Source organism: Hermetia illucens, chromosome 2 (assembly GCF_905115235.1).
Source record: "Hermetia illucens chromosome 2, iHerIll2.2.curated.20191125, whole genome shotgun sequence".
Classification (NCBI taxonomy): domain Eukaryota; kingdom Metazoa; phylum Arthropoda; class Insecta; order Diptera; family Stratiomyidae; genus Hermetia; species Hermetia illucens.
The window spans coordinates 100331632-101391957 of NC_051850.1; the positions used below are offsets into that span (position 1 = coordinate 100331632).

The 1060326-nt window shown below is 40.9% G+C and overlaps 7 protein-coding genes across 26 annotated transcripts; 4 read left to right on the plus strand and 3 right to left on the minus strand.

Moving 5' to 3' along the window:
* Positions 1-4595: 4595 nt before the first annotated feature.
* LOC119650439 (homeodomain-interacting protein kinase 2) lies at positions 4596-250294 on the minus strand. 12 transcript variants are annotated; one of them, XM_038053275.1, is made up of 14 exons: positions 249627-250294; positions 239914-241216; positions 25166-25380; positions 21247-21567; positions 21080-21180; positions 20814-21023; positions 20311-20751; positions 19617-19923; positions 19268-19551; positions 18909-19177; positions 18369-18845; positions 17752-18284; positions 16401-16602; positions 4596-8468 (listed from the first exon to the last, which is right to left on the minus strand). In XM_038053275.1, exons 2-13 carry the CDS (start codon positions 240782-240784, stop codon positions 16444-16446), a joined length of 4188 nt encoding a protein of 1395 aa, XP_037909203.1. In that variant the 5' UTR covers positions 240785-241216; positions 249627-250294; the 3' UTR covers positions 4596-8468; positions 16401-16443. The 12 variants fall into 12 exon arrangements, with proteins under 12 accessions (XP_037909203.1, XP_037909202.1, XP_037909200.1 ...); XM_038053274.1 differs by having other exon boundaries at positions 18363-18845; XM_038053272.1 differs by having other exon boundaries at positions 17752-18845; positions 19268-19536; positions 249627-250293.
* Positions 250295-250400: 106 nt separating this feature from the next.
* On the plus strand, positions 250401-278828 carry LOC119650441 (coiled-coil domain-containing protein 102A). 6 transcript variants are annotated; one of them, XM_038053279.1, is made up of 14 exons: positions 250401-250538; positions 250651-251281; positions 266982-267092; positions 267746-267933; positions 267991-268093; positions 268290-268398; positions 268460-268598; positions 268660-268885; positions 268951-269070; positions 269143-269229; positions 269290-269397; positions 277207-277373; positions 277574-278132; positions 278456-278828. In XM_038053279.1, exons 2-14 carry the CDS (start codon positions 251129-251131, stop codon positions 278462-278464), a joined length of 2079 nt encoding a protein of 692 aa, XP_037909207.1. In that variant the 5' UTR covers positions 250401-250538; positions 250651-251128; the 3' UTR covers positions 278465-278828. The 6 variants fall into 6 exon arrangements, with proteins under 6 accessions (XP_037909207.1, XP_037909206.1, XP_037909211.1 ...); XM_038053278.1 differs by having other exon boundaries at positions 277574-278828; XM_038053283.1 differs by lacking the exons at positions 250401-250538; positions 277574-278132 and having other exon boundaries at positions 278465-278828.
* A 7733-nt stretch (positions 278829-286561) lies between these two features.
* Positions 286562-294673, plus strand: LOC119649380 (conserved oligomeric Golgi complex subunit 3). The gene is made up of 10 exons (XM_038051498.1): positions 286562-286897; positions 287149-287658; positions 287718-287862; positions 292284-292608; positions 292663-292802; positions 292942-293102; positions 293153-293276; positions 293335-293510; positions 293691-294242; positions 294300-294673. Exons 1-10 carry the CDS (start codon positions 286733-286735, stop codon positions 294528-294530), a joined length of 2529 nt encoding a protein of 842 aa, XP_037907426.1. The 5' UTR covers positions 286562-286732; the 3' UTR covers positions 294531-294673.
* A 9234-nt stretch (positions 294674-303907) lies between these two features.
* LOC119649667 (COP9 signalosome complex subunit 3) lies at positions 303908-315145 on the minus strand. The gene is made up of 10 exons (XM_038051927.1): positions 314943-315145; positions 314662-314816; positions 314512-314605; positions 314236-314456; positions 305163-305357; positions 304920-305099; positions 304721-304852; positions 304467-304649; positions 304335-304405; positions 303908-304272 (listed from the first exon to the last, which is right to left on the minus strand). Exons 1-10 carry the CDS (start codon positions 314995-314997, stop codon positions 304257-304259), a joined length of 1302 nt encoding a protein of 433 aa, XP_037907855.1. The 5' UTR covers positions 314998-315145; the 3' UTR covers positions 303908-304256.
* Positions 315146-315314: 169 nt separating this feature from the next.
* LOC119650313 (zinc finger protein Xfin) lies at positions 315315-335657 on the plus strand. Its single transcript, XM_038052968.1, has 8 exons — positions 315315-315531; positions 330392-330900; positions 331224-331453; positions 331548-331798; positions 331856-331963; positions 332025-332217; positions 335290-335372; positions 335433-335657. Exons 1-8 carry the CDS (start codon positions 315511-315513, stop codon positions 335565-335567), a joined length of 1530 nt encoding a protein of 509 aa, XP_037908896.1. The 5' UTR covers positions 315315-315510; the 3' UTR covers positions 335568-335657.
* A 24773-nt stretch (positions 335658-360430) lies between these two features.
* Positions 360431-902999, minus strand: LOC119649946. Of its 4 annotated transcripts, XM_038052364.1 has the most exons (21): positions 494053-494441; positions 493974-493993; positions 470994-471260; positions 470304-470597; positions 470082-470218; positions 447823-448010; positions 428673-428776; positions 428268-428474; positions 428073-428203; positions 410351-410521; positions 409745-409774; positions 389849-390040; positions 389600-389749; positions 371101-371351; positions 370828-371040; positions 370373-370703; positions 370044-370310; positions 369797-369986; positions 369527-369733; positions 362828-363029; positions 360431-361944 (listed from the first exon to the last, which is right to left on the minus strand). In XM_038052364.1, exons 3-21 carry the CDS (start codon positions 471031-471033, stop codon positions 361839-361841), a joined length of 3411 nt encoding a protein of 1136 aa, XP_037908292.1. In that variant the 5' UTR covers positions 471034-471260; positions 493974-493993; positions 494053-494441; the 3' UTR covers positions 360431-361838. The 4 variants fall into 4 exon arrangements, with proteins under 4 accessions (XP_037908292.1, XP_037908294.1, XP_037908295.1 ...); XM_038052366.1 differs by lacking the exons at positions 470994-471260; positions 493974-493993; positions 494053-494441 and adding exons at positions 888122-888583; positions 902668-902999; XM_038052367.1 differs by lacking the exon at positions 470994-471260.
* Positions 903000-1011543: 108544 nt separating this feature from the next.
* LOC119650013 (protein D2-like) lies at positions 1011544-1021939 on the plus strand. The gene is made up of 3 exons (XM_038052483.1): positions 1011544-1011820; positions 1011879-1012213; positions 1021659-1021939. The coding sequence occupies exons 1-3, from the start codon at positions 1011680-1011682 to the stop codon at positions 1021792-1021794; spliced, it is 612 nt and encodes a 203-aa protein (XP_037908411.1). The 5' UTR covers positions 1011544-1011679; the 3' UTR covers positions 1021795-1021939.
* The last annotated feature ends 38387 nt before the right edge of the window (positions 1021940-1060326 follow it).

Below are 1060326 nucleotides of genomic sequence, written 5' to 3' on the forward strand. Positions count from 1 at the left end.
TTGAACGAAAGTTGGCCCTTTAGCCACTGTTGCCTTTCTTAGCAAATATTGAAATATTGAATTTTTAGTAGATTCATTGAAGAAATGCAACATAGAAAGCGTTATTCATTTACATATGTATTCTAAGAATAACAATTCTACAAAAAAATCTAAATACTTCTTGCCCTGGGAATAAGGGAAAAGAAAATTATTAAAACTGTGGACTCTCTTGAAGGTTACACTGCCCCGCTCTCTACAATTCTCACTCGAACTAGTCTTACCGATGCTCATTAAAATGATAATGACCACGTGCCAGAATTCAATCATTGCTTCGTAAAAGTTCTTCTTGAAAGCAGGTAAGGAACGATCTTTCTCTTACCCAGATCAATTCAACTGTGGAATATGCAATGAGGAGGATATGAACACAGTTCCCCCAGACTTAAGAGGAAAACACCTTAGTAGAATTCCTCTCCAAGATGAATTTGAGAATTTGAATTTAAGAGACGTTCTCAGGTACGCAGGAGGCTCCGAGCGGCGTAAACAGAAAACGATGGGGCAAGACATACTGTAGGTACAATTGCCCTTACTATTTAGAGATCTGGTCCTATCTGCTGATAATACTTGCTCTGAGGTGGCGAGAAGGCAGACGGGACAGTGACCCTGTCAACCGAATCAATTCCAAATGGCCAAGGAGAACCTCCACGTGGTGGCACCGGGCTATATTTACATTGAATTGCTGATCGTGGTGCCGTTGCCGAATGCTCTAAGACCTTGAGCGATCAGATCCGAATCTGCATGGAGACTTATTTGAAGTGACTGCGTCCAGGAAGCCTCACTTGAGGTTATCTAATACCATAGAAACCGGGATAGCCCTCTGAGTTCATATATCTCAGGTGGTATCTGAGGCATGTATGGCATGATTGCCCACTAGCGGGAGTCCCGTTGTCACAGCAAGGCTTATCAATGATTGATGACTGACCATAATATCAATCCGTGTTTTAAGAAGACCGTGGAATTAGACCGACATGGCGGGTACTCACGTTAAATCACCAGGACGTCACTGTGCTGATATGCTAATGTGAAACGCGGATGATAACGAGCAATATGAACTACGAACTAATGAACAACGAAATGTTGGGAATTCGGCACAATAGCCAGATATGAAGTTAACGAACATAAATTTACGGAAACCGCCGATCGGGAAATCTGTTGAGGAGCATTATCAATCCATTATGCCCCATTATTTCGTAAATTTGAGGATAGAATAAAATCATGTATGAAGAAAACCAAGCTTCGAATTATACTGTTAATATCGTTTTAGCCTGAAAAATTCTAGAAAAAAGGGCAAAATCCAACCGTCATATTTTGTAAGTACCTAGGAAGCCTTGATTATTTCTCCTGACATTGCAATAATCTTTGGCAACTGCGCGTAGTTCAGAGGAAAACACCTTGCTCGAGTTTGTGATAGTTAGGGATGACCTTGGTAACGATAACAATAACGGTGAAGGTGAGAAGATTTGCACCTTTCACCCCCTTGCCATTGACCGCACATTATTCAAGTTCAAATACAACATCAGTCTTGAATAGCTAATATTGCCGAGCACAGAACCACAATTGCCGTTCAAGTTCTAAAAGGATACCATAAGACCTAGCTGAATTCGAAAACATAAAGACAAATTGACGAGCATAAGGACTTGGTAATTATATTGATTGCACTGAGTGGAGGCGAACGTAGTTTACTGAAGCTCCAAAAAGGTTGCAAAGTTCAGCGAGTGAAAATCAGAGCGAAAGAGCGAAAAACAAAAAGTGAAGAACTCATCATTCGGAGCTGATAATTGGATTTCCAGGATACTTCAGAAATATTGAGACTTCTGAGCGAAAAGTAACTAATGCAACGTTTTGGCATCCCGACAAGACTGAACCGCCTACAAAAATAGCAATAGCATCGATAACTTCACAAATAAGGGTAAATAACAAGCTGATTTATCCCTTTGGAAAGTTGAACTAAAAAAAGGAGGTGAGCTGGCTTTCCTATCGTTTTCACTTAGCCTTCATGCATGGTCGCAAAAGCTAGCTGATGCGAATGCTTGAATATGTTGTGGGACATGATTCACAAATTTCAATATTTTTTCGCGGTGAAAATAGTCATAAGACTTGCATATATTGAATAGTCATATGACTTGAATGAATGCGCCCAACAGTAGTTAAAATAAATTTTCGGGACAAATTATTTTGGCCTTATGGTGAGTGCACAATATATCCATGTTTCCGACTGTATTCAACACACATTGGTCGAGAAAAAATTATCTCCCAAGGTGAACAAAAGAAAAGAGGACACCCTTGCACTTCTCCATCTGCCCTTAGGCTATCTCCTGCGTATAGCCCCACGCCTAACACAAAAATTTAGTTTTGATGGGATATTTAACAGTTGTTCGACAGGACGACTATGCTTTGTAAGAACCTGAACAAAGTTAAAGAGAATCATTTCTTATTCGTGCAATAATTAAAAAACTAAGCTTTAACCCAAAATCACCAAACGTTTTGGGGTCTCTGTTGTACTGAATATATGAAAATTTTTACATACAACGGTACAATTACTAAGGCGAGTAATTTTCGGTAATCAGACTCATCAGAATGTTTAACGCTCAAGTAAAGATACGCATCAAACTAATAAAATGTTTCGGCACAGACATTGGATTGGAGCGAGGCGATGTGCTGCTCTCAACATTATTGAATATTGCTATGAAATACATACTCTGAAAGTTGTCAATGGATATAAATGACACGCTACTGTATAAATCATTCCAGATAATGGCCTATGCGGATGATATAAACACCCTGGCACGAAGGAGACCTTAATTCTCTAGAGCTCCTTAGTAACGAAATAAAAGTGTAGGTATCCGTGAAGGAAAGAGTTATTATTAAGCTTTTGGCCAGTGAGAAAGTGAATCCGACCAAAGTTTTGGAGCGATTGTGTGCACAGTTTAGGGAAAAGACTATTTCAGGGACTTGAGTGTGCGTGGCATAAGAAATTCTCCAGAGGGCGTGAGGAAGTCAAGAATCTGAACCACAATCGCCGTCTAAGGACGAGTATTACTGCGGAAAATATCGAGGCGGTCCGCAAGCTCATAGAACAAAACCGACGAATATCCTTATTCGAAATCATTGAGGAAGTCAACATAAGCTATTGAAGTATCATGACAGATGACTTGGAATATCGAAAAGTCTCCGCTAGATTGGTGCTACGTCTCCTACTGGAAGACCGCAAGCGGCATTAGAAGTTTCTCAGCGGCTGATCGGACGATTTCAGCAAGCGAGAGACGAAATTGGATGCACCATTACACACCCGAGTAGAAACATGCCAGTACGGAGTGTACCAGTGGAGGCCAAGGCGAGATTGCCAACCAGTAAGGTAATGGCAACTGGTTTTTTTTATCGGAAAGATGTTATTCATCTAGGTTGCCCCGCTCGACGCACTATTAATGTACAATATTAATGCGAAATGCTGAATGCCGCGAAATTGGCAACCGTCAGAAGCAAGATTCTTCTTCATGACAACCTAAGGCCTTGCGATGCCGACACAATGAAACAAAAACTGAACTCCTTTGGCCGGGAAACCTTAGCACCTCCTCCCTACAGTTCGAACGATTTGTGATTTCCATCTTTTTGGGCCACTAAAAGAAGCGCATGGAGAAAAACGATTTGACAACAACGCCACAATAGCGGCGTTTTTGACTTCTAGAAAGAAATTTTAAAATGACGGGATTCAAAAACTCCCAATTCGGTAGGAATATGCAATTCCTTGACAAGAAAGTATGTAGGAAAATAAAGCACTTTTGCAAATGAAATGTAATAAATCAGTCCCGTTTATATTTGATACGCCCTTGAGATGCACGAGGTGTTACAAAAGAAAAAACTGCCATTTCACGAAGGCTCGTCTCATAAGTCGGTGAAAACGATAGTCCAACTGAATAAATTACACTTGTTCCAAGCAGCCACTTTATTTTCCAAGCAGCGTATACGAAATTTTTGTAGATCTCAAAAAGATGCTACAGAGAAAGAGAATTAGCTCCAGAGAAAGCGAATTAGCTCCGATGAAATGGAGATTACCGATATTTAGACCTATTTTTAGAGTAAAGACAACAATTCTATAACAATGGCATGGAATCAGTGTATAAATTATGACGAATAGTTTAGTTTTTCAAAACAAAATTGTTTTTCCTTGTTCGACCTCAATCTTTTTGAGTAATGTGCCATCCTAAATGCCAGACTAGCAAGTGACTAAAAGTACGGTTGAGAGATCGGATGAAAATTGGTAATAATTTCACAGCTTTGTAGAGCTTATAGAGTTTGTGGATAAATCAGAAATGTAAGTCGTTTGCAATGATCAAAGTGCCATGTGTAGAGTATTTAAAAACGAAAAACGAATATTGTGAATAAAGTAAAAGGGAAAATGTGATGACATCCTTCATCCTCGCCCATAAATCCATTTATTCTTTTCAATAAGTTTGTTTCCCAAAATGAAAGTAAATGCCTTACAAATTATTGAAATAAAGGCATCGTCTTCAGCGCTTTGAAAAGAAATCATTATAAAACGAAAATGAAACAAACGGAAATATGATACTTGCTCTTTTAATGTGATAAATTTTCTTTTCTTTAATTATTGTTTTCCATATTACGTTAACAAAATATATATATGTATATTATGGATAATAATAAAACATAGCACATTAATACAATAATAATAGCAATTACTAATATAGTTTTAGTTGAAAAATGGGTTTTGTTTTTTGTCGATTTGTTTTTTATAGTTATTTCTTTTTTCATTATTTTCCATTATTTGTTTTCTATATAAGAGTACAAAGAGTAGCAAAGATAAATTCACACTCACTCTTTTACACACACCTGCACACTAAAAACACACAAATAATTGTAATATTTATAATTTCTTGATTTTTTGTATTTTATTATCATTTTACACAATTAATATATTCAATATATTTTCAATTTCAAGTACTTTAATTTCCATTTCATTAGAATAATTTCTTCAGTTTGTATTTTGTTTTTATCTCTTAGTTTTGTCTAATCAAATAGCATTATTTCAATGTGTTAATATTTCATTTTCCAAAACAGGAAGTTATCTACAATTTTAATAATTACAATATTGTTTTTGTCGCTGTCCACTAAGTCTTAGATTACATTTTAATTATACAAATCACAAAAAGAAGTATGCTGTGTTATTATTATCATTATGTCTAAGTTTACAAAGAATTTGATTTATTGTAATTTGCGTTGCCTTTCGAATAAATCGAATATTAAAACAAATAATCGAATAATTAATATTTATGTGTACGATAAAATGTCTACGTAAAAATCGTAATTGTTAGGAAAAGTAACAAAATATACCACGTATCATGAAAATTAATAAAAAGTAGATTAAAATTGCTGTAAGTGTTAATATTTCGTAATTGAACAAAATTTTCATATAATGCTATTTTTATAATTGATGTCGTTTTGTGTTCAAAAAGTATGATACTATGCAGAGAAAAAAGAACAATTTAAAAACTTTCATTGCTATATTATGTCGATTAAGTAGACGTATCATTTAGGCCAATACTCACCGCTGAATAAGAATAGTTATCTTTGCGTTTTAAACATTTACTAATATGCCAATTTTAAACATATACCATGTAACTTAAAAAGGAAGAATGTAGATTTAAAACTTTCTAGAAAAAACTACAAGTGGGCATTCACAACTACTCATAGCCCTTCCCGCTATTTAGTGTTTAGTTTCATTTGTTAACGTTTAATTTCACCATGATAATAGTGTAATAGTAATAATCTTATGCCAGTTGCTTGCTTCATAATATTTTGTTTCTTATGTGCTTTCACATATCTATATACAATCTACATCACATAACATTTCTGAAAATATATTATTGTAAGAAAATTCATTAGTTTAAAAACATGCTTGAAAGACATGCCGTCGTGCTAGAACAAAATTCAATAACACATTTAGATGAAATTTCATGAAAGTTGAAGCGTTACTTTGGATTTCGTTTAGCACATAACTAACTCTCGCTATTTTTCGATAGACAAAACAATTGTGTCTGCTGTGCAACAGCTGTAATTTTCGAATTAGAACTTTCTCATAACATGAAAGCATTCAATATACTACATTCACCCGCAAATATTCCATCTCGGTGTTTCACACACTTCACAGTAATGTAGTTGCGCATAATGTACTCAACCAACTATTAATTTATACAGATAGCCGTAACCAACGGATTTGTGACATACGAAGAGACGTCTTCGATGAGAAATATTGATAAATTCTCACGAAATTCCCAGATAAAATTTTGTACAGTCGCAAATGAGTGTGATTTCATTGAAATTTAACAACCACACTCCAAAGTAAAACGGTGTAGCGCATGATGGGCAACAACTTTCCTACGCAGCAAATATTATAGATTGCATGGCTAGTAAAATAACTCTTTCATAGTTCCTTAAAGTACTTACTAGAAGCGCACTATATGCTAAAAAAATATAACTGATTCCCAAAAACATTAAAAAAAAGAAACCTAAAAGTATTTGAATTCTATTCTAGAAAGACGACAGTCAATCATCTCTTCCAAACTCTAATTTAAATATATTTTATATTCATATCATTTATACGATTTTTTGTTATTTTGTGTAAATCTATCTACTAAAAATATACAACTGTGGCAAACATTAGAATATTATGACTCCCTTAAATGTTTTGTATCATTTGTAATTTGTAATCCTCCTCATCTTGCAATGTTTAATTAATAGTTTTGCATTTATATCTAGGAATTAGCGTATGTGAGGATATAATAAGGCGACTAAATAATTGAAAGAGATGGTCCGAAAAATACGAAAAGCATATAATAAAATGTGTTGACTTGTATAACATAAAATGTAAGAAGAGAAAATAATTTCATAAAGTAAAAGAAACAAATAGAAAAATGTATAATACGCGAAATATATTCATTAAAAAAGCATTTATCGCTTCTCTTTATTGTTGCTATCGTGTCTACCACAAAATGACTACAAAATAGATTAAATTATATCATTAGATTATTTGCTCAATTTACTTCGTTTGTAATTTCTAAACCATGAAATATGGTGCATTGTGCATAATATACGTTTTTGTTCATTCAATATTAATAAATTTGTTTCAGTTTTAGTACAATCAATTTCCCATATATATACAAAAGAAAGATCTAACTGTATTCTCAATTTGATATTTAAGATAAAAACCGAAATACAAATACATTACTATAATATTAAAGCGTATTAAAATACAACAAAGTAGATACGATATTTTCCATTATTTAATATAAAGTTATGCTTTTTGCACTCAGATACCCACGAAAGAAGCTTTAACAGTTGAATTTGAAGAGTCAGTACTCAACACATGAATAGAAAAAAATGAGATAGAAATAGACAAAGTGTACACCACACTAAGTCATATTTATAGTTCGCTGAAACAATGTTTTACCTTCTTCTGTTTTCACTTCTATTGTATATGTAAATATATATTTATATATATAGGAGAACACAACGAAAATAGAAAATAGACAATACTTATCTAAACAAAAATATGATCTTAAAATAATATACAGTGAAGTTTTGTTTAATTATCATTTGCAAAGAAAAAAACGAGACGTTTTGGAAATGAGTCTGGTACCCATATACCTCTAAGTGTACAGCTATCGCACATTTATACACGCACAGCATGCATAGTTGACGCATTCTATTTTTTGTGTTTGCCTCATTGATGTTCATTAAATTGGTTTTACTACTAACTTCGGTTATCATGCATCTTAGCCTTTTTGTTTCTATTGTTCTACTAAACCTACAAACCTATTATCTCGTGAATCACAACATTACTTATTTCATTTTTTTTTTTCAATCGCAATCGCAACAATATTTACTATTTGTTTCTTCCTTCGCCTCGTTCAGATTTGAGGACCAATGTTTTTAGAAAATTGCGACTTAAAGATACCTTTTTCTTGTTCTGCTCTGCTTGTTCGTGTTATACAGCATTCATTTGTTTCTGACTTCGTTTATCTCGTTTTTTTTTAATATTCTCATTATCCTCCAGCAGCATCTGGCTTTAACTCTTATTCGTTTCTATCCTTCATGCTTCCCATTTGGAGGAATACCGAAACGAATATTTGAAAATTATGCACGCATTCACGCACACACATCATCATGATCAGCATCTTCATTACAGCTTAATATTGTAAATTTTTGTGTTACGATAAATGTATATGTATAGTAACAGGAATTAATCTCTTCTTTGTCGCAAACGGCTCCTATTTAAGTCTTTTCGTTTCAATGTTATTTTGGTGGTAGTGGTGATGGTGGTGGTGGATGAGGCTGTAGTGTAAGCTTCATTGCCTCCAAATTGTAACATCCAATTTAGCAGCATCATAGATTGTTGTAAATCATTCGATAAATCTCTGTTCGAAAATATATGAAGAAATGGATTGATTATACATATAAATATGCCTACGTTTTTCAGAGAATGATCAATAAATAAAGCAGTGCGAGAAATTATGTAGTTTTCAACCATGAAATTTCCTGCGTCTCAAAGATATATGGGTGTACAAATTCAGGTATTGTTCACGGGATACACTTATTTTCTCCAAGCGGAGACAAGACGGGTGTTTCATACCACGACCTGAGAAGAAGAGATTCTTCCAAACAGGCATCAAGAATTTTACTTTCCTCCAATGTAAATAACTCGCAAAAAAAAATTATTGGGATTTCAAAAAACAGCCAAAAAATTCATGAGTAAGAAGGAAAGATCGAAATGCAGAATATTCTTCCATAAGCAACAAAAGAAATTAATTCGATGAAAACTTGCTTCTTTTGTTAAACTATTGGTTAACAAACAGTCTCCTAACTTCAATTGGATCAAGTTACTTTAGGTGTCTCCATAAAATGCAACGCCCATTTAGTTGGGATTTAGGAATATACTCCAAGTGCATTCTGCTTGTCGTAAAAGGCGGCAAAAATTTCGAAATTGTATTGCTACTGAAACACTAACAGCGTGTAGGATAGAAATTGACGCCTTAGCTATGATCTTTGCCTATCAAAGACAGTTTTTAATTACTTTTTGGAATGTAATGTACACTCCTCAGGAATGGTATCTAAAGTCCCCTGAATGCTCGCTTTCTCCCGTTTGAGTGAGAATTGCAACGATATAGGATGGGCGCACTTCCCCCTCTTTCACCGTACTGTTGTTTTGTACTCACGACAGCGCAGAGGTAGTAGACGTGAATCAAATTTGGAATGTTGCTGACAAATAGCGGGTAGCGCATCCTCATGACCTGTAAATCAATTTCTGATAGAATGTGACTGCGGTTCAGGTCAAGGAGCGTTATGATTGGATAGTGCTACACACCAATGGAGATTTCCAATATAGAAGGGGACGAAGTATGACGGGTGTATCAACACCTTTTCATGTCGTTTCGTTCATCAAGGAAGCACCCTCTCACCACTACTCTTTGTTCTTGTTATGAACACTGTCACAAGGGACATCCAATGTCCAGCACCCTATAGACTGATTTATGCAGATGATGTTTTCCTAGCGTTTAATAGCAAAAACGGAATGATCGCCACATGCAAAACTCTGAATAAAACAGAATTTTTCACTACCGATCCCCATTAAGCAGATATTATCACTGTCAATGGCAGCGACCTTCCCATAATTGAGCGATTCAAATATCCCGAGTCAATGCTATGTGCCAGTGGAGAACTGCGTTATGAAATTGTCTCACGCATTAACGTAACGTGTTCAGCGTATCAACAAACTTCTCAAATCTAAAATGTAACATGGCTTGATCACATCCGAAATGAGAATATCCGCGGTTGATAGGAGAATGCACCCATCGTGAAAAAATTGCGAGAGGCGTCTTTGTTGGTATGGTGATGTAATTCGCGTTAACAAGGATAGTAAGCGACCAAACGGCCGGCCAAAACAACGGCCGCTTGACACGCTAGATGGGAATTTGAATGGCGACGAGCCACCCGCCGGCTCGGAACTGTTCTTTGAAGTCCTATTCCCTTCATTTTTTTACCAAGGAATGAAAGAGGGGAATGAAATTAAGATTTCGATGAAGGGAATGGAGATATTTTCATGCATCCTGCTGTCACAAAAATAATAACTAAAATAATACTGGAGAGTATCAAAGAATACCTCGAAAGCTAAACCGGCAGCGAGCAGGCTGCTTTCCGATCTTGATCTTCCTCTACCGGCCACATCAACAATTCAGATCATGCAGAATGAAAAACTTAGAATAAAACTCAAACTGTTCTTCATCGATTTCAAGAATACTTCTGACAGCGCCGATAGAGACTATATCTGGAATGCTCTACACAAGAGGGAGAAATTAATAGCTACAGTTACTAAAGCGAAAGGGCATCCACACCATCTCAGTTTTTAATCAGACTAGGTTTCAGTTTGCAACAGCAACGCGATGCAGCATCAAAGTAATTTGCAACCCAAAGCGAATTCCGCCAGGGTTGCACTTTGCCATTGATACTTTTTCTCCTCGGTATCGATGACGATTTTCATGTTGCCTGTACTGGAATATATGGAAGAGTTCAACGGATTATGCAAACTTTCCTCAAAGAACTCAACTACGCTAATATCATCTAAGCCTAATGGCTCTGAATTTGGAGGACTGAAAACAGATGCAAACAAAACCAACTTTCGCAATCTCAACAAAGGCGCTTCGTATATCTAGGAAGCATTGCCTCTGCTGCGATGTATTGACAGCGCTGATTTATTCAGAATCTAGGAATGCAGCTATCTCAACACCAACGTCAACTTGAGGTCATTCTCTATGGACAGCTATAGGGGACTAGTACATGGAAAGCGAACACACTCAGCTTTTACAACTCATCTTTGTGTCGCATTATCGCAGTATTCTGATCTGAAGCTATAACAAATGAAGAACTTCATACTCATATGGGTCAGATACCCGTGGACGCATTGAAGGAGAAGGCGTCAATGGCAGTACATCAGCCATTGAAAAAGGAGGAGAACTCCATTGAGGGTTACGCCATTCACTGGAACCCACTAGCTCAGAAGCAATAGTCCCGTAGAAGTTTATATGTACATAGTTCCTTGAAAAAAACTCGCTTCTTTCTCATGCAAAATTCGGTATTACTAGTTTTTTGGCAGGAAGTAAACTGCAATCTGAAAGAGTGTAATAATTTACAAAATTGACTTAACTTTAATGGTATACTACCAGGTAAGGATATGAAACTCTACTCTACAAGGTAGAATGGGAAAATGAGGCGTGTAACTCAAAGCCGGGAACAAATTTAATAAATGTTTATCTTCCTTTGGGCGATCCGCAATAGAACCATCAAAACTGATCGGAATCGACCAAGAGAGCATAGCTTTCTCAAAACCCAAAAAGTGAAAGCTCCCCTGCATATACTGAAGTTCTACTAAAGTGTCCCGGAGTGACATGCTTGCTCTGTGCAAGCCAAACTCGGGAATGCAGGAGCGGGGAGTCCTTTGGAAAAATGATGGATATAAATAAAAGAAAGAATAAAAGCTGACTGAGAGCTCGTCGCAGGACAATGGCATAGGTCGATAAAATGGGAAAAAATGTTCACGTGTTATTACGAAAACTTCCGGAGCGGTGGTCTAAAATCGTAGAGATATTGGAAAATCGGGTAAATTGCCAAAATGGGAAACTCATTATAAGATTTAAGTTCTCCTCTCCAATACAATTTTAAATTCTGAGAACTACACTGTTTCGATGGGACCATTGAATACATAATCTCTCCGGGCTGAGATGCAGGCGGTCTCTTCTACAAGAAATTATAGTTCCCGCGCGATTGTACTATCTTTGAGTTATGACATTTCTAAATCATTCTTCTGTCAAAGCCAAGATGGTAGTCATTAGTCAAAACGAGAGAATTTAATTCAAGTCATAAAGAGCTGCAAAATTAGGTACAGGGTGAAGTAAGAGAAACAATATGGAATATATAGGAATAGCTTAAAATGTCAATATCTCCGGTTTTATACAGTATTCGGGGAAAAAAAATGACCTGATTGAAAACACGACGCATCAGGAAGACTTAAAATAAAAGGAAGGGAATAGAGTTCTAGAGATGAAGAATGGCGTATAATACGAAAGAACCCCTTATACCATGTCTGGACAATTTTCGGTGGCAGTTTATTCAAAGGCAACTTTCCAACTATACAAAGGGAATAAATCATGGACTGGCTTACACTTGGCTTGGCTTAGCAAGAATGGAAACAAATCCCTGATGATGCGTATGCACGACTTATGGCTTCTAAGCAAAGACAATGTTCTGATGTAATTTGGAGGATATCCAATAAAATATTAAGCAATCATACAACTTTTACCTTTATATATTTCCATTATTTTTTTTACCCTTATTTTTCTAAGCAATATAAGTGTATCTTGTGTCTAACACAAGATGATAAAATTGGAATATTTAAAGAAAACAACATTAAATGACACCATCATCTTAAATTAAATAGTTCGATATGTCAGAAAATAGTTCATAAATGCATTTTCTGTTTATCCTAGATTTGCCGGATGGAGGGGATGAAGGTACCACAACACACAACCCAAACTTTTAGTTTCCAACACGAATGAGTTCTGTCGGATGTCATTCTAGACATGGATACTAATAAATATGGCAGCACTAACTCTGAGGGGCTAATCATCTTGAAGAGAATTCATTAATTCACCGCAGAGAGAACGGATGTGGTGGTATCAGTTGAATGAAGAAGAATCGTTAACAAAAGAAAAAAAGGGCCCTAAAATTATTTGCAACTCATTCAAATCCAACTCTGATACTTTCGGAAAATGTTTAATGATTGTTATTCAAGACCTTAATTGCAGAATTCTTTATAAAGGCTTTTAATTAGATTCACGTGACGAGACCAAATGTTTTGCAAAAATTCGTTTTCGTGCGAATGGCTATTATGACCGCTAAAGACTGTAGTTTCATATTTTTAATTCTTAATGATACAAACCATCCAGACTACAGCAATTTCTCGATCAAAGAGGATGTGGTGGTCGACCGCGATGTACGATGTAAGATGTCGAGACCACCTTATCACATTAAATAACTTAATGACTTCTGAGCGTAATGGGAGGATAAGCTATCAAACAAAACAATTTTACATCTAAACGTCTCACGTCAGATCGTCTACTACGACTCTTTAGTATATCGGTTGAACACCTCAACAGTGAGAGATTGTTCTCTTTGGTTTGTGCCAATCAGATAACCGGGGCCGTGTATTGAGAAACCATATAGGGCCTTTTGAAAAATCAGTTATGACATGAGATGGAATCGATATCGATGAACACACTGAACTGATCTGGGATATTGAATAAATCTTTAATTACGCCAATATATGATATATTGAGGAGGGTACTTTTGCAAGCTTTTGTCCTTGTTGCTCTATTTATTGACACATTTGTGTTAATGCTAGATAATGCTTGGACGCATATAAAATGGCGGACGTAGAAATGTTAACAGGTAGTCTAACTGCACTTAGAGGACAATAAAAAAGTGAATAAAGGAATTACGTTGGGATTTTACAATCTAATATTTTTTCTGAGTCTAAATTGAAGTCTTTCTTTTCGAATTAAACTAATTTGACGGTAGTGCTTTGCTGAATGAAAAAAAATGCAAAATGAAAATGTTTATGTTCAGAAAATTTAAGTTTTAGTGATACCGAAAGCAGCGTTGAGTTCAATAGATCTATAATGATAATGAGTACTGGGGCTATTGAGTAGAGGAAGGGGTCGGAAAGAGTCTGAAAACCACCACTGGTGAAGATTAACTGGTAAAGAAAGTGTGGTTGCAGGATCGGCTCGGTTAATTTTTCTTTCATAATCCATTACGTAATCAAAAACAAGAGTAATGAAATCTGAATTTGCAGATAAAGGATTATTTAGCAGAAATCGTCGTAAATAGGCCTGATATGATCTCCATCAAAAACCTTTAACACATTATAAAGGTACAGGTAATGAGCAGAAACGCAAATCTTTTGCTGAATTAAACAAAATGATCGAAGGTGTACAGTGTAATTAAATTTTTGCAGAATATCGTCAATTAAATGCCGGGGGTTCAAGCACTCAAAAAATGAAGGAAATCTAAAAAAAATTAAAAAGTTAGATTAAGAATCATAGTTTGCTATGTACACCTAAAGACAAAAAATCCGCAATCGAATTTCTTTTTCAAGTTTGTTTTTTTCTTTAGAGGGGATTCCCGAAAGATTGCCGTGACAAGCTCACAAATATTTTATGGATTGTTTTTAAGGTTTTGTGTAAAACAAAACCTTATTAAAATCGATTCACTGTCTGTCTGTCACACGCAATTTTCTCCAAAACGGCTAAACCGATCCGAACGAAATTTGGTGGACAGATGGGAACTATGAAATCCCAAGTATACAGCGAGTTGTATGAATTTAGGTGGATTTTAAGGGGTGGCCCCCCATACATGCAAAGGGGGGATTAAACAAATTTTTCACCGGATATAGTCGTGTAGCGTATCAAATGAAAGGTTTCAATTAGTACTTTTCGCAACTGATATTAGTTTTGTCGTGAATTGCAAAGTGCGCGAAGGGGAGTCAAAATGTACGCACTTAAAGTGAGACAGGACCATTTTCGGAAACTACCCCATCCAAAAATCCGAAAAAATCAGGGTGGTGCGCTTACATGAAATCTAGGTCTCAAAATATATCCCATTCCGATATCTGATCAAACAAACTTACTAATAGTATATTACCAACTTTCAAAAATTTACTGAAAAACTCCCCTTAAGTTCATCCTAGGAGTACTAAATGCACCGACAACTTCTATGTCTCGTGCATAACATGCCAACTTTCATGAAAATCCGACTATTAGTGTCAAAGTTATAGCAGTTCAAACTTATCAATTTCGTGCGAATTTATTGCACTCTAAGCCATACAAATAAGATGCTGACATTCGAATGAAATATTAAAATTCCATTCCTAAAGAATCTACTTTTCCCCAGCCTTTTTTGTATCTGTTGTAGGTTCAATTCTTCGCATTTGCTAAAATATGAAACTCAGAGTGTCAAGCGTATTAGGTTGACTATTATCGATACAGGAGTTTCCATCAAATGATTTATTTAAATCGCTTTCTAAAAACTGGAATTTTTAACTATGTGACACGGAGCTGTCATGTACTCGTCCAATGGGGAACTGAGTTATCTCACATAGGGAAACACAAAACCTTTTACAATTTAAGCGTCAAGCTTGCGGCTTCCTGAATTGTTTTCTTTTTTTAGCACTCCCGATAACTAATAACCCCGATATTTCGTACCAAATCGTTAGTTCCTTGACCATACGAATTATCGGGATTATAATGTATATGCTTTTCCTAATTTCACCTGCCCAACTAACATATCCGTTGGAAACAACCATTGCAGGTTCAAACATAAAAGTCATGGAGACAATGCAGAAATAACGCTCCTGCCATAAATCCCATAGGACGCTTATAAGACAGAGTAAGGAAGCAATAGACATCGTTTACCGTCTGGCTGAAAAGTGGGATTTTTTTCCCCAAAATGCTTATTTACTTAATGCCTAGGATACTCGACCGCCTCCGTCCAGCCAGAGAAAGAAATATACCATATTAAGGAAATTTTCGCCTAAATTTTGGTTTATTTATCAGGTAACTCACTTTCAACCATTTTCTTGAATTTATTTTCAAATAATATTTTTATTAAAACTCCTAAATGTCTCTCCGTTTACATTATACGTAAGTACAATATATGTCTAGTTTAACAATAAGGACACAGATAAATGAAATAGCCAACAAATTCTACCACTTTTCGAGAGAATTTTAGAAAAGATTACCCAGTCTCTGCAGAGAATGCGTTTAATAATATGCCCTACTGTTAATCCTCACGGAAAAAACAAGTGAAATATTTCATCGATATGTTGCATAGATTGGGTAGTACATCAACTCTTCGTATTCTCGAAGTCAATTTATCAAGCAATTGAATCTTTTTACCATATGATATTCATATTAACTCAAACAATTCGATTATGACTGAAAATCTATATGATCCGGGATCCATTTATTGATCTCTTAAACATCGGAATATTGACATTTGCTTCTGCTATGTCAAGCGCTTTAACTTCATAATGATAAAGCTAAAGCTTTAACTGCGCCCATCCTTAAAATAAAGCAAAGCCCACTGAAATGCTGAAATATTTCTTTTGAAAATTTATAAACCGCTTGATCGTGCACTGAAAACAGTCAATTAAATGAGACAATATAAATGGCTTAATTAAAATGATCATTCTCTGCAAAAAGATAAATTTATAAAGTTATACATCCATAAAAACTCACTCGATCAGCATAAGCTTTTCTTAAAACAGTTTTTTTTCTTTGTCTAATCTCCATACCAAATATTCGTAGCGTACGGCCCATGCTTGTTTGCAACCTGTGCAGGACTTAGAGGACCAAATTGACTGTATTGTGTTGGGAATTGAATATGCGCCGGAAGCGGATGCGTTGGTAGTACCTGTACAAATGAAAACAGAAAATTTTCCTACAAAAAAATATATACCAATATTTTGGGAGATCTTAAATCTAATAGCCGAGATTAGAGATGAAAGCTTGGCGCTTTTCGATGTGTTACTTGTGAAAAGAAAACACACTCTATTTACAGGACCGAGAAGAATACAACTAAGGCAGCGAAAAGTTTAGTAAATGAGAACCAGCTGAAGAAAGATATAAAATATGTGAAAGTTAGCAGGATGAATAATGTCAATAAAATCACATCAACACATTTCCTGTTAGACTATACGCGTGGCGAGCACATATTATTTTCCATTCCTTCCTCTATTCACTATTTGCGAACTGTTTCAAGGTTTTTATTAACGTCCATAGAATATTGGAATTGATTTAATCTCGTATCATACTTAAACATTAATCTTCAATTAAGGATGCCAACTACATCCCTTACTTTTGAATTTAACATTGAATAAATCTCTAATTGTGTGCTTCATCAATGTGCTCATATTCTCTTAATTAAGCTCGATAATAATAAAACAAAAGGCGAAAATTCATCCATGTTTATGCACACACAACAAACAGACAAATAATTCTTACAAAAATAGGCCGCGTTACTGTTCGGTAAACATTTAAGACAATGAACAAATACGAAAGAAAAGACGACACTCTGTCAGCTTCTAGCAATTTTATTTGTCTGTGTAAATGTGTAGGTGTGTTCGGAATATGCTTGTAGAATTCAATTATCTATTCAAGAAAAAGGAAACAGAGGTACGGTGAGAGAAAGGTTACACAATTGATGTGATTGAAAACTTCATGTATGGAAAAAGTGCACAACCTGCTATAATAATATGAGAGTGCTACTTCTGCTTATGCGAAATTCATAAACGAGTGAATGTATCCATTATAATTCATGTGTCTATAAAATGAACAAAATCCCCTTAAGCACAGAAAAATATTCAAATTCTTGCAACTCTAAAAGCCCGGCTAAAATATAGAATCGCTACTTTGGCAATGAATTTGACTTAGATATGTTTGATATGTTGCTTATGAAGACTCTACACTAGGGACGTATTTTGAATAAAAGTTACACCCTTCATTCTTGATAGATGTAAAATTGACTGACTACCACAGTGGAAATGATGGCGATAAATGTTGGAAGCGCTAATTTCTCTTAAGAATTTACCTGTCGACTAGATCCATTATGTGCCGGTGGTGGAACAACACGATTGAAATTTTGATAGGGCGCTTGTGAAACGAAAACAGTTGGCCGACGATACATATCACCCTGTGCATAGATGTCTTGCTGCAATACAGCAGCTGCTGGTGATCCTCCCAATGGCGTATTGGACTGATGCTGTCTGTATATAGGACCACCCCACGAAGCAGCGACAACTGAACTAGTATTTTTTGAATGAGCCAAAGGTGGCGGGGCCTGTTGCGCAGATATATAAGCAGCCGAAGGCTCTCGCTTTTGGTGATTATGATGAGCAGGCGGAGCCCAAGATGCACGCTTGTCCAACTGATAATCATAGAATTCCGTTGGTTCCTGTTTTGGTACATGCAATTGATTTGTAGACGAAACCAAACATTCATTTCGGGCCAATGCAAGTAAGCGTTTCTTCTGGGATTGCTGCCCGCCACTATGGGGCTCGTACTTGACGGTGGCATGGTATTTAGGGCTACGGCGGTGTTCTGCCTCAGTGTCACTATCGCCTACTGTAACGCACGTAGATATTACATTTTTGCGTTGTCCATTGCTACTACTTGATGTTTGATTATTCATTGCATTATTACCGTTACCATTATGATGGTACTGTGAAGTGCTCGATTGCTGGTGAGGTTGGATATTAACAGCCGCAGAAGAGCCCGATGTTGCTGGGACCGACGAGTTTTGGTGAGCTGGCTGCTGGTTGCTAACGATATTCCCGCTCCCATTACCGTTGCTCGTCTGACGGCATGTTCCTGAACCTGTTCCTGTGGTTTGTGAATGAGCGTGTGCTCGTTGGTGTGTTGACGGTGGGATTTTATTCGACGAGGAAGAAGACGCTGACGCAGGTGGTTGAACATCGGGGGACTCATCTTCACTATCAGAAATCGTTATAACGGCCGTTGGGGAGGGTGTATCATTAATCGTAATGGTTTGCTGTTGTTTTACAATTGCTCCGTGGCTATTGGGATTGCACACAGTTCCGTTGCCCGCGTGATGATGGCTGCTACCATGTCCACCATTGCCTCCATGACCATTGCCCGACGATGAATATGCTGAATGTCCTTGTACTGAACAAGACGTTTTCCAAAGTGAATATTGAGTTATCAATGTGAAACAACAGAGTGGCTTACCTGTATGATGGTTCGAAACAATATCAGCATGATGCCCAGACTTCTGGTGGCTACTCGATTGTTGAATTGGATTCTGCATGTTATTGGTGTTACCATTGTTGCTGTAATAACTACAGTTGTGCGAGCCATGGTTGTGATACTGCGGCGATATGTGCGTACGATTGTATCGCTGCTGGTGAGGCGGCGAACTTTCTTTTACACGCTTCTTTACCGGTGACAACTGATTCGTCTCTTTCTTCTCATGACGCGGTACACTGTAATCATAAGTTCTAAATTGAAAAACGCGTGAGCTGTTGTTTTAGCTCTCTATAAAATGTAGAGACAGCCGAAAGCACGAAATGGAGAAACTAGAAACTTACACCAAATGATGTACCGGCGACTCCTTCTTTGGCTCGTGTCTAGGCAAATTCAATTGATGTTTCGGACAACTATCTTCAACTGCAAGGAACGAAGCGGAATCCATAATCAACGAATGGGAGGCGGGTTGCTGAGTCCAAGACGGTACTAAAGCCATTTGTCTACCAGTATTCGGCCATGCTACGCTGTTCGCTGCTTGTACACGGTTTGTCAGTAGCATTCGTTGGGAAGCGGGCTCAACCATTGAAACAGGAACGGGTACATTGACATACTGTTGAGGAGGAACCTGTCATGTTTTTGGAAGAGAATTCAAAAATGCATTTAAAAAATATAAACATTTTGATAAGTTACTTGAAGTGGTGGTTGCATAGCGGCGCTACCCACGACAACGTGCTTGGTCGGGCTAGGCATAGCTTGATAGGCGGGCGGACAAAAAATATTGGAAACAAGCTGATGTTGGAATGCATCCGTTCGTCCATTTGTGTATTGTCGTCCAACGTTACTTCTTCCGTAGATTTGATATAGGTTCTCATAAGGCAGCTGCCGCTCGCGTACGAGTCGGTGAACTTGGCTCGAAAGTTGATTGTTAATTGTAAAGGTCATGTTCTCCGTCGAATTAGGAACAAAGTTTGTAACCAAAGTTGATGTTGGTTGCACCCTAGATATTAATGGAAAACGAAGAAATTAATTTATGTTTTTTGGCTCTATCTAAAGATTTTAAACAACTGAAAGTTCATCAAATTATCGATATTTGGAGTGAATTGATAGACAGTCTTTCAAGCGAAAACAAGGATCTATCATCTTTTCGCTGCAATTTTCATTATTTGAACGAATACAGTGTATAGGGAATTACATCTTCCCTTCCCCAATGTTAATTTTCTTCCCAAAGATATATTACCTTCCCAAGAGCTGAGCATGGGGACAACTGATTCCTAAAACACGTTGTTCAAATATAGAAAATTGTAGCCAAAAAAGAAAGATCCTTTTTCACTAGAACTAAAAGTTAATATTTAACTGAAGATCAATCCATTGGGATTCAACTTACGTATGGAAATCACTACGGCGACAAACTTCCATCATTTGTACTGAAGCTTTAACATTATTGCAGTGTGCATAATCAACCAAATGAGTGAGTGTTGTAAACGAATGATTCAAAGCTTCTGCGGGTGTTATCCGCCGCTCCTGGTCTATTGTCAACATTCGTTTCAATAAATCAATGAATTCTCGTCGATCTGTTTTCTCTGCCAATAACTGACCACCTTCTAAATCGGTGGGCACATTCACTTGACCAATGTCGTCCAAACAATTGAAAATATACTTCCGAGCTTCTTTGCTCTTGGTATTTGTTTCAGCCTCATGTTCTTCCACTGTTTTCAGTCTCCAGAAGGGATACGTTGAATCAACATCCCGGTAGAAAAACTTCGATGTTTTACTAGCGCTATTCAGCATGTGTTCTGTGGGCAAACCCTGTGTTTGTGATATGTAGCTGTAAAGGTGATAAAACATGTATAGAGAAAATTCAGAAGAGCCAAGGGGTATAAACCTTACCGTATTTGATCAAATTCTGACGATCCCGGATATAATGGCCATCCCAAAAATAATTCAGCCACTACACAACCAAGCGACCACATATCAATGGCTTCACAAAACGGCAATCCAAGAATAATCTCCGGTGCTCTGTAGTATCTTGACTGGAGGTACGTATTGCAAACGGTTTTACTAACATGCGATGCACTTCCGAAATCGATAACTTTCACCCTAGAGATCAGAATATTGAAATTATAACAGAACTGTTGTAATAAATCTGAAAATACCTGTAGGGCTGGCGTACAGGATCAACCAACATGATGTTTTCCGGCTTCAAATCAGCATGAATCAAACCAAGTTGTTTCAGTTTTAACAAAGCCGTTAAAACCTATATATTGGAAGAATTGCATTATTAGAAATCAATTCCATTGTAAATAAATGCCAGATAACCCACCTGCTGCAGTATCGGTCTAATGTATTTCAGCGGTAAAGGTGAGAACTTATTTTGTTTCAAGAAATCATACAAATTTTGTTCGAGCATTTCAAACACTAAACAAGTGTGGTTTTTGTGTTGGAAGCATTCGAAAGCTCGAACAAAATTGAATTCATCAGCATTTTCCTGACTTAAGCGTTGTAAAATTGAAACCTCGATTTGTCCTTGCCGATAGTAAGACGGATGGTTCTTTAAAATCTTGATAGCAACAATTTCGTTTGTACCACGCTTCCAACATTTTACCACTTGACCGAATGTACCGCGACCCAAAAATTCAAGAACCTAAAAAATAAATTTATATATAAGATGTTGTCAAATACACTAAAGAGGGAAATTACTCATATATAATATGATCGAAAAAAATTTGAAAAAAAAACATAATTTTCCAAAATAAGTATTGGTCAGAAAGTTCCCACTAAGTAGGATATTCAAAAGAGAGAGATGTGTTCAGTGGTCTTTTTTGCCGCAAGTCCACACAGTAACCACACCGAACGAAACTTCCACCTGAATACGATGTTTGTTAATGGACCCCCGTAAGCAGCCTCTCTAAGAACATATGTCTTCAACCGCAGAAAAATAATACTACAAATATTAATTGCATCCCCTACGGATTGCAAAAAAAGCAAAACAGTACCCGATTTGGAAGCAATGAACATAAAAACATGCTCCAGGGAATAGGCTCTCGTTTCGCTTTGACAAAAGGGGCTCCATCGACACTGTGCTATTCCACTTTCTCAGACTGAAATAGAAATAATGACAGCCAACAATTTAGAAACAATATGAATGTTAGTGCAGGAAGAGCTCATAAAAAGGAAGTCAAATAAATTGCCTTTTGTCAAACTGCCATTAGGTAAACTATTTTTTGAAATATGGGATGCCTTAGCAGAAGAGGGTTCAATTTCTCCCATCCCGGAACGGAATCATCAATTGGAGTATCGATAGCATTGGTTAAGTCTGTCTTCAAAAACTGAGAACAAGCTTCCCATAATGACAATTGGAAAACACTAAATGCACCAAACATACTGCAAAATTTATCCTGCCGAAAAGCAGGAAAACGCAGAAGTATCGTGAGCATTCTGACTATATACAAAATGATACGTGTTTCCCCTATACTAAGGAAGTGGAATCCATAGAGCATGTTCGATGTGAATACCCCGCTTATGGACGCATCAAACATCAGATCTTTGGGCTGATGTGCTCCAGTTGCAACGGGAAGCAGCATATCCTCTAACGAAAATCCTGCAAAACATAAACTTATCTGGGATATTTCGTTAGACAAAGCATCCGAGTACAATAGACCACTACGGTTTAAGTGCTTAAAGACTACGTTTCCCCCCACCTCTAACGTACACACAAATGCAAACAGTAATCACCCCCAGCGAGTATAAATTGGAAAAGTGCGATGACCTGTCAGACTGAGGACCTTAGTATTATTCAATCTTCTCCAAATCCAAAGCCATTTGACCAAAATTCAAATGGCGCAGTGATCGGAAATTCGTAATGATCCAAAGGGTGTTAATGAAGTCGATACAGCAGATTCTAGACTGAAAACAAGCACGATCTCCGACGGTTATTTTTCCGAGGTTTCCTTTGATACGTCCCAGAATAATTTAAGCCAATATCTTTGTGACAATACCCGAAAGCACATCAAAACCGAAATCCACGTAAGATTGCTAGGAGTCAACAGAACTTATTTCAGCTCACCAAAACTCATCCGCTCGAAAAGTGTTCTCATGGGGTCGCAGTTTGTATCATAGTATACAGGCTAATTATTTAGCTAGCCCTCATGTATTTATCAGACACGCAAGGAAAATTGCAAATTCTTATCCGTGTTCGAGAGGAGCATCCTTCGAAGGGCGATACTACGATAATTTGAAGAGCGATACTACGACCTTTTAATCCTGGATAAAATCCGGTTCAATGTCACTTAATCCGTATAGGAGAAAATGATCCGGGCCGGAACTAGAAAAAGAAGACATGGCAGTTCCTCCTAAGATGAAACGGTGGCGTAGGTCAGGACGTCAGACAGCTGTTAAGAATTCCGATACCAGTGGACCTCGATGCAAAACGGGGAGGCAGCCCTAGATGGAATACCGGTTGTTTCGCCGCTAATGATGATGATGATGACACTTGTGGCTGCTTGTAGCTGCTGTGAGACTGTAGAGGCTACATGGAAAAATTACACAAGAACACCGTCAATGCCGGCGGCCTTACTTCGTTTGAGTGTGTTGATAGCAAAGATAATTCCGCTTCTGTTTGGAGGAGCATACCGTATCCGCATATTGTGGTGGTTTACCATACCATCCACAAGAGGTAAAACTTCACCGATTGAGAATCATAGTGAAATTCTCCTCCCTCCGCTTCAGTTGTTCATCATCGAGACTTACGAACAAACAAACGAAACCTTTATTATTTACAGCAGCTTCTGCTTCGCACGCTAACATATTCGGGGAATTCCTTTTCTAACGGGGCTCAAGCTCGTCGCATTCACGTTTCCATAGTCAACCAAGTCTTGTGAAGGCCTTTTGAGACGTGACAAACAACTTCACCCGTATCAGAGGTAAAGACACTTTTGGTGGCACACTTCTCATCAATACGGGATGTCCGAAGGAAAGGGTAAGTAATCATTAACCCCTGCTGTTATGTGCATTCAGAAGACAACTATTCAATATTAGCAATGTTACTTTTGGAAGCCCCTCTTGAATAATGTTTCTGGCTCCAGAATGGTGAAATTACAGCCGACGTTTGCCGTAGTATTATCCACCATCAAGACTTTACTGAAGAACATTTAAACTCTGGTCAACTAGTAAGGACCTTTAGTAATCTAGGGCAGGTAGCGTGGTATCACTACCGCCCCTGATTTTTCATTTTTAAAAGATTCACCAAGGAAGACATTGGTCATTGTAGTAAACGCGCAGTCAGAAAGTAAGATTCCCCTTATTCTCTTAGGAGGCCTTGACCTCCTCAGATCAGAAAATTGATTTATTTTACAGAAAAATATACCCACCTTGCCCAGTTGATCCAGAAGTTGAACGTAGTGGTAAGCATTTCAACACTAATCTCGCAATTTCAAATCTAGGACAAGGAGGGTCTCTAATTCCAAAGTTAGCTAAGAACGGCTGCTCGAATCAATATGGAAGAGATAGGAAATTCTTTAAAGTCAGGAAAAACATCAACATTTTCAGTATAAAGCTATATCATGACTATTATAATAATGGACGCAATTGAAAGAATAATGAGCTTTTATAAAGTTGATTCCATATATACTGTAAGCCTTGCTCTTTCCACAGTTAATATAATCAAGCATACAGATTGTCGATGGAGTTAAAGTTATTTGGAATAATTTGCAGTTTACTTCTATTCTTCACTCTAATGGGAATGCGGCTGTCAGATTCATACGTCAACTGTTGTCTTTAGAGGAAAACCAAATTCCCAAGGAACAGACTCAGCTTGGAAAGAAAAATTCTAGTAACAAACCTTTTCTCCCCAAGATCGTCGCAATGCTGAAGCAAAGCAACAATCGAAATAATGAAGACTCGCACCAACCGCAAATGATAAGGAGTTGTCCATTTGGACTTGAGCCCACAGTCACACAACAAGAAACTGTGCCTAACAATTTGGGACCGAAAAAGACTGGCTTATGAAAGTTGAATGACTCAACTGCCCGAGTGCAGATTTTTAACTGAAAATTGCGAAATCCCTGTACTTAATTCAACCTTCCCCCTTTGACTTTTTGGCAATATTTTTTAGTATGTTCAACAAATTGAGGTCCGATTCATTCAAACACTTTTTCCTAATTTTCTCCAGTGTGGCCCATGCGTGAAACTTTAGCTTTGTAACAAAATCAAGCACGATCAATTCTAAAACAACATTAACTTACCTCATATTCAGCTAGCGATGAATATAGGACTTCATGTTGTACAAGTTGGTAGTCTCCATCGGCACCGCTGCTGGACCTTTTACTGGGGGGCTGTGCATTTGCATGCCCCCCGGAGGTCGCAACTTTGGTATGTGCCGTTTTGGAGCTGTTGGACGATGATGCTGCAGATGGCGCCGTTGTGCTGATGTTTGTGTCCACGCAACCACAATCACAATCTATAAAAAAAATAAAAAAATGTTCATTAAAATCGAAAAAATAATGTAGATAAAAGTGAAATTAAAACGCTGAAAATCTGGCTGATTTGGACGAAGTATAATTTGGATTAAAGATAAATGATAATACCATTCATTTTTGCAAGATTTTTATCTACGCTAAACCGCAAAAGTGCAGTATGAAGTACTAGTTGAAACTGAGAAGGAGCAATCTAACGGGCTTCAAGAGAAGTTCCAGCAGTTAAGATTGTTATTTCAATTCTGAAAGCCTAGTGCGGTGTGCCTAAAGAAGATAGCAATCTTAAAGCTTCAGAATTTACAATTAGTACAGGTAGAACAAAGTACACGTTTCTACCTGAAAAGAATTTGGCTCTTCCGTAAAATTGAGATTTTAATTGAAATTTTCAGATTTTTAGAAGGGTAAAAAGGATATCACCTGTTGAAAAATGTATCAAGGAAAATGGGAGGAGTTTAGTCGCTTCCTTTTGAAATCTTGGCAACAAAAGGATAGAAAAACTGGAAAATAGAAACTGTAGCAACAAAAAATCACTTAGCCGACTGGGAAGGGCGCCCGTAATTTTGTTGCCGCCCAAAAGAAATGGGCTAACGATCTGATGTTAAAATGAATGCACGCCAACCAGTTTTTTACAGGTAAATAGTTACTTTTTTGTCAATTTGGTACTTTTCCGAAGTAATTTCCTACTGTGGGATGCCTCAAAATTTAACTTTTAGGAAAATAAATGGATTACTTCCAGACAATTTTGTCATTAGCAACGGGTTCCAGGCTATTTTTGCGAGAATTTTTGCATATTTAAAACGTCAAATAAAAATTAGTTTAATCTGCAAAATCCCACTCCTTATAGATTACTTCATTAGATAGATCCGATGGTTTTATTGGCTATTAAAGAGATGGATGACTATTTACTGAAAACAGGCCTATGTGTAATGATGTGCTACAAATTAATTTCAATGGAGTGGAACGGCCACCTTATGTTTCCTGAATTATATTTATGAACTTATTTTGTGAATTTAATTTACATTTTGTTAATGTTGATTGTTCAATAATAAATTCCTTTTAACACAAAGATCTAAGCATATTGCAACTTAAAACTACTAATGTTCCGATTTTTTTCAAAAAGTTCAATTTTTATCTGGCGTGCCACATTAAAGAAAGTGCGCATTTGGTTGGGAAAACCATGAAATTAGTTGGAAGAGATACGAAAAAGACACTTTTTTTTACCAAATCACTGAAATAATCACTTAGAAGCGAAATATTAGTACTTCAAAAAATTGTTTGATAATTAAACGTTGAATATGAGGGATATTACTGATGAGTCATGAGTTAAACGGGCTAATTTCCACGCACTGCTCGTGTGGCTCTTAGATGTTAAAAAAAACTCTAGAGTCTTCAGAATAACCAACAACAGATTGCCAAATGATCATCAATTTAGACGATAATCCGAAGAAAGCACCACATATTGTCACCCCATACCGGGTGGAAATCCGAAATTCCAGGTCGAAATCGCGTGTAACCATTTGGAAATAATGGTCTGGTGACTACAGCCCCAATATTTACAGAATATTATTCTAGAGGCTTTTCTGGTATAAAAATTGGAAAAAAAATATTTGCTTAGAATAACCGGCGGAATAAGAATAATTGGAGGCAACTGTGTGCCTTTTCGTTCTCTATGGTTCTTAAAATGGTTCAACAAATTAACCGTTAGGGTGCTATGAGGCGTCGAATATGCTACTGGAAATACTGTAAAACAGTGGAGTCAACATTCATCTTCGTGAAGAAAATATCTAGTTTTGCCCCTTTTTTACGTTTTGAACTCTTTCCACAGTCCTCGTTATTGAACGGTTTCGACATCACCATTATTAATAGGGCTTCCCAAAGGAAAAAGTTTTTTTTTGTTCTATGGAACATCAACAATTTCAAGAGAAATGCAAGAAAATATTGTCCCTTGTTAACTATTCGCAATACATGAATACCGCGACGACAAAGTGATGCATAAATCGATTAAAAATCCAGATGTGATGAATGTGGCGAGTGTGGTAGAAAATCGTATTTCAGCATTTTAATGGTGTCCTGAACGATGAAATTGCGATGACCCGGAGCGTTGTCGTGCTGCAATATCACTCCGTGTCTCATGTCCCGCTCTAGGCGTTCCTCGAGCAATGTGTAGTTCAAACTGATGAGTTGTTGTCGATAGCGATCTCCTCCATTGACCCACCACCAAACACAGAACGTTGCCTTCTCTCTGACGTCATTGGGCCGTGCCTACAATGCTGATGCTTCACCAGGTAAAAGCCACGATTTTTGTGGTTGGGATTCTTAAAATGTATCCATTTCTTTCTTTCATATCAGTCAATTTATGCGGCACCTACTTTCGAAACACCTTGGTGAGTCATGCTTAAAGCTTCCACAAGTTAATTTTGTGTTTGCGTATCGTCTTCATCTAATAACGCTTGCAGATCGGCGTCCTCAAATGTTTTGTTCTCCCGGAGCACTCCTTCTCCTCGATGTCGAAATTGCCGCTTCTGAAGCGTTTAAACAAATTTTCACTGGTGGTCGTTCGCGGTATGCCTCCTCGAGTGAAAGACGTCCTTCAGCTGCACTTTTTTAAGTTAAAGCCAAAAAGGAAAGTTCTCCTGAATTGCCGTTTACACAAAGCTCGACATCTTTCAATATTGACAGATGTTCAAGCAGTAAAACAACGACGATATATAAAGTAGAATAAATGTAATGGAAGTGTCATCTCTCAGAATGTGGTCACCTGGGGTATCAAATGAAAGGGCTCAATTTGTACTTTTTCAAATCGAAATAGATGTACGATCAATTTATATATATAGAATACAGTATTCTGTAATTGGCAATGTTTGTTTGTTTAGCGTGACCATAATATCTACGTCTGTAATATGTACGTATTTCTTGTAGTTTGAAAAAGATATAAAGGAATATTTTGGGTTTTTAGTCATATACGAATGGAAAAATGTGCGTAGAAAGTTTCTCACATAAGATGAACACAAAACCTTTATACCCGAAGCGCCAGCTTCCGGTATTCCGACTATTAAAAAATAGGATATTTGCCAGATCTGGAGCCATTAGCTTTTCCCACGACGGCTTAAGGTTAGCAGATAGTCTTGTATATTAGAAACCTTTGGTTTTCCTGCAAATTTTGTCTCGATGATGACAATACTAGATTGCTTTCCTTGAAAGGGTACCAATTTTACTAAGATATTAAATTAAATTCTAATACTGTAAGAATAAACTGGTGTAAAATTGTGTGTACGCTTAACTTGGCACAATGAATGTTGAGAAAAAATTATTTTCATAATTTCTGATAAACTAGTCTCTGACTATTATGAAGCAAATATTAGATTCGTAATGACGATGAGAAGCATGGGGGAAAGAGCAGACAATCATCATCTAGCCCTGTCTTATCAATTCAATTCAATATCCCTGAAAGCTGTTTGGCGTCATCTGAGGAAGGATCTGCCACGTCGCCTTGCCCTTATAAGACTTTCCGGTTTGAATCGTCCTCACATCCACAACTAGACGGTCGTGATATCGCTTACTGCTTTCATCGTTATATAGGCTACAAAATTGTTAATGTACAGCCCAAGATGTCGCGCCGACATCTGGATAAAGGCAGTTTGAACATTTCGGGTTGATTTTCCCATAATGTCAACATCATCAGCACAGGCCAGTAGTTGGATGGACTTAAAGAGGATGGTGCGTCTCGAACTTACATCAGTATTAGGGATAATTTTTTCCAGTGTCTGGTTAAAGAGGATGCATGACAGGGCTTCCCCTTGTTGTTGATGTTGAATCGCCTCAAAAGTGATCCTGCTGCTTTTATCAGTCAGTCTTATCAATTTGGTCCGAATATCGAATTCTCTATTAGGCCTGCAAATAAGTTCTATCGGTTTTCACAATAGATGGCGTAGCTTGTTTTTTATTCCATTGATCCAAATTTCCAAACATTCATCGGAAAGCTACTGTCAATAGGCACAAACGTCAGTATAAATTATTTAATTGAAGTGTAAACAACAATACTTTTTTCATCAACGAAAATGGCCAATTTTGTACCAAATAATGTGTTTTTTGGCGGGGAGTTCTACTTAATTATTTCAATATGAAGAAACAAGCAACCGAAAGTCATCGCATTTTGGTAGAAGTTTATGGTGACCATGCTCTATCTGAACAAACGTGTCAGAGGTGGTTTGGACGGTTTAAAAGTGGCAATTTTGACTTGGAAGACGAAGAGCGCGCCGGACGGCCAACAATTTTTGAAGATGAAGAATTAGAGGCATTGCTCGACCAAGATCCATCGCAAACGGAAGAAGAACTTGGAAAAACACTTGGAGTCACTCAGCAAGCCATTTCCAACCGTTTAAAAGCAACGGGAATGATCCGAAAGGTCGGAAGTTGGGTTCCGTATAAACTGAAGCCAAGAGACGTCGAACGCCGTTTTTTCACGTGCGAACATCTGCTCCAACGACAAGAAAGGAAAGTTTTCTGCATCGAATAGTTACTGGCGATGAAAAGTGGATCCATTACGATAATCTCAAGCTTCGGGCAATATGAGGATACCCCGGCCATGCCTCATCATCGACGGCCAAAGCGAATATTCATGGTGAGAAGATCATGCCGTGTATATGGTGGGACCAGCTGGGTGTGGTATACTACTATATATATGCTAAAACCGAACGAAACGGTCACGGGAAAACTCCACCGACGTCAAATGATGCGTTTGAGCCGCGAACTCAAGAAAAAACGGCCGCAATACCAGCAAAGGCATGATAAAGTTATTTTGCAACATGACAATGCTCGTCCACATGTTGCACAGCCCGTTAAAACATATCTAGAAACGTTGAAATGGGAATTCCTACCCCACCCGCTGTACTCTCCAGACATTGCTCCTTCTGATTACCATTTGTTCCGGTCGATGCAGCATGGCTTGGCTGACCAGCACTTCTCCAATTACGACGAACTCAAAAAATGGCTCGATGAGTGGATAGCGGCCAAGCAGGCCAATTTTTGGCGCGATGGTATCTATGAATTGTCTGAAAGATGGAAGAAAGTTGTGGCTACCGATGGGCAATACTTTGAGCAATGAATGTATAACCAATTTTTCACAATAAAGCTTCAAATTTAAAGAAAAAACCGACAGAACTTATTTGTAGGCCCTATATAATTGCTGCACTACGTAATATCCCCCTTTTTATATATGAGACAGATAATTTCTCTTTGTCAGTCATCAGGTATTGATTCCTCGTTCCACATCTTGAGCATAAATTGATGAATCGCTTGGTGTATCTGGTCGCCTCCATATTTAACCAATTCGGCTGTAATTCCATCGGCTCCTGGCGACTTATGATTCTTATGCCAATGATTTGCACAGGCTCTTTCTCCCATGCTTGATGGTGGCAGCATTTTTCCGTTCCCTTCAGATTGCGAGACCTTCAATTTGCCGACATTCTGGTCCTCGTTCATTAAATTACTCATCCCATACGGTCAAAATGTCCAGTTAGGAATTTTTAATATTTTATTATAAAGTTTTATACCAACTTTTTACGGCTAGATTAAAAATGGAGAAAAAAATCTAAGCGACCCATCAATTTTTTTATCATATTTTAAATAGATATCGCCATGGAGGGTATTTTGGAGCCTAGAAACCATATAGTGGCAGCCTCTTGATTTTTTTCAGATTTTTCGGTTCGGTAGTTTCTGAGAATGGGTGCATTAAAGAAATGATCACGTTTGGCTGCCCGCACTCCCTAGTTTTCCAACAAATGTCAAAACTAAGACCTGCTTCGGAAAGTACTAATCGAGACTTTCATTCGATGACCCACATGACAATATTTGATGAAAAAAAATCTACACTTCCCTTCCCTTTTGCATGAATGGGGACCCCCCCCCTTCTTAAATTCGATGTGGAATTATGTAACTCATTGACCATAGTACATTCACTAGGAGGCGTAAGCTGGATCACCTGAAAGCCATAACATTACATGATATGGAGGTGAAACGAGAAACAGAGGTCAAATACTTGGGAATCACGCTAGACCAAAATTACTCTGGAAGACGCATGTCGGAAACACTTGTCGGAAAGCCCACGAGGGCTCTGATGACTTGCAGATCCATAGCAGGAAAAAATGGGGTTGTAGCCCGAAGATACTACTTTGGATATATACTGCAATAGTAAGACCAATGATTACCTATGGAGCGGTAATCTGGGCAGAAAGAACCCAACTCAGCACACAAGCCAGGGAATTACATAAGCTCCAAAGGCTGGCTTGCGTGTGTATCAGTGGGGCAATGAGGACATGCCCAACGGCATCCCTGGAGGTCCTTCTGGGATTAACCCCTCTCCATCTGCACATACAGATGCAGGCAAGGAGATCAATATTCAGGATGGCGGTAGCATGAGTGAGGCGGGGAGCTGCCTAAATCGAAGAAGATTGATATCCTTTCTAGGCGGTATCCCGAATTACTGATACCGAGGGACAACATGACAACGAGGTTTCACTTCGATAAGAAGTTTGAAACACGTTGGAGTACAAGACAAACTGGGAAAGCGTGGCTGTGACATACGGCTTAAACCAGCAACTGATTACTTGGTACACTGACGGATCCCTCACAGCAGAGGGAGCGGGTGCCGGTGTCATTGGTCCAAGGAAAATGTACTTTGAGCCAATGGGCAGGTACACTAGCATATTCCAGGCGGAAATTTACGCCATAGACAAATGTGCCTCCTTTAATCTGCAAAGGAACTACAGGGGGCAGAACATAGCTATTCTCACCGATAGCCAAGCAGCGATCAAGGCACTTAGGTCCAACCAGGTGAACTCTAAACTGGTATGGGAATGCCTTGAGAGACTGAATACACTCGGCTCGTCCAACAAGGTCTGGATACTTTTGGGTTCCAGGCCATGCTGGGCTGGAAGGCAATGAGGCAGCGGATGAACTAGCCAAGAAGGGAGCAGGGATGCCTTTATACGGGCCAGAACCCTTCTGTGGAATCGGAAACGGTTTCATGGCTATGAATCTAAGAAACGAAGAAAAACGGTTTGAGGGAACTATATTGGGCGGGCCTACCAGGGATGGAGCAGTCCAGGGTGCTTATTGGGGGATACGAACCCATGCGCACAAAGGATTGCTTAAACCTCACCAAAAAGAACCTCCGAATCATAGTGGGAATTCTCACTGGTCATTGTCGGCTGAACTACCACCTAGGGAAGCTAGGGATATCTACGGACACTGCCTGCAGGTTCTGTGAGGAGGAGGACGAAACCTCTATGCACGTCCTGGGACAGTGTCCAGCACTTGTGCAAAGCAGGTCGATACATCTGGGAGAACACTTAATACCAGATGCAAAGCTGAAACTTCTGGAAGTGGGGAACATACTAAAGTTCCTAACGGTTACTGGCCTGCTTGAGATACTATGATCAATGCGTGAGCATTCACAGTTCCCATTTTTCCACCAAATTTAGTGTGAATGACTACAACCGTTTCCGAGCAAAATGCGTGTGACAGACAGACAGAGAGTAAACAGATTTTAATAAGGTTTTGTTACCTTAAAAAGCGTACAGCATATCGATACATAACACAGAATACGTAGGACATTACTGCAAGATCTGACCTATTATAACTTCGTTAAATCGGATTGTTTTCAAGATAGAGCACAAAATTAAAAAAAAAAAATGATTTGATACGCTTTCATCGGACTGAGAATAGCTGCGCCAAGATTCGAAATAGAACTATTGCGACATTTTCCCGCCTTAATCTCTTGAGCAAGTTAAAAACAAATCGGGAAAGCGGAAGGTCGGCGCTTCAGGTATGAAAGGTTTTGTTTGCTTCTTCTGTGAGTACATTTGAGTGTAGAACTATCCCATTTGTACGTACCGCGTTATGTATATGCATTTAACATGTCAGATTAAGTACTTCGGGTTGTAAATTTACATGGTAAAGACAACTTTGATCTACTGTAACTTTGTTACTAATAGTATGATTTTGATCAAACTTGGGGACAACATGCTTCATCTCATATTTTACACTACTATAACTCCGGGATAAACTTAAGGGGGGTTTTACACAATTTCTCCAAAAATATGGTAATATACTATTATTAACTTAATTTGGACGGATATCGATATGGAGAGTATTTTGAGGCCTGGGCACCATATAGATGCAGTTTCATGAATTTATTCACATTTTTCGGTTGGGTAGTTTCTGAGAATGGGACCGTTAAAGACATCATAATTTTCCACCCCTCCCGCTCCCGCCTTTCTAACAAATCGCAAAACTAAGACCGGCTTCGAAAAGTACTAATCGAAACCTTTCATTTGATACCCCACATGACTATATTCGATGAAAAAGATTTTTACATCCCCCTTTTACATGCATGGGGACCCCCCCTAAATCTCAATGTAGAAGGATATCACTCACTGCATGTCTGGGCGTTCACAGTTCCCACCTTCTCATTATATTTCACGTCAATCGGTATAGCCGTTTCTGAGAAAAGTGCATGTGACAGACAGACAGACAGACAGACATTGCAACAACTTTAATAAGGTTTTATTTTGCAAACAAAAGCTTAAAGCCATGATCACATCTCTGGAGTTCATTAATCTAAACGTGCCTAGAAGGTACGTCAAATTAAAGTTCATATATTAGCCTAGTTATGAATGCTTCTACGAATTGTCAAAACACACAAGCCTGTCAAGGATTTTCGAAAATAAAGTGGAGTGAATCTCTATAAAATCTCTATAAAATATATTTTACACTTTGGATAATTGGTACTTCCCGATTTCGTACCAAATCGTCAGTCCCTTGGTCATACGAATTATCAGGATTTACTGTATTAAGTACCCGAAAGTGCATTGTGATTGTTATAGACGCATTTTTCCAATAATATGATGAATTATTTCGTAATAAATAACATTAAAAATTATTCTGCGTCAGTATCAACACAATATCCCCTGTATAACTGCATAGATTTCTACCTACTTTCCTACAACAATGCATTCATTTTTATTACACATTGTAATGAACACAAATTGTGCAGGGCATTGTGCAGTTTTTGAATGCGATTTTATAAAGGTGGTGTGCTGCCTGTAAAAATCGATATTCTGAGGCTTTTGGACTAGCTTTATGCATTGAATCTATTTTGCGCACCTAGAAACCATAGAAAATAAATAATAAAATAATTTCCAGTAGAAAATATATTTTTTTCTTACGTTAGAAGATTTAGTGCATTACAGATTAATCCAAATATTCTCTGCATGAAATTTTGGAACAAACAAATGGTCTGCTGCCTTCTAAAATGTCTAATGCTTCTCCACTTGCAGCGCACTTTTAGCCCACATCATCACAGGTGGTCAACACATTTTCTGCTATATCCTTCCTTCCTTAGAAACATTAACTCGTCAATAATGCAGCTATTTTTCAAAATTAAATAAATAGTAAAATATATCGTTTTATGTCAAAAGATTACCCCAAAGTGAAGGTGGCATAGATAAATTGATTAGGAATAAAATGACCTCTCCTGGCAGAAACAGCTTCAAACTATAAAGGAAAGCTGAACATTTTTCAGAAAATCATAAACTTAGGAAACACAAACATTACCCATATCTGACAACCATTGTCCCCCTTGAAACTTCCGAAACATCTAAATCAAAGGGTAGTCAAGTTCGTAAGAAGACGTCGAAACTATCTACATATTTTTCTACAGTAGGGCAAAAAAACGGATTTAAAAACGAGGAAAATGTCAAATCAGCACAAAGTTATTTCCCAGCATTTGCTTACATGAACTCGATGCCAGTATGTTAAATAAGAAAAGGGCAACGTTACATCGTGATCACGTTCCCTCTCGACATCTCAAAGAACTTTCCGTCCGTAGTTTCAATGAATGCTCGTGGACAACCAACTATGAAAGGGTTGGCAAGTAAAGAAAACCAACTCAATTGTAATTAGCAACGAGATAATGTAAATGCACTAATTGCCATGCCAAACAACAAATCTATTTTCAACCATTTTATCGATTACATAAAGCAATGCATTGGATTAATGGAGCTATACGGAATCTCAACTGACCGGGATTGATATGTAAGGAGGCGCACATCAGTAGGAGACACGTGACGATATCCAATTAGCTTCAGCTCAATCGAGTTGATGATTCAAGAAAGGACTCTGAAATTATTCAACCAGGCTCGGGGAAATGACTATTCTATTTGGATTTTGCCTGTGTATGGCACTCGCAACGGGAGCAGCTCGTAATTCGACGTTACGATGACGACTACAATGACAACGAAAACAAGAGCGGAAAATTATTAATTTTCTATATTTAGCAATTTGTTAGTGGGCACAAGTCTCACGTTCACATTTCTAGAAACATGACGACCCGAGTGAATCATTTTCTTTTATTTAACCCTATAATGGGTGGCCACTCATAGAGAAATCCTGTCGTGCTAAGATGCCCTATATGGATGAATTGATTTATTTTTTTTCATAATGACGACACCTGGAAATCGACCATAGGTTTCCATCACTTTTCATCTAGTAGAACATGTTTACAATTATATCTGGGAAAAGTGGTATTTACATTTTTCAAGAAAATGATTCAATATGACAACCTCTCCCGCATCTACGTTATACATGATCCTATCTGCTGAATGCAATATTGCAGTATCTTTCAGAGGACATACCAAAAATAATAAAACTGTAATAATAAACATGCTGTCTATATGCACTCTGGTGAATACTCCTTAGTAGCAAAGCACATACTCTAGAAAATTGGAATTATGAGAAATTCATGAACTCAGTAGCGTATTACTTGGAAACTTCGCTGAGTGGCTACGTTATTTGCAGAACGCTCAATAATGATAAGCCAGATCCCCACTTCACACAAATAAGCTCAAATTTAAAAGTCCGTTAATATGAGAAGTTCATTCATCAATAGATTCAAAAATATTTCAACTATTTTTTTTCACTTCCAAGAACAACAATTTAATCATCTCTTGAAATATTTGTGCGTTTCCAAAGAATGTTTCAGCATTTTTGGAAGGAGTAGGAAGAGAAGGTAATACTCAAAGAATCCAATTTATTCATAAAAACAAACTCTTTAGTCTGTTTTAGCTGGAGGAAATCTAAATCAAAATAATCGAATTTCATTTAATGTTCGGTAATTGGGATTGATGTGTTTAGCGCAAAAATCAACGCCGTGATAAGGGGCACAAACTTTTTCGTTGTTATTGGGTGGATAAATTTTCTCAGTTATCCCAAATCGCGACAATCACCCCTTTAATACCTGCCAACCCCGTCGGGTCTAGGATGGGAGAACCCCTATTGAAAGAGGTCGCTAATGTAGAGGTAGTTGACCCCTAGTATTATTCTAGAATAAACACGACGTCTTCAGAATGCAAGTAGATAAGATTTGTAAAAAATCATACCTCCAAATTTTATAATGAACGGTTCATCAATTTTTGAGTTTTCCCGAGAATTCCCGCAAATGTGAAAACCATCATTTTGAGAAAAACGCATTTGAGAAAGAATTGTTAAGGGGGTCATCTCGTGTGAAGGCCGTTTTTTCGCTTTTTTTTTAGAAAAACGGTCTTCACACGGGATGACTTAAATAGGCACCAGCTGGTTAAACCTACGTATACCTTCTCAAATTGTTTCATTCTTTGAACACTAACTCAAAAGGAAAGGAATTTATTATCGAAGATACTTTAAAGACCGGACTTCAATTCATCTGAATTTTACAACAAGTCGGAAACCGTAAGCTCGGTGTTTCAGGTACGAAAGGTTTTGTTGATCTAGTTGATCTGGAGCCTCTCCAGACGAGGCCACTTTCAACCAAATTGACCACTTGCTGATCGAATGCCACCTCTCAGCTTGATGAATGTCAGAATATATAGAAAGGCCAATATAGGCTCGGATCACTATCTCGTTTGCATGGTGCGCCTAGCTCGAATAATAACACCGCCCAGAATCCCCTCTGACAATCAAGTGAAAGTTAGAACTGAAACCATCCACAGCACAGCCCTCCACAACACCTATAAGGAGGAAATGGAAGCCGCAATAACCGCAGTCAACAGAGATCCTCGATATGAAGCATCAACAAATGATCTTCACAATCACCTGCAGAACGTCTAATTAGTACGGCCGCAAAAATACTTGACCCTAGCCGCAAAAGGAGTCGGAACGGCTGGTTTGACGGTGAATGTAAGCTAGCAATGGAACGGAGGAATGCTGCATACAAAGTAATGTGCAAGTAATTCCCAAAGGACGCGGGCACCTGCAAAGACGTATCACGAGCAAACGGAGAACACTTCACAGACGAAAAAAAGAATTTGAAATAATAAAAACTTGTTTTCCTTATTCGCTAGTATTGATTTATTAGTCTTGCAAATACCGATATTTCGGGAAGGGAACAAGTGCCCTTCATTAGTGCCAACAAGGACTCAGGCATTGATTTGCATGCCTGACGACAGGCAACGAGGCATTATCGGTCCCATGTATAAAAAGGAAGATATCACGCAATGCACCCATTATAGTTGCCACGTTGCTCATTGGCCCATACCAAGAGGCTTCACTCCAGACAAATCAACAACAAATCAGATTTTCTCTCTGCGGCAAGCGATGGAAAAACTGTTGGAATATGGACATCAGTTGCACCATCTTTTTATCGCCCCTTTAAGGCCGCCTATGAAAGCATAGTCAGGGTAAAACTGTACTATGACCATGAGAGAATTCCGTATCTCGACGAAATTGATAAGACTGACTAGGCTGACCCATGGTCGAGGCCAGATAGCAGCAGCAGGATCACTCTCGAGATCATTCCACATCAACAATGGTCTACGACAAGGGGATGCCCTATCATGCGTCTTCTTTAACCTGGCCCCAGAAAAGGTGATCCATGAAATCTATAAGCGATACCATGACCGTAAGGTTGTGGATAAAATCCAGCTCAATAGGTTACGGTGGGCGGGTCACTTAAATCGTATGGATGAGGATGATCCCACCCGAAAAGTCTATAAGGGCAATATCTATGGTAGAAAAAGAAGACGAGGCAGACCCTGCCTGAGATGGAGCGATGGCGTAGGCCAGAACGCCAGACAACTTGTAGGGATATCGTATTGGTGGACCTCGGCGCAAAACCGGAATGTCTGGAGTTGCTTATTAAGGCAGGCCTAGACCGGATACCATTTGTTGCGCCGTTGATGATGGTGAAAAGGAGTGTGACTTAGATGGTGGATTTAGAGAAAACGAATCGGTAAACCCAGACCAATTGGATTGCCACGCCAACGATTATTATTATATCATTGCAGGATTTTATGATTCTACAATGAACTGGAGAGTTCGCAGTCAACTACTAAAAATTATAGGAATATACTAAACCATATTAGCTTGAATGGATTTCGGCGTGGAGGGTATTTCGGAGCCTAGACACCGTGTAGTGGCAGCTTTGCGATTTTTTTTTAGGTTTTTCAGTTGAGTAGCTTCGGGGGATGTATCCGTGACAGAAATGATCAATTTTCAGTCCCATACTCCTCCTTTTGCATCAAATGTCAAAACTGATGGAAAAGTACCAATTGAGACTACGTGACTATATTCGATGAAAAAAATTTAGATCCTCCTTTTTTGTATATGCCCCCACCCCCCCCTTAAACACAGTGTAGAACGATGATAATTACAACATACGTGGGGGTTCACAGCTCACATTTTCCCACCAAATTTGGTGATTTGTAATGTTTTATAAGGTGATATCACATCGGCACGTTCCGGTCAAAACTTTGGAGATTGCCGTTCGCAAGTACTTCAAACGGGCGATCAGATCCGTGTCTACAAGAAACTCTGAAAATCTCTGAAGTGGCTCTTACGAAAGTTATCTGGAATCATGAGAATAGGGATGACCCCTTGGAGCATATGCTGCAGGAGTGTGAGAGTTTCAAGGTGGATGTACCACATTCCTAACTGTAAACTTTCAACTAGGAACCAGTAGTCGACTTTGTAATGAAGTGTAATATAAAATAGCCACTAATACGACCAGCGAACGACTGTAACTTTTGAGCCGACTAAATCGAGCCTTTCAGCTACGAAGTTGAGGCATCGCAATTGTTGGTTGTATTGGGTTACCTGCTATCATTTTGATCTTCGTCCTGGCATTCTCTCCATCGTCATAAAAAACCAGATTCCCGTTATTCTCTAAAATTTGCCTATTATTTTCCCTTTTTAATATAATTTATTTTTTTGCTATATTTGACTTTCCTTTTACTTTCTTCTAGAGCTGTAGTAAGTACAGGCGGAGCTGCACGGTAATGAATTTAACTTCAAACATTTGGCTAAAGGAATGTTGAACCTGGTATCACAATAAGTACGAATTTACAATTCTAAGTAACAAACGCATAGATGTTGCTTTCTATATGAAGTAAAAACATTTCAGCCACCAAAAAGAGAAATGAAATAAAATAAACTTCTTTAAGCTATTCATTTTTAAGGTTTTTTGTAAACACAAAACCTTATTAAAATCGGTTTACCTGTCTGTCTGTCTATCTGTCCGTCCCACGCATTTTTCTCAGAGACGATTATAGCGATTGACACCAAATTTGGTAGAAAGGTGGGAACTGTGAACGCTCACGCATACAGTGAATTACATCCATTTACGTCGAATTTAAGGGGGGGGTCCCCATATATGCAAAAGCGGAGTGAAACATTTTTTTTCATCAAATATAGTCATGTGGGGTATCAAATTAAAGGTCTCGATTAGTACTTTTCAAAGCCGATCTTAGTTTGGACATTCGTTGGAAGGGTGGGGAGCGCGGGGGGCTGAAAGTGATCACTTCTTTAAGGGGGCCATTCTCAGAAACTACCAAACCGAAAAATCTGAAAAAAATCAGGAGACTGCCACTATATGGTGCCTGGGCTCCGAAATACCTTCCATGCCGATATCTGTTTAAATAAAGTTAATAATAGTATATTACTACAATTTTTGGTAATTGGTTAGAAACCCCCGTTAAGTTCATCCTAGTACCATAAAATTTTGCAGTGATATAGAGAATGATCTTACCAAATTTGGTGGAAATCGCACTATTACTAACAAAGTTATAATACCTCAAATTTGTTGCTTCTTTGAAAATTGAAGACTATCAATGTCAATATCACCCGAAAGTGGATACTCTCACATAATGTATGGATATATTACGTGCTACGTACTAAAAAATACACAAAACCTTTCGTATCTGAAGCGTCCAGCTTCCGGTTTCCCGACTTGTTAAGGTTTTGTGTAAACACAAAACCTTATTAAAATCGGTTTACTGTCTGTCTGTCTGTCCGTCACACGCATTTTTCTCGGAGACAGTTATAGCGATTGACACCAAATTTGGTAGAAAGGTGGGAACTGTGAACGCTCACGCATACAGTGAATTACATCCTTTTACGTCGAATTTAAGGGGGGTCCCCACACATGCAAAATGGGTGTGTAAAATTTTTTTCATCAAATATAGTCATGTGGGGTATCAAATTAAAGGTCTCGATTAGTACTTTTCAAAGCCGATCTTAGTTTTGACATTCGTTGGAAGGGTGGGGAGCGCGGGGGGTTGAAAGTGATCACTTTTTAAGGGGGCCATTCTCAGAAACTACCAAACCGAAAAATCATAAAAAAATCAGGAGGCTGCCACTATATGGTGCCTGGGCTCCGAAATACCTTCCATGTCGATATCTGTTTAAATAAAGTTAATAATACTATATTACTACAATTTTTTGTAATTGGTTAGAAACCCCCCTTAAGTTCATCCTAGTACCATAAAATTTTGCAGTGATATAGAGAATGATCTTACCAAATTTGGTGGAAATCGCACTATTACTAACAAAGTTATAATACCACAAATTTGTTGCTTCTTTAAAAATTGAAGAATATGAATGTCAATATCACCCGAAAGTGGATACTCTCACATATGTTGACATATTACGTGCTACGTACTAAGAAATACACAAAACCTTTCGTACCTGAAGCGTCCAGTTTCCGGTTTCCCGACTTGTTTTTCAATTCAAATGGTGTTAAAGAGCAAATTTTATATTATTTATTAAAGAGCAACATTTTAAAATTGATGCAAGTGCAGGCACCTTCCTGGGATACAGGTGGTCATGTGTTGGGGTGACTCTTCAGTCTGGCTAAGTGTTTATTTGCGGAACACTAAATTTTTTCTACTATTCTCCTAGTTTCAAAGTCTTTATGGAGATCGGCGTTGCGGAAATACCATAGAGCACCGGATATACATCTCAGAATTTTAGACTGAGGCCGCTGCAGCAGATAGATGTTAGATGGTTTGGCAGAGCCCCATAGTTGAATCCCATAAGTCCCCACAGGCTTAAGCACCGATTTGTGAATCAACAACTTACAAATCATAGAAAGTGATAATCCACAACAAATTTGTTAACTTTTACAACAGGACCATCGCATTTATGTGGTACTTCCACTGTAACTCTCATGTGCAAAGAGGTAACGAAGATTGTATATTGAGTGAACTTCTCTCTTTCCAGTTTGCGCCTCTGGATGGAAATATTGATGTAATTTGTCCACCAAACTTTCGCTGCTCATGAAGGTAAATCGGTGGGGGCTTTAGTGAGCGGTTTAGCTTCTTTATCAGTTTCTGATGCCACCGTGAGTTTCGAAACTTTCCCTGCATTGCTGGTTATCTTCGACGATTGTGGACTGCGACGTCTTTAGATAATAGTCACACAGCGATCCATCCCAGTTTGTTTCGCAGTAGTCTTAACTGACGAAGAAGTAAATGCGTCAGAAGCTTCATTATTGCCATCAAACTTATTCAGTTTGCTTTTTCTCTTTGTCTTTTTTGTGCAATTTTGAACAAGAGTTATTGTTAGGAAAAAAGAATACTGGCATTGCGGTGTGAATCGAACTGGGAATTACCTGCCTACTAAATAGCAACGCTCCCACGAAGCTAAAGAGGACTCCTTGATTTTTTTTCCTGCTTTCAAGTGGTTTATATCACTCACCCGTCTAGTCCCAAAAGAAAACAGTTTTTTTTATATTGTCAATTGCAAGTAATGCGCCCTCTGTTAACAAAAATACTAACTTTTATTTAAAGTAACCAATGGAATTGTAAAATTGTAAATAATACTGTATACATTTAAACTTTTCATTTTTTACCAACGTTATCGGCATATTATCGACAAATTCCTCCCACCCTCCCCTCCTTTGTCGTAGAAGCCTGCTGCATAGAAATCAAGGAACTATCGGAAGATTTTTTTTTATAACCTCCGCCAACTGATTATTTTCTTACAAGAAATGGTAATCAGTCTGATGAGTTTAGTGGATGATAGGGTGCATTGTCAGTCAATTCGTGCAACAGTCACTGATTTAGGTTTTACTGATTTGCGCCAAATGACTCAAATTCAGAAAAAAATAAACACAACAATACCAACATGTCCGTCCGATGCAGGTGACATTCTGCGTTTCATAGTCTACAAATAACAATAATGACTTTATACGTAACCAGTGGGTAAACAGAAGTCTACTTTTCCCTAGGTTTCAGTAGAATGCTCATCTATCACTTAATGGAAATACGTTGTGGAGAGAAGCTGCATGAAATCAATTTTGGCACAATTACTGACTGAACTTCAGTAAAAAAAGGCGAAGAGTCGTACATAGAAAATAAGATTGCCCAAAGTTTATTATGAGTTTCCTAGGATAATTTAGCACAAAGTATTTTACCTTTTGAGTCACACCCGTGTCATATTTCACCCAGGCTGATTTCTTAGCAGAAATGCAAACTCTTAATCTTATTTTCGAGGTGTTATTGTCAAAATACGTAAATTTGGGATTGCAGTTAGGATGCAAAGTATTGCAACAATTAATCAGAAGCGCCACCTAAACGGTCTATATCGCAGGAGAAAACCTGGAAGTTATAATCGCAACTCAGTGACCAGCCACCGAGTCATCATGGGTTAGATCTAATTTTTATTTCCTCTCTGGGTGAAATATAAGTCAATCAACAACTTTGACATTCAAAAGGAAATAAACACAAATCAGATCTACCATACATCCTACGGTTAATAAGGATTTTAATAACAAAAGAATTGCAATTCGATATTGTTCTCCCGTAGCGTATAGTATAAAAACCGAGGAAACACTGAAGAAGTCATTCGGTAAAAAAAAAAATTAAATTTGTATTGATCGCGCTCTAATTTCTAACCTAGATTGTGACAATTCGAACTTAGTTGCATTGAACGAAATTAAACAAGATAGAATAATGGCTTTGAGAGAATTCAAATGCCACCGCAGAACTTCTCAAAAGTCACTTCGTATGGAATTGGTTCAACTAAATACAATATGACACTCATATATGTGCTTTGTTTTTCAATCGAAATATGTGCATTTAACGTATATTGAACATATGTATGTATGTTAGGAATTCATTTGGAAACAGAAAAAAACTGTTTTGTTTAAAGTATAGTTGAATGCGGACCAAATTATGTAATTTAGATCTAATTGATTTCCCTGCGGGATGTTTTCGATATTCCATTTGGATATATGCATGCCATTTGCGTTTCAAATTTTTAATGTGCGGTCAAAAGCAAGTCAAAGCCAAATGGTGAGGATGAATAAGCTCTTCTAAAATGTTAATAACATATTGCCGCAAACTCCTAATAAAATTGTTGGGAAATGTACTTAACGGATTTTGAGTCTAATAAGGCCTCATTTTTAGTATTCTTCACAAGGTTTCAACAGATCCGAAACAAAGGAAATAACAATAAAATCAAATGTATAATAGCAATTAATAAATTTCAATCGATGCCACACTTCTGACAAAAATAGAACTAAAAAACAATTTCAAATCTAAATCCTCACCGAACATCCAAAAAATAACACCCACAAACATCGGAAAGTACTTTTCTTAGCTGGGCAAGGGCTTTTGTCAGCAGATAGCCCGGTAGACGTGAGGAAAAAGGCAATATCGAAGTAGAGAGGGACGAAATCGAACATCTGCGAAACGCTAGAAGTTGGTAGCGAATTTGTTTTTGAAAAAAAAGTCAAGGTTTTCACCAAAACCATGAGCGCAAAATTGATGACAATTACACAAATTTAATTTGCTAATTTTGTGAAAAACTGTACGGCAAAAGCAACCCCTATTTGGAAAGCTTTTTCTTTCCTCAAGAAGACGAGTATTTAAAACATAGGAACCAAATTTGCGTTCAACTACAATAGGAAATGAAATCACTAATCATAGACTGGCCACCTCGGCTATCAGATGCCAATTCTATAAAAAAAAAAAACGTATAGATTCACACCATCAAAATATGCAGAGAAATTAACCGAAAGCTTCTAAAGCAGATAATAGTCATTTATCAACAAGGGAGGAGATTGGATTACATACCAAATAGCACATCGGCAATGGTAACAAGAATGGGGCTGTGCAACAGCCTGACAACCTGTTTACCGAATACTATTGTTCTGGAATCCGAATTTTAGCCTCAAATCGGAACGGAAATACGACTATTGCAACGGAAAAAGGACTGAATTTAAACCTGCGTTCCTCTTTAAAAATTGGCGATCTTAGGTGCTCTATTGAACTCATTAAAGAATACAAGGTACAGAAAATGGTGGTGGAAGATCCGGAATTATTAAACAGTGATTTATTTGACCCGCAAACGCGTACTATTTTAAAAAGTGAATAAAAAGTTTTAAAATCAGTATAGCTTTTGGCATCCTCAAGAAGTTTCAGACCAAACAATAAAATAATTCGTGAGGAGTCTAGTGTATATATTTCAACGGAAGACGAGGGAGACTCAGCAAAAGACATTTTATAGTGCGATTGAGTCAGTCTTTGATTCACCGCCCTCGAATGACGTAGAAATAGTATTCGACGACTTCAACGTAAAAAGATCGGTAACGAGTTGGTCCATCCGGGAATTATTTGGGTATCGTCTTTCTTGCGATAAAACTAAAGAAAACACAAGCAGGCTCATAGAATTCGTTTGCAGTGGAAACAAGGTCCACAAGAGAACATGACTCTCGCCAGATGGAGCGACGTTCACCCAGATTAATCACATCCTCACTGAGAAACGAGCTGCATCTAGCATCCTATGCTGGTACCACAGAGCGAATGGCGACTACGATCACTATCTCGTCAGGTGAAGATATCAATGCGGAATAGCCAAATAGGGGTGGCCAGATCACACCGGTATCACCTTCGATATTGAAAAGCTCCGAAACGAAGAGATGGCATCGAAATATGTCGGAGCGTTAGAAGAACAAATCCTGCAGATGTTGAACCAACACTAGGAAGCCGATGGTATTTATGTGAAGTCAGCTTAAAAGCTACTGCAGAGAAAACCGTCGAACATGAACCTCGATACAAAAGGAATGAATAGTTTGACAAAGAGTGCAAGCAGGTAATTGAAGTGAAAAACACTACTTGTAAGCGAAATCAGTAGCAACCCGCAAGAGCCGAAGGAGACAGGTGTGCTATCGCCACTTCTGTGGAGTATGTTGATCGGCTCAGCACTATGCGAACTACAAAATCTGTGCCAATTATGCTCAAGCTTATGCAGATGACAAGGTTCTGCTAATTGTTGATCCAGATCTCGGAACGATTTGATTGACAGTTGGTGCCTCAGGCATGAATTTTCAGTAAATCCAAATAAAAACACAATGGTACTATTTACAAGTTGAGAAACTGTGTGCTATGGACATTCGAAGTCTTGAATTTGCACTGAGGCGACAATTGTGACCCACTATAACTTTGTTTGTAATAATGCGATTTCGACCTAATATAATAATATTGTTATTATTAATTTTATATGAAGAGATATCGATATAGAGGGTATTTCGGAACCTAGGCTCTTGATTTTTTTCAGATTTTTCGGTTGGGTAGTTTCTGAGAATGGACCCGTCATCATTTTTTACCTCCCCGCACGCTCCACTTTTTCAATAAATGTCAAGCTTCGGAAAGTACTAACCGAGATCTTTCATTTGATACCCCACATGACTACATTTGATGAAAAAAATACACGCCCCGTTTTGCATGTATGGGGACCATTAAATTTGACATAGAATGATGTAACTCACGGCATGTGTTTACACCAAACCTTAAAAAGGAGAAAACTAGACAGTCTTTGCATTTCAAACATGAAAAGTACATTAGAAGAGTTATTGGGAGAACCGAATACAGTTTTCCAAATACCTTTTGATTCTCGAATCTCTATAAATCTGTTTGGTAGAAGATAAGAAGTTATCTTGAAACGAAGAGAAAACTGGGATGAACCAGAAAAATGCATGTCAGGATCTACTGACGTCCTTTACACCGATGGCTCAAAAAAAGAACAGGGATCTGGAGCAGGAGTCTATCTTTCAAATAGAAGAAGAAATGGGATTTTCCTTTGGGACAATACGCAACGATCTTTCAATCTGAAATGTATGCGATCCATCCACTAACGGAAATCCTGCGATACATAAACGAATCCAGGATATTCCGTTAGACGAAGGAATCGACTACAGTGGACCACTAGGGTCTGAGTGTTCAGAGGTTTTGCCTCTCCCCCGCCTCATATAAACACACCACTATCACACATCGAATCGAGAAAGCACCACATTAAAATTTGAACTTTTCAGGCAGGCCAGGTAGAGTGTATGGACGTCAAAGGAACTCCCAGATGTGTACGGAAAGGCAAGGTGGAAAGCAGATTACCACCTGGAAAACGCCGAAACAGATGAGAGGATCACGCAAGTTATATACTAGCTAAGGACCGACATCAGACTGTAGGGCCATAGAAGAAAAAGATGCGCATCATACATTTATGGAAAAAGACGCACGAGCATATAATGTTGGCAAAATATTGCACGCAATTATTGTCGAGGGATATTTCGATTTCGATTCTAAGTGAAATTTATACGCAATCTGTGTTACAAATTACATGTTTAATGCTATATCCAACGACAGTCTACATTTTGGAAAATATCTTTAGAGAATGAGAAAAAATACATATTCAAATTGACATTTGGTTTCGTGGAAGTGCTCATATAGAAAATGTTAATCTTATTGCTTATTGTCTGCATGTACGTTTTACGATTATTAATGATACAAATGCTTAAAGCTGAAGGTTTCAGCGGGCAGCAATCCGGTCTTCACGGTAAATAACTTATTGGACTTTTCTCGGAAGTGAAAGCTTCGTTTGTCAATAAACACAAAATGTCACAAATAATAAGCATATGTATGAATATAAGGCATTGACTTATTATTGTGGCAACGACTGCGGCTTCATTAAATTATTCAACATGTGGACACTTTCATCGGAAAAGAAAAACAACTCAAACAACATTCAAACTAATCCAAGAACAAATAATTTGTATACATTTTTAGAGTTTTATAGGAAAGAGAAAATTACTGAAATGGATCGACGCGTTCATCGGCCTAGCATATGCTCACTATTCGGAAAAGGCTGCATTTTTACTATCCAATTTGATGTAAGCATAGGACGTCCTGCAGACAGTACATGTCATGAGGATCGTCTAGTTCCCCGTACAACTAAATGACCCGTGTAACTTTTCCCGAATATGATTATGTGCGATTCAGTTGGAAGCTTAATACATTGCTCATCCGAAAAAAATGTTAGTTCCGCACCAAACTCCTCACAACAGAAAACCACACCACCATAAACTCGGTATGGGCACTGTTAAGTAGTAGTGCTAATATTATTTATTTTCAGTTGAAATCTAGGGAAGTAAAGGATCAAGGCGCAAAACGCAAAAGAGCCAGAATGAGATCAAGATCTAGTCTTTAAAAGTGGCGATATAACACTATCTTTTTAAGGTGTTGTATAAAATAAAATCGGTTTACTGTTTGTCTGTCTGCAACATGCACTTCTCCCCAAAACATTTAACTATGAAATCCCACGCATACAGTGAACGACGTAAATTTATGTGAAGTTTAGAGGCGAAACTCCCAATATATTCCCCCATTCCCGTGTAAAGGGGGGGGGGGGGGGATATTGAAAGGTCTCAATTAGTACTTCCAAGCAGATTTTAGTTTCGACGTAAATTACAAAACGGACGAGTAAAGGGTCAGAATGTGTAAACTTAAAATATGACAGGACTCATTTCCGGAAACTACTCAAACCAAAGAATTGAGAAAGAGAAAGTGATGATTTTTTCACGGACCCATTCTCAGAAGCCACCCGGTCAAAAAGTCTGAAAAAATTGAGAAGCGGCCACTATATGGTGTCTAGGCTCCTAATGCCCTCCATATCTACTCAAATAAAGTTAATAATAGTACATTACCTGTATTTTTTGAAATTGATTGCAAATCCTTGTAAAGTCCATGATAGAATCATGAAATTATATTATAGGCTATAACATAAAGCATGACCTTACCAAGTTTGGTGGAAATTGCATTATCATTAACAAAGTTATAATAGGTCAAAATTGTCGCTTCTGTATAGATTTACTGCAATATAAGACTTTGAGTATCAGTTTCCTAAAGTGAATAGTCCGACATAATATGTGCATATACTTTATGAGATAGGTACAAATTGGGCAGATGTCCGCTCAAATATTTTTATATAAGGAATACACAAAAGCGTCCAGCTTCTAGTTTCTGAACGTGTTTTACTTTGAAAATTTTCCCCAAGTTTTTCCAACAATAAACACTCGTAGTATCATTAAAAAATGTCTAATAGACCAAAATTATATTCTGTAATTCCTCCCAAGTATATAGTTAAGCGAACCGCAAAACATACCTTCATATCTGCAACTCAGTTTCAAATTTTGAACTTTAGAAATATGATATATATAGTTTATAAGTGGATCACGAGTTTATTCTAATGGGCACTCCGATAACTGTTGCAAATATGTACAGCTAAAAAGATAACCTAATCCAATTCGACTCTAATCAATAAAAAACATTTCGTTTATAACAAAGTGCATATAGTTTGTTTAACAAGCGAAACTGCTTCTAGGAAACCGTTAGGGAGTTGTACAAATATGAGCTTTAGCTGTCATTCGATCTTTGTCAGAGAATACATATGAGTACCGCATATGCATGATTAACGAATCCGTCGTTGGTATTTGCATCAGAAGAAGCGAAAATGCAATACGGTTAGGATTATTTTACAAATGCAAAAACAGTCTCGTCTATCATTTCCTGGTGAGGAAGGGGTTTTCAGATAAAAGGATCTCGATATATCAAAATGAATACGTAAAGGAGAAGAGCTGCACAATTTTTGAGCATTTTCTGCTCCCAACGGCAATAAATTCAACCAGTCATCCGTTCAGCACCGATAAATATGCACCTTGCCTGCCCTCCAAAAGAGAGAGTTAGGACTTCGTACATTTGTTGTGTGGAAGTACGAAAATTGCATTAATATGGAAAATGGTCTGATCCAAATAACATCTGAAATGTTCGGGTAGTCATAAAGTTTAAGCTCCAAGGAGAGCATATCTACACTGTCAAACAGTTATTTCGTCAAATTCGATTGAAGCCTTTGTCTTAGATTGTGCTATTAAATTAATAGAAGACCCTTGTCAATGGTGTTGTTTAATTGATGCCAGATTTAACAGATTAGGATGAACGCAGAACGATAAAAAAGATATTTAAACGGCTGACGGATTTTTAAATGGAAATTACTAGCAGACTGTTAAAAGCCGTATATTTGCAACTATTATTTAGACATATTTTTTGACGTGCTACCAGAATTATGGGAAAAGATAGTAGCTAGCGATGGACAATACTTTGATTGATTTATATATAACAATTTAAAAACGAGTTAGGGAACCGGAAGCTGGACGCTTCAGGTATGAAAGGTTTTCTGTATTTTAGTATTTTTTTAGTATTTTAGTAAATAGCACGTAATATATCCATATATTATATGAGAGTATCCACTTTCGGGTGATATTGACATTCATAGTCTTCAATTTTCAAAGAAGCAACAACTTTGATGTATTATAACTTTGTTAGTAATAGAGCGATTTCCACCAAAATTGGTAAGATCACTGCAAAATTTCGTGGTGCTAGGATAAATTCAAGGGGGGTTTTGCAGGCAATTACTAAAAATTATAATAATATACTATTATTAACTTTTTTTGAACAGATATCGGTATGGAATGTATTTCGAAGTCTAGGTACCATAGTGGCAGCCTCTTGATTTTTTCAGATTTTTCAGTTAGATGGTTTCAGAGAATGGCCTCCTTAAAGAAATTATCACTTTCAACCCCCTCACCCCACCTTTCTAAAAAAATGTTAAAACTAAGACCGGCTTCGAAAAGTACTAACCGAGACCTTTAATTTGATACCCCACATGACTATATTCGATGAAAAAATGGGCACCCTCCTTTTGCATGTATGGGGACCCCCCTTAAATTCGACGTAAAAGAATGTAACTCATTGTATGCGTGAGCGTTCACAGTTCCCACCTTTCTACCAAATTTGTTGTCAATCGTTATAATCGTCTCCAAAAAAAATGCGTGTGATGGACAGACAAACATACAAACATACAACAAACATAGAACCTTAAAAAAGGCCTTTCGGAATTAAACTAACCTACATATTAACACTATGTATCGGTAGATTCATAGAAAATAGCAGCAAAAGTTGAAATCCAATTATTTAATTATTCAGGTCAACGTAATGAGAAGAAACTGTATTATGGCAGTGTTATTGCAAATTGTTAAACATATTGGACACTAATGTGGCCTGTAAATACGCACCTATCCATCTTTAAAATTTGTTAATTACCAGCGCAGATTTACAAGAATTATAAACGTTTTATAAAGGCTACTTACATCGTTTCAGAATCTAAAATTATGGATCAGTAAAAATAAATTTCGAATTGCAGAATGAGAATTGTGCCCGCAAGGGCAAACGATGTCTCTGTTTTTAGTAAAGGAATATATTAAGAGATTTTTTTAAAACTCTCATAAGTAATAATTGTATTGGAGTGATGAGGTACCGCGCAGGACAAATTCAGTCAGACTTGGGCCGAAATTCCAATAAAATATATATGTAAAGCTGTATGGACAGCTATTACCATTTCCCGTCAATATATGAACATCTCCAATATTTCTACTGCAATGAAAAATGGTACGAATACCTGTCGGTAGTTGCTGATGATAAGTCGGAAGGCTTGCAACTTCGTGTTGCATTCCATGTAAAGGTTTCAGAGGCAATAAAACTTACTTACGCAACTGGTGATTTTATGTAAAATTGTTAATGCTATTGATTGGATAACTTATTATATTTTTTTCCCAACTTGATTCCCCCAATCTTTTTGCATCCACCATTTCACGAGCCCACACAATTTCTTTTGATAGTTGTATGCTCCATTTTTTTCCTTTCTTTTGAAGTGTCACGAGACTCCATTTTGGAATATATATTATTTCTATTTTTCAGCAACGACCTTTATCTCCCCCTCCTGCCCTTACTTGTTGTACGAAGATTGCCTTAATGACCCAATAAACTGTCTCTTTCCAATCTAACTTAAACATTTAAGATACTGGCATTCTTTAAGGGTTATACCTAGTTGAAACTTTCAAAAAAGAGTTTTTTTGTTTTTTTTTGCATTATTAAAATGTACATATATTTGACTATAAGAAGATATACGTATATTCATAAGAACGTCTCCGCGCGTTCGAAAGTAGACAGAGCTTATAGAACGAAGTAGCAGCTATTTTTCTAGCCTGCTTTATGCTTGAGGATCCTCTTAATTGTGTTTGTATCTATAGAAAGAAAATTCGAAAAGTTTATTTTATACCTGAGAGCTAAATTTAGTTGGATATTTCATTTCAAATAAGTAAATTTCGTCAGATCCATTAGATCTGCCAGGCTGCTAAGTTGTGCGGGAATTCAGTTTATACTCTCAGTTTGTAGTTTTGTCTTTTAGAATCCCTCTCTCTCTCCCTGTCTTTTAGAGGGCAGCAAAAAGATACAGATAACAAGACTTGAAAAAAGAAAAATGAGCACGATTTTTCCAAATTTCCATAATTTTTTTAGACATGTGCCTTGGGGTAAACAAACGAAGGAATAAGCTGTCTAAAAATTATTTCGATTTTTTAGACCAATCGAGTTGGAATTCTTTCAAAAATTGAAACTTTTTGAAAAAATTGCAGCTTCTCCATTTTCTCAAAAATCAACATTTTGGCTGCCTGCATTCATTAATCAAAAACATATTTTTTTTCATTTCTCATTTCCGATTATCCAAACCAGGGATATCTTGCTCACCATCACTTTTTGTGGAGGACCTCCAAGTGATCATCTTCAGGAGCCGTAAATTTAACACTTTTAAAAACGGACTACGAGAGTTTAAAATATAAGAAATACACGACCTATACATGTACTTATATATTTATTAAAAAAAAAACTTTTCACAAAAAAATCATAAAAAAATGCCTTTTTTGCCTCACAACTAGCTATAACCCCTAAGGGGGAACCACATCTTCACGTACATTTTCGAGATTTTTTTAGTGAGAAGAATTACTTGGAATTCAATCAAATTTGGACATTATATTAGTCATATTCAAAACAAGGCAGCCTTAAAAATATGATTTTATTCCAAATGTTGGTAATTTTGTAAAGAACCCAAAACCTCCCAATTCCATAATGATCGAATTGAGAAAACGCGTTTGAAAAAAACAAGTGTTTGAAAAATCCCCTTCCGGCATATGAAGGCATTTATCGTTCTTAATTGCGAACAAAATACAGTTACAGCAAATACAAATGAACTCGGCCAAGGGACTGATGCCAAGTATTTATAAATATACTATTTGCATAACGCTACCAGTTTTCCTGAGCATATAAAGCGACTACCTCCTTATCAGTGGACCCTGCTCTTGTATCGGATAATGGCTGGGTTCTACTCCTATAAAATTTAAAGCACCACGAATTTGAAATATTCTGAGATAACTAGCTTAACGAGTTATGCAATAAACAAGTCGATTCTGAAAACCTCCTAATGTGGATCCCCTCTCAAGAGGTTAACCCCACTTGTTGCGCAAAAAATAGGCCATTTTCATGGTTTTTTGTTTTTAAAGAAAACTTCGAAGCTTTTTAAACGATCATGATATCATCGTAAAGTACTATACATACATTGAACAACCTTCAGGAATATTTTTATTGAAAAGTATTGCACGGTTATGTTACAAACGGAGATCATAAAAGTGAATTTCTATATTTTGCGGTGACCAAACTCGTACCAAACTAGATCAACTAGTTTAATAACATTAATAGCTAGTGTTTGATCGAAGGATTTTAAAAAATGTGTAATTTTCACAAAATAGTGGACAGCTGGTTCGATTTTTCACTAAGTCGGGAGCTGAAAGCTCGGTGGTTTTAATTGTATCGTATGTAATATATTTGAGTGACGAACCATTCTATTCCCCATTACGTAGCTCGTAATGCATATTTAACATGTCAAACTATACTCACTTTAGTGTGATATCGATATTTAGTATTTTCGGTTGCATTAATTTACACGGAATAGATAACTTTTAGCTACTTTATCAGTAATATTAGGACGTTGATCAAACTTAGGGTTGTCATGCTTCATGCTTATATTACTCAAATTTTTATAACTCTAGGGTGAACTTAAGGCAGATTTCTAATCAATTTCCCAAAAAACAGTAATATACTATTATTAACTGAATTTGAATAGATATCGAAATGGGTACTATCTTGAGCCCTGAATGCCGTATAGAGATGGCTTCATAATTTTTTTTTCAGATTTTTGGGTTTCTGAGAATGGATTTTTTAAAGAATCCCCGTCTTTCCAACAAATGTCAAAACTAAGGTTTCGAAAAGTTCTAATCAAGGCGTTTCATTTGATACCCAAAACAACTATATTCAGTAAAAAAAAAACTGTCCAAAATTTGTAATTCAGTGGGTTCAAATCAAGACTACCAGAAGGCTGTGGTGCAGCAGGGTTAGCAGCATTGGAAATTTATTTCCAACTATTTTGACATAGTATGAAATAATTGAAAAATTAAAAACTATACCAACCACAACAGCAGAGAGCATCTACCAATCTGCAGTTATAGCCAACTGAATTTAATCAGACTATTTACGTGTTTTATATATTGTAAAAAGTAATTTTAAGATTATGCTAAATACAACATATTTCTCGAACAAAGAAGCATAAAATTATATGTGACAAGAAGCAGCTAAAAGGCCATTTTTCAGAAGTAATGAATGCTGGTAAATTATTTTTAGAGCATTTTGGGCCGGTGCAGAGTCTTGCTGGAAAGTCAGCTAGTTTTGAAATTTGAAAGGTTAAGTGATTTTACAACAGCGTCCAAAATGGCTTATTGGTAAACTTTAGCCGATGTTTTTACTCCTTGTTAGCAGAAATGCAAGTCAGTCACCCCAACATATAGGGCCTACAAATAAGTTCTGTCGGTTTTTTCTTTAAATTTGAAGCTTTATTGTTAAAAATTGGTTATACATTCATTGTTCAGAGTATTGCCCATCGGTAGCCACAACTTTCTTCCATCTTTCAGACAATTCATAGATACCATCGCCCCAAAAATTGGCCTGCTTGGCCGCTATCCACTCATCGAGCCATTTTTTGAGTTCGTCGTAATTGGAGAAGTGCTGGTCAGCCAAGCCATGCTGCATCGACCGGAACAAATGATAATCAGAAGGAGCAATGTCTGGAGAGTACAGCGGGTGGGGTAGGAATTCCCATTTCAACGTTTCTAGATATGTTTTAACGGGCTGTGCAACATGTGGACGAGCATTGTCATGTTGCAAAATAACTTTATCATGCCTTTGCTGGTATTGCGGCCGTTTTTTCTTGAGTTCGCGGCTCAAACGCATCATTTGACGTCGTTGGAGTTTTCCCGTGACCGTTTTAGCAGCTCATAGTATACCACACCCAGCTGGTCCCACCATATACACGGCATGATCACCATGAATATTCGCTTTGGCCGTCGATGATGAGGCATGGCCGGGGTATCCTCATGTTGCCCGAAGCTTGAGATTATCGTAATGGATCCACTTTTCATCGCCAGTAACTATTCGATGCAGAAAACCTTCCTTTCTTGTCGTTGGAGCATATGTTCGCACGTGAAAAAACGGCGTTCGATGTCTCTTGGCTTCAGTTCATACGGAACCCAACTTCCGAACTTTCGGATCATTCCCGTTGCTTTTAAACGGTTGGAAATGGCTTGCTGAGTGACTCCAAGTGTTTTTCCAAGTTCTTCTTCCGTTTGCGATGGATCTTGGTCGAGCAATGCCTCCAATTCTTCATCTTCAAAAATTGTTGGCCGTCCGGCGCGCTCTTCGTCTTCCAAGTCAAAATTGCCACTTTTAAACCGTCCAAACCACCTCTGACACGTTCGTTCAGATAGAGCATGGTCACCATAAACTTCCACCAAAATGCGATGACTTTCGGTTGCTTGTTTCTTCATATTGAAATAATTAAGTAGAACTCCCCGCAAAAACACATTATTTGGTACAAAATTGGCCATTTTCGTTGATGAAAAAAGTATTGTTGTTTACACTTCAATTAAATAATTTATACTGACGTTTGTGCCTATTGACAGTAGCTTTCCGATGAATGTTTGGAAATTTGGATCAATGGAATAAAAAACAAGCTACGCCATCTATTGTGAAAACCGACAGAACTTATTTGTAGGCCTAATAAGAGACGTCTCACCGCACAATGACTGCTAAATTTTTCTTCCAAAGTAACATTTTTTTTATTGGTAAGCATGCGTTTTCCGTGCAAATTATTAGCGTGCTTCAGCTAAAACTGTTTGCATTTTTCCATTCTATTTTTTGCAAAGCTGCAGTCAACAAATGGCCGGTACTGCTTTCGAGAGTCTAAAGTCCTTTTTAATAATTCGACTCTGGGATTTTTGTGAGACATTCAGCTCCCAGGCCATGATTTTCTGTTTTCGAAGCAGATTTCGCAGAGTTTTCGATTTCGCAGCTTCGAAGACTCGTCGCGTTTAAATTGGGCCGGGACGTCCCGACTGGTGGCGACTCTTAACATCTCCAATCGCCCCAAATTGAAAATATCACTCCTTCTCATTTCACACTTGAATAGAGCTATAACGGCGATACGGCTCTCGTTAGCTAAGCACTCCATGGTGTAAGCTGAGACAATTTAGGATTCCCGGTGCAGAGTAACGCTTTGCCGATAAATTTTTATAAGCCACGGATAATAAAGGGGTATGTTCAATTCTTCTATTGGAATCGGTGTGTTCAATTTTTTAACAGTATTTATGTAGAATTTGCTTTCAATAACAAATTTATTCAAATCTGAAAACAAACTTTCTGAGAGGATGGATAATGAGGATTCTGGTAAACCGCTAAATTCTACAATTATATTATTCACGTTTTTACAATTCTGCGCCAATGAACAAGCAACTATTTTGTCAATTGAATTTATTCACCCTCTCTTTCTGTAAAGTTAATCTTGCCGAAACTTCAATCAATATTCTTTATAAAAATCAATCCTAGTCATCATCGAGCATATTCTACGCCAAAAATTGGCTCTGTCAAAGCCACAGCACATAATTTGTTTTTCGTGCACTGATATCTTCATTATATTTTTATGAATTCACTTCTTTAAAAAATTATACTGACGCCATTCCAATTGAAAATATCTCACTTATTGCAATAATAAACAACACAAAGTAGCCTATCAAGTGTAGCCCCACAACACAACAAAATTAAGAGCGAAAGTTTCAGAAGAAGTTTAAATTTAAAGCGAGTCTTACTGAAAAAGTAAGACTTCACCAGAAATTCACTTTTTTTTTAAAATATGTGAACAAATTTATATTTATTATTTGTGTGCATATTGAGACAATACAAATATACTCGTAGTATTGAATGCTTCGTTTGTAGAAAAATTGTTTGGTGGGTGTGCACCATGAAATTCTATTAGTTTCCGTAATCAATGATAGCACGATCTAATTCGAGATAAACATATCTAAAAGCTGATATATTTTTTCGTCTATTTTTATCTTAACGCAGTTTGATAAGAGCTGAGTTCCGAAGTTGTTTCTACTGAATAAACAATTTAGGTGACATTCAAACGGGAAGCATTAATGCAATAATTACAGAGAACTGAGTTTGATTATCGCTATCAAATTCAAAGGTAGACTTCTTATTTACACGCAGGGGAGTGCTTACTGTTGATTGTTTTTGAATTGAAGACATCATTGATAATAATATTTTATTAAATTATTTATAACTTTGCTCTTGACGGAATGGAAAGTTTCTAATCATCTTAGGACTATAGCATGGGGCCTCAAGATGTGAAATTTCGAAATAAGTCGCGGAATTAAAGTTGGGGTAGGGCATTACCCATAAGAATCTTGCATAAGACAATTTGCTCATGCTTCAGGCCTTTGATATTTCTACTAATATTAATTCCCCAAATCGTAGCAGAAATCATCTAATTCAAGATAGTTCGCAACGTTATTACATATGTATGCCCATTTTAACAGCAACATGTTCTCTATTTTTGTTTTCATGCTCTCAAAGGTCATCAAATTTGAATTTAGTTTTCGACTTGACTCAAATGCTGTTTGGATATTCACTATAAAAACCAGATAGGAAGGTACAGCAAATAGGCATAAGAACGATAGATACAAATGATATTCAGTTCATGGGGAAAAAGAAAAACTAGCTGCTGTGCCACCACAAAATTCACAACGTCACCACAAAAGCATACATAACATTATTAGATACAGGAAAGGGGGGTTTGCGCAGATTGATTTTTTACTCGTGGGTACTATTTTCTGGTCGATATTTTCAAAGTTACATGGCTGTCGAATAATTGCTTCGAATTTATGAAATTTTTTATCTTAAGTTTTTGCAATCTGTGTTGACTTCGGGTTGGAAGTTTACAAAATAAAAGACTAACAAAATTGTCAATTTAAATACGATTCGTATGGTGAGCTCCTTTTTTGTGTTTTTTTTTTGCTAATGTGGAACCCCAATCTTAAACCTTTATGATTTGGAATCAGCTTCACATCTATAATCATCCCAAATATATTAAGATCATGCCATGTAAAGGCCGTTTTTTTTAATTTTATTTTGAATTTTTAGTGAAGAATTGTATAAAGGTACAGATACGAATTTTTCACCATATATTTATTAATGTCTTGAGCATGCGTGGTAATTTTTTCACTTAGCATAATTCATTATCGAAAGACAGAGCAACTTATACACCCATCTCCAAAAAAGGTGTTTTTCTGCTGCCACGCTAGAGAGCGCTTAGAGAAAAAATGTAAACGGCATTTTGACGTGCGGACTTAACTACAGTCCGCAAACTAGGATTATCAAAAATATTAAAAGCTAAATTTTTGGTGCCTTGTTAAACTTTTTTTTGTAAATTTTGGTGTATTTTCAAGGCTTCTTCAATTAATAAAAAAAAATACCGAATGAATCGCAATTATCCTGGTTTGCGGACCGTAGAAATATGTAGAAAACGTCGTGAAAATTTCAAAGAATTTCAACATGTAGTTTCGAGAAAAACGCATTTGAAAAGTAGAATGCGATTTTTAACTATAATAACCTAGTCCATAAACTTTAGGTTGCTTGAAGAAATACAAGTAAAGCCTTGGCTTCAATTCTTATGATTTTAGCAAAGTCATTCAAATGTCATTCGGACCGATAAATACCCGCTTTATTACGGCGATCGACATAAACCTGGCATGTGACATTTTAACTGGTTAGCACTGTAATTTCCGAATTACTCCAAATATCAAAAAATCACTTTGCCCATATATTCTACACTATATCTAGGTACAATTGTGCCAGAAAAAAAAAATCGATTCCTCGGATCCGACACAGGGGATGACTCCTTAAATGTAGTTGAAATAAATCCATATGTTTTAGAAAATGATATTTCCCATTAAATACACTTCTGACAGTTTTTGATTGATTGAATCAGTTTTGTTTGAGTGCGCGTCAGAGATGGAAACAAACAAAGAGAAAAAACACGGCAAATTTTACAGCCTTAAAAATTAAAGAGAAAAGGCAAGCCGGGTAGAAGCGGCTAAAATTGTGAATGTGCTATGATATATGATCCTGATACTGTAACAGCTAGTCGCGGTAATTAACACGCTCTGGAAGACCAATTGTTGATAAAATTGTGGAAGTCATCGAGTCCGATCGTCATGTAAGCACTGTTTGGATTGCCGAGGAGCAAATTATTGCATAAACGCCGTTTAGAACTACTCGAATAAGGCTGGATTTAAAAAGAAGCTCGACATCTGGGCGCTACATGACTTATAATATAATAATCATTGGCACAACAATCCATTTTGTATCAGGGCCTTGAAGTGTGTTAGAGCACTTCATTCAAGACCGTAACGGTACACTGCAGTACTATGTTGGACTGTAGGAGGCAATCTAAGAAAATCAACCATACGTCAAGCAACAATGGTCGTAGTTGAATCGCGGTAAGCCGGCGAAAACAGTAACTAAGCCAGGATCCACGATCAAGATATTGCTGCATGATTAGTGGGATTAGCAAGGAGTCATTTACTATGAGCTGCTTCCCTATGGCGAAACTCTTAATTGGCATCTGTATTGTCAACAATTGGACTGTCCAAAAGCGGCATCAGGACCACGCCCGGCGACACATATTGATAACTCACCAGAAGTTGTCTCATCTGTCCACGTGTTTTGCCAATAGGGATGAATGCTTCTGTGAGATAGTGTAACGTCATAACTTCCAAAATGGCAACACCGCTCGCTGCTCTATTAGACACTAGAGAGCCAGAGAAGGATGGAGATAACGACGGGAGTAATGCAGAGATCCATCCTAGGGACCGGACCTCTGGAATGCTTCCTACGATAGTCTGCTGAGACTCGATATAGCAGAAGAGTCGCGCGTGGTTCTTTCTTCAGACGACATTGCCGCATGCACTGTTGAACAAGCACAAAGCAGCCTTGGGATATTGATGCATTGGGTAAGCGGATGGATGACTGCTCATGATTTCAGATACTAGGAGACGTCATCTTATGGGAGCACCGTAGTCCGCTCTGCTTTACGGTGCAAGACAAAGTAAGCACCTTGTTCAAGCGCAGCGACGGGGAGATTTCCAAGTGGCGTCTGTTTACCGCATTGTCTCAGAGCCTGTCGTGATGGGGCCCTCCTTGCTAAGAAGCATAAAGCTATCTACAACCATAAGGGCGAAAACTAAAAAGGGAGTCGCAACTCTCTTGGGAAAATGAGCCGAGGGATTAATTACTTCCTTACCCACAAGATTGAGTGTTCTACAATGGAGAGGTGGACGACGCTGAACACATCTTTTTTTCTCGTGAAAAGTGAGGCGGCCTTCGTCCGTAGTTTTATACAGACACCAGAGAGCTCTCTTCAGACATATTGTCAGAGAGATGCTGTGGAGTGCTGGCAGATATAGTCGGGCTGCGCATTATGTTCAGGTTCTTGTTATTGCGAAGTAGATTGAGCTCGACCGGCGGAGGGATCGGATGTCAAGGGGTTCCCTGAACTAGCAACTCCCTTCCTCGCCTTCCCCGTTCGTAAAAATATTTCCGTGACTTGAAGGTTCTCAAAGCCGTTAAAAGGGGAGGGCAAGTCCGAAGTAATGTGTGAAACGGGTCCAGCCTAGTTCTCTGATGACAAGGAGGTGTTTAGTTGGTAGTCCGATGGCGTACTGTTGCGGGAGTACAACACTATGTGCGTAAACGCATTCACCTCCTTACTCCCAAAAAAAAAATAACAACATGTTGTCGAACAAAACTTGGAATATTTCTTAATTTCTTATTTGTTTCGTTAGATGCAATGGATAGACAATGGATGGCAGAAATGCTGCTGAAACAAGAAAGGAGTTTATTCGGGCCCTAGTGCAAATAAAAAGCATGCGAATTTATTCAAAAAGTTCACTCCCCGTGTTAAATACAAATGACACCCAACGTGGGGCAAATACGAGTATGTAATCAAAGTCATTCCGACAGTTTTTTCTCTACCGGAAAGTTATGTTCATTTTGGCTACAATAACATACGTCATTCATTTGACGTACATTTGTCTCTTTCTTTTTATGAATGAATATATACATACTGACGTTTCGAATGAACTCACGCGAAGATGATTAATGTTGTAAAGTGACACGTGATCGGATAGTGATGGCTATTGATAAAGCTCATTTACACCACTGTATTTTATAGGAATTTTAACAAGGAAGAAATGCTACAGAACGTGCGCTGAAAGTTTTCGGTGAAGCTAAACTTTGTACACCCTGTCATAAACAAACAACATGCATTTGATTTGAAATATTTAAAGTAGGAGGTTTTAACCTTTCGGATAAGCTACACTCTGGCCGACCGTCTTTGATTGACGACGATATTTTGAAAACCCTGTTAGAGGTAAATCCCTTCCTGACAACATCGGAAATCGCGAAAAAGCTCACTCAACAAATCAGAAACTAGGATTGATGTGGAAATACTCGAGATGAATGTCACATGAATCAAGTGAGAAAAAATTTGAATAATCGAAACATCACAAAACCAAATTGAACTTTTTCTGGGGATGAAAAGTGGATTCCCTACGATAAAATCGCAAGGGGGAGGGCATATTTTCACCCCCACATCTCTGAACCGAACTTGAGCTTGAATAGCAGAATGTTATATATATGATGGGACATTCGAGAATCGATAGATTACGAGCCGCTGAAACCGAGCGAAAAGCTAAATTCGAAGAGGTCCAAATTCACCAATTTCACAGGTTATTTCAAAAATTCGGACCAGTATGCCGTTTTCAAACGCCAACTTGGGTGAACATCTTGACGATCCCCTCTCTCGAATGCATTATAGAATGTCGACTTTCGAACACCCATATATAGACCGCAAAGCCTCACGCATAATATTATTTTGTTCATAAACGCCTCCATCAATGGCATGTTTTCAACCTTTAATTTTTCTTGGTTTACTTGATGGATACCGACGATTAAGATAACTAGTTTGTTGGCAATTAAACTATAAGCATCATTTAAAGTTCGAATTCTCACGTTTCGGCAAAACACTCGTCATTTAAAACAGTTTTGAAATCCTATAAAGATCCGCGAAATTTTTATTAAGTGCTACTATGCTAACTCAGAGATTGCTGTGTGCTGATGTGGGTATTGATCGATATTTGATAACAGAAGCAGTGAAAGATTATCCCAAGCAGTTGTGCTATCGCCAGTTCCCTCGAGTATGTTTATCGACTTACCATTATCTGAACTGTAAAGTCTGACAATACACGCCTAAGCTTATGCGGATAACTTGGCTGTGCCAGCTGTTTGCCCAGATCTCGGAACCGTGTGCAGAAATATGATTATATGAAAATAATCCCCAGAGTGGCCCTTGCAGTAAATCAGGCTAACAGAAGCAGGAAATACGCGCACATTACTGAACTGGCAAAGCCATCATGAGCAAATCCTGCCAACATTGAGGTTGATATTGACAAACTCAACTGGGGAAAATGTAAATGAAGGGAATTACCGCAAAATTCCCAGCATCTCGAGATGAAAAAAATGCTTCACAAAATTAAAAGTTTTTCGCAAATAGCTAACAAATAGGGGCAGCGAAGTGCTTTACCGTGTATGAATTTTACCCATTTTAGTAGATCTCGCACCCAATAACATTTATTTATGGTTCCGATGACCCTAAAATGCGGTTCAAAATAGTCGAGGCAAGCTTTGTGAGGCATAATATAACAGATCTACGTGGCAATAAATGAAGGTATATCGTTGGAGTCTCCGACATTTTTACAGCTTATTCGAACAAGTAATATCACGATTGTGAGGCAGTCAAGAGGAGAAAACAAAACAACTCATAGTGTATGTCTGGCCAGTTTCTCCGCCACCTGCAGCTTCTTGGTGCAAAATCTAAAGGTGACACGCCTATCGTCTACTCTTCAGCCAATTATGGCGGCACTAGTTGGCCAACCACTACAAGTTGCGCCAGGCATAAAATCCGTTTATCCGTACTGCAGATTTTCCATGTGAAAAGACCCGATTCCAGCTTGCGCCAGCACATGAAGCACTAATTGCTACAATCGGAATTACAAACTTCACACTACGACCTTCGAGGGGATCGCCCTTACAGATTTATAATAGTGAACGCTTCTAAATCCATTTTAGAGCAGTTTTCTTAACAAACAATAGACTTCTTCCAGATCTTCAGCAGAGCTGGCTTCGGGGTGCAATACCTACCGAGCGGAGATGATAGGTAAACTGATTATCGGGAGCTTCCAGGAATAAACCCTTAGGAAGAATGGCGTGTCACCGACTCATATTGTCACAATATCAGGATCAATGCTTTAAAAGCGCGATGATTAGCTCCAGGCAAACTGAACATCAGAAGAAAGAATTTAATATCATTATGCAGGATATAGGATCAAATAGTCCATATCCCATCGACTGCATCCTTGCATATGATACTTACAAAAAATGGCGAGTGGAAATTATGCGGAAATTAACGCACACTCAGAAGCCGGATTGGCATCCACAACTACCTAGCCACAGCACAACCAAGATTTAGCCTAAAAATTTTGCTGGGAAAGTGTCGTTTCAACAAAAGCCCTGGTAAAAACATTTAACTAGATCCCGGTAACTAAGGAGGATATATCGAAAACTGCCACCACCACATAAGACATTCGGCCTACGGAATTCATACATTGAGCGGCTATTACTTATTTTCATTTGAAGCACATGCCAATCACTTAACAATTCTGTTTAATATATTAAAACAATATGGACTGATGGTGAATCCAACCAAATGCAGTTTTGGTTACCAACAGGAAGGCACGCCACCATTTAATTGGTAACACAGAGGTATGTTGCCTCATCTGTCAAAACCTACTACAGGAACTGGCTGCCATAACTGTTAGCAATCAAACGTGACTCGTCATCTAACTCATCCTTTCTACATCAGTCATTAGTCTTTGATCCATCATTATCCAGATTGGAGCACATGCATCTAGATTTTATCATTATCTCTCATTGCATGCTAAGTCAATAAAAGCCGACATGATTAAACATATTAACTTATTGCACATAAAATTGCCGTTTTGGTACTAAAATTTGAAACGTCTGTAAAAGTTACAAAAATTTATTTAATTAATCAAAATAGGTGCCAGTCGATTCAAAACACTTTTCCCAGCGAGATACAAGAGCATGTATGCCAGTTTCGTAGAAGTCCAATTTCGAGACGAGACGGTCGATGGCCTCTTCATTCCTAAATTGCTTTTGCTCCAAAAAATGATCCAAGTGCTTAAAAAAGTGGTAATCGGTTGGCGATGGTGGATGAGGCAGAGTTTCATACTGCAATTCGTTCAACTTTTGAACCGTTGTTCTGGATACATGAGGTCGTTAAGGAGTATCACACCATTTCTGTTGACTAATCTCGGCGGTTGAATACTCAATTTTTGGTGCACCCCTTAGTTGCGGCAGAGGTGTTATCATAGATAGGCCTTGCATCCACTGGTATGAATGCTGAGCCTGCACTCAGTATAAACCAGTACCGCTGTGCCAGTCACGGCGGGACTCTGATTGTGGTCCCAATATCAATCAGTATCCGAAGAGGACCGTGGGAGTATGCCTCCACGGCAGGTACTCACGTTAAACCCCCAGGACTTTCATCACATGTCACTATTCTGTGCAAAAAGGAATCGCTTCTGTTGCGAGAGAATAGAATTGCAAAGTTCCATTCGAAACGCCATAGAGCATGCGGAATCTATTTGTCGAGCTTTTTCACCTTTCCAAGTTGTTGAAAGTGCCGGGAAACTGTCGAATAGTGTACGCCCAGTTTCTCTGCAATGTCTGTCTCTCACAGACTAACGTGTGTCGGATTCGACTAGCAAACGCAGCTCGTTGTTGCGAATCGATGGTCCTGGATGTCCACGTGGTTCACTTTGAAGGTTTACGTCGCCTGATCGGAATTTTTCGAACCACCGCCGTGTGGTTCGTTCACTTACCGTATCAGCTCCAAATGCGCTGTTAATGTTCCTGGTCGCCTTCGCTGCTTTATGACCGAGTTTGAATTCATACAGAAAAAGTTCTTGGCTCTTTTCCATCCTTTTTTCCTTTTTATTCGCTGTTATTACAACGATGGTGAAAACTGATTAAATGTAGGAATCTTTATATTTCATTATCCGACGCCAACCACCGCCAGCGGTGGTGGTTTGATACAGCAAAATCGCAACTAACTTCACTTGATTGCCAATCGGCCATTTCATGTGCAACAACTTAATATTAGTGGAAAACGGACGTCTATACCAGTTGCTCAAAATAGTAACTCTGTGAGGTTAGTTAAATATACACGTGTATCCAATGCGGTAACATAAAATATATTAACATACATGTGGCAATTGCAACGGTGGCAAGGATTAAAGAATAACTGCTAAGCTAATATAATTTTACGGTCACAGAAAAAGTCGCGACAGCAAGTGCAAAGCTATTTAGTCATAGAAGGGTCAATATTTTGGTTTGGTTTTTCGGTTCAAGCGGGAAAAAATGTTACTTGAATGTATCAATCTTATATACACCCTGTAATAAAGCAACGATTATTCTGAAGAGTCAAGGCTAACTAAATTTGCTAACGTGACAACAACAATCATTAACACCACCCAACGTAACTACCTCCTTTGGTACCGAAGGCAACACCGGATTGTTATATGCCATATCACAAACTAGAGGGAAAAATTTCGAATTCAAAATTGCATTAAGTCAGGACCTGAACTCTATAGAAAATTCCTACAATTTATACTTGCAGGAGTATTGCAATTCAAATAGCGAAGGACATGAATTACATGATAAAAAGATATGTCAGTAGTACGCCAGATGGTAACGTGAAAATGAAAGTAGTTCCCATAAATATTTAATCTCTATTACTTTTGAAGGCAAACGAAACATTAACCAAAGTGAGTTTAGCTACGAAGGAATTTTTTTTTCAACGATTTTTTAACAGACGATTTCACGGGAAATGTTTGGTTTTTCCGTCATTGCCTCTGGGTATAGCACTTACTTTATTGCCATGAGACTTCACAAGCAGTTGTTTATACTATATTTCCATCACAATTTCTAATACGGGTGCGTCTGTAGTGGATAACCAGCTCGAAAATCAATGAATGAATCATTATAGGCTATGCGGGGCGGACGTTGTTCTTTTGGAAAACTCGTCATGATTTAAGCCCGCAAGAATAAATCGAAAAGACTACGTTGAAGATATCCAACTCACCTTCACCCACAATTCCCCTAACGTCAGAAAGCTGTGATCGATAGCATCAAGGTGCGCTCTTGGAACCCACTTTTATTTTAGTGTATTTTAGTTGTTTATAGTTTCTCCCAATTCCAAATGTCGACTTGGTTTGGCTTTATTGCGCCTTTCTTGCTCCAAGTGGCAAGATATCACGATATTACCTAGTGGACTGACTCTAGTGTTTGCCTGATTGCCATAAATAAAATTGCCTCCAGCACATATAATATAAATAGAAAAATTGACGCCATTCTCGAATTGAGTTCGTGGTGGACAATAAAAGTGACTTGCAATTATGTGGAATTGAGCTTTGCCTTTGAATGAGGGTTATGCATATAGTGTTTCTATAGAAAAGTTTTCGATTGTAAACTGTTAATACATATACCTCTTTACATAAGCATTTACATAAATTAAATTGCATTAGTAAATATTGGAGTGAGTTAACTCCTTAAGGAATAGAGATTGCAATTTATGCTAATTATTATCACCACAGATGATTGATACAACGTACCGTTTCCATTAGATAATTAGGATGGAAAACGACAAGTACTTTAGTGTTATTAAGGGGGTCATCCCGTGTGTCGGGTTGGAGAAATCGATTTTTTTTTTTTTGCATGAATTGTATCTATATATAGTGGAGAATATGTGGGCAAAAGGATTTTCCGATATTCCGAGTCCTTCAGAAATTACAGGGTTAAACAGGTAAGGAGTTTGCAGCCGCGGCTAGAGTACTCGATGAGAAAGAGCATCGAATCTTTTTTTACCTGGTAGTTTTTTACCTGAGCCTTATAAATTTGAACACAGGTATAAATATAAAAAGATGAAAAATAAATCAATCCTCTAAACTTATTTGCTGTTTAGAATGAAAAGGATAATCCAGTCTAGAGTGAGCACTGAAAGGCGTTCAAGTTATACTCAGTTATATTTTGTTGTAACTATTGCGCTGTTTTTGTGTTCAGTGATTTTTTTAAATGAATCGTACGAAGGGAGATCCCTTTAACGTTCAACGTCATGCTCGCACTAAAAAACGAGTATTTCATGGGAATCGATAGTTATCAGAGAAGAAAAAGGACTTCGCATCAATATCAGCAAAGAAACTTTTAGCAAGCATGAACATGGATGTTCCAATTGCGACAAGTTTTGTATATTGTATATTGGATTTTGCTGGAGTTTTCTCCGGTATTTCTGCAAATTTCTGTAAATAATAAAATATACGTAGTAGTAAAAAAGGAATGCGTAAGACATGTCGAGAAAAGAATGGGAACGCGGCTTAGAAATGCAAAGAAGAATCACAAAGGCATTGGTGGAAAAGGGGCTGGAAAACTTACTGATAAGGACCTCACTACATTTTCTGGGCCAGCTATTCGTCGACACGCAAATTCGATAGAAGGAATGAAGCAAGAAATTTGGGAAACTTTCTTCCATAAACATTCTACAGACGAAAATCCTCAGCATCAAAATTGTCCAGCAAGCGAGGACAGTTGGTGCAAATGGCGCAAAGCGGATGCTGAAGGAGAACTGGATAGTTTTCACCACGAGAAGGCACCTTTGACTGAAGGAGTTCAAACAGTCATCAAACCAATCTATGAAGATTTGTCACGAGATGATCTCTTGAACAGATGTTTAGGAGCAGAGACCCAGAATAACAATGAGTCGTTAAATGCATTGACCTGGATTTTCGCTCCTAAACACCTTCATTCTGGGACCAAGGTCGTAGAAATAGCCACTTTTCTGGCTGTAATTATTTTCAATGAAGGATTCAATTGTATTCTCAAAATCCTAGTGACAATGGGATGTCAAGTTGGTCACATATGTCAGGTTTATGCCGACCGCCGTAATGAAGCGCGAATTTGGCGGTCCGAACGACCATCGACTGACCTCGCTAAAAGAGCCACAATTGCCACCAGAGAGCAACAATCGACCTTACAAGACTTTTTTGAAGAAACGAAGGGTGCTCTCTATGGACCAGGTATAGCAGATTAATGGTGGGCTAAAATTTTACTGTTGATAATCACATTTAAATTTTCAAATGCGTTTTTCTCGAAACTGCATCTTGAAAATCGGCTGCCACCATAGCTCAAAATCTATCCAACCAAATTCTTTGAAATTTTCACGGCTTCTTTAGTACATATTTCTACGGTCCGCAAACTAGGATAATTGCAATCGGACAGGTAGTTTTTTTTTTATTCATAAAAAAAGCCGTAAAAAAAACACCAAAATCCAAAAAATTAAGTTTAAAAGCCCACCAAAAATTTACCTTTTAATATTTTCCAATTATCCTAGTTTGCGGACCGTGGAATATTGTCCACATTAGAATGCCGTTTAGTTTTTTTTCCTCAGATGAACACAGCGCCCTCCAGCGTGGCAGCAGAAAAACACCTTTTTTTGGAGATGGGTGCATAAATTAAGACCTATTCCGAAAATTAGCTACGAAATCAAGCTGAAAAATTTATCACATATACTAGAGATATCAGTAAACATATGGTGAAAAAATCACGTTTCTATCTTTATCCAGTCCTTCAAAATAATTTTTCAAAAAAGGGCAAAAAAAACGGCCTTCACACGGGATGACCCCCTTAATAGCATAATAATTTCATAGAAGAGCAAAGAACCCAACCTGCAAATAAAGATACTATCAACTCAATTAATTAGATCGTAATTTCTGCTTCTTGAGTCCGTAGTCTGTATTCAATATGAAATCATCATTTGGCCTTAGCCTTCACTAAAGTATAAATTTATTATTCAATCCACTTTGTCTATATTTGCCGAAACTAATGACATCTTATGCGAGTTAGATACTTCTCGTAAGATTTTAAGTTGTAATAGTAATAAAAGAAATAAAATCAAAAAAGTACGGTAATAAAAAATGTGAAGTATGGTTTTGAAGTCAATTATTTGCGAGTTATCTTCTAAGCTACATGCAGAATACATAATTTAATGCAGCTGCTACAATCGAACATGAACATTTTAAAGATAAACAAATAATTATCGACATTTATCAGATTCCTAATGACGTGAGTTGCATTACAACCCGCAGATTTTCAAATTACTAACTATCTTTTTCAAGGCCATAAAAATGTGAAAAAAAGTTCCACTATGATGATCGTGAATGATTTTGCAAAGGCCATGACTTTCCCCTTTCCTGCTTGAATATGGACCCACAGCAGCTAGTTAGTTCCAAATCATTCATACAACGTTACAGACCTCTTTGCAATGATTGTATCGTTCAAACCAACTTAAATAATAGATTTAAACTATTAGGTATGTGAATTAAAAACCGAAATTGTCTATTAGATGTGAACACAATATAGTAGCTCCTTAAGTAGTGGCTCATTCTGAATGTCTGTTTGACAGCTTTCAAACATGGTCTGAGTTACCGAATAATACCAACCCGTGTCACCAGGAATGAAAAATTACGCAAACCGCTTCGGTCACGCTGCCCCCAGGGCAGAGGTGAGGCAGCGTCTGATGATTTGCCTCTGCTCTGGTAAGAAACCGTAAAGCTGTCATCGCCTTTTTGTAAAGTTTGGGTGCTAAGCCCTAAACGAGGGGTCCGTGGACCAAAAAAAGAGGGAGTAAGTTGCTCCCCATTTTGTCCAGTCCGGCATTAAGTTGATGCGGACTTAGAACCCCGCAATTCTCAAAAAAATATTTTCAGCTCTGGCCAAGCTCTGGGCAATAAGGCGGATTTGCGCTCAATATAATTCGTAGGCATGTCGTGTTCTGCGAATTATATAAAGGAGCATTTATCATCTGCGAACCGCTTCGGTCACGCTGCTCCCAGGGCAGAGGTGAGGCAACGTCTGACGATTTTCCTCTGCTTTGGTAAGAAACCGTAAAGCCGTCATTTATTTACTTCATTTTGATCATCTTTTGATTCGAGGCAACTCAGATGACCGCATCGCAGTCAGACTCTACGACCTCTACGCTCTTTTGTGAGTTGGTAAACGGTACCGGTACTGCCCCCTCACCAACGCAATGGTGAATTCCTTTTGTCGAAACGACACTCTGTACCAGCCATCGACAGAGCTCTCAGCTCTTTACTTTCACCGGTCTGCCTAAATATTTCCGCACTTAGCCAAGTCTTGTAATGTCCTTTTGACTAGAGACAAAGGCACTTTTGGTGGCGACCCAATACTCGTCAATATTCTCAGATAGATTGTTTAGAGTTCATGACCTTTGCACAGCAAGCATATTTTCCCACTGCTGAAAGATAGCCGCATTATGAAGACGGACTATGTTGAATGTGATAGGCTGACGTTCTGTTCTCCTGCGAGGGGACGCAAAGGACGCACACAAGCGAAAATAAGTGAGTACCAGATAATGATCCCTTTCGAGGGCCATGTCAGCACCCCTTTTCTTACACACATTCAGAAGACACCTTCTAAATCTACTACTGATGGCGATGTGATCATTATGACTAGATGTTCTTTGCCAGTCAGTCGAAAGTCAACTGAACTTATGGTGCATCCTCTGCTCGCTGATGACGAATCGATGATATTTGGCGATATTGTTATTATCACCAAGACCATGCCGTTTTATCATATGTCCGAACTAGGTGTTGCCAAACCACACCTTGGCATGCATATCACCCATTACCATCACTATATCACCTTGAGGAAGCCTCTCTGAACTCCGGATAGTTACTCATACAAAGCATCCTCTCATCTGAATTGTGATGTTGTCAGTCAAGAGCTTGTCAGAAAATACTCCAAGGTCATGAGAGCGCACCTAGTGCTACTAGACTTTTCAGAGTACAAAAGCATAAGGGCAGACGGGGAAACTACACTTTCCAAAAAAATTGAAATGATCTTAGTGATTGAAATGAGGGAAACTAAAGCCATCACGAATTATCGCATAGTAGTCAAACGATAAGATCCTGAAATCAGTGAACTGTACTTACAAACTCGCGTACCATGAGGATAGTAGGAATGCTGAATTGAGGTTGCTTACCTGAAAAAAAAGAAAAAGATATTCATAAATAATTGGGCATGTAACAAGATTTAAAAATAAACAATAAAAAAATTAGTTAAAATATTATCTAAACACACGTGACGCGCAATCAAGTGTTCTTGGATTTATACTCCTGGTAATATGTTTCCAGTTCTTTAATTTGGTTAAGGGGGTCATCCCGTGTGAAGGCCGTTTTTAAGGTTTTGTGTGAAACAAAACCTTATTAGAATCGAGACGGTGTCTGTCTGTCACACGCGATTTATTCGGAAACGACTAGACCGATTATCATGAAAATTAGTGAGAGTATGTAATATGGTGTTCCCTTTACATGCAGTAAGTGGCGCCATTTTGTGTTAAATTTAAGGGGGGCTCCCCATACATGTGAATGGAGGGTTTTTTTTTACAGAATGTGGCCATGTGGGATATCAAATGAAAGGTCTCAATTACTACTTTTCGAAACTGGTTCCATATTTGACATTGGGTGAAACATAGGGGAGTGAGGGCTCAAAATATTACCCCCAAAAAGTGTAACAGGTCTCGTTCTCAGAACCTATCCAACCGAAAAATCTGAAAAAAATCACAGTGGTGCATCTCTACGAAATCTAGGCCTCAAAATATATCCGGTTCCGATATCTGCACAAATAAAGTTAATAATAGCATATTTCCACATTTTAGAAATTTACCCGGCACCCCCCTTATGTTCATCGCAGAAGTACAAAATTTGGCATTTGTAATGAAGAACATAATGCACAATTTGGTCAAGTTTGAAGAAAATCCAACTATTAGTAACAAAGTTATGGGGGGTAAAATTTTACCATTTTTTGTGAATTTAGTGCACTCTACAATCTGCATGACGTCATCATCACATATCAATTCGTCAATACCACAACGAAGTGAGATCTTATGAATGAGGTCGCAAAGACTTATTTTGATTTAGTTTTTTAGTCATTTATATATGGATACCAATTACTCCAACCGGACATGTATGTATGTAGGTATATAATATATGCGTGCTAATGAACTTTGCGGGTAGTGCCTAATTCAGATAGATATAAGAAGTAAATCGGAAATATGGGTACGATCAATTTATATACGTGCCTATATGTGTACAGCATTCGAAAATAGGCAGTTTGTTTGTTTAGCGTGAGCGTAATATCTATGGCTGTAATATGTACGTATGTCTCGTAGTTTAGAAAAATATGAAGGAATATGTTGGATTTGTAGCTATATACGGATAGAATAATGTGCGTTGAAATTTTTTATATAATATGAAAACAAAACCTTTATACCCCAAGCGGGAGCTTCCGGTATTCCGACTCCTTCCTTCCTTTTTTTTGGGATTTTTTAAGAACTGAATAAAGATACAAATGCGAACTTTTCACCATATATTTATTAATATCTTCAGTATACTTAACAATATTTTCAAACCGATATCATGACAACTTATCCATCTGCCTAAAAAAAAGTGTTTTTCGGGTGCCACGTTAAAAGGTGCTTGACTTATCTTAAAAAAACGGCATTTTAACGTGTGGAGTATATCATAGTTCGCAAGCTAGATTATTAAAAAATATTGCAAGGTAAATTTTTGATAGCTTATTAATTTAGTGTAAATTTTGTATTCTTTCCCGCCTTCTTCAATGGCTAAAAAAACACAATAAATCGCAATTATCCTAGTTTGCGAAACGTAAAAATATGTTCTGGATAAGTTGTGAAAACTTCAAAGAATTTCGTTGGATAGAATTTTGGTGGCACCCGATTTTCAACATGCAGTTTCGCGAAAAACGAAATGTGATTATTAACCATAAAATCTTAACTGACTATTAATCTGCTAAACCTATGCAAAAAAGAAATAGTGCGATACAATGACAAATTTCTTGAGCGTGAATATTCTGTTGATAAATAAGCATGAAAATGAGACCGACTTAAATTCATATTAATGATGATTTTGACCAACAATGTAATGGATGACCATTTGACCATTGACAACTACTAATTGAAGTTGAAATTTGTGTCCATGTTGAAGAACTAGGTTTTTTTCCTTATTCTTCGGGAACAACGTGCCCCCTTCATCAGTGGCAATACCTAATTTAATAATCAGTCTTAAACTAAATATGCTTATTTATGCGGTAACTTCTAAGAATACTAATTACAAGAGAATTGTTTCACATGTTTTCCGCACTCTTTCCGATTTTTTCTCTATTTTTATTACCTGGTGTTTTATTGTTCTAATACCTTTTTACCAAGCTAAAAATCTAGGCCTCAAAATGCATCCCGTTCCGAAGTCTGGACAAATAAAATAAATAATAGTATGTTTCCATATTTTAGAAATATAGTTGGAAGCCTCCTTAAATGCATGCAAGAAGTACAAAATTCGACAGTAGTATAAGCGATAACATAAGCCATAACTTTGGGAAATTTGAATGAAATCCAACTATTACTAACGAAGTTATAAAAGATGAAATCTAAAACGTTTATGACGTCACCATTATATATCAATTCGTCAAAACCACAACAAAGTGAACTCATTTAAATGGGGGCCGCTTGGAAGATTTCGTTTTATACGTGATGTATATTTACATATGTACGCTTTTGTGCACGAAATAACTATAGCATTCGGTAATAAGTAATGTTTGTTTGTTTAGGGTGAGCATAAAGTCTATGTGTGTAATATGCACTTATGTCTTGTAGTTTGGAAAAATGTGAAGCAATATTCTGGGTTTTTAGTCATATATGCGTAGAAAGTTTCTCACATAAGATGAACACAAAAGCTTTATACCCGCATCAGCTTCGGGTATCCCGACTTGTTCTATTTTTGAAGAGTGTTGCAAGTTGATTCCCATTCATTCTATTTTGTTTTTGCGCAATATTCTATTTCTCACCGCTGTGTCTTCTAAATAGTTTAATTTCTTTTTAAAGTGTTCCTACGTCAATGGTGTCACTAGCAATCTGTGTACCATACTGTGGTAGCCGCCCTTTTCTTTTCATATGTGTGATTGTTTTTTCAAAAACTATGGGGAAATCCGGATCTCTGTCAGGTGGTATAACTTGACGAAGCTTAAGAAATGATGGTTTGTGCAGAGTTCTCTCTCTCGGGCCAACTAACTCCTAGTGGTTCTCGTACGAGTGGTAGCCCAGGGACATAGTTATCTACACAACTATTGCTTTTGAGGACGAGGAGAAGGTCCACAACGTCTCTGGACTGTATCCCTTAAGCAGGATCGCCCACGATTGAGGTTGATGTAGAGCTCACGTACAACTACTTAGCTTTACCGAAGTCATGCAGTCTGCATCACCATCCGTGAAAGTTTGTTTTTGGCTCCGACGGGAAGAACATTTCACAGCTCAATTATTAGTGACAATTTTGGATCTTTTAACAGAATGACACACGGTATGCCTATTAGCTTCCTGAAGGCAATGAATCGAAGCCGTCATTCGCAAGAAGTGTGCACTCGATAATGCTCATCAATAAGACTAATATAAAAGTACTGATAGTGATGAACAATAGAAAATGATTTTTCGCCGAGTAAGGCTGCAATAACTTAAAGCCAGAGTGAAATAAAAGCAAAAAAGAAAAATAAAACTGCTAAAAATGGCATCAAATTCCAAACATGATGCAATATGCCGTTTCCATGAATGTAAGAAAATTGAGAACGACTATATATATGAAATCAAGAGGAACCCCATTATTAACCTTTAAATACAATGTAGAAAAGAATTTTTGGCTCACTGCGGAAACGAACAAATTTCTGGTAAGGTTTTACAAACGATATAACTGTCTGACATTAGTTCACCTATTTTCCTAAAAACGCAACTTCAACACGCTCCCAATTATGAAATTGCTTAGGAAAAATACGAATTTGGTTGAGAAAATTACGAATTTGAAAGAAAAAAGTAATGTATGGGCCTTGTAGTTGCCTACTCACCTCAACGTGATACTGAAAATTAATGACGTCCTAAGGCTGTAAGAAATAGCTGCTAAAGAGAAACACGTGTTCACACATTAATCTTCTTTATGGCTTCAATTTTGCCCCCAAAGCATTGGCACAATTACCTATCACTCGACGTAGTAGCTACTGCTTTTTATAATACTGAGGTTCTTAGCTACTCAAAGTAGTTCTGACGACCTCAAGTTTTCAAGAATTACATCATCCCCAGTGCCTGGTGGAATAATGCCTGAAACCAGTGAAGCAATTTACAAAGTTCTACATAAGGATCACTTAAAAAAAACAGAATGGTCACTATTTAAAAGGCCTGTTCTGTCTATCGGCTTGGCAAGGCATCCCATTCCGCTTCCGGTTTACCTGAACTCCCTTCAGATCAGCCGGATGACCGAATCGTTTTTCGATCGATCCCCGGGCGCCTGTATAATCGAAACCAACAGCCCAGCCGGATCCCATACACATTCCGGTCACCAGATTACCTATGGCCTGCTTAGGCTTATAACCGACAGGCCTGCCGAAAGGTGCACAGCTGTTTTAAGAGAGCAGTAAATACATATGAAATATATAAATTTAACCTCACATAACTTTATTAGTAATGATAATATTATGTGTCAATTATACAGTGGTATATAGAAAAATACGTACGGAATTTTGAAAATATAAATTTTTGTTTAATTGACAAGAATTTGTTTGAAAAAATGGCAACACTAGAGAAATAAAAGATATCGAACACTTCTGTTGGGCTGATGATAAGAACGATACATTGTAAAGGAATCGACGGGCCACGAGAGAAAAATGCAGGAACACATCGAGCAACTTTCAACGGAAGAATTTGTGCATCAGCCTCTTCCAAAAATGCCATTCACGTTTCGATCGATTCCACCAGTCAGCGTTACAAAAGTTAAAGGGGCAATCGAATGAAACCGAGGAAGGCAAAAGAGGCTGATGACACCCCAGCTGAGCTTTGGAAAGCAAAAAGCTGGGACCCAATAGTCTGCTTCAGTTCGTTCTTTAATAATGTTATTGAGATTGATAGAACGTCGTCAAAAGGAATTCTAGCGGAAAGTTCTAATTATCGCCCGATTTGATGGTTATGCAAGGACATGAAGATTTTTTTCATCATCATCAACGGCGCAACAACCGGTATCCGGTTTAGGCCTGCCTTAATAAGGAACTCCAGACATCCCGGTTTTGCACCGAGGTCCACCAATTCGATATCCCTAAAAGCTGTCTGGTGTCCTGACCTACGCCATCTCTCCATCTTAGGCAGGGTCTGCCTCGTCTTCTTTTTCAACCATAGATATTGCCCTTATAGACTTTCCGGGTGGGATCATCCTCATCCATACGGATTAAGTGACCCCCCACCGTAACCTAGTCAGCGGGATTTTATCCACTACCGGACGGTCATGGTATCGCTCATAGATTTCGTCATTGTGTAGACTACGGAATCGTCCATCCTCATGTAGGTAGCAAAAAATTCTTTGGAGGATTCTTCTCTCGAACGCGGCCAAAAGATCAAAATTTTTCTTGCTAAGAACCCAAGTTTCCGAGGAATACATGACGACTGGCAAGATCATAGTCTTGTACAGTAAGAGCTTTGACCCTATGGTGAGACGTTTCGAGCGGAACAGTCTTTGTAAGCTGAAATAGGCTCTGTTGGCTGACAACAACCGTGCGCGGATTTCATCATCGTAGCTGTTATCGGTTATGATTTTCGACCCTAGATAGGAGAAATTGTCAACGATCTCAAAGTTGTATTCTCCTATCTTTATTCTTTCTGTTTGACCAGTGCGGTTTGATGTTGTTGGTTGATTCGTCTTCGGTGCTGACGTTGCCACCATATATTTTGTCTTGCCTTCATTGATGTGCAGCCCAATATCTTGCGCTAGTTACCGCCTGCTCGATCTGGATGAAGGCAGTTTTTACGTCTCAGGTCGTTCTTCCCATGATGTCGATATCGTCACCATAGGCCAGTAATTGGGAGGACTTAAAGAGGATCGTACCTCTTGCATTTACATCAGCATCACGGATCAATTTCTCGAGGGCCAGGTTAAAGAGGACGCATGATAGCGCATCCCCTTGTCGTCGACCGTTGTTGATGTCAAATGGTCTTGAGAGTGATCCTGCTGCTTTTATCTGGCCTCGCACATTGGTCAGGGTCAGCCTAGTCAGTCTTATTAATTTCGTTGGGATACCGAATTCTCTCATGGCCGTGTACAGTTTTACCCTGGCTATGCTATCATAGGCGGCTTTAAAGTCGATGAATAGACGGTGCAACTGTTGTCCATAGTCCAACAGTTTTTCCATCGCTTGCCGCAAAGAGAAAATCTGATCTCTTGCTGATTTGCCTGGAGTGAAATCTCTTTGGTATGGGCCAATGATGTTCTGGGCATATGTGGCTATCCGGCCTAGCAAGATAGTGGAGAATATCTTATAGATGGTACTCAGCAACGTGATACCTCTATAATTTCTGCACTGTGTGATATCTCCCTTTTTATGTATGAGACAGATAATGCCTCGTTGCCAATCGTCAGGCATTGATTCGCTGTCCCGTACCTTGAGCACAAGTTGATGAACCACTTGGTGTAACTGGTCGCCTCCATATTTAACCAATTCGACTGTAATTCCATCGGCTCCTGGCAACTTATGATTTTTTAGCCGATGAATTGCACGGACTGTTTCTCCTAAACTTGGTGGTGGCATGTTCTGGTTGTTCAGTAGCTCATCAAAGTATCGCTCCAATATGCCCATTCTGTCGGAAATCAGATTTCCCTCCTCGTCTCGGCAGGATGAGCATCGAGGTGTATGAGGCTTCATCCTGCTCATTTGTTGGTAAAACTTCCGAGCCGGAAGCGGGGTTTTTTTTTAGGTTTGTTAAAAATTGTGGAACTATTGATGCAATACATGCTGCCCAGTTGGTGACGGAGAGATACTGTGAGAAGCAACGCCCTTTCTGTATTGCTTCCCTGGATCTATGCCATTAAACCAAGGCGATATGCACTGCCGTGAAATCTAGTGCCAGAGGAATTGGTGCGCAGGATTAAATTGTCCTAACCCGACCCGAAGGCTAAGGTTCGAAGTGTGGCAGACAAATATATACCGTTTCATGCCTCTGTCCATGTTCATGAAGTAAGCGCTCTCTCGCCACTCCTCTTTGTTCTTTACATGGATACTGCCACGTCAGATATCCAACCTCCATCACCATAAACAATGTTCTATGCAGATGATGATTTTCTAGCGTCTCACAAAACTTCCCGAACGACGATTGATTGCCTTACTGAGGAGAGTCTTCGCCTGAATCTGAATAGAACAGAGTTTTTCACAAGCGACCGCAATGAAAAGACACTACCATTGTCCATTGTCACAATAGTACGTGTATAGGAGAGTTATTGCATTGACGTGAAGTTGCTTAAAAAATAAATTTCATATCATCCAAGATCTAAGAATAAAATCGAAGTGAACAACTGGGAATCATGGTACGTTGTACATGGTGCATTTGATATGATGAAGTACCTCATTAAGTGACATTACTCAAAGTATATCCAAAACAGCTTACAAACTGATTTTTTTTTGTGAGTGATGAAAAAATTCTCATTTTTATTAAAAACCTTCCTCCTTCCTCATCTTCTTTACCTCCAATGAATCCTAATATTAATTTCCTAAGTTAAAAACCGGCTACGTATAAACTAACCCACTATCCAAAAATAATCTGCAATTATGCGTACTGTAACAACATTATTCTTTCTTTCGTAGCGATTCAAACAAAAGTTAGCCTGCGAAGCGGATTGCAAATCATTATATTATTTTTTAGAAGAACTACTTTAGACACGAAACTAGACAATGACCCAATTTTTTAAAAATATCTTCCAATTCACTTCTCTGCTACGCCGACGATCTGCAACGAAACACGTTTACAATGAAAACCAGTCATGCCGCAAGCATTGAACGACATTGAGGTCAACACAAATCAGAAGAAAGGACCTTCCACGTAACCTTACGTTTGAATGAAAAACAGCAACCCTTTATCTCTTCGCGCTGTACGCTGTCTGCTTTGCAATAACACAATACGCTCTTGCCATCTCCCTGTCCCACATGTGTCTGATACGTCTGACGGACAAAACAAGTCATCTGATATGATATTGCCTGCTTGCTTGTTCGCTTGCTTCAGCTTTCCACGCCATGTGAGTATGAATGTTGAGTGTGTGCTGCAATCTTCCCAAAGACAACTCAGCACGCATCCAATATCTGAAGAAATAAAAGTAATGACGACTTTGCGATGTCGGTCGACGACTGCTAGCAATCGCCTTCACGGTTTCAGATTTTGAAAAGACCATTTTCTTTGGTACAAACGAATAGGGAGTAGTGGCGTGAAAATCACGAGCAACAACATACAACATTGACAGCAGCAACAAAAGAAGCGACAACGGCAACAAGAGCACGTTTTACGATGTCTCGCAGAGTGGCTTGGTGAAGTGTAGTAGACTTTAACCCAATTTTCACTCGGTTTCCAATTTCGAAAAGCAGAGAAATAAATTTTTAAATGCACAGAGATAAACACCTTCAAGTAGATGGTGAAGTACTCGTTCAGTCATCAGGTTGTTGTACGAGCAGTTTTGCTGGCTGCTCCTCGGGTTTACAAAGTATTACATCTCTTGGCAGAAACTAGAGGAATTGCGAAAATTCAGTTTGGAATGCACAAGGAGACGATTAAGATCCATTAATTAGATAAGTATTCAGGTGAATATAATTCAAATTGAATTCGTACCTGCAAATTCTCCATCAAAGGGAATGTTATATGTATGTTGGGTAATAGTTGAAGCAGCAAAATTTCAAGTTGTTTCATACAGCACAGAAGAAAATGTAGACCAATATTAAATGACTTAATTGAAAGAAAATGGAGGTTCCTTAAGGCCAATAAGAATAAGCACTTATGAAAGTAACCCCCTTAATGACATATTTATTAGAATTTCCCAGTTTATTACAACGATTGTTATACGTAATTTCCGATTTTTTTAAATATAAAGAAAACGCGCGAAAGAGATAATAAACTTAATTTACATCGTTCTGTCATGAATAGTACATCATCTTTATAGCTGAAGTTATACTCCTTGTGCGTATGCAGCAGAGGAAACACAACTCAGGACTCTTATTTAAACTCTAGCTGAGGCGCAATCTTTAAAACAACACAATAGGTAGATTTTCTGCACTTAAAGTTAAGTTTTCTGGGAAAAAAGTTGGGATTTTAAGTGGGACTTGTACAACATTTTTTAGATTTATTACCCTCACAAGGACAGCATAAAGATGAACACAAACATCCGTGACAAACTGAGATTCGAGCTAGAGGTGGAGGGACTGACGCCTAACTTGATAATACCATAAAAAGATAATAAAAGATTGCTATGATATTTGGTACAATTTCTGGAAACTTTACCACAACACTTCTTTTTGTCAATCAATGTTAAACCTAATATCAGGCACATCGATGCACACCATGATTTTATGCAGACTAATTTAATTTTGTTATCTTGTGGTATGTGCACTTTCTTAACGATTTGTCATTTAGATCATTTTATTGGGCAAGAAAAAGTTCAACCTTAACGGAAAAGGACCATTCAGTTGTATCTAAAGAATACGGAAAGAATAAGCTGCCAGTAGCTTTGTATGAAATTAAAAGTAAACAAGTCAGGAAACCGGAAGCTGAACACAGGTATGAAAGGTTTTCTGTATTGTGGACACGGTTCGAAATTTTAATGGGAAGTACGTTCCTATTCAAAATAGCTAGAAAAGGACCATATTTTTGGTAAGAAAAATAAAATTCCGTTTAGTTAGTTCTGTAAAGAACATTGAAACAAGGATGTTGACTTTTGGAAAACAGGAAATACTCGAAACTTTCATAATTCGAATTATTTTTAATCTTATCTAAGATAATACAAATATTTTTTACAGATGAGAGCAAATTTAATTTGAATGGCTGTGATGGTAAAACATACGTATGGCAGAATAGTGTTTCTTGTCCACTTCTTGGTGGAGTACAGGGCACCCACACAATCAGATTGTGCATCAGTTTCACTATAATGACGCTGTGCAAGTGATAAGCTAATAGCAGCGAAACTATCACAAGACGAACACAGATACCCATGACGACTAGGATTCGAACCCGGAGTAGCGAAATTGGAAGACCGACGCTCTACCCCCTCAACCACCCCGCGGAAACCCAAATCGAGGTTTAATTAAGTAATGAGACTGATTTCATAAAAACCGTATATTTAAAAATTACAACTCTGCCATCTCCTTCAAAATAGTGCCCTTGGGCAGCTAAACAGCGATTCCAGCGCGTTTTCCACTCTTCGTAACATTTCTGCAACGCTTCGACTGGGATGTCCGCGAGTACCCTCGTCACGGCAGCTTGGGTGTCCGTCATTGACTCAAAATGGGTTCCTTTGACCACCGATTTTGTTCTAGGGAACAAAAAAAAACTCGCAGGGTAACATACCATATCGATCAAGCAGGGTGGGATCGTGTTCCACTTGTTCCAAACAGTCTTCTGCAACGGTCATTCAATGCTGTTTTTGCTCCTCAGAAAGGTTCTTTGACACCATCTTCACGCACAACTTTTTCAACCCGAAATCGTCTGTTAAAATTTGTCTCACTGTTTCATGGTTCATAGCCGATCTTCACGGATTAGGGCGTGACTGGTCTCCCGCTCCGCGCCTCGTCTTCCACGCTTTCATGCCCATCCTTAAACTATTTATGGCATCGAAACACCTGAGCACGACTGAGAGCACTATCACCATGCACTTTTATGATTTTAGCGTACGCTTCCGAAGCTGTTTCGCCCAATCTGGAGCAAAATTTTATCGCGACGCGTTGCTCGTTTCTCTATTTTCGTGACGAGTACCACCAACACACGTCTACTCAACACGACACAGCAGGCGAAATAAACAAGCTAGAGCGGTGGTGAATATATCAATGAAGAGGGGAAGGGGAAGGGAATTTGAAGGTTGCAGGTTTACCACAAGCGCGGCAATAAAATCAGTCTTATTACTTAATTGTCTAACCTCGTATAATACTCAGGCCACTATCCACTGTTTGTGTGAGAAGCTCTCTATATCCATTTTTAAGGTTTTGTGTGAAACAAAACCTTATTAGAATCGATTCGATGTCTGTCTGTCCGTCTGTCTGTCTGTCTGTCTGTCTGCCTGTCAGTCTGTCTGTCACAGCCGATTTATTCGGAAACGGCTGAACCGATTGTCACGAAAATTGGGGGGAGTATGTGATCTTCCGTTCCCTTTACATGCAGCAACTGACGCCATTTTGTGTTAAGTTTAAGGGGCTCTCCATACATGTGAAAGGAGGGTGCAAAATTTTTTTTCATAGAATGTGGCCATGTGGGGTATCAAATAAAAGGTCTCAATTAGTACTTTTCGAAACTGATTCAATATTTGATATTGGGTGAAACATAGGGGAGTGAGGGCTCAAAATATGACCCCCAAAAGTGTAACAGGTCTCGTTCTCAGAACCTATCCTACCGAAAAATCTGAAGAAAATCTCAATAGTGTAGCTCTACGAAATCTAGGCCTCAAAATATATCCGGTTGCGATATCTGCACAAATATAGTTAATAATAGTATATTTCCACATTTTAGAAATTTACCCGGCACCCCCCTTATGTTCGTCCCAGAAGTACAAAATTTGGCATGGGTATAATGAAGAATATAGTGCACAATTTGGTCAAGTTTGAGGAAAATCCAACTATTATTAACAAAGTTATAGGAGGTAAAACTTTACAATTTTTTGTGAATTTCGTGCACTCTACAACCTGATGACGTCATCATCACATATCAATTCGTCAATACCACAACGAAGTAAGTTCGTATGAATTGTTTGGAAAAGGATTATTTTATTTTAGTTTTTTAGTCATTTGTATATGAATATCAATTATTCCAACGAGACATGTGTGTATGTAGGTATATAGTATATGCGTGCTAATGGACTTTGGGGGTAGTGCCTAATTCAGATAGATATAAGAAGTAGATCGGAAATATGGGTACGATCAATTTATATACGTGCCTATATGTGTACAGTATTCGAAAATAGGCAGTTTGTTTGTTTAGGGTGAGCGTAACATCTACGGCTGTAATATGTACGTATGTTCCGTAGTTTTGTAGCTGAATACGGGTAGAAAAATGTGCGTTGAAATTTCTTAGATAAGATGAACACAAAACCTTTATACCCGAAGCACGAGCTTCCGGTATTCCGACTTGTTCCATTTTAAAAAGCACCACCTCCGCCATTCATTCGTTCGTTCGTTTTTCGGTTCGATTCTGAGAATGAGACCTGTTTTACTTTATGAAGCGCAAACTTTGAGGCCTCATTTCTCTATATTCCAATCAGTGTCCGAAGTGTGATCAGTTTCGAAAGGTACTCATCGAGCCCTTTCACTTGGTACCCCCTCCTCCTCCACGACTATATTAAACAAAACACAAAATGGTGCCTTCGCACCAAATAATAATGATAATAGATTCAGCTGTTTCCGAGAAAATCGGGTGGAACAGGCAGACAGACATTGAATCTATTTTAATTAGATTTTGTTTCACACAAAAACTTAAAAATGGCACTTACAAAGTCGAGAATATCCCTAACCTCATCGTTAACAAGTACAGGGTTAGGTCTCAAAAACAAGTACGCAGTGAGGGCAATAGTCAAGACTTCACCAGATGCATCCGGAAAAACAGGAAGGGAATTTTAACGAACGTGATGTCTTAGTCTCTAATATTTCGGTGGAACAAGTACTGCTGCAGAAGAAAAAAATTCCCCCACAATACAAGAAATTGGCTTCCCAACATACTGTAGAGGGAGATTTTCCAAAGGGAATGGCAACGTTCTCGATCAAACTGGAAGGGAAAATGAAAAATAAAAGGCTAGTGCCTGGATAGTGTATGTAGATACCTGCCGTTGTTAAGATGTAAAACGGCGATTCTCTGCTAGAGCATCTTAACAAAGTCGAATTTAACATCTGCAGGAAATGTATGCTCCCGCAACGCATCTCCCAAGTAACGACGAAGCATGCATGCACCCTTCAACTATACAACCCACTGGACTAATCTCTCATCAAAACCCAATCAGTATTAACTTTTTCGTATTGTGAGAGAGTACCTGTACAGTCTGTTGGATACAATGCAAAAATAATTAACGAAAAAGGATAAAATAAAACCCTTGCTAACGGCGAAAAACGAAAGAAACTCTATTCTCCTATGCAACATTGAAATTCGGACAGTTCCAAAAAAACGTAATGATATTAAAAACTCAAAAAATGACTAGTTAATACTCCGTATGAAGACTTTTAGCTTCATATACATCCTTCACTGGGCAGAAGTTGGATATATTCGGCTGGATTTTTTCTTCATTATTCGAGAAGATCAATCAAGTATTTTTTATTCGAAATGGAACCTTTGCGAAGCCTACCGTCAACATAATCGCGCAGGTTCTCAATAATATTGCACTCCGTTTTGAGTAGCTTTGGCATATTTGATAAATACCGAAATTCTCTGCGCTGGCATGCAGATTTTTTTTAAATATCGGAATACGAAATTTCCACTTTTCGGCGTGTTCGACGCAGATGAATCTAACCCGTACTTCAGAACTCTATCTGAACACACTCACATTTCTAACAATGAAAGAGCAAGTGATGTTTCAAAGCGATTAAATATTTGTTCGTTGTTGACTGGGAATTGAAATAAACAGTGCAAGAAATAAATTTTACTTTAGAAGTTAATATAAACTTCAAGAACTTGTTGCACACTACATCACTGATGCAGAAATGTGACCAAAGGATTATTTGTACCTCTAAAACATGCTGCAGGCAAAAATAAGGAAAAACCTCTACTCTTATAGGCGAAACCTAGGAAACACAGTCATTATCAATAAAACTTCACTATAAAGGCTAAAGACCTCGCCAAGAAAACAACATTCTCGAGGCTGATCAAAGAAGCGTAACTGAAATAACATAAGTGATGTGACCCTTCAAAACTACTTTTAGCATGAAGGTTTCATCACAACTTTAGAATAGCTGGAAGATTGCTGTAAGGAACTACGAGGACTGGGTGGATAACGATCTCAATCCTCAAACCTTGAAGCGTAATCTAGTCACCAAATCTGTAAGGCCAAACGAAGCCAGCAGCAGCAATCCATTGAGTACAGGAAACAATTACGATATAGACGAGAAGGACGTTGGAAGTCTCACCTTCAAATTCAGAAGTTCTACAGACTGTATAGGTGTTGACAAGAGCTGCCCGACACCAGAGGACTAATTCCGAAAAGCACTTCGATTATGAGCAATATATTATAGAAATAGTGGAAAATAATAATAAACAAACAACAAAACAATCTTAAACTTGAAATTGGTTACTTGAAGATATACTTTTATTTCAGACACAATGTCAATTCACAGATAAAACAACGTTTGTGTATTTCATATCTACAATTTCTACATAATTATGACTTTTTTAACTTTATTTCTTCCTCTTCGCGTAGAAGGTTCATCCCTTGCAAGGCCCATTTTTTACTGATCCCAAAATGGCGTCCACCATAATAAGAACGCGAGCTTCCGTTGAAAACAATCAATTTTGAATTCTACTATTTATAAGTAGTCTGGGCGTGCGAGTAACTATGCCAAATTGGAATTCAAAAGAGACAATTCTGCTTCATAAAAAAGGTACATCTTGCTAAATTTTGAATATCATTGCGACATCAGTTAAACCCTCGGCCTCCCCTATAAATGCGGCGCTAAACTTGCTCGTATTTCTTGCAAGAATGATGAAATATATCTACATTACACGCCAACCACACTTGACGTTCATTAAATACGAGAAAAACTCTTCTTAGGAGATATCTTAGCTCGGCCAGTCCTGCACTTGTTTATCTTGATCCACTGGACAACGCAACGACGGTTACTCGATAGCTTGGTTCGTGCTGCTGGTGGACTCATTTTCATCTGAAATTTTGTTAATTAGCCTCAAAAATAAATTTCAAGTGTCATCCTTTCTCTTCGACTGTCGTGTCCGAGTTCTCCGTGATACCATTTAACTGAACTGGACTGGACTTGACTGTTCGCACAGCCACATTTAATAACTACACATCGGGGTCGACTAACAACAGAGTTAGCCGCTTGCCTAGCTGCTATGAAATAAACAGGAATGGGCACTTAATGACTAGCTTTCTTTCGTGCTGACATGTTTCGCCTTGGCATTTCCCCGACATATTCAGTAATTGTGGATGATTTGATGAAGGACATTCGCTGGCATGTCGGTACGCATCAGAAAAACACTACAACTCGACAAAATTTTCGTCGTAACGAGTCCCTGGTGGAAAAACAAAAATTAGTCGTCAGACACACACATACAAAACCAAAACAAAATGCGAAGGAAGCTTATCAAGTTGTTTTCCACAGCTACATCATTTTTAGATATAGAACAAGTTGAGAGAAATAAGTGACATGAATTATTAGGGCTAAGAAAATACACTTAATTGGACACACAAATGATAATTTTGTGATAAAGATATGAAAACATGTTTGTGAGGGATTTTCCTCTTTGCATAAATTTGTTACATGCTCTGTGCTATCATTCTATAGTGGATAGCACATAAAGATGTTCACTTGCTTAAAATTCCTTTAAAAATGAATAGTTAACGTTCTCAACATTCGAATTAGGATGTTACCTCCTTGTAGGTGCTTCAGAATTTTACCTGTCATTTGATCTCCCACGTGTATTTTCCTTGCTATGCCTCAATGCTGGAGTGTTGCCCCAGGATGTGTGTAAAAGCTTCACAGACCTGCTCACCGAATCTGCAGATAATATGGTCGAGAATCTACCATACAATTCGGATGGATGCGAGTATTAGATATTCTCGCAAGCATTTCAGTTTCTCTACTTTTAGAAACGTCTTAGATTGTTCTATTCCTGGTAGACTCACATAGTATGATTCCCAAAATTGTCCTCCGTCTTTCCTGAGCCGTTCCCAATTTCCCAGAAGGACGATGAAGCGACGAATCTACTCCCTCCTTCGCTAGCTCGTCTGCTGTTTCCTTATCTTCTATCCCAATATGACCCGCAATCCAGAATACCCAGGCTTTATTGTACAGACCGAGAGTATTTAGTTTACCAAGGCACTCCCATATTAGCTTGGAGTTTACGTGATTGAATGGGAGTATCATAATGGTTGTCTGTCTGTCAATTAAAATTGTGAAGATTTGCTTTCTATAAGGGTAGTTTGGAGGTTGAAGAAAGCACACCTGCCTACAGAGTATACAGACCCTGTTCATTAAATTAGGACCGCACTACTTTTTTCCGAAATTTGGTTTTCTTTCTTCCAAAGCTTATTACAGAAAATAGAGATAAAATAGAAAATGCTATTTTTAGATTCCCTATCTTATATATAATTCATTTAATCAAAAGGAATCTGACTTAAACATTAATACTTTGTGAAACTACCTCTAGTGTCAATAACTGCCCTTATTCTGTCAGGCATACTTTCATAGCATCGATCTATCATTTGCTTGATTTCATCGTCATTTTCCCAGAAATCGGCAATTTTTAATTTTAAAACATCTAAACTTGAATTAGGAGAGGCGTAAACCTTAGCTTTTAATAGGCTCCAAACGTTCTCGATGGGGTTGAGGTCCGGGGAATTACCAGGCCACGCTAGAATCGGAATGTCACATCTTTTCAACATATTAATTGTAGATTTAGCACGATGACAAGGTGCACCATCTTGCATAAAGGTTGTTGAATGTCGGCAGCATCGCAGGTAATTAAAATGAGGGCACAAAATGTCGTCAATCAAAAACTGGTATTGGCAGGCATCCATTGTTCCCTCTACAAAATATAGCGGTCCTGGTCCATCGGCTGAGATAAGGGACCATATCATCGCTGCTGGAGGGTGTTTGATAGTTCTTACGACGCAGTCTTCCTGATATCGCTCCGATGGTCTTCTGCGAACATACTGCAGCCTTTCTGTAACAGCTTCCAGCCTGCATTCGTCGCTAAAAGCTACCTAAATGGGGATAAAAATATGTTTTGTTTTTTAAAAATATGCTTTTGGGGGATTAGGCGATTATATATATTAAAATTATATCTTATTCACTTTTTTCCAGTCATCAACGGAATAGTGCCGATAACGCTTTGCAAACTCTAGCCTGACTTTCTTCATTCCAGCGGTCAGCTTAGGCTTCTTTGCAGGCCTTCTCGACCGAAGATTGGCTTCGTAATGTGTTCTCCTTAAAGTCATTTGCGAAACATGTATCCCTTCCTCTTGGAGATCCTGATGTAAGCTCCTCAAGGAAGAAAAACGCTTTTCGCAAGCTTGATTAACAATTCTGCGGTCCGTTCGAGGCGTTGTTTTCCTTTTACGACCGCAATTTTGTCGTTTGTTTTCAACTTGTCCTTTGTTAGCCAAATTCGCCTGATTGATTCTGCTAACAGTTTGGTGAGAAACTTTCTCCCTTCTAGCGATATCTCGAAAGCTAAACATTTTCATCTCCAATAATGAAGTTATTGAACTTATTTTTCAGAATTAATGTCTTTACGTTTACCCATTTTCGAATTTATATATCTATATAATCCAAAGCACTTCTAAATGTTTATTCTTATCCGACTAAAACCACTTTCTTTTCTTTTAATTCACTTAACTTACTCTTTTTCACTTTTAACACACTCTTCTGTGGTTGACTGGTAATAAACTTTTAAATATCTGCCAAATAATGGGGAATTTACGTCGTATAAATAAGTTTAAATATATTTGTGAACATTTTGGATGACAAGCGAAAAGGAAGTTGGATGAAAAAAAGAGTCTTCGAAAAAAGGAAAAACGATATTAGAGACACTTGATAATTTTCTACTGCTTACAATCGTCACCCAAATAAGATGAAATTACCGTTATTAGAAAATCCCGTAATATTATAATGTCAGCGACAAAAATTTCGAAGAAATGTGAAAAAGTCGCTGTGGTCCTAATTTAATGAACAGGGGCTGTACTTTTGCTTGGAGTATACTGATATGTTAACCTGTTGACTCAAGGCATTACTTGGCCTAGGAACTGATATACAGATAGTATCACCAAAAGGTGTGTGTTATCAATCTAAACCGTTTTTTTTCTATGGAAAATTAATACATTAGTGTTCCTTAATGTGGGACGCAGAGAATATCGATCTCGACATCAAATTCAAACCCACCTATGAAGGAAGAGGTGATGACGCCGAGAACCTTCATTTTGATAAGTCCAGAACAGATATCGCTAGCGTAGTTGAAGTGTTTGATGTACGATGGCATGGTTCATTAAACCTCTTTACTTTATCCAGCCCAGACAGCAATAGCGTCAACGGCCTATTCACTTGCAAGCAGACGCGACATATTTACAAGCGTAGATAACCATCAGTCCATCAGATTATGATCCTTTTCGAGGTTAACGTCAGGACACCCTTTTTGTAGCGTACATTCAAAAGAAAACTTCCAAGTCTACTGCTAATCGCGAACGTCGCTGCCGATCCGGGGAAATTCAATTGACCTTCTGGTGAGAGTTGCAGAAATATACACTTTTTACTATTGTTGAGCAAGGTATGAACGCAACCCAACTTGGCATTCAAATCACCCATCACGACCACAATGTCACCTTTGGAAAACCTAACCTAAACTGGGTTTCGTTACTCATAAAAAGTATCACTGTATCTGAAATTTAGCTTCACGAGTGGCACAACACAATTATAATGCCCCTTAACCTGGACCGGAATCTTGCAGTCTGAACAGTACAGAAAAGCGCAGGGCACACAAGGAGAAAAGAGTACTCTCTAAGAGTCCCGCAATTTCTCTTTACTTAGAACAAAAATGTCCACCCTATATCGTTGAAACTTCCGCTTAATTCGGAAAACCGAGCACTTTTAGGGCGCTCGATAGAAAATAGATCTCTTAAGCCACATGACCGGTCATTCCTTGCTACCAATTTTAAATTATTAATGGCCGCGTATGTGTAGTATATTTTTTTAACAACTATGAAGGAAAATTACTTTAATGAAAAGGTAGTAAGTAGATAATCCAAATTTGTATGATCCTTCCATTAAAAAGCAACGTTTATCGTTGATAAACGATATGCTTCATCGTTATATACATACTTATTTACATAACTCATTCTGAAAAAAGTCCTAAAGATAGCGAATACGTATAATTAAATTTTCGGCAAGGAACTCGAAGCAAGCGGTATAACAACTCATCTGACGAACCGATTTAATATACTTTTATCATTTTACCTATTTCATGACAGATTGAGATCGAAAACAACCTTCATCATCATCATCAACGGCGCAATAACCGGTATCTGGTCTAGGCCTGCCCTAATAAACAACTCCAGACATCCCGGTTTTGCGCCGAGGTCCACCAATTCGATGTCCCTAAAAGCTGTCTGGCGTCTTAGCCTACGCCATCGCTCCATCTTAGGTTGGGTCTGCCTCGTCTTCTTTTTCTACCATAGATATTGCCCTTATAGACTCTGGGCTGGATCATCCTCATCCATACAGATTAAGTGACCCGTCCACCGTGACCTATTGAGTCAGATTTTATCCACAACCTTCCGATCGCTCTTCGAAGATTCTTCTCTCGAACGCGGCCAAGAGTTCGCAATTCTTCTTGCTAAGAACCCAAGTTTCCGAGGAATACATGAGGACTGACAAGATCACTGTCTTGTACAGCAAGAGCTTTGACCCTATGGTGAGACGTTTCGAGCGGAACAGTTTTTGTAAGCTGAACCTTCATTTCATTAAAAGACAACCAGTTTGATGACGCGGGATGACCACAATTAAACAAAAGTTGAAAAATTCTCACTCACAGAAAATACCCCCCACTCCGGCAGTGTAAATTATCTTCCATAAACTCTAGATTTATTTAAATATTTGACTCTCAACTTTTTCTGTTTATCGATAAATGTTCAAGTAAACCATATTATAAAATATTTGGAAAAAATGGCTTAATAAGAATTCTAACTGGCAACTTTTTGGAATGTTCCCGTTAATTTTCCTCTACACAAAATTCCTTTTACAAGATCTCTAGTAGCAAAATGCGTCAAGCTGTTTATCAAGGTCCTTTAGAAAAATGAAACTGCCTTGGGTAATTCGGATACCCAGTGGGGAGAAAAGCCTCTTTTGAGGCCAGAAAGGATGCTTGTTGAGATATTCCCCAAATGGAATATTGGAAATTCCTTCCAATCCTAATCCCTGCTTCCTAAGTATTTGACCTTCGAGCAGTTTCCCTTAAGATAACATCATAGGGACTGTCTTAAAACGCAATAAATTTTTCCTATTCTTATTCTATCTTCCATTTGAGTCCTAATCAGAAGTTAATAAAACACATTTTTCTGTCTTCGTCATGGCACACACATACAGTATTACTACATTCTCCCCGAGAAACTTTGAAAATATTGTCCGGAACTCTATCCTTTGCCTTTCTTGGAATCCACCAATTTTGGTTCATCATTCAAGAAAAATTCCTAGAAGAAGAACGAACACATAAACTAGATATTTGTATAATAAATAGAATATGGACAGAGGAAAGATTGACTAAACTGTTAATTCTGCAAGCTCGTCTTTATGTATCGTTTGTTATTCTGCGTACGTTTCAACGCGGAGTTTCCGAAAGTTATGAATCTATTTAGATAGTAAAAGTCGAGCCACTTTTGAAAGCATGAAATGTTGGAGTCTCAAAATAAAATCTTTGCTGATAAAGGATCAAAGGAGGTAGGCACTACAAAATTCATACTAATGACATGTTCTCTAGAGGCACTGACATTGTGCAAAAATTAAATATTCTTTTGTCATACTACACGATGATTCCCATGAAATATTTTCGCAGCGACCTGTTCATTAGGCGAAACGTTTCAGTTCCAAGTGTGGGTGTCCACATCCTATTCGCTCGTATTTTCAAATTTCTCACAAATGATAGGAATCACAATGGCTGTGTGGAGAGGATTAAATGGGAATACACCCTGCACCAGAAACGGTACAAATATATATATATATAATGCAGACATCCATAATGGAACAGTCGTTACAGTGTCACGTTGTTGAAAAATAAAAATCTGAAATAATGAGAAAAACGCTTGTTATGTTTCATTGATACGATAAATTTTCCATTAGGGAAACCATGGAGAAAAATATGAAACCAAGGAATAGAGGATTTCGAGGGAATTTTTCACGCCCACACTGTATTTTCACGTCGTAGTCGTCGTTACTGTCGATAATAGATTTGACGGGGCAGGACAACAAATGCCATCGGCTGGGATGAGCGCCCGACCTACGTCATTGTCGATTTTCTTCCTAAATAACTTCCAGTGACTCTGTATGTTAGAATCGATAATACCACCCCTACACAATTCACTATATTAGGGAAGCTTATGTAAGAATGTATATATATACATGAATCAAAAAACTATATTGCTGGGAAATATCTATACCAAATATTTTCTCGGGAAATTAAAGATTTTGCTAGTATTTAACGCAAGCATTTTGAACACGCATAAGACGACGCTCAGGAAAAGGCTAGTAAGATTGCAGTGGTCCTATAATATTAGAACACTAGGAAATAAAATATCCTCGTATCAAAACAGATATTTGTAGATGAGGATGGTATGTGCCCCAAACCGCCACATTTATGACAAATTCCAATAAATCTTAATAGAATGGATCTAGCAATGCATGTAACGCAGCAGCACAGATAATATAAACAGCAATCAGGATCTGAAAGCGCTTGCAGATATAATTCTGAGAAAAGGACGAAGCTGAAATGCGGGCACATCTCGAAGCAAATGCCCAATACCTAAAAACAAGTCGAAACAGAAAACTACCGGCTTCAGGTATAACAGATGCACAGAATTAGGTCGAAACAGAAAAGACGGGCGGTCTCTTAGCAAAAGAACTAGGACTCCGAAAGCCAAGTTTGCAGTCGTCGCAATGAGTATGACAGTCTATGATGGATACTGGGTGATATAGCCCTCTAAATGCATAGCCGTCGTTTGCTTCGCAGACAGCATTCAAGTTAGGGATCCTAACTTCACATCTACTTGACGTTGGACGGGACCAGATAGAGAACAACTTATTCTCACCTTTTTGGTCCACGGACCCCTCATTTTAGGCATTGCACCCAAGTATTCAAAAAGTAGAAAGAAAGATGGCTAACGGTTTCGTCTCTCATCAGACGCTGCCTCACATAATCTTTTTCTTCAGCCTTTGTCTCGTTCATAAGCGGGGTCGGCTCGTCGTGATCGGCTTCGCCATTTGGCTCTATCGAATGCCTGACCTGCGTGCAATCTCGAGGCTTTCAAATCCCCATCCAGCGTATCAAGCCACCGTTGCTTAGGTCTGCCTTTTGGTCATTTACCATCGACTTCGATGTTCAGACCAATCTTGGCAAGTGAATTCTCGTTTGCACGAATTGCGTGACCATACCATCGAAGACGCCTCTCTCGCAACTTTTCCACGATCGGTGCAACCCCATAACGATCGCGGATATCTTCATTTCGGATGTGATCTAAACGTGTGACGCCACTAGTCCAACGTAGCATCTTCGCCTCCATTACCGCAAGACGCCGTTCATAGTCTTTTATGGTCGGCCAACACTCAGAACCATAGAGAGCGACTGGACGGACGACATTGCGATAAATTTTAGATTTGAGACGTTCGTTGATACGTTGATCACAAAGAACACCAGCTGTGGAGCGCCACTTCATCCAGGCTGCGTTAATGCGTAAAGCAATTCGCAGTTCTCCATTGACTGATAGCGTTGACCCGAGGTATTTAAATCGCTCAGTTCTGGGCAGATCACCGCCACTGACAGTGATTGTGCCTGTTTCATGGGGATCGGTCGTCAAAAATTCAGTTTTGTTTAAATTCAATCTGAGACCGTGTTGCATGAGGCGATCATTCCATTTTTGAACAAGTTGCTCGAGATCATTTTTGCTATCAGATGCTAGGAAAACATCATCTGCATAAAGCAGGCGCTGGACGTTGGATATCCCGTGTGACGGTGCCCATAATAAAAAAAAAAAAAAAAAAAAAAAAAAAACAAAAAAAATTGCGTTAGCTTGGCTTAGGCTTAAAGTACAGGCGGCGTGAAGTTGGATATAAATTTGCGATTATATAAAAGGGAGCGATTCCCGTCTGTTGCCATTTTCAGTCACGGTGTGCCCTTGGCAGGACAGAGGCAATCTTTCTATTTTCTGAGATATGCAGTTCTGACCACCAAACGAAGAAAAGAATTTTCTTAATGAAAAAGACCAACGCGGTGTGGTTTGGTTTTGTGCCGTGAGTAAAAACCTCATGTAATTGCATGACAAGGGAGCAGCAGTAGATTTTGAACCTTTCCTCTTTAATCGAAAAATGAAAATAGACAGCGAACCGATTATAATGAAGTTTAGTTACAAGAATTTTAAAAAGGAAACTAACGACATAAAAGACATTTTGGGAAAATGGCCCACAGTTGGCTACTTAACAAAAGAGAAAGCTTCAAAACCCAATGTGATGGAACAATGATATTCTGTATAACGTCTACTCCAGACCTAACGAAACAACGTTAGACAGAGTTCCTTAGCAACTGAAGTATATTTTCGATTTAAGGGGTGATGTGGGTTTCAAAATTTAAAAAAAAAATTTCTTGTTTTTGGCTTATTTAATAATACAGTATGTTTAGAACATCCTCCAAAAATTAGAACTCTAAGAGGTAGTGCCATAAATATGCTCGAAAAGAGGAAGAAGATCGCATTGGTACAAAAAAAAAAGCTGTTGCTAGGATTCAAGGAGCAAAAGTTCGTCACAGACAACAGCAAAGGGATGGCCTGGATATTGACGTTGCAGCAGGTTCTTTATTAAATGTGCGGAAATCGACGACCATGTAAATAAAAAAAATTCACGTGTTATTTGAATGTAAAAATTTAATCGCCTTTTTCTCCAAACTATTTTTTAAATTGGAAGTCATAATTTCTCGAAAATTTATGAACCGATCTTCTTCAAATTTTGCACACTTTTTCTATATAATGTTTTCTACTGCTTGAACGCAGGATTTTTTTCTCTATTTTAACTAATTTTTCAAGCCTATACAGGGTGTGAATGTTATTAAGAAATTCAACTTTTGATTGACAACTCCATCAAAAATGCAAATTTTAATTTATTTTTTTTTTGTCATTCGTTTCGTCCAAATTTAAGAAACATAGTCCAAATATCATTGAAAAGGCAAACTGGGCTCCCACTTTCGTGGGATCATCCTGATAATGTAAACATACTATTGCTCATTGTTTGGTGAAAAGAATTGTTGATTTTTATAGTTATCAGATTTGCAGTTCCATATTTTTGTTACAAATAATATTGAATCAATTTACAAATTAACCATTCGCAATTTCATCAAAGTTTTTTGTATGAATTATGTATTGAAATTTGTATGCTATTCCACGAAGTCTCAGCGGAGTTTATCTGGTACGTCCAAAAGCTGGCGAATTAAGCATTATCCTCTAGAAAATTATTGCAGACTACCTTCAACTAAATACAATCCAATTATTGAAATGAGCCAGCGAGATAACCAAGGTAAGAGCTGAAAATGAGCGACCCGTGCTATTTTCAGATCACCGCCATTATAAATTAAGGAGCATACCTAAAATATGGGATAAAGGCAGCAAAAGATCTAAATCAACGAACTGGCTGAATTTTTGAAATTATATTAGCAACCACCTGCAAATCAACCCCAGCTTAATAACCAGAGGTGAAGCAGACGAAATCCAATTGAAATTTAACGAAATAATCGCAATGACTCCTCCGGTCTATACTCCATGTCCATATGCCGCTACTCTTCCGAAAAATAGTACCACATCTACAGTCTGCTACATCAATTGACTTTTCCCTGTGGGAAGCCAGAAAGAAGATTAAGAGACCTGCGCAATTCAGATCGCCAGTAAGATCAGCAGACGATAGCTGGACGAGAAGGGACGCCAAAAAAGAGACGGCATTTATAAAACATATGGAAAAGACACTCCTCCCTCCTTTGCCGCAGATGGAGTTAAGACTTCGAAAAATATCTACGGTTACACCGAACGGCAGCTTCTCATGTCAAGTTACTCGAATTTATAAGGAGCAAGTGGACCCAAGAAAAGCTCCAGGACATGACCTCATCACGGCAAAAATGCTGAAAGGGCTTCCGAAAATCGTAATCATCCACGTGATCCGCATATTCAAAGTAATTCCACGTCTCAGCTATTACCGCAAAGCTTAGAAGTTCTCAGAAATTGCCACTAACTATAGGCCTATAAGTCTGCTACCCATCCTATCAAAGCTGTTCGAAAAAATACTACTTATAAAAATCTCACCACAACTAGTGGAAAACAAAGTGACTTTTCAACACCAGTTTGGCTTTCCAGAGAAGCATAGTACATTAGAGCAACTTCATAGCATCGTCTTTGAAGTAAGGAGTGCACTGGAGGATAAAAACTAGTGCTCAACGGTTTTCTTGCTAATGGTGCAGGAGTCCCCCAAGGCAGTGTCCTTGGACCGACACTCTACCTCATCTATATTTTCGAATCTGCCAACCTTGACTAACTCTAACCTGACATATTCATTGTTTATATATAATATTAATATTTTAAGTATCCACAATCCTCAGATTGCATCAAAAAACCTACAAATCCACCTCAGACGAATTAAAAACTGACTTACAAAATTGAGAATTTACGAGAGCGAAAGCAAATGCTGTCATATCACTTTCACCTTGAAGCGACAAAACTGGGCTAAGGTCTCAATCAATGGTGTAATTATCCCTCAGCAGAATGATGGTAAAGTGTCTCGGTATGTACCTGGGTAGAAAACAAATGTGGTGGAAACATATTGAGACAAAAGCATTGCAAATGATTTTAAGAACAAAAATAAGTAACAAGAAAAATGAAGGATGAAGACAGAGATCCTCTCGAACTTCACTTCAGGATCCTTATGAGAATCAATAGCTGTTCAAGGTGAGGGAATCGCGTATTGTATCGAAATGGACGAATCAACATCGAGAATTAATTATACAATGTCTTCGTATAGAAGATAGGAATAAGTTAAACAGAAAAAAAGCAAAATTATTTAAGAAGATTGAAAAGAAAAATGAACCAAGGATCAAACGCTGCCCAAGTCAGTAAAGATTGTATGAACTTTCTTTTGTTTCGTCCAGACATTACGCGACAAAGTTGGTAACCTTGAAAAAATTGGTGACAATCCAGAGTCTCCGTTGAAACCCATGCTACTCCTTTTGGATGAAGCTTTCTTCTTCTATAGACTTTGTCTTGCACAGTATCGGTATCGGCTCCCTATCCCTAAATGATGTGACCACTCTGTAATTTTGAAAATAGAGGAAAGTTATATTGGGCAGGAACCTCCTTGTAAAGGGACACACACATGATCTTTACATTGTGTTAGAAAGAGAAGGTCGTCGGAATCGTCCAGTAATATTAAGACAATCGATGAGAAATTCTACAATAGAAGGATTCAGACATAAGCTGAACAATTCGGAAAACCAGAAACTGAACGCTTCAGGTATTAAAGGTGTATTTCTAATATAAAAACATTTGAGAGGACACTGATCACATTATATATTTTGTCAAGAAATCTAATTTCACGTAATGCTGACTTTCAAATCTCAGAATTGAACTGACAAATTTGACCCATTGTAACACTGTTAGTAAAGTGCGATTTCACACTAAAGCAAAATTTTATGATTCTAGGATGAACTTAAGGGGGTTTCCAGTCAATTACTAAAAATTATCATAATATTTTATTAACTTTATTTGAGCAGATATTGGTATGGAGGCTATTCCGGAGCCTAGGCATCGTACAGTGGCAACTAGAGGTGTTTTTTTTCAGATTTTTCGGCTGGGTAGCTTCTGAAAATGAATCCGTGAAAGAAATGACCATTTTCCAACCCCGCCCTCTCCCCTTATGAATTAAATGTCAAAACTGAGACCAGCTTTGAGAAGTACTAATCGGGACCTTATATTTATTTGGTGAAGAGAAATTTTACACCTCCATGGACTGCATGTATGTACGCCTCCTTAAATTCCAAATCGAAACTCACTGTTTTACACTTTAACTTTAAAAGGGATCGATTTTCGTGGAAGTAGAATGGAAAGAAGGGGTAGAAGCAAAAACTGAAAAAGAAATATCTCAAAGAAGCTTACATACTGATTTAGGAGAATAAGAAATAACACAACTGAATTCGATAATAGCATGCTTCGTCCAAAGTTTCCTATATAAAGTAATAAATCCTTCGGTTTTCTACTCGTTCTGATTATAATGTTCAATTCCGACTTCCTTATTGACAAAAATGAACTTCAAGAAGTTTTTTGGCTCCCTGAAGGACTCAAGTTCATTACGTGTATAGGGCAAGCCTAACCTCATACGTAATCTCGAACAGCTGAAAGGGATCCTGACAGAATATCTTATTGGGAATGTAGATAAATATTCGCAGCGAATATGAAAAACCGGACAACTAGACAGAACATGCTGAATCACAAAAACTCCGATTATTGAGTCTAGATAAGGTAATATTATTGAGGTTGTCCTAGATCAGCGGAAATTCTGATTGACGGCTTTTTGATAGAACAACGCCACATTGCCGCTTAGATCAATAAAAAGCCAAAAGGATTTTCAAGGAATCTTTATGGATCCATTTTGATCATATGGGAATATACATTTATCAAAGATTATTTTCATTTATTGGTAATATTTGTGTGTGAACAACATACTGCAACGACTATGGCTCAGGTGTTGCACAAATGGTGTTTAATGCTCCCATCGGACAAAATTATTGTATCTATCTGGAACAAGTAACGACAGGGGAACCGAATGAAAAGAGACCTGGGCTTGGGCTCAGGTTGGAATATTATTACTTGTGATGTTGTCATAATTATGCTGCAACCACAATAAAACTAAAAAGTAATTTCATGAATATTGGACAGAAGGGGAAGGGCGAACAACTCTCGTGTAAAGAAAAATTCCAATTATTCCAGAGGAGTTATCAAAACATCTTGTACCTGAAGTAATCGTTTCATATCGTTCCTCAGTTTGCATCAGGTTTCGAAGAATGTAATCGCTAGAAATTTCAAACAAAAATGAATTACGCGACAATTGCATCATTTTCTTAATTTGAATCTTCACATCAGCAAGGACTGGTAATTTTTTCTCCATTCCTCTTGGCGCTTTTTTGTCAGAGATTTTTCTTTTGAGAAGTTTTGCAATAAATACCTTTGCAAATTAAGACAGACGAAACGAAACCTACCCAGTAGCTTTCTTTGCCAACTACAAGACTGCAGATAACAATCTGAATCGTGATCAATCTAAGAAACGTTCGTCACACCGTCTTGAGCAAAAAGGTAAGTATGCTCGAGTAAAAATGAGCCAACATTGTCGACAAAATATATTTGCCGCTCATGGTCTCAAGTTATGAAGCCAACAGTTATAACATTTCAGTTCCAAAAGAAGTTGTACAAGTACAGAAAAGATATCCAAGAAAATTTTATGCAATTTCCCTCATTCTTACTCGGTCCGTCGTTTCAACTGCAGATCGTCCAGGAAGCATATTTCGGACTTCAATTTCATTTTTGCTTTGAAATAGGAACCTATTCAATGGGAAATGTATCTGATGGTTACCTCTTATGGGTAATGAGGTTTCAGGTTTCACCAACTTCAAGCAGGAGAACCCTTTTTGTCCCGAATAATTTGCTGCCTAAACTTTTTCTGTAAAACTTGTCCTCGTCACTATCATTTATGATTGTAGTGTATGGGACAACTACGCCACTTTCGTAGGTATTATATGAACGTTACAAGAGGAATTATGCAACATGGTCGACATAGAAAACGTCGAGTGCGATGACGATGAAAGCTTGCGTTGTAGTTCAACGTATTTTTTTCTACATTCAGTTTTTCGTTTTGCGCTTGAGAAATGGGTACCATTGCTCGTTCGTTGACATTCTGTCCTCCATAAATGTGGCAAGATGAAAGAAGCAATGAGAATAGCTCAGCTGTGAATATATATAAGTCGGTGTACGGTTACAGACACGTCATACTCATAGTCGACGTTGCTCTTATCTACCCACGTCCAAGGAGCGCTAAAAAATTATTGAATGGGTTAGATTGTATAGAAAAAAAGGACACGAAGGCAGCCATTAATTTTCTTTGACTTCTTTCCCGAAGTTTGTTTTTCTTTCAAGGAAACTGTGTTTAACTCATTGAAATGCATACAATGAAGAAAAAGTTGGTCGGGGTCGAAGGTGAAATCGACTCCGGTCTTGCATAATTCAAGCCGATTGGATAGAAGATTTAGTCCCCGTATGCAAACAGGCTAAGGAACAAGAAGATAGCAAAAATAAGTTGTAGAAATTAAAACTGAAAAGCAATAATTGCGAAATACGACTTTCCACCGGACTCACGTTATTTCACTTAATTGGAGACGGGATTTGAAACATACCTGTAACGATAAGAAAAAAATCAATTAGCAAACGTTAAATTTCGTTCATTTATATTAAATTGAAAATTCAAATTAGTGTCAATTAGCGAACAATTGTAAACTAACAAACCTAAACTTGGGTAAGGGTTTAGGATTAATTCAAGTAAAAAGAAGTGTTGTGATGCAAACATTGGTTCGACTCTACTATTGCTAAGACCCATCAAGTAAGGACAAATCCACTTAGCGAACCTTCTAGGGTTCTAGTGCAATATCCGATATACCTATAGCGATTTAAAAGGGTGCTTTATTTACCACTACATCGTCCAATGGACTTTTTGAAAGATGATAATACAATGAGGTATATTGAGGAGAATTTTGGTAATTAGGACATTGTCAAGGCACTGAACTGATAAAGACTGATTGGAAAAAAATATAATTTGTTCATTAAATCCATATCCCGATTGTAACAGAACTTCTCATAAATGAACTGGATAATAATTAAAAAAAACATTTCGGCAATTACGAATCTAACCATATTCTGAGCTTTTTCACTAAATACCCATGATGAACACCAATTTTAAGATTGCATGTCCTCGAGAATCATAAAGTAAATATCTCCCTCAGAATTTGGTTTATCCCAGGCCGACAGAATGTAAATCGTTTGGCCAAAGAGACGAGGTTATAAAGAAGGATGGGCAAATGCGTCCGACTAACCGCCAAGAATGGCCTATGATTAGTTTGAAACTTGGATCTATAATAAAATAGTAAAGCCAATGATTGCGGAAATCTGAGCAGGCAGAACCAAATACAACAGTCGAGAAATTATACAAACTTCAAAGACGGACTTGTGTATATATGATTGGGACAATGAGGACATATCTAACGGCATCCCTGGTGGTCTTTCCGGAATTTACCTCTTCATCTTCACTTGCAGATATAGGAAAGGGAGGCAATCTTGAGAATGTCCGGAGGTATCAAGACTACTAACCCTGAGGTATAGCATGGCAAAGAAGTTTCATTTCAAGAAGAAATTATCTATGACGTAAATCAGCAACCGATTACCTGGTACACTGACAAGCCCCTCAGAGCAGAGGGAGGCAATAGATAAGTACATAAGTATATTTCAGGTGGAAATATACTCCATAGACAGAAATGCTGCTTCAGCTTCTAAAAGAGTTACAGGAGGCAGAATAAGGCACTTGGATCCAACCAGGTGAACTCTAAATTGATATGACAATATTTTGATAAATTGAATACAGTTTTCTCTCATGATAGGATGGGACTATCTTGGGTTCGAGCTGGCCAGGAAAGGAGCAGAAACGCCGGTAAATGGCGAAGAATTAGACATCTCCAACCTAAAGAAGGGAAATGTTTAGGCGGTAGCAACGTAAAGAAGTGAAATGTTTAGACGGTAGCAACGTTGAAGAACACAACTCAAAAATATATAGAAGTTCAAAACATGCATTGATCGGACTACAGTAAGAGCGAATTTTCTGAAATTTTGTGCATCTAAAAACACTCGGTAAAAAAAAATAAAAAAATACAGAAATAAATAAAATTGATTATCGACCGTCGATACTACGTGCAGAAGCTAAACAGACGATCCGAATATTAACATGAAAAAAAGCCGATATGAAAACGAAACATTCGGATAAATCCCCAACAAAATATTGTGCCAAACCGCTCAAAGACAAATCCTATCCGCTGTCTGAGGGTGCGATAGTCAGTAGCAGTTATATCCCATGTAAGATAGGCAGAATAAAATAAAACAGTAAGTGCAATCTCATGTAAATTCCAATCATTTAGTCTTCAAAATTGACTTCATGTCATCAGACCTGCCGAAATGGTCACGGCCAGAATCTACATTACTTTATCTACCAAAAAGTCAGTGCGCGACGGAGAAACTTCAAGGAAAATATCCTGCCAGTTTTAGAGCAACGCACGAAAAAACTTTGAGACAAGATGAAGTTTTGGGAACCTAATAGGTGATTTATGAATTTATGACTAACTGGCCAGGAAATTAATTTTCCTGACTTAAACCTCGTCTATAGAGCATTCAGCAGAGAAGCAAAGCAATTATTGAAAAAGCTTTGGAAAACTGATTCTAAAAGGAGGAATGAACCACATTTTATAGTAATGGAAGGATATCATTTTATTATAGAGTACTTTTTTACTTTAAAAGAGTATTTTAGTACCTATGGTTTACAAAAAAAAAAGTAATGGTTCCTAGAGAACAGGAGGTGATTGATGAAAATCCAATAATGTATACATAAAACCCTGCAATTTAGTGGAAAGAATGTTAAAGTCGGAGCAGATTTGGAAAGCGATAAACGGTCACTATAGTGACACCACACTAGAGAATGCAGATCGCCCTCAGAAAGTGAAGCGGACGATCGACGTGGGATTACTAGTCGTAACTAGCCGCAATAGCACCTTACTATAATTTTCATCCTCATCAACAAAGGAAAATAATAAAACTATAATAATATTACATGGGGAATAAAATAGGATTGCCAAAACTCCATATTCGAACTAATTATCGGTACGTGGAACTCCGACACTCTCCAAGCAAAATCCCGAAATTTTCTTTATCAGAATACCTTCGTGCATTCCCAAAAACTATTACCGTGGGGATTTGTCTCACTGAATTACAGGCGGCACTAACAAAACCTCTTGTATGGCTTTTATACGATCGATTATTTACAGTTAATTAAAATACAATCAACAAAATTGGTTTTCTATTGAAATCTTACAATCTATCTATCACTCAGAAGATGCAATCGTTGTTCTTCTTCTTCAAATATAGAGGATCGCCGAAGTTAACCGGACAAACTGAGTTCAAATGCATAAACTAATCAAAAAAACATGAAGCATAATCAGTTATACCAAACTACCCAAATGTAGCAAAATATGTTACTCATTGCAATTACTCAGCATATCGACGCCGTCAATTTCGACAGCCTGATCAAGTATGGACCTTCCTTGTGCACATTATCATTACTTCAGAAATATAATTTTTAGTGCATCCCTGTTGTTGTGACATTCATTTTTGCTTTATTATTATATTTCAACAATGCCCAATCCACAGTAGTTAAGGCAATCGCATTCAGGTAATGCGACCAAGCCTGGGTCTCCCTCGCCTCATGAAAGAAGGCGAAGTTCTGCTGGAAAGCACGTTTTTCCGGGTATCACGTCGGCCATCAGTATCGCCTTCAAAACGTAGATGTACCTTCCCCCCAAATGTACCACTAACAGCACACAGGTGTCGATAGAACGTGTGGAAAAAATCCGGATTTATATCAATGGCTCATTTACTAACATACACTAATGATCAAAAAAAAGTGGCCACCTACCTGGTGTCGAAAGAGTGTCAAATATTGCCGCCGCATGTAATATTTCGGGGTTTTTCGTAATTTTGCAATGAAGCAGGTATAAAAAGGGACATCAGAACATCAAAGGACATCAGTTCCTAACAAACAGACGAAGTGCAAGGATACAAAATTTAGAAATAGTGAAAAATCATTCAGGTGGAAATAGTGCTTGAAATACATTTTTAATAATTTGTCGAATTAAAATGTCTCCAAAACAGCGGTAAGTAATTATTATCATTAACTTAGTAGAAAAGGATAGTAAGAAAAAACTCATCAAAAATTAGGCTTGCCTCAAGGACTTTTCACAAGGATAATCCTGGTAGAGTCCTGGAAGCAAGCGGAGAAATCAGTTTGAAGATTAAAAATTCATATATTTGAATTATTTTCAAAAAATCATTTTGTTTGAAAAGAAACTCAAGAAAAGTGTATACATTTTTTCTACAGGCAATTAACGGAGGAAGAAAAAGGACGCATCGTAGGACTAAGCGAGTCTGGCAAATCACAACGCGAAATCGTGAGAATTTTTAAAAAATCGGATGTCGAAGTTTCGAGAAGCGGCGTGCAGCAAGTTTTGCGACGTAAACAAGCAAGCGGCAGTGTAGCACGTAAGAAAGGCTCCGGAGGACCACGAAAAATGAATAGCAGAGACACGAGAGCGTTGGAACAACACGCGCTGAAGAATCGGAAATCGTCGATCGCACAAATATCTAAAGATTTTGTGCCAGCCAGCGGAAACTTAGTAAGTCGTCACACGATTTTACGCCGTTTGAAAGATGTTGGCATTCGCAGTCGGCACTGTCGAAAAGTTCCGGCTCTTAAACCGAAGCACAAAGCTGCAAGATTGGTTTAGGCCAAAGACCATCGAAACACCGACTGGACTAAAATCATTTGGTCGGACGAATCAAGATTTTGCCTTCGATCGGACAGGCCGCAACGCTGTCTTCGTAGGTCAGGCGAGGAATACAGTGAGGATTGCATCCAGAAAACGCAGAAAGGCAACCCTGAAATAATGGTATGGGGCTGTTTTTCCTCAAAAACAGTAGGTGTACTGCACCGGGTACCAGTGAATACAAAAATCAACTCAGCTGAATATAAAAATATTTTAGAAACATCACTGGTACCAAGTCTAGCGAGGTTCAGAACACCTCGCCTATTAACTTTCCAACAAGATAATGCACCATGCCATAAGACAAGGCTCATATCCGATTGGTTGGCCCAAAAACATATAAGGACTCTTGATTGGCCTGCTCAAAGCCCTGATTTAAATCCCATCGAAAATATATGGGACCATATTGATCGTGAGATTCACGACAAGACAATTAACAACTTAAACGAGCTATGGGAAGCTGTTTTGGGTGCCTGGAATAAAATCTCCGAGGAGTATTTAGAAGTACTAATTAATTCTATGCCAAACAGAATTGATAATGTTATTAAAAATAAAGGAGGACATACCTCTTATTAATAATAAAAAATTTGTTTTTTATTTATAAATAGCCTTTACACTTCCTACCATAGTATTTGTAAAACAGATATTTGAAATTGTTATCAATTGGGGAGAAACTAGGGTTCAAGTTTGGATTTTCGGAAAAAGTTTGGGTGGCCACTTTTTTTTGATCATTAGTGTATACTTGCAGATTGCTCTTTGATAACATCCGAATCACGCCGCCCTTGTATCTAAAGTACCTTGTTTATCCGACCTCCAATCATTTTATTACAAATTACTTTTCGAATCTGTTCCTCCAAATTATTACGTTAGAATATTATCTAAAAAATGCAACTCTTCTGTGCGACTTGAATACTTTTGCGTGTGAAGACAACGAAACTTGCAGCATGCAATTTTTGCATTTTTTGAACATCTACCGCTGAACTTCGCACCAAACTAGATAGGGGCTGTCAAGAGATGCCTCCTGTTTCAGATTCAGCAACTGTCAGCTCCAACAAGGATAAGGACACATAATCCCAAAGTACTTCCTGAAGTAACGAAAAATTATACTCAATTGGCCCTTGAATTGAATCATCGATATGATAAACAATGTCAATACATAAAAAGGTGCAGAATAGGGCCTCATTACAAGAAATGATTTATCTAATGCCAAGTATTGCGACACAAAGATCGAATTAGTTGAGTTGCGCCGAATTCCCGCTTAATGCTAGTGTTAGTGTTCTTTTTCCCGCTGCCCAGAGGCTGAAGGGTTATCATTTGCGAAGTATTAAGTGTGATGACGAAACTGAGGCATGGTCATTGAAAATCGAATAGGAACAAAAATATCAACAAGTCGGGAAACCGGAAGCTGGACGCTTCAGGTACGAAAGTTTTTGTGTATTTCTTAGTGCATAGCACGTAATATATGCATATATTATGTGAGAATACCAACTTTCGGATGATTTTGACATTCATAGTCTTGAATTTGCAAAGAAGCGACAATTTTGACGTATTATGACTTTGTTAATAATAATGCACTTTCCACTAAACTTGGTGAGATCATGCTCTATATTATACCCTATATTGTTCCGAAATTTCGTTGTGCCGGTTGGAACTTAAGGGGGGTTTTACAGCCAATTAATAAAAATTATAGTATTATACTATTATTAACTTTAATTGTACAGATATCAGTATGGAAGGTACTTCGGAGCCCAGGCACTATATAGTGGCAGCCTCCTGATTTTTTTCAGATTTTTCCGTTGGGTAGTTTTTGAGAATGGTTCCCTTAAAGGAATGATGATTTTCAACCCCCGCACTCCCCTCCTTCCCAACAAATGTCAAAACTAAGGCCGGCTTCGAAAAATACTAACCGAGACCTTTAATTTGATACCCCACATGACTATACTTGATAAAAAAAAATGTACACACCCCTTCTGCACGTATGGGGACCCCCCCACCCTCCTTAAATTCGTCGTAAAAGGATGTAACTCATTGTGTGCGTGAGCGTTCACAGTTTCCAGCTTTCTACTAAATTTGGTGTCAATCGCTCCAACCGTCTCCGAGAAAAATACATGTGACGGACAGACTGACAGACAGGATGAACTATCGGAGCGACAATTTGGATTTCGTCAAGCAAACTCAGCGATCGACACCGTAGACATTGTTTTGAAACTGGCTCGAGACGCGATGTCGTCTAAAAAATGCTGTGTCGTGGTGACATTGGACATCAAAAATGCGTTCAATTCCGCTAGTTGGGAGGGGATAAAAAGCTCACTAGCTAAAACGGGTGTGTTAATTGACAGTTATCTTTCGGTGAGGACACTTTGGTACGACACGGATGAGGAACATGATGTACAATGGGGTCCTTGTTCTTCCCGTGCCGATGGAGGTCACGATAATCGGTTTTACAGATGATCTAGCTGTGGTTGTCGTCGCGAAACAGCCTGAAGACGTTAAAATGTATGCTAACGAAACCATTAGCGTCATAAAAGCGTGGCTGGAGATGGTTCAGCTTGACCTTGCGGAACAAAAGACGGAGGCGGTCTTGATTACCAATCATAGGAAGAGGAATACGGTTAATATTCGTGTTGGTGGTCACGTCATCACTTCGAAACCGGTTATCAAATACCTCGGGGTGACGCTAAAATCAATTTTAAGAGACATCTGGACTCGTCTGTGAGAAAGCGGCAAATACTAGCTTATCATTAGCGCGAATGATGCCTAACATTGGAAGCCCAAGATACAGTCGCAGATTACTTGCGGCCGGAGTGGTTCGCTCTACATTATTATACGCGGCACCAGTTTGGGAGGAAGCACTAGCGTGTGAGAGTAATCGTAGGAGGGTAAATATGACTTACCGCTTAGTGGCGCTAAAGGTGTACAGCGCCTTCAGAACAATATCGGGCGAGGCAGCGTGTGTTATTGCGGAAATGATCCCGATAGACATTCTGGCAAGTGAGACACGCTGCCTGTACGCGACAAGGAAAATGAATCCTCCTGAAAAGGATGCAGAATACCGAAAGGCGGCAAGGCGAGAGCCGCTGGAGAAGTGGCAGAAACAGTGGGACGACTCGCAGAGGGGTCGTTGGACCCACATTTTGATTCCCCACATTGAGGAGTGGATCCAGCGACGACACGGCGAGGTTAACTACCATCTGACGCAATTCCTGTCAGAACATGGTGATTACAGGAAGTACCTGCACCAATTCAGGCTGGATGATTCTCCCTTGTGTCCTGAATGTGGTTGCACACTTAAGGACCCGGAGCATGTTATGTTCCACTGTCCACGATTTTTCTCAGAAAGGAGGAGTCTAGAAGACTCCCTGAAAACCAACCTAAGCCCGCAGAACATCATCGGGGAAATGTTGAAGTCGGAGGGAAACTGCTGGGCGGTGAACTCCGCAATCAAAAGAATACAGGAGGAACCTGGAAGAGCGGAGCGCGCAAGGAGGACGCGAAGAATGGAAGGCTTGGTCGCTTAAAGCGCAGTCCACCCCGCGAAGTAATGCTTTGCGGCGGTCCCGCGGGGAAGGAAAGAGGAGAAAGTGGAAGTGGTTTTAGTGGGTGAGAATCCCACACGCTGCTGCAACCTGGTGCGGCAGTGTCTTTGTAAGATCTCCACCTCCATCCATAAAAAAAAAACAGACAGACAGACAGTAAACCGATTTTAATAAGTTGTGTTTTGGATCTATACTCCACAAAGGAATGAACGAGAGATACAAATTTATCAATTCTATGCTTGACTGTGTTTTAAATGCGGTAGGTGCATAGCATGATTTCACTCGGAAGGGAGTCACTATCTCAGCGGCATAATAGCAAAAACTATTAGTCCGAGTGAATGGGGTAGGTGGGGTACCTATTCATTGAAATGTCGGAAATATAGTCGTGAAGTGCGTTTTTATCCAAACCGTGTTCAAAATTTTTTAGCAAGCTTCGAACTTCGTAAGTTACTAGCCTAAAACTCAATGAAAAAGTGCAATCTTTCTGCATTTCCAGCCTCCAACATTCAATACATATCTGTATCTTCCTCCCAAGAAAAAGGTACCAAATCGTAGTCCCTCGACCGTACGAGTTATCGAGATTCCTCCTGCACTCAACAGTACAAGTGCAGAATGGGAGATACTTGTTTCGTGATGAACAAACCGAAAATCTACGAACCCGAACACTATCGAAGAAGCAGTCGCGGTTCCGCTAGTTTTGGATTTCATCCTCGGTTCCAAGAGGCGATAGTTAACACTTGACCCCTTTCTACAATTGCACTATGAGTAAAAGTAGAAATATTAAGAACTTTTCGTTTGTCTTCCGGAACTGGTTAGCATAGAAACGCATGACGCACGACACTTTTGCTTAATTGCATCTAGGTGTGGTTTGACCTTTATCGTTAATATTACTGCAAATGTAAGCATTTTTTTCCGTTGTTGGCAAAAACCTCAAAAACATCTCGAAAATGTTATTTTTACCATGTATACATAACGGTAAAGTTAATGGCCTCACATACCGAACAAGTAGTTTTCGGCAATTTTGAAATGATCCGCCCATTGGATATATGTGTGAACACATTCAGCGAAAAAGCAGCACAATATCACTGCTATGGTATTTTTGTTTATTTTTTAAGAGGGCGGCGCTCAATGCAACCAGCATCGATACAGCTAAAAGACTGCAGCTTTGTTCGCCATTTATACCGGTTTCGAAGCGGAAATGTTTTCTAGCTAAAAAGTTAATTATTTTCAAAACTAGAATGGGGAATCCATATCAAAGCTGCACGCTCATGATACTGCCCGATTTCGTTGAAGAAGTTTTTTCAGTAAAATTTCCATAAAAATAAAAATACCATAAATGTTCTCCCTAAAGTGACGTATATGGTTGATCACTATCTCATTTAACAATATCCTGCCTGCGATGTGCTCATATTTATTGTTCATGTGGTTAAACGGTTGGCTAATTTCCCTTCTTCAGTGAAAGGAAAATAATGGCCCGTTATTCTATTTGGTCGTCAACAGAATTGCGTATATCTTTCATATGACCACTATCATCTGACTTGTTGACCAAATCATTGACCGGAGATAAACCTCTACCATTCGGCTGCTACATACAGAGATACAGTGCGGTGCTTGTTCAGCACTAGATTTTCCAGTGAATATGCACATTCGATAAAACACATGATACCACCTAAAGATACAATTGCGAAAGCCATTTTTATTTTTTGCAAAGTGGACGTAGATTTCGATCTTTGTTACAATATGTGCTGCCGATTTCCATGGCTGTATATATTTAGGTGACCAGCAAAGCAAAGCAAAGATTTAAAATGGGAATTTTAGGAAATCAGACTTTTAAAGTGACGAAAGAGTTTATCAGCACTTGATCGGTCTTTAGAAATGATTCGGAAAAAGTAAAAAAAAGCTTGCCTAAACAAACCATACTCTCTGTCATCCACAAATTGGTAACACTATTGCACTCAGCAGAACGAAAGTCCACCTAAAGTATACTACACGCCCAGTGCACTTCAATATATAGCCAGCCACGTATGTAAAAATATCTGCGCAAAGCCTATTGTTGCAAAAGATTTATCTTTTTCTGTTACCATATGGTGGCTAGAAATTCTGATGGATGTGAATAAAACGGAGTATCTATAGAAACAGAGAGAGAATGGCGGGCGGACTGGACATAATAAATGTGTTCTCGATAGAAAATGCATTTTGCTTTGTAGCTCTTTTTGTACACGACCCGGAAATAACGGCCCCGAGTCCAGCACTAAACCTCTCGAACAATACCAGTGACGATTAGTTAGTAACATTAACTGCAATACAATCGTACATAAAATCCGTTATTTATTGCTCAGAATATATGCAAATAGAATGGTCTAGATTTGGACTGGGCAAACAATACTATTGATACAATCAGATGAATAGAAATAGATAAAACTCCTTTTTTGTAATTCCACCTTTTCAGCGTGAGTCATTTGAAATGAATATACATTTTCATAGAGAAAACATTTCAATTTCCACAAGCAATAAGCCATAACAATAATAAAAAAAACAATTATCATAATAAATCGCTAGGCGTATTTAGAAACTGGCAGAATAGAAAATTTAGTATTCGAAACACTTCATGTGCATTGCTTGATTCGGAAAAATTGCATAATTTCCGTGCGCTAGAAAATTTAGCATATTTTTGTTGTTACGAAATCAACAAGTTCAAATGAATATAGTAAATACACGCTTTCCGATTACAACACTGAGGTTCCATACATACTCGCAAAACTCGACGTTATTCGAAAGGGATAATGTAAAAACAAATAAAATTTGGTAATAACAGCGGTATTTAGACCAAACTTCAGTCTCGGCAACTAAATGAATATATATTAAAAGTGCTAAATCTTACATTTTTAGAGCCAGCCGGTAACAAACTATTATTAACTTAATTTGGGTACATATTAATGGACATTTTGCGGCCTAGATGTGATATATAGGAGTCATTGTTGTGTATGTGTTTCCCATTTTTAGCGTCTGGTGGACAAAGTGCAGTCAAACAAAAAAAACAGTGCTATTTCACAATACCTAATTTTCAGGAAAAAATTTCACGCTCATTTTTTATTTTTATTTAATTCTGTTTAAACATTGCCCTCTAAGTCAATACCATTGTGAAAAGTAGAAACCGCGTCAGTAAATTTAAAAAAAAAATGTCCACCTACTATACTTCTAATGCTTCGACTTTATATGTATAACGATACAAATACCAGGTAATATAAAACAAGTCTGCAAACCGGAAACTAGACGCTTCAAGTACGAAAGGTTTTGTGTATTTCTTTTATAAAGAAATTTGAGTGTGCATTTGTCCCATTAGTAAGTAGCACGTAATATATGCATAGGTTATGTGAAAATACGCACTTTCAAGTGATATTGACATTCATAGTCTTAAATTTGCAAAGAAACGACAGATTTGACCAAATTTGGTAGGATCATGCTCTATGTTGTAACTTTCATTGCTGCAAATTTTGTTATTCTAAGATAAAACTAAGGGGGTTTTGCAGCCAATTACTAAAAATCATAGCAATGTCCTATTACTAACTGTATTTGAACAGATATCGGTATGGAATGTATTTCGGAGCCTAGGCACCATATAGTGCCAGACTCTTGATTTTTTTCCGATTTTCCGGTTGTGTAGTTTCTGAGAATGCGTTTGTTAAAGAAATGATCACTTTCAACACCCCGCACTCTCCGTCTTTCCACCAAATGTCACCTAACCGGCTTTCAAAAATTACTAACCGAGACCTTTCATTTGATACCCCACATGACTATATTTGGTGTAAAAAAATGTACACCCCCTTTTGCATGTATGAGGACCCCCCTCAAATTCAACGTAAAAGGATGTAACTCACTGAATGTGTGAGCGTTCACAGTTTCCATCTTTCTACAAAATTTGGTGTCAATCGCTGTAACCGTTTCCGAGAAAAATGCGTGTGACGGACAGACAGTAAACCGATTTTAATAAGGTTTTGTGTTTACACTTGCTTGACCGGTTTTCCCAACGTATTCATCTGTTCTCCCTTCGAATGCCCCCCTTTACGATATCCGAATATCGTCCTTACGTTGAACGTGGCCAGCCCATTCCAGTTTCCGAGTTTTAGTTATTTTGGGAACTTCAGATTCATCAAATGTTTGATACAACTCATGATTGTATGTGATTCGACATTGGTCGTTCCTCCTAGTATCCTCCTCAGGGCCCTTCTCTCGAAAATATTGACCAGCTTTTCGGAAGTTTGTGTTAGGGTCCATGCTTCACACCCGTAGCATATGACGGATATTATTATCGTTTTGTACACTCGGAGCTTTGCTTTCCTGTGTATGCAGCTGGCTTTTAGAATCGCCAGAACCGAGTAGAAACCTCTGTTTGCATGACATTATTTCGTCCAACTCATTTTCTCGTTCCGAACGCTGGCGTTGAAATCACCGAGCAATATCTTGACGTCATTTTGAGGCCTATCCACGATGAAAGCGACTCAAAAATAACGTTTCCCTGATAGCTTCTCACTTTTGAAGATTATGCGTGACTTCTTGCCGCTTATTCGTTTCCTGGACTGCTAGAACCATGAATTTGTACTTACTGGCTTGTTGGAGTAGATCTTTGACAACATTAGATTTGCTTAGTGATCGAACATTCCAAGATCCAAAAGCGTAGTTATTCATTTGTTTGCGCGATCGTTTCCGTGGTATCAATCCTGTTCAAAGCTGTTCATCTTGTCTCTGTACATGGTTTTTTCGTGGATGACGAGGTTTTAGCTCATTGCTCCGAACGCCCGATTTGGAAGGACCAGACCAATTGCTTTAGAAACCTTGACGAATGGGTGTCGTCAGTAAGGACGTAATATGGTGGTGTTATTCGACCTAAATTGGGATTCCACCTCTAGTTTTTTCACACTTTCCCCGGGCATCATGGATTTGAGTAGTAACACGAACAGTACAAGGATGCGAGGAAAACATTCAAAGGAATAAACCTGAATACTAGTCCAATTCTTATCCATTAGGCGGCGAAAATCGAAGGCTAACATACCCCGTTGATGACTTTCCCTTTTTTGTTGCATGATGAAAATCAAGATCTATTCACACAAACGCAGAAGGCTTCCCTTGGACAGCAAAATTTTAACGGAACAACTGATATAAGTGAAGAGGAGGTGGTAGATGAAGCCAAATTCACTGCCAATGACAACTGATTTTGACTAGAGAAGATATAAACCAAATAAAGACTTCAAACGGGTGTCACTAAGATATGCCTGCTCTGCTCTGGCTACAGGCCAATAAGCTTCCTAAATGTAACAAATAATCCCAGTCGCGGAAAAGAAAGGTTTGCCCGACATAATATTTGAATTCCGAAAAGCAAAATCAAGAACTGACGCAGTTAACATTACGAAGAACGTAGCTGATAAATCGTAATGTCAAAAGTGTGTTCGAATCTGTGAGATAGAACCGAATAATAGAGCACTAACCAAATTGGATTTCCGAAAGCATTTGATGCGTATTGTTATCGAATTCCTTGTAAATATGCCGCTGTATGCGACTAAAACCCATTTATAGAACGACATCAAAATATATGCCGTTGAAACAATCTGGGAACTAAAGTCATGGCTGGAGAATTCTGGCCCCTAATTGGCAGAATTTAGTGAACAAACCAACAACTAACAAATTACACTCCATTATCTAGCTACTAGTGCATCCACTTTCATTTCGATGATCGCGAAAATGTTAAATTAAAGACAGCCAAAGCAAAATCGATTCTGCTGTATGCAACCCCAGTATGGGTAATAGCACTGGTAAAGACGTCTCAAGGGAGTCGAGAAAAAACACCGAGGTTACCGAGCTTATGTCCATTCATTTGAACATGGCAATCCACCGCATTGCCCGAGATCATTAAACGTGACAAATGCAAGGAAGATGTATTATTTGAAGGCCCGGGGTTTTCAGTGTACAAAACCAGGACCGATGAACTTCGAAGAATATATTGGAACGTATGCTGAAATCATATGAAATCTGGACCGCAATTAAAAAGGCGATGGAAAGTAGTGAGGGATCAAATACTCTGGCAAGTCCTCTCACTTTCTCCCAAGAAAGGTGTACACACCTGGGTTGGGGGTAAGCCATTCTGAATGGCAATTATCTATATGTTTACTGCTCCCGTATAAGAGACAGAAGAGAAAAACAGTCGAAGCGTTAACTCCAGATTTGCTCTACTCTGCCTCAGGAAAGGTACGGAACAGGACTCCAAACTAACGGAGTAGCAGCAAACGTCTACCGACCAAGGAGGCGGTAAGCTACTAATATTTAAAGTCCCATAAAAACAGGGAACCTTAAAAAAGTAGACAATAGCAGAAGAAACGGTTCCAAGAAATCTGTTATTAGACAATAGCCATTTTAGTAATCCGTAAATATTTCGCATCGGAACAATTTGCCACTTTTTTTTTCTCAATTTCCACTTCCGTCCCGTTGTGCCGAATTGGATTAATGTTTCGTTAGCGGGCAACGAACAACAGAATCCATAGCATAAACCTTGATACTGTATTAATAATACTGTCAAGGAAAGTTGGAATGCGTTCCAAAAAAAAACAATTTTTATGCCCCTTTATTTTGTCCTAGTTCTAAGTTTTCATACTAGCTGCCGTAAAAGCACATGTGCTGGACATTGTATGCAGATTTTTCCATAGATATTCTGCACATATTTAGCCCTCATGCTCTTAAGGCACCTGGGTTGAAATCTTCAGTCTTCCACAGAATCTAGAAGCAGTGTCCGCAGATATCCCTAACTTCCCCATGTGGTAATATAGCTTGCAATGGCCAGTAAATAATCCTGCGTTCCTGCTTCTTTCCTGGCCATGTAATCCTCTGATTCAGCGCTTTCTAACCCAATATGACACGGAACCCAGACCTTACTGTGCGAACGAGGTGTATTCAATTCATTAAAGCACTCCCATATCAGTTTGGAGTTCATATTGATAACCGTTTTCATTAGCGCAAAGTACATTTTCCTTAAATTGATGACCTTTTCGATCACTCCCTCTGCTGTGAGGGACGTTGTACCCAATAATCAGAGCTTGAAGCCGTACGTCAGTGCCACGCTTTTCCAATTTACCCTGTCGAAATGAAACTTCTTTGTCATGGTTTCTCTTAGTATCAATAATTCGGGATACAACCTGGAAAGGATTTTAATCTTCCTTGGATTTAAGCAGCCTCGCCTTGCTGATACCCCCAGATATTCTGAACATTGGTCTCCTTGCCCGCATCTATATGTAAAGATGAAGAGGAGTCAATCCCAAAAGGACCTCGGGGAATGTAATTAGACGTGTTATCATTGCCGAAATGGTATACACGGAAGCCAACCCTTTTGACTTTTTGGTTGTGTAGCACCCTGGCTGTTGTGCAGAGTTTGATTCTAGCTGCCCAGATTACTGCCCCATATATAATCACTGGCCATACTATTGCAATAAAATAAAATGTTTGGCCTATCGTTCCAAAAATCGAAAAGCTTCTTGTGATATCTAAAGGTCAATTAAAAAAATGGAAATAGTTTTCAAAAGAAATTTTTAAATTATTTAAATATAAAGCGATCAAAATTATCAGTTGAAATTCACAGGTTTTCAAAAAATTTGAGTTCCGTGATTATCCCCCCAAGTCAAAAGCTTTTTCCTTCCAGATCAATTGCAACAGAATACGATTCCTTTTGGATAATTTATAAGAGAACTAAACCAAAAGGAGGGACGCTCCTATTTCGTAGAGCAGGAATAAGTTCAATGCTTGTCACTTTCCTATGACTTGACTGCCAATCATTTTATTCCTGGTTCCCTTTTTTAAGGTTTTGTGTAAAACAAAACCTTATTAAAATCGATTCAATGTCTGTCTGCCGTCACACGCATTTTTCTCCAAAACGGCTAAACCGATCCGAACGAAATTTGGTGGGCAGATGGTAACTATGAAATCCCACGCATACAGCTAGTGGCATAAATTTAGTTGGAATTTAAAGGGGGCTCCCCATACATGCAAAGGGGGGGGTTCAAAAACTTTTTTCACCGAATATATACGTGTATGGTATCAGATGAAAGGTCTCGATTTGTACTTTCCGAAAATGACATGCGTTTTGGCATAAATTGCAAAGTGCGTGAGTAAGGAGTCCAAATGTACGCACTTGAAGTCAGACAGGACTCATTTTCGGAAGCTACCCAACCTAAAAATCCGAAAAAAATCAAGGTGGTGCGCCTATATGAAATCTAGGCCTCAAAATATGTCCCATTCCGATATCTGCTCAAATAAATTTACTAATAGTATATTACTACTTTTAGAAATTTACTGAAAACCCGCCTCTTCGAGAGGCGTCCCATTCCAGTATCTGCTCAAATAAATTTACTAATAGTATATTATCAACTTTTAGAAAGTGACTAAAGAACTCCCCTTAAGTTCATCCTAAGTGTACCAAATTTTGCACCGACATAGAGGACACTTTCGTGCATACACATGCCAAGTTCCATGAAAATCCAATTATTAGTGTCAAAGTTATAGAAGTTCAAGCTTATCAATTTCGTGCTAATTAACAGCATCCTAAGCCATACAAATAAGATGCTGACGTCATAATTAACGAGAATAATTGAAATTCGAGTGAAATATTAAAATTCCATTCAAGAAGAATCTAATTATCCCTAGCCCTTTCTTTTTATATTTGATGTTGGTTAAATTGTTGGCATTTGCTAATAATATTAAACTGAGAGTGTGAAGCGTATGACGTTGGCCATTATCAACACAGGGCTTTCCATCAAATGATCAATGGAATTTTTAGCTATATTACACGGAGCTGTCGTGCACTCGTCGCTCCTCACATCTTTTTCTTCAGCCTTCAGTTCACAAGCGGGGTCGGCTCGTGGTGATCGGTTTCGTCATTTTATTTTATCAAATGCCTGATCAGGATGTAATCTCGAGACCTTTAAATCCCCATCCAGCGTATCAAGCCATTATTGTTTCGGCCGGCTTTTTGGTTGCTTACCATTGTTTTCGATGTTCTGACCAATACTGGTTGTTGAATTCTCGTTAGCGTGGATTACGTGACCACACCATCGAAAACGCCTCTCTTGCAGTTTTTCTACGAGCGGTGCAAACCCATATCAATCGCGGATATTCTCATTTCAGATGTAATCAAAACGTGTCACGTCCAATGCAACATCTTCGTCCCCATTACCGCAAGACGCCGTTCATTGTCCTTTATAGTCGGCCAACACTCAGAACTATATAGAGCGGCAGACGGACGACATTGCAGTAAATTTTAGATTTGGGACGTGCCCTGATACGTCGATCACAAAGAACACCAGTTGGGGAATGCCACTTCATCCAGGTTGCATTAATGCGTGAAACAATTTCATTACGCAGTTCTCCATTGACTGATAGCATTGACTCGAGATATTTAAATCGCTGAGTTTTGGCAATGGCAGTAACCTGCCCTTCGAGCTATTTATCATAAATCGCTCAGTTCTGGCAATGGCAATAACCTGCCCAGAACTGAGCGATTTCAATATCTCGGGTCAATGCTATAAGCCAATAGAGAACTACGTTATGCTCCTCACATAGGGAAACACAAAACCTTTTATACCTGAAGCGTCAAGCTTCCGGTTTCCCGACTTGTATAAAACTTATATGTACTTTTTTGGCTTTATATGTTATGACCTTTTTATCCTATTTTTAAATCATTATTACCTGTTTATTCTCCCATAACTGAAAATCCATTTCCGTATTTTATATGTAATTGGAGAAGTTTTTCATACCACAATCCTGAAGTCCTGACAATACATATTACTGTTTTCAGTGGTTTACATTTTGTTTTCATATCTGAAACCGGCACAACAGCATGAAAACATACAAACGTTGCACCAATGAAACTATTGTAGCGTAACAAGCTTTGAAGGCTCACTCATCCTGGTCAGCTTCAACAATGTTCCATGCTTCTTATGAAAGCTAATTTACGACTTGCAGCAGGACTTTTATTTTTGTTATGGTTTACATATAATGCCAGCAGAAGTTTACATTTCGAAATGATAACTGTTCGCTATAATGAAGCAACGCCATGGAAACGTACTTACTGTTAATGAAAAAGATATCTGTGGTACTGAAATGTTGAACCGTGTACAATGTAATCCAATTAAATCAAAGCCCATTCAATCAGAACTGAAATGAATGGATGTAACCTAGTTTGCAATTTTTTCTGTGAATATTTCGTGATACGCCCGCGGAGTTAAATAATTTCAGATGAATTAATTTTAATTAACTTTGATTCGGTAGTTTTTTGGCAATAAATTTATTTCTGAGTATAAAACCTGTTTTTAGAGGGCCATGTCTATAAGCTTTGCTAGGGGATTTATAGAATAATTTAGATTTCCCAGTAAAACTTTATCAATGCCATTAGTTAACTTTTCGAGGAAAGAGAATTGATTGAAATCCGTCCGCCAAGTGAAAAAAACTCCGAGATAAATGAATATATATTGATCTTTGTGAACCACCAATGTCACTTCGAGGGAAAATAAATCCAGCGTTCGACTTTATGCAAAACATGCATGCGATTTCTGCTTGGTGGTTTCGACAAAGAAACTGTAGAGGAAGGAATAACGCTCCAAAAAATTTCGTTCATGTTTGCGGAATAAAAATATTTCTACGTGACTTTTCCCAGCTGAATAAAAGAAATGTACACAAGTATCTTTGCTCTTTATGAGGACGCTCGATATGGCTGTTCCCAATGCCACCTGCTACCTGGTCATCGAGGGAGCGTATTTTCGAATGGCAAACGCAAAAGTGTCATTAGCCCCATGTTGAGGTCATTCGCCAAATTCAACAGAAAACTTGTTGTTGGTTGGAATGAACAAATAATCGATTCGTTGTGCTCATTAAAAACTTGCGCAGAACTGTGTATTCGCCGTGCTTTAAATAGGGTAATTTCAGATTTTCATTTCAGTACGGAACAAGCATAAATCTCTCCTTTGCACCGTCTATCAGATTCGTGGCTCACTCACCAATATCTTGGCAAGCTGCCTGCCCAGTACATGCATACGCTTAATCCAAATATCATAAATATTTTATTGTAATTATTTCTGTTTGCATTTCTTCCGTGCCTTCTGCTGCGATTATGACGTACTTATAGTGATAGGATAGAGTGACCTGATAGAATAGGCCCATCACATACCATTGAAAAATTGCCTCCAAATCCTTTTCTGAAAATTCAAAAGAAGAAAGAATAAAAGCTCAATGACATCAGTTTCTGGCATGGAAGGAAAGCATGGAATAGTCGAAGATCTCATGACTGTATGCGCAATTTGAAACCACCATTGTATATTTTTCTTTACTTCAATTTCATATTCACCTCAACAGCCCAGCTGAGCCCGATATCCAAACAACATTTATTAATGTACTAATTTCGATCATACATTGGGTGTTGCTAGCCGGCTTCGGGGGACTTGGTATAAATTTGGCACCGACCTGAAAGTCATGTGGAATTAAAGTCCCCAAACTGGTTGTGTGGCTTGGGAACTCGAGCCGGGTGCAATCGGAGTTGAAAACATTGCGACCAACAAAAACACTCAGTGCACCATCAACTTGTTGTCCACAAATAGCAAAATTGCCAACGTGATAGACATTTTATCTTATCGCTGCGCCCGGCATATAGGCAAGCATGTAGATTTATTTGGCAGCTAGGCTTGTTTTTCGTTAGTGGGGCATTTATTACAATGTAGTTGCAGGTTTGAGTTGAATTAACAATCGAGAAAGCAATAGTTCAACCATGTGAAAAGGACTTATTTCCCTAACATGAACGGACTTGATAATGCAGCAATAAAATCTGATGCTAATAGTGATTCATCTAATTGTGAAAATCAGATTTGCATTAACCTTTGCAGATAAGTCCTCCAAGTCATTCTGATATCTTCTTTAATATACGCACTATTTTCCCCTTCTCTAGAAGCCATCTATGAAACCATAAATACGTTAAATCGATTTCCCCTGCGTAAAGCGCAATATAAAGAAAGGAACTCAGGAGTTCGATACTAGTCATTGGCAGTGTTGCAGTATCTTGAGAATATATAAGGTCTACAAATAAGTTCTGTCGGTTTTCACAATAGATGGCGTAGCTTGTTTTTTATTCCATTGATCCAAATTTCCAAACATTCATCGGAAAGCTGCTGTCAATAGGCACAAACGTCAGTATAAATTATTTAATTGAAGTGTAAACAACAATACTTTTTTCATCAACGAAAATGGCCAATTTTGTACCAAATAATGTGTTTTTGCGGGGAGTTCTACTTCATTATTTCAATATGAAGAAAAAAGCAACCGAAAGTCATCGCATTTTGGTGGAAGTTTATGGTGACCATGCTCTATCTGAACGAACGTGTCAGAGGTGGTTTGGACGGTTTAAAAGTGGCAATTTTGACTTGGAAGACGAAGAGCGCGCCGGACGGCCAACAATTTTTGAAGATGAAGAATTAGAGGCATTGCTCGACCAAGATCCATCGCAAACGAAAGAAGAACTTGGAACTTGGAGTCACTCAGCAAGCCCTTTCCAACCGTTTAAAAGCAACGGGAATGATCCAAAAGGTCGGAAATTGGGTTCCGTATGAACTGAAGCCAAGAGACGTCGAACGCCGTTTTTTTCACGTGCGAACATTTGCTCCAACGACAAGAAAGGAAGGGTTTTCTGCATCGAATAGTTACTGGCGATGAAAAGTGGATCCATAACGATAATCCCAAGCGTCGGGCAACGTGGGGATACCCCGGCCATGCCTCATCATCGACGGCCAAAGCGAATATTCATGGTGAGAAGATCATGCTGTGTATATGGTGGGACCAGCTGGGTGTGGTATACTATGAGCTGCTAAAACCGAACGAAACGGTCACGGGTAAACTCTACCGACGTCAAATGATGCGTTTGAGCCGCGAACTCAAGAAAAAATGGCCGCAATACCAGCAAAGGCATGATAAAGTTATTTTGCAACATGACAATTCTCGTCCACATGTTGCACAGCCCGTTAAAACATATCTAGAAACGTTGAAATGGGAAGTCCTACCCCACCCGCTGTACTCTCCAGACATTGCTCCTTCTGATTACCATTTGTTCCGGTCGATGCAGCATGGCTTGGCTGACCAGCACTTCTCCAATTACGACGAACTCAAAAAATGGCTCGATGAGCCAAGCAGGCCAATTTTTGGCGCGATGGTATCTATGAATTGTCTGAAAGATGGAAGAAAGTTGTGGGTAGCAATGGGCAATACTTTGAACAATGAATGTATAACCAATTTTTCATAATAAAGCTTCAAATTTAAAGAAAAAACCGACAGAACTTATTTGTAGGCCTTATAATTTAGATGAGAAATTGTTTTAATCTAAAATAAATTGTTCCGCTCGAAAATAAGATGTAAACAGATTGTGTAGAGTGGCGGACCTGGTTACGTACAAATCTTGAACGTACAACTGATATTCCGGAAGGGGCCTTACGGGAAAATTGGGGTTGGGATTTCTGTCGGCTACGATCAAGAGAGCGCGACCTGGGAACCGATTTCTGACAAACTTCTAACTGCAAGATTCCGGTCTAGGTTAAGGAGCATCATAATTGTACAATACTACGCACCAATGAAAACTTCGCATATAGTGGCGAAGGATGGTTTCTAAGAGAAATTACACGCAGTTTAAGGGAGGGTTTCCTAAAGGTTACATTGTGATCGTGATGGGTGATCTGAATGCCAAGGTGGACTCTGACAATGTGGAAACATGGCCTTGGTGATCGCACCGATAAAGATGGGAGGTTCGTGGATTTCTGCAACTTCCACCCCCTCGTCATTGATGGCAAATTGTTCGGGCCCAGAGGCTACCATAAGTTCAGCTGAGCTTCAACTGATCGACACACGTATGAGCAATCTGATCGACCACTCCCTTGCTGAATGGACGGCAGGTATACTGAGTAACCCGCCGGATAATATCGAATGAATGAAGTGCTCTAACACACTTCAAGATCCCGATCCAACTGAATTGTTACGAAAACGATTATTGTTATTATCCAGTAAACCAAGTGCTCGGAGTAGGTTCCTTAGGCAGCCAAAAAATGAAACCTGCTATTATCGGCTTAGAAAATATAAGCGCTGCGCCTTTCTTCAATAGGTATTGCCCTTATAGACTTTCCGAGCTGCATCATCCTCATCCAAAATAATTAACTGGCCCGCCACCCACAACCTATTGAGCCGGATTTTATCCACAATCAAACGGTCATAGTATCGCTCATAGATTTCGTTGTTATGTAGGCTACGGAATTGTCCATCCTCATGTTGGGGGCTAAAAACTCTTTGGAGGATTCTTCTCTCGAACGCGCCCAACAGTTCGCAATACTTCTTGCCAAGAACCGAAGTCTCCGAGGAATACATGAGGACTGGCAAGATCCTTGTCTTGTACAGTAAGAACTTTGACCCTATGGTGAGACATTTCGAGCGGAGCACTTTTTGTAAGTCGAAATAGGCTCTGCTGGCTGACAACAATCGTACGCGGATTTCATCATCGTAGCTGTTGTCGGTTGTGATTTTCGACCCTAGGTAGGAGAAATTATCAATGGTCTCAAAGTTGTAGCCTCCTACCTTTATTCTTCCCGTTTGATCAGTGCGTTTTGATGTTGTCGGTTGATTGGTTTTCGGTGCTGGCGTTGGCATATACTTTGTCTTGCCATCATTGATGTGCAACCCAAGATCTCGAGCCGCCTGCTCGATCTGGCTGAAGGCAGTTTGCATGTCTCGGGTGGTTCTTCCCATGGTGTCGATATCATCAGCATAGGCCAGTAGTTGGGTGGACTTAAAGAGGATCGTACCTCTTGCATTTACCTCAGCATCACGGATCACTTTCTCTAGGACCAGGTTAAAGATGTGAGTGATGTCGAATGGTCTTGAGAGTAATCCTGCTGCTTTTATCTGGCCTCGCACATTGGTCAGGGTCAGTCTAGTCAGTCTTATCAATTTCGTCGGGATACCAAAAAAACTCTGATCTGTTGCTGATTTGCCTGGAGTGAAGCCTCTTTGGTATGGGCCAATGATGTTCTGGGCGTATGAATATCTTGCTGCACTGTGTGATATCTCCCTTTTTATGTATGAGACAGATAATGCCTCTTTGCCAGTCGTCAGGCATTGGTTCGCTGTCCCACACCTTGAGCACAAGTTGATGAACCACTTGGTGTAATTGGTCGCCTCCATATTTAACCGATTCGACAGTAATTCCATCGGCTTCTGCCGATTTATGATTTTTAAGCCGATGAACTGCACGAACTGTTTCTTCTATACTTGGTGGTGGCAGTATTTGTCCGTCGTCTTCAGTTGGCGGGACCTCCAACTCGCTGATATTCTGGTTGTTCAGTAGTTCATCAAAGTACTCAACCCATCGCTCCAATATGCTGACTTGTTGGTAAAACTTCCGCGCCTGGTACGGTTGCTCCCTGTACTTTTCGAGTTCACAGACTTGTTGGTTCTCCCAGGCTTCATTTTCCGGTTGTGAAGTCGCTTCCTCGCTCGTTGGAATTCGTGATAAGTATTCGCGCGTGCCCGGGTCCTTTGATTCTGGATTCTGGGTGGTGTTGTTATTCCAGCTCGGAGCACCATGTCAAAGAGATAGTGATCCGAGTCTATATTGTTCCCCTATATGTTCTGACATTCATCAAGGCTGAGAGGTGGCGGCGTTCGATCAACACGTGGTCAATTCGGTTGAAAGTGGTCCTGTCTGGAATGGTCCACGTATGTTTGTGGACCGCTTTCCGCGCAAGCCAGGTACTTCCAACAACCATTTCGTGTGAAACTACTAATTGAATGATCCGCAGTCCGTTATCATTTGGATTTTGGTGTCAGCTATGGGAGCCAACGTATCGCCTGAATACGGACTCCTTCCCTACTTGGCTGTTAAAATCCCCAAGTATGATTTTTATATCATATCTGGGACAGGCTTCGAGGGTTCGTTCTGCTGCCTCCTAGAAGGTATCCTTTTCTGACTTTGCAGTCTCCTCTGTAGGGGGGTGAACGTTAATGAGGCTTATATTTCTAAACTTGCCTCGTAAACGCAGAGTGCATAGCCTTTTGCTTATGTTTTCTAAGCCGATAACAGCAGGTTTCAGTTTTTGGCTGAGTAAGCAACATACTCCGAGCACATAGTCTACTGGATGGCCACTATAATATATGGTGTAGATACTCTTCTCCAGAAAACCGGTTCTTATCCAACGCATCTCCTGTAACGCTGTTACATCAGCCCTATATTGGGACAGGGTATCGGCTAGCTGCTCATCAGCTTCACCTCTGTGCAGGGAGCGCACATTCCCTGAGAAAATGCGCAAATCATTATTCCTTTTTCGTTGCCGGGTTCGTCGTTGTGTAGTCCGTCCAGTCCGAGGCTCCTGATATGGCCTCGTAACAAGTTGTTTTTCGTGTAGGACTGTCAGCCCTACCCAATCCCCAACCTGGAGGACCAGTTGGCACAATTTGTCCCGTTTTTAGGCTCGGGAGACTCGCCTTCATCCTTCTCCGTCTGAAGCTTTTCGTTAAAAAAGAGCTCCCAGCGGTCACCACGTGGAGGTAGAGCTAGGGTTTGGTGGTAGAGCTGTTGGTGTTGGTTCAGCAGGCGTTTCCCAGGTTTTATGCTCCATCGTGGGTATCAGTCCGCGTTTCGCCCTGGGACCTATACTACCCTTTGACATTCATCGTATGAAGATAAATTAAAATTAGGTCTAGTTTTGGGAACTACTAGAAACATTTCACTTCACTCCTGTTATATACTATTAATCTGCATACCTTTTGACACGTACGAAGGTTTATATTTTAAACTCAAAGTAAACTGGATACTGCAGATTGCGTATACCACAGTTTCCGCCATTAATTGACTGGTCGCTCTATTTTAACAGGTGCCATATCTAACATGCTAACGTGCTCCGGATAGCTGAGTGGTTAGAGCGCAAGGCTATCGTACGGAAGGTCGCGGTTCAAATCTCACTGGTGGCAGTGGAATTTGTATCGTGATTTGACGTCGGACATCAGTCAACTCAGCTGTGAATGAGTACCTGAGTCAAATCAGGGTAATAATCTCGGGCGAGCGCAATGCTGACCACATTGCCTCCTAGTGTACCGTTACGGTCTTGAATGAAGTGCTCTAACACACTTGAAGGCCCTGATCCAACATGGATTGTTGCGCCAACGATTATTATTATATCTAACATACAAAGAATATTTACGAGACCTTTAAGCGTCTTCCATGTGAAAAACGTATCTTCAAAAAACCGTAACCCACAAGAAACACAAGAAATAATCTCCATTCTCAAATGGCTCTTTCTACCTCACACCTCACACCTTTATAATTATTCTTCGGGACTTTTTGGAATCTCAATAACTCAATTATTCAGAAAATCAGTCTGATAAAATGATATTATGGTACAATCTTCAGGAATTCTAATTAAAATATATTAAATTCCACAAAATGTTTGGGTTCTATATTTTCCAAAGGAATAATATTTCAAAGTCAAGGAATTTCCATCAAGAAGGTCCGCTGCCCATAAATTGATCAGACTAAACTAAATAAATTCGCTTCTCGAAATTTCATTCACATTTTCCAAGTTTACATGAAAAAAAGGCTTCATTTTCAAAGAAAAAATATTTCTTTGGGAAACACTTGGCGTGTAGATTACAACTACAATTATGAAAATTCCTTATAATATCAATCTGGAAGAAAAGCTTAGCTTTCCGTAAGTCGTCAAACTATGCCAATCACCTGTAAAATTTATATATACAATTACCCAACAATTTAAAGAGAATGCAACAATTTGGATTATGATTCAAACCCCAAAATTCGCAATCATGAACAAAAATATCCTCGAGAGCCAAAACATCAGGCTTAGATAGATATGCCCACAAGGACTTATCAAAAACCTTAATATCTACGGATAGAATATGTGCAAGAAACCTGTGACTCATTCATCCAAGCTCCACTCACGCTCGCTCGTCATTGTGAAAATCCCAGGCAGATCAATAGAATCGACCCAACGGAGCGAGCTGGAAATCGTTGAATCATTGTGGGGGCGACCACATCCTCGACCCCCAAACACCCCTCCATGTTGGCGAGGGAAATGACAGTAAGACTGTCGTAGCATTTCCAGGTCCGGAGCATGGCCACTGGATGTACATATTACAATGCAACATGATAATGCTATAACCCCGATATGAAAATACTGTGCAGGCGGTTCGTGTGGTTGACTTGCTGACTTCTCGCCGACTTCAGACGATTTCAACTCCACTTCTGTCTCCAGTAAGATATGATGTATGATAGGTTGCCGTGGTTGACATGCCATTATGTGGCTCGGCACAATTTGAATTTGTCTGAGTTGACGATAAGGCGTAGGGTTCAGATTTTATGACTGGTGGTGCTAGTAAAACCTGACTCCAGACGACATGCCACTGATTTTGCCGGAATTCAATATATCGGAGTTAAAGTACTTTCAGTTTATCGCAAGATTTATTTTTTAGTAGGGACGCCAGCGAAATAAATTACTTCCACAAACCGAAACAGAAAAATACCGTCTCAGAGAGGTCATGCTCAAATTTGATAATGGAAAAGATTAAAAGATTATAAATTCAGTTGTCTCCAATTATCAGATAGCCAAGCAACGGAACCAGAACAAGTAACAGTTGCAACCTTTACTGTATACAATCCATTCACCAACTTTGAAAATGAAAATTTGGCGCGGGATTGTTATGTGAAAGGAATTTACCAAAACAGGGAAAAGCTTTTACCGTGCCAACGAAGAATCCAGAGAGGTTTATCGGGGAAATTTGGATTATCCTCATCCTGCGAAAACAAAAGCAAGTTTTGGATGGAATATTCTATAAGATAATACAAAGTGGTGGGAAAGCTGACCGATTACATGGGAACGTAATTATAGCGTAAATATGGAAAATGTAGAGAAAAGCTGACAACAACATAGTCAGTCTTCAAATACTAACAAAATGAAATAAGACCTGAATCGAAATAAGCATCGGTTCCCAAAAAAGAAATTACATTCCAAGGAACTGAATGAAATTTATTCAATGAAACCCACCCCCCTAAGGATTATTTTCTGGAGACATTTTTATTTAGCTCGCAAGGCACATGATATTTATTGTTTGCTATGTAACGAAGTCTGGGCTCCAAGAAGGTAATGGAATATATCCATGACAACGTTCATTTCACCGAAATGTCAGAAGTAGCTCAAGAACTGCTTCGCCGAACAATTACGTGAAAGAGATTTAAATGTTCCGAATACCTATTTCCAGTAGGTTTAATGTAATTCTTACAAATTGCTGCCTTTTCGTTACATCAAGATCATGCAATATACAAGGTTTGTGGTTCATCAGAAATGAATGATTGGAAGCGACGCTTCATTTTGAACACAAAAATATGCAACAGATTCCTATTCGCTTCGGAAAAAATGTAAATATGTTGGACACCCACGTCACTAAGCTTCCTTCCAGCCTTTTGACAAACATTAAACACCCACTCCTTTTTAAGCTAATGCAGAGTCCTGAGATGGGGAGCAAATGTATGTCGCGTGTAAAAATATTCAGGGATCGACGCAGCCTAGCCCTGTGCAAGCTGTGATGCGGTTGAAAAACTTTATTTACACGTTCGAACCCCCAATCCAACGATGAATGTTTACGTTTTAAGCCATAACATCCAACAATTTCTACACTGCCAAAAACTTAGCATCATTCTAGACTAAAAACAGTAGCTATGTAAGCTCCTGGTAAAGCAGATACCAATCTTCGTAATGTACTAAATTTCATCGACTTGAGAAGAACATTGACAATAAACCTTCACAATTTCAGGATTTTTCATAATCGTATTGTAAGATTGATCGAACACCGGAAATAAGATTTCATGGAATTTTTGTGCAAAAATATTTGGAAGCTCGATGGCTTCTTTGTTCACAACTTTTAGTGTATATGTAATAAGTAAGTCAGGCTATTCGCTTTACATGACGTTGACATTCAACGCACAAATATCACAGGGTGCAGTAAATTTACGTCAAATGGATAATTTTCACCTACAAAAAATGTGTTAATAATAGTGGGATTTCCATTAAACTTTCCAATATGATGCTACAAACTGTGATCTTAAGGCGAATTTGTATACTATTATTAATTTTATTTGAGCAAGTATCGATATGGTGGGTATTTTGGGACCTAGACTTAACGAAGCATCCTCAGTGTGTGTTCGTGGTGCTTCTAGCGAAAAAGTTAAGGGATTGAAGCACAATATCGCCTCCATCGCTTGGAGGTGATTTTTATTTGACAAATACCAATATATCGGAAACAACTTTTCTTCAGTGCAGGGTGTCTACCACCTCATATTTTTTTCATTTATAAGGAAGGTTCCTTAAATTTCTAGTCATTTTGCTACTCCACTTTACAACTAACATTAAAACTGAAGTAATACTAGTCAAGACTTTCCATTTGAAATTCCACATGGTTGTGAAAGAACGTACATGCGTCCCTCTTTAAACTCAACATAGAATGACTTCATTCGCTGTAAGCGTCGATGCTCCCAACTTCAAACTTCCTACGAAATTTCGTTTCAGTAATTGTCACTGTTTCTTAGGGAAATGCAAGTGATAAACAGACAGATGACAGTCAATTTTGAGTAACGTTTAGTTTCCCACAAAACCTTGAAATTGTCTTTTCGTTGAAATATTTTCATCGCAATTTGCAGTAGGAAAGGGTTTCGTACAGCTCAAGGTGCTTTGCGAATTCCGCAAATTAATTTACATTGAAAGCTTCAAAAAGGAAGGTTGACTAAACAAAGCTTATTCGCATACTGAAAACTATATTAATATACTATTATTAACTTTATTTGAACAGATATCGGTATGGAGGGTATTTCGGAGCCTAGGCACCATATCCTGGCAATCTCTTGATTTTTTTCAGATTTTACAGTTGGGTAGTTTCCGAGAATGAGTCCGTTAAAGAAATGAACACTTTCGACCCTCGTTCTGCATATATGGGTAGCCTCCCTTAAATTTGATGCAGACTAATGTAACTCACTGTATGCGTAAGCGTTCACAGTTCCTACCATTCCACCAAATTTGGTATCAATCGCTATAATCGTCTCCGATAAAAATGCTTGTGACAGGCAGACAGTAAACCGATTTTAATAAGGTTTTGTCCACGGAACCATCACCCTTGGACAAGCACCCAGATATATCCTTAATGGGGAAAGTTCTCCGGATAACTGCAGAGGAAGTCGACATGTTGCCGTAAAAGAAACAATAAAATGTGAGGTGAAGGTTAGAGTCGAAAAAACGGATGCTTATATCAATGCTTTCACTACCTGCTGGAGAGGGGAACGATTTCCAAAGCAGTGGAAAACTCAATTAGCGCCTAACCCTAAAAAAGACAAATGTCAAATGAAACTCTCTAGTAGTGCAATACGCCAAAAATAGCGATTGTAATTTATGCAAAAAATAGGCTGTATAAGGAAGCCTATTTCAACTTACAAAAATTGTTCCGCTCAAAACGTTTCACCATAGGGTCAAAGCTCTTACTGTACAAGACTATGATCTTGCCAGTCCTCATGTATTCCTCGGAGACTTGGGTTCTTAGCAAGAAGAATTGCGAACTCTTGACCGCGTTCGAGAGAAGAATCCATTGAAGAATTTTTGGCCCCCTACATGAGGATGGACGATTCCGTAGCCTACATAACGACGAAATCTATGAGCGATACCATGACCGTCCGGTTGAGGATAAAATCCGGTTAAATAGGGTACGGTCAGTATGGATGAGGATGATCCCACCGGGAAAGTCTATAAGGGCAATATCTATGGTAGAAAAAGAAGACGAGCAGACCCTGCCTAAGATGGAGAGATGGCATAGATCAGGACCCCAGACAGCTTTTAGGGATATCGAATTGGTGGATCTCGGCGCAAAACGGGGATGTCTGGAGTTCCTTATTAAGGCAGGCCTAGACCGGATACCGGTTGTTGCACGATTGATGATGGTGTCATCTACCTGCATTAGCAAGCACTAAAATATTTTAGTGAAAGATAGATAACTCATTTTCTCCAATCAAAGAAGATTTTATAAAAACCTTCCAAATTTCAATCTAGAAAGAACCTCACCCTGAAGCAAGCAACGGTCCCCCGGAAATGACTACGCCTCGTGAATAAATTCCACACTTCTTGGTAAAGTGGGAGTAAGTTGGAACATTTTACAAAGTCTCATCTGAACTGATTTGAACGGAAAAAATATAGAAAAGGGGATGGTACTCTACAAAATCAGGGTAACTAGAAATGAATTGGACAACGCTTGTTGTGTTCCGTAGTTGACACCAGTTCACAAAAGTGGCTTGTCTCGCACTTGTATGTGATCCCGTTTTGGACGGGATCACTTCTGGGTAGGGAGCATTCTCAACGATTCCTCCACAACATAGTTGACACTATTAGCCAATAAATTCAATTATCCCCTACATTTTCTGACACCTCCATTGCCTTTTATTCAGTCTTTCTTATCTACACGAAAATCATTCCAATTAACAGCAGAAAACATCCCATTTTATTGAAATTCTAATCTGGTTTCTGCTATTTTGAATATTCCGATCATAAAATCAACATCGTTAGTGTTATTATTATATTGTTTTTCTCAACTTTACATCGCTCCTCGTCTTATCATTATCTCAAACCATGTTGCCGTCTCCATTACCGCTCGTATGTCAGTCGTGTGGCTGGAAAGCACCACCATTGATTGCTACCACTATCACACCACTCAAATTATGATAAATTCGGCAATATATTGCGCAACAGCAAATTCAGATGATGGCAAAATATTTGCGGGTGTCATGTACACAGCGTTATAGATATCTTTTGCTACCATTCGTAAAATAAAATTCAATAAATTCCATTGTTAGAAGATAGAACGCAATAAATTTCGGCATGTGGATAATTTCGAAATGGAAATATATACAGAGGACGGACAGAGTTAAAACTAGCTAGACTACGTAAATATCCCTGGCCCAGAGCTATGGTTTCTTAGTAAGGTATATATTCGCTGCTTCTTGTTAGCTTCTATTTTCAAATCATGCCTGCGGTGGTGAAATGTAGAAAGATAATATTTCATCATTGTCAATTTCATGAATGAGATTAAATTCAAAACTGTATGGAAAAATGGAATGTAACTATAGAGATGTAGTAGACTGCTTTAAAACAGAGATTTGAACAAGCTGAGAGAGCAACTTTGAATTAAAAAACAACAAAACTAATGAACAAGAAGATGTTCAGTAGATCAACCACATCTTCGCACTATTGCTGTCACAATTTTCCGAGAAGCTCGTAGTATTCTTACACTGTTCTGTGTATGTAGCGACCCACTCATCGGTCATGCCATAACTTGCAAATGAGTTGTTATTTCGCGACGTGTCATTTATCCGCTGCCACATCCACCTTCTTATCGACACGTCCACGGAATCCAGTCGACAAAGTTCTTCATTTGTTATTGTCCCAAGACAAAGTACCCCGATGACACAACGCAAACATGAGTTGATGAATGGTTGGAGTTTTTGACTAACAGTGATCGTTACATTTCATGTACTACTCGAATATAAAAGCAGGGAGAGAACATTGGCATGTAACAACCTTAATTTGATGTTGGTATTGTGATCGTTGCATTTCCAGATTTGGGACAAGCAGCAAATTCGGATTTTGTTAATGCCTCAAGCGACATGAAGTCCGGTGTAGCATAAATAACGCTACCTAGATATATAAATTGTTTGACGCCTTCGATATTTTGCCCATTAATGAAAAATGCGATGACCTGTCACACTGGGAATTTTGATTTTGTTGGTGTTTATCATCTCCATATTCAGAGCCATTTGAGCGAGGTCCATAACTCGATGAGAGAGAAAACATATGGCATCAGCGTAGTCGAGGTGTTTGAGGAAAGATGGCATGGCCATTCACATCTATGCGTATCAAGAAAAATACACACAAGGGGGAAGGCAAATCAAATTTCCAGACAGCATGGAATGTCATCGCATATACACGGATCAGATACAAAGTAGCTGACTGGCGCGTCTGTTGATGACGACTAGATTCTTGTGTATGCTTCCCCATTCCATGCATCACACACAATACCAACATCGTCAAAAAAATGCACGGAATTCTTAGCGTGCAAGTTATCGGAAATCGTCGAATATACGCAATGATTTTCTTCCACCATACACATTCAAGCAATGCACCGGGAGACTATTCTCCTGCATGTAGTCTTCATTATTTGCCTCTATTTCCAAGACAACTTGTTAGCTTCACCTTTTAGAAAGTTGTTTTTCTCCGTATCGTATCTATTTTTGGTGAAAATCCATCTAAATTAATTTGTTCTAATTTGTTGTTCGGAACTAAAATTGCAACCTTTCTCTAAATTTCACATAATTTCATTGCTTTAATGCTATGTGTCCTGGCTGCAGGACACAAATTTAAGTGTTCTACACTGTTGCCATTCAATTTATGTGGAAGCTAGTAATATCAGAATGGGATACTACTATGCATGTATCAATCCAGAATATTTAATTAGTTTATTCTGCATGAGCTCCTGACGAGCGTACATCATCAAAATAGAATCCCATTATCACGATGAAATTGTATTATACCTCTTATGCGGGACGGAAAACTCTTCCGGTCACCCACTTGTCACTCAAATGAACAAAGTTGTTACTTACAATTTTGGAAAGTTGGCGTAAATGTAACGAATTTCCGCATTCGCAAGATACATTACATGTGAACATACCTGCAAAATTAAAGAAAAAAACAAATTATTAAACTGACATCTCTTTATTTTTAAGATAAATGTTATGTGGAAAAAAACAATGTAAACAAAATTTTATCTGGACTACAATCAAAACTAGGTCCTGGAAGATCGTATTTTCTGTGAAAATGGGTAGTTATCTGCTTGAATTGATATTGACACTCATGAGAAAAGCTATACGAAATCAAGCCCTATTCTCCTACCACCACTGGCTCAGTAGATATCCTAGGTGGAAAGGGCTGATTGTTTTATGTCCTGTTCTATGTGGTGAATCTCATATTTATGATTATTGAATTATTGACAAAATTAAGCCGTATCACAAACCAATATATTAATGTCAACAATATTGACAAATGCATCCGTTGCAGAAGTTCTCCTCTCAGTGAAAATAAAATTAAGCCCAGTTAGAGATCAGCAATATGAAAAAAAGGAAATAATTTTTAACGTTTTCTGGGAAACAAAGGCTTATTGAAATTAGTCTGTCTGTTCATCTGCCACACGGAATTTTTCTCAGAAATGCGTTTACGGAGGGTATACGCCTACATGCAAGAATTGTAAAATGTTTTTCTATGAATAAATCTGAGGAGGAGTGTGAGGTTTCAAATGAAAAACACAGATTAGTTCTTTCCGAAGCTTTGACATACGTTATAAAGCGGAGGAGATTGCGAGGTTTAGAAAATGGTTACATATCTCTCAAAACTTCATTTGAAAAATCTGAAAAGGCTCTGGTGATGTTTCACAGAACCATCCATATATGGAGCACTAGCTTCGGATTTTAGATTTGTTCACAGAATTAGTAAGTCAATCAAGCCCCTTCTAGGAATGTAGTATTAGACTGAATACACCTTCCGCATCTTTTATCTCATTGTTCTTTTTCAATTCTTTTGATTGCTTGAAAACGGGTGCACCATATTCTTATTCACTTCAGCATTATCAGCAAAATATTTTCTTCTCTTCTTCTTCTTTTCATTGGCACCGGTCAGGAAAGCAAACGAGTATATGAACCATAGTTACCACAGACATTGCCACGGTTGAAAAGTGAGTCAAGCGTTTCCTGCTACTTTCTTATCAAAAGTTGGAAATGACAATTTTGGTATTAAAATGACAAATTCAAAACAGACAAGATGCCCTTCCTCGAAAGAAACCATGGGTGTGAAATACGAAGAACCTAGTAAAACCAGTATTTATATGGAACAATGATTCCGTACTTGCATCAGATACGCATTTTATAAATTTGGCGGCTGCTGTTTTAATAATATACTAAATATTTAGAATAAACTACGATAAGATAATTTCACTATTTTGCTCTAAATTAATGGATAAGGTTATTCCGAGTTTTGCTTTTAGTAAGTAAATATAAATGAAACTCTTTAATCAGGAATAAGCTAAAAAATACATCAAAATTGGGTTCGAAATCCTGATCTTGAAATTACAGCGATCTGTCGGTAACTTACCGATTAATGTATCTCGGATCGGGGATCTCAATTAACATTGGACTGCGCCAGAAATGCTTCATACATAAGCACAACCGGCATGAAGATGTGCTAGATCAGCAACATAACGCGCTATGATCACGTCCGAAATGAGGACATTTGCAATCGGTATGACTGAATAGAGGTTTTCAATGGTATGACCATTCAATCCGTGCGAATTGGTTGCCGAAGACAGGCCTAAATATCCAATCCGTCAAAAAATTAACCGTGCGAGAATTTGGTAGCGAATATTGCGATTTAAGAACGGGTCACCTTCGCCGGGAGGCCTTGATCGAAACAAGTCGGGAAACCGGAAGCTGGATGCTTCAGATATGAAAGGTTTTGTGTATTCCCTTTATAAAGACATTTGAGTGTGAATTTGTCCCATTAGTATGTAACATGCAATATACCCATATATTATGTGAAAATATCCACTTTCGAGTGATATTGACATTCAAAATCTTGAATTTCCAAAGAAGTGACAACTTTGACATATTATAGCTTTGTTAGTGATAGTGCGATTTCTACCAAACTCGATAGGATCAAGCTCTATATTATAGCCTGCAACATTTCGTGGTGCTATGATGAACTGAAGGGGGGTTCTGTAGCCAATTACTGAAAATTATAGTAATGTACTATTATTAACTTTATTTGAAGGGATATTGGTATGAAAGGTATTTCGGAGCCTAGGCACCATATAATGCCAGCCCCCTGATTTTTTTCAGATTTTTCGGTTGGGTAGTTTCTGAGAATGGCCCCGTTAAATAAATGATCACTTTCGACTCCCGAACTCCCCGCATTTCCAACAAATGTCAAAACTAAGACGGAAAGTACTAACCGTGACTTTTCGTTTGATACCCCACATGACTATATTTGATGAAAAAAAATGTATACCCCTTTTTGCATGTACCTCTCCTTAAATTCGACATAACAGGATGTAACTTCCCACCAAATTTGGTGTCAATCGCTGCCTCCAACAAAAATACGTGTGACGGACAGACAGACAGTAAACCGATTTTAATAAGGTTTTACACAAAACTTAAAAAACAGAATGCAGTACCGTCAGAGAATAGCAATTTATCAAATCGAAATATCTATCAAACGAAAGAACAATAATAAGGTTCTACGTATTGACCAAATTACAACTAGGTTTCACCAGAAATAATGACGGTTGTTGTTTTTTAATATCTTCATGTAACATGAAAGAGTATCTGAACGCTCTAAAGAAGCACTGTCAAAAAAAGTTGACCAGAATGACGTTAGCATTTTCAGCAAACTTTTAGACTACTTAAACAGTGAAATTGAGGAGTAAAAATGAAAGTTCCAAATTGAATTCTGTACAATGTTGGTGAATTATTTAGGAGACTGAAGATGATTCCTTTTCTTCGAGTTGTACGAACATTTAAATGAACAGAAAGAAAGTCAATAATAATGAAAAACATAACTTACAGAAGAAAAAATGAAAAACCTAGCAAGATGAAACTGGACAAAAGATCATCACGTCGAATCTGCTTCTTACTAAATTGTAAGTAGTACTTCTAGCAATAAATTTAACGGACATGTCATTTCCATTTTGTACAAAACAGGGAAAGCCTATAAATTTCCACTGTGCACTTTGTTTCCAAGACGAACTGTGACCAGGAAGTCTGTACACATATATGATTTATTTTTGGCGCCGTTCGTGACTTTTGTGAAATTTCTTTATTTTGCTTTCAAAAAACAACACAATCTTTTCATTTCGAAGATAATAACGTTAATTAATAGAGAAGTTTCAGTGATGATGCATAAAGTAATCAACTGAAAACGCTGAATAAATATTTGTATTTAAATTTCAGCACGTTTGTTGCTGTATGAATATTGTCTAAAGGTCAGAGATTATCGAGGAATACGACTGCCATTTAAATATATACAATCGCAACCATAGCAGCTATTGATTAAAAATAGACAGCAAGTATGAAAAAATAATATTCATATTAGATAGGCGAAACCAATAATTAAAATAGACTTAAAAAATCATTGAAGGACAATATCACATTAATCTGGTAAAATTTTACTTGCGATGTTGTTGCGGTGATGAACTGTCACATTTCCGTTTCAATAACATATTACCTTCAGATGTCAAGGCCTTGTGACGACTTCCCTTTTAATTTAAGCTTCATCCGAAACAACGATAGCTTTATTCGTAGGATGGAGATTTGAAAACCTCGTGATTGCATCCGGATCAAGCTTTTAATAAAATAAAATGGCGAAACCGATCACGACGAGCTTGAAGGGGATGGTGCCTCTCGCTTTTACATCAACATCGCATCCAGGGTCAGATGAACGAGGATGCATGACAGGGCATCGTTTTCGACGGTTGTTTATGTTGAATAGTCTCGAGAGTGATTCCGCTGCTTTTACCTGGCTTCGCACATTAGTCAAACTCAGCCTATTCAGTCTTATCAATTTCGCCGAGATACCGAATTCTCTCATGGACGTGTACATTTTTACCCTGGCTATGCTATCATAGGCGGACTTAAAATCGATGAAAAGATGGTGTAACTGATGGCCATATTACAACAACTTTTCCATCGCTTGCAATAGAGAGTTGAAGGGATATTAATCTGATATCGCCAAGTCAGGGGAATGCGGTGCAAGATCTGGATTTGCCGTGCAGAAGGCACACCCCCTTTGTTTGCGTGCTCCTCTTTTTATTTCCTTTGCTCTTTTCAGTTTTTTTTTTTGGGTTTCACAATATCTGGCAGTGTTGATGATACCCTTCCTTAACCAGATATTGAAATTATTCCTTCGTGGTCCTTAAACTCGGATGTTATAAATTGAAATTAAGGTTTCGCATTTTTTGGCGGATGGTGAAAAAATACGACGCCACTGTTGAGACTTTTGGTTTCAGACGTGTAGTGGACCACCCCTGTAAACAGTTTTAACCTTGTTAGAAATTTCAACTAGAGCTTCTTCTTCTTCTTTCGGGGTACACATTTTCAGTTCTCACTCCTCTATGTTTCACCAAGTATAAGTTTGGAAAAATATTAATCAGGCCTTCCTTTGGTACCCCACATGAGCGTATTCTGTTCAAAAAAAACTACACATTCCTTAAACCTAGTGCCACTGCCTCTGGTTGTATGTAAAGGGATTTACAGAAAACACGCTCTCAGCAAATCGTTACAATGTTTTCAGCCGTTTTCGAGTAAAACGAATCTGACAGACAGGAGACATTGAATCGATTCTAGTAAGGTTGTTTCACACGAAACCTTGAATAGCGTACTTATCAGCCTTCTTCCTTGCTTCTCCATTCCGCGAAATTTTTTAACCCCTTGGTATAATAAAGGGTGACACACGAATTTTTAGACCCCTACGTCAGAAAACTACCTGAATGCATGCGCCGAGAAAAAAATTTTAGAATTTCTAGGTACAGAGTAAATTCTCCATGGTGAATACCTGAATTAAAAGAAAAGCTACAGTAGCCATCATGTGTCTAGAATATGGAGAATCTACAGAAAGTCATAAACAAGTCGGAATATCGGAAGCTGGTGCTTCATGTATAAGAGTTTTATATTCATCTTCTGTCAGAAATTTTCTGCGCACATTTTCCATTAATATATTGCTAAAACCCAAAATATTGCTTTATATTTTTTTCAAACTACAAGATGTAAGTGTATATTACAGACATAGATATTGCTCATCCTAAACAAACAAACATTATTACCCAGTACTGTACATATACATACGTACATGCACCTATATAAATTAATCATACGTATATTTCTGATTTACTTCGTGCACATAAGCCTACATACGTATATTAAATACCGCTAGTTTAATGTACAAATACATCTATCTAATTAGGCACTACTCCGAAGCTTCATTAGCATATACATATTGGGTTGGGGAAAAAGAAATGTCTTATTTTGTCAATAGATGCCGACACTTAAACATATCTTGTGTTGTACTTATCGCATCGGGTCATTCTATACGGCGATTTGAAGACGACAATCTGGGCTACAAGTGTCTCTTTGACAGTGTTGTGATCGTCCGTTCAGTCTCAAGTTAGAGCGCGTCAAAGATGGAGTCCATCAAGCAAGAAATTCGTCATATTTTGCGTTTTTACTACCTGAGAGGTAAAAATGGAATGACGGTGGCCAAAAAAATTTTTGTAGTTTAAGGGTCCGATACTGTAAAGATTCGCACAGGTTTTGCTGTGTGTTTGGTGGGATTGGAAGGGAATCATCCACTATGAGCTGCTCAACTATGGCCAGACCCTCAATTCGGTCCTCTACTGTGAGCAACTCGACCGTTTGAAGCAGGCGATTGACCAGAGATGGCCAGGATTAGTGAATAGGAATAGTGTTCTGTCCCACCAGGACAACGCCAGGCAGTACTTTTCAGTATCAAGTTATACCGCGTCAAAATGGAGTCCACCAAGCAAGAAATTCGTCATATTTTACGTTTTTACTAACTGAGAGGTAAAAATGCAACGAAGGCGGCCGAAAAAATTTGTGAAGTTTATGAACCCGACACAGTACGCCGTTGGTTCGATCGATTTCGTCCTGGTGTGGTGATAATTCTAAGTATGATAAATGAAGCGTTAAAATTCGATCACAAATACGACATTACTTTTTCTCCCACCAAATATGCCTGCCTCGAGTAATTGATATTGATATATAAGTAATTAGAAAACTAAAACAAAATGATTCCCTGAAAGCCCCGATTCATATGAGTTCACTTTCTGGTGATTTGATGAACTGATATGTTATGTTAACGTCATACACGTTTTAGAATGCACGAAATTCACATAAAATGTAAAAGCTCCACCTTCTATAACTTTGTTCATAATATTTGGATTTCCTTCAAATTTCCCAAAAGGACTCATACTATCCTTTATGGTTGTGTCAAGTTTTGTACTTCTAGCGTGATCTTAAGGAGGGCTTCCGGCTAAATTTCAAAAATATGGAAATATACTATTATTAACTTTATTTGGGCAGACTTCAGAACGGGATGTATTTCGAGGCTTAGATTTCGTTTAGATACATTACTGTAGTTTCTTTTCAGATTTTTCGGTTCTGAAAACGAGGCCTGTTACACTTTTTGTTGGTCATATTTTGAGCCTTCCCTCCCCTATGTTTCACTCGATATAAAATATGGGACAAGCTTTGAAAAGTACTAATTGAAGCCTTTCTTTTGATACCCAACCTGGCGATATTCCGTGAAAGAAACCTTAAAGATTGATTTTTTCAGCCAAAGCAAATGTGGAAGACAGGAAAAGGAGTGATCGACTGTCGAAACTTTCCGCAGCTGTTAAAAGGGACATCCAAACGTCAGCCCAAAATATCCCAGGAGAAGACACATGGACGTTGGCTTAGTAAATCAATATTATAGACAGCGGCAATGTGAATAACTGTATATTCGATCAACCAAATGGAAATGACAAACGTATAGACAATGTGTGAAGCCTTTACTACTCGCAAAGAACATGGCGTTGGCAGAATTTCTTCAGAGGCTCCAAATCATTGGCTTCCCTGGTAAAAACGTCGGACGCGACTTGCAAGCATCTTGTTTGCGCACAAGTCGTGGATATAACAACTGCAGCCGGCACGCTTAACCGAAGCAAGCCGGGAAATCGGAAGCCCGGCGCTTCAGGTATGAAAGGTTTTGTTTGTTTCTTGTGTGAGTATATTTGAGTACAGAACTACCCCATTTGTACGTAGCCCGTTATGTATATGCATTAGCATGTCAGACTACTCACTTTAGTGGGATATTGATATTTGGTTATAGTAAATTTACACGGTGAAGTCAACTTTGAGCTACTGTAGCTTTGTTAGTAATAGTATGGTTTTGATCAAACTAGGAGATAATATGGTTCATATTATATTCTATACTGTAACTCTAGAATAAACTTAAGAGGGGTTTTTACTCAATTTCCCCAAAAATATGATTATGCACTATTATTAACTTAATTTGAGCAGATATCGATATGGAGAGTATTTTGAGGTGTGGACACCATATAGAGGCAGCTTCATGATTTTTTTCAGATTTTCCCCCGCCTTTCTAAGAAATGTCAAAATTAAAACCGGCATCAAAAATTACTAATCGATACCTTTCATTTGATATCCAACATGACTATATTTGGTGAAAAAAATGTATACTCCCCTTTTGCATGTATGGGGACCCCCTTAATCTCAACGTAGAAGGATATCACTCACTGCATGTCTGGGCGTTCACAGTTTCCACCTCCTCACCAAATTTCGTGTCGCGTCGGTATAGCCGTTTCTGACAAAAGTACGTGTGATAGACAGACATTGAACCGATTTTAATAAGGTTTTGTTTTACAAACAAAAAACGGAGCAGTGAGGACGAGTGAGCCCACCAGTATTGACACTATGCAGTGCCTGAATTTTAACGTAAAAATCATGGTAGCTGGCGGAGAGGGCGGCAGTCGCGGAAAAGTCGATTACATTTTGTCGATAAGAGAATGAAATTGTTTTGACACATTAGTCTGTCTATTCTCCCGGTTTGAATCCCATAGCAAATGTGTGGTCCCAGCCCAGAAATAAGCAGCAGTTGATTGAACGAATTCAGAATGAATGAGGGGTTGTTTTGGCGAAAAATCTGAAAAAAAAAAATCTTGCGAAAGCAACAGACGGCAAATTCTGGACTGCATAGAAAACGCGGGATAGCATAGCTCTTAACAATTCCATATTAAACAACCCAATATGTGTCCTTTATAGTAAAATTATGAAAATTAGCTACCCTTTTCGCATTTAAATTTTATACAAAAAATATTTGTGCTTTCCTGTATATTATCCAAGCACAAGCCTGAATAGAGGGGGCGATACATTTCTAAGTTAGGTTTTGATATATATTTAAGCAAGAAACCGAATTTTTATTTGGGAAGAATAATAAAGCTTGAAGAAGCGAATTTCTGGCAGTAAATTCATAAACCCTGGGGATTTCGTGAAATACATAGAACGGTTGTATGAGATGTTTCTTTTGAAAATTTCGAATGAAAATTGCTGATAAGAATGAATGCTATGAGATAAACTGAACCAGATCTGAAATGAAACATCTTAATTAAACGCTTATCTGAAGCCAAGTTCAAAACAGTGTTTTTTTCTTAATGATAAAACAGATAAGCTAGTCACTTACACATTAATTATCTCAATCAATGTCAAGCTGATACGACTCTGGATTCACTCGCGTGTGGATTATGAATTGGTTCTACCTACGCTCAGTTTAATTTAGATACTTGTATTGCATATTCATATTCTAGGAAAAGGTGAAGGCGTTGCTATTTTCGAGTATTTTTCTTAGTTCAATAATTCATTTTCTTACTCGTATTTTTTATATTGGGTTGGGGAAAAAGAAATGTCGTATTTGTGATCGAAATTTGACGCTTTATTTAACATACTTAAAATTATCCGATTTTAATCAAATATGCGCCTTTTTGTTCGCAAACTTGTTGCCATTTAGAAGGCAACTTCATTATCCCCCCCCCCCTCCTTATTTGAAAAAACTCAGACAGGCAATTTTCGCAAGCCTCTTAGGTGCGAACTTAGTAGCACCAAGAGTGTTTTGCATGAACCAGAAGAGATGGTAATCACTTAGTGCCAGGTCCGGACTATATATCCGAGCTCCCGTAGCTTCTGGCGGGTCATCAAAGATGTGTGAGGCCGGGCGTTGTCCTGGTGGAACAGAACACCATTCCTATTGACCAATCCTGGCCACCTCTGGTCAATCGCCTGCTTCAAACGGTCGAGTTGCTCACAGTAAAGGACAGAATTGAGGGTCTGGCCATAGTTGAACAGCTCATAGTGGATGATTCCCTTCCAATCCCACCAAACACACAGCAAAACCTGTGCGAATCGTTACAGTATCGGACCCATAAACTACACAAATTTTTTTGGCCACCGTCGTTCCATTTTTACCTCTCAGGTAGTAAAAACGTAAAATATGACGAATTTCTTGCTTGATGGACTCCATCTTTGACGCGCTATAACTTGAGACTGAACGTACGATCACAACACTGCCAAAGAGACACTTGTAGCGCAGATTGTCATCTTCAAATGGCCGTATAGTATGACCCGATGCGATAAGTACAATACAAGATATGTTTAAGTATCGCCATCTATTGACAAAATAAGACATTTCTTTTTTCCCCAACCTAATATTAACCAATCTTAATCACTACTTTGTCGCTAATTCATTTATCGTTACTCTCCCCAGAGAAGCTTCCTTTATTATAATTTTTTCCAATAGTTTACTATGAATGTTATTGTGTTCTATGAATAACTGAAGGTTACAGAATCTTGGAAAGTGAAGTTTTAAAGAAAAAGTGCCAAAAGGCGTACCTTCTGGGATCCAAACTCTCCAACTCTAATACCTGTACGAAAGCAAAATTCGAGAGGTGAAAAGCATATTATACACTTTTAGCTGATGGTATTAATCTCTGAACTCTGCATTCAAAAAATAAAAAACAATCTTTCCGACCAATTAAAAAATTCAAAATTCAATTTTAATTTGTTTATATCAATCAAAGTATATCTTGAATTTGTGCGCGAATCTTAAATACGCCAGAATTCAAGGAGAATTTTATAAATACAATCTTCAAGTGGAAAAAAATCTAAAGGTGCCGCCTGAATAGATGAAGCAAAAAACACGATGAAATTCTAATTCAACTTCTCCCACTTACATTTCATGCCATTTCACCAAGTTGGAATCCAATTTCAAATTCCTAAACTCAATTAAAAATTAGAGGGGAAAATTTATATGATTATCCTCTTATTGATTATCTGTAGTTACATATGTGTGTGTACATCTGTATCTTGCTTGGATCGTTGGTAGTTTGAGAGATGACCTTGTCTATCATTTATGGTTTCCGTGTAGCTAGTTTACAATGTTTACATATGTACGTCAAAATTCGTCGGGCTATACATACATATATTAAAATTTGATACTAGATTTCAATATCGCATGCAAACCTATTTAAAGATAATTTCAAAATATTTCGCTTTGTTTTCAATCGAATATCAGAGAGAAAATTATGCTATTTTGTGAAATTAGGTCATCCATCATAGGTATGCATATTCGAGTAATAATGGCGAGATATGCATATATATATCTATAATTTTCCACTCACTTGAATTACGCGCGTTTGACTTGGCCTCCATGTTGCTGGCGTCAAGCGTTCATCGTTGATATTTTGGCTGATGAGTGTCATCATTTATCAATGAATGGCTATATTAAAAGTGAATGTCGTCAAGAGATAATATAAACAAAAAAAATCAAAATCATTTTCCAATTTATCAAAATCAAAAATAGACAAGATGCGCCGCGAGGCCAAGTAACGAACGAAAGTTATGAAATCCTCAAAACGTCATACCGAGTGCCTTATTTCAAAATCAATCATTTGTGTTTAGAAAGCACCTGGTAAGCGATACAAGATGAGGAATAACTAGGACTCAGGGACCTGGCCATATTGACTTAAAATTTAAGGTTAAGGTGTGATGGGCAGCTGTGTGGCTAAACTAGTCCAATAGTTGACCGATGCGTTTTGAATGGAATTCAAAACCACAACAATGAAATGGAAAGGAAGAAAGTCATGTTAGGAATATCATTTCCTTGAACAAGGCATTTAATGGAAATTGATGAATTAGAGAGAGCAAAAGACACAACAAAGCAATGTGGTTACAAGAAACATTCCAGAAATAGCACCTGCTCCTGAATGCAAATAATTAAACCATTATTCTCGGTAGAATAATTGCAATCAATTAATATAAAATTATTCCAGTTACAAGAGTATTACGATATAACCGAAGTTAGACAAGTCAAAGGAATATTTGGTAACATTGTGTCCAATCACTTTTATTTATTTTTTGAACCGTAGGAAAAGAATAGATAAGGAAATTATTATTTTCTGGAGTAATAGTAAAGTTTGTTTGTAGTTATATTCAATTAGTCGGCAAATACTAAATCTTCGTTGACAGCTACGACGCTACATCTGACAAATTGTGCAAATTTGAAAAATTACCAATACATGTTCATATTTAGCTCTTCAGAAACGAATATTTCGCACCCTCAATTGAAAATCCCGGATCCTTTATACTAGAATCAGTACGATCTTCAGGTCTAGGAAACAAAATCAACGGAATACGAATCCAGACCATGTGATTGATATGAACACAGCAAAATTGTAAATGCATACCATTTACAAATACATCATCATCATCCACGGCGCAACAATCGGTATCCGATCTAGGTCTGCCTTAATAAGAAACTCCAGACATCTCGGTTTTGCGCCGTGGTCTACCAAATGGATATCCCTAAAAGCTCATCGCTAATCGCTCATCGATGTCGTCGTTATGTAGGCTACGGAATCGTCCGTCCTCATGTAGGGGACCAAAGGATTCTTCTCTCGAACACGGCCAAGAATTTGCAATTTTTTTCCTGGGAATAGATGAGGACTGGCAACATTATTGTCTTGTACAGTAAGAGCTTTAACCCTATTGTGAGCCGTTTCAAGCGAAACAATTTTTGTAAGTTGAAATATGCACACGGTTGTTGGCAGCTAACAAACAACAACCCTACGCGAATTTCATTATAGTAGCTGTTATCGGTTGTGATTTTCGTCCCTAGATGGGAGAAATTATCAACGGTCTCAAAGTTGTAGTTTCCAATCTGTTGTTCTCGTTTTACCAGTGGGATTTTATGTTGTTGGTTGGTTGGTTTTTGGTGCTGCCGTTGCCACCATATATTTCGTCTTGCACTCATTGAGGTGCAGCGCAAGATCTCGTGCCGCCTGCTTTACGAATACATTAGAGAATTTAGTTCAACGTAATATCATTTTCTATACTTTCTGCTTCTTTAATCCGTACAGCGCATCCACATCCTTCTTATTGTTATTTATGGGCTCGTTTTATTTTCCCTGAGTTTGTGTTTCAGTTTGGTTATCATAACGCTTAAAGTTGCACAAGGAAACCTGCAGCAAAAAGGTAAATACAAATATGAGCACTAGCATCCATAACGACCGGTATTCGAGCACGGGCCGACGAGATTGACAGGCTGACCCTTAACCAACTCAACCATCCCGATGCTGCGGTGTAACTCAACAGACGTTTTGAATTACATCAAATGCACTTGTGAACTATGAGTTTTCTTAATAAAAGTGGGATGGGAGATTCTGTATTCTGATTTTCCTACAGTGAGATTTCGCGAGGGTTTCCAGCGTTGTTTTCAGATTATAATAAAATGTTTTTATATATCAATGCTATGAACAGACAGTAGAACGGAATGTTTTTTACACTAAGATTTCATCCATTCTATCCAGACTTTATTAAACTTAAATTGTAAGATCTGAATTCTAATATTCATTTTTCGTGTCAACTTATTTCTTTTCTCTACAGTTATTAAAAATATGCAATATATAAAATGTTTTCGGAAAGAGAAAAAATAGATTCTTATTTCGAGGCGCCACACCATTGGGTTGAGATAATGCATTATCCAAGACATCGAGTAAAAATTAAATTAGGGAACGTGTGCCAATTTTTGGCTGTAATAATTTTCTTGGTGTCTTCCTCTCAAATGTAAAATCGAAAACTCAAAACTTTCGTTATTACTTCTATTTTTGCATTTTGGCTTCGATTTAATTTTTATAATTTCGCTACATTTCTATATTTTTCACAGCTAATCATCCAAATTTTTAAAATATGTTATATGTAAGTTATTGATTGGTAATGAAAGTTAACAGTATAAAATACTTTTTTAATATGTCTATGAAAATTCAGTAATCTGACCTTTGTTTAATGATATTATAAAGCAATTACAACCCTGGATTTGAAAAATGCAAAATATTAAAACTAGAAGTCTGTGTTTAGGGGTTTGCCCCAATCTACCTGCATTACTACCCAAAAAAAGTAATTTTCGGAAATATATCAAAAGTACTGTCTTTTATCTCCATGAAATTGTTTGGTTCATAAATTTTGATGGAATAGTTATCGAATCTTCTTTTTCTTCAGCCTTTGTCCCGTTCACAAGCGGGGTCGGCTCGAATGAGAAAATAAAAATAAAAAAATCTGTTAAACTCCTTTTGCCTCCTTAACCCTAAAATACAAGCCATGATAACACAATAAATACTGCACGGTTAAAAAATCTGGCGTATTATTTATAACAATTGAAAGTATGAAGTCCATGAATTCAAATTTTGGTATTAACCTCAATAAATTGCGACATATGAATCTTGTTTATATAATTTTTTTGTTGGAAATTATCTGAGGATCATATTAAAATGTTAAATATCCTCTTTTTGTATGACCACTGTAAATAGCTATTACAAAAATTATTCGAAATTGGGATAAAAATAAAATAATAATCAAACAAAACTTCCATAAGAAAACCTTATTAAATTTAACCTTTCCACCACTAATAATAAATAACAAATAAGGACCCGTTTAAGGGAACACGCTGATAGAATTCGCATTGTCGACCGTCACATCAGGAAAATACAAAATATACATAAAATTTACCAAAAAAACTAGGATAATGGCGATTCATTAGGTCGTCGGGTATAAAACAGACTTGACAGACAGACAGCCTTGAAAAAATACCAAAATTTACGAAAACAAGTCGGGAAACCGGAAGTTTGACGCTTCAGGTATAAAAGGTTTTGTGTTTCCCTATGTGAGGGCCATAACGTAGTTCTCCATTGGCTTATAGCATCGACCCGAGATATTTAAATCGCTCACTTCTGGGCAGGTTACCGCCATTGCCAGAACTCAGCGATTTAAATATCTGGAGGGGCAGATTACTCCCATTAAAAGAACTGAGCGATTTAAATATCTCGAGTCAATGCTACTAGCCAATGGAGAACTGCGTAATGAAATTGTTTCAAGTATTAACGCCACCTGGATGAAGTGGCATTCCCCAACTGGTGTTCTTTGTGATCGATGTATGAGCGCAAGTAGTAAGGGATGTACCCTCAGCATAAGCTCTGTGTGTTAGAGGGAGATAGCATGCTAGAGCTTTTAAGCTTTCATGCTATCTCGCTCACTCCGTCTCTTTCGCACTATGAGCTTTTTGGGTGCGCGCCTTGGGTAAGTGGTGTGCGCCTTGGGTAAGGGGTGTGAGCCTGTGCTGTGGGCTTTGGGCTGTGAGCTTCTAGTGGGGGCTCTGGGTGTGAGCCTGTGCTGTGGGCTTTGGGCTGTGAGCTTCTAGTGGGGGCTCTGGGTGTGAGCCTGTGCTGTGGGCTTTGGGCTGTGAGCTTCTAGTGGGGGCTCTGGGTGTGAGCCTATGCTGTGGGCTGTGAGCTTTTAGTGGGGGCTCTGGGTGTGTACCTTGGGTGAGTGTGCCTTTGGAACCTTTGGGTTTGCGACTTGGGAACGGGGTGTTGCTGTGTGTGTGGGGGCCTGTGCTTTGTCTTGGGGATATTAAGCTCTATTGCTGTTTCTCTTGTTTTGCTGTGTGTCTCGGATATGTTTTGCTGTGTATATGAGATAGCGATGTTTTCCGAGTGCTTTTTGGGGAGTGTCAAGTTGCTTGTGTGCCTTTATGGGGGGCTATCGATCTTTTTGGTGTGCTTTTTGATTTATTAAGCTGTTTTGATGTATTTGCCTGGGTATCGGTCTTTGCGGTGAGTGTCTTGGTTGAAGTGGGGTCTGTGGGGTTCACGGCGGGCGGCTAAGGTGTGGGCTTTAGGTGGTAGGCTTCGCCGCGGGCTTGAGGCGGTTGGCTGGCCGATGCAGATTTTGCGGTTATCATTGCTGACTTGGGAGTTGGGAGTTGGGAAGTTTAAATGAAATAATAATAATAATCGTTGGCACAACAATCCATATTGGATCAGGGCCTTGAAGTGTGTTAGAGCACTTCATTCAAGACCGTAACGGTACACTACAGTAGACTGTAGGAGGCAATGTGGTCAGCATTGCGCTCGCCCGAGATTATTACCCTGATTTGACTCAGGTACTCATTCACAGCTGAGTCGACTGGTATCCGACGTCAAATCACGATACAAATCCCACTGCCGCCAGCGAGATTTGAACCGCGACCTTCCGTACGACAGCCTTGTGCTCTAACCACTCAGCTATCCGGACTGTTTAAATGAAAAAGTTCGTTAAAGTTCAAATATTTATTTTATTAAATTTATTTACACATACATCATTCAATATTCTTTAAATTAACAATATGTGTACACTTATTTATATATATTTTCTACTGTGCATCTAAAATGTGTGCAATTCGCAGTGTTTGATGAAGCCATTACAATTTTGGTGTATATAATAGGCAAAACCTAGGGCTATAACTACTGCCGCTATAGGCTTCATTAGGTTGAAAATATGGTTGTGACTCTTCGAAGACGATGATTTAACACTCGGTCGATTAAATGGTCCGCACACATCTTCTCCGTTAACATAAACACATGTTGGTGAAAGACGCAGATGTTCAGCTTCAATGTCTGAGGGAGTGTTGAATGCGTTGACTTCTAACGCACAGAAATAGCACTTAACATAGTCTTTTAAATTTGTGTAAAAAAATCCACTTTTTGCAAATTTTTGCGCCTTTCTATCCTCAATGTTCAAATTGCTGAAAGTTTTCAGACGATCGTATTCACGTTTTAAGTTTAACATTTTGACTGTGAATTTCCACTTTAAATGACGTCTTTTATATTAATCCAGGAGTTGTGGTCGGATGTGAAACCAAGCCACTTGACAAGAACACGATCCCCCCTCCTTTTTAAGATCTTTTCCACGAGATATACATCTGGTTGCTTTGTTTGTAGTAATTCCAGTTCATAGAACCCTCCTTTTATTAAATTTCCTTGGTAATCTTTAAGAGTATAAGTACGCGGTTCTGTATTTTTTATCTGATCTACCCTGAATATTTCTGTGGACCAATTTGGAGTGTAGCCCTTTTCAAAGACATGTTTGTGCTTGCTAATTCTTACATAATCGCCTTTTTTTAATTTCGGTTTCGAGGTTACGTTAACCTTTCTATACACGGTTGATAATAACTTGATTTCGTTTGATGGGCCAACATCTACCGGCTTCATTTTAATGGTACGATGTTTGGTCATATTGTATTTCTTTATTAATCTGCCGAGCAAACTGATCCAATGGTAGTTCCCGTTCATACTGAATTCTTTCCACATAAAATGTTTTAACGTACGGTTAAATCTTTCTACAATTGACGCTTTCAAGGAACTGTAGGTAGAGTAGTGATTGATCTCGAATTTCTTCATCAATTGTTTAAACGTTTTATTAAAAAATTCTTTGCCATCATCTGTCTGCAAATTTCTTGGTACACGTTTTTGGTTTAGAATTGTCTCCATAGCTCTTGCCACTTCGCCCCCGCTTTTATTTTTGATTGGCGCTGCCCAGGCAAATTTCGAAAATGTGTCGATGACTGTAAGGAGAAATTTGAATCCTTGGTTGTCACTCAAAAATGCACTCATATCAACCAAATCTGCCTGCCATAAGTCATCTATACCTTTGATAACGACACCTCGACGTCTAAAATTTCTGCGAGCCGGTTTATGTAACTCGTTGATAACCTGTCTCCTACTCATTTTCATAATAAATGCGTATAAATATCGGCTCGGATTTTATTTTTATATTGGTTGTACGTACCAGTGGCTTTGTACACGAGATAAGAACTATGTTAAAGTTTATTCATCCATTTACAATGATGCTTGCCGGTCCTTCAGGATGCGGGAAGACAACATTTATAGAAAATCTTCTAAACAACACATCTCTAATACAGCCTCAAATTAAGAAAATTCTTTGGTGTAATGCGGAGAAACATGCCCTACCTTCAAACTTATCATTTGCAAACATTGAATACTTGGATACTATTCCAGATGAATTTACCAACATCCAAAATGAGCCGACACTAATTGTATTAGACGACATGATGTTGAATGCTTTTTCAAGGCAGGTGTGTGAGCTTTTCACAAAAGGATCCCATCATCGTAACTTTTCAGTAGTTTTAGTCACACAAAATGTGTTTCACCAAGGCAAATTCTGTCGCGACATATCGCTTAATTGCAAATACCTAGTAGTTTTCAAAAACCCGCGGGACAAAAGTCAGTTTCTCCATCTTGCTAAACAGATTTATCCAGAGAATAGTAGAGAGCTAGTGAAAATATATAAAGATATCACACAGAGGCCGTATAGTTATTTACTGGTGGATTTAACCCAAGGTATAAACGAAATCCTTAGATTTCGGACCGATATTTTTAAAAAAAGTTTCCTTACGTGCTATTGTTCACCAGACGGTATAAGGAATAATCATGGTGTCGAAAGTGAGACGATTAAAGGACAACAAGCATATATTGTGCGTTCTCAAGAATGCTAAATCCTGTTTAAGAAATGCAATAATCAAGACGGCTGATCCAGAAGTGATAAAAGCGATATGTGAAATAACACTAAACACCCTCAATGGTAACCACCTTCCAAGCAGAAAAGTATTTAACCAACTCTGCAAGTATAAAAAGAATATGCGAAAGTTGGCTGAAGCAAAACGCTCTGTTCGAAAACAACGGAAAGTGCTTATACAGCGGGGTGGCTTTGTTCCCATATTATTAGATAGTCTACTTTCAAGTCCTATAGGAGCAGCTATTTAAAAGCAAATATGCAGAGAAACAATGTTCTTAACAAAATGCTTCTATTATCACCCGAGGTATACGAAAACCTCAAAGACGTTATTGAAGAATCGAACAATCAGACTTTGTTTGATAAGGCAATGAGTAAAATACTGAAGAATAAAAACCTTCCTGATATGAATAAGTGGTATAGCTATAGAAATGAGCTAATAAAATTTTTAAACACCAAACGACGAGGTAGACATGTTCCAGAGCTAAAAGGCGATTTTCCAGTAGCTAGTAGAGGTTTGAGCAAAAAGGAAAGTCTTCGAGACAATCAGACGCAGACAAGATTGATTTTTAAAGAAGATTTATCAACCCAGACATCACCAGAAAGGGAACCGTTCTTGACGGGAGAGAAATACTTTGAGGCAGAGGCTGAAGAAATAACGCCACCCAGAAAATCCCTTTCACCTGCAGCTAAACGACGTTTATCAGCAAGTAGTATTGCCAAAAATCTTCAGCAACCGAAAATACAGAAAACTAGTACAAGTAGATCAGGCACGGATGATTATAGGATAATAACAGCTGATGATGGTATAACTCAATACACAGTTCCTATAGACATGAGTCCCGGTGAAGTTGTCAAAGCTATGGAGAAGTTAGAGGAGAGAGAAGAGGAAGGGTATAAAAGGAAGCAAACAGGTGCTGTCAAAAAGACTACATTAAAACCTTCACGTCTAGATCCTGGTCAATATGAAATATCTTTTCCAGTGAAAAAAACTGCAAGGCAAAGTGAACGTTTGAAAGGTAGAAAGGAGCGAGCCGCTAGTGTACCGGATTTTGATTGGGAAAGGATATAAAGTGATAAAGATGCCCGTCGATATCGAAAGCGATGACTTTTATATTTCCCTCCTAAGTAATAGTTCGTTGCTCTTTTACCCTGATAACACACACGCACGTTTTCGAAATATATTACCAAGATTGTGTAAACTAAACGATACCTGGTGTGTAGGAATCACAGAAGTAGCATTGCCAGTGCAAAAGGTGAGCACAAAAAGATTTCCCGGCGAGTCAATTGAGGAAAGTGGTAAGAAGAGAACAAAACGTGCTTTACCAGAAATAACTAAAGCTGATCCCATAGCTTTGCGAATTGTGCTGGACTTTGATGACTTTCATGGTTCACTTAACTGGACGCAAAAGCAGCTCAAAGAGATAAGCAATAAAGATGGATCAATTGATTTTACAGCGTTTCTTTACTCTTTTCTAACCAGAATAGATCCTCCTGATCCAAGTAATCGGGGGGTCACCAGAGTAAAAGAGAAAATGTGGAAACGTGTAGAGGCTGATTTAATAGATAAAGTCATAGCTGAAGCTTCTTACGAGGCTCTTCCGACTGAATTTACACTAAACATAAAACAATCCGACACTGTTGTAGAGAAAGTTATTTTGAAAGGCTATACATATCCCTCTATTGAACACTTCATTGATGTGATTATAGGTCAAATCCCAAGGAAACGAAGAATGTATGACAGTTTAGAATCCATTATTGTTTTAGGTGCAACTTTGCCGCCACCATCCACTGAATCTCTTAGCAAGCTTCCAACTACTGACAGTGCAATATTATTAGAGAAGGTTAAAACAATGGAAAGCGATATTCATCGTATAATGGAAAGGCTCCCGGATGAAAAAACCGCATCATCTGAAAAGATTCATGAAGAATACACCTCAATAATGAATAAAATTAGCAGTCTTAATGAATTAATTGGTGAAGTTAGTGGAAAGCTTGACAAGAAAACCTCTGATTCTGGTAGAGGCTTTAGCAAAGAACTTTCAATGATACTAGATGAAATTCGATATTTGGATAAAAAAGTTGGGGGGATATCGAAGAGTACTTCAGAAAAGTCGCCTACTGTATCTAGCAAATATAGTAATGGAGGAATGGCTTTTATCTCCAGTGACATTGTAAGACCGACAATGGTGGGTGATAGATTCGTACGATGCCTACGTGTAATACCACTGGAAGAGTGTGGGAAATTGTTAAGATTTGAACATATAGAATATCATCCAATCGAAAAAACTTTTATTGAAAGTATTTCTGTGGAAGTAACTAAACAGCAAGGCGAATTGATTGAATTCCGTGCAAGCGAGGCTCCATCATACCTCATGTTGCATTTCAAACGTCGATAAAGTATAAATATACTGTCTGGATGTCAACCAGCTATACTCTGATTAGAAGACTTAAGGAGTTTGAATTGTCACAGACATGGATTCCTATTTCACACGTTATTACCTAATCCAAAGCGGCGGGAATTCCTCAATTCAGAATTTATATCGATCACCAGATATTAGTCAGCATGGTGGAGGTGTTGGGAGTTTCTTTAGAGGTTTAGTGCGACACGCAAGCCCGCTGGTCTCGGCAGGAGCTACAACCTTAAAACAACAAGCAGTAAAAACTGGTAAGGCAATACTATCAGAAGTAGGAAGTAAGCCGATTAAGACCATTCTAAAGAGGCAGGCTAAAACTGCTGCCCGGAAGCTAACCCAGAAAGGTATAAATAAACTCTTCAGAGGTTTACATAATGTTGTTATCAATAATCATTCATCTCGAAAAAGACCCAATCCCTTTGAGACGAAGAAATCAAGATCGATTTCGAAGTTTAAACGCAGGAGGTATTCTAAAGGAAGAAAAGCTGTTAAAAAATCTCCATCTTCAAAGCAAGGCAAACCACGCAAAAAGCAGATACGTAAACGTGTGATAGACATTTTTGATAAGTAGAAATGTCGTACAAAGAGTGCATGAAGTCTGAACTAGATCTTTTCTCAAGTTCGCCAATTCAAAGTAATATTTTAAAAACAGAGGAAGTAGCATACAAGCCCATAGCTTCATTAGATAACTCTACCGTTTTAGAATTTGTGTCGTTAGGTCATGGCGATACATACCGCGATCTGTCTAGCATATATCTTCGACTAAAAGTACAACTTATTAAAGCAAAAGATGGGAAAGAGGAATTGTACGATAGAGGTGCTCCACCAATTGGCGTTGTCAATAATGTTCTGCATTCGTTGTTCAGACAATGTACAATACAGTTAAATGGTAGGCCAATAGCGCAAACTGACCACAATTACCAATACAGAGCGTATATTGAAAATTTGCTAAATTATGGCAAGAATACCGCCGAAACCCACTTGGAGTCTGTCGGATGGTATCTCGATGAGAATGAGATGGACATAGTTGAAAGTGGCAAGCCATCTGATTCAAACCAAGGATATAATAAAAGATCCAAATTGCTTGCACACAGCAATGTGGTGGAGTTTATGGGAAAAGTTCATGGAGATATCTTAAATCAAGATAAGTTGCTAATCAACGGGGTAGATTTGCGTGTCATTTTTTCGCTAGAAAAACCCGAATTTTACTTGCATTGTAAAGACGACGTTCAGCCATCACTAATCAAAATTATAGAGGCGACAATGTACATGAACCATGTAACTGTCAATCCGAACATCTTACTTGCGCATGAAAGTGTTCTCCAAAGATCTAATGCAATATATCCATATAAACGTGTAGAAGTGAAGACATATACTCTACCTGCAAACACATTTTCACTTTCACTCGATAATGTGGTCATTGGACAATTACCTAACTTGCTAGTGTTTGGTATGGTAGACAATGAGGCATATACAGGAAAACGGTCGAAAAATTCATACAACTTTAAACACAATAATCTGACAAGGTTCAATTTATCAGTCAATGGAGTACAAGTACCGAACCAACCTCTAGAGTTTGACTTTTCAAATGAAACTCCCATTAGTACGCGAGGATATCTGAGCTTGTTCAAGGGTACTGGAATACATTATTCCGACAAGGATCATCAAATATCAAAAAAATTCTTCGATAATGGAGCGTTCTTGTTGGCGTTTGATCTCACTCCGGACAATTCTTACAATTCAACATGTGGAAGTCTACTCAACCAGGGCACGATTAGGATCGAGGGGCGATTCAAAGACGCTCTAAAGAAAAGCGTCACCTGCGTTGTTTACGCAGAGTATGATAGCAGTATCGAGATAGACAAGGCTCGGAATGTTTTCACAAGCTATTAAAATCTATATATAGTGCCGACATTCCGACATTCTTCCACATTTATTAAAAAGTCGAAATGAGCTGTTTAGTGAATGTTGACTATCTCCCTGGAGGTGATTTAGCTTTCTTTAAAAAGGTGTCGTTCGCTGGTATTACTGCGGATAATAAGTTGTTCACCAGAGAGATCACCTTTAGATATCCTACTACAACAAGCAATCTAGCAGGTGTGGAACAATTGGGAAGATGCGGCAACTTGGAGCTGAGACGGTTGGATGAAGACGTTATAAAAACATTGGCGAAATTTACTACGGTATTTGTTCAAGATGATGGTGCAAAGGAATTTATAAAGCACTATGTAACATCGCACTCGAAAATTATTAATATTGAAGCTTGCAACTTTTCTGAACAGGAATGAACACGATTGAACTAAACAGAACACTCAGAACGAACAAAATACCATCAAGATTCTTCAAAGGCGTTTTTCCATGTAATTATTTACCGAAGCGAGTTAAAAGACCGGCATGTGTAATAGCTAATACAGATCCTTCTTACAAAAGTGGAACTCATTGGGTTGCATTCTTCATTCCGAAAAAAGGACCTGCGGAGTACTTTGATTCATTTGGAGGTTACCCAGTAAATAAATTTTTTCAAAAGTTTCTCATGACTAATTCGTCCGTATTTATAAATAATAAGAAACGATTACAAAGTGCGTTTGCATCCACTTGTGGGTATTACTGTTGTATGTATCTTTACTGGCGTTGTAAGGGACGAAGTCTTAGAAATTTTCTAAACCAATTTTCATCATATGATTTCACTTGGAATGACGCTAAGGTTGTTACTTTATACAGAAAAGTGTATTTAAAGAATCATGTGCATATATAGCAGGAGGAAATCTATGTACTCATCGAGATGAAAACTAAGTATAAAAACCCGAAACGATATATTTTACATCCAGTTTCGCAACCACATTTGTTCATGATGAAGCCTGATACCAAGAAGTTAAAAAGTGAGAAAAAAACAACGACCAAAACGGTGAAAGAAAGAAAATCTGCAGTGCCGGGAGAACAAGTGCTGTTAAATTACACCTATTACTTGGATGGATGTCATAACCGGAAAATCGTGCTTGGTTTCGATCCTTCAAACTTTGAAGCCAAAATCATTTTTCATCTTCATGGACGGTTTCCAGTATCGACAAATTATTCAGGATGGTGTGCAGTTTTCGATCATATAAACAAGCTTAAAGAGGAAACAGGAGAATTTTTACCGGAAAATCAGTTTGGGCTTTCGAAAAAATACAAAATTCCAGTAGGCGAGGGCAGTATCCAATTGCAGACACTTGAACTTTTGAAGCTATATGAGATGATGCGATTCTTCAATATTGTTATGTACCACAACAACAGTGCATCAGAGAGCGTGAAAGAATACTATAATGGATACGTCACAAAATGCCGAGAGAAAAACACCATCAAACTGCCAGACGAAGATTTCTTTATACCATTGAGAGCATCTTACGTTCATGTTAATTATTCCAGACTTTTTTATGAAATTCCAATATTTTGTAGCGCTAATGTACTGTTTAATACTTTGTGTTTATAAAGAAATAAAAGAGCATATTAAATAAAAGGCAATATTTTCTGTTTTATTCAATGATTTTATTTTTCAGCAGATACATATACATATTCACAGTATTTTCTAAAGCACATCTAACATTTGGTGATTCCCCATGTAGTATACAATTTGTTTTATACTTTTTTAAAAGACCTAGTTTGGGGATATCTGCCTGAATAATTTCAACGTCTTTAAGGTATTTTTTCAAAACTTTTGCTTTCTCTTCTCCTTTTAGATATATTACTGAACCTTCTAGGGTTGATAAAATTTCTGGTAAATGATTATAATCAATGACGCCATTCGACCACGTTAATCCATTTATGAATTTATAATTATAATCTGATTGCCATGCACTATTTGGGTTAAGTTCTTCCTGCGGGAACGGAGGTTTGAAATGATACAAAACTGGGTTAATGGAGTCAGTGTTCAATGTAACTAGTTCTTTTACAAACATTTGCTTATTGTTACCAACTACAAACTGGACATCAACAATAACCGACTTTTTGTTAGATTCCATAATGTATTGCACTATCTTTTTCGAGTCTGCCATCAGAATACTAAAAAATAAAAGAAGCATCCCTATTTATATTTATTATTCTTCTCTTTTCATTCTTGTAATTTAATTCTCTTAAAGCCGTATGGATAGGATAAATGATTATCCACGAGAATTCTTTTATTAAAAGTAAATGCCAGAGTTTTTTTCTGCGGTTCTGTTATAACAATTCCTACTCGTTTTCGCTTAATTTTATTTTCATACTTGATAATCGCCCCATTTTCTTCCTCAGCTTCTCCCATTACCAAAGATTTCAAATGATTAAAGTTTACAATTTTGGATGTTTGAAAATTAATTGTTATACCCTTACATTTTGTGATATATTGAGCATCAGGAGAAATTTCAACTTTAAAACTATATGTTTTAGGACCAATGGATACAAATTCCGAAATAAATGCATTAGGACCAAAGGATTCCACTTCATCTGTTAAATCGCCTAAATAATCTGATATTTTAAAAACGGAAGGTGTCTTTTTATTTTCAATAAATATTAAACTGTCAGTGTCACAATAAAGAAGCGCGTTACCGATATTTTGCATTGCTTCATACAGTTTTATCCGTGCAAAGGCAGTTGTGTATGCTGCAACGGGAATATTAATGTGCGGGAGCATGTTTAGATTTTCATCAAAATATCTCCAGTTTACCCACATTGTGTCCTCATTGATAGGTAAAATGGATGATATCTCTATTCCTGGTGATTGAATAAAATTGCAAAACTCTTTGAAATCACCAAACACGCTTGTAAATGATTTATTTTCCCTTTGAGCAAACTTACCCCAAAAACAATTCAAAATCAGTTTTGCCGCCGCTCGCTTTCCAGAATTTTTCTTTATATTATCTATATCCAGTTTAATACTTTCACGCTCTTCAAATTTTTTCAAGAAATTCTCTTTATCTACTTCTGTTTTACATTCTCTACTCCAACCGCTAGCTTCTTGCTTGATTTTAAAAAATGTGTTTACATATTCGGTGAATAACCCACCATTTTGCGTTTTTGGGTCAAATATTGTGTAATCATATTTCCAAACTTCAAAAACCTTAAGTATTTTATAACCTTGCTTAACTGCCAAGGCTACTTCAGGGATCACCCATGTGCCGGTAATTTGTCTTTCACATTCTTCGTGTATACATCTAAAGACATTATTATTTTCTGCACATTTTCTACAAAGTGGGAAATATAATTTATTGTCATATTTGTAAGGTAAAACGGGTAAGAAGAGGTTATCAGGAGGGAGAATAGAGCAAGAAATAAATCCATGCATTTCTAAAATTTCAGAAACTGGTGGGGTTTGGTTTCTGAATATTGTTGGATGCCCAATGGGGTATGGTGCGTATTTATTGATGTATGGATACAGACTTGTAAAATCTAAATAACGAATTATTTCATTTTCAGCATTAATTTTTGCATAAGTCCTAAATACTTCTGTTCTTCCCCCATAAACGGCGTCGCGGGGGGTCAAAGGTAAAGTAAAATATGCGAGATCTTCGGTTATTTGTTTGTCTACCGCGGGGTTCCTTTTTAAAAAGTCTTTAAAATCGCATTCCCAAATGTATTCCAAATTATAACCATTCTTCCTAATAGCGGAAATTTTTTTCATGGTGCTTTCGTGCCTCTGACTTAACGTGTCACACTTACTACCCTTAATAATATCTGACGAGTTGAATTTGAAACAGTCTGAGCATCCATGGTAAAAACAACCAAAAAATTCGTAAACAGTGTTTGTTTTTGGGTCAAACCCATCGACGAAGAGTCCGCCTTTCTCTAATTTCACTTCACCTGTATTTAGTGCGGATAAAATTCCAACTGTAGTATTCATGCCTTTGAAATGTAGCCATTTGAGTGAAGCAAATGAAAATTGTTTTCCTTTCAAATATTTATTTTTTGGCATGATAGCCAAGGTTTGAGCTTTTAAGAAATTTTTTCGAAATACCAGCATGCAGGCAGATGCTATTGTTAAGGATTCTGTGAAAGGGTTAACCGCAGTTATTTCCAGAAATTCTTTCATAAAGGATAAGCATCCTAAACGTAAAATAGTGACATCATTGATACAGTACTTTAACATTTCATTTTTATTATTAAACATTTTTGTACAATTTGAACTATACCATTCTAAGAATTTCTGTCTCTCTTTTTGCTTCATTGAATTGTAACCATACATTTTTGGTGTCGGGTATTTCCCAATATAATTAAAATTTTCCTTTGTATTGAAAAAGTATGGGTAGTAACCCTTATTATGATTTTCAAATCCAAACACATCAGAAAATTTGGATAAAGGAAATGGCAGAAAATTTAAAGAATCAATAAAACTAACATTTTTACAAGTTAGTTTCATTATTTTAGTGCCATTCATTACAGGATTAATGGCGAATTTTCTATTCAAAAGTTCTGATATTAGAAAGTGTCCATCGAAGCCTTGAAAATTATGCGCAACGCAAATAATGTTTGTCACATAAGATCGCGTCATAAACACGTAATCGACAAATTGCTTCACAACATCGATGTCTTCATTATATTGGAAGATATGCTCTCTTTTACCACAATTGACACAATCATTTGATATGTCAGAGTCATTATAACATGAAAAACACACTTGATGGGCAGTTATTAAATTTACAATATGTAAATGTGTATCTGGAGATGCACCGTAAATAGTATCTTGTGTGGTTTCGCAGTCGAAAAAAATAATTAGAAAACGTGAATTACCTTTCCCCCGGTATGGTTGAATGTAACATAGATGTTCTTGTGGAACTACTTTATAACATGTTTGGCAATAGTACTCATTACATGTATGATCTCTTTTACCTCTAATAACAAAGTTCAAGAACTTGTTACATATCTTACAGATTTGTAAGGAGTCACAAACACTATCTTTACGAATTTTATTCTGAATATGTTGTAGATAACAGTGTTCTCCTCTAAACGATCGATTACACTTTAGGCAATCCCTCAATGTAGAAGTGAATTGGCAAGGAGGATAGCAATAACAGTATGGACACTTCATTGCACATTTATGAAATCTGTAATTGCTGACATTATCGCAATAATTGCAGGTATAATTCTTATTAAAAAAGGCTGTAAGCGATTTGATAACGTAGTAATGGTTTTGTAATGCGGAATAATACAGGTAAATTTTTTTTATTTCGGTCATAAAAAAATTATATGGAATTTTAAATAGTATAGAATTTGGATCAGTGACATCATTGAACACAACAATCTGATAATTGTTGAGATACTTTTGAAATTTGTACAGATCTAGTAAGCTACAGCCATTTATTTCACTCACATTTACATTTGCAAGTTTACAAAGTTTTTTAGCTGCCTTGCTTAAACTATTTTTTGCTATTTCACTATCCAAAACATAGCAAATACTTCTCGGAAGACAATGGACATCCCCTTCTTTGCCAACATCTACAACGCTAGTTTTTTTCAATAGGACGTCAGCTTCACTTAGCATTTTTGGATTAATTCTACCCTTCCCAAATGGAAAATTGACGATATTTGCATCAATCTGTATAATGTCGTCTGAAAGAAATGTTGAATTTGACTGATTAATGCTTGATATTAATGATAGAATGTGTTCGCCATTTAGCTCGCTTACAGGTCTTAAACTAGACCATATAGGTTTCTCGTGCGGCGAGTTTGGCAATGAAATATACATTGAAATTTTACTACCCTCCTTAGAATTTTTCACGATTTCATTTACAACTTCGTTAAAGGTATTTCTAAGACCTTCCAAAATATTTTCCTCAGGATCTTTAAACTCATTCAGTCGGAAAACCATTTTTACTCCCATCACATTAAATTTCTTGAAATTTGTCACTTTTTTTTGAAATTAGTTCAATTTTTTCTTTTAATCCTGAACCGACTTGATAATTTTGATTATTGCTATTACTACGCGCATTCGTAACAGTAGTAGCTACACATATCGATGAAGTGGAAACTGCTGGTCTTTTGGTACTATTGTTTGTAGTTGAACAATCTGACAATTCTGGACACTCATCTATAATTTTGAAAAATTTATGAAAAACTACGTCATCCTGATTTATTTTAAACTGCTTGGAACATTCAAGAAGAATCTTGAAAAATGAATTCTTTTCTTGCACTGTTATTGAAACTTTTTGTTTTTCCAAGTAACTAATAACAGTGTTCATCACCTCAAAGCAAAACTCTTTACCCAAAGCAACAGAATTTTGTAACAGCTGAATTAAATTAAAAGTGAAAGACATTTTTAGAAAATTTTGTTCTACTGTATGCTTCTTTTATATTTTTTTTTTTTGTTATTTTGAAAGAGCTGAAAAGCTCATTATCAAATACCTTAGCTAATAAGCCAACGGTACTGGTTCTTTATTTTATTGTTCGTTTTATCTGAATCTGAAATGAAATTAGAAAACCTGTTAATATCATAATTGTTGAAAAAAAATTTGCAAAAGACTCTTACCCCAATGCTACCTTCCTTCCTGATCGTTTCAAAATTTCTGTGGATTTTCCACTTGAAATTTGCACTATTTATACGTATCATAAAACTGCACCGGATAAATCAAGGCATATGCCTGCGTATTTTTCTTGTTCACAAGTAACACATCATCATTATCGCAATCTCTTGGTTCCGTGTATTTTTCCATGGGAAATATTGCAATAAATCAACAGACAAATGAAATTGTAAGGAGTTTACATACGCAGATGCTGGGTAATTAATTTCAGTGAACATAAAAATATCATAAAACTGCACCGGATAAATCAAGGCATATGCATGCGTATTTTTCTTGTTCACAAGTAACTCATCATCATGATCGCAGTATCTTAATCCATTGCATTTTTATGCATCATTTCGCATCAATCAATCAATCAATAAATCAAGGCGGAAGCATATGCAATTCCCTTTTTGTTGGTAAGTAATTTATGCATATCTCCATGATCGCAATGGTTCCATACAGTTTTTGTTTTGTTTTACGCAACATGCGAAATGTATAATATAAACCATAAGACAAGTATATTATTCCCAAGCATTTGGTTGCATGGAATAATGAAATTACAGATGTCGGGTAAATGTTTTCAAGGAACATAAAAATATAAAACTGCACCGGATAAATCAATGCATATGCATGCGTATTTTTTCTTATTCACAAGTCACACATCATCATGATCGCAGTATCTTAGTCCATTGCATTTTTATGCATCATTTCGCATCAATCAATCAATCAATAAATCAAGGCGGAAGCATATGCAATTCCCTTTTTGTTGGTAAGCATGCTGGTAAGTATAATATAAGCCATAAGACAAGTATATTATTCCCAAGCAATTGGTTGCATGGAATTATGAAATTGCAGATGTCGGGTAATTGCTTTCAGAGAATATAAAAATATCAAAAAAGTTGCAGTGGATAACTCAAAGAACCAAGAGATAAGCATAAGCACTGTTTTTTTTTTTGACGGGCAACCTGTCTTCATGATCGCAATATCTTAGGCCAATGTATTTTGTTTTTGTTTTTATTCATTTTGAAAATCATACAAAATGTTGCAATAAATTATACGACAAATATCTGCGGAATCTTGTTCGCAGGCATATGGTTGCATATGTTAGTATTATGAATTTGTAGGAAGTTTACATGCTGTGTAATTCATTTCATAAAACATCACAAAACTGTCCTGGATAAATTACAAGGCAAGTATCATGATGATGACGATTTTTTATGAGCTATGTAGATATCTTCATGATCGCTATATGATGTTCTCATGTAGCGAAGACATGTATAAAAGGAATTTCTGCTGGAGGTAAGTATCATTTGCAAGGCTGCATTATAGAAACATGGTAAGTTTATTTTATTTAATTCAATGCGCTTTTAGCGCAAGAAAACTGAGCGCCAACTTTATGTTTGGGTCGCTATTATATACTTTTTAACTTTGATGAAACACAAAAAATCTGTCTCCGAAACTAAAAAAAAAATCTCTGAAGTAAAATTTAATGTGCTTTTAGCGCAAGAAAACTCAGCGCCAACTTTATGTATGGGTCGCTAATATTTCTTCCATTTCGATTGTAAATTGGTTTTAAAATAAAATTCGATGCGCCCAAGAGAACCGAGCGCCAACTTCAAGTTTGGGTCGCTAGTACAATTTTCTTGATTTACTTTGGAAAATATTTTACAACAGTTTATTATTTGTTTCCTTAGAATACCATCGAAATCCTGAACAATGTCAGCGAAACATTACCCCAGACCTATGTGTCAATATCCAGTTTAGAGGTGGGTAAGAAATATCTCATCACCGAATTCAAGCTTGTTAAAACTAAATTTGGACAGCGTTTGACAGTCCATTTTAGTAATAACAATTTTGTTTTCTTACCCCCTCGCTTCTCCAAAAGGATTCGTAGTCAGAAGCAGGTCGATGAGCTGAACGCTATTCAGGAGCACTATTTCGTTTTCGAAGGAGTGGATGTGCAGGAACACAATTATTTCAAAATAAAATTTGTTCAAAATAATAATTTTTCAGCTTATGCACTGTAATTTCAAAATGTCGAATAATATTGTGAAATAGTTTTATAAGAATTTTAAATGACATCACCACCCGATTTGTAATGAATTTCATAATTTGTATATGAAATTTTTACGTTATACTGTGAAATAAATTTCTAGAGTCATTGTTTGATATCGAGAAAGATATATAAATAAGTGTACACATATTGTTAATTTAAAGAATATTGAATGATGTATGTGTAAATAAGTTTAATAAAATAAATATTTGAACTTTAACGAACTTTTTCATTTAAACTTAATCCCAACTCCCAAGTCAGCAATGATAACCGCAAAATCTGCATCGGCCAGCCAACCGCCTCAAGCCCGCGGCGAAGCCTACCACCTAAAGCCCACACCTTAGCCGCCCGCCGTGAACCCCACAGACCCCACTTCAACCAAGACACTCACCGCAAAGACCGATACCCAGGCAAATACATCAAAACAGCTTAATAAATCAAAAAGCACACCAAAAAGATCGATACCCCCCATAAAGGCACACAAGCAACTTGACACTCCCCAAAAAGCACTCGGAAAACATCGCTATCTCATATACACACCAAACCAGCTTAATAACCCACAAAAAGCACACCAAAAAGATCGATACCCCATAAAGGCACACAAGCAACTTGACACTCCCCAAAAAGCACTTGAAAAAGATCGCTATCTCAGAAACACAGCAAAACATATCCGAGACACACAGCAAAACAAGAGAAACAGCAATAGAGCTTAATATCCCCAAGACAAAGCACAGGCCCCCACACACACAGCAACACCCCGTTCCCAAGTCGCAAACCCAAAGGTTCCAAAGGCACACTCACCCAAGGTACACACCCAGAGCCCCCACTAAAAGCTCACAGCCCACAGCATAGGCTCACACCCAGAGCCCCCACTAGAAGCTCACAGCCCAAAGCCCACAGCACAGGCTCACACCCAGAGCCCCCACTAGAAGCTCACAGCCCAAAGCCCACAGCACAGGCTCACACCCAGAGCCCCCACTAGAAGCTCACAGCCCAAAGCCCACAGCACAGGCTCACACCCCTTACCCAAGGCGCACACCACTTACCCAAGGCGCGCACCCAAAAAGCTCAATGTGCGAAAGAGACGGAGTGAGCGAGATAGCATGAAAGCTTAAAAGCTCTAGCATGCTATCTCCCTCTAACACACAGAGCTTATGCTGAGGGTACATCCCTTACTACTAGCGCACGCCCCAAATCTAAAATTTACTGCAATGTCGTCCGTCTGCCGCTCTCTATAGTTTGAGTTTTGACTATAAAGGACAATGGACGGCGTCTTGCGGTAATGGGGAAGTAGATGTTGCATTGCACTGGTGGCGTGATACGTTTTGATCACGTCTGAAATGAGAATATCCGCGATCGATATGGGTTTGCACCGATCGTGGAAAAACTGCGAGAGAGGCGTTTTCGATGGTGTGGTCACGTAATTCACGCTAACGAGAATTCAACAATCAGTATTGGTCAGAACATCGAAGTCAATGGTAAGCATCCAAAAAGCCGGCCAAAACAATGGTCGCATGATACACAGGATGGGGATTTGAAGGTCTCGCGATTACATCCTGATCAGGCATTTGATAAAATAAAATGATGAAACCGATCACGACGGGCCGACCCCGCTTGTGAACTGAAGGCTGAAGAAAAAGAAGAAGATGTGAGGAGCGATGAGCCTGACATTTCCGTGTCACATAGTTAAAAATTCTATTGGCCTCTATTTTTTAGAAAGTAATTTAAATAAATCATTTGATGGAAAGCACTGTATTGAAATAGTCAACCTCATACGCTTCACATTCGGAGTTTAATATTATTAGCAAATGCGAACAATTTAACCAACATCAAATATAAAAAGAAAGGGCTAGGGAGAATTAGATTCTTCTTGAATGGAATTTTAATAAGTGTTTTACACAAAATCTTGAAAGGGATTGCAGATAAGTAGATTCTTCATAAATGCGACTTTAATATTTCAGGCGAATCTCAATTATTCCGGGTAATTATGACGTCAGCATCTGATTTGGATGGCTTTGGAAGCAGAAAATTCGCGCGAAATTGCTAAGTTTGAACTGCTATAACTTTGGCGTTAATTGCCAAATTTTTACGAAATTTAGCACGTATATACGAAATATTGTCCTCTATGCTGGTACAATTCGGAAGTCCTAAGATGAATTTAAGGGGGGTTTTTCAGTAAATTTTTAAAAAGTGGTAATATACTATTAGTAAGTTTATTTGAGCAGATATCGGAATGGGACATATTTTGAGGCCTAGATTTCATCTAGGCGCACCATTATTTTTTTCGGATTTTTGGGTTGGGTAGTTTCTGAGAATGGGTCCATTAAAAAAATTAGTACTTTCAACCCCCCGCACTCCCCACCTTTCTAACAAATGTCAAAACTAAGACCGGCTTCGAAAAGTACTAACCGAGATCTTTGATTCGATACCCCACATGACTATATTTGATGAAAACAAGTCGGGAAACCGGAAGCTGAGCGCTTCAGGTATGAAAGGTTTTGTTTGCTTCTTCTGTGAGTAGATTTGAGTGTAGAACTATACCATTTCTACGTAGCCCGTTAAGAATATGCGTTTAGCATGTCAGATTTAGTACTTCGGGTTGTAAATTTACACGGTAAAGACAATTTTAAGCTACTGTAACTTTGTTACTAATAGTATGATTTTGATCAAACTTGGGGATAATATGCTTCATATTATACTTTATACTGCTACCAACTTTTATAACTCTGGGATATACTTAAGGGGGGTTTTACTCAATTTTCCCAAGAATATGGTAATATACTATTATTAACTTAATTTGAACAGATATCGATATGGAAATTATTTTGAGCCAGCTTCATGATTTTTTTTAGATTTTTCGGTTGGGTTGTTTCTGTGAATGCGTCCGTTAAAGAAATCATCACTTTCCATCCCTCCCACTCCCCGCCTTTTTAACAAATCTAAAAACTAAGACCGACTTCGAAAAGTACTAATTAAGACCTTTCATTTGACCCCACTTGACTATATTTGGTGAAAAAAAATTGTTACACCCCCTTTTACATGCAAGGGGACTCCCCTAAATCTCAACGTAGAAGGATATCAATCACTGCATGTCTAGGGGTCCACAGGTCCCACTTTCGCACCAAATTTCGTGTGAATCGGTATGGCCCTTTCTGAGAAAAGTGCATGTAACAGACAAACAGACAGACAGACAATGAACCGTGTTTTGAAAACAAAACCTTAAAAAAATATATACTCCCCTTTTGCATATATAGGGATCCCCCCCGTAAATTCAGACAGATAGTAAACCGATTTTAATAAGATTTTGTGTTTACACAAAACCTTAGAAAGTCCCTAAAAATAGTAAATGCAATCGTATATTTTTCTTCAATTGGAAGTGACTATTATTACATAACTGATTCTCTCGCGATTATTGTTAATGTAATTTAATTCCACTTGAGGATTAACCAGTAAACATATGATCTCGAATTAAAAACGTTCTAAATTTTATATTCTTAAGCAAAGAAATAAACTTGTTGACAGGTAAGAATACAGTTTTAGCAAAAAGAAACATCAGAAACTCTCTGTTTGTCTTCACCATCCCACACTTATTTGGTCAAGATGGACATAACACCACTTACATTATTTTCCAAAACCGTTATTATATCTCAAGTGCATTAAACTATCGTCATTTTTAAAAAATTGGCTTTGTGACACAAAACCAGAATACGATATTCTCAGCTTCTACACTCATGGATTCAATATACTCAGCCATTTATTTTGATTCAAGAAATGTGTTCCTTATCTGGTTTCGATGCCATATATGGAACGATCATCTCATACATGGTCGAGGAATGGCTTGTTTTCGAAAAAGCGCAAAAATATTATAAGACCATGCAATATTTCAAAAAGTAGAACAACTGAGGAATGTGCATAAACGAAAACAAGAGAACATGCAATATGCATTTGCACAATACAGTGTTGCGATAAATCAAAAATTACAATCAAATGCAGTCATTCTGATAAATTTAATGCTAAGATTTACAGGGGATGGTGTGGAAAAAGTAGCGAAATGATCTTGGAAATAACGCAAAATTTAGGAAAAGTAATTTAACTAACTCTTTGCTTATTGTCATCTCGGCAAGAGAATAGTTACTCTAGCAAAAATCTATCAAGGATCAATCCATGTGTATGGTGGAACTATGAAGCGTTAATGAAATCTCATGTGATAGCTTACATTCGCTAATTTGAAATTGTAATAGAAAGCAGTTTTCTGTTTGTCTGACACGTTATCTTACGGACCCTGGGGTACCTGAATCATATCTACACGATGCAAAATATAGTATGATTACGTCTATCTCATCCACACAAAATAAGCCAGTTGATGGAACAAATTCAAGTTATTTCAAGTGAGTCAATCACGTACCATTCGGAAACTTACTAGCTTCCTTTGTACTTTTATGTTAGATGTGTTTGTTGGACCATTGGACTGAGAGACAGAAACAAATTTAAGCGTGCGGCCGTGCAAGTAGGCATTAAAATGCTATCATAAATGACCAGCTGAATGACACGTCGCTTGGGTTAATTTGTAGATGAACATCTTTACGAAATGTATACCGCGGCATATCAAGCTACTCACATCTCTCTGATGGCTGAATTATAAAACGCACAATTTACAACGAACAGGTTTCATTCTTTCAAAATGGGAAGGAAAATGCAATTAGACGATTAGAAACAAATAAAAGAAAATCCAGAGATCCAGGAGTAAAACCCTGAATTGATTCAACCAAAATGTTAATTGCACGGTATACCCAATGATCAAAAAGTATCGGGAATTTATAAATAAAACATAAAATAATTCGTTCATGTCCCACTGGGAGGCCGCCAAAGAAGTGACCTTTAGCTCTCTCGTCGCATTCTGTTTTTTCGGCTTCAACTGTCGGACGATTGTTTACTTGTCTCCATGTCAAACTCGTAGACCTAGTCATTATGCGTTTCATGAAGGTCGGGTTATTACTTCCTTCAAAAATCACGCCCTCAACAATATCTTTCGATGTTGTTTTTGTACAAAATTCTGCTGAGACGAGCTGAATTGTATCACGTCACATACACAAAATTTCCACCACAACGTGCTGAGCGGATCCATAGGGAATAGCACCACGACTACACTCGGACCAAACCTAATGAACGAGAAAAGTGGGGACCCCGATCTAGACGAATCGACCCCGACCCAAACACCCAAATAAGGCAAAGTCTTCGTTCTCCTTTGCGGTTGCTTTACTGGCCACTTTTGGAGCTTCCAGTAAGTCCGACCCTGGATTATCACGGGAAGTCAGCTCAACAATGAATTGGATTCACAATACTGATTATGTCTGGGAAGTTCAGAAAAATTGGTGAAAACCATCACACTATACCCTATCAAGTTTTCCATATACTCGGGTTTCCCACTTTCACTGAACATCACAAGTGCACCGTCAAGGCATCATGGATTCGCCATAAAAATCGTTTGCGTAAAAATGTTTTTTCGATATTAGTGCTACCCGGATGGTTCACGTAACCACGATTCGAGTGCACAGGACACCTTCGTAATTACATCTTTCATAATAAACTTTTTTTTTTGCCGTTACCGATTGTACATTTAAGGGGGTCAATCCCGTGTGAAGGCCGTTTTTTTGGCTTTTTTTACAAATTTTTTGTGAAGAACTGGAGAAAGATACAAATACGAATTTTTCGAGAGTCGCTTTATGTCCTTACGTAAACTTGTAGCGCTATCAATAGCGCATTTATAAATACTTGGCGTCAGACCCTTCTACGCAATTGGAGAAATCTAGTAGCGACCTTCAAGGGACTAACGCCGTGTAACTTTGTTATTTTTGGCTTAAATTGTGGGAAATATAGTTATCTTATATATGAAAATCAATTGCTGTTCGTTAGTCTCGCTAAAACTCGAGAACGGCTGAACGGATTTATCTTATCTTGGTTTTGAAATAACCGTGGAGGTCTAGGGAAAGTTTAAAAGGTGAGAAAAATGCGAATAATTGCCGGTAAAACCCTAATAACAGCACTTTTCTTCTTCCCATATAAACGTTTTTTCCTAAATAAAATGTAGAGTCAATTTGAACTTTATTGATATTCAATAAAGTTTAATCACTCACTGTGTTAATCGGACCTCATATTACAGCTGTGAAACGGACAAATTTTTTAACGCAACTAGAAATATTTGGCAACCAAGTGACAATCTTTTATTTCTAAAAAGACAAAAGACATCAAACGTTTCACAGCTCAGAACATGTTGTATTGGAAAATAGAATTTCTGTTTTTAGTATTTTTGTTTCTCACCGTTTAAACCTTCTCTCCTTCTCTCCATAAATATTTCAAGACCAAACTAGACTACCTAGACCTAGACTAGATATTAAGTTTTGTTATAAATATGTCAATCCAACCTTCTGCACTTTAGAACACGGAAAGAAGTATTACGATATTGCGTTACGATATCTATGAGTGCGCGAGAACTTTGGTCACTTTGGCGATTCTTTGTGATAGTGACATTCCAGGTAATGTGTTCTTTTTAAGGTTTTGTGTAAAACAAAACCTTATTAAAATCGATTCAATGTCTGTCTGTCTATCACACGCATTTTTCTCCAAAACGGCTAAACCGAGTGGAGTTTAAAGGGGAGCTCCCCATACATGCAAAGGGGGGATTCAACAATTTTTTTCACCGGATATACTTGTGTAGGGTATCAAATGAAAGGCCTCGATTTGTACTTTCCGATAATAGTTTTGGCATAAATTGCAAAGTGCGTGAGTAATGAGTCAAAATGTACGCACTTGAAGTGAGACAGGACTCATTTTCGGAAACTACCCAACCTAAAAATCTGAAAAAAATCAGGGTGGTGCGCCTAGATGAAATCTAGGCCTCAAAACATGTCCCATTCCGATATCTGCTCAAATAAACTTACTAATAGTATATTACTACTTTTTAGAAATCTACTGAAAAACGCCCCTTAAATTCATCCTAGGACTTCCGAATTTTGTACCAGCATAGGGGACAATGTTTTGTATATATGTGCTAAATTTCATGGAAATCAGGCAATTAACGCCAAAGTTATAGCAGTTCAAACTTATCAATTTCGTGCTAATTAACAGCATTCTAAGCCATACAAATATGATGCTGACGTCCTAATTAACGAGAATAATTGAAATTCCAGTGAAATATTAAAATTCCATTCAAGAAGAATCGAATTCTCCCTAGCCCTTTTTTATATTTGATGTTGGTTAAATTGTTTTCATTCGCTAATAATATTAAACTGAGAGCGTGAAGCGTATGAGGTTGACCATTATCAACACAGGGCTTTCCATCAAATGATTTATTTAAATCGCTTTCTAGAAAATAGAGGGCAATGGAACTTTTAGCTATATTACACGGAGCTATCGTGCACTCGTCGCTTCTCACGTCTTTTTCTTTTTCTTCAGCCTTCAGTTCACAAGCGGGGTCGGCTCGTGATGATCGGTTTCGTCATTTTATTTTATCAAATGCCTGATCAGGATGTAATCGCGAAACCTTTAAATCCCCATCCAGCGTATCAAGCCACCATTGTTTTGGCCGGCCTTTTGGTTGCTTATCATTGCTTTCGATGTTCTGATCAATACTGGTTGTTCAATTCTCGTTCGCGTGAATTACGTGACCACACCATCGAAAACGCCTCTCTTGCAGTTTTTCCACGATCGATGCAAACCCATATCGATCGCGGATATTCTCATTTCAGATGTAATCAAAACGTGTCACGCCACCAGTGCAATGCAACATCTTCGTCCCCATTACCGCAAGACGCCGTTCATTGTCCTTTATAGTCGGCCAACACTCAGAACTATAGAGAGTGGCAGATGGACGACATTGCAGTAAATTTTAGATTTGGGACGTGCGCTTATACGTCGATCACAAAGAACACCAGTTGGGGAATGCTACTTCATCCAGGTTGCATTAATGCGTGAAACAATTTTATTACGCAGTTCTCCATTGGCTGACAGCGTTGACTTGAGATATTTAAATCGCTGAGTTCTGGCAATGGCAGTAACCTGCCCTTCGAGATACTTAAATCGCTCAGTTCTGGCAATGGCAGTAACCTGCCCAGAACTGAACGATTTCAATATCTCGGGTCAATGCTATAAGCCAATGGGGAACTACGTTATGCTCCTCACATAGGGAAACACAAAATCTTTTATACCTGAAGCGTCAAGCTTCCGGTTTCCCGACTTGTTTTAAGGTTTTGTGTGAAACAAAACCTTATTAGAATCGAGACGGTGTCTGTCACACCCGATTTATTCGGAAACGGCTTGACCGATTGTCACGAAAATTGGTGAGAGTATGTAATCTGGTGTTCCCTTTACATGCAGTAAGTAGCGCTAAGTGTTAAGTTTAAGGGGGGATCCCCATACATGTGAATGGAGGGTGCAAATTTTTTTTTTCACAGAATGTCGCCATGTGGGGTATCAAATGAAACGTCTCAATTAGTACTTCTCAAAATTGGTTCAATTTTTGATATTGGGTGAAACATAGGGGAGTCAGGGCTCAAAATATGACCCCCAAAAAGTGCAACAGGTCTCGTTCTCAGAACCTATCCAACCGAAAAATCTGAAAAAAAATCACAGTGGTGCATCTCTACGAAATCTAGGCCTCAAAATATATCCGGTTCCGATATCTGCACAAATAAAGTTACTAATAGTATATTTCCACATTTTAGAAATTTACCCGGCACCCCCCCCCCCTTATGTTCATCACAGAAGTACAAAATTTGGCATGCGTATAATGAAGAACATAATGCACAGTTTGGTCAAGTTTGAAAAAAATCCAACTATTATTAACAGAGTTATAGGGGGTGAAACTTTACAATTTTTTGTGAATTTCGTGCGCTCTACAACCTGCATAACGTCATCATCACATATCAATTCGTCAATATCAGAACGAAATGAGTTCTTATGAATTGGGTCGCAGAGAATTATTTTGTTTTAGTTTTTTAGTTATCTGTCAACCAGACATATGTGTATGAAAGTATATAATATACGATCAATTTATATACTTGCATATATGTGTACAGCATTTGGAAATAGGCAGTTTGTTTGTTTAGGGTGAATGCAATATCTATGGCTGTAATATGTACGTATGTCTCGTAGTTTGGAAAAATATGAAGGATTGTGTTGGAATTGTAGTTATATACGGATAGAAAAATGTGCGTTTAAATTTATTACATAAGATGAACACTAAACCTTTATATCCGAAGCGCGAGCTTCCGGTATTCCGACTTGTTTATATTTTGTGATTGTGACACTTTACTGCTAAGTGAGCGAAAAATTGTCTCACTTTGATTATTTACAGTTTACAATACCGAGGAGAAGACGACTTAGGTCGTCGCAGTCAATCAAATGCGCGAAGAGCTACCTCACGTGCTAACCGCACTGATGACCAGAAAGAAAATAGTCGTATTGCTATGTCAGAATTGCGTTATTTAGTGAGTGATAATGAAGTAGATAGGCTGAGAATGCAACGAGTTCGTGAACATCAAACACAACAACAGCAATCACGACATAATGAAATTGATCGAATCCGCAGACGGAATGCTTCACAATATGCTATTTTATTAAATACGGACTCGTTTTGTTTGTTTTAAAATTATTTTATACAAAAGTTTAAGTCTTTTATTTATCGATTGAGGCAGTACGAAGTCTGTCGGGTCAGCTAGTCTAAGATAATGTCCAAATTTGCTTGAATTCTAATTAATTTTTTCCACTAAAAAATCTTCTAGTGTGGTTTCCCTCCGGTCATATTTTCAAGAAATTCGAATTGTGTTAAATTAATTCCATATTTTGACACATTTCCAAATGATATCATTTCGTCCTTTTGTATTCTCAAATCCTGAACATCGATTTATTGAAGAAAAGCTTGCAAAAATGTTGTAATGACTTTCCAGCAGTGGTGAAGTTTCTTTGCAATGGCTGATGCAATAGTTAAAACAAATTCAAATGATATTCATTGTTGGCGCTAGAAATAACAGAATATTCATCATTTAAATTTATTCGAGAAATCAGTGAACAATAAAAAGAACAGTACAACATTCATCGCCTTGTGACCTATATCAATAAGTTTCGAAAGAAAAAATGTGCTTTTTTGGAAATTTGTAATCCTATTTCATCAAATGAGCAATAGATAACAGTGTATATTGCACTCTACACTGTTTTATTGCAGGTTATCTTTTATTAGCTATGTTGAGGGCCGGTTATGGCAACGAGACCACCATTTTTTCGTAATTTTAAGTTTAAAGAAACGAAAAATGTGCGATTGCCCATGCCAGTTTCTGTTCGCAGAAATATTGACTCTACGTATATAGTATATGCCAGTTGTGGCAATACGAAACCAATCGTTTTCATTTCAAGATTTTTGGCACAGCGTGGTAGCTGAGATGACTACCAAAATAACTTTGTGGTGAAAATCAACAAAAAACGAAAACAAGGCAGGGAAAAATAAAACTGTCTTGACACCCACTGAATTGCAAGCATATAGCTTTTTTTAGATGGTTTATTTCTGCAAGGTGATCAACAGAACGACTGAGACCCAGCATACACATATGAAGACCGCCTGCATACGATGCCACTTTGGCGCTTTAATTGATCCCACGATTTCTTTTCTTACTATGTAATTCCTTTATGTATTTTTTTTATAAGGAGATCGTTAATTGGAAGTATGTCGAAACTGTTTTTAGTACGCATGCTGATGTAATAAGCTTATTTTTTAAAGTTGAGGAAAAAAGACACTTTTTGCCTGGGTTCGATGCAGTTAATGTTATTGTTTTGATGCTGGCATTGTTTTCCATTCCAGCACAAATATATGTGGCTTACGAGTTGATATTTCTACGTGATGTGAGCTTTGGAAATATGGTGAAATATTCACATCGGCTTGATTTCTCTTCAATTGTGAAGGTTTCGTTGAGTAACACGAATTCAATGTGGAGTAGAAATTCATTATTTTAAATAAAATCAGAAAGTTGCCCATTAATACCAGATTATCTATACAAATGAGCCATAAATCACTAAAAATGATAGGAAATATTTGTTGAATAATAAAAGATTTTTTTAACACCTTTTACTCATGAAATATATCATATTCTAGGGCAGAAATTATTCCTGGGCTCCGAAGTAAATGTGTTCAATTATAAGACACATGTTCAGAGGCTTTCGAAATTGTTGATAGAAATATGCTTTTTTAGAAATTTCTCATATAAAGATATTGTGTAAATCAAATGCAAATTTCACTTGTTTATGCCATTTTCCAGGTTTCGCGAGTGTATTCTAAGTGAAAGTACTGGCAATACTGAAAGCGGAGATGACGAAGACTCACACGTGTGCCAAATTAAGGAGATTTTGCCCGCTCATAACAAAACCCGACCACGACAGCTCTTGTGCCACACGCGAGCAAATGCATACAAGATTACGGCGGGGCACTAGCCTGTAGGGGACCATGCTGCCAGACTCGGCACACCCTACACAATTCGCATTTCCGAAGCTGCGGAAAAAAGGAGTTAACCTTCAGACACTGAAGTAAAGTAAGACTACAGAAACTAAGCAAACCAGTCTTTGAGGACCTTAGAGAGATTTCCTCCGTGAATGCTACGGCTCTGAAGATCTGAGCCGTCCGGACTCCGCCTCCTTGCTTTTATAACAGCAGTCACGGTGGGACTTTGTGGCATCAAAACGGTGCACCACAGCGTTAATTGGGAGCGGCCACTGATACCTACAACTTTGTAACTTCTCCAAAGGTTTGACATAAAGCTCCATTTTTAGTACTTTGAATGCGTCTCCTGAACCTCTACAACAGATTTGATCCTATGAGGGGGACTTTTAGTCAAATTGTTCAATTTTCGGTGTCAATATTATTCCACTCCTTCACGCAATTTGGTTTTCGTAGTCATGATTTTATAGAATGCATAGCCTCCTTTGCATAGCTTGAACTCTTCGATGTACTTCAAAACTACGACCCCGCCTTATCTTTTGCAATAGTGATCATTGTTGGTTCCTCCAATAAGTGAAAGAGAAGCACTACTTCATGTCTATTACCCCATCGCGTTTCATAAGAGGCGGCCCTAGTACGGAACTTAAGAACCAGTGCCGTAACAATATGTTCCTTCGACTTTCACATGTCTGGTATCAAAATCCGAGAGTGATAAATGCACTTTTCACGTTCTGCGTAACTATCGCGCAGGCCTTACCCACCCCATCCCGAGTTAGATTTACCCACACGCCCACTGTGGAAACCCACATAGCCATTGGATTATCGCCTCTATTAATGAAAACGAAAAGGCGATGAGAAAAGGGTATAACCGGTCCGCTTTTATGGTTGGATAATGAAACTAACTTTCATATTTTTTTACTGGACCAGAGACAATCCTTCTCCTATTTAATATAATAATAATAATTATCGTTGGCGCAACAATCCATATTGAATCAGGGCCTTGAAGTGTGTTAGAGTACTTCATTCAAGACCATAACGGTACACTACAGTATACTGTAGGAGGCAATGTGGTCAGCATTACGCTCGCCCGAGATTATTACCCTGATTTGACTCAGGTCTGTGACCAGCTGAATCGACTGGTATCCGACGTCAAATCACGATACAAATCCCACTGCCACCAGTGAGCGACCTTCCGTACGATAGCGTTGTGCTCTAACCACTCAGCTATCCGGACACAATCCTTCTACTATTTACTGTGCAAAAGTGCTACCAAACAAGCGAATTTATTAGTATTGACAACCAGTTTGCGAAGTCCGTCCATATTCGGAGTGTCGTTCTAAGCAATATGTCAAAAGGTCTCTCGTATTCTTTCTTCGGTAATGACAAATATGGAGAAACCGTCGCTATAAGGTTAAACTTGATTCTCATCTTCCTTCTGCTACGTTAAAATGGTTGCCGTAATTTCTAATATGGAAAATAGTAAGGCAATTTTTGGCCACATATCTTGATCTTAATAAGTTTATAAGTAGTGCTCCACGGTTTATATTCGTTTCACCTTTACCACCTTGTAAACGGCAGAGCACTTAATTAATCAAATATGTTTGATATTACTTTTACAACTCTCTTTTAAAACGCGAAAATGGCGAAAATAAATTGAACTTCTCTGAAGATTCACACTCTCAGGGAGTAAAGAAACTTTAATTCGTCCATGTTCGTCCCTAATTACCGAACTCTCTTGAAGCCATTACGTCCCGCATCACAACAAAATCACTCTCATGCTTTCCGTTGATAAAAGGTTTTCCTTTTTGAGTTCCGTATTAAATTCTCACTTGAATACCATCAAGTCCGAATAAGGAACTTAATTCTATTTTCAGCAATGAACAAACCGTTCTCCAAAAAGCTATGAGGTAAATTAAAATGTGTCTTTAAGAATTCTAAGCGTTTCCTTTGCTTGAATAATGGCACTCTTCGGTATATTCGTTGCTACGCAAAACGTGATGAACTGTTGTTGCTGATACGATTTTTTTTAATTAATGACACTTCACTGAAAACAATTTCGGAAGATTGGTTTTAAGATTCATCCTTTTTCCACGAATTAGTCGGTCAGTGTATTCTGCGTAAAACCAAGGGAAACTCGATATAGGAATTAGATCAAAAGTTTTGAAAGAAAGCAAATAAAACAAGTCGGGAAACGGGAAACTGAAGGCTGCAGGTATGAAAGGTTTGTGTATATTGAAATGGTCATTTTTCCCATTTATACCTAGCTCGTATTGTTTATGCATTTAGAAGAATCCAAGAAATTTGCACAGAAGTGGCAGTTGCGACCTACTATAACTCTGTTAGCAAGAACGCAATTTCCACCAGACTTGTCAATATCATGCTCTATAGTGTATCCTATATTACTGGAAAAGCTGATGATTCTAGGATGAACTTAGGGAGGGGAGGGGGGGAATATTTAATAAAAAACTCACAACAGGCTTCATTAATTCCGAAAGGATCGTCTATCATGTCTACATTCTATCAACGATTTTGGGAGCACTGTAACTGGCATGCAATATCAAACCACCTAATAGCATATCGAGTTTGAAGCCACAGTCTAAAGAGCTTTTCGACATGGAACAGTACACGCCACACGAATGCTCTCAGATTGTTGAATTGTACATTCGAAAAACCATCAACTGTAAGAGCTAAACGTGCATGAGGAAAAAAATAAAATAAAAAGTGTGTCCTCTGTGGACACTACGAAACGTTTGTGTGAAAATGTTTAATTGATGATGCACTTGCTAATCCCAAGCGGCTAAATTAAATTCGACCAGGCGAATTGACCGTTGAAAATTTTTCCTATCTAGGGTTGAAAATCACAACCGACAAAAGCTATGACGATGAAATCCGCGCACAGTTGTTATTTATTTATTTATTTAATGAGGACAATACACAGAAAGCAAATTTCTTATTACATATTGTCCTCAGAGGGAGGAGCAAGTAAATGACATATTTTGCGCTTAAAGCTAGAGAGGGACATAGAGTCAAATGAACCAAGCTGTAGGGCATTATACGACCGGCAAAACCTCGGGATCGGAGAGTGAAAGTAAATCTCGAGCTCGGCGAAGGGCACATCAAAAATGTCCGCATTACGTGTGTCATGAGACGAGGCGATACGGAGAGTAATATCCGAGTTGACGGAGCAGTCCATCAGACCATTGCAGAGTTTGAAAAGAGTACACATATCAAGGAAAATACGGCGTTGCTGTAGGGAGGGGAGATTGAGGGTGCGGAGTCGTGACGGATAATCAACCCGTGGAAGGTTCTTTTTGTAAAAGAGGGTCCGGGTGAATTTGCGTTGTACAGCTTCAAGAGCGCGGCCGTCACGGATGCGGTAGGGGGACCAGACTACAGAGCAATATTCAAGGATGTTTTTGACAAGGGAATTGAAGAGTGTTAAGGAGGGCTGGATTGAGGTAAAGTCGGACGAGGAACGTAGGATAAAACCAGACATTTTGGAAGCTCTATTGATGATGTCAACGAAGTGGGAATTGAAACGAAGTTTATCGTCGAATATTACACCCAGGTCTTTGAAGGAGGTCAGTAGTGAAAGGGGTTGACCACTGAGAGAATAGGAAAAGGATGATGGGGAGGGTTTCAGGGAATAGCGCATCCAGTGGCATTTGTTGACATTCAGTGTTAGCTTGTTGACCGAACACCAACGGGCTAAATTATCAAGGTTGGATTGTAAGAGAGCACAGTCCAAATCAAATCAACAATCTAAGACCCTAGAAGAGCTAAAAAAACAACATAGGCCAAAACTACGACCTACAGGCTAAAGGGTGTCTGTCAATTACCAAAAATCATATCAAATCAAATCATAAAAAAGTGACGTAAACAAATCCTCTTGAGCCAAATTAGATGATTTTTAACATGAACACCAGAAAATGTGTTTTTTTCCATTACTTTTTTTTGTTAATAAAACATTCGTGCGTCGAATATGGGCAAGTAGATCACCGAATTGAGTGATAGCAATCCTAGATTCGATTGGGGATACTCCAGAACGAAAGTAGTTAATTTCAAGCGGGAAGAAAAGCTGTGCACAGTTCACACTATTTGCCTTTGCATGGTAAACATGTTGATATAATATGGGTGTTGCTTTAGCCTCCAGTTGGTAGATAAAAAAGGAAAAAAAATCAAAACGTAAAGCTTTGAAAAACTAAAAGGGAAAAATATACATAAATTAAAAAAAAACCAAAATAGAACGAAATATATCACTAATATTTTAAAAAAATTTGTAATATAGGAAATATAAAAAGGTTAATTTCTTTAAATGTATTTTCCATTTTATTGGCTTTAAAATAAATGAATTTATAATGTTTTATTTGTTTATTAACTTTAAGTAGCATTAAATTAATAAAAAAATATTTTTTGTACTAGATTTAAGGTTAAATTTACGTATTAGATATAAGTATGAAGTCACGTATTAAACAATAGTAGCTCCGAGAAAAAACCATAGGTTCAAATGAAAAATTATACAGTTCCCAAAGATAAAGGGTCAATATAAGTCCGTATTTATTTTTTTTTTTAAATAAAAACCGGAAGAAACAATACACTAATTTAGTTTTATTCTAAGTTTCACCTTGAAAGTTATTTTTTGCTAAAAAGACATCAAGAACTTTATTGGGTCTTTGATCATTTTCCGACTTCTTATATATTGTCACATTGCAATTTTTATCATATTGCTTATAATGAATTATTTACAAACAAAAAACTCATACGGGTATTTACGTTTTTAAGATGGATGTTTAAATGGGCCAAGCGTTACTGGGCCAGTCTGGTTTGTGATATTACCGGGAAAAAATTCAAGCCGTTTAACAATTAGTCTGCAGAAAGACAACAACAAGAAATCAACATATCAAGTATGAAAGATTGTCGATTTTAGTGTAAGAATGTTTGGGTGTCTGCTGGTTCCATTTGTACGAAGGTAGGAGTTATGTATTAGGTAAGTCAGACTATCCACCATAATGTGATAGTCACATTATATGCACATATGTCTTAGCATGCGGTAAATTTACGCGAAACAGACAACTTGGATAATGATAAAAGAATTTTCACGAACTTTCTAGTCTATATTACTGTAGTGTACTTCAACCTAAGGCGAATTTTGATTAAATTTTCAAATAATAAAAATAAGATGCATATGTACATACTAGATAGAGATAGATTTATTTGAGTAGATATTGATGTGTAGAAAAGAAGGGGGTTTACAGCCTAGATATTAATATAGGGAGATTATCACAGTCGTCCCCCCCCCCCATCCCACGACTTTGCAACTGATGTCAAAACTGCTGATTCAAAAGGGACTAATCGCAATGTTTTATTTGATACGCGACATGGCTTATTTGGGTGAAAAAAGGGTATACCTTCATTCACATGAATGGAATGGGGGGGCTTAAGCTCATGGAAGAATGATGCCATTCGATGCATAAGTGGAGGTTGACAGATCCAACCTTTTAACAAAATTTCATGTCAATGGGTATCATCGTTTCTGTATAAGAAAAGTGCGTTTGATAGGCAGACACGAAACCGAATTTAAAACGATTTTGATTTCCAAGAAAACTCCTTTTGAAATTCCTTTCGAAAAATTATTTTAGGGTATAATTTTGATATTGATATTGTTTACTTTATTGTTTATGTTGTACGTGGCGAAATGATGAATAATTGCCTAAAACCATATTTAATCTCACTTTCTCTAATGGTCGCAGCTACTTCTACAGAAAGTGAGAATAAAGCCTGATATAAAAAGCGCGAAATAAAAAAAAAAACCTGAAAATTTACTTAGAATTAGTAAAAGAAGTATGGGAAATATAATCAACTAAACTAGTAGTGCGCAAAATTCTAAGCTCGTTCTCATTAGTTATGTTCTGCCCGCATATTTAGTTGATGTCACACAGGAAATATCCCCTGAAAATTAACTACCAACATTGTGACCTTGGAAAGTATTGCAATTCCATTTCAGGTCATTCTGGTACCAATAAAATCATATTCCAGCTTATTTAAGAAATATATTATTTGCACGCTACAATTATCTTTGTAAGGTTTTGTGTAAAACAAAATCTTATTAAAATCGGTTCACTGTCTGTCTGTTTGTCACACGCATTTTTCTTGGAGATGATAGCGATTGACACCAAATGTGGTGAAAAGGTAGGAATTGTGAATATTCATCCATACAGTGAGCCACACCCTTCTATGTCGAATTTAAAGGGGGGTCTCCATACATGCAAAAGGAAGGTGTAAATTTTTTTTCACGAAATATAGTAATGTATGGTATCAAATGAAAGCCCTCGGTTAGCACTTTCCGAAGCCGGTCTTAGTTTTCAGATTTGGTGGAAAGATGGAGAATACAGGGGATCGAAAATTATCATTTCTTTAACCGACCCATTCTCAGAAACAACCCAACCAAAAAATCATAAAAAAATCAAGAGGCTGTCACTATATCGTACCTAGGTTCCAAGATACCCTCCATAGCGATATCTGTTCAAAAAAAGTTAATAATAGTACATTACTATAATTTTTAGTAACTGGCTACAGAACCCACCTTAAGTTCATCCGAGAACCACGAAATTTTGTAACAATATAGGCTATAACATATAGCAGATCCTACCAAGTTTGGGGCAAATCGCACTATTACCAAGTTATAATAGGTGAAAGTTGTCCCTTCTTTACAAATTCAAAACTTTAAGTGTCAATATCACGCGAAAGTGGATATTCTCACGTCAAATATACGAGTACATATATTAGGTGCTAGGTACTAATGGGACAAATGCACACTCAAATGTCTCAAAAACGTTTCATTCCTAAAGTGTACAACTTTCAATTTCTCGACTTGTTTCAGATTTCTATAGAAAAAATGTTTGGCAACAAAACTTACCAAGTAACACAGGAATTCAATGGATCGTTTCAGGTCGTCTCGTTTGGAGAAAAAATTGTCACGTGACACTGTCATGTGTTCATTGATGAATGATTGATTTATCAGTGATTTCATTTAACTTCTAAATTAATCGTGACATTTCTTATCATACTTTCTTTTGATAAAGGTTCCCATGTGTGTGGACACATTACATCTAACAAAAGACGTTTTTTAGTTGAAAAGAAAGTCTAAAAACAATATGTCCTCACTAGGAGATGATTTCACTCCGAGACAAAATCACAAAAGCTGATTTTCCGAAAATTGGTTTCACTATAAAACCGCAGAAGTATTCATTTATGCAGCGCCCTGCTTCCGGTGATTCAAAGTAATCAAATTGAAAGCTTTTTCCGGCACATTAGTTTTTCACTCCACCAAAGAATTGTGAATTTATTATCAAAACTCATTGATTGACGAGCCCAATTAACAATGTGTACATTAACAAATCATATTCGACACTCCCCACTTTTGAAGAAATTTAAACGAACCACTCATTGCAGCCTATATAATTGACAACCATATTAACAGTAATGTAAATTTCTGGTTCCTGTTGAACAGAATTATATCAGTGGAAATTTTACGGTCACGCAAGTTCTTATCATTTCTACGGATATTTATAGATATGTCAATTAAGTATACAAAACATACTCAGCCTCGTTGGCAAATAGAGAATCTCATTCGAATAACGAGCTGAGGTTGTGGAATTTAAATTCTCACCTTTCTCGAGAGACACGATTTGCTTCCCATTAAACTATAAACAACAATACACTCGACATACCCTGAATGTAATAAAACTGTCAGGCTTACCTGAAAATAGAAGACAAAACATTAAATTAAATATTAATCGAAAAAAGTCAGGAGAGGGTAATTTATTATATTGAACCGAAACACAAACAAAACAGACCGCCTCAATCCGGGAGAGCGGAGAGAACCCAAGGTTTGGAGAGCTTCTGACGCCACGGGAACTACTACACACACAAACACGATTTCCGAATGAATCTATAAAATTATTTTACGTAAATACGAAAATCAACAACAACAAGCCGGAATGAACGTAATAAAGAAACGATAAACACGGACGATGATTACAAACGACGCGTACAATGTTAGGAGTGGAACTTGGAGCGGCTGCCAGCTATGCCAATAATAACAATAAAAGTATTTTACGATTTTTTGTATGTTGTTAGTGACTTGCTTGGCTTTCAAACGGTGTTATTTGAAGGTTAAGAACGGGAGTGGATTCGCAAATTTATTTACTAATGTTAATTGTGGAAGCGAATTAACGATGTGAGCATATGTGATCATTTTTGGTTCATGTGCCATTTCAATGTAAGAAAATGAAAGAATTTTATGAATCTATGTTGAAACAACTGCGATGGCATAATGAAGGAGTATTTTTGCTGCGAGAAGAATAACAGCTGTATCTCATTTGTACACCTGACAAAGAAGTTTAATCGAGCGGGTTCAAACCTCAAAGGCCATGGTAACCCTGGGTCTTGTCCACACCCGTCTTTACCGATTTTTCGTTAATAAACAAGCACACATCAAACTTCTATCATTTCATACTTCACACGCGATCTGTACCGTACTAAAAACATAATTTTAAGAATCAATTCCAATGCGTCACGTACCGTCAATAAATTTGATTTCCAGTCACGTTACATACCTAAAACGCCTACTTCTTCCTTACATCGCCCTTGATAACTGATACTGTTTGGTGGTATGTCATGATGTCACTTGCTATCAGTGCTTCGATTCAATTCATCAAGGTTTCATTTGTCCCTGCCAATCTGAGGACTTCCTTCAAAGTAACATTTTTAAAAGGAAACGCAGTGACCATGAATATACCGAGAGTGCATTTGTTACATGAAAAGGATATTTCAAAAGCCGAATCTATTTTGAGCCTATTTCTGTTAAGGGTATGTTCTGAGTAAGTCGTAGAATTTTCGCAGAATTTAATTGATGGATTTTGATTTTCAACATGTTGTTGAGAAAAACGCATTTAAACATTAAAATATGATTACATATTAAGAATAGCATTTTAACTGACCAATAACCTGCTATACCTGGTCCAACCACAAAGCAACTGGCTCCTTGGCATCAATTGTCACTCTTCCAACAAAGTCACTTGAGCGTCGCTCGGAGCGGTAAATTCGAGCTTCATTATGACAATTTACATAAACCTAACATATGACATTTAACATTGCAATTTTCGAGTGCCCAAATTGTTGGCAAAAAAATCGATTTCCCGAATATATTGGTCCCAAATGCGATGTGTGTGTGTGTGTGTATGGTGGGGGAGAAGGTACAGCTTCTGAGCACTCAGGCCGTGTTGGCCCATTGTACCCGCCTCCCCCGTCTAACGGAATATTCCGGATTCGTTAACGTATCGCAGCATTTCCGTTAGTGGATGTGATGCTACCCGTCGCAATTGGAGAACATCGGCACCAAAGATCTTATGCCTGATGTGTCCATAGGCGAGGCATTCACATAGGAAATGCTCCGTGAATTCCGGTTCCTCATTACAAGAGGGACACGTATCATCTTCGATAATTCCTATTCTGAACATATGCCCAGCTAGCGAATTATGGCCTGTCAGAATGCCCACAATACACCTGCAAGTCCTCCTGCTTTTCGACAGGATAAACTTTGCGGTGCGTACATTCGGTTCTGGCAGGAAAGGTTTTTGAAAACAGATTTAGCCAATGCTACTGATACTCCAATTGCTGGCTCCGGCCCCGGCATAGGGGAGATTCACCCCTCTTTCGCCTAAAGCGTCCGAGATTTCATTTCCCTCTATGCCACAGTGACCAGGTACCCAGAGTAGTTCCACCGTATTGAATCTAGAGATAGAGTTCAAACGGTTTCTGCATTCTTGAACGATTTTCGAAGTGATCAAAGGACTGCTCAATGCCCTCAGCGCAGCTTGACTGTCACTGCAGATTGCGATGCGCCTGCCCTTCAACCGCTCGTCAATCACCCAGTTTGCCACCCTTAGGATCACATAAACTTCGGCTTGAAAAACCGTTGCATATTGTCCCAAAGGAAAAGCCCACTTCTCGTCTTTATTCGAGAGGTAGACTCCGGCTCCAGAACCCCCTTCTGTTTTTGAGCCATCGGTGTAGAATGCGATAGTGAGTCTGATGCGCCAGTCAAGAATTTCGTCCATTTTTGACCAGTTGAGAAATCATCAAATACCACCTGCGAGGTATATATATGTATATACATCCGATTTGGAGGCAACCATTAAAAATAACAAAAACACTTCATCACTATCGAGTCCTAGTTTGTACAACACAGCAAATACAAGTACATCACAATCGGAAGATTTATTGGGGAATGACTTTGTAGAAAAGTTCCAGAATATAACCTCACTTCACTTTCTTTTTTCCGTTTTTAGCAATATTACAATGGAAGATGGATCCCAGCTTGGAAAACAAGTAGTAAAAGATGCTTCTGTTAAGGGGGTCATCCCGTGTGTCGGATCCGGGGAATCGAATTTTTTTTTGGCATCAATTGCATCTAGATATAGTGTACAATAAATAAAGTAATTTTTTGATATTCGGAGTCGTTCGGAAATTATAATATATCGCCGTAATAAAGTTCGTATTTATCGGTCCGAATAACTTCGAATGTCTTCGCTCAAAGGACAAAAATTGAAGCCAAGGCTATACATGTGTTTCTTGAAGAAACCTAAGGTTTATGGATTAGGTATAGCAGATTGATGGCCAGTTAAGGTTTTATGGCTAAAAATCGCATTCTACTTTTTAAATACGTTTTTCTCGAAACTGCATGTTGAAAATCGGCTGCCACCATAGCTCAAAATCTATCCAACAAAATTCTTTAAAATTTTCATGACTTATTTAGAACATTTCTAGGGTCCGCAAACTAGGATAATTGCGATTCATTCAGTAGTTTTTTTTTATTCAGTGAAGCCGTGAAAAAACGGCAAAATTCATAAAAACAAGTTTAATACCGCACCAAAAATTTAGCTTTTAATATTTTTTAATAATCCTAGTTTGCGGACTGTAGTTAAGTCTGTACGTTAAAATGCCGTTCACATTTTTTCTTTAAGATGATCACAGCGCCCTCTAGCGTGGTAGCAGAAAAACACTTTCTTTTGGAGATGGGTGTATAAATTGCTCTGTATTTCAATACCGAACTATGCGATCGAGCTGGAAAAATTACTATGCATGCTCAAGATATTAATAAATCTATGGTGTATCTGTATCTTTATCCAGTTCTTCACAAGAAATTTCTAAAAACAGCTGAGAAAAACGGCCTTCACACGGGATGACCCCCTTAAACACGCTTTAGTTATCCAGCCCCCTCCCCCATCTATTCTGCTTTCTGATCCTTTGTATTTTCATTATTGAGTATATTGGATAATGTTGGAATATTTCGGTTGCTGATCCGACAAAATCCCAGGATCTTCTAATTCAAAGTTTAGAATCATATGTCAGATAATTCCATTGGTATATCTCTTAAATGTAGGGTTTCTTCCGCGATTTCTATTTTTTAAGTTAGCATCACGAGTTAGGAAGATGCATTCAAGAAGACTCAGAATAGAACTGATGAAATGTCTGACTATTAGTTTGTGGGATAGAACAATTTTTGTTATGTTGTTGATAAATAATAATAATAATTTGCACCAGCGAAACCAATCGTCGAGAAAAGGTTTGCTAAGTTTAAGCGTGGCAAAATGAGCACCGAGGACGATGCAGGTAGTGGACAAATAAAGCTAATTATGAATTACCCCATCTATTTTAATAAGTAATTCGACTCCGTATGGATTAGGAAGATCCAGTCCGGAAAATCTATAAGGGCAATATCTATGGTAGAAAAAGAAGACGAAGCAGACCCTGCCTAAGATGGAGCGATGGCGTAGATCAGGACGCCAGACAGCTTTTAGGGATATCGAACTGGTGGACCTCGGCGCAAAACCGGGATGTCGGGAGTTCCTTATTAAGGCAGGCCTAAACCGGATACTGGTTGTTGCGCCGTTGATGGTGATGATGAATTCGACTCCGTTTGAGGTAATACACCCTCAAACCATGCTACATTGTAGGTTCCAGCCCAGATGGGTTTGAAGGACCTCGTTATTTTGCTCGGCGCCGAGCTCGCCCATATACTCGAACCGGACCAAATACCAACCTATAAATTTTAACTCGCTTAGAAACAAAGGAAAAAATTTAACTGATCAAATTCCAGTAGTCCATGACTCATACCGTTTCAACAAATTTCCACCGTTTTTAAGGTTTTTTTTTAATTTTCGAGAAAACTGTTAGCTTTTTCTTCTTCACAAGAGCTTTCAATGCAACGTCTTTTAATGCTCTTTGAATCGTTGATTACTAATGATCCTTTCTAGTCCACCAGAAGCGAAAAGCCACCCAAAAGTAGGTGATATCTCGTACATCAGCTGGCGTAATCTTTTTTGGGCTCCCCTTTTTGGCGTGGGAATTTAGGGCGGCTTGATCGGATTTAAATCATTAACAATCTTAATTACAGATATTTTACCAATCCTATTATTTTCCCATTACAATAGTGATAATAAAAAAAAATGCTATAAGAACAGTTCATGGCTTGGTGCGAAATTAAGTCAATGCGGAGAGGAAGGGGAAGAGGAAAAAACAGAGGCCTAATTTCAAACTGACTGGATTATCTCCACATTATGCAGGGTATCCCGTTTATGATGGTACAAATTTTAATGGTGGATAGTACCACCTGTTTGAGGAAAATTGGTCCATAAAATAGGCACCCTATCTTTTACCGTTACAGAGTTATAGCGTTTTTCGTGAATAGTGCCATTTCAAAGGTCAGTTTGTGATTAGCGTACATACATGATGGAAATGCCAAAGTCGATTCGTGAATTGTTTTCTTGCGAAAACAAGATAAATCTGTCAGGGAAATTGGGAGGATTATCAATAAAAATCCATCCATCAATAAAAACCCAGTTTCCAAAGCTACGGGGAATTGGGCAGTAAATCCACCAGATCACATAGTGAGCGTCCACCCAAAATAAGTTTCTCAAACGAGAAATTCTGAAAACTGTCCATGAGCGGTGCACAAACGATCAGACCATCGCCACAAACTTGTCATTAGACCACAGGATATCTAATAGGCAGTACCTGCACTAAATGGACCGGACTTTTGAATGTATTAGCGAAGTTTATCCGTACACATCATAGACCCTCAGCATCTAGCAGTATATACATTTGGTTTAGTGCCTATGGGGCGTACGAATAAACTTTTCTAATACATTCGCAAGTCCTTTCCATTGAGTGTGGATACTAGTTATTAGATGTACTGTGATGTGACTATGGAGTAATCGTCAGTTCCCAAGCTGTGCGGCACAAGTTACGAGAAAGTGGTTTTCTCGACCGAATTTCCAGGAAGAAGCCATATATTAGCAAATTAAATCGTAAACGCCGTTTGAGATTTGCAGGATATGTGCAAAAACCACAATCGTTCGGCGAATCAGTTATTTTCCCAGATGAAAGCTGGTTTAATCTATTGGGATCAGATGGTCGACAAAAAGTGTAGCGAAAAAAGCAAAAGAAGGGATGAAACTAAAAGACTTGAGACACATTCAAACATTGAGGAGGTGGTATTATGGTCTAGGGCTGCATGAGTGGAATTGGAGTTGGTGCTTCGCATTTTATAAATAAAATTATGGATCAATATGTCTACATTGACATTCTCAAAAATAATTTGCGGTCTTGATAGTTCTTTCGTCTTCCAGCAGAATAACGACCTGAAGCATACTACTGTGAAAACAAAGGAATGGCTGTTTTATAATATACCCCGGCAGCTGAAGACACCTCCTCAGTCCCCAGGGTCTACTCCTGTGGAGCATTTATGGGATGAAATCAACCTACGAATAAAGGCAACAGGAGTAACAAATAAAGATGAACTAAAAACAGTTTTACTGGAAAAATCGGAGAGGATTCCAACAGAAGTTAAAAACAATCTGGTTAAATCAATGAAACAGCGATTATTAGAACTGATTAGGAATAAGGAAAGACCCACAAGCTTCTAACAGCTGTAGGTCATTTATATAAGTTTATGTATGCACATAAGTTATCACCGTTTCCAGACTTTTTTTGTGTATGTTTTTGCTTCCCACGTTTGTTATTGATTATTACTGCCATTCCTCATTGTTAGATTTTATTTAAATAAAAGTTTATTGATTATTGAGTAAAATAAGACTATTTTCATAATATCCTATTTCAGTTAAGCTGAGCATTAAGGGTAAAAGATAGGAAATGTTTCCAAACTTTGGTCTAGTGTATACTCGCTTCTAAAAAATGCGCGTGACAGACTAACAGACAGTGAATCGATTTTAAAAAGGTTTTGTTTTGGATGTGACACTATTCCGAATAACATATAAACATGAATAGAATAATAATAATTTCCGGATAGCTGAGCGATTTGAGGTTAAGGTTGTCGAACGGAAGGTCGTGGTTCAAGTGTCACTGGTGGCAGTGGGATTTGTATCATTACCTGACGTCGGATACCAGTCGCCTCAGCTGCTAATGACTAACTGAGTCAAATCAAGGTAATAATCTCGGTTGAGCGCAATGCTGACCACATTGCCTCCTAAAGGGTACTGTAATCCTGTAGTGTACCGTTACAGCCTTGAATAAGCGCCCTAACACACTTCAAGGCGCTGATCCAATATGGATTCTTGCGCCACCGATTATTAGAATAATACAATACATCAATTCAAGTATCTTCAATGTCCACAAATTTCGTGCTGTTTTGCAAATGTCCTATTTTTTCAATCAGAAAGACTTACATAAATATTTCATCATTTTAAGTTCGATCAAAAACTGTTTCCAAAAACACAAAATACAATCTGACAGTTATATGCCAGCTGTAATTTCCCGCTAAAGTTCTATATGGCGGTGATATAACGTTTCTACTTTAAACGCAGAAACAATCAAGCGAAAAATAAAATATCGGTGTGCAAACAGTTCAAATTAAATCCCAGATTTCAAATGAAATAAAACGGATTACAATGACTAGTTTTTAGTTTGTTCTGTAATTTACAATTTGCAATTTTCCTCAGAAAATTTCAGATGCACCTAAATCACTGCATTGAATGAACGCTTTTTTCGTATCGAGTAGCGGTGTGGAATATAATTAACAATTCAGGTTACATGTGTGCTCCAGTTTACCTTAGTTGTTGATGCGAAAAAGATTTATTTTTTTCCGCCAAGGACATGAGAGAATTGTAAATGAAAATAAATAAAAACAAGGTGAGATTCTAGGTATCAAATGTATTATAAAGTAAGGCAGACAACTATTATCGGACATGTCTCAAGATTAGAAAGAACTATTATGATTCATCGTTAATGGTTTGCTGTTTAGTTACAAAACATTAAGGAATTTCTGTCCAATGTCGCGTCAGAACTGCTAGATTCTTACTTAGTATTGAAAGTTCTCAACTCAAACGAAAAACTTGAAAACATTGTGGAAGATATTTCTGAGCAATTAGAAACACATTTTCAGACGAATTGAAGATGTCATGCTAGTTGCCAAAATATAATTGCTTGAAAGATATTTTCGAGACCACTCGCTACTCATTGATTTGTACGTAACAGTTTTTATCTGAGAGCTGTTGGTTTACTTGTCATTACTGTAAAGTAGCTACGTAAACAGAAAATTGAGAGCACTAACAAGAGAAAAAGTAAAATTGCGTAATTTGTACTTCGGAAAACAGCCAAACCGCTACTTCATGTTTTTTTCTAATTCAAATGGAAAATACAGCAAAAGCAACAACAATAGAGACGAAAACAGCCAGCGACGCACAGCATAATTAAGTAGACACTCATTATTCATGCTACTGTTGTCAACGGTTTTGTGCCAGACAAACGTATTGAGTGGCAACTCGGTGCCAAAAAGTAAATTCGGCCTATTTGAATAATGTGAATAAACTTAAAAATGTTTGTTGACCTCATACACATGCAAGTGAAACAGAATTTCCGAAACCCTCAGGAAAATATAATTAACATTTGGCCTCATGAGGCGAGGATGGAAAATATACATCCCAAAGATTCAACAACTGAGTATGCACACGTATTCACAAATTCAGCTGAAATATGATCGAATTGTCCATACCAAATCCAAATTAATTACATAGAAAACACAAAAATTGATTTATTATCACAACATCATATTTAATTACATTTCAAAAAACTTTTGGTAAAAGCAACATTCTGGGATTTCCCCACGCATCAGCGTCAATTAGATTGTTCAGCAACGCAATTTTAATTAATATCACGAACAAGTACGCGTTTCTAGTTAAATGTGGCTTAGATTTGTTTGTACGAGAAAATTATGTTGCTATCTAACGAGTTAAATAAACAATTAACCGTGGCATTGTTGAACTTTATGTTGAATTCAAAATATGAAGATTTCGATGAATTCGGGCACAAACATCTTACACCTTCACAATTTTTAGAATTGACGCTTGCATCTCAAAGATAATGTATCGGTTACTATTGATCTATACTGAATGAATTAGTTTCTGAAGGATAAATGAAGATGTGAATCCAAAATAGTTTTGAAATGTAGTGGATACATGTCAAGGCTCTCAATTTGAATTAGGGTTGAGTCAAAGGTTTCTGCATAATAGGGACCAGAAGGGTCAGAAAGCAATAATTCAACATTGATTTCAAAAAGATTATTTAAACTGAAAACATGTTATTCATAAGAAGGTAATGCAACATTGCGACTTATTAGTATTCCAGGAAAATTCGATTCTCTCGGTGAGAGCCGGTTTTTAACCGATTCCGATCCAGGTTAAGCACAATTGTGCAGTACTATGCATCAATGGAAATTTCCTATATAGTGGGGAAGGATGTTTCCTATGAGCAATTATATGCAGTACAGGAGAGGCTTCTTAAAGCTGGCATTGCAATCGTGATGTGTGGTTTAAACGTCAAGGTGGGCTCTGATATCAGCTTGCTCGGGCATGTGATGGAGAGGTATCGTACTTGTGACCGTAACAACGGTTGGTACGCAACTTTCACCGCCTCGCTAAGGTAGGACACTGTACGAGCACAGGGCCTGCCACAAAGTCGACTACATCTAAACCTATCTGCGATCGATAGTTATTGGATATAACAAAAGAGGCGCTGTCATCGGCCTCAAAAGGGGCTACCATTTGGTGGTCACTACTGTGTCTACTGGCAGGAGAAAAGAGCGTCGGCCCCGCAAATTCAACTTGGGTCGTCGTCTTCGAGATCCACTTGTCTTTAAGCAATAGGAACACTTTCTTGCTGCACAAATGACACAAACTCTAGAAAATCCGCCGAAACCTATTGATGATCACTGGGTTGCCATCAAAACCACTTTTATCGCTGATGCGAATTTTGTTGGCCACGTCCCAAGAGGACGTTACAGGACCACCATCTGGAAATGTGGATCAGTGAACGTAATGGTGATATTCTCATTCACAATTATCAATACTTAAATCTTTCCCATCAATGCGCTCAAAGGAGGAAAGTCGCCTGGTCTAACGGTCTCCGTGCGGGACTTTTCCTTGTAGTCTCTTCAGAGTTGCCACTTCCGTTCGTAAATCTTGGGAATCCGATGTTATCTGATGTCGTAAGGATATTAGGTAAAATCATCCTGGAAAGCATAAAGGAAAGTATCACAAACAATGATTGATAGGGGCAGGCTGAATTCCGTTCTCCATCGTCCTGTATCGACCACAGTAACATTCTTCAGTTCATTTTGGACCAGTGTATGGAGTCTACATTACCGCTTCATCCGTTCTTTATCAATCTTAAGGAAATTTTCTACAGCATCAGCCGAGAGTGTGTATGGAATGCTTTACGCAGGAGAGACATTCCAAAGGATCAATACCTATTGTTAGAGCGACATATGATGGTGCAAAATGACACGTGCTACATCGAGGTAAAATCTCAGAGGAATTTGAAGCGTTACGTGGAGTCCGCCAGCGTCAGGATTGCATTTTATAGGGTTCCTCATGCCGGCTCGTTCGGGGGCCGTGGCGACAAATACATCGACTAAGCTGAAGACACCTGGTTGCTTTCTCACCGAATTGTGGACCTTGCCCAAATGGCTCTTGATTCGGAGAAAAAGGCACATCGAGTCGGAGTGCAGATTAACATCACCAAAACCAAACTAAAGCTCTGAGTCTGACGAATCATTTCCCTCTTTCTGTCTGGATTAATGGACACAACCTCGAAGACGTTGATCAATTTATATATCTTGGAAGCGTTGACTTTGATGTCTTGGATGTCGTTCGACACCGCCAGATCTATTTTAACAGCTTTGTCTAAAATCTGTAAATGCAGTTATCTTGGCAGCAGTATCAAGTTGAAACTGTTCCATTCTAATGTTCTTTCTGTTTTGCTTTATAGGAGCAGGGCATGGGAAGTTACCGCCACTGTTACTCAAAAGCTTCAAGCTTTCGTCAACACCTGTTTGCGTTGTGTCATTATAATACTCTGGCCTGATATAATTTAGAACAAAGAGCACCGTCAGCGCACAGACCAGTTACCCTGCTAAGTATACTGCAATTAGGTATATTCAAGCTGAGGAGCTAAATACATTTTGCTTAAATGGGCCGACACAGACAATATATTATATACAATTTTGCGCGTATTGCTATGAAATTGTTGTATGTGCGTTGCAGGGAGACAGTTTTTTTAATTTGGAAGGGGGTGGACGCATAAAAAACAACTCGGGAAACCGCAAGCTCGGCGTTTCAGGTATGAAAGGTTTTGTTTGCTTCTACTGTGAGTATATTTGAGTACAGAACTATCCCATTTGTGCTTAGCCCATCATGTATATACATTTAGCATGTCTGGCTAACCACTTTACTGTGATATTGATATTCACCTGCAGTAAATTTACACGGTAATGTCAACTTTGAACTACTGTAACTTTGGGGATAATATGCTCCATATTATATTTTATACTACTACCAACTTTTATAACTCTGGGATACACTTACTCAATTTCCCCAAAAACATGGTAATACACTATTATTAACTTAATTTGAACAGATATCGATATGGAGAGTATTTTAAGGCCTGGGCACCATGTAGAGACAGCTTCATGATTTTTTTAAAAAATTTTTCGGTTATGTAGTTTCTGAGAATGAGTCCGTTAAAAAAATCATCACTTTCGACCCCTCCCACTCCCTGCCTTTCTAATAAATCTCAAAACTAAGACTGGCTTTGAAAATTATTAATCGAGACCTTTCATTTGATACCCCACATGACTATATTCGGTGAAACAAATTTTACACCCCTCTTTTACATCTTCTTTTTCTTCAGCCTTTGTCCCGTTCACAAGCGGGGTCGGCTCGTCGTGATCGGCTTCGCCATTTGGCTCTATCGAATGCCTGATCTGGGTGCAATCTCGAGGCTTTCAAATCCCCATCCAGCGTATCAAGCCACCGTTGCTTAGGTCTGCCTTTTGGTCGTTTACCATCGACTTCGATGTTCAGACCAATCTTTGCAAGTGAATTCTCGACACCCCCCTTTTACATGTATGGGGTATTTGAGATTGTTGGGTCTGATTTTGTGTTTTACTCCTCTGGATTCGCCTTAAAAAAAAACTGCATTGTCAAATTTGTCATTCCGAATGGTCGCAAACATCTTCTAAAATTTTGAATGCGTTTACCTTGAAACTTTTGATCATTTTTCTCAGGAATTAGTGAATCAATTTCAATAATTTTTTCTTATCAAATGTTTTTTTTATCAAATGGTCGAGATTCGTCGACAATGAGTTCCTTTTTTCGATGGTTTATTTAAAAAAGTGAGTGCGATTTTAACATTTAATTTTTTAATAGCTGTCCAAAATTTAATACTTTTCAGCCGATTCTAGTTCGGGCCATAATCACATATGTCCTAAACAAGACTGCGTTTATACATTCTTCCTCGGGTTCACGGTTTAATCAAAAGTTCAGGAAAAGTTTGATCAAATTTAAAAATAGATCAATTTCAACATCAAATACAGCCCTGTGCATAACAAAAACAACAACTGGATACATTTTTTGTTTTCAAAATAAAAGAAACTCTAAATAAATATTTTATCCTGAAGAATCACAATAAAAAAAAAACTACTAATTGAGCTCTGAGTGTGAAAAGGGCCCCTAATAAGATTTTGTTGCTACCTGCCTCTTACCCAACAAGAGCAAATAGGAAGTAGTCTCAGTGACCTGCCTATAACGTGAATCGGTATTGCCTATTTATAATATTTACATTTGGTGAAATGAACATTAAAATAAATTTATTTCGATTTGAGCTACTTTCGCCAACAATTTCGTCGATTTAGAATATTTCATGGCTGGCATCATCAACATAAGAATAACCCGAAAAAATTTAGAAGATGAAAATCATACACATATTCTCATCGATATATGCACAAAATATGAGAAAATTTCAACCCATACAAGATGAATCAAATCTAAATATAGAATTCAATCTTTTATAGCAACCGCAAAACGAGCACTAAATTTTACTCTTTTCTTCAATCAGTTCAAAGGGAACGATTTATCTTGACCACTTGTGCTATAAGGTTGGTTCTCACGTCTTTAAGGGGGTCATCCCGTGTGTCGGATCCAAGGAATCTTTTTTTTTGGCATCAGTTGTATCGAGATATAGTGCAGAATACATGGGTAAAGTGATTTTTTGATAGTCGGAGTCGTTCGGAAATTGTAGTGTAGTCACATGCCGTAATAAAGCTCGTGTTTATCAGTCCGAATGACGTTCGAATGACTTCGCTAAAAGGACAAGAATGGAAGCAAAGGCTGTACATGTGTTTCTTGAAAAAAACCTGAGGTTTATGGATTAGGTATAGCAGATTAATGGTCAGTAAAGGTTTGATGGCTAGAAATCGCATTCTACTTTTAAATATTATATGTTTTTCTCGAAACTGCATGTTGAAAATCGGCTACCACCTAGCCTAAAATCTATCCAACGAAATTCTCTGAAATTTTCATGACTTATTCAGAACATATTTCTACGGTCCGCAAACTAGGATTATTGCGATTCTTTCAGTAGTTTACTAGAAATTTAACTTTTAATATTTTTGAATAATCCTAGTTTGCGGACTTTTTTTCTTTAAGATGATCACAGCGCCCTCTAACGTGGCAACAGAAAAACACCTTTTTTTGGAGATAGGTGTATAAATTGCTCTGTATTTCAATAACGAACTATAGGATCGAGCTGGAAAAATTACTATGCACGCTCAAGATATTAATAAATCTATGGTGAAATTTGTATCTTTATCAAGTTCACAAAAAATTTCTTAAAAAAGCAAAAAAAAACGGCCCTTCACACGGGGTCATCCCCTTAATCGAAGAGAGAGAATGTGCATATTTCCAATTTCCATTTCAGTTCAGAAAGTTAATTTCACGGGACAGCTAACTGGAAGTTCTCTATTAGAAAGTAATTCAAAAATCTGGAGATAGTGGAAAATAATCGCTGCGTTCGAATTGAACTCATTTATCATTAAAAGAGCATGCTTGTCCCAGTTATTGAACAAACCTTAATCAGTCCACGAGTAGCCTAAAAAAGTCAATATTGGTAACAAGGCTTGGAACACTGAAAATGTATCTGAATTAGCAAATCGAAGAGAGAAAGTATGTCATTCGATTTTATTGGTAGACTTCATTTTAAATCAGCATTGTAAGCCCTACAAAAGTGTCAATCAAAGAACCTTTCTTCCTCTAATCTCTAGTGCTGAATTGAGTTATATCTCAAACCAGAAACTTACTGGTGGCACCCACCTGGAGATCGTGCAACTTCCAAAAGTAGATATTCATTAAATTTCCAAGTTTCGATTTGCAACCGATTTGGAGTTTCTGGCCTCAAACTGACTCTAAGTTGAAAGTGCGATAAGATCTGTTCAGTCTGCGATGAGTCAGTGATTTATCCGGTTTGTGTTTTAGAAAATGCTTCGCATTTTCCAGCCAATCAAGGCATTTCGAATGCAAGATCGCAAGAAATTTTCCCTAAGGTTTCAATCCTACTCTTTAAACTCCCATAATGGAATATAATAATTGGCTTTCGAGCTCTTGGATAGCGAATGTGCTTCCATTTTGTGATATTGCCCTTTAATGACGATGGGCACACTACATAAAAAGGTAGTTGGTGCCAGCTATCGCTATGTTCACATCACACCTACTTTGGCTCCGAAAGATGGTAGTAAACCGAGTCTTTCACGATCATTCATCACTGAATAAAGGTGAGGAGTATCTTTCGAAATTCCTACATAGAAACTTACTGTGACTTCGCCAGCAAAAAAATAAAAATACAATGTACAAAATTATCCAAAACGCGCAGCAATATTTTGTTAGTGTGTGGCGACATGGCCCAGTGACTTTTATTCAAAGTCACATTATTGAACGCCAGGCGACAGACCGGCAGCGAAACTAAACTTAAACGACTTTTTTAAGGGGAATTTGAGGTGATGTTTATGTTTACGCTGGCATCTTCTCTCATGTTTTCGACATTTTCGGTTGTTTATTTTTTCGCAATTTCCAAGGAAAAACGATAGTTACCTCTCAAGCGGTAAATTGAATTTTGGAAGGTGAGTTCGCGAATCACAAAGTAACATTTTATGGCGTAGGTTTCGCTTGTGTGAACAGGGAATTTAAGATCACTGATTCGTGTCAATGACTGGAAGACAGGTATGTTCAGTGTTATATATTATATGCGCTAAATTTGTTGCAAAGGCTACAGTTTAAACTTAGTGGGTGGCATAAAACAAAATGAATAATATGAAATTTTTGTTTTGACCAGTCGCGAATATTTTTTCGGCAATTAATGCTGTTCACCCTGACTTCACAATAACAATCAACTTGGCAATTATAACGAGGTTGAAATTGTTTAACAACACTTTGAATTTGAAATAAAAAAGATTCTTTTCCTCATAAATTTAGATAGGATTTCTAAATACATGTTACAATGTAATAACTATCATCATGCTTCTTCCTTCTTCTTCTAAGCGAGGTTATCCCTTGAGTTTGTGACATATGATAAATTGTTGTTGTTTACATAATTTGTATTTTTATGGCATGTGTTTCGAAGACTAGGCTTGTTTTGAGGCACCATTCCAATTCCTTCCATTTGATACCGCCCGTGACCAGATTTGTGAGAGATCTCACGTTTCTTACACCGTTGAAGAATTGTGGCAGTCATCCCCCGTTGAAAGATTATGTCTTGCGGGTGGGGGAGGAGGATTAGAGGCAAGGAGCGGCCCCTCTCTGTAACCCCTCTTGAGCAGCGCGACGATGATTACCCTACTAATAAGTTTATCAAGGGGTAACACACACCACTGTAAAGGCATACAAAAGGGGTTTATTGACAATTTTTTTCTGGTGGAAGAAAAACTCGTAGAGAGATACAAGTGGGAGTAATTATTGCGCATATATTTAAGTATATTCCAGTAAATTTTAGTGAAGACTTTACATATGTTTGGTTGCCCTGAATGAATTCACTAGAAAAAAGAAACAAAAATGATTTCAATTTTTATCAGTGTAGCTAGAGAATGACGTACGGAATTTTAGATATCCAGTAGAATCGCGATAATTGGAATCGTCATGGGACTGACGATTCAGTACGAAATATCGCGATTATCAATTATCAGGAGTGCAAAAAGAAAATTAACTCTAGAAACTGGCAGATTTGTACGAATTAGCTGGAAATACGAATTGTATTGGCTTTAAGAAATTGGAAGTGTATTTTTTTAAGGAAATTTAAAAAAAAATCGATTCCTGGGAAATTCTAAAGTAGTATTACTCCTTAATGATACCAAAACAGCCTCTTTTCGGGAGGCCGTACTTTTCAAGAAGTAATGATCGTCATGGGTTTTTTTGCGAGGATACAAAGGTGAGAGCCTCTTACACGTCCTCTTTACTTCGTCCCTCTCCGGCACAAAAATACTCTCCATTTAAAGCGTAATAACTTCTTAAGGGGGGTGACTGCCACGAGTTCCGAGCGCTTCTTTCTTCATACCCTCATTCCCTCGAACGGGCATGAGGTTCAAAGTTAAAACGTACCATTTTAACACGAAAATAACTCAATTTTGGACACCACAAATTTCCAAGTAGCGATGATTGCCGCAATTTTTTAAAGGAGTTAGAGAGAGAGCGCCCCTTCCTGTTGTACTATATATCCCCTCTATCCTCTCCTGAAGGGGGTAGGGTTGAAAATTTGGGGTGATCACCACGAGTTTTGATTGAATGGGGATCTCGCCCCTCTCCTCCATAAACTTATCACTCCCTCCTGGGATGAGATTGAAAATTCAAACTTTACCCAGAAATGCTACAAGTAAAATATATTAAAAAACATCAAATTCGGAAGTTTTACTTCAGACTATATTGCCGAAAACTGATATCTCCCACATTCGAGGTAAAACAGATGTGGCGGTGAAGCAGTATCAGGCAGCTCAGATCTTGTTTTCCCAGAATATATAGTGACTTGCAAAATTAATCACGCACACATTAGTTACGTTTTTCATTTATTTGTTTAGCTTCAACGTGCATAAATCCATAAATCGCATTTTATAATTTTATTGCTTCGTGTTTGAATTTTCTTTGTCACCCTATTCCTGAGTTGAATCAGAACTAAAGGCATATTTATTTCCGATTGTGTGGCAAATATGTGTGATCAATTTTGTGAACTTTTCGCGTGAGTAAAGATGTGTGGTTGGTAGCTGCGTTCGCTTTGTGAAAAGGTGTCAAATTAAAAATATTACATAAATATAAATGTAGGGGCATGGGAAAAGAGAACAAGACCTTAAGGCACAACAAAATAATAAATAACGGTACACTACAGGATTACAGTACCCTGTAGGAGCCAATATAGCCAGCATTGAGCAGGCCCGAGATTATTACCCTGATTTTACTCAGGTACTCATTCGCAGTTGAATCGACTGGTATCCGACGTCAAATCACGATACAAATCCCACTGCCACCAGTGAGATTTGAACCGCTAACTTTCGTACAACAGCCTTGTGCTCAGCTATCCGGACACAACATGCGTGGTGAAATTGAGGGAATTCTGCACAGTGGTCAAACACATCTGCGGATTCGAATGTAAGTTGGTATCTTTGTTGGAGTAGGAAGTAAAACCCGCCAAAAAAGAATCAGATTAGCCAGTAAAAAATGAGACAGACCGCAAGAATATTCTTAGCTAAGTTCAGAAGCAGGAGTCTCCAATGGATATTAGAAGCGGTGAATAACAAAATGCAGTAAAATTACATATTGAAAATAATCTTAGTAATTGTTCGACGAATACTGCGAAATGCTGACTGGTCGGCAAATGTTAAGAAACTCCGTGGTACCAGAGAGGCACCACAAACTATGATTGCTGTTCACAAGAAAGTACAAAAACTGGGCTGTAAATGAGAAGGTTATATGGTCAGGTGAGACCAAAATAAACCGTTTCAAATTGGGTCGTCGCCAGTGGGTGTGGAGGATTCGTGGAGGAAAAATACAACCGCACGATGCCAAGCCCACACTGAAGTTTGATGGAGACTTAATTCTAATATAGGATCGTATGACAAGAAAGATTGAATAAAATTGCGGGGAAAATGACAGAAGGCTCTTATGTTAAGATTCTTCGAGATCATTTGGTTGGCACCTTGGAACATTTAAGAGATAATGTTTTAGACATTGCCTCTCAACAAGACAATTATCCGAAGCACAATTCGACCACCTAATGGTTCTAGGAATGTGATGTAAAAACGTTAAACTAACTCCTTCAATTTCAAGACCTAAGCCCCACCGAACACCTATGGACTGCTGTAAACCGGTCGGTAGTAAGCGAGTCGGGGCCACTAACCGAATTGTGGCGAAAACGGCTGGATGCCGTAAATGCGATACGGCAGGCAACTTGTAAAACCGAAGTGTCTAGCAAGCCTAGAAGAATTCAGGCCGTACTAGATGCAAAAGAAAGCTACACAAAGTATTATTTTTAATTTTACAACATACAGTCTGTTACATAAGAGCGTGGTCACTGTTACACGTAGATAAAAAATCAGAGCGTCCTGTTTCTTTTTCTATGACATAGAGGGCACCTCAGTCCTGCATGCTTTTTGTAAAAAGTCAGCTCTCTGTCAAATTTAGTCTTCAATTGAGTGGTTTTTCGAAATGAGTGCTGTTTATGCCTCTCGGTTTGAGGCAATTTTTCTATGTTTGCATGAAAAATGACCCAAATTAACGCAAACTGCTGCTGCGAAATATATGGGAAAGTCGAAGCAGTTCGTTAGCAAGTGGATAAATCGCTATAAAAAGGTCGGTAACGTTGATGGTTTTCCTGATAGCGGAAGTGCAAGCAAAGTCTCAAAAAAAGACGAAAAAAAGATTCTCGCATTGTTCTCGAAAGATCCAACTTTGACTTTACGTAGAGCTGCTGTGAAATTGAAAGCAAAAGGTGTTGACATATCTTACGGAACGATTCGCAGGCACTTGCTTGCCAATAAACTGAAATATCGCAGTACTTTGGAAAAACCAATGTTGAGTGAAAAACACGTTGAAAAACGAGTGGAATGGGCGAAGAAAAACTTGGACCGCGATTGGAGCAACGTAATTTTTTCTGATGAATCCTCCTTCTGTGCATTTCCGAGCATCAAACACGTCTGGGCAATCTCCACCAGTAGGATGCTTCAACGGACTATTAAACACCCCGTCAAGGTCCATGTTTGGAGGTGCTTCTCAAACAAAGGTTTCGATACTTTGTTCTTATTTATTAAATGCCGAAAAAATGAATAAAATATATCAAAAGGCTTTGTTACCATCTGCTAAGCAATGGTATATCAAGAAAAATGAAAGCTGGATCCTTCAAGAGGACAACGATCCGAAACATCGGAGTCGAGCGTGTAGCGAGTGGAAGGCGCAAAACGGAGTTGTCACTTTAGATTGGCCATCTCAGTCACCGAATGCAAATCCCATAGAAAATGTGTGGGCTCTGATGAAAACGCAAGCCATGTAATTTAGATCAACTTTCTTGACAGATTCGGAAAATTTGGTGGTCTTTTCCGGTAGAATATGCAGAAAAACTAGTGGAAAGTATGCCCCGACGGTGCCAGGCCATAATTGACAATGCAGGCAATTGGACTTGCTACTGAGGTATTTGCATTGAGTATTGACGACCAAATTATCAATAAATTTGCGAATTTTCGAAAAATCAATTGTTGTTATTATTTAACAGTGACCACGCTCTTATGTAACAGATTGTACATAGTGGAAAGTCACAAAATTGATCACATTGGAGTATTAAATAAGTATTTTTTTGTATGACTGGGAGATTCTAATTAAATTATTTTTCCTTATTTTGCTCGTTTCTAGTTATTAGTCCAAATAAAATAAATTTTTTAGGAAACTATTAAAAAAATTATTTTTTCGGTAACAGATCCCATTTACAATAAAAGCATGATCAATTTGGTGAGTCAATGTTTATGGTTACTATACATTGCTACATGAACATAGCGCATCACCACTCCCCTCGACTCTATCTATTATCATTTCCGCATTCGTATCAATAGAGATCCGCACGGAAAGTAGTTGAAAGTTTGCGGATTCCGAATAACAACGTTGGTAATTTTCTATGTTCATCCTGCCAAAAACGTTCTCGCAAGGGACGAACAGCAGGTGAAGTGGTAATTTAAATTCCACATAATATCTCGTAATGATACAAGCGAGTTAATGTTATCGGCATTCAGAGCGGAGCCTGCTCTCTGTTGGTCAAACTTTCCAGAAGTTTTTTATTTCTCCCAGGATAATTTTGGCTAATATCTTTGCTACAGTAGGAATCACGTAAATACTACTAATACCAGTTGTCGTGCTCAAAACGGTAGCCCTTCATTACAATGACCACCTCCTTCTTCCACTTATTGGGAAAGATCTTAGATTCTCAGGATTTACGAATGAGTGGAAGTAAAAACTCTTCAATTTTGTAGGGAATTTTTAAATAAGTTCCGCAATCTACTATTGATTGCAATATAATTAAATGTTTGTTGTCGGTCAGTCGAAACCCAACTGATCTTGTGGTAGGACCTGTGTTCACTTAGTGTACTCCTGATGTTTAGACATTTCACCGTTGTTGCCTGAGCAAGGTGTTGTGTGTAGTTGTTCATAGAAAGCCAGATTTTCCTCTAGATTGGAAATCTCCATTGGTGTATAGCACTGCCCAATTGTGATGTCTCTTAACATGTCGACTGTCGACCATAGGTTGAACTCTTGGCATGCATAGTCTCTAAAACACCCCAAATGACAACTGATAGGAGATGATCACTTTTCCATGTTCGCATTCAAAAACTAGCAGCTTCTATCATGATCACTATTTATTTAAAGCGATACCGTAAAGTAAATCAACGACAGGGCGAATTTTTTGATACCTGTTAGCAGGTGTTTACTGCGGAGTCCTCGCTAAAATCTCTTTTCTTCATTAACAATGTTTGGAAGGCTTACCTGAAAAGAAGGAAAAAAAGTTATTAGTAAACTTCTTGACCAATTTAAATATTACGAAATTTTGAAAAAATTTTCGGGTTTTATTAAAATAAAAGCATTTATTCTGAACGAATGTTTCCAGATTTTGTGATTGTTTTGGGTATAATGCATAACTAAATACAAAAAGGCATTACAGCATGAACGGAACCAAACAAACTATTACAAAAGTTCAATCTCTAATTTTCATACAAACACCCTTTGTACTAAATTAATTTTTCCATTGTTCATGGATTGCGCATGTGGAAACCATCGATTGCGTCTCTTTGATTTCACTTTGTTTGCAAATGACTTCCGACTTCCTACTCCGTTATATTTACTCCTATGTATTTTCAACAAACTGAATCCAATGTAATTCACTCACATACAACGGGGAATGTTTTTATGTAAATTGATATTAAAACGAAGAGCAGCCGGCCTTTAACACCTCACTAATTAATGGTGCTTTGTAGCGACTTCAGATATTAGTCACAGCCATTAATTGGATTGGCACATGTAAAACATTTTACAGACAAATAAATATACGCAAATGCTGTGTATATTTGATGTAACATGGAGGTTCCTCCCAGCGGGCTATATAAGCGGAAAATTCACCCAAAAACCACAGACATTGTAGTTGAATTTGGTTTTATCTTCACTAGTAACATTGGTTATCGAATATCTTCTTTGTTCTCTCCGCCCTTTTGCTATTGAAAGTTGCTGAACAAATCGGCTACAACGCATTTGCTGCGCGTAGCAAATCGAATAGCTGTAATGTTTCCATAAACTACGCTTAGATTAGCATACGCTGTCGATTCCCGAGTACATTAATAACGAAGGAAAAGAGCTTTGGTAGGCAATTGGAGATCCAAAAACAATACCTTGACAAAAATGATGATAAAAGAATCAACTTTCACAAGCGGAAATCAAAGCAACTGGGGGACAGGCTACACACACTTGCAAGCACACCAAGGCTCCGCATCTAGATTGACATCGAATCCACTAATTTCAGATCTGGTATGTATTATAGTTCAAGTGGCTTTTCGATGAATGCTTTATGGATGCCTGCAGCGAACGGGCTAGTGGACGAGGTTTCACAATTTCCAATTTTAGGTATCAATGTGCGAATAGCAGCCAACGCAAATCTGACAGATTCAAGATAATGAAGTGGATTTGAAGTTTTCTGTTTTGCACAATTATGAAATAGAGGAGAGAGTTCAGTCCCTGCGCATATTATACATTTCTGAAAGATAGCAGCAAATTATGTAATATTTAAAAAGAGAACTTCAAATGGAGAAGATTACGTTTTCATACTAACGGAAATATCAACTTCCTTAAAAATCCATCACAAGATACTGAAACTAACCTATTTAGCCATGAAAAGCTTTTATAATATAATATTGAGAAACATTCGTCGACCTACGACATAAAATTTAGTGTTAATATTTGATATTGATATTTGGGGTAAGCTACCCCAGATTATTACAAAAAACATTCCTTCAATAGTACTATACCTTCTTGGGGCGTGTGTGTGTGTATGGTGGGGGAGAAGCTACAGCTTCTGAGCACCTTCTTGGGGCACTCACTCACTCCGGAGGAACCAAATAAAAATATGCTGTACCAATTGATGGATAGATTCACAGAAAGGCGAAAAGGGTGTTTCTGTACCAAGATAACATTGATGTGGTTCGCCCTCATTTTAACAATTCAAAGTCCAAAGTGCAATATGCAAAAGTAGATCTCTGATGCTGTTGGTGTTCGGTTCAAACTTTCAAAATCTAACCAGGCGGTTACTTGTGGAAGCCACCAACAAAATTTCTTGTAATCGACCACTTAGGAAAACAGTTCATATAATGTAACATTCGGAGAAATACGGGAATGGTTTGCACTTCAGGTCAAAGATTTCCTCCAAAGGGCTCAATGGCAGCGTAGTTCACTTTTTCCTGAGAGTTTTGAAAATCTGATTTTTCGGCTCAATACATCCTACCATTGTCGAAAGTATGCGCCGTTGAAAAAATTACGTCCATCAATTCCTAAACAAATTAGATATAAGCTTCAAAATACTGTTCCGAAGGAATGAAGCCCTCTAAGGAATTATGTGGGCATATCGGTTTTGGGATGGTTGACAAAGTACTGCTGAGGCCACAAACTGTAAAGGATGTAGGCATGTGTTTTTATTCGACCCGAAACTAAGCTAAACTTAGAATTATGATCTGGTCGCACGGAAACCTGATTGTCCACTTGGATGTCAACCGCAACTCCACATATCTAGCCTCAACAGCGACGCTCTATACAAATCGCGACTTCCCGCTGAAGAAAAGTTAACCTAAATATTCGAATCCTGCTAGTTCTTCTATTAAGGGGGTCATCCCGTGTGTCGGGTTGGAGAAATCGATTTCTTTTGCATGAATTGTATCTATATATAGTGGAGAATATGTGGGCAAAGGGATTTTCCGATATTCCGAGTCCTTCAGAAATTACAGGGACAATGGGATGTCAAGTTGGTCACATATGTCAGGTTTATGCCGACCGCCGTAATGAAGCGCGAATTTGGCGGTCCGAACGACGATCGACTGACCTCGCTAAAAGAGCCACAATTGACACCAGAGCAACAATCGGCCTTACAAGACTTTTTTGAAGAAACGGAGGGTGCTCTCTATGGACCAGGTATAGCAGATTAATGGTGAGTTAAAATTTTACTGTTGATAATCACATTTAAATTTTCAAATGCGTTTTTCTCGAAACTGCATCTTGAAAATCGGCTGCCGCCATAGCTCAAAATCTATCCAACCAAATTCTTTGAAATTTTCACGGCTTCTTTAGTACATATTTCTACGGTCCGCAAACTAGGATAATTGCAATCGGACCGGTAGTTTCTTTTTATTCATAAAAAAAAGCCGTAAAAAAACACAAAAATCCAAAAAATTAAGTTTAAAAGCCCACCAAAAATTTACCTTTTAATATTTTCTAAATATCCTAGTTTGCGGACCGTGGAATATTGTCCACATTAAAATGCCGTTTAGTTTTTTTCCCTAAGATGAACACAGCGTCCTCCAGCGTGGCAGCAGAAAAGCACCTTTTTTTGGAAATGGGTGCATAAATTAACACCTATTCCGAAAATTAGCTACGAAATCAAGCTGAAAAATTTATCACATATACTAGAGATATCAGTAAACATATGGTGAAAAAATCACGTTTCTATCTTTATCCAGTAATTCAAAATAATCTTTCAAAAAAAGGCAAAAAAAAAACAGCCTTCACACGGGATGACCCCTTAACTCTCATGGGGATAGTGCTTCCCAGTCGAAGGAATAGAAAACTATGTCCAAGTAAAGTTGGTTAATACGAATTTTCCAATACTTGATGAAAGCAGACAAAACGTGAATAGCTGCGGAGTTACTTTTTGACGAGAAAATACATAATCCATGAGGTCTTGATTAGTACTTTTCGAAAAGAGCCTTTACTTCGACATTAGTTGCAGCGCACCTAGATCAAGGGTCTATTTTCTAAACTGCTCAATCGAAAAACCTGAAAGAAATCACAATGATTTCTGCTCAAATTATTGCTCTTATAAACCGAACCTTGGAGACATAGTTTGAAAATACTGGGCTAAATACCTCGTGAGAAAATCAAAATTCTCAAGGCTGGCCAACCAGGCTTGATGTGACATTATCGATGTGAAAATGCAAACTGCGTTCGGCACAGAGAATGCGTCAAAGCTGAGAAAGGGCTGAAAAAAGAAGGAAATAGCTGCACTATTACAACGCCATAAAACCCTAATATAATGAACAACAAGAACTGGATGGATATGGAAACAATCCTCTGGAGTATATTCTGAGGACCAAAACTGTCAGACCATCATGAATAAAGTTAGCACTAGCCTATCGAGTGGAAGAAACAAAGATGTTGACGAGAAGGAAACTGATGAAGTCAACATTCCACCTTTAAAGAATAAAATTGTAGTTTCCCCCAACTATAGCAAATAGTAATAGTAGTTATATATATTTCTAAACCATACAGTAAGTTACGGGTAGTTACTTAATTGACTTACTTCCTTATTTAGTATATTTACTACCACATCTTTGGCTTCGCTCTAAGATCTAAGTTTTCACTCTAAGCTAAGAAAATGTGCTAATATATTAGACTATGTGTACATAAGTAATCATGTTCCCAATTAATAATAATAATAGAATTTTAATAGCGTTCCGCATACCTGGCGAGAAACTAACTTTTTGGCGACAGTTATGGAAGGGTGGCATACCATCTGGCGTACATTTGAGAGTGCTAATACCTCAGAGCCCATCCGTATATGGAGGGGCATCTTCCAGGGGGATTCGTTGAGTCCCCTTTGGTTTTGTATGGCACTGAACCTCCTTTCATGGCTACTGAATGATGCTAGAGGGCATGGTTTTGCAATTAAATATGGCCTACGTGCTAAATGCGAACTGATACACTTGATGTACTTAGAGGACATCAAACTATATGCTGGAATTGACGACCATCTTAGAAGTCTGTTGCGAATAAAAGACATATTCAGTCGTGATATTCGGATGGAGTTTGAATTAGGCAACCGTCGAATCCAAGCCATTCGCAAAGGTCATCACGAGCCGCATGCCGGATATAGCAAGTTGAATGTATTCGCTATCCCTTCACTGGCTTATGCATTCGGAATATTGCCATGGACGAAGACCGATCTGGAAAACATCCAGCGGCGGATACGGACAACTATGTCCAAATTCCGAATGTTTCATCCAAAGTCTGCCGTGGAGCGGATGAACCTGCCTCGTGATATCGGAGGTAGAGGCGAGGTTGACGTGGCGACACAACATCATCGCCAAGTCGACTCAATGTGTGCTTACTTTTACAGCAAAGAACAGGCGAGCCCCTTGCATGCGGCTGTCTGTAAGGCAGACTGTCGGCTGACTCCACTTAAATTGAAGGATCGATCTTTCAATCCTCTGAGTGGGGTGAAGTCGGACCAAGAGAGGATCGAAGAATGGAATTCGAAGGCAATACACGTGAATTGTCTTTGGCAACCATTTGTCGAACAGATGGCTGTGTACTGAAGAGCTCTTTGTTAAGAGGGAGGAGCTCATGTGTGCCATTCAGGATGGCGTGGTCGTCACCCGAGCTTATAAAAAGCTCATCATGAAAGAACGGGTGGAAAACGACCAGTGCAGAATTTGTGGCGTGTTTGTTCGGCGTTAGAGACGTTGGACCATCTCTTTTCTGGCTGTACATGGACTAATCACGGGAACATGTCCGGTTTACTATCGGTAAGCCGCAAGCAGTACTTGATAGTTCTGCTTACAGCATGTATTGTGACCGGCAAGTTCTGACTGATCGCCATACTCCACACAACAAGCCTGACGTACTGCCAGTTGACAAGACGTATATTATTGATGTTGCTATGCCTCATAATAGCAATATTGAACGAAAATACGTGGAGAAGAAGGTGAACTATGAGCCATTGGCTCGGGAAATTAAAGAAATTTGGCGTCTCGAGCGGGTGGTTCTACTTCCCATAATATTGTCAGCACAGGTATTGTACCTAAATCCGTCACGGCTTCCCTTGATGTCCTTGGACGTTCACACAGTCTGGTTCAAACCATGCAGAAGTACATCAATCTGCATACGTTGTTCGATGTTGCGGGGAGTACTCGACGGATTCTTCCATTGACCTACCACCAGCGCCCTTTAGTTTTTAAGTAGGCAAGATCGTCTAAGCCTAAATGCTTGGCACTAGTGCAAGTATTAGGTAAAATCCGGCATCTGCCGAGATTGTGACACCTCGCAAATAATCGTTGGCGCAACAATCCATATTGGATCAATGCCTTGAAGTGTGTTGAAGACACTTCATTCAAGACCGTAACGGTACACTACAGATTTACAGTCCCCTGTAGGAGGCAATGTGGCCAGCATTGCGCTCGCCCGAAATTATTACCCTGATTTGACTCAGGTCCACATTCACAGCTGAGTCGACTGATATCCGACGTCAAATCACGATGCAAATTCCACTGCCGCCAGTAAGATTCCGTACGACAGCCTAGTGCTCTATCTACTGAGCTATCCGGGCACAAGTTCCCAATTACAAGCCCTTAATAAACTTATTATTCCTTGGTTAAGCAACGATACTAAAGACGTTAGCTGGAAGCAGGATTGACAAGAAATATCCAAGAAAGCACACAAAAATGCCTAATGGCTTTACAAAACACCAGTACTTTTTTTCCCCCAATATAGTCATGTGGGGTATCAAATGAAAGGTCTCGATTAGTACCTTTCAAAGCCGGTCTTAGTTTTGACACTTGCTGGAAAGATGGGCAGTGCGGGGGGTCGGAAGTGATCATCTCTCTAACGGACCCATTCTCAGAAACTACCCAACCCAAAAATCTGAAAAAAATCAAGATGCTGCCTCTATATGGTACCTAGGCTCCTAAATACCTCGTAAAACTCCATACCGATATCCTTTCAAATAAAGTTAATAATAGTATATTACTATAATTTTTAGTTATTGGCTACAAAACCCCTTAAATTCATCCCAGAATCACCAGTAATGTAGGCTATAATATAGAACAGAACCTATTTCCAAATTCATCAAAGTTACGGAATGATCAGCAACCGAAATTGAAAGAAGCATCTTCTGCCTCGAAAAACATCACAAGCTGGTGATGCCGGATCCGTCCTTATCAAGAATCAGATATCAACACATCATACACAAAGGAGATAACGAGCATATTCCAAAATGACGTCCGGTTATTCGTTGACCTAAATAAAGTAACCCATATAGCTAATGTAACCTTGAGTTCATTCGAAGCTAACAGGGGTAGGATATTTACAAGACAATGAAATGCAAGTGTCACTTGATGTCAAGACAATATTCACCCGTAAAGCAAATAATATACCAGTTGGAGCAATGGCTTCAAAAAATAAATGGCATCCCACAATAGAAAAGGAAAGATCATTTGTGATTATTGCAACAAAGTCTACATCGAACCGGCTTGTCATCATAGGATTGAAGGATTATATAAAAGGGGTATCTCATGACGGAAGACGCGTCATTCGATCGATAATAGGTAGCGACGTATGTAATTAAAAAAACATAATGTGCTGACCTACTGCTTGTCCAGTTTCACTCGTTTTATCTCGTCTATTTTTTATATAAAGGAGACAAGAATGACTCACATCTGAGTCGCTTTAGATTCCATTTTTCCTCAATTTGATTTATTAGGACCCCACACATGAGGTCATAGATTAAACCGTCACTGTGCTGTGAATCTCATAACGAATGACGAAATCGTTCAAGTCAACCATTTCTGTACCGAGATATACTTCTAAAAAATACAATACAAAGCTGCTGTAAGTCGACAGTCGGTATCTTTGCAATTTCAACAAACCGAGCATATCATATTCCGACAAGGTAGGTTTTAAAATTTGCGGGAAAAATTCAACTTGAATCAAATTTTTAAAGAAAATATAATATAATAATGTAATATATTCACATTGTCACAGGTTTGGTTGATAGGCGAATGAAGAAGTGCTTGCCTTGGTCTACTTTCGCACATTAAAAGACTACCAAAATTCGGTCTTGGTTCTGATAGTTAAGTAAGGATCTCCCAAAGGGCATGGGTAGAATTGAACCTTTAATTTATTTAGTAAAACAAAATTTCAATCATCGTTCAATCATCGAATAGTTTGCAAAGCGAACATACGAAGGTCAGTCGACTGTCGTATTATTCTTTTCTAAGGCGTCCCGCGAGGGGAGAGTCTGGGCCTATTCGACATTGAACTATCACACCAACAATGAGAAGTGGAACGGCATGCGGCGTAACAGGCAACGCAGCCGCAGATAGCAACTATGACAACAATCGGAATTGATCATTAGTAAAGCGATTGAACTTCACTGACATATAGCATTTACGAAAAACCTGACTTGCTTGTTGTTGAAGGTTAAATGAAATTAAATGTACGAATTTTTTGCAGAATAGATTTTTTCCAACTTACAATAACGGGGGATACATCTTGCTTTATTCAGTTGCAAATTGTTGATTCGGCCTTCAGAATGTCGGTCTGAACTGTTCCGTTGAAAATTCCTGTATGGTGAGTAAGATGTGATTTTTATTCACTGCTCTTGGACTTTGTGGCTTGGAAGGAATGTAGAATAAATAAATTCAGCTTTGGGTTCTACAGGTACCGAATGGATGTTGTGAAATAAAATATAATAATATTCGAAAGTCGTGCAATAAAGCAGTAAACCCATTTTATTTGCTAAAGAAGGAGGAAAGAATAAAACATTTCAAAATGTATACTGAGACCAAACAAATTCGCTTTGAAATTCGAGAAAACTGGGACTGCTCAAAAGCCACGACTGTACCAACAACTTGAAGGACATCTTCCCTCCTCATATTACTCCGACTTGCAATTTTCTTTTCATTCGTATTAGTTGTGTGACCGCTTGACATTGAACTTTATACACTTTGCCAAGTCTGCGGATAATAATTCAAATTTATTCTTTTCCCATTTTCCAGTTTAGTGGGTACGATGAAGGGCGAAATGTTATAGACAACACAAAAGATAAGAAATGTTATTATGTCGTCCGAAATTCTTCCGAGATACAATAGTTAAATGCGTAGTATATGTCCATGGATGGCAATGATTTCTGGCATATAGTAATTGCCCCGCATTCTTCTCTAGGGGGTGGATAGCATATAACAAGATAAGAGTCGGACCGCTTATTTCCGAGTAGAGTAGAGAAGCGAGTGCAAAAGGAAAATAGATATCCATGAAGCGAATTCTTCAGCAGACAAATTATGCGGAATATGTAATGGAAATTTTGGGGGACTTTTATGAATCGTTTATTTTGCTTGGCGGGATAAATAACGCACGCGCATTCCTACTCAGTTACCTTTATACTCAGAGTTATTATTTGGTACTTGATCATTAGCAAAGCCTTTGGATGTTTGATGTTCATTTGTATAGCCGAAGTAAGAGTTGCGAGCATTTGAAGTGCTATGTGGTTCTGCTGCACAACTTTATCCGGTCACTATATTTGCAGAAAAAGTATTATTGTAGTTCTAAGCAAATAAACAATATCAGAATCCCTCGAACGCGAACAACAGGATACGACAATGTGTTAATGCTAATGCAAACAAGCGGATTAGCAGCGATTTGCTTTACCGAGCAATGTGCTTATGAGGACTTCTGACTTCGAAATCATCTTGTTCAGGAATCACTCTAGGTAGCTTGACTAGCGACTAATCCTTTATCTTTTGTTTGTGTTGTTGATCAGTTCGACTGTAACGTCAATCCTTTGTTTTTGTGAATCAGTTTACACGCAGCGAAAATTCAATTAAGACAATCAATCAAAACAAAAATCTAGCATGTGACTTGTCACGTGTTTAACACTATAATTTGCGAATGACCCCGAATATCAAAAAATCACTTTGCCCAAATATTCCACACTATATCTAGATACAATGATGCCAAAAAAAAAATCGATTCCGCAGATCCGACACATGAGATGACCCCTTTAATAATAGTATATTAACATCTTTTTGGGGAAATTGAGTAAAAACTCCCCTTAAGTTCATCCTAGAATCACAAGAGCAATGTAGGCTACAGTATAGAGCATAACCCTACCAAATTTGGTGAAAATCGCACTATTACTAACAAAGTTATAATGGGTCAAAACTGTCGCTTCTGTACAAATTCAAGACTTTGAATGTTAATATCACTTGAAAGTGGACATTTTCACATAATATATGCATATATTACGTGCTACACACTAATGGGACAAATGCATACTCAAATCTCTTTATAAAAGAAATACACAAAACCTTTCGTACCTGAAGCGTCTAGCTTTCGGTTTCCCGACTTGTTTAAAGTTTCGACCTGGTTATATCTGTTGAAATGAAATTTAATGGGGGGGGATGGGAAGGTGGGAATTGCGAACCTCCACGCATGGAGTGAATAACATCATTATATTTTGAATTTAAGGGGTGTGGATTTTTTTTGACCAAATATGGATGTGGGGTAGGTAGAAAGGCTTCGTATAATACTTTTTGAATCCGTTCGTAGTTTTGACATTTGTTATAAAGGGGGCAGTATGTGGGTTGCGAAGTAACCGCTTATTTCACCGGGCCCTACTGAAAAGTAGGATCTGCTCTTAGACTATATCTAGACTTCATAATATTTCCCATGCCGATATCTCCACAAATAAAGTCAATAGTAGTATATAACTATTTTTTTTGACAATGATGGGGTCCACATCAACTTAATGCTGGACCGGACCAAATGGGGAGCAACTTACTCCCTCTTTCCTGGTCCACGGACCCCTCGCTTAGGGCTTGCACCCAAATTTTACAAAAATATCAAGCGATGACGGCTTTACGGTTTCTTACCAGGGCAAAAGCAAATCGTCAGATGCTGCCTCACCTCTGCCCTGGATGCAGCGTGACCGTAGGTGAGGCAGCGTCTGACGATTTGTCTCTGCCCTGGTAAGAAACCGTAAAGCCGTCATCGCTTGACATTCTAGTATATAACTACATTTCTGGATATTGATGACCCCCTTAATTATATAATAGAATATAAAGCATGACATTGCAAAGTTATGTGAAAATACTTCTTGTATCTCTTGTATAAATTTACTGCAACTTAGGACACTGAATATCAACAACACACTAAAGTGCATAGTGTGACACACTCATTCGAAAAAATAAGACAACTTTTGTAAACTTTGCAGTTTAAAGTGCCGTTATAATGTTGCATTTTTTGAAAAATAAAAAATCTATTTTGAAATTTCTTTGGATTTTGAACAATTATGATCTGCAGGTGACGGTGACCTTCGCAATTGAAAAAATATCCACTCATATGGAATTTCATTTAGTTTCCGCAAAATTATCAAATCTGGGATTAGATGATTGGGGAAGTAGAAAATTGTGTCTTTATTGGGTAAGTCAACTTTTTGATACTATTCACGAAAAAAAATCCATGGAACAATTTTCCTTAAACGAGTAGTGCTATTTACCATTAAAATTCCTACCAACGTCAACGGGACACCCTGTACATAACTTAACTTTGTAAACTATATTGCGATTATGAATAATTGTCCCTTTCCAGTAGAGTTCACAGCTGCCAGACCGCGTCTATCATCTGGAAATCTCACCCAAATGTATTACAGTTATAGTACTAATTAACATTCTACCTCGTCGTACCGTTATATCACGAAAATTCGCTCATGCACTTGTAATTAGCGACTCTACATTTCATCCACTTTCTGGTCTATCTGTTGAATAATTCTTTTTACATGCAGAGTACGTACGAAATTTGCTAGCGCCAAAGAGGAAAAGATGCGGAAACGAATAAGCAAATTATGATGGTTGCAATAAAAATAATTGTAACAAAATTCAATGCTGTGGTATCCGCGGGCAGGAAGACATTTCAGCTATCGCAAATCTGAAAATATTACATGAGAATTTTAGAGGAGATTGGGAGAGTTTTGACGGTTTCAGTTTCAGGAAGAATATTTTGGGATTTCATTTTGGACTGCGTCCAACAAATGCCCGACGTCAAATTTGAGAAGGAGACGGCGAAAACAAGTTGAAATTTCAAAGTGGTGCTCATGAAAATAATTGACTGCAATAGTAAAATCTAATGACAGTGCTGGCAAGTAAATAGTTTTCATCTAAGTAATTGCTTGGAGATTTGTGGAGATATTAAGCAGCTCCATAATCCTAAAAACATCTGAAGCTGCGGTGTCAAACTGAAATCAGTTGGAACTGAGCTAAATGAAGTGCTTGGAATATTTCATTTGCAACTCCGTAAATTCCGTCAGAGGCTCATAACATGTGCTACATAATTTTCTGTTTATACAACAATTTTTGTGTACAAACAATTTTTAGTGTTCGAATCTTCTGTTTTTTCTTGTTTCTCTGTTCGGTGAAAAAGCGCATTGCATGCAATTCAATGCACTCCATCTAAAGCTGTTGTACTTTGGAATGCTTGCAGCGATAGCATAGAGCGATATATGGAAGCCATGCTAGCAAACTATGTAAGAAGCAGTTGCTAGACTCCATCACTGAAATCGTTTCAGATTTCACCCGGAAAGCATTTAGCCGTTTGGAAAAGAGGCTGATGGACGACGATACTGCAGATACGTTTCTTCTGTGCACTTTGGATTTTGCGGGTGATGGACGATTTTACTTTAGCCAATATCAACACTGAGCGGTTCAGCAGACGACCCTTGGAACTTGGAATATTTCACGATGCTAGGGAAAACGGGAAGAAGCCATTTATTTGTGAAAAGTGTTTTTCCTTAATTCCAAACCGAATTTAAATTGGTTTGGGTTACTTCAATGCAGAGATGAGGATAGAAGCCGTATGGAAATCATTAATTTAATTGGATCAACATGCATTTCTGATGAAAGCAATTTTAGAACTTAATCGTACTGATGATTTTCTTGTGAATATTTCAGGAAGTTCAAGCATTATTCAACCGCCTTAATATGATTACATTTCCAATGCATAAATACAAATATCTGATCTCAGTTGAGTTTAAGCTACTAAATCATAAATCATAATAAAAGTAAGTTGTATTTCCACTTGATATTTAATTGGAATATTTGGCAAAAACCAGCACAAACACAAAAACGCAACTGATCAAAAAAGCACGTCTCAATCCACAGAAGAGTATATTAATGAATTCTATCCACAGAAATGTGATATATTAAGCAAAACGGATGTTAGTAAATCAGCATTTTGGGTGACTTGGAGAGCCAAACACGAGGCAGGTCCAGAAAGTAAGAGTACGGATTGCTTTCTCGTGCTGTGAGATTTTTTTTTCGAAGTTGGCAATACTGTCCGGTAATGGAGGTTCTTTTGAACAGTATAAAAACCCGCTTCGGGTTCGTTTCGATGAAAAATCGCGGCAAATGCGAGATGCGTGTTGTCACTGCATTCCTTTTCCTGATAGTAAAACATCAAACTGTCCACGACGAAGTGTTATAACCCGAACGAACGTATTTAAAGGATGTCGTCAGGCTAATGAAGCCAGAACGAGAATTAATGACAATCAGGAGTGTGGAAAAGTTGATAACACTATGTATGAAGATCGGCGAACAAGAAACAATAACGCAAATGTCGAGATTTCGAAAGTTGTATGCAATATAGGATCCAAAACCACTTACAGAAAAGCGATGAGCATTTTGAATTAGAAAGTGAAGGTTTTTTAGGCTCGATTGTAACTGCAAATGATATCACTGTTTGAACAAAAAGATAATCAGCTCCTCATCTACCAAAGTTTCATTCAAAACTTCAACAAGAAACAAGTCGGGAAACCGGAAGCTTGACGCTTCATGTATAAAAGGTTTTGTGTTTCCCTATGCGAGAAGCATAACGTAGTTCTCCATTGGCTTATATGTTACTGCCATTGCCAGAACTGAGCGATTTAAATATTTCCAAGAGCAGGTTACTGCCATTGTCAGAACTCAGCGATTTAAATATCTCGAGTCAATGCTGTCAGCCAATGGAAAACTGCCTAATGAAATTGTTTCCCGAATTAACGCAACCTGGATGAAGTAGCATTCCCCAACTGGTGTTTTTGTGATCGACTTATCAGCGCACGTCCCAAATCTAAAATTTACTGCGATGTCGCCCGTCTGCCACTCTCTATAGTTCTGAGTGTTGGCCGACTAAAAAAACAATGAACGGCGTCTTGTGGTAATGAGGACGAAGAGGTTGCATTGCACTGGTGACGTGACATGTTTTGATTACGTCTGAAATGAAAATACCCGCGATCGATATGGGTTGGCACCGATCGCGTAAAACTGCGAGAGAGGTGTTTTCGATGGTATGGTCACGTAATTTACGCTAACGAGAATTCAATAACCAGTATTGGTCAGAACATCGAAGTCAATGGTAAGCAACCAAAAAGTCGGCCAAAACAATGGTGGCTTGATACACTGAATGGGGGTTTAAAGGTCTCGCGATCATCCTGATCAGGCATTTAATAAAATAAAATGACGAAACCATTCACGACGAGCCGACCCCGCTTGTGAACGGGACAAAGGCTGAAGAAAAAGATGCGAGGGGCGACGAGTGCACGACAGCTCCGTGTAATATAGCTAAAAATTCCATTGCCCTCTATTTTCTAGAAAGCGATTTAAATAAATCATTTGATGGAAAGTCCTGCATTGATAATAGTCAATCTTATACGCTTCACACTCTGAGTTTAATATTATTAACAAATTAACCAACATCAAATATAAAAAAGGGCTAGGGATAATTAGATTCTTCTTGAATGGAATTTTAATATTTCACTCGAATTTCAATTATTCTCGTTAATTATGACGTCAGCATCTTATTTGCATGGCTTTGGAAATAGTAAATTCGCGCGAAATTGCTAAGTTTGAACTGCTATAACTTTGGCGTTAATTATATATACGAAATACTGTCCTCTATACTGGTATAAAATTCGGAAGTCCTAGGATGAATTTAAGGGGGGTTTTTCAGTAAATTTATAAAAATTAGTAATATACTATCAGTAGGTTTATTTGAGGAGATATCGGAATGGGACGTATTTTGAGGCCTAGATTTCATCTAAGCGCACTACCCTGATTTTTTTTTTCGAATTTTTAGGTTGGGTAGTTTCCGAAAATAAGTCCTGTCTCACTTAAAGTGCGGATATTTTGACTCCTTACTCACGCACTTTGCAATTCACGCCAAAACTAATATCAGCTTCGGAAGCATCATTTGATACCCTACAAGACTATATTTGGTGAAAAAAAATTGAATCCCTCCTTTGCATGTATGGGGAGCCCCCCTTTAAACTCCACCTAAATTTATGCCACTCGCTGTATGCGCGGGATTTCATAGTTACCATCTGCCCACCGAATTTCGCTCAGATCGGTTTAGCCGTTTTAGAGAAAAATGCATGTGACAGACAGACATTGAATCGATTTTAATAAGATTTTGTTTTACACAAAACCTTAAAAATCATGGCTCCTGCTTTAGAATCGAAAAGAAATCACAAAGCAGCGCGATCCTGTAAGACCCTAATAAAACACAATAAGACATTTCGAAACAAAAGAAGAGGAATTTGAACGAAGATAGTGTATTTGTTGCGCAATAACGCAACCAAAGCTCTTGTTAAGATATTTTGAACTACACTGCATAATCTCCTGACTTGGCGCCTTCGGACTTTAAATTTTTCACATGGCTCCTTGAAAAAAGAAGATGCCAAGTGAATTCTTTGAGAGCATTGAAAAGTTTGTACTATGGCCTACAGCCTGCATAGAACAGGAAAGCGGCTGAGGAGAGAAATAATTAACATTATTTCTCTCCTCAGCCTAACTTTCAACGAAAAGAAAAATGAAGATAGGAATTGGGCACACATTAACAACATAAGTAGTTACAGAGTGCCGTATAACATCGTATTTCGTTCAGATCGCAAACAAGCAATCTGCAGAAAAAATCAATTAAACACAATTCAAACGTCAAAGAAGGTTTAACCCATTATGGAATAACAACAACGACCGAACGAATTTTGGCAATAATATGAAAGACACAGTAATCGCCAGAGGATAGTTTCAAAAGCAATGCCCAGAGGTAAGTTGAAAGATATGTATTAACTTATGGAAAATGCAACGTTTTAGAGACCACTCTTCCCAGATCTTACGCTGTAAATTTTATAATTCGCGTGTCATATCTGGAGTAACTCGTAAGCTTGGCTTAATGCAACGGATTAGTGAAAATCACAACCACTCGGAAACTTATAATCCCGACTCTTTAGAAAACGTAATTTCCAGCTAGGTCAAGGCCTCCGACTGAGCTAGCTGAGTTCATCATCAATGATGAAACATTCAATTATTTAAACAAATCTCCGGAACCCACGTTCACTGGTAATGTAACTGGTCTTCCTTCACAATTGACTAGAATTTAGATTACCCTTGTGCTGTTGATTTTCTAGCCCGATCATGTATTCAATGCTTCCATGCTGGATTACTTAGTGGTAATTTTGTACATCAAGTGATTCCAGCAAATCAAGAGCTGCAAACTTGCTCAGATAGATTGAACTAAACCAAGGGTTAAGCGAAAACGAAGTTGAAATTGAAGCCTGAAACAGGTGTAGGTTGCTATTATCTATCTGTTTATTTTTTAAAATAGAGTCCGAGGTGGCCCAATGACTAAATTCTCAACAGGAAATTCACGTCATCTACACAGACTTCTCTAAAGATTTGACTCCGTAGTTATACGGTACTTTTATTTGATAACCTTTGATAACCTTTCTTAACACTTCTCTATCTCTGTAGATGACTCGCCCCCACCTCTGTGACAGTTTCTGCAGTGCTGCATATCCTTTTTTTCTTCGCCTTGTCTGGAGTGGCACAAGATTTTGTTGTGAGCAAACTACTGTTTTTATTCTTCATTAACTCTATAAATGGGTTGCTACTCTCTCAAATTCTCTCCAACTCTGTTTTCTTACTATCTTGGTGGCCATCTTTATCATACCGTAACTCCATTGAAGTCCCGGTATAACTTTCGATGACAGATTCTACTTTGACAGAGTTATCGGTCTTCCAACCCCCATCATATCCAGTTTGTTATTTTCATTGTCATTGTCTGCGTCAATGGTGCTTTCCCATCGAGCTCGCAGTCTTTCTGATGGGTGGTTGCTCGGTGGTTGTCTTGTAATTAACCATTGTAATTTTCGAAGCATGTGTGTCCGGATGGCTCAAGTGGTTAGAGCGCTGGGCTGTCGTAGCGGAAGGTCGCGGTTCAAATCTCACTGGTGGCGGTAGGATTTGTTATCGTGACTAGATGTCGGACACCAGTCGACTCAGCTGTGAATGAGTACCTGAGTCAAATCAGGGTAATAATCTCGGGCGAGCGCAATGCTGACCACATTGCCTCCTACAGTGTACTGTAGTGTACCGTTACGGTCTTGAATGAAGTGCTCTAACACACTTCAGGGCCCAGATCCAATATGGATTGTTGCACCAACGATTATTATTATTATTATTAATTTTCGAAGCATAATTGTACAACTTAAAGGTTATTCCAAATTCGCTAAGTATTTGCTGGATAGATGGGTTCAAATATCTTTCGGATAATTCGTCATCGATACGTCTAGGTTGATTTGTCTAGCGTCTTCGCCATCATTCAAGTTTTACACCCGTGTATCAAAATAGATCCTTTCAGGATCTTAATATAAGACAAAAAAGAATAATACATAGTTTATTTTTTTATGCTTCTTCTTTTCTTTGGCCTAAATATGTGCCGGTATTTCCGATAACTAGTTGTCATTTAGACGACATCTTCATTACGCCACTTTCCTCAAATGTTTTGTCCCTGTTGGCAAAAAACTGAGAAAGCAAGTCTTCGCCCTCTTTATTTGAAATTATTTTCACATCACCGAGAACGTCCTGGACAAGTAAAAAATCGCAGATGGGCCCATAAGGTTTTTTTTCGGTACAACTTTTTCGACACTCAGCTTTTTTGTGAACGTTTCACAATTGTTTTATGGTCAATTTTCAGCTTCTGGGTGATGTTACGACACTCACATATCGATATACTTCCATTATTTCTACGATCTTTTCAACATTTTGCACAATGCGCATATTTTTTATAGCGAAATTATCGGAATTTCGTTACAATCCTCAAATAGTTGGCTCACTAAATAAATTTGTAAGAATTTTAGGATAAATTTCCGGAAGAGAATTAGTCACTCTATATCCTTACATAATCTGTAGCGTCTTTATAATTACTTGTCGTCAGTCCCTATGACAAGTGCATTTGTATTTGCTCGAACTGTATTTTGTTTTAATCAAACAAACAAACAATTTTCTCTTTCAAACGCGCTTTTCTCAAAATGTCGTTTTACAACCCACAAAGTAATAAACCTCCTTTACAAAATTACCCAGAATATGAACCAACATTTACGATGATATATTTTTACAGATGCTTCTTTTTGCATTATTTTTGAAAACGAAATTTTTAATATTTTTACCCACACTAAGTTTCATATTCTTAGAAAATAAGTTAGTAATGTAAAATTCAAAACTTTTTGGTTTCAGATAAAAATTGCCTTCAATGTTTTCCCCCCTCTTAAAGTAAATACCACCGGTACTAACACACATGTCTCATCATCATCGACGGTGCAACAACCGGTCTAAGCCTGCTTTAATAAGGAACTCCAGGCATCCCGGTTTTGCACCCAGGTCCACCAATTCGATATCCCTAAAAGTTGTTTGGCGTCCTGACCTACGCCATGACACCTCAGGCAGGGTCTGCCTCGTCTTCTTTTTCTACCATAGATATTGCCCTTATAGACTTTCCGGGCTGGATCATCCGCATCCATACGGATTAAGTGACCCGCCCACCGTAACCTATTGAGCCAGATTTTATCCATAACCGGACGGTCATGGTATCGCTCATAGATTTCGTCATTGTGTAGGCTGCGGAATCGTCCATCCTCAAGTAGCGGGCCAAAAATTCTTCGGAGGATTCTTTCGAACACGACCAAGAGTTTGCAATTTTTCTTGTTTAAAACTCAAGTTTCCGAGGCATAATAATTGTCTTCTATAGTAAGAGCTTTGACCCTATGGTGAGACGTTTCGAGCGAAACAGTTTTTGTAAGTTGAAATAGGCTCTGTTGGCTGCCAACAACCGTGCGCGGATTTCATCATCGTAGTGGTTATCGGTTGTGATTTTCGACCTTAGATAGGAGAAATTATCAAGGGTCTCAACGGTTCTATCTTTATTCTTCCCGTTTGATCAGTGCGGTTTGATGTTGTTGGTTGGTTGGTTTTTGGTGCTGACGTTGCCACCATATACTTTGTCTTGCCATCATTGATGTGCAGCCCAAGATCTCGCGCCGCCTGCTCGATCTGGATGAAGGCAATTTGTACATCTGGGGTCGTGTCTATCCTAACTTAATTCGCGCATACATATATAATTCATATTGATATATAAATAACTAAAAAAGCGCTAAAAAAGGAAAACTGAAATGACTTCATACACGTCTTAGAGTACAATAAATTTACGTGAAATGCACAACTTTGACCCTCTTTATTGACTTTGATTAGTGGTTGGATTTCATTCAAATTTGTCCATTATACCTATCCCAAATCTTGTATTTCTGTGACGAAATATACTATATATTATACTATTATAACCTTTTTTGAGCAGATATCAGAATAGGATGTATTTTGAGGCCTAGATTTCGTATAGATGCACCATTGTGATTTTTTTTCAGATTTTTCGGCTAAATAGTAATCAAATTAGTAGTAATCATTTGATACCGAATATAACCATATTCTGTGCAAAAATAAATTGCGCATGTATGAGGAGCCCCCCTCAAACTAAACACAAAAGTCTTGTTTCACACAAAACCTTAAAAATAGATTCTTTATCTACTGAGGACCTGTAATTTCAGCCTCAGGGAAGTAGTTTTTGGATAATTTTCAACAACGGGACATTTAACTACCAGAGTCTTAACAACTTAATTTGAACTAGATTAACCAATGAAACTAACGATTAATCAACAAACTTGTCGGCGACGAAAGTTAAATGAATTTGTACTTTATTTCCTTAATTCTAAGCACTCAAAAATATGTAGTGCCGCATATAGTTTACCTACCTAATGTAATATGAAAGTTGAAAGAGCAAATTGAAATAGCAGAAAACGAAAAACTTAGAAAGCATAAAATCCGCTTCACATTTACAGTACCTGTATATCGGACAAGAAACAAGAAAATTTCTAAGTGGTCTTCTCAGAACTTCTTCCCACGTGAAATTTAAATTTTTTCCATGCAAGTCTCAATGATGCATGAAGAAATGCGAAATAAATCAACAGAATTTCATATTGAATATAACGAAGAATTTTGAATGAAACTCAAGCGCGCGTTGCAAATTAAATTGAGTGCAGAAACCATCATCATCTAACCGTGTTGAAAAACCGCATTTCTCATCTGAGACCCACCAACGTGTTTCTATCTAAGACAATTTAACTCGATCCGAATGATGAATGGAAGGCAAATAAACTTCTTTCTTTCTATTCATCTGCGACTTCTGCACAAAGTTGCAAACCTTATCTGCAAGCTACTTCAACACTATCGACGGTGCAGCGCAAATTGGAGATAGAAAATTGTGCCCCACTTTAAAAAAAGTCTTCAACAACATTGAGTTGGACGCTAAGGGTATTTACGTGAGATGGACTCGGAGAATTCTCATTTTTCAACTGGATGGCAATTCCCAGAGTTATGGATGACTCTGCTCTAGCCCCGATCGATAAATAGCCAATATTCCCATGACCGCTTTTATCGTTCACAGAATGCAATCTGTAAATGCACTTCTAGACAATAGGCTATTTTTGCGCCTGCAAAACACAAAAACCCCCTAATGCCCACTATCTCAATCTAGTATCTGCAACTCTTACCTCGATACCAACATATTGTAGAGACTGAACTAATGCGAAATCGAATCACCAACTCGTAATTATGCACATCTGATTATTTTTTATTTGATATGCAGACGACAAGAAGGTGTCCTGATAGCCTCCGCAAGCCAACAGTACTTAATTGCATTTGAGGCCCTAGATCTCTCCCAGCATCTCGGGACTGGTGTCGTTTGTAGAAGTGAAGACAAGCTTTGATGACGCCAGATATGATTACATGCTATGCAAATTGCTGCTTGCATGTAAACTGTTGGAAAACTTTTCATCTGGGCTGTAACGAACGGTGAAAAGACAAACAACAAGGCGATCGATAAATGCAGGCAGCAGCAGCATCGGGTCATTGAATTTTCACTACGAGCGCTGACGTTGATTACAAGATTCAGCTGCTGTTTGGCAAAATTGTCGATTGGTTGCAAGAAAGTTGCTTCGGCATGTACAGAACTCATGTAGTGCAATATAATTAAGAGATAATCGATTTCTGTGGAGGGTTCTAGACAGCGGAATAGATTGCAAGTTGCGAGAGGAGATTTCAGTGGGTGATTTTCTTATAACAAAGCCATTGGACAAGAGCACTTATGGTGGTATGGATACAACCACTCGGGGGATGTGAACCGCAATATCTGCCTATTTTCCATTTTACCCCTTCGCAGTAAACAAAGAAGCTACTTGACAAACAATTGACTTCAAAAATGTGAATTTATGTGCATTCATTTTTGTATCTTAACTGGGACGGGGACCGCAAGATTGATACTGAAGTAAAAAACGAGAGATACTACCATTATTTTGCAGATAATATATCAAGCACTTGAAAAGTCCAACGGTACTGAGCGAAACCGATACTGGAGAAACTTTTTTATCTGTTCTAAATTAAATCAAACAAATCGGATGGGGGAGTATCTAATTGACTTTGAAGTTGGGCGGTTGACTCCAATGTCGTTGCTTACGGTCAACCGAATACTCGAGAAATGTCGAGAGATCATCATTGATGTTCGCAAAAATGTTCGTGGACGTCAGGCAGACACACGACGGCACCAATCTAAACATACTGTACCTAACAATGTAGATAGAAAGAATACTTTACAAATTTCCACAGAGCGTATTTTTCACAGACGAGATCAATATTCTGTTACGCTCGTTCACTTCCGCTATTCAGTTCTTAATAAACTTCAACCAAGAAGCGATGTAGACAGGGTTACAAATCGTCAAAATTATGACACAAACGAGGAAAAAGATGCTAAAGTAGATAAGATAGACGAATATATGCATTTAGGCACAAAAAAATGGAGCAAAAATGGCATCAAAACTGCGGAAATAAGGGGAAGAATATAGTTCGTTTGTAAGATTCACTTCTGACAATCCTGAAGACCAATTACATGTACAGGACAACTACAGTACGCGAAATTTGCTTAGCTGCACGCGGTTTTAATCAATATTAAGTAAAACAGAAATAATAATAATAATAACAGCATTCTGTCCGAGGAGCAGAAGGGCTGCCGAGTTGGGTCAAGGGGTTGCAAAGAGCAACTCATTATCGACTCGGTAGTTGTAGGACTAGAGGCCAAAGAAACCTCTTCAGTTGCTATATCGATTATGCCAAGGCTTTTGATAGCGTTCCGCATACTTCGCTAATCGATATCCTACATCTGTATCGCATTGATCCGAAACTAATAAAGTTTTTGGCGACAGTCATGGAAGGGTGGCATACCACCTTATCAGTCCGTACATCTGAGGGTGCTAATACGTCAGAATCCATCCGTTTACGGAGGGGCATCTTCCAGGGGGACTCGTTGAGTCCCCTTTGATTTTGTATGGCACTGAACCCCTTTCATGGCTACTGAATGAACCTAGAGGACATGGTTTTGCAATAAAGTATGGCCTACGTGCTAAGTGCGAACTGACACACTTGATGTACTTTGATGACATCAAGCTGTATGCTAGTACTGACGACCATCTTAGAAGTCTGTTGGGAATAATAGACATGTTCAGCCGTGATATTCGGATGGAGTTTGGATTAGACAAGTGTCGAATCCCTGAACCATTCAGAGCTGAGTCGACTGGTATCCAACGTCAAATCACGATACAAATTCCACTGCCACCAGTGAGATTTGAACCGCGACCTTCCGTATGACAGCCTGATGCTCTAACCACTCAGATATCTGGACCCTAAGTAAACTTAAGTACAAGTAAAACAGAAATCACTTTATAAAGTCAATATAAAAATTTTTAATTTAATAAGAAAATAAACTAATCCTCAAAAAAATTACGCTCAATTTGAAGAAAAACAGAAATAAAACAATTTTCGAAAATATGAAGCGAAAGTTGCTTAGTCGCACCACAATTAATTGTCAAAATATCGAAATGTGATCGGTAGTTTTGAGAATTTTGAGTTTCTAGTGACTAGTTCTGTCTGGCAGTAGATTAGTTAACATTCGAAGTGTCTATGTCGAAAATCAACTGAAACCTCCCTTGCAAAATTGCTCCGCTAAGTACTGCCGACCATTTGCGTAAACAGCTCTTGCTAAAATGCCTCAAAGATTTTCGATTGGATTAAGACCTGGACTTCTGGCTTTCCAGTAAAAAAAAATAGTATTGAACGAGACGGATATTTTTTTTTTGACATTTTTGCTGCATGAATACTGTCATTATCTTACTGAATTATGAATTCTAGGTTATTATTTATCTTTTGAATAATTAATTAGAACATCGTCCAAGATCTCAAAGGTTTTTCTGCCTTCATTTTGTTTGTTATAAAACACAAATAGAGTTTTCCGTAATAAGAATTTACTTCCCATATCAGGATTGAGCACGCAGATCCAGCCAAAAGTATTTGAAATGAAGGCATTATGCCACTTTTCCGCGCAAGCTACATGATTTTTTACATAATCCAATCTGACAGCTTTGTGAGAAGATGTAGGCTTTCTGAGGTGCTTATTAACTTATTTTTAGTGGCTCTTTTTCTGAAAATGTTGATTTGTCGGCGGCGTATCTTCATGTTTTCAACAAATTTGAAGTGGAAATGCCGTATTTGTCACTCAATGCAAGGGAATTTTGTATCATATCCTTCGATCTATTATTTCATCGACAAATTTCACGATTTGAAAGTTCAGTTTCTTTTAAAACTGCTTTGGCTTTTTTCCACTTCCTTGTCATTTTAATATTTCGCTTTTTTTAAATAAAAATTATTAGCCTGAAATAATCCTGAGAAATTAGTTTTACCGTTACTTTAATTTCACGCACTGTATTTATTAATGCCAGAAAAGGAGCATGAAATAAAATAACTTCATAGACCAGACTAAGATACACACTCATATATTTTCGCCATTAAACAAATTCTGTTATAGCACTTTATTGCACAAATGGCGGCAAATTCAAGTCGTGCGTTAATTCGACCTTTCGCTCTACATGATTAACACTGGAGTTCTGTCTACAAAACCCCGCGCGTTGCCACTTTTTATTATCCAAAGACTAGAATTGATCAGTAAATTTCTTGGATAGCGTTTCAGAATGCAATAATCCAGCAACCCTTTTTGAGTAGCACCTTTAAACTATAATACAAGCCGGGAAACCAGAAGCTTGACGCTTCAGGTATAGCAGGTTTTGTGTTTCCCCATGTGAGGAGCATAACGCAGTTCTCCATTGACTGATAGCATTAACTCGAGATATTTAAATCGCTCAGTTCTGTCAATGACAGTGACTTGTTCAGAACTGAGTGATTTAAATATTTCGAGTGAGGCGTTTTGGATGCTGTGGTCAGGTTTTTCGCGCTAACGAGAATTCAATTACCAATATTGATCTGAACATCGAAGTCAATGATAAGTGACCAAAAGGCCGGCCGAAACAACGGTGGCTTCATACACTGAATGGGGATTACATCCAGATCGGGCATTTGGTAAAATAAAATGGTGAAACCGATCACGACGAGCCCACCCCGCTTGTGAACGGAACAAAGTCTGAAGAGAAAGAAAATGTCAGAAGCGACGAATGCATGACAGCTCCGTGTCACGTAGTTAAAAATTCCATTCCGGAAGCTCGCGCTTCGGGTATAAAGGTTTTGTGTTCATCTTATGTAAGGAATTTCAAATTAAAGATAAATTTCTAAAATGCGGAAATATACTATTTTTAACTTTATTTCTGCAGATATCGGAACCGGATATATTTTGAGACCTAGATTTTTCAGATTTTTCAGTTGGATAGGTTCTGAAAACGAGACCTGTTACACTTTTTGGGGGTCATATTTTGAGCCCTCACTACCCTATGTTTCACCCGATATCAAATATTGAACCAGTTTCGAAAAGTACTAATTGAGACTTTTCATTTGATATCCCACATGGTTACATTCTGGGAAAAAAAAAATTGCACTCTCCATTCATTTGTATGGGAAGCCTAACTTAAACTTAGCACAAAATTGCGCCACTTACTGGGAACACCAGATTACATTCTCTCATCAATTTTCATGACAATCGATCTAGCCGTTTCCGGATAAATCGGGTGTGACAGATAGATATCGACTCGATTCTAATAAGGTTAACCATTAAAAGGGCTGAGGAGAAGTAGATTCATCAGGAATGGAATTTTAATATTTCACTCGAATGTCAATTATTCCCCTTAATTATGACATCAACATCCTGCTTAAGATGCTCTTAATTTGCATGAAATTGATAAGTTTGAACTGATTTAACTTTGATACAAATAGTTGGATTTTCATGAAACTTGGCATGCGAATGCATGATACTGCCCTCTATGCAAAATTTAGTACTCCCAGGAGAGTTTTTCAGTCCATTTCTAAAATTTGGTAATATACTATTAATAAGTTTATTTGGTCAAAGGGTAGTATAGGTCCCGGGGCGAAACGTGGATTGGTACCCACGATGGAGCATAAAACCTGGGAAATGCCTGCTGAACCAACACCAACAGCTCTACTACCAAACCCTATCTCCACCTCCACGTGGTGACCACTGGGAGCTCTTTCTTGACGAAAAGCTGCAGACGGAGAAGGATGAAGGCGAGTCTCCCGCGCCTAAAAACGGGACAAATTGTACCAACTGGTCCTCCAGGTTGGGGGTTGGGTAGGGCTGACAACCCTACACGGAAAACAACCGTTACGAAGCCACAACAGGAGCCTCGGATAGGACGGATATTAAAACGACGGACCCGGCAACGACCGTCTCACCATAGGGTCAAAGCTCTTACTGTACAAGACAATGATCTTGCCAGTCCTCATGTATTCCTCGGAAACTTGGGTTCTTAGCAAGAAAAATTGCGAACTCTTGGCCGCGTTCGAGAGAAGAATCCTCCGAAGAATTTTTGGCCCCCTACATGAGGATGGACGATTCCGTAGCCTACACAATGACGAAATCTATGAGCGATACCATGACCGTCCGGTTGTGGATAAAATCCGGCTCAATAGGTTACGGTGGGCGGGTCACTTAATCCGTATGGATGAAGATGATCCCACCCGGAAAGTCTATAAGGGCAATATCTATGGTAGGAAAAGAAGACGAGGCAGACCCTGCCTAAGATGGAGCGATGGCGTGGGCCAGGACGCCAGACAGCTTTTAGGGATATCGAATTGGTGGACCTCGGCGCAAAACCGGGATGTCTGGAGTTCCTTATTAAGGCAGGTCTAGACCGGATACCGGTTGTTGCGCCGTTGATGATGATGATGAAGTTTATTTGAGCATATTTCAGAATGGGACACCTCTCGAGGCTTAGATTTCACATAAGTGTTTTACACGAAACCTTCAAAAGAGCTGGGGAGAAGTGGATTCTTCATAAATACGACTTTACTATTTCACGCGAATGTCAATTATTCTCGCTAATTATGACGTCAGCATCTTATTTGCATGGTTTTGGAAGCAGTAAATTCGCACGGAATTGCTAAGTTTGAACTGCTATAACTTTGGCGTTAATGGCCAGATTTCCATGAAATTTGGCAAGTATATACGAAATATTGTCCTATATACTTTCCTCTATATTGGGTTGGGTAGTTTCAGAAAATTAATCCTGTCTCACTTGAGGTGCGTACATTTTGACTCCTTACTCGCGCGCTTTGCAATTGATGCCAAAACTAATGTCAGTTTCGGAAAGTATTAACCAGTGCATTTCGTTTGATACCCAACACGACTACATTCGGTAAAAATTTTTTAAATCCTCCCTTTGTATGTTTGGGGAGCCCTCCTTTAAACTCCACCTAAATTAATGTCACTCGCTGTATGCATGGGATTTCATAGTTCCCATCTATCTACCAAATTTCGTTCGGATCGATTTAGTCGTTTTGGAGAAAAGTGCGTGTAACAGACTGACAGCGAATCGATTTTAATAAGGTTTTGTTTTACACAAAACCTTAAAAACGATGGACACCAAAAATACAATCAAATATTTTTTTTTTGGAAAATTATTTGCCAAGGCTGATGGAGATTATTAGATTGAACAATATAATTGTGTTGAAATATGGATACAGATGACAAAGGAGAAGAATGACAAAATTCACAGAAACTCATTCTATCCAAAGAGCGTGTTTTTGTCTTCTCTCGGCATGATTTCTATACTTATCTAGTGGAACAAAATGTCGCGTATGAATCAGACTGAAATTTTCAGTAAAGTGATATTGAAATTACACCACATCAGTGGCATGGCGCATTTGCCGCAAACTCCGGAAATTCCAAGAACCCAAAACCGTGGATAAATATTTTTCATAATTAGATTAACAGCTTAATTAATTGAAATAGACTTTTTTCCTATCAAAAGATAGACATTGTTGTTTTCTTTAGGTTAAGCCAATTAAGTAGTTTCGCATAGTACATTCTAATCATTACCCCGAATTATACACAACAGACAAACCACCCTAAAACTGTATTGTGCGCACAATATGTAGCAAAAAACGTCCAAATTGTTGATAAGGCATTGACGGCAATTTAAAGCGCGTGGAATTTTTTCCATGCCCATAGAAAGCCATTTTGCCTTCCATTTTAGAATATGTTCCTCTGGTTGGCATGAATACAGAGGCTTACGACTAATTTCGGCCATACGACCGAAAAGCTCAAGTTGTATTTTTCGGATTCTCTGAATCGTCTTTGTGAATAACAACTTGAAACTGGAAATTCAACATACGCTCATATGCATGTATGCCTTAAATTAATGCCAATGGTGAAGCGTGGAACATTTTTTCAGCGTAAACACGAGAAAATCAGATGTAAATTTAAACTTGAGAAAAATCATTCGAGGAATTTTAGTGCGTAGTAAGGGACTCTTCGCTTCGACAGTGCGCATTACGACCAATTTTTTCTGTTTATAGTCTGTGGGAGGGGCATCTGATCGATATGTCACTAGTGACATCCAGATTAAAAATACTAAGCAAAGGAAATCGGACACTTTTTTGTGGTATTGAATACGCACTTTCACTCTTAGTAATGATATAAAAGGGTATTTCCTACTGAATATGTAAGTCAAGCATAATAGCCCAAAATATCTAATAAATTTCACCAGCTTTCTCTCAATTGGTTTGGCGCTGAATTTTGCTCTCTAGAATAGTGTCTTCTTGTAATTTAGTTACCCTATCCATTCCGTCGTTTGCAATTTATTACAAATTCGAATAAACTGTGTAAGCACCAGAGCGATTTCGGAGGATACAAAGAGGGGTCAGCCAGTACAAAAGAAATAAGAACAAAATTTGTAATACAACGACAGTTGACCAACCTAAGAAGAAAGGGGATAGACGTTAATTGCTTTTCAAATTACAAGCAGATATGTAATTTTCTCACTGGCAGGTTTTCTCGTGCTCTGAAAATACCATCCCCGCCCTATCAAGCAAATCGATTTACCCTGAGACTACATACATTAAGAAAGTGTAAGGGTTTAAAGAACTGTAGGCTAGTCCGTTGAGAGATATGTCACTGTATTGCTACTTTTTTGGATATTCAGGAAAACAGAAAATCGCGCTATCATATTCAAGTCGTTATGAAGCTTCAATAGGACACATGTGTCAATCAAGGATTTTCGAGAGTGTAGAGATGGCAGATTAAGGAAAGCCAGACGATCAGGATAAGAAGGAAGGATTTCTAAAGTTTAAGGATAAAGTAAATTTCTTTTGGCCAAATTCGATCGCACCACAATTATGATCAGGGGAACGATTTATAAAAGATGATTTAGAATAGGAGAAACGGAGGAGAAAGCCAGACATTCTCGAAGTTCGGTAAGTTGCATAATGAAAATTAGATCGAAGTTTGTTGTCAAATGTAACAGAGATTCAGAGGCAATCACCGTTATAGGCTGACCATTGGAATAATAAACAGGTGTCGCGGTTTTTAGTGTATAGAATAACGAATAGCATTTCCTCACACTAATTGACAACTTGTTCCGAACGCACCACCGACATAATCTGTCAAAGTTTGATTGCCGACTGCTCTGATCAGTGAGCGAATCAACAGAAAATAGTTTCAAATCGTCTGAATATAAAAGGCCAGGACAGGTAAATAAGGAAGGAACATCATGTATGAAAAGCGAAAGTAGAAATGGGTTGAGGAGCTCTGAGGTACCACCGAATGAGCGAAAAAATGGGAGACGAAGTGCAACCATTGAAAAAAACACGAATTTTTCTGCCATCTAAGTTAAATATCAACTAGGAGAGAATAGCGCAGGAAATCCATACATTGGAGTTTAATAAGAAGCAAGGAGTGGTGGTGTCCGGATAGCTGAGCGGTTAGAGCACAAGGTTGTCGTACGGAAGGTCGCGGTTCAAATCTCGCTGGCGTCAGTGGGATTTGTATCGTGATTTGACGTCGGATACCAGTCGACCCAGCTGTGAATGATTCAAATAAGGGTAATAATCTCGGGCGAGCGTAACGCTGACCACATTGCCTCATACAGTGTTCTGTAGTGTACCGTTACGGTTTTGAATGAAGTGCTCTAACACTCTTCAAGAACCTGATTCAATATGGATTGTTGTGCCAACGATTATTATTATTATTAAGGAATGGTCGATAGAGTCGAAAGCTTTGAAGAAAACAGTATAGATTAATTGTATGGAGATCTTTTCTAGTATTCAAAGACTTCTCAATAAAGTTAATTAATTCTAACAAATTCATCACAATCGAGCGACTACGCTGCTCCTTCACAATGAAGTGACCGACACGAGACGAAAGCCAGTCTTTCACGTATCTCTCAAAAATGTTGGAACAATAATAAAGGATGGATATTGGGAGGGAAATTTGCGACCAATGTAATGTCATCCTTTTTTGTGTAAGGGTATAATACGAACTTCCTTCCATATATTTGAAAAAATAAGAGGAAGAGATTTGAAATGCCATCGTTTTGTTTTTATTAAAAGTTATAAGAACATAATTTTGAGTGAAAAATCATAAAAAAGAATCAAAAAGGGACGCAAGAAGAGTTCTACGGATGATGAAAGACAAATCATATGCAACATCCATACACGTGACAAAAAATTAACAAAATTGCTCGGTCCATAGTGTTCGCGCAAAAAAGTACAAAACGCGATTAAACACAACCAGGAAAATAAGTTTTCCAAATTCAAGACGTTGTTGGCCAAGAAACACCACAGAAAGCGAATAATCTCTAATCCTTCGATAACCATTGTACCACCCTTTGGCTACTTCCACGCAAATAAGAACCGCAATGCAAGAAGTTATGGTGTAAATATATCTGTCAGAACCATCAGACAGCGACTTTTCAAGAACAACCTCAGCGGATGCTGATGACTGAAAAAAACCAATATTTACACATGGTAACCGGAAAAACGGTTAGCCGTCAGGAGCCATATCGACTGTCCTCTTTCGTTTTGTGATTTAGTGATTTACAGTGAAGAACCAAAGTTCAACTTATGCGGTCCTGTTCTGCTTGTGTATGACGTCCTCCCAATAAGAAGTCGGTGAAATTCGATGGCGCTCGTGTTATGATATAGAGAGAAAATATTGAACCGCGCTTATTGTCAAAGTCAAGGGGAAACTTAAAGCCCTAGCCTACCGAAATTCGCTGTCAGAGCACCTTCTACCACTCCTGGAAAACCTCCCGTTGTCAGTTGATTCAAAAGCAACTTTCCAGCAAGACAACACGCTATATCACAAGCCGCGATTTGTACAGCAAGAGTTCAAGGATGAGACCATTTCAACCATCGACTGGCCTGCATAAAGCCCGAGTTTAAATCTAACAGAAAGTTTATGACCAATATTTAAGCGGGCAGTTATGACACTGAGATCAACCACTGTGCAACAATTTTAAGCCACTTACACACTTTTGATTATGTTGAAAAATTGGTAAACATAAAATCAAGGATAACTATATTGTGATTGCAATTAACATTGAATAGAGAAGGGAAGCAAGAATTCATAAACGCCATGTGGGCAGGTGATTTTGAATGAAGTTCTAATTCGGCCAGATTGTTGTCCTTCGTTTGTTTAGTGCAAACAAAGGGAGTCGGCAGGTGCCCTGGTCTGCCTTTAACATAAGTCAAGATGTCATCAATGGATCCCCACCCATACATGCAAAAGGGGGGTTGAAATTTTTTTTCATCAAATATAGTCATGTGGGGTATCAAATTAAAGGTCTTGGTTAGTACTTTTCCAAGCCGGTCTTAGTTTTGACATTTGCTGGAAAGGTTGAGAGTGCAGGGGGTTGAAAGTGATCATTCCTTTAAGGGGGCCATTCTCAGAAGAAGAAGTTTAGGAGAAACAGTCCGTTCAATTCATCGGCTAAAAAATCATAAGTCGCCAGGAGTCGATGGAATTACAGCCGAATTGGTTAAATATGGAGGCGACCAGTTACACCAAGTGGTTTATCAACTTGTGCTCAAGGTATGGGACAGCGAATCAATGCCTGACGATTGGCAACGAGGCATTATCTGTCTCATACATAAAAAGGGAGATATCACACAGTGCAGCAATTATAGAGGTATCACGTTGCTGAGTACCATCTATAAGATATTCTCCACTATCTTGCTAGGCCGGATAGCCTCATACGCCCAGAACATCATTGGCCCACACCGAAGAGGCTTCACTCCAGGCAAACTAGCAACAGATCAGACTTTCTCTCTGCGGCAAGAAAAACTGTTGGAATATGGACAACAGCTGCACCATCTATTCATCGACTTTAAAGCCGCCTATGATAGCATAGCCAGGGTAAAACTGTACGCAGCCATGAGAGAATTCGGTATCCCGACGAAATTAATAAGACTGACTAGGCCGACCCTGACCAATGTGCGAGGCCAGATAAAAGCACCAGGATCACTCTGAAGACCATTCGACATCAACAACGGTCTACGACAAGGGTATGCCCTATCATGCGTCATCTTTAACCTGGCCCTCGAGAAAGTGATCCGTGATGCTGAGATAAATACCAGAGGTACGATCCTCTTCAAGTCCACCCAACTACTGGCCTATGCTGACGATATCGACATCATGGGAAGAACCACCCGAGATGAACAAACTGCCTTCATCCAGATCGAGCAAGCGGCGCGAGATCTTGGGCTGCACATCAATGAAGGCAAGACAAAATATATGGTGGCAACGTCAGCACCGAAGACGAATCAACCAACAACATCAAACCGCACTGGTCAAACACGAAGAAGAATAAGGATAGGAGAATACAACTTTGAGACCTTTAACAATATCTCCTATCTAGGGTCAAAAATCACAACCGTTAACAACTACGATGATGAAATCCGCGCACGGTTGTTGTCAGCCAACAGATCCTATTTCAGCTTACAAAGACTTCCGCTCGAAACGTCTCCCCATAGGGTCAAAGCTCTTACTGTACAAGACTATGATCTTGCCAGTCCTCATGTATTCCTCGGAAACTTGGGTTCCTAGCAAGAAAAATTGCGAACTCTTGGCCGCGTTCGAGAGAAGAATCCTCCGAAGAATTTTTGGCCCCCTACATGAGGATGGACGATTCCGTAACCTACACAATGACGAAATCTATGAGCGATACCATGACCGTCCGGTTGTGGATAAAATCCGGCTCAATAGGTTACGGTGGACGGGTCACTTAATCCGTATGGATGAAGATGATCCCACCCGGAAAGTCTATAAGGACAATATCTATGGTAGAAAAAGAAGACGAGGCAGACCCTGCCTATGATGGAGCGATGGCGTAGGTCAGGACGCCAGACAGCTTTTAGGGATATCGAATTGGTGGACCTCGGCGCAAAACCGGGATGTCTGGAGTTGCTTATTAAGGCAGGCCTAGACCGGATACCGGTTGTTGCGCCGTTGATGATAATGATGATTCTCAGAAACTACCCAACCGAAAAATCTGAAAAAAATCAAGAGTCAACAATAAAATCCTGAACAATGAACATCAACAACCCTACAAACAAGTCCTACTCCCGCCTCTGTGTTGACAACCCCTGCTAATAGCAAATGGCAAAGAGACAACATTATATCATATCGACGAAATAGAACCTGTAGTACAGCGCACTCACACGCTTTAAATATAGTTGCAATTCCAAGCCATGGCATCGCAAGAAGAATTACATGAAACACAGAATAAGCGCTCTTAAAACACTCAGCATTAACACTTTCATATTAAACAAATCGAATGAGGAATAAATTTTCGAACATTGAATCAGTATTTGATTCGCTACGCTCCAATGACACGAAGATAGTTCTCTGCGATTTAACCACCAATGTCGAAAGGAACCTATTCTACCATGGGACCATTAGAGGTTTTAGTCCTTACAATCTTAACCTAGCAACGAGAATGGCAGTAGATTCAGACAATTCGCCTGAGATATTTGCCTCACAAACAAATCCACAAGAGAAAATGGGCTCTCTAGACGGGAGAACATATAATGAAATAGACTACGATCTCAGAGAAAAACTGAGCGGCTCTAACATACCCAATATACCTTCGTATTACGCGAACTAAAACAACTCTATGCAAAAACGCAGCAAGGGCGAGATAGGAGATATGAAGCAAATTAAAAGCTGGCAAACACTGTATCAGTGTTTTGAAGAACTACTATGCATCGCGCTACCTTCTTCGAAGTAGCCGGGGCACTACAAAATAAGAAAGTACCAGATGTAGATGGGATACTTGTAGAATTAAAACAGTTACAGCTGGGACATCGAAACTTCATGAATTATTGGAAAAAGTCTGTATCGACGATTATATGTTATCAAAGAAGATGCAGCGGTTTAAGCAACCACGTCTCATACATTACTCAAAGCGTAGTCGTGGTTCGAATGACAAAAAGCTGCAGCTGCTAATGCATTATATTCGTTCAAACGCACGTATAGTGCTCTTCCCAAAGACGTTTTGGATGCCATTAAGCCCATCTATAAAGATCTGAGCAAAGATGCGCTCCTGGAGCGATGTTTCGGGGGTTTGACGCAAAGAACAATAAGATTTCGAACCAACTTATTTGGAAAATTTCCCCAATGCACTTGAGTGCAACCTCCCGTTAAAAAGCGTCGCGTTCGCTGTAGAAATCATTTCAGATAGTAGTCTATGCAGATGATAAAAATATTATGGAAAGATCGAACGTGAGCGCAGAACCTCTAGTGAAACTTGGAAGGAAGAGCGAGAGAAGTCGGAAGAAATCAAGAAACGGAAAAACTCGTGGTGCCAATATGAAAGATTAGAAAGGAAAAAAACAACGCTAAAAATTTACCAGATGCTTGCTGCGGGCGCGATACCTGCACCACGCATCATGCTGAAGAGTAGACAATCAATGCCTTCGAACGGTAAACCCTCAGGTGAGGTATCTACCTAGTAAAGGGGAGCGATCGATTATGAGCCGCATATAACAAAATGTAATTTTTATACGAGGCACCGGAAGCCACTGTCCACATTAAAATCCGGAAATTCAAATAAGTAGGTCATTACTCAAAGTTTAAAAAGAAAGCAAGTGATCGCCTGGAAAATGAAAGAACCGGTCGCTCGAACTAGATAAACAGAGGTGGAATTCGGAGGGTGGAGGACCGCGATCCAAGTGTCGCACTAAAAAAAAATGTCGAACCGAATCAATCGAGCATTTTGAGAATTTGTCGTACTTAGACATTTTAGTTTTTCCGAAAATGGAATTAATGAGCTTGCAGCCCGTTGGCAAGAGTTTCCAAGTTTAAAGCTGCTTACATCCATCAACTAAGTTTAATTTAATGTGAGGAAAGCGCGTGAACCAGACTTGCGTGCAATCGTCGACGCTTCGGGACAACAAGTTTCATGTCCCCCTAGACTTTCCGGAAAGTTTTGAATATCTTGTGTACTTTGTGGCGGTTAGTCTCTCTCAAAAGGACAAAAATTACCAAAATCAACTTTTTACGTTAAGTCATCGTTTTCTTATATCTGGCATTTTTAGCGCAACATCTCTCATGCGGTATCCGATTTATTCGACTTCTATGAACATACTCACCCGCAAACGGTATTAAAATTTCGCCAATATTATAGATTCCGGTAAAACAAAAGGGGTTCTTAGACATAATAACTACCCTTTCGAATCGCATACCTATTATACTCACTTTCAGCTGCGTTTCTTACCATGATCAATGTGGGAAAGATATACTATATTCGCCATCATAGCTTGAAAACTTGCTAGCTCTTGTAGCAGAAAACGAGCCCGCATTAAACTTATTTAACATCTGAAAAGCACCCAGGCTTAGAAATGCCACAACAAATTGGAATATGTTACTTTGCCCCTCTGGTAGAACTTTCTACAACAATACCAGGCGCAAGACCAGAAAAGATATTCATATTTTTTAATATTGATTATTGATGATATTCTTTCACAAGATTAAATCACATCGAGACAAGAATTCTCCCCAACTACAACGGGAACACATTTAAGTTTGCTCTAATGTAATGCCAAATGGTAAAAATCGAGATCCTCCAAACCAAATAGGAGTCCATCGGGTACCGAAACTCTTAAGCGAGTGCTGACATTGGTGTCTACTTGGAACATTTCTCTGTTGTTCATTATATGAAGTGGATTTGATGACATCGAAGCATTGGATCGTTTTGGGGAATACCAAAAACTACGTCAACTTATTCTAATATTGAAAAAAACGGATTCACGAAATGAAAAGGTTCCTTGAAGATTAGAGGATTCAAAGTGCCAAGGGTTTCAGCACTCATTGAATGGATCAAATGAAAAACATGGAACTCACCTGTTTCTCTTTTTCGTTTCGTTGCTTTCTGCTGCTGAATTTGCTGCTGTTGCTGCTGGTATTTGTTAGTGCTGCGAATCACTTGATACTCCTTAGAGTCGGGCTGATTAGTGGCGACGCCGCCACCGCCTCCACCACCACCACTACTATTCGTTAATGGTTCGTACTTGACAACGACTTTGTCCAAATTGCCGCCACCACCATTTCCATACACGCTCGCTTGTTGTTGTTGATGATGTTGCTGTTGCGACTGGTGTTGATGGTGACTGTGATGCTGATTACTACTGCCACTGCTGCTTTGGTGATGGTGGTGATGATGGCTGCTTTGATGATTTGTTGATCCACCACCGCTAGATTGATCAATGAAATTGATCTGCTGTTGTTGTTGCTGGTGTAGACCGCTACCACTGTTCACCAAGTTATAGGTTGATGTGATTGATACATCATTGTCGCTGGTGGAATTGATTTTGCTGTGGTGGCTATTTGTTGTTGATGATGTAGACGAGGAGACAATAGCGCCACCGCGTGAGGATGATTGAGCGGTAGCGGGAATTCGGTTAGACGACGACGAGGATGAAGGAGCCGCCGCGTTTGCAGATGTTTGTGATGGGTACAAATCGTCGTACCTTTGCTGCTGCTGATGGTGGTGTTGTGGCTGATGCTGATGATGCGATTGATGATGATGCTGCTGCTGTTGTTGTTGCTGATGATGATGTGAATGATGATTGCTACTGCTCTGATTTGCAAAAGATATCGCACTTAAATTCTCGCTGCTATTTGTCGCTGATTGCTGTTGGCTGCTGTTGTGACCACCCTGTATATGAGGGCGACTCGAAAAGTCGTAGTTCGACGGAAAATGCGAAGTTTTCATTTGTATTTTATTCAGAGCTTGAACAAGAATTTCGTTTCAATCTTCTGACCGAAAAATATGAATAATGAAAATGAACGGTGTGCGCGCACAAATAATGTTGATAACAATAGTAGAGGGTCATAAAAAAATTCCACTACGATTTTCTTATTTACGATACTCCCGGTGTATACGTTTTGGATTCGCACGAATTAAATGCGGAATCTTACTAAAATATTTAATACTTTTTGGATTTTCCACGAGGGTAATTTTTCACACAAACTTGCAGAGGCAAAACACGCACACAAAAGCACAAAGTTAAAAAGAAAAACGCTTGACTATTATCGAAATTAAAACTGAGATATATACTAGAGCGACGATACGTCAGTTCGTTAAGAACTCCCTTCTCGATAGCTTGGTGCTTTTCCTTTTTCAATTTCGCGCTGCTTTTGAAATCTGTAAATGGAGAAAGATCTGCATTATTATTTGTTTCATGAAGCCTAAATAAAAACAAGGAATCGAATGCTTTGTCGGTCAGTTGAGTTGAACAAAAGGCAGCCCCTTATAAAATGGAGGAGCAGACGAAAGAAACTGTAATCTAACTTGCCAAAATTTTTCAATAAACAAGCATCTCATTTGTTTTAGTCTCCTTATGGCATACTGGCCCGAATAACAACTGAATTGAAGCAAAAAGGGTCGAAAGGCTTGAAAAACCACCGTAGGTGCAGATCGCTTGGTAAAGGGAATGTATTTGTGGGATAGACACGAGATTGCGGAGTGCGTTAAACAATGTTTATGGAAGAAGATGAAATAGAATGGAGTACACGGACGTTTCCATGAAGATCGCAGAAGTGTATTAAATTATGTGCTTAAAACCCTATCAAAAAGCCAATTTTGGCCGAAAAAAGTGAGAAGGCATTTGGGATAGATGGAAAAGTATACAAATTGGACGGTGGGGCAGAATAGTTCTTCAAGGACGCGGTGCGACTTTCCCTTAACAGAATAATGATAATACAAATTGGATGACACTTGACTTCAATTTGTTCGGTCGGGCGTTTTACCTACGTTCGTGCTGAACTGTTGGCACTGTTAGAAGGACCGGTAAACGGAAATGCTAACAAAAACGTTCTAGAGAACCATCTAATTGCATCAATAGAAGCCCTCTATTCATAAGAAAATGACCCGACGAACATGAGTTTCCGTAATGGAACTTGCTCCTACTCTTTATGGTTCATGAACTCCTCTTTTTGGGTTTAACACCCAAAGTCAAAAAGATGAGAGACGAAGACGTTACGGTTTCGTACCAGGGCAGAGGCAACTTATCAGCTGTTGCCTCACCTCCGCCGTGACCAAAGCGGCTGGGGTGCCAAACTCGAAAAGAGAAGTCCGTGGACTATAAAGAGTGAGAGCAAATTGTGCTTCATTTGGTACGGTCTGATATCAACTGAATGCGGATTTAGGACTCCTCAATGCTTAAACAAATATTGTCAAGCTTCGGCCAAGCTTTGATATGAACTGTGGGCGAATTTACGTTGGATATAATTCGCACCTATGTTGTATTTTGGGAATTATAAAAGTGACCGTATAACACCTGCGAGATCTGATGAATTGCCTCTGCTCTGGTACGAAACCGTAGCCGTCTTCGTCCCTTTTTTATGTTTTTTTTTTTTTAAATAATTTATTGAACAGATTTGCACGACTACTTGAAATTCTGTACTGTCCTTGGGCCTCTACACATTTTTTCCAGCGAATCTGCCACCTATCGCAAAATCTTCGTCACAGTTGATTAGATCTCTTCTAAAATCGTACTCTTTTCATGCCTGCCTTAATCTCAGGGAACAAAAAGGAATTTGCGGGGCGACGCCAGGACTAAAGAGAAGATGGGGCAGCGTTAGCACCTGGTGTTTGACTAGGAACTCACAGACTAATATTGCGTTGTGACAAGGCGCGTTGTCGTGATTTCTCTTCCTGATGACCCTTTTTCGGAGTCTTTCCAGCAGATTCACGTATTAGGGAGCGTTAACTGTCTGCCCTTGATGAACAAACTCCATACGGACCACTCCTTTACTGCCGAAAAAGACAATGAGCATTGGTTTCGAGAAGTGATCACTCCCTTTTTCAATGCTTAGCTTCATTGTGAACAGAAGCCTTTAACATTCCTCAAAGGACCATTGAAAAGCTTAGGATCATATCTACAATCTACAATATAAAATAAAATATAGTGGAACAATTTTTAAGCGGCGCCTGCCGTTGTTATGGTAGTGGAGTTTCAGTACGTTTCCGTGGGGAACAGCAGAGCTTTTACACTCATTGATCTGCTTCCAGGTTTATACAGACAAGCATATCTTGTGGTATCCTGTTGGAATGTCGCCGATAACGCGACCTCGCTACAGATAAAGGCAAATTTGATGGTGTCCCAGTGCTCATCAATATTCTCAGACAGATATTGTATAATTGGAGTCGCTTGCGCAGCAAAAATAATTTTCCTGGAAACTTAGTTTCCAATTTAAATAGGATATTAAATATATTTGGTTTTCTTGTATGCTTAACGGATTCAGTTAATAACTAAATTTATATTGTTTAGTGTTAATATTATTTCTTATTAAAAGTAAGAATCTTTTCCCCTCTATTGGGCGGTAGCTAGAACGCGTAAACATCCTCCATTGATCTTGGTAGGTAGTCACTCTGTTCTTCTGCGAGTAACGCAGTAGAAACAAGGAAGTGAAGGTAAATAAACATCAATTGACACCCTTTTTAACGGCTGGCGTCAGAATCCCCTTTGTTACGCGCCTTCACAAAGATCAGTCGAAATTTCAACTGACCTTAAAACAGACAATGTTCCCAAAAAATCTGCCGCCGATAACGGGAAGATGAAAGTTCCACGTTGTTTTTATAGTCACCAAGACTACTCCTCTGCATCACATGCTCGAGGAAGGTGTTGTATGAGCCCATCTTGGCACTTAGACCGCTCATAATATTTTCAATGTCACCTTTGAGAAGCCAATTCTGTATAAAATTATGCTATTGAACCTGACATCTCCCATTGAAGATCCTGCCAGAAACCGGCTCCCAAGTTAGAAGTTGCCGGGTATTATAGAAACCAATGAAAAATTGCTTTGGATAGCCATGTAACCATTTAACCACTCCCTATCCGAGGCGTAACCGACATTTTGGTTAATTGCGAAATTTACAGGTCACTAGACCATAAACTTGTTGTCTACTAATACGCAGCAAAAGTGTTTACCGATTGCTTTCTTAGCTCTTTGAGAAATTACCAAAAGAATTTATATTCAAAACTAAATTGAAGTGACTAAAAAATTTCGGCAAAGTGATACTTTCTTTTGTAGCTAGGACGTTTTAAACAAATCGAGAAAACGAGGTCGATGAAAGATATGAAAGGTTTTGTGAATTTCTGATGTAAAAATATTTGAGTTGACATTTCTACCATTTTTTCGTAGAACGTAATTTTATTTGACTGACAATTAAAATCTTAAATTGAAGAAAGTTCTTACAAAAGCGACAGCTTTGACTTATTATAACACTAAACTCGGTTCAATGTTATATTCTACATAGATACGAAATTTGATTATTCTAGGATAAATTTAAAAGGGATTTTCAGTGAATTTCTGAAACATGGTAATAATAACAGTTGGGCTGGAAAGGAAAATTAGCCGTTGAGAAGTGGTTTGCTAAGTTTAAACGAGGTGAAATGAGCACCGAGGACGATGAATGCAGTGGACGTCTCAAAGAAACTGTTACGACGAAATCATCAAACAAGTCCATAAAGTAATTTTGGATTACCGCAAAGTGAAGTTGGTCGAGATAGATGAAGCTCTAAAGATGTCAAAGGAACATGTTGGAGATATCGTGCATGAATCTTTGGGTATGCAAAAGCTTTGTTCAAAGTGGGTGCAGCGCGAGCTCACAGTAGACCAAAAACAACAACGAATTGACAATTCTAAGCAGTGTATGAAGCTCTTTCTAAATAAAAATCCGAATTTCATACCAGAATCAAAGCGATCGCCATCTGAGTGGACTATACGTGCTGAACCGACGTCAAAGCGTGCAAAGACGCCACAATCGGCTGGCAACAGTATTTTGGAATGCGAATGGTATAATATTCATCGACTATCTTAAGAAAGGAAAAACATCAACAGCGACTGTTAGAAGGTGTTATTGGAGCGTTTGAAGGTTGAAATCGCGGAAAAACGGCCCTGATGTTTTATCAAGACAATGGCCCCGTGTCACAAATCAATGAAAATTATGGCAGGGGCAATTGCATGGATTGGGGTTTGAATTGCTTCCGGATCTACCGTATTCTGCAAATCTGGCTCGCAGTGACCTTTTCCTATCTCCAGACCTCAAGCGCATGTTCGCTGGAAAGACGTGGTAATCGTCGAAACTGAGGTCTCTTTTGAGGCTAAAGACAAATCGTACTATAAAAATGGTATCGAAAAATTGTATGACCGCTATAATCGGTGTATTGCCCTCGAAGGTAACTGCATATAATGAATAAGTCAAATATTATTAAAAAAAATCTTCTATGTTAGCCTACGAACTTTCCAGTCCAACTTTTAAATATAGTAATATACTATTAGCTTTATTTGAGTAGATATCTTAACGTAGGGTATTTTGACACCTAGACACCATGCGCCTGGACCATCATACATCATACAGATTTTTCTGTTCAGTAGTGAGAATGGGTGAAGTAATTGCCCATTTCGAACCCCCCCTTTGAAGGCAATGCCAAAATTACTGTCTGTTTTAAAAATGTCTAGTGGAGACTCCACATGATTATATTCGGTGAAAAAATATTTTGCACCCCCTTTCGCACGTATGGGACCCCCCAAGAAGCTCAAAAGAGAACGATATTATTCACGGCATGCCAGGGGATTCACAGTTGCCTCCCTTACACCATAATTCAACCAATATGACCATTTCTATGGAAATTGGCCGTTACAAACAGATAGACGGACGGACAAACGGAGAGTAAACTGACTTTAATAAGGTTTTGTTTTACATTAAACCTTAAAAATTGTAGTTTGTTTATCATAGTTTGCTGATATTTTATGTGAAATTTCAGAAAGATCGTTGAATATACAACGACACAACAGGAAATTCGATGCGTCAATCTCAGTGGTTTGCGACGTCAGCTGAAGCCAACGTGAATTTTTAATGAATTCTGGGGCGAATGCACTCTCACTGAAAACAGTTTTAAAGTCGTTTGAAAAATCCCAGGCGGAACACTGCTCCTGGTAGGATGAGCCGTGTGAAGATTGCCCAAAATCCCAAGAAATTATTGCTAATGAACTTAGCACTTGTCAGTCATTTGGGATACACGAAACAATCTTCTTAATGGATTCCATGAATTTCAAATGACGCTCAAAAAGTGGATCGGGTTTATTTTGCTAATATTTCCTTCTAAAATATAAAAATGGCCAGTCTAATATCTTCGACAAAACCGTTATAAGTGACGAAGTTTGGTTCTATAAGTACTATCTGGAAACCAAACAACAGACCATAGTATTGAGCTCAAAAGGAACTCAACCGCCTGCCAAAGCAAGGCAACAAAGATCTACAACAAAAGTGATGATATCTGCTAATATTTTGAAATACTGGTCAAATAGCAACCGCGAAGTGGTACACAGAAAAGTTTTTAGCGCAAATTCCCAAAAATTTGCTTCAGGGCAAGCTGAAACAATTTAGAAATCGGCGCTACAGATATAATTTTGTTGCCTTTTTATATAAGAATATTTGGGAATACTCCATTTATACATAGTTCGTAGTATATCCGTACCTTGAATATACCTGATATTCATTCGATGTGGTGCTGGCATTTTGTTTCCCAAGGAGTAGTAATTTGACGCGAAAAAGGCAATTTTGACCTACTATAACTTGGATAATAGTAGGATTTCGGGCAAGCTTTCCAGTATTTTGCTTTGTATTAAATCCTATATTACTGCATTTTATGGATCTAGGATGAACTTAAGGGGTGTTCGCGATTAACTGTCAAAATATAATAATATATTATAATTAATTTTATTTGAGCAGATATCATAACGGGGAGTATTTCGGAACCTAGATATCTTGCGCGTGGGCGATTATATTTTTTTTAGATTTTTGGGTTGGACAGTTTCTAAAAACGGAAGCTTGAAGTAACTGGTCCCTGCCCTCCTCCGCCTTGCAACCAATGACAAAACTAATAGCTGCTCTGGAAAGAGACCTTTCATATGACAATCCCACATCCCACATATTCGGTGAAAAAATTCCTTTTTCCCACCCCCCTTAAAGTTTAACGTACAGCAATGTAAGTAACCCCGTGAGTGAGGCTTCACAGTTCCATACTTCACACGAATTTCGTGTCAATAGGTGTAACAGTTTTTGGAGAAAAGTGTGTGTGACAGACAGAATAAACGAATTTTAATTAGGTTTTGTTCTCAACAAAATCTGAAAAAGGGACTTGGACCCTACTTTTTACACCACGGCAATCTCCCAGCACAAACTGCTGAAAAAAACAATAACTTTATTGCGTTCTCAGGCCTCAAAATAATTCGTCCATTTGATTTCTAGTTATTCCCGAAAATTAAATACAAAATTGAAAAGAAAACTGTTAGTTATGAGATTATAAATGCAGTTAAGGTCGAAATTCATAGCAAGGATTGCTTTGAAAGATATTGAAATCAATGGCGACTACGTCGAAAACACAAACTGATAAGGATTGATAAATTTACCGAACTTTTGTTGTTGTTATTGCAAACACTGGCCTAAAATACACGACGACAGTTGACAACAAAGGAAAGAAGCAAGACTATGGATGCACGAATGAAGTGATTTGGACAATGTTCCATTAAATCTAGTTGGGAATATCTTGGCCGTGCTGTATTTATTTTTCACAATTCACCCAAACAAATGACTGGCGACCAGTCATGACAACAAGAATACGACATTAGAAAAACGTACAAAAATTTCCATGAGTTTTCCGGATCGAAAGACAAGCGATGCTTCATCCTTCAACTGAACTCCAAGGCAATAGTATTCTCGACATAGGCTCCGACTGAGGGGTTCTCCTGACGTGAAAAACTGATTTCGAAGCGCTAGTTGGTGTGGCAGGGAAATCGAAAGGTTGGCTTACCTTCTCAAGGGAATTACGACAGTTACACAAGCCCTGCGACGCGTGACACCAAGGTTGTCTTGCCATATGGCTTGCTTTCTCTCACAAAGTCACAAGAAGACGCCAGGAATGTCCCCAATGAAACCTTTCACTCCGCAGAATAACACAGTTTCACTACGACACCACAACAATCTTTTATCCAACAAGCCTACATGACAAAAGGAAAGTAAAAAAAAGTCGCGCCCTTTTTCTCGGCCGGACGGCATACAACTATTGCAGGCACCACCAAGGACATCCGGTCAACGCAGTCAGTCAACCAAGGCAAACAACACATTGAGGAAAAAATTCAGTTCCCGGCACCGCCACCTCCTCCCTCTCGAAGGTTTCGTTCGGAGGTTCCCAGTTAAGGTTCGGCTTGCTCGCAGCCGCGGCATGGGCGTCCATTCACAAAAGACGCAATTTCCTAACATGAGCAACGTTGACAACGACGATGACGTGGTCTTGTGGGGTGGAATGGCGTAACAACAAAAATCCGGTTCCCGTAATCACCCTGGACCCTACCCTGCCGGCGCTTGCTATTGCTCGGGTCGGGCATCGGGGCTCGAGCCGGGGAATGCGATGGACGCAGGCCCGGGAACTCGTCGCAACAGTTTGTTGTTGTTTGGTTCGCGTGAATGAATTGCCAGAGATCGGAGACGTTGGGGCTTTCACCGGAACCGACACAACTGACTCAATCACTTGAGCACTTTGTTCCCTAGTCGGGCTTTCTTACTTTTGCAACAGCGGCGGGCATGGGGCTGCTATCATCGCGAATCCGTCGCAAACGGGAACGAATCGGGTTCTCGAGCTTGGAGCACACTTCAGTCTTCCCACAGCTGGCAGAAACTGGGCAACAGTGGACGACTCAATTCTGTGGCGTTCACGATGCCGTCGTTAGCGGCGCTCCCCGGCCGCTCAGAACCTCCAATTATTTGCATACTTGCCGATTCCGAAATGGTGGCCACTTCTTCTGTTCTTTGGATGCTTTTGCGATTTCGCCGCGTTGCCAACGCGGCTCGAATTCCACTTCACGTCTTTTCAGCTATGTCGGCAGCCACCGTAGTTGCGACGGACTGGGATTGCACAGGGGCCGTAGAAGCGCCATTTTAACACCGCACACAAAAGGAATTTGGCGATAATTCAAAGTAGACCGCAGACAAGACCAAGCGGATTGAATTACCGATTGGACGCAACAAAGCAAATGGGATGGCATTCAGACTCCGCTCGATAAATTTATGGGCGATTACGGGGTAGAGCAAACGAAAACCGGCGCTCCACTGGAGGCTCCACAAAAAGGAAACGACAAGGAAAGTCAATCAATGGGAATTCTCGCTCCCAAAGGAGGCGGACGAAATATGCAACAGGAGTCAACGTGACGTGCATGGTTAGGGCTTCATGCACCCGAAAGTAAGACGGCAGCAGTTTTCACTGGCGGAATGAGGTCGTGGCAGCTGTCGCTGATGACCCTTGCGAAGGCATCTGGGCGATTTTGAACGACTCTAGCCTACACAAAGCGATATTTACTCCTCTCACTTCCAAGAAAAAGTCATAATCTTCAGAGCACACAGGGGCAGTCAGCTGAAGCGGGGGAGACGGCGAGACAAGTGACAGGTGAGCTTCAGACAAAAACGACCTTCTGGCGTTCCGAGGCATTGGAGGCCGCACAGTCGCAGCGGGTCAACGAAAACATCCAAAACTAAAATAAACCTTATTTACATTTTCCTCGTCGATCTGCTCCACTTTTCCACTACGCTTTCCGGCTCTCTCCTGCTTTTCACTTGACGTGCGGGAACCGCGTCGCGACACAAAGCATGCAAACAAAAACCAAGCCAGTGACCAGCAGCTGGGAAGGCTGGCAAACGGGACGCGGGAGGCACGGGATACCTGCGGGACACCTACAAGCCCGCACGGAGGCGACTGGCGGCGGAAAAGTCGTGGAAAATCGCTGGGAGAGCGGTCGGAAGATGCTTTGCAAGCTGATTTTTCTTTTTTGGCTTTTTCAGCGGTGGCTCGTCGTTTTCGTTTTTCACGCACATTCACACACACTCGCGCAAACACGCACGCACTCACACTCCCTCCCGTTCGTTCGTATTTCCCGTCGAGCTCTATTTTCCCGACGTCGTCGACGACATATTTTCCGTTCGCGGCGTCACAACTTTTTCTCGCACCCGACCACGACTTTCCAACTGGGGTTCTTCTTCCTTTCACGCGCTTCTCGATTAGTTTTTCTACCGGACGGTGGCAAGAACGGCGCCACAATGAGCTGCGCTGCCCGAACGCGAAACGCACGCCATTTTCACTCCACTCCAAAACACGGACACGGGCGTCGGACAGGGAAAAATCGTTCCTACGAATCGACTGCTATGAATTGACGGCTCGACTGCCGTTTGCTTACTTCGTCTGCCAGCGAAACAGCCGCGAAACGGGTCGACTGACCCGGTTCAGTGTACGTTCTTCAGGTTGGCGGTATTGCGGTGCATTTTAAAGGTGGTGCGTTGTGCAAAGGAATCAGGACAGATGATCGCAATGTCGTGGGTCAATTTGTTGCGTTTAAATTATATCCACGTGCGGCATATTTCCTAGCAACTCAGAAATCCTCTTCTTTTACTGTAGGAAGTCTTCATTTCAGTATGTATCGTCAATTTAGTGAAGGTCTCCGACAGAAGTACCACCAAAAAGGGTTTTTCTGACCGTCAGTTACCATTAAATTGGCGAAATATGTCAATTTCTTCTCTTTCAGGAAAATGGCACTTTCCATACCATACCCTAATAAAAAGTAACCAAACTTAATGAAGGGAATGGCGCAGCATTTATCTGTATTTAGATATTGACCGGTCTTCAAGTTTGTACATAGCAAATGAGCAGCCTATCGGCGTACATAAACATAACATGTGTTCTAAAAACTAAATAATTCAAGCTGGCTACCCCACACAGATTAACAATTGACATTTGCAACTGTTCTAATTGGCGAGAAGTCACCCGAGTTTGTGTTTACCTTGTAATTTATGAAATCGCGGCGGAAGTATCAGTGATTTTTTTCAAATGTGACAAAAGAAGTTGAATTTATTGAAAACTAAATCCGAAATTTACCAATTGCCGGTAGCAAGATTGGTTTGAATGGTCGTTTTGTGTGGAAACAGTGTAGTGTGTGCGTTTGACATTTGTGAGTAATCGCTAGCGCCTGTGAGAAGCCCAAAACAAGTTTGTGGCCACCAAAAATGTCTCAAGGTGGAGGAAATTTGGCGGCTGTCGCTTCGTCATTAGGACCTCCACCGCGACGCCATCGTGGCGATGCACAGCAGGACCCCAGCACAGGAGTAGGGACATCCATGTCCGCGCGATTTGGAGAAACAGAATGGGAAGCGCGGGAGGTGAGTAGGATCGAAATGCAAGGACATTCAAAAAATAATGGGAATCCATATTGGCGACTCCGAATCAGGAGTTTATGCGGCGAGACAAAGCCGGGCGGGCAGCCCTTTCGTGATATTGCTGAAAGGGCAGACTTCTGAAATTGGGGTTGGGGGAAGTCGAAATATAATGGCGAACTTTCTGTAGGGCTACAAAATTTATTATGATGAGGTAGAATACACCTTCGCCATAAAGTACTTATGTGAGAAATTCAGGAATTGCTTAGCCACTCTCCTTGGGTAAAGCAGTTTCATAAAATGCTCCATTTACAAGCAGCAAGCATGCAATGATTCACAGGAGATTTTAAATCTATGCTAAGTCGTAAGATGCATGCCCGACGTGCACCTGCCTCAATGAGCTGGTTTTGAACGCAACTCAGGTAAACGCGAAAGGGTGATCTATTAGTATGGCCTTTGTCATCCGGAGAGCTTATACATGTAAAAAGGTTGATCTTGTTATTAAAAAATGAATACTTTCAATTTAGTTTTGTTTCTTAATTAATTTAATTTCAATCAATTTAAATCTTATATGAGGTAATCATTAGTTTCTAAATTAAGTAATAATTCACAAGACGTTCAGTACAAACTCATTTTTATTACCTTAGCTGAAACTGAGGGGTTTTGGCGAGAGAACCCATGGCAGACTACACGGCCGCGTTCACGCCTGCTTCTAGGGCCCTCTACCTCCTGGAAGAAAGGCTTCAGTCTGTCTAAGGAGAGCGGCTTGGGCTAACCACCGACTTCCAAACTGAACGCGTTCTCCCCACCCTCGTGGGCCTTATAGGGACCCTCGGTTCGGTGGCTGCAGCGGCCTCCGAGTGGTATCAGTCCTTTCCAGACCATGGGTGCAGACTTCAAGCTCCCGAGCTAGTGGGCCGCTGGCCACGCGTGACGAGATGGCGGAGGCGGCTTCAATCTGAGAACGGCCTTCCGTAGCAGGCACAACAATCTGGCCTCTCTTATTGAGATTCAGATCGCCGGGAAATCCTAGATTAGCGCGCCAGGTAATATCTGGAACCGGACGACACGTACTACTAGCAGTTCGGCGAGATGAGGGCCGAAGTTCTCGGCTCACAAATATGACCTCCCTCTTTCCCTAAAAAAAAACTAAACCTACTCTGGCTAAACCGCGGGCCTGAGATGGCGAAGGCTTACAAGCTGTGCCAAATCAAGGAGAATTTGGCCCGCTTACAACATAGCCCGATCACGAAAGCTCCTGTGCCAGACGCGTGCAAATGCATTCAAGATTACGGCGGTCTGCACGGGGCACTGGCCCATAGGGGACCATGCCGCTAGGCTCGGCTTACGCTACAACTCGCATTGTCGAAGCTGCGGAGAAGGAAGGGAAACCCTCATGCACTTTCTGTGCGATTGCCCGGCTCTGGCTCGAGTCAGGCTGCGGACACTGGGTAAACCATTCTTTGGGGACCTTAGTGAGATTTCTAGCTGCAGGGTCGGAGAGCTGCTTTCCTTCGTGAATGCTACGGGCTGGCTCTGAAGATCCGAGCCAGCTGGACTCTGCTTCCCTGTTCCTATAACAACAGTCTCGGTCTTAGGAGTTTGTGGCATCAAAACGGCGCACCAAAGCGCTAATTGGGCTCCTCGGAGCGGCCACTGATATCTACCCTACCCTACTCTAGCAGAGACGTGGAATCTCGAGGTGGGATGATAACGTCGACAGTTTTTTTAACAAGTGAGTTAAACTGCGTAACGGCCTATTATGGGAAGGGACAAAATCACAAAAATACTAACGCGCGAAGGATTGACGGGCAAGGACTAGACCTTAACCGATTCTTGTGCCCTCGGGATGAGTGGCCCCCGTCTTCGTTTCTTCTTTATGGGCAGCCGACGATATGATGGCCCTGCGGCGGCCCATCTCAGCTGAAATTTTTGCCCCCTCCGGCTTCAAACATAATGGAAGGAACCCTTAATGTACGAGAGGATTGACGATTCCCGGGGGGAGATTAAAGCAAAACAACAATTTAATGAATGATTATCATTCATATCCTTATATGTGAAACAAAAACCGAAATAAATTTCATTTTTCGCTCTATCGCTAATGATGAAAGTGTCAAAAGAAGAAACGCAAACGCGAGTCACACCATCACAGTATACAAATCAAATACAGAGAATAATGTACTATGAAGGACTTTATGGTGTAATGAATAGCTGTTTGTAGGAGAATTCCTCAAACTGCGATTGATATCTGCTCGAATAAACTTACTAATAGTGTATAGTGTAATAGTGTATGAGGAATCTACTTCCCCCTTCCCTTTTTAAGGCTTTGTGTAAAACACTTGTGCGAAATCTAAGCCTCGGAGGATATCCCATTCCGATGTCTGCCCAAATAAACTTCATCATCATCATCAACGGCGCAACAACCGGTCTGGGCCTGCCTTAATAAGGAACTCCAGACATCCCGGTCTTGCACCGAGGTCCACAAATTTGATATCCCTAAAAGCTGTCTGGCGTCCTGACCTACGCCATCACTCCATCTTAGGAATGGTCTGCCTCGTCTTCTCTTTCTACCATAGATATTGCCCTTATAGACTTTCCGGGCTGGATCATCCTCAATCATACGGATTAAGTGACCCGCCCACCGTAACCTATTGAGCCGGACTTTATTCACAACCGGACGGTCATTGTATCACTCATAGATTTCGTCCTTAAGTAGGTACGGAATCGTCCATCCTCATGTAGAGGACCAAAAATTCTTCAGTGGATTCTTCTCTCGAACGCGGCCAAGAGTTCGCAATTCTTCTTGCTAAGAACCCAAGTCTCCGGGGAATATATGAGGACTGGTAAGATCATAGTGCTATACAGTAAGAGCTTTGACCCTATGGTGAGACGTTTCGAGCGGAACAGTTTTTGTAAGCTGAACTAAGCTCTGTTGGCTAACAACAACCGTGCGCGGATTTCATCATCGTAGCTGTTATCGTCTCAAAGTTCTATTCTCCTATCTTTATCTTCCAGTTTGACCAGTGCGATTCGATGTTGTTGGTTGGTTGCTTTTCGGTGCTGACGTTGCAGCCCAAGATCTCGCGCCGCCTGCTCGATCTGGATGAAGGCAGTTTGTACGTCTCGGGTAGTTCTTCCCATGATGTTGATATCGTCAGCATAGGTCAGTAGTTGGGTGGACTTAAAGAGGATCGTACCTCTGCACTTACCTCAGCATCACGGATCACTTCCTCGAGGGCCAGGTTAAAAAGGACGTATGATAGGGCATCCCCTTGTCGTAGACCGTTGTTGATGTCGAATGGTCTTGAGAGTGATCCTGCTGCTTTTATCTGGCCTTGCATATTGGTCAGGGTCAGCCTAGTCAGTCTTATTAATTTCGTCGGGATACCGAATTCTCTCATGGCCGTGTACAGTTTTACCCTGGCTATGCTATCATAGGCGGCTTTAAAGTCTATGAACAGATGGTGCAACTGTTGTCCATATTTCAACAGTTTTTCCATCGCCTGCCGCAGAGAGAAAATCTGATCTGTTGCTGATTTGCCTGGAGTGAAGCCTCTTTGGTATGGACCAATGATGCTGTGGGCGTATGGGGCTACCCGGCCTAGCAAGATAGTGGAGAATATCTTTTAGATGGAACTCAGCAACGTGATACCTTTATAATTGCTGCACTGTGTGATATCTCCCTTTTTATGTATGAGACAGATAATGCCTCGTTGCCAATCGTCAAGCATTAATTCGCTGTCCCATGCCTTGAGCACAAGTTGATGAAGCACTTGGTGTAACTGGTCGCCTCCATATTTAATTCGGCTGTAATTCCATCGGCTCCTGGCAACTTATGATTTTTTAGCCGATGAATTGCACGGACTGTTTCTCCTAAACTTGTTGATGGCAGTATTTGTCCGTCATCTTCAGTTGGCGGGACTTCCTACTCGCCTATCTTCTGGTTGTTCAGTAGCTCATCAAAGTATTCAACCCATCGCTCCAATATGCCCATTCTGTCGGAAATCAGATTTTCCTCTTTGTCTTGGCAGGATGAACATCGAGGTGTATAAGGCTTCATCCTGCTGACTTGTTGGTAAAACTTGCGCGCCTGGTGCGGTTGCTCCCTGTACTTTTCTAGTTCACAGACTTGTTGGTTCTCCTGGGCTTCCTTTTTCCGTCTGTAAAGTTGCTTCTCCGCTCGACGGAGTTCGTGATAATTCTCTGCGCGTGCCCGCGTTCTTTGAGAATGCAACATTACTCGGTATGCGGCATTCTTCCGTTCCGTTGCTAGCTTACTTTCATCGTTAAACCAGCCGTTCCGACTCCTTTTGCGGCTGGGGCCAAGTATGTTTGTGGCCGTATCAATGATAACGTTTTTCAGGTGGTTGTGAAGATCATTTGTTGTTGTCCTGGTCCCTGGTCCTGTTCCCTCTTATAGGTATTGCGGAGGGCTGTGTTGTGGATGGCTTCCGTGTTAACTCCCACCTAGTTGTCAGAGGGGATTCTGCGTGGTGTTGTTATTCGGGCTCGAAGCACCATGCCAACGAGATAGTGATCCGAGTCTATATTGGCCCCCCTATATGTTCTGACATTCATCAAGGCTGAGAGGTGATGGCATTCGATCAACACGTGGTCAATTTGGATGAAAGTGGTGCCGTCTGGAGAGGGTCATGTATGTTTGTGGAACGCTTTCTGCGCAAACCAGGTACTTCCAAACATTTCGTGTGACACTGCTAATTGAATGATCCGCAGTCCGTTATCATTTGTATTTTGGTGTAAGCTATGGGAGCCAACGTATCGCCTGAATATGGGCTCCTTTCCTACTTGGCTGTTAAAATCTCCAAGTATGATTTTGATATCATATCATATCAGGCTTCGAGGGTTCGTTCTACTGCCGCGTAGAGGGTATCCTTCTCCGATTCTGTAGTCTCCTCTGTAGGGGTGTAAACGTTAATGAGGCTTATATTTCTAAACTTGCCTCGCAAGCGCAGAGTGCATAGCCGTTCGCTTATGTTTTCAAATCCGATAACAGGAGGTTTAATATTTTGCCTGACTAAGAAAACTACTCCGAGCACACGGTTTACTGGATGGCCACTATAATATATGGTGTAGCGACTCTTCTTCAGGAAACCGGTGCCTGTCCAATACATCTCTTGTAACGCTGTTACATCAGTCCTATATTGGGGCAGGGTATCGGCTAACACAGCAGCTTCATCTCTGTACAGAGAGCGCACGTTCCATGAGAAAATCGCGCAAATCGTTATTCCTTTGTTGTTGCCGGGTTCGTCGTTGTGTAATCCGTCCAGGCCGAGGCTCCTGATGTGGTTTCGTAATAAGCTGTTTTCCGTGTAGGGTTGTCAGCCCTACCCAACCCCCAACCTGGAGGACCAGTTGATACAATTTGTCCCGTTGTGAAGATCAGCCTTCTCCTTCATCCTTCTCCTTGTGCAGCTTTTCGTTAAAAAAGAGCTCCTAGCGGTCACCACGTGGAGGTGGAGATAGGGTTTGGTAGTAGAGCTGTTGGTGTTGGTTCAGCAGGCGTTTCCCAGGTTTTATGCTCCGTCGTGGGTCCCAATATACGTTTCGCCCTAGGACCTATACTACCTTTTGACGACTAAAACTTGTTAATAGAATATTACCAACTTTTAGAAATTAACTGAAAAACCACCCTTAAGTTCATCCTAGAAGTACTAAATGCACCGGCATAGCAAACAGTATCGTGCATATGTATGCCACGTTTCATGAAAATCCGGCAATTAGTATCAAAGTTAAACCAGTTCAAACTTATCGATTTCGAGCGAATTTACCGCATCCTAACCCATACAAATAAGATACTGACGTCATAATTAACGAGAATAATTGACATTCGAGTGAAATATTAAGATTCCATTTATGAAGAATCTACTTCTCCCCAGTCCTTTTTAACGTTTCGTGTACAACAAAACCTTATTCGCGTAAAACAAAACCTTATTAAAATCGTTACACTATCTGTCTGTCTGACTATCGGCGTTGGAAGGTGGAAAGGTTCAAAACCTACTGACTCCTGTCATGCAGTTATGTGAGACACTCACTAAAACCACCTCCTTTCCATTCCACTCTCCCCACGGAACTCTTATAAAGTATTGCGTCGCGGGACTGGATCAGCTTTTAATTGAAGCTCGTAATGGTTCCCTCGCTTCCTTGTTTCCGTCGTAGTTATTCCTGCCTAAGCTGTTTATGAATAACTTGCAGGTCCTTTACAACCTGGTTCCAAGCAACCATTGACTCCAGCATGAACTTCACACTGTTTTCGGGTGTTAAGCGCCTCTCTGCGATCGCTTCCATTCTTGTTCGGTGTGTGGTAAACCTGGGGCAATCAAATATGACATGCTCCGCATTCTCAGCCCCAATCAAAAGTTTTTGAGGACAACATCCCTGACATTGTTAATGTTTTACGCGACTTTGTCTTGACCTCGAAAGCCGGTTCAGGTCCCATTCCTGTTACAATGTGATCTACTTGATATCGGACGGACCAATTGGGATAAAACTGTTTTGTCCTGGACGAAATCGTTAATCCTTATTATTGAAAAAAAATTATCCAAAATGAGTGGTCTTATACAGTTTCTCCCTGATTAGCTCGGTCCTTCATCAAATCGATGGTAAGTCAAATTTCTGATTTAGCACAATTCTACGGCTCCCTTAAAGTTTTAATAATCAGCGTCAATAACTTTTACTGACTACGCAACAAATTTTGTCAAGCTTCACTTCGAATTGAAAGTGTTGATGTATACATATATATAGCCATAAGTTCTGTCAGTCAAACAAATCTTTATTTCTCACGAAGTAAATCAATCGAAAAGTACACCATTAGCAAAGGGAAACATAGAGCTTTGAAATGAAAAAAAATATTCAAAATGACTGCCGCTAGCAGCTGTACAGGCCCGAAGTCTATGAGGCCGTGCATCGAGCTGCACGCACGATGCTGGCTTCAAACTCTCCAAATCGGTGTAAGTTCGATCGCAGGCAGTCTCCTCTAACTTAGCCCAAAGGCTGTAGTCCAGAGGATTCAAATCTGGGCTGCCTGACGCTCATTCATCCGAGGGCGAGGGCCGACTCTTGTTGGAAGGACCACGGCTTTCCATCGAATAGAGGTTCATTCAATGGCTCGACTCCATTCTCTAACATCTTTTCGTACACGCTCACATTGGTTTTGACGCCGGCCTCGCAGAAATGAATACCAGTTACTCCGTGATATGAGACACCCCCACCATACCATGAGAGAAGTCGGATGGTGACGACGTTAGAGACGCGGAACATTTTCTTTGGCTTCATAACAATTGTGAGCATATACTCGATTATTTTGTTGGTTGAATTTTTCTTCGATGGTAAACATTTTTTCATCAGAAAATAGAATTTTGCGTTATTTTTTACCGGGAAGTTGTTACAGAAGAGCAACACACCGAGTTCGCCACATTTCTCTCAGTTTTGGTGGCTAACTCACCGCCGACACGACTCATACTTCCAGTTGAAACCCCAATTTCCGCCGACAGTCGTTTCTGTTTGCGGAGAGGATTGCGACGAACATGCTCACGCACAGCATGTACGGCATTCGGGCGACGTAAGGAGTGCGGGCGCCCCTCCCGTGGACTGTCAACCACATTAGCTGTTTCGCGGTATCGAGCTAATGTCTTAAAAACGAATCGTTCGTTTACCGGCAGCTTTTTTTTAACAAATTATGAATCTTTTTCGGCGTATTCACACATTGGTGCAACGCACTAGTCGCAATTCTTTTTTTATCGTGTTGTCGTTCACGCGCTACTGACCTTTGGAACCTGAAAGTCTGAAGGAAGTGGGGTATGGTTAGGTACTTTCCGTGCGCAGTGTTACCAGTTTCGGCGGCCTAACATTTCTCGCTATACGCATCGACTGATAGAATTTATGGTTATACTATGTAAAGTAGCGATAAAACCAATCTAGACTTTTAGTGCACCACTTCAAAAAGTGCAGTCTAAGATATTGATTCACTATTGTCTCTTCTTTCTTTATAAAAGACGAAAATAATTAGCTAAAACAGACATATTGTGTTACTGATAACACTAAAATAAAGTAAAATAGATGCCTGCTAATTCTTTATTCCCGCACCGTGGTGAGGGACTTAGATTGTTTTTATGTTTACGATTTGATAACTTTTTGTTATTTTCTGGCATACCTGACATTTGACTTCGAATCCCCCCGCGACTTTGTGAAATCAGGTCGTGGTCGAGGTACAGATTTTGGAAGCCTCATCAGATTCATGTTCCCCGCGGAGAAATCTGTTGAAGACAGGCTCTTCACTTCAGTGGAAAACCTACACCTGGTGTCCACGGCGCGGCTAGTCAGAAAGGATAGTAGAGCAATTCCCTTAATAAGAGGAACTGGGAACCTGACTACGGCCGACTTGGCGGTGATACTGTTGCCTAACTCTTCCAAAAAACTGGGGAAGAAGGCTGGGTAGAAGGAAACTTCAACCGCATAGGAGAAGGGACTACAGGCTTCCCTGTCAGAACCTTCTCCTCTTCCTCTACCAGGAAAAACAGGAAAGGGAGGCTGGTGATGTGGACGCAATTGGTCTAATTTTGGTATATGGCAATAGATCCATGCAGCCCGAACACCGTGAACATGGGAGGGTTCCCAACCGACGACAACGGAAGGCACCGCGAAAGAAGGCGAATCTTCTTGGGAATGAGGAGATGGGCGTTTCCACACCACCAAGTATGGCAAAGTTCAGAGAAATCGGACGCAAGAAAGCGGAACTTTCGGCGGAAGGTGAAGACAAGCTGGTAACTCCGGTGAGTTCCATACTGAATGCAGCAGACTTTTCAGTTAACGGCGGTTTTCATATTAGGCTACACTTATGTCTACAAACATAAGAGTTAGTCAAATTAACCTGCAGCATGCCAAAGCCTATGCCTATCCCTGGCGGTAAGGCTGGCAAAATTTCATATTTATTTCTTTTTCTTTCTTTCTCCGCCGACACAAAGACTAACGGATCTGGTAGTATATGCAGAATCAAGTGGCCTTGAAATTTTAATAGGTTGTGATGCGAACGCTTAGCATATTGATTTTATCACTTCAGCTGGTATGATGACCGCGGAAATAGGGTGCGCCCCTACGTTGATGGGGCCAAGAGAAGTGAAGTAATTGACCCAACAATCTGCACTTCAAAATTGTTAGAGCTGATTAGAGACTGGTGAATGCTAGTTGAAGTCTCACTCTCAGATCACCGTTACTTAGAATTTAGTCTGATTATTTCAGGCGAACAATCTGTAATACAAAGACGGAATCCTAGGAAAACGGATTGGACAAAGTTCAATGAACTTCTTGGCGACAAAGTGGAGTTCTCTAGGAGACTAGAAGATCGGTTGGAAATCTGAATCCATCGTGAAACTGAGAACTGCAGAGACTCAGGACATCAACCAGACGACTTTTAAATCGTGCTTGTAAAAAAAGCAATAAGGAAGAAGATTGGTTAAACTTCGGGAACTCACATCGTGAATATAAGAGGCTCGTAAAACTTTCAAAACGAGACTCTTTTTACAGAGTACTGCGAGGAAGTGGAAGATGGAAGGGAGACTTCCAGGCTATGGATGGCCCTTCCAAAAGCTCTGTGATGCCGCCACAGAGCATGGTGTTGATGAAACTCTAAATTAGTGGATCTACGGTATGCTAACACAGAGATTGCTATGTGCTGAAGTGGGTGTCGATCGCTACCTAACAATGGAAGCGATGAGAGGTTGCCCTCAAGGAGAGGTGCTACCGCCCCTTCTGTGGAGTATGTTGATCGACTCGCTCAGATGACATGGCTGTACTAGGTATTGGTCGAGATCTCGGAATGGTGTGTAAAAATACACAACGCGCCGTTGATTTGATTGATTTGGGGCCTCAGGCATGGACTTTTAGTAAATCCAAATAAATAGTATTATTTACTAAAAGGAGGAAACTGAATGGTTTTTGATTTCCAGGGATGAGGGATACAATCCTTCAACTTTCCCAAGAAGTGAAATATCTGAGAGTTATTCTGGACAAGAAGTTTCTTTGGAACAAATATGTAGAGGTGAAGTTGAAACGAGCTCTTACAGCTTGTAGGCTGTGAAGGCGGACTTTACCTCGACATGAGAATGCGGATATATGAGAGAAAAATGGGACGAACCAGCAGAATGTCAGGATATACTGACGTTTCTTTACACCGATGGCTCAAAAACAGAACAGTGTTTTAGAGCAGGAGTCTACTTCTAGAATAAAAACGAGAAGTGGGTTTTTCCCTTGGGACAATATTCAACGGTCTTTCAGGCTGAAGTATATGCGATCCTAAGGGCGACAATCTGGCTGATTGACGAGCGGTTGCAGGGCCGGCGCATCGCAATCTGTAACGATAGTCAAGCTGCATTGAGGGCGTTGAGCAGTCCTTCCGGTCATTGTGATGTAGAGGGGAATGAAATCTCGGATGCTTTAACAAAAGGTTTATCCTGTCGAAAAGCAGAAAGACTTGCAGAAAATTTGTGGGAATTCTGACAGGTCATAATTCACTAGTTGGGCATTTGTCCAACATAGGAATTCTCGTTAGACGGGGTAATTGAGTACAATGGGCCACTAGGGTCTGAGTTTTCAGAGGCTTTGTCTCTCCCCCACCTTAAACATACCACAAAAGGGAGAACGGTGCTTTCAAAGTTCCACTATCTTACCTCGCCTTGAGAGTCTGAATATTCGATTTGACCTTAAATGTGGAAGCAGAGCCGGGGACTTTTCCCCTTGAGGTTATCTGTATGAACCTGTTTCTCCCACTCAATTGATTCTGCATTTGCTTTTTAAGCAACTGTTCGCAATCATGCCGTCCAATATCGCTTGGTTTCATCGTTCCGGTGACTTTAAGCAATTCTGAAATGGCTTATTGCGTCGCTCCCGATGATTTTGTCAATTCTTACTACTTTTGAATCGTCATCAAATGATGCATCTGATTCTCCGTATTCGAAAAAAGCCTCTTTGCCTCTGCTTTGTAGGTCTTTGAAATAAAAATCAGCGTTCTTGAAGCCTTGACATCACGTCTTTGACTAAAAAAGGCTCCTATAAGCATTTGAGAGCATTTAATAAGCCACGTTCCGCGAATTTCTTCAGATTGAAGCATAAAGTAAAAATCTCCCGCAAATGAAAATTTGGTTCGTAAACTGTAATTTACAATCATAATACCTTTATGCAAACGCAATCATCTGTGACCTTAGTCTTGTAATGGCAAAATAGTGTTGGTGACAAACAAAATAATCTGACCTTCGCCAATCTCCCTCCAGAGCTTTAAATAGAGCTATAAACAGAGTTACTTCTTCTTTTTGTTTCGAATTTCAGATAACAATTACGAATTAAAGAAAACCTGTGTTGGTGTCACAGTATGAAAATCGTTGCATCTCTCATCAAGCACCATCTATTCAAGCGTTCTTTCACCTCCTGCCGACGTTGACTCGGTTGTAAAGCCACTTCCGCACCTTTTTAACCTTCACAGTTCAATGGCTTTTACGCCTTGAAGCTGTAATATCCGATTTTCAGAACGTCAACAGTCGTAATACCGCGTTGAAAATAACTATGGTTGGCGCCTTGACGCAGCAGCGGGTGTTTGATTATTACTTGCGTTATTTCGGTTCTTTGATGTTTTTAGGTAGAGTTCTATAGCCCGTTTATCAGGAATTGTAGATTCAAAAAGTATCAAAACATTGTTGGCAAATTGTTTTGGGAAATGAAATTTAGCAAACACTTGCTCTCTAGGCGGTTTCAAATTTCAACACCTCTGAATTCATATTAGGAAAAGATTAACCTTCTTTATTTACTAGTGATGCCACCAAAGATCAACAGTTTTTTCACACTAGTTTTTAATAACTATACATTAACTTCTATTCTGTTTTTATTGAAGCCCACTTGAAAAAAACCGAACTTTCCATATTAAGATTTTATTGCTATAAATATTAACACAATTTTGAAAAGTTACTATCACAAGAGGAACTGAAGTAGGTATTGACACTGATTAAGGAGGCATGTGGTCCATGAAACAATTGTATGCTAAAGAAAACAATAAAATTACAGACTAAGAGAAAGACCTAGGTCTTTTCTAAATCTATAATCACTGTAAAAGATGGAAACATGGAACCAAATTTCAACTGAAATATCTGTCCGTAATCCGTAAATAATCATAGTTAGCAGCCTTGTACCCCCGAGGTAATTATTAATTCTTCTTACAATAATTCACAATGCTTATAATCAAACAGAACTCCACTTCATCCGAAATACCTAGGTTCTTTCGTCAGAGACTAATCTATTTGATCAGCTGCTCATCCAATCAGCCGGTCTCGGCCGTGCTAGTTCCTGCTCTTGCCGGACCCCGGCGTTGAATTTAAAATTCGAAGTCGGCGCAGCACAAACAACAATTACACCCTATTATACGGTACTAATTATAGCAAAGGCCAATCAAGCTGCATTTAACAATAGGTAACATAGGCAAGTTTTGCTTGTACAATGGTACAATGCGAAAGACAAGAGGAAAATAAACTTCCGGATGAATGCAGCTGTGTCCGAATAGCTGAGTGGTTAGAGCACAAGACTGTCGAACGTAAGGTCGCGGTTCAAATCCCACTGGTGGCAGTGGAATTTGTATCGTGATTTGACGTGAGATACCAGTCGACTCAGCTGTGAATGAGTAGCTGAGTCAAATCAGGGTAATAATCTCGGGCGAGCGCAATGCTGACCACATTGCCTCCTAGTGTACCGTTACGGTCTTGAATGAAGTGCTCTAACACACTTCAAGGCCCTGATCCAACATGGATTGTTGCGCCAACGATTATTATCATTAATGGTACAATGGATGGTATTAAAAAAAGTTTGGAATTGTTCAAATGAAATTGAGTTCCTGAGTTTAGAGGAAAACGACCAATTGTAGGTTTTTTTTCAAAGTAAATAAAACTAATGATTTTCATTATCAGATATTGAATATAAATAAATGTGGGGGTGGAAATTATGAAATTTAGAGGGGTAATGAGGAAAGCTAAGAGGTATAAAAATGTTCGAAAAAGGGGGAATATTATATATTATTGAATGCATCCTGTTGTCAAATAGTTCTTGGAAAAGACAAATGAAATACCGTCCATGTTGCGAAGCCGCGGACACCACAGTCTATTATTTGCTACCTAAACTTATTGTAAAATGTTTATAATTCATTAATTTCGATCACTATTTGTTGCTTAAGCCATCTATTGGAATAGTATGAATAATCGCAGAATATCATCCAATTCCATCTGCTAGTATGTATTATCCAAACACACACAAACCTACACTTTTTGTGTTGCCGCGGCAGAAAAAAGCAACTTAGTTATATAAAAAAATTTACCACTGGGTGCGGGTGGAACCGAAAATCTCTGAGAAAAGCCTGAGAAGCGCAACACTTTATCCGCATGGACTATTGTATACGGTCTGGGGAAAAATGAGTCCACCCCGCAAATCTCATTGCTTTTTTCCATGACCTCTTAATTCAAAATCGAAAATAAAAGAACGCCCCTACTATGCCTGACTCCACATTTAAAAAAAAATAATTTGTGGCCTTACTGATTACTTTCAGACACCCAGACCATACACAAAAATACCGGAAATCGGCTTAACTATATTAATTCACTCTTCTACCGAAGTTATCTTCCGTCTAAAAATTATTTAATTTTTAGAGTGTTAGACAGACTTTTCTATCGAGTGGCCGCTTTAATTAACCCCCTAACAATTAAGTAACTTTTTAGGGGAAGATCCCTGCAAAACAACACTCCATAAGGAAACAAAATTGATGGACTTCTCAGACTTTTTTCAAAGAATCCGAATTCCAATCTTACGCAGTGGTAAAAACGCGGTATAAAACTTCATAACAAAATATTGAAAAAATTCTGATTTTTAGTGGAAAAGTCTGAATGAAAGTAGAGAATTCTGAAATTTGATTCTAAAGTTATTTTGGAAAATTCTGAGAGTAGATTGAAAAATTCTGAATTTGAAAAAAAGTTTGGTTGGTGGTTTTCCGAAAACATTCACTCTTCAGATTTGTATGATATTTTTTATTAAGCTCATTTTGAAAGAAAATTAAAAATTGTATTTGAGTTTGAGTATTTGTTTTTCCCAAGTGCTGTGTGTTTATATGTAAGAGGTGAGGGAGAGGTAAAGCCTCTGAGCACTCAGATCTGAGTGGCCCATTGTACCTGATTCTCCCGTCTGTATCCTGTTTTTCAACAGGATAAACTTTGCAGTATGCTTGTTTGGTGCTTACAGGAAGAGTTTGGTGTGCCTAGCTTCATTAAGGCTTTGCCACCTACCATAATGGGAGAACTATTCTCAGGTTTGGATAGCATCAATAGCCAGTGACACAATTGCTGGGGCATGGGCGAAAATGTACCTTCTTTTGCTAAGGCAGCCGAGGTTTCATTTCCTTTCTACACCACATAACTAAACTAATTCCATCGCATTGAATTTAGAAATACATTTCAATCGGTTTCTATATTCTTGGGCCATTTTTAAAATAATCAATGAATTATCGCTACAGATTGCGATACGCCTGTCCTTCAATCACTCGTCAATCTCTCTTCAAGACCGGCATTGTAAGCACCGGATTCAGTTCTTTCAATGCTCTGTACCCCTCACTGCCTTTATTTCCCCATAGCTGTAACCGAATTAGTCTATGATCTGCTGTCATTGCAGTGCTTTGAATATATATATCCAAGGGCTGCAAATTCAGTAATGTATTTGGAGCTGCGCCGGATGTTATGCTCATGGTACTTGGAATACCCAGACCCACAATTTTTGGCCATGCGGCTAGTTTAGTTTAGTGAAGAGCAGACAATCAAGACTTTCCACGCTGGTGAGCGTGTTGGCTTTCATTACTGCGTGCGGTCTTAGCGTCTTCTCGCGAACGTGACGTTTGACCCGTCCCTCCAGGTATCTCAGTGAAAATGATGTTAAACTGATTTGTCTCAAGTTGTTTAGATTTGAATAGTCATCTTTCTTAGACTTAAGTATGAATACTACCTTAACGTTCCGCCAAGAGGCACGTGGCCCAAAGCAGGAATTCCATTCTTAGAAGTTGCTCTAAATACTCTCTCGCTTTTTCATTGGTAACCACCGCTTTCGTAGTGTCTCAATTCCCTTCGTAACAGTTTCGCTTTAAAAGGTTTGCAGAAACCGTCAATTCTCCCCTCCCACTTCTATTACTTGTTTTCCCGGATGATGTACTTCCAAGACTCAACTCTGGAATTGGTGAGAGTTCCATCCGGTTTGCTAAGAGAGTCCAACTTGGGCGACTGCTTTTTAAGGGCTCTGCACAGCATTGAAGTCTCTCTTTTGCTTTCCAGTTCCTCACAGTACATTCTAAAGGAGCCTTGTTTCCAACTTCTTCCACTGTGAGTTCCGGAAATTTAACCAGTCTTCTTATTGCTTTCACAAGCAGTTCGTCGTCTAGTTGATTTGCTGAGTTTGCACTTCTCCGTTCCATCAGCGCTTTGGCTTCAAGGAATAGGACAAGCCCCTTCGAAGAACTCTTAAGTGTATGATTCGGAGTTTCCAATTGTCTATTGCCAAAAGAGTCCCTAATCGGGAGATACATTTTGTTCCAACTGCTAGTAAAAAAAATTGTCCATATAGTCAAAATACTATCTCCTTTTATATTTTCAATGATCATATTTAAACACAAGTTATTTCTCCGCAGTCTCAGCGCCAGCGGGAACTGGAAGAAGCCAGGGCCCGAGCTGCTCAAATGGAAAAAACAATGAAATGGTGGTCCGATTGCACGGCAAATTGGAGAGAAAAATGGAGTAAGGTAAGTCTAATATAATAATAGACTGAATAAATGAAAAATAAATATCACATGAATAAATCAAAGAAGGTAATGCATAAGTCCGATATTTATAATGGCACGTGGCATGGCAGCAATTATGAATATTAATATTCCGATAACATATACATTAAGTCCACTTTAATAACTCCCAGATAATTAATTGTAAAGCATGTGTGCTTAGAGTGCTATGAATGAAAATGTCTTCTCATCAAATTTCCCCAATGTACTACTTTCATAAAGCACACAAATGATTATTTCCTTCCTCGACTATTTCCATGGAAATTGAATTATTTAGCTCCATGCTAATACCCAGCAACTGTATCCTTGAGTTTAATCGATATTGCCTAGCTATTACCCGGTCCAAAACAAACCTCCTACCAACATGATGTCATAACTATACTCAACTCAATTAAATTCAATTACCTTATTATCAGAAATTGAGAGAACTCCATTCAGGAATAGTTGAAGGTTGGGAGTCCAACACGTCATTGAAAAATGGAGGTGATTCATCATAAATTCCTTGATTGGCTATTATTGCGTAAAGTTCATTACAAACAATTATAACTCCTTCGGACGAATGTGCGCTGAAGAAAACAACTATTTATAAAAACAATTGTTTCATATATTTTAAACAGGTTCGGAATGAACGTAATAAAGCACGCGATGAGGCCAAGCAACTTCGAGCCAACTTAGAAGCTGCCCTTAAGGAGTCCGATTCATACAAGCGAGAGAAGAACGACTTGGAAATGCAAATCACACAACTCAAAAAGGAAATGGAAAAGATCCATATGTTATTGATGAAACATGCTGGACAGTTTCACAAGTAATAGACTCCTCAGCCCAGGTATTAGATTCTAGTAACGATTGAGATTATTTGCAGATTGGATAATGGTGACGAACCAGAACGGGACGGGAGAGATATCAATTGTTCACCTGATATGTCTTCTGATGGGTTGAAAAATGTGAATAGCGAGGACGGACTGGTTTGTACTATGACTTATTTATATTGAAGTGCTGTAAACTTCCGATTATTTCGAAATGTGAAGTAGAATGAAAACTTAACTGGTATATAGTGTAAATGGCCTAGAATCCGTGCGTATTTTAATAAATTGTTGTTATGGTTTACTCACAAGACAGTACAAAATTCACACAGAAAATGACTAAATCTGTTTATTCAAGGTGACAAAAGGAGCTGGCGACAGCAGTCAATCGAAAGACCTCGACATTGAAGAGTATGTTTTACAGGGAGCCGTGCCAAAAAATGTTTCAGAACTATATGATGACAAGGGTAAGTCAAGAAAAATTTGTCATGTACTTTATTCGCACATTAATGTCATGCACTTCTTCAGATGAAGTAAGTGCTGAAGAAAAGCGCTTGATACAACAGTTATCGAAGGATGATTTCGATGAGGAATATTTACTGCAGAAAATCTCCATGCTTCAATTGAGATTGGATGAAGCACAAAAGACCCTTCAAGCTGAAAGAGAGTATGCTCTAGATACGCTCTAAATATGTAAACATTGGACTATAGAAACAACTATTTTACAGTGAAAAAACTTCCCTGCACAAAAATATTGAGAAAGTGGCACTAGAACTTCAAGAACTCCGCGACAAACATGAAGAATTACGCGCAGCTAAACAGGAAGCCGTCCGAGAACTCCTCACCCTTCAAGAGCAGCACCGAGCAGAAGTAAGGATACTTAACAACTCATTGCAAGAAGAAGTTATGTCTCGCGAGAATCTGGAAAGGCGATTGTGTGAACTTAGAACGGAGGTAAGTATTGAAACTCAGTTATTTAATCAAGAATATAAAGAAAGTAAGGTTAAAACGTTTTTTAGCTCGAAAGATTGCAAGCTGAAAATGCATCTGAATGGGGCAAACGAGAACGCTTGGAGACTGAAAAATTAGCGTTGGAACGTGATAACAAAAAATTAAAGGCTGAAATTCGTGATTTGCAGGTATTGCTGCTTGAAAATTGAAGCTGATTTAAGAAGATACATTCTGAAAAATGTTTCTATTTCTGATTCTAGGATCGATCAGATCGGAAGGGACGTCCAATGCAAAATACCGACTCAGAAATTCGAGTGTTGCAACAAGAACTGGCAGACAGAAATAAGGTTTTCATTAACACTCAGTTCCCTCTGAAAATCAAATTAATCATGTATTAATTTCTATAGGAAATAAGTGAAATCAAACATTCCCACGCAAAACTGAAAAAGCTCCTATCCGAGGCGAATACAGAGCTAGGTCATGCTGTACGGCGAGCGGAGCAATATGAATCAGAGGTTAGTGGTTTCTCTAATTTTCTAGACTTGGTTATTTCATGTTTAAGTTAAGCAGTGTGAATAAATTCCAAACAATTTCCAATAGTGAGTCTTACACCTACTTGCAATCAAAATAAGTGAAGTAAGTCTCAATCCAACAAACTGATATTGCGTAAACATGGTTGGTCAGCAATCTCATCTGCTAAACAATTGTTTGATTTGTTGAGAAAATTATGTAAACTGATTTAGATGTCAAGGACGTGCGCTTTTTCTAATTTAGCAAGAATTTTGGGCGCTGGATATTCTGAGTCTAAGCGAGGTGAAATAGTAGAGCATTGGAGAGTACGCCTACCCCTCTTGGGGAACTGTGTTTTCATACTCTGGAAAGCCTACTGGCAGCAGACGGGATCTCTGTGTCGGACTGTTGCTGACGGCTACTGCAAGACGCGATCGACTGACTTGGTAGCCTGTTTCTGCTAGGATTTACTGCGAGATTCCGGATCAGATTTTCCCTCTGCGAGGGGTATGATCTTCTTTAAGTCCATCCAACTACTGGCCTATGCTGACGATATCGACATCATGAGAAGAACGACCCGATACTACAAACTGCCTTCATCGAGATCGAGCACGCGGCGTGGGATCTTGGGCTGCACATTAGTGAAGGCAAGACAAAATATACGGTGGCAACGTCAGCACCAAAAACCAACCAACCAACAACATCAAACCGCACTGGTCAAACGAGAAAAATGAAGATAGGAGACTACGGCTTTGAGACCGTTGATAATTTCTCCTATTTAGGGTCGAAAATCACAACCGCTAACAGCTACGACGATGAAATCTTCCCATAGTTGTTGGCAGTCAACAGAGTCTATTTCAGCTTACAAAAAATGTTCCGCCCGAAACGTCTTACCAAAGGTTCAAAGCTCTTACTGTCTCCTTGGAGACCTGGATTCTTAGCAAAAAAAATGCGAATTCTTAGCCGCGCTCGAGAGAAGAATCCTCCGAAGAATTTTTGGCCCGCTACTTGAGGATGGACGTAGCCTGCATAACGAACGTTACTATGACCGTCAGGTTGTGGTTAAAATGCGCCTCAATGGGTTGCTGTGGGCGGGGCACTTAATCTGTATGAATGAAGATGACCCAACCTGATAAGTCTGTAAGGCCAATATCTATGGTAGAAAAAGAAGACGAGGCAGACCCTGCCTGAGATGGAACGATGGTGTTGGCCAGGATGCCAGACAGCTTTTAGGGATATCGAATTAAGGCAGACCTAGAACGGATAGCGAACGCACATCCGGATAGCTGAGTGGTTAGAGCACAAGGCTATTGTACGGAAGGTCGCGGTTCAAATCTCACTGGTGGCAGTGGAATTTGTATCGTGATTTGCCGTCGGATACCAGTCGACTCAGGTGTGAATAAGTACCTGAGTCGAATCAGGGTAATAATCTCGGACGAGCAAAATACTGACCACATTGCCTCCTACAGGCTATTCTGTAGTGTACCGTTACGGTCTTGAATGAAGTGCTCTAACACACTTCAAGGCCCTGATCCAATATGGATTGTTTCGCCAACGATTATTATTATTATTATTGAACGGATAACGGATGATAATGATGATGATACAGAGCAGCTGTTCCTAAATTCCCGCTGACATCCAGCAGTTGGAAAACATTCTTGCTGCGCAAACCACACAAAACCTAAAGAACCTACCCTAGAATATTGATAGGCACTGGGAAGTTATCAAAGGTTATTTTTTATCTGACGCTCTGCAGCTCCGTTATCATGAAAAAGGCTGAGAAGTGCGTACCCCGTAACAAAAGAAATTTAGCTCTTTGTTAGTATGGAACCAGACATATATAATAAGGGCTTTATAAAAGGACAATACCACAGCCCCATATGCCCATAACATGGTCGGCCCATAGCAAAAAGGCTTCACTCCAGACAAACAGCGTCAGAGCAGATTTTGTTTCTTTATCGACTTCAAGGTCGGCTATGATAAAACAGTCAGGGAAAAACTGTACATGGCCTTGAGGGAATTCGGTATTCTGACTAAATTGATAAGACTGACTGAGCTGACCTATGTTGAAATTGTAAATCGAGCAGGTGGCGTGATACCTTGGGCTGCACAATAATGAGGCAGGGAGAATGCATGGTGCGCGTCAACACCAAAACGAAAGAAACAACAACAACCGATAAAAGTTACGACGACGGAATCCGCGGACGGTTGCTGACAGCCAACAAATCCCATTTCAACTTACAAAAACTGTTCCGCTCGAAACGTCTTATCATAGGGTCAAGGTTCTTACTATACAAGACAATGATCTTGCCAATTCTTTCTGTATTTCTCGGAGACCTGATTTTTTTAGCAAGAAAAAATTCAAAGTCTTAGCCGCACCTATAAAACCTAGGCTCCTAGTTTACCTGGTCATCGCGCTCTTTCTACTTGAATTAATGGTAGAACATCGAAAGCGTTTGTATATCTATAATAGGTAGGGTTGTTTCTACTGACGGCTTAGAAACTAAACTTCGAGTTTCGACTGCTCCGGCCTGAAAAACTCCCAAGCTTCCATTGGCTTATATCTGCGTGTCATTGGGGTATTCTGGCTTAAGATAATATTAATGGTGACTTTGCGTACGGACCAGATACCCGTCGACATGTTGATCATACAGCAAAAACTGCAGTGAATAGGTTACACATTAAAAAAGAACAATAGTTCCATTGCGGAATGTACTACCGTCGGCGAGAAGGCAGCCCTAGAACTACGTGTCTTGGCATAATGTAGAAAGAGTGCAAACTTCGGGAAAAGTTAGGAGAAGGAACTGAAGCACATTTCATCAAACCGACAATAATAGTGCGTGGTTAACGAGTTGTGCCTCATTTAGGGCACAATGACAATATAAGGACTTGTTTTCACACACAAGCTATGTACTAATACAAATTTTCGATAATAGAGAGGTCTTCTAGTTTTTCTTTATTTACTGAAGGCTCCTTTAAAGAAATGACAGTAATTATTTAAAATTTATAACATGATAATATTACTACTCCATGACTCGAAACTATAAATCATTTGGAATGTCAGGATTAGTTTAATATGTATTGCATCTTTTTAAACGTCGCGTGGTGTTGTTTTCCTATTGTGTCACAACAAAACCGATCTTGAGCAACTTGTGCAATCGTGAAATAAGCGCCTCATGTGATACGGTCCGCGACTGTACCTAGGTAAAATAGATTTTCTGAACTTGCTTCACGCTGGCATCGTTTGTGGTCAACGCATTAATCCTGACCCCTTTATGTTTCCGCGAGCTGCCCGCTATCAAAGAAAATGAATGCCACCTCGCGGTAATTGGGGCAAAGATGATGCATTGGATAAGTGGCGTAACACGCTATGATCACTTCTGAAGTAAGAATATATGGGGTTGCACCGTGGAATAATTGCAAGAGAGGTGCCCCCAATGGTGTGGTAATGCGTGCAAATGAAAAATCAGTAGCTAAGATGGGTCTGCACATCATAGTCGATGGGAAACAATACAAAGGCTCACTAAACAATGATGGTTGTTATGCCAATTTACGTGATTTAAGAGTCTCTCAATTCCACCCAGACCAATTCTATGACCGAGAAACGTGGCGAATATAATTTACACGAGCCGATCACGCTACCGAACGGCATAAAATTTAAAGAAAAAGAGGAATTAAATGTTTAAAAGTTAAGCGGTTTTATCATTTATGAACGGATTAAAAGCTGATGAATTTGAACAGATAGATAGATTAATATCAATTAGTTTTTTCAGATTTATCATAGATGCATTATATAAGTACCATCTGATCACATTTGTTCGGGGCTGGTTCTTTTAAACCCGTAAAACCGATCGGTAAATTTTTCTCAAAGAATTGTATAGTCTTTTGCGATATTCGTGTGAAGTTTCAGAGGAATAAGTCCATTAGTGTGGGTTCGACAGCCATTTCTTTATAACGCGGATAAACTATCCGATTTTTACTACGGAAAGAAAAAGCTGAACAGCGAGTCTGTTAAAAATTTGGTGGTTCAAGTAGATTTACGGATATGGAATAATTGAAAATGCCGCGGAAGTGCTTTGCATAGAGAATATAGAGAACGCAATTATTTGAGCGGCATGAAACATTTAGTCAAGGTCGTGAAACCGTAGTAAACGTGCGTCATGCGAACCGTCCATTCACCTGTTAACGGTGATAACTTCGAAAAAGTGAACGAAATTATGCTCGAAAATTGTCTTATTAGTAGATAGCGGTCTCTCTTAACTTCTCTTATGGATCGACTCGGAACAATCTGATTGATGTTATGAATGTCAGACTTGTATCGAAAGAGCTGAATTTTTCGCAAAGAAAATCTGAGAAGAAGTCGCAGAACTTAACGATCCTATATTCATCATTGCTGACGTGCGTTTATAAATATAACGAAAATGTCCAACAATCTAGTGAATTACTTAAGCTATCGTTACAAATCCTGTTTGTATTTTATTTGGTGTTGCTTCCTGAACACATCTAAATCCTTTTTTTGAAGGTTAACGCAATCAAAGTTGCTTAGTAGAGTAGTCTAATGTACAAAATAAGGCCGATATGGACATATAATGAACACTACTAACTGATTTGGAAAAAACCGTGTCACAACCAATTTAGACGGCCGCTGAAAAACGGGTCAAAAACCTGAACTTTTCGGAGCGATTTTCCTATTGAATCTCTTTCTTTTCTTCAACATCGAAAAACGAAATCGCGCGTATTTAAGCGATTCTTTCACCACCTTGACTTTTCACAAAAGCATCTCCAGTTTGGCCACCACTATGACATGCATATCCAAATGCACAAAGACTTTAAAATTAAGAAACAAAATGATCACTTTCAGGTTTTTCGATCCCCGGCCTCTTCTTACACAACCGTTTCGGTCTTTCCGCAGGAATATTTCAATGAGAAGTGCATAAATTGAGATTGTTCGACATTTTTAATACTTCTGCCTGCTTCACTATAACCCGCAATTGCTGTTTGCATGCAAGGAAGTCAGTCATGATGCGGTTCATTTTGGAAAAGGCGTGCCACCTTATTAAATATGGAGTACATGTTTTTCTTGGACGTCCATCTATTGCTAATAATCTAGTTGGCTTCAATAACCTTGTGGTCAATTCTTTGCATTGATTTTCCAACACATATTGTAAATCCCATCATCCTCCTGTCTAAACTGGCCTGGAAAATAGCTTATATTTAAACTGCCCGCTTCCCATGTAGGCTTTTTCAATTGATTGGGCACTGGCACAGCATTAACCTTCATTAGCGTGATATTTACCCCGATCTATGTAGTCTGTAACTAACTAAAAGCATCGTCGGCAGCTGTGGCTGAATGTGATCTTGAATCTGGAAAACGTCCTTTGCTATGATCTCATAAAACCTTCTTATCTAAGTTGCGTCATTCGAATTTTCTGGGTCAGCGCAGATCCGCAAAGTTCTCAATTGCAGAGTTCGGATACCTTATCTTTTATGTCATACTGCTGAACATATTGCGGCATCACTTGCCTATCGCCGCCAAAATTTAACGACCAGTCTCAGAACTGTGGAAGCGGAGAAGGCGTTTGTAGCGTCAACGTAAAACGAAACCTCATTAAAATCGGTTTACTGCCTGTCTGCTGTAAAAACTTTTCTCAGAAACGGTTACTCCTATTGAAACGAAATTTGGATCGTTCTATGTTGAGTTTAGGGGAGAAATTGAATTTTTTATCTAATATAGCCAACGGAAGGTCTCGATTAGTAATTTCGCATCAGTTCTGATATATGATGTTAAAAGGAGAAGTGCGGTGGTAGGTGAGCATTTCTTTCATGATCGATTCTCAGAAGCTAGCCTACCGAAAAATCTGAAACGATTCACAAAGCTGCTACGATGTCCCTACGTTTGTCGTTTTTCAAGTTCTGGTGCGGACCCACGCATCGATAATAATACATGAAGTTTTGTTAAATGATCCGTGAGGGAGTGAAGTGTTTAAGGACTCGAGACTCCTTAATTCTTAAACAAAAAAGAACTCCTTCGGCCATGCCTAGAACTAAACTAGGCGGTTTCGATGCTATTGAAAACCATGCCCTGTTTATGGATTTGTATTGTGACAAAAATGACTTTGGGCAATTGACCAGGAGACCAAAACTGTGTAGCAGCAGGGCGAATATTTAGTTTGGATGATTGATAACAGATGACTCTAATGTCAGTAAGGAGATCGTATGAAAGACCAAAATAGTTTCATAGCACAGGATTCGCATGCCTTTATGGAATGTGCCGTTGGAATGTATAAAAGGGGCGGAATTCCGCCCTAGGAGCCAATCTAATTCTTGGGTTAGAGCAGAGCGCGTCGGTTATAAATACACCTCGAATTGCATCATCATCAACGGCGCAACAACCGGTATCCGATTTAGGCCTGCCTTAATAAGGAACTCCAGACATCCCGGTTTTCCGCCGAGGTCCACTAATTCGATATCCCTAAAAGCTGTCTGGCGTCCTGGCCTACGCCATCGCTCCATCTTAGGCAGGGTCTGCATCGTCTTCTTTTTTTACCATAGATATTTCCCTTAATATATTTTCCGGGCTGGATCATCCTCATCCATACGGATTAAGTGACCCGCCGACCGTAACCTATTGAGCCGGATTTTATCCACAACCTGACGGTCATGGTGTTGCTCGTAGATTTCGTCGTTATGTAGGTTACGGAATCGTCCATCCTCATGTAGGGGGCGAAAAATTCTTCGGAGGATTCTTCTCTCGTACGCGGTCAATAGTTCGCAATTCTTCTTACTAAGAACCCAAGTCTCCGAGGAATACATGAGGACTGGCAAGATCATTGTCTTGTACAGTAAAAGCTTTGACCCTATGGTGAGACGTTTCGAATGGAACAGTTTTTGTAAGCTCTGTTGGCTGACAACAACCGTGCGCGGATTGTTTCAGTTGTTCTAAATGAGAAATATACGTTTCCGTTAAAATTATATCACGGGATTTTGTCGAGCACTGCGCAATCAAATCATACGGATAGACGAGAATGGTGTGTGTCATTCGAGCTGAGAATTACATATATAAGAGCGAACACCGCTTTCGATCACACAGTTCCCACGGTCGAGATGAGGCAGCGTCTGATTAGCTGCCTTTACATTTGACTAAATCGAAGGTTGTTCTTTTGTTATCCGCTATAGTTCTTCGTTAAATAAGGCACCAAACGTAATCAAAATCAATCCGACGCTATACCCGCTCTATACTGCACATTTGTTCTTTTTAAGGGGAAATTCGCCCACAGGCCGAAGAAATGTTCACTAGCATTTTAGTAAAATACTGCCAATCAGACTATTCTCTTTCAATTTATCTCCCTAATTATGATTTCTTGAATAATTTTCTAGAGAAGCTGTACCAAAAGTCACTTTTCCTTTGTCTTTAATTCAGATTTTTTATTTGGTCAAACTTTTGGACAGAACATGAAATTTTCTAGAAGTCTGCATCCACTTATAGCGTTGAAAACAACTAATAGGCTAGGCTACGAACCCATTCAGAGGTTTCTTTCTTATTGTTGTGCAAGCCAAATACAGAACAGCACATAGATACTTTGAGTACCATCCTATCATGCCAAACAACAACCAAACATATAAACACGCAATTATAGATGTCATTTTGGATATGCTGTGCAAGAATAGGGATGCCCCATACTTTTGCATAAAGCTTATACTATTTGATGTAGATTCTCCAAGAAACTAAAGGCGCACATTCCATCTTATTTCGGAAATATTATTGTTGTGAACTAGGAGAAAATAATATAATTTTAATTCATATTCTATTACAGGTGAAAAGACTACGATCTCGGGTTGAAGAACTTAAACGTGAACTAGCTGGCGCCGAAGATGAGTTAGACGCTGCATGTAATCAAGTACGACGACTCCAGCGAACAAATGAGGAGTTATCTGGACAGACTGAAGGACTCCAAGTTCAAATTCAACATTTACAGACTAGGTATATGAGTTGTATTAAATTGACTGACATTTTCCTATTGAAGATTGTAGTTTGCTCGATTTGAACTATAACTAATCTAACATTTCTTCTTTGGACGCTGCCTCTTCATAACAACATGTTCTCTCAATGTAACTTTCCAAACCTATAATGTTCTCTTCATACAATCATATTTCCCTCATCTTCGCAAAACCTTGCCGTAGACGTTCAGCTAGTCCTAAACAATCTCACATGAATCAGTACATATCAGCGTCGACTTCCTCGGGCACTAAAGCAAATATACCATCCGATTGCAAGCCCAATATCAACGATTTGCGTCAGTTATTTGATGACAATCGTCATTGTTTCAACAATGCCGAAATTAAACGCCATAACGATAAGCAACCGAATTTGAGTCAATCATATTTTGATGCAAAGCAAAGCCACGCAGATGAGAATATTTTCGAGTCGAAATCGCGCAATATCGATTTCGAACGTGTGAAACAGAAATTCGATAATCCTCATCATCGTGAACGTTCGTCTTCTAATAAATTCAATAATAATTATAACAATTCGAAAATGAGCAACTCCTCGAAACGTTCGAGTGCATCGGTAGATGGTTCGATGCTATCAGGTGCAGCATCGAACGATATGCAATCGCAAAAGCACAGTTTGAATGAGACCATTCAATTTTTCGATGAACATTCTCGTTCATCGAAACGTGAAGTTTACTCGCGCAACAGTATTAATTTGGATGGTCTGAAGGTATCTGAGGATGAAGATGTAAGTAGCTGAGGTGGAACGTATGAAAATCCTTTTTGAGAAAAATCTACACATGCTCTCACAACACATTCCTTTTAAGACAACAGAGACCGTATCAGTCTTGGAATCTTCGTAGAGGCTTTATTCAACTGAAAATTTTCATCAGATAAACCTTTAACGAAAAACACAATGACAAGTTTCACACAGTATGCAAGTAGCTCAAACTATTTTTGTTAGCCTTGCCGCAGAATATAGAAATTATAAAATAGTCATTTTCCATCATAATGCCATATATGAATCCGGACCATTATTACCAACTCTAAACAGTTCGAATCCCTTTTCAGACTGCGTAGTTACGGATCGACCAGTTTGTTACTTGCCAATGAAGAGATCAGTGATGAAGGGTAACACTTCAGCAAATTCCGCTCATCTTCTCTATATTTCCTCAAGTATATTTGTGATTTATTTTTGACGTCTATGATTGCAGAGATTACTGATGAACAATTCCTTTTTTACGATGTACTTAAGAATTATTTAGATCTAAGAAGAAAAGTTCGATATTATTTTTCTCCTAATATACAATATTTTTTTAATCTACATGCGTATATGATATCGTCAATAATATTTAATATTACGTAGTGGAAAAAGTATACTATCTCAATGTCTACAATACCGAAAAATGAAAGTATTAATAAAAAGTAGAATGTTTTGAAGTTAGAACCTTTGTTGTTATCTTTTATCGTTTGGTAAAGGGACAATTAAAAATCTAGCTTGGAAAAAGGCTTTAGGTCTCAAGAACGGCAACAAGGGCTACAGTAAAATTGTGTGCTCCACCTGCTTTTCATCGATTTTGAGAAGGCTTTCGTCACCGTCAATAGAGAAAGTGTTTGGAAATGCTCTATGCAGGAAAGGCATTCTGGAAAAACTCACAGCTGTTATCACGGCGGCCTATGATGGTGCAAAATGCACCCCCAAGGGGTGAAGGGCAACCATATGAGTAAGCTTTGTGGTATTGAATTGTAAACAGCGAGTTTTCTGTGACGTTTGGCACAGCTGAGCCGACTGGTCCTTGAGGTTGGCGGCTGTGCAACCCGAAACTAAGTCTCGGATCGGTAAAACAACGACGACTCCGGCAGCGAAAAAAGCACTATGAATTTGGAACCTGGAACGTGCGCTCCCTGTTTAGACCTGGCCCACTTAGAGCACTTATTAAACAGGTCGAAAAGTACAAGATAAATGTCTTGGCGGTACTGCAAACGAAATTATTCGACAGTGGAGGATTTCAGTGTCGGTCGTATATTATTGTAGTGGAAAATAGTATGGGATGCGAGAATACTGCATAGCTTTTGCGTCTACCAGAATTTTGTCCGCAACATCAAAGATTTCAGACCAATCAATGAAATATGCGCTTGGTGCGCTTCGCTGAAAACTAAATATTTCAACGTTTGGCTAATCAACGTATATGCTCCAATGGAAGAAGAAGAAAAGAATGACTCAATAAAAGATAAATTCTATAGTCGCTTTGAGTCAACATTTGCTTCATTGAAATTGAACGCTTGAACAACGTGGAAATAGTTTTCAGTCAACGTCTAACTGCTAGAGGCAAGGAAGCAGGCTCATATAATTCACTTGTATCAGAAACATGGCAGTCTCCTTCGCCACAGGAAGCACAAGAGAACGTCGCCTTACCAGTTGAGACGACGTGCATCTGGATTTATCAAGTCATCACTGAAAAATTAGCTGCATCTAGTGTTTGTGGCGTATGTTATACAGGGCCGGTGGCAAATTGCGACAGCCACCACCAATTCGTCGGAGCAAAATATCGATGCCGTTACTATCCGGAGAAGAGGAGTAAATAACCCAGCTATCAGGCTCCACATTGAAAAGCTCCTAAACTAAGAAATAGCATCGAAAGATGTCAGAGCATTAGAAGAATAATTTCTGCAGACACTGAACCAGCACCAGAAATCTGATGGCATTGATGTGAGTCAGTTGAAAGACGCAATCAAGATATCTGCGAAGAAAACCATCGAACTCCAGTTGTCAACAAAACATTTAACCTCGTATTGCCAATTATAAATAATAAAAATATACATACAACGTAGTCCACGATGTATAAAACTTTGATTCAGCCTATCCTGTGTTATGGAAGCGAAAAGTGGACAATAAACTTATGGTGGCGGGGATACTACACGACGAAACATAAACCACCATCTATACTAAGATTCGAAAGGTGCAGTAGGTGCAGAAGGTTCAGTAGGCGAGTAGCAGGCGGTCAAAGGGTAGTATAGGTCCCAAGGCGAAACGTGGATTGGTACCCACGATGGAGCATAAAACCTGGGAAACGCCTAATGAACCAACACCGACTGAGAGTTCTTACTTAATGAAAAACTGTAGACCGAGAAGGATGAAGGCGAGTCTCCTGCGCCTGAAAACGGGACAAATTGTACCAACTGGTCCTCCAGGTTGTAGGTTGAGTAGGGTTGAAAACTCTAAGTGAAAGGCTATGCACTCTGCGTTTGCGAGGCAAATTTAGAAATATAAACCTCATAACCCCATGCCCCTACAGAGGAGACTGCAGAGTCGGAGAAGGATATCATCTACGAGGCAGTTGAGCGGACCCTCGAAGGCCCAAGTATGATTCCGACAGAATAGACATATTGGAGCGATGGGTTGAGTATTTTGATGAACTGCTCAAGAATCAAAATATCTGCGAGTTGGAGGTCCCGCTAACTGAAGACGACGGACAAATACTGCCACTACCAAGTATAAAAGAAACAGTCCGTGCAATTCATCCGTTTTAAAAATCATAAGTCGCCAAGAGTCGAGGGAATTACAGCCGAAATGGTTAAATATGGAGGTGACCAATTACACCAAGCGATTGATCAACTTATACTCAAGGTGTGGGACAGCGAATCAATGCCTGATGACTGGCAAAGAGGCATTTCCTGTGCCATACATAAAAAGGGGGATATCACGCAGTAAAGCAATTATAGAGGTATCACGTTGCTGAGTACCGTCTATAAGATATTCTCCGCTATTCGCCATAGCAAGGGATAGCCCCATACGCCGCGAACATCATTGGGTATTGGTATGGGACCAAAGAGAAAAACTGTTGGAATATGGACATCAGTTGCACCATTTTTTCACCGACTTTAAGGCCTCCTATGATAGCATGATATGTGTCCGGATAGCTGAGTGGTTAGAGCACAAGGCTGTCGTACGGAAGGTCGCGGTTCAAATCTCACTCAGCTGTGAATAGGTACTTGAGTCAAATCAGGGTAATAATCTCGGGCGAGCGCAATGCTGCATTGGATATGGTACGAGTGTTGCAGCATAATGTTCAAACCATCTCTAACTGCAAAGATGATACTATTCACTCACAATACAAGGGAAATAGACATTATGGCACCCCAAGAAATATTTTCCATTCATTTTAACCCGATAGACAAAATGAGGGAAAATGATATCACATTTAAAGAAGTTAAATACGATTCTGACCAAGATGTCATCATTGCGGAAACGTGTAACCTTCAACCCAACATCACTGGCATCGGTCTATTTTCCCCCTCAAATGAACGCCTCGTCTTTTAAAAAGGAAATTATAAAATTAATTTCATTTCTATTAAACCGTCCCAATACGATGATCTTTGGCGACTTGAAGCCAGGTCCACAGCTTTTGGGGATACTGTTAACCAGGCAAAAGGTAACATACTACTAAGCGAGGTTTGTAAGCTTATCGACTCTTAGATGCTCTCCTGGCATTGGAAAACGTTAAATGATACTACTCAAGCAATCATCACAACCCAATTCTCCTACAAAGCAAATCATTTACAGTCCAACCAGTTTTCAAAATTGAGAGAAATAAACCAATTGATATAATTGGAAATATGCAACCATAGGACACTATTGAAGGCTTCACCCATAGTATCAAAGAGAAAATCAAACTTGCAACATTTAAGACACGAAAAGGCACGAAACCCAAGGCTTGTTGGGATGCGGACCTAAAACCATACCTCTTAGAGAAAATGAGTGCCCTAAGGGATTTCAGGTAAGTGGTAAACTTCAGGAACTTCCTCAGAAAAAGAAACGCCTTAAAAAATTGGAGGAAATAAATTAAGAAAGCCAAAAAGAAACATTGGGATCAGTTATGGGGAGAAATGGCTAACAAACTAGACAGTAAGGCCTTTTCGAATAAAATAAAGAATTTCAGAAAGACTAACAGAATTCTGTACAACTTGTGAGCTGGTTAAATGGCACCAATAGACTTCATCGCCTCAACTCATTAATAAAATTTGGAAAAACTCTAACCACCTCCGGAATGGAAGAATATAAAAATTGTACCAGTTCCCAAGAAAGACAAAGATCCCTCGGACATAGTAAACTACAGAGCTATTTCTGCCGTGGTAAAGGCGAGACTCAAATTGTTTATGGAAACTGAGGGTACTCTCTCGGAACACTGCTATGCCTACAGAAAAGGTAGATCGACCACATCGTGCATAAATGAGCTTCTATTTCAGATATTCATCGCTAAGAGTCAAGGGAAAATAGTGAAGGCTGTTACATTGGACATCAGCAAGGCCTATGAGAGAGTTGACCTTACAACTTAAACAATATTATGAGAACGAATAAAACCCCAGCTGGCATCTGCACGTGGGTGTTTTGGTTTCTTGAAGTTAGGCACCTGATGCTGGACGAATGGTCTGAAACAGTTAGGGAAGCGTTCTGAGCCCAACATTCTTCAATTTATACACAACCACTCTCCATAATAAAATACATGAATGAGTACATATGGACCAGGTCAACATCTTCCTTAACGAATGTGGTGCGCTTTGCCCACCGGTTAATCTTCACACGTCCCTCGTAATCACTTTCAAAAAAAGCAGAATCGCACCATGTTACATTTCACATTTGTACACTGTTCAAAACCCAGATATGGGAGCTCGTCAGCGAAATTGAGCGTTCGAACATCTAAGAGATAAAAGTCATATGGGTTCCAGTAAAAAGGGGAATCCAGCTAAATAGAATGGCGCACTATGTGGCTAAAGAGGCCATCTATAGTGGGTCCCAGTTAACAAGCATACTTGCTGAGAATGATATAACATTGCACGTTCAAAACAGGATCAACGAGGACTGGCAGTTAAAGCGCCAGACGAAAAGGCAGAGTTTTAGCTAGCTTCTTTCCCACACTGGCTGTGAAACTACCAGAATTCATTGATTCGCAAACAGTTCCCACAATCAAAAGCCTATATTCGGGTCATGTATACTCAAGACTTTTCTCCTTAGAATTGGTAAAGTAAGAAATGACTTATGTCACACCTGCAGAGTTCCAGAAACAGTTGATTCCATATTCTTCTCATGTCAGAACTTTGCCGGTTTTAGGAAGAATTATAGTTAGAGCAAAGCTTCTGTAAACATGTAGCTTTGAAATTGAAGCAAGAACCAGATTAAGTGTGGCTGAATCATTTGCTGACGGATCTCATCTGAGGCGAGGAATCTTGAACGAGTCCTGCAATTTGCTGGTCTCTCGCAGCCAGCTAAGCATTATGTACAGCACAATATTCGTGCTATTGACTCTCATATTTTCTCGAAGGTGCCTCCATTGCCACTCTAGAAAGTCGCTGTTGCTAAGAAAGAATTTGACACACTTTTAAAATAGGGTATTTGCAGATCATCAAAAGCTGCTGGTCTTCTCCACTACAGATGGTTCCAAAGGTTCCAATAGCGATTGGAGACCATGCGGCAATTACAGACGTCTGAGTGCTCACACCATTCCAGACCGCTCTCCTATACCACGCAGCCACGCCTTTGCGCTTAACGTCGCTAACTGGCGTGTTTTCACCACCTTGGACTTAGCCAAGGCGTACTATCAAATCTCTGTAACTCCAGAAGATATTCCGAAAACACCCTTCGGATTCTTCGAGTTCACATGGATGCCTTTTTATCTGTGTAATGCGGCGTAAACTTTTCAGAGGTTCATCCACTCTGTCCTGAGAAACCATAACTTTTGTTTCGTGTGCTTGAATGCCATCATAGATTTCTCACAACATAACGGTTAAGGATTTGCGAAGAATCTTGGGCATGTTAAACTTCTATCGTCGTTTCTTGCCCAAAGCCGCACAACATCAAGCAATCTTCAATCCCTTTTTGTCTGAACCCAAGACTAAAGACTCACGCGTCATTGCGTGGTCTACAGAGGCCGTCCAAGCGTTTGAACCAGTCAAACGACAGCTTGCTGACGCCGCTACACTCTTGTCATTTCCGCAAACAGATGCACCCCTAGCCGTATTTGCCGATGCCTAAGACATCGCGGTAGGTGCTGTCATTCACCAAAAGGTGAACCAATTCTGGCTGCCATTGAGCTTCTTTTCTAAAAAATTGAATACAGCTCAAGAGAATTATAGCAGCTATGATCGTGAGCTATTAGCCGCGTACATGGCAATAAAGTACTTTCTGATACTCCCTAAAAGGCAGGGCGCTCACAGTGTTCACGGACTACAAGCCTCTTACCTTCGCGTTTAAGGAGAAGCCCGACAAAGCGTCCCCTAGCCAACTCCGGCACCTGAGTTTCATAAGCCAGTTTACTTCGGCAAGGATAATGAAGTTGCAGATGCTTTGCCATGCATTTCAGAGGTTTAAATCCTAGCCACGGTCGATTTTTCGGCAATCGCCAAGACACAGAAAGATGACGCACCGCTTTAAAGCCTCAGGAACAACTTCAAATACAAATTTTAGAGTTTCCCCTTTTCGACTTAACCTCCGAAATAGTCTGCGAGACGTCTGAAAAGGGACCTAGGACACTTTTCGCAAGGAAGTATTTCATGCAATACACGGTCTTCCGCATTCAGGCATTCGGATAACGAATCGGCTCACTAGTAAATATTTCTGACCTTCAATAAATAAGGATGTTAACTCCAGGGCCAGAAATTGCATCGCGTGCTAGAAGTGTAAAGTCACCAAGCACGTACAGAAAGAGGTAGGCTCATTTCCTCGGTCTACACGGTTTTCACACGATCCACATCGACATTATTGGCTCCTTGCAAGATTCGCATGGCTTCATATTGCTTCAAAATCATCGATAGGTTCACGCGGTGGTCTGAAACAATACCTCTAGCCGACATTTCCGCAGAATCGTGCACCGATGCCCTTCGTCGTGAATGGATTCCCCGCTTTGGAGTTCCGGCCGAAGTCATTACCAGTTCGAGTCTAACCTGTTCTTGTAGTTTTAAAAACTCCTGAGCTCCAAACGCCACCGGACGACTGCGTACCACCTGCGATCCAATGGGATGTTGGAACGCTGGCATAGGAAACTGAAGGCCGCTATAATGGTACACAATGACTCCTCGTGGTCGCAAATACTGCCTTTAGTTTTACTTGGCCTACGTACATGCCATCGCGAGGAGTTTGCCGCCAATTTCACCGAGTCGCTATACGGAGAGAGTTTGAGACTCCTCAGCGATTCTGTGTTCGATACTAGGTCGGCGTTTTCCATCAGTGGGTTTTGCATTTGCTCCGGGACACCGTGGCAAGATTTAAATCACCCCCGCTATTCCGTCATTCTTCGACGATGCTTCTCGGAAGCCCTTGTAGGCACCATATGAGGGCCCATATGATGTACTGAACAGAGGAGAGTACTTTTTCAAGTTGAATTTTTTTTTCTTCGGGGCTCAGGTTTCGGGGAGAAGGGGTGCACGCTGCGTGAGATTTGACCTGCGCCCCTAAAGTTGGCGGGCTCGTCGCTGAAGCACAGTATCAGCTGGGAGCGGGGAAGCGTGGAAGCACAGGCTAATTAACACGAATTCGTGCGGGCTCCACACGGGAACGATGCAATTCACCACGAAGTGAAACTCATCCGCCTGAGTAGCTCGCCTACTTGTGGGTAGCAGGGTGAGAATCACGAGGCTGGCGGAGCAACCGGGAAGTAAAAAGTTTATGAGAAGCGATGTGGTAAAATAAAAAAAGTTCAGTCAAGTTTTTCTCTTCTAGACTTATTAACTCATCCGTAGTCTTTATATTATTTAGAAATTTATATAATCAAAATGTCATTGTTTTATGAATAATAAATCATTTCAATTACTGCACAAAAGTAGCCAAAAATTAATAAAATTAATAAATTGCTTAATTTAGATATACAGGCGGCAAGATTTCACAAAATGGTATAAGTTGTAGTTATTTGTTTATATAATAAAAAAGGTAAAAGATAAAAAAATAAACTTTTCAATTTTTAGTACATCAAATTTTGAAAAGCCTATAAATATTCATCAATTCTAATTCTGATATGCTAGTCGTTTTGTTTTCCTCACTCTAAGTTGTCCTAAACCAACTTATCGAAATGCGTATGTAATTCCTAATTCCTTCCAAGACGAAACGGAAAACTATCTTTTGGGCCAAGAAACTTCATGTTCCACTATGTATTATGATAATGCTTCCGAGTCCCATCCTCATAAGAAACTGTGGCAAGTCATTGGTTGCAATTTGACGTTTGACACGACACAATTGTTTTTGTCAAGCAGAATTCGTTCTGCTCCCTGCAGACGGTTCCTTTGTAATTGCGATCACTTGCCATTAATATTCGTGTTGTTAATCAAGTGTTCCCTCTGAAAACTTTAAATCTATTGGCGATGGATGTGGTTGCGCTTGCTAAAAATGAAGGCGCGAACTTTCGCAGAATTCATTCCAAACTTCTCGAATGGGAGATCGAGGATTCCGGGTTGGCCCCGTTGACTGCTGCCCAGGAAGCTGCAATTAATACATTAACTTTTGCAATGAAGGGAGTTTCTTCCCAGGTATATTTGTCAGCCACGGCTCCAAAATTTGCTTCCCTGTCTCGATTGATAGGAAAAATTGTTGAAGTTCCAAAGTCTGAAGCTCTAAGAACTGCTTCCTAAGGAATGAATAGGTTCACTTTTAAACTCTTACACGAACTGAAACACGCATTATAACTCACAGGAAAAAGTAGCTTTCATCAATCTGCAATCTCTTCTGAAAGTCCCGATGATGGCACTACTAATGATACTCCTGTATACGAATTTTATAGGAACCCACTTTACCTGAGGTCATCGATTCGCCTTCGGAAGAAAAACTAGAAACGTTTCGAAGTAAATCTTACGAAGAATTAGGTCGGAACGGCGACATTGACAACACGAACAGTTTCTTATTCTGGGGAGACCGGGTGGACAACGAAATAAGCAGCTACAAAGACCAAATCCACTCAATGTACTTTTTGCAACTGGAAGAATGCAGCCGGGAGTGTGACAAAATGTTCGACTCTATAAAGATCTCCAGAGACAATTTGAACACACTCAAATCGGAATACGAATTCATTTCGAATAAAACGAATTCCTTAAACGAAGCAAACGAGAAACTAATCCAGGAGCAGAACCGATTAAAACACATCGACGACGAAATACAGGCTCGGCTTCACTACTTCACGCAAGTTGAACAGCTGTCGAGGCGTCTCCAAAGCACATCCAATTCTGTCGCAAGTGACTCGTTCCATGACTGCCTTTCGAAGATCGACGAGTGCTTGTTCTTCCTACAGAGAAATGTAAATAGAATCTCCCAAAGTCGACAGAAATGTTTGAAAACTATTTTTTACCGTTACAGGAGAAACTGAAGGATGCGCCTGCATTTATTGCTCGCTACAAGCAACTACTTTCGAAAGCTGTTTTGACAATCCGGAACTATATTTCGTCGATCATCACTAGTGCAACTGAGCAGATTCTCAGTTCGGGGATTCAGAGCAATTTGGGTAAGTGGATCGCAAAATAGAAAATACAGAAAGTTCTAGTTTTGCTCTTTTATCTCACAATTCAATGGCTCCAATAATTTAATGCAAAATTGTCCTGGTAAAATAGTTACTTTTGTGTCCGGATAGTTGAGTGGTTAGAGCACAAGGTTGTCGTACGGAAGGTTGTGGTTCAAACCTTACTGGTGGCAGTCGAATTTGTGCCGTGATTTGACGCCGGATACCGGTCGACTCAGTTGTGAATGAGAACCTGAGTCAAATCAGGGTAATAATCTCGGGCGAGCGCAATGCTGACCACATTGGCTCCTATAGGGTACTGTAATCCTGTAGTGTACCGTTACGGTTTTGAATGAAGTGCTCTAACACACTTCAAGGCCCTGATCCAATTGGATTGTTGCGCTAACGATTATTATTATTATTTGTAAACTTCATCATCACCATCAAAGGCACAACAACCGGTATCTGGTCTAGGCCTGCCTTAATAAGGAACTCCAGACATCCCGGTTTTGCGCCGAGGTCCACCAATTCGATATCCCTAAAAGCTGTCTGGCGTCCTGGCCTACGCCATCGCTCCATCTTAGGCAGGGTCTGCCTCGTTTTCTTTTTCTACCATAGATATTGCCCTTATAGACTTTCCGGGCTGGATCATCCTCATCCATACGGATTAAGTGACCCACCCACCGTAACCTATTGAGGGATTTTATCCACAACCTGACGGTCATGGTATCGCTCATAGATTTCGTCGTTATGTAGGCTACGGAATCGTCCATCCTCATTTAGGAGGCCAAAAATTCTTCGGAGGATTCGTCTCTCGAACGCGGCCAAGAGTTCGCAATTTTTCTTGCTAAGAACCCAAGATTGCGAGGAATACATGAGGACTGGCAAGATCATAGTCTTGTACGGTAAAAGCTTTGACCCTATGGTGAGACGTTTCGAGGGGAACAGTCTTTGTAAGCTGAAATAGGCTCTGTTGGCTGACAACAACCGTGCGCGGATTTCATCATCATAGCTGTTATCGGTTGTGATTTTCGACCCTAGATAGGAGAAATTATCAACGATCTCAAAGTTCTATCTTTAATGTTTTTGCTTGATTAGTGCGATTCGATATTATGGTTGGGTTATGGATGGTTTTCGGCGCTGACGTTACCACCACATATTTCGTCTTGACTTAATTGATGTGCAGCGGCGCAACATCTTGGCGCCGCCTGCTCAATCTGGATGAAGGCATTTTGTACGTCTCGGGCCGTTCTTCCCATGATGTCGATATCGTCAGCATAGGCCAGTGGCTGAGTCGACTTAAAGAGGATGGCGCCTCTCGCATTTACCGCTTTCCAATGCCAGGTTAAAGAGGACGCATGATAGGGCATCCCCTTGTCGTTGAATGGTCTTTTAGTTAAAATTTCGTTTATAAAACAAATCATTTATATAATATTTTATTTATATAATATTTTATTTCTTAATTAGTTTAATTTACAAAACATTAAAATTAAAAAGAATGAAATTTGTCGTTCTTATTTCTTTACTTCTCACGGCAGACTACCAACAGGTAGGCGAGCCACTCAGGCGGATGGCACTACTTTGGTGTGTAGCTTGGACGAATCTCCGTTAATCGAATTCACACAGCAGCGTCTCACAATCTCGAGATGATCCTGCTGCTTTCATCTGGCCTACATTGGTCAGGGTTAGCGTAGTCAGTCTTATCAATTTCTCTCATGGCCGTGTACAGCTTTACCCTGGTTATGCTGTCATAGGGGGCTTTAAAGTTGATGAAAAGATGGTCCCACTGATGGTCATATTCCAACAGTTTTTCCATCGCTTGCCGCAGAGAGGAAATCTGATCTGTTGCTGATTTGCCTGGAGTGAAGTCTCTTTGGTATGGGTCAATGATGTTCTGGGCGTATGGGGCTATTCGACCTAGTAAAATAGCGGAGAATATCTTATAGATGGTACTCACCAACCACGTTTTCAAAATCGACGAGCAGTAGAAAAATTTCATTGTAATATCTTCATTTGATTATCTAGTGAAGCACACACGATTTTAGCAATTGAAGAAGATAATTTTTTTTATTAATTTTCGGACGCGAATTTGTTTTCTAGCCCCGCTATTTTGCGAGAAAAAATTATAAAAGTATAATCGTGTGTAGTTCACTAGCTACACTTGTAGTTCATGAAAAAAAAACGAATAATGCTTCTAAATGGTGATTTAGGGGGTTCCACTGGTCGCCAGGATGACTACCAAAAAATCTTGTTTTATTTGTAAGGTCTTACAGCGGCCAATTTGGAAAATAATGTCAATGATACATTTTTTACCCCTGAAATGGTGGTTAATCCATTGGTATATTACTTGCGGACTGTAATTCAAACATGTGCTCACAGAAAAATCTTTTTTTGGGGACTCCTACTTTTTCTTTAGACTTCTTATTTTGAAAAATAAAGAGTGATGTGCAGATTCGCAGGACTTTCCACGCTGGTAAGTATGTTAGTGTTCATTTAATGGGTGCAACGAATCTATGTCTATGATCTGCTCTCATTGCAGTGAATATATATATCTATCTCAGGACTTTTCAATGCTGATAAGCGTGTTGGTTTTCATTTAGTAGGTGCGATCTTAGCGTCTTCTCACGAATATGACGCTCAACCAGTCTCTCCAGATATTTCAGTGAGAATGGTGTTAGGCGGATCTGTCTGAAGTTCTTGGATTTGAATAGTCATCTTTCCCAGGTTTAGGTACGAAGACTATTTTAACCTTGTGTCAAGAGATACATATGTAGGCCATAGTAAGATATGCTAGAAAAATATTTCTTAGCAGTTGCTCTAAGTACTCTATACCTTTCTTAAGCATCGCTGGATAGAAACTATCTATGCCAGATAATTTGAAGTGTTTAAAGGAAATTATAAAAGCTCTCCCTTCTTCATTGATAACTACCACTCTCGCAGGAGATCAATTCCCCTTGCAACACTTCCGAATTTCAGTTTCTCACAGTATGTTCTAAAGGAGTCTCACTTCGAACGTTTTGCTAGCTGGAATTCCCAAAGTTTAAACAGCTTCATTCTTCTGGTTGAATTTCTGAGTTTTTGCAGTTTTCGGTTCCACCAGAGAATTGCTTTACGGCGGGTCGTCGGATAAGCCTTCTCGAAGCAATCTAAAAGTGTACAATTCAGAGTTTCCAATTGATATTATATCGCCAAAAGAGTCATGAGTCGCCTAGGGAACAGCGTTTTGTTGTTCAAAAGTGTTCCTAGGATTCCATCCTTGTATTACAGCCTGTTCGACTGTAACAGTCAGTTCTAAGTAACGGTGATCTTAGAGTGAGACTTTGTCTAGCCCCCTCCTGTCTCTAATTAACTCTAACAACTAGCACAAACTAACACAATATGTTGATCGTTGCCATCACAACCTATTAAGAGCTCACGACCTCTTGGTTCTGCATTCAGTATCAGATCACTTAGCTCTTGCGCCGGCGGAGGGTAAGTAAGCAGAGGCAACTATTTCGTTTTTCAGCTTGTCGTTAATCTGGTATTGTAAGATGACCGCAACTAAGCCCTGGGAGCAGAATTGACTCTCCCATCGAAGAAGATCTTAGTCCCCAGCAGCAGCAACTCTGAGCCAACTCGCAAACATGTGTGCGCACACCAATGCACTGCATCACATACACGGCACTAAGCCAGGTCTTCTGCGTAGAATTTGGGTACGCAACTCCGGCCTTGGTCGCGTGTGTGCAAGACTTTCCTGTCTCCATAAAATTTCTAAGAATACGCTGGGAGTTAAATCTCCTGTGTACATTCTACTTGGTGTAGTCTTATGTGAAAATCACCGCTAACTACTCCAATATGGATCATTTTCTAAGGCGAGGAGTCTATTGTCGTACTCAAGACTAGTGCCCAACAGCACGTGCAGCCTTAAATGACTGCGCAGAGACCGAGCATTGATGACTGAGAAGATTTCTCTTCTGTTTGGAAGAGCACTTCGTATCCGCACGGTGACTAGCGAGTTCATTCCTAAGAGGGGAACTTCACCGGGTGTGATACAATTAAGAACCGTTGTGATTTTTTCCGCTTCAGCTGCTCGTCTTGGATGAGGAGTTGACCATTAACGTCCCTCACATGACTATCGAAAGATTTGCAATACCATGTAAACTCTTTCGTAATGCACTACACACTTCCGAAATCATTGCGATCTGCAGCAGTCTCCGGTTCCCTAAGTAGCGAATCAGAACCTCCCGGGATTTCGAACGATGTTGGAACTCGAGCGCGTTACGCTTGGCATCGCTTGTAGCGGCCAACAGCGTCTCCAATCCCTTCCATTCATCGATCTGCTTCCATGATTCCGCAATCAGCCAGATATCTTGTGACGCCAATGCTATCGATTATTATTATACATTCAAAATAATTAACTAATTTCCTATTTCTACTTACATTTACAGACCAGGATGCAGCGTTTGCTATCTATTACGGAAAATTCCAAACATCAGCTGTTAAGGTTAAACGCATATCAGCAATGGTTGAAGAACGCGTAAATCGAATATCAGACTATGAGCAATTACTTTCGGAAATGCACAATTGTTATTTTACGGAGCGCGCCAATGTTATGCTCCCAGCAGTGCATAAGTCAATCATGGAACTCAAATCCAATAACAAAGGCGATTATTGTGTTTTAACTAGGAGCGCTTGTGCATTTCTCGTACATGTCTGTCAAGATGAGCACCGATTGTTCTACCAGTTCTTCTCTGTTTCAACAAATCAATTACAGTAAGATATAGCGCTTCAATTTTATTTTCATAGTAATCATTGTTTTTTTATCAGTTCCTATTTAGAAGGGCTCTGCACAGTTTTATATGACACCTTGAGACCGTATATAATACACATAAACCATCTTGAAACCTTGGCTGAAATTTGCAGTATTTTGAGGGTTGAAATGATTGAGGAGCATGTCAATCAGAACGGCAAGTACTTTTAAGTATTTAAAAAGTTTGAATTTGCTTTTAAGAAATTCCAAATTTTCTGTAATTAAGGGAGTCTTGCTGAGCAATTTACCTCCAAATCGAAAAGAGAAATAAATCAATATTTTTACGTTTGCAACAGCGGAACCTTTGGAAGCATTCGGCCGTATTGCGTCGCAGTTACTTCAAGATGCTCAAGAACGTCTGGTGTTTCGAACTCATCTTTACCTGCAATCGGACATTCTCAATTATAACCCTTCAGCTGGCGATTTAGCTTACCCCGATAAATTGAAAATGATGGAGGTTAGTTTTTGAAGGAAGTTGATTCTAATTATTCACATACACCATTACAGAATATCGCACTATCGCTTCAAGAGTCAGCACTCGTCCGATCCGATTCCAAGTCGTCAATTGGATCGAACGTAACAGAAGATACAGATCATACAGGGGGAAATCGGTCTCATCCACAGACGATAAGTATGGTTAGGATATTATAGTTCTTGTGGTTTTCTAACCGTTATTTTGGATATAATAGATTCTCCGGCTGATTTGCATGGCATGTGGTATCCAACTGTTCGTCGAACGCTTATTTGCTTGTCGAGATTATACAGATGCGTTGATCGTGTTGTATTTCAGGGACTATCTCAAGAAGCTGTGAAATGCTGTATCCAAAGCATTTCGAAAGCTGCTTCACAGATATGTAGTACCAAGGTAAGGACAGCCTGTTCTATTTCAGGCAATATTTTTGAGAATATTTTGGTTTTCGAAAAACTACCGGAGTAAATTGATGTTAGTGTAGTTTTGGATTCAATGTATTAAGCTGATCTAAGAAAACACAATGATTGTACTTCAAATTAATATATTCGATTGTGAATTTGCTACTTCAATTAGACTCCAATGGACGGGCAACTGTTTGAAATTAAACATCTCCTAATATTACGCGAGCAAATAGCCCCATTCCGGACGGAGTTTACCGTCAAGGAGACATCACTTGACTTCAGCAAGGTTAAAACCGCGGCGTTTGAACTGCTACATAAGCGCAAACAACTTTTCTCACTTGGGACGAATAATGCCTTACTGGAGTTTTTACTAGACGGTACTCCACAAGTGAAAGAACATTTAATCGATTCACGTAAGGATGTTGATAAGCAATTAAAACTGACTTGCGAACAGTTTATCAGCCATGCCGTGAATATGTTTGTGGGAAGTCTGATGGAATTTACGGAAAAAGCAAATGCTTTCATAAACGATTGTTCAAAGTCAGAACCTCCGAAAAGTACATTTGCCCTTCGACAATGCCCGTGGGCAAGCCCACAGCAAATTAATGTATTGACGCGGAAATCACAGCGCATAATTAAAAATGACTTATCTGCCTTGCAACGCTCGATGAAATTGTATTTAAGTAACAAGGATACTGAATTTGTGATATTTCGATTAATACGAGTAAGTAATAATATTTTCTGTTACCTTTGGCAAATTAATGAAATCGCCCCTTTTCAGAATAATATAATCAACGCGTTCATAAAGTTGGAGCAACTCTTAACTACGAATGGTTACAGTGCCGAAGATATGTTGATAGTAGACTGCCCATCTGCAGAGCAAATATCCGTTTTGATTTCTAGCGCCAATATACTTGCTGATAGTCAAGTGGATACAAAACAAACAATTGCAAAACAGGTTGAAGCTCAAAGTGAAAAGGTACTAGCGGAAAAGACGCAGACCAAAGAGTGAAGTTGCCTCCTCGAATATAGGGCAATAAACTCTTATTTCTAAATATATTACAAATTAGATAAACAATTTTATTTAGTTCATATCAATTTCTTAAAGATATTTTTTTAAAATGTCGCCAACATTAAAATGTTGTTAGTATCGTACCTATTTGTTATTTAATATTCCTTGGAATTATTATTCTAGTGAGCATTATCCAATTAAATTATATTGTTAACGAAAAGAGGTTGTTTGTACTTAGCAACGGCATGACAAGTGTACATACATATTGTAACGAACAATTGCATGGTGGGCGGTAAAAATGAAAACGTAACTTAGACGGAGCCAGGGTGTAGGTCAGGACGCCAGACAGCTCCTGCGGACATCGAATAGGTAGAACTCAAGGAAAAACTGGAATGATCCTCTCTAAGGATCTCCTCTTTCCTTATTGCGGTTGCTGCGCCGGTAACGGTGATATTTGTATCTGACTCTTCTAACTGATAAATACCATTTGCCATCCATTTCATCCAATTTTAGCAAGTAATCACTGGAAGCCTGGGAGAACCAACAAGTCTATGAACTAGAAAAGTATAGGGAGCAGCCGCATCAGGCGCGGAAATTTTACAAAGTCAGCAGGATGAAGCCTTATACACCTCGATGCTCATCCTGCCGAGACAAAGAGGGAAATCTGATTTCCGGCAGAGTGGGCATTTTGGAGCGATGGGTTGAGTACTTTGATGAGCTATTGAACAACCAGAACATCGGCGAGTTGGAGGTCCCGCCAACTGAAGACGACGGACAAATACTGCCACCAACAGTCCGTGCAATTCATCGGCTTAAAAATCATAAGTCGCCAGGAACCGATGGAATTACATCCGAATTGGTTAAATATTGTGACGATCAATTACACCAAGTGGTTCATCAACTTGTGCTCAAGGTATGGGACAGCGAATCAATGCCTGACGATTGACAACGAGGCATTATCTGTCTCATACATAAAATGGGAGATGTCACACAGTGCAGCAATTATAGAGGTATCACGTTGCTGAGTACCATCTATAAGATATTCTCCGCTATCTTGCTAGGCCAGATAGCCCCATACGCCCAGAACATCATTGGCCCATATCAAAGAGACTTCACTCCAGGCAAATCAGCAACAGATCAGATTTTCTCTCTGCGGCACGCGATGGAAAACCTCTTGGAATATGGACACCAGTTGCACCATCTATTCATCGACTTTAAAGCCGCCTATGATAGCATAGCCAGGATAAAAGTGTACACGGCCATGAGAGAATTCGCTATCCCGACGAAATTGATAAGACTGAGGATCACTCTCAAGACCATTCGACATAAACAACGGTCTACGACAAGGGGATGCCCTATCATGCGTCCTCTTTAACCTGGCCCTCGAGAAAGTGATCCGTGATGCTGATGTAAATGCAAGAGGTACGATCCTCTTTAAGTCTACCCAACTACTGGCTTATGCTGACGATATCGACATCATGTGAAGAACCCGAGACGTACAAACTGCCTTCATCAGATCGATCAGGCGGCGCGAGATCTTGGGCTGCACATCAATGAAGGCAAGACAAAATATATGGTGGCAACGTCAGTACCGAAAACCAACCAACCAACAACATCAAACCGCACTGGTCAAACGGGTTGCTAATTTCTCCTATCTAGGGTCGATAACAGCTACGATGATGAAATCCGCGCACGGTTGTTGTCAGCCAGCAGAGCCTATTTCAGCTTACAAAAACTGTTCCGCTCACCATAGGGTTAAAGCTCTTACTGTACAAGACAATGATCTTGCCAATCCTTATGTATTCCTCGGAAACTTGGGTTCTTAGCAAGAAAAATAGCGAACTCTTGACCGCGTTCGAGAGAAGAATCCTCTGAAGAATTTTTGTCCCCTAGATGAGGATGGACGATTCCGTAGCCTACATAACAACGAAATCTATGAGCGATAACATGACCGTCAGGTTGTGGATAAAATCCGGCTCAATAGATTACGGTGGGCGGGTCACTTAATCCGTATGGATGAGAATGATCCAGCCCGGAAAGTCTATAAGGGTAATGTCTATGGTAGAAAAAGAAGACGGGGCCGAGCCTGCCTGAGATTGAGCGATGGCGTAGGTCAGGGGTTCCTTATTAAGGCAGGCCTAGACCGGATACCGGTTGTTGCGCCGTTGATAATGATGATGAATCACTTATTTCACGGGGCCAGAAACTGCCCAAACGAGAAAATTTGAACAAATCGGAATATAGAATATCTACGTCTACGCCGCTCTACCCTCCATATCGATATCTGCTCAAATAAAGTTGATAACATTACTGTATTCTGCTTTGTGAGTTGGGATTCAAGAATATCCTTAAAATATTCCTTGGTCGTCCAAGCCGCAAAAGGTGACTAAACGGGATAGAAATTTGTGAGCTGGCCACCTGCAGATTTCGAAACTTGATTGCTACCAAAACATCAACAACGACCTTTGGCTTTTGAAAACGGCTAATGATTTTTGTCTAGAATGTGCCCACGCCCCTCGACAACGGTATCCAGGGCCCCGAGAATGCTCGCTTTCCCCAACTCGAGCGAGAATTCCGACGATATAAGCTGAAAACTCTTGGCTTAAGCGAAGCGAAGTGTCTTGCGGCCCTGCGATTTTCTGCTCTGGAAAGCGGAGTGGCAGTAGATGCCAATTCGATGGATTGTTTTTAACGGTTACCGCAAGGCGCGTTCTCTTGATCCGACTGTAAAATTCCGGCCTATGTTAAGCAACAGCAAATTTGTACCATGCTATGCATCAACGGAGACTTCCCCTACAGTGGAGAGAGAAATTAATGCAGTCCAGGAGAGGCTTCCTAAAGAATATTGGGATCCTGATGGTTGATCTGAATGTCAAGGTGGGGTCTGAGAACACCTCGCTCGGATATGTGATAAGGAAGTGCAATCTTGATGACCGTACTGACCATGATGGGAGTTTTGCGGATTTCTGCAACTTCCACCGCCTTGTTATTCGAGTATACGGCACGGTATGAGTAATTAGATTCATCGTTTTGCGATCAAAAGTAAATTTGTAACAAGCTAGGCGATGACGCTTCGAAAGGGATCACAATATCATGGTCGCTTTCGTTCGATTTTCTATTGCATCCGCCACTTATTGGGGAGCTACGACTCCCAAGTTCAACATCAACCGCTTTTATGATCCAATTGATGATCGGGCGGTAGATACACTGAGAAATATCGATGAGCATTAAGCCGCCATCAAAAATGTTCTTTTCTCGGGTGCTATACAGGTCGTTGGCCACGTCCCGAAGGGCGGCATAAGATCTGGTTTACTGCAAAATCATAGAAATCGATCCTTGAACGGAAAGGATTGAAGGCTATATGACCGCTGGCAGTATTGGCGAGCATGACGCGCTTGAACTCGGATACCGTGTGCAATGCTGGGAACTTCAGCTTAGTTTACGCTGTGACAAAAGGGAATTGGTTATTGTGTTGATCAGGAAATCGGAAGATGTCGCAGAACGCATTATTGAGAAGTTTATACTGAATCACGAAAGAACTTCCATGTGGTCGCAAACATTTCGCTGTAAGGACGTTAACGGTCGTCTCCTCATCCACAATAATGAGTAGCTGAAGAATAGGGAGGGTCCGGTTTTTAACAGTGTGGCATCCAGTCAAGTTCTCCTCTTATGGATGAAATGATCAGTCGCTGTAACATGTGGACTTCCAGCAGAAGAGAAATCAGTTCGGCCATCAAGACATTCAAACGGAATAACACTATCTGTCGCTCGGTGCAATTTCGTCGGCGCATAGGCTAGTTACTCTTGGGCGAGTTAATAAAAGGTGAAAGTGGCTGTGTATAGATCACATATTAAGGAAAATCGGCAGCCCCATTCAGTGGTGTCCACTACCACAAGATGGTCAACCAGCAGGCCGTGCCAAGGGCACATGGCATAGAACAGTGGAGGAGGACTGCGGGCGTCTCGGGAAGTTTGGAGGAAGCTCAAGCACATTTTAGCGAATCGCGTACGATGACGCGTAGGCGCTCTCGAAATAATGGGAAAAAAATTCGAAGCGTATAAACTGAATTCTTTCTGAACCAACGATAGTGCAAAATCTTGAGTTGGGCTTTAATGAAAAATAAAAGCATTAGCATCGAATAGCATTGGTCAATTGAAAACAATAAAGATAGGAGACCACAACTTTAAACCCGTTGAAAATTTCTCCTATCGAAGGTCGAAAATTATAACTGGCAACAGTTACAATGACGACGTTCGCGGCCAAAAGAGCTTATTTTAGTTTACAAAAACAATGGTCCTGTGCAAAATTTTAGGCGTCTTGCGGAGAAGAATCCTCCGAAGATTAGTATTGATGATTTCTTTGGTGTTGAATTAGCAACTTAACACCTTGGTCTGTTTTATGTTCTATATAAAAAATGCATTAATATTGCTAAATTCGCCTTCGCTGTTTTGTTCAAAATTTGCGAGTTCAACTATCTTAACATTAATATCAGGTTGAGGTTGTTGTGTGCCACTGTTCTCTTCATGCTACTATATGGGAGTAGTACACGGAAAGCAGTCACCACTGTTACTCAAGCTCCAACCTTTCATCAGTTCATTGAAATATTCTGGCCGAAAGTAATTAACGAAGAACTTGGCAGGCGTGCAGTCCAGATACCCGGTTTGGTTTTCTTAGACTTTTACTCTTTTAGGTAGTCTTGAACCACCGTTTCTATAATTTGGCATAGAATCACATACAGTAAATGCTTTACCGGAAAAAATCTTCCAAGATAAGATTGTCTTCAAGCTCAATATAGCGACTGTTTATCACCCGAACTAAATTACTTTCCTGTAAGTTGCGGCAACAAAGGACTACGCATTTCATCTTCAATTCCCCTGGTCCATATTCGTTATCCTTATGATATTAAGCGCTACGCCTACAAATGCGATAGTACATTTCGGTACGATCTCAGAGTCAGATCAACACCTTCATCTTCCTTTAAGTTATGTATATGGAATATCAGGTTAAGGTTCAATCTGAAACAGGCTTTGTTAGCAAAGACTTGATTTCGAGCCTTGCTAGAAGGAATGCTACGGTACCGTATGTTTCTTTATAAATCAAGCAATGGACTACAGGATATACTGATCCGAAATACAGCCTTCTGGGAGCCATTCTATCTCTCTCTGGGATTGTTATATGGCTCCCCAGGAGCCAAACCTCTCGTCTACCAAGGCCGTTAGTGTGTGGTGACAGCCACACTCTTGTAGTAGGTGACCCTACTATTAACAAAACGCTCTAGGCCGAGGAGTCGAAATACTCATCCCCCAATCCAGGATGTTATGCGAACCGTGCCCATTGCATAGTATACCTAGTTGCCCCAGTTAGTACGCTTGACCTTACCGTGCACGGCGGATCTCCTAGCCCCTTCTTGTGGGATTCATATGAAAAAATAAAGACAATAAACATACAATAAACTAGCAGGATTCCATACCGCATCCAAGCTGTTCCATCAAATGGAGATAAACCTCTGCAAGATTGAGATCCAGGCGACTACACCGAAGAAGGGAATAGTTGGGAGAGCAAACAGTTGAGCCAAAGTCAAGATTGGTCTACTACGAAGACCGCAAACAGCAAAGGTTCCCGCTCAAAAGGCGGGGACGAACAAGGGTACGTTTGAGGTCAAATGCTCCTAAGAAACCTAAATCTGAGCCCAAGAAAAGGGAAATCTCGGGGTGATCAGGGATGGAGACAAGAACCAGGAGACTTGCCGTTAGCTATGCTAATACAGTGAAGAGCGGTCGACTGGCCATACTGCCAAAAGTATTTCCGGAAAAAATACTCACTCGTGAGGAGCAGGTAAAACATAGTTGAGGACCTTATCGTCATGGAGATATGTGAGGAATGGAATAAGAAGCTTGCGTTTACCTTCCCAAAGCCGCAGTGATTGAGAAGAGGAAGCGTTTATGCCTCCTCATCACCCAAAACATGGATCTGGACACGCACTTATGGGGCAATTAAGCGTCGTAATTGCCTCATCAATTATACATTTGGTAGCATACCTGTGCACATGTACAGGGAGAAACAAAGGGAGGACACATCGGGTGGAAATCCTACCGAGAAGGCCATAGGCACTGCAAGGACAAGACCGAACAAGAAGGTGGACCTGCTGCTCACAGAAGAGGAAGAACTGAACGACCTTGACCTCCTAAGACCTAAGAGAAACACAAGGAAGTGCCATGTTGGAAGCGGAGGACAATACTCCAAGATTGGAGAACAGCTTCAAGCATCAATAGAGTTGATGGCCAGCACTAAAATAGCACAGGAAAATCTCTACCTGCAAAGACGAAGTATGCAGGTAATCTGGTATTCTTCTTGTGAAAAATCAAGAGCTTGCATCATTCTCAAAAGAAAGTTAACATACGTATGTGTTTCGGAGTTTCTAACTGGAGACCCCGTGGCTGTTCAAGTATCACTGGAAGGCGAGGAAAGAACTCGAGGGGCAACCGTGGCATCAGGATACTTTCCAGGAGACACCCGGATCTCACCGTTAGACTGACGAAATTCTGCGAGAGGAAGGTGCTACCACTTTTTTCGGCTAAGATGTCAACGCCCGCCATGAGATCTAGGGAAGCAACGACATTAATCGAAAAGGTGAGTACCTTCTGGAATTCATTTTCAGTAACAAGTTAGAAATATATAACGTAGAGAATACTTTAACTTTCGTGATCTGCGCCAGGCAAGAGGTACTAGGCATAGCTCTAGGGAGTACTGTGATGAGTGGCTTGGTCAAGAATTGGAGCATGTTGGATGCGCCTTCTATGTCGGATCGAAGAATAATCAGAAGGCCTCAGCAAAGTCGTCATTGACGCACATGAATCCAGCTATCCGGCTAAGACAGTCAAGTCATCAAGGGACGTACCTTGGTGGAATAGGAACCTGGCCAGAATAAGAAAGGAGGTGCGAAAACTCTTCAACTAAGCGAAAAAAAACGGGGAATGGCACATGTACAAAAGAGTACTGACGAGGTATAGCAACGCAATCAGGGAATCAAAACGAAATAGCTTCAAGTAATTCTGTGAAGGGATAGAACAAACCACAGAAGCATTGAGACTATATAGAGCTATAGCCAAAGACAAGGGAATAACTTCTGTCTGTCTGAATAAGGAGGATGGGACATTTACCGGAAATGGGGAGAATAGGATACATCTGCTTCTCAAAAGAAAAGATTCCTTTTCACCCTAAATTTTTCAGACCAATTTGCTTGACATCGTTTGTATTTCAAACGGCGGAGAAGGTCGTAGAAAACTATATTAGAGCTAACGTTCTAATGCGTAATCTCCTACATCCACGTCAGCACGCTTACCAAGCAGGACGGTCAACCGAAACTGTCTTGTACAGGGTGCGGCAGCATAACTTCCTTTTTTAAAATGCGCGCCACTCAGTTAGTTGATGTCATAGCGGAGCGCTAGTGGTCTCGTTCAAGAGGGGATACTGTAAAGTTTTGTCCCGACACGGTTCAGTCGCCATCATGCGTTGGAATAGTGAGGAGCGTGCCTTTGCCGTTGAAGTTTACTTTTCAAGCGGATGTTCGGTTATTGCAACATAGCGTGCATTTCGGAATCGCTTTAATTTAGTCCCGTTGGCTCTCGTCCCAGACCGCAAATCAATTGTTACATGGGTCACTACATTCAGACAAATTGCAAGTGCGACAAAAGGAAGAACTGGAGTCCTTCGGCCCGTTAGATCACCTGAGAACATTGAAGCAGTGAGAGCGTCAATGTTGCGATCGCCACGGCGTTCTGCGCGCAAACACGCATCTGTTCTTGGACTATCCGATCGTTCTGTGAAGAGAATTCTTCGTGATGATCTTCATTTTCATCCCTATAAGATGGCGGTAGCGCAGGAACTTTCAGAACGTGACTTCAATTCTCGGATGAACGCGTGCGAGCTTCTTCTTGATGTCGTTCCCGAGGGTGCTATTGTTTTTTTTAGCGATGAAGCCCATTTTCATTTGTGTGGGTCGGTTAACAAACAAAACATGCGCTACTGGGCTGACACCAACTCTCGAGAATTGCATCAAAAGCCTTTGCATTCACCCAAAGTCACAGTGGGGTGTGCAATTTCCTCGGCTGGAATTATTGGTCCCTGGTTTTTTGAGGAAAATGAGGTTACAGTGACAGTGAATTCGGTCCGGTATGTAAACATACTACAGAATTTTTTTTTCCCACGGCTAGAAAATTTGGATTTGGTGGACACTTGCTTCCAACAGGACGGTGCAACAACACACACTTCAAGAGCATCGATGGCTGTTTTGAGGGAACACCTTCCAGAGCGCCTTATCTCAATTAGAGGCGATTTGGAATGGCCGGCACGCTCTCCCGATCTGTCCCCTTGTGATTTTTTTCTATGGGGTTTTTTGAAATCCCGTGTTTATGTGAACCGTCCAAGAACCCTACAAGATTTGAAGACCACCTTGGGGGGGGGGGGGAATGGGGGACGTCACCTAACAGATTTGATCTTCAAAACAATGTAAATAAAAACTTTAGACATGTACCTACATTATAAATATTAAATAAATATTTTCCGATGCATACAATAGTTTTTATTGAGTTTTGAAAAAAGGAAGTTGTGCTGCCGCACCCTGTATCAGCTACCGGATGTAGTGCGGAATGCCGTGGAAACAAAAGAAATAGCATTGTGTTCGATGTTGGACATCGAGGCAGCGCTGGATAACACATCGCACACCGACATACGAGATACCCTAATCCGCAAGGGACTATAGTGGGCAGAACATTGCGGACGAACTGGTAAGGAAAGGAGCAGCGATGCCGCTATATGGGCCACAGCTATTCTGTGGAGTCGAAAATAGGTTCACGACATTGAAAAATGAGTAATGGTTGAGGAAAGTTTACTGGGCGAACTTACCACGAATAGAACACTCCAAGGTGCTCATGGGGGGATACGAACCCACGCGCTTGAAAGATTGTTTAAACCTCACCAAAAAGAGCTTTCGAATCATAGTGGGAATACTCACTGGTCACTGCAGGATAAACTCCCATCTGGGGAAGCTATATCTACCGACACTGTCTTGTTATTAGAAAACTAGCCTACGCATATGGTTGTTCTGTGTGATATTCAAGAAAAATATGGAACCATTTCTATTCCCTATTCTATTATATTAAATTTAAAGTAGAAAAATAATAGTAACCAGAGAGTAATTTCAAGTATACATGTAGTGAATATAGATACCTACGAAGGGAACGTGTAAACTGCATTCATTAGCAATAAAAAAAGAATTGTCAATAAACATTCCACTTTCTTGTAAATTGACGAAAGTATTTTGGACCCGCTATCATTAACTAATTTTAGGAAAAATAACATCACATAAAACATAATATCCAATAAATGCATAAATTAACATTTTTTATTAAAAGATATTCAATTCTCACATGAAGGATCAAGTTGTGTCTGTGGGTACGCATGAATGTGCTTTATGCATAAATAACTGAAAAATTATGAACTGGCTTCTGATGGCTCGTATTGCGCGTTTAAATATTTACTTTTTTACATATACATATTCCATTTCTGTTTCGTTCTGTTGTTTTTCATCTTTCCTGAATAAAATTACGCATTTGAAAAATATTAGGAGCATATAAACTGATAATTGCAATGTCAGCAATGATACGATAACCAAAGAAACTGATAGGAGCGATAATTTGAGTACGTAGAGGATATTTGAGCCTTCATTAATCCAAAGGATCACTGAAACGATAGTTCGATAATGTACTGGAGTTCAACGCATTTAAGAATATTTTCCAACTTACCTTAAACAACTTTTTGAATGTTGCCCGCAACTGTGATCGTCGTCCTGATTGCCAAGTGTTTTTTTCACAAACTGAAATACCAAGGACGTAGTAAATTGCTTTCAAATTCAATTCCATTAAATGCGAAATTACCAATGGATTCAACATTTTCTCCTCCTCCATTTTATTGATTTGCTTATTTAATTCCATAACACGCGCCATATCTTCTTGCACTTTAAGGAACATTTCGGGTGAATCATATTTCTCTGGATCATCTTTAAACACTACCATTCCATCTTTTTGATTTATTGACGCGTAAATTTCACCTGATTTAATCTGAAATTTCGTTGGAGAATTTGGTCACTTTTGTGTCATGTTATTTTTAACATTTACGATAAACGCATTACCATGTTTAGAATATATTTTTCAGCTTCCGCTGGACCGGATAATTGAACTCTACTTGCTACATCAGCTAAAGACAATGTTAAAAAAGTTTTTGTAAGTCGTTGGATATTTTTCTTGTACAATGAAGCGGCGACCTGGAGGATAACATTGAGATGTATTATAATTTAAGCAGGACTGAATCATTTTCCCAAGCATAATTACCAGTTTCACAAGTCCCATATTAACATCCCTAACAAAAATGTCTCTAAATTTATTAATTATATTTCGAACTTCATCACTGGATGAAGTAGCGTAAGCTGTTGCTAATTCATGGTAGGCCTGACTTAGTGGTCTCATAAACCGTGAGATAACTTGCGATGAATATTTTGGTAGTGTTGAAATCTAAACAAATACAGAAGGAATGAATAAAGTGACTTCGGTATGAGTTTCGGGATAGGCACTTACCTTTCCATTTATTATTAACGAGACCAGAATGAATTTTTTATATGCTTCAAGCATTATGTGTGACATGGCCATTGCAGGTGTTGAAACCGCTACTTCAAAAAAATATAATGCCCTATCGTAGTTTTTAACAGCTGTATATATCATGCCACCATAATAATAATATAGTAAGAAATATTTTGCATCGTGATTAACGTCCTGGAAAAAGATAATAATAATACTGAATATGCTCTAAAATATCTAATGGCATGTAGGAGTTGTTGTGTGTGAAATACTAAGTAGAACCAGCTCTACCAATTGCATAGCCACTTTTGCCGTTCGAATATATGCTTTATTGGTACGAAGCCTTGCTAATGCGCATCACAACATATGATTTAGTTGCCGAATAGCTGCAATTTTCCCGAAGAACTTCCAAGTTCATACTCAGTATTTCTACTAGCTAGCTACCGAATGAGGAGAATGAGTATCCTCTAGAAGCTTCTTTCTTTTCAACATATTGAGGAATTAATCCTTCGTCAGCCAAGATTCAACTTTTTTGTTATTCATAAATTTAAATATTTGGATTCATACGAGCCATATTGGGATGGTCACCTTGCAAGTATCGGCTCACGATTAAGGTACAGTGTCTGACAAAACACTCAGTCTCACCTAATGCCTGTTTTGAGATTCAAAGTTAAATGTTGGTGTTATTAGGATTGGGGTTCTTCATACATGGTGTAAATTTTTTTGTTGTCGTTAGAACTTTTCTGATCTTATTTCTGATATTGAAAATCATAGGGGAGTTAGGGCTCAAAATGTGTGTCCCAAAACATGAAGTAGGTTTTGTTCTCAGAACCTATCCAACTGAAAAATTTGAAACACTTACAATGATGCATCTATGGTATACGAAATTTAGACCTCAAAATACATCCCATTCTTGCTTGCTTGCGTGCTTGTTTAAATAAAGTTAATAATAGCATATTACTATATTTTAGAAATTTTCACGGAAACCTGCCTTAATTTCGTCCTAGAAGTACATGGCATTGGTATAAGGGACAATATAACTTGCCTTATATTGTGTGTGTGGGAAGTTTGAATGAAAATCAACTATTTTTAACAAAGTTATGGACGTTCAAAACGTCACACGGTCAAACGGTACACTACAGGATTTCAGTGCTCTGTAGGAGGCAATGTGGTCAGCATTGCACTCGCCCAAGATTATTACCCTGATTTGACTTAGGTACTCATTCACCGCTAAGTCGACTGGTATCCGATATCCGACAGATTTGAACCGCGACCTTCTGCAACGACAGCCCAGCGCTCTAACCACTTGACTACTACCACGTAAATTTTTTGTAGTCTAAAATGTGTATGGCGTCAGCATCATGTAAAGTGAAGTTATATGAACAGCGGAGTCCATGGCGACATTTTAGGTTTCCTTTTTAGCTTTTTTTATTTGCATATCAGTATCAATTACTCGAGATAAACATGTATATGTATGTAAGTGCTAATTAAGTTTGCGGGTAGGGTCCAGTAGGATAGACATACATACAATGCAGTGCCAGCGAATTATGAACATAGTTGCATTAAAATCAATATGCAACTATGAAATTTAGTGTATATTTTTTAATACGCAGTATCTAATTATTTGCCACGCCTGTATTCTGCTGACACTGGAAAATTACCATTATCCTTTGCTTTACGCTGAAAAGTACTGCTGAAGAGAAACCTAACAGAGCCTTGTTGCGTGTCGCGGTTCGTAGCAGTATCATACATTGATAAAACAGGCGATTTTTATTGTGGAAACATTTGACATCATTTAGATCAATTGTAAAATCAATAGATTTTAACAGTTGTAAAGGTAAGTGGCTTAAAAAATGTGTCTTTTCTTCAAGTTGCGGTAAAATCATGTAATTGGTAGTATGGGCAGAAAAGGGAGCCTTCTTCTTGCTCTAATTCGTGTTAAACGGCATAATTATCAAGATATTGCCTGGTTAGAAAGCGTAAGTGTGAGTACAATTTTTACATATGCAAAAAATACTCAGGGAGGAAAGAGCGACTAAGTCTTCAGTCAAACGCAAAATCACGCAGAGAATAGACCCGATTGTGTTTCAAAAATCGTTGGAGTGCCGTAAAGCAAATTTCAAGAACGTCCAAAAAAATTTGGAGACGCGTGGGGTCATTTCGTCCATTCGAAGATTAAAGTATCCATGGGCTAAAATTGATCTAAAAACATATTGTCCCACAAAGGACCACAATTCATCACAGACGATGAAAGAGATCCATTCGAAGTTCATAAAGCAGTACAAAACATTCCATACAGCTGACTGGGAAATGGTAGGGCTTTAATGAAAAGTAATTTCAAAGTTTTTGCAATTATAAAAACTTGTTGTGGCTGATTTGGTTTTTTTAGCTCCTCTTCCACTTTGAAGGCCCTGACATACTAGTTTGTCTCCGTTCGGAGAAAAGTATCGAACCTCCCCGTTATTGATGGTCTGGGGCGTGGTAGTGAACAAAAGTCCCGGACCCTTGCACTTTGTGGCAACAAGAATCATAAATAATATTTAAGTCTTAAATGATAGTCTTCTGCCATTTCAACAACAAGTAGAATCAATTGGGGATTCCACAATCTTTATGTAAGATAATGTACCATGACATGACGCAACAACTGCAAGGGGTGTTTGTCCAGTCGAATCATCGCCATTCTTCCTTGGACACCCAAGTCTCCTGATATCAACCCAATTCAAAATGGTTGGAGTGTTTTCAAACAAACGATTCATTAAAAGTAAAACCTTACGAAGATAGTTTTAACACAAAATATTCGTGAAGTATGCAAGGTAATCCATTTATCTCTTAATGCATCGAATTTTTTGTTCGGAGTATGCCGCGCAGGAATTGAAAGCACAATGTAAAGCAAAAGTGGATGGATAAAATATTAATAAATCTTAGATAAAATAACTATATTTTATTTAAAATCCCCCATTTTTATCCTTTTTGAGGCAGTTTTCTTAGTATTCATAATTCGATAACGCTGCACTGTATATGTATGCTTTTGTACACGGAGTAAAGTGGAATTGCGGTAAGATGCACCAGATCAATTTGGATGGGCATGTAATTTAAGGATTACCATAATATTGATGTCTTTGATATGCATGCACAAACAATATCTGGAGTTTAGCAGTTAATGAAGGAATATTTTGCACTTTTAGCTATGTACCAATAAAAAACCGTGCATAGAGAGTTTCTTACATAAGGTGAACACAAAATCTTTTACATGTAGCGACCAGCTTCCGGTCTTCCGACTTGTTTTTCAATAATTATGCAAAAAACACTCTCAGAAATATGACATCATCGCAAATGTTAGATCACATTCTTCATAATTTTGCAAAGAATCACAACTCCAATGATCAATCAATCATAATGATCGGTTTATTACTTTTGAGTTAGAATGTGAAAAACGTCATTTTGAGAAACACACGTTTGAAAAGTGGTCTACCGGATATGAAGATATTTATCACTCTTAATTACTTACACATTAGAGTTACAACAAATATAAATACGCTCGTACAAGAGACTGATGCCAAGTATTTATAAATAAGACATAAAGCGACTGGGCGCTCGACTTTAAGAAGCCTGTACACGACAATCGCTCGGTTCTACGCCCATAAAATCTAAAGAAACACGAATTTCGCTTTGAAATTTCTGCAGTTTATTCTGGGATAGCTAAACTAACGATCTATGCAATAAAAAAATGTTAATTCTGAAAACCTAATGTGGTTTCCTCCCTGAAGGCGAAAGGCGGTCATATGAAATACTAAAGACCGAAAATACAAAAAAGGGAAAATTAATTTTTTCTAATGCGACCTTTATAGGTAGCTTCATTTATCTACTTTCATTGAAAAAAAATCGTTTAACAAATTTTTAATGTATATGCTTATTTTCGACATTTTTTATACTCTACTAGTAACACCTAATCTTCGACGAACGTACCTTCTTCCTCAAAACTTCAATTTTTCTTTCCACTATATTCTTGGAATAGAATTTCGAATCATTTCCACCTTTATAATCGAGTTACTACAGATGAAAAATTTTCACTTTTGGGATTAGTTTGAAGCATTATTTTGTAGGTTGCTTTTATGTTATTTAAATCTTAAGGATGATTTAATTTGGTGCATTTGAGGCTAACGCCCACTCAGAACAGTACAACATGACAGAATATTGCGTGGTGTATTGGCAATATTTGTGCCTGTTCCAGATAAATGTCATTCAGTTCAGGCAAACCTCTGTAATAGACAAGCACTTATGCTTGCGTCAGACAAAAGTCTATGTCTGTTTCCGACATCGGACAGACATATGAGTGTGTTTGTGTCAGACAAATTTTTCCATCTGAACCGACATCGACAATCACCACTTAAGAAATACACCATATATATGTATGTATGTATGTTTATGAATTGGGAATATACTTGTACGCATTCCAACTCATAATTGCGGCTTGCTACGCATTTGCTCGTAGAGATGTTTGTATGTATATGCCCAGAAATTGAAAGCAATCGACCTCATCCATATTTTGGGTCTTCTATATGCGTATCTTGAAGAGTTGTTTTCACTTTGTAGTTTGTAGGCATATACTATCTACGAGAGTAATCACAGCAAGCCGAAATGCTGAATTGAAATGTGTGTAAATATATTTTTGTATTGCATCCACATGTCATGATCACTACAATTGATTTTGTGTCTTAAGGCCGTCATCCATGTTCAGTTCAGTGAAAGCACCATTCACGTACCGGTAAGTCAAGCAGCATCATTAGTTCAACCCTGGACGTGTATTCGCATAAAATGTTTACCAACGATAACGATGCCCATCAAATTCTCGCTCACAATCTAAACAAACATGAAACCCTCACTCGGTGCCTATACAACCTGGGTGTCACGACCGTCGACAAGGCGCATCAATGCACAACCGTATCGGCTTTCCTTATCTCAGGCGTCAATGACAAGCAGAACGGATCATGGGTGACAACCTTCAAATAGCGAGCCCAATGGTTACCACACGACACCCCACGACAGATTTTTTATTTGAGAGACAAACATTCATATAGGGAACTAATGTTATACAGCATTATTTGGCTAATATGGTAATTAATTCAGCTGTTAATAGCAATGCGCGCTTGCCAATTAAAAGGAATAGTAGTCTGTGGAAATTTTTACAGGTAATCAGTGGCACGAATTCGGATTAACTGGAAAGGTTAGGGTTAATTTGATTTTTTTTTGGCTATAAATACTGAAAAAGGGTAGCTCTTTAAGAATTATCTGCCAACTGAAATCTCGAAATGTTGGGCTGTTGGCCGTCATCGAAAGTCGCAATATTGGCCGTGTGGCAACTCGGCTTTTCGGTATTTTACTTTGCCGAAAATTCCCAAACAGGCGCTGCAGGTATAAAAGTTTTGTGTTCATTTTATGTTGGAAAGTTTCTACGCACATTTTCCATTTTCCAAATTTTGCTGAAAAGAATAGAAGTATCCCAGCAAAGAGGCCGTTTCAGCAAAGAATCTTTCATTATTTTTTCTAGTAAACCTAAAATCGTGTCTCTATAGAAGATTTTAATTTCAGTAGAATAAATCATGTTTGTCCTCAAAGACAGACAAACAGAAATTCAGTTGTTTTCAAAACAGATTTCTCTTAGGTCAGTACAAAACCTTAAAAGCAGTTCCATTTTCAATTTGCATAGAACGCATGCGCCCCTAGATTCAATCAACAACTAAACCAATTGTTACTCTGCCCATTGTATCTAATCCATTAATTTAATGCTTAAAATATTTGTAAACCAGTTAACAACCCCTCAAATCATAAAAATATCGATCATAATGGTAATTATGGTGATTTCGTATGATTCCACGATTTCATGATTGCAATCGTATAATCACTAAATCACGTTCATTTCTAATTATAATTGCAATCATAATCAAGATTTTGATCAACTCTGATTCAAACCCAAAGGTGTTCCTAGTTAAAGAACTTAACCAGTAATTTGGTAATCAATGTTTACACAGTGAACGGCATGTTAAAAGCGATAAGCCAACTGTAAACCATAGGACTGAAGAAGCAACAGCCGCCGGTCATGGCCAGAATTCTGTGCTGACATAGATTGCAAAATTATATCATTCGATATTTATTTTTAAACCTGGGAATCCTATTTGCCCACACGCGAAAGCTTCCGACGAATCATTCTAACTTTTTTTCCGATAAAAGGGTCGAGAAAGCTGGCAAAGCCGTTCATAAAAAAATATGTGACTCCTTTACTGCAAGCAACACATTGCGTACCACAAAGGCTAATCCACGGAGGAAGCACTCGAAGAATTTAGGGTCTATTCATGAATATTGAAGAAGCTTTCAACTGAGCCTTCTTTGCAGCATTCTATGGCGCGGCAAGATGACAAGGACTCAATCCGTAGCGAAATTTCACATGCCATCGTTACAGAGGGTGACCAAATTGTTAGAGCCACTCACACTTTTTATCTTTTTTTAAGAACATGAAATTTATTTATAACCTAGGTATAGGGCGCCCTTTACCCCCTGTTGGGGTATAACTACACCTAGGCGCCATCGTTCGCGATTGCCTGAAATAGCCTTCAGCTTCCCCGCGACTTCCCGAGACACACTCTTCTACTGTTCTGCCCTTGGGGCGACTGACTCGTCGGCTATCTTGGGAGAGTGGATTCCACTGCATGCAATTGTCGCCCTTCTTTACTGTGTGATCTATTCACTGCCACTCATATCGCGTACGAGTGCCAACCCTGTGCGCCGACCTAGTTCTCCGTTTGAGATAGTGTCAAACCAGCGTACTCTGATGATACGACTCATATAGGTGTTGACGAAAGCTTGGGACTTTTGAAGAACAGTCGAATTCACTTTTCATGTGCTACTCCCATATAGCACCACAATAAGAACACTAGCACAGAACAGTCTCAACTTGATCTTAATGTTAACTGCTCTCCAGATTTTAGGCAGGACAGTGAAAGCGAATTTGGCGTTGTTAATGCGTGAGGCAACGTCTAGCTCGATGCTACCATTAGCTGATCGACGCCTTCGATGTTCTGCTCTTTAATGCAGATAGGGAGAGTGCGATGACCCGTCGGACTGAGAACCATAGTTTCGTTGGTGTTTATCTTCAGTTCAAATGTACTTGCCTACCAAAGTCCATGACCCGGTGAGAGAGCAACCAGATGTCATCAGCGTAGCCGAGATGTTTAAGGAAATATGTTATTGTCCATTCTCCATATCCTCCGGACAAGGCAGCATAAGAAACGCCACCGATAACAAGAAGAAATAATATTCATGACAGGAGGCAACCCTCGCAAACCCCACTTTGAACCTAAAAATTCTCTGACATTTTGCGCCATCATATGTCGCTCTGATAATAGTTATTAGTTTCTCCGTAATGCCCATCCTGCGTAGATCACTCCAGTTACACTCCCCGCTCAATGCTTTTCCGAAATTGATGAAGAGCAGGTGCATCGAAAATCTAAATTCCGCGCACTGTTCCAAAATGCCCCGTAGAGTGTTGATGAGATCAATGCAGAAAGATCCGGAGCGGAAACCTGTCGATCAACTTTGGTCGAAATGATTTCTCTTCTGCTTGGACAAATAGTCCGTATCTGCATGTTACGGTGACTAACCATTTCTTTCAAAAGAGGAACCTCACCGGATGTGATACGGTTAAGAACCGTAGTGAAGGGTTCTTCCCCACATCTTCAGTTGCTTGTCATCGTGGATGAGAAGTCGACCGTAGACGTCCTTCATAGTACCATCGAAAGAGTTGCGACCACATGCAAGCTCTTTCGTGATGCGGTATACACTTTTGAAATCATTGCGTGCTGCGGCCTTTTCAGTCAGTACGAGGCGTTGTTGGTAAATTTTCTTGTTCGGCATATGCCTAACATGAATTTTAGCTAAACCGTTTTGAATTGAGGACTCCCTTTTTGACCCCGCAAAACTCTCACTAATAAGGGGGCATCCTCCAATAGAATGGCCTGAGGATGCCACGGCAAGGTGGGAACTTTGAAGGCCGCGCCTCATCATATATCTGAAGCAGGAGAACAATTGGTTGAGGATGCGGTCCGTCATGGATTTTTCTTTTCGATCGCGGCATTCAAGTCCGGAGTTTTACGGTTCCACGCGCGCGGTCGAGCCGTTATTTATTTTCATTTCAGGTTTAGTTCGCGTGAATTCTCCGTTTGTGGAATTTTAAGGATCCGCATCAGAAGTGAAACATCAGGGATGATGTGCTCAAAGGATTTTTCTGAACATACAATGCTATGAGAAAAAGGGCACAGATATTTTGTACAGCATGAATCACCTCTAAATTCAGGATCTATTACTTTTTATGAGAAGAAATATGCCTACAAATTTTGGTTGAACAATCTTTTGTAGAAAGAGATTGAACCTAACAATCCTGGGCAGACTATAGTCGATGAAACCATTTCTCACTCGCATGTTTAATCAATTTTTTTTTATAGTTCATTTGCTGAAATCTGCCAGAAAACAGATTAGATATCAGCAGATAGCTGATAAGAAAATGAGTGACAGGAGATGCGTCGTAAGTTAATGAGGCGTTTTCATTTTAATTAGTATAAAAAATGGAACACGTTCACGATATAGGATCAACGAATGCGCTAGCTTAGAAATAAATGATGCAGAATGTTTGCTGAGAGTGCTCGACTGTTTCACACTTGAAAACTGGCCTGGATTGTAATAACAATAACAGAGCCCAAATGAACCCCTCATCCTCCGCCTAATATCGCAAATTTGACCCTTTATTCAAATTAAATAAATCAAGCATATGGTGGACTCAATATTACGCAAAAACTGGACGAAAAATGAATCCTGAAAAGTGGTTTGGACTTTTGGTAATGGCGCTCCGGCAATCAATCGTACCGCACGTCACCTCTTGGGATAAAACGCATATCGGCAAGCTTCGCGCGAGACGAGGATCAGTAACACAAGAGAGCTTTGCCGAGGACATCGTACATCGCTCCCCACATCATCGGACATACAAAGGTTTCGGGCACCAACGTCCGTCTCGTGAAATCCTTACCTCTGTTGTGGCGATAGACGTGATATCTACATCTAAAAACTTCAGCGCAGGATTAAACACCTTCGTATATAAACACAATTGGCATAAGTCAGCGTGAACAGCGGTCAGTCCTGATTCCAAAAGGCGAATCTTTTCCACAGCCTGTACTAAAATCCGGACGCCTTGAATACAGGCGGGTTGATGAATTAAGTAGTTCGTAAACGCGTGGCAGAGCTCGAAATCTGAAATCGCCGCGAAAGTGAGAAATCCAATTGGGTCAGCAACGGAAGTACTTACATGTTTGCGTCGCAAATCGCACTTGCTCGCCATTGCAAAGGTTTATGAAGTTCCTCACAAGTCTAATAATGTTCTCTGACTCTGTCGGCGTATTCTGTAAGAAACAAGAGCTGAGAATGTGGTGCGAATTCTTCTAAGCCGACAACATACTGAAACATTTGCGAATTTCGCAAGCAACACGTAAAGGACTCCCAACGAATGTTGCTGGATGTCGAGCGTCTCCAGAACGTTATCCAAGATGCTCCAGTTCTTGGGGAGCAATTCCATCGACTCATTCAGATAAACCACCAAGTCTATGTATTTGCCTGTCGATGAGAAATCGCAACAAAGCCATCATAATCATGAATTATTAATTGCACAAAACAAATTCCCAATTGCTGACGGTTTGAGGTTAGGTTGAATTCTGGTGGCCCCGGAGGAAAACTACTCACCAGATGCACTAAGAGTGCGGACATTGTTCACGTAATGTTCGAGAGCCGATGCCATTTTCTAAGCCAATCAACTACTTCACGAAATTTGCATACTTTTGCATTCGAACGGATTTTTTCTCGCGGATCACTGCAGCGGTCTCGCTTCTGTTTTCCGTGGTTATTGTTGAAGTTGAAAGGCGATTGTCGGCTGTGCTAAAAGTCAAATGTCAAAAAGGTTGCAATTACTTGTCATGGGTGAAGTTGGTTGTGGTTGGGGACATTTCGTTTTTGATTTCGATTTATTTACAAACGATTATCATAAATAATATAATTGCTATATAGTGTGAAGGTTGTAGCCACCTTTTCAGTAATAAAAAGATATTTAAGGTGGAAGTGTAATTAATTACCCATTGTGCATAAACCAAAAGGATAACACTTTAACTGAAATTGTACTAAAAATGTAAACATGTCAATGTCAGCTGGTGGATTTGTTTGCTGATGTTTTGTATACCTGTTTGTAGTTTGTAAATATTGTGTTTATTATTGTTTTGTTTGTCTATTGTGTTATCGTCCGATAGAAAGAAACGCGATGCATAGTGGAAATGATGAGGTAAGTGTGAAATCAGTGAAATTTTGTTAGAAACACCGGGAGTTGAGCTTATTATGCTATTTCACAAACAATCGCCCCTTTCACAACAGTCCGCGGCAAAATTAGGCTTTGATTGATAGTTTCCAATTTACTATCTGGTGAATTAAAGCGTCGATTAATAAAAAAAAACATTTAATTAGGAGTGTATATTGTGTCCATGCTGAATACGAGTATTTATGAATTGTGCGGTGTTTCAGATAATAACTTTTTAAATGAGGACTCATTTGGGTTTAATTTTCACAAATTTCTACTTATTAAGGATGCTCTGACTACAATGTGCATTTTTTCTTCAGATGGTCCGTTAGAGCAATTTAACAATGCCCTAGACACAGTGGGTGCAGCCTTTCGTTCATTCATTCAGCGGATATTGCATGCATTTCTTCAGTGGACGCTTCCATTATCCCGTAAAGGGGGAAACATTTTCTGGATTTTTTTAGTGGGATTTCGGGAGGAATATCAATTTAAATTCAATCAAATTTAGATATTATACTATTCATATTTCGGAAAACGTTTAAATAATTTGAGCCAAAAATAATATAGTTACGCCACATTAGTCCACTGCGGGACGTGTAGCTACTCCAATTTATATATGAAACTAAAATTTTGCAGCTGTTAAAAAAATATTTCAGTTTTTATCATTTTTTAAGGTTTTGTATAAAGCAAAACATTAAAATAGGTTTATTGCCTTTTTATTAAGGAAGTGGAACCCCCTTCAGGTGTTACGACGGAGTTAGCTTACTTTAGCTAGGTCTCCTACCCGCGGCAATCATAACCCCGCCTTCCTCACCTCTTCCGCTTTTCACAGTTTATCCTGAATCGCTGCAATCATGAAGTTAACCGCATCCCAAACTTCCTGGCAAACTACCAATTTGCGGACAAAATTTTCCGATGATAGAATGTTACGTATGCAAAAACTGTGGCCCCATGTTGGGCGCCAACTCTGTTACGATGAGAGTCCAGCATTGTATCATCTCGACACCAACATGGTCACCAAGATTGTTAACCAACCAAACTGCCCTAACAGGTTTACCCGTCGTGAGCGCCGACTGCGCGAGATAATATAAGGAACAGGACGCACATGCTGGACCTAACCCGAATGCTAGCAGTTTGGCGAGATGGGGGCCGATGAGGTTCTTGGTTCTCAAATATTACCTCCCTGTCAGCATATAAAGATTTTATCACGTGCTCCCGGGGTAAACTACTCTAATAGGGACGTCAAGTCTCGAGGTGGATCGATATCACCGAAGATTTCAATCCCAAAGAAGCTAAACTGTCAAACGGCCTAAACTGCCAAACGTGAGGGGATTAAATCACAAAAACCTAACGCGCGTGGGATGGACGGGGAAGGATCAGCTTTGAGCCGATCTTGACATCTACGCGACGAGCGGCCCCCGTTTTCCATTCCTCTTCATGGGAGAGGGGACAAAGGATATTATTTTTAAAATTATTTTAAACTATCAACCATTACCTGTTAATTACCGCGGCGAGTCTAATTAATTTTGAGGGGCAGCTCCCTGAATCTGTGTTTAACAATCGCGTCGCGTCTCCTCTCAAAATTTCTAAACTTTCCCGACCGTCCAAGGCTGTCGTTCGGTTTGTATGACGCCAGAGTTCCCAATAAATTCCGCAACGTGAACGATCGACTCGAACTTACGACCAGTTGAAACGTTTTTATCCAATTCCTGATGTTGTTAAATAGGTAGGAATACGGGATACTTATCCGTCTCACATAAGGAGGCAACCCCTTGTGCTGCGAGAATGCCTATTGTGTTGCTTGATTTTCCTTACGATCAGCTTCAGAATTGGATAAAAAAGTTTCAACAGGAAGTCGTAGGTTCGAGTCGATCGTCCACCTTGCGGAATTTATAGGGAAGCGTCAAGAATCCTTTGGCAGCGGAGGAAAAAAGTGGGATTTACCGAATAACGTACAGCGATTGTAATAAGATATCCATAGGACAGACTAAACGCCTGATAACGACTAGATTTAATGAACACATCAAGGAAGCGGTAAGTAGTGTTCGGAAACAAAAGTTTTGTATAAGATCATCAGTGGAAGCGCACATAGTTGAAGAAGCCCATACCATTCAACGGGAAAATCTTGAGCTCTTGCGTCATACAAACCGAACGCCAACCTTGGACCCTTGGGAAAGTTTAGAAATTTTGAGAGAAGACGCGACGCGGTTATTAAACACAGTTTCAGGGAACTGCCCCTCAAAATTAATTAGACTCGCCGCGGTAATTAACAGGTAATTAGTGAATAAGTATAAATGAAAAGTATGGCAATTCTTTTTAGTAGCTTTGTACTGATGAAGGGGGTAAGTTGCTTCGGAAATATATATTTACATTGACAACTAAAAATTGTAGTTTGGAGGAAGCTACCCCTTGTCTACCAATTTTAGGCTAGACTACAAATAGCAGACAAAAATCTAATCTCATATAAACGTTGTTAGTATTTTTTTCAAAAACCAGGACCAAAATTAACCAATTAGTCAATCAGTTATGCTTATTCAATGAGGATTTCGTTAAAACTATCAAGTTCTAAAACGATCTTGTTCGTCTATTATTACGATATAACTAAGAGAAAACATGTGAATACAATAAGATACAAATTAGTGCTAGTAGAGATTTGGCTTTTCCCAAGTACGTGTTTTTCAGCTATTTCTTTCGTCTTCTCCTATTAATTACGTTTCCAGTTTACATTCAGCCTTTCTCATTCATTACAATCGTCTCATTGTTTATTTTGTTAATACAGAAGAGATGAAAGTCTACATGGTTGTACAAGGGAAAACTTTCCAGGGCCTAAATAATTTTTTTATTATTACTGATCGCACTCGAGCTAAAAGGAAAGCCACTCAACTTTTCGCTCTTCAAACGTAACTCGAAAAATCTGTTGTAATATTTCTAACTCACTAAGCTTCAAGTTTTTATGGGGAAGCATTACGGGAAGAACCACCCGAGACGTACAAACTGCCTTCATCCAGACCGAGCAGGCCGCGCGAGATCTTGGGCTGCACATCAATGAAGGCAAGACAAAATATATGGTGGCAACGTCAGCACCGAAGACGAATCAACCAACAGCATTAAACCGCACTGGTCAAACAGGAAAAATAAAGATAGGAGAATACAATTTTGAGACCGTTGATAATTTCTCTTATCTAGGGTCGAAAATCACAACCGATAACAGCTACGATGATGAAATCCGCGCACGGTTGTTGTCAGCCAACAGAGCCTATTTCAGCTTACAAAGACTGTTCCGCTCGAAACGTCTCACCATAGGGTCAAAGCTCTTACTGTACAAGACTATGATCTTGCCAGTCCTCATGTATTCCTCGGAAACTTGGGTTCTTAGCAAGAAAAATTGCGAACTCTTGGCCGCGTTCGAGAGAAGAATCCTCCGAAGAATTTTTGGACCCCTACATGAGGATGGACGATTCCGTAGCCTACACAATGACGAAATCTATGAGCGATACCATGACCGTGCGGTTGTGGATAAAATCCGGCTCAATAGATTACGGTGGGCGAGTCACTTAATCCGTATGGATGAAGATGATCCCACCCGGAAAGTCTATAAGGGCAATATCTATGGTAGGAAAAGAAGACGAGGCAGACCCTGCCTAAGATGGAGCGATGGCGTGGGCCAGGACGCCAGACAGCTTTTAGGGATATCGAATTGGTGGATCTCGGCGCAAAACCGGGATGTCTGGAGTTCCTTATTAAGGCAGGCCTAGACCGGATACCGGTTATTGCGCCGTTGATGATGATGATTACGAATGAATTTTTGAATTCGTTGTGTTGCGTTCAACATTTTTTTAACTGCCGGAATAGCAGATAGGATTGGGCGAATAAATGGAGTATGCACACAAAGAAGTTACCTAAATTATCAGTTCAAACGCTTTCTTTAGTCACTTTCACAATGCTTACGATACCAGAGTCTTTATCTGCACTATCGCTTTGCTCAACCGTACCAAACCCCAATGGAAATTCGATCGAGTCGTTTTCTATCAAACAACGAACAACCCACCCTGATGGGTTGTTCGTTGTTTGTAACTGAAATTGGATTCCCAAGGGTCACCTACTATCATTCACTTCAATATTTAGTGATAATGAGTTCTCAATTCGGCAGCCGTCATTTGGAAATCAGCAAACATTTTCCATGATCTGCCTCTTGACAAACAAATTAGTCAAAAGTTCCGACAAATGAAGGCAATCCACTCTTGACGAGTTTGCACTAAGAGAAATGAGCGGCGGTGTCCGAGACGTGTTGCCAAAAACAGTGGTGAGGCCAGAAACACCTCGAAAACCAATTCTTATGGCCAGTCGTTTGTTAGTTCTTGTTGATCGGATCCACTGCACAGCCAGCTGCGCTGGACCATTAAAAGGTTTGGCCCTGTCGCTTGTCAACAAGCGAAAAACTGATAAGAAATCCAGATCAGGACAGCGATATGGCGCTCACACACGCTTTACAATTCTCGTTCTTGATCTCCTCTTCTTCTTCTGTCCAGGACCAAATTTCCCAGCCTTGTACCGCGGCAAAGCAGAGCAACGCAGCCTCAATGATAAATTTCCCTTCCGTGGCCGAAGTTTGAAGATTCAAATTGGAATATCCAAACCTCGAAAGCGGCCAGGAAAATTATATCGACTTAATAAGCATTTCGCCTAGAGTTTTCTCTGAGTTCCTCCTTTCTTCCATAAACTTCGGGCATTCGAATACGTGGGCGGGGTCCTCGGGACCCCATTGCAATTAAGAGCTATATTTAATTTAAACTTATATAGATATTGGCGGTATCCACCATGACCGGTGAGAAATTGGGCGAGGTTGTAATTAATCTCCTCGTGTTTTCTCTCCCTCTACTCCCTGATGTTAGGGATTAACCTATGTGTCCAACGACCCTCGTTTGAGTGTTCCCATCGCTGTTGCTACCTAATTATAGATATCTCCCTTTCAGTTTTTTTGCTTCCGAAAAAGAAGAGATTGGCTTGATGTTATACATCTCATGTGCCAAGATATCAATCGGCAACATTACTGAGATGACGAACATCGCATCATCTGAGACGCAGAGCACATGCTTAGGGCTATTTTTCTGTAGACCGCACTCAGTTTATGTGCGCTAGATGAGATATGCAGCGTTGATTCCCAAACTGAGACTGCATATAGCAAAGTGGGACTCACCACCACCTTCTACATTTGGCATCATTCTTGCCAGAGCCATACTGATGCTGGATTCCTTTTCGCAAATATACTCCACGCGCTGAACTTTGCATCTATCATCACTCCCAAGTGATTGATGGCTTGGAAGTGATGATATGATCCCCTATTTTAATGCGAGCGAAATTTCTCTTCCGGCGCTTGTTGACGAGGATCGCTTCCGTCTTTTTCTCCGTGAGCCCCAACCAACCAAACCTTAACAGCACTGATTGCTTCGCATGAGTACACCTTAGCATCTTCCGGATGCTTTGCAACCACAACCAATGCAATGTTGTCGGCGCAGCCAATCACTGTGGTCTCCTCCGGAACCGGAAGATTGAAAACATCATTGTACATGATGTTCCACAGTAGTGGGTCCAGTACGGAACCTTGTGGTACACCTGTGGAGACAACGTATCTTTGAGTCCATTATTGGATTTCACGGTGAGCATAAGGACCCTATTCGGTATTCCGTCCAGGCCCGAAGCATTGTTGTGGCCTATTCTGCTGCAGATCTCGAACAACTCGTCTGTGGTTACTGTCGGTTTTGCCGTCAGATTCAGAGTGCTCTGAATGGTACCTGGGGAAATAACTTCGGATGATTTTCAACAAGAGAGTAGGACATGTGCCCTGCAGAAATGACTGGTTTCTGAATCGTTGCGTCACAACTCTATGGGCGCCTCCCAAGGGTTTATATCCGATAAATGCATTCATTCACGATAAATGCATTCATAGAATTGGAAATGATCGCAAAATTTCGCAAATCTCACTCTTCCTGCTAATTAGAATGGTGCCAACACATTAATTGCAATTGGTGCTCCCTGAAATGCTCTGAGGCGCGTATGTGTTGAGTGGACGCACATTCTCAGTGAGGATATTTCGATGATTTTCCAACTGCTTGAATGGCGTAAGTATCCGCACAGAGCACATACTCAATCCTTGTTCCCCTCTTTCAATAAGAAGAATAGAGACAACACCCATTGATCCCCTGTTTTCTTCTCATCACTAGTATTTCTAGCCAATAAACTCTGTTGACCACACTATACGTGTTCCAAACAGAACTTGATCCATCCTACATAATCTCCTATTTAGGAACATGAGATGAAGTCATAACTGAAATCATTATGGTGTTAATATGATTCAGTGAAGATTGACCGCTGGTGGATGCATGGATTTTTAATATTGATTCATAATGATTCCCGACCTAACCTGCCCTTATCTAGGCGACAGTTAGGCTCTCGATCCTCATGTGCTCTCCGTTCTCCTTTAACTCTCTATTTTGGAGATTGAGCGATTCTTGTAAGCTTTTGATGCGGACGATTAGACCCTCGTTCTGCCTTCTTTGTTCTTGAATTTTTTTGTTATTTCATTTAGGTTGCGCTGAAGGCTGGCTATTATCTCGTTCTCTCTGTGGTTTTGGTCCGATCATAATCAGACTTCTAGGGCTTTCTGGGGCCTTGCCTCCATTTCGGTTAGGTTTTGTTCAAAAGTGACTTGTCACTAATCTTTTTTAAGGTTTCGTGTAAAACAAAACCTTATTAAAATCGATTCACTCCCTGTCTGTCTGTTTGTCATACGCACTTTTCTCCAAAACGGCTAAACCGATCCGAACGAAATTTGGTGGGCAAATGGGAACTATGAAATTTCATGCATACAGCGAGTGGCATTAATTTAGGTGGAGTTTAAAGGGGGGCTCCCCATACATGCAAAGATGAGATTCGAACATTTTTTTCACCGGGTATAGTCGTGTAGGGTATCAAATAAAAGGTCTCGATCAGTAGTTTCCGCAATTCCGTGAATTGCAAAGTGCGCGAGTGAGGAGTCAAAATATACGCACTTAAAGTGAGACAGGACTCATTTCCGGAAACTACCCAACCTAAAAATCCGAAAAAAATCAGGGTGGTGCGCTTAGATGAAATCTAGGCCTCAAAATATGTCCCATTCCGGTATCTGATCAAATAAATTTACTAATAGTATATTATCAACTTTTAGAAGTTTAAATTCATCATAGGACTTCCGAATTTTGTATCACCATAGAAGACAATATAATGTACGTGCTAAATTTCATGGAAATCTGGTCATTAACGCCAAAGTTATAGCAGTTCAAACTCAGTGTTTTGGAATTAACTGCTTCCAAAGTCATGCAAAGAAGATGCTGACGTCATAATTAACGGGAATAATTGACATTCGCGTGAAATATTAAAGTCACATTTATGAAGAATCTACTTCTCTGCAGCCCTTTTTAAGGTTTTGTGTAAAACAAAACCTTATTAAAATCGATTCACTGTCTGTCGAAAGTGATAATTTATTTAACGGGGCCATTCCCAGAAACTGCCCAACCGAGAAATTTGAAAAAAATCAAGAGGCTGCTACTACATGGTGGCTAGGCTCCGAAATACATTCCATATCGATATCCCTTCAAATAGAGTTAATAATAGTATATCACTTAAATTTTCAGTAATTGGATGCAGAACTCCCCTTGAGTTTACCCAGCAGCAATGTAGGCTATAATATAGAGCTTGATCATACCAAGTTTGGTGGAAATCACACAATTACTATCAAAGTTACAACAGGTCAAAGTTGTCACTACTTTGGAAAGTCAAGATTTTCAATGTCAATATCACCCGAAAGTAGATATTCTCGCATAATATATGCGTATATTATGTGTTACATACTAATGGGACAAATTTACACTGAAATGTCTTTATAAAGGAAATACACAAAACCTTTCATACCCTGAAGCGTCCAGCTTCCGGTTTCTCTTTTTAAGTCTATTTCCTTCTTTGATCCTTATTAAATTTGCACTCTTGTAAAAAAGAAAATTGTTAATATTCAATTAGAAAGAATTCACCCTTGAGTCGCCGTCGAAAATCGTCCACATTCCACGGCTGCTCTCGAGCTTCTGTTATGAAAACCTCGAGATGTGAAGACTTAACACTTTATTTTCAGTCTTTATGGAGCAAGGAGATATTCCATGACAATGCTGTATGCGTATGAATTTGTACGGATTATAAAACAAGATGGTTCGCGTGTCCATGCACGCTTGATTATCGATGTAATTTTGAAATTGAGATAATGCAATTATCTGGATCTGCTTCCTAGTGTCCTTCACACACATTTTAATATCGCCTAATTTGATGCGGGATGGGACGCTCTTAAATCTGTTGGTGCCGAATAGAGTCTGGTCCTTTTCATTGCAGAGTCTGCATGTTGGTTCTTCACTACAAATATCTGCAGATACATATTTTCATGGAAAACAGTAACCGATTTTTACATTTATCAGCGTCTTCATTTTAAATTTGCTTAGGTTTACAGTTTCGGCAGTTTTAGTCAGCTATCCATTTTACAGTAGTAATTTGCTATGCTCGGTTCCATCCCTGGTATCCCAACTCGCATTCCGTTTTCTTTTCCACATCCATATGTTGTATCACAGTTTCTGGTTCATCAAATGGTTATCGCTCCAAAGATTGTAGTCGTCTCTAACTTTCGTAGTTTCGATTTTGAAATCAAAGCAATATTTCAATGTTGTAAAATCACTGCCCCTTTCCACGCTTGGGCTTGTGATTTTGTTAGCAGCTGGTGTTTAAAAATACTCTCAAAGTATCCTCTGCTACGTGTTCAAAAGAGATAGAAATTTGTGAGCTACTAGCCTGCAAAATTCACAACCATCTTGTAACCTAAAAGCACACCTTCTTTTATCTTGTATGTATGTTCCAATTTAGCTTCATATTCATGGTCACTCTCAGATATTTAGCTTAGCATGGTTGGGGTTTATCGTGAGACGTTCTCTGCCTTATAACCTTATCAACCGTTTCTCCAGTGTCTTGACCAGAAACATAAGTTAGATATATATATATATATATATATATATAGTTAAAAAAGTCCACGGACCCTCTTCCCGCCCAACCGGACCGAGGGGCGACCAACCTAAGGATGGGCTGAAGGCAACATCCAAAGGCCCGCATCACAGCGATGATGAGATCGAGCGTTTTCAGCGCTTTATGTAAGTTCTGCGGGACTAATCCCGTCGCTGAAATTATTACTGGGACTACTTGGATCTTTTGTAGTCTCGAAGTCTGCTTCATATCGTCTGCCAAGGGGCCGTAGTTCCGGATTTTTTCATGCTGTTTTTCAACAGTGTTCCGGTCCAACGGTACGGCTACATCGATTATAAAGCACGCTCGTTCTTCCTTCAGAAGCAGAACTAGATCGGGTCTGTTATGATTAACACTGTGGTCGGTGGCAACAATGTGATCCCACAGTAGTTTGACCCGATCATTTTCCAAGATTCTCTGCGGAGTATACTTATAGTAAGGATGGTAGGTTGCCACTAAGTTATACTTCAACGCAAGGTTTTGATGGAGAATCTTGCAGACGGAGTTATGACGATTGGTGTACTCGGTACCGCTCAACATCCTGCACGCAGATGTTATGTGCTGGATGGTCTCCTCTTCACAGTTGCATAACCTACAACTGGAGTTGGTGATTGAGGAGTCGTGAAGAATGTACCGTTTATAATTTTTTGTTGGGAGCGAAGCATCCTGAATTGAAGTTAGGAATGCTTCGGTCTCATAGAAAAGTACACCATTTGTCAACCATTTGTTGGAGGCTTCGATGTCAATGCCTGACAACAACAAATTTTTTATATGACCTCCGTGAATGGGTTTCTTTTTCCACATGTCAATCTTCTGTTGGACTGAAGTAACATTCGACATGGGATCCCATTCTCTGCTTCTCAAGTTCAAAGGAGATAATTTATTATCTGCCATGACGGTAGCCTGATGTATTTGGCTAGAGGATTGTTTCTCATAGAAAAACTCACAAAGAGAATGCACTCGATTGTAGTGCAACGTTTTTAAATCAAGTACCCCCCTTCCTCCCTGATGACGTGGGATAGTGATCCTCAATTTTTCGGCAGCTCTATTATGCATGTTGTTGTTTGCAAGAACTACCCTTACCCGTCTATTGACAGCTTCTAAATCAGTATTACTCCACTGTATCACACCGAAAGTGTATAGAAGGACGGGAATGGCGAAGGTGTTGATTGCCATGATTTTATTTTTCCCGTACAGCTCAGTTTTAAGGACAAGATCCAGACGCCGCTGAAATTCCCCCAGCAAGTTAGATTTAATTATTGCCACAGCAGGTGTTGTTGCTTGCAATATGCCGAGGTATTTGTAGACGTCGTCCGAATCCATGCCCTCAATTCGGATGTTATTTTGGCTGTATCCTTCGTTGTCGGTGTGTTTTCCCCGAACAATTGTTTTTATGCGACATTTCTCCAAACCCAACTGCATGCCGATATCCCTGCTGAACTGGATGGTGATGTCCAGCAAGGAGCGAAGTTGGTTCTCGTCTTTGGCATACAATTTGATGTCGTCAATGTACATTAAATGGCTTAATGTACATTTCGACAATATCCCATGCTTGACTTGGAACCCGTATTTGCTTTCATGCAAAAGATGGGATAGCGGATTCAAAGCCAAACAAAACCACAGTGGGCTTAGAGAGTCGCCTTGGAAAATGCCACGCCTGATTGGTATCTCTCCTGATGTTTGTGAGGATACCGATAGCTTCGTGCTCCAATTCTTCATTACTGTTCTCAGTAGAAGAATGACATTCGGGTTGATTTTATACAAGCGTAACACTTGTAGTAACCACGAATGTGATATGGAGTCAAAGGCTGATTTATAATCGATGTAGGCTGTCGAGATGTTTCGTTTTTTTTGGACAGCCTGCTTTACAGCCTCGGGAGCCTTTTGCGCATCCTTTTTGCTCCTCAGCTATCAATTTATGAACATCAAGATGTTTTGAGTGGTTCGCGCACAGAACTGAAGTGAAGACCTTGTAGATGGTAGGAAGACAAGTAATTGGTCGACATTTTGAAGGGCAAGAGACACCCTGTTCCTTGGGGATGAGGAAAGTTATCCCCTGGTGAAAAATGGTGCAACTAAATCAGGATCGGCAATCATCTGATTAAATTGATTTGCCAATATTCTGTGAGTGCTCTTGAACCACTTCAGTCAGAAGTTGTGAATATTGTCAACTCCTGGCGCCTTCCAGTTACCTGCCTTGTCAAGGGCTGCTTCAACGTCGACTTCAGTTACGTCAGGCATGGTCATTTCGGGGAGGGCCTCGCATGAACGCATAAGGTGTGGGAGCCACGCTGCTTCTAAATTGCAACGGCTGGATTCGCTCCAAACACTTCTCCAGAAGTCTTCTGCCTGATCCAGATCGAGGTTACTTTCCCTATCTGAGCTGGTGAGATTTTTGTAGAATCCCCGTTGGTTTCGGTCCTTCGCTGAAAGCTTTTCTGATACCTACGGATGCGATTGGAGCATACCGCAAATTTCTGCTTCAGCACCTCGAGGATTTCTTCGATTGGCATATCATTGGACAGATGGTAGTTTTTAATGACGTTTGCAACGCATCTGTGCACTCTTGGTGATGGATTTCCAAGGAGTGCTTGCGTGACACGACTAATCTCCTTTCTCAACTTTTCGACTCTTTTGTTGAGTCGAAACACCCAGAACGGTAAAGTCCTTCTGCGCATACCTCTGTTATTCGCTCTAAGATGTTGGTTATGGAGACGAATAACCGTGGCAGCTGCAACATAGATCAGGCTGTGAACCTCTGGGATCTTTGGCCTAGCGTCTGGGAGAATCTCAGCATACTCTGTGAATGCGACCCGGAATGCGGTCAAAGCCTCATTATAAATTGGGTCGACATCCCCAGTTACTAAGCTTCTCCTGACTACTGGATTCATGGAGTGCCTTACAGGTGGAGTACTTGTGTTACTCCTTTGACTAGTCCGGTAATTTGATGACTCCAGCCCGAGCTCAAGTGAAACCTCTTGGAAGATTTGTTGCCTAGTTGGTAACGCAACTCGGTTGTTATTCACGATCACCCGGTACTGGTTGACGACGTTCTGTTCCGGAACATGACTTAGCTCCGCAAATCGGGTTATGAACGCGTCATGTAGTCGATGTCTGTACCCTGATGGATTCCGTTCCAAATCCGTGACACGGTAATAGGCGCGGACGATAAATTCGTTGAGTTGGTTCATCCAAACCATACGATGCCTAGGTCTCCCGTCCCTGGTGGTTGACGGCATAACCGCCAAAACATCCAAGGGCGAAGAGCCGCTCTGATGTTGTTGAACGACCTTTAACCGTGTTGGGTACTGTCTTCGTGTCCCTGGGGTCCCATTAAAAGAATTTAAATTGTTTTCCCCAACTTTATTCCCACGAGTATGGGGGAGGCAGTCAACCCTGCAACAGAGCCCCAATGTTGCAATGCCCCATGGTTACCTCCAAAGGTAGGAAAGGTATTTGGAGGGGAGCCGCTGAAATACAGTGTAACGTCACTGCAATTCATCCGATAGGCACGTCGATCTCTTCACCCCGGATTACGGATTTGTTAAGGAGGTTTACTCCCCCTGAACGGGAAGAATCGGTAAGGGAGGACGAACACAAAGGGAAACGTTCCGCTTGTCCGCGGCTACTTATTTATAAGATTAACTTGCGATATTCGTAGCTGGCCCGGTGGGTCATGTCATTATCCGCAACCCATGACACGCGCCTGGTCGCATGCAGCTCTGCGTTTGCAATTCAGGTGAGGATAAACCTGGTACGCCAGGTATATATATATACAGTATATATATACTTTAACCTAGGTGTGACCTCCTTTTTCGTTTTACTAAAAAAACCGCACTAGTTGCCACACTGTCTTTAGGGATTTTAACTAGTTTCTGCTCTATAAGTGGAAGTACTGCTGCAGGAGCAAATGGTAGATTTGATTCGGACCTTATTCATTATATCAATTGCCTTTGCAAGTTTCCAGTAAATTATTTATTTTGCATTGTCATAACTTTTGGGAACCGTGGATGTCGGACCAATTTATCCCGGCAGGACAGGGGAAAGCCCAGCTTCTCAATCCTTTTTCCTTGGTCTCAGGAATTTCATTTTTTATTCCACTGAGGATAATGCTGAGTGGTATTATGTGCGGTAGTTTACTACTACGCTAAGGGTGTCCGAAAGCACATGAAGATGGAAGCAACGGATTGTAATTCTCTCATAGGTAAGGAGTTACATACTTCGAATTCACCCGCGACTTTGAGAAATTAGGTCTTTGCCGAGGCACAGATTTGGACGCCTTATTAGATCCATGCTTCCCCACGGAAAAATCTGTGGAAGATAGGCTGTCCACTTCTGCCAGTGTCTATGGCGCGCTCAGCTAGGAAGAATAACGAGAGGGACTAGAATGGGGTTCTGGGACAGGAGTCTAATTTTAGAATAAAGACGACAAGTGGATTTTTCCTTTGAGCAATGTGCAACGGTCTTTCAAGCTAAAGTGTATGCGATCCTAAAGCAAACTGGGTGATTGACGAACGGCAAGGTAGGCGCAACGCAATCTGCAGCGATAGTCAAGCTGTATTGAGAGGGTTGGACAGCTCTTTGATCACTACAAAAATTGTTCAGGAATGAAGAAATTGATTGAACTCTATTTGTAGATGCCATACGCGACGCTACTCCTGGTACCCGGCGGTTGTGGGGTAGAGGGAAATTAAATCTTGGATGCTCTAGTAAGCGAGTTTTCAATTTCCCTCAGACCTGGACCGGAACCAGCAATTGGGATGTCAGCAGCATTGACTAAAGCTGCTATCAAAAAGTGGGAACAACCTTCCCATAGTGACAGGCGGTAGGGCTTGCTAAACAACGCAAACTTTTCCGGTCGAACCAAACAAACATACTGCATAGTTTACCCTATCGAAAAGCAGGGAAATTTGCAACAGCAATGTGGCCACTCTGACTGGGCATATATTCAGAATATAAAAGAGGTTTTTAAGTGGTTTATACAGTGAGAGTGTACTCTCATGCGCGCACCCCGCCGTTTCTATTACAAGTGAATTAACATTGCATTGCATTACATTTATTATGTAGAATTTTGCAAATAGAATCCCGAAGCAATATATCTACATTATTTCGATGTAGAAATGTGATTGTAGACACCACGCTTAGCTGCCTTTTTCTTTTCAACGGGGAGATTATGTGCGTCACGTAGCAATAATTTGAAAAACTTCACCTGAATTATAATCGTACACAATTCTTCCTTGACTGCTTTGGATTTTGCTATTTTGTTATTTTGGTGGATAATATGTAAATGTTATCTTAAACCCTCGTGAATGGTTACGTCAATTATGTTATGTGTTTGTTTGTACTGTGTGAATTGTTTGAGGAGGGTTACTAGATTGTTTCGGATTACGAGATTGTTAAGGATTATATGTCCCTTACTGCAGAAGGATATTTCACAATTCTCTTGCGCAGTAGTTTCAGACGATTTAACTTATCTACTGTAATCTCAGTATTGGCACAAAAATAAATGTGTGCTTCCTCTCAAATTCGAGAAAGATTCTTCCAGTGCGAATAGACTGTAAGTACCAAATTAATCTTTATGGTTAAAATATATATAAAATTGGTTTCATCTTTGTATTTGGTATTCAGATAAATATTATTTTAACTGGTATAGCTCCCTAAATGTAAATGAAAGATCATATTCCTAGAATTCCTAGAAATCCTAAAAATTCCTATTTACGATAGAATAACTTGTGAATAATACCGAAAGTCGTTATTTCAGGATGCTGACTTTGATAACATTATAAAATATGCCCCCGAAGAGAGTGATGATAGTCGCCCAGTCGGAAATGAGCCATCCGAAAATATTGCAGACATTGCGAAAATTGTCAAGGCATTACAATGCCAAAAATGTGATTTCGTGAGCAGTTCAATCGAAGTGCTCTTGCAGCACTTCAAAGCACACTCAATATCAACATCGCCGACAGACGTAACGGATAATTCGAATGAAAGTGTGGAAGAAATATTGGTTTGCAGCCTTTGTTATGGCCAATATACTTCGTTGGAAATTTTAAGGAACCATATGATTACCGATCATGGTTGCACGGAGAAAGTTCAGAAGAACTCCACATTGAGGCCTTCTAAGTCGAGTTCCCCGATGGACAGAGAAGGCTGTAATGCTGACGTTGAAGACAACAAGAGTGAAGATTCAGTGAGTCCGTCAGAAGATGAAACGGCGCCAGTTTCATTCAAGGATTTTAAGTTGCGATTGACAAGATCGCTTATTTATAAGTAAGTTATATGTAACAACAATCGTCTGAGTCAATCTACTGAGGCGATATGGTTCTATATTTGTTGGCATTTAATTTAAACGTTTGGTTTTAAATATAAGAACCAGACAGTCGTTTTCATTTTCAATAATATCAATAGTTCCTTTGCATACCCGTAATGTATCAATGTTTTAATTAACCGAACCTCATTATCCTCAACTTTCTACCGCGATCTTTGTTCTGTCTTCAAGTTAATTCACAATAATTTTGGAAATATTTAAAATTTTACTCATAGTAAAAACGTAGATAGCTTCTAGCATTTCTGAACCTGAATTTTTATTCTAGATGTTCTGTGAAAGGTTGTTTTTATAAATTTGAGTCTCGCGAAAAACAGGAGCAACATCTGCAATGTCATTGTTCGACAGAGGCTGACAAGGTCCGCGATTTTAAATGCACTGCTTGCACTATCGACCTTAAAACATGGCGAAACTGCTCGTCCCATATGTGGAAAGAACATAAAAAGGATGTGGATTTATTGAAATGTCCGATTTGTACCTACAAAGCTATTACTGCAGGTAAGGGGCAATTATCTTTGACTTTGAGTTAATGTCAAGGGTACGATGAATTGAATGATACTTCTATTTTGTTTACAATTTTTACTCTTTCTAGTAAAAGTTTGGAGACACATGCGGGTTCATGGAAGGTGGCGGTCGAAAGTGTTGAAGCGCAAGCACGTAAACAAAGAAAATAAGGACAAAGGCATTATACGCTGGTACACGCAGAAGACTTGCGAAATTTGCAGTAGAATTTTTGCAAATTCGCGAACATTATCCAAACATGTAAAAACTGTTCATAATCGAATTAAACCATTCATCTGTAACGTTTGTGGCCGAAAGTCAGCAAGAAAATCGACGTGGATTGTAAGAATAACATTTTTCAATTTGTTACTATATTAACGTAATTTTTAACACTGGCAGGTGCATATGAGGCAACACACTGGTGAACGTCCATACCAATGCAAATCCTGTTTGTTCAAAGCAAGTGATCCAAGCGTGTTGAAAAAGCACGAAATGAGACATAGTAATGTAAGTCCCCGCTGCGGTGTTCGCACTTTGTGCCTATAATTTGTTGAATGGTTTATTTCAGACATCCAGCTATAAGTGTAATCTTTGCGAGTATTCCGCCATTCAATCGAGTAGTTTCAAAAATCATATGAAACTTTACCACCCAGAGGAATTCAAGAAGATTCTTTGCGATCAATGCAATTACATATCCGTCAATTCGGATGTACTTGAGGCGCATAAAAAAGATCACAAGAAAGGATTGATTCAAAACGAAGGTAAATGTGAATTCAAATTCGAACAGTGTTTTGCATCCTTCTCCACTATATCGGTGATTTCAGTTAGTGCGTAGTACTGTACAATTGTGATGCTTTTTAACTTGGAATGCTCTCAACTTGACAAATTCGCCATTAAAACTAGGCCAACCCTGACTAGACAATGAACTTGTTAAAGTACCTCGTTATCAAGAGATGACAAGCCGAATGGCTGTTAGGTTGCTTCTCTTTTTTTCTTAAGTAAATTTTGCACATCAGGAAGTCTCCTTGTATCGTACATAACAGACTTGAATAGATTTCTGAATGAAATCCAGATTGTATAAGTTCTAGTCTATTCCAGTTTAACGGCATTTAGTGGAATTGTTGCTATAACCTGACGTTTTCCTGAATTCCAAATATTTTTGCACGAATTCCACAACATATACATCGTGTTCGTTTTAAGTGTCCTTTTGTTGAAGCTGTTCCTTTGTTGGGGGTCGATTGTCGACATTGACCCACAGATGACTCGCTAGGACATGGCAAGATTGGTTTACGGTGCAGGGTGATTATCATCGAATTGCCTTTCCACGAAGTGTTCCCGTCTTCTGAACAAATTCTAATTCTTTAAAGTATATTGTTGCACCCGATTTGGTTGTGGATTGGAAGAAATGATATGCTTCGAAGTGGAAACGGGGTTGGTGACTTTTACTTGTGTTGACATTGTTAGAAAAGTTTGGTGACTTGCTGTTGAAAATTCGAGCATCACACTGTATTATTACTTTTAAAAAAACAGCATTACTCATTTTATGCCCCGAACCAATATCTTTGTCGTGTGCTTCGGGTCATTGAAAATGAAAAATGTTGAAAAATGCATCGAAGATTTATGCTTTCAGTCATAGGATCTCGAAAAGTAAAGAAGAGGTCACTTGAATTAAGGAACCATTCTCAGGGACTATTCACCCTGAAAAATATGATGATGGCACTGTATCATCTAGGTCTCAAAATACCCTCATACCGATACCTGTTCAAATAAAGTTAATAATAAAATATTACCAGAAGGCTATTAAGGTATGAATCAACGGAGAACATCAAGTTTCTCGGAAAACTTTCTACTGTTAAAAGAGTTGTTAAAATTTTCTTTTTCGCATAAATTTGCTGTATGCTAAGAAATCGTATGTGAATGAAATATTAGTATCATATTAAAGTGAAAAGTTTGATTAACTTAGTACATATACACCATGAGTTTTGGAATGGAATGGAATGGAACCATCGGCAACATAAATCTTCTCCCATAAAACACAAAACCTTTCATACTGAAGCGGCGAGGTTCCGGTTTCCGACATGTGTTATGCCTTTGGTGTGCAGAGTTGTAAGGCATGTATATAATAACGGGGAAAATAGGCAAAATTTGACTTTATGTAGATTTAACAAAAATTTGTTAGTTCACAGGAGATGAAACTCGAGAGTAAAAGCGAGACAAAAAATGAACCATCTGGTTTCAAGGTGGGTCACCATCGCAGTACGCTCTGTGCATCTTTTTATTTATTGCGAGTCGTGTTCTTATGCGTATATATGTGAATCGTCGTAACCAGGCAACACGTTACAGACTCCCGAGTGGAAATTGAGAAAGTGATATTGGGTTATTATTCGGATCGTTGCCTTCTGTGATTGATGTGGCACTGGAAAACACACACACTGAAAATGCAACCACGTTCATTAGCTTCATCACACCATCACACAAATGGAAACCGATTTTTCTACGTAAAGATGAACAGAATCCATTTGCGGCACTGACTAGAAAGCCCACCGGACGCCGTCTTTTTTGTGCTGCAAAAATTCATTCAACTTATAATTAAAGTGTGGCAAAGCGAATCAATGTCTGACGATTGGCAACGAGGCATTATCTATCCCATGCATAACAATTCGGGAAACCGGAAACTGGACGCTGGTGAAAGGTTTTGTGTATTTCTTATATAAAGACATTTGAATGTGCATATTCCCCATTAGTACGTAGCACGTAATATATGCATATATTATGTGAGGGTATCCACTTTCGGGTGATGTTGACACTCATAATCTTGAATTTGCAAAGAAACGACAACTTTGACCTATTATAACTTTGTTCGTGATAGTGCGATTTTCACCAAACTTGGTAGAATCATTCTCTACACTATAACCTACTTTATTACTCGTGGTACTAGGTGGAACTTAAGGGGGTTGCGCAGCCAATTACTAAAAATTATAATAATATCCTATTATTAACTTTATTTGCAAGGATATCGCTATGAAAGGTATTTTGAAGCTTAGGCATCATATAGTGGTAGTCTCTTGATTTTTTTCAGTTTTTTTGGTTGAATAGTTTCTGAGAATGGGTCCGTCAAAAGAATGATCACTTTCGACCCCACGCACTTCCCACCTTTGCAACAAATGTAAAAATTAAGACCGGCTTCGAAAAGTACTAACCGAGACCTTTAATTTGACACCCCACATGATTATATTTTATGGAAAAAAAAATGTACATCCCCTTTTGTATGGGGAGACATAAAAGTATGTAACTCACTATATGCCTGAGTGTTCACAGTTCCCACCTTTCTACCAAATTTGGTGTCAATCGCTATTACTGTCTCCGAGAAAAACGGGTGTGACGAACAAACAGACGGTAAACCGATTTAATAAGGTTTTGTGTTTATTGGCCTGGGACTGTGACCTACTGAAAAAAGGCTGGTGTTAGGTGTTAATCCGTATGGATGAGCATTATCCAGCCCGGAAAGTCTATAAAGGCAATATCTATGGTAGAAAAAGATATGGCAGAATCTATTTGAGATGGAGCGATGGCATAGGCCAGAACGCCAGACCTTGGTGAAAAACCGGGATGTTTGGAGTTCCTTATTAAGGCAGGCCTATGCCGGATACCGGTTGTTGCACCGTTGATGATGACAAATGCAAGATTTACCACTTACCAATCTAAGGACGTATAGCACTGATAAAGGGAACAAGTGGTTCCCGAAATAGCGGAATAGCGAAAAAGCAAACCGTTTAATTATTTTAAAAAATCTATTATAAATAACCAGAATGTAACTTTCTTTCTTCAACTAGACTCTTCAGAAGCCAGGATTACAACAAGCTCTCTGAAAATCACCACAAATCCACATGCTGAAAAGCCAACCGGAAATGTAGAGGTAATTCAAAATTCAAGGCAATGTGTTTGTCATTACTAATTATCATCCTACTCTTTGAAGATATCTTCTGACTGCTTTTTGCCACTCGAGAGTACCGATTCTATTGCACATGATCCATCAATTGACACAGGCGGAGTAACGATTCCTGCTCATTCAGAGGATACACAGTTTCCCCCTACGTTTATGCATCCGTAGTGCCAACAAAGCGCAAGTTGGTCGATTTATCTGCTATAAGGTTCAATGTCGATTTTCGCTTTATTGTTATTTATTTTTTATGGTAATAAATGTTCTGATATTTGTCTGTAACAAATTTTATTATATTATGGGAAGTATTTAATCCAAAGGCTTTCTGAACAAAATGGCCGCCAGTTTTCTTTGAAGTACAATTTCATCAGAAAATAATGAAATAATAGAATCAAAAATATGGCTGGGGAAGTTTATCTTCCAAGCAATGGTAGGAATAAATAAGAGAGAGCAAGCGATGATTTCCAAGTCAACAGATTGTAGAAGTTAAAAGCAAGTTGTAAGATTGCCTTTAAATATGTCCAGAGTTTCTTCAATTGAAACCCAGTGTTATCGGAACGGAAGAATGCTGCATACCGAGTAATGTTGCATTCTCAAAGAACGCGGGCACGCGCAGAGACTTATCACGAACTCCGTCGAGCGGAGAAACGACTTCACAGACGGAAAAAGGAAGCCTGGGAGAACCAACAAGTCTGTAAACTGGAAAAGTACAGGTAGCAACCGCATCAGGCGCGGAAGTTTTACCAACAAGTCAGTAAGATGAAGCCTTATACACCTCGATCCTTATCCTGCCGAGACAAAGAGGGGAATCTGATTTCCGACAGAATGGGCATATTGGAGCGGTGGGTTGAGTTGGATATCCCACCAACTGAACACGGCGGACAAATACTGCCACCAACAAGTATAGGAGAAACAGTCCGTGCAATTCATGGGCTTAAAAACCATAAGTCGCCAGGAGCCGATTAAATTCCAGCCGAATTGGTTAAATATGGAGGCGACCAATTACACCAAGTGGTTCATCCATTGATGCTCAAAGTATGGGACAGCGAATCAATGCCTGATGACTGGCAACGAGGCATTATCTGTTCCGTACATAAAAAAGGACATATCACGCAGGATAGCCCCATATGCCCAGAACATCATTGGCCCATACTTAAGAGGCTTCACTCCAGGCAAATCAGCAATATATCAGATTTTCTCTCTGCGGCAAGCGATGGAAAAATTGTTGGAATATGGACATCAGTTGCACCATCTTTTCATCGACTTTAAAGCCGCCTATGGCAGCATAATAATAATCGTTGGCACAACAATCCATATTGGATCAGGGCCTTGAAGTGTGTTAGAGCACTTCATTTAAGACCGTAACGGTACACTACAGTAGACTGTAGGAGGCAATGTGGTCAGCATTGCGCTCGCCCGAGATTATTACCCTGATTTGACTCAGGTACTCGACTAGTATCCGACTAGTATCCGACGTCAAATCACGATACAAATCCCACTGCCGCCAGCGAGATTTGAACCGCGACCTTCTGTACTGTATTTTCATGAATTTTTTATAGCTTCTTTATTTTTTTTCTCGGTTCTTTAAAATGCAATTTAAGTACAAGCAATTCGGAAAACAGAAAGTTCGATGCTTCAGGTATGAAAGGTTCTGTGTATTCTTTATATAAAACCATTTGAGTCGACATTTACCTAGCACGTAATGTATATACTTATATTATGTCAGAATTTTTACCTTCGCATGGTACTAACATTCAAAGGCTTAGAATTTGCACTGAAGCGACAACTTTGACCTATTATAACTTTGTTATAAAGCAATCAAATGTACTCTAATTTCAATTAACTAGCATTACGTATATGATCAAAACTCAACGTTATTCTTGGAGTAAATTGACAATAATACTAGAAGGGAAAAATTTTGCATCGTAAATGAATAACGAAAATAATAGAAAAAATATGATAACTAATCAACTAATTGATTTTAAAACAAATTCCGTTATCTGATACCTCATTTCCTCACTACTCAAGCCGCCTAAATTGTCCCGCCAATAACCATGAATACATATTAAGGTGATAATTCATAAGAACTTTGATCGGGTTCCACGTCGAAGCTTGATTTAAGGGACAGTTATTTCAGACAGATTCAATTTAAAGTATTTGCTGCTTGTCGAAAATGTCGACTGAAAGCGATAGAAATTTTTCGGCTAGCAACCTGAAAATCTCTAAACTTTACTGCTGCGAATTCGGTGTTGGGTTGTTTTTGACGGCTACCGCAAAGTATGCTCTTTTCAACTGTTCGCCCGCTTTTGACGATTTTCACTGCAAGATTCTGATCTAGCTTAAGGAGTATCAAAATTGTAAGATGCTATGCACCAACGAATAGTGGCGAAGAATGCTTTCTATGAGTAACAACACGCATTTCAGGAGAGGCCTCATAAAGGTGGCACTGTATTCGTGATGGGTGATTGGAATGCCAAGGTGGGCTCTGACAACACCTTGTCCAGACATGTAATGGAAAGACACGACCTTGACAACCATAACGATAATGCTGATTGACCGCATCTCGATCAGCAGTAAATTGAGAAGTTGCCCTCTGAATGTGCGTAATAAGAAAAGCGCTGACCTCGGCCTCAAAAGTGATCACCATCTAATGGTCAGTAGCCTTCGGTTGTGTGTTGTCGTCTACCATTTCTCACAGGGTTAGAGAGCTACAACTTCCAAGTTCAGCATGGACCGCTTATATGATAACGCTGTCTTTTGACAGTGGGAGTGCTATCTTGCTGATCTGACGGCGTATACCCTGAGAAACTCTCCTGAGAATATTGATGAGCATTGGGCAGCCATTAAAAATGCTCTTTTCTCGGAAGGAAAATTTCACCACAGTTTCTTAACCATACGACATCCGGTGAAGTTTCGCTTCTTGTGGATTAAATGACTAGTCACTTCAAGATGCGGTCACGAACTGCTCCTACAAATAGAAGAGACATAATTCCACCATCAGTACACTCAAACGGGATAAGGTGGCTGAGCTCGAAAGTTTCTTTGCTGAGTTATTTGTTGCTGCTCCTGTAGTTTCTGGTACTTCTACATATACAGAAATTCTGGGAATTCCAGGCTTTTTCAGAAGAGATTCTTGTTATGCTGCCCTATCCGAAGAACCTAGGGGACTTTAATGGACCATGACACTGGACTTACCGAGTCATGGTCTTTGGCCAAATGGTTTCGGATTTGGAAAGAAACGCAATTAGAAAAAGACAGTATTTAAAAACCAACAAAACCAAGGTTCTCAATCTCTCTCTATCTGCATTATTGGGGAGAGCATCGAAATGGATGTCGGTCGATAGCGCTAGACCCACCTTCGATAACTTGTCTAAAATTTCAAAAGGAAGTTATCTCAAAACCAAGATCAACGTGAGATGTGCTAACGCTTTTTCTGTGGTGCTATATTATTTTGAATTATTTCGAATAAAGGACTTCATAAGCACGCTGATAAGTTGTCCGTGGGCGAGTTGATCAGAAGGCAGAAGTGGCAGTGTATAGATCTCACATCGACGTGGAGCGATATTTCCATTATGTCGTGAAACTTACTCTCCCAGGATGGCTTACGAGTGGGTCGCCTAATAGACGGAGAGCAGGCTACATCAAAATTTAAATGACTCTTTGCATGGAAAATTTTACTTAGAGATGGTTGGATTATTGGTCAGATACAAACTAACCCTTTCACGGCCGAATTTTTGCATACATAGAGAGTGGAGGTCCACAAATACAGTACAAATATGTCAAAACACTAGATGGAAAATAAGGAGCTGTCAGAAGACTTAAAGTTTCAAGAAACATGTAAAATTTGAATATTAAAAAGTACTTCACTGATAGATTAAATTACCTGCAAGTTGTTAAATGCCAAACCTGAATACCTTCCTCCCTCCAATTATCTATGCCTGTATATATCCTAAGAGGTCTAAAGAAACTGTTTTTAAATTGTCAGAAAGCAATTCAGAACATATACACTTTCAAAACATATTACAACATACTCATTTTATTTATGAGGGAATAATAAAATTGAAACTGACAATTAATTTCTTCATCCGCATCTTCTGAATGTTCCTCAAACTTGATATCTTTGTTGCTGTTATATGTGGACATGTCCTAGTCAACCGAAAATAATACAACTTATTTTTTAGCTCGGATAGAGAGTCAACTCATTCAGCTGGAGCTGCCATTTTCCCCGGTTGCTACAGTATGCATTCAAACCGCTAAAATTCATACTTATTTCCATCTATAATACATGTAGAATTCAAGCCATTATCTCACGAATGGAAAAAAATATTTTTTTCAATTTTTCCCATAAATTACTTCCTCAAATTTAAAGTCTCTCCATATGAAAAAAATCTTTGAAGTAAAATAAACGTGCTCCAATTGCTAAAATTTCATTCAAAGGAACCGAATGGAGCTGTCTTGGTCGCTTTCCTTATTTATGGATAATATCACTGTTTATAATAACGTTGACAAATGTGAAGTATTAATGCCTCCATGTCAGTTGATCCTCAAGAAAGCGAATCAAGTGACAACCAGGGAGGAAGTGGTTTCAAGGAATCCAATGATGACATGAAAATGAGTGGCAATGATAAGGTAACTCTTAAGGAAAGTTACGTAGAAATGGGTTTTTCTTTGTAATAAGAATAGGAAAATTGAAATTATCGTTAAACAAATTCAAGATACAACTTCTAGCTTGAAACAACATATGATTATAAAAGACTGCTCATTTATAATCCTTTATTAATGTATTAAGAAATAATATGAATCCTTTTGATTTCTCGGGAATGAACCACGGGTTATTGTATAATATAAAAACTGGTTACTAGGTGCCTGAAGCTGTAGTTGATTTTCATTTGAATGTAAAAAAAAGGATAACAACTACGAGATGAATTTCATTTGAATGTACGATAAAACAGAATAAAATACTCAATTTCGCAACCTGTAATAAAACACAAAAAGTTACAATTAACAATAAAGTGTAAGGGGCAGCCATCAGGGAGGGGGTGGCAGATATAGCCGATGCCAACTTCATTATGTCATTTAGACGGCACAAATGGTAAAACAGAAAATTCGGCTTTGATGAAAATTTCTCGAACTCTTAGTATTTTACCAACGCAGAACGTAGGACCAATGATTTTGACAAAGAACCAGCAAATTCAAAATTTAAAGGAGCTCTCTCATTTCAGTTTTGCAAAATGATGATGTGGCTCTTTGCATAGGTAACAAAACTATTTTCGTAAATTTAATTTGTTGCCATTCATTCAGCGTCGATAATGCTGGTAATGTTGTTCGAGCGAAGAATGCCGATTTTTCTCCTCCTTCGCACGAAGACGCTGACACGAAAATCATTTACGCTATATCTAATTTGAGTTCAGCTTGTAAAGTTGTAGTCAATAGTTTTGACACAGATATATTTTTCACTTTTTAGAAAGGGAAAACATCGTCAATTTAGGATACTTGCGAGCAGAAAGGAGTTTCAGAAGGCATTCATTACCTTAGAAGACACGCCCATAAAAAACGACCACATTTTTGCAAAATTAGAATCGTTCTTTTGCACTATGTACGGGTTTGAGGTCAGTAGCAGAATCGATGACGTTAGGTATAGAATTCCTACGTGTTCCTACTAAATTAAGGAAGAAGCTTCCCTAAAAAAATTATAAAAATGTCAATGCCTCATGCTTGTCAACCTGCTCTGCTGAGTTTCGCTTGCAAATAACAAGTCGGAATACCAGAAGCTGGTACTTCGTGTATAAAGGTTTTGTGCTCATCTTTATGAAAAACTTTGTACGCACATTTTTACATTCGTATATGGTTAAAAACCCAATATATTCCATCCTACTTTTTCAAACTACATACGCAGAGACTTATCACGAACTCCGTCGAGCGGAGAAGCGACTTCACAGACGGAAAAAGGAAGCCTGGGAGAACCAATAAGTCTGTAAAATCGAAAAGTACAAGGAGCAACCGCACCAGGCGCGCACCTTTTACCAGCAAGTCAGCAGGATGAAGCCTTATACACCTCGATGGTCATCCTGCTGAGACAAAGAGGGAAATCTGATTTCCGACAGAATAGGCATATTGGAGCGATGGGTTGAGTACTTTGATGAGGTACTGAACAACCAGAACATCGGCGAGTTGAAGGACCCGCCAACTGAAGACGACGGACAAATACTGCCAGCACTAAGTTTAGGAGAAACAGTCCGTGCAATTCATCGGCTAAAAAATCATAAGTCGCCAGGAGTCGATAGAATTACAGCCGAATTAGTTAAATATGGAGGCGACCAGTTACACCAAGTGGTTCAAAAACTTGTGCTCAAGGTATGGGACAGCGAATCAATGCCTGACGATTGGCAACGAGGCATTATCTGTCTCATACATAAAAAGCGAGATATCACACAGTGCAGCAATTGTAGAGGTATCACGTTGCTGAGTACTATCTATAAGACATTCCCCGCTATCTTGCTAGGCCGGATAGCCCCATACGCCTAGAATATCATTGGCCCATATCAAAGAGACCTCACTCCAGGCAAATCAGCAACAGATCAGATTTTCTCTGTGCGACAAGCGATGGAAAAACTGTTGGAATATGGACAACAGTTGCACCTATTCATCCACCTATTTCATTTTTTCATCGAATTTAAAGCCGGCTTTGACAGCATAGCCAGGGTAAAACTGTACACGGCTATGAGAGAATTCGGTATCCCGACGAAACTAATAAGACTAATTAGGCTGACCCTGACCAATGTGCGAGGCCAGATAAAAGCAGCAGAATCATCCTCAAGACCATTCGACATCAACAACGGTCTACGATAAGGGGATGCCCTATCATGTGTCCTCTTTAACCTGGCCCTCGAGAAAGTGATCCGTGATGCTGATGTAAATGCAAGAGGTGCGATCCTCTTTAAGTTCCCCCAACTACTGGTCTATGCTGACGATATCGACATCATGCGAAGAACGACCCGAGACGTACAAACTGCCTTCATCCAGATTGAGCAGGCGGTGATTGGCGCGAGATCTTGGGCTGCACATCAATGAAGGCAAGACAAAATATATGGTGGCAACGTCAGCACCGAAGACGAACCAACCAACAACATCAAACCGCACTGGTCAAACAGGAAGAATAAGGATAGGAGAATACAACTTTGAGACCGTTGACAATTTCTCCTATCTAAGATCGAAAATCACAACCGATAATAGCTACGATGATGAAATCCACGCACGGTTGTTGTCAGCACGTCGGATACCAGTCGACTCAGCTGTGAATGAGTACCTGAGTCAAATCAGGGTAATAATCTCGGGCGAGCGTAATGCTGACCACATTGCCTCCTACAGTGTTCTGTAGTGTACCGTTACGATCTTGAATGAAGTGCTCTAACACACTTCAAGGCCCTGATCCAATATGGATTGTTGTGCCAACGATTATTATTATTATTATTATATACTTATATAGGCACATATATAAATTTACACATGTTTCCGATTTACTTCGTGCACAAAAGCATACAAATGACATATACACCATGTATATATATATATACTATCCCAAAGCTTCATTAAAATATATGTACTTATAAATACATACATGTCTGTCTCGACTAATTGATATTGATATATAAATAATTAAAAACCTAAAACGAAATGTTTTCCTACAACCCCCCAATCATATGAGTTCACTTTGTTGTGGTATTGACGAATTGATATGTTAGGATGACGCCATACACGTTTTAAAATGCACGAAATTAAGATAAAATGTAAAAATTTCACCTTCTATAACTTCGTTGATAATAGTTAGATTACCTTCAAATCTTGCAAAGTTATGCCTTAGGTTATTTACTATATCATTACCTTGTACTTCTAGCATGAACTTAAGGGGGTCTCGGGCTAAATTTCTAAAATATGGACATATACTATTATTAATTTTATTTGTGCATATATCGAAACGGGATGTATTTTGAGGCCTAGATTTCGTTTAGATACAAATATCACTATCACTCAATATATGCTGGTCATATGTTGAGTCCTCACTTCCCTACGTTTCACGTTATATCAAACACAAAAGCTTAAAAAGGGCACGTTATATTTCGCTTTTTTGGAAAAATGCTACTTTTTGGGTTGAATTTTAGTCCCAAATTTCTGGATGGCTGTTAACGGATGATCAGTACAAATTTACATGGTCCGATGGAATGCATTTACCAGCGTCAGTGTAGGATGTCATTTTGAATAGCGAGGATTTCGAAGTTAATTTTCAATTAGGTCTTTATTGTATATACATGTAACTTTTCATGTAGCCAGCTCTAAGAATACTAGGAGCACTTGGCACAGAACAGAAGAGTGTAGGGCTCTCGCATTTCTGCGGACTGTGTAAGATGGCGCGTAGGTGTGGTTGACGTGTTATCCCCCAATAAGGGTTAAGTGGCAACCATATTATGTCAGTCAAGTTGAGTTCAAGAGCTTTTATGTGATGGGGGAGTGCAAGAGCATAATTATATAAAAGATCGTAACTATCTCGTCGTTTTTACTTTGAGATCCGTGGGAACATGGAGGTGAGTTTAGAACTCGTATTCGGCCCGCTTTTTTATGATCTCGTTACATATTCGCATCATAAATAGGAGTTGCGTAGAATATTTTTGCTAGACTTAGCTGAAAATAGGGGTCAAGCAGTGTACTGCAGGATAGACTGATGCGGAACATAGCTCCCTGAGGCCAACCTATCTTTGTCTAAGGATGAGTTGTCTCTCCTCTGGGACGGTGTGTGCCTTTTCAGGGGCCAAGCCTCTCGTCTACCAAGACCGTTAGTGAGTGGTGATAGCCACACCCTGTACGAGGTGACCCTACTATTAACAAAACGCTACGGATCTAGACTGGGGAGTCGAAAAACACCTCCCCCAATCCAGGGTGTCATGCGAACCGTGCCCATTGGATAGTTTGCAGTCGGGGGTAACTGACTGTATTCGAACGGAGCCTCACTGATACCTGGTCGCCTCAGTGAGTAAGTTAGATCTTACCGTGCTACGGGGGGCTATGGCACGGCGGACCTTTTAACCCCCATACTCGTGGGAATCAAATGAGTACTAAATTGGAAAAAAAAACAAAAACCAAAAAAGCGGGGCCCCGTACCGCACCAAAACTGGTTAATCAGGTGGAGGCACGTCTCCGAATTACTGAAAGCCAGGTGACTACACCCAAGAAGGGAGAAGTTGGGACGTCAAGCAGTGGATCCAAGGTGAGCATTGGTATACTGCATGGACTACAGCCCACGAACACCACTGCTCAAAGAGCAGGGACCAGCAAAAGCACGTCTGAGATAAACATAACAGACGTCAGGAAGGAGACAGGTCTCAGTGGCGCCGGGGTTAAATGGTACCTGCGCTATCTGAAGGAAGGCCTGAAACCAGAAGAGGCCCTTAAGAAGGCTCAGGACAGACCTAAGCCATCTCTACCGGAGCCGAGAAAGCGGGGAGCAGCAGAGATCAGCCCGCATGAAGGGAATGCTCCCAAAAAACCCAGACCTGAACCCACGGGAGGAGAAAACCCGGGCAGGTCAAGAGTGAAGGCAGGACCCAGGAAGCCCGGCATTAGCTATGCTAGTGCGGTCAAGGGCATTCGGCTGGCCATACTGCCAAAAAGGTTTCCCGAGCAAATACTCACTCGGGAGGAACAGGAAACCATTGAAGAACTGGTCGTCAAGCAGATGATCAAGGGATGGACGTCGAAACTGGTGTTCACCGGGATACGCTTTCGACCAGGCCTTATACTGGTGGACTGCGCGACGGAAGGTACCGCAGAATGGGTCAGAACCATAATTCCTAGATTGCCAGGCTGGGAAGGGGTGGAACTGTCGACATGTGCTGGAGATGATATACCAGGAGCCCACATGGTGACAGTTTTTCTCCCAAAGGCCGCGGCAATAGTAACAGAAGACCTCATGAGACTCCTAATTGCTCAGAACGAAGATCTCCATACTCGACTATGGAGAGTCTTCAGAAGCAAGGTGGAGGGAAAGGGTAAACTCCTCACGATCGGGGTAGATGACCGATCCCTAGAGGCAATTAAACGTCGGAGTTGTCATATCAACTACCGATTTGGCAACATACCCGTGCATGTGCACAAGGAAAAGCCAAGGAAAGAAACCTCGGAGGAGGCATCGGGTGGAAAACTTACCGAGGTCCCTGAAGAAGTCGCGGAAGCCATAGAGGCGGAAAGAACGGGATCAACCAGGGAAGTAGACCTGCTGCCCAGTGAAGAGCAGAAGCTGGACGACCTAGACCTAGGACTGCTAGGGCTCGGGGTGGACAGCGACGCGCAGGAAAGCGCCATGTCGGAGGAGGAGGGAGACACTCCGACAGTGGAGAAGAGCTCCAAACAATAACGGAGCCAATGGCCAGCACTAGGATAGCCCAGATAAACCTCCACCATGCGAGAGCTGCATCTGCAGTGATTGCAAGGGCAAATTCCAAGGAGAACATTGGAATAGTGCTGGCTCAGGAGCCCTGGGTGTACCGGGGGCAGATTCGCGGTCTGCAAGGAGGAGACATGCAGGTAATTTGGGACTCGTCTTGTGAAAAACCAAGAGCTTGCATAATTCTCAAACGTAATCTAAAATACATATGTCTTTCAGAGTTCTTAACCGGGGACCTTGTGGCTATCCAAGTCTCATTGGAAGCCGGGAGGAGCACTCGAAAGGTAGTGGTAGCATCGGGATACTTCCCAAGAGACGAGAGCCGGGCTCCACCGGAACAAGTCGCAAAACTGACGGAGTATTGCGAGGAGAGGGCGTTACCACTTCTTCTCGGCTGCGATGCCAACGCCCACCACGTAGTGTGGGGAAGCAGTGACACTAATCGTAGAGGTGAGTACCTTCTCGAATTTATTCTTAGTAATAAGTTAGAAATATACAACGTAGGGAACACTCCAACATTTGTGACCAGCACCAGACAAGAGGTACTAGATATAACTCTAGGAAATACCCTAATGAACGGGATGGTCAGGAATTGGAGGGTGTCGGATGAACCCTCAATGTCTGATCACAGGATAATCAGATTCGACATTGAGGGTAACTCCGAAATAAAAAGAATAATAAGGAATCCCAAGAGAACGGATTGGGAATCCTACACAATGCACCTGAGCAACAACATTGCCCACCTTCAAGGGAGCGGTGACATCAGGAGCGAATTAGAATTAGAAACGGTGGTGGAAGACCTCAACACAATCGTCATTGACGCATATGAGGCCAGCTGTCCGGCCAAGACAGTCAAGTCATCAAGGGATGTACCATGGTGGAACAGAAACTTAGCCAGAATGAGAACGGAGGTACGAAAACTCTTTAACCGGGCGAAACGAACCGGGGACTGGCGGAGGTATAAAAATGCACTGACTGCGTATAGCAACGCCATCAGAGAAGCGAAACGGAACAGCTTTAGGGAATTCTGTGAAGGGATTGAACAGATCACAGAAGCAACTAGGCTGTACAAGGCTGTAGCCAAAGACGGGAGAATATCCTCTGTCTGCTTGAAAAAGGAAGATGGGACATTCACCGAGAATGAGGAGGACAGGGTACACCTGCTTCTCAGAACTCATTTCCCGGGGTCCTACCCCTCAGCGGCAGGCGACAATAATCTGCCTGACACCCCAACAACGAATAAAAGGGGAAGGAAAGAGAGCTGGAAACTAGCAAAAGAGGTATGCTCAGAAGCTAGGCTAAGATGGGCAGTGGGAACCTTTCAACCAATGAAATCTCCCGGAGCAGATGGCATTTTCCCTGCACTTATCCAGAGGGGCCTAGGAATTATCCTAGAGTCTCTTCTGAGGGTGGTAAGGGGGAGCATAGCACTGGGTTACATACCAAGGGCATGGAGACGGGCAAAAGTGGTCTTTATTCCGAAGGCGGGTAAAAAGGATCCTTTTCACCCTAAATCTTTCAGACCAATCTGCCTAACATCGTTCGTACTCAAAACGGTGGAGAAGGTCATAGACAACTATATTAGAACTAACGTTCTAAAGCGTAATCCCTTACATCACTGTCAACACGCTTACCGGGCAGGAAGGTCAACTGAAACTGCTCTGTATCAGCTGACAGAGGTACTACGGGACGCCATTGAAACAAAAGAAATTGCACTGTGCGCGTTTTTGGATATCGAAGGAGCATTCGACAACACATCGCACACAGAGATACAGGATGCCCTGAGCCGCAAAGGAGTGGGAAACACCCTGGCACTCTGGATGGGCAAAATGCTAGAAAGCAGACAAATAGAGGTACAAACAGGTACAAATTCTATTATCATGAACACCACTCAAGGCTGTCCACAGGGCGGAGTACTATCGCCGCTGATGTGGAGTATGGTAGTGGATGAACTCCTGGACGTGTTAACTAATACTGGAATACAAGTCCAGGGCTACGCGGACGACATTGTTCTAATCTGTAGGGGCAAATATGAAGATACCCTATGTGATAGAATCCAAACTGGATTAAGGGTTACTAGTGCCTGGTGCAGGAAGGTGGGACTGCGGATCAACCCAACCAAAACCACCATAGTACCATTCACTAGGAGGCGTAAGCTGGATCACCTGAAAGCCATAACATTACATGATATGGAGGTGAAACGAGAAACAGAGGTCAAATACTTGGGAATCACGCTAGACCAAAAATTACTCTGGAAGACACATGTCGGAAACACTTGTCGGAAAGCCACGAGGGCTCTGATGACTTGCAGATCCATAGCAGGAAAAAAATGGGGTTGTAGCCCGAAGATACTACTTTGGATATATACTGCAATAGTAAGACCAATGATTACCTATGGAGCGGTAATCTGGGCAGAAAGAACCCAACTCAGCACACAAGCCAGGGAATTACATAAGCTCCAAAGGCTGGCTTGCGTGTGTATCAGTGGGGCAATGAGGACATGCCCAACGGCATCCCTGAAGGTCCTTCTGGGATTAACCCCTCTCCATTTGCACATACAGATGCAGGCAAGGAGATCAATATTCAGGATGGCCGGTAGCATGAGTGAGGCGGGGAGCTGCCTAAATCGAAGGAAGATTGATATCCTTTCTAGGCGGTATCCCGAATTACTGATACCGAGGGACAACATGACAACGAGGTTTCACTTCGATAAGAAGTTTGAAACACGTTGGAGTAACAAGGCAAACTGGGAAAGCGTGGCTGTGACATACGGCTTAAACCAGCAACTGATTACTTGGTACACTGACGGATCCCTCACAGCAGAGGGAGCGGGTGCCGGTGTCATTGGTCCAAGGAAAATGTACTTTGAGCCAATGGGCAGGTACACTAGCATATTCCAGGCGGAAATTTACGCCATAGACAAATGTGCCTCCTTTAATCTGCAAAGGAACTACAGGGGGCAGAACATAGCTATTCTCACCGATAGCCAAGCAGCGATCAAGGCACTTAGGTCCAACCAGGTGAACTCTAAACTGGTATGGGAATGCCTTGAGAGACTGAATACACTCGGCTCGTCCAACAAGGTCTGGATACTTTGGGTTCCAGGCCATGCTGGGCTGGAAGGCAATGAGGCAGCGGATGAACTAGCCAAGAAGGGAGCAGGGATGCCTTTATACGGGCCAGAACCCTTCTGTGGAATCGGAAACGGTTTCATGGCTATGAATCTAAGAAACGAAGAAAAACGGTTGAGGGAACTATATTGGGCGGGCCTACCAGGGATGGAGCAGTCCAGGGTGCTTATTGGGGGATACGAACCCATGCGCACAAAGGATTGCTTAAACCTCACCAAAAAGAACCTCCGAATCATAGTGGGAATTCTCACTGGTCATTGTCGGCTGAACTACCACCTAGGGAAGCTAGGGATATCTACGGACACTGCCTGCAGGTTCTGTGAGGAGGAGGACGAAACCTCTATGCACGTCCTGGGACAGTGTCCAGCACTTGTGCAAAGTAGGTCGATACATCTGGGAGAACACTTAATACCAGATGCAAAGTTGAAACTTCTGGAAGTGGGGAACATACTAAAGTTCCTAACGGTTACTGGCCTGCTTGAGATACTATGATCAACAGGTACACTATAACCAGTAAAAGGGGCACAATAGTTCTTCAAGGACGCGGTGCGACTTTCCCTTAACAAAAATAATAATAATAGCTGAAAATAGCAGGCTATTTCATTAAATTTTGTAGGGTAACGGTGTTTACCTACTAAAAATTTCAAAGGCTCTTCTTTTTGGCCATGTCATGAAGAAAATTACCCCCATGGTAATGGCGGAAAATACTGAAAGGAGGTAAAACCTAAACATATGTAACTAGAAATATGTCAAGATGGTTGCATTTCTGAGTTCTTACATTGTAATTCAAACTACTTTTATCTATTGATATGATTCTTTATTATCATCTTCTGCAATACTTATCATAGAAAGTTTTTTTTTTCGACGATTCTTCAAATTCTAATAGTAACAAGTTTTATCAGATCTTTAATTCTTCTCTCAACGTTTGAACCCTATGAGACCTTTTCATTTTACAATAAATTTTCTCCACTTTCCAATAAACTTTTTTGAATTTGACGTTCAAAGCTATCGATTTTAACTTTTTTTTCAACACTTACTCAATCTTTTCAGAAATATTCTAACTTCGTATTTGCTATAACGACGTATTTACAACATTTTTAACTTTACTGTCTTCCTCCTCTTTTTAAATTTTCGTAAAAATATGAATCTTTTAATGATAATGGAGTGTAATTGATTTGAAAGCGCTGCTTATTGTCTGATTGCTTTTTAGAACTGAAATAGGTGTATTATTTTCCATTTTGTCATTTGCTTTGTTGGCTTGTTGAGGGTGCTCCTTTAAAATAAACCAAATTTAAATTACTCAACTTGCTTTTGGGGCTTAAATATATTATAATAAAGAAAGAGTGTTCACTGATTCTCTGGTCCGGGTTGCTTCATAAATTATAATATAATTCAATAAATATTCAGTGATGAGCAATACTTGAAATGGCAATGTGAAATGCGCATTATGGGAAGTTGTTGTTAAAATTTGGGTTCGGGTTTCAATTTTTTTATTGACAATCTATTTGTGCAGATTTGGAATTATCATAAAATTCTCTTTATACTAAACAAGTGGAATGTGCTTCACAGTGGACAGTTTAGTTCAATGCCAGTACAATAAAGCAAATTAAAGGCTGATAGTGCAGCATAAAAAGTGACTGCCATAATTTCCAATTATATTTCGATATATCCGGCTGTATCCACTGTCGATTTATCTGGTAATCAGTTTCAAATCTTGAACTTTATTACATCGATCCATGAGCAAATTTCCTGTTTATTATTTTCACATCTTTTTCTGATTTTAATAATATGGATTCACTATGTTGGGTTAATCTTTTTAAATACTTAGTTTATCTTTTTTTGTTAATAGATTCGCTTGTTTTTATTATCTTTGGTCCATCTACATACTTTTTAAGGATTTACTATTCGCTTTAATGTTAGTTTCAAATTGTTTAAAGTTTCTAGAACGTTTCATAGATTATAATTCTTATGTATTTACAGTTAAAAATGTAATTTATTGAATCGATTTACTTTCCATATTTGGCTAAACATCTAACAATAGATAAAATCCTGTCAGGGAAGTAAAGTTGCCTAATTCTCATCACAATGAAATTATAATTTTGTGAAGGACATTCATCATTGATTCCAGGTAAAATATGTGTATGAACTTGGTTATTGCGAATTTGTTCGATCTATCTCAATGGAAACAAACATTACGACATATAATTTATACTACATTGGCAGTGTTAAAATCACTTCTTTTACTTATTACGCTCATCCTAATTTCAACTATAAATGATCCATGATCATCCAGGCGTTTGTCCTGGCTCCCTGCTTGAAGACTTTGGATTAAATCTACTTTCTTTCAACGAGTTTATAAAAGAGCTAGAGGTTAAGAAGTATTCAGGACAAAGTAAAGTCAGTTATCAAATATTTCCACTCTTAGGAAGAACATCACGTAAAACAAGATTCAAAGGCAACTGTGTCAGCCCTTTTATGTTATTAAAGAGAGTACGGATAGCATGGATGTAGGAAATATAGGAAAAATTTTGTTGGAAAAGCAGAAATCGAGTTGAGTAATGAGTCTGCAGTGTCGGATAGAGTAATAATAACCTCCTTTAAAGCTTTACTTCCAATCAAAATAATTTTCACCGTCTTCAACACATATTCATCATTAACAAAATAATTTTGACCTTAAGGTGTATTGGAGGGCAGAAGCCAATGGGGAATATGCTGGGCGTGCGAACATTTCGTATTCAGATAGATCTAGTCAGTTTTGTAGGATGTGTTATGATGGAGGAGGGTAGGCTCCTTTCAACTGGTAAATGATAAACGAAAGCCTTGCAAATTGCGTTGCACCTTATCAATCTCGTGATGTATAGGTCGGAAGTAATTATTTTTTATTTCGCCCTTGGTTCTGATTGAATTAGTTTCCAAAATTTATAATATTTAGTGACCCGTTGTCACTAATTTATTTATTTATTTAGTTTAAAGAACAAAACACAGAAAAGTGAATTTCTAATTACTTATTTTCTACAAAGAGGAGAGCAAGTAAGTAGCTTAATCCACGCATAAATTAGGAAAAGGGTCAAATGAACCAAACTGTAGGGTGATATAGGTTGGGAATAAACTCGAGATCGGGGAGTGAAAGTAGCTTCCGAATACCGCGAACGGAATTTCAAATATATTCGCGCTACATGTGTTACCGGGGGCAATGAGGAAGATAGTATCCGAGGAGCACACAGTTGTGGAAGGGAGGCCAAATTGCAGAGCAAGGATATTTTTAACGAGGAAATTGAAAAGTCTAAAGTCGGAAGAAGAATGTAGGCTAAAACAAGATATTTTGGAAGCACGATTGATTATGTCGACGAAGTTGAATTGAAATGAACTTGCAATCGAAACTAACTCTGCGATAGACAATCCCTATTCCGTTTGAGAGATGAGGAGGAACAAGATATTTCAGTCTGAATGGTCATAGGTAAGACTAGTGGCATTAATTCTAATTAGTGTTTCCTGTTTACTCATCGGTGGAGTACAGGGCATCCAGACAGTCAGATTGTGCTTCAGTTTGACAGCACCAAGACAAACACAAGACGAGCACAGCATGAGGACTGGGATTCGAACCCAGAGCAACGAAATCGGGAGGCTGACGCTCTATCTCCTCAACTATCGCGTTGTCAATTAATTCAAATTGTATCTGGACAAATTGCATTTATTTTAAGGCGAGAATTCAGTACTTCATTGAGGTAGTGAATCCCCCGTGAGCTGGAAAAGTAGAATTCACTTAGAGTATTTCCTGCTTGTTGCGAAAGGAAAAGGGGATAGGGGTTTGTGGCTCGTCGGTTACGACTTTTTGCTTTCATCAACGATTCAGTGACGCTATCAAGGAATTTCGCTCGCTGTAATATCAGTGAGAATTTCACCGATACAGACCATACATTCTGTGGTTAAGCGGGGTAAGTGGTAAGATCGTGGGACACTGGGGAGCACTACTCTCTCTCCAGCTACCCTGTGCTTTTATGTTCTGGCTAGTTTGCAAGTTAAGTTGCTAGCCGCGGCTCGAAGAAGAACGATAAGATCTGGTAGTGTGATATCATCGGAGGAGCAATTTGCGTGCTTACTATTGTCAAGAAAATCTTCTTGGAAAGGAAAATGTCAAGTATTGCATTGAGGTAAAATTTCAGAAGAATTTAAAGTTTGAAATGGGGTCCGACAAGATTGTATTCTGTCGACGATAGTATTTCTTCTTGTTATCGGTGGAGTTCTTCATGTTGTTTTGTCTGGGGAACGTAGAGACTTCCAATAGTCCATGGCATCTTTCCCCTTGACTGAGTAGATTGAGCATACGGTGCGAGATCTTGGACATTAATGAAGGCAAGGCAGTGTACAAAGTGGCAACGTCAGTACCAAAAACAAACATAAGAAAAAACATTTAATACTACCGACAAATCAAAAACAATGAAGATAGGAAACTCCAAGTTTTAATCCGCGTGTCTGAAGAGGATCCAGCTTGAAAAGTGTTTGGGGGAAATATCCATGTCATCCTTTATAAGATGAAGCGATGGTGAATTAGATAAAAATACAGAACCGAGATGTTTGCAGCTCTTTAGTACGGCAGGTCTTGACCGGACACCGGTTGTTGTGTCGTTGATGATGATGAGTTCAGCATATTTTTGATCTTATTGCCCCATGTCCGCTTTCCCCTCAATCTATGTTTATTAAAATTTACTTTGTTTTCAATATTTAGTTTAAAAATTGACGATCGCGACTTGAAAAAGATTGGGAAGGAAAAAAAAGAAGGCGTTGGTTGGTGGTTGATGTGACAAAAAAAGGGAAAAAAGGGAAGGAGAACCCAGGACCCAGGTCAATAATGTTAACCAATGCCATATCCTGCCGAAGCGCAGAGCCAAGTGGGTGATGGCGGGCGTGAAGCGCTCGAACTTTGAAACCAAGTGAAATTCTAAGAAATTCAGCATAGTGTACACCGTGACAAGAGAGAATATACTATTGTGTTGGTCAGGGGAGCAGAAGATGTCGTAGAACGCAATGATTTCAGAAGTATTATATATACCACGTCACAAAAGAGCTTTCATGTGCTCACAAGAGAATAGAAGAGGTGGAAAGAACACTTCAACACAGTTCTTAACTGTATTACATCCGGTGAGGTTCCTCCTTTTTTCCGTCTGACGGGTCATCACACTCACCTTATCTGCAGTAATGGGCAGAACATTTGTATATCTAAGAAGCGTTCTTTCTGACGAAGGTTGCACCAAAGGGGATGTTGCACGACGTATTAACAGCGTTAGATCTGGAAATGCAGTTATTTCAGCAACAAAACCAAGTCGAAACTATTCTGTACTAGTGTTGTTTCTGCATTGCTATACAGGAGTGGTATATGGAAAATAAACTCCACTGTTACTCAAAAGCTCCAAGCTTTCGTCAACACCTGTCTGCTTGGCGCTCATGCGCACTGTGATCGGATAGGTCACACATTAAGGAGGGCGACAATTGCATTGCCGTATACGCCATGCAGTGGAACCCACTGTTCCAAGATGGCCGACGAGTGGGTCGTCGCAAGGGTACTTGGCGTAGAATAGTAAATAGGGAGTGCAAGCGCCTCGGAAAGTCAGGTAACCATCAAAGATGGCGCATGGGTGTGGTTGACGCGCTATGTCCTGCTCACCAGGGATGAATGGAAACCCAGCACATTTCGTTTGCAGCTCTAAATTGGAGGGCAGCTTTTTCTGGAATTAAAAGACTGGCCACGTCAGTGCTACAGCTATCTACGTTGCTCAGGAAGCTGGAGTATAGCCCTGTCACTTCTTTCTCCTGAAGCTGCCACAGTGCTCCGGGCTGCTCTGGGTGACGCGTCACAGTTATTCAAGCTGCTCGCTTCTGGTATCTCCGTTCAGAAACCTCCATTGGGGATTAGGAAGTCCGCCACTATTCTAGCAGAATTTCGAACCTCAACATTGCAACCGGGACGACGTCACAAACATATACATTACACAATAACGAGATCGGATCATTAGCAACTGAAGCAAGTATATTGGGATTTTTGAAGTGCCTTTAAGTCTGAATGTGGTAGAAAGCTGTTTCTTGAGGCGAGAACAAATCCGCAAGGCACTGAATATAAATTTGCGTTTCTTTCTACGGCTTTTGTTAAAAATAATAATAACTCTTTCAAAAGAAGGATAAATCCAAGTTACTACTTCAAAGCGGCATTTTCTTGATACCTGTAGACAAAAAGGCTTCGGAAATCATCATAACAGACTGATTATTCTTCATAAGAGTTCTGGCTATTCCTCAACTTGAAAATATCGGTCTGGAACATCGTTTTGAGACAAAGAATACTTACAAAAAGATCTAAGTGAAAAGCATTATTAGATCATTTATGTGGACTGCACTAAAACTTTGTAGGATAGTTTAAAGTTGGCTCTGAGTCATTTCCAGACGTTCAGCGGCACATGATTAGACTAAAGCCAAACTGGAAGCAAACACATCCGAATGAATAGGTATGACCCATGGCAAGCTTGTTCAAGGGTAGAGAAGGAAATGCCTTTCTGGCATTGTATTTTTGTTGGCGATGAATGTTAGCTAGTAACGGAATGGAAAAATGCTGCATACCGAGTAATGTTGCATTCTCAAAGGACGCGGGCACGTGCGCAGGATTATCACGAACTCCGGCGAGCGGAGAAGCGATTTTACAGATGGAAAAAGGAAGCCTGGGAGAACCAACGGGTCTTTGAACTCCAAAAGAACAGGGAGCAACCGCACCAGGCGTAGAAGTTTTACCATGCAGGATGAAACCTTAGACATCTCGATGCGCATCCTACCCAGACAAAGAGGGAAATCTGTTTTCCGACAGAATGGAAATATTGGAGCGATGGGTTGAGTGCTTACTGCTGAACAACCAGACAATCGGCGAGTTGGAGGTCCCGTCAACTGAAGGCGACGGACAAATACTGCCACCAGCAAGTATAGAAGGAATATTAGTGCAATTCATCGGCTTAAAAATCATAAGTCGCCAGGAGCCGATGGAATAAGAGCTGAATTGGTTAAATATGGAGGCGACCAATTACACCAAGCGGTTCATCAACTTATGCTCAAGGTGTGGGGCAGCGAATCAATGCCTGATGACTGGCAACGAGGCATTATCTGTCCCATACATAAAAAGGGAGATATCACGCAGTGCAGCAATTATAGAGGTATCACGTTGCTGAGTACCATCTATAAGATATTTTCCACTATCTTGCTAGGCCGGATAGTCCCATACACCCCGAATATCATTGACCCATACCAAAGAGGCTTCACTCCAGGCAAATCAGCAACAAATCAAATTTTCTTTCTGCGGGAAGCGATGGAAAAACTGTTGAAATATGGACATCATCTCTTCATCGACTTTAAAGCCGCCGATGATAGCATAGACAAGGTAAAACTGAACACGGCCATGAGAGAATTCGATATCTCGGCAAAATTGATAAGACTGACTAAGCAAGTAGAAGGATCACTCTCGAGACCATTCGACCCCAACAACGGTCTACTATGCGTCCTCTTTAATTGGCCTTGGAGAAAGTGATCCGTGATGCTGATGTAAATGCGAGGGAATTATCTTATTTAAGTCCACTCAACTACTGGCCTATGCTGACGATATCGACATCATTTAAAGAACGACCCGAGACTTACAAACTGTCTTCATCCAGATCGAAAAGGAGGGCGTGAGATCTTGGGTTGTACATCAATGAAGGCAAGACAAAATATATGGTGGCAACGTCAGTGCCAAAAACTAACCAACCAATAACAGCAAACCGCACAGATCAAACGGGAAGAATCAAGACAGGAGACTACAATTCTGAGACCGTTGCTAATTTCTCCTATCTCAGGTCGAAAACAATAACAGCTATGACGATGAAATCCGCGCACGGTTGTTGGCTGCCAGCAGAGCCTACTTCAGCCTACAAAAGCTATTCCACTCAAAACGCCAGTCCTTACATATTCTTCGGAGACTCTTAGCAAGAAAAATTGCGAACTCTTTTCGCGTTCGGGAGAAGAATCCTCCGAAGAATTTTTGGCCCCCTACATGAAGATGGACGATTCCGGAGCCTACATAACGACGAAATCTATAAGCGATACCATGACCGCCAAGTTGTGGATAAAATCCGGATGTGACGTGTTACATCTAGCAAGTCTCTACGATGCTGCTAAGGGGATCATCCCGTGTGTCGGATTCGTGAAATCGAATTTTTTTGGCATCAATTATATCTAGGTATAGTGTAGAATATATAGGCAAAGTGATTTTTTGATATTCGGAGTCGTTCGGAAATGATAGTGCTAAACACGTAATAAGTCACATGCCTGATTTATGTCGATCTCTGACTATGCTATCCGGCTGGAAAAATTAATACGCATACTCAAGATATTAGCAAATATATGGTGAAAAATTCGTATTTGTATCTTTATCCAGTTCTTCACAAAAAAAAATCTGAAAAAAAGCGAAAAATCGGCCTTCACACGGGATTATCCCCTTAAAACATTAAAAAGAGCCACAAACTTTTAGACTTTGTAGTAGCTACGTTTTTGCCAGTCTTTGGCTGCCCCTTTTTGAGTAGTTCCCAGCGCAATCCCAGGTGCCCTATCTTACTTGCGGTTCCATGATATGCCAAACATCCTGTTAAGGATGAAACAATATGATTAACATTGGTTTACTGTCGGCCTGTCTGTCCATGCGTCTGCCACACGCAGTTTCTCACAAACGGTTAATAATAATGATACAAAATTTTGTGAACAGGAGGAAATTTTCCATTTCATGCAAGCTCCTAGGAAGTACCCAACAAGACTATACACAGGAGGTGAAACTTGCTTGGTTATATGGATTCGCATACACAGAAGTATTAATAAACACTAGATACAGTAGGTTAACAGATGCGCAGAACGCACTGCGATCTTGGATGATTCATTTTTTGTTCTGCTTTTTCTTTGGTGTTTTACCTTCTGCGCAGCACCACCTTTGGAAGTACCATCTTCAATTACAGTGGGTGGGAGAAGCTAATGTGGGGTGGGGTGAGGTTTCCAAAGGCCGGCAGAAGACACATCGGGAAAGGATAAGATTGTGGTTGACCATAATTAACCTGGTTGGTCATTCTATATACAATTCTTCATATCACTACAACTTGCTGTATTCTTTTTCTCAATCGGCGATTGCTGTTAGGATTTGAAGTATTGTTTCCTAGTGACTTGAAGGTTCCGATCAATTTTTATCTAGCGAGTAGTGTAGATGAGATGTCTGTACGGTCGAACACGTTTCTCTCGCAATTTCTCGATGATGGGTGCAATGCTATATTGATCGTGGATGTGGACATCAGCATAGCGAGTTATACTCCTGACCCAAAGCAACGTTTTCGTCACAATAACTGCGAGGCGTCGTTTATGATCTTTGGTGGTTGTAAAGAGGACGATAAGGCAAACAACGTGACGGTTGATTTTGGATTTGAGGCGTTCGTTGATGTGCCCATCATAAAGGACGCTGGTTTTGGAATGCAATCTCATGCAGGTCACGCTGATACATGAAGAAATTCCATGACGGAGTTTATCATTGGCTGAGAGCAATTAAGAAATAGACCTCAGCTCTGGGTAATTCGCTAGGATTGGCGGTGATTCATTAGGATCGGTTATAAGAAACTTAATTTTTTTTCAAATTTAGACGTAGAAATCGTTGCATGAGCTACTTATTCCACGTTTGGAGAAGCTGCCCGAAATCAGTTTTGTTGTGAGACGTTAGGAAAGCAAAAGATGTTTACTGCTTTGGACATTGGGTGGTTCATGTAACAGAGTTCATGAGAAGAACGAAGAGAAGTGCTAAACACTGACTGAAATGTGGAGCAGTTTTAATATATCTACTACATATAAACTACTATAAACAATCGGTAGCGTGTTTCTGGCATTGATGTTACCGGATCTGGGCATTTGGTATGCAGACGAGTTTGTGAGGCACGTAATGAAAGTTCGTCTCTATATAGAGGACGGCATTCTAAAAAAAGGTATGTTTTTCATGGTGTTATTTTTGGCAACCCCATTACTATAATAATCGATAACACAATAATCCAATTTTGATTTATACTTTGAAGCGGGTACTCAAGTACTTTCAAGAGTGTATCGGCATACTATGGTTTGACTAACATAATTATTCTCGGCTGAGTCGGCATGTACTCTTCCAAATGCCGACAGGAAATGGTGTGTGGACAAACTTATGTTTCGTTTCTATCGAAAATACCAAGAATTGGTGAGAAAAATTAAAAAGAAAAGACAAAATTTTCCTGAAATATCGAATACAAATTTGTATTTGTCTATAAACAATTTTTCTTCGATATTTCAAGAAAATTTAGTATTTTCTTTTTGTTTTTTTTTCTCACTAAAAACAAGCCAAACAAAGTGGCAAACATAATAGTAGAATTGCCATGAATTAGTTTTTTTCTTTTTGGGGCCTCCGTAAATTTTTGGTTAAATGATTAATTTAAAGTTGGGGAGACTTGGTTGCAAGACTGACTGCCGATCAATAAGAAAGCAGTGTTTAGTGACAGTGAGGAGAAGTACTCCGCCGGATAAAGATTTGATGATTTTGGTTATGCTAGCAAGTAGTTTGTGCATATTCCAGATTTAGCAATTCGATTGATCACAGTTTCGATTTCTTTTTTTAGCACATTTCCCAATTTGCCCAGGCCAGGGTCTAATAAGAAGAATCAAGTAAAATCTTTAAAAGTAACTGACTGGCAGATATGAAAATTAATTGTCATTTTCGGAAACATATAGACAGTAACGCCTAGGGTTTTGGTCTATCCAAGCATTAGTTGATTTATCTCGTGCCTTGAACTCGAATTCTGATTCTGTTCATAGTAAAAGATATTTATATTGGCTTTGTGCTTGTCCCGTCGCTGCAGATTTATGACTTGCATAACTTTATGTCTGATGAAAATGAAGCATAATTTTAATTTAAACAAGTCGGGAAACCGAAAGCTGGGCGCTTCAGGTAAGCAAGGTTTTGTTTGGTTGTTCGGTGAGTATATTTGAGTGTAGAACTATCCCATTTGTACGTATGGTAGCCCGTTATGTATATGCATTTAGCATGTCAGATTTAGTACTTTGGGTTGTAAATTTACAGGGTAAAGACAACTTTGAGGTACTGTAACTTTGTTACTAATAGTATGATTTTGATCAAACTTGGGGATAATAAGCTTCATATTATATTTTATACTACTACCAACTACTACCTTTTATAACTCTGGGATAAACTCAATGGGGATTTTACTCAATTTTGCCAAAAATATGGTAATATACTATTATTAACAAAATTTGAACAGATATCAATATGGAGAGTATTTTGAGGCCTGGGCACCATATAGAGGTAGCTTCATGAATTTTTTCAAATTTTTCAGTTGGGTAGTTTCTGAGAATGGGTCCGTTAAGGAAATCATCACTTTCCACCCCTCCCACTCCCCGCCTTTCTAACAAATCTCAAAACTAAGACCGGCTTCGAAAAGTACTAATCGAGACTTTTCATTAGATACCCCACATGTTTTGCAAACAAAACCTTAAAAATAACGAGACCTTACGTGAAGTGACACATATGATGTTTATATCGATACCTTAGCATACATCTCACATTGAAACTCAAAGCGGTGAATTTCAAGAGCGTCTACTAGTGGACAACGGGACAGAAATGCTTAAATGTTTAAACAAAAAAGTCATAAATTTCTCATATCTAAATTGAACACTTTGCTGGACAAAATTCTTAGGGCAACCCACGTATTCCAAACGGGTAGTTCAAGACCGAACGTAAAGGTAATATCAAAATAGTTAGTTGCCTTTCGCGGAAAATTTCCGTTAAAAGTCGTTTCCCTCACGTAATAATTGCTGCAACAATGAAACATTAATAAAGCATCCAATTATTGCTTGGACCCTGACAAAATTTTATACTTATACATACGATCAAATCTGACATAAATACTCTACTATCCTACAAACGATGAATTTACAACATTATCATTTATATCTGATCATTTAAAAATGACCATAGATGTAAGTGGAAATCGAAGCACATAAAAGTATCAAAAACAGTTTGACTTTACATACTAATTGATGTCATCATAAAAAACGTGTTTTCACCTTTCATCTAATAATAATATACTACTACCACCATTACAAATTCAATATCGTTTTAATAAATAATTCTCGTTTAGTCAATATCATCATTTCGTCAGTTAGTGTTTTTAAGTAGTATATGTATTACTAAAACGTAGTACAAAAAATAAGTCGTCGATTAACTGACTGTCTTTAGTTAATAATTTGTTAGCAAGTAGTAGTTTGTTGTTGTTATTTCAGTTTTATCTTAATTGAATTTAACTGATTTTTTTATTATTGGAATTGTCGAGAGAACACAACTGCCTGAAGAAAGCTCTACGAGTAATTGGCAGTAGAACGACATTCATTGCTTAGTTTTCAATCTTCTTTGTCTTATGATTCATTTTCACTTTCACCTCCTTGTAACAAGTTCGTCATCTTGAAGATGCTCCGAAATTCTTTTGCTTAAAGATACTTTGATTCAGAATTAAATTCACAACATGCACCTAAGTCCTTTTTTCTCAAGTATAATATTTTTTTCTTGCTTTTTTACAAGTAACAGTTTTTATGCAGAGTTGCTTTATTTGATTTGCCTTTAATCTTTTTTTATAAAATAACAATTAGCATTTATCATTTATTTCCGTCTTAAAATTGTAGTAATAGAAAAAGATCTATTGACAACGACCAGTCGAATGTTTTTGGGTTGAGATTCTGCACGATAGAGTGTGGTCAGACTGTAGTTACCCTGTCCACTTCCACATATCGGACAGAATTCTCGCTTTGTCAGCAAATCACGTCCTTTTCGTCGAAAACGGGCGTATCCATGGAGCTGAGGGATTTAAGACGTGTCTGGAGTACAGATGAGCCGCGGCATTTCCTCTTTATTTTCCTGCAGAGAAAAAAGTAATTCGGACATTGATTGACAGGATATATGATTTCAGGAGAATACATTTGCACTCTGTGTTAGGTTTTGTGTCGTTATGGAGAAAGTATCCTAGATAGGTTATTATCGAGTGTGAATATAATCAGCGACTTGCAATAGGGCAGAACTATCCTACTCTACTTGTAATTCTATTTGATCCAGCATCTGATACGCTTTGAAGGTTTCTTTCGGATAGGTACAAAGTTCTTTCCCACATTGCTATAATAAAATATATTTTGGGGGTTCTAATCCCAAATGTAATAACATTCGATGAATAAATGTTTTCTTCGAATAGGAAGTGAAGTGATTCTACGAATAAGGTGATGAAATTATTGATAAGATTCGTGGGATTGCACACTATATTCAATGTGCCCTTTTTATTTGATCACACAGTTTCCAGTTCCTTGATTTCGGAACTACAGTTAAGGGTTGGTTTGTGATTATGATAATATAGGGAGAGTTGATGTATTGTAGTTTATCCTAGACTTCTAACTATAAGCTTTTCCGGCTTGCCACCTTATCTTTTACTTTCTCGAGAGAAGTGTTACTCATAGGTATTGCGAAAAAAAATCACAGGAAAAACTTAATTGTGAAACACTAGAAAAATGTATCTTATTCGAATGCAAGCCTTTGAGGTTTAACCGTAGGAAGGATCGATACATTACTACAGTAAGCTTTGAGGCTTAAATGACTATCGACAAATACATATTATGATAGATATGAATTAGCATCGCATATGAGGAAGTCAAGAGATAATTCAAATAGCCTAATTTAAATATTGCTTGTGTTGAACATGAGATATATGTATGTATGTGAGTATCCATGAATTAATGTTAAATATGTAACATACCTATACGCAAAGGCAATGAAGCCACAACAAAACAAAATAATGACTATACACAGTGTTGCAAGAATTTCAGCAGGCAGTTTGAGGATTGGAGAGCATTGCAGGAATGATTCGTCTTCTCCAGATGGGCAGTGAACGATTCCATCACACCAAACAGTTGCATTAACACATGCACCAAGTGCCGTACATCGATATTTGCAGTCCTCTGTAAGTACAACAAATTTTATGATTTTAATTTTATTAATAATGTGCTAAAAAGCCTTTAATAAAAGAAAAAATGATTTAAATCTTTTCTTAATTTTCTATTGTAAGTTTTACACTTGATATTAACCTCTTTCACGTTAAGGCTATTTCACCTCCTCCTTGCTCCTTCCTTTCGACGAGTTTGACTTTACCTCACCTATGAAAATTATAATTAATCATTCAAGCCTGCCCCCATGGTTGACAATGGTGTGTGGTGCCCGTTTGATTACGCCAACCTCTCCTGGCGTTCAACGGATAATCAGCAGCCGAATCCTAATGAAATCTACCCGCCAAATACGAATTCCTATACGGCTTTTTTAAATGCGTTATTTTCACGAAACTACCTTCCTTGAACTAGTGAGAAATTCTATACGACCGATTCGCCCAAACTATGAGGGGTTGTTGTATTTATTAATTTATAGCCCGTATCATAATTAGGAACTTTCATTGATACTCAACCCTTTTTTATGGTTTTCTGTAAATCAAAATCTTATTTTGGTTTACCGTCTGCTGCACCGTTTCAAATGAAATTTGGTGGACATATGAGAAATATGAAATTCCATGCCTACAGTGAGTGACATAAATTTACGTAAAGTTTAAAGAGCGGCTCCCTACATATGCACATGAGAATGTAAAGTTTTTTTCACCTCATATACTCGTGTGGATTATCAAATGAAAGATCTCAATTAATACTTTCACAAGCAGAATTTAGTTTCGCGTAAACTGCAAAATGGCTGAGTGAGCGGTTAAATATAATAATAATAATAATAATGGCAACCACTTCAGCAGGTTCGCGCAGACAGCGGATGAAATGGACTGAAGAAATGAACCTCTTCATCATCCGCTCCTACTACGACGGGAGCGGGTACAACATCTTACCGCACCAGAGATTCGTCGAGCGTTTTCCGCAATTCGCGCACTTGACTGTGTAACGAGTCGCAGACCAGTACCGCTTTATTACTCGCAGCGTTACAATCCCGGCCACCATCAGGGAACGTGTTCGACTTGAAGTCATCGGGGAAACTGGCGACCGAGAATCGATGGGGACAAATGCGGCGGCATCAACAACACCACGCCGCACTGCATGCAACAGGTTCAGTACTCGCCGAAGCACTCTTCTCCACCGTCCAGCTGAGGTCTCCACTGAGGTTCGGGACGAATTCCAAAGAGCGTGTATAGAAGGTATTCCCAGGCTCTATGCATCTCCAGCAACTCCGGGAATTCTAACTCAAATCAATGATGAGATTGCATCTTGACTGTGTGCGGATATGTCGCTGCTGCAACTACAATCACTTATGTATTGTGGTGCAGTTGCGGCTATCAGATTGCACGGCCAGAAGATTCGCATTCGTGTTATTGGTTTGAGTGACAAAAGAGATCCACCATGGAAAATTCGTCTGGAACGTCGGCGGGACTCACTAAGGCAGGACATTGCTAGACTGATTCAGATCAGCACTGGTAGTGCCAGCCGACGGGTGAGAAATAAAGTGCAGAGGGTTTACCGGAACTATGCCATCCCCAGTGAGGCATCCGTAGTTGAAATTCTGGACACACTAAAACAGAAACTTTCTGTCATATGCAGTCGGTTACGACGGTATGGTGAAAGTCATTCCAGACGTGTCCAGAATGCAACATGCGCGAGGAGCCAGCGAATTTTTTTCAGATCTCTCAACGAATCCCAACAGAGTGTCCGCCATGCCAATACGCCTGGAATAAACTTGGGGATGTTACCGAAGAGGACGTTCGACGAGCCATAAACAGCTCGAAGAACTGAAGGGACCCAGGTCTGGATCGGGTGCAGAATTTCTGGTATAAGAAATTTACCAGCATACACAGTCGGTTGGCACATAGTATAAATGAGGCCATGAGTCGGCCGGAGGAATTTCCATCCTTCCTCACTGCGGGAATTACCTACCTTATCCCTAAGAAGGACACAGTGCAGGACCTCGCAGACACAAGACCGATTACTTGCTTACCAACCCTCTACAAATTCATCACGTCCATTATTAGTGGAAGGGTCAATGCGCATCTCGAGACCAACAACAGAAGGGCTGCCGAGTTGTGTCAAGGGGTTGCAAAGAGCAGCTCATTATCGACTCGGTAGTTGTAGGACAAGCAACTAGAGGCCAAAGAAACCTCTTCAGTTGCTATATCGATTATGCCAAGGCTGCCGCATACCAAGCTAATCGACATCCTACATCTGTATCGCATTGATCCGAAGCTAATAAAGTTTTTGGCGACAGTTAAGGAAGGGTGGCATACCATCTTATCGGTGCGTACATCTGAGGGTGCTAATACCTCAGAGCCCATCCGTATACGGAGGGGCATCTTCCAGGGAGATTCGTTGAGTCCCCTTTGGTTTTGTATGGCACTGAACCTCCTTTCAAAGCTACTAAATGATGCTAGAGGGCATGGTTTTGGAATAAAGTATGGCCTACGTGCTGAGTGCGAACTGACACACTCGATCTACTTAGATGACATCAATCTATATGCTAGTATTGACGACCATCTGTCTGTTGCGAATAATAGACATGTTCACCCGTGATATTCGGATGGAGTTTGGATTAGACAAGTGTCGAATCGAAGCCATTCGCAAAGATCATCACGAGCTGCATGCCGGACATAGCATTGGTAACCTCCACATCGAAGCTGTGACCGAGACAGACTTCTACAAGTACCTAGGAATTCTGCAAGGAACCCATGCTCGAGTTGGTGATCTGAAGGATGCTCTGCTGTCCGAATTCCTGCGACGTGTAAAGCTGGTGCTGAAATCGCATCTCTCGGGGAAGAATAAAATAAGCGCGTTGTATTCGCTATCCCTTCACTGGCTTATGCATTCGGAATATTGCCGCGGACGAAAACCGATCTGGAAAACGTCCACCGGATACGGACAACTATGTCCAAATTCTGAATGCATCATCCAAAGTCTGCCGTGGAGTGGATGAACCTGCCTCGTGACATCGGAGGTTGGGGCGTGGTTGACGTGGCGGCACAACATCATCGCCAAGTCAACTCGCCGCGCTTATTTTTACAGCAAAGAGCAGGCGAGTCCTTTTCATGCGGCTGTCTGTAAGGCAGACTGTGGGCTGACTCCACTTAATTTGAAGGATCGATCTTTCAATCCTCTGAGTAGAGTGAAGTCGGTCCGAGAGCGGATCGATGAATGGAAGTCGGAGGCAATGCACGGTAAACACGTGAATTGTCTTTGACAGCCATTTGTGGATTTGCATTTGTCGAACAGATGGCTGTGTGCTGGGAAGCTCTTTGCTGAGACAGAGCGGTTCATGTGTGCCATTCAGGACGGCGTGGTCGCCACCCGCGCTTATAAAAAGCTCATCATGAAAGAACGGGTGGAGAACAACCAGTGCAGAGTGTGTGACTCGGCGTTAGAGACGTTGGACCATCTCATTTCTGGCTGTACTGTTATGGCACCGGTGCAATACATCATCAGGCACAATGCTGTATGTAAGGTTATCCATCAAAACCTTGCATACAAGCATGGGCTGATCACGGGAACATGTCCGCTTTACCGATATCAGCCGCAAGCAGTACTTGATAGTTCTGCTTACAGCATGTATTGGGACCGACAAGTTCTGACTGATCGCCATACTGCACACAACAAGCCTGATGTACTGTTAGTTGACAAGACAGGTTGCTCCGCGTATATTATTGATGTTCTATCCCCCACAATAGCAACATTGAACGGAAATACGTGGAGAAGAAGGTGAATTATGAGCCATTGGTTCGGGAAATCAAAGAAATTTGGCATCTCGAGCGGGTGGTTGTAGTTCCCTTAATATTGTCAGCTACTGGTATTGTACCTAAATCCTTCACGGCTTCCATTGGTGTCCTGGGACTTTCGCACAGTTTGGTTCAATCCATGCAGAAGTACACCATTCTGCATACGTGCTCGATGTTGCGAGGATTACTCGACGGATCCTCCCACTGACCTACCGCCGGCCACCACCACCAGCGCCCCTTTAGTTTTTAAGTAGGTAGGATCGGCCGAGCCTAAATGCTTGGCACTTAGTGCTAGTATTAGGTAAAATCCGGCATCTGCCGAGATTGTGATAACTCGGATATAATAATAATATTTGTTGGCGTAACAATCCATGTTGGATCAGGGCCTTGAAGTGTGTTAGAGCACTTCATGCAAGACCGTAACGGTACACTACAGTACACTGCACGAGGCAATGTAGACAGCATTGCGCTCGCCCGAGATTATTACCCTGATTTGACTCAGGTACTCATTCACCGCTGAGTCGACTGGTATCTGACGTCGACCCACGATAACAAATCTCTCACCAGTGAGATTTGAACCGCGACCTTCTGCTACGACAGCGCTCTAACCACTTGAGCCATCCGGACACATCGGCTATCATCAGAATGGAAAAGGATAAAATCGCGGAAAAGTCCCCATTTGATGAAAAAGAAAGTACTATTTAATCGAAACAATGTACCGTGTCACAAATCAATGGAAACGATGGGAGCATTGCATGAATTGCTTTCAGCGACTTTTTCTTGTTCTCAGACCTCAAGAGAGTGTTCGCTGGAAAGACATTTAGCACTGATGAAGAAGTAATCGCCGAAACTATTTTAAGACTAAAGGCAAATTGTACTATAACAAGTCGGAATACCGGAAGCTGGTGGTTTGGGTATAAAGGTGTACACATGTTTCCGATTTACTTCGTGCAAAATATCTTGGTCGAGCATTAAGACTTGAATATGAGGTTCTTGGACCAAATCAAAGCAGCAGCAGACAGGGCTGCAGCTGGAATCGCGGTCTTGAATCGGCTAATGGCACATGTTGGCTCTACTAGGATACGTCGCTCTATAGGAGCAAGGCAGTCGATTGTGCTTTATATCGTGGAAGTATGGGCTGATGCTCTTGACAAGGATCGCAGCATCGTAAACGCTTGCGTGAAGAAGCGGGGAGCTCTGCGATTGCGTCTGCTTATTGCACTGTCTCCGAACCGTCCGTGATGGTGATTGCGGGAGTGATCCCCGTTGTCCACCTTGACAAGGAACACAAAGCTATCTACCGCCGTAAGGACCAGAACTTAAGAGAGGTGGTTGCCCGTGAGGAACGTCAACGCACCCTTACCAAGTGGTAACTCCCTTGACAAAATGAGCTGAGTTGCTTGTCACAGCGCGGCTCTGATTGTGGTCACAAAATCAATCCGTGTCTTAAGAAGACCATGGGGTTTAGTCTTCCAGACAGGTGCTCACGTTAAACCCTCAAGGACTCACTTCGTCACCCAACTCCTAAGTGGGCATTGAGGTTTTCAGTCTTACCTGCACAGGATTGGGAAGGCACGATCTCCTGATCGTGTGTTCTGCAATGGAGTGGTGGCCGACGCTGAACACACCGTTTTCTCTTGCGAGAGGTGGGATGGCTTTCGTCAGCAGCCTTTTGTAGACTCTGACAACATTGTCAGAGAGAAACTAAAGAGCGCTGGCAGCTGGAATCGTGTTGCATATTATGTTCGGGCTCTTCTTATTGCGAAGAAGATTGAAGTCGACCGATGGAGGGATCGGATGGTAAGGGGTTCCCTGAACTAATAACTCCCTTCCTCCCCTCCCTTCCCGTTGGTGAAAGGGATTCCCTGACTTGAAGGCTCCCAAAGCCGGGTTCAAACGGTTCCAGGCTAGTTCTCTGACGACAAGGAGCTGTTAAGTTGGTAGCTCAGCAGCGTATTGTTGCGGGAGTCCAACACTGTGCGTAAATACATTCACCTACCCTTCTCCCAAAAAGTAGACAATCTTTGCTTAGGAATACAATATTTATGGCTTCAATATGTACATATATCTGAAAGTTTGGATATACATATATGAAAGAATATTCTCAATTTGTAGGTATCTGCGAAAAAAAAGCGTGCATAGAAAGTTCCCCACATAAGATGTTCCCAAGACCTTTATACCTGAAGCGCGCAGCTTCCGGTTTTAATGTTTTTCTTGTATTGGTTCGTAGAACAGGCTAGAATAAAGGCATGCATGTGTTGACGAAGCACTTTGATGAAGCTTCAATATTTGCGGGCGAATCTTCGCGGTCAATTTCGCCATCCCTTTAGGCTTTTGGGATAACTCTCCTCTCTTGGTCGTCTCCTGCCATTTCTGTCATTACAATCTTCTTGACCCTTCACATCGATATCGCTTATTAGCTTACCGCTTTCCTGTTGCGTTGTTACAAAGGAATAACACAAACAAAATGATAAGATTTATCACTCAAAAACTAACATTTTGTGCAATTGAAACTTTACTGATAGTTGAAATATATAAGGAAAGCCAATAGCGCGTAAATATGATCTGGTTAATACGCAGGCGGTCTTTTTAATAAGAATAAAGCTAATAAAGGAAAGCAGGAAAAACGATAAATTTATAAAATAAATGATTATGCTCTCTAATTTGATGATAATTGACATGTAAAAAGTTGGAATTTTGATATACGGAAGTACTTACCAACTAGTCCTAGCGGTGGTCTTGGTATCATCTCCATCCAAGTGAAACTGTATTCACCATTTTCAGGTCTCAGAAATTCTACACTTATAACTTTTGACGGATTGCCGTGTTCGTAGTCAGTCTTTTCTTTCCATCCAGCACTGAATATTTCAACATATTCATATATGCCAGAGTTCTCATCAAGGGGGCAGGCTGTTATCGAAGCACCTGCAAATATTAAATGGAAGCATGACTGAAACCGCTTAACATTTAGGCAATCTCAGCAATTACCTTCCCCTGTAGTTAACACTACTCTTGCTGGAGTAGGACACTTCTCAGCGAGAGTGTAAGACAGACTAGTATTCATGGGTTTGAAAAGCAGTGGATTATGTTTCCTTATGAATATTCCACGTAATCTTAAGTATAGGAATTTATTGCCATTGGAAGGTTCTATAACCCATGGGCGAGTCCGACATTCCATCTAAGCGATCAGGATATTTTAAAGGGATGACTGTAAACTGTGAGATATGTTACTTACATCTCCAAAAGTCATGTCAACTGTTCCACTAGGACCGAATTTCCTTCTACTATCCTTGCACGTCAATGGGGCCTTAATGAATTCATATGTTCCTTCGAATCTAATTGTGTCTGGATCATCGAGTGTCGTCATATTTATTGCGGTTAATCGTACTTCAACTTCACGGCTTGTCGATGTATATTCAACAGGGAGCATTGAGCTGTTTGAAGAGTTGCATATGCATCCCCGAGGCAAGAGAATCACTTCTTGGTATGGGTGTTCGAATATCTGCAATTTTATCAAGTTATTCAACAATTTAAATTCATCCATATTCGAATTATTGTAGAAACCTCTATCCGAACATCTGTGTTTCCAAAGCAGTAGGACCGGTTGATATCACGGTCTATTTGTGAACTACATTTCCTGTTTTTCGTTATGACTTTGCGTATGACGATGTGAATCCTTTCGCCGCGTTGGGCTTCAAAACGATAAGTGCAGTTTAGGTTTCGAGCGCCTCCACGCCCGAATAAAAAAATATTTCGTATACTTCGAAAGGTTGTTGGCTCTCGGCGCTCAATTAATCCACTTACGAATTTACGATTGCATTCATGTGTTCCAAAGATAGGAATCCCGTCTTGATATAGATCAACGAATTCATAACGGAGTTTAAAATTTAATGGACTGTAAAATTGAAACAATACTGCAATTACCTTCGAAATTAAAGCTTGGTTGATTAGAAAAAATATATTGATACTGATTCAACCAAAGATAGCAAAATATTTATCTGAGGCACCAATTCACTCACCGTAATGCGGTTGATTCAGCATTTTTCAGCTCTAACGTAATTGAATCTGATGACGACACAAAGCTTTCCGAAATTGTGCAAGGACGTGCGTGGGTGTCATTGATATTCACCCTATCACAACTTCGTGGAATAGTTCCGTAGCAAAACCTGGCTATTACACTTGCGTTATTCTGGGAATATTTGCTAACTACTCCTCTGTGCGAATCTCGGCCACTGTGAAAATACGATGGAGTTAAGTTTCCATTAGGAAAATTGCTTTACCATTCTGATTACCAGTTCAAATCTTTACACACAGGTGGTTCTCTGAGAGGTCCATCCCACACTCTTAGCATTCCGTTGCAGTCCTCTTGTGTTTGCATTCCTGTGGTTGCTTCATTGAGAAGCCCAAACGGTGGGGCTAACTCAAATTTTAAAATTGATAACCAAATTTTAAAACGCGAGGGTGATATGGCTTGTTGTTGCTGGCTGGTACGTCTCAGTGGTGGAAGTTGATCTCCCAATGAACGAAATATAGATGTTGTCCCCTGGAAAAATTAATGTTGTTGGTCATAAACAATAGAAATCAACTTACGAGATGTTTTTCTATATATTGTATAGGGATGCATATCAAATTAATATTCTGGGAACATCCAGGATCCCCTGATTTTTATGAATTATGCATCTGAAATCTGACAATGTTATCAAAGACCAGATGCCAATTGCAAACTCTCTGTAAATGTAGAAACTTTTAATTTTTATTGTTATTCATTAAGGCAGTTGGAAATGGACTAGAATAATAAAAGATAGAGAAATTGTTAACGAATTTTTTATTTGGGATATGAGGGGTCCTAAGTCTACATTTACTTAATGTTGGATTTTCTCTCACTTTTTTGGTCCAGGGGCCCCTCGCTTTATTCAAGAAAGAAAGAAAGACGACTAACGGTTTCGTCCAGGGCAGCATTCCCCAAAAAATAGCTTTGGCCTGGCTTGGGGTTAGAGTGGTTTAAGTTGGATATAATTTGCACCCTTGACGTATTTGCGATTGTACAGAAAGGAGCCATTTCCATCTGTTGCCACTTTCGGTTATACTGCGAAACCGTTAAACATTTTTAAGGTTTTGTTTGCAGAACATCGGTTCAATGTCTGTCTGTCTGTCACATGCACTTTTCTCAGAAGCGGCTATACCAATTGAGACAAAATTCGGTGAGAAGTTGGGAACTGTGAACGCCCAGGCATGCAGTGAGTTATATCTTTCTACGTTAAGATAAAGCGGGGGTCCTCATACATGCAAAAGGGGGGTGTACCTTTTTTTTTCACCGAATATAGTCATGTTGGGTATCAAATGAAAGGTCTCGATTAGTACTTTCCGAAGCTGGTCCTAGTTTTGGCATTTGTTAGCAAGGAGGGGAGTGGGAGGGGTGGGAATTGATGATTTCTTTAACGGACCCATTCTCAGAAAGTACCCAACCAAAAAATCTCAAAAAAATATGAAGCTACGTCTATATGGTGCCCATGCCTCAAAATACTCTCCATATCGTTATCTGCGCAAATTAAGTTGATAATAGTACATTACCATATTTTTGGGGAAATTGAGTAAAACCCCCCTTAAGTTTACCCTAGATTTATACAAGCTTCCATTCATAAAAATTGAATTTAAGTCGGAGGTATGTGCACTCTTAGTGGCACACAAATTCGTTATTAAATGCTACTCCGACTCAAATTAAATTTTTATGAATGGAAGCGACGGGGCTAAAGGCCCAAATATAACAGGGGAGTGACTGCGTGGGTGCGGAGTGAGAGAGCTGTCAAATGAAGTTCATTACACGGACTTGTATGAGGCAATATACAACAAGTCCGATGGCCAATGCGGTACACAAAATTAATTACATTCAACAATAGCTGTCGAAAACGAAAAGCGCCGCCATATTGCAAATGACGCAACAAACTATTATCCGTCACGAATCGCAAAAGTTCTATTTTCCGAACTTTTTTGCATGCCGTATTGCGCATGGGACTTGTTGTATATTGCCTCATACAAGGCCGTGTAGTGAACTTCATTTGACAGCTCTCTCACCCCGCACGCACGCCGTCATTCCGCTGTTGTATTTCAGCCTTTAGATTCCAATGGATGAATTAATTTAGCGTTCTGGTAGCGGTATATGGATTAGATTTAAAGGAGAGGTTATGTTTATATGGCTGCGGATTCTTCGAAAGACGGTCAAAAATTAGGAAACAAGTCGGGAAATCGGAAACTAGACACTTCAGGTATAGAATGTTTTGTGTTTCCATATCTGAGGAACGATCAAGTTCTGCATCATCTTAGTTAAGAATTCGATTGCGCTCTACTTTTTAAATAACCAATTTCGCAAATAATATCTTCTGGAGAGCACTGTATTGATAATAGTCAATTTCATATGCTTCACACTAGGAGTTCAACATTATGTGAAGGAGTTCACTTAAAACAGATATAAACAAGTCGGAATATCGGAAGATGGACTCCTCGGGTATAAAGGTTTTGTGTTTATTTTTGTTGTGTTCCATTTGTACATAGCGAACAATTTGAAATATTCTCTTATATATGTATTTTCAAAACTCTAACTCTGTCGTTTATATAAATACACCTCATACTGCCTTAGAGAGCGATAAATTCACTTGAAATAAACAATTTTGACCTTCAATAATTGTGTTAATAATATTTGGTTTTTTTTAACCGTTCCAAAATTGTGTATTATATGATTAATTATAATGGTATCATAATGTTCTTCTAGGATGAACTAGGTTTCAGGTAAATTTATAAAATGTGGTAATATAGTATTATTAACTTTATATGAGCAGATATCGGCATGGAATGTAGTTTGCGGCCAAGATAGGTTCTGAGAACGAGACCAGTTACAATTTTCAGGCACATAATTTGAGCCCACGTAAATTTACAGTATGGTGCAAAAGTGGACTAATCATTTGGAAAAATAAAGTTCACTTACACACACTTTTTGCATTAAATGAATAGTTTACTTTCTCAATCAACAAAGCCTGACATTACATGAGACAAAACAAATAGCAATATTTTCACTTTGGTTCTTCATAAAAGTTAATAAATCTTACCAATTTCCTAATCACCAACCTTTGGTGATTAGGAAATTTAGCACTTGGTGAAATAACTTTTTTATTTCTTCATATGCTTTATCCTTTTCAACATATTCTGGCGATATTGATTGTCATGCATCCAGTATGCAGTGTGAAGCCCATTAATGCCCTTTGTTGGGGTTCTTTCTCATTTCCCTATAGGATTCAAATCCGGAATCTATCCATGCTATTTTAAAACGCGAAATTTACTATTCCTTTACAGTCACAGAGCGGCCACCATGCTGTACCGTTTCCTCGACTGCCAGTGAATGGATTTCTCGAGAGGGCCTTTTTCAGTGTCGTGCCTTACCATCTGATTGAAGAGGAAATATCTCGGTTTCATAAGAACATCTTTAAATAGTAAAGTAGTAAGTAACAGTACAGGTTGAATTTTCCAACCTATCGCTGGGAAGGATGAAAAGTTTATGGGGGAAGGGGGAAGTCACTACTCCTTTAGAAAATGATGGCTCCTTAAAGTATTGTTTTTAAATAGTATCATGATTAATCTGGAATTTTCTATCCAAACCCCGGAGGATGAGAGGATGGGAAGAGTATATGGGAACACTCCCTCCCTCTCTAACTCCATTGTAAAATCGTGGCGACCATCTTTCTCAAAAAATGTCTGGGACCTCAAAGTGGGACTATTTTGATATCCTTATGACAGGAATTTCTTTCTCTCTTTAATATTCTTAAAAAAGTGGGCTTTTTCTTTTCAATTACATGTTTCGGACAGATTTTTTCGTTTACTGTCTATCAGTTAAATCTGATTTCGGGGACACCAGATCCATTCTCAAGGCATTCCATAAGCCCGGTTGAGTAAACGTATTGATGAGTGACAGGTGACGAGCTTTCCCGGGGTTGATTTTGTTAGCTCTTCGACCTTTTCTTGAGAGCTTTGATTTATTTGGGATACTTCCGGGGTTTCAGCCTCCATTGCCCAAAATGACTTGTTTATTTTTCAAAGTTGCTGCAATTTCGTGAAGTCATTCGCAGTTTTGAGATTGAACCAATGATTTTTTTTTTTACAGCAAGAATAGTTGTTAGCCACAAGACGCTCAAATAAGCATTACCGGATTTCACAACATTACAATTGTCTGAAACTAATTGAACCGCACCTAAACCGTTATCACAATTAGAAAGTTTTGGAGCAAAATTAGCCTAATCTATTTTTTGGAAAATGCAGAAAATCAAATTTCATAGATTTTAGAGTACATATATATTATATGAAATATAACGCCACAATCAATATCACATGTAGTCCTTGTAAGTCCTTTAAAGAGATTTAATTTACGTTTTGATTCGTAATATTTATTGGATCAGTTTTGTACCATACTGCATGTCACTCTCTGCATGTGTGGAATTCCATAGTCCAATATGTCCATCATATACATGAATACATGTAGTCGTTTTGGAGAAAGGTGCGTGTGAAAGACAGACAGACAGATGGTGAATCGATTTTAATTAGGCTGGGGAGAAGTAGATCCTTCAAAAATGGTAGTTTAGTATTTCACTTGAATGTCCATGATGATGATAATCGTTGCCGCAACAATCCATTTGGTATCAGAGCCTTGAAGTGTGTTAGAGCACTTCATTCAAGACCGTAATGGTACACTACAGTAACACTCTAGGAGGCAATGCGGTCAGCATTGCGCTCGCCCGAGATCACTACCCTGATTTGACTCAGGTACTCATTCACAGCTGATTCGACTGGTATCCGAAGTCAAATCACGATACAAATTCCGCTGCCACCAGTGAGATTTGAACCGCGACCTTCCGTCCGAGAACCTTGTGTTCTAACCACTCAGGTATCCGGACACTGAATGTCCACTAATCTCGTTAATTATGACGTCGCTTAAGATGCAGTCGATTCGCGCAAAATTGATAAATTTCAACTGCCATAACGTTGATAGTAACAACCAGATTTCAATGAAACTTTGCAGTATTAAGCGTGACATGCTGCTGTTCGGATGAACTTAAGGCGGGGTTTTTAGCTAATTTCTAAAAGTTGGTAATATCTTATTATTAAGATTATTTGAGGAGATATTGGAATTGGTTTATGGAATTTTTCTAATTTTCGGCCTTTGTAGTTTCCGAAAATGAGTTCTGGCTCATTTTAAGTGTACACATTTTAATCCCTTACACGTGCATTTTGTAATTTACGTTAAAACTAAAATCTGCTTGTGGAAGTATTAATTGAAACCATTCATTTAAAATCCCACACGGGTACATCGGGTGAAAACGAACGAGTGGTATGATTTCGTGTTGAGTTTTAAGGAGGCTCCCCATATATCTGAACGAGACGCGTAATATTTTTCGGAATATGATCCTGCAGGGTATCCAATAAGAGGGAGTAATTAGTATCTTTCAAAAAATATTGTAAATTAATCATCATCATCAACGGCGCAACAGCCGGTATCCGGTCTAGGCCTGCCTTAGTAAGGAACCCCAGACACCCTGCTTTTGTACCGAGATCCACTAATTCTATATACCTAAAGTTGCTTGGTGTCAGGACACCAGGACCTACGCCATCGCTTCATCTTAGGCAAACTCTGCCTCGCCTTCTTTTTCTACCATAGAAATTGCCCTTATATACTTTTCGGGATGGATCATCCTCATTTATACGGATTAGGTGACCCGCCAACCGCAACCTCTTGCGCCGGATTTTATCCACAACTTTTCTCATCCCCAAGGAACAAGGTACCTCTTCATCATCAACGGCGCAACAACCGGTATCCGGTCTAGGCCCGCCTTAATAAGGAACTCCAGACATTCCGGTTTTGCGCCGAGGTCCATCAATTCGATATCCCTAAAAGCTGTCTGGCGTCCTGGCCTACGCCATTGCTCCATCTTAGGCAGGGTCTGCCTCGTCTTCTTTTTCTACAATGGATATTGCCATTATAGACTTTCCGGGTGGGATCATCCTCATCCATACGGATTAAGTGACCTGCCCATCGTAACCTATTGAGCCGGGTTTTATCCACAACCGGACGGTCATGGTATCGCTCATAGATTTTGTCATTGTGTAGGCTACGTAATCGTCCATCCTCATGTAGGGGGCCAAAAATTCTTCGGAGGATTCTTCTCTCGAACACAGATTTCGCAATTTTTCTTGTTAAGAACCCAGGTCTCCGAGAGATACATAAAGACTGGCAAGATCATAGTCTTGTACAGTAAGATCTTTGACCCTATGGTGGGACGTTTCGAGTGAAACAGTTTTTGTATGCTGAAATAGGCTCTGTTGGCTGACAACAACCGTGCACGGATTTCATGGTCGTAGCTGATAACGGTTGTAATTTTCGACCCCGGATAGGAGAAATTTTCAACGATCTCAAAGTTGTAATTTATTGTTTTGTAAATGAATCCAAAAATTTTAAAACGGTATTGGTGTGAATAATAATATAACCTGTAATTTTAAGTTGTATTAGGTCAATTTTCAATTTCGTTTGAATTCAGTACACAATACAACATCATACATAGAAGATGTACTTCGTATATATTCATATAATATATAGCGGTATAGCAATTTTTTTTATTTTTTTTTTTGTGGGCACAGCAATTGAATGTCTTTACGTACAGAGGTGTTGTAGATTTCTTATGCAACAATATTTGGAGGTGTGCATACATTTGTATGTTTATGCGTAGGTTTGGTAATTGGAAGAAAAAGACCCACCCGTGGATAAAAATGGCTTAGGGAAGGGCACCAACAACAAGAAACCAATATGGAGGAAGTAAGGAGAGTAGAACTTACGGTGCAGGGGCTCGCCAGTACCGGCGGCTTTTGTGAGTGGCCAAGGTGACTTCTGGCCATCGATATCATTCGACTGCAGTGCCTTGGCGGCGGATTACTTGGCCGCCGTTACATCTAATACAACAAGTAGCCTGGAGAAAGAGCCATAAAAGGAGTACATAGTTTCAAGAACGCCTGTTCCAGAGGCACGAAAAGATGCTGAGCAGTCGTTAGTTACTGCTTGATACATTTAGGAGAAGCTCGAAGATCCTCCGATTTTACTTTGAAGTCAACGTTGGTGAAGGATTGAGATCAGGAAAATTTCGGCAAGGCTAATAAATACAATGGTAAAAGCATACAGAGGAACAGTGTGCGAATATGGATGAATCATGGTTCGCCCTATTCAGAGAGGAAATAATATCATAGTTGTTTGAATTCATCAAAGACGCCCTCAATGTACACCAGGCCATCAAAAGCATATTCAGAGCCATTTGTGTTTTGTACAACAGTGCCAAGGACGATGAAAATGCCTCGAAGAAAGCAACACAAGGGACGGTCCCTCAAAATCCGAAGGACGGTAAACTCGAAAAGAGGCACGGAGAGGGAGCGAATGTGAATAAGCAAAACGGCCTCTCACCGGAAAAGAGGAGGGACAACAGAGTGATTAAAATTGTGGAAACAGCGGCGCCGACTTCAATGGATTTAAAGAAGGGAAAGCCCCAAAAAGGAACTGAGGAAGCATATACTACGGTTGGCGGAAAGAAAAGCGCACGCGCAAAAAGAAGATTACGGGCCGAATTGGTTATAATCTGTGGAAAAAAGTGATATGATATACGCCGATATTCTCAGACAGGTTAAATCTGATCTGATGGATCTTGGAGATAGTGTCCATCGAATTCGACGTTCCCAAAAAGAAGATTTAATATTGGAACTGAAGAAGCCTTCGGGTAAGAGAGCTGAAAATTTCCTCGGCACGGAAAGGAAGTCCTTACTAGAAGAGGCACAAATACGGGTCAAAAGCAAAAGATTGTCATATAATATAAAGATATTGATGAAGTTTCGATCAAGGAGAATACCCGCGAACCTTAGGAAAACAATTTGGACCAATCAGTTTGCAAGAGTCTGCAATAAGAGGCCTCAGTGGGGCACGCAAACGGAAACTATAAGCCTACCGGCTGAAGCAGCGTTCAAACTGCTGGGGACTGGTAAAGTAAATCACTCAGAGCAGGTGTCCCTTAAGCGCTACTTTAGATTTGACCACATACCAGCGAAGTGCACCAACGACAGGTCAAAGAAGTGCAGAAAATGTGAGGGAGAAGGTCACATATTCAGGGAATACAAAGTTGACTCTGAATGTACGTTGTGCAACGGAAAGAAGACGTCGTAGTCAGCAGCAGATGGCCACTGTGTACGAGAGCTTCGGATGCAATGAATAAATGAGGTTGACATAAATCAACTTTAATCTTACAGACCGTCTATGAGAAGGGAATCGAAGCGGTCATAATCAGCGAGTATTATCGCAGCAATAAGAGTGGAGGTTGGGCTACAGATGTAATTGGCAAGGCGGGGATATGGGCGTGTGGAGATCAAGGCATCCAAGATATGATGGAGATGGATATATGATGGAGTTTCCGTACGTTGGATTCATCAGAGCAAGAGAGCGGTCATCTTGTCATATAGCTGCCAGGCTTCACCAAGCACGATAATAGCAGAATTCGAGAAAATGCCAGGTATTAAAACGGGAGATGTTAACGCATGGGTTGTGGATTCTGTCTTTTGCTCGATGCTTTTGCGGAACTAGACTTGCTGCTTGCAAGTACCGGGAATATATGCACTTTTCGTGGGACAGATTTGGGGTCAATAGTTGATTTGATATATGCATGTGAGTACCACATTTCGAAGAGAATGGTTTGGCTTATTAGTGAGCACTATACTCATAGTGACCATGGAAGTGAGGGCTGGTCAGTGAAAAGGTTTGAATGGGATACAGTCATAGAGACATTATTAGAAGACTATAATCGCAATGAAGGGGTTCAGAATCCATTGATGGTTTTTGGTCGATTGTAAGCTCGTGCGGCACCCACTTTGAACAGAGTTTGTGCATTCCCAAACATTCATGTACGATATGTCCAACACGTTCATTTGATATCTTTAGACCCCCTGCTATCTCGATCAACTTAACTTTGCGGTGTAACAGCCTCTTTGGAGCGTTCACTGCGTGCACCGCCCTCGGTGCTCATTTCGCCTCGTTTAAACTTAGCAAACCACTTCTCTTTTTCTGGTGCAAAGTTTGAATAATATTTATCAACCCAAATCTTGGCGTTTGACCGTGTGCCACACGAACTCATCTGGTATGCTCTACGACAACACTTAGTGCCAGAAGAACTTGGGTGCTGGGTTCAATTGCTCCACCACGATCCGAAAAGTAAAGTTCAAAGTATGGCGGGTGTATCAAAACCGCTTCGTGTCTCTGTTGGTGTTCATCACTGTCAGCGGCAGTGATCTGCCCAGAACTGAGCGATTTAAATACCTCGGATCAACACTATCAGCCAATGGAAAACTGCGTTATGAAATTGCTTCACGCATTAACGCAACTTGGATGAAGTAGTGTTCCACAACTGGTGTTCTTTGTGATCGAGGTATCAACGAACATCTCAAATCTAAAATTTACCGCAATGTCGTCCGCCCTGTTGCCCTCTATGGTTCTGAGTGCTGGCCAACTATAAAAGACAATGGACGGCGTCTTGCGGTAATGGAGACGAAGATGTTGCGTTGGACAAGTGGCTTGACACGTTTTGATCACATCCGAAGTGAGGATGTCCGCGATCGTTATGGGGTTGCACCGATCGTGGCAAAATTGCGAGAGAGGCGTGTTCGATGGTATGGTCACGCAATTCGTGCTAACGAGAATTCACTTGCCAAGATTGGTCTGAACATCGAAGTCGATGGTAAACGACCAAAAGGTAGGTCGAAACAACGGTGACTTGATACGCTGGATGGGGATTTGAAAGCCTCGAGATTGCACCCAGATCAGGCATTCGATAGAGCCAAATGGAGAATCCCATCACGACGAGCCGACCCCGCTTGTGAACGGGACAAAGGCTGAAGAAAAAGAGTAACAGAATTTTTTTTCGCTGAAATACATTTTTATCTATTTTTTCAAACTAACAAAAGTTTCTTCGCTCAAAATGGTTCGATTCCGGTACTCGTTCACAGCTGAGTCGACTGGTATTCGACATTGAGTTAGGATACAAATCCCACTGCCACCAGCGAGATTTGAACCGCGACAATCTAGGGCACTAACCTCTGAGTCACCCGGAGTACAAAGAGAATAGAATAGAAAAACTGTTAATAAAATTGATAATAATTGACTAACAAAACTAGTTTTGCGGAGTTCCCCCATCCCCATTAATTTAATTTCAATGAATTGCAATATGACTATTTACGAACAAAAAAAGAAAAAGTAGGGGGAAGTCCTGTGCCAAACCCAACAGATTAAAACGAATATGTCTATATTGTCATAGGGGATGAAAAATGAAAGTCGGAATCATCTACGAAAAAAAGGTTAGAATGTAAAATGCCGCATCCTAGATAGTAGTTGCATAAATCAAAAACTCTGTTATGTACCAATTTGTCCATGTGCAATTATTGGCTTGGATAGAGAGCGCAATTCCAAACTTTCCCTGGAAGAGCGATATAACAGGAAAAATTCCGATCAAATATACACAATTTATCCTGAATATATCACAGTTCGCACATTTGTATTGTGCACATCGCAAATATGTAAATTTAACAGATACACGCCTTTTTTGGATCATCCCCAAACGCGACGAGCTCATTCATAGAAACACTTTTTGCTGAGGTTTATCTATGACCATCATTTCGCATGGCCATTAAGTCAGCCTCCAGTTGATTTCGTCCAAATCCTTCGCCTGTTTCGCCTTTGTGATGGCCATTCCGATGAATTTATTGCAAACTTTTTTGTTGTTCTCGACGAGGCTATACATAGTGGAAAGATCGATTACAGTACAATTAAATAAAAGTTGTGCGGCACTCTCTGGCCATGGGATAATTGATGGTCTGGTTCCTAACAAAAACGTAAATATTTCCTGGAAAGAAGACAAAACGATGAGCGACGACCGTGAAGGACCAAAGTGGCGCTATTCATTGTCCTAAATGTTTTTTTGTTGCTTCATTACATAATTACCTTAATGGAGTTTTGTTCAAATGGTTGATTTGGTCAAGCCCGAGGTCCTTTAATAAGAGTAATTGCGTGTGTTGGCTTTGGGTGGTTTATTCGTTTCGGCACTGTTTTGCAAGCACGGACATTACAATTGAAATTTAGGTGAATTAATTTGTTCAACAATAAGCATGGCAATTTCACTGTTCAGTGGTTGACGCAATTTAAATGATAATTAAGTGATTCGAACGTGGTCATTAGAGGCACATGACGAACATTATTAAGCATTTTGTAGTGCGAAGAGCTTTATAAAGTTCAAAAGGCCTAAATAGTTTTTACGTATTTCTGGGATACCTACCACCAAATTGCAACTATAGGTGACATTTACACTCTCCAATTAAACGACAAGCTAATTCGAGAAACCGGAAAATTATAAGACCAATTGCCATTTTCGTTTACAGCAGGTTGTTTTACAAGGCAAACGCAGCCTTCTTCACCTTCGACTTAACGCTTTATAGGCAGCCTTTCTTTTCTGTTTTCAGTTTTTGAAGTTTCTATGTTGTCAGATCGACAAACATCTATTCTCTGTTGTTCTGAAAACCCTCAACTCTCAAGCTAAAATGCATTGCAGTTAGTGGACCATAGTGCTTTAAATATGTTAACGTTTGACATTTACACTGGTACAGCTCTGCGTTCGAAGCAGTATTGAACTGAAGACAATGACGAGATGAAGTTTCCGACTGAACTCCTTCTAAATTGTCAGAGTTATAGCAATCGCGTTTCTTAAGTTAAGAAGCAAGCACTGGTTTACGGTTTCCTACTAAGGCAGACGCTGCCTCACTTCTGTCCTGGGAGAAGCCTGACCGAAGATATTAAACATTCCTTTATATAATTCGCAAAAAACAACGTGAGTGCGAAGTATTCTTTTAGCCCAATGCTTGGCTTGCGGGTCCGGATCAAATGGGGAACATAATAATTGTGAACCACTTGGGTCACGTTGCTTCTTGGATAGAGGTGAGGTAGCGTCGGACGAGTTGCCTCTGCCCCCGTACGAAACGGTAAAGCCATCTTCGCTTCTTAACTGGTGGAAACTTGGATACTAAGACCGAAACGAGGCGTCCACAAACCAGAAAAGGAGGTAGTAAGCTGCTTTCCATTTGGTCCTGCGTGATAATAAGTAGATGCGGAGAATCCCTCAATCCCTAAACAAAAATGCGTTCCTAAGTTTTAGACAATCTACCAAGTCGGATCAGTTCAAGATACAGTTTAATAGTACTGTTTTGGAAACTAAAAATCCCTTGGAAGGATCAAGTTTCTATTGATTTTATGGTAGTGCTGATTTGTGAAGGGTAATGGTTCGCCAATACAGCCAAATCCATAACTTGGGTGGGTTAAGGTGTTGGATCATGGTAAGCTGATTCTTCCATCTCACTAAATGCCTGTTATTACTTGCTTGGTTGGCGTTAATAATTAAAACTATTTTTATTTGTGACATTTTCTCTAAACACGTCAGCTAGGATAAATTTTCCCCAGATTATACACGGTGTGCTTCACAATCTTTGTTAAACATTCATGTACTAGTATAATTTATTTTAAGTGTTTCCGTTATTAAGATGAATTCTTTCGATGCATCGGCAGATATAATTGGACCAAAGGCGGGTTCAAACTCATTTGAAGAAAAAGGGGAGATAAGTAACTGAAGTCTGGCCAAATGCCTCAAAGGCTAGTTGGGACATTATTAACAATATCCGCTATTACTTTAACGCATGTTATAGGTTAAAGGCGGATTTATCGACCTTTGACTACCGTAAAAGAATTGAAATTGGTTTGTGCGTACCCTCTGTGACAGTTTTATCGATGGCTTCCGGAATTCCAACTTGAGCGAAAGTTTCAGTGCTACAAGCTGGATTCTGGGATTAAGCGATAATATTGGCTTCGAAAGTAATCATCATATTACGTATTGTTTCACAAGTTTGGAGACCTATTTTCTCTGCCGCTACTCAGGTCACGTTCCGCCGAGACGTCAAGAGACATGGCTGATTGCGGAAACATGGAAATGGATTGATGAATTGGAGGCTATTCTGATCATTGCGAAAGGGAGGGACTTCCTTGCTTGCTAACCTGCTTAAATCTGACCCCGTGAAGTGCAGTATAGTGCGAAATTTAATGAAATTTATCATTTACCTTTGGTTGAGCTAGTCGCTGATCCACAAGGTTGGGCTCTTTATATCCAAATATTCTTTAAGAAAATTGTGTAGAATAAAAGTTTCCACTCTATTCGTAGTTCAGATTTTTTGAGAGGGAGCTAGTACAACTTTCTCTTTCTAAGATTCGGTTGTAATTTCTTTGTTCCGAACTGTTTCTTCCAGGTTAGGCGCTGATGCATTCTGAGGAATTTGACATCGTCGAGTTGTGGGGTCAACTGCATTTAATGTAACGGATGGTTAGGTTTCAGGTTCTAGTAAATCTACAATTTTGGTAGCTTTCGATTTATTCTTTTTACTCTCCACGCTGTTTTGCTTCCTAGTTGCAATGCGAACTCCGATTTTCTGCATCGCTAATATCTGCAGGCAAAGCTGGGGGCCTAGTACGGCTGGCGACTCGTATATAGTGAATCCAAGATATACTTGTATTTTTACTTTATTCGGGACATGTTTTAAGGACCTTGTGGCTATCCAGGTCTCATTGGAAGCCGAGAGGAGCACTCGAGAGGCAGTTGTGGTATCGGGATACTTCCCAGGAGACGAAATCCAGGCTCTACCGGAACAAGTCGCAAAAATGACGAAGCATTGCGAGAAGAGGGCGTTACCATTTCTTCTCGGCTGCGATGGCAACGCCCACCATGAAGTCTAAGGAAGCAGCGACACCAATCGGAGAGGTGAGTACCTTCTTGAATTTATTCTTAGCAATAAGTTAGAAATATACAACGTAGGGAACGCTCCAACATTTGTGACCAACACTAGACAGGAGGTATTAGATATAATTCTAGGAAATACCCTAATGAACGGAATGGTCAGGAATTGGAGGGTGTCGGATGAACCCTCTATGTCTGATCACAGCATAATCAGATTCAACATTGAGGGTAACTCCGAAATAGAAAGATTAATATGGAATAAGGAATAAGGAAGACACTTGAGCAATGGCCCACCTTCAAGGGGGTGGTGACATCAGAAGCGAACTGGAATTAGAAACGGTGGTGGAAAATCTCAACACAATCGTCATTGACGCATATGAGGCCAGTTGTCCGGCTAAGACAATCAAGTCATCAAGGGATGTACCATTGTGGAACAAGAACCTAGCCAGAATGAGAACAGAGGCACGAAAATTCTTAAACCGGGCAAAACAAACTGGGGACTGGCAGAGGTATAAAAATGCACTGACTGCGTATAGCAACGCGATCAGGAAAGCGAAACATAACAGCTTCGGGGAATTCTGTGAAGTGATCGAACAGATCACAGAAGCAACCAGGCTGTACAAGGCTGTAGCCAAAGACGGGGGAATATCCTCTGTCTGCTTGAAAAAGGAAGATGGGACATTTACCGAGAATGAGGAGGACAGGGTACACCTGCTTCTCAGAACTCATTTCCTGGGGTCCTAGCCCACGGTGGCAGGCGACAACATTCTGCCTGACACCCCAACAACGAATAAAAGGGGAAGGAAGGAGAGCTGGAAACTAGCAAAAGAGGTATGCTCAGAAGCTAGGCTAAGATGCGCAGTGGGAACGTTTAAACCACTGAAATCTCCCGGAGTAGATGCCAATTTCCCAGCACTTATCCAGAGAGGCCTAGGAATTATTTTAGAGTCTCTTCTGAGGGTGGTAAGGGGGAGCGTAGCACTGGGATACATACCAATAGCATGGAGACGGGCAAAAGTGGTCTTTATTCCGAAAGCGGGTAAAAAGGATCCTTTTCACCCTAAATCTTTCAGACCAATTTGCCTAACGTCGTTCGTACTCAAAACGGTGGAGAAGGTCATAGACAACTATATTAGAACTAACGTTCTAAAGTGTAATCCCCTACATCACTGTCAGCACGTTTACCGGGCAGGACGGTCAACTGAAACTGCTCTGTATCAGCTGACAGAGCATTCTGGCATTCTGGATGGGCAAAATGCTAGAAAGCAGGCAAATACAGGCACCGACAGGTACAAATTCTATTATCATGAACACCACTCAAGGCTGTCCACAGTGTGGGGTACTATCGCCGCTGATATGGAGTATGGTAGTGGATGATCTCCTGGACGTGTTAACAAATACTGGAATATAAGTCCAGGGTTACGCGGATGACATTATTTTAATTTGTAGGGGCAACTATGATAGAATGTGATATGTGATAGAATCCAAACTGGACTAAGGGTTACTAGTGCCTGGTGCAGGAAGGTGGGACTGCGGATCAACCCAGCCAAAACCACCATAGTACCATTCACTAGGAGGCGTAAGCTGGATCACCTGAGAGCCATAACATTACATGATATGGAGGTGAAACGAGAAACAGAGGTCAAATATGTGGGAATTACGCTAGACCAAAAATTACTCTGGAAGACACATGTCGGAAAGCCACGAGGGCCCTGATGACTTGCAGATCCATAGCAGGAAAAAAATGGGGTTGCAGCCCGAAGATACTACTTTGGATATATACTGCAATAGTAAGGCCAATGATTACCTATGGAGCGGTAATCTGGGCAGAAAGAACCGAACTCAGCACACAAACCAGGGAATTATATAAGCTCCAAAGGCTGGCTTGCGTGTGTATCAGTGGGGCAACGAGGACATGCCCAACGGCATCCTTGGAGGTCCTCCTGGGATTAACCCCTCTCCATCTGCACATACAGATGCAGGCAAGGAGGGCAATATTCAGGATGGCCGGTAATATGAGTGAAGCGGGGAGCTGCCTAAATCGAAGGAAAATTGCTATTCTTTCTAGGCAGTATCCCGAATTACTGATACCAAGGGATAACACGACAACGAGGTTTCACTTTGATAAGAAGTTTGAAACACGTTGGAGTAACAAGACAAACTGGGAGAGCGTGGCTGCGACATACGGCTTAAACCAGCAAGTGATTACTTGGTACACTGACGGATCCCTCACAGCAGAGGGAGTGGGTGTCGGTGTTATTGGTCCAAGAAAAATGTACTTTAAGCCAATGGGCAGGTACACTAGCATATTCCAGGCGGAAATATACGCCACAAACAAATGTGCCTCCTTTAATCTGCAAAGGAACTATAGGGGGCAGAACATAGCTATTCTCACCGATAGCCAAGCAGTGATCAAGGCACTTAGATCCAACCAGGTGAACTCTAAACTGGTATGGGAATGCCTTGAGAGACTGAATACACTCGGCTCGTCCAACAAGGTCTGGATATTTTGGGTTCCAGGTCATACTGGGTTGGGAGGCAATGAGGCAGCGAACGAACTAGCCAAGAAAGGAGCAGGGACGCCTTTACATGGGTCAGAACCCTTCTGTGGAATCGGAAACGGTTTCATGGCTATGAATCTAAGAAATAAAAAGTAACGATTGACTATACTAGGCGGGCCTACCGGGGATGGAGCAGTCCAGGGAGCTTGTTGGGGGATATGAACCCATACGCGCAAAGGATTGTTTAAATCTCACCAAAAGGAACCTCCGAATCATAGTGGGAATTCTCACTGGTCATTGTCGGCTGAACTATCACCTGGGGAAGTTAGGGATATCTACGGACACTGCCTGCAGGTTTTGTGAGGAGGAGGACGAAACCTCTATATACGTCCTGGGACAGTGTGTGGCACTTGTGCAAAGTAGGTCGAGGCATCTGGAGAACACTTAATACCAGATGCAGAGCTGAAAGATCTGGAAGTAGGGAACATACTAAAGTTCCTAACGGTTGTAGGCCTGCTTGAGATACTATGATCAATAGGTACACTATAAGCAGTAAAAAGGGCACAATAGTTCTTCAAGGACGCGGTGCGACTTTCCCTTAACAGAATAATAATAATAATAAGTAAGGAACAATTCGAAAATAGGTTGTTTTTCTCTACGGAGCGACATTTTGATTATATACTAGGTCTCTGGGCAATATCTTTTCGAATGTCTGCGGGTTTAACGTATTTGCCGTGTAGGCATAATGCTATGGTCCTTTTCCACGGATTAATTTGGAGACCACAATCAGAGCCCCGCCATGACTGGCACAGCGGAACTAATTTGCAGGCTCAGTGTTCATACCACTGGATGCGAGGCCTATCTATCGTCTCTGCTGCAACTAAGGGTTTTGGCGCTCGACAACTGGTTGTTTGAGCCCACAAGAAGCTTTGCTCACAATATGAATACAACCACAACCACCATGAAATGCCCATAAAGGGGCCCACAGTAAATAGCCGGGTCGAAACAATATCCTTCAGAAATTCTTCTGGAAAATATGCGCTCAGAGGCCATTTAGATAATGTCAGGTGAGGCTTCGAGGCAAAGGCCACTTCAGATGAGTCCCTCGCAGATTCCGGTCTGGATTTCCATTTCCATTTCCTATGCGGATGCCTACTATTATTTACATTACGTGGCTCCTTCCTCCCTCCTAACCAGCGATACTCATATTAATAACAGGGGCATCTTCTAGTATTATGGTCTGAGGATGTCAGGGTAGGATCACCAAAGGCAAAGTATCATGAACATGTGAGGCAGGAGAAACACCGATTTCGTCGTGGATCTTCCTTCTCGATCGCTGTGCTCGGGTCCAGACTCTCCATTTTACGCGCGCGCTACAGCTATAGCGATTTTTCTTTGTTTTCAGGTTCCGATGCGGGTCGACATATCGGTGTAAGGTTACGTGAAATTTTTGTTAAATGACACGTTCAAATGTCCCCCCCAGATTCCCGAGCCTGGCTAGCAAAGAGACAAGCAAGTGGGTGTCGATAGAAAACTTCAGTGGGTCTTCATTATTCGAAAGGGACCTTCACAGTCATTTTCTCCAAACTCTTTTTAGGTTTTCACCCAATTCATTTGGTCAATAGACAAGTCTCGGGGTTTTACGTAAGTGGGACTATTCATCCAGCTTTTCCAAGTACGAAGGTCGAAGGTCTAAACGTAACAATCAGTTGCAATTGTTTTGTTTTCAATATCCCCTCATCCGTTTCTCATTTATATTGGCAGTTTTTCGAAAATACCACTCGAAGTTTGTTACCAGTGACATTAGTACACAAATTTTCCCTAAATTTAAAGTACCTTTATGTACCATACCAAATTAGAATTCGATCATTTCCAGTTACGCTTATGTTTTTCTCCTTTTGCCATTTCGCCCACATTCTTGTAATTCCATTCCTTTTCATGTTTATAGCATTAGCGCTTTGAGAGCTATAAAACAGGAAACCTTGCAATTGGTTCACCTTAAAATTTTCTCAGTAGGGCTGTTCCGCTGGCTGTCAACTCTAAGAGGTCTATAAACTTAGGAAATCAATTGAATATCCTTTTGAGGATGAGTTGCGTGTGCATGTAATTAGTAATCGTAAACCTTCCCGAAAAGTCATTACCAATCAATTCGTTTTCCACCTACGTTTTTGCCTGATTAAATTTATGCGACTACCTCCTTGATACATATTCAACCAGTATCGTATCTTTTCCTATGCTGTCGAATGAAATTCTTCGAAACACAAATGTCAAGTTTCTGATTGTAAGTACTTTTTAAATTGCCTAGAATTTATCTCAAATAAACAGCAGAAAATGTACCCTTTTAAAGGCTTGTCATGGAAGATTGGGCACACTTTGAACTCAATATGATATATAAACACGGAACTTACTTGTAAATGGTAGAGGCAAGTTGTATTCGGTGCCAAGGAATGCTTCGGGCTTTCCAATACTCCGTAGCCTGTGCCCCGGACCCAAAACTCGCATAATTTCTTATTCTTCACGTAGGCTGCAGTCTGCTGGTCTACAAACTTAACTTCAACCTGAAATTGAATTTAAGCCAAGTGAGGGTTGGAGCCAAATTGAATAATCGACTGGATTTTCACATAAGTTTTCACAAAGTCCAAATTACTGATACTAACCTCCAGCAGGAACCCGTACAGAGGCGTTACTTGCGATGATGTCCCAACAAATGTTCCATACGGTGACGTCGTAAACTCCACCAGGAGCTCGGGACCACTAGAAATAGATGCTGGCAGACTTTGCCCTCCTCCGCAAAATTTCAAAATGATCGGATCACGCGTTGTGTAACCATCGTAAATTGTGATATAATCCTAGAAAATGATTTGGCTTTGTGAGTTGTATCTATTTTCAATTGGTGCGAGCGCCACCAAATCCAAATGGCGGACAGAATTTTCTATGACTATCTACGAAAGTGGGACAATACAATCAAGTAAGTGTAGGGTTGATTGCTGGAAGTTGGGAGTAGCATTGAATGAAAGTCTACAATTTATTTGCCATTGCGTTAATGCCGACATTAAAGGTTTTCTACGGAAAAGCCAACGCTTTGGGGGTAGGAATAATTAGGGTAGGTTCCCAGTTTTATATAAGCAGTTAGGGATTTTGGAATTTTCAGGGAAGCATGTCCTGTGAAAGTGGTGAGATTTCAACTTTTTCAATAGCTTAGCTATGGAGGTTGGTTAATAGCTAAGTACAAAATGGCCGGGTTTCATCAAATGTGTTGCTTTTATTTTTAGTTCTTTATTCAAGATTAGACAGTTTAATTATTGAAATGTATGGATATGTATATGTGAGAATTGAATCTAAAGAGTTTCTAAATTAGAAGCGCCTTTACATTGGATATTTCTAATAAGGACGTGTACAATACATGCTTCTGGATAATGGGCTAACAAAAGCGCTGTAATTTGATGTGAAAATTTTTTCTGACTTCCTTTCAAAGCTGTTCACACAGGCAGAGCGTTTCCCAACAATTAATTGGAGGCAAATTGGCTTAAAATCTGCATATGCTTTAATGAGGATACCCCGACCGGTAAAGAAGATGGTCCCAATAAGACGTCGACAATGCAAGATATCGCCGAAAAATTATCGCACGGGAGTGTCACTTTGTAAAGTTGGTTCAAAATGGAAAGAAATTCAAAAGTGTTGCATACCTGGGGAGTATAACTTGAACTAGAATGAAGCCCTATACGAAAAGATGCGAGAAAGGTGATAATTGCGTTGGGAGCTTCAATTATCACGGAAAACCGATTGCAAGGAAGTCTCTCCTCGGGAAACCGAAAAACAGACCACTAAAGAGAATGAGTATGAACCGTCTTCCATCTATGGCGACGAAGATGTTCTGCTGGACAACCGCCGCTAGTATAGCGTTGCGCCCATATCGATGGAAGGGTTTTATCAACCAAGCTGATGAAAATTCGCTTGCTTAAATTTGTTGGACCTCTAAATCAGTGGAAAACGACTACAACGTCAGATAAAACAGCGATGGCTTGATATACTGAGCAACGGCATAGTAACTGCACAAACCATCGAGACCAAGTTTCTGAAGAACAGGGGAATTATCGGGACTCGCGAGTAGTGAAAATGGTGAAAAATGTCAGATCTTGGGATTCCTTTAGAAAATACCGGAATTTTGGTGAAATGTGGAATCATCAACGGTGCAACAATCGGCATCCGCTCCATCTCAGGCAGGCTCTGTCTCGTCTTGTTTGCCCTTGTAGACTTTCCAGGCTAGATCATCCTCATCCATGCGGATTAGGTGACCCGCCCACCGCAACCAATTGAGCCGGATTTTATCCACAACCAGACGGTCATGGCATCGTTGATAGATTTCGCCGTTATGTAGGCTACGGAATCGTCTATCCTCATATAGGGGCTAAAAATTATTCGGAAGATCCTTCTCTCGAACGCGGTCAAAAGTTCACAGAATTAGTCCACTAGTCGAAGGCAGTTGGAAGGATAACAATCCCATTTACTATGCCGACGTAAAATGCGAGGACTAGGTGGCAGGTTTCTTTTTATTTGCTGATGTAATCATGTAGTTTTCTGACTTCACCAGTGGGAGGAAAAGCATCCACTACTAAATATATGATGCAATGATAAGGGGCATTAGACTAATATTTGGAAAGGTTCAGATAGAAAGGATTGTGAAAGCGTTAAGTCAAAAATTAGTCAGTTGAAGCAGATGACACCTTCTCCAAGCACGATATGTTGGGCAGCCTGGAGGGCGGGTAACCGAGTTAATTGGACTAATTCTTAAAAGCGGGAAGCAAATTGAGTTGATTTCCAAACGAAGGAGGAGAATGCTTCAAATCATTGTGGGACAATTCATGAAAAGGTTTTACACTGGGATATCAGAAAAGTAATGATAGTAGATAGTGGCCAGCCCGAGGATGCGCCGCTTTATGACACGAGCTCCTAACACTGTCACTGCTGCGAGAAGGTGAAGGGGATGAGTGCCCAGCTGGCGCAGGTCTTTGGAGTTAACCCGCAGCTTTTACGAAGGATAACAGCTCCAAAAGAACTGGTTACTTAGTGTTCGTAACTTAGCCCTAGTTAAAGTTGGCCAATCGCAATGCTAATTATAGGGTATGGTCAATCTGGCGGCATGATCTTCTAAAAACAAGTGCTTCGTATAATATCACAGCAGGTGATGATATATGCATTTGCGTGTCCTGGCCCAAAAGCTCTCGTAATCGGGTTTGGTTGTAGGAGGGACAGATCCTTGTTAACTGAGCACAGTTGGTGAGCTTTCCCCAGTTGGAGTCAGCGGCCCTGAAGTGGTATCAGTAGATTCCACCATTCACAGTCGCCAACGGGATGAACACTGCGCCTATCGAGGAACACAATGGAGCTCCGTCTGGCTAGCCTTTCTTCCTGCTCATTCCACTTTATATTCTGTGACCAAAAACCCAGAGGATGGTGACTTTGGCTGTTCAGTGCCTCTCTGCATCTTCGCACCAATCTGGAGGAAGTCGCTACTACATGTTGGGTCCTAACGGTGGCGGACAAGTTTTTTGCCGAGGTTTACTAATTCAATTCAATTCAATCTTCCTAATAGCTGCCTGGTGTACTGACCTGACCATCACGTCATTTCAAGCACAAATATAAATTGCGTTTATAGACTGGATCATCCTAACCCTTACGGGTTAAGTGGCCCGCCTATCGCCGCCTATTGCGTCGTATTTTATCCACAACAAGGTGGGCGTAATATCGCTTAATCTGTATGCAGATTAGAAATCATGGAACAATAAAAAGCGATTGTGGAATATCGAATGGGTTGCTTGGCTGGACTGTGAACGTTTTTAATGGGAGAATCGTTTCAAAACCCAATATTAATGCGATTGCCATTAAGAAAGCTGCTACAATACTTCATGGAAATCGAAAGAATGCATAGAAGCACTGAGGTAAGTACAGAATACAAAGGATACCAAGCTACGAGAAATACCTTTGAAGATTCGTGATTAGAGGGTATTTGTTTGCATGGCATTTCCAGCGAATTGGAAATGAAGTATGCCAATTTCTAGAACATGGGGAATAACAACACTGAAGGTTGTATTAAGAGAACGCCGGCAGTGGTGGAATTTCAGGAGACACTTTAACAACGAGGGGTTGATTGATTTAGGAGAAATAGGTAGATCGAAAAATGTTCTCTCAAGTGTAAGTGGCGCCAATTGAGCTGACACGCAAATTATAAAAAACTATAAAACCAAGGTTGAGTTAAAAAAAAGGAAACGACAATGATTTGCCTTGAGGAAATTATCGCCTGGAGCAGAGGCAGCGTTTCTTACGCATACATATTGAAAATACTGAAAGCTAATCTAGGAGGAGAGGGATTTCAGCTTGGAGCTGAATGACTCCGATAAGAGTAAGGACCAAACCTTTCGGATTGTGTGCTCAAAAGTATGAGATCATTATCTCCTACAAGGATTTAGACGAGACCACATCTAAGGCGTACATTTGAATTGCCTTAGTGAAGCAGTTTAAGCTGCACAATATGCAGCAGCCATTTCTTGTCAATTTCTTTAATTCGTAGGCAGCCTACATGCTTTTAAATGGAGGAATAACCCGCATTAGATGATCGCGATCGTTTTACAGTACCGTTTTGACTTTGCTAGGACATCTACAAACGGATCCTAGTAGATTCTGAATGCCTAATTGCATGTTGTCGTGCAAAAAGGAAGGCCTGGAAACCAAGCGAAAGCAACAGGTATTTCGAGAAAGAGGCACTACCTGCAATCGGAACATGAAGTTGATTCTATTGATGCAGACTTTCCAGAAATTGGAGGTGCAAATTGGTAAGTTAGGTGCATCCCGCAAAAATCTTGACAATAATAAGCCAGCCAATGGAGGTGTAAGTGCTGCTTTTGCATTGGAAAAATAAACAGCATGTGTAACGGATCGAGGTTATGCTTAATAGCTTGCGTTTGGATACAAAAGTCATTGCCAGTGACTTCACTTCAATGCAAGGATCATAGAATGGAGAAGTTTATTTACAGATACAACCGGGAATTGCCTTAGAAAAATTTTTACGTGGTTTGTTAACGAATATGAAATGAATTGGAAAATGGCAGTCATTTTGCTATAGGCGACAATATTAATCCATTTATGATGAACACAAAGAAATCCTTTGTTACACGAGAATAATAACTTGGCTTGCTCGAGTTTGCATATTTCTCAACAAGGAACCCATAAGGCTCGTGCGCAAAAGTAATGGGTGAATAAAACTTTATAAAGGTTTGACTAGCTTTTGGACAAATCATCCTCAAAGAGAGCTCATGACATGGGAGAGTGCATCGCAGTGACGTCTTACTCGGCAAAGTCGAGACTGCTGGTGGTGAAAAGCATACCTTTAAGGAAGCTCGAACAGAGGGATTGATTGAGATAACTGGGTGCGCAAGTGATCCAAATCCATGATTCAACAAATTTCCATTTATTTCTGAGGATTATTCAGTAATTATATTCTGCTAGAAATGTGAATGGATGAGGAGTAAGACTTCGTAAGATGTCGAATAAAGTCTTTACATTGGTTATCAAATCCAGGCTGACGATATCCAGGGAGTAGTTCAACATATGCTTGGTGGGTGACACCAGATGGAGCTGAGCGTTGACAAACTTTGCTGAAAGTTGGTGAACCCTCACGCAAACGAATATTAAACAGACCTATTTCCCTAGGCGCTCTGGCAAAGGCAGCAACAAATGGCTCCCCCATTTTAATTTTCTTTTAGTGGGCAATCAAATACCTTAGAGTGATAATAAACACAAAGCTAAATGTTAAGTTGTACCTGCAGTGTCCCTGTGTAGTCCAGGTAAGGATGGTGTCAAAGACAGGTAACGGGTCATTTATATTTATAGTGGTGAACTTCATATTGCCTTATGTGGTGCTAGTGTGTGGAGTTGAACGGCATGTGTTTGCTTCTCCAGGACAATCTTCCCATGATTCCATTCTTGGAATAATGCCGATCGATATTCCAGCAGATAATATGATGTGTACTTATGATGGGAAACCCAGTTTATTATTTAAGTATGTGGGATCGGAAATCTCCGGTCTGTCATCTTAAAAAAGGCCACAATTGTCGGCTTCGAAAATAATTTCCGGTCGTAAATACAACAAAATATCAGGAGGACGAGGAGTTTTGCGCAAAAGGACATAATTAGAATCGTGAAATCGTGGGAAGAGGGGGCGGTTTAACATTGGCGGTGAAGATGATAGAAGTGACCAAGGAGAAGCTCATCACCAAGTATATGTTGATGCACAGTCGTCTTGGAATCGGCGGTAAAATATTTAGGGATGCTGAAGTACAGCGGAAAAGATGTCGAAATTACTGAGCTGAAAAAAGGTAAATTCGATTTACTACTTGGTAGTTCCATAAGTTTGCAGCAATCATCATCATCATCAACGGCGCAACAACCGGTATCCGGTCTAGGCCTGCCTTAATAAGGAACTCCAGACATCCCGGTTTTGCGCCGAAGTCCACCAATTCAATATCCCTTAAAGCTGTCTGGCGTCCTGGCCTACGCCAGGATCTGCCTCGTCTTCTTTTTCTACCATAGATATTGCCCATATAGACCTTCCGGGTGGGATCATCCTCATCCTCCTCAAGTTTCCGAGGAATACATGAGGACTGGCAAGATCATTGTCTTGTACAGTAAGAACTTTGATCCTATGGTGAGACGTTTCGAGCGGAACAGTTTTTGTAAGTTTGCAGCAATGTTGGGATAATATCCAACGATGCAAAGTTAGAGTAGGAATGATCCCAATCGTTATACTTATGCGGGGGATTTACAATAGAAATACATAGGTGGCATGCGCTATCAGTAACAGAATGCAGTGCATAAGTCGCCGGCCGGAGGATCGTGTAAGCACGAGCTCTATCTAATAATAGAATATGATTTAAGCAAAAATCCGGGAAGCCAAACATCATACAGTTCTTCACAGGATGTGGAAACTGCTTTTAAACGGATGTGAGAACCCAGCACACATTTTGCTTCCTTGCCTCCGATTCGAAGTTGAGGGAACGAGACTGAAAGGGGTGCAGAAACCGCTATCGTTGGAAAAGTGGGCAAGTGAGAAGAAAGAAGGTTTAATCACAAATACATGACAATAGCTTCCGGGAGTAGGTTATGTGCATAACACCAGTGACCAGTAACGTCCCGTGGAGTCTGGAACGGGGTTTTGTTTGTGAAACGCCTTAAAAAATGTAGCGTTTTCTAGGGGCCATCATAAGGCACTTCCTTTTTTTATAGCTACAACGTCGAGTGTAAAAAACTGCAAAAATTGAAATATTAAGCTATTTTTCCAGTCAGAAATAAAATAAATCATTCACATCAATAATAATTTCAATTTAAATATTTCACATTCAACGACATTTATTGTATTTATCAGTAACTGGACAAAAAATGCATAACACCATATCAAGGCTATGAAAACCATATAAAACTGAAACTTTAATCACCAAACCGAATTAACCTGCTAGTGCCATAAATTTCTGTATTTCCCCGCCACCCCGTTTGCAGATAGGGTTTTTCCTTTCTGATTCGTTAAGCAACATTTTAAAATGTGGATATGGCCACATTCCTGTGTCCTCCAAGTAATTTATCAGTTTTTGCTTGCTAACTTTTTTAATGAGCGAACAATGGCCGTCACTTGTATTCTGGTCCTTTACGATATTTGCACCATACACTGCTGCCAACAAAAACATTCTCGTTCTTAGTCCCCCACGGAATGCCAGCGGTTCCCAGCATCTGGGAAAGAAGGATAAAGTTGTGTGCTCAAGCATGGAAGTAATGGAGAACTATTCATTTTGCATTGGAGCATTACTACTAGCTTTTATTTTTGGTTTTTGCATGTTCTCGTTTTTGTGTGGGTTTTTCGCAAAAAGGAAAAATGAAAACATAAATTTAATCCGAGATTCAGGTGAGGTTTCAGGTCCTTGCAAGCGGATCCCCTGCTAGGAGCAAAATTGCATTTAAGTGTGAAAATAGAAAAACTGGCTCGTGCGGGGGGATCGGTAACGATGGCGACAAGGACGACGATGATGACGACGCACCGTTTTCAACGTTTTATCTCCGGCATGGATTCTGAAACGGGTGCTTATCTAAATTAGTTTTCTGTTTTGAAGTGCTCTCCACAGTATTTTCTAAGGGTTCGTACAGTTACTTGGGTGCCTATGTTGGTGGAATAATATGCTCCGTACAAATGCATGTCTAACTGAATTTCTAAAAGTGCTTTTTGAAAATTAAGTGAAGTCAATCAGTGCATTGGATGGTAGTATCTGGGAAATTGTATAAGAAGTAAAGGGTGGGTGCCGAGCATTCTTACTACACATACATATAGGAACTGGGAAAGTAGAAGGGGCGTGCAAAAAAGTATTGTTTGGATTCATAGTTTAGTGTTTGTTCGTTTTTCGAGATAGAGTACTGAGACTTTAGATTTTTTCTGAGCAAACAAGTTACAAAAGCGCTTTCAGCAGATACGTTACGATTCTGGGCATAAGCAAATGCGTATTTTTTTAGAAAAACCCACGTTCGTGTAGGTTTGTTTTTAAGATGTCTTTGCTTCCCTCTGAACTCATTTACTAAATGAACTTTTCCACTCACAGTAAAATTAAATAGGTAGTAAGTGAGTAGTATTATTTACAGCCACATTATGGTAATGGTATTATTTGAATTTATTTATTATAATAATACATTAAACTCCAGTTATATGCTACACGTATATAGATATGTCAAAATTATAATGCAGCAGAAACTTTCTGCTTGAAAACAGCAAACGTTGCAAACCGTAAAATCATATAACATTATGGGCACCTGGAAAAACTTTTAAGGGACGAATGTTGTGGGATGCTCCACAGTATTTCGGAAGCAACAGGCTTTCGCCAAGTTCGAAGAGAACGCTTTCATCGGTATTGTAGAGGAAAGCAGACCATCATCAGAGTATCCAAGATAGGCAAGGTTTTTCCGAAGAAAAGGTAACAGATTAGAATATTGATGGTGGCCATGAACTCCTGTAGAGCATTGCACGTCAACCACGCCTATGAACAATCACTGTCGGTTTCCGACAGGCAGCTTCGGTTGCCTCCACGATTTCTTGAGGTCTATCCACTGTTATTTCTGCTTTCCCACCAAGACGCCCACGGGTATAAAACCCGCACGCCGACTCAGTTCCTCATCAGTTACTTCCTTAGGTCCGAATATCGCGACGTTTACATGGATTGGTGAAAGCTTGGAGTTTTTGAGTTACACTAGTGATTTGATTCCATGTGCTATTCCCATATAGTAGCCTAGGGAGAACAGTTTCAACTTGTTAGTGTTGAGGTGGTTGCATTTGCAAATTTTAAATAAAACAATGAATGGTAATGGGCGGACCAACCTCAAGTTCGGCAGCGCCGTCGTCAGAAACAACAATTCCCAGATATAAAAATTAATCAATGTCCTTGTTGTTTCGCCCATCATGCAAATGTGCGATGGTCCGTCAGAACGAGAACTTGTTTTGTTAGCCTTTATCCAGACCCATTTGCCTAAGGTCTCCAATTTCTCTAAAGATTCGGCGTAATCGAAGTGTCTACGGAAAGATGACATCATCCATTGAGCATCTCGGTGTCCTCCAGCCAAGGCAGCATGAACACTGTCACCAAAACGAGGAGAAAAAGTATCGGTAACCAGACGTAAACTGGACGAGATCCGCTTTGTACTTTTCTCTTTTTTAAGGTTTTATGTAAAACAAAACATTATTAAAATCGGTTTATTGCCTGTCTGCTTCTCTGTCTGTCTGTCGCACGCATTTTTCTCGGAAACGTTGAAACGTTGTACGCTCACGCATACAATGAGTTACGTCATCCTACGTCGAATTTTACATGCAAAAGGGGGTGTACATTTTTTTCTCCAAATATGGTCATGTTTGGTATCAAATGAAAGGTTTCGGTTAGTACTTTCCGAAGCCGGTCTTAGTTTTGACATTTGTAAGAAGACATTTGTAAGATGGCGCCTAGTCTCCGAAATACCCTCCCGGTTTCCCGACTTGTTTAATTTTTTGTAGGTTATTTTTAGTGACGCGGTGACCGCGTGAACTGTAGTGCACCGTTCTGGTCTTGAATGAAATGCTCTTTTGTTTGTTGTCGGCAAGAGGGGAGGGGCTGAAAAGTGTTCATTTCTTTCACGGACCGAAAAATCTGAAAAAACTCACAAAGCTGCCACTATACGGTGCCAGGGCTCCGAAATACCCTCCATACCGATATCTGTTCAAATGAATCTAATAATAGTATTATAGTATAGTATATTACTGTAATTTTTAGTAACTGACTATAAAACCCGCCTTAAGTATATTCTAGTATCATGAAATTGCAGCAATATAGGTTATATCCATTAACTTAGGTGGAAATCGCACTATTACTACCAAACAACTATTATAAGTCAAAGTTGTTTCTTCAGTGCAAATTCTAAGACTGCCTCCCTACGCGAAAGTGATTATTCTCACATAATATATGCATATACATTACGTGCTAGATACTAATTGGACAAATGTCTCTTAAACGTTTTTATATAAGGAAAAACATAACACACATAAAACGTTTCAGCGTCCAGCATAACATAACATAACACACATAAAACGTTTCAGCGTCCAGCTTCTGGTTTCTCGAGTTGTTTTTGATATAGTCTATCTGGAGGGTCGTAGGAAGGAAAAACGGGGCTCGAGATGAAAGTCAATCGTTTCCTCCAAATAGCATAATTGATTTAATTTTGTCAATGTTTCTGGACTCCTGGCCCCTAAAAGAAGCCCGGGCACAGAAAGATTCCCCTTTTCAATGGGTCTCGTTGCCTGTCTTTTTTCCTATCTTTATTTTATTTCCAAGCCAGCATTATTTTAATTTGTATGAATTTTGAGGCTATTATAATAAATTATACGCAGTAAAATTGCTTTGTGGTTTGGAGATTCTTTTCTTCGACAAGGAACATCCTAAATATTATTGAGTTAAGAGATGTTAGGATCCGCGGAAAACCCAAGGCCACGCCGCATTACATCTTAGGCTGAGGATGAGTAGAACGCATTCAAGTGGTAATCCTTTTTATGAGTTTCTAACATTTAATATATTTGAATTTGCTATTATAAATTTTCTTCCAAAGTAGAGTAAATTTAGTAGACCCATGGCTGTACTGCGATTGTTTCTAATTTCAATCCACAGAACGATGTACAAAAGTTTCTTCTGAAAATGCACACTTTGAAGTGGAGGTAACTGCCTTAAGTGGAACTTCTAAAATATAATTTTCATATATTCATAAACTTTCTCATCTCATGTGGGGTTTTCCCTATCTTGCCATTTGCAATAATAGGAACCACTTACACAACATTTTCAACTGAACATGAAAAATGTTAAATGCTTGTGAAAATGGAAAGGATGTTTTTATTTTAGTTAGGGCTTTGCAAGGATGCGGAAATCGCAGTAAAATAATTTTGTTCAAACTTCAAGAGGTGTCAGACAATTTAATCCCTTCTAGTGAAATAACAATCCGAAGTATCATGCAGTACGTACTATATGTGTATATCGTTAAAAATATAGGTGTCTGCCTTTGTTTTGGCAAATTTTCTTTGAAACCGGAATGAAAGACCCATTCTAAATCTTTTCGGTTTTTCTTCAATGAATCTTCAAAATCTAACCCTCTTTTACGATAAAGATTTAGTCGCGGTTATGTTTGCTATGAATCTTTCTCCCTCTAAACTTTTACTTGTTTAAGTTAGCAATTTCCTAATATTTACCAACGAAAACTACGAAGCCCTTTTTAATCAAAGTCAATTTTTGGTGCCCCAATTTGTGTACATTTTCTGACTCATTTTAAGAATGTTTATGCTTTCTCCAGCACAAAACACTAGTGGTAACTTTAGGTTGGGTGGCAAATGGTGGATGGCGAACGGTTATAGCTTCTGTTCCTTTAGAACGCTCAATGCTGGCAGGGATTCAACATGTTGCGGTCAGAAACATATGTGAAAACATTTCTTGGGGAAGCAAATTTCCATATTGTTGTTACTGTATCATTTTGGCTTCAGAATGGATATTACAAGTATAAAATGCGCACAGTGAACGTTTCGGTTGGATGAATGCTATTTAGCTTTTTCCCAGAATTATATCTGGGCAGTATATGAGTGTGTCAGCATAAGGCGAACCTGCTTAGCTCCTCGTTTGCGGGTTTTTTTAATTAAATTGGAGTATTTCTCCACAATTATTTTTAGCATAACTGATTCGTTGGGGGAGTTGTGGAAAGGTTGAAAAATGCGGTGAATATTTGTTAGACAGCTGCATTGGATAGTAACGGTAGAGCCCTAGAAACTTTTAAAGTTCCTTTATTTTGAATAAAACTTTTGAATTCGGAAAATTCATTGAATAGTTTTCGTTTTGGAATTTAATAACATATGTTCACATATTTGTGAGTTCAGATATAATCATGTGCAAATTATTATGCTGAATTCCGTTCAGTTTTGTGAAAATGTCGATTTTGAATTTGGCAGAATCAGTCATAATAATAGGTTGAATTGGCAGTTTTCCCAATCTCTCCCAGACTGGGTTTTTCTTTAAGCGTAGCTTTATCTTTGATTATCGCGACTAGTTTCTTGCTAACTTTTTCGCCTAAGGGGCAGTTGTTGAATCTGAAACATCTCCCACCACAAACAATTTTAAATTGAGAGAGGTGATTTAGATAGAGGATCTCTAGTTGTCGGAATTTTAATGATTGTCTTTGCCCAATAGGATTCATTTTGCTAGGAAGCTTCATACATTATCCACAGATCACAGCTGCAGATTGCATTCTGATCCGATTCTTCCGGCAGCATACCCTACGTGTGGATGGGACACGACCTATGAGCTACATAGTTTTCAGTTGAAAAAGAAGGCGGCTCTGTACATTATTATAGTATATTGTTTGGCCGATTGAAACTTTTTGAAAGAAACAATTTGTCAAATACGAAAGGATTAATGTACAAACAAAACACCGTCCTACACTGCCATTCAATAGCGATCGAATTCACCCTTGCCATTATGATCACTTAAGTCAAAAAATAGTCGTTCCGAAATTACAGTGCTAAACAGGTAAAATGTCACATGTCAGGTTTATGTCGATCGCCGTAATAATGCCCGTATTTATCGGTCCGAATAACGTTCGAACGATTTCGGTAAAATCATAAGAATTGACGCCAATGCTTTACTTGTGTTTCTTCAACCCAAGGTTTATGGACTAGGTATAGCAGATTAATGGTCAGTTAAGATTTTATGGTTAAAATCGCATTCTACTTTTTAGCATGTTGAAAATCTGCTGCCACCATAGCCCAAAATCTATCCAACAAAATTCTTTGAAATTTTCACGACTTATTCAGAACATATTTCTACGGTCCGCAAACTAGGATAATTGCGATCCATTTAGTAGTTTTTTTTAATCATTGAAGAAGTTTTGAAAATACACCAAAATTTCCAAAAAAAAGTTTAACACGGCACCAAAAATTTAGCTTTCAATATTTTTTAATAATCCTAGTTTGTGGACTGTGGTCAAGTCCGCACGTTAAAAGGCAGGTTGCATTTTTTCTGTAAAATGATCATAGCGCCCTCTAGCGTAGCAACAGGAATACGCCATTTTGGAGATGGGTGTATAAATTGCTCTGTATTTCAATACTACGTTATCGGGCTGGAAAAATTACTGCGCATGCTCAAGATATTAAGAAATCTATGGTGGAAAATTCGTATTTGTACCTTTCTCTATTTCTTCACAATCAGAACAACAAAGAACGCTCAGTTTCCATCGTAAAAGGGAACGTTAATGAATTTCTGAAACGATTTTCCTGTATAAATGAACCCTGAATGGTAGTGCACTTTTGGCTTGGCCCTTTTTAAGGTTTTGTGTAGAGCGAAACTTTATTAAAGTCGATTCACTATGGAGTTTTGGAGAAAAGTGCGTGTGACAGGCAAACAGACAGGCCTGTCACACGCACTTTTCTCCAAAACGCCTGAATTGATCCGATGAAACTTGGGGGACAGATGAGAACTATGAAATCTCACGCATACAGCAGGTGGCATAGATTTAGGTGGAGTTTAAAGGGGGGCTCCCCATACATGCAAAGGGGAGATTTAAAAATAATTTAGCCGTGTAGGGTATTAAATGAAAGGTCTCGATTTTTACTTTCCGAAAGTGACGTTAGTTTTGGCGTGAATTGCAAAGTGCATGACACAAGGAGTCAAAATGTGCACACTTAAAGTGAGACAGGACTCATTTTCGAAAACTACCCAATCCAAAAATCCGAAAAAAATCAGAATGATGTGGTTAGATGAAATCTACGCCTCAAAATATGTCCCATTCCGATATCTGCTCAACTAAACTTACTAATAGTATATTACCAACTTTTAGAAATTTACTGAAACCCCCCCTTAAATTAATCCTAGGGCATACACATGCTAATTTTCATGAAAATCGGGCTATTAACGCCCAAGTTATAGCAAACTTGCGAATTTACTGCTTCTAAAGCCATGTAAATAAGATGCCGACGTCATAATTAACGAGAATAATTGAGGATTTCGTGAAATATTATATTAGATTCACATTTATGAAGAATCTACTTCCCCCTAGCCCTTTTTGTATCTGTTGTAGGTTAAATTCTTCGCATTTGCTAATAATATTAAACTCACAGTCTGAAGTCTGATGAGGTTGACTATTATCAATACAGGGTTTTCCATCAAATTATTTATTTAAATCGCTTTCTAAAAACTAGAAGACAATGGAATTTGTAACTATGTTACACGGAGCTGTCATGCGCTTGTCGCTCATCATATCTTCTTGTTTTCTTCAGCCTTTGCCCCGTTCACAAGCGGGGTCGGCTCGTCGTGATCGGTTTCGCCATTTTATTTTGTCAAATGCCTAATCTGGATGCAATTTCGAGGCTTTTAAATGCCCATCCACCGTATCAAGTCACCGTTATTTCGGCCGGCCTTTTGGTCGCTTACCATTGACTTTGATGTTCACAGTAATCTTGGTAAGTGATTTCTCGTTAACGCGAATTACGTGACCATACTATCGAAGACGCTTTCCTTAGAGTTTCTCCATGATCGGTGCAACCCCATATCGATTGCGCATATCCTCATTTCGGATGTAATCAAAACGTGCCACGCCACCAGTTCAATGCAGCGTCTTCGTCTCCACCGCCGCAAGACGCCGTTCATTGTCTTTTATGGTCGGCCAACATTCAGAACTATAGAGAGCGGCAGACGGATGACATTGCGGTAAATTTTAGACTTGAAACGTTCGCTGATATGTCGAACACAAAGAACACCACTAGTGGAATGCCACTTCATCCAGATCGCATTAATGCGTGGAACAATTTCATCGCGCAGTTCTCCATTGGCTGATAGCATTGACCCAAAATATTTAATTCGCTCAGTTCTGGGCAGGTTACTGCAGCTGACAGCGCTGGGCAATTTAAATATCTCGAGTCAACGCTATCAGCCAATGGAGAACTGCGGTATGCTTCTCACAAAGGGAAACACAAAACCTTTTATACCTGAAGCGTCAAGCTTCCGGTTTCCCGACCTGTTCGTATATGTTTTAGGTTGTCTTCTTCACGTTTGTTAATAATATTGATCTCCTAGTGTGAAGTGTATGAGGTTGACTGCAGTCAATACAGTGCTCAGATTAAATTATTTGTGTAAATAGCTTATAAAAAAATAGAAGGCAATTGAATTTTTAACTATGTGCACACGGAACTAATGCATTCATGGCTTCTCACATAGGGAAACACAAAACTTTTTATACCTGAAGCATCTAGCAGGTTTCCTGACTTGTTTATATCAGAAAATCCGTCATGCATTAATGTCGAAGTGTTGTTTCTCAACTTAGGATTAAGCCCCACTTGTCGAAAATGTCCCAGAGGATAACATGCTGTTCATGCTATTTAATTCTGATTACGTCGAAGAATCGGATCCCCGATCTTCTGAACAATTCCGTGAGCAGAATGAAGCTTGACAAAGTTACACTCCCTTTTACAGCTCCCATATATTCACCGAATTCCATTTTAACCTATGTAGACGAATTGTGTGCAAATCAATTTTAATGAGGCTTTGATTTCCATAAAATCTTAGTTAAAAAAGGAGAGGCTAGAACTAAAATTTAAAATGCTTCTCCAGGAAAGGAAAGCAAATTTGTCTTTTCTGAGAAATCCCAATCACCAATCAGGAAAAGCAAAATACTGACAATGATTGTGTGCAGAGAAATGGCTGAATGCTTCTCAAGTATCCACTTTAAGTCGTCTTGTTCTAAAACCTGAAAAGGGGAATGGCACCCAAGGATATCTTTTGAGATCTTACTATGGAGCATCCGCCGTTGAGTTTGGACTTGATGGCTAATTTGGTGATCAAGGAGAGCTTTTCGGAGTCCATTCAGTTTTTCAGAGTGAAGTATATTCTTCATTAGACAACTGTTGACAAATAGGAGCAAAATGTTACAAATCGGGCACATTGCCAAGAGCGGTTCTTTCGCAACGTTAACTGTACAAAGCGATTCTTGTGGGGAGTTACGGAAACCAGCACTAGTAACACCACATTGGTGTAATGGTGGTCAAAGCATTTCACTGACTATTGTGCTTCAGTCTATAAAAACATGGTTGCTAGTAGAGAAGATGGCAAAAAAATACGCTTGCTCTCCCAGATAAAATGCCCCTCGGACACTATCTCATCGTAGTGGGTTACTACATTAAGAGTGTCCAAAACACATGCAGATAGAAGCTACGGATTTTAACTCTTCAAATGATAAGGAGTCAAAGACTTCGAATCTATCTGCGAATTTGAGCCATCAAGCTGCGACCGAGGCACAAATTCTGGAGGAGGGAGAAAGTTGGAAGTTTTTAGAAATCTCTTAACACGCAATTGTTGCAAGGGTAATTGGAACACTGCGAGAGCGGATGTTACAAATGAAAAAGCTAGGGTTGCTATACTGTTCTTTGAACACTTCAAAGCACCTGGTATCATCATCATCAACGACGCAACAACCGGTATCCGGTCTGGACCTGCCTTAATAAGGAATTCCAGACATTCCGGTTTTGCGTCGAGGGCCAATAATTCCATATCCCTAAAAGCTGTTTATCGTCCTGGCCTACGCCATCGCATTTTAGGCAGTGTCTGCCTCGTCTTCTCTCTCTAACATAGATATTGCCCTTATAGATTTTTCGGGCGGGATCATCCTAATCCATACGGATTAAGTGACTCAATCGGTTGCAGTAGGCGACCAATTGAGCCGAATTTTATTCACAACCAGGCGGTCATGGTATCGCTTATAGATTTCTTGCTCTGGCCTTCGTGCTTAATTCTTGGCAGAAAGTTACGGTAGTTTTCATACGTAACTCTGGAAAAGATGACTATTCAAAACCAAAGAACTTCAGGCAGATCAGCTTAACATCATTCTCGCTGAAATGTCTAGAGAGACTGGTTGAGTGTTACTCTCGTGAAAAGGCGCTAAGGTCTCATTCACTAAATGAAAATCAACATTAAAGTCAACATGCTACGTGGAAGTTCTTGAAAGTTTGCTCTACACTGTTTGACTTCAAAAATACAGGACGCAATGCGGGTGTTCGTGGACATTCAAGGGACTTTTGATAATGCACCTTATAAAACTTTATCATGCCACTAGAGGGCATGGTGTCGATGAAATTTTAATTAAAGGAATAATGCTATGGTAAAGCAGAGATTTCTGTAGTGTGAAGTTTGTGCTGATTGCTATCTGACAACAGAAGTAACGAAAGGCTGCCTTCAAAGGGTGTGCTAACGCCACTTTTGATGAGTATTTTGATCGACTCAGTACTATGCGAACTGTAAAGTCTGCCAATACAGGCTTATGCAGATGACGTGGCATCTCCGGTTATGGATTGCATTGGCGGACCTTTCATTCCATGTGGTAATGTGGACATATGTTGCTATCATTAAGCTTTCACTTATGCGTCTCTATTGTGGAGGGTTAAGGCGAGATAAAAGAGTTTTTACCGTAAATTGGTTTCACTGTAAAGAACTGTATGCCTGGGTATGATCGGTGCCATGAGAACGACATCCGGCGCAACTTTAAATGCATTAATCAATTTGCAACCTCGATATACATAAATATTCAAAGCAATGAAAGAAGCTCATAGGCTAATTATTTCCCCATAGAATAATGAGAGTGAGGAGCACAGAGCTTTGGAAGAACTATGGTAAATCCAGTTTTCGCAACGCCTTTTGATTCTCGGATCACTAAACATTTGAATGGTTAAAAGTATGAAGTTATCCTTAAACTCAGAGAAAACTGGGAGAGAAAGAAACAATGCGTTGCAGGATATATTGAGGTCCTCCATATCGATGACTTAAAAATAGAACTGGAGCAATCTACCTTTCCAATAAAAACGGGAAGTTAAGAACTTAAAATCAGCTTGAAGTCCAGTTGGAAAACGAGGTTGATTCCAATCAAAGTCAATCAATACATCGTTTAGTATTGTATTGGTGAAGGAAGATGAAATTAATATCTGTCGGAAATGAGGCTCCGGTCTGGACATGGACCTCATTTTTGTCATTGCTGTGCTAGGATTGGATATTTCTTGGGATATCAGTGAGTACTGTACGCTTAATGATCATCGTCTCGGGGTCTAGACACCTGAAATAAGGAAGGAGGGAAGGAATCTAGTCTGCGAAAGCAATGTATGAGTGAGCATTTTTGAAGTTTTGGAAAAGACGGATTACTGGGCACACCGTCGAAGAAAGTCCTTTACATGACGCAATGTATTATGATAGCATATGTGAATCATCTGATTTTCGGTCGGCTTGTTGCATGCTTGACAAGCAGCTATATTGACCTAAGTTTGCGGTAATTTGCTTGTAGGTATGCAAGGAAACAAGCTCGATCTATATGCATAGTTTGTCAATGAGAAACTTAATCCAGAAAATGGAAGGAAGGGAATGGCGGGCGACATAGAATAGTCTATAAACAGAGCGTCGAGGTGAAAGAGGTGGAGTAAATCACAGGATAGTTTTCGGCATTGGACTCACCGAATTTGACGCACGGGGGAAGGCTCGATTACAGGAGCTATGAATGGAGAGCTAGAACAGTTCGAAATCCTTGCAATTTAGAGCATGCTAAACAAGTCAGTATTATAAATCTTTTTTATCACATTATGTTGAGGAGATGTTACATTATTACATTATGTTATGTTACATTATGTTGAGGAAATTAAAGTTGGCGTTGCTGACATATGTACATATAGATAAGAAGAGGTAGCGCTTAACAGGTTCGATTGAAAAGCTAATGAGTAGTACGGTCACTCATGAAGGCTGGAAAAAGTAGAGAGAGAGATTTTTAATAAGGAATAGCAAGCTAGGAAAATTAGGGCAGCTGAGAATAGGGCGATCAGCATCGTTGAAGAGGAAGGAAATAAATAATTTTTTGTACAATTGTTTTTCATATATTTCACAATCGAACGCAAAGGCTCGACTTTCGAGAATTACACAAAAAAAAACTCCAGTTTTTTCATCTAAGTAACACTGTGCCATGAAGTTCCTTAGCACAAACTAGAATTCCACAGTTAGAAACTCATCTGAAATCGCCTGGTTGGCTATGGGGTTCGGCTTTTATGTCCGCAGGGCTCATCAGGCTGATAAAAAAATTCGAAACATGTGATTTCTAATTTTTATCGCTAAGATCTCGCTCAGGTGGAGCATTTCTAGAATCCTTAACATTGCTATTCAGAAGTGTAGCAATACTTCAAAGACCAATTTTCTTTCATCTAATGCGAGGATATTGAAATTTACAGGTTACTAGCCGTACATTTTTATTCGCCCTAATAGCCTTTTACGAAAAGCAAAGATTAGTTTTAGAAGGGGTGTCGGTATTTCAGTAGGATATTTGCTGCATTAAATAGATACAAATACTACCTATTAACAGCAAGTGAAATTTACCCCCCTTATCCGGCTATTCAGACTCCCCATCTACTTTTTAAAACGGTTTGCCTTTGAGGGACCTCAAATGAGTTAAGATAATTACGCTCTTCATGAGCTAAAATAAATATTAATTACACCATAAGTGGGTCATTGCATGACAGAAACTACAAAATAATATTTTGAAAGTACAGAACTCCTTCCGCCCTGTTATGAACAGTTACTTGGTCGGGGGTGTCTGTAGTCTCCCAATATTTTCATTCAATTATTTTCCAATATTCTGTGGAACAAACTTACACTAAGATAGTTTATAATTAAACCGTACTTTGCCGGGATTTTTATCCGAAGTTTCACAGATTCAGTAACGTTTTGAATTTCCAGGGATAATCCACTATTTTGGAAGGAAATTGATAACTTTTTGTAGAATAGTTTTTTCCTAAAATTCAACGCTCTGTAACTTGTACCAATTCCAATTATAGTTTTTTGTGGTCGAATTATTTATTGCGGATCCATTTACTTTGGTGAAAATTGGAAAATGGGGGAAATCATACCATCATATTCAGGCACAACAAATAAAAAATGATTGTATAAATATCTCTTTACCGTTGCCTTCCATTTCGGGTTGGGACTATCCTATTAAAAAGCATCCTTTTATTATCCAAGAATATCTTATATAAAATGCTAGTAATAAAATAAAAATGGTAGCAAAATCTGGGTGGAAAAGAAGGGTAGAGGTATAGGACTGGGTTTTGATGCAATTAGATGCAAACCCTTATTTACATTATCACACAAAATTGGGATATTTTCCGCAAAATTTATGACAGAGAAAAATTGTAGTGAATCTCTGCGGAAAATTAACGGGCAAATTAGAAAAACGAAAAGAGAAGAGTCTCAGAAAAAAGTTATTAAAGTTACATAATTTAATCTTTAATGATTTAAAGAGGGTCCCGGGTGGGATCAAAAAGGACACAAATAAGAAGACATTGAGAACACTTAAAAGCATAAAATCTACTCGGTGTAAATTAAAAGTTGAAAAGGGGATGTACACAATGTGGTAAGGAATACCGTCTGGTTGGGGACAGTACGCTTCTATCTCCCATTCCGTCCACTTTCCTTCATAATTACGGGGAGAGGTATTATCAATGGGATTCGAGGAAAATAAATTGTTTCAACAAGGTGGACAAAGGAACAGACGACAAATCTAATTACCTGAACGTAATCACATTCTTGCCAAGTTTTTATACGAGGTTGAAACTTCTTGTCTTTGTCGTTGGTATTGCTGCTTTGGCTCACGGCTCCAGTCTGTGTTGCCACCCATACCAGATTGCCTTTTGGCTGTTTGACAATAATGAGAGCATGTTTTCCATGAGGTATGTCGTGCTGTTGAAAAAAAGATGGAAGAAAAGATAAATTACGTTGTAATATAATGAAGCAGACGTTTTTTTTTGGCATTGTCATTTCGACGTTTTTAAGAATGATATTTAAATGGGTTTGAGGATAAGAGAAAAGTTTTACGGAGACCTACTTATGAATTTAATGAACTCTAGAGATTTATCCATTTATGTTGTTTTTTTTTGGAATTCATTGAAAAGCACTACCAATTCTCAAAAATAAATTCCGAAGAAAACACCAAAGTGATATCGCGGCACGATCGTTTTTCGAACCCCTTTAGTAATTAAATAGTATAAAAGCCTATTATCGACTGCTGGAATGAAAATGGAATCATTTCCCTACCAACGAATTTAATCGAAATCGAAAGAAGGCTAATGGGATTTCATTCGAATGTTATTAGATCGCTCGAATGAGTTTCCACTACGCCATTCTTGATATTTTCGTCGAGAGTGTCCCCCTGTGGAAACTTCCATCTGGCGGTGCATTAGTGAGCTTTCGACAACATTTCTATTCAATTTTATGCCCTAGCAATTCAGACAGCCCTTAATTGGATCAGCATTAATTAAATCGGGCACTTGATGATAAAGTAAAGTATAGAGTCCGACCGGCTCAAGTAGTATATTGAGAATAATTATTTCGCAGGAAATCTGAACTTGCGGCACCAAACCTGTTGCTGCACCCAGCTTCCAACTAACATTCCAGCGACCTCCCTCCAACCGAAATTCAACTTCTGGTTTGGGGTGATTTGAATGCAGAAATCGTCGTTTTCCAAATAAAAGCCATCATGGGGTTAGAAGTTAATTGCACTCATCTGCGCGTCGTTGTTACCTATTTTTCGAGTGCAAGCACGTTAGCGGCAAGGGTAAGTATTTAACACGGCGCTCCTCATCTCATTGAGCGTTACTTAATTAGATTAGGAAAAGGGGCTGACGAGGATATTCGGTAAGCTCCCATTAAGCATTCCCTAAACTTTTAATAAGTTCTGGGAAGAATTTCAACTAAGCACCAAGTAATTTTTCAAAATATTATCTCGTTCCATTCAATGAAATATTTCGCTAATGATTTAATGGCTTCAGAACTTCGGTATACGAGGCACGAGCGCATTTATTAACGTTCATTAGAGAATGTCGCTGAAGAACAAGTGCTAGTCCTAGAAAGGGGTGGGAATGGTTACTATCAATCTTTTTCACGATAAATGAAAAATGATGTTTCATTGTTTCAAACTTCAAAAAGTTTGGAAGGAAATGAGAAATTTATTGAAGGGACAAATGGGTTCAATGAATGTCTTTAATTGTGATTAACAATTCAGCTTCAGGTTGTGCCATAGGTACAGGTATACATATTCTTATTTGCTTCTCTCCTGTTGATTTAATATTAAAGTTTTTTTTGTTTTGTTTTTATCAACTTCCTCATTTATTCTATTTTCTATTATTTAGAACTAACAATATGTGAACAAATTTTAATTTAACTTGAGCGGTATTCTAAGCTGCTACACGAAGGTTAGATTAATTATGTTATCTCAATGACCTATGCAGAGAGTAAATTAAGGAACTCATTCCAACATTTTAGGCGTCCAGTAGATCATATATTAAATGAAAAAAGGACGTAAAGATTCCAACAGGGTTCGAGATCGGCTCTTTGTCATAGTAAGACAAATGCAGAAGAAACTCAATACAGTCGATTGCTGGTTAACCATCAGAGCTTTTCTCATAGGAAGAATGTATTGCAGCTAACCTTGGAGACCACAAAATTATTGCGGTTTGGTGAAAGAATCAATACCGCGGTACTTCCATACGATACAAAACATCCCATTCTTCTACCTACTGCTCACGTTTTATAAGACCACTCATGACAGAATTTCACCGCTATAATTTTCTTGTGGCATCCCAGGGTTTGTTAACCACTAATTAGGATGAAACTTAGGACATATCGTGGTAGCAACTCAGCAAATTCCATCGTACATCACTGTGTCTCATGGCGAATACGAGATCAATTTCACTTGCAGAGGGTTCTTTTATGGGCCACTTACGATACTGGCAGTGGCACCCCCGAAGTGGTCGATCAAGTAGTCGCGACTCCCTAGCTGGCATTACACCTGTGTCCTAGGTAGTAGCCTTGAGAAAGAGTGAACCGCTCATGGCCGAAAGAAACTGAGATATCGGGAGTTCCCTGCTGGGAATTCAGCCAAGGTGGTAGGTGCGCAATCCTCGCCGGGTAGTATGCATTGTTTGCATTGGTATTAGTAGACCACGTTGCGTCAAATGAACGCTGATCCGTCCGTAAGTTCCGGGATCAACTAAGTATAGATCAGGCCTCAGGAAGCTGGGGTAGGGTTTTGCCTCCGGGGTACACTCGTTCCTGGCCGTTGTGGTCCGTTCCATTGCACATGTCCGCGGGGGTACATCCGTTCCTGACCATTGTGTCCCGCTCCCTTGTGTTGATATAATTTCCATACAGAAAAAAATACAAAACTGAAGAGATAAAAGCAACAAAGATAAAGTTGGCAGCGTTTGGGCGTAGTACGAAAATGCGACGCCTGCCGCAGCTCCCAGTGAGGGGGCCAAGGGGTCAGAAATACCCGACGAGACACCGAGTTGCGCACAGTCAAATAAAGAGGAAGACTCAAAAAGCGGTATGGCACCCGGGGCGGAGGTGGCAACCCAGACAATACCACGCAGTGCCGCTTTTCAGGAAAGATGCACAATGGAAACTGCTTCGAATATACGCCCAGTGGGAGCGCGGTCGACTGCCTTTTTGAAAGTCGATCAAGAAATGTAAGGCTGCTGTGAAGAGCACGCAGTCTCCTCTTTCTGGAGTAAAAACGTGAAAAATCGGGCTGTTTGAAAGGGAGAGACTGGTGGGTTGCATTTTCCTTCTACAGGTGTATATGGAGAGCAATAGAAGTATCCGCAGTTTCCGCTGAGAGCACAGTATGTGGTTTGGGCTGGCAAGTATGTAGGATACGAATTCAGGTAGTCCCCAACCAGTATTACAGATGCTTAGATTATGAGCACACGTCTGCAACCTGCCAAGAATCTGACAAGAGGGAAGCATGCCACAGATGCGACGAGGTAGATTGCGAAGCGAATTCCTGCGTCTAGTGAGCGGGACTTGCTAACATGATCCCAATCCCACAGATCTACATGCATCACAGGGGAATCGCTCATGACTTGCTAGCACAGTTCGCTGTGCAGGTTAAAGTTAATTGGGGGTCATTAGTGAACAGTTCCGCAACAGGGACCCAGCTTCATGGCACCTAGACTTATCAGGTACCGCTGATTTTCGAAATGGCGGCGAGAACAGGGCTCATACCGGAATCATTGGTATCTCTGATTGAAGAATCGTGAGTTCTGGAAGGTTTTTCTGTAAGTGACCATCAGTAAATCGCGTTGGATGTAGTTGACCCTACATCTCGATGTGCACCTGCCCGGTGATGTAAATTCAATGATGCATCTAATATGACCCAAAAGAGGCAAATCTTTTATATATTGATGGACGGGAGAAATTTCCGAGCTCCTGCAATAGTGTCATCAGTTCTCTCGTTCCGGGGTCGAATCTCTGAAACGATTTCTACGATAGTTTCCTAAGACTTGACACTGAGTTGCGCCAGGTCGGTTAAGCATATGATATTCCGACATTTGTTGCTGGATGTATTGTTGAACAGGCACGAAGCAAGCTTGGCATATTTGTGCGTCGAGTAAGCGGTTGGATGTCCACTACCCATACGATATCCACAATGTGGCAAGGTTTATTGACTTGAACTAACAACGGCAACCTCAGTGGAGGTTGAAGTAATTGAAAATTTGTCAGCAAGAATAAATGGATAGTTATATGAAAAATTCGATGCTTCGGCACTGGCCACAAGCCATCAAGGAAGACCAGAATTAGCGTCGGATTACTATACAGCTTATTCTGTCTATAGTTAGTTCTACAAGGCTTGGCTGAACAACCAGCAGATTAAGATTCAAATCTAGTGGAACGAGAGCCATATTTGGAGTATTAGGTGAAGAATTGGTGCAGTCTTACGAAACTCCGCCATGCTATTAACATAGTATGCTGGTCCCAAGCCCAGGTAAAGGAGGAGGGTTTGAGGCAACGTACTCTGTACTATCCTCAGTAAAACAAAAATAAAATGCTGAGATCAGGGAAAGAGATAAATAGAGTATAGTGGGAGTTATTCTACTATGCTAAATCCTACCTGATCTCTTTTGGTGACAGGCCCCGCGACAGGTCGATCAAGAAAATGCATAGAATGTCGTTACAAACATGATGATCGAATTGAGTCAAAAGCCTCGGAGAAATGCTAGGGCGTCCACCTCAGTCGATGCGGCAGGACGGGCCCCGGTCCTGTCGAGAAATGGGCAAGGGTTCTTGATGCATGGGCGGCGTCAAGACGTAAGCAAGTTAGTCCGCACACAACGAACAAAACAAATACGTGTCTGCACGCTAAATGTTGGTACCCTAACTGGAAAGACCGAGGAACTTGCAAGAGCCCTTCGGAAAAGGTGCATTGACATCTGCGCTCTGCAAGAAACCCGATGGTCTGGTGCCAAAAGCTGCGACATTGAACGCGAACGCGGTAAAAATGGCTACAAACTTCTCTATTTTGGTAACCCACACACTCAATATGGTGTTGGCATTGCCATCTCAGAGGGTTTCCGTGATGCCATTAAAGAAGTCGAACGATTTGATGATCGGCTGATGAAGCTCACCATTATATCAGCTGATCGCACTATTCACTTCTTCACCGCGTATGCACCACAGACAGGTCGACCTGATGCCGAGAAAGATGCCTTCTGGCAACTTCTCGATGAAAAGACTTGTCACGTGGCTGCTGACGATTACATAATCATTGCCGGCGACCTTAATGGTCATGTGGGTGAAAAGGCAGACGGTAACAGGTGCCATGGGGGAAAGGGGTTCGGAGCACGCAATGAAGGTGGCGAGCGTATGATCGATTTTGCGGACACCCATGACCTTGTACTTATGAATACATAGTTCATCAAACGATTGTCTCATCTTCCCACATTTTATAGTGGGAACAATAAAACGCAAATCGACTATATTCTCATAAGACGCCAACATTTTACCACTGTCACTGATTGCAAAGTCGTTCCCTATGAGACCATCGCACCTCAACATCGGCCGTTGATTGCCGTCCTGCGAATTAAGCCACCGATAAAACAGCGTGAGGAACGCACTGACCCGCCGCGCATCAAATGGTGGCGATTTGGTGAGAAGAAAGAAGAAACGATCTCACTCATACGATTGCCAACCATTACGAATGTGGAAGAATCATGGAACCAAATGAAAGACACGATCCACAAAGCGGCCTCTGCAACCCTCGGGGTCACCAAGCCGGGTAAGCGGCACATCAACCGAGATACTTGGCTTGGGAATGATGATGTTGAAATGAAGGTCCGTGAAAAGAAACGCCTCTACCACAAATTTCTGGACGATAAAACGCCTGCTAATTGGCAAATTTATAAGAATGCCAACCGGGAAGCAAAGAAAGCGGTCGCTGTCACCCGAGCGAACCATCACACAGGATATCGAACACTTCTGTTGTGTTAATGACAAGAACGGTACTTTGCTTACCAACCATCGAGCCGCAACGGATAGATGGCGAGAATAATTCGAGCAGATTTCAACTGAAGAATTTGCTCATCCTCCGCTTCCACAATCACTGCCGAGATTTGGAGCAGTTCCACCAGTTAGCGCAACTGAAGTCGAGGAGGCAATAAAGCAAATGAAATCGGAGAAAGCAACAGGACCTGATGACATCGCATCTGAGCTCTGGAAAGCGAAGAGCTGAGACCCAACACTGTAGCTCAGTGAATTCTTTAATCGGGTTATTCAGGAAGGAAGAACACCATCTGACTGGCAAGAAAGTACCACTGTTCCAATATGGATATAAAGCAAATGAAATCGGGGAAAGCAACAGGACCTGATGACATCGCATCTGAGCCCTGGAAAGTGAAAAGCTGGGATCCAACACTGTAGCTCAGTGAATTCTTTAATCGGGTTATTCAGGAAGGAAGAACACCATCTGACTGGCAAGAAAGTACCACTGTTCCAATATGGAAAAAGAAAGGTAGCCCAGCAGAATGTTCAAATTAACGTCCGATCCGGTTACTTTCCCATACCATGAAGATTTTTGAACGCATTCTTGACAACCGTATTTGCGAAATCGTTGAATTAACCGTGAATCAAGCCGGATTTGTCAAGAACTGCGGAACTACTGACGCAATACATACTGCGGGGTTACTCATGGAGAAACACCGTGAGAAGCATCGCCCTCTTTACATTGGCTTTCTGGATCTAGAGAAAGCGTTTGACCGTGTACCACACGAACTCATCTGGTATGCTTTACGACAACACTTCGTGCCAGAAGAACTCGTGCGCTGGGTTCAATTGCTCTACCACGATCCGAAAAGTAAAGTTCGAAGTATGGCGGGTTTATCAAAACCGCTTCGTGTCTCTGTTGGTGTTCATCAAGGAAGCGCTCTCTCACCACTCCTGATGAAGTGGCGTTCCACAACTGGTGTCTTTTGTGATCGACGTATCAACGAACGTCTCAAATCTAAAATTTACCGGAATGTCGTCCGTCCAGTCGCTCTCTATGGTTCTGAGTGTTGCCGACCATAAAAGACAATGAACGGCGTCTTGCGGTAATGGAGACGAAGATGCTACGTTGGACTAGTGGCGTCACACGTTTAGATCACATCCGAAATGAGGATATCCACGATCGTTATGGGGTTGCACCGATCGTGGAAAAGTTGCGAAAGAGGCGTCTTCGATGGTATGGTCACGCGATTCCTGTAAACGAGAATTCACTTGCCAAGATTGGTCTGAACATCGAACTCGATGGTAAACGACCAAAAGGCAGACCTAAGCAACGGTGGCTTGATAGCCTCGAGATTGCACCCAGATTAGGCATTCGATAGAGCCAAATGGCGAAGCAGATCACGACGAGCCGACCCCGCTTGTGAACGGGACAAAGGCTGAAGAAAAAGAAGAATTGGTGCAGTCTTACGAGATGTCTTACTTGTCCCATAGAAAGGATTTATCGAGACACTGTGTCATCAAGACAACGACCATTGGATTCAATTAGAACCTCCGAACAGCTGGCTGAATGTTGTTAATAACTACATCATAGATGGAGTTTGTGTGAATAATCTACATAGTCGAATCAACATTATTCGGAAGGATCCAAATCATCACTTTGAATGTCCGCATATCGAGCATAATACGTCAGATATACCCCATGTTTCAGAGCGGATCCAAAAATTAATGGAGGTGATATATATATATATACATATATACATATTTTCACCAAAATTTCGTGCCGTTCGTAAATGAATTGCGTGTGTATTAAGTTCAGGCCTTTAATCAATGTTCCCTACTTCCAAGCGTTTCAAACTGGCATCTGTATTAACTATTCTCTTAGGTACCTTAACCCGCTTTGCATAAGTGCCACGTTCCATATATATTGTATGAGGGTTTCGTGGTTTTTCTCACAGAATCTGCAACCAGTTATTCAGCCTGTAATCTAATCCATGAATTGTGTTAGAGCTCTTCATTCACCGTAACGGTAGACTACAGTACACTGTAGGAGGCAATGTGGTCAGCATTGCGCTCATCATCATCAACGGCGCAACAACCGGTATTCGGTCCAGGCCTGCCTTTATAAGGAACTCTAGAAACCCCGGTTTTGCGCCGAGGTTCACCAATTTGAGCATTGCGCTCGCCCGAGATTATTACCCTGATTTGACTCAGATACTCATTCACAGCTGAGTCGACTGGTACCCGACGTCAAATCACAATACAAATCCCACTGCCACCAGTTGTGAGATTTAAACGACCCTGCGAGGCCTTCGGTTCATATCCCCTATCACTGGATTGATTCATTCCAAGTAGGTTCGGTATCTCTGTCGAAAGCCTGGGCAATGCTAAGAAAGGCCGTGGGGCAATATTCCTTTCTGTAGATTTTTTTCCTGATTTTGGACCGTGGTTACAACAGGTGCTCTCTCTTTGTGTTGAAGAACTTAATTAGACGCTTGATGGCATGTTATAACGATATTCTTTTTTTCAATTCCGATTTCTCTGATAATGCCAGCAACATTCTTGCTTTGAAGCGGAAGGTTCGTTTTAGGTGATGATGGTTGATGAGCAGATCGGAAATTGAACCTTAGGTTTTCACTGGATTGCATGTAAAATCATTTTCCAAGTGAGTTGCGAGTAGTTACTTCCTAGGAGAGGTTAATGTTTCGGTCTTTTCAGATTCCTATGAGCTTACCAAAGATAAAAGTCGTTGCCCGCTATCGAAGTCCTATCGAAAACGGTTTATGATTAGTTTCTGGAATATGGGTAGGTTTCTCGACGAAGATATAAAGCTCACTTTCGGTAAACTTGAGCCGGCAATTTTATTTGGACATTTTGGCCCTAAAGGCAGTGCTAAAAATTATACGAGTTGAGAATGGGAATTTTATTAAGGTTTTGTATAAAACAAAGCATGTTTTAAAACAGGCCTATGCGTCTGTTGATTACACTTATTGGAAGACAATTGAATTTGTTATTTTGAAATATGATGGGCGGGGCATGGTCTACGAAATTGAGTTAATTAGCGACATGCTTTCGTTATGTGGCTGATGCGGGGGGGGGGGGGAGGATTTCTTTCTGTGGGTTCTTTGCAGGGTTGTTATTTCCAGAAATCAGGGTTGTTATTTCCACAAAATCAGGAGCGACAACCACAGCCTCTTTTATCGAAAACGACCTGCGATCTGCACCCATTAACATAAAACGAGACAGCGTGGGGACTCTGATTACCAAATACCTGTAACACAATCACGGCAACACTGCTCCAACATCAACAAAACGTACATGCTAATTTATAGGAAAATCACGAAACGCTTACCTTCCAGTAATATCAAATTGTTAATTATCAATCAGAACCGCTGAATGATTCAATTAAGTTTATCAATTAATTGATTTCCATGCAATTAATCATTGTTTGAATCATCATCATCATCAACGGCGCAACAACCGGTATCCTGTCTAGGCCTGCCTTAATAAGGAACTCCAGACATCCCGGTTTTGCGCCGAGGTCCACTAATTCGATATCCCTAAAAGCTGTCTGGCGTCCTTAGGCAGGGTCTGCCTCGTCTTCTTTTTCTACCATAGATATTGCTGTTATAAACTTTCTGGCCTGGATCATCCTCATCCATATGGATTAAGTGATCCGCCCACCGTAATCTATTCCAAGGAATTCATGAGGACTGGCAAGATCATTGTCTTGTACAGTAAGTGCTTTGACCTTATGGTGAGACGTTTCGAGCGGAACAGTTTTTGTAAGCTGAAATATTTTCTTTTGGCTGACAACAATCGTGCGCGGATTTCATCATCGTAGCTGTTATCGGTTGTGATTTTCGAACCTAGATAGGAAAAATTATCAACGGTCTCAAATTTGTATTCTCCTATCTTTATTCTTCCCGACCAGTGCGATTTGATGTTATTGGTTGGTTGGTTTTTGGGTGCTGACGTTGCCACCATATACTTTGTCTTGCCTTCATTGATGTGCAGCCCAAGATCTCGCGCCGCCTGCTCGATCTAGATGAAGGCAGTTTGTACGTCTCGGGTCGTTCTTCCCGTGATGTTGATATCATCAGCATAGGCCAGTAGTTGGGGGGACTTAAACTTTCTCGAGGGCCAGGTTGAAGAGGACGCATTATAGGGCATCCTCTTGTCGTAGACCGTTGTTGATGTCGAATGGTGTTGAGAGTGATTCTGCTGCTTTTATCTCGCCTCGCACATTGGTCAGGGTCAGCCTAGTCAGTCTTATCAATTTCCTCAGGATACCGAATTCTCTCATGGCCGTGTTCAGTTTTACTCTGGCTATGCTATCATAGACGGCTTTAAAATCGATGAATAGATGATGCAACTGGTGTCCATATTCCAACAATTTTTCCATCGCTTCCCGCAGAGAAAAAATCAGATCTGTTGCTGATTTGCCTGGAGTGAAGCCTCTTTGGTATGGGCCAATGATGTTCTGGGCATATGGGGCTATCCAGCTAAGCAAGATAGAAGAGAATATCTTATAGATGGTACTCAGCAATGTGATACCTCTATAATTGCTGCACTGTGTGATATCTCCCTTTTTATGTATAAGACAGATGATGCCTCGTTGCCAATTGCCGTGCATTGATCTGCTGTCCCATACCTTGAGCACACAGTTGGCGGGACCTCAAACTCGCCGATGTTCTGGTTGTTCAGTATCTCATCATAGTACTTAACCCATCGCTCCAATTAGAGATGGGCAAAAAATAACCAAACTGTTAAAAATAACAGTTTCTTCATCAAAAACGAATTAATCGTTTTTTCAATTTTAAAACAACAGCTACATTTTTCTGCCTAAATAAAACATGAAAATGAAGCGGTAACGTATAACATTTAACGTATGACAAAATCAACTGTTAACGATAACGAGTGGAAAGAAACGTTTTCTGTTAAAACTAAAAACGCATCGCATCGAAACGATTAGCTAGTCGTTTCGGCTCTTCTTCATGGGAATGAGTTAGACAATGTCGAGTCGAGCATATCCGCACATACGATGCGTATGCAATGCACACAAAAACACCACACACACACCAGTACAGCTCAGCAGTACGTGCGCGAACCACAACCGAGAGCGAATTTCTCTTTCAATACAGAAGCATCACGCGATTCTCAATGAGCCTTCCAGGCAACAGGTTACAATTGCAACGAAACGACAAATAGCGAAATCGCGACACTATACGAAAGAAACAACTGTTTTTTTATTATGAACTGTTTCATTGCAAAACGAAAGAAATGAAAACAACTGTTTCGATTTTTCAACTGTTCTGTTGCAAGTTATTGAAGAACGATTAACAGTTGATTTTTCAATTTCAATGGAGATGGGTGTTATTTTTCAACTGTTGTTTTTAACTGTTATTTTTCTTGAAAAAACTGTTAATTAGCGTTTTTCAAAAACAACAGAAACGCCCATGCCTAGCTCCAATATGCCAATTCTGTCGGAAATCAGATTTCCTTCTTAGTCTCGGCAGGATGAGCATCGAGGTGTATAAGGCTTCATCCTGCTGACTTGCAGGTAAAACTTCCGCGCCTGGTGCGGTTGCTCGCTGTACTTTTCTAGTTCACAGACTTGTTAGTTCACCAAGGCTTCCTTTTTCCGTCTGTGAAGTCGCTTCTCTGCGCGACGGAGTTCATGATAAGTCTCTGCGCGTGCCCCGTTCTTTAAGAATGCAACATTACTCGGTATGCGGCATCCTTTTGTTCCGTTGCTACATTTATCGTCAAACCAGCCGTTCCGACTCCTTTTGCGGCTGGGGCCAAGTGTGTTTGTGGCCGTATTTATGATAGGGTTCTTCAGGTGGTTGTGAAGATCATTTGTTGATGCTTCATCTGCAGGTCCTTTGTTCCTTTATTTCCCTCTTATAGGTATCGCGGAGGGTTGTGTTGTGGATGGCTTCAGTGTTAACTCTCACCTGATTGTCAGAGGGGATTCTAGGTGGTGTTTTTATTCGAGCTCGGAGCACCATGCAAACGAGGGAGGGATCCGAGTCTATATTGGCCCTCCTATGTGTTCTGACATTCATCAAGGCTGAGAGGTGGCGGCGTTCGATCAACACGTGGTCAATTTGGTTGAAAGTAGTCCCGTCTGGAGAGGCCCATGTATGTTTGTGAATCGCTTTCTGCGCAAACCAGGTACTTCGAACAATTGTTCGAATAACGAACAATTGTTCGAATAACGAACAAAAATCAAAAAATTAGTTGCATGTTTTCGAATAACAATTGATTTTCAGCTGCTAGTTGCAACTAACTTTTGAATGAATTAGTTCGCAACTAACTTTTTTGCAATACTGCCTAAACGAACTGCAACTTATTAAACTAGTCATTACTACAGTTTTGGGTTTTACGTGACGTTTGCGTAAGTAATTCGTTAACAAGTCGCGAAACCGGATGTTTGGCGTTTCAGATATGAGAGGTTTTATTGTTTTTCCCGTAAGAATATTTGGGTACCCGATGATTCCATTTATATCTAGCTCGTAGAGTGTATACTTTGAATAGACCCGCTATCCGATTTGATGTGGTATCAACATTTTGTACCATGGGGAGCAGCAATTTGACGCGGAAGGGGCAACTTTGACATATTACAACTTTGTCCATATTTAGAAGGTTTTACTGTCCCATTTTTGGCATTTGGGTGCCAACTGGGAAGTGAGGTCACCCAGCTCGTCCCGCGGCTGGAATTTAGTCTGAACCTGCATCGCTGAAAGTACTCTCAGAGCCGGCAACATTGTCGTCTTATTGAAAATTTCGCTCAAGGCGAGATTAATTTTGCTTTTTATCAAATTTGTGTTGGACTGAATGCTCAACCCGCCCCAAGCGGTCCGAAGAGTAAAATGAGAAATGTGGAAGGTATAATAAAACCGCTTCGTGTGTATGTCCATTTTCATAGAGAAACCGCCTTCTCGCCCCTTCTTGTCACACGGGATATCTAATGCCATACACAATGCTCTCTGCAGACTATGTTTTCCTAGGGTCTTATAGGAAAGCCAATCTTCAGCAAGTTGTCCAAAAATGGAATGATCGCCTCATATAACACTGTCTGAGACTGAATTGGAATAATGTAGAATTTTTGACGACCGATCCCAATGAAACAAGCGCTTTCACTGTAAGTGCCAGTAAGAAAAAAATAGCAAGGAAACTATCGCTAGCGAGCTTATGATTATTGCAAACATTCCATGGGCTAATTACTTGTTGCCCATTGATGGCAACAAATGACGACCGGTGGAATTGGTGGACCTCGGCGTCCGGATGTCCGGAGTTCCTTATTAAGGCAGGCCTAGACCGGATACCGGTTGTTGCGCTGTTGATGATGATGATGATGAAATGACAACCTCATTTATGAAGCGTAGGGCTAGGCAGCAGATGGACAGCGCGAAGATGAACACAAAGATTCATGGTGAACCAGGGGTAATAAAGTCGAAGAGATGGTCTCAGCGTCCTCGCCCATAGCACCATCAAATATTGAAGACTGAATTTCTTTGATAATTTCAGTAAGTAAGTACATGATAGCGCACATTTATAATTTCTTCTTTAAGCAGATACATCGATTATCATCTAGTTGTCTGAAGCAGCAGCTCCAAGATTACCCTTCTGTCAAGTGGAAGGTGCTGGAAGGGTCCCGATTCAAGGTGAGATGACTTATGCTGAGAGCTGCGCAATTTGTGTTTCACTCAACGCCTTTTACCGGAATACTCAAAAACTATGCATTTCTAAAAACAAAAGTTACGCAGCGGGTGTCAGCACCGCTTTCTAAAACCAGTGGGAGTGAGGAGCTCTGATAATAAGATGGAAGAAGGATTATTTATTTTCAGCCCGAAAATCACTGTTATCTGTGTGCCCGTAACGAGTAGCAACCCTAATACAGTCAACACTGGAAATTTCCATAGAAAGTGCGCTAGTTTATTGCGACTGAAATCACGTAAGGAACGGGTGCCCGCTAGAGTGCTTCTTGAGACCTAATACCAGAAGACTATCCAATAAGGAGACTGGTACCGTCGATGAATCGGACCAGGAGGAGGAAGATTTGGCCCCCTTATGACTAAACCCTGACGCGGAAATTTTCAAGCCATACATGTGATAATATTTACAAAATATTAATCTATACGATACTCTGGCCCAACTCGGAATACTCTATAATATCTATTGCTAAAGTTCGGAAGAGTAAAGCCTCCTGCATGTCGTTTGTGATTACCCAATTCTTACTATGGTCAGGTGACGGACACTAGGTGAATTTCCCCAAAGTAAGGCAGTTGTTATCTTCCGTGAAATTCATGGATAAAAATTTAGAACTCTCTGGATTTTTACTTTCTTGTCTCCATATAATGGCTTTGGGGTCTGTGACATTTAAACGCGGCGGCGGCCAGTTTCAGGTACCCATGATATGATATTTTTTGCAGTGAACCTAAGCGACCATGAGTGTTGCACTGGTTAAGATGTTTTGGAGAATTGTAATCGGGCTGGTGCTGCAGGAGAGTAGTGCCCGAGCCCAGAAGAATAATTGTGTTAGAGACCTAGCAAGTATGAACCAGTGTGAAATTCGCATAACCCCCCCAACCCCTTCTGAATGCTTGTCCTGCTATAAAATTGTATTGAGATGTTCCCAGTGTTCCGTTGCCTATTCGCTGCGTGCGAGTAAAGTTCGCAAGCAGCTTGCAGTGTGTAAAGCGTCATTATACAGTGAAAAATAATGGAAGTTGTTGATGTTGTTATAGATCTGGGCAAAATCGTCTTTCTGAGAACTGCTCGTTGCTTTTTATTAAAAGCCAATATCAGTGTGCCATGTTAACCATCAACCACGACTGTACTGTGGTCCTAGAGTGTGTTTTTTTGTGTTACAAAATTACAAATCAATTATTCAAATCGAAGCATTTGCGTCCACATATTCACATGCAACCAAAATACTTTTTATAGCGTAACAACTAGTCTAAAGCCAGTCCAAAGCCCGAAGCTAGTCAGAAGCCAGCCCAAAGGCAGCCAAACGAACAAGCAATCAAAATAACAATAGATCGGCTTGACATTCGACAACTGCCACCACTTGTACGAAGAGGGATAATGCAATTTTTTGAAATGTAATATCATATTGCAACACGACCTATCACAGAAATAATATCACCATGCGGTGATGTTGGGTAATGCGGTGATGTTGCAATGTTTGGATTGCGCTTGGTGATGGTAATGTAACATTACACTTTAAGATTACCCATCTCTATTGGATAGTTTTCTTCTTGACAGGGATATAGAAAGCACATGCGGAGGTAGCATCGATTCTGTATTTCTCACTACAAAAACGTGCAGATTCCTTCTAGAAAAATAGTATGGTGTAAAATAGCTATTAAATTTGACCTTTCTCAAAACCGAGATTCATATATCTAGGGAGAGTAGGCATTATTGAATACATACTCAAATCTGTTGTAGCGTTTCAATAATTGCTCATTTTCTATTTTTTTATAATTGATTTCAAAGTGTTAGGACGTCTAAGAAAAGAAGGCAGACTCATCATTAGACATACTGTAAACGCAGATGACTACAGAGCCCTCTCGAAAAAGCTGAACATGGAAAAATCCAATGGTATACATATGAAGACAAAAAGAGTAGCTTCTTACAGTTATGGTTAGGGGACTCCACCCAATGTGCCAAAAATACGAGGTTGTAGAGGACCTAAATGAAAAGGGTTTTAAGATCCTAGACGCGGTAAATATAATGAAAACAGACAAAAACGTCAACGAATCAATAATCAATAAGTGAGAACTCCTACTGTTCATGCTTACGTTCGACAATAGTGAAGAACCAAATAAAATTCAAAACTAGGAGCAATCCTTAATATGAAGGTCAAAATAGAAGCACTGAGAAAAGTCAGCAACCTAATACCCCAGTGCAAAAGGTGCCCGGGTTTCAATTACACTCAAAGGTATTGTAATCGAAATCCAAGCTGTGTGAAATATGTTGGTGACAATGAATGGCAAAATATGTAAATTGTAAGGGAAAATACCCAGCCGATTACAGAGGCTGTGAAGTAGCGAAAGAATTACAGAAGCTAAGACGTAAAGGAGCGCTGCTGACAAATTGAACCACGCAAAACTAACTCAACGCCTATTGTTAGGACCGAGAAAATAAGATACTCGCGGGTGGTAAGGCAAGGTGCAATAACCAAACCACCTACTAGAGTTGGAAGTCTTTCTTAATACTGAAAAGATAGACATACGTCGTTCCGGTGTTAAAAAAGAAGATTTCGCTCGGCGCTTTCAGTTCATTGGAAGCTTCTCCCCTTTAGGAAGTGATTTTAACGGAAACATCCACAGGCAGAGCATTATTTGAAGCAGGAAGAATGATGTCGCCCAGGCGTTTGACAAGGAATGGCATCAAGGTCTGTTGTATAAATTGCATATGGATATCTAAATTATATATATCAGAGCCCTTATTCAGAGTGAAATACTAAGGAATCTACTCTCAAATGAAAAAAATTGCAGTTGGTATACCACATGGCAGTGCCTTGAGCGCAACACTGTTTTTCCTGTATACCTTGCTGTGAAGAAGCCAAAATACCGACATTTGCAGACAACACTGCCACCTTTACCACGGGTAAAACTACGGAAAAGGTAGGGGAGATGTGCGAACGATCGTCATCGTTGCTTCCGTCTACGTTCTCACCGTTCTTAAAATAAATCTTAGAAAAAAGAAACATTTTCTCATTCATGATTTTTGTATCATCGAATGCACGATAGGAAATTCTAGTAACTGCACTGCATATTGCTAATGGGAGTCAGCAATACTGAGGAGAAACGCCGGGACACAGGCAACTTCATCCATTTCTTTTATTCCATTTCCTTGATTTTCTTTTAATATTATTTATTATCCCTACAGTAGAATGGACCAAGCAATGAAAAATAAAATTGAATGGAAGCAAACCAACGTACATTACCTTCACAAACATGAAAGAGAATCCAACTAAAGTCATCATAAGCGGACAAGATGTTCCACAGGCGAGCGAGGTAAAATATCTAGGTATGACACTCGATGCTAAGCTCAGCTGGAAAAACCACATTCTAAGAAAGAAGGGCGACCTAAATGCCAGGCAGATGAACTAGTTATTGGGAGGAGTTCCCAGCTGACCATCGACAAACTGCTAATTTATAAGCAGTGCGGCATCCAGCTGTGGGGGTATGCCAAAGAAACAAACCTGAAAGTCATACAAATGCTCCACAATAAAGTGTTTAGAAGCATAGTAGACGCTCTCTGGTTCATTCGTAATGAAGATTTGCATAGGGACCTGGAAGTATAGTTGGTTAGTCATCAAAGACCAAGCAATTAAACATAGCCACCGACTACGATCACATGAGAATAACGAAGTCCGAAAATTAACTGATATCGCTGATATAATGAGACGGCTGAAAAGAGTAAAGCCAAACGACTTACTAACATAAAGGATGCCTAAAGATATAAGTCACTGAGCTAACCAAAGTGCTGGGGTGGACCACAGAGTCTATTCCTAATAAAAACGAAACCTAAATGCAGAAAGCTACTGGTTGGGAAAATCTCAGTTGTAGCTTGGCGAGAGGTGGTTTCAGTGGGTAAAAATCCCACACACTCAGGGATCGTGAACCCTGAGGTTACTCTTTTGAAAATTTCCACCTCGTAAAGAAAATAAAAATGATATTAGGAATCGAGAATAAGTAGGTCCATTATGTACCTCACTGTGGGAATCATTAAGTTAGTTGCTGCATCTGGGCTACTACCCCTACATATGTTGTTTCTTTTTCTGGGAATTGTATCGCCATCGAAAGGTAACATTTGATGGAGAGAATGTTCGGTCCTACTTTTTACACAAGAGGACGATCTCGTGGCATTTCGGGAACTGTTGGTATTTTGAATTTATATATTTGTATTTGAATGAACGTTCGAAATGAAGTATGTGATGAAAATTGAAATTTACCTGTCTTATTGCGTAGTAGCAAGTTAAATTTCTTGGATAAATTCCAGGAAAATTTGGTGATTGTAATCTGCAATTTTTTCTATCACAGTCGCTAAAAATCCTAGAGCAGTAAGTTCCTGGAATCAAATCACCTGGAAAAACAACCAAACGTGCAAATCGTCTTTCTTTTGGAATATAGGCAAAACTAAAACCCACCTAGATAATATTTAGGTTCGGAATAGGTTTCATTATCCTTAACAGCATCCCTGCTCGTGACCGTTGTCAGATTTCCATCCTTCGTTTCACCATTAACGGGATTCGTTTCTTGCTGTCTATATCGATCCGTCAGTGCAGTGTGGTTGGAAAAATCTTCAATACTATTTGAGTGTGCTGCTGAACTCCCATTATGCCACGGTACTACATCTGCAGTGGAAATTAAAATGAAAGGAAATAAGTCAGTGTCGGATTCAAGAAAAGGATGTGTGCACAAGGTGCAGGTTACATTCAAGGAAGAAAAAAAGGGAGACAAAAAGGGGGTAATCCAATAAAAATCCACATTCCGATTTTTTATAGCATCAAAGAACATCTGGAGTGCAGTATGTACAAGTATTATGTGCTTACCTTCAAATTTAATTCCGCCATAGCGTACAACGGCACTCTCCCTGGATAAAACTTTGTAGCGAACCCGAAAATCAAAATTGTACCCACTTTGATCCCGTGCCAATCTGTAAGTAGGGCGAAAGGAATTACCAAGAAATGGGGAACGGTGCACCCAGTGGAAGTCATATAAAACCATTCAGCAAATTGCCAATTGTTTGAATTTTTCCAAAAGCCAATTGTTCCATAATTCTATATTTCTGATATCCAAGAGGGAAGCAACAAATGGGAACAGAGTTTACCAAATCACGACATGTTTTGCACTTATTGTGTGCATTCGTTTTGAAAGTTAATGTGCATCTTAAATACGGTATTTCATGTACTTTTAAAACAGAGTCGATGCATGGGTGAAATACTTTATTTCGCGGACACCAAATCTAGAGAACCGAATTGATGCAACATTTACGTTAGCAATGTATCCTGATGTTTTGTGAATCCAATGTGAAATTAATTTTGTGTAATTTTCGTCTCAGGTGACATGTTCGAGTTGGACTTCGACATCCTTCCGTATATAAAGTGGGTAGGGATATATGATATGATTGGGTTGTTTCTGGGTGGATCTGGTTTGAAATCACCACAGTGATTACTCATGTTTTTGTTTATTAGTATCTTTTGCTTTATTTGAATGGTTCTTTGTCAATTTGGTTGTTTATTGACGAAACAAGAGTCTTCTAAGTGAAAGTATGTAAGCGGCGTGTGCTATCTGGGACTTTCAGCAGGATATTTAAGTATGTGTTTGTTAAGTTGCATAATACATTTTCACATTTTTTATGGGCTTAGAGAACTTAAAGGCAGTCTGGATTGACCTGAGTCAACCGCGAAGGAGATATGTACGAGCCAAATACAAGATTCTCACAACATGAAAACGCAACACTGTCTACATTCCAAGAACATGATACCAGTAAAGAAAATGTTTCATTAGATAAACATGATCCTATGATCAACATTAGAAAACATGTTTCCCCTGCATCTAACAAAATGCTCTCAGCAAATTAACTTAAATAAATATACTTGTACATAACTTCTTAGCCAGAGTTGTACTTCGATCTACATTGTGACACAAAATAAATTGTTTCTTAATCTGATGGTCCGGTATTTTTATTGACAATATACAGAACGCGGAAGTTCTCTTCTCTATTTAGGGCGGCTCGGCATTTCAGATACGAAAGGTTTAGTTTGTTTCTTACGCAAGTATACTCGAGTGCAGAGCAATCTCATTTGTATGTAGCCCGTAATATATATGTATATTTAGCATGTCAAACCACGCACTTAAATGCGATATTTATCATATATTTGGTATTTTGAGTTACAGTAAATTTATACGGAAAAGACAATTTTGAACTACAGTAACTTTGTCAGTGATAGTAAAATTGGGACCAGACTTGCGGAGATCATGTTTCATATTATTGTCTATATTATTGCGTTTTTATAACTCTCGGATAAACTTAAGAGGGGTTTCAAATAAATGTCCTAAAAATAGAGTAATATATAAGGCCTACAAATAAGTTCTGTCGGTTTTTTTGTTAAATTTGAAGCTTTATTGTGAAAAATTGGTTATACATTCATTGTTCAAAGTATTGCCCATCGCTAGCCACAACTTTCTTCCATCTTTCAGGCAATTCATAGATACCATCGCGCCAAAAATTGGCCGGCTTGGCCGCTATCCACCCATCGAGCCATTTTTTGAGTTCCTCGTAATTGGAGAAGTGCTGGTCAGCCAGGCCATGCTGCAGCGACCGGAACAAATAATAATCAGAAGGAGCAATGTCTGGATAGTACGGCGGGTGGGGTAGGACTTCCCATTTCAACGTTTCTAGATATGGTTTAACGGGCTGTGCAACATGTGGACGAGCATTGTTATGTTGCACAATAACTTTATCATGCCTTTGCTGGTATTGCGGCCGTTTTTTCTTGAGTTCGCGGCTCAAACGCATCATCTGACGTCGGTAGAGTTTGCCCGTGACCGTTTCGTTCGGTTTTAGCAGCTCATAGTATACCACACCCAGCTGGTCTCACCATATATACAGCATGATCTTCTCACCATGAATATTCGCTTTGGCCGGGGTATCCCCACGTTGCCCGACGCTTGGGATTATCGTAATGGATCCACCTTTCATCGCCAGTAACTATTCGATGCAGAAAACCCTTCCTTTCTTGTCGTTGGAGCAGTTGTTCGCACGTGAAAAAACTGCGTTCGACGTCTCTTGGCTTCAGTTCATACGGAACCCAATTTCCGACCTTTCGGATCATTCAGATTGCTTTTAAACGGTGGGAAATGGCTTGCTGAGTGACTCCAAGTGTTTTTGCAGGTTCTTCTTGCGTTTGCGATGGATCTTGGTCGAGCAATGCCTCTAATTCTTCATCTTCAAAAATTGTTGGCGCGCTCTTCGTCTTCCAAGTCAAAATCGCTACTTTTAAACCGTCCAAACCACCTCTGACACGTTCGCTCAGATAGAGCATGGTCACCATAAACTTCCACCAAAATGCGATGACTTTCGGTTGCTTTTTTCTTCATATTGAAATAATGAAGTAGAACTCCCCGCTAAAACACATTATTTGGTACAAAATTGGCCATTTTCGTTGATGAAAAAAGTATTGTTGTTTACACTTCGATTAAATAATTTATACTGACGTTTATGCCTATTGACAGTAGCTTTCCGATGAATGTTTGGAAATGTGGTTCAATGGAATAAAAAACAAGCTACGCCATCTATTGTGAAAACCGACAGAACTTATTTGTAGACCTTATACTTTTGTTGACTTAATTTGAGTATATATCGATATAAATAGTATTTTGAGGCCTCAGTACCGTATAGAGACAGGGATAAGTTTCTGAGAATGGGTTCGTTAAAGATATCATCACTCTCGATCACCCGCACTCGCGGCTTTTTTACCAGATGTTTGACATCTAGATCTAAGATTGGATTTGAAAAGAACTAATCGAGACCTTCTATTTGATACCACATGACTACATTCCGTTAAAAAAAAATTTACATCCCCTTCTGCATGTATGAGAAGGATATAAGTCATTGCATATGTGTAGCGTAAGGTGTGTCGGTTGTGATTCACTGCAGTTAGGAACTGATCCAGTGCCACGATGCAATGCTTTAGATCAGTCCCACGGGAAGAGTGGCAGGAGCCAGCAGGAGGTTTCGAACCTTTCCATCTTCCAACGCTGGAAAAAAAATAGACAGACCGACATTGAACCGATTTTACACTGGGTAGACTGTGCTGTAATTCGTCAGACAACTTACACTCCAAACGTCAAATGAAAAATTACGTGCCTTACTATTCGACGTTTTTGGGGTTTGCACTAAGATGAATTTTTATTGTTGCAATATTAAGGAATCGTGCATTGCAATAATACTGACTGGTACTGAAAATGAGGAATAAAGTTTATGCCTCCATCATGGGAATTACGTTACAGTTATCTACTTCACATTCCTTTACATCTCATGAATATCACAATTCATTCAGAATAGGTTTGGTGGATTTTTTATAATATGTAATTTATTAATAATAATAGGATTTCCACCAAGCGTTGATACTCTGTATTATGGTATGGCCTATATTACAGTACATTTTGTATTTTTAAGATGAACTTGCGCGCACTCTTCCCCCTTGCAACTAATGGCATAACTTTTTGCATGTAAGCTCTTAAGGTCTACGTGGTAGAGTGTAATCCATTCCAATATCGCCACAATAAATATCGCCTTTTCTGAGAAAAGTGCGTGTGACAGATATACAGATAGTAAACTTAAACTTGGGCATAACATGCTTGGACAATATAATCTATATTATTACAAACTTTTATAACTCTAGGATAAACTTAAGGGCGGTTTCTAGTAATTTTACCCATAAATAAAGTAACCTAATTTGAGTGGATATCGGTATGGAAAGTATTTTGGAAAGTATGAAAAGTATATAGAGGCAGTTTCACGTTATTTTTTCTTCAGATTTGGTGGTTAGGTACCGTCTTTTCAACAAATGTCAACAAACAACAATAAATTTGATACCCAAAATGACTATATTCCGTGAAATTTTAGATCCTCCTTTTGCATGTGTGAGCTGGGTCGGCCGCGAGAGTGGAACGGGGAAATACTCCAGACAAGTGGGCAATTGAGCAAATACGAACACCTGGAAAATATCAATTTTCTCAAGATAAACTGTTTTTGTATTTGATCATTTGAAATTGGTTGGGGATAATTTTTTCCTCGACTATATGCATTACCGTTGCATTGGATAATCTTACTAATTAGATGAAACACTCCAATTCGATTAGAAGTACGTAGAAAGCTATCAGATAAATAAGAAAATTTAATACGAAGTTTTGTGCAGCAAGTCGAAGGATCTACTGCACATTTCATAAATTAAATCTGGGAGTTCTACCCACAGTTTTCTATTAGCGATTCGTTTGGTCTCACTTCGCATACCTTCAAATTCTGAATATCTTCCAAACACTGTGTCATCTGGCCACCAAAATCCAACAACCACCTTGTGTTGCTTAATCTGTGGCTTCAGAACTACTGACGTCTCAACTGAGGACTTTCTGAGGTCCGTAGCATAATCAATCAGTGAACATGATGAGCACAGACACAGTATTTATCAGAAGCTCATATCCAATTTTCCTTTCAGTCCAAGGACGACAGAATATAAAAGGTTTCAATTAATTGGGAACCAATATCATCTTTATCCGGCAATCTAGAAATAGAAATTGGTGCCGGAATATCTAAGGGTTCACCGTCGGGAAATCTAACGGACATTCACTTGGTTAGATCCAGACTCTACCAAATCCAATTCGACACTCCCCATCAATTACCAACCTTATTTCCCTCCCGGAAGACATCTTACATTTTCCCGGTGGAGACTATTTAGAAATAGACACTCTCCTTTTCTTTCTTGAAGGGCGAAATTCACAATCTCGATACTTCCATCCGCGAAAGAATCTTTACTTTATCTGCCATCTTATCAGTCGCAATGATATCCTGCCCTAAATCATTTCCCCTTCTGAAAAAGCAAATATGCTTGCGAACCATTTCTTCGAAGCTCACTACTCCATATTCCACATGCATGACTAAAGTTTGGACTCAAAGTCAATGCATCGATCGCATCCTTTAAATCCATAACATCATTCTCCCAAACTGTTAGCTAAACTAGACTATTTCAGCATCCACTTCTTCCAGGTAGATTTTCTGACTTGATTTCACCAATAAATTTCGTCAATCCCGAAACGGTCAGAAATTCTATTAAGCAGAGTAAAAATAAGAGGTCAACCGGAATTCACAAAGTCTCAACTATCATCCTGAAGAAATGGTCTGCAATCATTAATGCTCTCTGTCCTCTCATTGATCATTGTTTGTTGAACGCGAGCGGGAAATGTGAACCAACATGTTTCAAAGATGAAATAGTAGGCTGACATTTGTAGAGAACGGACGTGTCTACAAATTGATATTATTAATACAAATAATTTAAAATTGAAATTAAATTAACTTTTATCAAGAATATAAAAAGATATTTATATTACTTAATTAATAATACATAATTTAAAACTTAATCGAAACTAATTTACTTTTGAGTTATTATCTAAGTTACTTTTCCTTAAAAAGTTTTGAGAAAACATTCGTTTTTTTTGGCTTGGCGGGAATGAGCGGTGAGCCGCCGGCGGGTGGCGGACCAGACCGGCCCCCCACCATAAGGTCTAGGGGCACTCGGATCGGTCGTGGAATCCGCAACGAGGAGGATCCAGACTTGAAAATAGCCAAAGTGAGGATAGCCAATCTTGAAAGGAGAAATGGCGAGCTGGCGAAGACACTCGAAGATTTCAAAAAGCAAATGACAACATTAATAAAAAAAAATGAAAAGCTTACAGAGCAGCTAATGGCTGGGGAGGCGGGCCCGCCGTCTCCAAAGGTAGCCAGAAAAAAGGTTAAGCTATCTTCGACTACTTTTGCAATCATGGAAGAACCGGGCTGCCTTGAGGGCGAACAAGTTCTCGACAGCGAATCTGTCCGTATGGAGGACATAGAGAGCAGTAAAGCAGACGATACGAGAGTCGGCGACAACGGTGGCGAGGGAAATGTCCCAGAAGAGGATGCTAACCAGGCAAGTTGCAATAGTGAAGATGGAAAATTGGGTGAGTTTTTGGTCTATGTTTCCAAAAAATTAAAGAAAAAAAACAAAACTCAAGAAAAAATGTTAAATAATGTTAAAAATAATGCAAGTACCAGTGAAAATTTCAAAAATAATGCAAGTACGAGTGAAAATTTAAAAAATGGTCCGACTGGGGATACAATTAGCACCCGAAATAAAGAAAAGGGGGAAAGGGTGCCTCCCATTAATGTTTATAAATTAGGTGGTAGAGATTTAGCCACTCTACTTAATAGGAGCGCGGGGCTCTCAAATTTTGTTATTAAAAAGACGGGGGCCGAGAGAGCCCAAGTCAAATGCAATAAAATTGCAGATTATAAAAAAGCACGGGAGGTCCTCGAGCGAGTGAAGGCTCCTCACTTCACCTACACTCCAAAGGAAGAGAAGGTGCAAACCTTCCTTCTGAAAGGCTTGGATACGGAGGAAGAGCCCGACGAGGTGCTCAAAATGCTCCGGGAGACGGGAACTGAGGTTAAGTTCCTCTCAGTGTCACGGTTTAGTACGAGGAGGTCCGTTTTGGAAAAACAAATCCTGCCGCACTTCCTCGTGCAGATAAGCCCGGAGAGCCGGGGAAGCGATCTGATCGGCATCAGGTCGCTTAATTACCAGGCCATTCGTTTTGAGCGCTTGCTAAGGGGCGAAATAGTCCAGTATCGAAGATGCCAGCGCTATGGTCACTCGGAAGTGAACTGTCAAATGACCTTACGATGTGTAAAGTGCGGGAAAGACCATACCGCAGCTGAATGTTCGCTGACTGAAGCAGATGGCAAGGAAAAAACTTTCTGTGTTAACTGCGGAAGCGGAGGGCATCCGGCTTCGTACCGTGGATGTCCTGCATACCGCAATGTTAAGGTCACAAGGCAGCAAGCACCGAGATCGGCCCAAAAAACGAAGGTATCAGCGGCGTTGGATGGTACCGTCCCTTCGGCACCAATCGTCTCGGGGATCCCATTTGCAGAAGTAGTTCGACAAGGGGGAGCTAAGAAGCCCCAACAAGATGCAAGTGGCGGGATGAACACTATCCTCAATAAAATACTAACCATGTGTGAAAACATGCAGCATACGCTACACGTACACAATACAAAAATAAATAGCATAACAGAATATTTACACAAACAGCATGCCCGCTGCTAGGTCTGCAGTCACAGCGGTACCACTGGATGGTCTCCGGATCATCGCGATTAATGTGAATTCCATCGTAGGAATCCATCGAAGAGCGGAGCTCCTTGATTTCGCTGCCAGACAACAGCCTGACATAGTCTTGATTTCAGAAACCCACCTCAATCCGAGGCATTCGATAACATTCCAGGATTTTGAATTCGTGAGGAACGATAGACGAAATTGTGATGGGGGAGGTGGTACCGGAATACTTGTGGGTCGCCATTATCGTTTCAGGCATATTAATAGGCCTGAATTTGAAACCTTTGAGTGTATCGAAGTCTCATGTATTCTTTTTTCACTGCCTAGAGGAGGGAATTTATACATTCTGTCAGTCTATGCAGTGGGAAACAACCGAGCCAAGTTCAGGGAGGAATTTCATTCTCTGTTTACGATACTCGAACTGAATAGGCTGCATAATTACTATATTATAGCTGGCGACTTGAATGCTAAGCATACCTCGTGGCTAAACGCCACAAACAATCCCAGAGGGGTATTCCTCAAATCTTGGATAGAGCAATACCAGATAGAGTATAAATGCGAATTATATGGGTCAGAGAGTCCAACCTGGCCCAGGGCAAATTCCTATCTGGATTTGTGCATTGCTGACGCGCGCTTGAACTTTAATTTTAGGAATCCTCAACGGAAACTACAGACTCTTCCTTACGATAGCGATCATAACGCTATTCTTATTGAAGTTCTGTTTGATGGACGAAGAGTTCGCCTTCTGCCCATGGACAGTGGTGTCCACAGGCTGAACTGTAAACAAACAAATTGGAAGAAATTCCAAGAGAGGTTTATTCGGGGATATCGAGAGGAATGCCCACCTCTTGATGGGGAAAACGATAGTACAATTGCACCAGGTGACAGGAACTTGAGCAACGAGGAAATACTTCAGTATCTTCTCAAGCTGGAGAACTTGACGCTGGAAACAATTGAACAAGTCGTCCCTAAAATTAAACCTCGCAATAATATGGAAGGATATGAAACTGCAGCCATAAAACGGTTGAAAAAAGTGAAAAGCCTTCTGCTCACTCGCGTCAACAAAATCTATCGGAGATATGGGGACTATCATCATCCCATATTGGTTGAGTTCAAATCACTTCTAAAGATCGCGCGGGATCTTATCCGTCAACATTACGTAAATGAAGTGAACTCCCAGTGGCGGGAGAAGTTAAAGGGTATTTCACCAAGCGATCCAGATTCCATGTTTACTAAGATAAATACGTTATTCCGGAAGAAGTCACGAATAACTGTGCCGAGAATTAAAGTCGGTGGCAGCGAGATACAACACCTTATTGACTCAGGTATAGACACGAATAGTGTAACTGCTGATGCGCAAGGCAATTACATCGTGATGGATGATGCTCTGAAACTCGAACTTATAGGGGAGCACTTTGAATCGGTGCATCGGCCCAGAACGGACTTAGAGCCAACGCGACTTTCGGAAATTGTAGAACGAGATGTCCACAATTTCAAATATAGCCTGAACGGCACCACAGTTCTCCAATTTAGCTCTGCGTTGCAGGCTGATCTCATACCGAGTGATAATCTGCTTGATTACTTTGTCTCATGTGTTGAGTTAACTTCCATATTCAGAAGAGTAAACAATAAGAGATCATCCGGTATGGATGGCATTCCCAACGTGGTCCTCAGGCACTTACCAGACATTGCCATTCGTAATTATTGCATTTTGTTCAATAATTTATTGAACAATTCCTTCATTCCAGGACAATGGAAGAAAGCCCGAGTATTCCCGATTTTAAAGAGAGGGAAGGATTCATCCAGCCCTCAAAGCTACCGCCCAATCAGTTTGCTGCCTAACATCAGCAAGGTGTTTGAGGTTTTGGTATTGAAAGCCTTGAACGGGCATATCAAGAAGAAGGAATTATTGCCGAACGCGCAATTCGGATTTCGATCTGGACATTCGACAATACATGCAATAACGAAGGTAACGTCTGATATTTGCTGGCGGATCAACAATGGTGAGTGCGTAGGCGCTTGCCTTATAGACATGGAGAAAGCCTTTGATACCGTCTGGTTGGATGCACTGATTTTCAGGCTCCTGAAGAATGAGTTTCCCAGTCACCTCGTAGCGATGATGTGTAGTATGCTGTATGGCAAGTGCTTTGTTATTACGGACGGAAATCTCACTACTAACAGAGAATTTCATGTTCTGAATGGATTACAGCAAGGGACAGTGACTGCGCCTACACTTTTTGCGGTATTTGCCGGCGAATTGCTCAATTCTTTCGATTTTAATAAATCTCCTAAAAGGTCGTTGGTTGCCTTTGCTGACGATCTGATAGCCTACACGGCGCACAAGAAGGTAACTGAGGTGCAAGTTGAACTTCAGAAGATGTTCAATGATATTAAGTTCTTCACGAACAGTTGGCGGATGAAAATCAATGCGCAAAAGTGTGAAACGATTCTGTTTCGAAATTCCTTGGCGTATGCCAGTAGGAACTTGAAAAGGAATTGGAGAGATTTCCACATTGTCGCGAACGAGGATAGTTCTGAGCGCATTCCTCATAAGAAGTGCGTTAGATACCTGGGTGTGCGTCTTGACGAGCGTCTCCAATTTAACGAGCACGTTAAAGTCGCGCTAGAAAGCGCTCGCAAGGCATTCATGTCTCTTCGAAGACTCTTTTATGCTCCACATCTTAGCCGGAAGGTTAAGATTATTTGCTATCTTACTTTGGTTAGACCGGTGCTTACCTACGGGTGTGCTATCTGGTTTAATTTGAGTTCTAGCCAAATGGAGAAAATAAGGATCTTTGAAAGGAAATGTCTGCGTGCTTGCACGGGGCTTAATAGGACTGCTTCGTCAAACTATGAGCACTATGTAACTAATGAAGTGATGTATGCAGCTGCTGCTGTGCCAAGAATCGATACAGTTATCGTCAGATTGATTCGGAATCATATAGTACGATCTGCTTCGCATGGTGAAAACCCTTGGGTTTCGCAGCCGTTCTACCCAAATGATGGGTATTTCGAGAAAACTCTCACGACAGGCTTCATTCCTCCCGAAGCGTTCGTGTATCTTGACAGGAATGGTCTAATTCTTGATTCTGCCGGTGATCCGGTTATGTATCATATACATAGGCGGGCCACGGACAAAAGGATAGAATACCCCCCGAATTTGACAGTGGGGGCTCCGGGATTCGACTGGAGATACTCCAGAGCGAGAGCAATTGACATTAAGCGGGATGAAAAAGAGAAATCTTGGTACTGGTGGCTGCGGGATGCCGGTTAGCGGTGGCCGTGCTCAGTCCTGCTATTTGTTTTTTGGTGGGGCTTTGTAAATATGTATACATTGAACGGGTGCTGATTTTGTCTCCAGTTGTAACTTATAAATACATACGTTATTATTCTTTGTTTTTTTTTGTATGGATGTTATTTTAAAAAAAAAGAAAAAATGTGTAATATAAAATCTATAATTATGATAGTTTTAAGAACAATAATTTAAGTTAAAAGTGTCTTTTGAAGCGATTAAATATTTATTATTACTTTTTATATTTCTTTATTTGCCACTAAGGCCAAGTGAATTCTGTCGGGTTTTTGACCATTTCCCGACAACTTATTGTAAAATTAGATTTTCATTTCTTACTGTTTCTCTTCTCTGTCTGTAAATCGTTATTCAAAAATTTTGAGAGCCCACAGTGGCCATTAGATTTAAGTTATTTTTGCTATTTTAAAAGATTGTTTTTTATTGTTCATTTTTCCAATCCATATACTATTGTTACCTATTTCTTAAAAATAAAAATGATTTTAAAAAACAAAAAAAAACAAAAAACATGTTTCAAAAAAAAAAGAAAAGAAAAACCTCTCCTTTCTGATAGTTACAAGCCTATCTTCATCTTTTCAGTTTCCGCCAAAATCTTCGAGCGGTCCATCAAATGTCTCATAATAAACACTGCAATAGAAACAATTCTATACCAGACTCATAGTTCGTCAACTGACCGGTTGAACACGCCCTCTAATCATTAAAACCGATATCTTACTTGGATTTAATTTTAATTCACCAACCATAGCCTACTTCCCTGATATAACAAAGCTTTCGAATCCATATGGCAATACTCTTCTTATCCGTACTTCCTTAGGTCCCTAGATGAGCGGACGGTAATCTCATATTAAAGTTCTGACAGAGTATATCCAAAAGCCTATTTCTAACATCGTCCTAATCAAGATCCTTCAATATGGCGATGACCTCATCATCTAAACCCCCACGAAAGATATTATGTATTTCGACGAACTTTACCGGTACTTGGCAAGTTGAAAACTTTCTCTCAATCCCCAAAAGTGTCAGCCGATCGTCTTTCGCGGGAACAGAGTGAGGATAACATCGAAAATATAGTATCAAGCACTTGCCATTCAGCATCCATTCAATTCCTATCTTCATCGTTAAACAAGCTGTTAGTCTAAGTGTTACAATTAACTCTAACCTATCTAATATCCACACGTCAACAAGGTATTAAGCCGTGTAAATGACGCCTTTAGATTGCTACAACCATTATCCGATTTCATAAACTCACCCCGCAAAATGTCAAAATTTTCTGCTACGAGTATAAGCAATTATTTAGACCTTTGATTCCTTTCGGATTATCTTTTGGTTTGGTGTTTCCCCGCAAAACATAAATAGGTCACGTCTCAAAGAAACGCAGATGTTTCGTTACTGTACTGGCATATTTCAGAATGACGATGGCATGAATTACATCTCCAATTAGATTTTTTATGATCCCGTATGGACGGGCGGTAAAACTCGTAGAGAGGTTACGGCTACATCTCAGCCCCTTAATTTTGAGTTGAAATCGATTAGGAAAATTTTTTCTGCAAGAAACAATTTCCGCAACTGCTCAATAGTGATAATCGCCTATTCAACAGCAAAAGTAGAGTAGTTACCTGCATAGACCGCCATTGCCAACACGTCCCTCCACCCAAACATATGCTATTTACTTTTTGGTGGGTTACAGCCCGTCAACCACACTTTACTTGAAATGCGCTTGAGTTCCATCCACGATTGCGCTCCTCTACTAGGCACCAAGTGCCTTTGGGTGGCGCACCCGCCGATCATCATAGGAGAATAGGTTCCACTGCATGGCGTAACCCGTAATAAAATTATCGCCTCTTTTTAAAGTGTGACCTATCCGATGCTACTTCCTCGTTTCGATCACAGCGCGTACGTGTGTCAAGCCTGTGCGCCGGTCGAGTTTTGCGGTTGTAATAGTATCAGGCCAGTGGACTCCGCTGATACGCCGCACACATTTGCGACACAGAAAGAAAGTTAGCACAGAGCAATCTCAACTTGATTTTGGTGTTGAGATAACTGCATTTGTAGTCTTTAGACTAGGCAGCGAAAGCGGATCTAGTGCTATTGCCACCGCCCAATAACACCACCTTCCCCTATATGTATCCTTCCTCCATCCATTCATGCAACATAAGAGGGGTTTTTCCTGACTTTCCCCTCTATAGCATTAGCCATAGAATAAATTAATACTACCGTAAATTAAGTCTAGTATTAAGCAAAATGTTAGTCTCCAGGTAAAGTTAAGCTGTTAGAGATAAGTCTAGTATTAATTTTAGTCATAAACTATCTGTAACAAAATCAAAGAAAATAAATTGAATGTGCTAAGAAAAAAAAAACCTAGTGCTATTAATGTGTTGGGCAACATCCAGTTCCGTTCCAGCAAAAGTAGAAATCACGGTTCCTAGGTATACAAATTGATCGACGCCTTCGATGTTCTACTCATTAATGCGAATATGGAGAGTGCGATGACCTGTCAGACCGAGAAGATTGATTTTGTTGGTCTTTATCTTCAATTCGACTCTATTTGCATTTCTGTTCAAATCCAGAGTCATTTGGTCAAGTTTTATGGCCCGTTTAGAGAGTAAAAATGTCATCGTCCATTGAAATCCTCCACGTCATCGGGATAAAGCAGCATGAAGAACATCACCGATAATAAGAAGGAATAACATCGGTGACAAGATGCCATGGCGGATTCCGCTTTGGACCTGATAATAGCTACTAATTTCTCCGGAATGCTCTCCTACGTAGAGTACGCCGGATACACTCCTCGTTGACACTGTCGAAAGCTTTCTCGGAATCGATGAAGAGCAGGCGAAGCGAAGATCTAAACTCCGCGCACCGCTCTAAGATAATCCGTAGGGTATTGATGTAATCAATACAGGAGGATCCAGAGTGGAAACCAGTATGCCCTCTGTCGATTAAGCTTACGGGTTGCTCTTTAATGAGTTGCAGGATTATTTTAGACAATATCTTTGCGACGGAAGGAAGCACGCAGATACCTCTCCAATTGTCATAACAAGAACAGGTGTCTTTCTTCGGAATCTCAATGAATGCCCCACCCACCCAGCCCCCTATTCAAGATTGCCCTATGATTGGCAGTAGTAGATTTCCAGTAACTGTAAGGGCAGCGATAAATAGTTCTGCAGAGAGGCCGTCAAGACCAGCGGCTTTACTCCGTTCGAAAGCCTTGATGGCCGCAATGATTTTGCCTCTGCTTCATCCACAAGAGGAGGAACCTCCGCGAATGTGATAAGGTTAAGAACCGTAGTGAAGTATTCTTTAACCTCTTCAGTTGTTCGTCATCCCGGATGAGAATTCGAGGGTTGACGTCTTTCACAGGACCATCCAATGATACAACCATAAGCTCTTTCGTGATGTGGTATATATCTCTGAAATCATTGCGTTCTTCGGCATCTTCTGCTACTCTGACCAGAGCAATTTCAAATTTCCTTTTGCCACGGTGCACACTACGCTGAACTTCTCGGAATTTTGCTCGGTCTCGAAGTTCGAGCGCGTCATGCCCGCTATCACCCGCAGCGGTCAACAGAGCCTTTAATCACTTCCGTTCATCAATCTGCTTCCACGATTCCACGATCTTATGACGCCCCTTCAGGACGTAGCCGATGACCTGTGCAGTACCTGAAAAAAAAAGCATTTTGGATGGTTTGCTCATCGATATTCTCAGGCGTGTTACTCAGTATATCTGCCAACCGATAAAAAAGATAGCTCTCCCATTGTCAAGTAAGAGTTGCATCATACAAGTGGCCAATGTAGAACTTGGGGCGGACGCAACACGAAAGATAACATAAGCGACCATCAGATGGCGTTCTCTTTCAAGTCGATGTTTGCGCCTCTGATGTTACGCACATTCAGGAGATAACTCCCAAATCTACTGCTCATCAGGAAGTGGTTCATCTGATTGTTTGTAAGGTGTCGGTTAGTTAAAAGCCAATTGACCTTATGACAGGTTGTGTGATCGAACAATGTGCCACCTATTAAATTGCAAGTTACAGAAAATCACAAACCTTCCACCATTATCATTACGATCTCCAAGGCTTTGTTTCCCGATCCTGATCATCACGAGCAAGTTGTTGTCAGGTTTCACCTTGGTATTCAGATCACCCATCACGATCGCAAGTCATTTTTAGGAAGTGTAATAGCGTATAATCGCTCGCAGAAAGCATATCGGAAGTCTAGTATATAGTACTGAAATGTGATGCTTTTTAACTTGGACTTCTAGGTCAAGAGGGCGCGTCGTGCAGTAGCCTTCAGAAAAAACCGGGAATTTTGAAAAACTGAAAAAAGTTTCCAATAACCTTGGAGACGACGTAAAAATCAGGTAGACTGCAGAAAGGTTATATAGGTTTTGACAGATCACGTCTTGGCTATATAAAGTGTAAAAGGGAATCTTAATCTTGGTTTCGATCCCTAGATGGTCGTTGCCGGGTTGAAAATTATGCAACGGTTTCCCTAATTCTTTTATTTTATTTGAATTTTTGTTCTGGGCCCACCAAAAACCTTCGACTAATAACGGATATAATTAATATGATCTTTAGGTATGAATTATTGTCCGGTTTGGAAGTCCGCTCTCCCATGATGTAAATTCTGCATAAATCTCTTGGCATGTTTTTATCATCATCAAATAGACTGATTTTGGGGTTTCGGGACGTCGTCGTAGTGAGTGTAGTGAGCGAGCTTTTCACAAGAGTTTCGTAATAATTAGCCTTCTTCAATTCAATTTGTTCGTCTTCATACCAATCGCAACTTCTTGGTTTCCTCAATTGATTGTGCCTATTCCCAAAAGTAGTTGCAAAGCCATTAATTTCTAGTTTTCTTGCAGAGTGCAGCTTTTGAGTGGCAAATATATCTTTTATAGTGATGCCAATTTTCTCGTAGTTGACAAAACTCAGAATATGGATTTCGTAAATCGTGTCTGTTTTAGAAACTCACTTGATTTCGCAACAGAATCCTTACTGGGCTTTTACAGGAATTTCCCTGTTCTCTTTGTTCTCTTCAATTCGGTGCTGCCGTTGATGATGTGTTCTATTGCTCCAAAATCAAAGAATTATTTAATCCTTAGCTATTCCGCTACATCAGTTCTTGTTGCAAAATAAATAAGACTTGGGATTAATGTTGCGGCCTACCCCTGATTTTACGTGCCTCCCAGTATTTTTCAGCATTCTACAAGGTGTGGCAGCATATTTTCCTTTTTTCAAAACTCAATAAAAACTATTGTATGCATGGGAAAATATTTATTTATTTTTTATAATGTAGGTACATGTCTAAAGTTTTTATTTACATTGTTTTGAAGATCAAATCTTTTAGGTGACGTCCCCCATTCTCCATACATTGCGTAAACCGATTTCTGGCGTTTGTCATGACTCTTGTTAGCATAGCAGGCGTTATGTTGGCAATTTCTTCTTGGATGTTGGTCTTCAAATCTTGTAGGGTTTTTGGACGGTTCACATAAACACGGGATTTCAAAAAACCCCATAGAAAAAAATCACAAGGGGACAGATCGGGAGAGCGTGCCGGCCATTCCAAATCGCTTCTAATTGAGATAAGGCGCTCTGAAAAGTGTTCCCTCAAAACAGCCATCGATGCTCTTGAAGTGTGTGCTGTTGCACCGTCTTGTTGGAACCAAGTGTCCCCCAAATCCAAATTTTCTAGCCGCGGGAAAAAAAAATCTGTAGCATGTTTACATACCGGTCCGAATTCACTGTCACTGTAATCTCATTTTCCTAAAAAAACCAGGAACCAATAATTCCAGCTGAGGAAATTGCACACCACACTGTGACTTTGGGTGAATGCAAAGGCTTTTGATGCAATTCTCGAGGGTTGGTGTCAGGCCAGTAGCGCATGTTTTGTTTGTTAACCGACCCACACAAATGAAAATGGGCTTCATCGCTAAAAAAAACAATAGCACCCTCGGGAACGACATCAAGAAGAAGCTCACACGCGTTCATCCGAGAATTGAAGTCACTTTCTGAAAGTTCCTGTACTATCGTCATCTTATAGGGATGAAAATGAAGATCATCACGAAGAATTCTTCTCACAGAACGATCGGATAGTCCAAGGGCAGATGCGTGTTTGCGCGCAGAACGCCGTGGCGATCGCAACATTGACGCTCTCACTGCTTCAATGTTCTCAGGTGATCTAACGGGCCGAGGGACTTCAGTTCTTCCTTTTGTCGCACTTGCAGTTTGTCTGAATGTAGTGACCCATGTAACAATTGATTTGCGGTCTGGGACGGGAGCCAACGGGGCTAAATTAAAGCGATTCCGAAATGCACGCGCAATAACCGAACATCCGCTTGAAAAGTAAACCTCAACGGCAAAGGCACGCTCCCCACTATTCCAACGCATGATGGCGACTGAACCGTGTCGGGACAAAACTTTACAGTATCCCCTCTTGAACGAGACCACTAGCGCTCCGCTATGACATCAACTAACTGAGTGGCGCGCATTTTAAAAAAGGAAGTTATGCTGCCGCACCCTGTATTTATTCATTTATGTCTACCTTTCTTGACGCCGTTGCAGATTCGATCCTAGTTGGTGACGTGTTCATATTTCGGATGCGATGCAATCGCTGTTGAGGATTGAAGTTTACTGATGCTAGTCCTTATTCCGTTGCATTTGGTCGATTACTTTAATTATTTCACATTTCTTTATCAAGTTTCAGAAAGTTTAGCTCAGGGTGTCATTCTTGATAAATTGCAGTTCCCGTTTTTGATCACGCTCACGGTGAATTTCTAATCGCTTTTCTTTGGCTGTTTTGTCTGCGGGGTTGGCGGTCGGCGCTCATTCGGCGGTCCTTTGTAGTGTATGACAGGTTAGGTTATCTACAGAATGGTACTTTTGAATTTATTGTCACTCTAGACTCAGAAACTATTATAGTTTCAGGTTTTCTTTTTATTTAGCATTGTCTTGTTCTGTAGCATGATCGGATCGTTCGGTTCGGTACTTTTCTCGGTCATAGACTTGGTGCAGGTCAACGCTATTTCGACTGGTTCTTCAGTTATTTCCTATCGATTTGAACGTTTAAGTCAATGTTGGCTAGTGAGTCCTCATCAGCGTGATCATGTCACTTAAAATCTAACTTCCAATTTTCTTAGGATGGGTGCAACGCCATGCCGATTACGAATGTCCTCTTTTCGGACGTGATCATAGCGCTACTCATCGAATGCAACTCCTTCGTCTCCGTTATCACGAGGTGATGTTTATTGTCTTTGGTAGCTAGGCTAGAACTCGAAACCATAGACGGTGAAATTTGGTATTTTAGGCGTTCGTTGATGCGTTGATCGCAAAAGAAAACGCCAGTTCTGGAGTACCAATTCACCTACGTTGTGCTAATGCGTTACGTAATTTCATTGTTTGGTTGAGAGCATCGATCCAAGATATTTAAATCACTCAGTTCTTGACTTTATTTAAACCAAATAGTTGGTCAAATTATAATGAAAATTTATATTTGATACATGATGATAGCTGCTGACAAAGGAAGATCAAATAAGGGCATCGGAAGTGTAAATGGGAGAGTAAGGTGTGCCATATAATATCGTTATCTGGGACCTTGAGCCGGATACCGGATATTTAGAAATATTAAGGAGTTTTCAGAAATTAAATCAAAACGAAAGACTGTAATGACTTAGTTCACGATTATCTAAAACCGTCTGAGTTGGCCAGAGTTGACCTAAAGGGGAGAGCTATCCCAAAAATGAAAAAAAAACTTGGCAAGTTGACCGTGAACGTCCACCGGCAAATATTGAAGCTCCACTGAAGTGTTAGCTAGACTGGTGCCTTTTGAACAGTTCAGCCCCTCATGTGTCATTGTGTATGTGTACAAAACTTTACGTATCAAAAAAAAAAAAAATTGGTATTTCGGACGACAAGACCGAAGAAAATACATAAGCTAAAACTGGAAATGAAAAATAATCACACGGTTGTACGCGTAGTGCCGTAGAACTACAGACCCTAATGCCGCGATCGAGAGGGAAGATCCATGAGGGATCACATCAGCAATCGATGCTTCTCCTGTCTCAATTGTTCATGAGCCATGGCCTTCAGGGTTCAACCTTGCCTTGGCATCCGCAGACCATAAAAATTAGGACCAATTTGCCGATTTTTTGGGTTTTTGCGAGAGTACTCCCCTTTAGTTCAACTCCGATCGCCTGGGGTGGTTTTTAGACTATCATCAACTTCAACTCTAGTCACTAGCTGGTTCACAATCTGATATCATTCCGGATTTCTCTGAAAGTTGTCGGACCCTCTATATCAAAGCTAAAATTTGAACGTGTGCCTGACATGTTTTACTGTGCATAGTGTGATATAGAATTAGTATAATATGTTTTGATATAAAAATTACTATAATTTTGAAATACCGTTGTGTTTTTACGTGAATTCCACTGGGTGTACGACTACTTTGGCAAACGGCAAGAGAAAGAAATTTGAGTGTATAGAAAAATCCTACTTACGATTCAGGATGCTTAAGAGACATTATACTTACTTGTTAAGTTTTACCATTAACACTAGTGACCGTGTCTCACTATAAAATATGACCGGTCCCCATGATGTTCCGCACCACATTCCTCCGATGGGAGTTCTTGCTGCTTCCGACACTTGCAGGTATCCATCCGGGCAGCCGTCTTGTGTGTATGACGTGAAACGGCCCAACGTGAAACTTTCCAGAGTGACCTGAAATGATATTAGTTTTATTTCCAAGGAAGAAAAAAGGTCTCGGTAGCAGCAATTAAGAGTTCCTTCCTCATTACCTTCAATCCGGGTAGGATAACAGTAAAAGAGGCTAGCATTCGTACAAAAGATATCGTTAATTAACTTTTGAAAGACCTCTTAAAACGAAATTTGAAAGTTTGTATTTGTATTTGGGAAGATTCAGGAAGGTGATTTGCACTTTCATGGTTATACGCTAGATGGTCTGGTCGCATTGGAGGACTTTGAGAAAAATTCAAGGATCCAATGACGGAAAATTAGGGATGTTTAATGTATACCCATATAGGAGAGAACTTTGTGGATTGCGGTTAACATTTTATGCGAGGGAAAAGTTTTTTCATTACAGTCTGCTGATATTAGCTTATAAATTCCAGATTTATTAATTCTCGTTTTAGTGAGGGTTGGATAATATAAAGTAAATCAAGTGTACACCAGAAATGGAGAGAAAAGCGGAGGTTAATATCCTTTTTTGTTTACATCATTGTTGTATCTAATTGCTGCCGAAGCTGTTACACAATTAATAGTAAACAATAATTATTGTTGTTGCTATCCATTAGTTAGAATTGTTTCGGCATAAATTTTTCATTCATTCATAGTGGTAAAAGGAAAAAGTGATACCTTGAAAATATTCATAAAATGGGGAAGTATATGGAGTATGTGAAACGTTTAAAACAAAAATTCTTGAAAGCATAAGCATTTATGTAAGTTCATTGATTTTCATTGAACTTGAAAATGCACTGCGTAGGATGTCCGTTCACGATCCACCCTTTACAGCCTGAGAAAAAGAGAAAACACTCTCAGAGCGAATGGTAAGCTTGGAGATAAGTAGTAGCTATGTAAAATAGAGACATAAGGAGGATACGACAGGACAGTCGGTGGAATAAAAAAAGGGCTGGGCTATTTTGCTTCGCTCACCACGAATACTAATGGTAATAATACAACTAAAGCTTTAATGGAAAGCCATATCAATCGAATTGATCCAAATTGCACGATGTTCAAAGAGAAGGATGTTGTGCCCGGAGTACCGAGGAGCCGTGTATGGAAGTTGAGGATGAGCCCGAAATAAATCAAATTCAAATACTGCGGAATGGCGTGGAACTTACTTTCGCGGATTATTGGTGGGAAAGACTGCAGTGACCGCGGCTTCTCGACTGGAGCGGAATTTCATTCGCCGTTTCTGAATTAATTGGCTCAAATAATGCATTCTATAATATGCAATTACCTTAACTTTCGCCGCAGATTGCACATTGAATGCGTTCGGGCGAATCGATCTTGACAAAGGGGAATGATTTGTCACATCCGTAGGCGCATGCGCATGTTGCTATAACATGAACTCTCGGAGTTCAGTCGGTTCAAGGCGAGCGTAGCGGGGTTGGGACCTGTTTGTGGGGGACAGCTGACGAGCGTCCGGTGGCTTGTGAATTTGCGAGCGAGGCGGTATATGACAGGAGTCTTCCAAGAACTAATGGCTCGAAAATACAGTGATCACAGTGAATTTGTAGTTATTTAGGCATATTTTTAAAATAAACTGAAGTTGTGTCTCAAAAATATCATGTTACTTCAATATTTCAATGAAATCAGTATTTAAAAAAAAACTCCGTGAAAATTGAATTGGGAAACGTTGGGATTCTGAAAGGATGTTGGCGAGCGAGGAGATGGATGTCGTGGGGGCGTATTCGGAAGGTCTATGAGCTAGCGGCGGATAGTTTTCGATGTTGTGACTACGGGCGATCGTTTCTACTTTATTGTTATAAATATGCGTGCTAAAACGACGTTAATCAAGTTTTGGGAAATTTGTATGTGGGCATGAGGCAGCAGGATGAAAAGCGAAAGAAAACATAGCCTGCCAAGCGGACGTGATTAACGAACGACAAAATGTTCGTCAAAGAGGAGCTTGCTTTGCTGCTGGTGATGTGAATTTCATCAGTTTCTCGCTGGAAAAATCTTGTAATGATTTTGTGGTGAAGCTTTAGTTTCGTGGAGCTGTGGGGACACCTTCCTCATTGAGTGTGCGACATACAGAGAATATCGCATTTGTTGCCTCCAAGAATTTCTGGTCGGAGTGTGTGCGAGACATTTTCCTGTTCGCATGTGCGGGGCTGAGTGGTTAGAGCACTAGGCTACCGTACGGAAGGTCGCGGTTCAAATCTCACTGGTGACAGTGGAATTTGTATCGTGATTTGACGTCGGATACCAGTCGACTCAGCTGTGAATGAGTACCTGAGTCAAATCAGGGTAATAATCTCGGGCGAGCGCAATGCTGACCACATTGCCTCCTACAGTCTACTGTAGTGTACCGTTACGGTCTTGAATGAAGTGCTCTAACACACTTCAAGGCCTAGATCCAATATGGATTGTTGCGCCAACGATTATTATTATGTGCGGGGCTGGGAATACTCAGGAAAGAAAACAAAGTAAAGAAAAACTTTATTTTTACTACTTACGAGGAACCACTATCATGGTTTTATTTGGAAACAGGGAATTACTCCTGTTTCACGCTGGAAAAATCTCGTGTTTATTCAAAAGTATTCCGGTATATTTTTACAAAAAAATATAAATAGAAATATAATAAAATACTGGATATTTTATTATGTTTCTATTTATATTTTCTTTTTTTTGAGATATATATGTAAAAACGATAGCAGATACACACCCCGCTGACTTCGGAGTGAAAAGGTGTAAGTTTTTTCCCATTCATTTTTAAGGTTTTGTTTGCAAAACAAAACCTTATTAAAATCGGTTCAATGTCTGTCTGTCTGTCCGTCTTCTTTTTTTTAAGGAGATGGAAATCTTCAAAAGACTCTAGTCTGGGCACGCCAGAGTGTGGGATTTTTACCCACTAAAATCACCCCCAATTCCCCCCTACCCCGTGGAACCACTATAAGGTATTACATCACGGGGCGGATTCAGCTCGCTCTAGCTTAATCCCATTTCTTCTCTACGCGGCGCACGTGACCGCGTTTTTTTCCTTTCCTCTGCCTTTCGCAATTTATCTTGAATGGATGCGATCATGGAGTTGACCGCATCCCAATTCTCTTGATGTGCTAGCGACGTCAAATCAGGATATAAATCCCACTGCCACCAGTGAGATTTGAACCGCGACCTTCCGTACGACAGCCTTGTGCTCTAACCACTTAGCTATCCGGACACATCCCAATGCTCTTGCAATCTATTTATGGATCTCTCCCTCTCAACGTTCTTCGTCTGCAATAAAAAAGAGATTCGCTTCGCATGGTATATATTCGCCATCTCATCTGCCAAGATGTCAATGGGCATCATTCCAGAGATGACGAATGCTGCATCATCTGAGACAGTCTTGAAGGCAGAGCATACCCTCAGAGTCCTCCTGTAGACTGCATTTAGTTTGCTAGTGTTTACTGACATGCGCAACGCCTCGCTTCAAACTGGGGTTGCATAGAGCATGGCAGAGGTCACCACCCTGGCTATAAGCAACCTAGAGGTATGCCGTGGCCCTCCCACGTTCGGCATCATCCATTGATTGCTTCGCTTGAGTATAACTCAGCATCTTCGAGATGCTTTGCGACAACAACCAGCACTATGTCGTCAGCGTAACCCACCAATGTGGCTTCCTCCGGAAGGAGAAGATTAGGTACATCGTTGGACATGATGTTCCACAATAGTGGGTCTAATACCGAGCCCTGTGGGACACCCGAAGAGACAATGTACTCCTGGGGTCCGTCATCGGTGTCATACCAGAGCCTCCTTTCAGTTAAGTAACTATCGACGATAGCAGCAAGATAGGCGGGAATACCAACCTTCGTTAGGGATTTGCGTATTAGATTCCAATTGGCCGAATTGAATGCATTTTTCACGTCCAGGGTTACTACCACGGAATATTTGCTGGTACTACTCTTTCCGTGGATCGCATCTTCGGCCAAGCCAGTAACCAATTTGATGGCATCAATGGTTAATCTCGCTTTTCGGAACCCATACTGCCGATCTGAAAGGCCGCCTTGGTTCTCAACAACCGGGAGTAATCTATTATAGATTACCCGCTCTAACATTTTCCCTACCGTGTCCAAAAGACATAGGGGTCGGTATGACGATGGTTCACCTGGTGGTTTACCAGGCTTAGGCAGAAGTACCAACTTCTGTCGCTTCCATGCCGCTGGAAATATTACTTCGGACATGCACGCTTCGAACAACTCAGCGAACATGTCCGGCCTGGATTTCATGGTAAGCTTAAGGGCCTTATTCGGTACTCCGTCCAGTCCCGGGGCTTTATTCTCTCCTATTCTTGCATAGAATCCACAAACTCGTCTCTGGTGACTGGCGGAATTGCCGTCACATTCAGAGGTGGTTGGAATGTGTCGGTGCTCTCCTCCTGCTGGGGGAATAACCCCTGGATGATTTTGAGGAAGAGGGTGGGACACGTGATCTGCGGAGGTGAACGGCCTCTGAATCGTCCCATCACGATTCCATAAGCTCTCCCCCACGGGTTTACGTCCACTTTTGAGCAGAGCTCCTTAAAGCATTTCCTCTTGCTTCGCTGGATGGCGAGCTTGAGGATTTTGCGGGCTGCCTTATAGGCGCACTCTTTCTGAACCTGATCGACTCTACCTACCGCCCTCTGAGCCGCTCTTCTCGCTCGGTGGCAGGCTGATCGAAGGCCGGTCAGTTCATCATTCCACCAGTAGTTTGGTCTTCTACGAGGGAATGCGCACCTCCTAGGCATGGACGCGTCACATGCTTTGGCGATGCATTGAGCCAGATGGACAGCTCTTTCCGTAGAGGCGCCTGCTATATCAGGTTGATCCAACAACACCTCTAAGAAGCTCTGCTCATCCAAAGATTTTGCAGACCAGCCTGAAATCTTTTTCGGTTTTGGGCATGACATCTCTTTGGCCTGAGGCTCGACACATGTCTCAAAGACGATTGCCTGGTGATTGCTGTGGGTGTAGCGTTCGCTGACGCATTAGGACATATCACGCGCCAGCGAAGCGCTGACAAAGGTCAGGTCTACAACCGAGCCTGACCCCCCTTTCTGGAAGGTGTTTACAGCACCTTCGTTAGCCAAAACTATGTCCATCTGCGCGAAAGCTTCTAATAAACTGCGCCCCCTAGCACTTGATTCTCCGCTACCCCACTCTAGGTCCCAAGCATTGAAATCACCAGCAATCACATTTAGACTTCGTCCCCTTGCGTCGAGAACAAGATTATCAAGCATTTGCTCGAATTCAGATAGTGTCAAACTTGGTGGGGCATAGCAGCTGTATACAAATACACCACTTATTTTCGCCCACACAAAGCCACTGGCTGCCTGACTTGCAGTACATTGTATGGCCTGTCGACCGCAAGCCCATATCGCCGCTCCAACAATCGAATCTGTGACCCATATGCCACCGTGACGGTTTCTATATGGTTCACTTATGATGGCAATTTCCATCTTAGATTCGAACGTGGTCTGCTCAAGTAAATCCTGAGCGACCCTGCAATGATTCAGGTTTATTTGAATAGACCTCATTTTCTCATTTCAGTGAGCGTCTTCCTAAATTCGGGATATTTACTACTTCCGGCAATATGCCGGTTAGCCTGTCCCTGTTTTACTTCGTGCAGTAGCCATTTGGGGTCCCTATTGCACTCTCTGGCAATATGGCCTTTCTCCCCACACCTTCTGCATCGATCGGATCAATCAATGCTGCTGGTGCACGCCTTCGCGAAGTGCCCAAACATGAGGCATTTAAAGCACCTCTTCAGTGAAATTTGTTCTCTTAAACGGTAAAAAACCCATCCAATCCGAACCCTTCCGGCAGCCAACAAGATTTGCGCTGCCTCCGCTGGTACTCGTATTGTGGCCGGTTGAGTACCACCATAGGCTTTTCGTAAGCCCACAACAGACTCCTCTGTAAGTTCTTTCAACTTGAATTGCTCTGCTCCTTCAGAGCAATACAAATTTCTGCTTTCGATGTTACTTCATCGAGATCCTTACATTATAGGTAGATCTCATCTTTTTGGGCACGCACTGCGGCATTCTCCCCAAGTGAGTTTTTCACTTGAGTGCGAAAGTCATCAGTTTTGCCACCGCTGGATCTTTTCAGCTCGAACATGAGATCCCCTTTCTGGGTTCTTCGGATTCTGTTTACATTTCCGCTCAGATTTTTTAGGTCGGGATCAGCTATGACCTTTTTGAGTATCTTCGCGTAGGACAGATTGCCCTTACTGGAGATAACAATCGCATCTGGACGAGTTCGCACTTTTGCTTTTTGTTTCGCTTTTTTGTTGGTTACTTTAGTCCGTCCATCGTTTTCGTTCGTCTTGGGCTTCGCAACGCTGGTCGAGTTTCCTAGATTTGCTGTACGCTTTCCTCCTTCTGAGCTGTTGGTGTTGGTTTTCAGAATGTCCCGTCCGACTTTTTTTCTCTGCCTGCTGATTATTTGAAGGATCCCCCTCTTTTTCACGTACTCGTTTATTTCGTCGGGATTCGATGTTAGCACGGTTAGGCGTCACGTGGGTCTCTTGTGATACTGTTGGCACAGCGGGGTTCGGTGTATCCTTATTATTCTTTTCCTCCATCTGTGATCTATTATATAATAGAAGACTCTAATAGCCCTCACCATATTCTTTATGGCTTGGTGCACGTTGTGCTTGTTATTGATAAACTCGGACAGCTCAACTATTTTGGCCCCAAGCTGGGTGAAGGGTAATTCCTCCGGATCGGGACTCTGCTCCCTATAAGCCCCGGCAGGCTTACTCCTTTTATACGCTCCTTTACTTTTGGCGTTTATAGACCTTGACTGTACCTTATCCTTTACCGTCTTCGACATTGGTGGAGATCTTATAGTTGACGCGCTTCTTTTGAATGGATTCCTTTCCTGGTCATGGAGTACTTCCTGCTTTTATAATATCATAATAATAATAATCGTTGGCGCAACAATCCATGTTGGATCAGGGCCTTGAAGTGTGTTAGAGCACTTCATTCAAGACCGTAACGGTACACTACAGTACACTGTAGGAGGCAATGTGGTCAGCATTGCGCTCCCCGAGATTATTACCCTGATTTGACTCAGGTACTCATTCACAGCTTAGTCGACTGGTGTCCGACGTCAAATCACGATGCAAATTCCACTGCCACCAGTGAGATTTGAACCGCGACCTTCCGTATGACAGCCTAGTGCTCTAACCAGTGAGCTATCCGGATACCTCCTGCTTTTGCGCATCTTTAACATATGTGGGGGTGTTATCATGGTTTTTGTTGTCCAGCGATCTGCCTTCAGTTCATCTTTGTTTGCTCTTGTTATTGGTGTTCTTAGGTTGTACTTTGCTTGAACATCTCCTTCTCTAGATCCAAATCACTTGTAGCATTATATGCCAAGGTGGCCAAGTTGTCCACCACCGAGGCACTGCGGTCGAGGGATATCGACGACCGGGAGCCCGCTTGCTCACTCCCAAAAGCCGTCGGTACTGGGGTTGCGAGCCCCTGCACCGTAAGTTTCCTCCTCTTGTCTTCCAGTGTGGTTTTATGTTCTGGGTATCCTTCCCATAGCCATTTTTGTCTGCGCACCAGAGATGAGCAAACACTAGCCCATGCACAGTCAGAAAACACATATTTACACATCAATAGGTATGCTTCAATCCGCCAGTTGGGGTCGCGCCTGATGGGAGATCTGGCCACTCCTCCTCAGTGTCTGTCTGTCTGTCACACGGACTTTTCTCCAAAACGACAAAACCGATCCGAACGAAATTTGGTGGACATATGGGAACTATGAAATCCCACGCAAACAGCGAGTGACATAAATTTAGGTGGAGTTTAAAGGAGGGGCCGCACATGTGCAAAGGAGGATTAAATTTTTTTTCACGGAATATAGTGGGGTATGAAATGAAAGGTATCGGTTAGTGCTTTCCGAAACTGATGTTAGTGCGTGAATTGAAAAGTTTGCGAATAAGGAGTCAAATTGTACGCAATTAAAGTGAGACAGGACTCATTTTTGGAAACTACCTAACCCAAAAATCCTGCTAATAATATTAAACTCCGAGTGTGAAGCGTATGAGGTTGGCTATTGTCAATACAGTGCTTTCCATCAAATTATTTATATAAATCGCTTTCTAAAAGACGTCATGCACTCATCGCTCCTCACATTTTTTACTTTCTCTTCAGTCTTTTTCCCGTTCACAAGCGGGGTCGGCTCGTCGTGATCGGTTTCGCCATTTGGCTCTACCAAATTCCTGATTTCGATGCCATCTCGAGGCTTTTAAATACCCATCCACCGTATCAAGCCACCGTTGTTTCGGCCGGCCTTTCGGTTGTTTACCTTCGACTTCGATGTTCAGACCAGTCTTGGCAAGTGAATTCTCGTTAGCACGAATTTCGTGACCATACCATCGAACACGCCTCACTCGCAGTTTTTCTACGATCGGTGTGACCTCATATCGATCGCGGATATCCTCATTTCGGATATGATCAAAAAGTGTCACGCCACAAGTCCAACGCAACATCTTCGTCTCCATTATCGCAAGACGTCGTTCATTGTCTTTTATATTCGGGCAACACTCAGAGCCATAGAGGGCGGCAGGACGGACGACATTTAGATTTGAGTCGTTCGCTGATATGTCGATCACAAAGAACACCAGTTGTGAGATGCCACTTCATCCAGGCTGCGTTAATGTGCGAAGCAATTTTATTATGCTGTTCTCCATTGGCTGATAGCATTGACCCGAGATATTTAAATCGCTCAGTTCTGGGCAGGACACTGCCGCTAACAGAACTGAGTGATTTAAATACATTGAGTCAATGTTATCAGTCAATGGGGAACTGCGTTATGTTCTTCACATAGGGAAACACAAAACCTTTTATATCTGAAACGTCAAGGCGGGAAGCCTTGTTTGCCTTGTTTTACATTAATTTTATTCTTTTATTTATATTCCGAGTTGTCACAATCTCGGCAGATCACAACATCGAGCATGTATGCAGAATGGTGTACTTCTGCATGGTTTGAACCAGACTGTGCGAAAGTCTCTGGGCATCAAGAGAAGTCGAGAGGGATTTAGGTACAATACCTGTAGCTGACAATATTATGGGAACTACAACGCTCGGGACGCCAAATTTCTTTGATTTTCCGAGCCAGTGGCTCATAGTTAACCTTCTTCTCCATTCTATTTCCGTTCGATGTTGCTATTATGGGTGATAGCAATATAAATAATATACGCGGAGCGTCCTGTCTTGTCAACTTACAGTACGTCAGGCTTGTTATGTGGAGTATGGCGATCAGTCAGAACTTCCTAGTCATAATACATGCAGTAGGCAGAACTATCAAGTATTGCTTGCGGCTCATAACATGTTCCCGTGATCAGCCCATGCTTATATCCAAGGTTTTGATGGATAACCTTACATAAAGCATTATGCCTGGTGATGTATTGCACCGGTGCCATAACAGTACAGCCAGAAATGAGATGGTCCAACGTCTCTAATGCCGAACCACATTCTGCACTGATCGTTCTCCACCCGTTCTTTCATGATGACCTTTTTATAAGCTTGGGCGGCAACCACCCCGTCCTGAGTAGCACACCTGAACTTCTCCGTCTCAGCAAAGAGCTCCTCAGCATACAGCCATCTATTCGACAAATGCTAATCGACAAATGGCTGCCAAAGACAACTCACGTGTTTACCGTGCATTGTCTTCGACTTCCATTCATCGATCCGCTCTTGGTTCGACTTCACCCCACTCAGAGGACTGAAAGATCGACCCTTAGAGTTAAGTGGAGTCAGCCCACAATCTGCCTTACAGGCAGCTACATGCAAGGGAGTCGCCTGCTCTTTGCTGTAAAAATAAGCGCGTAGCGAGTCGACTTGGTGATGACGTTGTGCGGCCACGTTAACCACGCCCCTACCTCCGATGTCACGAGCCAGGTTCATCCATACCAAGGAGGCTTCATTGCAGGCAAATCAAGAACAGATCAGATTTTCTCTTTGCGGCAAGCGATGGAAAAACTGTTGGAATATGGACATCAGTTGCACCATCGACTTTAAAGTTGCCTATGATAGGATAGCGAGGGTAAAACTGTACACGGCCATGAGAGAATTCGGTTTCCCGACGAAATTGGTAAGATTGACTAGGCTGACTCTGACCAATGTGATAAGCTAGATAATAGCAGCAGGATCACTCTTAAGACCATTCGACATCAACAATGGTGTATGAGAAGGGGATGCCCTATCGTGCGTCCTCTTTAATTTGGCCCTGGAGAAAGTGATCCGTGATGCTGAGGTAAATGAGACGGGTATGATCCTCTTTAAGTCCACCCAACTTTTGGCCTATGCTGACGATACATGACCCGACACGTACAAACTGCCTTCATCCAGATCCAGCAGGCGGCGCGAGATTTCGCGCTGCACATCAATGAAGACAAGACAAAATATACGGTGGCAACGTCAGCATCAAAAACCATCCAACCAATGACATTAAACCGCACTGGTCAAACGGGAAGAGTAAAGAAAGGAGAATACAACTTTGCGACCGTTGATAATTTCTCCTAACCAAGGTCGAAAATCACCATCGATCACAGCTACGACGATGAAATCCGCTCACTGTTGTTGACAGCAAACAGAGCCTATTTCAGCTTACAAAAACTGTTCCGCTCGAAACGTCTCACCATAGGGTCAAAGCTCTTATTGTACAAGACAATGATCTTGCCAGTCCTCATGTATTCCTCGGAGACTTGGGTCCTTAGCAAGAAAAGTTGCGAACTCTTGGCTGCGTTCGAGAGGAGAATACTCTGAAGAATTTTTGGCCCGCTACATGAGGTTGGACTTAATCCGTATGGAAGAGGATGATAAAGCCCGGAAAGTCTATAAGCGCAATATTTATGGTAGAAAAAGAAGACGAGGCAGACCCTGCCTAAGATGGAGCGATGGCATAGGTCAGGACGCCAGACAGCTTTTAGGGATATCGAATTGGTGGACCTCGACGCAAAACCGGGATATCTCGAGTACCTTATTAAGGCAGGTCTAGACCGGATACCGGTTGTTGCGCCGTTGATGATGATTATGATGGTAATGAAAATGATTAAAAGGTATAGAAAATTGTGGGTCAGCAACTAGTTAATTTCGAGGTGAACTGATTTTTGGATTCAGACACACGGATCGACACGTTTAGTGGGAAATTATTTAAAAAGTATAGTATAAAGTAGCAATCAAGGAAGGAGAAGTAAGGAGACCTTAACATAACAACAATTGTTTGACAGCCCACCTTGATGAAATTCCGCAATCTGCTATGAGTTGTTTACGTACGAATCCGATCCGATCGAATCGTAAAACGACTCAGAAGCTGGGATAACTAAATCGTCGCAAATATCAGATCGCTGCTAAGGTCTTCGAATTGCGGGACGCGGTAATTAGACAGACTGCCGGAGGATATTTATTTGGGAGACCAAATCTCATTTAGCAATCAACCCGAAAGAATAAATTGAAATATGCTTTTCTGAGTACACACGAGTAATTGCACGCGGGTTGTACTTATAACTCAGGTACTCAAATCTTGCGAGAAAAACATTGGCAGGGAGGATTTCTAAGTAGGAACCTACGAATTTGTGGGCTGCAAAAAGCTGTAGGTGGTAGGCACTTAGAAGTGAAGTGAAGTGTGATACTATGGTTGAGGGCCATTGATAGCTTTGCGATCGTCTGAGCAACTTTAGTTATTCATCCATTTCAATTGCTCTTATGGTTGCCAAAAGAATAACACCATTTCAGATTTTTTTTTCAATTTGCTTATCCGGCCTTAATAACCTTAGAGCTCTCCCATCATTACAATAACAATATTGTTAATTCAACACTTCTTGTTACATAAGTGGGCGCCATTTCTTTGAATGATATTACACCTCTTACATAATTTCACAATTTCCAAGCATCTGGTGCAGCACATCTTTTCAATAGATGGTTCCGTTTGAATGGCCTCTGGTCTCTAGATGATAATAAAAATCAAAGGACCTAAGCGAAAGCGAAGGACAAGCAAGGAAAAACTACCAGTTCCAATTATGGCCAACTTTACGTGAGGCTTTGATAGCTCTCTCCTCTCGTGCCTTCCTTCTTTTCTCCGCAAGGAGGCTGGAACAACTAACAAGGCATATAATTCGTACCCTTAGAGACTATCCAATATTCTTCCATCCTCGTAGCTGTGTAGATTCAGGAAAGAATTTACGGTGAGGAATTTTCGGACGGAAGAATGAAAGTGGATTCCTTTCCTTTCACTCGAGTGCCGGCTTTCAAATCCGAGAGTGTGAGCAAGTGTTGTCGATACTGATTGGATTGAGTGTGAGGATTTGCTGAAGGCTTACTGAAAATATATTAGGTATTATTCTGCTGAAGCTAGTTGGTTTTTGTATAACGTGCGAGGCGAAGGAAATAAAATCAACATCGTCTGTAATAATGATATTTGAGTGCATTTCGGAATTCGGGGCCTAAAATCTGATTGAACAATCTGGTGTCATGGGAATCCATAGGCTCAAGCTTTTCTGAATCGTTTTTCTTAATGTAACATATGTATAATCATCAATTGGAGCGGTATTGATTCATTATTGCTTGTGTAGCAATGAATTACAGGAAACTGAATGGGGATCCAAGATGACAAGCAGAAATGATTATGAGAATAAAAAGGAAGTAAATGGATTGCGTTATTTTTCATTATCCAAATTCATTTAGATGCGCCTTTTCTAATTTTCTAATTCTTGCCTCAAGCGGTCCACTGCGGCTCCTTTAAATGTTTTTTTCAACTGAAAAATGCGTTATCCCTTTTTCATTCTGGTTTCTTAGTTAGTTTCCCCTTTCATTGCCGCACTTTCATATCATTTCAATTTGACGGGAACGGGATTATAATTGTTAGAATTCAAGTTCTTTAATGAGGATGTCAAATTTCTCAAGCGATAACAGTAATTTCCTGGCTTGAAGTCAACATAACAACATGCGTAAATGCCGCTTTCTTGCTTGTTTATCGGAGATTCCTTAGTCATGCCTATTGTCATGGAATGATTGATGGTCATCTTTGACAAGTGATGCATAAGGGTTCGAGGGCGGTGAAGTAGAAATTAATTGTTTGACGAATTCTAGATTTAGGTTACCGAAGGTGTCGAAAACAAAGAGAAAAAGTAAGCATAATATAGAAAAGTTCGCAAATTTGTTAGGAATTATGCAGATATATAGAGCAAAATCGCGATGAAATTTGAAAAGGGACGGAAAGTTAATAGAATAGAAATAAGTAAAATAAAAGTTTCGGTCGCACGTGGAGTTGAACATCTTGGTATCCGGATGCCCCGATCGAGGGAGGGTATATTCACCAGCCTCTGATATAAATGCACGGCCCTAAGTCCGATGCAAGTATAAGAATTTTGTGGTCTTAAAGATTACTTATCGAGGAAGCTATCACGATATCTGGGATTTGGATATGGAATTCATCACCGTAAAATAAGAAGAAAATGGGATTTAAGGTATAATAACACGGATCATTGGACTTAGTGACTAATCAGGCTCCAGTAACGGACAGCACAGCATCAAAACCGTTTATCGTGACGCGTTTCGACTTCACGGCACCACGATGACCAGGAGCATGGCTCAGCCTGCCATAGCTGTTTAGCCACAATCTGTGACGACCTCGTCAGCAAATTCGCAGAGGGAGCGGGTAAAGTGAACTGAGGAAATAGGAAATGAGGCTCTTTATTGTGCGTTTCATCTACGGAATTACAACGGCGGAAGCAGGTGAGTCCTTGAGGGTTTTACGTGAACACCTGTCTGGAGAGCCCCGCTGAGACAAGCAACAACAGTACCAGTCTATACTAAGTGCATGGCTTAGCATTCATACTGGTGGATGCAAGACCTACCTAAATCTCTACCGAACTAAGGAGTACGGCACCCGTGTTGAAACGCAATACTACGCCCAGGCCCGAAGGTCTCTTCTCGCTTGAGAATAACCAACAACCCCCATGAAACTCCTACTAGGGGGCGAACCGCAAATAACCGGGCTATACTCACTTACAACCGGAGTTCACCCGAAGTATGAGAGTCGGGGGGCTATCTCGGTTCCCATGGTACTCCTGGTGAGGTTTCGTGACCAATTTGCCATTCCAGATGAGTCCCCGTGCAGACTCGGGTCTGATCGCTTTGATTAGGCCTTTGGAGCATTCGCTTACTGCATCACGGCCGGCAAGCCAAAGTGAGTAAAGCGTCACCCGGTGCCACCACTATGGAGGTTCTTCTCGGCCACTTGGTTTTGGTTTGGCTGACAGGGTTGCCGCCCCGTCTTCCTCACCGCCATCTCTGAGCGCCGGCGGAAGCAGATAAAATATCATAGCGCCGCTTGTTGCATCATAGATTCGTCGGACACTTGCCACAAGGTGCACACGTAAGTGTGTAGCGGGTTTCAGGCCAGTAATGCTTTATCACCCGAGCAATACAATCCCGTCATGTTGAACGTGATGATATCGCCGAAGCCGGTCGGCAAGAGTTAGACCAGGCGTTTCCAGGATACAGATCAACTTCCAGAATTCTATTTCAAATCAATGTTGAAATTATATCTTGATTGTGTGCTATGTTGCTATTGCATTTACAATCACTTGTGGTACAGTTGGTGCTGTCAGGTTTCGCCTTAAGAAGATCTGTTTCCCTTTAAATGTTGGGGCGACTGATTGAAGCAATCAATGGCAGATATAAATTTAGTACTGGCACTCTCGGCAGAGAGATACAAAATAAAGTGCAGAAGGTTGATTCAAACTATGCTATATCTAGTGAAGAAACCATAGTAGAAATTTTGGACACATTCAAACACAAATTTTCTGCCGTTTGTAGTCAGTTGCGACGGTATGACGAACTACTCCAGGAGGAACTAGTGAAGCTTTTTCATATCACACAAAAACCCCAATGAGAATGTACAGACAATGCAATATTGGGGTGGACTTTGTGGTTCGCCTCGTTTGCTAAGTCGATTGCCACCGAAGTTACCAGCTATCTTACCATTCCATGGATGAATTTTGCGGTAGTTACCAAAGATGAAGTTCGACAAGCTTGGCGTGAATGGGGGGCAGAATTTCTGGTACAAATACACAGTGAGTTTACAAAGTTCCGTGATAATACTTAAAAAAATTAGTAAACAATGGGAAAAAATAATTTATTAATTTGAAAAATTAATTTTGAAATTTCTTTAAAGTTTGAACAGTTACATCTTCGAAGTGATGATCACCCTTGCAATGGAAAAAATATAAAATTTATAAGATTTTTTTTTGCTTTCTGAAAATTGTAACAAACCTGGGATTTAATTTTGACTTTGTTGGGAAGGTCAAGCTTTTTGGAAAAACGCTATAACTCTGTAGCAGTAAAAGATAGTGTGCCTATTCCATGAACCAATTTTTCATAAATAAGTGGTACTATCCACCATTAAAATTTCTATCATCGTGAACGGGGCACCGTGTATAATTGATAGAAGAATCTTCTCCCGTTTTGCAGGACCTTCTTGCTGAATATAGCAAACAGTTTAGAGCTGATCAAAGAGAATAACTGATGTGCCGTGGACCCAAAAAATAGTTAGGAACATTTTCCACTGACTAGGAATTAATTAGAGTACAACGGACGAAATTTGGGAGATATGGTTTTTCAAGTTATAGGATGCTGGTGAGATGTCACTCTGGCTCATTTTTCAGATTTTCATTCAAAGAGTGACCTTTAACTTTACATATTTGAAGTGAAAATTTAATGTATTTCTATGCATTCGGTATTCTACCGACCACAGCTATAAGTACATTCCTTCTCCTTTTTTTCCTTTGGCACAAACATGGATGATTCTGATTCAAAGTTGTTCAAAGTGTTTGTTCCTGTTTTCGTATACAAGGTATTCTTCTGAATTCTTGAAACTAGTTTTTCGAGATTCCCCCTTAAATTAAGTAACATTATCGAAGGATGGAATTTTCTGATGAACATTTGAAAAGAAAAGAATTTCTTAGATCTCACAATTACTAACATACGATCAACTAAACGAATCGTCTGGGAGACGGATTTTTTATTAGACTTATTCAACTCTAACATTTAATGTCGTTGTTAAAAAAGATTGCGCCAATTAGAATTTCTCGGGAAAAATACCGGGGGTGACATCTCAGTCGATGTGGAATTGCAGGGCCAGGTCCTGCTGAAAAATGAGCAAGGGTTCTTAACTCAAGGGCAGCCTCAAAGCATAATCAAATCAGTTCGAGACGCACAAACCAGTGCCTCGATGCTGATTCAGGACTTAACCGCTTATGCACCATACACACGTTGAGAAGAGAGGCCTTTATACATGCAACGGCGAGCCTATCGTCAATTTCGACATTAGATTGGTCAAAACATGATTTATTAAACGATTGTCTAATCTTCCTACAAGACACAAGCCGATTATAGTTTCGTAAGATGCAGCCCCCATTTTACCCTTTCTGACACCAAAGTTGCTCCTCATCATCCTTCTGTTCTGTTCTGCTAAGCTACCTTTAAAAAGTGTCCAATATTGAGCAGATAGGTGTTTTAGATGGTAGTCTGCCCGAGACAGGGGTACAGCACTGTGTGCGTAAATTCATTTCTCCTCTCTACTCCAAAAAAGCCACCGTTCAAACGACGTGGGAAACCCACTGATAGTTGGCTTTAGAATGACGATGTTCAAACGAAGGTCCGTGATAATAAGCGCCTATAACTTAAGTTTTGCATCAGAAAAATTCTAACCAATTAGAAAATTTATAAAAATGTCAACCAAAGTAAAGAAAGCGATCGGCGCTATCTGACCGGCCCACAACAAGGACCTGATAAACTGAATACTCAGGACGGCGAGAGAAATCATCATCATCAACGGCGCAACAATCAGTATCCGGTCTAGGCCTGCGTTAATAAGGAACTCCAGACACCCCAGTTTTGCGCTGGGGCCCACCAATTCGATATCTCTTAAAGCTGTCTGGCGTCCTGACCTACCCTATTGTTCCATCTTAGGCAGGATCTGCTTCGTCTTCTTTTTCTACCATAGATATTATCCTTATAGACTTTCCGGTCCAGAATTTGCAGTTTTTTTTACTAAGAACCCAAGTCTCCGAGGAATACATAAGGACTGGCAAGATCATAGTCTCGTACAGTAAGAATTTTGACCCTATGGTGAGGCCTTTCGAGTGAAACAGTTTTCGTAAGCTGAAATAGGCTCTGTTGGCGGTCAACAACCGTGCACGGATTTCATCGTCATAGCTGTTATCGGTTTTGATTTTCGACCCTAGATAGGATAAATTTTCGACGGTTTCAAAGTTGTAGTCTCCTATCTTCATTGTTTGACCAGTACGATTCGTTCTTTTGGTTTTGGCGGTGATGTTGCCACCATATACTTTGTCTTGCCTTCATTAATGTGCAGTACAAGATCTCGCGCCGCCTGCTCGATCTGGATGCAAGCAGACTGTGCATCTCGGGTTGTTCTTCCGATGATGTCGATATCGTCAGCGTAGGCCAGTAGTTGGGTGAACTTGAAGAGGATGGTTGTGGCGCGGCAGGATTCGCGGCATTCGAAATTTATTTCGAATGTCGCGAATACCAGCGGACAGATGACGTCACCGGCGCTCCACTCAGTTCAGACCTCGCTACAAGAGTGAAGAACAGAGTAGGTGACGAGAAATGTCAGATGAAAAAAACAATAACAATAAGTAAAAAAAGACAGTTGGCAGTCATTGTGAAAAGAACGAGTTTTGTACAGAAAGAAAATAGTTACGGACGGAAATCAGTATAATTTCTAATATCCCGGATTTATAATAGGAGTACTTTTTTGAAATTGTGTTTTGAACTTTGTTAAATACGAGAACTTTGTAAAATACAAAAAACATGCCAGAAAACTATGGTTTTATTAATTTTACCTGGAATTCCGGACGAATTGTCTAGATATTATTAAGTTTTCATTAAAGTGAAGGGATAAACATCGGTTCAACTTGGAAATACAAGCTCCTAAATGGTGCCTCTCGCATTTACATCGGCATCGCAAATCAATTTCTCCAGGGCCAGGTTGAAGAGGACGCATGATAGGGCAGCCCCTTGTCGTATACCGTTGTTGATGTTGAATGGTCTCGAGAGTGATTCTGCTGCTTTTATCTGGCCTCGTACATTGGTCAGGGTCAACCTAGTCAGTCTTATCAATTTCATTGGGATACCGAATTCTCTCATAGCCGCGTACAGTTTTACCCTGGCTATGCTATCATAGGCGGTTTTAAAGTCGATGAATAGATGGTGCAACTGATGTCCATATTCCAACAGTTTTTTCATCGCTTGCCGCACAAAGAAAAACTGATCTGTTGCTGATTTCCCTGGAGTGAAGCTTTTTTGATATGGGCCAATGATGTTCTAGGCGTATGGGGCAATTCGCAATTCGGCCTAACAAGATAAAGGAGAATATCGTATAGATGGTACTCAGCAACGTGATACCTCTATAATTGCTGCACTGCGTGTTATCCCCCCTTTCATGTATGAGACAGATAATGCCTCGTTGCCAGCCTTCAGGCATTGATTCGTTACTTTGAGCATCAGTTGATGAACCACTTGGTGCAATTGGTCGCCTCCATATTTAACCAATTCGGTTGTAACTCCATCGGCTACTGGCGACTTGTGATTCTTAAGCCGATGAATTGTACGGTGTGTGTCCGGATAGCTGAGTGGTTAGAGCGCAAGGCTGTCGTACGGAAGGTCGCGGTTCAAATCTTACTGGTGGCAGTGGAATTTCTATCGTGATTTGACGTCGGATACCAGTCGACTCAGCTGTGAATGAGTACCTTAGTCAAATCAGGGTAATAATCTCGGGCGAACGCAATGCTGACCACATTGCCTCCTACAGTGTTCTGTAGTGTACCGTTACGGTCTTGAATGAAGTGCTCTAACACACTTTAAGGCCCTGATCCAACACGGATTGTTGCGCCAACGATTATTATTAATATTATTAATTGTACGGAGTGTTTCCTCTATGTTTGGTGGTGGCAGCATTTGTCCGTCGTCTTCAGTTGGCGGGATCTCCAACTCGCAGATATTTTGGTTGTTGAGCAGTTCATCAAAATACTCAACCCATCGCTCCAGTGTGCCCATTCTGTCGGAAATCGGATTTCCTTCTGTGTCTCGGCAGGATGAGCATCGAGGTGTATAAGGCTTCATCTTGCTGACTTGTTGGCAAAACTTCTGCGCGTGCCTGCGTTCTTTGAGAATGCAATATTACTCGGTATGCGGCATTCTTCCGTTCCGTTGCTAGCTTACATTCATCGTCAAACCAAGGATTCCGACTTTTCTTGCGGCTGAGGCCAAGTATCTTTGTGGCCTTATCAATAATAACGTTCTTGAGGTGGTTGTGAAAATCATTTGTTGATGCTTCATCTCCAGGATCTCTGTTGACTGCGGTTATTGCGGCATCGATTTCCCTTTTATGGGTGTCGCGGAGGGCTGAGTTGTGAATGGCTTTGGTATCCACTCTCACCTGATTGTCAGAGGGGATTATAGGTGGTGTCGTAATTCGAGCTCGGAACACTATGCCAACGAGATAGTGGTCCGAGTCTATATTGGTCCCCCAATATGTTCTGACATTCATCAAGGCCGCCACCTCTATCAGCACGTGGTTAGTTTGGTTGAAAGTGGTCCCGTCTGGAGAGGCCCACGTACGTTTGTGGACCGCTTTCCGCGCAAACCAGGTACTTCCAACAACCATTTCGTGCGATACTACTAACTGAATAATCCACAGTCCGTTATCATTGGTACCCCTATGTAGGCTATGGGAGTCGACGCATCGCCTGAGTACGGGCTCCGTCCGTACTTGACTGTTGAAATCTCCAAGTATGATTTTGATATCATACTTGGAACAGGTTTCGAGGGTCCGCTCAACTGCATCGTAGAAGGTATCTTTCTCCGACTCTGCAGTCTCCTTTGTAGGGGCGTGAACGTTTATGAGACTTATATTTCTAAACTTGCCCCGCAAACGCAGAGTGCATAGTGTTTTACTTATACATATTTTCAAAGCCAATAACAGCAGGTTTCATTTTTTAGCTTACAACGCTGTTACATTGGAAATATGTCAATTAAATTGGTTCAAGAAGTAATAGAGCAGACGAGGCATCCATCACTCTGGCCCAGTGAGGTCATCAATTGCATTATTGCTCGAAATGTGACAGGTGTGTCAAAACTATTCCGTGCCTCTTTCGGTATTCTTCAAGGAAGTGCACTTTCGCCACTCCTCTAGTCCTAATGAAAGAATCCATATTTTTGTCAGCGAAGCATCCGCCGAGAGCTGAGCGATTCAAATATTTTGAATTAATGTCTCCTTTTTGGGTCGAAGTACGAATGAATGCTGAAAATCGTAAACCTACCTCAGTCTCTTTTGGGATATTACACTTTATGGTCTGGAGACTTACTCGTTGTCTCACGACAATGGAGAAGGAGACGTTGCTTTTGCTGAGTGGTGAACCACAATGTAATTATGTTAGAAATGAGGAAATCAACGGCCGATATGGGGGAGAGGCCGGGAGCTAAGATTAACAATGAAAAGCGGCCTAAAGGCCGATCGAAATATGGGCTTGAGAGTCTTTTTACTCCCGCCGAGCAGAACAAACGGTACTGAACGAAACAAAGGTTAAAGAGGAAGAAAAAGACTTGACTTATTTGCAAATTAAAACAGATCAAGTTCTGCCCCATTGGCATCTACACTGCATTCCAATGTCTAGATATCCAATCTTTGTTTTAGAGGTGAAATACTAAGTAACATTGGAATTTGAGAAAGTGTCCGTTTCGGAATTGATTGCGAAAGTTTTCTGATTTTCGTGGACCATATAATTTCTAAATACGTTTGTGAGAGGACATATCCCTGAAATAACTGTGGGGCAATCAAAGGCGGTCAATGACCAGATATTGTGCCTCGGAGGTGGTAATCTTCACCAGTGAACCAGCTATAGATAGCGGATCAAGGTTAATGATATTGCCAGAGAATCTGACAATGAAATGGTTTCAAATTCCTCATTCTCCTAAAGGATAAGGGTGGCAATTCATGTAAACGGATGGGATACTCTGAAGCTTTGCAGGCGAAAATTATTGTAAAGGTATTTGATAGTCAGTTTTAGTGTCTCTTAAGGCAAAGGGCATAAAGACTTTGGAAGTTAGTTAGTTTAGTTTAGTGGGGGGAGCCGCAGCTCCAAGCAGTCAGACCTTTGCTAGGCGCATTGTATTATCCTCGGAGATCGACTTTTAATCGGCTTCTCACCGACGGCGTTCGCAGGCTTTCACGAATCTGAGATCATTCTCCAGAGATAAAGATTCGCAGATTCTTCGTTGAGAAAAACCTTACCAAGGATCTTTGTCTGAGCTCTGAGGAGGCCGGGCAGCTGCATACGAAGAGAATTGGCTGCATATGGTCGAGACCACCACTATGTTTTTTTCACTGTGGATTCAGAACTTTGGTGAACCAGTCTGTCAGCTTCCTTATTACCAGCGATGTGTGAGTGCCCCGGCACCCATATCAGAAATGTTTTGTTCAGTCGTCCAAGTTTCAGCGGTACTTGATATAACTCTATAACTATATAACTAGCTTCATATGTCGTCGCTGTTTAGTGCTGATAATGCTGTCCGATTGTCGGAACAGATTCGAATGATGCGACACCTGGACAATGGTCTATACCGCCGCCTGGAATATGGTAAGTATTGAAACGTGTAGAAGCCCATTGGTTTCGTACAACTAAATATTGCTCGGAAAACCAGCTTAACCAAATTAGAAGGAAAATTTACAGACTGCTGACGAGAGTGCAATGTGTGTTTATATATTTCAGATAGCGAACTTACTACTAAGCATCTTAGTTTCAAAAGATATTTTGGGTGTTATGATTCTTTAAAACTATCAGGAAAGTAGCGGTTTTGCCGAATAAAGCTAGATTTTATTTCTAAGATATGGTGAACTCAGCCAGATTTTTCATTAAATAAATATTAAATATTCTCTTGTGCTTCGATACTACGTAGTGAAGTGAAAATTTACACTTGTGGGTAACACTAATTCTACGAGAGAATCCTCCAATGTTAAACGGGGTAGAACTAAGACTCACCTGAACAATGTCTCCATGGACTCCTCCAGCTGCTGTAAACGTTAGCAGACAAATGTAAGGAATTTTATCTTCTTTGGGTCGATGTAGTTCCAGAGAGTACGTGAACCCCTGATCCCCATAGTACGTCCTATTGCATCCTGTGAAAGAAATTCGTTATAATGATTGATGCGCTTCCACCCGTGACATTAAGGTAGTTATGGAAGAATGTAAACGTTTGCTCACGTGTGCAGAATCGGGGCTCGTCACTTCCATCGCCGCAATCGTTGACATTGTTGCAATATTTGTTTAATGGCACACATTTGCCATTTGTGCATGTATGTTCGGACATTTTGCACTGAGTTACAGGTGGCATATGGTCTGGTTTGGGCGATGTAGCGGCTAACGTTGTCGCTGGTGATACGGTTAGTGTTAATGTCATTGCAATTAAAATGGCAGCGATTGTCGTTGAACAGAATGATTTGGCAGCGGTAAACATTTTTAAAATTTTGTGTGTTCGCCATGGCGACATTATTGGCCCTGAAATAGAGAGAGGTGCAAATTTATATAATGTTAAAAGAGTAGGATTTGTAAAGGTTTCGAAAAATCAATGAATCATCTATCAAGTAAGTGTTTATTCAGAATAAAGCCATCTTAACGCTATAAACATATGAAAGGACATCTAAGTGCAAACCTATTTTTTCTTTTTTTCAAAACAACTTAATTACTCCCCTTTCATTATACTTAATATAAAATTCGCATCGACCTTTAAGGGGAGTGGATAGCAAAGTTATCCATATGGTAAACCACCTCCATATGGGAAATCACCTCACAGGTCATAACAATTAACTTCAATAATTTTTTTTAAAATACTTCTAGTTGTTGGATTTTATTTTCAACTAAAATTGATTTGTTTTTTCAATTTTTGCTACTTACTCCTTTTAAAACTTTTATTTAGTTTGGAAATATTCATCATATTCCTGTGAAATAATGGTCGTCGGCACTTTTGTTGTTTTCTTCTCAATCCCAATGATTGGAGCGAGAGAATTTGAATTTGTTCTACTGAAAATATGATATGCTTTCACTCGTTGATCATTTTGCTGGTCTGTGATAATTCGATTTGGTTGACGTTGGATACGATGGTTTCCAAACACAAGTTCAAGAATTTTTCGAACAAAAATGACAGAAGTTCAAAACATGTTTCTATTTTTAAAACGAGAAAACCACTAACATCAGTTCCTCCAAACACACTAAATCGGAAAAAGCTATTAAGGGAATGTAAACTTTCTTCCGTATCTAGCTGGTAATATCCAGCTTGTAATGAGTTACAGGACATATCTATAACGGATGATATGTACATTTATAAGCGTCGCAGAATGCTCTGTGAGTTGTATTTCTAGGACTTAAATGGCGCCCAATGTGGGCTAGAAATACAAAAATAAAATTCATCAGAAGCACCTATTTCTTAATTTTACAATTACTAACTCGAGCAGCAGACTTGCAGAGAAAAAGAGGGTTACGTATGTAATCTCTCAAAGCGCAAAACGCAGTGTACTACAGAAAGCTAAATAGGCGTCAACAGATTTCAGCACTAAAATTTTGAAATGGAAGCATAACAGGAATAAAAACGTGCTCTAAAATTAAATGTCACAATTTGGACCATGCAAAATTTGTAAGAAGGATTTTTATCCTTATAACTGCAAAAAAGTTAGTTAGTGGAAATGGGCTAGCAAACTGGAGCTGCAAATAGAAGCTTTAACGGATGAAAGTGAAGAGGAGTTTGTACCCAAATCCAAATATAAAATGTACGAAATGTGAGTCTATTAAAATCTAGCGAGCAAAGTATCTTCTGACTATGTTATGTTACTCTTACTGGCACTTGTCGGTTAATTCAGCCCTGACTGCTATTAAATTTTAAGACGAATGTATACACATATGTGTATATCAATAATTAAGGTTTTGTGTAAACACAAAACCTTATTAAAATCGGTTTACTGTCTGTCTGTCTGTCTGTCTGTCTGTCTGTCTGTCCGTCACACGCATTTTTCTCGGAGACGGTTGCAGCGATTGACACCAAATTTGGTGGAAAGCTGGGAACTGTGAACGCTCACGCATACAGTGAGTTACATCCTTTAATGATGAATTTAAGGAGGGGTCCCCATACATGCAAAAGGGGGTGTAAATTTTTTTTTCATCAAATATAGTCATGTGGGGTGTCAAATTAAAGGTCTCGGTTAGTACTTTTCGAAGACGGTCTTAGTTTTGACATTTGTTGAAAAGGTGGGGAGGGCGGAGGGTTGAAGGTGACCATTCCTTTACGGGGGCCATTCTCAGAAACTACCAAACCGAAAAATCTGAAAAAAATCAAGAGGCTGCCACTATATGGTGTCTGGGCTTCGAAATACCTTCCACACTGATATCTGCACAAATAAAGTTAATAATAGTATATTACTATAATTTTTAGTAATTCGCTGCAAGACCCCCTTAAGTTCATGCTAGGACTACGAAATTTCGCAACAATATAGGATATAACATAGAGCATGATCTTGCTAAGTTTGGTGGAAATCGCACTATTACTAACAAAGTTATAATACGTCAAAGTTGTCGCTTCTTTGCAAATTCGAGACTATGAATGTCAATATCATCCGAAAGTGGATATTCTCACATAATATATGCATATATTACGTGCTACGTACTAAGAAATACACAAAACCTTTCGTACCTGAAGCGTCCAGCATCCGGTTTCCCGACTTGTTTTTCCTGGCCACGGTTTATTTAGTGTAGTAGTGATGTTTAAGGTCTTGTGTCTGTTTGTCTGCCTACCCGACTACCTGTTTGTCCATCATAGGCATTTTTATTGCAACCATTCCATCCCTTCAATTGAAATTTGAGCTATACACGCAAAGGTGGCATACATATATAGTGTTAAGTGAAAAGCTTTATATGTTATTTTATGAAGTAGGTACTAGTTTTGACATTTATCTAGTCGTAAAGTGAGTTTCATAATATGGTTTTCGAGAATGCTCATATTTGTCTTCGGACTGAGACTAACTGCACCATGTATGATTTTTTATATCCGGTGCATTACAAATGATTCCTTAATGAATGATAGGCAAACTGCATTTCCCCAATCTTATGAGCAATGTGATGATGAAGTACTAAGATCGAACTATCTTTTGGGAAATGGTTGGATTTGCCTTTGAGAAGACATACTCAGTCCTAATTAGCAAAAGAGAACAAGTTCGGAAACCGGAAGCTAGATGCTTTCAGTATGAAAGGTTTTGTGTATTTCTTATATAAAAACCCCTGAGTAGACATTTGCCCCATTGGTACCTAGCGCGTAATATATATGCATATATAATGTCAGAGTATTCACTTTCGCGTGCTACTGCCATGAATTTGCACTGAACCGATAAATTTGACCTATCATAACTTTGTTAGTAATGCTGCGATTTCCGCCAAATTTCGTGGGATCATGCTTTATATTATAGCCTAAATGACCATTTTCCAGAGCAAGAGCAGAGAAGCCACAGAAAATCCCTCTTTGTGGTATACATGCTTTAAGTCATTTTAAAATCTACATCTATGACGGTCCATTCAAAAATTCATTGTCATGATCGTTGTCGGTTGTTCATCGGGAACTCATAAATTGTATGAAGCCAATGGGATTCTTGTGAAAGTGTTTTCGGATTTACGTCTGGAGCAGCAGAATTTGTTTCTGATAAAGCGTGTGGTATATTGGTGCGATCGAAATGAACAATGCGTTTTCAATTTGATTGGGTTAGCATGTGATTTGTAGGGCATTACCTAGTGGAGTAAAATAACATTGAATTGTAGAGTTAAAGTTAAAGTTAAAATCAGTGTTGAACAGAAATATTGGTAGCGAGTTTGAAGCGGTGTCTTTAATGAATCAATGGAAAGTGAAGGTGTCCAGTTTTGTGTGATTGAATATCGGTTTCGAAATCTCTTGGATTGTGTTCGTTTGCTAGTAAGGTAGAAATTGTCGATAACTGTTGGTATTAAATATTAAAATGGAAAATTGGGTTCGTGATTTTTCTAATAAATTGATTGATTTACCGAGAGCGACGTTAAAAATTAATTTGGTTGGTAAGGCAAGCGATCGGGTGGCATACTTTTGTTGATTGTTTAGCGTTACTGCATTATTTCAGTTTATATTTGTATTAACATTATTTGTATTTTTATCACAATCGCCTTAAAAAAAGTTATTAACAAAAGTAACTAAAAATTTTCTAACTTGTAACGAATTAAATGAATCAGTCCTTCTTAGTGACGTTACGTGTGTATCGCGCCGCGGTTTGGAACAGAAGAGACCGACTTATTTCCATGCGGTCCTTACTGTCCCAACCAACGGCATTTTTCCGCCGCTAATTCTCCACTCCCCGGGTGCGTTCCGAAAATGAGCGAGTGCATCAATACGCTTTAGGCTTTTCGACTTCCCTAATTTTGTCATCGGTGGAACACTATTCAAGCACCGGGCATGCTTATAAAGTCAGATCGACTAAGTCGCGATAATCAGTATGTAGATCTATGAGTTGTCTTCTGATTGTGCGTAATGAAATAGGTGCGGACATCGACCTTGAAACGGGCTATCATCTGATGGTCGATTCTTTTCAGTTGCGTATTGTTAGTGCCTCTGCTCTCAGTGAAACAGAGCATCGCGGGTCCTCATCGCTATCGGGCTGATGTCCAGCAGAGGAAAACTTTCTTCGAGTTGTCGGATCCGTTCCAGAAAAACGTTGTAAGGTCTGGCTAGCTGCGGAAACGTTGAGGCGGGCCGATGAATATAAGAAGCCAAGAGCTCTATTGATGAATGCGAACCTGCGTGAGTGTGACACGTTGGAGATTCTTCTATTTTCTCGTACTTTTTTTTCCATTTTCTTATAGCCTAAACAACACTGTGACCCAAACGGTTTGTGTAATTTGTTTACTGTTTTTTTTATCTGGATTCCTGGTGACAGGAAGGTAGTCGGGCAGTTTAAACTAGAAACTTAACTGCTGTGCAGGTCGAAAACTTTCTAAATTATAAGAGTGAATTTTCTTTTTTCATCGGTTAGGTCTTTCGTACAAGTAGGTTGTTTTACGGCTCCATGTTATTGCTGTTGAACTATTATACAAGCTGCACGCTTTACATGCAATGCATAGTTTGTTTGTTTGTGTGCATGCGAAGCTACCGAAACCATTGGTAGTCAATTTTTTGTCTCCATACACTACTTGCTCAAGTTCCTTCGAACAATTTGGATGAAGTTTTCAGTAGAATATAATTTTTTTTATTATATTCCATATTATAGCGCGCCAGACTTAATAATAATAATCGTTGGCGCAACAATCCATATTGGATCAGGGCCTTGAAGTGTGGTAGAGCATTTTATTCAAGACCGTTACGGTACACTACAGGACACTGTAGGAGGCAATGTGGTCAGCATTGCCCGAGATTATTACCCTGATTTGACTTAGGTAATCATTCACAGCTGAGTCGATTGGTATCCGACGTCAAATCACGATACAAATTCCACCGTCACTAGTGAGATTTGAACCGCAACCTTCCGTACGACAGCCTTGTGTTCTAACCCCTCAGCTATCTAGACTTAAAGACCTGTGAATAGTACTTAATCAAAGCTTAGCTTAGCTAAACAACTTTTTCAGATAGAGTAATTTCCTTTCATAGCATTCATGCATTTGGGGTTATCAGTTTCTAGGATAGATCCATCAAATTTCCTTGGTTCGGAGCTCAAATTAACATCGATCAAATACCACTCCTTGAAACTTTTGATTCTCAAGAATACATTTCAGGGATGCACCTAATTTTCTCCATTCACACGTTGGAAGACATGATCAAAAGAATTGCTGCTGATGTATTCAGTAAGGCCAGTTCAAATAGCTTTGAATGCATACACCTGCAAATTATTTTACCTGATTATGCTAAAGACCTCAACCAGGTTGGAAGCAGGAGAATAATGCGGGAAAAAGAAGCAAAATATTAGTGTGTGTTATCAACTGTGGCTGGGCTGAAAAACTGTTGCATTCCCAACGGGTATGTGTATGTATTATATTTCAGATTTTTCAGACGTGAACACGTTGATAATCACAGCTACAAGTTCGTTGTTGTTCAGAATTAGATTCACCATTTTGAATCCACTTTCGAAGGTATGTTGGGGGTGTAAATTTTTTTTTCATCAAATATAGTCATGTGGGGTATTAAGTTAAAGGTCTCGGTTAGTATTTTTCGAGGCCGGTCTTAGTTTTGACTTTTGTTGAAAAGATGGGCAGTGCAGGGGGTTGAAAGTGGTCATTTTTTTAACGAACCCATTCTCAGAAACTACTCAACCGAAAAATCTGAAAAAATCAGGGGGCTGCCACTGTATGGTGCCTAGGCTCTGAAATACCCTGCATACCGATATCTATTCAAATAAAGTTAATAATAGTACATTACTATAATTTTTAGTAATTAACAGGAAAACCCCCCTTAGGTTCACCCTAGAATCACAAAATTTTGCAGCAATACTACAGTATAGAGCATGATCCTGCCAAATTTGGTGAAAATCGCACTATTACTAACAAAGTTATACTAGGTCAAAACTGTCGCTCCTCTGCAAATTCAAGACTATGAATATCAATATCACTTCAAAGTGGCTATTTTCACGTAATATATGCATATTTTACGTGCTACATGCTAATGGGACAAATGCACACTCAAATATCTTCACAAAAGAAATACACACAACCTTTCATACCTGAAGCGTCTAGCTTCCGGTTTTCCGATCTGTTGATTAATTTGATTCGGTTTTTAATTCGGCAGTAAACTGCATAAAACTGGGCAGAATGTAGAAAACCGTTTCATCGTTAATTCTAATCAATGAACTGCACTACCATAATCGTATCATCTTCAACTTTGGTGGCTTTCTAGTTGTGTGTTGCTCCCGATAGTGTAGATTAGAATTCCTAGTCTAACATGCCAGACTTCTCCTATCTGCATCCTCTTTCGGTTGTATGGAACAATTCAAGCTTGAAGTCACTACATGTCGATATGCAATCATCTTAATACTGAGGTCAAATTCTCCTTTCTGTGCTAATGTCACTATCACTCAGAATCCCTGTCTATTGTTCGACATAGTTTCGAATTAAGTCGGAACCAAATCCTTTTCGTATGAAAAGGAAGATAAATGCTCTCAGGAATATCTTGTCAGGATGCTTCATTGAAATTCTGGTGGAGACTTTCAAAAGATTTGGGTTACAGGCAATAATATAGATCGTAAGGATTACATCGGACCAGTGATAAAGGCTAACATAGGCAATAATTTAACTCTTCTGTACTAAAATAATGAGAGGGGGATGGAGGTCCTAGGGGGATGTATTAGTTGTCATCCTGTTCCCTGGGTGAGTCAAATTTTTATCTAAAAATATTTACGGAATAGGAAAAAAACCACAATCTTTTTCCGGAAGATATTAATCACTTCCACAATAGTTTTGAAATATGACTTTTAAAACTGACTTTCTATACATGTACATACGCTAGCGGCCACAAAAGGCGCATAATGGAAAATTTTCAGGAATTTCAGGTGTTGGATAATTTTGAGAATAAAATAAATTTAAGCTGCAGTTATAGGATGCCTACTTGCTTAGTCTTTTTTTGCATAATTCATTTGTTAATAGGAGTCTTAGTTAGCTTAGAAAAAAAATGTTGAGTAGTGAATACTAGATAATTCTGCCTTGCAACAAGTGAGTTACTCGGATATTGAACGCAACATGTCTTAACATACTCTCACTTGACCGCCGGGAGATCATGGGTTCAAAACTAAATCAGGGTGGTCATGAACAACTTCGCCAAGAGAAGGTTGATTGAAAAAGGCTTCGTCTGGAAATGTACAAATTTTTGTGCGTTTTGAATGGTGATGAATACGTGAGTGTGGACTTCAAGGACGGAGATTTGTTAAAAAATGACAATTTTCATGTCGGCTCCCCTAAAATGGGGACGTGAGTATGTCGAATAGAGTGAGGAGCATTGGTATCGAGTTTTCCTTTCCGTTGATTCGGAGAACGTATGGTAACTTCATGCCAATAATTAAAACTCCTCAACAAACTAGAGTAATGGTGTGGGGTTGTTTTAGCAGGCGTGGTGTGAGGAGATTTGTCTTTATAGACTCTAGCATAACACACAGTATGTATAAACCGATTCTAGAAGAAAACGCTTTCCCTTCAATTGTTGATATGTTTACCGAAAATTATGAGCTCATTTTCCAGCCCAGACAAGATCCCAACAAATACTGCTGCAGTCGTAAGTAAAATTGCCAATTTTTACCACAAATTAGTAGATTTAAGAAAATCAGTTATCCTTATTCAGTACATAAGAAATATAGTAGAAAATCAAGAATATTCAGGACTTTTAAAACGCGATACTTCACACATGAAACAAAATGCCAGAGGAGTTCCAGAAAACACTAATTAGCTCCAGCTAAAAGCTCACACACAAGGGATATTATTTACAAAAAGGTACGGATTATATGTGAAGAAAATTATTTATTGACTTTTACAAAATTTATTAAGTTATAAATTCAATAAATAAGTAATATTGGAGAACATAAATTCGCTCCACTGACTTTCTCTGACTCTGTTTTTACACTGACATAGAAAAACAATCGCATTTGCGTGCGTCCGGTACGCAAATTGCTTGCTCCGCCACAACACTGTAATTCCAGCTGAAATCAGCGAGGAACTAAATGTCAGGCTCCCTTAACTCAGCTGCTGCAAGTCAAAATAGACGAGTTGCACGCCTCTCCTCCGTATTGCGCTTTCTTCCTGGAAGAATGGGTTTAGCCGAGCGACGTAGAAGCTATAATGGTGTGGGTTTCGATCGAAGACTTCGAAGGGGGCAACGTAAGATGGCCGCAGTGACTTCCAGCAGGTATCCGTCCTAATTAGGACATGCGTGCAGCATTCGAGATCTCTGGGCACGTCAGCCACGGTTTTCCTATGGTTCACGAGTGGTGGCGGATTCAGCTTCAGTATTGTGTAGACGCAAGGTAGGTAGGTAGGTATCAGTAGCCGCTCCGAGGAGCCCAATTAGCGCTTGGGTGCGCCGTTTTGATGCCACAAACTCCTAAGACCGTGACTGTTGTTATGGGAGCAGGGAAGCAGAGTCCAGCCGGCTCGGATCTTCAGAGCCAGCCCGTAGCATTGAGCGTAAACGCAACAAACCGGTAGTATTGAGTCCCGACCTAATGTTGAGTACAGGGTCAGGTTCTCTTCGTATACCAGTTTCGCGGGCTTGCAGTAAAATCTTTTCGGCTGTCCGAAGGCCAAGTAGAACGAGTCGAAGGACTTGCGACCAAGAAGGGTCGTTTTGGGATATTATAGCGGCCTACAGTGCCCTGTGTTATCTCTCAAGCGTCCTATTGGAATGCGAGTGGTACACGGTCGTCCGGTGGCGTTTGAAGCCGAGGTGTTTACTCAACTCTGAGAAAAGGAAGGACTCAAACTGCATTCCCTGGTCGGTGATTATGATTGCCGTCACACCAAAGCGTGGAATATATTCCTGACAGATAGCTTCAGCGCAAGATTGCAGAAGTGTCGCCCCAGGTCACGTGAACCTATCGATGATTGTAAGGCAATACCTGAAACCATGCGAATCTCACAAAGGGCCAATGAAATCGAGATGGGTTGTGTGGAAACGCTTGGTGGATCAAGGGAGCACGCCTACCTCTTCCCTCACATATATTATAGTCTTGTACTTTTGGCATGCGATACACTGTCTGGCCCAAGAATTAATGTTCTAGCTCATGGATGGGCAGAAATACTTTCGGGTGACTAACCGATTGTCCGGATACCTGGGTGCGTTAGATCGTGAGTACTTAACGTTAAGTACTAGGCCTTAAGGAGACGTTGAAAAATGCACTCGAGGTGCTTTGATCTAGAGGAAAACGCGATCAGAACATCATCCAAATATACGAAAAAAGTTTCGCGTACACAGAGTGGATGAATCCCTGAAAGGTTTGCACCACGTTTCACAATTCAAAAGTCATCCTAGTTAACTCGTAGAGTGCGAGAGTTGTGCATATTGCTGTTTTCGGAATGTCTTCGGGAGCGATAGGGATTTGATAGTATGCCTTCACTAAGTCCAAGGTCGAGAAAATATGGCAGTTTGTAACAGAGTGCACAAAATCGTGGATGAGTGAAATGGAGTATCAGTCTGGAAGAGTCTGAGAGTTTAGATGTCTGTAGTCGTCACGAGATCTTCATTCCCAGTTAGGTTCAGGGACTATGTGAAGTAGCGAAGACCAACAACTGTCTGAAGGTGTGAAAACACCCTGCTTAAGAAGTTCTTCATTTTTTTTCCTGGGATCTGTCAGTTTTAACGGGCTCAGAGAGACTACGCTCGGTAGTGCTGTTGCGGTATTTTTAAAGAAGTGCACGAATATGTCGGTCGGCAATGTCTTCAAAAACGATAGAAAGAGTGCTTGGTGGGCAGGATGAGATTTTTCCAGATAGTCTAAGGGAAGTTGTCGGGCTAATGAGGGGATTGTTATGTAAATCCACTAGCGATCCATAGTAGCACAGGAAATCCGCGCCTAAGATGGGAATGCTAATGTCTGCGATAATGAAGCATCAAGAAAACGCTCGACCAAGTCGTGTGAGTTTCAAAGATTTCGGTGTTGAATTATGATGCCGGGATATGGGAAGAACACCCGTCGAATCAAGGGGTAATAAATTATGAGGTGACGTGGTGCTGCATTTCGGGTAGCAGTCGCCAGAACTCCCGGCATATCTAGTTTTTTTGACGAAATTGCCGGGCTGGCTGGTACATTTCGGAGTCTTCTCACCGGGTACTTGCTAAGATTCTGACGATCTATTACCCAATCGCCCATTTCTGGAAGCGGCTCTAGACCTTGATCTAGTTGTACATCATGAAACCAAAGCAAAGACGGCCCCTGCGAATTCAGAAATGGTAACTGTTAATGCAGCTATCAATTGCAGCTGGGCCACTTGGTTTTAAGTGACGCGGCACACCTCACCAACCATTTGTCCGCGGTGGAGGCTAACGTGTCGAGAGACGCCGAATCCCCACTTGCCAGGATGACCTGTGTACATTCCAGTAGCTTCTGCAGCCACAAATACTGTAGCAGCTCGGTGCTGACTTTGTCACCATCCAGCTGGTTCATTTTATCCAGCAGTTAGTTTAGCGCACAGTCGCCTAGCGTTAGTTCTGTCAGTAAGTAGTCCAGTTTATCCGTCTCACTTAGGGGCAGGCGTTTTATCAGTTGCTCTTTTAGTCTTTTGTAGGAGCAATTCTCGAGAATGCGGAGACTACTTATTTGTTTCCTCATTTAGCCTGACCAGGGTGTGATTGAAGCGAATGGTGTGCATTGTGAAGCAAAGTGAGCCTCGAGTTGGAAGAACCACGCTGCCAGACTGCTACACCAAAACAACTAACTGATTTTTGGCCAGATAGAGTCATGTCGGGTATCAAATGAAAGGTTCCGATTAGCCCTTTCGGAAGCCGATCTTAGTTTTGACATTTGTTGGAAAAGTGGAAAGTCCGGGGGTCGAAATGGGGTGATAAAACATACATAATGCACAAAATCTTTCGCACCTGAAGTGTCTAGCTTTCTGTTTCCCGACTTGTTTTATATTTGTGTTTGTTTTTTCTTAAGGCAACACATTTAAATTCTATTTGAAAAACAACAAAAAAGATGCTACCAGGTTATTTCCCTTAACGTTACATACAGAAATTGTACTCTAGGTTGCGAACTTGCGAAGAATGCTTGATAACTTGTTTGATTAAACCCTTCTTCCTGCGTTCTTCAGATCCCGGCTTCGCCAATGATCCTCGGATCTTCAGATATTCAGAGATGTTGGTTTGCATATGTTAGAAAATTACTAAATTATAAATTTAATAAGTACGTAAAATTGGAGGACATGAATTCGTTCTACTGAATTTCTCCCATTCTGTTTATACCGCGGCGCCACACCACATGATGCAGACTGTTTTGTGTGTGTGTTTCCTTTTAAAACATTATAATAACAAAAAGTAAGAAAAACGCAATTGAAATTAATTTGTTCAAACAAAAACTCTGCCCTCTATTTTCGTGTTGCGAATTGTGTGTGAATTCGCTAACGAAATTTCAGAACTAGCAACCCAAAAAATAGGGAATAAGGAACTAATCGTTCAGTATTGAGAGAAATAAAAAGATAAGTAATAAAATCCATGTAAATCCAAAAATGACAACTTGAAAATGTATTCATTATAATTGTCTACATTTATCATTGTGTAATTTTTAGCCTGATGCCCCCATATCTTAGCTATGCCGCCAAAATGTAGGTTGATCAAATACTTCTCGTTTGTTGATTAGGGTCTAACCTGCTTAAAGTTTCATTAAATGATGATATAAAGGCCATAGCTACTAGGAAACAAAGGGTTTCCCAGACAGATTGCTTTTCGATTGTCATAAAGTGCTATCTTTCCAGAAATTTGGATTTGAATAGACCATAATTAGGCCACATTTCCTAGGAAATGTTATGTAATCATAAATATATGAAAAGGGGTTACTTTTTAAAAGCTACCATGCAAATGTCAAGTTAGACATCCCATCTGCCCTTTTGTATATACTAAACTGTATAGAGTTTTCTATGCGGCTCACTTTAAATTTCGCATACTTCTATCTTTAAGGGACGATTATCCTGGCAATTCGTTGCTCGAGGGTAGAACGTTTCGAAATGAACCTGGTTAAAACTGATTTAATTTTGGGTTAATATTGAATCATGTTCTTTCGTCAATGGCTGACTTGTATATATGATTTTATTCCGATGCAAAACTCGATAGGATTGGTTCGCTTGATACACTGAAACGATATTGATTACCGTTTTCGTTATGTTCGGTTTAATATAAAGACAAGATAATCCCTTTAGTACGGTCTATTTAATAGATATTCAATGGTCAACATTTGGTTGATGGAGGGCTTCATTTCTATAATTCTTTTACATAGGCTCTGGATGGAAAAGGTAATTTAATTAATTAATTTAACAAAGTTGCCACCTTCTTAGTCGCCACTAATACATTTATGACTCTAGGTACAGTATGGAGCAAATGTACAAATGCATTTTATTTCCAGTTTATATATTATTTCAAATAAACATATCATCCGGAAAACAAACTTTTCGACGATTACTTGCTCACTTTATTACATAGCTTGCCACACCTACGCATCTTGTCGGCTAATGTGTTTCAAGCCTTGCATGCTTGCAATTTTCCGCTCTTGTCCAGCACTATGTACATATGTAGCTCTAGGACGATTCGCTAGTCAGGAATAGTGGGTTTTATTGCATGGCGTAAACTGTTCTTTCTATATGTGTGATCCATCCACTACCACTTTGCTTCTTATTAACAAGACAACGCTGAATGCTCCGGAACTTAATTGCGGCGATAAGGTCTCAGTCTGCACGGGGACTCATCTCAAGTTGCTTCGGTCAAGAAGCCTCACCAGAGCTTATCTGGTACTATGGGAACACACACTGATCACAGGATAATCAGATTCGACATTGAAGGTAACTCAGAAATGAAAAGAATAATAAGGAATCCCAGGAGAACGGATTGGGAATCCTACGCAGCACACTTGAGCAACAACATTGCCCACCTTCAAGGGGCCGGTGAGATCAGGAGCGAACTGGAATTAGAAACGGTGGTGGAAAATCTCAACACAATCGTCATTGACGCATATGAGGCCAGCTATCCGGCTAAGACAGTCAAGTCATCAAGGGATGTATCATGGTGGAACAAGAACCTGGCCAGAATGAGAACAGAGGCACGAAAACTTTTTAACCGGGCAAAACAAACCGGGGACTGGCAGAGGTATAAAAATGCATTGACTGCGTATAGCAACGCGATCAGGAAAGCGAAACGGAACAGCTTCAGGGAATTCTTTGAAGGGATCGAACAGATCACAGAAGCAACCAGGCTGTACAAGGCTGTAGCCAAAGACGGGGGAATATCCTCTGTCTGCTTGAAAAAGGAAGGAAGATGGGACATTTACCGAGAATGAGGAGGACAGGGTACACCTGCTTCTTAGAAGTCATTTCCCGGGGTCCTACCCCACGGTGGCAGGCGACAACATTCTGCCTGACACCCCAACAACCAATAAAAGGGATAGGAAGGAGAGCTGGAAACTAGCAAAAGAGGTATGCTCAGAAGCTAGGCTCAGATGGGCAGTGGGAACTTTTAAACCACTGAAATCTCCCGGAATAGATGACATTTTCCCAGCACTTATCCAGAGAGGCTTAGGAATTATCTTAGAGTCTCTTCTGAGAGTGGTAAGGGGCAGGATAACACTGGGATACATACCAAGGGCATGGAGACGGGCAAAAGTGGTCTTTATTCCGAAAGCGCGTAAAAAGAATCCTTTTCATCCTAAATCTTTCAGACCAATTTGCCTAACATCGTTTCTACTTAAAACGGTGCAGAAGGTCATAGACCCCTACATCACTGTCAGCACGCTTACCGGGCAGGACGGTCAATTGAATCTGCTCTGTATCAGCTGACAGAGGTACTACGGGATGCCATAGAAACAAAAGAAATTGCACTGTGCGCGTTTTTGGATATCGAAGGAGCATTCGACAACACATCGCACACAGAGATACAAGATGCCCTAAGCCGCAAAGGAGTGGGAAATACCCTGGCATTCTGGATGGGCAAAATGCTAGAAAGCAGGCAGATAGAGGTACCGATAGGTAAAAATTCTATTATCATGAACACCACTCAAGGCTGTCCACAGGGTGGGGTATTATCGCCGCTGAAGTGGAGTATGGTAGTGGATGAACTCCTGGACGTGTTAACAAATACTGGAATACAAGTCCAGGGTTACGCGGACAACATTGTTTTAATATGTAGGGGCAAATATGAAGATACCCTATGTGATAGAATCAAAACTGGATTAAGAATTACTAGTGTCTGGTGCAGGAAGATGGGACTACGGATCAACCCAGCCAAAACCACCATAGTACCATTCACTAGGAGGCGTAAGCTTGATCACCTGAGAGCCATAAATTACATGATACGGAGGTGAAACGAGAAGCAGAGGTCAAATATTTGGGAATTACGCTAGACCAAAAATTACTCTGGAAGACACATGTCGGAAACACTCGTCGGAAAGCCACGAGGGCTCTGATGACTTGCAGATCAATAGCAGGAAAAAATGGGGCCCGAAGATAATACTTTGGATATATACTGCAATAGTAAGGCCAATGATTAGCTATAGAGCGGTAATGTGGCCAGAAAGAACCGAACTCTGCACACAAGCCAGGGAATTACATAAACTCCAAAGGCTGGCTTGCGTGTGTATCAGTAGGGAAATGAGCACATGCCCAACGGCATCCCTGGAGGTCTTTCTGGGATTAACCCCTCTTCATTTGCACATACAGATGCAGGCAAGGAGGGCAATATTCAGGATAGCCAGTAGTATGAGTGAGGCGGGGAGCTGCCAAAATCAAAGGAAAATTGCTATTCTTTCTAGGCGGTATCCCGAATTACTTATACCAAGGGATAACATGACAACGAAGTTTCACTTCGATAAGAAGTTTGAAACACATTGGAGTGACAAGGCAAACTGGGAGAGCGTGGCTTGTACTTGGTACACTGACGGATCCCTCACAGCAGAGGGAGCAGGTGCCGGTATCATTGGTCCAAGGAAAATGTACTTTGAGCCAATGGGCAGGTACACTAGCATATTCCAGGCAGAAATATATGCCATAGACAAATGTGCCTCCTTTAATTTGCAAAGAAACTATAGAGGGCAGAACATAGCTATTCTCACCGATAGCCAAGCAGGCACTTAGGGCCCACCAGGTGAACTCTAAACTGGTATGGGAATGCCTTGAGAGACTGAATACACTCGGCTCGTCCAACAAGGTCTGGATACTTTGGGTTCCAGGCCATGCTGGGTTGGAAGGCAATGAGGCAGCGGACGAATTAGCCCAGAAAGGAGCAGGGACGCCTTTACACGTGCCAGACCCCTCTGTGTAATCGGAAACGGTTTCATGGCTATGAGTCTAAGAAATGAATAGGAACGGTTGAGGGAACTATACTGGGCGGGCCTACCGGGGATGGAGCAGTCCAGGGTGCTTATTGGGGGATTCGAACCCATACGCACAAAGGATTGCCCTCACCAAAAAGAACCTCCGAATCATACTGGGCATTCTCACTGGCCATTGTCGGCTGAACTATCACCTAGGGAAGCTAGGGATATCTACGGACACTGCCTGCAGGTTTTGTGAGGAGGAGGACGAAACCTTTATACACATCCTGGGACAGTGTCCGGCACTTGTGCAAAGTACTAGTGTGCGTGTGTACCTGGGAGAACACTTACTACCAGATGAAGGCTGAAAGATCTAGAAGTAGGGAACATACTAAAGTTCCTAACGGTTATAGACGTGCTTGAGATACTATGATCAATAGGCACACTATAACCAGTAAAAGGGGCACAATAGTTCTTCAAGGACGTGGTGCGACTTTCCCTTAACATAATAATAAGAATAATAATGGGAACACGATAGCCCTCTGAATTCACACGTCTCAGGAGCATTTCTGGAACATGTGTTTTCGACCCGTTTGTTAAAGTTGGCCTCTTAGTCGGAGTTCCATGGGTGTTATGCTTACGTCCAAGCAAACAAATGACCTTTGGGACTTAAACGTGAAATTGCGTTTGCAACTCGTGTGCCGTAGTTCTTCGTTCGCTGGACGGACTGGTATCGTCGTTGCTTGCCAGAGCGGGACACTAATTGTAGTCACAAAATCAATCCGCGTCCTAAGAAGACCGTGGGGTTAATGACAGGTACTCACGCAGAGGACACAGGGACGTAACTGTCCCAAAGATGCAGCGCAGAATTCGCGGGGAAAAAATTAACCTTGGTCTTGGTATTGAGATATCACCGTTCCCAGGTTTTAAACAAAAAAGAGAATTTCGATTTAGTACTGCTGTAGTGTAAGTACGTGAGATCATTTAGTGAATTGCATGTGTTTAAACATTGAATAATGGATACTAGATATTTGTAACCTAAGATGTTGTGTGTTTGTAGGAATTTCGGTCCATAAGTGCAGGTCCCCAGGCAACCTATGTCGCACTAGCGCTTTACGAGTCAAGTTTATAAAATCATTATCATCATCAACGGTGTAACAACCGGTAGCCGGTCTAGGCTTGCCTCCAGACTCCCGCTTTTACGCGAGATCCACCTAAGCCATCATTCCATCTAAAATGGGGTCTGCTACGTCTTCTTTTTCTACCATAGATATTGCCCTTATACAATTTCCGACCCGACCACCACAACCTGATTTTATCGACAACCAGACGATCGTGGTATCGCTCATAGATTTATAGAGGGTGCGGAATCGTCTATCGGCATGTAGGGGTCCAAAAATTCTTCGGAGGATTCTTCTCTCGAACGCAACAAGGAGTTCGCAATTTTCATTGCTAAGAAACCAAGTCTCCGAGGAATACATGAAGACTGTCAAGATCATTGTCTTGTACTCTGTTTGTAGCCAACAACCGTGCGCGGATTTCATCATCGTAGCTGTTATCGGTTTTGATTTTCGACTCTAGATAAGAGAAATTTACAATGGTCTCAAAGTTGTAGTCTTCTATCTTTATTGTTTTCGCTTGACCAGTGTGATTCGACGTTGTTCATTCTTAGGTTTTTGGCGCTGACCACCATTCCACCATGTACTTCGTCTTGCCTTCATTAATGTACAGCCCAAAATCTCACGGCACTTGCTCGATCTGGATGAAGGTAGACTGTACATCTCGGGCTGCTCTTCCTATAATGGCAATATCGTCAGCGTAAGCCAGTAGCTGCGTGGATTTGAAGAGGATGGTGCCTCTTGCATTAACATCTGCATCGCGGATCACTTCTTCCAGGGACAGATTAAAGTTCAAATTACTCTGAAATTGTGCCTGGATGCAAAACGTGACACTGAGATCGTCAAGCTTTGTCTCATTTGGGCACGTTGATGGCAATGACAGTTTTACTTCCGCTCGGGGTGGCAATCCATATCCGCATATTATGTTGTCTTGCCATATCTCCGATAAGAGGTGGAACTTTACCGGATGGTATGATTCAGAATCGTGGTGAAGTACTCTCCCACCTAGAGTAACCACAGGCATCTAAGTTTCTTACATTCATCGACACATCTCCAAGTTTCTGCAGATACCCAAAAATTGTAATACTTTTTGGAGCATGTTCGATCACTTTATCCACCCGCGAAGTGAAAACATTTTGCCCTTTACCTACCTCGTTACATGTTCGAATAAGCTGTTGTCAGAGCCCACCTGGACATTCAAATCGCTCATCGCGATCACAATGTCACCTTTAGGAACCTCCTGAACTGTGTGTAGGTGCTCATAGATAAGATACTTCCCTCTACATCGGAAACTTCCATTGGTTTGTAGCAGTGTATGTATAATTGTAATGTTCCTTGACTTGGACGGGAATATTGTAGTCAAGATTTGATCACAAAATAGTTCCGAGGACATTCAAGTGCGTCTTATGGTAGCCGTCATTGTTAGTTCGACACTGTTCAGACTTCATGGCCGCAATATTCTCGCTCAAGCCAGCACTCCAGGCGCCTTTTATATCGTGTTGGTTCCCAGAAGTGGAGAAGATTAAACTCAAATAACATTCCACGAATTCATAATTCTGCACGCTACCCTCTCGTCTTCGAGAAATTACTGGTTTCCAAAATCACGATCAGAAGGCGAAAGTGGCATTGGATAAGTAACAACTTGCGAAAGTAAGATAACTCCACTATGTAACGTAGCGAAACTATACAGGATGGCTACGATTGGGCTGTCCTAAAGTTCAATGGAGCAAGATCAGAGAGTCTGAGGCAAGGAACACAGTAAGAACTATAATATAAAATATTGTTTGGCGGTTTAGGAATGTAAAACAACCTCTCAATAATCGGTCTGGTTTCCAGAATTATGAAACTGCTTCCGGGCAGTCGTGGAGGGAGCTGAAGCGCATTTCAGCGAAATGCGAGCGATGGCGCATAAGTGCAGTTGACGCATTCAACCATACTAAGTGCGAATTCACTAATATTTCTGTTAATCGTAAGCTTTAGGTGATACAGTGCAAACAAACACTTCATGCATTCAACACGTAGACGTCAATAATAATAATAATCGTTGGCGCAATCCAATTGGATCAGGGCCTTGAAGTGAGCTAGAGCACTTCATTCAAGACCGCAATGGTACACTATAGGATTACAATACCCTGCAGGAGGCAATGTGGTCAGCATTGCGCTCGCCCGAGATTATTACCCTGATTTGATTCAGCTACACAGCTAAGTCGACCAGTATCCGACGTCAAAACTACGATACAAATTCTACTGCCACCAGTGAGATTTGAACCGCGACCTTCTGTACGACAGCCTTATGCTCAACTACTCTGCTATCTGGACACAAGTAGACATTGATCTTTTAAACTTGGGTAAACTTGGTAGAGTTCACCCTAACATCATCATCATCATCATTAACGGCGCAACAACCGGTATCCGGTCTAGGCCTGCCTTAATAAGGAACTCCAGACATCCCGGCGTTGCGCCTAGGTCCACAAATTCGATATCCCTAAAAGCTGTCTGGTGTCCTGACATACGCCATCGCTTGTGATTTTCGACCCTAGATAGGAGAAATTATCAACGGTCTCAAAATTGTATTCTCCTATCTTTATTTTTCCTGTTTGACCAGTGCGGTTTGATGTTGTTGGTTGGTTGGTTTTGGGTGCTGACATTGCCACCATATACTTTGTCTTGCCTTCAGAGATGTGCAGCCCAAGATCTCGCGCCGCCTGCTCGATCTGGATGAAGGCAGTTTGTACGTCTCGGGTGGTTCTTTCCATGATGTCGATATCGTCAGCATAGACCAGTAGTTGAGTGGACTTAAAGAAGATCGTGCCCCTCGTATTTACCTCAGTATCACGGATCACTTTCTCCAGGGGCCAGGGATTGAAGAGGATGCATGATAGGGCATCCCCTCGTCGAAGACCGTTGTTGATGTCGAATGGTCTGAAGCGTGATCCTGCTGCTTTTATCTGGCTTCGCACATTGGTCAGCGTCAGCCTAGTCAGTCTTATCAATTTCGTCGAGATATCGAATTCTCTCATGGTCGTGTACAGTTTAACTCTGGTTATGCTTTTATAGGCGGCTTTAGAGTTGATGAATAGATACTGCAAATGGTGTCTATATTCCAACAGTTTTCCCATCGCTTGCCTCAGAGAGAAATATGATCTGTTGCTGATTTGCCTGGAGTGAATCCTCTTTGGTATGGGCCAATGATGTTCTAGGCGTATGGGGCTATCCGACCTAGCAAGATAGCGGAGAACATCTTATAGGTCGTACTCAACAGAGTCCACCCTAACACCATCTATAATCACAACAAGTGAATAAAATGATTGGCCTATTATAGAGCTACCCATTTATCAATAAACATTCAGCCGTTTGTATATTTCCTGCGAAAAATATGAATAACTAATCCTCCTGTCTGCATCATGGACTCATTTACCAGGTCTTAATCTTGCTTTTGGGGCTCTGGCAGGTGGTTAACCATCGAAGGTATGCTCAGTTATTAATTATTAGTAATTTCTGAGAGAATTATTCGGGAGCAGTCTAGGAAATACAGCCAATTACCGAGCAAATGGATTGGTCCTTACAAAAATTACAAATTTACCACCTCAATCCACTTACCAAACTTTTATTTCAATTTAACCAATTACCAACATTTCGCAATTTACATTGGCGCTGTTGCTCTTGTAATTGAAAAAAGAAAACACTTTTAGCAGTTGCTTTACGACCTCTTTCGTTTCAAAGCAATTTTTAAGAAAATTTCATTAAGCTTTATGTTTCAGCATTTCACGAACTTTCACTTCAAGCAATTCTGCGAATTTTCGAAGGAGTATTAGCTCTCTGCAATGTATACGAACATATTTGCCCGAAGTGTGGGGGTAGCGAAAGGTTAAACTGTAAACTTTTCAGCTGAAGGCTGAAGGACGACTGTTATATTGATGTAATTTCAAGATGGGATTGGATATTTGGTTAAAAGTGTATATTTTTGGAAATGGCGGATCTAGTTAAATGAAATATTTCAGAAATACTTCGTGCCCGTTTTTGTTGTAAGGCTTGTCTTGAAGCAAAACTTCTGGTTTTGAGAGACCGTTTTGTGTGGGTTTTATTAGAAGTGTGGGTTGTATTTTATGAGATATAAGATTAAAGGATTTCAGACAAAGTTGTTTTCTAGGGTACCATTTAGTTAGCAAATATCATCAGTCAGTTACACCTAATTTCCGACATTTGTCTATTGGTTCCTTGGTTCCTTCTTCTCGAATGACGGTTATTTGTGTAAATTAAAGAAATTAAACTTTCGAAATCTCCCTTCTCTTTGACTTCCACGGGCAGTTAGGCTGTACGCGGGTGAAGTTCTTCATTATTTATCGTCTCAGTTCAGAGTACCTCGGCGATCAAACGCAGACATTTATCGCATTTGCAAACTTTGGACAAAACAGCAGATTTAGAGCTATTAATACGTTGAGCATGAAATGAAGTTTTGTTGGGATTTGATTCCAGACCAACTGCACTTGCCTTCTTCTCTAAATCCGCAACCATTTTGCCGAGGTCCATTACTCAGTGATATAGCAAACAGATATCATCAGCTTCGTCGAGGGATTGCGGAAAGATCATATCATTGAGCCAAAGAAGTATGAAGTACGTCATCAAGAATGACAGCAAAAGTATCGGTAACAAGATGCAGCCCTTGACTCCGCTTTGGACTTCTATCATAATTACCCTAAGGTTTTACCTCGATGCCTAATGTTTGGCGTCCCTCATATGTCTAATAATAACTATCCATTCGTCGACTGCAAGCTCTTTCGCTTTGGTTATGACGGTAATGATGGAATTTGTTAAGCCTACGCTACGGTGCGCTCCTCGTACTTCCGATAACTTCATCCCCATCAGAGGTAAAGACACTGTCGATGGTGGCTCAGTACTCGCCAATATCTTTGTCCGAGTCGTTTAGAGTGTGGATCGTTTGTGTTTTAAAAAAGTTTTGGGAGACGACCTGTATTGAGTTTAAGCTACCGACTCGTATGGGACTCGACCAGCTAGATTTTATCCCGGCGCTGACAAGCCAAGGTTTTCTCCCAAAAAGAGAGAAATATAAGTTGGAAACTGGAATCTGCTTCAGGTATGAAAGGTTTAATTGATATTTTATGTAAGGATATTTCGATGGATAAATACATATATACATTGAGTTTACCCGATATTCACTTGGACGTGATATCGACATTATATCTCGTGAGGAGTAGTTATTTGACGCGAAAGAAGCAAGTTTGATCTACTATAATTTTGTTAATAAGAGTAGAATTTCTACCAAATCTTTCAGTATGATCGTTCATATATACCTGTATTAAGCTTGTATGGTTTTGGTTGAGTAGTTTTTGAGAACGGGTCCTTGAAATTGTTGACCCCTTCCGGCCCCCTTTCTGACCAATGTCAAAGCTAATATTTGCTTCGAAAAGTGTTAATCGGAACCTTTCATTTGATACCCCAAAAGACGATATTCGGTGGAAAAAAAATTGACATCCATCTTTTGCATGTGGAACCTCCATTGAAACTCAAAACATGGAAGGGAATCCATAGTTGCCACCTTTCCACCGAATTCCGCGTCAAAAGGAGTAGGCGCTTTGAGAAAATGGGTGGGATTGACAGACAGACAGACCTTAGAGGAGAAGTAGATTTTTCATAAATGGAACTTTAACATATCACCCGAATATCAATTACTCTCGTTAATTATGACATCGGCATCTGCAAGATGCAGTTTATTTGCGACAAATTAATAAGTTTGAACTGCTATAACTTTGATACTATACGATGTACGAAAATTTTCAAATGGAAATGTTGTTTCAAAATTACCGGACAAACGATTCCTTATGTAATGGGAGCTCTAGAAAACAAAAGTTTGCTTGTGAAAATAGAGTCAGTTGTTTAGAAGTAATAGATTTCCAAAGGCAGAGAGAGAGCGTGAATTTTAACACACCCCATGTGCTAATTTTCTTAAAAAAGGAATTTTCGTTTTATCGTGATAAACCAAAGTGTGACTTGCGTGGAGTCGGAGCAATCACTGACGTAATAAAATGCCAAATGCAATTAAAGAAAGGCAGTACCCGCTTAAGTTTATCTATCATAAGGAAGAGAGTAATGCATTCACTAATCAAGGGGGTTCTAAGCAATAGTTGTGGTGCGACGTTATGGGAAGTTGGGAACCCAGTATCGCTTCCAAGCCGAACAATGTATATCTAATGATGATAAATATGGAGCTGAACTTAAAGTAGTAGATATAATATGCTCGTGACAAAGTAACCAATTCGAATGAAAAGAGTAGATTGCTTTTTAATTAGGGACAACCCTATTATATTTGACTGTATACATACATATATTGATATTTCGGGAGCCAGCTGCTCGTTTCCTCAGTCTTTACAATCTCAGATTGCAACTGGCTCCCAGAATATCGATGTATGGCTTTCAATGTACTAGGGTTGTCCCTAGTTAAAAAAACAATCTACTCTTTTCATTCAAATACTCAAGACAACCAAAAAGTTCAACACTAATAACCAGTTCGAGTAAAGCCTCGCCAAAATGGAGACGGGCCCGTTTGTGAAATAGAAGCGAGTTTTGTGACCCTAGAACTGTATTAGATGAAGGATGGCGTGAATAATGGCAGTTGATATCTTAACAGATGGAATAACGCATATCCGTCCGTCAGCCGATTTTACATAAAACGCTACAAAGGGGGTGAATATACAAAGGAATAATGGGGTAGTTGGGAACAGAAGTATTTTATATTCAAAATGTTACTCTTTACAACTTACCGCTGAAGTTATAGATATTTCTGCAAAGAAAAATGTGGTATAATTTTCTTGTCAAATACCCCCAATCTACATAATTTACCCTGAACCGCTTCGGGAAATCTGATTGGAGATTAGAATCACCAACTAGCTCTTGGCCGTTACGTTTTTTGGATAACTTCCTATAAGGCCATTCCTCACTATCCCATAATTTACCTTTTTCGTACGGCACAAAATAGACGTTAACATTGCTTTTAACTTATAGCCGAAGGCATAAAATCACTTCCTCACACATCTCGAAAGCACACAAATCTTATTTAGGGGTTGAGGGCGTGAAAACCTTTTGATTACGGCACGAGTCCAATATAAATTCTGTTCGAGTATGGCCCCAGAAAGGGAATTGGAATAAACTATTTCGGCACGATGTGAAAAGGAACGTGTGTATTGCACTAATGATAATAATAAAGCATTCGAATCAGGAGTGAACATGCAATGGATTGTTCTGATGTAGGCCTATTCGATGTGTGGGGAAATGCTGAGCTCCGAGCACTGGTGAACTGATTAATTGATGCAGACAAGCAAAACTGGCGTCGATTAATAGAGGAACAGCTCCCCAACTCCAGTCAGTGCCTACGTACGTATCCATAAAGTCTAATTGCCTGGACGTGTGGCAGAATTAGTGCTATTCGCATGTTCGCAACATGTGCTTCCTCCATCTGGAAATGGAAAATAGTTTCAGCTGAGTTGTCAATTTGCTGGAATGGAAATCGTTCAGTACTGGGATCGGTGCCGACTGTGTCCATAATTGAACAGAGCTCCCGACTGAGTCGTATTATTAAGGATAGCTCCCTTCTTTCCAGGAAATTCATAGGGAAGCGAACTGTACAATTTGAGAGTCCTGGGACCAAGCGAAATTATGTGGGACAATATTGAAACCACTCGATCAACCACAAGTATCAATCAATGGCAAATGGTAACACGTTCAGCAACCGCAAGGGAGACACTTTCTATCGGCACTGAAAGAATCCGACCAAGGTGAGGCGGAAGTTAGTTAAATTGATTGCTACAGATTCGATTTTGGTCCAATGGAGGACGGTTAGTAAATTAGGTACATATACTTGCAATGGCTGCTATGAGGTCATCGAGTTCCGCAATTTCCTACGATTTCCAAACATTTGCTGAATGGAAGATGGTTAAGAAAATTGATAGTTCAAAGTCAATTGGGACGTGATTTACCGGATGGGGTTCCATAGTAAACAGTGTGAAATGTAAGGTTGCCTTGGGAAAACCCCATGTAACATAATCGAGTGTGTACATTTGGTGTCTATTTTGAGAGAAGGGAAACATCAGTGTAGCAATTGAATCAGGTTTGCTGAGAGGAAACTTATGTCTTTAGTCTCAGAATCTGAAAAAAAACACCTCATGAAACGCTGGAAAGGATTGTACTGACCCGCCAGCACCCGTTAATTACTCAAAGAGACTTACCTGGAACAAGAAAGTTGGGAACCGCCTTAACTGCTTTAATTACCTTCCTTTTTATCGAAACTTGTAATTGTAGAAAAGTCGCATTGTCAGCATCACAGTGAAAACTCTTATGTATCTGACATAGAAATAGTAAAAAGGCTAAGTTTATAAACAATTGGCGAAACTGGAAGCTGAACGCTTCAGGTATGAAAGGTTTCGCGCTTCCTTTTGTGAGGAACTTTCAATTGCGGACTATGTTGTAGAGAGCCGTTTTCTATAATTTGATCCGGAAAGTACTGTACTAATAATGGTTAACTTCATACGTTGCACAGTAGGAGTTCAACGTTATTAGTAAATGCGAAGAAGTTCACCTAAAACAGATATAAAGAAGTCGGAACAAAGGCAGCTGGACATTTCGGGTATAAAAGTTTTGTGTCCATCTTGGATGAGAAAGTTTCTGTGCACGTTTTTCCATTCGTATATAGCGAAAATTCAAAATATTCGTTGATACGTCTCTAAACTCCAACTCCGTCGTTCATATGAGCTCACTTTATATGATGTTGACATCTTGCAGATCAATAAATTTACGTGAAATACAAAACTTTGACCTTCCACAATTTTGTTAATAATAGTTGGACTGATTGAAACTTTTCATAATTATGTCGAATAATATCAGATGCGGTTATGAAGATCTTTCGTTTGATGCCCCACATGACTATATTATGTGAAAACGAATTTACTCCCAATTTTTGCATATGTGGGGAGTCCCATTAAACGCAATACAGAATCCATCTCGTTGTATGTGTAGCGGTTCACAAATTACATATTCTCACCATATTTCGCGATAATTGCTCCAGCCGTTTCGGAGTAAATCTGGTTTGATCTACGGGCAGACAGACACTTAAACGATTTTAATAAGGTTTTGTTTCACCCAAAACCTTAAAAAGGGTTGGGGCGAGTAGTTTCTTCATATATGGACCTTAGTTGGTTAGTTAGCTTAGTTTACTGTGGGGAGCCGCAGCTCCGAGCACTCAGGCCATTGTTAGGCCCATTGTACTATCCCTGTAAATTGCCTATTCAATGGCTTCCCGCCTACAGTGTTCGCAGGCTTTAGCGAATCTGAGGACATTCTCCAGAGGCAGAGAGTGTGCAGATTCTTCATTGAAGAAAACCTTGCTAAGGTGTCTTCGTCCGAAATCTGAGGATGCCGGGCAGCTGCATAATAAGTGCAGGGCCGTCTCCTCCTCCTTCTCACATTAGCTGCACATAGCCGAAATCACTACCCCAACCTTTTCCATATAGTAGTTTAAGGAGCAGTGTCCCGTTAAAAGCCCTACTAGGGTTTTCATGTCCCACTTCTTAAGGGACAACAAAAACGGCGCTCTAGTAGTCCTAGGCTCTTTCGTAACGATTTTCGCTTTCCGGCAAGAGTACAAATTTCTCCACTCGGTTGCGTCAATCCTTGCAATTTCACCTTTCAGAGTAGACTTGACAGTAGATGGTCGGATTCCAAGAGCTGGTTCTGGCCCTACCATTGTGAATCCAGACCCTCGGGGAGCCAGTCTGTCAGCCTCCTCATTCCCGGCGATGATAGATTGCCCCGGTACCCACATCAGGAATGTTTCATTCAGTCGGCCAAGTTTCAGCAGCACCTGATGACAACTCCACACCAACTGGCTTGATATGTTGTTGCCATTTAGTGCTGATAATGCCGCCCGACTGTCGGAATAGATTCGAACGGTGCGACCCCTCCACTTTTAATGCAGACATTCTTCTGCTGCCAACCAAATGGCATACATCTCCGCCTCGAATATGGTCGTAATTTTTCCGAGGGGTCGGGCCTGTTCTATAATCGGATTCTCCGAGAACACGCCTGCACCCGATCCATCCTCCGTGACTGACCCGTCGGTGAAAATTATTAGGTCTGTAATCTGAAAAGACTCATGGCCACTTGTCGACCATTCTTCTCTTTCGGTGATTACGACAGTGTATGTCTTTTCAAAGACGAATCTGGAAACCATATGATCGGTTGGCATCAGGGCTACCGGATGTTTTTCAAGGAATTTTCAGATAGACGCATCACCGTTTGGTTGGTGGTCTCCCTGCTGTTAGCAAAGTTCAGTCTTGGCCACCAGGCGATGCATGCATACATCAAAATGGGTTTTATTATGGATGTATACATCCAGTATATCCGTTTGGGTAAAAGTCCCCAGGTCTTACCTATCGCATTCCTACAGCACCAGAGGAATCTGCAGGATTTCTGATATTATTCCTGGATATGATGCTTCCACGTTCATTTGGAGTCGAAATGTACTCCTAAGTACTTGACTGTTTGTGCCAGCTGGATTTCCGCCTCTGCTAAGGTGGGTAGCGTATAGCTGCCCGACCTGACGTTCCTAGTGAATATAACTAGTCCAGTCTTCCTAGCGTTCACCGTGAGTTCATTGCGGAGGCACCAGCTGTGGATTTCATGCAGAGTTGCATTCAAGCGGTCACATACTGTGCCCGCAAACTTGCCGGTAATTATTATGGCTAGGTCGTCCGTAAATGCTTTCGCGAAGACTTTTTTGTCCTCCAGGAGCCACAGCAGGGTATCCATTATGAAGAGCCATAACAGTGGAGAGAGAACCCCTCTCTGTGGGTAGCCCCTGAGACATCCTGCTTCAATAGACTTCGGGTCATGTGAAGGATCCAACTGATTAGCAGCGGTTCGATTCCATGCTGTCTTGCCGCATCACAAATTGCCGCGAATGAGGCATAATTGAAGCCACCTTCGATGTCCATGAATGTGCCTAATGCGTATTCTTTATCGGACATCGCCTTCTCAATTTTTCACGTAACTTCATGGAGTGCTCTCTCCGTGGGTTTGCCTTTCTGGTAGGCTGTCTATGGTCAAGTGGCCATTTAGGAATGTGTGTATCCCTTATGAACCGATCTACTAGTCTTTCTAGTCGTTCCGGACCTGCAGACTTGTATCTATAGAACGGGTTAAATGCCCATTTCACTCGCTCCAGTGATACTACTTTGCATGCCATATTCCAGTCTTTCGGTTGAGGGCTGTATGCACCTGTTGGCCCCGAGATTAGATTTTGGATGCTGCCCAGGGAGTGCACTTCAAGCAAATGGTTGCCGTCGCTTTCTGTGTACTTCCTATTCTGTAAACGTAAATAACCCAGTTTCTGGCTACGTTCTTTGACCAGAACACGTTTGAGCTTTGAGGTTGCCTTAAGAGAGTTAGTCTCTTCGCAAAAGCACCTCTATGATGATCGGTTAGCCGATCGTATGCTCTTCTTTAGAGCCTTCTGTGCCTCTTTATAGCGATTCCAGCTAGTGCCTGATTCAGCCTTCAAAGCACGATTGAGGAACATTCTTGTCGTTCTCCTCAGTTTTGCCAAATCCGAGTTCCACCATGGTGTCTTACCCTTCTTTGGTATCTTGAGTGAATAGATTTCTTCGAAAGCTTCTCTCATGCTAGTTGTGATCATTTGGATTGTCTTCTCAATTCTAGCAATGGATTTGATGCGCTTCCTAGGGATCATGACTCGGGCGCTCAATTCTATTTTATACATCACCCAATCTGTGTTCCTCGGATTCCGAAATGGAGTGGGTGGAGGTGGATCCATGCGTCTGTGACCGAGAGTGTGATATCGTTTGATACTCTCCACTCTCCGATCAGAGCCGCGATGTCAGGAGATGCCACCGTGATGTCAATGACCTCTCGCCTGACCACTTTGAAGAAAGTGGGTTCATTACCCACATTTAGGATCTGCAAATCGGCTCCTAATAGATACTCCAGTAGTCTCGATCCTTTTGCATTGATGTTCGAACTTCTCCAGCATATGTGGTGAACGTTGATATCACATCCTGCTATTACCCCCATGCCTCTACTTTTGGCATATTGGATAGCTCCGATGAATGTTCCACTGGGAACGTTTTCTGCCTCGTAGGGAAAATGTGCAGAGCACCATAGTATCTCTTTATCTCCGTGTTGACTTTTTATGGTTAGCTTAGCCGATGTGGTGTCGCCATCACATAGGTCATTAACCAAATTAGCCTGGAAGTCTTTGGAGACTACCACCACCATACGCAATATTTTCTGCAACTGCCCTTTCCGTAAATTACGGAAAGAAGGAAATATGTTCTCGGGCACACACACTTCGAAAATTCAGCAACTATGTCCGGACTGGGTTTTACGGCAGCCTTATTCACTACTTCGTTTATCCCCGGAGCTCTATTGTCATCTATTCTGCTGAAGATCTTCAACTGTTCTTCCTTAGTTGCATCAGGAATTGCCGTCAGATTCAGATATTTCTGAAAGGTGTCATTGCCCCTTCTTGTTGAGAGAATAACCCCCGGACGATTTTCAACAAGAGGATAGGGCACGTGATCTGTGGGGTGAATCTTCCCATCACAAATATATATCGCACTCCCTCGCGGGTTTACATGCGCCACTGAGCAGAGCTTTTCGCCCCTGATCGCTCCTACCTGCTGCTCTCTGAGCCGTTCGTTTGGCTCGGTGGCAGGTGGATCAAAGGTTGCCCAGTTCACAATTCTTCTAGCAGTTGGTCTACTGGCGAATGTCCATCTCCTAGAAATGGCCGCGTCACATGCTTTGACGATTGTGTCACATGGGGAACTCTTTCCGTGGGTTCACTAGCTTTAGTAGGTTGATCTAGCTATACTTCTTTGCAGGTTTCTTCGATCTAAACTTTTGTAAACCAGCTTAATATTTTTTTTCGACTTTGGGACTGCTGTTTTCCTGCCATAAGGCTCCCTCTGAAGTTAATTGCCTGGTGTCCTCTGTGGGTGCAGTCCTGGCTAACATGTCAGGACATACCAAGTTCCAGCTCAGATCTGTGGTTGAGACAGACCACCTTTTCTGAAAGATGCTTACAACGCTTTCGTTGGTTTGAACTTATATACATTGAACTGAAAAAAAACGCTTTTATTTGACTTCCAATGCTTGCGTTATTCCCTCTGCTGCCCCGTTCTGCCCAAGCGTTAGAGTTACTAGACTTAGAGATTAGACAATGTGAGACTGGGTGAGGCGTAGCACCTAATCCCACGCCCACATCGCTGCTCCACTGGTCGAGGCTCCGACCTATAAACCACCGTAACGCTTTTTGTGAGGTTCAGTTATGATGCGATTCTTATCGCAAATTCATAGGTGGTCCACCTAAATAAATCCTGAGCCACCCTGCATTGATTCTATAGGCTTTTCTCAAATTCACAGTAATGTATTGTGGCATTCTCATTTGCCGAAACTGAAATTTTTTAGCTTAACTATCAGATCGTTTTTCTAGGTTTTTCCGATCTTGTTGACTTTTCCAACCAGATCTTTTAGGTCGGGGTCAGCTTTGACCTTTTTCGGTTTTGCGCTTCTGGGCGGATCACTTCGATTGCTGTCCGGCGTACTTGGGGCACATACTTTCCCCCTTGCGTATTGTTAGTTCCGCTTTTCGCAACTGTTGGTATGCTTTTCTCCGGTTAGGCACTTGCTGATTTCGTTGATCTGTTTTCCGCGTTCTTTTATGTGGTAGCAGGTCGATGACAATACAATTAGGTGTCACCATGGCCATTGATGAAAATAAAAATAATGTTTCACCTGGCCAGCAGCTGTTGACCACTCCCTTAAAGTATTTTCATAAGTGCTTATGCATATAAACTCAAGACAAAATGTGTATGTTTGTCATTGCTATATTTTCAAGGAAAAAGTTGATATTCAACAATTGCATTTACAGTCATAAGAAAAGCGTAGAATAATTGCGATCCATCGTTTAATAGATTCAAATATTCCACATACTCACAGAATATGCACATGAACATATATTTGCATGAGCGACACATCATCACGACGTTTAAAGGACATTCATGAAGTACATCTCTCCAGTCTAGTCTCAATATGTGGGAAGCATTTGCTCTAAAAACCCATCTACTTGGTCTTGTCTCAATATCAATCTTTCATAAAACCTTTGGATGCATGCTACTTGAACTCTGCTCTCTTCCGGATATGAAATAGTTTCAGGGTATAGAGGTGAAAGGAAGAATGGCAATAGTGGAAGTGTCTTTAACCTTTAGGCCTGCACTGAGTCAACACTGCATGCTAAAATGTTTCAGCTTAGCTGAGCAACGTGGAGAGGTGCATTTAATCTATTATAGAGCAACCACAACAGTTTGTGCTTTCCTCTCGCCAGCCAGAGTCACAACTCTGAGGTGAGCCTGCAAAAACGGCTTTTCACTCAACGTTTAATCAAACTCCTGGATTTCCGTGAGCAAGTACAGCTATATATCTTCAACTTGCTTATTGTGTTGACAAAACCTTGAGCGTTAATATTTGATGATCCCTCGTATTTGTTGCCCTCAGGCTGTGTCTTAGAAGAGTGTCTTTGTGGTTTACTGATGGGGTTGTCGGCCATATACATTGGACTTGATTTCTCTTCTTGAATTATTTTCTTTAATGGATAGGTCTGTATTTAGTTTCCTTAAATATTCTCGATTTTCCTCCCACATTATATCCTATGGTTGCTTTCAATGGTTCTCAGTTTTTCAAAATGTTGATATATTGAAATTCCATTTTCTGGAGTGGACACCAAAAAGAAACCTATTAAATTCATTCGCAAGGATATGTTTCCTGGGAAAAAGTTTGGAAGTATTAGAATGCAGTCATCAAGAATTCAATATCGAGTATGTGAGATACCGAATGATGTTTAAAATGCTCAGAGTTTTGCACAAGCCAGTCCAAATCTTTGTATTGATAATAAATGTTATGACATTCATTGTTTAATTTAACCTACTTTCACCTACTAGGGAATTACAGAATGTTGGTATTTCAACAGAATGGGGAAGATGGGTTTTATAAGGAGGCTTGTTGTAGTCAACGGCAGCTCCAAACACTCAGGTCTTTTTATTAGGTTCATTGAATTGTTCCCAAAAAAGCCTATCCAACGGTGTCTCATCTACGCGTTCGTTTTTTCGATTCTGAGATTCTTTGCCGAAGAAAAGAAGGTCTGAGGAAGCCAGACAGCGTCATATGAAGTGAACGGTCATCTCCTTCTCGGAATGACTACACCTAGCCGAGACTGTCACCCCAATTTCTATAGGGAACCATAAACAACGGTGTCCGGACAAAAAACGCCATTCTAGAGGCCTTGGGTTCTTTCCCAAAGAATTTCACAGGAATTCAAAAGTCTCCATTCGGTTGCGTCAACTTTTGCAACTTCACCTTTTAGAGCAGGTTTGACAGTGGATACCTTGATGTCAAATGCCGGCTCGGGCCCCAGCATTATGGAACTAGTCTATGAGCCTTCTCATTATGAGTGATGTTCGGATGCTCTGACACTCACATCAGGAATTTTTCTTTAGTCTCAAAAGTTTCAGCCGCAACTGATGACAATTGCAATGCAACTGGCTGGATGTGATGTTGTTATTTAATGTTTATAATGTTGTCTGATTTTCGGGATAAATTGGAATGGTGGCTCTGCCATCTTTGTCGCAAGTATTCTGTTGTTACGAAAAAAATATCTTCACCTGGAATATAGTTGTCGTTTTCTGAGAAGTTTGGCCAGTCCCATAGTCGCGTTTGCTGGAAATGCTCATTGGCCTTATTTTTTTTCCATGACTGACCCGTCGGTGTAAATTAATAAGTCTGGAACCCTAAAAGACAAGGATCTATTTCTCGTCCATTCTTCTTTTTAGGTGACTAAACAGTGTTTTCCTAAATACAAATCTGTAAACCATATAATCAGGAAGCATTGGCGCCACTTTATGTTTATTCGAGAATTTTTAAATGGACGCGTGACTGTACGCCAATGTTATCGAGTCAACATGTGTTGTTAACCGCTTTGCGTTTCACTTCCAAAGAAGAGGAGAAAGACTTAGGAAGACATCTGGGAGGGCCTCGGTCGATGTAGTATTTATTACTTTATTAACATTTAGGTAACCGGCGGTCAAAGTGTTATAAAGGTCCCATTGCGAAAAAGTAGATTGGTACCCACGGTGGAGCATAAAACCTGGGGAACGCCTACTCAACCAATACCAACAGTTCTACTACCAAACCCTACCTTCACTTCCACGTAGTGATCGGTGGGAGTTTCTTCCTTAAGGAAAAACTGCAGACGAAGAAGAATGAAGGCGTGTCTCCCGCGCCTAAGAACGTGACAAATTGTAAAAGCTGGCCGTCTAGCTTGGAGGTTGGGTAGGGCTGACAACCTTACATGGAAAACAACTTCTTACGAAGCTACAAAATGAGCCTCGGACGGGATGGATATTACAGCGGCGAACTCGAAAATGAAAGTGAAGATGATCTATCTGCACAGATCCAATATAAGGGCAATGTAACGGCGTTACAAGAGATGCACTGAAGGGGGTTCGGTTTCTTAGAGAAGAACCGCTACATAATATATTATAGTGGTCATCCAGTAAACTAGAGTAGGTTTCTTAGTCAACCAAAAAACGAAACCTTTTGTTACCGGCTTTGAAAGGGCTATGTACTCTGTCCCTACCAGCTAAATTTCGAAATATAATATATACCTCATTAACGTTAACGTCGTTAAAAAGGAGGCTGCACAGTCGGAGAAGGATATCTTCTACGAGGCAGTAGAAGGAACGAACTGATCCCGTTTTCAGCCGATACGTTGGCTCGCACAGTTTGCATAAAACTGCCAATAACAACGGATTCCGAATTATCCAGCTAGCACTTTCGCATGAAAGTAGGCAAAACCGAACCGTCACGTCCCCGCGGTGCCTGCTGGATAACGACAACGACGATCGTAGCGAGTGTAAGATGCTATAGTCTCACCTACCAGCAAAGCGCAGGCAACCCATCCTGGTAATATTCTTGCAATGCTTCGAAACGAACTGCGGATTAAAGCAAGGAGATAGACTTCCCTCCATGCTTTTCAACCTAGACCTTGGAAATGTTATCCGCAAACTGGAGTTAGGTACCACGGGGACATTGTTCTAAAAATCTTCGCGAATAATGGGATACGTTGACGGTGTAAGCATCATGGAATGTTCAATTCCAGACGAAAAAAAAGTTTTCCTACAACGAAATAAAGCAGCTCAAGTAGTCGGCCTAAGAATTAATAATAAGAAAACAAAATTCACGACCCACTCAAGAAGACAGGCGTCAACACGACAAAACCTGACAATGGGCGACTTTAATTTTGAAAAAGTGGAGAAAATATAGCGAAGGATGGTAATGAAAAGGACGAAGTTCAGTGACGAATAATGATGGCCAACAAATCATAGTAGTCAGCCTTACGGACAATGAAAAGTAAAAGGGTGCACAGGAAAAATAAACACTGAATTTACAAGACCATAATATTGTGCTGCTCTACGGCTGTGAAACGTGGACCCTAACGCAGGCGTTTGGAAAGTGCGTCGACACATTCGAACGTAAAGTAATACGTCTTATACTTGGACCGGTAAAAGATGGAGCTGAGCGGTGAACTCGATACAAACATAAGTAGTACTAGCTCTATGACGACCCAGCACCATCGGTGGTGGCAAAACTACCAAACTTGCAGTGGGACGGTCATGTACAATGGGTGGACGACAAGTGAGTATCTGACAGGGTATTCAAAGGCACATCCGAAGGACGCCGCCCAGCAGGAAAGCCACGCACACGGTGGTAGGACTCAGTGAACGAGGCCAGTAAAAACTGCTAAAATTTTCCAACTGGAGGGCGCGATCGAAGGACCAAGATGGCTGGAGGAAGTCTATCCTGGAGGCCAAAGGTCGATTTGACCTGCTCCGCCATTGAAGCAGAAGAAGTAAAAGTGTCGTATGAGACAGGTGTTGCAAGTCCCTGATTTGCGCATAAAAAGGTCCATAATCAAATTGCTAATTGAACGCCACAACATAAAGGAAGCCAATATAGGCCCGGTTCACTATCTCGGTGCCATGATGCTTCGGGCTTAAATAACACCATCACCTTATTACTAACAATCAAGTAAGAGTGAACGCTGAACTCTCCCATAATAGAGTCCTCCGTAGTACCTATAAGGGGGAAATGGATACTGCAATAACTGCAGTCAAGAGAGCAAGAGAGAGCAAGAGAGGAAGTGAAGCATTTTTAAATGATCTTCACAACCATCCGAACAACGTTATATAACGACAAATATACTTGGCCGCAATTGCAAAAAAGTCAGAACGGCTTGTTCCGATGAGTGGGAGCTAAGCACCGAATGGAAGAATGCTGCATACCGGGCAATGCTGCAGTATCAACGAACGCGGGCACGCACAGAGATCTATCACGAACTCGTGGAGCGGTTTGTCCTTGAATGTCTTGATATCAGGAACGGTTATAATAAGAAAAGTCCCGTCTTATTTACTCTTTCTGATCGGCAGCATCCACTAAGCTGTTTCAGAGCCTCAACGTCATTACGCTGTTATTAAGAATTTATGGATATGATCTTTTATGTCTGTAGTGACGCAAAAACGAGAACGAAATATAAAAAAACTCGGCCGTAACCGGTCCCAGGCCCGGTTGTGAAAGGAGGAGGGATGGGTAGGTTCAGTCTGAATTGCTGTATGCCACCACAGCGTCTCAGGTGGTAGGTGAGGGAAGTGCAGGAACTTCCAGTCTTGCAGATTACTCACTGAGGAAGCTATCACCGCACCTGGCAGTTAGGTATAAAATACAAATGCATATATGAAAAGAAGAAGGAATTTAAAGTCCGGTACGGATAACCGGCGAGAGTCGTTTGACTTGGTAACTGAGTCAGGCTCCCGTAATAGACAGCACGGCGTCGAAACCGCTAATCGTGGGACGGTTCGACGTCTATACGCCACAACGACCAGGAGCATTGCTCCGCCTGGTGCAGCTGTTGCGCCACAATCTGTGGCGACCCCTTCAGTAGGTTCGCGTGGGCAGCGGATAAAGTGGACTGAAGAAATAAACTTCATCATCCGTTCCTACTACGAAACAACGGCGGGGATGGGTACAACATTTTACCGCCCCCTGTTGCATCAGAGATTCGTCGAGCGTTTCTCGCAATTCGCGCACGTGACTGTTCAGCGAATCGCAGAACAGTACCGCTTTATAACTCGCAACGACACAATTCCAGCTATCACGAAGGAGCGTGTTCGATTTGATGTCATCGCGGAAACTGGTGACCGAAAGTCGATGGGGGCATCATCAACACCACGCCGCACTGCAGGCAACAGTTTCAGAACTAGTCGAAGCACTGTTCTCCACTGTCCTGCTGAGGTTTCCGCTGAGGTTCGGGACGAATTCCAAAAAGGTTATATAACATTCTCGGAAATGGATCCTTTGCATAGACCAAGTATTCACAGGCTCTATGCATCTCCAGTAACTCCGGGAATTTAATCTCAAATCAATGATGAGATTGTATCTTGGCTGTGTGTTGATATATCGCTGCTGCAACTGCAATCACTTGTATATTGTGCAGTTGCGGCTATCAGATTGCACGATTAGAAGATTCGCTTTCGTGTTATGGGTTTGAGTGGCCAAAGAGATCCACCATGGAAAATTCGTCTGGAACGCCGACTGGACTCACTAAGGGAGGACATTGCTAGACTGATGCAGATCAGTACTGGCAATGCCAGCAGACGGGTGAAGAATAAAGTGCAGAGGGTTTATCGGAACTATGCCATCCCTAGTGAGAGACACACTAAAGCAGAAACTTTCTGTCATATGCAATCGGTCACGACGGTATGGCGAAAGTCATTCCAGAAGTATCCAGAATGCTACATACGCGAGGAACCAGCGGAGCTTTTTCAGATCACTCAACGAATCCCCACAGAGCCTCCAGTCAGTACAGTTTTCGGTGACAGAAGCGAAGGAGTATTGGGGTGGACTTTCGGGGTTACCCGCCCAGCATGTTGAGCATACTGAATAGATCACCGCCGAAGGCACCCGCCATGCCAATACGCCTGGCATGAATTTTGCGGATGTTACCGAAAAGGAAGTTCGAAGAGCCATAAACAGCTCAAAGAACTGGAGGGGCCTAGGTCTGGATCGGGTGCAGAATTTCTGATATAAGAAATTTACCAGCGTACACAGTTGATTGGCACACAGCATAAATCAGGTCATGAGTCGGCCGGAGGAATTCCCACCCTTCCCCACTGCGGAGATTACCTACCATATCCCTAAGAAGGACACGGTGCAGAATGCCGCACACACAAGACCGATTACTTGCTGACCAATCTTCTACAAATTCATAACGTCTATTATTAGTGGAAGGGTCAATGCACACCTCGACCCCAAAAATATTTTGTCCGAGCAGCAGAAGGGCTGCCGAGTTGGTTCAAGGGGTTGCAAAGAGCAACACATTATCGACTCGGTAGTTGTAGGACAAGCAACTAGAGACCAAAGAAACCTCTGTAGTAGCTATATCGATTATGCCAAGGCTTTCGATAGCGTTCCGCATACCTGGCTAATCGATGTTCTACATCTGTATCGCACTCTTCTTCACAAGCGGGGTCGGCTCGTCGTAATCGGTTTCGTCATTTAGCTCTATCGAATGCCTGATCTGGGTGCAATCTTGAGGCTTTTAAATCCCCATCCAGCGTATCAAGCCACTGTTGTTTCGACCTGCCTTTTCGTCGTTTACCATCAACTTTGATGTTCAGACCAAATTTGGCAAGTGAATTTTCATTTGCACGAATTACATGACAATACCATCGAAGACGCTTCTCGCGCAATTTTTCCTCGATCGGTGCAATCCCATAACTATCGCGGATATCCTCATTTTGGATGTGATCAAAACGTGTCACGCCACTAGCCCAACCCAAGATTTTCGTCTCCATTATCGTACGACGCCGTTTATTGTCTTTTATAGTCCGCCAACACTCAGAACCATAGAGAACGACAGGACGGACAAAATTGCGGTAAATTTTAAATTTAATTCGTTGATACGTCGATCACAAAGAATACCAGTTGTGAAACTCCACTTCATCCAAGCTGCGACAAAGTTCTCCATGGGCTCATAGCGTTGACTCGAGGTATCTAAATCACTCAGTTCTGGGCAGATCACTGCCGCTGACAGTTTTGTTTAGATTCAATCTGAGACCGTGTTGCATGACGCGATCATTCCATTTTTGGACAAGTTGCTCTAGATCATTTTTGCTATGTGATGCTAGGAAAACATCATCTGCATAAAGTAGTGCGTAGTGCGCTGGACGTTGGATATCCCGTGTGACGGTGTCCATAACAAGAACAAAGAGGAGTGGTGAGAGGGCGCTTCCTTGATGAACACCAACATAGATACGAAGCGGTTTTGAGACACCCGCCATACTTCGAATTTTACTCTCCGGATCGTGGTTTAGTAATTGAGTCCAGCGCACTAGTTCGTCTGGTACTAAGTGTTGTCGTAAAGCATACCAGATGAGTTCGTGTGGTACACGGTCAAACGCTTTCTCTAGATCCAGAAAGGCAATGTAAAGAGGGCGATGCTTCTCACGGTGTTTCTCCATGAGTAACCAAGCAGTGTGTATTTCGTCAGTAGTTCCGCAGTTTTTGACAAATCCGGCTTGATTCACGGTTATTTCTTGAGTACGGTTGTCAAGAATGCGTTCAAAAATATGTATCGCATTGATCCGAAACTAATTAAGTTTTTGGTGACAGTCATGGAAGGGTGGCATACCACCTTATCAGTGCGTACATCTGAGGGTGCTAATACCTCAGAGCCCATCCGTATACGGAGAGCATATTCCAGGGGAGTCATTGAGTCCTCTTTGACTCTGTACGGCACTGAACCGCCTTTCATTGCTACTGAATGATGCTATAAATAAAGTATGGCCTACGTGTTAAGTGCAAACTGACACACTTAATGTCCTTAAATGGCATCAAGCAGTACGCTAGTAATGACGACCATCTTACAAGTCCGTTACGAATAATAGACATGTTCAGCCGTGATATTCGGATGGAGTTTGGATTAGACAAGTGTCGAATACAAGCCATCCCCAAAGGTCACCACGAGACACATGCCGGACATAGCATTGGTGATCTCCACATCGAAGCTATGACCGAGGCAGACTTCTATAATACAAGTACCTAGAAATTTTGCATGCTCTGCTGTCCGAATTCCTGCGACGTGTAAAGCTGGTGCTGAAATCGCATCTCTCGTGGAAGAATAAAATAAGCGCGTTGAATGTATTCGTTATCCATTCACTGCTTATGCATTCGCAATATTGCCGTGGACGAAAACCGATCTGGAAAACGTTCAGCGGCGGATATGGACAACTATGTCTAAATTCCGAATGCATCATCTAAAGTCGACCGTGGAGCGGATTAATCTGCTTCGTGACATCGGTAGGAGTAGGCGCGTGGTTGACGCGGCACAACATCATCATATCGCTTATTTTTACAGCAAAGAGTAAGCGAGTCCCTTGCATGCAGCTGTCTACAAGGCAGATTGTGGGATGACTCCACTTAACTTGAAGGATCGATCTTTCAATCCTCTGACCGGACTAAGAGTGAATCGATGAATGGAAGTCGAAGGCAATGCACGGTAAACACGATAATTGTCTTTGGTAGCCATTTGTCGAACAGATGGCTGTGCGCTGGGGAGCTCTTTGCTGAGACGGAGGGGTTCATGTGTGCCATTCAGGACGACGCGGTCGCCACCTGAGCTTATAAAAAGCTCATTATGAAAGAACGGGTGGAGAACGACCAGTGCAGATTGTGTGGCTCAGCGTTAGAGATGTTACACAATTGCTTTTCTGGCTCTACTGTTATGGCACCGATGCAATACATCGCTAGGCATAATGCTGTATGTATTGTTATCTATCAAAACCTTGCATACAAGCATGGGCTGATCACGGGAACATGTTATATAAGCCGCATATTGATATTTCTGCTTACAGCATGTATTGGGATCGGCAAGTTCGAACTGATCGTCATATTCCACATAACAAGCCTGGCGTACTGTTGTAGCTGACAAGACGAGTCGCTCCGCGTACATAATTGATGTTGCTATCCCCCATAATAGTAACATCGAACAGAAATACGTGGAGAAGAAGGTGAATTATGAGCCACTGGCTAGGGAAATCAAAGAAATTTGGCGTCTGTAGTGGGTGGTTATAGTTCCCATAATATTGTCAGCTACAGGTATTGTACCTAAATCCCTCACGGCTTCCCTTGATGTCCTGGGACTTTCGCACAATATGGTTCAAACCATGCAGAAGTACACCATTTCCCATACGTGCTCGATGTTGCGGGAAGTTCTCAACGGATTCTCCCATTGATCTACCACCGGCCAATACCACCAGCGCCCCTTTAGTTCTTAAGTGGGTAGCATGTCCGAGCCTAAATGCTTGGCACTTAGTGCTACTATTAGATAAAACCCGGCATCTGCCGAGATTGTGATAATTCGGAAATAATAATAATCGTCGGCACAACAATCCATATTGAATCAGGGCGTTGAAGTATGTTAGAGCACTTCATTCAAGACCTTAACGGTACACCTCAGTACACTATAGGAAGCTATGTGGTCAGCATTGCGCTCGCCCGAGATTATTACCCTGATTTGACTCAGGTACTCATTCACAGCTGAGTCGACTGGCATCCGACGTCAAATCACGATACAAATCCCACTGCCTAAGTGAGATTTGAACCGTGACCTTTTGTACAATAGCTTTGTGCTCTAACGACTCAGCTATCCGGACACCCACACCCCTTCATAATATTGAAACACTGATTACAAAGTCAGCTGTCAACTTATTTTGACATAAGTAGCCTTTTGATGGCCGGAGAGATTAAAACAACGTCTCTGCTGGATGGGTTCTTTATTGTTTCCTTAGACTCAGAGAATTGAAAACTACCAATATCACGCTGGTTGTGGTACCCAATGAGCGATCCCTACTTCTTGGTTTCTGATGAACTGATGTCGGTTGATGTACTACATCCGTAGCAAGTTCAAATTTGTGCACAAAATCAGCACTAACGTATATGTTTTGGATGTGGCAAAACTCAACAGCACCGTCTTATCAGGAAGCGTCAAATCAACTGACGTTCTGCCTACTGTCGAGTAGCTAGTGACGTCAGCCGTCCTGTGATCGATGACACTAAACATCTTGAATAATTTCATGATACGAATTTCGACCCAAAACGTGGTGCTCCAGTATTAGCAGTTGATCATGACTATGTAACCCAACTTTTGCGTTATCAACTATGCTTTATTGAAGATTCGCGCTCCAGCCACTTCATTTTTACGTAGTCAGTATATTCGATGGGCTCTGAACCTAAAGTGCCGGCTGGATGGTGGAGGGGTGAAGTTTTTGTTGAAGTAAAGTAATAGTGAAAGTATTAGGTCAACCACACCTGTAGCATCTGATACTTCATTTCTCTAGGCAGTATTGACAAAAGTGTTTTCTGGTGACTCCTGCATTTGAACGTTGGTAAACGCATCTATATTTTTGAAAGGGTAATAATCACAGGGGAACGCATTATTGACCACATTGCTTTCAGCAGGGATCCACTTTTTACTCCCATTCCGATACTTGTACTTCAGAGGGTGGGATAGGGATAGGTCGCATTTAGATTGGTCGATTTTGTTGAATGGTTGGTTGTGCAGATCTCTCAGCATACTCTAATCCACTATAAAGTTCGTAAAAATTCCTTTTCTTTTTTCTCCATTTATTATTTCGAAAGTAATTACGAACGATTATCTTGGACTCTGTTCGACTATAAATCTATTTACCATGAGTGGAACTTTGAGCTGCATCGAACTATCCTCTATTACTGTTCAATGAAGTTTGGTCGAAATTGGGGTATTTGAGTGCAGGTAGGAAAAATGCGTGGAAGGTATTTAGGTTATTGGGAAACTGTTGCGGAAATTATGCTGGAAGTTAGTCAGCACCTAACCGTATATTAATATAGTGGGTAGCAGAATTTCCACTAAGGCTGAAGAAAGAATTGAAATGCTTTAAGCTTATCTTAACATTTGATCGTTAGGCATCTTATTTGTAATCAATGTGAGAGGTGGCCAAACACAGACAACATAAAATTAAAATGGAGAAAGTAGCCTCGCCCACATTATGAAGGGTGAGGGGTTAAATTGCAAGAATTCACCATTCAATGGGGGGGTGAAATAATCGAAGGCTTTACCTCGATGCGAAATCTTATCGGTAGCGAATTTGCAAATGATTAACTTTGAACCCCTTCCCCCCCTCAAGTGCAAAGAAGGGTATGAAGAGAAAAGCGGGAGACCTTTTTGAAAAGTTATTTTGCTTCAAATAGGGGTTATTTCGATATAACCAATTTGCTTTGGCAGCGCCACCTTCGCAGAGAAAGAGAATAGTGGAGGCACGCCTGGGAAGAGGAATTGTGGTGGTCACCCCACCTTGAAAGACTATGGTGCCCCGAAAACGGGCTATTCTCATATCATCAGTATACTTATTAGTAGCGCCATCATCGTCGCGATCTACAAGGGAGAAAATAGCGAAGTAGCAAAGAAGCAGCAAATACTCCAACATACCCTATTCATCCTCACCCTCTTCACCCCTCCGGGCGTGGGATTGGCAAATCTAATTTTACCATGATGATATCAAAATACTAGCTATTTGTAGCGCGATAACATTTCAAGGGGGGGGGGCGGGTGATCGCTGCGGTTTTCAATGGAGCTTGAGAGAGAGGACATTTCACTTCCCCCTTCATATAATAATAATCGTTGGCGCAACAATCTATAATGGATCAGGGCCTTGAAGTGTGTTAGAGCACTTCATTCAAGACCATAACGGTACAGTGCAGGACGCTGTAGGAGGCAATGGAGATGACTACTCTGATTTGACTCAGGTACTCATTCACAGGTGAGTCGACTGGTATCCAACATCAAATTACGATGTAAATCTCACTGCCACCAGATTCAAACCCCGATCTTGCGTACGACAGCTTTGTGCTCTAACCACGGAGCTATCCGGACACCTATGTCACTTCATACCCTTCTTTATTCCTCCGCGAATAGAATTCAAAATTAAACGCCAGGGTAAAATTGTACACGGCCATGAGAGAATTCCGTATCCCGACGAAACTGATAAGACTGACTAGGCTGACCCTGACCAATGTGCGAGGCCAGATAAAAGCAGCAGGATCACTGTCAAGACTATTTGACATTAACAATGGTCTACAACAAGGGCATGCCCTATCAAGCATCCTCTTTACCCTGGCCTCCGAGAAAGTGATCCGTGATGCTGAGATAAATGCAAGAGGTACGATCCTCTTTAAGTCCACCCAACTACTGGCCTATGCTGACGATATCGACATCATGGGAAAAACCACCCGAGACGTCCAAACTGCCTTCATCCAGATCGAGCAGGCGGCGCGAGATCTTGGGTTGCACATCAATGAAAGCAAGACAAAGTATATGGTGTCAACGTCAATACCAAAAACCAACCAACCAACAACATCAAACCGCACTTGTCAAACAGGAAGAATAAAGATAGAAGAACTTTGAGACCCGTTGAGAATTTCTCCTATCTAGGGTCGAAAATCACAACCGATAACAGCTACGATGATGAAATCCGTGCGTGAATTTCCTTTCAAGTATTTGTTTGCCAATATGTCAAAATCGCGTAGCATCTGAATAGCATCAAAGAGAATATTGCCAATTAGCTGATTCGATTCAAAGGATTCCACTTTTTTTGCGGAAAAGTGCATGGATCACACTTTCCTGTGCAATATTTCTAAATTTCAGACTAGTTTATGAAATGAAATCGACGAACCAGCGTGTGTACCGTCTTTAATCCTAATTAGCCCCAGCTAATTTTCGAGCAACTGATGAAGAATGTAGCATTTTGTATTTGATCCTCCGAACAGACAAACGATTATAAAGAGGCTTTGATCTATTCAATGAAAATTTGAATGGCACCACTTAACGAATTAGGGCTGTTGTGGAAATCAAATTAAGTCAACCCTTATCCGCATGTCTCTCATTAAGATTTAAAGATATTAATGTGTGAATTAAATTCACTTGAGAGATAATTAAGCCCTCCATCAAATCATGGAATTTTGTTGATAGTCCTTCAGAGAAGCCGGTTTACATCAGAAATTAACCCTTTAATGAGCTCCATTATTAAAATGCTCACAGCTTTTTACAATTCGTGGAGTTTATGTGGGCTTCTTCTTGGGAAAAGATCTCGCGAAATCCTGGGTGAATTGAAAAAGTTCCGCCGAATATTACGATATACTCGTACATATTTAATACAGTATCATGCAAAAAGAAGACATTTTCTTAATTTTGGCATAACTTTCTGAAAACTCCTTATATGAACGTTTTGGCAAATTTGTCAAATTTAGAAATGTGTAAAAAGTTTCAAAATTTTGCATTGCAAACACCTCATAGAAAGTCCTTGAGATTTAACTACCTTACTGCAACAGCTCAGTAAGTTATTTAAGGATTTCAAAGTTGATTGGCCAATTAAGTTCTATTCAATTTGAAGGAGTGGAGTGTGTGCAGCACCGATATTTCGGGAACACCATAATTCCTTCATCAGTGCTGCGCATTGTGTGTTGAAGAAAAAAAATAGTGCTGCGCGTCAATCAGACTATCAACCGCCAGGATACAAAAATCAATAAAAAATGCAATGACCTAGCAATGGGGAATTGGAGGAAGCTATGCTGAAATATGAGGCTATCAATTGCTAACATCTAATCAATGAGTACAGATCGTGGTAAGGGAATCTTCTTCAGCAGTTGGGAATGAGTCCTACGAATGCCGAAGCTCTTCTTACTTAGGATGTAATTTAAAAAAAAAAACTATACATTATAATAAATCTGGGATCTACTAGCGGTACACATTTTGCCAAAAATTCCATGAAATAATTTTAGGAGACAGAACTGTTGCCTAAAGATAAGCGGTTAGTATCTTTTGCTGTTAAAGCATTGTTTCGAAGTATTTGCTTAGAAGGAAGAAGATTGCTCCTGAAATTTTCCTTTTCAATAGATGGAAGGAGAACCTAAGGCAATATGTTGGCAGTGGCGTGGCGTCATTAGAAGCATTGGTTCCCTTCTCTGAAGAAAATACAGTAAAAGAAAAACAACAGAGGAAGCTGCTGTAAAAATCATACCACTTCTCAAAATGTTGCTTCTTAATAGTAGTATGGCAGAATAAAAGGGGAGTCGGATCCGAGGAATCGAATTTTTTTTGGCATCAATTGTATCTAGATATAGTGTAGATTATATGGGCAAAGTGATTTTTTGATATTTGGGGTCGTTCAGAAATTATAATATTAAACACGTGATAAGTCACATGCCAGGTTTATGTCGATCGCTTTAATAAAGCGCGTATTTATCAGTCCGAATGGTTTTCGAATGACTTCGCTACTGACTAGGTATAGCAGATTAATGGTCGGTTAAAATGTTATGGCTAAAAATCGCATTCTACTTTTTAAATGCATTTTGCTCGAAACTGCATGTTGAAAATCGGCTGCCACCATAGCCCAAAATCTACCAAACGAAATTCTTTCAAATTTTCACGACTTATTCAGAACATATTTCTACGGTCTGCGAGCTAGGAAAATCGCGTTCCATTCAGTAGTTTTGTATCTTTATCTAGTTCTTGAAAAAAAATTCCTAAAAAAATCACAAAAAGGGGCTTTCCCACGGGGTGTCTCCCTTTAGTTTTCAATTTCAATTTTCATTTGTGGTTGGATGTGTTTTGTAGTATCTACATTGAATAGTAGAGCAGAGTAATATTGAATAGTACAGTTTTTCCACCTTGTAAATTGATAGTGGTGTCTTTATTGAATCAACGGAAGGTGAAGGTTTTCCTTTTTTGTGTGACTGATCGAAGTTCGAAGTCCGTTTGCTAGTAAGAAAGAAATCAGTAATAAACGTCGGTATTAAATATTATTAAATGCCGGTGTTAAATATTAAAATGGAAAGAAGTCTTGCGTTCGTGTTTTTTCCAGTAAATTGTACAATGTTGTGGATTGATTCACCGACTGCTACGTTAAAAACCAATTCTTTTGTGGGCCTCGTCCGCTATTTGCTTCCGAAAATAAGGTGTGAAGAACAGGAGGATTTGGCAATTTAAATAATTTTCAAAAGGCATGAGAAAAATCATCTGAACATTTGAGAATGATTTGAATTGTATCTAAATTGGATAATGGTCTGAGAATCGAAGATTTGATTGATATTTATTGCAGATCACCAATTATAAAGCATAAACTTGGTATTGTTTAAACATGCGTGGAATATATATCTACATATATACTATGTACATATATATTCCATGAATGTTTTTGCATGGTAAGTTGATGTCTCTTGAATAATTTTAATGCAAACAAGTTACCATACTAGAAATATTTTGTTTATTTATTTATTTATCTATAAAGAAATTTTATTATATAATTTATGGCTGCTTCCTTTGATATTCAACTTACGTCACGTCACTGCGTGTGGGATTGGCTTCTGTCTGTATGGAAAATATTGCAAGGCAACCTAATTTCTGTTCCTTTCTTGACCATTATTTCCTAAGCCGGTTCCAGGCCGTATACCCAAAGTATCCAGACCTTATTGTGCGAGCGTATTCAATTTATTAACGCACTTTCATACCAGTTTAAAGCTCATCTGGTTGAATTTGAGCATCTGGAAAGCCCCCGTCGGTTTAGAGGTGTAAACCGTAGGTTGCCGTGCTTCAAATACTTTGTGAAATGAAACTGCAGTGTCATGTTGTCCAAGTTTTGATATTTGTTGGAAAGGTGAGGAGTGAGGGGGGTCGAAAGTGATCATTTCTTTAACGGAGCCATTCTCAAAAACTACCCAACCGAAAAATCTGAAAAAAATCAGGAAGCTGCCACTATGTAGTGCCTAGGCTCCGAAATGCCCTCCATATTGACATCCTTTCAAATAAAGTTAATAATAGTATATTACTATAATTTTCAGAATTTGGCTGCAGAACCCCCCTTAGGTTCACCCTAGCACCACGAATTGCAGCAATGTAGGCTGTGATATAGAGAATGATGCACACTCAAATGTCTTTATAAAAGAAATACACAAAATCTTTCATATCTGAAGCTTTCAGCTTCCGCTTTCCCGGCTTGTTTGATGTTTTTGTTTGTTATTCTATTTCCGTAGTCTACAAAACGACCATATTTATGAACGATACTACGACCGCGTGGTTGTGGATAAAATCCGACTCAATAGATTGCATTAGGCGAAAGTCTTATTTACGCAAAGATTACTCTCGAGGGCCTATTTTTAGGTGGATAATATGAAGAGTTTCAACTTACCTGTAAAGAGAAAGAAAATAATGGAGGTTATTCAACCATGCTTATAAAGGTAATCTCTGTTTTTTAGTTTGAAGGAAAAATGTACAGAATACATATATATATATACTATATATTTATATCACTGCGGTTTACATTGAATTTTCACCAAATTTGTTTACTTTAATTTTTCAAAAACATAAGGAACCTCGGGTGGAATGAATGGAATTTTATTCAATTCTGACAACCCTCATACCACATTTTCCACCATAATTTGCAACCCCGTGACTCTTTCTTCCCAACATCTTTTGTTGCATAGAACTACTACTCGGTGGCCGCAGTGAGCTCAAATAAACAAGTCGGCATTGGACGGAAGTTGGTCGCTTCGGGTATAACAGTTATATGTTCACCTTGAGTGAGAAATTTCTTATTGACGTTTTTCCATTCATACATGGCTAAAAATGCAAAAGATTCCTTGCCATATCCAACTCCGTCGTTCATCTAAGTTTACTTGATATGGTGATGCGACATATATGTCTTAGATTGCAATTAATTCACGTAAAATAGACCTTCTCGGAATAAACTGGATGTGACAGACAGACAGACGGGCAGACAAACATTAAATCGAACTAATAAGGTTTGGTTTCACACAAAACCTTAAAAACCCGGAAGGCTTTCCCGGGTAGATTTATAGCTTAATTTTGCTAGCTAAAGTCAGTGTCGATATTTGGATTAGGTTATATTAACACGCTTATCTGCACCCTGGAGGAAACTTTCTAGTTTCGTTCTCGCAGCAATGGAGTTTCTGTCGAAGAGATGAAATAAAGGCAAGATTTTGCACACTACTAGCTGAACCCGGCAGACATATTTGTGTATATTTGCAATAACTGCGAATTTTCTTTAGGTACTGGAAGCGGTGGTGAATCAAACTGATGAATGTGCGCCTGAAAATACCATACTTTACAATATTTGCGGTTCCGAATTATGTCATTTATTTTTGAATAGACTGTAAAAAGTGTTTGGACTCTTGAATAGCTCCAGTAATATGAGCTACAAGTGGCTCTGGCAGCTCAGTTAGGGGCAATTTGACATAGCATCCCCTTTCTCTCTGGGGTGGTGCTACCAAATCAAACTTTACCATGTTGATATCAAAATACCCTCTATTTGAACCGCCTTTAATTTTTAAGGCTAAGAGACCGCTCCCCATTGATCTTCTCCTTTTCGCCTGGGGGATGAAGTTCAAAGTAAAACCCTAGAATTTGGACATGAAAATAGCCGCGATTCGTGGCGACTATGGCCGACGCAGTCTTTAATGGGGTCAGAGAGGGGGAAATTCACCTTCCTCTGGAATATCCTCTCACCTTTTCTCCTCAACAGGATAGAGCGGAAAGTTAAAACATTATCATGACGACATAACAAAAACCCAATCTGGGGGGCCATAACTTTCTACGGGGGGTGTTGACCGCTATGAGCTTTCAGCAGATATACTTCTCACCCTACGAAGATGGGGTTGAAAATCTAACCTTTACCAATTTTCATGGGGATCGGATGAACGGTGTAGAAGTTTTTTTTTGTCGCGGCGCCATCTAGTGAAGAATTACAACAACGTGGATTGCCATGGAAAAATACATATATATACTATAATAGTTAATCTTCTGCAGCGCATTCTAGTAGCGTGTACGGCAACTTTACCTTCACTGTTAAAAGATACATATTTATCCCAAATTTCATGGCAATCGGTTGAACGTTTTCGCAGTTCATCGAGCACACACGAATATGTATAGCAACCATTTCGATTTTTATGTAATAGAAGATTCCTGTCACGGTTCTGAGTAGTCGCATTTTAGTCATTGATAAATATGTAAAGTTGACAAAAGTTATCAGGCAACCACAAATAACATATTTGACGGTTTCCGTCGGTATTGTCTCTTATTCTCAAGACCATTCGACATCAACAACGGTCTACGACAAGGGGATGCCCTATCATGCGTCCTCTTTAACCTGGCCCTCTTCAAGTCCACCCAACTACTGGCCTATGCGGACGATATCGACATCATGGGAAGAACCACCCGAGACGTACAAACTGCCTTCATCCAGATCGAGCAGGCAGTAACTAGTGCGAGATCTTGGGCTGCACATTAATGAAGGCAAGACAAAATATATGGTGGCAACGTCAGCACCGAAGACGAATCAACCAACCACATCAAACCGCACTGGTCAAACAGGAAGAATAAGGATAGGGCGAATACAACTTTGAGACCGTTGACAATTTCTCCTATCTAGGGTTGAAAATCACAAACGATAACAGCTACGATGATGAAATCCGCGCACGGTTGTTGTCAGCCAACAGAGCCTATTTCAGCTTACAAAGAATGTTCCGCTCGAAACGTCTCACCATAGGGTCAAAGCTCTTACTGTAGAAGACTATGATCTTGCCAGTCCTCATGTATTCCTCGGAAACTTGGGTTCTTAGCAAGAAAAATTGCGAACTCTTGGCCGCGTTGGAGAGAAGAATCCTCCGAAGAATTTTTGGATCCCTACATGAGGATGGACGATTCCGTAGCCTGCACAATGACGAAATCTATGAGCGATACCATGACCTTCCGGTTGTGGATAAAATCCGGCTCAATAGGTTATGGTGGGCGGGTCACTTAATCCGTATGGATGACGATGATCCGACCCGAAAAGTCTATAAGGGCAATATCTATGATAGAAAAAGAAGACGAGGCAGACCCTGCCTAAGATGGAGCGATGGCGTAGGTCAGGATGCCAGACAGCTTTTAGGGATATCGAATTGGTCGACCTCGGTGCAGAACCGGGATGTCTGGAGTTTCCTTATTAAGGCAGGCCTAGACCGGATTCCGGTTGTTGCGCCGTTGATGATGATGATGATTGTCTCTTATTTGGTTGGGGTAGACGCCCTCCACGCCTTGGACTATATTCCTATCTTTTTCAACCGTCAATTTCATTTCATTTCGATTTCGATCATATTCTGGGCTATAACGCCGATTTCGGAGGAAATTCTGATGCGTGAGATTCAAGCCACTTGATTTTTGTTAAAGATGGCAGAGGGACTGGAGTATCAAGGTCTAGATCCATAGCAAGCATGTTTCTATGGGTATTTCGGTAGAGGTCCCCTTGGGTACGCTAAATTTGATTGGTCAAATTTTCCCTATTTTATAAAATGAAGTATAGCTTCCCTCCCAAGGTTGACAATGGCCAGTTTCCATGTTTATTTGGGCAATCCCGACTCTCTTGATTATTACAAAGGCAGGTAGATGGTTTCAGCTGGAACTGAGTATTGGATTGTGAGGCAAAATAGAAAAGGACAACTAATAGTGCTGGAGATATCTTTCTTAAGGAGTTATATCTCTTTCGAGCCTCAAGTCTGCAAGTAACATACCAATGAATTAAGCCACTTTTCAGGAGTAAGAAAAGAAATGTATTATTGACAATTTTTTACAAAATGGCGGTTTTAGGAAAGCACAATCAAAACAAGATTTTTATAATTTTTTCGCGGGGAGCAATATAACTCCCTTGGAACACCATCTAGAAGCACAAGTGATTTTTTTCATGAACTACATAAGTGTAGCTAGTAGAGTACACACGATTATAATTTTACAATTTTTTTTTCCAAAATGGTCGGGCTAAGTAAGAAATTCGCCTTTTTGACGACAAAGTTTGACTTATGATATTTAAAAAAATCCCATCAATTGCTAGATTCGTTTGCTGGATAATCAAATGAAGAAGTTACAATTACATTTTCACGTTGATTGTATGAAAACTCTTTTGTTTATTATTGTGTTTTTAAAAACGCTATAAATTTTCGAAATCATAATAATATGGTTCACAATTTTCTTAACTACTCTCTGGTATCCTAGCATCATACAATTGCCCTTCCGCAACCATGTTTTGCTCTTACAGTACTTTTCTGGGGTGCTGCTACTCCAGGGAGATTAATTTTAAAAATTTAAGCTGTTTTTATGCAAGGTCATTATTGACGATGAATCTCGCAACGTTTTAGCGTATTTTAAACCAATGAAAAAAAGTGAAGAATTAAAAATTCCAAACGGATATAATTCGTTGGAACTACGAGACTCTCTTAGTATACGTATACGTAAGTTAAAGAGAATAATTGGATAATCGAAAAGTTTTCTATCCTAAACGGGGTCATGCATCTTGTAATTAGAAATGAGTTTTTCAGCTTTTCGATCCCATTAATATTTTACACTTAACTTTTCATTTTAAAGGGGACAGTCTGGTATCTTTTAACAAATCTTTAACAACCTCTATAAAAATAAATAGAGGTACCTTATATCCTTTTTACTCAAGCAAGTACACATATTGAAATATATTGCATCATACAACTTTTTTTTTAAAAATATTTATTGCCTCGAGATAGGAGTCCTACGGCTGCCTCACAAAAAAACACTATTTGAGTTTGGAAACTTTGAAAAACAAAATTCATGAGGTATAAGGCAGCCGATACAGCCCGTATCAGAATCAATAATTCTGGCTGAAGGAAAAGCAAAGTGAGGGTATTTCGAATATTGAGACTCTTTCTTAAGGTTGCAGTGTATGCAGTGAATAACATAGTTTTACGTTGATATCGAATATAGTCATGTGGAGTGTCAAACAGTTAGTTTTGACATCGGGTGCAAACTCCCCAAACTAAAAATGAAAAAAAAACATTATGGTGGCCACTCCACATAGCATTTAGGCCTCAAAATACTCCCCATTACGATATCTGCTCAAATAAAATTAATAATAGCATATTTGAAAATTTACTGTGAATCGAATCAAGCCCCCCCCCCCTCAAGTTCATTCTGCAGCCTTAAACAGGAAGCACCATACTGGTAAGTTTGGTGAAACCCTCCTATTGTTAACAAAGTTATAGTTACAAAACTTTGACTGATCGTCTTGTCCGTCTGCCCTGGGAGCAGCGAGACGTCCGTGGATCGCAAGAAAGACAGTAAGTTGCTTCCCAAATGGTCCCGCCTGCCCTCAAGTGGATGCGGACTCAGGATTCTTTGCATCCTCAACAAGAAATTATAGTTGTTCAAAGTTTCAAATAAACAGTTCATGCTTACATGGTATTTATGCCTCCATAACACCAAGGGCAACTCCTAGTTCAAGCCATTGATACACATTTTTGTCTATTTTCTGCAGTAAAATGAATGCGAAAGCGTTATAAATATGCACATTCGGAAAAATGGGCCTAGGTCCAGGACGACTAGGACGAAATAAAAGGCCTAATTGTCGATAAAAACTAGCTATAGGACGGCCCCCCTAGAAAAATAAACCAAATATGAAAGAGCAAAGAGTAAGTTTTTTACGATTCGGAGGCGTTTCTTAGAACTGGGCAAGCGTCGTAGATACTCAACAACTGCAGTGTTTCAGTTGTGACAAACTTGGTTAGTGTGGTATCTTATGCTACAAGAAATAAGGTAAAGTGGATATAGCATGCTCACCGAAACTTTTTCGAAGGAGGTTTGAAGCTTGAAACACAATTGAATTGAATATCGGTGTTGCAGAGAATTTAATCTTAGTTGGGTCCTGTGCCGACTCAGGGAACAAGTATCCCCAAAGAAGTGCTTCAGATGCCTGCATTTTTGGTCACTTTGTCTCAGGGTCCCAGATCACAAAAATGCAAGAAGTGCGGGGAAGAAGACGATTGCAAGGTTTTCGGCATATGGGAGAGGAGTTTAAATAAAGGTGATATAAATCAATTTCATCTGCTTTAGATATGCTATCACAACCTGTTGGATAGTCAATCGTAGATGTTGAATGTGATCTATACTGAAGTTATGACAGCTCTGCAGGGGTAAGGGATATGTCTGGTAATGCTGGGATAAGAGCATGCTGAAGACAAGAGTTTACGTCGTTTGGCGGTACCAAAAGGACATTACAGTTTGAAGGGGACGAAGATGGAGTATGTGGATTATCTAACTACTGATGGAACCAGGAAACCTTAATGTTGAAATCATCTTTTGTGCGAGGGGGGAGACTTTGCCAAAGGGCAAAAGGGAAGTCGGAATATTAGGAACTGGCAGAAGAACACTAAGATCTCCACATGGAAAAGTAAATCGAATTACTACTGGCATCCGTGCTTTAGGCCTACAGGTTATCAAAATAAATCACTCAACAGGACGTCTTTTCGGTATCTGGGGTTACCGAGAAGGAACTACGAGAGATCTGTGGACACACTGGGGATAATAAGTCCATTCCATGGTTGATGCTATTAAATGGCCTTGGGTCTAGCTCGAAATCAATAAACGCCACAATAGTCACGATCCGAAAGAAACACCACGAAATGAAACGAGCACGGAAAATGCATCGTGACCTAACCGGCCTGGTGTAAAGAGACCTCCCCCGCAACGTACCAGTTTATGATGTTTCCACAATCAAGGGAGGATAATCTTTTCAGCGTTTACAGCGCCATCCTAAATAAACGGGGCAGGCAGCTGGATCAAGAGGAGCGATAATGATGGGAAAATATAAAAGAAATGCTCCTCACTGGTATGCGCAGCTTTCTTTGAAGATATCGTATCGAACAAAACATGATAATTTTTGATTCTTAAATGTTCTTTGAGGAGGGTGGATGTGGTTCGCTAGGTTCAATAGACAAAACATTTTTATATTTCCCCCGAGACTAGTTTTTTTTTGTTCCCCCACTTAGACTTCATTGCAAAATGTAAAAGCGAAATTCATAAATTCAGTTGTCCTGGAGAAGGCAGTAAGTTCTATTGTTACAATTTTGTATTTCACCAGACCTCTAAGGAATAAGGACAATAAAATTTACTTGCTAACCAAATTTCTTTCTTAAACTTTCAGCTGTACGCGTCAGACAGGACACATTTTTGACAAAGATTGATGGAGTGTTGGGAACTGCAATATCTAATAAAGAAAATGCGGCTGGATATCCATTGTAACGGCAACCCGTATGTCCTTGTTCGCCCCCCGCATGATGGATTTTTCTCGTTTCTCATTTCTTTTAATATATTTGCTTCAATCAAAGGATCCCGACTCTTGAGTATTGCCTCCTTGTGAACGAGGGATGATAATATGGGTTCGAATAGAAAATAGAATTTCACGAATACACTTTTCCAGGAGAGTTTCCCTGGCGGCGGCAGCTTCTTCTCTTGTTGATTTCAATATCAAAATGTTATTCCATTTCAGGTCTATCTCGTTTAAAACGGGCCTTAAATGGGTTCACGTTCGTTTGTATTCCTTTTTTCCTTTTCTTCCCAAGGTTTGCGTTGAGTGGCGAATTAATGCTAAGACAGGAGCTTTTCAGAAAATTTATTTACAAAGCCCTCTTGAATGTGATTTTATAACTCGATTGAGGCCCTTGTGTTATTCCAGAAGGCACAATGAATGTACTTTTATAAAAGGTGTGCGACTAGATTGACATAAAGGCATTATTTATTTCAGAATTAGTAGTCGAGTCATGAATTCCTCGGTTGTTGCTGGTACTTCGAACGCAGGATATTTGACAGCGATTAATTCTGCTAATGGGGAAGGGAAGGAAACGATTCGAGAGATGCGTCCTTTATCGTGATGTAACTTATAGGGAAGAAATAAAGGATGCGACTATATATTAGGTAACAATCAAGTACCGGGACTTGGATTCTTAAGTGGCTAGGGTGGGGTTGAGTTCATGGAGAGGAGGATGATAAATAAACATACGTATAATGATAATTTGGTAGTGATAAGCTCTTTGGTTGCTAGATAACATTCCCAAACATAATAGTTTCCTCATAGGATGCGGAAATGATTCTATTGCTTGAAATTTATACATTGGCGAAAGCCAAGATTCATTGGTATAAAGGATTGGCACTATCCTACGATCTACGAGTGAACGATCTTCGAATGGATATTGGATGAGGAAAATGGACAAAACGGTTCAGGTACGGGTTTTGGTTCAAGTAATGAATGCTACAGTTTGCAATTCTACATGCAATGTTTACAGAATTATATATTTAACCTAAACAGGTCAAGTTTAATATTTGGTGTTCTTTCTGATTGAAGTTGCAACACGTAGTGAACATGTAAAGGAATGTTGAGCAGTTTTGCAAAGCCATTCGGCAAAGCTTGCGGAGGGAAGGAACAGCAATTTTGCTTAGCAAGAGTTCCTGTAGCTTGCGATCAGGTTGTTTGAACGGAAATGTAATGAACACAAAATTGTTGAAATTTTACTAAAGTTTAAGCACTACGTAAATATCAAATGCATATTCTTGATAAGAATAGCGATGGAAGTATTCTTTTGTTGATTTTCGTCAATCACGCGGGTAGAGCTAAAACATTCATTGGTGTGGTAATGGCAGTTGCAGGCATTGTGCACAGCTACCATAGGTTTACTTTATTGTTCCCTAGTGCATCTATTCAGCTCCATCTTCCCTTTCGTATGCCTCTGCGAATAAAAGGACCTCCCGTTAACCACAGAAATTCCTGATTGTACAGCATCGTTCTGAATTATCTTCCTCTTAAGCCTGAGAAGGCTGAGCAATTGTATATAAAACACACGGGGTATTCCCCTCTTTCCTCACATTAGTTATAGATAGGCGAATTCCAACTTTGGTTTTTTCAAAGTTATAGTGTAGGATCCAACTCTACCTTACAAGTTTTTCTGGTTTTCATCTCCTCAACCAGAAAGCACCCACTCCCATAATGGGAAGAAGGAACTGGAAACCAGGTTGGCTCCGGTTTATTGCTGCTGAATTTTAGAGAAAATGGAAAAAGGTACCTCGGCAGAGGTACTCCAGTTCAAAAAGAGGGGGTTGCCGGTCTAAATTTTACTTGTCAAAAACTTCTTTTCCCTTCTACAAATAAAAGCAGAAACGGGGAAGCAGATGACTAAGACGCAAGTGGTTCTGCGAAAGAAGTCGGTATATTCAGAGAATACAGCCGCCTGGAAGACGAACATTTGGCAGAGAAATATATACTGGACAGTGCAGACTATCTGGTCAGCGGCAATTTAACAGGATCTAGCTCCCGCCAGGTCAATGCCAGTAGGAAAAACGTCATAGTTACTTCAGGGCACTTCCTCTAAGTTCTTTTGTGTTTCCGTCCGACGCTTTGTCGGGCGTTTGTCTAAGCGCGAATGTAAGAGGCTTGTGGTTCCTGAACACAGTGAACGGGCTGCTCTCAAGGGAGAAACGGAAGTATTTTATAAAGAGAGTAGTTCACGATCGTAGGTGCTGTAGTTGCGTTCAGCTGGGTTGGTGGTGGGTTGGTGCAGAGAAGTGCCTACCGCAGTATCTGAGGCATCGACGAACACAGCTAGGGGAGCATCTGGCTGAGGAAATGTTTGCTTGAAACAACATAACATGCCAAAGAACCTTCGCAGATCCTTCGCCGTGCTTGGTAGTGAAAAACTCTTGATTTAAGACAAGTTCGGCCTCAAGGAGACGTTGAAAAATGCACTCGAGATGCTCAGATTCGGAACATCATCCATATATACGAAACAAAAGTTTTGTAAAACAGAGTGGATAAACCTCTCGAAAGTCTGCGCGGCATTGCACAAGCTGAAAGTCTTCCTAGTCAACTCGACGAGTCTGACAGGTGTGCAAATAGACGTCTTCGAAGTGTCTTCGGAAGTAACAGGGATTTGGTGGTACGCCTCGGCTGGACCCAAACTCGAAAAACACGGTAATTCGTTAGTGAGTGCGCGAAATCATGGATAAATGGTATGGGATGTCGGTTTGGAACTATCTGAGCGTCCAGACGCCTATAATCTCCGCATGGCCGCCATTCGCCGTTTGGCTTAGGGACTATATGAAGCGGAGAGGCCCAACAACTGTTTGATAGTTTCCAGATACCCAAATTTTCACACTCCCTCTTGGCAACAGCAAGCTTTTTGGGTGGAAGAGGACGCACCTTTAAAAAGATTGGAGAGCTGGTGATATTGATATGGTGCTGCACATCGTGCTTCACCAACTTGGAGAAACTACTTTCTGTAGTGATGTTGCAAAACTTTTAGAGGAGGAAAACGAACGCGACGGTTGGCAACGTCCTCGAAAATTATCGAGAGAGTGTCATCTCGACATCTGTGACGAGGTTGGGGGGCCTATTAATGTTTTGTTCTGCAAGTCAACCAGCAGCCCATAGTCACACTGGAAGTCTGCGCCTAATATGGGGATGCTGATGTCCGCTAAAATGTAACGCCCGAGCCCGAGAGCCACGTCCACCTGTCTATAGCCATAGGTGCTGATGGGAGATGAGTTCGCTACGTACAACGTGTTCAAATGCAGGAAGAGAAACTACCCAACGGGCTAATTTGAAAAAATTTCGACGAAACACCAGTATAGTCAAGCCCCTGAAATGCCTCCTATAAGGGTGCTGTTCAAATACATTTACTAATAATAATGATCTTTAGCGCAACAATCCATATTGGATCAGGGCCTTTAAGTGTGTTAGAGCACTTCATTCAAGACCGTAACAGCACACTACAGTACATTGTAGGAGGCAATGTTATATTATTATATCCGAGTTGTCACAATCTCCGCACATGCCGCATTTTATCTAATACTAGCACAAAGTGCCAAGCATTTAGGTTCGGACGATCCTACCTACTGGACGCTGGCGGTGGTGGCCGGTGGTAGGTCAATGGGAGAATCCGTTGAGAACTCCCCGCAATATCGAGCACGGATGCAGAATGGTGTACTTCTACATGGTTTGAACCAGACTGTGTGAGAGTCTCAAGACATCAAGGGAAGCTGTGAGGGATTTAGGTACAATACCTGACAATATTATGGGAACTACAACCACCCGCTCGAGATGCCAAATTTATTTGATTTCCCGAGCCAGGGGATCATAGTTCACCTTCTTCTGCACGTATTTCTGTTCGATGTCGCTATTATGGGGGATAGCAACATTCATCCATCCGTCTTGTAAACTAACAGTACGTCAGGCTTGTTATGTGGAATATGGCGATCAGTTAGAACTTGCCGGTCCCAATACATGCTGTAATCAGAACTATCAATTACTGCTTGCGGCTCATATCGGTAAACTGGACATGTTCCCGTGCTTGTATGCAAGGTTTTGATGGATCACCTCACATACAGCATTATGCTTGGTGATGTATTGCACCTGTGCCATAACAGTACAGCTAGAAATGAGATGGTCCAACGTCTCTAACGCCGAACCACACATTCTGCACTGGTCGTTATCCACCCGATCTTTCATGATGAGGTTTTTATAAGCTCGGCTGGCGACCACGCCGTTTTGAATGGCAAACATGAACCCCTCTGTTTCAGCAAAGAGCTCTCCAGCACACAGTCATCTGTTGGACAAATGCAAATCGACAAATGGCTGCCAAAGACAATTCACGTGTTTACCGTGTATTTCCTTTGACGTCCATTCATTAATCCGCTCTTGGTCTGACGTCACTCCACTCAGAGGATTGAAAGATCGATCCATCAAGTTGAAGGGAGTCAGCCAACAGTCTGCCTTACAGACAGCCGCATGCAAGGGACTCGCCTGTTCTTTGCTGCAAAAATAAGCGCGCCACGAGTCGAGTTGGTGATGACGTTGTGCCGCTACGTCAACCACGCCCTACCTCCGATGTCACGAGGCACGTTCATCCGCTTCATTGCAGAGTTTGGAGATGCATTCGGAATTTGGATATCGTTGTCCGTCTCCGCCGCTGGACGTTTTCCAGATCGGTCTTCGTCCACGGCAATATTCCGAATGCATATGCGAAGAATGGATAGCGAATACATTCAATGCGCTTATGTTATTCTTCCCGGGAAATGCGATTTCATCACCAACTTTACACGCCACAGGAATTCGGACCTTTAGGGTGCAGAAATTCTGCATCCGATCCAGACCTGGGCCCTTCCAGCTCTTTGAGCTGTTTATGGCTCGTCGAACTTCCTCTTCGGTGACATCCGCAAAATCGATGCCAGGCGTATTGGCGTGGCGGGTGCCCTCGGCGGTGAACCACTCAGCATGCTGGGTGGGTAACCTCCAAGTCCACCCTAATACGCTTTCACTTCCGTCACCGAAAAACTGCACTGTCTGGATGCTCTATCGGGATTCGTTGAGTGGTCTGAAAAAGCTCCGCTGAGCCCTCGCGTATGTCGCATTCTGGACACGTCAGGGGTGACTTTTGCCATACCGTCGTAACCGACTGCATATGATAGAAAGATTCTTCTTTGGTGTGTCTAGAATTTCAATTACGGGTGTTTCACTGTGGATGGCATAGTTCCGGTAAACACTCTGCACTTTATTCTTTTCCCGTCTGCTGAAATTGCCAGAGCGGAATTTTCGATGGCGGATCTCTTTGGTCACTCAAACCAATAAGACGAAAGCGAATCTTCTGACCGTGCAATCTGATAACCGCAACTACAATATAATACACAAGTGATTGTAGTTGCAATAGCGACATATCAGCACACAATCGAGATGCAATCTCATCATTGATTTGTGATATAATTCCCGGAGTTTCTGGGGATGCATATATTCTGGGAATACCCGGTCTATGCAAAGAATCCATATCCGAGAATACACGCTTTTTGGAATTCGTCCCGAACCTCAGCGGGGACCTCGGCTGGACCGTGGAGAAGAATGTTTCGGCGAACACTGTGCGGCGTGGTGTTGTTGACGCCCCATCGATTCCCGGTCGCTAGTTTCCGCGATGACCTCAAGTGGAACACGCTCCTTGATGATGGCCGGGATTGTGTCGTTGCGAGTTATGAAGCGCTACTGGTCTGCGACTCGCTGCACAGTCACGTGCGCGAATTGCGGAATACGCTCGACGAATCTCTGGTAAAACAAGGGGCGGTAAGATGTTGTACTCGCCTCGCCGTTATTTCGTAGTAGGAGCGGATGATGAAGGGGTTCATTTCCTCAGTCCACTTCATCCGCAGCCTATGCGAACCTGCTGAAGTTTGGCGAAACAGCTGCAGCAGGCGGAGCAATGTTCCTCGTTGTCGTGGCGCCTAGACATCGAACCGTCCCACGACTGGCAGTTTCGACGCCGTGCTATCCATTATGGGAGCCCGACCCAGTCACCAAGTCAGACGACTCCCGCCGGTTATCCGTACTGGACCGTAATTTCTTCTTCTTCTCATAGATTGATTTGTATTTTATACCTAACTGCCAGGTGTGGTGATAGCTTCCTCAGTGAGTAATCTGCAAAATTCCTGCGTTTTCCTCCCCTACCCCCTGAGACGCTGCGATGGCGTACAGTCATTCAGACTGAAGCTATCCATACCTTCTCCTTTTACAACCGGGTTTAGGACAGGCTACGGCGGAGCCGTATTATTACTCTCATTTGGCGGAGGTAATCCTTTAAAGCTGAGTCAACTGGAATCCGACATCCAGTCACGATAACAAATCTGTCTGCCACCAGTGAGATTTGAACCGCGACCTTCCGCTACGACAACCTCCAGTCCCAATGCAGAACAGTCAGAACTAGGCCTTGATGTGGGTAAGAGCATTTCATTTTTAGACTGTTAAGCCACACTAGAAGGTAAGGTGGACCACATTGGCTTCACTCGAGATTGTTACCTTGATTTGATAACAATTGAGCCGATTGATATCATATACAACCTCAATCTAAGCCCCTCTGTCACCAATGGAATTTGAACCACAGCTTATGTTAGGATAGTCTAATCCTAAGATTACTGGAAATCCTTGTAGTTGGATTACTGAAGAGTTTGGTGTCAAATTCTTCTATAACTTGCAAAATTGTAGTAATTTGGAATTCATGCTTTTCGTGGGAATTTACCAATATTTGACTGTATTCCGAGGTTTGCATACTTTTAATACTCCAGGGACTCCACTATGCTATGTATGCACACATATTAGATCAAAAGATGTATATATTTCTGTACAAGGATAATGTGTTTGCTTTTATTCCATCCTTCATACATTGCTCCGAGTTATTGCTTTATTATTTCAGTTTTAGTTCCTCAAACCTTTCATGTGACAAATCTGTGCAAACGACAGCCAAAAACCCTAGGTAATTTCCGCGAGGAATTTATCCATCAGTGAATGAAATCCAAAAAACCCAACTTTATTGCTCCTTCAAAATAGAATAGAAATCTCACACGACAACGTAGAAACAGGCGATAACGCAATTTAGTAAATAACCGTAAAATCCTTCGACAAGGGAATCACCGAAGTCAACCAAGACCAGGATATGTCCGTACTAATCACATCATAACCATATCTCAACTTTAGCTTGTCACTTTCGCCATTATCCCTTCGTATCTTAAAGACATTATATACAGCGAACGTATCCTTTTAATATAACAAGAAAATTTGCTACAATCCCAGGAGTAGAACGAGATGTATAGGAAAAGCAGAAAAAATTTTAAATTTACGACTGTTTGCTGTGACGTTATGTGTGGAAGAAAGCAGAGTAGAAAAAGGTTGGCACACACGTAACATAGGAAGCAAGAATAGCGACTGAGACTGGTGGAGATGCGAAGACCAAAGAATGAAAAAGTGTTCTCAAAAGTAAACGTATTTCATTGATAATATATTTGCGTGTGTCATAAGCAACCTTCAACATGCTCATATACATTTCGCCCCAATATATCTTTCTAGGGCCTTTCCGTTTGATGCCTTTTCCCTGATCATCCTTTATCCCTAGCTATCTTTATTATTCAGCCTCGCAGAACGGATATGGCCTTTTTCTTTGGAAACCCTGTCAATTCATTGTGGTGTCATTTTTTGCGTTGTTACTGCAGTGCAGTGTTTCCTAAAGCGGAAAGTTGAAGTTAGATTCAAATAATTTGATCTGCATATTTAATGCGTGTACCTGGTTACGGTTTGGCCTGAAATCGTCATTCAAAGCTAAAAGGATTAAGAAATATAAAAAATTCGGCTCTTAGATAGGTAGCTATGTATTTGTGGCGCGTCTACCCCTAGTGAGGTTGGGAGATTAAAAATAGATGATTATTCAAGGCAGTGGCTTTAAGTTACATCTTGTATCTTCCTTGCTGATTTTATGAGACCTGATGGTTGAGTTTGTGGAGCGGCAACCTCTCAATCTTGTTGCCCTGGGTTCAAGTATCGGTTGTCATGAATGTTTATGTTCATATTTGTGCTGGGCTGCTGTTGCAGGCTTATTACTTACACAACATTAAGTGTGATGATAATGCAACAAATAAGAAAAATGCATGATGCTGGGCATTTGGACACACGGAGACATCAACCGGGAAGTAAAATTATGACGAAGGAAAGCTATAGAGTTTCGTAGTTTTTATGATCATTAGGTTTATTAGGCAGCCCCTTCAAATTGCCTATTCAATGCCTCTGAGAACGTTACCCGTTTTCCAAAGGGAGAGTCTGCGCATATTTTTCACTGAGAAAATCTTTTCGACGGTATCTTCGTGTCAGATTTGAATAGGCCGGGCATGCCTCCGTCACATTTGCTACATATAGTCGAGGCAATCATGCAAACATACATCTTTTATCTCAGTTGAAGATACCGTGAGCTGCGCTTCCACTTCAGTAGACTTAGAAGCCGACACTTGTAACGTGACGATCGTAGTCCAACCAATTCGGGAGAAGATAAGGAAAGTTTCCGCCCTATTAGGTCTTCCTCTTACCCTGTTGCATAGCAGTATTCATTTGGCTGTACTGTAGGTATTTTGGACTCCAAGTTGTTGTAAAGTCTTAGAATTAGTTGTTGTAGAGTCTTAAACCTCGCTATGGTAATCACATTTTGGCGTGGGGTTTGATTAACGCTCGAAATCGTATCAATGCACTTTCAAATCATATTTTATGCCTGTGAGACCTTAAAACGGGCAGATTTGCGGTCCTTGTGAGCTGAAGATCAATTAATTAGTGTTTCCACCCGAATGCTGCCCGTAAGTGGTGATCAGGGGTTGCCTCTTTTTAAGTGTCATTTTCAAGCCAGTTACCATTTGGCAATAGAATTGAATTAGTGAGTGTCAGAACACTGTGGATATTTTAGCTAAGTTAAGCAAACTATACGTCAGTATATCATGCTCGGATATGTGAATGCAAAGATAGAGGAATGATAAAGGCCTAACAGTTAGCTGACATGATATCACACCCTTGCGACAAAAGTGAAAGCAACTCAACAAAGTTAATTTTTCAGAAATCGCAAAAAACCATTCGCTGCTGAAGAAGTGAATTTCTTCTTTGATCGACATGTTTGAATCTGCTAAAAATTTAAAAGGTTTTCACAGTTACGAGTGTTTTTATGTTGCTTTGAAGATATTTGCAAGTATTATTTTGAACTAACTGAAGTATTGTAAGTGTCATCTAGCAACAACTATTTGTATTGCAGTTCAGGGAGATTTGCAGATTAATGGAGCGTTATATTCTATTATCAATGATGTTATTAATTATAAAACACGAATTTTTGAGTGACGACACTTACGGCACGCTGGTTAAACCTACATGGATAACAAATATAATAAAACTAAAAATTTGGACGAAATATTAAGGAAGGAGGAAGAGCTGACTTTAATTGGGCGCAGTGCAAAAATGTTCAGGAGGAAGAGCTGATTTCAATTGGGCGCAGTGCAAAAATGCTCACCACAGCCACCAGTGAAAGAGGTGGGGAGGGCTAAAGCAGCAAAGGTACCACTAGGAAGCCCAAATAAAGAGAAAGCCTTACAAAGTGACGCTACTGACGCAAAAGACAAAAGGAAAGAGCTCGTTACGTCATGTCAGACCGTCAATTCAAAGGCAAGAGGGCTACAAATCGAAAATCGATAACAGAAAAGACGAGGAAACTATGAAAAACTAGACTGTCAGCTCTGGTCTTTAAGCTGACGGAATCTAAGACACGAAGGGAGGTGGAATCCTCGTTGAACTAGGCCCGAAAACTCCTAACACAGCGAACCGCCGTCAAGGGGCTACTAGGGGAGAAAGCTCTCGTTTCTGGTCTACAGCCTATGTGTTCTTTAGAAATCCAAGATCTTGACTGTCTCACAGAAAAAGTCGAAGTGGAGAAGGCCTTAAAGTTTGAATATCTAGAGGTAACCAATGCCCCAAAAGTGTCACCTCTTTGAATGCTCGAGGCGCTAAGAACATTAACATATGCTACGTAACTGGTGCAAACAGTCAAGAATACAACTTAGTTCCTAACGAACATCGAAACGGTCTCAAACGCAAATTCAAAAGGGAGGAAATTCCGGGCAGGTTATGAGTGAAATACGTCCGCCATTAGCTATACTAATGCGATGAAGGGCATTCCACTGACCACACTGCCAAAAGTAATTCTGAGAAAACACTCGCTCGTGGGAAGCTAAAAATCATCGAAGACCTCGCCGTCACGCAGATGTGCGAAAGATGGGGTATGGAATTCGTTTTTAACGGCATATGCTTTCGACCAGCTCTTATGCTGGTAGACTGCGCGACGGTGCACACGGCGCACTGGCACAAGACTATACTCCCTAAATTACCAGGATGGAAGGGAACGGAACTGTCGACATATTCTGAGGAGTCCCACAGCCGCAGTAGTTGAGACGGAGAAGCTACTACGCCTCCTAATCTCCTGACACAGATATTCACATGCAATTGTAGAGAACTTTTAGAAGTAACGAGGAGTTCAAACGCTTATATCGGAGTAGCTGGCCAATGCCTGAAGGTAATCAAACGCCGTAACTACCTCATCAATTATAGATTTGATAACACACCTGTGCGTGTGCACAGAAAGTAGCCAAGGGAAAATACTTGAACGGACACATCGGGTGGAGAACCTTCTGATATCTTCGAAGGAATCACCTAAGCCCTAGAGACTGAAAGGGTAAAGCCGAGCAGGGAAGCGGACCTGCTGTCCACAGAAGAGGAGAGGACCTTATAGAGCTCAAAGCAGACAGCCAAACGCAAGAAATTTCCATGTCGGATGATACTTCGACATTGGAGAAGAGCTCTAAGCACTAAACTTATTTCAAAAGCGGGCAAAAAAATCCTTTTCACCCTATATCTTTCCGACCAATTTGCCTAACATGGTTTGTATTCGGAATAGTAGACTATGGGATACGGAATGATATGAAAAAAATAGTACTGTTTGCGCTTCTTGACATCGAAGCAGCGTTCAGATATCACACGCAGAGCTACAAGATGCCCTGATCCGCAAGGAAGTGGGAAATATGCTGACCTCCTGGATGGGCAGAATGTTAGAGAGTAGGCAAGTAGGCAAAAAGAACCAATAGGTACAAATTATATTGCCATGAACAGTACGCTAGGTTGTCCACCTTTGTGCAGGAAGGCGGGCCTATGCATCAATCCCGCTAAAACCGTCATAGAACCATTCAATAAAAAGTTAAACTTGGTCCTCTGAGAGCTATTAGTTGGCATGGCATGGAGGTGAAACGAGTAGCAAAGGTCAAATATTTGGGAATCACACTAGATCAAAAATACTAAGTCGGAAAGCTAAAAGGGCTCTGATAAATTGCAGATCCATAGCAGGGAAAAATGCTACCCCTAAGATTCTACTTCAGATATACACTGCAATTCGGCGGAATTCTGAGCAGAATGAATTGAACTCAGCAGTTACCCAAATTTCAAAGAAGAAATGGAACAGTGCAGGGTGCTCATTGAGGGATATAAACCCAAGCGTTCAAAAAATTGTTTTAACCAGGCCAAAAGAGCCTCCGGTAGGAGTACTCACTGGTCGCAGGTGGGGAACATTATCACCTGGGGTAACTAGAGATATATACGGCCACCGTCTGTAGATTCTGTCACGAGAGTGACGAAACGTCCACAAATGTTCTATGACAGTGTGCGGCACTTGTGCAAAGCAAGATAAGGGAGAATGCTTAATACCAGATGTAAGGAGGGTATAATTTTTTTTTCACTAAATATAGATGTGTGATCACTTCTTTTACGGACCCATTTTCGGAAAATACATAACCGAAAAACCTGAAAAAAATCAAGAGGCTGCAATTATATAGTACCTTGGCTCCGAAATATCCTTCATACCGAAATCTGTTCAAATAAGGTTAATAATAGTATATTACTATATGTTTTAGTAATTGATTGCAAAACCCCCCTTAAGTTCATCCTAGAATCATGAAATTTTGCATCAATGTAGGCTATAACATAGACGATGATCCTTTTGGTGAAAGTCGCACTATTACTAAGTTATAATACGGTAGGTCAAAGTTGTCACTTCTGTTCAAATTCAAGATTTTGAATGTCAGTATCACGCGAAAGTGGATATTCTCACATAACATATGCATATATTACATTCTGGGTTCAATAGGACAAATGTCCACTGAAAGGCTTTCATAAAAGAAATACCCAAACCCTTTGATAACAGAAGCGTCCAGTTTCCGGTTTCCAGACTTGTTTCAAAGTTAGTTATGAGTATATTTTCTTCCAATAAAAATATTGTATATATATTGCATGAAGTAAAATCTGCATAAGAAGCCGTTCAGCAATTCTTGTTCCCACTTGGATCTCCAATGCCCGCATTGGCAACAAGTGTTATATTAAGCAGATAATTATATTTTCACCAAATCGAAATATTAGTTGCTATTACTGCAATTCTAATGCACTAGGATCGTTTAGAACGTATGAGATTTCTAGGAAAATTATTGTCCAGAAATGATTATTGAATTGTAAAACTTACTTTTTTCTTTCCTCTCTTCCTCTCTCTGCTGGTTGGGAAACACTGCACGAGCACAAACATCATATTTGTTTACGACCCAAAAAAGGTTGTTGATTTTTCAGGATGCCCTTAAATCCTAACATCCTCTATGCAGGAAACATAAGCATACACATGATAGCGTCTGAACGTAAGCTTCCTATCGCAAGCTTAAGCTCTTTTCGAAGTTTTCCCGAAGCTATATATTGTGGCGAATACTCCCTCATTCAAAAGAATCTTATCATCCTCGGGGCGTAGACTAAAACTTGACATCGCCTATGTGGTATTAAGTGGATACAGGGGACTTGATGTTCATTTACGACTAAATGAAGAGGACGCCATTGACAGAAGATGTTCAATTTTGATGATGAACGCTCGCTGATATTTGTCGATTGGAGACTACCACAAGTGGTGAAAAACATCCAATTCAGCTTAAGAGAACCATAACCTCCTTCGCTTGCGGATTTTCTATATAGCAGATTACTGCTACTCGAAAAGGATTTGGCAGACCCTTGTCTTAAACTAATCCGAGAGACAGGTTGCTTAACTTCAACTGAAAACCTATTGACTTGACAATTTTTGGAATGTAAAATTGGAATCGTTGCTTAGGTACTCCCTTGGGTAAAAGGATTATCTCTGTTTTTTTCTTCCCAAGTTTTGAGAGTTCCTAATAATACAATCTTATCCATCGCCTTTAATTAAAGAGCCAGAGTGTTTCGAACACCAATTGTACGATGGACCCTTTTTCCATGAGATTGAACAATGTTAATTACCTCATGTCTTCCAAAATAGGCAATGTTTAAACAAAAATATCCTTTGTTAAACATTGCAGGCAATCACTTAATGCTAATTGAATCTTGTTACGCTCGATACCAAAGTCAGATTATTATCGTCAACATCCATCCCTTCTTGCTAACGCCCTAATTTGCTAAATGAAAACCAATACACTACCATCAGCTATCATTTGTGGAAAACATGAAATGTATCTTGTTACATTGATAAAGGGAAGGCTCCCTTCTGAACCCCAGCTCGCACCGTTGTCTAACCCTTTTTGTAGGAATGTCATTTCGTACATAAAAGATAGCTGACAGATAGAATATATATTTATATCCTTCTCAATTTGATTGACTGAGTAATTTTAAATTAAAATCGATCCCACATAAATCTAAATACATATCGAGAAAATGTGACATTATGTTAAACATTATAGACAAGGATTCGTTCGTTGTATCCTAAATGGGCGCCATTAATCATTTTCCAGATAAGTTCCTTTGATCGTCTTGTACGTCGAGTGAGAATTAATTAGGAATCGTTGTTTGACGATTTCCTGTATGCGGAGCAACTTTTTGATCATTAATTCCTGATCAAAGAGGAAGGGTTCCTTCATTTTCTGCGGAAGAAGAGAAAACTGGACCTGAGTATTCGCAAAATATATTCATGTTAATCGGGATGTCACCCAAAGTCCAAGCAAAATTAAAGTCTTATGAGAAAATGCGAATATGGTAACCTTTGGAAGAGAACCAATTGGAGAATTGTAATGTGTGCCGAATCTAAAGGAAGAAATAGTTTGTCGTTTATATGAAAGCAGGGTATGAATTTTTCTTATCAGAATACGGTCACATCGGATATAAAATCAAAGAGCTCAATTAATTCCTTTAAAAGCATTTGTGGCAGTTAAGACCTAAAATGCACCCACCATAAAGTGTAAAATATCTCGTTCTCAGAACCTCTTTGGCTGACAAATCGGAAAAATCGGATAAAAGTCACCGTAATGCAACTATGTAAAATCTAGGTCTACAACGCATAGTGCTGACGGCTAAAGGGTAGTATAGGTGCCAAGGTGAAACGGTTTGCTACCGACAATTGGGCATAAAGCCTGGGAAATGCCTGGTCAACTAACACAGCTCTACTACCAAAACCCTATCTCCACGTCTGCGTAGTCATCGCTAGGAGTACTTTCGTAATGAACAACTGCAGATGGAGATGAATGCGGGTGAGCCTCCAGAAGAGCATATAGAGAAGCCAAGCTGCCAAGCAGCTAGCCGATAACAGTCCCAACATAAGGCAGAGGCAATAGCATTAAAAGAAATGCGATGGCCAGTGACGGGAGACTGGAGAGGGGCCACTACAGCATATATGATAGTGACCATCCAGTAAATGATGTGCTGGGAGTAGGTCGCCAAAAAGTGAAACCAACTGATTTCGGGTTTAAAAACATAATAAATAGCGATGCATTTTGCGAGGCAAATTTCGAAATCCTGTTCTTTTTCTTTAGCCTTTGTCCCGTTTACAACCCGGGATGGTTCGTCGTAATGGGTTGCGCCATTTTGTTCTATCAAAACCCTGAACTGGATGCAGTCGTGAGGCTTTCAAACCCCCATCCAGTGTATTAAGACACCGTTATTTCGGCCGGCCTTTTGGTCGCTCATCATCGACTTCGATGTTCAGAACAATCTTGGCAAGTAAATTTGCTATTTTTCCACGATCGGTGCAACCCCATATCGATCGTGGATATCTTCATTTCGAATGTGATTAAGGTATTATGCCACTAGTCATTATTGCCGCAAGACGTCGTTCATTATCTTATGCAGTTGGCCAACACTCGGAACCGTAAAGGGCGACAGAGCAAACGACATTGCGGCAAATTTTAAATTTGAGATGTTCGTTGACACGTCGATCACAAAGAACGCCAGTTGTGGAAACCCACTTCATCCAGGTTGGCTGACAACATTGACCCGAAATATATAAATCGCTCAGTTCTAGGCAAGTCATTGCCACTGACATTGACATGGCCTGTTTTATGAGGATCAGTCGTCAAAAATTCAGTTTTTTTACACCCAAGGCCAGATAAAAGCAAGGGAACAGTTTTGAGCCCAGCGACCATCAACAACGATTTAAAACAAAGCTGCCTCCTTAAATTCGGTTTACCGTCTGTCTGTCTGACTGTCTGTCTGTCTGTCTGTCTGTCTGTCCGTCTGTCTGTCTGTCTGGGAACTGGTGGTGGGAACTGTGAACGCTCACACATACAGTGAGTTACATCTTTTTACGTTGAATTTAAGGGGGGGTCCCCATACATGCAAAAGGGGGGTGTACAATTTTTTTTCATCAAATATAGTCATGTGGGGTATCAAATTAAAGGTCTCGATTAGTACTTTTCGAAGCCGGTCTTAGTTTTGACATTTCTTGGAAATGTGGGGAGTGCGGGGGGTTGAAAGTGGTCATTTCTTTAAGGGGGCCATTCTCAAAAACTACCAAACCGAAAAATCTGAAAAAAATCAGGAGGCTGCCACTATATGGTGCCTTGGCTCCGAAATACCTTTCATACCGATATCTGTTCAAAGAAAGTTAATAATAGTATATTACTATAATTTTTTGTAATTGGCTGGAAACCCCCTTAAATTCATCCTAGCGACGCGAAATTATGCAGTGATATAGGCTATAATGTAGAGCATGATCATACCAAGTTTGATGGTAATCGCACTATTACTAACAAATTTATAATACATCGAAGTTGTTGCTTCTTTGAAAATTGAAGACTATCAATGTCAATATCACCCGAAAGTGGACATATGCTTATATTACGTGCTACGTACTAAGAAATACGCAAAACCTTTCGTACCTGAAGCGTCCAGCTTCCGGTTTCCCGACTTGTTTTAACCTAGTCCAAGAAAGATCCGCGATGCTGATGCAAATGCGATAGACACGATGCTCCATAAGTCCACCCAACTGCTGGGCTATCCTAACGATATTGACATTTTGGAAAGAACAGCCGAAGGTGTACAATCTACCTTCATCCAGATCGAGGCAACGTTGGCCCGAAATTTTGGATTGCACATTAATGAAGGCAAGTCGAAGTACACGATGGCAATATAAACACCAAAGACCAATAAAGATAGGAAAATAAAACTATTGATTATTTCTCCTATCTAGTCTCACGTTAGGTTCACAGTTCGAACTGGGCGATACCGTAGCCTATATAACGACGAAATCTATGAGCGGCTCGTTATGGATAAAATCGGGCTCAATAGGTTTTGGCGGTGACTCACTTAATCCGTATGGGGGAGGATGATCCAGTCCGGAAACTCTATAAGGGCAATATCTGTGCTTGAAAAAGAAATTGTGGCAGACCCTGCCTGAGGTGAAGCGATGGCGTAGACCAGGACGCTTTTAGGGATATGGAATTGGTGGATCTCGACGCAAACTGGGATGACTGGAATCTCTTACTTAGGCAGACCTATACCAGATACTGGTTGTTGCACCATTGGTGATGATGATCATATTGATTATGTTGTCAATATGTATTATATATATTTATATATTTTCTAGGTTTAAAATATATGCAGGAATATTTTGGACCTGTAGCTATATACGAACGGAACAATTTATGAACATTGAATGTTTCTTACGACCTCGGATATGCGGTTTGTTTTCTTAAGGTTCTTACACAAAACTTCTTTTGTTTGCTGTTCGTTTTTCCAACGCAAGTTATTTTTTTGGAGAAGGTTGAAGCTATGAACCCTCACCTGCGGTGAACGTCTTCATGTAACGTTAAGTTAAATTGCGGCGACTTTAGAAAAGTAGCACCTCGATTGGAACTTGCTAATTTTTTATGCCAGCTCATGTTCAGGTTGCCAGGGAATCAGAATGTCTCAGTTCGAGTGAAAAGGACCCAAACCCCTTTGGGAAGTAAGGAGTAGAGCTTAAGGTTTTTGGTGTAAAGCAAACAACGGACCTTAAGGAAAGAGGAGAGAGAGGTAATTAATGAAGAATAAAAGTAGTAGTGGAGGCAGGTTGGGACCTTAAGGTATATCAGTGGAGGGAGAAAAGGAAAGGGATATGCCAGCATCAACAGAGTCGCTGCACAGTTGGAAATCCTACCTTTGGAGCCATGTAATTTAGATATTTGAGCACGAAGCCAATGATGTTTAGTAGCTTGGAAGCAGTGAAGTTGCTCTTTAGCTATAAAGTGGCCAAAATGGGCTGTCAACCAGTGGTTGGCATATCTCTCCAGGAGAAGGGGAGAGAAACAGGACGGTAATAATTTATTTTTAGATAGAATGGTATAAAAGAAATCTGGATATTAAGGGAGTCAAATTAATCGCTTCGGCTGAATTCAGATCATAGGAATTGCCTTTGCGCACAACATGGGATTTGAGACGAGGAATATGTGCATCAAATCCAAGGGAGGATGATAAGCATCAGGGGCACGTGGTTGGAGGGGACAAGATCTAGAGTGCGGTTTATGTCATTTCTGGTAAAGATGAACTGACGAACGGTACAAGAATTCATGGAGGTCTACAAAGGAACAAAAGGGCAGGAACACAGGAAATGGGAAATTGGATACTTAGCAGTGATTCCTCCGTCGGTTGTGTTACAAAAAGCCGCAATGTGGTGCTGGTGAGCGGGGGATAGAATGAGCCAACCTCGATACAAAATGATGCTTTGGTGAAACAGCTTGTAGCCGTAAGGTTTCTGCACCTTTAGATAAAAAGATAGATAGCTGACATGATTAACTTTATTTCCGTTCATGGAAATATTACTACATAGTTTGGATAGTTGTATTCTGAACGAGAGCAATGTTTTTTTTTTATGAAAGAATTTCTGTATTTAGACTGAGTTCTTATTTTCTGTAGCAGCGAATTTGGTTAAATTTAATTGGGGTTCTTTTATTCTGAGTATGAGCTTCCCAATTTGGCTTTCTATTCAAATCTATTCTTAAGCACTTCACTACTTTCATCTGCAGTTGTGAAAGCTATATATTTTCTCTATTCTGACCCTTTTTACTTTTAGTGTTCCATCTGTTAAACTATTCTGACGTTGACGTATGCTCGCAGCCTGCCTTTCGAGCTTTGATGTATGAATAGAATATTTTTGAATCGTCAGCAAAAGTTGTAGTTACAACCTATTTGGTAATGTTTGCAGTATCGTTGGTACATAATAAATAAATCAATGGTCCTAAGACGCTGCCTTGTGGTACGTCAGCTTTTATGGGGTCTGCCGCTTATCAAATTATGACCAGAGGCGCTGGTTGTGCTAATTTTCCCTAGTTTCTTATTTAGAGTGGAAAGGGAGGAGTTCTAATTTTTTTAAATATTGGACAAACGCTTCAGCTTTTTCTGGTCTTAATCCAGTTACGTTTAGCAGTGGTGATAGATTTTACAACCAATACGTTGTTTAGTCACTTTCCAGGTTGAATAGTTTGTGTTGGGGTAGTACAAGCTGGCGCAACATTGTTGTACTTTATTGTTTTCGCTTATGCCAAGTTTCTGATTAAGTGCTTTGCATTGTTGACCACTTTTCTAGAGCACCGTGATCTAGAATTTCGTCAATTGGATATGATTACCTGCAGTATTATACTATGGCAATGTTTATAAATTCTGGCTTTGCTATTATAGGGTGCCTATTTTTGTACATCATAAAATTGTATCTACAAGATTGTCTATTGCGTTCTCTATATCTTCTTTCTAATTTTTGGGGAAAAAGTGTTTTCAATGAGATTGTTTGACCCATTTTGTCGAATTGTTCGTTAGAATGGGCCCTGAATAGCTGAGCGTAGCGCCCTCGTAACGAATTATTATTGCTGGTCGCTCGTTGTTTAATCCTTAGTTAGGTGTACAATGAGGGCGGCTCTGAAGTGAATGATATCGGAAATTTTATTATGGTATGCACAAAAAGTTAAGCTCTTTTCCTTTGGGGGTTAGTTAGTTGGAAATCTTATTGCGGGGATTCGCCATTGAAGTCTCTTACACCTATTAATTTGGGCTCGGATGTTAACTGCTGTGTGACTCGAAATATTAGTTCGTGATTAGGTAATTATGGTTTAAAAAGTTAAGCTAGTATTTTTGTTTGCTTGCTGAGCATGGACTGCATCTTTAATAATAATAATAATAATCGTTGGCGCAACAATCCATATTAGAAGTGTGTTGGAGCACTTGACTCAAGACCATAACGGTACACTACCGGATTACGGTACCCTGTAGGAGGCAATGTGGTCAGCATTGCGCTCGCCCGAGATTATTACCCTGATTTGAGTCACATACTCATTCACAGCTGAGTCGACTGGCATCCGATGTCAAATCACGATACAAATTCACTGCCACCAGTGAGATTTGAACCATGACCTTGCGTACTACAGCCTTGTGGTCTAATCACTCAGTTATTCGGACTGCATCTGTAGCATAATAATTATTCGTTGCTGTATGTCATGTTTTAGGATTATCAGGATATGTAGAATATCGCTCTGTTGTGAGTTGTTGCTATTTTCAAGGAGGGAAGGGGTTTACAATTGCTCCCACTTTTGTCAATTTTTTTATGCCTAATTATAGTTGATTAGATTGTTATTTGTAATTTGACGGTTATTCATTTCATTATGGTTGATAGATCCACCAATGAAATGCCTTTTTATGTTTAGCTTTAGGACTTTTACCTTTCCAATATCTGAAGTTTTATTTATAACCGAGAGATAGAAATGGGGTTTGCTCAAAATCAACATGTCAAAGTCTCTGAAACGATCCAACATCGTTTCAGTAAATGCTTAAATAATTAACTGGATTTTGCATGAGAGTAATTTAAAATATATTTTCAAAATAAATAAATAAATCTGCACGTTCGTATCACTCTGTCAAATTCTTGCGCACATGGCTTGCTTCACATTTAATATCAACATCTTCTTTTTGAACTTTTCACTCACTTCACAATTAAAACTGCCCTTGGAAACTGAATTAAATCGTGCAAGGGCCAGGAAACATTTATTGCACACCGCTCCGATCTATCTATGATCGTACGGTCGACGATTGTCTGAGAGAGAAATAATCGTAGACTCCGAATACGAGAGTCCTTATCTCTTCGGCTCGTGGCCAGCACTTTGAGAACAGACTATTTGTTATCCGCAAAACGTTATATTTGTCAAACTCCGCAAATTTTCCTCACTTAGTTACTTCCCTAACATTTACTGGATACCTACGTACCAAGTGGGCTGAAAAGTTCGTACACTAACATAGAAGAGGTCTGAGAATAGGGAAAGGTCGCTGGGGGCCGGGAGGAAAAGCTTCAAACACTGCTCAGACTCGTCATCTTGTTGTTTTGGTCGATTGTGAACTCACGCAGTACCCACTTTCAACATAGCTTTCGCATACCCAAAATTCGTGCATAATATGTCCAACCCGTTCCTTTGATATCTTTAGTGTTTCAGCTATCTCTATCAACTTCACTTTGTGGTCATCCAAAATTATTTTGTGGACTGTTTTGATGTTTCGTCCGCGGCAGCCTCTTTGGGGCGTCCACTGTATGTATCGTCCTCGGCTCATTTCGCCTCGTTTAAACTTAGCAAACCATTTCTCATGGTTGCTTTTCCTCTGAATATTTTTTTTCAAGCCAAGCCTTGGCTTCAATAGTATTTTCTTCAGCAAAAATTAAAGTTGCTTCAAAATGCTCTACCCCACAAACTTCTAGTTTGACAGTTTTCAAATTTGTACACGTATCACTCGAAGGTTATGGTTAACTAAAAATTGTATGAATTTAGTATTAGCGCCATCTGTGTGTTAACCTGCGAACTTTCCAGTCCACTTGGTATGTATATGAAATAGGTACACATGTCAAATATTCGCAAATCAAAAAGAAGATAAACATTTTTATTGAATAAGTACAAGAGTCATCACCAACAGTGCAACAACGGGGCGGCTTAGGCCTGCCTTACCAAGTAACTCCAGACATCTCAGCCTTGCTCCGAAGTTCACCAATTTAATACCCCAAAAAGCTATCTGGGCTACCGGCTTATTTTATCGCTCCATTTGTGGCAGGATCTGAGACGTCTTCTCGAAGTTTTTGAGTTAACTGTCAGGCAATTTTCCCCTTCTCGCTGTAGGTGAAATTCTCCTTTCGGATCGGAACTTTGTTCGAATGAAGTTGGACATGATATATGCTATATATTTGCTTGTGCCAAAATGCTAAAGATATTTACATCCGGTCTCTGTACATAAGACACGCTTTTCCCGAAATATTAATTTATTGTTTTTGCAAATTCGGATATTTCAGGAACCACTTGTTCCCTTCATCACAAGAGATGGCTCAACCAGTTTGAATCTGGCCCGGAATGGACAAGAAAAGTTGGAATCTATGCAAACCTTGCCAGGCTCTCCATGGGAGTTACTCAAGGTTTATATCATCAATCGAAGAAGAAATTGATTCGAGGGAAATAATGCCTAAAATATGGTTTAGGTATGTAGATGACGTATTTGCGATTGTTAGAAAGGCGATATCGACATGGTCATCTCCTCTATAAAGAAGATTCATCATAAAATGCAGTTTACAATAAAGGTATAAAAGGATGGGGCTCTACCCTTCCTGGGTCTGAATATCGTCAACTCTAGCGGAATGTTTAAGTTTGAGATATACCGTAAGACTACAGCAACGCAGAGAATGATACCAGCAGTTTCACACTATATATTTTCGCAAGAAATGACAGCCTATAATTGTATGATTCACCAACTGATCAAATTACAACTCTCAGACTTTGTAATCTTTCCCAAAAACTCGGTTCCTGTTTCATTCCACTTGAACTCATGCGGAACTGGCTTCACTTTTTTAGAAGTACGGCAATTACTGCTCATGTCATGGAAAGGGGAACAAACTGCATTTCTTTTTAGCCTGAAGTTGAAGGATCTGTAGTTGGATCTACTACGGCAAGAAATCCGAAACAAATAATAACAACAAGCAGTAATATTTTTTAACATTTGATTCCTTCTCGATTATATATTTACCGCTGGGACTATGGTTATTTCGATGGACGATTCTGAAATATCATCAAATTTATGGCATAAACATTTGCAAATTGTACTAAATGTAGGCAGTTAAGAACATTTTACTGGCGTAAAATTAACTGACATTGACTGGCCTTCATTTTGGGTGTACATATTTCGAAAACTCGATTATTTTCTGTTAATTTTTGCAATGAATCCATGAGTTCTATATTTGTATTAACTTCCGTTCGACTTCGGAAGAAAGGACCCTCATATCTAAAATATCGACGCGTTAATGACGCGGGTGGCAAGATCTTGGACGGTGCCTACGTTCGTCTTTTCATAGGTTTACTGGATCAAGCCAAAAATTCGGCCCGGAGCGAATTTGATGTGTCTCACTAAAAGAAAATTTAAGGAAATCTTCTTATTGTGTTTCATGTGAACACGCCATGCTAGGTATGGCTGCATTGTTCTTGTTCTGCCCTACAGTATTGTTACAAATAAAGGCTAATTCGTTGACTGGAGGCGCCTTCGGTAAAAAGCCAACGTATGCCGTCTAACAGTTTTACTCCACTTTAAATGCATTTTTCTCGAAAAGTACTCTTAAGTCATGAGGTCTCTTTCTTCCGAGCCGGCCATAAATGTTGTCCGAGCCGGTCATGAAATAATCGTATTATACGTTGATAACACCATTCTATCAGAATGGAACAGAGTGTGACAATATATTTGTCTTCCTTACAATCATCAACTGTAACCGCACAGCACTTATATATGTTAGCTATCTAACATAACATCAGCCTTGTTGTGTGGAATGTAGCGATCAGGTTCAGCTGAGCCTTGCCTGTCGCAATTCAATCCGTAAGCACCTGCGATTCACATCGGTAAACCGGACTTGGTGCAATTCTTATATATACATAATACAGTTTTTACATACAACGTGAAGACAGTGTAGCGGTAAAAATGGCTATAAACTTCTCTATCTTGGTAACCCACCACTCAATATGGTGTTGGCATTGCTATCTCAGAGAGTTTCCGTGATACCATTAAAGAAGCCGAACGATTTGATGATCGGCTGATGAAGCTCACCTTTATATCAGCTGATCGCACTATTCACTTCTTCACTGCGTACGCACCAAAGATAGGTCGACCTGATGCCGAGAAAGATGCCTTTTGGCAACTTCTCGATGAAAAGACTTGTCATGTGCCTGCTGACGACTATATTATCATTGCCGGTGACCTTAATGGTCATGTGGGTGAAAAGGCAGACGGTAACAGGTGCCATGGGGGAAAGGGGTTCGGAGCGCGCAATGAGGGTGGCGAGCGTATAATCGATTTTGCAGACTCATGACCTTGTACTTATGAATACATGGTTCATCAAACGATTATCTCATCTGCCTACATTTTCTAGTGGGAACAGTAAAACGCAAATCGACTATATTCTCATAAGACGCCAACATGTTACCGCTGTCACTGATTGCAAAGTCGTTCCCTATGAGACCACCGCACTTCCACATCGGACGTTGATTGCCGTCCTACGAATTAAGCCACCGATAAAACAGCGTGAGGAACGCACTGGTCCGCGGCGCATTAAATGGTGGCGATTTAGTGAGAAGAAAGAAGAAACGATCTCACTCATACGACTGCCGACCATTACAAACGTGGAAGAATCATGCACCCAAATGAAAGACACGATCCACAAAGAAGCCTCTGCAACCCTTGGGGTCACCAAGCCGGGTAAGCGGTACATCAACCCACATACTTGGCTTTGGAGAAGAACAACATCGTTTGATGATGTTGAAATGAAGTTCCATCAAAAGAAACGCCTCTACCACAAATTTCTCGACGATAAAACGCCTGCTAATTGCAAATTTATAAGAATGCCAACCGGGAAGCAAAGAAAGCGGTCGCTGTCACTCAAGCGTATCATTACAAAAATCTTTACGATAAACTGGACACTCGGGAATGGCGAGAGAGATCCGTACCGACTTGCTAAAAGCCGTAACGAACGTACACAGGATATCGAACCCTTCTCTAATGCTTCGAGCAGATTTAAACTGAAGAATTTGCTCATCCTCCACTTCCACAATCTTTCCCGACATTTGGAGCAGTTCCACCTGTCAGCGCAACTGAAGTCGAAAAGGCAATAAAACGAATGAAATCGGGAAAAGCCACAGGACCTGACGACATCACATCTGAGATCTGGAAAGCGAAGAGCTGGGACCCAACACTGTGGCTCAGTGAATTCTTCAATCGGGTTATTCAGCAAGGAAGAACACCATCTGACTGTTCCAATATGGAAAAAGAAAGGTAGTCCAGCAGAATGTTCAAATTACCGTCCGATCCGGTTACTTTCCTATACCATGAAGATTTTTGAACGCATTCTTGACAACCGTATTCGCGAAATCGTTAAAATAACCGTGAATCAAGCCGGATTTGTCAAAAACAACGGAACTACTGACGCAATACGCACTGCGCGGTTACTCAAGGAGAAACACCGTGAGAAGCATCGCTCTCTTTGCATTGCATTTCTGGATCTAGAGAAAGTGTTTGACCGTGTACCACAGGAACTCATCTGGTATTCTTTACGACAACACTTAGTGCCAGAAGAACTCGTGCGCTGGGCTCCATTGCTCTACCACGATCCAAAAAGTAAAATTCGAAGTGTGGCAGGTGTATCAAAACCGCTTCGTATCTCTGCTGGCGTTCATCAAGGAAGCGCCTACTCACCACTCCTCTTTAGTCTTGTTGTGGACACCGTCACACGGGATCTCCAACGTCCAGCGCCCTTAACACTATATAATAGCAAATGATCTTGAGCAGCTTGTCCAAAAATGGAATGATCGCCTCATGAAACACGGTCTCAGATTGAATCTGAATAAAACTAAATTTTCGACGACCGATCCCTATGAAACGGGCACAATCACTGTCAGCGGCAGTGATCTGCCCAGAACTGAGCGATTTAAATATCTCTGGTCAACGCTGTCAGCCAATGGACAACTGCGTTATGAACGCTGGATGGGGATTTAAAAGCCTCAATATGGCACTGAAATCAGACATTCGATATAGCCAAATGGCGAAACCGATCACGACGAGCTGACCTCGCTTGTGAACGGGAAAAAGGCTGAACAAAAAGAAGAAGTGAAGACAGTGTAGCGAGAAATAAGATTGTCCAACTGTCTAAAGTCGAATCCCACATTCTTGTGCAGATTTCCTTTTCAAGCAACATGTATCCAATATTTGTATTTTCCATTTTTCCCCATGAAAGACTTCTTCGTCTTCTTGTTTTAATCAATGTGTCACCATGGCTGAATCGCGGAGTCGGGAATATGAGGAAAGTCGGAAGCCTGTATCATATGTGTACACCCCTTTTCAATCCCACTCCGATCCGATTCTTGCTGCAACATTAGGTCGGAGTCGGATTGAGGGATGCAGGATAAATCTTATCTTTTCCTCCCCAGAATAGTACTCAACGCAAAACATACAAATGCCTCATAGTAATGGGCGAACCATTGCTGAAGTAAAAACATTTTATGAAAAGTTAGACGCTTGCAGACAACCTAAAAAGGCTGCAAAAATCAATTGCATCCTATAGAATATAGGGTGTGGTTATCAGAACATCGTTGTCACGACGACAAAAACGTGTATCTGTTCTCTGCCTAAATGCATTTTCCGAATTGTTTTATAATCGCCTATAATATGACAAAGACGGTGGGCCTAATATGGAGCCAAAATACTTCGTATTAATTAGATTTTTCCAGAAGTGCATAGCATTTGAAGCAAATCGTGTATGCGGCACTGGCGTGGCGGCAACGATATGACGCTCTTACTATCAAGTGGGGTTGAAGCCCACTCCATAACAGAACTTCAAATTGTGCCTCCTGCACTTTTTCCCTTTTCCATATTAAATATGCACTCTATCACGCAAGTTTGCAATTGATTGCTCCTTAATCTTGCAAACAACTAAGAGTCATGAAAACATTACGGCAACTGTAATTTATCCTCACTTAATCTTGAGCTTTAAGAGGTAACCATGTATCCTGTGCTAGGTGTAGCCACTTAATCAAGCACAAGAATCAGCTTCCAATGCCGATATGCAAATAATGACCTCATAAAGAACTGCTTTTCTTTCTTGAAGGCTCAACTGTATTATGGCAGAACCCTCTCGCCACAACAGCAACGGCCCCATAAACTCCAGAAACATTAAAGCCAGATCTAAAGGGGGTAGGGAGATGAGAAGGGAAAGGGATGCATTATCGCAACACCGTTTGCACTAACTTTTTCAACCCTGTTGGGGTAGGGCAGTAATTTGGAGCTTATCGTGACTGCGAGTGGCGCATAAATTACAATGTGGATTTGAATCCTAATGGCACTTGAGGAGGCGTTCTTTTACGGGGGCATTTTTACTATTGCTATGGAGAGGATGCGAGAAAGGATGTGGGGAAGCAGTGTATTATTTTCTGGATTACGGGGCCATGCTTTCTAACCTAGAAGTCAAGTGGAGTGAGTGTTCGTGTGTAGGATGGTTTCTTGCAAGTGATGCAAGAGCGATTGAGATGGGACGCAGTTAAAGGTTGAATGCCACCTTTGTTGCATCCATTACGTATGTTTTATGAAAAATGCACGAAAGCGGATGACGCCATTCTCGAGTGCTACATGCATATGTCAAAAATGTCAATACTTTCAACGTTGTGAACAGAATGACCAAACAAAATTCCGACCTAGAAACTACAGATTCTTTTACGATTCGTAAGTAACTGGAACGCAACACTTCAACGATGCCATCTACTATGTATTTAAGATAAAAATTTTCTTATGCATGTTGAAATGCGATTATGGCAAAAGGGTTTTTTGCTTGTAAAAGTATTTATAGTTACCCTTATCGAAGTTAGAAAATAATTTAAGAAATGTGACCGCATTCTGGATTGATTATTCATGCTTATTTAGCACGCTTAAGAGCTACAGTATCTCTCGAAACCCTTTTTGGAAAGCAGACAAAATGAGAGCAAGGACCCCTATAATTTAAATAATTTCTGTTCTTGTTAGAAAATTATGATCATCATCACTGAGGTTTCTGGTCTTTACACAACATATCTGAGCTGAGCTATTCTCCACTACTATTGCGAGGTATGTGTTTCAACTGCAGTCAACGCGCCATCTTGATGCCTGTGAAATAATTTTAGGCTCTTTGTGCGGTATCACAGGATCAAAGGGTTGCATAAGGAGGAAAGGTGGATTGGTGCCTAGGATGGAGTAGAAAACCTGGGTAACGTCTGCTTAACTAGCACCAAAAACTCGACTACCTACTTGTGGTGATCGTTGGGAGCGTTTTCTTAATGAACAACTATAGATAAAGAAAGATGGTGGCGTGTAAAAACGGGACAAATTGCACCAACTGATCGCTCAGATTGGAGATCGCATATGGCTGACAACCCTACACGGAGAACCACATGTTGCAGAGCGACCAAAGAAACTTCGGCCTGTATTGATTTTATAATGACGGATCTGTGATAAATACTTTTTTATTATGAAATTAATAATTAGTAATTTAAACTTAATAACCGTGAGGAGTCCTCTCGATTTAAAAATAATTTTCGCTATCAAAAAGCTTACGGGTGTGCGACACGCAAGTGGCTCGCTCATCCTCGCTCCGCCCCAGATCCTACAACAAAAACGGATGAAAGATTTGCGCATTTTCTCATGGAACGTGCGCTCCCTATATAAACCTACAGCCGATATCTTGTCCCAATATAAGGATGATGTGACAGCATTACATGAGCTCCAGACGATGTGCTACATTCGAAGGCGGTCCCTACGCAGAATTTTGGAGGAAGATTTGAAGATGTTCCCTTACAAAGTGCAGACAGTGCATTACGTTCAAGCCATCCTGAATTTCAACGAAGATTAGCACGATGTTTTCCTCGAAAATTATCATGAACGGTGAGACTCTTTTCCATCTTAGCGGTTATTTGAAAATAATTGTCTCTGGCGTTATATCCGCTCAAAGTTACTGCGTGGTGCGCTGTTTACGCTGGAGGAGTCATCGGGCTATATTTCTTTGAGAACGCCGCGGGCCAAATGACGACTGTTGACGCGCGCGCTATAGAGCCATGATCACTGAATTTTTTCTTCCTCAATTGGATGAATCGGGACTGGAGAACATGTGGTTCCACCAGGACGGTGCAACGGCGCACACTGCTCGAACCACAATCGATATTCTGAAGGAAGCATTTCTGGGTTATTTGATCTCTCGTTTTGGGGATCTGCACTGGCCGGTCAGATCACTCGATTTAACCGTTCCAGACTTCTGTTTTTGTGAATACGAAAACCTGTCGCTCGATGTTCTGGCCAAAGTGCTGGAAAATGTCATAAAACGGACTCATATGGTCATTAATTCTGACAGGTTCGAATGATCCTACCCGTCCTTTTGTATTCTTACTAGGTTCGAAGCAAAAAAAATTGCGAACTCTTAGTCCCGTGTGAGGGAAAAATAGTCTGCAAAATTGTTGGTTCCTACAGTAGGGTGGAAATTCCGTGAAAAAGTTCCGGGGAGGGAGGGGGGGGGGAGGAAAGTAGGTGTGGGTGCATGAAAGTGAAATAGAGAGGCGGAAAACGTTCATCACTCGTTTTTGCAAAGGATCTGACGCAGGCGCGAAAATGGATGGAAAATGATCATCGTTAAGTCCTATCCGCAGCAACTCGTCAACTTGCGTCATGCACTTACTGGAAAAAGATTGATATGGGCGCGTAACACTTGCTTTCTTTGATAGCTGCACTTTTGCAACAGAACTTTATCACGCACATGATAAGATTATGATAGGTGATCTGAATGCCTCCGCAGCAGTGCGTCCTCCAAATTCAACACGGGTTGCTCCTGTTATCTGGTTGTCGCCCAGCTGGGGGTAATATTTGTAGATGTACAAACAACGCAAGCTGTGAACAAATTGCTGGAGAATTTTTATGAACATTGAGTCACATGCCGGCCACATGCCAAAAGGACTATAGGTTGGCTTTGAACACTTGGAGACAGATCGACGAAGCTCTGTTGATGGTTGCCAATGGGAAGTTACCGCGGTGCGCTAAAACAGTTCCATTAAAGTGGCAAAGTACGGGATGAACTGGTTAACGTGATAAAAGGAATTTCCTTATTGTATTGGGCAGGGAAAGAGAAGCATCGCGAAACAGATTGCATGTCGTTTTAAGCCTTTGGATGGTCCTGTGAATTCCTTTTGGGTTTCTCATCCACTATGATAAACAGTTGAAGAAGCGTGAAGACTGCTCAATGACAATTTTCAATCATCTAACATATAGTCAAAAAGGAAATGGTTGCTGAAATTACGAAAAGAAATACCCGTCTTAAGCGCGTGGGGTATTTGCGTGCTTCTTATGGTGGGAAAGATTGTAGAAGACCTAATCCTGTGATGTATGGGAAAAAACTTGATCAACAACTAGCTAGTTGATTTCCCGTATCGGAACATTTCGTAGTAGCGGGTGGAGTTCAGATCACCGCTCCATTTGCTTTTTATCGATTTGAAAAGAGCTTTCGGCAACGGGAACGAGGAATGTATTTGGAATGCCCTGTCAAGGAGGCTTTCCAAAGTAACCAATAGGTATTATTAGAGTGATATATGACGGCGCAAAATGTCGGATCTTGCATCCAAGTAAAATTTCAGGAGAATTTTAAATCCAACACGGGGTCTGCCAAGATCCTTGATGGTACAAATACTTTTCGTCTCGTTATCGAAGATATTCTTCATGCTTCCTTAGCTAGAGTAAGGGATTTAATACACCGTCTCCCTCGCACAGTTCGACTATGCCGGTCGCACATGCATGAACTCAAATCGAGTCATTGATCTTGGCCAAACGGCTCTGAGGAGGCAAGAGGAGTTGGAAATTAAACACCAACTCAACCAAATTTCTAAGTCTGACAGATCAGCGCGCTATTCCTTCTTGCGTTAGTGAGGTGAACATCGAAGGTGTCGAACAATTTGTATTTCTTGGTAGCGTTCCGAACTTGATGTCGTTCGACTGAAATCTCTAAATACAGTTTTCTCAATAAACAAATTATCTTGAATCGATGGTGTTAAGGTGAATTCACTATCGTAAAGTGATTCTCGAGAAACACATGGCGCGGAACACTTTAGGACAAGTGTAAGACCTGGAGTGAGATGAAACACTTTTTGATAGACCGACAGTTTCAGCGACAGGTTGTTGATGTACTATGTCAAACAAAGATTTGCGATGGTAATACCCAGATTGAAGTCTATCGAATGCTGAACAACTCTAAATCGGCTTTCAGAAGTATTATTGATTGAGATGGGGTTCCGGTTGGATACTAGGACATCGTGACTGAAAAGGTTACTTTGTAGTAACTTAAATGAGCTCTAGGGAAGCATAAAGTAGAATTTTTCAGGAAAACTTGGGAAGTCCTAGTCCCTGTTCCTATTGCAACCCAACTACACGTTGTCACTCACTTAGTATTAGAAGTAACAATACGCTATCCACACCATCTTTTGCTGAAGAATATGATAATTTTAAGATTACAGAAGTGAAATTTTGAATTGTTAATGATTTTAAGTTTAGAAACGTTCAAAGGAGGATGGAAAAATTTGTTCACGTAGTGTACCCGTGCGGGGCATTAAATGAAAGGTCTCGATTAGTTTTTTCACGAGTAGATTTGACGTTTTATATAAAATGGAAAAATGGGTGAGTGGGAGTTGAAAATGCACAAACTTAAAGTGAGACAGGATTCGTCTTCGGAAACTACTCAAACCAAAAATCTTAAAAAGTGCCCATGTCCCATTTCGATATTTGCTCAAATAAGCTTAACATATCACCAACTTTTTGAAATAGACTGGAAAACCGTCATAAAAGGACTAGATCTTGTAACAGCATGGGGAATAATATCGCGCATACTATTATCACCATAAGAATATAAGTTATAGCAGCTCAAACTAATCAATATCGCACGAATTAACAGCATCTATAATAATAATAATCGTTGGCGCAACAATCCATATTGGATCAGGGCCTTGAAGTGTGTTAGAGCACTTCATTCAAGACCGTAATGCTACACTACAGTACACTGTAGGAGGCAATGTGGTCAGCATTGCGCTCGCCCGAGATTATTACCCTGATTTGACTCAGGTACTCAGTCACAGCTGAGTCGACTGGTATCCGAAGCCAAATTACGATACAAATTCCACTGCCACCAGTGAGATTTGAACCCCGACCTTCCGTATGATAGCCTTGTGCTCTAACTACTCAGCTATCCGGACACCAGCATCTATCATAATACCACGCAAATAAGATGCTTCATAATTAACGAGAATATTTGACATTCGAGTGAAATATTAAAGTCCTAAATATGTAGAAGATACTTCCCCTTAGCTCTTTTTAAGGTTTCCTTGAAAACAAAGACCGGTTTACTGTCTGCTCCTCTTTTTGTCAGTCACAGCCATTTGCTCAGAAATGGTTACCCCTATTGATACGAAATGAGCTATTATAACTCTATTAGTAACACTGCGATTTCCACCAAGCTTCGTAGTATTATGCTCTATAGTATAGCCTATATTATTGCACTTAATGATTCTGGGATAAACATAAGTGGGTAGCCAGTCCATTTCTTGAGAATATACCTATAATAAATATGGTGATATACTATTACTTTATTTAAACAGGTATCGGTACGCAGAGTATTTTGAGGCCAAGTTACCATGTGCGTGGGCCAACATATTTCTTTTCAAATATTTGGGTTGGGTAATTTTTGAGAATGGGTATACTCCTCATTTGCATGTGCAGGGACCCTCCTTAAATTCGACGTAGTATGATGTATCTCACTGTATGCGTGAGCATTTACAGTTCCCACCACAATTTCGTATCAAGAGGAGAAACCATTTCTGACATAAAAGGTGTGACAAGCAGACAGACGGACGGACAGATAGTGAACCGATTTTAATAACAAAAATAAGTTTACACAAAACCTTAAAAATGGCTCTACGCATGGTTAGTTCCAAAAGACTACAGTACTTCTTCAGATAATTCATGAAAATTCTTCGTTGGACTACATGCTTCATTTTGCGTTGGGTGTACAGACGAAATGGGGTTGTAAATTCCTTTTTCTCAAAATACGGTCATGTGGGGTATCAAATGGGAGAGCTCGCTTAATATTTTTCGAAACTTATGCTAGGTGAAACATATGTGAGTGAGGGCTTAAGCTGAAATAGGTTTCGTTTTCAGAATGGATAGGTTCGAAAAATAACAATGATGCATCTATATCAAACCGACGCTTTAAAATATATCACATTCTGATACCTATTCCAATAAAGTTAATAATGATATATTACCATAATTAAAATAGGGACGAAAGCGGCTGCGGTTTTTTACCAGGGCAGAGGCAACTCTTCAGCCGCTACTTCACCTTTGGGAGCAGCGTGGCCGAAACGGCTGGCAGATGTTATGCGCTCCCTTTTATAATTCGCAAAACACGACAACGGTGCGAATTATATTCTACGCCCTGGTAAGAAACCGTAGCCGTCTTCGTCCGTCCTTTAATTTTGGAAACTTGGGTGTTAAACCTAAAAAGAGGAGTCCTTGGATCATCAAGAGTGGGAGCAAGTTGCTCTCCATTTGGTCCCGTCCGGCATCAAGTCGATGCGGACTTAGGACTCCCCTGATCCCTAAAAAAAGAGCAATATATTACTCTATTTTAGAAATTTACCTGAAAACGCCCACTTAAATTTATTCTATAAATACAAGTGGTAATTATGTTAAGTTTGAAGTCAATCAAGTTATAGAAGGTTAAAGCTTTGTATTTCACGTGAATTTATTACACTCCATACCTCTATTTATACTTAACATTAGGTAAAGTGTGCTAAACAGGTAAGGTGTCGTATGTTAGGTTTATATTCGACCGCCGTAATGAATTTACCGGTCCCAACGATGTTCGAATAACTTCGCTAAAAGAGCAAAAATTGAAGCCAAGGCTTTACATGTGTTTTTTTTTATGAAACCAAAGGTTTATTGACTAAGTATAGCAGATTAATGGTCAGTAAAAATGTTATGGTTAATAATCACATTCCAGTTTTTAAATGCGTTCTTCTCGAAACTGCATGTTGAAAATGTGCTGCTACCGTATTCCATCTATCCAACGCAATTGTTTGAAATGTTCATCACTTATTCAGAACAAACAAGGATAATTGGGTTTCATTGAGCCGTTTTTTTATGCATTTAAGAAACCATGCAAAAACACAAAAATTTACAAAAAAAGTGTAGCAACTGTCGTTAAATTGGCGCGTTAAAATGCCAGTTATTTTTTCTTTAAGATGAGTACAACGCCCTCTAGCGTGGCAACAGAAAAATACCCTTTTTTAGAGATGGGAACATAAATTGCTCTGTAACGAACTATGATATCGGGCTGGAAATTATTTCGCATGCTGAAGATATTAATGAATATATGTTGAAAAATTGGTATTTGTATCTTTATCCAGTTCTTCACAAAAAAAATCCGAAAAAAGCGAAAAAAAAACGATCTAGTATAAACTTAAGGGGGGTTTTACTAAATTTCCCCAAAAATATGGTAATATACTATTATTAACTTAATTTGAACGGATATCGGTATGGAGAGTATTTTGAGGCGTGGGCACCATATAGAGCCATCTTCATGAATTTTTTCAGATTTTTCGGTTGGGTAGTTTCTGAGAATGGGTCCGTTAAGAAATCATCACTTTCCACCCCTCCCACTCCCCGCCTTTTTAACAAATCTCACAACGAAGACCGGCTTCGAAAGTATTAATCGAGATCTTACACCCCCCATTCACATATATGGACCCCCGCGAAATCTCAAGGTAGAAGGATATTACTCACTGCATGTCCTGGGCGTCCACATTTCCCACCTTCTCACCAAATTTCGTGTCAATCCGTTTTTGAGAAAAGTGCCTGTGACAGACAGACATTGAACCGATTTTAATAAGGTTTTGTTTTGCAAACAAAACCTTAAAAAATACCAAAATTGAAATTAAGTTCCAGGTGGTTACTGCCATTGAATGGCTTTGAATTAAACAATTCGAGGAGCTCAATTTGTAAAAAAGATAGGAAAATTATTGTCATTTAAAACACAGTAAAACGTTGCATATATGCATGTAATGCTATAAACTTTTATAGACAATTAAAAATACGCTTGGGTGCGTTCTTAAATAAGTTTGCCTCGTTCACAGTATCGTAATTTATTGCTTGAAAGTGTCCTGCATTAAATTGTGTCAATATGAAATTCTCCAGTAACGCTTGGCATTCAAGGAAGTGCTGCTAAAATGAGGAAATGTTATTTCCTTTTCCGCGCGACTGGAATACACTTTTCACGAGTTGACATTTAAGATAATAAAGACAGAAATAAATTCCGCTTCCCTGAGGACAACAGGTACAGGTGTTAGGGTGAAATGTGTGGGATAGAAAATATAATTTAAACGTTCAAATTTATTATTGATGTGACACTGGGGCAGATAGATATAGTGCCTTCCATTTTTCTTTTTAAATTGCGAGTGTAATGAAAATTGGATGAATGCATTATTGAAGAAATCGAGTGTGCTTCATGGAATGAATGAAACAGGGTTAGAAAAATGATCAATATAAGCTTATGCTTATGTTAATTTACGCAAGGGATTCTTTCCTAGCTATTACTTACGAAGGTTTATTTCGAACTTTTTTGAAGAAAATGATGTCAACTTACCTGTAAAGAAAAAGAAAGTAGAGGAGATTATTCATTGAACTGTTGGTTGAAAGCTGAAGAGGTTTGGCGGACTCCGCTTGAAGTTGTGCATCACATGCCTTCCAATTTGTACTAAGTGGCATGAGTTAAAGCGGAAGAGACTTGATATAAAATATCTCTTACACTAGCGGTTAAATTTATTCCCTAAAAATAATACATTCGTAGCTTTTCTTTTCTGTTCCCATAACATAATTGTTTTTTTCCTAAATGGGAGACAGATTTCTTTAGGTGCATAATAATAATAATAATAATAATTATAATAGCACTCTTCTCCACCGTCCAGCTGAGGTTTCCGCTGAAGTTCGGGACGAATTCCAAAGAGCGTGTATAGAATTCTCGGATATGGATCCTTTGCATAGACCAGGTATTCCCAGGCTCTATGCATCTCCAGCAACTCCGGGAATTCTATCTCAAATCAATGATGAGATTGCGTCTCGACTGTGTGCTGATATGTCGCTGCTGCAACTACAATCACTTGTGTATTGTGGTGCAGTTGCGGCTATCAGATTGCACGGTCAGAAGATTCGCTTTCGCGTTATTGGCTTGAGTGACAAAAGAGATCCACCATGGAAAATTCGTCTGGAACGTCGGCGGGACTCACTAAGGCAGGACATTGCTAGACTGATTCAGATCAGCACTGGCAATGCCAGCCGACGGGTGAGAAATAAAGTGCAGAGGGTTTACCGGAACTATGCCATCCCCTGTGAGACACCCGTAGTTGAAATTCTGGACACACTAAAACAGAAACTTTCTGTCATATGCAGTCGGTTACGACGGTATGGCGAAAGTTATTCCAGACGTGTCCAGAATGCAACATACGCGAGGAACCAGCGGAGCTTTTTCAGATCTCTCAACGAATCCCAACAGAGCGCCCAGACAATACAGTTCTCGGTGACGGAAGCGAAAGAGTATTGGGGTGGACTTTGGGGGTTACCTGCCCAGCATGCTGAGTGGATCACCGCCGAAGGCACCCGCCATGCCAATACACCTGGCATGAATTTCGCGGATGTTACCGAAGAGGAAGTTCGACGAGCCATAAACATCTCGAAGAACTGGAGGGGCCCAGGTCTGGATCGGGTGCAGAATTTCTGGTATAAGAAATTTACCAGCGTACACAGTCGGTTGGCACGCAGTATAAATGAGGTCATGAGTCGGCCGGAGGAATTTCCACCTTTCCTCACTGCGGGAATTACCTACCTTATCCCTAAGAAGGACACGGTGCAGGACCCCGCAGACACAAGACCGATCACTTGCTTACCAATCCTCTACAAATTCATCACGTCCATTATTAGTGGAAGGATCAATGCGCACCTCGAGACCAACAACATTCTGTCCGAGGAGCAGAAGGGCTGCCGAGTTGGGTCAAGGGGTTGCAAAGAGCAACTCATTATCGACTCGGTAGTTGTAGGACAAGCAACTAGAGGCCAAAGAAACCTCTTCAGTTGCTATATCGATTATGCCAAGGCTTTTGATAGCGTTCCGCATACCTGGCTAATCGACATCCTACATCTGTATCGCATTGATCCAAAACTAATAAAGTTTTTGGCGACAGTCATGGAAGGGTGGCATACCACCTTGTCAGTCCGTACATCTGAGGGTGCTAATACCTCAGAGCCCATCCGTATTCGGAGGGGCATCTTCCAGGGGGATTCATTGAGTCCTCTTTGGTTTTGTATGGCACTGAACCCCCTTTCATGGCTACTGAATGATGCTAGAGGGCATGGTTTTGCAATAAAATATGGCCTACGTGCTAAGTGCGAACTGACACACTTGATGTACCTAGATGACATCAAGGTGTATGCTGGTACTGACAACCATCTTAGAAGTCTGTTGCGAATAATAGACATGTTCAGCCGTCATATTCGGATGGAGTTTGGATTAGACAAATGTCGAATCCAAGCCATTCGCAAAGGTCATCACGAGCCGCATGCCGGACATAGCATTGGTGACCTCCACATCGAAGCTATGACCGAGACAGACTTCTACAAGTACCTAGGAATTCTGCAAGGAACCCATGCTCGAGTTGGTGATCTGAAGGAAGCTCTGCTGTCCGAATTCCTGCGACGTGTAAAGCTGGTGCTGAAATCGCATCTCTCGGGGAAGAATAAAATAAGCGCGTTGAATGTATTCGCTATCCCTTCACTGGCTTATGCATTCGGAATATTGCCGTGGACGAAGACCGACCTGGAAAACGTCCAGCGGCGGATACGGACAACTATGTCCAAATTCCGAATGCATCACCCAAAGTCTGCCGTGGAGCGGATGAACCTGCCTCGTGACATCGGAGGTAGGGGCGTGGTTGACGTGGCGGCACAACATCATCGCCAAGTCGACTCGCTGCGCGCTTATTTTTACAGTAAAGAGCAGGCGAGCCCCTTGCATGCGGCTGTCTGTAAGGCAGACTGTGGACTGACTCCACTTAACTTGAAGGATCGATCTTTCAATCCTCTGAGTGGGGTGAAGTCGGACCAGGAGCGGATCGAGGAATGGAAGTCGAAGGCAATGCACGGTAAACACGTGAATTGTCTTTGGCAGCCATTTGTCGATTTGCATCTGTCGAACAGGTGGCTGTGTGCTGGGGAACTCTTTGCTGAGACGGAGGGGTTTATGTGTGCCATTCAGGATGGCGTGGTCGCCACCCGAGCTTATAAAAAGCTCATCATGAAAGAACGGGTGGAGAACGACCAGTGCAGAATGTGTGGTTCGGCGTTAGAGACGTTGGACCATCTCATTTCTGGCTGTACTGTTATGGCACCGGTGCAATACATCACCAGGCATAATGCTGTATGTAAGGTTATCCATCAAAACCTTGCATATAAGCATGGGCTGATCACGGGGACATGTCCGGTTTACCGATATGAGCCGCAAGCAGTACTTGATAGTTCTGCTTACAGCATGTATTGGGACCGGCAAGTTCTGACTGATCGCCATACCGCACACAACAAGCCTGACGTACTGCTAGTTGACAAGACGGGTCGCTCCGCGTATATTATTGATGTTGCTATCCCCCATAATAGCAACATTGAACGGAAATACGTGGAGAAGAAGGTGAACTATGAGCCATTGGCTCGGGAAATCAAAGAAATTTGGCGTCTCGAGCGGGTGGTTGTAGTTCCCATAATATTGTCAGCTACAGGTATTGTACCTAAATCCCTCACGGCTTCCCTTGATGTCCTGGGACTTTCGCACAGTCTGGTTCAAACCATGCAGAAGTACACCATTCTGCATACGTGCTCGATGTTGCGGGGAGTACTCGACGGATTCTCCCACTGACCTACCACCGGCCACCACCACCAGTGCCCCTTTAGTTTTTAAGTAGGTAGGATCGTCCGAGCCTAAATGCTTGGCACTTAGTGCTAGTATTAGGTAAAATCCGGCATCTGCCGAGATTGTGATAACTCGGAAAATAATAATAGTTGGTGCAACACTCCATATTGGATCAGAGCCTTGAAGTGTGTTAGGGCACTTCTTTCAAGACCGTAACGGTACACTACAGTACATTGTATGTATTAATATGCGCTCGACCGAGATTATTACCCTGATTTGACTCAGCTGAGTCGACTGGTATCCAACGCCAAGTCACGATACAAATCCCACTGCCACCAGCGGGATTTGAACCGCGGCCTTCCGTATGCCAACCCAGTGCTCTAATCACTAAGCTATTCGGACAACATAGTGCATAGTTAGCCTTTAATGACACACATGGACGATTATTTGGTCGTCGTTTTAAAAATAAGTCCAAAATCAGGAGCTCTTCGCTTCAAAGATAGTAGAATAGGCAAAGAAATCGTTAAAGAGGCACAGAAAACATAGGGCGCTTCCATGCTACGCTTTATTGTACCTAAGAAGAGAATTCCTGATTTCTGCTGGAATTCGAAAATTAAATAACTCGCGAAACCAAAAGCTAAGCGCTTCAGGCATGAAAGGTCCTATGGATTGCTTATATAAGCGTATAATGGTATTCTGTCCCATTTGCACCTTGCTCCTAATGTTTTTGCATTCAGTTTATCAAACCATACACTTTAGAATGATGCTGACATTCGAAGTCTATAATGAAAGAAATCAGGGCAAAAGTGACAAATTTGACGTATGACACCTCTGTTAGTGATAGTGCGATTTCCACTAAACTTCGAAGTATCATGCTCAACACTATGGTCTATATTACCGTAAATTGATGATTCTAGGATAAAGTTAAGGGGGGTTCCTAGTAAGTTTCTAGAAAATATGCTTATATAATACGGTAATATACTATTGTAAACTTTATTTAAACAAGTATCGACGTGGATAGTATTTTGAGGTCTGGGAACCATGGGCATGGACCACCATATTTCTTTTCAAACAGAGAATCCCCAGGACGGACTCCAAACGTAAGAGGGGGAAAGCAACTGGTGCAATTGCAATCAGTAAGATTACACGGTGAAAGTCTACCGGACAATCCGAAGACGCGTCAATGACTTTGCTTGAACTCAAGTAGTGTGAAGGGGAAGACCCCAACAAAGATCGCGGCCGCATGCGCTGATTATATCAGTATCAAATGAACTGACATATGCGGAAATTTTGAGGAAGAGGAAGACAGATAGTTCTCCCCTAAACTTGGGTGAACACGTCAACGGGATAAAACGCAAGCAGAAAGGTGATTTATTGCTTGAGCTTTGGCCTGTATCATTTGCTTTGGCCACATCCCCATAAGAAGTCATCACTGTGCAAAACATCGGAGGTAAAGGTGGCCCAGGGCTCAAAGCTGATTGAGTGCAAGGACCTAGATGAGATCCCAACTTGGGCTAGATTCAATCCTTGAGTCAAATGTAATAAGGCTAAGTAATGCGGACAACCACAATAGCCTTGCCATTCGAAGCATCGAAAAAAGGTATTGTTGTTCACAAAATTTCCATCGGCTGGGTCAGCTATCGACTGCGAGAATAGTTATCGTCAAAGGGTTTCGAATGCCAGGAATTCGGACACATTCCGAGATATTGTCCAAGCAAGTACGATAGGTCTAAGTTGTGTTAAAAATGCGGAAAAAGACATATTGCCAAAGAGTGCAATGGAAATCCTCAATTCCTGCTATGCAGAGAAACCCAGCAGAGTAACATCGACATTGAGAAGGTGATTTAAACTTCTCGTAAGGGAAATTAAACCATTGCCAGGCAGCCCAGGATTTGTTCTCCCAAAGCGTGCTAGAAAATAAAATTGACGTGCCGTCAGGTGAGAATACTATTAAGATCTCTAAATACTTCTGCAGGAGACAAACTTCTGCTGAAATGCCGAAATTGAAGAACTTTGCAATGTTTGCCTAAAGCCAGGAGATACTGTCAACGTAGAAGGAACCGATCTGAGTCTGAAGATTTGCACTATCGATATAAAACGACGAGGGAAGAACTACAACCAGCCTCATCCCTAGAAGGAAAACTGAACACTTCAGAATGTTATGCAAAGAAGCGGACTCCGATCCATAGGGAGGTGCATACAGGGCAGTAACGGCATCAATAAGGGATAAACGCTCACTACCGATCACCAACTCTGGTTTGCTGCGGGATATCATTAGAACTTCAAGTGAATCGAATCTACCCACTGTGCAGATAGATCTCGATGAAATTACTGAGGTGATCACTGAGGAAATCAAAGAAGCCGCGAAAAAGGTTATCGAAAATTAAGCCCCAGGCTAGAATGGCATTCCGAATAAAGATCTGGTGGTGGCCGTCAAAAGTTTCAAGTTTCAAGGTGGTTTGCTGAAACTTTTACGACGTGCCCCAAAGAAGAAAATAAAAGCTTTCGCTAATTTCGAAGCTAAATAAACCTTTGCGTGATCTTTTGTTGCCTATATGCCATCGGCATCGCCTAACTTTTCGATCGGGTCATCTTGAATAGACTTGTGCCGATCACAGAAAGGGAGGGTGGCTTCTCAAATAGGCAGTTCGGATTTGGAAAGGCGAGATTTACTGTCAATCCAAACGGGATGGTGACGAAAATTACGGAGGAAGCAATGGAGGTCAATAAATCTTGCGCGGTAGTCACTCTCGATGTGAGGAGTGCCTTTAATACTGCAAAATAAATCAGGCTTTAGCCAAATTTAGCGCCCCCAAATAGCTGGAGCGCATAGTAATAGAATTTATTCGAGAGAGGCTATCGTGTTAGGATTCAGACGATGGACTTAAGATGTATAGAACAACCTGTAAATAATATCATCACGAGATTTTGAAGTCGCAACTGCCAAAGGAGTGATAATCGTTGGCTTCGCAGACAACATTGGAGTAACTATAGTGGCACAAAATATTGAGGAGATAGAGATCCTCACAAACGCAGCAAATTTTGAAATAAGATCTTGGGTAGAAAACGCTGGTCTGACGCTCGCAGACGGTAAAATCGAGGCAGTTTTGATCACAATGCGAAAGAAGAAAACGTCTACAAAGATCAGAATTGGTGAAGACATCAGACAGACGTTAGCAACCAACACAATACCTAGGAGTCGTTGATTGACCAAACGCTAACATTCAAGTCCCATCTTGAAAATTTAGCTGCAAAAGCTTCCGCGGTTGCTACATTGTTGGCAAGAATGCTGTCTCAGTTGTTGCCAGTCCCATTTTGCTTTATGCAGCTCTAACCTGGGCATCAACATTGAAGCTGGAAGCAAATAGGACAAAAATCGCAGTCCAATACCGATTGAGTGCATTGCGAACTTCGTGCGCTTACCGTAAAAGATTAGACAAAGCAGCATATGTGATAACAGGCAACGTTCCCATCGGCACTTTGGCGAACGAAGGTCGACACTTCCCGTACCTATCGTCGGCAATTAGTACGAAGTGAAGCTATTTTGGAGTGGCAAAAATGATGCGATGATCTACCTAAAGGACGCTGGACTCACAGGATTATTTCAGATGTCCCAAAATGGATCAAACGAAGTCACGGTGAATTTAGCGACGACCTAACTCAATTCCCAAGAGGACACGGAGGGTGCGGTTCATTTATCGCTTTTAACGTGATGAGTCTCCATATTGCGTGACATGCGAGATGATTCTGAAGGATGCGGAGCATGTTACTTTTAACGGGCCAATGTTCATCGCACATACAGCTGAGACGGAAATTTATGCCGGGAACGGTTGTCAATTGAGAATATCGTGAAGCACATGTGATACTGGTTGCAAATTCGAAATTCGAACTGCCTATCTGAGGAATCGCCCTCTTTTTCTGCGGTCGACATGAGGCAACAACTTCTTTCAAACACGCCTGAACTTCTTAAATAAACCAATTTGGAACTGTCTTCACGGCCACTAACGAGCTTTATTCGAAATACCGCTTTTCGCAGCCTTTAGAATTTCTTTTGTGGTTAGTGCGTTGAGCAGTGGGAGGGGGCATTTTGGACTACCTTTTACAATCCCGCCCCCTTCATGTGACGGAAACCACCGTCTGGTATGACTAGGTTTACTTCTCAAAATGACTGTTTACAGTTCTTTGGCCAACAAATTCTAAACCTCTCCCCCGCCTCTCGCAAATAAGAAAGCGTCCACTGCCTTTCGCCTGGCCAGGTCTACCTTTAGGAATGACTAATGGCAAATGAAAGGTCTCAATTAGTACTTCCCAAATCTGATATTAGTTTTGACGTGAAATGTAAAGTGGCCCAGTAAGAAATCAATATGGACTCATTTTCGGGAACTACCTAACCCAAAAATGCGAAAAAATAATGAAGGTGCGCAGAGATTAAATCTAAGCCTCAAAATATGTCCCATTCCGATATCTGCCCCAATAATATATTACCCACTTTTAGAAAATGAGTAAAAATCTCCCTTAAGTTCAGTCTAGGAAAGAGGACATTGTCTCGCATACGTACGCTAAGTTTCATGCGAATCCGCCCATTAGCGCCAAAGTTGTAGCAGTTCAAACCTTGCAACGTTTTGCGAATTAATTGCATCCTAAGCCATGCAAATGAGATACTGACGTCATAATTAACGAGAATAATTGACGGTCGAGTGAAATATTAACATTCCATTCACTACCACATCTACTTCTTCCCAGCCCTTTTTAAGGTTTCGTGTGAAAAAAAAAACCTTTTTACTCGGAAATGACTGAACCTATTGTTACGAAATTTGATGAGAATATGTGATCTGTATATCCCTTTACATGTATCGAATGGCGTCACTTTGTGTTAAGTCTGAATGGGGTCCCCATACATGTGAAAGGGGGCCATAAGTTTTTTTTACAGAATTTGGTCAGGTGGCATATCAAATAAAAGGGCCCAAATAATCAGAGGCCTCAAAATACATCCCGTTCCGGGATTATGCGCTATGTCCAACGACCAGTTAGTGAATCGTCCCATCTCTTTTGCCACTCTTCGATAGATTTCCACCGTGCCAGCGGCCGCCTTAATACGCCAGACTATCCAACTGCGTATGTTGCATGTATGCACTGCATGCCCTGAGTGCACTTAGCCGATACGCCATTCTCAATTTTCTGCAATTTACTTTTTTATAGAGAACAGTTGCTCAAACTGGACCTGTGTAGAGTATCACGGAGCTGACTACCCTCGAAAGCAGAAGACGTCTGTCTGTTTGTCACACGCATTTTTCTCGGAGACGATTGTAAGGATTCACACCAAATTTGGTGAAAAGGCGGGAACTGTTAACGCTGATGCATACAATGAGTAACATAATTCTAGGTCCCATACGTACAAAAGGGGATGTACATTTTCCTATCAAATATAGCAAAATATCAAATATTAAATGAAATGACTTGCACTTTCTGAAGCCGGTCTTAGTTTTGACATTTGTTGGAAAGGTGGGGAGTGCGGGGGTAGAAAGTGATCATTTCTTTAACGAATCCACTCTCGGAAACTACCCATCCGAAAAACCTGCTGCTGCCACTATATCGTACCTAGGCTCCGCAATACCCTCCATATCGATATCTGTTCAAGTAAAGTTAATAATAGTATAGTACTCTAATTTTTAGTATTTTAATTAGCTGCAAAAAAAACCCCTCAATGTCCTAACACTACGAAATTTTGCAACAGGCTATAACATAGAGCATGGTTTCAGATTTCAGATTTTTCAGATTTGATGAATAACTCGGAAACTCCTACTTGTACGAAAAAGTTCGATAAAATACTAGAATTGTTATCTCGAATATCGGTGCCACATAACTTCTGTTACTTATGTCACCCTCGACTTGTTGTTAATGTCAATTAATATAAATTTGGAGACCACAGCTTCAGCTTCAGTGACTTGACTACAAGCTGCTTTTTGCAGAAATATCGCCTTAGCTTGCTCACCTCCCATCTGATTGATCGTGGTGAGAACAGTCTAGCAATAAAAGAATATAAATATTTCTTTTATAGCAGCCTAAGGATTAATGCATTTATTTAGAAAATGAACTGTGACAGAATAAATAATATATAAATATATTAATAATATAAAATAAGCTGGGGCAATTAATTAATAAATAATATAATGAAATAATTATATTTTAATTAATGGTAATTAATTAATTGATAATATATAATTAATTAATAATATATAATAAGTTGCGGTAATTACAAATTCAGATAGATAGCGCAGAAACTAAGATTTGGCAAGGGGAAAGAAGGGAATGAGCTGAATTTTCTGGGCCTCTCCGAAGAAAGGCGGGGAAATGACGGGGAGTCGCTGTCATATAGTTGAGGTATTCAAATCTTTACAAATCTTTATATTCAATTTGGGAAAATTCAATCAAAGGTATCCGACATTTAACACCATTTCCTCATTTATTATCTCTTATGCACACACTTCAGCTATTTAACTTCCAAACTTAAGTTCTCAATTCCAGAACAAATATGCACTAAACTTTACCTTAAATGTCTGAAGGATAATTTGACTGTGGTATTCATGTTTGCGTACTACACATGAGTGGTAGAATACAAATTGGCTAGAAGCGACTACTTAATATTCAGTTTATTTGCTCTGTAGTATCTTGATTAACGTTTTATGGGAGACGTTTACAAAAGTTGAAGTCAATATTGGATTATCCGTGGCTACGAACAGTTCAGTTGGTAATCAAAAAGATGATTTGCGGCTTCACGTTGATAGGTTCATAAACTGCAAAGTGCCCTGGCTGCACTTTAATGGGGTTTTATCGCTTTCGGGGAGTCAAACCGCCTCATAAAGTTAGAAAGACTATGTCAGAACAGTTTCCATAGAAAATATCACCAAGTAAAGTTGTCGTTACTTTGATGTTTCAGGTTATTTGTCTGTAGGAACTCTTAATTCATGGTTTCATGTTTAATGAAAGCTTTTACATATGGAAAAACATATATTTTTTAACAGTTGGATTAAGTGTCACTCAAATGTTCATTACCGACAGAAACATTAGGTACTTTGATCGAGTTGCAGTTGATTGGGCTTAATTATGTTCCCAAATGACGCTTTATGTTATACTTGTGTATCCTTGTGTACCTCTCTGAATAGTTTTTGAAATAGAGCAAACTACATATGAAAAACAACCTGTTCAAAAACCACTAATTTTCATTTGACCTGATAAGTTTAACTATTCATTTTTCGTGAAGCCGTTTCGGTTTTTTTATTGCAATCCAAACTATTTTAATATAATTCCGGCAAAATTGACAGTAAAGTCAAAATGTCGCTCCAAGTCAAATTGCGTAAAAAATGAGGGCAAGGTAATTTCAATCTGACCGGTTGAAGGAAACGATTTGGCTACTTTGTATAATTACAATAGGCAAGCTAATTTCTTATTTAAAAAGCCGAAAAAGCCACAGAAATTCATAATTTCAGCTTTAGTTTTAGAACAAATGCAAAGTTCAAGGTTCAACTAATAATTTTTTTTCTAGCAGTAGAGATTAGCTAACCATGGGGAGTATCAAAGAGAAGGTCTCGATTAGTCCAGTTTTGACACTGGTTGCAAAGCGAAGGAGTGCGGGAGTCCGAAAGGGGTCAATTATTTCAAGGACTCGTTCTCAGAAACTATCCAACCGAAAAATCTTATTTACAAAAACCCCCTTATAACCTTATCTACAAAAACCTCAACCCTTTAAACTCCCACAAAACAATAAAATTCATTTGAAAATTACAAAGTTAGTATAGAAAACTTTTAACACTTCCAAAACGACCATTAATCTTGTTCTTGTTGATACATAGATTTAATCGTATCGCATATTATTAAATGCATTCCTAATACTTGTTTCCGGCTAAAGGGTGAAATATTGGGCATACAGATGCTGTGATCTAGCTGCACCGTTGAGTGGGTTAAAACCCGTTTGAATTCAACAGCTGGTACATGCGCGAATGTCATTTTGTTCAAAGACGGAGTCTGAATTGAGTGCTTTGAAGCCCTCGCATAGTTTTGGAATAGTGGTATTGAGGCCTCGATCGGACTTCGTAAGTCTCAAATTATTAACACATATTGTAGTATTATGCGTGGAATGTTAAGAAATATTGGATTATTTTATCTTCTGAATTTTGTACCACGTACAGTATGAAAATCCGTAAAAAAACATTTTTTAGAAGATATTTAGTATTTTCAATGTATTTTAAAAAGGCATGGTAAAATTCTCGAAGAATAAGGCGGGGTGGAGGGACGTGTGTTTGGAACACGCCGAGCGCAGGTCAGTTTCGATTAAAACTCTGGACACACCAAAAAGTTATTAAAGCTACTGGTTAAATTTCGCTGTCAGACAAAGTGTTCCAGGGAGACCGTGACTCACCGAACACATTTTCCCTCTGACAAATGAATAAACGCGAAAACTTTTTTTGTAACAATTAAGTTAACAATTTTGTGCCATAAAGTGAACTTGAACTCTCGAATAGCGTACTTTTTGGACAAACGGCAAGACTGAGAGGAAACTTGCAATTTAATTGTAGAAAAACATTTACGTCCAAACAGGCCATTTAAATTTCAAAAATGAACTACAGTATAATACTCGTACTTGAATCCCAAGGTAATGTTGCATATTTTGCTGAAGATTTGAGTTTTGATATCCATTTGCATCTCCAGTGCTACTTAGGGTTTATGATTTTCTAGGTTGTGGTGGCGCAAGTACGATTGATGGAAAAAATGACAGATAAACTTGTGAACTAACCTTTAAGTTCTGGGAGAGTGGTCTTCTTTCGAGACTTATGTTAATAATCATTTGCTTTTATATTTCTTTATGCTTAGTTTTATATCGTCTAATTCACTACTTCCTTTTCTGGTTCTGATATTTTCTTCTTCCTTTTATTTTAAGTTATATTTTCTACAGGTTTTCTAGTAAATGCAAAATGTACATTTATTTTTATTTTTTTTTATTTATGACTTTTTCAATATTTTTGCTTGGATTTTCTTGTTTAGTGAATAAGAGTAGCATAAAGTCAACTTAAATCTTTGATTTGAGGACTCTCCTTGGCTTCCTTCGGACTGGCCCACATCATGCCTCATGGCATGGCGTCAGAGTGCCAAGAATATCTGAAAAGGACCATCGATTGGGGATGCGATCTGTCGTGCATCTTCCCTCTCGATTTCAGCGCTTGGGTCCGGCTCTACGCGCGCAATCGCCCATGTTTCGGTATGGACTCAGGCATCGGTATGAAGGCACACGAAGTTTTGTAAAATAACACTTTAGAAAGGGGGGTTCCTATTGCCTCGCTAGCAAAGAACCAGGCAAGCGGGTATTGATGAAATACCCCTCATGAGCTTAAATATTTATAGGTGACCTTCACCGCAGATTTCATCAATTTTTTTGGTTTTTGGCATATTTTTACCCTCTTTATCGTTTCCAGCCACTCAAGATTGTTTTCTCAGCAGCGACTAATCTCATTTTGCCATTACATCCTTTTGTGGATGCCGAATATTGTTTGGAACATCTTGTCATCACCTCGACAGGATTTTGGCTGGGCACATTATGTAATCGATAGACAATTTTGTAATTCGAAAGAAGCTAAGTGGAATTCCAAATTCTGGGGTTACAGGGTGATTAGACTATTGTGTATTTCTATTCATCACAATGTGTTTTATAAAAAACCGATACTTGCTTTATATTAACTTCACCAGTTCATAGAAGCAAATCAGGTTGATCTCTCTCATAGAAGGAAGGGTGACGTTTCGTAGGGGTGATTATAAAATGGACCTGCACGGATATTATATGATACTTTATGCTGTATGGGAAGGTTTCAACAATTTACATCTTATTCTGAAACTAAATGCAACTTCTTTGCCAAAGTATAATCTGTAATTTCGTATTTTTCACTTTTTCTAACATGGCATGAAAGTGCTTTGAAGGATTTCAGAAGGCCCTCTTTATATTCATTGAAGCGCCGAAGATGGTAAAATATTTTCTCTAATTATCTGACAAACTGCGAAAAGGTCACCTTACCTAAAAAATACAGTGGACGAATTTTATGGTTTTCCAGCTTCTTTTTTATGATGATGGATGATGAAAATTCAAAAGGAAAGTCCTCCATGATGACAAAAGGTTAATCCGTCAACAAAAATACAAACTCAATAACAACTCACAATTGTTCTTACCATTAGAAAAGAAAGTCCTTAAAATTTTGGCAAAGAATAAGCTTTTGTCCTACATTGAGTTCAAATAACTTTTGACCCAACCACGAAGCCTTGACCATTCAAATGCTAACTACTAACAATCCCGCACAAAACTGCAGTCTTTATTATATAAGACGGGAAAAACGGGAACAGAGCCCTTGGCTACAAGCAGCACAAACTTGTTTTTTTTTCAGGGGCAAGAAGATTTTCCGGAGATGTGCGGAAGAGCAGTTCCCAGTGACTTGCATCGTTTGTATTCTGTCTGTCAAGGGTTACAGCATGTCTTAATTATACCCCCATGCAAACGGTGCTCACTACGAAGCGACTTTTAATTAGAAAATATCTTTGAATCGCTTGGAAGCATCGCTCCATATAAGAAACACAACATTGCAGGAGACGAGAACGACAACAATAAATGAATCGGGTTAATGGCACGCTCTATTTTCTCCCGCAGGGACTTTGCTTCAACTCAGCTCTTTTCTTCATTCTTGCAGTCAGGGAAAATTTCCTTCCTCGAAATCCATTCGATGGTTTCATCAAGCCGCCGGCAAATGCTCTACCAGCAAACGTGTGAAAAAAGGAGAAAACTTTGAAAGGAATTGCAAATGTTCCATTCCGCTGCGATATAAATCCGCTGTGGAGCAAGACATGAATTTTCAAAGGTTAAATCTTCCTTAAACCTTCCAAAGCAAGAATTCCCGCAGAGTATTTTCCCGGGGAGTTTAATGGATATAAATTATCGCATTTAAATTTGAATAGGTGACGGTTCGTGGCAAGAACGAAATAAGAGGCGGAAGTACGATTGAAAAGAAATCAATTTTGATTTGTCCTTTTCGCACTCTATCTAAGTATATAGGAATTCAATCAAAAACCAATTTATCTATCGAAGAAGAAAATGCGTAGGGAACGAAGATAGATGCGATCTGAAAAGCGTTTTTGATTGAATGGTTTGGGTAATCGATTTGTTGAAGCAATCAACTTAATGCAGATATCATCCGTTTCGGTTTGCTCGCAAACGAAAATATTTCCTTATCGCCAACTCACAGATGAAAACAAATTGAAAAATATTCCGCAATAGATTGTTGAGCCTGACTTGAATTAAACTTCTGTGTGTAGGCATCCCTTTCAATTTCTTGGATAAGGCGTTCGGAAACGAAGCAAAAGTAGATTAAGATATCATTTTTTATTAAAAGTTCTGTTCCGTTCAATTGTTAGCTTAACATCTTCAAATGTATTTACCACAACGGAAATAAGGTTGACGTAATGCTGCACAAACGCTACGATGAATATGCGTAAAGGCTTGGTATATACTCAGATTGCCTTCTGCTTCTGACACTCGCCAGCTTTTGCGAAGTAGGGAACGTCTACAAAAGAGAGAGAGTCTTTGTTGATTCACTGTGACTGGGTTTCACGAGGCGATCCTTCTATTTTTGAACAAGTTACTCAGCTTTGATATCCCGTGTGACAGTGCTTATAACAAGAATAAAGAGGAGTGGTGAGAGGGAACTTCCTTGATAAGCGTCGACAGAGACACGAAACGGTTTTGAAATGCTCACCACACTTCGATAGTTACGTCTCTGTGGGTTAATGTTGGTACTGTTGCGGGGAATTACTCCCACAGTCCTCTTAACATACGGATTGGTTTTGTGACCACAATCAGAGCCCCATTGAGACAAGCAACAATGGTACCAGTCTACGAGTATACTGAGTGAATGGTTCAGGTTCAAGACCTACCTAAATCTCTACCGAACTATGGAGTACGGCACCCGTGTTGAAACGCAACACCACGTTTGAAGCCTGAAGGTCTCTGTTTACTTGAGCTAGTTTACAACCCCCATGAAACTCCCACTAGTGAGCGAACTGCAGCAACCGATATGAACGTACATATAACACGAAAAACTATCCCGGTTCCCTTGATACCAGTGTGATGTTTCGTGACATACTGACACTTCAGATGAGTCCCCGTGCAGACTCGGGTCTGATCGTCCTAATTAGGCCTTTGCAGCATTCGCCTACTGCATCACGGTCGGCAAACCAATATGATACAGCATCTCCCGGCGCCACCAGTATGGAGTTTCTCCTCGGCCACTTGATTTTAATCGGGCCGACAAGGTTGGGGTTCCGTCTTCCTCACCACCATCTCTGAGCAGCATCACACTTCGACAGGTGGACCTGTTCCAAACGTTGGCAGTGCTTTTGGAAGTGAAGGATGAAAAAATTCTTCCATTGAAATCGGCTTGAAATATTCCGGGCATTTATCCGTCGCAGCTCGTAGATCGTTTGACAAAGTACCGTCCGTGCCATTAACGCGCCAGATTTTTGACAAGTTGATATAGATTGCGGTTACCGTTATGCTAGGGTGCATTGCTTGTAGTATAGCGTCCGTTCAATCGTAATAATTGCCTACGTAAATTCGCTTGTAAAGTAGCAGTGAGTGCTTCCAAAAACTTTGTGATGCTACCGGGGGGCATGGAATCGATGTTACTTTAGTTAAGTAGATTGTTTCGTAGGGATCGCTAGTGTAGATATTGCTGCCGCCAAGAAGTTGCCTATCGTCACTTTTGTGCCGTATGCTGTTCAACTTACTGATGTGTAAATTGCAAAATCTGCCAATGCATAATTTGATTGAGTCTCAAGCATGGGTTTTCGGCAAATTCAAACACCACAATGGTAGTATTGACAAAACAGAGGGAGCTGAATGATCTTTGTCTTCCAAAGATACCCACTCAGTTTTCCAAAGAAGTAAAATATCAGCGAGTTAGTTTAAGTAAAAAGTTTCTTTCGAACTGTGCTATTTGCACTAGACTGCTTAACGATTTCCAAGTGTAATTCCAATCTATTTGAAAGGAAAAACACGATGAGACCAGAGCACGGATTAATCATAAATTTCAAATGACGTCGTTATGAATTGAACTTTTATTTAAACAATCAAACTTAATTTACGAAAGAAAAGAAATAATAGAGACACTTTTAACAGCGCGAGAGATCTATCGTTGTTCCAGGCTGGAGGCAGAAGAGAACGATTTGTCTTCATGTGTTTTTTTCTGCGCCCAACTCATGGCACACTATCTCCGCTAGTCCTCCATTCCCGTGGTGAGTTCTACAAAGTGGAAAGTTCCGCGCCATCTATTTGTTCGCATTCTCAACATTCGAAATAAATTTCGAATGCTGCGAATCCTGCCGCGCCACAGAACAAACATGTCTAGGCTTATGGGAGGTGGACCTTTACCTCGGCATGGGGGCGTGAAATTTGGATACATCTTGCTATCATTAGACTTGTGTTCGAATATGCATCCATAATGTGATAGTTTAGAGTGAGCGAAAACTGTTTTCATTGTACACTGACCTCACTGCAGTGAACTATATGTCTGGATGAGCATGATATCTTACGCAGCCCCGGGTGCACTAACCGCTTTCACGACAAAATTTATAAGCGATACCATAGCCGTCTGGTTGTGGATAAAATCCGGCTCAATAGGTTACGGTGGGCGGGTTTACTTAATCCGTATGGATGAGGAAGATCCAGACCAAAAAGTCTACAAGAGCAATATCGGTGGTAGAAAAAGAAGACGAGCCAGACCCTACCTGAAATACAACGATAGCGTAGGCGAGGACGCCAGACAGCTTTTAGGGATATCGAATTGATGGACCGGGATGTGTGGAGTTCCTTATTAAGGCAGGCCTAGACCGGATACCTGTTGTTGTGCCGTTGATGATGATATCATACATATGTAACGGGGAAACGGTATCCATGGATAGGTTTCCATGCGAGTGTCCCGTCTATGAATCAGATTTTTGCTAATGATGTACTTAAGCTGCAAAAGGCAGCATCACAATCACTAACAGAAAGCCTGCAATATGTAAACGAATCTGGGGTATTCCATTAAATGGGATGGTACAATGCACCAATATGTTCTCAGTCACTAAGGGCTGTGTTCCACCCCAACCCCAGGTTTTTGGACACACAGGAACTAGAACTGGTTGGCATGAAGTCCTATATGAAGGCTTATAGTCACATGAGCGTATTATAGGTAAGCGTATTGGTCTGATAGGTCGTCACTAGCCATGGAGCAACTTTATCCAGACACATCTGCAGCATAGTTGGTATTATGCTTTGAGATTAATGAACGGATGTTTTCTGAGCTCGCCATTGTGTAACCCCAAATCGGGTATAGTTATCCTAGCTTTTGGAAAGGAAAAGAATGGTTTCCGATATTCTTTAGCCAGAATCCTATGGTGTCGGGCAGATTTGATGGCGTTTTTAATACTTTGGCAAGTAGTCCAGGCATGAGTGCCTTCTGGGAATCTTGCTGGAATTCTTGTTTTACTTCGAACAGCTCGAATTCGTGTATTTATCCTTGCTCGCTTTAGACCTGTCTTGCCATCTTTCTGAGATTAAACAGATCTTCATTCAACAACAGTCGTATCGTCTAGTTGCTTTACATCACTGTGGATGAGACCGAACTTCAGTCACGGATTCTGAATAATTTATAAATCTCTATCATAAGATTTAGATTGAAGAGTATCAAAATGTGTTCCAAGAAGGGTTTGCCAATGGACTCTATGCAGTTTACCACCCCCTTATAATTTTTTTTAATTTGGAAAGTAGGAAGGTTAAGGTGCTGCCGTATTACACAACGATAAATTCGTATTGAAAAAAATTCACCTTTTCTTCAATTCTCGAGTTACCGCACAGTGAGCACCACCATTTCGCATTGCAGCCTCTTAGCAAGTTTACTTTCCTACCGTGACTCCTCAGTCAAGAGCCACGTAAACGCAAGAAAAAGAGCACGCTGAAATAACTTGAACCTAGGCGACAAGGAAAGTGTAAACCCTTTCTAGCAGGACGGCAGGCTCTAGGTCTCATATAGTCTGCACTCTCCAGTAATGAAAAATTTAAAAGCGGCCTCCTCTTTCAAAACTACTCAGTGTGTCCCATGAAGGCGTATTGAACAAGTCTGTCCTGTTTGTCTTCTTGCACCTTTGGACTAACTGAGAGGAGTGAAAACATAGGATAGATCTCCCCTGCTACAGCGCACTGTCAAGGTGTACTCAATAATCATCTCAGCAACTTGACCTCCACACGGTTTTAAACCTCCATCAACAATTTAATGGTGCATTACTATTAGGAAAACCAACAGTCATATGTGCTGTGACCTACATCCGATGTAACCTAATTGCAGATAATCAGCTCTTCCTCCGATAATAAGGTTGATACCAGTTTCTACCTATCTAATGTCGTTCTGTTGATTTCTTGCGTAAAGTCTATGCTTGATCTCGTGATTATTATACCCTCGCTAGTCTGATTATCACGGCAGTCTTAAATAATAAAAAAAAAACTCCGAGGCCAGATGTCTTTAGCCACCCAACTATCGGCATATGTTCATCGGAATTGAGTAGTTCCCTTGGGATACAGTAAATAAGCATTGCGGAAGTTGGCGTCCCTAGTTCACCCACCAACAATAGGTGATTGATCCGAGGGCAGATTATGATATTGGCCATACCTTATTTATTAGCTAGATGGAGATGTTATAGATTTCAAGAGCTAATATTTGTAATGCGATTGTTCGAACATTTCTTCTTCACATTCCTTTCGAGATCGTCAATATTTAGGAAAAGATTGGGGTTATTTTGGGCACCATGCTATTCCAGAAATTGAAAGTCTTTTGGTCCTGATGTGAAAGCCAATAATAGTAACTTTTGAGAAAACTGGTAGTTTACACAGCCTTTTCAAGACTAATGGTGACCCACAGCACCATTTAAACCACTCCTTCATGTTGTCTTCGGCAAAGTTTAGCCGTTACATTTTACCGCTTTAAGCTTGGCTTAATCCGATACTGTAGTCCTTAGAAGGGGTTCCATTTAAACGATTGATTATCGTTGCTTCACAGATTGATACCCTGATATAAGTTCCGTCTGTTGGGTTGGAGAAACGGGGACAATTTCGGTGATGTAAAGTTCGGTTGGTTGAAGGATTTGAATGAGGAAAATAGCCAAGAGAACAGCAGACTGATTTAACACTTACTTTCAAGGGGTCTAGAAAATGAAATTGATTGGATTTCACATAAGACATAGATAGATAGATGGTGCTATATAGTTCTAATCGCCAGAAAAATAAAGAAATAAAGAATTTGGAGTGGCGTTCACTTTATACGAAATGTAAAACATCTTATTACTGACTACAAGCCAATAAATAATCTCAAATCTATTTAAAAAAAATTCCTCCGCATCTGGCTAATCAACTTCTAATCGTCTCAATAGGAGAGAAGGAAAACATGGAGAAAGACAGATTCCACAGTACCCCAGAGGCAACCTAAGATACATTGTCGTCAACCGGAATGTCACTACAGAACTACTGGAAGGTATAATTCAGCGGGGTGTAGTCATAATCAGCGATAATGGATGGTTAGCTTACTTTGGTGAAGGCATTGATTGTGAGCTTTTCATGTTTTCCACATACAACATTCATCCCCTAATGGTCTATCCTTTAATAATATGTAATATAAACATCAAATTAGAACAGTTAACAGCATTCTCGACTTACGGTCATATCGATGTTGAAGCAGAACGTGGAAAGATAGATAGACAGATAAATAGAAAGATCCATAGGATGGTTAGAACGATCAAAGATCGGGAAAATCATCTGAGCGGAAACGATGAAAGTACCACAACTACAAAATATACATAATCGGCTTTCATGTGAAGAAAAATAATACATATACAAAGGGTGATTCAACATATAAGACGCAGACCGGAAACCGGCTTTAGTGAGGGCACGAAAGAAAATGTCATCAGCGACCCAGTCGAAGTCATACCCAAAGCCTCCTAAGCCACGTGTTAGTCATCATTTTCTTCACATTAGTTGTGCCAAGAAACCTTAAGAATAAAAGAAAAACAGGAAACAAGATGCTAAGGAGATTAACTCTGACAGTGGGAGTTTACACACTTCGGCGTAAATCTAATGAAGGGAATGTTTGACGATGACGAAATTGGGAGACAAACGAACTTAACCGGTCTTCCAAACTGTAAAATCCAAGCTGGGTAGTTGTATGAATGCACAGCCTGGGTCCCAAAGTTTCGAAAACGTAAGAGATCTATTCGATCGGAAATATTAGAACCAGTAAAACCCGCTATGCAGGTCCAGTCCGGCCTGTCAGTTACGCCTGAACAGTCTGCATTTGACCGGACGCCGTAACGTGGAGTTGGTCTGGCAATTTTCGCTGGAAATCAATTGTCATATATCCTAAATGAATCTTTAAGGAAACTCTGCCTTTGGTTCCCGCTGGGCTGTGGCTCAATACTAGCCTTATACGTGCAAGCCAGTCTAGCCTAGTAGGTTGTTGGTCGCAGGGAGATTGCATGTTTGCCGGCAAGTTGGCGGTTGCAGCGAGATTATATGTCTGTGGACAAGTTCCGGTTGGCCGATCATGTTATGGCAACCGCAACTTGCACACATGTGCAATCTCGCGCCAACAAACAACTTGTTTGACAACGTGGTCGCACCTTTGGGGCTAGTCTAACGCACTTGGACACGATGACGATGTTAATACATAAAATTAAGGTAAATATTTGTTGAACGTTTGGAATTTGCGGCGAATAGCAAGTGTCTGTATGTGCCATAATAGATGCTCACATACAATCTGAATATCTGAAATTCTACTCTCAGCCTTCTACGTCCAGAGTTGAACTAAACATCTTGTGCCTTGCTGGTTGGTGCTTTCAGTTACACTGGCGACCGGGGTGCATTGCGAGCTCTTCTGGCGTAACTAGCGGGCCGAACTGAACGTAGATAGCGGGCTTTATTAGTAGATGAATCTGACATCTTCAGTATAACATGGAATAGTACGAACTATCTATATAACGAACTATTGTCTTTAATCTCGATTAGAGTATGTGAGCTATGATAAGCGGGACAGTTGCATCGGATGAAGGATGGGACTAAGCCCAAAGGTGACTTGTGTTGTCATCCTTAGATATTTAACGCATGGCCTTTCAAAATTTTTAAAGAGCGCATTTTAAGGGCGACGCTAAATCATGAGGAGTTCTGGTCTGCTAGTCTGTGAGTTTACATTCAAATATTTCACAATGTCTTGTGGGGTGAAGGTGAAAGGTCTAAATTAGTACTTTCCAAGTTCTGATATCAATCTTACAGGAAAGAGTTCGGGGACCAGATAGTCATAACTTCTTTCGCGGACCCATTCTCAGAAACTACCCTAACCGAAATGTCTGAAGCTGCCCCAATACGATGCTTAGGCTCCAAAAATACAGCTATCTGCTCAAATGGAGTTATTATATTTTTGGAAAATTGAATGAAAACCTCCTCAAACTGATGATAGATTTATAAAATTGCAATAATAACATAATACTACTAACTTTGCTGAAAATCCTCTTATTGCAAACATCGTGATAGTAGCTCAATATTGTCTCTTTTGTGTAAACTTTGCAACCTAAAACACTAAATACCACTGAATCAAAGTGAGTAGTCTGATACGCTAATTGCATCTACATTACGCGTTACGTGCAAATAGTTGACTTGAGACCTTCTTACACAAGAAATACATAAAACCGTATATACCTGAAGCGCTGAGCTTCCGATCTCCGATTTGTTTTTCTGATTGGTAATGGGGTCCAATTTGTTATGAATAGTAATCATGGTTTCATAGGTGTTGCCTTATTTATAAAGAATCTCAATTGCTGTTTTATATAGCAAGAGCTACGAATTGCGTTTCAACTGGCTGCTTTGGAAGAAACCTCCTTCCCGAGAAGGACATTGGCTTTCGATTTTGTCATGATAATCCGGAAGTTATGGATTGTGTTTGGTTGAACCGACTTAATCTCTGTTTAATAGAATTTTCGTTGTTATGTCTATCGACTAATGATAGATATTCTATTTTGATGTAAAGAGCATATTTTATTTTGTGTTCTACTTTTACCCTCTCCACCTAGTACTAGAAGTAGTTGTGCAAACTAGAGATTCATTCCAGTATCCTCTATCAGATACCACGAAAACGAGCGCTGAAGAGACCACGACGACGTGGCATTTATGCAAATTTAAATTCATTTTCGGTTACTGCCAATTCGAGAACTTTGGCAAAAGTTTCGTTGCGAAACTATGCGGCGGACAATTCGAAATAGTTTGCCAACCGAATATTTAATTCTCTGCGCTTGAATAAGTTTTCAGTGTGCACTTGAAGTATAATGTGACAGGCAAGTGTTAGTATATTTTCCTATGGAATAGGTGCATTCTAAAATGAGACGTTACACGATTCAATTGAGTGCGTTTTTACCAACAATTCCAAGTTGTATTGAGCGAAAACAATAACCTATTTTAGACATTTTTTCGACCAACAAATTTATTTCAATATGTTTTGTCACTTTCGAGTTCTCGAAATCTTTGAAAATAAATTAATCTTTTTACTGAAACTGGATAATTTTATCAGGAAGCAATCTAAATAAGTAGTTTAAATCCTGGTGTATTAAGTTACCCAAAAAAGAATAACCCATAATTTTCCCCACTTTGCAATTATAATTTTGAGAAATGTTGTGTCAAACAAAATTTGTTTTCTATTTATGTATGTATACTTTATGTCTTTATTTTCTTGAGTGGCGAGTGGGCGTATTGCAGCAAATCAATCTAGGCGACGGTGCAAATAAGCAGGTCATTTATCACAGGTACACGAAGCCTTAATCTGACGCAAACGAAGACTGTGCCGGAGAATATGATTAATTCCGACGAATTTTCTCAGCCAGTAGAGTTAAAACTTAGACCAAAATATCTGGCACTAAGAGATTTGTCATTCCTTGCAGACTCTCGATATTAAACCATTATAATTTAAGATAAAGTGGACGTGCTTGTTACCCTAACTGAAGAGCAATGGCATATACATTAGCCAAATACACCGAGTTAGTTTTTGTTAACTACGAGCGCAAAGCAATAAATTACATTGGAAAGTGACGAACGATGACCTGAGTATTCAAACAAATCTAACTAGACTACATAGCTCCCTGTAAATTGGGGCTTAAAAATACACTCAAAGTTTTCACTGCTCGTCGTAAGAGGCGATCAAAGGGAATAGAAATTTGTGGGATTGCACCTTGAACAGTTTCATCATCGAAAACGAATTATGATTAGTTGCTAAAATGTGCGGTCGCTCCTCGCGAACGGTAGCAAGGGTCTCCTGAATGCTTGCTTTATCCAACTCGAGCAGAAATCCCAATGATGTAGTTAAGCTAAACATTCTGGGTCTAAGCCAAATAAGATGGCGGGACTCTGGAGAGTACTTGTCTCCTTCATGCGGCAATGTGCTTTTGTGCTCTGGAAAGCCGAGTGATAGTAGACGCGAATCTGATGTCGAGCTGCTTCTGACGGTTACTGTACGGCGTGGTCTATTGACCTGGGATCCGGTTTCTGACAGACTTCTGATCGCAAGATTCCGGTTTAGGTGATGTAGCATCTCAATTCTGAAGTGCTATGCACCAACGGAGACTTCCGATATAGTCGAGAAGGATATTTTCTAGGAGCAATCATACGCAGTTCAGGAGAGGATTTCTAAAGGTGGCGTTCCGGCAGCAACTTGCTCGGACATGTGATAACACAGTCTTGGCGACGTGGGACGTTTGTAGATTTTTTCAGCTTCCACCACCTCGTCATTGGTGGCACATTGTTCGAGCATAGAGCATATGTTTCAACTGACCAACACCGTACTAGCGTTCAGATCGACCACCTTATGATCCGAAGTAGGTTAAGGAGTTGTCTCCTGGATGTGCGTAACAAGAAAGGGATCACAGTTTAATGGTTGGTTAGGTTCGCTTGCGTGTCGCATCCGCCACTTCTTATAGGCTTTGAGAGCTTCGGCTCGCTACGTTCAACACCGACAGCTTGTATGATCCAGGTACCTTGCTGATCAGAAGGAAGATGCACTGAATAACCCAAATGGGAATATCGATAAGCATTGAACTCCTCGGGTGCAACGCAGGTGATATCTGGCTCCGATATCATGTCCGTTGAGGAGCAACTGAAGGGACGGAAAAAACACTTTACCACGGTTTTTATCGTACCACATCCGGTGAGAATCCGCCTCTTGTTGCTCTAATGGCTAGTCACCGTAATACGCGTATACAGACTGTTCCTTCAAGCAGAAGGGAAATCAGCTAGTAATGCACTTAAACCTGGTAAAACCACTGGGCTTGATGGTTTCACCGCAGATTTATTTGCCACTGCACCTGCAGTTACTATAGATCTGTTGGTTCCATTCGTATGGAAATCTTGGGAATCAGAGAGAGTGGAACAAGGGGATGATTGTTAAGATTCCAGAGAGGGACACCCGTTCTAAATGCGACAATTGGAGAGGTATGTGCGTGGTCTCTGCCGTCGCAAAAATAATAGCTAAAATAATGCTGGATCGCATCATTGAACCCCTCCAAAGCTTGATCAACAAAAGAGACTGATTTCCGCTCTAGATTCACCTGCACGTACTGCACTGAGGTGAAATCTCAGAGGATTTTGAGGTTCAAAGCGAAGTCCGCCAGAGTTGTATCTTGTCACCGATATTATTTACATTACATATATTACTCTCTCGCCGGATCATGGACCTTGTCCAAATGGTTCTGGCATTGGAAAGAGAGGCCAAGAGAGTTGGACTGAAGATAAACACTAACAAAACCAAAGTTAGTGGATGTTGCCCGACACATTAAGAGCGCTAGATCCGCTTTCACTGCCTTATCTAAGATCTAGAAATGCAGTTATCTCAACACCAAGATCAAGTTGAGACTTTGCTATGCTAGTCTGTGTTGCTATATGGCATAACTCGTGGAAAGTGAACTCCACTGTTACACATACAGGTATGTTCTCTGTGGTACATGGAAAATGACCATCACTGGTACTCAAAAGTTACAACTTCCATCAGATGCAGGCTTGATCGCGTCAAGTTGTGGGTATTCTGGCCTAAGACAATAACAAATTAAGAATTTCATCGACGTACAAGTCAGATATCGGTGGGCGTGTTGATCAGGAAGTAAAAATGGCGATGGATAGGTTACACATTAAGGAAGGGCAACAATTCGATCGCGGATTATTCCAAATAATGGAGGCCGCTATCCAAGGATGACGAGTGGATCGTCTATCGTCTACACTTTTCGCAGTGCGAGTTGAAGCACATTGCTAAAAACTGGCAGCGATGGCGTGTAGGTGCAATTGACGCGCTATACCCCACATAGGGGCTTATCGCAACCATATTTTTTAATCTAATTGCGGGAGACTATCAACTTTTTGAAAAAATAACAGCCCAGAAAAAGTCAAGCAATTGAGTGCTTTTTGGAAACAAGTTTCTTACATATCGCCACCTTCAAGATCTTAAAAGATACTCATCGCCATAGTTCTCATGTAAATTTGCAAAGAGATTAGGCCAACTTCCTCCTCTTTACGAAACTCACTCAGATTAAAAAGACCCAATTATTGGATAAAATGCCATATAAATGTTTTTCTCAATAGAAAGCAAATTCGCAATAAATTTCCATTGTACAAAATGAAAATCGAGGGCAGCGATGTGCGTTATGAGTTAACTATCGAAACCTATCTCATACAAGAGCAATTTGTACAAAAGTTTGGAAGTAATTAGCGGTCACTAAAGTTACCAAATATGTGGCAACCTATCAAATGTCCTATTAGTTTTGTAGCAAACACCGGTTTATTGTCATGTATGTGGCGTTATAGATGGTGAGCTGTGTGCCCCCAAGTCGTACTCATTATTATGATTTAACGAGGAAATATCGCACTAACACAATGGCAAAATATCAAACTATAATGATCCATTGTGTGTAACCTTCCTGACCCTGTGTTTAATAAACAGCTTTACGATGAGGCATACAATGTGTACTCATATATATGAGCATGTCGGACATGATTATTGCGTACGGTGAATCACGGGAAAGCATTTCTATGTAGTTTGAAAACTTTCTCGACATCCTGTTCGTACCCAATTTGCACGTTATTGTTCAGTACACGGAGCTAGGTGTAGCTCTATATTGCTGCACCAATTAATCGTTGCAAGCCGTACATTCCACATTGAAAGCAATTCCCATTAAGGAAACAATCCATACTGTGTGCATGCCTTTCAGCTAAGCAATTTCGCTAATTACTATGTCAGCTAATTACTTTGCAAGAAGTTGTGTGCTCTACTCTCCTGATATCTGCCACTTTAAATCGCCTTAAAAGATATCAGGATTAGACCAGCCCCACGGTGAAGCTAGTGCGTTTCCATGGAGCCTAGCGATTACGGACAATTAGGGATTGCAGGGAGTGGAAGCATTTCAGTGTTATATTTTCCTCTTTTGCATTGTTGCGCTGCTAACCACTTAAAAGTTTACTTTCGGAATTTAGCGAGTAAAGGACAATTCGGAGAACTGTTAATATGCTAATGTAGTTCTTTTGTCGAACTAAGTGCGATAGGTTTAATGATGCAGTGACGAATCTTCGTATAACATATGAAATAAAATCAGGCATTAGTTAGAAGGTGGAAAGGAATTGTGGAAAACAGTCTAAAGGACGCTGGACGAGTCTGCTTTTACGAGGGAAAATAATGCTGCATACATTTGTTACTTTTGCTAGTGGGTAAAACAAAACCTTACTAAAATCGATTCACTGTCTGTCTGTTTCTCTGTCTGTTACACAGATTTTTCTGAAGCTACCGCTATATGGTGGCTAGGCTATCCTCCTATATCTGTTGTTATATTACTATAATTTTTAGTAATTGACTGCGAAACCCCCTCAAGTTTATACTAGAATCATAAAATTTTGCAACAATATATTGCACATATATATTATAGTATATAAAGAACATAATCCTACCAAGTTTCGTGCAAATCGCACTGTTACTAACTAAGTTATAATGGTTCACATTTGTCAATATCAGTAGAACGCGAAAGTAGATATTTTGACATAATCTATATACACTACGTGCTAGGTAGTAATCGGACAAATGTCCCCTGAAATGTTTTTATAAGAGAAACACACAAAACCTTTCATTCCTGAAGCGTCCAGTTCTGCTTTCCCGAATTGTTTCATTTAATTATACTTCGTAAGTTTGGCTCTTTTCACCACTACTTGGTTCTGTACTTTGTATGTTATCATTTCTGCTAAGTGAAGATTGTATTCGAGAGGATAATGTAAACGCAGAATTGTTGTTAAAGTTTGCTCTATTAAGAGTTGAACATTTCCTGAGGAATTTATCTACATTGTTTTTAGCTTCGAATGTTTTTGCAGGGTTGGCCTTCCAGCGTACAACGGATGAATGCCTTCTGAAGTGTTTGGAATAATTTCTTAGTATTTGTAAATATACATAGTAGGTTGACATTTCCAGAGAACGGACGTTTCTACAAATTAATGTTATTAATATAAAGAATTTAGAAATCTAAATTAAATACGAGAGGCGGTGATAACGGTGGCCGTGGAAATGTCCCAGACGAGGGTGCTAACCAGGCTGGTTGCGGTAATGAAAAGTGCGGCAATGGTAGTCATGAAGAGTGAAAACTGGGTGAGTTTTTGCTTTATGTATCAAAAAAATTAAGAAAGAAAATAAAAATGACGAAAAAATGACAACTGATGAAAAGAATCACATAAGTAGGACTCAAAATTTAAAAAATAGTCTGAACCGGGCCGCAAGTAGCACCTGAAATAAAGAAAAGAGGGAAAGGGCACCCCCCCATTAAGTCAAGTTCCTTTCAGTGCCGCGTTTTAGTACGAGGAGATCCGTTTTGGAAAAACGAATTCTGCCGCACTTCCTCATGCAGATAAGCCCGGAGAGTCGGAGAAGCGATCTGATTGGCATCAGGTCGCTTAATTACCAGGCCATTCGTTTTGAGCGCCTGCTAAGGGGCGAAATAGTCCAGTGTCGAAGATGCCAGCGATATGATAACTCGGTAGTGAACTGGCAAATGCGATGTGTAAAGTGCGAGGAAGGCCATGTTACAGCCGAATGTTGGTTGACTGAAGCAGAGGGCAAGGAGAAAACCTTCTCTATCAACCGCGGCATCGTACTGTGGATGTTCGGCATACCGCAATGTTAAGGTCACAAGACAGCAGGCGCTAAAGTCGGCCCAAAGAATGAAGGTGTCAGCGATGTTGGACGGTACCGTCCCTTCGGCAGCAATTGCCTCGAAGATCCCGTTTGCAGAATTACTCCGAAAAGGGAGAGTTAAGAAGCTCGAATGCAAGTGGCGGGATGAACACCATCCTCAATAAAATACTAACTATATGTGCATGTTTTCACATACGCTGCACATACATAACACAAAAATAAACAATATAACAGACAATTTACACAAACAGAATGCCCGCCGCTGGGTCGTAGGCTGTCGCAACGGTACCGCCGGATGATTTACGGATCATCGCGATTAATGTGAATTCCATCGCAGGAATCCACCGAAGAGCGGAGCTCCTTTATTTCACTGGCAGGTAACAGCCTGCCATTGTCTTGATTTCAGAAACCCACCTCAGTCCGAGGTGGAAGGATTTGAATTCGTGAGGACCGATAGACGAAATTATGGTGGGAATGGTGGTAACGGAATATTTCCGGGTCGCCATTATCATTTCAGGCATATTAATAGGCTGAATTTGAAATCTTTGAATGTATAATGTATAGAAGTCTTTTTTATTCTATTTTCACTGCCTAGAGGAGGGAATTTAAACATTCTGTCAGTCTATGCGGTGGGAAACAATCGAGCCAAGTTCAAGGAGGAATTCCATTTTCTATTTACGATACTCGAACTGAATACGGTGCATAATTATTATATTATAGCCGGCGATTGGAATGCTAAGCATACCTCCTGGCTAAACGCCACAAACAATTCCAGAAGGGTATTCCTCAAATCTTGGATAGATTAATACCAGATAGAGTATAATTGCGATTTATACGGGTCAGATAGCGTGCGAGTTACACATGACTCACCTATTCCTCATAGCCTACCCACTCCTCACCCCGATAAAGACACCCACATAACTCCATTATTCAAAAGAATGAATTATCTCCAAGAACTGCAACAATGTATCATTTTGCATTAATTTGACATTTTGCATTAATTAAATCTCACAACCACAACAAAAAAATGTCTATAAATATCCGGCCTATCCAGATAAGAATATCCAAATACTGCAAGCATTTAGCATATAATTATCCACAATTGTTTATTCCAATTGCATCCGCTCAAATAACAAATCATTCTTTCCATTATGGGAATAAACCGGTAAGAAATTAATTAAAGAACTAAATGCAGAGTATATAAAGGAGAACCACAGATAGAAGATGGTTCTTGTTGTGCTCTTCCTCTTCAGTAGTTAAGTCGGAGTCAGTGTTTATCATTAAAATATTATTTCAAATTGATTGAAGTGTTTTCTTTTCATTGGGCCGGTTGCCCAATTAATATATATTTTTTACTAATCCCGGAGAACTGAATTATAACTCGCGTAAACTTAAATTTTAGGAATCTTCAACGGAAACTACAAACTCTTTCCTAGGATAGCGACCATAACGTTATACTTATTGAAGTTCTGTTTGATGGGCGAAGAGTTCGCCTTCTGCCGATGGACAGCGGCGTCCACAGGCTGAACTTTAAACAAACTGGAAGAAATTCCAAAAGGGGTCTATTCGGGGATATCGAGAGGAATGCCCACCTTTTGATTGGAAAAGGATAGTACAATTGCGCCAGTTGACAGGAACTTAGCAACGGGAAAATACAACGTATCTTCTCAAGTTGGAGAACTTTACGCTGGATACGATTGAACAAGTCGTCCCTAAGATTAAACCTCGATATGAAACTGCAGCCATAAAATGGCTTAAAAATGCGAATAGCCTTCTGCTCACTCTGGTCAACAAAAGCTGTCGCAGATATGGGGACTATCATTATCCCACATTGGTTGGGTTCAAATCAAGCCTTAAGGTCGCACCGAATCTTATCCGCCAATATGTGAATGTGAAAAAGTGAACTCCCAGTGGCGGGATAAGTTAAAGGGTATTTCACCAAGCGCTTCAGATGCCATGCTGACAAAGATAAATATATTACTCCCGAAGAAGTCACGAGTAACTGTGCTAAGAATCAAAGTCGGTCGTACCGAAATACAACACCTTATTGACTTGAGTATAGACACTAATAATGTTACTGCTGATACGCAAGGCTATTGTATTGTGATGGATGATGCTCTTAAACTCGAGCTTATAGGAGAGCACTTTGACTCCGTGCATCGGCCTTCTCGTTCCACGAGTCCATAATTTCAAAAGCAGCCTAAACGGCACTACAGTTTTCCAGTTCAGTCCTGCATTGCAGGCTGATCTCACACCGAGTGATAATCGGCATGATTACTTTGTCACATGTAGGGAATTAACCTGCATATTTAGATGGGTAAATAATAAGAGATCATCCGGTATAGATGGCATTCCCAACGCAGTCGTCAGGTATTTACCAGACATTGCCATTCGTAATTATTGCATCCTATACAATAATGTATTGAACAATTCCTTCTTTCCAGGACAATGGAAGAAAGCACGGGCATTCCCGATATTCAAGGGATGGAAGGATTCATTCAGTCCTAAGAGTTACCGCCCCATCAGTTTGTTGCCTAACATCAGCAAGGTATTTGAGGTTTTGATATTAAAAGCCTTGAACGGGCATTTCAAGAGGAAGGAATTATTGTCGAATACGCAATTCGGATTTCCATCTGGACATTAGACAATACAGACAATAACGAAGGTAACGTTTGATATTTGCTGTCGGATTAACAATGGTAAGTGCGTAGCTGCTTGCCTTATAGACATGGAAAAGTTGAAAGAAGAACTAGGTTTTTTTCCTTATCCTGCAAATATTGGTTCAGCCAAGTATGGTAAACAAAGATAATGATAAAAGTAAATAAAATGAAAACCTTCAAAATGAAGATTCGAAAATAAAACAGTAATAAAATGTGCATCCGAAATAAAAAATCCCACCTTACTAGAGTTCTAAGGGTCACGTTTACAGGGACAATTTATATAAAATGCAATTTCGTCAGACTAGAAGCAATTTAGATGTGTTCCCGATCGATCTGGTGACGCAATGACGCAAAAAGTATAATTACTGATAACATTAAGTAGTATGCGATATATAAATGTTCACGGCAATTTCATATCTCAGACCAAAAGCACGACACTTGAATATTTAATAATAATAATAATCGTTGACGCAACAATGCAATTGGATCAATTCCTTGAAGTGTGTTAGAGCGACCGTAATGCTACACTACGAGCTTACAGTACCCTATGCAATGTCAGCATTGCGCTCGTCCGAGATTATCACTCTGATTTGACTCAGGTACTAATTCATATCTGAGTCAACTGGTTTCCGACGTCAAATCACGATACAAATTCCACTGCCACTAGTGAGGTTTGAATTGCGACCTTCGGTATGACATCCTTGTGCTCTAACCACTTAGCTATTCGGACACAATATCTGCTATTCAAAAAATATATAAATTTGAAAATGCGTTATTCCTTCGAATTCATAAACGTAGAGAAAGAGAATACTATTCGTTTTGGTTATTGTCAATCACGGAGAAGTCAAGTCGCATGGAGTGTTTCAATAAAAAAAAACCTTCTATCACTTTATAGTAGTTGGAGCGCCATTTATCTCGAATTATCGGGAAACCAAGAATGACAGCTTGATGAACATATGACCGCCTTAATGTTGTCATTCGGCCTAAAGTCGTTAAATCGAACGAACGTTCGATTCCGACTCAAAGCTGCAACTGACATCGCGCGCTTAACTGAATCTCTATAAAACTACACTCTGCAAGAGCTATAAATGAATTCTTAAGTTACCAAACGAATTTTTTCAAAATCTACCCTCGTCTTTACTCTCCTAGAGGCATAAAAATCCTTCGTCCAGCTTATTAGCTGTCCGTGTAATCAGCCGGTCCCGGTCTCGTTCACTTTCGCAGTCACTGATCCGCGACCATGCACTTCAAATTGAAAAATTTCTCATGGCAAAATGCATTTACAGTCACCTCATCCAGAAGTAAAACGTTAGGGCTGCACCAACAATATGTGGTCTAGGCAAGTTTATGAGCGAGGTTAATGTTCCTTTTTGCCCGGTCATGGAACATTAGAGCATTATCAATATATACAAATTGAAAAAAATTGTTTAAGTACAAATGAGTTTTAGAGTTTTAGGGAAAGGTACCAGATGGTAGGTCTTGGTAAATAAAATGAAATCGTTAATTTTAAAATATTAAATGGTTGATGTAAGAGAATGTCGGGGTATGAATTACGAAATTGGCAGGAATATATTGGAAAAGCTAAGGAATGTTAAAATGGAAGGAAAGGGGAAAATATCACGCATTTTTAAATGCATTCCCTTCTAGGATCATCTCTGGAAAAGGTGAAGTACTGCACATATCTTACGAGCTACGCACAAGTAGAGCAGTTCTGAGCTCAAATATACTTAAACAAGAAATACACAAACACCTTTCATAGCTGAAACGCCGAGCTTCGAATTTTCGACTTGTTTAAACTCCCATGAGGACTATTCATTAATGAAAAGAACAAAGTAATGGTCGTAATAATTTATTACGATGGTAACATTCACCATATTTGCCTGTCACGCTGCAATATCACCACGCAAGGGTCTAGACAGAGTCAGATTACTTAGTAGTAACGGAAGATCCTCAATTTAAGCTGTCAGACATAAAAGTGATTCTTCTAGCAGTAGAAGAAGATTTATGGGAAAACTATTAAAGTAAACTGAATAAAGGGTTCCTAATGTGGGTGACAGAGCACTCGAGCCTCATTGGTAAAAAGGAGGCCAATAGACTAGTTCACCAGAGATCTGGTTCCACAATTGCGGCACCAAAGGCGAATGGACATTTTTATTTCAATTCCCCGGCGAGAAGCTTTGCGAAGGAGCCTAATGTTTGTTGCCTAAAATTGGGCTCCACGGAGCCGCCGTATTCTTAATATAAATAAAATAGGGGGACATAAAAGCCATAAACGAATTTTTAATGGGATATTTCCCTCTAGGCCATCAATTGAACAAAATCGGTGTTGCGCATTCGATAATTTCTAGCCGTTGAGAGAAGAACTTTCAAGCAAAGATACCTCGGAATGATCTTCCTTAACGAAGAACCTACACACTTTCTTATCTTTGGGAGACGTTCATAAATTCTCAAAAGTCTATAAGAGCTACAGATAGTAAACCGTTTGAGTAAACATATTAGGGGATAGTACAACTGGTCTAATATATGAGGCTAGAATGCTGGAAATTACGGCTCCCCCAATTCTGTAGGGCGCCTATTTAATCCATAATACTCTGTTATTAAGTTGTGTGTATTTGAATATCAAAATCCTCTTCTAAATCTTTTTCAATCATTCCCTCAATATTCCCGTTCTATACACTCCAGTATAATTCATCTATGTCAACGTCTTCACGGAATTTGTACCACTATGATGTTAAGGGAGTCCGATATAAGCTCATTTACTATTTCAATTACGAACTTTCATTCCGGCTCCTGTAATCTCCGCTGGCGAAGATTTGAAACATAAAAGCGGAAGAACAATGTGAATTACGAGTACAGCAATCCAATGTTGGTCCTTCAATCCATTAAAAATGCTTGTCGAGATTGTTTCAGTTCCTTCCATGCTTCCTTTCTGTTGATTTTTCCATTCTGCGCGCATAGAACCAAACACTATTGTTAAATTAAATCCTCTGCAGTATTTTTTTTTCAAGATTATGATGGAAACTGTTGATCCTGTTCACAGAAGCATGGGAGTTCGGATGTTTTTGGGATTTAGTTTCGAAAGTTTCTGTGAATCGTCCTATGGAGATTTTTTTTACTTTTCCCCTTATCTCTGTTCAACGTATTTCCAGATGATCTGTGCTGCCCCAATAGAACTGATTCTATTTGCAAGGAAACATGGGTTGGATACGAATTTGTAGAAGAATTACATTGAATGGTTTATACATATGTAATACTTGTATGAGTACGTCCTATACTTGAAAGTTTTGAATGGACGTAATCCTTTATATCAGGTAGCAAGAGAACAAGTGCTTCGAATGTAAAATCGCAAAGCCTTTGCGAAACAATTTACAGAATTCAGAGTTTGCGGATTTTAGGTTAGCTGCATCTCTATGAATGCCAGTACTTCCTTGAATTCATTTCATTATCTAAAGGCATTATAGTTCCTGCAAATATTTACGTAAGTCTCCAGATTTTATACGCTGAAGAGCAATGCTATTTATCTGCTAATCCCATTAAAGAGCCTCAAAATTCATCCATCCATTGCTAATCGTATCCGCCTTCCGGTAATAAAAAGCATATCCTGTTTAATTCGCTAGCGTTGGTTATCGCAGGGATTCTATGCACACTGACCCAGTACGGCGAAAAAATTGGAGTCGTAACAAATTTCTCCCGTCATGAGCAAACAAGCTCATCTTTCATGTCTAAACTCTCCCCCACATTTTTCGCATTTTTATAAAAGTCCCAGGATTTTCTTTCCATTATGCAACCGAATGTAATTCACTATCCATTTCCTCCTCCATTCGGGTCTTCGGCCTCTTGAATATCCGTTTATTTGGCCTTTCTGCAGCAAAAATTTTACGATCCTGGAAAAAATGTTTTACGATAAAAATCACGTGAAATTCTTCAGGGATATCGGAAACCATATTTTGTCGGTAACTACCCACTAGAGTGAAATTACAATCTCGATATTGGAATATCCTTTCGTTTGCCATTTTGTCTATGCCTCGTAAAATTAGTTTGAAAAATTCGTTAGCAGAGTAAACAGAGACGTATTACATCAGAGAAGTCTGGAACTGTGGGACGGCGTTGTTTTTAGGTTAATAGGGTGTTATATAGTTAACGCGAGGACTACTCAAAGGTTTTATGTTATTGGGACATATCCGTAGGTGATATGAACTCAATTCGAACAGATGAAGTATAATTGACAATTTGTTGTGTTTAACCCTATGTGCATGTTATAAACTTGGAGCTCTCGAAATAAATAGATTGCTGGTATGCTATTAGCGAATAAATTGAAAAACCGGCGGCTATTTTTATGTTGAAAAAAATAGTACACATCTGGCTAGGGTACTACAAAGGGTCAATCGTCTGGATACTGGCAATTTGTGCTATTTTCCATATTCCTAGGCAATAAAAGGAGCTTCTAGCAAAAGAGGTTCCAAAAGTGTAGGTTTGATGTTTATTGTTGTTCTCGTTCTCGACCCAGGTAAGACCGTGGGTATTATGTTATGTTATGAGTAACTGTTATCAAAAAATCTATTTGTGGTGAACGTACAACACGCGAGGTCTGAAAGTTTTCTAATGAGTACCAATAATAAAAACTTTTATTCAGGTTCTTCCGCACCTAAATGCAACTCCACCGATGTATCTGTCAATATGCGCTTACTAGTCTTTTTACTAGCTAGTACAGGAAGGCCGGTCAGGTTCTTGGTCGGTCTCCCTCATGTTATTAGGTTGTTACACATGAAATGGCCGATTTGGTACTAACATTTGAAATGACTGTAAAGCGAAAGGTATATTGTGGATGAGGCAGAGTTTCATATTGCAATACTTTCAACTTTTGAACCATTGTTCTGGATTCATGAGGTCCTGCATTGCCCTGCATTTTCTCGAGTTTGGCACAGTATGTCTGCATTTATCGTTTTTCCAGGTACCAAGAAAGAATAGTCGATAATTCCAGCACCAAACACTCACCATTACCTTCTTCGGATGGAGGCTCGGTTTCGCCATATGGTTCGGTAGTTCATCAGCATCTAGCCACTGTGCTGATCGGCGACGATTCTCGAATAATATCCACTTTTCATCACACGCTACTATTTTGTGCAAAAAGGGATCGCTTCTGTTGTGGGAGAGTAAACATTATTTATTTAACAGCACATTTCCATTCGAAGCGCCATGTTTTGCTCCGTAAGGGCTTGCGGAACCCATTTGTCGAGTTTTTTACCTTTTCAAGTTGTTGCAAATGCCGGGAAACTGTCGAATGTGTACGTCCAGTTTCTCTGCAATGTCTATCACAGACTGACGTGTGTCGGATTCGCCTAGCAAACGCAGCTCGTCGTTATCAATCGATGGTCCTGGATGTCCACGTGGCTCACTTTGAAGGTTTACGTCGCCTGACCGGAATTTTTCGAACCACCGCCGTGTGGTTCGTTCGCTTACCGTATCAGCTCCAAATATGCTGTTAATGTTCCTCGTCGCCTCCGCTGCTTTATGACCAAGTTTAAACTCATACAGAAAAAGTATACGTTCTTGGCTCTTTTCCATCCTTTTTTCCTGTTTATTCACTGTTATCACAACGACGGTTAAAACTAAAATGACTCCTTGATTAAATGTAGGAGTATTTATACTTCATTATCCGACATCAATAGCGCCAACCGGTGGTGGTTTGATACAATGAAATCGCAACTAACTTCACTTGATTGCCAAATCGGCTATTTCATATGCAACAACCTAATATTAGCGAAAAGCCTAGGTTTAATGATCGTTAGGGGAAAAATCCCAATCATTCACCGGTATCGCATTAACCCTATTTCTTCGTACCTCAGAAAAATCGCATAAAAGTCACAATGGGTGAATTTTACCAAACGCTGAAAAAGTAATATTTTGCTTCGGTAATGACCTGTATTACTCTAAAAATTATTTGAAAGTTTTTTTTAAGGATTCCTAGATGTGTCTTATGAGTGCTAGTAATAACCTAATTTGTTAATTTAACGTAATAAAAGAATGTTTCTTATTCAAGATATGGATATGTTTTAACAGAACTAATATGCAGCAAAAAATTTTTGAGAGCATAATATTTTTTATTAAAATATGGCTTCTAAGCCACGTTAAATGCCTAAAAGTTTAGAGAATATCTCAGACTAACAGTAGATGGCGCCACATTTTGCACTTCTAGAATGAATTTAGAAAGGTTTCCAGTGAATTTGCAAAATATAAAAATTTAATATCATTGCCTTTGTTTGAGTAGATATTACTGTAGGGGGTACTTTTCGGTCCTAAATATCATACTTTTTGGCTGGGTAGCTTCTTTAATTTAGGTGACCTTTTTCGTCCCCTTTCTCCACTGCCCATTATGCAACTGATGCGAAAACTAAAACCGTCTTCAGAAAGTACTAATCGAGGTCTTTCATTTGAGACAGACCATATATCGACATTTTGGAAGGAGCATTATAGGTTCCAAAGGAAAGCGAGGATTAGTACTCACGATGGAGTTGAGAACGTAGCAAATGTTGACTGAACCAATAGCTCTCCTACCAAATGCTACCCTTCCAACTGATGATCGCTGGGAGTTGTTTTTTAACGAAAAACTGCAGACTCAAGATGAAAGCGAGTTTCCCATCCTTAAGATGGCGCATATCTTACCACAACGTGGAAAGTTACATGTTACGAAGCCATAGGAGTCTCGGACTGGACTTACAACACAGGGGGGGGGGGGGGGGGGAGAAATGGTAAATGATTTTGGCATTTTCTAATGTAACGTGCGTTCCGTGTATCTCTACTACTCAACAGCTTACCGATTGCTCTGTCCTAAAATCACGCAAATGTTAACGCATTACAAGAGATGCGATGAATACGTGCTTACTTTTAGACAAACGACACTACACTATATATTATGAGGTAGAGAAGAGGCAACCCACATGCAGTCGGAGTATGGATACCTACTCCGTTAGCCAGAAAAAAACTAATGTTATCGGCTTTGGGAATACAAACGAACTCCTGAGTAACCTTCACGTCCTTACATAGGAGACCTCGCAATCAGAGAAGGATACTGCCCGCAGTGCTATAGAACTGGTCCTCGCAGCTTGCCCCAGGTATGATATCAAAATCATACAGGAAGATTTTAAGAGATTTTAGGAATTGTACCTTTGATTAAAGACGATATATCTACCTCCATAGCTTGCATAATATTACCAGTGGCAATGGACTACGGATTATCGAACGAATGGTTGTTGAAGTGTTTGTGCGGAAAGAGATCCATAGCTTCTCCAGATGGGGATAGTTTTAATCAAATTAGTCACATGCTAACCGAACGCCGCCACTTCTCAGCTTTGATAAATGGTGCTCCGCGCACGAATAACAGCACCACTCCTCTCTGTTAATGAGGCCAGAGCGAACACTAAAGCCATTCATAACAAAGTTCTCCGTAATACCTATAAGGGGGAAATAGTTACCGGCATAACTGTAGCTACCAGATACCCTGGAATTAAACATCGACAGATGGTCTTTACAAACACCTGAAGAACATCTTTCGTCCGGCCAAGAGTATATTTGGCCTTAGTCGCAAGAACCTCGGAACGACTGGTTCAACGATGATTGTAAGCCACCAACAGCAAAACCAAATTTTTATAACTCTGGGATAAACTTAACTTAAAAACATTTAAACAGTTATATTTTATACTATTGTTAACTTAATTTGAGTAGATATCGACATGGAGGGTACTTTCAAACCTGGACACCGTTCTTCTTAGCATTAGGAGCACTAGGAGACTCGCGTCTCCTAATGCATCTGGATGATGATGATTTATCCCAGAAAGTCTATAGTTCGTGACTTTGCAGCATCTGCATCATTTTTTCACTTTGCCCTGTGATGAGCTATTTAATTGCCTCTCCATTATTGTCCTACTTTCCATTCCGATATTCGCGTATTTAAAAATTATTTTTTATAGAACAAAACTTTATTCAAATTGGGGACTTTTCATGTGGCCATAGTTGGAGTTTCAAAGCTTTGCGATTTCGGAGTTAGTGAGTGAGTTTTATTCTGACCTGTTGTGAGAGTAGCATAGTTTTTGTGACTTTTAAATTTGAGTCGGAAAATATATTATAGGAAATGTTTGCGGTCTTAAATTTCCTCATAACTGGAGTTGAAACGATTTTATAAGATTCGAATGGCATTTCTCAAGGGTGGTTGGAAACGGAGTGCGCCTTTAACGTGGTGGAATTGGTGAATTGTGCAGTTTGAAGAGGCAGTTAAAAACAAAAAGCTAACTAATCTAAATTGTATCGATTGCGATTGTGTTGTGCACTTATTATACTTGAGGTCTTGGCAAAGAAGCCTTAAAAATTGAAACTATTGCGTTTAGTCCAACTTATTATCAACATACGTTTTGGAAGTTTTGAAAATTTCGGGTCGGTGTGTGTGAAATACATTTTCTTCTCTTTCCAGAGAAGGAAGACGACAACTGTAATTTTGGAAACGAGAATTTTAACCTAAAGATGTGCAAAGTTTTTTTTCTTCCGTTCTCCCCTCTTCTCTCTAACCAGCGTAACTCACAACATAATAGAAGGGACATCCTCCAAAAGGAACTCCAAAGGCTGCGAATCATGAATATCTGAGGCATCAACTGAGAGTGTGTTCCATCGTGGATCTTGTCTCTCGATCGTGGCGCTCAAGTCCAGAGTTTTAGGGCTCCATGCATGCGGCGTGTTTTCCTTCGATAAGTGCCGATGTTTGTTTATTTTTTCAGGTTCTTTAAAGTGTTACACGAGATTGTTTAAAAGGACCCCCCTCCCCGGCAACAAGGATGATTGGGGTAAAGGTATCGCTGAAGGCCATCTTAGGCAACAAATATTAATCTGGATAATCGCTAGGTTAAGCTTAACATGAGATTATCTCTGTAGAAGTGGGGAGTGCCTTCATAAACTGCATAACCTGGTAGCACAATGAAATTTGAATGTGCTAGGCTCCAGGTAATATTGCGATATAAGCCACGAAGAAGAACAGAAGGCAATTATTTCTGTGATGAGGGCGGCAAAACTCCGAAACACATTCTGCAAGTAGAAATATGTTTTATTACAGTATGTCACTCAGTCGGTTATATAAGTGACATATTGTTAGTCTATTTAATAATCGTTGGCGCGACCATGCAGTGCTATTTGGACCGCGACCTTCCTTTGCAATAGCTTAGCGCTTTAACTACTGAGCCATCCGTATACTAGGCACGGTTATAATGGAGGAGCTCAATAGTTCTTTGAAACGCATTTTAAATTCTGTTGAAAAAATAATAAGAATATGTTTGGTTAAGGTTCTTTCATGAGAAGATTCTTCTCAAATTATTACTTACGATGGTCAATCGTTTGAGATCCATTTGAAACGAAAAGTGAACTTACCTGTAAAGGAAAAGAAAATATAGGTTAGAAGACTGACTGATTGAAAGATTGAGAGTCATTGAAGATCCTAATTCTGTTTTGAGAGAATCAAAAATCCTCCCTTAATTGGTTACAAACTTATAATTCTTTTAGTATTTTTCAGGGAATAATGGTTCTTACTGCTTCAAACTTGACCGCGCATTGGTTGAGTTGAGCTTAATGCTTTCGATCTCGCTACTCCGGGTTCGAATCCCGATTCGAAATGATATTTATGTTCGTCTTCGTGCAAGGCATTAACTGTGATGATAATAAAACTGGAGCGCAACCTCATTTTGACAAAATTTCATCATGAATTTTTTTACATCTAAGAATGTTGATATTCTTCTATATAATAAACACTGGGATTTTCAATTCGAAATTAGAAATTATTTTTAAATTATAGCCAAAGTGCCCGTGCCTCTACTGGAGAGAGAGTGCGGATTTTCTCATAATTTCTCATATTCTGATTCGTTTTCGTCGTTTAGCAGTGTAGGAGGAAGCAACATTGGGCTGGAATCGCTGACTACACTGTTGTAAGTGCTTAAAATTGTTCAGTGTTCGTTATTGAACCTTTAAACGGATGTTTTTCAAAAGTGCTCTCAAATTTGTGCAAGCTACCTCGAAAAATCCTTTTTTGATTTGTTGTTTCAGGATTAAGGGGTCCTAAATTCGCATCACCTTGATATCGGACCGGACCAAATGGAGAGCAACTGGCATTAGAGTTTCTTTGTCCATAGACGACTCGCTTTGAGCTTAGCAAGCAAGTGTTTAAAAATCAAGGACGTAGACGGCTTAAAGTTTCTTCCAGGTCAGAGGTAAACTCATCAGACTCTGCCTGACCTCTGGTGTCTGAGGATCCAGCTTCGCAGATTTTCTTTGATGCGTTCCAGGATTATTTTAGCTATGTCTTTGCGAAAGCTTGGAGTACGCAGATATTCCTCCAATTGTCACACTCAAATCGGGTGTCCTTCTTTGGAATCTTAACGATCGTCTCCTTCTTCCACTCTGTGGCAAAAGTCTCGGATTCTTAAGATTTTTGTTCGAGGCAAATAGAAAATATGCACTAAATGCAGGTGCAGCGATAAATATCTCTGCGTTAAGCCTAGCAACTTTTTACCGTTTGGTTGTGATTGACATGATTTCTTTTCTGCATGGAAGAACAGTCCGTATCCGCACGATACGGTAACCATCAATTTCATCCACAAGAAGAAGAACCTCACCAGATGTGTAACCGTGTTGAAGTGGATGGGAAGTCGACCATTGAAGTCTTTTTACAGAACCATCGAAAGATTTACATGTGGTCAAGGTTTTTTATGATGCGGTATATACTTCTGAAATCATTACGTTCTGCTCTATCTTCGAGCGATAGTTGAATCATATTAGCGGTCGATATTAAACTTAGGAGATTGCAGCTCCTTAGCCCGGGGAGAAGTGGCGGATGCAACACGCCAGCGAACGTAAGCGGTCATCAGATGGTGATCTTTTCCGAGGCCAATGTTAGCGCCTCTCTTGTTACGCACATTCAGAATACATCTCCTAAATATACTGCGGATCGCGAAGTGGTCGATATGGTTGCCCATATGATGCCGGTCAGTGGAAACCCAACTAACTTAATGGTAAACTTTGTGCTCGAAAAATGTGCCACCAATAGCAAGGCAGTTGATCCTTTGGCGTGCAGTTCACTTCATCCGCTGCTTGCGCAAACTTGCTGAAATGGTCGCCACAAATTTTAGCGACATAACTTGTGGTGACTATATCGGTCCTCGAATTTCTCCTTCTTCTCATTCAATGAGTTTGCATTTTATACCTAACTGCCTCAGTAAGTAATCTACAAAAATATAAAGTTGTGGCACTTTCCTCATCTACCTTGAGACTTTGCGATAGCCTACAGCCATTAAGACTGAAGGTATCCATCTCTCCTCTTTCCACAACTGGGCTTGGACGCTTGTCAAGTTTCTTCTATTTTTTTTGTTTATATTTCTTTCTAATGACTGCTACTGGATTTTAATATAGTATAGCGAAATTCAACCAAGTTTTTTAATTTGAGGACTCTTTGCCTTCTTCTCCCTTATTCCTGCAGGACTCACATAAATCAGGGATGCCCTTACTTTTGATAGCCAGAGTATGCCAAGAAAGATTGGAAACTATAAAGACTACGACTCCCAAAGATTTGAGACACATATCAATTCAAGGTATGATCCATCGTAGATCCTCTACCTTGATTGCGGCATTCGGGTTTCTAATTAGTCTGTCGAACAATTATCTTGTTTATTAATCTTTTCAGTTTTAGTTTCGCGTTTCGGATCTAACTTAACGAGATATCCTATTCTGTATTTCAGGTTTCAGTGCGTTCGCAAGTATTGGCTAAAAGAACACGTGAAGCTTTCGGTGAGGATACGTGAGGGAATGAAGAATTTGTGGGTGGCCTTTTATGATCAAGTTCACCATCTTTTTGAGTTTTGGAATAACTCGGCTCTTATGACCCACTTTAACTAACTCAGTAAGCTTTTCCATGTCATTAAGTCATTAAAACCACTGCTCGTACTTTTTCACGATAACGAAGCTACAGTACGTGACTCTTAGCTCCAGTTCCTTACGTTCAATGGTTTGCCTCCACTTCTTTACAGTTAGCTTCTGCATCACAGACCCTTGCTCGGGCATAATTGTCACAGCCAGTTTTGGCTTCAAAACTCAAATCCCCCAACGTGATCACAACCTCGTCTTTAGGAACTCTGAACTTCATACAGTTCCTCATAGAAAGCATTCTTCTCATTCTTAGCGCAAGTCTCCGATGGTATGTAGCACTACACGATGTCACTTAGGGACACACATTCTAAAATCCAATCATCGACCGGCATAGCAAGGAATACTTTGAGCTGATTCTTAAATTTCAGTTTGATGAGTCGTCCATGGTGGACGAACAAATTTGTGCGGCAGGACTATATATGGGAATTCAAGAATTCTTCACCATTGCGACTTATGGTTTAGTCTGAAGAGTCTTGTCTGGCTTAGCGCATGTTCGGGGCAATGACTTCCACAAGATATGTGGAAATCATTGAAGTTTGGGGTGGAAACGCTTCTCTAAATAATACCTTTGTAAAGTTAAAATTATTCCATTACACATGGCCTTGATAAACTAGGGTCACCGTCCTTCGCTAAGTGAGTCTAGCTTTGGCTTTGTTAGCGCTGTTATAATGACACCTATACAACTTGTTATTAGAAAATTCACTCCTGGAAATGATTTCCAGAAATAATATTGTCATTTCCATAGAAAGTGCTCCATTGGCTCTTCTATGTCAATCCGATAGGGGACATGTGACTTTACGTACATACTCGTACATTCGTATGTATTTGCTCTGAAATATTGAGTTCAAATAGTTTCGAGCATTGTCAAGATATCGCATTCATCTCAGACAATTTCCAAATTTCAGTAACCACCATTTAGATTTGTTGCATTGCAATTTCATTCAAGTTGGTACTCAGTCATAAACTCCGGGGATTGGCATTCCCAGTAGTTTTGAATATCCTTCGACTACTTGACAAGAAATGTTCCTTTGTTTAACATAATGGAGTAGAGCTCCCAGCTTTTATTGGAATATATGAATACGAATTTAACCAGTATCAGTACTGTGGGCTGTGCATGTACGTATCTACATACGCTCAAATGTAAATACGAGCACAACGGGTCCTTGAAACACAGGGCAAATGCTTCAGGATATTCGAATATGTCACATACCTAGTGAGCTTCTCTCCCAGGTGCTCGCTAAGCTAATAATGTTTTATTTATAGACACCCGACTAGTTCGTCCTGCTCATGAAGTGTCCAAGTCGAAGGTTCTGATGGAGTTTACAGGATCTACTCTACAGGCAGTACTTTTATAATTCCCAAAGTCAATATTTGGATCGAATGGTGATTTGCTCTCTTCGGCAAGGCGAGTCGTAATTGATATGTTTGTGTTCTTTCTTTTTTATTCGAAGACTTATCGAGCAAGTTCGCAAAGGTGGCAGATGCTCTACAATGAAGTGCTCCTTGGGGTATTGTGTTACAGGAACGTCGTACAAGCAGAGATAAAAAAGTTTTCGAAGTGAAATTATCATCAGAAAGTTTGCGTAAAATATTTAGTGAACGTGAACGAATGATTGTCGAACGATACTTCACCCAATGGTGGCATATGGTTACGATGAGGATATTACGTGATTTTTGGAAATATAGCTCACAAGAAAATTGTCCTTCAGAAACAATATATTTGCTATAAATTACGGATTAAAATTCAAATAGCATTCTTGCCTGGATTTTGCATAATTAATTCTCAACAAACATGAAACCACTAGGGCCGATTAATCTAGAAATAAGATAAAATTGAGTTTCTGAAAATGGGTTGGGATCAAGAAGACTGTATACAGGAGGAGGAAATCCAGCGGCAAAGGGGCACGAAATGTCATTGTGTATCTTTGGAGTAGCGACGAGTTAGCTAACTGGCGCGTGACCCATATGGTTGATGTATTGGTGTGTCGGTGTACATATGCCGCTTAGATAGTTTTCCTTGTGTGTGTCTCCCCATCCCATGTGACAAACCACAAACAGCTGTGCAATGCCCCATGCCCGCAATCTTGTGCTCGCAACCACGTGGGCGCACACCAATCCACTGCATCACATACACGACACGAACGCCAGACCTTACGCGGGAATTTTTCTCCCGCAATTACCATCGCGGTCGACAATCCGCAATAATTTTTTTCATCTATAAAATTACGAACAATGCACTGGGAGTTGTATCTCCTGTTTTGATTAAGTTCGTATTATTTTCTCAGAATGACTTATATCATAATTTATCTTAAGTTTATGATTAGCTAAGCATTTGGATGGTTTTCCGTTCTTGCAAAAAATCTTCCCATGAGATTGAAAGCAAATTTGGCATTTGCTCGACGATATATTTCGGCTTTTTGGCCGCACTTGCTGGTCTTCCAATTATAAGACAGTCCTATGCAGTATCTTAATATCCAGCGTTCGAAAACCATGCACTTTCCTTGGCTTTTTTGATCAACGATCCACGTTGGAAAGGTCAGTTGGGTGTTGCTTCTTAGACCTACCTTCTTACGAAGAAGAAAGTACTCAATGGAGCGCGTGCCTTACTGATAGCAAAGTTAAAGTGAGGATTGAGCTTTCGGAATTCGCCGAGTTGGATTCCTAAGTACTTGACTGATTTATTCACTGGAGATGGATCTAAAACCGCGGTATCTAGATTTTCTTCAAATGATGCGGACTCACATCTTTGTTTGTTTTGTCTTGTATCTTCGTGTATTTTAATTCCCCATTTCTGGTAGTATTTGTAGAAACGTGCGTAATATTGTTTTAATTGTCTTGTATGGCCGGAGGTCTGAAGAATAGACCAATGTATCATCGGCAATTGAATCAGGTCATTGTCGATTTCAGGGGATGGAACGTTAGCCGTGAAAATGTTATACAGGGTTGGGCCAGATATGGATCATTGTGGAACTCCAGATGTTACCGACAAGAGATCGAAAATTTCATTTCCGGCGCTGACATAGAAGTGTTCATCTTCAAAAAAGCTGATAACAAGTCTTATGGTTGAGATAGGGAACCGATTTTCAATTAATTTATAAATGAGTCTGTTTACTCACATAAAACCAAATGCCTATTCAAGGTCAAGAGCACTGGTTACTGTAGATTTGTTATTGACATTTAATTGAGTACTTGCAGTGTGGGGTGGTAGCTGTGCTGGGTTGAGTGTTTGAATTGGTATCCAAACTGATGGTTAGCGATTATGTTATTGAGATCGCAATGCTGGACCATCTCGATTGTCCGTGCTTTCTGAAATAGTTTGCTAAATTTAGACGGTAAGGAAATGGACCATAATTCTCTGCGTCACTAGAGACTATTGGTCTGACGGGCTATTTCCGTTATTTATACAGTTCTTGAAGAATGTAAGTAGGGACTCGATTGAGATCGCGAGGAGGTTCTTGGAAATTTCGTCCTCGTTGAGGAAAAAGGGCCAGCGGCTAGCAACTTCTCGAGATAAATTCTTTCGCTGTCGATTGAGTTTTCCATTGAGGAGGTGCATTGAGCTGCGCTCCAAAGATTCCGCAAGGATTGTTCCTTCTCCGACATCACTCCAGATATGTTTTTTGTTCTTAGTCAAAAGGAAGTTCCGGGATTAGTGCTTTCCGACGAACATATTCATGTCTTGGAAAATATTTGACCGGGACTTGATATATATTAATTTGCGGGTCAGCTCTTTGTTACGGAAATTCATCATTTTCATATATGCGAGATGGGTGTAGTGCAACATAAGTACCGGAAGGCCGTAGCTGGTGGGACAGCATCACATCGTTCCAGAGGTGACCCCGAAACTTACAGAATATAACAGATATAGATCGTAAAACCAACTCAAAGCTTGAATACAGTTAAGCTTCTCAGAAACAATTTGGTATAAATAAAAAGAATTGCACTTGGGAAACGAGTATTACTCGGCTTACATCCTGGAGTATCACTTCATCCGTAAACCAAGAAATTGAAAACTTTAAGTTCGGCACTTCAAGTACGAAAGGTTTTGTGTATCTCTTCCGCCAGGGGATTTGAGTATAGAACTGTTCCATTTAAAAGTGTCTTGTAAGGTGCATGCATTTGGCACTACTCATTTTAATGCGATATTGTCATTCAGTTGTTTTAAGATATAGTAAATTTACATAGGAGACAACTTTGAGCTACAATAACTTTGCTAGTAATAGTGGGATTTCCAACAAACTTGGTAGTATTGTACTCTATATCATAGCCTATATTACTATGATTTTATAGTTCTAGGATGAACTCAAGCGGGTTTCCACGCTATTTTCAAAAAATATAGTAAAATACTATTATGAGCTTTACTTGAGCAGTTATCGGTATGAAGGATATTTTGGTGGTCTCTGAGAATGAGTCTGTGGAAGAGATGATCACTTTCCAAAACCAATACCGCTTCGGAACGTACTAACTGAGACATTTCATTTAATAACTATATTCGGTAAGAACAATTTTGAGACTTTTCATTATCTCAGGTTTTCACATTAGACTACACCCGTTTTTCGGCCGACCGTTTTCGGATTTTGATGAAGTCAAATTGCTAGAGTTGATTAGAGACGGCGGATAATGTACGAAGTCCCACTGTCAGACGAACGTTACTTAGAATTTGGTCTGACTATTGCAGGCGAAAAATCTGTGGTAAAAATATGGAATGCTAGGAAAACGAATTCAATGAACGTTTTGACAACCAAATGCTGCTCCCTAGAGGGATAGGTACTCCTTTCGCCATAGAAAATCAATTGGGAAAACTGAATTGCACACTTTTAAATGCTTTGAAGACGTTTTTCCTATCGCTAAAGTAAACAAAGTAAAATGGTTACCTGATGGCCTCGACATAGGTACTAAGGATTTATGTAGTAATGTGGATATATGTTGCTATCGCTTTATCGATATGTATTTATGCATTCGTAGTGTGGTGGGTTAAGATGAAACAGAACAGTTTTAATTGTAAACTAGCCTTGTTGCAAAGAACTATGTGTCTGGGTATTACCAGCGGCACAGCTCTTAATGCATTATAAAATTCACAACACTTGGGTATATATTCAAAGGACTGCAATGACAGCAGCTCATAGGCTAACTTGTTAAGATGTGCGACTAAACAATAGACATGACAGGCACAGATCATTAGAAATGTTATTGGGGAAACTGAATCCTATTCCCTCTACACCAATGACTCAATAACAGAACAGGTTTCTAGAAAAGGACTTTACCTTTCAAATAAAACCAATAAGTGAATTTTTACTTGGGGATATTATGCAGATTGCTGAAGTATATGAGATCCTACGTTACTTGTGATTATCACATTGTCTGTTTCCGGCTTAAAGCCATCGTTCGGTGAGTGGTTCAGAGAACTACGACTGTTTGTTAGTCTATGAATGACGGTACTTCATTTTCAGGACAGCAGGGTTTATTATTGTGCTCAGGTACTCATTGATAGCTGATTCGACTGGTATCCGACGTCAAATCACGATACAAATCCCGCTGCCACTAGTCAAATTTGAATGCGACCTTCCGTACGACAGCCTTATGCTCTAATCACTCAGCTATTCGGACACAGCTGCGTTTATTGGGAAGTTTATTTTCCCCTTGTCTTTCGCTTCACTGTTGCCTCCGACTTTCAATTTGAAGTTTGAACGCAAGTCTATATTGGCCTTCGTTATATTCTGACATTCATCAAGACTGAAGGGTGGCATCGTTCGGTTAACACATGATCAGTTTGATTGAAAGTGGTCGCATCTGGAGTATTAGTTCACCTTTATTTTCAAAACTGATAATAGCCTTGGAAATATACTCCGTGTGGGTAGTACTGGATGGCAGCTATAATATGTGTATGGTATAATTGCTTTAGGAAACCTGCCGCGGAGCATTTCTTGCAATGAAATTATATAATAAGCGGGTGTCGCCACGCTGCTGGAAAGCTTTTCAGCTACACAGGAGGAGCATCTTGTGTAAGAAAATACAGAGGCCATCGTGATGTACCAAATTAAGCAGACATTCCTTTCTTTCCCTGATAATTTCTTTGGTAAGGTTATCAGCACCAGCCAGGAAGACTAGTTGGCTCAGTTTGTCCTGAGTTCGGGCGTATTGGCTCAGAAGGTGTTTTCCTGGTACTGTGCTCCACCTTTTTCTGGAAGCTAATATTGCCTTTTGACTGCATACTGCATGCTTTTGCGTATGAAAAATTTACCCGTTTGGCAAGGCGGAATCGGATTTCACGAAAAATAGGAAGTAGCTAATTATCATTGGAGTAGGGTTCAGTAGTTTCACGCACCGCGGATTAACTATTAATAGGAAAGATTTTTTAAGTAAAATTTTGAACAAATGCACTCCATAAGGTCTGCTTAGTCGAATTTGGGTGCCTAAAGAGCCAGGTGGTCAAAGGGTAGTATAGGTCCCAGGGCGAAACGTACCCACGATAGAGCATGGAACCTGGGAAATGCCTGCTGAACCAACACCAACAGCTCTACTACCAAACCCTATCTCCACCTCCACGTGGTGACCGCTGGGAGCTCTTTCGTAACGAAAAGCTGCAGACAGAGAAGGATGAAGGCGAGTCTCCCGCGCCTAAAAACGGGATAAACTGTACCAACTGGTCCTCCAAGTTGGGGGTTGGGTAGGGCTGACAACCCTACACGGAAAACCGATGTTTCGGAGCCACGAAAGGAGTCTCGGATAGGACGGACTTTAAAACGACGGACCCGGCAACGACAACGGATCAACGATTTGCGCATTTTCTTATGGAACGTGCGCTCCCTGTGTAGAGATGAAGCTAATGAGCAGCTAGCCGATACCCTGTCCCAAATATAGGCTAACAGCGTTACAAGAGATGCGATGGACAGGGATCGGTTTCCTGGAGAAGAACCATACACCATATATTGTAGCGGTCATCCAGTAAACCATGTGCTCGGAGTAGGTTTCTTAGTCAGCCAAAAAATGAAACCTGCTGTTATCGGATTTGAAAACATAAGCGAACGGCTATGCACTCTGCGCTTGCGAGGCAAGTTTAGAAATATAAGTCTCCTAAACGTTCACGCCCCTACAGAGGAGACTGCAGAGTCGGAGAAGGATACCTTCTACGAGGCAGTAGAACGAACCCTCGAAGCCTATCCCAGATATGATATCAAAATCATACTTGGGGATTTTAACAGCCAAGTAGGGAAGGAGCCCGTATTCAGGCGATACGTTGGCTCCCATAGCTTACACGAAAATACAAATGAGGGTCACACGAAATGGTTGTTGGAGGTACCTGGTTTGCGCGGAAAGGGTTGGGTTGGGCCGCAAAGAGGTCGGAACGCGTGGTTTGACGATGAATGTAAGCAAGCAACAGAAATGAAGAATGCCGCATACCAAGTAATGTTGCATTCTCAAAGAACGCGGGCACACGCAGAGACTTATCACGAACTCCGTTGAGCGGAGAAGCGACTTCACAGACGGAAAAAGGAAGTCTGGGAGAACCAACAAGTCTGTGAACTAGAAAATTACAGGGAGCAACCGCACCAGGCGCGGAAGTTTAACCAACAAGTCAGCAGGATGAAGCCTTATACACCTCGATGCTCATCCTGCCGAGACTAAGAGGGAAATCTGATTTCCGACAGAATAGGCATATTAGAGCGATGGGTTGAGTACTTTGATGAGCTACTGAACAATCAGAACATCGGCGAGTTGGAGGTCCCGCCAACTCCTATCTAGGGTCGAAAATCACAACCGATAACAGCTACGGTTGTTGTCAGTCAACAGAGCCTATTTCAGCTTACAAAAACTGTTCGGCTCGAAACGTCTCACCATAGGGTCAAAGCTCTTACTGTACACGACTATGATCTTACCAGTCCTCATGTATCCCTCGGAAACTTGGGTTCTTAGCAAGAAGAATTGCGAACTCTTGGCCGCGTTCGAGAGAAGAATCCTCCGAAGAATGTTTGGCCCCCTACATGAGGATGGACGATTCCGTAGCGTACACAATGACAAAATCTATGAGCGATACCATGACTGTCCGGTTGTGGATAAAATCCGGCTCAATAGGTTACGGCGGGCGGGTCACTTAATCCGTATGGATGAGGATGATCCCACTCGGAAAGTCTATAAGGGCAATATCTATGGTAGAAAAAGAAGACGAGGTAGACCCTGCCTAAGATGGAGCGATGGCGTAGGTCAGGACGCCAGACAGCTTTTAGGGATATCGAATTGGTGGACCTCGGCGCAAAACCGGGATGTCTGGAATTCTTTATTAAGGCAGGCTTAGAGCGGACACCGGTTGTTGCGCCGTTGATGATGATGATGATGAAAGAGCCATTTACGGTTGCCTGGAAATTGAGTTTTGATTAAATCAATCAAAATAATTTTTGGCAACTAGTTACCTTTTAGTGATGCATTTTATGATGAAATTGAGAGGCTCATTCTACGGTACTCGTAATTATAATAAATAAATTCAGCTCGCAATAGGCTTAAGGGCTAACGTCGGCCTTGAAAGAGATCATCATCTAATTTTCGCTTGCCTCCGCGCTGCGTCCACTGCTTCTCGCAAGGTTGGAGACCCCAGGTCGTACCACATCTGCTAAAGTTCCGCTTCTTGTGGATAAAATGATAAGTCACCTTAATATGCGGATACCGACTGCTCCTCTAAGTAAAAACGAAATCATCCCAGCCATCAATGTCGTTGGATGAAGTAAACCCACTGAGCTTGACGGTCTACCCGCAGAGGTATTTGTCGCTGCATCTGCAGCAACGGCAACTTTTCGAGAGAGTGGAAACGGAGGACGATCATTAAGATTCTGAGAAAGAACATCTGTCTTGAGTGCGACCGCACATTTGCGTGCTTCCTGACGTCGCAGATAGAATAGCTAAAATAGTCCTGGAACTCAGCAGAGAAACAGCTCGAAATCTTGATCGACAAAAAACAAGGTGGTTTTCGCTCTGACACTTGCTGCATTGACCAAATCAACACCCTGTAGATCATTTTCGAGCAGTTCGCGGAGTACAAAAAGCTTCCGTTTAGATCAACAGGGAGTGTATCTAAAGTGCTTTATGTAATACGGTCATTCCTAACTAATATGTATTATCAGAGCAACATATGATTTCACGTGCTACACCCAGGTTGAATCATATAGAAATTTGAGGTCCAAAGCGGAGTCCGTCATGATTACACCTTATCACCGGTATTATTTCTTCTTATTATCGGTGACGTCAGCATGAAGAACTTAGACGGAAGAGTGCTTCAATGGGCCATAATACCTTTTCTTAAACACCTCGCGACACCGGCTTGCTCACTCACCAGATTATGGACCTTGATTAAATAGCTCTGGATTTGGAAGAAGTGGAGTCGAATTGGGAATATATGTATATTAATAAAACCAAAGTTTTCAATCTAATTACTCATCGCCCTCATGTATCCATGAGTGAGCAGAACATCGTCAATCAATTTATATACCTTGGAGGCAGCGTTTTTGCTTGATGTCGTTCTACGCATTATCAGTGTTTGATCCGAATTCGCTGCTTTGTTCAAAATTTGGAAATGCAGTTACCTGAACACCGATATTAAGCTGAGACTCTTCTGTTCTAATGTTCTATTGGGGCATATGGAGAGTCACCATCACTGTTATCCGAAAATGTTATCTTCGCCAACATTTGCCTGCGAGGTATTCTCGGGGTACTTTGGCCGGATAAAATTTCGAATGAAGAACTTTGCGGCGCACAAGTCAATTATCCGTAGAGATGTTGATGAGAAGGTGGACGCAGCACTGAATAGATGACTTAAAACTTAAAACATTCGTTCAATTGTTCCAATCGAGCCGGCGCAAACGACTGCTCATTGAAGGTAACTTTTGACTTTTTGCGTAATACACATTAGGAACCTATGGAGCAGTATGTACCATAAGGGGCGCCATTTTGTGTTGAGTTTGAGGGGAGAAGGGAATGAAATTCAACTCTAATTAACAAAGTTATGGTTATAGCGATTGACACCAAATTTGGTGAAAAGGTGGGAACTATGAACGCTCACGTATATGGTAAGTTACATCATTCCCCGTTGAATTTAAGGAGGTCTCCATACATGCAAATGGAGAGTGAACATTTTTTCCACCAAATATAGTCATGTGGGGTATCAAATGAAACGTTAGTACTTTCTGAAGCCGGTATTACTTTCAACATTGTTTGAAAAGGTGCGGGCGGTCGAAAGTGATCATTCCTTGCCGGAATCCAGCGGGAACCAAAGACAGAGCTTTCTCAAATATTCATTTAGGATTAACCGCGAATGATCTGATAGGATTTGTGAGCGAATACTGCTTCGAAAATTTCTCTATATGAAGCGTGGTGGAAATACACGCGCATATACATTTTTATTCTTTTGTTTCTGTTTTCGCACATGAGCTTTTTGGAAAATTTTGGATTGATACAAGCTATTTACTGAAGGACAGCGTAACAAATAAAAGACTTCAATGTGTAAGTAGAAATATTATATTTTAACGAAAAAACATAAGTTTCATTTCTATGCCAAGTAAGTAAAGTATTGTTTTCTAACCCCGCCTGGGCAACTCGAAACTCGCTTGCAACTGCAGTGCAAAACAAACGTTTCACGTCTACGAAGTTCGTTCCAAGTCGGTTCGTACACAAACTACACCCTTTGATTTGCGCCAAAAATCCGACACTCCATTGGATTGACGGTAAGCGCTAGCAACCAAGCCAAACACCTTATTTACATGTTTGCGCTTCAGACTTTTTGTTAAGGCCTGTCAAGTATGTGGATCAAGCATCAGATTGTTCGTGGTTGGAACTGTTCGCTGAAATCTTTTACAGTAGAATTCCGATAATTCGTATGGTCAAGAGACTGACGATTTGGTATGAAGTATTGGGACTACCACTTGTCGAGAGTGCAAAATAAAGAAAATCACGTAGCATACCATATACAGGGATAGTGAGCAGTAGATGAAGCGACATGCCAAGCTTCCTGACCTTCCTCCGCGTTTCCCACGTTCGACCGTTTTTAAATAAAATTTGGATATATTGTATTGTACATAACACGGATTACGGTACGGATTATTCAGTTACTTGGCCTCAGCCGCGTGAAAAGTCAGAACGGTTGGTTCGACGATGAATGTAAGCTAGCAACGGAACGGAAGAATGCCACATACCGAGTAATGTTGCATTCTCAAAGAACTCGGGCACGCGCAGAGACTTCACAGAGGAAAGAAGAAAGCCTGACAACACCACCAGGTCTGTGAACTCGAAAAGTACGGGAGCAGCCGTACCAGGCGCACAAGTTTTACCAACAAGTCAGCAGGATGAATCCCTATACACTTAGATCCCATTCTGTCAAGACAAGGAGGGAAATCTGATTTCTGATGAACTGCTCAACAACTAAAATATCGGCGAGTTGGAGGTCCCACCAACTGAAAACGACGGACAAATGCTGCCACCACCAAGAATAGAACGTTACCACCGAAAACCAAACAACCAACATCATAAAACCCCATTGGTCAAACGGGAAGAATAGAGATAGGAGACTACAACTTTGAGACCGTTGATAATTTCTCCTATTTAGGGTTGAAAAACACAACGGATAACCGCTATGACGACGAAACCCCCCCTTGGCAGTCAAAAGAGCCTATTTCATCTTTAAAAAAACTGTTCTGCTCGAAACGTCTCACCCTGGGGTCGAAGCTGTTACTGTACAAAACTATGATCTTACCAGTCCTTATGTATTCCTCGGAAACCTGCGTTTTTAGCAAGAAGAATTGAGAACGCTTCCTTCGAAGAACCGTCTAGTTATGGATAAAATCCGGCTCAACAAGTTGCGGTGGGCGGGTCACTTAATCCGTATGGATTATGTCTATAAGGGCAATATCTATGGACCTCGGCTCAAAACCGTTGTCTGAAATTCCTTATTAAGGCAGGTCTAGACCGGATACCGGTTGTTGCGCCGTTGATGATGTTGAAGCTAAAAATTTAACAAAATCAGTGAGATTTTGTGAATTTACCCATGTTACGGTAAATTCTGAAGAGCGGAGCAGATCAACAGCCTTACTCTCACTCTCTCATGGATGCATATCTAAAGCACACCTTTTTGCCATACTTCAAATAGGTAAAACAGCTTTAAAATTATGCCTTATAGTGTTAGTAATAATTACAAGGATTGCAGTCATCGAAGGAGAGTTTCTTTTGGGAAGATTATAGAAACTCACATGCTATTAAGTGCCCGGTTATGGAGAATATTGTTCTTTGTGTAGCTCGTGTGCTCAGTCAGGATTTATATACAATATAACGATGTCCAGTCTTTTGACGGTATTCTCGTATGTGCGAGTATACAAACACTGAAGGAGGTTGTTTGTTTGCGCAATTTTCTGTGTGTTAAGACGAAACATCTGGATAGCTTAACTTACCAAATCAGTGCTAACTAATGGTACTAGATGTGCGTCGGTTGTTCAATTTTTTCCCGCTATTAATACATTGTATGTAATACTAACGGAAACTAAGAAAAGAAATAAACTATATTGTGGTCTTTCCTCTTCTCAAAATTCAACTATGAATCAAGCAAAACCATTCATTGTTATTTCTTTAAGACTTGAACGAGGTTTCTTTATGCGAAAGAAAATCAACTTTTTAATCATGGGGGCCAGAGGAAACTCAATATTTCACTCACACTAGCGACAATAAAATCCACTAGAAAACGATATTTTACAATTCTACTCTCCAGCTGTCCCTTCTGAACAGCGTGCAACTTTTACTGGTCGACGCAAACGATTGCTCAGAAAGTATCAAATAAAATTTTCCAGTTCAAAGAATTTTTACGGCACCAGATTTCTACGTCCCGGAACAGGAAGTAAACCTTCCATTTAAGATTTAAATTTATGGGAGTGTTGGGTACAAACATTTGTGCCAAGAAGTTTACAAAACGAAAAGCGAAGCGGTAAAGACAAATGGAGTCTTGAGCTCAAGATACAAATGTTCATTCTTGAAATTTTCCACATGGCGAAAATATATCTTCCATGGGACTCCATGTCGAATTTTTCTTCCGTGAAAATAGGAAAAGGGAGGTAAACGTAATTTTTCTCTGTTCAAAACATCCTTTCCTCTCATCATTTCTATAATTATTCCTAAAATTGGATAGTGTTTCTTGTGCTGTTTTCATCGTATTCATACCCTTCACGTAGCTTCATGAAATATTTATTCTTACTGTTGAAAAATAAAGACTTTAAAATGTTTCTTTCTCTCATTTCCAATATTCTATTGAAAACACTCTTCTAAAATTCGATTTTTGCTTGTGCACTCGGTTACTTGCCACACTAAATTCACTTTGAAACGGTTGAAACTATGATCATAAATTCAATAACATTTTAGGGCCTATTCAGGATCATTTAGGAGCCAGATAACCCCACTCCTATAGTCAATAGAATAATTTTGCTCTGCCTTATATTGGCAGCTCGTCAGACATGTAATAAATACGACAGAGTGCAGTATTCCTAATCATAGGTATCTAACAATCAACTACCAAACTCCTCCTTCCTTGCAAATGAGTGGAAAGCATTCAGAAATGTGTTGTGTTGTAACAATAAAATTCTCAAGGAAAAATTCCTCAACACTGATTATCTGACCAATTACTGCAGATTTTCGTCGTATTAACTATGATCTCAGGTATGTAGATCGCATAAATAAAAAGCTACAATTAAAGATTTCACTCATTAGGAAGAGGCGCTTTTCCATTTTACAATTGTGACACCTTAGGTATACGTTTAAGCCATAAAAACGCGTCATCACAACCCGAGTCTAACACCCTAAATTCAGAACAATAGCTGCTCGAAATACCATCCCTAACCCAAGCCGATGAAAATGAGTATTGCCAAATTGCTGCTCTTAAATACTTCCTCATCTTATATAAATTATTCTGCCCCGCTAGTATCCTTGTTGCTTCCTAATAACAGGGCAAGACTTTGAACTTAGACTCCATACGCATTCCAAACAAGTCAGGAAACCGGAAGCTGGATGCTTCAGGTACGAAAGGTTTTGTGTATTTCTTAGTACGTAGCACGTAATATATCCATATATTATGTGAGAGTATCCACTTTCGGGTGATATTGACATTCATAGTCTTCAATTTCCAAAGAAGCAACAAATATGAGGTATTATAACTTTGTTAGTAATAGTGCAATTTCCACCAAACTTGGTAATATCATGCTCTATATTATAGCTTGTGTCCGGATAGCTGAGTGGTTAGAGCGAAAGGCTGTCGTACGGAAGGTCGCGGTTCAAATCTCACTGCTGGCAGTGGAATTTGTATCGTGATTTGACGTCGGATACCAGTCGACTCAGCTGTGAATGAGTACCTGAGTCAAATCAGGGTAATAATCTCGGGCGAGCGCAATGCTGACCACATTGCCTCCTAGTGTACCGTTACGTTCTTGAATGAAGTGCTCTAACACACTTCAAGGCCCTGATCCAACATGGATTGTTGCGCCAACGATTATTATTATTATATTATAGCCTATATCACTGCAAAGTTTCATGGTACTAGGATGAACTTAAGGGGGGTTTCTAACCAATTACAAAAAATTGTAGTAATATACTATTATTAACTTTATTTAAACAGATATCGGCATGGAAGGTATTTCGGAGCCCAGGCCCCATATAGTGGCAGCCTCCTGATTTTTTTCAGATTTTTCGGTTTGGTAGTTTCTGAGAATGGCCCCCTTAAAGAAGTGATCACTTTCCACCCCCCGCGCTCCCCACCCTTCCAACGAATGTCAAAACTAAAATCGGCTTTGAAAAGTACTAATCGAGGCCTTTAATTTGATACCCCACATGACTATATTCGTTAAAAAAAAATCGTACACCCCCCTTTTGCATGTATGGGGACCCTCCCTTAAATTCGACGTAGAAGGATGTAATCCACTGTATGCGTGAGCGTTTACAGTTCCCACCTTTCTACCAAATTTGGTGTCAATCGCTATAACCGTCTCCGAGCAAAATGCGTGTGATGGACAGACAGACAGACAGATAGACAGACAGACAGTAAACCGATTTTGATAAGGTTTTGTGTTTACACAAAACCTTAAATATCGTCACAGCTCTGCTAGGAACTTGAATAAGGTGACTAAAGCACGAACGTTGGATTATTAGTTAACAAGTCGAGAAACCGGCAGCTAGACGCTTCAGGTATTAAAGGTTTTGTGTATTTATTTTGTAAGGGGATTTGAGTGTGCATTTGTCCCGTTAGTACGTAGCACGTAATATATGCATATATTATATGAAAATATCCAATTTCAAGTGATATTAACATTCAAAATCTTGAATTTGCACAGAAGTGACAGCTTTGACCTATTATAACTTTGTTAGTAATAGGGTGATCTTCACCAAATTTATTAGGGGCATGCTCTAGCCTAGATTGCTGCAAAATTTCGTTGTTCTAGAATGAACTTAAAGGGGGTTTCCTTCCAATTTCTAAAAAATATAGTAATGTACTATTATTAACTTTATCTGAACAGATATCGGTATGGAAGGTATTTCGAAGCCTAGGCACCATATAGTGGCAGAGTTCTGATTTTTTTCAGATTTTTCGGTTAAGTAGTTTCTGAGAATGGGTCCGTTAAAGAAATTATCACATTCAACCCCCGGAGTCCCTACCTTTCCAACAAATGCCAAAACGAAAAGTACAAACCCAGACCTTTCATTTGATACCCCACATTACTATATTTTATAAAAAAAGATTTACACCCCACCCTGTATCGCACAATGGTCAGGGTCAGCCTAGTTAGTCTTATTAATTTCATCGGGATACAAAATTCCTCCTGCTGTTGTCCTCAAGTTTGATTTTGATATCATATCTGGGTCAGGCTTTGAGGGTTCGTTCTACTGCCTCATAAAAGGTATCCTTCTCCGTCTCGGTAGTCTCCTCTGAAGGGGCGTGAACGTTAATGAGGCTTATATTTCTAAATTAGCCTCGCAAGCGCAGAGTTCATAGACGTCGCGTATATTTTTAAAGGCGATAACAGCCGGTTTCAATTTTTGGCTGACTAAGAAACTTACTCCGAGCATATGGCTTACTGGATGGCCACTATAATATATGGTGTAGTGGCTCTTCTCCAGGAAAACGATCCCAAATCGTTATTCCGTTGTCGTTGCCGGCTTCGTTCGCGTAAACTCCATCCTCCAGTCCGAGGCTTCTTCTGTGGCTTCGTAATGTTTTGCGTGTAGGGTTGTCAACCAACCTCCAACCTGGAGGACCAGTTGGTAATGTATGTATGTAGGGAGGTAAATGAATTGCAAAGAGGCATCAATTAGAGGCGCGCAAAATATCACCTTGTGTCCGGATAGCTCAGTGGTTAGAGCACTAGGCTGTCATAGGGAAGGCCGCGGTTCAAATCTCACTGGTGGCAATGGAATTTGCATCGTGATTTGACGTCGGATACCAGTCGACTTAGCTGTGAATGAGTACCTGAGTCAAATCAGGGTAATAATCTCGGGCGAGCGCAATGCTGACCACATTGCCTCCTACAGTATACTGTAGTGTACCCTTACGGTCTTGAATGAAGTGCTCTTGAAGGCTCTGATCCAATATGGGATTGTTGCGCCAACGATTATTATTATTAAAATATCACCTTAGTAGGTGAAGTGATATCATATCACTTTTTGTAAAAAATGATACTACAAATTACCGAACATGTGATGTTATATCACCGAAATCAAATAATAACACACGGCAGCCTACAGTACCAAATATTACTTATTACTAAAATAATTTGCTCTACATTTCAAAGGGTAGTGTATCTCTCAGGGCGAAACGTGGATTGGTACCCACGATGGAGCATAAAACATGGGAAACGCCTGCTGAACCAACACGAACAGCTCTGCTTCCAAACCCTACCTCCACCTCCACGTGGGAGCTCTTTCTTAACGAAAAGCTGCAGACGGAAAAATATGAAGGCGAGTCTCCCGCGCCTAAAATCGGGACAAATTGTACCAGCTGACAACCCTACACAGAAAACAACTTGTTTCAAAGCCACAACAGGAGCCTCGGACTGCACTGATAACACAACGACGAATCCGGCAACGACAATAGAATAACGATTTGCGCGTTTCCTTATGGAACAGAGATGGAACTGACAAAACAGCTAGCCGATACCCCGCCCCAATATAGGGCTGATGTAACAGCGTTACAGGAGATACGTTGGACAGGGACTGGGTCACCATAAATTATAGTGGCCATCCAGTAAACCATGTTCTCAGAGTAAGTTTCTTAGTCAGCCAAAAAATGAAACCTGCTGTTATCGACTTTGAAAACATAAGCAACGGCTATGCACTCTGCGCTTGCGAAGCAAATTTAGAAATGTAAGCATCATTAACGTTCACGCCCCGACAGAGGAGACTGCAGAGTCAGAGAAGGATACCTTCCTTCTTCCACAAACAAATGTGGGCCATAGGCCTACGCAACAACTATAAGAGGGAAATGGATGCCGCAATAACCGCAGTCAACAGAGAGCCTGGAGGTGAAACATCAACAAAAAATATACTTGTCCCCAGCTGCGAAAAGAGTCGGAACGGCTGGTTTGACGATGAATGTAAACTAGCAACGGAACGTAAGAATGCTGCATACCGAGTAATGTTGCCTTCTCAAAAGACGCGGGCACGCGCGGAGAATTATCGAACTCCGTCGAGCGGAGAAGCAACTTCACAGACGAAAAAAAGGAAGCTTGTGAACTCGAAAAGTACAGGGAGTAACCGCACCAGGCGCGCAGCAGGATGAAGCCTCACACACCCCAATGCTCATCCTGCCGGGACAAGGAGGGAATTCTGATTTCCGACAGAATGGGCATATTGGAGCGATGGGTTGAGTAATTTGATGAACTACTAAACAACTAGAACATCGGCGAGTTGGAGGTCCCGCCAACTGAAAACGACGGACAAATAATACCAAGCACCAAATAGAGAAGAAACACTTCACTCCAAGCAAATCAGCAGCAGATCAGATTCTCTCTCTGCGGCAAACGATGGAAAAACTGTTGGAATATGGTCATCAGGGTTACCATCTTTTCATCGACTTTAAAGCCGCCTATGACAGTATAGCCAGGGTAAAACTGTACACTGCCATGAAAGAATTCGGTATCCCAACGAAATTGATAAGACTGACTACGCTGAATTGACCAATGTGCGAGGCCAGACAACAGTAGCAGGATCACTCTCGGGACTATTCAACATGAACAACAGTCTAAGATAAGGGAATGCCCTACCATGCGTCTTCTTCAACCTGGCCCTGGAGAAAGTGAACCGTGATGCTTAGATAAATGCGAGGGGTACGATCCTCTTTAAGTCCACCCAAATACTGGCCTACGCTGACGATATCGACATCATGGGGAAAACGACTCAAGACGTACAAACTGCCTTCATCCAGATTGAGTAGGCGGCGCGAGATCTTGTACTGCACATCAATGAAGACAAGACAAAATATATGGTGGCAACGCGCTCTCTTGTCCTAAAACACCTTGACCATGCTAACAATATCTCCTTGCTTTCTCATTGAGTCAAGGACCTCGGCCAAATGGCATTGAATTTTTATAAGCAAGAAGCAGAGTCGGATTTAAGGTCATCAGCAAAGCCAAGCTTCACAGTCTAGCGGATCATCGCACTCTTCCTACTTGCATTAATGGGTAGAACATAAGAAGACGGCCATCAGTTTGTAAATCTAGGCGGTGTTATTTTGGTCGGCAGCGACACCGAACTTAATGTCGCTGTTATGCCGAAAATCTGGAAACGTGACTATCTCAACACTAACTTTAAGTTGAAACTATTTTGTGCGAATGTTCTTTGCATGTGGAAAGTGACCTCTTGCCGTCAAACTCCAATAATAATAATGGTTGGCGTAACAACCCACATTGGATCAGGGCCTTGAAGTGAGCACTTTATTCAAGACCGTAACGCAACTCCATAGCTAGCTACGTGATTCAATGGAATTCACTATCCCAGAATGGTCTGTGAGGGGGCGCCCGAAAAACATATGGCGCAGCACGATGGAAAAGGAACGCAAGCTTCTAGGGAAGACCGGGAGTGATTTGAAACACATTTCACTGTTAACGATAGCTGCCCAATCAAGTGTTAATGAAAACCACATAATTCGATTATTATTTTATTAAAGCTAACCATTGCATTCTAGATCACCGATAACCTTTTTGGAAAACTTTTCATGTAAATCAGGAAGACGAAATGCTTTTGGAAGTCAAACCTAAGCTACCTCACTGTGTTAACCGGCTGGCGCTGTGACTGCGCTTACCAACTTGAATAGACCAGTATAGACGTGCCACAATTGTCAATAGCAAATGAAAATGTAATCGAAATCATAACAAAATTTCAGTTTGGGACCAATTTTCAGATTCATGGCATAAATTATACAAATGGTCAATAGTAGCTCTTCCCTTATGACTATTTGAATAATCTCCCTTCAAAGAAGTCCTTCAAGAAGGCAGGATTACGAGGACAAAATACTTTATCAAAGTTACTAGTGGGCCTAAAACTTCGTGCATACGAATGTAGATAGATATGGGCAAGATTCCTTAATCTTTTTTCTTTTTTATCAGTCCAATTCGAGGATGCTTCCTGCTGAGTTGGCAATAATGTGAACCATAATAAGCTTCTATCAAAATTCAATTTTTCACAATGATTGATTAGCAATCGTCTTGAAATGAAAGGAAAATCATCGAGAGCAGAAATCATTTAGCAACTATCCCGGACTTCAGGATCAGTCCGTAAAGTCTAAATAGTGCTATTCACTTCAAACTATTGATTTCTCATAATTTATGATGTTCGATGGAAAATGGAATGGAAACTTCGCTTCACGAATTCCAATCTAACAGTTTTCACTTTATGTATGGCATAAAAGCCGGCAGGAAGTAGAAATGTGGAAAATGAAGACGGAAGAAAGTTTGCCGGGAGCGAAGCGCAGGAATTGATTGTATTTATAACTCGTTGATTCCGATGAAAGGATTCTTCCTCCAGAATGGGTCGTTTCCTGACTAGATTGCTTTTATTGCGTTCGATTTATGTGGAAATTTTTACTTGTTAGACGTCAGCTGCCTTGGAAAGCGTCCTTTTTCGATTTACCGGTTACTCCCTCGTGCGTTGTAAAGCCAAAACATAATTTGTATTCGTCGCTGCTCGAGTTTTCAGCAAGTTCAGCGTTTTGTATGAATGTTTGGGATGAACAACAAATATTGTTGATAAAAAGTAGCTGCTGTCGAAGTGTCATTTCATTTTTCTCTCTGGATGACTTTATCGAGGGCAATCTTAAATGAAACTCGGAGACGCTGAGAAAGTTTATTTCCTAAACACAAATGTACCAGTCTGGCATTGCTTTCAAAATTATGGTGGAATTTATGATTCTAGAGGATTGGCTGACGAGTGTGTTTGACTGTGACTACGTGACTGAAAATCTTTTCCAGTTAAGTTTTTACATTTACACTGCTCCCGAACAACTCTTTGATGAATTACAAAAACCGTTACTACGTTATGAGATCAATAGATAGTTTGGCGTATCAACATGGATGCGACACATTACAAAATTATCGTTGCCTGAAAAAAGGATTACGAAGAAAATGATGAATACAAATGTTTAAAGACTTGCAATGAAACTATTTAAGTGTGTAAACTCAAAGATTTAGATATGTGAGTTAAGTTCTCAATGTACAAAAGGCGTATTGCCCCATCCCCTGGTACATCTATTTAGGCAGTTCCATGCCTGCGAGGGCACTTACTGAAGTCAAAAATCGTGCTAATTCCATGTTGAAGATGATCCTTTGAAGTATCGTCGACATTTCTATATGATATGCAAGGCCTTACCCTCTACGCCTGTTGGCCCCCATCCCGAAGAGAACACAGAAAGGTTTCTAGGATTGTCATGTACATCATGAGTAAAAGCAGAAATGCGGCTCTAGCTGCCTAAGGTCGTCTCGGGAACATTGTCATGAACTGATAGGAGTACTAATTAACTTATTCGGTTACGGAAGTCCTTGCGGCCAGTCCCTTTAGAATGTCAGGCAATTTGTGTTCCTTGGTACTTTTGTTAGCAATGTGTTGTCTAGTTGATCGCATTTAAGTAGCACTTGGGTTCTGTTCTTTACCAACTCGCATATTATAGAATTTCTGTTTTATTGTACTAAGGCTAGTTGGCCGTCCGATCAGGTTTCAATGGTGTAACCCTAACAAGTTTGCCACAGACGTTTTCCTGCGACGTGCTATGATCCATTTCAAAGAAAATCAAAGCAACATATATGGTGATGGATTATATGCTGGGCTACTGATTATCTGATCGCCTCTGACATTCGCCATTTTGTGGAAAACAAAAGCTCGTTACAATCGGTGAAATGCCTGTCTGTGCGTCGGCTTGTTTCTCTGTTTGTCTGCCCGTCGCGGCCACTTTTCGCTGAGACAAACACGGAATTTAGTAAGAAAGTGGGAAATATGAATCCACATGCGGAGGAGCCCCAATAGATATAAAAGCGTGGTATGCAATGAGAGATTTTTAGGGTCATATTTCGAGCCCTCACCTCCATACGTTTCATCCGGTATCAAATAAGGGACGAAAAGTAATTGAATCCTTTCAACTCAACATAAAATGACGCCATGGACCATAAACCATGCGTGTTCACCAAAATTCGTGACAATCAGTCCAGCCGTTTCCGAGTAAATCGTGTGTGACAAAGAGACAACCCTCACGGTGCTCATCCAGCGAAGCAAGAGGAAACCAGTTAAGGAACTCTGCTCAGAAACAAACATAAAATCAGGTTCATGGCCCGTTTATCTTAAGTTTGTCGTGAATTCCAGATCGGACATGTTCGCTAAATTGCTTGAAGCGTGCATGTCGGGGGGATATTTCCGGCGGTATGGAAACGTCAACGTCTGCCGAAGTCTGGTAAACTTCCAAGTGAACCATCCTCATGCATACCCAACTGTTTTCTGGGCAGTGTGGGGAAAATGTTAGAGCGGGCAATCTACGATAGATTACTTCTGATTCGTAAGTGCCAACGAGGATTTTCAAATTGGCAGTATGGGTTCCGTAAAGCCAGATCAACTATTGATGCAAATTTGTTACGGGATTGACGGAAGATGCAATTCGCGGAAAGGGTGGTACCAACAAATATTGTCCTCATCACTAAGCACCGGAAGAGAAATCACGCCTGTATTAGAATCGGGAATCATATCATCACTTCCAAACCGACCATCAAATATTTGGGAGTGGAGTGGATTATGTTCCCGACAAAGCATCCACTGCAAGTACGGCTCTGGCATGGATGATGCTGAACGTGGGAATGCCATGGTATACCTTTCGATTGCTTACGGCCAGGGTGGGGAGCTCGATCATACTTTATGCGACCCCAGTTTGGAGAGAGACGTTGGGAATGTCAGTTAACGCTAACAAACTAAGTGCAGTCTACAGGAAGACACCCCTGAGGGTGTGCTCGTCCTTTAGGACTGTTTCAGATGGCATAGCGTTCGTTAACTCGGGTAAAATTGTTCAAAAAATATTTGAATTTTCGGGCATATAGGCGAAGTTGAGAGCCCGCGATTATTATCCTAATTTGACTCAAGGTACTCATTCATAGCTGAGTCGACTGGTCGTACATTCCCCCTTTGCATGTATGGGGACCCTCCTTTACTTCCACATAGAACTTACATTGCATGCGTAGGCGTTCACCTACCTTTAACGCAAAACCCTTAACAATGAGTGGATACGTACATAGAGCAACAGCAACTCAGTTGAGGATATTAAAAAGCTTTAATGCGATAATATCACCAGGCACTGAATTTGCTTCCAGTAGCAAAACTGTCCACAATATTGCTGTGAACCTTTCAGTAATTTATCTCAATGATGCCTACAATGGAGCGGTGTAGTATCAAAAGCGACACGTTCTTAAGACGCCTTTTTTCAGCAAACGCGAAAAACCGTTTCCCAACTCAAGAAATTCACCTTTGACTTTGAAGACCAATTTCATCCTCAAATGGACTGTGTCGATAATTGTTACTATACCATCCGATGCGGCTTGAAATGTACCATCTAGAACTATGTTTAACTCATTGTCGATAATTTTGGAACATGTGACCTTAGAACTGAACCCCCCAATGCAAATTATGAATCAACTTGGTATTACGACATTTTACCATTATAACTTTTTCTCAGAAGTTCACGTCACTCACGCGTAAAACCCAGTTTGAGTGTTTCCCCTCTGAGGAGTTAGAGAAATCTGTAGAGCATGTTTTTCACCAAGGAAAAATAAAGATCAAAGGAATGTTCCTCCTGAAGACCTATTGTGTGTCCCAGGCATCGTATATTAGAGGCAGAATATGGATTTGCTTAAAATGTTAACACTGGAAACTTTAAACGCTTTTTTCTCAAAACCACGTTTTTCAAACGTTTCGTAAAAAACCAAATTTTTAGTTCAAATTAACGCCATTTTATTGTAAATAAATATTTTCAAAAATCCCGGCTTCACTCGGTTTTTATGTCTAATTTAGGAAACTTTTAAGCTTTTGCTCTACATACAAAATAATGACTGCAGACTTATGCCCATGGGGGTGTTTCAAAAAAATGAGCTTCACTTATTTTGTTTTAAGATAATTCAGAAATGTTAAATAATTACACATACCTAAAAAAGATTTGTTTCTATTTTATAAATTGTAGAAAACGACCATTGAATCCTTGCACACAGGGTAGCATTATACACAGGGTGTCCCGTTTATGATGGTACAAATTGGACAAATCCAGATTCTATTTTTTACCTTAATAATGTTATAGCATTTTTCATGAATAGTGCATGATCTTTCCAAAAAAAAAAAAACACAATTTCCTGCTCCCTCTCATAAAAGGATATTTTTTCAATTGGTCATCATCACTTCGAAGGTATAACTATTTAAATTTTAAAGAAATTTCAAAGTCGATTTTTTATCTAAATTTCTTTTTGCCATACGTTGAAGTTGCCGGGTATTAGCAGTAATCTAGCAATGACGTGAGGATCGGTGCTGTGTAACAGTTACAGGTATACCTCCTATATTGGCACGTGCGAATCTGTTCTCCAGGTGTTTCTTCGCGTCTTCTATAACTTGACTGTTTGATATCATTGTCTTATGTTCTCGTCTGCTATTCGTAGTCCGCTATGTATATTTTCGTATTGTTTGCGCACGATGGCTATATCGACATTGTAGAGAGCATGTTCTGAATTGTTCAACAGAGATTGAGATTTAGTTGCATAACCTTCATTTGAAATTAGTTATGAACGCTTTTCTGAACATTAGGCATTTACATATTTGTGACACAAACTAGACTTCTCTTGCGACTTATTGCAAATCTTGGCTATGTGGCCAAACTGCCAGCATTTAAAGCATTTATGTATTGGACTCAGTTCACGTAGTCGGCAGATCACCAATTAAATACGTATTTTGTCAACTGTAATCGCCTTCTTCGCTGCTTCGGTAGGAATTTCTCCTGTGCCGGATAAAAGATCGAGTAGAGCAGGGCAAGTTTCAGGTCTCGGAATTCAATTGGCTGGGATGGGATGATTGGCGCGATATACAAAGCTATCAGGCGAGCCCTCGCATCTCTTGTCCAGTGTTGATATGATTACTGTTTACAGTAATGATTGGCGCGATATACAAAGCTATCAGGCGAGCCCTCGCATCTCTTGTCCAGTGTTGATATGATTACTGTTTACAGTAATGTCTTTCCCCGTATGCTCCCGAAGTCGCCAGGATAGGACGAATCCTCGGCCGTACAGGCCAACATCTCTCATCCAGGCCTTTGGCAAGGTCCTGGAGAAGATTATGTTCCACTGGGGATGAAAATATCCCATCTGGCGCTGAACAGACAGTATGGCTTCCGAACTGGCATGTTCACTGATGACTCTTAAGGCATTTCAAAAACTTTCTGTGAACAAATACGTCCTTCCAATTTGCGTAGATTTCCAACGCGGATTTCACTACCTAAGCTGGTCGTTTGTATTGTGGAGACTTTGTTAGTGCGGCTACCAGGAATTCACTCGGTTATTCGGTAACCTGAGCATCGGGTTACTGAGTAAACCATCATCAACGGCGCAACAACGTCTAGGCTTGCCTTAATAAGGAACTCCAGACACCCCGGTTTTGCGCCGAGGTCCACCAATTCGATATCACGGAAGCTGTCTGACGTCCTGACCTACGCTATCGCTCCATCTCAGGTAGGGTCTTCTTTTTCTATCATAGATAATGCCCTTATAGACTCTTCGGGCTGGATCATCCTCATCCATACGGATTAAGTGACCCACCCACCGCAACCTTTTGAGCCGGATTTTATCCACAACTAGACGGTCGTGATATGACTCATAGATTTCGTCGTTATGGAATCGTCCATCCTCACGTAGGGGGCCAAAAATTCTTCGGGGGAATCTTCTCTGGAACGCGGGGAAGAGTTTGCAATTTTTCTTGCTATAAACCCAGGTTTCCGAGTAATACATATCTAGCAAGATGATAGTCTTGTATAGTAAGAGCTTTGACCCTATGGTGAGGGAAACAGTTTTTTTAAGCTGAAAAAGGCTCTGTTGGCTGTCAACAACCGTGCGCGGTTTTCATCGTCATAGCTGCTATTGGTTGCGATTTTCGACCTTAGATAAGAGAAATTTTCAATGGTCTCAACGTTTTAGTCTCTCATCTTTATTGTTTTCGTTTCACTAGTGCGATTCGATGTTATTTTTTCTCTTGGTTTTGGTGTTGACGTTGCCACCATATATTTTGTCTTGCCTTCATTGATGTGCAGCCCAAGATCTCGCGCTGCCTGCTCGATCTGGATGAAGGCAGTTTGTACATCTCGGATTGTTCTTCCTATAATGTCAATATCGTCAACGTAGGCCAGTAGTTAGGTGGACTTGAAGAGGATGGTGCCTCTCGCATTTACATCGGCATCGAGAGTTAGCGTCAGGGTCGGCCTAGTCAGTCTTATCAATTTCGTTGGGATACGGAATTCTCTCATGGCCATGTACAATTTTATCCTCGTGATGCTGTCATAGGTGGCTTTAAAGTTGATAAAAAAATGATGCACCTGATGTCCGTCGCTTTCTGCATAGAGAAAATCTGATATGCTGTTGATTTGCCTGAGCGAAGCCTCTTTGGTATGGGCCAATGATGTTCTGGGCGTACGGGGCTATCCGGCATAGCAAGATACCTGAGAATATCTTACAGTTGGTACTCAGCAACGCGATGCTTTTATAATTGCTGCATTGCGTGACATTCCTATTTTTATGTATGGAACAGGTAATGCTCCGTTGCCAGTCGTTAGGCGTTGATTTGCTGTCCCATACTTTGAGCTGTCCCATACTTGAGCAGTTGATGAACCGCTTGGTGTAATTGGCCGTCTCCATGTTTAACCAATTCGGCTGTAATTCCATCGGCTCCTAATGTGTGATTTTGAAATCCCGGTGCAGGGTAGGAAGTTACTTTACGCTTAACAGCGAATGGCATTGTTAGTTTGTCTTGCTGTATGTTCCTTTGTTGCGGCGAAGAAAGGAATACCTCGAGGCTGCTGCATCAATGAGCTAATGGTTGACTAGTGAAAAGGTTTCGTTGCAGTTCTTCGCACGTGGCCGATTCCAATCAAGCCTATCTCCTCCGAACATTCTTGTTTATCAGCATTGGCTGTACGAAGCGGGAATAGTGTTAGTGATCATGGCCTGTTTGTTGATTTCATCTATTTCGTTGTTGTTCTTTGTTAGAGTTGTGCCTTTTTGTGCGGAATTTTTCTTATTGGCGTTTTTCTTCTGATTTGTGTAATAATTTTGGCCTTCTCTTCCTTTAATTTTAGTCCAATATCGTTTGCTGCACTGTTAAGTTTCATCAATGACTGCTTCGCACTCTCTTTCATAGTACTATAATATTTATATCGTCTCCATTGGCTACTATCAGAAATAATTTAGACAGTAGCGTACTATTTAGATTAACTGGAATCTTTGGGACTAACTATAAACTGTTTCACTGTATTTTCAAATTCAGACAATATTGTCTACAGTGCCGAGCGATCGATGTGGTATGCCTGTTTGAAGTTAACGAAAATTTAATCAACATTAGCATTATATTCCAAGTGCTTCTCCAGTATATCTTTTGACAAAGGTTCGATCTTCCTTTCGATTATATTTTGCAGCTGGTTAATGCCTGTTATATTCAAAATATTTGAGGATCAAGGGAATAAATTTTGTTTTAAAAAAGTGATGAAAATTGGCAAATCTAAAGCCTTTGGAATGAAACCTCGTATAACAATAGAGTCAGCTGATCCCCTGACCTCACCGAACTGGTTTCATTGGTTGACCATTACTCACAGTAAAGTGCAGCCCAATGCAAATACCAGCTTTATTTATTAGAGTTCACTGTCAAAATATTTAATGTATAGTCATTGATATAATCTAGATTAACAGGCTGCGATTCTTGAACTGAATTGAGGTTATGGTCTACACTAGAATTGATATAGCTTCGAAATGGTATTATATTTCGGTGGGGCTTAGGCCAGAGATTCAAAAAGTTTGAAAAAATTCAATCAGATGACCTGATTGATCCAGATATTGGAACTTCATTCGCGGCGCTTCAAACTGGATGCTATATTAATCTTCACATCACAAAAAAGAGGAGGTTACGAAGTAAAATAGGAGGGTTTATTATCCTTTGAAGACTTCATCGCTTGTTTTATAAACGCTGATCTATTTTCCAGGGCTAATAGTCTGCCTCCAGAACTCTTCAAATATAAATTAAAGCAGATTCTAATACAGCGGGCCTATAAATTCCAGAAATTATTCCCATTATAATGATAAATGTGAGCGAACAAAATTACATTTGTCATATTGAATGCTTCTAACACCAGCCAGAGTTATTTTTGTTTTATATGTAGATTTGTAGAAGTTTATGTAATTTTCAGTAAATTTACATGATGTTCATAGCTCGCGTACATAGAGTAACAGGAAGCAGGCAGCAGAATCAAGCCTGTAATGTACTTCCTGTCGAGGCGTTGTTCTTGTTCGTTTCAAATGTTCCTTTGCGTAATGTTGTTTAGAACAAAGCCCAAATCCCTTTGTAAGTTTGTGTGAAATCCATGAAATTATTTATGAATAGAATTATCATTAGGGTCGCTCACCCAGTAACAACGGGTGTTGTAATTTAACTCATGCTATATTCATTTCATTTTCGCGCCACATTTATACCCTGTTCTGCCACTAACCCTTTCGTTCATTGCGTGGCCGCAGTTGGAATTAAAAATTAAATACAGCAAAGCCTGGTTGTCAGGTCCTTTCTGGGATCTTATGATTAGCTACTTACTTTTAAATTTTAAAAATATAACTTTTGGGGGTTATTTTAAAGGGAGAAACTAATCAACAAAAATTGATAATATTCCCTGCAGTGGAAAATTGCTTGAATTCAGGCGAATCCTCTCTTTAGTATCAAATAGTAGCGCAAATATTTCTTTTTACCTTTGAATTAAAAATTCCAGAGAAAAATAAGATTTTAAATTTAGTTAGTTCTAGCTTAACATGCCCTAATTCGCTCTATCTACTGTGAAAGTTGGGAACAGGATATGATTTCGCTTAGTATGTCGAGTGTGTTACACTTTTTATCTTTGTATCGTTTGCATTTGTAAGCCGCTTTTGCTTTCTTCGAGTTAGAATCCTCAAAGGATGATTGTACCCCAGCGAAACGACACATTAGAGAGACGAAAAAGGAACTCTTGGGGTGTTTGGATTTACGCAGTTCCGTAAATTTACTACAGTTTAATTTCGTAAAGTGTTCGCTCTGTTATCATTTGTAAGTATCGTGGGTGTAGAGAAATGTAGCATAAAATCCTGATTTAAGGGTTTTACGGAAAACGACGTATAAAAAACCGTAGCAAGTATTGTTGTTCTCTGAAACAAAGAGGTGACACAATACATACAATTCTTTTTTAAAGTTTTGTTTTACAAAATCGGTTCAATGTATATCTGTCCGTTTATCTGTCTGTCTGTCAGACGCACTTTTCTCAGAAACGACTATACTGATTGAAAGGATTGGTGGAAAGTGATGATTTCTGTAACAGACCCATTCTCAGAAATTACCCAACCGAAAAATCTGAAGAAAATCTTGAAGCTGCCTCTATACGATTTCCCTGAAAATACTCTCCATATCGATATCTGCTCAAATTAAGTTGCTAATAGTGCTTTAGCACATTTTAGGGAGATTGAGTAAAACCCCTCTTAAGTTTATCGTAGAGTTATAAAGTATCATAGTATAGAATATAATATGAACCATATTATCCCCAAGTTTGATCAAAATCATACTATTACTAACAAAGTTACAGTAGCTCAAAGTTGACTTTACCGTGTAAATTTATTGCAATTAAATATCAATATAACACTAAAGTGAGTAGTCTGACATGCTAAACGCATATATTTAACGGGCTAGGTACAAATGGGATAGTTCTGCACTTAAATATACTCACAAAAGAAACAAACAAAACATTTCATACCTGAAGCGCCCGACTTGTTTATTAATTAATTCATATCTTTCTAACACAACGAAAATATCAAACAATACTTGTGTAAAAAATCAGGAGCATGGTATTGGAAAAGAAATTATGTTGACACAATTCGATTTCTTCTATATATTTGACACTACGTTCTGGTTATTTATTTTCTACCATTATATATCATTCCTGTTGTTATGTCTGTTGTATTCTCTTTTCTCCTTAATTTCACGTTTCTTTTCTTTGGTTACCGGCGATGAAATGCTCAACCTCATAATTATGTCAAGTGACATCGAGGTCCTTGTTCCATGAGAATACTTAAAGCCCACGAAACTTTGATGAGTGCCGTCGTTATATTTTTGCCGTTATATTTTGCGACATTTCTCTTAATATGTGTTTCACCCAGTATAACCTATCGTTTGTTGATTCTTCAGGACGAAATTCTCCATAGTCAACAGTACTGAGTACAGTTGATTCACTTATTTTATCCGTCTTTTTTTGAAGATGTGGAAAGCTTCGGAAGTCAGGAAGTAGTTCGAGACCCCCTCCCTTTGTCCTGTGGAATCGTTACCAGAGATTACTTGATGAACACGCAAAAACACTAAAAGTTAAATTTCAACAGATATCGCCGGTGAAGCTTCACATATGAATTTATTTCATTCGTTAGCGCGAAGAACAGTATTCTTCTTTTTATTCATTGTATTCCAAACTTTTCCAGATAAGAAAATTTCCAGGATTAGTGTTCCAACTTCAAAGCGCAGCTCTTCTCTTTCTCCTTTCTGGTCGAGCAGTGGAACAACACGTGCATCTACCCACTTTTCAGCATTAATACTGTTGTCACATCCGGAAGGTAGGACATTTACCTAGAGCCGGTACATATACCTCTCAGAACTCATTTCGTAGGGTCCTACCACACGGCGGAATGCTTGACACCCCGATAACAAATAAAAAAGGAAAGAAGGGGTATGTTTGGAAGCTACAATGGGATGCAGCACTACTTTGGAGGGGTCAGACATTTCTTCCACAACCAAGCGCATAAACGAGGGTAAAAGTGCCCTTTACTCGAAAAGCAGATAAAAATGATCTTTTTCACCCTAAATCTTTCTGACCAATTTGGATATTATAGAGTAGGCAAATAGAAGTGCCGACGGGTAAAACCTCTACTGTCAATTCTAATGTGGGATATGGTAGTCAATGAACTCCTAGGAGAGCTTACAAATATGGAAGTATAGATCCAGGATTACATTCCGACATTGTGTTAATCTGGTAAGCAGATACCCTATGTGATAGAATCCAAATTGGACTAAGAATTACTAGTACCTTGTGCAGGAAGGCGAAGCCAAAGCCAATATGGCACCATTATATGTGGATATACACTGCAATAGTAAAGGCCATGATTATCTGTGGAGCGCTAATCAGGGGTAAATCAACTCAGCAAAACAACCAGGAACTTCCGCAGACTTGAAAACTGATTTACAGGTGTATCATCCCTAGGTGCCCTTTTGGAACTGGCTGTTCTCCATCTTCACATATGTAGGCAAGGGAGGCGATCTTCCGAATGTCCGAGAGTTTCAGCGAGGAGGGCAGTTGCCTAGATCAAAGGAAGGTTGACATATCTTTCAGGCGGTCTATCGAATTGTTGATACCAAGGGATAGCATGACAATGAGATGACAAGGAAAACTGGGAATGCGGCAATGACCTATGGCTTAAATTAGCAACTAACTACCTGATTTACTGGCGGATCTTTCACAATAGGGTGACGATGGCCACCGCGGTCCCAGATCCAAGTAAAACTTAGTTTGAACTAACGATTGAGCACACTAGCATATTCCAGGAGAAAATATACGTCCTAGATGAAGTGCTTCTTCCAACCTCCAAACGAACTATAGGGGACGGAACATTGCCATTCTGACCTATAGCCAAGCGGCTGTCAAAGCGCTTGGGATCAACCAGGTGACCTCTATATTATTATAATATTAATCGTTGGCGCAACAATCCAATTGGATCAGGGCCTTAAAGCGTGTTAGAGCACTTCATTCAAGACTGTAACGACACACTACAGGATTACAGTACTCTGTAGGAGGCAATGTGGTCAACACTGCGCTCGCCCGAGATTATTCCCCCTGATTTGAATCAGGTACTCATTCACACCTGAGTCGACTGGTATCCGACGTCAAATCACGATACAAATCCGCGACCTTCCGTACGACAGCCTTGCACTTTAACCACTCAGCTCAGCGGACACCTATATTATTATGGCCATGCAGAGCAATTTATTGAAATTTTTAAGGATTTCAATTTGACTTATCTTGAGCCCTTTTCCTTTCTAAAATTATAAAAAAGTGAAAAACGCTATGCAAACAGATGTAGTTAACCTGAAATTTGGAGAGAATATTTGGGCGGGCTGAGTGAGTGAGCACTGGCTGTGCGACCCCCGTAATGGTAAGATGACGAACTACAGAATACCTAAATACCTCTACATCACAAGAAAGTCAAGCCAGGCATCGCAATCTACCATGTTGGTGAGCTTTCACGTGTTTCATCTACGGGAGAGGAGAGAATAAAGGAAAGCAGTTAGTTCGAACAACCCTCTCCCAAGTGAGTTTTATGTGCGCCAAGCGGTATTAATTCCGGGAGCTTTTCATTCAGGTAGAATACATGGAACGTAATAAATAAACAAGTCGGAATACCGGAAGCTGACGCTTCAGGTATAAAGGGTTTGTATTCATCTTATGTGAGAAAGATTCTACGCCCATTTTTCCATTCGTATATGGCTAAAAACCCAAAATATTAATTCATATTTTTTTCAAATTACAAGAAATTCATATACCTTAGAGACGTAGGTATTATGCTCATCCTAAACAAACAAACGTTGTCTATTACCGAATACTATGTTTATAGATGCACGTATATAAATACACATATTTCCGGTTTATTTCTTGCACAAAAGCATACATATGTACATATAAAGTATGTGTATTGAATACCGGTGGTTTAATGTATAAATATATAATATATATAAATTAGGCACTACCCCAACGCCTCATTTATATATACATAAGTACATGCATATATCTGTTCGGAGTAATTGATATTGATATATAAATTATTAAAAAACTAAAACGAAGTGTTTCCCTGCGAACTCCCATTCACGTGAACTCACTTTGTTGTGGTATTGACGAATTTTTATATTATGATGATGTCATACACATTTTAGAATGCACGAAATTCGCATAAAATGTTAAAGTTTCACCTTCCATCTTTGTTAATAATAGTTGTATTTTCTTTAAACTTCCCAAAGTTGTGCCTTACGTTATCCCTTATGCAAGTGCCAAATTTTATAGTTTCACCATGAACTTAAGGGGGTTTCCGGCTAAATTTCTAAAATATGCTAATATACTATTATTAACTTTATTTATGCAGATATCCGAACGGGATATATTTTGGGGCCTATATTTGGGTTAGATACAACACAGCAATTTTTTTCAGATTTTTCGGTTGAATAGGTTCTGAGAATGAAACCTGTTATACTTTTTGTGGGTAAAATGTTGAGCCCTCACTTCCTTACGTTTCACCCAATATCAAATATGAAAGTACTAATTAAGTACTAATTGAGCCCTTTCATTTAATACCCCACATGAACATTCTGTGGAAAAAAAATTTGCACCCTCCATTCACATGAATGGGGAGTCTCCCTTAAACTTAACACAAAATGGCGCCTCTTACTGTATGTAAAGGGAACAACAGGCCACATGTTCTCACCAACTTTCGTGACAACGGCGGTCTAGCCGTTTCCGAATAAATCGGATATGAGGGACATCGAATCGATTATAATAATACTTCGTTTGATACAAAACCTTAAAAATTGTCAATAATGTGTTTTTGCGAGTCTATTTCACAAATAGTAGTATTTGGGGAACAAGTTTTTTCCTAAATACTAGTACAGCGACGGAAACGGTATTCAATTGTATTTAGAGAAATAACTGTCAATTTGTATTTAAAATACCTATTGTTTAGTAGAATGGTCGTTGGCTCTGTAAATTAATGAAACAGTAGAAGATGTCGTTGTTTTCCGTTAGCATATTATTTAGAAAAGTAAACACTGATATATCGGGAACTACTTTGACCTTTCACTAGCTTTGGACATCTGCAAGCCAGCAGACCAGAACTATAGAAAGGTAGTCTTTCAAAATCTATTAATTTTTCAAAGGAAGTCTTAGCGACATTGTGAGACACTTGGAAAAGTGGAAAGCTATGAACAGCGAGTACGGTGGAATTAAAGGTTACCAAACCGTCTCCATAACTTTTTTTCATTACGTTCGCCATTCGAGAAGATTGTAGTGCTTTAACTAGGGCGATCGCGAAATGGATAGCTATTTATGCGTCAAAAGATGCAGAAGTTTGCAAAAGTCCTTTCAAGTGAAAATTTTCGACGGGATTTAATCTGTGATGATATGTACTTTACGATATCCTCCAGTAATAAAAGCAGTGACAATGCATTTACTAAAAAATATATTTGAAAATTGTTTGTTTGGGTTAAGTTGTTTTGTGAACGATCTATTTGCAACTGTTTCCGCAACAGAGTGAATACTAGTAATTCCGTTTTGGAGTTTGGAGAAGTCATAGTCTTAGCGAGGAAAAACCGCTTTCAATTATTCATGCGACAAAATGGAAAAGATGGATATTCAAAAACTATCCCACACAGTTATACTCGTATTTCATTACCTTCACCATGAAGTAGTCGAAAGGGCTGTTTAAAAGAAAGTTTCACGGGATCTTCTGAAGCTTTGAAACGACTGAAAATTTCATACTTCACAAAGAAGTCAATGGAGCAATTGACTTTTTCTTCAAACTATGATAGAAGACAGGCTGCCAGGACAGCCCAAGATACTTCAGCCTTGAACTCGAAAAATTATAGCGCAAAAAATAATCCAATATACATTGAGATAGTATATACTAGTAGCGAAAGCTTCCCTGACTTTTTGGACTCCAGATCACAAGTATATTATTACCTGGGACAACCTTACGAGGAGTAGAAGCCTATTCATCTGTGAGATTTCTTCCTTAATTCTATTCTATTCCTGTTCAAAATATTATTAAAATATTAACGAGTGGAGTTTTTTCTACATTTTGGAAATAAGGAAGCTGTCGCTTGCGAAAAGAGCCGATACTCTCTGAGCATGGGGCCATCCTCGGAACGAGAATCCAGGTAGGATCTACCAGGAGGTAGATGGACCACTCATCTCAAGACGTGCGGCTGTGGTTCAATTGAAGACACGGTGAGGTTTACTATAACCTAACCCAGCTGCTCAGCAGACATGGGTATTTTCAATCTTATCTTCCTCTTTATATGTTTTTTCCAAATATAATGTCGTTTCAATTTTAGTAATGTTTTCCTGATTCAGAGATATCCTACATGTGGCGTATTATGGTATTCTCATATTAATTGTTTTTGCACTGCAGTATCTTTTATAGTATTAGGGGGTTCATAGATTATAATATTTAATTTTTCGCTCATTTTAGTCGCGCAGCACGCTCACCTATTTGATATTGGCTTTTTTGGCAATTTTTATGAGTCGAAGGGTAAGTCCAATTTGATACGTGTGAGTTTAGAAGATAGGTTTTTGTAAGGAAAAAGTGATACTAATGATCGTTGTGTCAGTAACTACTACTAAATAGGGTCTAAAGAAGTTAAGCCCCAATGGTTAGCGATGACTGGTTAGTTGATGTCATGTTTTCCTAAAGATTTACTAGCATAGGAGATAGGTAAGTCTGCTCCATTTGCGCCTTGGGAATATACTCTTCCTAGAACATAATTTGATACGTCTATTGTGGGAATGAAGGTTCTTTTTGTTGTTATTTATTGCTCGATTGTGAGTGGCACTACACTATGTTAAAATTAAAACGATTCCGGAAAATTATTTTAATCAAGCTATTGAGGTTTTGAAACAATTCAAGGGTTTTACCATGCAAAGTCTCCAATTTTCCCCATTGTGTGTGTGTAATTCATTCGGTACCCAAATACCGGCTACTTTCTATGTGCTACCTACAAAAAATAACAAACAGAGGATACTAGCATAGAATAGTTTGAGTGTAATCATTTTGCTAAGATAACTAAATTTCCAGATTTTAGATATGACAACGAAAACGCAACTAGCGCTGTTAATACGACGGGCGACATCGACATTTGAGTTTCGCTTTTATTGGGGAAAGACGCTGTGGTCAATCCCAGCACATTGGTAACTTATGTCATAAGGCAGGTTATCCTTTATGTTAGTAAGTCATTTCGCATTTATCTTTTCAATTCTCTCATTAAATTAGAGTTATCACTCAAGATTCAGACTTTGTTATTTTCATGTGAGTATAATCGTTTCTTATGCTTTATTGCTTGCTTTTTGATGACTCCAGTAATCAACTGTATTTTTACCTCTCTGTTACTATGCTTCTAAGCACTTGGTTTCGTACTTTTGCATTACATTTAACTTAGATTCCTTGGCATAGCCTCAAAGCAGAATGCCGTGCTTCCATATGGGCGTTAGGATCTGTTTATCAATTAGCAACTTGGTGTCGACGGTGAACTAGGAATTCCTCCCCAGCATATCTGTCTGGATCTGGCATATAATCCGTCGTTTCATTTCCAGCTGAGTTTAGCATCGAGTGTCATACCTAGATATTTTACCTCATTCACCTCTGGCATGTCTTGTCCGCTTATGATGGCTTTAGCTTATTCCTATTTTTTTTTGTGAAGTTAAAGTACGTTGATTTAATAATAATAATAATCGTTGGCGCAACAATCCATATTGGATCAGGGCCTTGAAGTGTGTTAGAGCACTTCATTCAAGACCGTAACGGTACACTAGGAGGTAATGTGGTCAGCATTGCGCTCGCCCGAGATTATTACCCGACCTTCCGTACGACAGCCTTGTGCTCTAATCACTCAGCTATCCGGACAAATTTCGTTTGCTTTCGTTTAATTTTATTTTCTATTTCTTCGTCCATTCTACAATGTTATTAATAGCTGTTAAAGCTTTATTTTTGCTTCTTTCTAGTTCTTCTAGTATTTCCAGTGGTACAGATAGTTTTGGCTTCATCACAGCAAGGTATACCATTGGTATACAGTGGTGGGCCCAAGGCACTTTTTCTTTCCTGTATCACTCTGAATAGACTCTCAGATATATATGATTTTAGAATCCTGGAGAGTTCTTCTGGAAGGTCACCATGCAATTTGTTCAACATGAGACACATCATCAAATGCCTGAACGATTTCCAGAAAAATTATTGAGCGCACTTCCATTTTTCCATTGCATTTTCTATCGGATTTGTGATTTTATGCACCTATTGGATTGTGGAATGGTTTTGACAGAAATCGAATTGGTGGGGCCGTATTAGGTTTCGATCCACAACGGTTTATTTCAGTCTCTTAAGGAGAAGCATTTCAAATCGCTTGCCTGTAGTGGGAAGCAGCGATATTGGTCGATACGATTCGACTCTAATTGGCTCCTTGGTCATAAGGGTCCCTAACCTTATGACTTCATTACTTTCTATTTTCGAGGAACGTATTTTAATCTGAAAGCTGCATTGATCATTTGTAACATCTTGATTAGACCGTTTGCTGAAAATTCTTTCAGTATTCTCTCTGTAATAAGTTCATAGCCAGGAACTTTATTAGGATATACATTTGTTGCCTAAGCCTATTTAATTCCGCACCGCGTATGGGGTAATGGTCAATTTTTCTGATTGGGTTGATGCATGTAGACGCTTGTGGATCTAGAGGCACTTCTAGATGTTTTCCGGAGAGATTCTATGGGGTCAATCTATGCAACATCCGTGAAAAGAGCATTTTTGATGGTAGCTCATCGATATTCTTAGACGGATTACTTAGGGTATTTGCTATTCGATCAGCAAGGGGTGGATGCAAATCGTAAGCGACCATTAGATGGTGGTTGCTTTCATTACCATTACCGTTGCGGTTGTCAAGACTGCCTTTTGCTATCACATGTCCAAGGAAAGTGTTGCCACAATCCCCCCTGCGATTCAGATCACCCATCACAATGTCGCTCTCAGGAAACCACTTCTGTACTACGTGTATCGAAAACCTTCGTTGGTTCAAAGTGCTATACAATTGTGATGCAGTCAAAATCCTGTTAGAAACTGGCTCCCAAGTCAAGGGAACAGTAGCCATCAGCAACAATCTAACACCCGATTCTCGTCTTCTACTACTTGGATTGCCTGGATGCAAAAGCACACTGCCGCAAGAGGAAGACGAGGATTTCCAGACTCCCACCATCTTCCTTCGCTTGGACTTAGAATTTCCAGCTTCTATCGTTGGGACTCTCGCTCGAGTTGGAGAAACCGAGCATTCTGGGGACCTTCGATGCTGTTGTCGAAGAGCATGCGCCCATTGCGGAAACCAATCATAATCCGTTATTGATAGATAAAGGTCTTCAGCGTAGGGTCAGTCCCTATTCAGGACCTTGTTGATATTTGGGTAGTGGTATGTTTCGAAATTGCTATCTCCTTTGGTTGTTTTTTAATATAACCAGGTAATCCTTTGGTTGATTTAAGAATAAATCACAACTCACAGTGCGTTGTGTTTGGTTGACTTAATAGACAACTTCTGTACGAATTCTATCCATAATGAAAATAAAAGCAAGTCAAACACTAGGAGTTCCTCGCTTCAGATACGAACGGTTTTGTATATTCCTTATGGAACGATATGTGAGGGCAGACCACTTACGACTCCTAAATGGAAATTGCCATCAAAAGTAAACTATGCAGAAACCATCTTAGTGGCATCTGGGCCACAGGTTTGACTGATGGAGTGGCGATATAGCCTTTAAAAAGATCGGCAGATAGGCAATGAACCGATTTTAATCAGGTTTTGCTTTATATAATACCTTAATTAACCACATTTAAGCTTTCAAAGAGGAGAAAGGAAGTGGAGCTGGAAAGGAATTTTAGATGATGTATGAGAAATGTGAAATATTCTACTCTTTGCTCGCAAAAGAACACGTTTAAAATAGTTTACGTAAAATAGAACATTTGCTACCCTTGCTCATGCGTTTCCAAAAATCAACTGAAAAAATCAATCGCTTTCTCCTTTAACTCTGCGATGTAATTGTGAAAATACCTTTTCTACGGACTTGGACGATGAAGTTATGCCGGTTTTAAAACCTACTTAAGCAGTTTCATAAAAATCTCCTAAGCCACAAGTTATAAGCCTTTTAGTCCTTTGAACTTTATTTAAAAAATTATCGAAAAACTTACTCAAACAGAACTGGTGGCGTTCTTAAAGGAAAACCCATTGATGCCGGATGAGCAATTTGGTTTCTAAAAAGAACTTACTATAGTAATCTAAGTGGAAGCAAGTCGTTGACTGGAAAGTTAACGGTTCAAGTAGGTTTTTACGATCCCTCCATGCGATAACCTTTGCACGTAATCAGAAATGTCGTTGCATGCTATTTCTATATATGTGATTACGACGTCTTTAGTGCGTCCTTTTATGGTGCTTTACCGTCCTTTTATGATGTTTTCAAGTGTAATAATTTCAATAAAGTTTACAGTGTCATCGCCTATATTATTCTGCGTGTCACTAGGGTAAGCTCAACGGGGATAATATAGGTGATGACATTGACATTTATTTCGAAAAGCAAATAAAAACCCTCCATCATTTGGAGGTCTGCATTCTATGTAGCAACATAAACATGGTTCATTCTTATGATATAACGGCTAAGTAGTTCCTAAGAAAGGTTATAAAAATACTTTCTTTCACAAGCAGTAGTGACCTTGGTATGTGTGATATCAAGATTACCAGCTATGCAGATTTTATTATCAGCGAAAATATTCGAGAAATGCTCATCCCTAATTTGCACGAGAGTTGACCGTATACAAGGATAAAATATTTAAATGCCTGGTAATTGATGTAATATTGGTTCCCGTTTCTTTCAGGCTTAGGTAATGTTATAATTTGCATTACATTGTCCTGCGGCGAGTTAAACTTTACCAGTATTCTGCGCACGAATTTCATCAACAAGGCCCTTCAGGTTCGGTATTCCTGTCATACTTACAACTATCGTAAAAGCAAACTACCGATCCGTAGTTGAATACATACCTGAAAAAAACATTAGGTAAATTAAATGGTAATTTCTTAAGTGTTATTAATGTAAACTCAATTATTGGGGAGATTTCATTTGGTTCTTCAACTTGCTGTGTAAATTTACAGCAGCCGGACGGAAAAGTACCTTCAAGATTTGCGGATATATCAAACAATAGTGAAAATTAATTGACCAGTATATTCTCCCCCTCAGTGAAGCCGATTATAGTGACTGACAGGCAAACGAACAAAGCTTTTATTAAACAAGTGCATATTTGTATTTATCCGGCAGGAGTTGGTTAAGTGATTTCTTGTCCTGATCTCGAATACCGATTCGTCATAGATGTTTCTGTTTGGCTTTGTGCTATCCCGCTGTTACAGTCTTAATACTGCTCCATACTACAGGTATTGAACATTTTGTTTTTTCTTACGTATAGACCTTTGATCGGCTAATTTCAAATTCATATATATCTATGTATTCAAGATACAAACAGTAAGTTCATCCCCAAGAAGCAAACATTGCCACTTACTAGATACAAACGCTTATTGCTTGGTGAAATGCCGGTGTGTAGGATTTTTTGCCTTCTTAAATGACCCCAACTCCCCAACTCCTTTCCCTTCCATCGAACCACCATAAGGTATTACATCACGGGGTTGAGTTTACTCAGGCTAACTTGTCGTTCGTAACCGCGCTTCCCGGCACTCCTCTGTATTTTGCAGTTTGCGTCTGCGATAAAAGAGGGATGAACTTTGCATATGTTCGTTATCTCATCTGCCAGAACGTCAATTGAAATCATTCCTGAAATCACGATGGCTGCACCATTTAAGACAGTCCTGAAGGAAGAATACACTCTTAGGGCTTTGTTTCTGTTCCTTCGTTGGATGGCAACCTGATTTTTTGCAGGTTTCCTTATAGGCGTGCTCTTTTTACCCCTGATCAGTTCACTATTCCATCAGTAGTTCGGTTTTCCACTGGGAAATGTGCACTTCCTAGGTCCGGATGCAAGCAAAGTTTAGGAAAGTAAATTCTTCCGCATCCAGACCCCCTCTGCGAAAGGTTTTTATTTTACCTTTATCGGCCCGAACTATACCTAACTGCTCAAAGGAATTTAATAGACTGTGCTTTTTGTATTTGCTTAGCTGGTGCTATTCAAGGCTTAACCATTAAAGTCACGGACTGTGCTTTCAATGGGTAAACATCCCACACTCACACGTGTTCCCCTCTCCAAAAAAGATCAGAGAGGCAAATAGGTAGCCAAATGGGGAAACGACGGAGGTAGGATGACTTACCTCAAGATAGGCGAAAAAGCATCGAAAGTTGAATAATTCACAAACAGGTAACCATTTGGAATGTGAAAACTGCAGAAGGACACCCCTGTTGTTTAAGTGGTACAAGGTATTGCCAAATTTATTTGAGAATAAGTGAAGATATACGCAAATAACCATATTGAGTGAGTGCTAAGCTGGTTTCAGAAATGGATAATCTCCTATGGATCAAACAGTCCTGAAAAGCTGAAATGACCAACTGTTTTCCAGAATATGATGAACGGGGGGGGCACACTCCATAGCACATACATATACATGCCTGTCACCAGTAGTTGAAATTGTCATTCAAATAAGTAAAAACAGCTAAAACAAGTCGGGAAACCGCAAGCTAGACGCTTCAGGTATGAAAGGTTTTGTGTATTTCTTTTATAAAGAGATTTGGGTGTACATTTGTCCCATTAGCATGTAGCACGTAAAATATGCATATATTATGTGAAAATATCTACTTTCAAGTGATGTTGACATTCATAGTCTTGAATTTGCAGAGGAGCGACAGATTTGACCTAGTATAACTTTGTTAGTAATAGTGCGATTTTCACCAAATTTGGCAGGATCATGACCTATACTATAGCCTACATTGCTGCAAAATTTTGTAATTCTAGGGTAAACTTAAGGGGGGTTTTCCTGTCAATTACCAAAAATTATAGTAATATACTATTATTAACTTTATTTGAACAGATATCGATATGAAGGGTATTTCGGAGCCTAGGCACCATATAGTGGCAGCCCCCTGATTTTTTCTAGATTTTTCGGTTTGGTAGTTCCTGAGAATGGGTTCGTTAAAAAAATGACCACTTCCAACCCTCCGCACTCCCCACCTTTTTAAGAAAAGTCAAAACTAAGACCGGCTTCGAAAAGTACTAACCGAGGCGTTTAATTTGATACCCCACATGACTATATTTGATGAAAAAAAAATGTACACCCCCCTTTTGCATGTATGGGGATCCCCCTTAGGTTCATCGTAAAAGGATGTAGCTCACTATATGCGTGAGCGTTCACAGTTCCCACCTTTCTACCAAATTTGGTGTCAATCACTATAACCGTCTCCGAGAAAAATGCGTGTGACGGACAGACAGACAGAGAGACAGACAGACAGACGGACAGGCAGACAGACAGTAAACCGATTTTAATAAGGTTTTGTTTTACAAACAAAACCTTAACAACGAAAATGGTCGCATGGATCTCGCCTTTCAGATAAGTTCACCTTATATGATGATGACGTCACACATGTCTTAGAGTGCAATCAACTTACGTGAAAAGCAGAAATTTAACTTTCAATAACTTTGTTAATAATAGTTAGATTGCTTTCAATCAGGCATTATGTCCTATATTATCACCTGTGTCCGAATAGCTCAGTAGTTAGAGCACTGGGTTATAATACGGACGGGCAGTGGGATTTGTATCGTGACCTGACGTCGGATACCAGTCGACTCAGCTGTGAATGAGTAGCTGAGTCAAATCAAGGTAATAATCTCGGGTTGCCTTTTACATTCTACTGTACTGTACCGTTTTGGTCTTGAATCAAGTGCTCTAACGCACTTCACTTGCGCCAACGACTTAAAATTTAAAATTAATTAATTTAATTTAAATTTTATTCTACAAGGAATGAACATAAGGGGGTTTTCGGGTAAATTTCTAAAATATGGTTATATACCATTGTTAGCTTTATTTGAGCATCATTTTCAGATTTTTTGTTTGGATAGGTTCTGAGAAAGAGACCTTCTTCTTCTTCTATTTCCAACTATTTCTCATGAAGAGATGCGATGGACCGGTTTCCTGGAGAAGAGCCACTACACCATATATTATAGCGGTCATCCAGTAAACCATGTGCTCGGAGTAGGTTTCTTAGTCAGCCAAAAAATGAAACCTGCTGTTATCGGCTTTCAAAACATAAGTGAACAGCTATGCACTCTGCGCTTGCGAGGCAAGTTTAGAAATATAAGCGTCATTAACGTTCACACCCCTACAGAGGAGACTCCAGAGTCGGAGAAGGATACCTTCTACGAGGCAGTAGAACGAACCCTCGAAGCGTGCCCCAGATAAGATATCAAAATCATATTTGGGGATTTTAACAGCCAAGTAGGGAAGGACCCCGTATTCAGGCGATACGTTGGCTCCCATAGCTTACACAAAAAAACAAATGATAACGGACTGCGGATAATTCAATTAGCAGGGTCACACGAAATGGTTGTTGGAAGTACCTGGTTTGCGCGGAAAGCGGTCCGCAAACATATGTGGGCCTCTCCAGACGGGACCACTTTCAACCAAATTGACCACGTGTTGATCGAACGCCACCACCTCTCAGCCTTGATGAATGTCAGAACATATAGGGGGGCCAATATAGACTCGGATCACTATCTTGTTGGCATGGTGCTCCGAGCTCGAATAACAATACCACCTAGAACCCCCCCTGACAATCAGGTGAGAGTGAACACTGAAGCCATCCACAAGACAACCCTCCGCGACACCTATAAGAGGGAAATGGATGCCGCAATAACCGCAGTCAACAGATGACCTGGGGATGAAGCATCAACTAATGATCTTCACAACCACCTGAAGAACGTTATCATGGATACGGCCACAAATATACTTGGCCCCAGCCGCAAAAGGAGTCGGAACGGCTGGTTTGACGATGAATGTAAGCTAGCAACGGAACGGAAGGATGCCGCATACCGAGTAATGTTGCATTCTCAAAGAACGCGGGCACGCGCAGAGACTTATCACGAACTCCGTTGAGCGGAGAAACGACTTCACAGATGGAAAAAGTAAGCCTGGGAGAACCAACAAGTCTGTGAACTAGAAAAGTACAGGGAGCAACCGCACCAGGCGCGGAAGTTTTACCAACAAGTCAGCAGGATGAAGCCTTATACACCTCGATGCTCATCCTGCCGAGACAAAGAGGGAAATCTGATTTCCGACAGAATGGGATTTTTAGAGCGATGGGTTGAGTACTTTGATGACCTACTGAACAACCAGAACATCGGCGAGTTGGAGGTCCCGGCAACTGAAGACGACGGACAAATACTGCCACCACCAAGTTTAGGAGAAATAGTCCGTGCAATTCATCGGTTAAAAAATCATAAGTCGCCAGGAGCCGATGGAATTACAGCCGAATTTGTTAAATATGGAGGCGACCAGTTACACCAAGTGGTTCATCAACTTGTGCTCAAGGTATGGGACAGCGAATCAATGCCTGACGATTGGCAACGAGGTATTATCTGTCTCATACATAAAAAGGGAGATATCACACAGTGCAGCAATTATAGAGGTATCACGTTGCTGGGGACCATCTATTGTCTTGCTAGGCCGGATAGCCCCATATGCCCAGAATATCATTGGCCCATACCAAAGAGGCTTCACTCCAGGCAAATCAGCAACAGATCAGATTTTCTCTGTGCGGCAACGGATGGAAAAACTGTTGAAATATGGACAACAGTTGCACCATCTGTTCATCGAATTTAGAGCCGCCTATGATAGCATAGCCAGGGTAAAACTGTACACGGCCATGAGAGAATTCGGTATCCCGACGAAATTAATAAGACTGACTAGGCTGACCCTGACCAATGTGCGAGGCCAGATAAAAGCAGCAGGATTACTCTCAAGACCATTCGTCATCAACAACGGTCTACGACAAGGGGATGCGCTATCATGCGGCCTCTTTAACTTAGCCCTGGAGAAAGTGATCCGTGGTGCTGAGGTAAATGCAAGAGGTACGATCCTCTTCAAGTCCACCCAACTACTGGCCTATGCTGACGATATCGACATCATGGGAAGAACCACCCGAGACGTACAAACCGCCTTCATCCAGATCGAGCAGGCGGCTATCGGCGCGAGATCTTGGGCGGCACATCAATGAAGGCAAGACAAAATATATGGTGGCAACGTTAGCACCGAAGACGAATCAACCAACAACATCAAGCCGCACTGGTAAACCACGAAAAAGAATAAGGATAGGAGCATACAATTTTGAGACCGTTGACAATTTCTCCTATCTAGGGTCGAAAATCACAACCGATAACAACTACGATGATGAAATCCGCGCACGGTTGTTGTCAGCCAACAGAGCCTATTTCAGCTTACAAAGACTGTTCCGCTCGGAACATCTCACCATAGGGTCAAAGCTCTTACTGTACAAGACTATGATCTTGCCAGTCCTCATGTATTCCTCGGAAACTTGGGTTCTTAGCAAGAAAAATTGCGAACTCGTGGCCGCGTTGGAGAGAAGAATCCTCCGAAGAATTTTTGGCCCCCTACATGAGGATGGACGATTCCATAGCCTACACAATGACGAAATCTATGAGCGATACCATGACCGTCAAGTTGTGGATAAAATCCGGTTACGGTAGGCGGGTCACTTAATCCATATGGATGAGGATGATCCCACCCGGAAAGTCTATAAGGGCAATATCTATGGTAGAAAAAGAAGACGAGGCAGACCATGCCTAAGATGGAGCGATGGCGTAGGTCAGGACGCCAGACAGCTTTTAGGGAAATCGAATTGGAGGACCTCGGCGCAAAACCGGGATGTCTGGAGTTCCTTATTAAGGCAGGTCTAGACCGGACACCGGTTGTTGCGCCGTTGATGATGATGATGATTTCTCATGAAGCTGTCCTAGTAACTATAAGCCAACCTAGGAGCTGGAATACAGTATCCGAGATACTGAAGCAGAATACCACTTGGAATCCATCATAAATCAATTTAATGAAAATTTACTTGGGTGTTTTTAAGAAGACATGAACTGGTTCTTTAATAACAGTATCAAGTTGAAATATATATGAAAGAAAAATCAACGGCCTTTTACTAACAAACTTGTCATGATATTATCATTCGGCATGACATGATGATTCAAATCATATCCACCGTTCGGTCAAGATTAACTCCCACGTTTTCAGAAAACGAAGAAAATCCTGTAATTGGCTTTTCTCGTTACGTTGCCTGGCCACTCACATTGCCACACAAATTCTACGTTGATTGTCCAGATGTCAGCTAATCCCCTCCAGATCACAGTCAAAGCCTTCCTAAATCTCATGTTACTTTCTCTCTTAATTTGGCTTCCTTTCTTGGGATATTCTGAATCAGCGAAAATCTCTGCGTTCACTACTTTCAATTATCCGTCACAATTTTTTTTCTGTTTGTTGAACCGAGAATTGTGGGAAGTCCTGAACAAGCTCGGCTACAGTCACGTAGCATCCAAAAATTCTAGAGCCCAGTGAGAGTTCCTCCTGTCGTAAAGTTACAGAATACAAATTACAATCTAGCAGTTGTAATGTACGTGACAGACAGCACCTCGGATTGTAATGTTTGAATTCGTTAGGAATCCACAGGACTCATCCGAAACGTGGAAACGTTTCGCTACTATTTCTCATATGCGCTCATATATCCCTTGACATAAAAAAATAGTTCCCGGGCTGGAAAATCATTTGTGAAACAGGAACAACCATACTTATATGACTCCAAGCTAAATTACAGATGGCTTCCATTATTGTAGGGTTCCTGAAGTATTCGAGACTTGAACACTTTGTTCTATATTTCTTACGGTACTGTGTGCAGAGCGGCCTCATTCATTAGAATAATGCAAAGATGCAATCCACCATACTTGACAGAGTTGCCGATTGTACTCCAAAGATTGTTGGAAGGAAACCCGGTTTTCGCGCAAAGCGTGGTAAACTTGATGTTGGCATTTGCTTGGAACTAGTTATTTGCGGTCGATTGTAAGAACAAGGAAAACTGGGACTTAGAAAGTAAAATCGTTTCAAGTGTAAGATCCTTTCCCCACCTGGGTAGTTGCTGCAAATTGCCAGCTGAAACTTTTTTGCCAATAAGATAAGTCAATGTAATTTGGACCGTTACGTTAATTCGATGACATTTGAGATAAATATCTTATAATTCTATATATTGAAAGCTAAGAATGCAGAGATTCTGAAAATACAAATGAAACAGTTTTCAGTTTCCATCGTTTCAGGTTCTTGTTCCTAAAGTCCCCACTTTGGATCGGAGAGTAAACAATTCGGGAAACCGGAGGCTGGACGCTTCAGGTACGAAAGGTTTTGTGTATTTCTTAGTATGTGGCACGTAATATATCCATATATTATGTGAGAGTATCTACTTTCGGGTGATATTGGCATCCATAGTCTTCAATTTTCAAAGAAGCAACAACTTTGACGTATTATAACTTTGTTAGTAATAGTTCGATTTCCACCAAACTTGGTAAGATCCTGCCCCACATTATAGCCTACATCAATGTTGTGCTAGGATGAACTTAAGGGGGGTTTTGCAGCTAATTACTAAAAATTATAGTAAAATACTATTATTAACTTTATTTGAACAGATGGCGGTATAGAAGGTATTTCGGAGCCCAGGCACCATGTAGTGGCAGCCTCCTGCTTCTTTCAGATTTTTCGGTTTGGTAGTTTCTGAGAATGGCCCCCTTAAAGAAATGATCACTTTCAACCCCCCGCACTTCCAACAAATGTAAAAAATAAGACCGGCTTTGAAAAGTCCTAACCGAGACCTTTAATTTGATACCCCACGTAACTATATTTGATGAAAAACATTTTACACCCCCCTTTTGCATGTATGGGGGCCCCGCCCCCCTTAAGTTCAACGTAACAGAATGTAACTACTCACTGTATGCGTGAGCGTTCACAGTTCCCACCTTTCTACCAAATTTGGTGTCAATCGCGACCGTCTCCGAGAAAAATGCGCGTGGCGGACAGAGAGACAGACGAGGGAGTCGGGGGTGCCCAGGCCAGAGTCCTTTGAAGATTTCCTCCTTAAAAAAAAGACAGACAGACGGATAGGCAGATAGACAGTAAACCGATTTTAATAAGGTTTTGTTTTTACACAAAACCCTAAAAACTAGGAAGACTTCTCAAAAAAGATCGATAAATCAAACGGACTTGTTCAAAAAGGGTGTAAAAATAACCACCAACCTGGTCTTATTGAGCAAATTTAAGGAATTATTCCAGAGACAAGGATCCTGATCAGAGGAATTTCTGAATATACCGCAAGACTTGGATAAAGTGTGCATTTTGGAATCTTTTCTAATCTACGCTTTGTAAACAGTAATACAACCTTTTCTGTGAAACAAAATATTACTAAAATCAATTTACGGTCTACCTCTCTGTCCGGTTGCTCCTTTTGATACATTTGGTGAAGAAGTGAAAACTGTGAATCCGCTCGCATACAATGAGTTAAAGGGGATTTACATCTGACATGTTGTCGCGACATATATGTCGGATAGAAATCGCGCCTAATGTAAACGGTGAAGGAATAGTTCAAGTTGGAGGAACTTCCCGATAAGTCTGTTATGAGTTTGTGAAAAGCCTATGGCAATACCCAAACGGCCACATTGCAACTACCAGTGAATGCAGCGCGGCGACCGGAAAAGTTCGAATCGGGTGGGTTGTCTGCCAGAGCAGATTTCTTTAAAGAAGTGCGTCATGTTTAGTCAATGTGCGATGTCGATGTAAAAGCGAACCCTATAGGAATCGTTACGAGGCTATATGGGTTACAGCAGCGATATGGGCATGCGTCGATAAGCCATACAAGGTACTACGAGTTAGACATCCAGCGGCCTTGTGTGAGAGAAAATAAAAGGGGCATTTGTGTTAGAATTCAAGGAGATCCCTGACCATCTTGTTTTCGACGCAAAGGAACATAGTCCAAGGTGATTATAGGTGACTTCAATGCTTCAATTCCCATGAGTGGGGTAGCAGAGAAGCAAACGCAGCAAACCTTCATAAAGGTGTTGCTAGACCAGTCTAAAAAGCAGTCGCTCTACGTAAAAAGCTCTCCATGTGGCGCAATGCATCACCAAAGCTTTTGCTGTGCCTGCCACCAAGCTAGAAGAGCGGCTCAGAGGACGGTGGGTAGAATTCATCAGGGGCGAAAAGAGCGCGTCTTATCTAGTGCTGAAAGATTACATCCGTTGGTAAACAAGTCCAAAGGACGGAGTTTGAAGTTTGGTCAGTGGAGTATGCGCTGGTGTTTTTGTTATGACCCCAGACATCGAACTACTTTAATAAAAGCGGTTCGACCATTGTTAATGGAAGTCACCTACTCAATGGTTAATTCTGTTATGACATCCTTCTTGTTTTCCTGCAGCCTTTGTCCCGTTCACAAGCAGGGTCGGTTCGTCGTTATCGGTTTCTCCATTTGGCTCTATCGAATGCCTGATCTGGATGCAATCTCGAGGCTTTTAAATCCCCATGCAGCGTATCAAACCACCGTTGTTTCGGCCTGCCTTCTGGTCGTTTACCAACAACTTCGATGTTCAGACCAATCTCGGCAAGTGAATTCTCATTAGCACGAATTGCGTAACGATACCATTGAAGACGCCTCTCTCGCAACTTTTCCACGATCGGTGCAACTCCATAACGATCGCGGATATCGTCATTTCGGATGTGATGAAAACGTGTCACGCCACTAGCCCAAACATCTTCGTTTCCATTACCGCAAGACGCCGTTCATTGCTTTTTATAGTCGGTCAACAATCAGAACCATAGAGGGCGACAGGACGGATGACATTGCGGTAGTTGTGGAACGCCACTTCATCCAGATTGCCTTAATACCTAAAGTACTTTCATAATGCAGTTCTCCGTTGGCTGATAGCGTTGACCCGAGGTATTTAAATCGCTCAGTTCTGGGCAGATCACTGCTGCTGACAGTGATTATGCCTGTTTCATGGGGATAAGTCGTCAAAAATTCAGTTTTGTTTAGATTCAATCTGAGACCGTGTTGCATGGGGCGATCATTCCATTTTTGGACAAGTTGTTCGAGATTATTATTGCAATTAGACGCTAGGAAAAAATCATCTGCATAAAGCAGTGTTTAGGGAACTGGCCGTTGGATGTCCCGTGTGACGGTGTCCATAACAAGAACAAAGAGAAGTGGCGAGAGGGCGTTTCCTTGATAAACACCAACAGAGACACGAAGCGGTTTTGATACACCCGCCATACTTCGAACTTTACTTCTCGGATCCTGGTAGAGCAATTAAACCCAACGCACGAGTTCTTCTGGCACTAAGTGCTGTCGTAAAGCATACCAGATGAGTTTGTGTGGCACACGGTCAAATGCTTTCTTTAGATCCAGAAATGCAATGTAAAGAGGGCGATGCTTCTCACGGTGTTTTTCCACGGGTAACCGCGCAGCGTGTATTGCATCAATAGCTCCGCAGTTGTTGACAAATCCGGCTTGATTCACGGTTATTTCAACGATTTCGCGAATACGGTTGTCAAGAATGCGTTCAAAACTCTTCATGGTATGGGAAAGTAACCGGATCGGACGGTAATTTGTAATTTCTGCTGGGCTACCTTTCTATTGGAACAGTGGTACTTTCTTGCCAGTCGGATGGTGTTCTTCCTTCTTGAATAGCCCGATTAAATAATTCACTGAGCCATTATATTGCTTTACATATAAAGCAAATCTTGGTGAAAAGGCACTTCGCAACTGGTACAATTCGCTATGATCACACCCAAAATGATGGAATTCGTAATCGATGTGGTTTCGTACACATCGGAGAGAAGTCTCTTGAAAGGTACGATCATGTTACCAAGACTGATGTGAACTCCCTCACTAAAATTAAATTCAATATTCTCATCAATGGAAACCGGCACAATGGCCTATTGCCTATCATACTAAGCAGTGAATTGAAAGCCTCTTGGCCCATTTATTCGAGAAGAGTGGCGAACCCGAACCAAATGAGCCGACCGCCCTGCTAAATGATATTCAAGCTAAAGATGCAGGATATCATGAATATTTAATATGCCACATTCCAGCGTCTTATTTAAAGAGCTGAAAAATTATTGTTGCGTATAACTGGTTTCCTTTTAAAACTGATGCGAGAAAGTTTACCCAGCAAAATTAACAATGCTTACACTCAGGCAGATAGTTAGATAGTAAACCGATTTGGAATGAAGTTTTACGTACTGGAAACCTTAACAATGGATTGAATGCTAATTTATTCCATTATATAATCCTAATTTCGTAAAATCTGCAGAACTGATTTCGATTGACTTCATTTGCTGATCTGTTCTTCCCGGCGGTTTTCACAACAACTGTAGTGGAATTCAAATCCTTACTGAAATTCTATTAATACTTGCCTAGATGGTTAAACATGATTTTTTAAAGAGGCTTTTTACTAGATGTGATCAAGCAGCGGATAGACTGACGGATAATATAGCTCGCTGGAAGCCATCTTCATTTCTCCCAGAAGCAAAACAACAGCCACACTCTGTATGGGTTCACCTTATTAGTATCAAAATGATACGGATCTAGACTGAGGAGTCGGAAACCTTCCCCAAATTAAAGTATTAGGTGAGCCATTCCCATTGGATAGCTTTGTAGGCGGAGATAATTGACTGTATTCGAACGAAGCCTCAGTAAGCAAGCTTGACCATATCACACTATGGGGTTATGGCACGGAAGACCTTCTAACCCCCATACTCGCCTGACTTAAATCAATTAACACATTAAAAGTATAAAAAAGACAAACAACAATACGAACAAGACGGCAGAGGGTCCGCCGTACACAAACTGATCCCTCAGGCGGAGGCACATCTACACAATACTGAGAAAAAGGAAGTAGTGAGGAAATCAAGCAGAGGAGCCAACGTCAGCGTTGGTCTACTGCAAAGACTGCATCCAACAAAGTTCAGGGTAGACCTAAGCCTTCAACAATGTAGGACGGAAAAGGAGAGCGGCAGAGATCAACCCATAAAGGCAATGCTATGAAGGAATCTAAATCCGAACATAAGAGGGAGGAAGTCCCGGATAGGGGTGCTGCTGTGAAGGCCATTCAATTGCCGAAATAATTTCCGGGGAAAAAACTTAGTCGTGATTGAAGGCATCATCGTAATGCAGATCTGCGAGGAATAAAGTAAAGGGCTCCTGTTTACCGGAATACGCTTTCCATTAGGTCCTATACCGGTAGATTGCGCGACGAAGGAGAGGGCGGACTGCTTAGAACTATTGTTTCAAAATTTTCAGGCTGAAAGGGAACAGAATTGTCTATATGTGTTTGGATCATATACCAGCCGCAAATATGGTGACAATCTACCCCCCCAAAGCCGCAACAATTGAAAGGGAGAAGCTTCTGGATCTCATAATGACCCAAAACACAAATCTCTACATGAAAACTTTGAAAGCAAGCAAGAGCAAAGGCAAATTCCACACGATCGTGAATCAATTGTCACGAAATTTGGTGAGAAGGCGCTGGCTGCGAATTTCTCTACATATACATGTGAAAAGGGGGTGTAATTTTTTTTCACCAAATATGTTCGTGTGGGATAAGAAATGAAAGGACCCAGTTAGTACTTTTCGCAACTGGTGATATTTTTAATAAGGAGTGAAACGCACGGGAGTGAAGGCTCAAAATGTGTGCCCCAAAAAGTAAAATAAGTCTTGTTTTCAGAACCTATCTAACCAAAAAATCTGAAAAAATCGCAGTGATGCATCCATACGAAATCCAGGCTTCAAAATACACCCCATTCCGATGTTTGCTTAAAAAATGTTAATAATAGTATATTACCATATTTTAGAAATTTACCCGAAACCTCCCTAAGGTTCATCCTAGACGTACGAAATTTGATTCAGTAATAAGTAATAATATAATGTATAATTTTGAAAGGGTTCACAAACATCCAACTATTATTGAAGGTCAAAATTGTGTATTTCACGTGAATTTACGGCACTCGAAAACGTGTATGTCGTCATCATTAACGGCAGAGTTGGAGTTTGGAAATACATATGTATATCAAGGAATATTTTGAACTGGAGGTATATGCAAATGGGAATTTCCCACAAAAGATGAACACAAAAACCTTTATCCCCGAAGCGTCCAGCTTCCAGTATTCGGACTTCTTTTAATTAGGGATCAACGTTCAACAATTATGGAACCATAGAAACTTGGTGGTCAAAGGGTAGTATAGGTCCCGAGGCGAAACGTGGATTGGTACCCACGATGGAGCATAAAACCTGGGAAATGCCTGCTGAACCAACACCAACAGCTCTACTACCAAACCCTATCTCCACCTCCACGTGGTGACGAAAAGCTGCAGACGGAGAAGGATTAAAGCGAGTCTCCCGCGCCTAAAAACGGGACAAATTGTACCAACTGGTCCTCCAGGTTGGGGGTTGGGTAGGGCTGACAACCCTACACGGAAAACAACTTGTTACGAAGCCACAACAGGAGCCTCGGATAGGACGGATTTTAAAACGACGGACCCGGCAACGACAAAGGAACAACGATTTGCGCATTTTCTCATGGAACGTGCGCTCCCTGTACAGAGATGAAGCTGATAAGCAGCTAGCCGATACCCTGTCCCAATATAGGGCTGATGTAACAGCGTTGCAAGAGATGTGATGGACAGGGACCGGTTTCCTGGAGAAGAGCCTCTACACCATATATTATAGCGGTCATCCAGTAAACCATGTGCTCGGAGTAGGTTTCTTAGTCAGCCAAAAAATGAAACGTGCTGTTATCGGCTTTGAAAGCATAAGCGAACGGCTATGCACTCTGCGCTTGCGAGGCAAGTTTAGAAATATAAGCCTCATAAACGTTCTCGCCCCTACAGAGGAGACTGCAGAGTCGGAGAAGGACATCTTCTACGAGGCGGTAGAACGAACCCTCGAAGCCTGTCCCAGATATGATACCAAAATCATACTTGGGGATTTTAACAGCCAAGTAGGGAAGGAGCCCGTATTCAGGCTATACGTTGGCTCCCATAGCTTACACAAAAAAACAAATGATAACGGACTGCGGATAATTCAATTAGCAGGGTCACACGAAATGGTTGTTGGAAGTACCTGGTTTGCGCGGAAAGCGGTCCACAAACATACGTGGGCCTCTCCAGACGGGACCACTTTCAACCAAATTGACCACGTGTTGATCGAACGCCACCACCTCTCAGCCTTGATGAATGTCAGAACATATAGGGGGGCCAATATAGACTCGGATCACTATCTCGTTGGCATGGTGCTCCGAGCTCAAATAACAATACCACCTCGAACCCTCTCTGACAACCAGGTGAGAATGAACACTGAAGCCATCCACAAGACAACCCTCCGCGACACCTATAAGAGGGAAATGGATGCCGCAATAACCGCAGTCAACAGAGGACCTGGAGATGAAGCATCAACTAATGATCTTCACAACCACCTGAAGAACGTTATCATGGATACGGCCACAAATATACTTGGCCCCAGCCGCAAAAGGAGTCGGAACGGCTGGTTTGACGATGAATGTAAGCTAGCAACGGAACGGAAGAATGCCGCATACCGAGTAATGTTGCATTCTCAAAGAACGCGGGCACGCGCAGAGACTTATCACGAACTCCGTTGAGCGGAGAAGCGACTTCACAGACGGAAAAAGGAAGCCTGGGAGAACCAACAAGTCTGTGAACTAGCAAAGTACAGGGAGCAACCGCACCAGGCGCGGAAGTTTTACCAACAAGTCAGCAGGATGAAGCCTTATACACCTCGATGCTCATCCTGCCGAGACAAAGAGGGAAATCTGATTTCCGACAGAATGGGCATATTAGAGCGATCGGTTGAGTACTTTGATGAGCTACTGAACAACCAGAACATCGGCGAGTTGGAGGTCCCGGCAACTGAAGACGACGGACAAATACTGCCACCACCAAGTTTAGGAGAAACAGTCCGTGCAATTCATCGGCTAAAAAATCATAAGTCGCCAGGAGCCGATAGAATTACAGCCGAATTGGTTAAATATGGAGGCGACCAGTTACACCAAGTGGTTCATCAATTTGTGCTCAAGGAATGGGACAGCGAATCAATGCCTGACGATTGGCAACGAGGTATTATCTATCTCTAACATAAAAAGGGAGATATCACACAGTGCAGCAATTATAGAGGTATCACGTTGCTGAGTACCATCTATAAGATATTCTCCACTATCGTGCTAGGCCGGATAGCCCCATACGCCCAGAACATCATTGGCCCATACCAAAGAGGCTTCACTCCAGGCAAATCAGCAACAGATCAAAATCTGAATCTCTGCGGCAGCCGATCGAAAAACTGTTGGAATATGGACAACAGTTGCACCATCTGTTCATCGACTTTAAAGCCGCCTATGATAGCATAGCCAGGGTAAAACTGTACACGGCCATGAGAGAATTCGGTATCCCGACGAAATTAATAAGACTGACTAGGCTGACCCTGACCAATGTGCAAGGCCAGATAAAAGCAGCAGGATCACTCTCAAGACCATTCGACATCAACAACGGTCTACGACAAGAGGATGCCCTATCATGTGTCCTCTTTAACCTAGCCCTCGAGGAAGTGATCCGTGATGCTGAGGTGAATGCAAGAGGTACGATCCTCTTCAAGTCCATCCAACTACTGGTCTATGCTGACGATATCGACATCATGGGAAGAACCACCCGAGACGTACAAACTGCCTTCATCCAGCTCGAGCAGGCGGCGAGAGATCTTGGGCTGCACATCAATGAAGGCAAAACAAAATATATGGTGGCAACGTTAGCACCGAAGACGAATCAACTAACAACATCAAACCGCACTGGCCAAACACGAAGAAGAATAAGGATAGGAGAATACAACTTTGAGACCGTTTACAATTTCTCCTATCTAAGGCCGAAAATCACAACCGCTAACAACTACGATGATGAAATCCGCGCACGGTTGTTGTCAGCCAACAGAGCCTATTTCAGCTTACAAAGACTGTTCCGCTCGGAACGTCTCACCATAGGGTCAAAGCTCTTACTGTACAAGACTATGATCTTGCCAGTCCTCATGTATTCCTCGGAAACTTGGGTTCTTAGCAAGAAAAATTGCGAACTCTTGGCCGCGTTCGAGAGAAGAATCCTCCGAAGAATTTTTGGCCCCCTACATGAGGATGGACGATTCCGTAGCCTACACAATGACGAAATCTATGAGCGATACCATGACCGTCCGGTTGTGGATAAAATCCGGCTCAATAGGTTACGGTAGGCGGGTCACTTAATCCGTATGGATGAGGATGATCCCACCCGGAAAGTCTATAAGGGCAATATCTATGGTCGGAAAAGAAGACGAGGCAGACCATGCCTAAGATGGGGCGATGGCGTGGGCCAGGACGCCAGACAGCTTTTAGGGATATCGAATTGGTGGGCCTCGGCGCAAAACCGGGATGTCTGGAGTTCCTTATTAAGGCAGGCCTAGACCGGATACCGGTTGTTGCGCCGTTGATGATGATAGAAACTTCAAACAGTATATTGATTTGTGGAACAAAATAGCAGAATTAAGGCACATAATTTCGGTAGGAGTTTTAAATTAGCGTACGTTCTCCTGCCTGGTAATCTTTGACAAAATGAACCATGGCATTTTATTTTAGAGACATATTGCTTCTATATGACGTGGCTGAAATTTTTAGCAGATGTGACAGTGATTAACAGACCATACGTTCTCACCAAATGTCATGACAACAGCTCCAACTGTTTCGTAATAAATCGAATGTGACAGACAAACAGAATGACAATCATTGTGGCACGAGATATTGAGGAAATCGAGGTCTTCATAAACGAAGCAATTTTTCAAATCAGATTTTGGCAAGAAGATGCTGGTCTGACTCTCACAAAGCACAAACCTCAGGTAGTTTTAATCCTCAACCGAAAGAAGTAAACGTCGATAAAAATCAGGACTGCCGGACATATCAAAAATTCGCAACCAAAGCTTATGAGTTAACTAAAGACTGAAGTTCAAGTTCCATATTGAGAATTTAGCAACAAAAGCATCCGAGGTTACAAAATTTTTGGTAGGAGTGTTACCTAATGAGGCCGGTCGTGGCCAAAGCCGTCGATTTCTTATCTCAAAAGTTGTGAGCGGTATCTTGCTTTATGCATCTTCAGTCTGGGCAAAGTCATTGAAGTTAGTAGCAAGAAGCCCCATGCCGATGAGTGTATTGCGAACGTCGTGGGCTCACCATACAACCTCAGGCAGCATTGGTGACAGCAGGAATGGTCTTTGCGAATGAGGTTCGACGTCTCTATTACCCATCATATGCAATCGGCGAGTCCTGCACCTATCGCAGGCAATTAGCACGAAGTGAAGCTATTTTGGAGAGCCAAAAAACATGGGACGATTCACCTAAAGAACGTTAGACTCCCCATATTGCGCGGCATGTAAGATGATTCTTGAGATTGTGGAGCATGTTGTTTGTTTAACTATCCGAGGTTCGCCCCATTCGAAGCGGAAATAAATGCCCTGGCACGGTTGTCAACCAAGAATATCGTGGACCAAATGCTATCAACTGGAACAGCTTGGAGGACAATGGAAAAATTAATAAAGGAGATCCACAATCTGCTGAGGAAGAAGGAGCTTCGGAGGGAAGTACCAAATAACGACATGAGATGCAGTTCGTAATTGATCCTGCCCCATGCGTAATACCGCCAGACCCGAGGGGTAATATGAAGGAGAAGGAAGTGGTTTTAGTGAGTTTGACATTATCAAAAGATGCTGAAACCATTCATATGCATTTCGACTTGTTCCACACACAGCAGGTATTCTCAGAATTATCCATATTATTTCTAATTAAGTATATTTTTGTTAAACTATCTCTTGAAAAAGTGCAATTATCAAACTTCAGTAGCTGCAATTGACTCATAAATGCAATATTTGTTATATCTCAAATAATACAATTAGAAAAGTTAATGGGAATATCGGATTTATATGGTTAGTAAAGGATCATCATAGGCAAGTCCACAACGCTGAAATAATGGAATACACAAGGCTAAGTGTCGGGAAAAGAGCTGCTGAAAACCAATTACATGTACAATAATTCGGTAATTGCAGACAATTGTGAGACCGGCGAGTGCAGCGGAGGGCAATAGGCCACCCTGAGTTGACTTTTGTTTGCCGTACCAAAAATATATCCAATGCCTAATAATTTCAACATTCCATTAAATTTATAGTATCTGCCAAAAATCCCTTGAAATAATTGTATTTCTGTTATTAAATCGGATCAAAATAAAAGGGCAACAGGAAACGTTGAAATCATATAGACTCATTTCGGTTATAATTATTTACGCTCAATAGCAACCACGTTTTCAATGTTTTCATCAGGCTGTGAGGGTGCTTCGCTCTTCTAAACTTACGTATTTCCATAGTAGCAATTAACTTATTGATCATTGAATTTGTTTGTTTGAATGAAATCAGGAAACATTTCGAAATTTTAATATTTTGGCGTCTTTTTTGGGGGAAAGGATTTAAAACTACTGAAGCAGCAGAAAAGTACACCAGTATGAATTAGATCGCGCAGTATGTGCAATCTTATTTAGGGTTTTAATTCAACGAAGGGTACCTATGATTTAGCAAACGATTCGGAATAGGTTGCACATGAGCTGACAGTTGTGGCATTCTGTTACCTTACTATTTCCGTGGAAACGACTTTCAGGTTAATGTTACAGCTGTCTCCCTCTCCACAATAATCTTAATACTATTAAGTTGGAAGTGCAAGCTCAATTGCGATTCTTTCCTGACTACCGCCTGATCCCAGCTCTGAACACTAAACTTCCACATGGATTTGTGTCAACCCACATGTGATCTCCCTGGTCGCATAGACAATCACAGGGATCGATAATCGTACTGACTTGCAATTGGGGTCCAAAATGCAACGAGAATATCAACATCAGCAACAGTAACAGTAATCACCACGACATAACCGACAATAATCGAAATGCTCAGAAGGAGTGGCAAATATAGTAACTAAAATGGGAAATTCTATTATAAACCCCTTTGCAACAAAACCACGGCAATCACCTAATGAGAAAGTAGAAAGGCCCACTGTCCCAGCCGGGAAGGTGACTATTAGCGAAAAAGGGGTGACACCGTGAAGGTGATCACGAGGAAAGGAGGCAAGTTCCCGGCTGTACAATACTCCCTTGTCGGGAAAAAGGATTGTTGAACTCGCCACTCAACCGGAAACGCAAGTCATCTTACCGGAGAAATCGGAAGGACAAGGGTAGAGAAAAAATGCTACTTAAGAAGTATAGGGGGTCTTAAGGCAAATTGATATAAAAATTGGCACAATGGAGATGGGGGGAAAGCGCGAACCTTATTAGACACTAGTAAAACTCTTAGAAGGCATCCGAAGAGAAACTGAAGAAAACATATATCGCTAGTGCAGCCCTAGCTGCACAAAAAGCGGTACCACAGAAAGAATAAACAATTGATAAAAGCGGCCGACAGTGTAGATCTGCCGACAAGGATGCAGCAAGAGGAACCAAAACCAAGACGAAAAATCAACAGCAGCAACGTAAGATGAATAGTGATGGCTGTGATCCCACTAAAGCAAAGTCAAGGCTAACTACGACGACAACATCAGCGTCAAAGACAAAGGGAAGGGGAGAGGCCATTTTCATCTAGCTGAGCAAAGGAAGATTTTTCGCGCTAGTTCCGGGAGCAATCCGCAACAAGACCAAGCCAGAAGATGCCGGGATAGACGTTAAATCGAAATAAATTATCTGGAGTGCCTTGCGTATACAGAAAAATGGAGTATCCATATGCGAACAACCTCAAAGTAGGAGTTATAATATATATCGGGTGAATTATTTGCAGAGCACGGCGAAGGGCAGTTCCATCACGCCTCTTTGGGTGATAAGCCAACTGGCACATTGCAGAGGTTTGCAAAGGGCGGGACAGGAGCACTTTTTGTTACAAATGAAGTGAATATTTGCGTGTCGGAAAAATGTTATGTTCTTTGCAAGGATCGTAGTCTGTAGAAAGAAGATTTGGCTTATGGTCTTGGTTTCGGGCGGTGCCAGGTTTTCAAAGAAGAACTATAGAAAGTGAAAAATCAAGCACCATAACTTACACCCTTTGAGCGAACATGCATAGGAGTGCAACTACTAGGACCTAACGATGGTGCAAGAAAGCAGAGCTTACTTGTTGCTCCTTAGTGAGCAGTATGGAGGTGGTGAATGAGAACTATGTTTAGCTTACGAGTGCGGGTCCATGGTCAAGGAGATGGCTTCGTTTAGGTTCGTTGTGTGAGAGTGACCTTTTTGGACGCTTACCTCACACTGAAAACACATTTGTCCGTTTTTGAGAATAGGTTCGGCTCCTTGGAGGACGAGATTGAAACGCGGAAAGGAGAATTCTAATTGGAGTCTTTAATGCCAAAGCATTCAAATGGGACATGCCTCAATCAGATTCTCGAGGTACATAAATTTTGTAGATGACCGCAAGGATAGGACTTACTGTTCTAAATATCGATAGTACTTCCACATTCCGACCTAGTCGCGAGGGTACTATGACGTGGCATTATGGAGGATACTGGAATAATTCACGTTCACCTACCGGGTGGAACATCGTGAATACCGACGTTGGCAAATCAATCGCTAATGCATTCAACAATGAGTCAACTTGCAAATGGATCAGCGCCAAAACAAGTACTCCGCCATGAGAAGTTACTTGTGTTCCAGTGGACGTCTGAAATTGCAAGTCTACGAAAGAAGGCATTCTCCCTATCAACCCTCCGAGCTGCTAGAGGCGGAGTACTGAGGAATGCCCACCTTTCACTGTAAGAGTTGCCCGTGGATACAAAAACACCAGAACCAGATGGTGCTCCCAGCTAAGCGCTAAAATTTGTATCCAAGGATATGTCAGACTTGCTACTCACCGCATCCAACGGATGTTTGACAGTGGCTGGTTTTCTCTCCCGTTAAAACGATGGTTTGTGCTGATAAACAAGGGGAAAGGCGTTAGCGTACTGTTCTCTCTTTGCCGCAGTTGAGAAACTGCTTGAGACAAGCCAAGAGCGACTGACACAACACGTGCTGCGGGGGGCTACTCATCGAAATAATATGGGTTTAGAACGGGGCGATCGACAATTCATAATATTGAGGCACACAATCACCACTGTCGATGAGTGCTCTTTATAATGCTAACTGCAAGAAACCCTTCAATTTTGCGGGGTGGTACCACATGCTTGGGCATTTCTATGTTCCACGGAGAAATAAGACTCCAGCTGAAATGTTTGCCATTTTCCGGCTGATGTCCAACGTCAGAGGGCGCTCATGCAGTAGGTGCCATTTGCTAATGAGGTAGTAGAAGGTATTCCGATATATGTTTTAATTTGGAAAGATCTGATTAACTGTTATCTTATGGATAAGCCTTTCTTCATGCGAAGTCGTTTAAGATGTTACAGTATACACTGCTGATATTCACCACATTTGTTTTCCTGTTTCGATGGTGCTCGCTGTAGAAGCTCAACTTGGAATTCTAGGACTACACCATAGCTGAATGTTGTATTCCCAAACTGGTTTCACTATCGCTTTATAAACAAGAACCCTGTTTTCCAATATTCCCTCCATTTAAATTAACCGTTGGCATTTTTCAAGTTTCATGTAAAAAACATCATTATTCAAATCGATTCAATGTGTGTTGGCTGGGTATCAACAAATTGGTTTTGTAAACCCATTGAAAATAACCTTACGTTCTCCCTAGAAATTATTATTTGTGTTTACGACGATATGTTCCACTACCTTCATTGTGAAGACCGCCACACCACTCGATCTGCTAAATCTGAAAACGAAGTATACTTTTCTGAAACCTGCGTAGCTAATTTCGTTTACCCCGGACCTGCCCATTTGACCGATTGGATCCTTGGTCGATCCTAGAAAAGTTTACGTGAAGCACGTAAGAGATACAAAGAAGTTAGACGTAGCCGAGAGTTTGGCAATTTAGAAACCACCGAAAAATGAACTTCTCAACAGGATCAAGGCTCCATAGCACTAGATAGGTGTAGAATCCTACGTGAAGCGTCTAATTCAGCACTTTCAGCCACTAAAAGCGCAGCTTCCAGAACTACCGTATTTGAGTGCTACGGAACTGAAAGCGACTACTGCACTATAAAGGAACTACAAAGAAATCCACTACTAAATGGTTATCGCATGGGAAGATGCCAGTAGCCGATGTACTAGAGTACATAATGTACGCCATGACAAAAGGGAGTCTGTAATTGCGTTGGTCCAGGAAGCATAAAATGCCAAAGATGGCAATGGCTCCAGAACTGCATGTCATATCACAAAAAAATTCGCACGTGGTCGCGTATTTTCCATGGCACTGTGCGTTCACCACGGTGTTTAGCCGTAGAACATGCGATGAATTTCCATCTCTTGTGCATGAAATAGTTATTCACCGTACCATGCGGGTACGGATTGCTCCTCTAAATAGGCTTGACGGTCTACCCGATGAGATATTCATTGCTCCACGTGCAGTGTTACTTCCACTCGCACGCAAATAGTGGCAATCTGAGATCTTTCCTAGAGAGCGGAAAAAGGGGATGGTTGTTAAGATTCCAGAGATGGCATCCATCTTGGGTGCTCTGTCTGCTTGCTGCCGTTGCAGAAGTAATAGCGAAAACAATCCTTGAACGGATCAAAGCATACCTCGGAAACTGGATTGACAGAGAGCAGGCTACTTTCCGTTCTGTGTCCCCCTGCATTGACATATGAACGCCCTGCGGATTATTTTACAGCCTTGCGTGACATTACCTGCTCTTCATCTGGCGTGCTCTGGTTGAGGGCATCCTGAAGAAACTAATAGCTAATTTCAGACCGATGGCATAAAATACCTGGAGGACGTAGAGGACTTCAATGGATTATGGCATCTTTCCTCAAAAACCTCAAATACTTACCAATAGATACAATTGTTTCTGAGAAAAATGCGTGTGGGAGATAGACCGGTAGATAAACAAACAGATAAGGAATCAATTTCAATAAGGCTTTGTTTTCTAGAAATCCTTAAAAAGGAAAAATAATATGTTCCCATTTGGTCCCCCGCATTCGCCATGCACCCTAAGTTGCGCAATAAATTTACATGAAATAGAAAACTTTGACATTCTATAACTTTGTTAAAAATAATTGAATTTATTTCAATTTTTTCCGAAAAATCCCTGTTATTATCGCTTACATTCACGCAAAGGGGGGAGGGTTTCCTGGTAAGTTTGTATAATATGGTAACATGCCATTATTGTTTCATTTGAGTAGATGTCGGAATGAGATGTATTTGGAGGCCCAGATCTCGTATAGACGAACTATTGTGATTTTTTTCCCATCTTTCAGGGGTACATATCTTGAGCTTTTGCTTATATCAGAAATAAGAATAGATTCAAAAAGTACTAATTGAACCTCTTCATTTGGTATCCACATAACCACATTTAGCAAATAGAAAGTTGCACCGTTTTTCTCATGTATGGCCCCCCTCCTCCTTGAATCTAACACAAAATGATTCCACTCAAAGCATGTAAAGTGTTGCATAGACCACATATTCTCACTTAATTTCGTAGTAATAGCTTCAGGAGTTTCCGAGTATATTGATTGTGACAGACCACATAAATATAGGCAGGCAGACAGACAGAGGGATGGACCTGTGAGAAGTTAGCAGATTTCCCATCTCGCAGAGGTTGCAGGCTCAAGTGTTTGCTCATCTTTGGCCCGTCGACCCAAAGAACTATAGGAAGGATACCCCGAACATAGAACCAAAATGTAAGAAGAGAAAGGAGTAAAGTTACAGTGGAGGAGTTCGGAACCTTAGTACCGGCGGCGATCTCCCTCGCACTCAGTGATACGTTGGTGGATTACTTGGCATCTGATGCTGCAAGTGATTTCGATTTCGTGAAGGAGGTCTGCAAGCGTAACAAGACCTTACCAGGAAGACCAATAACAAAGGCAAAAGCAAATGAGCGGAAAAGAAATCGCTGGCCGACTGGCGGTTTCGCACCGCATTTGTCCAAGAGGAACGACCGCAAGAGATTTTCAAGAACAAGGGAGAAGCTCCTCAATTCCACGGTCTCTTCCACCAATGCTACAGACGACAAAAAATGACAACCAGGAAACCACATTAAATGCTAAGGCTGAAGGAGTGTTTAAAAGATGTCATCACACAACTCTCAGAAACTATCCTTCATGCAGCTTGAAGAAACACAGTTGAACTTTCCGAGTTTATCAAGGACAAGCACTACATGCACAAAACCTTAAAGAATATGGTGAGAGCTATTAGAGTAATCGATTACAAACCTTCTGTGAGTATATTTAAGTACAAAACTATCTCATTTGTACGTAGCCCGTTACCTATATCCCTTCAACACGCCCGATTGCTCACTTTAGTGTGATATTGATCATTAAATCAGTCAATTTTCACGGTAAAGTCAACCTTGAGCTACTGTAACTTTGTTAGTAATAGTACGATTTTAATCACACTTGGGAAAAGCATGTTTCATATTATATTCTATACTACTACTTTTATAAATCTAGGGTTAACTTCTACTTAATTTTCCCAAAAATATGGTAATATACTATTATTAACTTAATTTGAGCAGATACCTATATGGGAAGCATTTTGAGGTCTGGGCACCACACAAACGTATTTTCATATTTTTTTTTGATATTCTTTGGTTGGGTACTTTCTAATAATGGGTCCTTTAAAGAAATCATCAAACTAAGACCGGCTTCGAAAAGTGCTAAACGAGACCTTTCATTGGATACCCCACATGAATATATTCGGTGAAAAAAAAATTTTACACACCTTTTTGCATGTAACCCCCGCCCCCCTTAATTTTAACGTAGCAGGATATCGCGCACTGCATGTCTGGGCGTTCACAGTTCCCAACTTCTCACTAAATTTCCTGTCAATCGCTATAGCCGTTTCTGAGAAAAGTGCTTGTGACAGACAGACAGAGGAAATGTAAACACCTTTCAGAAAGGAGGGTCTGCCTCAAAGAGCACGCCTATAAGTATCTCTTCAGGTTTAAACTAGACACGTAACGCGATTGTCCAAACTGCGATGGAGTCCCAGAGGACCCATGTATTCTTCCACTGTCCAAGGTTTGTGGAGGAAAGGAAAAACCTAGAGGAGATTCTAGGGAAGATGCTCGTTCCAGAGAATCTGGTGCGAAGAATGTTAGCATGTCAGGAAGACTGGGATGCGATCAACTCCATAGTCGTACCTATCCAGAGCAAACTGCGAAAGGCAGAGGAGAATAGTAAAGCGCGGTTACGAACGCCGCGTAGAGACGAAAGGGGACCAAGCTAAAATGAGCTGACTCCGCCCCGTGATGTAATACCGTACGGTGGTTCCACGGGGCTTGGGGGGAGTCGGGGGTGGTTTTAGTGGGTAAGAATCCCACACGCTGGCGTGTCCAGTCCAATGTCGTTTGAAGATTTCCAACTCCTCAAAAAAACCAGACAGACATTGATCCGAAATCCTACTGAAACGATGATAGCCGCGAATGCACACAGACTTAACCTGTGGAGCTGTGATATGATATAAGGCACCACGAATTAGTCTGCCAGTGGTGAGTGAAAATAAACGGTGTGTGCGTGTACAGCTACTACGCCCCATTCAATTTCACATGAGTTTGGAGACAATGTAGACAACGTCGTTCACAACGCAAGAGGACGAAGTCCAAACATGATTTTAAGACGAGAGGACACTACAAAAGGCCGAAGTCTATTAGAAGCGTTTGCGCAATTAAATATAACTCTGGCCTACGAAGATAATCTAAACAACTTTCGCAAAGAATGTCTGGTCCAGTTGTAGACCTGACCTTTTCCAGCCCTGCATTGGTTCGTGATATGTCCTGGCATGTTAGAAAGGACACCATGTAACTATCTTCAAACTATGTAGAGAGCCAAATAGCAGCGAAACCGCATACCCAAAACTGAGAAGGACATCAGGCTGTATTATGAAAGCATTGGATGAGCAAACCGTCTCGGAAGTGTGGCTAAATTAATCACAATTAATCAGCCACACGGAAAGGACTCTCCATGGGACACACGACGATGGAATTAACATGACTATGTTAAGAAGGTGTACATTCTTCAGTAGAAAATCCAACTGATTGTGGAATAGTGAACTGGCAAGTATTCGGTCAGCGCGCCACCGAGCCAGACGAATGCCTGGTACGTAGGATCAATCGAGTGCCAAAAAAACAACAGCAAAACTCAGGCTGGCCTTCCATCTCCAAAGATCACATGCCCTATTCTCTTGTTGAAAATCATGAAGCGGTGATTTTCCCAGCAAAAGAGGGAAGCTGACACCTTTTAGAACTCTTTAAATGTGATGAAATTGCGGCAGTAGCCAAAGGCGAGCTATTCGGGAATTGCAGCAGAATAGGCGGCAGGCGAGTTCTTCAAAGCGTGCATGCCTGAAGGGATATTTTCTTCAACGTGCAAGCGGCAGAAATTACTACTGCAACCTAAAGCTGATAAACTTTCAAGTGAGCCATCCTCCTTTAGACCCAAATGTCTTCTAGGTACCATGGACATAATGTTTGAGCGGGTAATATATAGTAAATTGCTCCCGGTTGTTTAGTACCAAGGAAGCCTTTTAGATTAACGGTATCAATACCGTAAAGCCAGATGCCATTAAACTAGTTACTGGCTGCATCAATGCAATTCACCGAAAGGGTAGTACCAGTAGATATTGGGTGATAATAATTCTGGACGTATATTTAATTAAGCATAGGAGGGAGCTAAGACCCAACACTCAGTGAATCATTTAATCGGGTTATTCAGGAAAGTAGAACACCATCTGACTGGCAAGAAAGTACCACTGGGCCAATATGGAAAAAGAAAGGTCTAGCAGAAAGTTCAAATTATCGTCCGATCCGATTACTTTCCCATAACATGAAAATTCTTGAAAGCATTCTTGATAGCCGTATTTGCGAAATCGTTGAAATAACCCGGAATCAAGCAGGATTTGCCAAGAACTGCGAAACTATTGACGCAATACACGCTGCGCGGTTACTCATGGAGAAACACCGTCAGAAATATCACCCTTTTTACATTGTATTTCTAGATCTGGAGAAAGTGTTTGAGTGTGTTCTCACGAATTCATCTGCTATTCTCTATGACAACACAGAAGAACTCGTGCGCTGGGTTTAATTACTTTACCAGGATCCGAGAAGTAAAGTTCGAAGTATGGCGGGTGTATCAAAGCCGCTTCGTTTCTCTATCGGGGTTCAGCAAAGAAACACCCTCTCGCCACTCCTCCTCGTTCTTGTTATGGACACTAGCACACGGGACATCCAAGGTCCAGCGCCCCATCCACTGCTTTATGCAGATGATCTTAGCGTCGAATAGCAAAAATGGTCTCGAACAACTTGTCCAAAAATGAAATGATCGCCCCATGCAACACGGTCTCAGATTGAATCTGAACAAAACTGAATTTTTGACGACCGATCCCCATGAAACAAGCACAATCACTGTCGGCGACAGTGATCTGCCCAGAACTGACCGATTTAAATCCCTCGGGTCAATGCTGTCAGCCAATGGAGAACTGCGTGGAAAGTTCCGAGAAGGCATTTTCGGTGGTATTGTCACGGAATTTGCGCGAGAATACACTTAGCAAGATTGGTCTGAACATCGGGAAACAACGTTGGCTTGATATGCTGGATGAAGATTTGAAAGCCTCCATATTGCATCCAGAGCAGGCATTTGATAGAAGCAAATAACGAAACCGATCATAACGAGCCGACACCACTTGTGAACGGGACTAAGGCTGAAGAAAAAGAAAAAGAATGCATTTAATTCGGTCGATCAAGTGGTGCCTTATACAGAAGACCCTGAGGCCGATTCGTGTTTCCGCCTATCTTGCTATCCTTGTCGATAGTTACCTGCAAGAACACCGCTGAGATACCCAAGGAGAAGATTGTTTTCGCCCTAAAGTGTACTGGGCCCACTACTACACCCGCGGTGGTGTATTACGTTGACGACATAGTACTCGTTGTGGTGGCAAAGTATCTCGAATTTCTGAAATTTACTCACACAAAGCAAGCAGTCCTGTTAAGGCTTAGCTAGAGGGTGCTGAAGACGAAAAGATGCAAGTGGGTCTCATCACCATACGCCATAAGACAAATTATACTCTCTCGAGAGAGACTTGAGAGTCCTATCATCGCTTCCAAACCGGCCAACAAACGCATATTTGTGAGTGATGATAGATAGAAACTGGCATTTTTTTATCATTCGGATGTGCCCATATCTAAGGACAGCAAATAACGCGAAATATCTGTCGATAGGCTCCTTCAAGTGGAAGGTTTGTATATTTTTAAGTACACAGTTGTTGCATTTACACGTGGCTCGTAATGTGTACGCGTATATTATGTTACACTATTCACTATACTGTGATATGGATAGTACCCGTTTTGGTTGGCAGTAAATATACATAAAAGAGATAATTTTGAGCTGCTATAACTACTATAAACTTCGTACTATCATATTTTATATCATAGCGTGTATTATTGCAATACTTTATGATTGTTGGATGAACTTAAGGGGGATCTTCACTTCATTTATCAAAAGTATAGTAATAGAATTGCCAGTTGGGTATCATTTTCTAGCCGCCCCGCTCTCCCCCTTTAAAGCTGTTGTCAAAACCCAGCTTCGGGAAGTACTAATCGAGACCTTTCGTTTGATACACCACATGCCTATATTTAGTGAGGAAAATTTACCCCGTTTTGTATGTATTTTTCCTGTGAGAAAGAAAAGTAATGAAAACGTTATTAATTAGCAAATTATGTTATAATAATACCTCAACTTCCTTAAAGTGTGGGATTTTGTATGTACATAAATTACTTCACCTTTCCCTTGTTGTAAGACTTATACGGCTGAGTTCACTCTATTGATGTCTCTGTGTTGACACTATTTCGGGCCAGTTTGAATGTCGCTACTACAATTTTTTGTTTTCCATTAAATTCTTGTCATTCAGAATTACAGTTTAAGCGCTAATGCACACTGCGTTCGAAGGCTCCTGAGTAAAAAAGCGTCAACACTGGGCAGGGTATGTGACACCGAAAGAAATATAGGGAGAATGTGGTTTATCTTGTTACCCTACTTTCCCTAGTGAGTTCCTCGCATTTTCTTCAGAGATTCGCCAGAGCAGATGTCTCCGCAGTTGTCCCATTTAAGCCCAATTGAAAATATCTCAGAATGAAAAATCTCGACAGAATTGGGTGGAGTGAAGTGACGACGACAACTACAACGACAACGCCAGCAATGCGAGCACCAATGCTTCCTCTCGTGTCCCTTTTAACAATGGGAGAGGCTGCCCGGGGTGGAATAATTTTCAGTTGGTGTGCGGTACGTATAATGTCACATTAAATGGATGTGAATTAAATTTAAGGACTAAATGAATATGATGAGCGACACACAATAGGCAAATAACAGCAAAATATGTCCTGCATTTGACAAGGAAATTAATAACGACCCGCGTTGATTCGATTAGCATATTATTTGCTCGGAGATTTAATACGATGCCTGCCATTCGGGAGGAAGCTACTGCATGGAGTTCGGATGTTGCGCTGGTCGCTGGAAATCCACAGGGCTTTATTATTTAATCTACGTTAATTTACATTGAATTGAGCAAGCAAATTTATGTCTACATTTTATCAGCGTTTACAGAATTTCTATTGATTTTGTAAAGCAGTTTATCGGGGTTGTTGCGCTAGATGGTTTGTGGGATTGCCCCCAATCCGGTATTGCGGATTTCGACTAGTTTCAAAGAAAAAGTTCAGCTTAGCAGAGTCCGCAAATCGTTTGTAAAGTTTGTATGGATAACAAAAGAGGGGTTCATCCATCTGAAGGCTGTTGTATAAGTTCGCCGGTGGATGAAAAATATTCGGTGCGGAATTGTTCACATTAATCACATGTACATATCGAACTGATACAAAAGGAATAACAAGTATGTGGCTACAGAAGCCCATAATCCATTGGAATTTTCGGAGCATAAAAGCGCTTCACTTTCCACGATAATGTTTATTTATGGATGGAAACTGGTGGTATCTTCAGTGGAAACATGTGTATATTCACTGATTTTAACAATATTTAATTGGATAAATGCGGACTGCAGCGAGATTCTGATTCATAATTACAAATTCGTTAGTGCTATCGGATTACTGATTTATTAGAGTTGAGTTATGATGTGATGTATATACCAAACAGAATATCATCTGCCTGCTCAGCTTAATTGCTTGCTTTCTTGCAATGGTGATCATGCAGGCTAGATTTACGTTACTCTACCCTCTATTATCATCAAATGAATCTCAAAATTCAATATTAGTCCATGCAATTCAACAGGTAGAACGGTTGCGAAAATCCGGTCCAGAGTGAAACTGATACGGAAAATGCAGACGCAGGCTGAAATAAATGTAGCCCCCTTATCCACTGGACTTGAGAAACTTCCGAGCCCCGGGGGGAGATATTTCCTTTTCGCCAGGCTTACTAATCTCTTATATAATAAGTACTATATCGAGCGGATTATTAAGTTGATTTCAAAATTCAAATTTCAGTTTGGGGAGACGTCACTGATAAATATATTACGCCTTGTTATATTCGGTTCAAGCAGAGGCTATTGAAGCGTGGATGGTATCTGGACATAAGCCAGGACATAGTAACAATTAAGAAGTTGCAAGAGCTTTTCGGAGGAGATGCATCAAGTTACTTTGCACGAAATTCAGCGCTGTGTTACCAAGGGCTGCAACGTAGAATTTGAATGGAGTCAAAATGGCTACAAGCTCCTATACTTCGGTAATATTCCGACTCTGAGCGTTTCCTACTCCGGCTCCAATGCCAAGAAAGACGCCATTTCCTCGCCTTCACTGACAGCAAAGCCGTTCTCTCGGAGACCATTATACCTCAGCATCAGTCGTTGATTAAATAATAATTGTTGGCGCAACAATCCATATTGGATCAGGGCCTTGAAGTGTGTTAGAGCAGGCATTCGATAGAGCCAAATGGCGAAGCCGATCACGACGAGCCGACCCCGCTTGTGAACGGGACAAAGGCTGAAGAAAAAGAAGATTCAAGACCGTAACGGTGCACTACAGTACACTGTAGGAGGCAATGTGGTCAGCATTGCGCTCGCCCGAAATTATTACCCTGTTTGACTCAGTACTCATTCGCAGCTTAGTCGATTGGTATCTGACGTCGAGTCACGATAACAAATCTCTCTGCCACCAGTGAGATTTGAACCGCGACTTTCTGCTACGACAGCCAAGCGCTCTAACCACTTGGGCCGTCCGGACACGTGATTGCTGTCCCGTAAATCAACAATTTCAACGATATTTTCAGGTGGCTTACTCAGAGCATCTGTCGTCCGATCAATAATATAACCTTTACATTGTCGAGCGACAGCCGATGTTGAACTTGAGGAATTGCAACCAACCCTGTAGAAAATGGCCGACGCAACACCCTAGTAGGACTACTCGTCTTGATAAGTAGTTTCCACTTTAATTTCATTTCATGTTAGCTACAGTATTTTCGATGATTCGATGCTTCTAAGAGAGGTTGCCAGAATTTTGAATGACTTCTACGAATAAGTAAACTTCTCCATGTCTAGCAGCATGCGTACGAATCCCTTTGCTAGTAGGTACCCAGTCAGGCCCGGCTGTTTATTGCTCTTCACTCGTTTTACTGGTGCGGTCAATTTATTTTCTGGAAACAGAAGAGTATCATCAGATGTAGTTTCAATTGTTTGTCTCAGCGATTCTTGCGTAAGAAACAGAAAGTCAATGATGTATGTCCCAATACCACTATCCATCACCTTGTTGGCAAATTTGTTTGGTAGTTTCTGCATTACGATGAAAGATTCTAATCGCCAAGGATTAGTTAAATTGTTTAAATCGTTGCGGAATTCTTCGAATTTCGGCTTTTTATTTTTGAATATTGTCAACTTGAAGTTCTTTTGGCTTGAAATCTTTCACTTCTATAATAGCCGTGTCAAGCCTACTGGTCCTGGTAAGTCTTCTTCTTTTTTTGGTAAGCAACTTAGATGATCTTCACCGATTCATAGCTGGGTTTCTGCGACTTATTCCAATCCTCGGAATTGACGGGGTGCAATCTTGGACGATCCGCTGCATAGTTGTCAGGAGTTGGCGTTTATTTCGAATGAACTATGGTTTTTAATATTTCATCAAGTAAGAATTCGTATCCCAGTTTTGACGTATTACATTTTCCTGTGCTCCATCTTTGTATGGGTAAATTGCGCCTGAATAGAAAAAACTCCGAGTCACTGCCGGTGATCCTTTTAATACATATAAGCCTTTTGATGCAAACGTTATAGAAGGGATGATTGCCACGCACCCCGATCTTCTCAAGATTTTGGTGCTATCGATGTTGGCTACGATTAGCCCCAGTCTGAAGGCCGTATCTAAAATACGTTTTCCTCTTCAATTTTGTCCTGCCCTATTCAACTGCTTTGGAGGTAAAATCTGCTGCCATTAGTAAGGTTTCTCTTAATTTTACTTCTTTGTCTTGGAGGACATCAATAATATGTATCACTAGGAGTCAGGTACCGGCTCCTCGAAGTGAAAACCACCCCATTTTATGTGGTTTGTTTGCTTCTGGTGGATGGTTTATTCGCTGTCATATCAATTGCGTCCTCAAACCAAATTCCTTTAACCTTCTCCAACAAGCTGGTCTATAAACCTATCTGTAGTTTTGCTTCTATGCATGTTAGCTTCTAGAAATATACTTTACGTTGCTTACACTCGAAGCAGGGTACTTGCACGACCTCGCCATATTGGTGTTTTACCGCGCTGAATACTGTGCCCTTTGTCATCGCAGCGGTAGTTTAGCTTATTTACCTATTTTGCAGCCCATTCCAAGATGTCCTAGGCCAAGATATGGATTGTACTAATTCCTTACTTTTCGAGCAAAGGCCTGACTCTGGTCTAGACACTACGCTTCGAGATATACTCTTTGCATCATAGTAAAGCAATCTAACCCGGAGGTTGATCTCTTATATTACGAAACCTTGTCGTAAAGTATGTCCAGTAAGTGCCTATATTTTGCAAATTTCACTTTTGCATACAGTTGCAATGCTTCGTCCAGTGTAACAATAATTCTGTGTTAAAGATTTTGATGTTGGACCCTAGCGGCAAAGCTAGCCGTTTTCACCAGCAGATCTTGCAGTGGGGAAACTAGATGACAAGCACCAGGGACTAAATCCTATCCGAAACCTTTACGACGGCGGTCATTATACTGTCCAGCGTCCGATGCGCACTCACATTTTTATGTAGAGGGTTCGGTTTGATGGTTCACAAAGAAACCTTAGTTGGCAAAAGGTAGGGTCTGGCGCTTGACCCCCTTCCCCTTACTGCTTGCAGGCAATCTTACTCAGTATTGGACACTGAGATGACATTAATTGTAGGTACGCTAGAAATGAAAAAACTAGCAGAGCTGGTGCCTAAAAATCATCGGGTGCTGCTCTGTTTATATCGTCTTTTAGATAACATGGTCAAAATAGTCTCTAACTCATTCTCGAAAATTTATTCACAGTGGAGCATCTTTTGGGAGAAGCATTTTTACTTTAACTGTGGAGTCCGTTTTGGGGTGAAACATTTCAAAGAAGTTGATTGACATTAAATGTAAAAGTATAGAGATGAGATTCTTGCGTGAAACCATCCATGCTATGAAATGGTGAAATTGGACTCGGCGGACAAAAAGGCGGAGGCGGTTCTCATTATCAGTAGCAAGCAAAACAATACTGTCAATATCAGGGGGGTGTGGAGATAATTATCGGTGCCAAACTTGGGCTATGTGCAAGTTCATCTTTGGCGAGAATGATGTCTCATATCCCGGGGCTTAACTTAGTTGCAGGCTATTTATCTAAAGAGCGGCAAAGACCATGCTAATACACAGCTGAGTTCATTATGATATGTGTGTGATGATAATGAAACCTTGGTGGCTGGGCTAGTCTGCCATTTATCGTGGACTGCTCGTCAGACAAAAACATGAACACAAATAGGTACACAAAGGGACGACAGAAGAGATGGTGGTGATACCATATGCATCATCAACGGAGGAGCTGCTGGCATCCAGCCAGAATACAGTATTCGTCGAGGGTAGAACATTTGGTGTGGACTAGGAAGCTCTGGGCAGACGAACTAGTGATTTCCACCTTGGAATCCATTGGGTCAAACTGGCCGTAGTGATTACCAGCCATAGTACTCCTAACCCGAAACCAACAACGTCGGGGACTCTGGAGATGGTCTGCAGATGGTCATCGAGTATTTCCTAGACGATAACGGCGAACAGGGAGGATTCATCCCTTGTTTCAATGCGATGACCAAATCTCTCGAGAGTCTTTCGGTTCACGGATCACTAAGATCAGCGACGCCTGGGAGGGCGCAAAGCAGAAAGTCATCCCATATAAGGATAAGGACAAGTTCGTCCCATCACTGCGGTTTTCAAACCCCAAAGTTTCCGTGAACGACTGGGTGGTTATCAAGGAGCTCGAACCTGACGAATCCCGTACGCAGGCAGATCATGCTGAGGATAGCGTAGATAAATCTGCAGAACTCGAAGTGCGTTTCAGCTGGTCTTCCTCCTAGAGCAAGACATCGACGTCACTTATACAGGAGCCCAAAGTGTGCAAGCTTTTCTGCGTAGGAACTTGAGTTCCAGCGACCTAGTTGTTCAAACTGGGCCAAACGGCGTGGAGAACGTGGCTTATATTGCTTTAGACTGATCGCCTTCGAGGGAAACAACATGTGACGTCTACCATGGCAGCAACGAAGGTATACCAATAGATAGGCTGCGACACCAATGCAAGGCATGCGCTCCGGTACAGCTCGGAAATCAACAAAACAAGTGAACCATTCTTTGATTTGATCAGAGCCACACCCAAGGGTGCCGCCTTCTGGTCGGTCTTCTGGCTGAAAGTGATGGGTGAAATTATTCGCGTATTGGACAGAAAAGGGGTAATGGTGGTGGCATAGGCCGAAGACTTGGTAATATTGGTGTCAGGGTAGTCTGTTAAGGGGGAGCTTTCTCGTGCAGTTTATCAGGATTCGCCAACGTATTTCAAGCGAAAGTACTTACGATAATGGAAGCCGGTCGATGGCTGGGACATGGTCTAAGTCCCAAGCCTAACATAGCGATTCTGATCAACAATGAAGCCATTAAGGGTTTGAACTCCGCGGTGACATACTCCAGGCTCGTGGGGCAGTACAGAAACGCACTAAACACTCTGGGCGGCACGCTCCAGGTCAGCCTTTCCTTTGGTTCCCGCTGATGGGAACATAGGGGGAATGAGCAGGCTGACGGACTGGCCACGTGGGGCTTTACTCTTAACATTTTTCGGTGAGCACAGTCTGTGTCCCGCTAGCGACTGTCAAAGATGAAATCTAGTCCCATACTTAGCGAACGAGGTGGCGAAGGCTCATCAGCTGGGCCAAATCAAAGAGGTTTTAGCTCGCCTATAACAAAGCCCGATCGCGAGAGCTCTTGCGAAAGACGCATGGAAAATGCATACAGGATTACGACGGTCTGCACCGCGCACTGGCCTATCACGGACAATGCGCCAAACACGGCACACCTTACAATTTTCATTGCTGCAGTGAAGAGGGAGAAAGCCTCACAAACTTGCTTTGCGATTGTCCAGCCCCATCTAGAGCCTAGCTCTGTACACTAGGTAAACTATTCCTTGACGGCCTCAGAGAGATATCTTGCTGCATAGCAAGAAAGCTGCTTTCCTTTGTGAATGCTACGGGCTGGCTGGCAATTATAGTTTTAGGAGTTTGTGGCGTGAAAACAGCGCACTACAACGCTAATTGAACAGCTGCTGAGACCTACCTGCCATGACCCCGTATGCGTACAGGTTACCATTTTAAATTGAGTTTGGAGGCACATTTAGGCAATCTAGACAAGACAATCTGGTTGCAAATAAAATTCTTCATTAAGTCGCATAGAGAAAGTAAATTTGGAAAGGATTTTATGCGCGCTTCATACAAGGTTAGATAAATTAAGTCGGTGCTGTTTCTAGAACCAATGGTAAGACACGTGATTTTTGATTTAGTGGTGTGAAGGTTGAAGTGAAAAGAACTTCGTCCAACATCAAAAACTTACTTAAAAAATGGCATAAATTAGTATTGATTTATTCGAGTGATACCAATTTTTGAAGATTAACACTGATAACTGTCAACTACTAGATCCTAGCTTTATCATCAACTATCTTACATTTAACATTTAAGACTGATAAGACTGACTATTTCCGAACGAAAAACAGAACTCGTTTGCAAGCACATCGTTGGCCTAGGCTCTTCAGAATAAAATTTCAAGCTAATCAAGCCTTTAGATTATCGGCATAGTTGGGAAAAGGTTGTACTCTTTCATGTTAGCCTAACAGAAACACGCGCACTTCTTTAGAATATCTAACGCTGAAAAAGTCCCCCTTACTACAGTCCTCAATTGCCAGATGCACAAAATTAGAACTGTACAACTCTGAATACTACATCAAACTACGAACACAAACGACTCCAACCATCCATAATTTTATGAATATTTAATGCTTCAAGTTTATCTCCAACCATCATTCATTGTCATGAAGTCTTGCTGACATCTTTTATGGTTGCCTTTAAGACATCTAATTTCCATTCTTGTGTGTGAGATATCTTTTGAAACCTCACACACATTTTCAAACATACTTAAATGTCTGTTTCATCTATTTCGCAAACATTATCTTTCGAGAGAGGCAAAGCAAGTGCCTTCCTGAAAGCACTTTTTATGTTAACTGAAGGCGTAAGAGGTTTACAAACGGGGATGGGATGAAAGCATGGCCAAAAATAAGGAAAATTTTATAGCTCTAATCTGAAAGTCCAAAAAGTCATGGAATACGTAAGCATCATATGAGGGAAAATGCGAAATTGCCGACCTCAGCCAACAATTAATTTCTAATTTGCCTGATGAAGGTTTTGTCTCTGACCGCAGAAGTATAGTTAAACAGTGCTCTAAAAACTAATGAAATCATGGTTAGAGCCCAGCCGGTAATACAGAATTTAACAGACGCAGTGGCTTGTGGGAAATCAAAATATCAAGGACTTGATAAAGGTAGAAATTTTGCAAAAGCTTCCACCTGAAGCGTTCAACTGATGAAAAATAAACAGCTCGAAGAAAACAGATATAAATCCATTCGCATTTCGCAAAGCTTGACAGCCTCTGGTTCACTGCACTGAAAAGCTGGGTCATATTATGGTATTTTCAAGCAGACCCTGGGCAGAAGAGGATCTTCTCAAACGAAAATGATATCATAACTTTATTCTCCATCGTACGGCCTTGCCACTAACGAGTCTGTGTTGCAGGAAGCCAAAATGCGGAGGTGGCCTGACATGGCAAGATAAAGCTGGAGAACAAAAGAACTCTGTTATTTGAGCGTTTGCCTAAAATTACATGTCCTTGTAGTTGGTGATAAGAAAATGTGAAAATGCCGGAAGACATTGGACATGTTTAACATATCTCTGCAAGGACCATTACCTGCGCTCATTCTCTGCTGGGAGTATCATAGCAGAAGAACATCCCCCGCAAAGTTATGCAAAAGCTCTAGAAATTGATTTAGTGTAACGGAGACCCGGATCGATTTCCATAAAAAATATGAGGAGTGTGGATTTTTTAATGGGTTTGGGGGAAGCAAAGAGGAAGTCGACGATATGAAAGCCGGAAGGCATCTTCTCTATGCAGATTCCATGAACGTCAGCATGTTTGCCTAATTAAAGCTGGATCCCGAGTAGATGAGCTGATTAGCGTTGACATTCATCGAAGGCATTATGTGATCCTTCTGATTAAATTCTCCCAGCATTATTGAATCACAACAATTCGATTATTGAATTTACCGCGGCTTCATGCTACGCGAAGGGTGGTGAAACCCCATTCTCTGCTAAAGTTCAAACGAAGTTAATTCGAAGACATGCGGTAAACAAGGGAACATGTTTTCGAGACACGTACAAGTCATGACTATTGTTATACTCGTAACGATTCTACCTGATTGATATTCGGAGGAAGATAAACTGCAGGATGTAGAACATATGTTGAGTCTTTAATTGAATTTGGAATTAGCATGAACCTGGGAAATAAGGTGGTTCTCAATTAGAAAGTTGTCTTGATTAATTTCTTTTCAAGAAGGTCTCAAACGGCAATGTGGATCCTATCCTATCCAAGCAACGAGATGTTGATGAAACGGTCATATGCAGATTTAGGGCATTTACTCTTGGTTCGAAAAATATTGTGTAGCACAAAACGTTATCAAAGTCGATTCAATGTATGGCCCATCTGTCTGCCACACCCAATTTACTCGAAACGGCTGGAGCTATTTTCGCGAAATTTGGTGTGAGCGTGTGGTCTGAGAATTCCTTTACATGCAAGGAGTGGCACCAGTTTGCGTTGAATTCAAGATGGGTTCCCCATACATGCGAGAGTATATATTTATATTATATTATTATATTATTTCCGAGTTATCACAATCTCGGCAGATGCCGGATTTTACCTAATACTAGCACTAAGTGCCAAGCATTTAGGCTCGGACGATCCTACCTACTTAAAAACTAAAGGGGCACTGGTGGTGGTGGCCGGTGGTAGGTCAGTGGGAGAATCCGTCGAGTACCCCCCGCAACATCGAGCACGTATGCAGAATGGTGTACTTCTGCATGGTTTGAACCAGACTGTGCGAAAGTCCCAGGACATCAAGGGAAGCCGTCAGGGATTTAGGTACAATACCTGTAGCTGACAATATTATGGGAACTACAACCACCCGCTCGAGACGCCAAATTTCTTTGATTTCCCGAGCCAATGGCTCATAGTTCACCTTCTTCTCCACGTATTTCCGTTCAATGTTGCTATTATGGGGGATAGCAACATCAATAATATACGCGGAGCGACCCGTCTTGTCAACTAGCAGTACGTCAGGCTTGTTGTGTGCGGTATGGCGATCAGTCAGAACTTGCCGGTCCCAATACATGCTGTAAGCAGAACTATCAAGTACTGCTTGCGGCTCATATCGGTAAACCGGACATGTTCCCGTGATCAGCCCATGCTTATATGCAAGGTTTTGATGGATAACCTTACATACAGCATTATGCCTGGTGATGTATTGCACCGGTGCCATAACAGTACAGCCAGAAATGAGATGGTCCAACGTCTCTAACGCCGAACCACACATTCTGCACTGGTCGTTTTCCACCCGTTCTTTCATGATGAGCTTTTTATAAGCTCGGGTGGCGACCACGCCATCCTGAATGGCACACATGAACCCCTCCGTCTCAGCAAAGAGCTCCCCAGCACACAGCCACCTGTTCGACAGATGCAAATCGACAAATGGCTGCCAAAGACAATTCACGTGTTTACCGTGCATTGCCTTCGACTTCCATTCCTCGATCCGCTCCTGGTCCGACCTCACCCCACTCAGAGGATTGAAAGATCGATCCTTCAAGTTAAGTGGAGTCAGTCCACAGTCTGCCTTACAGACAGCCGCATGCAAGGGGCTCGCCTGCTCTTTACTGTAAAAATAAGCGCGCAGCGAGTCGACTTGGCGATGATGTTGTGCCGCCACGTCAACCACGCCCCTACCTCCGATGTCACGAGGCAGGTTCATCCGCTCCACGGCAGACTTTGGGTGATGCATTCGGAATTTGGACATAGTTGTCCGTATCCGCCGCTGGACGTTTTCCAGGTCGGTCTTCGTCCACGGCAATATTCCGAATGCATAAGCCAGTGAAGGGATAGCGAATACATTCAACGCGCTTATTTTATTCTTCCCCGAGAGATGCGATTTCAGCACCAGCTTCACACGTCGCAGGAATTCGGACAGCAGAGCTTCTTTCAGATCACCAACTCGAGCATGGGTTCCTTGCAGAATTCCTAGGTACTTGTAGAAGTCTGTCTCGGTCATAGCTTCGATGTGGAGGTCACCAATGCTATGTCCGGCATGCGGCTCGTGATGACCTTTGCGAATGGCTTGGATTCGACATTTGTCTAATCCAAACTCCATCCGAATATCACGGCTGAACATGTCTATTATTCGCAACAGACTTCTAAGATGGTCGTCAGTACCAGCATACAGCTTGATGTCATCTAGGTACATCAAGTGTGTCAGTTCGCACTTAGCACGTAGGCCATATTTTATTGCAAAACCATGCCCTCTAGCATCATTCAGTAGCCATGAAAGGGGGTTCAGTGCCATACAAAACCAAAGAGGACTCAATGAATCCCCCTGGAAGATGCCCCTCCGAATACGGATGGGCTCTGAGGTATTAACACCCTCAGATGTACGGACTGACAAGGTGGTATGCCACCCTTCCATGACTGTCGCCAAAAACTTTATTAGTTTCGGATCAATGCGATACAGATGTAGGATGTCGATTAGCCAGGTATGCGGAACGCTATCAAAAGCCTTGGCATAATCGATATAGCAACTGAAGAGGTTTCTTTGGCTTCTAGTTGCTTGTCCTACAACTACCGAGTCGATAATGAGTTGCTCTTTGCAACCCCTTGACCCAACTCGGCAGCCCTTCTGCTCCTCGGACAGAATGTTGTTGGTCTCGAGGTGCGCATTGATCCTTCCACTAATAATGGACGTGATGAATTTGTAGAGGGTTGGTAAGCAAGTGATCGGTCTTGTGTCTGCGGGGTCCTGCACCGTGTCCTTCTTAGGGATAAGGTAGGTAATTCCCGCAGTGAGGAAAGGTGGAAATTCCTCCGGCCGACTCATGACCTCATTTATACTGCGTGCCAACCGACTGTGTACGCTGGTAAATTTCTTATACCAGAAATTCTGCACCCGATCCAGACCTGGGCCCCTCCAGTTCTTCGAGATGTTTATGGCTCATCGAACTTCCTCTTCGGTAACATCCGCGAAATTCATGCCAGGTGTATTGGCATGGCGAGTGCCTTCGGCGGTGATCCACTCAGCATGCTCAGCATGCTGGGCAGGTAACCCCCAAAGTCCACCCCAGTACTCTTTCGCTTCCGTCACCGAGAACTGTATTGTCTGGGCGCTCTGTTGGGATTCGTTGAGAGATCTGAAAAAGCTCCGCTGGTTCCTCGCGTATGTTGCATTCTGGACACGTCTGGAATAACTTTCGCCATACCGTCGTAACCGACTGCATATGACAGAAAGTTTCTGTTTTAGTGTGTCCAGAATTTCAACTACGGGTGTCTCACAGGGGATGGCATAGTTCCGGTAAACCCTCTGCACTTTATTTCTCACCCGTCGGCTGGCATTGCCAGTGCTGATCTGAATCAGTCTAGCAATGTCCTGCCTTAGTGAGTCCCGCCGACGTTCCAGACGAATTTTCCATGGTGGATCTCTTTTGTCACTCAAGCCAATAACGCGAAAGCGAATCTTCTGACCGTGCAATCTGATAGCCGCAACTGCACCACAATACACAAGTGATTGTAGTTGCAGCAGCGACATATCAGCACACAGTCGAGATGCAATCTCATCATTGATTTGAGATAGAATTCCCGGAGTTGCTGGAGATGCATAGAGCCTGGGAATACCTGGTCTATGCAAAGGATCCATATCCGAGAATTCTATACACGCTCTTTGGAATTTATTATTTATTATTATTATTATTATATTATTTTTCAGTAAATATGGTCATGTGGGGTATCAAATGGAAGGGTTCGATGACCCGGTGAGAGAACAAACAGATGTCATCAGCATTCTATAGACAAAGCATCATGAACGACGTCACCGATAACAATTAGAAATAAAATCGGTGACAGAATGCAACAGTGGCGGACTCTGTTCTGGACCTGCATTATGTAGGGTGTTGACGAGGTCAAGGCAGGAGGAGCAAAAACCAACCTATTCCCTATCGATTAAACTTTCGCTATGTTTTTTAATACATTCCGGAGTTATTTTAGACATTATCTTTCTTACAGCAGGGAGCACGCAGATATCCTCCAATTGTCTCAATAAAAACTGGTGCCCTTTTTTGAAATCTTAACGATCTTCCGCTCCTCTTACGCTCTGCAAAAAATCTCGGATTGCCAAGATTTTCGTACGAGTTGAATTAGCAGATCTGTAGAAACTAAAGGTGAGGCGAGAAATATGTCCGCGGTCTCCCGGTCCCCGCGTCGAGAAGAGCCGCTTTGCTTCGTTTGGATGCACTGATGGCCGGGATGATTTCTCTTCCCTCTGGAGGAGTCCATATCCATATCGTGGATGAGGATTCGAATGTTTGCAGCATTTTACGCTTCCGTGACCAGTGTAATCAGAAATTTTCAATTACCACGGCACAAAACATGCATGCTCTTTCGTGAAACAATACACACTTGTGAAACTATTGGGTTCTTCGGCATCTTCCGCAGCTTTGACCAGTGCATGGTGTCGGAGCTCGAGCGCGTCACAGCCGCCATCACTCGAACGGTCAATAGAACCTCCCGTTCAGCGATCCGCTTTCAAGGTTCCGCAGTTAGCCAAATCTTATGACGACCCTTCAGGGCGGCCTGCGCAGCATCCAAGAGGAGAGCATTTTTGATAGCGGTCCAATACTCATCGATATTCTGGGGCAGGTAATCGACCATCAGATGATGGTCCTTTTCAAGGTCAAAATCAACACCCCTCTTGTTACGCACATCCGAAAGACAACTCTTAACATAAATCTATTTCTGGTTGATCTGATTGCTGGGATGATCTCGGTCACTGACTTTATGACTGGCTCTGTGCTTCAACAATGTTAATCAAAGTTGCTGAAATTCACAAAATTTTCACCATTATCATTACGGTCGCCAAGACTGTGCTTCACCATTCCATGTCCCATCAAGGTGTTGTCAGAGCGAAATTGGCAATCAGATCGCCCATCTCGATCACAATGACAACTTTAGCAATCCTCTTCTGAACTACGCGTAATTGCTCCTGGAAAGCATCCTTCTGTACTATATCGGAAAACTCCGTTGCTGGGTAGCACTGTACCATTGTGATGCCTCTTAACCTGGACGGGAATCTTTTAGTCAAAAGTTTGCCGGAAACCGACTCCCAGGCCAACAGAACGCTTTGTGATAGCTGTCAGAAACAATTCGACACCGCATTTCCGTATACTACTGCTTGGCTTTCCAGAGCACAGAAGTACATTACCATTATTGTGGCAAGAGCGCTTAGGCCCAGAATGTCTAGTTTATAGCTTTGGAATTCCCGTTTAAGTTGAAGAAAGCGAGGACTTTCGCTACCATTGTCGAAGAGTGTGTGCAAATTTCAGAAACCAATCATAGTCCGTTTTCGATAGCCAAAGGTCGTAGCTGTGAGTTTAGTCCTTATCCAAGTCGTTCTGGTAGCAAAAAAACTTGAAAATTTGCAGGTTGATAGACAACAAATTTCTATCGCCTTTAGTCGTCTTTTACGATAAGCAGGGAAAACTTTGAATTCTTTCTTAAGCCTTAACTTACAGGGTGATATAATAATAAATGGATACGAGCGGATACTCTTAGGCGTATTAACTTCCATTAAGTGGAAGTGACAGTAGACAGATACATATTGAAAGAGGGAGACAATTCCTTTGCGGGATATGTCATGGAATATAAACTATAAACTGACCAGTGCATCGCCCTTAGGCAACGTGGTATAAAACAATTGAATACGAAGTTAAACTTCTCGGAAAGTTATGGGGAAGTGGGAACCTATTGTCAGAAATTGCCACTAGAAACGTGTAGGTATGGTTGACGTCTTATGTTTCACATGAAGGATTATAGCGACGGTATATATTTACTTTTCCAAACAAGAGATATCTTATGATAAATGTAGGTATGTATTTTTTTGTCCGAATCTTAGAAAGGCATGCTGGCTCTAGTTCAGACGTTCATGTGACGTGCGAGATTCGCAGCAAAAACCGACCCCGAGCTCTTCATTCTCCGCTCCGCGGGGCTACCAGGTTTTAGCCGCTAGGTGAGTTAGCCTTTAGGCATTCGTACTTTTGTTGCTTTGAATTTTTCTGTTTGCTTTCTTCAGTAGTTCGTCTTGTATTTTTTCAATTGCTGACGAAATCGTTCCTTGTTCCTCGACCTCAGAAAGTCCGCAATTTGATTCAGTTGCCGTTATTCAACGTGCACCTTGAGCAGCGAAACATTACGTTCTCTAATATGTCAACAACTCAAATCAGTGCATATACTACCTGTAGTAATCGCTGTGTTCCTTGAGGAACCATTTTTCCGCCCAAGCTATAACCTTATGTTGGGAATAAGTCTCTGCGTCCACCGGTTCTCCGATGATTCGTCCCATTTTCATTTCCAAAGAATATGCGACTCAGACCTTGCTGCATTCTTGCGTTCATTTCTACCACCCGAATATCAATTAGGATCATGCCCATCACCACCAGTACTGCCTTATCTGATGTGATTCAAAAAGTGTTCAGCTTCAGAGACGTCAGCCGGTTAACTGAATTCATTCGCCTCCGCACAGCATTCATTTAAAGCAGAATAGATCTCGCCGTTCCAGCTAGAAGCAATCTCCGATATAGTTGCGGCAAACTAACATTCCTCAACTTTTTGAAAGTTCCGCGGTGCCACTAGTTGCTTTTGACACTTACTCTGGAAACTCAGACTGTCTTTGGTGTCAATCATTACCACTAGGTATAGGTAACCAGGTTAGAAACGACCGTATATCCATCTTAATAGGATTATTATTTCTACGGTCCATCGGCATGACCCTATGCAGCCAAATTCTTATCGCTCTAACTGTCTCCGTGGCGAGAACCTCAAAATCCTTTGGGGGTTTTGCGAAAATAGCTGCTTTGGTAGTAAGGAAATATAGTGGCAATAATTTCTTTTAGCCAGGTTACATTGTTTGGTCTTTGCAACGCTTCTATTAATACCCTATAGGCCTCATCAAGCACTTAAGACGATATATTCACACAACTGTTGGAAGCAATTCATTTTGCTTTTTGGAATAGCCTTCTTAATGCGACGCCGCAGTTGCATCCTGTCGATCATTGCTACTAGGTTTTCTCCTCGCCGTCCTCGAAAACATTGGGCTCGCAAATTTGCGATTTCATTGTTCCACCAGTAGTTTGCCTGCTAGGTAGCAGTTTTTTGGATTTAGTAGGAACCTATGCTTCCCTCACCAAACGGGAATTGTGGGTCTTTTTTTGCCGTTTTGTTGATTAAGCCAATCGTTCACGCAGCCTTTTTCCCGCTTTCCCCCTGTCCCGTATTTTGAATGAGCATCACTTCAGCTGCCTGACTTACTTTTCGTACAACGCCTTCAATCCACTTTCATCCTCGGCCTTGCTGTTCGCCAAAACTGATGCAGAATCATTGCGCTTACATTCTGGTGAATTTTCTAGTGTTTCTTGATAAATTTAGAGTATTTAATTTCTTTTTCTTCAGCCTTTGTCCTGTTCACAAGCGGGGTCAGCTCGTCGTGATTGGCTTCTCCATTTGGCTCTATCGAATGCCTGATTTGGGTGCAATCTCGAGGCTTTCAAATCCCCATCCAGCGTATCAAGGCACCGTTGTTTAGGTCTGCCTTTTGGTCGTTTACCAACGACTTCGATGTTTAGACCAATCTTGGCAAGTGAATTCTCGTTGGCACGAATTGCATGACAATACCATCGAAGACGCCTCTCTCGCAACTTTTCCACGATCGGTGCAACCCCATAACCATCGCGGATATCCTCATTTCGGATGTGATCTAAACGTGTGACTGGACGGACGACATTGCGGTACATTTTTTATTTGAGACGTTCGTTGATACGTCGATCACAAAGAACACCAGTTGTGGAACGCCACTTCATCCAGGTTGCGTTAATGCGTGAAGCAATTTCATAACGGAGTTCTCCATTGGCTGATAGCGTTGACCCGAGGTATTTAAATCGCTCAGTTTATGCGAAAAAAGCAGGTTCGCATTGGTCTTACATAGCTCAGATGATTAAGCTTCAGTACCTTTCGGTATCTTCCCGTTAGACTCCTCCCACTAGGGGAGGCGCACAATAGCGAGCCTTCTAGCCACATGGGTCAGAGTTTGCGAAGAATCGAGTTTCTTCTAAACAGGTCAGTCGATCAAACCGCGTTTATTCCCTCCTTCGCTTGTAATATTTGATCCACCGAACGTTGCTTTATCCGCACGAAGGGGCTCATTCAGCAGGTTTATGGGCATATATAGGGCAGTGCATAACGCATAAGCAATGTAAACTTCTTGCGAAGTCCTCGCAATGGTGGCTATACACAAGCTATAACTATTATAGTAACCACTCTGCGTGATTGACCCGCTATTCCCCATCTGCAGACCACACAGCAAGAATTGAGATAGTTTGGAAGACCATTGTTTAAGATAATTGGAGGAGTAATAATTTACATCTTCCAAGTAAAACCATAGATACAAAAACATGCAAGTCTAACTGAGATTTTGTGAAATTGTTCTGTCCTTTTCACATTTATGGCAAAGTAAAATCAAGTGAAACTGCGAAAACACTAAACCATGTTAACTATAGATACCCCCATCCATGCAAACACTCCATCGGAAATTTACATGACTTACTTGCTTGTTTTTCAATGTAAATTTAATGAAAATTCACGCCATCTGCACTTCGTTACAAGGTACGTGTCCCTGCTTAATCGTTCGGGACAACGCAATTTACAATTCATTGAACACGAAGTCTTTCTACATCAGGGTGTATATTTTTCCTGCACAATATTCCAGACAGAATAAGGGGAGTAATTGAATTTCAATAATTGAACAAGTGAATTAATGCTTTTGAAGGTGGAAATACCTTTGCAGTTGCATTTCCCAATCAACCAACTGAAAGGAATTTTTCATTGTGGACAGGAATTCAGGCAAGAAGGGCCAGTCGTTGTGCTAAAAATAACATCAGATACGGATCTCCTCGTCTGCAGATATGAATTGTTAACGCTTACTCAGTAATCTAGAATTGTGAACAGTTAACACATTTCGCGGTATGATAATCCTATTTGGACCGCTGAACTGTTGAAAATTTAATTGCCCAAGAATATTTGAATGCGCAAATTGTAAGTAAATAATTTTTTGAGGCTTATGTGGGTTTTCGAACTTTTACTCGTGTATCTGAATACTGCACTCTTGTGTAAGTAGATTTCACTTTGCATATAGACATTGTGCATTCACATGCATACATATATTTACTTCACTTTGATTAGAATATTTGCTCTGATGCTTTATCTGAAATACTAATGGGCATCTGATTCTGCTTTCGAAGCCTGGTGTGCATTATCTGCAAGTCCATTGTAAACTATTATTGAGGTGGTACATAATAAAGCAATCGATAATCGAACAATTGTCTTTATTTGTCCCTTGGCTCCCTGCTTTCTTTTGCAAATCGGGTGGTCACCCTACCGGCTGTGAATGGTTTGAGCTATTATAACCTAAGTGGGATGTTCTCCGTACAATTGAAACGTTTCAGGTATTAAAGGTTTTGTGTATTTCTTATATAAAAAAAATATGGATGGACATTCAGCCCATTGGTACTTAACACATCACGTATATGCATGTATTATGTTAGAATACTCGCGCTACTGGAATTTAAAGTCTTAGAATTTGCACTGAAACGGCAACTTCTATCTATTATATGTTAACTTTGCCAGCAATAGCGCGTTTTCTACTAAATTTGGCTTCGTAATTTTTTTCAGATTTTTCAGATGAGAAGGTTCTGAGAATAAGCCCGTGAAAGAAATGACCACATTCCAGCCCCCGCCCTCCCTCGTGTGCCTTTAATTGCCAAAACTGAAACCTGCTTTGAAAAGTACTAATCGAGACCTATATTCGGTGAAAAAAGTGTACACCCCCTTTTTCACGTATGGAGACCTCCTTAAGTAGAACGCTGTAACCTGGTGTATGCGTGGGGTCCACAGTTCCCACAAAATTTGATGGCGTGTGACAGACAGACAGACAAACTTCCAAACTATAAACCATTTTAAATAACATTTTGTTTTACACAAAACCTTGAAAAGGTTGAAATACTATTATAAAATACAGTACTGGGCAAAACAATTCGATCAGCAAGAAAATCTGATTTTTCAGGAAAAATATCCACCTAATAAAAAGAGTAAATATGAGGGTTTTTTTGTATTGATGTTGCACAAAAAATAGTTGTTGGAGAAGAAAAAACCTATGTGAAATTATTCAGGAGGAACTTTTATTCAAAATTAGTCTACTTTACGAAAAATAGGTAAATTTAGTTTATATTTCATATCAATCACATAACATGTCATTTCACAATAATGTTTTTTGTTTACTTAATAACTCAACAATAAACTCATAAATGTTTAATTAGTATTTCGTTGCACCTTCTTCTCCATCTCAGGCAGGGTTTGTCTCGTCTTCTTTTTCTATCATTGATATTGCTCTTATAGACTTTTCGGGCTGGGTCATCCTCATCCATACGGATTAAGTAACCCACCCACCGCAACCTGTTGAGTCGGATTTTATCCCCAACTATCGATCGTGGTATCGCTCATATATTTCTTCGTTATGTAGGCTACGGAATCGTCCATCCTCATGTAGGGGACCAAAAATTCTTCAGAGGATTCTTCTCTCGGACGCGGCCAATAGTTCGCAATTTTTCTTGCTAAGAAACCAAGTCTCCAAGGAATACATTAGGACTGGCAAGATCATAGTCCTCTACAGTGAGAGCTTTGACCCTGTGGTGAGATGTTTCGAACGGAACAGTCTTTGTAAGCTGAAATAGGCTCTGTTGGCTGACAACAACCATGCGCGGATATCATCATCGTAGCTGTTACCGGTTGTGATGTTCGAACCTAGATAGGAGAAATATTCAACGTCTCAAAGTTGTAGTCTCCTATCTTTATTCTTCCCGTATGACAAGTGCGGTTTGATGTTGCTAGCTGGTTGGTTTTTGGCGCTGACGTTGCCACCATATATTTGATATATGCTTCACTGATGTGCACCCAAGATCCCACGCCGCCTGCACGATCTGGATGAAGGCAGTTTGTACGTCTCGGGTGGTTCTTCCCATGATGCCGACATCGTCAGCATAGGCCAGTAGTTGAGTGGATTTATAGAGGATCGTTCTCTTTGCATTTACGCCCGCATCACGGATCACTTTCTCGAGGGCCAGGTTAAAGAGGACGCATGACTGGGCATTCCCTTATCTTAGACCGGTGTTGATGTGGAATGGTTTCCAAAATGAACTTGCTTCTTTTATCTGGCCTCGTACATTGAGTAGCCTCTTATTAATTTCGTCGGGATACCGAATTTTCTCAGTTTTGCCCTGGCTATGTTGTCATAGGCGGCGTTAAAGTCATTGAAAATATGGTGCAACTGATGTCCATATTCCAACAGTTTTTCCATTGTTTGCCGCACAGAGAAAATCTGATCTGTTGATGATTTGCCTGGAGTGAAGCCTCTTTGGTATGGGCCAATGATGCTCTGGGCGTACGGGGCTATGCGACCTAGCAAGATAGCTTATAGGTGGTACTCAGCAAAGTGATACCTCTCCCACGCATTGAGCATCAGTTGATAACCCAGTTGGTGTAGTTGGTCGCCTTCATATTTAACCAATTCGGCTGCAATTCCAACAGCTCCTGGCGATTTATGGTTTTTAAGCCGCTGGATTGCACGCACTGTTTCTTCTATGTTATCTCTAACTCGACGATACCAACAACCCATCGGTCCAATATGTCCGTGTCCCTTTTTGTTTCAGCAGGATGAGCATCGATGTGCATTAGGCTTCATCCTTCTGACCTGTTGGTAAAACTTACGTGCCTGGTGCGGTTGCTCCCTGCATTTTTCGAATTCGCAGACCTGTTGGTTCTCCCAGGCTTTCTTCTTCCTTCTGTGAAGTCGCTTCTCCGTTAGACGGAGTTCTTGTTAGGTCTCTGCGCGTTCCCGCGTTCTTTGAGAATGCCACATTACTCGGTATGCAGTATTCTTCCGTTCCATTGATAGCTTACATTCATCGTCAAACCAGCCGTTCCTAGGTGTTAGGGAGGGCTGTGTTGTGAATGGCATCAGTATTCACTCTCACCTGATTGTTTGAGAGGATTGTAGGTGGTGTTGTAATTCGAGCCCGGAGCACTATGCCAACGAGATAGTGATCCGAGCCTATATTGTTCCCCTTATATGTTCTGGCATTCATCAAGGCAGGAGTGGCGGCTTTCAATCTGAGCGTGATCAATTTGGTTGAAAGTGGTCCCGTCTGGAGAGGCCCACGTATGCTTATAGACCGCTTTCCGTGCAAACCAGGTACTTCCAGCAACCATTTCGTGCAAATCAACAGTCCGTTATCATTGGTGTCTCCGTGCCTACTTCACTGTTGAAATCTCCAAGTTTGACTTTGATATCATACTTGAGACAGGGTTTGAGGTTCCCCTCAACATATATATTTATTTATTATATTTCTAAATTCGAATCGCAAGCGCAGAGTGCATAGCCGTTCGTTTATGTTTTCAAAGCCGATAACAGCAGGTTTCATTTTTTGGCTGACTAAAAAACCTACTCCGAGCACATGGTTTACTGGATGGCCATTATAATATATGGTGTAGTGGCTCTTCTCAGAAAATCGTTCCCTGTCCAACGCATTTCCAGCAACGCTGCTACCTCAGCCCTATATTGGGACAGGGTATCGGCTAGCTGCTTGCCAGCTCCATCTTTGTACAGGGAGCGCATGTTCCATGAGAAAATGCTCAAATCGTTATTCTGTTGTCGGTGCCGGATTCGTCATTGTATAATCCGTCCAGTCCGAGGCTCCTGTTGTGGCTTTCTGTGTAGCGTTGTCAGCCCTGCTCAATCGCCAACCTGGAAGAGCAGTTGGTACAATGTATCCTTTTTTTAGGCGCGGACGACTCGCCTTCATCGTTCTCCATCTGAAGCTTTTCGTCAAGAAAGAGCTCTCAGTGGTCACCACGTGGAGATGGAGATAGTATTTTGCAGTAGAGCACGTTTTTAAGGGGATTAAATCAAGCTAATAGTGGCTTTTCGGCTTCTGTTCAGCTACCTTTTTCGTGATTAGTGCCCCCAAGTTTTCTATGTGGTTTAAATCCGGGCTGTTGACGGGCCAAGTTACTGAGTTTACTGAGTTTCCGATCAGAAAATTGCACACCTCCAAAGCAAAAAAGGTTAAATAATTGGAAAACCTAGAATATTTCTTATAAAACGGCTAGAGCAAATGAAAAAAGAATTACTTACATGTAGGACCTGTAAAAGGGCGCAGAATCGTCCTGAAATATGAGCCCATTTGAATACTGATATTACTCTTCTATACAAGGTATCAGATGGTCCTCCAAGATTCGTTTATAGGCTGCACCATTGACTCTTCCATTAATTAATGAAAGTGCTTTCAAACTATAAATCGAAAAGCAACCCCAGATCATCCTACTCACAAGCTGGCGTATTGTGGTCTGAATACACCACCCACTGAATCGCTCACCTGATTCTCTCTATACGTGGTGGATCCCATTCGACTCAAAAATATTAAATTGGAGTTCATCGGAGAATATTACAGTTTACCACTGTTCCAGAGTCCAATTTCCATGGTCCCTTGCCCATAAATAGCGTTGCTTCCGCGTTCTTCCATTTAAAAAAGTCTTCGTTGCGGGAAGTCGGCCATGAAGTCCGTCCTCTCTGAGCCTCCGACGAACCGCTGATACATCAATTTCTGTCTCAATGGCATCGTTGAGCTCTTTTTTATTGTCCGATGAAATTTTGAGTCGCCGCATCAGCCTGTCTTCGGCTAATGTAGTCTTTCTCGGCCTTCCAGAACCCTGCTGTACTTCCCGGAAACAAGGCTCGGAATTTTTTTAAAAAGTCAACTACAGAGGTTTAACTAAAGCCCACAACGACCAGTATTGAATGAAAAAAAGGTAATTATTTTTCCTTTGTCGATATTACTCATTTTTCTCATTTTTTTAATTAACGCACTTTAAGAAATTACCACTGCGAGAAATTACAATCTAACGGCGCAAATACTTTCTTCACATTTGTATTTATGCAACAAAAAAAACTACTTGTCAATTCAAAATAAAATAATGGACTCACGCGAGATTAAGTAGGGCGCACTTAACAGATCGGATTTTTTTTGCCTAGTACTGTATATGCTAGTCTGACATTAAGTGATAATTTGCGATTGTTCATCGCATAATAAGCTCATTTTGAAAACGAATGAAACTGTTTGGGACATACACGGTTCTCACACGGAACGTATTCGGTACCAGGTTAGATTGCACAGCGGAAATCAGTCGGTCCCCATCAGTATCTGAAAAACCGTTAGTGAAAGCCTTGATTTTTTTTTGTTCTCTGGACACGTATTGGAACCGTAACATATGTACACTGATAAAACTTATTTGTGTCCTGGAGTTGTTCGGTGTTACTCGTTTTCTATTAGATATTGAATAAGGACTGAATGGAAACCGAGACAAAGTTTCACGCTAGTCAGCAGCGACCGAAACAAAACCGAAAACTAACCGACCCAAATGGAACCGTATGCGTGCGAAGCGAACCACAAGAAGCCAACATAATATACGTCACACAGTGGCTTTTTCTACGTAAAATGCTTATTTTTTATGGAAATCTAATGTTATGGTCTTCCTCCTAACATTCACTGATATGGCATGTTTGAATTTCTTAACAAAACCAGCTCGTCGAATTTAGGATTTCTTCTTCAGATTTTCAAATCGCCAACTTTGCAGGGAAGTGCAGTTGCACTTTCATCTATACTAGGGAGTGATCCTGCTGCTTTTATCTGGCCTCACACATTGGTCAGGTTCAACCTAGTCAGTCTTATCAATTTGGTCGGGTGCAACTGATGGCTATATTCTAACCGTTTTTTAAGGTTTTGTGTGAAACAAAACCTTATTAGAATCGATTCGATGTCTGTCTGTCCGTCTGTCTGTCTGTCTGTCTGTCTGTCTGTCTGTCTGTCTGTCTGTCCGTCTGTCTGTCTGTCTGTCTGTCTGTCTGTCACAGCTGATTTATTCGGAAACGGCTGAACCGATTGTCACGAAAATTGGTAGGAGTATGTGATCTGCTGTTCCCTTTACATGCAGCAACTACCGCCATTTTGTGTTAAGTTTAAGGGGGGCTCCCCATACATGTGAAAGGAGGGTGAAAATTTTTTTTTCATAAAATGTGGCCATGTGGGGTATCAAATGAAAGGTCTCAATTAGTGCTTTTCGAATCTGGTTCAATATTTGATATTGGGTGAAACATATGGGAGTGAGGGCTCAAAATATGACCCCCAAAAAGTGTAACAGGTCTCGTTCTCAGAACCTATCCAACCGAAAAATCTGAAAAAAATCTCAATAGTGCATCTCTACGAAATCTAGGCCTCAAAATATATCCGGTTCCGATATCTGCACAAATAAAGTTAATAATAGTATATTTCCATATTTTAGAAATTTACCCGGCACCGCCCTTATGTTCATCCCAGAAGTACAAAATTTGGCATGGGTATAATGAAGAATATAATGCACAATTTGATCAAGTTTGAAGAAAATCCAACCATTATTAACAAAGTTCTAGGAGGTCAAACTTTACAATTTTTTGTGAATTTCGTGCACTCTACAACCTGATGATGTCATCATCACATATCAATTCGTCAATACCACAACGAAGTAAGTTGGTATGAATTGGGTGGAAAAGAATTATTTTGTTTTAGTTCTTTAATCATTTGTATATGAATATCAATTATTCCAACGAGACATGTGTATATGTATATAGTATATGCGTGCTAATGAACTTTGCGGGTAGAGCCTAATTCAGATAGATATAAGAAGTAAATCGGAAATATGGGTACGATCGATTTATATATGTGTACAGTATTCGAAAATAGGCAGTTTGCTTGTTTAGGGATAGCGTAACATATACGGCTGTAATATGTACGTATGTCTCGTAGTTTTGTAGCTTTATACGGGTAGAAAAATGTGCGTTGGAATTTCTTAGATAAGATGAACACAAAACCTTTATACCCGAAGCACGAGCTTCCGGTATTCCGACTTGTTTCACCTATTCAATTGCTATAATCGTGGATGCGAAGCCTGCCGTTAACATCCCTTACATGACACGGTATATGGTGGCGAAATTGTTGTTGATACCTTAATTAGTCTTGGTCAACGCAATGAGTCCTTTTTTAGATCTTGTGGCATTCTTTGGGATGAAGGCATCTGATCATGTAGCACGAACGCTGGGCCGCCGATGACGAGGAGGCGAGAATTCCAGAAATCTACAAACCTTCTACCGTTGCTGTACTGACCTCCAGAAACCCCACCACATTCTCTAGTAAGGTGTTGTTATAATTCAGCTTGACATTCAGATTCCCCAAGGTGATGATCTTTAGGAAGCGTGTTTTGAAATTTCTCTCTATATCGGAAATCTCCACTAGTACGCAGCAAAGTACAAGATTCAACGGAGATAAAACTAACTCAAAACAAACTGCATTGCATGATAAATTTCATGTCAATTACTATTGAATCTATTATATTTCTTGATATGCTGTACGATCAAATTCTTATAATTTATTGCCATATAATCACGATTTATCCTTTATGTCCTGCCTAATTAAGATTGAGCAGTGACGGAATCACATTTCCGTTTATACATTCTAATGTTGTCTTCAAGCCTTTCATTCCACGGCAGACAATCGGATTTAGAAACTATTCGCAGGAGTGTTTCTGAAGGAAGCTACATAAATTTGTCATTAGTTTCGTTAACAGTAAAGTCGTGTCTAATTCAAAACATGTAGTCAAACTAAATATGCTTTGTTCTATGCTATCTATTGTAGTGGTTAGCAAGCAATGTTATACTGCCAAATGCAAAGGATTAGCTCAACATTTAGTACAACTTCCTGATCAGACGTATTGCCGGAAACAGAGTAGGAATAGAAGTGGTGAAGTTACAATCCACAATTATTCCAGAATACGAAATCGCTTCCGTAAAATTCAGAGGAACAAATGAAATGGGTAAAGTTGAATGCGAGTTTAGATATGCTTATGTACGCCTAAAGATACATACACATCTCACTGTTTATTGTACTTACGATTACTCAACATGACTATTATTTTATTGTGTTTCACACTCACCTGAAACGAGAGAGAAAAGCAATTATACATATGTCTGTATGCACAATACATATTATATCATCTAATCAAAGTAGAAGTGGGAGTTGCGAAAACCATAAATAAAATAAGTCCTTGTTTAATTGAAGGTTGTGAGCATTCATTCCAAGGTTTATATGCTTAGTTGAATGGATGAAAACTAAAAGAAGTTCTTGAGAATAGCAAAAAGTTCTAGGGAAGTACATAAGAATGTCGGTTGGTCTGAAAAGCGAAAGATTTTGTTAAACACTTTAAAATAATGTTCCCGTTTGAAATCCACTTAGGTTCATTGTAAATATACGTCAATATTATTTTATTTACGATTAACGACCGCGGAAATAGGACACCAATAGTAGTAAAGATGGTATGCTCTCTCAGTTTTTTTGATATGCCACGTTCCCAATGAAGTTTGGAAGAATACAATGTTATTGTTTGATTACTAATCAAGAGCGCTATCAAACCAACTTTAAAAAGTATCTTGTGAAATGTGGAGAGCATCTGTAATTTGTAAAATTTTATTTCGCTATATCGAAACCGCAACATTTCAATGAAAATAAGGCTAAAACCCACCGTCACCGATATATGCAGAAAAGAGAGGCACGAAAAAGGAAATTGTGGCCCTTTTTATATATAAGTTTGAAAGCTTTGTATTTTGTTTCTTTGAAGAAAGGAGATATTTGCACAAAAGAAATCTCTGATATTGTGACTGAATTCTGACATAATTTGCATGCAATTTTCACAGAAGAAATGGACCGATAACAGTCTATTGAGGAAGATAATTCGTTCGTTCGTTACTTGTTTATTTGTTCCCTCCACTCCTGAGTAAATTCAATAATAAGGTAAACTTTATTTATATTTATAAACTGGACAGTTCCGGTATGAAAGATTTTGAGTATTCCTTATACAGGGTGCGGCAGCATAACTTCCTTTTTTAAAATGCGCGCCACTCAGTTAGTTGATGTCATAGCGGAGCGCTAGTGGTCTCGTTCAAGAGGGGATACTGTAAAGTTTTGTCCCGACACAGTTCAGTCGCCATCATGCGTTGGAATAGTGAGGAGCGTGCCTTTGCCGTTGAGGTTTATTTTTCAAGCGGATGTTCGGTTATTGCAACACAGCGTGTATTTCGGAATCGCTTTAATTTAGCCCCGTTGGCCCCCGTCCCAGACCGCAAATCAATTGTTACATGGATCACTACATTTAGACAAACTGCAAGTGCGACAAAAGGAAGAACTGGAGTCTCTCGGCCCGTTAGATCACCTGAGAACATTGAAGCAGTGAGAGCGTCAATGTTGCGATCGCCACGGCGTTCTGCGCGCAAACACGCATCTGCCCTTGGATCCGATCGTTCTGTGAGAAGAATTCTTCGTGATGATCTTCATTTTCATCCTTATAAGATGGCGATAGTTAAGGAACTTTCAGAACGTGACTTCAATTCTCGGATGACCGCGTGTGAGCTTCTTCTTGATGTCGTTCCCGAGGGTGCTATTGTTTTTTTTAGCGATGAAGCCCATTTTCATTTGTGTGGGTCGGTTAACAAACAAAACATGCGCTACTGGGCTGACACCAACCCTCGAGAATTGCATCAAAAGCCTTTGCATTCACCCAGAGTCACAGTGTGGTGTGCAGTTTCCTCAGCTGGAATTATTGGTCCCTGGTTTTTTGAGGAAAATGAGGTTACAGTGACAGTGAATTCGGACCGGTATGTAAAAATGCTACAGAATTTCTTTTTCCCGCGGCTAGAAAATTTGGATTTGGGGACACTTGGTTCCAACAAGATGGTGCAACAGCACACACTTCAAGAGCATCGATTGCTATTTTGAGGGAACACTCTCCAGAGCGCCTTATCTCAATTAGAGGTGATTTGGAATGGCCGGCACGCTCTCCCGATCTGTCCCCTTGTGATTTTTTTCTATGGGGTTTTTTGAAATCCCGTGTTTATGTGAATCGTCCAAGAAGCCTACAAGATTTGAAGACCAACATCCAAGAAGAAATTGCCAACATAACACCTGCTATGCTAACAAGAGTCATGACAAACGCCAGAAATCGGTTTACGCAATGTATGGAGAATGGGGGACGTCACCTAACAGATTTGATCTTCACAACAATGTAAATAAAAACTTTAGACATGTACCTACATTATAAAAAAATGAATAAATATTTTCCGATGCATACAATAGTTTTTATTGAGTTTTGAAAAAAGGAAGTTATGCTGCCGCACCCTGTATAAAAATAACTGAGTCGGCATTTGTCCCATTTGTATATATTATGTCAGATTATTCAATTTAGCGTGATACTAACATTCAAGTCTTAGATAGCAACAAATTTGTACAGAGACGACAACTTTCAGTTAATATAATTTTGTTAGTAATATTGCGATTTCTAGCACTCTTGGTAGGATCTTTATAGTTATATTATAGCCCATACTTAAGGATGCAATTATCAAAATATACTATATACCTATTGTGATTAACCTTATTTGGGCAGATATTGGTATAGAGAGCATTTCGGAACCAAGGGCTTTGCGAATTTTTCAGAATTTTCTGTTGGGTAGCTTTGGATAATGGGAATCAAATAAATGATCACTTTGGAAATACTAATCGAGACCTATCATTTGATATCCCACATGGCTATATTTGATGGGAAAAAATGTAGATCCCGACGTTAGAAAACCGAAATGTCGTTGGTATTTGAAGATTGGTTGGTATTAAGTGCGTCCCAGGCATACACCCACGCACCAACTTTTGACGCAAGCTGGTACAGTAACCATCTGCATCGCTCTATAAACGGACTACTCACTCACATTTCCCCGCATGGGTGATATGGCGACCTGGGAAGGGGTGATGGGGGAACGTTTTCAATGGTTTTCGGAATTGAACATGCCACTTTGTTGCAATCCCAAGATGGGAGAACCGCGGTTGAGTGGAGGTACCACACTCTAAATTAGGGTAAACAACCAAGTTAGTCTAGCTAGCTTGAGCAATGTGCACCTGGAACTTCTGAAAGCCTGCTGAACTTTCAACGACTGTTTACTGTTTACGGTTTATTAGGTCGGTAGTTCAAAGAGGGACGAGGATAGCCAGAGGAATAGGACTTCCTATGGAGCACATGGAACGGGTAAGCCTAAATTTTGGGCAAATACCCGAACAAAATTATGGATGTACATTAGAGGACAGAGAGGATGTATACGCTACCCTCGTTGATTATGAGATCATGAGGGCAAATAGCACAATAAGTGATAATTACGACGAACATAGATCTCTTTAGGCTAAGTGGTAAAATGCTACGCTCCCCACGCCAACCCGTACAGATGGATGAAAAACCAGGCATTGATAGTGGCAGCAGGTGTGCCAGGCGCAGCAAAGAAGAAATGGGACATGACAACGACGGGAAAATTGATGCAGGACTATTGAAAGTATTGGTATAAAGAGGAGCAGAGAAGGGACGAAGGATATTGCTGTAAAGTTTCCAACACTAAGAAATTGAAAAAGCTCCAAAGATGCAGCAACATCGGGAATACAACATCACGATTACAAAAGGGGTTCACAAATGAAACCTCAGAAGATGGAAGCAAATATTTGGACCAGTTTAAAGCCAATGACGCAGGTAAAACAAAGGAAGCTCTGTCTAGCAGAGGTCACCTTTGCTATGCTGAGACCCTGCGGAAGGTCATGGGAGAGCCGATGCTATGTGGGCTAGATAACAATGTAACAACGTCAGAAGAATACAGAAATTGGAACTTCTCATGAACCTTCGAAAGACCCAAGACGAAACGACGCTCAACTATCAGAACTTAGTATTTATATTCTTAGGTAAGAAGGTTACGGTGAGACAATTGACCTATGAGATACCTATGGAGTTCAATGACCTCGCGAAACGAAGAAGAAAGAAGACATATGAAACGAATTGGTACGGCATTTTAAAATTCCAAAGGGGAGTGTCGATGCAATTAAAAACTTGCGGAATGCATACCGCGGCACGCAAACGGCTATCATCAGTTTGCCAGCAGTTTGGGGAGACAAGTTGCTGCTCAATGTGGATGTGGCGATTATTAGTAAACCATACAGAGGAAAAGACAATGCTGTATGGGACGCCGACAAAAGCGGGAAATGTGGAATTTCGATGACAGTTAAATACTCATTTGAAAAAAGATCTGAAACGCTTGATAATGGGTTTGTAAGAGCTAACATTACAGGAGGTTTATGTCCACAGTTGTTGCGTTCCACCAAGCGTTCATATGAGTGAATGTTACATGAACTAGTATTTGACGTAAGAGTACGATCCCCCATTATCATTGCGGGAGACTTCAATGCATAACCTACAGAAAGGGAAACCAACGTTTCTAATATCAGGGGGCTGGTATTGATCGAAACCTTTTCTTCGTTAGACATTATGCTTGTGAATATGTGAAAGTCAATCCGTCAGCGTAAACGGAATTCCTTTAAAGAGCTGTGCGAAGAGGCCGATGTCAACCTGTGGGGGAGAACCCTATAAAGCGATAATGGCTAGCCCGAACGCAAGGTCTCGGTTTTATTGCGAATAATAGTGATCACTCTGTTTCCGTAGCAAAGCAAATGCATTACTGCGGCCGAGAGAGAGCATCCCTCAAAGCGTATTCCGACTACAATAGAAGATAAGCATACCATTAGCTACAAAAAGTTGGGGGTAAAAAAACACTCGGGCTGTATGGAGTACCGAACAGGCCGAACAGGCCGGGGTGGTTCATTTCAACTTTTATTTCTAATTTGGAGAAGGGCATCTTCCCGACTCAGCAGAAAAATCAGATGTAGGTGCTAATATCAAAGAATGGCAAACCATGTGTAAGCTATAGTCGTATCGTTCTATTTGCTCACTAGACAGTATGGGAAAGCTGTTTGGGCACATTATATGCAACAGACTGCCCCCAATTGTAAGGAAGCAGGAGGCATGTCCAGACAACTTTACAGTTTTCGCGCTGTGCAATCAACAGTGGACGATATAAACGCAGTGGTCAATAATTCAGAGGAAGTAACTCAAAGTATAAGGTGGCAGGGCGGTACTAAAAAATAGTGTGCTATTGTCACACTCGATGTGAGGAATGCTTTCACTTCAGCGCAATGACAGCATATTATAAGATCCGTAATCCAGCTTAACATACCCACGTATATTCAACTAATCATCAGGTACTATTTCGTGAATAGAAAGTTTCTCTATGATACCCATGTAAGCCCAGTTGAATATATGGTAACTAGCGGAGTGGCGGAGTGCCTCAAGGATGAGTGCTGGACCCATTACTTTGGAACGTCATGTTTAATCATGTGCTACGCATCAAACGCCCATGACAAGCTACCCTATGCAGACGACATCGCAATTGTGTTAATAAATGAACATCTTGAGGATGTTGTCCGGATATGTGAGACATCGATCAAGTTGATCAAGAAATGGCTGGTATTACATGGGTTAGAGTTAGCAAAACGCAAGCCTGAGGCAGCCCTAGTGTGATGGAATGCAATGGAGTCCCGCATAAGAGAAAATTATATTATATGTTATCGTCTAAGTGCATTCCGAGCAGCGAGGCAGCTTTCGTAGGTGCAGGAATGACGCCCATTGATATTTTAGCTGATGAGATACAAAGACTGTACTCGGTATTCGGTGACCACAATATCAAAGAACGATGATGAGGAGAAAACGCACACGATCAGGTTGTGGCAGGAACGTTGGAATAATTCAAATATAATTTTGTAAAAGCTGGAATACCTGGAAATATGGAATGCATTTAGTGACAACATAAATTTTATTCGGAAGGAGCTTCGAAGCTCAGAGCACTTTCGAAAAAGCAGTAGAGAAGGAACAATTCTCATTGCGAAATGAGAAAGGCATAAGCTGTACGTATTCCTCCCAAAAAGGAACTAAATGCTGACAGCAATCAGATTATACATAGCCTTCAAGTACTTAACCTCCTACGCGCAAATCATTTGTTACATTAAAAAAATTTATACGAAACCCTGTTTGTAATCGTAAGAGAGATATTTGCTGTTTGCCTCCGATGCGTTTAAGAGGCTTACAATTGAGGAAATGTGTCGGTTCGCCAAACATGAGAAACTGTGCCGGAATCGTCTCTGTGTCATGCCGACACCAGAAAATGCAACAGCAGAACACGCTGCTCGAGAACAACCAACCACATTTCAAGAAAGACGTGAGTGCAAAAATGGCTAAGGATCGTCAAATGTTCGGGTTTCTATTGGCTACAGCACGCGTTAATTGAAGATCAACGATTCTATACGCTTTAGTTGATCCTGGCTCGCAAACATCAAAATTTCTATCGCTGAAAGTAAAGTTAGGCCTAGAGAAAAATAAGACGCATGCCTTAATTAGCGGAATTGGAAGGTTATATTCGTAAGAATTTCACTAATCTTCCAATTCAATTACAATCTAGTCGTGAAGGCCAACATAATGGACTTATTGACGATATTGCTTCCAAATCGATGCTGCAACACTGCATTTCCTGGACGACCAGTATTCATTTGAAATAATAAAAACTTGTTTTTCCAATTCGCTAGCGTTAATTTATTAGTCTTGCAAATACTGATATTAGCAGTAGAAGTAGGAAAGATCCTTGGTCGGGATCCAGATTTCGACGTTCTTACTACAAACCATTGCAGGAATACATCGGTCTCGTTTTCCGAAGAAGATGGGGATGCGTACTATTTTTACTACCGTGCAGTTATCAAGGTAGAGTGCTCCACCACAAAGGTTCGGCCATTCAATGCCTCTGCAGTAGCAACGACCGGTATCACTATTAATGATAAGCTGTATACGGGAAATAAATTTCAAATTCATACTTAGACGGAGACAACATGATTTTACGATCTCATATGATATTGGAAAGATATTCCGGAAGATTAGGATTCAACCCTACCACCAACATTTGTGCGCTGTACAGCCATAGGGTATGCCACCCCAAAAGAACGTGCTCACAAACGTTTCATTTGAAGAAACTCTTGCTGCATTTTTATCCATCGGAACTTCGTTGCAGCTTGCCAAAGATGGGGAAGCAATTTTCCCACTTGCGGCAAAGAAATTGATGATAGACTTTTATGTCGACAATTTGCCAAGTGGCGTAATCACCAAGCAAGATACGAGAGTTGTGATCAAGCCAATGTTAGCCATGTTAAGCTCCGAAAGACTCAACCTACGCAAGTGGGCATAGAATAATCTCAGCATTGTGAGCGATATTGCCATAAAGTCCCCCCCTTCGTCTCATGCTAAATCCTACGGTGGACTACTTTGGCTTAAAAACGATGAAGTATGATCTATTAAGAAAGTTATCAAAGAGATGCCTCCGAGCAAATATTGCCGGAAAATCGACCCACTAGAATGGCTGCCACTTATAGCGATTGCAATTGGTTGGATAAAGTTCCCTCGGACTCTGGCAGATTGGAATCGTTTCTAAGTTATCGGTCCTGGAAACCGTCCGAATTCCCCGGTTCCGTTATACCAAAGGGCATCACTCTGAAGTGCGTGGAATCTACGAAGCTTTTCTAGTCAATTACTGAAAATTATAGTAAAGTACTATTATTAATTTTATTTGAACAGATATCGGTATGGGGGGTATTTCGGAGTCTTTTCAAATTTTTCGATTGGAGACTGAGAATGGGTCCAGCCAGGACAGCATCTGGTATGTTTGCCCAAGTTTTGACGGCATGCCTTAGAGAAGGAGAATCCTCCGAGCAATGGAAGCTACAAAAGCTGACACTTATTCCGAAGCCAGGTTAAGTATTTGGCATATGTTTAGTCAATGCCATCGGCAAACTTTTTAAACGAGTAATATACAACAGACTGTTCGCTATTACTGGAAAGGAAGGAGGTATATTTAACAAGCAATTTGGATTTAGTAAGAGGAGATCAACCGTTGACGCAATTAACATGGTGCCTGGCCTGGCTCGGATTGAAATACAAAACGACAAATGCTGCACAGTGGTGACTCTCGATGTAAAAATGCGTTTAACACTGCAAAGTGGACGAAAAACGTAGAGGCTCTAGCCAAGCTACAGCCCTCGAAGTACATTATACTCATCGTTGTTGAATTTATTCTTGGTAGAAAATTGTACTGCGACTCGGACGATGGACTGAAATTATTCCCGATAACGTGGGGGAGGCCACAGGGTTCTGTTTTAGACCCCTTGCTTTGGCTAATTATGTACGATGGAGTGTTGTCGCTATGCCTTCCTAACAGCGTGTCAACCATTGATTTCGTAAATGACATCGGGATAACAGTAGTTGCAAAACGCTTAAACGAGATCAAGAGCTATGGAAATGAAGATCAATTCCTGGTTAAAAAAGTGCGGCCTATCACTGGCTGAAGATTAAACCGAAGCAGTGACAATCAGAAAAAGAAGAAAGTATACAACCGTGAAAATTAAAGTTGGTGAACAACCAATCTACTCCCAACCATCGTTTAAATACTTGGAAGCAACGATGACAAAAGGCTCAACAGTAAAAAACGCAGAACGTTCGAAGATAGATTGAAAGAAGCCACGGGGAATTAAACTACGAGCTAGTTCTTAAATGCACATAGAGGTTATCGGGATTATCTACATCGATTTGGTCACGAAGAGTCCACGTGTTGTCAAAATGTGGTAACGTGGCCAAGAATGCGGAACGTATTGTATTTGATTGCCTTAGGATTACCACGCACGGAACTAGGCTGGAGACAACCGCAGACAGGCTCTTAACACCGTAAGTTGTAAGGGAATTGAAAATTATTCATCCACAGCTTAGGCAAAAAGAATTGTGAAGAAAAGAAGAAAAGGACAGATTCATAATGAGCTGCAGTTAAGAACTACAATCGTGTTGGGCTGCTAAGATACAGAAACTGAGTGAGCAATTCTGGTTCTTGGGTCATATCGATTGAAAGGAGAACCCTGCCGACTATACCTCAAAAGGTATCTCCCATATCGAATTATTAAAGCATCATTTATGATAGCTGATCCCGTCATGCCTTTCGGACGGAAGAGTCTTCGAGAAGGTAACCTGTTGAAGCGTACTCGACGTATTTAAAGTCGGTAAGAGTAGTAGCCTTGACACTTCATTACGAGCACGAACAAAGCCGGTTCAGAATCCTGCGGTTGTTCCAAAATGCAGAGTTTACTAAGGAGAACGATTTTATGTGAAGATAGCTTTTGATATTAGGCACGAAGACTACTACGCTCTGTTCCCTTAGCTCTCCTTGGTCTAATCAGAACCATCCATTACAGTATACAATGGTAGAATGGTCGAATTTGTTGATTTTATGAGTTGATCTGATGTTGACCAGATGAGAATTATATTTGTTTAATATCAAAAAGTACATATTCAATGTAAAGATCCACTGGGATTTTCGGTGAGTAAATATTTTCATTGACTTGTAATAAATATAGGCCTACACGTGGTACTGTATTCATAGCATCAACATGGAACGACTTCCTTGGAGCATTAATTTGCAAAGAAGCATAATGACGTATGTATGTTCTTCTTCTAACGAACTCGGGAGTGATGTAGTGGTATCATTACTCACAATGTACCCTAATCTCCTTGCCAGAGAAAATCCCCGGACGTCACATTATCACGAACACTGCGTACAACAGAACGTTTTCCCTAAAAACCGTCTTTTCATGCTTTCAGCATTACTGCCTTCCGCTAAAATCTGAAAACAAAACATTTGAAAGTCATTGCTACGTAGTATGGGAGAACCTGAAGATTTATTGCCTTTTCATTTTCGTAGGAAAAATCACGGCTGCAACCTTTGCACCACACAAAAACTTCAAATGACTTAGTTATGTTAATTTCGCCAGTGTGTTGTTTAAACTCTTCTTTTCCTGTTCTCATTGAAGTTAACAGGCGTGCTCCGACATCTACCCTTGCCAAGCTTGGAAAGCCACAAGAAAGTGTCACGAGAAACGAGGTGTCATTCGAATGACTTCCTTTTAAGCAGACTTCCTAGTTCTTTTCGTGTCCTGGTTTGAACGTAGAGGAATGCTCTTTAGTCTGACGGCTTTGTTGCTATGCCAGGGGATGTTATTGAAGCACAGTAACGGGCGGAAGTATTTGAAATTCTTTGGTAATTATTTTCGAAGAAGGAGGGGTGAAAAGTACTCACATTACGAACGCAGGTAATGTTGATATACAGTAGAACATATAACGGGAGAGTTCTTGTGTGTGAAAAGCGTAAAAACAGAACGTTTTGGAAGATGCAGATGAAATCAGTTTGAAAATAATATTAAAATAACTTTTTGGTAACATACGCGTTTTCTGCAAACCGGTGGAGTTTTTTCATATGATAATTTTATGTAATCAAGAAGGAATTGAAACGGTGGAGAAAAACTCATTAGCCTATCTATATAAATGGATACACTGATAGGAAACGGACGACAACTGAGTGTTTTCCTTTTCGTTGGTTTAAATTAACGAAAATGATGACGAAAGAAAGTATTATTTGCTTCACTGACATCCCTGAGCTGTTCGTGTCAATTGGACTTCCCCACTGCTAAAAATAAGAATAACCCACACATAAGGTCTGTGATCGCCAGATATATAATAGAGTAGTTACACCATATGCCGTTGGACAATGCCAATATCTTGAAGCGGGTGACGGACGTTAGGAGACTAAATTCCTACGAGAGTCTCGACAGCTCAAAAATTCCCCCCGAAAAAAGGTTAAACAGCGACTTGAGCAACCATTTTCCACCTTGTTGGAATTTTTAGGAAGGACTAGGAGAAGTATAAAAACCTGATTAGGATATTATAATCGCAAGAACACCTATAAAACCCCAAATGGGGGAAAACTTTCCAGAAGATAAAACACTGAAGAAGGGAACAGTTGGTCCTCGAAATAGGTATTTGTTAAAATTTGATAATTTTAGCCAATAAAACGGAAAAATATCTTTCAAGGGAATCTTTCATTTTAAGACTTCGGCTAACAAATAATCTCCTAATTAAAATCATAATTTAAATGATTTCCTTCCTCCTTGGAAAGTTTCCGATTCTTCTGATCTTAGGAATGTACGGGTTTTCTAGCTGAATACCATTACTTCCGGCCTCAGTGGTTAGAGCGCTAAGATGTTGCAAACAGTCGCGGTTCAAATCCCACTAGCAGCAATGGGATTTTGTATTATGATTGGATGTTAGATGCCAGTCCACTCACCTATGAATGATTACTTGAGCCAAATCAGGGTTATAACGTCGGAGGAGTATAATGCTAACTATATTGCCCCCTACCGTGTACTGTAGTGTACCGTTACAGTCTTGAATGAAGTTCTCTGACATACTTCAAGGCCCTGATTTAATTGGATTGTTGCGCCAACGATTATTATTAATAATAGCATTACCTGGTTTCCAAGTAATGATGACTGCTATTTAAGAGAGGACTTAACACAACTATTCAAACACGGGGAGAGCATTAAGATGAGCTAACGCTAGAAATAAATCCTGCCGAATCGAGAAGCAGTGTCTGCCTACTTAAGAAGTAATGACAGTGCCCAACGCCTACATAGAAATTTACGATCAGTGGCTTCAGGTACTTCATCACAAACAATGAAATGTTTTCAGGGTTGTATAAAAATGTTCTAACACTTTCGAAATGATCATTAACATTTTTTGTTGTTGTTTTCACATAAACGTAGCCATGTTGCGTATTATGCAAGGGGAATATTACGCATTCGAATGCTGGTATATACCGCGGTCACTATTGAGTAAATGCTGGCTCGATAAAAGACGACTGTGCCGGTGGTGGGAATTGACTTGTGATATTAACTGGAGTCGTGCCATTTAAGTAAATTGGTCGCACTTCGTCTAGTGCTCTGGGGTATAGCTAAATAGGGGAAATTATCAACGGTTCCAAAGTTGTAGTCTCCTATCTTTATTCTTCCCGTTTAACCAGTGCGATCGTTTTACATGATTTAATTTTATTATCACTGCCCGGCTAGAAAAGGAATAAGCAAGGTCTGACACCCACTTGCCCTTTACTGCACTATTTGCGGGTGGACCTTTACAATCAATTTCGCTAAATTTGTAGATTTTTGGGGTAGATCTAGATGACTTAGTTTCCTCTACCTCTACTCCGACCAACCAGAATAGTCAAAGCGGTTTTGCTCCAGGTTCAAACATATTTCATACCACTGGCAGCTGCGCCATCGCTTCACCTCAGGCAGGGTCGTAGTTGCGTTCTCTTATTTTCTTTTTCAGTGCTATTGAACATCATTGCTTTTAATTTTTAGTGCTTTCCAAGGACACGTTAAAAACGATGCTATCATGCTTCCTCTTATGTCTTAAATATGTCTATGTATTTGGAGTTTGAAATACACGAAAGAATATTTTGGATTTTTAGTTATGTACGTACTAAAAACTTCCCTCCTTAAAAAACCTGTCTATGGTTTCCCGATAGATTTGTGAATGCGATAGAAAAAACCTTGTTCCCAATCATCAAGCACAAGTTGATGAACAACTTGGTGCAGTTGGTTGCTTCAATATTTAACCGCTGCGGCTGTAATTCCATTGGCTCCTGATGACTTACTTTTCCTAACTAGATGAACTGCTCAGACCGAAGAATGGAGGAAACTCCATTCTTCATGGTGGCGTATTTGTATGCCGTCTACAATTGGGTGAACATGCGGCTTGCCGATATTCTGATTGGTGAGCGGTTCATCAAAATTTTCAACTCTTCGCTACAATATTCTCAGATCAGATTTTCCTCTTTTATCTCAACAGGTTTAGCATCAAGATTTATACGGCTAAATTCTCTCGACTTTTCGGTGAAATTTACATGTCTAGTGTGGTTGCTTCCGGTGTTTCTCGAGCTCATGGACCTATTGGTTTTGGCTGGCAAATCAATGAATAATTTGTTACTCATGAAAAAACACTGTAAGAACCATCGTCCCTTTTACATTGCATTTTTAGACTTAAAAAAAGCGTTTGACCATGTGGCACACAAACACATTTAGTATGCCTTACGGCAACACCTAATACCAGAAGAACTTGCGTGTTGAATGAAATTGCTCTACCGTGGTCTGAAGTGTGGCGAGCATATCAAAACCGCTTCGTGGCTCTGTCAGCGTTCATCAAAGACGCGCCCTCTCACCTCTTCTCTTTGTTCTTGCTATGGACATTCTCACTCGGGACATCCAACACTTTTTTATGCTGATGGTTTCCTAGCGTCTCATAGCCTCATGCAACACCGTCTCAGATTGAATCTGAATAAAACAAAATTTTTGACGAATTATTGTTAATGGCAGCGACCTGCCGAGAATTGAGGGATTCAAATATTGATCTCGGCGCGCGTTGTTTCCTCTGTCACCCTCTATGGATCTGAGTGTTGGCCAACTATAAAAGACAATGAACGGCGCTTCACGAGAATAGAGACGAAAGTGTTACATTGGACCAGTGGCGTAACACGTTATAATCCCATCCCAAATGAGGATATCCGTAAACAAATTTCAGAGAGCGGTGTTCGTTGATATGATCTTTGACAGACCCATATGGCACAACCGATCAAAACGAGCCGACTTCGCTTCTGACCAGGACTAAGGCGGAAGAAGATGAAAGGCGAGATCTACGGGTGATGCAGTTAACCTCATGGCTAACATAGAGGAAGAGACACTCGTAAAGAATGTTCCGCAATAGTGACACTCGAAGTGACGCAGATGAGCTAGAGTGAAATACTCGAGGGTATCATCAAATTACTTGCGTGGTACGACTCAACCCAGGAACTACATCCTCACCAATTTCGTGGAAGCGATAAGAGCAGCAGCAGGGTAATGCAATGATGGGCGAAAACATCCATGATGAACTGGAATTCGAACGGAATATTAAGATCGAGAGGCTGAAGTTCAACGAGCTTCGTCATCGTGGGGGAGTAATACTGGTACTAAAGGGAGGAACGACACGTCTAGAAAGATCAAACTTGCAGTATGGATCATCTATTCATAGCCTGCGCGCCATTACTTAGAGATAATATCGTGCATAAACTGTATTCGAAAATACGTCTGAAATGAGGCGGAACCAAGGAATATAATACCGAAGTATTGATTGCGGGAGTGCTATCACATATAGATGGCAAGTGATTAAATTATCGCTCCCTTATATAAAGCCTAGTAAGCTCGGAAATGAAACTAACATAAGGAAAATGGCATAGTGAACTCTGAAGATGTTGTAGTCTACGAACAAAATCTGACAAAGCGAAAGTGGGACAACGTCTTTATGATCAAGTGTATACCATCGAAGAATCCTTCAACCAAGTCACGACAATTGAAAAGAATCGCAAAAAAGGCAGTGCACTTGGTTAATAATATCGGCTTTTTGTTGGATCAAACCACCCCACGGCAAAGAAAGTTAAAGTTTAACATAGCTTTTGAGCAGATACAGATACCAAATAAGCCTCTCCGATCACCACAAGGCAATTAACACCCTTTCGGTCGATTTTACCCAACGGACATACTTTCAAACTCAGATTTTGTGTCCATCACAAGCGCTATCTGACCATTATCAAATCTCTTTGAATTTCTCAATATCTTTGGAGCAAATTCAGAAGGTCAACGCTTTACTAAATTTCATCTCGCCTGAAGTGATATTCGATAAATTCTAGTCCAAACTCTGCTGTGACTGATAGTTCCTTATTCCTTTAGCCAGTAATCATGGCGGCTTATTGTTCCTTGAATCTATCATGAATGAATTCAATCCCAAATTCTACCTAATTGTTAAGCAACAAAATTTGCGGGACATCACTTTGAGATTACCCGGCACACCCAAGTCTTTCTCACTTTCAAGTATAATATCTCCTCCTTTAGCTTATGAATGTAGACAATATTATGAAACAGCTACTGGAATTTACAGGAGACAACACACAAAGGAATTGAAATTTCATTGTCTTAAAGTTTCCGGGGGCGTGGGCAGCTCCTACCCGAAAGCCAGTGGAGTAAAATGACTTTTCATTAAAACATAATGAGTTTCATTGAGAGAACTTGAAAACATATTCATCTACATTTTACGGTGTAATTATGCTATTTACTACGTTAAGTAGATGGGAAAGGCGTTTTTATTTTGAGCAGTCCTTACTTTAGCTGGGAATAAAGATCGGTAAACAAATTAAGAAATACAAAATTTTTAATTCAGAATGTTTACAAACAGGATAGAAGTGAAGGAGAGTCCTTCTCTTAAATAACAATTGAAAACTTTATTACATTGTCATCAACATTTAGGTGGACTTTGGTGTGAGTTTTTTATATAAATTCAGATACAATGTTTGCAAGAAAATATTTCTAAGCAGAAGTTATGAAATGGAAAATTTTTAAGTTAAATAATTATTAAATTTTAAAACGGAGCAAATCACGACCCATGAGTTATTAACAATTATTTATTCGAAATGTTAATAACCAAATCATGCATTTTGGGCATCACAAACAACTTTTCTATTTAAGAAAGTTTTGGAGAAAGTGGCTCCGGTAAGCTTGCTCATTGAATTCCGATTTAGTTACGAAAGCGACCCTGTTCAAAATAGCGACGGCAAGGTATGCTGCGACTCAAAAGAGGAAAAAAGATTCATGTTAATTAGTGATGATATTCCATAACGATGCGGAACTTTATTACACAGAAAATTTGGAAAGGGTTTTAAAAATACTCTTGCCTCACTTCCATTCCGTGGTGTTCAGTAGTAACGAATAATTTCGTCGAGTGTGGTGGTAGGGTAGTAGAGTAGTGGCCCCAAATTTAGAAAGGCTCGGAAATTAGAACAAACAATTTATTTACATGTACCACTTTGAAATTAGAATACGTAGTTTCAATTTCTGCGCTAAGAATATTCGTTTTCTGTTTACAAAGTATTTTCTTACGTATTATTTCCTATGTTTTCTTTAGTTGGCCATATTCCTGTTTTCGTTTTTAGGTAGGGCAGATGAATATGTTTACGCACGCCCACAACAGTGAGCCGTCGTCCGCCAATTAAACTCCTCGTTCTCATCAGAAAACGAACTAGGTTTGACACATTACTTCCCGCTAGCTCTGCCATTCTCCCAGCTTAGGAAACCTTCAAGTCAAGGAATTCCACCAAAGGGAGGGAGATGAGCAAGAGAATTACTAATTTCAAGAATGCAACGTAGTCCAGGCTCTTGAATTATCAAGCTCCATCATTTTCTTGAGAATAAGAACCCGAACGTAATGTACAGTACGGCGCCATCTGTCCCCGCTCCTCACACTCGCAACTCTCTGACATTGTTATCCGAAGAGAGTCCCTCTCTTGCACCCTCATAAATTTGCTAATGAATTCGATACCACCTTCTACAAGAAAAAAAGATGTTATCGATGCCGTCCGCCAACCCATGGCAGAACAAAACATGCCTTCCCAACTTTGTACATTTCACATAGAAAATCTCCATGCCTGCTTGGAAACTGGGTAAGGAAATACTCAATCTCGCCATTCTTTCAACTTCACGAAGCTAAGTTACCGTTGAGCCACGCTGCCCATCTGCCTCTGGACTCGTTTTCCCAAACGTGTTGACAGTCATTCAGTGTATGTTACCGATTTTCACGAGTAATAATCTCCCTCGAGTCCGCTTCTCAATGGTTTTGCGTTCCTTAGCGAGGATCACTCCTACGATCACCATAACAACCGGTTCAGCACGGTAGGTAAAGCCCACCCTTAAAGCTCCGCATCTCTGTAATTGTGCAAGGCGCTTGCAAAGGGCATCAGCCCAAACCTCCTCGCTAGATATTAGAATAGACTGTGTTGCACTCAGAAGACGTTTCCTGTAGAGGAACGAACCGCAACATTTGCCATTAGCGTACTTGAGACTAAAACCTCGGCTGCGCTACTGTTTTCATTTGGTCGAAAAAAAACTGATTTTTAAGTCGATCGTCAATCCAGCAGTCGGTGTTGGCTCTATAATCAAAATGATTGTTTAAGTTCTTTCCAGCGCCAGGCTGCATTGGTTTTCCGATGTGATCAATATGCCAAATATATTTTGGGCCTGTTCAATAGTACGTCCAGCTAAAAATCTTTTAGTATATCCTGTATGATCGAAAAGCCGCGACTTTTCCGACATATCGAGTCGAGTAGCAGGTTATCTTCAGATGAATTTCAGAGAACCATCCACATCTGGCCCTCCAGCGCCTCATAGGGAAAAGAGCGAGGCTCAGGTAATCCTTCAATCCGCAAAAGGTAATCCAGCACCTGAAAATAACTTCCGAGTATCCAAAACCTCTATGATAGCATCCCCTGTAAATCTCCTTCCTCTTAAACAAAACTGTCTTCTCACCTTTCAGCGAGGTGGAAAATTGCCCTCCTTCAAGTAAGCGTTGAATACACTGAATAGTATGTAGAGCAGACCGCGAAACCCTCCGCTAAACATACACCCCTTCTGGGATATCGTCGGCTCCAGGCGCCTTCTTATCTTTTTTAGAAAACACTGCCTCTTCAAGGTCTTTTATAGTGAGAAATGGACAATCCTCGTAGATTTCACGCTTTTGACATCAGCCCGAACAGAGTTCGTAGGGAATAATTGTCGCAGCGGACTGCTTTAACTGATTTGTACATTGTCATTTTGGTGTATGCCTCCTCAGCGTCGTTTAAACGTTGTGACAAACATCGGATTTTATGGCACTCTCTCCACAGGCTTCTTACACGGCTGGGTGCCCTGATGTTAACCTTTGCGATATTCCACGCGCAAGGATAGCGCCAGACTAGTGCACGCTGAGAGATAGCGACAACCACACCACAACGTGATGTATTGGTGGTTGCCCGACTTCGCTACCCATTCGGCGACTATACTACTGATTCCGACGGAAAGGTTCTGTTCGGATTGCTTCATAGGCAGGCATTACTTTGGCATTGAAGTTACATCCAACCCAGATCGCCCTCTTTTGCCGAAAGCAGAATTGTTAAAACTTCGGAATCAGGCAGACCAGTTTTTCGAACGGCACAATACACAATGTAAAGATAACTGATTCCTCACGGGGTCAAATAATAGAAGGACTACATTATTAATCAAAAGTTAAAGTCATCGACTAACCGCAATGCCTAGGACAAGGAATTGAATACACGGGTTTCCTACGCAGAAGCAATTCATTCTGAGAATGGTTTGCTTAGCTCGAGATAATGCATAATTAACCTTATTACTGATATATGAAACTCTTTTGAAATGTGATCATGGACCTAATTTTGGCCATGATCATCATGAATCTAAATGAAATACAATTAATTTTTTCCTGAAACGGGATATATTACTTATTTGTATCAATACAATATTGAAATAAATAATATATAGACACCAATTGTATTTTATTTAGATTCTGTTAGTATGTAATGAAGAAGATCCGCGGGCGAAAATCACCGCAGGTGACATGCCCACTGCTCTTGTTGCAAATAATTGCAACTCTTTTCCCGCAGCAGGAGCAGGACGAAAGAGAACCCCAACTGGCAGCTCAGCAGGACGTCTTCTCGATCCCTGATGTTACCGAAGAGGAACTTTGGGAAATCTGCAGACGTATTGGGGACAGCAAGGCTCCGGGATTGGACGGAATTCCGAACAGGGCTCTGAAGCTGGCAGTCAAGGCCAGACCAAGGTGGTTCGCAAGCACATTCGAATCGTGCATGGCGGAAGGAGTGTTTCCCGCCCAGTGGAAGAGGCAGAAACTGGTCTTGCTACCGAAGCCTCGAAAACCACCCGGCGTGCCCTCTTCATATCGCCCTATTTGTCTCGTAGACACCATGGGGAAGATGTTGGAGAGGGTGATATACAACAGGCTGCTCCCGTTCATCGAGCTTGCGGGTGGTCTTTCAGAGTGGCAATATGGGTTTCGGCGAGCCCGTTCTACGGTCGATGCAGTAGCAAAGGTTGTGGAATTGGCTCGAAATGCGATTGCCATGGGCAAATGCTGTGCTCTGGTCACGCTGGACGTCAAAAATGCTTTTAACTCAGCCAACTGGGGCTGGATTAAGGGCGTTTTGGCCAAACTGGGTGTTCCTAGCTACTTGGCTCGGCTCATCGAGAGTTACTTTTCGGATAGACTTCTCTGGTACGAGACGGACGACGGGGCGAAGGAGTACATTGTGACAGCAGGTGTGCCTCAAGGTTCTGTATTGGGACCGCTGCTGTGGAACATAATGTACGACGGAGTGCTTGGCCTTCGCGTGCCGGAGGAGACAACGCTGATTGGTTTTGCGGACGACTTGGCGGTAATTGCAATTGCAAAGCATCCCGAGGACGTGGAGCTTTATGCAAATGGAGCCATTCATACCATCAAGTCATGGTTACGAATGGCCAAGCTGGACCTGGCGGACGAAAAGACGGAGGCGGTCCTCATTACCCACCGTAGGAAGAACAACACGGTTACCATCCGGGTTGGTAATCGTGAGGTCGTCTCAAAATCGGTTGTCAAATACCTGGGGGTGATGATCGATGCCAAGCTGAGTTTCAAGGGACACTTGGATTATGCGCGAGAAAAGGTAGCAAATGCCAGCTCATCCCTTGCAAGGATGATGCCTAACGTGGGAGGGCCGAAGTATAGTCGCAGGCTACTCATCGCGGGAGTGGTGAGGTCGATCCTGCTATACGCGGCCCCTGTCTGGGCGGGAGCGTTGAACCACGCGGTCAACCGGAGGAAGATATGTTCGGCATACCGGCCAATTGCGCTAAGGGTGTGCAGCGCATTTAGGACGGCGTCGACGGAGGCAATGTGTGTTATCGCAGGAATGATCCCTATAGCGAGCGAGGCACACTGGCTCTACGAAAAACGGAAGGCAAATCCAGCCGAGGTGAATGCGGATTTCCGAAAAGCCATCAGGAGAGAGTTGTGTGGCAAGTGGCAACAACGATGGGATAACTCCGACAAGGGCAGGTGGACCCATACATTGATCCCGTGCATCGAGAAATGGGTCAACCGAAAGCACGGAGAATTGAATTACCACCTGACACAGTTCCTTACGGGACACGGTGGCTATAGGAAGTACTTGCATCGCTTCGAGTTGGACGAGTCTCCCAACTGTCCTGAATGCGGTGCTACACTCGAGGACCCGGAGCATGTTATGTTCTATTGTCCCAGATTTCTACAGCAGAAAAGGAGGTTGAACAGCATCTTAGGGGCGGACATCGAGCCCTCCAACCTGGTGGAAGAGATGTTGAAGTCGGACGAAAACTGGATGGCGGTAAATGAGGCAGTAGCCGTGGTGCAGACAAAACTCCTGGAGTTGGATCGAGCTCGGAAGGCGGCGCGACGGAGACGTGACATGGACGAGCTGGTATAGCGAACCAGAGCCTCCCCCGCGAAGTAATACTTCACGGTGGTCCCGCGGGGAGGGGCGGAAGAGTGGGGGTGGTTTTAGTGGGTGTGAATCCCACACACTGCTGCAACCTGGCGCAGCAGCGTCTTTCTAAGATTTCCACCTCCATCCATAAAAAAAAAGAAAAAAAAGATTCTGTTAGTAGTAACTAGTGGTACTAACCGAGCGGTTTCATATGATACCCTACATGACCACATTCTCCGAAAAAAAAAATTTACACTCCCTCTCACATGAGGAGCTCCCTTAAATACAACACCAAATTGCGCCACTTGCTGTATGTACAGTCACCACATGTTCTCACCAAATTTCATGACAGTAGCCTTAGAAATTTCCAAATAAACCCACAGATAGGCAACGGAGAAGGACAACGACTTTACGATCGAGCGTATCGCGGTGGCAAGTTGCACGAACTAAAACTATCGCCCCGCTGGAATCAAAGAATCATATTGGATACCCAGAAATTGATGGTGCGACTGCACGGTGAGGTAGGTTTCAACCTACCCTAGTTCTTGATCGGACACGGAGGTTATCGAGCATATCTTTATTGATTTGGGCATGATGATTCGTCATATTGCCCAAAGTGCCAGAATATTGGAAATGATGCAGAACGCATTTTATTTCTTTACCTGAGATTCGCAAACCAGACGGTTGCATTGAAAGGTACAATCGGGGAGCACCTTACACCCAAAAATATAACGGAACATATGCTGAAATCAAAGGGAATATACATATAGCCCCCATAAGAAGCTAAGACAGGAAGAAGTCAGCCTGGAGAATAAACAAGAGGGAAACGTGAATGTTAACGCGAGTGTAGAATAAATTTTGATCCAACCCCGCGACGTTATACCATATAGGAGTCCCGCGAGGAGAGTGGAAGGAGAAGGAGGTGGTTTTAGGGGGTAAATCCCCTACAACCTTGTGGTAGGAGCCAGCGGTAGCTTCTGAGGCTTTCCACCTTCCACAAACGAAAAAAAAGACAGGCAAACAGATAGACTGACAGACAGATATTGAATCGATTCTAATAAGAGTTTGTTTTACACAAAACCTTAAAAATGATGATTAACTCAGTAGATTCTGAAAATGATTATCGCCTTCCCAAAAACTTAGCCAGTACGCCTACATCCTTGGAATTATACTTGTTGCCTCCTTTTCTTGTTAAACTGGCAAGGTTCATATAGTGATAGTTGTAGTCAGTAAGAGATAGCTTTCTTTTCAATTTCAGGATGTGCAGCGCATCAACCCATCTATTACTATACTTCTGCTCCTCCTAGATTTTCCGAGGGTTACAGTCTAGAGCGACCCACTCATTATCCATCTAGGCGTATTGGACATGCTATAATGCACAATGCAGTTGCCACTTTCTGTCAGCTTGCCATTTCTGCCTTCTGATGAATATGGCCTCCACTGACAAAGTTTTTCATCTGGTATTATTTTAGACAAGGGTACCCAGATGACATTATGCGGACCGTTATAACACCTCATCCGTACATGTGATGGGAATGCACGATATTGTTGACTGTAATAATCATGGGGAAAGGTTTGTGGACTTTTGCGGCTTTCAACAACTTGTCATTGGGGGCACATTATACAGGGTGCGGCAGCATAACTTCCTTTTTTCAAAACTCAATAAAAACTATTGTATGCATCCGAAAATATTTATTTATTTTTTATAATGTAGGTACAGGTCTAAAGTTTTTATCTTCAAATCTTGTAGGCTTCTTGGACGGTTCACATAAACACGGGATTTCAAAAAACCCCATAGAAAAAAATCACAAGGGGACAGATCGAGAGAGCGTGCCGGCCATTCCAAATCGCCTCTAATTGAGATAAGGCGCTCTGGAAAGTGTTCCCTCAAAACACCCATCGATGCTCTTGAAGTGTGTGCTATTGCACCGTCTTGTTGGAACCAAGTGTCCCCCAAATCCAAATTTCTTCTTTTTCATGTAACAATTGATTTGCGGTCTGGGACGGGAGCCAACGGGGCTAAATTAAAGCGATTCCGAAATGCACGCTGTGTTGCAATAACCGAATATCCGCTTGAAAAGTAAACCTCAACGGCAAAGGCACGCTCTTCACCATTCCAACGCATGATGGCGACTGAACTGTGTCGGGACAAAACTTTACAGTATCCCCTCTTGAACGAGACCACTAGCGCTCCGCTATGACATCAACTAACTGAGTGGCACGCATTTTAAAAAAGGAAGTTATGCTGCCGCACCCTGTATAAGCATGGGGTCTGTCAAACATTCACAATTTCGATTGATCAGCTACGAACATTTAATCCGATCGATTATATAGCGACAAAGTAGATTGAGGTGTCGCTTTCTGAATGTACGTAGGAAAAAAGGTGCTGACATGTGCCTCGAAAAGGACCATCATCTCGCGGTCGTTTAATTTGGTTCCTTTTCAAATGGCTATTGCTTAGGATCACAACAGAACACAACGTCGAATCCCACTTAAATACGAAAAACTTTCTTGGTACACGATCGATGCAGACTTTAAACAACCCCCCAAGCATATTCAATCATATTAAAAGTACGTCTGCCCCTGATACGCCTAAAGTTGCCAACCACTTTCCAAAAGGACATCACATCACAATGGTGAGAAACGCAAAAATTGGGAAATTTAGCAGCAATTTCGTTCATGGTTCAATGATGAAAGTTAACAGTGGGCTTCTCTCCCAGGATGATGAGTTGGCTGGGGAAGTGAAAGGAGTGATTTACGCGAAACTGAATCGTATAATCTCCACAGTTTCGAAGGTATTAGTTAAAATTATCCAAAGAACACCTCGATAATTTTATGAAATGGTTGGATTCCCCCTTGATTCTTCTGTACTGACCGCATAAAAACCTTTCAGATCATTCTGGACCTGTGTGCGGAGTCTAGCGAAAGTTTCCGACATAAGATTAAGTGGACAATATTATGTCTCTTCAAACACCTCGGTTACGATGACGACATCTATTTGCTCTCTCAACAAGTCATGAACTTTAGCCAAATTGTTCCAGATTTGGAACAAGGGGTACCAAAAAAAAAAAGCTTGTCACTGTGACTAGTCATCGCAATCTTTCTATTTGCATTAATGGCTAGAACATTGAAGACGTTGATCAATTCGTATATATAGGAATTGCTTCTACCCACGGCAGTACCGAATCCGTTATCACTGTTTTGTCCACACTTGGAAATGCAACTATCTCAACGCAAACATCAAGTTGAGGCTGTTCAGTGCCAATGTTCTCTCTGCGCCACTATATTGGTACTACATGAAAAGAGCCACCGCTATTACTAAAAAGCTCTAAGATTCTGTCAATTTACGCCTGCACCGTGCCATCGTGGTATTCTGGTCAAAGACAATAACAAATGAAAAACGTCATCCGCTTACTGGCCAGAAACTCGAAGACATGAGGAAACGGCAGTGGCAGTGAATAGATGACACATTAAGGAAGACCAAAAAATTCATAGCGGCTTATGCGAGAAAATGCAACCCACTATCCTAGGATGGCCAGCGCGTGGGTCGCCCAAAATTACAGGTTGTGAAACATTCGTGGAAGAGTACAGGCGTCTCAGAAACTCGGGGGAACAGTTAGAACTAGAATACCAGAATTGTATTATACAGGAATACATATAGGTTGGTTTAGTCCCTAATGTGGGTGCTCAGAGGCTATAGCTTCTCCCTCCCCACAAACACACACCCGCCATTGCCGGATCCTGATTGTGCATCAGCTGCTTGCGGTTATCCAAGAAAGCTGCATTCTTCCTCCACTGTTTTATGTTATATAGTTCAAGGCCAATCCGTAGTGGGAATGTCGTTTTCTAATCAACACATCCATGAATATCTGGCCCGTATGCTGACCAACTTCTTTATTACTTATTGTATTGGGGCATAATGCCCCATGTTATGACACAGGCAAGAACGTTGAGAGAACAAGCAAATATCATCAGCCTAGTCGAGTTGTTTAAAGAAAGATGGCATAACCCATTAAAACCCTCCAGAAAAGGCATTATGAAAAACATCACCGAGAACGGAAATAAAAAATATCGGTGGTAAGATGCGGATTTCGCTTTGGACTTGGAGATTTTACTTCGATGTAGCACGCGACTAGCGCTCCTCACAGGACCGCCGAATGATGTATGACCATCTGTAAGCTTTGTCGAGATCCGGTATATGATGGCGGCAGCTTCTGCTCACCCACTCAATTTTGGATTTTATTTGCCATGGAGTATATTATGCTACCTTTCTCGTACTTTTCTACGGTGACGGAGCTCTACCTCGTCGTGTTCATCGTCACTAACAACCAACAACGAAGCTCTTAGGTCTTTACGTTTATCGACCCCCAGCATCCTTTTGCTACGCTTGAGCCATCCAGACACACACAGGGCACAAAAAAGAGGGGACAGTGTTCACTTCCATCAATTCTAGAAATCAGCATTTTAGCGAAATTAGCTTGTCTCATAACAACAAGGAGCTCTACGAAATCTACGATGAGCCAAAAATCTCGATCATGATACAGCTACAAAGACCCTTGTGTCCCACATGAATGACGTGACAATAGTCAAAAAGGAATCCAAGGGCAAATTTAACGAAAGTGGACCGCATCGCCCAACTCGAAAAAAATGTGCAGTCGAAGCTGACACGATCATTGAACTGAGGCAGTTAAAGCTAAATGTCGTAGGACCACAAGGTCAGAAATTAGCAGTAGCTCAAAAATACTAATATAAGATATGTCATTACCAGACAGTACTCCATTTTGATTGATTACACTGGAAATTAGCTATTCTATTAAGTCTTATAATCAAAGATGATAAGAATTATCCCATATAGAATTATATTATTGTTATATTCACTTATAGAATATGGGATTTCACCAACCATGAGCCCTTTCAATATATGAAAATGTTAAAGCCGCAATTGACTAAATGCATTGCTGAAAACGCTCCATCATCCCTGGCTTCCAATTTTCGTTACCATCATTTTTCATTCCAGATGCACCAGCTGTTCGAAATCTTCTTTCCTCTGTGGTTTCGTTCTGATTTCCCTGACAAGTTACTTGGGGATGCGAATAGGCGATTAATTGCATGCCACTATTGGGGACAAAGTAGAAATATCTTTCCGTTGCGAAAAAGTGCAGATGCAATTTTTCCCATTACTCAATCTGATCATGGGCACAAATGCGATTTTGCAAATTACGATAGAAGTTGGGGCTTTTTGCTAGGATGAAATGACATTGAGGTTTTTAGTATTCTTGATTTATGCATTTTCAAGGAGAATCATTATTTGCAATTCAAAAAAATATGATTTTCGCTCTTTAAATCTTTTAAATCACGTTTCCTTCCTTCCAATTTCCGTTACTTCAGAAGATGGGAATCTTGTTTGGGGAAATTTCGCCAATTGATATAAAACTATTGAAATGACCTAAAAAACATAAAATATTGCAGCTTTAAATGTAAATTATTAAAAATGCACATTAGACACCTCATTGATAAATAACCATTTGATGCTTGTGTCTAGAAGAGTCTTCTTGCAACATTTTGATAAAATAAATCTTCCGCAATCGTTATTCTAATTTTTTTTTACCTCCTAGGATTCTTGACATTTCTACGCAATCAGACAATATAGTAAATCTGAAGAATAAAAACGATTACATGAGTTTGTCCATAGCTAACGTGGACATGAACATATTTTCGGGGTAAACTATTCAAAGTTTCATTGAAAGCGATCTACTGTTTCTGTCGGCCTATTTTTTTGGAAGTGGAAATCTTCAAAAGACACTGGTACGCATATTTCAGCGTGGGGGATTTTTACCCACTAAAACCGCTTGCTAACTTCTGTCCTCTTTCCCGCGAACATTGCTCTAGCCTGTTCCTGGTGACTTCGCGCAAGCATTTTCCCAGTTAGACTCTACATTCTAGACCCTCCTTTTCATAGTGCATAATAGATACCCATCATCTCGTCCATCAAAATGTTAATTGGCATCATTCCGACTACCTTGTAGGTCGTCGCGTCTGAGATTGTTCTAAAACCACATCATAGGCAACTCACTATTGTAGCTTTGTAAGCAACTGGGATGTCCAGCATAGAGCCCTGTAGAATACCCGCGGAGGCTATTCATTGGTTCCATTGTCTGTGTCACACCAGAGCTTTCAAAATTTAAAATAGCTGTCGACAAACGCAGTTAAATAACTGAGTACAACAATCGCCGCCAAAGACCTTATTGCAAGGTTTCAACTGCATTTTCCACGTCAAGGGTAGTTACTGCGCAATATTTGCACTTTTTATGAATCGCATTTTTAGCTAAGTCAGTTTGATGACGTCGACGCCGAATTATCGGTCTGATAAGCCTCCTAAAATCTCTACAGCCGGAATCAATCTGCTATATATTATTCGCTCCAGCATTTTCTCCATATGTAGACATGTTTGGTTCACCAGAAGCCTTACCAGATTTAGACAACAACAGTAGCCTCTGTCGTTTCTGTGCCTTAGAAAAGATCCCATCCAGCGCCACCTCTCTTTATTTCCTTGCACATCCCCGTATGTCAAAACTGACGGTCCCCACGCCGCGCTTGACTTTGAAGCGAGCTCCCTCGTTCAAACTCCAGAACCGAGCGTAAATCTACTAAGTTCAACTTACACAAAGCCACCTTTGACGGTATGAACTCAGCTTTAGCGTTTTTCAACTGGGTACATATATTAAGCAACTCAATGTGTGATCAAACTTTGAACACCTTTTACAATATCCTGTCCGATCTTCTCTCCTGTTATGTCCCTCCTTATCCTGCTTGCCTATGTTTGTCCCCAACTTGGTGCACAGCGGAGATTTTTAATAACATTCGTCTGAAATGTGCACTTCAGAAGAAGTTTCGGGCTTCTAAGAAGGACGCCGACCTTGTTCACTTTAAGGTTATGCCTTTACTGTGAAGTCAGTTATTAAACAAGTCGGGAAACCGGAAGCTGGGCTCTTCAGGTATGAAAGGTTTTGTTTGCTTCTTCTGTGAGTGCATTTAAGTGAAGAACTATCCCATTTGTACGTAACCCGTTATGTATATGCATTTAGCATGTCTGACTACCCACTTTAGAGTGATAATGACATTCAGTTGTAGTAAATTTACACGGTGAAGTCAACTTTGAACTACTGTAACTTTGTTACTAATAGTATGATTTTGATGAAACTTGCAGATAATATGCTTCATATTATATTTTATACTACTACCAACTTTGGGATAAACTTAAGGGGGTTTTACTCAATTTACCCAAAAATATGGTAATATACTATTATTAACTTAATTTGGTCAGATATCGTTATGGAGAGTATTTTGAGGCGTAGGCACCGTATAGAGGCAGCTTCATGAATTTTTTCAGATTTTTCGATTTGGTGATTTCTGAGAATGGGTCCGTCCCCGCCCTTCTAACATATCTCGAAGCCAAGACCGGCGTCGAAAAATACTAATCGAGACCTTTCATTTGATATCCCCCTCCCCAAAATTTTTACACCTCCCTTTTACATGTATGGGGACCCCCACTAAATGTTAACGTAGAAGGATATCACTCATTGCATATCTGGGGATCCACAGTTCCCATCTTCTCACCAAATTTCATGTCAATGGGTATAGCCGTTTCTGAGAAAAGTGCTTGTGACAGACAGACAGACATTGAACCGATTTTAATAAGGTTTTGTTTCGGAAACAAAACCTTAAAAAGCGCCTAAAAGGTACTGAGCGTCGAAGCCGCACTTTCCCACGGTAACTTAAAACTCTTTTGGTCTCACACTCGCAATTCATGTTCTATCAGTTTTGCTGGCTTCACTGCCAACTCCCCACAACAATCGTGCGACCTCTTCTGCACCTACTCCCTCGCCCTCTCCACCTCTACACTTCTTCTAAGTTCAGACTGCTCCAAATCTCTGGCCATTCCTCTCCTTACGCTTTCCTATGTTGCGTTCCTCATTGGTCATCTTAACCCCAATGTCGGACCTGGCCCCAATGAGCTTTCTAGCCTCCTCCTTCTTAAATGTAGAAAACACATTTCCCTCCCCCTGTGTATAATCAACAACAAAAGTCTAGACGAATGCTACTTTCCCCATCTCTGCAAAGAGGCCCTTATCATCCCTATTCTCAAAAGCGAAGATCCTTCTTTTGTTGTGAACTAACGCTCCATCTCTTTTCTTTTCTCTTGCTCCAAAAATCATCCAAATATTCGTCAACGACCGGTCGACCGCGCGCTTCGGTCACCTGATTGTCAAAAAGCAGTATGGTTTCGTGAAACATAGATCGACGGCTTCAAACCTTCCGGTCTTTATCAACTTCGTTGTTAAATGCTTTAATTCACGACAGGAGGCACATACCGTTGACCATAATATTCTCATCTCTAAACTCTCATTACTCAATTTCCCTCCCTCAGTTATCACCTAGCTTTCCGTTTCTGTAAAATTTATTTTCATGATTACTCATCTCGTTCCTTTTCTCCTTTCTCTGGCGTTCCCTAAGGCTCTATCCTTGGCCCCCTACTCTTCCTATTTTTATCAATGACCTCGCTTCCATCCTTACCTGTCCGTGTTTGCTTTACACAGACGATCTCAAATTATTTGCCTCTATTTCGTCTCCGCTGGACTGTGCTCTCTTGCAGTCCAACCTTGATAATTTGGTCCGTTGTTGTTCGGTCAACAAGCTAACACTGAATGCCAGCAAATGCCACTGGATGTGTTATTCGTTTATACCTTCCCTAAAAAACTTCTGCTGTTCTCTTAGTGAACAACTACTGACCTCCTTCAAAGACCTGGGTGTAATATTCAACGATAAACTTCGTTTCAATTGCCACTTCTTTGACATCATCAATAGAGCTTCCAAAATGTCTAGTTTTATCCTACGTACCTGTTCCGGCCTTACCTCAATTCAGCCCTACTTAACACTCTTCAATTCCCTTGTCAGAAACATCCTTAAATATTGCTGTCTAGTCTGGTCCCCCTCCCGCATCCGTGACTGTCGCGTTCTTGAAGTTGTACAAGGCAAGCCTTTTACAAAAAAAACCTACCACTGGTTGACTATCGACTCCGCACCCTCAATCGCCCTCCCTGCAGCAATGCCGCATCTTCCTTGATATGTGTATTCTTTTCAAACTTTGCAATTGCATGATGGACTGCTCTTCCAACTCGAATTTTACTTTCCGTACCGCTTCGCATAACACACGTAGTGCGGACATTTTCAAAGTACCCTTTGCGGAGCTCGAAATTTACTTCCACTCCTCCGCCCTACAGCTTGTGTTCTTTGACTCTGACTCCTACTCTAGTTTTATGCGTAAGGAAGCCATTTACTTGCTCTTCCCTCTGGAGACAATGTGTAATAAGAAATTCAAATTGATAGACCAGTAGCTTACTCCAAACTACAATTTTATTTTATTATGTATATATATATTTCGGGAGCAACTTACTCCCTTCATCAGTACAAAGCTACTTAGCTACTTAGCTTGTTAACGCACGTGCTTTCCTGAGAAAACAAACCCTGAACAATTTTCAGTAGAAGATCGAGACATATAATTTGTGAAGCTGCATGACCTTTGAATCTTCCCCCTGTAGGCGCTCTTCCATGGGTCTTATATATGCCTCTGCGCATAGTTGTTTGAAGTAGACCCTCTTGCTTCGCTGTATACTAGCGTCTGGTTTCTTCGAGTTTCCTTGTAGACACGCTGTTTTAACTCCTGGGCAATCCTACTCACTGCTCTTTGGGCCATATGTATCTGTCTGGCCGTCCGTCTTTCACAGGTTCATTTCTTGGAAACGACTATACCTGCTAACACGAAATTTCGTAGAAAACTTAGAACTCTTAACAGACGCCTTACTATTTCAAAGTATATCTGAGGTTGCATAGTATTTTTAGTGTAAATTGCCATTGCAAGTCACTTTCACAGTTTTCTTACAGATAATAGCATCCCCGAAGTTTGAATTCTGGAACGCTTATGATATACCGAAATTATCAAGTATTTGATCCTTCCTTCCTCCTTATTAACATATTTTTAAAATTTATTGTCAGCCCCCTTCAATTGATCCTAGACCCGTAAAATGTTGGATTAATATAGCCCTTATATGGAGCACTCTACTGGAAAGTTTGGTGGAAATCCTACTACTATTAACAAAGTTACAGTAGATCAAAGTCGACTCTTTTGCGTCTTTTGGTACCCCCTTAGAATTGAATATCAGGTACGTTCAACGTATATACACTAAGGGGTACGTATAAATGAAACCATCGCGTTCCCGAATATTATTACATAAAAGATCAACAAAACCTTTCATACCTGAAAACCCGAGCTTCCGGTTTCCGGCTGGTTTTACTTATTTAGAAGAAAAGTACTTCAAGATATTCAAACCGATATTTACATTCGTTTTAATTTTACAGTGCTTAGAAGTTAGCGCGGTCTTTCTCTCTGCTCTTGCAGCATCGTAAACTTTAAACGCGGGCTTTTCTCGAAACAAATTTTTTCGATCCCCCCTCTCTTTAATTAATCTTGGGCCATTTTTTTTTTAAAATATCTTAGCACACTTTTTCTAATCAAAAAGTTGGCCGGATTTCGATGACCAATATTCAAAAGTGCACCAAATCACAGAAAGTCCATGTTTCTGGTGAGATTTTGCGAGACTCATATTTTATTTTTCGACGAGCAGTAACACAGTTCCGGACAAGTATGGCGGCCATTTTGTTCCTTTTATTAGATTTGACCATTAAAATCTCTGTCAATCCCATAATAAATAGGCAGCTAAAATATGAAATCAATACTTATTGTAATTTTTTCTAATGGCAATTTAAACGGCGATTAAAGAAACACTCATAATGAGCGCCTTAACCGTAAGGTACCCCATTAAATGAATTGAAATCGAAATACAAAACCTTTTGCTTTTGGTTTACTAAAAATTTTATTCTTTGCAAATATACATATTTCGAAGACTATTCATCGCCTGCTAGTAAAGTTAGGACACTGAGGAAAACGATAAAGAATACAATTTTTAGTAAAACAAAAGAAAAAAGGTTTTGAAATTTTATTTTTATTATTATCCCTTTATTCAAAAGCTCTACATAGGCTTTGTTAAGAACCCCAAAGTGTTCTCGTGTACATCTCGTAGGGAATTGTGCCTCGCCGGTGTTGTGAATGGTGCTACGTCAGCTTGACTTTATTACATAGAGCGCCCTCATATTTGCCCTTACAAATAAAAATTGTACCACAAGGTCCAATATGGTTGAATTCACCCATTGGTGGCGTATAGCACGCCAACCAATCTTATGCATCATGGTACATAATTCGTTGAAACGCGTTTCAACTTCTTCCAGCACTTTCCGAGATACCCGCACTCTTTCTTTAGTGTTCGACGCCAAATGCTTTTAGGGCGAACTCCTCGTCGGCCAACTTGGGAGGGCCACCTTAATGTGACCTCTGTCTCTTCCACTTCCACTGACCAAATTCCTCGTTAGAAATAGTATCAGGTTAGCGTATTCCGATGATACGTTGCAGACAAGTGTTCGCAAAAGCTTGGAGCTTTTGCATAACAGTTGTGGTCACTTTCCTCGTACTACTCCCAAATAGCAATAAAGAAAGAACATTAGTAGGGAACAGTCTCAGCCGGATCTTGGTGTTAAGTAAATGTATTCCCAGAAGTGAATCTAGCGCTGTTAATACGCCGGGAAACATCCAGTTCGTCGAGGGAAATCACCCTATCTCGATATACAAACTGATCGAGATCTTGGGTGCTCTGGTCATTAGTGGAGAGTGCGACGATCCATTAGATGAACAACCTTGGCCTTGTTGGTGTTTACTTTCAATCCGACTCTACTTCCCTCTCCTTCCTGAGCCTTTTGGCCAAGGTCCATGAACCAGTGAAAGAGCAAATAAATGGCATCACCCCTGGTGGTCTTTGACGAAAAAAAGGTTATGGTCTATTCTATCAGCTAGTTATTAATTTATCCGGAATGCTAATCTTGGGTAGAGCACTCTAAATACACTCTCTGCTCATGCTGTGAAAAGGCTTCTCGAAATCGAAGATGTTCGAAGATGATCTGCAGCGCGGTGATGTGCTCAACTCAAGAGGATCCAAAACGGAAACTAGCCAGCCCTGTTTGAGACGGCAGGGAGCGTGTAAACACTCTCCTAATTGTCGCACTTAGCATGGATCTTAACTATCATCGTCTTTTTCCATTCTCGGGAAAAGGACTCAGATTCCCAGAATTTCCATACAAGTAGAAGTAGCAGATCTGCATAAACGGGAGGTGCAGCAATAAATAACTCTACGAGAAGACCGTGGAGCCCAGCGGCTTTACTTACCGATTCCATTGATGGCCGAGATGATTTCTCTTCTGTTTACAAGAACAGTCTGTATCTGCTGTTCCGGTGACTAACCAATTCATCCACACGAGGCGGAATTTCACCGGATATGGAATCGACCGTTAACGCCCCTCACAGAACCATCGAAAGATTTGCGACTATATGCAAACTATTTCGTGATAAACTTTTGAAATCGTTGCGATCGCCAATATGGTTCCCCCACTGTCCATCGATCAATGTTGAACTTGGCGGTCGCAGCCCTCCAACTCTACGTTAAATGGAAATATCAGATGGTGATCCCTTTCGGAGCCGATGGTAACACTTTTCTTGTTACGCAAATCCAGAAGACAATTCCTGAATCAACTAGTCTTCCCTATTCAACCCTTTCCAATGTGACCGTCTTTAGTTTCATTATCATCACATTTCTGGGGGTTCAGGAAACTCTGATTTTTTTTTGGTAATCTGCCTTATAGTAAAACCTGCAAATTTCCAATCGACACCACATTATTTAAAAAAATTTAAAACATAACATTTCTAAAAGAAAAGAAAAATAAATTCAAATCCGTTGTTTTGGCAGTTTAACGCTCCGCAAGTGATAAGTACAATGCAGCAAGGCAAACACAACTCGAATGACTGAGATTCGAACCAAGAGGAGATTGGCTCGCGCTCTATCCCTTCAACCATCGCGTCATCACCTACATACTAATGAGTGGAAACTGGTCAATCTGATTGCTGCTACGGTGTCGATCAGTTGAAACAAAACCGACCGATAGTAAACTCTGTGCTTGAACAATGTGCCACCAATGACGAGGTGGTAGGAGCTGCAGCGATCTACCATTCTTGGGAATCAGTTTCTTGCGTTTCCTGAAAAAGATGAATTAGACCTCTCAATTGTGATGAACTAGCCTGGAATCCTCAGTCAGAATCTTGTCATAAACCGGCTCCCAATGGTCAGTCCATACACAAGGTGATGTTGGCGTTTGGATAGTAACAACATTTCAAAATCTGCAGTTTAATAGCCCACAAGACTTTCATTGTATTATTAAGCCCCAGCTCACAGGTACAAGGCGAACTCTATTCTAAATGTTCGTCTATATAGGTTTATTCATAGCGAATATAATGTGTGCACAACATTGAGTCTGTTTGTTTGATTGCCCATCTAGAAGGTCAGGATGTTCCTAACTTTCTGGCAGATAAAGACATTCTGTACTTTTGCATGCGATGTGCTGTCGATATCTAAAAGCATACACCAAGCAATTTCTTTGGTGTGCATTACATCGCGTAGTACAACCGTTACCCGTTACGATCAATTGTCCTACTTGGTAAGCATGCTGGCATAAACATAAAGGATTACAGTTGTTCACCACCTTTTCCACTGCTTTTAGTACGAATGATGTTAAGCAAAGTGGTGTGAAGAATTGAAAGTGGGATGGACCCTCTCCCGCTTTCGGAGCGAAAACTAACTTTGGTCGCCTTCACGCCTTTGGTACATACTTCAAGGCTACGTGTTCTTTACCACCCTCAGAAGGAGGCCCCTTTAGAGTGGTGTTGGAAAAAGTCATCTACTCCGCGTAATTTAATATTCAGGATGATGACCATCCATCCAAAACTGGTTTCAAAGTTGTAATGATAGGAGTGGAACTAGGAGATCAGGTCGATCATCCTGAGTGGCCGATAACGACCTAGAGGGCAGAGCTATCCCAATAATCTAAACAAATTGGCTAAATTGACCGTGAAGGTCGAATTTAAAATCCGGTGCGGACCCACGCATTGGGAAAGGCACGTTGTTTTGAGTAATGAAGCGTGAGGGATCAAAGCGCTCCAAGGACCCCCCCACATTCCCGAGCCTGGCTAGCACAGAGGCGTGCAAGAACGTGTCGACCGAGCACTTTGATAGAGCTTCAATCTTTGTGGGCGGACCTTCACGGTCAATTTAGCCAATTTGTTTAGATTTTTGGGATAGCTCTGCCCTCTAGGTCGTTATCGGCCACTCAGGATGATCGACCTGATCTCCTATTTCCACTCTTATCATTACAAAGTGTCCAAAATGGCAAATTTAATCTGAGCGATAAAGAACATGAAAAAGCACCAAAAGATTTGAAGATGCGCAGTCTCAAGATTTATTGGATTAAGATGCAAGTCAAACTATAGAAGGTTTTTCGTTGATAAATTGATTGTGAATGTCTGCTGGCGATGGGAATGGTCCAAAAAGGGAGAATTGGGAGATGTTTGCATTATTTGTCATTGGCGATGAAAATGGATATACTACGATAACGTTAAACGACGAAAGAGTTGAATGGTGATAGATACGTCAGGTTGACCGACACCAAACCAAAATATTAATGCATCAAAGATTATCTTGTACATCCATTAGGATCACAGGGATGCCATTTATTATGAACCATTGGAATCGTCCAAATCAATGGCTGGCGATCGTTACTAATTGCAACTAAAACGTGTGTGTCTTGCTTTGAAGGCCGCATTAGATACGATGAAATCGTGTCATTGCAACGCTAGGCCACATATTGCTTAAGTGGCTAAAAAGTGAATTTTTTTTTTAAGAATCGAGGGATTCCTAATTCCGCCATCCACTTAGAGATGAGGCAGCGTCTGATGAGTTGCTTCTGCCCTGGACGAACCGCAAATCATATTGCTAAAAGGTGTTTGGAAGGAATGAATTGGGAAGCGTTGCCCTACACGCGGTATTCCAATGCCAGCTCCTTTGCATTTTCATTTATTCCAATCAATGCAATCAGCCCTCACTGAAGACTGGTCCAGTCGCATATATCGGATATAGATCCTTTGCATAGACCAGGTATTCCCAGGCTCTATGCATCTCCAGCAACTCCGGAAATTCTATCTCAAATCAATGATGAGGTTGCATCTCGACTGTGTGCTGATATGTCGCTGCTGCAACTACAATCACTTGTGTATTGTGGTGCAGTTGCGGCTATCAGATTGCACGGTCAGAAGATTCGCTTTCGTGTTATTGGTTTGAGTGACCAGAGAAATCCACCATGGAAAATTCCTCAGGAACGTTGGCGGGACTCACTAAGGCAGGACATTGCTAGACTCGTTCAGGTCAGCACTGGCAATGCCAGTAGACCGGTGAGAAATAAAGTGCAGAGCGTTTACCGGAACTATGTCATCCCCATTGAGACACCCGTAGTTGAAATTCTGGACACACTAAAACAGAAACTTTCTGTCATAAGCAGTCGGTTACGACGGTATGGCGAAAGTCATTCCAGACGTGTCCAGAAAGCAACATACGCGAGGAACCAGCGGAGTTTTTTCAGATCTCTCAACGAATCCCAACAGAGCGCCCAGACAATACAGTTCTCGGTGACGGAAGCGAAAGAGTATTGGGGTGGACTTTGGGGGTTACCCGCCCAGTATGCTGAGCATTCTGAGTGGATCACCGCCGAAGGCACCCGCCATACCTCGAGGAAGTTCGACGAGCCATAAACAGTTCGAAGAACTGGAAGGCCCAGGTCTGGATCGGGTGCAGAATTTCTGGTTTAAGAAATTTACCAGCGTACACAGTCGGTTGGCACGCAGTATAAATGAGGTCATGAGTCGGCCGGAGGAATTTCCACCCTTCCTCAATGCGGAGATTACCTACCTTATCCCTAAGAAGGACACGATGCAGGACCCCGCAGACACAAGACCGATCACTTGCTTACCAACCCTCTACAAATTCATCCGTATACGGAGGGACATCTTCCAGGGAGATTCGTTGAGTCCCCTTTGGTTTTGTATGGCATTGAAATCCCTTTCATGGCTACTGAATGATGCTAGAGGGCATGGCTTTGCAATAAAGTATGGCCTACGTGCTAAGTGCGAATTGACACACTTGATGTACTTAGATGACATCAAGCTGTATGCTGGTACTGACAACCATCTTAGAAGTCTGTTGCGAATAATAGACATGTTCAGCCGTGATATTCGGATGGAGTTTGGATTAGACAAATGTCGAATTCAAGCCATCCGCAAAGGTCATCACGAGCCGCATACCGGACATACCATTGGTGACCTCCACATCGAAGCTATGACCGAGACAGACTTCTACAAGTACCTAGGAATTCTGCACGGAACCCATGCTCGAGTTGGTGATCTGAAGGAAGCTCTGCTGTCCGAATTCCTGCGACGTGTAAAGCTGGTGCTGAAATCGCATCTCTCGGGGAAGAATAAAATGAGCGCGTTGAATGTATTCGCTATCCCTTCACTGGCTTATGCATTCGGAATATTGCCGTGGACGAAGACCGACCTGGAAAACGCCAAGCGGTATCCAAATTCCGAATGCATCACCCAAAGTCTGCCGTGGAGCGGATGAACCTGCCTCGTGACATCTGAGGTAGAGGCGTGGTTGACGTGGCGGCACAACATCATCGCCAAGTCGACTCGCCGCGCCCTTTTACAGCAAAGAGCAGGCGAGTCCCTTGCATGCGGCTGTCTGTAAGGCAGATTTTGGGCTGACTCTACTTAACTTGAAGGATCGATCTTTCAATCCTTTGAGTGGGGTGAAGGCGGTCCAAGAGCGGACCGATGAATGGAAGTCGAAGGCAATGCACGGTAAACACGTGAATTGTCTTTGGCAGGCATTTGTCGATTTGCATTTGTCGAACAGATGGCTGTGTGCTGGGGAGCTCTTTGCTGAGACGGAAGGGTTCATGTGTGCCATTCAGGATGGCGTAGTCGCCACCCGAGCTTATAAACAAGTCGGAATACCGGAAGCTCGCGCTTCGGATATAAAGGTTTTGTGTTCATCTTATGTAAGAAATTTTAACGCATATTTTTCTATTCGTATATAGCTACAAATCCAACATACACCTTCATATTTTTCCAAACTACGAGACATACGTACATATTACAGCCATAGATATTACGCTCGCCCTAAACAAACAAACTGCCTATTTCCGAATACTGTACACATATAGGCACGTATATAAATTGATCGTACCCATATTTCCGATTTACTTCTTATCTCTATTTGAATTAGGCACTACCCGCAAAGTTCATTAGCACGCATATATTTTATACTTACATGCACACATGTCTGGCTGGCAAATAACTAAAAAAACTAAAACAAAATAATTCTCTGAGACCCAATTCATAACAACTTATTTCGTTGTGGTATTGACGAATTGATATCTGATGATGACGTCATGCAGGTTGTAGAGTGCTCGAAATTCACAAAAAATTGTAAAGTTTTACCCCCTATAACTTTGTTAATAATAATTGGATTTTCTTCAAACTTGACCAAACTATGCACTATGTTCTTCATTACACGCATGCCAAATTTTGTACTTCTGGGATGAACATGAGGGGGGTGCCGGGTAAATTTCTAAAATGTGGAAATATACTATTATTATGATAACTTTATTTGTGCAGATGTCGGAACCGGATATATTTTGAGGCTTAGATTTCGTAGAGATGCACCACTGTGATTTTTTTCAGATTTTTCGGTTGGATAGGTTCTGAGAACGAGACCTGTTACACTTTTTGGGGGTCATATTTTGAGCGCTCACTCGTCCATGTTTCACCCAATATCAAATATTGCACTTTCGAAAAGTACTAATTGAGACCTTTCATTTGATACCCCACATGGCTACATTCTGTGAAAAAAAAATTTGCACCCTCCATTCACATGTATGGGGAGCCCCCCCTTAAACTTAACACAAGATGGCGCCACTTACTGCATGTAAAGGGATCACCAGATTACATACTCTCACCAATTTTCGTAACAATTGGTCCAGCCGTTTCCGAATAAATCGGGTGTGACAGACAGACAGACAGACAGACAGACAGACAGACAGACAGACAGACAGACGGACAGACGGACAGACAGACACCGTCTCGATTCTAATAAGGTTTTGTTTCACACAAAACCTTAAAAAGCTCATCATGAAGGAACGGGTGGAGAACGACCAGTGCAGAATGTGTGGTTCGGCGTTAGAGACGTTGGACCATCTCATTTCTGGCTGTACTGTTATGGCACCGGTGCAATACATCACCAGGCATAATGCCGCATGTAAGGTTATCCATCAAAATCTTGCATACAAGCATGGGCTGACCACGGGAACATGTCCGGTTCACCGATATGAGCCGCAAGCAGTACTTGATAGTTCTGCTTACAGCATGTATTGGGACCGGCAAGTTCTGACTGATCGGCACACTCTACACAACAAGCCTGATGTACTGTTACACGTACATATATACGCTCCGCATATATTATTGATGTTGCTGTCCCCCATAATAGCAACATTAAACGGAAATACGTGGGGAAGAAGGTGAACTATGAGCCATTGGCTCGGGAAATCAAAGAAATTTGGCGTCTCGAGCGGGTGGTTGTAGTTCCCATAATATTGTCAGCTACAGCTATTGTACCTAAATCCGACACGTCTTCCCTTGATGTCCTGGGACTTTCGCACACTCTGGTTGAAACCATGCAGAAGTACACCATTCTGCATACGTGCTCGATGTTGTGGAGAGTTCTCGACGGATTCTCCCACTGACCTACAATCGGTCACCACCACCAGCGCCCCTTTAGTTTTTAAGTAGGTAGGATCGTCTGAGCCTAAATGCTTGGCACTTAGTGCTAGTATTAGGTAAAATCCGGCATCTGCCGAAATTGTGATGACTCGGAAAAAAAGAAAACTAAACAGAAATAAACAAGCTGGAAACTCGATATCCGGAGCTTCAGGTATGAAAAGTTTTGAACATTTCTTAAGGGAGATTATTTAATTACACGACGATTTCATTTGTGCGTAGTTAGTAAGTCATACTGTATGTATATGAATTTAATGTGACACTGGGATTCGAGTATGATTCTATTCAAATTTTCCAATATTGTGCTTTATAATGTCCCATACGATTATAATAGAATAACACAAAATTATCAACCTTACTCGAGCAAGAATCGCTGGGGGATATATTTTGAGGTTTGTCTTGCATTGTATTCGTGGGATTTCATAAATTGCATATTTACTGGTATATCATATTCCAATAGGTGCAGTCGTAGCGGAGAAAAGTTCTTGTGATAGACAAACTGACAAGCAGATAGTATACCGATTTGAATAAATTTATGTGAAAACCAAAACTTTAAAAAAATGAAATTGGACGCTCGGCATTTTAGTATCAAAGACATTTGACACATGAGATATTTATATCTAAAGCACTTTTGGGAACAAGAGCTAGCTTTTCTCTTCAAAAATTCATGTAATTTAGGCTTTACAGTGATTATCCAGTAGTTTTCAGCCAGCAAATATATGACTGAGTATTATACTTACTATTAGTCATTATATATATTATTATACATGTTGTATTCCACACTCACCTGAAAAGAAAACGAGAAAAACAATTAGATACATACATATACCGGTATATTGATTAAAGTTATAGAGGGACTTTTGAATTTTTAAATGCTATAAGTTCTTTAAACTGAAACCATAAGAAATGCTTTCATTTTCTGCTTAGTGTGAAGTCGTGTGCAAACCTAGCATAGCGTTTGAACGTTTATACGCTTAGTTGAGTAGAAAAACAATAAAAGAAATCATTGAGAGCAGTAAACACAAATGAGAGACTGGAAATTAAGCGCTTCAGATAATAGAAAAAAGTAATATATTTATGTTATATATTTATGCTTACATATTTGTTCTTATTTTATTAGCAAACGTTTATGTACTCTCAAATAACTGCATCTAGTTTACAATTAAATAAAAACTGAAAAATAAAATATTAGGTTGGGGAAAAAGAAATGAAAAAATGTGCCGTTTTGTTCGCAAACTTGTTGCCATTTAGAAGGCAACTTTATTATCACTTCCTTCTAAAACCCCCACTCCTTAAAAGCGAGTTTTCGCAAGCCTCTTTTGAAGCCAACTTAGTAGCACCAAGAGCGTTTTGCACGGACCGAAAGAGATGATAATTACTTGGTGCCAGGTCCGGAATATACGGTGGGTGCGATAGGACATCCCATCCGAGCTCCGGTAGCTTCTGGCTGGTCATCAAAGATGTATGAGGCCGAGCGTTGTCCAGGTGGAACATAACACCATTCCTATTGACCAATTCTAGCCGCTTCTGGTCAATCGCCTGTTTCAAACGGTCGAGTAGCTCACAGTAGGGGACCGAATAGAAGGTCTGGCCATAGTTGAGCAGTTCATAGTGGATGATTCGCTTCCAATCCCACCAAATACACAGCAAAACCTTCTTGACCGTCAATGCGGGCTTGGCGATGGTTTGGGCCGGCTCGCCGCGCTTCAACCACGATCTTTTTCGCTTGAGGTTGTCGTACGTGATCCACTTTTCATCACCAGTCACCATCCGCTTCAAAAATGGGTCGAATTCGTTCCGTGTCAGCAGTGCATCGCAGGTGTTTATTCGGTCCATGAGATTTTTTTGCGTCAACTCGTGTAGTACCCAAAAATCCAATCTTCTGCAAATGGTTCCAAATGGTTTTATGGTCTATAACCAGTTCCTGGCTAATCGAGCGAATGCTCACATGCCGGTCTACTTGGATGATTTCGACGGTTTTATCGGTTTCTACGACGATTGGCCTACCAGTACGGGGTGTATCTTCGACATCCACTACACCAGAACGAAATCGATCGAACCAACGCTGTGTTGTGCGAATCGTTACGGTATCGGACCCATAAACTTCACAAATTTTTACCTCGCAGTTAGTAAAAACGTAAAATATGACGAATTTCTTACTTGGTTTTTGACGCGCTATAACTGACTGCAACGTACGACCACAACACTGTCAAGGAGGCACTTGTAGCACAGATTGTCGTCTTCAAATCGCCGGATTGTATGATGCAATAGGTACAATACAAGATATATTTAAGTGTCGCCATCTATTGACAAAATACGACATTTATTTTTCCCAAACCCAGTATAAAATGTTGCTAATTGGCCCCAGTATTAGCTTTAGCAATCTCTATCAAGAGTTGCACAGAGTTCCCTTCGAACTATCTATGGGCGAGTGTTTACACATTTTTGGTATGTGGCAATGGGAAGGATACTCACAACCTGAAGCCGAAATGGAAGCTGCCTGAAAGAGAAACCTCCGACACGAGAAAGCTACCAATCGTCAATGTCCCTCAACAGCAGTACCTCAGTAGCGGCAACTTTGAAAGGAAGATAAACATTTTTGCATTACGTCTCCCATTAGAGCACCGGTAACGCAGGTTCGGAAGGGTGCATCAACGGGGGAACGTTGGGAGCAGTTCCTGTGACACTTACGTCTGAGCGGAGAGACTGGCGAGAAGCCTCCAGGAGTGAAAACTGGACCTATTTCAGAAAAGCTTACTGATTTCGAGAAGTCATTCATTACCAAGCGGGATGAGAGACACCGAATTAGAAAACAGGGAGGAAGGAAGAGTTTTGATATGGAAGTGCGCTCCTCCACTCTGCTCGAAGGGGAAATTGTAGAGCTGTTTGAAACTGAGAATCGATGTCTGGACGCACGAAATAATGGTACAAGAAAAGAAGAAGGCAAACAATAGGTGCATAAAAAGTAAAAAAGAAAAAGCTAGGGCAAGGCTGAAGGCTTCATCCATATAAGAAATATATTTGGGAAGAATGGGGCTTGAATATCTAAAGATCCCTCCAGCGCAAAGGAGAGACGGGGTAGGGACTGCATTTTGACCATCGAAAACGGTTTTTGATTGGTTTCTGAAATGTCCGTACGCTTCTTCGCGCTACGGTAGGCTTTTCATCCACGACAATGGACGGAGATTTTCATTCGTACAATATATGATGTGAATGACATGGCTGATCACCCTAACATACCGATTTGCACTGTTCCTCCAGGAAAAAAACAAAATTGTCTTTGCAATCAGTCCTTGTAGTTCCTGCAATCTTCGCGGAAGCACTACGAGTATTTGCACCTAATTGTAAACCTAACCTTTACCAATGAAGTGGAGTATAATGATGGCGCTTAGGCATAGTTAATATGGCATCTCCATATAAGGGCTTATGTCGCGCGAACCTGAAAACTCAAAAATTTTCGAACCTTTAATTGCTGCGTTCAATCGGGTGTGATGGTATCGCTTTTTTAGAAGGAAGAGTGCATATACCCATTCATTTAATGCAAGGATAAAGTGTAAAAGAGCGGTACAATATGTGCATGTGGCAAAAGGTTTTTCTCTAAAAGGCATTGAGGTAAGAAGTATTCTTGCAGATTGGGACTCATTTATTTATTTAGCAGAACCGAACAATAATATCCCCATCAATATCCTCATCCTACATTATATTATATTATTACGGATCTGGAATCTTTTTTCCAGGTCTCAAATATCGAGTGTCCAGTTTATTTTGCTAGTTTAAGTTCGAAAGTCATATTCTTAGATCAAGTTAACCACGAAGGTTTCTTAGAATAACTGCTCGTACTTTCTGATATATATGTTTAAAAATTTATGAATAATATTTATTTATGAATAAAATATCGCTTAAAAAATGCTGTGTATTTCTAGACATCGATATTTACAAAGAATGTGGCTATTTGCATACATAAACGAATGTATGAGTCTGGAAAACACAATTGCTTTATCGGAGGACATCACACAAGCAAGCGCTGGTCGGATATTAAATTTGATGTAAGTATTTAGAAAATTCGTTATGTGTGGAATGAAAATACTCCAGGACACAAGGACATGGCAGCGGTGATATCATCTGGAAAAATGCGACTTTCAAAATGATTTATTTGAATATCTAATATGAAAAAAATATGGTAGTCGACGTGAAACAAAGATGGAATAATACATTACTGCTCACAATTTCCGGGCTACATAAGATACTATGCGCTAATGATGATATAAGAAAGTCAATATTAAGGAGATTTCTTATACATTTTAAAATGGTTCCTGTTTTGGTTACCCTTCGTAATGCTTTTTAAGCAGAGTCTTCCACAAAATTTCCCATGTGGTCTTTGAAAACAACAAATGAAGCTGATAAATTTGGGTTCTCCGCTGCACATTATCTTTCAAAAGAAACTTAAAATAAAAAAAAAAATTTCAGAAAAATGGTTTTTAAAATAATTAACCCCTTTCGAATTCTCAAATTTTTTGGTTTTACAATCTATGCCAAAACTAAGACTCGCTTCGGAAAGTATTAATCGAGATTTTTAATTTAATACCGTATATCCAGCGAAAAAACAAGCACCAAAAAGTGGGCAAAATACGTATTAGATGGATGGCCTGTCGGCTACGTGAACAGAGTCAAGTGTATAAATGGTTTAAGTGCTGGCAGTTTGGCTACATAGCGAATGCTGGCAAAACAGATCCAAACTCAGACAAAAATGTAGAGAACAACGGTATTTTGCCAACGACTACAACGAAAAGGCTCCCCCCCTCCCCCCAAATACCTTCCAACCTTTGGAGGTAACCATGGTATGTTGCAAGGTTGGCTCTTTCCTCACTACTCGTAGGAAAAAAATTGGGGATAATATTTAACATTTTTTGAATAGGACCCTGGGGGTCATGAAGAGAGTAACGGTTAAAAGTCGCTCAACAACATCAGAGTGGCTCTTCGACCTTGGATGTTTTGGCAGTTATGCCGTCAACCACCAAGGACGGAAGACCTAGGCGTCGTATAGTTTGGACGAACCAATTCAAAGAATTTATCGTCCGCGACTATTACTGTGTTACGGATTTAGAACGGAATCCATCAGGGTACAGAGACCGACTACATGACGCGTCCATAACCCGATTTCCGGAACTAAGCCATGTTCCTGAACAGAACGTCCTCAACCAGTACCGAGAGATAGTACAACCGAGGTGCCCCACCAACTAGCCAATAATTTTCCAAGAAGTTTGCTTCACTTTACCTCAGCGTAGTGTCACCAGTAAGGCATTCCATGAACCCAATAGTCAGGAGGAGTTTAGTAACTGGGGTGTCGACACAATTTGTATTATAATAAGGCTTTGACCGCATTCCAGGTCGCAATCACAGGATATGTTGAGATTCTCCAAGACGCTAGGCCAAAGATCCCGAAACTAAAGTTTTCTTCGGAAACTACCAACATCATTGTTGCCATTGACAAAATTTTGGTTGATCGTTTGGCTAGCGAGATTACTGCAAAAGACGTTCTGACGTCTGACGTATCTGAAATAATAAAAAAACTTGTTGTTTCTTTTTCGTTGGTGTCGATATTTATTCTAGCAAATACCGATGTTCCCTTCATCAGTGCTAACAAGGACTTGTTGAAAGAATAAATATCTACACCAACGAAAAACAAACAACAAGTTCTTTATTATTTCAGAGTCGGAAAGTTGAAGTCGAAAGGAGATTGACTGTGTCACGCAAGCACTTCTTGCAAATCCATCACCAAGAGTCCACAGATTCGTTGTCAGCATCACATCATACCATCTCTCCAATATATGCCAGTTGAAAAAACCCTCGTGGTGCTAAAGCAGAAACTTGAGGTATGCTTCAATCGTATCTGTAGGTATCAAAAGAGTTTTCCGCGAAGGACCGACGACACCTTGTTTTTTCAAAACCAACGGCGATTCAATAAAAATTTCATTAATTCAGGTCATGAAAGTAACCTCGATCTGGATCAGGCATAGGACTTCTGGACAAGTGTTTGGTGCCAACCTAGCCGTTGTAATTCAGAAGCAGCGTAGTTCCGACACTTTATACGTTCATGCGAAATTATCATGCCTGAAATTACTAACGCCAACGTAAAAACAGCCCTTGAAAAGGAAGGTAGTTGGAAGGCACGAGGAGTTGATAAGATTCACAACTTCTGATTGAAGTCGTTCATGAGTACTTCTTTGGTTTTAAATCCGATATCCCATGTTTTGCATGAAAGAAAATACGAGTTCCAAGTTAAACATGGCATATTGTCGCAATGAACATTATATCATTTAATGTGTATTGACGACATAAAATTGTATGCCAAAGAAAAAAATCAACTTTGTTCCTTGCTGGACATCCCCATCCAGTTCAGCATGGATATCGGCATGCAGTTGGGTTTGGGGATAGAACCGCATCAAAATAATTAATCGAAGAAGACACACCGACAATGAAGGATACAGCCAAAATAACTCCAAATTGAAGGTATGGATTCAGACGATATCTACAAATACCTCGGCATATTGCAAGCAAGTAATCAAAAGGTAGTAAAAGTTCCAGGGCGAAACGTGGATTGACGGACGGAGCATAAAACCTGGGAAACGCCTGCTAAACTAGCACCAACTGCTCTACTACCAAACATTGTCTCCACCTTCACGTGGTGACCGTTGGGAGCCCTTTCTTAATGAAAAGTTGCAGACGGAGAAGGATGAAGGTGAATCTCCCGCACCTACAAATGGGGACGAAAGTGTATCAGCTAGTCCTCCATCTTGGGGGTTAGATAATGCTGACAATTCTACACGGAAAGTAACCTGTTGAGAAGACACAAAAGGAGCCTCGGACTGGACTGACAACACAACGACGAACCCGGCAACGACAACAAAATAACGATTTGCGAATTTTCTCATGGGACGGGCGCTCCCTGTACAGAGCAGGAGAAGAGCCACTACATCATATATTACAGTGGCCACCTAGTGAATCACGTGCTTGGAGTAGGTTTCTTAGTCAACAAAAAATGAAACCTGCTGTTATCGGCTTTGAAAACATAAGCGAATGGGTATGCACACTGCGCTTGCGAGGCAAAGTTGGAAATATAACTCTCATAACGCCACGCTCCTACAGAGAAGACTGCGCAATCGGAGAAGGATACCTTCTCTGAGGCAGTAGAACGAACCCTCAAAGTGTGTCCCAGGTGTGATATCAAAACCATACTTAGGGATTTTAACAGCCAAGTAGGAACGGAGCCGGCGGTACATTGGCTCCCATAACTTACATCAAAATACCAATGACAATGGACTGCGGATTATTCAATTAGCAGGGTCACACGAAATGTTTGTTGGAAGTACCTGTTTTGCGTGGAAACTGGTCAACAAACAAACGTGGGCCTTTCCAGATGGGACCCCTTTCAACCAAATTGACCACGTGTTGATGGAACGCCGCCACCTCTCAGCCTTGATAAATGTAGACTCGGATAGCTGGGTGGTTAGAGTAGGAGGCAGTCGTACAGAAGGGCGTGGTTTAAATCTCACTAGTGGCAGTGGAATTTGCATCGGATACCAGTCGACCCAGCTATGAATAAATACCTGAGACAAACCAGGGTTATAATCTCGGGCGAGCGCAATGCTGAGAATATTGCCTCCTACAGGATACTGTAATAATGTAGTGTACCAATACGGTCTTGAATGAAACGCTCTAAGCCACTTCAAGGCTCTGCTCCAATTGGATTGTTGCACCAACGATTATTTATATAGACTCGGATCACTATCTCGTTAGCATGGTACTGCGAACTCGAATAGCAACACTGCCCAGAATACCCTCTGACAATCAGGTGGGAGTTAACACTGAAGCCATCCGCAACACCTATAAAGGGGAAATGGGTGCCCCAATAACTGCAGTCAACAGAGATCCTGGAGATGAATCATCAACAAATGATCTTCACAATCACCTGAAGAACTATAATAACGGCTTCAAACATACTTGGCCCAAATCGTAAAAACCGTCGGAACGTTGGTTCGACGATGAATGTAAGCTAGCACCGGAACGATAGAACCCCACATACGGAGTAATGTTACATTCTCATTTTGTCGAGCGAAAAAGCGGCTTTACAGACGGAAAAAGGAAGCCTGGGGGAACCAACTGGTTTGTGGACTCGAAAAGTACAGGAAGCAACCACACCAGGCACGCAAGTTTTATCAACAAGTTAGCAAGATGAAGCCTTATACACCTCGATGCTCATCTTGCGGGGACAAAGAGATAAATCTGATTTCCGACAGAATGGGCATATTGAAGCGCTAGGTTGAGTATTTTGATGAACTGTTCAACAACCAGAACATCGGCGAGTTGGAGGTACGCCAACTGATGACGACGGGCAAATGCTACCACCACCAAGTATAGAAGAAACAGTCCGCACAATTCATCGGTTTCGAAACCATAAGTCGCCAGGAGCCGATGGAATTACAGCCGAATTGGTTAAATATGGAGGCGACCAATTACACCAAGTGCTTCATCAACTTGTGCTCAAGGTGTGGGACAGCGAATCAATGCCTGACGACTCGCAAAGAGGCATTATCTGCCCCACACATAAAAAGGGAGATATCATACAGTGCAGCAGTTATAGTGGTATCACCTTGCTGAGTACCATCTATAAGACACTGTCCGCTCTCTTGCTAGGTCGGATAGCCCCATACGCGGAGAACATCATTGACCCATACCAGAGAAGGTTCACTCCAGGCAAATAAGTAACAGATCAGATTTTCTATTTGCGGCAAACGATGGGAAAACCTTTGGAATATGAACATCAGTTGCATCATTTTTTCATCGACTTTAAAGCCGCCTATACAAGCGTATCCACGGTAAAACTCTACATGGCCTTGAGACAATTCGGTATACCGACGAAATAGATAAAACTGACTAGGCTGACCCTGACGAATGTGCTAGGCCAGATAAAAGCAGCAAAATTACTCTCGAACCATTCACCATCACCAACAGTCTAAGACAAGGGAATGCCCTATCATGCGTCCTGGAAATAACCTGGTCCTGGAAAAGTGATACATGATGCTAAGGTAAATGCCAGGGACACCATCCTCTTTAAGTCCACCCAGCTACGGACCCACTTTGAGGATGTCGACATCATGGGAAGAACGATCGGAGACGTACAAACTGCCTTCATCCAGATCGAGCAGGCGACGCGAGATCTTGGGCTACACATCAGTGAAAGCAGAACGAAATGGGTGGTGGCAACATCAGCACCAAAAACCAACCGAGGAAATTCTCCGGCCGATTCGTGACCTGATTTATGCTGTATGCCAACCGACTGTGTACGCTGGAAAAGTTCTTATTCTATGAAATTCTGCACCCGATTCAGACCCGGGCCCCTCCAGTTCTTCGAAATGTTTATGGCTCCTCGAACTTCGGTAACATCCGCAAAATTCATGCCAGGCGTATTGGCATGGCGGGTGCCTTCGGGGGTGATCCACTCAGCATGCAGTACTCTTTCGTTTCCATTACCGAAAACTGCACTGTCTGGACGCTCTGTTGGGATTCGTTGAGAGAGATCTGAAAAAGCTCACCTGGTTCCTCGCGTATATTGCATTCTGGACACGTCTGGAGTAACTTTCGCCATCCCTTATTATTATTATTATAATAATTATAAAATCCCGTTCGAATATAATTCAAAGTTCACATATAAGCATCTCCCTTCGTCTTCGTATCTTCGACCTTTTTGCAAACTGATGTTGATCACACAATCTAACGCAATCTGATCCTAAACATGTAGCCCAATGGAATTGCCGCTTGGTCTTCGCTATAGTTCCGGCGGCATTCAAATGCTCACTGCCTACTTCATGATATCCCAAAGTAATGTCCCTTGAGCGCAATAATCAACATTTGTAGGGCTCCACGACCTTCATTTTCCGAAACGTTGAACATGTATCTTTTCACTTGCAGAAGATTCTGCAAGGTTTACGTGGCGCAACAAAAGCTAATTTTACAATTTGGCAAACCATTACCTTCAAGTCACTAAGCAAATTATACATTGTTGTTAGATTCCTGGTCGTCCAGCACATGCCTGTTGCTAACTTTGTCCTTAAAGGTCTCAAGTTCTTCTCAACCGCTTCTCGCCACTTAACACTTTCCGTCTGCCGACGTAACACTTTACGCGTTGCACTATTCTGCCAAGTATATTCACCCTCCTCACACATTTCTTCTTCTTGTTACTTACCTACTCATATGGCCTCCTCCTGCCATTTTACACCTTCACTTATGAGCTCTCCATACGATACGGCTTTTCGACAGTTTCGCTCCTCCTCTTTAGTCACTTCCTAGCTGATCACTTCTTGTAATTTTCGAATATCCTGACTGGACTACAACTTGTCAACTTCCTTCTGCCGTTTTTCAACTTCTTGCACCATTTCTTCCATCGGCTTTAGAGTCTCATTGGCGTCCTCATGCTGTATCACTTCCTTGTGTAAACTTATTTCTCGATACATCGGCTTTACATTCTGTCGGCCTACAGTTATCTCTTCTCTTTCCTGAGGTTCTTCAAGGGAATCTCCCAATCGCTTTGTAGTTTGCGCTATCTGTTCTACAACTTCTGGAGTACCTTCATACCGCGATTTTTCATTCTTTCGGCACGCTACTTCCTGAGCCCTTTCCTTTTGCTCTTCGTCTTCTTGTATTGCTCGCTCTCCTTCTTTTTAAGGTTTTGTTTGCAAAACAAAACATTATTAAAATCGGTTCAATGTCTGCCTGTCTGTCCGTCTGTCTGTCACAAACACTTTTCTCAGAAACGGCTGTAGCAATTGATACGAAATTTGGTGAAAAGGTGGGAGCTGTGGATCCCCAGACATGCAGTGAGTGATATTCTTCTAGGTTGAATTTAGGGGGGGGGGGGTCCCCCTACATGTAAAAGTGGGGTGTAAAAAATTTTGCACTGAATGTAGTCATGTGGGGTATCAAATGAAATGATGATTAATACTTTTCGAAGCCGGTCTTAGTTTTGAGATTTATTAAAAAGGCGGGGAGTGGGAGGGGTCGAAATTGATGATTTCTTTAACGGATCCATTCTCAGAAACTACCCAACCGAAAAATCTGAAAAAAATCATGAAGCTGCCTCTATATGGTGCCCAGGCCTCAAAATACTCTCCATATCGATATCTGTTCAAATTAAGTTAATAATAGTCTATTACCATATTTTTTTATGCCGATTTTACCTTATACTAGCACTAAATGCCAAGCATTTAGGCTCAGACGATCCTACCTACTTAAAAACTAAAGGGGCGCTGGTGGTGGTGACCGATGGTAGGTCAGTGGGAGAATCCGTCGAGAACTCTCCACAACATTGAGCACGTATGCAGAATGGTGTACTTCTGCATGGTTTGAACCAGAGTGTGCAAAAGTCCCAGGACATCAAGGGAAGACGTGCCGGATTTAGGTACAATAGCTGTAGCTGACAATATTATGGGAACTACAACCACCCGCTCGAGACGCCAAATTTCTTTGATTTCCCGAGCCAATGGCTCATAGTTCACCTTCTTCCCCACGTATTTCCGTTCAATGTTGCTATTATGAGGTATAGCAACATCAATAATATATGCGGAGCGACCTGTCTTGTCAACTAACAGTACATCAGGCTTGTTGTGTAGAGTGTGGCGATCAGTCAGAACTTGCCGGTCCCAATACATGCTGTAAGCAGAATTATCAAGTACTGCTTGCGGCTCATATCGGTAAACCGGACATGTTCCCGTGATCAGCCCATGCTTGTATGCAAGGTTTTGATGGATAACCTTACATACAGCATTATGCCTGGTGATGTAATGCACTGGTGCCATAACAGTACAGCCAGAAATGAGATGGTCCAACGTCTCTAACGCCGAACCACACATTCTGCACTGTTTGACAAATGCAAATCGACAAATGGCTACCAAAGAGAATTCTCGTGTTTACCGTGCATTGCCTTCGACTTCCATTCATCGATCCGCTCTTGGTCCGCCTTCACCCCACTCAGAGGATTGAAAGATCGATCCTTCAAGATAAGTGGAGTCAGCCCACAATCTGCCTTGCAGACAGCCGCATGCAAGGGACTCGCCTGCTCTTTGCTGTAAAAGGGCGCGGCGAGTCGACTTGGCGATGATGTTGTGCCGCCACGTCAACCACGCCCCTACCTCCGATGTCACGAGGCAGGTTCATCCGCTCCACGGCAGACTTCGGGTGATGCATTCGGAATTTGGACATAGTTGTCCGTATCCACCGCTGGACGTTTTCCAGATCGGTCTTCGTCCACGGCAATATTCCGAATGCATAAGCCAGTGAAGGGATAGCGCATACATTCAACGCGCTTATTTTATTCTTCCCCGAAAGATGCGATTTCAGCACCAGCTTTACACGTCGTAGGAATTCGGACAGCAGAGCTTCCTTCAGATCACCAACTCGAGCATGGGTTCCTTGTAGAATTCTTAGGTCCTTGTAGAAGTCTGTCTCGGTCATAGCTTCGATGTGGAGATCACCAATGGTATGTCCGGCATGCGGCTCGTGATGACCTTTGCGGATGGCCTGAATTCGACATTTTTCTAATCCAAACTCCATCCGAATATCACGGCTGAACATCTATTATTCGCAAGAGACTTCTAAGATGGTTGTCAGTACCAGCATACAGCTTGATGTCATCTAAGTACATCAAGTGTGTCAGTTCGCACTTAGCACGTAGGCCATATTTTATTGCAAAACCATGCCCTCTAGCATCATTCAGTAGCCATGAAAGGGGGTTCAGTGCCATACAAAACCAAAGGGGACTCAATGAATCCCCCTGGAAGATGCCCCGCCGTATACGGATGGGCTCTGAGGTATTAGCACCCTCAGATGTACGCACTGATAAGGTGGTATGCCACCTTTCGATGACTGTCGCCAAAAACTTTATTAGTTTCGGATGAATGCGATACAGATGTAGGATGTCGATTAGCCAGGTGTGCGGAACGCTATCAAAAGCTTTGGTATAATCGATATAGCAACTGAAGAGGTTTCTTTGGCCTCTAGTTGCTTGCCCTATAACTACCGAGTCGATAATGAGTTGGTCTTTGCAACCCCTTAACCCAACTCGGCAGCCCTTCTGCTCCTCGGACAAAATGTTGTTGGTCTCGAGGTGCGCATTGATCCTTCCACTAATAATGGACGTGATGAATTTGTAGAGGGTTGGTAAGCAAGTGATCGGTCTTGTGTCTGCGGGGTCCTGCACCGTGTCCTTCTCAGGGATAAGGTAGGTAATCCCCGCAGTGAGGAAGGGTGGAAATTCCTCCGGCCGACTCATGACCTCATTTATACTGCTTGTCAACCGACGGTGTACGCTGGTAAATTTCTTATACCAGAAATTCTGCACCCGATCCAGACCTGGGCCTTCCAGTTCTTCGAGATGTTTATGGCTCGTCGAACTTCCTCTTCGGAAACATCCGCAAAATTCATGCCAGGTGTATTGGCATGGCGGGTGCTTTCGGCGATGATCCACTCAGCATGCTCAGCAAGCTGGGCAGGTAACCCCCAAAGTGCACCCCAATACTCTTTCGCTTCCATCACCGAGAACTGTATTGTCTGGGCGCTCTGTTGGGATTCGTTGAGAGATCTGAAAAAGCTCCTCTGGTTCCTCGCGTATGTTGCATTCTGGACACGTCTGGAATAACTTTCGCCATACCGTCGTAACCGACTGCATATGACAGAAAGGATCCATATCCGAGAATTCTATACACGCTCCCTGGAATTCGTCCTGAACCTCAGCGGAAACCTCAGCTGGACGGTGGAGAAGAGTACTTCGGCGAGTACTGAACCTGTTGCCTGCAGTGCGGCGTGGTGTTGTAGATGCCGCCGCCTCTGCCCCCATCGACTCTCGGTCACCAGTTTCCCCGATGACTTCAAGTCGAACACGTTCCCTGATGGTGGCTGGGATTGTGTCGCTGCGAGTAATAAAGCGGTATTGGTCTGCGACTCGCTGCACAGTCACGTGCGCGAATTGCGGGAAACGCTCGACGAATCTCTGGTGCAACAAGGGGCGGTAAGATGTTGTGCCCGCCCCCGCCGTTATTTCGTAGTAGGAGCGGATGATGAAGAGGTTTATTTCTTCAGTCCATTTCATCCGCTTCCTGCGCGAACCTGCTGATGTGGTCGCCACAGATTGTGGCGAAACAGCTGCAGCAGGCGGAGCTGTGCTCCTGGTCGTCGTGGCGCCTAGACGTCGAACCGCCCCACGACTAGCGGTTTCGACGCCGTGCTGTCCTTTACGGCAACCCGACCCAGTCACCAAGTCAGACGACTCCCACCGGTTATCCGTACCGGACGTTAAATTTCTCCTTCTTCTCATTGTTGGTGGTGCATTTTATCCCTGGCTGCCAGGTGTTGGGATAGCTTCCTTAGTAAGTAATCTGCAAGACTGCAAAGTTCCTGCACTTTCCTCACCTACGCGCTGAGACGCTGCGGTGGCGTACAGCCATTCAGACTGAAACTATCCATCCTTCCTCCTTTCAGAACCGGGCTTGGGACTGGCTTCGCCGGAGTTATTATTATTATATTACTAGCAAAGCTACAGTAGCTCAAAGTTGACTCTCCCCTGTAAATTTACTGCAACTAAATATCAATATCACATTGAAGTGGGTAGTCACACATGTTGTATGCAAATACATAACGGCTATGTATAAATGGAATAGTTCTATCTTTAAATATATTCACAGAAGAAGCAAACAAAACCTTTCATACCTGAAGCGCCCAGCTTCCGGTTTCCCGACTTGTTTACTTTTGAAAGAATGTACTCTATGTTTCATTTCAGTTCATTTCCTGAATCCCCTAACCCATTTTCAATGAAAATGTTTCGGTTAAATGAAACGGGATTAAGCCACAGATCGGAAAGTTGGCTATATACAAGCAGATCTCAGTTTCTCAGTCTTCGGAGGGTTTTCATAAATTACATAGCGACCAAAGGGCCGGTCTAAACAACGGCGGCTTGGTACGCTGGTTGGGGATTTGAAAGCATCGCATATGCATCCAGATGAAGCCTTTAATAGAAGAAAATGGCGCAACGGATCACGACAAGGCGGCACTTGTGAACGGGACAAAGGCTAAAGAAAAAGAAAAAGATTTGCATTAAAAAGAAAACAAATTAGGTTCTTACAAAACTAACGGCACGAAACGATATCCAGACGAATTTAGCATTTGCAATATAAAATTCCTTAACATATCTTCGGTGGCGCGGTAGTAAATAGAAAAATTCACTGCTTTTATCACCGAACATGAATCGCTGCTGTCAGATTATCGAAACCGTTTTTTGTATAGCAGCTCCGAGCCTTGTACTACTTGCTACTTGTCTATTTTCACACATTTGGGTTATCAATATAATAGTCTCTGCGGGATCCGTAAATATTTCATAATTTTTCCGCTAGATTGACTATTTGATCAGAAAGATTGACAAATAGTTAGATAGGTAGGCGGAGATTGAACCGTTTTTGATAAAGTTTTGTTTAAAAAAGAAACCTTGAAAACGCATACCACCGAGCCACATCAGGCTAGGCTGTTCATCATCCTCTCCTACGTGGATTACCTATACTTACTACAACCAAATAGCTAATTTTGTAAACATTTTATCTATTCATCAATCAACGAGACTTGCTTCAATTTCATTGTTTTCAAAATTATGGTAATGCTAGGCAAATGATTCGCCTACAGCAACGTAACAAATCCGAACATACCCTACCATGTCAAAACCACGACTGTGACCCCAAGCTGCTTACTCGATTCAAATTCATAAGTAACCCTGCAGCTACTCGTCTCATGTTTAAAGATGAAGGAAATATGAAGATGTCTCCAGCCAGACATGTGACACTCACTTAAACATGGAAGCATCACGAAGTAATATGTATGCAAGAAAATGTGTCTTCTAATTATAATTAATATTTTGAATTATAAAAGGATATAGGTCCATATGTAACATGTGATTTATCTTTTCTAATTGCCTTGAATATCCATCTACATACGTGGATGACCAACCCATATGGAAGGCAATTACTTTTATTGATTATTCACTTTAGTTTACTTATTGCTAGTTTGTTATTACAGACATGTTTCCAGTTATCAAATTTAAGGAAAGTTTGACGGCAGCACTGCATACTCGAAGAATAACATAAAATAGCGGTTTAGAAGTTACTTAGCTCTACCAAATAATTTATACACAAATTTTCAAATTTTGAATGCCAGGACATGTTTGGATTTAGTGCGAGCCTACAGAAAAGGTCCTTCCCATTTACTATATGCTTCCAACCCCATTTCGCTAATGAAATCTGTTTTTCTTTCGCCTACTTTGCTGGAAAATAGATGACATGCTGTGCTATGGTTCAGTGTTATACGTGAGTATGTATGTGCGGGCTTCAAGAAAACTTAGAACTGTGGTATATGCCTTAGGAATATGAGACATAAGCCGGTAGGTAGTTGATCTTCATATCACATTCACAAGCAGAAGAAGGAGCCCTATATGACGGAAAATGTTCGTCACACTATGAAAATACATCCGTCACAAGAATCCCAAGTTCTTATCCTTATTTCATGGGTATTATGCGGGGCTGTTACTAAACTATCTTACAGTTTGTACCAAAATGATGTATTCTTCGAGGGGAGCTAAACAGACATTATTTTAAGCGTATCCTTGTCATATAGTGGCACGAAGAAAGAGCAAAAGGTAAGAATTATATTAACGATATTTAGACAAATATTTCGCTTTCAGAAAACGAAAGATATAGATTGTCAAATTTTGAATAATGAAAGTTATTTATGATTTCGCAGCGGAAAATAGAGTTATCCTGACAATCCTGAAGAAATGACGGCATTATCCATGCACCAGCGTTATCAAGTTAGCATGAACTGTTTATTCCACAGCCTGTACACAACTTGTCGTGTCATCAAGTTGTAAGTTGAGTGTACTTTTAGGAATCCTTTAGAATGCTTGTGGTATATCTTTTCAACTCGGTCAGAATGGAAAAAGGATCCCTTTTACACTTTTACACTCCGCACTCATCATCAACATTTCGAGAAAATGAAGCTGTCTTTGAATGCTCTCGAAAGTCTCTTCAATTTTAAACAACCAAAAGCAGTAACAGACGCACAGCTTTTTGTCTTGATTTAGTTTCAAATGAGGTTGAGGTAGTTTTAAGCAAATGGAATGGAACGATTATGCATGTGTTGTGCTCATGCAGCGGGAAAGGATGTGTACATGTGGACAGTAAGAAAAAGTCGTCATTCCTTAATAGTAGACACAGTTGGTTTTATCCCACATTTTATATGAAATAAAGGATCTTGAGTAGGGAAAAATAATTAAAAGTGGGTTGAATGTACAATTAACATTGTTTGTTTAAAGCGAAAGCAGATGCATGTGGAAGTCGTATTAAAGCCCCGGCGGAATCTTTGATAAATTGCCAGTGACTACTCTTCTTCTTCAATGTATCTTAATGATGCAGATGCATCATTTTACCTACGCATTGCACAGGAAGAATGTCCTGACATACATATTTTAAAGAAGAAATGACTAACTTCCGTTTCTTTATGAATTTATTTTTAAGGTTTTGTGTAAGACCGGGTACCGGAAAAAGTGAAAACCAACATTTTGAGAAAAACGGGTTTGAAAAAAAATTGTTTGAAAAGTCCCCCTTAGGATATGACTGTTAATTACTAACAGAATACAATTATAACAAATCCAAATGCATTCATAGAAAGGACCGATGTTAAGTATTTCTAAGCACGCTATTTCCATTGCGCTCAAGATTATTTAAGGACAAAGAGCGACCACATCTTGGGCGTTCGAACCTAACCCTGTATCCGATAAGTGGTTGGTTTTACGCTCATAAAATCTAAAGAAAACAAAGTTAACGATATATGTAATAAAAAAAAAGTCGATTCTGAACACCACCTAATATGGTTTCCTCCCTTAAACGACCCGTTGTCAGCAAGATGGTATCTAGACCTCAAAATACTCTCCACACCGGTACTGGTTTAAATAAAGTTAATAATAGTATACTAACATATTCATTGTAAGTACATTTGTTAGAAATTGATTGGAAACCCCCTTAAGTTATCCTAGAATCATCAACTTTTACAGTAATATAGGCTACACTACTAGAGTATGATCCAGCATGAAGTCTGGTGGAAATCGCACTATTACTAACAGAGTTATAATAATTCGAAGTTGTCACTTTTGTGCAAATTTCTTGCATTGTAATGCTTTTAATGTCAGTGTCATACTAAAGAGAATGGTTTGATAAACTAAATGCATAAACATTGCGAGCTACGTTCAAATAGGAATTATGTTTATATAACAAATGCACAAACCTTTCATACCTGAAGCACTTAGCTTCCAGTTAAAGTTTCGAAGCGAATGAATGTATGCAAAGTATTAGAATGGTGGAATGATTGCATCTGTGAAAATATTTGATTGAAATGATTGAAATTGCTCACCCGCTTTGGACGAAATTTTGTATAAAACTACTGCTTATTAAAATCTGTTTCATTGACTGTTTGTCTGTCAAGAATGGCTACATCCATTTAAACGAAATTCTTTGGAGACATGGAAACTATGAAACTACCACTGCTTACTTAAATCAACTTAATAATAGTGTTGTTTGCACGGCATCTTGGCATAGATATTATGCTCTTTGTCCTGCGACGAACGGATGAGAGATTCATTTTCCGGTATACAGCACCTTCCCTTTTCTCCAACTACAATTTTTAAAATAAACTTTCTAATTTTTTTCCATAATTTTATTTACAAAAGTCTCTCCTCATGTAACTTCCTACAAAACCCTAAATTCACTTGAATATTTCAAAGTTTATATAAAAATTTTCTAATACGTTAACAAAACGATAATCCCTTTTTGTTGTCGTTTGCATTCCATTATTACGGAAGACAATGGACAGAAAGTAAATTTCTAGTTACATATTATCCTCAGAGGGAGGAGCAAGTAAATAACTTAACTAACGCTTAAAGCTAAAGAAGGAGGCAGAGGCAAAGCCTCGAGATCCAGGGTGAAAAGAGATGTCGAGCTCCGGGAAATGTACTTAAAAAATGTCCGCACTACGTGTACTACGGGAAGCAATGCGAAAAGTAATATCAGAGTTGGCAGAGCAGTCGATCAAGCAATTACAGAGTTAGAAAAGGGTACACATAGCAGGATGATCCAGCGTCGCTGCAGGGAGGGAAGATTGAGGGTGCGGAGCTATGACGCATAGTCTACACGTCAAAGCCGGCTTTGCGGAAGAAAGTTTAACTTAACAGGATTACGCGCGGTTTTGGCGTCTGAGCGGGAGGGCTCTGTTTCATTTTCAAGGTGGTGAGTGGTGAGCGTGAGTGAGTGCAGCCAATAAGTTTTTCGAGGTGTTGAAATGCAAGGCGGAATAAGTGGTCATAAATCAAAAGAGTAGAAGGGAAGTGTGGACGAAATCGTTGGAAGAAATAGGAAGCCGAAGATGATTAAGCTACTTAAGCACCGGGAGGTTAAATTCCCCGCAGATGAAGAAACGGAGGGAAGCGAATTTGACAGTAAGAAGCTCCAACAAGTTGTCAAACAATTCCTTGTATAGGTGGAAAGTGTAAGGCGGCGGGGCAAGCGGGGGGAGTAGATACAAGATATAATAAACGAATGAGAGTTACGTGAGGAGACCCAGAGTGCAACACAATCGTAGGGCGGGCCAGAGAAGTAAACAGTTGGTTCGGCACGGAGTTGATCTATAATTGAAATTAGGACTCCACCGCAGCCCGGTCCCTGTCGCAGCGGAAAATGAAATACCCATCGGGGAGCTGCGAGTTCAGTATATTATCGTCAAGCCACGTTTCAGAAATACGAATTACATGATGTTGCTGAATCATCACGGATAAATTAAAGGCTTCCAATCTGATTTTTAAACGGCTTACATTTTGATAAGACAGATGGATAATGAATACAGAACCAATTATATTGATCGGCGAAGCAGGCAGGATGATGCATTGAAATTTACTCGCGAATTACTATGCTAGGACGGCTTAATTAACACACCTTCAGGCCAGAAAGATTGCAGATTTTGTCACATTTGTACGAATAATTGACTTTAAAACAAGCTATCGTTCGGTCGGGGTTGCTGACTTTTTTCAGTTTGACACAAGATATTGATAAAAGTGAGCCAAACTTGCTTTTTATGTACTTCAGTACTTCCTCAGTAGAAGTGACAAACGCAAGCCTAAAAAAAGCCTGAAAACCTGTTTTGGAAGGGAGGCCACATTTAACTCGGGGCCGCTGGCACCATTGAATGTGAAAGAGTTTATAGCAGTGGTGGGAGTGGAGCTTCTCGGCGATGGGAACGATGTAAAAGGATTGGGCAGTTGTGTTGCAATCTGTAATCTGCAGAGAAGACTGCGGATAACGGTCCATTAGAGACGTGCAGGATCGAGACAGCATTGGAAAATTTTTCAGAATCGCTTCAGTAGTCAGCTGCGCAGCAGTTTATGTTGTAGGCTAGGCCGCAGGTGGAACGACAATCAGGGTAGCAGGCGGTTTCTGCCGGCTGAGCAGCAGCCCATACATGCGAAAAAGGTGTTTAAGTTTTTTTTACAGCATATGGTCTTGTGAGGTATCAAATGAATGGGCTCGATTTTTCGAAACCCATCTTATTTCTGATATTTGGTGACACATAGCTAAGGTAGTCTCGTTATCAGAACCTATCCAACCGAAAACCCTGAAAAAGTCACAGTGATGTATCCACATATATGAAATCTAGGCCTCAAAATACATCTTGTTCCGATATCTGTAGAAATAAAGTGAATAATAGTATATTGCCATGTTTTAGAAAGTTTCCGAAAAGCCCTCCTTAAGTTCATCCCAGGGCGTAATTCTGGAAAGTTTGAACTCGATTTAACCATTATTAACAAAGTTATCAAAAGTCAAAGTTTCGCATTTCGGGTAAATTTATTATGTATAATAAAGCTTTTGGGTAGTAACCAATATAATAGACATGTGTGTACGAGGTTACCAGCAGTTTTTAATTTACGTACATAACATATGTACATATGTATGCTTTTGTGCACGAAGAAACGTGAGAATGCGTCAAGATGCGTTAGATTATTTTGGATGGACACATATATATTATGTCTGCATTGTCATGCGGTAATAGACAATATTTTTTTATTTAGGATGAACACAGCATTTATGTCGATGATATGTATGCATATATGCGTATATTCGGGTTTGGCAAAATATGACAGAATATTTTGTATTCTCAGCTAAGTACGAATCATGTATATAGAGTTCCTCACATCAGATGAACACAAAACCTTTATACCCGAAGCGCTCAGCATCCGGTATCACGTCTTATTTTGTATGGGACAGATAATGGCTCCTTGTCAATCGTCAGGTATTGATCCGCTACCCCACACTTTAAGCATAAGTTGAAGAACCGTTTGGTGTAATTGGTCGTCTCCATATTTAACCAATTCGACTGTAATTCCATCGGTTCCTGGCGACTTATGATTTCTAAGCCGATGAATCGCACGGACTGTTTCTTTTATACTTGGTCGTGGTAGCATTTGTCCGTCGTCTCTAGTTAGCCGCACCGCCAGCTCGCCGATGTTCTGGTTGTTCAGCAGTTCATCAAATATAATACTTAACACATCGCTTCAATATGCCCATTCTGTCGGAAATCAGATTTCCGTCTTTGTCTCGGTAGGATGACTATCGAGGCGAATAATACTTCATCCTGCAGACTTGTTGGTAAAACTTCCGCGCATGGTGCGGTTACTGCCTGCACTTTTCGAGTTCGGTTTTTCCAGGCTACCCTTTTGTGCCTATGAAGTCGCTTCTCTGCTTGACGAAGTTCGTGATAGATGCGTGCCCACGTTCTTTGAGAGTGCAGCATTGTCCGGTACGCAGTATGTTTCCATCCGGTTGTTAATTCACATTTATCGTCGAACTAGCCTTTCCGACTTTTTTGCGACTGAGACCAAGTATGTTTGTGGCCGTATCAATGATAATATTCTTCAGATGATTGTGAAGATTATCTGTTGATGCTTCATCTCCAGGACCTCTGCTGACTGCGGTTATTGCAGCATCCATCCCTCTATAGGTGTTATGGAGGACGGTGCTGTGGATGGTTTCAGTGTTAACTCTCACTTGATTGTCAGAGGGGATTGTAGGTGGTGTTGAAATTGAAGCCCGGGGCATCATGCCAACAAGATAGCGATCCGAGCCTATATGTTCTAACAGTCATGTGGTCAATTTGGTAGAAAGTGGAGAGACCTACATTTGTTTGTTTATTGAGCGCTTTCCGCGCAAACCATACATTACAATAAGCCAAAAAGATCCGGGTAAAAGTGCTATTATGTCTGAGCATCGTCGCCATAGTGGAAGTTCATGATTTGGAGCTTCTGTTTGGCATTTTATTCGCTCAACTGGGTTTTGCTTGTTTTGAGCTAGTTGAACCGAAGCAAATTGTTACGTGAGATCGCTGACTGACGGACTTGCAGTTGATCAGAGACACGACAAAATGATTTTGCCATATGACGATGTTACCTAAATTTGAAGCCAGCCACTCTTTTGTACAAAATGTGAGCCAGTTTTGGGAAATACTAATCGAGGCCTTTCATCTCATCCCTATACGACTATATATCCCTTTTTAACGTATGGGCACCCCTCCCTAAATACAACATCATGCGATTTCAGACTTTTCACCTTTCCAATGAATTTTGTATCAATAGTTGTAACCGTTTCTGAGAAAAGCGCGTGTAACAGATAAGGCAGAGAAACAGACAGACATACAGACGGATAGATAGACAGATTGCAACAGTCAACTGTGCTAGGCAAAATTTGAAGGGCAACATGAACTAATTAGTATTAATAACAAATCGTGAGGTAGTGAGCGAAAATTTGTGAATAAAGTAAAAGAGGCAAACAAACGTGTAAAGTTGAATCTTTGAAAAAATAATCGCTAGTGAATAACAGAAACAGTGGTCTACGTGGCGCAGTATATATATATAAAATAAATATATATTAAATTTTCAGTTCTTCGAAAAATCACAGCTCAAATAACCGACTATTATTTGAAAAAACATCATTTGAAGCAATGTGACTGTAGCTATTATAATTAGGTTGATTTGTAGACGTATATTATTTGAATAGGCGATGGAAGTTTAATGTTATCAACCCGAATTAGAAGGTTGAATGTCGGATGTTAAGGTGGCGTCCAGCCTGCTTCCCACTAATAAGGGTGCCAGTGATGAGAATTAGAAACTTAACACTTAAAAGGAGTTATAAGGTAATTCCATCCTCTACAGTAAAGGCTGATGATGTTGACAGAATCAGCCAACGCCCCTCGATGAAGTATGCAATTAGCGTGACCGAGGGGGTATCAAAGCTTAAGACAATGATAATAAAATTTTATAGAGTGTGTCAATGCGTAGTATAATGTGCACCACGCAATTAAAAATCAAGTGCGCGCTATAATAGCTGCGTACGTTAAAATAAGACAGGAGTTAAAAGCAAATAATGAAGGTAAAGTTCCGGTAGAAACTGCAGCAGTGCAGTCAACGCCAAGAGGGCCCTTTTCAAGGAGCAGCCCCTAAACTATTATCAGTTCAGCAATACAAGGAAAAACTGCGGAAAAGTGGCCGACTCAATGCGCTAATAATAACCAAAAGAGGTGAACTAACATGAATGATGGGTTTAACTATTAAAGCGGTGAAAAGAGCTATCACTGCCAGCAAAGTCCAGCTGGGTTGAGTCGTCTGCCGAGTACGAGAGACAATAATTCTGAAAAAATGCTTCAGTTGTTTGGAATTTGGCGAAAAAATGTCCTAACGTACACGATAGTTCGAACCTGTATCGCCAATGTGGACCAAAAGTCACATTGCAAAAGAGTGCAGAGAAAGACTCAACTGTCTGTTTCCTAGGCCAATACGTGACATTGACAGCGCCCACATCCCAGGCAGCAGCACATGTTAGGTGTTTAAGAAAGCGATCGGCACTATGCGCAAATGAAGTGCTTACAGCAAAACCTGAACCATTACCAAGCGCTTCAGGACCTGCTCTCCCAGGCGGCACTGGAAAAGGTTGTCTGCGGACAGTATAAAGATCTAGACAGTGAAGTTTAGGTTGCGGATAAGCGCGGAAAAGCAGCGATATGGACATACTGAAGTCGAGTTAAAGAAGAAACTACGAAGGTCCCCAATAGTTGCTTCACGAGAGCAAAATTAGGTGGGATATCTATCTACGGTGGCTGTGCGGCAGTAGAGAGGTTACCGATGGATGCAAGAAACCATAGCCCTAAGACAACAGCTGATTTCAACGCAGAAAAATGGGGCAGCCGAGAAACGAACGCAAGCGTACGTCTATTACTCGAAGCTCTTTCTAGGGTGCACCTTGTACTGCTAACACTGGATGCGTAAAGATTTTCTGAAAGAGTGAAATAAGGTATGTGATAGATGTCACATTTATTAGTAATATTCTAGCTAAGGAACTCAGGCCATGATTTCCAAATTATACATCATCTATGAATAATTGGTTCCGGAATAGCCAATTAGTTTAACGAGGTAATTTTCGAAGAAGTTCTTTAGCAAAATACAACGCTCGAAGGAAACGCCAAAGGTAAATACAACGCCCGAAGGAGACGCCAAAGATAAACTGACGCCCCCATGCTAAGGTGTATTGTATCCAAAAGCGAGTTTTGAACTTTTGGTGGAATTCTGAAATTGGAGAATGCCGCATGGCCTTCCTTAAGCGAGATAGCGGACGACATTGCGGTAAATTTTAGATTTGAGATGTTCGTTGGTACGTCGACCTTAAAGAACACCAGTTGTGGAATGCCATTTAATCCAGGCTTCGCTAATAAAAGGAAACTCGGAAGAAATTACATGTGACTATTATAAGAAGTAAGAGTGTCAGATATATTTGCCGGGGAAGAAGAAAGGAGGGAGAAGGGAGGAGGAGCGTTTCCCACACAATGAAAGTAGCAGAAACTAATACTACTCCAGACAGACTTCCTAATCGACAGGCTTTTATGCTGCAAATCAGATGAAGGAATGAAGTCATGTCGAACGACATGTAGAGTCCCACAAACGTCATTTCTAAGCGTACGGATTATTATATAAAACGAAGCGCTGACTAGAGACGCCCTACTGGTGTGACCTTCATTGTTTTCCCAGACGACATTGGTGTGGCGGTTGGTGCGCGCCTTCTCGAAGAAGTCGAACTATGTGCCAATGAGGCAGTGTATGATATTAAGGGGGTCATCCCGTGTGAAGGCCGTTTTTTGGCTTTTTTTAGAAATTTTTTGTGAAGAACTGGATAAAGATATAAATACGAATTTTTCACCATAGATTAGCTAATATTTTGGGCGTGCATAGTAATTTTTTCAGCCGGATTACATAGTTCAGTATTGAAATACTGAGCATTTTATATATCCATCTGCAAAAAAGGTGTTTTTCTGCTGCCACGCTAGAGGGCGCTGCGATCGTCTTAAAGGGAAAAAAAAGTAAACGGCATTTTAACGTGCAGACTTAACTACAGTCCGCAAACGAAAATTATTAAAAAATATTAAAAACTAAATTTTTGGTGCCTTGTTCAACTTTTTTTTTAATTTTGGCGTTTTTTTACGGCTTCTTCATTGAATAAAGAAATTCGCAGAAAATCGCAATTATCCTAGTTTGCAGACAGTAGAAATATGCTCTCAATAAGTCATGAAAATTTCAAAGAATGTAGTCGGATAGTTTCGAGAAAAACGCATTTAAAAAGTAGAATGTGATTTTTAGCCATAAAAACTTAACTGATCATTAATCTGCTATACCAGTCCATAAACCTTAGGTTTCTTCAAGAAGCACATGTATGGCCTTGGCTTCAATTCCTGTCCTTTTAACGAAGTCATTCGAACGTCATTCAGACCAATAAATACGAGCTTTATTACGGCGATCGATATAAATCTGGCATGTGACTTATCACGTGTTTAAAACTATAATTTCCGAACGACTCCGAATATCAAAAAATCACTTTGCCAGTATATTCTACACTATATTTAGATGCAATTGATGCCAAAAAAATCGATTCCGCGGATCCGACACACGGGATGACCCCCTTAAGTCCTGCTTACAGAATGCTTGTCTACCGCCCGCATTACCAAGCGGAGAAAGCGCATAGTCAATTTCGATCCTACTATCCAGATGCACTGGAATATAAGCAAATAAGAACTGTGTATCGCATAAGTACACTCCGAACGTGGTGCGCTTACGGAACAATATCCGATGAAGCAACTTGCGTGACAGCAGGAATAATCCCGATTGATGTTTTGGCGGGAGAAGGACAATAGCTTTACGATTAAGCGTATCTCACCGCATAAATTTTTGCGATTTGCGCATGAGGATTCGCCATATTGCTCAAGGTGTCTCAATAATGTAGAGGGCGCAGAACGAAAACGTGAAAGTAGCCATCCATAAGAAGCTTAGGCAAGAAGAATTAACGAGAGAGAAAGACGAATGTTAACAGGAGTGCAGGATAAATTCTAATCCAGCTCCGCGACGTAATGGGTAGGTAGGTAACAGTAGCCCAATTAGCACTTTGGTGCGCCGTTTTGATTCTACTCCTAAGACCGTGGCTGTCGTTATGGGAGCAGGGAGGCAGAGTCCAGCCGGCTCGGATCTTCAGAGCCAGCCCGTAGCATTCACGAAGGAAAGCAGCTCTCCCACCCTGCAGCTAGAAATCTCGCTCCTTCTCCGCAGCTTCGGCAATGCGAGTTGTAGGGTATGCCGAGCCTAGCAGCATGGTCCCCTATGAGCCAGTCCCCCGTGCAGACCGCCGTAATCTTGAATGCATTTGCACGCGTCGGGCAAAGGAGCTCTCGTTATCGGGCTGATGTTATAAGTGGGCCAAATTCTCCTTGACTTGGCACAGGTTGTAAGCCTTCGTCATCTCAGGCCCCCGGCTGCTAGGTAGTACGAGTAGACGCGGCCCCCGACAGCCGCCAGCGGAACACCGACTGTATTCGCCGAGGGACTGCCAAGAGCAGAGCCTTGCCTGGCCAATCCGTCAGCCCGCTCATTCCCCTCTATGTTCCTATGCCCGGGAACCCAGAAGAGAGTAACCTTGAGCGTGCCGCTCAGACGGTTAAGCGCGTCTCTGCACTGCCCCACCAGCCGGGAAGATGTCGTCGTTAAGTACAAAGCCTTGATGGCCGCTTGGCTGTCGGTCAGAATGACTATGTTATGCTTGGGACTCGAATCACGTTCCAGCCATCGACAGACTTCCAATATCGCCAGTACTTCCGCCTGGAATACACTGGCGAAACTTGGGAGGCCATACGACAGCGTAAGTGTATCGCTTAGGCAAGAAGAATTAACGGGAGAAAAAGACGAATGTTAACGCGAGTGCAGGATAAATTCTGATCCAGTTCCGCGACGTAATACTATGTCGAAGTCCCGGTGAGAGTGGAAGGAGGAGGGAGGGAGGTTCTAGTGGATAAAAGTCACACAAAAATAATAAGGTTTCACTCGTATTTTACATGAAGTCTAAAAAGCGTAGATTAGTGGGAAAAGGTTGTACCAGTTTGAAAAACGCCTTCACATTTCAAAAACTTTACTCAATATTTTTTTTTAATTCTGATCGCTCATTACGTCTTAATATTGCGGCTTCACTCGATGTCAGCAGTTGCCAATATTCGGCTAAAACTTTCTTTCTTCAGAATTCGGCCCAATTTTATTTGCTTGCACGACCCGACAATCGTCGATTTTCTCCGGCCAAACCGTTGCAGTTGGCTCAATTTTGATTCACGTTATGTTCACTATTATCAGATATACTCTTGATTGTCCATTGAGAGTACAAACCGCAGTCCAAGATACTATTCCGATAACATCGGAAAGCCTCGTGGATTGCCCCCTTTTCACAATGGGAGAACTCGAAGAAGCGGTTCTCACTATGAAAAACAGGAAGGCGCCAGGCCCTGATGGCATCCCGGCGGAAGTTTACAAACTGGTGTTCCGCCAACGGCCAGAATTGCTGCTCGAAGCGTTCAACGCGTGCTTGAAGGAGGGCATTTTTCCTTCTCGCTGGAAAGTGGCCAGACTCGCGTTAATCCGTAAGGGTAAAGGAGATCCGGAGCTCCCGTCTGCATACCGACCGCTGTGTATGCTTGACACGGCCGGAAAAGTGCTCGAGAAGCTCATCAGGGGTAGACTCGCTGAAGCGATCCGTGTTGCCGGGGACTTATCCGCAAGGCAGTTCGGGTTTAGAACAGGGAAATCTACAGTGGATGCTGTTATGGAGGTCGTAGATGCGTTTAATCGAGCCGGGGCGCACAGCCGCCGATCTCGACGGATAGTGCTCCTCATAACGCTTGACGTCAGAAATGCCTTCAATTCCGTAAGATGGACAGATATGCTGGGCACACTAGAGAACTCCTTTCACGTGCCAAGCTATCTCTTGCGGATATTGAAGAATTATCTGAAAGACCGCTCCCTGTTCTATGAGACGCTAGAGGGCCAGAGGAGGATGGAAATCACGTCGGGAGTAGCGCAGGGATCCATCCTAGGGCCGGACCTCTGGAACGCTTCCTACGATAGTCTGCTGAGACTCGATATGCCTGAAGAGTCGCGCCTGGTCGGTTATGCAGACGACGTTGCGGCACTTGTTGCCGGACGCACTGTTGAACAGGCGCAAAGCAGACTTGGCATATTGATGCGACGGGTAAGCGGATGGATGACTGCTCACGGTTTCAACCTTGCGCTGGAGAAAACCGAAGTAGTCATTCTGACCAGAAGGAGAATCCCGACCTTGCGTCCCATATCGATCGGCGAGTTGACTATAGAGTCAAAACCAGCGGTTAAATACCTTGGTTTAATGGTCGACTCGAAGATGAGCTTCTTCGAGCAAATCAAAGCAGCCGCGGACAGGGCTGCAACAGGAGTCGCGGCCTTGAGTCGGCTAATGGCGAATGTGGGCGGCCCTATATCAACTAGGAGACGTCTCCTCATGGGAGCAACGCAGTCCGTCCTTCTCTATGGTGCGGAGGTATGGGCTGATGCCCTTGACAAGGAGGTGCATCGTAAACGCCTAGCTCAAGTGCAGAGGCGGGGAGCTTTGCGAGTGGCGTCTGCTTATCGCACTGTCTCCGAACCGGCTGTGATGGTGATTGCGGGAGTGATCCCCGTTGCCCTCCTTGCCAAGGAGCGCAAAGCTATCTATCGCCGTAAGGGCGAAAACTTAAGAGAAGTGGTTGCCCGTGAAGAACGTCAACGCACCCTTAACGAGTGGCAAGTTTCTTGGCAAAATGAGCCAAGGGGCAAGTGGACTGCGCGGCTCATCGACAAAGTAGACCCATGGTTGAACAGAAAGCACGGTGAGATTGATTACTTCCTTACCCAACTTCTAAGTGGGCATGGAGGTTTTCAGTCTTACCTGCACAGGGTTGGGAAGGCGCGATCTCCTGATTGTGTGTTCTGCAATAGAGTGCCGGATGACGCTGAGCACACCTTTTTCTCTTGCGAGAGGTGGGATGGCCTCCGCCAGCAGCTTTATGCAGACACAGGGGAGCTCTCTCCAGACAACATTGTCAGAGAGATGCTGAAGAGCGCTGGCAGCTGGAATCGTATTGCGCATTATGTTCGGGCTCTTCTTACTACGAAGAAGATTGAACTCGACCGGCAGAGGGATCGGACGGTAAGGGGTTCCCTGAACTAACAACTCCCTTCCTCCCCTCCCCTCCCGTTGGTGAAAGGAATTCCCTGACTTGAAGGCTCCCAAAGCCGGGAGAGCGGGAGGGCTAGCCCGAAGTAATGTGTCAAACGGTTCCAGGCTAGTTCTCTGATGACAGGGAGGTGTTTAGTTGGTAGTCCGCCAGCGTGCTTTTGCGGGAGTCCAACACTCTGTGCGTAAACGCATTCACCTACCCTACTCCAAAAAAAAAAAAAAAAAAAAAAAAAAAATTCCGATAACATCTTTGCCTGGGAGCGATTACTTCGACTGTCTTCAGAATGAACACCGCTTTAAGGCATATTTAACAACGTTTTTAATGCAATTTTATTTAATTTTCAATCGAATCGGGAACATGCTTCCGCTCCGATTTCTGCGTAGCTACAGCTTTACAAAAACAGCTATAATTTTTTCGTGGGGAAAAAAGGGGAGAAAAAACGAAATGTGTAAAAAAAAAATTGATTATTTCAAAATTTTGAAACAAAAATGCCGTAAAGCTTATAAGCGTCCTGACGCTGACGATCCACGATTCGAACCCGAGACAGTAATATCGAGAAGTTGACGCTGAGCCACCTCAACCACCGTTAAAATATGAAAATAAAGTACACAGTCTTTGCATAAAATCAGATAGATGAAATTATTGCCACAGTTCAATTTAAATCGAAACATCGGAAAATTAATTATAAGCGGTAAAACAAATGTAGATTAATCTTATACTGAAATTCTAGGAGTTATTTATACTTATGGGGAGAATAAAAACAATAAATTCACATTTATTGGATTAGAGCAAAATGAATGGCATCATTTACGCGCACTAAGCCTACTTTATGGAATACCTTTCCTTGTGAAAGAAGGTTTGCACAGGAACAAAAACAAATATTAACAGGCTTCCACTAAGAATTAGATGTTCCAGATAATTGAACATAAGCCGTTGACCTACATCGCAGAAAACTATCTTCGCTAACGATAATATTTTCTCACTTCTATGTTTCCCCGTGTGGAGTTTGTTTGCTATACCTGATGATAAATTTGGCAAGAAGATGTACGTTTGAGGACAGGTTGTAATATCATTCATGAATTAGGTATCTATGCTTATACACATATCGTGTTCACATATTTCGCAGGAAACATACATCACCTTGCCCGGAATGTGACATCGATGACCACCGTCGTGTTTCATTTTCATTATTCAATTTCATTTATTCTATTAAATAAGAGGGAAAACCATGTCCCATCGAGACTGTTACTTGTCGCAGAAGAGTTCATTAAAAAAAAACAAGCTTCACGAATTTTGTTGTTCCTTCTTCTATGGTTTTAGATAAATGAAGGGCGTTTTGATATGTTGAATTTAAATTCGTTGCTTATTCACAGCACGCCTTTCACTAGGTTGAATAAATTCGCGCCTCTTGTTCACTGATGATAAATAATTGGTTCGATTGACACATAAACATCATGCCTTCATCCTTTAATTTAATACAAATTCGTTCACTTCCATTTTTGCAATTTTAAAAATAGAAAATAGGCATATATCTGTCCATACATACGTCGCTGAGCACAACATATCAAATATTCTCCGCTATATTCCTAAGCCTAGGTACCGACAAATCAGATTTTCTCTCGGCGGCAAGCGATGAAATATGGCTATCAGCGGCCCACCTTATCATTGAGAAGGCCACCTATGATAGCATAGCCAGGGTAAAACTGTACATGGCCAGGAGAAAATTCGGAATCCCGACGAAATTGATAGGACTGACTAGCCTGATCCTGACCAATTTGTGAGGTCAGATGAATGCAGAAGGGTCACTCTCGAGACAATTCGACATTAATAAGGGTCTAAGACACGGAGATGACCTATTATGCAGGCTCTGGAAAAAAATATCCGCCACGCTAATGTTAATGCGAGAGATACCATCATTTTGAAGTCCACCCAATTACTCGTCTATGCTGATGATATTAACATTATGGGCAGAATAACCAGAGATGTACAATCTGCCTCCATCCAGATCAAGCAAGGGGCACAGAACTTGGACTGCACATAAATAAAAGCTAGGCAAAGTACATAGCGGCAACGCCACCACCGAAAACCAAAGAACAAACAACACCAAATAGCAAATGAGAACAATAAAAATAGGAGAATTCAACTTGGTAATTTCACTTACCTAGGGTCTAAAATCACAACCAATAACAACCACGACGATAAAATCTGCGCACGCTTGTTGGCAGTCAATAGAGCCTATTTCGACTTACAAAACCAATTGCTCTCGAAACGATTCACTATAGGGTCGAAGCTCTTACTGTACAAGAGAATGATCTTGTCAGTCCTCATGTACACCTCGGAGACCTTGATTGTTAGCAAGAAAAAATTGCGAACTCTTAACAATTTTTGGCCCGTTACACGAGTCAATCCCCATCTAGAAACATCGTGATAACCATCGACCTTCCTAGATTTAATAAATGGATCTAGAGAAGGCGTTCGACTGTATGCCACCCAAAATTATGTTTTATGCTTTGTACCGAATACCAAGTGCCAGAAAGAGTCAAGCGCCGGCCTAAATTGCTCTACTGCAATCTGAAGAGTAAACTGCGAACTTTGGGGGAATATTAAAACGACTCCTGTGTTCACCTAGGAAGCGCCCTCTCACCACTTCTCTTTGAAGGTGTCTAAAAGTGAAATGAAGAAGCTGGATTTGAATAAAACAGGATTTTTGATTTTGTTAGACAATTTAGTAGTCGCACAAAGTGATTTATTTCCTACAAAAAAGGAAAGAACATTGGTATGTATTTGGGTAGATGGCTTCCTGCTATATAAATACTTTTTTCCAAAGGAAAGGAAAGTTTCTTCTTCCAGTGTCGTAGAAAGAAGCCAATTACACAGGAACTTCTCCACTTTTGTATTATTTTCTAATCACGCGAATAACTAGATAGATATTCAGGCTGTAGGCAGGATGTCTAAATTTCGTTAAGTTTCAAGACTGCAGCTGCAGTTTGCGGGCTAACGTTGGCATGGTGGATAAGAACATCTTGAATCCACTCATTTCGCCTCCAGCACCGATATACAATCCTAGGTTTTCTGACAGCTCGCAAAAACATTGATTATTAATCTCTCATCCAAAAAAAGAAAACGATTGAAGCGGACTGTCGCAAAAACTTTGGCAGCTGAGAATTCGCCTTCACTCAAGGCCATTTTCGACTCAGAATTGTTAAATTTTTCTTTCATGACAGATAGTGATTGCACGGCAATCCACAGGCTTAAAAATCATAAGTCGCCAGAAGCCGATGGAATTATAGCCGAATTGATGAAATATGGAGGCGACCAATTACTCCAAGTGGTTCATAAACTTGTGCACAAGGTGTGGGACAACGAATCAATGCCTGACAATTGGCAAACAGGCATTATCTGTCTCATCACACAATTAAGCAATTATAGAGGTACCACGTTGCTGAGTACCATCTATAAGATATTCTCCGCTACCTTGCTAGGCCGGATAGCCCCATACGCTCAGAACATTGGTCCAGACCAAAGAGGCTTCACTTCAGGCAAATCAGCAACAGATCAGATTTTCACTCTGCGACAACCGATCGGAAAACTGTTGGAATATGGACATCAGCTACATCATGTTTTCATCGACTTTAAGGGGGTCATCCCATGTGTCAGATCCGAGGAATCGAATTTTTTTTTGGCAGAATGTATCTAGATATCTAGATATAGTGTAGTGGGCAAACTGATTTTTTTATATTCGGAGTCGTTCGGAAATTATAGTGTTAAACACGTAATAAGTCACATGCCAGATTTATGACGATCGCCGTAATAAAGCGCGTATTTATCGGTCCAAATGACGTTCGAATGACTTCGCTAAAAGGACAAGAAAGAACCTAAAGTTTATGGACTAGGTATAAAAGATTAATGATCAGTTAAGATTTTATGGCTAAAAATCACATTCTACTTTTTAAGTGCGTTTTTCTCGAAACAGCATATTGAAAATCTGCTGCCACCATAGCCGAAAATCTACCCAACGAAATTCTTTCAAATTTATTTATTCAGAACATATTTTTACGGTCTGCAGACTAGGATATTTGGGAATCATTCGGTATTTTCTTTTTTATTCATTAGGGAAACCTTAAAAAAATCCAAAATTCACAAAAAAAAATTGAACAAGGCACTTTTTTCTTTAAGATGATCACAGCGCCCTTTTTTGGATATGGGTCTATAAATTGCTCAATAACGAACCATGCTACCGGGCTGGAAAAATATTACGCATGCTCAAGATATTAAGAAATATATGGTGAAAAATTCATATTTCTCTTTTTATCCAATTCTTCACAACAAATTTCTAAAAAAAAGCAAAAAAACGGCCTTCACACGGGATGACACCTTTAAAGCTGCCTATGATAGGATAGCCAGGCTAAAACTATACACTGCCATGAGAAAATTCGGTATCGACGAAATTAGTAAGACTGACTAGGCTGACCCTGACCAATGTGCGAGGCCAGGTAAAAGCAGCAAGACCACTCTCAAGACCATTCGACATCAACAACGGTCTATGACAAGGGGATGCCCTATCATGCGTCCTCATTAACCTGGCCTTCGAGAAAGTGATCCGTAATGCTTCGGTAAATGCAAGAGGTACAATCCTCTTTAAGTCCAACCAACTGCTGGCCTATGCTGACGATATCAACATCATCGGAAGAACCACCCGAGACGTACAAACTGCCTTCATCCAGATCGAGCAGACGGCGATCGGGGCGAGATCTTGGGCGGCACATCAATGCAGGCAAGGCAAAGTATATGGTGGCAACGTCAGTTCCAAAAACTAACCAACCAACAACGGGAAGAATAACGATAGGAGAATACATCCTTGAGACCGTTGATAATTTCTCCTATCTAGGGTCGAAAATCACAACCAATAACAGCTACGATGATGAAATCCGCGCACGGTTGTTGCCAACAGAGCCTATTTCAGCTTACAAAAACTGTTCCGCTCGAAATGTCTCACGATAGGGTCCTCATATATTCCTCGGAGACTTGGGTTCTTAGCAAGAAAAATTGCGAACTCTTGGCCGCGTCCGAGAGAAGAATCCTCCGAAGAATTTTTGGCCCCAACATGAAGATGGACGATTATGTAGCCTACATAACGACGAAATCTATGAGTGATACCATGATCATCACGTTGTGGATAAAATCCGGTTCAATAGGTTACGGTGGGCGTCTGACTTAATCCGTGAAGTTGAGGATGATACAGCCCGGAAAGTCTATAAGGGCAATATCTATGGTAGAAAAAGAAGATGAGAAAGACCCTGCCTGAGATGGAGCAATGGCGTAGGTCAGGACGGCAGACAGTTTTTAGGGATATCGGATTGGTGGATCTCGACGCAAAACCGGGATGTCTGCAGTTCCTTATTAAGGCAGGCCTAGACCGGATACATAATGCATCACTTTAAGTATCCGAAAAATCACCAAACGTTTTGAGTTCTGACTTTTCGTGACATCCTTTTCGGGTAATAGCAGTAAAGATATAAACATGCATTTATTCTCAAACGACAGAAGTCATCGTACGACTACTTCAGCGGTTCCGCATTTCCTTCTTTTGAGTAAACTGCATTTAAATGCGATTAGTCAGAACGGAGTGATCGCGAAGGAATCAACAACAAGGGGGTCGAAGTGTAAATGTGTTGTGATAAATTTGTGGGCTTGTGAAAAGAAAGCATTATCGGAATAGCTTAAATCATAAAAAGTCGAAGTCAACAATCCAAAATATCGTGGATAGTTTTAAAGAAACGGGAACAGTGGAATATAAACAAAGGACAGGCCGCGCTTGTAAGTTATCTGAAATGGGAAAAAGAGTGAGGGTGAGTGCAATACGCATAAACCCAAGACAAGTCGGGAAACCGCAAGCTAGACGCTTCAGGTATGAAAGGTTTTGTGTATTTCTTTTATAAAGAGATTTGAGTGTGCATTTGTCCCATTAGCATGTAGCACGTAAAATGTGCATATATTATGTCAAAAAATATCCACTTTCAAGTGATATTGACATTCATAGTCTTGAATTTGCAGAGAAGCGACAGTTTTGACCTAGTATAACTTTGTTAATAATAGTGCAATTTTCATAAAATTTGGCAGAGTCATGCTTTATATTGTAGTCTATATTGCTACAAAATTTCGTGATTCTAGGAAGAACTTAAGGGGGGTTTTCCTGTCAATTACTAAAAATTATAGTAATGTACTATTACTAACTTTATTTGACCAGGTATCGGTATGGACGGTATTTCGGAGCCTAGGTACCATATAGTGGCAGCCTGCTGATTTTTTTCAGATTTTTCGGTTGGTTAGCTTCTGAGAATGGCCCCCTTAAAGAAATGATCCCTTTCAACCCCCTGCACACCCCACCTTTCCAACAAATGTCAAAACTAAGATCGGCGTCGAAAAGTATTAATCGAGGCCTTTAATTTGATACACATAACAATATTTGATGAAAAAAAAATTAACACTCCCCTTTTGCATGTATGGGGACCCCCCTTAAATTCGACGTAAAAGGATGTAACTCACTATATTCGTGAGCGTCCACAGTTCCCACCTTCCTTCCAAATTTGGTGTCAATCGCTACAACCGTCTCCGAGAAAAATGCGTGTGACGGACAGACAGACAGACAGATAGACAGACAGATGGACAGACAGACAGACAGTAAACCGATTTTAATAAAAAAGTGGTGTAGAACTAAGGGAAGAACTATTAAAAAAGCGTAGTGAAGACGTTAGCGCAAACACGGGTATTCCTCTAAGATAGCTGGAAACACGCCCGTCATCAATGAAACTAAAAAATTTAAAAGAAAAGAATTTGCTTTTCTACAGAAATACGAGGACATATCGTTCTAGAGGCAAGTTGTGTTTACAGATGAAAATCAGTACAAGATATTTGGTCACAATGGTCCACAAACAGTTTAGCGGAAAAAAGGTACTGCATAAGAGACAAAGAATTTACGGAGCACCGTGAAACACGGCGAAGGTAATGTGCTTGTTTGGGGAAATATAAGCTGGTCAGGGGTCAGTAATCTAGCGTTTATTGACGGCAAAATAAGCCAGGATGTATGCGTAAATATTTTGGAAAACAATTTACAGAAATCTGTTAATCAAATGGGTTTGGGTCAGAATGATATTTTATAACAGGAAAGCAACCCCAAACATACAGTTCGTATGGTACGTAAGTGGCTGCTGTATAATGTTCCAAAACAGCTGCATTCACCAAAGCAGAGTCCAGACGTAACTCCAATCGGATTACCACGAAGAGCAGTTGCACGAACACCACATTCCTTCAAAGAGTTCTCTAAAGAAGGCCCTACATAATGAATGGAATAGTATACCACAAAGTTTTATGCAGAAATTTATGTCATCTATGCCATCGCGAATGCAAGCAGTCCTGGAAGCCAAAGGAGGCCCAACCAAGTATTGATATTTAACCAACAGACAGATATCTCAGAATAACAATAGTTGTACGATCACTTTTGTCAATTATTATAGAACTATTATTTTTTTATTACTTTATTAATTTTTGCAAAGTTTACTTGGGGTGTCTATTTGTTATGTTTCCCTTTTTGTTCTGTTTATTCTGAGTTAATTTAAATAAATGAAGTTTATATCGTTTTCAAATGTCGTAGAATGAATTATGTCGCCTAGTGTGCTTTGTGAAATTGTAGGTCATTTGCAATGAGTGTTTGGATTATTCTCTTCTGTCCAATAAATTATTGAACTGCTCTAACTACAAGGTCAAAATCACGTACAAATAATTATGTCATGCATCCAAACATTCTCAATTAAGAACCAGCCAAAATTATTCATTTGCATTCTCGCGTTGTCGTTTTCTGGCTTGCCTATCATAATTTCATCGATATGTTTCATTCCCACGGACTCTAGATGGGCACAGCCTGTTAAATATCTAAATAAATAAGGTCACAAGTTGTTCTTGAGAACATGCTCATTGATATACAACTAACCTAGCAAAGTGGCATATTTCCGCATAGAACAAACAACCCAATCAACATTGGTGAAATTCTAAGTAGGACATTTTCCCAATTCAATCGTCATCGCATCACCAAAACTCAGACTAGGCTGATGGGGCGAATTTCCATTTAAGTTGAAAGAGGATTTTGTTTAAGATCACCCAGAATATGTACCTCATAAAATTCGCTTTGCAACTCTTTTATTTGTTCACGAAAAGCATTCCGGCTAACTTCTTATTTTCTGCTGAAAAATGACAAGAAAATGATTTCACAAAAACAAGTAAAGTTTTCAGATTTAATCCGAAACTTTTATAGGACAACCAGTTCAAAGAGAAATTGAAATTTACCCGCTTTGTTACAATGGACAACCGTCCAAACTTACAGTCATAATGGGGAGAAAATGTGAAGCAGGGAAACAAGCAACAAGAAGTATTCCCAAGAATGTGAAACACGGATCCATCTCAAATTTCACTTTGCTACGAAAACTTTCGAATTTTTATCTTCTATATTCTTGGAACGATGAGTTCCACAGTCGGTCACTAACCACCCTCGCGAAGCTCTCCACTTTTACAGTCGATCCTTCGAAAATTTAGGCAGATTTTGGAAAGTTGGGAAATCTTCATCCACAAGATTGGGCTTATTATTAACATAATTCCCGCAAAGTTGACATTGATGTGGGGTACTAATGAATAGTAGACACGGGGGAGCGGGGTTGTCTGGGGTCTTCAATGCCATAATATACCAGACAAAATAAATCAAAACCAATTCAAAGGAGCTTTTTTATTTAGAAGATTTTTGCTTTATACTGTACATGCAGGTTTTTAACAAACAGGAGAAGGCTGACAAAAGGCCAACAGCTACGCGATGGTGACGCGTTTTCCTTTGTAATTTTGTTATTCTGAACTTTTATATGATGCGTTATCGTAATAGAATCTGATGAAGTTATCATAACTGTGGTTCCCTTTCAAAACAACAATTTGTTCTGTCATTTTGACGTGATGATAAGTATCAAGTTGAGTAGCACAAATGAGACAAATACAGCTACTCGACGGTCAATATAGTTTTTCGGCACCAGATTGTTTGTGAAGTTAAGAGGGAAAGGTTTTCACAATTGATATTACTATTGGGTGGGAGTTGATGTTACCACCCTGATAAGCTTCTTCCAGTACTTTAGAACTATGGTTACGTAAATTTTTGAAAATGTGTTTGTATTGAAGTACTCCTCGAATGTCTCATTCTTGAGAAAAACTTTAGTTCATTTCCTTCAAGGAATAATGGAATAGAGGAATAATGCCTTTTAAGCCTATTTCAATTGACTGAACGTCTACCAATTCTTCAGATCATCAGCATGTACTTGGGGAACACCTTTGTTATTAGAAATTTTGTTATTCGGCTATACTAACTTTCATTACTGTTTGACGCTTTCGAAGTGTGTCGCATCAAACGGACCTCTTCATTACTTTTTTCAGCACTTCTAATGGATAGGCTTTCCAACGGCAACACTTATCCTACTACATTTAGAAGAAAGTAATACACAATTACTGTCAGCAGCAGTGATCTGCCCAGAACTGAGTGATTTAAATACCTCGGGTCAACACTATCAGCCAATGGAGAACTGCGTTATGAAATTGTTTCACGCATTAACGCAACCTGGATGAAGTGGCGTTCCACAACTGGTGTTCTTTGTGATCGACGTATCAATGAACGTCTCAAATCGACAATTTACCGCGATGTTGTCCGTCCTGTTGCCCTCTATGATTCCGAGTGTTGGCCAACTATAAAAGACAATGAACGGCGTCTTGCGGTAATGGAAACGAAGATGTTACGTTGGACTAGTGGCGTCACACGTTTTGGTCACATCCGAAATGAGGATATCCGCGATCGTAATGAATTTGCACCAATCGTGGAAAAGTTGCGAGAGAGGCGTTTTCGATCGTATGGTCACGCAATTCGTACTAACGAGAATTCACTTGCCAAGATTGGTCTGAACATCGAAATCGATGGTAAACGACCAAAAGGCAGGCCTAAACAACGGTGGCTTGATACTCTGGATGGGGATTTAAAAGCCTCGAGGTTGCACGCAGATCAGGCATTCGATAGAGCCAAATGGCGAAACCAATCACGACGAGCCGACCCCGCTTGTGAACCGGACAAAGACTGAAGAGAAAGAAGATTTAGAAGAAAGTTATACCATTTTCTTTCTCGCATAACCGACAACTGCCTTCCTTTTGTGTGTTCGCATGGAGGTTAGTTGTCCTTCACTATAATCTGCTAGATCAAATTAAACAAGTCGGAAAACGGGAAGCTGGACGCTTGAGGTATAAAAGGTTTAGTTTATGAGGAATCTTGAGTGCATGACAGTTTCTCAGAACAGGTCGTTGAAGTAATTGACCTCTTCGGGACCCACGTCCTCTTCCATCCAATGTCAAAACTAACATCCTCTTTGAAAAGTACTAATGAAGACCTTTCATTTAATCCTCACTTGCTTATATATATTTGGCGAAAAAAGTTTCCCCTGTCTCTTAAATTCAAAATAGAACAATGTAATTCACCGCATGTGTCAGAGTTCACAATTCTAACCTTTCGTATCAATAGGGCAGACAGATACTAAAGCGAATTTAATAAGGTTTTGATTCACACAAAACCTTAAAATTAATGGATATCCCCTGATAGAAAATATTCTGGTCCAAAAGCAAAACTAGTGAATATTATTATGGGGTGTCACTATGGAACTAGCAGTGAGTACCTTGGTTCAACTAACACCATTGAGAAACTCAATAGCAGTTTGGATAGGAACGTGCTAGCAATGCATACCTTCAAAAGGACTGCAAACCCGAAGTTGGGGAAAACAACACAGATATAAGGTAGAATCGTCCCTTTTAACAAATGGCCAAAAGCGTATCGAATATCTAATCAACAAGCTAAAATATAACATACAAGACGCATTTGTGGAGAATTGGATTCGTCGGGTTGAAATTTCATTAGAACTACATACAGGCCATGTAGGAAACTTTGAATCATATGTAAATTATGCCGAGAACCCGAAGATCGTCACTACATCTACAAAAATGCAATAGTGCCAAGAATCAGTCGAACTTTCGAATAATATCCTTAGAAGGTCATTAAAGAATATCAAAAGACCAGGGACGAAAAGATACAATCGGATGACAATTCACAACAAAACCTCAAATATCTCAGCAGAAATATTTTGTAAGTTTGATTTGCAGCTTTAATTAGACTTGGAATTAGTTGGTCACATATCTCCTGTACGAACATTTCCTATTTCAACCCGTCATTCCCCACCAGAAGCAACCCATACACTGTCCCGAGCCAGTATCCTTGACACACAATTCCCAGACTCGGTCATTCGCCTATCACCCCTAAGAGTTCTGGCTTTCTGCAACGCTAGCGACTCGCAAAATAATAACTCAAATCCAGATTATCTTAATTCCAATTCAGATACAGCCACATTATTTACATAGCATGCTGGTCCCAATCCAGATAGCTGAGTGGTTAGAGCACAAGGCTGTCGTACGGAAGGTCGTGGTTCAAATCTCGCTGGTGCCAGTGGGATTTGTATCGTGATTTGACGTCGAATATAAGTCGACTCAGCTGTCAATGAGTACCTGAGTCAAATCAGGGTAATAATCTCGGGCGAGCGCAATGCTGACCACATTGCCTCCTGCAGTGTACTGTAGTGTACCGTTACGGTCATGAATGAAGTGCTCTAATACACTTCAAGGCCCTGATCCAATATGGATTGTTGAGCGATTATTATTATTATTATGCTGGTCCCAAACTAAAGGAGGATGCTTTGAGGCAACGTACTTTGTACTATCCTCAATAATATAAAAATAAAATAATAAAGTTATTCCACAATGCTCTATCCTACCTGATCTTTCTTAGTGATAGGTCCCGCAACAGGCCGATCATGAAAATCCATTCAATATCTTTAAACGCAAAATGAGTGTGTTGAAAGATCCTAAGAATTGAAGTAATACTAGGGCATTTATCTCAGATGACTCAGCAGGGTGGACCCCGGTCCTGTCGGGAAATGAGCAAGGGTTCTTGATGTTCAAGATGTCTTATGAATCAAAGTACCGACAGAACAGCGTGAGGAACGCACTGGCTCCCTGCGCACTAAATGGTGATTTCGTGAGAAGAGTTTGTGTGTTTCTTTCTGGTGGATTTATTTCCTGTCAGAATGCCTACAATACTCCTGCAAGTCGTTGCAAGTTCGGTTCTGACAGGAAAAAATTGTCGCAAGTTTGTTCCCAGTTTAAGAGGACAGCCTAGCCAATGCTACTGCTGCTCCAATTGCTGGTTTCGGTCCCGGCATCAACGAGATTAACCCCCTGTTTTGCTAAGCATTTGAGGTTCCTTTCCTTCTACACCACGATGTCGAAGCACCTAGAGTAAGTCTACCGTATTGAATCTAGAGATAGAGTTCAAACGGTTTCTGCATTCCTGAATGCGGGGATAAAAAGATTACTCTACTCCTTCAGTGCAGCCGGACTATCGCTGTAGATTGCCCTTCAACCGCTCGTTAACCACCCAGTTTGCTGTCCTTAGGATCGCATATACTTTAGCTTGAAAATTCGTTGGCAACTTGTCCCAAAGAAAAATGCCATTTTTCGCTCTTATTTGAGAGGTAGACTCCGATGGTATGGTCACGTAATTGGAGGTAAAGAGAATTCACTCGCCAAGATTAGTCCAGATATCGAAGTCGATGGTAAGCGACGAAAAAGCCGGCCGAAACAAGCCGACCCCACTGCGAACGGGACAAGGGCTGAAGAAAAACAAAAGGTAGACTTCAGAAATCTGTTCTGGTTTTAAGCCTTCGGTATAGAAGACTTCCGTATATCCCTCCACACATCCCTTTGGAACTTCCTAGTTCCCTCTACATTTCCGGATAACTTCATATCTTCTACCAAACAGATGTATGAGGATCTGAGAATCAGAAAGCATTTTAAGAACTGGATTCAGTTCTGCCATTAACTCTTCCAATGCCTTGCGCCCCCTACGTCCGTTTTTCCCCCATAGATCTACGCGAATTAGTCTATGAGCTATTCTCATTGCAGTGCTTTGAATAATTATGTCCAGGGGTTGCAAATTGAGCAATGCATTTAGAGTTGCGTCCGATGTCGTGCTCATGTCACCGGTAATACCCAGATACACAGTTGTTTGCCGCTGATTTATTTATTTTACCTATGCGATTGTGAATCGTTATGAATATCAAAGAATCGTGTTACAAATTTAAAGATACGATCCACAAAGCTGCCTATGCAACACCTGGAATTGGCAAATTTACAAAAATGCCAATCGGGAAGTAAAGAAAACGATCGCGGTTATCTGAGGGGTCCATTACAGAAATCTTTACGACACTCGGGATAGCGAAAGAGATCTGTATCGACTTGTCAAAAGGCGATACTAACGCACACAGGATATGGAACACTTCTCTTACGTTAATGATAAGAACGGTACCTTGCTTACTGACAGACGAGCCGCGACGGATAGATGAAGAGAATATTTTGCGCAGATTTCAGCGAAAAATTTGATCACCCTCTACTTCCACAAGCATTACCGATATTTAGACCAAACTGTCAGCGTCACCTGTGCTCTAAGGTGGCGGCGAGGAATACGGGGCAGCAATCTCAAGCCCGATGAGAACCTCCGCGTGGTCGCCGCGGGATACGCTGTATTCGGTATATTTCGTTTGCCGTGATGCAGTAGGCTAATGGTCCAAAGGCTCTAACCAGGGCAATCGGACCCCCACGAGTCTGCATGGCAGCGCATCTGAGGAGGCATTAGGTCACGAAAACCTTTCCAGGAGTATACTGGTCCATTGAAACGGAGATAGCTCCTGAATTCACATATCTCAGAAGAGTTCCTGTCCCATTCACGTTCAGCTTGGCGGCTCCTTAATGGGAGTTTCATGGGGGTTGTGGTAACGTCCAAGTGAACAGAGACGTTCGGGCCCCAATTCCGTCAATACGAGTGCCGCACTCGTTAGTTCGGTAAAGAATTAGGTAGGTATTCATCAGTATGAATCAACTGAGCCATGCGCTCAGTATAGACTGGGAACGTTGTACTTGTCTCAGTGAGGTTCTGCATTTGGTCGCAAAATCAATCCATGTCTTAAGAGGAACGTCGGGTTAAGTCACTTCGACAGTTAGTCATCTTAACCACCCTGACGTAGCTGTCGAGGAAACAATAAAAGTAATGAAATCCAGGAAAGCTGTAGGACCTGACGACATCTGAACTCTGGAAAGCGAAGAGCTAGGACCCAACACTGAGATTCAGTGAATTCTTCAATCTGGGTATCGAGGAAGAAAAAATAACATCTAACTGGCAAAAAATCGCTACAGTTTCAATATGGAAAAAGGAAGGTAGGCCAGCAGAATGTTCAAATTACTGTCCGGTTGTTCCCCAATGCCATGAAGAAATGCGAATATGGTTGTCAAGAATGCTTTCGAAAACATTCTTCACAACCGTATTCGCGATATCGTTCAAATAACCGTGAATCAAGGATTCGACAAGACTGTGGAACTACTGACGCAATACATACTGCGCCGTTATTCATGGAGAAATATAATGAAAGCATGAATGGATTTCTGAATCTAGAGATGGCATTTTCCCGTGTGGCACACGAATTTATCTGGCATACTCTGCTCTACCACGATTCACAAAATAAATTTCGAAGTGGGGCTGGCCTATAAAAACCGTCTCCTGTCTCTGTCGGTGTTTATCAAGTAAGTGTCCTCTCACCACTCGTCTTCGCTCTTGTTACGAACACTGGCACACGGGACAGCCAAAGTCCATCGTCCTTTATACTGCTTTATGCAGATAATGTTTTCCTGGTGTCTGATAGCAAATATGATCTCGAGCAATTTACCCAAAAGTGGAAAGATCACCTCATGCACTAGAGTCTCAGATTGAATCTGAATAAAACGGAATTTTTGACGACCAATCCCCATAAAACATGCACAATTACTGTCAGTGGAAGTGATCTGTCCAGAGCTGAGCGGTTTAAATATCTCGGATCAATGCTACCAGCCAAGGAGAACTGCGTTATAAAATTGCGTATTAGCACAACCTGGATGAGGTGACGTTCCACAATTACTGTTCTTTGTGATCGTCATATCAACGAATGTCACAAATCTAAAATTTACCGCAATGACGTCCTCCCTATCGCCCTCTATGGTTCTGAGTCTTGGCTAACTATAAAAGAAAATAAAGGGCGTCTCACAATAATGGAGACGAAGATGTTACGTTAGACTAGTGGTTTAACATGCGTTGATCACATCCGAAATGAAGATACCCATGATCGATATGAAGTTGCACACTAACGAGAATGTACTTACCAAGATTGGTCCAAACCTCGAAGTCGATGGTGAGCGACAAAAAGGCCGACCGAAACAACGATAGCTTGATATGCTGCATTTAAAATTCTCGCGATTGCATCCAGAACAGGCATTTGATATAACAAACTGGCGCAACCGATCACGATGAGCCGACCCCACTTGTGAACGGGACAAGGGCTAAAGAAAAAGAAGAAGGATTCCCAAAAAGTCAAAAGCTTTCTAATCGTCAATACATGAAATAATTCAGAAGGCAGGTGACGAGTTCATGCCAATACCCACCCTAACCGTCTACTGGATGAATTATGATTTATAAAGAGAAAGCATGAGAAGGATATTTAAAACCGTTATAACCGTTTTCTTGACAGGGTAACTAGAGTAGTACTCTACACAGATAGCCACTCTCGCGGCCAATAAGTGCCTTAATTCAGACAAAACCACGGATGCATCCGTAAACCACCTTCCATCGCATAGTTCCCATTTTTAATTTGGAATATGTGGGCAATTACGCTTGGAAGTTTCCGTAACGTTACCGCCAGGTACTCATTTATCAACAATAAACAATGTAATGATTTTTTCTACTGTGGAGATTACACAGTAAAGTTGTGAAAAAACTAGGTACGATCGATGATCCAGTACATGAAAAGCAAACCTTTCAATTTTGGGATCAAAATGTTCACTTGCTGTGGATTAGATGAAATCATGTATGATTTTGAAGTTTCAAATTGAAAATTGTTGTATGCAGCATATTTCCTTTTCTATTCCCTGGCTCCCTAGAACAGCTCCGTTACCCTCTTTGAAATTCCCTAATTTCCATCCCGGAATTCACTGATTCTAAAATAATCACTTTTACTTTCATTTTTACAATTTTAGCCACTAAACCCTTTCACATTTTAACTTCCCACAAAACCCCAAAATTAATTTAAACTTTTGAAGTTTAATATAGAATTTTTCTAACATTTTGAAGACCTCTTTTTTATTGTGTGCACATAAATTTAACTATGCGGCATCTGAAGAAATACATTTCTTACGGTTGTTTCTGACTAAAGCGAAATATTGCGTATGCGGATGGGATTTAGCTGTACGGTCGTCTGGGTGGAAGACTGGCGTTGTGGCGAATGTGTTGTTTTGTTCTTTTGAAGGAGAGAGAAATAATTGGATTCGCTTGGGAGCAGCTGAATGGCACGCAAATCAGAGACAAATTTCTTTAAAAATGAAAATAGGTTATTTTCATATCTGTCATTTTATATTTCATTCTATAGTTTTACCTACATAGATTACTTTCAAACAGACGCAACTGAGCTGACGGTTATTGATAGTGTCTTTCAGCTTTCGTCGATAACTCACGATATCTTTTCATAACCAGTTGGCTCGCGTCATGCAACACTGTAGTGTCAATTCGTTGAGTGTGAGCTACCTCATAGCGTGTCCCTGTTTACCCGCTGATAATCCTAACCCTAATCGATTCACTTAAAACATAAAAACGAACATAAAATTTCCGATAACATAAACTAATATCCTTTCAATTTCAAGACCACGTTTTCTACCATTAAATGCGAAATATCCCTTCCCATAATTAAGCCCATCATTTTTATATGTGATTTGAAAGCTAACATAATGAAGCAACTTTTATCAACTTTGCAGCTTGGTAGGTTTAAAGTACAGTTACAATAATGAAAATTGACATTTAAATGGAACCTCGATTTTGAAATTTCTTTAAAGTTTGAATAGTTAGTTTGGAAGTGATAATAACCTTTGCAACTGAAAAGATATCAGTTTATACGAAATTTTGTATAGTTTTCGAAAGTGGTATCAAATCTGGGGTTAAATTATTGAGGTTATGGAAAATTTTGTTTAGTTTCTGTTTGACACTATTCGCGAAAAACGCTATAAATCTACAACGATAAAAGGTAGAGTACTCGTTCCTTGGACCGATTTTCCTCAAACAGGTGATACTATCCATCATTAACACTTTTACCATCATGACCGGGGCACCCTGTAGAGTGAGAACCTTTAAAAATCATGGTGTACACAATTCTATTAGCAGCACCACTTTAAAGAGCGAAAGAGTGAAAGGGGTACAATATCTCTTTGAAGAATTGTGATAACAATAATCAAAGTATGAAAAGAGGTGCAAATTAGGAGCCTAGCATTGTTGCACAAAATGATGTCTATGTTTTTTTCAACAGCAAAGCGTAACTTGATCAAAGTTCCAGGAATTCCAACGTTAAAGGATATCCCATTGAAGAAGTCGGCGAGAAACTTCCAGATAACAATAGAATGGAAAAAGATTGGATAGCTTTAAAAGCGTCAAATAAAACTAGGACAAAGCTGTTTATTAATTTTTTTGAGCATTGAGATATTTACAGAAAGCAACACACTGTCTACGGATTTGTTGCGAATGGAGGCACAACTTTCAAAAGAAAATGGGCTCATCGTCTTATTGTAAACAATGAAACTGGATAACAGGACGGGGCAGAAAAATTTGATCACACCATTCGCTTCTCAATATGATAAAGTTAGACGATGTTTCTAAATATTTTCTGTCCTTATAATGATATTTTATGGTACTGCGTGTGAAACAGTTGGTGGTTCATTGTACATTAGTATATCTTTAGTAGGAAGTATCCAAACAGAGTTAGTTAAATTGTAGAATGCTCGACTGCACTAATCGTTCTTGTGGAACCGAGTTTGTGAAGAATAGGGAATGTACAGCACTCCCCTTCAAATAATTGGTTGAACACGCGCAAAAGGTGTCTTCTAATGGGTTAGACAAGATGATGGTTCCATTTTGCGGTCTACATATTATATTTATTAAGTAATAATTTTTTTCACTTGAAAACTTTCAACACCGTGTCCTCCCCTATGGTTCATGAGAATAAAAGGTCCTGAGCCTTAATGTATGGAGCAACTATATCAGAAGAGCATGCTGGAGTTAACACACATTGCATTGACACCTACAACTACCTAAACCTCAATGTCTACATTAAGATCCCTCTGGTTAAGTGTATAATGTAAATACTCCGCCCTTGATATTTAATCCTTAGAATTATTTCAATGAAATTTCTTTGAAATGCAGGCACATTTTACCTTGAATATGGGACAAAAGGAATGGAATGTGTTTTGGAATGGATTTTCAGAGTAATTTTCTTAACAACACCAAGTATTATTCTTTGTTCGCAAATGTTTGTAAGAACTTGAGGGTTTGCATAATAACCAAGTGAAAATATCCATTTGAATCCTTGACAATGAGCTTTACAGTCTAACAATTACAGTTTATTTCATAATGATATAAGCTGTGGCGACAAAATAGTTTTGAAAATTATGAAGAATTTCTCGTTTCGAAAAGCACCTAAATTGTCGCTGGTGTACGAACTACTTTTACAGTTTAAACCGCAAATATGTTGAAACGTAAGTCAAGATGGAAAGCAGATCGAGGAATGAGTATTTGAAGAATGAATGGTTTCCTTTTATATAATTTGGTATATTGGGATGGAAGTTAAAAACACACTCAAAGTATTCGCTGGCTTTTCGAAAAAGGTGATTAAGAGAGGCAGAAATCTACAGTTGCAATTCTCGAAACCATCGTGGCCCTGAAACATCAGCAAGGCCTCGCATATACCACTTTTGGCTATAGAAAACGGTTTTTGATTGGAATTTTGCCATATAGTTAGTTGGATTTCGATTAATTGGCAACGATATCTAATCAAATCGACCATATCGCAGTTAGTAGTAAATTTGGGACTTCCTTCGAATGCACACAATAACAGACGAGCCATCATCATCTGATGGTTACCTATTTATCGCTACTACGTCTGCTGATGACAACAGAGAGCGTTAACCTCTCCAGTTCCATACGGGCCATTTCCACGATCTGGTTTGCTCCAGTAGAAAAACTGTCCAGCTGTGGAGAAACTTCCTTGTTATGAAAGTGGCACAAATTCTAAACAATCTTCTCACGAATATCGATGAGTGCTGGGGCGCAACAAATGTGCCTCTATGGTATATTTGGCGCTGATGAAGTCATCATGTACGACCCAAATGAAAGTCACAAACACTGACCGACTACGGGAACAGCGACACTGATCAATGAACGAAAGGAACTGAGAGCTATGCTAATAGCTGCGAGAGGAAGTAAGCGCGAGGTACAGAGTGCGAGAAGTCTAAAGCAGTATACGATATACAAAAAAAAATCTACCTTTTTTTGGTAGGGATATAAGGGATACTAAATTTACATCTATTTCATGTTGGATCTGGCAAAGTGAAGAGCAAATTACTATCGCTAATTTGGTCCACGGACCGCTGCTTTTGGGCATAGCGCTCAAAATTTAGCTTTAGCCTTGCTTAGCTTTAAACTACTCGCGGTTTTAAGAGTAAGTATAAAGAGACGCGATTTCCATCTATTGCGACTTCGAGTTACGCTGCTCCCAAGGTAGAGGTGAGGCAGCGTCTGATGAGTTGTCTCTACCCTGGATTGAAACGTTAATCACCTTTTCTATCTTTTGAAAAAATCGACCGTTGTATCGATCAGGGAAGCAGATGGTGCGCGAACAGCAACGATTTCACCACCCTATACCACACCATGAAAAAGGTGGTTGTAAGCTGAACGTTGCTTCCGTGAAGGATTTCAATGGCAGTCTTGTCATTCACGGCGATGAGCAGCTCAGGTGGAAAGAGCATTTCCCTACTATTGTGCTCCCTGTACATTTTGAGTTCACATACCTCTTGGTTCTCCCAAGCTTCCTTTTTCTGACTGAGAAATTCCTTCTCCACTCAGCGAAATTCGTAATAGGGCTCTACCCGTGCCTGCGTTTGTTGATAGTGCTGCATTGCCCGGTACGAAGCATTTTTCTGTTGATTTGGATTGGGAAAAAGGGGCCGGTAGAGTTGGACTAAAGATAAACACCTACATAACCAAGGATCTTAGTCTGGCAGGTGGTCGTTCTCTCCCTATCTGTATTAATGGGCAGAGCACCGAAGGCGTCGATCAATTTCTTTATCTAGCGTGGTTTCTACCAACAATGGCACCGAACTGGATTTAGCTCGACGTGTTAACTCCGCAGCTTCCGCTGTCCTGCCTAAAATTTGGAAATGCAGTTATCTTAACACCAAAATCAAGTTGAGTCTGTTTTGTGCTAGTTTGCATTCTGTGTTACTATATGGAGGTAGCGCATGGAAAGCGAACTCCATTGTTACTCATCAGCGCAGACAGGTGGTCTGCGTCGTATCATCAAAGTATGTAGGCCTGACACAATCTCAAACGACGCACTATCCTAGCACTCGTACACACTAAGGAGGGCCGACAATTGCGTTGCTGGCTACGCCATGGAGTGAAATCCATTTTTCCAAGATGATCGTCCCAAGACCACTTGGCGCAGAAGAGTAGAGGGGTGCGGTCGTCTCGGGAAGCCGCGCGGGGCTAGAAGACATTTCATGGCGTGTAGGTGTGGTTAGAGCGCTATACTTTACCAAAGGGTGAATAGCTAATTTTTGGCCCCCTACATGAGGATGGACGATTCCGTAGCGTACACAATGACGAAATCTATGAGCGATACCATGACCGTCCGGTTGTGGATAAAATCCGACTCAATAGGTTACGGTGGGCGGGTCACTTAATCCGTATGGATGAAGATGATCCCACCCGGAAAGTCTATAAGGGCAATATCTATGGTAGAAAAAGAAGACGAGGCAAACCCTGCCTAAGATGGAGCGATGGCGTAAGTCAGGACGCCAGACAGCTTTTAGGGATATCGAATTGGTGGACCTCGGCGCAAAACCCAGATGTTTGGAATTCCTTATTAAAGCAGGCCTAGAACGGATACCGATTGTTGCGCCGTTGATGATGATGATGAATAGCTATCTTATCCAGGTGGTTGTAAAGATAATTTGCTGATGCTTCATCTCCAGGACCTCTGTTAGCTGCGGTTATTACCGCATCCATTTCCACTTATCGATGTTGCGGATGACTATTTTATGTATTCACTCGAATACTAATAATACTGACACTCGATTGTCAGAGGGGATACTAGGCAGTATTTTTATTCAAGCCCGGAGCATCATGTCAACGACATAGTGATCCGAGTCGGTATTAGACCCTCTAAATGCTCTCACATTCATCAAGGTGGAGAATACGGGCCCCGCCCCGTGTTGCTTCTGGCGACTGCGGCTTAAAATCTCAATGGCTCTTGATGCACCAACAGCCTTAAACCCGATTTCTTGTTTAAAATTTAAAAATGTAAAACCAACATCAAGGTAAAGCTCTTCTACGCGATTATTTGCTTTTTGCCTGCTGAATGGAAGTACATAGAAAGTGAAGTGAAGTTTCACTGCTATACGGACGAGGTGCTTATGGACATGTTGATCAGAAGGCGAAAGTGACAATGGATGGGATATGGACCATGCAATGGAACCCAGTATCCTAACATAACCAAATAGTGATACGCCCTAGAGCTATGTGACGCCAAACAGAAGAGGGAAAGGGGAACATGTGAACTTGAAATTGTGGTGTGGTTGGCAAAGATAGTTGGGTTGATTAGCTCGCTAATAAGAAAATCCCTCGGATAAATAACATGCATTATGGGACGAGTGCACTTTCCTGAGGAACTGCTGCTCTGATCTTCTATTGTTTACTAAGAATATCATTGTATTTCATTTGGAGTCTACACTTCGTTAAATTTGATATTAAAAGTTTTTGGAACCCGTCGTGCCACATCGAGTGCTTGCGCCAAATTTAGAAATACCGCTGCGCAATATTTGCTTCCTTCAAAAGCATTGTCTTGTTTTATTGTACATGCTGCTTCCTAAATCGGAATTGGTGATCAGGTATCACGTTGGTATCTATTAGGAATGGCAATAAATTCTGGATAAGAAGCTTTTCAAATACCTCTGATATTGTGGGGAGAAGGCTTATCGTTCGTTACGATTTCATTTGAGCGGAATTTTTTCACCTTTAGGAATCATCGTTGTACATTTTTCCACCAATTTGAGAAATATCCGATTCTGAAGATTGTAGATGCCAAAGGAAATTATATCGATTAAAAATAATAAATAAGGTAAAATATAGCCTTTTTCGATTTTCATTTCTATTCAACACCCGTTTCGTAGTTTCCAACCTAATATTTCGATAATAATTTAATATTATTTTTATTTCCATTTATTTCGTTATTTTCTTTTTAACGTTTTATTTTTCTTTGTCTGAATATATTAAGAATATGAATTTCAGGCAAACACGTTTTGATTTCAGGACTTCTCACCCCCTCCTTCCTCTTGTAATTCGCGAACCTCACTCTAATAAGGGGTATCATCCCTGAGCCAATGAGGGAACCTCGATCTGAGGGGCAAGAAATATTGATCACGGAGGTGATCCATCATGAATCTTCCTTTTCGATCGTACCACTCGGGTCCGGAGCTCCACGTGCGCGGTCGAGCCATTATTTGTTTTTTATTTTCATTTCAGTTTAGCTTCTTTGTTGTTTATTTTTCAGGTTCCTGTACGGACCCACACATTGGAAAGGACACGTAAATTTTTGTAAAATGCCAAATGAGGGATCGAATTACTCAAAGGACCCCAGGTATATTCCCTAGCTTGGCTAGCGCAAAGGCGCACTTCGATAAACTTCAATATTTGCGGAAGCTTTTGGGATTTTGGTTTTAAAATCATTTTTATTTTTAAGAAATAGGTAACAATAGTATATAGATTGGAAAAATGAATAATAAAAAACAATCTTTTAAAATAACAAAAATGGCTTAAATCTAATGGCCACTGTGGGCTCTCAAAGTTTTCGAATAACGATTAACAGGCAGAGAAGAGAAATATTAAAAAATAAAAATCTAATTTTACAATAAGTTGTCGGGAAATGGTCAAAAACCCAACAAAATTCACTTGGCTATAGTGCGCAAATAAAGAAATATAAAAGTAGTAATAGTAATAAATGTTTTATCGCTTCAAAAGGTACTATTAACTTAAATTATTGTACTTAAAACTATCATAATTATATATTTTATATTATACATATATTTTTTTTACAATAACATCCATAGTTACAAAAGGTAATAATAACAGTTGTAATACAGGGTGCAGCAGCATAACTTCCTTTTTTCAAAACTCAATAAAAACTATTGTATGCATCGGAAAATATTTATTTATTTTTTATAATGTCTAAAGTTTTTATTTACATTATTTTGAAGATCAAATCTGTTAGGTGACGTCCCCCATTCTCCAGACATTGCGTAAACCGATTTCTGGTGTTTGTCACGACTCTTGTTAGCAACATTGACGCTCTCACTGCTTCAATGTTCTCAGGTGATCTAACGGGCCGAGGGACTCCAGTTCTTCCTTTTGTCGCACTTGCAGTTTGTCTGAAAGTAGTGGCCCATGTAACAATTGATTTGCGATTCCGAAACAATAACCGAACATCCGCTTGAAAAGTAAACCTCAACGGCAAAGGCACGCTCCTCACTATTCCAACGCATGATGGCGACTGAACCGTCTCGGGACAAAACTTTACAGTATCCCCTCTTGAACGAGACCACTAGCGCTCCGCTATAACATCAACTAACTGAGTGGCGCGCATTTTAAAAAACGAAATTATGCTGCCGCACCCTGTATTTACAAAGAAACAAAGAATAATAACGTATGTATGTATAAGTTACAACTGGAGGCAAAATCAGCATTCGTTCAATATGTACATATTTACAAAACCTTACTAAGAAACAAATGGCAGAACTGAGCACGACCACCGCTAACCGGCATCCCGCAGCCACCAGTACCAGTATTTCTCTTTTTCATCCCGCTTAATATCAATTGCTCTCGCTCTGGAGTATCTCCAGTCGAATCCCGGAGTCCCCACTGCCAAATTCGAGGGGTATTCTATCCTTTTGTCTGTGGCCCATCTATGTATATGATACATAACCGGATCACCGGCAGAATCAAGAATTAGACCATTCCTGTCAAGATACACGAACGCTTCAGGAGGAATGAAGCCTGTCGTGAGAGTTTTCTCAAAATACCCATCATTTGAGTAGAACGGCTGCTAAACCCAAGGGTTCTCAGCATACGAAGCAGATCGCACTATATGATTCCGAATCAATCTGACGATAACTGTGTCGATTCTTGGCACAGCAGCAGCTGCATACATCACTTCATTAGTTACATAGTGCTCATAGTTTAACGAGGCAGTCCTATTAAGTCCCGTGCAAGCAGGCAGACATTTCCTTTCAAAGATCCTTATTTTCTCCATTTGGCTAGCACTCAAATTAAACCAGATAGCACACCTGTAGGTGAGCACCGGTCTAAGCAAAGTAAGATACCAAATAATCTTAACCTTCCGGCTAAGATGGGGAACATAAAAGAGTCTTCGAAGAGACATGAATGCCCTGCGAGCGCTTTCTAGCGCGACTTTAACGTGCTTGTTAAATTGGAGACACTCGTCAAGACGCACACCCAAGTATCTAACGCACTTCTTATGAGGAATGCGCTCCGAACTGTCCCCGTTCGCGACAATGTGGAAATCTCTCCAATTCCTTTTCAAGTTCCTACTGACAGACGCCAAGGTATTTCGAAACAGAATCGTTTCACACTTTTGCGCATTGATTTTCATCCGCCAACTGTTCGTGAAGAACTTAATATCATTGAACATCTTCTGAAGTTCAATTTGCACCTCAGTTACCTTTTTGTGTGCCGTGTAGGCTATCAGATCGTCAGCAAAGGCAACCAACGACCTTTTAGGAGATTTATTAAAATCGAAAGAGTTGAGTAATTCGCCGGCAAATACCGCAAAAAGTGTAGGCGCAGTCACTGTCCCTTGCTGTAATCCATTCAGAATGTGAAATTCTCTGCTAGTAGTGAGATTTCCGTCCGTGATGACAAAGCACATGCCATACAGCACACTACACATCATCGCTACGAGGTGGCTGGGAAACTCACTCTGCAGGCGCCTGAAAATCAGTCCATCCAACCAGACGGTATCAAAGGCTTTCTTCATGTCTATAAGGCAAGCGCCTACGCACTCACCATTGTTAATCCCATTGTTAAATTATTGAACAAAATGCAATAATTACGAATGGCAACGTCTGGTAAATGCCTGAGGACCACGTTGGGAATGCCATCCATACCGGATGATCTCTTATTGTTTACTCTTCTGAATATGGAAGTTAACTCTACACATGAGACAAAGTAATCAAGCAGATTATCACTGGGTATGAGATCAGCCTGCAACGCGGAGCTAAATTGGAGAACTGTGGTGCCGTTCAGGCTATATTTGAAATTGTGGACATTTCGTTCTACAATTTCCGAAAGTCGCGTTGGCTCTAAGTCCATTCTGGGACGATGCACCGATTCAAAGTGCTCCCCTATAAGTTCGAGTTTCAGAGCATCATCCATCACGATGTAATTGCCTTGCGCATCAGCAGTTACACTATTCGTGTCTATACCTGTGTCAATAAGGTGTTGTATCTCGCTGCCACCGACTTTAATTCTCGTTACAGTTATTCGTGACTTCTTCCGGAATAACGTATTTATCTTAGTAAACATGGAATCTGGATCGCTTGGTAAAATACCCTTTAACTTCTCCCGCCATTGGAAGTTCACTTCATTTTCGTAATGTTGACGGATAAGATCCCGCGCGAACTTTAGAAGTGATTTGAACTCAACCAATATGGGATGATGATAGTCCCCATATCTCCGATAGATTTTGTTGACGCGAGTGAGCAGAAAGCCTTTCACTTTTTTCAACCGTTTAATGGCGGCAGTTTCATATCCGTCCATATTATTGCGAGGTTTAATCTTAGGGACGACTTGTCCAATTGTTTCCAGCGTCAAGTTCTCCAGCTTTAGAAGATACTGAAGTATTTCCTCGTTGCTCAAGTTCCTGTCACCTGGTGCAATTGTTCTATCGTTTTCTCCATCAAGAGGTGGACATTCCTCTCGATATCCCCGAATAAACCTCTCTTGGAATTTGTTTTGTTTAAAGTTCAGCCTGTGGACGCCACTGTCCATCGGCAGAAGGTGAACTCTTCGTCCATCAAACAGAACTTCAATAAGAATAGCGTTATGGTCGCTATCGTAAGGAAGAGTCTGCAGTTTCCGTTGAGGATTCCTAAAATTAGGGTTCAAGCGCGCGTCAGCAATGCACAAATCCAGATAGGAATTTGCCCTGGGCCAGGTTGGACTCTCTGACCCATATAATTCGCATTTATACTCTATCTGGTATTGCTCTATCCAAGGTATTCCTCGAACCCCTCTGGGATTGTTTGTGGCGTTTAGCCACGAGGTATGCTTAGCATTCAAGTCGCCAGCTATAATATAGTAATTATGCAGCCTAGTCAGTTCGAGAATCGTAAAGAGAGAATGGAATTCCCCCTTGAACTTGGCTCGGTTGTTTCCCACCGCATAGACTGACAGAATGTATAAATTCCCTCCTCTAGGCAGTGAAAACAGAATACATCAGACTTCGATACACTCGAAGGTTTCAAATTCAGGCCTATTAATATGCCTGAAACAATAATGGCGACCCATAAGTATTCCGGTACCACCTCCCTGCCTGCTGCCTTGTGACCTTAACATTGCGGTATGCAGGACATCCACGGTACTAAGCCGGATGCCCTCCGCTTCCGCAGTTGACACAGAAAGTTTTTTCCTTGCCATCTGCTTCAGTCAGCGAACATTCGGCTGCGGTATGATCTTTCCCGCACTTTACACATCGTAAGGTCATTTGAGAGTTCACTGCCGAGTGACTATAGCGCTGGCATCTTCGATACTGGACTATTTCGCCCCTTAGCCGGCGCTCAAAACGAATGGCCTGGTAATTAAGCGACCTGATGCCGATCAGATCGCTTCCCCGGCTCTCCGGGCTTATCTGCACGAGGAAGTACGGCAGGATTCGTTTTTCCAAAACGGATCTCCTCGTACTAAACCGTGACACTGAGAGGAACTTGACCTCAGTTCCCGTCTCCCGGAGCATTTTGAGCACCTCATCGGGCTCTTCCTCCGCATCCAAGCCTTTCAGAAGGAAGGTTTGCACCTTCTCTTCCTTTGGAGTGTAGGTGAAGTGAGGAGCCTTCACTCGCTCGAGGACCTCCAGTGCTTTATTGTAATCTGCAATTTTATTACATTTGACTTGGACTCTCTCGGCCACCGTCCTTTTAATAACAAAATTCGAGAGCCCCGCGCTCCCATTAAGTAGAGTGGCTAAATCTCTACCACCTAATTCATAAACATTAATGGGGGCACCCTTTCCCCCTTTTCTTTATTTCGGGTGCTAATTATATCCCCAGTCGGACCATTTTTTAAATTTTCATTAGTACTTGCATTATTCGTTTTGAGAATGAAGGGGGGTCCTAAGTCCGCATCAACTTAATGCAGGACCGGACCAATTGAGGAGCAACTTACTCCTTCTTTTCTGGTCCACGGACCCCTCGCAGGGCTTGCACCCAAACTTTTTTAAAAAAAGTCAAGCGACGGCGGCTTTACGGTTTCTTACCAGGGCAGAGGCAAATCGTCAGACGCTGCATCACGCTACGCTACGGTCACGCTGCTCCCAGGGCAGAGGTGAGGCAGCGTCTGACGATTTGCCTCTGCCCTGGTAAGAAACCGTAAAGCCGCCGTCGCTTGACTTTTTTTACTTGCATTATTTTTTACATTATTTAACATTGTTCCTTGAATTTTATTTTTTTTCTTTAATTTTTTGGAAACATAGAGCAAAAACTCACCCAATTTTCCATTTTCACTACTACAACTTGCCTGGTTAGCACCCTCTTCTGGGACATTTCCATCGCCACCATTGTCGCTGTCTCTCGTATCGTCAGCTTTACTGTTCTCTATGTCCTCCATACGGACAGATTCGTTACCGAAAACTTGTTCGCCTTCAAGGCAGCCCGGTTCCTCCATGACTGCAAAAGTAGTCGAAGAAAGCTTCACTTTTTTTCTGGCTACCTTTGGAGACGGCGGGCCCGCCTCCCCAGCCATTAGCTGCTCCGTAAGCTTTCCATTTTTTTGATCAATATTGTCATTTGATTTTTCAAATCTTCGAGTGTCTTCGCCAGCTCGCCATTTCTTCTTTCAAGATTGGCTATCCTCACTTTGGCTATTTTCAAGTCTGGATCCTCCTTGTAGCGGACTCCACGACCGTTCCGAGTGCCCCTCGGCCTTATGGTGGGGGGCCGGTCTGGTCTGCCACCCGCCCGCGGTTCGCCGCTCATTCCCGCTAAGCCAAAAAAACGAATTTTTTCTCAAAATTTTTTAAGGAAAAAATAACTTAGATAACAAATCAAAAGTAAATTAGTTTCAATTAAGTTTTAAATTATATATTATTAATTAAGTAATATAAATATCTTTTTATATTCTTGATAAAAGTTAATTTAATTTCAATTTTAAATTATTTTTATTAATAATATCAATTTGTAGACGCGTCCGTTCTCTACAAATGTCAGCCTACTCATACGCTTTTGGGATAGCTCTCCCCTTTTGGTCATCTCTGGCTACATCTCTTTAGATCATCGGAATCACGGTTTTATCATTACAATATATTATATGCTAGGTACTAATGGGACAAATGTCCACTCAAATGTTTTTTGTAGAAACACAAAAAATAATTTTGCATCTCAAACGTCCAGCTTCTGGTTTTCCGACCTTCTAATGATGGGGTCCAGATTTTATTTCTGCTCACCGTATATGTATTATACATACTTGAGCACATATGAAATAAATAAGTTAAAGATTCGCTCGTGTAGAAATCATATTAAATATATGCTTTCGATTCTATATGTAAATCTCGATTTCATGCTGTCAGTGGAAGTATTATAAATGGATGTATGTATGATACACGCGCATACAATAGTAAGGAGCGAAATTTCCATACAAAAGTTCTACCTTGAGTCACTGCATTCTTGAAACTTGGCATTGTTTAAAAGACATTATTCATATGCGCCTTGTATAAAACGAAAAGTAGCATTCATTGCCAAGAAAGTGTCAGGGTAAATACAAGATGTTGTTTTTGAACATCTGCTCTTGGAAATGAAATTCCAGTGAAGCAATACTCATTTACGCAAATTGCAAGGAATTTCAGAAATATACATATTGTCTCTTTGACATATTATATCCTACAATAGAGTGTAGACTTTATTGTTTGATTAACTAAGACTCGTGCCAGTAAAATTCAAATAATGCTAATTATTGTGGAACAGGCTAAAATGAAGGCGAAGCGACAAAGCTTTATAAAAGGTGAGGGAAGCAGAAAATTTATATTTTGAAGGAAAGTCGCAGTAAATATGGGCGAAAACAAAGCGACAAACAACTTCTAGATGTGAGATGTGAACAAGCTACGTATTAGTGCTACCCTCCGTCTAGAGCTATATAGCAGCCGTCCGCTAATGATGGAAAGGAATCATAATCAAATAGGATTTAAATCTTGAAGCGTGTTCCAGCTCTTCATTACAAGACCATAACGATATATTAAGGTGCAATATGTTTAGCATTGTGCTCGTTATTTCAGGTATTTATTCCCAGCTGGATTAACTGGTCACCATACAAATCTCTCTTTAACCAGGAATTCGAACCGCGGCCTTCCATTGTCACCGCTTAGTACTTTGAGACTTTAAGCCATGCCATGTAATGCACCGCCTTTTATGAAATAATAGAAAGATCGTCCTCAAATAGACAAAGGAAATTGACGGCGCGGATTTATACCCCAGCATAGTGAAGCGGCCGTACTAGGCAATTAACATCTGAACACAGCTCCGTGAGCACAACTGTCCTCTGTTTCTGCTCTTCATATTGGTGTATTAAAAATTACTTATCTTGATCTTCAGTATCTCATACCACCATTTGTCTGTACAGAATTTCATAGCTACCACATTTCTGCCCCAAAGTTCAGATTCCGGCTGTCGTTCATCAACTTTGAAGTAGCTTTCTCACTCTGTCTGAAAATGTGGAGGAATTATATAGACAAGCAGAGTCGGACTGAATGCATTGAAATCATGACAATGGCAGTGAACTTGATATCTTTCTGTTTAAAGTTTAGAAATGCGGATACCTGGATACATACAGGTACCAATTACTCATGTTTATTTTACTATACATGCAGCAGAGTAAGCTTACGTATGTCATGTCCGCGCCTGAAGACGAAGAATCTTAAGAAAGGAGACTGAATCTGAAGTGTCTGAAATCGGAGAAATTTTAGAAACCGCCCAAGGAGCGGCCGAAGTTACCGACCAAACATCGGTTCATCCACATTTGAAAATCAATAACGGGCTTGTTTAGAATATAATCAGAATAAGTCTTTTTAAGAAATATAACACATTGTACATTATTTAACGCTTTATCTAGAGTATAATGTTAACTCGCAATAATTGCATGCAAGATATTAGGCTTGATCGTAATGATCTCGCGGTAAAATGTATTGAACAAAATCAGCTAAAAATGCATTGCATGAGAAATTGGTTGACATAGCGTTTTTTTCGTAATATTCGTACCTATGGTTTTTTAGTCTACTAAGGCTCCCTCGACGATTACCTACCTTGTCGTGGTGAGGGAGTTCAGTAAGGAAGATCCTCCAGGAAACGGGAGGTGACACCTGAAGCCAAGCGGTAATCAAAACCCCAAGTCAAGGTGTGACTACCGTGCCGATGACTGAATCGTCACAGGGGTTAAGATGTGGCCGTAAACGGTGAACTCTGGGTACCAGGCGACCCCCAGTTTCAACTAGCCTTGTCTCGGCAAAAAGGGGCTCTGCCGAGATCGACTTACTTTCCCCGGAAAAATTGAGGCCATGGCAGCCAACTATGAAAAAACAAAAAAACAAAAACATAAACCTATAAAGCAAACACAGTTAAACGTCGATCGCGACGATCCAACCCCGAGTGAAGGGGCAATCCTGAGCTCATCGATGGAGAACCTGAGTCTAGACTCAGATTCCCCACTTATTCAAGTCGGAACCAATCCAATTGGGACCTAGTCCTTAACGGACGAGCCGAAGCAGGCCCCTCCTGTCAGTACTCCTGAACCCATGCTCCAATCGACGCCACCTGCTGAGGCTAAAGTCTTGCCCATGGGTAAGCACCGGTCCACGCACAGCAAACTGCCTTGGAGCAAACCGCCTTCGGGCAAACAGCCTCCGGGCAAACCGCCTTCGGGCAAACCGCCTTCGGGTAAACCGCCTCCGGGCAAACCGCCTTCGGGCAAACCGCCTCCGGGCAACGCACAACCCAAGAGCTGTGCCAAGGTTGAGGGGAAAGGAGCGTTCGGGGCACCTGCGGCTAAGGAGAAACCAAAGCGGCAGCGGTCCTCAGACGATCCTAACTCTTCGACACAAAAGTGAGCAAAGAGGGCTCGGCCGGCAACGACTAGGCCTTCATTTGCAGTCAAGACTATCGAAGCCGACGGATGGGTCCTGTATGACGACTTTAATCCATTCGGCTACGATACTGAGCAGTGCGAACAGTTTAGAAGGAAACTCCTCCTAGCTGTAAGGACTGCGTCCGCGCAAGGCATTAAACTTTGCTTTGAGTCGGTAGGTGTATACCGTAAAATGTTACGGCTCAGGCAGTACTGCTCCTCCCTTCACGATGTGTGAGAGGGTGCGCGACTAACCTTGAAAAGGGTCTCTGAGCTTCCATCGATCAAAAAGTGCTTTCTCTGGCTTCCAGAAGAAGAGCGGAATGGTGTTGGGGTTCTGGAATAACTTGGTGTACAGAACAACCTTAACACTTCCACCTGGCTGCTGCTAGGCAGCAAAACAGGAGAGAGAGAGCCGATAGGCTGGGAACTTTTCTCACTATCTGAACTTTCCGGAACCCGATGTTAAGAAGGTTCGGGAAAAATTGGGCTGCCGGCTCTACTATGGGCTGGAGACCGTCACGTTACAAGTGCCGGCTCCTAAAATCATTGTAGGGGACATGCAGCCCCCGGCATCTACATCTGAAACGTAGATGAGGTGCCACATTTCCCAAGTAAATTTGCAGCATTGTAAAGCGAATAGCTCAGTGGTTAGAGCACTGGGTTATAATACGGAAGGCCGCGGTTCAAATCTGGCTGGTGGCAGTGGGATTTGTATCGTGACTTGACGTCAGATACCAGTCGACTCAGCTGTGAATGAGTACCTGAGTCAAATCAGGGTAATAATCTCGGGCGAGCGCAATGCTGACCACATTGCCTCCTACAGTGTACTGTAGTGTACCGTTACGGTCTTGAATGAAGTGCTCTAACACACTTCAAGGCTCTGATCCAATATGGATTGTTGCGCCAACGATTATTATTATTATTATTGTAAAGCGGTGACTGCATTTATCAGTCGTCGGATCAATAGCTGCAAGACATTTATATATCTCATACAAGAACCGTGGGTTGTTGTTGGGGAAGTCAGGGGCCTAAACTTCCAGCATGCTGACCTTATTGTATGCCAATGGAAGCGATCGACCCCGCACCTGCATGGTAGTCTCCAAAGACTTCCAGGCTAACCTGGTTAACGACATATGTGATGGCGACACCACATCGGTTAAGCTAACCATAAAAAGTCAACAGGGAGATAAAGAGATACTATGGTGCTCTGCATATTTCCCCTACGACGCAGAAGACGTTCCCAGTAGAACATTCATCAGAGCTATCCAATATGCCAAAAGTAGAGGCATGGGGGTAATAGCAGGATGTGATGTCAACGCTCACCACATATGCTGGGGAAGTTCGAACATCAATGCAAGAGGATCGAGACTAATGGAGTATCTAATAGGAACCGATTTGCAGATCCTAAATGTGGGTAATGAACCCACTTTCTTCAACGTGGTCAGGCAAGAGGTCATCGACATCACGGTGGCATCTCCTGACATCGCGGCTCTGATCGGGGAGTGGAGAGTATCAAACGATGTCACACTCTCGGAACACAGGCGCATTGATTTCGTCATGGGCATGGATCCACCTCCACCCACTCCATTTCGGAATCCGAGGAAGACAGATTGGGTGATGTATAAATAGAATTGAGCGCCCGAGTCACGATCCCTGGGAAGCGCATCAAATCCATTACTGGAATTGAGAAGACAACCCAGATGATCACAACTAGCATGAGAGAAGCTTTCGAAGAAAGCTGTCGACTCAAGATGCCAAAGAAGGGTAAGACACCATGGTGGAACTCGGATTTGGCAAAACTGAGGAGAACGACAAGGATGTTCCTCAATCGTGCTTTGAAGGCACTAGCTGGAATCGCTATAAAGAGGCACAGAAGGCTCTAAAGAAGAGCATACGATCGGCTAACCGATCATCATGGAGGTGCTTTTGCGAAGAGACTAACTCTCTTGAGGCAACCTCAAAGCTGAAGCGGATTCTGGTCAAAGAACGTAGCCAGAAACTGGGTTATTCACGTTTACAGAATGGGAAGTACACAGAAAGCGATGAGGAAACGGCAAATCATTTGCTTGAAGTACACTTCCCAGGCAGCATCCAAAATCGAATCTCGGGGCCAACAGGTGCATACAGCCCTCCACCGAGAGACTGGAATCTGGCAGCGAGTGAAATGGGCATTTAACTTGTTCCATAGATACAAGTCTGCAGGTCCGGATGGCATTATCCCTGAGCTAGTAATAGAAGCAATGGATGCCCTGGGTCGACACATTCGGAATATATATCGGGCATGCCTTCCATACGCTTATATTCCAATTAAATGGCGGGATGTGGAGGTGTTCATTCCCAAACCAGGAAATCTCACTTACACAGACGCAAAAAGCTTTTGACTGATCAGCCTAACGTCCTTTCTGCTAAAAGGACTAGAAAGACTAGTAGATCGGTTCATAAGAGATACACACATTCCTAAATGGCCACTTCACCATAGGCAACACGCCTACCAGAAATGCAAATCCACGGAGACAGCACTCCATGAACTTACGGCAAAAATTGAAAAGGCGATGCGCCTTAGGCGCATTCATGGACATCGAAGGTGCCTTCAATTATGCCTCATTCGTGACAATTTGTGATGCGGCAAGACAGCATGGAATCAAACCACTGCTAATCAATTGGATATTTCACATGCTAGAGTGGAGAAAAATCCACATATCGGTCGGCCAGAAGTCTATTGAAGCAGGATGTCTCAGAGGCTGTCCACAGGGACGAGTTCTCTCTCCACTGTTATGGCTCTTCATAATGGATACCCTGCTGTGGCTCCTGGAGGACAAAAAAGTCTTCGCGCAAGCATTTGCGGATGACGTAGCCGTAATAATTACCGGCAAGTTTGCGGATACAGTATGTGAACCCTTGAATGCAACTCTGCATGTAATCCACAGCTGGTGCCTCCGCAATGGACTCACAGTGAACGCTAGGAAGACTGGACTAGTTATGTTCACTAGGAACGTCAGGTGGGGCAGCTATACGCTACCCACCTTAGCAGAGGCGGAAATCCAGCTGGCACAAACAGTCAAGTACTTAGGAGTACATTTCGACCCCAAGTTAACGTGGAAGCATCATATCCAGGAACAATACATATTGCTCTGGTGCTGTAGGAATGCGATAGGTAAGACCTGGGGACTTTCACCTAAACGGATATACTGGATGTATACATCCATAATAAAACCCATTTTGATGTATGCCTGCATCGTCTGGTGCCAAGGCTGAACTTTGCTAACAGCAGGAAGCTGCTAACGCAAATTCAGAGACTAGGTTGCCTAAGTATTACTGGAGCAATGAGTACTACGCCGACTGCGGCACTTGAAGCTATCCTAAATTTACCCCCCATTCACTTGGAGGTGAAAAGGAAAGCGGCCAACGACGCATATAGGCTCGATACCATTGTGGCGTGGAAAAGCGGCCAATCAAACGGTCATGGGTCTATCTGAAAATTCCTTCAAAAACATCCGGTAGGCCAGATGCCGACCGATCATATGGTTTCCAAATTCGTCTTTGAAAAGACATACACTGCCGTAATTACCAAAAGAGAAGAATGGTCGACAAGTGGCCATGAGTCTTTTCAGATTACAGACCTAATAATCTTCACCAACGGGTCAGTCATGGAAGATGGATCGCGCGCAGGAGTGTTCTCTGAGAATCCGATTATAGAACTGGCCCGACCCCTCGGAAAAATGACGACCATATTCCAGGCGGAGATATATGCCATTTCATTGGCAGCAGAAGAATGTCTGTGACAAAAACGGAGGGGTCGCACCATTCCAATCTGTTCCGACAGTCGGGCGGCATTATCAGCACCAAATGGCAACAGCATATCAAGCCAGTTGGTATGGAGCTGTCATCAGGTGCTGCTGAAACTTGGCCGACTGAACGAAACATTCCTGATGTGAGTGCCGGGGCACTCTAACATCGCCGGTAATGAGGAGGCTGACAGACTGGCTCGCCGAGGGTCTGGATCCACAATGGTGGGGCCAGAACCAACTCTTGGAATCCGACCATCTACTGTCAAGTCTACTCTGAAGGGTGAAATTGCAAGGAGTCACGCAACCGAGTGGAGAAATTTAGACTCTTTCCGGCAGGCGAAAATCCTTGTGAAGGAGCCTAGGGCCACTAGAGCGGCATTTTTGTTGTCCCTTAAGAAGTGGAACATGGAAACCCTCGTAGGGCTTTTGACGGGACACTGTCCCTTAAACTACCATATGGAAAAGATTGGGATAGTGGTGTCGGCTATGTGCAGCTAATGTGAGGAGGAGGAGGAGACGGCCCTGCACTTTTTATGCAGCTGCCCGGCATCCTCAGATCTCAGACTAAGACACCTTGGCAAGGTTTCCTTCAATGAAGAATCTGCACACTCTCTGCCTCTGGAGAATGCGAACACCGTAGGCGGGAAGCCATTGAATAGGCAACTTACGGGGATAGTACAATGGGCCTAACAATGGCCCGAGTGCTCGGAGCTGCAGCTCCCCCCAATTAACTAAACTAACTAACTAGTCTACTAAGAATTTTACCTGTAAGCAAAAACAAATAATAAGTGTTCAAATGCAATAAAATTTCAATATGGTTCAAGCACACAAGCCTTTAATTTGTTTAAAGCTTGGATGAGACTGCCTAAGCACTTGGCCATATTCAGTTTGATTTTTTAGGAAAGTCAACATTTTCTGGTCCGTCGAGCCGCATACTGAACGAGTTGGAGAAATTGTTCTCTACCGCAATCTTTGCGCTCAATATTTTCCACCATGTAAATTGAACAAATCAATGTCGTGCGAAAGAGTAGCAAGACTCCGATGCTAGAGAGCTTAAAAGTACCCATCCGTCAGTATCCTTGTAGAGTCGTGACGTGACACGATGACCAAGGAGGTGATCTTAGTACAGCCTGATAATTTCACCAGTCTGAATAGACAGAGCCGGAATCATTTGAAGGACAGCAAGGAGAGGCATTCCCTTGGCTATTTCTAAGCCAGGACACAACGACTGGAGGAACTGTGGCAGGGTTGCCAGGAACGACATGGAGCAGTCCTGGATGACCTTTCAGGAGATTCCAGTAAACAGAAGTCTTACTTGGAAGAGTATGAAAGCGCCGAAGATTTATTTTTTAGAATCATTTTTATTTTTAAGAAATAGGTAACAATAATATATAGATTGGAAAAATGAACAATAAAAAAACAATCTTTTAAAATAACAAAATTAACTTAAATCTAATGGCCACTTGGGAGTCCACTCAAAGTTTTCGAATAACGATTAACAGGCAGAGAAGAGAAACATTAAAAAGTAAAAATCTAATTTTACAATAAGTTGTCGGGAAATGGTCAAAAACCCTACAGAATTCCCTTGGCCTTAGTGGCAAATAAAGAAATATAAAAGTAATAGTAAATGTGTGATCGCTTCCAAAGATACTTTCAACTTAAATTATTGTATATTATATATTTTCTTTTTTTCTTTATTTATTCATTTATTTTTTCTAAAATTTACAAAGAATAATAACGTATGTATGCATAAGTTACAACTAGATGCAAAATCAGCACCCGTTCAAAATGTACATATTTACAAAGCCCCACCAAGAAACAGCCTTCCGGCTAAGATGTGGAGCATAAAAGAGTCTTCGAAGAGGCATGAATGCCCTGCGAGCGCTTTCTAGCGCGACTTTAACGTGCTCGTTAAATTGGAGACGCTCTAACAAGACGCACACCCAAGTATCTAACGCACTTCTTATGAGGAATGCGCTCAGAGCTATCCTCGTTCGCGACAATGTGGAAATTTCTCCAATTCCTTTTCAAGTTCCTACTGACAGACGCCAAGGAATTTCGAAACAGAATCGTTTCACACTTTTGCGCATTGATTTTCATCCGCCAACTGTTCGTGAAGAACTTAATATCATTGAACATCTTCTGAAGTTCAACTTGCACCTCAATTACCTTCTTGTGTGCCATGTATCAGATCGTCAGCAAAATCAACCAACGTAGTAATTCGCCGGCTAATATCGCAAAAAATGTAGGCGCAGCCACTGTCCCTTGCTGTAATCCATTCAGAACATGAAATTCTCTGCTAGTAGTGAGATTTCCGTCCGTACTGAGAAAGCACGTGCCATACAGCTTACTACACATCATCGCTACGAGATGGCTGGGAAACTCACTCTGCAGGCGCCTGAAAATCAGTCCATCCCACCAGACGGTATCAAAGGCTTTCTCTATGTCTATAAGGCAAGCGCCTACGCACTCACCATTGTTAATCCGCCAGCAAATATCAGACGTTACCTTCATTATTGCATATATTGTCGAATGTCCAGATTGAAATCCGAATTGCGCGTTCGGCAATAACTCCTTCTTCTTGATATGCCCGTTCAAGGCTTTCTATACCAAAACCTCAAACACCTTGCTGATGTTAGGCAGCAAACTGATTGGGCGGTAGCTTTGAAGGCTGGATGAATCCTTCCCTCTCTTTAAAATCGGGAATACTCGGGCTTTCTTCCATTGTCCTGGAAAGAAGGAATTGTTCAATAAATTATTGAGCGATGAAGAGCCGAAGAAACGTATTTGGATTTGCTCACTCGTTTCAAGTCGAGGTTGGCGGCATACCAGCCCATCACGCAACATACGAACAGCGGCGGTTCAGCGGCGACGAACCGGGTGAAATTGGAAAGATTAACTATCCCGAAGTTTGATGGGAAATACAGTCGGTGGCGCATGTTCGATGATATGTTCAATTCGTTAATTCACTGCAACGAGACGCTGTCTGCGGTTGAAAAGATGCAATACTTGAAAATACATGTTCAAGGTGATGCTGCAAGAGTCATTCAACATCTGGATGTGAACAACGAAAATTACGAGGCAGCAAGGCACATGCTGCGAGAACGGTATGACAACAAGCGAGCCATGGGATGGAATTACTTGCACAAGTTCCACAACTTGCCAATGGCAAAGAAAGATTCTGGTTCCTCTATCAAACAAGTAATGGACGCCACCGCAGAGTTCATCGCTAATATGAACAGTATCGGCGTCTACACTGAGCATTGGGACTTATTGGTCATTTTCGAAACAACTCAGAAATTGGACCAACAATCTCAACGATTATGGGAAGCATCACTGGGTGCTAACGGTGGTGCGGTGCGGTGGGAGATACAGTCAAGGAAGCGCAGACCTTACAGCAAGGGAAAATAATGATGCAACAGCTGTGGTTACAACACAGAACCTGGGATGAACCAATCACAGAAGAACTTGATGCGAAATGACGAAACTTCCATTCACAGTTACCGGTTCACCAGGAAATTACTATTCCTGATACTTTAACTTATCAAGTCCATGGATTTTGTGACGCCTCAGAAGCAGCATATGCGGCAGTCATCTACGTACGCATTGAGGAACGTGACGGTTCCACAACTGTTCAGCTCATAACGTCGAAGTCCAAAGTCGCACCGTTAAAGATCCAATCGATTCCACGGTTGGAGCTGTGCAGCGCTGCGCTCTTGTGCGACCTGATGTCAACTACGTTAGAAGCCCATGGTTGGAAGGATGTCATTCTCTATTATTGGACAGATTCGATGATTGTACTACGATGGCTCCAAAGTCCAGCAGCTAAATGGAAAGTGTTTATCGTCAATAGAGTCAGCCACATTCATTCTTCCTCCGATTCCAAACAATGGCGACATATAAATAGCAAAGCGAACCCGGCAGATGTCGCATCCCGTGGAATTTACCCCAACTTTTTGAAGAATCATGTACTGTGGTGGAACGGCCCGGACTAGTTAAAGGAACATCAAGACAAATGACCGAAATCAAGATTCATATGCAACAAAGCAGTCACCAATTTAGAAGTACGACAAAAGGCAGCATGCTTCACAACTATAAAGGCAGAAGAAATGGAGAATTTAACGCAACGATTCTCATTTTTTACGAAACTTGTAAGAGTCATCGCTTACTGCGGAAGATGGAGGTCTACATCTCACAACCCATTTTTAAAGTCAGATGAGCTCCGACAAGCGGAAACCGCTCTCATTAGAATGATTCTGCGAGAGGCATTTGCAGATGATATCAGTCTACTCAACACCAACAAACCCTTGGCCAAAACTAGTTCGCTGATTAGGCTAACACCGTTCGTCGACTCAGACCATTTCTTGCGGGTTGGCGGAAGGATACAGCAGAGTGCTGCAAATTTCGATACAAAACACCCTATACTACTACCCCGAGGACATATGCCTAATCTGGTCATAAAACATTACCATCATCTAATGCTCCCGCTCAGTTAGTACACTCGACGATTCGTACGAAGTACTGGATCATTGACGGGCTCACGGCCGTGAAACAATTCGGGAAGAAATGTACCCATTGTTTCAGAATGAACTCCAAACCGAGTCAACAACTGATGGGAATACTGCCTCAGTAACGAGTACGGCCAGGATAACCTTTTGCTCGGAGAGAAATTGATTACGCTGGGCCAATCACAATTAAATGGAGTAACGGTAGAGGGACCAGACCACCAAAGCATAGTTGTGTTCGTATGTCTATCTACAAAGGCTGTACATTTTGAGCTCGCTAGCGATCTAACAGCGAAAACATGTACTGCAGCAATAAGACGGTTCATTGCAAGGAGAGGTATGTGTCACACCTTGATAAGTGACAACGGCACCAATTTTATAGAAGCTGAAAAACTGTTGCGTGAGACGGCACGAAAGATTATTGAGGAAGCACAAGGAAAACTAGCTGTAAACAACATCAATTGGAAGTTTATTCCACCGGGAAGTCCTCACTTTGGAGGGATTTGGGAGGCAGCAGTCAAAAGTATGAAGCGCCATTTGATCAAAACAAACCATCGGTGCGCACTTGTTAAACGTGGAAGAAATGTTGACGGTGTGAGCACAGATCGAAGCATGTATGAACTCGAGGCCCTTGACACCATTGAGCACTGATCCACATGACCTTATCGCTTTGACTCCTGGACACTTCTTGACGACGGAACATCTGTTCGAACTGCCGGACGGAAATACAGAAGACAATGTGACAGAAAAGTGGCAACTAGTACAAAGGCTCAAGCAACAGTTCTGGCATCGATGGAATTTGGAGTATTTGACGCAGTTGCAGCACCGAGCAAAGTGGTTTAGTGAGAATCGAAAAATAAACGTGGATGATCTAGTCCTCATTAAATGCGAAAATCAACCACCGTTCCGGTCCAGGGGTACGACCACGATAAATAGAAGAACCAGTGATTCTTGGCTGGGCAGAATGTTTAGAATATAATCAGAATAAGTCTTTTTAAGAAATATAACACATTGTACATTATTTAACGCTTTATCTAGAGTATAATGTTAACTCGCAATAATTGCATGCAAGGTATTAGGCTTGATCAAACCGAATATGGCCAAGTGCTTAGGCAGTCTCACCTAAGCTTTAAACAAATTAAAGGCTTGTGCTGGAACCATATTCGGTTTGATTTTTTAGAAAGGTCAACAGGGCTTCTGCAGTCCATATCCGGAAGGGTACCCGGCGGTCAAGCTGTGGACTACAGAATAGACTGATCCGGAATGCAGCCTCCTGAGAGTCAAAGTATCTCTCTTTGGTGATGATAGCCTCCCATCTAAGAAGACCGTTCGTGGGTGGCGATAGCCACACCCTGTACGAAGTAACTCTCCAATCTAGGGTGTTATGGAAACTATGCTCATTGGACAGTTATAACTGACTGTATTCGGATGGACTCACTACCGCTTAAGGCTATGCCACGGCGAACTTCCTAACCCCCATATTCGTGGGATTCAAATTAGTAAACCTGTTAAATATAAATATTAAAAAATCAAGTAACAAAAAATTGGGACCCCGACGGAGGCACATCTCCGCAACACTGTGAGAGGCAGGTAACCCAGGAATGGAGAAGTTGGGAACTCAAGCAGTGGAGCCAATATCAACATTGGCACAGCGAAGACCAAAACCAACAAAGTCCCCACTCAGAAAGCAAGAATGAACAAGGGTACGTCTGAGGGGAGCATATCAAACGTCTGGAAAAAGACAAGCCTTAGGGGCGAAGGTGCTAAATGGTATCTGAGCTATCTGAACACGCTGCGCTACCTGGAACGGCTTGAACCCGGAAGAGGCCTCCGGGAAGCCTTCAACATTAGAGCCAAGAAAACGGAGAGCACATTAGATCAGCCCACAAGAGGAGAAGTAGCACTGTGTGCGTTGCCTTTTTGGCTCTTTCGATCGTTCATAAAAAACGTACACAGAGATGCAAGATGCCCTAGTTTGTAAGGAAGCCGGAATCAGTGTGGCTTTTTGGATGGGCAGAATGTTGGGGATTAGGCAAATAGAATTACCGACAGGTACAAATTTTATTATAATCAACTCCATTCAAGGTTATCCACAGAGTGTGGAGCAAGGTATTTGACGAACTCCTTGGGGAGCTAACAAACAATGGAATATAGCCGGAGGGTTATGCTGATGACAAGACCAATATAATACCATCTATTAGGAAGCTTGATCATCTGAGGTTTATTAGATTACATACCATGGAGGTGAAACGAGTAACAGGGGTCTAATAGTAGTACTAATGAAACGAATCGAAGAAAGACTGATATTCTTTCTAGGCGTTATTTTGAATTACTTATACCAAAGGATAACATGGCAGTGAGGTTCCACGTCGATAAAGAGTTTGAAGCGCTTTAGAGAAACAGGGCAAACAGGCAAAGCGTGGCATTAACATACGACCTAAACCAGCAACTTCACTGACGGATCCTTTCCGGCAGATTAAGTAGGCGTCGGGGTCATTGGCTAACGAAAACGTACTTTGAACCAATATGTAAGTATACCAGCATATTCCAGGCAGAAATATACGCCATAGATAGATGTGCATCTTTCAACCTTCAAAGGAACTATAGGGGACATTGCTATTCCAACCGAACTCCTCACCAAACTGCTATTAAGGCACTTGGTTCCCACAAGGTGAATTCCCTTACTTTGAGGTAGGAAATATAACAAAGTACCTGTCGGTTATAAGCTTAAACGACTTACTATAGTTTATAGGTATACTATGATATTACCAGTAAAGCGGCACAATAACGCAGGCGACGTCCCTTGACAATATTATAATGATTGAACAAGTCGGGAAACCAGAAGCTAGACGCTTCAGGTATGAAAGGTTTTGTGTATTTCTTTCATAAAGAGATTTGAGTGTGCATTTGTCCCATTTGCATGTAGCACGTAAAATATGCATATATTACGTGAAAATAACCACTTTCAAGTGATATTGACATTCATAGTCTTGAATTTGCAGAGTAGCGACAGTTTTTACCAGTATAACTTTGTTAGTAATGGTGCAATTTTCACCAAATTTGGCAGGATCATGATCTATAGCGTAGCCTATATTGTTGTGATTCTAGGGTGAACTTAAGGGGTTTTCCTGTCAATTACTAAAAATTATAGTAATGTGTGTCAATCGCTATAACCGTCTCCGAGAAAAATGCGTGTGACAGACAGGCAGACAGACAGACAGACAGTAAACCGATTTTAATGTGTAAACACAAAACCTTAAAAACGAGCTGTAAATCGCCAAACTACGTGTAATTATACAATGAAAATAGAGCATTGGCAGTTCTTTAAAGAAACGACTGCAACTAATTATTGACGTTGGTCCATCGACATCTGCCTCAGTTCGTTTCAGAAAATCAATAATGAGTTCCTACAGCTTCGAAAGTGGACTTACGGGTACCATATGGGTGTTTTCTAGGAATAAAGCAAAGTTATTCATGCCTTGCACGCTATTATAGGTATCTAATTTATTCTAGTATATAAATGATAGGACAACTTCAAAGAGGCAAATATTAAAAGAAACTTCTCACTCTACAAAACGTGTTTCATATATGAAATGAGAATAAACGAAATATTGAGGGCGGCCAGGCAACGCATCCCCTACAGTCTAACTAACACTATCAGACTGTTCCACTTTAGGCGTCAAAAGCTAAAAATAAACGTCATTCACGTAAAGGCAAAGAGAGACACTTCCAGCCGATTAGGGACAAGCGACGATTAGGCAGGGCGGTTGCCAGCACCTGGTCGCGTTTCCCGAACCACTTGGGAGGCTTTCCTTGTGGAGTTTAATTTTTAACAAGGCAAATCCTCACACACTAAGAATGACTTGATTTTAGTAGTACATATGCTGTTCAGAAAAGGAAATTCCATTCTACAAGATGGGATGGAAAAAATCGTGTAACCCCAAACTTAGAATCTGAAGCCAAATGTACATGGTGCCTAGCGGAAAACCAAGTTGAGGGACTGATGTCGTCTCTGCGGAATTTTGAGCCTGCGAGGGTTAACTTTCACAATTCCCTACAGTGAAGCACAGGAACGTTTTACCCCACGTTGGGCGCCATTTGTAAAGATTGTAGATTTTGTTGCGATAATCATGCTAACAAAAATCCATGCATTTTACATTTTATTAGCTGCTAACTCCAGTTCAAGAATTGCTAATTGATGTATACATACATATATCATATCATCTCGACGTGGTATCAGACACTAACGCACCGGAAATGAAATGTTCATCATCATCATTTACGGTGCAAAAACCAGTATCCGGTCTAGGCCTACCTTAGTAAGGAACTCGAGACACCCCGATTTTGCGATGATGAATTCGATGTCCCTAAAAGCTGTCTAGCGTCCTGGCCTACGCCATCGCTCCATCTCAAGCAAGGCCTACCTCGTCTCCTTTTTCTACCATAAATATTGCCCTTAAAGAGTTTTCGGGTGGGATCATCCTCATCCATACGGATTAAATGGCCCGCCTACCGTAACCTATTGAGCCAGATTTTATCCACAACCTGACGATCATCAAAGCTACGGAATGTTCATGCAACTCTTAAAGCCATGTATACTACTGTCCATACAAGACAATTGCAAAATCGCCATAGTGTTTAACAAAGTCAAAACTCAGAACTACCCTCTCCTCGTTAGTGTGATCGCAGATATGTAGCTCAAAATTATTTAAAGAAACTGGAATAATCCTGAAATTTAAAACTTAAAACGTTACTTTTCGAAAGCAAAGCTTTTGTAGTAAATATTACACTAATTACCTTTCGAAATTCAAATATCAAAAAATTTCAGAAATTCAATAATTCGTAATGGCATTCTTGATATCCTCCATGTTCTGTGATTGTCAAGCTTATTTTTTGGTTAAATAAGTGGATGCTTACCTGAAAATGGAAGAAAAAAAACTTCGATAAAAACTGGATTCAGAATTGCCATATTTAATGTATTTTATTTGTACCATAGAACACTAGCAGCAAATTATTGATTTATAACTGACAAAGTACTTTTAAGATCTCATAGAAGATTTTTTCTATTTTTCTAATAACATATTTTTAATGCTTTTAATCTTCAATAACTCCCCACTCTTTACTCACAATATGGCATTTAATAATTCCAATTAAGTACGTTAAGGGCTAAAATTTCATGGTACACAGAAACTTCTACCTGAATCTTGAAATTTTGAAGTTATGTGAAAGAAAGTTTATCTTCGATAGAGTTTCATGACCGGCCGCTAAGTGAGCGAATTCGTTTACCGTTAAAAGTCCTTCAATTTTAAAAATCATCAAGTGGAGGTAGGCTCTTGAATTTCTGACAGGAAGACGGGGACCCAATAAAAAATAATTAACTCAACTAAAGACGATTCGAAGTTGGTATAAAAACGAGAAAGGATCATTCGCGGTAGTCTGCATATCCAGAAACTAGGTTTTAAAATGCGCATATGCTTCATCAATAAGGGTATTGAAGGCTCTAAAACGTTTGCTTTCTCCAGCTCCGGCAAAAGTTCTAGGAATACAAGCTAAATATTTTGAAGTTGAGCGGGGCTCGGCGGTAAAACTTTGGGGAACCCCCCTTTCCGTCTTGCGATACTGAGCTATTGCACTCCGGAAAGCCTAACGGAAAGAAGCGTGAATCTGATAGATACTAAAATAATACTTAAGGCAACCAGAAGGCGTGCCCTAATTACTTGGGACCCAATTTCTGATACAGAGGAGGAAGCTTCTAATGAATGCAGTTCGCGAAAGGTAATATTGCGGTCATAGTGGGTGATCTTAATGGCAAGGCGAGCCTTTAACAACAGCTTCCTCGGGTATATAATGGAGAATCGTGATATTGGTGTAGCGCTAACGGTGAGAGATTTGTGTCGTTTTACAGTTTCTACAACCTCGTCATTTATAGCAAGAGGGCCGCTGATATTCCCCTCGCAAGAGACCATGACCTATTAATCCTTCCGTCGCTTTCATTATCCTGAAATCCTGATAATTTAAAATTTCTCTCTGTGTGCGAAAGAAGGCTCCTTCTTGAGTCTGACAACTGGAGGGGTATTTGATGCCGTCGCAAAGATAATACTAGAACCCATCAAAGACTATCTCGAAAACTTTATCAACAAAGAACAGGCAGGTTTATTTTCCGTATACTTCTGCACTACATTAAAACCCTGCGGATCATTTTTGGGCAGTAGCACATATTTTCTTGTTCTTCATCGATTTCAGGAGAATTTTCAATAGCATGAACAGAGAGTGTATCAGAGTGCTTTAGGCAAGAGGAGCATTTTGGAGAAATCGACAGCTATTATGAGATTGGCACTTTATGGCCCAAAATTACGTGCTGTTTCGAAGTAAAATCTCAGATGAGTTCGAAATCCAAAGTGGGGTTCGCTAGAGCGTCATCCTCATGGACTTGGTCGAAACGCTCCGAATTTAGAGAAGGATGAAAAGCGATTCGGACTAAAGGTAAAGATAAATAAAAACAACGTTCACAGTCTGACAAGTCATCGCACTCTTTCTATTTGCATTAGTGATCAAAATATTGAAAGTTTCCGCCGATATCCAACTTGAAGCTGCTTGGCGCGTGAATTGGGCTAGTTACGCAGTTATTTTTTTTTTTGGAAAAGATGAGAAAGGGACTATCTGAACACCCACTCCCAAATTGAAACTGTTCCGTACCAACTTCCTCTCTGTGCCAATGTGACTTTCAAACCCTCGACACGACACCGAACAGCTTCAAAACAGCTTTGTGGGCATTTTGATGGGAAGGCGAAAGTGGAAGTGGATAGGTCATATATTTAGAAGGGATTGAAACGGCGTTGGTGGCTACAATTGATACCAGATCTTGGATGGCGAGGAATAGTGGAGGAGGGTGAAAACTTCTCGGATGTCCTGGAAGAAGCTAAGACGCATTTTTACCAGAGACCCTATATATCTTTTGGTATTTAATGGCGGCCATATACATAGCCCCACAAAAGGCCTCAATTCCTAATCATTTGTCTAACGGCCATAAAGTGCTTGCATAAAAAACAATCACAATTTACTATTTGTAGTTTAGACCTAACTGTCCAAGCAGAACTTGCAACAAAGTCGAATCGCTCAACTTAATGCGTAAGAATCAATTCATTGCTCGAAGGAATATACATATTACTCTGACATTGCACGTCCATAAATAGCAGTGTACTCATTCAGTTGATAGAAAAAGTCAAACATTCTGTATAATTTAAATAGGATTAGCCAAATACTACACAAAAGCTAGGAACGTACCTTACTCCCAGATTTAGAACCTAAAATCGAGAAACAACAAATGTTTGGTGCAGAATAACGTGCAATGGGCCATTGTTGTTATTCAGAAGGTCGTAAAGTGGACCACGAAAACGAGAAAGTGGAGCAAATAACAGTCCCAGATATTCAGGCAGGTATTTAGGTTTTGCTATTCAGTACTGCGCGTTTTTACGCCTGTAGCTGAACGTGAACAGGGAAGACTTTATTATTATCGTAAGTTACAGTGAAATTTTACCATTACGTTTTCCCTTGAAGTTAAGCGAAAGAGTGGGTAGTGTGCTTTGATCTTTCGCATGACCTTTCCGACTTACAAATATCCAATTCGATGGCACAAAACCGGGATGTCTGGAGTTCCTTATTAAGGCAGGCCTAGACCGGATACTGGGTGTTGCGCCGCTGATGATGATGATGATGAATTCGATGTGAAGAATGCCTTCAATTCCGGGAGCCGGGGTTAAATGCTTAAGGCCTTAGGCGATAGACTTCACTCCCGTGATTCAGATGTAGAACCGAAAGTAAATCGAACCTCATGCACATCCCATAAGTATCCGTCCTAGGCCCACTCGATCAGATTATTATGTATAGCGGAGTTCCGATACTAAATGTCTTTAATAACGTGGGCACCATTGAACTCCGCCATGCTATTAACGTAGTATGCTGATCCCAGGCCCAGGTAAAGGAGGAGCGTTTGAGGCAACGTACTCTGTACTAACCTCAGTAGAACAAAAATAAAATGCTGAGATCAGGGAAAGAGATAAATAGAGTATAATTGCAGTTATTCCACTATGCTAAATCCTACCTGATCTCTCTTGGTGACAGGTCCCGCGACAGGCCGACATTCAATGTCCTTACAAACATGATGATCGGATTGAGTCACAAGCGTCGGAGAAATGCTAGGCCGTCCACCTGGGGGACGGGCCCCGGTCCTGTCAAGAAGTTCGCAAGGGTTCTTGACGTATGGACGGCGTCAGGACGTAAGCAAGTTAGTCCAAACAAAACAAACGAAACAAATACGTGTCCGCACGCTAAATGTTGGTACCCTAGCTGGAAAGACGGAGGAACTCGCAAGAGCCCTTCGGAAAAGGCGCATTGATATCTACACTTTGCAAGAAACCCGATGGTCTGGTGACAAAAGCTGCGACATTGAACGAGAACGCGGTAAAAATGGCTATAAACTTCTCTATTTTAGTAACCCACACACTCAATATGGTGTTGGCATTGCCATCTCAGAGGGTTTCCGTGATGCCATTAAAGAAGTCGAACGATTTGATGATCGGCTGATGAAGCTCACCATTATATCAGCTGATCGCACTATTCACTTCTTCACCGCGTACGCACCACAGACAGGTCCACCTGATGCCGAGAAAGATGTCTTCTGGCAACTTCTCGATGAAAAGACTTGTCATGTGCTTGCTGACGACTATATTATTATTGCCGGCGACCCTAATGGTCATGTGGGTGAAAAGGCAGACGGTAAAAAGTACCATGGGGGAAAGGGGTTGGAAGCGCGCAATGAGGGTGGCGAGCGTATAATCGATTTTGTGGACACCCATGACCTTGTACTTATGAATACATGGTTCATCATACGATTGTCTCATCTTCCTACATTTTATAGTGGGAACAGTAAAACGCAAATCGATTATATTCTCATAAGACGCCCAGATTTTACCACCGTGACTGATTCCAAAGTCGTTCCCTATGAGACCATCGTACCTCAACATCGGCCGTTGATTGCCGTCCTGCGAATTAAGCCACCGATAAAACGGCGTGAGGAACGCACTGGCTCGCGGCGCATCAAATGGTGGCGATTTGGTGAGAAGGAAGAACAAACGATCTCACTCATACGATTGCCGACCATTACGAATGTGGAAGAATCATGGAACCAAATGAAAGACACGATCCACAAAGCGACCTCTCCAACCCTCGGGGTCACCAAGCCGGGTAAGCGGTACATCAAACGAGATACTTGGCTTTGGAATGATGATGTTGAAATGAAGATCCGTGAAAAGAAACGCCTCCACCATAAATTTCTCGACGATAAAACGCCTGCTAATTGGCAAATTTATAAGAATGCCAGCCAGGAAGCAAAGAAAGCGGTCACTGTCACCCGAGCGAACCATTACAAAAATCTTTACGATAAACTGGACACTCGGGATGGCGAGAGAGATCTGCATCGACTTGCTAAAAGCCGTAACGCACGTACACAGGATATCGAACGCTTCTGTTGCGTTAATCAAAAGAACGGTACTTTGCTTACCAACCGTCGAGCCGCAACAGATAGGTGGCGAGAATACTTGTAGCAGATTTCAACTGAAGAATTTGCTCATCCTCCACTTCCACAATCATTGCCGACATTTGGAGCAATTCCACCAGCGCAACTGAAGTCGAGGAGGCAATAAAACGAATGAAATCGGGGAAAGCCACAGGACCTGACGACATCGCATCTGAGCTCTGGAAAGCGAAGAGCTGGGACCCAACACTGTGGCTCAGTGAATTCTTTAATCGAGTTATTCAGGAAGGAAGAACACCATCACACTGGCAAGAAAGTACCACGGTTCTAATATGGAAAAAGAAAGGTAGTCCAGCAGAATGTTCAAATTACCGTTCGATCCAATTACTTTCCCATACCATGAAGATTTTTAAACGTATTCTAGACAACCGTATTCGCGAAATCGTTGAAATAACCGTGAACAAGCGGGATTTGTCAACAACTGCGGAACTACTGACGCAACACACGCTGCGCGGTTACTCATGGAGAACATCGTGAGAAGCATCGCCCTCTTTACATTGAATTTCTGGATCTAGAGAAAGCGTTTGACCGTGTGCCACACGAACTCATCTGGTATGCTTTACGATGACACTTAGTACCAGAAGAACTGGTGCGCTGGGTTCAATTGGTCTACTACGATCCGAAAAGTAAAGTACGAAGTATGGCGGGTGTATCAAAACCGCTTCGTGTCTGTGTTGGTGTTATCAAGGAAGCGCCCTCTCACCACTCCTCTTTGTTTTTGTTATGGACACCGTCACACGGAATATCCAACGTACAGCGCCCTACACACTGCTTTATGCAGATGATGTTTTCCTAGCACCTGATACCAAAAATGATCTTGAGCAACTTGTTCAAAAATGGGATGATCGCCTCATCCAATACGGTCTCAGATTGAATTTAAACAAAACTGAAATTTTGACGACCGATCCCAATGGAACAGGCACAATCACTGTCAGCGGCAGTGATCTGCTCAGAACTGAGCAATTTAAATACCTGGGGTCAACGCTATCAGCCAATGGAGAACTGCGTTATGAAATTGCTTCACGCATTAACGGAACCTGGATGAAGTGGCGTTCCACAACTGGTGTTCTTTGTGATCGACGTATCAACGAACGTCTTAAATCGAAAATTTACCACAATGTTGTCCGTCCTGTCGCTCTCTATGGTTCTAAGTGTTGACCAACTATAAAAGACAATGAACGGCGTCTTGCGGTAATGGAGACGAAGATGTTGCTTTGGACTAGTGGCGTCACACGTTTTGATCACATCCGAAATGAGGATATCCGCGATCGTTATGGGGTTGTACCGATCGTGGAAAAGTTACGAGAGAGGCGTCTTCGATGGTATGGTCACGCAATTCGTGCTAACGAGAATTCACTTGCCAAGATTGTTTTGAATATCGAAGTCGATGGTAAACGACCAAAAGGCAAGCCTAAATAACGGTGGCTTGAAACGCTGGATGAGGATTTAAAAGCCTCGAGATTGCACCCAGATCAGGCATTCGATAGAGCCAAATGGCGAAACCGATCCCCGCTTGTGAACGGGACAAAGGCTGAAGAAAAAGAAAAAGAACGTTGGCACCATTGGTTTTATGGACTATATTGTTTCCCATCTCCTCCGAGAGGTCGAAATATACGGGAACCTAACAATTTATGACACGCATTACTGGTGGTAGCGCCAGTGTGGGCAATGCACAGGAAAAGAAAGGAAATAGAAGAGAAATGGGAGCTACATATCGACTAAAAGTATTCCGAACATAAGTTATGCCAAAATCTGATGAAATGGTCGGTAAGAAGAGATGATCTCAGTTTGATATTCTTGTGAAAAGAGGAAGTCATTTAGTCAAGCGGATACCATCCGTGGTAGTTTGCAGGAAGCGAAGCTATTTGTTCAAAGCTGTTTCAAGAGAAGAATTAACACTGAGGTGTAGAGATGGCTGAAACATTGTCTTAGTATGTACTGGAATAACACATATTGGTGATATTACATTCACACTACCTACTAAGGTAATGTTGCAAGCATATTTGTTCCCAAATTTTAGTAGTGTTGTTTAATTGACATTCTTTTTAAGGTTTGTGTAAAACAAAACCTCATTAAAATCGATTCACTGTTTGTCTGTGTGTCACACGCCCTTTTTTCAGGAACGACTACACCCATTCAAACCAAATTTGGGGAATGAATTTCGCGCATACCGTAAATGGCATAAACAGAACGGAGAACACTATCATGGACAATATTTCAAAGTTTCAAAGTTATATCAGTTCAAAGTTATCAATTTACTGCGCGTTAAGCCATGCAAATAAGATGCTGTCGTCATATTTAACGAGACTAATTAACATTCGAATGAACGAAATGAAAAGAGTCCTATATATGAAAAAGCTACTTCTCCCAACACCTTTTGCCGCTATTAGGTGAGCCCTTTTTAAGGTTTTGTGTTTCACAAAATCGGTTCAATGTCTGTCTGTTCGTCTGTTCGTCTGTCTGTCTACCTGTCTGTCAAGACCGATTTACTCAGAAACGGCTAAACCGTGGTTGGTGCACAGTTTCTTTTCACAGGACGTAGCCAATTAGCATTTTTCTAAACTGATATTGAGTGAAACGTAGGGGAGATGGGGTACAAAATGTGTACCCCAAAAATTGAACCAGGTCTCGTTCTCAGAACGCACCCAACCGAAAAATCTGAAAAAATCCCAAATAAATTTAGTATATTACCATGTTTTGGAAATTTACAGGGAGCCCCCTTGAGTTCATCCCAGGATAGACGAGATTATAGGACATAATCCTGAAAAGTTTGAAGACATTCCGACTATTATTAACAAAGATATAGAAGGTCAAAATTTCGCATTTTAAGTAAATTTATGGCATCCAAGACATTATCATATAAAGTGAACGAGGCGGGGTAGAATGGAATGTTTTAGTTTTTCGTTTTTGACTTTTTTCAATTATTTGCATTTCAGTGTGAATTACTCCAGGTAGGCATGGGTATGTATCTGTAATATACATATATTCGAATAAACCTTCCGGGTAGTAACCAATGTAATAGACATCTGTGTTCTGGTTTCCAGTGGTTTTTAATTTACGCACCTAACATGTATAACATCTAAAGCGCAAATGTATGAAGATGCATTACATCAATTTAGATGCGCATATGTATAGTATATGCATGCATCGTCATGCGGTAATACAAAATGTTTGTTTATTTAGGATGATACAGTATTAATGTCGTTGATTTGTCATGTGCATATGTGTATCTTGTGGTTTGGCAAAATATGACGGAGTATTTTGTATTCTTAGCTGCATATGTACGAATTGAAAATCCTGCATGACTAGTTTCTGACATAAGATGAACACAAAACCTTTATTACCAAAGCGCCCGGCTTCCCTCTATCTATCCCGGCTTGTTTAGGTTTTATGTGAAACAAAAACCGATTCAATGTCCGTCTGTCAGTCTACCACACCCGATTGACTTGAAAACGACTGAACTTTACAAAGCTGGTCTTCGTTTTGACATTTCATGCAAGAAGGGGGAAAACGGGGACTGAATGGAATTTATTATAATGACTATACTTTTTAGAAGTTGACTGAAAACTCCCCTTAAGTTTATCCTAAAATCATAAAGCTTTACTGTAATACCAAGCCAGTCAGCGCCAAGCCAAACAACAACATTGAATCGCACTGGTCAAACGAAAACAATGAAGACAGAAGATTACAACTTTGAGACCGTTGAAAGTTTCTCCTATCTAAAGTCGAAAATCACAACCGATAACAGCTATCACGATGAAATCCGCGCAGGGTTGTTGGCAGCTAACAGAGCCTATTTCAGCTTACAAAAACTGTTTCGCTCGAAACCTCTCACCATAGGGTTAAAGCTCTTACTGTACAAGACAATGATCTTGCCAGTTCTCATATATTCCTCGGAGACTTGGGTTCTTATAAAAAGTCTATAAGGGCAATATCTATGGTAGAAAAAGAAGACGAGGCAGACCCCGCCTGAGATGGAGCGATGGCGTAGGTCAGTACGCTAGACAGCTTTTAGGGTTATCGAATTAGTGGACTTCGACGCAAAACCCAGATGTTTGGAGTTCCTTACTAAGGCAGGCCTAGACCGGATACCGGTTGTTGCGCTGTTGATGATGATGATGAATAGCTACCACATCCAGGTGGTTGTAAAGATAATTTGTTGATGCTTCATCGCTTGTTGCGCCGTTAATGATGATGAATACCGAGCTTGATGAGTATGCATATAAATACTAGCACGTGCAAATGGAACAATTTTACCATTAAATGTTCTTACACCAGAAATACGCCAAACCTTTCATACCTCAAGTTTCCAGTTTTCGACTATTTCTTTTGTCTTATTTCTAATTCTATATTTCAGAATTTTTCTTAAGTTTATTTTGTTTTAATTTTCTGGATTTCTTTTATGGTTTTTTGAACTAAAGTGTATGAATTGGATTTAAATCTTTGATTAAAGGACTCTCGCTTCTCTTACTCCTCTCTAACCCACAAACTCAGCATAGAAGGGGCAGACTCCAATATTATGCTCCGAGGGCTGGGGGAATCAAAGATCTGAGGACGAAGAACGAACGATTGATAATATGATCCTTTAGGCGCGCGATCGAGATTTTATTTTTTCCGGTTTTAGCTCACATGTTTTCTTTCGAGGGGTTCGCGCGAGATTCCAATGTTTGTTACGGTTCCGATGCGGACCCATGCATTGGTTTAATGACACGTGAAGTTTAGTACAATAAAATGTAAGAGGCTAAAGTGTTCAAAGGATCCCCCACATTTCCGAGCCTGACTAGCATAAAGACATGATACAGTGAAATTGTGTCAAATACAAAACTTTGACCTTCACTTTCTGGGACTTACATTTTGAGCTTTCACTCCCCTATGTTTCGTCCATTATCAAAAATAGGAAAAGCAATTAGAACAGTATTAATTGTACCCATTTGTTTTCCCCCTCTTTCCCATGTACGGGGAACCCACCCTTAAACTGAAGAGAAAATTGCACAACCCGCTATGTGTAAGGGAGCAGATTCAGCTGTTTTCGTATATATATATATGCAATTTCCAATTTTTGTAAATCTGTGAATCTCCATATCAAGCGGTGTAACCGCCCCAATCTGTGGGGGGTCCTCCACATTCATAACGAGCTGAAATATACTGCTTTAAAAGAGAAATGTTCACGTCTAACTTTACACTACCTGTCAAAATTCGCACGAAGCTGGGTGGTATTGTCGCCTTCATAAATTATTAGAACAGATACTGTTTTAGAAGCTTATCTTATCTCGACAGCTACTTACTCCCTTCTTCAGGGCTTAGCTAAGCAGAAGCTATGTTTTCAATTTCTACAACGACTTTAAAAGCATCGGAAACGATAGCTGAGATACTCTATTCTCTGATCTGCTAACCCGTCACTTGTCCCTTAGGTAATAACTGTATGCGGCTGGGGAGGGGAGTAGTTGGAAAGAAAAAGAAAAATCGGTAATCATAAATCAAATCGGTAAATAATCAAAGATGTGTCTAGAACGATTATCTCAAAATCACAGCTATCATAAATTGAAAAGCCGAAGAGTAGATTCGAGCGATTCATTGGAATACTTTTTCTTATTTAAATATTAACATCAGAACAAATGAGTGCTAAAATTGCTTATTGTGCAGTTTCAAATCTAACACGTATCCCTACATAAAAGTCATTCAGCAGTTCATAAATTATGCCAATTTACTTGCTGCGTTATATTTCACGGAACACGAGTAGATACGGATGAATGTTGAGGGAGAGTGGCACATGAAATTATGCAATTTGATCTAGGAAGCGTTTATGGAAGGCGATTAATCTCTCAGGAAGAAGGAAGAAGACGTTGAGAGCGAGGCTCCGACAGTATGCAGCTCAAATACAATGAACTTGCAAGGGTCCTTGTAACACTTGAGTGGCCTCTCAACCCGTCAATTAGGTCTGTTCTAGTAACGTAATCAACTTCGCGGTGGTCGGATATGATGCTGTAATTGAAATTCATGGTTTCTCATAAATTTGAACGCGGACATGGGAATTTAGAACAAATTTTATTATATGGGTTTTTATCTTATCTAGGTGAGGTATCTAAACGGATGTATAGCCCCTGAAGTGTTTATAGCTAACGCGAAAAATATAAAAGAGAATATAGAAATTCATTTTGAAGATAATTAGCACGTTAACTATAAGCCAATGCAATTTATCTAGTTCCAGTACAGTTGAGGATAGACATTACAGTAATTGAAGTTTGGATAATCGTAGGATAATTGTAAAGTGCTGTACACAATCTGATGTGAAGAAGTTGGAAAAAGATTTTCGACTCAATATTATGTAGTCATCTTTCACAATAGAATATATATGTTACACAGATGAAAAACGGTAGTTAGATAAGAGAATATTCGTGTAGCTCAATAAGCACTGTGGTGCACAAACTACTAAAACCGTGAATATTATTGGAAAGCAAGGGGAGCTGAATCTAACCACCTCAAATCTTCCAAACCAGCCAGGGTCTACGAACGATAGCAGCCGTTGCCACACACCCAGAAATCTTTTCGAGGTCCCCAAAAATTTGTTCATGCAGTCTCCGCACCCGGGACTAGCTAGAACTAGCCAATGGGAAAGGCCCTCTCCACTGCAACTTCGGCAACGCGAATTCAAGTGTACGGGGAGTCTTTCAGAATGGTCTCTTAAAGATCAACTCCATGAGCAAACCGTCGTAATCCTGTACTTTTTGTACCCGTTTTCAAAAAAGTTCTCGCGATCAGTCTTGTCGCAGGAGAACAAGATCCTCTTTGATTTAACGAATTGAAGAATTTTCGCCATCAATCAGTGGCTGGCAAGTAGTGTAAACTAGATTAAGTAAGACGCAGACTGTCAAGAATAAAGTTCTGTCTGGCGCGCTCAATCCCTTCAATGTTCGTTTTACCCGGTAATTAGAGGAAGATGATATTTAATGCATAGTCCAGACTATTTAATGCATCTCTGCATTGTTCCGCCCATCTGGAGGACGTCTCGCACCGAATTCGAAGATGATCTATGATCCCTCGGTTAGGATACTGTGTCCTAACCTCGCAATACTTCCCTAGTCTTCCACTCTGCCCTGATTGGAAAGCCCACAGCAAAATTCCTCTTCAAGGAAGGATTGTGTGTGGTGTAGTTTGTTGGAAACGTTCAAGGCTCCCGTATGACTTAGCTGTCCAACATTTGCATTGACATACTCTGACGGCAATGCACGCTACCGTGTATTTAGTAGGGAGGTCCAGGTATCTTCCAGGCATAGAGGAATAGACAGTTCATCTTAATCCTCAATTTTATATATAGTCTCTAATTAAATTGTCCTGGTTCTTAGCATGGATGGTATTCATTCTTCCAATCTCAATCCTCCTTGAAAACTGTAGAATTAATATTATTGAATTTTTCCTCTACATCCAGGATTGCAAATAAGGTACTACAAGCGACATAGCTTGTAGTGTCTTTCAACCATGCTAATTATCTTGGAACAGCAGTTTCTATGGATCTGTCTTTGAGGAATGCATACTGAAATTTGAAGAAGGACGACCTCTCGATGTTGATCTTACGTGGGCACCTAGGTCCCTCGGATGCTTGCCCGTTTTTTGTATGAAAAGCACGCACGCATCTCCAAAATTGCGGTGCGTATCACGGAATACAGCTGCGGTAAATATCTCCCAACCACGAAACAACCCTTTCTTGCTCTTTCTGGAACATAGCTGGCATTATGCCAACTGGATCTACAGTTAAAATGAACTTAAGGTCAGTTAATATCCCACCGTCGCACTTCGCTTCCCCTTACACCCATTAGGTGACGTTGCAGTCACTAATTCATATCCTATACAAATGTTTAATTATAATTGTAAATTATAATTACGAATTGTCTTTAGCTCAGGAATAAAGACTCTCTATCTTTTTTTTTTGTGCGGACACGGAGGTGGAAAATCTTAGAAAGACACGTCCGCCGAACGGCGGGCGCGTGTGGGATTCACACCCACTAAAACCCACCCCCGGTCTCTCCAGCCCCAGCCCCAGCTCCAGCCCCACGGGACCACCATTGAGGTATTACTTCGCGGGGTAGGTTTGCTCTTAGGCACTCATCCTTCTCCTATTTGCAGTTTTCCTCCTTCTTTGCTCCTTCAGCAACTCCTCCTGGACTTGGATGATTGCGGAGCCAACCGCAAGCCACTTCTCCTCGGACTCCAGCATCTCAGTAACCAAGCTCTCCGGGGTCCCGCTCCTGCCCAGCACCTGGTTTAAGCTCTTTCTCTCCATCGCAAATCGTGGGCAGTGAAACATCACATGCTCCGGATCGGAGAATCATCCAACCCAAAGCGGTGCAGATACTGCCTGTAGCAACCACCGTGTCCCGTGAGGAACTGGGTAGTGTTGTAGTTGGTCTCCCCATGTTCCCTTTTCGTAGACTCGTCCCATCTGCGTTGCCAGAGATCAAGCGACTCTGACCTTGCCGCATTTCTACGCTGTGCATGCCCCTCCATATGTCTTGCATTGTACACGACACGCATTTCTTTGGCCAGAATGTCAACCGGGATCATGCCTGCCACAACCAATACTGCCTCATCTGATGTGGTTCTAAAAGCATTGCAAACCCTCAAAGCCATCCGCCGGTAAACCGAGTTCATCTGCTTCCGTCTCTGAGCGTTTGCAAGCGCCTGCAGGATGGAGCGCACCACTCCGACTAGCACCAACCTCCGGCAATGTTTCGGTCTACCAATATTTGGCAACATTTTTGCAAGTGCCGTGGTGGCACTGGCTGCCTTTTGGAATGCATACTCTAGGTGTTCCCTAAAACTCAATTTGGTGTCAATTATTACCCTCAGGTATTTGATAGCCGGCTTTGATACGACCGTATGTTCACCGACCTCCACTTTTACAGAATTATTTTTCCTGCGTTTCGTTACAAGACCGCTTCCGTTTTCGCGTCCGCCAAGGTCAGCCCGGCCTATTCTAGCCAGGACTTTACCGCTCTCACTGTTTCTGTTGCGTAAAATCCACATCTTCTGGGTGTTTTGCTGCAACAACCACAGCTAGGTCATCAGCAAAGCCGACAAGCATAGTCCCCTCTGGGACGGGAGGAGCAAGCACCCCATTATACATGATATTCCACAACAGGGGACCAAGTACCGATCCCTGCGGTACTCCGGCTGTGACAATGTACTCTTTGGGGCCCTCATCCGTCCCGTACCAGAGAGTCCTCTCTGAGAGGTAGTTTTCCACCAAATTCGCTAAGTATCCGGGGACACCTATGTCAGCCAACGCCCCTTTAATTCTATTCCAGTTGGCCGAGTTGAATGCGTTTTTGGCATCCAACGCCACCACGGCACAGCAGCCGCCAGAAATCAGTGCAACTTTTGCCAGGCCATGACAATTGCGTCCACCGTAGAGTGGGCGCGTCGGAAACCCAACTGGCGTTCCGACAAACCATTGCTGGCTTCGACGGTGGGCAGGAGTCTGTTGTAGATGACTCTCTCCATCATCTTCACCATTGCATCCAACAGGCAGATAGGACGATACGACGCTGGGTTTCCAGATGGCTTGCCAGGCTTCGGAAGCAACACCAACTTTTGCTTTTTCCACTGGGCGGGGAATATTCCTTCTTTTAGGCACGCCTTGAAGGTGTTGGCGAAAAGTTCGGGCCTAGTCTTCACTACCAATTTCAAATCTCGGTTGGGGATGCCATCCAAACCTGGGGCCTTGTTGTCACCGAACCTACCACATATTTCCCGCAGCTCCTCCACAGTTACAGACGGTATTATGCCGTCGTTTAGGTGGACAAATATTTGCCTTGCCCTATTTTCGTGCAAATTTTTGTTCTCAAATTGCAAATTGTTGACTCTCTATCTATCATCATCTATGTATCATAGATATTGCCGTTAGTTATTTTCTGGGCTGGATTAGATTCACCCATGCGGATGAAATGACATACTCCCCATAACCTATTGAACTGGATAAATAAAGTGTTGAGATCATGAAAAGAGATGAAAAAGGTATAGTTGGAGTTCTGCTGCTATGATCTCTATTGGCGACAAAGACCGCGGCAAACTAACCAAAAAACGCACTAAATGTACCGACATTTTGCCATTAAAGCTCGAAACAAGCTAGGCCAAGCAGTAGGACAAGCCCCAGTCCTATCGAAGAATGAGTAAGGGTTCTTGGTCGATGCCAGGACGTAAGTAAAAATCCAAGTCCGAGCCACAAAAACCCTTGTCTGCATGCTAAATATTATAGCCAGTGTAAGTAGGCTACACAGAAGAACTCGCAAGAGGCCTTCGAAAGAGGCGCATCGATATTTGTAATCTACAAGAAACTCGGTGGGGTGGTATCAAACGCTGTCACTCGAACGCAGTAAAAATAGTTATAAACTTCTCTATTTTAGCAGCACATGCACTCGATACGGTGCCATCATTGGCCTTTCTTGGCGATGACTACCTATTGAAACTTAGTATTATTTCAGCTGTTCGCACGAATCATTTCGACACATTCGCACATACGCATGATATCGAGAAAGACGCCTTCTGTCAAGTACTTAACACAAAGGCCTGTAACGTTTTTGTGGACAACTATATCGTCATTGCAGATGATCTTAATGGATCTGAGTGAAAGATGCATTTTGTAGTGGAAACAGTAAAACGTAAATCGAGTATATCCCCATAAGACGCTTCCACTTTCTCAAAGTCAGTAACTGCAAACAGTTCCCTGTCAGATCATCGCACCTTAATATTGGTCGTTGATTGATGAGAAAAGAGACGAAGTGAACTCACACGCGATTGTCAACCATCGCAAGATTCTAAGAAACGTGAAATCAGACAAAACACATGATCCTAGAAGTGCTCAATGCAACCCTCAGTGTCACCAGATGCTCGGCTCGGATGATGTATATATAAAGATGAATAAACAGTCGCTCAGGATGGAGGAAGAGATCTCTACACCCAGGATAACGAAATTTTAATGGAAAAATTTGTTTACACTCGGCTTCCACTAACGACATTTGAACTAATTCAATCTGTTAATGTCACACACGTTTGAGAAAGAGAGAAAGATGGCTGCGGAAATACTGGCGTAATACAAATTGCACGATTACTAATGGGAAAACATCATGAGAAATATCGCCCTCTCTACACAGCATAACTGTATCTAGATAAGGCGTTCCACGGTATACTACATATTTTACGGCAATACGTAGCGCCAAAGGAACTCATGGGTTGGATTAAATTGCCGTGCCGCGATCGGAAGAATAAAGTGTGGCAGGTATATCGTAACCACATCCAGTCCCTGTCAGTGTTCATCAACCAAGGGCCTTCTCTCTATTCCTGTTTATAGCCACTCTCAAAAAGCATACAACGTCCTACACACTGCTCTACGCAGATGATGTTTTCCTGACATAATAATAAAGCTGATCTCGAGCAATCAAAAAATGGACTGATTATCTCATACAGCACGGTTTGAAACTGAATCTGGACAAAATAGAATATTTGATGACCGAAGCCGTTGAAAGAGACACTACCACTGTCAGTAATAGAGAGCTATGTGTCTAAATATTTTAAATTAGCGCTAGCAGCCAATGGCCAATTATATCTGAAATGAGGACATACGTGATCGATATGGGGTCGCTCTATCGCGCAAAAATTGCGTGGCCCCACCAGCTACCTTTGAAACACGTTCATTCTTACAAATGATATGAGTATCATTAGGATAATAGAATAGGGATAATGGGCCCAGGCCACTTGTAATTTTTCACTTTATTGAGTGCACGATGATGATGATATTGGCGTTCCATCAAATGAGTAGCACCTTGGAACAACTTTCGCGCCCGCTGCAGTAGCTCCCTGTATTTACTGATTTCACAGATTAGCCGGTTTTTGCGGTTTACTTCTTCCTTTGTGATGTCGTTCTTAAGCTCGGAGAAGCTCACTATCCCGTGTCCTTAGCTCGGTATGTAGTAGCTTATTTGAAATCGTAGTCAAACCAATCATTCAGATCACCTTTCTGACTAATAGCAAATCCATCTCATACTAACAAAATGGTATTCCGAGCCAATATTCGAAACCATATACATATGTGCGCATGGCGACGGCGTTCGATTAACGTATAGTGAATTTGATTCCATCTATTAAACTGGCGTTTAAGAATAAATGGAAAGGATTTCTGCTTGTAGGAAAAGCCATCTGGAGGAATAAAAATTGGTGAGATAGCAATCTGCAAAATTTTGAAGCTATTTTACTGCTGAGAGGTCAGGCTTTCTTTGGATAAGGCCAAACTTAAAAGCTGAACCTCGGTGGTCACGAAAATGGTTCTTGGTTCACTTCTGGAACGCGCGTATGTTCAAAAATTTCTCTAGCTTCAATGAGAATTCCGGCGATATCGACTGAACATCCTGGGAATAAACCCTGATAACCCATTACCTTCGCCTGTTTGTTGCTGCTGCGCTTGCTCGCAGAAAGGCAGCACGCCGGTCAGTAAACTCAATACGAATTGTTTCCCCGAACCGAACCCTTTTTATGGTCCTATAAGGGACATCAACGAAAGGCTTCTTATTCACTATGATGAGGCGCTTAGGAGGTGGAAGAAATATTTCACCAATACACTACATCGTAATACGGGGACACGGGCTACTTTCCAAAACGAGCCTTTGTCACTGATGCGCTCAATTTGAGCTAAGCCATCAGGCAGCCTCCCCGCGGATTTTTTTCGTTTAGTGTCTGTACTTGCTACTGCAACTTATACTGAGAGCTTCCCTAAAGATTAGAACAAATAGTCTTGAGTATGATGGCTAGATGAGTGTTTGCGTTATGCCCGTTATCGCAGAGATAATAACTAAAGTAATCGTGGAGCGCATCAAAAAACGTGCCAAAAACTGATCAACAGAAAAACCTGGTTCCAGACTAACCATCATAAAATAGTATCATCATCATCATCAACAGCGCAACAACCGATATCCAGTTTAGGCCTGCCTTAATAAAGAACTCGAGACATCCCGGTTTTGCGCCGAGGTCCACCAATTCGATATCCCCTTTGACCCTAAGATGAGACGTCTCGAGCGGAACAGTTTTTATAAGCTGAATTAACGGTTGTGATTTTCGACTCTAGATAGGAGAAATTATCAACGATCTCAAAGTTGTAGTCCTATCTTTATTCTTCCCGTTTGAGCAGTGCGGTTTGATGTTGTTGGTTAATTGGTTTTTGGTGACGTTGCCACCATATACTTTGTTTTGCCTTCATTGATGTGCAGCCCAAGATCTCGCGCCACCTGCTCGATCTGGATGAAGACAGTTTCTACGTCTCGGATCGTTCTTCCCCTGATGTCGATATCGTCAGCATGGGCCAGTAGTTTGGTGGACTTAAAGAGGATTGTACCTCTTGCATTTACCTCAGCATCACGGATCACTTTCTCCAGGGCCAGGTTAAAGAGGACGCATGATAGGTCATCCCCCTGTCGTAGACCGTTTTTGATGTCGAGTGGTCTTGAGAGTGATCCTGCTGCTTTTATCTGGCCTCGCCCATGGGTCAGGGTCAGCCTAGTCAGTCTTATACATATGATTCGCTGTCCCACACTCTGAGCAGAAAATAGTATCCGGAGCTTAAATTCCTACTTTTCACCGATTTCGACAAGACTTCCGACAATGGCAACAGATGTGAAGCGTCCTACGCAGGAGAAACATTACGGAGAAAATAATAGCTACTGTCAGAGAGATACGTACCGACACAAAATGTCGCGTTTTGGATGGAGGTAACACCCCAGAGGAACATGATGTCTAAAGCAAAGTCCTCCAAATTTGCATTTTGTCCCCGGTACCGTTATCCGTGACGTTCTTCATGCTGCCTTTACGGGAGTGCATTAGGATGGAACATGTAATGTTTCCACAAAGACGCCGACTACTCTGAAAACATCTCCTTGCTTTCACCGTATCATAGACGAAATGACCCTGGATTTGGAGAAGGAGGCAAATACAGTTGGACTCAAAATAAGTCCCATCAATGTCTGATGAATCTTCACACTATTCCTATTCAAATTAATGAGGAGAATACCGAAGGTGTCAAACAGTTTGTATATTTAAGAGACTTTCCACCACTCGGTGCAAAAACAGCGCTAAATCTGCCTTCGCTTGTTCCTCCAAAATACGTAACTACAGCTCTCTGACAAAATCAAGTTGAGACTGTTTCGTACTTATGTTCTCTCTGGGGCACGCAGAAAGTGACCGCCGAGCTTCCATCCACGAGGGTTTATGACGGCCACACCACTTACGTCCTGTCAAATTATAATGAGCACTGACCTGCAGCTACTTACCTTTGTCTGGAAGGTGTACATGAGGGTTAAACATTCGATGTAAGTGTTTACATTTATGTCAATAATTTTGACTCTTCCTTTGCTCGTAGTGCCGACTCAACTTTTGTGCTAATATGTTGCTTAACAAAGGGTAATATTCGGATCAATTATAAAATCTTTATTCAAATATTATAGGAGGGAAATCAGCTAATCAAAACCACTTACTAATGGAAATGAAATTAAGTTGGGAGTCGCTAAATATAACCTACAGGAATATCTTGTTTGGTTGTGTCTATTGAAAAGTGAAATCAAAGGAATTTCTTCTCACTAAGCTGGCACTTGTTCATAGGTTTGTCGATTGATATCTAATATTCAGTCTACCACAGAAATTCCGTTGTCACAAGTAAAATTCAAAATGTGATCCGTCGTTGTGGCAGCTCACTATTATACTCACCAGTCCATCTGGCTATCTACGAGTGTTTGATATTGTATGTTGCTGTTTTATAATTAAAGTCGAAAATCGTCACGTGGCATAAATGATAAAAAATCACTTTTTTTTCTTCGTCTTCTTTCATGCCAATGAAACAAACTTATTCTCGTCAGATGAGCAACATCTTTCTTTTCATTGATACAAAGGAAAAAATTGTTTCAGTTATATCATGCAATCTAGTGCTGTCAGTGTAAATAAGCCGTACAACTCTAGTTAATATCCTTATTATTGTTTTATTAAAAAAAAAGGCTTAATTGGCATTGAGACACAGAAAAACAATAAGAGGCATATATCATAATTACTAAAATATTATTTTTTAATTGTCATGGATCCTTTTGGGTACCTTTCAGGGGCTTCATATAACTCTGTCATCAGCCACCTCTACTCGGCTTTGGTGGTTCAATTCCTCGGAACTTTTGAATTGAGCTTTGGAAATGAAACCAAAAAGGAATATGACTACGATTTTGATAACAATCAATATAACAACAAATACAAATACAAGCATTATGTATCTTGTGATAGATCTTTTAATTGCGCGTCTGCATGGTTTTTTTGCCGCGAACTGGCGACTGCACGGCTTTTTTGTTTTAGAGCCTAGTTCATTTGAGCAGCAAGAAATCGGAAGGTGGGAATATTCCCATGATCCATCTTTCCCGCAACAATTATAGTGCCTTTCAACTTCTTTTCGAATATGGCTCCACACCGCATTAACTTGCCTATCGATGTATCGATCTTTTTCTGAACTGATATAAACGATCATAATCATTACTACAAGTTCGAATAATACAATAATGATTAGGAGCACCACGGCTGCGATGGTTAACCCCGATGACTGAAAATATGTTGCCACAGATCCTATTACAGAAACAATGAGTATGCAAATGCCCAGTGCTATGATAGAAACTCCTATGTATTTCAATCGCTCATCAATGTCGTCCAGGATAAACATTTCGTCATAAAAGATTATCCCTAAGGATATGAAAACTAGTCCGCAGGCGAAGCACACTCCATGTAGTAAGTACAATAACCGAATACAATCGACCATATCAGCTGGAAGCAGACCGCAGATTACGTCACTAAAAACATTTTAAAAGGACCAAAAGGAAATAATTTTCAACATGTCGAATAAAAGGAAAATACATAGAAAACTACAATTACTATATCATTAATTTTGACGGTTCGTCAAATTTAGATTCGATAAACATTTTCAGTTTTCCATTGACGATTTGACGTCAAGGCAACTGGGTCACTTACATATGGCGAATTCCTTTAAAGTTCTGATGTATGTATCCGGCATTTTGACTCGTTTTTGCACCATACTGTAACATATGCATGCCTCGAGTAATTCAGATTCATATATTGGGTTGGGGGAAAAGAAATCTCGTATTTTGTCAATAGATGGCGACACTCAAACATATCTTGTGTTGTACTTATCGCATCGGGTCATACTATACGGCGACAATCTGTTCTACAAGCTTCTCTTTGACAGTCAAGATTGAGTCCACCAAGCAAGAAATTCGTCATATTTTACGTTTTTACTGCCTGAGAGGTAAAAATCTAACGAAAGCGGCCAAAAAAATTGTAAAGTTTATGGGCCCGAAACTGTAACGATTCGCATAGCACAGCGTTGGTTCGATCGATTTCGTTCTGGCGTAGTGGGTGTCGAAGGTACACCCCGTACTGGTAGGCCAATCGTCGTAGAAACCGATAACATCGTTGAAATCATCCAAGTAGACCGGCATGTGAGCATTTGCTCGATTGGCCAGAAACTGGGTATAGACCATAAAACCATTTGGAACCATTTGCAGAAGATTGGATTCCAAAAAACTGGATGTTGCCACACGAGTTGACGCAAAAAAATCTCATGGACCGAATCAACCCCGGCGATGCACTGCTGAAACGGAACGAATTCGACCCATTTTTGAAGCGGATGGTAACTGGTGATGAAAAGTGGATCACGTACGTCAACCTCAAGCGAAAAACATCGTGGTCGAAGTGGGGCGAGCCGGCCCAAACCATCGCCAAGCCCGGATTGACGGCCAGGAATATTTTGCTGTGTGTTTGGTGGGATTGGAAGGGAATCATCCACTATGAGGTGCTCAACTATGGCCAGACCTTCTATTCTGTCCTCTACTGAGAGCAACTCGACTGTTTGAAAAAGGCGATTGACCAAAAGCGGCCAGAATTGGTCAATAGGAATGGTGTTGTGTTCCATCAAGACAACGCTCGGCGTCACACATCTTTGATGACCCGCCATAAGCTACGGGTGCTCGGATGAGATGTCCTATCGCACCCACCGTATAGTCCGGACCTGGCACCAAGTGATTACCATCTCTTCCGGTCCACGCAAAACGCTCTTGGTGCTACTAAGTTGGCCTCAAAAAAGGCTTACGAAAACTGGCTGTCTGAGTTTTTTGGAAATAAGAAGGATCGGTTTTATAAGGGGGGGATAATGAAGTTGCCTTCTAAATGGCAACGAGTTTGCGGATTTTTGACTTAAATCGGATAATTCCAGGTAGGTTTAACAAATTCGGAATTTGGTTGATATGTAAAATGCAGGAAGTTAATATCTACAACATCACAATAGTGAGAAACACTACAAAAGTCAACCAGAGATTGAAGGAGTGTCATAAAGAGGACGATGAAATTTTAGTTTCATATGATTTAAAGGCACTATTTCCCATCATCCTAGAGCAAGATTCTCTACGGAATTTAGAAGAATGAATCAAACAACACGATAGTACTCGGGAGAATAAAACAGGCAAAACTGTATACTAAAATAAAGGCGACATATATGTCAAGAAATTACTTTACTTTCAGGAATAACCCATCATACCCACTATTAAGTGAAATTTTCATGCCAGGCCTAGAAATGAAAGTGGAAGTACAGATGACCAAACTTAGACTTTGGTTACGCTATTTGTATGATGTTCTGGCCATTGTGGAAGAGGGGAATAAGCAAAATATACTTGACCAAATGAACAAGTAGCAGTCAAATGGTTGGGTTCCCTTCCTCGACATCAAAATAATAAAAACAATGACAGCTTCTAATTCGACATATATAGGAAGCCATCGAGTACACAAATACCAATGAAATAGAAGGTGAGGCAAAAGTAATCACTCTATTGGAAAACGCTATAACTTTGAACAAACGCAGAATACAAATCGACAAGCCATGAATCCGTTTACTCCGCAAGAACGCGCAATAATTGTTTTTCGTTTTTTCTCGGTTGTTTTGGCGCAGCGGGAATTTCGTCGCAGATTTCCTGGTCGTCTAACACCAACTGTTCGAACACTGCGACGTTTGGCCACTTGCCTTGAAGAGACTGGACAACACGAGATGTTCTCAAGGCTGGCCGCCCCGGAGCAGCCATTCTACTGAGAAGATCACTACAGTTGCCCAAGATATTGAAGAGGAGCGCGGAACGTCGACCAGTCGACGTGCCAAGCAATTGGGCATTGGCCGGAAGATCTCCGAAGATTTCCCTTACAAAGTGCTGTGTTAGCTGTTGACCGCCAAACGCTTCTAACCTACGATCAAACCACCCTAAATCTCAACGAAGAGGAGGACGATTTTTCATCGAAAATTATCATAAGCGATGAGGCACATTTCCATCTCAACGGTTACGTGAATAAATAAAATAATCGTTTCTGCGGTACCGAAATTCCGTGTATCACCCACGAAGAGCCACTACGCCCGCTCAAATATACTACATGGTGTGCTGTTTACGTTGGAGGAGCCATTTTTCTTTGAGAATGGCGCAGGCCAAACGACGACTGTGGAGAGAGCCCTGATCACCGAATTTTTTCTTCCTCAATTGCATGAATTGGAACTAGAGAAGATGTGGTGCAACGGCGCACACTGCTCGAGCTGCAAACGATATTTTGAAGGAAGCATTTCTCTCGTTTGGTGATTTAACATTGCCACAATTTTTTTATAGGGGTTTTTTGAAGTTGCGGGTTTACGCTAGCAAGGCCCAGACTCTCGAAGTCATGGAAAATGCCATAAAACGGGCCCGATATCACTTTCTCGACTTGGTAGAATAATTCCTGTGGATTAAATAAACAAACTTCACAAACAGAACTACAATATTATGGGAACTACAAGCACTTTCCCGAGACGGCAAATTCAGGTGTTTTCCATGCATTTCCTCCGACTTCCATTCATCGATCCACTCTTGGTCAGATGTCATCCCACTCAGAGGATTGAAAAATCGATCTTTCACGTTAAGTAGAATCAGTCCGCCTAACAAACCGCCGCACGTAAGGTAGCCGTCTACTCTCTGCTGTAAAAATAAGCGCGTTGCGAGTCAACTTGGCCTCCGATGTCACAAGGCAGGTTCATCCATTCTACGGCGTAGTTTGAATGATGCATTCAGAATTTGGGCATATACGTCCGTATCCGCCACTGAACGTTTTTTAGATCAGTTTCGTCCACTTCAATACTCGGAGTGCATAGAGAGCCAGTGAATTAATAAAGAATACATTCAACAAGCTTATCTTATTCTTCTCCGAGAGATGCGTTTTCAGCACCAGCTTTATACGTCCCAGAAATTTGAGCAGCCGGGCATCCCTCATAGGTTCCTTGCAGAATTCCTAGGTATTCCTAGAAGTAAAATATGCCTTGGTCATAGCGTAGATGTGGAGGTCACCAATGCTATGTCCAGCATGTGGCTCGTGGTGACCTCTGTCGATAGCTTGGATTCGAGATTTTCCCTTCCAAATTCAATGCTGACCACATTGTACAGTGTACCGATACAGTCTTGAATCAAGTGTTCCAACCCACTTCAAGGCGTAGAAGCGACTGGTGTGTCGCCAACGATTATTATTATTATAAAAATCCCCGCAATTTCAGCCTGTTTTCGCAGCAATACTTGATGCACAATGTTTCGCATTAGCCGGAAACATGCGCTTAAAATAAACCATTGTGAAAATGACAACAACAAAAAAAAAAAAATTGAAGGTAGTGGAACATTACAATTACAAATATTTAAATGAGTCTTGGGGTTTTGGAGATTTTGAAAGGTGGGAGAGTTTTGAGATTAAAATTCTGAAAAGATAATGAAAATGGTTTCCAATTTGCAATTAATATTTCCTAATAGATGAATGTTTTTAGCAAGAAAAATTCCTCTTGGCCCCGTTCTATAGAAGAATCCTCAGAAGCAATTTTGGCCCCCTAGATGAGGATGGAAGTTTCCGCAGCCTACTTAACGATGAAATTTATATGCGATACCACAGCCGCCTGGTTGGGAATAAAATCCAGCAGGTAAGGATGATCCAGCCCGGAAAGTCTATAAGGGCAATATCTTTGGTAGAAAAAGAAGACGCGGCGGACCCTGGCTGAGATACGACATAAGCCACGACCAAAGACGGCTTTTAGGGATATCGAATTGATGGACCTTTATTTAAAACCGGGATGCCTGGAGTTTCTTACTAAGGCAGGCGTAGACCGGATACCGGTTATTGCGCCGTTGATCATGATAATGAATACGTGAATGTTTTGGTTGTATTATGATGTCAGAATGGGTAATAGGAATTGGAAAAGCGGATAATGGAGGTGCTGAAGGAAACTGACTAGGAGGAAAAGAAAATATACTACGTGGAAGTAAATGGATTTTCTCGTCATCTAATGACAAGGGAGAGCAAACGAAAAGATGCGCATGTAGCGAATACTACAAGCCAGCTTTGTTTCCAAGACATGCCTGAGGAAAGACGGCTGCAGACGAAAATTAATACAGTTGCTACAAATCCTTTCTTTGTATTTAAATTTAACATTTGATGATGTGATTCGCTGCGTGCCTGGGAGTTTGCAGTTGCAACTTTTTCACCACATTTGGTGCCAGTAGGTGTGAGTGATTTGGAATCAATCGTGTGTGCCAAACGGACAGACAGACAGGTGGTCAAACTGACATCGTCTTAGTTCTTCCCTAACTTTATTGACCGGAATTAGTGTACAAAACTAGCTTATGATTATATCCTAAAAACTAGTCCTTATACCTAACAACTAGAGGCTAACATGTTACTTATTTCTAGGCTTAATTTGGATTTGGATAACTTAACCAGGACTTATGCTTACAGAGGGAAAAGTCTGGGAAAAACCTTAACTTGGTGGATGCGAGATGAAAAGATGGGTATTCACGACTGTGAGGAGGTGGGATACATATGGACAGCATGGTGTTATCTAAATAAGGCCAGAGTGATGTCAACTGCAGGGGTGATTGAATAAAATGGGTCCACCGTTGCGATAAGTGCTACTTTGGTTGGATAGTACTAGTAGGTCTATAGGATGGTAATTGTGCCGGTAGGCGGGGTTTGTGGGGTCGCTCTGTCTGGTTGGTGTAGAATGGGTTGTCGTCATAGGATTTGCATTTCGTGAGGAGTTTGATCTTGGAATTCATGAGAAATACATCTATCGGGAGCCAATTTACATCATCATAGACGGGTTGGTTGGCATGTGGATGGCATGGGAGCAGAGAAAGTCGGAAAAACCTCCTTTCACATATCCGAAGTCGCTTAATTTCGGAGGAGCACGAAATTTACATAGAGGACCGCTGATAACGGAGTGTTAAGGTGTACCTGTATTTGTTAGATTGGACGGTGAGATTGGCGGTTGCTCGATTATGATTTAGAGACTACGCTAGCCTCTTGCGGGTAAAGATGGCTCTACCTCCGAAGACGATAGCTTCGCATTTGTTCGTATTGAGGAGTTTCCCGAAATGTATGAATTTGTTGACAGATAAGCTGGATATGTTTATACGGGACTGTACAGCTTGTATGTTTGGGGAAGACGTATAGAGAGTCAGATCATCGGCGTATTGAATGCTTTGGCGGCATGATGGGTGTTGGTTCAGTGTTGGAGTGGGATGTCGCCAGTGTACAAGGAGAACTGGGTTGACTTGAGGGTGACCTGCTGCGTCGAATGCTTCCTGAATACCAAAAAAGCAAGTGGTTGTGGGGATATTTTTGTATTCCTTTGGATGTTTGTTTTAAGAACAAGAAGGGCGTGGTAAGTGTAATTTGCACTAGAATGGGAGAGATGACGTTGTGTTTGCGCCGATGTGTGAAATGTGTATCATGGAGAATGTATTCGAAAATTTTTGAGGAGGTAAGAAGTGGTTACCAGGTGTTGCTTATTCCCTCATATAAAATTCATGAACACGACATGAGTATGAATTATATACATGGCAAAAACCCCCTAACAAATTTAGGCGATAAATTGAGGTGAGGCAGGGTCTGATGGGTCCCCAGCGCTCTGGGTGAAACCGTAAGTCGTCTATTTTCGAAAACAACATAATTCTTTCATAGAAATGTGGGATGTACATTTCAAACTAAGCGATTCAACCCGAACTGTTGTAATTGATATTGCTATCAAACTTTGTTTACATTTCGAAAACGCAATCGTCTGCAAGCAACCCTAAATTCAATTTCTAAAGCTCTTAGCATCAAGGACACAAATTGAATTTTCTCGGTTTATTGTTCACTATTATCATTTTTCCCTTCACGTATGTCAATTACACTGAACTTGAAATATGTTACGCTGAAAATAATATTTTCGCAAAATAAGAGTTCAATGACAGTAAGTTGATATTCTAGCCTTCAGTTATTACAAGCACACGCAACACTGAATACAAATCCAAACTCCTAGTTCCCATTCTATCATATTATAGTGATTATTTCACCAAGAAACAAGGCTATTGTAAGTAATTTCTAAAGAAGCATCAGCCGATCCTCTCTTCTATTCAGAACTCGCTAAGATTCAACCAAAAGACTCCATCATTTAACATCAGATGAACAACTTTCCAGCTTTTGGCTGAGAAATTTCACGAATGTGTGCATGAGCTTATGGAATGGATTCCATTTCATCCTCTCAACCTCCGTACTTTTTAGTTCCATTGGAAGCCTAGATTTAGGTTACGTTTGAACAGATGCAATACAAGGATTACTACAGCGAGAGAGATTTTTTTAGATTCAGCTGAAATTGGTTTTGACTTTGTTATGGACTGCGTACCTTAGGAAAACTCGGGTATAAATTTACAAATATGTGTGTGTAAATTTTCCTTTGATTCACTAGTACTGGTTAAGCAACAAATAAAAAAACCAAAATATTGAGTTTTGAGGAACAGACTGGAGTCCAGATAATAACAACAAATTGGGAATCCGAATATTGGACGCTTCAGGTATGAAAGGTATTGTTTTTTTTATGGAGAAATAGTTCGCCACACGATGGTTCCACTTATACACACCTCGTCCACTTATATGCAACCGGTATCCGGTCTAGGCCTGCCTTAATAAGAAACTCCAGATATCCCGGTTTTGTACCGAGGGCCACCAATTCGATATTCCTAAAAGCAACTTAGCATCCTGACCTACGCCATTGCTCCATCTCAGAGAGGGTTTGCTTCGTCTACTTTTTTTACCATAGATATTGCCCTTATAAACTTTCCGGGCTGGATCATCCTCATCCATACGGATTAAGTGACCCGCTCACTGTAATCTATTGAGCCAGATTTTATCGACAACTAGACGGTAATGGTATCGCTCATAGATTTCGTCATTATATAGGCTACGGAATCGTCAATCCTGATATAGGCGGGCAAAAATTCTTCGCTCGAACGCGGTCTAGAGGTCGCAATTTTTCTTGCTAAGAGCCCAAGTCTCCCAGGAATACATGAGAACTGGCAAGACATTTCGAGCGGAACAGTTCTTCTAACCTGAAATAGGCTCTGTTGGCTGCCAATAATCGTGCGCGGATTTCATCGTCGTAGCTGTTATCGGTTGTGATTGTTGGCCTTAGATAGGAGAAATTATCAATGGTCTCAAAGTTGTAGCCTCCTATCTTTATTCTTCCCGTTTGAGCAATGCGGGTTGATGTTGTTCGTTGGTTTTTGGTACTGACATTGCGACCATATACTTTGTCTTCCCTTGATTGATGTGCAGTCCAAGATCTCGCACCGCCTACTCGATCTGGATGAAGGGAGCTTGCACGTCTCGGGTCGTTCTTCGATATCGTCAGTATAGGCCAGTAGTTGGATGGACTTAAGGAGGGCCAGGTTAAAGAGGACGCATGCTAAGGCATCCCCTTGTCATAGACCGCTGTTGATGTCGAATCGTCTTGACAATGATCCTGCTGCTTTTATCTGGCCTCGCACATTGGCCAGGGTCAGCCCAGTCAGTCTTATGAATTTCGTTGGGATACCAAATTTCTCATCGCCGTGTATAGTTTTGCCATGGCTATGAAAATAAAATGCAATCTAGTCAAAAATCAAATGGGCAAGAAGTAAGTAAGCAAGTATGAAAAAGAGACTGTACCCATTCTCTTTTCCACAAAGGAGTGAACAGAGTAGCCATACATATATGTATATACATATACCATACAGTGTAGAATTATAAATGGTGAGCATAGATTCATTGTTAGATGATTATTCCATTCCAACTACAGTGTGTTTCCACAAATTTAATTCAATAACCACTGGCGATTCAGTGATGCATACTCGTGTATTCATATATGCATCATTTGCCTAATACCTTACGGATATGTAAATTTTAGGAATAGTACAGCCCGGAATGATTTTTATTGTGTTGAATGTCGTAAACTTTTTTCTTAATTATGTACGTCGATTAGGAACCCACCACCCATTTTATCTTATGCACCAGGCTTCAAAGGAAACCCACCTAGTGGACTTTTTTACTTTTTCCATAAAAATAAATCAAGCAAATAAATTTTAGCACCTGCTCCACCCTCTCCCCTCCTCAAAACTTCCACAATTCCGCGAGAGATTGGGTAAGGGTAATAGTCTCATAAAGGTAAATGACAACACTCAAATTGCGGCCAAACACTAGGTCAGAATAATTATCTTAGAAAAGATAAATAACACCTAGCCTCCCCAAGTCGCCCGGAATTAGCACCAGAGCAGTGAAAATGCGATAATAAAGAAAAAAAGTTGGTACTTTGAACCTAGGAGTTTGCTCTTCTATTTTTTCACTATTGCACCTGCGTGTTAAAATTTTTATTTGTCTACTCCATTGCAAACCATTAATTTTTTTTTTTTATCTCTATAGGAAAATATGCAAATTTTAATTGAAATCTCGCATGACAATATGCGTATTTCGGTTTTAGTATTGAAGGATTCCTTCAATAGTATCAAACTTATGTACATGCACAGGACAAAGAGTTAATGACTGCTACGAAACCCATAGTTCTATTGCAATTGATATTTTCACTGAAAACGGTAATGTTAGCGCATTTTTGACACAACAATTGCTTTTTTTTTAAGAAATATCAAAAATGTTTTTTCATTTCAATTCAGGTTCGAGTTCAGCTCAAAACCCAGATGCGAAAGAGAAAATGTATACAATTTTGAGTTAAAAGCCTGCGAATCAAAGCAAAGCCAAATATCAAAATAGAAACAATGCATAACACCTTTTAAAATTTAATTTAATTGAATGTTATTTTTACTAGTACGAGGGTTGTATAAAATGAAATGAAGGAATTTATCCGTCATTTGAAAAAAAGAAAGCCTGTATATAAATCCACCACAAAGGGAGGCTCACGAAGGTTTGGAACCTCACCTTTATGAAAGCCCTTTCAGCCTCTCTCATCCTACAACAATGAGTTCAGAAAATAATTGAAATAAGGGGGAGCTGAGATTTGGTAATTCAGGACAATATACATATCGCAATCAGGTGTACAGCGAATACAATTTTTAATCATTTGTTTTTAATCAACGATATTGTACCATATATCCTTAATGTTCTTTTAAACATTTATATGTGAAGTGTTTCTGTATTGATATATCTTGTGTTTCAGATAAGACCAACAATTCTCTATCGGGTTTAAGGAGAATTGTCGAGCCAAGGCAGTACCTCAGTGAATTTAAATAATTTATGCTAGCTCTGAATGTATACCAAAGGGCGCCATCCTGCTTGAAGGTACGCAAAGGCTGCAGATTGCGGCAAAAAAACCAAGATTGATGTCACAAATACCCTTTATGCTACGTTAATGTACGACTCAGACCACATTATATCTTCAATCAATTGTATTGGATCAGACCCTGTTCAGGACTGCAACTACAAATCATTACTGCTGTTGGACATTTAATACTTTGAACCAAATAGGCATCAGACAAAAATGTTCACCCTTTCTTTTTCATTAATAATTGGCCACCTCTTTCAAGGCGTCATTAAAAATGACCTACAAAAAATTAAACAAGTCAGGCAACCAGAAACTGGACGCTTCAGGTATGAAAGGTTTTGTGTATTTATTTTATAAAAACATTTCAGTGGAAATTTGTCCCATTAGTGCCTATCGCGTAATATATACATATATTATGTGAGATTATCCACTTTCGCGTGATACTAACATTCAAGGTCTTGAATTTGCACAAAAGCGACAACGTTGACCTATTATAACCATCTTTTCTCCTCCTGATTTTTTTTCGGACTTTTCGGTTGGGTAGTTTCTGAGGATGGGTCCGTAAAAGAAATTATCACTTTAATGCGTGTGACAGACAGACAGTAAACCAATTTTAATTTTTATTTTATACAAAACTTTAAAAAGGCCAAAATGCTAACTTCGAAAAAGAGGCAGAGAAAAAAAATAGTTTTAACCAGTTTAACTTTCTCCAATAGCTCGAATTGTAATTCTCATACAAACGGGCACATAACAATCGCCGTCGCCGCTTCGGTTTTGTTAACATCGGCTTTTGAGCTAGCCTTCTACATTCCAACCCATTTTTAACACCTGTGCACTGTATGATTGGATATGCCAACGCCAGCATCCCCCACGCCATCCAAAATACTCTGGGAAGTTGCAGTTCGAGCCTCTTGAGACTTTCGCAAAATTAGCCGGGCTTCCCTTTGAGTATCCCTCCGTTTTCCCTTGTAGTTTTTTCGGCTAGTCTGAAAAACCTCTGGTTTATCACCAACAATACTGAATTTTTTTGCGTAGTTTTTCCTTCTCTCTTTCAACAGGAATAGAACTTACATTTCCTATTTTGCCTTAATATCTCCTTTTCACCCATTTCCTGTTAATTTACCGATACTAAAAAACTGAGGTATATAAAGTCTAAAGAGTAAAGTCAATGTTTTTAAAAAGAAGAACTATTCTAAACTCAACTTCCCAATTTTCCCAAGAAATACCTGAAGAAGCAGAACAGTATTGAAAAATCGACAAGCTTAGAATGCAACTTTCGACCGAATGAAACGATTAGTAGGTAGATAACCGTTCTAATTTTATTCTAATGTCCTACCCTAGGTAGTGGAAGAACAAATGAAGGTGACAACCTATTTTGATTTTTCTTCTTAATCTGAAAGCCAATGATATAGTAAATTTTATTTGTTGCTAAACCCGTGGCCTTTATTATAGCAGCTATCATCTGCGTTATACTGCAATAATAGCTTCACACATGGCTGAACGTATGGGACGTCCCAGTAGTGGATTAGAAGGTTTTTGAGCACTGTTTTGGATGTAATACTATGCTCCCTTACTTTGTGCTTTCGTAAATGTCGTGTAAATGTCGGACGCATAAATTGCCCCGAAATTTCCTTAATCCAATATTGACATCGTGGAACCGATTCCAAGCGATTCTTCTTTGCCTCGTTCCAAAAGCTGCGGCTTCTTTCTGACTCCACAACCGTTAAGATCCACTTCGGCAGCAGGCAACAGGTTCACAAACAAGTTCCCTGTTTTCGTATGTCGCGTTTTCTTCCCGCTTTTGATCTATTCGCGTATGACACCCTGTCTCATTAAACGTTTCAATAGCAAACAAAACCCTGTGAAGAAACCACGCCTTACTTTAGTCGTCAGCAGCAATCAGAGGCCAGATTCACGCCTTCTACCACTTCGCCTTCCAAAGTACAAAGACGCAGTGCCACAAGAGACGGAGGAGTACTTTCCTGAATCCCACCATTTTACTTCGCTCAGATCCCTCAAGTGTCCAGCTGATATCGCTGCCACTCTCGATCGAGTTAAAGATAGTCAGCATTCTGGGGACCCTCGATTCCTTTGCTGAGGAGCGCCTGTGAAGCCGTATTCCGGGACCCCTAATGGTAGATAAGTGAAGATTGTAGGCATATGTTTTAGAATACACGAAATTAACATAAAAGAAGTTTCGCTTTCTATAACTGTGTTAATAAGAGTTGGATTTTTTCAAAATTCCCAATGTTATGCCATATGTTATCCCTTATACCACTGCCAATTTTGTACTTCTAGCACGAAGTTAAGAGGTGTTTCCGGCAAATGTCTAAACACTGTGCTTTTTTTCAGATTCTTCGGTTGGATAGGTTCTGAGAATGAGACCTATTACACTTATTGAGGGTCATATCTTTAGCCCTCATGCTTCTTGTTTCACCTGAATATCAAATGTAGGACCAGTTTCGAAAAGCACTAATTGAATTCTGTGATTTGATACTCCACATGACATATTCATTGAAAAAAATGTGCACCCCCCTTTCACATGTATGGAGAGCCCCCCTCCCCTCCTTAAATTCAACACAAAATGACACTTGCTATATGTAAAGGCCACATGTTCTTACTAGATTTTGTGACAATTGGTGTAGTCATTTCTAAACGTATGACAGGCAGACAGACAGACGAACAGACCGACATCAAAAAACGCGAACTGTGACCTATGGAATAGCGCAATGTAGGCGGTTATGCTATCAAGCAACAGTAAATGCTCACAGCTGTAGTACTCTTTTCAACAAATACCGATAAATATTGAGCCATTGTAACTCTCAATTAGAGCAATGTCTTTGATTATGTAATGTATGGTGCAACTATTGAACCTTAAGCCAAGGTGCGTGCTCCAAAGCATCTGGTAGCCATTGAGGTAGGGCTTAAGAATACACTCAAAGATTTGTCGTAAAAGACAGCTAAAAAAGATAGAAACTTGGAGACCGATAACTTCCAAACTTCGGAGTTTCCCTTCAATCCCGCCTTCAATAGGGCTTTTCCTCACGGCTACGAACTTTGCAAAACAACTTCGAAAAATATCTATGATTGGTTCTGAAATCTGCTGGTAACATAAGCGATAATTATATATATGAGCTGGTATCTGGTGGTATTCTGGAGAGTACCCCAGAAAACCATGTTTATGAGTATTTTAGGGGGCCGACCTTCTGTGCACCTGTGAACAGACGTAGCAGTGGCACAGAAGCAAAGATAAGCGACCATTAGCGCTTATATTCACTTGCGTTCCACTGTTGCGTCTATTCACAGGTGCACAGAAGGTCGGCCCCCTAAAATACTCATAAACACGCGACCCCTATTAAAACTGTTCTTACTTCTGGCGTGGATGAATTTAATGACCACATCCCAAAAGGAAGTCACATGATGTGGCTGGCCACGGAGAGGCGAAGGGGGATGGGAGAACATAGGGAACTGAGAGCTCAATTGATGACTTCAGGCTGGGGTGAACGCAATACGCTGAAGTTCCATGACTGGGAAAAAGTACAAGAAGTGCAAGGTACACTCCTACGAACGAAAAAGAATCGCACCGTTAGGTTGGTGGAGGAATAAGATTATAATAAGTTTGTTCAAAAGTTCTCCAGTTGTCTCAACTTTGCGATTCCGGGGTGTAACATTTTGTTGCACACCTATATAGGGAATCCCCTTAAACTTAACATAGAACAATATTGTTCACTGCATCTGTCTGTTGAAGCTATACTTCGAAATTAAAAACTATTTTTAAATTTGACGGATGCATGTTTTATTTAACTTTTAATCCTGATCTGATGTGGTTATATTGTTGTAACTTGGAAACTACTCTTTGACTTTGGCACTGATTGAATTATTTGTTCGATTCTTCGTAGTGTCAGCAAATTTCGAAAGGGTGCAACGAACATTTATCCTCAAAAATTCCTAAAATGCCTGGGTAGTTATTAGCTTATATAAGAGATTGAAGAACCCTTCTCTAATCTGCTACATAACAGACTAGCATCGAAATTAATTCCTTTCTAGCCCGTCACTTTTAATCACACACCTTGAGGAAGAAGTGGTATCCCCTTACGCTGCTGCTTATCACAGACGATTCATTACTAACTCAGTAGATACTATTCAAAATTCAGAGGGGCATTAAGGATGTGCTCGTCCTTCTGAAATATTCATGATTGAATTCACCGCAGTTACAGGCGACGGAATCCAACGGTCATTATATGATTCCGTAAAGGCTTTCATCCACTTTATGAATCTGGGTTGCATTCATAATAAAATTCCTGAAGAAACGGTAGCCCCACGATAGCCTCATATCCAGAGAAAGAAATGAAGTAATTAATCCCGAAGTGGAGCGCAAGCAATTGTGTTAAACCTCCACTTGCGGAAGCAGAGCCGGAACATCTGTCGACTGACAGGAAATTTTCAAAATAGTAACTTTTGCATCCTCAGGCGTATAAGAATAAATCTCACTTCAGATGGGACTATCTCCTAAGCAGCCATAGGAGGAATGTTTCAAAACTTTTATTAACTTTGAGTAACTGTCTCCACGGGGAGCATCTATCCAACAGGTTTTTCACTTCCAGGACACGAAGTTCTTCACACCAAGTAGCTTCTTTACAACTTTTTAATGATGGCTGAGACAAGACGACGCACATAAATAAACTGCGGTTAACGGAAGAGTGTTAATTCCAGTTAGGTAAGATTTTTTACCATGTGACTTTTACATGTTGCATAAAGGGAGGAAATATGGTTACACTGTTCACCAACATTATCAATTCAACGGAAGTCGTTTCCGAAAAAATATTCTGATAAAGGCTCGTTTCTAACGTGTGTAATTTATATTGTGTATTAGTACTAAAGGGTTTGACAACTTAAAGAAGGTAATGGGAGGCGCCAACAAATTTTTATATTGCCACACTTCTGACCTTTGTGGAAAAGCTGGAATTTGATAACTTCTGTTCCTTGCGCTGTTTGGCTAGTTATATTTTTTTCAGCGCTTTTCTTCCAACGGGGTTTTCAATCGGTTTTAAAACAGTAGATCCTTAGGTGCATTGGCTCGCCTCTCACATGTGGCTCTGTTTGTAATTAATTTCAAATAGAGCTTCTTCAGCCGTCAGCCATCAGCCTGTGCTTCAGTTTCACTATCATGACACTTAACGCTGCGCAACTGATCATCAGTACAAGGCTGTTGTACGGAAGGTCGTGGTTCGAATCTTACTGGTGGCGGTGAGATTTGTATCGTGATTTGACGTCGGACACCAGTTGACTCAGCTGTAAATGAGTACCTGAGTAAAATTAGGGTAATAATCTCGGGCGAGCGCAATGCTGACCACGTTGCCTCCTATGGAGTACTATAATCCTGTAGTGTACCGTTACGGGCTTGAATGAAGTGTTCCAACACACTTCAAGGCCTTGATCCAATATGAATTGTTGCGCGAACGATTAGTATTATATTAAGTGATCATCACAGCATTGAGACAAACAGAACAAGGAACTCAGAGCAGCCAGATTATGAGGCTGACGGAGTGTCAACTATCCTCAAATATCTTGCTATTCGAATTCCAAACCCATAGTAAAAACTCAAAGACCATTCTGAGTTGATTTTCATCCGTCAACCGTCAAAACAGCATAATACCGAAAGTCCAAAAATCGGCGATTGGTAGTCAGTTAACTAACTGTCATAACAATTCGTTTTCCGAAACCACTTACTTTCACTCTATCGATTCGCAGTCGCTATTTCTTCTTCTTTATCAATATTAACTTCAGTTGAAAATGTTTATGGCCGACAGAATGAGGCAAATCTCCGACTACGACTCGATCAACTTTGAGTGCATTGTGCAACTGACATGTTCGTGCTCGTTAAAAAGTCAACACACCTTAAACCTTCTTTAATGTTTTCAGGGATTCGAGACACAATAGACAAGACAAAGACATAAATTCTTTGTTCCCCGAGGAATATCACGCCTGCACCCTTCTCCACTGTTCTGTGCCATGAAGAACCAGAGTGACCCACTTTTAGGCGATTCTGGGATAGCACCTCCCATTGTGTGCCAAAGTCCAAAATCCAACCCAAAAGTGGCGGCTATTTTACATATACTACGCCTACATAGCATACTTAGTCTAGCCATTAAATCTGTCAGTGAAATGAAACACGCTGCATGTCGGGTAATATGGAGTAGGAGAAACTATTAGGCAGTTCAAGCAATAGAGAGTGTCCAGGTATTTCTATCTGTTTTTGGGAAAAAATGTTGTCGTTGTGACAATCAATAGAGCGTAAGCAGTATCATGATGAGTTTCACTGGGTATGGTAAACACGCTTTAATAATGATGCTAAACAAATCGAGACACAATACGAAACAGATCGTAAAAGTGCTTAGACCTTTGTCTGCAAACGAGAGATTCACTTTTCTCGCTTTTGCATTTAACGATATTTAAAAGAAGAATTTTTAGCCCCCTACATGAGGATATGTGGCGCGGCAGGATTCGCGGCATTCGAAATTTATTTCGAATGTCGCGAATACCAGCGGACAGATGACGCCACCGGCGCTCCACTCAGTTCAGACCTCGCGACAAGATTGAGGAACAGAGTAGGTGGCGAGAAGCGTCAGATAAAAAATAATAATAAGAAAAAAGAGTGAAGAAGATAGTTGGCAGTCATTGTGAAAAGAACGAGTTTTGTGCAGAAAGAAAATAGTTACGGACGGAAATCAGTATAATTTCTAATATCCCTGAATTATAATAGGAGTACTTTTCTGAAATTGTGTATTGAACGTCGTTAAATACAAGCTCCTAAATTGGTGACCCCGGAGCGAACATCGCAGCAAGGAGCCAGCGTGTCCAACCCCGCAGTCTATAACGCAAATCATCAACGTGAACCAATCAAGCGGGCAGATCATCGCACAAAACGTGAACGTTGCCTCCTCCGCGACTATCGTTCCACTGGCTATTCCGTCGGAAACTCCACAATCAAGGCACAATCAAGGGCGGCAGCGGCCATCACTGTGCCGCCCGTGGCGAAAGTGATCCCCCAACATCAACAGCAGCAGCCGCAATAGTCGCAGCAACACCACCAGCAGAGCCAGGGCACGCACTTGTTCAGTCAAAGTGCCAGTGGCCAACAGAGCAGCGACAACTCGACACTGTGCAGCCGCATCACCAGCCGACAAGCGTCTATATCCACACCGCCGCCGTCACTGCAGCCCCCGCCCTCAAGACCAGCGTCATCGCCGCAGGGTTCGAAGACGCCGCCGTCACTGCAGTCCCCTCCGTCAAGACCAGCGTCAACGCCGTAGCCGCCCCCACAACCATCAACAAAACAGACACCGCCGCGTTATTATTATTTATAATTTTATTAAAATTTTGTTGTTTTAAAAAAAGTGGTAAGAATAAAACAAAATCGCCGCAAGAGGCGGCGTCGAGGCGTTTGCATCGTCATCTTTTCTCTTGCTCTCCGCTCTTTTAGTGAGTTTTTTGCTTTGGGGTGCGTCGTTGGTGTCGCTTTATTTTTTTTTCGCTCGTGCGTGCATTTGTGGGTTCGGCCTGTCGTGTCGACTAGATCAGTTTCACCGCATCTTCGCTTTAACACTCGTGTTGAAAAGAAGTTTTCTTTTTATTAGTCAAGATGTCGATCGACAACAAAGACGCGGTAGGCCCATCGCACCCGCAAGTGACCGCCCTCGCCGTACACGTCCCTGCGTTTTGGCGGCGGAACCGCGAACTGTGGTTCGTGCATTTGGAAGCACAGTCCCAGAGGTCCGGGATCACAGCGGGCGCGACCCGTTTTAATCACGCGGTGGTCGGCCTGGACGAAGAGTCCACCGTACTCGTGTCTGACGTAGTGAAATCGGCTTCATATTCACTGCTCAAGACTGAATTAATCAGGCGCCTGTCAGTAAGTGAGTCAGCAATTGGGTGGGAGTAAGATCGACGACGAGTTGATGAAGTCCCTTTGGCTACGTCGGCTCCCAGAAGGCACCCAGGCGGTCCTCGCGTGTGTCTCAGGTTCCTTGGAGGCACTGGCAGCTGCGGCCGACAAAGTGTACGAGGTGCACGTACGCCCGACCATAGCGCCGTTCAACAGCCATCGGAAAAGGTGGGCGACTTAAGGCGCGAAATAGCCGCCTTAACAGCCAGTGTGGCTGAGATGCGGGCGACGCTGGACGCTCAGCGTTCGGGCGCCAGATCACGAGATCACTCGCGGTCTGCCATCCGAAAAGGGCGATCAGGTAGCAGGTCGTCAGGACAGTCCACGGACCGAGGGATTTGCTGGTACCACCACAGATTCGGCGATAAAGCCACCAAGTGTACAATCCCTTGTAAATTCACGCCTGCCGCAAAAAACTAGGTCCGCGGGGGGTCCTGGCGACGGCCACCCAGAACGCAGCGCCACGTCGCCTAACAATTTACGACCCTCTCAGCAGGCGCAACTACCTCATCGATACTGGTGCGGAGGTTTCGGTTCTTCCCGTACCTCGGCAACATCAACTATTTCCACAACCGCACAAACTGGCGGCAGCAAATTCCTCCCGCATAAACACATACGGGTATAGGCAAGTGGACATGAGTCTTGGCTTGCGTAGGACATTTTCGTGGCGTTTCATCCTGGCGGATGTCAGCTTCCCCGTACTAGGCGCAGACTTCCTGTGTCACTATGGATTGCTGGTAGACTTGCAAAACAAGTCTCTTATAGATTCCACGACCAACCTTAATTCGTCAGGACAAATGGTATCTCACCCAGGCAATAATCTTTCCGTTCTTTTAGAAGACATTACCGACTCCCGTGTTCGGGCACTTCTCCAAAAGTTCAGCCAGATTACTACCAACTGTAGTCTCTCCAAATCAGTGAAGCACAATGTGCAGCACCATATTATCACAGCTGGTTCCCCGATCTTCTCGAAGGTGCGTCCTCTACCATCCCAGAAACGGGCTATTGCACGGAAAGAGTTTGAACAACTCGTTCAACAGGGTATCTGCAGGCCCTCAAACAGCTGTTGGTCTTCCCCATTGCATATGGTCCCTAAGCCAAACGGCGAATGGCGCCCATGTGGGGACTACAGAAGGCTAAATGCACAGACTGTTTCTGACCGATATCCATTTCCACTCATCCACGACTTTGCGCATCACCTCGCGAATTGCCGCATCTTTTCGACCTTGGACTTAACCAAGGCTTATCATCAAATCCCAGTAGCTCCTGAAGACATTCCAAAGACGGCAATATGTACACCCTTTGGACTCTTCGAGTTCACCCGAATGACTTTCGGATTGTGCAATGCGGCGGAAACCTTTCAAAGGCTCATTCACTCAATCCTGTGAAACCTCGATTTCTGTTTCGTATATTTGGATGATGTTTTGGTCGCTTCTTCTACTGAGTCTAAGCACTTAGCCCATCTCGAGTGCATTTTTCAACGTCTCCTTGAGGCCGGTTTAGTCCTAAACGTTGAGAAATGCAAATTCCTCCAAAAACAGGCGAGATTCCTCTACCATTTCATTTCCCCTGAAGGAATACAGCCCGACCCAGACAAGGTGCAGGCGATAACAAGCTTCCCGTGTCCAAAGAAAGTGGAGGAGTTGAGGAGGTTCTTGGGCATGCTAAACTTCTACCGTCGTTTCCTGCCCAAGGCCGCCCATCACCAGTCCATTTTGAACGCGTACTTGTCTAGCCCCAAATCTAAGGACACACGAGAGATCAAGTGGTCTGAAGAGGCTATCCGCGCGTTTGACAAATCCCGTCAACAACTGGCTGACGCTACACTCTTGGCATTCCCTCTGCAAGATGCACCCCTAGCCGTTTTTATTGATGCCTCTGACATCGCAGTAGGTGCTGCCCTTCACCAAAAGCTGGATCAAGTTTGGCAGCCGTTGAGTTTCTTCTCGAAGCTGTTGAATTCCGCTCAACGGAACTACAGTACCTACGATCGCGAACTGCTCGCCGCGTACTTGAGCATCAAATACTTCCGTTTCTCCCTAGAAGGCGGGCGGTTCACAGTGTTCACGGACCATAAGCCTCTCACGTATGCTTTAAAACAGAAGCCCGACAAAGCGTCCCCTCGTCAGCTTCGACACCTGAGCTTTATAAGCCAGTTTACGTCAGACATCCAGCACGTGTCCGGCAAGGACAACATAGTTGCTGACGCTTTGTCTCGTGTCTCCGAGGTTAACATCCCCGCCTCACTCGATTTCTCGGCTATTGCCAAGGCGCAGGAGGATGACGCAGCACTTCAGAGCCTCAAATCCAACCCCAAATACAAATTTCGGGAGTTGCCCATCTTCGGCTCAAACCTCTCGCTCTGCTGCGAAGAGTCGGAAAAGGGACCTCGGCCATACATTCCGGCCACATTTCGCAAGGAAGTGTTCCACGCAGTTCACGACTTGGCGCACCCCGGCATCAGGACAACAAGTCGGTTAGTCACCGGCAAATACTTCTGGCCCTCCATGAACAAGGATATCAATTCCTGGGCCAGAGAGTGCATCGCATGCCAAAAGTGTAAAGTCTCAGGCATGTAAGGAAAGAAGTGGGCTCATTCCCCCGCACTACCAAGCGTTTCCACACGATACCCCTCGACATAATAGGGCCTTTGCGAGACTCGCACGGTTACAAGTATTGCCTCACAATCATCGACAGGTTCACGCGGTGGCCTGAGGCAATACCTCTGAAAGACATTACGACGCAATCTTGTGCCGAAGCCCTCTGCCGAGAGTGGATACCTCGCTTTGGCGTTCCTGCAGTGGTCATCACTGACCAGGGAATGCAATTTGAGTCCACCCTTTTCTCGGAGTTAGGCAAACTCCTAGGGTTTAAACGCCAGCGGACTACTGCATACCACCCGCAATCCAATGGGATGCTAGAACGTTGACACCGGACGCTGAAAGCCGCCATTATGGCACGCGACGATCCGTCCTGGACCCAAGTCTTGCCTCTCATCCTACTCGGCCTACGTACAACCCGCCGAGAGGAATTTTCTGCCAGCGCCGCGGAGCTGGTATACGGGGAGAACCCGAGACTTCCAAGTGATCCAGTCTTCGGCGAGACTCGCACGGTTGTAGGCATTGTCTCACAATCATCGACAGGTTTACGCGGTGGCCTGAGGCAATACCTCTGAAAGACATTACGGCGCAATCTTGTGCCGAAGCCCTCTGCCGTGAGTGGGTACCTCGCTTTGGCGTTCCTGCAGTGGTCATCACTGACCAGGAAATGCAATTTGAGTCCACCCTTTTCTCGGAGTTAGGCAAACTCCTAGGGTTTAAACGCCAGCGGACTACTGCATACCACCCGCAATCCAATGGGATGCTAGAACGTTGGCACCGGACGCTGAAAGCCGCCATTATGGCACGCGACGATCCGTCCTGGACCCAAGTCTTGCCTCTCGTCTTACTCGGCCTACGTACAACCCGCCGAGAGGAATTTTCTGCCAGCGTCGCGCAGCTGGTATACGGGGAGGACCCGAGACTTCCAAGTGATCCAGTCTTCGGCAAGAGATCGGGTCTCACAGAATCGGGGTTGGGGCACACATCAAGGCCACTCGTCCCACCCAACACTCGTCCGCACCTGTCTGTGCGCCCAAGGAACTGGACACGTATACGCACGTCCTGGTCAGGACGGATGCCTCCTTACGAAGGCCCGTACCCCGTTCTTGAGCGGGGAGAACATTTCTTGCAGCTCGAGATCGGTGGACACAAAAAGGCGGTCTCCCTGTCCAGGCTGAAGCCCTTGTGCAACCCTAAACAACGGCGCGTTCGCTTCAAGGACTGATGGGGAACACAGTTCGGGATTCGGTCGCTGAAACCCCTCGGTTTCATCTGGGGGTGGAGTGATGTGGCGCGGCAGGATTCGCGGCATTCGAAATTTATTTTGAATGTCGCGAATACCATCGGACAGATGACGCCACTGGCGCTCCACTCAGTTCAGACCTCGCTACAAGAGTGAGGAACAGAGTAGGTGGCGAGAAGCGTCAGATAAAAAATAATAATAAGAAAAAAGAGTGAAGAAGATAGTTGGCAGTCATTGTGAAAAGAACGAGTTTTGTGCAGAAAGAAAATAGTTACGGACGGAAATCAGTATAAGTTACGGACGGAAATCAGTATAATTTCTAATATCCCTGAATTATAATAGGAGTACTTTTTTGAAATTGTGTATTGAACGTTGTTAAATACAATCTCCTAAAGATGATGAAGATGATCCTGTAGCCTACATTACGACGAAATCTATGAGCGATACCATGATCGTCACGTTGTGAATAAAATCCGGATATTTAAAAGAGGTTTCTAGTTGCCATTGTGGGGGCAAGAACAATGAAATAGATGCCCCTGTGTACCCATCCTGCATTTTTCTGTGTGTTTTACCAATATATTTGTCTGTTAATCAGCACCAAAAATGTGATAATTAATTACAGACTGGCGAGTGCTAAACGAAGTCTCACTTTTTTGTGTGAGGATTGAGGGTTCCTGTCAAGCTTTGGTCGAACAATGGCGGGTTTACGCTAGTTATAATTCGTACTCATGCTACGTTTTGCGAATATATAAAAAGGTCGGTTACCATCTGCGAACAGCTTTGTTCACGCGCTCTCAGTGCAGAGGTGAGGCCGCGTCTGATTAGTTGCCTCTGCCCGAGAAGAAACCGTAACGAAGACCGTTTGTGATTTTTTGAAGTCCCACTGTTAGATCACCGTTTAGAATTGAACCTGGATATTACGCGTAAACTAACTGGAAAACAAAAGTTGAATTCTTGGCAATAAAATGCAAGTCCCTAAAATCGTACACCTTTCGTTCTCTGGTGGAAGGCAGAACCACTAAAAAGTGACGACATCTAAATCGTGCTTTTCAAAGCAGTGAGAATGAAGACTTCAAGGCTGAATCTTTGATAAGGATGAATCAGGAAAGTTGCTCTCTCTTTGAAAACCAGATGGGACTTCCACGAACTCGAAAGCTAAGTTAGATAACAGACGTTGGCGAGAGGGAGGGTTTCTATAAACCATTCAAAACGAAAGTGCTGCAATGAAAAATGGAACAATGCGATAGCAATGGCTAGCAGTGAAAACACAAGAGCTGCCATACTGTCTTCAGGGCATCTGACTTTGATAGCATTCATACAGCAATACCAAAGGAGAGTGTGAAGCGCCTTGAACAATTGCTCAGAAATATTCTAAAATGTCTTACTCCGGGCTACTTCCCCACATCTTGGCAGTTTTCATTTCGCCTGGAAAGATGAGTAAACCCCAAAACCATCAGACAGATCAGCTTAATTTCATTCTCGTTGAAATGTGGGGAGAAACTTATTGAGCATCACATTCGCAAGAAACCGCTAAGGTGGTACCCACTAAATGAAAACCACACGCCCAAGCTTATACGGATGACGTGGTGGTGCTATTGGTCGAGACCTATAAACGGTGGGTCGAAATATACAACGCGCAGTTGATTTGATTAACAGTTGATGCTTCAGAGAAAGATGCTTCGAAGAAGGCAAATATCTGGGAGATATTCTAGATGAGAAATTTCTTTGGAACAAACATAGAAACAAAGCGAAATCTCATAGCTTATGGGCTGTGAAGGCAAACCATCTTTCGCTTATACATCCGTAGTGTGGTGGGTTAAGGTGAAACAAAAGAGCTTTCACTATAAGCTACACTCTCTGCAATGTATTTATGTTTGTGTATTACTGGTGTCATGAGGACGATATCAGCGCATCTTTGTAGTCCTTGGATTTATGTATTCAGAGCACCGCAACGAGAGCAGCTAGACTACTTCGTTGAGGAAAAAACGGACGTGAGGTGGACAGATCATTAGGAGAGTTATTGGGAAAACTAAATGCAGTTCTTGTTATGCCTTCTGAACTCGAAGAATGCGGGATATCCTGAGGTCTTCTACATCGATGGCTCAAAAACAGAACAGTATTCTGTACCAGCAGTCTATCGTTTGGACAGAAACATGTGAGCTGTTTCCTTGTGACAATATTCAACAAACTCTCTGGCTGGAGTTCATGCGATCCGAAAGTTAGCAACCTAGATGATTAGTGAGCGGTTAAAGCGTTGAGCAATCCTTTGATTATCTCAGGAATGTAGAAACTGTTTAGCTTCTATTTCTAGATTCAATATGATGGAATTATTTTGGGTATTTGGTCACGGTAATGCAGAGAAAAATAAATCTCAGATACCTTAGCAAAAGTAAGTTAAACCCCTTACTTCCATGCCGGGTCCGGAATCAGCAATTGTAGTATCAGTGGCATTTCCTAATGCTACTAACAAAAGTTAGAAGAAAGTTCTAGACAATGGCAGGTGACGGAACTTTAACCAAACAAACTTACTGCTGTCGAAAAGCAGAAACACTAGCAAAAGTACTTTATTATACAAATTTTAGAAGATGATATGGATCCGTCTTGTAATAAGGAAATAGAACCCATCGAACATTTGTGGCGCTGATGTGCCAGTTGCAGCAAGTAACATCACATCTTCCGATTTATAAAGGAATGGACCCCTGCGGTCTAACATAAGTGCTCAGAGGCTATGATCTCCCCATTTCACACTCCCATGACCGCATAACAAAAAACACATGCGATATTAATATTAGAGAAACAAAAAGCTGAATGCCGACTTGCCGGCGAGTGTGAACGCTCTAAACTCGAAAACGGAGAGACATAATCGAGGGGGAAGAGTTACAGTGAAATTTTTCTTTTAGCAGGCGTGTCCTTCATTTTAAAGGCCTGAGGATGGAAGGAAAGAGCAGGATCTCCAAAGGACATGTTCCACAAGATCCAATGTGAAGAAACATCGAATGAGGTTGCGATCTGTCGTGGATCATCGCCTACTCGGGCCTCGAGTTTTCCGTTCCCACGCAGATAATTAAATGGTACTTGAAATTATATAAAAGGAGACGTGAGAGATTGGTGTCCAAAAGGTCACTAACAACTTTCCAAGCTTGATTAGCATAGATGCGAGCGAACGAGTGTCGACGAGTACTTCACTGGAGCTTCAGCATTTGTGGGCGGACCTTCACGATCAATTTTGCATCTTCTTTGGTTTTTGAGATATATCTGACCTCTTGGACGACTTCGACCAGCTGGAATGGTCTTTTGATCACTGCCTCACCAGATAAGTCATTACAAGCAGACCGACCGAGGGAGAACGGAACGTTCATGAACGTGTTCATCGAAACTCCCTCCGCATGCAAAACCATATAGTGGTCAAACTGCCAGTCATGTATTAGCCAATAAACCAAGAAACAACATATGGAGCTAAGCTCTGACGAATGGTTTCCAAAAAAATGGGCATCGAGAGTTTCTCCTTCCGTACGAAGAGAAGTTTAGCTACGGAAATTAAGCAGGCATCCGTTATCAGGCTATTGTGGTGGAAGGTTCAAATCTTACTAGTGGCAGAGGTATTTGTTATCGTGGCTGGATATCGGATACTAGGCTCAGCTATGAATGAGTACCAAATCAGGGTAATAATTTCTGGCGAGCGTAATGCCGACTTCATTGTCTCCTAAAGTGTATAATGGTGTACCGTTACTATCTTGAATGAGGTGCTTTCACACACTTCAAGGCCTTGATCCAATATGGATTGTGACGCTAACGATTATTATTATTATCTATTATCAGTCACCCCGAAAAACTCTGCGGAAACGCTCCTCCCATCGGTGATGGTTTGCTGTCTGAAGTCCACTTCTGAAAGAACGGGGTGAAAATGAGTGCCGGAATATAGTCAGTTACGCCTGAAGAGTCCGCATTTGACGGGGCCGTAACGTGGATGGGAAGCATTCGGTCTGTCCGTCCAGAGCTGAACTAATGATGATGTGGGTTGCTGGCACGTGGACGGTGTATTCAGTTCAACTGATTGTCGAATCCATTGCGAACTCTTCCGTTGTACAAGTCGAACTGTACGTGCATGGCGTTCCTTACAAACGGATTCGGTCTCTTCCAGGTACCTTTTTCTTGGCTGCCGCTCATAAAGCTAGGAAAACTTAACCGCAAATATAACAGATATTATTACAGGGGAATAGTGGTGTTCTAAGAGTCCGGATGTCAATTCTTTGGATTATCGACAATGGGCCAATCGTCTGTAAACGTTAGCAGGCCAATCTGGACTTACTAAGGAGAGCTATCTTCAAAGCAGCACATGAAACGATCAACGAGTGACTTAAACGTACGTGTGCAGTCAGTAGGAGGTGGGGGTCACTCCGATTAATTTTTTTAAATGTGGTTTTTATTAATTAAAATACAACCTCCGTGAATTTCGAATCCGGAAATTGTTTCCTCTTTTAAGCCTAATCTTTGAAACGCTGACAGAACTAATGGCTATGCTAGGTACAAATATGCTATCTAATATATAGCTGAGAAACGAACACTTTCGACAAAACGGCTGGAAAAGGTATAGGCATATTTGGCCAAAAAGTATTATGAAGAACGAAGGATCAAAGAAATACCAGACTAGAAATCCACTAGAACGACTTGCATGAATTTATAATGAGCTGACAGAATCAATCTTTATGAAACTGCAACCAGCGAAGAAATCAAGAAAGAAAAAAGCTGATAGTGATTCGCTACCATGAATTCAGCGGTTACTCGACCGACTAAAGGCACTGTATCCTGTAAAAGGGGTATGTGATATGAGAAGTAGCTTGCTGGTAAATCTAATAAAAATGGGATTTGCTACTCTATTCCTCCAAAACTACATCTGTCTCTAATATTAGGTTGGGGAAAAAGGAATGCCGTATTTTGTCAATAGATGGCGACACTTAAACATATCTTGTGTTGTACTTATCGCATCGGGTAATACTATACGGCGATTTGAAGACGACTATCTGGGCTACAGGTGTTTTTTGGCAGTTTTATGATCGTACATTTCAGTCTCAAGTTATAGCGCGTCAATCATGGAGTCCATCAAGCAAGAAATTCGTCATATTTTACGTTTTTACTACCTGCGAGATAAAAATGCAATGAGGGCGGCCGAAAAAATTTGTGAAGTTTACGGGCTCGATACTGTAACCATTCGCACAACGCAGCGTTGGTTCGATCGATTTCGTTCTGGTGCAGTGGATGTCCAAGATACACCCCGTACTGGTAGGCCAATCGTCCTCGAAACCGGTAAAATCGTCGAAATCATCCAAGTAGACCGGCATGTGAGCACTCGCTCGATTGGCCAGGAACTGGGTATAAACCATAAAACCATTTGGAACCATTTGCAGAAGATTGAATTTGAAAAAAAGCTGGATGTTTGGGTGCGACAAGAGTTGACGCAAAAAAATCTCTTAGACCGAATCAACGCCTGCGATGCTGCTGAAACGGAACGAATTTGACCCATTTTTGAAACAGATGGTGATTCCTGATGTAAAGTGGATCACGTGCGATAATCTCAAGCGAAAAAGATCATGGTCGAAGCGCGTCGACCTGGCCCAAACCATCGCCAAGCCCAGATTGAGGGCCAGGAAGGTTGTGCTGTGTGTTTGGTGGGATTGGAAGGGAATCATCCACTATGAGCTGCTCAACTATGGCCAGACCCTCAATTCGGTCCTCTACTGTGAGCAACTCGACCGTTTAAAGCAGGCGATTGACCAGAAGCAGCCAGAATTGGTTAATAGGAATTGTGTTCTGTTCCACCAGGACAACGCTCGGCCTCACACATCTTTGATGACCCGCCAGAAGCTACGGGAGCTTGAAAGGGATGTCCTATCGCACCCACCAAGTGATTACCATCTCTCCCGGTCCATGCCTCAACTGGATGCCTGAGTTTTTTTGCAAAAAAAGGAGGGGGAGGGGAGGGGGGTTTATAAGAGGGGGATAATGGAGTTGCCTTCTGAATGGCGAAGTTTGCGAACAAAACGGCGCATATTTGAGTATGTTAAATAAAGCGTTAAAATTCGATCACAAATACGACATTACTTTTTCCCCAACCCAATATTACATCTGTCTAATTGCTGTGCAAACTAGCATGTAAACTTGTAAACTTTGTTAAAAATGGCCACTTTTTCCAACATGAATTCCGTTAATGGTCAGACAAAGGGAAAAAATATATTGCTTCTTATAGACAATTCTTTGAATAATACCATTTTTTTTTGTGCATAAATAAATTGTTTTTTTTTCGCCTACAAATTCGTCAATTTAGATATTGAAAGGTTAGATTCTGACTTCAGTTGGAAGGCGAGGTTGGGATGTTGTTTCTTCTGACCCATAACATCAGAAATTATTTATGATGAAACTCTGGGAATTTTTCTTTATAATATTCAAGGTTTCTATTGTACTTAAAGATACTTTCCAGATTCTCCTTTGGTAAATCTTTAAAGTAAGTCAGAATTTTTACTTTCTTTTTCCACAAAATTAGTGTCTTATTGTTTTAGCGTCAAATATTCTTATATAGTGAGCTGGGCAACAATTCAATATCAATCCATAATCGCTTTCATATTTACTCAGCAATTTATCCTCAAACCTGTACATGAGCGCGACTAACTTTCGAGCACTGTAACTTCAAAACTGAGAGCATCAGCCTCCCTCGATTTTTCCAGCACTTGTTTCCCCATCTTGTATCTAGCAGACTCCTATTGCAAAATACGTGTCAAGCGAATCCTTTTCTTTGAAACTAGAGGAAGAGTTCTACGAACTGGAGTTCTGCTTAAAAGTATGGCCACGTTCTCTCAATTCTCGAAGCCTAAATTTGTTGTTTTCTTTCTCACTTTTGGATCGATAATGTGCTGGCCTGAATTGAAATTGTGCAACGAACTTTTTAGGAGATGACACAAAAAACATTTCAACTTCGATTATTACGTAAATCGAAGGATTGGAAGTCGAGGTCCATGCTGCCGTCAAATATGTCAGTACATTCGTTCATATGGGGCTACATGAGTACGGCGCGAATTCATATAATGTGCAAGTCGTGTATTGGCTTTAGAACAGGATTACATATTTCAGCGAGCACACAAGTGCACACACAGCCTGTTTGCTACGTTAGAGGCAATTGTAGTTAGCTTATGAAATTGGCGGCCGTTGATTTCCCGACGATATGAGATTTCATTTCGATATTGGCAGTTAATTAAACTGACAGGATTGGGGATCGGACTTAAAATGGGAGGATGCTTCCCATTTGACAATGTTCGAAGTTCAATTAACAACTATTATTTGATTGTGCTAGCGAGAGAAAGGCAGTTAATTGAAAGGGAGTTTAGTAAATTTGAAAATTATCGAATTTAAAAGAATATTAATCAACTGTACTGCTATAGTCTTCAATCGAGCTTATCAACCCGTAGAGAAAAATTTAGTTCAGAAAGCAGAACAAAAATTTTAGAAACTTTTCTATGAGTAATTTTAATATTTATATGAATAGATTTATAGTTCTAGTATATGTGTAAAATTAACACCATCCACCTGATGGCGAAACTTGCCCCCACAGTTTCGGGCAGTGTGTTCCAACTGGTGAGGGCAAAGGACAGGCAACGCCTGATGAGATCAAACCGCAAATTACCTAATTATCCGCCGAACCACAGGTTCATTACACATATCAAGCGTTCAGAGCGTCCAGAGTTGATGAGATCTTAATAATGATAGTTATTGCGATTGTAGTACCATTTCACTATTGAAGTCCCCCTCTGCAGGGGATCGCTTCGCACGGGTCTAAAACGACAAAATCCATGACAAATATGTGTCTCTTGGATACGATGGTGCTAACAAAATTCCAAGCTTTTATTCCTAGCGGTACTCAGAAACGATCCACAACTAATCTCTAAAACTGAAAAGTAGGTAAACAGAAGGCAAGTTAGGTAGAAGTGATGACGAAACCATAATTCTAGGCGCAATGACCGCAATAGGTGTATTGTATTATCCTCCGTTTGCGCATCCAGAAAATTTCCTGCCTGGACCTTAGTAATCTTTTTATCTAAATATGTCTTTTACAAGCACGGACCATGTAGGTTCTTCTTGAAGGAAAACTTCTTTAAAGTATCTTAGCCTGAACTTAAAGGAAGCCGCACAATTTCAGAACAATTGAAGCCCGTCTTTTGCTGCGTTTCTGCGGTTTCAAGCTGCTTCACAAAGATTTAAGCCAAGCGGCAGGAGTTCTGTTTGGGACCTCGAGCTGACAGCCAATGCTCTGACGTCATGTCATTCGCTGTTACCGCGAAATAACAATCATTGACGCAACTGCCTTTGGTGAAACTATTGACAAACTGATATTTTGTGGAGCCGATTTGATAGCCTCTTCATTTTCAGTGAAGCCGGAGCGCAATGCGCTCAGGTCAAAATTGGTTCGTTTAATCGAATTAAATTAAGTAAAAGCTGATGGCAATTCTATATCCACTGGTTTGATATGTTATTACACTTTAGTCTTGTCAACTACGCTATTTAGTATCTAATAGGAAAAGATTGTGGCAGTCTGGCGAGTGTTACCCCTTGCCGATCACAATGAAGTATAGTTTCCGTCAACCACAACATACTCCTCTCCAAACTGCTGTACTCAATGCAACCCCTGTCCCCCCCTGAAGGAATGAGTTACTATTCAAAATTGGTGTGGTCCGTCATTAAATACATGGTGGGCTCAGGAATTGCTGAAATTACATCTTCTTTCTATTTTTCCTTTAAATAAATAAATGAATAAGTTGATCCAGAAACCATATTGTCCACATCACAGGCAACAGGATCTGTTTGAGACTATGTTAGCTATGTTTCGTTTCACCTTAAAATAAAGTGCAGATTTAGATAGCTTTAAGTTCCGCAAACGATACACAGATTACTTACGCAATAACACCAACATAGTAATGTTCAGAAAATTACCAATAACAACAGTCATTAAATTGTCTCCAAAGCCATAAAAGCTCTCTTGTCCTCTAAAGGCATGAATGCCTGAAAGGGAATTCGAAAAAAATTTACCAAGTTTAGCGATGAACTCAAGAAGCGAAGTGATCGCAAGTTTGCTTTCTCGATAATGCTACACCTTACAGGCAAAGGTCTCTTGGAATTCAAGATATGCGCGCATTTATAATAGACAACCGAAGAACCTTCCTCCTTTTATCAACGAGTTAACTAACCTAAGGGTCCAGACGATGTTTTCTTGCTCTAAGAGAAAGAAGTCACTTAATCCGCTCGATTTGCACAAATTTTATACTTAAAACCATGGGATGTGAATATATCAAAAGTCGGCCCTAAAAGTGCATCTCGAATAGAAGCTTTGCGGAATTTCAGTGCATTTAAAGCTTCATAAGTTTAGGTTGTCATTTAGCAGACTACGCTCCTAAATTATGATCAGGTTTTATTTGAATGACAGGTGCTTGATGTTCTTTAACTTTGAGAATTCCGTGCTTCTCCAAGTTTTATTGCCTTCTTGCGGCGCGTTGAAAAAGCAACTTTTCTCGATTTCTCTCATGCTGTCGGTGACCATTAAGAAGAAATGTGTCTGATCCACTTCTAAAAGTTCATTCAAGAAACTCAGTGCAATATACAAAATTCTGCCAAAATTTCGCGAATCCTGGAATGGAGAAGTTGACGGTGGAGCCACATATGCGCGTTTATGATTAAATAGTGTCATAGCACTTGACAGTTGCTATTTTCTGAAATCTAAATTCTGAAAAAAAAACTTCCATTGAAACATTTTCTACTCTAAGAAGTCATTTGTAGTCCCCATTCCTGTTCTTGTAAACTTCATGCTTTACAAGGCTTAAGACACACGAAGCGGCAAGAGCTAAGTCTTCTGGTCTGCCATGAATATGTGCTTTTCTACCGTATAACACGGGGACCATCAAAGGATTCAACAGTTCTCTATTTCCATACTTATCACCGCATCGTGGATGTTTCTGGCCAGTAATTGCCTTTCCCTGGAGGGCGATCGATTTTCTCTGCTTCAGTAACTTACCTTCAAATTGTGCGCATTCTTTGCAAACGTAATATTCTTAGAAAATTTAATTTAATCATAGGCTTAAGCCTGACATCCCACACGGCAAAGCTGGAAACTATTCTCTAAGTTTCTCTTTCGTCTCTACTAAAGGGTTGTCAGTACATTTGTTACTTTCCACATTACAATCGACCTTGATATTCCTCAAGATATGTGCTGTCTTAATTTATCATCTTGCTAGGATTTTGCAGGAGATTCCAAACAGAGTTCACAGCGAGGATTTTTCTATCTATGAATAGCCCTTCTAGGAGGTCCGGGTTCGTCTTTTATAAGGAGCTCTTATGTAAACAGTAACGTAACTATAACATGTTTTCATGATTACTTCATTGAGGTATATAGGTTCAATCACGAAGTAGTGGATCTGCGCCTCCTGTAGTCAAAGTAATTATCGTGACAATGAAAATCTTCTAGGAAGTCCTTTATCCTGATCTATAGTTACAGGGTAAAATTCGCCCGTCGAAATAAACCAGATGTGATTGAGCTGAAGGCCTTTTTGGTTTTTTTTAATATATTCAGTGTTGACCTTGTCGAAGTGGGGGAATTTGTATTATAGTAGCTTACTACTACACTAGGGGTGTGCAAAAACAGGTGAAGAAGGAAACAAAGGATTTTAACTGTCCAAGTGATAAGAAGTCACAGACTTCGAATCCACCCACTTTGAGAAATCAGGTCGTGGCCGAATCACGGATTTTGGAAACTTCACCTAATTTATGTTCCCCACGAAGAAATCTGTGGGAAACAGGCTCTTCACTTCAGTGGAAAACCTTGACCCGGTGTCTACCGCGCGACAGGAAGGTGTTGTAAGGGGAATTTGGACACTGCGAGAGCGATTATTACCAATTAAAAGGCGAGAGCTGCTATACTATCATTTGAACACTTCAAATCACCTGCCATGGATGGCATCTACCCAGCGATGCTAAAGGAGAATATAGAGCACTTAGAGGAACTTCTAAGAAATATTTTTCGAGGATGTTTTGCTCTGAGCTACGTGCCTTTCTCTTGGCAGAAGGTGAAGATAGTCTTCATACCAAAGCCTGGGAAAGATGACTAATCAAATCCAAAGAACTTCAGGCAAATCAGCTTAACATCATTTTCGCTGAAATGTCTGGAGAGACCGGTTAAGCGTCACATTCGCGAGATGGCGCTAAGGTCGCACCCACTAAATGAAAACCAACATGCTTACCAAAGTGGAATGTCCTGTGGGTCTACTCTTCATTCTTTGGTTTCGAAGATAGGGGGGTGTAGGTGGTGTTCGTGGACATTGAAAGGACTTTTGACTGTGCGTCCTTGCAAAAGTTCTGTGATGAAGCCAGAGAGCATGGTGTAGACGAAACTCTATGCTAACGCAGAGATTGCTGTGTTCTGAGGTGGGTGTTGATCGCTACCTAACAACGGAAGCGACGAAAGGCTGCCCTCAAGAAGGTGTGCTATCGCCCCTTCTGTGCAGTATGCTGATCAACTCAAGCTTATGCGGCAGACGTGGCTATGTTAGATGTTGGTCGAGACTTCGGAATGGTGTGTAGAAATACAACGTGCCGTTGATTTACTGACAGTTGGTGTCTCACACATGGACTTTCAGTTAACCTAAATATAACCACAACGGTATTATTTACAAAAAAGAGGAAACTAAATGGTCTTTGCTTTCCAGAGATGAGGAATACAACCCTTCAACTCTTCGAAGAAGTGAAATATCTGGGAGTTATTCTAGACAAGAAGCTTCTTTGGAACAAACATGTAGAGATAAAGGTAAAGAGAGGTACTCTCACAGCTTAAGGCCTGTGTAGGCGGACCTTTGCCTAGACATGGGGACTTGGGTCTCAGGTAGTACTGTGGATATATGTGGCTAGCATTAGGCCGATGCTTGCTTATGCATCCATAGTGTGGTGGGTTAAGGTGAAATAAAATGATTTTCGCTGTAAACTAGCTGCATTGCAAAGAACTGTATGTTTGAATGCATTACTCAATTTGCAGCCCTTGTATTTGTTTATGCAGAGCACTGCGATGAGAGCAGCTCATAGAATAATTCAATTAGATCTATGGGATTGGTAGAAGATATGATGTTATCTTGAAAGAAAGAGAAAACTGGGACGAACCGCTGGTTCAAAAACAGAAAATGGTTCTGCAGCAGGAATTTATCGCTCGAAACAAAACGAGAATTGGGCTTTTCCCTTGGGACAATAGAAAACGGTCGGTCAGGCTGAAGTGTCTGTGATCCTAAGGGCAAAAACCTGGATGATTGACGAGCGGTTGAAGGGTAGACGCATCGTAATCTGTAGCGATAGTCAAGCTGCATTGAGGGCGTTGAGTAGTACTTTAATCGTTTCAAAAATCGTTGAGGAGTGTAGAAACCGATTGAACTCTGTTTCTAGATTCAATACAGTGGAATTACTCTGTGCACCTGGTCATTGTGGTGTAGAAGGAAATGACTTCCCGGATGCCTTGGCAAAAGAGATTTCAACTTTCCCCATGCCGGGACTGGAGGAACCAGCAATTGGGGTGTCAGTAGCATGGTTGATGCTGCTGTCAAAAACCGGAAACAAGCTTCCCACAGTGACAGGTGGTGAAGCCTTAATGCTGCAGGACATACCAAACTTTTCCTGTCAGAACCAAACAAACATACTGCAAAGTTTATCCTGTCGAAAAGTAGGAAGGCTTGCAGAAGTATTCTGAGTATTCTGATGATACGTGTGCATCCCGTAGCGGGGAAGCAGAATCCTTGGAACATTTTCTATGTGAGTGCACCGCCTATGGCGCATCCTATGCGGCATCATACATCCGATTTTTGGTGCTGATGTACTCCAACTGCAGCGGATAGCATAACATGCACCAACGGAAATCCTGCGATACATAAACGAATCCGGGATATTCCGTTAGACGAGAGAATTGAGTATAAGTGACCACTAAAGTCTGAATGCTCAGAGGCTTTGCCTCTCCCCCACCTCAAACACACACACACACAGTGTTGAAATCAAACTACGAACCGCCCCCCGTTACTTATTTGCCAGGAATGGGACAGGCTGTGAGATATTTAGTCGGAATATAGATTTGTTGTTTTGTTACTGTGTCTGTGATTCGGATAGCGAACGATAGCTTGACATCTGTATCCTTTACTTTCAACAAGCTTTTCAACAATTCGCAACTAGTATACGAATTGAGTGAATGCGTTACCGAAAAGGATATGTAAGTGAGGTTTTGTGGAAGAACTCACATGGTTTCATATATGCCAAACAAACCTGGTAAATGCGAACTGGTCACAAGATTGTCACGGGATCTAAAAAATACCTATTTTTATAATGAATACATTTATACTGGAAAAACTCTGATGCTGTGAAATTGATCACACAAGATAAGAAAGTTCTCGTGCCTACACAGTGTGTTCTGCGATCGGCAAAGCCAATCAAAGAACTACTCAAGGCAAACGAAGGGTCTATAAAATTTTTCCACCTAAAGTGTACGGAATGATAGTGTACACCTGCGTGGGGTATTGTGAACCCGTATACTTGAAATGTTTTCACCCGATGGGCAGAAATTACCAATAATTTATGCTATATTGACTCACTGCCAGAATGTATTTTCAGAAGTAAATATTATGATGTTTTGATTCATCTTAGATGAGATTTTAAGTATAAAACGCTAAATTTATTCCTCCCTCATATGAGGTCTACTAAAATGCAAAAAATAGGGATCTCATGACAATTAAGCTAAAAGTAGTTGTTGTAACTTGTTTTTTTATTATCTTTAAATGAAAGTTGAAAAAAATTGCCGAATGTTTTTACTACACACCAAGGATGAATATTAACAAAAATTAAAACTTCTAAATTGATTATTATTACCAAAAATTAACTTTGAAAATAGTAGCCTGTAAGGGGTCATGTCCGTTATAGTGTTATAAACTTGTCAGGTCACCACTTAAAAGTTAAGAATAACAATTGCAAGTTACTTACAGGTGGCGGAATAATTCATACAGACTTCAACGCACAACTGAAAGTCAATACTCTGGCTCACTGAGTTCCATTCCATGGAGATTGTTGAGCACACTCATTCTGTCATTCTGCACTACATTTCTGGATCTAGAGAATACGTTTGACCATGTGCCACACAAACTCACCGGGTATGCCAAGTACCAATGAACTAAATTATTGAGCCGCGACCCTAAGAGCAAACAAGTCAGTATACCGGAAGCTGAATGCTTCAGATATGAAAGTTTTGTGTTCAAATTGTGTGGGAAATTCTCTATTCACTCTTCATTCATCCCCATTCGCGTATACCTCTGATTCAAAATGTACCTTCATATGCATATGTATTCCCAAACTCCAACTCCGCCGTTCATATGAGTTTACTTTATATGATGATGACGGCATACACGACTTAGAGTGGGATAAATTCGCGCGAAATACAGAACTTTGACCTTTCTATAACTTTGTTAGTAACAGTTGGATTGCATTAAAACTTTCCAGAATTGTGTCTCATATTCATCTCTTATACTGATGCCAAGTTTCGTACTACTTTTTCCAGATTGTTCGATTGGGTAGGTTCTGAGAGCGAGACCTGTTATATATTTGTGGCGCACATTTTGAGTCCTCACTCTGGTGTCAAAAGTATCAGTACTAATTGAGCCCTTTCATTTGATATCCCACACGACTATATTCTGTGAAAAAAATTACACTCCCCTTTCAGATGTATGATAATTGGCTTAGCCTTTTCCGCGTAAATCGGGTGTGAAGGACAGACAGACAGTCAGACGTCGAATCGATTCCAATAAAAAACGTGTGGCAGGTATATCGACTCCGCTACAGGATAAGGACTTTCTTGACATTGGAGTCGAGCCATTGAATATGCGCATATGTGTTGATGCCAAATATCAACCGCACTTTCTCTTTTTGATACTGTAACTGATGTTTAGTCGGTAAAGTGAAGCTGCCGCCTGAATATTGCATTGTCAATAATAAACTATACACAGCTTCAGTAAGGAATCTATATTTTCAGCAGATTAAAGAGGAAAAAATGGAAAAATTAAAAATTTACAATGAATTCGTTACAGGTGTCTGCATTGCCATAAGTATGTAAGACAGTATGTTGTACGTTATTAGTGGGACTTTGGTGCTCCATTCTAGTTTCGTTTCGCTGTAGTTAGATAATTTTTGTTGTGTTGTAGGAGACTGAATGTGTAAAAGTAGGCATTACTGTTACGCAAAACACTCGACTTACTAATTTTTATCATGTTCTCTGCACGTGCTATGTGCACGAACTGAATTAAATTTAGAATAATCGATCCAGAAATTTGAGTCCAGAAGTACCGAAATAAATGCTATGGCATTCAACTCGATAATAACCATAGGGAGAAGCGCTTGTTTGGCATTTTTGCAGAAAACCCTTCTCGTCTAGGCCTTTTCAACATACGACACCGACGGAATGTCTACAACATTGAGCATAATAGCCAGCTCCTTTCGCTTTGCTGGCATTTAATTAAATCGGTATTAAGCAAGGATGAAACGATTTGTTGATATTGTCAAGGCACGAGTTCTACTTTGCAGGATTCCTTGGGGGCACTGAACTAAGTACAATGACAAGCGTTTCTATATCAGTGCATTCCGTAAATAAATGTTTGATTCACTCAGCATTTCTGGAATTCGATCGATAAGTTAATTTCAGCTCATGGATTAAGACTTCTCTTCCACGGGAGATAAAGATAGTATTGAACCCGGAAAATTTGCACTCACAAAGAAGAATAAAAGGTGATTAACCCATTACTGCATTGATTGAAGTACCATTCTCCAGCATTTGCTATTATTCACATAGTTATTAATACTCCTTCAACCCAACAAAAGTGAACACATACATATGAAAAACTAAACGCTTTCAGTTTCATATTGAAATAATATGAATTCCGGATTATCTTTTTCCAATGGATGTTATCTACTGAAACTTGGTAAATACTTCCTAAATTTTGACTTTGTTGACAACACTCACTGATGAAATCTCCAGCATGAAATTATTCGGGGTTTCTAAACTATTTCCTTTATATACCTCAATATTCTAAAACTCAGTGTCGGAAATATGCAAGTGTGTACAGATGTGCATACTTAGGAAATGCATTCATCTATTTTGGGCATGTATATCAAGTCATTTGACCTAACTTTGCAAGAGTTTCTCATTATAAATTACGATCCCCAGGCTTTTGTTAAGCACACATTATAGTTCGGTAACTTTTCCCATTTCTGTTACTCATAGCAAAGTTATTTTGAACTACATCTACCAGCTGTAAACATACACACGTATCCGTAAGCCTCATGCACGTATGGATATTTTGGGGAGAAAGAACTTTCCGTTATGATAATCTTTTCATAGTATCAAAAGAACCACTGCCGCCTCCTTTTACTGTCGAAGTTTTCATTCAACAGCGTGCCCGTAGACTTCTCATTTTCCTCGTGAAATTCGCCCCATATGGTATTCAATCTTTTCAAATGAAGATGTAAAATGCGAGCATATATAAATGTCATTTCGTGCAATGCAATTTCGAGTAAATCTCTAAATTGGACCGAAAGGTGTAATACATGAAAGACGTACCCAAACTGGTACAGATTTGGCTAGATATATACTTTACAAAAATTGTTGCCAGTATTTTCATAACGGAAATATAACTGGAAGAGCTTCATTACACAAATAGAAAACTTTTTAATTCGGCCAATATACATATTTGGTTTGGTTTGGTTACGTTCTGAAGTGTTCCTAGAAGTTTAAACTTTTTCCTGCTGGTTTAAACAATTTATCATGTTCAAGTATCATTAGAAACAGAACTATACAATAAGTCCATCAACTGATGCTCAAGATTTGGTATAGCGAATAATAGAGTTACCACGTTGCCGAGTACCATCTATAAGATATTCTCGGGTAGCAGCGAAAAAAATCTTCAGCTCATACCAAAGAGGCGTCAATTCAAATCAGCAAACTATCCCACTGGAAGCGTCTCAACATAGGGTCCAATCCCTTACTGTTCTGAGAGAAACTGACGGGCTTGGAAAATATCATTAGCTGATAGTCGTTTGCTTTGGCTTGCGTGTTACATCGGAGCCCACTTGCAGAGAAGTCTCAACCACCTCCTTCCACCATGCTTCACCAGGATATTATAATGGGAGAATTATTTTCCTAGCCAGGTGACAAACATCGTAAACTATTTACCATATAATACTGAGCCGCTGTTAAAGTACTGGTCAAGTTATAGGCATGAACCCGGGCTACCAGCCAAGGACATTACCCGAAGGTTTCTCATCCACAATGAGCACTTTACCACGATGCTTAATTGAATGATACCCGATGAAATTCATCTCCGGTGCGGCAGCATAACTTCCTTTTTTAAAATGCGCGCCACTCAGTTAGTTGATGTCATAGCGGAGCGCTAGTGGTCTCGTTCAAGAGGGGATACTGTAAAGTTTTGTCCTGACACGGTTCAGTCGCCATCATGCGTTGGAATAGTGAGGAGCGTGCCTTTACCGTTGAGGTTTACTTTTCAAGCGGATGTTCGGTTATTGCAACACAGCGTGCATTTCGGAATCGCTTTAATTTAGCCCCGTTGGCTCCCGTCCCAGACCGCAAATCAATTGTTACATGGGTCACTACATTCAGACAAACTGCAAGTGCGACAAAAGGGAAAACTGGAGTCCTTCGGCCCGTTAGATCACCTGAGAACATTGAAGCAGTGAGAGCGTCAATGTTGCGATCGCCACGGCGTTCTGAGCGCAAACACGCATCTGCCCTTGGACTATCCGATCGTTCTGTGAGAAGAATTCATCGTGACGATCTTCATTTTCATCCCTATAAGATGGCGATAGTGCAGGAACTTTCAGAACGTGACTTCAATTCTCGGAAGAACGCGTGTGAGCTTCTTCTTGATGTCGTTCCCGAGGGTGCTATTGTTTTTTTTTTAGCGATGAAGCCCATTTTCATTTGTGTGGGTCGGTTAACAAACAAAACATGCGCTACTGGGCTGACACCAACCCTCGAGAATTGCATCAAAAGCCTTTGCATTCACCCAAAGTCACAGTGTGGTGTGCAATTTTCTCAGCTGAAATTATTGGTCCCTGGTTGTTTGAGGAAAATGAGGTTACAGTGACAGTGAATTCGGACCGGTATGTAAACATGCTACAGAATTTTTTTTCCCCACAGCTAGAAAATTTGGATTTGGGGGACACTTGGTTCCAACAAGACGGTCCAACAGCACACACTTCAAGAACATCGATGGCTGTTTTGAGGGAACACTTTCCAGAGCGCCTTATCTCAGTTAGAGGCGATTTGGAATGGCCGGCACGCTCTCTCGATCTGTCCCCTTGTGATTTTTTTCTATGGGGTTTTTTGAAATCCCGTGTTTATGTGAACCGTCCAAGAAGCCTACAAGATTTGAAGACCAATATCCAAGAAGAAATGCTATGCTAACAAGAGTCATGACAAACGGCAGAAATCGGTTTACGCAATGTATGGAGAATGGGGGACGTCACCTAACAGATTTGATCTTCAAAACAATCTAAATAAAAACTTTAGACATATACCTACATTATAAAAAATTAATAAATATTTTCCGATGCATACAATAGTTTTTATTGAGTTTTGAAAAAAGGAAGTTATGCTGCCGCACCCTGTATAAATGAAAACATTCCAGTGTTACAGCGCTCAAATAAAGTAAAACCACGGCGCCTAACAATTCTCAGCAGAACTGTTTCTTATAATCCCTGTATTTTCAGTAAAGTGGCACCTTTCATTTGTCGGTAAATTCCAGGAATCCCAAATATTTTCTAGAGAGGGGAAGAAGGGGCTGATCATTAGGATTGCGAAAAAGAACACCCGTCTTCAATGTGACAACTGGAAGGATATTTGCGGGCTTCAAAGATAATGACTAAAATAATTCTGCAACACATCATAGAATACCTCGAAAGCTTGACCAACAGATAGTTGATTGGTTCTGGCTCTTCATTGATTTTGGGAAAGCTTTAGATAAAGTGAACAGTATTTCTACATAACAAGGACATTCTAGAAAAACTAATAGCCTTTATCAGCGACATTTGACAGCGCGAAATGTGACTTGTTGAGTGGAAGTAAAATATCGGAGGTATCCAATAATAATAATAATAATTGTTGGCGCGACAATCCAATTGCCTCAAGGTCTTGAGGTATCTTAAAGCACTATATTCAAGACCGTAACGGTACACTACAGGATTATAGTATCCTATAGGAGGCAATGTGGCCAGCATTGTGCTCGCCCGAGATTATTACCCTAGTTAGACTGAAGTACTCATGCACAGCTGACTCGACTGACATCCGATGTCAAATCCCATACAAATCCCACTGCCACTAGTGTGATTGATATGCCAACCTTGCGCTCTAACCACTTAACAATCCGGAGAAATTCAAATGAAGTCCAATTCAAAATCCGACAATTCTGCAACCGATATTATTTCTGTTCTTTATCGATGACGTTTTCGATCCTAGTTTACTCGAAAGACGTAAAGGACTTAAATGGCCAACAATATCCTTCCTCATACACTTAGGTAATGTATGTTGATAACATTTGTTGGTTCTTCCACCGGCCATGAATCAGAAAGGAGGTAAAAAGAGTCGCACCAAAGGTAAATATCAATAACACCCAGGTTTTCTTCTATCTGCATGGAAGAGCGGAGCATTGTAGTTGATTAATTTGAACAAATAAATCTGGGTTGTATAGTTTTTGCAACAAATGCCTCGAGTTCAATTTCATTCGATGCATTGGCAGCGCTATATCAACCTCTTTTCCATAATCTAGAAATCAACATCAAGTTGAGTTTTATCCAATGTTATCTCTGCGGTACTACTAGGGAGTAGTGGGGAGAAGATGCCCACTGAGAGTGATTTGTTAAAAATCATATCAAATTTCTTAATCTGCAAGTTGGTTTCTGATAAGACCTTAACTGTGAGGTACCGATGCAGGCTAAGGAACATTTAAATAGCGCTATGCACCAACGAAGATTTCCGATATAATAGAATGTTTTCAAAATTATACGCAGTTCAGAAGAGGTTTCCTAAAGGTGACGAACACTTTGTTGTCTTGTTGACCGTAAACCCGTGGATTTAGGAGTTGAATGTGAGTTATGATTTTGCTTTTCGCAAAATACCAAAAAATATATTTTATAGTTGGGCAACAGACCCAGCTGAATGAAATACTTTCTCTAGAATACCGAGAATACCGATGAGCCGCTATTAAAAGTGACTTTATCTCAGTCGTGAATAAAATTGTCGGCCACGTTCCAAAAGCTGAGGAGGTGAAAGACTTCACCACGATCCTGAATCGTATAATATCCGGTGAAGTCGCATCCCTTCTGAATTATATATATTTACCTCTTCTGAATGATATAAAGCCATCATTATATACTGGCACTAACTCCTCCTTAAAGCAGAAGCACAATTAGAGAAGCTACTTCCACTCATCCGTAATTATTGCCGATCTGAGACCCTTCTGAATGATTGAAAGAAAGGCGTGATCGTGAAGATCCTGAAGACGGGCATGCCATGGAATATGCCATCTTTCCTCAAACACTTTGAACACGCTGACAACATCTGCTGGCTTTTTTATCAAGTCATAAAGAGACGAATGGAGTTGTTCTATATATCAACGGTAACACCAAGGTCCTCTGTCTGATTGGTTGTTGCATTAATGGGCAGAACATAAAAGACGCTGGTCAATTCGCATCGAACTTTATGCCTCCCGATGCATTAGCACCGCTGGCTGAATCCGCCTTCGTTCTTTGTCCAAAATTTGAAAATCTAGCTATCGCAATACTAATATCAAGTTAAGGTTGTTCAGCATGTTCTTTCAGTGCTATTATGAGGAGTATGTGAGTAAAGAATAACCGCCACTATTACTCAAAAGCTCCAAGCTTCCGTCAGTTCGTGTCTGTGTTGTGTCATTAGGGTATCATTGGCTAAGACAACAACTAACGAAGGACTTGGTCCATGTACGGGCCAAATATATAAGGACGTGTTGACCAGGAAGCGCAAGTAGGAATGGATGAGTTACAGATTAAGGAAGGGCGACAACTGCAATGCCCTCATTGCTATGTCATACAATACAACTCACTATCCCAGGATGATCGATGACGCATGTAGTTTATATGAGCAAGTCCCACTTTAATGGGTGTTGAAAATAAAGCCAGTAAAATTCCACAGCAAAATTTGTAGAAAAAAAAAGTTTGCGCCCCCCACCCTTACAACCCACACATGTCTTTTACTATATGCGTGGAAATTCATAGTCTGTATATGTCCATCAAATGTCATCTCAATAAGTGCACCCGAAAAAGTACGTGTGTGGGACAGACCACGGTCCGAAAACCTTAACAAACCGAAAACCGGTACGACAGGTGTTCTGTTTTTTTCTATAAGAACATTTGATAATAGATATGTATGTTGCATATGTATTTATCATATCAGAATACTTTTTCTAATGTGTTTTCAGTGTTTTGAGTTGCAATAAATTTACTATAACTTTGGCAGTAATGGAGGGATTTTCACCAAACGGTATCATGATTTATATCATAGTCTATATATTGACAACCATAGGATGAACTACTATTATTAACTTTATTTGAACAGATATGTATACGGATTTGGTATTCTGAGCCTTGGACACCATATAGGGGCAGCTCTGCGGTTTTTTTTTCAGGTTTTTCGTCTTCGTAGATTCTGAAAATGGGTCAGTGAAAGCAATGATCACTTTACATCCCCCGCACTCTTCCCATCCTCCTTCACAACTGATGTGAAAACCAATACCGGCTTCGAAAAGCACTAATCGATACCATTAATTTAATATTCCATATGATTATATTCTGTGAATAAAAGCTTAAATTTTTTTTGCAAGTTTCCTTCCCCCCTTAAACTTTACGTAGAACGATGTTACTCTCTGCATGTGCGGGCGTTCACAATTCCAACCTTTCCACCAAATGGCTGACAGACAGGCATTAAAGGTTGAAAGTTTTATTTAAAAAAACCTTAAAAATGAAGTGGCAGACGATTCGTCATTCTCTGCCGCATAATTAGCTCTTGTTAATGTTCAGGTTTCCAATATCTTGCATGGTTGCAAAGGCGGAAAAGAGGTAGATAGGAAGATGAATTGAGCGTATGTATATCGAACTATGTATATTTTATTAGATTATCGAATGCTTCGAAAGAAGATCCATGTATATTGGCCAACAAAGATGATATTTTAAAAAAAACCCCATTACTCTTCGTGATTCTATAGTGGAGAGCTTACGAGCGCATTATCGGCCGCGACTTCATCATATCAATTAATGGCTATCGAAGCAAGAGAACGCTGGGAGTAATGCGACAAGTAAAGAGAAAATATGGTCAAAACCTAAAAAATTAAAAGCAAAAAAATGAATAGCTCCTTCGCAAGTAAGCTGAAAATGAACACAAATCTGAATTAGTGGAAGAATACCATCGTATTATAATAAATTTCTGGTTTAGCTATAATAAAATTTTATTTGCGTCTATAAAAATAAAATGTCTAACCATTCCCTAAAATCACCAATATATTTTAATGGTTGCTTATGCTAATACATTTCAAAGTCATACCTGGTGTTTATGGTGTTCACTCCACCATTTTACCTACCTAAACTTACCCATTCTGTTCACATTGTACAACCTCCGCCCAAGTACCGGTTTTTGATTTTAATTAAAATCCCTTCTAGTGGAAGGAAATGTTTGAGAATTTCGATTTTTCACCGGATGTTTTGTAAACGACAAGATAGGGACGCACAATGAAGAACGAAAAATTAGTTCTTGACGACAAGAATCTTTTGAATAAGTCCAAAATGAGACTAAGGAAGCCTTAGTCGTCGCTAAACTTGCGGAACTTAATAGGGACAAAGTCGATTATAATTTTCAATCATGTACCATCACAACGCTGTAATGCGGACCATCCTATTTCCTACCTTATCCAGAGTGAGTACAATGTACGGTGAAGATGCTAAGATGACTGAAATTGATGGTTTTTCAAGCGATTTACTCTTGAATGAAGTGACTTTGTAAATGGGTTAAGCTATGTCACTCGTTACCTTCTGAATGGAAGGAACAGCTGCAACGAGGGCAGTCCTTTGTTATGAATGATACGACTTTTCTTGGGAACCAAGTTTTGAAAAGCAAAAGCATGTCAGCCGTTAAACAGGATTGGCTCTTGCTGTTATTTGTGCTAATTCCTATTTCGCTTTTGGTAGTAAAGAAAAATGCTCTTAACCATGGGGTTGTAAGGAGTCATCGACACATGGACATGAAAGACGCACCGAACGGTTGAAGAGCTCAACTTGAGTTGCCCATTCTATCAATGCAACCCAGTCCAATCTTGATGAAAATGAGGCAGGAAAAATGATGGGAATTCATTCATTCAGAGAAAGCTTCAATTATAGCGGTAGCTGGCCGGAGATTGGCAGCTGGTGTTGTAGGTGTAGAAGTCTTTATATGAAATGAAATTGATTTCCTTATAGTAGCGAATTTCGGAGGAGATTCGATGGAAATTGAATAGAACTTGGATTTTTCAACTTATGCGAATTTCACAGGGAAATGAAGAATACTTGCTTCTGATTGTTCTAAGTTGGTATAGGATGAGAAATGTTGAAATCACCAAGAGAAGGCCGGGTAAAAATCGAGTCTTAGGGTTGATAACTGTTAACATTGCAGGTAGACTTTTCAGATCAACTTAAGTCATTCTGGAAATTCTTCGTTTTGAACTCTCATTATCCGGAAACCCAAAACAATTCCTCGGACGTAAATAAACAACAATATCGCTAAAAATTTCCCCGATTGAGCTATTGATTCACGGTTCTCGAGACCTTGTTGTAGAAAAAGTTAATAATGGCGTTTGTTACTTCGTTATATTAACGATAGCAGAGCAACACTTATCCACAGCACAGCCGTCAATTTTCCCAATAATTGTTTGTTGAACAAAACCGAAACTTTTACTTTCTAGTTACCAAAAAAGTCGGACGATTCCGCAGGTAGATAAGCAATCAGTAGCTGTGCATAGCAAAAAAGGGCTCTGTTGGCTGACAACAACCGTGCGCCGATTTCATCATCGTGGCTGTTGTCGGTTGTGATTTTCGACCCTAGATAGGAGAAATGGTCAACGGTCTCAAAGTTGTATTCTCTTATCCTTATTCTTCTTCGTGTTTGACCAGTGCGTTTTGATGTTGTTGGTTGATTCGTCTTCGGTGCTGACGTTGCCAACATATATTTTGTCTTGCCTTCATTGATGTGCAGCCCAAGATTTCGCGCCGCCTGCTCAATTTGGGCGAAGGCAGTTTGGACGTCTCGGGTGGTTCTTTCCATGAATTCGCTATCGTCAGCATAGGCCAGTAGTTGGGTGGACTTGAAGAGGATCGTACCTCTTGCATTTACCTCAGCATCACGGATCACTTTCTCGAGGGCCAGGTTAAAGAGGACGCATTATAGCGCATCCCCTTGTCGTAGACCGTTGTTGATGTCGAATGGTCTTGAGAGTGATCCTGCTGCTTTTATCTGGCCTCGCACATTGGTCAGGGTCAGCCTAGTCAGTCTTATTAATTTCGTCGAGATACCCAATTCTCTCATGGCCGTGTACATATTACCCTGGCTATGCTATCATAAGCGGCTTTAAAGTCGATGAAGAGATGGTGCAACTGCTGTCCATATTCCAACAGTTTTTCCATCGCTTGCCGCAGAGAGAAAATCTGATCTGTTGCTGATTTGCCTGGAGTGAAGCCTCTTTGGTATGGGCCTCTATAATTGCTGCACTGTGTGATATCTCCCTTTTTATGTATGAGACAGATTATGCCTCGTTGCCAATCGTCAGGCATTGATTCGCTGTCCCATACCTTGAGCACAAGTTGATGAACCACTTGGTGTAACTGGTCGCCTCCATATTTAACTCTGTGTGAACTGTGAACTGTAATTCCATCGGCTCCTGGCGACTTAGATTTTTTAGCCGATGAATTGCACGGACTGTTTCTCCTATATTTGGTGGTGGCAGTATTTGTTCGTCTTCAGTTGGCGGGACCTCCAACTCGCCGAGGTTCTGGTTGTTCAGTAGCTCATCAAAGTACTCAACCCGTCGCTCTAATATGCCCATTCTATCGGAAATCAGATTTCCTTCTTTGTCTCGGCAGGATGAGCATCGAGGTGTATAAGGCTTCATCCTGCTGACTTGTTGGTAAAACTTCCGTGCCTGGTGCGGTTGCTTCCTGTACTTTTCTAGTTCACAGACTTGTTGGTTCTACCAGGCTTCCTTTTTCCGTCTGTGATGTCGCTTCTCCGCTCGACGGAGTTCGTGATAAGTCTCTGCGCGTGCCCGCGTTCTTTGAGAATGCAACATTACTCGGTATGCGGCATTCTTCCGTTCCATTGCTAGCTTACATTCATCGTCAAACCAGCCGTTCCGATTCGTTTTGCGGCTGGGGCCAAGTATGTTTGTGGCAGTTATCTCAGATCCTTTTAAGTACCGTTCAGTCACACTCCCGCACCGATACCCCTATCCTACGCAAATACAACATGAAATGGTATGGTAACTGGGTTGCAACAATTATTCCTGATCAATTACAAAGTTATAATTGAGTATATTAACGCAACCCTCCGGATCACCAAGCCAGGTGGAATGTAGATGTCCTCCATCATAATTGTCTCGACGATAAGACACCACCCAATTGGTAAATATACAAGCATGCAGTCTGCAAGCAAAGGAAGTGATCGCTGTTACCCGAGTGGTCTATTAGAAAGATCTTCACAATAAACTGGAGAAAGGAGTAATTCTACCGGTCAGCGCCACTGAAGTCGAGGGAGCAATAAAACAAATGAAATCAGAGAAACCGACGGGCCCTGACGACATCGCATCTGAAAAAGATTTTTGAACGCATTTTTGACAACCGTATTCGCAACATCCTTCAAATAATCGCTAATTAACGCTGGTTTGTCAAGACCTTAGGTACTGCTGACGCAATGCTCGCTGCGTGGTTACTCATGGAGAAACACAGTGCGAAGCATTATCCTATTTACATTGAATTTCTGGATCCAGAGGAAGCATTTGACCGTCTGCCACACGAACTCATCTGGTATGGCCAATTTTTCTACCATAGATATTGCCCTTATAGACTTTCTGGGTGGGATCATTTTCATCCATACGGATTAAGTGACCCGCCCACCGTAACCTATTGAACCGGATTTTATCCACAACCGGACGGCCATGGTATCGCTCATTGATTTCGTTGTTATGTAGGCTATGGAATCGTCCATCCTCATGTAGGGGACCAACAATTCTACGGAGGATTTTTCTCTCGAACGCGGCCAAGAGTTCGCAATTCTTCTTGCTAAGAACCCAAGTCTCCGAGGAATACATGAGGACTGGCAAGATCGCAGTCTTGTACAGTAAGAGCTTTGACTCTATGGTGAGACGCTTCGAGCGGAACAGGTTTTGTAAGCTGAAATAGGCTCTGTTGGCTGACAACAACCGAGATAGGAGAAATTAGCAACGGTCTCAAAGTTGTAGTCTCCTATCTTTATTCTTCCCATTTGAACTGTGCGACTTGATGTTGTTGGTTGGTTGGTTTTCGGTGCTAACGTTGCCACCGTATATTTTTTTTGCCTTTATTGATGTGCAGCCCAAGATCTCGCGCCGCCTGCACGATCTACCATGGTCCGAAAAGTTAAGTTCGTAAGGAAGTGTGGCGAGCATATTAAAACCGCTTCGTGTCTCCGTCGGTGTTCATCAAAGAGGCTCCGCCTCGTCACACCTCTTTGTTCTTGTTATAGACACTGTCACACAGGACATCCGGCGTTCAGCGTTCTATACATTGCTTTATTTATTATATAATTATTTCTGATAAATTAAAAAGTTGTAATTCAGTTTATTAATATAAACGGAACTAAACAGATAGAAGAAATGATAACTATCGGTTTATTTGTCAATTAAAGGAGGTGGACAAAATAATAACTTGTATGTTTTTCAGGTTTTGAGTAAAACAAAATCGGCTTCCTACCTGTCTGTCACTCACTTATACGGTTTCAAACAAAATTTGATGGACACATGGAAACCATGAAATCCCACGCATACAGTGAGTGACAAAAATTCACGTGGAGTTTAAAGGGGGATGAAAACATTTTTTCAACTCAATGTACTTAATGTACGAGCAGACTTTAACTGTGATATAAATTGGAAAATGTGCGTGTAAGAAATCAAAATGTGCATACTTAAAAGTGAATCACGACTCATTTTCGTTACCTAACCTAATTCAAGGTTATACACATAATACAAGGTTGTGCAAAATCTTGGCTTGAAGGTATGTCCCATCCCGACATTTGCTCAAATAAACTTACTAATAGTATATTGCTAGCTTTTTGAAATTGACAGAAACATAATTCATCCCACCTGTACCAGCAGCATATTGCAAAGCTTCGTGGAAATCCGGGGGTTAGTATCAAAGTAATAGCAGTTCTATTTTATTAATGTTGCTGGAATTTTTACGCAGGACGAAACCTCATTAAAATCGATTCTATGTCTGTCTATCTGCCACACAAAATTTACTCAGAAACGGCAGAACCTATAATCACAAAATTTAGATAGAACCTGTGATCTATGAATTCCGTTACAAATGGCAAGTGACACCATTTTGTGTTGAGTTTAAGGGGATTCCCCATACATGTGAAAGTTGGGGTAGCTTTTTTGACAGAATATCGTCACGTGGAGTATCAAATGAAGGAGCTCCAATAGTACTTTTTGAAACTGGCCCAATTTTTGATACTGACTTACCTATAGGGGAGTGCGAGCTTAAAATATAAGCTCCCTAAAGTAAGGCACTATCCAACTAAAAAATCTGAAAAAAATCACAATGATGTATCTGCATGAGGTCTACGCTTCAAAATACATCCCTAAGCTTCAAAATACATCCCTAGGCCTCAAAATAAACTCCCCTTAAGTCCGTTTTAGCATCAACATAAGGGATAATATAGGGCATATTTGTGAAAAGTTTGAAGGCAATCCAACTACTATTAATGAAGTTATAGAAGGTCAAAAATTCGCATTTTACAAAAATTTATGGCACTCTAAGGTGTGTATGGCGCCATCATAATATAAAATGAACTTATATTGGCGGTAATGAAGTGTGCGGGTATTGTTCAATAAGATGGACATTTATGTGCGTTAGTACCAACGGTATTTAATTTATGTGTATATGTATGCTTTTGTGAAGCAGATGATGCGTATATATATGCACGCATCATGTTTGTTTGTTTAGGATGAACACAATATTTATGCTTTTGATATGCATGTCTATATGCGTACCTTGGAGTTTGACAATATATAAAGAAATATTTTGCGTTCTTAACAAAATACCGGTATAGAAGGAATAACAAACTCACTATTCGGCATTTAAAAACTAAAATTTGTCTTTTTTCTTTTCATTATAAAGTAAGCCGGAAAAACGACACACAACCGAAGAAAAAAGTGCATGGTGAGTGTCTCATATAAGATGAACACAAAACCTTTATACCCGAAGTACCCAGCTTCCGGTATCTCTACCTGTTTGTACAGTACAGCCCGATAATTCGTATTGTGAAGGGACTGACGGTTTGGTACCAATTATAGAGATTACCAATTATCAGGAGTGTAAAGTAAAGAAAATCAAATCTACGTACCGGTAAATTTCTTCGGTTAGTGGTAAGTACTGCTTCCGTCTAATGTCCTACAAACAATTGACAAGTGTTCGCCAACCATGAACCGCGTTAATCTGAACCTTTTTAATGAGACGTGAAACTACGGTCGGTTTAGTATCCTCCGCGAAATTAATAGTGACCACAAGATCAATGGTGACCAAGGGTCAGTACTCCGTTATGCATAATTATCCACAAGAGTGGACCTAGGACGGCCCTTTATGCGACGTCACATATTGTTCGATATGGCTTCAATCCTTCGTCTGATCAGAAGCCTATCGATTAAGAAATCGGTGATGATTCTCATCAAGTATGGCTGGCTGAAGTCAGGTTAATTTGATTAAGACCTCAAGTATTTTGCTGCATCGCTCGTAAACCCCCTGTTTTGAAATCTAAACTAATTCTTATTATTCTCTTCTCAAACTGAACTGACTGCGTAGTGACCTTATACCCCACAAAGAAGTGAACAGGAAACACTAATATTATGTGAGAAAAAAGAAAAAAATTCCAAACACCTCAAGTGACGTTTTAAAGATATCTGCTCACGCTCGGTAGGCGACCCAACTAATCCGAGCTTTGCTGGCGATCATGCCTCTTTCATATTTAAGCCACAGATTTCCTGTCTTCTGAACTGACTGTATTTCTAGCTGTTATACGTAATTTTCTCGAAAACAGCTAGATCTATTCGAACTAAATTTGGTGGACATATAGAAACTAAGAAATCCCAGGGATACAGTGAGTGACAAGAGTTTGTAAGAATTTTAAAGGGATTACTCACAAGTTCGGGGTGAGGTTTTCTTTTCTTCAAATATATCCCTGTGAGTTTTCAAATGAAAGGCCTCAATGACTACTTTTAAAGCAGATCTTAGATTCGATATTAGTTGCAACATAAGGAAGTACGGCACCAAAAAAAAGGCGAAATTAAACTAAAAATTCTCAATGATGCGCCTATATAAAATTTAGACCCCGAAACATATCCCATTCTGATTCTATTCAAATAAATTTCCTGATAGTATATTGTCAATTTTTTTAAACTGATTGAAAAAAATCCCTAAGTTCATGTTAGGAGTGGAAAGTCACTACATAATGCTACTTTGTATACTGTTGGAAGGTTTCATGCAAATCCTGGCATTGATAGCAAAGTTATAGCAGGTCATTATCAATTTTCGTGCGAATTTAATACGTCTGACATATAACTCTATTGACCTTTATATGAGGGTTCTACTTTTCTCAATACTTTTTTGTATCTGCTTTACGTGAACTTCTGCAAAATTCATAAAAAATTATCAATTGTCACCCTGCACTTATAAAAGTGGACTCAAGACCTCTCAGATAAGAGAAAACAAGCCTTTCATACCTGAAGCGTCCGGGTTCCAGGCTTGTATAACTTTAAATCCCAATTATGATAGTTAGTTAGTTTAGTTAAATGGGGGGAGCCGCAGCTCCGAGCACTCAGGCCATTATTAGGCCCATTGTACTATCCCCGTAAGTTGCCTATTCAATGGCTTCCTGCCTACGGTGTTCGCAGGCTTTAGCGAATCTGAGAACATTCTCAAGAGGCAGAGAGTGTGCAGATTCTTCATTGAAGAAAACCTTGCCAAGGTGCCTTCGTCTGAGATCTGAGGATGCCGGGCAGCTGCATAAAAAGTGCAGGGCAGTTTCCTCCTCCTCCTCACATTGGCTGCACACAGCCGAAACCACTACCCCAATCTTTTCCATATGGTAGTTTAAGGGGCAGTGTCCCGTCAAAAGCCCTACTAGGGTTTTCATGTTCCACTTCTTAAGGGACAACAAAAATGCCGCTCTAGTGGCCCTAGGCTCCTTCACAAGGATTTTCGCTTGCCGGCAAGAGTCCAAATTTCTCCACTCGGTTGCGTGAATCCTTGCAATTTCACCTTTCAGAGTAGACTTGACAGTAGATGGTCGGATTCCAAGAGTTGGTTCTGGGCCCACCATTGTGGATCCAGACCCTCGGCGAGCCAGTCTATCAGCCCCCTCATTACCGGCGATGTTAGAGTGCCCCGGCACCCACATCAGGAATGTTTCGTTCAGTCGGCCAAGTTTCAGCAGCACCCGATGACAACTCCACACCAACTGGCTTGATATGTTGTTGCCATTTGGTGCTGATAATGCCGCCCGACTGTCGGAACAGATTCGAATGGTGCGACCCCTCCATTTTTGTCGCAGACATTCTTCTGCTGCCAATGAAATGGCATATATCTCCGCCTGGAATATGGTCGTCATTTTTCCGAGGGGTCGGGCCAGTTCTATAATCGGATTCTCCGAGAACACGCCTGCACCCAATCCATCCTCCGTGACTGACCCGTCGGTGAAGATTATTAGGTCTGTAATCTGAAAAGACTCATGGCCACTTGTCGACCATTCTTCTCTTTCGGTGATTACGACAGTGTATGTCTTTTCAAAGACAAATCTGGAAACCATATGATCGGTCGGCATCAGGGCTACCGGATGTTTTTCAAGGAATTTCCGTCTATATGGATTGGCTGCCTTTCCACGCCCCAATGGTATCGAGCCTATATGCGTCGTTGACTGCTTTCCGTTTCACCTCCAAGTGGATGGGGGGTAAATTTAGGATGGCTTCAAGTGCCGCAGTCGGCGTAGTACTCATTGCTCCAGTAATACTTAGGCAACCAAGTCTCTGAATCTGCGTTAGCAGCTTCCTGCTGTTAGCAAAGTTCAGTCTTGGCCACCAGACGATGCATGCATACATCAAAATGGGTTTTATTATGGATGTATACATCCAATATATCCGTTTAGGTGAAAGTCCCCAGGTCTTACCTATCGCATTCCTACAGCACCAGAGCAATCTGCAGGATTTCTGGTATTGTTCTTGGATATGATGCTTCCACGTTAACTTGGAGTCGAAATGTACTCCTAAGTACTTGACTGTTTGTGCCAGCTGGATTTCCGCCCCTGCTAAGGTGGGTAGCATATAGCTGCCCCACCTGACGTTCTTAGTGAACATAACTAGTCCAGTCTTTCTAGCGTTCACCGTGAGTCCATTGCGGAGGCACCAGCTGTGGATTACATGCAGAGTTGCATTCAAGCAGTCACATACTGTGTTCGCAAACTTGCCGGTAATTATTACGGCTAGGTCGTCCGCAAATGCTTGCGCGAAGACTTTTTTGTCCTCCAGGAGCCACAGCAGGGTATCCATCACCAAGAGCCATAACAGTGGAGAGAGAACCCCTCCCTGTGGGCAGCCCCTGAGACATCCTGCTTCAATAGACTTCTAGCCGACCGATATGTGGATTTTTCTCCACTCTAGCATGTGAAGGATCCAACTGATTAGCAGCGGTTCGATTCCATGCTGTCTTGCCGCATCACAAATTGCCGCAAATGAGGCATAATTGAAGGCACCTTCGATGTCCATGAATGCGCCTAAGGCGTATTCTTTATCGGACATCGCCTTTTCAATTTTTGCCGTAAGTTCATGGAGTGCTGTCTCCGTGGATTTGTATTTCTGGTAGGCGTGTTGCCTATGGTGAAGTGGCCATTTAGGAATGTGTGTATCCCTTATGAACCGATCTACTAATCTTTCTAGTCCTTTTAGCAGGAAGGACGTTAGGCTGATCGGTCGAAAGCTTTTTGCGTCTGTGTAGGTGGGTTTTCCTGGTTTGGGAATGAACAACACCTTCACATCCCGCCATCTAATTGGAATATAAGCGTGTGCTAGGCATGCCCGATATATATTTCGAATGTGTCGACCCAGGGCATCCATTCCTTCTATTACTAGCGCAGGAATGATGCCATCCGGACCTGCAAACTTATATCTGTGGAACGAGTTAAATACCCATTTCACTCGCTCCAGTGATACTACTTTGCATGCCAGATTCCAATCTCTCGGTTAAGGGCTGTATGCACCTGTTGGCCCCGAGATTAGATTTTGGATGCTGCCTGGGAAGTGTACTTCAAGCAAATGATTTGCCGTTTCTTCATCGCTTTCTGTGTACTTCCCATTCTGTAAACGTAAGTAACCCAGTTTCTGGCTACGTTCTTTGACCAGAATTCGCTTCAGCTTTGAGGTTGCCTCAAGAGAGTTAGTCTCTTCGCAAAAGCGTCTCCAAGATGATCGTTTGGCCGATCTTATGCTCTTCTTTAGAGCCTTCTGTGCCTCTTTATAGCGATTCCAGCTAGTGCTTAATTCGCCCTTCAGAGCACGATTAAGGAGCATCCTTGTCGTTCTCCTCTGTTTTGCCAAATCCGAGTTCCACCATGGTGTTTTACCCTTCTTTGGCATCTTGAGTGGACAGCTTTCTTCGAAAGCTTCTCTCATGCTAGTTGTGATCATCTGGGTTGTCTTCTTAATTCCAGCAATGGATTTGATGCGCCTCCCAGGGATCGTGACTCGGGCGTTCAATTCTGTTTGATACATTACCCAATCTGTCAATTATGATAAATTCAATACAAAAATGATATTTTCATTTTTACTGTGCAATTCTCTGTGGAGTATAGGGCATCCATACAGTCTACTCGTTATTATTTTCAAGTTATCACAATTTCGGCAGGTACCAGATTTTTTCTAATACTATGCACTAAGTGTTAACGATTTAGGCTCGGATAGGATCGTACTTAGAAATATATATAGGGTCTCTGGTGGTGGCGACCGGTGGTAGGTTAATAGCAAAATCTGTCAGAAACTCCCCGCAATAATATTGTGAAATGGTGTAATTCTGCAAGATTTGAACCAAACTGTGGGAGAGCCGCTGAGGGATTTAGGTACAATATGTGTAGCTTAGAATATTATGGGAATCACAATCACCCTCTCGAATACCAATTTTTTTTGACCTCCCGAGCTAGTTCTTCAAGAAATTATCACTTTCCAGTCCCACCTTCCTTCTCTAACATCAAATATCCAAAATTAGCCTGCTTTTGAAAGTACTAATCAAAACCTTTCATTCGTTTTCCCACATGACAATATTTAGTGAAAAAACATTTGACACCATGCGTTTACATACATGCATACCCCCTTCAATTCAACGCAGAATGATGTTGCTCACTGCATATGAGGGAATGCACAGTTCCCACCTCACCTTTCCACCAAATTTCGTTCGGCGTGCTAGACAAACCGTAAACCGATTTTAATATTTTTCGGATAAAAATTAAAACGCTAGGCTTGGCATTCCGATTGCGACGTCCTTGAAATAAGTTCAAATATTGCTGGCATTTTCTGTTTTTAACAGTGAAACAAAAGAGAAATATTTCATGTAAATATACCAAATTAATACCGCATTATATTAAAGTATAGTATATAAAACAACATTTCTAGATGAAAAAATTATGAAAAAAGGGTTGTTTGGGCAGTTATCTCTCCCCTTAACACAAAGAAGGTATTATAGCAAAATGTGTGAGATCGTGAAATGAGCATTTTTTAATTTGTGTAGCATATTAATAGTGTAGTTATCATAGTGATACAAATTTCGTAACATAGATTCTTCTATATTCACAACTTTCATAACCAATAAAAGAATCGCAAAGTTTCTTTAGAAAAATATGTTCCCAGTATTTGATGCCCAAAGTTTATTACCGCTCTCTTATTCATTTAAAAATCTGAAATCATTTAAAAAGAATATTGAACAAGCTAACCAGTGTGATATAGCATTTTCTCCTACCGCTTTTCACTTTCACAGACAAATATGCGGCCTAATATGCTGAACCTTTCGAATATTTCCTACCACGACCACCTGAACTTTCCAATAGCTTAACAAAACTCAGCTGATAACATGCTTCATTTGCAGATTCACTTCTGCATAGTTTTTGCTCTCCCATGCTGAAAAGAGCTGCCTTAGGTATCTCGCATATCAAAAGAACTTACTCATTTTTGTAGAATCCTTTCGCTTCCTGAAAAGTTTCCGTCAGTTTCTTCAAAGGAGCTCCGTGGAAGCACTTTTCACTATTTTCCTTTCTTTCTTCGAAATCGAAGAAATTCACTATTTCACTTTGCGGCGAACACTCTACCCGATATTTTAAGTTCAAAAGTGAATTGAACAAAAACTTTGCATGAACACATTTTCACATTTTTTGGTTGAGAATGAACACGAAAAGCACTAAATGGTATTGATAACACTTTTCTTGGCAGTGAAAATCGATTTTGTTACCACTTCACTTTGGCTGGATATTGAGCGTTTAAGTTTTCAAAAAGTGTGGTTTTTCCTTCTGATGGAGTCATTCAGTGGCGTCTATTCACCCGTACCGTACGGAAGCAATTCTTCTCGTATATGCGGTTCACTATCCTTCTAGTCATTTAGTTGGATATCTCACAGAACTTTGCCATCTCCTGAAAAGTAGAAACAAAAGTTAATATTATCTGTCAACTGCTAAATTTTATATTGAAGATAAATGATTAATATAGACCAATTGCAAAAGAATTTACTGTTTGGAGTAAATATCTTTTTATCCATGGTCAGTTCCATTTAAAAACTCCAGCTCATCCACACTTTAGGATGGGAGATCAAGAAAAAATAATCGTAGCTCCGATGGCACATACATAATAAAAGTAGGCTTACAAAAAATACCACCGATCTGCTACTTTTCAAAACCCATTGAGGAGCATGAATATAAAACCAGCTTCATATCATGCCTAAAAGAAAGTTTGAAACAAAATCCTGATATGAAAAGGAAAGTTCAAAGTAGTAAATGTGGTCCTTTAATTACAGCTCACAGGCGTACTCGCATCTTCAGTATTTGTAAAGTTTCCTGGTATCTTACACTTTGCTTTCTAGACTATTCCAGTTAGTTGGACTGATTAAGATGACAATAAATGTGTTAACACATGAAAAGCTCATTGTTAAGGTTTTGTATTATATAAAACAAAACTTTAGTAAAATCGGTTTATTGTCTGTCTATGCCACGCATTTTTCTCTCGATTAGTACTTTCCGATCCCGGCTTTTGGCATTTGTTGGCAAGGTGGAGTGAGAGTTGTTGAAAGTGATTATTTCCTTAACGGACCATTCTCAGAAACTATCCAACCAAAAAACCACTATATGGTGCCTAGGCCGATATCTGCTCAAATAAAGTGGATAATAGTATATTACTACAGTTTTTAGTAATTGGCCGCGAAACCCCCCTTAAGTTCATACTGGCACAATGAAAGGTATAACATAGCGCACGATTCTACCAGCGTTGGTAGAAATCCCACAATTACTAAAAAAGTTATAATAAGTCAGAGTTGTCGCTTCTTTGTAAATTCAAGACTGAATGTGGATATTCTCACATAATATATGCATATAATACGTGCTTCGTACTAATGGGATAAATACACACTCAAATGCCTTTATAAAAGAAATACACAAAACCTTTCATACGTGCAGCTTCCAGCTTCCGGTTCCCGCCTTGTTTTTGACTTGATTTTTTTGCTTTTCTACATTAACTTTATATTTCTTAATTTTCCTTTTCTATTCTTTTCGCCCCTCCTGTTGCCTTCTATGGTTCTGAGTGTTGGCCAACTACAAAAAAGACAATGAACGGCGTCTCGCGATAATGGAGACGAAGATGTTGCGTTGGACTAGCGGCGTGACACGTGTTGATCACATCCGAAATGAGGATATCCGCGATCGTTATAGAGTTGCAAAGATCGTGGGGAAAATTGCGAGAAAGGCTTCTTCATTTGCCAAGATTGGTCTGAACATCGAAGTCGGTGGTAAACGACCAAAAGGCAGGCCGAAACAACGGTGGCTAGATACGCTGGATAGGAATTTAAAAGCCTCGAGATTACACCCAGATCAGGCATTCGATAGAGCCAAATGGTGAAACCGATCACGACAAGCCGACCCCGCCTGTGAACGGGACAAAGGCTGAAAAAAGAAGATTATTTTCATCGTATTTTTTTTTTCATTATTTTTGTATTCATTTTATTATTTTCTTTTTAATGGTTTGTCTTCGTGAAACTTTCATGTTGTTTCTTTCGTGTTCATTTTAGTTTGTTATCTTGCTTTTGTTGCCTTAAATGGAATTTAATAAATTCCAGGTAAATTTCTTGTTAATTTGAGGACTCCCTTCTTTTCTCCTCCTCCATACCCCGCAAAACTCTCTCAAGGACATCCTCCAAAATAATGGCCTGAGAATGTCAAGAAAAAGTGGGAACCTCAAACGCCGCGATTCATTAACCATCCGAAGCAGGAGGAGCAATGATGAAGGATCTTATCCGCCGTATATCTTCCCTCAATCGTCCGAATCCCCATGTGTGGATATTTTTCAGGATCCGGTGCGGACCCACACACCGGCAAGGGCATGTTAATTTTTGTACAAAGACACGTGGGGAATCGAAGTGTTCGAAGGACCCCTCTCCTCCATATTCCCGAGCTCTGCTAGCACAGAGGCGTGCAAGCTCGAGTCATCGGAACATTTCGATGGATCCACAATATTTGCGGAATTTACCTTCATGGTCAATTTCGTCATATCTTTAGGTTTTCCCTCTAAGTCATCTCCGGCAACTCAGGATGGTCTTTTGACCATCGACGAACCAGTTATTGTCATTAAAGTTTATACCTGATATTCAATAAGACATGGGACTGATAAGTTCTCTTAAAAAGTAGTTATTTGACGCGAAATGAGCATTTTTTACCTACTATGGTAGGAATTTTACCAAACTTTCCAGTATGATGCTGCTTATTCCAGGCTTTCCTACTGTAATTTTAGGGATCAAGGTTGGACTTGAGTGGGGTTCGCAGGTAATTTTCAAAATATAAAAATATACAGGAAATATATTGAGGCAACCGGACTAACGTATTTTTTCTCAGATGAAAAATCTGAGTCCAGTAGTTTGTGAGAACAGGGGCTACAAGTAATTGTCCCATTTCGGACTACCGCACTCCTCCCCTTTGCAACTAATGTGAAAATATCAAATGTGCTTCGAATCGAAACTTTTTTTTTAAACCCCACACGACCATCTTCCCTTTTTTTAGGTGTATAAGGACGTTTCTGAGAATGGGTTCGTTAAAGAAATCATCACTTTCCACCCCTTCCACTCTCCGCCTTTCTAACAAATGTCAAAACTAAGACCGGCTTAGAAAAGTGCTAATCGAGTCCTTTCAGTTGATACCTAACATGACTATATTCGGTGTAAAAAAATGTTACACCCCCCTTTTGTATGCATGGGGACCCCTCTTAATCTCAACGTAGAAGGATATCACTCACTGTATGTCTGGGCGTTCACAGTTCCCACCTTCTCACCAAATGTGTCAATCTGTATAGCTGTTTCTGAGAAAAGTGCGTGTGACAGACAGACCGACAGGCCGAAAATGCAATTCACGGAAAGGGTAGTACCAGCAAAAATTGCCTGGTAGTAACCCTGGACGTGAAAAATACATTCAATTCGGCCAATTGAAATCTAATATAAAAATCGCTAGCGACGGGCCTATCTCGTTGCTATCGTCGATAGTTATTAAACTGAAAGAAGGCGTTGGTATGACACCGATCATGGACCCCAGGAGTACGTTGTTTCCGCGGGTGTCCCGCAGGGCTCCGTATTGGGCCCACTACTCTGAAACATCATGTACAACAACGTACTTAATCTTCCCCTTCCGGAGGAAGCGACAGTGGTGGGTTACGCTGACGACATAGCGCTGGTTGTTGGCGCAAAGCATTTCGAAGATGCTAAGAAAATCTAGTGCCGAAAATGGTAGCACATCAAGAAAATTGGGATGCGGTCAACTGCATGATCACATCTATCCATAATAACCTGCGAAGGGCAGAGAAGAGGAGAGAAGCGCGGACACGTGCGCCGCGTATAGAAGAAAGGTGACTAAGCTAGAATAAGCTGACTCCGCCCCGTGATGTAATACCTTATGGTGGTCCCGCGGGCAGGCTGGGAGTCAGGGGTGGTTTTAGTGGGTAAAAATCCCACACGCTAGTGCGTCCAGACCAGTGTCTTTTGAAGATTTCCACCTCCTGAAAAAAAAGACAGACAGAACTACACATTGAACCGATTTTAATAAGGTTTTTAAAGGGCAGGTGCAGCAATATGTAGATATAAACTCGAAAGATATTGAAGGATTGATTTCTGAAGAGAAAACACTTGAAAGCAAATACAAAGCAAATGTCTTATCACACAAAAGGCAGGCAGATGTCTGTGTTTGAAGCAAATATGTGGTTCCGTCTGAATTGTACAATTAACTCACACAATATGTACATATAAGCAATTGCCACTTACGAAATACGCATATATGAATATTTAAGTTTCTGAGTTCATTATGGACTGTGTATATCGTATTACGTAATGTTGTTGTTAGGCAAATCTTAATTTATACATCCATATTGTGTTGAGTTGAAGTGAAACAAAAGAGTTTTCGCTGTAAACTGATCCTACTGCAAGAAACTGTATGTCTCGGTATTACCAGTGCCATGAGCACGACATTCAGGATTAAAGCAGTTCCACGGTGGTTCGCTGAAACATATACGAGGTGCCTCAAAGATAGAATATTCCCGGAAAATAAACCTCTGGGTGATCCTTCGCCTTATAGGCCTACATGCCTGCTCAACGGCATCGGCAAACTTTTCGAACGGATCATCTTCAATAGGATTGTAACAGGTCTTGCTAGAGCAAGCAAACGTCGATAAACATCAGGATTGGTGAACACAGCATACAGTCGCAGCCAACGCTTAAATACTTAGGAGTCGTGGTTGACCAAAGACTGAAATTCATGCATTGCGAACGTCGTGCGTTTACCGTACAACATCAGACGAAGCAGCCTGTGTGATAGTAGGCATGATCCCCATCGACATCCGAGAATATCACGGACCACACGCTAGCCTCTGAAACATCTTGAAGGCGAACCACAATCTGCTGAGGAAGGAGGAGCTACGGAGGAAAGTTACAAATAACGAGACGAGGCGCAGTTCGTAACTGATCCCATCCCGCGACATAATACCGAAATGGCAGTCCCATAGGATAAGCAAAGGGGAAGGAGGTGATTGAGTGAAAGCGGAAGCCAGCGGTAAGCTTTGAACCTTTCCACCTTCCAACGCATAAAAAAAAGAAAAGGACAAACTTAGATCTTGGGCGTAGAACTTTCCCTATTAGAAGCACGGAGAGAAATCGGGCACGAAACAATCCCAACCCGATGCTGCTATTAGGAGAGCTATATTTCTAGATTCTGGAAAAAGGTCTCGAGTGCCACCAAATCCAGTAACACTGCCTATATGTACAAATTGATCGACATTTATCTTCTGTCCGATTCCGTCTGTCTCCTTCCCCAGATCCACAGCCATTTGTCTAGGTCCATGATTCAGCCAGAGCACAAGCAGATGTCGTCGACGAAATCAAAGTGATTCCACAAAGATATCATAGTTCACTGGATCCCTTTAGTTTTTCGAACCAAGCTGGTATGAAGCACGTACCCTATAACAAGAACAAATTAAATCGACGATAGGACGATCGTTTTCATAGCAGTTTAATATCTTGGAAAATATCCGGTGGGTGCCAAAGGAAGGAGAAATAATCTATTTATAAAAGCAAACTTTAACTCTACCCATGAAGCGGGGGAATGGGATCTCGGTTAGAGGCCAAAAACGCAGATCCGTTTTTGCCATGAAGGGCGACTAGAGGGTATAGAGATTTGTGGGCTAAAAGCCTGCAAATCTCAAATTATATTGAACTAGAGAAACGAGAACCATCCCACGAATTAGACTCTGGAATTTCCGTACACTTCCCTAAAATAGTATTGTGGCCTTCAGAATGCTTTCCTTCTTCAACTTAAATGAAAACTCAAGCGGTACAGAATGCATATTCTGGGGTTAAGCGAGGTAAGGTTAACTCATATATCTGGAGAACGATGCTACTGTACACGGTGCCGTTTTAGGATTAACAGTACTAGATAACCCTTCAGAAGTCTGAAAATGCAACTATGATATCTCAGCGCCATTAAGTTGATGTTGTTCTGCGCCTATGTTCTCTCTGCGTCGAAGACATTTGCGGTGTCATCAGTGTGTGTGTGCGAGGTGGGGGAGGCGACGTCCCTGAACGCTCAAACCCAAATGATCCATTTTACTCTGCTTCCCGTCTAACCGGAATATGGGAAACGTTTATGTATCGCAGGATCTCCGTTAGTGGATGCACCCGATGCAGCTTAAAGCACATTAGCACAAAAAATTTGATGTCAAATAAGTCCATTAGCGCAGCAATCACACAGAAAATGTTTCGTGGATCCCGCTTCTTTATTGCAGGATGGGCAGGTATCTTCTTTGAGAATGATTTTTCTCCACATATGCCCAGCTAGTTAATGGTGGCCAATTCATTATGGGAAGTTTCTTTGAAAGTTTTGAAAGCAGCATTAGCCAATGCTACTGAGACTTTAATTTGTGGTTCCAGCCCGGATAAAGGGAAAATGAACCCTCTTTTCTAAGACATTTCATGTCCCGCTACACCATAATGATCAGGTCAACCGGTTTCTTCATTCATCATCATCAACGGCGCAACAACCGGTATTCGATCTAGGCCTGCCTTAATAAGGAACTCCAGAGAGCCCGGTTTTGCGCCGAGGTCCATCAATTCGATATCCCTAAAAGCTGTCTAGCGTCCTGACCTACGCCGTCGCTTCATCCCAGACAGGGTCTGCCTCGTCTTCTTTTTCTACCATAAATATTGCCCTTATAGAAATTCCGGGGCTGAATCATCTTCATCTATACGGATTAAGTGACCCACCCAGCACAACCTATTGAGCCGGATTTTATCCACAACCTGACGGTCATGGTATCGCTCATAGATTATGTAGACTACGGAATCGTCCATCTTCATGTAGGGGGCCAAAAATTCTTCGGAGGACTCTTCTCTTGTGTCTTCATTTCCAAATGGTTTTTGAAGTGATCATAGGACTGCTCAAGGCTCTCAATAACACCTCCAATTTTCTGTGCTCTCATATCTACAGAAGCGACGGTAGCACATCTCCTTGTGGGCAGATTTTCATTGCTTTTGATTTTAGGTAGCGATCAACACCCAGTTCAGCACACAGCTATCTATGCATGAGCATCGCATAGATCCATTTAATTCAAGTTTCAACGATACCATGCTCTCTCGCGGTATCACAACATTTTGGAAACATTTGGAACATTTGGAAAGGTACATTCTGTTATATGCTGCTCGCTTGAAATAATCAGACTAGATTCAGAGGAGGAATGATAAGCGAGGCTTGACCTAGCACCCGTCAGTCTCTCATCAACTTTAACAAGTTTGAAGTGCAGATCGTTAGGTCAATTACTTTACTTCTTCTTGGCCCGACAATCTCCCCATGTTCGCGATCATCAGACTAGTTAAAGTGAGAAAAGCAAACAGCTTTTCTCCTCTAGGATTGTATTTGTTACTGCCGCAATGAATATGTTGAGCGCTCGCGTAGCAACTTATTAAGAGATCAAAGCTACTTGATTCTGGATACACTACCAGATCCCTTAGTTCTTGCGTCAGTGTGGGACATTGAGAATTAGAGGGTAGGTACCTGGAGGCAACTTTGGCACAACTAGGTTCCAGGAAACATAATTGTCTCAGAATGGCCTCTAACACTTTTGAGATCAGGACGGGTGCTCTCAGTCTAGAGGATCTTACGTCTGAGAAGATCCTAGCCCTTTTACTGATCCAATGCCACAGATTTAATTAAAACGAACTCATGCTTCTTGTACAAAAAATATATAGGAGCAGTTCTGCATCTTTGCCCACCTTTCTGCCAGTAGATAGAAAGAGGCTTTACCATGTTTCAGGTTAATTTAACTTGCCTTTACGCTTGTTGATATAAGTGAAGTCCAATGTAAGAATAGACGCTAAATAAAGAGTCTGCTGTATCCAGTGTGGGGCGACCGGTGTCACCAGCTTGTTCCTCGGCCGAAAGTTGTGCTTTTTTTCGTCAGATTTCTGTTCGCCTTCTTTCTCAGTATCTTCCGTTACTATCGGCTGGGAGCCTTCTCAGGTTCACCGTGTCTGGCTACATAGATCCATTTCCACATACCGGAATAAGACTGACTGTAAGGCCAAATCAAAGCAGCAGGATCATTCTCAAGACCGTTCACCAGAAACAGCGGTCAAGTCAGGGCCCTATATTGCATCCCCTTTAACCTGACCCTGGAAATAGTTATCTGTGATGAAGATGTAGATTCCAGAAGCTCTATCCAATGCAAGTCCAGCCAACACTGGGCTATGCTGAAGATACTGACATAACAACAACATCAAACATCACTAGTCAACTTGTAAACAGACAATGAAGATAAAAGAATACAACAGTGTGACCATTGATCATTTCTCCTATCTAGAGTCGAAAATCGCTATCGATTACAGCTATGACGACGAAATCCACGCACGGCTGTTGATAGCCAGCAAAGTCTATTTCAACTTATGTTTATGAGCATTACCACGACCTTCTTTTTGTTGATAAAATGCGGCTCCATAAATTCTGGTTGGGGTGTCACCTAATCGGTACTGGTGAGGATTATCCAGCCCAGCCCCAGTTTCTACAGTAAAGAAAAGAGACGAGAGGTGGGAAGGGGAAGCGCGTGTGAACAGCAAAGAGACGGACCAGCGGACAGACAGTGGTTTGATTTTAATAAGCATTTGTGTTAACACAAAATCTTAATTATGCAAACATTCAACAATAAAATATTAAGGAATACAATCGGTGCATTTTGGAATATAATAAATGAGGACCCATCCGAGGACCTAGATATAGAAAACGTTAGTAACATTGTTAAAAAACAAGCCTCGAAAGCACATGCATTGCCATGAAAACACTGGAGTATAAAAGCAGAAATCAGTTCCACGGTTAGGAAACTTAAACAGATGAGATGTTACCCGTAACGAAAGAATAATAGGACCTAAATTGAAAAGAATGGACGATAGCGGCAGAATAAGAAAACATTTGAATTTTTGGATTCAGAATACTACAAATGGAAATATACTTCCCATCACAATTTTGTTGGAAGAGGCCAATTGGATCGCAAAAAACAATTACCAAATTTGTCAACTAAAAATGTTGTATCATAATTCAAGAAGGTTTTGTTTGTTTTTTTTGTGTAAGTATATTTGTGTGTAGAACTATCCCGGCCAGTAACTATTCACTTAAGTGTGATACTGATATTTAATATTTTGGGTTGTACTACACGCAACAGACAATTTTGAGCTACTGTACTTTTATCAGTAATCGTACGATTTTGATTAAACTTGGGGATATTATGCTTCGCACTAGGTTATATTAGTGCAAATTATAGCTGTTGTAACCCTAGGAAAAACTTAAGGAGGATTTCTAGTCAATTTCCCAAAAGCGTAGTAATATACTATTATTAATTTAATTAAAATAGATATCGGTATGGGCAGTATTGCGAGGCCAGGAACCCTATAGAGGCAGCTTCATTATTTTTTTTTAGGTTTTGCGGTCTGGTAGTTCTTGAGAATGGATAAAGTCTTTCATTTGATACCCAACTGACTATATTCGGGGGAAAAACTTTTACACCCCCCAACTCAACGTAGGCAGATATATCTTACTGTATGTATGGGAATTTACAGTTCCCACCATCTTACGAAATTTTGTATCAATCGATAGATCGGTTTCTAAGAAAAAGGACAGAAAAATGAACAGGCGCGTCCCTTCGTGCGGATAAGGGAATGTTTCACGGATGAATATGAATGTTGACTTGTGCGCATTTGGAAGCGTGCGTGCATGGGTATGTTTATGCGCAAGCCGGCTAGGTCACAGGAAAACGCCCAGCCGTGGACAAAAATGGCTCCTGGATGGAATAAACGAATACGAACGAAAAGAAGCTTACAGTGCAGGGGTTCAAAGCCCATTAATGCCTCAAAATGTGCAGAAAAAACAATGGAGGCTGTGGAACAGAAGTTCCACCTAAAAGATTCATTTTGCATTTTGCTTGGGGTGTTAGAATTTATTAAAAATAACCACAATGTATACTAAGCAAGCAAGCATATGAAGGGAGCATCAGGGTTCTATATGACAAATCGCGAGAAAATGCGAAAGAATCAAAGGAGAGCCTTAAAATTACTCTTTCAAAGGTAACGTAGTCAACGCAGGTGACATCCAACCGTATACTGGCGGATGGACAGAGAAAAAGGAGGGTCGGGAAAAGGAAAGAAACATCCAGAAAATCAGCAGGTTTCCAAAAAAAAAAAAAAAGAATCGCCCACTTTGAGCTAGGAGCCTAAAACCTCGGTAGGCGGGCGAAAAGTGCCTAAGACACTAGAGTCACTATGTCCGATCGAAAGCTACACTACGATTGGATTAAAGTTGGGTCAAAAAAAGCCTAAAATGGAAAAGAAGAGAATGAAAATCCGTTCCGAGGCAAGCTTCATCTCAAGCACGCAGCCATACTAAGAAAGGTGAAAGCACACCTAGATCTCAAAGACTTGGGGAGAAATGTGAACGAAAAGAGGTTATACTGGAGCTGAAAAGATTCAAGTGCGGTTGGTCAGTCTAACCGATGCAGACGTTAAGGAGAAACTAGTTACATTATCCGCGAGTGTAATAAGGATGCATGTTGTGCGATGAAAAGGAGGGCCTAGGCGGCAGGTATATTGCGGGAAGGGGCAGGCATCCTGAGTTCAAAAAGGCGTTATGTGCAGTGGAAAAATGAGGTTTATCCAAATCAACCTAAATGCAGGGTCGCTCAAGACCAGCTTTCGCAGGCCACATACGAATCGGCTATAGTAAACGAATCCTATAGAAACCCCAACAGTAATGTATGGTTAGCAGATCCTACAAATAGGGCGGTTTTGTGGAACCAAACTATACAGCATTGAGTAAAAGTAGACCGAGCAGCTTTTTTCACCAGGAGAGCTCAAGCGGTTACGGCCTGAAGACGACGAAAGTGCTGCCAGACATATTTGTATAGTTGTTTGGAACATGCTTGGTGGATGTGATATTTCCCGAAGTATAGAAAAGACAACGGGTAGTGTTGTTGCCTAAACCTCGTAAGCCTCCTGGTGAACCATTCTCTTACAGACCATTATGTCTATTCAACAATATAGGGAAAATATTGGAGCGAACAATCCTCAGCAGATTACTCCCGGCTATGAAGAGTCGGGGAGGCTTATCAGACTGATAATTCGGCTTCCGTACAGTCAGATCAACCGTCGATGCCTTAACACTGGTCACTGTCTTAGCCGAAAATGCGATACAAAGAAGGGGTGGCACTAGCAGGTATTGTGCTCTGATTAACCTTGACGCAAAATGCGTTTAACATGGCCAGTTGGAACCTTATATAGAGGTCTTTGTCGGCGGTTGCTTAACTGCTCTTGTCGATAGCTATTTAACAGGCTCTGATACGACACAGACAATGGAACCAAAGAATGGCCTCCGCTGGTGTTCTACAGGGCTCTGTTCTGAAACTGCTATTATGGAACATCATGTATAATGACGCGCTCAACATTCCACTTGCTCGCGAGGCCGCAAAAGTCTATTACGCCAATAACATAGCCGTGATGCTGCAAGACATCAGGCTGATGTGGAACTAAATTCATCCGAAGCAATCACTACTATAAAGAAGTGCATGAAAGATGCAGGTCTTGTTCTCGCGGAGGATAAAACAGAGGCAGTGCTTATCACGAAACGATGTAAGGAAACCACTGCTCGTATCAGAATGGGGAAGTATATCATCACTTCAAAACCGGCAATTAAATACCTTGGAGTGATGGTAGATACCAGGCTGAATTTCAAGCGGTAATTACAGCATGTTTGTATTAAGGCGTCCAATGTTAACACTGCCGTGGTAATGATGATGCCAAATGTTGGGGGCCGCGATGTACTCGTAGGCTACTTATAGCTAGAGTGATGAGCTCGATACTACTCTACGCAGTGCCAATTTGAACAACTGCATTGCATACCGCATGAGCTCAGTTTATAGAAAAATTGTCTTAAGAGTGTACTGTCGCTTTAGGAGCACCTCAGACAAGGCGGCCTACACAGTAGCTAGAATGATGCTGATCGACGTTTTTTTCAATGAGATGACGTGCATCTATGATGCGCGATTCTTCCTTTGGCCGGCTCGTAGAAAACGCCAAAAGGGAGAAATCGCTAAGCAGGTGGCAACGGTGTGAACGGGCGGAAAAAGGTCGATAAACCCATAGATGGATTTCCAGCATCAAAGTGTGGACCCAGAGAACGCAAGGCGAGAGTTTCTCATGGGATACGGCGGATACCGTAAATAACTCTTAGGTTTAAATTGGACAACTCACCTAAAGGTCCCAACTGCGATGGTATTCCGGAGGGCCAGGCGCATATTTTCTACCATTGTCCTAGATTCATAGAGAAAGGGAAAAGTCTAGAGGAAACATTGGGGGGGGGCAGTAATACCAGAAAATATAATTGAGAAAATGCTTGCATGCCAGAAGAACTCTAATGCAGTTAACGACATGGCGGACTCATACTTTGTGGTGATCCGCGGCGAAGAGAACGAGAGTTAAGGGGTGGTTTTCATAGGTAAAAATGCCACACGCTGGCACATGTGCCATCTTTGCAAGATTTCCAGCACCAAAGGAAAAGAAAGACAGGCAGACATTGAACCGACTTTAATAAGGTTTCGTTTTACAAACAAAACCCCTTTAAAATTTTCGTCTCCCATTGACAAGGAAATTATTAGCGGCTCAAAGAATTAAACTTGGCATAGGTGCTTATATGAATGCATTCTTATATTCAATATAATGATCCAGCATTTCTACATCAGCGATACATGTACTTAAGAGTAAATTATTTTAGCTTCAGCAGATCGTTGGAACGTTTTGGAATGAGTCTCGAAACAATCAACTTTGCGTAATTGCGTCCTTTTTACTCATGGAAGAATCATGCTAAATGCATTGGATGCAATGTAATTTCTTAGATTCCCACCCCAACTTTCGGAATTAAATCGAATTTTTTCTTCCAATCATAAATACCAGCGAATAGGGCTGTGATGGGGTTATTATCTCCATTAGGTTTATTTACTCTTTCTGCTTTGTATATTCAGCAGAATTCCGTTTATCCATACTTGTCGATATTTACTGTTGACAATATAATAAGATTCCGGTTATATAATACCTATGACCTGGTATTTACCTAAAAATGGAAAGTATTACATAATCGAATAGCACAAAATAGAAAAAGGGGGCGGACAACTGCTTAACGTAAAGTTCCAGTTACAATGAATTACTTCAAGTGGTTCATCTCGTCCAGTGTAACAGATTACCTCCCGTAGATACTTTTGCAAACCCTGCGATGAATTTTGTATACATTTCCCTGCATCGGTTTTTCGTAGTTACTTGACAAAACTTACTTTAATTATGCAATGAATGTTTCAGCAGAGAAGTTTGCAACGCTATCCCACTGCGAGCCTGGGAAGGGAAGGCACATTTTATTCACGATGGTAATGGCGATACCTTTTAATTCCAGAAGAGATTTTTTGGCAGCCTTAAGAATATGAATTAATAATCCGTTTGGGATTGTGAAATTGAACAATCTCCCTCAATAGCCAACATTCTGTTAATGCACATCAGGGAATTCCACCCCCAGAAACGACACAATCCCATGAATCATAAAAACTTCGGGCTTTCATAAATTGCAGCACGAATTTAACTTGACCCAGCCAGGATTCACATAAAGTAGGCAGCACCTCGTCATCGCTTTCACTCTAAAATTTTACGTTGGAGCCTGAAATCGCTTTCACTTGGCCATGCAGCGACATCAATGCTACACATCCCCTAGCGGAGCTTGCTTTATCCTCCACTCTTAGTCTGCCTAGCTTTCAATCTAAAAATTATTATAATATTGGTTATCCTGAACTATGAATCCCAAGCAAATATCGGCGAAAGCCTGGGAATCAGGAGTCCAGAACTAAATTGCAATAATTAACTTACAAAATATGAAACCGAATTGGATAAGGCACCCCGTACACATGATGGCCTGTAATTTCCCCATCTTCGACAGAATATTGTCTCAAAGGACCAAATGTGAGTCAAGGAGTAAGGAGAGAGAGTTCCGCGGAGCGTCATTTATCCGCTTTCTTCTATGGAATTCTCCTCTCAATAGTAGTTCAAGGACACGTCGTCATCATGATTTTTTCGAACCCGTTTTCGCGCGCTCTCTCTCGTCCTGTTTTTCCATTCCCCTTCACGTCTGAGACAACCGACAGCTTTGTTTCAATATTTTGCCTGACACCTTCGACCCTTATGTAAAACTTTCGTAGTAGAATAAGAAAAAGAAATGAGTCTTTCAAAGACATTTTCGAGATGTGAATCAGTAGGAATTGCTGCCATAAATATCAAATAGCATTTTTCCCCCAGGAATATCGCAGGTTCCGACCTTCCAGTGAGAAATAGTATCATAGATTTAGAAGTGAGTTTGAATTCGTGCAAATTTGATTGGCCTTCACGGTAGACAATTTTATATAATGTTGCATATTACCGTCGGATTCAAACCGTCTATTGTAAGATCTTTTCTAAGTTTCCAGTTTATTAAGAGCAGACGAAGTTACAACTTAGACTCCGGTTGACACTGACGTCACTGAATCACTAGGTACACTAGGACCAGGGCACCTAATTGCCTGACACATATTTATTCAGAACACTTAGCCACTTTAACAACAGTATATTTTCTCAGATACTTCCTCGCGGATTTGACAATCTTCATTACTGTCACCAAACAAACACACTAGCGCTCAAAAGAAACAGGACACAATACTGAACACAGCACTTCACACTGAGCGCGCGATACAACTTCCCGGTACGAAACGTTTCAAATCCGCATCTCGACTGAACGTGGCTGGGAAAATTCTGAACTTTCTGTGAAAATACCCCACCGTTAGAACGAAAGGAAATTCTCATGGAAGGGGCAGTTGCGCGTAGATTCTGGAGAAAATACCTGCGTAGACAGCATCCCTCTGAATCTTGACCACGATACTACAACAACGCAAAAACCACTATACTACTTGTGGAGTCGTAATCATTCAAGCTAGAATATGTATAACACGCAACTGGACAAGAACGAGAGACTACTATATCCAGGACCGATTTCCACTCTTGTTGGGGACTTAGATATTTGCCCGAACGCCCCCACGTTTCCACCGATTATACTTTAATCAATTTCTTCAAAAGACTTGACACGCTGTCTAGACAGGCAACGCTCCTCAAGTTAACCAACCACCACCTTGGATTGCCATTTTTAGGGGTGCTATGACCTACAAAAAGTGGCTTGACTTGGGCTCGACAACGTCTAGACGATAGTCATCGAATCAATGCTTAATTTAAATTAGAAAGACATCAACTCGGAAATTTGAATGGGAGAGTTTCAGATTACGCTGAAGATACATTATGCTGGCGCCACTATATGTGAGTCCTTACGTGTCGACGAGTACTACGTTTGGTTATGTACTACACTCTTGGGAGGGTACCCCACCTCATGGTAAGCTGGCTACATTGAAGATGCCTGTTCGGAGAAATATCAATCAAAAATTGCGGAGAAAAATAAATCTGAGAGGAAATTACAAGGAGACACTTGCACATAAGTTTCACAAATGTTATTCAAAGATAATCGAGTTTATGGAAACTGAATGTACATAAATATTGTGGAATTTGAAGGTTTGCACGATTTTGGGATGGAATATGTTTACAGGGTGTATTCGAGTGTGCAAGTGATGTCATAAGAAACATGTAAGATATAGTTACAAACATTCGAAAATTTTTAAAATATGCCTTGCTGATAATGGCTTGGATCACGTGATTTCATCGTTATGTAGGTTATGGAATCATACATCCTCATGTAGGGAACCAAAAATTCTTCAGAACATTCTCCTCTCGAACGCGGCCATGAGTTTGTACTTTTTCTTGCTAACAATGCTCAATGTTCTCACAGTTGTAGTCTCCCATCTTTACTGTTTTTGGTTTGATCAGTGCAATTCGATGTTGCTGGTTCTTTGAGCTTTGATGCTGACGTTGCCACCATTATAGGGCATCCCCTTGTCTTAGACCGCTCTTTCTGGTGAAAAGTCTCGAGAGTGATCCCGCTGCTTTTATCTGGCCTCCCACATTAGTTAGGGTCAGCCTAGTCAGTATTATCTATATGGTTGGGATACCGAATTCTCTCATGGCCGCGTACAGTTTTACCCTGGCGATGTTGTCATAGGCGGCTTTAAAGTCGATGGAAAGATGGTGGAACTGATGGTCATATTCCAACAGTTTTTCCATCGCTTGCCGCAGGGCGAAAATCTTATCTGTTGCTGATTTGGCAGAAGTGAAGCCTCTTTGGTATGAGCTTTGGTATGTTTTGGGCGTATGGGGCTATCCGATCTAGCAAGATAGTGGAGAATATCTTATAGATGGTATTCAGCAACGTGATACTTCTATAATTGCTGCACTGTGTGATATCTCCCTTTTTATGTATGAGATAGATAATGCCTCGTTGCCAATCGTCAGGCATTGATTCGCTGTCCCATACCTTGAGCATTAGTTGATGAACCGCTTGTTGTAGTTGGTCGCCTCCACATTTAAATAATTCGGCTGTAATTCCATCAGCTCCTGGGGACTTATAGTTTTTAAGCCGATGAATTTCACGGACTGTTTCCTCCATGCTTGGTGGTGGCAGTATTTGGCCGTTGCCTTCAGTTTGCGGAACCTCCAACTCGCCAATATTTCGAATGTTGAGCAGTTCATTAAAATACTGAACCCCCCAAAATACTTAACCCCAGGCTTCCTTCTCCAGCTGTGAGGTCGCTTCTCCGTTGGACAGAGTTGATAAGTCCCGGCGCGTCCCCCACGTTTTTTGAGAATGAATTATTCGGTATGCAGGATTCTTCGGTTCTATTGCTATATTCGAGTGCGGGTGGCTTACAACGACAGTGATCGCCACCTCCTGGCTTTGGAGACGAACATTTTGCGCTGGAGAAGTGGCATAACCTGCTATGAGCACGTCCAAAATGAGGACATCCGCAGTCAATACCGTGTTGCCCTCACTGAAGTGGAACTGAATATCCACGAAGAGCTCTGTCCGCGATATGGGCACAACCACCATGAAACTCCCACAAGGGAGCCAGCCACGCGGATGAGATGAGAAGCCTAGTAGTTCACAAGACCACCGAATGTGATGCAATATAATGTTGCAAATCATTGCCATTTCGGCAGCTTTCGTCTTCCTTACCAACGCAATAGCTGAATTCCTCGTGTCATAAAGGGATAATAAGCTAAAATTACCTCGAAACTCATTAAGGAACACCTTTTGAATCAGCGTGGAGCAGTGTGAGCTATCGCCCCACCTGCTCTTCATCGATTTCGAGAAAGCTTTCAACAGCGCGAACCGGAAGTGTATCTGGTATGTTTTACGCCAGAGGGTATTCCAAAAAAATAATAGCTATTATCATCTACTATATGGGAGTAGCCCGTAGTGAAGAACTTCGTCGGCATATGGGCTAGATATCCATGGACGTGATAAAAAAATTTAAATGGGTCACACATTAGAGAAAAGCGACAACTCCATTACGAGTTATGCCGTGCAATGGAACCCACTATCTTAGGATAGGCAATGAATGGATCGAACGAGAACTATGTGCGCAGAACTGTGAAGAAGGAGTACAGGATCCTCTGAAAACCATGGAGGAAGTTGAAGTATATTGAAAGGAACCGACATAGCGCGTAGGTACTTGTTGTTATTTAACGTATTACCGATCGTAGCATACTGTCGAGAATGCTGATCTAACTAAAAATCTCAGCAAAATCAGGACCCGTCGTGAAAGCCATGATAATCTAGTCGGCAAACCTGAAACTGGATGCCTCAGGTATGAAAGGTTTTGTGTACCACTTAAATAAATACATTTGAGTGGACATTTATCAAATTTGTACGTAATGCACGTAATGAATATGCCTATATTCTTATTCATTTTCTTTAGTCTTTGTCGGTCGCCCCGTTTTGCTCATTCAAGGGCATGTTTTGAATGCAACCGAGAGGTTTTCAAATCACCATCCAGCGTATCAAACCACCGTTGCTTCAGCCGGTTTTTAGGCCGCTTACTATCGACTTTGATGTTCACACCAACCTTGGTAAGTGAATTCTCGTTAGCCCGACTTACATTGCCATATCATCGCAAACGCGTTTCTCTTAATTTTTCCACGAAGGGTATAAGCACTAATGCGTGAAGCAAGAGAAGAGTTCATGTGACACATGGTCAAACGCTTTCTCCAGATCCAATGTAGCGTAAAGAGGCCGATATTCCGGACGGAGTTTCTTCATGAGTAACCGCGCAGTGTGTATTACGTCAGTAGTCCCGCAGTTGTTGGCAAATCCGGCTTGATTCACGGTCATTTCAACGATTTCGCGAATACTGTTGTCAGGAATGCGTGCAAAAAACTTGATGTTACGGGACAGAAGCCGATTTGAACGGTAATTTGAACAATCTGCTAGACTACTTTCTGTGATACTTTCTTACCAGTCAGATGGGGTTCTACCTTCCTCAATAACTCCGTTGAAGAATTCGCTGACCCACAGCGTTAGGTCACAGCTCTTCGCTTTCCAGAGCTCAGATGCAATGCGTCAGGTCCTGTTTCATTGGTTTTATTTTTTCTTCAACCTCAGTCCCGCAGACAACTCAAATCGCTTTACATATCGGCAATGCTTGTAGAAGTGAGGGATGAACTAACTCTTCCTTTGAAATATGATCGAAATATTCTCACCATCTATCCATCGCTGCTCGTCGGTCAGTAAGCAAAGTACCATTCTTGTCACTCACACAGCAGGTGTGTTCGATACCCTGTGTGCGTTCGTGTCGGCTTTTGACTAGTCAATACAGATCTCTCTCGCTATGCGAGTGTCCAGTTTCTCGCAAAGATATATCCTGCCCTGGCCAAAAAAAACTGTCTGGAGAAGAAAATGTACATGGGAATATGGGTTCCAATATATAAAACTATGATTTGACCCGTTGTAAGTAACAGCAGCGAGAGGTGGACTAAGCCGAAGAACAAACAAGTCGGAATACCGGAAGCTCGCGAGTGTAAAGGTTTTGTGTTCATCTTATGTAAGAAATTTTAACGCACATTTTTCTATCCGTATATAGTTACAAACCCAACATATTCCTTCATATTTTTCCAAACTACGAGCCATACGTACATATTACAGCCGTAGATATTACGCTCACCCTAAACAAACAAACTGCCTATTTCCGAATACTGTACACATATGTGCACGTATATAAATTGATCGTACCCATATTTCCGATTTACTTCGTATATCTATCTGAATAGTCACGACCCGCAAAGTTCATTAGCACGCATATACTATATACCTACATACACAATTGATATTCATATACAAATGACTAAAAAACTAAAACAAAATAATTCTCTGCGACCCCATTCATAAGAACTCATTTGGTTGTGGTATTGACGAATTGATATGTGATGATGACGTCATGCAGATTGAAAAGTGCACGAAATTCACAAAAAATGGTAAAGTTTTACCCCCTATAACTTTATTAATAATAGTTGGATTTTCTTCAAACTTGATTAGCATGTGCATTATGTTCTTCATTATACGCATGCCAAATTTTGTACTTCTAAGGGGGGTTGCCGGGTAAATTTCTAAAATGTGGAAATATACTATTATTGAGTTTATTTGTGCAGATATCGGAACCGGATATATTTTGAGGCCTAGATTTCGTTTAGATACACCACTGTGATTTTTTTCAGATTTTTCAGTTGAATAGGTTCTGAAAACGAAACCTGTTACACTTTTTGGGGGTCATTTTTTGAGCCCTCACTCCTCTATGTTTCACCCAATATCAAATATGGAACCAGTTTCGAAAAGTACTAATTGAGACCTTTAATTTGATACTCCACATGGTAACATTCTATGAAAAAAAAATTTCCACCCTCCATTCACATGTATGGAGAGCCCCCCCTTAAACGTAACACAAGATGGCGCCACTTACTGCATGTAAAGGGAACACCAGATTACATACTCTCACCAATTTTCGTAACAATCGGTCCAGCCGTTTCCGAATAAATCGGGTGTGACAGACAGACAGACAGACAGACGGACAGACGGACAGACAGACACCGTCAAAAGCTAATACTCATTCCGAAGGCAGGTAAACCATTGGGTGACCCCTCCTCATATAGGCCGATATGTCTGGTCAATACCATTGGCAAACTTTTTGAACGAGTAATATATAACAGACTGCTCGCTGTTGCGGAAAAGGAAGGAGGCCTTTCCGACAAACAATTCGGATTTCGTAAGGCAAAATCAACTGTCGACGCAATCAGCATGCTGACTGGCTTGGCTCAGGCTGCAATAGAAGAAGGAAAATGCTGTGCAGTAATAACCCTCGACATAAAAAATGCGTTCAATACTGCAAAGTGGAAAAAAATCATCGAGGCACTCGAAAAGATACAAGCCCCGAAGTACATTGTACGCATTGTGGTCGAGTTTCTCCTTGGGAGAAGACTTTACTGCGACTCAGACGATGGGCTAAAAATATTCCCGACAACTTGCGGAGTGCCACAGGGTTCTGTCCTGGGTCCCTTGCTGTGGCTAGTTATGTACGATGGAGTGTTGACGCTACGCCTACCGGACAACGTGACAACTATTGGCTTCGCCGATGATATCGGAATAACGGTGGTCGCAAAACACCAAGACGAGATCGAGATCTATGCAAATGAAGCGATATGGGAGATCAATTCCTGGTTGAGAAATTCTGGCCTTTCACTTGCCGAGCATAAAACAGAAGTAGTTCTCATTAGCAAGAGAAGAAAGAACACAACTGTGAAAATCAAAGTTGGCGGAAAAACAATTTACTCCCAACCATCGCTCAAATACTTGGGAGTAATTATTGACAGAAGACTCAACTTGAAAAGACACATTGAGTACGCCGCAACTAAAGCGTCTTCCATCGCTACAACGATCTCGAAGATACTACCGAACATTGGTGGGCCAAGACAAAGTCGACGTCTTCTGCTCTCCAGGGTAGTCAGCTCCGTGCTACTCTACGCAGCTCCCGTTTGGGCAACTGCTCTGAATAACAAAGTGAACTGCCGAAAATTGGGAATGGCATATCGATTAAGCGCACTCCGGGTATGCAGTGCATATCGGACAACATCAGGAGAAGCGGCATATGTACTAGCAGGGATGCTCCCCATAGACATCTTGGCGAAGGAAAGTCGGCGACTCTACGACAAAACGTATGCAGCTGGAGAGTCTAGCGCATTTCGACGGCAGCTGGCACGGTGGGAATCTATCGAACGGTGGCAACAGCGATGGGACGGATATTCGGAGATGGTTTGAACGAAACCATGGGGAATTAAGCTACGAGTTGACGCAATTCTTGAGTGGACATGGAGGTTATCGTGCCTATTTACATCGATTTGGTCACGACGAATCACCATGCTGCCCAAGATGTGGTAACGTGGCTGAGAATGCGGAGCATGTCATATTTGATTGCCCCAGGTTCACCGCGCACCGAACAAGAATGGAAGCGGTCGCAGACAGGCGTTTAACACCCGAAAACATTGTGGAGTTTATGCTGGAGTCAACGGATGCCTGGAACCAGGTTGTAAGGGAACTGCAAGCTATTCACCAACAGCTTAGGCAGGAAGAACTACGACGAAAACAAGGAAGGGAGAGAACCATAATGAGCCGCAGCTAAAAGCTGATCCAGCCCCGCGATGCAATACTTGATAGGAGTTCCGTGGGGAGAGTGGAATGAGAAGGAGGTGGTTTTAGTGAGTAGAAGTCTCACATAACTGCGTGGCAGGAGCCAGCAGTAGGTTTTGAACCTTTCCACCTTCCAACGCCGAAAAAAAAAAAAAAAAAGACAGACACCGTCTCGATTCTAATAAGGTTTTGTTTCACACAAAACCTTAAAAATCAATTATTTCCAAGGTCGAGTCCGCAGGAGAACCTGAATGAGATACAACAAGCCATGTAGAGCGCATGGACGATAGAAGCAAAGTAAAATGAAAATGACCATCAGGAAACAGTTAGGACTCAGTGAACAACTCAAGTTACAATGCGCGAAATTTCCGAAATTGGAGGCCGCGGTCGCTAGATCGAGAAAGATGGGAAGGATGACTTCGGGAGGTCAAGGACAAACGCCGAACTGCAGCGCTATAAGAAGTAGTATTCGCATGCAACATTTTCACGATAATTTGTCTGAGCTTCCTACATCATCTCAAACTCGATAAGAAAACTGTAACAGAATACGCGACTGAGTTTTTTTTATTTTTATCGATCAATGGGGACAAAACCGGAAAACCTGTTTTTCTTTGCTTCACATCACAACTTATTCGCGAACCTATTAAGAATTAAAAAAAATTGCTTGCGCTTGCTTGAGATCTACAGAAAAAAAATAGAAAGGTTATTAGTGCCCGTAAGAAAGAGACTTTTCGAAGTGGATCTTAATGATTATGAAGCCAGAAAGACAGAAAGAAACCGTAGCTTTTGGAGCAGGACAAAAAAATTGCATGGAATGGGTTTGAAGACTTCCGCATTTTAAATCGGGAAATTCGAAGAGTGTTGTGTGGTCCGACGAATTGAAATTCCGTGTAAGTTTGCATACGAGCGTATTATGATAATATTAAGTTGTCCTCTTAAATGTTTTAACTGCAATTGTGAAAATGATAACCAACCGTGAATAAGTGATTTTTGTACTTTTGCAGGCAGAGAAACGTCGGGGGTGACCTTCGTGAGACGTCGTTTTGGTGAAAAATATTATCTGGATTGTTAGGCGGCCACTAATATGCACCGAGGAATCAATTTTATGCTGTTAAAATGTATGGGGTTAGTGGCATCGGGGAAATGGTCTTTCGTTAAAGTCTGATAAACAGTGACAAGTATATAAATGTATTAGAAACTGGCTTGATGCCTCAATTAATGTACAATCTCGGTAACACCGACTTGATTGGTGTTACACTACACTAACAAGTTAACTCACCCTATCAGAAATCAGCTACCGCAATGGGTTGGAATAGAGAGAATAGTATTGTCTTGTTAGATTAGCCCAGTCCCCAGATATGAACCCCATAAGGGAGCGTAGTATTACATCCAAAGCACTGCTCAAAAGCGTTTTGATTCACGAATGGAACGCCGCATGCGCTTAGCAACTTCTGAACTCAATATAGAAGTGCAAGGTAAATGATAGCTGCTCCTATATAGGACAAGGGTGGACCAACAAAATATTAATAATATTATAAGAATTATACAACGCAATCGATTGAATTACTAAAAGAGTATGTGAAACTCTTACCTTATGAAACCTTATGAAAATCGGTTTACTGTCTGTATGTCCGTCTGTCTGTCTGTCAGACGCATTTTCTCGGCAATGGTTATAGCAATTGACACCAAATTTGGTCTAAAGGTGGGAACTGTGAACGCTCACGCATACAATGAGTTACATCATTCTATCAATCGAATTTAAGAGGAGGTCATGCAAAAGTGCGGTGTAATTTTTTTCATCAAATATAGTCATATGGGGTATCAAATGAAAGGCCTCGGTTAGTACTTTCCGATGCCGGTGTTACGTTTGACATTTGTTGAAAAGGTGAGGACTTCGGCCGGCCGAAAGTGTCCATTTCTTTCACGGACCCATTCTCAGAAACTATCAAATCGAAAAATTTGAAAAAAAGAGGAAGCTGCCAATACCTTTCAAACCGATATCTGTTTAAATAAATAAATAATAGTACATTACTATAATTTTGAATAATTGGCAGCAAAACTCCCCTTGAGTTCATCCTCACCAAATTGTACGCTATAAGGTAGAGCATGGTCTTACCAAGTTTGGTGGAAATCGTACCAGTACTAACAAAGTTATAATAGGTCAAAGTGGTCGCTTCTGTTCAAATTCAAGACCTGGAATGTCAGTATCACACGAAAGTGGGTATTCTCACATAATATATGCATAGATTACGTGCTTCTAATGGGACACTCACTTTCCCGACTTGTTTTATTGCATAAATTGCATTAAATAAAACAATTTTTAATTTCTCAAATTTTAATTTCATGGATCATATCAATCATAACAATAAAATTTCAATAACAAAATAAACAAAAATAATGTGGGGCTACAAATTTGTGGAATTGTGCATAATTACCAAGCAAATCTCCTAATAATAATTAAATATATTTCACTTACCTCCATTCAACATGTACATAAGGAGCCTCTCGATAAAAGCTATTTCAGTTAAAATGTTCAAATGCTGTGCCCTAAGAAATGTAATTATAGAAAACGACAAAAATTTGATATAACAAGACATCAAACAATGCAGGCACGTTTATTCTTTACAATCATTGGAACCAAGTAAACCTCCCGACGATTGAAAAAATGACGCTTTCCACTTCACTTTGCCACTTATAACCCTCATGTATCCCTCCCCAGTAAATTGTTATGAACTCTAAAATTTGATATGTAAATTTACTCAGAACAGTAACTTATTGTAACCCTTCGATAATCTTTGGCCAATCACCAAAAGTGTACGTGCGCAGTTACCTATGTAATTTCGTAGTATTGAGACGAAATATTTTCTTGAAAAAAAGTATGTTGAATGCCTACAACCTTGATAGGCACGAAACATACACATATATGTACATATATGCAGGAGTTCTAACGAGTCACTCCAAACAAACTGGAGCAGAGCTTTGCTGACATTTGCGACTACATATTATTTTGTATAGCGCATAGCGTTGAATATAGAAACGCACCATAGCCTTCTTATAGCGATTAAGTATCTTTCGAAGGTTCACTTATAAGAAGAATCCTCCTTAGAAACTGCTAGATTTTGAAGACATCGCACATCTTAGCCTTATCTGGATGTACAATTTTAAGGTTTTCCATTGTTAACGCCGATATTACGTCGAGTACGAAGTCCTGACGAACCTATGTATGTAAAATGGTTTAGTCCTTATCGATCTGCTTGTTCGTACAAACATCTTTCAATGCCACGAAAGTGCAAATAACTGAAAACGGGTGCCTTGATTCCTCACATAGGTGTACTCATTGCAGAAACGTCCCCTGGTGCCCATTTGAAAAAGGATAACAACACAACGGAACGGTAAAGAATGAAAGGATGACGAAAATGATGGCATCCGAGAATAAAAGTAGATGTAGCTAAAGTGTCGGCATTCAGTGAAGGCTGGGCCCTGACTTTTTATTGAATTAGATGAGCTACGATTTTCTTGGGAATGTATTCACTTGTCTTTAAAGTTTCCAATGTAAATGTACACGAAGCCGCCCTATCGACGATCAGGGAGTTAGTCCAGTGGTGAGTAAACTTTGCAGCCTCCATTCTGCTCGCAGCTAATGTTGCGGAAGAAGCGATAAGACCGACAACTCGAGTATCGAAACACTTAAGCATTTTATAGGACAAATGGGAAATTTGCCAGTATTTACAGTCAACAATTTTCCATTTTAATTAAATTCGATTATCTTACCGCAGCATGCGATTGTTTTTGTATTCACAAAGGTTGAATAAGCACAAGGACGAATAAGTTGTGTACTCCGAGTGCTTGCATGCTAGAGAGCTGAAGCCATACAGATCCTTGCTGAGTGAAGCGTAATAACTTTATGACTTTCAGCAGATGAACTTGCTTTTATGGGAAATTGCTTTGATAACGACGCCAAGATGCTTTCTATTTGTAAACATATCAGCTACTTTGAGTTGATGGTCTGTGCATGTATTGTTTGGAAAGAAAATTTATGCTTAGTTGATTTCAATCAGAGGGCATAGTTTCCTCATATGAGTTAAGCTCATATTCGTATCTATAAACACAGTTCTAGTTGCTTTTAGTTCAATCACTAGTTAGTTAGATAGGCAACTCTTTTGCCTTTTATTCTACTGTGAAATCTTGACAGAGGTCATAGCGTGCACTTTCTGTGAATGGATCCTACCTTTAAGGGGAGTTTCATGTAATTACTGACATTTTTTAATGAGAAGGTTTAATTGGTGGTCGTTTCTGACGGTTACCGAAAGGCGCGCTCTCTTGGCCTGGGTGTCAGTTGCTGATAGTCTACAAAATTCCGGTCCGAATTAAGGAGCATCATTCGATTCTAATGCGTAATCCCCTACATCTAACTCAGCACGCTCACCGAGCAGGGCGGTCAACCGAAACTGTACCGGATGTGTACATTTTTGTTCATCAGAAAAACGTTCGATAACGCATCTCGCACAGAGATACGAGATACCCAAATCTCCCATGTTAGAGTAGGCAAATAGAAATACCGCGCTATTCTCATGAACACTAAGTAAGATTATCCACAAGAGGGGATCGGGGATATTATCAACATTAATATGTAGCGTAGCAGCCGATCAACTCTTAAAAGAACTAACAAGCACTTGGATATAGGTCTTGTAGGGGGGAATTTGAGGATACCCTATGTGATAAAATCCAATCCGGGCTGGAGCAGGAAAGTGAGGATGCGCATAAATCCAACCAAGGCCAACATAAATTCACTAGGAAACGCAATTTTGATCACATAAGAGCCATGTTGAAAACATATGTCGAACATCTACAAGGGCTCTGATAACTTGCAAGTCCATAGCAGGAAAAAAATGGGGATGTACCCCGCAAATGCTGCACTGGATAAAATCTGCAATAGAAAAACCAATGATTACCTATGGGAGGGGGGTATCTGGGCAGACAGAATGGAACTTGGTGTGCTTCGTTCCAGGGAGTTACACGAACTTCAAAGACTTGACAAAACAAGAAGTTTGAAATACGTTGGAGCAACAGGGAGAACTGAGAGAGCACTTAAACCAACAATTAATTACCTAGTACACTGACGGGTACGTTCAGGCACCTGCAAGAACATTTAATACCAGATGCCAAGTTAAAACACTTGGAAGTAGGGAACATAATAAAGTCCCTGTCTGTCCTTTATAGGTACATAATAACCAGTAAGGAGCCACAATAGTCCTTTCTACACCAACAGAAACTTCCGATAAAGTGGACAAGGATACTTTCTACAAGCAATTACACGCAGTTAGAGCAGGGTGGTCAAAGAATAGTATAGGCGCAACGTGGATTGGTACTCACCATGAAGCATAAAACCTGGGAAACGCCTGCTGAACCAATACTAACAGCTCTACTACCAAACCCCATCTCCACCTCCGCGTGGTGATCGCTTTCTTAACGAAAAGCTGCAGACGGAGAAAGATGAAGGCGAATCCCCCGCGTCTAAAAACGGGACAAATTGTACCAACTGGTCCTCCAGGTTGGGGATTGGTTTAGGGAAGGAGCCTCGCACAGGATGGACTTTACAACGCCGAACCCGGCAACAACAACGGAATAACGATTTGCGCATTTCCTCATGGAACGTGCACTCTCTGTACAGAGATAGAGCTACCAAGCAGCTAGCCGATACTCTGTGCCAATATAGGGCTGATGCAACAGCGTAGCAAGAAATGAGTTGGACAGGCACTGGTTTCCTAGAGAAGTGCCACTACACCATATTTTATAGCGGCCATCCAGTAAACCATGCGCTCGGAGAAAAATGGAACGGCTTTTTTGACGATGAATGTAAACTAGTAACGGAACGGAAGAATGCTGCATACCGAGTAATATTGCATGCTTAAAGAAGGCGGGTACGCGCAGATACCTACCGAGAAATCCGTCGGGCGAAGAAGCGACTTCGTAAAGAGAAAAGCCTGGGAGAGCCAACAGGTCTGTGAACTGGAAAAATACAGGGAGCAACCGCCCCAAATACGGAAGTTTTACCAACAGGTCAGCAGGATGAAGCCCTATACACCTCGAAGTCCATCCTGCCGAGACAAAAAGGGAAATCAGATTTCCACCAGAATGGGCACATTGGAGCGATGGGTTAAGTGTAGTGATGAACTGCTCAACAACCAAAATATCGGCGAATTGGAGGTCCCGCCAACTGAAGACGACAGACAAATACTGCCACCAAGCGTGGAAGAAACAGTGAAATTCATCGACTTTAAAACCATAAGTCGCCAGGAACCAATGGAATTACAGACGCATTGGTTAAATATGGAGGCGTCCAACTATAGCAAGTGGTTCATCACCTGATGCTCAAGGTGTGTTACAGCGAATCAATGCCTGACGACTGGTAACGGGGCATCATCAGCCCCATACACAAAAAGGGGGATATCACGCAGTGCAGCAATTATAGAGGTATCACGTTGCTGAGTACCATCGACAAGATATTCTGCGCTTTCTTGCTAGGCATCACTGGTCTATACCAAAAAGGCTTCACTCCAGGCAAATCAGCAACACAACAGATTTTCTCTCTGTGACAAACAACCGAAAAACTGTTATTATATGACCACCAGTTGCGTCATCTCATCATCGACTTTAAAGCCGCCTTTAACAGCATAGCCAAGGTAAAACTGCACAGTCATGAGAGAATTCGGTATCCCGACAAAATTAATAAGACTGGCTAAACTCTCGAGACCATCCAACATCAACAATGGCATAAGACAAGGGGACGCCCTATGATGCGTCCTCTTCAACCTGGCTCTGGAGAAAGTGATTCGTGATGCAGACGTAAATTGGGGAAGCATCATCCTCTTGGAGTCCACCCAACTACTGGCCTACGCTGACGATACCGACATTATGGGAGGAAGAACCCAAGATGAACAGTCTACATTCATCCAGATCGAGCAGGCGGCGTGAAATCTCAAGCTACACATTAATGAAGGCAAGAAGAAGTATATGGAGGCAACGTCAGCGCCAAAAACAAAGAACGAACTAATCGAATTGCACTGGCCAAACGAAAACAGTAAAGATAGGAGACTACAACTTTGAGACCGTTGAAAATTTCTCCCATCTAGGGTAGAAAATCACAACCGATAACAGCTATGATGATGAAATTTGCCAACAGAGCCTATTTCAGCTTACAAAAACTGTTTCTCTAGAAACATCTCACCATAGGGTTAAAGCTCTTACTGTACAATACAATGATCTTGCCAGTCCTTATGTATTCCTCGGAATCCTGGGTTCTTACCAACGAAAAATTGCAAACTCTTGGCCGCGTTCAACGGAAGAATCCTACAAAAAATGTTTAGCCCCCTACATGAGGATGGACGACTCCGTAGCCCACATTACGACGAAATCTATGAGCGATACCACGACCGCCTGGTTGTAGATAAAATTCGGCACAACAAGTTGCGGTGGGCGGGTCCCTTAATCCGTATAGATGGGGATGATCCAGCCCAGAAAGGGCAATATCTATGGTAGAAAAAGAATATGAAGCAGACCCAACCTGAGACGGTTGTGGCGCCGCTGATGATGATCATCATCATCAGTTCAGGTGATGTTGTGTTTGTGTTGGGTGATATAAATGCCTAGGTGGGCTCTGACAACACTTCGCTCGGGCATATGATGAGGAAGCATGGTCTTGGCGACCGTAATGATAATGGTGGATTTAGTATAGTTTATAGAGTTCGGCAGTTCGCTCCGCCTCTTCATTGATAAAACAGTGTTCGAGCACAAAGTCTGCCATAATATATGGTACCCAGGCGACATACTCCCTTCTTCAGTACAAAGCTACTTAGCGGGAAGTCCAACATAGTGCGTGCCGTGACAAAAAGGAATTTGTTATCGCGGTGGTCAGAAAAACGGAAAATATATCACAAATCTTTCGATGGTTCTGTGACGAACGTTAACGAACGTGAATGAAATGGAGGGATGATCATTGAGATTCCAAGGAAGGGCTGCCGATTTGAGTGTGACAATTGGAAGAGTATGTGCTTACTCACTGCCGTCGCAAAGAGAATAGATGAAATGCTTGAACGAACCAAAGAAGATCTCGAGGGCTTGATCGACAGAGAACATGACGGTTTCCGCTGGACCTGCTCTTCGTCGATTTGGTAACTGTAAATGCCTGGTCTGTACTAATGTTCTTTCTATTTGTTATATGGAAGTATTATAGCATATGAAAAATGACGTCGTGTTACCCAAAGGCTCCAAGCCTTCGCTGACGCCTGTCTTCCTCATGTCAGCGAAGTACGCTGGCCTAATACTACTACAAACGAAGAAGCTGGTCGGCGCACAGACATAGCACCCGTAAGCAATATGATTGAAAAGCGAAAGTGGCAATAGATAGCCGCATATTAAGGACGATAATTTCTCCTATCTAGGGTCGAAAATCACAACCGATAACAACTACGATGATGAAATCCGCGCACGGTTGTTGTCAACCAACAGAGCCTATTTCAGCTTACAAAGACTGTTCCGCTCGAAACGTCTCATCATAGGGACAAAGCTCTTACTGTACAAGGCAATGATCTTGCCAGTCCTCATGTATTCCTCGGAGACGGGTTCTTAGCAAGAAAAATTGCGAACTCTTGGCCGCGTTCGAGAGAAAAATCCTCTGAAGAATTTTTGGCCCTCTACATGAGGACGGACGATTCCGTAGCCCACATGATGACGAAATCTATTGGCGATACCATGACCGTCCGGTTGTGGATAAAATCCGGCTCAATAGATTACGGTAGACGGGTCCCTTAATCCGTATGGATGAGGATGATCACACCCAGAAAGTCTATAGGGGGCAATATATATGGTAGAAAAAAAAAGACGAGACAGACCCTGCCTAAGATGGAGCGATGGCGTAGGTCAGGATGCCAGGCAGCTTTTAGGGATATCGAATTGGTGGACCTCGGCGCAAAACCCGGATGCCTGGAGTTCTTTATTAAGGTAGACCTAGACCGGATACCGGTTATTGCGCCGTGGATGATTATGATGATATTAAGGACGAGTGACAATTTTATTGCTGTCTAGGTCATACAGTGAAATTTATTCGCTAAGTTGACCGACGGGTGGTCGCCATAAGGGCACTTCGGGCAGAGCAGCAGAAAATGAATGCAGGTGTCTCAGGAAGTAGTAGAGGAGTTGAAGCGCATTTCTCGGAACCGCGCACGATAACGCGTAGATGTGATTGACTCGCTATACTCAGTGTTGACTTTTTAGCATCAAAGATACTAACTTTAGTACCACTAAGTTGGGCATAATTGGAACGGCATACTGAGCAAACTGGCAATTCGAAAATAACACGATGTTATTCCAAGTCACTTAAAGGACGTCGCTACATTTACGGGCGGACAGGCTCGCTTTTAGATCATAGGACCAGTATTGTGGGTAGTGAAGTTTCATAGTCGCATGGCTAGAAGATAACCGTTTATATCCGAAAATAACAGAGAAACAGCCTGCGTTTGTGAAAAAATGTGGTATGAAAATCTTTGACTTTTTGTGTTCAATTCTATGATGTGACAAAAGTAAAATCAGGGTTTTGGAGGTAAGTCAATACGGAGTTTAAAAGTTTCGACATACATACAACCCTCAAGCATGGCATCAGGAATCAGTTGCAGCTTCAAAACAATCAGAATGAGTAGATGATGAATAGATTATTAACCATAACATGAAAAAGAATTATACTGTACTGTATGTGCTGTACTTTAATTTGCTACAAAATGCCACTTTAGGCATAAAACAACCGTTTGTCTTTCAATCGGATAACAACACCAAATAGATTTTCTTCCCAGCACCAGAATGATTACTATATAATGTCCCACGTCGACCCTATATGTCTCCTCAATCATCATCATCATCAACCGCGCAACAACCGGTATCCGGTCTAGGCCTGCCTTAATAAGGAACTTCAGACATCCCGGTTTTGCGCCAAGGTCCACCCATTCGATATCCCTAAAAGCTGTCTGGCGTCCTGACCTACGCCATCGTTCCATCTTAGGCAGGGTCTGCCTCGTCTTCTTTTTCTACCATAGATATTGCCCTTATAGACTTTACGGGTGGGATCATCCTCATCCATACGGATTAAGTGACCCGTCCACCGTAACCTATTGAACCGGATTTTATCCACAACCGGACGGTCATGGTATCACTCATAGATTTCGTCATTGTGTAGGCTACGGAATCGTCCATCCTCATGTAGAGGGCCAAAAATTCTTCGCAGGATTCTTCTCTCGAACGCGCCAAGAGTTCGCAATTTTTCTTGCTAAGAACCCAAGTCTCCGAGGAATACATGAGGACTGGCAAGATCATAGTCTTGTACAGTAAGAGCTTTGGCCCTATGGTGAGACGTTTCGAGTGGAACAGTCTTTGTACGCTAAAATAGGCTCTGTTGGCTGACAACAACCGTGCGCGGATTTCATCATCGTAGTTGTTATCGGTTGTGATTTTCGACCCTAGGTAGGAGAAATTGTCAACGGTCCCAAAGTTGTATTCTCATATCCTTATTCTTCTTCGTGTTTGTGTTTGACCAGTGCGGTTTGATGTTGTTGATTGATTCGTCTTCGGTGCTGACGCTGCCACCATATATTTTGGCTTGCCTTCATTGATGTGCAGCCCAAGATCTCGCGCCGCCTGCTCGATCTGGATGAAGGCAGTTTGTACATCTCGGGTCGTTCTTCCCATGATGTCGATATCGTCAGCATAGGCCAGTAGTTGGGTGGACTTGAAGAGGATCGTACCTCTTGCATTCACCTCAGCATCACGGATCACTTTCTCGAGGGCCAGGTTAAAGAGGACGCATGATAGCGCATCCCCTTGTCGTAGACCGTTGTTGATGTCGAATGGTCTTGAGAGTGATCCTACTGCTTTTATCTGGCCTCGCACATTGGTCAGGGTCAGCCTAGTCAGTCTTATCAATTTCGTCGGGATACCGTATTCTCTCATGGCCGTGTACAGTTTTACCCTGGCTATGCTATCATAGGCGGCTTTAAAGTCGATGAACAGATGGTGCAACTGTTGTCCATATTCCAACAGTTTTTCCATCGCCTGCCGCAGAGAGAAAATCTGATCTGTTGCTGATTTGCCTGGAGTGAAGCCTCTTTGGTATGAGCCAATGATGTTCTGGGCGTATGGGGCTATCCGGCCTAGCAAGAGAGTGGAGAATATCTTATATATGGTACTCAGCAACGTGATACCTCTATAATTGCTGCACTGTGTAATATCTCCCTTTTTATGTATGAGACAGATAATGCCTCGTTGCCAATCGTCAGGCATTGATTCGCTGTCCCATACCTTGAACACAAGTTGATGAACCACTTGGTGTAACTGGTCGCCTCCATATTTAACCAATTCGGCTGTAATTCCATCGGCTCCTGGCGACTTATGATTTTTTAGCCGATAAATTGCACGGACTGTTTCTCCTAAACTTGGTGGTGGCAGTATTTGTCTGTCATCTTCAGTTGGCGGGACCTCCAACTCGCCGATGTTCTGGTTGTTCAGTAGCTCATCAAAGTACTCAACCCATTGCTCTAATATGCCTGTTCTGTCGGAAATCAGATTTCCCTCTTTGTCTCGGCAGGATGAGTATCGAGGTGTATAAGGCTTCATCCTGCTGACTTGTTGGTAAAACTTCCGCGCCTGGTGCGGTTGCTCCCTGTACTTTTCTAGTTCATAGACTTGTTGGTTCTCCCAGGCTTCCTTTTTCCGTCTGTCTGTCGTTTCTCCGCTGAACGGAGTTCGTGATAAGTCTCTGAGCGTGCCCGCATTCCTTGAGAATGCAACATTACTCGGTATGCGGCATTCTTCCGTTCCGTTGCTAGCTTACATTCATCGTCAAACCAGCCGTTCCGACTCCTTTTGCGGCTGGGGCCAAGTATGTTTGTGGCCGTATCCATGATAATGTTCTTCAGGTGAGTGTGAAGATCATTTGTTGATGCTTCAGTGTTCACTCTCACTTGATTGCCTGAGGGGATTCTAGGTGGTATTGTTATTCGAACTCGGAGCACCATGCCAACGAGATAGTGATCCGAGTCTATATTGGCCCCCCTATATGTTCTAACATTCATCAAGGCTGAGAGGTGGCGGCGTTCAATCAACACGTGGTCAATTTGGTTGAAAGTGGTTTCGTCTGGAGAGGCCCACGTATGTTTGTGGACCGCTTTCCGCGCAAACCAGGTACTTCTAACAACCATTTCGTGTGACCCTGCTAATTGAATAGTCCGCAGTCCGTTATCATTTGTTTTTTCGTGTAAGCTATGGGAGCCAACGTATCGCCTGAATACGGGCTCCTTCCCTACTTGGCTGTTAAAATCCCCAAGTATAATTTTGATACCATATCTGGGACAGGCTTCGAGGGTTCATTCTACTGCCTCGTAGAAGGTATCCTTCTCCGACTCTGCAGTATCCTCTGTAGGGGCGTGAACGTTTATGAGGCTTATATTTCTAAACTTGCCTCGCAAGCGCAGAGTGCATAGCCGTTCGCTTATGTTTTCAAAGCCGATAACAGCTGGTTTCATTTTTTGGCTGACTAAGTAACCTACTCCGAGCACATGGTTTACTGGATGACCGCTATAATATATGGTGTAGTGGCTCTTCTCCAGGAAACCGGTCCCTGTCCATCGCATCTCTTGCAACGCTGTTATATTAACCCTATATTGGGACAGGGTATCGGCTAGCTACTCGTCAGCTTCATCTCTGTACAGGGAGCGCACGTTCCATGAGAAAATGTGCAAATCGTTATTCCGTGTTCGTTGCCGGGTCCGTCGTTTTAAAATCCGTCCTATCCGAGGCTCCTGTTGTGGTTTCGTAACAAGTTGTTTTCCGTGTAGGGTTGTCAGCCCTATCCAACTCCCAACCTGGAGGACCAGTTGGTACAATTTGTCCCGTCTTTAGGCGCGGGAGACTCGCCTTCATCCTGCAGCTTTTCGTTAAGAAAGAGCTCCCAGCGGTCACCACGTGGAGGTGGAGATAGGGTTTGGTAGTAGAGCTGTTGGTGTTGGTTCAGCAGGCATTTCCCAGGTTTTATGCTCCATCGTGGGTACCAATCCACGTTTCGCCCTGGGACCTATACTACCCTTTGACCACCATCTCCTCAATCGGTAATCGTTATCTTGGTTAACGTCGAACTTTAGGTCAATACACAGCACATCCCTCCAAATATGATTTGAGGAAGCCATTCTAGGAAGCTAAATATATACCGTGTGGTCTACGCGATTTTGCATTTGCCATTATAATTCGACCATAGACTTAATTGGTCGCTCTTTCCTTCATAGATATTTTTAGCTTATGTAAAAATTGTACTCACACTTGCACCTTCTAATCGGGCAATTTATCGGCAACTATTCAGACGACATCTGAATCGCGGAAACGGTCGATGGTTAATTTGGAAAGGCCAATCTTTCCTCCTTTAAGCAGATGCAGCAGCAACAGCTAAAATTATAGTTGCTTCTCTCAAGGCCGTCATTACTGCAAAATGGCCTGACCTGGTGGTGGGCTCTGTTCTCAAACAATGTGATACCATTGTAAAACTTTCCAAACCATTCACCGTTGTTGTTACGGTAACTAGAACCATCACAAGCACGTTGTTGTTACGGTAACCAGAACCACGTATCTTTAGGAAGTCTCTCCTGAGCTGCGTGCAATTGGTCATAAAGAGCATCTCTCTTCTCTGAATCAGAAATCTCAAACAGTGCATATACCGTGCAATTATAATACGCCTTAATCTTAACTGAAATTTTGCAGATCTTGCCAGAAACAGAATTTTAGGTCAGAAAAGCACTCTTTGCGATAGCTGTTAGTGCCGATACCATATTTGCGTCTACTACAACTGAGCTTCGCGGAGTATAAAAGCACAGTTACGCAAAACGATTACCCTCCAGAATGTCACTGGCTCCACTTCACCTAGACCCCGACAGGGTTAACTGTCAGCGCCTGAGTTAGAGAAAGTGACCATTCCCTAGGTCAGCCCTACCATTCCCATACCATAAAAGTCAACCGATAGCCAAAGATCGTAGTCGTAAACCAGTCCCTTTTCGAGGCGCAAGAATGCTCGCATTCATCCATCGGAACTAACCGCCTGCAACTACTTGTAGAAACGGCATTTTCCAGTCTCCATGGAGGGCATTCCAGCAAGCCGAACAAAACAAATTCGTCATGGTGAGGTGATGACACATGTTATTCCCTTCGTATTGTTTTTTAGATCAACGATTCTTCCGATTGACCAAAGGACTAACTCTCACCCATTTCCACAAAGTTGAATAAATTAAAATTAATAAAACGAAACGATCTGAGTGAGGGACAACCTGGAACTCATCGCTGAGATTCTCCAGTCATTCAACTAGGGGCCAATTCAATTAGGACCCAGTTCTTAATGGAGGAGACAACTTCTGTCATCACTCCTGACTCCGGGCTCCACCTGCTGAGGCTAAAGCTTACCAAATGGCAAACAGCTATCCTCTGGCAGGAGACAGCCTGCGGGCAAAATGTACTCGAAAAAACCGCCTCCGGGCTGACCGTCTACAGATAAACCACAGTCTCCGCCTTGTCCCAAAATTAAGAGGAAAGGAACGTACGGAACATCTACGGCTAAACGTAAGCGACAGTGGTCCTCTGGCGATCCCAATTTGTCAAAATAGAGGGCAGCAAAATGTCCTCAACTGGCAAGGGGCAATATCCATTTATGGCTAATGCCTTGATGAGCCTTGAATGGCGACATAAATCCATTCGGTTGCATCAGAATGGGGTGTGACCAGCTAAGGAGGAAACTCTTCCTTGCTATAAGTGTGCATATTCGCAAGGCATCAAGCGTCGGTTTGAGCCGAAAGCTAAAAAAATACAACTAAGCTTTGCGACAGTAACACGAGCGAATGTCTCAGAAAGATTAACGATATCTAGAAGGGTGCATGACTAATCCTGAAAAGGATCTCTGAACTGTCATCATTATGTGCTTTTCTGAGGCAGCGAAATGGGGTTTGGCCCGCGAACAACTTGGTGTACAGAATAACCTCAGCATCTAGGCTCATAGGCCGGGAGCTTCCGCATTCGGCATTCCTGAACCTGGTGTTAAGAAGGTTCAGGAACAAACGCGCTGCAAGCTCTCTAGAGCCACCTTCTGAAGAATGGATAAGGTGCACTATTTCCTAAATAAATTTGCAGTACTATAAAGCGATAACTGCGTTAATCAATCATCGGATCAATACCTGCAAAACATTTATATATCTGATAGGAGAACTAGAGATTTTTTGTGGTCAAATCACAATACGTAGTATTGGAAGTATTAGACCTTATTATAGCATGGTAATTTCAAAAGACCTTTAGGCCTTCTTACTTAACCTATGTATGTGATGGCGACACCGCAGCCAAATTAACCGTAAAATTATTTATAAAAAGGGGAGTAATAGTAGGATGCGATGGACACGCAAACCATATATTTGGAGAAGGTTTTAATATCAACACGAAAAGATCGAGACTATTAAAACATCTGGTACCAACTTGGATAATGAACCCATTTTCTTCAATGTGGTTAGGCGAGAGATCATCGTCATCATGGTGCAAGCCGCAAAACGTTCACTTGAAGCACACTTCCCAGGCAATATCCGAAATGTTTTCTCAGTGTGTCCAGCCATAAAAGCCTTCAGCCCCTGGCTAGACTTCGCCATAGAAGTATCACATGAGCAAAATTGAGTATTCAACTTCTTCCATAGATTCAAATCTGCGGGCTCGGATGGCATCATTCCTGCTCTAGTAATAGACGGAATGGTTCCCCACAGAATCGGATTGGCGATGATCTAACGACCGTCCTAAATGGTCGGAAATTACCAAGAGGGAAGAGCTATCCCAGAAACCTAAAGAGATTGCGAAATTGACCGTGAAGGTCCGCCCACAAATATTGAAGCTCTATCAGAGTGCTGCGTTGCATGTGCACGCCTCCGTGCCAGCCAAACGAACTAAACTGGAATGAAAATAAAAAAATAACGGCTCAACCGCGCGCGAGCTGAAGGAACCAACACGCGAGTTAAACGGAAAATTAAAAAAATAACTTGGGACCCGTGAGCCGCAACCGAAAGGGAGGATCCACGACGGATCGGATCCTCGATCGGAACAACCCACACATCGGAAAGGACAAGCGATTTTTTGTAAAATGACACGGGAAGGATCCAATTTCTCACAGGACCCCGCTTCGATATTCCTGAGCCTGGCTAGCACAGAGACATGCAAGCACGTGTCGATGGAGCACTTCGTTCAAACTTCAATATTTGCGGGCGGTGGCCGCTTCACAATAGACAACACATTTATCAGAAAGGCACATTCATGAAGACAGCACTCCATTTGCTCACGACGAAGATTGAAAGGGGAATGTCCGACAAGGAATATGCCTTAATCGAATTCGAAGGTACCATCAATTATGTCTGTCACGCAATTGGTGCGTTGTCAATCAATGTAATTCCTCACAAACTAGAGTGGCGCAAGAGATGCGATTTTTGTACTAGCTTTACACGTAGGACGAATTCAGGCAGCAGAGCATCTTTCAGATCACCAACTCGAGCAAGGGTTCTTTGCAGAATTCCTAGGTATTTATAAAAGTCTGCTTTGGTTCTAGCTTAGAAGGGGAGGTCGTAAATGCTATGTCGGTGATGCGGGCCATAATGTCCTTTGCGGATGGGTTCCGAATATCACTGCTAAACATGTTTACTACCCGCAACAGACTGAGGTGGTCATCAGTACCAGCATACAACTAAGTACATAAAGTGTGTCAGCTAGCACTTAGCACATAGGCCATATTTTAATGCAAAACCAGGTCGTTCTAGCATCATTGAGTAGCCATGAAAGTTCCATACAAAACCAAAGGTAACTAAATGAATCCCCTAGAAGATGCCCCTCCGTGTACCGATAGACTCTCAGATGTTACTACTCTTAGATGAACGCACTGATAAGGTGGTATGCCAATCTTCCATGACTCTCGTCAAAATTTTACTAGTTTCGGATGAGTGCAATTCAAATGTAGGACATCAATAGCCAGGTGTGCGGGATGCTGTCAAAAACCTAGGCATAATCGATATTGCAACTAAAGAGATTTCTTTGCTTGTCCTACAACTACCGAGTCGATAATGAGTGGATTTTTGCAACTGCAATGGACATTACAAGCTTGTCGAGGGTAGGTAAGGACGGAATCGGCATTATGTTTGCTCAGCATGCTGGGCGGGTGATCCTCAAATTCCATCCATTACTCTTTTGCTTCCTTTACCGATAACTGTACTGTCTAAACGCTCCATTGGGATTCGATCAGTTGATTCCTTCCATACGCTGCACTCTGAACGTGCCTGAAGTGACTTTTGTCATACCAACTGCAAATGAAAGAAAATTTCTGACCCGAAAATTTCACCTACGGGTGAGTCACTGGGGATAGCATAGTTCCGATCAAATCTATGCACTTCATTCTTCACCTGCCTGCTGACATTGCCAGTGCCGATTTGAATCAGCCTAGCAATGTCCTGCCTTAGTGAGTCACGCCGATGTTCCAGAGGAATTTTCCATGGCGGTGTAAATTATTTTTAATTTTTATTTATTCAATTCATAACTTTTACAATATAAAATCGAATCGAGGAGTTTTTCATTCGTCCTCGTGGTTGTTTCGTCTCGAACTGACATCGAAATATAATTTTCCTTGTCAAAAGTTGTTTTTCGATGTCGTGGTCAATTCAATTCGCATATTAAACAATTAACCAATTTGGTCAATGAGGGACCTATTATAGATATCCACTAGCAAACCATAGTGGCATAGGAAAACCGTGCCTAAGATGGGTGTACTGATGTCCGCGATTATGAAGCGCCAAGAAAACATTCGTCGAAGTCCTAAACTCAAATCTACTTACCTGTAGCCATACGTGCGGATCGATGAAGAATTTGCTGCGAGAGTTGGTAATAAATTGTTATGCCGGGATACGGGAAGAACCGAAACTTCAGCGCTTGTATCGACCAGGTAGTTGCGCTGGCTCAAAAAGTCGTCGATTGTAAGGCGACGTGGTGCTCCATTTTGAATAGAAGCCTCCAGTCTGATTTATTTGGTGAGAAATTTCAGGGGCTGGTAACTTTGTAGTTTTTTCAGCCTTTTCACCTACAATGGTGTCAACATGTCCCGGTACTCGTCAAAGGTCCCAACGACCTACTAACCGATCGCCCATTTCGGAAGGCGGGTCTAAACATTGATCTAGTCCCACTCCCCGAACGCAAAGCACCGACAGCCTCTGCCAACTCAGAGGCGGTGACTGTTAATGCTGCCCATCTGCTGCAGCTGAGCCACCTGACCTAAGTTGCCGAGACCTAAGTTGTCATAATTTTTAGAAAGTAAAATCTAAGCGAGGAGTTTTTCACTCATCCTCGTGCTTGTTTCGTCTGGAACTGACATCGAAAAACAACTCTTGCTGCCAAAAATTGTTTTGCGATGTCGTGGCCAACTCGATCCACCCTTGCGCACGTGCTACACACAAGTTACTCGCTCCGCCACAGCGGATTTTCTACGGTCACCCAAAGTAATAACGCGAAAGCGAAACTTCTGACCCTGCAATCTGACAGCCGCAACTGCACCACAATACAGTGGTTCTGTTGCTGCAGCGGCATATCGACACACAGTCGAGATACAATCTCATCATTGATTTGAGACAGAAGTTTCGAATTTGCTGAAGATGCATAGAGGCTGGGAACACTTAGTCTGCACTTGATTGAATGATCCAATTCCGAAAATTCTATACATCTCAGCCGGACGAAGAAGAAGAGTACTTCTGCAAGTACTGAAACTATTGCCCCCAGTACGGCGTAGTGTATCCCAGCAGCTGTTATCTCGCAGGAGGAGCGGATGGTAAATAGATTGATTTTCTCAGTGCAGTTCATTCGCTGCCTACGTGAACCTGCTGAAGGGGCCGCCATAAATTGTGGCGAAACAGCTGCAAGAAGCGAGGCCATGCTCATGGTCATCACCGCACCTAGAGGTCGAATTGCCCCAAGATTAACAGTTTCGGTGCTGCCGCCCGTTACGAGAGCCCGACTCAACCAGCAAGTCAGACGACTCCCGCCGAATAATCAGTACCGGACCTTAAATTCTTCCCTTTTCTCATTTTATGGGTTTACATTGTATACTTAACTAATCTGCAAGACTACCAAGTGCCTGGAGTTTCTTGGTGGTGTACAACCATTCAGACTTAATCTGCCCCCTCCACCTTTCAGAACCGGGGACGATCCATGGCAGAGTTTATTATCTACTTTAAGTTCAATAACATGAACTGTATTCCATAAAACCGAAATACGAAGGTAACGCTCAAGAACTTTTTTAAAGAGTCGCAGGAATCACTAGGGGAAAAGTTCTATTCAGTTTTATACAAATGTATAATTGAGAGTATCAAAATCTCCAAGAAATGCACCAATTTATTCACAAGTTTACATACTTTGACTTCATGGTCAAAATTCTCCGCTCCAAACCCATCGAAAATGTGTGCACTACTTCGAAGTCTAATCTCAATTTCAATACACCAGATTCTACCCCATAATTCTTGAACTATTTTAGTTGACTCCCGGACCTTTTCCTGCTTCATTGCTTCGTAAAGTCTTTACATGTCATCGACCCTGATCGGCAACAAAATGGTAAATACATGAAACCATTGAATTCTGGTTGTCCTCTTCCATTCGTAGATTGCCTGTCTGCACTACAATTAACATTAAGCTGTCTTTAGAAAAGCTTCTTCCCTTTTATGTCGGAAGTCTCCATTGGGCGTCACACTTTCCCTATTATAATACATCCTAGACGAAATCATTATTTCTCAGTCAGACGCCTCTGTAATACCGGCTCTCAGGCTATAAGAGCAACAATCCACAGTAGAATTGGAATTTCCTGGAGAACTCGTCAAAATTCATAGGTACAGTGGAGCATGAACAGTTGTTCTCAAATGTTCTAGCACATTAATTACTTTTTACATTTTTCTGATGGTAAGAAGATTCGGCATTCCACCAGTTTTCATTGTTTGCCTCGTTTGCGAATTTGAGGGGTTTATAGCGCAAAGGGTGACGATTTCCAAACAGGAACTACTTTGATTAAATTCGAAACCCTTCAGTCTCTATATGCATAATTAAGCAACCATCAAAATACAATGCAAATTTATACCCTTTTTGCTTAAATCAATAACGAAGAACTTTCAAGTCGTCTTACAGAGAAGGATCTAATTATTTCCTAGCATATAATGCTTAGCTCTCCTCATCTTCGGTCCACACTAAGAATATTAATGCCTCCTTGACCTTCTACGAAGTAAATATGGAAATGACATCAGAATGGGGATAGCCTTCAATTCAAAGAATCTTTTTCACTTTTCCCACCTAACCCAATTTAGTTTCCGTTCAATGTTAATTTAATAACGTGCAGGATCTTCGAAAGTACATACATATAAGTGAGCATATTGAATACAAAAGCACAAGGCCACATAACCGTTCGTGCTAGCCCCATTTCACCATACTCGAGATGTTTGCAACGCTCTTAAATTTTGAATAAAGCCTGAATATTCTGTGCATTAGACCTATTTATGTTGTAAACACATTAACATAAGTGTCACTGAGAGTATTCTCTATGGTTTGAGCGATCCCCATCCAAGCTAGAATATGAAGACTTCGGGGCGCTGCAAATAACCTACTTCCATATTCCGCCCCCACTGCAAGGAAACCGAATAGTCTCCTCTATTTAGGTAGTCAACGGGTTAATTGGCTGCAAACTGAATTAAACCCGTACGGAAGGTGTGACGATAACTCATTGTGTGTGCTTGTTTGGCTAAATTGAATTTTGGAGAAGTAATATGCGCCCACGAGTGGCTATAATGTCGTTTTATGGAAATTACCTTCGGCACAGGTAAATATTGAATGATGTATTTTGACACTACCACGGTAAGTTTACCACAGAGTATTGCTCCCAGAACTAAGTTCAGAATGAGATAAATGTTGAATCTTTGCAAACTTTGTGGGAAACTGAAAATAAAAGCGCTTTTTTGTAATCAGTACCACAATAAGGTGTTCTTTCAATGGGCGCTCATTAAGTAAACGTGGCAATCCAATGGGGGAAGTTAGGTGCATCAGCTATGGTATGACCGCGGATAGCAAGCCAGAGTACGGGCGTAGGGGCGTAGGAGTTTCATGCAGTACAAGATACTGGTTCTACAATTAGACCCGTGACCTCCAGCAGGTGAAAAGGGATTTTATTTGTGAGCCCCATGGAGGAAAGAACGCAGACGAAATTAATATTGTGCGAGGTATGTTCGATGCTACAAATTTATTAAGAGACTTCATGCAAACACTATAGAAAATTTAAATAGACCTTCATCTCGAACTGGATATAAGGGTGAAGTTGTTGCCCGTATCTAGCGTTTGAGAGGTTCATGCCTCAAGCCAAACACCCTCCTAACATCATACAAAACCGAAGTTGTAATTAAAATTCAGGCTTGCAGACAAAGAAAATAGGTTGAAAATTAAATTAATTAGAAAAAAATAGTTGGTAAAAAGCATCGGAAAGTTCATTAATTTTTAAGGTTTGGCGTAAAACAAAACCTTATTAAAATCAGTTCACTGTCTGTCTGTCTGTCTGTCCGTCACATGCACTTTTCTCGGAGACTGTAGCAGCGATTGGCACCATATTTGGTAGAAAGGTGGGAACTGTGAACACCCATGAATACAGTGAGTTACATCCTTTTATGTCGAATTTAAGGGGGGGGGGGGGGTCCCATACATGCAAAAGGGGGATGTTAATTTTTTTTCCTCAAATATAGTCATGTGGGGTATCAAATGAAAAGCCCCTTTCAGTACTTTCCAAAGCTGGGCTTAATTTTGACATTTGTTAGAAAGGTGGGGAGTTCGGGGGTCGAAAGTGATCATTTATTTAACGGGCCCATTCTCAAAAACTGCCCAAACGAAAAATCTGAAAAAAATCAAAATGCTGCCGCTATATGATGGCTAGGCTCTGAAATACCTTCCATACCAATATCCCTTCAAATAAAGTTAATAATATTATATTACTATAATTTTCAATAATTGGCTGCAGACCCCCCCTTAAGTTCATCCTAGCATCAGGAATGTAGCAATGTAGGTTATAATATAGAACTTGTTTCTACTAAGTTTAATCAAAATCAAGGTCACTTCTTTGGAAATTCATGATTTTGAATGTCAATATGACCCGAAAGTGAATATTCTCTTATAATATATGCGTATATTACGTGTTACGTACTAATGGGAAAAATTCACAACCAAATTTCTTTATAAAAGAAATACACAAAACCTTTCATACCTGAAGCGTCTAGCTTCCCGGTTTCCCAACTTGTTTTCCACAACGCCAATCACATTGGGTGACAACCAAATGAGTCGCCGCTAAAGCTGACTCCGGTTTTCATCATGGAATGCTCTGATTTTCGAGGATGCAACCAACATGAGACAACAATACAAATTTATTTGAAAAACGAGCACCTGACCGCAACTAAAATCTGAAGGAGACCGACATAAGGACACACAACTCATGCTTCCCTCTGCCTCAAATAAAACAGAAGCATGGTCTTCCATTCCATTTACATGTAGTTTGCAGTGGCTACACCTTGAATAAGTCACACCCCTTATTTAATTTTGAACTGGCTTTCTGTGAGGCAGGTACACGTTCAGAATGGGTATTCTCCAAGATGATACGTATCCACCCTATAATGAGGGAGCAGAACCTAGGAAACATTTCCTATGTGAGCGCCCTGCCTATAGACTCGTCTAACATCAGCTAGAGCGAATAATAGAAGAAAGAGAGCATTAGGATTCCGAAAAAGGGCACCCATCTCGTGTGTGACAATTGGAAGGAGTAAAGCTAAAATCGTCTTCAAACGCATCAAAGAATACACCGACGGCTTGGTCGATAGGCTAATTTCCGCTCTACTTTCTCCTGCACTCACTACATAAACACTTCAACAGTTCAGATCTGCGTTATGTTTGCTCTTCATCGATCTCGAGAATGCTTTCGATCGCGTGAACAGGCAGTGTATCTGGAGTGGTCTACTTAGGAGGAGCATTCCAGAAAAACTATATCTATTTTCAGAGTGACATGATGACGCAAAATGTCACATCAAGCCAAGATTTCTGAGGAGGACCTGAGAGGAGTCACAGGGTTGTATCTTGTTGTCGATATTTTTTCTTTTCGTTATTGATGATGATCATCTTGCTTTGACTGGAGGACGTGGAGTTGATACGGTCGACGACATCCTTTCTCAACTTCCTTGACTATGCTGGTAACACGCGATTAGTCTTGCGGAAAGTGATTGCCACTGGTACTCAAAAGATCCAAGCTCTCATCAATTCACGTCATTTGGGTATTTAGCCAGAAACAATAGCAAATAAACAACTTGCTCAGAGTATATACCGATGTTCAGTGGCAGCTGATGGATCACACATTGAGGAAAGGCTGGCCGATTTTACGTGACCGAAGTGGTTATCAGATATGGTTTGATCATTTATTTTAACCCACAGACAGGTCATGGGTGCAGATTATATCCATAAGAAAAACCGCCTAGTATTTTTGGCCTAAGCCGGACGAAGCTGAAATAGGTTCTGCTTGAAATGAAGAGAACGGCAGAGGAGGAGGCAGCGTCTGATACGCTGCTTCTGCTCTGCACGGAACCATAATCGTCTGTATATTATTTTTAACTCCAGATGTTAGTCCAAAAAAGCCAATGGTCCAGAGAAGCGGGAGAAAGCTTTTCTCTATTTAGTCCAGCCCACAATGGATGGCAGACTCAGGGCTCCCTCAATCCCAAACCAAAATTAATTGCATTTCCAAATCTTAGACTCTGGTTTTGTTGATGTTTATGTTCAGTCAAACTCTACCTGCTTCTCTTTCCAAATCCGCAGGCATTTGGCCAAGTTCCATCACTCGATGAGAAAGAAACAGATGTCATCAGGATACTCGAGGTGTTTGAGGAAAGGTGTCATAGTTCATTGAATTCTGCACGTCCTCCGGACAAAGAAGCATGAAAAACGTCACCGCTAACAAGAAGAAATAATATTGATGACGAGATGCAATCCCAGACTCTGTATGTACCTCAAATTCCTCTTAGATTTTACATCAAACCAGGACATGACATTTTGCGCCATCATATGACGTTTTCATAATAGCTATTAGTTTCCCCGGAATGAAGATGAATGTTTTTGATGTGGTCAATGCAAGAGGGCCCTGAGAGGAGCTTTCTGGATGTTTACTATTTTAGCGATGATAGTGAGCACTTAAATACTCCTCCAATTGACTCAAAACAGGTGCCCTCATTTGCAATCATCCGTTTCTTCCAATCTCTGAGGAAAGTTTCCGGTTCCTAGGATTTCCATACGAGTGGAAGTAGTAAATCTGAAGAAACTACAGATGCAGCCCAGAGGCCTTACTCCGTTTAAGTTCATAGATGGCCGAGATAATTTCCCTTCTGCTTGGATGAACAGTCCGATGAGTAGCCATCCACCATGACATTCAGATTATCCATCACCGTCACAATGTTGGTATCTGGATAGCTGAGTGGTTAGAGTACAAGGTTGTCGTACGGAAGGTAGCGGTTCAAATTGCACTGGTGGCAGTTGGATTTGTATCGTAATTTGACGTTGGATACGAGTCGATTCAATTCTGAATGAGTACCTGAACCAAATCAGGGTAATATTCTCGGGCGAGCGCAATGCTGACCACGTTGCCTTCTATAGGGTATTATAATCCTGTACTGTACCGTTACGGTCTTGACTGAAGTGCTCTAATACACTTCAAGACCCTGATCCAATTGGATTGTTACGCCAACAATTATTATTATTATCACAATGTTGCCTTTACAATGCCTCTCCTGAATTGCGTCTAATTGCTCATAAAAAATATTATCTGCACTATATCGGAAATCTCCGTTGGTGCATAGCGCTGTACAATTGTGATGCTCCTTAACTTTCAATCAGAATCCCTTCAGAAACTGGTTCCCAGGTCATGAGAGCGCGCCTTCTGGTAGTTGTGAGAAACGAAGCGACACCAAATTTACATCTGCAACAACTTGGCTTTCCAGAGTACAGAAGAACATGTCCACGAGAAGAAGAGAAATTCTTTAATCTTTCTTCGTTTAGGTCCAGAATGTTCAGCTTATATTAATGAAATGTTCGCTCAAGGCGGAGAAAGCGAGCATTCTGGGGACCTTAGATACCGTTCACGTGGAGCGTGTGCACATTCTAGAAACCAATCATGGTTAGTGTTCTTCAGTGATAGTTCGTAGCCGTGAGGAGTTATTGACGTTTCGATAGCAGCAAAGTTTCGAAATTTGCAGGCTTGTTGCGATAAGCAGGGAAAACTTTGAGTATACTCTTATCCTCCAAATCACAGGAGGCAGTGAGGGATATTGAGTATGGAGAAGTTAACAAGTTAAGAAGTTCAAAAGACGATTTTCTTTTTTATTACAAATTCAATAATCAAGCAATTTTGCCACGCAAAACACATCAGATCGTACTTTTTGAACAGAAAGTGCACCCTGCAGAAAAGTGTCTTTGCGGTTTTTTGGGCCAGGTTTTTTAAAACTCTACACGCCATGAGAGAATTCGGTATCCCGACGTAATTGATAGGACTGACTAGGCTGACCCTGACCAATTTGGGAGGGCATTCGACATCAATAACGGTCTAAGACAAGCCCTTCTCATGTAAGGGGTCAAAAATTCTTCGGAGGACTCTTCTTGCTAAGAACCAAAGTGTCCGAGGAATACATGAGGACTGACAAGATCATTGTCTTGTACAGTAGAGCTTTAACTCTGTGGTGAGACGTTTCGATCTGAACAGTTTTTGTAAGCTGAAATAGGCTCTGCGGACTGCCAAAAACCGTGCGCAGATTTCATCATCTTAGCTGTTATCGATTGTGATTTCCGACCTTAGACAGGAGGAATTATTATTATTATTATCAACGGTCTATAAGTTGTAGTTTCCTATCTTTATTCTTCCCGTTGACCAGTGCGGTTTGATGTTGTTGGTTGGTTGGTTTTTGCGATTGTTGCGCGTTGATTATAATGATGAGTTTCATTTCTTTGATTACGAAACCTTCCGTGTCATAAGTTTTGTTAGCCGGGCCGAGCGATACAAATCGTCCCAACAAAAGCTAAGAAATTTTATAGTTGTGCTGTACTGAAAGACATATCCTACACCCGGAAAACATCCACCTTATATTACTGGTCCAATTTTAGCAATCAGAGTCAGTTTGCCATAAAAATCATTAACCACTTCTATATGCCAGTGAGGGGATAGCGAACACATTCAATGCATTGTAAAGGCATTGAGTCGTAAACTGCAATTATTGCTATTCCGACGAGGCAACACATATTTGGCACAGCAATGCGTAAATGTACATACCTGGTCATTGGTATCATCGACCAGTCATGGTATCAGCAATTTCAACGAAAATCACGTGGTGGGCGTTTTTCATTTTGATCAATTGTACTTAGCATAGTAAGCAAAATTAATATAAAAAGTTTAGCAACTAATAGATCATTAGTTCAATCGAGAATTCAAAGGTTTTGTGTTTCAGTTGCATTGTGGGGCTGCAAGACATTTCCCATTCTCAAAGTTCATGCCGAAACAGCAAAATAAAACATCTTTCAAATCACCAACTCGAGCATGTACGAAACGAAACCTTAAAACATCTGAGTTTTAAAGTTTCCCAAATTTTTAATAAAGATTTTCTCAAGAATGCGAATTGAATCCTGTGACGTGTTTGAATAAAGTTTGGTTTCATCCTCAGTTTTTACAGTTCAAAATTATGTTAGCTGAGAATATCAACAAATAGCACTTTTCCCTGATAGTCCCATCATGTCAGCTAAAAAGTAAAGATATATTGCGGTGCTGTTTTAATCACGTTGTCTTTACGCTGCACAATCCCCTACGATAAACAAGTATGGGGAATTTACAAATAGAACCAAAACTACTTAATTTTCAGCAAATTTATATTATCTCCTTCAAAATAGTACCCATCTGAAACAACACACGTGTGCCAGCGTCTTACTGGTCCACCCATCGCTGCCACGCCTACAAAGGAATGGCCTCCTGCCCTCTCGTCGCATTCTACTCGATACTATCTATGGACTGAAATCTCTCTTCAATAAGTGGTAATTTTAGTTTTAGGAATAGGAAGAAGTCACACGGGACCATATCCGATGGATACAGTGGTTATTCGATGTTATTCACTTACGGTTGGTTCAAGCACGGTTCCGATTTCATGTATGTCGAGTTATTATTCACTTCAGAATTCATTTGTTCAATTGATTTACGTTGTTGTTTCTTTTGAGACTAGCCAGGGTGCGACACGTCTCACTAGCAATATTGCTACGACAATGTAATGAGCAGTTCCATAATTCAATGTCAAGTTCACTAACAATCCATCTTAGGCTGGTATGACGATTTTCAGTGCCACTTCTTTTGCTTTTTGAGGTTTTGAGGTATAGTACCCGGCGCTATTTTCAGTTGAGTTTAAGGGGGGCTTCCCATAAATACGAGGGAGGGGTGCGAGAGAGTTGATTATTCTTTGGTGACTCCGCCGAAGTTCACTTAAAATACCGACAGCCGATAGCTTGGGATATAAGGGTTTTGTGTTTATCTTATGTGAGCAACTTTCCACATATTTTTCCATTCCTCAATCAAAAAGTTTCTCCAGATTTAAATATTTTATAATAGTAATCGCAACCATCCATATTGGATCAGGGCCTTGAAGTATATTAGAGCACTTCATTCGAGACCGTTATGGTACACTACAGGGATACAGGATAGGAGGCAATGTGGTCAACATTGCGCTCGCCCAAAATTACTCCCCTGATTTGAATCAGGTACTCATTCGCAGCTGAGTCGACTAGTAACCGGCGACAGATCACAATACAAATCCCACTGCCACCAGTGAGATTTGAGCAGCGACCTTCCGTACGACAGGCTTGTGCTCTAAACACTCAGCTGTCCGGACACTTAAATATTTTGCTTATCCTAAACAAGCAAACTAACATTGTCTTTTAACCAATGCTAATGCACAATGATAAAAATATTGTCAAGTGAAGTCGCACTACGTCCTAGAAGAATGATTGCGTTCCTTTACTGGTTATAGTATACCTATTAACAGTAACCGACAGGAATTATGTGGTATGTATTAGAGGAATTAGTCCCGGAAAGGGCTTCGGGTACGCCGTTGGGCGTGTTTGTATAACTCCGCGACTGTCGTGCTGAATGCTACTATGGTAACCTTAGCTGGATTGATGCCCAACCTCGTCTTCCTGTGCCAGCCACTATTCGTCTTGTTGCGCCTTCCTTTTCCGTTTTCTGTAAGAATTAGGCAACAGTGCCACTGATTGATCAGCCGTAGTCGGGTTTCCAGTGCTTCCCATTATGGGAGTTGCTGTACTCTCCGATCAAGCTAGTCGCGCCATAGACACTGATCGTATGCTTTCCACGGAAGTGGAGAGTATTATTCTGGATAGATTCGAAGTCTGTAACTTTTTACTACATGGGAGTTAAAATCTGTATTATCCACCTGTATTTCGAACAGTCTTAGAATAGTAGTAGTATTACTACCGAGCGTTTAGTATTCGTCTCATGTCAAATCGTTTGCCACAGAGTTCATTGCTAATTAGAAAAGTAAATTTTCCTTTTTTAGAAAATTAACATACAATATGACGATTAAGCTAAAACAATGTGAACTATGTGATTTCCGACAGAATGGGCAAATTGGAGCCATGGATTGAGTACTTTGATGAACTACTGAACAACCAGAATATCGGACAAATACTGCGACCACCAAGTATAGAAGTCATAAGCACCCAGGAGCCGATGGAGTTACAGCCGAAATGATTAAATGTGGAGGCGACCAATTATACTAAGTGGTTCATTAACTTGTGCTCAAAGTGTGGGACAGCGAATCAATGTCTGACGACTCGCAAAGAGGCATTATCAGTCTCAAAGATAAAAGGGAGATATCACACAGTGCTTGCTGAGTACCATCTATAAGATATTCTCCGCTATCTTGCTAGGTCGGATAACCCCATACACCCAGAAAATCATTGACCCATACCAAAGAGGCTTCACTGCAGGTAAATCAGCAACAGATCAGATTTTCTCTGTGCGGTAAGCGATGGAAAAACTGTTGGAATATGGACAACAGTTGCACCATTCATTCATCGACTTTAAAGCCGCCCATGATAGCATAGCTAGGGTAAAACTCTACACGACCATCAAAGAATTCGGTATCCCGACGAACAGATCACAGAAGCCTGTAGCCAAAGACGGGGGAATATCCTCTGTCTGCTTGAAAAAGGAGGATGGGTCATTTACCGAGAATGAGGAGGACAGGGTACACCTGCTTCTTAAAACTCATGTCCCGGAGTCCTATCCCACGGTGGCAGGCGACAACAATTTGTCTGACACCCCAACAACGAATAAAAGGGGAAGGAAGGAGAGCTGGAAACTAGCAAAAGAGGTATGCTCAGAAGCTAGGCTAAGATGGGAAGTGGGAACTTTTAAACCACTGAAATCTCCCGGAGTAGATGGCATTTTCCCAGCACTTATCCAGAGAGGCTTAGGAATTATCTTAGAGTCTCTTCTGAGGGTGGTAAGGAGGAGCATAGCACTGGAATACATACCAAGGGCATGGAGACGGGCAGAAGTGGTCTTTATTCCGAAAGCTGGTAAAAATGATTCTTTTCACCATAAATCTTTCAGACCAATTTGCCTAATATCATTCGTACTCAAAACGGGGGAGAAGGTCATAGACAACTATATTAGAACTAACGTTCTAAAGCGTAATCCCCTACATCACTGTCAACACGCTTACCGGGCAGGACGGTCAACTAAAACTGCTCTCTATCAGCTGACAGAGGTACTACGGGATGCCATAGAAACAAAAGAAATTGCCCAGTACGCGTTTTTGGATATCGAAGGAGCATTCGACAACACATCGCACACAGAAATACAAAATGCCCTGAGCCGCAAAGGAGTGGGAAACACCCTGACACTCTGGATGGGCAAAATGCTAGAAAGCAGGCAAATAGAGGTGCCGACACGTACAAATTCTATTATCATGAACACCACTCAAGGCTGTCCACAGGGTGGAGTACTATCGCCGCTGATGTGGAGTATGGTAGTGGATGAACTCCTGGACGTGTTAACGAATACTGGAATACAAGTCCAGGGTTACGCGGACGACATTGTTTTAATCTTTAGGGGCAAAAAATGAGACACCCTATGTGATAGAATCCAAACTGGACTAAGAACGCTTCTGTGGAATCGGAAATAGTTTCATGGCTATGAATCTAAGAAATGAAGAGAAACGGTTGAGGGAACTATACTGGGCGGGCCTACCAGGGATGGAGCATTCCAGGGTGCTTATTGGGGGATACGAATCCATACGCACAAAGGATTGCTTAAACCTCACCAAAAAGAACCTCCGAATCATAGTGGGAATTCTCACTGGTCATTATCGGCTGAACTATCACCTAGGGAAGCTAGGGATATCTACGGACACTGCCTACAGGTTTTGTGAGGTGGAGGATGAAACCTCTATACACGTCCTGGGACAGTGTCCGGCGCTTGTGCAAAGTAGGTCGAGGCACCTGGGGGAACACTTAATACCCGATGCAAAGCTGAAACATCTGGAAGTAGGGAACATGCTAAAGTTCCCAACGGTTGTGGGCCTGCTTGAGATACTATGATCAATCGGTACACTATAACCAGTAAAAGGGGCACAATAGTTCTTCAAGGACGCGGTGCGACTTTCCCTTAACAGAATAATAATAATAATAAATCCCGACGAAATTGATAAGACTGACTAGGTTGACCCTGACCAATGTGCGAGGCCAGATAAAAGCAGCTGGATCACTCTCAAGACCATTCAACATCAACAACGGTCTACGACAAGGGGATGCCCTATAAGGCGTCTTCTTTAACCTGGCCCTCGAGAAAGTAATCCGTGATGCTGAGGTAAATCCAAGGGTTACGATCCTCTTTAAGTCCGCCTAATTACTGGCCAATGTTGACGATATCGACATCATGGGAAGAACCACCTGCCTTCATCCGGATCGAGCAGGCGGCGCGAGATGTAGGGCTGAACATCTATGAAGGCAAGACAAAGTATATGGTGGCAACGTCAGCATCTAAAACCAACCAACCAACAACATCAAACCGCACTGGTCAAACGGGAAGAATAAACAAATGAGACTACAATTTTCAGACCGTTGATAACTTCTCCTATCTAGGGTCGAAAATCACAACCGATAATAGCTATGATGATGAAATCCGCGCACGGTTGTTGCAGCCAACAGAGCCCATTTCAGCTTACAAAAACTGTTCCGCTCGAAACATCTCACTCTAGGGCCAAAGCCCTTACTTTACAAGACTATGATCTTGCCAATCCTCATGTATTCCTCGGAAACTTGGGTTCTTAGCAAGAAGAATTGCGAACTCTTGCCCGCGTTCGAGCGAAGAATCCTCTGAGGAATTTTTGGCCCCCTATATGAGGATGTACGATTCTGTAGCCTACATAACGACATAATCTATGAGCGATGCCATGACCGTCAAGTCGTGGATAAAATCCGGCTCAATAGGTTACGGTGGGCGGGTCACTTAATCCGTATGGATGAGGATGATCCAGCCCGGAAAGTCTATAAGGGTAGGGTAGGAAAAGAAGACGAGGCAGACCCTGCTTGAGATGGAGCGATGGCGTAGGTGAGGACGCCAGGTAGCCTTTAGGAATATCAAATTTGTGGACCTCGGTACCGGTTATTGCGCCGTTGATGGGCTAGAGTATGCATTTATTTTAAAAATGGTGTTCCAAAAAAGTTGCGTAGAAACTGCTAGTCTTACTCCATCCGAATATGCTTTAAAGCTAAAAAGAGAATGAGTTTTACTTCTGTATGTTCTGTAGCACACTTCACCGTGGTTTAACAAAAATCATATATACATTGTTTACATAATCGTCAACCTATTCCATTAGCTCTTTTCAGGATATAATTGAAAACAATTGTTTGCTTGAAAATTAAAAATACCCGAAGACAGAAACATGAGGACCGACTTTTCCATAGCGTGTTAACGCATTGCTTGCTTATGAACCTCAAAATTAATATTCAAAGGAAGGTGTCATATTCCATTGAGTAGATATCCACAAGTTATTCTTGTTGCTGTCACGAGAATCCAAATTGGTACCAGCCATCCCCATTGCTGGAACTCTCTTGTTTCACGAGAAGCGTCTCTCAAAAGGGGTAGAAAATGCGCATGTCATCACCCCTCCCACAAGGGAAATTTTATTTTTAAATTATCGCTCAAAAATATTTTGCTGGATCTATTTTTGCCCAGAAGCACGTGCATTCCCGTTGTTTTGCGCAGGTTTCGCGCATCGATATGTGAATTGAAACCCCAACTTCGGGGTGTCCTACTTTACCTGTGTATGCGCGCATCCCCCTTCTATATTTGCTGGACGGATTGAACGACCTTGAAATTGGGTTTGCATGTCACGAAAGAGACAAAGCATCCATTAATGACGTCAACGATCAACTGTAATGCAATTGCAATTTAGTTGCACACCTATACAATTGGGTGAATAGGAACTCAATATGGCATCATTGTACAGGGTGTATTGACGTAAAGCTTTTCCATACTTTGTGGTATTGTGAAGGTAAGAATTTGTTCATTCTTAATGCCGTAACATTTCTCCAATATTATGCACCGCTCCTAGTGCGTTGTGGCGATGGTAAAGAATTTATTTTTGATGAGAAGCACCGGTGTAGGTGTAGAAAGCCCCAAAACCAACTAATAAAATATATTTCTCCTGCTCAAGTCTTTGTGTTGATGCTTTATTAGTATTACTACTCCAAATAAAAAGCAGTTGAATTCTTCCTAAAACGGGATAAGTTATTTATTTGCAAATACGATCCACTAAGAAATTTTCTTCAATTCTGGTTTTTAAATATTAAAATTTAACTTAGGGGTTGTCGAAGTGCTAACATATAGATTAGGCATCGCGGTTTGGGTGTGACTAATCTTGCCCGGTGTCTCACCTGTTATCTTTGTCAGAAGCTTCAATTGCACATTGCCCGTGTCGTGCTTCAATCTGTTCCCTTCTGGTCCCCTAAAGATCATCAGGCTCCCTTGCGCGCCCAACTTCCTACTAGTCACGCATTCTTGATGACTTCTTCGGTATCCCATGTGATGCTATGTCTTTCCTCAACGATGTGTCTATCATGGATTTCTACGTGGTGCTCTTTTTATTCTCTCTGTCGTTTGTCCTATGAAGGACTTCCCACAATGTGGACATGTCAATTTATATATCCCGCTGGGCTCATGTTTCGATTTCGGGTCCTTGGAGACCATAGCCTGGTGTATCGTACTCGACAACACCATGTCGATGTTTAGCCCTTTCACGGTTTTTATAAGTTTCGACGAAGCCATGGAGTGTGTGACTCCTATTCTTTTCAAGGTTTTGTGTAAACCAAAAAACAAAATCTTATTAAAATCGATTCACTGTCTGTCTGTCTGTCTGTTACATGCCCTTTTGTCCAAAACGGCTAAACTAATCCGAACGAAATTTGGTGGATATATGGAAACGGTGAAATCCCACGCATACAGCGAGTACATAAATATAAGTGTAGTTTAAATGGGGAATTAAAAAAAAATTTCACTGGATATAGTCGTGTAGGGTATCAAATATATAAATTTTACTTTTAGAAATTTACTGAAAACCCCCTTAAATTCACCCTAGGACTTCCGAATTTTGTACCAGCATATATGTGCTAAATTTCATGGAAATCTGGCCATTAACGCCAAAGTTATAGCAGCTCAAACTTAGCACTTTCGCGGGAACTAACTGCTTCCAAAGCCATGCATAATTAACGGGAATAATTGACGACCGCGTGAAATATTAGAGCCGCATTTATGAAGAATCTACTTATACCTAGCCCTTTTTAAGGTTTTGTGCAAAACACGAGAAATTTAAGCCTCGAAAGATGCCCCATTCCGATATCTGCTCAAATAAACTTAGTATATTACCAACTTTTAGAAATTGGCTGAAAAACCCCCCATAAGTTCATCCTAGGTGTACACCGACATACAGGGCTGCCTCCTGCATACACAAGCCACATCTTATGGAAATCCGATTATTAGTGTCAAAGTTATAGCAGTTCAAACTTATCAATTTCGTGCGAATTAACAGCACCCTAAGCCAAACAAATAAGATGCTGACGTCTTAATTAACGAGAATAATTGACATTCGAATGAAATATTAAAATTCCATTCATGAAGAATCTACTTCTCCCTAGCCCAAAAACTGTTGTAGGTTAAATTCTTCGTATTTGCTAATAATATTAAACTCACAGTCTGAAGTCTGATGAGGTTGACTATTATCAATACAGGCGTTTCCATCAAATGATTTTCTAAAAACTAGAGGACAATGGAATTTTTAACTATGTAACACGGAGCTGTCATGCGCTCGTCGCTCTTCATATCTTCTTGTTTTTCTTCAGCCTTTGTCCCGTTCACAAGCGGGGTCGGCTCGTCGTGATCGGTTTCGCCATTTTATTTTATAAAATGCCTGATCTGAATGCAATTTCGAGGCCCTTAAATCCCCATCCAGCGTATCAAGCCACCGTTGTTTCGGCCTGCCTTTTGGTCGCTTATCATTAACTTCGATGTTCAAAGCAATCTTGGTAAGTAAATTCTCGTTAACGCGAATTACGTGATCATACCATCGAGAACGCCTTCCTCTGAGTTTCTCCACGATCGGTGCAACTCCATATCGATCGCCGATATCGTCATTTCGGATAAGATCGAAACGTGTCAAGCCACCGTTCAATGCAACATCTTCGTCTCCATTATCGCAAGACGCCATTCATTGTCTCTTATAGTCGGCCAACACTTAGAACCATAGAGAGCGATAGACGGACGACATTACAGTAAGATCTGAGACGTTCGCTGATACATCGAACACAAAGAACACCAGTTGTGGAATGCCGCTTCATCCAGGTCGCATTAATGCATAAGGCAATTTCATTACGCAGTTCTCCATTGGCTGATAGCATTGACCCGAGATATTTAATTCGCTCAGTTCTGGGCAGGTTACTGAAGCTGACAGCACTGAGCAATTTAAATATCTCGAGTCAATGCTAACAGGCCAATGGAGAACTGCATTGTGCTCCTCACATAGGAAAACACAAAACCTTTTATACCTGAAGCGTCAAGCTTCCGGTTTCCCGACTTGTTATTATTAACGAGGGGTGTCAGTGTCTTATTTCTTATTTCTTACTAATTCGTCTTTTTCCACATAACTTTCTCAATAATCCCTTTCGTCACTCCGGTGTCGATGGTATACTCCTTCTTTTCTTAAATCCTTCAGCACTGAGGGGCACGGTGAACAATCGGTGGATCATTGGTTCGAATTTTCCGGAATCTTTCGTTGCATGTGTGTAGACCGCCAGGGGAAGAATAAGAAGAGCATAACGCTGAAACCCATAATAGAAAGCTTGGATAAAAGCGACAAAATTTAATTTGATCTGTACCATGACGTCCGAGTCTATGTAGACATTTAATTAACTCTTGAAATACAAAACAAGTCAGGAAATCGGAAGCTAGACGCTTCCGGTATAAAGGATTTTGTGGTTTCATATGTGAGAAGCGACGAGTGTATGCCAATTCCGTGTGTACATAATTAAAATCGCCACTGCCCTCTATTTTTTAAAAAGCCACTTACACAAATAATTTGATCTGGAAAGCACTGTATTGACAATAGTCAATCTCATACGCTTTACACTTGTTCAATATTGTTAGAAAAAACGAAGAAGCCCACATAAAACAGATACAAACTAGAAGACATTTCATTGATTACTAAGGTTGAAATCGTCTTTTGCGAATCAAAATGCTTATGCCCCTCACAGAAAATTCAGCCGGTCCATTTTACAGCAATGATTATTTGATATGACCATTACGCTATTTTCACTTTTAAGATTTTGTGTGAAACAAAACTTATTAAAATCGATTCAACGGTTGCCCGTCTGTTCGTCCTTCCATGTGTCTGTCTCTCACACGATTTACTTGGAAGTGGCTGAACCGATTGTCACGAAATTTGGTGAAAACATGTGGTCTGTGAGTTCCTTTACATGCAGCGAGTCGGACCATTTTGTGTTAAGTTTGAAGGGGAGCTCCCATTACATGCGAATGGGGACGGTAATTTTTTTTTTCACAGAAAATGGTATAACAGACAGACAGACGGACAGACGAACAGACGGGCAGGCAGACAGACGGGCCTGTGAGAAGTGGCCAGATCTCCTATCAGGCGCGGCCGCAGCTGGCAGATTGGGGCATACCAATTGATGGGTAAATATGTGTTCATGCACTTTGTTTTTTGGCTGTGCATGCGGTTCCTTTGCTTGTGTTTAAAATGCAAAGTCACACCTCAATCGCATCAGGTAAAAGTACAATCAAACTTGAAAAAGCAACGCGAGGAAAGTAAAGCGGATATGACAGAACCTGTGGACTGGATTCTGGGGGATTGCCAATGCGAAAAAACACGGAAAAGAGAAACCTCAGGGAGAAAGCTAAGCCATTCGATACAGACGTCCGGCGAGAAGATTAATCCGAATAGAACAGCAATACTTCCGGACTTTATAGTGATAAAATCCAAGCAAATTTTTAACAAGGACCAAGAAGAACTATTAGACATGAGCTTAAACTTTACGCGCAAACAATCACGTCTGCTGAAGCAAAAGATCGACATCGACATTGAGGCAAGCATTCAGTTCAAAGGTAACGAATCAAAAATGGCAACTACAGATAGTACACACACAAGGAAACACCATAAAGGAGCTAAAAGAAAAACAGGTATTTTATTTGAAAGCAGACAAAGAAAATGCGGTCGTAATAGTAAAGGAGGCGGACTACGACGCGGCAATGTTCGAAAAACTTTGAACGGGAGTATACTTTGAATTGAGGAAGGGCCTTTTGGCGGATTCAATTAAACGAGTGGCAAAAACATTAAAGGAATCCATGTGAGTTAATGCGCGTAAATATGGGCTTTATATGATTTTTGATCACTGATCGTATTTGTTTATTTTAGTGGTTTTATTGCGATTGCTGATATAGTGCGCGTGAAGTCGTAAAACTCCGGATTCGAGTGAAACGATCCAGAAGGAAGATCGCATTCTCAATCGATGCTTCTCCTGCCTCAGATGTATTGCGAAGCGCCACCTATGAGGTTCCCTTCCTGCCTTACATCTGCAGACCATTATATTGGAGAATCCCCTTGTTAATGGGAGAGTCGCACTTCGGAGAGGAAGAGGGAAAGGGGAAGTCCTCAAATCAATGGTTACTAGCTGAAATTTATCTATCACTATTCAAAAATAAAATTGCGCAAAATTATAAACTAAAATAATAAATTAAAATAGTAAGTGTCGAATCCAAGCCATCCGCAAAGGTCACCATGAGACCCATGCTGGACATAGCATTAGTTACCTCCACATCCAGGCTATGACCGAACCAGACTTCTATAGATCTTCTGCAAGGATCGAATTGGTGATCCGAAAAGTGCTCTGCTTTCCGAATTCCGGCGACGTGGAAGCTGGTGCTGAAATCGCATCTCCCGAGAAGAATAAAATAAATGCACTGAATGTGTTCGTCATCCCTTAATCCCTCATCGAAGCAATCAGTGCTCTTAAAAGTCGACTAGAGACTTATAGTCTTAGAAAGGAAAAAAAAGGACACAAAAGCTTGAAAAGGAGATAAACGCTTGGTAGCAATCAGAGTAAGCAAGGGTATATTGTGAAGTGTAGCCGGGATTGAAGCTAACTATTGTTGGTATCCTCATGCTAAGATGGCCAGTTCATAGCTATATTGAAGTCACGTCTGATAGGACGTCCTCGTCTCCTCACGTCTCCTCATTGAGAAGGCATTTTTAATATGCAAGCGCATGAATGAATTGGAAAAATTAAACAACAAACAATTTCATTGAAGCACTTCCACACTAGTCCGGATGCCAGATGATTTGTGGTAGCAAATATATCTCACAGATAGTCATTACACTGCTAAAACAAAAAGTACGTCCACATACGAAGCCCCGTAAATAAGCAAAATCCGCAATTTCGAAGTTTACGTGTCCTGCATATCCTTTTAGCCAGTTTTGACATCATGTTGTAAGGGAGTGCTTACTCCTTAGTTCAACAAAAGAGAGCCAGATATAGAGTGATTCACAAGCAGGGCTTCCCATAACGGTGATATACATATATATACCGTGCATTACTATATTAACTTGTACTCAGAAGCACTGTAGTACTACAATAGGGTTCTTGACTATTGCTAAATTTCACTTTCTTCTTCTTTTTCTTCAACGTTTGTCCTGTTCACAAGCGGAGTCGACTCATCGTGATCGTTTTTCCATTTGATTCTATCAAAAGCCTGATCTGGATGCAATCACGAGGCTTTCAAATCCCCATCCAGCATATCAAGCCACCGTTGTTTCGGCCAACCTTTTGGTCGCTTATATTGCTAAATTTCGCACGACTTTGGTTAACATAAGTTACTATTGTTATTGTTATAACGAAACTTGGGTACAACTAGATAATTCAGATGACCAACATTGGACAAACATGGTCCCTTCTAAGCAAAAAACTTTCAAATTATTAGTTTAGGAAAAAAATCCCGAGGTTATCCATGCTTGGATGCACTGGAAGACGATTTAGACGAGAATTCGCTTAAGATTATTGTTAAAAGCCACTAAAAGGGATAGAAATCAGTGGAATAGCAACCCGTAACTTCCGAAACATTATTGCTACAAAAACGTCGACAACACTCGGGGAGGGATTGACCTTATAGTTACGAATTTTTGATACGAACGGGCTATGTTGGGCTTCTAGAATATGCGCACACTCCTAAGCAACGCTATCTGGGGCGCCAGAATGTTCACTTTCTGTAATTCGAGCGGGAACTCCAGTGATAAAAATTAGGCATTCTGGGCCTAAGCAAAGGTGACACTATTGACCATGTGCCTTTATACTCTGGAAAGCCGAGTGGTAGTAGACGCGACTTCGGTGTCGGATTGTTGCATTGGACTAGTGGCGTAACATGGCTTGATGAAATCCGAAATGAGGATATCCGCAATAAATATGGGGTTGCATCGACCGTGAAAAAGTTGCGAGAGACGCGTTTTCGATGGTATTCACTTGCCAAGATTGGTCTGAACATCGGAGTCCATGATAAGCGACCAAAAGGCCGGTTGAAATAACAGTGACTTGATACGCTGGATGGGGATATGAAAGCCTCGCCATCCAGATCAAGCTTTTGATAGAACAAAATGGCGGAACAGATCATGACAAGCCGAGCTCGCTTGGAACGGAATAAAAGAAGGCTCAGACATCATCTTGCTCGGGCATTTGCCAGAGAAACCCGCTCTTGGCGACAGCAACAATAATGGTGGGGCAGCTACTCATTCACAGCTGAGTCGACTGGTATCCGACGTCAAATCACGATACAAATCCCACTGCCACCAGTGAGATTTAAACCGTGACCCTCCGTACGACAGCCTTGTGCTCTAACCACTCAGCTATCCGGACACTGTATGACCACAAAGCTTCCCATAAAATCGCTTGGGTTTCAACTGACCAACACAGTACAGTACAGTAGAGAGGCGTTGACATTGGCCTCGAAAGGGGTTACAATCTGATGGTCGCTACGTTCGCCTCAACCCCAAGTTCAACATTCAACATCGATGGCTATCGCTCGGTAGTGGGACAACTACTTGCCGATCGGACGACAGATACAGTGAGTACTACACCTGGGAATATCAATATCGGCGAGCATTGTGCTGCCATTAAAAATGTTCGAGGACCACGCAGGTTGTCATCTACGTCATAAGATCTGCTTGACAACGGAATGTGAGTGATGGCAAGCGTGACGCGTTCTGCGTAGTATACCTCAGCCGTGGCAAAAGGCAATTTTTTATTGGGCTGATCAAGGGTACACTGCATCACGAAGAAACCTGCTTGTGGTCGCAAACCTTTCGATGATCACACATTAACGGTCCATTCCTTACCCACGATAAAGATGTGAAAGGTACACTTCACGCCGGTTCTTAACTGTATCACATCCGGTGAAGTTCAACCCCTTATGGGTGAAATGCCTAGTCACCGTAATGTGCAGATACGAACTGCTTCTCCAAACAGAAGAAAAATTATCTCGGCCATCAATGTACTCAAATAGTGTAAAGCCGCTGGGCTTGAGAGACTTATTCATCGCTGGGTTTGTAGTTTCTCCAAATCTCCTACTTCCACTCTTACGAATATCCCGGAAGAAGGAGAAAAAACAGTATGACGGCTCATTGCATTTTTCCTGTACGTGAACGTGGCGCGTAGGTGTGGTTGACGCACTGTGGGTAGGGTAATCATATTAAGTTTGAACTGTCGTGCGAAATACATACAGTATATCGGTTAATCCGTTTCAGCGGATCGCATAGTATACTAACCGAAACCCGTTCTGCGACATTTATATAAACGTTTATTCACAATCAATCGAATATATTTAATTACATTCGATCTGCGGAACGAAAGTGCCCGAAAATTAGAGAAGATAGACCAGAGAAAGTACAGATTGCGTCGTTCCCTTACTTCTGAAAACTTCCAAAAGTTGAAAAGACATTTTGTGTGTGCACAAATCATACACGTGTGTTTGCAGGATACAGAGAAAGCAATCACATCTGAATCGCTGCAATTTTCATTTTGGGTTTTATATCTTACATTATTTAACCTGACCTGCTTCTCGACTACATCTTGCTCGAATACCTTTTCTACTTTCAAAACACAATACGAAAACCTGATAATGCAAATGCGGCATGCGAACCAGATATCTGAATAGCGTTTCACAATTCACTGAAAAAGCATGTTCGTTCTCGTTTTACGGATTCGGTCCTTATTTCTTCTACGTTTGAATGCAGTCAATGATAAAAACCTTGACATCGAATATAAACCTGATATTTACTTTATGAAGTGACCTACATCTATCCTGCGCTACTCTATGTGCCACTTTCCCTCAGAGCTTTGCTGCAACCCACTGCCACGTGGCACTGTTGCCTGCCATCCGATGTTCCCTATTGCCCGGAGGTAATTAGAATTTTCCCGTTGACAAGGAATAGTATGACCTGCAGCTTGGGGCTCAAGGACTACTCAAAACTTCCTTCCTAAAGAGCAGTGGCGTAGAGGAAAAAATGGAATGGACGTCATTGAATTGTATAACCATCGCAGTGCACAGTGCACTGGGACACAGGTAAGCCAAAAGGACCCAAGTACGCTGGCATACTCCGATTCGCGACCCTGATATCACTCTCGGCGAAGTTATAAGCCCCACATAGAGAATTTTCCAATAAAAGCCGGAAAGTGGGGCACTTGAAAGTTATCCCCTTTACAATTTACACTGAAGATAGTTTGGGTGGGAACTTACCAGTTCACTACTCACTGTTCGCCGATTGTAGCGATATTGAAATCGCTTTACCGTTTTCATGGGGATGCATTGAAATCCATTGCACAGTTTGAATTTGTTTGTATACACAACTCGTGGGTTTGAAAACGTACGATTTGGAGCAGGTTTATCCACTTTCAGGAGTACGTTATCAAATGTGCAATTGAGGCGCAGTGTTTGAATTGATGCTTTCACTTCTCAACATGACTTGGTGTTGGGTAAATGTAAATGAAATCCTAGATCTGATTTGGGAGATTCTGAACGGTTAGTCGAAACTCATTCAGCTGTTTAGAGTGAGAAATCACAAAGCCGCAGGAAAATCACGAAAACCGCGTGCCTCAATTCATGCGATTCACTTTAGATTCAAAAGGATATTTATTTTCAATACAATTTTGGCCAGCGGTGGAACTGAAATAATATAATGTCGTTGATGGACTTTTTAGTAAGCTATTCACAGGGTTAAAAAGCTATTAACAGGGTTAAAAGAGAGTAGTTTACCTCATTGCATTTATTTTCTTCTTCATTTTGATGAAATTGTGATAACATCTCACCGCATTTTATCCTTATTTTGATAATTATAGAGAATTTTACCTTCAATCTGCGATTTTTCCAATTGAATCTCTCCTAGTTGTCGCCAACGTCATCCGTAAATCCTGAAAATATGAAATCTTTCTCAGTGAGTGGAAGAAGGGGATGATCGTTCACATTTCGAAGAAAGGTGCCTAATTTGGGTGCAACACTTGAAGGGGTATTTACCTGATTCATAATCTTGAAATGCATTCAGAAAAATTTCAAACATTTGAAAAAGAGCAGGCTGGTTTCTGGTCCAAATGTGACCAAATTAATAAACTTCGAATCACTATTATGCGGTATGCGAAATGTAGAGCATCCCCCTCCTCCGTTATTTGTTGATTTCAAGAATTCTCCTTGTTCATGTGGGAGTACTCATTGTATGACGTTCTCTATGCTGACGTGAAGGGATTCAATGGACTATGAAATTTTCCTCAATAGATAGATCAGATATTAGGGAAGGGCGAAAATTGCATTACATATTTGGCCATGAAATCCAGATCCTGTTTCACCATCCTTTACATAGCTTTTGTCTTCGAGAAAACCGAGCTGTTCGCGAGAAATGAAGTCATCGTAATCAACATCTTCGGGATTCCCATCTTTCTAAATATTTCCCGTGTGGTATAGCGGAGACTTGTTAACTTACGGGGAAGGGTAGTTTTCGCAAAGAACACAAAAGAGCCGCGACAAATTTAGGGTTTCTATGCCATGTCATTAGGGGCGAAGACGGGTGTTCCAGTTCAAAACTTTCCACTACAATATAATGCGTGTGTTTTTCTCGGAGAAAAAATAAATTGTCTCTACTTGAAAAGCAGAAAATGGGATCCCATGTTGTATATCACTTCAGTCCAGCAGAGGATTTGCATATAGAAAAAACACCATTCACGAAGGTCATATAATAAATTTGTTGTTCGCAGGCACTGACATTGAAGCCTCTAGCAAATGATTAACTAGTGATGTGCTATTTTCAATTCAGGATATTTTGTTCCCAACAATAATCTATCAACGAAACATCGTTTACAACTCTTCAATTACCCGTAAGTCAAGGGGTAGTATTGCCGCCGGGCGAAACGTGAATTGGTACCTACGATGGGGGATAAAACCTGGCGAAAACCTGCTGAACCAACAACAACAACTGTACTACCAAACCCTATATCCACCTCCGAGTGGTAACCGGTGAGAGTTATTTCGTAATGAAAAGCCGCAGACGGAGAAGCATGAAGGCGAGTCTCCCGCACCAGAAAACGGGACAAATCGTACCAACTGGTCCTCAAGGGTGGAGATTGTGTAACGCTGATAACCTTGCACGGAAAACCGACGTTACGAAACCACAAAATGAGCCTCAGACTGCAAGGATTTTATAACACAACAACAACGAACCCTCCAACAAAAGCGGAATAACGGTTTGCAAATTTTCACATTGAACCCCCGCTCCCTGTACAGATAGAATGCTGCCCAGCTAGCGGATGCCCTTTCCCAATATAAGGCTGATGGAACAGCGTTAAAAGAGATGCGTTGGGCGGGGATTCCTAGAGAAAAACTACTGCAAACCAGGTGCTCGGAGTAGGTTTCTTAGTCAGCTAAAAAATAAAACCTACTGTTATCGGCTTCAGACACATAAGCAAATGGTCATGCACTCTGCATTTGCGAGGCAAATTAAAAAATATAATCCTCACTAACGGCCACTTACCTACAAAGACAGACTGCAGACTTGTAGACGAATACCTTCTACGAGGCAGTAGAATGAACCCTCCAAGCCTGTCCCAAGTATGATATCAAAATCATATGATTTTGAGATAGCATGCTTCATATTATATTCTATAATATTACAAACTTTTATAACTCTAGGATAAACTTAAGGGAGGTTTTCACCCAATTTCCCCAAAAATATGGTAATATACTATTATTAACTTCATTTGAACAGGTATCAATATGGAGAGTAATTTGAGGCGTGGACATACAAGCAGCTTCATATTTTTTTTCAGATTTTTTGGTTGGGTAGTTTCTGAGAATGGCTCCGTTAAAGAAATCATCACTTTCCACCTGTCTCACTCCCCACCTTTCTAACAAATGTCAAAACTAAGATCGGCTTCTAAAAGTACTAATCGAGACCTTTCATTTGATACCTAACATGACCATATTTGGCGAAAAAAAATTTACACTCCCCTTTTGCATTTCAACGTATAAGGATATCACTCCCTGCATGTCTGGGCGTCCAAAGTTCCCACCTTCTCACCAAATTTCGTGTCAATCGGTAAAGCCGTTTCGGAAAAAGTGCCTGTGGCAGAAAGACAGACATACAGGCAGCGGTATGGACATGCGGAAATCGGGCCATAGAAGGAACCACGAAGATCCTGGCTTCACTAGAGCAAAAATAGACGAAATATCTATTTACAGCTGTTATGCGGCTTCAAGCCTTACGACAGATGAGTTCCATTCTTTGGTGGGGAGGCTAGCAACGGACACAACCATAGCCTTAATATAGTGGCCGGTGATTTCAACGAATAGGCTGAAGAATGAGGCCGCCGAGAAACGAACACAAGAGGACGTATATTACTCGAAGCTCTTTCTCGTCTGAATCTCGTAGAGAGAAATGGGGGCCGTGATAGATGTCACATTTGTTAGTGATGTTTTAGCTAAGGATCTCCAGTGGTATGTCAGTGACGAATATACATATAGCGACCACCAGGCCATCATTTTTGAAATCAGGCATGGTAAACGAATGAAATGGTCCCGGACGAGAGCTGAAAGGTGGGCAGCTAATAAGTCTGACGAGGAGATTTTTGAAGAAGTTCTACAGCAAAATACAGCGCTTGAAGGAAGCGCAGAAAATAAAGCTTTACAGATTGGCGAAAAGTTGCAACGAGCATGTGACGCATCCATGCCAAGGTATGTTGTATCCCAGAAGCGAGCTCCGAACTTTTGGTGGAATTCTGAAATCGGAGAATGCCGCAAGACCTGCCTCAAGGCCAGAAGGCGCAGTCAGCGAAATAGAAACCGATCTGGATACAAGCAATTACATGAAGAATATAAAAACCCTCGGAAGAAATTACATGTGGCCATCATAAAAAGTAAAAGCGAATGCTTTAAGCGACTGTGTAATGAAGCTGACACGAACCCCTGGGGTGGCGTCTATAAAACCATAATATCAAAAGTTAAAGGCAAACGCTCCCAACCGACCTCTTGGTTTACTCTGCTTAATGAAATAGTAACGGATCTTTTCCCACAGAATGTGAGTACCGCTAACCTTCGCACTGTCGAGATAGACACCGCCGAAGTTCCCATGGTAAGTGAAAAGGAGGTCCTCGAAGCTGCGGATAAAATTGTTGGAAATCAAGCATCTGGCTTGGATAGCATCCCCAATAAAGCTCTCAAGGCAGCAATCAAAATAGCTTCAAATATGTTTGTCGAGGTGTCCACCAAATGCCTTAAAGAAGGAGCATTTCGTACACAATGGAAGAAGCAGATATTAATACTAGTCCCCAAGCCAAACAAACCTTTGGGTGAAGCTTCGTCTTACAAGCCGATATGCCTTCTAAATAGTACTGTCAAACTATTCGAACGAGTAATCTATAACGTATTTATTCGAATTGCCGAAAAGCATAGCAGCCTTTCCGAAAATCAGTTAGGTTTTAAAAAGTGAAGGTCTACAACGGATGAACTTGTCATAGTAACTAACACAGTTAAGACCGCACTTGACGAGGGTAAATGCTGTGCAGTGATTACACTTGATGTGAAGAATGCCTTCAGTTCCGCTAGATGGAGCTAGATACTTGAGTCCCTAATCAACTTAGCCGTGGCGAAGTACCTGGTGCGTATCGTTGCCGACTTCCTAATCAATAAGATTCTATGCTGCGAATCAGTTGAAGGATTGAACTTATACCAAACGACATGCGGAGTTCCACAAGGGTCTGTCCTAGGGCCACTCCTGTGGATTATTATGTATAACCGGGTACTGACCCAAGACCTTCCTACTGGTGTGGCCTCCATTGGTTTCGCGGACGATATTGGTGTGACGGTTGTTGCACGCCTTCTCAAGGAAGTCGAGCTCTATAAAAATGAAGCAGTCTATGAGATTAAATCCTGGTTAGAGAATGCTGGTCTACAGCACGCAGAGCATAAGATGGAAGTAGTACTTATTACCAAGCGGAGAAAATGCACTTCCATGAAGATTAAAGTTGGAACGCAAACAATTTATTCCAAGCCTGCACTTAAGTACTTAGGTGTAATGATTGACCAGAGGTTGAATTTTAGATTGCATTGCAGCAACCAAGGCATATAACATCGGAGCGCTGGTTGAGAGAATGATACCAAATATAGGTGGCCCAAGGTCGAGCCGTCGACTCCTTATTTCGAGGGTGGTCAGTTCGATCCTACTGTATGCAGTAGGAGCAGATGTACTGGAAAATATAGCAAATAAGAGAAAGATTGGAGCTGTGTATCGCATAAGTGTACTCCGAACATATTGCGCTTACAGAACAATATCCGATGAAGCAGCTTGCGTGATAGCAGGAATGGTCCCGATTGAGATTCTGGCGAAAGAAATACAACGACTTTACGACCGAACTTACCTCACCGGAGAATTTCCTGCCCGTCGGCGACAGTTCGCACGAACTGAAACTGTTGCGGAATGGCAAGAGAAGTGGGACGAGTCAAAAAATGGCCGCTGGACTCACAAAATCATATGGGATATCCGGAAATGGATCGAGCGACCCCACGGCGAAGTAGGTTTCGACCTAACTCAATTCTTGAGCGGACACGGAGGCTGTCGAGCATATCTGTATCGATTTGAGCGATGATTTGCCATATTGCCCAAAGTGCCCAAATATTGCAGACAACGTGTTTTTTCATTGCCCCAGATTCAAAACCCAAAGGAACTTATGGTGAAAGCAAAGGAAATGTGGACCGAAGTCGAAAAAGTGATTGCAGCCATCGGAAAGAAGCTTAAGTAGGAAGAGATCATCCGAAATAATGAACGCGAGAGGTACACGAACGTGGACATGAGCGCAGAATAAATTCTGATCCAGCCCCGCAACGTAATACCAAATAAGAGTTCCGCGCGCAGAGTGGAAGGGGAAGGAGGTGGTTTTAGTGGGTAAGAGTCCCACATAACCGTGTGGCAGGAGCCTGCGGTAGCTTTTGAAGCTTTCCACCTTTCATCGGACAAGAAACAAAAAAACAAAAAGACAGACAGACAGACAGACAGACGGACAAACAGATAGACAGACAGACATTGAACCGATTTTAATAAAAACTCACAGTTGCACACTCAGAGCTCTGCGTGACAATCGGGTACATTCCTACAAATAAAAATGAAAATTTAGTTAACATGAGAAACTTTCAATAATGTGCAATCTGTGATTTGTTGCTTTCTCGCGGTATCAGGAAACTATTGAGTGCTCCAATAGATGTATCGGAAACCCCTCGGAAATGTTCAGAAAGCCAACACAAAACTTTCACTCCCGACGGAAGTTGGAAGCATGAACGAGTCAAATACTGAGTCAATATTGGCGTCGATTCGAGGCCAGGGTTGTTAAAAGGTTGGTTTTCCTGTAAATTCTCCAGTACGGAGAAACGCGACGGCTATCCTGATGAACGACGAGAACTGACGTTCACTGAACACTACAGTCATAATAATCATCATCAACGGCGCAACAACCGGTATCCGGTTTAGGCCTGCCTTAATAAAGAACTCCAGACATCCCGGTTTTGCGCCGAGGTCCACCAATTCGATATCCCTAAAAACTGTCTGGCATCCTGACCTACGCCACCACTCATCAAGGTTGACAGATGGCGGCGTTCGATCAGCACGTGGTCAATTTGGTTGAAAGTGGTCCCGTCTGGAGAGGTCCACGTTTGTTTGTGGACCGCTTTGCACGCAAACCAGGTACTTTCAACAACCATTTCGTGCGACACTGTTACCGTTATCACACATTATCATCTGTATTTTTATGTAAGCTGTGGGAGCAAACGTATCGCCTGAATACGGGCTCCGTCCCCACTTGGCTGTTAAAATCCCCAAGCATGATTTTGATATCATATCTGGGACAGACTTCGAGGGTTCTTTCCACTGCCTCGAAGAAGGTATCCTTCTCCGACTCTGCACAGCCGTTCGCCTATGTTTTCAAAGCCGATAACAGCAGATTTCATTTTTCACTGGCTAAGAAACCTACTCCGAGCACATGGTTTTATGAATGGCCGCTATAATACAGGGTGCGGCAGCATAACTTCCTTTTTTCAAAACTCAATCAAAACTATTGTATACATCGGAAAATATTTATTTATTTTTTATAATGTAGGTACATGTCTAAAGTTTTTATTTACATTATTGTGAAGATCAAATCTGTTAGGTGACGTCCCCCATTCTCCATACATTGCGTAAACCGATTCCTGGTGTTTGTCATGACTCTTGTTAGCATAGCATTTGTTATGTTGGCAATTTCTTCTCGGATGTTGGTCTTCAAATCTTGTAGGGTTCTGCATCAACAATAGCACCCTCGGGAACGACATCAAGAAGAAGCTCACACGCGTTCATCCGAGAATTGAAGTCATGTTCTGAAAGTTCCTGCACTATTGCCATCTTATAGGGATGAAAATGAAGATCATCACGAAGAATTCTCACAGAACGATCGGATAGTCCAAGGGCAGATGCGTGTTTGCGCGCAGAACGCCGTGGCGATCGCAACATTGACGCTCTCACTGCTTCAATGTTCTCAGGTGATCTAACGGGCCGAGGGACTCCAGTTCTTCCTTTCGTCGTACTTGCAGCTTGTCTGAATGTAGTGACCCATGTAACAATTGATTTGCGGTCTGGGACGGGAGCCAACGGGGCTAAATTAAAGCGATTCCGAAATGCACGCTGTGTTGCAATAACCGAACATCCGCTTGAAAAGTAAATCTCAACAGCAAAGGCACGCTCCTCACTATTCCAACGCATGATGGCGACTGAACCGTGTCGGGACAAAACTTTACAGTATCCCCTCTTGAAAGAGACCACTAGCGCTCCGCTATGACATCAACTAACTGAGTGGCGCGCATTTTAAAAAAGGAAGTTATGCTGCCGCACCCTGTATATTGTGCAGCGACTCTTCTCCAGAAAGCCGGTCTCTGTCCAACGCATCTCCTGCAATGCTCTTACATCAGCCATATATTGGGAGAGGATATCGGCTAGCTAGTTGGCAGCTCCATCTCAGTACAGGGAGCGCACGTTTCATGAAATTATTCGCAAATCTTTAGTCCTTTTTCGTTGCCGGGTTCGCCTCGTTTTCCCAGCGGTCATCATGTGGAGGTGGAGATAGGGTTTGGTAGTAGAGCTCTTGGTACAGCAGGCGTTTCCCACCGATCCACGCTTCGCCCTGGGACCTATACTACCTTTTAACCACCACAGTCACAATGCCAAAGAAAAAATTCCTTAATTTTCTTGAAATTCTGTCCACAAAAATCAAATAAAACTGCACAAAACAATTAACTACGGAAAATCCTAGATAAATTCTACTTCATTGAAAACGGAAATAGCTAAAAAAACCAAAAGCAAACCTCACATTCGATGTGACTCCTTTGCGAAAAACACTCATGTTCTCCCTGTTCCTTCGTTCTCTCCCGCCCATCAGCTGTCTCTTGATATGCCTAGCGTTAATATTGCCAGCAATATAGACAGTAGCGTTGGCAGATGCGGCAGATCATTCCTTCCTGTCACGATCACATTACATTGGACATTTCGATGTACGATAAAGACAACTTAGTCGCTGATGCTTTGTCTGGGATCTTTGAAATCAACATCCCAACTTCAGTAGTTTTATCGGCAATTGCTGCGGCCCAAAAGGATGATCCAATTCTTCGGAGCCTACAGCCAGACTCCAAATACAAGTTTAAGGAGTTCCCCATCTTCTCTTTCTGTCTACTGCGAGATTTCCGAAAAGCGACCTGGACCATATATTCCGCCGGCTTCCCATAAACAAATGTTTCCCTCAGATCTTACGCACCCCTGCATTTGGACAATGAACCGGTCAGTCTCCAACAAATATTTATGGTCATCCATGAACAAGGACGTGGATTCTTGAGCCAGAGGGTGCATTGCATGTCAAAGGTGTAAGATCACTAGGCATGATAAGAAGCAATTAGGTGTATTCCCTAAGTCAATAAAGGGCTTCTGGACCATACCTCTCCACATTGTAGCTCCTTTGCGACATTGACGCCGCTACAAATATTGCCTCACGATCCTTGATCGGTTTACGCGGTGGCCTGATGCAATAGACCTGAAGGACATTACAATATAGTCATGTGCTGAGGCCCTCTGTCGAGAGTATATTCCCCGCTTTGGAGTTCCGACCGTAATTATCATAGACTTGGGGTCAAGCAGTGCACTGCAGGATAGACTGACACGGAACATAGCTCCCTGAGGCCAACCTATATTTCTCTGAGGATGAACTGTCTCTCCTCTGGAACGGTGTGTGCCTTTTCAGGGGCCAAGCCTCTCGTCTACCAAGACCGTTAGTGAGTGGTGCTAGCCACACCCTGTACCAGGTGACCCTACTATTAACAAAACACTGCGGACCTAGACTGGGGATCCAGGGTGTCATGCGAACCGTGCCCATTGGATAGTTTGCAGTCGGGGGTAACTGACTGTATTCGAACGGAGCCTCACTGATACCTGGTCGCCTCAGTGAGTAAGTTAGACGTTACCGTACTACGGGGGGCTATGGTACGGCGGACCTCTTAACCCCCACACTCGTGAGAATCAAAAAAAGAAAAGAAAAACCAAACAAGCGGGACCCCGTACCGCACCCAAAACTGGTTAATCAGCTGGAGGCACGTCTCCGAATTACTGAGAGCCAGGTGATTACACCCAAGAAGGGAGAGGTTGGGACGTCAAGCCGTGGATCCAAGGTGAACATTGGTATACTGCGTGGACAACAGCCAACAAACGCCACTACTCAAAGAGCAGGGACCAGTGAAAGCACGTTTGAGATAAATATAACAGACGTCAGGAAGGAGACAGGTCTCAGTGCGCCGGTGTTAAATGGTCCCTGCGCTATCTGAAGGAAGGCCTGAAACCAGAAGAGGCCCTTAAGAAGGCTCAGGACAGACCTAAGCCATCTCTACCGGAGCCGAGAAAGCGGGGAGCAGCAGAGATCAGCCCGCATGAACGGAATGCTCCCAAAAAATCCAAACCTGAACCCAAGGGTGGAGAAAACCCGGGCAGGTCAAGAGTGAAGCCACGACCCAGCAAGCCCGCCATTAGCTATGCTAGTGCGGTCAAGGGCATTCGACTGGCCATACTGCCAAAAAGGTTTCCCGACCTTGTTGTCAAGCAGATGATCAAGGGTTGGACGTCGAAACTCGTGTTCACCGGGATACGCTTTCGACCAGGCCTTATAATGGTGGATTGCGCGACAGAAGACACCGCAAGATGGGTGGCTGGGAAGGGGTGGAACTGTCAAGATGGCTGGGGATGATATACCAGGAGCCCACATGGTGACAGTTTTTCTGCCAAAATCCGCGGCAATAGAAACGGAAGACCTTATGAGCCTCCTAATTGCTCAGAATGAAGATCTCCATACTCGACTATGGAGAGTCTTCAGAAGCAAGGTGGAGGGTAAGGGTAAACTCCTCACGATCGGGATAGATGATCGATCCCTGGAGGCAATTAAACGTCGGAGTTGTCATATCAACTACCGATTTGGCAACATACCCGTGCATATGCACAGGGAACAGCCGAGGAAGGAGACCTCGGAGGAGGCATCGGGTGGAAAACTCACCGAGGTCCCTGAAGAAGTCTCGAAAGCCATAGAGGCGAAAAGGACTGGATCAACCAGGGAAATAGACCTGCTGCCCAGTGAAGAGCAAAAGCTGGACGACCTAGACCTAGGAATCCTAGGGGTCAGGATGAACAGCGACACGCAGGAAAGCGCCATGTCGGAGGAGGAGGTTGACACTCCGACAGTGGAGAAGAGCTCCAAACAATAACGGAGCCAATGGCCAGCCCTAAGATAGCCCAGATAAACCTCCACCATGCGAGAGCTGCATCTGTAGTGAGTGCAAGGGCAAATTCCAAGGAGAACATTGGAATAGTGCTGGCTTAGGAGCCCTGGGTGTACCGGGGGCAGATTCGCGGTCTGCAAGGAGGAAGCATGCAGGTAATTTGGGACTCCTCTTGTGAAAAACCAAGAGCTTGCATAATTTTTAAACGTAATTTAAAATACATATGTCTTTCAGAGTTCTTAGCCGGGGACCTTGTGGCTATCCAAGTCTCACTGGAAGCCGGGAGGAGCACTCGATAGGTAGTTGTGGCATCGGGATACTTTCCAGGAGACGAGAGCCGGGCTCCACCGGAACAAGTCGCAAAACTGACGAAGTATTGTGAGGAGAGGGCGTTACCACTTCTTCTCGGCTACGATGCCAACGCTCACCACGAAGTCTGGGGAAGCAGCGACACCAATCGTAGAGGTGAGTACCTTCTCGAATTTATTCTTACCAATAAGTTAGAAATATACAACGTAGGGAACACTCCTACACTCCTACTAGATATAACTCAAGGAAATACCCTAATGAACGGAATGGTCAGAAATTGGAGGGTGTCGGATGAACCCTCAATGTCTGATCACAGGATAATCAGATTCGACATTGAAGGTAACTCCGAAATAGAAAGAATAATAACGAATCCCAGGAGAACGGATTGGGAATCCTACACAACGCACTTGAGCAACAACATTGCCCACCTTCAAGGGGGCGGGGACATCAGGAGCGAACTGGAATTAGAAACGGTGGTGGAAAACCTCAACACAATCGTCATTGACGCATACGAGGCCAGCTGTCCGGCTAAGGCAGTTAAGTCATTAAGGGATGTACCATTGTGGAACAAGAACCTAGCCAGAATGAGAACAGAGGCACGAAAACTCTTTAAGCGGGCAAAACAAACCGGGGACTGGCAAAGATATAAAAATGCACTGACTGCGTATGGCAACGCGATCAGGGAAGCGAAACGGAACGGCTTTTGGGAATTCTGTGAAAGGATTGAACGGATCACAGAAGCAACCAGGCTGTACAAGGCTGTAGCCAAAGACGGGGGAATATCCTCTGTCTGCTTGAAAAAGGAAGATGGGACATTTACCGAGAATGAGGAGGACAGGGTACACCTGCTTCTCAGAACTCATTTCCTGGGGTCCTATCCCATGGTGGCAGGCGACAACATTCTGCCTGACACCCCAACAACGAATAAAAGGAGAACGAAGGAGAGCTGGAAACTAGCAAAAGAAGTATGCTCAGAAGCGAGGCTAAGATGGGCAGTGGGAACTTTTAAACCACTGAAATCTCCCGGAGTAGATGGCATTTTCCCAGCACTTATTCAGAGAGGCCTAGGAATTATCTTAGAGTCTCTTCTGAGGGTGGCAAGGGGGAGCATAGCACTGGGTTTCATAACAAGGGCATGGAGACGGGCAAAAGTGGTCTTTATTCCGAAAGCGGATAAAAAGGATCCTTTTCACCATAAATCTTTCAGACCAATTTGCCTAACATTGTTCGTACTCAAAACGGTGGAGAAGGTCATAGACAACTATATTAGAACTAACGTTCTAAAGCGTAATCCCCTACATCACTGTCAACACACTTACCGGGCAGGACGGTCAACTGAAACTGCTCTGTATCAGCTGACAGAGGTACTACTACTACTAAATTGCACTGTGAGCTTTTTTGGATATCGAAGGAGCATTCGACAACACATCGCATACAGAGATACAAGATGCCCTGAGCCGCAAAGGAGTGGGAAATACCCTGGAATTCTGGATGGGCAAAATACTAGAAAGCAGGCAGGTACAAATTCTATTATCGTGAACACTACTCAAGGTTGTCCACAGGGTGGGGTATTATCGCCGCTGATGTGGAGTATGGTAGTGGATGAAGTCCAGGGTTACGCGGACGACATTGTTTTAATCTGTAGGGGCAAATATGAGACACCCTATGTGATAGAATCCAAACTGGACTAAGGGTTACTAGTGCCTGGTGCAGGAAGGTGGGACTGCGGAGCAACCCAACCAAAACCACCATAGTACCATTCACTGGGAGGCGTAAGCTTGATCACCTGAGAGCCACAACATTACATGATATGGAGCTGAAACGAGAAACAGATGTCAAATATTTGGGATTTACGCTAGACCAAAAATTACTCTGGAAGACACATGTCGGAAAGCCACGAGGGCTCTGATGACTTGCAGATCCATAGCAGGAAAAAAATGAGGTTGCAGCCCGAAGAAACTACTTTGGATATATGCTGCAATAGTAAGACCAATGATTGCCTATGGAGCGGTAATCTGGGCAGAAAGAACGGAACTCAGCACACAAGCCAGGGAATTACATAAGCTCCAAAGGCTGGTTTGCGTGTGTATCAATGGGGCAATGAGGACATGCCCAACGGCATCCCTGGAGGTCCTTATGGGATTAACCCCTCTCCATCTGCACATACAGATGCAGGCAAGGAGATCAATATTCGGGATGGCAGTATGAGTGAGGCGGGGAGCTTCATAATCGAAGAAAGATTGATATTCTTTCTAGGCGGTATCCTGAATTACTGATACCGAAAGATAGCATGACAACGAGGTGTCACTTCGATAAGAAGTTTGAAACACCTTGGAGTAACAAGGCAAACTGGGAGAGCGTGGCTGCGACATACGGCTCAAACCAGCAACTGATTACTTGGTACACTGACGGCTCCCTCACAGCAGAGGGAACGGGTGCCGGTGTCATTGGTCCAAGAAAAATGTACTTTGAGCCTAATGGGCAGGTAGGCTAGCATATTCCAGGCGGAAATATACGTCATAGACAAATGTGCCTCCTTTAATCTGGAAAGGAAATACAGGGGACAGAACATAGCTATTTTTATCGATAGCCAAGCAGCGATCAAGGCACTTAGGTCCAACCAGGTGAACTCTAAACTGGTATGGGAATGCCTTGAGAGACTGAATACACTCGGCTCGTCCAACAAGGTCTGGATACTTTCGATTCCAGACCATGCTGGGTTGGAAGGCAACGAGGCAGCGGATGAACTAGCCAAGAAGGGAGCGGGGACGCCTTTACACGGGCCAGAACCCTTCTGTGGAATCAGAAATGGTTTCATGGCTATGAATCTAAGAAATGAAGAAAAACAGCTGAGGGCACTATACTGGGCGAGCCTACCAGGGATGGAGCAGTCCAGGGTGCTTATTGGGGGATACGAACCCATGCGTACAAAGGATTGCTTAAACCTCACCAAAAAGAACCTCCGAATTACAGTGGGGATTCTCACTGGTCATTGGCGGCTGAACTATCACCTAGGGAAGCTAGGATATCTACGGACACTGCCTGCAGGTTTTGTGAGGAGGAGGACGAAACCTCTATACACATCCTGGGACAGTGTCCGGCACTTGTGCAAAGTAGGTCGAGACATCTGGGAGAACACTAAATACCAGATGTAAAGCTGAAAGATCTGGAAGTAGGGAACATACTAAAGTTCCTAACGGTTGTGGGCCTGCTTGCGATACTATGATCAATAGGTACACCATAACCAGTAAAAGGGGCACAATAGTTCTTCAAGGATGCGGTGCGACTTCCCCTTAACAAAATAATAATAATAATCATAGACTTGCAATTCGAATCCACTCTTTTCTCAGAACTCGGAAAGCTCCTGGGATTCAAGCGTGAACGGACAACCGCATAACAACCGCAGTCCAATAGGATGCTAGAACTTTGGCATCGGACATTGAAGGTCGCCATTATGGCGTGCAACGTCCCGTCCTGATCGCAGGTGTCGCCTTTGCGGCCAGTCCTGAGGATCTGCTATACGTTGAGAATCTACGACTACCCGGCGACCTAGTCCTCGACAAGGAGGGGCTATTATGGGAGGCCGTTTTCAGGCCACCTCATCATGCACGCGTGCACCCACGTTGTATTGCGGACTAATGTCACTTGGAGGCCGCGGCAGCCACCGTACGAAGGTCCCTTTAAGGTCCTTGAGCGTGGGGAACATGCGTTAACTTTGGAAGCCTTTCTTCCAGGAGGCAGATGGCACACACAGATTGTTTTTCCGGTGTCATGAAAAAAATAAAAATCGATGTGGACTGGCTGTCTTAGATAATCATAATTACTAATTAATTACTAAGTGAATTGTTATTTAAATAAATATGAGTTATAAATCATTATTATTGAATTAATAAAACGATTTTTTTTGTGATTTGACCAATTTTCAGATCGCAGTTCATTGAGCATACTTTGTACGAATGAGTAAGCACTGTCGAAAATACAAGTCACCATATGAACGCATTTGTGTATGGTTGGTAATAGTTTCAATAGCTTACCCTTTCTTAAGAAAGTATCTTAAATAATGTAATAAAACATAAAATGTTCTATACCCGAATCGGCATGAACCAACAATGAATATGAATAAAAAATATAAAATATGTAGATGTAAAATTGCATATTCAAAGAGACATTCCAGTGGGTATTTTTCCAATGTTGAATTCCTGTATTATTCAGACTTAACATAAGCAAACATTTAACGGAAAACCTTACAACAAAGTAACAATTGCAATTTAAATTACCGTCATAAGTAGCAATGAGGGCATTACGACGTATCAAGAAAAGTATACAACTATGTACGAGTATATTCACAGTTATGTCTTTACTTAAAAACTTTTCAAACATTTCCGAGAAGATTCATCATGAGAGAGAGCTACAAAGCATAGGTTCCGGTTTCTAGCTCGTTTAACAATTCAAAGGGTCCCTCCCCCGTAACTAGAACCATACCAAGCCTGATTCCGCAAATTTGTTGGGCTCAGAATTCAACGATGTCATCGCTATTCAAGATTGAATAGGACAATAGGACACACGTTTCCATGGTAATATATACGCTGTAGACGTCAAGTTCAAATACGTAAACCCAAAAATTCAAACTTTTCAAAGCACACAAATTTCTTACAAAAGAATGCCTGAAACAGAAACCCATCAGAAACTCTGCAGACATTTATTTGATCCTATCAGAGAACCACATTTTTTGGTGTAATAGCAGACATTTTCCTCCAGCATAGAATTATCCCGCCAACCACATTTTCAATTCCTCGACAAAGCATTGAGTTTTTCTTTTCCACCTTCAAGTAGCCATACCTGTTCGCTCCTACCACCAAGTTTGCGCGCTGGGCACATTTTTTGCTTCCAAAGTTGAATTTTCCCTTGAAGGAATTCGCCACAATGAAAGATACAAATTCCAAAGATGCTGAATGTACAAAATTGCGACAGGAAAAGCAGTTTCGTCGGTTCTCAAGTCAAAAGCATCAAATACTGTACATTTTCGGGCACAATGAAAATGCTAACATTATACAGAAATTTCTGGGTAAAGGGAAATATTTTAAGAAGGCATCAGACGTCTTCTACCGGCGTCTCACACAATTCAACACGATTCACTCTAAGGGAATTTGTTGCATTCTATGTGCAGAGTGGTGTGTCTAAGTCGTTAAAGCATTATCTAACACAATGCTCGCTCTCTGTGCTGTCAGTGCTGCGATGCAAAATATGAACGGACTTAAAGAGGGAAAAGCAAGAAGCGTTATGAATTGGATGTCTAAGAATAAGGTTAAAGTCAGGAAAGTATTAAATACTCTCTGGGGAAAGTTTGGCGAAAATTTAAAATGTCTTAACCTTAGAGGGGTGGAGAAATGTAAATTATTTCAGAAAGCAGAGGGTACTAGGTATGCATGATTCAGCAAAGTATGGATCTTCGGTAGACAATATGTGCGACCTGACGTTTCCCTGAAAAATTTCATCAATATTATCGTGAGACTAACATGGTTTTTCGGTTTTGTCGGTTTTTTTATGTGGCATTTCGAATGCAATAGACCATTAGGGTCTAAGTATTTAGAGGCTTGCTTCTCCTCTACCTCATACACATGGGTTGCATGTCTACTAAAGTCCCTTCTTCAACATCAATATCCCCTTAAATCCCTTTGAAGAAATCAGCAAATTAACAACAACATAGAGGCGCAAACCAGTATTTGCAGACGAAAAAAAACTCCAAGGAGCAAAAAGGATTTTCTGAAGCCAGCCAGCAGGCGGTTGACCAACTTCATTTCCATAAGAACCTAGATATCTAGTTAGAGAAAAATTGGAAATGAAATATCAGAGGTGGTTTTTGATATTGTTAAAAAGACCATGAACCCTCTTCCCGCGACCAAGCTGAGGATGGGCTGAAGGCAACATTCAAAATCCCGCATAACAGCGATGATGCATTTCAACGAAAAGTGTGAGCGGCCATGTGAAAATCCATTGCTACATCACCGATTGTCGCAAACACTACCCCACTAGGCAAAACTGTTACCGGAAAGGACTCTTCAGACTATAGTACAGGTTGCAAGGATAACAACTTTTTGCATCTCCATGTCTAGTCCGGCCTTTAGATTGAGTCTTCTTCAGCGCTTTGTATAAATTTGGCGGGCTTATCCCGTTGTAGTCTCCATGTCTGCTTCATATCGTCCGCCATGGAACTTGTTTCGTATTTCCGCCAAACGGTACGCCTACATCGATTACGAAGCACGCTTGTGCTGCCTTAAGAAGCAGAAGTATTATATTATAGATCGGATCTATTGTCATTGACATTGTGAACAGCGGGAATAGCTTCATTACATCTCGAGATTAACTTTGCTATAAGATGCTAATAAAACATCATCCACGTCAAGCAATATACAAGGAATGTATGGGTGTATAGGGGGACATTGGATGTCCTTTGTGACAATGTTCATAACAAGAACAAAGAAGAGTGGTGAGAGGGCGATACCTCGATGAACACCGACAGAGACACAGATTTTTATATAGCGATTAAATCAAACTTTACTTTTCCAATTATGGTTAGAGCAACTTAACTCAGAGCACCAGTTCCTTTAGGACTAGATGTCCCCGCAGAGCATAGCAGATAAGTTTGTGTGGCACACGATCAAATGCCTTCTCTAGATCCAGAAATTCAATGTAAAGAGGGCAATGATTCTCATGGAGTTTTTCCATGAGTAACCGCGCAGCGTGTATTGCGTCAGTAGTTCCACAGTTCTTGACAAACCCGACTTGATTCGCAATTATTTCGACGATGTCGCAAATACGGTTGTCAAGAATGCGTTCAAAAACCGTAATGGCATGGGGGCCTCACTGGATGGGACAACAATTTGAATATCCTACTGCACTGCCTCTTCTTCCATACTGGAACGGTGGTGGTTTCTTGTGAGTCAAATTGTGTTCATTGGTTTCTCGATTCTTCCACATTCGTAATGGTTAGTAGTCGCGTAAGGCACGCTGTCGTCCAAAAACCAAATATCTCGAGAGCCTACATCGATTATTAATTAGCCTTTGGCTCCATATCACATTCGTGATTACTATAAGTGTTACGTTTGTACAAAATCAACCACATCAAACAAATAATTGGAGAAAGAAGCTATCGGTATCCTCACAAACATGAGGAGAGGTACCAGTCAGGCGAGGAATACTCCAAGGCAACTTTTAAGACCCGCTGTGGCTTTGTTGGGCTTTGGACCCCTTATCTCATCTTTTGCATGAAAGCAATTATGGGTTCTACGTTAAACATGGCTTAATGCGAAATGTACATTGTTTCATTTAGTGTATATTGACGATATCAAATTCTATCCCAAAGACGAAAAGCAACTTCGCTTCTTGCTAGACATCACTATCCAGTAGGGATATCAGCAAAGAGTTGGGTTTGAAGAAATGTCGCATGAAAAAAATTGTTCAGGGAAAACTTAGCCACAATGAGACCCTAATTGAGGGTATTTATTCGAACAAACAGCGTATACAAAACCTTGGCATATTGCAAGCAGTAACACCTACTATAGCAATTTTTAATTCTAAGTTGCTGGGCGAATTTGAGCGTCGTCTGGATCTGGTGCTGAGCAAAGCTCTTTGGAAAAATAGAATCGTGACAATCAACACCTTCGGCATCCCCCCATTCATGTATATTCAGTGTGACACAATGGAGTAACACTGATTTAGAATATGTCAATAGGCGAGTACGGATTGTCCTTGCAAACAACGACATGCACAGTAGACCTGCTGAAAATTGAGGATCACTATCACACGTTGTAAGGGAGGAAGGCGGGTGCTTGATTCAAAAACTTTGCACTATATCAAGTGAATTCTCTTCATAAGCTTTTCTTTGAAAAACAATCGTCTAGCCAATTAGGCAGATAATAAATTGTCATCTTTGAACCTGAAAAGCAGGGAAAGAAATCCCATGTCGAATGTAACTTCAGTCCAACAGAAGACCAACATATGGAAACAAAAACAAATTCACGGAAGTTATATGAAGAGTTTGTAGTTGTTAGCCATTAACATCGAAGCTTCCAGCACGTGGTTGACTAGCGTTATACTATTTTACGAGACTTAAGCATTCCTGACTTCAGTTCAGGATGCTTCGCCCCCAGCTCTAAAAAATAAACCGTACATACTTCATGTGCAGGGAAAACCATCCAGCACATAGCATCTGCGTGCAGGAAGTTTAGCAGTACCGAGTACAGCAGCCATCATAACTCCGCCTGAAGGATTCTCTATCAAAACCTTACGTTGAAGTCTAACTTAATGGCAAACTGCAATCGTTATTATAATTATACCCCCTAAAGGAAATTGGAAATGATCGCGTCAAACTACTGTAGGATCACAGAATTGCCACCCACCAGTGTTGATCAGAATAGTACCGATTAGTTTTGCTCCTGGAGAAAGAACGAGCGTGCTTCATAATCCAGTAGCCGTACCGTTGGACCGGAACAGCTAAATTGGGCCCAACCAAAGGGCGATCTCATTAGTATTTATGTTTTATCGGACATTCAAGACCGCCTTGATGTGATTAGACACATCTTAATTTCGTCACGGGGACTATATTGTTTTTGCAATATTTTACTAGGCAGAGCATACGCAGGGAATTTTAAAGGCGAATTCCATTGCTTTTCTAAAGTTCTAATATGTTAGAAGTTCTAATGCCGTAGCCAGAAAGACATCTAATTAAAGCCTTATTTTCTTGAACACCTTGTTAGCGGTGTGCTCTGGTTCTTTGTCTCCAGTGCCTCGAAGCACTCTCTATAAATTAGGAGTAGAAATTCAATACTTTACGAGCATGAGATCGCATTGCACTTTACATTCCTCCTAGCAACGCATTGAGTTTTCAGGCGAACTGGTTTTCACGTACCAGGAGTTAGTACTCACAAAACAACTGGGAGGAATCAGGACATACGATACTGAGATACTCGTTGAAGGTACTGTCAAGGATGGGCTTAATGGCCATCTCAGGCAGATCAGCCTAAGCATTATACTATATATCTGACGACAGTTTGCTACACACTAACGGAGGAACTTCAACAAGCGTACACTATTGAACAGTATTTACTGTCTTGATGCTTGATTTTCACAACCTTTCAAACTGAAGTGGGCTGTGTCTTCTGCTGCGTTTGTTATTGTATCTACTAACAATCATCTAGTATTTGGCCTTGCTCTTTTCATCCCGCTCATGGACTTTACCGGTCCCTATATTGTTGACAGTCTTGCTCAGAATATAGACGAATTTTGGTACTAACGCATGAGTAACACTCCTTTCATTTCGTTTTTTCCTTCTTCTTCTTTCCTTTGTCTTCCTCCGAAAACTCCTTGCCATGGCTTTCCGGATTGAGAATCAATAGCCCTTTTTCTCAATTTCGACATAAGGATACTATGGTTGATCCTTTGACGATGCTCCTGACATCACTTCCTCTCAACATAACGTCATTTTGTTTTTCTTTTTTGTAGAGTCCCCGCTTGGTCCCACTAGTCCAACCACTAATTTAAAGGTTTTGAAAGAAACTAATAAGTCCTGGAGCATTCGCAGTCCGCATTCTCTAGTTCAAGTTCCCCCTTGGCCACACACCTCTCTGAGTATGTTGTTTCTCCTTGACTTGGAGTCCGCTCTAAGGAAGACAGCTCTTATGCTATTGCTTCAGCTCATCCATTCGCCAATTTCACTGTCCCTTAGAATATAAGCAATAACCGAGTAGGTCCTCGTCAGATTAATGACTAATGACTCCCTGCCTTGAAACAAAAACCTAAGTTGGAGAAATTTTCCTATTCTATATACGCACATATGGTTCTCATTCACCCCTTGATTGCATTCTCAAAAAACGCGGGCACGCGCACAGACTTATCACGAACTCCGTCGAGCGGAGAAACGACTTCACAGGCGGTAAAAGGAAGCCTGGGAGAACTAACAAGTCTGTGAACTAGAAAAGTACAGGGAGCAACCCCACCAGGCGCGCAAGTTTTATCAACACGTCAGCAGGATTAAGCCTTATACGCCTCGACACTCATCCTGCCGACACAAAGAGGGAAATCTGATTTCCGATAGAATGGGCATATTGGAGCGGTGGGTTGAGTACTTTGATGAGCTACTGAACAACCAGAACATCGACGAGTTGGAGGTCCCACCAACTGAAGACGACGGACAAATACTGCCACCACCAAGTATAGGAGAAACAGTCCGTGCAATTCATCTGCTTAAAAATCATAAGTCGCCAGGAGCCGATGGAATTACACCCGAATAGGTTAAATATGAAGGCGACCAATTATACCAAGTGGTTCATCAACTTGTGCTCAAGGTATGGGACAGCGAATCAATGCCTGACGATTGACAACGAGGCATTATCTGTCTCAAACATAAAAAGGGAGATATCACACAGTGCAGTAATTATAGAGATATCACGTTCGTGAGTACTATCTATAAGATATTCTCCTCTCTCTTGCTAGGCCGAATAGCCCCATACTCCCAGAACATCATTGGCCCATACCAAAGAGGCTTCACTCCAGGCAAATCAGCAACAGATCAGATTTTCTCTCTGCGGCAAGCGGTGGAAAAACTATTGGAATATGGACACCAGTTGCACCATCTCTTCATTGACTTTAAAGCCGCCTATGGTAGCATAGCCAAGGTAAAACTGTACTCGGCCATGAGAGAATTCGGCATCCGGACGAAATTAATAAGACTGATTAGGCTGACCCTGACCAATGTGCGAGGTAAGATAAAAGCAGCAGAATCACTCTCAAGACCATTCGACATTAGCAACAGTCTACGACAAGGGGACGCCCTATCATGCGTCCTCTTTAACCTGGCCCTCGAGAAAGTGATCCGTGATGCTGAGGTAAATGCAAGAGGTAACTATTGGCCTATGCTGACGATATCGACATCATGGAAAGAACCACCCGAGACGTACAAACTGCCTTCATCCAGATCGAGCAAGCGTCGCGAGATCTTGGAATCCACATCAATGAAGGCAAGACAAAATATATGGTGTCAACGTCAGCACCGAAGACCAACCAACCAACAACATCAAACCGCGCTGGTCAAACACGAAGAAGAATAACGATAGGAGAATACAACTTTGAGACCGTTGACAATTTCTCCTATCTAGGGTCGAAAATCACACCCCATAACAGCTACTATGATGAAATCCGCGCACGGTTGTTGTCAGCCAACAGAGCCTATTTCAGCTTACAAAAACTGTTCAGCTCGAAACGTATCACTATAGGGTCAAAGCTCTTACTGTACAAGACTATGATCTTGCCAGTCCTCGTGTATTCCTCGGAAACTTGGGTTCTTAGCAAGAAAACTTGCGAACCCTTAGCCGCGTTCGAAAGAAGAATCTTCCGAAGAATTTTTAGCCCCCTACATGAGGATGGACGATTCCGTAGCCTACACAATGACGAAATCTATGAGCGATACCATGATGTGTGGATAAAATGCAGTTCAATAGATTACGGTGAGCGGGTCACTTAATCCGTATGGATGAGGATGATCCCACCCGGAAAGTCTATAAGGGTAATATCTATGATAGAAAAAGAAGACGAGGCAGACCCTGCCTAAGATGAAGCGATGGCGTAGGTCAGGATGCCAGACAGCTTTTAGGGATATTGGTGGACCTCGGCACAAAACCGGGATGTCTGGAGTTCCTTATTAAGGCAGGCCTAGACCGGATACCGGTTGTTGCTCCGTTCATGATGATAATGATTCCCCCCTTGGTGGGGTATAGTACGTCAACTACATCTACGCGTCATCGCTCGAGATCATCTGAAATGCTCTTTGCGGTCATAGTGCTCCCCTCTAAAAAAGCGGGTTGCTGGTGGGAAACACATCTCCATTTGTAGTAATCTGAAACCAAAAATGCAAACGTCTTCTTATTCTTACTTGCCCTTATCATCCGCATCCGGATAATAATTTTATCATACTGAATGGCGGAGATGTTGAGCAAAATCATCATCATCATTGGATTGAAAATCCAGAATAAAAAGAACAAATTATTAACAAAAATACATAATCGTGGACCAGAACTACTGATGTGTAGAATAAAATGTAAAAATTTTAGTTGTGCTTCCGCCCAATTGAAGAAACATTTTTTGGAGATAAATGTGATTAAAGTTTTCGTTTTGTGGGGACGTCAGCATAGCGTATACTCTTCTATTTGCTGTAACTTAGTAAATATTTTGAATTTCCTTCTGGAATTTATTCAGTATACTTCCAACATACTTAAATTTAAAAAATCGATTTCTGAAAGCCGTCCCATGGGGAAACCCCTTAATGCGTATGATAGAAGCAACACTTCCTAGGTATATACGTTGATCAACCTCTTCAATGTGATGCTCATTAATGCAGAAAGGGAGAATACGACGGCCTGTCAGACTGCTGTTTGTCATCAGTTCAACTCTATTTGCCTCACTTTCCAAATCCAGAGCCATTTGGACAAGGTCCATGACTCGGTGAGAGAGCAAACGAAAGTCACTGTAGGTCGTTCGAGATGTTTACGGAAGGATGTCATACTCTATTGAACCCCTTACGTCCGTCGGATAAGACAGCATGAAAAACGTCACCAATAACAAGAAGGAATTATATTGGTGACAAAATGCAACTCTGATGGATTCCGCTTTGAACCTCAAATTCTTTTGAGAATTTACCTCGGTGCAAATGTATTACAGTGGTGGCTGGTGAAGCGTTCTTTCTAACTTTTTAGCTGCTCGTCATCGTGGATCGGTTTGCGACCACAAGCTAGTTCTTTCATGATTCGGTATACATTTCCACAAGCATTGCATTCTGCTGCACCTTCTGCTTCCATGCTAGGCCAATGGCAAATTCTCTTTTGTAACAACGCAAACTAAGTTGAATTCTCCAGGATTTCGCTCAGTATCGGAGTTTGACCGAGTCACCCCGCCGTCACTCGCAGCGGTCAATAGAGCCTTCAGCCCCTTCCGTCCATTGATCCGCTTCCACGATTCCGCAGTCAGCCAGAACTTACGATGCATACTGATTCTTCGATAGCTAAAGGTTGTTGCCGTGAGGTCAGTTCCTATCCGACGCGTTGTTAACTTTTCGGTACCAATAAAGTTTCACAATTTGCAAGTTGCTAAGAAACAAACTGCTATCTCTTTTAGTCGCCTCATGCAACAAGCATGAAAGTGAGTATATTCTTAAGCCCCAACTCACAGTTAGATACTAGGCAGCTACCTCACTCCCCCTTGCCCCTCAAGGGGGGAAATCAGTGCGAGTACGCACGATTTCAAATTGTTTTGCCCTTGAGCATGAGTGAGATGTACCGAAAACCCGATCAGCTGTGTTTGACATACCGCCCGGACTTGCCAATGTATTGGTGAGATCGGCAAGTTTTTGCTTATGTATAAGTGAATACGTGAAACAACTTTTTGCTATAGGGGTGAGCACGCCGTAGTACCAGAATAGCAAAAGCTCACCGATCTCTCTCTTACCAATATGATTTGACGGAGATTATGCCTTTTCCTTGTTTAGCGTCTCTGATGTGTACAGATAAGCTTCTGCAAGCACATTTGCAAGTGGGGTCATTTTTCTAAGGGTACTGCCTATAGTAGATCTACTGTGCCCCAACTTATAGGGCTGTGGGTTCTGTTAGTGTCCGCTAAGAGAGCAGGAAAACAGAGCGAGAGAAGATTTAAGAGGATGTCCGTTATTGGAGAAGCCATTGGGAAAAAGAGTCTAAGCTGATCAGTGTAAAGCAAACAAAGCCTGGTGCGGTAGTCGTCAGAAATAACCCGATGCAAGATTCGCGTATGTTATTATTTGGCTTCCCAGAGTACACAAGCACACTGCCATTGTGTGAGAGGGAGAAGAATGCTCTCCACAATCCCGCCATCTTTCTGCGCGTAGACCCAGGATGTCCACGAGTTGGAGAAAGCGAGTATTCTGCAAGCAAAACTCGTAGCTATGAGGTCAGGCTCTATCCGAGGCGTTGTTGATATTTCAGTAACAATAAGGTGTCAAAATTTGGAGGTTGCTAGCCCACAAATTTGTATCCTACTCTATGACAAGCAGGAAAGACTGAGTATATTCTGAAGCTCCAGCTCGCGGGGATGTTCTGATTCTGAGAACCTATGGAGGTACTCATACGACCACAATGCGACTACAAGCGGACGCAGCACAGGAAGTTTTGAATGTAGGAAAAGTTCGAATTGAATTGGTTGGCTACCATCTAAGTAAACAAGTCTCATTAAAGAGGTGCTTCAAATACCGTATGTTTGGACACTTTGTGAAAGGTTGCACACAACGACATTGTCTCCCCGGACAGACACATGACTTACTATGAAACATCACGTACAATGATACTCAATGTTCTTAATTCAGAGCAAGTTACGATGGTTGGCTACACCGACGATATAGCGCAATTTGTAATCGCAAAGCATCTCCAAGATGATGAGTTGTACTCATGCGAAGCTGTCAGCGCCGTTAAGCGTTAGACAGAGAGGGCTGTACTAAAACTTGCGGCTATTTCGAATGAAACACAATCACCTTCTTTCTGGGCGGTTTCGGCAGTACGATTTAGCGGCTTATTGACACAAGTCGGAATACCGGAAGCTCGGTGTTTCCGGTATAAAGGTTTTTTGCTCATCTTATGCAAGGAATTTTCTACGCACGTTTTTCTTTTCGCAGATAGCTACAAATTCAAAATATTTCTTCAAGTATGAATTTTCAAAATTTAAGATATAAGTAGATATTAAAGGCATACATATTCTGCTCATTCTATATAAACATTGTCTATTACCGCACACTGGTGTGTACATATACATATGTTATATATAGGCACCTACATTGAATATTTCAGCTTTATTCCATGCTCCAAAGCATACATATGTATATGCATTTATAAGTATAAAAATTGGATACAACTGGTACTAACGTAGCTATACATCTATCTGGACTGAGCACAGCCCGCGAAAAAATTTTGTGGTTGGTCGGTTTCGATCGGGATGTGGAGGCGATCTCATCAGATGCCTCCGCCCCGAGGAACACCGTGATCGAAACCGGCTACAGGAGACTTTTTGCTCTGCTTTGTTTAATTAAAAAATCGACAAGAATATGAATTATTTTTCGAAAGCGCGAGATTTGCGCCTAGACTGGTTTGAGCTGATGGGTGGTCGTGAGTGGCCAAAATAAAATGAATTCACGTGATACACACAAATTTGCCCTTATATAACTTTGTTAGTAATAGCTGGATTGCATTCAAACTTTCCAGAATTGTGTCTTATATTATCACTTATACTGATGACAAATTTCGTTCAATGAACCTAAGGGAGGTCAATTTCTAAAATATAGTAATATACAATTATTAATTTTATTTGTACAGACATCGGAATGGTATATACTTGGAGGTTGCATGGTTGCATCACTGTGATTGTTTTCAAATTGTTCGGTTGGATAGGTTCTGAGGACAAGACCTGTTTCACTTTTTGTCAGAAACGAATTTTCGAAAAGTACTAATTGAGCCCTTTCTTTGGATACCTCACATGACCATATTCCGCGAAAAAAAATTTGTTCCACTCTTTTGCATATATGGGAAGCTCCCATTAATCCTCACGCAAAATAATGCCACTTGTTGCATGACAAGAGACAGACAAAACACATGTTCCCACCAAATTTCGCGAGAATCGGATTCAGCCGTTTCTGAGTACAAAACCTTGAAAAACTAACAAATGCCATATATACTTTAAGTAAACACTATCAGAGCAGGCAAGCATGCCTATGCTTTCCAAAATATAATTTTTTTTTTGAATAATGAAATTTGAAATTTGCCTATTTCAACTAGACTTATTGAATGAAAAGTCGACAAAAATCAATATTTCAGAACAAATTGGGGATAGAAATATAAATTTAAACAAAGGCGCAAATAATGGCAATTTTGTGAATTTATTTCCATCTTTTTACAATAAACTAAAACACCCTCGTCCGTGAACGAGCGTAAAAAGCAGAGATAAGCTAGGAGAGAGTGAATTCGCTCTGAATTTAAGTCATATTGCATTATTTATAGTCATTTTCGTGTACTCATTAATTTAAACAAAAGTTAAACCTAATTATCATAATCACTTCATCATAATTTACACTACGAACGATTTCCTTGAGAAACTTGAGTAAACAGCAAGCGTACGCCCAGTATCGCACCTGAATACATATTTTCCATGCAGAGTGGTCCCGACGAACATTATCATACAAATTTAAAATGTGTACACCTAATGCAAAAAGGGATGCCCGGAACCTGAATCCCCGCGAATATTATTTGCCATTCGCAGAGGTATAAATCTGCCATAATAAGATATATACCACCGCATGGTTCCCTGGAATAAATTGTACAACCTCCCAGGATGTTTACTTCTTCCCTCAACTATATAGATAATGCGGAAAGGAAAATAGGACATTTCCTTGCTCTTTAAAAAAAGTTCTGTGCAGGTTAGCTTTGTTATTGTCATTGGGAAATATGGGGTAAGAATAGAAAAGAAAAGTGAGTGATATATTGCGGATATCACAAAGTTTTTCTATTTGATTTTCGAGCTGAATTTAAATTAGATAAATGAATACGTAAGAAGCTTCGAGGGTACTATGGGAATCAAGAGCAACCACAGTTCTTATGATAAGTTCATTGCTTTACGATCAAAATAATACATATTCACGAAAATCAGGAGTTCAGATTTCTGAAATCGCATTTTAAAAATCAGAGTCTATATAAATTTATAAGGCATTCAAATAACGCCCAAATTCGACGCGAAAAATTACCGAGACAGAAATGGGGAAAAAGTAAATAATCCCGTACTTTCTCCAATGAAGAATTCAATCTATGATGGATTACAGTTCAAATAACATCCCTCCTGGTTGCGTTAATTAACCCTTTTCTTTTTTAAATGGGAACAATCCAATAACTACCAGAGCTTCCAAGTTGTTCAAACCACACGTAAAATCCATCAAAGATCGTAACAAGTCTGATCCAGAAGAAGGAGGGTAGAACCGACTTTGTCTGGACAGTCTAATAGCTGACACGGTTTAACTCACTACATCAATTGATTCATCACCTCTTATTAATCTTTTTTCACAGTCTGAGATTTAGAAATAATCTTCAAGATAAATATAATTTTAGTCGTCTTTTCTGTTCACTCCTTAATAAGGAGCAGGGCATCCACACACCCCCTTTGTTGTTATTTTTTCGTCTCCACGGACAGAGACATCCATGACGACTGGGATTCGGACGCAAAACAACGAGACTGAGAGGCCAACACTCTACCTCCTCGACCACTGCCCCGTAATACAATCAATGCAACCACACAATTAAATTTTACTTAGCTCGACGAGTTTACGAAAACCCCAATTATAGAACCGAAAAAATTACCATATTTCATGCGGAGACATATGCCATTTTATTAGCAGCAGAAGAATGCCTGTAACAAAGATGGCAATGTCGCATCATTTGTATGAAGTGAAGCACTATCATCAGCACTAAAAAGCCACATCATATCACCATATACTGTGGAACTGCCACCACCACTGAAACTGAACTACACATTACTGATATAGACAACAGGCTACTCGAATATCGCTGGCCATCAGAAGACTGACATACAGGCTCGTCCAAGGACCAGATCCACGATGGTTGGTGGACGATGTTACATGATTCGCACAGCAGAATGGAGAAATTTAAATGCTTGCCAGTAGACGAAAATCTTTGTGAAGGAACCCGCGAACGGGCAAGAGGGACCAATTGTACGGTGGTAATTGCTCCGTGCGAAACAAGCAGAGACCACCGATCTTCATACTGATATTACGCCACTTTATTCGCGGTTTTACCTCCTGCAGGTATTCTGCGGTCCAACGCCACCAAAGGTGCTCTTTAATCGAATCCAGCAGCTATCTACGAAGTCTCAGGAATTGTGCACATAGCGGAACCGATCCAAAAAGGAAGCGGCGCTAACACAGCACGATCAGTAGGGTTCTCGGGTAGAAACAGGGACAATTAAGACGGACTTCGATCTGCGCTAAGAAGGTGGACATCCCCTCGAAAGCGAGTGAAAGGTTGCCCATGACACGTCTCAAATGATGTTTAGCCCGTCTCTCATAGTGCGCCGAAATGACGAGCACCGCCACTCTGCCTCATCGTTGGCACTTAGGCTTTTAGTTTGCGCTTACGCATAAGGGTCCCGCAGCTCCTTATCATCCTCTGAAGTTGACAAGGACTCAGGCGTAGGGCTTACGTGACCCAAGTAACATACTACTGCATGTGTAGAAATGTTGTTCCATCTTGACGAGAAGAGAACAAGCTAACGTCGAAGAATCGCCTAGGAATGATACATCCTTTTTGAACAGTATTCGCAGAATATATGTAACATCCGTCCAGCGTACCAATACGTTGCACGAAAACGCTGCTCATGTTCAAATTCGTCGGCGGAGAATGGATTTGCCGCTAGATATTTCCTTCTGCAACCAAAACCCTCCATAAGATCGCGGAACTCATGAATCTGATGAAGTCTGAGGAGTGGGACATAAACAATGATGCGTTGGCAAGCAGCGCATAAGAGCCGGTGGGTATCCACCCGCGGCACTTGAACTTCACTTGACTCTCAAATATGATACAAGTCGAGAAACCGGGAGCTGGACACTTCAGGTATGACTTTTATAGTTTTGAATTTGCAAGGAAACGACAACTTTGACCTATTATAAGTTTGTTAATAATAGTGAGATTTTCAACAAACTTGGTAGAATCCTGCTCTATATTATAGCCTATATTACTGTGTGGTGCTAAGGTGAACATAAAGAGGGTTTAGCAGCCAATTACAAAAAATTACAGTAATATACGACTATTAACTTTATTTCAAAGGATATCGGTATGGAAGGCATTTCGGAGCCTAGGTACCATATAGTGGCAGCCTCTTGATTTTTTTCAAATTTTTCGGTTACGTAGTTTCTGAGAATGGGTCTGTTAAAGAAATGATCACTTTCAATCCTCCGCACTCCCCACCTTTCCAACAAATGGCAAAACTAAGATCGGCTTCGGAAACTACTAATCGAGACCTTTAATTTGATTCCCCAGATGACTATATTGGGCGGAAAAAAGTGTACACACCCCATTTGCGTGTATGGGGACCTCCTTTAAATTCAACATAAAAGAATGTAACTCACTGTATACATGACCGTTCACAGTTTCCACCTTTTCGCCAAATTTGGTGACAATCCCTACAACCGTCTCCGAGAAAAATACGTGTGACGGACAGTTAAGTCCTTGAGGGTTTTATGTGAGCACCTGTCTGGAAGACTTAATCCCACGGTCTTCTTGGGACACGGATTGATTTTGTGACCACAATCAAAGCCCCGCTGATACAAGCAACAACGGTACCAGTCTATGCCACGTGCATGGCTTAGCATTCATACTGGTGGATGCAAGACATACCTAAATCTCTACTGAACTAAGGAATACGGCACCCGTGTTGAAACGCAACACCACACCGAGGCGTGAAGGTCTCTCTCGCTTGAGCATAACCACAACCTCCATGAAACTCCCACTAGGGGCCTACCGCAAATAACCGAGCTGTACTCACATACAGCGGGAGTTCACCCGAAGTATGAGAGTCCAGGAGCTATCGCGGTTCCCATGGTATCAGTATACCCCTGGCAAGGTTTCGTAACCAATTTGCCACTTCAGATGAGTCCCCGTGCAGACTCGGGTCTAATCGCTCTGATTAGGCCTTTGGAGCATTCGCCTACTGCATCATAGCCGGCAAGCCAAAGTGAGTACAGCGTCGCTCGGTGCCACCACTTTGGAGGTTCTCCTCGGCCACTTGGTTTTTATTTAGCCGACAGGGTTGCCGCCCCGTCTTCCTCACCGCCACCTCTGAGCACCACGTGTGACGGACAAACAGACAGTAAACCGATTTTAATAAGGTTCTATTTTACACAAAACCTTAATAAACAAGTCGGAATACCGGAAGCTCGCACTTCGGATATAAAGGTTTTGTGTTCATCTCATGTAAGAAACTTCAACGCACTTTTTCTGTCTGTATATAGCTACAATCTAACATATTCCTTCATGTTTTTCCAAACTACAAGGCATACGTACATACAGCTATAGATATTATCCTCACCCTAAACAAAGAAACTGCCTATTTCCGAATACTTCCGAATATGCACGTATGTACATAAATTGATTGTATCCATATTTCCAATTTACTTCGTGGACAGTAGCATACATAGGTACATTTATAGTACGTATATTAAATACGGCTGATTTAATGTACAAATATATCTATCTGAATTAGACATTCCCCGCAAAACTTCATTAGCACCCATATAATATACCTACATACACACATGTCTGTTTGGAGTAATTGATATTCATATACAAATGACTAAAAACTAAAACAAAATAATTAAAATAATAAATAAAAAGTTTCACCCCGCATAACTTTGTTAATAATAGTTGGATTTTCTTCAAACTTGACCAAATTATGCATTATGTTATGTTAAATTTTGTACTTCTGGGATGAACATAAGGGGGGGTTGCCGGGTAAATTTCTAAAATGTGGAAATATACTATTAATAACTTTATTTGTGTAGATATCGGGACCGGATGTATTTTGTGGCCTAGATTTCGTAGAGATGCAACACTGTGATTTTTTCAGATTTTTTCGGTTGGATAGGTTCTGAAAACGAGATCTGTTACACTTTTTGATGGTCATATTTTGAGCCCTCACTCCCCTATGTTTCACCCGATATTAAATATGGAACCAGTTTCGAAAGTACTAATTGAGCCCTTTCATTTGAAATCCCACATGACCACATTTTATTATAAAAAAATTTGCACCCTCCATTCACATGTATGGGGAGCACCCCATTGAACTTAACACAAAATAGCGCCACTTACCGTATGTATAGGAAACAGCAGATTAAATACTCTCACCAATTTTCGTGACAATTGGTCTAGCCGCTTTCGAATAAATCGGGTGTAACAGACAGACGAATGTACAGACATCGACTCGATTCTAATAAGGTTTTATTTCATACAAAACCTTAAAAAGGGCTGGGGAGAAATAGATTCTTCATGAATGGAATGGATTCTTCATGAATGGAATTTTTCACTCGAATGCCAATTATTTCCGTTAATTATGACGTCAGCGTCTTATTTGTATGGCTTAGGATGCTGTTAATTCGCACGAAATTGATAAGTTTGAACTGCTATAATTTTGGCACTAATAGTTGGATTTTCATGAAACACGGCACTCACACGATACTGCCCTCTATGCCGGTGCAAAATTTAGTACTCCTAGGATGAACTTATGGGGAGTTTTTCAGTCAATTTCTAAAAATTGGTAATATACTGGGAATGGGACATATTTTGAAGCCTAGATTTTATCTAAGCGCACCACCCTGATTTTTTTCAGATTTTTAGGTTGGGTAGTTTCCGAAAATGAGTCCCGCCTCACTTCAAGTGCGTACATTTTGACTCCTCACTCGCGTCCTTTGCAATTCACGACTAAACTAATATCAGTTGCGAAAGTACTAATCGAGACCTTTCATTTGATACCCTACACGACTATATCCGGTGAAAAAAATTGTTTGAATCCCCTTTTTGCATATATGGGGAGCCCCTCCTTAAACTCCACCTAAATTTATGCTACTCGCTGTATGTGTGGGATTTCATAGTTCCCATCTATCCACCAAATTTCGTTCGGATCGGTTTAGCGGTTTTGGAGAAAAATGCGTGTGACAGACAGACAGACAGTGAATCGATTTTAATAAGGCTTTGGGTTTTGTTTTACACAAAACCTTAAAAATTAAAATCATACGAATAAGTAAAAACATGTTTGGAAGTTGTGTATAATATTCCAAAATACAAGCAAATAAGAAATATGATACAAAAAGCAAATGCAAATGCTGCTGAAATTTCTTGAGAAAATTAAAGCAACGGAAATCTGCCAGACACTTCGTGCAGTTTTGCATTTACCTATCCGCGGAGATTCTTAGCCTCTTAAATTACAGAGTTTATAAACTATGGAAGATAACTCCCTGCGTAAATTCCAGTTCAGTTCCGTTAGTCGTTTTAAGATCGTCACGTTGTCAGTTAATTACTCAGTAATGCTGTCGGAGCACAAGGCTATCGTACGGAAGGTCGCGGTTCAAATCTCTCTATCTCTCTCGGCAGTGGGATTTGTATCGTTATTTGACGTCGGATACCAGTCTACTCAGCTGTGAATGAGTACCTGAGTCAAATCAGAGTAACAATCTCGGGCGAGCGCAATGCTGACCACATTGCCTCCTAGTGTACCGTTACGGTCGTGAATGAAGTGCTCTAACACACTTCAAGGTCCTGATCCAATATGGATTGTTGCGCCAACGATTATTATTATTAATGCTGTCGGATAGATTTTTTTAATAAAAGTTAAAAACGAAAATAGTTTTCTTTTTAATTTTCTTTTTAGTTTTCTGCTCGACGACCAAACTTGCGTTTTATCGTGCCCAAAGGGATAATGTAAAATTTATAAACCAAGATACTACGCGTTTGTCTATCATTTTAAAGAATATGCAAAAAGCTATTTCAATCAAACCAGGACAACTTTTCCAACACCAATTCGTATCTTTTGGCGGGCTCAATCCCCGCATAAAGCTCGTAGAATAGATTTTTCATGCACCTCAATTCGTATTCAAGTAAAAACTACTCGCATCTCTCGAAGGAAACTTTAAATCCAATATTGTGCGAAAAATATAAATTCAACAAATTTCCACATCCTTGAACATCTATTCATGTCCCTCTGCAATCACTCGTTCACGAAAGCCGATCATTGAAGATGATGTCAACGAGCAATACAAATCTTTCATAAAAAGTCAGTTGCCATCTTGAATCAAACTTTACCCGTCTACCAAGTCAATCCTCTGGGTTACTAGGAAGCGAGAAGCATGATGCCATAAGGACTCCAATAAGTACGGGCAAAATGAAATCCTCCAGAAAAGTAATACCAAAGCTTCAAAAGGTGTAGTTGATGATTTGGTGTTTTCTATTTTCTGCTCGTCGTCGTCGGTATTGAAGGCAACTTTTTCAGTGGAAGTGGTTGATGGCAACGAAGACGAATACTGCCAACACCACTGTTATCGACAAATAAAATAACTCCCCGGTATGGTGACTTCTTCGGAATTCACGGTTTATAAAAGTTTGTTAAATTCCCCGGAGAAGGATTCCATGAAAATGAACAAATCCGAAAAAGGCAGCCTTTTGTTCCACTTGTACAAAGCAATTATGGACACCAATGGGTTAACAGAATTTCCAATTTTATTTAAAGTCTATCAAATACTCGAACCAGTGAATGATCACGCTGCGCTCATCCACAGATGTCATCGGTACCCAGTTAGAAGATGCTTTCCTCCAACTGAATTGAGTACGGAAACAGAACGCTAATCCCTTTCGGCTAATACCAAGTTTCTGGCAAATGTTTATTAAAACCAGAGGCTCCTATGTGGGACTCCTTCGGGACCTCCCGGGGACTTTGTACAAAGCAACTAAGTCCACGTTGGTGACATTATTTGAAAACAGGAAACAAGTCTCAGCCAATTTCGAAGTTAAAAATCAAAATGTTTGGAAACTTCACTTACCGCATCCATAACTGCTGCAGGCCCGAAACAAAGCAATAATCGGAAAACGACTGAAGAATTTAACTTTATTCACAAATAAACCGCGAAAATAACAAACCATTCTGACGCGCTTCCGGGCTTCATCCTTCCGTTCCTATTTCTGCCGCTACTGGCGTCCGGTTCCCAATATTAAGGCGACTCACCCAAACCGACTGTTGTGACATCTAACGGAAAGATTCGCTAAATCAAAATCAGACAAGATTTAAAAGGCTTCTGGAAGCACCGTTAGTGGATTTGGAACAAGGTCAAGGCAGCAGCTTAATTTATCGCCCAAATTCGGTCTGCCCTGAACACTATGAGTTTATAAAACACAAACTGGAATCCAACAGTTGAGACGAACGTCAAGTGAACTTTCAGATTCCATCTGAAGACATTTTGCTCAGATGGAAGCTCTCGCGATCCAGCACTCACCTCTAGTCCAGACATTAACCAGTAAGGACTAGAACCTTGAGTTAATGCAACGAAAATGTCCGCCGTTCTTCATTCAGAAATTAAGATTTATTATCAAAGTTGAAATATACAATGTTTCCTCATGCATTTCTAAGGAACTAATATTGAGATATTTTTTTCGATGTCAACCCTTTAACTGTCACAAGCATTTTAATTTCTAAGAAAAAACGCCGCCATTACAATTTTAGAAGCGCAATAACTATGACAGCTAGAGCATTGGAATACCCGTCGAATCGTAGCTGAGATAGCATCATCATCATCAACGGTGCAACAATCGGTATCCGGTCTAGGCATGCCTTAATAAGGAACTCCAGACATCCCGGTTTTGCGCCAAGGTCCACCAATTCGATATCCCTAGAAGCTGTCTGGCGTCCTGACCTACGCCACCGCTCCATCTTAGCCAGGGTCTGCCTCCCCTTCTTTCTCTACCATAGACATTGGCCTTATAGACTTTCCGGACAGGATCATCCTCATCCATACGGATTATTTTATCCACAACTTTTATCCTCTATGTAGGGAAAATTCTTCGGATGATTCTTCTCTCGAACGCGGCCAAGCTTGCAATTCTTCTTGCTAAGAACCCAAGTCTCCGAGGAATACATGAGGACTGGCAAGATCATTGTCTTGTACAGTAAGAGCTTTGATCCTACAGTGCGACGTTTCGAGCGGAACAGTTTTTGTAAGCTGAAATAGGCTCTGTTGGCTGCCAACAACTGTGCGCGGATTTCATCACCATAGCTGTTATCGGTTGTGATTTTCGAACCTAGATAAGAAGAATTATCAACGGTCTCAAAGTTGTAGTCTCCTATCTTTATTCTTCCCGTTTGACCAGTGCGGTTTGATGTTGTTGGTTGGTTGGTTTTTGGTGCTGACGTTGCCACCATATACTTTGTCTTTCCTTCATTGATGTGCAGCCCAAGATTCCGCGCCGCCTGCTTGATCTGGATGAAGGCAGTTTGTACGTCTCGGGTGGTTCTTCCCATCATGTCAATATCGCCAGCATAGGCCAATAGTTGGGTGGACTTAAAGAGGATCGTACGTCTTGCATTTACATCAGCATCACGGATCACCTTCTCGAGGGCCAGGTTAAAGAGGACGCATGATAGGGCATCCCCTTGTCGTAGACTGTTGTTGATGTCGAATGGTTTTGAGAGTGATCCTGCTGCTTTTGTCTGGCCTCGCACATTGGTCAGGGTCAGCCAAGTCAGTCTTATCAATTTCGTCGGGATACCGAATTCCCTCAAGCCCGTGTACAGTATTACCCTGGCTATGCTATCATAGGCGGCTTTAAAGTCGATGAAGAGATGTTGCAACTGATGTCCATATTCCAACAGTTTTCCCATCGCTTGCCACAGAGAGGAAATCTGATCTGTTCCTGATTTGCCTGGAGTGGGCGTATGGAACTATCCGACCTAGCAAGATAGCGGAGAATATCTTATAGATGGTACTCAGCAACGTGGTACCTCTATAATTGCTGCACTGTGTGATGCCTACCTTTTTATGTATGAGACAGATAATGCCTCTTTGCTAGTCGTCAGGTATTGATTCGTTATCCCACGCCTTGAGCACAAGTTGATGAACCACTTGGTGCAATTGGTCGCCTCCATATTTAACCTATTTGGCTGTAATTCCATCGGCTCCTGGCGACTTATGATTTTTAAGCCGATGAATTGCACGGACTGTTTCTTCTATACTTGTTGGTGGCGGTATTTGTCCGTCGTCTTCAGTTGGCGGGACTGTTCTGGTTGTTCAATAGTTCATCATAGTACTCAACCCATCGCTGTAATATGCCCATTCTATGGGAAATCAGATTTCCCTCTTTGTCTCAACAGGATGAACATCGAGGTCTGTAAGGCTTCATACTGTTGGCTTGTTGGCCTGGTGCGGGTGCTCCCTGTTCTTTTCGAGTTCACAGACCTGTTGGTTCCCCCAGGCTTCCTTTTTCCGTCTGTGAAGTCGCTTCTCCGCCCCCCGGGGTTGGTGATAAGTCTCCGCACGTGACCGCGTTCGCTCCTTCCCTACTTGCCTGTTAAAGTCCCCAAGTATGATTTTGATATCATATCTGGGGCAGGATTCGAGGGTTCGTTCTACTGCCTCGTAGAAAGTATCCTTCTCCGACTCTGCAGTCTGCTCTGTAGGGGCATGAAGATTAACGAGGCTTATATTTCTAAACTTGTCTCGCAAGCGCATAGTGCATAGCCGTTCGCTTATGTTTTCAAAGCCGATAACAGCAGATTTCATTTTTTGGCTGACTAAAAAACCTACTCCGAGCACATGGTTTACTGTATGGCCACTATAATATATGGTGTAGACTCTTCTCCAGGAAACCGGTTCCTGTCCATTGCATCTCCTGTAACGCGGTTACATCAGCCCAATATTGGGACAGGGTATCGGCTAGCTGCTCACCAGTCTCATCTCTGTACAGGGAGCGCACGTCCTATGAGAAAATGCGCAAATCGTTATTCCTTTGTCATTGCCAGGTTAGTCGTTGTGTAATCCGTCCAGTCCGAGACTCCTGTTGTGGCTTCGCAACAAGTTGTTTTCCGTGTAGGGTTGTTAGCCCTACCCAACCCCCAACCCGGAGGACCAGTTGGTACATTTTGTCCCATTTTTAGGCGTGGGAGACTCGCCTTCATCCTTCTTCGTCTGCAGCTTTTCGTTAAGAAAGAGCTCCCAGCGGTCACCACTTGGAGGTGGAGCTAGGGTTTGGTAGTAGAGCTGTTGGTGTTGATTCGGCAGGCATTCCCCAGGTTTTATGCTCCATCGTAGGTACCAATTCATATTTCGCCCAGGAACTATACTACCCTTTGACCACCCCGAGAGCTGAGATATCACTCTGAAGTAAAAACGTTTATCTATAAAAAGATAGTAAGCTCTGTAGAAGTAATAACTCTCCAAATGGATTAGTCTTTTTTCCTTAAAATTCTGCTGTTTGATCAAATTTTTCTCGAGTTCTAAAATTGATAACATATTAAGTGGTAATCCAGTAGCCTTTCGAAGCAGCGAACAAAATGAAACAAAGCCCGTTCGCTACTTCAAAACATTATTATGAAGGAGATGGATGAAAGACAAAAGAAAGGAATATATGAAAGTTTTCTTCTTTTTATATATGGTTGCCATTGGGGCCTTGGTGGGGTATAGACAGCCAACCTCCCCTAGATGCCATTGTTCCTGGTTACCTGGAATGTGCTTCAGCTCCACGACTTCCCAAGGCGCTCCCACTTCTCCTCTACTTTTCTGGACCAAGTGCCTTTGGGGCGACTTACTCGTCGGCCATCTTGGGAGAGTGGATTCCACTGCTTGGTGTAGCCGCAATGCAATTGGCGCCGGTCTTTAAAGTGTGACCTATCCTCTGTCACTTCCGTTTTCCGATCACAGTGCGTTCGAGTGCCAGGCCTGTGCCTGGGTCAATCTAGCGCCGTTAATGGGTCTAAAACCATGCTTCTTAGATTTACAAATTATCAACGCCTTCGCTGCTCTGCCCATTAGTGCAGATACGGAGACTGCAATGCGCCGTCAGACAGAAAACATTGATTTTGCTGGTGTTTATCTTCAGTCCAACCCTACTTACCTCTCTTTCGAAATCCACAGCCATTTGACCCAAGTCCATGACGCGGTGCGAAAGCAGCAAACAGGCGTCACCAGTGTAATCGAAGTGTTTGAGGAAAGATGTCATCGTCCATTAAATTCCTCCACGTCTTCCGGACAAGGCAGGAAAGGAAATGATTTCTCTTCTGCTTGGAGGAACAGTCCGTATCCGCATGTTAGAGAGACTAACCATTTCATCCACACGAAGAGGAACTTCAACGAAAGGACCATCGAAAGATTTGCGACCACTTGCAAGCTCTTTTTTGATGTGGTATATATTCCTGAAATCACTGCGACCTGCCGCATCATTCGCTTCCATGACCAGCACAATAGCAAATTCTCTCTTGTCACACCATACATTATGCTGAACTTCTCGGGAATTCACTCAATATCGGAGTTCGAACCTCACGCCTACCACCATCGATCAGTAGAGTTTTTAAACCCTTCTCTTTATCGATCCGCTTCCACGATTCCGCTATCAGTCAAATCTTATGACGCCCCTTGAGGACATGTACGGAGACTGTGTAGCACTCGAGAAAAGCAGCATTTTTAATGGCAGCCCAATGCGCATCGATATTCTCAGGCGCTTTACTTAATATATCTGCCGTTCGATCAACAAAATAACTCTCCCACTGTCGGGTGACAGCTGGATCATGCAAGCGCTCGATGTTTAACTTATGAAGTCGCAGCTCCCCAACCATACGAGAAGTGGGGGACGCAACATGCAAGCGAACGTAAGCGACGATCAGATGGTGACCCCTTTGGAGGCCGACGTCAGCACCTCTCGTGTTACGCACATCCAACAGGCGGCTGTTAAATCTACTGTTGAACGCGAAGTGGTCAATCTGATTACTCGTAAGACGTCGGTCGATTAAAATCCAACTGACCTTATGCCAGGCTCCATGCTCGAACAATGTGCCACCAATGGCAATTCGGTGGAAGTTACACAAATCCACAAACCTCTTACCGCTGCCGTTGCGGTCGCCAAGACCATGTTTCTGGCTCCCAGGTCAAGAGAGCGCGCCTTCCGGTAGCCGCCAGAAGCAACCCCGCATCGCATTCACGTCTGCTTCCACTTGGCTTTCCAGAGTACAGAAACACATTGCCGCAAGAGGAAGAGAGCTGTCCCACCATCGTACTTACCAGAATGTCCGACTTATATCCCTGTAATTCCCGATCAAGTTAGAGAAAGCGAGCATTCTGAAGAACTTTGCTACGATTATCGAGGAGCGTGCACACATTTCAGAAAACAATCATAGTCCGTTTTCGATAGCCAAAGGAGATAACAGAGGTCTACGACAAGGGGATCATGCGTCCTCTTTACCTGGCCGTGGAGAAAGTGATCCGTGATGCTGAGGTAAACGCGAGGGGCACGATCCTCTTTAAGTCCACCCAACTACTGGCCTATGCTGACGATATCGACATATGGGAAGAACCACCCGAGACGTATAAACTGCCTTCATCCAGATCGAGCAGGTGCCGCGAGATCTTGGGCTGAACATTAACGAAGGCAAAACAAAATATATGGTGGTAACGTTAGCACCAAAAACCAACCAACCAACGACATCAAACCGCCCTGGTCAAACGGGAAGAATAAAGATAGGAGACTACAACTTTGAGACTGTCGATAATTTCTCCTATCCAGGGTCGAAAATCACAACCGATAACAGCTACGATGATGAAATGCGTGCACGGTTGTTGGTAGCTAAAAGAGCCTATTTCAGGTTACAAAAACTGTTTCGCTCGAAACGTCTCACCATAGGGTCAAAGCTCTTACTGTACAAGACAATGATCTTGCCAGTCCTCATGTATTCCTTGGAGACTTTGGTTCTTAGCAAGAAGAATTGCAAACTCTTGGTCACGTTCGAGAGAAGAATCTTCTGAAGAGTTTTTGGCCCCCTACATGAGGATGGACGATTCCGTAGCCTACATAACGACGAAATCTATGAGCGATACCACGACCGTCTAGTTGTGGATAAAATCCTGCTCAACAGATTATGGTGGGCGTGTCACTTAATCCGTATAGATGAGGATGATCTAGCCCGGAAAGTCTGTATTGCCCTTATCTATGGTAGAAAAAGAAGACGAGCAGACCCTGCGTGAGATGGAGCGATGTCGTAGGTTAGGACGCCAGACAGCTTTTAGGAATATCGAATTGGTTTACCTCGGCGCAAAACCGGGAAGTCTGGAGTTCCTTATTGAGGCAGGCCTAGATCGGATACCGGTTGTTGCGCCGTTGATCATGATGATGAAAGGTCATTCCCGTTGGATCAGTCTCTATTCGAGGCATTGTTGACGTTTCGGTAGCAGTAGAGTTTCAAAATTTGCAGGTTGCTATCCCACAGTAGGTCTCTCTTGGTGCAAAATAGGCTCTACGGGCTTCTCTAGCTTCTTCAATGGGGAAACGCTCGGAATCAGCATCTGGGCAATACTTATACAGATAAAATGCCATTGTAACACCAAGCTGATTCATAACATGCATTAAAGTATTACATTGTAGGCTTTATTGAGATAAATTACTCCAAGGTTCCCAGCAATATCGGGGACACTATTGTTACTGGCAGCAGATTTAGGCCCCATTGATCATACCATCTCATTAAAACTTTTGTCTGAGGTTTGAGTAAATCCGCTACTTAACTTACCTTTGTCCTACTATACTCATACTATATTTGGCAATGCTGGACCATGCATGCCAAGCATACTATGAACTCTCTCCTTTGGAGTACAGACAATGTTGCGACTTCTCATTCATAGAAATTTTATGATATAGCTTGACTCAAATAGGTTTTTTTTACGCATAGTTGCACTCATTTTTAAGGTTTTGTGTGAAACAAAACCTTATTAGAATCGAGACGGTGTCTGTCTGTCCGTCTGTCTGTCTGTCTGTCTGTCTGTCTGTCTGTCTGTCTGTCTGTCTGTCACACCCGATTTATTCGGAAACGACTGGACCGATTGTCACGAAAATTGGTGAGAGTATGTAATCTGGTGATCCCTTTATATGCAGTATGTGGCGCCATCTTGTGTTAAGTTTAAGGGGGGGCTCCCCATACATGTGAATGGAGGGTGTAAATTTTTTTTTTACATAATGTAACAGAATGTGGGATATCAAATGAAAGGTCTCAATTAGTACTTTTCGAATCTGGTTCAATATTTAATATTAGATGAAACATAGGGGAGTGAGGGTTCAAAATATGACCCACAAAAAGTGTAACAGGTCTCGTTCTCAGAACCTATCCAACCGAAAAATCTGAAAAAAATCACAGGGGTGCATCTCTACGAAATCTAGGCCTCAAAATATATCCGGTTCCGATATCTGCACAAATAAAGTTAATAATAGTATATTTCCACATTTTAGGAATTTACCCGGCACCCCCCTTATGTTCACCCCAGAAGTATAAAATTTGGCACGCATGTAATGAAGAACATGGTGCACAGTTTCATCAAGTTTGAAGAAAATCCAACTATTATTAACAAAGTTATAGGGGGTGAAACTTTATAATTTTTTGTGAATTTCGTGCACTCTACAACCTGCATGACGTCATCATCACATATCAATTCGTCAATACCACAACGCAATGAGTTCTTATGAATTGGGTCGCAGAGAATTATTTTGTTTTAGTTTTTTAGTTATTTGTCAGCCAGACATGTGTGTATGTAGGTATATAATATATGCGTGCTAATGAACTTTGCGGGTAGTGCCTAATTCAAATAGATATAAGAAGTAAATCGGAAGTATGGGTACGATCAACTGATATACGTGCATATATGTGTACAGTATTCGGAAATAGGCAGTTTGTTTGTTTAGGGTGAGCGTAATATGTACGTACGTCTCGTAGTTTGGAAAAATATAAAGGATTATGTTGGATTTGTAGCTATATACGGAAATGTGTGTTGAAATTTCTTACATAAAATGAACACAAAACCTTTATACCCGAAGCGCGAGCTTCCGGTATTCCGACTTGTTATTAAGCTTTTGTGGAAAACAAAACCTTATTGATATCGATTCAATATCTGTTTGTCTGTGACGGACATATGGGAACTATGAAATCCCAGGCATGCAGTGAGTGAAGGGGGGCTCCCCCATACATGCAAAGGGGAGATGTAAAACTTTGTCACAGTCATGCGGATTATCACACGAAATGTCTCGATTAGTTCTTCCCGAACTTGACATTAGTCATGAAGTGTATTGTAAAGTGCACTACTAAGTAGTCAAAATGTGCACACTTAAAGTGATGCAGGACTCATTTTCAGGAGTCATCCCGTATGTCGGAACTGCGGAATCGAATTTTTCTTTTTTTTGTATCAATTGTATCTAGATGTAGTGTAGAATATATGGGCAAAATCATTTTACGATACTCAGAGTCGTTTGGAAATTATAGTGTTAAACACGTGATAAGTCACACACCAGATTTATATCGGTCACCGTAATAAAACTCGTATTTATCGGTCCGAATGACGTTCGGATAACTTCGCTAAAAGGAAAAGAATTGAGGCCAAGGCTGTACATGTGTTTCTTGAAGAACGCCAAGGTTTACGTACTAGGTATTGCAGATTAATGGTCAATTAGGGTTTTATGGTTAAAAATCGCGTTCTACTTTTTAAGTGCATTTTTCTTGAAACTGCATATTGAAAATCGGATGCCATCATAGCCCAAAATCAATCCAACGAAATTCTTTGAAATTTTCACGACTCATTCGGAACATATTTCTATGGTCCGCAAACTAGGATAATTGCGATTCATTCAGTAGTTTTTTTTATTCACTGAAGAAGCCCCCAAAAATTTAGCTTTTAATATTTTTTAATAATCCTAGTTTGCGGACTGTAGTTAAGTCTGTACGTTAGAATGCCGCTTACTTTTTTTCTTTAAGAGGGTCGCAGCGCCCCCTAGCGTGACAGCATAAAACACCTTTTTTCAAGACGGGTGTATAAATTGCTCTCTATTTCAATAAGAAACTATGTGCTCGGGCTGGAAAAATTACTAAGCACGCTCAAGATATTAATAAATCTATGGTGAAAAATTCGTATTTGTATCTTCATCCAGTTCATCACAAAAAATCCCTTTAAGAAGGGGGGAGTCCCCATATACTTGAAAGGGCGATACTTTCACGGAACATAGTATCAAGTTAAAGGTCTAGTAGCAGTACTTTTCGAATCAGATATTGTTTTTGACATTGGTTGCAGAGGGGAGGAGTTCGGGGCCCGAAAAGGAGCAATTATTTCAAGCACCCGTTCTCAGAACTACCCAACCGAAAAATCTGGAAAAAATTATGGTGGTCTGAGCATATGATTACTAGGCCTCAAAATACTCTCCCTTGCGATACCCGCTCAAATAAAGTTAATAATAGTATATTTTTATATTTTGAAAATTTACCCCTTAGGTTCATCCTAGATCCGTAAAGTAGTAGAATAGGTTTTGATACGAAACATCATACTGGAAAATTTGGTGGAAATCGTACCATTATTAACATAGTTACAGTAAGCCAAAGTTGTCCCATTCTTGTCAAATACTTGCTAAGAGATAAAATGTCATTACCATCGAGGTCGATAGAAAACATGTTTCACCGGACGACTGGAAGGTTTCTACAAAGTATGTGCAGCAATGCAAATTTACCACTTCTAAAGCGCGAAGTTGTGGGCTAGCGTTGATGATTTCGCTCCAAACATTGCATTGAGAGTCAGAGTTGAAAAAAGGTTAAGTAAATCTATGAAAGGTGATCATTTCAACTTAAGGTAAATTGAGATCTTTCATTTTCGGACCTTTCTACTTTATAGAAAAGAACAAAAATTGATCAAATCTAAAATCAATAAAACAGCCTACACTCCTCACCAACGTTCGGAAATATGGAATAGTTGGCAGCCATTTATTTTAGTTGTGATATATTAATAAATAATGAATTGGTTGGTATTAATGGTAATGAATTTTATGCGATAAGTTCCTGGCTTAGCTACTTGGATGTGAAGCTAGTTTATCAAAGTATGTTAACTTCAGCTGATTAATTTCGTCGTTTAGCTGTAAAATCCCCAAGTGACAGTGGCTATTGTGGTTTCTGATGTACGGCGGTGCGGAAGTAACCATTCTCAATATTTTAGATTGCAATTTTTTGAAGGATTTCGATGTTGGATCTGCGAGCAGATCCCCAAAATTGTGCACCATACGCCCAGATTAGCTTTATCGCTGCTTTGTATATCAGCACTTTGAATTCCAAGGGCAGCTTGGAAAATTTGTTGAGTAGCCAGTGCAGGTTTTCGAATCTTACGTTGAACTGAGTTTTTTTTGGCCTTAATATGTTTTCTCCAAAAGAGCCTTCTATCTAGGTGTATTCCTAGGTATTTTAGCTCCTTAGACTGAGGAATGGATACATCGTTAAATTTAATTTGGGACCGTGTTCATTTCTTCAATGTTAAAGTGACATGACTATATTTTGTTTCATTTACTTTGTTTCTCCAGCGAGCCAACCATTGCTCAAACTCTTTCATGCGATTCTCGAGGTCTCGAGAAGCAACACTAGGTTCGTATCGTATCGCCGTACCGTCAGCGAAGATAGAAGTAGATAAGCGCTAGTTATGTCCCCATAACGACCATCAACATCTTACATTTACTTACAATTCATATTTTTACCTTAAGTAAACATCAATTTATTCTAAATTGCACTTTTTACAAATTCGTAATAAAATACATTTTTTCGGCAAGTTCATTGTATCAGATATCTTTCTAGCACATGCCGGATGTGCATTTTCGAAGTAAGCATAAAATAAAATGTATAAAAGTCAGAAATAGAAATTAACAGAAGAAGTTGAAATCGGGATTTTGGCAGAAACGCCGCCCTAATAAATCGTTAAAAAACTTAAACTTTTGTTTTTTTTAAGAAGGGTTAATGTATAACCCATAACTCGCTCGTTTGCGCGCAAATCTGCGGTATATATAAAACAAGTCGGGAAACCGGTAGCTCGGCGCTTCAGGTATGAAAGGTTTTGTTTGCTTCTTCTGTGAGTATTTTGCGTCCAGTTTGTTATGTATACACATTTAGCATGTCAGAGTACTCACTTTACTGTGATATTGATATTTAGTTGCACTAAATTTACACGATCAACTTCAAATTTGAGCTACTGTAACTTTATTGGTAATAGTATGATTTTGATCAAACTTGGGGATAATATGTTCGTATTATATTCTATACTACTGCCGGAGAGTTTGGAGAGTATTTTGAGGCCTGGACATCGTATAAAGGCAGCTTCATGATTTTTTTCAGATTTGCGGTTGGGTAGTGTCTGCGAATGGCTCCGTTAAAGAAATCATCACTTTCCACCCCTCCCACTCCCCGCCTCTCTAACAAATCTCAAAATGAAGACCGGCTTCGGAGTACTAATCGAGACCTTTCATTTGATACCCAACATATATATTCGGTGAAAAAAAATGTTACACTCCCCTTTGCATGTAGGTCCCCCTTAATTTCAACGTAAAAGGATATGACTCACTGCATGTCTGGGCGTTCATAGTTCCCACCTTCTCACCGAGTTTTGTGTCAATCAGTATAGCCGTTTCTGAGAAAAGTGCATGTGACAGACAGACAGACAGACATGAAAAGAAATGATTGCTTCAAGCGACTCTGTGATGAAGCAGACTCAGATCCATGCGGAGGACCGTACAAGTCCGTTATGTCACCAATAAAAGGCAAAAGGTCCCCTCCTATTATGTGCCCTAGATTATTGTGGGAGATAGTTAGGACACTGTTCTCGCAACATCCGGAAACAATCTTCCCAATGATAACAATGAGCGCCGAAGACATACCTCCAGTAACCACAGACGAAGTCTTGGAAGCAGTGAAAAGGGTTCGGGATGCCGCAGCCCCCGGCATGGATCGAATCCCCAATAAGGCGCTGAAATTGGCAATGAAAATGGCACCAAGCATGTTTGCACGGGTATTTACAGGCTGCCTAAAAGAAGGGTCCTTCCCCGCAGAGTGGAAAATACAAAAGCTTGTATTGATCCCGAAGACAGGTAAGCCGATAGGTGAACCAACATCCTATAGACCTACCTGTTTTCTGAATAAAATAGGCAAGATCCTCGAGCGAGTAATCTATAACCGGATATATCCATTAACTGATAGTGGAGGTTATTTATCGACTAGGCAATTTGGCTTCCGGAAGGGTCGGTCAGCGGTTGATGCTACCAAACTGGTTTTTGAGCTAACCAGAAAAGCCTACGACAAAGGAAAATACTGCGCACTTGTGACTTTTGACATCAAGAACGTGTTCATTCTGCCAGATGGAACCATATCATCGAAGCGCTCATCGCGGCAAAAACACTAAAATACATATGAAATATAATCTTCGATTACTTTCGACAGCGGAAGCTACTTTATGATACGGACGAAGGGTCGAAGATCTATGTAATAACGTCGGGAGTTCCGCAGGAGTCTGTTCTGGGCCTTCTGCTATGAAACTTAATGTATAATGACTTTCACGGCTTCCAGTAGCTAAACAAGCCGTTGTCGTCGGATTTGCAGATGACGTTGGAGTGGTCATAACATCCAATCACCCCGACGAAGTACAAATATATGCGAACGAGACTATATGGACAAACAAGTATTGCCTTAAATACCGCGGGCTAAAGCTTGCCGAACACAAGACGGAGTTGGTGCTCTTTACAAAGCCGCGGAAACAGAAAACTGTTGAAATTTGCATCGGGGAGCATGTTGTTAGCTCTCAGCCATCACTGAAATACCTAGGAATAATATTTGACTCAAAGCTGAGCTTTAAACCCCAACGAAAGCTTACTGGGCAGAAAGCGGCCACAATCAGCTCAACACTGGCAAGGATGCTTCCAAATGTAGGCGGCCCGAAGCACAGTCGACGATTACTCTTATCGCGAATCGTCAGCTCTGTACTTTTATATGCGGCAACAGTATGGGCGTCGGCGATAAAAATCGTAGAAAACCGTAGACAGCTTCAACCTACATATCGATTAAGGGCTCTCCGAACATGTTGCGCCATGCGTGATTGCGGTAGATATTCTAACCGATGAGACAAGTACGAAAATCAGGAGGCAAGTCTAAGCAAGCAAAGTGAGTGTTTGAGGTCACTGACTGCATGGCAAAAAGCATGTTCGGTAGACACACAGGCTTCTCCCAAAAATAAGCATGTGGACTATGCGGAACCACTGTGAGACGAGTTACGATCTGGCTCAGTTCTTAACCAGACACGGTGGATACAGGAGTTACTTTTATAAGTTCGGCCTAGATGAATCGCCCGATTGTCCTACGTGTGAAGGTACAGCCGAAAATGCCAAACACGTTTTCTTCGCTGGCCCAAATTTAAAAGCTCAAGGAGAAAGCTTGAAACCGAGCTAATACCCATTTAACGGTGGAAAATCTGATAAGGTCCTTGGTGCAATCAAATACAACATCGGACGCGGTAGTTGGAATGGTGAAACGGATCCACCAGCGCAACTAAAAGCAGCAGAAGTACAGCGGAGACATAGAAGGGAGGCTACTGTAATTAACGGTAGCAGCTCGTTTAGAGTGAACAGCTAAGAACTGACCCGCGAAGCACTACCGAAACGGTGGTCCCGCGGGTGTGGAAAAAATATGGGAGGTTTTAGTCGGTAAGAGTCCGGCATACGTGTCCTAGATTCCAGATGCGTATCCATGATGGATTTCCCCCAGTCAAAAAAAGGCAACCTCAACCTCTACTTTTTTCTCAATTTCCTCGATCACTGGTTCTTTTACTGAGGATAGCACTAAATATGTTGCCTCAAACCCTCCTGCTTTACCTGGGCTTGAGATAAGCATAATATATAACAGCACCATTTTATCAAGGATTCACTGAAAAACTAAGTTCATGATGCAGCGCACCATTACCTAAAAGACCCGATCTGAGGTATTTGAGCTGCTAGTGTTTTGTAGGTCGCTGTCGCTGACAGTCTCTTCAGAAAATTCCAACTTGAATTACGGATATTTATGTATTTCTCTGCGGAAACAAGTTTATAAAAGTAGTTTAATTATGGGAATCTATTTTCTTTCAAAGGGCTGTGGTCAAATCATCATTTTTTCGATTAATTCTGTGAGGCGGATCAGTGCCCTTGTGAGAGACCTCAACTAGGAACAGGAGCAGTGGGAGTCCTGTCTAACTTATTCGACATATCTAATGGTAACTACAGTATAGATTTGAATAATCCCTTTCGCTGGTGGTCCCAATCAACTCTTAAAACGGTCCTAATTTCGCACATTATATGTCCTTTCTACATTATATGCTTTTCCCCTGCTTACATATATTACACCAAGATACTTCAGATTTGAGCCGCGCAGCGTCCAGTAACCTTCCGAATAGTGGATGTAAACTTCCCTGGATATCTCAGTACCGAATCATCAACAAACCCCGTCGCCCATTGACCGGTTGTTAAATTTAATTGATGCTTAGCCTGATCGCGCATTAATTACCATGAGCTTAATCGGTGATCTTGCGAAGCGGAACGGGATGTGTCTCCTCCACAAGGTGATCGTTCGTGCTCCATGCGACCGTTTCTTTGTAGATCCAGAGCCTCATTGAAATTCATCATTGAATCGCAGATGAAATTGATCTTGAAACCATCGCACACGAGCAGGACCACGCTGGTTGACATAGGCGGGCCTTAGCTTCCTTGGCATTGGCAAGTACATAAGCATTTTTGTGCATAATTTGATCGCATTGTGATTAGGCCTGCAACTGGCTCATCTAAATTTTCATGCATGCATAAATTATTTTTGTTAGCAGGAAAGGTATGCGATATGATTTTCGTTTATGATTTGACCACGCTTAGTCGTGAATGAGATCGGCGAACCTGATTAGTCAAGTTCTAATAAAGGTTTCTATCACCAGCTATGCTGGAAGCCAACGGTATGCATGTACACATATATGATATTTCTTGATATTATATGATATATAATTATATGCATATTTACTTTCTAAGAACTGCTCGTGTAAGATTGTAGCAAATCTATGCCAAACTTATATGGGTTTCTGCCTAGCAACGGTACCTCACCTGAAGACGATAGCCATTCATGAAAAAAAAATCAGCTTTCTTGCCAATACTGTTATTGTCGATCAGGCTTACTCTTCCAGGACTGCCTTGTAAACGACTTACCAAGTTCCATCAAGAAGCAGGAGGGAGAGAAAGGCCCGTATTTCTCTCGGGGCCAGGAATAGAGAAATTAGTTAATTAGATCAATTGTGCAATTTCGGGGGCAATTTTGGATTTTCACTCCGGGCCCGGTTTTTGCTCCCTACGATTCCAAAATTATTCAGGGCAGAAATCTAAAATTACTTGATCATAACATCAGCTTGCTATCTAGCTGGCAATCTACTGATAGAAATTTGTTGAAAGTAAGGAAGACGGGTAGGACTTCATTTTTACTTGGATGTGTGTTTCAAATTTTCAAATTCGGAGACCATTCAGTTCATACACCGCGGATTGAATATCTACATAAGTATTGCGATATGAGGTAATTTAGCCTAGTAGTTTCTATGATAACAAGGAAGTAATAAATGATCGCTTGTAATGCAGTCTTAATTTTAAGATCCTTTCACTTAATTTTGCTTTAGTTTATTTTCTTCTTTTTTTTGTCAAAGCAGACTCTTTGAAAAAAAAGATAAATCTAACTCGGAGAAGCACACAGCCAAAATTAATTTGTTTCTGTACTGTACGGTTTTTGTCCCCCTCGTATACCACCTTGTCGTGGTGGAGGAGCATGTGGTAGTTTACTACTACACTAAGGGTATCAAAAACACGTGAAGATGGAAGGAAAGGATTGTAACCTTTCCAGTAATAAGAAGTAACAGACTTCGATCCCACCCGCGATTTTGAGAAATCAGGTTGTGGCCGAAGCATGGACTTTGGAGGCTTCACCAGATTCATGTTCTCCCACGGAGAAATCTATGGTAGACAGGCTCTCCATATCAGTGGAAAATCTGAACCTGTTGTCTAAGGGGCGGTCAGCCAGGAAAGATAGTACAGCAACTCCCTCAAAGAGAGAAACTGGAAACCTGACTACGACGGCTTGTTGGTTCACTGTTGCCTAACTCTTCCAAAAAACAGGAGAGGAAAGCTAAGCAGAAGGAAACTTTAGCCGTACAGGAGAAGGAACTACAGGCTTGCCTGTCAGAATCTTCTCCTCCACCTCTACCAGGATAAGAGGAAAAAAGGGAAGCTGATGATGTGGACGCAACTGGTCGAATTCCAGTATGTGGAAGCAGATCCATGCATCCCCGACAAAGTGAACCTGGGGGCGCTCCCAGCCGACGACAACGGAAGGCACAGCGAAAGAAAGCCAAGTTTCTTGGGAAGGTCATGGGGGTTGCTACACCACCAAGTGTGGCGATACACAGAGAAGTCGTAAGAAAAAAAGCGAGCTTTCGGCGGAAGGTGAGGATAAGTTGATAACCCCGGTGAAATCCACACTGGACACAGAAGGCTTTTCAGTTAGCGAAAGTTTTCATAGTAGACTATGCCTCTATCTCTACACACATAAAGATTAGTCAAATTAACCTGCAGCATGCCAAAGTCTCTGCCTATCTACTGGTTACAAGGCTGGAAAAATTGCAGGATTGTCCTTATATATTTTGGCTTCAAGAGTCAAGGGTTTGTTTGAACAAAATCTGCGTTAGGGCTAGGATGTTCTTCGATGAAGATCCTCGAGACCGAGAGCGTACGTCCTAATGTCAAACCATGTTGCGACAATTCTGCTCCCAAAACCTAGTCTCGGTCAACTTACAATACAAGGTTAATGACAAAAGGAGAAACGTTTTTGTTGCCTCTGCTTCCTTACCGTATATGATTCTTTATGTCCTCCGCCGACGTAAGAACTAAGGGATATGGTAGCAATGTTAGGCACATTAGTAGTCGTAAATACGAATACGAATAAATTCGTAATCGAGAAGGTGAATATTTTGGTATTTACACAAGTAAATACGAATACGGCTGTATTCTCACGTCTGAAAGTGAATACAAACATTTTCGTATTTACGAGTAGAAATACGTATTCTATTGACAATTATTTATGTACACATACTGTGTGAGCCAATTGCCCAACCACCTGTTTGCTTCGGACACAAACATCTGTCTGCCTGTTGTTTGATACAGACTGTCTGATTTCTGAGACAGACTCAAACATTTGTCCGACACAGAAGGATACTTTATCTGAAACAGGTGTTTATTTGAAACAGACATCTAATGTCACATACAGAGAGCTGATACAAGCACAGAAGAAGAAGAATATGTCACAAAACAATTCTTCAGGCTTGAAAATATTTTGTCTACACCTTCAACGCCTTTTCATTTTCTCATTCGATATTAATTCCTGCTCCACCATACATACGTACAACATGATCTGATCATTAAACCGCTCAAATTCGCTATCCAGGCGCATAGTAACATTTCAATTCAAAAACATCGCATTCGCACTTGGAAATATTAATCCGTCAGAATTCGTATTCATACTCGTAAATACGAATACGATTGTATTCACTTTCGAACCTTAAAATACAGCCATATTCGTATTCACTACCAAAATGTTCACTTTTTCGAATACAAATATATTCGTATTCTTATTCAAAGAAAATCATCGGACGAATCTCTGTATTTATGAATACAAATATGTCCAACACTATCAAATTGCCTGGAACTTTTAATGGGCGTAGAGTGTGTCCCTACGTTCGCGGGATCAATCAGAAGGGAAGTAGTTGACCTAACAATGTGCACTTCAAAGTTGTTAGAGTTGATTAAAGACTGGCGAGTGCTTGATGAGGTTTCACTCTCAAATCACCCTTACTTTTTGTCTGACTGTGCAGGCGAAAAGGCTGAAATACAAAGACGGAACCCTAGGCGAAGTGAAGCTCCCTAGGCTACTAAGAACTCCATTGGCAATAGATGATCAATTGGAAACTCTGAATAGCACACTTCTAGAGTGTTTTGAAGAGGCTTGTCCGCCACTCGAGGCAAAAGCGGTGAAACGGTTCCACGGTGGAACCGAGAACTGGAAAGACTCAGAAAATTAACCAAACAACTTCTAAATCCTGCCTGCAAAAGCAATAAAAATGAAGACTGGTTAAACTTCCGGAACTCACAGCGTGAATATAAGAGGCTCGAAAAACGTTCGAAACAAGACTCCTTTAGAGCGTACTGTGAGAAACTGGAAGGCTCCACAGAGACCTTAATAAGGATAAGTCGGCCAAGTTGGATTCTGCTAGAAAACCGGATGGTACTTTCACGAACTCCAGAGTTGAGTCTATAAAGACTCTCTTGGAAGTCCACCACTTGGGAGAACAGATTTTAAAAGTGGAAGGAGGAGAATTGGCGATTTCTGCTAACCTTTCAACGCGAAGATGTTGCAGGGGGAATAGAAACACTACGAAAGCCGTTGTTACCAATTAAAAGGTGGAAAGGTCGACACTGTAGTTTGAGCACTTCAAAGGGCATGGATGGCATCTATCCAGCGATACGAAAAGAGGTCATAGGGCATTTATTACATCCTCTAAGAAATATTTTTCGAGGATGTCTTGCTCTGGCCTACGTGCCTTCCTCTTGCCACAAGGTTAAGGTAGCTTTCATACCTATGCTTGGAGAAGATGACTATTCAAATCCGATGAACTTCAGACAAATTAGCTTAACATCATTTTCGCTCAAATGCTTGGAGAGACTCTTTGGTTTCAAAGGAGGATGTAACCCTGAAAGGTCAGTAAACCTGTGTGTGTGCCATTTTAAAAGCCCTGTAATGCCGTTAGAGAGAATTGTGTTGATGAAACGCAGAAATTGCTGTGTGTTGAAGTGCGGAAGGCTGCCTTCAAGGTGGTGTGCTATCGCCACCTCTGTGGAGTTTGTTGATCGATGCACTACTATGCAAATTGCAACATCTGTCAATACACGCTCACGCTTATGGGGACAACATAGCCCTACTAGTTGTTGGTCGAGATCATGGCACGGTGCGTAAAAATAGCAACGCGCCCTTGGTTTGATGGACAGTTGGGGTCTCAGGCATGGACTTTCAGTAAATAGAAATAAAGCCACAATGGTATTTTTTTACAAAAGGAAGAAGCTGAATGAACCTTGCCTCCTAGAGATCAGGTATACAATCCATCAACTCTCCGAAGAAGTGAAATATCTGGGAATTATTCACAAGAACAGAAACTTCTTTGGAACAAATATGTAGAGGTAAAGATGAAACCTTTGCTTCAATATGGGAAAGTAGGCCTCAGGTAGTAATATGGATATATGTTGCTATCATTAGGCCGATGATCGCTTATGCATCCGTTGTGTGACGGGTTAAGGTAAAACAAAAGAGATTTCGCTATAACTTAGCCACACTACCAACAACTGTGTGTTTGAGTATTACCGTTGCCATGAGCACAACATCCGGCGCATCCGAGTAAAAACGATAAGTGGGCTCCCTTGGGACAATATACAACGGTCTTTCAGGCTGAAGAGTATGCGATCGTTCGAGGGACAACCTGGATGATTGGCGAGCGTTAACCAGTCCTTTGATCACTTCAAAAATCGCTTAGTAATGTATAAGTCAGTTGAATTTTTTTCTAGATTCAATATGGTGGAACTACTCTAGGTACCTGGTCATTGTGGTATAGAGGAAATTGAAATTTCGGATACTTTGGCAAAAGGGGGTTCAATTCCCCTCATACCTGCATCGGAACCAGCAATTGGGGTATCAGAAAAATTGACTAATGCTTCTAAAACTGGGAGCAAGCTTCCCACAATAATAGAAGTATTGTGAGCATTCTGACAGACCATAATTCACTAGCTGGACATATGTTCACAATAGAAATTCTCCAAGATGATACGTATCCATCCTGTAATCAGAAATTGGAATCCACCGAACATTTTTTATGTGAATGATCTGCCTATCGACACATTAGACATAAGATTTCAAATTCGGGATATTGCGTTAAACAGGGAATCGAGTACAATGGACCACTGGAGTCGGAGTTCTCAGAGGCTTGTTACAACATTCGGAACCTATGCATATATCTGCAAAAAATAACAAAATTGCAAATTTTATGTTTTTTCTAAATAATTTTTTTTAAGTAAAATAATTTTTAATTTTATTATTATAAAACTAAAGATTCCACATATTGGCGTGAGCGTGGAGGATAATTTCAACTAAATTTTTAACTCAAGACAAGACATTGTTAGCAGCGATGCATTCGGAATACATAGCTTTCCATAAAGCTTATTAAATTCACACTAACCGGGAACTATCGACAAATCACTTCCGATTATATATAGCAGTTTTTACAAAGTATTTTCCAAAAGTTTTAAAAAGATGCTCAGACCATACTCTGAAAATGTGGCTAGTAAATAACCAGGTAGGTTTAGAAGGACGATCTGCAACAAGCCAACCATTTGCGAATAAGCAAGTCTCCCTAGGAGGATAATTTTGACGTTTACCAAATATTTATAGACCGCAAGCAACCGGTCCACAAACATACGTGAGCCATACGAACGCCACCACCTCTCAGACTTGATGAATGTCAGAATATACAGGGTGCGGCAGCATCACTTCCTTTTTTAAAATCCGCGCCACTCAGTTATAATAGTTGATGTCATAGCGGAGCGCTAGTGGTCTCGGTCAAAAGGGGATACTGTAAAGTTTTGTCCCGACACGGTTCAGTCGCCATCATGCGTTGGAATAGTGAGGAGCGTGCCTTTGCTGTTGAGGTTTACTTTTCAAGCGGATGTTCGGTTATTGCAACACAGCGTGCATTTCGGAATCGCTTTATTTTAGCCCCGTTGGCTCCCGTCCCAGACCGCAAATCAATTGTTACATAGGTCACTACATTCAGACAAACTGCAAGTGCGACAAAAGGAAGAACTGGAGTCCCTCAGCCCGTTAGATCACCTGAGAACATTGAAGCAATGAGAGCGTCAATGTTGCGATCGCCACGGGGTTCAACGCGCAAACACGCATCTGCCCTTGGACTATCCAATCGTTTTGTGAGAAGAATTCTTCGGGATGATCTTCATTTTCATCCCTATAAGATGGCGATAGTGCAGGAACTTTCAGAACGTGACTTCAATTCTCGGATGAACGCGTGTGAGCTTCTTCTTGATGTCGTTCCCGAGGATGCTATTGTTTTTTTTTAGCGATGAAGCCCATTTTCATTTGTGTGGGTCGGTTACAAGATTTGAAGACCAACATCTAAGAAGAAATTGCCAACATAACACCTGCTATGCTAACAAGAGTCATGACAAACGCCAGAAATCGGTTTACGCAATGTATGGAGAATGACGGACGTCACCTAACAGATTTGATCTTCAAAACAATGTAAATAACAACTTTAGACATGTACCTACATTATAAAAAATAAATAAATATTTTCCGATGCATACAATAGTTTTTATTGAGTTTTGAAAAAAGGAAGTTATGCTGCCGCACCCTGTATAAGGGGGCCAATATAGACTCAGATCACTATCTCGTTGGCATGGTGCTCCAAGCTCGAATAACAACGCCACCAGGAATCCCCTCTGACAATCAGTTGAGAGTTAATACTGAAGCCATCCACAACGCGGCCCTCCGCGACACGTATAAGAGGGAAATGGATGCCGCAATAACCGCAGTCAACAGAGATCCTGGACATGAAGCGTCAACAAATGATCTTCACAATCACCTGAAGAACGTTATCATAAATACGGCCGCAAATATACTTGGCCCCAGCCGCAAAAGGAGTCGGAACGGCTGGTTTGACGATGAATGTAAGCTAGCAATGGAACGGTAGAATGTTGCATATCGAGCAATGTTGCATTCTCAAAGGACGCGGGCACGCGCGGAGACTTATCATGCAACTCGGGCGAGCGGAGAAGCGACTTCACAGACGGAAAGACGAAGCCTGGGAGAACCAACAGGTCTGTGAACTCGAAAAGTACATAGAACAACCGCACCAGGCGCGGAAGTTTTACCAACAAGTCAACAGGATGAAGCCTTACACACCTCGATGTTCATCCTACCGAGGCAAAGAGGGAAACCTGATTTCCGACAGAATGGGCATATTTGAGCGATAGGTTGAGAACTTTGATGAACTACTGAACAACCAGAACATCGACGAGTTTAAGGTCCCGCCAACTGAAGACGACGGATAGTCCGTGCAATTCATCGGCTAAAAAATCATAAGTTGCCAGGAGCCAATGTAATTACAGCCCAATTGGTTAAATATGGAGGCGACCAATTACACCAAGTGATTCATCAACTTGTGCTCAAGGTGTGGGACAGCGAATCAATGCCTAACGACTAGTAAAAAGGCATTATCTGTCTCATACATAAAAAGGGAGATATCACACAGTGCAGCAACTATAGAGGTATCACGTTGCTGAGTACTATCTATAAGATATTCTGCGCTATCCTGCTAGCCAAAGAGGCTTCACTCCATGCGAATCAGCAAAATCACATTGGAAATTGCGGGCTTTAAATCCACAAAATTTTGGGAATTTGTTGCTAGGGCCTAAATAGTGTAGATTCTCAAGGGATGCGACTTACTTTCAATATAGATGAGAAAACCAGGTTTTACTTTTATTGTGTTTTATATCAAACATTTAGGTAATTACATAATTTTGATCATAGCTCCTTTATTATTTATACCACTGTTTTACATCATATCTCATTTTAAAGGTTAAATATGGCAAGGGTGCGAATCAATGCCTGACGATTGGAAACGAGGCATTATCTGTCTCATACATAAAAAGGGAGATGTCACACAGTGCAGCAATTATAGAGGTATCACGTTGCTGAGTACCATCTATAAGATATTCTCCGCTATCTTGCTAGGCCGGATAGCCCCATACGCCCAGAACATCATTGGCCCAGAGAGGCTTCACTCCAGGCAAATCAGCAACAGATCAGATTTTCTCTCTGCGGCAAGCGATGGAAAAACTGTTGGAATATGGACAACAGTTGCACCATAAGTTCATCTACTTTAAAGCCGCCTATGATAGCGTAGCCAGAGTAAAACTGTACACGGCCATGAGAGAATTCGGTATCCCGACGAAATTAACAAGATTGTCTAGGCTGACCCTGACCAGATAAAAACCAGATAAAAACAGCAGGATCACTCTCAAGACCATTCGACATCAACAACGGTCTACGACAAGGGGATGCGTTTTCGATTGCCAAAGGTCATTGCCAATAACAAAGGTCTACGACAATGCCCTATCATGCGTCCTCTTTAACCTGGCCCTCGAGAAAGTGATCCGTGATGCTGAGGTAAATGCAAGAGGTACGATCCTCTTCAAGTCCACCCAACTACTGGCCTATGCTGACGATGTCGACATCATGGGAAGAACCACCCGAGACGTACAAACTGCCTTCATCCAGATCGAGCAGACGGTAACTAGCGCGAGATCTCGGGCTGCACATCAATGAAGGCAAGATAAAGTATATGGTGGCAACGTCAGCACCGAAGACGAATCAACCAACAACATCAAACCGCACTGGTTAAACACGAAGAAGAATAAGGATAGGAGAATACAACTTTGAGACCGTTGACAATTTCTCCTATCTAGGGTCGAAAATCACAAGCGATAACAGCTACGTTGATGAAATCCGCGCACGGTTGTTGTCAGCCAACAGAGCCTATTTCAGCTTACAAAAACTGTTCCGCTCGAAACGTCTCACCATAGGGTCAAAGCTCTTACTGTACAAGACAATGATCTTGCCAGTCCTCATGTATTCCTCTGAAACTTGGGTTCTTAGCAAGAAGAATTGCGAACTATTGGCCGCGTTCGAGCGAAGAATCCTCTGAAGAATTTTTGGCCCTCTACATGAAGATGTACGGGTCACTTAATCCGTATGAAAGAGGATGATCCCACCCGCAAAGTCTATAAGGGCAATATCTATGGTAGAAAAAGAAGACGAGGCAGACCCTGCCTAAGATGGAGCGATGGCGTAGGTCAGGACGCTAGACAGCTTTTAGGGATATCGAATTGGTGGACCTCGGCGCAAAACCGGGAAGTCTGAAGTTCCTTATTAAGGCAGGCCTAGACCGGATACCGGTTGTTGCGCCGTTGGTGATGATGAAGAGTGCGAATTATATCCAACTTTAAACCGCTAGTTCGTTTAGCCCAATCCAAGCCCGGCATATCCCAATTGTTGTTTAGCCATTACGAATTTACGTTTGACGAGCTATAGCTCATTCCATATAGCACCTACAAAGACGATTATTCTTCCTGTTATTAAATGTGTTTCGTTTCTGCTTAGTGGTCATTTCTACAGAAAATGCATGGTTTTCGAGTTATTTGCGAAAAATCGTTGAAAACATGCAATTTTTCGATGAAAAAAGAACATGTTTGTACATGAATAATTCGAAAACTACTACTTGTCCAAAATATTTTCATTAAGCATTGTTTGCTTAGAATTGTCCAGTTAATTGGTATCTGCGATTGTTTAAAAAGAAAAAAAACCGGTGAGGAAGCGCTTATTGGCGCTATTTAATTTTTGTTTCTTATACAACTCCTATCCGTCTTAACTGAAAAAGTTCGAAGGAGCAAAGCTTCAATGACTGGACTATTGGTGAAAGGAATTCCTTGACTTGAAGGCCCCCTAAAGCGGAAGAAAGGGAGGGATAACTCGAAGTAATGTGACATGAGGTTCGTGGCTAGTTCTCTGGTAACAAGTTTGTTTAGTTGGTAGTCCAACGACGTACTATTGCGAGGACACAGAAAGTGCAACCACAATCATTCATCTAATCATGATTTTGTACAAAGTGCAAGTGTTGCTTTACTAAAATTGCGGTCTTCTTCGTTGAATGGTTTCCTTCGGACGCTACCTAATAATGTTGCTATTTTGCTAATGCTTTGAATAAGCCCCCGAAAAAACTCAGGCCCGTGGGAAATTACCCTATTTCAGCAATTAATATAAACTAAATTACTTAGTTTGTGATAAAAAAATAATTAATAAAATTAAAAAAAAGTTGTTACTCAGACCATTTCAAAGATTCAGTTCCGGTAATATTTTAGCAAAACTCCGGGGATGAAAAGTCGTTAACCCTTTTAAAACGAAATACATATATGTTTCCTCTTCACTCCTTTTTGGAGCATAGGACATGAATGCAGTGTCTTCTTATTGTTATTTTCCCCCTATTTCATTTTCAATGAGAGTGTTTTGCAGTTTTGTTTCGTTATCATCCCACTTAATACTGTTCAAGTGATAAGCCTACAGCAACGCATAGAAAAACCTAAACCGAAGGTAGCATTCTAGCATTGATGGAAAAGTTTCGAGCTCTCTGACTCCTTAAATACTTCATTGAAAATCAGACGGGGACACAGTCTATTTTTAAGTAAACAATTCAAATTGATCAATTATCGTAGCCTATTTGTTGTTAAAATCATTATTCGCATGCCATGAAATGAAAGAGGCAAATGATTTTTGCCTGCCCGTGAAGATTCCATAACGTAAAAAATTATCACTTGAATCCAATGCAGCGTCATATCATTTCGTATTGATTCAAATGAACAATGTACACAGTTCCCCAAGTTTCTCATCGGTCATATCACTAGTTTCGAAATCGAGTTACTTTAACTTCAGTATCGTTTTGAATTTTATCTAAAGAACACGCGTTGAGGTGTTTTCTGCTTCTAATAATCTACAGATAAGGAAAACGGGACTGATAATAACATGAAAAGTATATTCCCTGAAAAATTATTACATTATGTTGACGGTCATAAGTCTTCCGATCCGAATCCAACTCCAAATACTATGGAAAGTAATGGAATAGTTCCGGATATTATTGATGTAGCCCCGGACAATTTCCTGGAGGTAAGCCCTACGAATAAGGATTAAATCTATAAATGATGAGTGACCTTTATATCAACAGGTCGTTTATGACGACGAACTCAAAGTGGATTCAGGCAATGTACTTACTCCCAGGCAAGTTAAAAACGCCCCAGTGGTAACCTGGAGAACAAACCCTAATCAACTCTACACGCTGCTTATGACTGATCCAGACGCACCATCTCGGGATGCACCAACCAATAGGGAGGTTCGTCATTGGCTGATTGTAAACATCACGGAAAACAATGTTCGGAACGGACAAGTTCTAGTGGAATACAGAGGTTCAGGACCACCAAAGGACACAGGATTACATCGATATGTATTCCTACTGTTTCCACAGAAGAAGTATATTGAAAGCATCATGTTCATTCCCAGTTAGTAAGTCAAACTACATATTATCATTTCAACATTACTTTTGTGACCTACGTGATAAGTGTCCCGAATTACATTTAGTAAAATTACTAATAGAAATAACCAAAACTGGCACAATCTAGAATAAAACAGAGAGTGTCGCCACGCTCCACACCTGAGGGTTATCTCCCTACTTTCGTCTCTTGGGTAAAGGCCCTTTGAGTTAGGTCAATGCGCCCTCAGTTTATCAAATCCGAAATGGAAAGTTTGATCACCCCATCAGTGCTGGTATTCGATTGCTTGACTCATCGATCAGTGCTAAGCTGTTTGATAGACTGGGAAACGTTCACAACATACTTACTTCCCATATTGTTTTGACATGGGCCACTTGTTATGGCCGAAGTTTTTGTACACCACGAGTCGACATTTATCGACTAAGAACATAATAGACTTGTAAACATGATACGTAATCCCTCTATATATAAATGCATATGTATTCTTTGATAGTAGTAATGAAGCTGCTGATAAACACTTTTGACACCATAAATGAATAATTTAATTATTTTTTGACAATATTTTGTTATTTTCACGGCTACGCTTGTAGAGACTTCTTTACCTTTTTGCTTGATTTAAATGTGGCTATTCATAATAAGCTAGTCACAAATATCTAACCAAACATTCTGTTAGTATTCACGCATTAGTCTGGAGCAGTTTTCATGATTTAGTAAGTGCGGAATGAGGTGGCTCACTGCAGTTACGCTTATACGCTTAATTTCAATGACGCTTCGGTCTGCCTTATTGTTTTCCACTTGAATAATTCATTTAGTCAAATGTGAAGGAAGGCAGGATCTGTCTGTTTGTTAATGTCATAATTTTTGTCTCAATAATACGTAAGCCATGCTTACGAGCATTCGCTGCCTGCTATTGGGAATGTGTTTTAGGCCCGCCTGCACAACCCGAAAAGAGAACATTTCTCTCCTGCAGACCTACTCGTTAAGCATCCAAGCATAGCGTCTTTCATTCCATGGCAAAACCAGCAATGGAATTGTCGCCCTTCGTTTATATGACTTATCCTGTGTTATTAAAACAAGTCGGGAAACCGGAGCTGGACGCTTCAGGTGTGTGTGTGTGTGTGTATGGTGGGGGAGAAGCTACAGCTTCTGAGCACTCAGGCCGTGTTGGCCCATTGTACTCGCCTCCCCCGTCTAACGGAATATTCCGGATTCGTTAACGTATCCCAGGATTTCGGTTAGTGGATGTGATGCTACCCGTCGCAATTGGAGGACATCGGCACCAAAGATCTGATGCCTGATGCGTCCATAGGCGGGTCACTCACATAGGAAGTGCTCCGTGGATTCCACTTCCTCATTACAGGAGGGATACGTATCATCTTCGGTAATTCCTATTCTGAACATATGCCCAGCTAGTGAATTATGGCCTGTCAGAATGCCCACAATACACCTGCAAGTCCTCCTCCTTTCCGACAGGATAAACTTTGCGGTACGTATATTGGGTTCTGGCAGGAAAAGTTTGGTGTGTCGAGCAGCATTTAGGCTCTGCCACCTGTCATTATATGAAACTTGTTCCCAGTTTTTGAAAACAGATTTAGCCAATGCCACTGATACTCCAATTGCTGGCTCCGGTCCCGGCGTAGGGGAGATTGACCCCTCTTTCGCTAAAGCGTCCGAGATTTCATTTCCCTCTATGCCACAGTGACCAGGTACCCAGAGTAGTTCCACCGTATTGAATCTAGACATAGAGTTCAAACGGTTTCTGCATTCCTGAACGATTTTCGAGGTGATCAAAGGACTGCTCAATGGCCTCAGTGCAGCTTGACTGTCACTGCAGATTCCGATGCGCCTGCCCTTCAACCGCTCGTCAATCACCCAGTCTGCCACCCTTAGGATAGTTGAAAAACCGTTGCATATTGTCCCAAAGGAAAAGCCCACTTCTCGTTTTCATTCGAGAGGTAGACTCCGGCTCCAGAACCCTCTTCTGTTTTTGAGCCATCGGTGTAGAAGACTTCCGTATATCCCGCCACGCATTCCTCTGGGTCTTCCCAGTCCTCTCTACGCTTCAGGGTAACTACATATCTTCTACCTAACAGATGAATGGGGACACGAGAATCGGAAGGCATTGTAAGAACTGTATTAAGTCCTCCCAGTACCTCTTCCAATGCTCTGTGCCCCCCACATCCGTTGTTTTCCCATAGATCTAATCAAATTAGCCTATGAGCTGCTCTCATTGCAGTGCTTTGAATAAATACATCCAGGGGCTGCAAATTGAGTAGTGCATTCAGAGCTGCGCCGGATGTCGTGCTCATGGCACCAGTGGTATCCAGACAAACAGTTCTTTGCAGTGCGTCTAGTTTACGGTGAAAACCTTTTTGTCTGAAAAAAGTCAAGCGACGACGGCTTTACGGTTTCTTACAAGGGCAGAGGCAAATCGTCAGACGTTGCCTCACCTCTGCCCTGGGAGCAGCGTGACCGTAGTGGCTCGCAGATGTTTTGTCTCACCTTAACCCACCACACTACGGATGCATATACGAACATCGGCCTAACGATGGCAATGTATATCCACATTACCACATGAGGCCTGAGTCCCCATGTCGAGGCAAAGGTCCGTCTGCACAGCCCATAAGCTGTGAGAGCTCGTTTCATCTTTACCTCTACATGTTTGTTCCAAAGAAGAAGGCGCTGGTACGAAAGGTTTTGTGTATTTCTTAGTATGTAGTATGTAGCACATAATATATCCATATATTATGTGAAAGTATCCACTTTTGGGTGATATTAACATTCATAGTCTTTAATTTTCAAAGAAGCAACAACTTTGACGACTGAGTGAAATTATGCGGTGTTTTAATTAATTGAAGTAATAAAAACTTGTTGTTTCTTTTTCGTTGGTGTGGATATTTATTCTTGCAAATACCGATATTTCGGGAACCACCCTTCATCAGTGCTAACAAGTTGTTAGCATGAAGGGAACAAGTGGTTCCCGAAATATCGGTATTTGCAAGAATAAATATCCACACCAACGAAAAAGAAACAAGTTTTTATTACTTCAATTAACTTTGACGTATTATAACTTCGTTAGTAATACCGCGATTTCCATCAAACTTGGTAAGATCATGCTCTACATTATGGCTTACGTGACTACAAAATTTCATGGTGCTAGGATGAACTTAAGGGGGGTCTTAAAGTGAATTACTAAACATTATAGTAATATACTATTATTAACTTTATTTGAACAGATATCGATATGGAAGGTATTTTGGAGCCCAGGTACCATATAGTGGTAGCCTCTTGATTTTTTTCAGATTTTTCGGTGTGGTAATTTCTGGGAATGGGTTCTTTAAAAAAATGATCACTTTCAACCCCCCGCACTCCCCACCTTTCAAACAAATGTCAAAACTAAGACCGTCTTTGAAAATTTACACTCCCCTTTTGCATGTATGGGGACCCCCCTTAAATTCGACGTAACAGGATGTAACTCACTATATGCGTGGGCATTCACAGTTCCCACCTTTCTACCAAATATGGTGTCAATCGCTAGAACCGTCTCCGAGAAAAATGTGTGTGACGGACAGACAGGCAAACAGACAGAAACCGATTTTAATAAGGTTTTGTGTTTACACAAAATCTTAAAAATGATGCCTTTTTTAACGTTTAACTTGCATTGGAATCAATGGATTAGGGAGAGTCTCGTAGTCCAGGTCGTTGAAGTTCAGCAGTGTCATACTCGTACGTGCGAAGTGCAGCCGGAAATTGTCATGGAGGAGAATCAACTCTTCCCTATTGACCGTTGTACTTCAAGTTTTTGTTACATTTCTGCTAAGAGATTAGATTTTCGTCTGTTATTTATAGTCTAGCCTAAAATTAATAGACAAGGGGTAGATTCCTGCATACAATTTTAGGTAAATATATATTTCGAGAGCGACTTATCCCCTGCATCAGTACAAAGCTTGGCTTGGACACTTAAAACCAAAAAATTGTAGTTTGGAGGAAGCTACCTCTTGTCTATTAATTTTTCTGCTGTTATAAGTTCGTCCAGATTTAGGAAGCTGTAATGGATGAAGCGAGCCACAGGCCAACAAACTTTTTCTTATGATGCAAATTTGTGTAAGAAACCTTATTAAAATCGGTTGTGTGTCTGTCTGTTCGTCCGTCTGTCTGTTTGTCTGTCTCGCACGTCTATTATCTTATAAGCAGCTGCTCCTATTGACACGAAATTTGGTAGAATAGTGGGATCTATGAATCCCTCGCATGCAGTGAGTAACATAGCTCCGCGTTGAGTCTAAGGGGTGGTCCCCATACATGCATACATACATTTTTTTTCCATCGAATATAGTCATGTAGGTTATCAAATTAAAGGTTTCGATTGCCGCTTTTCGAAATCGATATTAGTTTTGAGATTGCTTGGAAAGACTATGAGTGCAGGGGTCCGAAATGGATTAGTTACTGTTTATTGTTAGTGTATTTTTTAAAAATTGGCTGCGACCCCACGTAAGTTTACCCTAGAATCGTCAATTATGCAGTAACATAGGCTATAATAGAGCATAATACTATCAAATTTCGTGGAAATTGCGCTATTACAAACAAAGTTATAACACATCAAAGTAGTCTCTTTTGTTCACAAGTAAATGTTCTTATAAACTATATTCATATATATTACGAGCTAGGTACAAATGGGACAAATGCTCACTCAAATATACTTATATAAGCAATACACAAAACCTTTCATACTTGCAACGTTCAGCTTCAGGTTTCCCAACTTGTTTTAATTCTCCTTTAGTTCATGAGATACCCATCTGTCCAGCTTTTTTGTTCACGAAATACGCGTAGTTTTTCCACAAGCCCTCCAATTGTTGTCTGGGTGCCAACTTCACTTCTTGCAAATGATATACAGCCTGCTCAGTTATATTCGATCACACCATTACAGAAGATATTAACGCACCAAAAAGAGCGAAATAGAGCTTCATTTCGTAATTATTTTTTCGAAGTAATATTATATAAATTCGGTAATAATATTATAGAAATAAAGTTCAGAATAAAAATATCCAACCCAAATACAAAGAACACAAAAGTCGAAATTGGTGCTCTACAGTAATATTTGGTCAGTGGAACATGGAGAGTCACATTTTTCTCCATTCCTCCTTTATACATTCTCTTTACTGAGGGCCATCGGTAACGGCCTCTCACACAGTTTACATTGCAAGGAATCCAATTGGTTCTCTATAGTCCGGCTACCACAGTTAGATACTAGAGAGCTACCTCACTCTCCCTTGTCCCTCAAGGGGGGAAATCAGTGCGAGTACACACGATTTCAAATTGTTTTGCCCTTGAGCATGAGCGAGATGTACCGAAAACCCGATCAGCTGTGTTTGACATACCGCCCGGACTTGCCATTGTATTCGTGAGATTGGGAAGTTTTTGCTTATGTATAAGTGAATACGTGAAACAACTTTTTGCTATATGGGTGAACACGCCGTAGTACCAGAATAGCAAAAGCTCACCGATCTCTCTCTTACCAATACGATTTGACGAAGATTATGCCTTTTCCTTGTTTAGCGTCTCTGATGTGTACAGATAAGTTCTGCAAGCACATTTGCAAGTGGGGTCATTTTTGTAAGGGTACTGCCTATAGTAGATCCACTGTGCCGGCTACTGTGGCGGGGCCGACGCAGTCGAATTCTTCTCTCCGCGTTCTATAGTTGGCTGTACCCACACTTTTCACACGTTATCCATCCATTTACACTCATCAGTGAACAGCAGTCTATTCCATAACCCTTCTTCCGCATATACTTTCTGGCGGAACTGGCCGCACTGTTTCATCCGATACTACAACTTCCTTACAGAAACAAACTGTTACTACTTGAGAGCACTTAGTTTTGGATTACTGCTAACTTTTTCATCTAAGAAATAGTAGATTATGAGCGTCCAATATCCAATTCGCTTTTAATGGAATTCTATCGATCGATAAATGGTGTTTATCGATAAATTCAATAAGCGACCTATCTCAGTTGCCCAATATGCAACATTAGCTCATTCCGCTGCTAGCTTACAATATAATCAAAGCAGTCGTTCTGATTTTTTGGGAATGGACCAAATATGTTTCGGGCAATATCAATGATAACGGTCTTCGCGTGACCGTGGGAGTCTGTTCTCAATGATTCATTTCCAGGGCATCCTCCTTGTTGCGAAGGACTGCATTATGAATGCCTTTAGTGTAGATTCTCACCTGATTGTCAGAGGCTGTTATTACAATGTTATTGTATGTTTATTATTCCCCCTCAGAGCACCATGTCAACGAGATAGGGATCGGAGCATACATTGATCCACCTCTATATACTAACATGTGAATTCCTAAAATGCAAGCCAAGTACTCCCAACGAACATTTTGTATGCCACTGCCGATTGGATAATCCATAGTCCGGCACCATTGGTACATGCATATTTATATTACTTGAATATGGGCATAGTTCCAACTTACCTGGAATAGACTTCAAGAGTTCGCTCCACTGCCTGAAGATGCATCCTCCTCTGAACGCTTCAACAGTTTTTTGGACTGAGGAGCGCTTATGTGGTTGGAACCATCGTTATTCTCAAAAAGTTTGGTATTAAAGAGGTTGGTATGATTTCGACCCATCTTTAACGAGAACCGGACAGTTTTGACGATAATTTAAATTTACTTCTGTTCTTTTATTTGAAATTTATAGCTTCTTAACATTTTCTTTGTCTGCCTTTTTAAGGTTCTACATAAAACTGACTGTCTGTCTACCACACGCACGTAGGGGGTAGATTTTTGAAAATGGCGAGAAAACCCTTTTCAAATTCTTATCCTGGGAATACCATTTTGGGCAACACTATAAGCAATGGTATAGCGCTTAATAGTGGAGCTCAAATTTGTCATTTTTGTACTTTCCTAAAATTTGCTATTTCCTTAGCCATATTAATGTTATATAGACGTCATAGTTAAAGTCAATAGTTAACACAAAGTACTCAAGACACACATCTGATTTATTTCTTCTTCTGCGTATTTTAGGGGAGGGGGACTTCTAAATAATTACTAAATAATTCTCACCTCTCACTACGGCACTAGATACTAATGCAAGTATAGGTACATTATCTTTCATACACCACTTTCCAGAAATAATTAGCTGTATACAAGGCCCTTTAGAAACCGTCTAGAATATTCTTGTCTACTATTTATACTGGAGTTATCATGCACTCGAAATTTATCAATTAGTTAAAAGCCCTAATATTCATCAACTTCATCGATAATGTCATTATAAGGAGATAGAGTGGGCTATAAATGCAGGTAGAAATAGATAGAAGCGTAAGATGTTACTCATCCGAAATATCACAATCATACTGGATATTTATACGGTTATCATCCACCCCCGGTCACGGTTACGTGAACTACCCTCCAGATCCGCCACGACTTCCTGAGACGCTCACACTCCTCCTCTACTGTTCTGCGCCAAGTGCTCTTGGGGCAACCCATCCGCCGACCATCTTGGGTGTACTCAGATGATACGACGCAGACAGGTATTGATGACCATTAACAGAAATCGCGCCTCCTAGATATACAAACTGATCAACGCTTTCGATGCTCTGTCTATTAATGCACATAGGGAGTGCGATGACTCGTCAGACTGAAACTTTGGTTTTCTTCGTGTTCATATTCAATCCAACTCTATTTGCCTCACTTTCCAAATCCAAAGCCATTTGGTCAAGATCCATGACCCGATAAAATGTTTACATTCTATTTGCAATTTTTGTAGTCATTATTACCGTGTTTATGTGATATCGGTCAATCTTCTCGGCTATAAGGATATTCTCCCGCAAGTTCAGATGCGCCAAATGTAAGGCGCGCGACTTGTCACCACACGATTTAATAAACATATGAGAATGTTGGCGAACGGCGGTCATTCACACACACTAGGCGTCTGGGAAACTTTAGTGACACTACGGGAAGGCAGAACCAAATTACTAAACACCCATCAGGGAAGTTACCCACCAAGGTTAATTGGATATGTACATAGTTGACAGACGATAATGTTAATTTAAATATTTTTAATAAACTACTAACTAACTAATAAACTAAAATCGAGAAACCGAAACGATTAGTTCCCCTTTCGCCAGCTAACCACAAAACTATTAAAAACTTTACTACGCAAGTTTTCTACAACTTCGCCAGTTGATTGTAACATAACAAAGATCACAACGCTTTTCCAGCTACATGGTAAAAACCAGACACTGAATACCGATTTACCCATTATCTTAGTTTTCTCTAGTTACATTTCTACTAGCAAATCATGGCACCTAAAAGCCGTTATAAAACACAATTTACCCAGTTGAACATCACCATCATCATAAACGGAGCAGCGACCAGCATCTGGTCCAGGCCTGCCTTAGTAAGGAACTCCAGACATCCCGGTTTTACACAATCGCTTCATCTATGGCAGGGTCTGTCATGTTCTTCTCTCGCATTTATATCAGCATTGTGGGTCACTTATTCCAGGGCTTGCTTAAAGAGGATGCGTGATGCATATCATGATGCATTGTCTTAGATCGTTGCATCAATTGAATGGTCTCGAGAGTGATCCTGCTGCTGTTATCTGCCCTCACACATTAGTCAGGGTTAGCCTAGTTAGTCCTATCAACTGTTCGGGGTACCGAGTTTTTTCATGACCATGTACAGTCTTACCCTGGCTATGTTACCCCCAGCAGCCTTCGTCGATGCCAACATGATGCAACTGATGGCCATAAATTTTCCATCGCTTGCTGTAGAGGGAAAATGATCTGTTGCTGATTTGTCTGTAGTGAAGCCAGTTTCGTATGAGCCAATTATGATCTGGACGTATGAGGCTATTCGGCGTAGCAACATAGTAGAGAATGTATTATAGATGGCACTCAGCAACGTGATATATCTCTAATTGCTTCATTGCATAATATCCCCTTTTTTACGTTTGGGCCAGATAATGCCTCGTTGCCAGTGGTTTGATATTCATTCTTTGTCTCTGATCTCGAGCATCAGTTAATAATCAACTTGGTGCAGTTCGTCAAAATACTAAAACGATTACACCAATATGTCCATGCGGTCAGAAATCAGATTCGCTTCTTTGGCATGTCAAAATGAATTTTAAGGAGTATAAGGCTTCAACCTTCTGATTTGTTGGTAAAACTTTTCCGTCTGGTGTGGTTGCTCGCTGTACATTTCGGGTTCATAGATTTAGTGGTTCCCCAAGGTTTACTTCATCTGTCTGTGAAATATATTCGGTTGACAAAGTTCTTGTTGCGCCTATGCACGTGGCCGCATTCTTCGAGAATGCAGGTTGAGCCCACCCCCCCGAGAAGTTCCTACAAGTAACCCCCCCCCCTTCCTTATACATTGTCTTACTAAGTTTAGGTTGAATGTTTTAAGTTTAGACAATTATTTCCTTTAACTCTAATGGTAATTATATTTACAGTGACCGAGGTTCACGGATGAAAACATCAACAAGAAAACTGATTAAGGAATTCGATTTGATGAACCCAGTAGCTGGCAACTTCTTCCAGGCACAGTATGAGGAGTCTGTGGATCCTCCCCCGGAATACCCAAAATAAATACAGCACAAAACGGGAAGGCGTTTAAGCCAAAAGCCATCAGTATGAAGAATCAGTATACACTACACCAATAGTAGGCGTGTAACAAACGCTTGAAACTCTTTACATTTTTGATAATATAGAAAGAATATATTTCCAACAGCTTTTTTCGTGATTTTACTGGAAACGCTTTTTTCCTTTTCAGGAGCGTTAGACGCAACAGGTGACACCTTATATCTAGACATATCTATGTTGTGTCTTTGTTATTTGTGTTATGTTAAGTTCTCTCAGTGAATTTTCAATAAGTATTAAATTGACTATTTATTATCATTTCTTCAAGACTTATAGCTACTATTATTAAGTTTGTTTTTTTTACTGGAAAACTTGACTGGAAAAGCGGGCTTTTCTCTCTAACTTTTAAGAGCCCCATATGCTGCCTTTTACTACTTTGGTCATTATCTGGTCGATACTATGTCAAGTTATGTTCATTATATGTTATATTATATGTTTATATGTTTATTTTAATTCTTTTTTTTGCTACCACTTTATTTTATTTTTTCTCCCTTTTTTTTCAATTCCAGTACGCCATGAGATCTTGAGATAAAGACTTTAACTTTGAGACCGTATATAAGTCAACAAAGCCTATTTCAGCTTGCATAAACTGTTTCACTCGCTAGGGTCGCTAGGGTCAAAGCTCTTACGGTACAAGACAATGATTTTGCCAGTCTTCATGTATTCCTCAAAGTCTTGGCCGCGATCGAGAGAAAAATCCTCCGAAGAATTTTTGGTCTCCTACATAAGGATGAACAATTCCATGACCGTCTGGTTGCGGATAAAACGCGGCTCACTTTGTTGCGGTGGGCGGTCTATAAAGCCAATATCTATAGTAGAAAAAAAATATGTGGCGGACCTTGTCAAAAATGGAGCAATGGTGTAGACAGGACGCCAAAAAGCTTAAAGAAGTTCCTTGTTAAGACAGGTCTAGACTGGATACTGATTGTTGCCCCGTTGATAACGATGATGATCTAGGTAAGATTTTAACTAGGAAAGAATACTTGCTGGAAAACCGTCCTATTTAAATACTGGAAAATTTACATTTTTTTGTTGAAATCTTTGCAGTCGAACGTACGGTTATAAACTTGCCCTATCTTCAGCATTACCAGAGCGGTGGAATCTCAGCTGAAATTTGTGTTTCGCTCGCAGAGCGTTGCAGACTTCCACAATGAACCAGACAAGAAATTTATGCAGATTAGGATGAGAGAGGGGAGCAAAATAGGGAAGAAGATTTTTTTAAATGTTATGAATTATTAAAACAGCTTGATTGTATGATAAACTTCTAACGCAACACTACAGCCAACTATATCAAGTTTATCATTCAGGGCAAGGAAATCAGCCTTATGAAGGCTGAATCTAGGCGTCTTGTGGCGTACCTACATATTGGATCACTTAACATAAAGTCAACTTGGAGAGGCAGATGCTGAAGATCAATTTTAACAAGGATTGTCATGAATGTTGATCAATATCAAATATAGCATGTGGTTATTATGATTAACATTAAATTAGGAGTTCCGACGGAACAAGAATTCATAAACGCGGTAAAAGCTAAGTACGAAGGTGTCATACGCTTACGTTCGATGGGAACACCGGTCATTCAATGGAAGGAAAATTGAAGTGCCCACAGATAACCTGGTTATTTAGCTCCTCTAGCTATGATTTAGCTAGGATTGTTGCCCTTCGTTTATTTAGTACAAGCAAACGGGGTCGGTAAGTACCCTGTAGTCTTGTATTCTTGTTAACGCATCCTAAATTTCAGTTCCCGCTACTCCACAATGACCAGCTACCCAGGTACCCCACCATATTAAGTCTAGAGACAGAATTCAATCGGTTTCTACATTCCTGAACGATTTTTGAAGTGATCAAAGTGCTACTTAACGCCCTCAATCATGCAGACTGCGGCTTTTAGAATCGCATACACTTCAGTCTGAAAGACCGTTTTTTATTCCTCACTTCCTGTTTTTATTCGAGAGGTAGACTCTGGCTCCAGAACCATTTTCTGTTTTTGAGCCATCGGTGTAGAAGACGTCAGTATATCCTGACACGCATTCTTCTGGTTCGTTCCATTTTTCTCGCCATTTCAAGATAACATTATATCCTCTACCAAACAGATGTATGGGGATTTGAGAATCGGAAGGCAGCGCGAAAACTAAATCCAGTTCTCCCAATGGCTCTTCCAATGCTTTGTGCCCCCACGTTCATTGTTTTCCCATAGATCCAATCGAATTAGTCTATGAGCCGCTCTCATTGCAGTGCTCTGAATAAACAAATGCAAGGGCTGCAAATTGAGTAATGCATTCAGAGCTGCGCCGAATGTGGTGCTCATGGCACCGGTAATACCCAGACACACAGTTCTTTGCAGTGTGGCTAGTTTACAGGGAAAACTCTTCTGTTTCACCTGAACCCACCACACTACGGATACATAAGCGAACATCGGCCTAATGATAGTAACATATATCCACATTACTACCTGAGGTCTAAGTCCCCATGTCGAGTAAAGAATCCGACTACACAGCCCATAAGCTGTGAGATCTCGTTTCATCTTTACCTATACAGGTTTGTTCCAAAGAAGCTTCTTGTCTAGAATAACTCCCAGATACTTCACTTCTTCAGAGAGTTGAAAGACCATTCAGTTTCCTCCTTTTTGTAAATAATACCATTGTGGTTTTATTTGGATTTACTAAAATTCCATGCCTGAGACACCAACTGTCAATCAAATCAACGGCGCGTTGTGCATTTCTACACACCATTCCGAGATCTCAACCAACAGCCAGTACAGCCACGTCATCCGCATATGCTTGAACGTGTATTGGCAGATTTTGCAGTTCGCATAGTAGTGAGTTGATCAGCATACTCCACAGAAGTGGCGATGGCAAACCTCCTTGAGGGCAACCTTTCGTCGCTTCGGTTGTTAGGTAGCGATCAGCACCCACTTCAGCACACAACAATCTCTGCGATAGCGTAGCGTAGATCCACTCTATTACAGTTTCATAAACACCATGCGCTTTGGCACCATCACAGAGTTTTTGGAAGGGCGCACCGTCAAAAGCCTCTTCAATGTCCACGAACACCCCCATCGCGGTATTCGCGTAGATCGCGTACCTTTCAGAGTTGCATCCTCTATCTTTGAAACCAAAGAATGAAAAGCCGACTCACAGGAATTTCCACGTTGGTAAGCATGTTGGTTTTCATTTAGAGGGTGCGACTTTAGCGCCTTCTCGCGAATGTGACGCTCAACCAGTCTCTCCAGATCTTTCAGCGAAAATGATGTTAAGCTGATTTGTCTGAAGTTCTTTGGATTCCCAGGCTTTGGTATGGAGACTACCTTCACCTTCTGCTAAGAGGAAGGCACGTAGCCTAGAGCAAGACATCCTCGAAAAATATTTCTCTAAGTGCTCTATACCCTCCTTTAGCATCGCTGGGTAGATGCCATCCATACCAGGTGCTTTGAAGTGTTAAAATGATAGTATAGCAGCTCTCGCTTTTTCATTGGTAACAACCACTTTGGCAGTGCCCCAATTCCCCTTGCAACACCTTCGTGTTGAAGGGTTTGCAGAAACCGCCAATTCTCTTCTTCCCACTTCTGAGACCTGTTCTCCTGGGTGGTGTACATCCAAGAGAGCCTGTATAGACTCAACTCTGGAGTTCGTGAAAGTACCTCCGGTTTTTTAAGAGAGTCCAATTTGGCCGACTCATCCTTATTAAGGACTGTGCACAACCTAGAAGTCTCCCTTTCACCTTCCAGTTTCTCACAGCACCCTCTAAAAGAGTCTCGTTTCGAACGTTTTACGAGCCTCTTATATTCACGCTGTGAGTTCCGGAAATTTAGCCAGTCTTCATCTTTTTTGCTTTTGCAAGCACGATTTAGAAGTCGTCTGGTTGATTTCCTGAGTCTCTGCAGTTCTCGGTTCCACCATGGAACCGTTTTACCACTTTGGCCTCGGGAAATAGGACAAGCCTCTTCAAAACACTCTAAAAGTGTGCTATTCAGAGTTTTAAATTGATCTTCTATCTTTAGTCCTTAGTCGGCTAGGGAGCTCAACTTTGTCGCCAAGAAGTTCACTGAACTTTGTCCAATCCGTTTTCCTAGGATTCCGTGTTTGTATTACAGGTTGTTCGTCAGTAATAGTTAGACTAAATTCTAAGTACCGGTGACCTGAGAGTGAGACTTCATCTAGTGCTCGCCAGTTTCTAATTAACTCTAACAACTTTGAAGTGCAGAATGTTAGGTCAATTACTTCACTTCTTCTTGGCCCCACGAACGTGAGGACGCACCCTACGTTTGAGGTCATCAAACCAGCTGAAGTGATAATATCAAACAGATTCTTTCCTCTAGGATTGCATTTGCTACTCCCCCAACAAATATGCTGAGCGTTCGCATCACAACCTATTAAAAGTTCAAGGCCACTTGATTCTGCATACACTACCAGATCCCTTAGTTCTTGTGTCGGCGGAGGGCACAAAGAATCATAGGGTAAGTAGGCAGAAGCAACTACATCGTTTCTCCTCTAACCATTAACCTGGTATTGTAAGTTGACTGCAACAAGGTCCTGTGAATAGAATTTTCTCAGCAACAATATTAATATCAGAACGCAGGCAGATTCACGGAGCCCGGGCTGCATGGATCTATTTTCACATACTGGCGTTAGACCAGTTACGTCGACATTACCAACTTCCCTTTCTTCCGTCTTTCCGTGTAGCGAAGGAGAAGCTTCTGACAAGCTGTAGTCCCTTCTCCTTTGCGGCTGAAGTTGGGGGGGAGAATGATGAGGTAGAGTAAGTTTAAAAAATCTACAATCTACAATCTCATCAGTGTCATTACATTACGTTCTCGAGCATAGTGTTGTCAAAGCCCAAGTTGGCACTCAGAGACTCATCGTGATTACAACGTCATCTTAAGGAAATCTCTCTTAAACTGGGTGTAGTTGCTCACAGAAAGCATTGTTCTCCTCTATATCGGAGCATTTCGGGAACTATTGTCAGGAAGCGTGCGCACATTCTAAATACCAATGATAGTCCGTTTTCGATAGGCAAGGGTCGTAGCTTTAAACTGCTTGACGCTTCAATAGCGGAATAATGTGAAAATTTGCAGATCGTTAACCAGTTTTGATATATATACTGACTCTTCTGAATCCTTAGCTAATCTCATTGATCCTGTGGTCAAGGAAAGATGTGAGCAGAGACTAACAAATGCATCTTAGCGCAGCATCATTTGTTGAAAATTTCCACCACTTTCCCTGCAAAAGCAATTCATCCATTTAGTACAATTTACGGATATGGATATGCTATGTACATACATACTACTTGTAGAATATGCTCGGACAATCAATAATGTATGTAAGCTTCGAAGGTAGATCTTACAATGCAAACTAGGCAATACCGCCCTAGTTCAAAATACAGAGGAGGTAGACCACTTGCAACATAGAACTCGTGATCGCCTTAAGTTATTACCTTCATACTGAAACGAGGCGGAACTTCAATTTTAGTGAAAGTTTACCAATTAATTGAAATAAGCAGATTTCGAGTTCAAATATCGACCATTGTAACTGACTTGCGAATGTGGAATAATTCTAGACTCGAGCAATTTCACTATGTTCGCCTCCTACTCGCAAAGAATTATTATCAACCCATGCAACTAAGAAATTGTTCGCCCGAGGTCGTAACTCTTTAATGGTCTCCTGAACTCACAACTCAGCACATTTTATCGTGCATTGCTACGTTGCAAATAAAGCAAATCTACCGAAAGCTTCAAGTCAACAATTCAAATGTTGAATGCTGAATAGGAGACTACAATGCGAGAAAATGGGCATCATCAGGGCCAGGACTGTAAAAGTTAATATTGGCGTATGGCGGGCAACGCGACAAAAACAATATTCGCTGAACCAGATCACAGCATCCGCACACAGAACGTGTGGCACAGGACTAGCTCTTCTGGAAGCGCAAACTCTGGGAGGAATCTATCTACTTTTATATGCATGCATATCCAATATTGTGAGAATGGGGGAAAGGTGTGACTAGTGTCCTCGTAAAACGGGAAGATTTTTCCATATTACTAAGGCCCGTACAAATTCTAACTCCCAGCCTAACACTGTCTTTTAATCAAACAATCCTGTATACTTTCAAATGCCATTGGGCTCTTTGCGGATCCTGGAGGCTTCTCTTCCTTCATCGCATCTTGTCAACCCAGCGAACAATGCACTCCCAGACTCCGCTTTTCGGTACCATCTGAGCCTGCAACTGTCTTCTTGTACCTTAATATAACATAAACAATCGCAGGGTGCTCCGTGCAATTACACTGCACTATCATATAGGTCGGTATACCGTTGCTAATTCTCTCCGGACGACTTTTGCATCATCCTATTGGATTCCACCTCGGTGCTAGGAATAATAACAAATTCAAGAGCACGATTAAGTGTTCCTCGAAACGTAAATCTATATCTTCCCGTTTCGTCCGTAAGTTGCTATTATTTCTAGAATATGCGTGTTCTTGTGGCCTCAGGTTGCCTAGAAAATAAGCAGATTATAGTCATGTACAAGTGGTTGTTTAAGTGAGGTAAGATCTTGAATTGCAAAAATGAGAAAATGCATGTGCTGCCTTATAATCGCAATTGCAACAACTGTTTAATGATTATTAATTTCGAACAGCACCAACGGTAAATGTGCAGCGTGCAGATGCCTCTCAAGGAATGATGTCATTAAAAGAAATGTGTTTAGATGTATTGGAGCAAACGGATTCGATGCACTACAATTAATGGCAACCAAAGTGTTGTGTGTTACACTAGATTCCATTTGATATCTGAAATTGCATCTATCGCTATTAAATCTTGGAGCAACTACGCATGTTTCTCTAATGCTGATTAATGACCTCTTTCAATCATTCCAAAGATTACGATTTACAATACAACCCCCCAATGTCGTTTCGCCAATGAGAAGGGTGAAAGTATGTATCTTTTAAATAAGCTCTCTTAGCGGTTATGAACTCCTGCTCCACTACCCAATCCAATGTCCATCGCAATTAAAACAGTTGGATCCTTGAGCTGGTTTTTACTAATATTCCCGACAATCGTTTCCTCTGTTTCCTAGCGACTCTGTTTATCTTACAATCGATGCCCATTATTTATCTCTTGAGGTTGAATTCCAAGTTGATCGAAGGAGAGGTCAGTTGTAAAATTTAGCATGCAGCTGGGCCGTCTTCAGGTCCTATGTTCTCCTTTTTCAAGCACAAGTGTTCTTCCTTTTTCCGTTATTTGCTTTACTGGTAATATCCGCGATACCCTGAGTGCGAAATACCAGCATCGGTTGCTATTCCGCGGTTGATGTAGTGCCGAAAATTAAGCCTATTTGTAGCCTTAAGGTGGTCCACTAAAATTCTTCTAAAGAAAGCGCGTGTATTTGCCGAGGATTGAATTCAAGTCATTCTGGTCACACGCCCGCACTTCTCGTGGTCAAAAAAAACGTCGTTTATTCGTCCGCTCCTCCCTTGCTACTTCGCCGATTTTACTGCCAATTCTGCTGAATATGCATGTGAGCTTCTTCGAAATCATAAATTTACATTATTCGTTGTTATTCCTCAAAATCCATACATTGTCGACATACATATAGACAGTTCCGATGCTAACGGCGGTCTTGACGGCCTTCCAATATCATTTTCATCATGATTAATAGCGCAACAACCGATATCCGGTCTAGGCCTGTGTTAATAAGGAACTGCAGACACCCCGGTTTTGCCGCGAGGTCCACCAATTCAATATCCCTAAACGCTGTCTGGCGTCCTCGCCTACGTCATCGCTCCATCCCAGGTAGGGTCTTCCTCGTTTTCTTTTTCTACCGATGATATTGCCCTCATAGACTTTCCGGGCTGGATCATCCTCATCCATACGGATTAGGAGAATTCAGCAGGATTGTATCCACAACCTGACGGTCGTGGTATCGCTCATATATTCGTCGTTATGTAAGCTACGGAATTGTCCATCTTTATGTAGGGGGCCAAAAATTTTTCGAAAGATTCTTATCTCGAACGCGGCCAAGAGTTTCCAATTTTTTTCTTGCTAAAAACCCAAGGGAACCCCAAGGGAAGGACTGGCAAGATCATAGTCTTACACAGTAAGAGCTTTAACCCTATGGTGAGATGTTTGGAGCAAAACAGTTTTTATAAGCTGAAATAGGCTCTGTTGGCAGCCAACAACCGTGCGTGGACTTCATCTTCATATTTGTTATCGGTTGTTATTATTATCGACCCTAGATAGGAGAAATTTTCAGCGGGCTCAAAGTTGTAGTCTCCTATCCTCTTTATTCTTCTCATTTGATCAGTTCGATTCAATGTTGTTCGTTCTTCCGTTTTTGCCGCTGACGTTGCCACGTCCCCCGTGTACCCCGGATGGAGGCAAACTGTAAATCTCGGGTTGTTTTACCCTTAATGCCAATATCATCAGAGTAGGCCAGTAATTGGATGGACTCGCATTAACATCTGCATCACGAATCACTTTCTCCAGAGTCTTGTCTTATACCGTTGTTGATGTTGGATGGTCTCAAGAGTGATCTCTCGTAGCCGTGTACAGTTTTACTGTGATTGTGCTGTCATAGGCGGCTTTAAAGTCGATGACAAGATGGTGCAACTGATGTCCATATTCCAATAGTTTTCCATCGCTTGCCGTACAGAGAAAATCTGATCTTATTTGCCTGGAGTGAAGCCTCTTTGTTATAGGCCAATGATGTTCTGGGCGTATTAGACTATCCGGCCTAGCAAAATAGCCGAGAATATCTTATAGATGGTACTCAGCAACGTGATGCCTCTATAATTGCTGCACTGCGTGATATCCCCCAGGATAGATAATGCCTCGTTGCCAATCGTCAGGCATTGATTTGCTGTACTTTGAACATTAGTTAATGAACTGGTTGGTGTAATTGGTTGCCTCCGCATTTATCCGATTCGGCTGTAATTCTAGCGACTCCTAGCGACTTATGGTTTTTAAGTCGGTGTGTTGCACGGACTGTTTCTTCTATGTTTGGTGGTAGCAACATATGTCCGTCGTGTTCAGTTGGCGGAACCTCCAACTCGCCGATATTTTGGTTGTTGAGCAGTTCATCAAAATAATCAACCCAACGCTGCAATATGCCCATTCTGTCGGAAAACTGATTTTCCTCTTTGTCTTGGCAGGATCAGCATCGAGGTGTATAGGGCTTCATCCTGCCCACTTGATGGTAAAACCACAGCGCCTTGTGCTGTAGCTACTTCAAGTTAACAAACCTGGTGGTTCACTCAGGCTTCCTTTTCCCGTCTTTACAGTCGCTTATCCGCTCGACTGAGCTCATGATACGGCCTTCCAATACTTTTCTTAACAAAATATAAACCTTACATTTCCGTTGCTACCAATTTTAATATGTGTTCGTCCGAAGGTATCTTTCCAGGCAAGTGGAAGAAGGTCTGCATCATTCCTTTACACAAAGAAGATAATGTTACATTAACCAGAAACTACCGCCCAATATCTACCCTTCCCTCGATCTCAAACATTCTCGAGAAATACGCAAGAAAAGCTGCCTCTTATTTTCTTTTGTGTGAAGCAAAACCTTATTATGTAAAATCGATTCAATGTCTACCTGTCTCCCACACCCAATTTACTCCGAAACGGCTGAACCGATTGCTATGAAATTTGTAGTAATTTGTAGTCTGTATGTTCCTTTACAAATAGCAAATTGCGCCATTTTGCATTGAGTTTCAAGGGGGGCTTCCTACACATGCGAAAGGGGGTGTTAATTTGTTTTTCACAGAATACAGTAGCATGTAGCATATCAAATGAAAAGGGGCCCGATTAGTTCTTTTCGAAACTTGTTTCTGTAACTTAGTGAAACATAGGAGAGTGAGGACTTAAAATGTGTGCCCCAAAAAGAGAAACAAGTCTCGTTCTCAGAACCTACCCAACCGAAAAATCTGAAAAAAAAGTCACAGTGATGCATCTCTATATCCAGTTCTGATATCTTCACAAATAAGGTTAATAATAGTATATTACCCATATTTCGGAAATTTACCCGAAAATCCCCTTAAGTTTACCCTAGTTTAGGCAATAATATTAACATAACTCTGGAAAATTTGAACGCAATCCAACGATTATCAACAAAGTTATTGAAAGTCAAAGTTTTGCGTTTCCGATAAATTTATTGCATTCTAAGCCCTGTATGACGTCATCATCATATGCACAAAGTGAACTTATATGAACGGCGGGGTCTCTGGAGACGCTTTCGCTTTTCTTTTTTAGCTTTTTTTGGTTATTTGAATACCAATATTAATTACTGGAGACAGACATGACAGACGTACATGCTAATAAAATTTGCGGGTAGTGTTCAATAATAAGATATACGTGCATGTATATATGCTTTCGTGCACAGAGTGGAAATGCGTTAATATACATTACATAGATCTATTTCGTGCTCAATATTTATGTCTTTAATTTGTATATACATACGCATATTTTGTTTACCAATATATGACGGAATATTTTGCATTGTAGACTATGTATGAATGGAAAAACGTGCAGACAGAGATGCTCACAGAAGGTGAACACAAAACCTTTATACCTGAAGCGCCGAGCTTCCGGTATTACGGTTTGTTTGTTTTTTTTGTGAAGGAACTGCATGAATTTCAACTGAAGCGCTCCACATCCACTGCAGGCTATACTGACTTCTCCAAACCCTTGACCATTCTCAACGGCTACGTACAGTTTGCCTTCTACTGTCCTCTATTAGCTGCGATTACTACTTAAATGATAGGTTATGTACAATCTCCTTCAATGGTTCTGTCTCGACTGTCGTTTATCCTCTATCCAGCGTCATCCAGCTCGTTCCTACTTCCATTCCTTAGAAATAATCTGCCCTCCTTATTTAGGTATCCTTGTCATCTATATGATATATATATGATGAAATCCGCGCACGATTGTTGTCAGCCAACAGAGTCTACTTCAGCTTACAAAAACTGTTCCGCGCGAAACGCCTCACCATAGGGTCAAAGCTCTTACTGTACAAGACAATGATCTTACCAGTCCTCATGTATTCCTCGGAGACTTGGATTCTTAGCAAGAAGAATTGCGAACTCTTGGCCGCGTTCAAGAGAAGAATCCTCCGAAGAATTTTTGGCCCCCTACATGAGGATGAACGATTCCGTAGCCTACACAATGACGAAATCTATGAGCGATACCATGACCGTCCGGTTGTGGATAAAATCCGGCTCAATAGGTTACGGTGGGGGGGTCACTTAATCCGTATGGATGAGGATGATCCCACCCGGAAAGTCTATAAGGGCGATATCTATGGTAAAAAAAGAAGACGAGGCAGACCCTGTCTGATATGGAACGATTGCGTAGGTCAGGACAGCCAGACAGCTTTTAGGGATATCGAATTGGTGGACCTCGGCGCAAAACCGAGGTGTCTAGAATTCCTTATTAAGGCAGGCCTAGACCGGACACCGGTTGTTGCACCGTTGATGATGTCTTCTATATACGACAATCTAAAACTACTTTCAGTCGTTGATTCCCCTACTAAACAAAACTGCCTTCAATCAAACTTCTCTATGCTCCGCTTTGAATATGTTAGCATTGAATGTGCACAAACATTAAACGTTTTGTTATGCATTGAAAAATTACCTTCGGGCCTCGGCGTGGTGTTGCGTTTTAATACGGGTGCCGTACTCCTTAGTTCGGTAAATATTTAGGTAATTCTTGCATTCACCAGTATGAATGCTAAGCCATGCACTTGTTGTTGCTTGTCTCAACGGGGCTCTGATTGTGGTCACAAAATCAATCCGTGTCTGAAGAGGACCGTAGGATTAAGTCTCCACGACAGGTACCTACGTTAAACACCAAAGGGCTGAACTGTCTGTCACACGCATTTTTCTCTCAAACGGCTAAACTGATCCGAATGAAATTTGGTGGACATATGGGAACTATGAAATCCTACGCATACAGTGAGTGACATAAATTCACATGCAGTTAAAAAAGATATATAGACTATGGTATGAAGTATGATCGTAATACTACTGATAGTGTTACAGTACCTTAAAATTGTCATTTCCGTGTAAATTTAGTGCAATCCAAAATACCCAATATCACACTAAAGTGAGTAGTTTGGCATACTAAATATACATATACATCACGGGCTACATACAAGTAGGATAGTTCTGCACTCAAATATACTTACATAAGAAGCAAATAAAATCTTTCATACTTGCAGCGCCTAGCTTCCGGTTTCCCACTTGTTAATTCTTTTGCCTGCAATATTTTCGAGTATGGTTCTGTGATACGGTGCCCCTACCACAATTGTGATTGCCATACAATTGACTCAATTCAAGGGAAGTTTACTCATATTCTCTTCTCCAAAAAGAACCTTCCCTGCTCATCTTATCTTGTTCATCTAGTTTGCCTTAATATGGCAAGTTTACAACACCGAAAAACTTTGACAGACGCTTCCATCTTTTCTAAAATTTGTAACTTTTATTCTCATGTGCCTAGAATGCTTTGCGACTATAATCGCTTGCAGCTTGGTCCTTTAGCTTAAAAATGAGTTTATGGCTCCAGTGTAAATTTTGTTTATACTTGTGTTGCAATATGTCATTGGAGATCCCTTCGTTTGTTATATTATTTATTTAAGATAGAAATCAACTCAGCCCAATCCAATGGGAATCAAAACTAGATATCGCCAAATATTGTCATATATTGCTAGACATTGCCAGAAACCGGTCATACTATTATATATATTGTCTCTAGGCCTAGATATAGGCGCCGAGTCATAACACTTTCATTTATTGCGAAGCCCTACTACCATAAAAGATACATATGGTTGCCATTTACCCCTCAATGGCGTAAAGCAGGTATAGATAAACGCATGTTCCGATTTTGGGTAAAGGCAATATAGCGCTGCTAATGCGTAAACCGACATCAAGTTCGGTGTCGCCATCAGCAGAAATAACATTTCCGAGATATACAATCAACGCCTGCGATGTGATACCAATAATAAAAATAAGAAGTAATCCATGGAAGTACTCCGGATAAGACAGCACGAAGAATTTCACCCATAAGGAGAAGAAATAAAAATATGCAACATTGGCAGAATTCAGTTTCGTCTTCAAATTGTTTCATAGTTTTCACCTCGATTTTTTTTTTTTGTCAATGTGCTGTACATGACATTTTGCGCCATCATATGTCATTTGAACAATAACTACTATTATAGTTCCTCCAGAATGCCCCTTATACGTAGCTCCAAAATGATTCGCAAGTTGTTGATGTGGTCAGTGCAAGAGAATCCACAGTGCAAATCAGCTTCCGTGTTCCTTGGTGCGTTGATGATGTTAGTTACTAGGTTTGTAGAAAAAAGTACGCAACCCTCCAATTGTCGCACTCAAGACGGATGCCCTTTTTCGGAATTTCAACAATCATACTTTCCTTCCAACCTCTAGGAAATGTCTTGGATTCTCAGGATTGTCGGATAGGTGGACGCAACAGCTCTGCATAAGTTACAGAAACAGCGATGAATACGTCTGTGCGAAGACCATTAAACCATTTTTACTCCGTTTGAGTGTAGTGAAGGCCAAGATAATGTTACTTTGTTTGGGGAGCAGTCTGTATCAGCATGCCAAGGTGACTACTTATTTAATCCGCGATAAACGGAATTTTACCGCGTGTAATATAGTTGAGAACCGTGGTAAATTATTTCTTCAACCTTCTCAGCTGATCATCTGTGTGAATAAGGAGTCGGCCGTTAATATCCCTCATCGAACCGTCAAAAGACTTATACCACATGCAAGTTCTTCCGCGATGTGGTATACGGTTCTGAAATCATTGCTATTTGCGGCAGTTTCCGCTGCTTTCCCCACCAACGCGAAAATAGGTTTCCTTTTTCCAAAACCCACATTACGCTGAGCTTGTGTGTACATAGCTCTCCACCTTACCGCAATGTAGTCAATCTGATTCCTCGTACGTTGACAATCAATTAAAGTCCAACTGATCTGATGTAAAACTTTGTGCTCGAATAATATGCAACCAATGACGAGGCGGTGGAAACTGCAGAAATCCACAAAACTTCCACAATTATCCTTATGGTCGTCAAGCCCGTGTTGTGGACCATGATAGTATATATATGCAGTCTATGTTCGGAGTAAAATACGAAGGAACATGTATGTGTGCGTGATGAAGGAGAGGCAGATAGTTTAAGCACTCTGAGCCCTGTGGTCTATCGTACTCAATTTCCTCGTCTAACTGACCATCCTTCGTTCGTTTATGTATCGGAGGATCCTCGTTAGTAGATGTGACCCAAGCCGCTACGACAAGAGCACATCAGCACCAAAAATTTGATGCCTGAAGCGCTGATGAAGGCCACCCGCATAAAAAATGTTCCGTGGATCTCGCTATTTCTACAAGTATTCCTACTTTTCGACAGGATAAACTTTGCAATATTATCGTTGGATTCTGACAGGAAAAGTTGATATGTCCAGTAATATTAAGACTCTTCCACCTGTCATTATTGGAAGCTTGTTCCGAAATTTGATAGCAGTATTAGCCAATCCCACTGACATTCCAATTCCTAGTTTTGGTCTGGGCAAGGGCAAATTGAGCCCTCTTTGCTAAAACATCCGAGCACCACAATGGCTAGGTAGCCAGAGTTTCTGCATTTCCACATTCCTGAGCAATCTTGAAGTGATCGAAGGACCACTCAACGCCCTCAATGCAGGTTGACTATCTCTACAGTTTGCGATGCACCTTCCCTTCAACCGTTCATCAATCACACAAGTTCTGGTCATTAGGATTGAATATACATCAGCCTAAAAGACCGCTGTATATTGTCCCAAAGGTAAACCCCTCTTTTCGTTTTTTATCTAGAAGTAGATCTCTGCTACAGAGCCCTGTCTGTTTATAAGCCATCGATGTACAAGACTTCCGAGCCATCCTAGTTTTTTGTACATTTCAAGATAATTTCATATCTTCTAACAAACAGGTGCATATGAACCAGAGAATTAGATGGCATTGTAAGAACTGGATTCAGTTTTCCCAATAACTCCTTCAATGTTTTTTGCCCCTTACTTCCGCAGTTTCCACGTAGAATTAATCTATGAGCTGGACAATGCAATATACTCATAATTGAAAAAAAATGCTTCGCAGGACGGTTTTGGACACAAAACTGTTTCCTTGATATATCGATATACTATAATGAAATCAATAATGTGAATCCAGAAGACACACACAGCCGAATAAAAATAAATATTTAGTTATGGCGCTCGATGCAAACTGCGATTAAAAAAAAACGTATATTAAAAAGAAAGAAAAGTTTTTCTTCTTTTTTTCAGCCTCTGTCCCGTTTACAAGCGGGGTCGGCTCGTCGTGATCGGTTTCGCCATTTGATTCCATCAAATGCCTGATCTGGATGCAATTGCGAGGCTTTTAAATCCCCATCCAGCGTATCAAGCCACTGTTGTTTGGGCCGGCCTTTTGGTGACATACCATTAACTTGGATATTGGCAGGTGAATTTTCGACCATATCATCGAGGCACCTCTCTCGCAGTTTTTCCACGACCGGTGCAACCCCATACAGATCGCAGATATTTGGATGGATTTTGGATGGGATCAAACCTGTCACGCCACAAATCCAACGAAGAAACGTTAAACGTCAGATAAAGACAGATGTACTGACCGTTGCTCACCGTCAATAACAAGTAACTCTAAAGTCCATATGTACTAGGTACATCATACAACTTTGGGGACCTGCCAAGGAAACTAACTTGAAAGTCGTATAAACTTTCTAAAACAAAGTGCTAAAAGGTACATTAGAAGCTTCCTGGAAAATTTGAAATGAAGATCTGTCTAGCGACCTGTGAATGATCGAAGAAGATGCACTTAAGCATGGTCAGCGATTACCGACTAACGAGGTCCAAAAACAAACCACGTTCCTGGTTAGGCGACTGAAAGGAGTGATCCCGAATACCTTACACCATAAAGCGCAGACCGTCTAACAGCTAAAGTTTTTGAGGAACAGTCAGTTCCACAACAAAGCCAACCAAGTTTCTAGTGTTGACTACAGGAACTTCCCTCTATAAATGCGAAGCTGAAGTTCGCAAATTGCTGTATTATGAAATCTGAAACAGAGTTCATCGATCTGCTTGCTTTCACAGTTAACCAGTTCTTGTAACTTCCTTTTGGGACGTGGTCAGCAACTTGATCTGCACCAAAGATAGAACGATGAATGAAAAGGAAACTAAAAAAATTGCAGTTCAGATATGAAAACTTGTGATTAATTTAAGGGAGGACACTGCATGCCCATAAATTAAGTGCCGTCTACACGCCCTAAGAGAGTGCTATATCTTCCCTACTGTGTTATAAAGCGTTCGTCATATTCGTCGATAATTTGGCACATGTGATAACGATAATATATAATATGAAGGAAAGTCCATCTCTTCACCATCGCAGCTGAAAAGTTCCGAAATTGAGAGATGGATAAGCAGATGACTAATGATGGGGACGATCGAAAGCCGAATTCCAGCTTGCAATCAAAACAGAAGTTCTGGACCAAACTGCTTTCTATATGTGAAGCTGCAAATCTAATCAAAGAATGGAAAAATTATATAGTTCCTAGTTTGCGCTATACAGCTTCAGTCATGTTAAAAAGCAGTATATTATCGGTGCTGGAACTACACTTTCGGTGTGCTAGGATGAAACAGTCACCAGGACATTATCACGTCAGCCATTTAGTGGATCTACTGAGGGAGTGGAATAATTCGCTGTTGGAGATAGTTCGCTGAGTCGAAACTAGGAAATTTTCATCCGATTCGTCTTCCGAGATCGAATTTGGTAGAGCATTCCTTCGTCCGACAGTGTCATCAAAATTTTCATCGGTTTTTTCTTGAAGTCAATATATATCTTCGACTGTATGGTAACAAGTGCCTCACCCTTCTCCGAAAGCAGCGTTATTCAGAAATGGCTTTTGCAGGCAAATTGTGGTCTGTTGAAAAATTGTTCACAGCCGCTATGAAACGTGTGTGGAACCATTTGGCAAAAACGCGGGTAACCCATCCTTTTATAGGTGACCAGTTTGTAAGTAATGTTTTTAATGCTTTGAGATGTTCGACTTTTCACGCAACCAGCAGTGAATGTCAATCGGTTTTTTGATATGTTCCTTGTAGGAGTTCTCTATTCGGATGAGTTCACAAAAGTCTTGTGTCGCATCATCCTCGAAAATAACCCTCTTTCATCAGCATTGCAGACTTGCTCTGGCTCAAGGCCTAATTCTTGAATTCAAAGTAAAAGACGAATCCTAAACCATTTTTTAAAATTATTAAGCCAGTCAACGCCAGCCTGGACAGTCACCAGTTTTGCCAGACTTTCTCCCTTTCAAATTTTACTTTGCGGTCTTTAACACAGTCGAGGTTTTCATCATTTTTACTTTTACTTTGATGTCAGATGTAGTCGATTGTCCAACACCGTAAATCTAGACGTGGTTTGCCTTGGATTCTCCTTTGTCTAACATATTCATTATTTCCTTTTTATTGCTCAAGTTTGGAGTCACGTGTTTCCGTTTTGTTAGTACCTGTACATATAATTGCGAACCCCGTTAATCCAAGATTTCACAACCTTAAAAACGAAAGAAAAATGACAGATGACCTCAAGATCGTAACTTGGAATGTGAATGGATTGCAGCCCCACTTGCGATCGTTAGAAATCTTCTGATATATGCTGTGTGTCACTCGTTGTTTGGGAACATAGCTGATTATTCCGGATGTTCGTCCTTTTCGGAAAAACCCTGGTTACCGCGTTTACAACATATCGGAGAAAATTAGTGGGACAGATAAACAAAGAATTGGTTCTCAATCATTTCCCCAATAAACCTCGAATTTAACACTTCCTAATTTCACTGGCATTAGAGGTTCCCCACTGAAGCAGGAGGAAGTACCCAACACATAAATCAAGTTCCGTCTTTATATCCCAGCAACTCGGTTGATTCAGATAAGACCCAATAAATAAAATCAGTCGCTGATACCATCATTATCGGTACGCTCCTGCCAGCAAACATTTAGCTAAATCAGTGTTCGATTTTACTATCTGCTTTGAAAGGTAGAACAACTAGAAAAGTCATGAAGACGTTGCAATTATAATTAAATTGGCAAGACTACGACATATTTCGCGGGCTGCCTGCTGTCGACTTCTGCACGATGCTGGCACCATGCCAAAACATGAAAATGGGATGGGACTGGGCGATGAGAGATTAGCGATCTCGTGATCTGCTTCTGCAACCTTCTGCTGTAAATTGCTTCAGCTTCATCCGACCTGCAAGTATACCTTCGGTTTGTAAGCGCATTTGGTCGATATCCGAAACGAAGCAAATGGCATTGAGAAGATTTGAGAGTAAAGAAAATGAGCAAATGGACAGGTTTGGTTATACAGATTATTACTATTAGAGAAGAAAGGCTGCAATAGTTGACACGTGCGCTAAAGGATCGCACATTTATCTTTCGATATTATGAAAGAATCATAGCCTTTGTGAGGATCTGAACGTCGGACGGGCTAAAAGATCACTTAAAATTGCCCATTCGTTTAGAGCTAATCATGCTTTGCACCATTACAACTACCTCTAAGGGTGTTCCATATTCAAACTTTGCTATTTGGGTTACCGGATTTAAGTATGTAACATGTTAAGTATACATATATCTCAGTTTCAAATCTTACTTTCTATTTCCGCCTTTTTAACCGATAGGAACAAAAATAGTGTTTACTATAATTGAGAGACTAGTAGCTTACTCCAATCTACAATTTTTATTTTTGTCTGTCACAGGCACTATTCTCAGAAACCGCTATACCAATTGACACGAAATTTGGTGAGAAGGTGGAACCTGTGGACTCCAGACATACAGTGAGTGATATCCTTCTACGTTGAGATTTAGGGGGGGTCCCCATACATGTAAAAGAGGGGTGTAAAATTTTTTTTTCACCAAATATAGTCATGGGGGTATCAAATGAAAGGTTTTATTTAGTACTTTTCAAAGCCGTTTTAAGACTTATTAAAAAGGCAGGGAGTGGGAGGGGTGGAAAGTGACGATTTCTTTAACGGCAGCAGCAATCTAGGTTATAGTATGGAGCATGATCCTGCCAAATTTGGTGAAAATCGCACTATTACTAACAAAGTTATACTAGGTCAAAACTGTCGCTCCTCTGCAAATTCAAGACAATGAATGTCAATATCACTTGAAAGTGGCTATTTTCACATAATACAGGGTGCGGCAGCTAACTTCCTTTTTCCAAAACTCAATACAAACTATTGTATGCATCGGAAAATATTTATTTATTTTTTATAATGTAGGTACATGTCTAAAGTTTTTATTTACATTGTTTTGAAGATCAAATCTGTTAGGTAACGTCCCCCATTCTCCATACATTGCGTAAACCGATTTCTGGCGTTTATCATGACTCTTGTTAGCATAGCAGGTGTTATGTTGGTTGGTTGGTTATGTTGGTTGGTCTTCAAATCTTGTAGGGTTCTTGAACGATTCACATAAACACGGGATTTCAAAAAACCCTATAGAAAAAAATCACAAGGGGACAGATCGAGAGAGCGTGCCGGCCATTCCAAATCGCCTCTAATTGAGATAAGGCGCTCTGGAAAGTGTTCCCTCAAAACAGCCATCGATGCTCTTGAAGTGTGTGCTGTTGCACCGTCTTGTTGGAACCAAGTCTCCCCAAATCCAAATTTTCTAGTTGTGGGGAAAAAAAATTCTGTAGCATGTTTACATATCGGTCCGAATCCACTGTCACTGTAATTTTCCTCAAAAAACCAGCGACCAATAATTCCACCTGAGGAAATTGCACACCACACTGTGACTTTGGGTGAATGCAAAGGCTTTTGATGCAATTCTCGAGGGTTGGTGTCAGCCCAGTAGCGCATGTTTTGTTTGTTAACCGACCCACACAAATGAAAATGGGCCTCATCGCTAAAAAAAACAATAGCACCCTCGGGAACGACATCAAGAAGAAACTCACACGCGTTCAGCCGAGAATTGAAGTCACGTTCTGAAAGTTCCTGCACTATCACCATCTTATAGGGATGAAAATGAAGATCATCACGAAGAATTCTTCTCACAGAACGATCGGATAGTCCAAGGGCAGATGCGTGTTTGCGCGCAGAACGCCGTGGCGATCGCAACATTGACGCTCTCATTGCTTCAATGTTCTCAGGTGATCTAACGGGCCGAGGGACTCCAGTTCTTCCTTTTGTCGCACTTGCAGTTTGTCTGAATGTAGTGACCCATGTAACAATTGATTTGCGGTCTGGGACGGGAGCCAACGGGGCTAAATTAAAGCGATTCCGAAATGCACGCTGTGTTGCAATAACCGAACATCCGCTTGAAAAGTAAACCTCAACGGCAAAGGCACGCTCCTCACTATTCCAACGCATGATGGCGACTGAACCGTGTCAGGACAAAACTTTACAGTATCCCCTTTTGAACGAGACCACTAGCGCTCCGCTATGACATCAACTAACTGAGTGGCGTGCATTTTAAAAAAGGAAGTGATGCTGCTGCACCCTGTATATGCATATTTTACGTGATACATGCTAATGGGACAAATGCACACTCAAATCTCTTTATAAAGGAAATACACAAAACCTTTCATATCTGTAGCGTCTAGTTTTCGGTTTCCCGACTTGTTTATTTCATTGAGTACAAAATACATTACCTCGAACTTTCCTCTGGAATCTAGATTTTAGCTAGACGCTACAAAGAAGTGCTGCAAGAGAATAAATGCATGTGTGACTTGCGTCGGTACCAATTGCCTGAAACTTGTGTGCCAAGCAGTAAATGACCCGGTTAACATGGTTCGGGAAATAGGCGATTGCCACAAAGTGGTCGCCCATATTTCGATCTGTTATAATTTAAATCGCAATTAACGAACTTTTTAGATTTTATATTTTAATTTAATAACTGAAACGGAGCACTGAGCTTCTTCTTTCTTCACTCATGACTTCCACTAACTTTGTGTCTTGACGTGCCTAGTAGTGGAAGTGTTTGAATTCTGGATTTGTTGAATATCCATGTTCTCGCCAGAGAACATGTCGTATAGCCATTCTTCTCCTACATTCTTGAATCTGCCTAATGAACCAGCTGATTAATGTTGTTTCAAGAATTTATCTCAATGATCTTTAATATTTGCCCGCCACTTATTTATATTTTTGAAGGTTAGACAAGCCAGGGTAACCTTGCCCAGCCTCAGAGAAAAACTTGCTTCCAGGAGATTTCGCCCGCAGCGATTCGAGCACCTCGCTAGTTTCTTCTTCAGCGCCGAAATGCGCCTTAGCTCTTCCCGAGGAACCTGCTCCCATCTCTACTGTTCTACGCCATGTATTTCTAAGGTGCTCCACCCCCATATAACGGCACAGAGAGGACATTGTTCTCCAGCAAGCTCAATATAAATTTTGAGCTAGCACTTAATGTGTCACGTAACGCCAAGCAGAGCACCACCCGAAACAACAGAACAACGCTACCAAAATAGATAAATTGATCGACACCCCCAGAAGTTCTGTCTGTTAATGCAGATATGAAAAATATGATAACTCGTCAGACTGAGAACCTTGATTTCATTGGTGTTTCTCTTCACCCCGAGTTTCTTGCCAAGGACTGAGACATTTAAGTTAGGTTCATGAATTGATGAAAAAGCAAACAGAAGTCGAGGTGTTTCAGCAAAAATGTCATGGTTCATTGAAGTACTCCATATGCTTTGAATTTCGCTTCCCATTTCAAATTCCTTTGAGAATCTACCTCGGTGTTTCAAAATGATCTGCTGCTGTTATGGTCAATTCAGATGGGTACAGAATGGAAACAAGCCTACTCTTTGTCGAGGTGCTTTTTGATGCGGGGAAGCAGGCAAATACCTATCCAATTGTTACCCTCAAGATGGGTGCCCTTCATCGGAATTTTGATGATCTTTTCGTTGTTTCATCCATTGGAAAAGTTCTCGGGTTCGCAGCATTTATGGATGAGTGGAAGTAAGAATTGTACAGAAGCTGTAGGTCTGTAGAGTATTTTTGCCTGTGCCCTCGGCCGTCTCTCTGTCTGTCCATTAACCCCATTTTTTGAGAAGCGATTGCTCCTATTGATACGACACTTGATGAAGGGTGAGAACTGCAAATCCCCTCAGATGCATCGTAACATCCTTCAACGTTGAGTTTAAAGAAGGTCCCTATATATACAGAAAGGGGCTGTACATTTTTTTATCAAAGTATATAGTCATGTGAAAGTTGTCGATTAGTAGGGATTAGGGAGAGGCGGGGACTGGAGAGTGATAATTTCTTTCATGGACACGTTCTCAGAAACTACCCAACCGAAAAATCAGAAAAAAAAGTCAAACCAGCTACTATTTGGTGTCTAGATTTCTAAGGAGGATGGTTTACAGACCGTTGTCTGTTTAAATAAAGTTATAATATTATATATATTTTTTCGAAATTGAAACCTTCCTTAAGTTTATCCTAGAGTCAGCAATATAATAATATAATATATAGCATGATACTAACGAGTTTGGTGAGAATTACACTATTACTACCAAAGTCACAAGACCAAAGTTGTTTCTTTTGCGCAAATTTACTGCAATCCAAAATACACTATCGCACTAAAGTAAGTGGCACATTAGACCGTTTAAGTGCGTAAGTATTACAAGCTACGTGCAAATGGAATAGTTCTATAAACAGATGCTCTTATACTAGAAATGCATAAAATTCTTCATACCTGAAGCGTTGAGCTTCCAGTTTTCGACTTGCTTTGTTTGTTCTCTAATACGCAAAGTTCACATAAATTAATAAAAGGTATCTTCCAATATTACGTCAAGGCAAGGCGGTTAACCGTCGTGTACCTTGTTGCTAAGGAGCGTCAAGCCATATACTAGCGCAAGGGAGAAGAGCCAAGGGAGGTGGTTGCTCGTAAAGAACGGTCACGCACCCACTTGGCAAAATGAAACTAGAGGCAGATGGACTGCGCGGCTTATTGGCAGCTTAGTTGCGTGGCTAAATCGGCAGCATGGTGAGACTGACTATTTCATGGCATGCAGGTTTTTAGTCTTACCTGCCCAAAGGCTCGATCTTCGGATTGTGTGTTTTGCAATGGAGTTATGGACGACGCCCATCACATTTTTTTCTCTTTTGGAGGTAGGATGGGATTTGTCAGCAGCTCTATTTGAACACAGGAGATCTCTCTCCAGACTACATTGTAGAGGAGATTCTGAGGAGCGCTAACAGGTGGAGCCGTGTTGCTCGACCGGTGGAGGAACCGGATTCCAGGGGGTTCCTTGAACTGACAATTCCCTTTGGTCCCTCCCCTCCCGTTGGTGGAAGGAATTCCCTGATCTGAAGGCTCCGCAAGGCGGGAGAGTTCGTCGACTAGCCCAAAGTAATGTGACAATCGTTTCCAGGCTAGCTCTCTGGCTTTGGAAGGTGTTTAGTCGGCAGTCCGACGACATGGGAGGGGGAGTCCCACACTTTGTGCGTAAATGCATTCACCTACTCCTCCCAAAAAAAATAACTGATTTCCGTAGGTCCCGATGGATTTAACTAATGACTTGTACCGAAATACCTTGTTTTCTAGGAATAAGCTAGAATTTCGGTAGGTATTTTTCACTTTTAGTGGCACTTGCGTTCTTTTAGTTTCGATGTGTCCTCTCCAAGTAAAACGTCGATTAAGGTGGAAGCCAATGTGTCTGACGTTTTCAGTTTGTGGAAAGTTGACTTCATTTAACGAAATGGGCGTGCATGTTTTCGGATTAAGAGTGAATACAGCATGACAACTTTTGCTTTCGTTTGCGCAAAATCTTCATGTCGCCCATTCCATTGTTCTAGCCTGTGGAGATAGGATTCCAACGATCTTAATGGCTATGCCTTAATTATATCTTAATTTGCGTATATCTTCTATGGTATCAGTGAATACTGATATGAATGCGCGTTACCCATGTTTGCATTCAAATGGTGCTCTCGTGGCTCTTTTCCAATGAAGAAACTCTCGTAGGGGTCCAATTTGTTGTGCTCGACCTCTCTGAGCACCGTTACCCTCTCCATTTTATGGTCATGTTCTCCATAATATGCCATAGGGCTGCAGAATTGATATGTGCTTTTAGCTTCCTTTAAATGTTCCTTCACCCGAGTGCTGATTAGCTATTTGGTTTTCACTACATGGACAATCTTCGCAAGACAGTCTACAGATGCCGCTTTTTTCATCCTGCTTCTTCGGGTCTATTTCATTGCTTTGAGAGTGTTAACCATGTTTGATCCACCGGCTCCGGTGTCTTCTTTGGCCAAGATTCGTAGCAAAGTTGGGAACATTTCCCTTAAGTATGTTATGCTGGCTCGATATTAAGCGTTGTTGTTAAGTGATTCCGTTCCTTCGTATCCTGCATCTTTTTTATTAAGCTATGGATTAAAGTAGACCGAAATCCATTTTTAATGGCTGTATCAACTGTGTGGTTGCGGAATACGTATTCGGAGAATTAGAAGGACCTCATTGACTTAAAAGGAAATTGGAATTTGTTCGCGTATTTCTTTTTTTTTTGTTTTGGGCAAAAATTTTTAGCTAACTTTGTATTTGTAATTAAAGTTTAGCTATTTATTTTTGCTCCGTAACTAGTCCTCACTGCAATAATCCCACTTTAGTATCGAGCGCAGAATTCCCAAAATAATGAATAATAAAACAACCGTAAATACTTGATCAGAATGATTTATACATATGGATACTCTCTATGCACAAATCAAAATCCACTAATGGGAACGAAAGAGTTTAAAGAAATTTATAAATGCCACACCGCAAGACAACCGTCTATCGCAAGGTTAGAGGCAGAAGAGAACGATCCGTCTCCGTGTGGTTCTTTCTGCCCCAACCCACGGCACACTTTAATCGCTAGTCCTCCACTCCCGTGGCGAGCTCTAAAAAGTGGAGAGTTTCGCGCCATCTATTTGTTCGCATTCGACACATTCGAAATAAATTTCGAATGCCGCGAATCCTGCCACGCCACAAATTCAGTCATTTGAAAAACGGTCCTAGTACGCTTCCTTGGGGGACACCTGCTTTGATAGAATGATCTTCGAATATGAAGCTTCTATATTTCGCTATATGATTTTAAAACACCCTACATAGTTGCCGGTAAGAGTTTTCTAATTTTATGTAATAGCCCTAGCAAAGAAAGCCTGGACAAGATCGAAAAAAAAAATGGCGCAGTAATATTTATTTTCCTTGAAAGCGATAGCCTACACAATGGCGAAATCTATGAGCGATACCATGACCGTCCGGTTGTGGATAAAATCCGGCTCAATAGGTTACGGTGGGCGGATCACTTAATCCGTATGGATGAGGATGATCCCACCCGGAAAGTCTATAAGGGCAATATCTATGGTAGAAAAAGAAGACGAGGCAGACCCTGCCTAAGATGGAGCGATGGCATGGGTCAGGACGCCAGACAGCTTTTAGGGATATCGAATTGATGGACCTCGGCGCAAAACCGGGATGTCTGGAGTTCCTTATTAAGGCAGGCCTAGACCGGATACCGGTTGTTGCGCCGTTGATGATGATGATGAAAGCGATGCGATGAGCCTGTTCTGTTGTGGCATACTTGTCTCGCAGTTTTTCAAACACTTTTGGTAGGATTGGGATCAGGCTTATCGGACGCTATGCTACTTGCGTCGGATATTTTCCTAGTTTTGCGACAGTAACTATAAGTGATTTTTGCCACGTGTTTAGGAGGTAACCCATACGTATCATCGCATTAAAGATGTTAATTAAGTACTTGATGGCATGGAAAGAGAGATCTTTGCTTGGGATTTGATCCGATCGCCATAGGATAGTGTTCCTTGAAATTATGGCCGATATTTTAATTTCAAATTGGAGGTTTGTTTTAGCAGATGAGGCCGAGCATTTCGGAAGCTGGACCTTGCTTTTCACTAAATTCGGTGTAAAAATATTTTCCAAATTGGCTGCAAGTACAACATCTTTTTCAGCACCACTATGAGTCCACTCACCATTTCCTACGCGCGATGGTTGAAGGGATGGAGCGTTAGCCTCCCAATCTGGCTATTCTAGGTTCGAATTCCAGTCGTCATGGGTGTCTATGTTCGTCCTGTGTTTGCCTCGCTGGTTATCTATTGCACAGCGTGATGAGTAATGTTTCCTGTTTTAACGCTAAGTACCGTAAATATTTATTACATATTTTTTTAAATTACCACAGGGCTCCCTGAGAGAATAGTCCGCTGTCGTAGCTGAACTCTTTGAACATCTTTTTGCCGCCCCTGATAGTTCATGACATGCAATCTCAGATTTGGTTTTCAGTTGATTATTTCTAGGATGCTCATTGAGAGCATATGTCGATCGGCTGTCCTTTGATTTTGTTGAGAACATTTCAAAGCCTTACCTTTAGGATTCACTAGTCGCGAGCCCCAGTGGGTATGTTTCGCGTAGTATTCTCCCGAAACAATGAACCTATTGCCCAGAGTCGAAAAAAGTCATAGAATGGTTTGGTTTCTTTGATGCCGAAGTTATGTTTATTCGTTAGGAGTGTTTCAGCAATGAGCACAATATCTATTTAATTATTATTAAGAAAACATTCCAATTTCAGTTTGTGTTTGCATTCCAGGGGCATAATTTGACGGTGCTCATTAACTGAGTAAAACTTGATTCCCGCATCATTGCTTGCATACAGTTCATGAATTGGCTCACGCCCATCACATTTTTTTCTCTTTTGGAGGTAGGATGGGATTTGTCAGCAGCTCTATTTGAACACAGGAGATCTCTCTCCAGACTACATTGTAGAGGAGATTCTGAGGAGCGCTAACAGGTGGAGCCGTGTTGCTCGACCGGTGGAGGAACCGGATTCCAGGGGGTTCCTTGAACTGACAATTCCCTTTGGTCCCTCCCCTCCCGTTGGTGGAAGGAATTCCCTGATCTGAAGGCTCCGCAAGGCGGGAGAGTTCGTCGACTAGCCCAAAGTAATGTGACAATCGTTTCCAGGCTAGCTCTCTGGCTTTGGAAGGTGTTTAGTCGGCAGTCCGACGACATGGGAGGGGGAGTCCCACACTTTGTGCGTAAATGCATTCACCTACTCCTCCCAAAAAAAATAACTGATTTCCGTAGGTCCCGATGGATTTAACTAATGACTTGTACCGAAATACCTTGTTTTCTAGGAATAAGCTAGAATTTCGGTAGGTATTTTTCACTTTTAGTGGCACTTGCGTTCTTTTAGTTTCGATGTGTCCTCTCCAAGTAAAACGTCGATTAAGGTGGAAGCCAATGTGTCTGACGTTTTCAGTTTGTGGAAAGTTGACTTCATTTAACGAAATGGGCGTGCATGTTTTCGGATTAAGAGTGAATACAGCATGACAACTTTTGCTTTCGTTTGCGCAAAATCTTCATGTCGCCCATTCCATTGTTCTAGCCTGTGGAGATAGGATTCCAACGATCTTAATGGCTATGCCTTAATTATATCTTAATTTGCGTATATCTTCTATGGTATCAGTGAATACTGATATGAATGCGCGTTACCCATGTTTGCATTCAAATGGTGCTCTCGTGGCTCTTTTCCAATGAAGAAACTCTCGTAGGGGTCCAATTTGTTGTGCTCGACCTCTCTGAGCACCGTTACCCTCTCCATTTTATGGTCATGTTCTCCATAATATGCCATAGGGCTGCAGAATTGATATGTGCTTTTAGCTTCCTTTAAATGTTCCTTCACCCGAGTGCTGATTAGCTATTTGGTTTTCACTACATGGACAATCTTCGCAAGACAGTCTACAGATGCCGCTTTTTTCATCCTGCTTCTTCGGGTCTATTTCATTGCTTTGAGAGTGTTAACCATGTTTGATCCACCGGCTCCGGTGTCTTCTTTGGCCAAGATTCGTAGCAAAGTTGGGAACATTTCCCTTAAGTATGTTATGCTGGCTCGATATTAAGCGTTGTTGTTAAGTGATTCCGTTCCTTCGTATCCTGCATCTTTTTTATTAAGCTATGGATTAAAGTAGACCGAAATCCATTTTTAATGGCTGTATCAACTGTGTGGTTGCGGAATACGTATTCGGAGAATTAGAAGGACCTCATTGACTTAAAAGGAAATTGGAATTTGTTCGCGTATTTCTTTTTTTTTTGTTTTGGGCAAAAATTTTTAGCTAACTTTGTATTTGTAATTAAAGTTTAGCTATTTATTTTTGCTCCGTAACTAGTCCTCACTGCAATAATCCCACTTTAGTATCGAGCGCAGAATTCCCAAAATAATGAATAATAAAACAACCGTAAATACTTGATCAGAATGATTTATACATATGGATACTCTCTATGCACAAATCAAAATCCACTAATGGGAACGAAAGAGTTTAAAGAAATTTATAAATGCCACACCGCAAGACAACCGTCTATCGCAAGGTTAGAGGCAGAAGAGAACGATCCGTCTCCGTGTGGTTCTTTCTGCCCCAACCCACGGCACACTTTAATCGCTAGTCCTCCACTCCCGTGGCGAGCTCTAAAAAGTGGAGAGTTTCGCGCCATCTATTTGTTCGCATTCGACACATTCGAAATAAATTTCGAATGCCGCGAATCCTGCCACGCCACAAATTCAGTCATTTGAAAAACGGTCCTAGTACGCTTCCTTGGGGGACACCTGCTTTGATAGAATGATCTTCGAATATGAAGCTTCTATATTTCGCTATATGATTTTAAAACACCCTACATAGTTGCCGGTAAGAGTTTTCTAATTTTATGTAATAGCCCTAGCAAAGAAAGCCTGGACAAGATCGAAAAAAAAAATGGCGCAGTAATATTTATTTTCCTTGAAAGCGATAGCCTACACAATGGCGAAATCTATGAGCGATACCATGACCGTCCGGTTGTGGATAAAATCCGGCTCAATAGGTTACGGTGGGCGGATCACTTAATCCGTATGGATGAGGATGATCCCACCCGGAAAGTCTATAAGGGCAATATCTATGGTAGAAAAAGAAGACGAGGCAGACCCTGCCTAAGATGGAGCGATGGCATGGGTCAGGACGCCAGACAGCTTTTAGGGATATCGAATTGATGGACCTCGGCGCAAAACCGGGATGTCTGGAGTTCCTTATTAAGGCAGGCCTAGACCGGATACCGGTTGTTGCGCCGTTGATGATGATGATGAAAGCGATGCGATGAGCCTGTTCTGTTGTGGCATACTTGTCTCGCAGTTTTTCAAACACTTTTGGTAGGATTGGGATCAGGCTTATCGGACGCTATGCTACTTGCGTCGGATATTTTCCTAGTTTTGCGACAGTAACTATAAGTGATTTTTGCCACGTGTTTAGGAGGTAACCCATACGTATCATCGCATTAAAGATGTTAATTAAGTACTTGATGGCATGGAAAGAGAGATCTTTGCTTGGGATTTGATCCGATCGCCATAGGATAGTGTTCCTTGAAATTATGGCCGATATTTTAATTTCAAATTGGAGGTTTGTTTTAGCAGATGAGGCCGAGCATTTCGGAAGCTGGACCTTGCTTTTCACTAAATTCGGTGTAAAAATATTTTCCAAATTGGCTGCAAGTACAACATCTTTTTCAGCACCACTATGAGTCCACTCACCATTTCCTACGCGCGATGGTTGAAGGGATGGAGCGTTAGCCTCCCAATCTGGCTATTCTAGGTTCGAATTCCAGTCGTCATGGGTGTCTATGTTCGTCCTGTGTTTGCCTCGCTGGTTATCTATTGCACAGCGTGATGAGTAATGTTTCCTGTTTTAACGCTAAGTACCGTAAATATTTATTACATATTTTTTTAAATTACCACAGGGCTCCCTGAGAGAATAGTCCGCTGTCGTAGCTGAACTCTTTGAACATCTTTTTGCCGCCCCTGATAGTTCATGACATGCAATCTCAGATTTGGTTTTCAGTTGATTATTTCTAGGATGCTCATTGAGAGCATATGTCGATCGGCTGTCCTTTGATTTTGTTGAGAACATTTCAAAGCCTTACCTTTAGGATTCACTAGTCGCGAGCCCCAGTGGGTATGTTTCGCGTAGTATTCTCCCGAAACAATGAACCTATTGCCCAGAGTCGAAAAAAGTCATAGAATGGTTTGGTTTCTTTGATGCCGAAGTTATGTTTATTCGTTAGGAGTGTTTCAGCAATGAGCACAATATCTATTTAATTATTATTAAGAAAACATTCCAATTTCAGTTTGTGTTTGCATTCCAGGGGCATAATTTGACGGTGCTCATTAACTGAGTAAAACTTGATTCCCGCATCATTGCTTGCATACAGTTCATGAATTGGTTTAGAGATTGCGAGAGTAATAAAGCCAATCCTTCTAGATTTTGCTGCTGTCGATAATCTTCAGCATTGGATTTTACAACCTTTAATTATGCAGCTCTGGCTGAAGTGATTTCTCTGGTATTCTATAGCTGGGTTCAACTCTGCTCTTGATTGGAGAATTGCAGTTTGGAATGCTTATACGAGATAAACTGCTTTTGTGTTCCACGATTGCGTAAACCCTGAAAAGCAAGTATAGGTATTAATTTTAAGTTTATATTTGTCTTTTTCATTTTACTTTAAAAATATATTTGTATTAGTTTTTACTCAAAATAAGAATAAATTATTGATTAAATTAAGTACAGCTCCTCCTCGGACAACACCTTGTCGTGGTGGAGGAGTCTGTAGTAGTTTACTAGTGGTGACGTGGTCGTTACTGATTTAACGCCGGTATGTGGAGCCCGACACCAAGAATCTGGGAAGACCCCAAGCGGCAAAATAAAGCACTACGAAAGAAAATGAACCACCTCGGGAATGAGGATATGGACGTAGCTTTACCACTAGGTGCGGTAATGTCCAGAGAAATCGGACGCAAGCAAGTGGAGTCTTTGGCGAAGGTGTTGATACTCTGATAACCCCCGGGAGATCCACGCTGGATGCACCAGACTCTTCTGTCAGCGGTAATGTAATGCGTGCAAGAAGCGTAAGACCAACACATCTGTGGTAGCCAACGTTTTATTGTGCTCCGCGCCAGAGCCTACTTCCACGCGTCCCGCGGGATTGGGACCGGTATGCCGGGAGGTGGTCAAAACAGCAAGAGAGATCTCAATGAAGCTGGTCTCTCACACAGGAATACGAATACGAAGGCGGGAAGGAAGAAGACGTATGCGCAAGCAGCAGTCTCAGTTCTGACTGCTGCCGTGGCAGTTGCCTCCAAAGATGGCAAAATGTCAGAGGGGTAATTTACCATCCCCCGGCAATGCCTGTGGGAAAAAATGTTGTAGCCTGGAACGAAATTTTTAACAATCAAGGTTTTCGCGATGGGCTTCTCCATTTGGAGGGTACTGATGAGGCTGCCTTAAAGTTGCTCAAGCAGGTAATCCCGGCTTTGAGTTCTGACGGTCGGCCCACTATTGTGAACACTGAGCTGCGCAGGATAGAACACGTCTGATGTCGGTTACCGGGCCCTCGAAGGAAGGCAGAGGCATCACCCGCATATTAGGTAAGCAGAACCTGGGCATGGGCTTTGGGCACTGGAGGGTGAAAATCATGAATGCCAGGAAGGACAAATTAACAAACGTAGGGGGTTTCAGCTTGGTATTCAAACTGGACGACAAGAGTCTGAATGTGGTCAGGGGAAGTTACCATATGGTGCTCCACTTTTTCTAAGATAGTTTGAAATCCAATCCTATCAGGAAACTGTAAAGCATCATCTTCATTTTGAGAGCGAAGAACAATGATGGTGTTTGACTCACACAATATAGAGCAAATTTCAGCATCTTCGGTGCGCTCTCCCACGATAGAGCTGCGTGCGAAGGTTAGTGTGTACAGTGGCGGAACCCCCCGCATGCGAGTTTGCGCTGATGAAGGGATTACAGAGTGAATCCTACCTGCTAGTAACTTCTCCTACACCTTCCAAGTAACAGGAGGAAGAAAGGGAAGCGGAACTGACTTGATGCCAGTTCGAGTGATCGAAAGTATACAAACCGGACACTGCAAACCAGTGAAGGTGTTAAGTGGCTTTTCTCAGAGAAATCAAACACGAGGGGATCGAGCCTCCGGCGGTGCGGTGTGGAGGAAATTCCGTCATGCTCGGACCCTGGCATACGCTTCTAACAGTTTTCCATTACATATTAGACTAAGTTTATGTCGAAAAACATGAAAATTTGTGAAATTAGACTGCAGCATGCCAAATCCTCCTCCTATCTCTTGCCAGCGAGACTGACAAAGCTGCAGGATTGCCCCTATATTTTTCTCGTGCAGGATCCATCGGTTCGGTCTCATAAAATCTGTGGCATTGGATCAGTAAAGGGAACTACGATCTTCTATGATGAAAGACCTGATGTCACAGGGTTAGAGGCAACCATGCTGAGACAGTTCTGTTCTCTGGAGCCCTATGATTCCTTGTATCCTCCACCGGCACAAGAACTAAGGGAGCTGGCAGCGTATGCAGAATCAAGTGATCTCGAACTCTTAACAGATTGCGTTGCGAATGCTCAACATATTCGTTGGGGCAGTAGCAAATGCAGTCTAAGAGGAGTGAAGATTGCATCACTTCAATTGGTCTCATAACTGCAAACGCGGTAAAACGGTTTCTTGGTGGAACCGGAAACTGCGAAAACTCAAGAAATCGACCAGGTGACTTCTGAACCATGCTTACAAAAGCAATAAGAATGAAGACTGGTTAAATTTCCGGAACTTACAGCGTTAATATAAGAAGCACTTTAGGTGTTCGAAACGACACTAGTTTAGAGCATACTGTGAGGAACTGGAAGCGAAAGAGAGACTTCGAGGCTGTGCAGAGTCCTTCAAATGGATGAGTCAGGCAAGTTGAACTCTCAGAAAACCCAGTGGTATTTTACATACGTAGTACACCATCCGGGAGAACGGGTGAGAGAAGTGGTGGGGGAGGGGGAATTGACGGTTCTTGTAACTCCTTCAGCACGCAAGTGTTGCAAGGTGAACTGGAACACTGTCAAACCGGTTGTTACCAATGAAAAGGTGAAAGTGGCCATACTGTCCTTCGAATACTTCAAAGCACCTGGCATGGATGGCATATATCCAGCATTGGAGTACTGAATCCAGTTCTTACAATGCTTTCCAAATCTTGGGTCCACATACATCTCTTTGCTAGAGAATATGAAGTTACGCTGAAATGTAGAGAGAACTGGGAAGTCCCAGAGGAATGCCTGGCGGGATATATGCAAGTATTCTACACCGATGGCTCAAAAACAGAACAGGGCTCTGGAGCCGGAGTGTAACTCTCGAATAAAAACGAGAAGTGGGCTTTTCCTTTGGAACAACATGCAACGTTTCAAGCCGAAGTATATGCGATCCTAAGGGCAGCAACTTGGGTGATTGACGAGCGGCTGAAGGGCTGTTGCATTGAGGGCGTTGAATAGTACTTTGGCCACCTCGAAAATCGTTCAGGAGTGCAGAAACCGTTTGAACTCTATCTCCAGATTCAATACGGAGAAACTACTCTGGGTAAATGGTCACTGCGGCGTAGCAGGAAATGAAATCTCGTATGCTGTAGCAAAATCAATTGGAGTATCAGTGGCATTGTCTAAAGTAGCCTTCAAAAACTGGGAACAAGCTTCCCACAATGGCAGGTGGCAGAGCCTAAATGGTTTTTTATTTTTTTATTATTTTGTTAAGGGAAAATCGCACCGCGTCCTTAAAGAACTATTGTGCCCCTTTTACTGGTTTTACTACTTGTAGTGCTTGTATTGATCATAGTATCTCAAGCAGACCTATAACCGTCAGGAACTTCAATATTCCAGATCTTCCAGCTTTGCATCTGGTATTAAGTGTTTTTCCAGATGCCTCGACCTACTTTGCACAAGTGCCGGACACTGTCCCAGGACGTGTATGGAGGTTTAGTCATACTCCTCACAAAACCTGCAGGCAGTGTCCGTAGATATCCCTAGCTTCCCTAGGTGATAGTTCAGTCGCCAATGACCAGTGAGAATCCCCACTGTAATTCGGAGGTTCTTTTTGTCGAGGTTTAAGCAATCCTTTGTGCGTATGGGTTCGTATCCCCAATAAGCACCCTGGACTGCTCCATCCCTGGAACCAAAGTATCCAGACCTTGTTGGACGTATTCAGTCTCTCAGGCATTCCCACAACAGTTTAGAGTTCACCTGGTTGGACCTAAGTGCCTTGATCGCTGCTTGGGTATCGGTGAGAATAGCTACGTCCTGCCCCCTGTAATTCCTTTGCAGATTAAAGGAAGCACATTTGTCTATGGCGTAAATTTCCGCCTGGAATATGCTGGTGTACCTGCCCATTGGCTCAAAGTACATTTTCCTTAGACCAGTGACACCGGCACCCGCTCCCTCTGCTGTGAAGGATCCGTCAGTGTACTAAGTAATCAGTTGCTGGTTTAAGCCGTATGTTGCAGCCACGCTATCCCAGCTTGCCTCGTTACTCCAACGTGCTTCAAACTTCTTATCAGAGTGTAACCTCGTTGTCATGTTATCCCTTGGTATCAGTAATTCGGGAAACCGCCCAGAAAGAATATCAATCTTCCTTTGATTTAGGCAGCTCCTCGCCTAACTCATACTACCGGCCATCCTGTATATTGAACTCCTTGCCTGCATCTGTATATACAGATGGAGGGAAAGGCCTCCAGGGATGCCGTTGGGCATGTCCTCATTGCCCACTGATACACACGCAAGCCAACCTTTGGAGCTTATGTAATTCCCTGGTTTTTGTGCTGAGTTCGGTTCTTTCTGCCCAGATTACCGCTCCATAGGTAATCATTGGCCCTACTATTGCAAAGTAGTATCTTCGGGCAGCAACCCCATTTTTTCCTGCTATGGACGAGTCATCAGAGCCCTCGTGGCTTCCCGGCAAGTGTTTCCGACATGTGTCTTTTAGAGTAATTTTTGTCTAGCGTAATTCCCAAATATTTGACATCTGTTTCTCGTTCCACCTCCCTATACTGTAATGTTATGGCTCTCAGGTGATTAAGCTTATGCCTCCTAGTGAATGGTACGATGGTGGTTTTGGCTGGGTTGATCCGCAATCGCACCTTCCTGCACCAGGAACTAGTAGCCCGTAGTCCAGTTTGGATTCTATCACATAGGGTATCTTCATATTTGCCCCTATAGATTAAAACAACGTCATCCGCGTAACCCTGTACCTACATTCCAGTAAGGAGTTCATCCACTACCATATTCCACATCAGCGGCGATAGTACCCCACCCTGTGGACAGCCTTGAGTGGTATTCATGACAATAGAATTTGTACCTGTCGGTACTCCTATTTGTCTGCTTTCTAGCATTTTTCCCATCCAGAATGCCAGGGTGTACCCTACTCCCTTGCAGCTCAGGGCATCTTGTATCTCACACAGTGCAATTTCTTTTGTTTCTATTGCATCCCGCAGTACCTCTGTCAGCTGATATAGAGCAGTTTCAGTTGATCGTGCTGCCCGGTAAGCGTGTTGACAGTGATGTAGGGGATTAGCTCTAATATAGTTGTCTATGATCTTCTCCACCGTTTTGAGTACGAACGATGTTAGGCAAATTGGTCTGAAAGATTTAAGGGGAAAAGGATCCTTTTTGCATGCTTTCGGAATAAAGACCACTTTGCCCGTCTCCATGCCTCTGGTATATATCTCAGTGCTATGCTCCCCCTTACCACCCTCAGAAGAGACTCTAAGATGATTCCTAGGTCTCTCTGAAGTAGTGCTGGGAAAATGCTATCTACTCCGGGAGATTTCGGTGGTTTAAAAGTTCTCATTGCCGCCTTAGCCTAGGTTCTGAGCATACCTCTTTTGCTAGTTTCCAGTTCTCCTTTCTTCTCCTTTTATTCGTTGTTGGGGTGTCACGCAGAATGTTATCGGCTTCCACCGTTCGGTAAGACCCCGGGAAATGAGTTCTGAGAAGCAGGTGTACCCTGTCCTCCTCATTCTCGGTAAATGTCCCATCTTCCTTCTTCAAACAGACAGAAGATATTCCCCCGTCTTTGGCTACAGCCTGGTTGCTTCTGTGATCTGTTCGATCCCTTCACAGAATTCCCTGAAGCTGTTCCGTTTCGCTCCCCTGATCGCGTTGCTATACGCAATCAGTGCATTTTTGTACCTCTGCCAGTACTCGGTTTGTTTTGCTCGGTTGGAGAGTTCTCGTGCCTCTGTTCTCATTCTGACCTGGTTCCTGTTCCACCATGGTACATATATCCCTTGATGACTTAACTGTCTCTGGCTTCATACGCGTCAATGACGACTGTGTTGAAGTTTTCCACCACTGTTTCTAGTTCCAGTTCGCTCCTGATGTCACCGCCCCCTTGACGGTGGACAATGTTGTTGCTCAAGTGCGTTGTGGAGAATTCCCAATCCGTTCTCCTGGAATTCCTTATTATTCTTTCTATTTCGGAGTTACCCTCAATGTCAAATGTGATTATCCTGCGATCAGACATAGATGGTTCATCCGACACCCTCCAATTCCTGACCATTCCGTTCATTAGAATATTTCCTAGAGTTATGTCTAGTACCTCTTGTCTGGTGCTGGTCACAAATGTTGGAGTGTTCCCTAAGTTATATATTTCTAACTTATTGCTAAGAATAAATTCAAGAAGATATTCACCTCTACGATTGGTGTCGCTGCTTCCCCAGACTTCGTGGTGGGCGTTGGCACCGCAGCCGAGGAGAGTTTCACAATACTTCGTCAGTTTTGCGAATTGTACCGGTAGAGCATGAATTTCGTCTCCTGGGAAGTATCCCAATGCCACGACTGCCTCTCGAGTGCTCCTTCCGGCTTCTAATGAGACTTGGATAGCCACAAGGTCCCCGGTTAAGAACTCTGAAAGATATATGTACTTTAAATTACGTTTAAGAATGATGCAAGCTCTTGGTTTTTCACAAGAGAAGTCCCAAATTACCTGCATGCTTCCTCCTTGCAGACTGCCCCCAGTACACCCAGGGCTCCTGAGCCAGCACTATTCTAATGTTCTCTTTGGAACTTGCCCTTGCAATCACTGCTGATGCAGCTTTCGCATGGTGCAGGTTTATCTGGGCTATCTTAATGCTGGCCATTGGCTCCGTTATTGTTTGGAGCTCTTCTCCACTGTCGGAGTATCGCTCTCCTCCTCCGACATGGCGCTTTCCTGCGCATCGCTGTCCACTCTGAGCCCTAGGAGTCTAGGTCTAGAACGTCCGGCTTCTGGTCTTCACTGGGCAGCAGGTCTACTTCCCCTGGTTGATCCAGTCCTTTCTGCCTCTATGGCTTTCGAGACTTCTTCGGGGACCTCGGTATGTTTTTCACCCGGTGTCTCCTCTGAAGCATCTTTCCTCGGTTTTTTTCTGTGCACATGCGCGGATAAATTGCCAAATCGGTAGTGGACGACGATTGATTGCCTGCAGGGATCGGTCATCTACCCCGATCGTGAGGAGTTTATCCTTGCCCTCCACTTTGCTTCTGGAGACTCTCCATAGTCGGGTATGGAGATCTTCATTCTGGGCGATTAGGAGGCCCATAAGGTCTTCCGTTTCTATTGTCGCGGCTTTTGACGGAAAAACTGTCACCATATAGGCTCCTTATATATCATCCCCAGCATATATTGACAGTTCCACCCTTTCCCAGTCTAGCAATCTAGGAACTATGGTTCTAATCCATTCTGCGGTGTCCTCCGTCGCGCAGTCCACCAGTATAAGGCCTGGTCGAAAGCGTATTCCGATGAACACAAGTTTCGAAGTTCATCTGTTGATCATCTGCCTGACGACAAGGTCCTCAATGGTTTCCTGCTCCTCAAGAGTGAGTATTTGCTCGGGAAACATTTTTGGCAGTATGGCAAGTTGAATACCCTTGACCGCACTAGCATAGCTAATAGCGGGCTTCCTGAGTCCTGCATTCACTCCTGACCTGCCCTGGTTTTCTCCCCCCTTGGGTTCAGGTTTGGATTTTTTGGGAGCATACCCTTCATGTGAGCTGATCTCTGCTGCTCATCGCTTTCTCGGCTCCGATAGAGATGGCTTAGGTCTGTCCTGAGCCTTCTTAAGGGCTTCTTCTGATTGCAGGCCTTCCTTCAGATAACGCAAGTACCATTTAACACTGGTGGCACTGAGACCTGTCTCCTTCCTGATGTCTGTGATATTTATCTTAGACGTGGGTTTGCTGGTCCTTGCTCTTTGAGCAGTGACGTTCGTTGGTTGTTGTCCACGTAGTATACCAATGTTATTCTTGCATCCACTGCTTGACGTCCCAACTTCTCCCTTATTGGGTGTGGCTCTCAGCAATTTGGAGGTGCGCCTCCACCTGATTAACCAGTTTTTGTGCGGTACACCGCTTTGTTGGTTTTCTTTTCTTTTTTGTTTGTACTCATTTGATTCCCACGAGTATGGGGGTTAGAAGGTGTGCCGTGCCATAGCCCCCCGTACCACGGCAAGGTCTAACAGGACCAGGTATCATTGAGGCTCCGTTCGAATACAGTCAGTTAACCCCGACTGCAAACTATCCAATGGGCACGGTTCGCATAACACCCTGGATTGGGGGAGGTGTTTTTCGACTCCCCAGTCTAGATCCGTAGCG

Excerpts from the sequence above, each read along its gene's own strand:
- LOC119650013 (XM_038052483.1), top strand. The coding sequence starts at position 1,011,680 with ATGAAAAGTATATTCCCTGAAAAATTATTACATTATGTTGACGGTCAT. Across the intron at positions 1,011,821-1,011,878 it reads CCCCGGACAATTTCCTGGAG|GTCGTTTATGACGACGAACT; the intron begins GTAAGCCCTACG and ends TTATATCAACAG. Across the intron at positions 1,012,214-1,021,658 it reads ATCATGTTCATTCCCAGTTA|TGACCGAGGTTCACGGATGA; the intron begins GTAAGTCAAACT and ends TTATATTTACAG.
- LOC119650441 (XM_038053278.1), top strand. The coding sequence starts at position 251,129 with ATGTCTCAAGGTGGAGGAAATTTGGCGGCTGTCGCTTCGTCATTAGGA. Across the intron at positions 268,886-268,950 it reads TGTGTGAACTTAGAACGGAG|CTCGAAAGATTGCAAGCTGA; the intron begins GTAAGTATTGAA and ends AACGTTTTTTAG. Across the intron at positions 277,374-277,573 it reads ATTCAACATTTACAGACTAG|ACGTTCAGCTAGTCCTAAAC; the intron begins GTATATGAGTTG and ends ACCTTGCCGTAG.
- LOC119649380 (XM_038051498.1), top strand. The coding sequence starts at position 286,733 with ATGGATGTGGTTGCGCTTGCTAAAAATGAAGGCGCGAACTTTCGCAGA. Across the intron at positions 293,103-293,152 it reads ATAAATTGAAAATGATGGAG|AATATCGCACTATCGCTTCA; the intron begins GTTAGTTTTTGA and ends ACACCATTACAG. Across the intron at positions 293,277-293,334 it reads GTCTCATCCACAGACGATAA|ATTCTCCGGCTGATTTGCAT; the intron begins GTATGGTTAGGA and ends TGGATATAATAG.
- LOC119649946 (XM_038052364.1), bottom strand. The coding sequence starts at position 471,033 with ATGATGAATATTTCCAAACTAAATAAAAGTTTTAAAAGGA. Across the intron at positions 409,775-410,350 it reads AAGAATGTGATTACGTTCAG|GATAGTCCCAACCCGAAATG; the intron begins GTAATTAGATTT and ends GCTTTTTAATAG. Across the intron at positions 389,750-389,848 it reads TGTACGGGTTCCTGCTGGAG|GTTGAAGTTAAGTTTGTAGA; the intron begins GTTAGTATCAGT and ends ATTCAATTTCAG.
- LOC119649667 (XM_038051927.1), bottom strand. The coding sequence starts at position 314,997 with ATGGCATCGGCTCTCGAACATTACGTGAACAATGTCCGCACTCTTAGT. Across the intron at positions 314,457-314,511 it reads GCGATTTGCGACGCAAACAT|ATTTCGAGCTCTGCCACGCG; the intron begins GTAAGTACTTCC and ends CGGCGATTTCAG. Across the intron at positions 305,100-305,162 it reads CGTTAATAATAAATGGAAAG|ATTTCAACACTACCAAAATA; the intron begins GTAAGTGCCTAT and ends GTATTTGTTTAG.
- LOC119650439 (XM_038053265.1), bottom strand. The coding sequence starts at position 240,784 with ATGAAAACTTCGCATTTTCCGTCGAACTACGACTTTTCGAGTCGCCCT. Across the intron at positions 21,568-25,165 it reads CATCGCTAGCTGAATATGAG|GTTCTTGAATTTTTGGGTCG; the intron begins GTAAGTTAATGT and ends TTTATTTTTTAG. Across the intron at positions 19,924-20,310 it reads CGCCGTAGTGATTTCCATAC|GGTGCAACCAACATCAACTT; the intron begins GTAAGTTGAATC and ends ATTAATATCTAG.
- LOC119650313 (XM_038052968.1), top strand. The coding sequence starts at position 315,511 with ATGCATAGTGGAAATGATGAG. Across the intron at positions 315,532-330,391 it reads TGCATAGTGGAAATGATGAG|GATGCTGACTTTGATAACAT; the intron begins GTAAGTGTGAAA and ends TCGTTATTTCAG. Across the intron at positions 332,218-335,289 it reads AGGATTGATTCAAAACGAAG|ACTCTTCAGAAGCCAGGATT; the intron begins GTAAATGTGAAT and ends TTCTTCAACTAG.